Genomic DNA, 1,153,433 nt, shown 5'->3' on the forward strand with positions numbered 1-1,153,433 from the left:
GAGGTCGAGGAAGAAGCGATGCTCATGCTGCTGCATGGTTTCTGAAGACAAGACAGTTGTATTAATCATTGTGAACCTGGAAACAAATATTTGAGCAATCCTTTAATTTTATGCTAAAAAAACACATGTAACTTAAAACCAACTCCTTGAGATCACTAATCTTACTTATTAAATGCAGAAGTAGGTTTAGTTATTCTTCTTAGTTCCGTGGTAACTGTCCAGAAACTCAAAAGGAAGATGTTGCTTCCCAGAGTGAGATACTGAGAGAGGGGGAACTCAAGTAACCATTATAGATAGAACTGTTGTAGAGGTGAGTGAGCATACAAATTTACAGTTAGAGCGGAGCCAAGGATTTGTCTTGGCTCCAAGAGCCTGCCGTGTCTCTTGGAGCCCAGGCACAAATGTATCCATGGGGACATTTGGCATGGAAATCATGCAACAAAAAGGATAAAGTATCTTCAAATTCAAAAAAGCATTTTTCTTTAACTAGTGTTTGACCCTAGATCATCAGATTATATCACTACATTGATCGGTATTTATTGAAAGTGATTGGGGCATATTCTTAAGAATGTGTGATAACCATTGCAAAAGTAACTTAACGCAATTCTCAACATAGCAGTTTATTGTGGTAAAATTAGGCCGTGTTAACTAAATATTCACAAGACGGCGGTACCATGCGATTGTGACCAGCTAACGCGTCAAATGGCCGCGTTAAAATCAATGCAATGCTGCAAAAATGCGAAACACAAACTCAAAAAAAGCTGTGATGAGGCAATCGTTATACAAAAATCTGTGAAAACCAGCGACAGGCCTGCAATTCACATGCGTCAGGTGGGAAAATCACCATAGAAGCAGAAAAAAACAGACAAAAAAATGCAAACAACAGCGTCGCCGGAGCAAGTACGGAGGAGAACCAGAACCACACAAGCCCCGTGGAGGACCTGCCTGGGACCTCGGGTCAGGGAAGGCCAAGGAGAAGAAGAGTAGGAAGAAGCGGTTCAGTCCGCAGGAAAACAGGATCCTGATAACGGAGGTGGTAGAACACCATCAACAACTGTTCATCACCTCCACTGTGTCATTGGCAACCAAAAATGGACTATGGCAGTCCATCGTGGACAAGGTGAATGCAGTGGGAGTGCTGAAGAGGACAATGGAAGAGGTCAAGAGGAGCTGGAATGATGTCAAGCGTAAAACCAAGCTGAAACTCACCAACAACCAGAAGGCAGCAATGCAGACTGGAGGTGGGAGTCCTGTGCCATAGGACGAGCTGGACAAAATGGAGGAAATGCTGTCCACAGTCATCAGTGGGGAGACGGTGGCAGGAGTTGGGGGACCGGACACTGCTCAACATGACCGGACACAACAGCCCCAGGGTGAGTAATGACCAGGGGACGGAGGAGAAGGCACAATGGCACACATGCACAATTGAGCTGAGAACATCTGCGGACAACCCCCAACTCCCATCAAGAGACCAATGTACCCAAGTATGCAACATCTGACCACTGTATTAGCATAGAAGTCAAAGGCACACCACATGAAAGGGACAAGGGGCAGCAAAGTCAGAGCGGCTGGGGCGACTCCCCCAAAATGCAGCACACACACATAACATCGAGAGCACATCAACATTTACAATGATGTGGCACAAACTGCAACAGGTCCACAACAGAACACAGGACACAACTGGTGCCGACTGGGTGTAGACACTGGCCAATCACAATTGGCATTGCAGGGAAATGTGAGTTGATAGTGTACAAGTACAAACACACACGTCTGTTGTCGAAATGTTCACTGTCCCCCATCAAATAGGCAGCTCCTCCCAAACAGCCACGATGTAGACAGTCATGCAGACAGTATGTAAACATGTACAATGCGACAACATACTTGTGAACACATTGTTAAACTTCATCTCCCCTTCACATTGCATAGGGAGAATCAACACCTCCTGCAGAGCAGCCCGACACTCTCTTCTCTGATGGTGAAGTGGACCACCACAGCTTCGACTCTAACGCCCTCCAAGAGTTCATTGACAGCCACCGCAGACCACTTCCAGGAGCTAGGCAGCCCAGCTGCACCAAAAAGACCCCACCCCCTGCACAGACCACACAGCAGGAAGCACCCACCACCACGGCTGTGTCCCAGGGCCCCCACGAAGAACACATGGCCTTCCAACGCTGTGTATTGGGGTGCCAGGAGCAGCTGGCTGAACAAGTGCGGATGGGCTTCGACCGCATGGCAGACAAACTGGATTCCATACGTGGGTGTCTCAGTCCCATCAGGGACCACTCACGTTCACTAACAGACACCCACAGTCCACTCCATGCTCTCCAACGGAGCATGGCTGACATCGCTGGAGCCCTGACTCAGAAAATAGAACAGCTGTCCAGTCGGAGTGGCTCTAGCGATGTCATACGGGAGTTGTGAAACATGCAGAGGTTAATGGAGACCATGAAGCGGGCGAATGCGGAAAGAGTGGCTGCCACGGCTGCACACCAGAGAGTGGTAGCTGGGTTCCTCAATTACCTTAAAACCATCCTCATCGCATTGCTGCCACAAGGCCTGGCGCTGATGCATACTGCTGCTACCACTACATCTACATCTCCGCCCCCTGAATTGTCAGTGCCACACAGTGTGGCAGACATTCCACCTCCGGCCCCTGAGGTGCCACTGACACACAGTGCTGAAGAAAAGGCACCACCATCCACACGTGAGTCACATGAAACAGCAGAGGATGAAGATGCGGATGAAACCGCCTTCATGGTAAGAAGGACGCAGTAGCATTCATCTCCGCCATATGGCCTGTTTCTGCTTGGTTCTGCCCTCTGCATCATCACCTTCCACTGTCCCCCGATGCACCCTGCGACACTCACCTTGAAACTCTACATGTAATGCCATATACTGTTTGATCGCCAATGACACATCAATCAGTCTGTAGACTGAACACTTTCTCTTCCTTTGGACTTGTCATTTTCTGAAGGAGTCTGGCTGGCCCTCCATTGGCCATCATCATCATGTGGGGTTTGCACGGCCCTGTACTGCTCCAGATGCAACACTCCACTGAATGTGCCTTAAGCATTCATAATCACACAGATGTGTCGTCTCTATGGTCTTTGAAGTGTGGGAGTATGGATGAATAAAGGGTCAGGGAATTCCTCTTATGTGCATGTGGCTCGTGTCGTTGGATTTGGGTCACACATTGCAGAATGTTGTCCGGGTGGCACCGACGCAACAACACAGACACACGCATTTGTTACTTCCTTGTCCAGCCCAGGTACAGAACCATGCACAGAGCCCTGGGGGTCATTGTTCAAACCCTTATGCTAGACTGGCATTCGCCAAGCCAGCCCACTCGCTTACGCTCACATGGGGGACGGCAACGCTACATGTCCCAGGTCTGCCCTGTAGTAATCTGCTGATCACAGGTCTAGTTGTCAGTATGCCGCAGCCACTCCCTCACGGCTGGTATACACAAACACCACACCCATCCTGCACACGCGTCACAGGACATGTGACCCTGCCAATGAAAAGGGCCGGGCGCATGTCCTCAATGCCATTTCCAGCCTCTCTCTGGGTGTATCTGTGTGATGTTCATGTAGGCATGGGTGCCCAGGGGCCTGCTACATCACATTTTGCAGGCCCGGGCGTGACATGAGGGCGTCCACACCACGATACCCAATCATAGAGGGTCCATGAGTTTTGGGGCACAGACTTGGTGGCACCGGATACACTGCAGCCGGCACAGGCACACCGCCACGGGACGGTGACTTTCGGTGCACTGAGGTAGGGGCACCTTAAGTGCTGAGCGGGTGTCTGCGATGATGCCCTGTCCCGACGGTTCGTACTGCTCAGGTTTTTTTGTGCCCTGCTGGACCACAGTGTAAGCCTGAGCCAGCAGACAGCGGGGGCCTACCGCCACGAGTCGTTGCCTCCTGGATCACAGAGTTAGTGGCACATATAAGGCTGAGCGGGTGTACAGCCTGCGATGATGCCGGGTGCACTGATATGTCCTTTGCCATGGCGAAATCAAGACCCAGAATCAAAAGTGAGACCTGGTGGCCTGCGGAGCTGGACTGCATGATGTGGAGGGTGCCATGTCCACGGGCCCTGGGCATCTGGCTTGCAGCGGCACGTGGTGGGCCCTCATTACTACACACCAAGGGCGGAGGTGAGCAGTGAGGCCAGGGTGCGCAGGGGCGGGCATGCGCGCTGGGTGGCGGGAGGGGCTGGGGTGTATCTACCTGGGTGCGCCGGGGCGGACAGGCGATGATGTCTTTTGCATTTGTATATACTTTGCCATTCATGTATCTGGACTCTGTTTCAGATGACAGATCTCTTTCAGATGTGGGACCTGGTGAACTGCACTGCATACCGGCACTTGATTGGAGACACACCGGTGGCAGCAGATGAGCAGTGTGGCCTGGGTGCGCATTGTCGGCACTCTCTCTCCCCGTCCATCTCTTCTGTATCTGTGTCTCTCTCCCCCTCTTTGTCTGTCTATCTCTCTCCCCATCTCTGTCCGACTATCTCTCTCCCCCCTCTCTGTCCGTCGTTCTCTCGCTCACCCTTTCTGTCCGTCTTTCTCTCTCTCCCCCTCTCTGAACATCTTTCTCCCGCTCCCACCCTCTGTCCTTCTTTCTCTCTCTCCCTCTATTTCTCTCTCCTTCGCGCTCTCTGTCCTTTGATGTGCGCAAAACACACCTTCTCATCATGATTTTTGTCTTGCAGGCTGTGACCTACGGATTGCTCCGAGGGGAGCCGCCATGTGTCTTCATTTCTGTTCTGTTTATTTGAATAAATGTTCATTTGTTAATTAAATTTTTGGCTGCGATAAAGTGCCGTTAACTCAGCGATAACTTCTTGAGAATATGCCCCATTGTTTTTAAACATGAACTTCATACCCCCATCCCATCTTAATGACAATACAATTAATTAACTAAGGGGCAAGTCAGTTGTTATGTGCACCCTTCCTGTGGCTATTTTCTTATTGTACAAAGAGAAAAATTATAGTCTATTAAGTCAAACACGAAAGAGATTTTTGCATAGTACTCTTCCTAATGTATTTCAAGGTATTCTTATGTTCAATAATGAAAAAATAAGAAACGCAATAAAATAAATGAATTGCCTAGGATCACACAATTTTGTCATGTTGAGAAGCCAGGATAGATCCCAGGTTTTCCTGTTTCCAATTGTGCAATTCAGTCACTAGATTGCTGTCACTTTCTTATTTTTGTTTGACATTAAAGTTTAATGCTTTGTCTTTCATTCTTGGTTCACGGGGTTAGAGCGTGGGTAGCAGGCAGAAGCCTCCTGAAAGCGCAGCTCATTTTGGGCTGGAAGGCTCTAAAGGATCTTGAGCTGAACAATAGCCTAGCATCTAGCTCAAGCCTTCTGTGACTCACCTATCTTTATACATTTTTCTGGGCATTCTGACCTGAAATAAGCTTAGATGCTTCTTCTAGTGTGATGCCTGTTTTATCTGTGACGATATTGTGGTCTGTACTGCTTTTGGCCATTTTGTACCCGTGCTGTGTGGGAAGGGTACTTCAACTGCTGCACAATGCTGCACACATGTGTGCGTATTACACACAGGCTTGTGCTGCTCCTGCAGATTGTGTCCATGTTCTATGCATGTGAGGGAATCTTGCATTGTTTCTTGTCAGATCGGTATGTGTACTATGGGTGTTAGGGAAGCATATACTGCTGCCCGGCGCTGTACCTAATTGTGTGTGGAAATCATGTTATGCATGTTAGTTCAAAAGTGCACTCTTACATCCCAGTGCCACTCTTTACGCTTACAAATCTGAAATGTTGCTTATTCGTTGAACCTTAGAAAGGCAACAAGTGGTGCTGCCCTGGCCCTTACATGTTCCATGTCTATGAAGGAAGCCTGCATTAGCCCTGCACTACCACACTTACTCCATGTCTTTGAAGGAAACCTGCACTGGATGGCCCTGCAGTACCACACTTGGTCAATTTCTTTGAAGCAAGCTAGTACTGGCGCTGCAGTGCCGCACCTGTTTGATGTCTTTAAATGAAAGTTGCACTGACCCTGCAATACCACATTCATTCTATGTCTCTGAAGTATGCTTGCACTGGCTGGCTCTGCATTTCCACACTTGTTCCATGACTTTGAAGGAAATTTTCACTGGCCTGAAGCACCGCATGTGTTCTATTTCTTTCAGCGAATATTGTGATGTTCTTGACCAGTGCTGTACATCTTATGTGTGTGAGCCTAGGGCCCGCTGTGCACCAGCTCCTTGTGCTTGAGCTTTGTGTTTTAGGTTTGACCAACAGACTATTTTAGCTATCTCATCAGCCTCACGTTTTCTCAAAAATTATACATAATCTTGCTTAGCGAAAATGGACTTTGGTTGAGCCCCCCTCAGTTATTCATCAGACACAGTATCATTCAGTCCTTCAGAGCAGTTTACATACAACTGAGCTGGCAAGTAGTCTGAGCAACATTACTTTGACTGCTCATTCTGCATTACTCTGCATCCAGAGGAGCCTGACCTCAGGAGATATTTAATCCTGGGCAAAGTACTACACTACGCTTGCATAGTTTGCGAAGTTTTCACTACTTCACACTACGCGAATTGCACGTAGCACAGTGCAAACATGCGTATCGTAGTGGTCATTTTTTGCTTGCTCGCGGTCCTCAACATCAAGTTGGTGACCGCGAGCGAGTAAAATGACATCCTGGTGAGACTTTTTCCTCGTTCTCGATCAGCAACATCAAGCAGGAGGTCAGGTTTCTCATTGCGAGTGATCGCGTATGCTGGCGACTGCTCGCGATGAGAAACTACCAGTCTGTGTTGAGAAAGTTGCCGCTCGAGTAGAAGTCTACTTGAGTGGCAGAAAACGACCACTTGCACTGTGCAAGATGCGGTTTGCACTGATTGCACAATGCGGACAAGCATCCGGCACTGTGCAATCAGTGCGTACAGCACTTTGCACAGTGCACTACGCAGTTCGCGTAGCCACACATAGCTTGCGTAGTGCGAAGTGCACTTCACATAGCTACGCGTAGCACTACTTCACAAACTATGCCCAGGTTTAGACATATTGCCTTTAGCTCATCCCACAGCACCTCGCCTGCAGGTACAGACTAGTGCTTATTGAGTAATAAACTTACAAGCAGCTTTGCTGCCATTGCTACTCGACTACAACTTTCTTAAGCACAACACCAGGCATCACAGCTGCAAGCTTAAAAATATGCCACCACCTTGAAATGGTATTCTGCATACTTTTTGATTTATCCAAGATGGCAGACCAGTGTGAAGTGTTACTTCACATTTTTTTCTATAAGCACATACCCTCCACATTTAGTTGGATTTTTTTGTTTTTCTTTATTTCTTTATTTCAACATATACTTGCATTACAAAGAAAATCATACTTAGCATTTTAGAAAGCAAGTGTGACTTAGTTTGCTGCCTAGACTTTTAATCCCGGCAAAAGTCCACAAAGATCAGACTTACATTGTCTGCAGTGCTGGTCCAATTGTGGCCGATGGGAGATTAGATAACCTTCAGGGTTCAATGTAGCTTACCTTAACAGCTATGAATTACACTAGTGAACCGATGCACCAGATCCTCAACCTGTGCCTCCTATGCCACCATCAGTCCCAACTCTGCTCCTTTCCAATGAGTGATGTACCTGTATCTGAACAGTGTGTGTATGTGTGTAAAGGATATTCAACATATTTTGTGAGTGCATTGTAATGGGTGTGCCTGTGTAAATAACAGATTAGCATTGTCTTTTGTGAGTGCAGGGTAAGTGGTCTACTGGTTAAAAGTTGTGCCTGTGTGAATGCAGAGAGAGGGGTGTTCCTATGTGAGAGAAGCAGTGTGATTGTGGACCTCTCCATGTTATCATGGGCATCAATTCACCAACATGCCAGGGGTAGCCGAAGTTGCAGCACATACACTCTGACCTTAATGACATCATAGGAAATGACAGAATGTGACGTTTGACCCTGACTTCACAATTGAATTCTCTTACACCCTCAAACTAATTCTTATTCATTCTCACTCACATGCATTCACTCTAAATATCAATCATAAGCTCACTTACTGACACTCAGGTCCAGGTTTACTAATTCATTGCACCATGTTTGCCTCACATTTGTGACACAAACCTGGTGCAAAGTGTTTTAGCGGAACTTACTATCCAATGCAAATCCTAAATTGCGTTCGATATTTTCTCAAAGTAACACAAAATTATGCTATGCATGCCTTTGCAGTATTGTTCATCTACTGCATGTTCCATGGGTGGTTCATGGGCAACCATCCATGCACCACACATGGGCTTCTACAAAAGTCCAGATTTACAAACATTGGTAGAGAGGAATTTGCTCCATAATGTTACAACTCCTCAAGGCAAGCATAACTTGGAGAAATGTTATAGTTTCTCCTCTTTTTTCCAAACTTGCATGTGTGCTGTTATGTGCAGCACACATGCACATTTGGAAAAAAGAGGAGAAACTATAACATAGTTATGTCCTAGAAAGGACCCTTTCTAGTACAAAACCTATGCTTCAGAGAACACACATGGTGCAAGGATGTGTGCATTGGTGTGTGGCTGCCAAACGTGCATCAGCGAAAAGGGAGAGAAAGAATGCACCATATCTTAGCAGATATGGTGCACTTTTTCTTTTTTCTTTTGGCATAAGGCATCACAAGATCTTTGGTATAGAGTTGCTATGTGTCAAAGAATATAAAATCTGGGCCTCAGTCTCACAAAATCTCACTCAATACCTGTCACTGACTCTCACTCACTTTCACTCACACACACATGCTTACACATACAGGGATATGCACACCCATGCTCTCTTTCACATAAACACACTCACACCCGCAACCTATATTTAAAAATATTTGTATTTACCACAGCTGCCACCAAAGGTCCAGTTTCATGTAAGTGTGCTCCATTTTTCCTACACTATTAGTGAATAACAGAATATTATTCACTATTTAGAAAAAAACGGACTCCAAATAAAGAATGTGGAGCCTCTTCTGTGCTCTTGACACTGGGTTTGCTACCTCTGACGCCAGGGCACCTCAAACGTAGTGCCAGGTGTTACAAGGGAGAAGCCAGTGTGTGCAACTTCGACCCCTGACAACCCAAAAATGATGCCCATGCATGCTATATCTTTGTGTGCATGTGAATGGTGCTGAGTTGTGAGTTGGCAGATGCAGACTATGACGAAGGTAGTTGAAGAGTGTCGTGGGCAAATGACAGACTGAGATGTCACCCTAGTGAAGGGCTCAGTTACTTTGCTTGCATGGCAAACTAGCTAATCCACTGAGCATTTTGATTGGCAAATCCTTTACTTTGACAAAGTCTTACCTCAACTTTCCATGAGTTTGACTTGGCATAGTTACTATTGTAACTTTAGTGCTGCCAATTCAGGCACTACATTGCACGTCATTTTAACTTTCATGTCAACTTAAAGCTTTTGACAATATCAAGGTCTGTCACAGTAATATATGACAATTAGATATGTTTTCACCAGCCCTCTGATGCACTGAATAACACATTTATTGTTACTTCAGTTTCATTTATGCTCATTTCTAATTTTCCGCTATTAAGGCAATCGCATTTCCATGCCATTGTCAGCAGTTGTCCATCTTTGCTCATCCTTTGGTGCACTCATTAGACAATTTGCTGATCTCTAAAGTTGATTTCCCTCACTAATGAATTCAGCATCTAAAACACTGCCATGCATGGGAATAGTTATCTATATTTTGCGTACAATTATTTAGCTAGCATCTCAAAGCGATTACATTGACTAATCCAGAAGTGTTTTATATTGAATGGGACTGAAATCAGGATGTTGAGCAAGCATGGAGCACAAGACAGCACATGACTGTCTAGATCAGTGGGATGCACCAGAAAAAAAATCACCTCACCGTCCAAGTTACTCCAATGTTGCTACATTTGTCTCATTGGCAGACATCACTATTGACATTCATTAGTTAAACGTCATTACATATTATTTAAGAGGAATTATTGAATTGTTTTAAAAAAATTCCAATTTGTCTGTTTCTGTCACAACATGTCACTGGGCATCACAAGCTTTCTTAGAGCTCTCTCTGTACAAGCAACATCAACCAACGAGCGTAGTGGTGGCAGAAGGCGAGGAGAGGAGCCTCAAGGTGGGATCTTTCATTTGTACAACTCTTTTAAAGTCAGGGTGCACATAGATTTTAATACTTCCCTGGAGATACTTGCTGAGTTTCTAATTTTTAGCCTGAACAAATGTGAAAATTCTTGATTCACCTTTGCCCAAACAATGTGTTTTGTAAAATTGCATGGTAATTTCCATTGCATGTCTTTTTCTTGTGGAACCCAGTCAAGATAGAAAAAGAATGCACATTATACCTCTGCAGGTTTGCCTTTTGTGTGCACACTGAGTTTGTGCAGGAAAATAATGCTATTTTCTGCAAAGCGTATCATAGATAAACCACTTTTGTAAATATTAAAAAGGATATGCAGAATATACATTGTTGCAAAAGTCTCAATTTTTAAGCGTAAGTGGCAGAGTATAAAAAACATTCCTTAGACCTTCAAGAAGTTTGACAGAAAATATTTGCAATTTGGCACACCCTTTTTTAAATGTAGTTGGGAGAGTAGCAGAACTAATTTTGAGGATTATATGAGGAAATACTGAAGGCAAAAATATCAGCAAATAGAATATTGATGATAAAAATATTGTCGTCTTATACTTTGGATGTAAATGACAAAGTATTGACTCCAAAAAATGTTATAAGCCCAAAATGTATTTAAAAATGGATAAGTACATTCAAATTTTGAAGTATACAAATTCCTGCGGCCTGGGAGTAAAGTGAGCCTGCCGCCAGAGGGGGCTTGCCTGCTACGGGTGACTCTCAGACGAATCCTTGGACGGGGGACCCTTCTGTCTGGCTTGTGTTTCCCTGCATGGAGCGGTGCCCGTGGGCTGACGAGGGCCATACGTACCGATGCCCTAGTGAGATGGCGGCCTAGAGGTGTAGCGCCTACTCCTGTGGGGTCTGCGCGCGGCCTCGGTGCCTGCGGCGGTTCCGGTGCCCCGGCGCCCTATCCTTCCTTTTACAAATGGGCCGATGGCGTGTCTGTCCAGTGATCACAACTGATCACCGTAAGACGGAGGGAGGTGCTGCCTGGTATAGGGGACCCTGAATTGGACCGGCCTAAGGTGGTAGGAGCTGGGATCTCCTCTGTTGACTAGCTACTAAACGCCCGGCAGGCATATGCTGCATCATCCTATGAGACCAGGGTGAGGTACTTGCATCAGGGTCCTGAGACGCGGCGGTGCCTGGAGCTCTAAAGACACATGGGGGAGTGTTGTGGGCCGGGGGTCCTGTGAGTCTGGTCCAATTAGGGGGCCTACTTGGCCGTCCATCGAGGGTTGAGGAGGCGGCCAGGCTAGGCCTGGTGTGGCTTGCGGCCTGAGACAAGCCGGTTGCAATGAGGCTCAGCCTGCGGCGCTGTCCCTCAGCAACACCGTGGTGAAGTCGGCGGCAGGGCCTTGTAGTCTGCAGTAAGGGGACAAAGACAAATAGGGGTACCCCCCGTCTTGAGATGCTTGGGTTCACCGGATCCGGCATCTGCCCACCCCCCAACATGTGCAAAGATAAGCCGGGTGCCGCTGGCACTAAACAGAGTACCCTTGACCAGTATACCACAACCCAGGGTGGTGCTGCTGGGGAAGATGCAGGGGGCACGATGCTGGACAATGCAACACTCTTGGTGGCAATCACCGAGGAAAGAAACACACTTGATGCCAAAATTTGTGCTGTGGGATCCGAGGTTTCTTTCTTGAGACAAGACCTCGGAAAGGCTGTGGATCGCATTACTGAAGCAGAGAGACACGTGTCTACAGTTGAGGATAATATAACTATCCTACAGAAAAAAATTAATAAACTTACAGTGATGACACAGGAGTGGACCTCCAGGGCTGTAGACGCAGAAGGCTGTGTGAGACAAAATAACTTGCGCTTTATTGGTTTCCCGGAGGGCTGCGAAGGCTCATTCATGTCTCATTTTCTCATCCAATGGCTGGCGGGTGTCTTGCCGGCTGATAAACTATCTACATGCTTCATTGTGGAGAGGGCGCACCATGCATTAACCAAAAAGACGCCCCCAGGTGAAAGCACAAGACCAGTTTTTGCAAAGTTTTTGAATTATGCCCACTGAGACACTATTCTGCAGTTCGCCAGGACCCACAAAGACAAACTTCTGCATTATTCCAGGCCTATAATGATGTTCCCGGATTATACTTGTCTAGTACAACAGCAGCCCGAATCTTTTACGGCAGCAAAATGCAGATTACGGGACCTTAATATACAATACATGCTGTTGTACCCAGCCCGCATGCGGGTTATTTACAACTCTAAATCCCACGTGTTTGACTCGCCAGAGGCTGTCTTCACCTGGACGGTTGGGCGTACACGTCCGACATTACACACCCGGCCACTGCTGGAATCGGACTCATCCCAGAGCTCGCAACGGAATAGGCCAAAGAGAAGTAAATCTAAAGATGTTATAGATCTGGTTCTACTAGGCGCTCCTCTGACCCTGAAGAAGCATCCTAGTATAAACAGTGGGCACTGTTCCCCTGCAGTTGGGTCATGATTGTTGACAATCCATAAGTAATATCCCACCCCACATGAAACTAAAAACTGACGTGGATGTCCAGCCACACGAATCATCCTGCCCGTACATTTCTACTTTTCCTTTTTGTTAATGTTATATGGGTGGTTTGGGTACCACTGGAGGAGGTGCTCCGGGTTCCCCTGTTGGGGTCCAGAGAGTACAGTTCACCGCGACAGATGCTCTGAGTTCAAGGCAGTATCGGGAGGGGCGTGGGGGGGTTTGAGGGTTCTTTAAGTGTTATGTTAGTATTGTTTCATTTTTCACATGTGCGCAGAGGTCTAGTCTTGATTCCACAATATCAGTCTTAACAAACACACCTACAGAGAGTAGATGACAACAATGGTATGCACTCCCCCACTCAGGGACTTGACTATAGTGTTGTGGAACATTAGGGACCTACTTGATCAAATTAAGACTGGTGCTATTCTCCGTCAAGCCAAGCGATATGGGGCTGATATTCTTTTCCTAAAAGAGATCCGTCTTCTAGGTGCCAAGGCTCCCTGTCTTGCCAGGTTTGGGACCACACAATATATCATGCAGGATTTACTGGGGGATCACAAAGGACTGCCATCCTCATACACCGCCATATTACCTTTGTACACACCAAGTATTGGCTAGATTCTGGCGGCTCTACATCCTTTTATCAGGCACACATCATGGGGAACGTATTAACCTTGGTAGCATCTATGCCCCTCCTCCACTGGGCACCACCTTTGTAGAAAAGATGTCTCGACTATGGGGAGAACTCCCAGAGGGTTTGACACTCCTGGGAGAGGACTGGAATGACACTGTGACATCGATAGATAGAAGGCGCAAGCTAGGGCGAGAATCCTCAATAGATAGATCCAAACTTCATCTCTTGGCTACTACATTGGGTTGGTCGGACGTATGGTGTGAGTTCCATCCCTCCGAACTAGGCTACACATACATTTCCACAGTTCATGGATCTCTGTCCTGGTTAGATTATATGTTTATTCCACACAACTATATCCACTGGATCCCCCATATATCTAATCTCCCTAGAGGACTATCGGATCATTCACCAGTCCTGTGTAAAACCCGCATCCATTCCCATAAACCTCTATTTAGGTGGAGGATGTCCCCATGGCATCTGCGGGACCCGTAATATCTGGAGAAGCTGTCCCCAGCAGTCTCGGATTACCTTGAATTCTGCCCCTTCCAAGTGCATCTTATGGGAAGCTTTAAAACCTACCATTTTCGGGGTCGATATTAGTTTTTGGGCTAATGCAAAATGTAAGCAATTGGCGCACCAGTCAGAATTAGAAAACCGTCAGAGGACCCTGGAGGTGCAGTGCATTACGGAACCAACCCTACCTCTTAAGTGCTACCTACTTCATACACAGCAACACAGGCAGCAACATCTTATGGGGAGGCAAAGGAAATCTGGTTAGTATCACAGCACTGAATTTACCAATTGGGGGACAAATCAAGCAAAATGCTTCATAGACTATGCCAAGTAGAGAAGTCCCCCTCGAATGTTCTGGTGCTCCGTGGTGTTGATGGTGCATTGTGCTCGTCGCTGATGGCAGTGGTTAAGGAGTTTGTGAGCTACTTCTCACTTCTTTATGCACGCCAAGAGCAGTTATCTGAAGCCTCTATAGCAGAATTTTTGAGAGACATACGTAAGCATACAGATCATGCACGGGAGCAATTCGATACTCCCATAAGAACAGACAAACTCAGTGCAGCATTGACAGCCATGCACCCGGGTCATGCCCCTGGACCCCACGGGTTCCCTATGGAATTCCTAAGACCACACATGAATAAACTGGGTCCACACCTACTTGATGCATTACATGAAGCTATCAACCAACACCAGCTTCACCAAGACTGGCAACATGGGGAGATTGTCCTCTTTTCTGAAGCCAGGTCACGCACTGGAAGATCCCTTATCGTACCGGGCCATCTCTCTTATCAACTTTGAACCCAAACTCTGTGGCAAAGTCCTTGCTGACCGCCTCAGACCTGCCTGTAGGATCTGATCCACCGGGATCAGTCCTGGTTTATGCCACACCGCTCTACACATCATAACATTAGACTGATGCATAACACCATGGCAAGAGCCCCAGACCTAGGACGCCCCGCGGCTCTTCTCCTGGCGGATATTGATAAGGCATTCACCTGCCTTAGATGGTCGTATCTCTTCCAACTTCTTGACGCCCGTTCCCTACCTGCCATAGCCTGAAACGGCTGCCCCTTGTCACCATTACTGTTTGCCCTTGCTGTGAAACCTTTGGAGGCATGGGTACGTAGTGACCTGGTGCTCAGGTGCTTTGAGTGGTCTCTGTCCCGATTGTGTTGGGCTATACGGGGAGAATGTCTTCTTTTTCATGACTGACCCGTGGTTCTCTTGGTCCAGAATCCTAAAGATCTGTCAAGTGTTTGACCAGACCACCAGGCTTAATACTAACTCCTCCAAGTCCGTGTTGTTCCCGGTGAGTGGGAATCAGGGACGCAAAACATGGGCTGAGCAGCTATCTTGCACCACCACAGGATTTACATATTTTGGTATTTTTATGTTGCCCTGCCCACAGACTTCCTGGGCACACCCTATTAACCCACCCATTAGGAGCCTTAAGGAGGAAACTGCAATATGGTCTCCCCTCCCGCTCTCATTATATGGCCTCTCAAGGATTCTTAAAATTCTCTCACTGCCCAGAATACTTTATAGACTACAGAATTTCCTGTATGCTATACCGCTGGTTTGGTTTGCACAAGTTAATGCCATACATAACAGATTTCTCTGGAATGTCGAGGCCATACGGGTTGCTTTGAGTACGTGCATGCAGTCGACATACTGCGGCGGCATTGTGGCTGCCTACGTGTACGCCTATTAAGTGGCCTCCCTCTTGCTAATTGTAAATGAGTGGTAGTATTATTCGCCTACAGATCCAGCGTTCGCACTAAAACATATGGCAATGGAAGGCACCCTCTCCTTCAACTCCTGTATAGCAGGCAGAACCTGGACTTTCTACCCCCTGCCAGTGGCACAGTGGTTCGACTCTGAAGATCTGTGGTTAAGCAAATGGGATGGGATGGTTGCCTGACTCAGGCAACCCCGCTGTGGCACGGTACACATCTACGCTCGGTGTTGGCATTAGCAGGATTTCGAGGGTGGGACTTGGTGGGAATATCCACCTTAGTGCAAGGTACAGCATTAAAGTCATTCCAACAGCTAAAGACAGAGTTTCAGCTACATAATACTCAATTTTATAAGTATCTCCAGCTGCGGCATGCTCTTAGTAACCTACTTCAGTCGATTGATAATTTGCCAGATTTCCACCCTCTGGAGGAACGCTTATTAATAGGAAAACACTAACAACGCACACTCATACAACCCTACACAAGTGCATGGTTAGTGCACAAACGGGATATGGCCGAGGATTATTGGACCAAGGCCTTAGCTAGCCCCCAAAGCGGGGTGGTGACATCGCGCTACTTTCTCATGCAATTGAAATATGTACACTGCTTATATTATACAAGATCCCGTCTTTGGAAGATGGGTGTCATTCAGTCCCCCTTATGTTTGAGATGTGGGATAGAGGAAGGGACTTTTAAACACACTGTCGGGCCTGTTCAGCACTACAGCCATTCTGGCAGAGGATTGTAGCATGTCTTGGCGAGGTGCTATCATGGAATCTCTCACTGGATCCGAGATTACTTACATAGCACTGATGGGCTAGGTGGGAACCGGTAAAAGCAACACCTGTTATTTTTAGCTATTACCATTGCTAAACGGGATATCGCCCAGGTATAGAAGGGTTTGTCCCCCCGACGATTGGCAAGTGGAAAAAGGTAATTGATGATTGCATGAGTCCTGAGATTGCGGTGTTTAAAACTCTTGGCTGCCCCCAAAACCATATGAAGATATGGTTAAGGTAAGCAAAATATCGGGGCATAGAGTTACCCCCCCTTCCACCTCTAGATCCCTGACAGGATACTCTCACCTAATGTTATTGGACATTGAGCAATCCGGACTACAATTTGAAACCTATTGGAATGTTTATCCAATTGGACAATATAGATTTGTGGGATTTGGGACTCTCTGCGCAATGTTTGTGTTATTGTTCCTGCAGGTTTTACAGGAGTTACAATTTTATGTTTATATAGCCATACCTTGTCTTCAAACTGCATCATTCAGGCCATGGCCCGGTATGTATCATGCAAAGTTAACAAAATATATTGTTAAAAAAACATATTTACTGTCGGCTCTCCAATTCAATCCAAGGGCCATATATATATTGAGAGTTGGAGTGGAGCTTGCAAACAGTTGGACTAGAGGGGTATCCATATCTTTTCCTCTCCTTTGTTCGAATTGTGGAGTTCGGAACATCGTTGCAAAGGAGGGAAGAGGGGGATTTCTTCATCTAGAATGCCCATTCTTGGTATATGAGGAATAAAAAATAAATTAAAAAAAAAACATATTTACTAGTAAAAAAAACTACATTCAAAATCATAATAAAAACAATTATAATTTAAAACATAAAATAAACCTATATTTTAAAATAAATGTAAAAAATAATAAACAAAATAAATTATTATTTAAAATGATACAATAAACAAAAATATACTTAAAATACTACCATTACTAATACTAATAATAATAGTTAACAATAAATAAAAACATTTAAATAATAAAACATGATATAATAAAATAGTTACAATGAAAACAATAATATATTAAAAATATTACTTAACAAAATAAAAATGAATAAAAAAATGCAATTACAAAAAGAAACCTTAAAACAATTAAAAACAAAAACAATACTTGAAAATTGTACATGTGTATTGGTCAGATTCACAATTTCTTCTCCAACAAAAACAATAGTAGGCAAAGTCTTGAACTATGGAAGAGTCACATTTACTATTCCCACTACAATGTAAGCAACAGTGGGGAAACTGTTAAAGATCGAAAAACGTTAATTTACTACTCCCACCCACTTAAAATATATGTATATGTATAGTTCAAAATATGAACTTACAATATATTTTAACAAATATTTTAATAAATATAATTCTTTAACACTACAAAATGTCTAAATATATTTGCATACAAAAATGAATACCTTAGCAATTAAGTGTAGACAATATTCTTTCAGACTTAGGGCCTTATTATGATCATTGCGTGATGTATACCGGCCGACATGTAGTCAGTGGTTCTGCCCACCAAATTATGTTCCGACTACCATGCAGACAGTCGAAAACATGCTGTTTTCTATTGTGGCTTATGAAGTGGCCAGGAAAAGGGCTGCAGCACAAGCCACAATAGAAATAGACATGTTTTAAACATCCATGCACCGTGGACCAGGCACCATGAGTAAGCATGAGCGAAAAATCCGCTCCGATCGCGGATTTTGCGGATTTTCGGTAACTCCGCGATCCGCGAACTCTCGCGAATTTACCGAAAATCCGCAATTCGCGAGCGGCGGATTCCCGGTCAAAAGTTCACGCCTTGCTGCTCTGTAACTGATTTACGATGGCGCCGGCAAGCTGCCAGCGCCATCCTAAAGTTACTTAATTAGCTTCAGCAGGAAGCTCTAATAGATAAGATAAAGCAGGGGCTCGAGCGCCTGCTTTATGTTACCAATTAGAGCTTCCTGTTGAAGCTAATTTAGTAACTATTTTAGGATGGCGCTGGCAGCTTGCCGGCGCCATCGTAAATTAGTTACAAAAAAACGGTGGTGTCTTCTTCAATAAATATGAAGGGCAGGGTTCATTCTGGCACGACGGTCCTGGCACAAAAATTACACCTCTTTGAACAAACTTTTCCGTGTTCCAAAAGAGTCAGAGCATGTCAGTTAGTTTGTTATTTGCAGGCTGAATTGAGACTATTTTTAAGCATAATTGCCCATGTGTACTAAAGTATTTTCCCCAAGCCCAACCTTTTGATGCTTGCTGCACTAAATGCCAAACAATGCTGCTGTTTTGGAAAAATACTTACATCATGTAGTCACAATTTCAAATGTGAATGGGATTAGGAACAAGAAAAATAACATACATGCAAAATGGCCCATTTTAAGAATAGGGTTTGGGGGGCAGCTGTCCTTGGGAGCTGTGCCCCGGGGGATATTGGTGGATGGGACAGCCAAAGCTACATTTGGGCTTGTCGATATAACCAGCAAGTTTCATCGTATCAGCCACCATTTTGGGAAAAGTGGCATTGTGGCCCCAGTAAAATTTGTTAGGCGCATTGAGGAGAATGATGGCAGACGATTCAGGCGGGAAGCCATGCGCCTACTGGCAGAGGCAGGACACATAGATTTCATTACATCGAGACGCATGTAGTGACATGCCCGGTGTGGCGTGCTGAGGGAGAAGCAGCAGTTTTCTCGTGCTCTGATGAGCCGCTGGCTAAGGTAAACAATAGGGGCCGTTCGAGAGCAAGGAGAGATCCCCAAGGACAGCGTGTGGCACATACGGTGTGAGAGACACTGCACGTAGGTCCTCGTTGGAATTTATAGTATCGCGGGCATACAATGAGCAATTGGAGGAGGCTGCATGGGAGACAGCCTCCTCTCATGAGATGAACAAGAAGGGAAGGTGAATTGAGGGAAGCTTTAATTCAGTGACTCATTCATCAGCCCCAAAACAATCCTGAGCGTTGTGGAGGCTGGGCAGTTGTGCCTTCTTCCCAAATATACCGTCGAAAAACAGCTGTGACGCTGGATACAGGCCTTTGCATCTTTGACCTTCACGAGCGCAACCCCCGTGCTGTTCTGTGACCAGGAGCTTCTGTTTCTACATCTGTTGCTCCGATCAGTCTCTGACCTTTTATACACACAAGAGGCATGTGCACTCGCATGGAAGCCCCGTCCGTTTGGCCCCGCCCACACACTCGAGGTGTGCACCGTGTTCCCGCACTATACATTTACCCAACGAGGTAGCACTTACTGATTATCCAGTAAAGCCCCGCCCCCAAATCCGCCAATCCGCCGATCCGCAAAATCCGCGGATTTTGCGGATCCACGATCCGTGAATCCGCAAATTCGTGAATCGTGGATCCGCAAAATCCGCCCATGCATGAGGTGTCTGCCACTGGGTCCATGGATGTGTGGGGGGCACCACATGGGCCCCCAAACCCCATAGCGGAGGCCAACGGGGGACGGGATCCTGCTAGGCGCAATCAAAGTCCCATTCTTTTTGCCTGTACAATGCCAATGGAGAAGGCAGTCACTGGATGATGAAGAGGGGGGCAGCAGTGGTGGATCCCAACCTCCAGCAGCGCTGGCAATGATGTGGCCGGGATGGAGGCCCCGGTGGCTGGCTGGCGATACTAGGGGCAGTGGCACATGCCTTCACCTTATCCTCGTCCAAAGCCATTAGCCAGCAATATCCAGCCTGGATGGCTTCCATCAGGTGGCAGTGCAGCCAGGCTGCTATCTAATACCAAGATGGTGGACCAACAGGAGTGCCTGTATCAAGAAAATTCTTTTTTTCTAAAAGTCAAATTGTACATATTTCTCAGTGCAAACACTTGTTATATAGTGGCACAGTGGCAGAACATTGTTGGTCCCCTAGGACCATTGACATTTTTATGTAATTAGTCACAGGGCCCAGTTTTCCCCACACATGCATCACATAAAGTGCTGCCTGCAAGGAATTAAGCAAGAATATGACCAGATTATACGTGAATTGTTTTTCTTATAAAAGATTTCATAGTAAAAGCTAAACAGTCACTTTGGGGCCCATTAAGATGTCGGGTGGATCGCCACCGCCATGTGGGTGGTGGCGACTCACCCAACATCAAGGTCCGACCGCCACCCATTTCCCCCCCCCGCCATATTAGCATGGCGGGGGGACCGCGGCAGACGGAAAGACCATCCGCCGCTTTTCCGCCCGGTTGCCTTGCGACCGAGGCGGAAAAGGTTTAATATGGTGGCGGTGTCTATCAGACACCGCCAGCCGCATTCGGTCTTCACTTCGGGGCCCCCTGCGGGCCCCCATGGTGAAGGGAGGGGTGGGGGGTGCACATGGGGCGTCCCTGTGGTACCCCCCCTGCATTTGCATACACAATGCGGCAGGCACCGCGCGGTGCCTGCCGCTTTGTGTATGCAAATGCATACATGCATTTTTAGCATTGTGGCGAGCGGTGCTGAGAGCACCGCCCGCTACAATGTTAGAAATGCATGATGCGCCCGCCACTGTCGCCGGCGCATCCTAATATGCAGCGCGGGACCGCCGCTCAACTCGTGGGCGGTCCCATTTTCTGCGAGGTTGGCAGGCAGGCAAAATCTGCCCGCCATCCTAATGAGCCCCTTTGTGTGTAGCAAGCAAATTAACTCTCATAATTAGTAAGTAATTTATGCAGCACAATTAACAGTATTCTGTTCTTGTTTTGCAATAATAATGGAGGCATACTAGTGTATGGTCTGGTACTCTTTGCAGTCTGCAGTAATGGCAGCTGTAATGGACAATGTATTATCTTACTTTAATTCCAGTGGCCCTGCTGTTCTCCAACTGCCTTTCAATTCTTTCATAACTCCAAAGAGATACATGAATACTAATAATACTACATAACACACATCATGTATAAACATAGATATCCTGTCTGCTGTAATTAGAGAGTGGAAAAAACGATGCCCTGCAGTACAAAGAAGGGAACGGGATGTACATTTGATTTGGCACATTCATCAAAGAGTATTCCATCTGCCAAACTCTAAATCAGGCACTTAGTCCCACTTTACACCCTGGCCTCACCCTCCACCACAAATTATTTTCAACAAATACCTTCACTTGGCAGTAAAGAAAGTTACTCTCCTGCAAGGTAAGTTAGAGGTATTAAGCTAGGTAGAGGTTTTGCAGTAGAATAATGGAGTGTCACTGATCATCATGTGCTAAGGTTTTACTTAGTCAGTCACTGTAGTTGACGAATGCCAAAAGAGAAAAATTTGAACAGGTATAAATCTGTCATGCAAGCCATGAAATGTACATACATAAATCACTTGGCCAGAAAACGTGGCACGTGCCCAGAATGGAATTTATTGGTAGGCTGGTAATAAACCTAAGAGTGAATAATGGAGTGAAGTGCTAGTAGGAGGTGACTGGGTGAACTCTGAGAAAGACACCTTGTTTTCGGTTTATAATCCATTAAAAACTTCATAATGCTGCATCAACTGAAGCAGATGCACATTGCGCAGCCAACACTGCACTGCTGAACTGAATCATGCTGCAGTTAAGTCACGGGTAGCGAAATTCCATGGCCAGGGTGGTGATGAATGATGATCGGTGAGATATCTGCCTCACTTAAAAAATAGAGTTTACTTTTTTATCAATGAGCAAGCAATGTGACTTACCACCACCACCCATCCCTGCCACAGCTATGAATGCTCCCCCTCCAACCTCCTCCTGGGCCTCCTCCATGGCACTGTTGCTGCTGGCCCCAGCACTGGTGGTCTGTGTGACTAGAGAAAGATTTACACATTTCAGATACCAGATTCACATCCTAAGTAATTATTATTATTTTTAGACAAAATATAACAACAATACCTCAATACAGTTCAGCAAGCAGTATCCTCTATCAAAACTATAATTTTGGGAGGTTTGTTGGTTGACATGTTAGAAAAGACAGGTAGTCAAGCCAACCAAATCTTTTCATAATGGAGGGACAGGGCTGTAATGATTCTGAGTCACTGAAATGAAGGTGCAGAATGGCCAATGAAGGCCATATGGTCTTGGTTGGCAAATGCAATGGGATCTCATACTTTCCTGCCATGCTGCCGTGTCATGGAATCTGCTGCTATACTACATAAATAAATGATAACACAACATTGGGTGGTCCATGACCAGGGCCTCCACCTTGTTTTGATTATTTGAGCAGAAGCAAAAATGCCTTCTCAACAAACATGTTTGGTGAATAATAGCTTACTTGCATCTGGAGTCTTCACAGTACCGGATATCTTTTCTCTTACAGTACCATAAGACAAATAAGGGGAGAGGGAATGCTTACTAAAAAAGCAGGTGAAAGCCACAGACCGGGGGAAGTCAGCTGCAGAAACATGAAATATGGAACAAATGATGATACAGGTATGACAAAAATGTAACAAACAGATAGAGGATTTAAAAAGGGAGATGGTATAAAAAAATAAACAAGGCAAAATTATTCTAATAGTGGGGAGATGTAAAAGTTAAGGAAATAATAATAACAGTGCTAGAAATGGAGTCTCTAGTTGGTAGAGGTATGCACCCTATCCAAATAGGGACCATAATCCTAGTTAGGGTAAGCTAGATATACACTAAAAGATAACCTGTGCTCACCGTATGGTAGTCTGACACACAGTAGTCAGGCTTATCTGAAGAGGCAATGTGAAATGTATTTGTCCAACACACACTCACAAAGTAACACACATGGAAAAATAGAGAATATTTTCATTTTGAAAACAAGACCAAAATGACAAAAAACCAATCAGTAGAACCAGAGTTATGAATTTTTTAAGAATAAACCAAAAAAAGTGCTTAGAAGTCAATAGCGCTAAGGGTTAGTTGAGGTGGCGCTAGACCGGGTCAAATCCAAAGTTCATTCCAACCATGATGGAGGGTGGGCTGGCTACAGGACTCATGCAGGTCCTGGTGATAATGTACCTTGGATGGAGCAGGCATCGAAGTTGAAGACTCAATGCGGAGAGTTGAGGAGATGCGAAGGGTCACCTATTGGACCCAGTCTTTTCCAACATCCCCCGGCTCAAGGCCAGACCAGCCCTCCCTCTCCCATGGTCAGACCATTCTTTAGTTTCTGTGGAATGGCAAGTCAAACTGCCCTCAACATCGACACATCAAGCGGTTGTGGTGGACCGTGTATGGTCCAGACTATCGATCAGTGACTGGACCCACAACCTGGCAAAGTCACAACCTCCATCTGAGTCAGACCCGATCAAAGGAGATGCTGACCTTAACAGATGGCTGAATGCCTCGCTCGATGCCCTCATTCCTATGAAAACTATACAGAAGAGGGAGAAAAGAATTGGTTCTGCTCCTTGGTTTACGGCTGAGCTCCGCCTGCTTAAAAAAGGATGCAAGAAACTTGAAAGGGCTTGGAGGAAGAAATTTGATGCTGCTAAGCGTAAGGACTACTGGATAGCGATGAGAGGCTACAAAGCAGCCCTCCGCTTGGCAAAAGCTCAATTTTTTGAGGAACGAATACAACTTGCCTCAAATTCGTCCAGGGAAACTTTTAAGGTGGTGCAAGAACTCCTTAAAGTCCCCGAACCAGCAGACACCCATGACCTTCAGAAGTGCAAGGAGCTGGCCGATTTTTTCCACATCAAAATTGTGAAAATACTCAACTTCCTACCCCAGGTTACTAACCCTTATGGGACCCAAGAAGAGTTCTCCCCAACTCAGGGGAAGGAGCGTCTCGTTTCCCTGGATACGTTTGGCCCGGTTTCAGAAGCTGAAACTCTAAAAGCCATAGCTTCCATAAAAAGTGGCTCCCCTATGGACCCAGTTCCTTTTAAAATTTTAAAGCAAGCAGTAACCGCTGTGGTAGGGCCTATTACGGACCTGATAAATGCCTCTTTTTCCCAGGGTCTGGTGCCACCCAGCTGGAAAACAGCTGTGGTTAAGGCATTGTTAAAAAAATCTAACCTTGACACGGCGGAGCTGGCCAACTATAGGCCTATCTCTCTGTTGCCAGGCCTCAGCAAAATTGCTGAGAAGCTTGCAAATCATCGACTGTCCAATTTTTTAGAGTCGAATGGTCTGCTCCGAGACTCGCAGACCGGTTTTCGTCCCGGTCGAGGTACTGACACGGCCCTCCTGGCAGTCGTTGAAGAATCCAGACGCATCTTGGATTCGGGAGGATCAGTGGCAGTGATCCTCCTGGATCTGAGTGCTGCGTTCGACACCGTGAACCATCGGGTGTTGACCCAACGACTGTCAGAGGCGGGTGTGGCAGGGGCTGCTTTGAAATGGCTTTGCTCATTTCTCGAAGACCGGTCTTACCAGGTCTGGGAAGGCAGCAACAAGACTGCATCCACCTCTCTCCAGTGGGGGGTGACGCAGGGCTCTTCCTTGAGCCCGACATTATTTAATGTCTACATGACCCCCCTGGAGGATGTGGTGGCCCCTTATAACATCAAGATCATCAGCTATGCTGATGATACTCAGCTGGTGGTCGCCCTTCCTCAACTGGTGGAGAACCCTGACTTGTTGCACTCATGCCTGGCGGACGTCTACACCTGGATGAGCAGCTCAGCTCTGAAGCTGAACGGCTCTAAAACAGAGATTATGCTGCTTAGAAATAAAGCTCCCCCATTGCCTTTAACATGCTGGCCAAGCTGTATGGGTGATCTCCCCACCATGAAACAGGAGATTAAGAGCCTGGGAGTCTGGCTGGAGCAAGCTCTCTCTTTCAGAACTCACGCCCAAAAAATTGCGGGAGTGTGTTTTGCCCTGCTGCGGGCCGCTCGTAAAATCTTCCCGCTCCTTCCTCTTCCATCGAGGAAGCTGTTGATTCAGGGTTTGATAACATCTCGCCTTGACTATAGTAATGGTCTTTTTCTGGGCGCCCCTGAATCTACTTTTAACAAACTTCAGCAGGTGCAAAACGCGGCGGCTAGACTACTCATGGGCATCCCTAGAACAGAATCTGCTAGACCCGCCCTTAAGGCTCTGCACTGGTTACCGGTGCGGGAGAGAGTGAAGTTCAAGGCACTCTGCATTGCCCACAAAATTCTTCAGGGCAACGGACCATCTATCCTGAAAAATTTGGCAGTGCCTTACAAAGCGAATAGAGCGCTGAGGTCCGATCAGAAATGCTTGCTCCAGGTCCCGAGAGTAAAAAGATCGCGCACGGGCGGGAGACGTTTTTCTGTGCACACAGCAACGCTTTGGAACTCTCTGCCCCTAAAACTTCGTGCTGAGACCTGCATCTTGCGCTTTCGAAAGGGCCTGAAAACACATCTGTTCCCTGCGTGAGTTGATCCAACTATCTCATGGTTTTACTGTTGACGCACTGTTCAAAGCGCCGGGATGCCTCAGGGTAGCTGTGCGCTATATAACATTTTAATAATAATAATAATAATGCTGCATCGTCGTTGATCCCTTGGATGGAGGCAAAGTGTTGGCACCGATACACGCAGTCAATGAAGACTCCAGCATTGAACTCCTTTATGATGAAAGCAGTGTGTCATCAAGCCGTGCTGCTGTCTACCATCATCAAGTCATGCAGTCTGTCAAGGTGATGTCATGGATCTGCGTCGGCATCGAAGGGCAATGCGTCGATTCGGATTGCCGCAAAATCATCACTTTGTCAATTTTTATGGTTTTAGACAGCAGTATTCACCTTTCAAGGGTCCAGGACTGGGCTGGCACCACTTGGGAGGGCAGAACTCACAGACAGCAGAGTCCAGGTGCTATTGTAGAGTTGAAGGAAGTCTTTGATGATCCTGACCCTTCAGGACCGGGGGCAAGTCAGCAATCTCTTAGAGTCACTCTGGGTTCAAGTGAGATGGGTCCAGTCCTTGTCTTCAGCAGAGCGGAGATCAGCATGCAGCAGTGCAGCTCAGCAAAGCAGAAAGCAATTCCTTCAGAACAGCAGTCAGGCAGTCATCCTTTGGGTGCTGATGTAAGAAATAAAGAAGATTAAAAACAATAGATTAGTGGTACACTTAGTCTCCCCCAAAATATTTTGACAGACGGTAGGTAGCATTGTACTTTTTTAAATCAGAACGCCTATTGCCCTATTCCTAATTTCCTGAGCCATATTCCTAATTTTCAAAACCTAAACTACATTTTGAACTACTAATGCATTGCAACTAATGATCTTTGCTTCTCCATCTTCTCCCCTTTTGATGGGCCAACTCAGCCTCCCTTTTCAATGCATTCTGCACATCACTGAGAGACTGGGTCTGTAGGAACTATATAAAAAAAGGCAGAGAGAACGCTAACTACCTGATATACTACTATCTTAATGACAGGACAGAGGAGTCTGCTTCACTTCTTAAACAATCAGCCCAAGAAAGCTCCAACGAGTACGAGTGGCCAGCGATGAACACCTGGCTAGCTTAAGCTGGATCAGATATTATTCATAACTAGGGCTCCGGATTTTATGGTATTTATTTTTTCAACATTTTTGGGCTGTTTTATATGTATTTATCCATATTTATTTTGTGTTTTGCTTATAAATGAATTTGAAAAATTACGTTTCCATATTTATTTAACTGATAGACGCGCACACATAATTTGATGTCTGTTGTGCGTTAGCTATTTAAGCTGTCAAATATTACATACCAATATATCCACTGGTAAATACTAGCATTATACCATTCATGTATGTTGACATATACCATTATTTAACCCCTTGCGTGCTTGTGACGGAACCATTCCGTCACGAGCCACGGTGGGCAGAATTACCGCCGCGGCCAAGGGGTTAAAGAAATTTGATCCTGTCTATTAATTTCTCATGCTGTCCATATTCTCAGCTGCTGGCCTATAATTCATCAGCACAGAGAGTTACTTAAAAAGAGCACAACGTTCTGTATTTATCCACTTTTAGAAGTAAATGCAGGCAGAAAACACATTATTCATAACGTATACATAACTTGCGTCTGAGTGTGAGTAGCATGCTATTTGAAAAAAATATATTAGCATTTTTAGAAAACAGAAAATAATTACTCACCGAGCCCCGCAACCTCAACCCCCAGTATGTCAAGAAGGTCTTGTTCCAAATCTATTAGGTCCACTCAGGGGTGTGTTATCTGCTATGTGGTGCACTGCACCCCTGTGCTATGGCTTACTCATCAGCGCACGCTCCCCACAGCAGCTGAAGCTCCCGCAGGGCTTAACCTCTCCCAGGCATGCAGCCTGCTGCAAATTTGGAACAACAAAAAACAAGTACCCCAACCTCTGTAAAAATGGGACGGACTGTACCCCTGAGCAGCGTTGGTGACCCTAAGGTGTGCAATTTGCTGCACTGGCGCTGCTGCTAGCTACCTGTGCTGCCATTCGATCGGGTGAAAAATAATAGAAGTAGGACAAAATCTAAGCAGAAAGGCAGAACTAAAGTAAGGTGAACACAAGGAAGAAAGGGACACCAATAAACAGTACAACATGTCACGAAAAGTGAAAAAAACGACAAAAACGTAAAATACACACTCTGAAAGGCACACACTGTTAAAAATAAGTAAATGAGGGATGGATGATTGGGATAGGTGGAGAATTAGCACCGATGAAAGTAGATTGAGAAAAGCCTAGAACCATGCACAGAACAGCAGAGAAAGCAGGTAAAACCAAATGGCTGTGCCCATGTGCACTGCATGGTGCAGTTCATGCTGATTTTTCAGTGCCGAACGTGCTTCTGGCCTGAAGAGCAGCACGACGGGCGGATAAGCATTCATCTCCCCATTCGTGGAGTGCCGCAGACTCTCTCTGAGTTTTTTGGAAGACTGCAAATTTTTCAGAGCAAATCCCTATGGGGTCGATTCCAATTCGGGAAAAACCACTCCGAATAGCCGTTCGGAGCGTTTTCCCATACGAATCGTACCCTGCAACGTCCCCCGTACGTACGACGAAGTACGATTCGTACCAGGAGCCGTACTCCGTACGAGTCGTACAAGACACCGTACAACTCTAATCTCCGTACGATTCTCCCTCGGAACCGGCTGTACGCGACATCTGTACGGTTCGCGGCTGGTTTTTACGACCCAGCAAGTACGATACATGTCGGGTACGCACCGTATGACCCTTTTTCTACGGGAGCTGAAAACAGCCGTAAAAGCAGAGTTCACGCCGAAACAGGTACTAAACGGCCCCCCGGGTATGATGCGTACCCCCATTGTACGATGGGTGTACGAGCCGTACCCCCATTGTACGATGGGTGTACGAGCCGTACCCCCATTGTACGATGGGTGTACGAGCCGTACCCCCATTGTACGATCGGTGTACTGTACGAGCCGTACCCCCATTGTAAGATGGGTGTACGAGCCGTACCCCAAGTACGATGGGTGTACCAGCCATACCCCCATTGTACGATCGGTGTACGAGCCGTACCCCATGTACGATGGGTGTACGAGCCGCACCCCATGTACGATGGGTGTACGAGCCGTACCCCCATTGTACGATCGGTGTACGAGCCGTACCCCATGTACAATAGGTGTACGAGCCGTACCCCCATTGTACGATGGGGGTACAGCTCGTACACCCATCGTACAATGGGGGTACGGCTCGTACACCCATCATACAATGGGGGTACGGCTCGTGCACCGATCGTACAATGGGGGTACGGCTCGTACACCCCATGATCGCAGGGGTACGCGCCGTACCCCTGCGATTATGGGGGGTACGGACCGTACGGTGTGTATGTGTTTGTGTGCTTTTCCGTATGACTTGCCCTTACCTGACGTGGACCGTACGAATCGCGTCCTCATACCCCGGTTCGGATCGTACTCGCCGGTTCGTACGGCATGTGTACGAGTCGTACGGTATGTGTACGAGTCATACGGTTCACGGTTTCAGCCTTGCAATACGTACGGATCGCGACGATTCGGACGGATTCACGGAATACGGATCGTACTTCGCGACTCGGACGGACGGGTACGATTCGTACGGAGACAAACACATACAGGATGATAGGTGGGAATACATAGGGTGCCATTCTCCTAACAGATCACACCCTTAGTGAGCCCTGAACCCTATAACTATTATATACCCCAAATACAACAAACATTATTCAATGGGATGTAGTTATCAAAAGGCAGGTCTACTGGCTTTCCCAGGGGGCCACCACATTAGTAAACCTTATCTATTGGGGGGATTCAATGTTAACTTTGTCATTATCAATAAAGCAATTCAAAGCATTGCGCTGACCTTCATTAAGACATGTAATGATTCCTTGTTAACTTTATCATTGTTAATAAAGCATTTCCATGACTTTTGTTGGAACATGTATTGAACCACTGTTATATTTGTCATTGTCAATAAAGCCTTTCAATTTCCATAAGCTCTGCGTACAAGTCTTTCTTTTACTTTTACTATGCTGTAATGATGTCCTAGGGTTCACCTTGAGGGGCTCCCACAATCCACAGGGTTTGTGCACAAGTTTCAAGAGATCTTGAAACTAAAGATATTGCTCACAGGGTCATTAATTCAGCCTATTGGGAGACTTTGGGTGAGAGACAAAAAAATAACTAGGAGCCCCCCATATACTTTGCTCTATGGTGGCGGTGCACCTACCCTTCTTTGGTCACCACAGAAAGAAGTAGGCACGTTTTCTGGGTTGCTCCTTTTTTCCAGTGCCAGGGGGCTAATGGAGCAATCCCTTGCCCTGTGGCCATTTCCTTTTTTCCTTTTAAAATTGCACCCTCCCAGTGACACAATCCTTTTACCTTTGGTTTCGAAAATGAGCTGTCTGGCACATGTCTTTACCTGTAGGTGCTCAGCCTCCATTGGGCAACATTGATAGTTATGCCGTTGGGTCAACTGGAGAGCCCCTCATCCCCTCTGTCCATACCGGCTCCCTGTACTCCGATCAGTTGTTTTGAGGTTGCACAGGAGCCAGGGAACAGTGTTCTCCTCCCAGCGGGCAGGAAGTCAGTTCCCGGTGCACCTGATCCTCTCCAGACATGCGCACAGGAGGTTGGGGGAAGCACCTATTCACGAGGAGTGTGGTGGCATTCACTTCTCTGCTGTACCCATGAAACTGCCCCCCATGAAATTTCCCAACCCTCAGCACAATAGTGCCCAGTTTCTAGGTCCTTCTGTGCCAGTCTCCAGGGTGTTTGAGAGCCCCTGGGGACAAATAGGTTCACAGGGTGTGGGCCCAACTCAGGACCCCTCAATCCTCCCTTTTGCAGACCTTCAGGGGCTTGGCCCTTTCTTGAGGTTCTGGAAGCTCAAGACCAGAGCATTATGCTTGCCCGTCCTGGCCAGTACTTCCAAGTAAACTGAACTTCTTCTCTTTGTTTCTATGGCCCGTTAAGCTGACTGGGAAAATGTGGTATTGTTTTGTTTTCGGTGGCCAGCTCTAGCGACCAGGACTGTTGGTTTTCAACTGGCTGACTTCTAGAATGTTGCAATCCTTGGGGGAGATGTATTTTTATTGTACTCCTTTCTTGTACAGTACCTGTCTCCCTATCTAGGCACCTGCCACCTCTCTTTGGTCCATGGTCTTCCTCAGCAGTACCCCCAGGGTCCCATGGCAGAGTGCCCTCCCTGCCTGTACATTCCAGGTTCTACGGCTTACTTTGTCTACTTGCAGAGCACCTAGGTCAGCGGATGCCAGGGTCTCTCTACTTCTGGAGGTCACACTCCTACAGAACCAGTCCACAGAGTATTTAGGGGAGCCATCCAGCCCACACCACCCAAAAGGTCCAGCCCCTACAGTCTGCCAGGGAGATTTGAGGGAGCCAGTACCACTGGCCCTGGATAGACAAATGCAAGCCCTTGTGTAACAACTGAAATCAGAAGTCCTTGTATCCATCCTTGTAGTAGGGGTCAGGTGTCTCCTCTCTTCCAGCTGGGCATTTCTCCAGCATCACTTCACCCAGGTTCAGACTGTTCTCCAAGGTTTGTCCCATGTGCAAGGGATTTGAAGTTGGACTGGAATGTTCCTGAAACTAGACACGTCTTCCCGATGTTAGGGTGACATCTTGTCACTGCACTCCTGCCCCAACACTCCCTCTGCTCTGCCCCTAACTGTTACAGGTGCCTTGTCCCTTCTCTCCAAAAGATCAAAGGGCACCCCTTCTATGATGGGCTCCAGAGGTCTGGCTGTCCTCTTTTGTTTCTGTTGGGTTGAGCCTTCCCAGACTCTTTTCTCTCCCTGGAGCAGGCCTAATTACTGGCACATAAGATAACATTACATGTATTTGTATAGTGCACGTTCACCTTGAAGGGTTTTTGGTGCTGCAAAATAGACATTTATTGTTACCCAACCTAATAGTACTCGTTTTATTAACCTTCTAAGGCTGAGTGGGCATGCAGGGTTTTTAACCTGTGAGCATGAAGTCAAACACTGGCTCCTACAGTGGAAGTATTAGTCCACTAAGCCACCAGACCCAGCTGACATGGTATGGTCTGACATGACATGACCTGTCATGGCCCTATTGCATGGAGAGATCTTTGATCTTCCAGTTGGCAATCAGAGCAATTACCTTGGCTTACCAGGCTGATTCAAAGGCCAGAGTCTAATTAGGAGCTCAGTCAGAGAACACATCTTGAAGATAAAGAAATCTTAAAGTGGCACAAAGAGTGCAGTATAGGGTAATTAATATCAGATCTTCACTCAGTGTCCTGATTGACCATAATATTTGTGTGTCAACCAGTACCTCCAGGCCTAACCATGGCAAGATATAAGGCTGGTTCAGATTTCATCCACAGTGTAAAATGTAGTGAAACACACACCTTTCAGTATTTACTACAGATGTACATACTCACACTGTTAATTCCCACGCATGTATTCAGCTTGCCCATGTGTTAGAAATGGGGTTACTGGTTGACTGAGGTGTGAGCCCTGGTCAAGTAACAACCACAATACTAGTCAGGGTACAGCACAAGCAAATCCGAAATTGAACTGTGCTCATCCCCATGTAGCTTAGCACAGAGCAAGCAGTCTTTACTTAGAAGCAGTATGTAAAGTATCTGTGCAACACTTCAAACAGCAAAACAGTGAAAACACCACACAAAAAGATCCCACAGCAAGTTAGAAAAGTAGAACTTAATTTAACAACTAAAACAAGACAAAATGACATAAATCCTATCAGTAGACTGGAGTAATGAATTTTCTAAAAAATAAATTGTAAAATAGTGCATAAAAGCAGAAAGGGCAAACTGCAACTATATGGTCACCCTGGACTGTGTCAAAGTCAAAAGTTCAGGCTGACTGCGTTGGAGCACGCATTGGATGCAGACCCAGATTAGTCCTGCTGAAGTTTTGCCCACTCAAGTTTTGTGCCTAGAACCCCATTGGAGAGGGTTCCAAAGTGGAAAGAGATGTTGTGGGTGGAGGTCAGTGTTGTGCAAAGAGCAGGTCAGGCAGGCTTGAGCTTCGTGATCTGAATGAATGGGCTGACAGCGGCTTGCGCTGAATTTCGGTTTGAGTGGTGCAATTTTGGTACGAAAGGTCCCGTTCATGGTGACGAAGAGCCTAAAAGCTTGATTTTAAGCGCTTGTGAGGTGCACCAAGGGTTCAGTACGTGAGAGGCACCATATGGGAGTCAGAGACTCACATCAGCTGGTTCCAGGAGCTGTTGAGGAGCTTCTTATATCCGTGAGGTTCAGATCAGGAATCCAGCATACTATCCCTTTGAGTCACTCTGATCCTGGGTTCAAGATGAAGTTGCAGGTCTAGTTCTTCTTCCCCAGGCAAAAGGGCAGCAGGGCAACATATCAGGGCAGAAGCTACTTCAGAGCATTAGTCCAGCAGAGTGGCAGTCCTTGTAGCATAGCACCTTCTTTCTGGCAGAGAATCCACAGGTCCAGAAGTGTATTGAGGAATTGGTGTCTGAGGTCTTTCTTTTATACACAGTAGTGCATTAGAAGTAGGACAAAGCTTCTAGAGGCAGGACTTTAAAGTACACAGATGCCTGCCTTACAGGCCCTCGGTCCAGGCAATCGAAAGGCGGTATGCAGCCCTTTGTTTGGAGGCAGGACACAGCCTATTAAAGTGTAAGTGTGGCTGTGCCCAGCTCCTACCCTCCCATGACTTTCACTGACTCTTCTATCCGTTCAGACAATAAAGAACTCCCCAGCCCAAGTATGTGAAATCCAACTGCAGCACAGAGTGGTACCCTGGGCTTTTGTTTGAGTTTGGCCAGTAGAAGAGGGCGAGACTGACAGGGAAAGGAAGAGGCCTTGAAAGGGGATAGCAGGGCAACAATTACAAACCAGGGGAGCGATAAACCAGGAATCAGCACCACAGCTGGAGGCCACAACAGTGACCTGTACATCTTCTATTCTCAATATTTGTAATTATGCACTTAACCACGATGAGACCAAGATTTTCAGCAAAGGATTGGGCTTCGTGGTGACTGAAAAAACAGATTTTTTCCAACTGGGGGCTCAGTCATATAGTTTATTTAGGACAATCAGACTATTATACTATTCCTAAGTGTTAAACGACCAAAATATAAAATCCAAAATATAGAATGGACAGAATATCGAATATAGATAGGTAGAATATCGAATTACTAAAATATAGTCAGTTAGAATATCGAATTTGGGCTATGAAATATCGATTTTCATAATATCGAATTTTAAATATTGATTTCCATAATATCGCAAATAAATTTAGTGCTTTGTATGGTAGTGTATGTGTTAATATTATGTATTAATTTTGTAATGTATGTGTAAGATTTTTTAAAGTAATGAATGTTATGTAATTTAATTTTTGCGTAATTTAATTCCGTAGCGGGTTGAGGGTTCATAGGGGAATAGGGTGGGAAGTAATTTAATTATAGTAAATTAAATATTAATTTCTATTTATATGTATTGATAATTAATGTATCGATAATTAATTATTAATTGGTAATTATTTTTTATTAATTGGTAATTCATTTTTATTAATTGGTAATTATGGTGGGAAGTAATTTAATTGTAATAAAGTAAATATTTATTTTTATTTATATGTATTGATCATTAATTGATAAGTAATTATTAATTGGTACTTCATTTTTATTAATTGGTAATTATTTTTTAATAATTGGTAATTCATTTTTATTAATTGATTAATTGATAATTATGTTAATTGTAGTATATATTATTTGTAGTGGGTTGTCGGTTTATAGGGGAATAGGGTGGGAAGTAATTTAATTGACAGCTATATAATATTAATAAAATAAATCTGATAACTGAAACTGCACGTTCATTAGTGCTAGCCTGTACCTGAGCTGCGCTGCTGTTCACACCTTCTCCCTATCCCGAATTAGGAGGGGGGGACGGTACCTTCAGGGCAGTTGGGGAAGCCTGGGCTCGATCACCACTCCTGCCCGCCCCGGTCCGACGCGGTAGCTAGTACCGTTGCGCGGAGGGCGGGTCAGGGAGAGCCAGGCACTTCCTGTTCACCACTGGAGCGGTTAGTGCTCTAGTGGTTGTATTCACTGGGCTATTGAGGCTGAGCCTGAGCACCGGCGAGCTGCGGTAGGGTGGCTGTGGCAGAGTTCCCCCGATCCGCTAGTTCTACTGATGTGCCTAAATTGTGTTTTATGCTGTGCTTGTGAAATTTTAAAAACGTTTTCATTTAATTTGTAGCTGATTTTAAAAATGGAAATCTGACAACTGAAACTGCAAGTTCATTAGTGCTAGCCTGTACCTGAGCTGCGCTGCTGTTCACAACTTCTCCCTATCCTGAATTAAGAGGGGGGGGCGGTACCTTCAGGGCAGTTGGGGAAGCCTGGGCTCGATCACCACTCCTGCCCGTCCCGGTCCGACGCGGTAGCTAGTACCGTTGCGCGGAGGGCGGGTCAGGGAGAGCCAGGCACTTCCTGTTCACCACTGGAGCGGTTAGCGCTCTAGTGGTTGCATTCACTGGGCTATTTAGCCCTCGCCCCCTCTCGAGCGCGCAGCGGTCGCGCGCAGGGTAGCCGAAGACACGCCGAAGAGTAGCCTAAGAGACGCCCGTCTGTGCCCGTCCGTGACCAGACGGGGCCAGGGGCCATGGACTCTGCTCAACTCGGCACGTACCCCATAGGGGATCACCGCATCAGGTATACAGCCCAAGCTCTAAAAAATCTGCAACCAGTGCCTCTAGTGGGTTGTGCTTGTAATTTCTGGCCATGCCCAGAAGGCCCCTTTTCGTGTATTCATTGCCACTTTCAGGCATCTCACACTGACATCTTCAGTGGATGTAAGATAGAGGGGACGTTGGCTCCTAAGGGCCTGAAGATTGTTCTCCTCAATATTCGTTCCTTACCAAAGCACCACTGTGAACTCTGGGACCTTATTACAACGGCACGGCCAGATATTTGCTTTTTAACTGAAACCTGGCTCAAACCGCATACGGTCCCTGCCATTGCTCTGGGGATTCCTGCCGGATACAAAATTTCAAAGCTTTACCGTCCGATAAAAACTGGGGGCGGCATTGCGATAGTTTATAAAGAAGGACTGAAGGTAACTATAATTGAACAAAGAAGTTGTTCCCTGATGGAAGTCATGATCTTTAAGATCAGTTCGGCTTCTAAAGCCCACTGGAAGGGAGCATTAGTATACCGCCCTCCAGGGCCTAGCACAGGTTTTACTCTAGCTCTGACCGAATTATTGGCCCCATATTTTAAAGCTAAAGAAGATTTCCTTCTTTTGGGGGATTTTAATATTCACGTAGAGCTCCCCAATCTTCCTGAGACGATGTCTTTGCTCTCTGATCTCTCCCTTTTTGAGCTTGAAATACAGAATAAAGGTCCTACTCATATAGGAGGCCACACTCTGAATCTAATTTTTTCTAACTGCTCTAAGATATTATGTAGACCCTCGACCGGAGTAAGCTGGTCCGACCACTTTTTGGTGGAATTTGTCCTCCTTGGCCTGGACAAACCTAATAAACAGCCTGTCCTTCTGCCCCAGTAGCGTAGACAATGGCATAAGGTGACATTGGATGACCTACAGAAAGTGTGGACAGAACCCACTATTTTAGCTACGGACAATGTGGACTCTGCTTTATCTAGGTTTAACACTACCCTTTCAGAGGCGGTTGATTTGTTGGCCCCTATGAAACTGCATAAACAGCATCCCATATCTAAGCAAGAGATGTGGTACACTGAACAACTTAAGTTGGAGAAACAGGGATGTAGCAGATTGGAAAAAGTCTGACGGAAGAACCACACAGAGGAAAGTAGGAAAGAATATGCTGATGCCCTGTCCTTATACCACAAAAACATCAGGCTGGCTTAGAGGAGCTGTCTTACTTTACAGCTGACAGATGCGGGCAATTCCTCCAAAGAACTCTACAGGATTCTACAGACTTTTTGAAACCCATAGCCTGTGAGAGTCCTGATGATTTCTCTCAATCCCTGTGCTATGATATTTCCTCATTCTTTGAAAATAAAATAGAGCTGATCTATGAAAAAATTATAAATGTAGTCAACTGTATGGGTAATGCCACTAGTACTCCTCCATTATCAAGCTCACATAATATTGGCATACCTATACCCACATTCACTGTTTTTCCGGAGATTAGTTGAGATTACATCAATTCGCTGACAAGTCATATTAAAACAGGGTCTCCTCTAGATTTCCTGCCTGCCAAAATGTTTGCTTCTCTAGGCAACCTACTTGGCCCTATGATTCAAACAATAATAAACCTTTCACTTAGTGAAGGTCGGGTACCTCAAGAATGGAAAAGAGCTGTAGTTAACCCTATTCGTAAGAACTTTGCCTCACCATGGACAGACTTATCTAACCTCTGCCCAATTTCCCTTCTGCCATATTTAAGCAAGCTGACCGAGAAACATGTGAATACCCAGTTGTCCAAATTCATCGAGGCATCAGGAGGGCTTGACTACACACAATCAGGCTTCAGACCCAACCACAGCACCGAATCAGCGCTCCTCTCTGTGACAGATAACATCAGGATGGCACAGGACAGAGGGGGCTCCATGATTATGGTGCTGTTGGATCTGTCCGCAGCCTTCGACACGGTTTCACATGATATTCTCCTCGGCCGCCTGCAGAAGGTGGGGATAGGAGGTTTAGCTCTGTCCTGGTTTGAGAGTTTTCTCTCAGGCCGCTCACAAAGTGTCAGCTTGGGCTCCTACCATTCCATCTCTATGGAGCTCACCAAGGGAGTCCCATAGGGCTAATGCCTAAGCCCCACACTAATTAATCTGTATGTGGCCCCTTTAGCTGACATTGTGAAAGCATATGGATTCACTCCAGTGTCGTATGCTGACGACACTCAGCTTCTGTTTCCATTCCAGACCCTCACTCCTGCAATTAAACATTCTTTTGTGGAGGGAATGAGAGCGGTGTCTGATTGGATGGCCTCCAACTGCCTACAATGTAATGTGGGCAAGACAGAGGTCATGCTTTTTGGGAAGGCTCCTCTCCTCTGGTCTCCGGATTGGTGGCCACTGGACTTGGGCCCTGTCCCTTGCCCTAAACAGACAGTGAAGAACTTAGGTGTATGATTGGACCAGGGATTACTGCTAAAAGAGCATGCGAATCAGGTGACAGGGTCCTGTTTTCGGATGATTGGACTTTTGAGGCATGCATTTCCGTTCTTGTCGGACACTTTCAGAAAGACCCTTGTCCAGGTCCTCGTAGTCAGCCGGCTAGATTACTGTAATGGCCTCTTCTTATCTGCTAATGAAGAGGTACTCAGCAGACTGCAACTGGCCCAAAACACCGTGGCGAGATTGGTCTTAAATGTCCCGCCTAGAGCACCCTCTCGCCCCCACCTGGAAAGACTCCATTGGCTGCCTATTTGTCAACGGGTTAAGTTAAAGATCTGCTGTGTTGTACATAAAAGTTCGTTCCAGCGGCCAACTATTGCTACAGATTCCTCTGGTTAGGAAGGTAAGGCAGGGCGGTCGAGCTCTATCTTATATGGGCCCTACCCTTTGGAACAAACTTCCCCTTGGCCTGAGACAAACTACCAATTATCTCAAATTTAGGAGAACACTCAAGACACATCTGTTTTTGACAGCATAATCTCATATACCTTCCTAAAGCTCTGTTTTGATGCACATTTGGTGAACCAAGCGCGGAGATACCCCTACGGGGGTCGAGTCCTGCGCTATACAAGCACTTAAATAAAATAAATAATTAAATAAATAATACAATAATTGTAATAAGGTAAATATTTATTTTTGTTGATATATATTGATAATTAATTATTAATTGTTAATTAATTTGTATTAATTGTTACTAAAAACAATTAATTGTTAGTTAATTTTTAATAATTGGTAATTTATTTCAATTTATTTTTATTGGTATTGATAATTAATTTTATTTTATTTTAATATTAAATCCTTACTTTCCCAACTGTTACACTCTCTGGAGTGGGAATAGTAATTTTAACCCCTACGCTATCCAACACTTTCCCTACTGTTGCACTCACTGGATTGGGAATAGTAATTTTTAACCCTGGGCGGAGGAATCGGCTACGCCCACGGAGTAGGCGTAGTGTTGCCTCCTACGCATTTTGCGTAGACAGCGTAGCCGGCAACACTACGCCCACTCCGTGAGCGTAGCCGAGTCGGCCGCCACCCGCCCTCCCCAACATACAGTATTTTAGCAAATACCCTTAATGAAACTATTTTAAGGCACTTACCGTGTCCGGGGGCTCGTCCGGGGCTCCCTCTGGGAATAGCGTCCTTTCCTGGATACCAATGCGCATGCGCGGGCGCCCGCGCATGCGCATTGGTATCCAGGACAACGCTATTCACAGAGGGAGCCCCGGACGAGCCCCCGGACACGGTAAGTGGTTTAAAATAGATTTATTAAGGCTAGTTGCTTAAATAATGGATGTAGGGGAGAGCGGGAGGGAGGTGCGTAGTGGGGCTACGTGGAGTGCGGGAGTGGGCGTAGCTTCTCGCCCTCTCCGCGTAGCTCCGCGGAGCCCCACTACACCCACTACGCCCAACCCCTGCGCTATCCAATGCTTTCCCTACTGTTGCACTCACTGGAGTGGGAATAGTAATTTTTACCCTCCCGCTATCCAACGCTTTCCCTACTGTTGCACTCTCTGGAGTGTGAATAGTAATTTTTAGCCCCCGCTATCCAACGCTTTCCCTACTGTTGCACTCTTTGGAGTGGGAAATGTAATTTTTACCCCTACGCTATCCAACGCTTTCCCTACTGTTGCACTAACTGGAGATTGGATTAGTAATTTTTATCCCTACGCTAACCAACGCTTTCCCTACTGTTGCACTTACTGGAGTGGGAATAGTAATTTTTACCCCCCCCCCCCCCCGGTATCTAACGCTTTCCCTACAGTTGCAGTCTTTGAAATAGTAATTTTTACCCCCACGCTATCCAACGTTTTCCGTACTGTTGCACTCAGTGGAGTCAGAATAGTAATTTTCAACCCCTACGCTATCCAACGCTTTCCCTACTGTTGCACTCATTGGAGTGGGAATAGTAATTTTTACCCCTATGCTATCCAAAGCTTTCCCTACTGTTGCACTCTTTGGAATGGGAATAGTAATTTTTACGCCTACGCTATCCAACGCTTTCCCTACTATTGCACTCACTGGAGTGGGAATAGTAATTTTTACCCTCTCACTATCCAACAAATTCTCCACTTTTTATTACATAGCATTTATAATTTTTACATTTGAAGCTTTTTTACATTATTTTAAGTATGTTTTATTTAATTGTTTTTAATATTTAATTAATTTTATATTCATTTTAATACATTTCAAGAATTTCATATTTTAGTTAAGTATATTTTAACATTCTATATTTTGGATTTGATATTTCAGTACTTACCTGTTTGTAGATAGGGATTCTATATTCTGTACTTTGATATTTTGGAGTCGATATTTTGGCCATTCTATATTATGTTCCTCGATATTAAGTCACTGCACCTTCCTAAGTCCAGAGTGCCACCTACTGCAAGTTGTTATAACGACTTGCGATGTAATGGTTCACGTTGTAATAATGTGGTCATTGTAATGACCGCATTGTAATGGAATGCGTTGTAGCGCATGCGTTGTAAAGAGATATATTCAATCCTTGGGAGCACACCTGCTCCAAGGGTGAAATAATCATGGTAGCCCCCTCCAGCATCTGCGAATACATGCCCCTGCACAGTGGTGTACCCAGTGAATGTGCAGCTGCTTATTTCCGAACCAGAGCAGCCCTTGGGAGCGCACCAGGTCATGGGCGGGAATATTCTTTTTAACCCCCCCCTACAGCTGTGTGTTTATACGCTGCTTCTAAGACATAGCAGCCCCTGGGAGCACACCAGGTCCTGGGCGGGAGCATTCTTTATACACCCCAACCCCCACCTCACAGCTGTGTGTCACTGACCGCCCCCGAACCACATCCCGGCATCTGTTACCTGGCGGGAATAATTAACACTCCCTAAAGTAGCTTTTGATTTATTTTTAATTTCCTCCGGATGATGCTATCCTACTGGCTCGCACGGGCCAGGGCCTACAGAGGCTGCTGGACCAATTTGGCGGCTTCATGGAGGCCCTGGACTTAAAAGTTAACACCATTAAATCCCACGTAATGGTGGGTGGAGCGCGGAGTAAGAACATGAAGGTGAAAAGCTTCAGATGTAATGGAACGGTCCTGATGAGGGTGCCTTCTTTCCCCTATCTGGGAGTTCTTTTTGATAAGAGGGGTAACTGGGGCCTGCAAATGAAGTTAAGGAGTAACGTAGTTGTAAGATCTACCACAGCGCTCTTGAACTTCTCCAAGAGACTGGGAGCAAGACCCATGGAGGCTATACTTAAGATTTATAAATCAAAGTGCCTAGCGATAGCGTCCTATGGTGCGCCAATTTGGGGTTATGTAGCTACGACCAACATACAAATCGCAGAAAATAGGTTTTTTAGATCTCTCCTATCACTCCCACAATCGTCCCCCACATTTTCAATACATTCTGAACTGGGCCAGGGTTATATCTCGGATCAACTAAAGATGGCGCCGCTGATTTGTTGGGCCAAAACTTGGCTGAATGAGGAGCTCACTCTTAACCACCTGATTTTGAAGGACTGTGTTTCCCTGGAGAGGGCGGAGAGGGTCCCTTGGCTGACGCACGTTAGAGCGGCATGCGACAGGTTGGGTCGACCAGATCTCTATTCTTCACCACAGTGCATTAAGAGGGAGGACATAGGGTGGATTAAACATAGCTTTCTCAGGTTGTTGGAGGCTGAGAGGGAGGAGGAGGAACTTAGAAAACCACTCGTCAGGAGGACTTATGGCTTATTAATCTGTCCATCTATTGAACCCTACCTGCTGTATGTCACCAAACCCTTCCATCGTTTTCTGCTGGTGAGATTTCGGATTAACCTTATCCATCTCACGTTGGGTTTATTCCCCAAGTGGGGGAACCAGAAGATGCCCCACCTTGCTCCTGTGACAATTTTTCTGTCCAGGATAGACTTCGTTTGGTAATGTTTTGTGAGCGTTACCTGGAGGTGCGTAAAGAAATCTTAAAACCAATTTTGCGGGAAATGGGATTCATACAAGTAAGGCCCGCCCTTAAGCACCTACAAATGCTTAGCTCTGTCCGGGTCACGTACAGTGTAGCTAGTTTCTTGGTGGCCGCAGCCCGGATAAATAAAAAAAGACCATCTTAACTGTTTTTCACTTTAGAGGAACTACCATGGTTTATGGCTACAAATTTTTATATTGTCTGATGTTTTTTATACTGTCTGGAAAGCCATGGATTAAGGCTTCCTTTTTAAAAAAAATTTATATTTTAAATTCATGATATACTTGATGTATTTTAAAACAAATGCAATTTTTGTGTATATATATATGAATTTTAAGAATTGTTTGTGGACTGTCATCTCATTTTTAATGTGCGGAGGATTGTCTTTCTTGTATTGTTTTCTTTTATGATTTTTATTAATCGAAATAAAGAATTTTTGACTGATTTTTAATTTCCTCTGGGAACAAGCTTCCAATTGGTCTCTTAGCAGGCCGGAGGCCTAGTCTGCTATGCCCGAGCCAGCTCTTGAGAGCGACGTGGGTAGAATTTGCATGTTATCACCATCTCTACAGAGTGGCGACCTGAGCGATGATGATTACTCGGTTTCGTGGAGACGATAATCACCCCATTACACGTGGCGTGTCCAACACCAGTTACAACAGGCATGTCTCTGACTTTGAGACACTGCAAAGCAACCCTGCATGTAGCGGTTCGCCACTACACATGGACACTTCACAGTAGCCCCCAAATGCAGCGCGTCTCCACCATGAGCCACTCTTGCCTTTTTTAGCGTCTCCACCAAGCGACAGGCGACCCGCTTAGACATGACATCAGTCCTTGCAGTAGGTACTAATTGCCAATATGCCTGCTCCTCATTGATAGACATTGCCAACTCCCCCCTACTTTTGGAGTATCACCACCATGTTAACTCTTTACATCCACTTTTCCAGATTGGTCCCCTGCGCGGCTTGAGTGAGTCCACCGGTTGTCCCGGCTGGGGTATTATGACCTCACCTTCCCGATGAGTTTGACACAGGGTATTAGAGACTGCATTGTGGATGTTTACAGCCTGCTAAAATACCATTACCACGTGGCATGGCCGCACATTCACCACAATTAATGTATGATATAGGTGACCACCTATAGTTTTGGTGAGAATATGTCTTTTTCACAAGTTGTGTTCCTCTACTCTCTTCTTTCTAAAATAGGTTCCCCATGTTTTCTTGACAGTGAGTAATGTTAATCATATCACCACCCTAAGGCATCTCAACACTGCAGTAACTATTTGTTAGAGACAACGTGGCCCATGACACTCACTATGGAGCAGTATGGGGAGTTGCCACTGTACAGGCAATGGAGATACCTTGTGGCTTCATACATTGTAGACATTCATGCGTTTTCTCTCCAGGTGGCTGGTGGTTTTACCCTTCTTTGTTCTTCACTCTACTCCTGGGCAATATATATGTCTCCTCCCCCCCTTTTTTTTACCCCCTCCATCCCTCCTTCCCCTGTTCTTGATTACTTGCACTTTTTCTTTTAGGGTGATCCAACCCATGCCTCATCGAGTACTCTTTGACTTGTATGTTATTTATTTTCTTTCCCCTAGGTGCATCTATCTCCGGAAGGTATCATTGTACCTCACTTATAAATAATTTTTTTCACACACCAGGACGACTAGATATCCTGACATAAGGGGAAGTGACTTTGACCTCCTTCGCACATTATTTGCCGCCCCCTTAAGAGTAGATGAGGATTACAGGCCCTGATTAATTGCCGAGATCCTGTTGGACTTTTTAAATAGGCATGAAACATGTCGACCCTTTCACATAATTCACAAGAACTGACACAGGTCCAATTTCCCCCTCTCAGTTCACATTTTTTATCTATGGCCCAGACACTCCGCAAATAAATTCCCCTTGGGGACTCCACGAGCCATTTTTAAACCACACACACATTCCCACATCTACGCACTTCTCATAGGCTTGCTCTCACACAATGCCATCTTGTTTCACGAAGGCAAAACCGAGAAGACGTCCGGCAAAGAGGCCCCACGCAGTGCCTGTTGGGCATTGCAGTGCCAGCCCAACGAGCCCCATCCCTCGGGGTGTATGAGGGCCCTTGCTCCTTATTGGAGCTATCCCTGGATGCACCTACCCTCGCCCGCCATCACTAACGTGCTCTCCCTCTCTATCTTCCCCCTTCCAGCCCCCTAGGAACAGCATACCCTTTGTTTCCAAAGTTCTATTGGGGCCCGTATGACGGACCTACCAAGCCCCCTGTCCCTCCCTGTGAGATTCTAACATATTCAATCCTGACATAACACTCAAACCAGCGGGCTAATGTTGGGCTATCAAAATTCAAGACACTTGTAATTATGAGCTAGAAACATTGATGCAACTAGCAGATCCTATACACTATAGGAACCTCACTATTGACCTTCTCAAAAAACTCAGGAAGAGATTAAACAAATATTGTCCAAAGCTCTTAAAGAAGGTACAATTAGTGAAAAGAAGTATGCCTTCCTAAATAAATCGTGCCCAAGAACACCAGTGATTTATACCATGCCTAAAATACACAAGAATCTGTAAAGTCCCCCTGGCCATCTTATTGTGTCTGGATCTGAGTCGAATTTAGAACTGGTTTGCAGATGAATAGATCATTATTTTACGGATGAAGTTACTAAATTGCATTCATACATGAGAGACAGTATGCAGTTTATTAATGACATAGAAGGCATAAGATTTGAGGAAGGTGGGGACATTCTGGTCACCTTAGATGTGGAATCACTGTACACCAACATTCCACAAGATGGGCTATTTACATCATTAAGAAAAGTATATCAAAAGAGGACATGGACGATGCACTGTGTGGACTTATTATTAAGCTAGCTGGTGTTGCTTTGAAAGGGAACTATTGTATGTTTAAAAAGGAGTACTATGTATGAATCAATTGCATGGTTATGGGAGCTTGCTTTGCTCCGAATGTGGCTAATTTGTATCAGTTGTGGTTGGCATCTATGAGGAGTGAAGAGAGGGGCAAATCGGTGGTGAGTGAAAATAAATGAAAAATCCACTTACCTTCAAAACATCCTCCTCCTCGCTGCACGTCCTCCTCCTGCTGCTGCAGTCCAATGTTCAGCATGGGCCCCAGTCAACTGCCTTAACCAATCCTGGTGCTGCTCTCATGCTGGTAACCAGCATGAGAGCAGCACCCTAATCGGAGGGAGCAGCCTCTCTCTGCACTCCTGAGGGCACTGAAGGCCTGCACTTGCTCTAATCCAGCTGTCTTAAAACAGATGGGATAGAGCTTTCAAAGTGCGCAGGTCTGCCTGGCCATCTCAAGATGGCCGGCCAAAGAGACATGCGCACTTTGAAAAGTGCACAGGCAGCCCACCATCCTCCCTGCTGCTGTCACTCATCAAGTCTTGCCCCGTACTGGCCCTCGGTTCGGGACAGGTGGACAAAAAACGTAACTGTTAATAAATTAACTTTATTACCATTCTATTTTTCATCTCACTGGCTTTTGGGGGCATTTTATTATGCTGCTCCACTCTCACAAACTCTTATCTGACTGACATTAGTGCTTTGAAATGTTATATTTATGACGTGTTCCTCCTTTGGCATGGGAACTAGGAGTGGGTGGAACACAGACTTCCGCGCAGTTACAGAAAAACTCTGCAAGTTTCTGTTGAATCCTGCCAACAGGAAGAAAATATGCTGCTCTTGCGGAGCAATTTGGTGCAGGTAGGGTGAGCAGTGCTAAAAATGTGTGCAAACTGCGCCATGTGTTGTGCAAGAGCGGTCAGCCATTGAAGTTGATTTTGCTGAAGCTGAAGTAGAAAATCGACCCGAGCGGCAGCAAACCTACTCGAACGGTAGTCCTCTCTGACCAAGTTACAAAATGTCACAAGAAGGCCCCATAGTGACTGGAAAACTCGCCTGGGGTTGGCAAATCTAATTCACGCTTGCAAACATGCGTTGTAGAGACTCACGTTATTCCTGCGAGGTGTGAACATAGAATAATTCACCACACACTGATTATCGGAATTTGGCTGGAAGTCCATGCAAGTGTAACAGGGAGTTACCCAAATTCCATATTATTTTGTCCCTTCCTAATTTGAACATTAATGAACTGGAAGACTTCATTAGATGACTGAACAATCAAAGCCAGGGTTTACATTTTACTGCTATCTTTAACACCACAAAGATCAATTATCTTGATCTCCTGATTAGACAAAGGGATGACAGACTGTACACCACACTAAACAGAAAACCAAAAGATACTAACTCACTGTTTAAATGCAATTGTCATTACACCCATACCTTGTCTGATAGTTCACCATTTGGTCAATTCCTTAGTTTACACCAGAGTTGATTTTTAAAGGAAGATTTCTTTAAAGAGGCAGAAATACCAAAATCTAAACCTCTAGAAAGAGGTTACCATAAAAAAAAACAATTTCTAGGGTCTGAAGAGGGCATTTGTCTGCCCAGGAAACAACTTCCTAATACTGGAAGTGTGAGGTCTGTACTACTTTTAAGTTTAACACAGATACAAAAAATGTTGTGGCTAAGAATAAGACTTACAACTTACGTTCATTATCAAACTGCAGTACATGCAATGTTATACGTGTCATTAGATGCCCATAAATGCAAGTTTATGTAGGACAAACAACACAAATGGTCAAGGAAAGAATTGAGTAACACAGAAGTCGGATTAGGTGCAGAATTGAAGGGGCTCCAGGGGTATGACATTTTAAGTAAAAAGCACAATGTGGATATCTTCCTAGACAGTTATATATACAATAAGCAAATGCAGAATATGTGTCTCATAAATCATGTATAGACAATGTCAAACAAACACATACAGTAGAGTGGAAACAATTTTTTTTAAAAGAACGAATTATGTGGTTTATTTGTATTCAATACTTAACACATAAAGATAAAAGCAGTACAAATATTCAACACATGATATTAATTATTAAAGAAATAAAAATACAAATCATGTATGTGACAATTATATTTCAGAAAATACAATCCAATAAATAAAGCTGTGGCAGAGCTGTATACTGTTCGACGCATGTTTGAACATTTGTAATGCCTTCGTCAGGAGATAAGGCCACAAGTTCCTATAAAACGACGACAGAGAGCCTGGATGTATATAGGGAGTTGAATGCTTCTGAATAAGGAGTACCTTATTTTTTTCTGATATCGGTATCGCTGTAAGATTATTTTAACCTCATCACTGCTTCAGGACTATAAAATATATCAAGAAACTTCAAACTAAAGGTCGTCCTGAACTACTTTTGTCCATAAAAAAATAAGGTATGCACAGGGGTGCATACTTAGTAGGGACATTGGAACAGGCACGTGATTATGGGGGGGCAAGGATGCGAAGAGAAACTCGCAGTGGGAGATGCGGACACCTCTGCAACAAAGACACAAGTAAAGCCTAGGGGGACATCTATATTTTAAAGACTAGACAGCAAGGATATAGAAAAAGAGATACATGTGAAAGTAGGTCACATAGATACGAGGCTCGAAGGGTGATATAAACACTTAGACAGGAAGGCGGGAAGACACCAACACAGACAAGGATGGCATGAAGACTACACTGCCAAAGGGGTTGCTTTGCTTTTTGGCTCCTCTTCTAACACATCTATGACTTCTGTTCTGACTCTGTCCCACCCACACCCTGGTGCTAGGGCCATTGCCTGTGACAACTGCTCCTCCCTTCCATCCCCCCTCCAATAGTGCATGGTCTCTTGCTGGAACCCATCTCACATGCAAACCTACACATTTTGATGCAATTTGATCTGGCCTGCTATGCGACATTTGTCCACCATGATGAGTCACCAGGATGGTAGGTCTGTAACACACCTCTTCCTTGCCCTTTCTCTTGATTTGACACACTGGGGCATATGTACAAGCCCCTATCACCACGGGAACGTCACTTTTGTGACGCTCTGTTGTCTATAGTGGCCTTGCCTTATGTACAAGGCAGCATTAAGCCACTTAATGTGGTTTAACACTGCCTTGTACATAAGGCACCCTTTCACGCTATGTTTAGCATGAAAGGGACGTGCAGTGGGTGTTGCGGTGGGCTTTCCACCCTGTTGGACCTGGCCCTTTTTGGCAGGTTCACCCCGAAACTTTTTTTGGTTTTGACTAGCCTGTTTCTGCGCACTTTTTCACTGTGGTACAGTGTAAAGTGCGTGAGCTCTCTGTGTATGTGTGGTGAGTGACCTGCCCTCCCATAGGAATGCATGGGGAATCTGTGAGACCATGGTAGTTCCTGATGTGTGGGGAGGAAGGGTCGAGTTTGGTATGTGCGAACTCGTGAGATTGAATGCTGCGTAATGATGTATGTGGCATGAATGTGTCTAGTGTGGAAGTGCCACTTCTAGACATGGGTGTGCATGTGTAGTGAGTCTGCTGGCACGTGATTGGCTGGCGCCTGGCTCCAGTAGTGCCTTGGCCTGCTTGTGGATTGACTGTCTGGTTTGAGGGTGACAGGGGCTGGGGAGCCCCCAGGAGGTTGTCTGAGTCAGCCCTTGGTTGAATGACTGCATCTGCAACTAGAGTGGTGGGAGGAGATAGCACCTGGGAGTGAATAGGGCTGTGCCTGCCTGCCACAATGCTGGCTCCACCTCCTGCTGGGCGGCTGTCGCCTCTGCCCCTCACACTGAAAGGAGTTCCCTATAAGCAGTTGTAGCTGGTTCTCACACCGCCTGCACCCTGCTAGACAAAGGATTTTATAGTATAAAAAGGGGTTGTGACCCCTTACAAAATGTTCTTTTTTTTTACTTGAATCCTGCCAGGGGCGTGCTGCTGCTTGGGCCCAGGGGAAGGCTTGCCTCCCTGGGCCCTGCCCAGCCCCTGGATACCTGATGGACTTGTCCTGGACCCCTGAAGGACTTTTTGCTGGACCTTTGTTGCCCTAGCGCTGGGAGCGCTTCTTGGGGGTCTGCCTGATGCCACAGCGCTTGGAAGCGCTTTATTTTTTGCCTTTAGCGCTGGGAGCGCTGTCTTTTACTGATAGCGCTTCAATTCTCCCCTATAGCGCTTAGGAGCGCTTTTTTGGTGTTCTAGCGCCTGAGAGCGCGTTTACGGGTCTCTGGCGCCTGGGAGCGCCTTGATTGCTTTGGCCGGTGCCCACCCGGCATCTTGTCCCCCGTGTTGGTGTCCGGCGGGATTTTTGCCCGACTTGAGAGCTTTAGCAGTGCGACCAGAGCCGGGAGAGGAGGCTCGTCAGGGAGGCCGCGCTGCCATTGGCTGCCTCCAGGAAGAGTTGCCGCGCAGCCATTGGCTGCCCACCGGAAGGAAAGAGCCGCGTCATCACTGGGGCTCCCATGAGCGAGGGAGAGCCCCCGTCTGGCTGGTGGAGCCTGCGCTGCCGGAGAGGAGCCCCTGCGAAGGCAGAAGGCGACAAGAAGGGCAGCCCCCGGTCCAGAAGCCGCTCCGGTCCCGGAACCGCCGCCCGAGGAGCAGCGCCGGAGCCGCACCCGAAGAGTGTCTCCGCCGTACCGGTGAGTGCGGGACAGTTCTGCTTTGTGCTTAGAGCGGCCCCGGTTGTAAGAGGGCCGCTCCCACGAGTTGGGCATTTCAACATTTAGAGTCCCCCGAGCGGGACTCCAACGAGTGGGGCATTTTCTTGATTGACAGCCAGAGAGGCTCCCTGCCCATATTCTTGTTTTAGAGCCACGGAGGCTCTTGGGGGAAGTGGGCATTGTCGAGCCAGAGAGGCTCAGCCCGGCCCATTTGTTTTAAGAGCCCAGAGAGGCTCCGGGGCCATTTCCAGGATCTTGAGCCCCCAGAGAGGGGGCCACAATGACGCTGCATGTTTCTTCAGAGCCTGCGAGGCTCAAGGGGCATTTGTAGTTCCAGCCCGGAGCGGCTCCATGGCCCCACAGTTGTTTAGAGCCACGAGGGCTCTAGGGGGGCATTTAGCAGTTTCAGAGCCCACGAGGCTCCCTGCCCACATTGTTGTTATTTGGAGCCCAGTAAGGCTCTTGTGGGCATTTTATATTTAGAGTCCAGAGGGGCTCACCGCCCACATGATGTTTAGAGCCCAGTGAGGCTCTTGGGGGACACAAGTGTTTTGTTCAGAGCCTGGAAGGCTCCCACGTTGACCCCATCACCGTCTTCACAGCTGCCCAGCACTTTGTAGGCAGCTGCCACGTTTAGGTGTTCTTGGCTACCTGCAGCCTGCCCTGACATTTGGACTATGGGCATTTGAGCCCTTGCGAGGCCAGTTGGCCTAGGGACTGCCACAGGTGGTGGCTTATGTAGTTTTGCGCAATTTTGTGGTTTTTCCTGCACCTCTGAATGTTTTTAGGCATTATGTGTTTTTGCACTATTGAGTTGCGTTCTGGCACCTCTGAATGTTTTTAGGCATCATGTGTCTTCCTTGTTCCTACACCTCTGAATGTTTTTATGCATCATGTGTTTTCTTTCCTTACACCTCTGAATGTGTTGTTTATACATCATGTGTTTTGTTCTTGCCAACACCCCTGAATGTATTTTATTCTTAGGTGGTTGTTCTTTCCAGTACAGGTGGTCCTAGTGAGGTCCTGGTTCCCTGCGTGACATTCTCCTAAGGTGGTTAGGGTTGCGTAGGTGGTACTTACCTGTTACCAGTAGTTACTGGTTGTGTGCTATACTTGCTAATTTGTGCTACAGTGATTTTATATCCTATATTCTATGTTCTAGAAGTGCTATTTCTACTAAGTGCTGATTCTGACAGTGGCCCATGTGGCCTTGTCTTGTAAATAATCCCTTGTGAATATTGCCCGTGCCAGTTGGCACAATGTACATGTGTGATTTCTATCTGATGTGGTTTGACAATACAAAAGTTATTTTTATATAACCTTGTGTGGAGTTCCTTTTGTGATGTACCTAGGATGTTGTTACTGTTGTGTGCTTGCGCAAATGCTTTACACATTGCCTCCGGGATAAGCCTGTCTGCTCGTGCCAAGCTACCAAGGGGGTGAGCAGGGGTTATCTTGGTTTGTGACTCCCTTGCCCTGACTAGAATCGTGGTTTCTGCCTGGCATTGGCATCAACCTAAGCCTACCAGAAATAGCCAGTTCTAACACACCCCATCATCCATTGTATTTGACGGTGCCCCTTATGTACAAGGGTGGCATACAAAGGAGGCAGTGCCAAAATTAAGACGAGTAAAATCCTGGGGCCTCATTTATGAGGCCTTGCGTCAGTTTTGCGCTTCCGATGCGTCACTTTTTGTGACGCATCGGTGGCGTAAAACATGCCTCCTGTTGCGCACTAGTTACAAAGTGACGCATCTAAGCAGATGCGTCACTTTGTAAACCCCTGCGCTACATTATACCTGCGTCAGGTATAATGTATGCAGAGGGGGCGTTCCTCCGCAAAAAGCCTCGTAATAGTGACGCAGTGAAATCTATGAGATTTCACTGCGTCACTTTTAGGACGCTGTTGCGTCAAAATCTTGCGCCTGCCTCACAGCAGGCGTAAGACTAACGCAAGCCCTTTCACATGGGGCTTTCCCCATGTTAAAGGACACATTGCTGGAGTTGCGTCACTTTTGTGACACATTCCAGCAATGCGTCACTTTTGCGCTTACAGATACGTCAGAAATACTGACGTATCTGTAATACAAGTGGCCCCTTTCCATGATTTTTTAATGAATTGGTTTGCGTTTGTTAAAAGGCAGCATCAATTTGGGGAATAACTTGCTATTCAAAGAGCCTTTATATGTCTCCTCAGGGCGTCATTGTGCTGAATCCAAGATGTACTCTAAGTTCTCTGCTAGATGGAAAGGCAGTTTTCTCTGCGGGAAATAGCCCTTGTAAAGCAAGCAATGCCTCAACCCGGTCTATAAATCGATAGGATCAGCAAATAAACGTACTTTAAAAGGAATGTGCAGGGACCCGCTCAATCCAAACAGCGTTACAGGAAAGAATGACTTACAGAAGGAAGATTCACACTATGGAAGAGGGTTCCTAGAAATGCAAAGCTAGCATTCTCATCCAGCTTTACAGAGAGGTGTAGCAGGCATACAGATAGCCATGGGGCCATACGAAGGGGGCCATAGGGATATACAGGAGTATGGGTAGCAAGGACAGACAAAAGCAAACGTGGACATGGGGCAACAAGGGCACAGGCTAAAACGGATACAATGAGACAATGACAGAGGAGACAGAGACGCACGGAGGCATGAACAAGAGACGATATGACACAAACATGACAAGATATGGATTCCGAAGACACAATCATGAGAGAGTGAAACTCAAATGCAATGATGAAGACAAGGAGAATAGCATGAGGAAAAAGCAGAGTAGCAAGGCACTAGAACACTAGGACTAGGCGCTAGTACACATGTACAAGGAAAGGCGGATGCGGGACAGACGGACACAAACTAGAGACCATGGAGACACTGAGACTTGGCCAAGGAGACAAGGGAACTGAAAAACACCAGCACTGGACCTGGGAGGGCAGCAATATTGGTATCTGATAGATGGGCTCAGATACTGATGCTGCTGCAAGGAAAAACAGACTTAGGCAGCATGGCATGGAGATATGGATAGAGTGATATTAAAATGTATAGGGTGACAGAAAATATCGGCATATACTCTGGTTCAGAGGGACACAGAAGACAAAGAAATTAACGCTAACACTCGGAGAAGGAAACACAGTCGTGGACAACGAGAAAGGAAATGTTGATTGTGCCCCAGGAAAAGGGTGGCATGAAAACCAGAATTGGGAATACACCAACATAGAGATTGAGAGATAGAGACAGTTGGCATGGGAGTGAAAGAAAATGGCACTGGTAGACACAGACAAGGGGTGTACGAGTCCACTGCACAAAATAGAAAGGGACAAGTAGCCGTGCCTGGGTGACATTAGGGACTGGACAGGTAGATTTTGTCGTGAAAATACAGACAATAATAAGACACAGGGGCAATGGACACAGGATGGCACAACTTGAATAAGCAGTCAAGTGAGAAATGGATAAACCTTCACCAGCATGTTCTGCAAATGCAGAAATGTCAGTCACTGTGTATAAAACAAAGAAAGATTCACCGCCCTCGCCCACCTTCCCTAAAGTATTGTTGTTCTGCGGCAGGATGCTTTACCAGTAAGGGACAGGCTGAAAATGGCAGAGAGGAAGGTATGGCAGAGAAAGGGAATGGGACCTATGGTGGGGACTTAAGTGTGGGGTGGTGCAGTATGGAGCTAGAAATTATGAGTGGTGGGGAGCGGCAGCAGACAAACTGACTTTTTCTTGGGAGGAAGAGGCAGGGCTCCAGCGGAAGCAGAGCGCCATATTCCCACATCAAGACCGTGAGAATAGTTTCCCGCTGCTGTGCAAGGCCTTTTATATTTTTTAAACTTCCATAGACTTGTCCTTGCAAAGTTGCGACCCATCCGACTTTGAAACTTGGCATACCCCCTAAGAAGAAGGCAGACTTGGAGATCAAGTGAAACTCTGATACCTGAATGTGGGCATTAGCAGGGTCGGGTTGATGCGGCGAGCACACGGGCAATGAGCCGGTATCTGAGTAGTGGCTGATTTGGGCTGTGTCTGTGCTGTCAGATTCCACCAGCGACCCAATGGGGGCCTGAACGGAGGCAGACATTTCTCTAGTATCACCCGTTTTACCAAAATGTGTCATTCCCAGTCTCTCACCGGGCTGTCCCACTAATGTATGCAGATTGAGCAGGGGAAAGGAGCCTGAGCATAAGTGGCCTCACTTATATTCAGGTGTGGTTCACCATTGTGAACTAATCCGTGCAAAACGAGTCCTGGCAACATTTGCATTTTTTTTTTTAAATCTCAGTGTTGTTAGGAAAACATGCCTCTTTCAGAGAAACCCCACTACTTCTTTTCATAATATGTAAAGCACTGAAGAAGTGTTTTGCGAAAGCAGTCCAACCCTGGCCATTACATGAGGACAAGAGGAGGCAGAGCTTGTGGGACTCTGATGCCTGAACAGGAAGACAGAGCCATCAAAAAAGGAGTCGTGGAGACCAGGCTGCAGGTACACAACGCACATTGGACCATAACGAATTCACCCCCCCCCTCATCTCCCCCCACCTCCCCGCTCCTACCATCACCTCCTCATCCCCCACCACCCATCCCGCTGTGTGCCTTATCCCGGGTTGCTGCAGCTTCCAGGATACACCATTCTTCAGCTGATGTGTGCTTGGCTGCGCTGGAGATGAGGCCTCAGTGACAATCGCTCACAAAGCATTTCACGGTTCATTCAGAAGTTGAAGAGCAAGTATGGGAACTGTGTTCTTGAGTGCATTGATGGCACTGTCAGGGAGTTTACGGGCAAAAAAGAACACACTATTGGGTAACTATTTTGTACGCCTTTACCCTTCAGTTAAGTATATATAAAATATAACGCACAACGCTAAAATGAATAACAAATGCAGGTTAATCAGTCGGAAACGCATTCGTGTATGTTATTAAAGCTCATTTGGTTAATGTGACCCCCCTGCTGATGCCTGTGTGTGTAACCAGAGAGTCACTGAACTGAATCCTGGTTGGTGCACTGGGTAACAGTGATGTGTATTTATAGTGGCATGAGGTCCCAAGCTGCATTTGAAAGCACCGGTAATGTGAAAGTAATTACTTTAACACTGTATTAACACACTACAAAATAGGCTGCCCCAAAATCTGCAAAGAGATTTAGACATGGATTTCAAAGTGGTCCGAGTTTTCTGACTCCTGTGCTATCCGCTGTTTGCAGGAATTCTGAGTTGGGGGTGTTTACTGCATCTCGTAATGAGATCGGGCGTTAAATAGCTCACCTTTCGTTGCATTTCGGCAGGTGAAACCTGCCAGAATTTAATAGGGAAAGAGTGATGATGTTGGTCGCGGTAATGCGTTTGCTGACGAAGTTGCAAAAGAAACGGCAAGAGATGTGATGAGTCGAATGTATGTTGCAGGCCCTGCAAGATGGATTGGTGACGTTAGAATGTGTGAAGATACGATAGAGAGTGTGAAGTCCATTCAAGCTGAAGCTACAGAGAAAGAGTTGAGTGTGTGGAGAGAGAGTACGGGTAAATTAGACTCGAATGGTTGTTGGGTTGAATTGTCAGAGCATCAGCGATGGTTGCTACCCGATGCATATGTGCTTGCAGTGGTTACAATGGCGCATGGAATGGCTCACATCAGTGTGAAAGGGATCTGTAAGTTGTTGGCTCCAGTATGGCAAAATGCTGGAATTCCTAAGTGTGCAGAGAATGTGGTCAAGAATTGTATGGTTTGTCTGAAATACAATCCTGGTAGGGGAACTCCAACTCTAGCTGGTCATTTTGCACCTCCAACGTATCCGTTCGAGGTTTTGCAGCTAGATTTCATCCACATGGAGAGGTGCAACAACTTGAAATACGTACTCGTTGTTGTTTGTGCCTTTTCGAGATGGGTAGAAGCATATCCCCTGAAAGACAATACTGCCTTATCCACAGCTAAAGCCCTTGTCAAAGAATTTTTTCCCAAGATTTGGTTTGCCGAGAATGGTCTGGAGTGATAATGGGAGTGAATTTGTGTGTCGAGTGATGAAGAGAGTATGTGAAGGGCTAGGTATACGCCAAAAGTTTCACGCTGCAAATCACCCCCAATCAGCTGGACTACTAGAGTGCTATAATGGCACGTTAAAACTGAAATTGGCCAAGATACAAGCGAGCTCTGGTCTTAAATGGCCTGATGCTTTGCCCCTAGCACTTCTATCTACAAGAATGACTGTGCATTCACGAGTGGGACTTAGTCCTTATGAAATTGTGTTCGGTCGCCCGGCCAGCATATGAGGAGTGCCGAGACCGACAAAATTCAGAGAGATTGAACACCCTGTACTGCTTGATTACTTATATGATTTGACGGCTAAATTGTGTGTTTTACACCAACAGGTTCACAATACTTTGCCTCAGGTTTCTGAAGACCCAGGACACATCATCGATCCTGGATCGTGGGTCCTAATTAAAAACTTCCAGCGGATATAGAATGACCAGCCCCGTTGGATCGGCCCCTACCTAGTCCTGTTGTCAACGAGATCGGCAGTGCGAGTGCAAGGAAAGAAGAACTGGATCCACGGCGTACACTGCAAGAGGGTCCCTTTGCCTCTGCCGTACAACCGGTGGGTCCAGGAGGGTATTGCTGACTCTGAGATTGAGACTGTACCTCGTTTTCTGCCTTTCAGTGATGCACGTTTAATTGGGACAAATTCTGAGCGTGAAAGCGACGATCTTTTGCAAGACGCCGTGCCATCTTCAGTTCGATTGGACATTACCAAGCCTGAACTCTTGTTCCAAGAACATACGTTACCTGGTAAAAGCCGCTATAACCTGAGGCCAAGAACTGTGGAAAAATAAACAAATTCCTTTTCTTTGCTATTTTTGAAAAGTGCAGCTCTCTCATCTGAGAAACTTTTTTTATTTTTGTTTTTCGAACCACCATCCGGGTTCAGCTGTAGGGTCGCGGGCGAAAAGTCTTTGGAGTGCAAGCCGAAGACACAAGGTCGACGGTTCTGGTTGGTCCTTGGGAGTTCCCTGGACTGACAGGCACATTCCTTAGCACGGAACACCCTACCTCTGCGAGCAGCAAGGTTAGAGGATGGAGTTTTTCGAGATGGAGAGACCTGCCAAAGAGATGAACTTTAGAGCCAAAATGTGTACAATGATGACTAGAAAACGTTTTCTGATACTATGCATTTTCATGTTGTTTAGCGTAATGATGTTTTTAATAGGATATGTTTTATTCTCTTTTCGAGTGACTTTTTACCCACTGCGCAGCCTATGCCTTCGTCTACTGTTTCCTCACATTCTTTTTACCCTCTGCCTGAACATGAATCCTTTAGAAGATTGGAATTCGTTATTAACTCTTTCATTCAGCTTCTGCACCAACACCAATTAGTAGTGAACACAACTAACTGTTGGGTGTGTGGTCTTATGCCTCATACTACTTATAAAGGTATTCCCTACCTGGTCCTGCCATTCAGCTGCAATGGTTCTGTATGAGCATACAGAACGATGTTCATCTATGCTCGTGAAATCCACCCCCTACGTTCTGTAAAAGATAATCCAAGGAATAGTGCTCTAGTTAAGGGCATAGTAGATATGATTAGGGAAGCTACTTCCTATGAGACTATCCCGCGAGATGAGACACTAGCGTATATTGGATGGAACGTAACCGGATATGGAGCTAGTCTGAGTGAGAACCAGCGAGCAAAAAGATCCTCCCCGATTTGGGTTGTACCCCATCAGGGTCACTACTCTCTGCAAGGTGATGGTAAGAATCCCCGAGCTCAGCTAGGGAAGAGTATCTGCAATGAGACAAACGTCTTTGCATCCCAGACTTCCCCTTCGTTTCTAGCAGCTAAGGGTACCTATTTCATCTGTTATGATAGAGCATACACATGGTTGCCCCCTGACTTCTCGGGCACATGTTTTGTTTCGTTCCTGTTGCCTCCCACTTACACAGTTGCGGCAGATTACCACAAGACAAGGGTAGTTAGATCAATCAATCAATCAATCAATCATGCCATTTGTATAGCGCACTACTCACCCGGGAGGGTCTCAAGGCGCTTGGGGGGAGGGGTATGCTACTGCTCGAACAGCCAGGTCTTGAGTTGTTTCCTGAAGGCGAGATGGTCCTGGGTCAGCCGAGGTGTCTTCAGTGAGGAAGATACCGCAGGACAAGAATTGGGAGATTTTTTGAAGGGTTTTCTGCTGTTTTGGGGACCTATGGTTAACAGCAGGAACATAAGGCAATTGACGAGGGTGGTTGAGTCCACCGTAGTTGAAACTGCCGGTGCCCTTAGTAACTTGACTGCTGAGCTCCAGTCGGATCGTCTTATGACTCTTCAAAACAGAGTTGCGCTAGATATCATACTTGCAGACCGAGGTGGGGTATGTAAAGTGATCCAATCGAGTTGCTGTGTTTTCATTCCAGATAATGCTCCGACAGTATACCAGGCCATTTCCAAACTGCATAAGATCTCCGAATCTATTCATGTGGATAAAGGAGATTGGTCGTCAATGGGGTGGTTCTGGGAACTAATATCCGCCTGGGGGTGGAAGATAGATTCTGATGGTCATTGGGATGATCTTAGCCATTCTTTTCCTGTTCTGTCTGTGCGTACAGTGTGCTCCTACTATATGTGGCCTCTGTGCTACATCATGTGTAAGGAAACCCGTATCCAGGGACGAGCTAAGTAATAGGATGATGCCACAGCAACATCTCAATGATTTTATGAATATAGACCTGGACTCAGATTAGCGTGAGTGTAGGTTAATTGCCTATGTAAGGGCAAAAGGAGGGACTGTGGTACTGAAATTCTGGACCCGTGTCATAAACATCGTCGTATCATGACGATTTTGGTATCAGCAGACCGAGAATGACGAGTATACTATATACAAGTCTTTTCGTCATATTTGAGTAACAAGATCATCCTGAAATCAAGGATTCCGTTCTGAACCCTCAGGTTCCATTTTGTGTACGGCAGCCATTTTGTGGTTGCCCTCACATAGGCCGATGACTAAGGCCGACCGAGTCCCTGGACACGTACACCTTTTGCTGACTCCTGTGTGACCTGGGCAAGCTGACTCCGTCACCTAAAGCCAAACCTGCTCAGCCTGTTTCTTTCCCAGTGGCCGAACGAGATTAGGGATCAAGCCACAACATGCCATAAACTCTTTATTATACACAACTATGTCTAATCTTACACACACCTGTCTCTGTTCCTTTGCTTATGGCTGCTTTACGATGAGGAGGTGCCCGTTTTTACTAGGGATCCGTCCGATATCTGATGAAAAGTGTTGGGCCTTGCCGGGTAATTGATTGTGGGCTGGACAAACTGAAATATGGGCTTGTCATCATGATTCTGCTTTTTCTTTGTCGTGAAAATATGTGAATGGTCAACTGTAAATAAGGAATGTTTGCCTGAAGCATAATATGTGGTATAAAAGGGATGACCAGCTTTGTAAAGTTGAGCAGTCTCCTGAGAACATACACCGTGTTGTACTTCTAGGATGCCTGTTACTGGCTGCAGCCAATAAACAAGATCTTTGACATCACCAAGAAGACTCTGTGTTTCTGTAGTCTGAGACAGGAGAACTCGAAGTCTTTGGGTGTGTCCCCTGGCACCGCTGGGTTCTTAAAAACCCGGTACTTCATCTTAAAGACCATGCATCCAGTCTTAAACATCGACCGCTACGTCACAGGAAGGCAATATAGCTGCTTTGTATGCATCACCATGCTCCAGTAACTGTTTATAACCATGTAACTTTTACCAAACTACCTACCCCCTACTCCTCCCCGCTCTACTCCTCTCCACTTTCCTGCTACTGACCTCTGCCCTCACCTGTCCTGGCCCTAGTCCCCACCCTGTTTACCTGTGAATTTTCCCTCGTCATTTGAGATCTAGCTATTTTGTCTGATGCTCGATGGAGCTACCTGGTTTAGCTATAGGGGAGACAGGTCGGGGATTCCCTCCTTGGACGTCACCTACCCAGTCGGTCTTTAGCCAGACTTCCTTTCGTCTCTCCTGTCTTCTCTTCCCGCATCCTCACCCTATTTATGTCTCTCCTTCTCTCCTCTCTCAATGTATTGAGACTGAACTATTTTGTCTGATGCCCAATGGAGATACCTGGTTTAGCTATAGGGGAGATGGGCCGTGGACTCCCTCCTTGGTCGTCACCTACCCAGTCATCCTTTAGACAGACTTCATTTTGTCTCTCCTTGTTGGCTCTTCCCCTATCCTCCCTCTCACACCTTCCCTGTCCCCTACCCTCTACGCTCCATTTGTCTTGCCCTCCATGTTCTTTAATTGTTTCCCATTGAGACCTAGCTATTTGACCAAAGCACGATGGAGCTCCCTGATAGCTATAGAGGAGATGGGTTTTGGGACTCCCCCCTTGACCGTCACCTACCCAGCCGGACTTTGGGCAGACTTTCCTAAGTCTTTCTGACGTATCTCCCTCCCACCCCTTTACGCTTACCCCCTTCCCCTCTACTCTTCACTTATCTCGTTTTCTATGTTCTTGTAATTGTTTGTCTCGCAAATGATGTAAATTGGAACTGATGTAATCTTGTAATTTTGTGGAATCTCATGTAAAGCGCTCTGATACCTCCGGGTCTAGCCAGCGCTATATAAAACTCTTATAAATAAATAAATTATAAATAAATAAATACATTTGTGCACTACTTGTTCCAGTGTTGCAATGACAAACTGGTAACCATGTTGTCTGCCTAGTGTCTCTATTGAGGCCCATTCAAGTTTGTCTCTTTTTTCTGCCAAGGCAATGTTAATTGCTATAGTCAGAAAAAAACATTTAAGAATATCCTGTACAGAAAATATGGTTATTTTCTAAAAGGAATTGTGGAGAAAATCATGATAAATATTGCATCTTATATGGCACATTGCCCCTGAAGGATTTAGTAAAAATAACAACATTTACATTTTAGTTGATTTCACAGTTTATGTGCTGGATCTTCAGAACAGATTTGGAAGCTTGGTTGGTGTTATTTAAACATATGCTGTTAAGTGGCACACCTTGTGTGGGGGTATGGCCTGACGCTGATGGAGTGAGCAGCGCTGCTACAAGCTCCTCTCTGCCGACCCCTATCCAGCGCCATCCTGAGGCCCTGGCATGGCTCAAGTGCCCTAATCCTGTGCAGAATAGTAGCCCACTTCTGCGGAGCCACTGCAAAGAATCCAAAAAGTGAGACATCCCTGGCTCTAAGAAGAGGAGATGGGATATGATCGCACGCTGGGGAGCTTAGATGGCGGCGCATGGCCTGGTCCGTGATGACCAGCTAGGCACTTAGCAGGGCTGATGTGCCTGCAGCAGATGCGGAGAAGGGACAGACTGACCTCCCGAAATTGCCCTGACCTGCTGCTATGATTTATTGGGTTGGAGACCTTGCCCTTGACTACCGAGAACCGGGGCAGGCCCTCAGTAACAGCGACTGCTGGAAAAGAGCCGACACGGATGCCGGGAGACTGTGCTGGAGCCCGGCTGCCTGAACACTGACCCCCGGAGACGAGGGCGTCTACGCGGGACGGAGCACTAGTGCTCTCTTGCCTTGAGCCACCTGCTGAGGTACTGCGGATGGGAGGCCCCGCATTCCGGAGCCAAGGTACATCTTGATCGGTATGCCGAGGGAGGACCTGGAACTGATAGGCGGTGCCTGCCCATGATCTGACATTGCCGGAGGCAAAGGCTCCCGGTGGAGAAGGTGGCCGCAGCTTGGTGATTCGAGTGGCAGTGTGGCAAAAGAGGCGATGGAATCTGGCTCGTGGAGACCCTGTGGAACAAAGCGATACATAGAGCGCTCACTGCTCCGTGCTTGAGAGGACTGCGGAGGAGAGGCCTGTTGGGCCTACTAGGCAGCAATCCCTAAGCGACAATGGCGAGAAAGCCTTTTTGGGGCCTACCCAGGAGGGCAGGGGGGAGGCAACGACCACAGACAAGTGATACTGTGTGACAAAGGCCGCTTTATTGGAAGCAGGTGCATCCTAAATGAACAAACCTGGCTTGTGCCGAACAAAACTACACCTCACTAAATAGGAACTACTTGACCAACCCCCCACCCCTCCCCTAAATGATTTTCCCCATTTCAACATAACACAACACCCACAACATATCCACAGCATCCCACCTGAAAAATGCCTCGTTACCAAATTGGACATTCCTTGACCTCAGCGATCCCCACCCCTTATCAAACAAGCCCAGGCCTCCTACCCTTAACCCCCTTTTTACTCTAGGAAAAGCACCAATATCTTGTATTGCACAGCAGCACCTGTTCCAGTGACACTATAACCACCAACATCTGAAACCTGATGCACCATACCCCCAAGAAAACTCCTCTACTGAACAGGGCCCTCCCCAACCCCCCTTGGACGGAAAAAAGGGGGGCTGACCAGAAAAAAGGATACCCCTGGGAAAAAGCCAGAACCCAGCGCGAAAAATAGGGGGGGCGGGTGGGAACAAAACTCGCGACCAGGGTCCACCCTCTGGTTGCTGGGTCACTGCCACTAAAATGGTGGTCAGTGACCCAAGATGGCCGTTCTTAAACCCCCCCTGCCCAACCAGCCCAAAGATAGCCCATGAAGAGCCCAAACCTCCCTAAAACAGCCCAACCAGCCCAAAAGTCCCAGAAACCCCTGTGGTCTCCTAATCCCCCCTTCCCTCCAGGCCCCAAAGCCCCCCGGGGGTGGCAGGCCTCCCGGTGGTCGCCCCCCCCCCAAAAAACCCCATTGGGGCCTACCCAGGAGGGCAGGGGGGGAGGCAACGACCACAGACAAGTGATACTGTGTGACAAAGGCCTCTTTATTGGAAGCAGGTGCATCCTAAATGAACAAACCTGGCCTGGGCCGAACAAAACTACACCTCACTAAATAAGAACTACCTGACCAACCCCCCACCCCCTCCCCTAAATGATTTTCCCCATTTCAACATAACACAACACCCACAACATATCCACAGCATCCCACCTGAAACATGCCTCGTTACCAAATTGGACATTCCTTGACCTCAGCGATCCCCACCCCTTATCAAACAAGCCCAGGCCTCCTACCCTTAACCCCCTTTTTACTCTAGGAAAAGCGCCACTCGAAAGCCACTTAGTATCTTTAGACCCCCCCCATAGGAATCCCCCCCTTGAATACCTACGCACCCCCAAAGCCAAATCCAGAGCCTCCTTCATCTGAACGATATACAACTCCATCCCATAACGAGATAAGTGAACCCCGTCCTCCCTGAAGAAATAAGCTGCCCCGTACTTCAGCTCCGGGTGCTCCACACGCCCTATCCCTTCTTTCGTACAAAAGTCTTTCATGTCCCTGTTGATTTTTTTCCGTGCCCTATCTATAGCCCCTGGGCGCTCCGCCCCCCTCCAGACCCTCCTGGGGATGAACTCCGACCAAATCACATGACACCCCGCCCACTGCTTTTTAATCTCCAGGAGGTCCCTTTTCATTTGTTTCACTAAGGCCAGTCCTTTGCTCACCACCAAGTCATTTTCCCCCACGTGTACCAACACCACATCCGGACCCCCCCCCCGCACCACATTGTTCAAAACCGGCATCGATTCGTGCCAACGCATCCCCCCTTTGCCCCGCCAATGACATCTAAACAGTCTGTCGTCCAGCTCCAGATTCAGGTTCAGATGCCTGTCCCACTCAGCCCTCTCCGCTCTCTTAACAAATGAATGCCCCACAATGTATATCTGCATCATCGCAGCAGCCGGTCCTGCCACAGCACCTGCAAAGACACACATGTAAGAGGGCGGAAAACCTTCCCTGTTACAGCGTCCCGCCTACCCCCCGTAACCGGACATACGTCTTGTAACAATCCGACTTCCATCTCCCCAGACATTTGATGTCCTCCGCCTCCCACCCCTGATGCGCCGCCTCCGTCACCGCCCCTATTCTAAAGGAATGCGTCCCGAACGCCTTGGGGTCCTCACCCATGAACCGTAGGGCGTGCCGCAGAACCCACAACGCCTGACCCGCTGTCACCCGTCCGTCCGTCCCGCGACCAAAAACCTCCCCCCCGACGTCCTCCGCCCAGCCGCCAAAAGCTCACCCCACACCGCAGGGCACACCCTGTCCAGCCTCCCCGGCCCCATCACCACCCAGGTCCCCACTCCTCGCTGATCCGTCTTGGAGCGCCGCAAACGTACCACGACCTCCCTCGTCCACACCTCAACATCCTCCCAGAGCACCCCCTTCCTCCTTTCAGGCCCACCAATTCCGAAATTCGAAAAGCCCCAAAGAACAGCCAGGACATGAGCGTAGCAAACAACACTGTCTCCCCCCCATCGCGACACACCAACGCCAACGCCCACAGTAGGCCCCCACAGCATCTCCGCCATAATGGGCCTTCTCTGACTCACCCGTGCACCTCTCTCTCGTGCCCACCCCTCCAACAATCTTGCCCCCAACTCTCCTGCCGACGGAGGACACCGTCACCACATCTTCCCCATGAACGCCACCGCCAACAACTTCCCCGCAATTGTCACCCTCGACAAACCCTTATCCATCAAGGCCAAAATGAAACGCACCACCTGCTCCTCCCGCTGCCATCGGTCCCCCTGCCTTACCGCTCCAGACTGCTGAAATTCCTCCCAGGCCTGAACATACGCCTTCCAAGTGGACGCCGCCACCGATGGGCTCACCAGTTGTATGACCCTGCATCTCCCACCGACCACAGCTCCCCGGCACCGGCGTCTTGGTCTCTTCCGCCTCCGTGGCTAGCCCATGGAACCTTTGCCACTGTGAACGAGACAAAGCATCCGCAATGTCATTGTCCACCCCCGCCACATGTCTGGCCTGAAACAATATGTCATGCTCAAGACAGCGCAGAACAAACACCCTCAACAGCTTCAGCACTTGTGGGTCCCACGCCGACTGCCTGTTGACCACCTGCACCACCGACATGTTGTCCACCCGGAACAGAACCCGCTTATGGGCCAATTCCCGGGCCCACACCGAAACCGCCACCACCAAGGGGAACAATTCCAAAAAGGCTATGCTGCGGCCCCCCCCTGCCACTGGGGCGGCCACTGTTCTGCACACCAGCGGCCCGCCCAGTAAAAACCGAAACCACCAACCCCCACGGCATCGGAATACATTGTGACGTCCCACCCCAGTCCTCCGGGGGCGCCATGGGCACCCCATTGAACCGTCCCAGAAAGGCCAGCCACATCCGCAAGTCCTCCTTTTTCCCCGCTGACAGCCTCACGTGATGATGCGGCAACGCTAGGCCGGATATGGCCAAGCCCAACCGTCGACAAAACGTCCGCCCCGCGCGCACCACCCGACACGCAAAATTCAGGTGACCCAACAACACCTGCACCATCCGCACCGTCACCTTCCGCCTGTCCAACATGCCGCTCACCAACGCCAGCATTGCCGCCCTCTTGTCATCCGGTAGGCGTGCTTCCATTGCTGCGGAGTCGAGCTCTATGCCTAGAAATGACAGCACCATACTTGCACCGTGCGTCTTCTCTGGCGCCAGGGGAACCCCCGGGTAACCCATTAAGTCCTGAAAATTGTGCAGCTGTCGCTGACAATCCGTTGCCCTGGGCCGTCCCAACAAAAAGAAATCATCCAAATAGTGCGTCACCGTCTCAGATCCAGTGCACCAGGAAAAAGCCCACTGCAGGAAAGAGCTGAACCGTTCAAATAATGCACATGAAATCGAGCACCCCATCGGCAGCGCCTTGTCTACAAATATGCTGCCGTCAAATTGGATTCCCAACAACTGGTAATCCTCAGGGTGCACTGGGAGCAACCTGAATGCCGATTTGATGTCACACTTCGCCATCAACGCCCCCGGTCCTACCGCCGCCACAATATTCCGCGCCACATCCACCGACGAGTACGTGACCGACGCGAGATCCGCCGATATGAAGTCATTCACCGACGCCCCCTCCGGCCACGACAAGTGCTGTTTCTCCCGGAACTCTTTCTTGGGGACCACCCCAATTGGGGAGATGATCAGATTCGGTATCGGCGGCTCCGCGAAAGGGCCGATCATCCGGCCCTCCCTCACCTCCTTGAACAGTTTCTCCCGCACCACACCTTTTTGCGCGAGCACCGACTTCAAATTCTCCGCCCAGCGTGCAATCCGTGGTCCCTCGTACCCCAACCGGAAACCCTCCCCGAAGCCCCGTCGCAGCACGGCCGCATCGTCAGCCCGCGGGTATGCCGCCAGCAACGGCTCCAGCCTGTCCAGTCTAACAAGCGTATGAGCCTTTTCCCACAGCCCCTGCCCCCCCTGCCTCCCCCCGTCCCCCTGCTTGGTTGCCCGCCGCTGCGTGCTGCTGTCCTGCCACCGCATGCTGCTGTCCCGACGAGCTTTCAACTCCCCAGCAGCGCACCACTGGGTGCCGTCGTCCACACTTACAGCACTCGTGCCGAAAGCGGCACACTTGCCGACCACATGCCCCCTTGTTGAAATCCCAACAAGCTCCGACTGAGCTCTGCCCAGCGCTCTCCCCCTGCCCCACCCCTCCCGGGTGGGGCGAGCCAAAAAGGGGGTCGGCACCAGAGGCAGACCGCTCGCCGTATATACCGTGCGACCGAACTTCGCCCCTCCCATCATCTGCTGATACAAGTCGGAGTCTAGCTCTCCCCACTTCGCCTCCGGGTCCGCCGCCATTCGCGCTCGGAACTCCTCATCATAGTGTGACCAAGCGTAACCGCCATATGTCACCTGCACTCTCCGGACCACGTCCATATATTTGAACAATGCCACGGACCTGTCCGGATACTTTTCGCAGTATGCGCTAGCGTATATAAGGAACGCCGCTGACCAACTGTCAATCGTCAGCGGCACCTTAGGGCGCCTGGCCAACTCCTTTTCCTCCTCCTTAGACCCCTCCTTGGCCGTTAGCTCCCTGTGCAGGAGCTTCAACAACTCCACGTACTCCCCCTTCCATATCTGCTTCTTCGTCGCCATGGAGAGATGCGCCCCCAGCGGCTTTGTCACCCCCATGTATGGGAGCTTACGCACCGGCACCACGCAAGTCTCCTTCCCCCCGGCGACCGTGCCGCTGCCGTTGCACTTTCCTTTCCACTCTCTCCGGCGGCCGCCGACTCCGCCTCCACCAACGGTGTCGCCCCGTCCGTGCCTACCCCCGCATCCGTCACATAGCGCCCTTTCACCAGCCGCACAGGGTCCTCCCCCGTGCCTCCGTTGCCCCGAGACCTGCCCGCTGCGCTTCCTGCCCAAACCACTCCCTGCTCCGTCTCCCATCTTACCTGGCGTCAAGGTCGGCGTCCTCACCGGATCTCGCCGCCTAACCAGTGGAGCTGAGGGGGCCGCCACCCTGGGCTCGTTCAGCCGCGGTCGAACCTGCAACACACTGTCAACATCATTACTACCCCCGTCCCTAATCTCCTCCTCCTCCTCTGAATCTACCCCTCCTTCACCACACCATTCATGCTCACTCTCCGGGATCTCCACTCGACTCAACCCCGCCTTCTCCCTGCATACTCTCATCAACGCACCTAGATCTCCGCTCACTCTCCTTCTGTCCGCCAAACATGACCCGCGTTCAGAGTTCACCAGCTCGCCACGTGCTCCCTGCCCCCCGGTGGCCGTTGCGACCCTTCGGGGGTGGGCGGGCGTGGACCTCTCGCCCTGCCTCCTGCCGTGTTCACCTGCCGGGTCCCACGCTGGAGCGCGACCGCCCATACAAAGCAGAGCCGGCCCATCCTCTCAGTGGACCGGAGCCGCAAGCTGCTCACCCGAGCGCCTCTCCCACTGCTCCTGTCAAGGAAAGAATGTGGAGTCCATCATGCCGGGGAAAAGGCGCCCCCCCTTGCCCCCAACTTCTCCCCCTTCGCCCATCCCCTCCGCTGCCCCCTTCCCAACCCGCCGAATGTCGTCCTCGCGTCGCCGGCCGGTCCTGCCACCCCCCCCCCCCCGGGCCCCACCATCCCCCACCCACCCCACTCCCCCGATGGCGTCTGCCGCGGATCCCCCACTGCCCACCATCCTGGACCCCCCCAACTCGGCCCACCACCCCAAGCCCCCCACCCCGATCTTTCAGCTGCTTCCCTAGTACGAGTGGATTGGAGACGCCACAGTGCGGCGTAGCGTGGCACGGGGGAATAGCTGAGCTGCGGGCTACTTAATTGGAGCCTGCAATACATTTAGAATTGAAGGATGCACAGACGCGACCCTTGAGAGGTGTGGGACTGGCTGGCGAGTCAGAGCGGACCAATAGCCGATGAGGGGGATGGCCAGCGACAGCAGTGTCAGTCTGGATCCTGTCGTGGGCAGCAGAGGTGGAGCTCTTGTCCTGGGGTTGGGGAGTTGGTGCTTTAGTCTTTGTCTTTTGTATTGGGGTTTGATGAGTCGCACAATTCAAACAAATGTGTTTACACTGGGCATGCCAGAAGACCGCAGACGGCCCTGGGTGGAGTCTTTTATCCCGCTAGAGTCAACTATGGTTTGTCACTTGACTTATATATGTTTAACATGGAACATCTATGATATGCACTCCATGGTAAAACTATACAAGGTGTTTTCTTATCTGAACAGGAGGGGTGAGCATATAGCGCTTTTATAGGAGATGCATCTGACGGACAAGGAGAGACTGGCGTTAAGGCGACGTTGGAGGGGTCAGACATATTACACTACATATTCTGCTTACACCAGGGGAGTCCTCATCCGGATCCGAGCTGGGATCCCCTTCCAACCAATGGATACACTAGTGGACACTAAAGGTAGATTTGTGGTGGTGCTGGATGCCGAGAGGGGCGGGAGGTGACTATTGTGAATGTATATGCCCAGAGTGTTTTTTTTGGGAACTTATTGCGACAATTGGCACAATTTTTAACTACAGGCACTTTGATTGGGGAGACTTTAACTGTGTGTCTTGCACTTTGCTGGACGAGTCGCATCCTCCACTGCATGACTCCCAGACTGGCCGCACGGCTAAGATGTTTAGTGACTGGCAACAACAATGGGGGTTTATTGACTCCTGGAGGCAACTCCACCCACAGGAGCGGGACTAGTCCTTTTTTTCGGGGCTCCATGGCATGTGCGACTTAACCTTTTTCTCAGTTCCCTCAATGTACATGGTGCAGTACATGCAGTGGAGTATCTCTCTCGCACTACATTGGATCATAATCCTGTTCTATTACAGCTCAGATGGTCCCCACTCAGGCCCTCAATCCCTACCTGGAGATTTAAGCCGGAGTTGCTAGAAGATCAGGTCTTCTGTGAGACAATTAGGACTAAGATAACCCAATATTTTACTGATAACACAGATACGACATCCTCCCTTCAGGTGGAATAGGGTGCCTTTAAGGCGGTGATGCGAGGCTACTGGGCAACATTTAAACTGCTGAGGAACTTCTGAGAGACATGGAGACCCATCGTCTGGGCAGACAATAGCACCAATCAGATCTCTTGGTGGCCCAAAAAGCTGTGGAGCCGCAGGTAGAATGATTACGATTCTTCTACTACAAGTGGTACACTGACAAGATACACAACAATCAAGGTAAGTCTGGTTACCTATTGGCATGGCTTGCTAACCCAGATAAACACAGATTGACAATAGTGGCATTAGAAGATGAGGAGGGTGTTAGAATATATTTGCAGGAGGGGATAAATTATATATTCTTGAGTTGCTATTCATTATGGCATACTAGCTCTCCCACACGCAACCCGGAATGGATTCGGATGTATAGGCGTTGCAACTGCCTCGGATTAGGGTAGAGGAAGCAGAAAACATTGGGGGAGCCATCACTTCGCAGGAGATTGCAGCTGCCCTTAAGCATATGCCGTGCAACAAAACCCCAGGCACAGACTAACTCCTGGTAGAGTTCTATGTGGCGTACTCTACAGAGCTGATCCCTCGGCTGGTGACCCTGTATGCAGCATCCAAGGAGGCAACCTTTTGCCAGACACTACCAGGGAAGCAGTAATGGTTACCATTTTGAAATCACCTAAACCCGCACATGACAGTTTGCCCTACAACCCATTGTTGATGCTTAATATTGACTACAAAATCCTGAGTTAGATTTTGGCCACCCGCCTTTTGCCCTTCATGACTAAACTTATACATATAGACCAGGTGTGATTTATCCCGACCGCAACACGGCGGGGAATATTCGGTGATTACTAGGTATCATGGACGCATGGCAGACTGATCAGGGGGATTCAGCAGTCTTCGCCGTGGACATAGAAAAAACATTTGATATCCTGGAGTGGGGCTTTTTATATGAAGTTATGGCACGTATGGGACTGGGCGGTGGCTTTATCGAATGGACCTGGTTACTTTACGCTAGAATTACTGGTAGAGTGTGCATGGGAAGGACTATTTCGGGGAGATGGGTAGTGAAATGGTGAACCAGGCTGGGAGGCCCTCTCTCCAGCCTGCTCGTCGCTTTTGCTATAGAACCATTGGCGACTGCGGCCTGGTCTGGACGATCTTACAGGGGGTTGAGCGCAGGTCATAGTGTGCATCGAACTGCGTTTTACGCTGATGATTTGCTACTCTTTCTGAATGATGGAGGGAAGATCTGAGGAGAGCCCGCTCCCTGCTAGAGGAGTTTGGTTTCTTTTCTGGACTGAAGGTAAGCTGGCAGAAATCTAGACTGTGATGAGGTCTGGACGTCCCTCACCTGGCCTGGCTCAGCTAAAATGGCTGTAAGTAGGGTGTGAATCGATAGGTAATATTCACAGCTTCCTTTTTTATGTTTATGTGTTTACTGTTTGCAACAAAAGGAACGTGAGTAAAAGTTTATTGTCCTGATTGCGCAGTAACCTTTTTTGTTATATGTTGAATGTTGTTAGTCTTTGTCACATATAAGTTGTGTTCACTGCACCATTCACTGTCCTTTTTGGGTTTCAGACACGTTTTCGTTAAAGCTTGATGGCACCAATGATGAAAACAGGGCCATCCTGGTAAGTACCAACCAGGGGTCCCATTGGTGGTGCGCCCGTGAGGTGCCATCTAGCTCTTCACACATTTTTTTCGTTTTCTTTTTTGGTGAATGTTAGTCCTGTGTTGTCCTAAATGTATATATCAGAGTTTGGTTGCCTTTTATTAGGGCAATAGACTGGGACATCTTAACAATCTCTATAGTTAGAGGTGTTCTGGGGTGATTAATGCCTTACCAGTGATGTTCATAGACCAGTAACTATAAATTGCCTTGAGAACTAGGACTTTTGGTTTTTGATGTCAGCTAAAATGAGAACCAAGGATCTTACCCTATCTAGGGGTCTGAATATATCCCAACTGGATGGACCTCATTGAGGTGAACCTGGGCGGGCAGTCCAAAAACTGAGAACATCCTTTGCCTTCTGGCAGACCCTGCCGTTCTCTGTAGCTGGCAGGATAGCTCCCCTTAAAATGGTGGCACTCTCTTGGCTTTTGCAATATTTTGTCATGCTCCCACTGTGGGTCCTGAAGGCATTTTTTAGGGAGTTAGACTCACTAATCTAGACATTTATCTGGGGGTCGGGATGATGCAAAGTAGCGCTGGCAGTGACACAGTGACTGGTCTATGCAGGTGGCCTGGCAGTTCCCAACTTTGAGTGCTATTATATTGCAGCCCAGTTGAAGTGGATCACATGGGGAATGCAGCAGAGAAGGAGACCAGACAAAGCCCTGGGCCCGCTTGTGCCCCTCTTCTGGTTCTCATGCGGGGTGTTTCTTGGGGTGCGCAGACTGACTGTATGGGGATTTGTGTGAGTAAGTACAAGCTAAGTGCTGCCACTGAGTGTTACAGAAAATGTGCGTAAAAATGCCTTATTCCCCTGAATTACTGCTGGACATGCTGAGAGCTCTTCCACATGGGGGAATTGAAGGGATCTGGATGTCTGGGTTGAGGCTGTGGTGACGAAGATGGGTTATCTTGACAGGGATACAGAATTATTCCCCTTTGAGGAATTTTGTAAAGAGTTTGACCTACCACGTGGGCACTTCTTACTCCATAGAGCAGTCACGACAGCAATACGGAAGCACTGGCATACAGGGACTGTTGAACCCCCATCGCAGCAGAGCTACTATTACATTGATATTTTCTGATAGCTGATGCGGTCTGCCCTCGCTGCGGGGTGATAGGGGCGCCCATGCGTCATATGTTTTGTGCCTGGCCGAGACTCCATGCGTTTTGGGAAGGTATTCTGCATGCAATCGAAGAGACTATCAAGAGGGAGATTTCATGTACCCCAGGTCACTGTTTACTGGGGTTGTTTCCACACACATCTAAAATTAACGTAACAAGCAGATTTCAAGATCTGGCATTTGTCCTTGATTAAAGGCAAGATAGTGTGAAATTGGAAGTCGCTGGAGGGGTCCCCATCTACATGTCTGGAGGAAGGAAATGCTGAAGTGGACAGGCTGTGAGGGGAAAGTATTGCTGCAGGAAGCCAAGACAGGAGTTGGGAACATAGAGGTGGCTCAAGCCTTGGAGGCACTGGTGGAGGGCCTCGCCAGCCCAGAACAAGACGCGCCTTCGAGATTGCATACAGAGTCCCTGCGCTCACCCCCTAGAGAGCACTCTCCCTTGCTAGCTAGACCAGATATGTATCTCTTTTAAGACCCCAGATGTGGATATGGTTTTCTGTGCTTGCCCAACCCTTCTCAAGCATAAAGGAGATATGCAGATAACACGAGAAATTAAGCTCGCTCATACTGTATGGTACTGACTCATGGGGGGAGGGAATAGTTCTCAGTTAGATTTTAAGTTTGTGCCAGTGTCATGCATGGATCTTATAAATGTATAATATGTCTGAGGAGTCGACATATATGGCTTTATTGTACTGAGGTGGTATAGAGTACATAAAACTAATAAAATATGTTTACAAAAAAAAAGTGGCACACCATTTGTTTCTGTTGGAGTGACGTTGCCCATTGTTAGATCTGGGGGTCTCTAGTTGACAATGGTATTCACCTTTGTCCAAATAGGGACCCTTACTTCTAAGTCAGGATAAGGGGATTACACTCCTTAATAACCCCTGCTCACCCCCTTGGTAGCTTGGCACGAGCAGACAGGCTTATCTCAGAGGCAGTGTGTTAAGCATTTGTGAATATACACAGTAATACAGTGATAACACTACAGATGGACACAATACAGGTTTTATAAAAATAAGTATTCTTTATATAGACTTAAACACAAGACCACAAATGACAAAAATCCACAATACTACACTTAAGATTACTTAAAAGATGATTAAAGTCTCTTAGTTTAAGTTGATGGTAGATGCTACAAATTTCTCAACAAAGTACCTGGATGTGTAACGCAAAGTAGACAAAAAGACTCGCAGAAGGGGAGATGCGTCGGTTCCGTGACCCGGAGGAACGGTTGCCTCCTTCCTCAGTGCTTGAGCAAAGTAGGGGACTCGTCGTTAGCCTTACCGGTACGGAGGTGATGCATAGATTCTTGGCCTGCGGGCCTGTTGCGGTACGCAAGATGGCGCCTTGATGCGATGCGATGATGATGCGATGATCCAGTTGTGATGCAAGAAGATGGCGCCCTTGATGAAACCATGTGATGACGCTCTGGCAGCCATGCGGCGACTCTGTAGTTTGGAGCCGCGACAGGCCCTGCGACGCACTTCTCCGGCGATGCGATGGCAACTCTCTCGATGGCGTCATGCTTCTCCGGCGATGCGACAGCAGGCAGCTTCGATGAACACACGCTTCCAGGGAGATGTGACGAAGGCTCGCTTCTCTGGCGTTGCGATGATTTCAGCTGCGGCGGCGACACGCTTCTTCTCGATGCGCCGCGCTTCCAGCTCCCAGCGGCCCCCAAGTGACTGGAGTCAGAATTCCCAGTAAGGAAATTCAGGAGGGAGCTGGAGGTGAAGTCTTTTGGCCCAGAGACTTCAGCAGGAGGCAAGCACAGTTCAAGCCCTTGGAGAATATTCTGTAGGTGAAAGTCCTTACAAAGTTCCTCCTCCTTTCCCTTGGCAATGAAGCAACCACTGCAGGCCAACCCAGCAAACAGCACACTGGCAGAGGTGCAGTCTAACTCCTGCAGCTTCCTTGGTTCTTCTCCTTGGAAGAAAGGTTTCTTATTCCAGAAGTGATCTAAAGTCTGTGGGACTGTGTCCCAATATTTATACCCCAAAATCCTTTGTTCTCTGAAGGCAGAGAGGCCTCTGCCTAGTTCAAACCAGTTCTTGAGCACTTTGTTGACATGACTCTCTTCTCCTTTCACTGTGCAGGGCAGAGACATCAGCCTCCCCACAGGAGGTGGAGCCAGCACAGAGGAGGGAAGATACAGCTCTGGAGCACTCTGTTGACAGGATTCCCCTTCTCCTTTCACTGTGCAGGGCAGAGACATCAGACAAGCCACAGGGGGTGGAGCCAGTATTGTAGAGGGAAGGCCCAGCCCTATTCAGGTCCCAGGTGCACTCCTCCCTCCCATCTGGATGTAAATCTCCCTATCCACCACTGGGCTGTCCCAGACTGTCTCCTGGAATTTCCCCAGCCCTGTCACACACAATCCCAGACAAGGAATACACAACTCAGCAGAGGCGGGCTTAAATGGTTGGGCAAGCAAATACCTGCTTTCTAAAAGTGGTATTTGCAAACACATGATATTAACATAAACTTTACTAAAAGATGTATTTTATTATTCTGAGTTCAGGCATACTAAATTCGAATTTCTACCATGTTCCCTGAGTCAGTTAGGATTATAAGAATGTAATAATCTTCACTGCCCATTCTGGCCTATGAGAACAGGTAGCCTTCAATAGTGAAAAACGAAAATGGCTGTAATTCGCTATTAGAACATGCTACACACATCAGAGCATGTCCTACCTTTTACTTACAATGCACCCTGCCCTTAGGCCTACCATAGGGGTGTCTAATATGAAGCAAAGGGAAGGTTTAGGGACTGGCAAGTGGGTGCACTTGGCCAAGTCGACATGGCAGTGCTAGACTGCACACAGGCCTTGCAATGGCATGCCTGAGACACACTTTACCGACTGCTTCTGTGGGTGGCACAACCAGTGCTGCAAGTCCACCAGCAGCATTTGATTTACAAGCCCTGGGCACACATGGTGCACTGTACTAAGGGCTGACAGATAAATCAAATAAACCAATCATGGAATCCAATCAGTATCAATTTAACATAGGGAGTACTTGAACTGTGGCACTGATTAGCAGTGGCACAGTGCCCAAAGCATAAATCCAGTAAAAACATATCAAAACAGAGGAGGCAATCCGTCAAATGGAAGGGATACTCATGCCAATGATGTCAGGTCTAACACCCATCAGCCAGATATTCTATATGTTCGGGAGCTTGATGGAATACTTGCTTCCTTTGCATGCTAGAACACAATTTTTAGCAACGCTTTTTCAAGATAACTTTTTGTCATAGTTCTTTAGTCCTGGTGGCTTCCTACATGGACGAAGCTCAATCGTGTCATATAAGAACTTCTCAATGTGAGGTGCTAATAACTACTATTTTATCTTGATTACGGATAGCACAGATTCTGGGCAGAGCAACTTACTGTCAATAATATTGCCAGTTGATTGGCGCTCACAATATCAATCTCAGGAGGACTGGAAGATGTCTTAAAAATCAAACCTGTGAATTTTCAGTCACACATCTGGAATTCAGGTGTGTTAGCCCACTAAGCTCAACATTTCGAGACCTGTACAAGTGACTGTCCTCAAACAAGCATATGCTACAAAGTCTCGATGAGCTGACAGGAGCTTAATTCTGAAGATGGAATTAAAACTATTTCATGAGCTTCCCGTCATTTCACTGAAGAAATTGCATAAAGGGTCATGCCTTAAAACACCTTTGTGAAAACCTGCTCTAAGGTGCTTTGTATTGAAACATCTAGAAGCTCCTTTTAAGTTGTCAAATCTCGTATTCCCCTTTTTAAAGAACCCTGTCAGTAGCCTGTAAACATTGTCAAATATCCTAAAACATATTTGCTGTAACTGAATTGGGCTTGACCAGCATGTTTAAAATGCACAATTGATCACTCTATTTTCTTTTATTGGTTTCGATCATAGCTATGCCCTACTGCTTGATGTGTTAGCCCCACCGGCATTGGATGCTTCTTAGCCCTCCCAACCCTTCATAGTTTGCATCTTATTGCACCCTTCACCAGGCTTATAAGGCACAGGAATTGTAAAAGGAGACATTATGGCACAGGCATTGAAATAGAGTCACACATATGGTATGGGGAGATTCCAATCATGGGATGGAGAGACATTCAAACTAAGAACTGAAGACATAGGGGCACATTAGGATAGCGAGCGGGCTTTGCCCACCCGCCACCCTATTGGAAAACGGGACCGCCCGCCTTAAGGGCGGGGGTCCCTGGGGTGCCATTAGGATGTGCCCGCCACAGTGGCGGGCACATCCTGTATTGTCAGCATTGTGGTGGGAGGTGCATAGAGCACCGCCCGCCACAATGCTAAAAATGCATTGCAGCATTTGCTTAATGGAAGCGGCAGGCACCGCGCGGTGCCTGCCGCTTTCATTATGCAAATGCAGGGGAGTACCACAGGTATCCCCCCGTGTGCACCTCCCTAATGTGCTTCACTCTGGGGGCCCGCAAGGGGCCCCCAGAGTGAAGTCTGCCTGCCTTTCCATGGCGGCATTGCTGTCACGGAAAGGCATTGAAAAATGACCATTGTAATATGTCTGGCGGTGTCTGATAGACACCGCCACCATGTTATCCCGTTTCCGCCCCGGCCGCAAGGCGACCGGGGCGGAAAACAGGTGGACGGTGTTTCCCACCGCTGCGGTCCCCTCCGCCATCGTAATATGGCGGGGGGAATACAGGGAAGGATGGCGGGCCTGCTATCCGAATGGACCCCATAGACTCTAAAATATGAGCTTTGAATTACGCTCACACACATAGCTAATTTGAATTAGCACCAAACTATGGAGGAATAGCTCATCAGACTGCAAAGGTGGGTAATGTTCAACCACATTGGTACCTAGAGACTTGTACACTGACTTATGGACCAAGGAGACACTGACAAGCACACTGGTACAAAAATCCAGTCTTCTGAACTTAAAGCAGAGGATAAAGATGGGGACAAAGCACCCCATGCAACAAAACAACCAGAACACCATAATTTTATTAAATTGAAGTAATACAATTATACAATAGATAAAATAATATAAGCATACAAGCACTACACGTAAAATATCAATGTAAAGAAGAGTAAAAAGAAGAAAACAGGAGTAAAATACAATCAACTATAAGATATATAAAAAACAAAACATCAATGAAAAATATAGTGGGTCATCCAAGAAATTAGAGTAGTCCACAATAATTCATACTATTAAATACCATTACGGATAAAATATAAAACAATAATATAAGGGAAGTCATGGAGGTTTAGATACTTCTTGCTTACGTGGATTATGGGACAGAGAATGTTTGGCACTCATATCAATGAACGTTGTAACAGGTGACCATAGGTCTAAATGTTTAGTTGCCATGCATAATGGGTATACAAAGGATGTGTTCAGCCTATGATTATAACAAACTGCGTACCACCATGCCTGGTAAGACAGTTTAGTGAAATCTTTCAATTTGTAGTGAATTGTTGAAAGGCCACTGCCAATAACAAATCAATAATACGAAAATTAGAAATACATCCTACCCAAATAGGGGACAAACTACCTAAAAATATATATGATAGGGATAGGGGGTGAGTAGAGTGAAATATAGCATTAATTTGGGACCAGACCAGAACACCATGTCTTGATGCGCCACCATCAATTGATTCTTGTTCATCTGTTTATATCAGCTGTACATGGAAGCAAGGTACAGAATTTCCATCAGCAGATTCGAGCTAGGTTGCTACCGTTCTGTTCTAACTGATCCTTTTGAGGTCTGGTATAGCCAAAGAACGTGTGTTGTGAACACAGAGGGTCAGTCCCTTTCAGAAATTAGCTGTTGTGGGCCCACCCCTCAGGCATTGCTTTAAGAAAATACCACTCACATCTTGTACCAAGCCAGAGGTGTATTATAGACTCTGCATTATGCTATTGTCTATATTAGGTTATTAGTCAGGCTCCGAGAAATGCCTCCATTAAAATGTGTGAGGTGCATTGTTTTCAGAAGCAGCACAAGTGGAAGAGATGCTTGCTAAATGGACAAGCCATTCTCGAAGGAAAACCTCTCCACTAAAAGCAACACACTTGAGTAACAACCAAAACAAATATTTTATCATTTTTAGTGCATGGGATCTGTAATTAATTTTCTTCATATATACAAGTATCCTATTTTAGATTCACAGTCTGTGTAGGCACTCTTCTATTGACATATAATTTCTTATACTGATAATGTACATCACTATTTTTCCTTCTCCGTGGACTCTGCTGCGTTGCCTTCAAACTTGAACTGTATTGCTAACCCTTTTATACCTGGCAATGCAAAATGAATCTGCATTTTTAAATCTAATTGGGGCAATAAAACTATGTGCAGCTAATTCAAGTACTACCTTTTTTAAAGAACATACTGTTTTCTATTTTTTAACATTACATATCTTGCATTTCTTTAAAATTGCTTCATTGTCCAATATTTTCTAAAGATTATTCACCAACACCCCCAAGCATCCCTTTAAGGAGATGCTAGTTTCTTGATCTCGGGTAATGGCTTGCTGGATTTATAAGTGAATCACCCAATAACATAAAGTGAGCACTGAAAGATATCAAAGAAGTGGAAAAATAGACGTCTCCTGGTGCTACAAATGTAACCCATCTTGAAAGATGCATTGAAGCTCTTAAGACATTGCCTTTCCACTTCTTAAAAATATCTGGAGTTGTTGTTGCCAATCTGCCAAGCAGCCGCGGCCTGTGCAGGTGAGAGCGGTGGAGCCAGGTGGAGGTGGTTTTCGATGGACGATAACGAGGGAAAATGAATCATTTATTTAATTTTCCCTCATCATCGTCCTTCAAAATCCCCCTCACCCGGCCCCACCACCCCAGCACTCTTACCTGCACGGGCCGCGGCTGCTAACAAGGTACGTCTTCTACCTGCCTAACCTTTGAAATAAAATTACACTGAGACCCCTCCTAACTGGGTTCCACCCTGTCAAGTGTCATAAAGAGGCGTGACAATGTTACATTGAACTTTTCCTTTAGCATTTACTTCATCACACTCCACAAAATCATTGAGCATTCCAGACAGTGCTATGTGCACTCTCTAAGTGCGAATATATGATTGACCGGACGTCTCAGGCAGACCAAAACACTCATACGCCCTCAGATTTCTCCAGCCCAGCTGCATTGAGCAGCAAGGTTCGAGATACCCCACAGACTCCCTGACCTAAGTGGAGGGTCTTTTCAGCCCTCTCAGGCCAGGCCAAGATTGGACAGGGAGTCTGATGCAGCCCCAGTGCCTACTGGGACACTGAAGAGGAAACACCCGGTGAGACTTGGTGGCAACTTAATGTAAAACTTTTCTATTTTATTATACTTCCCCCACTACATTTTGTATGTAGCGGCCACCACTGCTTTATAGTAGAAAGTTATGAAGGGGTTCTGCCCAAATTACCCTCCCATACCTGGGCTAGGGCCATCACAAGATGAAAAAGTAGAATAACGAGGTATTGAGGAATCAATTCAACATTAACTTCTTAAACAGGATATATTTAATTATCCTGTTATTTACAAATATTTGCAATAGAGTCGAATTTTACAAATTTACAAGAACATGTATTCGCGTCACAGGACAAGGTGGCACACAACAACAACATTATATGAACTATACACAATCACAATATATATACATCACACAAATACAATATATACATTACATATACAACAGTGTACCCTACAAAAAAATAAGTGATGAGATTAGATTTTACAATATCCACTCCTAACTTAGAGTGATATATATCTACAAAGGAAATCCTCGCAGCGTCTGAGTTGTAAATTCTCTTTACACAAAATATATATAAGTCAGGGCGCCAGAAATCAAACACAAGGTGTAAATATATGGGGACTCTTTATCACAAAGGTGTCGACGCAGTCGTGGTCGCGTTTCCGCCAGTTGTCTCTTTTGGCTTCATCAGGACACGGGTACTTGACAATTAAACCCACAGGCTTCAAAAATCCTGGGGGACGAGACGACTTCCTTGTCTGGTGCACACAGGGCACGCCCTCAAAAGTGAGAGCGTCCACTTCAATGTCCCAAGGTACGCTTGCTAATCAGGAAAGTGATGGCGATACTATTAATATATATGCAATCCAGTATACTCCTTATTAGTGAGTCAAGGTCTAAGATCACAGTAAATCCACAATCCAGGCACTCGAAGCCACAAACTTCCGCGAAGTCTGCTTTATAGTTATGTGAAATTGCTAAGTGCAGCGAATCACAAATTCACACATTTTCGTTAGAAATCTATGTTTGTTCCTGAAGGCGTGAACCTTATACATTTTAAAACAGAAGGGCAACTTTAGTACGGGTATAGTACGGCTTTGAACAGGAGGTCCATTCCCGTCACCATGGCATACCACAGGCAGACTGCTACTTAGCCCTCTTCCTGACACTGCTTATGTTCTACTGTTCCTGTCCTTACACCTGCCCAAGTGCCACCCCTCACTAATCCTATAGAACCCCGGGGGTTATGCAGCTGCTTTCCAGTTCACAGGACATCCCACTCTAAATGGCCGGGACATCCTGCAACTGCAAAACAGCCCATCACAAGAGTAATGTGTAATTATTGAAATTACTCTGGCGTAATTAAAAGTTCTCCCAGGTCTACAATCTATCTTATTATCCTATCTGGCACAAATCTAAAGGTACAATATTTTTCTGGACAAAGATGGTATGAGCACAACATTCCTTTTGGAGTGCTATACGTCCTATTTGACAAGTCCAGTAGATTGCAGTCTCTTATAGGCAAGACTGATCTGACAACAGCATTCCTGAAGGGCCTGCCCTCCCTTTGACAGTATTCTTGAGGGTGACATTTATTGCCACTTTATTCTTGCGCTTTCTGTGCTAGGGGGCGTTAGTTAACATCTGGCACAGGCTGCCTAGGACACTTGTGATTCCCATACATTGGATGGCTCGGTGGTCCTGATGGTGCACACTAATAATCCTAGGCGCACTTGCTGACGAAGGACACCACTTAAAATACTACTGATCTATGAAGTTTTTCCTCGTGCTGCAAGATGCAGCAAAGTTGGCTACCCCACCTCTGAACTAATATTATTATAAAGTTTGCACAGTCATGACTTGCGACACTCTAAGACATTTGAGGGCAGATTTACAAGCCCCTTGCTCCACTTTTACGTCATTTTTAACATGGGAAAAATGACGCAAAAGTGGCGCAAGGGGCTTATACATCTGCACATTGGTATGTTTAATGGGTCCTCCTCCTCACCCAGGACCATTCAACCCCACCCACTACATTTACAGACAAATAAGTCAATCCCTATGCAGAAGACTGTAAAGGACCGTAGGCGCTATGCAGAAGGAGCTTTGGAAGAAACTCTAGTACGAGCGCCTTGCATACCTCAAAAGGGAGGCTCTGAGCTGAAGAAAACTCGTAAACACTGAGGCTGCCGGAGGTGAGAGTAGCTGCCTGCTGCGCAGAGCTCTGCTTTGCATGTCCCCCGCTTGCTAGCCGCAGCTCTTTCACTGATGAGAGTATAATGCCGTAATTGACGCAATTTGAGGACAAAGGGCGCCCGAACCTGATTCACGATTGTGCGGTGCGCGGGCTCTTTGTTGCCTCTTCAATCTGCCAGGCGACCTCAGCCCGCAGTCCGCTGATTGCCACACAATGGGAAAGGCAATCGACTGTTCCTCCGCTATCTGCAGCCCTTTCCATATTTAGACGGCGCCGGAGCAGGGAATGCTAATGCGCCTCCAGCAGGAAGCAGCGCCTTTGTTCGGCGTGAACTCTCCGAGGAGCGGATGCCACTTGTTCGAGACAAACAACCAAGCAAACAATTTGATTCAGTTCAGAGCGATGACTAATCATCGCCGGACCCAGGCAGATTAACAGCAAAGGCGGCGTGTGTAACTTTCCTGCCCTGAGGAGGCTGTGCGCACCATCCGATCCATAAAGCACGTGCTTTGAAACTGATCTCAGAAGCCGCCATTATCCATCCAGCTCAAGCAGTGTAAAGTGAATGTATGGCTGGACTGGGAACCCCAAGAAGCCCTGCCAAATGTTTTCAGACCAGCCTCTGTACACTGCATAGTGAGTGCAGCGCGCGAGCCTGTCCACTACAAGGGTTAGGGGGAGTTCTACCAATACATTTTGAGCGAAAATAGCGCATTCTACAACACATTTTTAATTATGCATTAAACTGTATTAGCTTTTAAAGCATAGTAAATGATGACCTTAGAGTGCACCGGGATCCACAAATCTTTGCTGGGGCTCTTCAATGATTCCCTCACTGACACCTGGGCCACGGAATTATGCAACTGCTGAGTTTTTAGCATAATATGGATCTGCTGCATTTGCCACCTAATCCATCATCTGCTGCATAGTCTGTAGATTTTAACCCAAAAAAATGTTTCTAGCTCAAAAGGTTAAAAAGTTTCAAAAAATCGCAGCAACAGGTGTTTCAGCACAGTAGAAGGCCATTTGCAATGTTTGACGGGTCACATGTCTTTTGCTTTTTTCTATGTGTGCATGTTAAACTGGTACTAATGAGGTGTAATTTATGCCCAGAATGTGTTAACAAGTGTAATAATGCCAAAATGATGTAAAAGGATCAGAAAATGTGTTGCATTGTGCTGCATAATTTGCATTTCTTGCAGCATAATTTAGTCAACCCTGACGCATAATTTGTTCTTCTCCTGCCACAAAATTCTAGTGGCCATAACTATCACCCTCCAACAGTGCGCCATATCTCTTCAAAACCTCCTCTCTCACGTTTTTAATTTATTTTCTGGTGCCTCTCAAACCAATGTAGGGTGTTGGAGCACTTTACATCACACACAAATACAGAGTCAAAGAATTATACATAAATCAGTGTATAGAAAATGTTACATAAGACAAAGGGGACTACAAGATGTAGGATTCATGTCATTCATACTGGGAGGCATTTCTTAAGAGTGTTTGGCCTAGAGAACAAACTCAGGATTCAGAACGCAACATAGTGGTTAAGGGTTGGCTTTACTAATAAGGATTTATTTCTACCCAAACAAATCCTTTTTAGCAACATCAGGATAGTGAAAAATATAACTTTGTAGCAGTTAATTGCTCACTGTACTAGATTATGATTATAAAATATGAACTGCACAGTAACAAAAGGGTCTCTCTGAAAAAAGTAGTAAACTACTAAGCTATGCACATAAAATTCTGCTCCTTGATCTGCATGGTACACATCCTTAGCTGCAGGCCTATTAACCCTCTGTGCTACCTTCGATGAGTCAAAACTGCCACTAGATAAAACTCTGATCACTCTCTAGCTGGTACGTTAATCACCAGAGTTATCTTGACACTTTTAGTGTTGCCTGGAAACTACTGGATATGCAAGGAACCTTGCAGTGGGTGCTTTCAAAACTGCTCCACTGCTACAAAACCAGCCTGAGTATCAAACCCGAAGATGAGGTTGATGGCGTCTGAGCTGATGGGGGATATTCTGACCAATTGGTTCAGCCAATTAAGAAAAAGTAAATTTAGCAAAATGTGGGTCCCTGGAAGCTGGCTTTGTGCAGTTTTTGGATATGAATGGGGTGGGAGACGGTCTCTGTATTATGGTTGGGTTAGAATCTGGATTGAGTGGTTTTGAGGAGGTGAGTGTTTTTGAAGTGGGTGGCAAGGCAATCATTTATCATCTTTTGCAAGGCAGGGTAGTAGGGAGCTAGGCCAGTATTTGGATTACATCTTTAGATCTGCCGAGAGTTTGTTGAGGAGGGGAATACTGTGGGATGTTTCCAGTAGTCCAGATATGTGGCTGAGGTGATTGAGTCATTCAGGATTGGGTGAGAGGTGCGCTGTTGGAGTACAGTTCTTTGATGAAGACATGGTGTGGGAAGGGGTTCGAGGGTGTTTAGAAGTGTATGAACTAAAAGATTGTTGCAGTTTCTTGAGTAGTGATGTTGGACCATGTGGTCAGGTTGGTAGTCTGGGTATTGGTTGAGATGAGCAGAAGGGTAGCAAGGGTGGCAAGGTCAGGTTGGGGCTTGAAGTTGTCATAGATGCTGGTGATCTTGTTGCTAAAGAATAGGGACAGCTGGGTGCAGAAGACCTGAAAGGGATTATGCTTGTGGAGTTTGCTGCCGGAGAGGGGAAGTCTTTCATTATGGTGAAGATTTCCTTGGCGTTGTGCTCCTTTTAATGTGGTCGGTGAGTGCAGGGCGTTTGGTGGCTCTGATTTGCTGATGGTATCTCGTTGGTGTCTTCCTGACATTTTGATATTTGCATTCAAGTTTCTTGCAGTAGGTTTTGTTGAGCCTGAGCTTTTTCATGTACCAGCCAGCTTGCAGTATGGGTTCATGGCTTTTAGAAGAGCCATGGTGTCGACACAGGCGGTGATCCAGGTGTTGAATTTGGAGATTCATTTGGGGAGGTTGTTGTGTTGAGGCCAGTGGTGTAGGAGTTCATAAAACCAGAATGCTTCTGAGATCTTGCTCAAGTCAGTCATGAAGGTTTGGCAATGATGTGGGATGAGAATGCTGAAGTTAATGTGGGCATGGCATGGACTTGTATACTGTGATGGCAATGAGGCTAGTGAATATGGGGTCGGCCAGGTGTCCGGTGACATGTCCACTTATTGGTGAGTCCAAAGTTGGACAAATCCTCTAGGAAGTTGGTTGTGTTGGGATGGGTGAGGTCCTCCAGGATTGTAGGTTTGTAGATGAGGATAAAGGAGCCGCGAGGATTATGGAGCAATGAAGTCTGCAATGGTATTGACGAAGTTAGAGCATGGTCAATGGGAATGGTAGACGAGGATGCCTCTCATGGCATTGTTAGCGGTGATGAGGAGTTTAAAGTTTAAGTATTCCTTGTTGCTAGTGATATTTTCAGAGGTGGTGAAGCATTGGCTAGAATTTTTCAAGATGATAGTGATTCCTCCTCTGGGTGTTTTTGTCCTGTCCTGCAATATTGTATCCAGGGGGATTGCAGAGGTGATAACGGGGGGAGACGAGTAGGCCTGGGCATAGCTTGTGGAGTACCGCTACAGGGACCTCAGCAAAGTAACAATAAAAAGTCAGTGGAGTTCCGCAAGCAGCGGAGTGCGATGCAAAGTGTTGTTTACAGTGATCTTCCTGCCGCTCGAGTAAAAATTCTACCTGAGGCGCTTCTCGCGCTCACCAACTTACCGTTGGTCAACGTGAGCGAGGAAAAATCTCCTCTGCGGTACGCAGAGTGGAGTTTTCTGCACTCTGTGAGCTCCGCTGAGCACAGACTGCAGAAAACTCTGCAAACTCCATGAACGGAGCAGACTTCACCACCCAGCCCTACAGACGAGATAGTCCGCCAGGTTTTGGTCAGAAAGAGCAGGTCTGATGAGTGGTCGTGTAGCAATTCCATGAATTGTTCTTTTTGTATTTATCACCCCAAGTGGGACGGGAATGCTCAGACGTGGGTCCTGTGCTCTCCATGCCACTGGAGTCAAGCTAGCCTTACTGATGAGGGGTGATGCCCCGAAACCGATCCCAGGATGCTTGTTTCCAGTCCAGGGAGGACCTAACCTGGCAGTTCGGGCTGGACTGCTCCCATGGGGAACAGGGTGAAGACAGATTTGCATGTGACTGGGTCTGAACTGGAATGGTATGGGCAGCAAGAAAACAAAGGATTTGGGCCCAGATCTCTATACTAGGGTGAATGTTTAACATTGTGCAGCATTCGGTCCATCAATTGTTCTTTTTGCATTTGTGATTCCAAATTTCAATTGTATGTTTTTACGGGAGTGAGTTGTCATGGGAAAGCAGGAGAGGGAGGGGTTCTGTGTAATGGCAGTTGGGTGTGTCTGGTTGTGTGAGGTGCAGTGAGAGTGTGGTGGATGTGGGAGGATGCATGTGAAGTGGCAGGTGGCACAGGAGAAAGCTCCCAGAGTGCTGGGTCAGCTAGGCAGATCTCTTGACTGGGGGTGAATGTTTTGATTTGTTCTGCATCCCGTAAATCAATTGTGTGTCTTTTATTTTCTCTCCCTAAGTGCGCCAGGTATGCCCAGACGTGGGTCCTGAGCTCACTGTGCCACTGGAATCAAGCTATCCTGGCTGAAGAGGGGTGAAACCCCGAAACCGGTACTAGGATGCTTGTTTCTAGTCCAGGGAGGACCTAGCTTGGCAGTTTGGGCTGGACTGTTCCCATGAGGTACAGGGTCAAGACTGATTTGCATATGGCCAGGTCTAAACTGGGGTGGCATGGTGAGCAAAAGAATGATGGATTTAACCCAGATCTCTTGACTGGGGGTGAATGTTTTGATTTTTTCTGCATTCCGTCCATCAATTGTGTGTCTTTTGCTTTCTCGCCCGAAGTACGCCAGGTATGCCCAGACATGGGTCCTGGGCTCACTGTGCCACTGGAATCAAGCTATCCTGGTTGAAGAGGGGTGAAACTCCAAAACCAGTCCTAGGATGCTTGTTTCCGGTCCAGGGAGGACCTGGCTTGGCAGTTTGGGCTGGACTGTTCCCATGAGGTACATATGGCCAGGTCTAAACTGGGGTGGCATGGTGAGCAAAAGAATGATGGATTTAACCCAGATCTCTTGCCTGGGGGTGAATGTTTTGATTTGTTCTGCATTCCGTCCATCAATTGTGTGCCTTGTGGGTCAACTAGGCATGGCAGCAGTGCTGCGAGATGTATCCAGGGTTCAGGGTATGTGTGTTCAAAGTTCTAAAAATAGATCTTTTTTTAATGAGCAAATGTGTTCCACCTTCATGCATAAAATTGTATCACTGTTCTTGAGTAGTATTTATTAAAAGTGTTACTTTTTAAACATGAAATTAGAAACATTGCTGCGTCCACACCCTGATGGCAATGCCATTAGTGAACTAAGAAGCAAGTCATTTGTCATGTGTACCATACATGTGGCTTAGATTCTTAATATAGATGGTGGAACTATTAAAGCAAACACTAGAGTCACACATCCTGAACGCATCTACTGCAAGTTGCTTTCATATGTAATCATGGAGAAACAGGAGGCTTGGTGAAATACAATAACTGTGTAGGATCACACCTTTTGGTTAAGTAGGGTAGCCAGGATTGATCCCATGTTTTCTGGTTTCACAGGATGCAATTCAGTCACTAGATGGGCATCTATTTCTCATGTCAAAGACTAATTATTGGTCTTTAATTTATGGCTTATGAGGTTAGAGTATGGATGGCAGACAGCAACCATATTTTTTGCTGATTTGTTTATAAAATACCCTATTAAAATGAGTGCCTGTGTGCCCCACCTGCAAGCACCAACTCAAATTAGGCACTGGTTGTTCTAATCTATATTACTGAGCCCTTCATGTATTTCCTTTAACTCTGACCTTATTCAATTCTATTGTTACACTCTTGTTCCTACAAGTTCCTTCACAGGGTTGACAGTCTTCATTGAACTTTATCATGACCCACTCTCAATCCCACTTGGAAAGGCTCCACACCCTAGCAAGTTAGAGCTCCTTAATGCAGCCCTCTCATTTCTATTGTTCACCTTCACTTTACATAAAATAAACTCCTAAATAAACATGCTTTTATTGACCAGTTTTTGATGTGTTATTCCTTCATACGTCTTTCCATATTTCTAATGTGCATTTTGGTGACTTTAACCCTCAATAGAGTCTCACTTTGAATCTAGTAATTGATTGATTAGCATGCTCCTGGAAGATTAATCCCTGACTCAACTAGTGAACCATCCCACACAAATCCTCCTGACAATACTCTGGACCTTCTTTATGCTATTGAGTCATGATTTATTATGGGAACCCACTTTGAGTCAAATGGACTGGTTTTCCTTTTCATGTAGTGTTTTTATTTATTTTATTTATTTATCTCACTTATAAAGCGCTCTATCACCTAACAGGCATCGTGGCATTGACATTAGAAAATGCACGATTAAGAGTATTGCCACACAGGAACTGAGAGCAGGTTTAGGCTTTGGGGAAGAGCCACCTAAAGGGGAGAAGATCCCTCAGTTGTCTCATTTCTATTGGGAGTAGGCATGGGCGGATTTCACGAATCCACGATCCGCGAATTTTGCGGATTTGCGTATTGTTGATCCGCAAAATCCACGGATCTGCAGATTTTTTGTTTTTTTTGTTTTGCGGATTGCGCTCGTGAAAGTCAAGGATGCAAAGGCCTCTATCCAGCATCACAGCTGATTTTCGACGGTAGATTTGGGAAGAAAGCACACCTGCCCAGCCTCGACAATGCTCACGATTGTTTTTGGGCTGATGAATGCGTCACTGAATTTGAGCTTCAACTGTCCATCATAGTGGGTAAATGGCGGGAAGACGGTTCACACCGCTAGTGTGTGAGTGGGGCCAAACGAGCAGGGATTCCATGCGAGCACACATGCCTCTGGTGTGTATAAAAGGTCAGAGACCGATCAGATCAGCAGATGAAGAGAAAGAAGCTCCTGGTCACAGGAACAGCCAGGGGATTGCGCTCGTGAAAGTCAAGGATGCAAAGGCCTCTATCCAGCATCACAGCTGATTTTCGACGGTAGATTTGGGAAGAAAGCACACCTCCCCAGCCTCGACAATGCTCACGATTGTTTTTGGGCTGATGAATACGTCACTGAATTTGAGCTTCAACTAGGGCACATGCTTTATTGATATCTGTAAGTGCTTCCTCGAGCACAGAGAGAAAATTCCATAGAAATATATATAATGTTCAATGATATATAGAAAAACATCTAATTTGGGGATACTAACATTAGTCATAGTCTGACATCCTCAACCAGATTGCCTTACACCTCAAAGTAAAATAGAAGAATAAAATCAGCAGTCATTACTAAAAACATTGGTAAATGTATGCGGGGCAGAGTCACAGTCACTTCATTATTCGACGTCATATAGTAAAGCTTCTAAATGTGAATACGATTTCCTCCTATTAATGGCAGCTAAAATGAAACAGATTCCATGACATAAACCAACATTATCGAGCTTGCAAATAGAATTAAAGGCACCCTGGTAATGGATACATTTTTCAGGTATAAACAACGGTTTTAAAGATTATTTTCTTACATCCCTATATAACTTGAAAAAAATAATAAGCACAATGTTGACTGGAAAGAATTACTGTCGCTTGGTCATATAGAAACAGGAAAATCCTTTTTATGTAGAATTTCGTCAGTGCCCAGCCCAACTTCTACTTATATTGTACGTAATGAATTGTCTGTCCCTTTTCTAGAAGACAGCATCCAGATAAGTCCGTTTACACTTTGGCACAGTATATATAATGCAAAATAGGCACTTCCTGTTGAGGTTTAATTTTTGTGACAGGACCATCGTGCCAGAATGAACCCTGCCCTTCATATCCTGTAACTATTTTAGGATGGCGCCGGCAAGCTACCAGCGCCATCCTGAAATAGTTACTAAGTTAACTTCAACAGGAAGCACTAATAGATAAAATAAAGCAGGTGCTCGAGCACCAGCTTTATTTTATCTATTTGTGCTTCCTGTTGAAGCTAACTTAGTAACTATTTTAGGATGGTGCTGGCAGTTTGCCGGCGCCATCCTAAAATAGTTACAACTTCTTCAAGCTTGAAGGCTTGAACTTTTGCCCCCCGGATCCGCCGCTCGCGGATTTGCGGATTTTTGGTAAATTCGCGGGAGTTCGCGGATCGCGAATTTACCGAAAATCCGCAAAATCCGCAAGCGGAACGAATTTTGTGCTCATGCTTTATTGGGAGTTTATTCCATAATCTGGTGGCCGAGACACTGAAGGCTCTGCCACCTGATTTCATTTTGTTGAATCTTGGTATTTTAACTAATCTGGCCGAAGAGGAGCGAAGGCTTCTCTCAGGTACATACCAGGCAAACTTCTCCTGCATAAATACTGGTCCAGACTCATGCAGGGCCTTAAAAACTAAACAGAGTGATTTGAACTGAATTCTTTGCATTATCGCGAGCCTGTGCAGCTCCGCCAAAGCCAATGAAGAGGAAGAGCCTCTGGACCACCCCAAGGTTAACTTGTCTGCTGTTGACTGAATCCTCTGGAGTTAATCTAGCAGATATTTTGGGGACTCCAACAGCAGCGCATTGCAATAATCCAATCTGCTTAACATGGTACTTTGTACCACCAGCACTCACGCATTAATAGGCAGCAGAGGAAAAATCTTGCCAGAATTCTAATAATAGCGAAGCAGCTTCCCACAGTTTTGTTAACCTGTGACTCCAGTGTTAGTTTGTCATTAAACATAACGCCCAGGTTTCATACCTTCTCAACAGGCCTCAGTACAGTGGATGTAGCTAGGGGCCAAAAATTTCCAGGTAGCGCAGAAGGAACCTTCCCCACTGAGAAGTAGAGAACCTCAGTTTTACCGGTGTTAAATTGCAACGAGTTCTCCCTCAACCACTGAGCTGTAGCACATAGGCAGCCTTGAAACGTTTCCAGATATGTCGACTGTTCTCCCTCTAAGGAGAGAATCAGTTGCTTGTCATCCCCATAATTTATGATGTTGATGTTATGCTCCCCTATGACCCCAATCAGGGGTTTCATATAGATATTAAATAAAATCGGGCTGATTGCAGAGCCCTGAGGCACTCCATGCGTGATGTTAGTAAAGTCAGACTGGTAAGGAGGGAGGGCCACTGCTTGTCTCCTCTCTGAAAGGAAATATTGAAACCAGCTCAGGGCCTAGCCTGGCACTCCTATCCCCCTAAGCCTCCTCAGCAAGATAGCATGCATGGGTGACCGTGTCGAACGCGGCAGACAGGTCAAGCAGAATAAGAACTGCTGCTTGATCTCTGTCTGCACGCTTCCGAAGCTCAACCATCATGGTCACCAAAGCAGTCTTAGTGCCATGAGCAGGCCGAAAACCAAATTGTACGTCCTCTAAGATCTTATTGGTTTCCAGATACGTCGAAAGAGAACTGCTAACCACGCTTTCTACAATATTTGCTGGAAAGGCAAAAGGGAGATCAGTCTATAATTTTTAGGGCAGGCTGGGTCCAATGTGGACTTCTTTAAGAGAGGTGTCACCAATGCCTGTTTCCAACAGGTTGGAACCACTCCATTAAGAAGGGACTGATTGCAAATAAGCCGGAGTATAGGGAACCACTCTGCTCCAAACTCCTTCCAAATTTTCTGTGGCAGAGGGTCCAAAGGTGATCCGGAAGAGATTCCTAAAGCCACATTACAAAAATCCTCTGCTGACAGAATCTCAAAATCAGTTAGGGTATTGATAGGCTGGATCTCTGTCCCTCTGGTTGTATTACCTGTGCCACTCAAAACACTGCTACTAGGACCATTAACCTCTGGAACTTCTGACTCTCCACCGAGGTCATCAGTGATAGTTTTAATTTTGTCATTGAAAAACCTCTCAAGACTATCACAAAGGTCTTGTGTGGGAGGCGTCTGATTCTTGGCACAGTCAGGACTAATTAAATTATTCAGTATGCTAAAAATGCTTCTTGATTTATTAGGAACATTCAGAATAACATTGGAGAAATAATCTGCTTTAGCGATATTTATGTCTTTCTTATAACCAGCAATCTCAGTTTTCCAGGTGTGTTTGTCCATATCATCATACACCCTTCTCAACTTTCTCTCGCCTGCTTACAGCCAAGTTTCAATTTTTAAAATGTATCGTTGAACCCAGGGGCTGAGGGTCTGCCCACTCTCTTATGATTTTTTTAATGTGGCAGTTAAATCCAGTGTCAAAGTGATCTTTGAACAGAGGGTTACATAATTCTCCTTCGCCTGCCTATCTAACGAGAAACAGTCCTCCAGATAAAACACAGGGGATAAACCTCTCTTTCTTAAGAGGGCCTTCCAGTCCCTACTGACATAGTTGCTTATAATACTGGCTGCTTGATTTTTGCAGGTGGAGTTATGCACTTGAAATTTGATCAAATAATGGTCGGACCAGCCCATAAGCAGAATGTCCAAAATATTCAGTACTTGGTCCTCCGAAAAAATTAGATCAAGTGTATGTCCTTGTGTGGTAAAGGTTAAAGCCTTCACATGACTGGAGGACATTGTTGTAGCCGGAATCAAGAGTTCCATTGAGCCACAGATTCACTTTATTGATCTTGCACAGATGCTACCACCTTCCACGTGATGGATGGCACCCTGTGGTATTGATACTTTGGGCGCCCGGTTGTTTGTGTTACTGGATCTCTTATCAATATTTGATACTGTTGACAGATACCCATCCTACCATACTTAGTAACTGAAAGGGTCTGGAGGAATGGGTCCTACATTGGTTCTCTTACTTCCTTGTGGAGTGCTTGTTATCTGAGCAAATAGTTGCTTTTATTTCCTCTAAATCACGAAAGCCATTTTGGGTCTCTGTCTTAGCACCATAGCCCCATAACATCTACTTGGATCCATCAGGAGACACAGTACATGGCAGTAGCATCTTATTTTGTGTACAGATGGAGATTGCACAGCTAAGTTTGTGTGTATCCTCTCTTGCTGTCCTTCATTTGACTATGAAAGACTATCTGGATACCAATGATCACTGGATGTTTTCCCACTTCCTTTAGCGTAATACTTTGAAAATTGATTTTTTGACTTTTCTGTCCCCTTTCTCCATCCTGTGAACGTTCCCGTGTGTCTCCTATAGGTATTCTGGGTATGGGCACATCAATTTTCCTAAAACAAATCTTTTGAATTCGGTCAGAATCTTCCATCAAACTTCAGACTAGACATTACCAGACCGTTTTCTGCATACTGTTCAATATTGAGGCAACCCTGTGCTTCCTTGCTCTGATTACACTGTAACATCTGAGCAAGAGATCTTCAAACTCTGTGGCGCGCCCTCGTAGGAGTCCATGGATGTATTCCCATGGGGGAGCAAATGAATCTGCAAGTACTCATAAATAATAGCCTGGAAGCCCGACTGGGGTGTTACCAGTCTTCATTTACATGCAGCAGTTGAAGTGCATACAAAATTTGTGGGAAATACAATACTGAGTGGCATTGGGCAGGATTAGTGAGTGCGGAGAGGGAGTTGTGGCTAAAAGAGAAAACAAATGATTTACGTTTTTTCACCTTCAGATTACGCCATATAAAATAACAAGTACACACCTTAAATGAAAAATAAATGCAAATCACACTAATTGGTGTCAAATGTACTCTTTTATGGTAAGAAATCTCATTTGGCAAATGTGATCACTGCAGGTGTCTGTGGTCGACCAGAGAGTTGCAAAATTGAATCCTGTTTAATGCATTGAGGAATAATGACTTGTTTATTTATAGTGTTACAAGATCCGTGCCTGTGACAAATTATTACTCAGTATAAAATAGGTTGCTACAAAAGGATGTCGAATTTAAAATAAAGCAAGTGCTTAAAAAATCTACATTTTAGTAAAGAATTATCAGCCCAGGGCATGTAAATCGAATGCTACTAGTCAGCCTACATCACTGACTGTGTCATCCACAACAGTAGCCTTTCAAACATGTCTTCGGCCTGCCACTCCAGAGCCTGTGTGTGTCATTTTCAACTGCCATTTCGACCTGGCAAGTGTACTCACTTTCCAGGCCCAAAACTGCCCTTTTATTGCATCTAAGGAGGACCCTAGTTACTCCCAAGAGCAGGGTGTAGTGCATATAAAAGGTTGGACATGTACTTGTTAGGTTTAATATGTCCAGGCAGTGGAAAACTGCTAACTGTGTTTTTCGCTTTTGCCAGACGTATCTCTCCCATTGAATAGCATTGGGGTTGCCTTAAAAAAATCTTTTAAGTATAACTTCCCAATGGGAAGAGATAGAAATATGGAATTTGGTGTCCCTGGAGTCACAATTGAAAATCACACCTTATAGTGAAGTTGGATTTTAATTTGTACGATTATAAGACTGAAACTGCCACGTTTAGAAAGTTTGCATTTTCTTACTTTAACCATTCTGTGCCTCTGCCAGTCTCTGAATACACATCCCTGGTAGATGACAGCTGGGCTTTGCTCATTCCCACTAGACAGTCACACACAAAGGGAGCTTGGGTGTGGACTTAGCAAATAGCATATTGATGGCATATCCGAAGGTTTGTGGCGAGGAGCTGCCTACAGATCCCTCCTCCTCCAGTCCATTGTCAGATCAAATGCCCCCTTACCTGTCACCCTCTCCCCTTTTTTATTTTCAGCCTCCAACCGGGACAACAGAACAGCACTGGTCCTTTAAGACTTCACTGCCCTCGGCTTCCGGAGCCGATCACGTGCCTTGCTCAGCTGATCTCCTCCCCTTCAAAGAGGAGGATGCGGAAGGATTAGCGTTCTCATCACGGACTCGAACGCTCGGAGTGCCGACATCATGGAAGACAGAACGAGGAGCAGAGACTTTCTTCATAGCTCCAGGACCTAGAGAGCCAGGAACCTCCGTCGGGATCAAACCGGAAGCCCAGAGGACCGAAGAAGTGCTATCCAGGAACAAGGAAAAGGGGGAACCGGACCCTTTCCGGCAACACGCGAAAGCCAGCCACGGCCGAGGAGGGTCGTGGCTCCAAAAGGTACGGGGCCACCTGGGGGCTGTGTGTGACAAGTAGAAAGCGGGAGAGAGGGGTGGGCAGTCTGAATAGGGTTACACCAAGTAGCTCGTAAACCTACTCCTAGGAAGGCAGCAGCAAGCCTGACGGTGACCGTCCGGTGCTCAGTCTCTCACTCCCTTTTTCCCTTGTGTGCGGTATCCCATAGAAACGTCTTCCTTATCAGGCCTTTCCTCATGGACATGGATTGGGGATAGCTGTCTACTTTGGTCCGAAGACTGGAGCCTCTTTTTGTTACTCCCTCCTCTCTGATGTAGAGAGTGAAGAGCTCTACCCCGGACTTTGGATTATTTTGCCCTTTTATCCTTTTCTTTGTGTTAAAAGACTTCCTACAATAAACCTATTGTTGCTTCATCCACTCTCGGTCTCCCTATTGCCTTCTCCACAGCGCCACATGGTTGTTGGGTCTTCCTGGGCTAGGTGGGAAGGAGGAGCTTACACTTAATCCTGAATAGGACTGTGCCTCCACTCACACACAGGGCTGCATAAATACTGGCCCCCATTCCCCACCAGGTCAATTTCACTTGGAGTCTTTTGGGAGACTCTGCATCTACAAGGAGATGTGCTGCCAGGAGGGACTGCCACTACACCACTCGCTTTGCTGTGTAGGCCTGATATACTCTGTTTGCAGTGGTGCCAGGGGGGATTCTCACTTAGTCTTTTGCTCTGCTGTGTAGGCCTCACTCCACTCGACATGCTATTAGGAGGGACTGCCACTTAGCATTGTGCAGAGTGTGTTGGCCTGCTGCCTGCTGACTCCGGGGTGAGGGACTTATGACTGTGCCTGCTGCAACTGCTGACCCCCAGTACCACCAAGAATCTACTCCAACGATCACACGGTAGCGTGGATCAAAGACCATCTCCCTAGTGCTGCAGGCCCCAATGCGCCCATTGAAAGCTGAGCGAGAATATTGCCACAGCGGTGCAAAGGAGCCTCTACTCCCTATGCCTGGAGCACCCGAAACTAAGCAGGACCACTCACCAACAACACCAGAGGATTCCAGGAACCAGCTCTTGATCACTCTCAGTGCCACGGACAGTGGGGGCAGTGCCAACACCACCTTCGGAGAACAGAGTACTGGTGAGCCTACCGTAACTCCCACAGAGGGAGTACCCGCACATTTTCTGCCTTGCAGCCTAAGGCTGCAACATAACACATTGCAGCACTCCAGATAGCGGCTGAATGGTCTCATGCCTCACACTTTCATTACAGAAGGAAACATTGGCTTTGTTAGAAATCCCACTCTGTCAACCAGAGGAGTAAGGATAAATATCAGACTCGCATTATTGGATGAATGTTTAGTCAACAGTCTCAAACTACTTGCTAACATAACTTAGATTAATTGGATTTTCTCTGTTGTTTGGTTTTAATTTAATGTGATAAATTTGCTCTATTTTTCTAAACAGCTGTTGAGTCTTTTGGTTGTGTTTTTCACTGTGTTACAGTAGTTAAGTGTTGCACAGGTACTTTACACATTGCCTCTTAAGTTAAGCCTGACTGCTCTGCGCCAGGCCACCAGGGGTCAGAACAGGCTAATTTAGGGTGTTTCTGACTTACCCTGACTATGATTGTGGTCTTTATCTGGCCAGGGTGCACACCTCTGCCAACTAGAGACCCAATTTGTACCAATGGGGAAGGGGTGAAAGAAGATAAGGAGGTTGCCTGCTTCTCAGAGCCTCAGCTATCAGTAATGTAGCAGGTGAGGTTGCAGTGGGGCCCAGGAGTTAAAGGGGCTCACAGCACCCCATTTATGGTAAATTGTAATTCTTGATCAATTCTGTTTTTATTGATACAATTGCTATTTTATAAATCTCAAATGTAATGTGGAGTATGAGCTACAGAACAACACCAAAGAAATGACTGCATGATCACCGCCCTCTGCAATCACCTCTGTTCCTCCAAGCCACCTCTCTCCCTTGCCATAAAGTTTTAGATGAGGGCCTGATCTCGGAACCTTTTGCTTGGTGGGGGGAAGGGAAGCTCAGAACAAAACAATTTTAAAACCTCACATCTAATCTTTTTTCTCTTGGCTAGTTGGTGGTAGAATGAACCTCATTGGTCTTCTTGTATTATCTCCCTCTCCCTTAAAAACGGTGATTCTCTGTGCGGCCTGACTCATTTTCTATACCTGCATATTTCAACACATCATACCTAAGCTCTTTTCACTTCACTGTTTGCATTTCACTTAATATTTGTCGACAAATCTTTGGTATGGTAGAGTTCTAAGTTGTTGGGATGATCTAGAGTACCTCCATTAACCTCGCCCTCCCCTGCACAATGGTTTCACAGCCTGTTCGCTTTGATATGGCTCTTCCACCTTTGATTTGGCTAAGGCCTACTCTCTAGTGGAAATTGGTCTTTCTTTTAAATTAAGCCTGCCCACTTCTACCAGATTAGCTGCCCTTATATTGGATGGATATTTTTGTGGCTGTCAAAGGTTTTTCATTGCCTGCAAAGTCACAATGTCTCACATTAGCAGGAAACGTTTTCAGACTTCTCCACGGCGAAAATTGACTCATGCATGACTACTCAACTGTTTTTTTTCCAGTCACACAATGTCCTATCTACAAGGATCTGGTCATTCTGTGAATGGCATTCCAAATAGAGCATGAAACAGGAAATTGGAATGAATGGATATTGCCAATCAGAGACCCTTGAGCAGGTGTGAGGATGGACTAGGAAAAAGGAGATCTCATCTAGCGCAATAGTTTGGGTAATCGTACAGAGGATGGTGCGTGGGGTTGGGCAGGGGATTTGCTGGGTGTGGGGCTCCATCAAGTAAAGGTGGGTGAGTCAGGTGCCTGGCTCTGACTCATCTTGATGTCATCTTGGGCCTTCAAGTCTAAAACTGATTGCCACCCATGCTTTAACCTTATGCACCAAAAATTAAACACAAAAATGAACCTTTGATGCAGAAAAACAGAGATACCCATCTAGTAGCTGAATTGGATAATGTGAAACCCAAAAACTTAGGATCAATCCTAGCTTCCCTACCTGAATGGTGTGATCGTAGGCAAATATTTTATTTTGCTGTGCCTCCTTATTCTTCAATATTGCACTTCTTTATACATAAGTTTAGGATGTGTGCTGTTCAAAACATCTCTTGTGTTTGATATAACAGTAAATATTGTTGCTCCATGTATAAGAATCTATAGACCAGATGTATTAAACATTGGTCGCAAAACGCAGGTCACAATTTGTGACCAGTATTTTTGCAACTAGTGTTTTATTTTGTGAACCAACCTACATCCTACTAGGTCAGTTCATAAAAAACGAATTGTAGTCACTCGCAATTTGACCTAGCTCAGAAATATTAATGAGGTAGGGTGAAAATTGTAACCCACTATGATTCACTGCCATCAAAGGGATGGTGGACTGCTGGAGGTCAGCAGACCACCAAATCTGTGAATGTTCTTGGATGAAGCATTGTATCAGTTCAGAAATCTTTATTCGGCAATATTCCAAGCCATAAAAGAAAACATTATACAGACCCCCAGGATATTGCGGCATAGATTAGCAAATTTTGCGGCACAAAAATGGACATTTTGCGGCACAATAATAGAAATTTTGCGGCATTTTTGCGGCATTTGATTTTACTCATACTCGTTCCTTTTCAACCTTAAATCAATGAAAACTGTTTTAGCAGAGTATTTCAATTTGAAATAGGCATGTTTAAAGTGTCTGAGAGTGTTTTTTTGCTATATTCTCCTGTGTGGTAACATTTTGAAGCATAGTTTAGGCCAAGCACAATAGCACAGGCTTGCTGTTCATCCTGCTGCCTCTGTGGGAGTGAGTCCTAACCCCAAGGGCTGTCCTTAAGGTCCTGGATCCTTGCTTGGAGTCAGAGTGTTATGTTATGTTATGTTATGTTAAAATGGTTCTTGTAGAGCGCGCGGCTACTCAAAAAGAGTGTCCCGGCGCTTTTAATTGAAGAAGGCTGCAGTAAACTAACATAACACATTAAAAGAGAAAAAGACACAGGAAAGAAAGAAACAGCAACCAAAGAGGCCTACTGGATAAACAGCCAGGTTTTAAGGTCCTTTCTAAAAGCTAATAGGCCAGTGGCTCCCCGGAGGGAAAGGGGCAAAGAATTCCATAATTGGGGCGCCAGTAATCCAAAGGAGCGACCTCCCAAGCGCGCTCTCTTCACTCGTGGAACAGTAGCCAGAAATAAAGATTCTGACCTCAGAGAGCGAGCTGGTTGGTAAAAAGTAAGTCTCCTCTGGAGGTACTTAGCTCCCGACGCATGGAGGGCCTTGTATGTCAGAGTCAGAGCCTTAAAGGCGATCCGCTTACGGATTGGGAGCCAGTGCAAAGTCTGGAGCAAGCCCGCAGCACTGGTACGTCTGTTCACTCCGTAGATCGCTCTTGCCGCAGCATTCTGCACAACTTGTAGCCGCTGTAACAGGTACTCTGGCAGGCCCAGGTATAGAACGTTAGAATAATCCAACCTGGAGCCTATCAGGGCCTGTACAGTCAGCTTCCTGTGCTCCTCCGATAACAGGGGAAGAAACCTCCGTAGCATCCTGAGGATGCCGAAGCACATGCCCGACACCCCCAGAATCTGGGCCTTCATTGTCAGCCCCGTGTCCATCTTAACACCCAAGTTCTTAGCCATTTGGGATGAACACGTTGGGGGGAACATGTCGATAGGCCACCAAGCCTGCCACTCTGGCTCCGTATCGCACCCAAAGAAGAGTATCTCGGACTTGTCGGAATTGCACTTGAGGCTGTGCAGTTGGAACCATTGAAACACAGCCCCAAGGCAATCCCGGATACTCTCCCCCTCAAAATCTCCTCCTCTCTTACACGAGAAGATGAGCTGGGTATCGTCGGCATAGGATACGATCCGGGCCCCAAACGACTCCGCCAACGCCGCCAAAGGGGTCATAAAGATATTAAAGAGGGTCGGGCTCAAAATAGAGCCCTGCGGGACCCCGACTCCCAGAGGAGGCATCACGGCGGAATCCGGTGAGGCCCAGACCGTTTGCCGGCGGCCAGCTAGAAAGGAGGAAAACCAGCTGAACACCGTTCCCCGAAGTCCTATCTCATAGAGACTAGTGAGAAGACCATCATGGGGGACGGTGTCGAAGGCCGCCGACAGATCCAACATCACCAGCATGGCTTTGCCCCCTGAATCCAGGATCTCCTTGATTGTTTCGGAGACCTCGAGGAGCGCAGTCTCTGTGCTAAGACTAGGGCGAAAACCTGACTGGGTGGCATGCAGAATCTCATTCGCCTCTAGAAAATTGGAAAGCACCGTCTGCACGTGCTTTTCAACAATTTTCGTAAGAGCCGGCAGCAGAGAGATAGGCCGATAGTTAGCAAGGGCCTTCGGGTCCAAACCAGGCTTCTTGAGCAGCGGGATGACCATTGCCTGCTTACAAGCCTGCGGGACCACTCCCTGGCTCAGTGAAAGATTCAGCAGCGGATTAACCAAAGGATTAATCACCTCAGCCAGTTTCGCCAGAATTTTAGCGGGACAAGGGTCCAGGGGCGAGCCTGATTTCAGGTTGCCCATGAGTGCTAAAGAGGCGGGCGCCGATATAGGTGGAAAAGCGCCCAGTGTCAGGCCTGGCGAAGCCGGGGGCGATCGGTTAACCTCAGTGGCAATCCGCTCCGCAGATGTAACCGACGGGAAGGAGGCCTGTATGAGTTGGATCTTGCTCGTAAAAAAACCGGCAAGATCCGCCGCCCAGGAATCAGAGGGCCTCTCCTCAGTGATGTTTATCCGTGGAGATGTAAATTCCCTGACTATAGAGAAAATATCCTTACAGGAGTTGGAGGCAGCTTCTATCCTCCCTGCCAGGTAGGCTTTCTTACCTAGGCGGATGTCCCGGTGATACTCCTTGACCATATTCTTAAAAGTCACCTTAGCCTCCACGTCATATTTAACCCGCCAAGCTCTTTCAGCTACCTTGCACTGCTGCCGCTTAGCCGACAGTGCTACGGTAAACCAGGGGGCGGAAACTCGTTTAGGAGTAAGACGGGGGGCTAGTTCCGGGGCAAGATCATTAAGCCTGTCAGTCAGCCACTCCTGCAGGGACTCCAAATCCTTCGTCAGGTCTCCAGAGAGAGGGCAAGGATGATCCAGAGCAGCCTGAGCCAGCATCTCAGGGGTCACTCGATGGTACGCCCTATGGGTTTGACCATACTGCAATGGGGCGGCAGCAGCCAGTTTAGCTGTGCCACAGATCGAAAATTTAGCCAGCAGATGGTCTGACCATAGAACCGGGATAATCTCTAACACCTCTAAAGGGGAGGTCGAGAAAACCTGGTCTAAGGTGTGCCCCTTGTCATGCGTGGGCCCATGTAAATAGGGACGCAATCCCAATGGTGCCGTAGCCTCTAAGATTTTAATTGCGGCCGCATCCAAAGGATCATCCATCCGGAAATTAAAATCCCCGACCACAATGCAGTGTTCTGCTTTTAGAGCCAAACTCAGTAAGACGGAATCAAGATCTTCAAAAAACATTCCGGGTGGGCCAGGTGGTCTATAAACCAATAGCCCCTTAACTGATTGATGCGGGGCCAGAGAGATGGAAAAGGCAAGGGCCTCCGAGCCACGAATATCCTCCACTGGCAGGATAGTACAAGCCAGGTCTTTCCTCACCACCAGAGCCACTCCGCCGCCCCTTCCCGTGTACTCTATCGGCTGACCTAAGGGTTTCACCAGTTCCCCAGCAGATGGACGCAGAGCCATGCATCACAGCACCCCATGGCTTCTCATTGGGAGCTTCACCAAATCCAACACAGAGCTTTGATTTTAGTACACCTCTGCTCCTGATCGGCGACTGCACAGGGCCCAATGCAGAGCGACACAAAGACTTGTATTACTGCACTGTGTAGCCCCTAATTGATCAGCGGCTTCAACGGATCACAGCACCAAAAAAACAGACAAGAATCCAAGACAGGCATAGTTACAACAAAGAGAGACATGCAAACATCCAAGTGATGCCATGTGCCCTAATACCTTAAGTGCCTCAAAGAGTAAAAAAGAAAAATAGTGAAAGACACTATATCAGGTTTGGATCGCCAAGGATTAAAGGGAGTGAACACTAGTGGCCATCCTAGTGATTGTAGGAGGGCCGTGTAGATATAGAAACAAATTGAGCAAAATAAAGCTCTTATACACTGGTAAGGAGCAAGTAGCCCAACCATAAAACAGATTACTGATGAAAGAGACAATCAGCACAAGAGGAAGCAAGCCCATGTTGTGGCAAGTGCACTCGGCGTGTTAAGAAACAATAAGAGTAGCCCTGCAGAAGTGAGCTATTGGCTAATAATTTACTGGGAGACAGCAAAAGGCACAAAGATGATGGATGGAATGCAGAGCAAATCAAACATTCAGCCCCGGTCAAGAGATCTATGTTAAATCCATTGTTTATCTTAGCGGGCATAAGCCACTGCAAAGAGATGTGTGATAATGTTCGAAATGCCCACTGTAATGAATAACGGTACGCCAGCAGAATGTCTGTTAACATGAACATTTTATGAACAGAGAGGGCAGACTAAATACCTTTATATAAAACCGAAAAAAAGACTCACCGACTCAACAACAAAATCACCACTCTGAAAGGAACAAATGACACGTGGCACTTCGTAATGTTAAACTGTCTATAATGTCTGGTATTTGAAGAAATATCCCAGATACCTATTATTCTGAATACCAGAGCCCGCAAAAAGCCTGTGAAAATGGACATTGTATAAGAGAAGCAGAATGCACGGGAGCAGACTGATTTAAGCCTATGGAGATGGTCATTATATAAAAGGCAACACAAAGGTAAACTGATTGAAATTATATAAAGTAGGAAAGGAGGTCAACGGGTCAACAAGATCATACATCATTCTGAGACAGGTAATTGCTAAGCCTAAAAAAAAAATCTGAGTAAATTAGATGCAAACATGTGAAAACTCACAAGCCCTTCAATAATGCCATACTGAAAGAGCCAAATGTTTGGTGCCAAATACGCCAAACGTCCAGAACACAACCACGATTTAAGTAAGCCTGAAGAAAGGTTAAAAAGGAACAATCCCTAATAGTACTCAAATAAACATGTAAAGGGTCCTTTTTGTGCTTACTAGAAACGTGGGGCATAAATGTACCTGTTCATAACAGATGCAGAAGAGGCAGAATCACTCAAAGCTGTAACAACACGCCGTCTGCGAAGAGGAAGTGAGTATCTTAATCTCAGTAGGCCTCAAACTTTCGAGGCTGTTAATCACTGCCCATGAGTGTGCGAAAGATGGTTAATTAATGCACTGCTAAACTCAAATGACTTCTGTAGACTGAATGTCTTTCTAACAGCGCAAAATGAAAACAGACACATGGCAAGAAGCACAAAAAAAACGCCTTCAGAGAAATGTCAAAAACACCACTTTATATCCGAATATTATGCAAGCTGCATCCAACCAGACCTACCACGTGCCCAGATTATGTCCACAATGCCATTTAAGAGTGGTTGAAAACCATCAGTTTTGAAACCCTTCCTGCTCCTGGTGACTCCTGCGTGTCCTCTTATCACAGCGCTTTATCTCTTTGATGTGAACTGGAGGCGCTGGACCCTGAGGTATGTTAGCAATTGACGACGATTACCACTAATCAGCCCCCCGAGGTGCTTGCAACACCCGATTTCGCGGGCACTTTGTAAAAAGCACGGACTTTTTGCAAAAGTGCCGATTTCGCGATAATTTTGCAAATCGCGAAATCCTGGAGGGTCTGATTATAAAAAACTAAGAATATCTGATTTAGTAAAAAGTAAACAATATAAACCATAAAACGAATTTACAGATGTCCAAGTGAAAAAAGCTCATGATATTCTAAGCATTGTATATATTTTTCTTTAATGCAGCCCACATTATTAAAGGAAAACTAAGGGCCAGATGTACGACCCTTACAATTTGTGAGTTGCAAATTGCGTCACTTTGAGACTAGCAATTTGCAACTCGCAGATTGTAATTTACAACAGTGTCTCAGACACTGTTAGCGATTCCTAATGGGGTCGCAAATTGCCTGCCTCATTAATATTCATGAGGCAGGTTCAATTTGCGACCCCATTAGGAATGGCCAGCACTCCAAGGGATGGTGGCCTGCTGGGGTCCGCAGAACACCATAGCTGTGACTGCTTTAGAAATAAAGCAGTTTATAAAATAAATGCAGCCCGTTTTCCTCAAAGGAAAATGGGATGCATTTAAAAAAAAAAAATTAAATGTTTGGTGCGCCAAAGGTAGACCGTCTGCGCCCGTCCGCGACCTGACCGCGGCCAGTGTCAGGAACCCTGGACCTCACACTACCCATCGCTACAACACCACCACCCTCCTAGCACTCAACCCTGAAAGACTTAGAGAATGCCACTGGGCCTTGCCAAACACGACCCATGGCCATTTCTCCTGCCTCCACTGCCGCCAGACCCAAACTGCCACCCCGGCCTCCAACACCACCCACACCAGCACTGGCGATATCCTAAAATGCATCCTCCTCAACGTACACTCCATACACAAACACGCCATGGAAATCTGGAACCTACTCGACTCTCTCTCGCCCGACATCGCCTTTTTCGCAGAGACCTGGACCAACGCATCCTCCGACCCGACATCAGCAGCGCCATCCCAGACGGATACAAGATCCAGAGGAAAGACTGCCCCAACCACCCAGGAGGAGTCCTCGCCATCGCCCACAAGAGCTCCTTCTGCCTCACCACCTCCACCAAAACCTTCCCCTCTGCCAAAGACCTGTACTTCCAGATCCAGACCACCCCCAAAGCCACACTCAGAGGAACCCTCATCTACAAACCCCCCGGCACCCAAACACCCTTTGCCACCACCATCACTGACTTCATCGCACCCCACGCTATTGCCTCAACAAACTACATACTCATTGGAGACCTGATCTTCCACCTCGACAACCCAAGCGACCCCAACTCCACTATCCTTCGTGACAACCTCGCCAGCATTGGACTTAAACAACTCGTTAACACACCGCCCACAGAGCAGGACACAGCCTCGACCCCCGGCAGGAAACAGCATCCAAGTCAGCCACACAATGCAGCTGCCATGGACCAACCACCACTGCGTACACTTCACCATCAACAAACTCAAGGCACCCAAATCCAGCTCCACGCCCACCACAAAGGAACTGGAGCAAGGTTACCAATGAGCAACTTAACTCGACCCTCACCCGAGACAGCCACACGTGGGCACCTGATGCAAACGACGCAGGCAGAGAACTCCTCACCAAGCGCCACAGACGGCCCCCCAGATACCCTAGCCAGTCCACCATCTCCAACTGGACACTAATCACAGCCGAAGACACCGCATCGACAATGAAAAGCTTTCACTCTGAGGCCCTCTCTGCCCCCTGCCCCCTCACACCTACCACAGAGCAGCGGCTGCCATCGCATCCGAACTACAATGTACCATCAACACCACCTTCAAAACAGGCACCTTCCCAGATGACTGGAAGTGCGCAGAAGTCAGACCCCTGCTCAAGAAGCCCACAACTGACCCCACCGTCTTCAAGAACTATCGGCACATCTCGCTCCTCCCCTTTTCAGCCAAAGTTGCAGAGAAAACAGTCAACAGGAAACTGACACGATTCATTGAAGAGAACTCCGTCCTCGACCTGTCCCAATCTGGATTCCGAAGCAACCACAGCACAGAGACTGCCCTACTCCCCACCACAGATGACATCCACACCCTTCTGGACCAAGGCCACTCCACAGCCCTCATCCTCCTCAACCTATCAGCGGCCTTCAACACCATCTCCCACTGCACAGTAGTCACCAGACTACATGACATGCATACAAGGAACAGCCTTGACTGGATCCGATTATTCCTCATTGGAAGAAGCCAAAGGATCAGACTCCCACCCTTCCTCTCTGACCCCACGAAAATCACCTGCGGAGTCCCACAGGGTTCATCCCTGAGCCCCACCCTCTTCAACGTCTACTTGGCCTCCCTCGCAGCCATCGTCCGACAACACGGCCTCAACATCGTTTCCTACTCCGACGGCACCCAGCTCATCCTCTCCCTCACCAAAGACCTCACCACTGCCAAACTCAACATCCAGAAAGGAATGCAAGACGTCGCAGTCTGGATGACCAACAGCTGCGTGAAGCTCTATGCCGAGGAGACAAAAGTCATCATCCTCGGTTCCACCCCTTGTACATGGGACAACACCTGGTGGCTGACTGCCCTCGGAAGCTCACATAACCCCTCAGACCGCGCCAAGAACCTCAGTATCGTACTTGACTCATCACTCACCATGAACCGACAGGTCAACGCCGTCACCTCCAGCTGCTTCAACACACTCCACATTCTCCGCATGAACTTCAAATGGATCCCCCCTGAGTCAAGGAAGACAGTCACCCACGCACTCATCAATTGTAGACTGGACTATGGAAACGCACACTAAGCCGGCATCAAGAAGATCCTTGTCTCACATTGCAGCCAAGACCTGAAACAAGCCACTGTCAGACATCAGACACGCCCCCTCCCTGAACACCTTCAGGAAGACCCTCAAGACCTGTTTCTTCAGCTAAACAGATCTGCGGACCCGTCCCCCCCCCCTCAGCGCCTTGAGACCCTCACAGGTGAGTAGTGCGCTTACAATTCCCTGATTGACTGTGTCTACTGCTCAGTATGTCATTCCAGTACTTATGCATGATCATTTGTGATGTGTTTATTTTATTTAATTTTGCATCTTGAGTTGATTGGCAGCCTCTCGTTGACTTTTCAGTAGATGTTGAACTTTATATTGTATAAAGGATCATAATTCATTCTTGTAAGGAGACCACTATTGATTACTGAGGTGGGAACCTCATGCCTTACCTCCCTCAGTCTCATACTACTCAATCCACTATTCTGCACATCTTGACCACTCACTGCAACACCATAAAGGCACGGCTGAGACCTGTCCAGTCCCATCATTGTAAGAACTCTTACATTTTTAATTTGTCTTATTTGGGAAAAGAGGGCATTTCTGGCAAATCACAGCAATGCTGCATCTCCCAACTTCTACAAGTTCACTGCACCGAAGTTCGGGCAATTCCTGCGCAATAATGAACTCAAATCTGCAACGAACCTATGGACCTGGACATACAACAAGCAAACTTCATTGTACAAAAGCACTGATAATGTATTTAGGATACTGTCTGCCATTGTGGGCCCGATCACAGGGGTTCGGCAACTTGACAACTCTAAAATATTTGTAATCTACCAGGGTCATAAGGATGGAGCATTTCACTCTACGTGAAAAAAAGCAGAATCAAAGAGAATATGACACACCCTCCCTGCCCAGTTTTCTATAGGAAGAGTTGCATTTCATCTGTCTCTTTCCATTTCTGCCTGAGAATGGCAGAGTATGAGTGAGTTGTATCCAATATATTGCCGAGTCAAGGGGCTTGATAGGCAGAACAGTTTTTGCTTATTCAGTGGTAGGGAAATCTTCAATTTGAGTGGATCACATCATGACATGAGATGGTCGTATTTCTCTGGAACATTCCAAAGTAGGGACGCTGTTGTTACAGCCAACACTCAAGCAAGGCTTAGGCACTAATAATGCAATATCACCTTAAAGATTTTGAAAGCCCTGTGCAAGACATATTTGGAGTCACTTGGTCGGAAAAACTTAGAATTTGTATTATCCGTTTTCTGCTGATTCAAGCCTACAAGATACCAAACAATATTTAGTTATACATTAAATTATCCGAAAGACGGTTACAAAAACAGCCAAAATATGCCTTGCATGGTGTCCAAAATCCTGAAAATGAACGGGGCAGAGATCGGCAGACAAAGAAGTAGAAGTTGAAAAAGGTAAATAGAGATGGTATAGAGAGACAAATCACTCTCCCAGTGATCCCTTTTGGAAGGTGGGGGGCAAAAGACTGTTGCCCACTTTACCCATGCTTTAAAATATCTCTGAGGTAATGAGTAAGGTGGAGTACAATAACTGTATATAAATCCAATCTCCCTAATTCAGAGTGGGACAGTTGCACTTGGTTTTCTTGAATGTGAAAACACAGGACCGGATTTTTCCGTACAATAATTCTGTCCAGAAACTCATGATGTCTAGACTGCATTTGCAGCCAAGCCTTATTCTCTGTCTTTTATTTTTCCATCAGGCCCCCTGCCAGAACCTACCTATCCTACCCTCACCAACTCCCGGCACCCCACTTCCACCACCCCTCACAGAGGCTACAGCATACATATATCACTTGCTCAGAGCAGGTAGTGAACATATGCATTATACCTAGGGCTCCCGGTTTTATGGTATTTATTTTTTTGCCATTTGCGTCTGTATTTATCCATATATATTTTTGGGGCATTATTTCTGTCTTTATCCGCATTTATTTTTGCCACAAGGAAATGACGCCGCTACAGCTAGTATGTTTCCGCATTTATTTAAGTTGACAATGCACACTAGCCCCCTAAATTCAAAAAGCGCAAACTTCTTCACCTATCCTTCTCTGGGCAGCAACCAAGATGTGGAATAGCATTCCTCCGTCCTGAGAAAGTTCCCTACAAACAGCACGTTCAAGAGGAATGAAAGCACTCCTAGTTGAACACAAAATTACACAGTTACCATATCTCACAACTTGGACATGCCTGGTTCTCAATTGTAGTTCTAGAACATCCCACATAATACTTTCCGTAGTCACTCATTGTTTCTAGATTAGACCTTAATGTCTAGCATTGAACAGGAACCACTGTAAACTAAGAATTTCTGTTTGCTGCTCTAATCCAGCCTGTTCTCTGGGATAAGTGTACGTGTGGGTAAAATGGCATTTCAAAATATACATTCTTTATGTATGTATGCTCACTAGTTTCTCCTCATTGCATCACTCCAATGCAAAGTTCTCTTAGGTAACGTGATGTGGTCTGTGCTGCACAAAAACCTTAAATAAATCAATGAACGCTATAGGCAAAAGTGTGATTGGTGTGAAACTTCCACCCTCCACTTCCGATTTACTCTCATGTGGATATGTATTCAAAAACTGTCTCTAAAGTCAGCTGTATCTTAAAACCTTTCTTTAGGGGAACATGCAGGATAAATGTCTGAGTTACTTTTACACCCTGGTACCAACAAAGTCCTGCTCTACATACAAACTTAAAAATACATTAATTGACCAGACTACCCCGGGCACCCCCGCACCGACCCCTGCCCCTGGCACTAAGGTATTATAAACAGAGTACCGATTGGGATCTCTTAAACAGACACCGAGTGTCCAATAAAGGATAGAAAAGCTTCTGGGAGCTATCTAATAAAAGAGGTACCTCTCGAGTTCGTGTTTTACAAGCACCCGTGCTTGTGCACTCCTGAATTGGGTGAGTTCAGAAGGGGGCTGGTAGGGGACGTGTGGGGGGGCAGTGAGGGCCTGGTGGGGGTACTTCACAACATGAGGTAGACTGCGAGGCGGGACGACGGAGGAGAGAATCACAGTTGGAGAGACGCGTAAATAAACACTTATAACTCCAAGGCCAGTTCATAGGCAGAGAAACCATACATGCTCACGTGCCCCTGGCAGGGGAATGAGTGCAGGGGCACCTAGGGTGATTCAGTCGCTCCTCCACTCGCTGCCCGTGCTTCGAGAGCCGAGGTGATGCCCCCAACTGTGCAGCCCACACACTTCAAGCAGAACCTCCACAACAAGCAATTCCGACTCGTTAGAGACTTAACTTGTGAATAGGAATGGCGGCGGGCTGACGCAGAGATAAAGCCAACGGTGGCAACAGGAAGGCGCATTCACACCTGGTGGTCCGTAGTGCAGGGAAACAGTCATCTGTAGTGCAGGCAAACCGGAAGAATAGGCAGGTGAGCCCCAGAAATAAAGGCCAAAAGTTACGAGGCAGGGGCCGGAGATGTTGGAATGCCCACACAGTGACGCTATGATCAGACCAGGATAGGCTGAGGGGCACGATCGTCACTGAAACACCCTGCGCCCAAAGGCCCACATGAGGGCAGTAAAAGACCCTGATTGAAGGATTGCAAGGAATTTCCTGGAACGGGGCGTGGCAAGGAAACTCTCACTGGAGCACGGCAGAGCGCGCAGCAACATTTAGTAGTATTTTGCCGTTTATACATATAAATACAGACAAAGGAACTATCGATTTCCGTTTGTATTTATATGTATAAATCTGTAAAAACGGAAAACCGGGAGCCCTAATTATACCCCACAGAAATGGAAATCAGTGTGGTTTTACAACCAGTAAACCCAGTCTTGCATGGTAATTCCAGAGGCGACTCATTGATTAACGTCACCCCACTGGCTCAGCCAGCAGCCGAATAATATGATATTGTTTTATTTTTTCAGCTGCTGGCTGAGTCGGTGTGTGTGTGGAATGGGTGGGGCCGGGCCATGGGAGGGGGGGGGGGGTAGTGATGTGCACTACTACTAACTGTGCATGTCTGTTTGGTCAGCTGTCTTAGGCTGGCCAAACAGACATGCGCAGTTATGTTTCTCCAACCCGGCTGTATTGTACAGCTGTGTTGGAAAAACAGCACAGACTCTGTTATAATGTTGTGGGATGGGACGAGCACTAGGACTGGCCAGCACGTGTAAGTTGGGAAGGGCACAGGGAGGGGGAAGAGGTTAGAGTATCCGTAAAAAGCAGGAGATATATGAAGGCAGAAGTACAGCAATAAAGCTCCCGCCAAAATACATTTGTGTCGGTGTCATCTGTTCCGGCTTACTGATACTAAATCTGGTGATGAAGGTGGTCGTGGACCCTGGCTGTGAGTGACTGGTGCCAGGGTGTTCCGCTGAGCGTTCCACTGCCCTGGAGCTGCTGCGCTGTCCTACGATCCGGGAGCCAATCCCGATCTGTGTCTGCCACTCCTGTCCTGCTGGCCTGGTGAGTGCGCCGCTGCCATGGAGTTCTTGTATGATATTGCGACCCGGGAGCTAACCCCGGTCATGTGTGCCTCCTGCAGTGCTCATTGATAGACGCGACCCGGGAGCCCACCCCGGTTGCGCAGGATTTGGGCTGTACAGTGCCCTTGTTGCCATATGTGCGGTGGACCCAGCAGCAAGCCATCTGCTTTTCAGTAAGCCCCCGGTGTCTGCCTGTTCCCGCGTTGCCTGCACTCTAATTCTGGCCTCTAATCTCGCGAGGAGCAAGACTTCCCCTGGTGGCCATCTTGAGGTCAGGCACCTCAACCAATCCACTATCAGGAGGCTACGGCGGCCATATTGAAGTCATGCGAGTGCCGAAAATCACCACTGAAGTCACATGTGCATACTTTTGCCTGCAAACAAAGACTGATTTAAAATAGTGGAGTGGACTACACAGTTTTGCTGCATGTAACTGAAGACCATTCACATTATTAGTACCTGCTCCACATTTATTAATTGTTGGGACCAATGTACTCCTAGGCCCCTTGCTGCTGATTCTACATGTTACATCAACTACTGACATTATAAAATTCACTGCATCCACACCAAGTGATGAAGAGCTGTGCAGATTTCAGTGGTCAGACATATCCTTGCTCATCCATTACATACCTGCGCACTGCCCATCTATACACCATGTCTGGATCTCCATCGTTGAGACAGCGTCATGCCTCCGCTGGTGCCAGCACCAGGCCAGAGTACCCTACATCAACATCCCAGACAGGTCACAGACTCGCCATGATCGGAGTCCTATTTCTGCGCCCACCGGAACCCCTAGTTCTCATCTCTGGGGGTGGCATGGGCCTTCGCTGGCAAGAACGGCTTGAAGATTTCGAGGACTTCATGAAAGGTTCACATGTGACTGATGAGGGTCAGAAGCTCATTGCACTACGCAATTCAATTGGGAAAGAGGTTGGTCAGATTATAAAGGAACTTCCGACTGAGAGTGTGTCGTCTTACGCAGATGTGCAAGGTGCTCTAAACAGGAAATTTCTTTACTAGAAGAACATCGATTATGAAAGATTCACATTCAATCTGGCATCTCAAGAAAGGAATGAGTCCATGAGTACCTTCATCAAGCACCTCAGACGTTTGGCTCGCTACTGTGAGTTTTTATTCTTTCACGACGGAAGACGCTCTTCGTCTGCGAATCATAGAAGGATGCCAATCTGAGTCGTTACGAAGACACCTCTGGAAGAAAAGTTACTCTCTTGACAAGACTGAAGAAATGACGCAAGCCCACGATCAGGCGAAAAAACATGCAAAGGGAATGGAAGCTGGAAGAGGCGAAAAACTGGAACAGGCATTCCGGCTTCAGACAGGCACTCCCCTGCAAAGCAGCGATCCTCGAGATCCAAGACTAGGTCTCACTGTACAAATCGGTGTGGCAGTCACAGTCGGACTGACAAACGACAGGAGCGCCACCTTAAATGTTATCGCTGTGGATATGATTTCCCTCACACGGACACTTGCCCTGTGCTAGGCCAAAGATGTAGGAAGTGTGGCTGGGACAATCATTTTGAGAATGTCTGCAAAGCACCTCGCAAAAACACTCCTGGAGATAATTACAGACAATCCAACACTCGCCATCACACCAAAGCGGTGTGGGACCACAGAGATCCGTCCACTGGCTCCTCAAGATCCTGCCTTCCTTCTCATGGCACATACGAATCACGACGATCACAATCTCGAGAGTCGAGATCACATCACCAGTATCTCAAGATAGTAATGAATATGTATGCATGGTCGCAGATCCTGATAGGCTACAGAAATACCCGCGACTCCATCTACAAATGGATACACACATTGCCAAATTTGTACTGGACAGTGGAGCATCCCTCAACTACATTTCATTTGCAGAATACAATAAAATGGATCCACAACTGCACCTGCGCAAAGCTGCTGTGTGAGTATACACATGGATGTCAAAAGAACCCTTACCTTGCCTAGGACCATTCCAGACTAATCTTACATACAAGGATAGGACCATTCCAGCTCGCATTCATGTCATTGATGGTCCTGCAAAAGATTGTCTTCTTAGCCTGCCCACGGCGGAATGACTTCAAGTAGTAGCAATATTATACCGAGTTGATGACGAAACTGACATAGTTCACAAATTTCCAAAAATATTCACCGTACTCGGAAAAATGGCTCATTGTCAAGTTCGTTGGCGCATAAATGAACGGGTGACACCCGTAGCGCAACATCACAGGAAAATTCCATTTTATCTTCAACAGTCCATAGAGGAGGAACTGCAGGATATTCTCCGGGCTGACATCATTGAGAGAACATCAGGACCCACTCCCTAGGTTTCTCCAGTGGTTGTAGTACCGAAAAAGGGCTCCCCTGGCAAAGTGCGTCTCTGTGTTGATATTAGAGCACCCAATACAGCCATCGAAAGAGAGAGACACCCAGGGTCGCATATCAGTGACATGATTGCGTCACTCAATGAGGCGAAAATATTCTCCAAATTAGACCTCAACAAGGGCTATGATCATCTTGAACTTCACGAAAAATTGAGATATATCACCACATTCTTGACTCACAAAGGACTGTTCATATACAAAAGACTCAAATCGGGGTCTCATCTGCTGCAGAGATCTATCAAGAGGGAATCAGAAGAGAAATTCATCACACTCCCTACACTCTCAATTACAGTGATGACATTCTCGTGTATGGCTAGAAGAACATGACAAAGCGCTGGACCAGTTGCGTCATGCTCTTTTGAACGCCAACCTCACCCTAAATAAAGACAAATGTGAATTCCACAAATCCACATTGAAGTTCTTTGGACACATTTTCTCAGGCGCGAGCATGAGATCTGATCCTGAAAAGATTGCAGCATTGAATGATACTCCCAGACCTAGAGATGCTGGGGACGTGAGCTTGTTTCTAGGTATGGCAAGCTACTGTGCACGTTATATCATGGACTATGCCACTATCACTTACTCTTTGAGAAAGCTGACCAAACAAGGCCACCCATTCCAGTGGACCACGATATGTGATCAAGCCTTCCACTCAATCAAAGCTTCTGTTGAGTCTGCCAATAACCTTGCTTTTCTCAACCCTAGGCAAAAAAACTGAAATCACTGTGGATGAGAGTCCCACGGGACTTGGAGCTATAGTAGCTCATTATGACAGAGCGGGTGATCAACGTTACATCATAGCATATGCCAGCCAGAGCTTAACTGATAAAGAGAGAGAGTACTCTCAACCCATGAAGGAAAGCTTGGTGGTAGTCTGGGCCTGTAAACATTTTCACATTAACATCTACGGCAAACACTTTACACTTATCATGGACCACCAGGCCCTATTAATCATTTTTGCATGTCCTCGAGCTAAAATGTCACCCAGGATAGAGTGTTGGGGCATCCGTCTTCAAGAGTATACTTATACCATTGTCCATAAACCTGAAAAAGCTGCAAACCTTGCTGACTACATGTCAAGACACCCTAAGTCAACGTCCTAATCAAATCCGTCAGTAGCAGAGGAATACATTCACTTTGTAACGGCTCAAGCCAAACCACCCGCAGTCCCTCTGGAAGCCATCCTTGAAGCCACCAACGAGGACGCCACCTTACAACATATCAAACATCGTATTAAGACAAATAGCTGAAGACATTTGGAAGAGCCCAGACAGAGCAAACAAATTGACAGTCATGAGCTGTCTTCTTTTAGACATGTGAAGGATGGGGAAACAGCACTAGAAGGAAACAGCAGGAACAGTGGTATATGATTAAGTTCAATACCATTAAAAAAGGCCTTAACTCGAGGGAAGAATGGGAAGCCCTCATCTAAAGTAAGATGGGGATACTATCTGAATTCCATGACATATGAACCATCTGAAACAAAAATGAAATAGAACAGCAAGGAAGGGGTACGTTTAGGGTAAAAAGAATTACATCAAAGAGATAACTCAGTTATTTATGCGCACTAGGCCGTGGCAGTAACGTTGGGGGATACTATATCTAACTATCACATGATGTTTTACATCTACATCATTTATACAAATATGTATCCCCAAAGCGCGGCACATAATGTAGTTTATAAAACTCAGCCGGGGGTTACAAACTATCCAATGCGGTAAGATAATGTAGCGCCCCCGCAGACACAAGTAAGGTAAACAACAGAAAATTTAGCAGTAGACATAAAATAATAGATTTAATACTTTGAACATGTCTAGCAGCAGTATGTAAATAAAAAATATAATGCTTTTTCACGAATGCAAAGCGAATGTGAACCACGAAAAAATTGTTTAACATCTATGATGCTCTTAACACGACAGAGCGGCATCATTAGACCAACAAATTATAATATACAACACCTATAGTCAGATCCGGCAATAATACTAACTAGTAGGTAAAAACATCTTTAAAAATACCAAAAGAGGATTTAAATTAAAGTGCAATAGCGTACTTTCAAAAACGAAATAACAATATAATTGAAACTGTAGCAGTATACTGGGCTCAGAGCGATGTAAAACACCATTCCAAGATGGCGCCACCTCTCGCGCAGTTCGCACGCCTATTAGGATCACACTATCCCAGCTGCGAGCAATCTACGAACCCCGGGTTAACATAAATAGCCGGGCTCAAAGCATTCTCGGTAGACAGCAGATCGAACGAGGCAGAGGAGAGGCGCCGGGAAAGCAAAGGTAAGAGCTAGGGAGCCCGTTGCCCTTAGAATAACGAGGGAATACCGAGTAATTGCGGTACTTTCACTTTACGGACCCCTGCACAGGGTGGCCCATCTTCCGCCCGTGCAGATTAGCTGACAACGGAGCACACGCACTCAGCATACTGTAGATGCAAATGCGACCCGTTATATGCATTGCAGCATGTAAGGTATCGGGTCCCCTTTGGTTTTTAGAGGGAAAACCAACCGGTGATAGGTATTCGTATGTGCGTGTCTAGCTGAAACCGATGTAGAAAGTGTGGGCAGAGCGTACCGGCGGGGCAAATATAACCCCAGAAACAACAATATATAAAAAATAATAACAGCTTTCCTTTGGTGTAGAGAAGGGCGGGTTTATCCGGGAGAACCCGAGGATGTCTTAGAAGAATTGTTGTGCCTAGATCCGTAGAAGTAACAGCAAGGACCACCCGAATGATAGAATAGAATCCTGCACGGTCTAATTTCACATATGACAGCATAGATGTGATTTCTCCACCAACCATATGTTTTTTTGACCCCACCAGAACATATCCAGTTCCGGCGAGGCCCCTAACATATGCCCGTTTGAAGCAAGTTTTAAAAATATTACAGGTAAGAATGACAATAGTTTAATTACACCAAAATGCCAAGTGCCTAGTGATAGAAAGGAATATAAACCTATTATTTCTTCTAACCAGATATCATATTTTAAGAAAAAGAAATTGGAAGATAAAAGAACATCACTAGAGGAGTCTTAATAAGACATAGAGGTATAAAACTTTCATATTACCTATAGGTAGAAGAACTGTCTATACTCTCCGTTATTTAAGAACCTGCCATGTATTTGTTTACCTCCAGGCCAAAACAGTCTCTGTGTACATAGAATTAACCTGGAAGAATTCAAGTGGTGAACACTACCCAATTCGGGTGAGGCTGCAGCGTTTTTGTACATTATATTATTTTCCCCCACCCCTGAGGGCAGCATTCCCCCAATAATGATTTCCACATATGAAAAATGTTTGAAGGAAATATAGGGCTATACGAAATTTTGAATGGGAGAGCACAATTAATTGAAACATAAAGATGTACATGTCTGCTGTAATAATCGAGTAAGGAAGTCTCAAAACATGAACTAACTTCAGACACCATCCATTTAATATGTATAAATATTAGATACCCAGGCAACCAGAAATAACTGTTTAGTGATCCAATGGACTATTTCACCCTGATATGTGTTGAAACACAAAAACTGTGATTACTATGAATGTGAATATACACCCAGGGTGAATAGACTTTGATATGACTTTATTTTACCCCCTACATAGGGAGAGTGAAGTCCCCTGTAGTATGGAAAACCCCTGCTAAGAAGTCCTGAAGAAGGTGCCACATTATCGAGTGTCTCGCACCGAAACGCGTCGACGCATTCCTATATGAGAATCCACTTTAAGCTCAAACACACTGGATGTACATATATTCTTGTCACATGTGTGGATTTGTGTACATATTATCTGTAGCTAGTGGATCAAGTAATCTATAGTGGTAATAATACTCGAGTGCCACCGTTTTAATAGGGGTCCTTTTTCTTTATGCTATGTATTGTCTTTGGTAATACAATCTTGAAATTTGTGATATATAATGTATTTACATGTCTTATTATTTTATATTGTTTTTTGTTATTATAGAAATTAACTTTTACTTTTCAGGGAAAGTTCCTTTGAAATTTTAAATGTGTGTATTTTTTAATGTGAATGATCTTTTCATTTTAATAAAAATTCAGATTGTTAACAAACATTTTCTTTGTGGGAATCATTATACAAATTTCATCCTGTTATACAGTGATCTATGGTAACCTGTAATCCGGGTACCAAGGTATAACTGTATGGGTATAGATACTAAGGTTCAGTAAATACATCCCAGGGATCCCTTTTTGACTGTTGGAAACATCCTTTACAACGCAACTTTTACCACGCAGTGCCTTTACGACGCAACTTTTACAACGCAAACCATTACAACGCATTGCACTGGGGGGCGCTCTAGGATAGGGGATAGATTTAATTTACTATCCAACACCTTCCCTACTATCCACGGGGACTGGAGTTGGAATAGTAAATTAAACTATTCACTATCTAGCGCCCCAAAGCACTATGCGTTGTAAAGGTATTCATTGTAAATACCGCGTTGTAAAGGCATGCGTGGTAAAAGCATGCGTTGTAATGTCATACATCCGAAGGATGAATGATCCATTACCTCAGATGGTCTTTTACTACGAGACAAGTGAATCATCATTCCGAAACAGCTGCGCCAAGGAGTTATCAACTTAGCGCATGAAGGACAGAGAGGTATCGCAGCCACGAAGAGAGCACTGCGTCACCGGGTCTGGTTTCCTGTTTGATCAAATGGTTGAACTCACACTAAAAGACTGCCCGCAGTGTCAGCTAGTTAGTCGAGAGGAACCATCTGCGCCCTTACAAATGTCAGAACTGCCGGATGGCGTCTGACAACGTGTCACAGTAGACTTCTTTGGCCCGATACAATCTGGCAAGTACATCTTAGTCATAATGGATGAGTACTCACGGTTCCCGATTTCACACTTCATATCGTCAACTAAAGCTGCCATCACCATGCCTGTGTTGTATGAAGTCTTTGCAGCATGGGGCATACCGAAGGTGGTGAAAACAGATAATGGCCCGCCATTCAATGGACAAGACTTTGCTGCATTTGCCAGTCATTTAAATTTTATGCACAGGAAGATCACCCGCCTGTGGCCGCAGGCCAATGGGATGGTAGAATGATTTATGGCCACTCTAAAAAAATCCATCAATCAAACAGAACTTTTAAAGTGTGATGTTGAAGTGGCTTTAAATGAGGTCTTACGAGCATATCGAACCACACCACATACTACCAATGACAGATGTCCCGCAACCTTAATGTTGGGTCGCACAGTGCGCACAAGATTACCAGCCTGGGAAGACATAGCTAGTGGCACCCCTCGAGATTCTGATCATGAAGGATTAGTCGCAAGAGACAGACTGAAAAAGGAGAAGATGAAAGAATATGCGGACAGGCGGAGGATAGCTGCACAGCCATCCATTCAGGAAGGAGATTGGATGCTGGTCCGGCAAGAACAATCAAGAAAAGCTGAATGTTGATATCATGCTTGTGACCAAACAAAAAGGAACCATGGTTACAACTGAATCAGAGGATAAGAGGATCACAAGGAATGTGTCACACTTTCAGAAATGCACACCCAATGTAAGAGAAAAGTTAGTTGTGCCTGATAGTGCATTGAAAGAAAATGCACCGGAGATAGGAAGTGAGCATCGGCGTTTCACGTCTTCAGGTGAAAGAGAGATGGAGACTCAAGAGGTGGCTCCCCGGCCACAGCAAATTCATCGAACACCTGTTTGTCTCATTGAAGAAATGTAACTATGGTGTTTTCTTTCTTTTGTTGCTTAGTATGATATGGACGGACACTTCATGGGTGTTTTCAAGTTGTTTAAGAAGGGGGGAGATGTAATGTTGTGGCATGTGACGAGCACTAGGACCGGCCCAGCACGTGTAAGGTGGGAAGGGCCCCTGGAGGAGGAAGAGGTGGAGTTAGAGTATCAGTAAGAAGCAAAAGATATATGAAGGCAGAAGTACAGCAATAAAGCTCCCACCAAAATACCTTTGTGTCGGTGTCATCTGTTCAGGCTTACCAACACTACACCTGTCCTGAGCGGAGCGTCAAACCAGTCAGCTCAGGCCAATCCCTGCGCTGCTCTCATGCACCATAAAAGCAGAACGGGGATTGGATGGGGAGTCTGCTGCTGTCCCAGTGTCTGCTGGGAACAGGAAGCAGAGGAGCTCCGAGGCATTAGGTGGTAGAAGTTATCTTTTTCTTTTTTTTATTCTCCCCCTCGCATTCAGGTGCGTAACACAGGCCCCAGCAGCCCCCGCGTTGCGGGGGGGGGCTCGTGCTTCAGGGGCCCCGTCGGGGCCCCCTCACTCGGTCTCAGTGGACCATGGATTAGCAAGCTTCTTAGTTGTCGCAGTTCATAAATTAAATGGTGCACATGACCTCTGCCTCCTCATTAATTAAATGGTGCGCCAAGCCCCCAGGCAGCGTTAGGAGGGGGGCGTGATCCAGGTCGGGGCCCCCTTCAGGTCAGCCAGCAAGCCTTTTATGAATAAATGGGGCGCATGGCGCATGGCGCATGCCCGCCCGCCCCCGGCCTCTTCTAAACTAATGACATTTAAAATGGTGTGCAATTGCGCATTCCCGCCGGGCCCCGGGCGGGCCTCTGAGTCTCTTAGTTTTTATTAATAAAATGCCAGGCGCGGCGCGCAGTCTCCATGTCTTCAGGGTGGGGCAGGTACCCCCCCTCCCGCCGACCATAATTTACTACTAGCCCCTGCATTCCTCTTGCCCGCTTCTGCTGCCCCTCGCGCCTGCCACTGAAGGAGCTGCAGGCCTCTCAGGTGAGTCTCTGTGAGCCAGGCGTGGTGAGGCGAGGAGTTTCAGTGGGTGGGTGGGTGAGTTAAAATCATAATTTGGATCAGGGAGGGAGGGCATCATCATGGTGGGGCCCGGCCGGGAAATCAAGAATAAAAGAAAAATGTTAGGTAGGTATGTGCCGGGCGCTGTGCACTAGAGTTTCAACACCATGCAGCTGTCATTCACGGATGTGCAAAACCAAACCAGGACTCTGTAGGGAGTTACCTAAAAGCTCTGCTGTACAAGAGTTAGCTGCAGAGAAGAGAGGGGATCGGAGGAGGGGCGTTCACAGTGCGCCGTAGCATTTAAGATAAAATCATTCCTGCAGGGCCCCCCAGCTCTAGAGATCCCACCAGGTACACCTCAAACGGCTGTAGGAGCCAGCTTAGATACGTTTAGAGCCCAGCATGCTTCTAGTGTCTGCAGATGGTGACAGCATACTGTGTATTTCATTCATCACGGCAGGGCATCTTCTGACAACTCGTAGCTAAAGATACGAACATGTGTATCTAGGTTACTACGCCTCTTTTACTGCCAGCCTGGTTGGTATTGTTAGTTCATCAATTTAAGAAAGTTCCAAAAACTTTTTCTGTTTTTCGAAATTGAACCTTCTGCTGTTGTTTGTTTATAGCGCTTGGTTACCTCTGATTATTAAGTGCTATAGAAGTGATGATGGTATATTTTCTGACGCAGAGGCAGTGGCATCCTTAGAATTCTTTTTTTTTGAGGGGTGGGGTCGCACAGATAAAGCTGGCAGGGCTTCTTCCAAATAGCAACCATCAATAGTGTGAATTCTTATATAAGTGTATACACACACTCTCTCTCTCTCTCTCACATGTTTAAATCTGTATGGATGTGCGGAGAGCATACGCCTGTATTTTCTGCAGAGGAAAGCCAGGCCTAGCTCTCCCAGCCTCATTTCTGACACTGGCTGTGAGGTGTGAGCTACAGGTCACCATCTGGCTTCTCGACTCCCAGCTTGGCCGTCTCAGCCTTCACTTCTTCTGATGATTGACCGTTAAACTAGACATTAATACCACCTACTATTTAAACCGCTTAGAAAATGTAGCAGTTGGGCATGAATTTACTGATTTTAAAGTGAAATATCACCAATACGTTTTTAATGAGGAGGGCTAGGGCGAAACTCAAAATGGTTCATTTATTTATTTTAGTTTATATGCAGCTGATCTTCCCTCCGTGTTATCATAGCGATTTATATAGTATAGTCAGTTTAAGAGCTATTAACAGAACTGTAACTAAACAGTACCAGGAGCGTCCATGAATCGGAGATCACACTTTCTTTGTTCACACCCTTCAAGCACACAGGGGGTTTTAGCCATGAGGAAGGCACTCTGAGGGAAGAGTGGAAGTGCTTGTGTTCAAGCCTAAATTAAAGTAGTACCGTTGTGAGCTGCTTGTTGTGATACACTTAATCTACAACGGACAACTTTTCGACAGTAGCAACAACTTTTTTTTCGTACCACTGTTTCGAGGCGCAGTAATTAGGAGGTGGCACCAATTTTTTATTTGATGCTACCCAATTTATGAAGGATGAAGAGCTGAGGTGGCCTTGGCGGGACTCCTACTCATACGGTGCGGGCAATACAGATGTCATGGACCAGAGTTCAAAGTGCTCCTTGAGCCAACCTGCTTACACTTACACAGTGCGTTCACCAACAGCCACAACCCCTTCACAAGGGCTAGCGAGCACCCGCCCCCCTGTACGCGTCTGAACACATCTCAATACACTGTGCATTGAGCTGCGGCGCGGTTTAAACATGTCCTCTCCACAGTGTGCATTGCTCCCGTCAGCAGTATATACACTTCTTTATAATCTACCTTACAGGGTCCATTTTTGACATAAAGAAACAGTCAGTCCTGAATAAATAAATTAAATGGAAAGCCATACAACCTTCTGATGCCAGTAAAGCAATTTGCACGACATTTATACATATTTAAGAATAAGGTATAACTTTCATCGTGCTCCAAAGCTCACAAATAATGTAATAAAAAAAACAAGACGTTATTAAAACTCACAAGCGCGACGTCCAAAGAAACAAAGTCTTACAATTTATTTAGGGATGGAAGTGTTTATTTATTTACGAAATGGAGCATATTGCTAAATTGTTTTATACATTTGTTTTACGTTCACTGCATTGTAACTGTTGTGTTCCACCAGGTCGCGTTTTAGAACTGTGTTAGATTTCCAATTTGTTTAAATACAGTGTGTCCTACTTTTGGAAACCTTTGCACACAAAGGTCTACGTGCCAATAAAATCAAGCATTGGCATAGCCAATAGGTCTCGCCTTTGGGACCTTATACGTGTTTAACCGTGCAACAGTTAATGTTGTTGCACCAATATATTGTGCGGCATAACTATAGCTTGTTGTATTACTCTCAGAGATTCATTTGTCTGGGAATCATGCCATTATTCCTGTTGTGTATTCCTACTTGATGTCGATATTAGATCTATGCTCTTCTTTTCCTCATTAGGTCCCTCCCATCGTAGCCTGCTTTATACCTGTTTTTTGTATTACTCAACTTGATTCATATGTCTGGGAATTATGCTATTATTCTTGTGGTGTATGCTTACTTGATGTCGTTTTTAGATTTATGTCCTGCCTTCCATTCTTTGTAAAGCGTTCTGATATCCTCCGGGATCTTGTTCGCGCTATATAAAACTTTATAAATAAATAAATAAATGTAGGCCGGCCCTGGGTGTAACTAACCCCCACAACTGCTGTGTTTATTAATTAAAATACTGGTGTGCACGGCCTCTTAATTAATTACATGGTCTCCTCGGTCTTCAGGGCATGGGTGGGGCTGGTGACCTGACCAATGCCATAGTCATGCGCATTACACAGCTTAATATAAAGTGCGCGTGATTTTAGGCATCCAGGACCAGACTACTGAGAAGACGACCGTCACCGTGCGGTGCAGGCCCCCGGCCATAATTTAATTATTAATACTATCCCCTGCTGCCTGGCTAGCCAGCCTTGAGCCTTGCCCTGTCTTCGGCTGCGGACTGCCTGCTTGCGCCTGCCTGCACCTGCCTGCATTCCTCTGCTCTGAAGCTGCAGGCCAGGACTCTCAGGTGAGTCTGTCTGATTGAGGCAACATTATTTTCCGCCTGGAGTTAAACGTGCATTATATTATATGTCTTGATTCTGGCTTGGATGCATATTTATTACGAAATTGGATAAGAATGAGTTGGAAGTTACATTTCTCCATTGCATGAATTTTTCATAAATTAGCATTTGTACTTTACATTTGCGTTTTGACTTGTGTTTTAGATTTTGCCTACATGGTGCAGCGGCGGTTTCTTCGTAGGGGCGTTGGCCCCCCTCTGTGTCTTGCCATATTAAACTGCTGCTTAATTGATTATTTTCTTTCAAAGCCGCAGAGCGCGGCATTGGCCCGGAAAAAGTTACGAGTGACTGGGGGTGGGGGGCTACGGGTTGGGAACCTCAGAGCCTGCTAGATGATTGACAGGCCTCGGCAGGTCAGGAGCGGTTCGAGGCGAGCACTTGCCGGTCCAGGGGTCGGGGAGTGGATATTCTTATCATAGTTTGATATTTCTTCACCCAGAGTTGAGCACAACGAAAATAACCAGTTTAAGTTCATCCGTTACTTCATTTTCTTAAGATGGCGTGGAGACAATTTCAATTCGCTGGGCAGAGAAGTTAAAGCCGCATAGGCGCGCTCTTTGGATCTGAACTCGCGTCCTAACTCAGCAAGGGCCCTGCACAACTCATGACTTATTTCCTACATGCACGGTTGTCCCTTCAGGTTTGATCTGCACGAACTGTAAGTTCACTATGTGGAGCGCATCCAGAGAGTGGACACAGTGGACGTACACTTTGATAATTAGGTATCTGTGTTCCCGAAGGGACGTCTGCTCGGTGCCAAAACACACCGCTCTTGGTGCAGCGACGCAAGTGACCTCCGGATCATGCTCTCATTAGCACGCGCACAAGCAAATATATGAAACCTGTGCAATTCCCAAGTGAAATGTATGAATCACTGTGGCCAAAACGTTTCTGGTGTTAGGAGACGGGTCCAGGCTAGCAAATCTCTTTTTCTCTCTACGCAACACATGAACATGTAAATACATTCCAGCGTTAGACTCCATTGCTTACTAGTTCTAGAGGAGAAAATCGCAAATTCAATAGATGGAGTTTCTATATGCCACAGGTCAGTTTTGTATGTGCATGGATGAATGAGTAGGTGAATACAAGACCACATTGAAAAATGGACGAATAAGTCAGTGCGTGGATTGATCAATAGTTGAGTGGCTGAGTGCAAGGATGAATGAGTTACTGGATTCTTGTATGGCTGGCTAAATGGGAGCAAATTAATGCATAGCTACAGTACAACACAGAGTACAAGTACTACGTGGACATGAGCAGTGCAAACTCCCCTACCTCACAGAACAGAAATCAACTAAACAGGTAGTAGGAGTGCAAGCTTCCCACCGCTACAGAGCACCACAGCTTGAGGGGATCGAGCATTTCCTCTCTAGTCACCTGCCTACATTGATGTTGTAGTGTGCAGTGCCTAAAATGGCCACCACTCCACAAAGCATGCTTTGGCCTCCTATGTAAACTAAATAAATGTAGCCAAACACCCATCCAAGGAAATCTGTCCAAAGTGGGGTAAGCAATGTCATAGAAGACTCAGTAGCGTAATGATAGAACCCGCAGCACCCCTCAGGCGCTGTGCACGGGTGGCGGGCCCCTGGACTGAGTGCTCTTGTCTGGATCTGGAGTGTGGGGGCCCCCACCATGTACTTTGCAGGGGGGCCCCCTCAAGTTTAGTTACGCCACTGCTCGCATTCCCCCCGCTGCCCCTCCACCCGCCCACCACTGTTAATATGTATTATCCATCATCGGGCCCACCACTGTGACACCGAATGTGTCCCGGGTGTGCTTCGACGCCAGATTACTGCGGAGCTGGTATATTGCTGAGTGTGCAGTGAGGTGAGTGAGAAGGTGATAATTAAAAGCTATACAGTGGTGCCTGGTACCCGAGGGTAAATGGATAAACTTTAATCACCGGGCCCCTGTTAGCAGCTAAAAGGCAGACGGACGCGCTGGAGTGCGAATTATGACCTCCTGCGTCCTGTGTGGCCTACATGTTTCAGCCAGGCCTTTGATTTTAAACTGGCTTTTCTCAGGACCAAAAGTATGTGAAGAAGTGCAAATAAATACTTAAATTAAGTGATTGTGTTTGTTTTTTTTTGTTTGTTTTTTTAACTTTTCAAAAACCTTTATTGGGTCATCTTACAATACACAGCTCATTGCCTACAACCCGGAGGCCGGCAGCAGATATCCAATAGTTAGACAATAACCACAGCTGTTTGGCCAACAACCTCGGGGGCAGGCAGCGTAGTATTAAAATGTGTGTACGTATTTAGTAATGCGATTGGAGTCCGCTTATTGCGACATGAAGCAGTAGTTAGCAGAGCATCGACAGTCTATAAGCCAGCAGTTAAAATCACAGATTGCAGTTGTTTGTACATGATACAGTTTTTCCTCATCTCACATGTTGGTTATGTGTCTCCGTGGAGGCATATCGCATGTCTCTCACTAGTACCCTTCATGGAATATCCCTGGCTCTTTGTGATGAATAGCTAAGTATGAGTTAGCCTGTCTGGGAGTCAACATCTCTCGTTCTCAGCCATTCTACAAATGGGGGCCATACATCCTTGGGCCTAGATCTTTCCGGCATCTGTTCCCAATACCCTTCAAGTTGATCTTTACAGTATACAACCGCCTTTACCCAGTCTGCTGTTGCCGGGGGCTGTCTCTTGCGCCAGTGTATGGCCACCTGTCGCTTTGCCATCAGCAGCAGCATCGCCGTAAGTTTCCGATGTTTCACCGGGACCTCTCCCACATACCCCACAAGCGCCAGGCCGATCGTCTTCTCTACAGTGGTGCCTATTATGTGTTCTATATGCGTGAGGACCTCCTCCCAGTATCGTGATACCCCCGGACATCCCCAAGCCATGTGTGTGAAGTTGGCGTTGTGTACATTGCATCTCCAGCACCTGTCATCCTCACTTAGTCCCATGTGGCACATCTGAGCAGGTGTGCGGTATAAGCGATGTAGATAATTAAAATGAATGAGTCTTAGCCTATAATTGGGCGACAAATACTTAAGTTGAGTGCAGCAATAAGACCACTGTTCCTCCGTAATGTCCAGACCTGCCTCTTCATTCCAAGCCTCACGCGATCTAGGACTTAGGAGTGGGTTTTCCTTTTGCGTGATGCTATATATACGCGTGACTAGCTTGTGCGGTGAGGCGTTAGCTAGAATATTCTCCAGTGCCGGTAGCGAGGTGGGTTCCTTCGGGAAGTCGCCATAAGTGGCCCTATAGGCGGCCCTCAGCTGGTTGTAAAGTAGGGTACCGGATGCCATAGGGGCTTCTGTTCCACACATATCCTGTAGTGTCAGGAATGTCCCCGCCGGGTACAGGTCCCTCCCTTTGTGTAAATCGTGCGCCTGCGCTCTTTTCACGATCGCCTCATCCTTCAGTGGTGACAGTAAGGGATTTCCCCTCAGGGGCATCGACGGGGCATACAATTTGTCAATGTGCGCTCTGTTTGCTATCTTCCTCCAAGCCCACCTCACACTTTCGGCAGTGTCAACATCCTGTCGTGGGTGTTTGTACTGTTGGAAGACTGCCGCATTTAGGGGGGTAGGGGAAACTCTATCTATTTCAATCGCTACATGTGGTTGATAGGGAACTGGGTGTTGCCAGTAGTGTAGGTACTGTGCTTGCGCGCTGTAAGCATAGAGTTCGAAGTCTGGAGCCCCCAGGCCACCCTGCGATAATGGCAAAGTCAAAACTTGCCAGGATACTCGAGGCTGTTTATTAGCCCATATGAGAGCCAGCACCGCAGTGCGCAAGCGTTTGAAAAAGTGTATATTCAGAGGTATCGGCAGATTGGCAAAAAGATATAGCAGCTTGGGAAGAATTATCATCTTTGTAATGGTGATGCGTCCCGTCAGGGACTACGGAAGGTCCTTCCATCTCGCCACCTTGCCTTCTATCCAGTCTATTAGTCTGCCATAGTTCAGCGTCCACAATTCTTGGAGCGAGCGGCTCAGCTGAACGCCCAGATAGCGCACCCCCTCAGTCGCCCATCCTATAGGAAACTCCGAGGTAATCGGAGCTGTGTCATCAGTCAGTAGAAACATAGTGGACTTGGCCCAGTTAATCTGTATGCCTGTCAGGCCACCGTATCTAATGAACTCACACATGATCGTGTCGAAGTTGTCCATGGGGTTATTTAGGTATACAGTTATGTCATCTGCGTATAGGGAAATGAGGATTCCACGCGTAGTGAAACCTATACTTTTTTGGGCATGTTGCTGTCGTAATTTAGCTGCCAGGGGTTCCGTCGCAATTGCAAATAAAAGGGGAGACAGTGGGCATCCCTGCCTCGTACCCCTGGTTATGCGGATAGGCTCAGACGTGCGACCATTTACTCGGATCCTGGCAGAGGCTTCAGCATATAATAGCTGAATTTGTTTCAGGAATATAGGGCTGAAACCCAGCCGCTGCAGCAAGGTGAACAGGAAGCTCCACTCCAGCGAATCAAACGCCTTCATAGCGTCCAGCAGAGCCGCCGCTGCCTGTACGTGGGGGGCCAAATAGTGGAGCATACCAAAAAAGATCCTCAGGTTATGCGCCGTGGATCTCCCCGAGACAAACCCCGACTGGTCAGATAATGCGATTTGCGGTACCATAGGCGTCAGCCGATCCGCAAGAAGTTTAGCATATATCTTAGCATCAAGATTAATGAGGGATAACGGGCGGTAAGAGTCTGTCCTAGTGGGGTCTTTATCTGGTTTCAGGATAGTTATAATGATAGCTTCGCGAACAGTTGGTGGTAATCTACCAATCTCCAGCGCCTATTGATACATGTGATGTAGCCAGGGGGCCAGTATCTCAGCATATTCCTTATAAAAGGCAGCTGTGAGTCCGTCCGCTCCTGTTGCCTTGTCTCTCGGCAGCCCGCTTATTACCTTTTTTATATCTTCTATCGTGAACTATAGCTCCATGTATTGCCTTGCTCCATCATTAAACCACGCAAGGCATATCTCATCTAGATATGTAATCAGATCAGCCTGTGTCGGGGATACCTTAGAGGTGTAAAGCTCCGAGTAGTAGTCCGTAAATTCCTTGAGGATGTCCGGTGGCGTACGCACCTTTTCACCCTCCATCGCCTGTATCTCTGCTACATAGGAGGTGCCTCTGGGCGCACGTAGTAAGTTAGCTAGGGTCCTCCCAGGTCTATCCCCTTCACCATATTTCCTCGCTTGCGCATGTTTGTGAATGTATACCACCTCCCTTTCCGCCTCAGCTTGATACTCAGTTAGTTGGGATCTGATGTGTGCCAGAGTGTCAGGTGATGGTCTTTCTACCTGCCGTCTTTCAAGGCCTTGCAGTTCTCTTTCCAGCCTCTGCAGTGTGTTTCGTATGTCTCGTAGGACCCCTGTTTTCAAGGCTATGCAATCTCCCCTCACCACCGCTTTAACCCCTTCCATGCTCATGACGGAACGGTTCCGTCATGAGCGTCGGTTGAGCTGTGCTCATGACGGAACCGTTCCGTCATGGTTCCATAAGCCCAATGGAACGTTCAGCACAGCGCAGGAATCTGCGCCGCACTGAAGCGGTTAAAGGCCTCCCAAAGCACTCCAGGAGAATCCACCGAGCCCGCATTTAGAGTGAAGTAGTCTTCGATTCTGGTTCTAAGACCCTCCCGGAAAACCTGATCTCGCAAGGCCTCCGATGGGAACCTCCATGTATTAGGCGGGGCGTACGTCGGGGCTACCCCAATGTTGAGCTGTACAGGGACGTGATCTGACAAAGTGCGTGCAAGATGTAAGGTCTCAGTCACCCACGCATGCAGGTCTCCCGTAAGTAACCAGTAGTCCAACCCCCCTATGGTGCGTTATACAAGTGCCCTCCCTGCGTGTCGGATGTGCCACTCTCCAAGCGTCTACTAAAAGGAGGTCATCTATTATGTCATGCAATAGCTCAGCCGCTTTAGGGTGGTGAGTTCGTGAGGCCCCCTGTCTGTCCAGAGTTGCGGATAAGGGTATATTAAAGTCTCCACCCCACAGGATCGCCATAGGGCCTAGCTTTTGAAGTTCATGCCAGATCGTACTATACACTTCAGGGCTGTCAGTGTTGGGTCCATATATGTTCACTAGGGCGATAGTCGTATTATACAGTGCTCCCACTAGTATTATGTATCTGCCCTCTTTGTCAGCAATTGTGGAATGTGTTTTCCAGTGTAATACCCTCTTCAGCATTATCGCCACCCCCCCAGAATAGTTGGAGAACCCAGCCGCGACAATTACCTCCCATCTCCTGGTCTTCAAAGTGGTTGTGTCTGTACGGGGTAAGTGTGTTTCCTGCAAGAAACAGATATCTATAGCATGTCTTGCTAAGTACGATTGGGTAAGCCTAACTTTCCGGCGGTCGTTGAGACCTCTAATATTCCACGTAAGACATTTCAAAGTGTGCATAGAAGTTGCATTTTTGCATTCCGCCATTATACATGTAATACGCTAATATCCATCAGCGGAACCCGCCAATGCCTCAAGTGTCGTGCAGCTGTGCCAATCAACAGTTCAAGGGGTTCAAAATCTATATCCAGCAAACAGGTTGCATATGTCATGAATCTGACAGGTTCGACGTTCCATCGTATCGGCATGCATGGTGACCCACAAAGTAACAACAAGGCATAAACAACATTCGTCCCACCCTCCCTCCTCCCACACCAACCCCCCAACTAGGTTGTGCATCGCTGCCCTCCCCACCCCAGAACTCATCCCAACCTACAGTGAAATAACAATCACCAGGGATCATTTCAACTAGTGCAATAACTGCGGGAATCATTCCAGAGGGTACGCAGGGTGACCACCTACTTCCCTGCACTTGTGACAGGGTGACCAAGCTCTGCTGAAAGTGCCGCCTCTCCCGGACCCACCCAAGTCCTACCGTACATCATGACCGGTGGTTAGTCCAGTCCTCTTCTCCTCTCAGATGTCTCCCTTCCTGGGCTCTGGCCCAATAGCAGTCAGCGCGTTTCAGAGAATCAATGCAGGGGAGCAGCTATCATTTGTCATAATCACCCTGCAGACAACACTATCCTGAATGCTTGGGGCCTCCCAAAAGTTACCGGCCACCAACCCTGTAACAACTGCAGTGTATGTCACCTAACCTCCTCATCCAAAACACTCTGCCTGGAAACCGGCAAAATCTGGACACAACGCCAATTCACCAACTGCAATTCATCCAACCTGGTGTATTTAATAACGTGCAGATGCGGCCTGAGGTACATAGGCATGACCATCAGAAAAGTCAAAACCAGAATGACAGAACATAGGAGCACCATCCACTGTGGCAAAAACATAAGTAGACTGACTGAACATTTCCTGTCGCAGAACCACACCCCAAATGACTTCACTTGGACGGTCATTGAACAGTAGGATTTTACCCAATCCAATGAGAAGACCCTCCTCATAAAAGAACAACGCTGGATATATCGCTTATCCACGCACACAGAGGGCCTGAACGACTATATTCCGTGGAATTCACTCACCACCTGAGCCTTTAGCCTTTATCAGCACCATCTGTCACAAGGGTCATACTGAGTCCCAACCTACATTTAAATGACTTTCCCTTCCCGCTTCTCTCTGATTATTCTCAGTGAGCCCCTCCAGTCCTTTTATTAATCTTTAATTTTATTAATGTTTATCATGCGCTATATCTTGAAATTAGAACGTTAGCCAACACAAGGCTATTTTCTATATCACGCATGCGCAAGCACTCCGCACTACTTGGATCATCCTCATCATGCGCGTAGATGCCGCACCCCCTTACAGTTAAAAGACAAACAGCGCATGCGCGGTAGCCACGCTACTCCCGTGCACATGCGCAGGAAACAAGATGACTCAGCTCCCTGAGTGAGTCGGCACCATCCTTTATTTCCACTAAAACCTCCAGGTGCACATCATCAAGCGGGCTATTTAAACCCGCAGAACGGCCTCGTCCAGTCACTCGGGGCACCGCAGAAGGACGATAGGTCCAAGGAGGATCCAGACCGGCATTTCCGTGAGTAAAACGCTACCGACCGCCACGACTCTGGTAAGCAGATACCTTTCTCTCCTTACAGGTTGAATCCTAACCAATCCCTTACTCAAACCACAATAGGGTCTTTTTCTCTGTCAAGTGACCCAAGGAGGCTTTAACAGCAAGTAGCCAGTGTGAGGACAATTTTATATTACTTACCTGTACCTCACCATGCCATTCTCGCTGTTTAGCCCACCACCAAACAACCGGCGTTACACTAAGATAATCCACGCCAATCATGCCCCTGGCATAACCACTTCATAGCCAACTCTAGGCCGTGCACGCACCTTAGCAGTCGGCAATATGTTGCGTGCTTAGTAAATCATGCTAATTGACTCTACCATGTACGTCTGTCTATGTCTTTAATGTTTTATGTACAGTAAAGCAAGAGGGAATCCCCCTCTGACACATATTGCACCTTAGCGAGTGCGACACATTAACTAAAACAAACACAATCACTTAATTTAAGTATTTATTTGCACTTCTTCACATACTTTTGGTCCTGAGGAAAGCCAGTTTAAAATCAAAGGCCTGTCTGAAACATGTAGACCACACAGGAAGCAGGAGGTCATAATTCGCACTCCAGCGCGTCCGTCTGCCTTTTAGCTGCTAACAGGGGCCCGGTGAATAAAGTTTATCCATTTACCCTCGGGTATCAGGCACCACTGTATAGCTTTTAATTATCACCCTCTCACTCACCTCACTGCACACTCAGCAATATACCAGCTCCGCAGTAATCTGGCGTCGAAGCACACCCGGGACACATTCGGTGTCACAGTGGTGGGCCCGATGATGAAGCATGCCACCAACTAGGTTGGTGGGTGAGGGCTTCATGATCAAACCTAATGGTTTGCCTACACACGTACGCACTCTTGAGTCTCTAACCACACACACAGCTAGTCCTTATTGATAATCATATATAACTTTGGGGATATGGACTGGCTTACCTAGTCCTCTCTCTCTCTTTTGATTTGGCAATATGTATTATCCGCCACTGGTTAATTACCCATTCCACAGTGCTTAACTCTTAATTGCACTGTACTTTATGGCATGCAAGTTCCTGTCCTACTAGTACCTTGCAACTCGGAATCGGAGCCCAATAGACGCAAATGGCTGGATCGATCATCTTTCACACGCATATTTTTAGCGACAGAAGTTGACTCTAGCACAGCGTTAGAGGATTTCACCTTGCACAGTTCCAAACCCAAGGTAAATTAATGCAAAGCGGACATAACACACTGGGAATAGAGCAACACCACTGTGATTGTATGCAACGCCCTATCAAATAAAGTCTTGCAAAATAGCTTAACCTGGTTTGGCTTGAAAGCCTAGCACCAACTAAAAGCAGCCACAAATATTAGGCTAAAGAAAGCATGTGATATTTTCCCTTGTTTAATGTGTAATTGTTGGGGAAAATACACATACTATGCGAATGACATCAATTATCTGCGCTTAGAGGTTTGTACTCGAGGTCTTCCTTGAGTACAGAGGTCACACAAGACACTGTGCTTGCATGTCTTTGCGGTGTAGCTCACTAATAAATGAGTACTGGAACTGAACTATGCACTACTCCGAATGCCTCATGCAACAATTAGAAAGGTGTTTACTATTCCCATGTGACTGGCTGAGGTGGGAACTAATAGGTTAAACCAGAGCACTAATGTTTATAGAAAATGATACTGTCATATGGGCTACCTTTACTCAGTTCACATGAATTAGATTTTCCCAGCACAAATGGACTCACAAATTAATTTTCTGTCTAATCTAAAAAAATAGCTTGCTTTGCGTTTAAGCTGCTACATGTAAGTAAATCGCCGTTTAGGGGTCACTGTCACTAACATGTGAATCCGCCAAATGCAGTACAAGCGAAACACTGACAGTGCCTTTTACCAAAGACCAGCATGACCATGCAGGACATCACGCTCTTCTCTGTTGCGCCTATGTCTTCAATGCACTGAAAGGGTGGCTGGCTGGAGACTCGGTGATACTCTGTATATAGTGCAGCATTTCAAAGTTAATTTCCTCTGCAAAAGGACGAGTAGAGCCTAAGCCTGACACCTTGCTGCTAATATATACAGGAGCTGGGTCATACACAGCCTGGGGACTCACATTTTGCTCATGATCTGAAAGCCAGAGCTCTGTCCCCGGTCTCCGAGAAGGAACATCTATTTATAGGACATATGCTTAGCAAAGACAAGAATAAATCACTGTCCCAAAAAGTGGAAAGCCTTAAACAGAAAATAAACGAAATACTAGACTCAAGAGTGCTTGGTAGTATTCTTTTTTGTAAATACTGTAATGTTGAGTAAACAATGTGTGTATATTCATAGAGTGAATGAATATTCTGCATGATTTGTCACTTGTACTTTTTCAAGTTATTTGCCAGAACCTAGGTGCCCGGACTGTCGGGGTGCTGCAGTTTATAAATACAGAAAACAAAATGCATTAACTTATTTTACATTCATTTTCTATATAAGCAACAAGGATATGGTAGATTAGCTATCCGAAGAGGGAAGAGAAGAGAGAGTAAATACTTCTATGTTGTATTAAGTCAGTGACCACAGAGTCTCTCTGTATGTGTTGTCAACTGTGCTTTACCTGGTCAAAAGGCCAAATTTTATATTCATGCAAGGGTCCTCCAAGATTAAAGAGCAAGACCTTCCAACAACCAATCAGAAATCTCCACTCTGCACACCTCACCCTCACCCTCACAGAAATAGAACTCATCCATCACTGCCGTTCCAGAGGACGCTCCAGCTCCCACCTCACCACCAAAGTATGCATCACTCTCCCCCTCCGCACCGCACCCTCATGGACCCACTTCAGAAAGGCACTCAAGACCTGTATCTACTACTGACACAGGCAGCACAGTGCCCTGATACCCCCAGGGTGATTAGCAGTGCTTTACAAGTACTGCTTGATTGACTGATTGATTGAACCACACAGTCCAAATTGTCTTGTTTAGCCCTCCTTTCAACGGCCTGTCATGGATTCACATGCATATCTTTTTGATCTTTTTTCACCTTTTGCCACACCTTTCTGAATGAAATATTTTTCAATATTTCAGATATGCAAGCAGTCTCCAGAGTTTCCTGCAGTTGGAAATCCATGTGAGTGATTTTGCAGGATCAGTGGAAACCTATGGAAAACATTGTTAAATATGGGCCATTGTATATTACTACCTCGAACCCCTCTACCACCATGAGGCAGGGTCAGCATGACTTTTTGTCTCTTGTCCTTGTTTTTAATTATTCTTATAATATTAAGTAGTGTCTTTGATAAAGAGTATGCTTTTAGAGTCTCTGGCCTTTCTTTCTTATTTCTAATTCTTTAACTGATGTTTTCTCATTTGTATATATTGGCTTATTTTGAAGTTGCACCATGTTCCAATTCGTATACAGTCAACTCAATTTATAACCAGTCCATTTTCATGAGATGATTGAGATGTCTTCTTTATTGTTTTTATTTTCTCTCATTTTTAGAAAATCCACAGCCAATGCATTTCGTTCTGTGAACAGAACTTCTTCAGGGCATTTGTAAGTTCCAAAATGTCATTAGATAGATGATTTTTCAGTGTCACTAATTGGTTTATCTTTTAACAATGTGCTCCTTGCATATTAGCCTTATAGTTTTGATGTATAAGTCAAGGTTGATTATAGGGTGTGGTGACGTGAAATGATAATCACTCAAGGTTCTCCAGGGCATATATATGTCAAGCCCAGCACCTCGCGTACATTGCGAGGGGGTCAATCCACCCGACTCAACTCCTCGGCGTTTAAAACTCAGAGGGGACAGTGAGGTTTTAGGACTGTCTCTTACAAAATGTCCAGAAGCCCCGTAGTACATGCATACATTTTTTGATCGTCTCATTTCTTTCTCATCCTTCGTGAGAGGGCCTCGAACGGAACCAATTTGCATGGGTTCTTGACCTGTGGAAGCTTCGGACTTATTGTTTTCAGGTTTGACTCAATCAAAACGAGGAACAAACCCTATGTAATCTTTTCTCTTTTCGGATTTCCTTTCAAAGAGGCGATGCTCTATTTGAAGTACCAAGTCAATTAATTTGGATATTTCCTGCGGTCTCTTAGGAATTTGTGCTAATGCGTCTTTTAATTCATCTTTGAGACCACGATAAAAAATCGCCGCACGTTTGCTCTCTGGCCAATCGGTTTCAACGATTAGTTTGTTAAACTAGGCGATATATGCCACAAGATCACAATTACCTTGCTTTAGGTCTAACAGCTCATTATCAGTTGCCTGGTTTGCCGTTCTTCTTTCGAAAATTCTCAGGAATTCTTTCTTAAAAAGTTCAAAATTAAATAGGGCTGGGTCATTTTGCGTTATCATGGGCATTGACCAGGCGGCCGCATCGCCACTCATGTAGGACAGCATGAAGGCGACCTTAGTTTGATCCTCTCTGAACACCGCTGATCTGCATAAGAAATGTAGTGAGCATTGAGTTAGAAAAATCTGTGCCTTGTGAGGATCACCACTAAATCTTTCGGGGGTGGCTAATGGAACTATTGGGGCTACCGAGTGTATGACCTGAGTCGCTACCTCTAAGGCTGACCGCCGATCTGATCCTAATCTGGACAGGGTGGAGGTGCCTGAAATTAACTCCTCCATCTTTAACCTTATCTGTTGGCTTTCTTGTTGTGACCTCTTAATTTCCTCCCTTAGATTTCTATTCTCTTCAGCCGACTGAGTTAACTGATTTTGTAACCCATCTAGTATGCCCGCTGAAGCCTTAAAATAAAAACCCTCCGCCATATCGACTCCGATGGTTAGTCACTGGCACTTCAGTCTCTCAGGAACCAAGACAAGACCATCGGAGTCTATGATGAATGCAACGCCCGCCCACTAGTCCACCGCCCGAAGAACTTAACTCTTCAAGGCAGTGCACTAGCAGGGGGGAAAGGGGAAGTGGAGAAACAAGAGAGACAGCCTGGAGTGGATTGAAGATGTTGCGCACACGCTTGGTCCAGCTGAGTAGGTACTGTTAGGTTGTGCCTGCAGTGGAGATAAAAGCCTCTTAAACATGCATGCATATACAATTTTACATTACACTAAATTTAGTTTATTACACACTTCGTACCCAAAATATCCAGACTATTGCATCTCTCTATGTGGTGTGTTAAGTAGTTGAATTTCTGCAACTGAAAGGTGAGACAATGCTTAGAACCTGTTTCTGTATCGTTTCTTATTCAGTTATTATTATTTTTTCTTCTTTGGAATTTACCTCTTCTACTTATAACTGCTCAGGAAACCTATATCCAGTTATCTTCTATTGGTACTAAATAGGAGACTAATAATTCTTAGCTCCTGCTCTGACCTTAATATTGTTTTAGACTTAGAGGATATTAAAAGGGGAAAAAACTGTTGGGCAGTGTGTTGGTGTGAGACACCTCTCACCACCGCAACTTCTGGAGCTAATTTACAAGATGCGGTCCAGCTTGAATGCGTTCTCTGAGCTTCTGTCTCCTTGTCAGCCAGAGTAGCGTAAGATCCCACGTTGCGCATGCGTTCTGGAAACTACTAACGAAATACAATGTAGCAAACCTGAAAAGAAGATGCAACTCACGTCTTCTCTACAAATACTAAGTCATGAAACCCAAAAAGACTTTTACACCAAACAACCGGAATGCAAGCTCACAAAAACATCTTGCTTCGTCACGCAGACAGTTGAAGTGCGCAGTTCCTATTCGGAATGGGCACATTAAGCACCTGGCCAGGCGCGAGAACAAAAGGTCTAGACTGCTGATTTCAATCACAACGGGCATCAGCGGCTGCCATGTTCGATGTTTGGATGGTTAGAATACAACGTTTTAAAAAGAGTTTGGTAACCTTTAATTTGTTTTTCTTATGTTGTCTCTTCCTGTTAGTTTTAAAATAAGTTTTTTCATTGTCCTTAGCCCGCATTGATCCTGGAGTTGTCTGGCAGATCGTGACAGAGGTTGGTACCAATGGTAAGGCTAATTGGTCCACTGTCCAGTCTTTGTGTTTGATGTTTTCTCATTCTGGATGCTTTCGCTTTTTTTTTCATTTCACCAACCATTGGTGGTTTCAGTATTATGCAGTTAAATTGGGTGATATCTAATTTTCTATCACTAGATTGAAACATTGTATAAACATTGTATAATTACCACTCCAGGGGGCGATTAAGATCTAGTTAGGAAGGCATTCCCAACGACTCGGTTTAGAAATGCTTTCCTAACGATTCGTATTTGGGGAGTCTTACCGACTGATTAGGATGTGTCCGGATGCTTACAGACTCGGTTTGGTCGGATTCCCATTGACTTTAATGGATCCTGTATACTGACCACAAACACAGGGTCCCATTGAAAAAAGGGGTGGCTTGGCAAATCCTTGCACCCTGTTGCTGGCACCCCCTGGTGCCTGCCACATTGTGCATGGTTGGGAAGATGGGCACCTTGGGTACCCTTGTGAGCCACATTTGGATGCCTCCAGGTGAAGTGGGGCCTGCAACAGGCCATCAAGGACCGATTCTCCAAGCCATTTCATCTGGGGCAAACCAATTATGAACAAATGACTGAATGCCATTCTACTTGCTTGTTCAGAAGCCATCACCATTAGGTTCTACAAGTTGGATCCGAATGACGCAGGCTGCCTAAATCCCATTTGGAACCGATTTGGACAGCCTGGACAGCGTCCTTGCATCATACTTGTTCGTCCGGAAAGGTGACCGATTCGGTCAGATACAAGGGCTCCAAATCAAATTCACCAGTGCCAAATCCGATCCAAAGCCATTCCTAACAAGATCTTGTTTGTTTACCCTCTCCTATTTTTCCAGGATTTCTTTAAATTGCATGCATTTTCCTTCATCTTAATCTATAAGGAAGAAATTCTTTTCAGACTTTACTTTAGTGGAATATTTCCACTCTGTCAACATTTGGTCATTTCAATGCCCATTTTAATCACTTTTCCAGAGGCATGTCCATGAGTTAAACTTGAACCCCACATTCTCTGATTTGTAGCCTTCCATATTGGTTTAATCCTGAACTTTAAATGATGTCCTAAATTGTTTGCATATATTAGCAGCTTTTCATATGGCTGGTGGCAGTCTTGCTCTGTTTGGCAAGTCTATGACACTGTGATTGGTTGTGTGTATATGTTTCTTCCATTTCAAAAGCAGCCTGGTGTCTTCTGTGACTCTTCACTAAACCACAACCTGTCGATAGGCTTCAACTTTAACATAATTATAAATATGTAAAGAATGAATAATTTCTACTTATTGCAGATGTAGCCTAATATAGAGTATTGCAGTCAACGGGAGACATTACAGTTATTAGCAATTAAAGTTGTAGTGGTATTTAGGGTAATTTTCAATTTTACGAGCCTCTTTTCTAAAATCTTGTGATGGAACACTATTAAAAATAGCACACTACTGATGCTTTTGCTCCAAATGCTACAATCGCTTAGAATTTTTAGTATTTGAAAAGTAATTATGGCCTGAGCACAATGCGCCTCATGGTTGCATGCCAGAATATCGGACACAAAACCATGGTGCTACCAAGCAGCCATTACCAGAACAAGAACTACCAAAATATCATGAAGGTAATTATATATTGGAAAATATAGGTTTACTATTCTTAACTCTATGTATACGTCATCAAGCTACATGTATGTAGAGCAAAGAATAGTAAACCAATACTTCCCTAAATATGCTTACCTTCAGGATGTTTTGGTGGTCTATATTGGGGTTGTGATTTTTCTGTACACGTGACCGGGAGCGTGATTATAATTACAAAGTCTTAAAAACAAAGGCTTAGTGCCAGAGACATGGGATATTCAAATTAAAAGAGGACTAGAAGTCAATAGAAGCTGAAATACTCTGAGAGGGTTTTAGAAGATTAGGGCAAGAAGTTCTCAAGGAAATTATTTATTTAACCAGCTGGTGAGAACGTTGCCTACATCTCACAAGAAACAATTTTCATTCTCATTGATGTCTGCTTGAAACCTCTGCCTTTCATCAATGGTGAAAGTAGAAAGACTCACCACCCCTGCTTTTGTGCATACAATGGTGATGATACTTTCCATTACACCTTTTCGGTGGTACTGCTTACTGATACAGCCTTTTCAACAAACTCTTTACCAAGCAATGCCTTTACCATGCAGCCTTTATCTAGGCCTGGGCGGCGGTGAACTCCGCTCCAGTAATGGCGTTTGTGGAGTTTTCTGCACTGCATGCTCCGCAGAGCATGCAGAGTTCTGAAAAACTCTGCTCCATGAAGAGGAGCAGAGTTTTTTCCTCGCTAACTTTGGCGAGCGAGGAAAATCCAATGCTAGACCACCTTCAAGTGAGATTTCTCAATGCCGATGGTTGCGACCGCTCACATTTAGAAGCCATCCATTCGCATTGAGGAAGATGTTGCTCAAGTAAAAATCTACTCTAGTAGAAAATCTACTTGAGCATACGCTGCACTTGGTGCCATTCACGCTGATTTTCCAGCATGCGACAAACACCCGGTGCTCAAAATCTGCACGAACATAACACACTCCACTACTTGCAGAACTCTGCACGCGCGGCAGAGTTTTTTGATCACTCCACCCAGGCCTACCTTTATCATGCTGTGCTTTTCTTCATGAAGCATGAGTGATTCAAAGCTAATATTTTTTAAAGGTTTGTGTAGACTGCATTTTTTAAATATTGCCATACAAAGCAACTCTAGTCTAGTGATATATTTTATCAATTTTGTTTTTTTTGCCTGCCATTAATTTGTGGATTATTTGATCCCAATCTATTATGGGTAGAAGGCCCAGCTTCTTTGAAGGCCCAGCTTCTTTAAAGTGAAGTGTGCTGCATAGATATTCTTGCAGCCTAATTCTTACTCACTCTGAATCTTTAAAGCAGGCATCCATGAATGGGCGTGCCATCACATAGCTGGTTTGGAATAACTCTGCTGAAAAACCGATGAGAAAGCCATTGCAGGTGCCATGATATGTATTTCGTTCTCAATCTCACCTATATCTATTTCTCTGTCTGAGATTGCATTTTCACCTACTGACAGCTGGGGAAAGTGTAAACTACCTGCAATAAATTAGATTGAAGATTTATCCTAGCTGTTTCTGCTGTATATAATGAATCATAAAATTCCCTGGGTCGTTGCATGATTGTATTTGAAGGCTTTACCGTTTGTTCAATTTATTATTGCGTATTCCGAATTTGTTACATTTGTGCTATATATGTTTTAGTCTCTACGCACAGTAGCATAATGTGAAGAATCAAGAGAGTAGCAGGTGAACTCAGATGCATGTAAAAAAACAAGCACACAATAAAAATCCAGGAGCACAAGGCAAGCCTTCCTGAACTATAACCCTGGGGAAGAGACAGGCTTGGGAGGAGTCAAGAGACTCAGGCAACTGGATGCTGGAGAGACTTCAGATACAGATAAGGTTTCACAGGAAATATCCTCACCCAGACCCGGAAGTCCCAGCAGGAGGGAAGCCATGGTGAGTAGATGAACCAAGAACAACTGTGACTGTGATGAAAAAGATATACATAGTGTGTTGTAGGAACCCCAAAGGAAAGACAAAGGCAATATGATATAGCTCCGATGTCTTGCTATCTGCTCCAGTGTATCAGCATTGACGAGCACTAGGAAATACTCTGACACACAGTCTGCAGGGGTGCAAACACAGGGTGGAGCAGTAACCTCCCACTGGGGCCAGGGAAGAACCCCTAACACAAGGGGAACGAGGAAAGGCAAAGAAAACAAATGTGGTGAAAGGCAAAGGCTGAGTGTCGACTATCGAAAGCAGGAACCTCTCAAATCCACATAGCCAGGCAATGTGACTTCTGCAGGTTCTGTTTACAAGGACCCAGAAGGGCTCTGCTGACCCATGTGAGTGCTTATTTGATAGGGTATAGTTTCAGGCAATGTACTTGCCTCTAGCCCTCTTTGTATCACAATACCAGGTGTACTTGAGTGTGGATTAGTGCTTATTCCCACCCAGCCAGTGTACTCTGGCCACAACATGTCCGGTCTTCACAATATTCATTGAGCTCTATCTTAACTGACTATAAGCACCGTACCATGTTTCAGTTTTACTTTACTCATGCAGAGTTTGGGCCTTTCAGGGGAATTCCTGACATTTTCTCCCCCTCTCTCATTTGACCCCCAATAAAGGCAGGTGTGAAGGCATCTCTAGAAACAAACAAGGGGAGGCTGACATTAATCTCGTGGCATGTACACATGCAGCCTTTTCCCAGGCTCGAACTGCCAGATCATATTCCTTTCAGCCAATGAGATATTGTAATGGATTCTTTGCCATCCTAGATTCTAACATAGCCTCTAAGTTTTACTCTGGTGTACCCTCAACAATATTACGGGAGGTGGAATCCTCAACTGAAAAAAGTATGCAATTTTAACTTGTGAGACGCACCACAGAGGTGTTTGCCAGCATTCATAGCGGTTTCAATTTAACTGCTGCAGATCCTACTACCCTAATGACTTCAAAGGGTCCTAAAAACCACGTAGGATGGACAGTGCGAAGAATTAAGGCGCTTATTTACGAGGCCCTGGCGCCACCTGTGCGTCACTTTTAATATGGGAAAATGTGACTTAACTGTGGCGCAAGGGGCTTGTAAATAAGCCCCTTCATGTTCAGAAAGAGACAGAATCTCCTTTCTTGTACAGAAGGGTTTGCTGTCCTGTTCGGCATACTTCTCATAGTCCAGCTTCAGTACATGTCCTACCTTTTACTTACACACCACCCTGCCTTTAGGGCTACCTAGGATCTACCTTAGAGGAAACCTATGTGTAATAAAAAGGGAGTTTATGGCTTGGCAAGTGGTTTTGAATGCCAAATCAAAGTGGCAGTAAACTTGCAACGGCCAGCCTGAGAAAAGTGTGGAAGGCTACTTGTGTGGGTGGCACAACCAGTGCTGCAGACCCACCAGTAGCCCTGGGTATAAGGTATTCCCCTCTACAAGGGACATATAAGTAAACAAAATATGCCAATCATGTATACACCAATCTCACCATCTTTAGGGGTGAAGTGTCTTCCCCCAAATGTTTTGTCGTTTACCTCCTATTTTGCTCATTCATTTTGTTGGCCTTAGGACTCTGAGATTAAAACAAAAAATTTTCCCTTGGTGTTATTTCATTTATAAGTTTTCACAGTCTAATCATCTATACTTCATGAACCAGTCTCTTCTAGTTAGATCTCTTCTTTACCGTGTTACAACATTCACTCGCCACACAGATATAAGTAGAACCACAAAGAGCCACTTTGTTAATAGAGATATTCAACCTCACAACTCCAAATGTACATTCTATTTTGGTTAATTAAAACAATTAAAACATCATATATTCAGTTTATCAGAGAGGAATTTTTTCTTTGCTCATCGTTTTATAACAGCTCATTCACTATCCATATTTGGTTAACATATACTGGAATGCTATGCCTTGCAGTAAATGGTACCAATCTTCAACATGACATTAAAAACATAAACAATACAATGATCATAAAACCACAGAGGTTTGTTGTCGACGTGTTTCGGTGGATTCTGCTATGTGCACCACCTTCCTCAGTACAGTTAAAAACCAACACAATAATCTTTATTAAAAACTCTTACAGGTTCCCTGTTATACCATCTGGGGGGTCTGGAGTGTACTTCACCAATTATTAATTTTGGCAACCTTAATGGTGGAGTTGGGTTTGAACTCTTAAACCACCCCTGTTATGTTTCTTTCCACTTCAATTTTCTTGTATATCAGGTCGTCATATGTGCTCAACACCATTAATCGTGTTCACTTCTCTTTCCTCTTTCTTAACCACTTGGATGCTAAGGCTATTTTGGATCTTCAATGTAATTTCCATTGAAATCAATGGAAACTCCATGACGAGCTGGGCTCGTCATGAGCGTCGAAGGAGTTAATAGTGTATAACCGCATCAGTTTGGCGCATCTTCCTTTCATCTAGGTCTGATTAATCAGTTTAATGGGATTTAGTCAATTATCCCCTGGTTCACCGCTCCAAATCTTTCGTAACAGCAGCATATGCCCAACGGTCATTCGCGAAAGAAAGAAGATGGTATTTATGCCGCGAAAAAATTAAAATTTAATTGTAGTGAAATAGAGTTTCAATCTTAGAAGCCTTTGTTATGAAAAAGCGAAGGTCGAATTCAGAGTTCATAGAACGCTGTGTGCTAACTTCAAAAGTTATTCTCGGTGTCAGGAAAAAACATTAAATCATCTAGGCTGGCAAAGAAATCGTCTACCACTGTAGATGAAAGTTCAACCACTTCATTAAGAAGATCAATTGTACACAGATGTGAAGCATCGCCGTCAGCGTCAGCCGCATTAGCAATGTTAATAGCAGATGGTACCTGTGTGCCTGTTGGTCCTTGTATCTCACCTTCAGCTGGATTTGCCGGTGAGATCTCAATGAATGCCGTCATCAGGATTGGTAGCAGTTGGGGGCAACACAACACATGAGCCGTTATTGGACCCAGTAATGCGTCAACATCCGTTGGCATTGCCGATGGTAGTGTTAGACAGATATCTAACACGCATTCCTCTCCACAAAGCAGGCATCGTAGAACAGGTAAAATGCAATCTTGCCAGATTGGTCTGAATGACAGGAACCATGTGGTATTCAGATCTCTCAAACGAGCCAAGCCAAGGATCTGTGTTATGCGTTCACGATACTGCATCGCCAGAAGAGCATTTTCCATGGTAACCTGGGTATCGTTGGTGATTGAACTTGCCATATCGGAGCAGAAGGAACAAAAATAGTATACCTGCTACAAGTCCCAAGATGAGAGGCAGTCCGCCGAACACAGAGCGTACGAAGTTAGGAAAAATGACCAAGACTACTTCAAAGGGTGCTAACAGTCCCGAAAAAATCGCCTTAAATACATGTACAATACCACTGGTATCAGACATGTTTAAGATACGACCTGACATTTCTGCGAAATGTATTGGGCAGTTTGTTGAAAATAATGCATGAATCTCTGCAGAAGTCCTTGCAACTTGCAGATCATACATCTCTCTGGACGAGGTCAGTGGCACATATTTTTGTAAAAGAATGGCTTTCATTCTGCTTAAAGTATCAATTCGTATAGAAGAGATGTTCAGTGAAGGCCATAGCGGCGACACCCCATCTGTCTTAGTTTTAGGAAACAATACTTGCATACAACAAGTGACCCTGGCTGACACACTAACGAGGTAGGCTATTCCTGGCATCATTCCACAACAGCTGTGATCATTTAACATAATGTAGCTACCATTGGAAAGCTGCCTAAAAATTGGATCTATCACCGCTGTGGGTGAACCCTGCAGGTGGCAAGAAAGGTTATTGGAAGAACCCTCGCAGGCTCCGTGTAATTTAATACCTTGACACAACAGTGTACCGCTTAGTGAGTTTTTACAATTTTTACCACTAAGAAATACCTCCTTTCCCCCACTCCAACATTTGTATGTGTATGGTAAAACCCAGGTATTCATTACCTAACCTTTCGTACAGGCCTGCTGGTATGTATTTTAAGCAATACTAAAACTGGAAAAACTTCACTAGTATCGTGATGGTGCCATGTATTATCCATTCAACTGATGGTTTCTCATAAACGGTCAATGGTAATCTCCCCAGTTTTTCTATGCTAAGCACCGTATAGTCTGCTCCCCTCTGTGCCAAAGAGATTTGTTTATCTGTAAGGTTAAATACAGTAAACAATGACGTAGTGTTGATTAGACGCCAAAGCTCATAGCCAGAACGAAGGTTTTGTAACGTCCAGCCTAACAGCATTATAGAACGTAATTGAGACTGGCCATGTTGTAACATTAGCAAGTCCTGTTCCATTATGTCTGTGGCAGAGGATACAATGTTGTCCAAAGAATAAATTCTGGACGACAGAGTTGTTAACCAATTGTCAACTGCAGAGAGTGCTTTCTCTAAATTAATACGATCAATTTCTCGTATTCTTTCAGCTGTTTCCATTTGCGTGACTTTCCATGCTTCATTATAAGCAGCATGTACACAAGCGTATATGAAACGTTTATGACGAGGATTACGAGGTCCAAGTAAGAAGTCTCGTAAGTCAACGCCATCTTTAAGCAAAGATATGTGTTCTTTTATTTCTGGAAGTGTGTATTTCTGCAGCCACTCAAGGCATAGTTTTCCTACACTGTAATTTGTTATTATCCCTGGATGTTGTCTCTGGACATATCTTGGACCTGGCCTAGTTAGTGTAAACCCTTGTGTCTTGTTCATGAATTTATTTTGACAGATATTCGTGTCTGTGGGCCAAAGTAACCATTTTTTCCATTCAGGATTAGTTCTGTTCTGTTGTAAAATATAGTTTACGTCTACCTCCTCATCTGTAGTTCTATTACTATCCGGTGTGGGTTTAGGTATGGACGGTTTGTTTAAATCTTTTATCTTAGCAAGGCCAAGACAAGATATCTGTTGAACAGTGTCATTTAAAAACATCCTTTGTTCTGGGATGATGCTTCTAGACCTTGTACCTGCCAGTCCTTTGTGCCCCAGACAGTTTCTGTCTCAATGTTGTCTTTCCAAAAGTTAAACCCCAATGTGGACAACTGAGCATAAAAGGCCGCAGAATAGATCTGTTGAGTATTAGTCAACATACTTTTCATGCCTGTCTTATTAACATTTCTAAAGTAAAATATTTCTGGATTTGTGATATTGAACCCTGAAAAGTATGGAAATTTTACATAGAATATTTTAGAGCTACCCTTCGGTGGCGTCGGGCAATGTTCCCATTGATTATAACTTAAAACATTTCTAGGGTTTGCAGATTTGTGCAAATAATGGTGACCAAAATGATTAAATTTTGCTGACATTTCTAAGTATGCCATCATGTTATTAACAGTTTCAAAGTCCCAATCATCGGAAAATGTGCTGGGTGAAACGAAATCACTCAAGGAAACCTTAAATTGGTGTGGAATTTTCAGCAGCTCGACAGGGCCATAAATATCATAATCAGTTGTATCCCATGCTATTCCACCACGTAGAGGAACCGCTGTGATGTACACTGATGACAGGTCTTATTGTTCACGATGAGATGATTTGTGTGGCTTCAGGAGCAAGTTGATGTTCTTACTTGCTGCGTCCATTTTACTGTATTTTCCATCTATCAGCTTTCCCAAACTTTAAACGAGAATCAGCCATAGTAGGAGAAAAAGTACACCAAACACAATCCAAAATTCAACCCATGGTGAAACCAGATATGTATTTGCAAGCTCTTGACCAAGTTCCATTTATTATTCCTTGAAAGTTTTGTTTTTGGGCGCTGTTTCAGGTTCACTGGGATCCTCAGAAAAGGGATCGAAGTTGATGAAATAGCCAGAGGCAGTTCTGTCAATTGTTGGTATTGCATCCGGATTATTTGAAATCACTGGAGCTGCTTTTTCCCTTGACATGTTAGTATAGTCAGATGCTACATCATTGTAGACGGGAGTTTCTTGACGAAATGTAATTTGGGGTTCAAGAGGCGCAAGTTCCATGGCTTTATTGCATAGTCCTTCTTTTCTCACTGCAGAATCTTCAAAGGTGATGAGTCTTTCAGTATGAACCTCTTGGATAGCAGCAAGATTTGGTCGTCTGCTACATCTTGGGAGTCCACTGGGCCTACTACTTATTATCGCCCACATGGTGTGGTTTTACCAGATCAATTGATACAGACCGGTTCTCCTTTCTTCCAGCAAGGGGTGGCAGTAACACTGTTCTTGATCTGCGGACTGCTAGTACAGGTACCGGTTTTCTGTAAGAAGGCCCAAATTCCTTCTTGTCCGCTATTTTTTCTCTGACCGTATCCCCAATCTTTGGAATCCAGACAGGTCTTGCTGGGACAGGTGGTTTTCCTTCAGTGGTCGTTGGCTTTTCGCTGGTGTTGCTTAGACTTCTTCTTGTTTCATTTAAGTCCTGTAAAACAGCCCAACGATCTTTGATATCAAAGGGTTTTTGTACCACCACTGAAGTATGATGATCGAGGTCTTCAACCAACATTCTAGTACCAAAAAGGATTTCATATGGAGTGATTCCACCCAGAGAATTTCTTGGCAGGTTATTAAGATTACTTTGGACACTTATTAGATATTTGACCCACCCATCACCCGAACCTAATACCCTAGCTGTTATAGATTGCTTTATGTCATGTTTTTTTCTCTCCACAACTGAATTTCCCTCAGGATGGAATGGACTCGAAAATCACAATGCAACGCCCAAATTGGCCATGGCCTTCTTGTAAGCTTTGGAGCTAAATGCAGGACCCTGGGTAGAATGTACCATGCCGATTGCGTATGTGCCGATAAAGACCCGCAAATTTTTTATAACAGTTCGGGCGTCAGCCGAGCATTGTGGCCACATCCAAATGAATCTTGTCCTAGTGTTTGCGGGACCGCTTTTGTCCTTAGGGACATTTGAGCGTGGGTAGTCTAATGTTATCTAACAGTGGTGTATGTACCGGGCTGGCTATGCTGTAGTCAGGAATCTGGTGGTGGTCCAAGATGTGATATTTGTAACAGTCATCACAATTAATTCTGAATTCGTATACGTGAGCTTTAATCCCTGGCCACCAGTACATCTCTTCTAATTCTAAAATCGATTTTGAGATCCCTTGATGTATCAGACCCTAACCCATATGTGCTTTGTGAATCGGAGCACCTCTCCGGTTCCACTCCAGGGATTCGAGCAAAAGGAACACAGTTTGCATCAATTATGTATGTATACTTGAGTGGATAATTTATATGTAATGCTGCTCCGCTGCCTTTGCTCATGAGATTGACAGCGAGCATGGTTTCACCGTCTATTTTTGTTTTTGAACGAGTGATTGTAGCTACGGAAGCCGTTTGCACAGCTGCCTTCGCGGCTTCATCAGCCAATGAATTCCCTTCAACGTGAACGCCATCACGCTGATGACTCAGTGTATAGATCACGTGAGTCTTTTGTAGTTCTTTCTGTAAAATAACTACTTGTTCCCAAAGCATTTTATGCTTGATTGTGCCACCTTTTGCGTATTTAAATCATTTTGAACCCAGTTCTGCAAATATTCATTGTAGGATTGGACACAGTAATATGAATCGCACACTATGAGTATGGGGAATTCGCGATCGGTATTTTCCAGCGCCATCTTGAAAGCCTGTAGTTCAGCTCTCTGAGCTGTACAATCTCCTAGGGATTGAGTTTTTGTAACCATAGGTCGGAATATACCATCGCGCCAGCGACCTTTAACAATCGCGCACGCAGCACTATAAGCTTGTTTTCCCCCAATCGCGGGTTGTGCTGATCCGTCCGTATATTTTGAGAGAAGAAACCATTTGAAATATCTAACGTGATTTTATATTTCATGCGCACAATGTTATTCATCAGTGCTGCACTGTGTGCATTTTGTACTGCAAAAGTTTTGCAACAAGAGTTTTAATATTTGTAATCCAAAACTAGACGATATGTTTCGTCTGGTTTAGAGACAGGAAACAAAGGATTGTTCATTGACGAGGTGCATGTTTCAATCACCCCCTGGTATTCAAGTTGATCTAAGTTCTCCCTGACTTGTTTTTTAGCTTCATGCTTTACTGGATACTGCGTCTGAGCAGTAGGTTGATTTTTTAACTGGATTTTATGGTAAGGAGAGTCCTCATCCCATCCCACATGACTTTTATATAATGCTGGAGCCTGGGCCACAGCCCATTTTCTGACATAGGTGTATTTTTTATGAATAGGAATATGATTAGAGAAGGCTGGCATAATGATCTCTTCGCCATGTGGGCACTCCCTGACAAATTCTGGTGGCCAGTCTTGTTCAGTCAGAAGGATGTCATAACCCTTTGATAGTTTTTCCCAAAACAGTGCTTTTATTTTCCTAGTTATGTCCCCCTCTATCCGGAGTGTTACTTCGTATAACTTATGGGGTACACTAACCCTGGTGTCGGCAGTTTCAACCTGAATGTATTCATTCAGATCCACTGTCTCCAGATGATCTTTCAGGATCCTGCGAGCTATGGTGGCCTCTGCTGCGCTGTCCAGCATTGTCTGGGCCCACTCCCCGTTCTTGAGTTGTGCCCTCAAGATCGCGTGTCTAATTTTAATACCTGCTACCTTCTTTTTGGAGAATTGAGTTTTCTTCTTTTTTGGAACGTGTTGATCGTCTTTGGACTTCACACGTTCTTCCTTGTGTTCTGATCGTCCTCTTCTTTCTGATTTCTGCGAGGAAGCCTGAAAGGTACGAGATGTACGTGTATCAGTATCTTGATATCCATCAGGTTTTCTCAAATTATCCCTATTTCTGAGATTATACCTGTTTTCAGAGTGCTCCTTTTGAGGAGATCTACCTCTGGACTGAGAGCGCTTCTCTTTAGGAAGTGACTGTCTAATATTTTCCCATTTCTTTTTAGGAGTAGTTAGATTATTTTTGATAAAAACTTTTTCAGGATTTTCTGTTAGTTCGGGCTTTACAGGTTTCCCTCCCAAACTATCTCTTCCTAGTTCTTCAAAGGATTTTTCAATAATTCTGGCAAGTTCATACGGTTGCTCAGTAATATCGATTTCTTTTCATTTTTGGCGAATTGCCACGGATGCTGCTTCACCTTTCATGTTAGCTAATAAAATAGCTGAGACCTGTTTGAAATCTTTCAGTAATTTCATACTAATATTCAAGGCCGGTTCAGGTCCGTATTAATTTTGAATCTGTCTCAGGACGTCTGGTATTACCGTCATACACGGGACACCATGTGTTTTTGTGTTGATTGAAGCAAACACTGTACCCCAAGTGTCACAGTCCTCCATGTGTGGTGCTATCCCCATTGGTAAATAGATCGTTAGAATCCTGTGTTTCTCATGAGTTGCACTATCGGGAAATACTGCCTCTATTTCAGTAATTTTCTGGGCTAACCATTCTGGTTAGCCCAGAAAATTACTGAAATAGAGGCAGAGGTTGTTCCCTTTTTGCGGGCAACTTACCGATGACTGACTGTATAGTCTGTGGTGTGATTTTGTTTGTGTTCCCCTGATGAGAGGTGTGCTGTGGAATTCTTATAGCAGGTAGGACTGTTAGAGTCCGCATGACATATTGTACCAATTGTCTATGTATTTTTATTAATTGTTTTAGCTGAGCTAACAGTTCTGGACCTGTCATTTGTTCAATGGCAGGATGTGGTGTATAGCTAGCTAGTACCGGCCATGTTGCTCCAGGTCTACCTAGTGGACTGAGCCTAGTAATGTGATTTTGATGTTGTAGGGCGCCCTTAAACCAGAGCTGATGCTCTTGGTAAGTTAGTGGAATTTCAATATCCTCGAAAGGAGTGTATTCCGCGGGAGGTTCCTCTATCTTGTAGAAGTGGAACACGTGTTGTTGGATTTGCTTGTGGAAAGATAATCCATGAATAGAATACCTCTTTCTGCCGATATTCATGTGCCTCTATGACAAATATAACTCTACCACCTCTTGCTGATAAGCCATTTTCTATAAGCTTTATAGCTATGGTTTTCCTTACGTTTTCCGGGATGATTATATCCACGTCGTCTTCATTAAACCCTGTGGTGTCAAAACCTGGTAGAGCAGTTCCAGCTCCACCGGCTCCGGTGTTGTTGTTATTCGACATTGTTTAATGAAAGTTTGCAGAGCAAGTCTCAAGGAAATAAAGATAAGGTGCACAATATTTTGGAACACCGTATCCTTCAACGTTGAACAAAACCAAAAACTAAAACATTTGATTTTTCGTCCTACTCAGTTTAAGGCGGATATTTTATCCTTTAACCCACTCCAGACATCTGTGGGAGTATTTTACGGGAAAAAGGGGTCTCTGTGAAAAGCACGACTGAGTTACTATAGTATCTAGCGTTAAATTAGTGCCTTACCAAGCGTTGGGCGCCATGTAGTGTAGTTCATATATTCCCAATAGGCTCTGCACATTGGAATAATATATATTATAGATGTGACGTAGGACTTATGTCTACTAGGTCTCTATCGAATATATTAGACTTAATTGTGAGTGTCAGCTAGGTCAGAGGTCACTAGAAACTTTCTCGAATAATCAAGAAGGGATTAGTTTCTGACAACCGCATAAACATGACAACTTTGTTTCCCCAAGATAAAACTGATCTTCAGAGTCGTGAAAACCATAGATAGATATTTTACTCAGTCAATCGTGCATGCTTCGTTTCACCAGAGGTGCAGAGAAATAGATAGACGGGCGTTTTCAATAAAAGGTTTTATTGAACAGTTTTCTTTCTCAAACATAAGAAATGAACTGCTACAATCGTAAAACTGATTGCAAAATATAATGCATACAGTAGAAAGAGTAGAATAAAATAATACTGTAAGAGCATTGTATGGTCCTAAACCATAAATAAATACATACATAAATAACAGAGGCTAAAAGTACTCAACTGGTGCTTCTAAAATGCGCCTACCCCTGATGTACCTAACCTAAGTTTAGTATGAGGGAAGAAGTAAGTGAGGTGTAGAATAAATATAGTATTCTTTTGCCAAGAATCTGTCCAAGATTTCTCTTAGGGTCTAATCAGCTCCGTACCTTGATTTGGAATGAAGAAGGTCAGGCTCAGGACTCGATTTCCCAACACCCCCGCAAGGGGAGCTTGGAAACACTGGAGCTGGATTTCTCGGCAAGAGAAAAGACAGTGTCTCTCTCAGTGCGTCTGCTGGAGGGTCGGCTTCCTTCGGCACTTGCAGTAGCAGGGCGCGTCAGGCAGGTAGATAGTCAAACTGCTCCAAACCACCATGTGTTTGCTAACGGCAAGTGTGGGCATATTTATACCTTGAAGTTGCCGACTTTAATGTAAAGATGGACATAATAACGTCATAAAAGAGTCTCAGTTCTTTGAAAACTCCATGAGTTCTTGGACAAGTCAGTTCTCGAGCAAGGGGAAGTCCCTAGCTTCTGAAGCCGAGGTTTCCAAGAAATCGTTGTAGATTTTCGGAACTAGTGGAAGTAGCCCTGCAGTACTTGGACTGCATGAGCTATGTCTAAATATGGTTATGATTCTTATGCCTATATAAGGACATAGTGATTTATACCTATATAAGAGCATGAATCAGGAAAATTACAATAGGGTCCTAAAATGGTACACAACACCTGAGGAAGGTGGTCCGCATTAAGCATGGGCGGATTTTGCTGATCCACGATTCGCGGATTTAGCGGATCCACGGATCGTGGATCCGCAAAATCCGCCTATTTAGCGGATTTGCGGATTTGCGGATTGGGGGCGGGGCTTCCTCGAGTGTGTGGGCGGGGCCAAACGGACGGGGCTTCCACGCGAGCGCACATGCCTCTTGTGTGTCTAAAAGGTCAGAGACCGATCAGAGCAGCATCGATGGTATATTTGGGAAGAAGGCACATCTGCCCAGCCTCCCAACGCTCACGATTTTTTTTGGGCTGATGAATGAGTCACTGCATTTGCGCTTCAACTAGTTCCAGCGACCAAGTGTGTGTTACTATGCAATCGCGCCGAAGTGCGCAGGGGTCCCTTTAGTGAAATGTCCATCATAGTGGGTAAATGACGGGAAGACGGTGCACACCTCGAGTGTGTGGGCGGAGCCAAACGGACGGGGCGTCCATGCGAGCATGCCTCTTGTGTGTATAAAAGGGCAGAGACCGATCAGAGCAGCAGATTAATTTTTGGGCTGATCAATGAGTCACTGAATTAAAGCTTCAACTAGGGCACATGCTTTATTGATATCTGCAAGTGTTTACTGTTGAGGTTTATTTTTTTGTGCCAGGACCGTCGTGCCCGAATGAACCCTGCCCTTCATATTTATTCAAGAAGACACCACCGTTGAAATAATTTACGATGGCGCCGGCAAGCTGCCAGCGCCATCCTGCAATAGTTACTTAATTAGCTTCAACAGGAAGCTCCAACTGTTAAAATAAAGCAGGCGCTCGAGCCCCTGCTGTATCTTATCTATTAGAGCTTCCTGTCGAAGCTAATTAAGTAACCATTTGAGGATGGCGCTGGCAGCTTGCCGGCGCCATCGTAAATTATGCAGGCTTGAACTTTTGACCGCAAAATCCGCTCCGGTCGCGGATTGCGGATTCTCGGTAAATCCGCGAGAGTTCGCGGATCGCGGATTTACCGAAAATCCGCAAAATCCGCGATCGGAGCGGATTTTGCGCTCATGCTTAGTCCGCATAGCAGAATCCACCGAAACGCGTCGACAACAAACCTCTGTGGTTTTATGATCATTGTATTGTTTATGTTTTTAATGTCATGTTGAAGATTGGTACCATTTACTGCAAGCCATAGCATTCCAGTATATGTTAACCAAATATAGATAGTGGATGAGCTGTTATAAAACGATGAGCAAAGAAAAAATCCTCTCTGATAAACTGAATATATGATGTTTTAATTGTTTTAATAAACCAAAATAGAATGTACATTTGGAGTTGTGAGGTTGAATATCTCTATTAACAAAGTACCTCTTTGTGGTACTACCTATATCTGTGTTGCGAGTGAATGTTGTAACACGGTAAAGAAGAGATCTAACTAGAAGAGACTGGTCCATGAAGTATAGATGATAAGACTTAATGATTGACTGTGAAAACTTATAAACGAAATAACACCAAGCGAACATTTTTTGTTTTAGTCTTGTGACTTACCTAGTTCCCTTTTGGTTCAAATGTTACTCTCTATTTCTTACACTTGGGACTCAGAGCACTTTACCACTGCTAACCAGTACTAAAGTGCATGTGCTTCTCCCCTAAACCTGGTGACATAGGTGGATACCTGATTGGCATATTTGATTTACTAGTATGTCCCTTGTAAATTGGTATAACATATTCCCATGGCCTGGAAGGTGATACCTCTTGACTCCGACATGCACCTGCGGGGATCGACATCAAAGCATCTCACTGTTTACAACTAGGAAAGCACTTTGTTCACTAGGCCTGCGTAGATCCTGTAGTCGCTGGCCCTCCATCATGGTCGGCTGGAACTTTGACTTTGCCCCAATCCAGAGTGACTTAAAGTAACCTGTTTAGCGCTAGTTACTTCTATGGGCTTTGCTGCATTTATTCCTATAAAATTCAATATTTCAACTTCTATACATTGAATGTTTGTTGTTTTGGGCTTGTTTTATTTATAATATAACTATCTACTTTTCTAAACCTGTATGGAGTGTTTGTTTGGTGTATTCATTTTGTTACTGTGTGCGTGTGTGTGTTACACAAATACTTTACACATTGCTTCTTTAGATACATATGACTGCTCTATGCCAAGCTACCAGAGGGTGCCCACAGGTTATCTTTTAGTGTGTACTTAGCTTACTTTGACGAGAGCGGTGGTTCCTGATTAGCCTGGGTGCATACCTCAGCCAACTAGGAATCACATTTCTAACAATAGGGATCAGCGGTGAGGATAGGACTTGTGTTTCTGCAATACCATATAGTACACATTTTTACCCAAGTTCCATTGTTTCTGCTGTGTCTGTGGGCCTTCCTGGCTCATGGAATTTGAGCTGGCCAATCTGGATACATACACAGAGGCCCAGCTCAAGCTGATCTGCCAGGAAAGAAGGGTGTTTCATAAGGAAAGTGCCAAGAAGGCAGAGCTTCAGAAAGCCTTAATAGGATGGGCAGCAGCCCACCACTATAGAGAGGAAGATGAGTAAGAGGGATCTGAGTCTGAAGAGAGTTCAAAGCAGGACCTCACTGAGGGTCTTGTCATGTTGCCTATTGAGGGGGTTAGAAATCTCCTTCTAGGACTGCGAGTCCACTCTTGACCAGGCAGCAGTGTTTCATCAAGGAGCCTGCCACCAGCAGAACTGGAGGAGAGGAGAGGGAGCTGAAACTTGAGCTTGCAAGAATTGATATTAGAGAAGGAGCAAGCTCTTGATTAGAAGAGGCTGGCCATGGAGAAAGGAAGATGGAGCATGAGGTGAGCCCCAGAAAGCTGGATATTAAAGCCTTCCAATTGCGGTCCAGGGACAACAATATTGGTGGCAGCATACCTGCAATGTCTACACATGAGTCCAGAATTCACATCTGTACAGATGTGATGCCCAGTTATAATGTGGGGGGTAACATAGATTGTTGACAGCCTATGAGGAGACTTAGAAGGTACACAGGGTCCCAGAAGAGCTCAGGGGGTGTAATCTCTAACGGTACATCTCCACAGTGGGGAGGGACACACTCCTTATATTAGAGTGGGGGATCAGACCAACTACACTGCCATGAAGGCCATTTTAGTCAATAAGTTTGGGCTGAGCCCTGAGAAGTGCAGATAAAGGTTCAGGACAAGTCACAAACTGCCTACACAAATATAGGAGGATGTTTTGGATTATGTTGGTAAGGAATTGAAGGGCTGGATGAGGGGCAGCAAATTAGATGATTATGAAGGATTGTACAACTTGTTTGTATTTAAAGGAGCACATTCTTGATACTTGTTTTCCAGAGCTGGTCAACACCAGGTTGATAGCAAGCTTACTGATTCCATGAAGCTTGCTGAGGAGGCTGACATTGGGGTCAGTGCCAGAGTGTTCAAAATGGTTTATGGAGGAACTCCCAAAAGGGTGGTCAGGGTTCCCATCAGAAGAAGAAGAGAGATTAAAATGAGTTCTTTTGGCCACAAAATAACTACCAGGAGAAATGGTCAGGTTCTCATTCCCAATCTGGCCACCAGAAGAAAAACGACCCTTACAAAACTCAGTAGCCCTGAACTCCCAAGTGCTATGAGTGCGGTGAGTATGGACTCAATTAGGGGGATTGCAAGTGACCAAAATGAGCACAGCCTCCCACTGGAGGTACAATTCCAAGGGTGGCAAGTGTAGTGCTGGGGGAGGAGTTTGTCCCAGTTAAGGGGGAGTTTTTTTGGGTTATCCTATTGTCCCTTGATGACAACGAGATGTTCCAAAGATCCGTGTGCCCTCAAATACTATTAAGCATAGGCAATGTCGCCTTCAATGGGCAGTAGGTTGAGGCTCTAAGGGATACAGGAGTCAATATGACTATGGTAAGGAGTCAATTGGTTTCCCCAGAGGAGGTAATTCCCCATGCATTCCACCAGGTTGTGGTGGCTGACAACAGAGAGGGTCACTATCCTGTGACCTTTGTTCCATTGGAAGGGAGGGCTACAGGGCTTCTGAAAGTTGCCTTACCTCTGGACTGGAAGACGGCTGGCAAAAGAGACAAGCACAATGTAAAAAGGTGGAGTGAGCACCTCTCCCCTGCTGCCATTGAGCAGCAACCTTGTCCAAAAAAAACGCTCAGGCTGGGAGCAGTGAAAAATAAAATGGTAATTCATTTTGGTGCACTGGCAGCAGGGGGGCGATGCTCCTTCGCCCTAATGGGGGGGCCGCCACCGCAAACTCCCTCTCACTGTCTCTTTCCCTGCCTCTTTCGCTCTGTCTCCCTTTCTCTCTTTTTCATCCTGTTTCACTGCGATGCGTCTGTCTCTGTTAATCTAAATGAGTTTAAATCACAATCTTCGCTGCTTCTTTGGCGATACAAGCAAAATTTGCTTATGATCTGTCCCAGTATCTGTGGGTCCAGGAGTACATTCTGTGCACAATCTTACTCCAAATCTGTTGAGACAGCAATCTCAGCCTACTTATTTAAATGTCAGGACTACAATAACAACGTCCATCCTTTTTCACAGGTAGACCTATCTTCCAGTATTGTGTACATCATTAAAATTACTTTAAAGTAAACTATCTTTAAAAAGAATATGCAGATATCCCAGAAACCTTTAGAGTACAGCTCACAGCACAAATAACAGATTCCAAATATGCATTAAAACATGCATTGTTGACTTTGGCTAGTCCGAGATCGTCACAGATTATTTATCCCATTTATGAATTATTGACTGTCGGGTTTGACATTGTTGTTGTGTGCGCACTCACCTAGCTATCAAGTCCCACGGTGTGATATGGGATACATTCAAGTTGAATGTATCCCATATCACACCGTGGGACTTGATAGCTAGGTGAGTGCGCACACAACAACAATGTCAAACCCGTAATTGCATGAGTTCCAGAAAGAACAGAGATGTTGTCTAAAAAGCTAGGGCTTGTTGAATGATTCAACAAACCCTAGCTTTTTAGACAACATCTCTGTTCTTTCTGGAACTCATGCAATTAGAAATCTTTGTTTGCACAAAGCTTTTGCATAATTGTGCACCTGTGTCTGGAGATGTCACTCATGGCATGATGACACCTCGAAGCTGTGCACACCTACCCGTTCATTGTTGCTCGGGCTCTCCCTGTTTTGTGATGTAGGCTTACCCTGCTCCTCGGGTACACTTCCTGTTTTCAGAGAGAGTCACAGGCCCCTCATGCGGCCCAGGCTGAACGTGCCTCGAGTGGCGTGGAGGGACGTCATTCAAATAGCTGTCCCTCCGTAATGTGAACATGAGGTATGAACCGGTGTCTGAAAGGGGCAGACTTTATTTACAATGTGACTCGGAGAGAGACACATACGCACACAAAGTGTCCTACTAAGCAGTGATATAGGGGCTTTTACATTTTAGAAATGCTTTTAAGGATAGAACGCGAATCGCTTTTGTGAAGCTGTCCTGAACTAGGAAGGCAGAGACCGTAAACCAGTATCTGAGTAGCCGCAACGCCTCTTAAAGCGCATGGCCCACTCGGTGTTCATCCTCATAATCCAATAGTCACACACAGCTTTGTTCTTTATTTCGGTTTGACAAACCATAAAAGAAGCTATCATACAAATCACGAGTGTGTCATTTTAGACTAAAAGAGCGTTTCAGAAGACAAATGTGCAAATGAGGAATAAAAGCGCTCGAGTTGACATAATAAAAATGACATTGACATCATGTAAGTAAACAATTCCACACAATTCATGACTTTGGTCTCTCTAACATGATTGTGGGGCTAAAGTGCAAGTGCATCATCAAGATTAGTGTAAATCGATTTTCGAGTTAATAGCCCACACAATGAGGAGAAGAGAGGATTGCCCCTTATCTAAAAACAAGGTACTAACACTAGTCACAATAATTAAAAGAGGATGCAATAAAAACAACCATAAAAACAGTTGTTTATAAATATAAAAATAGCAGCGGTAATTGGTCAATACAGTCTTCATTGGTCAGCACAACTTGTTTTATCTATTCATACCAATCGACCCTGATAGCTGTGACCGCCTTCTAATCACCCAGAAATGGCCTATAAATGTTGCAGTGGCACAGGCAAAAAGGGGTCTGGCATCTGATTTTAAAATACGTAGGGCCTCTTTAGAGCGTTGGGTCCCTAATTGTCTACACACAGATGCTAGCCATTTGCTTCTTGGCTTCGCATATGCTTTACAGGCAAAAAATACATGCCCGATGGATTAATGTGGACATGGACAGGAAGGACAGCCCTTAGGTTGGGGTTTATTATTCTGCCAGGAATTAGTAAAAGTATCAATTGGTAAGCTGCTGTGTCTAAACTGTATGTATAGCTTCCTATCGGCTGGCACCTTAATCATATCTAGCTTTCTAAATGGCAAATACATTTCAGATCAGTGAAAGCATCTGTAAGTCTGCCAGGTTGGCTTTTTCGAAGGTTATTCTCGTCAACCCAAGCCCAAAACAGAAGTTTTACTTTGCTTGAGTATGAAAGTGGATGACTGTTAGCCTGAGTTGGCAAACCAATACTAGACCGTAGGCTGTTTACTTGTTTAATCCAGCCAATTTTATTTGCGGTGTCCAAATTAGAGACCTCACGAAAAGCAGCTGCATAATGTGCTAAATCAGGGGTGGAGGCTAATCTATGCCAAAAACAACAATGGGCGAAGCCTTAAAAGATCGTTAATGGATTTAATACCCAGATCAAGCTTAAGAGGGAGAAGGAGTGTACTTAGGGGAAGAGATTTCAGGTCCCTCAGGAACTTGTTTTCCACAGCTACGAGCTCATTAGAGGGTGCTGTTCTACACATCTCCGCCCCATAAAGGGCACTAGTCATGGCCTTGCAGTTGTACAATTTAAGAGCAGGAGCTACAGACCTGGTATACAACAAGCAATGCTCCCTCCTCAGAGCCCCTGTAAGATGGGTACATTTCAATGAAGCCTTCTCTAAATGTCTCTTCCAAGCCATTCCTTCCAACAATTTAATACCCAAGTAATCGAAGGAGCTAACCCTCTCAAGCGAGACATTATCGAGAAGTATGTTCCCCTTGAAATATTTGTGTGAGTTAGACATCATTTGCTTGGTTTTGGTGGTGTTAACAACCAAGCCCCTCTCCTCGCAAAATGCCTTAAAATGCTTTGAGAGTTTTTGAAGACCCATGGAAGTTTTGGAAACCAGTAGGGTATCGTTGGCAAATAGCAGTGTAGCAATTTTTTGGTTGGCCAGAGATGGTACATCAGCTGGTAGGGTGCACAAAAGGTCTGCTACCTGGTTAATGTACAGGGAAAAAGTGTTGGAGCCAATACACCTCCTTGGCGGACCCCCCGCTGGATCGTGATGGGCTCGGTGAGTTGTCCCTGATTTCCCCAACTCACCCGGGCATGGTTTCCATTATGTAACCTAACTAATATTTCCAGGATCTCTAAAGGCATTCCCATATCCTAAGCACCCGCCATAATGAGCCCCTGGGTACAAGGTAGAATGTGTTTTTTAAATCAATGTAGGCAAGGTATAGACTCCCCTTGCCCAAGACAACAACCTTCCAGTATAACATAACAAAACAAAATACTTGATCCATTGTGCTGGTGCTCCGCCGGAATCCTGCTTGGAGTGGAGAGAGGATGTCATTATCATCTATCCAGTCCTGGATTTTAGCCAGAACTGAACGACAGAAGACCTTTTGGGCACAGTCTATCAAGCTGATCAGATGGTAGTTAGAAGGCATCGACCTGTCCCCTTTCTTAAAGATGGGCACTACTTCAGTCCCTTTCCACGAGTCGGGGATCCTCCACCCTCCAGCTATGTTGTTGGCCAATAACATAAAATATGTATCCCAATTTTCCCTGTCTGCATGAGAGAGGTCACCTGGGAATGCCAACTGGGCCTGGGGCTTTCGCAGGTACAATTGCATCCAGGGAGGACAACATTTCCTTTCTAGAGAATGAAAGGGTATGCGTTGGGTAGCCTATGTCCTGAAACATCTGATGTCTATCATGTGTTCCAATGGGAGAATAGAGGTCGCTGAAATGTTTGTGACATTCAACAGCTGGAATATTATTGGCCAAAGGGGGCGATCTTTCGAAGTTACTTTTGCACAAAAGGGTTTAAAACTTCCTACTATCTGGATGGCAGATGGCCTCCCCAAGATCTTCCCATCTCCTTTCATCCCATTCTCTCTTCGCTTTAGCCTGAGCTTGTTTACATTCTTTCCTGGCTTTGCGAATACTTGGTGCGTCCCTATTTCTAATAGCTATGGACAGTCTCCCTCCCGCCACTCTACATTCCCTATTGAACCATACATTGGAGCCCAATGGTCTACCCTGTTTTAGCACAGTCTTGTGGACATGGACACGAAAAAAACTGGTCACATGGACAAAGAAGTCTTTTGGTGAGCTACTGCAAGCAAATGTTTTGGACAAATCGTCGGGCTCAGCACCCATTGTCTCTAGGTGCTTTTCTAGGTCATTTGTAATCTGTCTAGTCTTAGTTTCATCTGCCATAACGCAGGCCATTTTAGCCGACGTTTGTTATTGGAGGGGATTACTTCCTAGGTACTCAATGGTGTCGGTCCAACCTTCGTCCTCTCACCCCATGGGGGATCGACAATCAAGCTAAGAGGATTATGGTCGCTGTCACAGGGCAGGATAATAGCCATGTCCTGTACCAGGGGCCATAATGCATGATCTACGAGGAGATAGTAAATCCTACTCTCCCCTTTCGGTCCACTGAAGGTCGTCCCTCCTCCTTTGTTGGAGCTAGTTCTTGCTCTTAGCCTGTGTTCTAGTGTAATAGCATTCAGCCGTAATGCTGCTTTTGCCCATTTTTTAATAGGGGTAATTTCCAGAGGTGGCACCATCCATGCTTTGTCCTCCTCACTCACGTCATGGGACTCTGCCCAGTCTAGTGGTTCGAATGTCACATTAAAGTCACCACCGACGATTAGGGGTTGACCATCCTATCTAGCTTCCAATAGTTGACCCAGGGCAAACAAATTTGGAGAGCTACCTCCTCCTGCACTTCTGGCAAACACATTGTAAATGTCAATAGGCTTTACTTTGCCATTGTTTAGTCTTACCCCTACAATGTCAGGGCTGTTAGTGTCCAATTCCTTACAATCGCAGTTGAGTGAGATTTTAATTAGGATAAGCAACCCACCAGATAACCGTCCATGTTTGGATGGAATGGCCGGTCTATGGAAAGTCATGAATCCCGGTATAAATGTGGAGGTCAGGCTCCAGGTTTCCTGAAGTAAACAAATTTCATGATGGTTGATGATGTCAAGCCAGTGAGGGTTATTGAGTTATCCCCTTATTCCAACCACATTCCATGAAACTATATTCAGCGCCTTACCAGAGGGTATTGAAAGGCGAGTCTGGGGAGACAGTGGGGTATGTGGGGTGTTTGTCTTTATTGGGACTCCCCAATAAAGACAAACACCCCACAGCCAAGTGTATCCGGAATAATATCCTGCACGTGATCATTTAATGCAAAGACTGGAGCACTATCTAGGACTAGTTGTGTATTACAGAGCATACTCTCGAGCTCTGGAAGGGGACCCTCTCGGTGTATGTGGGCTATAAAAGGCAATAGTCAGTCCCCACATGTCCATAGCTGCTGCCCAAGCTATCTGTGAATTGTGAGGGAGGCTTGCACTGCTCCTTCCCTCCTTTCATGTGACTACTGCAGCTGATTTAAATCATTTTCATGTTTTGCTCTTTAGAAGATTTCCTAACTTGTGCCAGGCTGTACACTTTTTCGGGGGGGGGCTTGGACTGCTGCCCACTGTGCTGCACCAGTTATGCGACAGCTTCTCCCCATGCTGTGAGTGAAACGTGCACTGTTGCTACTCATGGTGTGCTTGCACTGTGTGTGAAGGAAGCTTGCATAGCTCCTGTCTGTACAGTTATTGCTCTGCATTGGGAAAGCTTTTAGGGCAGCCCCGTATGTTGTTAATAGTGCAAGCAACCTTGCACTGGTTATGTCTTTGCTGGACCTATTATTTTTGTTAGGAACCCTGGTACTGCTGTTCAGCTGTAGCTGTTGTGTGTGTTTGAAGTTTGCAATCATGCTACCTGCACGGTACTCATTTTTTTTAGTTGGGTAACATGCACCTTTGCGATATGAATTTTTAATTAACATAGGAAAATTCCCTGTTACTACTTTTACTGTTGCATACTGCTGCACGGCTTGAAGGAACATAAGTCTCCTCAATTCCCTAACTTCAATCTCAGCAGTCAGAAAATCAGAAAGCGGGCTATAGAACGTAAAAGGAATTGAAGGCCAAAAAAATACAATGAGAGGAGGAAAGAACTAAGGAATGCAAGATGAGGCAGAAACAGAAAGAATGGAAAAATAAAGGGAAAAACACGAGTGAAAGTAACTAACAAAGGAAAATAGCAGGAAATCAGTGCTTCATTTAAGCCAGTGGTTTATAGTGCTCAGCACCACACTTAATTGTCAACACCGGCACTTATGACAGTCTGTCACATGGTGGCGCTGTTAGAAATACACAACCACAGTTATTAAATTAATATGCATTAACAATGACTAATGAAGATACATATAGGAGGGGACCCCTCTGACGTTGATTTAAGGTCACAATAGAACCACTGGATTTCATTATTAATTTTATTATTTCATCATTCTTATATTTATCATTTGTATTTCTTATAACTTCATCCTTTTTTTTATTAATTCATTTTTCATTTCTTAAAACTATCTTCGTCTTTTTTTGGGTATTTATAATTTTATGAAAAGTACATATTCAACCAAATACACAGAATTTATTACAAAAGGAGAAAGAAACCCTGGAATATACAAACACAAAAAATAAAAAATACACTACCAATCATTCATTCACATTCAACCAAATACACAGAATTTATTACAAAAGGAGAAAGAAACCCTGGAATCTACAAACACAAAAAATAAAAAATACAATACCAATCATTCATTCACATTCATTCAAATTTGAATGAATGTTAATGAATGATTGGTATTGTATTTTTTATTTTTTGTGTTTGTATATTCCAGGGTTTCTTTCTCCTTTTGTAATAAATTCTGTGTATTTGGTTGAATATGTACTTTTCATAAAATTATAAATACCCAAAAAAAGACGAAGATAGTTTTAAGAAATGAAAAATGAATTAATAAAAAAAAGGATGAAGTTATAAGAAATACAAATGATAAATATAAGAATGATGAAATAATAAAATTAATAATGAAATCCAGTGGTTCTATTGTGACCTTAAATCAACGTCAGAGGGGTCCCCTCCTAAATGTATCTTCATTAGTCATTGTTAATGCATATTAATTTAATAACTGTGGTTGTGTATTTCTAACAGCTCCACCATGTGACAGACTGTCATAAGTGCCGGTGTTGACAATTAAGTGTGGTGCTGAGCACCATAAACCACTGGCTTAAATGAAGCACTGATTTCCTGCTATTTTCCTTTGTTAGTTACTTTCACTCGTGTTTTTCCCTTTATTTTTCCATTCTTTCTGTTTCTGCCTCATCTTGCATTCCTTAGTTCTTGCCTCCTCTCATTGTATTTTGTTGGCCTTCAAATCCTTTTACGTTCTATAGCCCGCTTTCTGATTTTCTGACTGCTGAGATTTAAGTTAGGGAATTGAGGAGACTTATGTTCCTTCAAGCCGTGCAGCAGTATGCAACAGTAAAAGTAGTAACAGGGAATTCAAATTTGAATGAATGTGAATGAATGATTAGTATTGTATTTTTTATTTTTTGTGTTTGTAGATTCCAGGGTTTCTTTCTCCTTTTGTAATAAATTCTGTGTATTTGGTTGAATATGTAATTTTCATAAAATTATAAATACCCCAACAAAGACGAAAATATTTTTAAGAAATGAAAAATGAATTAATAAAAAAAAGGATGAAGTTATAAGAACTACAAATGATAAATATAAGAATGATGAAATAATAAAATGAATAATGAAATCCAGCGGTTCTATTGTGATTGTGTGCATGAACAAAGTAAACTTATGTAAAGCATGTATATTATGAAAAGTATATAGGTCGTGTGGGAATTTTTGTAGTATTAACAATGACTAATACCAGCCACCTAAGTCATTATTATAGCTTTGGGGACCTAGAATAGTTTGAATTTTTACACTTAGAGGAATGTGATGCTTGGTAGTTTTATTGGTACTGTCATTGACAGCCGAGGCAGGGGCATTGGGTTGTGCAAGCTGCAGTAGTCCAATGAGAAGCTTTTTTTATTTGACATATTAAGCACTTTAGCAAATGAATATGAAAAAGAAAGATAGCAGCAAAAAGGATAGTAAGAATAAGAGAGAGGTCAACAAATAGCACAGAGAACATACACAAGTGACCAAACAAGAGCAGTCAGCTAACAGAGTAAGGGGAGAGCTGGAACTATCTAATGCAAGACGGATAAGGATATGAGACAAAAAGGACAGGGGGGCAAAAGTTTAAGAGGGGAGGTGGAAGGGGAAAGAGAGATGACAGAGAGGTGGAAGATTGGTGGAAAACAATGAAATACAAATGAAGAGGAGTGAGACATGAACCAGGAATGTGAGAACATAAAGTAAGAAGAAAATACTTAAATAGTAAAGGATAGCCTTATAGAGGAGGTGGCAACAAGCATGTATAAAGGATAGGGGTAGAGGTGAGTGAAACCAACATGAACGGATTCAGATAATGAGGGACATATTCTCAAGGACTTATCGCGGAGTTGACAGCACTTTATCGCAGCCAAAGTGACGAAACTTTTTTCGCTCCAATCACAAGCTGGTGTTAACATCCCATAACACCAGTTTACCTGCGATAGCAGCCACAGAAAACATCGCCACAGATGACCCCTGGAACTATCGCTAATGAGATGCAGAGTAAGCATTCCAGTGCCAAAAGCCGCGACAACACCACTCCGCAACATTCTCAACGACGGGACAGATAGGCGTTAAGAACACAAAACATGCGATAAGGCGCGTTAGCAGCAGCAAATTAACACCTGCTCTGACCTGGTGTAAAGTCAGACGACAACCTGCACTACAAAAGGGAACCCAGGCCAGAGGCACACCTGAAGGGCAACAGATGCCATGGATCCAGCAATCATGCAGCTGGGAGCCCCAACAGGGCCACAACACCCACCGCCACCACCCCCAGGACCCCCCCCCCCCGGTCAAAGGAATGCTATATCAACTACACAAAATACGTACCAAATAATCAGCCTGATGTCGCACAATCACATTTGATGACATGCATGTGTCATCACAAAAATGAGCATCTCACATTCACCTTCGAATTAACAATTGTTAACTTATTGAAATAAACTTAGAACAGAAATGAAGACACATGGCGGCTCTCTTCGGGAAAATTTGTAGGTCACAGCCTGCAAGACAAAAATCCAGATGAGAAGGCGTGACTTGCGCTCATCAAAGGACAGAGAGAGAGCGAAGGAGAGAGAGAGAAACAGAGAGAGAGAGAAAGAGAGGGAGAGAGAAAAAGATGGACAGAGGGGAGAGAGAGAAAGACACAGAGGAGGAGAGAGAGCAAGAGGCACAGAAAGGGGGAGATAGAGAAAGACGGAGAGAAGGGGGAGTGAGAGAAGGACTGACAAAGAGGGGGAGGGAGACTCAGATGACAAAAGAGATGGACAGGGAGAGAGACTTCCTACACTGTGCACCCAGGCGTTACTGCTCACCTGCTGACACCGGTGTGTCTCCAAGCATGTGCCGGTGTGTAGTGCAGTTCACCAGGTCCCACATCTGAAACAGATCCATCATCTGAAACAGAGTCCAGATACATGAATGACAAAGTACATATAATTGCACACAACATCATTGCCTGTCTGCCCCTGCGCATCAAGGCAGATGCACCCCAGCCCTTCCCACTGCCCAGCGGTGCATGCCCATCCCTGCGCACTCAGGCCTCACTGCTCACCTTCCGCCACCGGTGTGTCGCAATGAGGGCCCACCACATGCTGGTGCAAGCCCCAAGCCCATGGCCCGCGGACATGGCACCTTCCAAATAATGCAGCCCGCTCCGCAGGCCACAAGGTCTCACTTTTGATTCTGGATCTTTATTTCACCATGGCAGTGGACATATCAATGCACCCGGCATTATCGCAGGCTGCACTTCCGCTCAGCCCTTGAGGTGCCACTAATGCTGTGAACCAGGAGGCAATGCCACGTGGAGGTAGGCCCGTGCTGTCCACTGGCTCTTGCCTACATTGCGGTCCAGCAGGGCACACAAGTCCTGAGCAGTCCAGACTGCCAGGATGGGGCATCATCGCAGGCTGAAGACCCTCTCGGCACTTAAGGTGCCCCTACCTCAGTGCACCGAATGTCTCCGTCCCGTGGCGGTGTGCCTGTGGCGGCTGCAGTGTATCCGGTGCCACCAAGTCTGTGCCCTGCAAGTCATGGACCCTCTATGATTGGGTATCGTGGTGCGGACGCCATCATGTCACCTGCGGGCCGGGGGAATGTGATGTTGCAGGGCCCCGGGTCCTCATGCCTACATGAACACCACACGGATACACCCAGAGAGAGGTTGGAAATGGTGTCAAGCACGTGCTCCCGGCCCTTTTTATTGGCAGGGTCACATGTCCTGTGACGCGTGTGCTGGATGGGTGTGGTGTGGGTGTAAACCAGCCATGAGGGAGTGTCTGTCGCATGCTGACAAGTAGACCTGTGATCGGCAGATCACTACAAGGTAGACCTGGGACATGTAGCGTTGACGTCCCCCCCTGTGAGCATAAGCGGAGTGGGCTGGCCTGGCATTTGCCAGTCCAGCAAAAGGGTTTGAGCAATGAACCCAGGGCTCTGGACGTTGCTCCGTATGGGGCTGGACAAGGAAGTAACTAATGTGTGTTGTTTGGTCTGCGCTACCCCGACCGCATTCAGCAATGTTTCACCCTGTGACCCAAGTCCAACGACATGTGCCATATGTACGTAAGAGGAATTCACTCAGCCTACATGCATCCATACTTCCAAAATTGAAAGACCATAGACACGACACATCTGTGTGATTAGGGATGTTTATTGCACATTCAGTGGAGTGTTGCATCTGGGGCAGTACAGGGTCGTGCAAACCCCATGTGACGATGTTGGCACGTGGACAGCCAGCCAGAGTCCTTCAGGGAATGACAAGTCCAAACATAGGAGAAGAGTTCAGTCCGCAGTCTGATTGCTGTGTCATTGGCGATCTAACAGAATATGGCAGTCCATGTCGCGGTCCAAGGTGAGTGTCGCAGAGTGCATCGGGGGACAGTGGAAGGTGATGATGCAGAGAGCAGAACCAAGCAGAAATAATGGCTGAGATGAATGCTACTGTGTCCTTTATACCATGAAGGCAGAATCGTCCGCATCTTCGTCCTCTGCTGTTTCATGTGCCTCACATGTGGGTGCACTGTGTGGCAGTGACACCTCAGGGGCCGGAGGTGGAATGTCTGCCACACTGTATGGCACTGACACTTCAGGGGGCGGAGATGTGGATATAGTGGTAGCAGCAGCATGCATCAGTGCAAGGCCTTGTGGCAGCAATGCCATGAGGATGGTTTTGAGGTCATTGAGGAACCCAGCTACCACTCGCTGGTGTGCAGCCGTGGCAGCCGCTCTTTCCACATTCGCCCGCCCCATGGTCTCCATTAACCTCCGCATGTTTCCAAACTCCTGTGTGACATTGCTAGAGCCACTCTGACTGGACAGTTGTTCAATTCTCTGAGTCAGGGCTCCAGCGATGTCAGCCATGGTACGTTGGAGAGCATGGAGCGGGCTGGGGGTGTCCGTTAGGGACCGTGAGTTGTCCCTGATAGGACTTAGACACCCACATATGGCATCTAGTTTGTCTGCCATGGGGTCAAAGCCCACCCGCACCTGTTCAGCCAGCTTCTCCTGGCACCCCAACACATGGCGTTGGAAGGCCATTTGCTCTTCGTGGGGGTCCTGGGAAGCAGCCATGGGGGTGGGTGCTGCCTGCTGTTTGGTCTGTGCAGGGGGTGGTGTCTCCTCGTTGCAGCAGGGCTGCCCTGCTCCTGGAGGTGGGCTGTAGAGGCTGTCAATTAACTCCTGGAGGGCGTCGGAGTCGAAGCTGTGGTGGTCCTCTTCATCATCAGAGAAGAGAGGGTCGGGCTGCTCTGCAGGAGGTGTTAATTCTCCCTCTGCAATGTGAAGGGGAGATGCAGTTTAACAATGTGTTCACAAGTATGTTGTCGCATTGTACATGTTTTCATACAGACTGCATGAATGAGTACATTGTGGCTGTTTGGGAGGAGCTGCCTATGTGATGGGGGACAGTGGACATTTCAACAACAGACGTGTGTGTTTTGTATTTGTACATTATCAACTCACATTTCCCTGCAATGCCAAATGCGATTGGCCAGTGTCTACACCCATGCGGCAGCAGTTGTGTCCTGTGTTCTGTTGTGGACGTGTTGCAGTTTGTACCACATAGTTGTCAGTGTTGATGTGCTCTACATGTTATGTGTGTGTGCTGCATTTTGGGGGAGTCACCCCTGCAGCTCTGATTTTGCTGCCCCTTCTCTATTTCATGTGATGTGCCTTTGACTTCTGTGCTTATACAGTGCTGAGATGATGCATACTTGGGTACATAGGTCTCTTGGTGGGATTTGGGGGTCTGGGGCATGGTATGTCCGCAGATGTGCTCAGCTCAATTGTGCATGTGTGCCGTTGTGCCCATCTCACCCCATCCCCCCAGTCCCTGGTCGTTACTCACCCTGGTGCTGCAGTGTCCCTTCCCCGAACTCCAGCCACCGTCTCCCCACTGATGACTATGGACACCATTTCCTCTATATCATCCAGCTCCTCCTGTGGCGCAGGACTCCCATCTCTAATCTGCATTGCTGCCTTCCGGTTGTTGGCGAGTTTCAGCTTAGTTTTGCGCTTGACATCAATCCAGCGTCTCTTGACCTCTTTCATTGTCCTCTTCAGCACTCCCACTGCATTCACCTTGTCCATGATGGACTGCCATTGTTCATTTTTGGTTGCCAATGACACAGTGGAGGTGACGAACAGTTGTTGATGGTGTTCTACCACCTCCGTTATCAGGATCCTGTTTTCCTGCGCACTGAACCGCTTCTTCCTACTCTTCCTCTCGTTGGCCTTCCCTGACCCGAGGTCCCAGCTAGGTCCTCCGGGGGCTTGTTGGGTTCTGGTTCTCCTCCGTACTTGCTCCGGAAACATCCATTGTGTTCCACTTTTGTTTGGCATTTCTTTGTCTGTTTGTTTTTTCTACTTTTATGGTGATTTTTCCCGCCTGACGCGTGTGATTTGCAGGCCTGTCACTGGTTTTGGCTGATTTTTGTATCGCGATTGGCCTCATCGCAGCTTTTTTTGCGTTTGTGTTTTGCATTTTTGCACCATGGCATTGGTTTTAATGCGGTCATTTGACGTGTTATCTGGAGACTATCGTATGGTGCCGCCGTGTTGTGAATACTTGGTTAACACAGCGTAATTTTCCTGCGATAGACTGTGATGTTGAAGGTTGCGTTATGTTACTTTTGCGATGGTTATCATACGTTCTTGAGAATATCCCCTGGGAGTTGTAAAGGTGGAGGTAGATGCGAGTATTTCCATCTGTGCTCCTTCTGCTTAATGTTTCACTTTCAAACAAGTGCCCTGCACTGGGTCACTTACATGGAAGTCATTTAGGGATTACCAGTGGATTACTCTATGATCCTGGCATGTCCTTGCGACACCTGGCACTGCCTTTGTGAACCTTGGCCTCAGAGGCAGAATACCTGCCAAGAACCATTGGGCGTGGGAGCTCAGTCCTCCCTTCTTTTCCACTTCTCATTTACTATACTAATAGAGAATTGGAGCACAGTTCTCTGAAATTACACCTTCGCTGGCAGCTATTGTAAGTAAAAGAATGTGTTAGTTGTATGCAGCCTTACATGGGAGAGTGTGTTTCTGTGAGAAAGTATGTATATGCGTGAGTATGCATGCCTCCTTGCATGTGTAAGCATATGTGTATGACTGAAAGTGAGTGAAAGTCATTGACAGTGCGTGATACGGAGGGAGTGAGAATGAGTGGTGTGCAGTAGGAGTGACTACAAGTGAGAGGGTGAGAATGAATGAATAAGAATGAGTATCAGAGAGTTTAAGAGAGTGAGAATAAGTGAGATTAAGTGAGAGTGCATGCCAGTGAGTGTAAGTGAGTAAGTATGAATACTGAAAGAAGTTCTTCTCTTATAGTGACACCCATGGCAAAATACTCGCACTAGCATACTGGAGGTAATATTTGGCATAATTGGCACCTATGGTAAAATACTGTCAGTGGCATAATAGAGGTCATTCTTGGCATATGGGGCACCTGTGAAAAACAACCATGGTCTCTGAAGTGACAGAATTGAGGTGGTTTGCTGGAGTGATGCATTGGCCGTTCAGATGCTTGAGCTGTCTGTGGAAACTCTTCAGAGACCTTTGTGTGCCCAGCATTTTTTAGGGTACAATAATAATGGCAATATTACTCTGATTGTTAAAGCAATTAAGAATCCTTTTGGCACAAGGAGCTCTGGGCCATCATCAAACAGCTGCATGCAAACTGCAAGGTATAGGTTTAGAACTTTATGTTGTTTTCTCAGCCTTTACATTTTCTCAATCTTTCCCAATCTTTACGTTTTCTATGGTTGTTAAAAATGACTTTTGTTTGGTAGGAATACATTCTTATTAGTATAGACAAACCCAACCACTGTGTTTTGTTTTAAATTGTCAGTTTGTGAGGCAGATGTACGATACATAAGTGACACAAACCTCGTGTACACTGTTGTTGTGGGATTTACTTCCCAGCACAAATCCTGATTTGCATTGGAAAGTACCCTTAAAGTAAGGCAAAGTAGCGCAATGCGCTACTTTGCACCAAGGGGCATACCTTGGCTGGCGCATTGTGGAAAAGTAAATTTTGCCATGTTCTGTGTCCCTACGCCTCATCCATCATATGTTATGTGTGCATGACCAATATGCATATGTTATTCCCCATGTCCGATTAAAGACGCAATTATAGTTGTGTCCACCTCTGGTATGCCAGTTTCCAGTCCTCGTGAATACTACGAATATCAGGCCTATGTAAAGCTACGTTGCCACGTTTCTCAGTGTGCACGTTATTCCATTATAAAGTCCCCGTTTCTAGGCCTCAAAAGGGCCCGGACCACAGATTCAGCTCCTGTCTCCTGAAGTCCTCCCTAAGGAGTGATACAGCCCCCACCTGTATCCTCGACCCTTCACTTACTTCCTGCCTCGCAGTGCCCGGTGCAGCTTGGCTCTGCCTCTGAGTCTGCCAAAAGTATGTTATAGTTCCAGTTATCAGTTCAGTCCTCCTTCTCTGCATTCCTAAGCTACTGAACTGCATCAATAGTTTCCGTCATTGTCTAGCCTATACGTCTCCATGTTAGAGAAATACTGTATTTAAATGGTCATTTAGTATTCTTCATCACGCACTACATGTAGAATAATGCATGCTCCAGTCTTAGAGTCAGTTAGCTTTTCCCCTCATGACTTCTAGTTTATATCAACATGTTCCCTAAACATCAGATACTAGATAGGGTTTAGGTACAAGTCGCTCCGACCCTCCAGACTTTAGTCTCTGCTCCTAGCACAGAGTTCATAGCCCCCAGCTTCTCCTAGTGATACGTCATTGCCAGTTTACGCGCACCATTAGGTTAGAGGTCCCGGCTCCTTAGGTAGCCCCCTCCAAAGTTTCCGCCCATTCATGACATATTCTTTTACGTTTTCATCACATGCCTAAGTATATTCCCAGTTACACCTCTTTTTACTGTTATCTTTCGCGACTGCTACGCGTCACGCCTTCTGCTCCACCCACTGCTACGCCTACTGCAATGTAATGCTATGTGTTTGCGCTATGTATATAAGTCCATGTATTGTTATTAAAAGTTAGCGCGCTCATTCCTGACCCAGCCCCGGCAGCTGCCGGGCCCTGTTACCCCTGTTCTATGCAGGTTGTCCTGATCCTGTCCTTATGCTGTAATAAACCTGCAGAAACTCCTACTACCTCGAATCTTGACTCTTATTTTATTGAGCTATCTGTTATTCATTCATTCAAAAATAGATCCGGTATTATTTATTTATATACCACATAATGGCGCCCGAATAGGGACTTGCCCTTTCCCCACGCGTCGGTGAAGCCACGCCGACCCCCTGACCCTCTGCAGTCGTGACGGAACTCTTCTGCGCAGTGGCAGATATTTCTGCTCAAGTATCCCTCAGGCCCACGGAGGAGACGGAGGAGGCGGTCCAGCATCCGAACGAGACGGTGGAGGAACGCGGCGAGTCCCGACCAGAGCCCAAGCCGAGAGTCCAAGGTCCGAGGTATCCGGAGGCCCACCCGTAACTGAAGTCCGAAGTCCGAAGTTCGTCGTCGTAGCAGTCCAGTCCCGTCCGAGGCCTTCCGTTCCGTGCTGCCCGGTGAGTACCATTGCTGGGGTAGTATCTAGACAGGACCAATCTAAATTGACTCCTGGTCCGTGGGTTGGTGGTGCCCAGACTCACAAACGAAGTGTTCACCTAGGTGGATGCGGGTCTTGATGCGTCCCTTTATGGGACCGGTATGTTCCGTACTGTTATAGCAGTGCATCCAGTAATTCTAGTCTGTTCCGTTCTCGAGAAATTCTGTTCTGTTTCTGTTTTCAGTATTCCAGGTAATATTCTGTTCGAACTGTTATTTATAATGTTCTTCATGTATTTTAATGTTGTGGTATGAGTGTGATGTGATTTCGTGTTTTTATTGTGTATTGTATTGTGTCCAGATTACAGTTCAGTCATGCCTATATTTTCCAAGTTACGTCAGTTAAAAACTAGAAAGGGTTTATTAGAAGAAGCAGTTCCTGTCCCGCCCAGGGACAGTCCAGGTCACTTTATGTATCAGAAACATGGCATAAGCGCCATATTGTATCTAGATTTATGGGTAGAGTATACCAAACAGTTAGAAGAAAAGTATAGATGGCCCGTATCGGGTACATGGGATGCCGAATGTATCATGCGAGTAGAAGAAGCATTATGGAAAAAGAAAGCCAGACAGTCACAGAAAGATGCCATCGAGTTATGGCGTAAAGAAGCGCATAGAAGAACCGAAAAGGAAGTCAGAAAGTCGGAGTTAAGTAGAGAATCCCAGGAACGAGCCCAAGAAAGAGAATTAATCGAGATAGGTGAACAAGTCAAAGCCGAACAGTCCGACAGACAGAGGCATGCCCTTATTAGGGGTATGTATCCTCTTCTTGCCGAAGGTTTGCCAAAAGCGACCCCAGAGGCATCCAGTAATTTCCCGCCACCATTAGTTCCGACCAAGCTACGTCACAAACCAACCGCAGCTGATATTTTTATTTCGTCCTATCTGGACGACACAGTCCCCGAATATGCAAATCCTGTTCGCGCTCCGCCAGTCCCTGTAAATCAGGCACTTCCTGCTCCTTCAGACACCGGGGTGCCCTTAACAGCTCCCCCGGCCCAGTCCGCCATACAAGTTCAGCCCACGTTACAATTACCGACCTTGCCAGCACGAAAGGCATCAGTCGACGATTCCGGTTTAGGGGCCACAGGAGGAGGTCTTCCTCAAACCCTGCCGCCACACAAGCGTTTAACATTACTCGAATTACATGCTCAAGCGTTACAGCGCACGCCCAAACATCAGTCTGTTACAGAAATCAGGCAAACCCTTAACGAATGTGTCTATGATCCAGTTCCAGGCGAATATAATATGGTTTTATATTCCTTACGTGTAAGGAGAGTGGCCGAGTATCTAGTCACCTTGCCGAATATGAAAGAAGATCTAGACAGAATATATCGTTTCATCCGTACAGGGGATGATCCAGAAAGTATTGGCGAGATTATGTCTCAAAGGAAAGCCGAGATCCAGCTCATGATATTAAAGTTCCTGATCAATTGTCTAATAAGAGAACAAGATTATCCGTCTAAAGATCCCGCCGAAATGAGAATCCTGACAAGGTGGAGTGATAATATAGCCGAGGGTAAGCACAAGACCATTAGTGCTATGGAGAGTATGTACAAGAAAATCCGTAAAGAGATAATAAAGATACACGAACAGCGTAAAGCAGCACAAGTAAGCGAGAAAGAAAGTATCTCTGATCCTGAAGAGGAAGACGAGAATCCCGCCAGAATAGCGTATGTAGGAAAATCTAGATTTCCAGATCGCCATTTACGCCTAGAACACAAGTCTATTTTTCATCATTCAGCACCAGAACAAGGTTCTCTAGAACAAGTATTTCAAGCTACCGATCACATTCTGAAATCACGAATCGGTTATAGTGAATTAAGTACCATGCATGAACAAGAACTAGCCCGATCAGCAGTCCGATGGATTACTGATTCTACCACTTTTCCAGACGAAATAGTGGCACAAATGTTTCTGAAATTGCCCCCAGCCGAGCAACGACTGGTGGGTATGTATATGATTCAGCACCTCATTACTCTGTATGAGGGTCAACACTCTGATCCAGGTCAGTTACATGATGTTCTGAACGAGTTACTCCAGTACAAATGGAGAGGTCTAGGTACCGATTTAATTAGTGTAATTCTAGAACAGCGTCACAAATATAGAACGTTCTTGAACCCGCATTTTGTTCACGTCTCACCCCCAGAAAGTAAATCATTCTACATAGACAGACAGAATCCGTTACGAGAAGTCCACCCAGTCAGAGGGACGGGTGGCGAAATGCAACGAGTGTTTGTATACACTCCAATATCAAAGATGGAACTTCTTGAAATGAAGAAATTAATTCCCTGTCATGACAAAGATCCAGCGGGGTTCCATAGAGAATTAAAAGACATGCTCCGTATGGGAGAATATACTTACCCAGATATCATTAAAATGTTAAAGGTCCTGTTACCCGCAGGGGTGTATGAAAAGTTAAAGGAAAAAGAATGGGAGGTGGGAGAGAAAAAGATCGATTGGGCAGCTCTAGAAGCTGAAGACAAGGCACGAGTACCAGGTACCGGTCTTGGAGATAAATGTAAAGAATTACCAGAATTACTGATTCAAGTTTTACCCAGATTATTGACAACTAGGAAGGAAGACTGGGATGCAATCTCAGCCTGTAAACAGAAACAAGATGAAGATATTAGTGATTTTTATTCTAGATTTGAGAAATGTTTCAGTATCAATAGTGGTCTCAAGACAAGTAGTGAGTCATACCCTCACCTTTTTGTTACCAAATTAGTCGAGAATTCAAGTCCACAAATTAAAAACCGAGTTTTGAAAGTCGAAAGCACCTGGCAAGCAAATACTCCGTCCCAGATGCTCCAGATGCTCCAGTACCACCAGAATAGAATCAGGGAAGAGCAAGAACACGAGAGAAAACGTATGAAAGACACGAAAATGAAAGTGCTAGTTGCACAATCTGTTCCTCAAGACAGTCAGAAGAGGGGTCCGAATCAAGCCAGTTATCCTGCAGCTCCCGTTAAAGGGAACTGCAATTATTGTAAACAGCCAGGTCATTTTATAAACGAGTGTGCAGTTCTGAAACATAACATAGCTACTGGTAAGACTAAAGAAAGACCACGTCCGCCTAGACAAGAACAAGTTTCACAGATTCCTCAGCCACAGAATGCACCACAGACAGTTACAGCTCCGCAGCCTATTGCTGCAACACAGCACGTTACATCGCAGATGTACCAGTATGCACAGACAGAGTATCCAGAGTACCAGCCATATTCATGAAACAGCCTAGAGAGGGAGGTAGGCTTGCCTCTCATCGAGATACCTGTAGATCAAGAAGGTCCCTATGTTCACAGTCAAGTATTAGGGAAAGACAGAAAGTTTTTGATTGATACAGGGGCAAGTAGGACCACAATTAGTCATGCCGAAGTTCCAGGGGCTCCGCTCTCAGGCTCAAGAAATGTTTCCCTTGGATTTTCAGGAAAGCCAATAGTTAATGAGATATCTAAGCCAGTCACTCTAGAAGTAGGTCCATTGTCCCGTACTACTGATCTGTTACTTACTAAGTCATGTCCAGAAAACCTATTAGGCATTAAGACACTGAAAGAGTTAGGTGCAGTTATTTGCTGTTCCCCAGAGGGAATACGTCTGTTCCTACGTGACTTTAAGGGTCACTATGTATTACGAGATTTTGATTCCAGACTGTCTAATGTTCCGCAGCATTTATGGGCGCAAGGTCCAACTGATGTAGGTTACATGCAAATCACACCCCATCGTGTGACTCTCAAACCAGGCGTAGTGTTACCCCGAATCAGACAGTACAGATTGCCACCCGAGGCTGTAGCAGCCTTATCCAAAATTATTGACGAGCTCATGGCACAAGGAGTAGTTGTAGAAACTGACTCCAATGTATGTAATTCTCCGATCATTCCAGTCATGAAACGTACTGATCCAAATGCACCCCCAGTATATCGATTAGTGATTGATTTACGAGAGCTTAATAAATGTATTATTCCTCAGTACCCAGTTGTCCCAGATATCTCTTCCCTGTTAACTGCTATTGATTCCGAAGCCATGTTCTTCACTGTCATAGACCTCAAGAATGCATTTTTTAGTGTTCCAATTCATCCAGACAGCCAGTTTCTTTTCGGATTTTGTTTAAATGGAAGGAGCTATATGTTCACACGCGCTCCTCAAGGTTTCACAGAAAGCCCTAGTATTTACAGTCAAGCACTCAAGAGACAACTAGACAACATTCACATGCCAACTGACACTGCCCTGCTCCAGTATGTCGATGATCTACTGATCACAGCCCGTTCTGAACGTGACTGCGAGCGAGCGTCACTGACAGTTTTGTATTTCCTTGCCGAGATGGGGCACAAGGTGTCACCTTCGAAGCTTCAATTCTGTGTCCAGCAAGTGGTATACTTAGGACACTTGCTGTCCAAGAGGGGTAGGCAGTTGACACCAGACCGTATCCAGTTAATAGCGAGTCTTCCCCAGCCCAGAACCCAGAAGGAGGTACGTGCTTTTATCGGCCTTACTTCTTATTGTAGACAATGGATTCCCCAGTATGCATTTCTAGCCAAGCCACTGATACAGTTAACGACACAGGAGGCAGCCGTATCGACTGTCCTCCCTTGGACATCTGAACATACACTTAGTTTCAACGAGTTAAAGAAAGCCCTATGTCAAGCTCCAGTTCTAGCTACACCGAACTACAGTAAGCCTTTTACACTTTTCGTTACTGAACGGGAAGGTACAGCATTATCTGTTCTCACACAAGATCAAGCAGGACAATCCAAGCCCTGTGCTTATTTTTCGAGCACACTAGATCCAGTCGCCCAGGCGTTGCCTGCATGCCTCAAGTCAGTTGCAGCCACCGCGCTAGCTATCAGACAAAGTGATTCCATAGTTTTAGGACATTCCCTGACAGTACAAGTCCCACATTCAGTAGAAGTTCTTTTAAACCGAACACAAACTCAGCACTTGACAATTGCACGTTTAACAGGTTATGAATTGACTCTGTTCCAGCCACACATAGAAATTAGACGCTGCAACGTTCTGAATCCTGCTACACTGTTACCATCAGTCAGTTTGAACCCTGATCCACATGACTGTGTGGAAGTAGTTAACATTACGACAAAGCCAAGACAAGACCTGACAGACATTCCGTTACCAGATCCCGATCTGACACTCTATGTGGATGGTTCATGTATGAGAACTAGTACAGGAGAACTAGTCGCCGCGTATGCAGTGACTACTGACACTGAAGTTATTGAAACACACCGTATTGATACCCTGTCCGCTCAAGCAGCAGAGCTAGTCGCTCTGACACAAGCCTGTGTACACGCCAAGAACCTGAAAGTTAATGTTTATACAGATTCACGTTACGCATTTGGAGTTGTACACGACTTCGGAGTGCTCTGGCAGGAGAGAGGTTTCATGACTTCTCATGGAACCAAGATTCAGCATGGTCTCCTTATTCAAGCCCTGTTAGATGCCATACATTTACCGACATCCATTGCTATCATGAAATGCAAAGCACATACGAAAGTTACTGACATTATTTCCCAAGGTAACGATCTAGCAGACCGCACAGCCAAACTTACAGCACAGACTCCAGACATCCCAGTTAATCAGACACATACTCCAGATCCGACTACATGCATGACAGTTAAGGACCCTACTCAAGATGTCATAGATATCCAGTTACATGCTACTCCCGAAGAAATCAAGAAATGGTCTGAACAAGGAGGGGTCCAGACAGATCAAGGATGGTTAACGAAGGGTAGAGCCACATGGTTTCTCCCCGACTCTATGGTTCAGGTCATTATCAATACCGCACATAGTCCCGCACATTTAGGAGAAAAAGCCATGTTAGACAGTATCCAGAACATTTGGTTCAACAAGCATTTACGAGCTGCAGCCAAGCAGAAAGTCCGTACCTGTATGATATGTTGTCAGTTTAATCCAGGTAAAAGTGTCCCGGTGGAACAAGGTGGTTTCCAGCCCCCTGACCACCCTTTCGAGGTCCTCCAGATGGATTATATTCAGATGGAGCGATGTCGAGGTTTCAAGTATGTCCTTGTAGTTGTATGCGCTTTGTCCAGGTGGACAGAAGCATATCCAGTCCCAGATTACACAGCCGCGACCACTGCCAAGCAGTTGGTTCGTGAATTCTTCCCTAGATACGGACTCCCTAGAGTCGTATATTCTGATAACGGCCAGCCATTCTCCTCTGAACTGATGAAGCACGTTTCCCTTTTGTTAGGGTACCAGTGGAAGTTCCATTGTGTACGCCATCCTGAAGCAGCCGGTCTAGTCGAGAGACATAATCAGACTCTGAAAATCCGCATTGCCAAAGTCTGTAAAGAAAAAGGTGTGGACTGGCTAGTAGCTCTGCCAGTCGCTTTGTTTTATATGCGCATGGTCGCACATTCCAGATCAGGTCTGTCCCCGTATGAGGTCGTATTCGGCCGCCCCCCTAACATGTGGGGTACTCCTAGACCCCGAAGTATTACCGATGTTTCATGTAATATGCTGACAGATTACCTAGCTTCCTTGATGTCTGCCCTCAACTCATGTCGTTCACAGGTTGCCGCCGCATTTCCAGACAATACCGAGGTGGCACCGCATGAAATCGTTCCAGGTTCCCTAGTGATGGTCCGGAATTTCGACAGATCAAGTCCGCTGAAACCTCGTTGGAAGGAGCCACGTCAGGTCCTCTTGACCACCCGAACTGCCGTCAAGCTGGAAGGCAGGAAGGGGTGGGTCCACCTTTCTCATGTAAAACTTTTCAATGGATTGAAACCCGTTTCTAAAAACATTTCCAAGGATTCCCAAGATTTTAAAGACTGCCAAGACATTGTTTTAAAGGACTGTCCCGCAAAAGACATTACTACAACCCCTCCCTGGTTAGAGAAAACTCCGCAGCAGGAGTATAAGTTAAAGCTCAGGTCTAGTAAAATAAGTCAGTCAGTTTGATTGTATAAGTCCTCCCCTAGGTGAAACGGTTAGACTGTTTCTGACATGTATAAAATAGACCCCCATAGTGAGAGAGTCAGTCAAAGTTCAATTCAATGTATCGTTTTTCTAAGTTTCATATTATTCATCAGCATAATGATTTCCTGCACCAGTTATGCCTTTTTCCTATATTTTCCAGTTCCTCATGTAAATAAGTCTGCTAATGCTACAGTAGAGCACACGTTTAGTGATCTGCCTCCTCACGAATATTCATACCGCCTCGCTATGCGTAACAACACATTTATCCGTATGTTACATTATTCACACCAGACCAGCAATACCACTAATTGTTGGGTGTGTGGTCGACTCCCCCCTTTCCAGACACCGAAGGGAGTTCTGCCACTTTTTCCTTATCCATTCTCACACAATGGTTCGTGTGGAGCATGGTCCACGTTAACGTCATCCTCAACAGATATGTCTTTTCTTAACAGTATATGTTTTCCAGACAAGCAAGGTTTCCCCCACAGAACAGGTTTAGATCTAGAAAATGAAGTTTATAATTTAGGTAATTATTCGTCGAATTTCATGGTCCTGAATGTTCAGTCTGATACTACTCCAGACTTACCTGCTATTTCAGTACTACCTGTCAAAGGCGAATTATGTGTCCGTAGTTATGGTTCCATACATGTAGGTCATAGTGATTGTACTACTGTTATCCAGTATAGTGACAGTGGGAAATCTGTTTTCAAAGCTTCACGTCATTCTTATTTTATTTGTGGTCAAACTGCATATGTCCGTCTGCCCCTCGATTGGGAAGGAACCTGTTACATTGCTTTCCTACTGCCACCTGTTTTCCTAGCCCCATCTGATTATCACAGAAACACACATCTAGTACACATTAGACATAGAAGGGAGTCCCCAATTGTCGATTATACTGAAACTACTCTAGAACAGTATACAGATTTCAATAAAGGTTTCTTCTTCTTTGTAGGACCTGTCCAGAATAGTAAACTGATCCGTAGGTTAACAAGAACCCTTGAAGCTGTAGTAAATGAGACTGCCTCTGCTCTAGGTAACTTAACCGAAGAACAATCTGCTATGAGATTTGTCGTTTTGCAAAATCGTCTCGTCCTTGACGTCATACTGGCCGATAGGGGCGGGGCCTGTAGAGTCATCGGATCTAGTTGCTGCATTTTCATTCCAAATAACGCGCCGTCTGTTTATTCAGCTATAACCAGACTCCATAAAATTGCCCATCTGTTACACCAAGATCCAGGCACCTGGACATGGTCAGGTTGGTTCTGGAATATAATTTCCGCATGGGGATGGAAAGTCCTGTCCTTTCTAGGTATTGCAGTAGCGATCATATTTAGCTGCTGCCTCTGTATACAATGTGGCCCTGCGATTTGCAGCATGTGCGCTACCTCTTGTATTCCTAGTCCCAAGCCCCGTTCTAAATCTCGTTCCAAGACAATTCGAGACGAGCAAATGGTACTGTATGAAATGATAGACGGTATCATGAAAATTGATGTTTCCTGATGGAAACGTAGTGACAAGGAGGGAATGTGGAAAAGTAAATTTTGCCATGTTCTGTGTCCCTACGCCTCATCCATCATATGTTATGTGTGCATGACCAATATGCATATGTTATTCCCCATGTCCGATTAAAGACGCAATTATAGTTGTGTCCACCTCTGGTATGCCAGTTTCCAGTCCTCGTGAATACTACGAATATCAGGCCTATGTAAAGCTACGTTGCCACGTTTCTCAGTGTGCACGTTATTCCATTATAAAGTCCCCGTTTCTAGGCCTCAAAAGGGCCCGGACCACAGATTCAGCTCCTGTCTCCTGAAGTCCTCGCTAAGGAGTGATACAGCCCCCACCTGTATCCTCGACCCTTCACTTACTTCCTGCCTCGCAGTGCCCGGTGCAGCTTGGCTCTGCCTCTGAGTCTGCCAAAAGTATGTTATAGTTCCAGTTATCAGTTCAGTCCTCCTTCTCTGCATTCCTAAGCTACTGAACTGCATCAATAGTTTCCGTCATTGTCTAGCCTATACGTCTCCATGTTAGAGAAATACTGTATTTAAATGGTCATTTAGTATTCTTCATCACGCACTACATGTAGAATAATGCATGCTCCAGTCTTAGAGTCAGTTAGCTTTTCCCCTCATGACTTCTAGTTTATATCAACATGTTCCCTAAACATCAGATACTAGATAGGGTTTAGGTACAAGTCGCTCCGACCCTCCAGACTTTAGTCTCTGCTCCTAGCACAGAGTTCATAGCCCCCAGCTTCTCCTAGTGATACGTCATTGCCAGTTTACGCGCACCATTAGGTTAGAGGTCCCGGCTCCTTAGGTAGCCCCCTCCAAAGTTTCCGCCCATTCATGACATATTCTGTTACGTTTTCATCACATGCCTAAGTATATTCCCAGTTACACCTCTTTTTACTGTTATCTTTCGCGACTGCTACGCGTCACGCCTTCTGCTCCACCCACTGCTACGCCTACTGCAATGTAATGCTATGTGTTTGCGCTATGTATATAAGTCCATGTATTGTTATTAAAAGTTAGCGCGCTCATTCCTGACCCAGCCCCGGCAGCTGCCGGGCCCTGTTACCCCTGTTCTATGCAGGTTGTCCTGATCCTGTCCTTATGCTGTAATAAACCTGCAGAAACTCCTACTACCTCGAATCTTGACTCTTATTTTATTGAGCTATCTGTTATTCATTCATTCAAAAATAGATCCGGTATTATTTATTTATATACCACAGCATGTGCATTCTCATGCATCCGTCCATGGATTTTGATGCCAATCCCTGTCTACTAACATTGGTAGAAAAATATTTGAATAAAACATCTGTAGCTCCTCAAGGTAGGTGTAACTTTGGAGAAAAGATTACTTTTTGCCACACCTTTCCAACTTTCCATGTGTACACTGTACAGCACACTTACATTTTTTTTTTTTTTACTTTGTCAAAGCATTGTATTTTGTACTGCAGGGTAAATGTTCAGTACAAAACCTGTGCTTGACATCACACATACACCCTTGCATTGTGGTTGAAGGGTGTGTGCATTTGGCGTAAGGCAGCCTAAAGTCCACCTGTGCTTGGAGAGCGAGAAACATAGCCATAGCTTAGTAGATATGGTGCGGTGTGTGCACTCTCCCTTTCACACAACTTATCACAGCACCTTTGGATACTGTGCTGCCTTGCATGGAAACCTAGTAGATCTGCTCCTCAGTTTCTCCAGACTAAGCACGATCAACAAATAATGCCTACTAATGTGGATTACATGTGACTCGTACATCTTCTAGGCCTCATTGTCCTATATCACATTTACTACTCAGTGATTTACACAGTTGTATGATTCATTGTTCCTGTAGAATATGTGTGTGACATAAAGTGTCCTGACACCACATTGGAAGGAAAATAAAATAAATAAATATGAGAGGGGGTCTAAGGAGAGACAAGGGGCATCGCTGGTGGGTGATAGTTTAGGAATGCATGAAGGAGGTCATCGGGGTAATCATGAATTTTGTCACACTGTGTACCACCAATGTTAAAACCAGCCCTGGGACAATGTGATTTGCCCAAGGTATAAGAGTTTGATAAAAGAGAAGCAAGACTGAAGAGCCTCAAGGGCTGTTACCTTCCCACCATTCTGGTGAATAGTGTAGAGAAGCACATTCCCATGAGCACAGAATCCGGTGAATGGGGAAGCCAGAATTAAATTATGAGCCTCCAGGTTTGCAACTTCCCACTAGACCACAGTTGGGATAGAGGTGATGCTGATGGGAAGGCCAAGGGATTTCCCTTCTTCAGCATTGTCATTATGTTGGGGGCTCTGTTTAGATTTTTTATGTAGTTTTTTATTGCAGAATATTTAGGTTTGGTTTCATGGCTAAAATGTACTTTTTATAAATATTCCCCCTCCTAAGCAGAAGCGGCTGTAGGCCTGATTGGTTCAGTATGAAAAGTTTTGTCAGACACCATGTGGCTGATCTATTATTATGTAAAGTTATGACAAAAGCAATAGACCTGACTTATTTATTGTGAAATGCACATGTTAAAGCCAAGTGAGCTTTAAGGGTGAATTCTGATTAGAATGTGTAAAGCCTTTGGACGGGGGTATGTTTGCATGTAAATGCACAGATTAACATAGTAGGCAAGAGTTTTGGGGCTGGTTACCTTCTAACAAACCTGTAAGGTATACAATTTGCACTGTGATAATCCTTCTTAATCCTTCAGAGTTTAATATTGTTTTATAATTTCGAGTGTATTTGCAGTTTTATGGTGGCAGGCCTGATGGATACTTTATGGAAAAACATATACTGAGTGGAGTAGGCCTGGGCTGGTTACAGCAACCAGCCCAAAAAATCACAAATGCAGGCTTCATATATAAATAATGTGCAGTGCCATCTGTTTCATTTATCATAAAAGGGTATCACACAGGCAGTGGGGCTGATATATTTATTGGGATTAAGGGTTATGCTCAATTTCTTTTAATGGGCTGATTGTTACAACACTGGTTTAAAGCCTACAGACAAGAATGTCCTTACTTGGAATCTTCTCACACATTACCATTTTGGTTATAGACAAGGGTATTATTACATGCAATGCCATAAATTACTATATTAAGCAAGGGTTTTGCTGTTGGTTGCCTCCACTGACAAACCTAGGAGTTAGAAGATGTTCACTGTGATAACCCGGGTTCAGCCCTCTTAAATGGGGTTGTACATTATTTTTTCAAACTTAATTGAGTATATATTTGTAATGTTATGACTGTATGCCTAATGGTTGCCAAGTGGTGCCTGAAATACATTTTTCTAATAATCATTATGCCTATAGACCTGGCTTTTCCAACAAGTAGCTAGGGAGCTACTGATTACGCTCCATCTACCTGGAAACAGCTCTCCAGTGTGCAGCCCATCCTACTATATTAGAAGATTTTACTTAGTTGAATTAATATCTGTATCCCAAAATTTTAAAGTGTGTATTTGAGATTAACATGTGTGTACTTGCAGAGCTGATGTTTGGAGAAAAGTCAATTTCCAAAATATATTTTATGCTGATGTTTGAGTGATAAATCTTGCAATATTACTAATATTACCTTGGTGCCACGTGCATTGCACCTGTGACTATCATTTACTACCCATGTAGATGCATTCCAAATTGAAAAAGCCTTTTTACATTTCCACTGGCCAGTGGTTTAATATTAGCCCCCTTAGACCATGCAGTGCCGGGGGGGGCACCCGAGCTCCAGGGGGCCTCCTCCTGCACCATGCATGGACAGCGGATCCCTAGCCTGAGAGCTCCTGACTGGGCACTGGGAGCTCTCCATACACTTTGCTTTGGGCCCCCCTCAAGTTTTGTTACACCACTGGCAACCGTGCTTGATGCACCAAAGTGATCACTGCTGGGAATCTTGAATGGGGTGGCCACTAATGTATTCTTGTCTGATGTGGTCACTTTTACAACACTAATAATTTACATTTCAGGAAATATTTAGTTTGTCACTAAATAATGTTTCTTTTTTACTCCCTTCCAAATTGGTGTTACACATTGCGTACCCTCAGCTGCCAAATTCATTTCAAACATAAACCAGGTACGTCTTTTAAGTAAAGGTTAGCTTTGCTGCCAAATAGTTTGTTTCTATGCTGATGTGTTTTCAAGAAGTGGCCTTCACTTTTGACAACTCCAGTGACTATATTCTTACTGCATCTTACCTCCCTTCTCAGTTTCTGCCATAACTTCAGTAGGCCCGGCCCACATATTGTTTCCAAACATAGATATGGCAGATTTTTGTCAAATATTTAATCTAGTAGTTTTGGAATGAAGACCATTGGAAAGATTATAGGGACATTCAAGAGATTCACCATTATCTCTTTTATCTTCACAGTCTTTCTGCCAGTAAGAAAAAGAAACAAAGAGAGCCTATGGAACTATCAGCTCCTTTTTTCCAAATGACAAAGGTTTCAGGAGGGTGTCATCACTCAGAAGAATAACTGTGCTAGTACTTCAAAAAAATATGAACAATTCAAAGTGAATGTGTTAGAAATGGGGGTCTCTAGTTGGCAGTGGTAGGTACATTTGTCCAATTAGGAACCCTTGCTTCTAATCAGGGTAAGATGGAGTCACACTTTAGATAACCCCTGCTTACCTCCTGGGTAGCTTGGCACGAGCAGACATGCCTATCCCAAAGGCAATGTGTAAAGTATTTGTACTCCAACACACAGTAATACAGTAAAAACACCACAAATGAACACCACAGCAGTTTAGAAAAATAAAGTATCTTTATCTAAACTCAACAAGACCAAAACAACAAAAATCCAACATACAGGTATTAGGTATATGATTTAAAAAAAGTTTCAGACAATTTGGTCCACAGAAAACTATGGTTGCATGATTTCTCTCAAAGTACCTGTAGTTGCGACAAAATTCACAAGGCCAAACAACCACCAGAGATGGGAAGCGTTGAGAACACAAAGAGATGCGTCGGATCCTGAGACCATGGGGAGGCAATGCAACAGTTCTGCTGCACACAGGAGAAGTGATGCATCTTATCCGGTCTGTAGGAGGAAGTGATGCGTCGACTCCAAGATAATTCTGGTCTATGGGTGATGCGTCGGGAAAACTTAGGGCACAGGTACGATGTATGGGAATCCGGGGTGCATCGGCAATCAATGCGGCGGCGGCGAGCGGCGATGCGTCAGTTCTTGCAGCAGCAGTGTGGTAATCCGTGGAGATTCTCCTCGCACAGCGGTGCTGCATCAGGAAAACAGCCGGAAGAAGAACGATGTGTCAATTTTCGTAGTTATTCACTTTTCCTCCAGCTCCCAGAAGCAAGCACAACCTCCTGAGGCCCAGAACTGGAACAGGCTTTCCCCGGCAGGTCAGAACTCCCAGCAGCTGAGTTAAGGAGAGCTGGGGGTGAAGTATTTGAAGCCCTGAGGCTTCAGAACAGGAGGCCAGCACACACAGGCCCTTGGAGTTCTTCTTCAAGCAGGTTCAAAGCAAAGTTCCAGTCTTTGTCCTCTCCTTGGCAGAAACAGCAACTGCAGGCCAACCCAACAAAGTGCACAGCAAAGGGGCAGTACTCCTCCTCACAGCTCTTCAGCTTTTCTTCTTGATTCTAGAAATAGTCTAAAGTGCAGGGGTGTTAGGTCTAATACTGATACCCCAAAATGCATTTGTTCTCTTTGTGCAAGGGTCTCTGAGTCCAGTCCAAACCAGTTCTGTTCTCACTGGTGTAGTATGACCGCAGGGGTTGAAAACAGCAGTGTGCAAGGGAGACAGGCCCTACTCAGGTGTAAGGAAATCTCCTACCACTACTCTAAATTCAGACAGGGTCTATTCAGCCCAGCTCAGAGTCATTCAGGAATGGCCAGGCACACCTCAACCCCCCAGTGGCTGTCTACAGTGAATGCACATCACCAGCACCTGTCCCTCCAAAACCAGACAGTCAATACACATACAGGTAGAGGCAAACAGAATGGTTACACAAGAAAATACCTACTTTCTGAAAGTGGGATTTTCAAACACACAATTTAAAAACCATCTTTACTAAAAGATGTGTTATTGAATTCTGAGTTCAGAGAGCCTAAACTTTATTTTTCTATATTGTCCCAATGGGAAGTTATACTTGTAGGATGTTACAAAGCATTTCCCATTCTATCCTATGGGGCAAAATTAAATTGGTAGTATTTCATTATCAGGACATGTCACCTACATCAGTACATGTCCTACCTTTCACATACAGTGCACCCTGCCCAGGGGGGTGCCTTGGGCCTACATTAGGGGTGCCTCACATGCAAGAATTGGGAAGGTTATGGCATTTAACAACTGCACACAGACACTGCAGTGGCAGGTCTGAGTTACCATTTCAGGACCACTCGTGTACGCAGCACAGTCGGTGCTGCAAGCCCACTAGTAGTATTTGATTTACAGGCCCGGGCACACTTCTGTGCACTTTACTAGGAACTTACCAGTAAATCGATTATGCCTGTCAGGGAGAACCAATTGTAACAACAATTTCCACAGGGAGCACTTGATCTTTGACACTGATCAGCAGGAATATGCGATGTTACATTGCATACGGTACAACGCATGTGATCACAACGCGGTCATTACAATGATGGCGTTATTACAACGCATACCATTACATCGCAAGACGCTTCTATGACTTCCTGTAGGGGGTGCGCTGGACTTAGGAATAGTATCATTTACTATTTCAACTCCAGCGTGTGCAACAGTAGGGAAGGTGTTGGAATAGTAAATTATACTATTCCTTAGTTTAGAGGGCCCCCTACAGCAAGTCGTAGAAACGACTTGTGTTGTAATGGTTTGCGTTGTAACAACGTGGTTGTTGCAATGACCACGTTGTAATCACATGCATTGTACCGCATGCGATGTAAACGCTGCTTCCCATCAGCAGTGGCAAAATGTCCAAAGCATCTAGGCCAGCAAAAATGAAATCCAGCACAGCATAAACAATACAGGAGGTAGAGGCAAAAAGTCAGGGGAAACCACGCCAAAGATGCCACGTCTAACAGAATGATAGTGAATATCAAAGAGATGTACATGAACATTTTGTTTCAGAAGATACCCAATTAAAAATGGAAGTCAAAGCTAAGGGGCAATGTCCAAATAAAGGGAAGGCTAGGTCAAAGACAACATTTGTCAATACATGGGATCTATCGAGGCCAGTTCCAAAAAACAACTCCAACTCCAACGTATAGTTCTACATAAGGCATTTAAGCCATAACCTCAAATTGTAGTTGGTGCCAAGCTCAGAGGCTTCACACCAGAATTTTTTAGGGAGTATACATGGCTGGAATTCTCTTTAGAGACTGATACCATGAACTGTTTCTCACGTCACACTTTCGGCCTTAAAGTAATTCTCAAGGGAAAGCTGAAGCTGCTTTTGCAAATGCTGGATGTAAAGTGAGCGAATCCAACAAAGCCTTAAAAAACAGTATGTCCTATGTCCCCAAGCAAGCAGTTCAGTTGCGTGAAAACTACATAGATTTATTTTCCCAAGATATCACTCTAGCAAAAGCTATAGCACTGGGAGGAAAGAAAAACAAACACTAAGAAAAATGGATGATCTGGGAGGGTGTGCCTTTTGCTGTATAATACAGACCCTACGAGTTGCTGGTGTACCACTCGCGGGACATTGTAAGTTTGTGGACTCAAAATACTGTGGGATGTACCATGAATTACATGAACTCCTTGCAAGAATGGACGCTGTTCTTCAAAATCACAAAGCAGCTCATTCTCGTAACACATACACCTAAAAACCACTCAGAATTAATGTATTCAAGCAATGCATTCTGATATTTAAAACAAATTAAATGAAACAATGATTACAGTGTGAAGGGGCAGCTAAATGAGACTTGTGATTGTTCCCATCATGAACAAGTTGCGGTAGTCATCAGATAATGTGACCAATCTTCAGAAATCTATGAGTCACTTCTATCTCTTCAGCAGACTGAGGCACTTGACTGTGCATCAGTTATGGCTGTAGTGCAAAGAATTCCAGCTGCAGTAATCATCCTGAAAGATAAGATCATAGCTCAAGGCTGTGCTAGTGCTGCAGTGATGAAAGGGATATGCTAGGGAGTCCCAGGCTCTTTGTAAAGGGTATACAACCTTTACAACGAAACTTTTACAACGAACTACCATTACAACGCAACTTTTACAATGCAAACTATTACAACGCATTGCTCTGGGGGGCGCTCTAGGATAGGGAATAGGTTAATATACTATCCAATAACCTTCCCTACTATCCACGGGGACTGGAGTTGGAATAATAAATTAAAATATTCACTATCCAGCGCCCAAAAGCATTATGCGTTGTAATGGTATGCGTTGTAAAACTTACGATGTAAAGGTAGGCGTTGTAAAGGTAGGCGTTGTAACGTCATACATCCTTTGTAAAGGAATGGTGGCTATGAGGTGGTGCACTGCTATGCCCAATCCTTGTGCTGGTGGATTCAATGAACTGTACAAGGTCTGCGTTCTCCTTCCTTAGACACTTTGAGACCGTGTGTATCCAACAAACAGTGGTCTTGTACAGCCAAGGCCGTCAATGCCTTGGCAGCCTTTATTACGAAATTTGAGGCTGCACTGAAAGAGATCAATAACACCACAGTTTGCAGTAAAACAAATTTTATTTTCCATTCTGGCTCTCTTTACTGAGGCTTCTCCATAGTTCCATTAATTAAGTGAGTAAGATGGCCAAGCTGAAATTTCATTCTGCTAATCAAGCTATATACACCATGAAGCCATATAGAATAGTTATGATGATTTGTTTAGCAATTTTGTAAAGCAAAATGAACAAGCTGAATTCTGGTACCAGAGATGAAGAACTGAATAGTGGTGTCAGGAAGGAGAGTAATCCAAACATTGAACACTACTTTTCTAATGTACGGGAACACTGTAAGAAAGAGTTTTATGACATCCTTTACATTACTCTGCCTGGACTTAGTGCCTGGTTCTGAAGGGCTTTATCTCTCATGTGTAAGCATTTGCATATAGCCCTGTCAAAAGATTTGCTCCTATGGTGGAAATCCAGCCGACTGTGGTGTTTTTTGCAATTTAGCTACTGAAATGATAATGAGAGTGATAACGTAATCCATGAGAACATTCAAAATTCCATGTATAAAGTTATTGTGTGCTTAAACAAATATTATTCTGCAGCCTACAGCATCCTTAGAACAGTCATGGCTGTGTTTCACACATTACCTTTCACCAGTGCAGGTGTTGAAAGATAATTTTCCAAGCTTGCATTGGTAAAAACTAAGCTGTTTTTCATAATGCAGTAGGGCTGATAAGAGTCCATACTTGGACTTAAATCAAAACAATTATGTTTTCTAATTGAAACTTGAATCTTGTTTGGATATTTAGTTGTGAAAAAGTCACAAAATAAAGTTGTGGGTTAACTTTAAAAATGCTGGAATTTGCATTGATACTTTAGTTTCCTTTGCATTTGACCATAATACTTAAAGATTTGCAAATCTGTAACCTTGAGAAGGTTTTATGCGCACCAGTCCAACTCTGGCCTTGGTGCTACCCCTGTTTAATATGTTGAGGGCTGCAAGTGATTGTTGACATACTAACACTTTCCTGGGTTGCAAATAATATAAAATGTCATAATGCACATGCATGGAACATATACATCAAAAAATTAGTGTGTCTTGGCATTGTAGGTATCATAAAAGAAAGGTCCAGTGTTCTTAGTTTCACTAGTTGTTCACCAGTTTTCTTCTGGTTAAACTGGCTATACTGCGATAGCCCTAGAGAAATGTTCCTTAACAAATCAAGATGACTGCTCAACGGAAATTCGTTCATTCTTTTTAAAGGAAGATGAGAGGTAGACTCAGGAAGATTGAGGCAAAGAATTAGAGAGATGGAAAGCACCTGTCAGAAGGTTGTAACACTTCAACAGCTCAATGGAAGCACTGTTGCTCATTGCTATCTTTTATAGATTTTAAATCATATATGTATTTATGGTATTTGTAGAGCACGCAGTAGCTTGGAAGCAATGGTGCTTTGGACAGGACGATTAGAATTTAAGTAAGTTTCATGATTCTTTACATTGAGACAGAAGATCCACAAACATGGAATCCTGAGCATCAGGGATCGGGAGCGGTATGGCGAGGGCAGGGGGGATAGATTCCCCATAGACTCAAATCTTCATAGCTATTAGTTTAATAATAGCAAAACAAGATATTGCCAGTCAGTGGTGAATGCGGAGATCCTCTCACTGCGATAATGCTTCTACGACAAGGACATCAGCACCTCCACCGAAAAAACTGAAAAGCGCATATATGTGCTGCAAATATCCTAAAATATGAAATGCATGGCTTGATCACTGTCTCGGAATGTCACAAAATGACACTGTGGCAGTTGTTCTTTTTATTGTTCAATGATGATGAAGAAATAAAAAGAATGATAAAAAATGAGCCAGAATATGGCGAAGTGTGGCTGATTCTTCTTGTGTAAGGAGGTAGTGTACTCTAAATAGGTTTGTTCTCAGTTCCTTTTTGAATGATAGAAGGGTAGGAGCTGTTCTGATGTTAATAGGCATGTTGGTCCAGATCCTCGGTGCATAGATGGAGAAGGGTGGCCCTTTGTTTTTCTTTTTATCGAAATTCTTAGTTTATATTTTGCTGCTGTAATAGCCTTGGGTGTTATAATGTCTGCTGAGGTGGTTCATTTCTCAATGGGATATGTAGGTTTGCCATTTCTGGGGGCCTTCTATATGATTCATTTCGTGTTGTAGATGATGTGTACGTGGAAGGGGAGTCACTGTAGCTCCTTCATTGTTGGGGTGATGTGGTTGAACTTCTTCATGTTTTTGAACAGACTTGCTGAAGTGTGTAAGATGTATGCCAGTGTTGGGTCATGTGTCACTTCCATTGAGTTTAGAGAGGACTAATGTTTGCACAGTTTTGAAGTTGTCAGTGGATAGAAAAGTGTTCATTACTTTCAGGAGGGATAGCTGGTGCCAAGCTGTCTTGGTTTCCTTGCTAATGTGCTCTATCACAGAGAGGTCTCTGTTTAGTATAAACTGATTGATCTTGTATTGCTCTGAGATTGAAGCTAGATTGTCCAGGTTTTGTTAAAAAAAGACAGATTTGAACCCATAGTTGTTTGGTGCTTTTGACCAAAATTATTCTGTATTTGTCAGGTTGAGATTTAAATGACATCTAAACCTGGATGCAATCAAGGCAGGTTTTGAGTAACTGGGATTAAATAAACTGTGGAGATTTTCTTGTGAAATTGTGAGTTATCCACCTATCAGTATATATTGATGGTGTCATCTTCAAAAGGTTTCCAGTAAAAGATAATGATAAGCTCTCGTGTAACTCATAGGAGACTGAGGATCTTGGAAACTGAGGCTTCCATCAAGACAAGATGAGTATGTGTAGGTTAGCAAGTGACCCATTGCAGGACTGTGTTGTTCAACTGAGTTTCCAGGGCGGGGGGCTTAGTGCTTGATGGCTGACTCCATCAAATGCTTAATTGCAGTTGAGTAGCCTCAAGAAATAGAGATTATGACTCTTTTTTTAATACTTTTTATTAGTTTGAAGCAGTAAGTAAGATAACATCACACCACTTTCTTGCATATTATGCCAATAAAGCAGTACATCTCCACATAGTACAGTTCTCCATCATATTCAATTCCAGTAAAAGTCTATTCCGCATTTATAACATCAGGGGCGCAGTCTGCTCTTCGTCCTCATAGACCAGGGACTGCAACGACACAACAGTGGGGCGGTACATTGCCCCCCTGTATAAATTAAATTTTTCTACACCTTTTCCCACTTCTGGGGGCAACCTCTGCTCTCATAGACTCTTTTCTCTGCTACCATACACCAATCCATGCCCCTCTTCCAGTCCAGGATGGTTGGTGTAGCTTCTAACCCCCAAATACAAGCTATGGTAAGCATTGCAATCATCAAGCCTAAACTCGGCGAAGGGTACCACCTCCGTCCCTGAGTAAATGCCGCTCAACCTTGAGAGTCCAATCAGGTCCCATTTGTCAAAGCCCTATCTCGTGCCCATTGCACCCATAAGCTCAGAGTCCCACAAGGTCATCACTGGAGTAATTCTGTTTCTCCACCACAGTTTGATGAGTGCCAAGTGCCATAGTTGGACCATGAGTGCCGTTGGGCCCTCCAAGGTGAGACAACATGGATTGGCGTAGAGTGCTCGGAGATACCCCTTCAGTTGGAGAACCAGATGGTTCATCCGGAAAGCAGGTTCAGCTAGGGGTTGATGAACCCATTGGTTGATAGTTGTCAACACCGCCACTCTGTAGTATGTTTGGATATCGGGCAAGGCTATCACTCCATCATACCAACCACGCATCAGTTTACTGAGAGCAATTCGTGGGGAGCCTCCTTCTATTGTAGGGTCCTGATCTCACCATCTATGGTTTTGAAGTAGGTATCAGGCACGAGAAATGGTGTGCTCTGTAATCCGTGGAGGAAGCACGGTAGCGCCATCATTTTGAATAGTGCCGCTCCCCCCAGCAAGGAGAGTGGGAGTGACCGCCAGTGTTGGACATCACTTTTAATTTGGGTCAGTGGGCTCTGTAGATTGTTAACATTAAAGAGGTCTGTGCTGGTGGTGATAAAGAATCCGAGATATCAGTACCCTTCTGTCACTATTCGTGCCTCACAATTCTTCTGTAGTTGTGGCACCGATCCATGAGGGACAAACACCACCGAATTGGAACAATTGATTGTATATCCTGAGAATCTGCCAAAGTTGATTAAGATGTTCAATATTCTGGGAATAGGGGACTGAGGAGCAGCACCATAGAGAAGCATATTGTCAGCAAGCAACGATATTCTGTCTTGCCAGTCCTCCGTCCAGTGGAGCCCTTGAATCAGCGGGTCTCCTCAGATCCAGGCTGCCAAGGGTTCGAGCATTAAAGCAAATATGAGGGGCAATAAGGGACAGTCAGTCAGACAATACTCTTCAATTCAAATAACAGTAAAAAACTGTGCAAATAATTTCCAATGGGTCTCCTTTATTTTTTCTGTTTCTTTCAGTCACTCAGTACTATTCTTCCATATTTTCATAAAATATTATTCTTTTTCTTTGCTTTGCCAACACGTGTTTCGTCCTACTTTACAGCTTAAGGACTTCGTCAGGGTGATTAAAATCTTTGATCTGTAAATTGGTGAAACCAAAAGGTGGTAGAAGACCATCAGACCTAGATCGTCCAGTATTGAAGCCTTTCAAAATTATTTGGCGTTTGGATGGTATTCCTGTGGCGATATTCGCATTCTCCGCTGTGTATATTTTCTTTGTAGCGGGTGCGTCCAGTCCAAAGTTTTTAGAGGTCAATCTCGACTTTACCATATATCGGTAGCAAGATATTATGTCTCGGCATAAGGGAGTCTTAATGGTTACGGCGTCTAGCTAGCGAGATTGACCTCTAAAAACTTTGGACTGGACGCACCCTTCGTTTTTTAGCTGCTGCCCTATAAGATAAGTGAGAATAAGGGGAGAAGCAGAAACGTACACGGAAACATTACCCGAAAGAAAAAAAGTAGAGGCCGGACAGGGAAAGGGAAGAATTAATGCTTAGTTTTATAGTAAGTATGATTTGTCTTTCGAAGACGTATTAAAAAATATTTTCGATCCCGTGACATAGATTTCAGCAAGGACTGTGGAGCAGAGCTGGCATTGTCGTAAATATCCGTATCCTACAGCAGCCCTGCCTGTCATGAATTATTAACCACCTGTGCTGACTGTGCACGGAAGAGACGACGAGAGATAAAACACTGAAGCAGGGGCGTTCAGGTGTCCGCGGAGGAGACAGCCAAGCGGTGACACATCCCAGGCATTGAAGTGGCTGTGAGGCCCGCTATCTCCATCACAAAAGGCATTAAAACATACTTTGGCTTTTATCATCTGAGCGGTCATGTTTTCCCTTTGAGAAATCTGAGGCAGGAGACAGCGGTGGCAGGGCAGGCCTGCTTTATCGCCTTGTCTCCGTAAGGAAGACAGGTTTGAAAGTCCTCCGCCTCGTTCGTCATTGTAAGGTTGGGCAGCCCTGGCAGGCACACGCATGCATCACCTTGCGTCTCGGAGTCAAGTCAACAGAGCACGAGCAATAGGACATTTGCTGGGCAGAGAAGGTCACTCTCTTTGTATTTCACTCTCTTTGTGTGCAAATGCGTGCATGGAGTATGCAAAATTAACTTAATTTGCTTTTGCATAATTATGTGAAATGTCAGGAAAATTACTCATAATGCAAATTCATCATTTAGCGGTATGGCTTAGCATGAATTGTATCAATGTGTTAATTTTTTATACAACGACGGATTTCATGCAAATTTTAAAACAAGTGCTACCTGCAACAGTTGCTCACGTTCTTGCCATTCCCGGGTGCTAGCTGTAAAATGTTACCTTGTACAGCAGGTAGCTATGAGACATGAAGTAGTGGCGCATTTTCGGGGATTTCAGGAAACAAGTGTAATACAAAATTCCCCAAAATACGCTAATTACATTGCAGTAATTTAACTTTCACCCAGCCCTATGCATGGAGTTGCAAAATGTTTCACTATCTTATCTGTAAAAAAGAAAAGTTTCATTTTTCTACAGTCCAGCAGCCACACCACAAATCAGGACATCAATACAGGAGACAGTTACTCATTTTTTATGCTCTCAAGGACAAGGCATGCGCTGGTACACCCCAGGGTATCCTCTCCAAGGGTCAGAAGCAAGGAGAACAGGAATCCAGTTTACTTTATCAGGACCAAGAAGGAGATAGTAAAGTACGCCAAAATCTCATATTATATGCAAGCCACTACTATGTGCCCATTCCCATTCCCACGTACACAACACACAAGGGCATGTCTTCAAACCCCTATCGCCACCGGAGTGTCACTTTTTATGATGCTCCTGTGGCATAGCGGCATTTCCTATGTTTATAAGATTGGCGCTAAGCCACTTAACTTGGCTTAACGCAACCTTGTAAATATGTCCCTTCCCACTGAAGTTCTCGGCAACAAAGGGGTGTGCAATGGGTGTTGCAGTGGGCGTTCCAATGCAACACCCAATGCTTTTTGATGCTGCCTGGATTTAAAGGCTGGGGCAGTGCCAGAAATTAACTCCAGAATACCTGGTTTTAGAATGGCGAGACGAGGAGAAATTATTAATTTCTCCTCGTTGTTTGCTCTTTCTATGTGTAAAGAGCAAATCGCTATTATTGATTGTTTATGTGCAGACAGTGTCTCTTCCTGCACATAAACAATTGCCCCTGCAGCACAGGCACTCTTGCAACTGAGCGGCAGGGGGCTGCGCTGCTGCTAGGCAGCTTTTATGAGCCAACGATAGGAGAAACATGGTGCATCCCTGTATTTTTTAAATGTCAGAGTGCGGCGTTGCCAAATTTGGCAGAGCACCGCACTCTTTAACCGTAACATTTTTTTGTAAATATGCCCCACAATGTTTAGGATTAAGCCATGGCACAATGCACCACAAAGCACCACACACTATATTGTCAACCTGCCGCTTATCATCAAATACAAATTCTAACAATCAAAATATTTTAACACAATGATCAAATTACTGAAATCTTTCACTCACAACCTTGAGGAATTTTACAACAGAGAGGCATGGCTCACCCTCAACACCGCAGACTATAGTATACAGGAAATCAAGTGCATGCCCAAAACAAGTGTAGACCTTCCTGTTATACAGAAGACCTAAGGATTTGTGTGACCTAAGAACCCTCTAACTACAATGCATTGATCTACTCACGTGCAACTACACCATTTCTCCATCACTAATCACTCATTGCAGCTTCATCTATATCTATATACCTCCCACAATAGCACGGTATTCAAGAAATGTAAACAGCTATTGCCCACTCTAAAATCCTTGCACTTGCTGCCTCTCCTAGCCTGCACCATCTTGAAGACTTACTACCTCACACACAATGCAATAAGAAAAGGTACACTGCTATCTGACAGAAAAAGTTAACATCTTTTAATCCATAAAAATAGGAGACAGTAACTCATGTGTTATGCTCTCAAGACCAAGGTATGCACTGATACACCCCAGGGCATCCTCACCAAGGGTCAGAAGCAAGGAGTATGGGAAATCAGTTTGCTTTATAAAGGACCAAGACGGAGATAGTAAAGTATGACAACATCTCATGTTACAGGCAAGCCACTACTATGTGCCCACTCCCAAGTACACGGTACAAAAGGGGGTGGTGATGGACGGAGCATCTGAACCAATCAAACACTCACACCCAGTCAAAAGATCTGGGTTTGATCCATCACCATTCTTTAGCCCACTCTGCCACCCAGTTCAGACATGGCTATATGCAAATCAGTCTGACCCTGTGCCTCATGGGAACAGTCCAGCCCGAACTGCCAAGCCATGCCTTCCCTGGACCGGAAACAAGCTTCCGAGGACCGGTTTCTGGCATTACAGCCGTCTTCAGTCCCGGCTTGCTTGAATCCAGTGGCAAAGTGAGCAAGGGACTCATATCTGAGCATACTCTGCCACACTTATAAAAGGGGGTGGTGATGGACGGAGCATCTGAACCAATCAAACACACAACACACAAGGGCATATCTACAAGCCCCTATCGTCAACGGAGTGTCACTTTTTGTGATGCTCCTGTCACATAGCGGCATTTCCTATATTTACAAAGTTGGCGCTAAGCCACTTTACCTGCACAAGCACACAGGACGTCATCAGATTAAGCAGAGGCGAGACTTCTCTAATAGTATGTGAGATTATGAAACAACAAACATATCCACCTGTCAGGACGCATTGCTGCTGCGGCTGAGGAAAGATTTCAAAATACATGTCTCCAATGAGTATTTATTCATATGCTAAATGCCACTCATACAATCCTCTACATAACAATGAAAAACTCCCTTTCCCTCCCTGCCCATTTACATGTTCTTCAATCGTCACCATTACTGGTTATTGCCTTGTAATGACTAAATGGATCCACTCCCTTTCTCTCTTCTGCACGAGACAAAATTAATATCTACACATAAAAATACGCATATTTGTATGCACTGTAACCTGCATTGAATGTTTCTGTGATGGGACTTGAATTCAAACATACGTTTTATTTCATCCTGAAACATGCACTGGCAAAGCCAATGGGTCTTGCCTGTCTGTGTGAGCTGTTGTCGTTGCCAATCGGGTAGGTGTGGGCAATGGGAACGATGGCAATAAAAAATGTGTTATGAAATGGCAAATGCTGGACACATGATATTACTTTTTTTTCCTTGGGTCGTGGGGGGAGTAGGGATAAGCTACAGGGATAACAAGGAAGTGGAAGTGAAATGAGCAAACAGATGGGGAGCTGAATAATCAACACAGACGGTGGAATAGGAGGGGAATAAGCAACACCAACAGGGTGAGAGGGGAGTGAGTACCTTTGACGGGGTGGGAGGGGAATTAGGAACAAGTACGGGGATGCAAGGAAAAAGCAACACAGACGAGGGGGAAGGGGCAAGAAGCAGCAAAGACTGGGGTGGAAGGGAAAGAAGTAAAACAGATAAGGACAGCAGGTGATAAAGAAATAAAAGAAAAAATAGTACCTCAATCACAGTGTTAGCAGCGGAAGGACCTAATCCAGATTAATTAATCAGTATTTCATCTGTACTCAAGATGAAAGCTGAGGAAGTGAATCTGGCTTGCATAACCCAATTAGAAGGCTGTAAATAAGAATGATAATGAAGCTCAGGAATGGTAAGCAATAGGCTGGTGCCAAGCTCCTTGTCGAACACAATATCTCTTGCAAGCAAGAACACATATGCATGCGTCGGCGAGACCTAAAGAAGAATGCAGGTTGAAACAAACTGAAACACCCAGAAAATGTAATACAAACATAAACTGGCACAATTGTATTTTGCATGTTTTTTACTTAGATTAACACGTATAGCAACGTATATGTTTGCTGTGAAAGAGTTCAGATATGCCCCCCCCCACCCTCCCCCCTTGCAAGCACTAAACTTTCCCAGGCAGTAGTGGGAGATAATGTATGCTTCCTCTTGCCAGAAAAAAAGGAAAGAGGATTGGTTGTTGCTGCAGCCAACGCCTGAGCCCTTTGCAGTGGCCCAGGAGGGACAGGGTTCCTGTTTGCGTCCCCCAATATCCCTTTCCAACAGCTTGTACATGGCGGTGTTCCTGCCATGAAAAGGCTGTTTGAAAGGGATATCCAAATCCCAACTGCGTTGCCTGGCTCGCACCACTGCCATTCTGGGCCGCGACCCCTGACCGACACCCCATAAGATTCTGAGATCCTGTTGGAGGCAGCGGTCTGGACTTCGCCCGCTGTGGGCCCAACTGGCAGCATTTATATGAGGCAGTCGGACCAAAGGGCTATCAGCGGTCGGTCTGCAACCTATGGTGTGTCGTTGTGCTGTCCGACTGCCATCATTACCAGCCCCTAAATTCAGTTACTGGCTCAACTTTGACATCAGATCTATTCTAAAATATGCCTGAGCCACATCAATATCAATGTGGTATTTACATACACAGTACTACAAGATCTTCATCCTATACTATATAGTGAAACTGTGCAGGGGATAGATAAACCTTGGAGGTCACTGCAATTGAACTATGAGTGGATAGTGGAAGTACCCAACCATTCTTTGTGCCATGTCTTTAACGATATTTATGAGCTTGACAATGCAGGTTACAGATCGCCAATGGTATCATGGTGCCAAGTATTCTCTGGAGTACAACGCTTAGATGGAGAATTGGCGGTAATGTTTTCCCTATGCAGAGCATGTGAAGGATATCTTTCCGTACACACAGCTTGTTGCTCAATGCACTTGGACCTTGTTGCAGATTCCAGCTTTGACTCATGGTTTACTACGTATGACTCCTGAACCTTCCACCCTAGTGAGATTAAATTAACATATTTTGTTCTTGTTTTATTATGCCATGAACATACATCACTTTATGATGTTTCGTAAAAGATTGCATAAATGAAGTACATAAACACTACTAATTTTCTTTTGTAATAACGGATATAGGTCTACAATATGATCCTATATATGTAAGCAAGAAACTGCGTTCTTGTTGACCATTTGTCATGTCGAGTTCATGCACATTTGGGGAGCAAGAATTGAGTTTGCATTGGTTTATTAATTGAAACACTATATAAAAAGACATGTTGGGGCATATCATCAACTATCAGCGATAAATATCGCAGAACGCGCTTAGCACGATTTCGTTTAATGCCGGCTATCGCCGGATTTTAATTCCCTGAGCTATTATGTTATTTACAATGCTTTTCTCCACGACAATGAAAAATCCGGCGATAGAGGCGAAATGCAGGTTTATCGCTGTGAATCCAGCGATAAATTTGCATCGATAGGGGAATCCTTGGTGATAGGGAGATGTGGATTTAGCCGTACAATCCACCTCCCATGTAAAAGATAGTCAAGTCAGGATTTTCACAGACGTAAAATACCGGCGATAACCTCGGTTAGAGCGGCTTTTAATATAGCTATATGTGTCCTGGGCAGGCTTGTAAATACCGCGAAGGACAGATAGCGATATTTTTAATGTTGTTTTGCTAGGGTACACCTACTTTGCATCTCATTAGAGATGTGATGCAAGGCCTAAGGAAAACCGGTGCTAAGACAGGGACACACGTGCTAGCGTGTCCTTGCTAATACTGTAATGCCATTATCGCCGCTTTTCGGACGAAAACGGCCGCTAAAGCAGCGATATTAGGCTTGATAATATGCCCCGTTGTTCTTTCTGCGTTCAATGTTATGCGGCCCTCCAGAGCACACTCTGGAGATGATTTGCCCTTTGACTTTCATGCCTGCATTCGTTGCAGACTAGCCAGAGCAAAGTTATGCAGAGATTGGGTGCATTGCTGAACATTGGCAGCAAACACAAGATAGGCTTCTGTTAGCTCTTGTATAAAATGTTGGGTATATTTTTTCCACTTAGATTTGTAATAATCACCTGTGCTAATGTGCTAACTATTATTACTATTAACTTTCCATATTTAAAGAAGTTTACCTACATAGGTGTCCAACTTAAAAATAGTTTAGAATTGCAAGTGTATGCAGATACATTTTGCATCATTAAAAATAACTTACCAACAAGAGGTTCAGAAAAGCAAATTGATCAGGGCCCAGTGACATTTTGAAAGAAGCAGTAAAGTGATTTTTTTTTAAAGCTAGTTAGCTTATTTTACGTCCAATAATAAATATATTGAAAAATGGATCCGCAGTGGAAGTAAAAGAACATTTATAGAGAAGCAAGTCGGAAGTCGAGGTAGTAAACGTCTGACCTGAAATCACGGTAGTCTCTTATTCTAAATGGACAAAATGTATTAAGACGAGGTGTTTCTAGAGATTGCGCCATCACACTTCATACATCTTAGATCTACTCTCTATTTGATCAGCTCAGTTCTCTTTATATATATTTAGCAAACATTCCCTAGCACCTACGACTGCTCAGAAATTTCATTTTTCTTGCATCATAAAGGAATATATTTTGTGTTTTCATTTATGAACCTACCATGAAACTACCTCTCTAGACATTTGTTGTTCTACTACTGCTACTCCAAAGAAACAATTCTTCAAGCATTCCCACTGGCTTGGCATTGGAGCAGCAGTACTTGGTAAGCTACATGCCTGTATTGGCAAGCCTGGCCTTATCACCTTTCTTCTATATCAATAGATGTCTCAATAGACTTTTTCTGCACATCATAGCCATCCAGACAATTAACAAAGGTAACAGAAATAACAATTCTGGTGAGAGGTGTGTTTAAATTCAGATTTTAATGAATCCAGAAAAGTGGCGGGATCAACTATTGCTGCCATCTGTCCAGCGAGATCGCAACCATTTATGTGGATGAGGAGCAGGGGGATTTTCTCTGTGCAGATGAACATCAGCTAGGATAATCTCTATTCGGAGAGGTTGGCCAGGACTTCCCTCCATCAAAAGGGAGACTGGCTGGGACTCTTTCCATGAAGATAAATCAATCAGGACTTGTTCCATTTAAAGAGTCAACCAGGGCTCCTACCATAAAATGAGATTAGAGAGGATATCCCACCAGCAAGATTGATCATCCTAATAGGTCCTTTCTTCAGACAAGAATCAGCTGGGGATACATCAAAATAGGTCGACCAGGACATTCCTGCATCTCGAGAGACATACATCTGCACTCTCCTACATTCAGAGGAAGATCAGGTTGGTATTTCCTATATAGAGATGGACAATAAGCAGAATAAAAACCTTTATGGAGAAGCGTGGCTCAGTGGTTAGAGGCGGCAGACCGGGAAGCTGAGATCGGCCGTGGACCAAGGTTCGATTCCCCGCCTTGGCGGGTCTCGTGCTCAAAAATTCCACGGACTCGACAATTCTCACTCCGGTGCCTACTTGACTCACGGGGTCACACTCTGCGACTCTGGGCAATAGCTTGCTTAATCTCCACTACGGCCCCTCGCGGCGGGATGCCTGGCTTTCACCTTGTGGATACCCTGCCGGGGTATCTCACAGGGGAATACCAGGACGGGTTCCCTAAGCAAGCTCATTGATGCCTTCGGGTGATAAGTGCGCTATATAAGTCGCAATACATTATCTCACGCTTAGTGATGCCTTCATAACTGTTAGGGCCCCCACTTGACATCTAGGTTCCACAGAAACGGGCCCCAGAGCGGCAAGGAGACAGATGTGCTTACATTCTCATGGAGAAGGCTTTATCTACACAGATCCTGCACTCGACAATAAGGCAGACTTCATTAAAGCGCAATAGCCCAGCGATATTGAAGAAATACATCCACTGAAATATACGACTGCAGTAATGAAGGGAATAGTGAGACTCCTAAAGGGTAGGCAGTGAGTGATGTAGGGAATGAATAAAGGTCCTAAAAGTGAACACAATAAGTGATTTTGGTAATGGGTGAGGCTCCATCAAAGTTGAAGAAAGCAGTGTAATAAGAGTTAGTCTCAATTGAAATATACTATGCCATTGAAATAAAGAATGTGCATGCTTTCATTGAAATGCATGAGGTTAGGGGGAGTCATAAATAAAATGCCATTAATGTCTACGAGACTCGCAATAAGACACTGAGTGATTTGCAATTTGGTGAACAGGGCCAGCAATTTCAAAATGAGTAAACGTCCCTTCAGTTGTTTGAGGCTAGATCAAGGAAGTGTGTAAAATCAGCACAAAGAGGGTGTTCTTGCAGTTGCAGTGTATGATGAAGTCCAAGATAAGGCAAAGAGCAAAATGAAGGTGAGGTGTGGGATACACGTGATAAAATGAAACAAATTGACTCTACATTGAAGTCCCTGATGAGATCAATGATGGCTGAGTGAGAGACATTCTATTGACCATTGTGAGCCCAGAAAATGATGACTGAACGTCAAAATAATGAAATATAAGCAGAGACAAGCTTTAAACAAATGATTGAGATTAAGCAGCAGTACATGTGAAGGTGACAGCAGCATTTGTGAGTGTGTGAAGTTTACATATCACATTCAATTGTATTAGGTTGAACAAGCTATGAGAAAATGAGGCAGATTGCATAACACCTTATGAGACTGGCGATGCCACAATGAGTGAGATAATACTAAGAACAAAAATTCTGAAATAAAGTGAGTGAGATCACGAGAAAAGTCTGAGACCAGCTAGAAGAGAATAAGCAACATTCATTTGATGTGTCTCACTTTAAGTTTTAAGTTGCAAATACTTTAACTGAATGATGGGTTTGTAGTTAGATTCCAAAAAAATGTGTGTGACCAGTAGCAGATATATAAGTATGACTCCATAGGGGCATATGTTACTGAATATCAGAGAGTGAAGGTGACACCACTGAGATGCTTGAGCCAAGTGGCGAGAAAGTTGATGGAACCCAGTGATGTGAAGGAAATAATGGAGCATAATAGATTTAAATAACATTGTAATGTGTAAGTGCAGCCTTGAAAATGTAAAAGAAATGATGTTCATTTCTACAGAGTTAAAAGAATAAATGACCTCTAGGACTGCCCGACCCTTACGACCTACTGGTTCCCCATCACAGGTGCTACGGGGGCACTGAAAGCACAAACAGCTCTCTTCAATGACTTTGCACAATGCCCAGCCATCGCAAACTAACTATACAGATGGCTGGCCACAGCACTGGCTTTGGCCTAGATATGCATCCTGAAACTGGAGATCGTCCATATGACCATCTTACAACAAGTGGCTCTAAGAAATGTACATGACAGCTGCCTATGAACGGATTATCGCCAGACCAAACAATCAATTTGATACATTCCTGAACACATGGAGAGACTTTCTCCCAGAGATTTGACCCTTGGCCTTCGACATCGTCTCCCACCACACCCTAATCACGAGACTCCAAGACAAAGCTCTGAACTAAATCCATTCCTTCCTTCCCGTAGAACACAGCGAGTCAGAATACCACTGTTCCTCTCAGAACCCATGGAGATCTGCTGCGGAGTCCCCCGGGGCTCTTCCCTGAACTCCACCCTCCTCAACGTCTGCATGTTCCCGCTCGCAGCCATAGTCAGGAACCACAAACTCAACTTTGTGTCCTATGCCCACAACCCCCAGCTGATCCTCTCCCTCACCAAAGAGCCCACAATCACCAGAAATAAATTCCATGACGGGATGAAGGCCATCGCCATCTGGATGAGAGACAGCTGCCTCAAGCTCAACTTATACAAGACCAAAGTCCTCATCCTGTGGCCCAACACCTCCGCTTAGGAAGATTCCTGGTGGCCCACTGCTCTCTGAACCCCCCACCACACCCACGGACCACGCACAAAACCTCAGCATCATACTGGACTCCTTGCTCACTATAAACAGCCAGATCAATGCAGTCTCCTCATCATGCTTCCACATTTTTCACCTGCTTCTAAAGATCTTCAGATGGAGCCTCACTGAGGCCAGAAAGCCAGTCGCCCAACCATTCATCAGCAGCAGACTTAACTACGGCAAAGCACTATATGCAGGCCTCACCCAGAAACTACTCAGGAAACTACAAAATGTTCAAAACACCACAGCCAGACTGGTCCTCAACATTCCCTGCTGCAGCCACATCTCTGAACACCTGTGAGAACTCCACTTGCTCCCAGTCAACAAAAGAGTCTCCTTCAAGCTCCTCACACATGCCTACAAACCCATCCACGACACCAGACCAGCATACCTGAACTACCATCTCTCATTCCATGCACCCAACAGACACCTCTGATCTGCCCAACTGACCCTTGCCGCCGTCCCTCTAATCCACAAGACCATGACTGGAGGAAGATCCTTTCCCTACCTCACTGCCAAAACCTGGAACACCCTGCCTCTCCACCTCAGGCTACCCCCATTGCTGACCTAATTCAGGAAGGATCTCAAGACCTGGCTCTTTGACTGAACCTCAGGGCACAGTCGGACCTGCAGCCCCCCCCCCAACACCTTCAGACCATCATGGGTGAGTACACGCGCTTAACAAATACTGATTGATTGACCCTGTCCTACTCACCGTTCGGTTCCTAGTCCTCTAACCATAGGTCCTTCACAATGACCGGGCGCCTCGCTGAATTGAGTCCAGCTCACAATACTTTACCAGTTCATATTGCCTTCCTACTGTTAAGTCTTTGAAGTGCATATAGGGCGACCTTTAGCTGAAGGAGAAGACCCAACCATCATGTGCATTCTTGGTGGCCCCCTAGTGCACCATGTGTGGACAACATCGCCGAGTGACCGAGTTGCCACCCCTTTCAGTGAGATGTAGGTCACCCACATCATTGTGCTTACAATGCCCCCCAGGTCATGTTTCAAAATATACAGTCCTCCCCCCATCCCCAGGCCGTTGGCTGCAGGATTGGATTATCACCTATTCCTTACTGGTCACACTTAGGCTGCACCAAAAGTTATGATCGCTTTTGTCACTGAAATTTCCTCATGTCCCGTGACTTCTTAGATCCCTCATGATATGTTCTGCTCATAAGCTGTCACAAAGTTCTTTTTGACTTTAACTACTTGTGAATGCTATGTGGTCTCGACCTGCACTATGCATATTCATCTTAAAAAAGCGTTAACTGAAATAAAAAGAATGACATGGCATTCCTTGGACATGTATGAGATCAGTGATAAGTTTATGAGAAACTGTTAGAAGGTGGTTCTGACACTATGGGCCGGCAGGATTTTTCTCTTTTTGCGCACCTAATTGTTGAGCTTTTACTGTGGGAGAGCCTCATAAGTTGGGACTCACCCACAGTGAACTCATAATGAAAGATACTGCATGTGGATTTTACTGGTGTCCCCCTAGCTTGACTAGGCCGCTGCGTGGCAGCTGGAGTAAGGGGCACTGGGCTGGTCACATGCAGACATGAGTGTCCATGCGTGTGCACATGTGTATGGGCTGCGCAGGGGATATTCTTGGCGTGTTCAGCCCAGGAGCAGCTACAAAGTGAATGGTGTGGCAGGACTTATGCAGAATTGGGTGGTGACATGGACTAGGCTTTATACACTGGGAAGAAACATACCAGGGAAAGTCAGTGTGTTTTATTGTTTTCACTTCATTAGTCTCCTATGGGGATGTGGAGACCATGGGCTAGATTAACTTTCCTAAGGCCTACAGATTCCAGACATGACTAAAGTCCACTGTAACGGGAGAGAGAAAAAGTATTCTGCAGAGTCCAAAGTCATATTTGTACTGCTTTTGGGTCATCCAGAAATGTTATATTTTTCTGAATCAGCTTATAACCAGGGCCTGGCGGGGGGCTAACTCTGCTAGGCTGATTTAATGACCTTCCTCTCCAAGCTGTGGCCTCAGAGGCCCAGCCCAGCACAACAAGCATTCCAAGGGCAAGGGCCTCCACGCCAAGGAGAGAAGATGGGTGGAGCTACTGGTACATCCATCAGTAGCTGACACCTGGTGCCAGGCACCAGGCCCCTCTGGAGGAAAGGCAGCCTGGAGGGAAGGGGCGCTCAGAGACCATGCAATTTTGAACAAACCCAGGGGCCTGGGCAGGAAGGAGGGAGCACGGGCAGAGAAGTGATGTGCCGCTGTGTGATAGGACAAACAGAGACTTCTTGCCATCCCCCTCCCAAACTTCTTAAACAAACTTGCACAGGAAGAGAAGCTCTCTCTGGGGTGTGGTCTGCTGAGGCAGAGGGTGCTGGAGCCTGACGCAATGAGCAGTTGGAAGAAGGAACCCCCTGACTGCCCCAAAATCCTGAACAGCGCCAGGAGAGGAGTCCAGGACCAGTGGGCACATGCCTGGGCCTCAGCGCCAGGGGAAGAGAGGCCTAGGAGGAGAGCCAGGTGAAAGCCTTGCGCAGGGAGCCCGTAAAGACCGGTTGGTGATGAGCGCACACTCTTGGATACAAGGAGGGCAAAGGAGAGTGCTCCCAGTGGCTGGGGAGCACCACCATGAGCAAGAAGAGGTGAATATTGTGAAAATCGTTCGCCTGGGGGCCGAGATATGCCCCCCAGAAGGTAGGTGACCTTTGACCTCTCAGGGCACTCACGACGACGAAGTACGTGGGACTCCACCTTCGGTCTCAACAATGCCCCCGGGGTGGGTCAGGTCCTGGGGGCTGCCCCAGGTAAAGTAAAGTCAGGGAGCACCGTCGCGCTCCCTGTTGAGGCGGGAGGAGGGGTAACGCCATCGCGCCCCCCGAATAAAACAAATCGGGGAGGGCCGTCGCACTCCCAAGGAAGATACCCTGGAGGGGATCCAGGATTCCAACTCCGGGCCCCGCGGCACGAAACTAAGTGAGGGAGCCCCTGGGGGCCCCAGACCCCATTCCCGGGACCGGAAGTGAGGAGGAGGACAGGGAGTGCCATCACACTCCAACACAGCTGCAGGTAGGAGGGGGGAGTGCCGCAACACTCCCCCGAGGCCAGCCAGAACAGCACTGGCCTCCGTGTCTGTCCGCTGGAGTGGGCAGACCAGAACTGCAGTGCCGGCTCCTGCGGCAGCACACAAGGGTGCTGGCTATGCAGGAAGCCCGCGGAAGCCACCAGGGGTGGGCTCCCTGGGTGGTGTCCCAACGTGGGGACCATGCAGGGATCCCGGGACCCCGGAAGGAAATAGGAGGTGCCAAGGGCCTGGGTTGGACCGGGCCCCCGAAAAGCAACAGGAGCAGCTGGGGGTGGGATCCTCGAGCTGCCAGCACTTACCTGGAGTTCCAGGAGGGACCGGGCCCCCCAACGACCCTGGTGATGCGGGAGGGTCCAAGTGGGACCGGGCCCCTGTGAAGGAATGCAGGTTGCACGGCTGTCCCTGCACAGTGGGAAACCCGCTGTTCTGCTATTCACTGCAAGGAACACAGAGCGTCCCTAATGCCTTGCAAGGCATAGGGAATTTTACTGTTTTGGGTGTGTGGTGGCCCCTAGAGGAGAGGGGCTGTTGTATGGCATTTTACACTCCGATTACATTTTCCCGATACATGCCCTTATATAGGTACAATTCACATTGCCCTTTTATAGGCATAGAAATTAAGCCCTTATTTAGGCATAGCCCATGCTACCCAAATACAGGCATGGCTACTTCCATCCGCTCACCAAACGTCACAACGATTTCTTGGAAAACCAGCTTAAGCCGTTAGGCAACTTCCCCTTGCTTGAATATTGATTTCTCCAAGAACTCAGTTACTTTACAATGAACAACTATTCCCAGGGGCTAATTTTTGACGTTCATACACTCGACTTTACGTCAAACTATGGCATTCCAAAACACCTTCAAGGTATAAATATACTTTCACTTGCTATAGCAAGATACAGTGGTTCGGAGCAGTTCGAAGACCTACTTGCCCGACGCCGCTCGCAACAGCAAGGTCCGAAGGAAGCCGACTTTGCAGCTGACGCACTGATCAGGAAGCTGTCTTTCTCCTGCCGAGAAGCCAGCTCCAGTGTTTTCGGCTCCCCTTGCGGGGTGTTGGGAAATCGAGTCCCGAGACAGAGATACCAGACATCCTTCATTCTAAGGTATGACGCTGATTAGAACCTAGAGAAACCTTTGGTAGATTCTTGGCAAAACTAAACCTATGCAAACGACCATACTTACTTCTTCCCTCGTACTAGACCTAGGTTAGGTACATTGGGGTAGGCGTATTTTAGAAGATCCAGTTGAGTATTTTTAGTCTATGTTATTTATGTATGTATTTTTATATGGCTTAGAAACCATACAATGCTCTTACAGTATTATTTCATATTACTGTTTACGCTGTAGGCATTATACTTTGCAGTCTGCCTAGCGATTGTAGCAGTTCACTTCTCTTGCATGAGAAAGAAGACTGTTCAATAAACCTTTTTATTGAAAACACCCATCTCACTATTTCTCTGCAACTCTGTAGAAACGAAGCATGCACGATTGACTAATTGAACTAGTTATCTATTGTTTCCGCGACACTGAGAGATATATTCTTATTCTTGGGAAACAAAGTTGTCATGTTTATGCGGTTGTCAGAAACTAATCCCTTCCTGTGTATTCGAGAAAGTTTCTAGTGACCTCTGAGTTAGCTGGCACACACACAATTAAGTTTAGTATATTCGATAGAGACATATTGACGTAAGTCCTAGGTCAAATCTATAGTATATATTATTACAATGCACAGAGCCGATTGGGAATATAGGAACTACACTACAGTGCCACCCCCATTTGCTGCAGATAGGCAGGGGAAGCTGCAGGAGGAACACAGCCTACCCCAGCACAAAGAAGATTAGTTACACCCTAAGTTTCTAGGGGGCTTAAAAGAAAAACCCCTCAAGGGCTCAAAATACCCAGCAACAGCACCCAGTGGCTGGAACTTTTGTTCTTCAGCTGTGGGTCCCTTAGAGACTGCGCCAAAAGGGATGAGGAGCTGAGGTGGAGATGTCTCGAGAAAGGCATCCCCTGGAGGTAAAAATGTGTACTTGCACCAGAAATGCAGTTACTAATGTTATTCTTTTTAGAGGGACTGAAACTCACAAGTGTAATGTGATGTACCCGTGTAAGGTGATGTCATAAGCAAAGTGGGGTTATGTTGCCAGACATTCCTGCTAGGGTGTCTCGCTGTTTATGCGTAATCCTGTGATTCCATCTGTGATGCCTTTAGGGTCTGTAATTGCAATGCATTTTAATGATCCACAAACGTGATGAGTACTGTCAATCTAAAGTGATGCTTAAACATGTATTCTTGCTGCTGCGCTTAGGTGAAGAACCCAGACTGCTAGCGCTTAAGATGTAGAGGTGTATACGTCATGGTCAGTAGGAAATGCTCAGTCAGGTTTATGTGTCACCAAGGCAGGGTTACCTATTTTAAATGCTTGTTAAGATAATGGGTTGGGTCGCCACTGGGATGGTGCCAGTGCACAAGGCCCTCACTCCACCTTATGTTCAACTCACTGCATTGCGGGGAAGATGATTTGCATACATGGGAGTGGTGGTACTAGACCCCCTTCCTGCGGAAGGGGTGGAAATGTTATGCAATGTCATGAAGTAATTCCAACAGCTTATGTATATTTGGAAATTTGTGCATAGTATTGAGTAGTGTGTGTTTGATAAATGTACTCTTACTTTTATAAAGCAAAGTACAGACTGGAAATCAATTATTGAGTATTATTTCTGTGCACCTGCAAATGGTGATTACCAGCCCAAACCACCTCCCTTGAGTAAACCTCAGACTGCTCTTCAACGCTACCCTCTGAAAGTCAGGCGCTACAATTGGGTGTTTGATTCCCAGTGAAGGACAAATGTAGTCATGTTATTTGTGAAGGCCTCACAGATACTGCCTCGTTTTCCAACAGTAACATTCCATCAAACCATAAGGTAGTGTTAGATTTGGGGGTCTCTAGTTGGCACAGGTAGGTACTTGTGACAAATAGGGACCCTTGCATCTAGTCAGGGTAAGGGGGTACACTCCTAAAATAACCCCTGTTCACCCCCTTGGTAGCTTGGCATGAGCAGACAGGCTTATCTCAGAGGCAGTGTGTAAAGCATTTGTGACCACATACAGTAACCCAGTGACAACACCACAAATGGACACCACACAAGGTTTATATCAAAAATAAGTATACTCGCAGTTACCACAAGACCAATAAATGACAAAAATCCACAATACTGTACTTTTAGATGATAGTTTTAGCTTAGTTAAGTTCAGTTTTGAAGTTGCGTCAATGTACCTTACGATGTGTTGCGCTTCCACAACAAGTAATGTTGTAGCGATGGAAATGCGGCAAAGTTCTGGTGCAAAGAAATAAAGACGACACTCTCTCCTTGATGCAATACGATTCCCGGTGATGCGGCGGTGTCTGCGGCAACGTCGATCCTCTTCTCCAGTGATGCGAGATACTTTACAAGATGCAAGCCGCGACCGGACCTGCGACAAGCTTCCCAGCAATGCAGCGGCGTCTGCGGCGACGTCGATCCTCTCTACTGGCGATGCGAGTTGCTTCTACAACAATGCGAGGCGCGACAGGCCCTGGGACACTCTTCCTGGTGATGCGGCGACGTCTGCGGCGATGTTGATCCTCTTCTCCGGCAATGAGCTGCGACAGGCCCTGTGACACGCTTCTCAGAGATGCGGCGTCGTCTGATGCAACGTCAATCCTTCTCTCCTGCGACACGCTTCCCGGCGATGCGTCGGTGTCTGCTGCAACGTTGATTCTCTTCTCCGGGGATGCGGGGCGCTTCGTGTTGTGAAGCAGCAGCGGCAGTTCTGCGACACACTTCTCGATCTTACATCGCGCTTCCAGCTCCTTGCGACACGCAAATCGCCCACAAAGTCCATCACAGCTGCAGGCACTTCAGGAAGACTTTTGGGGAGCTGGTGGGTGAAGTCTGTTGTCCCTGAGACTTCAGCAGGAGGCAAGCTCTATTCCAAGCCCTTGGAGATCCTTCACAAGTTGAAAGTAAATCACAAAGTTCTTTCTCCTTTCTTTGGCAGTCAGGCAACCGCTTCAGGCCAATCCCCCAAGCAGCACTTCAGCTTAGGGATAGTCTCTCCTCAGTTTCTTCAGGTTCCTCACCTCAGCAAAGGTTTCTTCTTGTAGTCCAAAGTGATCTAATTTCTTGGGATCAGGGTCCCAATATTTATACCACAAAATCCTATGTTCTCTGAGGGGAGAAGGCCTTTGCCTAGTCCAAACCAGTTCCTGAGCACTTTGTTTACAGGACTCCTTCCTTCTAATCACTGTGCAGGGCAGAGACATCAGCCGCCCCACAGGAGGTAGAGCCAGCACAGGGGAGGGAAGGCACAGCCCTGGAGCACTTTGTTGACAGGATTCCTTCTCTTCTTTCAGTGTGCAGGGCAGAGACATCAGACACACCACAGGAGGTGGAGCCAGCATTGTAGAGGGAAGGCCCAGCCCTATTCAGGTTCCAGGTGCAACTCCTCCCTCCCATCTAGATGCAGATATCTCTATTCATCACTGGACTGCCCCAGCCTGTCTCCTGGAATCCCCCAGCCCTGTCACTCACAAACTCCATACAAAGGAATACACATCTTAGCAGAGGCAGGCATGAAAGGTTAGGCAAGAAAATACCTACTTTCTAAAAGTGGTATTTTCAAACACAGAATATTAAAACCAACTTTACTAAAAGATGTATTTTATTATTCTGAGTTCGGGCATACTAACCTCAAATTTCTACCATGTTCTCTGAGTCAGTTAGGAGTATAAAATGTAACAATTCTAACAGCCTATTCTGGCCTATGGAGAACAGGTAGCCTTGCAATAGTGAAACACGAAAATGGCTGTAATTCACTATTAAGACAGGCCACACATACCCTGGCATGTCCTACCTTATACTTACAATTCACCCTGCCCTTGGGCCTACCATAGGGGTGACTGATATGAAGAAAAGAGAAGTTTTGGGGACTGGCAAGTGGGTGCACTTGCCCAGTCAGCATGCCAGTACCAGACTGCACACAGACTCTGCAATGGCAGACCTTAGACACACTTTTCAAGGTTGCTTCTATGGGTGGCACAAACAGTGCTGCAGGCCCACTAGCAGCATTTGGAGTACAAGACCTGGGCACCCCTGGTGCACTGTACAAGGGTCTGACATGTAAATCAAACAGTCAATCATGGAATCACCAATTAATACATTCATTTTACAATAGGGAGCACTGGCACTGTGGCACTGGACAGCAGTGGCACAGTGCCCAAAGCATCTAACACCAGCAAAAACACATGAGGCAACAGCAAAAATGGAAGGGAGACCCACGTCAATGGTGCCAGGTCTAATAGGTAGTGAAAGAATGAGTGAGTTTCAGCACTGAGAAATACAATACGAGAATCATTGACATTCCATTCAAATATAGACCACGATTAGGAGAACGAGTGAGCTTTCAGTGAAGTTGATGATGCAATGGATGGAATAATGTGCGGGATTTTAATGAGGTTTTAGCAGGATGCGTATCGTCAACTGATTGGTGAATGAATGACACTTCAGCGACATGGATGAAAATAGAGACAGCAAACTGAGTGAAACTGCATTTCTCAATTAGACCATCAATGACAGGATATGTGAGATGAAAATAATGTGTGTTTAGCTAATGATAACAGAATGAGTGAGATTGCATTACCGTGTATTAGACTATTAATGAGCAAGAGTATGTGATTCCATTGAAGTGTGTGAGATCAGCAATCAGAATTTGCAAAATTCCATTAAAGTGAATCAGCCCAGGAAAAAGCAAATTGCAAATTAGTACACTTCCATCAAAGTGCATGAGACTAGCAATGAGAGAATGATCAGAATTGCATTGGTGTGTGAGACCTGCAGTGGTGCAAGCGGGAATCCTTTGAATAATATGATTTCAAAAATGACAGAATGTGTTATATGCTTCAAGAATGAACCAGCGTAAACCAATCAAGGGTTCGGCTCATCTGCAGTAAGGCCAAGCCTTAGAAATATGAAACAGCAACCGTATGCCAGTACTGCAAAGCTGTTTAACATACCATCAGAATGAAGAAAAGAATTAAACTACTTCTTCAGAAAAAACCGTTCATTCGAGTTAATCGATTTATTTCATATGATGAATCAAATAATCAATTTTTTTCTATTTGACCCAAAGTTCGCACATTAAATCCACAGGAGAGAGAGGGGGGAGAAGTGGGAAGAATCCCTTGCCTCCGAGAAATGTGTTTGCTAAAAAATCACACACTGATAATCATTCATTCATTTTTGACAATCATACTCATATATACAATTTTCACACATCAAAAATAGAGTATTTGGAAAAGAAAAGAAGAGAAGAGGGGGGTAGGAAAAATTCTTCACAAATTTAAAATTCGAAAATTCAATTCTGCACATTTATATCAAAAAAGGGGGACGTTTAGAATTCAATTAGTAAATTTTCACAATAGGCCATCGCACCCGTTATATATCATTTTCACAAAATATTTTTCTAAATAACATCGATTGGCCTAACACAATGCTGGTCGACGCGTTTCGAGTTCCCAGTGTAAGGAACTCTCTTGAGGACCTCTGATGGTTCTTAGCTAATTCTCATAAGCTTGATGACTTCCATAGTGTCAATCATTCTTTGTGATTGGTGTCTGCTGGTTTCTTAGGTCTAGCCTTGACTATTACTTGCTCCAGCGTGGTCCAAATCTCTTGTCTCGTCTCTCTCAGCTTGGCGTTTCCTCTGTCACAGAGAGACGGGTCATAGAACCGCGCTTCAGAATGGTGCTTCCTTTTTAAAAAATGACGAGAGATTTGGACCACGCTGGAGCAAGTAATAGTCAAGCTAGACGTAAGCCTGGACCAGTGGCTAATCAAACTTTTCTGTAGAAACCAGCAGACACCAATCACAAAGAATGATTGACACTATGGAAGTCATCAAGCTTATGAGAATTAGCTAAGAACCATCAGAGGTCCTGAAGAGAGTTCCTGACACTGGGAACTCGAAACGCGTTGACCAGCATTGTGTTAGGCCAATCGATGATATTTAGAAAAATAATTTGTGAAAATGATATATAACGGGTGCGATGGCCTATTGTGAAAATTTACTAATTGAATTCTAAACGTCCCCTTTTTTGATATAAATGTGCAGGATCGTATTTTCGAATTTTGAATTTGTGAAGATTTTTTCCTACCCCCTCTTCTCTTCTTTTCTTTTCCAAATACTCTATTTTTGATGTGTGAAAATTGTATATATGAGTATGATTGTGAAAAATTAATGAATGATTATCAGTGTGTGATTTTTTAGCAAACACATTTCTCGGAGGCAAGGGATTCTTCCCACTTTCCCCCCCTCTCTCTCCTGTGGATTTAATGTGCGAACTTTGGGTCAAATAGAAAAAAATGGATTATTTGATTCATCATATGAAATAAATGGATTAACTCGAATGAACATTTTTTTCTGAAGAAGTAGTTTAATTCTTTTCTTCATTCTGATGGTATATCAAGAATGAACCAGGCCAGTGGAAATGGGATGAATGGCCATCCATTTAATTGTACGAACGTAGCAAAGACAGAATTATTGGCATTCACTGATGTTTCATTGGTCTTGTCATTGCTTTTGCAAAGCATGGTGTTGCCAAAAGTGCCACCAAGTGCTGTTACCTCACCCCCGGGGTTGCAGGTGCATGCATGTGTTGGCGCTGGTTTGTGCATCCAATATGTGGGCTAGTGTCCTGGTTGAGAGATTCGAATGGAATCCATAAGCAGAGTATGGCAACTGATTTTGGCCAAAGTTGATATGCTGTTACAGAGTATCACGGTACAAAAGGGGGTGGTGATGGACGGAGCATCTGAACCAATCAAACACTCACACCCAGTCAAAAGATCTGGGTTTGATCCATCACCGTTCTTTAGCCCACTCTGCCACCCCAGTTCAGACATGGCTATATGCAAATCAGTCTGACCCTGTGCCTCATGGGAACAGTCCAGCCCGAACTGCCATGCCATGCCTTCCCTGGACCGAAAACAAACTTCCGAGGACCGGTTTCTGGCATTACAGCCGTCTTCAGCCCGACTTGCTTGAATCCAGTGGCAAAGTGAGCAAGGGACTCACGTCTGAGCATACCCTGCCACACTTATGGCGCCCAAAGCGGTAAAAAAGGGGGTGGTGATGGACAGAGCATCTGAACCAACAAACACTCACACCCAGTCAAAAGATCTGGGTTTGATCCATCACCGTTCTTAAGCCCACTCTGCCACCCCAGTTCAGACATGGCTATATGCAAATCAGTCGGACCCTGTGCCTCATGGGAACAGTCCAGCACAAACTGCCAAGCCATGCCTTCCCTGGACCGGAAACAAGCTTCCGAGGACCGGTTTCTGGCATTACAGAGTATCACAGCACAGAGGTGACACTGTGGCAAGGAAGCTTGTGCTGTATGTGTGCAAGATTGACAGATGAGGTATATGTAATTATAGGGGCATGCTCGAGGGTCACCGTGGTACCGCCTACGGGGGCATATTACCAACAAGTAGCGATATTTATCGCTTGAATAGGCTTAGCGACGATGTTTTTATCGCTGAGCATCGCCGGAATTTATCGCTGAGATAACGTGCTATTAGCAACGTTTATCTCCAAAGCGATAAATTTTCCGGCGATAGCGGCAAAATGCGTGAATATCGCTGAGAATACAGCGATATTCACGCATTAGCGACGAAATGCTCCTAGCCATGTTATCCACCTCCCATTGGATAACATGGATAAGAACTGTTCTGGGCAGGTGTTAGTATTTGGAGATATTCGCGCTTAGTGCGAATATTTCCATCGCTACGCCTGCCTTGCTAATAGGCGATAGCGATGTTAGTGACTGTTTTCAGTCGCTAACAGTTTGGGTACGCCTACTTTGCATGTCATTAGCGATAAATATCGCTAACATGCAAAGCGGGCCCCAAACCGCTCGCTATCACCTAAAAGCTGTCGCTAGCTGCTGTTAGCGACAGCTTGCTAATAAGGCAATAGAATTATCGACGCTTAGCGGCCGAAAACGGCCGCTAAAGCGGCGAAAATTCATTATCGCCACCCTTGATAATATGCCCCACGGTTCGCTCGTTTAAGGTGAAGGGTATATAGTGCATAGCATTGTAATCAAGTGGGCATTTTGCTTTTTGTCGTGGGAAATTAAGAAAGAATTCAGGCATTGCTCAGCCGCATATTGAACATAGAATAACATACTGCGATGACTGTATTACAATCCTTGCTGAATGCTGAGCGTCTGTGAAGTTTCATCCTCCAATTCACGATTCGCTACACTTTGGGATTTCTATTCTGAGATGCATCTCGAAGCAGAGATGTTGTCTGGGGTGTTTTCTCTTAATTTCATAGGATGCAAATTGGCCGGTGGAGAGGCCATTTAATGAGACTCTGAATGCAAACGGGATTCAGTGAAGGGTGTGTGTGGCTGGGCTCTTGTGGTTCCATGGTTCAACATGGAGAATTCTAGCAGCATCATGTGCATCAGTTTACTGGTGAGTGTTTCTGTCTAATCAATGTTTAGCTTCCAATGAGTTCCGGTCATCCAGTCATAGGTGTCGGAGAGGACAATATGCATGCAGTGACAATGAGTGACCCACTTTGCCAACAGCTTTTGTCTGAGTGTGGTGTGATAAGATAATCAATCAGGCTCTTATGGAGCGCCGCTAATCACCCTTTAGGCAGGGCCGGACTGGTAACCGAAACCGGCCCTGGAAAACAGCTTGGCTGGCCCGGTGGGTGTTGGGGGTTGCTAGTGGAAAGCACCACTCCTGTATCACAGCTGCCGCTTTTGTTACAGGGGGCAATGTTGCCTCCGGTAACAAAAATGCCCCCCCAGGGGTCCCTAACCGGCCTCCACCCTGGCAACCCTTGGGGAAACGCCCGGTGTCCGCTACAGCCAGTCCGGCCCTGCCTTTAGGGTATCAAGGCGCTGGAGGGTTCTGCAGTTCAGTCGAAGCCGGGTCTTGAGGTTCTTCCTGAATTAAGCCAGTGAAGAAGCCTTACAATCAACAAAATACAAGTAATGTAACCTGTGTATCGTGCTCTGTGGTCATACCTTATGTCAAGCCAACCTGTTAGTCTTGTGTGTGTGCGTTATATTGAGCTAGGTCCCAAAGCGCTCCTTACCCTTTCCTTCCATTTTGTACACACTTTTCTAACCCAGCCATGCTCGGAGGCTGCTCTCAGCAGGACTTGAGAAGAAGCGTGTATCTCTCCAGGCGTCTGTACGGTTCTGTGATTTCCATTTAGCATAAAAGCAGATATGACACTGTCTGCTTATGTGTAAGAGATAGTGTTCACGAGCCAGCTGCCTCTCGCAGTCGATGCCTTTGTCCCCTGGCTGTGCTAACAGCATTTTCATTACAGTAGCAATAACAATGGTCTGGAAAAGGCGTATTGACTATGGCTTGTTTTCCATTCGGCGCGAGGCCTCTTAGCAGCGTTTACTTTGTGAAAACAATAGATAGCGCAGGAGCACAAAGTGTTTCTAAGGAACCCACTGCCGCAGGTGCCGCAGGGGCTAAATGGTGCCAGACGCCTGGGGTGGGAAATATCAAAAGTGCCTAGTCTTGATACCACATCATGTTTCTTTCTATCACCGCCCTACCCTTCGTTCTGTTGATCTCATTTCAGGTTAGTTTTCTTCTCTTCGTCTCCCTTTGTGACTGTTTTCTATCTTTCTATACCGACTTTACTTCGTCTCCACATTTATCTCATTTGCTCTGATTTAAAGTCTGATGATGAAAAATAAACCCTGCTCCCAAAAAATGAATGCCCATTGGAAACCACCATACAACTCCTCTCTATAGTCAATGACACCTCGTTGTCTCTGGGTCTTAATTGTGACCGCTGAATGTTGTTTATGAGATGCGACCCAATGAGAGGGTTGGAAAATGCCTCACTTCTACTATTAATGAAGCATCGTAGGATTTATTTACGAAAAATTGCCTCGCAATGTTTTACATTTGAATACATTAGCAGTGGCAGGGACGCCCCTGTGTGCCCACTCTGTGGTGTGCGGTGGTGAGAAAGCTAGCTAGACAGAGGCACAGTGAGGCTCGTGCTCAGAAGGTTTCATATCGCCTCTTGTTCCTCGTGCACAGTGGCCGGCCACGACCAGCCTCTGGAAGTGTCCTCCTACCACACATACTGTGGCTGGAAGAGGTGGCAATGACGACAGGGTCTGTCTCACTGTTTCCATACAGAAGGGAGGGGGAAACGGGAGAACGGGTTACCGTGCCTTTACGACGATCACCAAACTAAGCACAACTCTTATGAAGAAAATGAGTTTTCAAAAGCAGAGCAAGAAGAAAGGCAGTGTATGCTTTAACACAAGTGGCCAGCATGGTTTTTGGCACAAGCCTACAACATCTGGTAGCAATCGCTGCAGCACGCCGGGTCAAGCAGGATGTATTGGATAAAAGTCTAATACAGCATAATAACATTTTGCTAAGACGTGAAAGTGCAGCAGAGAGTAGATAGCCATATGGCAGTGACACAGCAGGTGGTGGGGCTGGACATGTTAAGGTAGGTGGCAGTTGTAGTAGACTCTTCCTTTGGCAGATTTATGGAACTAAACGTCAAACTTTGAAGGGGCTGCACTCAGGAAAACACAAGGTGATGGGTGAATGCTTGCGAATAGTCCAGGCCTCTGACATTTGCTCAGGTTGCATTCCAGTCCATCGTTCTTTGTTCACTATGACGTTGCAGGCTGAGGCCAGCCATATCCAAACCAGCTGGTATTTGTCTAGTAAGAAGAGCCGATAATTTTTTGCCCATTATCCACTCCATGCAGAGACCAGCTATTTGCAAACCTGCCTTGGTCCTGCACCATTCAAGAAGAGTCCAGCCCTAACTTCCAAGCTAGGCCCCTCTGAACAAGAATACACTTAGCCTACTTAGGCTCGCCCATGAGGCCTAGCTTGAGTCCTCTGTTAGAGTGGGCATGAGGCCCACTTGGGCATACCTGTTGCATTTAAGGGGTCAAACTGTGATGGTTAAAATGCGTGCCAATACTCTCAGCCACTGATAATTGCTCAAGCCCCATTGCAGTCCGTCCAACATGAAGGAGGCATACATGCGTGACATTTACACACAAAGGTACATTCCATGGACTTTTGCCATAGTGGCAGATTAATACATCAGTGTGTTCGCTATTAGTTTGTGATAGTTTAGACCTCACTACCTTCCCACTAGTGATTGCCCTGTCCGAAGGTTTCTTAAGATCAGCTTGATGCACAGCTAATAACAGATTCATCACCCTCTAATTTGTGGTTTAGGCCTAGGCAGAAGTTTAATTGCATATATCAAACAAAGGAGGGACTAGAGGTATGTGTAGGTCCAACATACATGCCCCTGGGAAATCAATGTTAAGACCTGAGTATGCTGTTCCTTAGAGAAAAAAGAAACAGAGGCCTGGTCGGCACATCAAGACACCCCAAGATTGAAGACAGGGTGTCTCCCACTTTCGGAAGTAGGGCCCTCACACACCCAGCTGGGTGTCATGCTTCATCATAGGGCATTCTCCTCATCAGGCCGACGCTGCAATGCCTGATGGGCACCCTATGAGGGGTCTTTGTCGGATATCTTTTATTCCCAAAGCAGTAAGGTGCACTGTGAGTATGGGTCCTTGTGGTGTAGATGTGCGTAGAAGGTGTGAGGGTGCTGTGAAGGGGATTCTAAAATGAAACGCAGTGGTACTCAAAATCATTTTTAATCAGCGAGTCTACTGGTCCCAATTAAAAATGTAGGGTGGCTCACCACTGAGGTAATGTTCAACGGTGGCTACAGTTTACAGGTCAACATGTTTCTAGCCAAGGATGTCATAATGATCAAGTGGAAATTCTTCAGGACCAAATGTTAGAAAATGACACAGTGGTTGGTTTCCTTATTAGTATTCAATGTAAACCAAACACACAAGCAACCTAACATTGAGGTGCCTTGTAGTAAAACCGACCTAAAACAAAAATGTAATGTTATACATCACTAGAAACAGCCTCTGGAGAGACAGCATGCAATACAATTCTTAGCCAAGCTGTTAGTAAAAAGCAAATGCGACAGGCGCAGTATAAAGGAAGAAATATGTGGCACGCAGGTGGCACATTTAGGGACAAGAGCAAGAGGGGTGGCTCATCAACCATCATGATATGTATAGCAATTACAACTCACCCATCTTGAGTGGTTCACCAGCTGCATCGAATCACTGGTGGAGGGTACGTTAAGATTTCTAACGTCCTGGTTTGATACAAAGTACAAATAATTTTTTTTTAGACCAACTAATTAAGGTGTCAGCACTGGAGCACAAATACCAGCAAAGTTAGGAGGGGATGGGCGTCAGGAGGCACCCCCGTGATAATTGCGATTGTGAGGTACCTACAATTGAGCAGTGGCTCAGTAGGAGGATGACCTACCCTCTCTCCACCAGCTCAATAGAGTGTGGAAAGTTCTGGTCGGCTGGGTTAAGTACTCGTATCAGCCAGGATAACCAGAGCAGCCGCAGGGGTGGAGAACGCTGGTCATACAGGAGTAGTGTGGTTGGCAAATTCATTCAGGCGCGTCGACATGACACAGGCTGGGATCCGACTTGGATGTCACAATATGGGCACCATTTCAAAATGATTAAGGGCACAACCCAGGGGGGTTGTTAAGTGAAAAATCGAGTGCGAATGGCACCCCTTAAGGAGAATGAATTTGTCGTGACTCATATAAAGAGAAGTGTGGGGTTTCTGCATGTATAGGACCTATATGGCCGGGAAACGTACGTGGGCGCCATGGATATCTGAAACACAGGCACCATGTTGGAAGAGTGCGCATCAAGGGGGGATGAAAGCATGAGTGAAAATGGCACCCGGTTAGATGGATGGAATTACTAGTCACATAGGCACATATGCTGGACTTTGCGGCACTTATGTGAACCAAGGTACCCACAGTAAAAGAGTCGCTGTCAGGGAAGGAACAGAGTGACAGTATGTTCTATGGTGTAGCAATGCCTTGCGCTCTGGGGAACAAGGTGGCAGATATGGTAGTGTATGTATGTCGGGATACACGTGGTTGTCGTCCCGAGGAGACATGGCACCTAGTATAGTAGGGAAAGATCATCTGGTATGCTGGAGTGAATCCTTCCTATGAAATCTATATAACTAGCGGTTGGTAGGTGTTTCAGTTAGAAGGTACTGAATATGTCAATACTCAAGGGAGCGTGTTATCTACTCAGTTCGCTCCAGGGGATATCCACATTCAGACCCTGTTTATCAGTGGAGAGGCAGAAAATCTAATTTTGCTCTCTCTTGAAGAGGGCCTTTTTGCTCATCTGAGGATGTGCCTCAATTATAATCCATCTCAGACTGTCTGATGTATGTCCCTGTATGTCCCTTCTGTTCAAAGTGTGTACACATCTTGGTGTTAAGTTTGTGACAACGGATGTTACTGCGGTGCTCCATGATGCATATTTTAAAGAAGGAGATGATGGATGGAGCACTGAAACTTTTCAGACTCTCACCCCCAGTCACAGATCTGAGTTGAATCCATCATCATTCTTTAGCTCACTTTGCCACCTCAGTTCAGACCCAGCTATATGCAAATCAGTCTTGACCCTGTGCCTCATGCGAACAGTCCTGCCCGAACTGCCAAACCTGGTCTTCCCTGAACCAGAAACAAGCATCCTGGGACAGGTTTCTGGGTTTCACCCTTCATCAGCCAGGCTAGCTTGAAACCAGTGGCAAAGTGAGCGAGGGACCCACGTCTGGGCATACCCTGCCAACTTAGGGTGAACAAAGCAAACACAAGGAGATGATGGACGGAGCGCTGAAACTTTTCAGACACTCACCCCTAGTCACAGATCTGGGTGGTCATACCTATGTATCGTAGGTTACATGGGCATGTAAGGGTGTATATACAGTTGCTGGTGTTGCAGTATGTTTTTTTTTCACCCGTTTGAAGAAGTTAGAAAATTAAATCTCTTTCGTTGTCTCAGTGATAGCGCATATGGTGCAGGGCCCACATGCATTGTGTCCCCTCACTGGGGGGATATCACATAGGGATCTTTGGTCACAGTGGGTGGTGGTCTGGTGTGTATAAGTGTGTTTTTCATGTTTCTAGTACATTTAAACACAATCCGCGGTGGGGGTAGTGTCAGATCACTGGTTTGTAGGATTCCCAAGATGATCTTGCGGAGTCGGGTGTATATGTAGTGACACATGCCAGTGTTCTGTTATTTGTCTCTGATTCTGCTCCAACTATGCCTCTCTATCATTATTTCTGACCTGTTGTTTTGCCTGTTTGATGCGGAGTGAGGGGTAGTCCCGGGAGGCCAGGTTGTGTGCCAGTTGGTCAGCCTTAACATTGTAGTCAGGTACAGTACTGCAAGTACAGCATAGCCATAAACAATGTCCAAATGGAAGGTTATCTCCTATCACTTTAGGATGGTGACTGCTGTATAAAAGTAGGCTATTGCAGTCCATAGGTTTTTTGTAGAATGTGGTTCTCAATTGTCCTTCTGTCAATCTGAACATGAGGTCTATGAATGGAATACTTGTGTTGGAAATGGTGTTGGTAAAGCGGAGGTAGGTATTCAGGGTGCTAATCCACCTACAGAAGTAGTCACATGATGTCATGTCACCCTTCCAGAATATCAAGATAATCATCAATATATCTACACCACAGCAGTAGATTGCTGGTGTATGGGTTAGAATCATGAAAACTATCATGTTCTCAAAGGCAGCCATGTGCATGCCAAGCTCGGGGCAAATGTGCTCCCTATGGAAGTTCCCTGGGTTTGGTGATACAGCCTTTTTTCGAATTGAAAAAAGTTATCAGTTAAGGCTAGTGTGGCACACTTTATTATGAAATTAACTGGGTTGGGGAATCCCAGACCTCAGCCAAAAGTGTAGCTTCTACTACCTCGAGTGTGGCTGTTTGAGGGATGATTGAGTAGAGGGCCTCCACATCTAACTTGGCAAGTAAGTCAAACTCATGGGTCGTGTGGATATTTTCAATAAGGTGTAGCAAATCCCTAGTATCCTGTAGGAATGACAGTGTTTTCTGTACTACAGGTTATACAAAGGGGCCACAGAAGCATGACAGAGGTTCAAGGAGGGAATTAATACCTATGACTATGGGACGTCCAGGTGGAGGGTTCTGTTCCTTTGGGAGGACATAAAAATAGGGCGTCCCGGGTTCCAAATTGATACAAAAAATCAGCCTCATTATGACTAATCCAACTCTGCGTTTCATCAGTAGAGACCATTGCTGTAATTCAAGTTGTCAGGCGACCATTAGGATCACTATCAATGAGGGTGTAGTAGTGGCACCTGTGTTTCAATATCCATGGCACCCTCATAAGTTTACTGGCCATATAGCTCTCTATACATCTGGCAACCCTGTGTAGCAGGGATTCTGCTTATACACAGAACTGTGCATAGAGACTTGGAACCTCAGTGAATTAGGGTGTACCAAAACTCACCTTAGTAGCCAAAATCCCCTACCAGACTAGCAATCAGTGTCTCATTGGTTCTTCCATACCCCCAATGATTAGACAACCCAGAACATGGAACTTAGAATACCTCAGGCAATGTGGAACACATGAACACTCTTTCGTTATACTCTCATTCCGGTCCAAAACGGGGAGTAAATGAAGACACGTGCAAGTTTGAAATATTTATTTCTAATGCCGTGTTCTCAGGTGCTGTATCTTAGCTAATGCAAGCAGACATATTATAAGCAACAAGATTATCAGCATAGTTACTATTCCATAAAATACAAAGGGAGAAAGCATGTTAAAATGCTAAATGAAGAAAGGCTAGATTACACCTAGAAATCACCCTCCCTTGCTAGTAGGTTATTTTATATCTACAGAAGGTCTCTTGGGTTTACAAGGGCGGCCCCATACCTCTGGTCCTAGTAGAAATGGATCACTTCACGTTCTACACCAGCTCTCTGCATGCATTATTAAACGCGCCAAAATCAGAGGTGGCCACAGATGCAAATATGTTATGTCTAGTACGTGCGCTGATCAGACCGAACAACAATCACTGTGTTGAAATAACCTTGAAGGCCTCGTCACTCACTGTTCAGACAAAGCTTACCAAGCAAAGCTGCTACTATAGGACCACATATTATTCTCGTGTGAAGCAAAGCAGTCTGCTAGACTCTAAACATTTGTAATAATGTGTGCCGTCTGCAAAGGTAGACGAAAGGAAAATTGGCTTTTAAACTTCTAATAAGCTCATGCTAACTTAACACAGCGTAAATGCAAGGCTCATCCCCATGACACCTGTACTTTTCCTTCTATGAGTAATGATGAATTAGTTCTCCTTAATGGGTGCTACCTGCACTCGTATTTTCACTTAACAAACTCCCACTGAGTATGCCTGCTGATATGAGTACTTTACCCAGCCGACTAGAACTCTCTCCTAACTTTGCTGGTATTTCTGCTCCAGTGCTGACACTTTGTTTGGTTCGTTTAAAAAACATTTCTTTTTACTTTGTGTCAAACCAGGACATTAAAAATCTTAATGAAGCCTCCACCAGTGAATCGATGCAGCTGGTGAACCACCCGAGATGGGGGAGTTGTAATTGCTATACAAATCATGATGGTTGATGAGCCACCCGCCAGCTCTAGTTCTTGGATGTGCCACCTGCCTGCCACATATTTCTTCCTTTATACAGCGCTTGTCACATTTGCTTTTTACTAACAGCTTGACTAAGAATTTTATTGCATGCTGTCTATCCAGAGGCTGTTTCTAATGCTGTATACCAGTATATATTTAGTTTAGGTCGGTTTTACTACAAGGTACCTCAATGTTAGGTTGCTTGTGTGTTTGGTTTACAGTGAACACTAATAAGGAAATCAACCACTGTGTAGATAGTCATTTTCTAACGTTTGGTCCTGAAGAATTGTCACTTGATCATTCTGACATCCTAGGCTATAAAAATGTTGACCTGTACACTGGAGCCTCCGCTGAACATTACCTCAGTTGTGAACCACCCTACATTTTGTTACTACAGAAAGGGCTGCGGTTGGTTGTGCGGCCCTTTCTGTAATGCAGAAAACCCTGGCACAAATTTAGTGCCAGAACTATCACCAGAGTGTGTTCCCTCATTTGCAAAGGGCGTGGCCCCATGCAATATGGTAATCCCTTTGTCTCCGTGCCCACGCAGTATTATGTATGCAGGTGCAGAGGCAAAGAACCTCTCAGGAGGTGCACTGACAGTGCCCGACCTAAAAGGTGATGCACTGTCAGTGCGACCCCTGATGGCAGCCCTCTGGAGCGGGGAAACTCCCCCAGAAATGCTGTTGTTGGCAGATGCAGTTGCTCACTATACCCATCTGTAAGGGCATCTCACTCTTCTCAAAAAAGTGCAAATGACTTGCTGCATGCATAGTGAAACATGGAGCGGCTACTTCAAAGCCACTCCATTTTTCATTAGAATGTGCTGCTTCTAGGGCAGCAGGACTTTGCTTATTCAATGTAATAGGGTGCACTTTCTGTTTTTGCACCGAGTTCACCTGTTTTAAGGTGCGCCGTGGCGCAAACAGGGAAAGTTCACCCTATGTGTAATAAGGGCCCCTAGTTGGTTGACTAGGAGTGATACGGGGAAAGCGATCCTACCAAATGAGCACAATTAGTGAGCAGCCGCTTGAGCTCAGTATTCGTGCTCTGCTGCATGTAGAGCTATTCTTAGCACACAATGCATCCTCACATTAATTTTGGATGCAAGGGTACATTTCGCTCTAAGAAATAGCGCTAAGTGCCAGGAGTAATGTGGGGGAGAATCCTATCCTAAGAGAACAATTAGCACTAATTTGTCATATTTCTGATGTAAGTGGAACCAATGTTCCAAGGTTCCTTTGGAATGTTGTTATTTGAATTCCTGCAGTCAGTTGTTTTGAAGGCTGGCTGGAAACATTCATCTTGTGGTGGCCTGATTAACAATACCTTTTAATCTACTCTTTGAGAAGGGTACCTTATTTGCAACAGTTTTTTGGTGATGATTTGCTAGCGTACTGTGTATCACCCTGCCAGATGACAGCGATCATGAGGGTGACTCAACCTTACGTTACCCAGTGCGTTCTAGTTGAGAGACACCACAGCATTGTGAGTAGGGTTTGGTTGCAACTCTCTGAAGGTACTGTTTCACATTTCTATAACCTTGTGTGCACTAGGGTGTACTTCGAATGCGCATGTTTTTAGGAGTTTGACTGATCATGTGAGCAGAGCAATGACTCATCTGTTAGTTTAGTTTGTTGCATGTGTTTAGCTGTTCTTTGAATAACTATTCTTATTACTGGTGGACTGCTGGAATAAGCACAGTCATCAAAGAGCAGCCTGCAAGTGCAAAGAGTAGTGTTTAAGGAGCGCTTACCATTTGGGAGAGTTGCGGCTGTTCTGCACATGGGCGAAGAGTGAGCTCTCCTGCCTAAGACCCCTGAAAGAAACTCAGCACGTGTCCTGGTGCGCCATACTGTTAAATTAAGTGGAGTCTTCTGCACGTCAGCACAGGTATGTGCACACCATGCCTTCTTAAAGAAGTAGTATTGATTTGGAAAAGTGCTCATGGCTCAGGCAGGTAGAGCGCAGAACCACGCACATACAAAGCATTCTCACTACTGGAAATCCAATTAAACATGGTGACGCACACACCTCATTTACTGTGCGTTCCACAGTTATTATATATTTGCAAGCAAACTGAGCTCAGTGATGCACATACCTCATAAAGTGTGTGTTTCACAGTGGACAAAATATATATTGTGAACAAATTATTTTTTCTCCAAGAAAACAACTTGGTGATATGCACATCATTTCTGACTCTAGTTAATTTTTGTCCTAATTTTTTGTAACATGGAACAATAGATCCAGTAGAAGAACTGCCCCAACCACCCAGGAGAATTTGCCATTGCACACAAAACCTCTCTCCTACTCACCACTTCCAGCACTAACAACTCCTAGTCCCCCATGGAACACTTCCATTTCCTGATCCAGAACAGCCCCAGAATTACCCTACATGGCACCCTCGCCTACAGACCTCCCAGAACACGAACTGTTCACCACAACCATCACGGACCTCATTGCGCCCCACGCCATCAGCTCCTTGGACTACATACTGCTCAGAGACCTCCCTCCTGGACAACCTCGCTAACATCGGACTGAATCAGCTTGTCACCACCCCTGCCTACAAGGCACGACACACCCTCAACCCCATCTTTGCAGGAGGGAACAACATCCACTTCAGCCACACCACACAGCCCCTCTGGACAGACCACCACTATGTCCACTTCTCCTTTGAAAAAGCCACTGCCCACAAACCTACACCACAACCTCCACCAAGGAATTGGAGCAAGGTCACTGAGGTGCAACTCCACTCTTAACCATGATCCTCCCCACCATGGCCAAAGTCAACTCTGCAGGCAACGAACCCCACAGATGCATCACCAACTGAGCAGACAAGCTCCCCCCCTCCGTAACTCAAACAGACAGTGCCCCATGAAAGCCACCTGGTTCACCACCAACCTCCAAGAATACATACGCACCTGCAGATGTCTCGAGAAAGTATGGAGAAACACCAAAACCCCGGAAGCTCATGCCACCTACAAGAACACCATGACAGAATACCACTAACGCATCAGATCCACCAAAAAGACCTTCATCCAGGACAAGATCCTCACCAATGCCAGCAATTCGTAGGAACTCTTCAGCATCATTCAGGAATTCACCAAACCCCCAAGTGAAGCCTTGGATGTCACACCTTCCAAGGACCTCTGCGACAAACTCGGATCTTACTGCCATCTCAAGATCAAGTCCCTCTACGACAACTTCAACGAACAGACACCTGCTGCTGAAACCACGCCCACCCCCAGCAACGCCAGCCAGCCTACCATCTCCGCCTGGACCCCGGTCACCACCGAAGACACCGCCACGACCATGAAAATAATTCACTCAGGAGCCCCTCTGGACCACTGCCCACGTACATCTTCCACAGAGATGCCACCACCATAGCACTCGAACTACTATGAAACATCAACGCCACCTTCAAATCCGGCATATTCCCCGATGACTGGAAATGCGCAGAAGTCAAGCCCCTCTTCAAGAAGCCCTCCGCGGACCCTACGGACCTCAAACACTACAGACTTATCTCTCTACTCCCCTTCACGGCTAAAGTCATCGAGAAGATTGTCAACAGCCAGCTCACGACCTTCATCGAAGCCAACTCCATCCTAGACTCTTCCCAATCTGTATTCCAAAGCAACCACAGCACCGAGACCGCCATTCTCGCCCATCACAGACGACATCCAGACTATCTTCGACCAGGGCCACATGGCGGCCCTCATCTTACTTGACCTCTCTGCAGCATTTGAAACCATTTTCTACCGCACTCTCGCCGCCAGACTCCACAACACCGGCATACAGGGAACTGCCCTCGACTGGATGCATTCTTTCCTCTTTCCCAAAAAAGAATCATACTCCCGCCTTTCCTCTCCTAACCCACTGAGATCAACTGCAGAGTACCCCATGTATCGTCGCTCAGCCACACACTCTTCAACATCTAAATGGCCCCCTCGCTGCCATCATCAGACAGCATGGACTCAGCACAGTATCCCATGCCGATAAAACCCAGCTTATCCTCTCCCTGACGAGGCAACCAGACATCACCAGGCTCAGCTTCCAGGAAGGAATGAAAGACGTAGCATCCTGGATGAGCAGCAGTTGTCTGAAGCTGAACTCAGAGAAGACTGAAGTCTTCGTCCTCTGTCCCACCCCCTCAGCATGGGACAACACCTGGTGGCCTTCCACCATGGGCAGCCCCCCTACTTCCACAGACCATGCTCGGAACCTCAACATCATACTTGACTCCTCCCTCACCATGAACCGACATATCAATGCCATCTCCTACTCGTGCTACAACACTCTCTGCATCCTCCGCAAGACCATCAAGTGGATTCCCCAGAAGTCATAAAGAACGTCACCCATGCACTCATATCTAGCAGACTGGACTATGGAAACGCCCTCTACACCGGAATCAACAAATCCCTGCTCCGGAAACTCCAGACCATCCAGAACACCACTGCCAGGTTCGTCCTTGGCATCTCATGACAGGAACACATCACCCAGCACCTATGAAACCTCTACTGACTCTCCGTCAAGAAGAGAATAACTTCAAGCTACACACTCACATCTACAAATCCCTCCACAACACCGGACCCCAATGCCTCAACGAAAGAGTCCCTTCTACGCACCCAAGAGAAATCTCTGCTCCGCCAACCTCACCCTTGTGGAAACTCCATGCATACGCAGAGCCAGAACGGGTGGTAGAGCCTTCTCCTTAATCGCAGCAAAAACCTGGTACGAACTCCCACTCAGCATTAGATATTCCCACACTCTGCACACCTTCAGGAAAAGCCTCTAGACCCGGCTCTTAGGCTGAATCGGAGCTGCACGACACCCCCCAGCGCATTGAGACCCTCACAGGTGAGTAGCACGCTTCACAAATCCCTGATTGATTGATTAATTATCTGCTAGTGAAAATAGTGTTTTGATGGGGGGGGGGGGGGGGCAGGTTTGTACCACCAGAAAATCTAAGGAGAGAAATATTCAGTTGGCACATTAAGGATATATGGGCCAAACCATGATACAAAGGAGAATGAAAGAAAACATCTGGTGGCCGGGGACTGTTGTATAAACTGTCCAATGAGTGGAAAGGGATGTGGAGTGCAAGGAAAGCAAAGAAAAAGGCTTAAGATTGATGCACAATCTGAGACGAGTCACACTCAAGATCCTAAAGAGGTGTGGCAGACTGGGTGTATGGACTTTATTGGTCCATTGGCTGGAGTTAGTCAGGATTTGAGGTTTGCCATGGTTTTGGTGGATATTTATTCAACACTTATGGAGATCATTCATGAATCTGTTATCTACATGTAGAAACTTGTAAGAAAGTTTTACGAGGGAAGATTTTCCTCACACAGTGATAAAGAAAAATGGTACTCAACTAACATCTAATGAGATGAAGGAATTTTTATTGATGCATGGTATGAAACATCATCACACAGCTCTTTACATCCCTCATGCCAATAGCATTATGGGACGGATGAATTGCTTGGTCAAGTGAACTATTCAGTTAGCTGTGTAAAGTGGATCTGATGTGGGAGAGGCAGTTCAGGAAGTTGTCTGGGTGCATCACACCACTGTAAATAGGGTACTTTGCTGTTCTCCTTTTGATTTTTTTTTTTTAGAGTTTTATATAGCGCGAACTTGACCAGAATCGGGTATCAGAGCACTTTACATAGCACCAGTTGCATTACATTAGGACACAATAATTTGTTTTGTTAGGCACGGGGAGATTAAGTGATTTGCCCAGGATCACAGGATGTTTAGCGTCATTGCCGAGACTCGAACCCAGTTCCCCAGATTTGAGGTCGATCGCCCTAACGTTGATGAGGGGTTTCAAAGCCAGGACTAAATTGGTTCCAAGTTTGTTGAAAAATGGTGATAAACCCAAAACTGCTTGGCAACGGTGCAAAGATTCCAATATTCAAGTTGATGATTGGGTGAAAGTGAAAGATGGATGTGTAGGAAGAGGTCTGTTTAAGTTTAGAGGTCCGTTCCGAGTCATGCAAGTTTATGAATTAAATGTCTTTTTGGAGAATATTTATAAATAGAACAGACACAGAGTAGCTTTGTATCAGAAGGGAGAAAAGTGTGAAACATCTCTAGTGGATACTAGTGAGGGGTGCAGTGTATTTATGTTTGCAGGTAATGATGTGGCCGATTCACAAAACTAATCTGAGACAAAATCCTAAACGTACCGTACTACTTTTGGTATTCATAGAAGGCATTTAGTAGTAGTAAAGTTAGGATTTTATCTTAAGTCTGTCTTAATTCTGTCTTAAGTCTGTATTAAGTCTGTCTTAAGTCAAATTTAAGACAAAATCCTAACTTACTACTACTAAATGTCTTCTGTGAATACCAAAAGTAGTAAGTTTAGGATTTTGTCTCTGATTAGTTCTGTGAATCTGCCCGATGTGTCTAGTTTTATGCGCAAGCGAGGCCAAGTAGGTAGTGGCTCTGAAATGTGGAAGTGTGAAAGGGAAGTTGGTTATGGAAGTGCAATGGAAAGTGAGAGGAGGGATGGTCGTTTAAGGAAAGAGGAAACCTCACAATTATCTCTAGGACTCTGTGAGAGAATTAGCTTAATCCTTTCAAAGATCATTCTTGTCTGTTGCAATCTATATCATGCATGGCATGTGTTTCATGTGTTAACATTATTTATGCTTTTAGTCTAATTCCATTTTTACATTTAGTTCTTATGTTATTTTATTTACTGTAAAGTAAATAATAGTTTATTATTTATTTTTACTCTAGTTTATTATAGTTTATTTTTACTCTCATGTTTATTTTACTAGATAGTTATGGTGTAATTGTTTTATTTTAATATGAAAGGGGGAAGATGTGTAATTTTTATGAAGTACGTGGAACCAGTGTTCCAGGGTTCCTTTGGAATATTGTTATTTGATTTCCTGCAGTCGGTTGTTGTGAAGGATGGTAGGAGAAGGTCATGTTGTAGTGGGCTGGTTAAAGATATGGTTTAATCTACTCTTTGAGAAGGGTACTTTATTTACAACACAATTCGTAGTGCAAAATGCATTCTCATACCCCTTCTGGAAGTGAAGAGGGATTTTGCGCTAAGAAAATATTACTAAATGCCAGGAGAATGTTGGGAAAAAATCCTATTGCCAGAGCACATTTGGCAACCATGAGCAGGCAGTTCGTGCTCTTTTGCATTTACTGATATTTATTAGAGCAACATGCATTCTCGCGCCCATTTTGAATGCACAGGGCCATTCAGCTCGAAATGCAGAATTACCCTTCTCACTTAAATATGTGTAATATTTAAGAATTCTTAGGCAATTCCACATGATTATGCTACATAGAATTATGCAAGTTCCGCTCACACCTAGGGGTCCATCAGGATGTCGGGCGGTGACACCACCGCGGTGCTGGCGGGGCGGAAAAACGCCTTTTTCCGCCCGCGAGCTGCGGAACCCACGTCCGCCACATTAGTATAACAAAACATAGGTAATTTCCCGTCCTCCGCGGAGCGACGTGCACCGCCGTCAAAGTGCGCCCACCACCGCTGCGGTGTGGGCCAATCGAGACTCACCGCCGTGCAGAATGAGGTCCGCATCGCTCCACAAATTAGGATCGTCCAAACAGGCAGACGCACCGCAGCGGAGACACCGCATAACCAGAGTCGGCGGAAAGTCGATAGCGGAGCACTATAGCCAAGACCCGGCCATGAACGCCATGGACCCAGCCCTCCACATGCATCCGGTCAAGTACCTGCTACAACACTACCATCAACAGGGCCGCAGGTACGCAAATACACCTATACAACACATAACACAAGACCCAACACCGGGTCCAAGTCCACCACAGACACCCTGCTGGGGGTCACAACACATCTACAAGGCCACCCCTATATTACCCACCTGCCAACAAGTCACCCCTCTGCATTCGGGACACACATCGACCACGAACTAGCAGCAACGACCCACTCCCGGTCACGTCACCGCCGCGGTCTACACATGCGCACAATGCAGAAGGCAGGGCCAGTCCAAGGGATGGGCAGGGCACTAACACCACAGGGACACACCACCCCCAACCACACATCAACACACACCATCAAGTCACAGGCCAGGTGCACATCCTGTACACCCCCATGCACAGCAACAAGCACAGGTACAAGCAAGCACAATACACACCATGCACCACACAACAGACAACTAGGGAGACTGCCACTGCAGGAGTAGCTGACAAGGAACACACTACACCAGTGCCACACACACTCAAGGCTGACAATACTTCCCAGCACATACACACAACCTGGGTGTAACCACAAACAGAACACACACACACAGGGTAGCCTGAACAGATGCCTGCACAAAACTGTACACAAACACCACAGGACATCAGGGGATGCACATCAGCCAATACCAAGCACTCAGACACACAACACTGTATGCACAACAGGCAGTGTGCGCACAACAAGCACAACAGATACACACAGACATGACTGGCACAACCACAAAACACACCACAAAGCAGCACAGTACAAAAACAACAACACGCCCAGGAAGTGAAGCTACACCACAGCCAACACACGGACACCCAACACAACAACAACAGGATGCATTACTCTGGGATACAACATCAGACCCAGCAATACCAGAGCACTGGGCAGCACACACAGCCCAAATGCACAAGGGCAAGCAACACTGATGAATACCACAAGAACATCACACATAAAACAATGGAGCCATGTCCAGAGTGGAACAGCACACCTGGCCCAAAAAATCCACCACAAGGCACCGTCTCACAAATGAAGTAATAGGGAGGCACATAGACATGGAAACAAAGGGGGCAGCTGACATCAAAATCAACTGATTAGCATGTCAGTATCAGACATGTAAGGTGTGTCCAATACACAAATAGAGTGAATGCAGACCCACAATGTCGACGCACAAGTGGCACACATAGGGGATGGCATCACACCACACACCATGCCTTACAGGAAGAGGAAAGACCATGTGCCTGCAGTGCTAGATAAAGTCACAGACAATGCCAGTGATGACCAGCAGGGTCACACAGTCCACACAAACATACACAACACACATTGATGAGCAAACAACCACAACACTGATGTGCAAGTAACACACTTTGCACACACATGAGTGACAACAAGGAGGAGTCACACAGAACTGCATGGACACACCAACAAACTGCACAGTGCACAACAGACAACTCACAAAAAGCATCAAATCATATACACAGGGCAGGACAATCAAAAACACAGGCATACAACTCCTGGCTGACACATGTGTGTCTATCACAATCCAGGGGCACACACACATACACAACCAATACAAAATCACACCCTTCACACTGCACACCTCCTCACCACCCAAGAGCCCACATCACATGTATGCCATAGGACCAGGACTACAGGCTAACACAGGATGTCCATACACATACACAGCTGGGCATATATACAGGAATAACACATATAGATCATGACAGTGCGCAGCCAGCATGCTAACCTGGGCACAGCATCACACCCTGTGCTGGCAGTGTATCCCAAACTGACATGGCAACCACATAGCCAACACAGAAAACCACTCAAAACATAACAGCATGACAGCTAAAAGAGCCAACACAGGTAACACACGTATCAGTGTCAGAATGGACTGAAGCCCCTGTCACCCCTGTGAATAAATGTTATGCGGACAACGAGCTTAGAAATGTCGAAGTGATACATAGAACATGTGGCCCATTCAACTAAATGCACACACAAAAAAGAACTTTACTCAGCAAGGACACCGACAAAAGACACAACAGGAGTAACTGTCTTTATTCACATATTGCACAGATGTGAAAGTATAACAACTGTACACAACATCAAGGTACAAAAAGCAGACCAAAAGCAAGATATCCTGCACAGGCAAAGTACAAACAGGAAGGCCAGTGTCCATGGCACAGGTGAGACTCCAACACAGCAGAGGAACAGGGTCAGTGTCCAGGGCATGTGAGCCAGCAAGTACATGAGAAGCTGCACTGGGAAGGCTCTAACACAACAGAGCAACAGGGTCAGTGTCCAAGGCACAGGTGAGAGTACAACACAGCAGAGCAAGTGGGTCAGTGTCCAGGGCAGGTGGCCCAGCAAGTACATGAGAGGCTGCACAGGTGAGAGTACAACACAGCAGAGCAACAGGGCCAGTGTCCATGGCACAGGTGAGAGTACAACACAGCAGAGCAACTGGGTCAGTGTCCATGGCACAGGGGAGGCTCCAACACAGCAGAGCAGCAGGGTCAGTGTCCATGGCACAGGTGAGAGTACAACACAACACAGCAACAGGGCCAGTGGGCATGGACAAGTGCAGAGTGAGGACATGATAAGCTGCACAGTGAGTGTGTATGACTGTACCCTTCCATGGCCAGCAACACAACCATGTGGCAAACGATGGTCAGGACTAGCACACCTCAATGAGAGACAGGTGTATGAGGGGGACTAACACTCACATCTGGCTGTCAGGTTGACTTGGAGCGGGCTGTGTTTTGGGCTCAGCAGGAACACCTGACTGGGGAGACAGAGAAACAGGTGATATAGGGCTATCAGTCGTCTGGCACGCTGGAGGGCTGTTTGGACCAGGTGGTATAGTAGCACGTGGAGGTGGAGTCATGCAGACCTGGGACACAGTGTGGGTTGGAGAGGTTGGAGGGGTGCCCTTCCACTTTTTGGAAATACGGAATGGCTTCCCTGTCTTGGGGTTAATGGCAACAGGTGATGACACAACAGGTACACACACCGACTGGCCCGCATCTGGTTCAGACACTGGCACTCCCTCTGGTGATGTGCTGGATCCTGCAGGACGCCTTGTCACGCTACACCTCTAGACCACCTTACCCTGCTTGCCAGGTGTCCCACTTACAGTGCCCTCCTTTGCTTGTCTGCCTGGGATGGCACCTACAGTGCCCGCTTTGCTTCTTTGCCTGGTGTGGCACCTACAGTGCCCCCCATTGCTTCTTTGCCTGGTGTGGCACCTACAGTGCCCCCCTTTGCCTCTTTGCCTGGGATGGCACCTACAGTGCCCGCTTTGCTTCTTTGCCTGGTGTGGCACCTACAGTGCCCCCCATTGCCTCTTTGCCTGGTGTGGCATCTACAGTGCCCCCCATTGCCTCTTTGCCTGGGGTGGCAACTACAGTGCCCTCCTATACCTGATTCACTGGGCTTTGAATTGGTGTTGATGTGGTGGGGGTAACTGGGCCTGTGCCCTTCCTAGGTGTACCCTTGCTATGCAACACCTCCTCAGTGGACACAGACACTGCAGGCCTAGCTCTACGTGAAGTTTTTTGGACAGGAGAGTCATTTGCTGGAGATGCTTCTGAGGTTTGTGAGGCTGTTGTCTGCCTCATTGCTTTTTCTGCCTTGCTCTTCCCTGAAGGGCTCTTGTCTATGCATTCGGGGCTGGCACTGCTCTTCTGGGGGATGGTGTCTGTGGGCGGGACTGCTTGTCTTGCGTCTGCTTTGTGCTCCTTGTGCTGTATTGCCTCTGTGATGTATGTGAACTGTGGTCACTATCTTCTGATGTGGCCACTGACTGGGGGGTGGACAAAGGCACCTGAACAGGAATGTGAGGATGTGCCTGTTGAAGGGCAGACGTCACTGCGGCTGACAAACCCTGGACTGTACGGAGGAGCCCACCCATGTCAGAGTGTATGCCCTCCATGTAGGCAACCACCAGACCTTGTCATGGTTGCTGAAGGCATTGAGCAGGGGAGTCTGGCCCACGCAAAGCTGGTGCAGGAGCTCTACACACTCAGCATTGAGGGCAGCATGGGGGACAGGTGCAGGCTCAGCAGTGCCAGGTGTGAATATAACACATCCCCTCTTACGGGCATGGGCAGCACCAGAGGAAGTGGATGGGAGGCTGGGCACTGGCTGTTGAGTGGCAGATGATGTAGCAGACTCCCCATCCCCTGTGCCTGACAACATGGATGCATCACCACTCGCATCAGATGATGTAGTACTCTGTGCCTCTGCCACAGATTCCTCCTGCATACTCCTGTCCCCTTCAGATGCACTGGTGAGCTCTGTGTCACTGGCCTCCGGTGCAGCTGTAGTGCTACTTTCCCCTCCACTGGTTTCCAGCTCCAGTTCCTCCGTGCACACTGGCAAATCTGCATGTGAGACAGATGCAGGGTTGTATAAATGACATCATCAGGACCAAGCTAATTAAACCGTGCATACAGGGGATGCACAAATCAACATGCTGACCACCACACCCTGCATAAACATTTCAGCAACACACTACATACAATACAATAGTGCCTGCAACACTGACTACCTGCCATGACTGAGCCATGTTCAGGCCACATAGCACAACACCTTGCCGGTGGATGAAGTGTACCACACACAACTTCACATGACCACAAGTATCATGCACCAAATCTCCGTGACAATGAGATGCCTCCATGGAACCGGATGGGAGGAGACACACACCTATTAGGACATGACTGTCCACAATGCCAAGTAGGCCATACTAATCAACATGTGCTACTCAGGGGCACCTTGCAGTCAGACGTGTGACCCTCATCAATCATGGTGCATGTAAAGTAGGAATACATTAGCTCACCCTCAGATACTGGACCCTTCTGTTCACCCCCTAATACATTTCTAACACCATCACAATGCAGAATGACCATGTGCATCCCAACACACCTGGCTATGATTAAGCACATCATGGATGATCAACCTTTTCATGAGCTGTTAGGCACAATGCCTGACACTAGCACACATCCCTGCAGCCACTCACATGACATATCACTGCACCAGACCGCCAACATTAAATGGCTCACCGCTGTAACTAGCTCTGTACACATGCATTGGCTCCCAGGCAAAGTCACCCTCACCCAAAACTCACCCATGCCTTGCTGCCTATGCTCCTTCCGACGTCCATCCAAATCCGGATTAGTCACTGCCAATATGCGGTACATCAGTGGTGTTAAGTGTCGCCGTGTCAGACGCCCAGTGCGTGGTAGCAGCCCCAAGGTCATTTCGGCCATGTTTTTTGCCAGCCGGCTGATGTCGTCCCACCTTCTGTGGCAGTGGGTGCGACGTCGGTTCGATACCCCCAGGGCCCATACCTTGGCAGCAATGGCCCTCCACACGGCCTTACGCTGGTGTACCATGAGCTGCAGGTATGGGAGAAAAGTAGGATAAGTTACCAGTTGCACTGTGTCATGTTCACACATCCATTACTACAGTAGCATTGTGCAGAGTCTGAACCTATTGGAATCCCACAAATACCCAAACTGGGGGACACCACACAAAGGCACTCTGCATGGGCCAAATAGTCCTCACAACATGCAAACATGAGGGCGTACAGGCTACATGCTAAACACACACACACATGGAGGATGACTGCAATGAAAGCACTCTGTGTGTCGCACACATCACCAGGACCATGCATGTATGACCCCCCTGCCCAATAGCACACTCAATGATACTTACCACGACATTGGGGCCACCATACAGCCTTGGGTACTGTGCCAGCACCTCGTCCACTAGCACCTCCAGCTCCACGCTTGTGAATGGGCTGGCACGGATCTTCTCTGTTCTTGCCATCCCTATGGACAAGTGAGACCTGTGGTTGAAGTGAGTGTTGATGAGTCCCAGGCGGCAGGCACTTCAGGCAGCAGCAGGAGAGGGTACCAGGCAGCAGGCACTTCAGGCAGCAGCAGGAGAGGGTCCCAGGCAGCAGCAGGAGAGGGTCCCAGGCAGCAGCAGGAGAGAGTCCCAAGCAGCAGGCACTTCAGGCAGCATCAGGAAAGGGTCCCAGGCAGCAGGCTCTGTGAGCAGTGGAAATGTTGGGCTCACTCCCACAGATTTATAGCCCCATGGGCTCGTTTGTGAGGTGCAAAGCTACAATTATTGGTTGTCCAGGTCTGCCTCATTCAAACACATCCAATGCCCGGCTCCACGGTGGCGGAGCACGCCTTCCGCTATTTTCAAACCTGCATCATGCCACCGCAATTGTCGCTACCATTGGCTGTAGGCTATGCCCGATGGTGGTGATGCAACACCATGGACAGGCGGTAGCAATCGCCAAATGTGTGGCGCAGCCTGCCCACCGCCAGCAAGCCATGCCATTATCTACTGCACTTGTGGACGGGGGTGGTGCTGGCCTCACACCGCTGTGGACATGCGGTAGCTGGACACCAGCACCACCCCGTCCACAAGTGTGGTAGCTATTGGCATGGCTTGCTGGCGTTGGGCAGGCTGCTCCACACATATGGCGGTTGCTACCGCTAGTCCACGGCGGTGTGAGGCCAGCACCACCCCCGTCCACAAGTGCGGTAGCTATTGGCATGGCTTGCTGGTGGTGGGCAGGCTGTACCACACATTTGGCGATTGCTACCGCCTGTCCACGGCAGTGTGAGGCCAGCACCACCCCCGTCCACAAGTGCCATAGCTATTGTCATGGCTTGCTGGCGGTGGGTAGGCTGCGCCACACATATGGCGGTAGCATCCGCCAAATGTGTGGAGCAGCCTGCCCACCACGTACAAGGTGATGGCAGCCCTCCACTTTGAGACCATGGCCGCCGCTGCAGGGATGTCGCAGCCCATGTTCAGCATGGTGCTGAGGGATGTTCTTGCAGCCATGATGTTATATAAAAATCAATACATACATTTCCCCAGGGGTGCTGAATTGCCAGGAGTGAAGGGTGACTTCTATGCCCTTGGGCACATACCACATGTAATAGGTGCCATCGATTGCACCCATGTAGGTCTGGTGGCGCCACAGGCCAATGAACATATTTTTAGGAATCGGAAACATGATCATTCTATAAATGTGCAGGTGGTGTGCCTTGCGGATATGACAATTTTGCAGGTGTGTGCAAAATTCCCCGGCTCTGCCCATGATTCTTACGTCATGAGGAACAGCATGGTGCCTCGTATGATGGCTAACCTGCATCCCGATCATGCTTGCATTGTGGGTAAGTATGACCTGTGATATGGTGTGACGTGTTTTTGTGACCTGCTGCACTCAGCCTGTGCGACATTGCAATGTGTGTTCTTATTTCCTAGGTGACTCAGCATATCCCAGTCGACCCTGGTAGCTGAGTCCAGTGCGAAATCCCAGCAACCCGGCTGACGTCAGGTACAATGAGGCACATGGCAGGACCCGACGTGTCATTGAGCGGACTTTTGGGCTACTCAAGTCAAGATTCCGCTGCCTTGACCGGACTGGAGGAGCATTTGCATACTCGCCTGGGAAGGCCTGCAAGATTGTTCTGGCATGCTGTATGATGCACAATTTGGCCATTCACAAGAGGATTCCCCTGCTCCTGGATGATGGAGAGGAACCAAGGCCCACACCTGCCCAGTGCACAGTGGAGAGGAGGAAGGAGTTGACATTCGTCAACAGCTCATCAACCGCTACTTCACTTGAAGGTGTGTACAGATGTTCAACTTGTACATTATCTGTTGTGTTGGTAGTTGTTGTGCAGGGCTATCTGCGGATAGTAGAGACAGGCAAACGTTCAGTCACCTGTGTGTGGTACAAGTGACATTGAGGTTCCATATGGGGAGTTATGCTGGACTCTATTTGCTCACACATGAAGCACATTGTCTTGTATGCCAGTAGTCTCTTGTGTATGTTTTGTGAAGTGTTCTGTCTGTGCTGTCACAATGACACCAGTGACTGTTGTTCTGTTGTGTCTCCCTAGGTGCTTCAAAATAATCCAGCCCTACATACTGTACATATTTTGGACACATCATGGGCATTGTCAACACTGTAAATATTGCACTAAAGACAATACTGCTCAAAATCTGGTGCATCAGGTATTTTATTTGGAAAGTGGACATGTGATTTGTGCGTGAATATTTACATGAAGGTGGGGAATGAGCAGTGAGTTGACAGTCATGGTCGATGAGATACAAGAGTAGACACCACATGGATGTGGTGACCCAGTCCAACCGACAAGTGTCATTGCCAAGGAAATGTAAGAGGGTTGCCATCAGGGCTGGCTCCGTGACTGGCGTGTGGCAGGTGCTTTGCCTCCGGAGACTCCCAGGCTCTTCTTTGGACACCCCTTGATCTTTTTGGCGGTGGGGGTCTGCTGACTGGCCAGTGGCATCAGGGGACTCGCCCCTCTCTGTCCGCACAGGGGAGGATGGTGCACTGTCATCCTGTGGCACAACAGGAGGGGGCAGAGGCGTTGGTTGGCTCACAGGCCTGTCCCTCTGCAACGCCACTTGCTGGGCCATGAGGTCCACCATTTGATTCATACGTCTGTCGATGGACCTCATCAACAATATGAGCTCACTTAATAGTTCGTCCAACCGGCCACTTCCGACGTCCATCCAAATCCGGATTAGTCACTGCCAATATGCGGTACATCAGTGGTGTTAAGTGTCGCCGTGTCAGACGCCCAGTGCGTGGTAGCAGCCCCAAGGTCATTTCGGCCATGTTTTTTGCCAGCCGGCTGATGTCGTCCCACCTTCTGTGGCAGTGGGTGCGACGTCGGTTCGATACCCCCAGGGCCCATACCTTGGCAGCAATGGCCCTCCACACGGCCTTACGCTGGTGTACCATGAGCTGCAGGTATGGGAGAAAAGTAGGATAAGTTACCAGTTGCACTGTGTCATGTTCACACATCCATTACTACAGTAGCATTGTGCAGAGTCTGAACCTATTGGAATCCCACAAATACCCAAACTGGGGGACACCACACAAAGGCACTCTGCATGGGCCAAATAGTCCTCACAACATGCAAACATGAGGGCGTACAGGCTACATGCTAAACACACACACACATGGAGGATGACTGCAATGAAAGCACTCTGTGTGTCGCACACATCACCAGGACCATGCATGTATGACCCCCCTGCCCAATAGCACACTCAATGATACTTACCACGACATTGGGGCCACCATACAGCCTTGTCGATGGACCTCATCAACAATATGAGCTCACTTAATAGTTCGTCCAACCGGCCACTTTTTGCCTGGACCTGTTCATATGTACCGATGGCTCGGGTGAAGTGGTCCAGGGATGGTGTGCCAACCTCCTGATGTCCGGGGGGGACCCTGGCCTTCCCACCGGCCCTGCTGCCACATACCTGTTGCCTCACCACGGTGGGTCCTCGCACACTCTCCCTGCCCTCCACAGTTGGTGGTGTGTCCTGCTCGTCCCCTTGGACAGGGAGGGTGCTGGTCTTGGTGGTGGTGGTGGTGTCCGAAGTGGCAGCGGTGGAGGCACAGGCCGTGACTGCAGGGGTCTGCTGTGCAGATGTTGTTCCAGCAGACGTGGTGGTGGGAAGGATGGGGTCCTGGGCTCGGTTGGGCCTTGGCACACCAGATGGGCCGTCCTGGAGCTCATCGTCCAAACTGTCCTGGGAGTCTACATTCGAGAGTCCATGTACCGGGGGTGGAGACTGGCTCTGCTGGTTTATGTTGTCCGCAGCAGCAAGATCTTCATCACCTGTGGATTATATGGAAAATGGTCAGTGTTGGGCGATGTGCAGGGATTGTGTTAGCTGCATGTCATCTGCTGTCTGTACACTACACAATTGAGAAAACTTTTGTATTCTTGCTACAGGCAATACTGGCTGTTATTACATGGTGCATGCCAACATCATGAACTCATACATGTCCTGTGTCAATGCATTGCATGCAATTGGTGCCCTGTATAGTGTTGCAGGTCTCCCAGACATAAACAGCTACAGCTGTGAGGATGCCTACCTACCTGTTAGGTGAGGGTGGACAGTTCAATGGCTGACACATGCTCCTGGGTGGGGGAAGCCTCCATGCTGCTGGAGTGTGGGACACGGGGCATGCGGGGAGTGGTAGTGCAGGCCTCCCACCCCAAACAGTCTTCCATTACAAGATGGTTACCTACCTGTGAGTCTGTTTGTTAAACAGTGCAATGGCTGGCACATGCTCCTGGGTGGGGGAGGCCTCCATGCTGCTGGGGTGTGGGACAGGGAGCATGCTGGGAGTGGTAGTGCAGGCCTCCCACCCCAAACAGTCCTCCATTACAAGATGGCTACCTACCTGTGAGTCTGTTTGTTAAACAGTGCAACGGCTGACACATGCTCCTGGGTGGGGGAGGCCTCCATGCTGCTGGAGTGTGGGACAGGGGGCATGCTGGGAGTGGTAGTGCAGGCCTCCCACCCCCAAACAGTCCTCCAATACAAGATGGCTACCTACCTGTTAGGTGAGGGTGGACAGTGCAATGGCTGACACATGCTCCTGGGTGGGAGAGGCCTCCGTGCTGCTGGGGTGTATGATAGGGGGCATGCTGGGAGTAGTGATACAGGCCTCCCACCCCCAAACAGTCCTCCATTACAAGATGGCTACCTGCCTGTGAGTCTGTTTGTTAAACAGAGCAATGGCTGACACATGCTCCTGGGTTGGGGGTGGGCCTCCATGCTGCTGGAGTGTGTGACAGGGGGCATGCTGGGAGTAGTGATACAGGCCTCCCACCCCCAAACAGTCCTCCATTACAAGATGGCTAGCTACCTGGTAGGTGATGGTGAACAGTGCAATGGCTGACACATGCTCCTGGTTTGGGGGGCCTCCATGCTGCTGGGGTGTGGACTATTGGCATGCTGGGAGTAGTAATACAGGCCTCCCACCCCCAAACAGTCCTCCATTACAAGATGGCTACCTACCTGTGAGTCTGTTTGTTAAACAGTGCAATGGCTGACACATGCTCCTGGGTTGGGAGGCTCCATGCTGCTGGGCTGTGGGACAGGGGGCATGCTGGGAGTGGTAGTGCAGACTTCACTCCCCCAAACAGGCCTCACAGTGAAGATGGCTGACTACCTGTTAGGTGAGGCTGAACAGTGCAATGGTGTTTGGGTTGTGAAAGGAAGTACTTATCAGTGTGTTGTTTGGCATTTGTTTGTACTTACCAGCCTCCGTTCCCCCGGCTACTCCTGTGAGACTCTCAGGATGCAGTATGGAAAGCACCTTCTCCTCCCATGGGTGAATGTTTTCTGTGGGATGGGAGGGCCACTGCCAGTCACGTTCGCCAGCTCCCAGTTCTTGCTCCTTTTCTCCTTGACAACCCTCTTCAGATCATGCCACCACTTCATAATCTCCTGCTTGGATCGCGGGTGGTCCCTACTGCATTGACCCTTTGGACTATCCTTTCCCACATTTGTGTCCTTGTGGCTAATGGTGTCTGTTGGACCAGGCTACCAAACAGTTGTGGTACCACTCTCACTATCTCATTGACCATGACTGTCAACTCACCCTCTGTGAATTTTGGCATTTTCTGTGCTGCCAGGGTGGTTGGTCTTTGCAGTGTTTGTTGGTGCAGGGGTGGGGGTGGTGGGTGTGGTGTTGAGGTGTGAGGTGTGTTGTGTGCTGGGGGATTGTTGGTGCTGTTGTGATGTTGGTGGTGATGGTGGTGGTGGTGGTGTGTGTGTTGTGTTGTTTTGCCTCTCCTGTCAGATATGGTGTTGGCCTTCTCTTCTGGAGTGTTGCGAAGGATTGTGGTCAGTAAAGGGACTGTATTTATACTCAGCTGTGTGGGTGTGTCCAATTGGGCCTTTGCTGTGAGGTGTATTGTGGGTGTTGTCCTGGGAGTTTGTTATTTTTTTACATTTTATTTTACATTGGTATGTGTTTTGTTTATTTGTGTGGCAAGGCTTTGATTTGTGCTCAGTTAGGCATCGTTGCGGTGTTTTTGCTTCGCCCGCCATGTTTTTCATGCACCATCCGCGGAGGTGGCAATGCTGCAGCTCTTCCGCTCTTCCGCTGTCTCTCCCATTCACGGCAGTGTGCGACCGCGGCGGTCGGAAACAGCGGTTCGTACCGCGGGACCATCAGGGAAATCCTAGTTTCCTGTGCGGTGTCTCCGCTATGCTTGCGGCGGGTGTTGCTTTTCCGCTGCTTTTCCGACCGCTGCGGACGTTTTTTAGACGTCACTGCAGGCGTCGGACGTTTTTTGTTTGCCCGCTACCGCCGCAGTCGGTCTTTTTGAGCAGTTGTTCCTAATTTGCCCACCGGTTTATACGCGGTCCAGGCGGGCGGTTGTTTTCTGCCTCCATGGAGGTTGGGGTGATTTTCCGTAGCCCCCTAGTGTGGATGAAACCAATGAACAAACACCGTAGGAGTAGATCGTAGGGACTAATTAAACAGGCAACTTCAGCTCCGTACTAAACTTTGTTAAATGGTAATACTGTGACTCGCACTACAAACCTGTCACACAAAAAGAACCAGGAAAACAAAGGCACTGAAATGGGCATGGCTGGTTCACAAGTGAAAACATTTTCAATCTCAAGGGAAAGGGGTTACTTTTACACGGGGTTCTATGCGCTTTAAGTACTTTACTGGAGAGACACTGCACACAGCTTAGGGGCCAGTTAAGACACCAAATTGGTCCCACTTAAGTTTAAGGCACCTCCATGTCCTGGAAGATGGTATGGCACTTTAACTTTGGCTTCAAAATATTTTTAATACAGTTTGGACACTCTCATTATCATTTTAGCGAAATCTGATATGCCAATAATTTTAGAATCTTAAATTGTACAACGATGGTTTCAACAGTTTTGAGACTGGAATGACCTACACAATGACATACATCCCAGAGAGACCTGTAACGAATGAGGAAAGAAGGTAAAGGCTAGACAAGGAGCTTTCTTTGAGAACGCGTTTCTATGCAGCTAGATGGGCAGAAGAGAAGCCATTCCAAAGTGAAACCACTACCCTTTACTCTGGTTTGGGAGCTTCTCTAGAACAGGTGAGCCAAAATGGGATTAATACTAATAGATGGAGCCTTTATTAAGTGTTACTTGTAATATGTGACCTTAAAGAAAACACAGTTCACATAACACATGGTACACATGCATATCTCATGTTTTAGATGCTCATGTAGAAGTGAATCACTAATGCTCAGCAGCGGCTGGCATGGCTCGTGGGTGGGGGGGAAAGCGTAGTGGCGGGTCAAACAGGTATTCACGTGTAGAGGGTCACCCATATTTTTAAAAAAACATTAAAAATAAAATAAACATACCTTTGCATTGGGTATCGTGTCTCCGTTCCTGCTCTTCTCCATCTCGGATGGAAGTACAGCAGGCCCCATTGACCAATCACAACGCTTTAATGCAGCGTTGTTATTGGAAGGCACCCAGGCTCCCCTGGCCAATCACAATGATGCAATGTAGAGGGCTGACCAAACAGTAATTGCACAAGGGGCTCTGTAGGTATCTTGATAGCATTGCCGGGTCTTCGAAGATGTGTGTTCTGCCATTATCGTTAATTCCGAGTCTTGTGGGGCCACGAATGAGAAGATGATGTTTCTCTTTCTTAGGGTCTCTCTCAAGGCCAGGAATCCTTTTCTTATGTCTACTGTGGGCTGCGAGTAATCCTATGTGAGGATTATCCTGTGACTGTTCCACTGCATGTTTTGGCTTTTCCTTGCTACCCAAAGATGGCTTCTGTATGATGTGATCAAAGTGGTTTGCAAATTATTAATCGTGGTCCTGCCCTGTTCCTAGTAGGTTTGAAGGCTGGCACCCTGTATGCTTTATCTAGCTCAAAGGGGTCGTCGAATTTGATATTCATGACTTTGGGGATCAGTTCTTCTATGAGGGCCATGCAAGAGCCCGTTTTATCCTCCTCACCTTCCGGAACACCTAGAATTCTAATGTTCCCCTTTCTGTTGTGGTCCTCTGATTCCGCCGTTTGTCTCTGGAGTAATGCGGTTCTCTTGGTTAGTGCTATGAGAGTTTGGTTTGTCTTTTGATTCCCATCTTCTATATCGCTAACCCTCTGCTCCACCACCGACAGCCTGTTGTTTGCCGCATGTATATCCACTCTGACGGCAGCTAGCTCCAGTTGTATTGCATCTGTAGTTTGTTTGGTTGACTTTGCTAAATCATGCACCTCCGCCACTTTTTTCAGGATCATGTCCAATGTCCTATTAATATCTGGTTTGTGTTTGATAGGAGAGTCTGCTGGAGCGTCGGCTCTGTTCTTCTTTGACTGTTGCATCATTTTGCTGCCATTCCCCGACATGGTTAGCAGGCCTAGCTTCCCTTGTTGGAGCTCAAATCTCCTATCACCTTTCCTAGCTGTGGGTTGGTAGGTGTTTTCCCGGGAAGAGTCTCTTTGGCCTTTTTTGGCTTTCAGTGGCACTAGTTGTGTGGCTTTATCTTGCCCCTTTTCAGACCCTCTAGTCTCACGTTCTTGGGTCAGTGTTGGTGTGGTGGACCCCCTCACCTGTTCCTGCTGCCTTCGAGATGCTCTTGTTGGTGCCACCCCTTCTGACCCAGAGACTGAATCAGAGGTCCCCGGTCTGCCGAATGAACAGGGATTGAAAAATACAATGGCCCCACGTGGAGGAAGCTGCGGAAACTGGTTTTAAAACTAGATTAAGAGCGCACAATACACAGCGCCAAACACGTACACAGATTAAACAGGATTGTGCGGCCACAAATCGATAACGACCAAAGTGTGAGCCTGAAAGAATAAAATAGACAGAAGTGTCTACATTAAACCGATGACACGTGCAGGTAGCATGTTAGAAGAATGACTAAACACTAAGTGACCCTGTGGACCGGCAAAAGCTGGAGAACAGACAAACACAAAAGACAGAGCCCTGAGAAGAACCCGAAAACGGATGTCATAGGGTCCAAAACGCATCGGCATATTTAAAGAAACTGACTTTGAATGTCCAGTAGACCAATGAATTTATTTATGGTCCTTTGAAAACTCTTTTTCTTGAATTTTTTGAATTTCTTTCTCCACATTAGTTTGTTGTTGATGGAATATTCAGTGCAACGTGATGTAGCCCTGTTGTTGGTGTCATTAAATAACACCTCACATAATTGATGTTTGCTGATGAAAATTGGACACAAATTGTATATTGTATTTATATGTACTGTGGAATTGTATTGTATGCATGTTGACTTGTATTGTATTTGTGTGTTAAAGTGTATAGTGTTTTTCTTAGATATTGATGAAAATGAAAATAACTAAAAATAACAAAATAAAAAGGTATGAATAAAGGGTACCTAACAAACCTAATTGATATTAGTTTGTTCTGCTCAATTTTGAGGCAAAAAAGAAATGTGCAGTTGGTAACTTTGCGTATAGTTGAGACTCCTTCTGCAGGTGGCACGTACTACCGTCCTGTAGTGATGGAGTGACTGTGTGCAGTGGTTTTGGTCTGCTGCTGCCTCGGTTCGGGCTTGTTACTCTTGTTTCCTCACTTGGTGGGAGGGTACGTAAGGGAGAGCAGTCGGAAAATGCCCAGAGTATGTTCATGTTTTTATACTGGCGGGTTTAGGCGTAGTACCACTGCACCTTTACCACCTGCTTCCCAGCGAGCTGCTTCTTCTGTAACCTTCTGGTGTTGCTGCCACTTCGGTTCTCTAGGTGAGTATCCACAGGGGGGGTCTGATTGCCCTTCGATTGTTGTTATTGCTTCTGCTTTTAGTTTCTGATGCCAGGTGCCATTGTGCTGTACTCTGATATACAGCCTCTATTTTCGCTTGGCTGGTGGTTGTTATATATATATTTTTTTCCTTGCTTCCGTTTTATGAAAATTTCCTTTCTGTTCTATGCTTGAGTTAATTAGCAGTGATTGCGGTGCTGACCCCTCCCAAAAGGCAATGCTTGCACTCCTGTTTGTCCTTGCAGCGTTATGCACTTAAAATGGTGGCCCTTGTTGTTTTCTTAAGATGGCGGCCCCCGTGATTTGTGCCTTCAGTTTTGATTTTGCTCAGTTTTGCTACGCACTGTCTATGCCTTTTTGCTGGGGGGAAACTCTCTTTGATCGTTTCCCTCAGAGATGCGACACCGACGGCGGCCGCAGAAGGTAATCGCACTGACCTCGTTGCTTCTGAAGGGTGCTCCTTGTGATTCCGTCATTCCTTGAAGGCTCCGTATCTGGTTGCTCCCCCCTTTGACTCCACAGGCTCTGCTCGACGCTTCCTGCTTTCCGCTTAGATGTGCTGAAGGATCCCCACGTTCACCTCTCCAACACAGTCGCTGTCACCCCAGGAGTGACGGGTGTGTGGCTGGGCCCTGTGCGGTTCCTGCTAGTCTGTTTGTTCTCAGGCGGCGACCCCTCCACGATGGCGGCTCCCAAGATGACGATCCCCAAGATGGCAACCCCCAGCTGTTGGCTTTCGGTTTCGCCTCGCCTCTCCATTTCCCGAGTGGGTGCCGGTGGGGGTGTTGGAAGGGGGTCGTCTTCGATGCTCTGTCGCTTTCCGCCTTTCCTACAGCTATCGGGAGGAGCCCCCGGGTTCTGCTGTCTTGTTTTTGCTATCACTGGCTCCTCTCACTGCCAGGTAGCCATCTTGATGTCATCGCTCGCGATCTTGGCGGTTTTTCTTTTCAGTCAAAGAAAACTTGTTTCTCTCCGCAGTTTTCCCCCTGTAGTCGGTCTCACTGGACCGCAAGCTGTTCTGACGAAGTTGGAGTTGATTTCTGGTATTCGTAGCCTTCTGTGTGGTTGTTAATCGCTCGCCTGCTCCCAAGGGTTAACGGAGCGTCGGACTCAGGCAACTATTTCCATTGCCGTCCAAGATACGCCCCTTTTTGTAGTTTAAATACAGAGTATGTAAACACAATATTTTGTTTCCTCCTAATTTATTTTGTGATATTTATATATTGTGATATTTTTGTTTTCAATATTATATTATACAACTGATCACATGAATTACTATGAACCATTTGCAAAACTTGGGGTTCTCCTTTCTATTTAGAGTTGATGAAGCATGGAGTTTACCCAGACAAAGTCTCTGCTGGCTCTGCCTGTGTAAATCTTTGACTTGATATCCCGCCTACCGTTTGACAATCACCTCAAAGTGAAGATTGCCATGACCTATTTAAGGTTTGGAGACCATACCATATACCCAAGACTGTCAAATGAGGCTTGGTGGTCCCAGATATTGAAAACGCACATTGGCTCCCACATACATAGAGAACACTACCTTTGAGCCATAACCATTTTTTGCATTCAGTAAACAAACTTCTGGTTTGAAGAATTTGTTTTGAAGAACAAATAAACTGTCAGCAAACACAGCATCTGCTCAGCAAACTTCAGGTGTCTTCAACTGAGCTTTTGATGGAGATATCTTAATATGTTAGACAGTATTCCACTTTGATCTGAAAAAAAGATTATGTTAGTTGCTGGACCAACACTGTTTTAAAATTGCACCACTTACCTTTTTAAACAATTTGAAAACAATTACTCATTTGAGAGACAGAGGGCTGAATGCTGAGTAGTACACAAGGTCGAAAGTTAGGTAGAAATCGGTTTTGTTTCAATTAAAATATTGTTTATTTGGTTTATGCAACCATAAAAGATGTATGCAAAATACATTAAATAAAATCCATCATAAAAACAGTAATAAAAAGGAAATTACGTATGTAGCACTAGCTATGAACTGGCCTGGTAAAAGAATCTAAAAGATCCTTGTAAACATTCAAAAATGGGAGATAATAAATTAGCCATAGCAGCATAACATTATAGATCTTAATCAATTGTACAGAATATATAAATTCATGAAAATTGTATTAAAACTCCATAGAATTGCAAGTGAGGGCAAAATAAAGCAGTCAATGTATGCAGAGCAAATATTTTTCACAATCTAAAAATTGTTAAAGATTAAAAATACAGGGGCAGATTTATAAGCCTCTTGCGACACTTTTATGCCGCCGTTGCGTCACTTTTGTGACGCAGCGATGGAGTAAACCATGCGCCATGTTGTGACTTATTTACAGCGTGACACATCTAGGCAGATGCGTCACGTTGTAAAGCCCTGCGCCGCATGAAACCTGCGTCAGGTTTCATGTGGGTGTTCTGTCGCAGGGTGGGCGTTCCCTTGCAGGAAAGCCCCTTAAAACATCTACAAGATTTCACTGAGTCAGTTTTACGACGCTGCTACGTCAAATCCTTACGCCTGCTTGAAGCAGGCGTAAGGAGTGATGCACCACGTTAAGTATGGGCGGCCCCTGTGCATTGCAATAGTTGCGTTGTGCTTGCGACGCGACTCCAGCAATGCACCGCCCGTACACCACAAGATGTGTCACGCATCTGCCCCCTCCTTGCACCATGGTGTGCCGCACTGTAAATGTGACGCATCGGTGGTGTCGCAAGGGGGGATTACGTGACGCATCTCTTCTGGCGCATCCCTGCTGATTTGCAGAGATGCGCCAGAAGTTGTAAATCTGCCCCTAAGTGCCAATGTGCATCTTGAAAGAACATCTCAATAGGATCCTCACAAAATTACATGTAGCCACAAACTGTGCATCCTACATTTGACAAATATTATGCGAGTTTTATTTACCTATCATAATAAAACACTTAAAGCTATATTACAAAAATCATTTCTCTACTAGATTCCTTAATCACACTGAAGTAGAAATGTATTTATACATCATTATACGTCTATCTTGTTTTAAGAAGCTGTAGATAATACAGAGCCAGCCTGCATATTCTGATATTCAAGGCCCTTAATAGCGGAATAATGAATTATTTCCGTGGTTCAGGGTATAACCAACAGAAAAAGAGAAAATTCAGCATGTTCTGGGGGGAGTAATAGTCACAAAGACACAAGGATGACAAGGGTCAAGGAGGGAGTCGCCATATACTTTACTGGGATACGAAGCCAACAGATGAGCAATACTGAACCTAAATCAAGCGAGGTAATAACTTTTCGAATAACAAAAAGCAAACAAAAGGTATGGTTCGAAGCGTTCATTAGTGACCAAAGGCAGATATTCAGCAACTCTCTTCTATCCCAACTCTGTATGTTCCCTGTGCTCCCTAAGTGTTGCTAGGAGATCCTGCTTCAACTGAGATTATGAAATGAGTGCAATAAGTCGCGGGTTGCAGAAACAGTCCACTCTCCCCATAAGTTCAAGCCGCTTTTTGACATAACTGAACCATGGAATTTTGTGCATGTAATCAAGACTAAAACAGTCCTGAATTATTGTTCGATTATGTACAGGTTCATACTTTGACCAAATGGAAAGCCATAACATGATTGGTGCAATTTGGATGCGAAATATTAAGGGGACCAAACCTAATTGCATGCGATGTATTAAGGGGACCAAACCTATTTGGATGAGATTTAGATGACGAAGCACTTGTACCGTTTTGGAATGAGGTCAAGTACAACTCAGGTTTGGGACTTGCAATATCCTTTTGGTCGTATAAGAAGATGTTTGTGCATGCAAAACTGTAAAATAGGAACAAATCATCTGGAAGCACCTTTTCACACCTTATTCCCCATTGATTAGTGCATATATAAAAATCTGGCTCAAAATCAGACCAGAGACCATCCACAAAACCAAATTCGTATTGTAGATTTTTTAACCTGTTTTAGATGAGGATCAGGCTTAAAGTGTTATAAAAAAAAAGTATTCCTTTACTCGCTATATTTTCTTGAAACCTATTTGAAGAGAAGCCATTCAAAAAGCACTTTGAAATATCTAACCTGTTGTAGTCATAGTGCTATGACAGAAGGGTATTAACATTGCACTTTTTATCTTTCTACAGCAAAGGACTTTGAGAGGGCGCCTCTACAACCCCTGAAACCATCCCCTATTTGATATCTAAGTCAGGACAACAATTTTTTCTGATCCAGAGAATGGGTTCAATTGTAGATGCCAGTGACACAGAGCAATACTTAGTGCCAAAATATTAGCTAAATCAGGCTTCTCCAATGAGTAGCTAGGGAGCAACTGGTAGCTATCAGGCTACCTGGAAGTAGCTCTCCAGCATGCAGCCCAAACTACTACATAAGAAGAATTTGGGGGCATATTAGCAACAAATAGGGATATTTATCTCTAAATGCGCTTAGCGCATTTTTTTTATCGCTGTCTATCCTCGGATATTATCGCAGAAATAACATGCTATTAGCAACGTTTATCTCTAATGCTATAAAATATCCGGCGATAGCGACTCAATGCGTGATATCCAGCGATATTCAGGCATTAACGCTAATGGGAACTGAACTTGAATATCCACCTCCCATTGGATATACAGGTTAAGTCATAGTCTAAGTAGGCGTTAGGTTCTTGCGATAGTCGTGCTTAGGGTGACTTTTTTAATCGCACAGTCTGCCTTGCTAATAGGCGATAGCTGTGTTAGCGACTGCTTTCAGTCACTAACAGGTTGGGTACGCCCACTTTGCATGTCATTAGCGATAAATATCGCTGACATGCAAAGTGGGCCCCAAACCGGTCGCTATCGCCTAAAAGCTATAGCTAACTGCTGTTAGCGACAGCTTGCTAATAGGGCGATAAAATTATCGTCACTTTAGAGGGAAAAGTCCAGCTAAAATGGCGATAGTGCCCTTGCTAATATGCCCCTTGGTATGTTGAATTAATACCTGTCTCCCAAGATTGAAAAGTATGAACTTGAGAGTAAAATGTTTGTACTTTCAGAACTCATAAGCTGATGTTTGGGGAAAAATGTATTTCTAAAATAAGTTTTAAGCTGACGTTTGAGTAATAAACCATGCAATATTACTAATATTACCTTTGGGCCAAAAGCATTATGTAGTGTTGTGTGAGTAAACAAGGGCGGAACCCTTTTGGCTCCTGATGGACTCCGTAGAACTGTGACATAGACAATAGAGCTAGTGAAGTGAATTCAGTTCAGAATGTTAAGCTCACAGTTGCACACACAAAAATAAAGACGTGTTATACTAAGCTTGAGATGTGGTGTCAAAGGTCAAGGAAATTTCAACATGAAAAAGCTCCCCAGTCATTCAAAGATTGTCCAAAGATTACACTCGGGTAAACGGTTGCTCAAAACCTTTTATTATCAACAGTGGTGCATTTATAAACATAATTCCTGAGGAGAAATACAATGAACTATCTCCATTGCCAGGACTTAAGCCATTGAAAACCAAAGCGTATACATGGGCTGCATCTACGCCATTAAAAAGCTAAGGTTCATTTGAAGCAATGATGAAACACAAGAAAACATAGTACAAGCACCCATTCATGTATTTCAAGGTTTGGCATCAAGGATCTGCTTGCTCAATTTCAGTATAGCTGCTGATATGGGACTGATATCAGTGAACTATATCAGTTCCCTTCATTGTTTCATGGGTTTGGAAAACTCAAAACTATGAAAGTACGAGTACACACTAATGAGGACGTCTGTCCTATATCTTAAAGACACAGATGAACTGCATTTCATTTACAGGAAGCTGGTGAAAAAGAACTTGAATCGTTGTTCAAACATGATATCATTGAGTGTTAAACTGGTCCAATGCCCTGGGTTTCTCCCATAGTGGTAGTATGCATCTGCTTTTTCAAGCGTCAAGTGAGCAAGGCAATTGAATGACAACAACATCAATTTCCGCACATCGCTGACATGACAACCAAATTGAATGGTGCAAAGGTCTTCTCTCGCCTTGATTTGAATATTGAATATCACCAGTTGGAGCTCAAGGAGTGTTACAGGTCCATTACAAACTGTTCTACACATGTTTGTCTGTTGCAAGACAAAAGAATAAGTTTCAGTGTGTCATCAGCTGCATAGCTTTCTTAAGATGCCATTCAGCATATCATACGGCCTATCATGGATGTGTTTTTTATAGTAATGACGTATTATTTTCAGAGCTACACAGATCGAGCATAATAAAGGTCTCACACAAGTGTGTTGCTCACTTGCAGATGTAGGTTTGATTTTGAATGCAGACAAATGTGAATTCCAAAAGACAAAACTAAAATTCTTTGGCCATATCTTTTTTGATGATGGTATGACACCATATCCAGCTAAAATGCTAGAGCTGCAAATTGCCAATCCCCCCACAAGATGTTTCAATGTTATGTTCATTCCTTTCATGGCCAGCTACTGGTCTAGATATATACGAGACTTTGCCATTGTGAGTGCTCTGTTGAGAGACTTGACAAAAAATAATGTTTCATTTCATAGTCCTGGTCCCTAGATATAGCTCCATAAAAAAATGTTATCCAGTAATTTTCACTCCTGATTTGTGTTTCTGTATCATTTGAGAATTACATTGCTAATCCGACATATTTTAAAATGGCAGATATATTGCAATGATGATATAATATTTCAGGAAACATGAGAACTACATACTTCATTTTGGTGTCAAAACATAGGTTTTGGGGTCAAGTAGTCTTATAGAAACAGAAAATAACTCATCAGGGCAACCCTTCCTCCATTTTCCAAAAAGGTGGTGCTATAATGATGTGTTTTAGCCAACATATTGGTAATTAGTTTTAATATTGTTTTTGTTTCAGGTTTTCCATTCCACTGGTCCACTGCCCTCGGTTTCTCCCATAGTGGTAGTGCCAAAATGGCCAGTGAAGGAGCTGTACACATCTGCTGTGACATGCATCAAGTGAACAAGGCAATTTAATGAGAACAACATCAATTTCCATACATCGTCGACATGACAACCCTATTGAATGGGGCAAAGGTCTTCTCTTGCTTTAATTTGAATAAAATACATCATCAGTTGGAACTCAAGGAGAGTTGTAGGTACATTACAGTCTTTTCTGCACATGTAGGTCTGTTCCGATACAAAAAACTACGGTGCATATTTACAATAACTGGCGCTTCCCTGCAAATCAGCAGAGATGCGCTAGTTATTGTGCGCCACAGCTCCGCCATCATGGATGCGCCCATTTACAATGCGGTGCACCATGGTGCAAAAACGGCACAGATGCGTGACACATCTGTGCCGTAAAAGTGACGCATAGCTGGAGTTGCGTCGCAATCGCGACGCAGCTCCAGCAATGCTCTGGGGGGCCCTATCTAGTTAATGCTGCGTCAATCCTTACGCCAGCTTCAGGCAGGCGCAGGGTTTTGATGCAGCATGGGCCTAAAAGTGACTGAGTGAAATCTTGTAGATTTCACTCAGCCACTTTTAGGAGGCGTTCCTGCGCCGGAACGCCCCCCCCTGCACAGGAACGCCTACATGTGGCGCAGGGCATTACAACATAACGCATCTCCCAGATGCGTCATGTTGTAAGTACCCCCGCACCATGGAGCAGGATTTGCGCTGCCGCTGCATCACAAAAGGGATGCAACGGCGGCGTAAATGAGGCGCAAGGGGCTTGCAAATCTGCCCCTGCGTTTTTGTGTCCCATCATCTGCATAGCTGTTTCAAGATGCCATTCGACGTATCAGACAGTCTGTCATGAATGCGTTTAACTATAGTGATGACATATTGGTTCTCAGAGCTACACAGAAAGAGCATAATAAAGCTTTCATGCAAGTGTGTTGTTTACTTGTGGGTGCAGGTTTGACTTTGAAAGCTGACAAATGTGAGTTATTTAAGACACAGCTAAAGTTCTAGGGCCATATCTGTTTTGATGGGGGTATGACACCACATCCAGCAAAAGAGCTAGTGTTGCCAACTACCAATTCCCCTTAAGATATTTGCTTGTTACTCTTATTCTGTGGTATGGCCAGCTGATGCTCCATATATATATATGTTGCTTTACCACTGTGATTGCTCCGTTGAGAGATTTGACGAAAAAGAATGTTTCATTTAATAGTCCTGGTCCCTTGATATAGCTCCATAAAAATTGCTACCCAGAGATTTTCATTTTTGATGTGTGTTTCTGTGTCGTTAGAGAAGTAATTTAGCTTGGGTAGGTATTGCTAATCCATGCCAAATTTTTCTGGATTACATTTTTAACAAGCATTGCAGTGCAATCGGTCTCGCCTTTGGAACCTTATATGTATTTAGCGGATCACTGAAAAAATATCGACTGCCAAAATATCGACTACCCAAAATATCGAGGAAAAAATATCTACAGACAAAATATCGAGTTTGTATGTACAAACAGGTAAGTACAAAAATATCGAGTACAAAATATCGTTTACAAAAATATAGATGTAAAAAATATCGACTTTATTAAAAACAGTGCTAAATTAAATTTAAATTTAAAATTAATTACTAAAATATACTTACAAAGACTTAAATTAAATTATAATAATTAAATGTTTAATAAAAGTTATAAAAAAAATGTAACAATCATATTTATTAAAACATATATATATATTAACATAATATAATTAACTAATATCCAATTTTATTTACGTACAATAGCAAAATGTAAAATATACTATTCCCACTCCAGTGGGTGCAACAGTAGGGAAAGCGTTGGATAGCGTAGGGGTAAAAAATACTATTCCCACTCCAGTGGGTGCAACAGTAGGGAAAGCGTTGGATAGCGTAGGGGTTAAAAACTACTATTCCCACTCCAGTGGGTGCAACAGTAGGGAAAGCGTTGGATAGCGTAGGGGTTTAAATTACTATTCCCACTCCAAAGACTGCAACAGTAGGGAAAGCGTTGGATAGCGTGGGGGTTTAAATTACTATTCCCACTCCAAAGAGTGCAACAGTAGGGAAAGCATTGGATAGCGTAGAGGTAAAAATTACTATTCCCACTCCAGTGGGTGCAACTGTAGGGAAAGCGTTGGATAGCGTAGGGGTAAAAATTACTATTCCCACTCCAGTGGGTGCAACAGTAGGGAAAGCGTTGGATAGCGTAGGGGTAAAAATTACTATTCCCACTCCAGTGGGTGCAACAGTAGGGAAAGCGTTGGATAGCGTAGGGGTTAAAATTACTATTCCCACTCCAGTGAGTGCAACAGTAGGGAAAGTGTTGGATAGCGTAGGGGTAAAAATTACTATTCCCACTCCAGTGGGTGCAACAGTAGGGAAAGCGTTGGATAGCGTAGGGGTAAAAATTACTATTCCCACTCCAGTGGGTGCAACAGTATGGAAAGCGCTGGATAGCGTAGGGGTTAAAATTACTATTCCCACTCCAGTGAGTGCAACAGTAGGGAAAGTGTTGGATAGCGTAGGGGTAAAAATTACTATTCCCACTCCAAAGAATGCAACAGCAGGGAAAGCGTTGGATAGCGTAGGGGTTTAAATTACTATTCCCACTCCAAAGAGTGCAGCAGTAGGGAAAGCATTGGATAGCGTAGAGGTAAAAATTACTATTCCCACTCCAGTGGGTGCAACAGTAGGGAAAGCGTTGGATAGCGTAGGGGTAAAAATTACTATTCCCACTCCAGTGGGTGCAACAGTAGGGAAAGTGTTGGATAGCGTAGGGGTAAAAATTACTATTCCCACTCCAGTGGGTGCAACAGTAGGGAAAGCGTTGGATAGCATAGGGGTTAAAATTACTATTCCCACTCCAGTGGGTACAACAGTAGGGAAAGCGTTGGATAGCGTAGGGGTAAAAATTACTATTCCCACTCCAGTGGGTGCAACAGTAGGGAAAGCGTTGGACAGCGTAGGGGTAAAAATGACTATTCCCACTCCAGTGGGTGCAACAGTAGGGAAAGCGTTGGATAGCGTAGGGGAAAAATGTAATTCATAGTAATTACGAATTTAATATAATATAATAATTAATCAATTGAAATTACAAATTTAATTTAATTAGCAATTCTAATTTAATTAATTACCCATAAATTAAATAATTAACAATTAATTCTACAATACCAATAAATATGTTTGCATATTTAATTAATTATACATAAATTACTTCCCACCCAATTCCCCTATAAACACACAACCCACTACAGAAAATAAATTAGAAAAATTAACATAATTAACAACTAATCAATTAATGTAAATTAATTGCCAACTAAATTTTAATTAATTACCAAATAAAAATTAATTACCAAATAATTAAAAATTTATACCAATAAATAAATTTACATATTTAATTAATTATTATTAAATGACGTCCCACCCAATTCCCCTATAAACCCACAACCCGCTACAGAAAATAAATTAGAAAAATTAACATAATTAATCATTAATCAATTAATTTAAATTAATTGCCGATTAAATTTTAGTTAATTACCAATTTAAAATTAATTAACAAATAATTAAAAATTTATAACAATAAATTAATTTACATATTTAGTTAATTATTATTAAATTACTTCCCACCCTATTCTCCTATAAACCCACAACCCGCTACAGAATTAAATAACAAAAAAATTAAAAAATACAAATTTCATTAATTATTATTATTTATAACATAAATACACACGTTTTACACATATAATAACATAAAACACACTATAAAAAATTCAATATTATTAAAAATTAGATAATTTTAATAACCTATACTATATACTTTGATATTTTAACTGTCTATATTTTTAACAGTCGATATTACTTTACTTACCTTAAAAACGATATTTTTGCTTTCTATATTCTGTCCAGTCGATATTTTGTCCTGTCCATATTTAAAACTCGATATTATGTCCAGTCGATATTTTGGAGTCGATATTTTGACTGTGCACCGTATTTAGCTATGCAGCACATTAGCCTGGGTGTTGAAACATCTACTGTTCTTTAACATGGAGGGAAAGTAAGCATCAAACTGCATAACATGGCAGGTATGGAAACACATGGGGAGAAATATTGCCTTTCAACGGAAAATGGTATAGTCCAAAGCTCTATCTTTAATATAAAAGCAGGGCCTTGGGTGGTCATATCACTGAAAATACAAGATTTGAATAAAATATTATTGTCTACGGGTGCTCGTGGAAGACAATTTCTATGGACTGGAATCTAGAAAATGCTAGAGTGATTCTGGTATTTTACAGACCTCTGCAGGTCATTTTCTATCAAGAAAGTTAAATAGAGGCAGTTGCCAGAAAAATGAAAAAAAAGTCCCTCAGCAGAAAGCAATTCTGGTAATTTTTTCTGACCTCTGCTGGTCATTTTCTATCAAGACAGATAAATAGAGGCAGTTCAACAGAAAAATAAATTTCCTAAGCTGAGGCCGACAAGTCTTAGGGCTGATCTCCAGAGCCCACAAAGTACATACACTAAAGTATATATTAAAGTATATACAAGAGATCTCGAATGCTCGACCGGAAAATGGCAGATGTGTTGCAATGATGATGTAATATTTCAGGAACCATGAGACCTATATACTTCATTTTGCTGTCAAAACATAGGTTTTTTGGGGTCAAGGAGTCTTATAGAGACAGAAAATAACTCCTCAGAGCAACTCTTCCACCGTTTTCCAAAATTGTGACTCTATAATGAGCTCTATAATTAGCCACCATTTTTGTATTTGTATTAGTATTTTTTCAGTTGATTCATATTTATAAACATGAGTTAAGCAGGTGGTAGCAGAGAATCTTTACCTCCTGACAGAGTGTTGGTAACTACAAAATCTGAGGACTCCTTCAACAAAGAAAAATGCATCATATGCCAAACTAATCCAAAGAAAATCTAACATCAACTGTAGCTGGACAGAAGAGAGTTTGAGATGCTGCAGAAATACGACAAGATAAAGTTCACAGAAGAAACTGATGGGAAGAGGATCAAATATTTTATGATTGTAACAAGTAGTATTTGAAAAAAAAAAGCTTGGAAAAAATGGTAAAAAAATAGCAGAAATTAGTGAATCACAAAAAGAATCTGAGTCTACTGAGAAAGCGACAACAACCAAGCCCAATGCCCAACCACTTAGAAGATCAATGTCTATCCCTCATCAACCTCCAACAACTGATCAGAACGAGGAGGATCTTCAATGTGCTCTCTGTGGTTTAGCTAAAACCAGGGCTAATTGTACTGATGAAAGGACAGAGTATGTGTGTCTCAAAGGGCAAACATGTTTTATCTGCAGCTAATGTCTTCAAAGATGAAGTTTTCAGCCAAGTAGCTGATCTAAACAGCGAGGTAAATGTATTTGGAGCAGATATGTATGCCCCCCCTAACTGGATGCATGCATACATTTGACAATATGAATGAACAATGAGCTACCAGCAGCAATATAACCACCAGCCTTCAGTTAAGATTGCACTCTTTGAAAAAGGAAGTGAAGTTTTAACGCCACTCGAGTTCTAGCTACCGGTTCACACACCACCATTGAAGAAATAATGGTCAACATTGATGAAACTGTATTGATCCATAATAACGAAATTAAGATTGCTCTGGTGAGAATGTGCAATGACAGAATTCATTTTTTTTCAGTCTATCAAAAAGAATGATCCACTTATGGTGTTCTCAGCTGATTTGACTCCTGAAGTTCTTGCTGCCACAATAGGATCACAGGATGCAGTAAAATCAGCAGGGGCCATTTTAAGAAACGTCTGAAAGATTACGATTTCGTGATGCCCCAGACCTTTGCAAATCATGGGAGTCAACAAGAATGTCTGATGTATTCTTAACATTTTGTGCATCATTGTTTAATGTCAGCAAGGCAAAACTGTTACAAACTAAAGTTCGGAACAGAAGGCAACAACATTGTTTTGTTTTTCAAGAGTTTTATATTGCGCAAACTAGACCTGAGACATTGGGCTCAGAGCACTTTACATGAGAGCCAGTTTAGTTACAGAAGGACGCATTTATTTTTGTTAGGAACGGGGAGATTAAGTGATTTACCCAGAATCACGGGATGTTGATCATCGTTGCCGAGACTTGAACCAGGTTCCCCAGCTTCGAAATCGACAGCTCTAGCCGTAAGGTATAGGCAAACTGTGTACTGTCTTTTCCATATCATGTTGTATGAACTACATCACAGCAAAAAGGAAACTCTTCTATACGTGATTACTACCCGGGCAACCTATGACAAGTGGGAAAGTATACGGCTAATCACTTCAATTAATAGGATTGGTGTAACAACAAGTGATAATGACATAGTACGGAGCAGGAACTTGTTAGCAGCTCATGCTGTAAAATCTTGTGAATCTGACAGCGCATCCCTATCAAGTCACTTTACCAGGAAAGGATTTACAGTTGCTGCTCTTAATAATTTTGATTATGAACACAGCTCTTTGTCTGGAACATCAAGCACACATGATACTGCCTTGGTGCTTTTTCAAGGCTGCACCAATGAAGTAGCTGCTGGAAAACAAGCTGTGTTGGCTGCAGGCATAAACAAACAAAGCTGCAAACTTATAACCCAACTGCCTTGGCAACTTGTACAAAATCACTACAAGCCATCAACATGTCCCAGTCTACTAGAAAGTATCAAAGTGGCTGAGGACATGGATCTTCTTCTTCCTGATGCTTCGGTCCGCAAAGCTGATGTAACTGAATTTATCATATCGCCTATTTGGTGCGGACTAAAGCATGAAGAAAAGTCAATCCCTCCATGGGCTGGAATTCTTGCTCTGATTTCCCAGACTACTGTCCCACTGAAGAAGGAGCGTTTTTACCAGTAATACCATCTTAATTCACAAATGACGCAACAGTATACACTGCTCTAAAGAATTTCACAAATTTGCACGTTCAGCTTGAAGACCAGCATATCCTGCCAATTTTATGTGACTACACAACTTTGTGACCAAACAATATGAGGATAACTATATAAAGACATGTCTACTAGATGTCGTGGAACATAGATCAAAACTATATGCAGAACTGAATCTAGAGAGATTTGTGTAGAAAGAGAAAATGCTGTTTGACATACTCGCTAAAGCTAAACTTCCACGCTTTAATTGCCATAGTAAGAGTTTCGTCCAACCAGCCAATGCAAAACAGGTTACAAAAAACAACTTTCGCACATAGAGAGATGGATGTAGCAAAAGAAAGGGATGAATTTATGAAGGACATTCTGTCACATGATCTTCCTTCGGCAACCAAACCAGTGAAGCAGAAACTCATACAAGCTCTTGAGAGAGAAACTTTTACCTGAAGAAATTTAATTCGAAAAGGTGTCCTCATTGAAAACTGCTGTTGTTGTGGACTAAATGGCACAATTGCGAATGGTCAAGATATCATCCATGCAAAACTACGGAGAGATCATTCAGACTGTTCTACAGATTTCAAAGTCAGTGTGCACCATACAAGAACTGCAGATTGTGTTTGACAGTTATCTTGAATTATCTGTGAAAGAATGTGAGAGAATCAGACAAATGTCTACAAGTGGAACAACTGACCTTGCCTACATCAAAAATTCAACACTTATACCTATGCAACTTGATAAATTCTGGACATCAAAATCTAAGAAGATGAACTTGGATATGTTAACTCGCCAAAACATTGCGGATGCTTCAGTGAACACTGAATTTCCATATAGTGCAAGTGGAATGATTGTCAAGGAGTATGGTTGGGCCATATTATTCAAGGACTTAACAGCAAATTGAAGGAAACTCACGTTTGTGTTGTGTCTCATGTTGAGTGGACTGTTCGAAATCGTTCCAATCGAGTCATTGTACTGTCAAATGACACAGATTATCGTGCTACTTAGATTTGTTGCAATGTTCATAAGTCAAGGATTGTCAGAGTTATGGATACATTATCGAAAAGGCGAGAAAAGACACTTAATCCTGCTTCACGTTCTGCGCAAGAAAATTGACCAAGAGATGCCCAGTGTTTCTGAGTTCAAGAAATCAGTCCCGCTAAGTGACCTTTCAACTATTTCATATTCTGGGCATAGACCCATTAAATGAGTGTTCTACTTGATCCAAAGATATGTATCCTTTTTGGGCCATGCATATGTAGAGAAATATCTGTGTGAATTTGGTTTGGAGGATAGTGAAGGCTGACTAAAACCTACAAAACTTCTAAAGCCTCGACCCACAGAACTCACATGTACTTGCAAAATCTGTGCTACAAAAAGATATCCCTTCTAACAGTTGAGGCCTGCTTAAATTTCATTGGGAAATTGAGCACACCAGCTGGGATTTCATTGGAACAAATTGTCACTGCCACAAGTCAAGAAAGTGACATGTTAAAACTGAAAGACATTATTGCACAGCAGTCTTGGAACCAGCACACTCTACCAGTGAAAATGAATACCAAAAGTTTAAATATCTCAAAGATGAACTGATAATCAAGAAGGTATTATCCTAAGAGGTTCAAGAATTGATATTCAGGAAAGTCTGTACTGTGGCCCATGTACAATATCATGTAATGGTTGCCACAAAACAAGCTCTCCGAGACCAAGTTTGGCTTCCCCATCTCGATGAGAGAGTTAAAAGAAAATTGAAGGCCTGTCATCTATAAAACTGCCTTTCATTGAAAACCACTCAACGCACCTTAAACATGTCAGAGTTGCCAAAGCATGCATGGGAAAGAATTAATGTTGACTTTTTCAGTCCTCTTGACAATGGACACCACATGATGGTGATTGTTAATGAATATTCCCATCTTCCATTGATAGAAGATCTCTCATCCAGTACTCAAGAAAGAATCATCGAGAGATTGGACTGCATCTTTGCAACACAGAATGTTCCTGCAATCCTAAAATCTTGCAATGGCCCACCTTTCAACAGTTGAGAATTCAGATGCTTTATCAGCAATTTTAATGTGAAGCCTCAGAAGAACACACCTCTTTGGCTGCAGGCCAGTGGCGGCTAGTGACATTTGGAAGTGGTGAGGCATAAAATTAAAGCATGAATTTGACTGTCCTGGCATGATTATCCTAAGAGTGGTTCTGGGATGGTACTTTACCACAAGGAATTTTTCTTTTTATTTCACACATAAGGTAAAAGAGAGAGGGCAAACTGATTTCATATGCTCCAGTGCAGGACTGGTCAGTGCCTCGTATCTGAAAGCAATTTAGCAAGTGAAACTGTGTGTGAAAATAGCATTTAATTTAATGATGGGCGCTTCATGATAATAGTAAACAGTACAAAGATGTGCATTATATCAAAAGAAGCTTCATGTCTCATTTCATCAGTAAAAAGGAACAAAGATAATGTTTGCACATGCATTGATAAATGTGTCTGCCAGCCCCTCTGCAAGTTACAACCCTTGGAATTTCCTTTGCAGCTTTTGCTGTCATTTTGACTCATAGTTTATGGAACAGGTGGATCTACAAAATAACCATTAAAATTGAACTTTAGGCAGCTGCTGCTCATATTCAACACCAAACTCGCAGTCAGTAATGCATTTTGAAGAAACATTTAAATGGTAATACCTAGTCATGGGTCATGCTCTCCCAATGGGGAATGCAGGCTATCATGATGTTTGCAGCATATTTTGCTTGCCTAATAATTTCAGTGCTTGGATTGTGCACAGCTTTTAGAGCCAGTGCCAACCCTCACCCTTACCTTTTAATGTTTATTTCAGGGACACTTGCATGCACTTTATGCCCAGTGTCTGGGAAGAATCACACATGCCAGAGTGAAAGCTGAACAGCTTTCTAAACTCTGCAGCGTGATCGCTCCTGAAGAGTCTATCCAGCTTGATTAGCGGTACAGGAAGCTGTGAACTGGATTCTGTGCAGGGGATCCATGAAACTTGAGTGGATACACTGTGCAGAATCTAGTGCTCAACTTCTTGCTTCCATCCTCTCACCCCACCCTTACCCAATCCTCACAGAGTAAGGATTACTGACTCCACCCCAATCTCTGACGAGTTAGCGATGGGCGGCGAGGCGAAGCTTCAGTCCTTGACTGACGTGAAGCTCTGGCACTCCAGGGCTTTAACCTTAAGCGCCCAGGGCAAACTTTTACAAAACATCATCTAGGGGTGGAGCCTAGCACAAGTGGATGATGCTTTACCAGGTTGGTAACCTCACAGGCTTTAGGGCTGTGAGATCATTCAGCCCGGCAATTTGATGGCTAGTAGGCTGTGCAAAGTGTGCATGCTTATCATCTCTTGATTTTAGGGACTGGACAAACGGTGAGTCCTGTGCATGCATGCGTGTGTGTGAGAGAGTTGCTACGAGTGACTGAGGCCATGAACGAGTGAGCTTGTGTGTGTATGTGCCTTTTTGTTGTTAATTCCCAATACGTTTTTTGCAACTTGGGACAGCGTGTGTGACAGGAAACCATAACAAAATAAAGAGGGGGGGACCACTCCAGAGCCCTCTAGGGGTAGCCACCTCTGCCACATGCCAAAGGCCCTGTCGAATGATTCATGAGTACTCTTAAGAAAGCTGTTCAGCATGTCGTACTGGAAAATCTCAACTCTAAAACTGTCATGAATTTCATTACAAGACTGGAGGTGAACATTATGCATTACATCTTTTATTTGCCACTCCTTCAAAACCTTTAAATAATCTTCAATAAAACAGAACACCAGAACTGGAACACTAAGTCCTTAACACTCCAACAGTCGAACATTCTTTCTCTTTTATTGCTGCTCCCAAAGCAGATAAGTATACTCTTGTTAAGCTCCTGTATTTATTGATTTAAAGTTTCATTTTAGAGTATAAGATTATAAATGGAGTTATTGTATGTATATTTTATAAAAATGAACTGACTTCTAATTTATGGAAGTAAGTTTAAGGTTTATTTGTAGTTTTATTATAGTTTTAGGTTTATTTAATGTAGTAAAAACATTAATTTAAGTTTCGAAGAGTTTTGCGAAATTTGAGAATTATTTAAAATAAATGCCAAGGCGTGGCGTGAAGTATTTATGCAGGTAAATAAATAGATCATCTTTACCGTTATTAAGGATTGGAATGTATCCTTTGTGCGCGCGAGGCTGTTTTCTTTTAATTCGTGGACGCGAGAGCAGGCGCGATAGATTTGTTGTTTGTTCAGTAGTGCTCGCGTTCATCCACGAGGGCTAGAGGAGATGTATTAGAATGCGAGAAAGACATTTTTATTACGTTCACTCGCGAGATTATGACTGTCATTTTGGATTGGTCTGAAATAATGGATAAAATAGATCTTAAGCTGCCGCGTTAGGCAGTTAAGATCGTTATTCATTCCGATGTAAGGAAAGGAGGATTTAGGTATTGTTCAATAGAGCGGAAGGATTTTTGTTGCTTTGGATGTGTTTTTAAAGGTTATAATTGTTTAAGAGGTTATTAAAACAAGGTTGTTTTGTTTTAAATCTAGTTGTTATATTTAGTAATTATAGGAGAAGAGTTATATTTATAAGATTAAATTAAAAATGGAAGTAGATAAGGATGTTGTAATGGAAATAACTAATAGTAGAATTAATGAGGAAGTTGTAAAGAAATTAATTGAATTTGAGATGAGAAAACAGGTAAAGGAATCTATGGAGGAGTACATAAAGAATAGGAAAAGAAAGGAGATAGACTCAGGAGAGGAATTTTATTCCTTATCTGATGGAGAAGGAATGAGTAATTATGTGGGAAAAAAGAGAACTAAGAAAACCAGACATGTTGAAGAGTTGCAGATAACTCAAAAGGAAAAGGTTGGAGAAAAGTCAATTGAGAAGAAAGGTGTCCTTGGCAGCACAAAAAGAATTGGTGTCCTTAGCGGCACACAGAGAAAGGATGCCCTAAGCGGCACACAGGATGAGAAGGAAAATGAATTCGAAAAAATTATGTCTTGAGGAAATGATGATTTAATGGATGTATATGTATTGGATTTACATGATGATGATGATTATGAGGATTTAGAGGAAATGGAAGTAAAAGCTTCGAGTGATAGCATTAAGGATCCTTTTGAGGGTGAAATGTTTAGCCCACTTAATATCAAACACCCACAGAGCAGAGAATGGTGGCCTATGGAGCATGTGGCTAAGTTTATATTAAGACATGGATCAAGAAGCCACTTGATAGGGAAATGCAAAGAATGATGAGAGCAGAGTGTTCTAGGCCTAGGATTGAAGAGAAGGTTTGTGTGACTCCTAATTTGGATCCAGATTTGATAAGTTAGTTATTCAAACTAGGAAGAGATCCAAGGAAAGGATAAGAGAGATCATTGAAGGTCTGCCAAGATAAATTGTTGGATGTGTTGGGACCGCTAGGAAGGATTTTGGATATGGCAGAGGATGCTTACGCAAATGAGAAGCAGGTTGATGTACATTACTTAGGGGATGGAGTCAAAGGACGTTGGTTTTGTTAGGAAATGTAAATGCAGGCTTGTTACAGGAAAGGAGGAAAGCAATTTTGATGAAAATAAATCCAAAGTTGGGAGATATGGCCCATAAGGAAGATAATAAAGGATTGTTGTTTGGTGATGGTCTTGTGAAGGGAATAGGAAAGTATGTTGGAACCTTTACGGTGCCAGATAAGGCTCAAGGTAATATGAGAAGAGTATTTGGTGTTTTTGGAAGGGCCAGTAGGAGGGAACAGTTTACTGGCCGAGGAATGCATAGGTCCCAATATGGTTCACAGTTCAATTCAAAATATGGTTGGCAGAATGGAGGAAGAGGATACCAATATGGTGGAGGATTCTATCCAAGTAGAAATAGGACAGGAAGGAATAGAAGATATTCAAGAGGACGTGGTACCTCCATAATGGAGGACAAGGTGAGTACGGAGATTTTAATTGGTTCTTCCCAAAAGGACGGAGGAGGAAGGTTGCATTTATTCAAAAGAGAATGGGAAAAGATAACAAGAGATGCATGGGTATTAGAGACTGTATATGGTTTTATGATAGAGTTTATAGAGGAACTATTTAAGGTAAAGGAACTAAGAGAAATAAAAATGACAAAAGAACAAGAAATGATTGTGGATTTGGAGATAGAAGCTTTAATTACAAAAAAAGCTGTGATAGTAGTTGAGGAAATAGAAAAATGTTTGGTGAGAAATTTGTTTCTGGTGGAGAAAAAAGGAAAGGGATGGCGTCCAGTGGTAAATCTAAGAGATTTAAACAGGTTTTTGGTGTATCGACACTTCAAAATGGAATGGATACATTGTCTAAGAGATTTGTTGAAGGAGAAAGATTATATCGTTAAGTTAGACCTCAAGGACGCATATTTTACAATTCCAATGGCGAAGGAGAGTCAGAAATATTTACAATTCAGATGGAAAGGGAAACTATTTCAGTTCCGTTGTTTACCTTTTGGTCTTCTGCTCCGTGGTGCTTCATGAAAGTGATGCGAGTAGTGGTTGCATTTTTTCGGCAGAGAGGGATAAGAATGATTAAATACCTAGACGATATACTGATTCTTTCACACAACAAGGAAGAATTGGAAAAGACAAAAGAAGGAGTGGTGAAAAAATTGGAAGAATTAGGATTTATTCTGAACAGGGAGTAATCTTGTTTAATTCCTACACAATTGATGGAGTTTTCAGGTTTTCAAGTGAATTCTTTAACATGTCAATTATGTTTACCAGGAAAGACAATGAGAATGATAAAGAAAGAAAATATTCAGTGTTTAAAGAAGGATTTTGTTTCATTAAGGGAATTGGCAAGAATAATAGGTTTGTTATCTTCTTCAGTGCAAGCTATTTTTCCAGGCCCATTGCATTATCGAGCTTTACAGACAATGAAAGGAAATGCTTTGAGAAAAGGTTTATGGTTTGGAGACAGAATAGCTTGGGATACGGACGTGAAAAAGGAGCTTGTTTGGTGGTTGGAAAACATGGAAGCATGGAATGGGAGAGCAATTTTTGGGATTACTCCAGATTTTGTGATGGAGTCGGATGCGAGTTCGTTAGGATGGGGAGCACGTTTGAGTGTTTTGGAGACAGGTGGTGTATGCTCAAAGGAGGACAAAAGAAGTCATATAAATTGTTTCGAGTTAACAGCGGGATTATATGTGTTACAAAGTTTCAAGGGGAAGATAAAAGGACATTCAGTATTGATGAGGATGGACAACATGTCAGCAGTGTCTTATATAAACAAATTGGGTGGAACAAAGTCAAAGAATCTTGCAGAATTAGCGAAGGAATTTTGGAAATGTTGTTTAGTACAGAACATAGGTATAAAAGCGGAATATTTTCCAGGGGAGATGAATGTTTATGTGGATTGGAATTCAAGAAATTTGAGAGACTTCAGCGATTGGAAGTTGGACAATAATTGTATTTGCATGATACACAAAATGTGGTGTCCTTTGGAGTTCGACTTTTTTGCGAGTCGGTTGACTTTTCAAGTAAAACATTATTTCAGTTGGAGAGCGGATCATATGGCAGCAGCTATGGATGCATTTCAGCAAGTATGGAAAGGGAAGAAGGGTTATGCTTTTCCTCCTTTCGCAATGATACAGAGAGTTTTGTTGAAATTGAGGCAAGAGAGGAGTCAGATAGTATTGGTGATACCTTTTTGGGTTTCTCAAGTATGGTTTCCATCAGTAATGGAGCTAGCTTGTGCAGAACCGTTTTTGATTCCTGCAAGAGAGGGACTTCTCAAGAATAAAGAAGAGGAAGAACATCCTTTGGTGTTGAGCGGGGTTTTGAACCTTCTTGTATGGAAAGTGTCCGGAGATCAAGCGGAGTCAATGGACTTTCGAAGGAGGCTGCAGAGTTGTTGGAGGAGTCAATGGGCCCCAGGCACTAGATGTAGATACAAAGGAGTATGGAGAATTTGGAGTAGTTGGTGCATGGAAAGGAGTCTGGATCCAGTGGAAGCTCCTATAGTAGAGGTTGTACATTTTGTAACAAAGAAATTTCATGAAGGTCTTGAGTACAATACAATTAATTGTTATTGATCTGCGATTTCAGCAGGATATTATTTTATAGATGGAAAATCCGTAGGTAGAAATGTGATGGTATGCCGAATCATGAAGAGTATGAGATTGAGAAGACCAGTTAAACATCGATATAATGTGTTATGGGATGTGAATGTTATGTTGTCTTTGTTTTTAGAATGGCCATCTAACAGGTATCTGGAGGTTAAGAGGCTTACAGAGAAGATAGCTTGTTTGTCATGTTTGGTTTCATGTAAAAGGGTTTCTGATGTGAAAGCTTTGGAGATAGATAAATAAAAAAGTGATAGGTCAGATGGGGTATATTTTGAGATTAGTAAAAAGACAATGTCTACCTCTGTATTTTATCCAGAGTTTAAAGAGGAAAGGAAGTTATGTGTTGTGAGTTGTGTGTGCGTGAATATGAGAGTAGAGTTTTAGAGAAAAGGAGAGATAGAGATAAACAGATTTTGATTTCTTATGTGTAGCCTTATCGTCCAGTTAATACTGCTACTATTTCTAGATGGCTTAAAAATGTTATGAGGGAATGTTGAATAGATGTAAGTTTATTTAAATCGCATTCATTACGTGGTGCAATGGCTAGTAAAAAAAAAATTCAGGAGGAAGATTAGAGGAAATACTGAAGGCTGGAGATTGGTCCAATGCAGGGACTTTTGCAAGACATTACTTTAAACCTATTGAACATGTTTCAAATGTTGTGATGAGAAGCTTTGAACATGCATAATGTTACCCTCCGGTCTTGTAATGAAATGGCGATTCTCCAAGCATAGTGAAATGAGAATCAAAATTTCACTAAATACGCGGAGGCTAACATTATCCCACCCTCCTCAGCCCTTTGTGGTTTATGCAGGAAGGATTATGTTTAGTTCTGGTATGATAAGATATGATGTATTACGTTAAACAAAAAAGTATAATGTTCGTGAGTTAGAATTATTTATATTTTGTTTTATTCAGAATAATAGATAAAGAAGAAGATGGAGGATTCAAGAAGATGGATTTATTTGAAGAAGATATATTTTTCGCAGCATTAAAAGAGGAAGAATGTTGGACTGTAGGAGTGTTAAGGACTTTGGGCTAGATGTAGGTAAAAAGGTTTTACCGATTCTAAAATACCAAATTTTACCGATTCGGCATTTTAGAATCGGTAAAACCTATGTAGGTAATTATTCAGTATTTTTTACCGAATCGTTAAGATTCGGTAATTACCGAATCGGTAAATACCGATTCGGTAAAATTGTGAAATAGTCAAGGGTGGCAGGGTGTCACTCTGACACCCTGTTGCACCCCTGATTAGTGCTTGTGTGCCATGTGGCACACATACATGCCCTTAGGGCAAGATGTGATGACCTTAGAAGGATGGTTACACAACAAGCCTCTGAGCTGGCTCCTCCATCGGAAAAAAATGCCAAAACTACCCGAGTCTCAGCTCCCTAGTTTTCTGAGGCCTTACAGGTTAGTAAAAGGCATTGTAAACATCTCGACAGAGAATGGCGAAGGAGCTACCATCCTGCCGACAAACTGACTTATAAATTGGCCTTGAAAAAGTACTATAAAAAAGTCCGGGAGGAAAAGAAAGCTTTCCTGTCAACAAAAATTGACTTGTCGGCCAACAAAAGTAAAACTTTGTTTAAGGTTGTAAAGAATTTCTTCTCTCCGACGGCGTTGAGCCAACCTTTTAAACCTTCAAAGGACTGGACGGAGCGAATGGCCCTTTTTTTCTATGAGAAAATCAAATTGATTCAGGACTCTTTTGTAGCTCCTATCACAAGGTTGGAGGTCCCTGAGGATGACCACCAAGCAGTGAGCCTCAGTCTGGGTGCCTCCCTTACGGAGTTTCCGGAGTTGACTCTCGAATAATCTTCGGTGTTCATGAAAACTTTGAAATCAGGATCACCTACGGACCCTTGTCCGGCAAAGGTCTTATACGCCTTGGCGGATGTGATTAATTCCTATGTGAACCCTATCCTGAACGCCGCCCTGCATGAAGGAATGATGCCACAACAGTGGAAACATGCTAAAATCCTTCCACTTCTTAAGAAACCACTGGCAGATTCTGAGGTAGCCTGCAATTATAGGACTATATCCCTTCTGCCTTTCTTCTCGAACGTTTTAGAAAAATTTGTAAATCAGGTTTTAACAAATTATGTGGAGACTGAGGCGCTGTTACACCCGAGTCAGTCGGGTTTTAGAGCCAATTTTAGCACCAAAACGGCTCTACTGGAGGTGGCAGAATCCATCAAAGCTACATTGGATAGAGGTGGCAATGCTGTTCTGGAGTTGTTGGACCTCTCCGCAGCCTTCGACACCGTGCCTCATTCAAGATTACTGCAAAGACATAAAAACAGCAGTATTGGAGGCACGGTGTTGAGTTGGTTTATGTCCTTTCTCGCTAATTGCTCCCAAACCATCAGGACTCCCCCTTTCTCGGCGGAGATTCCTTCTCTGAATGAGGAGGTGCCTCAGGGTTTGATCCTGAGCCCACATTATTTAACCTGTATATGGCCCCTCTGGCCACTCTTGCGGAGAAATTTGGTGCCAAGATAGTGTCGTACGCTGACGACACTCAGCTGCTGTTTACTTGCGAGAAAGGATTAGAGTTTGATGGCAATTTGATCAACACCTGCCTAACTAAAGTCTTCTCCTGGCTGAGTTATAACCATCTTAAATGTAACTCAGAGAAGTCAGAGATTATCTTTTTTGGGCATCGGCACCCAACATCTGGTCGGAATGGTGGCCCCAGGACATGTCACCCCCTGTGTCAGCCGTCTCTCAGGTGAAAAATTTGGGAATTAAGCTGGACTCAACCCTCTCTATGAAGGCGCAAATACATTCGGTAGCCGGGGTATGCTTCGGGCTGTTGAGAATGTTGTGAAACTTTCTCCCTCTGCTGTTCATCCCTTACAGGAAGACAGTGGTTCAGGCTTTAATAATATCCAGACTAGATTATGTGAATTCCTTGTATCTCGGCTTGCCGGAATATCTTTTGGCAGTCTACAAGTGATTCAGAATGCAGCAGCTAGAGCCATCTTTCTGGTAGGCTCTAGAACTCATACCACCCTGCTCTTGTCGTCACTACACTGGCTTCCTGTACGGAAAAGAATCCAGTTCAAAGCTCTGGTCCTGGTTTTTAAAGCCTTTCATATGATTGGAGCACCCCATCTAAGGGATAGATTTCAGCCCTATTTCACGAAGCGCAATTTGAGATCCTCATCACAGCTTCTGATTATCACTCCTAGGGTGAGAATGTCTCGGATGGGTGGGAGATCTTTTCATGTGGTTGCTTCACGGCTGTGGAACAGCCTCCCCCTCCCCATTAGACAGAGTTCAGACCTCCTGACTTTTAGGAAAAGTCTTAAAACATGGGTCTTTCAGCAGTAGGCCGTTCGATTGTGGTCGATGTGCTTGATGTTAGGAGGCGTATGACTAGCTCTCAGCACCGGGACACTCCAGGGAGTAGCTGTGCGCTTTATAAATATGCACTAACATAACATAACATGTGTGCCACATGGCACAGGTGTAAATGCACATATTTGCATTTACATAGGAATTCTTTATTTACCACCAACTAATAGTTGGTGGTAAATAACAAATCCTTAAAGCCCTGTAGCACTGTTTACAGTGCTACCTACATTTCAAAATACAGATTCGGTAATTTTACGGAATCAGTAAATTTACTGAATCGGTAAAATTATGGATTCGGTAACATGACCGATTCGGTAAAATTACCGAATCTGTATTTTTTCATGCCCTACATCTCAGTATCGAAATACCGGTCGGTAACGGCCGAAAATCGGTATTTTCGGCCGTTTTTGACCAGTATTTGGATACCTATATCTGGCCCTTAGTGTTCCAGTTCTGGTGTTCTGTTTTATTGAAGATTCTTTAAAGGTGCTGAAGGAGTGGCAAATAAAAGATGTATTGCATAATGTTAGCCTCCGCGTCTTTAATGAAATGTTGATTCTCATTACACTATGCTTAGGGAATCGCCATTCTACTCTTCGAGATTACTGTTTGAACTCTCACTCTACCACAGGTGAAAGCCCTGCAAACTTGATGTTCGGAAGAGGCATGAAGACCAAGTTACATCTATGGACCAACATAAGAACAAGTACTAAGGACATTATTTATAAAGCACAATTACTGCCTGAGGGCGTCTAGTCATTGCTTGCTGTACAGGAGACAAATGAAAAGACCACAGTGTCAAGCAAAGAAACCAGTCCCAAAAAGAGATCATTGATTGAAAAGCAAAGTTTTCAGGCCTTTTCTGAAAGCATAAAGGTTTGTACAGGCCTTAAGAGAGAAAGGCACAAAGTTCCATCTTTTTCCTGTACAGTAGATAAAACTTCTGCCACCCCAATTAATTTCTTTGAATTTTGGGATCATGACTTTGCATGCTTATGAGGAATGCAAGGTTCTTGAAGGATGGTGGCAAATACATTTTTGCTGCAAGTAGTCAGAGCCTATGCCAGTTAGAGCTTTGAAGGCGATGCAAAGGGATGAAAAAATTATCCGCTTACATATCGGCAGCCAGTGAAGCTGTTCTAGGGTAAGTGAACCAGAATGGTATTTAGGGACCCTTAGTGCCAAACAAGCAGCTGCATTATGCAAGACTTGCAGCCTATTTAGAAGCTTCTGTTGCAAGTTGACAGAAAGTGCATTGCAATAGTCAAGCTTTGAAAAAACAAGCAACCAATATAAGAGACTTTGATTCTAAAAGAACAATTAAGGATTATGCAGATAAGCGCCGACATGCAAAGGGCATTACAATATGTTCAATAGAGGAGATCGAGTGCTAGTCCTTCAGCTTAGAAGACGGAAATCCAATGCTCCCTTCGATGCTAAACCATTTCAGGCTGTGACCAGCAAGTGATGCATTGTGACTGCCCAACATCCTGGGAAGTCTATCGCACGAGATTCCTCGCATTTCCGACACGTGACTCCTCGCTCATCAGGCACTGATGTCAAGTAGGGGCAGGGTCTGTAAGGACAATTGGAGATCCCCTGACTGCTGTTGTCACTCCATCACCAATGCAGATCATGAACAATTTGACTGCTGTCCCCAGTTTCTAAAGACGCTGTCCGGACATGTGATCAGAGCACCACGAAGACTTATTGAGGAGTTATGATTGTATATGTTTGTAAATGTTTTATTTAACAGATGGGGAGATGTAGTGTTGTTTGAGTTAGCAATGACGGGACCCTTTAAGCTCATGATGGACTCTGCTGAACTGTGACGTAAGCATTAAAGCATGGTGAAATTAATGCAGGTTTAGAATGTTCAGTACACGGATACACGCAGAAAAAACATGTTATACTGAACTCTGTGTGTAGAGTAGTCATTAGTGGATACCCAGGCTGGGGAAGACACTGCACATTACACTTATGGCTGCCATTTACAACCCTTGTAGATGCATTCCAAATTGAAAAAGCCTCTTTACATTATCAGTGGCCAGTGGTGTAACATCAGCACCTGCAGCTTCTGCAGTGCAGGGGTCCCTGAGCTCCAGGGAGCTCACTCTGGCACAGTGCATAGGTGGCTGCCCTCAGCCTGAGAGCTCCTGGCTGGGTCTGGTGGTGGGGGGATGAGATCTTCATGTACTTTTCAGGGGGGGGTCCTTCAAGTTTTGTTCCTCCACTAGCAACCCTGCTCGATCCATTTAAATGATCACTGCTGGTAATCTTGCATGGGGTGGCCACTAAGGTATTCTTGTCTGACGTGGTCACTATTACAACACTAATAATATTAGAAGCTCAGGATGATTCTCATTCAAATAAGTAGCTCGTCACAGAAAAGGTTGGCGACCCCCGAGCTAGATTGTACAAAGAAAAGATGTGTCTACGAGCCTGGATGAGTGAACTCATTTGAACAACTGAAGCACATTTCATTGCGTTTCTCCAATTAAATCCAGATAACATTGAGGCAGTTGCTCATATTTCCATCTCGAAAGTCAGACTATAGATCGAGCAATTTCTGTGTGTAACTGGGGATTAACATGAGTATACAAATTCAAATGTATACACCCCAGGAATCCATTGGAAAAGTAAACATTTTCCCGTCTCTCTCTTTTAATTGGCGAGGTTGTCAGAATAGGATTTCTTTGTCCAGTGAATGGAAGAAGACGTGAATGTGTTTTTTGCAGATCCTTTTGCTAGACGCTTGTCTTTTCTTATTCAAATATGCTTTTTTATCACATTCTTCCATATCTGGACTATCAGCAATATGGAAAAACACAAGTTAGTTTGTTATTCAATTTATTTGTTGAATTGAAAAATGTGTGCAATGTACGTGTTTGTTTCTTGTTCCTTTGTCAATGTTCCAAAACAGTTGACAATGCAAAAAAACAGAACATACCCTGATTACTCCTCAATAAGTTATATGATGAAGTCCAGGGGGTGGAGGAAAGGGAAAGAAAGTATAGTGAAGTTTATTAAGGTTTAGTCACAAATTTCGTATCTTCCAGAATTTAGTAACAGACAGCCTGTTTAGGAGGAGTTTAGCAGAGCAGGAGGGATGCCATAAACTGGCAGCTTTCTCACAACGCCAAACCTGTGACAACCGTGCTCTTGTAAGAATTAGGGGAACCACTAGGTAAAGGAGGTCAGAGCCTCTAGTGACTCCGTCGACCCTGGCCCAGTACTCCATCCACCACAGGTTCACTGGTTCGTATTGGCTGCTGTTGTCAAGCCCTACTGTGGGCGGGGAGACCCTCACTCATTTTCCTGCATGTGTCCTCTATGCGATGTAGGACATGAATGTATAAGAAAATGTTAAATGACCATCCACTTTGGGAGTTTATTTTCTTTGAACAAAACAAGTTTGCTGAGTGGGTGCTTATAGCAATAGCACCCACCTGGCAAGCCTTCAATGATGTAAATATAGCTGCTGTGGCATTGGTGCCCTTCATGGCAGATAGATACCCGCCAGGCAGATGATGCCCCTTAATAGGATGTATGGTCCTCTCCAGGGTGGCAGTGACTATGATATCTCCCTCCCCCCCTGCCACCGACAGACCAGCAGGCCACTCGCCAGGATTTAAATTATCCCACGAGTTATCAAATGGCAAGGAAAGGAGACTTGTGCACACAGTGGCGTAGCTTGAGCTTTTGCTGCCCGAGGCGATCCCTGAATTTACAACCTAGTGACGGCCAGTAAGGGGGGGTGGGTGCTGGTGGCAGACGATGAAGAGTGGGGGGGTGGTTGGAGAAGAAAGACGACGAGTGGGGGGCGACGAGGGAGAATAAAATTTTGAAAAAAGGAATTCTTACCTTGTGCTCACCGCCCCCCAAAAAAGTGCCTAGCTACGCCACTGTGTGCACACTTGGAGTTGGTGCGATAGGCCATACAGACTGAACACTTAGGGGTCGATTCTGATCCGGTATAAAGCGCTCCGAATCGTCATACGGAGTGTTTTTTCCCCGTATGAATCGTACCTGTAAACGTCCCGTACGTACGACGAAGTACGATTCGTACCAGGAGCCGTACTCCGTACGAGTCTTACAAGACACCGTACGACTCTAATCTCCGTACGATTCTCCCTCGGAACCCGCTGTACGCGACATCTGACCGGTTCGCGGCTGGTTTTTACGACCCAACAAGTACGATACGTGTCGGGTACGCACCGTACGACCCTTTTTCTACGGGAGCTGAAAACAGCCGTAAAAGCAGAGTTCGGTACGGAACGGCCCCCCCGGTACGGTGCGTACCCCCCATGATCGCAGGGGTACGCACCGTACCCCTGCGATCATGGGGTGTACGAGCCGTACCCCCATTGTACGATCAGTGTACGAGTCGTACCCCCATTGTACGATCGGTGTACGAGCCATACCCCCATTGTACAATCGGTGTACGAGCCGTACCCCCATTGTATGATGGGTGTACGAGCCGTACCCCATGTACGATCGGTGTATGTACGATCGTACATGGGGTACGGCTCGTACACCGATCGTACAATGGGGGTACGGCTCGTACACCGATCGTACAATGGGGGTACGGCTCGTACACCGATCGTACATGGGGTACGGCTCGTACACCCATCGTACAATGGGGGTACGGCTCGTACACCGATCGTACATGGGGTACAGCTCGTACACCCATCGTACAATGGGGGTATGGCTCAGACACCACATGATTGCAGTGGTACGCACCGTACCCTTGCGATCATGGGGTGTACGGACCGTACGGTGTGTATGTGTTTGTGTGCTTTTCCGTACGACTCGCCCTTACCTGACGTGGCCGTATGAATCGCGTCCTGATCACCCGGTCCGAATCATACTCGCCGAGTCGTACGGTGTGTGTACGAGTCGTACGGAAACGGCTCCGGATACGAATCGTACGGACGGTGATTTTAGCGGATCGGAATCGACGCCTTAGTTTGAGAGAAGATTCATTTCCTGGGAGAAGGGATAGGGGAGAGTAGGGGGAGCGGGATATGTAAGCAGGTGGGGGTTGAGGTATTTTGTCCCAAGGGGGAATATGTATGAAAATCCCCGTTTGCAATTCCCAAACAGCGATTTTTTGAGAATCGCTATGTGAGAATTGCAAAAAGGATGTATGTAAAAAATATCGAATTTCTTGTGATTTCTTAGTATTCCTTAATTGCGACTAGCAAATTGCGAAATTGCAATTAAGTAATACTTTCCCATTCATTTCTATGGGCCAGGAAGCCCATAGGAATGAATTGAGAAGTCATTCTCAATTTGCGATTCGCAATTTGAGAATCGCAAATTGAGAATAATTCCAAGGGTGCAAGGGTGTCATAAGGACACCCTGATGCACCCCTGAAATTAACATGTGTACGCATATGGCGCACATACAAGCCCTAAGGCCATGTATGTGCGCCACATGGCATCTTCACAAATGCCAAAAAGGGCTTTTGTGAAAGAAATAGCAAATAACCACCAACTTGAAGTTAGTGGTAATTTGCGATTTCTTAAGGAGAAATCGCAAAACTTGAATGCTTCTTGCATAGCATTTAAGGAATCACCTTTTGCGATTCCTTAAATGCTTACGCAAAGTTAAGGAATCGCAAATTTTGCGATTCCTTAATTTTGCGATGCAATTTTCCTCATACATCCCATTTTCCACATTTTTTGTCGCAAACGGTGCTTTTTGCGATTCGCAGCGTTTGCAACTAAAAATTCCATTCATACATATGCCCCTAGATTCCAACATATTTGTCTACACCTGATTCTAGAAATTAACATGGAACTGACACCCTGTACTGACATAGTGCGCCCTTTGCCAAAGAAGGAGAGTCACTGTGCTTTTTTAAAAACAATCTTCATTGAAAGTCAGAGGCTCCACGTGTTAATCAACAGCGTTTGGTAATGGCGCTAACAACTAGTACCCAGTTCACTGTGACATTTTCCTTCCACCTAATCCCCCATATGTCAATTCACAATTAATGTCTATTACAATGGCACTGCAATGATTTAAACAAATCTTCAACAAGTATTGGATTATGGTTTTTGAAAGTCTCAATCTGAACAATTCTCAGGATTTGTGAAGATGCAAAAGCTCCATATGTTGTAATTCATTTACTTAATTGGGTCCAGGAGGAAAGCAGATAGTTGCTGTTGATAAGATATGTAGCACTTTTCATGACTCTGCAAACTTGCCATATAGTGGGACCACCTGCTCCAGGGGAAATCGAGCCAGGAGGCGGCAACGAGACAAGGCAACCACACCCCTTTTTTACCGCCATATAGCGTGGCTCGCTTCACGCTGCACTAGGACTTTGTAAACTTGCCTAATAGAGGGACCACCTGTCCCAGGGGGAATTGCACCCGGAGGCACCAATGAGAGAAGGTGCCACTCCCTTTGTTTACCATCCTATAGCGCGGCTCACTTTTTCCTGCACTGGTATTTGCCTATTGAGGGTCTGTTGGAACTGACTCTTTTTGCAGGGTCATCTCCAAACTTTTTGCCTACCTCCTGTATTATTTCTGACCAGTTTCTGTTGATTTTATGACTCTGGGCACTTTATCACTGCTGATCAGTGCTAAAGTGCATGTGCTCTCTTTTGTAAATTTGGTAAGATTGGTCTAGACCTGTTTGGCATATTTAATTTACCTTTAAGTCCCTTTTACAGTAGTATCCCATATACCCAGGGCCTGTAAATTAAATGCTACTAGTGGGCCTGCAGTGTTGCTTGCACCACCCTCCAAAGTAGTCTTTCAAACCTGTCTCAGGTCTCTGCCACTGCAGGACCTGCGTGAGCAGTTTACTGCTGCAGTGATGTGGCAATAAAGTGGTTGCCACGTCTGAAACCCCCCTTATACTACATATAAGTCACCCCTAAAGTAGGCCCTAGCTAGCCCTATGGACAAGGTGCTGTATAGGTAAAAGATTGGACATGTGCCTTAACTGTGTGGCATGTCCTGGTAGTGACAAACAGCCAGTTTGGTTTGTCAATGCAGTGAGGCTGCCCTCTCATAGGTTTGCATATGAAATTCCCGAATATGTGCTTCAGTGGTAATTTTTTATATGAAAGGTGTAGCGTGGCCATTTTTGGTGCATTTGGAATAGTAGTAACAAATCCTGCTTATTGGTGAAAACGGATTTATGATTACTATTTGAGAAATGCCACTTTTAGAAGTAGCCATTTCTGTATGCTTATGACTCTTTGTGCAGGGTAATCCTGGTGAGATTAGAAAGTTGGGCAGATTCTACTGGATTGATAGTTGACTCCCAGTATGGTTTTAGACGTGGAAAGGGGACAAATGAGCAGTGCCTTAACTTGGCACTGATCTTGGGCAAGTACATGAAGGCCAAAAAATCTCCTGTACACCTGGCCTTCATGGACTTGACAAGCGCTTTTGATACTGTTTGTAGGCATAAGTTGTGGAGGATGATGAGCGATATGGGCTTTGAGGAACCTTTAGTCACATTGCTCCGTAGGTTACATGAAGCAACAAAAGTATCCATCAGATTTGGCACTGGAGGGGAAATAACGAAATTGATACCTTCCACTGAAGGTGTCCGTCAAGGATGCATCTTGGCGCCTTTCCTCTTCCTGGTCTATACAAATGGATTAGAACAGTACCTATTAAATCAGGGCTGTGATTTCCCAAAAATTAATGGTAAAAGCATTCCCATGCTTTCGTATGCGGACGATACTGTCCTAATGACACTGACAGGAAACAGCATGCAAGTGTGTCTAGATGCATTTAACAAATTCATGCTTGATCTCGATTTAAAGGTAAATTTTGAAAAATCCTTTGTAATGTCTTGTGGCCCAAAGGGGTCATCCATTAGGAAGTTCGTGGTAAACAACCGCATAATTGGGAAAGTGGGAAACTTTAATTACCTTGGTAATCTGTTTGATAGTAAACTAAGTTGGACACCGGTAATGAAGGTCCGAGCCCAGAATATGACAAGGGCAATAGAGGGTATTTTCCGCTTCTGCAGCAAATTGGGGCAAAAGCACATCATGCATCTCAGAACCCTTTATACCTCAAAATGTTTATCTGTAGCTACTTACGGGGCAGGGTGTGGGGGACTGAAACGCCTGCTGTGATACAAGTGGTGGAAAACAACTTTATAAAAAGGGTCCTATCAGTTCCAAAAAGCTCCTCAAACACTTTCTGCCACAATGAAATTGGTATGGTCAGTGTTTCCGATACAATTCGCTTGTCCCCTCTACTGTTATGGGGTAAAATTTGGCAAGCTGAAGACCTGCAACTAACCAAGGATATCATCACTGATTGCATGGCTCTAGAAAACTCAAAACAGATCCCCTGGTTGTCCTATGTCCGTAATATGCTGAACAAAATTGGACTTAGTTCCTATTTTAACAACCCTGAAAAAATCGAGGGGAATTATAAGGTGGACATAAAGGCAAAGTATCTGAAGTCACTGAAACAGCCTTCTATGGATAATGTAATTGATAATGGCATTGCTAACGTCTGTAAACCCCTACCACAGTTCTATTTAGCATTCACCCTTAATGTGCAATGGCGATTCTTTTTAACAAGGTTTAGACTGGAGATTCTTCATTTTTTACTTGCCTTTCCGAAACAAGGGGGTTGGTGTGAGAGACTGCCCCCTTGTCCTTGTAATAACAGGGATAGGCAAAGTACTTTACATCTGGTTCTTTTTTGTTCTCTGTACAAAGAGCCAAGACTCCGGTTTATTAAACCAATCCTGAAGGGGAGGCAACCTTGCACTTATAAGGAAGGGTACGAATATTTGTCATCACTATCCTCTGTGGAAATCTGCTGTGCAATGTTAAATTTCATTAGAATCTCACTAAAGATTAGGAAGAATTATGGGTAGCACCACATGTATAGAAATTTCTTAGTTGAAAATCATCTTTCTGTATTTTCTCTTATTGTTATCATCATGTCTTTTTATTGGTATAATTGTGTTTTCAATTTAGCATTCTTTTTTAACACTATGAGGCAAGATGAATTGTATGTTCAATACTTTTATGATTCATTTTATGTATCGAATAAAGTTTTTGAAACGAAACGACTCTTTGTGCCTTGCCTGGATGTGTATTCAACGTCTGGTTTAGACTAAAAGGGGAAAGGGGGAGTGTATTCACTCTAGACAGTCACAAGGGGGGTTGAGTTGTGTCCTGCCTTTCCTGTGTGACTCAGCACTCGGCTGACCAGACCTTGGCTGCATTTAGAGTGTTGGGCGGAGTTTCGCTTGCACCTGAACAGGCCTGGTCTGAATTTAAAGAGGTGGGAGGAGCTGCACCTGCACATGTATAGGGATGTGCCTGACTTTCACAATGCTGTCTCTGCCCCTGTAGTGTGTCTGGGGCCAGGGCTTGGGATGTCAATAGAGGTGATGTGCACATCTGAAAAGCATGTGAAGTGCCCCTAAAAAAAGAGTTTTGCACTGTAAGTACAGGGACTGAGACCCCATGATTTTGGATACTGTGTGGGCTTGTAGCCAGCCCATGCTGGCTCTACAGACTACACCTTTCCAGGAGGAACTGTTGTACTGCCAGAAAAACCACCACTGGGTTTTTGCTTGTAGGCTTACCTGCTGCATGCTTCCCTGAACCAGCGTGCCCCTCCAGGAGGGAAGAGCTGAGGTGAAGGAATCCCCCTTCCCACTCCCTGGTGGCCTATCTTTCCGGCACCCTTTTTTCTTTTTTGTTGTATAGGTAGCCAGGGCTCTGCAAAACGGACCCGGGCTGCAAACCAACACAGACGTCCAAGGGAGGCACCCGAAGTAACACTGGAGCCTTGCTGTGTCCAATCTGTGGCCTCAAGCCTAAAAAGAGTCTCTTGGAAGAGACGGCTAGCAAAAACCACCCAGTGGGCACCCCTTCCCCAGGGAATCTGTGAGGAGGCCCTTGCACTCACAGCGCTGTTTGTTGCGGAGCCGGTGAGGGGAAGGTGAAATCGTTGTCTGTGTTGCAGCACCAGCCACCGCAGAGCCCTGTGCACCAGCCAAGGAGTGGGGCCCTTTAGGACCGCTCTGGGCCACAGCAACTCGAGGAGGAGCAGCGTAGTCTGTTCCTCCCCCTCCCTGTGTGTTGATCTCATTGGGGGCATTTTAGTATTTGCCGCCTTCACTGGGATCAATGAGCGGGCTGCCCAATAGCCTGCAGGGGCAGCCTTAAGCCAGAATTGTGTGCTTGCGCAGCATGGCTGGTCCCTTTCCCATAGTGGCATGTTTCTTCTCGATCTCATTTCCTGGGCAGACAGTAGCTGCACCGTGCCTACGCGGGCAACTGCACTTCAAAAAGCTCTGGCAAGAGTCTGAGTGAGCCCTCCTGCCCTCCCTAAAGGGTGGCAAAGGGTTACAATTGCCTCCCAGTCCCAAAGGGCCATGAGGAGTAGTGCCTGTACTGCAGTTACTGCATCATACCTAATAGAGTTCCAGCAGCACTGTACCCTATATTTTTAGGGTGAGCTTGCCATACAGATTACGGACTGCATTCTCTTATGCTCTAATGTGGTGATATGTATATGTTGGCACCACCCTTATGACGCATGTGGGGTTTACGGTATAAGCTGATCCAGCTCACACCCTGATGTGAGGATTTATGGCATGTGTGCCTTGCATTGGTCAGGAGAACAGGCATTATCTCAGGAGTTGCATATATGTGCAGTGATGTTGTGTTTATAATGTGTGCAATCTAAAAGCATTTACATGTTTGCACTAACTTGTGATGTTATGACCATTGGCTAGAGGCACAGTAATTTATGTGATTGTGACCTAATGTGTTTTATGAACAATAAAAAGAATATTTTTATATAACCTTGTGTGGAGTCTCTTTTTGTGGTGTGCCTAGTGTGTCACTGGTGTGTGTGTGTATTGCACAAACACTCTACACATTGCCTCTGGGATAAGCCTGACTGCTCAACCAAGCTACCAAGGGGGTGAGCAGGCGTAATCTTGTGTGTGTAACTCCCTTACCCTGACTAGAGTGGTGGGTTCGGCCTTGCTTAGGTGCATACCCTAGCCAACAAGGAACCCAATTTCTAACAGGGTCTCCCTGTACCGGTGGAATCACGCTCAGAGGTGCCATTGGGAGAAGGTGGCAACACCCCTTTTTTACCTCCATATAGCGCTGCTCGCTTCCTGCTGCATTAGAACACTGCAAACTTGCCTAATTGAGGGAATACCTGTTACGGGGGGGATTGCACCTGGAGGCACCAACGAGAGAAGGTGGCCACACCACGTTTTTACTGCCATATGGTGTGGCTCACTTCCTGATGCGCAGAATGCACCAAAGCAAAGCCCAGACCAAGGGCAGGCTCGTCTTGCGCTCATCAGCGACAAGAAGAGGCAGGGCAGGGCTACCCCCCCCCCCCCCCCCCCCCGGCCCCATTCTGCATGAAGGCTAAACATCTAGCTCAAGCTGTGAGCACCTGAACTTAAAATAGCAGTGGGGGAAAAGGTAGGCTCTGGTCAATGCTGCTGATCCAGGGCCAGGTAGGAAATTAGCCAAGAGGCACACCACTGATAATTGTACCCTAGATGATATTGACGATCTGACAGAGGAGGTGGAGATTTCTTAAACAAAGGGAAGAAACAGTCTGAGGCTAGAGTGTAGAAGCCAAAAATCACTAATTTCTTCAAGGAGAAAATAAAGAAGGGCAACTCTAGCAAGGAAATCCAGAACTCTGACTTTATTGCGGATACTGATACTCCAGCCACCACTACAAAAGATATTTGCTTAACAAATCCCCTCACCTCTACCGCTACAAGTGCCACTCCTACAACTCAAATTATAGTGGCAGACCCATTGCCTGGTATTTTATGTAACAATTGCTATGCCCCATTTGACAACCTGGCATAGGAAACTTCTGTTTCAAATGCTCTAAAGGCAGCTCTAGATGAAGCAGGTACAACGATCATACTCCTAAATAGCAAACTCGATGCAATGAATCTGACATTACAATCCCTAAATTTAAGGGCAATGGAGCTTCTACAATCTAGCACAAACGTAGCCAATTATTTAGCGGCACAACTGGCTGAGTGTTCGAGAAGGACGACCCCGTTGTCGGTCATGCTCAACCAATAGTTAGGGAACAACGATAGAGGGTAAATCACTCCCAGGAGCTTCAATTCACCACACTTTGAGTGCCTCAAGTAATTCCCATGGCATGGACAGAAATGACCAGCGATATACTGGGGGAGGCAGCGACAACATGGCAATGAACACCATGCAATCTAGGAATGCATATCTTTTGAGACCTCTGAGTAACAATATCCACCACCTTTGATCGCTGCTTCCAATTAATCCCTATATCAGATCGCAGGCATAAAATTGACACTTGCCCCCTTTGACAGGAACAAACCTCACAGCCCACACGTTGCTCCCTACAAGTAGGAATCCAACAACACCAAAAAGTCCAACTCAGGCCGGAATGGGCTTCAACATCTACATGACAAAGGTCCGCAGATTATCGCCTGGGCAAAGGGAGTCAACCGAGTCACTAGTTAACAAGGCTACATTGGATCCGCTACAAGAGCAAGTGTTTCTCTTTAATCCATTCTGACATGACTTTTGGGCAATGCCTATCTAACAATCTGAGCTCCTAGGACAACATCAAACTCTCCCTGAAAAATCAGGACACTGATGATGGCCTATTGCCACTGGAAATACTAACCCCAACCCCCCTGGCCTCCCCCAGATTTCAACATTCTATTTAAACCCGTCATGGACCTGGACATCTGCTGCACAGCTAATTCCTCTGGCTCCAAAACACCCTTGAACCTCACGATACTGGCCCTGCCAAGCTCACAGAAGGGGATAAAAAGCCTTGTGCCACAAATTTTCATAGAGACCGCCAATGCAGAGGGCCTCCTGCTATTTCCGCTCAAGGCAATTGATTGGGTGCTCCGCACCACCTTGCCAGGACCTAACCCTCAGCTTAATGATCACTCCCCGCTTCCTAATGCTCCAACCTCACTATTAAAAGCACATGGAACTCAGCTAGTCCCAAATGATCAACTTCCTCCCTAGGATTTACCCTCCACCACCGCAGACCTCATAGCCTTACACCGATACCCCCTTCACTGATCGATTTCCTTTCACACCCGCCATCCCGCGCCCAACACTCAGACTTGGCTGCGCGCCTAGATGAGATTTCTCTACAGTTGCACCTTTTCACTTCTGAGCTACATGACCTGAAAGCTCTCTCAAATTATCTTTTCCCCGTGATCAGCTCTTTCTTCACCTCTGCAAATTTGTCCAAAGCTCCCACTAGCGATAGAAATCCCATGGACAAACCTTTAGCCTCCTCATCTTGAAATCCATTCCCATGTTCAATGACCCCTCTCGCCCTAGAAGATATGAGACCTACCTTGCGTCCACATATCTCCAGGACCTGCACAACTCTTACCCTACTTTGTCCAACCCCAACATGAGCCTGAAAAGACAAATACAATCCATCCTTTCTAACCCGAACAGAGAACCTCCACGCAATCTTAGAGGCAGCAATAAGGTCAACCTTACTCATGTGAACATCACCCAGAATCCTTCCCTCCAATCCCCTACAACTTAAATGTGTACTTCTAAATTGCAGATCAGCCAGTAAACACACCTGTGATATCTTCGACCTCATCCAACATAAGGACTTAGACATTATCATCCTCACTGAAACTTGACTAAATCCCACTTCCACTCCTATTTTAGACCTCCTAGCACCTCACACTCACGATATAATTAGTTTAGACAGAGCTCAGAATTTGGGTGGGGGCCTAGCCTGTATTCATAGGAACACCCTCTCGATTTCGCACATGGAGTCCTCTGTGCTCTCCTCTTGTGAATACATACGTCTCAGCATCTCAAGTAAGAACCTGCCGGTTTGCAAACTTCACACCTTCTACCACCCCCCATGAGACAGTCTCCCTTTAATTGAGCAATTAATAGAAATCATTTCTGGCAATGTTGACTCAGCTGTGTCCCAAATCTTCCTTGGTGACTTTAACCTTCACTGGGCAAACCCCAAAGACCTTGCTGTATCTTGCCTGAAAGCTTTTTCACATGATCACGATCTGGCTCAGCACTGTGACCATCCAAGCCATAATAAAAGAGAAACTCTAGACCTCATTATCTCAAAAGGGAAGACCGTCACTCTGGATTCCATTACCCCATGTGACTGGTCAGACCACCACTGCATCCTCTTTTATATTAACAGGGAGGTACTGATGAGGAAGGCTCAACCAAGGAAATCAAAGATATGGAAAAGGGACCTCAGATCAATAAACTCTGTTGATCTAGCTGCCCATTGTAAATCTGCCCTCTCCTCCCAAGCTGACTTGATTGAGGTGCAGTTACTCACTGACTCCTACAATTAGACCATCTCCAACATCATGGATGACATTGCTCCACTCCAACATAAAAATGCCTCAACAAAAATATCCAAACCGTGGTATAATGAAAACGTAAACACGGAGCGTTGCAACCTTAGGGAGGTTGAACGTTCCTGGAGATCAAATCTCTCCTCGGACCAACTTAATCTCCTGAGAGATGGTAGGAGCCTCTACTACAAACAAATCAAGAGCGCTAAGGCTAACTAATTCAGACACCAATTGGATCAAGCGGCAAACCGTCCCAAGAAACTTTTTGAATTGGTCAAACAGCAATCAGGCGTAGGTCCAAACTCTCTGAACCTGGAGGCAGCCCATCTTCTTGAGTTGAACTTGCTGCTTTCTTCATTGAGAAATCAAGGCTCATCTCCACTGACCTCACCTCTATGAAGGCTCTAATGCCCTCCTCCAGGGCTGCTTCACCCCTTGACCCATTAGAAAAGCACAACTCTACCACCCAGAACACCAAGAACAATGCGTCGTGGGGCACCTTTACCCCATTTAGTGAATAAGACATCAAATAGATCCTCCTGAATATTAACCCATCCAACCACTTCAGCGACCCTTTACCCCAGGCCATCTTCAAGGAAATCAAGAATGCACTCATCCGCCCCTGAACAAGGATTGTAAATGCTTCTCTATCACAAGGCACGATCCCCGACTGCCTAAAAGCAGCTCTGGTATCACCTATACTAAAAATAACGCTGACAAAGCTGATCTCAATAATTTCAGACCTATCTCCAACATCCCCACTCTAGCGAAACTCCTTGAAAAATGCGTTTAATCCCAACTCTGTGCTCACATGGAGAACTACCAACTCCTAGACCAGCATCAATCGGCTTTCGGAAGGGGCACAGCACGGATTCAGCTTTCACTCATGTTATGGATGACATTTAAAAAATGCTGGATCAAAACGAATCCTGCCTCCTGATCTTCCTTGACCTTTCCTCCGCTATCGACACGGTTAATCATGACAACCTCCTATCCATTCTGCAAAACAGGATGGGTTTTTCTGATCAGGTACTACAATGGTTCTCGTCCTTCCTCCGCCACAGATCTCAAAGAGTCAGGGCAAATCACTCTCTCTCCCAGCCCTCTCCAGTACTCATGGGGGTCCCCCAAGGATCTGCCTTACCTCCTATCCTCTTCAACCTTTTCTTGGAACCAGTAGCTAACTCACTAAACTCCACGGGTAATCTTTTCCATATTTATTTATTTATTTATTTATTTTTGATATTTATAGAGCGCATACAATGGCCCGTAGGCGTCTCGGCGCTAAGTATCTGAATATTTACCCTGAAAAAACTATGGATGATTTATTGATTAAAGAGCCAGGTCTTGAGTTGTTTACGAAAAGACCATAAGGATGGACTGGCTTTAATCGTTGGTGGCAGAGTATTCCACAGCTTAGGGGCTGATACCAGGAATCTTCTATCGCCCCAAGAGACCGTTTTTGTGCGGGGTATAACAAGATCTCCTGAACAAGATGAACGTAGTGTTCTGAACGGACGATAAGGAGTCAGATTGCGAATGAGATGTGCTGGTCCTTGGTTGTGCAACGCTCTGTACACAATGCACAGGGTCTTGAACTTTATCCTGTTTTTAATGGATAACCAATGCAGCTCTTTGATGGTTTTAGAGGCAGAGTGATGTTTAGGGATATTACCCAAAAGCCTCGCAGCAGAGTTTTGTATTATTTGTAATTTATTCAAGACTCCTTCCTGTGCATTGAGGAACAGGGCATTGCAATAGTCCAAGGTGGACAGCACAAGAGAGGTGACAAGAGTTTTACCAGCTTTATCAGGTAAAAAAGGGAGGATTTTTTTGATAAGCTTCAGTTTATAAAAAGCTGAGGAGGAAATCTGGTTGGCATGTGGGTGGAACGTAAGGCGGTCATCAAAGATGACTCCCAGATTCCTCACCTTACTGACAGGTTCGGGGGGAGAGCCCAGAGAGGAAGGCCACCAATTGGATGACCACTCAGGTGTTAATTGTCCAAAAATGACTACCTCGGTTTTGTCCGAGTTTAACTTTAAACAGTTGGAGGCCATCCAACTCCCTATAGCCGTCATGCCAGCCTTGAGGTCATCTGCCACTTTATAGCCATTGTTCTTGATGGCTAGAACCAGCTGGGTGTCATCTGCGTAGGACGTAAGGCTCATCCCATAAGCCCGGATGACATTGGCTAAGCCCGACACGTAGATGTTAAAAAGTGTCGGGCTTAGGGATGAGCCCTGAGGTACTCCACATGGCAGTGACATGGTGGACGAATGAAATGTATGTAAATGTGTAAATGTAAATGTATTTTGATTTATATAGCGCACAAATCACCCAGGGGTCTCAAGGCGCTTGCTTAGGGAACCCGTCCTGGTATTCCCCTGTGAAATACCCCAGCAGGGTATCCACAAGGTGAAAGCCAGGCATCCCGCCGCGAGGGGCCGTAGTGGAGATTAAGCAAGCTATTGCCCAGAGTCGCAGAGTGTGACCCCGTGAGTCGAGTAGGCACCGGAGCGAGAATTGTCGAGTCCGTGGAATTTTGAGCCCGAGACCCGCCGAGGCGGGGAATCGAACCCTGGTCCACGGCCGATCTCAGCTTCCGGGTCTGCCGCCTCTAACCACTGAGCCACGCTTCTCCAAAAGGTCCCGTTGTAACTACCTGAGTTCTATCAGCCAGAAAGGAGGCCAGAAGTTTACAGGCAGTCCCTTGTACACCCAGGCCCTCGACACGGTCAATCAGGGTGGTATGATCGACCGTGTCGAAGGCTGCGGATAGATCAAGTAGTATCAACACTGCTGTACCCCCAGTGTCACGGATGAGTCTGATGTCATCAGCTGCTTTAATCAGGGCTGTCTCCGTCCCATGACACTGGCGGAACCCAAACTGAGTTTCATCAAGTAGCTGGCGTTGTTCCAAAAAAGCAGAAAGTTGTTTGTTCATAGCTTTTTCGGCTATCTTGGCCAGCACCGGTAAATTGGCTATAGGTCGGTAGCTTTTAGGTTCGTCCTTATCCAAATGTGATTTCTTTAACAGAGGTTTTATAATGTTTTTTTTAAACTTTCAGGATAGATACCTGTTTTAAACATGGCATTGCATATGGAGGATATGGCCGGGGTAATCTCATCTAAGACTGGCAGTAGGACTTTGAAGGGGCAAGGATCAAGTGCTGAACCTGATCTGATGGTTTTAGTTATATCCATAACCTGAGCTTCTGAGATTTCAGCAAATTGAGTGAGCGTGGGACCAGTAAGTGTATTCAGTGTGCTATCGGAGGAGTTTTTAATTTTTGTGGCAAATGCAGAATATATATCATTAACTTTGCTAAAGAAAAAATTGGCCCATATGTCACAAAGAAGTTGAGATGGAGGTGGGGTCAGATTGGAGGAGTGACCAGCTAACTGTTTTGCTGTCTCATACAAAATTTTATGAGAGTTATTTGCAGTTTCTATTTTGTGACTAAAGAATAATTTCTTGGCTTCATTGATCATCTGTTTGTATTTGGCTACTGTTTTCTTATATTCGGTTTTAGCCTCTTCGGCGTAACCTTTTCGCCAAAGCCTTTCTTTTTGCCTACATTGTTGTTTCTGCTGTCTTAAGGCAACTGAATACCAAGGGGCAGAGGGAGTAGATCTATTACGGGATATTTGCTTAGTGGGAACTAGCGGGGATGCAGCTGCTTCAATCCAGTCATAAAATTGAGAGGTGGCTGTGTTTGGGTTTTGTGAAAAGGAAGGCATGGAGGCTACTAAAGAGGTTTTGAAGTTGGAGCTGTCTATATCGTTCCATGCCTTAAAAGTTTGATTTGTATTGATAGGTTTCAGGGGGACAGCTGATTGGTAAGGGTTAAGTGATGCCATGATAACATAATGGTCTGACCAAGTGACCGGGAAAGTTTGTGTTACATGGAGGTCATTGGAGTTGGAAAAAATGCCATCCAGAGTGTGGCCTCTTTCATGCGTAGGAGATTTAACCATAAGAGATAGACCAAAAGTAGTCATATCCCCAAGGAACATAGCAGTATCAGTGTCTTCAGGTTTATCAAAATGAAAATTAAAATCTCCAAGGACAGTAAAAGAGCTGTCTAGAGCGCATGATTCCAAAATGGATCTTAGCTCTGTGATAAATCCTGTTCTTGATCCCGGGGGACGATACAGAAGGATCCCTTTGAAATTATCAGAGGGGGTCAGTTTGACAGAGAATTGCAAAGCTTCACATGATGGCAAAGGGATAGCACTGGTCCTAACCGTGAAGGAATCACGTACAACAAAAGCAATCCCCCCACCTCTCCCACGTGGTCTATCCAATCTGTGGATAGAGAATCCCTTAGGGATCGCAATGACAATGTCTGGGTCGGATGAATTGTCCATCCACGTTTCTGTCATGAACAGCATGTCTAAGTTGTTATCTTCCAATAGATCAGATATGTCCTGGCGATGTTTTCCCAGCGAGCGAACATTTATAAGTGCAAATTGAAAGGGTTTGGGGGAACGAGTCTTAGGTTTATTCGGATAGGATTTGTGAAGGATAGGTATCTGCAGTTGACAGCAAGGGCAGATTTGGGGAGAGGCCACTTCAAGATGTATCGGGTCTAATAAAATACAAGACTGCTGTATTGAAGGTCGTAGACCCCTAAGCATGTTCGGCGTATATGGAGCTGGGCGATCTGGGTCACACGGGTCAGAAAGACCAGGGGGACTGGCCCTCGGCCCGGGCCAGGCGCGGACGGGCGCAGACGGGCCCGCCTTTGGCGCTCCTTCGGCGCGCCGCCGGCGCGCCCGCTGCGCCCGCCCGCTGCGCGGACGGGAGAGCCTGTTGTTTATATCCGCCATTAGAGTGGGAGGAGAGAGGGCGGAACCAGCGAGCAGCTAGACCGCCAGCCTTCCCCAGTCCATGCATGCCGATGACACACAACTCTATTTGAAAATTGCATCCCCAGAAAACATCATCTCACTCAACACTATCCTAACGTCTACTCAAAACTGGTTAACTGAGAACCGTCTCCTGCTCAACACCTCAAAAATGGAATTCCTGCTCATCTCCCCTCCGAACCACATTTTCAAGCTGGATATTTGCCTGAGTCACCTCACTGCTTTCAACTGCACTCCTCTCACTCATCATAGACTCAGACAAATCTCTAGGAGTCACCATGGACAAGCACCTGAATATGAAAAATCATATCAGCAATATATGTAAGGGAGCAAACCACTTGATGAGGACACTCAGAAATATCAAACCTTTCCTTCCACTTAATGATTTCAAGCAGGTGGTCCAAGTGCTTGCCCTGCTGAGGCTAGATTATGGCAGCGCTATCCTTTGTGGCCTTCTCAAATACACCCTGTCTCCACTAAGGGATTCACTGAATGCTGCTGCTAGACTGGTTACAGGGACCAAACGCAATGAGCACATATCCCCAGTCCTAAAATCTCTTAATTGGCTCCCCTACGGAGCACAAATTCAGTTAAAGATTGCCGTTATGACGCACAAAGCTCCCAGGTAGCCAAATCAATACTTCCAGGTAACTGGCTCGAAACCTTGAACTATCTTGCGATGTAAGAGCCTCAAGAAGTGCCACTACTTTCCTCTTGAAACCACTTATCCTTAGCAAAAAGAGAACTTGTCACCGAGCCTTCTCTGGCGCTGCCCCAAAGATATGGAACTCGCTACTACCGGAAGAACGCAGAATCTCCATAACAACGGTGTCCAAACTGGAAGTCCAAAGATTCCTTATGAATAAATTCCTACCGTAAGTGGGCTAGGCTCTCCTGCTCGATAACATTGTTCCTTCTACCATGGCACCACCATTTACTACTACTCTTCTTTAAGACATTATATGCTCCCCCTTGGCTACCTGTGTACAATTGTTTATTATAACCCTCCATGTTGCATTTGTCTTGCAATCTGCGATCATTCTTGTTTATACTCCTACCTGATGTTGATCTTGCATTATTGTCCTTCCTTTTCTTCCTAATGTAAAGAGCTCTGATATCATTACGAGATCTTGTTCGCGCTATACAAAACTTTGTAAATAAATAAAATAAAATAAGTCCACAGGTCCCCTACAGTTTATTCTCGAGGATCCCTGACAAGGACTCTAGCAGTATACTATCTTGGAACATTGCTGGGCTGAAATCTAAACTTCCTGATCCACAGTTGGGATCTTTTATAGATGCATACGATGTCTGTGTGTTCCAGGGATCTTGGTTTTCTAAATAATTCTATAGGTCTGCTTATTCGAATTTCTTCTGTCCTGCTAATGCTCAGGGGAGAGACCACCCAGGGGGGGTTTAGACATTTGGGTGAAAAACTCACTTAATTACAGATTCAAAGGACTTCCAGAAACATCACTTGACTTACTTGGTCTTTCTTTTACTAAAAATGGCCACTGTGTCTACCTATTTAATGTCTATAATAGGCCCACATCCACCATCAATAAATTTTATATATTCTCACGTTCCTAGAACACTCCTTATGTGCCTTACCTGCTGGTGCACTCCTGATAATAGCAGGCGATTACAATGTGACCATTGATTTGTATTTGACCTAAACATGGTGGACGAAGTAATGGCATTTCCCCAAACTTGATATTCTGCAAATTAAGAGACGCTCAGTTCTAGCAAACCAACTCTTGGGCATGGCACTGAGGTTATGTCTCAGAGCCTGCAATGGCAGAATCTAGTGCGATCAGAAAGGAGCTTATACTTTTAAGAGATTAAGCCAATCTAGTAGAATGGACTCCAAGGGGCAGATTTATGATGGGAATGCGCCACGTTTGCGTCACGCAACTGCGGCGTAAACGTGGTGCATCCCTACGACCCATTTACAACGTGACGCATCTAGGCAGATGCGTCACGTTGTAAAGCCCTGCGCCACTTGTGGGCGTTCCGGCGCAGGGTAGGCGTTCCGGGGCAGGTGCGCCTCGCAAAAGTGGCTGAGTGAAATCTATAAGATTTCACTCAGTCACTTTCAGGCCAATGCTGCGTCAAAACCCTGCGCCTGCTTGAAGCAGGCGTAGGTCTTGACGCAGCATTGTATAGATGGGGCACCCCCGAGCCTTGCTGGAGCTGCGTCGCGCTTGCGACGCAACTCCAGCAATGCGCCACCTTTACGGCACAGATGCGTCACGCATTTGTGCCGTTTTTGCCCCATGGTGCGCCGCATTGTAAATGCGGCGCACCATGGGTGGCGGAGCAGCGGCGCAAAATAACTGGCGCATCCCTGGGGATGCGCCAGTTATCATAAATCTGCCCCTAAATTCTTACCCCTTGAGATATGGTGGCACATGGGGGACATGGTAGTTATTGAGAGGGGGACAGCAACCATAACACTCTCAAAATAGAGCTGGGAGGGCTACGGACCCCGGACCTGGGACAATAAAACCTAGACTCTTGGTCAATACCTCCCTCTCAAACAAGAAAAAAACACTAACATGGGAGAATGTTGCATGCCAACAAGACCCAATGAAACAGGTATACATAAAGGTAGCTGGCACACTGGAAATAATGAACAGCATAGCCTCCCAAGGCACAGGCTGCAATTCCATCATAGCGCCCCACAAGGAATTGTTTGCAAGTATGAGAGTCCTCCTATCAAGAGAGCCCAAAAAAATGAACAAAAACAAATCTGCAATGCATCCATGGTACTTCGCTCAGTGTAGATCAGCCAAAACTACATTACTGAAATCCATTCAATTGAAAGGCAAGAGTAGCATTCCCTTGGCACAAAGCAAGTACAATGAAACGGTGGCCCATGCCAAAACTAGTTGGGTGAATGAGGTCTGGTCTGATTTAGTTCATGCTGCCAAATCGGTAGACTCCAAGACTTTTTGGGGAATTGTTGCACACAGCAGTCACCGTGCAGCTTCTCCTGTGGCTTTCCACGCCCAACCCCACATGTGGATCGACCATTTTAAGAGGTTGTATTCAGGTGGTAGAGATGGAGGTAGCGGGTCTGTAAGCCAGGACTTTAATAACCATCCTAGGCAACTAGAACCTCTTGTAATCTCCATCCCAGACTCACACAAGGCCTTAAATTCCATTGTTCCCAAGAAGACTCCTGGCCCAGACTGTATTGCAGCCGACATGGATGCATCTGAGCCTGACATCTGGGCCTCACATCTCCATGCTCTTTCGATGGAAATTGTGAATGGAGGCCCCATACCAAAATCATGGCAGGGTGATGAGATCGTCCCAATGTTTTAAAAAGGCCAGTAGGACGATCCCGGAAACTATAGGCCTACAACTCTAATAGATGAGCTACAGAAGACATTTTGCCGGCAACTCCTGGGGAAATTAACAGACTGGGCCCTGACGAACCACATCCTCTTGTATCTCCGGGTGGGCTTCAGGCCAAAAACCAACACATTGGATCAAAAACTGAGATTCTGCATAATATACTCGGAAAGAGTAGTGCTTGGGAAAGGTCACCTTTATGTAGCTTTTGTTGATTTAAAATCACCATTTGACCTGGTTCCCCACTGTAAACTATGAGAGATCCTAGACAGTATGGGGCCCTGGAGCACATCTTATTCATTCTTATCAGACTCCCCACATACAACCGTGCATGTAGCAGGTACCGAAAAAACGGGGAGCAGACTGATTCTTTTAAAATTGAGAAGGAGTTTGCCGGGCTGCATTTTAGCCCCAACCCTATTCTCTTAGTTATTAATGATCTAATCGAGTTTCTTGATTTACCCAACAATGATGATTCGAAAGTAGGTGTAACTAAAATCCTCAATTTAATCTTTGCTGATGATATCCTTCTCTAAACATCTGCCTGCATGCCCCCCCGGGCTATAATAAAACACTTTCTAGTATTCTGTGCAGCTAGAAGACTTGATTTTAATATAAGCAAAGCAACACATATGGTGCTAAACCCATATAGGGCAGTAAAACCAAGAATCCTAATCCAAAATTAATCTCTCGAGCAAGTCTAAGACTTTGTCTATTTAGTGGTGAATCTCACCCATCACTTTAGCTAGAGGGCACTAAAACTGCAACAGGAGACAGGAGCTGTCCTTAAGATGGTGAAGAAAAAGAAGTCTAAAAATGTATCCTCAGTCATAGAAATCTAAAAGGTCAAAGCAAAAAACTCTGCCTTTTAAATGGTGCAGAATTTGGGGCCATGTAGGTGTTAGTGAGCTCACACTGGTGAAACAAAGATTCCTTAGACATCTAACTAACTTCTCAGAAAGTACGCCTCACCTCCCTGTGCTCCAAGACATGGGACTATACCCGGATCTCCTTTACTGTGCAACTGAGACTGCTATTCTGGCCTAAGCTCTGGTCCACTGAGGAACTAGAACACTATAGGCTTAACCCTTATGGAACTCCTAAGCACTATGGGCCATCTAAGGATCCCGGGGTTGGCCTACTAAAGAAAACGTGTTACACAATTGGCCTCCACTCACTGTGGGACACTCCCGACGAAGATGCCGACATTTCAAAGCAACTGATCAAGGACAGCTGTAGGGAATATTTATGGGACGGAGAGATTAAGAATTGTAAATCAGTAGTTTGACAGACCGATTCTTACATCACAAAAGCAGCCCAGCTTGCCAGGCTTCCCTTGACATCTTCCAAGGCGCCCTGCCGAGACACGGCGCCCTGCCGAGACACGGCGCCCTGCCTAGACAGCTGTACTTAAAATTCGGAGACTGGTCCCTCCCCATCCATGGGTTTATTGCTAGTTGGGGAGGCAGCACGTGGTTGAACATTCTATGTGCAGTGCTTTGCACCACTTCCTTCTGTTCTGCAGTGCCCATAAGGTCTCTCACGCAAGAAGTGGATCATACCTATGTGACAACTGTTAGGAGTCAGGCAATACGAGGTTGCTCTAATAATTTGAAGTCTAACACAAGCAATGTGGTAGTTATTAGCATGGCTACGTTTTTGCATGCTGCTTGGCTCAAACGCAAATGATACCTTGAGAGAACCCCTGGTAATTCTGGCAGCAGCATTTGCAAGAAAACCAGCATCGTACTAGTACATTGTTCTACTTATTCGACATGCCCTCTAAGCTGCACGCAAACATGCAGAGACAGTGCATATGACGTAGGAACGCTTCTTTTTATTTCTTCTTAGGCAACATTAGTTCACTTTCTTTTCTACGCTATGATGCATTATAACTCTGTCTTTGGGACGTGAATCAAAAGGATTTTATTATACGCTATTTTGATTTATTTTGGAACTGCGTCCTATTACTTTTTAGATTGGACTTGCTCAGAAATACATAGAACCAATTATTGTTCTCACAATCGATTTTTTTTATGTCTTCTTGTCTTTTATCTGTTGAACGTTATCAGTATATCAAACGGTATGTTTTTAACCTCTGTATGTTTTATGGATCTTGAATCCGAAATAAACAGATTTGATGATGATGAGTTTTCAAAAACCCATGAAGAGAATGTAATTTACAGGAGAACAAGTTCTGGTTAAGAGATGAAGGAGCTGGGTTGTGTTCTACCAGGTACCTCTGCATCCAGATTACTTATTCAGCTGATTTTCAAAGTTTACAGCCCCTCAAAGCATAAGAGATGCTCATGCTGTGGCCACTCAAATTAGAGGACTACATGATAACTATGTGATTTTGACAGTATTATATGTTGCCTGTAATTCGGTTGTCTGCACTGTGTTTCAGCCAGGTTAAGAAACACATACTTGATATCCACTCACTTCAGACATGGCATACTTTGGTGTACTCTCATATTCAAGTCAACGGATGCCTGGATCGTTCACATATGAGATACTAGCTGACCTAAAGTATAGGGCTGTGCAACACACAGAACGTTATTACAGAGGATGGCGAAAAGTAGGCACATTTACGGAAAACGGATCCCTTCTTCCTCCACTGAGACTGAAACCCTACTAACTCATCATTTGGGTTAGCAGACACTGAACCTGTGATGGCCAGATCTCACATACTTTCATCTTCGCTCTGCACAGGTTTTACATTTCTTTATTGTTTTGTCTTTTGTTTTTTATTTGAGCAGAGCGGGCAATCTTGTCCTGATGAATGCACATACATGTCATCTGAGGGTGCTGTAATGGCAGAATGTAAATGTAAATGTAAATGTAATAGGCATTTATAGAGCGCTACTACCACTCCAAGGAGTATCTTGGCGCTTACACAACCCAGGTGGAAGAGTTGGATAGGGAAAGAGGTCCAGGTTTCTTAAACACATTCCTACACTAGGGTTCTACACAGAGTGTCAGACATGGAGAAAATCCAAGTTTTCAATGCCTTCCTAAACGGGGCATCTTGGGAGAAAGATCGCAAGGAAAGAGGGAGTTTGTTCCAGGCCTTGGTTCCTAGTACAAAGATGGATTTGCCACCCTTTGTGGCCAGTTTAAAGCGGGGAGTGGTAAGTAAGTTTTGGCTGGCGGATCTTAGACAGCGTGCTGGGTAATATCTTTTGAACCCCCTTCGTAAATAGGTCGGGCCACGTTGATGGAAGGCCCTGAAGGTGATCAAGAGAAGTTTGAACAAAATTCTCTTTCCTATTGGCAGCCAATGTAAGGTGTTTAAAGCTGCGGAGGCTGATGATCTACGAGGCAGACGCAGTAAGAGGCGGGCAGCCGCGTTTTGGACCATCTGCAATTTGTGGAGCACGATTTTGTTTGCTCCAGCATAAAGTCCATTGCAGTAGTCCAGCCTAGAATTTATTAAGGCCACTGCGACTGTTTTCCTTGCCGAAAGAGGGAGGAGGTAAAAAAATTTCCTGAGTGCTTTAATAATTTGGAAGCACATACCTGCCACTGCTACAGCCTGAGTTTTAAAGGATAGGCAGTTGTCGAACTTTATACCTAGGTTACGAGCGGATGCAATTGTGTTAGGTGGGGCTTCTGCATCCGATGGCCAGCATACAGTGGGGGAAAAAGGATTATTGATCCCTATAGGTAGAATTTCCGTTTTTCCGGCGTTGCACTTTAGATGGTTGTTATTCATCCATTTGAATGTTGCTGCAAGACAGTTCCTAAGATCTTCCTCGGCACCTGGTTGTTCCTTATCCAGCACCAAAATCAGTTGGGTATCGTCAGCGTATGAGATAGAACTGATCCTGAATGACTCGATCAAGTTCATCAGGGGTGCCATATATAGATTGAAAAGAACAGGGCTCAAACTAGAGCCCTGTGGCACCCCTGAGCTGACGTTTTTAGCCTCAGACTGATATGGGCCAAGCACTGTTATTTGGCGTCTGTTTATAAGGAAGTTCCTACACCAAGCCAACACCTGTCCTCCCACACCTGCGGCAGCCAACCGGTCCAGTAAGATGTTATGGGACACGGTGTCGAAGGCTGCCGACAGGTCAAGAAGGATAAGGACAGCCTATTTTCCCTGGTCCATTGCTGCTCTTAACGTTTCAGCAGAGTATAATAAAGCTGATTCGGTAGAGTGTTCTGACCGAAAGCCTGACTGATTCGGATGGAGAACGTTATTCTTCTCCAGAAAGCTTGTCAGTTGGTTATTGACAAACTTTTCAGTCAGCTTAGATAGAATGGGTAGCAGGGAAATCGGGCGCAGGTTAGAAAGGGTGGTGGGATCAGCCAGGGCCTTTTTTTGGAGTGGCTTGACAGCTGCAAGTTTCCAATCGTTTGGGATACTTGCTGTTGCTAGAGAAGAATTGATGATACTGTTAATCATGGGATTAACTGTCTCTATTAGATGGTGCAGCACCGGAGGGGGACAGGGATCAAAAGGGGAACCTGATTTGCTGGCTAAAATAGCTTTAGCAGTTTCCTCCAGGGGGACTGGGGCGAACTCGTCAAAACGGAGGGGGGAAGTCATCTTCGCTATCTCTTCGTCATCCGTTGTGGAAATGATTTCTGATGGAAAAGCATTAGTGATAGTTAGGATTTTATTATCAAAATAATCAGATATCGCATTACAGAGATCTTGCGATGGAGGGATCTCTTGCGATAGAGCTGAGGGCTTGATAAAATCCTTAACAATCCTAAAGATAGCTTTTTGTTCTTGGCCCGCTGAAGAAATGGCCTGTAGGTAATGAGCTTTTTTTGCTAATTTTAATCCTACATGATACTTCCGCCTAGCTGCTATGTAAATGTTGCGTGCGGCTGTGTCGTAGTTACGACGCCACCTCCGTTCAAGTGTTTTCACTTCGCCTAACTCAGCTTTAAGAGCTGGTGAAAACCACGGAGCGTTTTTTTTTTATTCCTAGGTTTTATGTTCTCATTATTAGATGGCATGAGCAACTTGCCCGCTCCAGCAATCCAGTCACAAAAGATTTGATAGTCTGAAGAGGTGCAGTCGGCAAAAGTTGGTAAATCATTTTTAAGTTTTTCAACAATGTCAGCTCTCCTGGCTAATGTCTTCCAAAAGAAGAAACGTTTTTATCTCTGCAATTGGGTCAACATGATCTCCACGAACTGGTAATCCTATCCCTGGGGACCTAATATAATACATATCGTCCATCCATGGGATAGTTTTACTCTTTCCATTCCCTGCACCTCTATTCCTCACCCTCAATGACAAATCAATAGCAGCCTCACCCCTACCTTATTCTCACTGAGAAGACTGTGGGCTGTAGCTTGCATCTTGATCTTGGAGATCAGTGCTAGGAGTGCCCGAGGTTAACACAAGCCACCTATCAGATAGGTGTGGGCCTTCTGTCCTGAACTGCAGAGTACCTTGGACTTTCTGATCTCTCCCTACCTATATGGCAGACAGTACTAGAGTGTATTTTGGAAGACTATACTAAATTACCATACCCTTGAAGGTACTTGACTCAGTCAGTCTAGACTAGATTAGTACCAGGCCACTGATACACCAAAACTACTAAGACATGCTAAATTGCATCGAGACACCAGAACTTAATGGAATCACAGGAGGACAGCCTAACATCAACAAGTGAATAGTAGAGCTTACCGACCCGATTCAATAAGGTACATTTTAAATGCCTGGTCTAAACTTAGACCAAATGTCTAAGTTTACGAGTTTGGGAATTCACAAAGGGCATTTAGGAGCAATATCTTTATGTCTGCACTCAGGGCTGGGATCCAGGCTGAGTGTGGACAGAAAAAATCGTACTCATAAATGCACTTTGTGAATTCCCAAAGTTCTAAACCTAGACGTTCAGTCTGAGGTTAGACCAAACGTCTAAATTTACCTTTCCGAATCGGGCCCTATATTACAGTATCAATATGAAATTCTGTCTCAGAGTAAACTCCAATATCAACACTATTTTACAATCTGTACTTCATTTAAATCAGAGAGCTCAAATATGTGACGCACCAACAGCGCAAAAGTGACACAAGGGCTCATAAATAAGCCCCTAGGAGTCTGAACACATTCAAAGGTGAGTGACTAGTCAGAAACCAGCTTTAAACAAGCATTGGCATTGCCAATAGGTCTCGCTTGGGGACCTTATAAGTATTTAGTTTTGCAGCACAATATCCGATTATGCAACAAGGATATTGTGCTGCAAAACTAAATACTTATAAGGTCCCACAAGCGAGACCTATTGGCAATGCCAATGCTTGTTATCTCCTGCGCGCGCCGCCAGCCCGGCGAAGAAACTTGTGTTTGCAGACACTCCATCAAAGCGGGTCTCCGAGGATCAGGTGGGTAACAGAAGCAGCAGCAGGCAGGGGCGCGCTGCCAGCCAGCGCAGGCCTTGGCAGATGGGATGACATTACTGTCTTAAGTGTTGAATAGGCTGCTTCTTAATTACAGGGAACATGGCGTTCATACCCTTACAGGCTAAGCTCCCCCGCGCTCTGGTCTACCTTGTTGTCAAAGCCTGCCTTGTGACTCTGAATCTGCACTCTGAATCTGCACTCTGCACTCTGAATCTGCACTCTGCACTCTGAATCTGCACTCTGCACTCTGAATCTGCACTCTGAATCTGCACTCTGCACTCTGAATCTGCACTCTGCACTCTGAATCTGCACTCGGCACTCTGCACTCTGAATCTGCACTCTGCACTCTGAATCTGCACTCTGAATCTGCACTCTGAATCTGCACTCTGAACTCTGAATCTGCACTCTGCACTCCGAATCTGCACTCTGAATCTGCACTCTGAATCTGCACTCTGCACTCTGAATCTGCACTCTGCACTCTGAATCTGCACTCTGCACTCTGAATCTGCACTCTGCACTCTGAATCTGCACTCTGAATCTGCACTCTGCACTCTGAATCTGCACTCTGCACTCTGAATCTGCACTTTGCACTCTGAATCTGCACTCTGCACTCTGAATCTGCACTCTGCACTCTGAATCTGCACTCTGCACTCTGAATCTGCACTCTGAATCTGCACTCTGAATCTGCACTCTGCACTCTGAATCTGCACTCTGAATCTGCACTCTGCACTCTGCACTCTGAATCTGCACTCTGAATCTGCACTCTGGACTCTGAATCTGCACTCTGCACTCTGAATCTGCACTCTGCACTCTGCACTCTGAATCTGCACTCTGAATCTGCACTCTGCACTCTGAATCTGCACTCTGCACTCTGCACTCTGAATCTGCACTCTGCACTCTGAATCTGCACTCTGAATCTGCACTCTGAATCTGCACTCTGAATCTGCACTCTGCACTCTGAATCTGCACTCTGCACTCTGAATCTGCACTCTGATCTCTGAATCTGCACTCTGCACTCTGAATCTGCACTCTGCACTCTGAATCTGCACTCTGCACTCTGAATCTGCACTCTGAATCTGCACTCTGCACTCTGCACTCTGAATCTGCACTCTGAATCTGCACTCTGAATCTGCACTCTGCACTCTGCACTCTGAATCTGCACTCTGCACTCTGAATCTGCACTCTGAATCTGCACTCTGCACTCTGAATCTGCACTCTGCACTCTGCACTCTGAATCTGCACTCTGAATCTGCACTCTGAATCTGCACTCTGAATCTGCACTCTGAATCTGCACTCTGAATCTGCACTCTGCACTCTGAATCTGCACTCTGAATCTGCACTCTGCACTCTGAATCTGCACTCTGAATCTGCTCTCTGCACTCTGAATCTGCACTCTGAATCTGCACTCTGCACTCTGCACTCTGAATCTGCACTCTGCACTCTGAATCTGCACTCTGCACTCTGAATCTGCACTCTGAATCTGCACTCTGCACTCTGCACTCTGAATCTGCACTCTGCACTCTGAATCTGCACTCTGAATCTGCACTCTGAATCTGCACTCTGCACTCTGAATCTGCACTCTGAATCTGCACTCTGCACTCTGAATCTGCACTCTGAATCTGCACTCTGCACTCTGAATCTGCACTCTGCACCTGTACTCTGCACTCTGAATCTGCACTCTGCACTCTGAATCTGCACTCTGCACTCTGAATCTGCACTCTGAATCTGCACTCTGCACTCTGAATCTGCACTCTGCACTCTGAATCTGCACTTTGCACTCTGAATCTGCACTCTGCACTCTGCACTCTGAATCTGCACTCTGCACTCTGAATCTGCACTCTGCACTCTGAATCTGCACTCTGAATCTGCTCTGAATCTGCACTCTGCACTCTGAATCTGCACTCTGCACTCTGAATCTGCACTCTGCACTCTGAATCTGCACTCTGAATCTGCACTATGCACTCTGAATCTGCACTCTGCACTCTGAATCTGCACTCTGAATCTGCACTCTGAATCTGCACTCTGAATCTGCACTCTGCACTCTGAATCTGCACTCTGAATCTGCACTCTGCACTCTGAATCTGCACTCTGAATCTGCACTCTGCACTCTGAATCTGCACTCTGCACCTGTACTCTGCACTCTGAATCTGCACTCTGCACTCTGAATCTGCACTCTGCACTCTGAATCTGCACTCTGAATCTGCACTCTGCACTCTGAATCTGCACTCTGCACTCTGAATCTGCACTTTGCACTCTGAATCTGCACTCTGCACTCTGCACTCTGAATCTGCACTCTGAATCTGCTCTGAATCTGCACTCTGCACTCTGAATCTGCACTCTGAATCTGCTCTGAATCTGCACTCTGCACTCTGAATCTGCACTCTGCACTCTGAATCTGCACTCTGCACTCTGAATCTGCACTCTGAATCTGCACTATGCACTCTGAATCTGCACTCTGCACTCTGAATCTGCACTCTGAATCTGCACTCTACACTCTGAATCTGCACTCTGCACTCTGAATCTGCACTCTGCACTCTGAATCTGCACTCTGAATCTGCACTCTGAATCTGCACTCTGAATTTGCACTCTGAATCTGCACTCTGAATCTGCACTCTGAATCTGCACTCTGAATCTGCACTCTGAATCTGCACTCTGCACTCTGAATCTGCACTCTGAATCTGCACTATGAATCTGCACTCTGAATCTGCACTCTGCACTCTGAATCTGCACTCTGCACTCTGAATCTAACAACGTGTTCAAATGGCACAGTCACCACGCAGGGGTATTCGAGGATTTAGTGAAGTGCACGCACAGTTCTGCTTGTGTAAATCCACCTTTCGACTGTTTAAACAACAAACGTAACTAGTGCTCATGAAAAGCGCTCCTGCACCTTCGGGTCGAGTTCGCCTATATAAATCTGCAAAAAACAACAAAGTAAAATCTGACATGGTGACTGGTAGTTAAAACTGCAGACTTGGAATGTGCTGAAATAGTGTACACGTTGTCTGTTGTTTCCAAAGAAAATACTCGGGGGGGGGGGGGGGGGGGGGGGGGGGGGGAAGAGAAATGCACGTCTCGAGGGCGCATTCCTTTGAAGTGTCTGATGCAATTATGCGAGGCAGGATGGTTAGGAAGCAAATGGCATGGGAGGGAGGCTGAGGCTTTGATGTGGGAGTGAAGTGAATAATTAGGGGAGGAGAACTGGCAGGCTGATAGGCGGAAGGCTCAGGCAAGCTCGTGCACGAAGGAGCTTGCTGTCACGTGGTTCACGTGAACGTAAACAAAACGCCAGCTGAAAGCCCTTAGTTTCACGAGGATTTTGCCGACATGAATTCGATCCTATCCATTCCTGAGGAATGGGACAGGCTCGACCTAAAAAACATGACTGATACGCGTGCAACCTAGAAGGCAACCTAGAAATGAATTAAATTCCCGTTGCACGAAACAAGAACATACACTTACTCCATAGCACATAACTAGTGCCTTTTAGAGAGAGAATTAGATTTTTAAATAAACAATGATCATGAAAAGCATTTTACAAAGAACTAACGGCGTGAAACATCGATCTTTAAAAAGAAAAATGACTCATAACAGTGACTTGTGAGTGATAAATGTTTCTACACATGCCCACACTCACAAATTACAGATGACCTGAATTGTGGGTTATGCACATGCAGCAAACCTTTTTTTATTGAAGGAAAACTTTTTTTTATAAACATTATTAAAATGTATATGTCTGATACATTTAATTACATTTTGACATTTTCGAGTGAATTTTTTTATTACATTTGTCTCCATTTTACTAAATTGGCTTAATGATTTTATTGCTTAGCTTTTGGAGTGTAATATTGTTTTGACTTTGTTTTAATACTCAGAGCACATTTTTCTTGGGAAAAGCAAACTGCTTCAGGCCACATCTACAGTAGTTTTTAAACTTGCAAATTATTTTTATTATTAAGGTGGTGTGTTCCCTCCTCCTACATTAGTGATGAAAATCTCACATTCGGTATGCATTTGATGCCCTCATTAAAACACTTTGGGTTGCGTTTTTTCTCCTAAACCTCCGTCTTAAATATTTTATTACAAACGTAATTGAGTTACTCCTTGAGAAGACATACCGCGGCATCTAAGTGTATCTAACGCAAATTGATAATGTTAAAGCTTATAATTGGGAATCATTTTAGTTGTTTGGTGCAGGATTTTTCCAGTAGTGCGGCTCATGCTAACATGAGGGGGTTTTCTCGATGGAGATACCATCCATGAAACTGCTCACAAAGAGCTAGTCTCGCTCAAAAGAATCGGTGCCAAGCGTATGTAATACTCAAGACAAAGGACAACCTGTCCGGATATTGACATCAATTTAGACGTCACTCACCATTACCCATGCTGAAATGATGACAGTAGTCCAAATTTACAGATGTAAAAGTTGATTGCACGAAGAGTAAGGATTCATAGAACTAATGTACATAATTAAAGCTGTAAAATGTACTTGCAAGGACAGAAATCTCACCTCACCCACGACAGCTGCAGCAATAATTGCATCAAGGAGATCATCAGATTTAACAAGCTTGACCTTTGCATTCCCACTACTTTCCATTAGGCTCGTATCCGTTTAGTTAATTAAACTCTCGCTGTGCTAATTGCATGTATGCCTAGTCTAATTAATGGAATCTTGTTCAGTTATATATGCATTGTATATATATTATTTTTAATTAAAGTACAGAAACAAAAAGCACAGCTGACCCACCACATGGTAAATTGGTTAATTATATTTATATAAGCATTAAACAATGAAATAATTGTTTACTTCTAATTAATATAGCATATAAGCATATATATATTAAAATATATTATGAGGGTGACTGTGTTCATCCGTGTGTGAGTGGGTGTCTGCGTGTCTGTATGTGTGTCTGTGAGTGGCTGTATGGGTGTATAAGTTGGTGTGTGAGTAGCTGTGTGGGTGAGTGAGTGGCTTTAAGAGTGACTGTAGTGGTGAGTGAGTGACTCATTGACTGTGGGTGAGTGAGTGGTTGTTTGAGTGGCTGTATCGGTGGTTTAGTGGGTGTTTAAGTGTTGGAAAGTGGTTTATTAATAGTAATAAGTAGTGATTTTACAGTATGAATAAGGCCACAAACAAAATAAAAGATTCAGACAAGGTCTCAATAAATGATTCCCTTGCTCAACCTTTGGTAGCTAGCAAAAAGCAGGTAGGCGTAACTTAGGAGACAGATATGTAAAGCATTTAAAAACACCAATATATTAAATAAGTAAGACACAACACACAATAAAAATCCCACTTAAATGTATTTCAATAGATTATATCTTTATGAACAAATAGACACCCAAAAAAAAACATCCAAGTAGGGAACCAAAAATATGATTTTTTAATGTATAAACACTTTCAAGTGCCTAAAACCTACTGCGTCACTTTGGGACGGTTGGTCGCTCTTGACCGAGACAAAGTCAAAATTTAAGGCCAACTGCAATGGAGCCCTGGTTTGATACACTAAGCAGGGGAACTCAGTCAAAATTTTACCTTCACACGTAGATTTTTTTTCTGGAGCTTTTTCCCTTGACGTCGAGAAAGGCAGTTTGTCAGGCCAGATTTGGTGCGGGTTCCCTGGCTTGACTTTTGAAAGGCACTGGTCAAATCCTGGCAGTCTGGAGCTACAGAGCTTTCACAGGGAATGAACCCTTTGGGCTGGGTCGCTATTGAAGGCAGCCAGCTTGACTCTCGATGTTGAGTTGGTCACATTATGGATCTTATTCCAAATGTTGCTCTAAATGTCTTCAAACTTCTGAAACTTCTTGTTGAAGTTCCTCTTGAGGGTTCAAAGTGTCCAAAATACAAAGCCAAGGGTCTGGAATCTCCTAGATGGTCATTGGGATGACTGGACTACACCTCCCACAATGTACCTGGCCAAATCCCTGAAAGGTCATTGGAGATACCCCAAGATGGGGACTCTTGGTAGAGATGATGAAGGTGGGCTCTATTAACCTGTAGCTTGCAGGGAGACCATGCCTTAGGCAAAGTCCTTCTGGTACTGGGTCCCACAGTGTGCAGCAGGTGCAGAACTGGTTAGTGCAGTCCTCTTGGCGCATGCCATGAAGTCAGCAGGATAGTCCTTCTACTTCTTGTCTCTTCAGGCAGAAGATCTGAGGAGCTAAGCAGCTCTTCCATTTTTATTCATAGTTTCTGGGCATCACCCAGAGGGGCACCCCTGACCTATTGGATGTAGAGTGCCTCCCAGGTGCGGTATATTCTTGGCCCAGAAAGCACCATTCTCTCAAAGTCCAACATGAAGGAAATCCCTACAGAGAATCTGAATCAGGCCAAGCCAACCTACTGGTGTGGCTAAGTTTTACTAACACTCCCCTCTCCTTAATATACCTACTAAGGCTCCTGTGTGATTGAGTGGTGCAGGATGTGGGGGTCAGCCTGTGCTGTCCTAAAGTATCATTCTTCCTTTAAAGACCAGTTTGACTCTCCTAACCCCTTCCTTTCTTTTGGCTTCTGCAGCCACAGTTCTCCTCTCACAGGAAATTCATTGTTCTCCCTGACAGGACGCTTCACACCTCAACAAGCAGCTCTGTCTCAGCCAGGGAAAGGATGGCCAACAAGGAGAAGGCATGGAAAGCTGGATTTTGGCTCACAGAAAAGAAAGTTTAATAACTTATTTTTTGTCATATTTATTATGAATCTTACAGTGGCAAGTTGCTGGATTTATCTTAACTATTAATGTGATACCTAGAAGTATATGTATAAGTGGCTTCTACCAATATTTATATTTAAATAAAATATTACCATGTTAGCCTATGCAACCATTTACTACAATTGGAAAAACAAAATTAGCAGTTTTCCCTCGCCAGGGCTTACAAAACATCTTTAATAATGCCCCTGTTTATAGTTACAAAGCACCCTACCTCTGGGGCACCTAGGGGAGACCTTAGGGGTGACCTATATATAAACATAAGGTAGATTAATAGTTTGGATGTACCTTTAAATCCAAAGTCGAATTTGCATATAATTTCAATTTTAAAGCAGGGTGCCAGGCAGGGTTGGCTTTTAAAATTATATCAGGCAACTCAGTAGTGCACATTCTTGTACACACAATCTACTGGACCTCAAAATCCCCTGCCGTAATATATACAGGGCGGTTTGAATCCCCCTTAGCCTTATTTTCTTCTAGGGACTTACAGGGTTCTGTCATTCCCAGTTGTAATTATACCACATTACCATGCACTTTCATAATAGAGCCCAGGCCCTAGGTCTGGGCTTGGTTAGCAGAGTCCAAGGCACAGTCATGTCAGAAAACCAGCATCTAGTTGTTAATATTGGGGTAAAAAGTGGGTGGACTTTGCAAATAGGTCCTAATTTCTTGCAGTAAGTGACTGTATGGGTGAGTGAGTGGGTGTGTGAATGGCTGTATGAGATAGTGACTGGCTGTGTAAGTGGCTGTATGAGTGAGTGAGGGGGTGTTTGAATGGGTGTTTGTTTAAGTGAGTTGGTGTTTGAGTGGGTGTATTGTAGAGTAGCTATGTGTGTGAATGAATGTATGGGTGAGCACTTGATGGATGTGTGAATGATTATGTAAGTGGTTGTGTGGGTTGTGAGTGAGTGTGTGAGTGCTTTTATGGGCAAGTGATTGGCTGGTTTAAGAAGCTGTATGGGTGAGTGAGTGGTTGTGAGAGTACTGATATGAGTCTGTGATTGGGTATGTGAGGGGTTGTCTGATAGTGGGAGTGGGTATAAGAGAGGTTATATGGGGCTGTGAGTAGGTATCTGAGTGGTTCTGTGGGTGATGTAATCAGTGACATAATTTGAGAAGTCTTCAGTGATATCATTAGTGATCATACAAGGCGGATCTGCGGCTTTAAGATTGTAAAGCCATGCGGACTCCTGGGACGCTCGTATATGGTTTGACAAAGGTGCATTACTTCACCCACCTTATCAAGGGTTATGCATATATTTGCATGACATTGAAGCAGCAATGTTTAATGATTGAGACTATTGGGACTGTGTTTACAAGCATGCACTATTTTACTCATGACACTCACCTGAGTATTATTAAAAAGGATTTAAAAGCAGTGCTAACGCAGTCTCGTGAGATTTCAGAGCTTGCTGCTGCCCGCGAACAAGGAAACTATTTTCTGAAACGCGTTGGGCTATAGAATAACTTTGAGTGAACATGCTGACCGCTGCCAAGCTGAGCTTTTACTTTGTCCCAGTGAGGAGTGAGATTTGTTTGTGGACAAACGTGGAAAGGAGAATATATATATATATATATTGCCCACCCCCAGGACATTGCTGTTTGCTATGGCAGGGCCAAAGCACAGCTCCCGCCCTGTCATAGCAAACTCCTACTTTGGTCTTTGGATGTGAGAGCAGGAAACTTGCTCATGCTTCCAAAAACCAAAGCAGATTGCTTTTGCACAAGGGGAGCTCCATGTCCGCAGCTCCCCTTGTGCAAAGACAATGCCAACTCTCACAGGCAGCGTGGAGTCAGCAGGAACCGTGGGGGCATTGGGGCTCCCTCCAGGGTCCCCAATGGAGAGACCAGGCCCCGGGGGGATGGTGTGCCCAGGGCCAGAAAGTGGCCCGGGACGGGGGTCACACGGCCCCCACCCCTTTAATTATATATATTTTAAAAAATGGACAGGCCGGCCTGGCCTGGGGACCATAATTAGCCTGGGGAGGGGGATCACGTGGCCCCTATCCCAAAAAAGTAAAATTAAAAGAGAAAGGTGGCCAGGCCCCAGGGGATGGGGTCCCCGGGGCCATAATTGGACTCTGGAGAGGGATCACGCGGTCCCCCTGCACAAAAAATAGGGTAACAGGCCCCGGGGGACAGGCCAGGTGGCCCCCCTCCCATAAAAATAAGAAAAAAAAAGAAGAAAAAAAAACAGCAACTCGCCGGAGGTCCCTCCCTGCCTGTCTCTGCAAACACACACCCTTGCGCATTCTAAGTTGGGGAATTAAGTTCCTTTGATTACTGAGGGTGCCTGGGGGCCAACTAGCCCCCAGGTACCTCCAGTAAGTGCCACACTGCTGGATTGCAGAGAGGTGGTCCGAGGCCATGGCCCTTTTTACACCACTCTGCAAACGCACCTCATGGCGCACTGCTTGTGGGGCGATGAGGTCCACTTTTGTCCTGAGGACCACAGGACACAAGTGGACATCATCCCTTGAGCAGCAGTGTACCGGTAGCCGCGTTTGCAGAGTAATGTAAAAAGGGGGCGTGGCCTTGGACCACTCTCAGCAATCAAGCTGTGTGGTGCATACTGGAGGTACCTGGTGGATTAATTGGCAGCCAGGGACCCTCAGGAATGAAGGGGACTTAATACCCCAACTTGGAACGTGCCAGGAGGCGCGTTTGCAGAGTTGTGGGGAAAGGGGGCATGGCCTTTGTCCACCACTCCCACTGTGTGGGGCTTACAGGAGGTAAGAGGTAGGCTAATTGGCCCCTAAAGGACCCCTAGCAGTGAAGGGAACTTCAATCCCCTTCCAAGAGCACGTCAGGGAGTGCATTTGCATAGTGGTGGGTGTAGGGGGCTTGGCTTGCTATGAGAATTTAGCAATCCTACTATGTGGCACTCATTGGAGGTAATAGGAGGGGCAGTTGGCCCCAAGGATGTAATTGGGGCCCAACTACCCCTCTTTTTACCTCCAGTAAGTCTCACATAGTGGGAATGCTAAGACGTCTTCGGAGGCCATGCCCACTTTTCTCCATCACTCTGCAAATGCGCCTCCTGGCAGACTATGGGATGGGGGATGAAGTCCACTTTACTCCTCAGAGACTTTGCGGGCCAAGAATCCCACATGGCACCTCCTGTAAGCCCTACGCAGCAGAATTCATGAGCGCTGGTCAGAGCACCCTTTCTCCACCACTCTGCAACCACGATTACTAGATAAAGTAGTGTTGTAATGTAATAGGTTTCACATTTGTGAGAATTAGAGCTATTGGCGTAAATGCAAAGTTTTTTACTCATGTTTTTTGGAGTGTAGTGGATGTACGTTGTGTGTAGTGGAATTATATGGTATATTGTGCAGCAAAGTAATTATGTTGTACGGTAGTCTGTGTTGTGAAGTGGTAACCTCAAGTTTAGTCTTCCTCATTTCCATTGAAGCTCAACTATGAACTCAGTGAGACAGAAAAGAAGGAATCACTGAGGAGCACTTGTGGACCTAGTAAGAGGTATAAGCAGGGCCACTGGAATTATGTGATTGTTTGGCTGCACCGACTTTCACACAAATATACATTTTCTGCATTAGCCACATAATTCATCTTCTCCCTAATTTGCAGATTTGTACAAAAAAGGCTTTTTTCTCGCTCAAACGGCTCAAACGTTATAAAAAATGCAGGGACAAGTGTTACAGCGTGGTGAAAGGCCCTTTGCAAACCTAGAATGGTCACCTGTTACTTATTGGTAAATGTGGGTGTTAAATTGGTACTAATGGTGTGCAAGCCACTCTTGCTTCCTTCTGCGCCTCTCTTGCCTCTTTCTGCATTTCTGTTGATTCTTTCTGCACGTTTTTTTCTTTCTCTGCACTTCTCTTGCCTCTTTTCTGCAAATCTCTTGTACTTTCTGCACCTTGATTCCCTCTTTCTGCACGTCTGTTGCCTCTTTCTGTACCTCCTTAGCTTCTTTCTGTATCCCTCCTATGTCTTTCTGCACTCTTGTTGTCTCTTTCTGCACCTCCGTTCCTTCTTTATGCAGCTGTATTGCTTCTTTCTGCATCCCTCTTGCCTCTCTCTCCACCCCTCTTCCCTCTTTCTGCACTTCTGTTGCTTTTTTCTGCATTCATTTTGCTTCTTACTGCACCTCACTTGCCCCTTTCTACACCTGTATTGCCTCTTTCTGCAGTTGTCTTGCCTCCTTCTGCACTTCACTTGCCTCTTTCTGTAACTCTCGCCTCTGTGTGCACCTCTCTTGCCTCTTTGTGTACGTCACTTGCTTCTTTCTACACCCCTTTTGAATGTTTCTGCACCCCTCTTCCCTCTTTGTGCAGCTCTCTTGTCTCTTTCTATACCTCTCTTCCCACTCTCATGAATGATGTGATATGTGACGTCATCAGCAGTGCATTGTGGAGGCGAGGCTTATAGTTATCTTAACTAACTATTACAGCCAAATTTCTCTGGTTTTGTTTGAGTGAAATGTCCAACTAACTATAACGTCCCTGAAACTTGTGGTTTTTTCAGTGATATATAGATAGATAGATAGATAGATAGATAGATAGATTGATAGATAGATAGATAGATAGATAGATATGTATACATATGTATGTATGTATGTAATAATAGGACCATTGTATTGTATTGTATTATATTGTAAAGGCTCTTCTATAGCGCATGGCTACTCGAAAGCATCCCAGCGCTTAGGACTGACCAAAAGGAAATGGATTGCAGAAGATGCGGAGACCCAGACTCGTCTAGATCTAGACCATGTTTCCATAGAATAAGCAAGTGTTTTTGTTTATACCTTTTACGCCACCTCAGTACCTTCCTGCTATGTCCAGTGGTGGCTGAGAAAAATGTGAGGGTCCCTTTTTTCCCCATTCATTTTTCCTTAGGAAAAATTAGACTCCTCTACAAAAAAACTGCTGATTGAAATCACAACAAATTTGGTCTAGCAGAAGGTGTAGCAGAAAGCTAGACCTTGGTCCAAAAAGCATGGTTTATGTGATTTTACTGAAAGCAAATCCATTTAGTAGTTTTCAGTAGTTTTGGGAAGTTAAGGTTAAAAAATAATTGCATGTATCACACTGTGGAGGCTTCGCTGATCCAACAGTTCAAAAAATTTGATCTGATTAAGTGCCACAACATCAACAAAGATGTGACAACAGTCATTTGAGACTTGGGGACTCAGTCCACAGTCCGTGGCTCTGAATAGAAAAGTGGGTTCCCACCCATTATAAATCTTAGCCCCGCCCACTCAGGTTAGGCCAGAGCTGTAGAGATCAGCAGTATCATTTTTATAGTGAAAGGGAGGGTGTGCCCCCCTTCCCGAGGCCCCTTTCAGGCCCCAGGGACCCTATGGCTGCTTTTAATTAAATAGAAGGGTCTGAGGGGCCCCCCTCTACCTGGACCTTTTTAGTCTCCGGGGACCCAATGCCCAGGGGCCTAGTGCCGATTTTGTAAAGGGGAGTTTGTCCCTCCTCTCTGAGCCTCTTTTTGGGGGCCATTGCCCCCACCTCCTGTGCCATAAACTGCCCTGAGGCCTGATACCAATGTCATTTTCTGGGACCCTATTCCCTGGGACATTGATGATCCATGCTTGGGAGAGTGCAGGTAGGGAATATAATATTTATTATTATAGAAGTAGAGTAAAACTCACTCAATAATCCTGACAAACAGTCAATTGAAAATGCCTTTTCAGATTATAAACTAGTTCTGTGGAAGAAACTACCAGGGATATAAGGAAATCAACTTGATTGATGATATTCTGCAAAGCAATTAAAACGGTCCTGTTTAGTAACTTTGGCACAGTGTTCTTCATAGGATTTTTTCTTACTTGTTTACTGGTGTGTCTCAGATAGATTGCTTACACTTTAATGTAGCAAATTACCTGTTGTTTGTTTACATTCTATATTTTTGGTTGTGATGGATTACTTTCATTTGTTTTGTCTAACTTGTTAGTTCAATTCTCAGTGCTCTGGTATCCTATTAGTCAACAATGTTAAGACTTCATATGAAGTAAACAAAACCAATGTAGATGCAATCATATATTTGATTCTATTTGGATAAGTATATATTGTATCCATATTTACTGAATTGTGTGACAATTATTTTTCTGAAGTGAATGTATTTAGCTTTCACAGTATGACTGTCTTATTTTTGAAGGACTAGTTCAATTTTGGGGTGTCCAAAATAATTGCTCGTGCCTGGCTGGTGACATTTTGTGTAGAAAAGAAATGCACGGTTCATGGATGGTAGTCACAGCTGGTTCACCCCTATTTTTACAATGGTCAGATCTGCATTGAGAATGAAATACCACGTTTAATGTTTTAGACAAAATGTGAATTTTTTAAAGCAGACAAACTCTAAAAAGCAGCTTGCTCTAAACCTTAAACTTTGTACAAAGACACAAAAGGTGATGGCAGGAATACTTATAATAAGTCTAAACACTGGCAATCACTTGGTGTAGCATTCCAACGCATTGTTCTTTGGCCCACTATGCCACCTCAATTTGGATCCACCTATATGCAAACCAGTTTTGACCCTGATCCTACCAGTCTAGTATAGCCCAGGTCCTCCTTGAACCAGAACAGAAAGAACCCAAGAACATTTGCGCCTTGGTTGGGGTTCTTCAGTCGGATGCAAGCTGAGGTGGCATGGTGGGCTAAAGTTGGTGGATTCAAATGCCATCCCAAATGATTGCCAGTGATCAGACTTATTGCCAGCATTCCTCCCATTATCTTTTGTTTGTTTTATGTACCGACCTAAGTGACAAGGGTATGCCCAAAGTTGGGTCTGTGCTCACTGTGCATCTTGAAGCAAGGTACACCCAACTGAAAAGCCCCAATCAGGCAGCAACCAGACTTGGGTTACTTGTGTTCCAGTTCAGTGAGGAATTGGCCTTGAAACTTTGGCTGGACTGTTCCTACTGGAGCTGAGTCAAGCCTGATTTGAACATTACGGTAGCCAAACTGGGATATCATGGTGAGAAAAATAATGATGGGTTGAAATGCTACCTCGAGTAAATGCCAGTGGTTAGACTTATTGCAAGCATTCCTCCCACCACCTTCTGTGTGTTTTTAAACTTTGCACACCTGGGGGTGTCAGAACTATATCTAGAGAAATCAAAACATTGATAAGTAGAATGTTTGAACTAATCTCAGCCACTGGCAATTACTTGAGCCACTTTCCAGTACATCATTCTTTTATCCACCAAACCTCCATTCTGCTCCAATAGAAACAGTCCAGTCCAAACTGCCAGGCCAGGTCCCTCTGAACTGGAACAAAAGCATCCACTGACCAATTTCGGCCTAATTTGACGTCTTCGGTAGGATATAGCGTCAGTCCTATGCACACTGAGCACTGGTTCCACAGCCCAGCATACCCGCCGCACTTAAGGTTTTGCACTTACAAAGGAGAAAACATTGAGACTGAACAGCATGCGTCCAAGTGGGCTTCACCCATTTCTTACTGGGCTACTTCTAGGAGCTTGTCAGCCTGGAGTAGCACAAGACCCCTCCATGGTCTGTAGCCATCTAGCCCTGCATAGGAAAGGTGGCTCTAGCTGATCCCTGGAGCATGGCCCACGGCTTCACTCGACCTATAAACTGGTCAAAAAATGTATATCAAGACTATAACCTATCAGGCTTAGAGTACCCAAAATATGATGCAACAAAAAAGCAAGAAATTCTGAGTACTTCCCAAGTTAGGTGAGAGTGCACCTTTATATGGAGCACCCTAAAGCAACACTGACACTCTTAATCTGCTCCCCTCAAATGTCTGTTTCTCTAGAAGAGTTGTTATCTATAGGATAGGCACAGTTCATTCACACAAAGCTAGAGAATGATAAAGCCTTTGGCCATTTTTATAGCAGAGTCTTCCAGCATAGGATTATCATGTGCCATCCATGCTGAGCTGAAAAATGACAAAGGCCTTTTAACACTCCAGGCACAATATCACAGTTTACAAGTAGTAAAATACAAGCCAAGACAACCTCGAATTAATAAAAACAACCCCTGATATATGTGTTTCGGTGTAGTTAGAGCTCATCGGAGAGGTATAGCTTTGTCCAGACACAAGGCAGCAGCCCGTGTAAGTCAGTATAATGTCCTTTTAGGAGTGGAGTGCTGCATAAATTATGCATAACTGGAAACAGGGAACTCTAGGTAGTTTCTAAGGTTAGGAGGAGAGCAGATCCTTTATTTGGAGCACCCTAACACAACACCAAACCTTAACTGTTTGTTTCTCTAAATGATGTTTTAAGCATAGGATTGCACAGTGCCATTGACGGTGAGCGACAGAATGACAAAGCCCTTTGCCATTTTTTCAAATCAGGTTTTTTTGGAGTGGTATTTATGAAATGAAAACATGAACAGAATCACTCACCTACAACCATTGACCGGTGAGGCAAAACAGGGAAGGAGGAGGCGGGAGAGGGCACCAGGCTGGGAGGGAGAAAAGGGGTGGACAGGAGGGAGGAATGAGGCGGGTATGGAGAGGGATAATGTTGATCTCCAGTATGGTGTTGTCAAAGTTCTCACTGATATGGCATTTTATGGGCATAGGCCCAACCTGTGGGTAAGCCGCAATGCAGACTCCGTATGGGGGGTGGGGGTGCCCTATGAATTTCATCCTGAAGTAGTCTGAGAATTTGAAGATATCTCAGTCATGTTCTCTCCTTGAAGTTGTGTGCATGAAAGAGAAGATAGTGGTCCAAATGTTATTGAATTATAACTTCCATGGAGACTGTGAGGGTTTCCATGCCACAATGTCTGTACAGCCAGTCCCTCTGGTGTGGGGTGGAGTCAGTGCCCCAATCTGCTGTGATAGCTTGCGTGGTGGTGCACAGCGCTGTTGCAATGACCTTTCCTTTGAGGGAGTGAATTGTGTATGAGAGGGCATTTGGGAGAGCCAGCAGGGCATATCTCAGGACTTTGTTAACATATGTGTTAAATATCTTGTTAACGTCCTTTAGCACTGCCTCCCAGTATTATTAAAGTTTCGGAAATCACCAGAGGAGGTGGGTTAAAGTGCCACCAGTCCACAATCCCTTCAGCAGAGCTCCAAGCTTCCCTGCTTCCATTTCACTAGTTTCTCGGGGGTTTAGTACTAATAGTGGGTTACCTTTAGCAGTATCTCCTGGCCTGCTGCACTAGAGGAGGAGATCCTAGTTCTTTGAAGGATGTCCGCCCATTCTTTAGCAGCAAAAGTGAACTCTAATTCTGCTTCCCATTGACTCTGGGCTGGTGACTTATGAGTCACATCTGGTCTATTCAGTAAGGAGTATATTTGAGACAAGAGAAGCATGTCACCTGATTTGGTAATTAGCCATTTTTCGAACTTTGTGAGCGGTTTGCTGGTCATGAGATGAATATGGGTTGTGTGACCAAGTGGTGGATGCTGGTGTAGGACCAGTGTTACTTCTCCAGGAGATCGTAGAAGTTGCATAAGCTAGGAAAGTCTAGGAGTCCTGTGTGGTCAAAGAAGTCACTGGTTATTTTGCAGTTGACATCCTGCTAGGATTGAAAGATCATTCCACTCATAGCATGGGAAATGACTTTGTTGCTGATAATGGGGGTGAAGGACAATATGAGTGTGGAGAGCCCTTTTCAAAATGTAACCATGTCCCAGGCTGCAACTATGGCCCTTTCTAATGGGTATATACAGACTCTAAGAGGTTGGTGTGATTTAAGGAGCCAGGGATTTTCTAAACCTGAAGCACCAGTTTTTTCAGTTAGTGGTCAATTGCGTTCCACTATGTAGCATAATTGGGCCGCTGCGTAGTAGCGGGCAAGATGGGGGATACCAAGTCCTCCCTCTCACAAGGGGAGGTAGATTAATCTCCTCACCATGCGTGGCTTGTTGCCCTCCCAGATATAATGTTCTATTGTATGTTGTATTTTATCAAGAAGACATAGAGAATTTTAGGGAGAAGAGTCTTTTTAATGCTGCTAGTCTACCCAATCAGAAGAGCCCCCTGCCACCGTTGTAAGTCAGTTCACACTGTGTCTAAGAGGTCAGCATAGTTACGCTCTACCATCTCCTCCAAGGATGGCCACACCTTCAGGCCAAGATAGGGGAACCAGTGTTTTGCCCAGGATATGGGAAAGCACTCTTCCAGGATCAGGCATTCATGCGGTGGCACCATGATATCAGAGGCATGCAACCTTTGGATATTAACCTTAAAGCTGGAGATGACTCCAAAGTACTTTAATGTTTGTAATATTGATGGAAGGGATGTATAGGGTTATGTAAGTGTTAGTATCACATCATCAGTGTAGTTGGTGATTTTGTATTCTTGGCAGTCAAGGATGATGCCAGAGATGTGTGCTTTCTTTAAAACCCTCTCAACTGAGGGGCGTGGCCAAGCTGGCGGAGAAGTACCTGTGACTCTCAGGAGCTCCGCTGGCCATGGCCAAATAAAGCTGTTATCTGGGCATTCTGGGACCCCCATACCGGCTCAAAGAAACACGTACCTTAGCTGGTGCCCGGGGGAGGTAGGCAGGAGCTGTGCGATTGTGGTCTCCGCGAGTTGCCAGGGAGATGCAACAGCCGCCGGCTTGCACCAGCATCGGAGCCCCATCGGACACCCTGAGGGGGTAGGAGCGGTTGAGAGCCCAGCCGGTGGCTGCTGCAACACCGGGCCTTAGCCACAGAAGACGTGGGTGTGTGATGTGGTAAGATTGGGCCGCATGAGAGGAGCGGAAGAACGAGCTGGCGAGAAGACCACGCCCAGACCATCAGAGTAAGATGACAGAGCCACGAGCAGTGGGCCTGTGCTGGAAGCCTTGCACTGTACAGTAAGGTGGCTGAAGGGTTGGGAGGCGATACAACAGGCCCGACAGCACAGAGGGGTCCAGGCCGCGGGAGTGCTGGGCCCAGTGCTTCAGAAACCTGCCCTTTCGAGAAGGAGTGCATGCAGGTCCCACAGAGATTTGGTGACAGAGCAGCAGCCACCTGTGTGCCTGACTTGATTGGCTGTGGGAGGGGCAGACTGCAGTGTTCCCCCAGGCCAGAGTGAACTGGATTCTGCAGCAACCGGCCTGGAGTCACCCCCAGTCACAGATCTGGGTTGAATCCATCAACATTCTTTAGCTCACTTCGCCACCCCAGTTCAGACACAGCTATATGCAAATCATTCTTGACCCTGTGCCAATTGGGAACAGCAAAGACCGAACTGCCAAGCCATGTCTTCCCTGGACCAGAAACAAGCATCTTTTTGGGGGCCATTGCCCCCACCTCCTCTGCCATAAACTGAGGCCTGATACCAATGTCATTTCCAGGGACCCTATTCCCTGGGACATTGATGATCCATGCTTGGGAGAGTGCAGGCAGGGAATATAAAATTTATTATTATAGAAGTAGAGTAAAACTCACTCAATAATCCTGACAAACAGTCAATTGAAAATGCCTTTTCAGATTATACCGGTTTCAGGGTAACACCTCTCATCAGCCATGCTAGCTTGAATCCAGTGGCAAAGTGAGCAAGCGACCCAAGTCTGGGCATACCCTGCCAATTTAGGGTGAACAAAGCAAACACAAGGAGATTATGTACAGTGCGCCAAAACATTTCAGACACTCACCCCCAGTCACAGATCTGGGTTCAATCCATCATCATTCTTTTGCTCACTTTGCCACCCCAGTTCAGACACAGCTATATGCAAATCAGTCTTGACCCTGTGCCTCGTGGGAACAGTCCAGACTGAACTGCCAAGCCATGTCTTCCCTGGACCGGAAAAAAGCATCCTTGGACCAGTTTCGGGGTACCTCCCCATATCTGTCAGTCTAGTTTGAATCCAGTGGCAAAGTGAGCAAGGGACCCAAGTATGGACATACACTGCCAACTTAACACCTCTCATCAGCCAGTCTAGCTTGAATCCAGTGGCAAAGTGAGCTAGGGACCCACGTCTGGGCATACTCTGCCAATTTAGGGCGAACAAAGCAAACACAAGGAGATGATGGACGGAGCGCTGAAACATTACAGACACCCCCCCCCAGTTACAAATCTGGGTTGAATCCATCATCATTCTTTAGCTCACTTTGCCACCCCAGATCAGACACAGCTACATGCAAATCAGTCTTGACCCTGTGCCTCATGGGAACAGTCCAGACCGAGCTGCCAAGCCATGTCTTACTTGGACCGGAAACAAGCATCCTAGGACCGGTTTCGGGATACCACCCCTCATCGGTCAGTCTAGTTTGAATCCAGTGGCAAAGTGAGCAAGGGACACAAGTATAGACATACAGTGCCGATTTAGGGCAAACAAAGCAAGCACAAGGAGATGATGGATGGAGCGCAGAAACATTTCAGACACTCACCCCCAGTCACAGATCTGAGTTGAATCCATCATCATTCTTTAGCTCACTTCACCACCCCAGTTCAGAAAAAGCTATATGCGAATCAGTCTTGACCCTGTGCCTCATGGGAACAGTCCAGACTGAACTGCCAAGCCATGTCTTCCCTGGACTGGAAACTAGCATCCTGGGATCGGTTTTGGGGTAACACTCCTCATCAGCCAGGCTAGCTTGAATCCAGTGGCAAAGTGAGCAAGGGACCCACGTCTGGGCATATCCTGCCAACTTAGGGTGAACAAAGCAAGCACAAGGAGATGATTGACAGAATGCCAAAACATTTCAGACACTCAGTCCCAATCACAGATCTGGGTTGAATCCATCCTCACTCTTTAGCTCACTACGCCACCCCAGTTCAGACACAGCTATATGCAAATCAGTCTTGACACTGTGCCTCATTGGAACAGTCCAGACAGAACTGCCAAGCCATGTCTTCCCTGGACCGGAAACAAGCATCCTGGGACCGGTTTTGGGGTAACATCAGCCAGGCTATCGACCAGAGGACGAGGAGGAGTTAGGCAGAGACCTTAACCCTGCTGTGGCGCAACATAGACATTTGGAGGAGCGAGTCAGACAAGAGTTGGCCTGGGAGGGTCTCAGACACAGAGAGGCCTGCAGTGCATGCCGTAAGTCAGGGACTGGTGGTCATCAGCGCATAGCGAGACTATCGCTCCCATTGAAAGCACACCCATCTCTGGTGCATAACAAGGCAGACTCGGCGGTACATAGGAATACCTTATTGAGAGAGGCGAGCTCTCCACCCTAGAATGGGGAAGGTCACCTAAGGTCCCGGTCGAGAAAAAGCAGAACGAGGAAGAGGCATCTAAGCAGATCAAAACACCTAGGATGGCTTGGAGCTGGGCTGTCAGCCGCACTCGTCCTACTTGATCCTAAGGGTGGTGGCCCTCCAGGATGTCCACCCACAGGACGAAGAAAGGCACCACAATCAAAGACCTCCTTCAGAAACTGAACTCTAAAAACAGAGGCTCAGGGACCTGAGCAACCATTGGTGCAGCCCCCAGAGAAAGATACAGAGGCGGCGAGTGGCCAACTGGCAGAGCTAGTTACACCGAGTTTCCTAGAACAGGTCTTCGGCACACTCAGAGAAGAATTTGCGGCCCTTAGGCAGGATGTCACCTCGGACATCAAACAGAGCGATGTCCAAGAACTTGGAGAATGAATGGACTTCGTGGAGCAAGCAGATGACCACAGAGATGAAGAGTTTACGGACAAGTCCACGAGCTTCTAGAGCTTAGGGACCGCAATAATGAACTACACCTGTGCCTGGAAGATCCGGAATACTGCTCAAGGAGGTTCAACATTCATCTTAAAGGGATGCCACACCAAGCAGACAGTGGGAAACTGGAGGACTGGGTGGCCCGCTTCTTTAGACATGTTGCTCCGGAGCTAGGAGGCAGTGAGATCATGCTGGACCGCAAACATCGAGCTGGGAGGCCGGCATCGGGCTGGGCCCAACAGCAGGATATCCTTACTTGCCTCCACTCGTTCAGACAGAAAGAGGTCATAATGAAAGCCACTAGAGATAAAGCAACCATAGCTTTTGAAGGGCTTCAGGTCGGAATATACCAGGACCTCACACCTCTCTCCCTTCAGTGCCACAGGACCCTGAGACCAGCCACCAACTTCTTAAGGGAGAAAGGAATTCGCTAGAAATGGGGCCACCCCTTCAGATTGTCCTTTGTCTGGAATAAGGAGCTGCAGACGGTGCGATCCCTGAAGGAGGCCCAGGAAGCGTTTTGACTTGGAGGGGGAGAGTCTGAGAGTCGCTATCCAGAGGTCATGTCATCCCAGAAACCCTTGAGTCCGAGAAGGTATCGGAGGACTGGAAGAGAAAAGCACACACAGCCCACAGAACAGGAAAGCCAGAAAGAGAGAGAAGCCCTGCTCCAACAACTGCGGTACAGAGTCTTAGAGTCATCAACTTCTTAAGGGAGAAAGGAATTCGCTAGAAATGGGGCCAACCCTTCAGATTGTCCTTTGTCTGGAATAAGGAGCTGCAGACGGTGCGTTCCCTGAAGGAGGCCCAGGAAGCGCTTTGACTTGGAGGGGGAGAGTCTGAGAGTTGCTATCCAGAGGTCATGTCATCCCAGAGACCCTTGAGTCCGAGAAGGCATCGGAGGACTGGAAGAGAAAAGCACACAAAGCCCACAGAACAGGAAAGCCAGAAAGACAGAGAAGCCCTGCTCCAATAACTGCGGTACAGAGCCAACAAGGAGGACTCTAACAAAGATTGACTGATGCTAGCCTGTAGATCACAGGTACCCCTTGACTAAGTAATATGATGACGGGGTCCTGACGACACACTGGCATCAGGCATGAGGTATGGTGCACCCTTTCTCAAAGATGTCAACTGGCCAACGGCCACATGGACCCAAATAAATTAATGCGTGTAATATCCAATAGAACATTCCTTCCTTGTTCTTTCACTCTCCCACTTTTGCATCTTTATTTCTTTTTCTACTCTCTTCCTGAGGCTGTGCGATTCTCTCCCTTATTTCCAGAGATGGGCCCTCAATCAGGCATAGCGAGGCAACAACCGGAGGGTCGGAGTCGAGACACTGTAGTATAGTGGTAGTTGTCGGCAGGTGGAGGGAAGGATCATCCGGGGAGGGATTGGGACAAATTGGGCAACTTGAAACACCCGTAATGAGAGGCCGAATAGACTCTACAGTCTGAGTATAAGACTACAATTAGAGTGAGGATACTGAGCCATAATGTTAGGGGCCTTAATTCACCTGTTAAGCGACGCTCGCTTCTTCTCATGTTCAACGAGTCTAACTGCAACACCTGTCTCTTGCAAGAGTCCCATTTATAAAAATCAGACTGGAAGCGCCTCCGCTCTAGGTGGTTCGACAGACAATACTTTTCGTCCATGGTGGGGAAAACGGCTGGGGTAGCAGTTCTCTTTACCACACACTTTTTGGGCATGGTCGTGGGGTGCACACGATGGTGCCTGGCAGAGTACTAGGGTTGAGAATAGTATTGGGGAATCACATATACATGATTGCATTCATATATGGCCCAAATGACCATCAGGAACTCTTCCTTAGAGACACATTGAATACCGCCTTAGACTCACCAGATGAGGATTCACTTTTGGGGGGAGATTTCAACATAGTCCCAAACGCACAGTTAGATAGATCAGCGCAATAATGGGGCAATCCGGAGCACTATCGGACTCCATGTTACAAAGGCTGAGGGATCTGGGGGTGACGGATATCTGGAGACGCCATTATCCCAACGATAGGGGTATACGTTTTTCTCGGCGGCCCATCAAACCTATGCATGCATAGATCTGTTTTTAACTTCCCCACGGGTCACGAGGGATACCCGAGAAGTCGAGATTGGGACCGCTGCATTCTCAGATCACTCTCTGATCTCATTGGAGCTGCAACTTGTGAGTGGCCCCCGAGACAGAGAAAATGAAGGCTAAATCATAAACTGCTCACCTATCACACTAATGTTAAAGACATACAGGTAACAATACAGATGGATCGACATCGGTCTCCCTACTCTGGAACCCATTGAAGGCCGTCATTCGAGTGCACTTTTTAGCAATCACTGCCGGCCTGAATAGAGATAGGAGAGAAAAGCGGGAATCCTTGGAATTGCAGATCAAGGAGTTGGAGGGGTGCACTGTCATACAGGCGCAGTCCAAATTAGGAGACAACTCCACGCTGCTTGACAGCAGCTAAAAGCGTTTGACTACGACCTAGCAGAGTACTCTCTCCTGCACACTAAGCAGTGCTATTACACAAGGGGAAACAAGACTGGGAAGCCTCTGGCAAATCTACTGCATGCCCAAACTAATGCACATCGAATTATGGGGATGAGAGACCCACTGGGCGAGACCCTCCGGAGGGATTCTGACATAGCTGCAGCTTTTGAGACTTTTTGCACTGATCTATAGTCGGCAGACAGACTAGAACCTGAAGCTGCAGTGGCCTGTGTGTGGGGGTCGCCGGTGTCTTCCCTTCCCCCAATGGTCGCGTCCTCATTGGACACTGATGTACACTTGAACGAGGTTTTGCGGGCCATCCGAGATCTCACCTCAGGGAAGGCTCCAGGGGAGGACGGGTTCTCTGCTGATTTTATGAGACCATTGCACATGATCTAGCCCTGCTGTTGGTTCACCTCATTAATTCCTTTAGAGACACCCAAACCCTGACTCCAACCATGACCACGGCGGAAGTTGTTGTGATACCAAAGTCAGGCAAGGACCTGCTGGACTGTGCATCATACCGCTCCATATCCCTATACACTGTCGATTTGAAAATATTCACGAGTATATTAGCTGCTAGGCTGGCACCTCATATGCAGGGACTGGTCGAACCGGACCAGTCCGGATTTATTTCGGAACGCAGTTGTGGCGATGGGACACAGCAGATGTGCCATCTCCTAGACAAGGCTCAACGCACTCAGCAACCGGCTGTGCTACTCTCAGTGGATGCCGAGAAGGCATTTGACCGGGTCCAATGGCCATACCTGAAACAGGTACTAGGCAGATTAGGGGTCAGCAACCGTTTTATGAGATGGGAGGATTGTGTTTACAGCAGGGTGATGGAGTATGCCAGCGTTGTCTTAGACTTTGGGGTTCCTCGAAATGCATATTGGCAATATTTCGCACTTCACCACTAGGTGCACTCTCATGCTAGTTAACCAAGTTCGAGCGGGGGTTTATTACCTGAACTTCTGATAAGCACCTGTTGTCGGATATATATGCTTTCCTGAATACTCCCAGACAGTACAATAAGTCCCCTGCTCAGCGTCAGTGGGAGTCTGAACTTGAGCGAGAATTCTCTCCAAAGGAGTGGCAGGACATCATACACAGAGCCAGAGCTTCCTCCTGCAGTACTGCGGGCAAGGTAATGTTTTTAAAAATAGTGCACTATTGGCACTACACTCCTGCTAGGGTTGCACAATGGAGACCGGGAGGGAGCGACCTATGTTGGAGTAGATGCGGGATGCAACACACCCTCTCACATATTCTCTGGTATTGCCCTGAGATCACGACATTCTGGGACTCGATCCTACATGACACAGACAGCGTATATGACACAGACATTCCCAGATTCCCCAGCTATATATTGTGAGGGCTCCCAAATTCCAACACATATCCCCTTAAGTCCTGCTGGGGGAGAGCAATCACCCTAGCGGTGGGGGCGGCTAAACAAGCATTGTTATCCAGATGGGGTTCAGAAGAGGCACCGACTTGGATGAATTGGTTGCACAGATTATGACAGACTCTGGGTATGGAAAAGATTACAGCAGGTAACACACACTCACTCCCCAAATTTGATAAAACCTGGGGCACCACCATAGAAATTCTATCCACTGAATTTTTGGAGCTTATATACCAGAGATACGTAGGAGTACTAAGACTTACCAAAGCTCCTCTGCCTGTAGGCAACTAAACACCTCAGGATTGAGAACCCCTACAGTGGAATGTATGACATTACAACGCACATATTTACAATGCATGCCTTTACAAAGCAGTTTTTACATCGCAACATCCATTACAACGCATGATTTTACATGGCATGCCATCACAACGCATTTTTAGAAACTACATTTACAACGCATTCAATACAACACATACCATTACAACACCATATTACTTTTAGGGAAACAGTATGGTAAGTGTTGGATAATGTAGGGGTAAAAAGTACTATTCCCACTCCAGTGAGTGCAACAGAAGGGTAAGTGCTGGATAGTGTAGGGGTACAAATTACTATTCCCCATTACTTACCTTATATTGCGTTGTAATGGCATGCGTTGTAGTGACATGCGTTGTAATGACTTGCATTGTAGTGAAATGTGATGTAATGGCTGCGTTGTAATGGCATGCGATGTAAAGGATGTTGCGTTGTAATGACTGTGTTACAAAGGTAGTGTGATGTAATGACTGAGTTGTAAAGGTTGTTTCCCATCATGATGGCTACTGCAGACTACACCTTGACACTGCCTCCTCTCCTTGGGGCGCACAGGCTCATCTCTCTCTTCTTTTCTGTTCTCTTTTTAGTTTGTGTTGATTATTGTTTTGTTCCCCACCGGCCAGTGGATATAGGTGGTGTCTACTGTTATCTTTGCTATTTCAAAATAATAAAAATATTTAAACCATAAAGCCGTTTCATCTAAAGGCTCCATGTAAAGGGCAAAGAGGATCGGGGAAAAGGACACCTCTAGCTACAGGGAAGGTGGGAGATATGCAGTTGTTTAGCCGGGCTACAGGATTGGCGTAGCTACATAGCACCCATGCGAAGAATATGGGGCCCAGGCCAGTCCGGTCCAACACTTGCCAAAGGTATGACCAGTGCACTCTATCTAATGCTTCTTCTGCGTTGATCGAAGGAGGAGTCCTATTGTGTTTAAGTGGGTCACTTTGTTAATGACATCTATGTTGAAAAGGGATATCGGGTATTAGGATGCCGACTCCTTGTATCTGTCCTGGGTTTGGGAATCCCGGACAGACATTTGTTAGGCCTACATCCCCAGACAACATCATCCCTCTTCCGTCCAAGCCCCTGTCTGTCCTATTCTCTGGGTTGATCTGTCTAGGTCTGTGTCTAAACTCAGATTTAAAACTCCCACTATTATAATTTCTGCATCTGGGGATGAGCTGAAGAAGTTGAGGGCTTGCGAGAGGAAGCGTTCTTGTTGTTCATTATGGACATATACTGTAGCAAACATGAAGGTGTATGTTAGACAGAAGAGTCACAAAGCCAGCAGACTTCCGATTGGGTCTGGATCACCTGCCCCTGGAATTTGGAGGCGATGAGAATCGCACTCCTGCTTTCTTACTTGGGCGGATGAAAAGTATTGTCAGTCAAACCAATGTGATTGCAGCCACCCCCAGTCTTTCTTTAAAGGAGGTGCATTTCTTATAGGAGGCATATGTCACAACCTGATTCTTTGAGGGTAGAGAATAGTGCATGTTATTTATTGGGGATGTTTAGACTCCTGACATTTAAGCGGAGTATTTTATTCATAGGGGATGGCGGTAGATGTGTGGGACAGGATTGGGCAGTTATCAATCCTATGTGGAGCGAATTGGGACTGATTTTGCAGATGCCTGTTAAGTACCAGAGAGCATCACTCTAGGTGTTGGGCACAGGGAGGTGGGAAACATAACTAAGAGTAAGTAACTGAGCAGTACCCATCCTAGAGGCCTGTGATGTACTATGGTGGGTTGTTATGTCTACAGGAGAGGTGGTTGATATCATAAAGCCAAAGTGATGGCTCCCCTAACCCGTCTGTGTGATTTGAAAAAGGGAATGTGGTGCAGTCGTGACTTGCACGTTGAGTTGTCTGTGGTTTGTTCAACAACAGGTTGGGTTCAACAGGGTAGAATGAGCTGGAGTTTCCAAGCGTATCGGGGACAGGAGTTAAGTCCGACAGCCTTTCCTGGTTATCATCTTTGGGCTGATATGGTTCAGTAGCACTTATCATCATCAAAGCTTTATTTCGATATATACAATATCATAAAAGCACACTTAGAATATAAAAACACAATTCATTAACAATACATATAAAAAGATTACTGATAAAAAACCTTTTGTATTACAATAAATAATTAGAAATATATTAAACTTTAACAGCTTTGTGGATGTTTAAATATATAAAAAGAAGTTCAGCTAAAACTTAAGTCATCTAATGGCCTCCAGCCTAATCAGCCATGCCCAACTAAGAAATGTGGCCACCCCACACACTAAGGTTGTGCTTGCATCAGCCTTAAGTATTCTAAGTGCAATGGAGTGGTCCCTGGTTCCAAGCAACAGACACACAGGTTTGAGCCATTTCTGTCTGGGTTTTGTATAGGCTGGGCATACAAAGAGGACATGAGCAATGTTTTCAGTGACACCTTCACAAGTTGGGCAATCAGGAGAAGTTTGGTGCGGTGGCTTCCACTTGCAAGTACGATCGCGTAGAGGGAGTGTTCCCATCCTAAACTGGATAAAAAGGAATCTATCTCTGGGTTTCTTAATAAAATCTAAGTAGGGCTCCAGGCGAGGCTTTAACTTGTGCTGTCGGAATGCCTCAGTCAGCCTACCTAGATTTGGGTCCCTCTGCTCGTGATCATCAACCCATGTCCAATAGGCTCGCTTAGTTTCGGCCTTGGATAGTGATACCCCAGGCTCCCTATCAGTTGCAAGGCCGTTGCAAGTAAGAGCTTCTTTATATTAGTTATCCAGCTAATTTTGTGGGCTCCATGAAGGTTCATAAACTCTCTAAGACCATCAGCATACCTCGAGAGCTCTGAGGTCCGCCATAGCCGGGCCCAATATAATAGAGGGCGTAGGGTAGCTAAGTCCTTAATGGAACGGCGACCCAGATCGCTCAAGAGTGGTTTGGTAGGAGTTCCCCTCGGGAGCGACACAAGCTCCCTAAAGAACTTGTTCTCTGCGTTGACTAGTGCATCAACACAGTCAAAGCCCCAGAGCTCTGTGCCATAGAGGGCACAGCCTACAGCTTTTGCAGCGTAGATATCCAGAGCAGGAGCAATGGGGTTAGAAGTGGATGCACGGTGTTCCCTCCCTAATACTCCAACTACCCTTTTATGGCTTAATGCCATTTTTTCAATATGTGGCTGCCATTTTAGTTTGTCCAAAATTCTAATTCCCAAGTAGTCGAATTCTTTCACGCGTTCCAGTGGCACCCCATCGAGGGATAAGGTGGATCTAGACGATCTACTAGGGTTAAAATAAAGGAGTTTTGTTTTCGATGTGTTTATGGCAAGGCCCCTGAGCTTACAAAACAAACAGAAGCGGTCCAGCAGCTTCTGCAATCCTGCGGGGGTTTTTGATACCAACAGCGTATCATCCGCAAAGAGAAGTGCGGGGACTTTATCACCTGCCAAGACCGGGGCGTCAGCGTTAATTTTGAGCAAAAATGAAACTACGCTATTCACAAATAGCGTGAAAAGTGTCGGGCCAGTACGCAGCCCTGGCGTACCCCTCTATTCACAGGGATTTTATCAGTTTTTTGCTCCTGTGATCCCCATCTAATGCGAGCATAAGTTCCATCATGCATGCGAGCCAGGAGATTCAGAATGGGTAAGGGAATCCCCATCTCCTCCAAAACCAGCCATAGGCGGTCTCGGGGGACCAGGTCAAAGGCGGTCTTCAGGTCAATAAATGCCAGATAAAGACCGCCTTTGCCAATGGTAACCACCTTCCAGTGTAAGAGTACCAACCTAAATGCCTGGTCTATCGTGCTTGTACAAGCCCTAAAGCCCGCCTGGAAGGGTGAAATAATACTGTTCTCATCAGCCCAGGAAAGAATCCTCTCCAGGAGTACCCTGCCAATCAGTTTCTGCACCGCATCTATAAGACTTATAGGGCAGTAGTTGGCAAGGTCCCCACTGGGGCCCTTCTTGTAGATGGGGATCACTTCGGCTGCCTTCCATGAGTTCGGGACAGGTGAGCCCTCCAACAAGGCATTCGTAAGAATTGCAAAGTAAGAGGCCCAACCTTCGCTGTTGACTTTAAAAAGGTCGCCCGGCACACCATCCTGCCCAGGTGCTTTAGCAGGTACAATCTTAGTTAATGCAGCCAGCACCTCTTTCTTGTCTACTCTAATGAAAGGAGCCTGTCCAGAGTCAATAGCCATGGCACCACACAAGGGCCCTGGAATATCGGGTGACTCATCTCCCCCATAGAGTTTCTTAAAATGCTCAAACCATTCACTATCGGTTATTTTGTTCGGGATTTGATCCGGGTCACAGCCGTTCGATCTTCTAACGAGGGCCCAAAATAACTCACCATTCTTGGTTTTACTTGCAGCTCTAAGACTATCCCAATGAGATTCTTCCCAATCCCTTTTAGCTGTTGTAATGGCTTGTCTATAGTGTAATCTGGCCAGCCGAACAGCAACTGGATTACTAGATTTAATAGCGAGAAGCAGACTATTTTTCATCTTTCTGCAATTACTATCAAACCACTTCTGCACTGGCTTTACAATCATCGTGCTCTTTTTACCAGGAACTACAAACAGTTTACCAATCTGGCCTATAGTATTAGTATAAATGGTTTCTGCCGCCGCGGACCCAGCCGCGTCCTTACATGCGGCAGAAAGCCTTAAGGACTGCTCACTAAGGATTCCTTCCAATGCACTTAGTCTTTTTTCATCCATAATAAACTTAGGCCACTTAAGGAATATATTACAATTGGATGGTACAACTGTCTTGGTTATTAATCTTGCGCTAATGGAGGGAGTATACTCCTTCCTCTGCCACAAATCCACCATTGTAAGGGACAAGGGGTTATGGTCGCTCTCTACTGATGGTATAATGACCATATCCACCACTGACTTCCATGCTCTCCTATCCACCATTATGTAGTCAATTCTACTTTCACACGATACCCTATTATATGTATTTGCCCCCTAGTAGCACTTATCATTTGCGGCAGCTTTCAGTGGCTGACGGTTTGCGTGGTACCGTGCGGAGATGCCAGCTTACATGTTTGGTGCCCGGCTGCAGTGCAGGTGAGTTGAGGGCTTTTACGGACGTTGTTGCGAAGTTTCAGGGACAAAATCCAGGCCACGGAAAGAGCAGGCCTGTTCCACTGTTTTAACCATATGTGTTTCCTTCTCTCAGAAACAAAATCAAACAAAATGAGTAGCCTCATCAATATTTGACTCATCTGTCATAGAGAAAGGCCTGGCAGATATAAGGAAACGCCTGCATTGGAGGGTGTTGAGCAACAAGTCCTGGTATAACCAGATGTTTGCACCTTCGAATTGGATAGGGCACGGGTATCGCACAGTGGACATGATGGCTTCATTTTGATGATAGTGGTGGATGCAGGTGAGGATGTCCTGCGTTATGTTAGGCAGGATTGACGGCCTGCCAGTCCTGTGTAACCAATCCTGAAGAATGTCTTTGCCTGAAGGTACGCAGTAGTTGTGAAAAGAGGCTTAGTGTACGGCCTTCCAGGAGAATAGGTGGCCTGATAGCGAGTCACTCCAGGCTCTCGGTGCTGGAGATGTTTCAACCGAGTTCCAGGTGCGTGGCCAGGCCGGGCATCCTGGGCTCTGCTGCGCCCTCTCTCCATGATTGCACATTGGTTGCTGTGAGGCCAGCACTACTTTCACTATATTCTTCTTTGCTGGCTTGTCGCTCACCAGTGAGGGGACTCTTCGCACCCCGAGCCAGCAGAGCCCAGAGTTAACCGACCATGGATCAACTGGTGCACTGCAATAGTGCAGGTCCTGCACTAAGCCACATGCGTGCCGACTCCTCCTCCGTCCCTTCGATGCGGTGTCAGGTGCCACTGATGAATTCTCCAGATCCTAGCCTCCTCCTCTGGGGGTCACTCAGGGATTTGGTGTTGCTGGCCGACAGGGACCATTGATCTCACTGGACAAGCAGAGGTCTGCTCCTACTTATCTGCCATTTGGCCAAGCCCCCTCCTTTTGCCATTTTTACAGCAATTCTTTAAGCATAGGATTAGCAAATGCCATCCACAGCAAGCTAAAAAAATAAAAAAATATTTACCACTCCAGGTACAGTATTACAGCTTTAGATTGGTAAAATACCATCCAAGCCAACCTGATATTAATAAAAGCAACCCCTGACATATGTGGTTTGCAGACATTTGAGGTGAGAAGATTCAGAGTGCTGGTGGTGTTGTAGGGTGCTCCATATAAAGGACCTGATCTGTACCTAACCTTGGGAGCTACCCAGAGTTTCCTGCTTCCTAATTTCTTGAAGGCCACGCTGTACCTGAGAGCTGAAACACAGTGGTACATTTGCTGGAGGAATAAATCACAGACTTACTTTTGTTCCTTGGAGTGGCCGTCTTTTGCTTTTATTCAAGCAGCTAGTTGAATACAGTGTAGCCTTGACGAATATGTATATATATTTTTCATAAGAACTTTATACACAGTTGCAGCCGAAACAGTTGAACAGATTTACAATAAATTTGGCAGAAAGCTAGTTCTTGGTCAAGAAAGATTGTTTTTTGTGTTTTGGTGTACATCCCTTTTGGAAATGAAGGTTCAAAAAAATGGTATCCCTCATGCCACAGAGGATCCACGGATCTGACAGATCTCTTCCTGAGATCTGTTTGGCTTCCAACACCTCAACCAGGAGGTTGTGGCAGCCATCTTAGGACTGGGGACTCATTCCTGAGTCCACAAAAACAAAAAAGAATTACATAGGAACAGGGTACAGATAACCTGACCCCATATGCCTGCTGGTGTGGCCCCAGAGGGACCCTGCCAGGGGCCAAAACAGTTTAAAAAAAAAAAAATTGCCACAAGTTAGCAGAGAATCTAAGAATCCATGGCAAAATAAAAAAAAGTTTGTGCTCCCATGTTTGTTTTAGTAACCACCTGGTTCTGGCTCAGGGCCCACTGGAGAGATGCAGGCTATGTTTTTGGTAGGAGGGGAGCACATGTCCCCTCAAAGTCTATGAGAGGCCCTGGGAACCCCATCCCTCAGGGCCGAGGCAAACAATGAAGGAAGGGGGTGCATGACCCCCCTCCCAGATTTGCTAGCAGTATTAGAGGTGTTGGGTGTCTGAACCAAAGGAGAATTTCAAGTGGATTTGTGCATCGTCAGAATATTGGTGAATCTTAATGCTGTTATCTGTGAGTGCAGCACATCTGTGAGACATTATAGAACTATTTGGAACACCACAGGTGATAGGAATCTTATGTGACCTGTAGGTATCTAAGTGAACAAACTGATGTCAGTTGCAAGGATAGAAAGAGAACTTGTGAAGTTCACTGCCGGAGTTGGCAGGCCCCAGGCACCCTTGCAGGCTTCATTCACCTCTCACTGGGGCATGGTTGCTCCCTGTTACTGTGTGTGAGTCCAAGTCCAATTTTTGGGCCCTGGCTCCCCAGGTGTGCTGCCCACTTTATAGAACCGTAGCTTTCTCAACTGATATGGTGTGAGCCTCATACATCTTTTGTCCCTATCCAAGAAGACATTTTTGCTTGACTGCTTATGGAACACAGGATGAGCAACATGTTGGAGATAGCCATGACAGGTAGTCATCTGGCCATCTGATCTGCCAGCTGCTGACCTAAGCCACCAATCAGCTATCCTTCTCCAGTTCCCACTTGGCCATCATGCTTGATATAAAAACATAAGGCCCAACTCTGTTTTAAGTATGTTGCAACCTAATTTTCGCAGAATCGTCAATATGTCTGCCTTTGACGTAGATTTTGTATGTCCATATCTTTCCAAGAACCATGAAAGTGACATAAACAAAACACCTATTGCGACGTCAGAGATGACTTGGTATCTCAAGTTCAAGGTCAAATAAGAACAACAGCCAAAACAGTGTAGTCTAACTTTTTTTTTTTTACTTTTATGTTTAAAGAAATTCGTCTTAGACTAGCATCTTAGTGATTATTTGTTGCTTCAAACATTTCTAAGGTAATGTTGGAAATTCTATTCTAGAAAATATAGAATATAAAAGGACTACGTCTTCACAAAGTATTAGGAGAGGTTCTTTGCCCCAGATTATCATGAGCAAGACACTGCCAGACCAGAAGAAGATCCTGCCTGCCAGAAATGCTGATGCTGCTTTATTACACTTTCTATTGAAAGCTGATTCTGAGCCTGAGCCCGGGAGGAGCTGATGCTGAACACGTACTCGCCTTTTGCAGGGAACACGGCCTCTTTGACTCATAATAAGTACAGCATTTTGCTGTAAATGAGGGATGCAGTGCGCTAATCCTCACTAAAGAAAATCTATTTGCATGTTATTCTACTGTTTATGCACTCTCATTCTAGCACATAGAAGTAAGTTTTAGTTTAGGGTGTTAGGTTTTCAGGAGACATTTTAGCTATGTTAGAAATGCTCATTTTATTCTTGTTGCTTGCAACGTGTACCTGCGCTGTTTTAATCAAATTCTCTGTGGTTATTTTAGATGTGTTGAGCAACAGGGTGCACCTGTTAAAATAAACAACTTTTTAGTTAATGTGTCTTTTCCTTGGCACATCTTGTGTGTGTGTGTGATTGAAGAGAATGAAATATTTTTATTTCTGATCACCACAAAGCCTCCAGATCCCTCTTTAGAGACTGTTAAAAAGCATTGATGCCACTTTAGCTATGTTTTGGGTGGAGTTCAACGGGGCTACAAAAACCGGTCTTTCACATTCAAGTGTATTTAAATTAGGCTAATTTCACTCATGTCCGCATGAGTGGAAAAGCAGACCTTGTACAGGTGAGCCAGAGACTCAATTTACGTAATATGCTGTTCTACAAAAAGCAAAAGACACACAATTGATGGACGGAATGCAGAACAAATCAAAAATTCACCCCCAGTCAGAAGATCTGCGTTAAATTCATCATTCTTTTGCTCATCATGCCACCCCAGTTTAGACCTGGCCATATGTAAATCAATCTTGACCCGTGCATCATGGGAACAGTCCAGCCCGAACTGCCAAGCCAGGTCCTCCCTGGACCAGAACCAAGCATAGTAGGAATGGCTTCGGGCCGCTTATCAGCCACAATAGCTTGAATCCACTACCACAGTGATGTAGTGTAGTTCCAATATTCCCAATAGGCTCTGCGCATTGGAAAAATATATCCTATAGATTAGACGTAGGACTGAGGTCGACTAGGTCTCTATCGAATATACTAAACTTAATTGTGTGTGCCAGCTAGCTCAGAGGTCACTAGAAACTTTCTCGAATTCACAAGAAGGGATTAGTCTCTGACAACCGCATAAACATGACAGCTTTGTTTCCCCAAGATAAAACGTATCTTCAGAGTCGTGGGAACAATAGATAGATATTTCACTCAGTCAATCGTGCATGCTTCGTTTCACTAGAGGTGCAGAGAAAGTAGAAAGACGGGTGTTTTCAATGAAAGGTTTTATTGAACAGTCTTCTTTCTCAAGCATAAGAAATGAACTGCTACAATCGTAACACAGTTTGCAAAATATAATGCATACAGTATAAATAGTAGAATAAAATAATATTGTAAGAGCATTGTATGGTCTCTAAACCATAAAGAAATACATACATAAATAACAGAGGCTAAAAAGTACTCAACTGGTGCTTCTAAAATACGCCTACCCCGATGTACCTAACCTAAGCTTAATACAAGGGAAGAAGTAAGTGAGGTGTAGCAAAAAAATGTAGTATTCTTTTGCCAAGAATCTGCCCAAGATTTCTCTAAGGGTCTAATCAACTCTGTACCTTAGTTTAGAATGGAGAAGGCTGGTCTCAGGACTCGATTTCCCAACAATCAGCAAGGGTAGCTTGGAAACACTGGAGCTCGATTTCTCGGCAGGAGAAAAGACAGAGTCTCTCTCAGTGCGTCTGCTGGAGGGTCAGCTTCCTTTGGCACTTGCTGTAGCAGGCTGCGTTGGGCCAGTAGATAGTCGAACTGCTCCAAACCACCGTGTGTTTGCTTGGGCAAGTGTGGGCATATTTATACCTTGAAGGTGCCTGGTTTGACGTATGGTTGGACATAATAACGTCATCAAAGAGTCTCAGTTCTTTGAAAACTCCATGAGTTCTTGGATAAATCAGTGCTCAAGCAAGGGGAAGTCCCTGACTGCTGATGGCAGGTTTTTCCAAGAAATCGTTGTGGATTTTCGTAACTAGTGGAAGTAGCCCTGCCGTATTTGGACTGCATAAGCTATGCCTAAATATGGTTATGATTTCCATGCCTATATAAGGATATAGTGATTTATACCTATATAAGGGCATGAATCGGGAAACTTACAATAGGGTCCTAAAATAATACATAACAGTGAGCCTAGGACCCACGTATGGGTTTACCCAGTGCACTTAGGGCAAAAAAGCAAAAGACACACAATTGATGGACAGAATGCAGAACAAATCAAAACATTCATCCCCAGTCAAGGGATCTTGATTAAATCTGTCATTCTTATGCTCACCATGCCACCCCAGTTTAGACCTGGACATATGCAAATCAGTCTTGACCCTGTGCCTCATGGGAACCGTCCAGCCCAAACTGCCAAGCCAGGTCCTCCCTGGACCAGAACCAGGCATCCTAGGATCAGTTTGGGGGTTTCACCCCTCATAAGCCAGGATAGCTTGAATCCAGTGGCACAGTGAGCCCGGGACAAACATCTTGGCATACCCGGCACACTTAGGGCAAGAAAGTAAAAGCCACACAACATTAATGGACTGCAAGCAGAACAAATCAATACATTCACCCCCAGATAATATGATCTGGGAAAAATCCATCATTCTTTTCATCATCATGCCACCCCAGTTTAGACCTGGCCATATGCAAATCAGTCTTGACCCTGTGTCTCATTGGAACAGTCCAACGCAAACTGCCAAGCCAGGTCCTCCCTGGAACGGAAACAAGCATCCTAGGACCGGTTTGGGGATTTCACCCCTCATTAGCAAGGATAGTTTGAATCCAGTTGCACAGTGAGCCCGGGACCCACGTCAGGGCATTCTTGTCACACTTAGGGCAAGAAAGCAAAAGACACACAATTGATGGGTGGAATGCAGAACAAATCAAAACACTCACCTCTAGTCAAGAGATCTGGTTTAAATCCATCATTATTTTGCTCAATATGCCACCCCAATTTAGACCTGGCCATATGCAAATCAGTCTTGACCTTGTGCCTCATGGGAACAGTCCAGCCCGAAATGCCAAGCCAGGTCCTCCCTGGACCGGACACAATTATCCTAGGACCGGTTTCGGGATTTCACCCCTCATCAGCCAGGATAGCTTGAATCCAGTGGCACAGTGAGCCTGGGTCCCACATCTGGGCATACCCAGTGCCCTTAGGGCAAGAAAGCAAAAGGCACAGAATTGATGGGCGGAATGCAGAACAAACCAAAACATTCATCCCCGGTCAAGTGATCTGGTTAAATCCATCATTCTTTCGCTCACCATGCCACCACAGTTTAGACCTGGCCATATGCATTGCAAATCAGTCTTGACCCTGTGCCTCATGGGAACAGTCCTGCCCGAACTGATAAGCCAGGTCCTCCCTGGACCAGAAACAAACATCCTAGGACTGGTTTCGGGGTGTCACCCCTCATCAGCCAGGATAGCTTAAATCCAGTGGCACAGTGAGCCTGGGACCGACATCTGGGCATACCCAGTGCCCTTAGGGCAAGAAAGCAAAAGACACACAATAGATGGACGGAATGCAGAACAAATCAAAACATTCACCCCCAGTCAAGAGATCTCGGTTAATCCATCATTCTTTTGCTCCCCTGCCACCCCAGTTTAGACCAGGCCATATGCATATCATTCTTGACCCTGTGCCTCATGGGAACAGTTCAGTCCGAACTGCCAAGCCAGGTCCTCCCTGGACCGGAAACAAGCATCCTAGGATCGGTTTCGGGATTTCACCCCTCATCAGTCAGGATCACTTGAATCAAGTGGCACAGTGAGCCCGGGACCCACGTCTGGGCATACCCGGCGCACTTAGGGCAAGAAAGAAAAAGATACTGATTGATGGACGAAATGTAGAACAAAACAAAACATTCACATCCCGTCAAGAGATCTGGGGTAAAACCATAATTCTTTTGCTCACCATGCCAGCCCAGACCTAGCCATATGCAAATCAGTCTTGACCCTGTGCCTCATGGGAACATTCCTGCCCGAACTGCCAAGCCATATCCTCCCTGGACCAGATACAAGCCTCCTAGGACCGGTTTCGGGATTTCATTATTCTTTTTGCGTGATCTACAAAAAGAGCATACTTCCCCTCCCTGCAACCGGCTCAGGGTGGTGGAACACATATGGGCTATGTTTAAGCAACCTCCTGCAACCGGCTCAGAATGGTGGAACACATATGGGCTATGTTTAAGCAACCTCCTTCCGGCATGCATCACTATCTTTCCCAGCAACAAAGGGATGCTGGTAGAAATGCCCCCTGAGATAGAAGCTTGCCTCAGATTATGACTTCAATAGATCACAGAAAAAAGGTGCTCTTCTACTTTGGAAACTCTGGTTCAGAACCAGATCATCTATGAATGACTCAGCACCACATGAACAATAAGCATGCAGAGCACTAATTATGATGGAAGCAGTCCCCTTGGTCCAAACTCCACTCCCTAAGGTTGTTGTTAGATGGCAAAACCTCTAGAGTCAAACAACCCCAGGTGCAGGGGGTGGTAGCACCGGCCTCTATCATACCAGGGATGTTACAGTATGCCATTTCAGGGATTGGAGTCCAGGATAGAAGTCAGAATGCACATCCCACTGGATAGGAGGATAAGGTAACCAGCCAGACTCATTCACTGAAGGGGCACCTAAGGCGGAGCATACAGGTATATGTGGGACACTAAAGACAGCCAAGCATGGCGCACAGTCAGGAAACAACCATTACAACACAGTCATTACAATGCACTACCTTTACAATGCAGTTGTTACAAAGCAGCTGCCTTTACATCGCATGCCATTACATCACATGCCATTACAATGCATGTCACTACAACGCATGCCATAAAAATGCATACCATTACAACGCATTCCGTTACCAAGCATTATAAGATAAGTAATTGGGATCTTTTAGTTTTAGGGTGGGTATTGGTTTTGGGGGACATGGGGATAGTATTTTTACCCCTTCACTATCCAACACTTACCCTACTGTTGCACTCACTGGAGTGGGAATAGTAATTTTTACCCCTACACTTTCCAACACTTACCCCACTGTTGCCCCAAAAGTATTAGGCGTTGTAATGGTATGATTTGTAATGGTATGTGTTGTAATGGTATGGGTTGTAATGGTAGTTTCTAAAAAGGCGTTGTAATGGCATGCGTTGTAAAATCCTGCATTGTAATGGAAGTTGCAATGTCAAAACCACGTTGTAAATTTGTGTGTTGTAATTGTCTGCGTTGTAACGTCATACATTCCACACAAACAGGTGTACCAGTGTTTTATTCATGGGATGGGGTGCCTGCCCTCCTATTAGAGGGAGGCCAGGTAACAGCATGCCTCTCCCTGCCAGGCCACAGCCACAGGAATAGGGTGGCCTCCTACCCCTGGTTTTAGAAGAGCGGCTGAAGGAGGTGCAATCAGGCAGCCAGGGATACAATACAAACAACCACTAAAGGCACACAGCCAACTGCTTAGGGGTTTCACTCCTGGGATGAGTCAGTTAACTGCTGCCGCATAAGAAGCAGGCCAGGTATGCCAGCAGCATACCTCCATGCTAGGACCACACCCTACAAGAGTAGGGTAGCTCAAAGCTCTAGTCACAAAAGGGACACCCAAGGCAGTGCACACCAGCAGCTGGAGGTCATTACAGATAGCTATGTGTGGCATACAGCCAGATGCTTTGGATAGGTTTCCCTTTGATTGGTTGATGCCTTTCCTCCCCATAAAAGGGAGGCCAGGTATGCCAACAGCACACGTCCATGCCAGGACTACACCCCACGGGGATAGTATGTTCTTCAAGACCCTGTCAGACACCCAAAGGGGTGCACACAAGCAGCCATGGGACACCACAGATAGCTCCATGTGGAACACATCCAGGCACCCTGATGTTTCTCCCCTCAGGGTGTGCTGAGCATCTGGACTCCTCACTGAGAGACAGACTAGCACAGAAGTGGCACGCTTCTGTACCAGTACTGGGGGTCCTGCAAGTAATGATTGGCGTCTGACTTTGGGGGGACAAAGAGAGTGAAGCCCCTTGTAACATCCCCAGTAGTTTTCTGGGTGGACCCTGGCCTTAGGCAACTTTCATAATGTTTAAAAAAAAATGTTTTCCGGGATGCGTGGCTTGCTGTGAAACATAATGGCCCCTTGAACAAGCGGCTCTGCCGATCAAGCCCGATTAACCCCGGTAAATCTATCTACAAATCAGTAATCTGGTCGAGAGTGAGGTCCACACAACTGGCCAAAGCATCAGGGGAATCAAGATGCTGAGGCGATAGGCGGTGCTGCTGAAAACGAAGTGGAGGGAAGCGAGAAATTAAATAAGCCCGGGCCATGAGAGAATCAAGGTGGCCGGGAAGGAGGGCGTCCCATAATAATTGAAGCAATGCCAGATCGTGTGTGACTGTGAGTGAGCAGCGGCAAATACAACCACGAGTGCGGGGACACATTAGATATGCACCAGCGAGTGTGACATCGCGCACAACAGGGAAGGACGGCGCAGAGCGGCCATCTTGGCGAGGCCTAATTTAATAAACACGGGCCAGATGATTGATCTGGGACACTGTTGAGCCTTTAATGAAACAAGACCCAGAATCGGACCCATAGAGACAGCATCCAGAAACCACAAGGGGGACCTGCGCACTTGTGGAAGGAATGGCCCGTGGAAGGCTGGCACATATAATACACTGCTTTTCCTGTGGTTGCCCCCACTGAAGGGTGTTCACGCACACAGTAAGTGACAGCCAGAATTTGTCTCTCCGTCCGTCCGTTACGGTGGTCTCACGTACACACAACACGCAACCATGACAAGGGGCAAAGGTTCAAGAGTCCCCCAACAGACAAAACTGGATAAATACGCCATGCCCAGAGACCAGGTGGCCAACTCAGATGGGGCTGATAACTCCAGGTGACAAACGATGACCTCCCAAGCAATAAAACCAGAACCTACATTGCAAGATGTCATGTCTGCAGTACAGTGGATTTAAGAAGACCTGGCAGGTAAAATCAATGCTGTAACGGAAGTGTCCTTGTTCAGAGCAGACCTCCGCAACATGAGGGAACGAGTAACCGAAGTAGAGGGAACAACGGCGGAGTTGGTGGTGGACACAAAGACTCTGTAGAATCAAGTCCAATAACTAACGAAGATGACGGGGATCTAGAGGCCATGTTGGAAGACCAGGAAGGGAGCTCCCACCGTAACAATATCGGTATAATAGGGGTGCCAGAGATGGCAGAGGAACAGGCAGTAGACCTGTTAGTCGAGGTCCTTATAACTAACTCACTCCAGCCCAAGGGCCTATCAAAATTCTTTTCGTGGAGCGAGCCCACAGGATCCCAGTAGTACGGCCAAAGCCGGGATTCCCATCACGATCTATAATTTTGAGACTATTCACCAACAGAGACAGGGACGTGATCCTTCAGGCGGCCAGGAGTACCCCACTGCTGAAATATGATAATGCCCTGATTACCTTCTATACACACTTTGCACAGAAATTGCAGCAGAGAAGACAAACTTTTCTGAAAATCAAAAGGAGCGTCCGTGCGCCGGACAATAAGTACTCTATACTTTTCCTGGCAACTCCTAGAGTGATGGCAGAGGGCAAGGTATGGCGATTTGAAACTCCTGACAAAGCCCAAGATTGGTTGGATGGCTGGGGAACAATTACGACACAGACAGCAAAATACTCTGAAGGAGGATGCAGTAGATCCCGACAGTGGGCCAAGATCGGGGCGCTGAGCGAGGAAAGAGACAGTTCTGTTGAAAGTGGAGTACTGTCGAAGGGAGAGACTCCAGGGGTTGGTGACATATGGGGCCACGTTAGGTTTGACCTGGCTTGGAGCAAGTGAAGTGGAAATAACATGCTGGCTCGTCGGACCAAGACCCTGTATACAGATAAGTACTATGCTTTCTATATACGGCCAGCTGTGATGTAATAGTGTTGCATCTGCCTAGACATAAAATGTTATAGCCCCTAAGACATGCATACTGTTAGGGGTTTGGGAGAAGACTGGCGGACTCTCTGGTGTTGAGCCGACCCCAGTTGGGATTGTTCATATGGGGCGACAGGCACTCTGTAAGTTGGGGGGTGGGTGGTTTTCAGCCCACAGTACAGGACAGCAGGGTGGGGCGGGTATTTATAGGGTTTGCAATGTTGGAGTGGCCCCCACAAAGATGGCACCGTTTTAAAGTTTTACAAGTTGATAACCTGGCTGGGCTTGGGAAGATGACGAGGCATACCAACAGGAAATAAGGGGCAAGACAGACTCCTCACACACATATGGTATCTGGGATACAGCCCTAGTAATGAATTATATGTTCATGTCGGACATGAGCACGGATGAGCGCCGGGCAGCCCTCGGAGCAGGATCCGGGCTATGTATCCTGACCTGGAATGTCAATGAGCTGGGACACAAGATCAAACGTACAGGTGTGCTACAATATCTCTGTAGGCAGAATCCTGATAATGTCCTAATCCAAGAATCCCATCACAAAGGTACAACCTGCAAGGCATTTAGTAGGTTTTGATACAATTTGACAGCGCATGCGGGGGTTGGGATCTTGCTCCGGATGACTCTACCCTATGCTCCCGGGAGAATGTGGCATGACCTGCTGGGCAGATATGTGGCTGTCACAGGGAAATTGGAGGGTAAAGTGCTTATTCTCTGCTCGGTCTATGTACCACAAAAGCTGCACTCTGACTGATTGAGGGATTCGGGGGTCCTGTTACTGAAACTTACAATAGGGTCCTAAAATTATACATAACAGGTCATCTTGCAATATACAGCATGCTTACAACCCAGCCTAGTCCAGAGACGTTCCTGATTAACCCTTCCTCCCTTTATCCCCTTCCCTCTTTCCCTATTCTCCCCCACACTTCCTCCCTTTGAGGAATATTACCTCTACAGCCTACTGTCTGACATCCATTGATAGGCGTTTATCCCCTATCCCCCCCGAAACACTCTATTGCCTCTCACAGATTCTAATATTAGTAGCTACTCCTGTATTACCAACCCTAAGGTTCCATTCCATGGATAATGTCTATCTCTTTCATGTTGATATATAACTCTTTAACTCCTCTCCTTTTCTCCTTCCCTTCTCCTTTCCTTCCTGCATCTACTTGTTTCTTGTCCCTTGTGTATCCTCATTCTCTTCCCTTCCTTCCCTTTGTTCCATACAGTTTTCTTTCTCAAATGCACACTTATACCTGTAGAAACAATATATTCCTGTGAATCTATTGTATTGTGCATTACTTATGTTGATATCATCATCTTTAATTTTCAATAAAGAAATACGAAACACCAAAAAAATGAAGGTGAAGGTGATGTTGGAAAAAATACATAGGACATTATGGGGTCCATTACGATGTCGGGCGGTTTGCCTCCGCCAGGCTGGCGGTGGCCACCGACGGCCTGGCGGAGGCAAACCGCCCGACATCGCAAGCCCAAATCCCCTCCGCCAGATTAGGATGGCGGAGGGGAAGGCGGCAATGCCGCCACGGAAAGGCAGGCGGTCTTCCACTCTGTGGGCCCCCAGAGTGAAGGACAGTAGGGGGGTGCACACGGGGGGGTACCTGTGGTACCCCCCTGCATTTGCATAATGAAAGCGGCAGGCACCGCATGGTGCCTGCCGCTTTCATTATGCAAATGGTGAAAAGCATTTTCTGCATTGTGGCGGGCGGTGCAGAGAGCACCGCCCGCCACAATGCTGTAAATACAGAATGTGCCCGCCACTGTGGCGGGCACATCCTAATCTCACCCCCGGGACCCCCGCCCTTATGGTGGGCGGTCCCATTCCCCACTATGGTGACGGGCGGACAAAGTCCGCCCGTCATCATAATGACCCCCTATATTTCTTATTGTTTTAGGAAACAACAAATATATTCCACACTATTTTGCATAATAACATGATAAAATAATTTATCTCAATGCTGTTAATAATTCTTGGGTAGTTTTCTATGTTAAATAAAATCAAAGGTGTAAATTACTGAGCAATAAAGCTATGTATAGAGACCCATTTACATTGCGCGATGGTGAAATTTGAATTCTTGTTATACTAAATTTCTCAACGTGTTATATTTAGGCCTGGGCGGAGTTTCCGAAAGATTGCTCGGCCACCCATAATCAAGTTCCCTTTGCTGCTGAGGCTCATTGGGGTCCAAGCACCCCTATTATTGCCACAGGTAAGTCCCCCACGGAGGGATTGCTGAGACCTCGGAGGCCCGCCACCTTTCTCAACCATTCTGCAAAGGGTCCTCCTGGCACACAGCTAGTTGGGAGATAAAGTCCCCTTGTCTGCTGAGGGTCATTGAGGGCCAAGAACCCACATTATTGCCATAAGTAAGCCCCTCACAGCAGGATTGCTGAGGCTTCGTTGGAGGCACCGCTCCCTTTTTCAAACACTCTGCAAAGGGGCACTATTGGTTGGGGGATGAAGTGCCCTTGGCTGCTGAGTTTCTTTGGGGTGCCAAGAAGCCCCATTATTGCCTCAAGTCCCCCACAAAGGGATTGCTGAGAGGGTGTCGGAGGCCCCACCCCTTTCTCAACTAGTCTGCAAAGGTACCTCCTGGTGCACTACTGGTTGGGGGATGAAGTCCCCTTGGCTGCTGAGAGTCGTTGGGGACTAAGAACCCCATTATTGCCACAAGTAAGTCCCCCACAGAGGGCTTGCTGAGAGGGCGTTGGAGGCCCCAACGCTTTCTCAAATACTCTGCAAAGGGGCCTCCTGGCCCACCTCTGGTTGGGGATAAAGTCTCTGTGGCTGCTGAGGGTTGCGCAAATACTCGCAAGCACCAATCAAGTCTCTTCGCACTCCCCGATTGTGCAAAATGACGTGCCTAATACACCAATAGAAGAAAAAAATATTCTGCTCCATTGCAAAGTGCTAGGTTTATTGATAACTCAATGATTTCTGCGGAATGTGGAGTTGCCAAATTCCGCAAACTCCGCAAGTGGAGTAGCATTTTACGCCCAGGCCTAGTCAAATTATGCAATTCTGCGTCATTTTCAGCTGCAGTAAACAGCTTTGTGCAGAAAATGTCTTGCAGAGAGCTACTATTCTGTCTCAATGATTTGCCACCTGGTATCTTGTGTAACATTTTTATGTGATTAATATAATTGCATAAAAAATTCACGAGATACCAGCACAACATATTTGCATATTATATGCTTAATTTTGCAAACTTTCCATGAAAATGTATCACAACCCATTACCCAATTATACATACGCTCGCATACTGTTTGCAAACATATTTAATGAGGCACGGCTGGATAGACCAGTTTGGTTGGAAAAGAGGAGGAGAGTACGTACAGCCCATTACCTTTTTCCAAACTGGGACACGTTACTTTCTAGAGTGTGGCATATGTCATGGCATTTTTCAATATATATTATATTGGTTGACCTGATTGTGTATTTTAGTTTTGACTTAAAGCAATCTTTTTGAAAGCTTAATCCATAAATCATTTTTTATGTCATCCTCTATGTTGGTAACAGCTTCTAAAGTTTAAGAAAAAGCAATAAAAAAGATATGGAGGAATATTATTGTTATAGGATAAATCTGTGTTTCTCTTTAATTGTTGGAATGTGGGGGAACTGTGGGCCATATTATCAAGAAAGGGCGATACATTATCGCCGCTTTTATCGGCAGGAAACTGCCTCTAAAGCGGCGATAATAGGCTTGATAATATGCCCTTGTGCATTCTCATAGAAGCCCAGGTTCTGGTGTTAACCTGGGCTTCTATGGGAATTCACAAGGGCATATTATCAAGCCCATTATCGCCGCTTTAGCGGCAGTTTCCTGCCGATAAAAGCGGCGATAATGTATCTCCCTTTCTTGATAATATGGCCCTGTGTTCTATTGTTATGGTGTCTGGCTGCGAGTTCTGGACCGTCAGCTATTCTGCTGGTCGAGGGCGATCTCAGTGAGATGCAGAGTGCTGATTTCTGAAACAAAGATAATAACCTTCATCCACTCTAGAAGAGACTCCTGTCTTCAATGAATGTCATAACATAATTTAGCGGACAACGAGCGGGGAATCAGCACATGGCCTGTGAAGCCATGGTATTTTTTTCAACTCGTCATTATATCTTTCTCCCTGTCTTCCACATAACACTCTTTGAATATATATTTGAATCTGCTATCAATTACACATTTAAAGATGAGCACTGAATAATTTGTCAAACTTATGTTTTGCATAGTTGTGGCAGCAGCAGTTGAAATGGACACCTTAGTGCAGAGGGCGACTAGGAATCTTTTAAGCTTTGCATGCCGGAGACCACGAGGTGAATAACGGTGCACTTGGATTCAGTGCCAAGAAACTATGGGAAATTAAATGTGCAGTGTGTCTGGTACAAAAAGAAATATTTACACAACAATTCAAATCAAAGCATTCCAGCACTTAGTGCTTAAGCACTACGCTGCTGAGAGCATTCCTATAGCAATTAACAATAGGGCTTTAGGAGGGTGGCCGACCACCGGGAGGCTAACCCCCCCCCCCCCTCAACACCCCCGGGGGGGTGGGGTTTGTGCCTTGGTTCACCCCAGAGCCCAATTGGAAACTTCGGGCTTCATTTGGGTTAGGGGGCTACAAAACTGGACATTTTATCGCTGTGTCACCAGTTTAGTAAGGTGACACAGCAGCCAGTTGGTTGCTGGGTTAGCTGGGCTGTGTGGTTGGTGGCGGGCAAAAAAGATTTTAAAGGTATAAGTGCAGCGGAGTCTGAAGGAATGTCTTTCTTACCTGTGCCAGAGGACCCCAGGGAGGCAGAAGCCATGCGCCTGCTCGCCGAGGCAGGACGAATGGACCTGTTGAGGCTGGAGGTGCAGCCTCCGCGGTGGGCAGCAGATGGGGTAGGTGCGGAGGTATGGGTATTTTCTCTGCCGCTGCCCTAAAAGAAGAAAGACAGCAATGCAGTAGGTTCATGCGGGTGCTTTGGAAGAGGGGCCACACGTATTCGAGCCCCACGAGGGAGGGGGCGGGGTGCCGCGCAGCATCCCGCTCTGGCGTTTGGAAGAGAGCGGCCTGGGCCATAAGGAAACGTGAAAATTAGGTTGCAGTGGCCACTGAGGCTGTGCCCGACACTAAGAGGATGAAAAGGAGGGGCAAGAGTCTGCCGTTGGTGGTGGGGGGAGGAGCTCCAGTGAAGAAAGCCAGCCTGGGGCTTAAATGAAGGCACAGCGAGGAAGGGTAAAGGGGAGAGGGCATACGGAGGGAGAGGATTTGGGGAATTTGGAAGAGTAGGGGGAGGGGGCACAGAAAGGATTGGAAGGCAGCATCAAGTTTTTAAGGAGCAAGGGAAGGGAGGAGGACATGTAAGGAGGGGTGGGGAGGGAACGCCATGCAACAGAGGGTCACAGGGGGGGACAAGACGGGGTCAGATACCTTCCTTAGAGCTTGAGGGGTAGCTAAGGGGTTGGTCTAAAAAGGGACAGCCGCAGCCCTTGAAAAGGGACAAAAAGGACAAGATGGGAGGGATAATGAGCAGGGAGAAGGAGGGGGAAGAGAGCCCAGCATCTGCCATTATAGCGGCAATGCTGAATGGAGTGACGGGGAGTAGCAGGGAGGGAGTGTTGGAGGGTCATGAGGTGGGGTGTAAGCCACCAGCCACAGAATATATGCGTCAGTGGACGTACCATGGGGGGCTCCTGCATAGTGGTGGGGACATTCTGCAGGGCCTGGAGGGAAACGGGTGAGACAGTCAGGGCAGTGGGTTGGTGAAGGGTAGGCGGGGTGAGCTCAGAAGGGGGGCAGGAGGAGGGATATTGGCAGTGGTCTCCGGTTTCAAAGGTCAGTAGGAACAGGCGAGGGCTTTAACCCCGGTTTGCTGGACCTTACTTTTTAATTGCAGGGGCGGCAGGCACAGGCGGTAATGGACTTGGGTGAGTCACATGTTATGTTATGTTATGTTAATAACAATTTCTTAAGCGCACGTACACCCTTGGGTTTCTTGGCGCTGTCGGTTCATGACACTAGACATAGATCTTAAGCATAGGCCTGTTGGAAGAGCCACGTTTTTAAAGACTTTCCAAATGTCAAAAGATCATTGCTCTGTCTGATACAAAATGGAAGAGCATTCCAGAAGGAAGCAGCCAGGTGGTGAAAACAACTGCCACCCTGGCGCTTCTTCTTAAAAGAAGAGACATTTGCAAGCCTTAGGTGTGTAGAGCGTAAGTTGCGTTGAGGTGTATAGTTGGTTATGGACTGCCTGATGAAAATAGGGCCATTATCATGGAGCGCCCTGAAAGTGATGCATCCTGCTTTAAAAGCAATACGCTGGGCTACTGGTAACCAGTGAAGTTTTTCCAGCCCGGCTCTAATTGATTGCCACTTAGGTTGCTTCCAGATGAGCCTAGCCGCCTGGTTTTGAACCATCTGAAGACGTTTCAATAGGCCAATCGGAAGACCCAAGTAGAGACTGTTGGAGAAATCTAACCGGGAGAGAACAAGGGCAATCACTACTTGAATGAGTGCAGAGTGTGTTAAAAGGTGGGCGATTTTTCGAATCTTCCTGAGTTGAAAAAAACTAGAGGAAACCACCATTCCCACCTGTCCTTTCAGAGTTAGATCCTCATTGAGTATTATCCCTAAGCTTTTAACTGATTGAGTCTTTGTAGGGGGAATTCCCATATCAGTTGGCCAAAATTGATGACCCCAGCTCTGTCCCTTTCCCCGGGCAAGATCAATTCTGTCTTGCCTGGGTTAAGTTTAAGATGGTTTAATGTCATCCATCTCTGTATATGTGACATTACCGCTGAGCATTCGGCGGCTGAATCTGGGGACTTTAAGGGGATGATTAACTGAAGATCATCGGCATAGTTGTATATGGTAAGTTTGTAATTTTTTAAAGAGTAAATAAGTGGGCGAAGATAGAGGTTAAATAATAAAGGGGAAAGTGACGAGCCTTGAGGAACGCCACAGCTAGATGACATCTTGGAGGCAGTAAAAGATCCCAGTCTCACTGACTGTGTGCGGTTAGTAATAAAGGAGGCAATCCAGTTCAATGCGGAGCCCCTGAGGCCGGCCTGCTCGACACGGTTGATCAGAATATTATGCTCAACCGTGTCGAACGCGGCTGACAAGTCAAGGAGCACCAGGGCCTGATGAATACCCTTATCGGCATTGGATCTTAGCGTGTCCTGGACGGCCAAGATGACAGTTTCCGTTGAATGAGACGGTCGGAAACCCGCTTGGTTAGGTTCTAAGTAATCTGAACCTTCGATAAAATTAGAAAGGCACCTGGATACCAGTTCCCTCTAAGAGTTTAGAAAAAAAAGGGAGAAGGGAGATGGGCCTATAGTTGGCTAAAACTAGGGGATCGGCTCCAGGTTTTTTCAGTAATGGGATCACGTGGCATTTTTGAGTGATTCATTCAGGAGAGTAAGAATTCCTGATGGAATAGCGAGACACACCTCCTTCAAGATATGAGGAGGGCAGCTATCAAGGGGCGAGCCCGACTTGACACGCATAAGAAGTTCTGCAAAGATCTTTTCATCAATAGGAGGTAAATTGTCTAAAGTGGCTAGGTTATAATAGATATCTTCAATAGGATCTCCTCCTGGGAGATTTTGAATATTCTTTTTTATATTGACAATTTTATCTATGAAGAAGTCATTTAAAGAGTCACAAAGCTCCTGCGAGGACGTCATAGGAAGCGAAGTTCTTTCGCTGTTGCATAGGTCATTTACAATATTCAAAGTGTCTTTGGATTTATTTTGAGAGATTAAAATTTTCTCGGAGAAATAATTAGTTTTGCGGCTCCACATCACCAAGAAGGGATGGCATTGTCAAAGGCAGATGGCCCGACCACGTCGAGGGACGGTCAGGACACATTAAACCGGCAAATGGTGATATAGTCAGGATGACAGCAACCCCGTTGGGTCAATGTGGCCTCAGGGGCAGTAGCACGAGTGCCAGGGCAAGAACACAGGAGCAGATCAGAAGGACTTTTGGTAGCACAGCGCTAACCAGGCTTAAACCTGGAAGAGTTAATTTGCAGTAGTAGAGAGATTGTTGAGGACGAGAAAGGAGAACAGGGAGGATAGGGTGTAGTAACAATGTGCCTAGTGTGTTACAGATGGAGAGGAAGCACCAGCGCACATCCAAGGACATATTGGTGCGACCCCCTGTATGACTGGTTAGGCGGCGGGATTCAGTGAGGATGCTGACCTTGACGCCAGACAAGGGCAACAAAGAGCAAACCGATTGGAATTATTATACAGTAAAAGTGTCAGTGGGGACGGATGCACAGAGAAACAGCGACACTGAGGGGGGTATGCCTGCTGAAGGGTTTATACGTGAAGGATAAAGGGGTGGGTCCGGAAACGTAGGACTTCAATGGGAATAATAAGAAAAGGGGGCCATAGGTAGTTGAGGGCAATGGGCGGGAGACAGTGTCAGGCAAGGAAGAGATGACAGGGGGAGACAAGGACGTCATGGGGGGACAAACAGACAAGAAAAAATAGAGCCACAAGATAAAATTTCAAGAGGCTGCCATACATGGGGGTGACAAAGCCATTAGGAGCCCACCTCATGTTGTTGACAAAAGAAAAAAATTGGAAAGGGAAGTATGTAGACTTGCTGAAGTTGCTGCACTGAGAGGTAAGGGCAAAAGAGGGCTCATAGAGAGACAAATTAGAGTTGGCCAAAAGACCTAAAGTAGCCATGACCATTGAGAATTTGTCGGTGGCTTTCCTGATATTCGCAAGCATATATTGCGAGAAATACCCAGAGAGATGTGTTTCTATTTTTAAATACATGGACATGATCAGGAGAGCTCAGGGGATGTATGGGTCTAGGCCTGGTCTCACTATGAAGAGGAATTTAGGGCAAGACGTGCGTGGGAGCCAGAGGCGAAGTGGGGAGAATAAGATGCAGACTTGTATCAGCAGACAATGGGGGTGGTTAAGTTTGGGAAAACCACTTAAAAGGCCAGTAGGCTTACTCTGGTGTACATCCCCTTTCAGAACCACCCAACCTAAGATGGGGTGGAATACACAGCTAAAAGGAGCGTGCTGGGTTTTTAACAAAGGGGCATGCGCAAATTCGGGCACAAGTGCTCGAAGTGTGCAGGTAGACACACATTGGTGCAATGTTAGGGGGCAGGATATAGTGGTCAGTGGCAGCAGTTTAGCCAAAATACACAGCAAAATGCAGGGAGCAGGGGAGGTAGAGGCACACACGCATTATGGGAAAAGGCTCATACACCCATTAACCAGCAATGCTTAGAGCAGTGGTTGGCATACTATCCCTAGCTGGAGGATGCCACACTATTGACATTAGGATTGAAAGAAGAATTTAAGCTAGGATATGAGTGTCCACAGTCCACCTGGTGGGCAGACAATTTAAAAGAATTAAATTCACATGAAACCATAGTGCGAGACAAATTGTTTAAAGAAGTTGAAGAAGGGCGCATGGCAGGTCTATTCACAGATTGACCAATGAAAGGCTTGATAATTTCACCAATTGTGGTGGTACACAAGAAAGACCTGGAGCAATTTAAATTAATACAGCACCTCTCATGGTCCAAAGGGGTGTCAGTTGAAAACGTTATAGCTGAGGACTTGACATCAGTTTCATATTCGTCGGTAGATGTGGCCAGAGAACTGGTAAAGAAGGTATGTTCTGGAGCCCAGATGGCAAAATGCAACATAAATTCTGCTTTTCGTTGACTGCTGGTGCACCCGGATTATTTCTAGCTGCTCGGTATACTTTTTGACAGGCATATATTTGTGGGCAAAGTGCTACCAATGGGCCGCACCATATCCTGTGTGTTCGAGCATTTTAGCTCCTTTTTGCAATGGGTCTTCTCGGGGCAGACAGGGAAAGAGATGGTGACACACTACCTTGACAACTTCTTTCTGATGGGCCAACAAGGTTCGAAGGACTGTCAGCACAGGGTCAGAGCTGATTTGCATATAGCCAGTGTCTAACCCAGGGTGGTGTGGAGTGCAAAAAAACGATGGATTTAGGCCCAGATCCTTGTACTGGGGTGAATGTATGACATTGTTCTACATTCTGTCCATCAACTGTGTTTTTTGCAATTTTCACCCCGAGTGGGCTGGGTATGCTCAGACGTGAGTCCCAGGCTCTCCACACCACTGGAGTCAAGCTATCCAGGCTGATGAAGGCTGATAGCCAGAAACCGGTCCTTGGATGCTTGATTCCGGTCTGGGAAAGACATGGCTTGGTAGTTCGGACTGGACTGTTCCCATGAGGCACAGGGTCAGAGCTGATTTGCATATAGCCAGTGTCTAACCCAGGGTGGTGTGGAGTGCAAAAAAAACAATGGATTTAGGCCCAGATCCTTGTACTGGGGTGAATGTATGACATTGTTCTACATTCTGTCCTTCAACTGTGTGTTTTGCAATTTTCACCCCGAGTGGGCTGGGTATGCTCAGACGTGAGTCCCAGGCTCTCCACACCACTGGAGTCAAGCTATCCAGGCTGATGAAGGCTGATAGCCAGAAACCAGTCCTTGGATGCTTGATTCGGTCTGGGAAAGACATGGCTTGGTAGTTCGGACTGGACTGTTCCCATGAGGCACAGGGTCAGAGCTGATTTGCAGATATCCAGTGTTTAACCCAGGGTGGTGTGGAGTGCAAAAAAAACGATGGATTTAGGCCCAGATCCTTGTACTAGGGTGAATGTATGACATTGTTCTACATTCTGTCCATCAACTGTGTTTTTTGCAATTGTCAGCAACAGCTGACAAGTTTTCAAGAGCTCATGGGGCGGTTTGGAGTGTCCTTGGTACCAGAGAAGACGAGATCGGAGGAGCAAGATGGAGTCAGCGTAAGCCTGTGCTCACGGCCGCCACGCCAGCCACCGGACCTCGAGGGATCGGCTACCTGCCCTGCGCACGCATTAGTGATGCAGGGATTACAGGCGCAGAGAACTTCGAAACAGTGGAGGACACAGCGGGACCTGCTCGGAGCTGCCGGGTCATCTGGGGCACTCATCGAGGCAGTGGAGAGGTGCTTGGGGAAGGAGGATTGCCTGGCGGACTGGCTGGTGTTTTTGACAGCTTGTTTGGAGAATTTATTATTACACACGGTTTGCGTGCATTGCGGACTTTGGAGACAGACGCCCAGCGAACGCCTGAGCAAGCAGGCGGGGAGGCGCTGCGCTGAGCGACGGGCTATGTCCCTTCAAGATCTGAGCCCTCTGCCCTTGGCGGATGCAGTACTGACGGCGCTGTGTGAACTTTGGGGGCAGCTCTGAACACTGGAGAGTTCTGGATTTAACAAGGGAAACAGCGCCAAAAGCATGAGTCACCGTGGAATAAAAAAGGGTCTAAAAGCGAAGACACCTATTGCGGGGAAGGATCCCTCTGCAGGAGATGACACCGGCAAGATCAAGACCAAGCCTAAACAGGTCAGTGGGGTCAGTGGGGAGAAAAAAAACACTGGCCAGACAGTGGCAGGAGCTCACAACAAAGAAGTTAAAGACAGTAAAGACAATGGCCCAACACACCCCCTTCCTGCTAAGATCTTTTTAGTGGCTAAGAACCAGGCTGCTATTGCTAAAAACAGCACAAGAGAAACGCAAAGACTAAATATAGCTTATGCCTCTTCTCAGCAGGATAGTGCTAGTGGTAACACCAGTCAAACCCCTGCTGGTGGTCTAGACGCCAGTAAAGCCCCCCCCCAGCTTGGATGCCCCCCCAGCCTACCAGTCAATCAACTCAGTTCAATCGAGCCCTCTCCCTTACCATACACCTCAGCCGAGGAACATGATCTTACACTTGGCTCTTCTGACCCCCCCCAATCCTCTCTTAACGACACTTCCTACCGAGAGTGAATACCTGGAAGCAGATGAAGGAAATACTGGAAACACCCTATACACACCTTCTGAGAACCTTAATTCCAGGGATCTCCTCACAGGGACGGAAGCAGTCATCTGAGGCCTGGATGTTCCTCCTGGCACTATTGCCCCTTGGACTCCAGAGATTGGACAGGAGGATTTTTACTTGGTCTCAGACAGTACCCCAAGTTCATCAGGGGAGGGGGAAATGGAAGAAGATGAGGACAATACTAACAGTGCTAGTGAAGAGGAAAGCGAGGCCTCCCGTGATAATATCGGCACGGTCGTCCGCCCTAAAAAATCCAGGAATAAGATTAAACGGAGAAGTCAGCTTAAATGGGACTATTCAGACTCGCAGATGTCTTATCATCTAGAAGAAGACGAGCCGATCCAATCGCAATCACAAACACAATGGCGCAGCCCAAGAAAACTATAAACCAGAGGTGACGAGTCGACGGAGCCCTCACTTGCCGCCATACTCACTTCGATTAAAGAATTCCAGGAAGAAGTTAGAGGGGAGAGTCTAGTAGCCAAGAACGCAGCAAAAAAATTACAGGGTGGTCTCAGACGGCTGAATAAAACTTGCACAGATGTCAGCGAACGAGTGGGCATGATCGAGACCAGGACGGAACAACTGGAAATCGAAGCAGTGGCAACTAAACAGGCAACTGACTCAAAGTCTGCTTGCCTTTCGGACCTGATGGTAAAAATGGAGGAGCACGAAAACCGGCAACGCCGGAATAACCTGCGCTTGTTGGGGATTCCAGAAGGAAAGGAGGGGGAGGACCCCAGGCAGTTCATTGTCAAACTCCTGCAAGACTCTTTCCCAGAGCATTCCGACTGGAACTGGGATCGCGAAGTACAGCGAGCCCACCGATTTCCCTTCTTTCTGAAAAGGCGATACAACGGCAATGTAACGGAAGGTCAGCCCCGGGTCTTCATTGTATATTTTGGTAATTTCCTCTTGAGGCAACTGGTCTATGACAAGGCTCGTCCCAACTCAAAAAAAGGGTCTCATGGGATTATCTTCATCTCTAAACCAGACTTTTGCCACCAGACCGTCGAGCGCAGATGGCATCTGCGACAGCTGATCTCTCCTCTACAACAACTAGGCGCGGAGGTGTTTCTCATGAACCCAGCTAGGCTGAAGGTTATCCTGCATGGCACTACCAAGGTCTTTACGTCAGAGATTAAAGTCAAAGAATACTTGGAAGAGATTAAACTCAAGAAAGGACACAAGGGGACATAATGACTTGATTAGATACTCTGATGTTACTCTGATCCCACCCTGATACTATCTCCTTTCTTTCAGAAGGGAGGAGAATTATTGATAGGTACACTTTTTTTTTTCCTTTCTTTCTTCCTTTTCATCTTTTACTTCCTCTTATACTTTTTTTCCTATGGCGAGGAAGGAGTGGGGGTGAAAGGAATGGGGAAGACTATAATATGAAACAAATTATGCACCTACTCATTTAAGTCAAGTAAATGACTAGAACACGGAAGGTACAAGGGCACGAATGACAGGTCTAATAGCCGTCCACACTACTACGGTCAGGCATTCTTATTTCTAAGTGGTTGTCGTGGTTAGTGGCTGTGGCTTATGACTGATCACCATCATTCAGGCTTGGCCTGATTGCTCACATAAGGAGGGGGGTGGGTGGGGAAGCGCGGGAGGGGTGGGCAGGGTCACAGGAGGCACACACAGGTACTAATTTTGCACACACACACACACACGAATCTTTACGGCTAGACTTGCTTCATTTTTCTCTTTTCTCATGGAATTTAAACGGGCATTGGTGTACTCTTTAGATGGCTAGGTCAGAACCATTACGAATTGTCTCACTCAACGTTAGCGGTTTGAATGACGTGTCAAAGAGATAAAAGGTGGCCATGGGCTTGCGGGCACTTGAGGGGAACATTATATGCTTACAGGAAACCCATGTAGAACAGTCCCAAAGACACCTATTAGACACATTAGGGTTTAAATTAGTGGGTGGTACCACACAAGGAGTTAAAACAAAGGGAGTAGGAATTTTAACTGATAGAAGACTCGCCATTAGTTGTCCACATACCAAATCAGATTCACTAGGGAGGTGGGCCATCACTCAGATTCAACTCCCTAACAAATCTTCTTTTACCCTTTGCTCATTATATGGGAGTAATACTGACGACCCTGGGATCATTAATCAAGTATCCAGCGAACTAGCACACTGGCCCACCCCGATAGTGCTATGTGGGGATTTTAATATACACCTACCTGGCGATTGGACCACCAACACAACATGGAGATACAAAGGAAGGAAGCCCCAAGTCTTTCAAGCCCTTACCAATCTTATCCAGACTCATGGATTGATAGATAGCTGGGCGAGTAAAAACCCTTTACAACCTGGGTATACTTTTTACTCGGCCCCGCATCAAGTATTGGTTAGACTGGACTACTTCTTTGTCTCTGCATCATTGGCCACCACCTGTACTATAGACACCGCACCCCGCTTTATGTCCGACCATAACCCTCTTATTTTCACCTTAAAGGAGTTTGGGCAATCTAGAGAGGCTTCCAGGTGGAGCTTTGAGAAAGATTTACTGTACGACTCGAGCTATGTTAACCACATGCAAGGATGGATCCAGGAGTTCTTGGAGATAAATATTGTTTCTGCTTCCCAAATGACAGTCTGGGACACCTTAAAGGCTGGGGTTAGAGGCGAGACCCTCAGGTTCTCTGTCCAGTAAAATAGAGCGGAAAAAAACCAAGTCAAAGATCTACAAAGAAAAGTTAAGAAACATAGAAATAAAGCTAACTCAAGCAATCCATGCAGGATTAGATTGCCAGCTAGTCCAGCAAGAAGTAGTTTTGGCCAGGGCAGAAATAGGGGCGGTGTTTTCGGAAAAAATCACGGCAAAGTGGACAACGGCTAGTGAGAAGATCTATGAGTGTAGTGACAGCATTGGGCACCATTTAGCTGTCAGGACGAGACAACAAACCACCTCCAGTGAAATCCACACAATCAGACTCTCTTCAGGTACAGAGGTTTCTGATCCTAGTCTTATCCGGCATGGGTTCCAGGAGTTCTATGCCAAATTATATAAGGAAGAAAGCGGTTCCTCGGCCGACGTCCTAGATAGAGAGATCCTTGGCTATCTCAGTGAGATCGAACTAAGTGAACTTAGTTTAGAGGATAGCCAGCTTCTGGACCTTACCCCCACATGGGAAGAAATACTGGATGCCCTTAATAGTCTCCCCGATGGGAAGTCTTCTGGCCCTGACGGCATTCCCGTTGAATTTTTAAAAATCTTTTCCAATCAAATCAAGGCCATATTTACAGAGGTAATTTCATCCATCTTCAGCGGAGCCTCTCCCCCTGCTTCCTTGTCCAGGGCTAGAATCTCCATCTTCCCAAAAAAGGATAAATCTCCACTAGACATGAGCTCTTATAGACCGATCACTCTTATCAACTGCAACCCCAAAATATATTCTAAAGTATTAGCCTCCAGAATATCCCGAATAGTGGAACCCCTTGTCTCAGAATGGCAACACGGTTTTATAACCAAGAAGGGGACCACCGAACACGTCAGGAGAGGTATTACTCTGTTTGACGCTGCCCAAGTAGCCGGAGACCCGATGTCACTCATATTACTCAATGCCGAAAAGGCATTTGATCGGGTCTCATGGCGATTTCTTTGGAGGGTAATGGACAGTATGAGGTTCGGGGGCAGTTTCATGCAGGCGACATAGGCACTTTATTACAACCCAACTGCTAGTGTCACCATAAATGGACAACTAACGGAGCCCTTTAAAATCTCACGAGGCACCAGGCAGGGCTGCCCCTGTTCCCCGTTACTGTTCGCTCTTTACCTAGACGCCCTCATTAAGCAAATCGAGAAAAATCATAACATCTCTCCAGTAGTATATTTTCAAAACAGCTGTAAAATCCTGGCCTATGCTGACGATCTCGCCATTACCACTCCAGACCCTGCCAATTCTACACGGGCACTAGAAAACGAGGCCCACAAATTTGGGAGATTATCCGGGTATGCTCTAAATAAGAATAAAACGCAGATTCTAGTAAACAACAGAATTACCTGGACTGATGCTAGAGTGGTGCCAAAGGCTAAATACCTGGGCGTATTGGTCACACCTAGGCTAGAGGAAATAGTCACAGCCAATTTGACTCCCCTTCCTGTCCAGACTAAGAAGGCATTAAAACAAATTGATAATTTACATCTAACGCTGGTCGGCAGGTGTAACGTCATCAAAATGACTTATTTCCCTAAACGACTTTATTTTTTTCGTTGTATACCCCTTGAGTTTAGTAAAAAAGACCTTCTTAAATTTCAACAAATTTTTACCCAATTCATTTGGCCATACGCTCAGCCTAGGCTTGCATTAAAATACCTCACGTTATCAAAAGAAAGAGGGGGATGGGCTTTTCCTAACATCACCATATACTATCGGGCGGCAGTTCTACAATACAGCTCCGTTCTACTAAGGGAATCCAGCTGTGGAGCTGAATCGTCTTTACCTTCACCTTTTCGGTCTTTGTTAGGGGAACAACATTGGAGTTGCTTAATCTGCGAAACAACTTATGGATATTACAATCGCGTTAAATTTAAGACGTTAATGAACTCTTATAAAGTTTTTCGCCATGTCAGGAAAATCCTTGGAATCGGTAGACTTAACTTTTACTCCCCTATAATCAACAATAACAACTTACCCGCTATATTCAGCTCATCCTACCTGTCTGAATGGTATGGAGTAGAGATAATTAAACTAGGGAACCTCATAACAGCTAGGGGGATTGAACCCTTTTCGACTTTACAGACTAGATACAAAGTAAAAAGTCAAGATTTATTTAAATACATGGCTATTTACGACTACCTCTCTAGGAAAGTGGGAGGAATCAGCGGATTCGCTGAGGTTGAGCTTATGAATACTCTCCGGAATAACACTACTGCTCGTATTGGAAGTATTTATCAACTATTACATATGGAATCCCCAGACAATCTAGAATCTATTGCTACTAAATGGCACACCAAACTTGACTCCCCTCAAAGTGTCTTTTTCAACTCCTTGCGAATATCTCAACAAATTCTAATTTCTGCCAATCTACAGGCACAACATTTTAAAACTATATTTTTTCTTTATATGACCCCTAGCAAAATCATCAAGTGGGGCTCTGGGAGAGGAACATTATGTCCACGCTGTTCCGAGGTAGGGGCGGACTATATACATATATTTGCAACTTGTCCAATCATTGATTCCACCCTACTTAAAATACAGAACTTACTTGGTGAAATTACAAACCAACCAATCCTCTTAAATCCTACGACTATTCTTCTGGATACACAATCTGACACTTCAAGAGTAAAAGAGGACGGAATGATTTTTATTGCAATGGCAGTTTGGAGGATCTGTGTTTCCTCCGGATGGCTAGACTCTGAGTCTCCTTCCTAAGCACAATGGTTGGCTAGATTAGTTGCTACATATCATCTAGAAAGAGCCGTATATGCCAAGAAAGGAAGAAGGAAAAGGAGGACTGGGCTTGAAGTCTGGGGGGCATTCTCCAAGTGGATTGATCAACAAGGGCAGGGGGATCAAGAGACATAGGAAGGGAATCAGAAGCCTACAATACCTTTTTTTTAGGTACATTGCTTTGTTACTATATTTTTTTCTTTTTTCTTGGTTTCTCTTAGCTGTTTCCTTGTACCTGTGCCACCGGCTTTTTTTGGCTGTGAGGGGTGGGGGGAGGGTGGGGGGGGGGGTCCTGAATTTTCTTTCTTCACTGCTATGCTAAGAATCTGTTTTTTGCGAAAAAGCCAATAAAAACTTTTAAAATCGGTACCAGAGAAGACACAAGGTCCAAGTACGGTGTTGTTATTTCTTGGCATTGAATTGGACTCGGGCGATGGAGGCACACCTACCGAATGAGAAGAAATTGCATATGATGATGCTGATAGATGAAATGCTGGCTAGATGAAAAGTGATGGTCAGTGAAGTGCAGGTGCTGCTAGGACATCGCAACTTCGCATGCAGAGTAGTACGGGCAGTGAGGACCTTTTTTTAGAAAATTGGGAAGGTCATTGGCTGGCCTTACGTTGCCACATCATCAAGTTCGTCTGTCCGCAGAGACAAAAGAAGATTTATGTATGTGATGCAAATTTCTGGAGTAGTTCAATTGCACCCCAAAGGTGACGCCCAAAGAATGGGAGTGGGAAGTAAACATATACTCAGATGCAGCAGGAGCAGGGGGGTTTGGTTTGTACTTGCAAGGTAGATGGTGCGCAGAGCAGTGGCCACAACACTGGAGGAATGGGGCAAGGAGCTTTGCCTTTTTGGATCTAATTCCTCTAGTAGTCGCACTTACAGTATGGGCACACGACTTAGCACACAGGAAGATCATTTTTAGGGTGGACAACATGGCAGTGGTGCAAGTGGTGAATAGGCAATCTGCAAGGGACGCACAGGTACTTAAGCTGATGCTGTGTTTGAACTCAGCTGTCTGAGCCATGACATTTTGTTACAAGCCAGTGCTGGACAATTACATTGCGGACGCTTTGTCTCGTTCACAGTGGAAGAGGTTTCATGGTCTAGCCACGGAGGCGGACAGTTCCAAGACTCCAGTGCCGGCATGGATATGGTCCATAGGAGAAAAAGGATGCTCCAAATGGTGGTAGGGGCTGTGGCTACATCCACTCAGAAGGCATATAAACAGGTCTGGTGGGAAGGGGGGCAAGGGAAGAGGATGCAGTAGAGTTTATTTTGCCAATGACTGACAGAGATTTGTCAAAGGTCACTATAGCAGGCAAGCAGGCAGGGATCACTTTCATGGGGAAGCTGTGGTGGGGGTATAATCCATCAGCGGGGGAATTGGGCAGATGCATTCTAGAGGGCTGGATCAGGGAGAAAGGACTGTCCGCGAGTGAGGAGACCAGTGTCTAAGGTGTTGTTGTTAGTTCTAATAGGCATAATTCCGAGGATTTGCAGGAATCATGAGGAGAAAATATTGTTTTTCACATTAATGTCTTGGATGTGTTTTGGGGCTTTCCAGGTTTCAGAATTGCTGGGAAGGAAGGGCGTTCCAGGTGTGCAATAGAGCAAAGTGGCAATGCAAGAAGGAGAGGTGGCAGTGAAGGTGAAACAATCCAAAACAGACCAAAGGGGAAGAGGGAAGTGGGTACTGTTGGGAGCCACAGGCAACAGGGAGACATGCCCAGTCCTGTGGGGGTGGACTTTGAGAGAGAGGAGCGCCCCGGGCAACGGGCGGGTTTATGCAGGGGCTCTGGCGACATGGTGTCAGCTGCAAAAAGAACAATTGATGGACAGAATCCATTGTTATTTTGCTCTCCATGCAATTCCAGTTTGGACCCAGCCATATGCAAATCAGTCTTGACCCTACACCCAATGGGAACAGTCCAGCCCGAACTGCCAGGCCAGGTCCTCCCTGGACTGGAAACAAGCATCTTAGGACCAGTTTTGGGCATTCAGCCATCATCAGCCAGGATAGCTTGACCCCAGTGGCATGGAGAGTACAGGACCAACATCTGGGCATACCCGTCCCACTTGGGGTGACAAATGCAAAAAGAACAGTTAATGGACAGAATGCAGAACAATGTCATACATTCACCCCAGTACAGAGATCTGGGCCTAAAACTATCATTTTTTTTGCTCGCCATGCCATTCCAGTTTGGACCCAGCCATATGTAGTAGTGGGCCTCAGCAAGGCCTACCAGTGCTAGGGGTTCGCCTTCTCTGCACAGAGTCCTGAGACCAATAGGATAGAAGTTGGCACAGAAACTGGAATAGAAAATACAACATTTATTAAACCTCATGATGTGGAACTACATTCACATCATACAGAAAATGCACAGTCAACAAGTGGGAGGAGCTAACAGTTACTAATTCTGGTGAACACATCCTGATAGTTACAGACTAACAGCAGCTGCATGGACAGCTGCAAGCTCAACTGAGCATCTGCGAAGCAGAAGAAACTAAATATAACCTGTCTCTAGGCAGATTCCAAGAGCAGACAACAGCAAGGTAGGACAGAGCACAGATGGAAGAGCCAGAAATACAAAATGGATTCCACAAAACGGACAAGATAGCCTCTATATACAGGGTGGCTTCTGCGAATGCTAACCCAATCCCAGTCAAATTACAACAGACAAACCTTTTAGCATTAGCTGAAGACAGTCGTTCCTCTGGGGTAATCTAGATATGCATTCTGTACATCGATGCTCATCAGTTCAGTGACCTCTTTATTTAGCATTCGTTGGGCTTTCATTTCTGCAACATTTCTCTTGACAGGTGTACAAGCAGTGATGCAAATAGAGCATAGCATGGGACCACATTGTATACATATACAACATGTAAATAGTATCACCAATAGTATACACAGAATAGTCAGTAGCTTCCAGCCCCAACTAATAAAAAGTGTCCATATCCTGTTTGAAAATGTCCATGTACCAGTCTCTGGGTGAATCTCTGCAGCAATCTTATGCAGTTTAGAGATTGCATCATATACTGTAGGCGAGTGATCCGGAATGAGAACACAACAGCTGCTGCCGATGATGTGACATGCACCACTTCGATCAGCCAGAATCACATCAAGCACCATGCGACTCTGGAGTGCTACAATCCTCACAACTTGCAGCTCTTCTGTAATGTTCCCAAGTGGCAGAGCTGTCTGATTAGTAACAGCTTCCACAACTCTAGTCAATCGTCGTATCTTTCTGCTGTTCAATGCATCACCCACAAAGAAGAATAATCCTAAGTTAAAATCGATGTATTGTTGTAGAGTAGTGTCAGTTTGGTCAACTTCATCCATACTTGTTGTCCTCTTATTTCTGTTCTTGGAAATGTCATTGTACAATTTGAAGTTGAGGTGGTGTGACACAGGTGCCAAAAACACAGGGGGCAACAGAAAGGACACATAGCAGATCCCTGACCACCCAACAGGTAGCTGATAGTATCCCTTATTTCCGCACACGAAATAAGTATTATGTGAAGACTTAAAACTGCTGTTATTAGCACCTTCAATGGTCAGAACTACAATACATTCACTTCTCCCCACTGGAATTCTCCCAATACTACTAATACATAATTCTGCTTTAGCTCTAGTAACAGAAATCACAAATGGTCCATTGTTCTTGATAGTTCTCATATTCGTGAAGACATATGGCGTCGAAATATTGTCACGTTGATACTCTTCCCATTCCCATTTGGTCCCTTTAGCTTGAGGATAACCATCTTTATCTTGATAGCATACTTTATTGAAGTAAAAGTTAATCCCACCTACTGAAGGCTTTCCAGATGCAAACAAAAGCGCATACCAAGCTTGACAAGAACCATTGGGTGAGAATGGAAGAGGAAAAAAAGATGTGCCTCCATTTTGCTGGTGAGCAGGGATCATCCCACACACCCAACAGTTGGTGGTATTTGTGGCATTATGCATATGATGCAACATCTGGATAAAAGTGTTGTTTAAGTAGGATTGTCGATGCTTCTGCTCATGGTAGAGAAGTGTGAAGTAATGATGTTCCACTAGTGCTGGAGTAGTGGCGACAAAAAGCTGTCGAGCAGGAGCCACTTTCTCAACAAACCATGTGATTATTGCCATAACCACCAGAGCAACAACAAACCCTACAGCACAAATGATTCTTTTGTTATGCATTTTAGCAACAGCGATAATTGATCTTCCTACAAACTCGTTGAAACAATCATTGGAGCTCTTATCCCTGGGCAGCCGCTGATTTCTTCACCGAGGGTCAAGACGGGTGTCACTACACTACGCAGGACTGATCCCCCCTTGCCACATCGGCGTTCCATTTCACTAACCCGGGGTGGTAGCTCAACCAGTCTTTTTTGGCAAAGCAGATTCTTTCCTTGGTCTCAGCTGATATCGGGATTCTCCAGCGATCGTGTGGTCCGGGAAGACTTCCGCAGATTCGTCAGGTGAGATAGCTTGACCTTTCTCCATCTCCAGAATCTCTCGATGGTCGGTCAACACAGCAAGTTCCACCAAGGTAGGTAGTACTCTCTTGCAGTGAGTACTATGGACCCAATTCTTTCGATTCGTCACTCGAACTGCAGTCCTTGTCGCAAGGAGCTCTTGCTCTGGTCCTCACCACCTCGGCTCCAAGCTGTTCGATCTGTCAAAGACCTTGACCATCACATGGTCGCCAGGACGGAGTTCTTGGGCCTCACATGTAGATCTGTCAGGAAGAGCTTCTCGAACCTGTTGATGAATAGAGATCAAACTGTCAGTTAACTGTGCCAAATAATCATTCAGAACAAACAAAAAACGGGAACTCGCACAGCTGAAGGTAGATCAGGTAGTGTCTTTTGCACAGTGAGTGTGCAGCAAGAGGAAACACTGTCTGCTCCGGCAGTGTGGAAACCAAGGTACTCATACAAAGCTCCCTCAGTAGAGAGAGCACCTCTGTGCACAACCGGAAGACCAAAGGTCTGATTCCATATAAACTGAATGTAAAAATGTTGATTCCGTGTAAAGTATTAATCAGCTGTCACATTTTATTCATGTATAGCAGATGAGGGTCCATGTGTTTATCCACAAAATTAAATTCATCCCAAAGGCAGATGAGTTCCAATCATCATATAATTACGCATCCCATTATGCATCCCAATGCATTTCGGGTCAAGCCCTTCTTCAGGGGAATGCTCTGAGGAAACAATCCAAATAAAAGCAATTCAATCTGATGTTCTGATAAATAATAGTCAATAACATGCACCACAAAAAATCCATCATGATATGTGTTAATGCAAACAACTTAAATGAACCGAAGGGTGAGAGACAGTGCCCCCGTAATAGATACTCATAAAAAGCATAATTGAAAAACGTGCTAGTGACGATACAAAAGAACATAACGGTGACATGACAATTGTCCTGAGTTCAAAGAGAAAGAGTGAAAGTGCTCGAAGTAGCCCGCTATAGTAATGCTCAGATTCCATTCGAAAATACATGTTAAAAGCCAATGCTCCGTGTGCGCTGAAACACCCTCGTGATATTAAATCTGTGAAAACCCAAGCTAACGTGACTATGCGTTGGTCCGAGTGCCGGTACTTACATAGTGTGGATGATAGAATGGCTCTACAAAGAGTCGCCAAGACGGTTAGGAGTCCAAGAGGTGAAGGTGAAAGTGTTCAATAAACCAAAAGTACGCCGGAACCGGATCCGGGAAATAAACAAAGGACTATCACCATGTGCTGAAGAAACGATTGACAACCACAGTGGGGGCGATCTTGGAATGGCAAAAAAAGTACAAAAAGTCAAGAATATGTATGACATGCATGAACAGTAGGTGCAAAAAAGATGAACAAACAAACATATAAAAGGAATGCAGGTACAGGGCTAAACAGTGAAGTAAGACATGTTTACAGGTAACACAAAAATTCCATACGGTCATTAAGACCATTCAGTGCCATGGTGGACATAAGGCGGATCCAAAAGTTTTCTCTTTTCAACAGAGTGTTCTTGTTATTGCAGGTTATCTTGACTTGTTCAAGTATTTGAAACTTCAATTGAGCCACACTGTGTCTGTGTTCAATGAAGTGAGTGGCCACACTAGATTTCAAATTTTGTGTGCGTATATTGCTTTTATGTTCTAAGATCCGTGCACGAATCTTTCTCTCCGTGTGTCCAATATAGCACTTGCCGCAAGGACATTTAAGCATGTAGATGACATTGCTGCTGTTACATGTGGCGTTCACTTTCAATTTTATGGTATGTCCTTTCATAGGGTGAGTCGTTTTGTTGCCAGGGATACAGTTCCCACAGTTGCTGCAGTTGTAACAGGGCTTTAAGCCATTGTAAATCAAAGGAGTGATAGTAGACGTTGGGTGACTCAATAACTCCTTAACGTTGCGACCTCTGGTGAATGCAAACATGGGAGGTTGGTTAAATAGACCATTGAAGTCGGGTTCCATAGCTAGGATGGGCCAGTGTTTCCGAATGATGTGTTGAAACTGATTCGACAATTTAGAGTGTTTAGAAACTACCACCATTCTGTCAGAGGTTTTTTTTGGTTTAGATTTCAATAGTTGTGCTCTCACACATTTATCAGTTCGCTCCATGGCTAGATCCAAGATGGGTGTAGGATACCCCCGTGCTTTCAGTCTCTCCATGGTGTTTCTGAGGGCCTGTTTGCATTCCTGTTCTTTGGACACTATGCGTTTCACTCTTAAAAACTGGGCGTAAGGTAAGTTGTTCTTAAGGCTAAGTCGATGAAAACTGCTATAGTGTAGTATAGAGTTCCTGTCTGTGGGTTTCCGATAAATCGTCGTGGACCAATCAGTGATGTCTCGATGTAATTCAACGTCCAGGTAATGGACACATTTCTCACTGTATTCCCAGGTGAACTGGATACGTTCATTGATGTTATTCCAAGATTCAAGAAAGTTGATGAGGGTTTCAGTAGAACCTGCCCATAGCAGAAAGACGTCATCAATGTACCGAAGGTACAGTTTTCCATGTAGCAGCCAATCATTTTGGCAAAGAATGTGAGACTCTTCAAATACTTGCATGTATATGTTAGCTTAGCAAGGAGCTGCCGAATTTCCCATGGCAGTCCCGTTCAATTGGAGTATCCATTTGTCTTGTGTCGTGAAGTAGCTATGATATAAAGTATACATAGTCAGTTGCATCAGAAAAACTTTCAAGTCTGGGTCCAAGTCTGATGTGATCAGAGTTTGTTCGATAGCTTCCATACCTCCATCATGGGGGATGGAGGTATAAAGTGAACATACGTCCACCGTACACATAATCAACTCAGTGTTTTTAAGATTGTTCATGATTGGTTCCAGTTTGACTAGAAAATCTGTAGTGTCACGCACATGTGACTGAGATTTTAAAACAAACGGTTGTAAATACCTATCCAGGTATTTACCAGTGTTCTCGTGTATGCTTCCTCTGGTGGACACAATAGGTCGGAATGGGGGTTGGGTCGGATGTTTATGCATCTTTGGAAGCATATACATAGCAGGAGGTTTAGGGTTAATGGGAGTGAGATATCTTCTCGTCCTGTCGTCGATGGTGCCGTTATCAAAGGCTGTATTGATGATTTCAATCAGTTTTTTGGAGAACTCTAAGGTAGGGTCTCCCGGTAAGAAGTCATAGATATTAGAATCGTTGATGTGAGCCTCAATGTTTTGTTGGTAAAAGGTGGTGTCCATAACCACCAATGCTCCACCTTTATCGGCATTCATACAGGTGATCATTGGATTATCAGCAAGTTTCTTAAGAATGTCCCTCTCTTTTTTAGTCCAGTTGCCATGTTTCACATTGGATTGGAAAGGTAAATGTGCTATTTCTTGTCTAACTAAGTTCTCAAAGGAATCGATAATCTTGTGGCTCTGGGGAGCCAGGAAGGTACTGTGTGGTCGGAGACCTCTCAGCATATCGTCTTCAAGCTTTGGCGTTTGACAGATATTCTCGAAGTAATGTCTCAAACGGATGTTCCGTACCAGTTTAAAAACACTGACTTCCAGTTCCAAGGAGTTAGACCGGGTGGTGGGCACAAAGGATTGACCTTTTTGTAGAGTTTTAATTTCCTGGGTCGACAATGTGATAGAAGAAATATTGATAACCAGATTGTCGTCCGGTTTCATTTCCGTCGGTTGTTCCTCTTCGGTTTTGTTACTGTTTGATTTTTTCCGATTACCTCGGCGGGTTTTTCCCCCCCGGGGTCTTTTTGTTGTTGGCCTGGTTCTAAAAAATGAACCGCAGATTCAGTGGAGGTGCTTGGTGTTTGAGGATCAACATCTGGTGTCTCACGAGTAGGTCGATGTCTGTTTTCATCCCCAGAAGATGAAGTCTCATTGCCTGAGAACGGATTATAGACTTTGTTAGGGCGTCGGCGGGCGTACACCTCTGCCCAGGTGTACACCTCGCCGAGCTTGTAATCTATAGTGTCTCTTTTAAACTTCCGAAGCTTTCTCTCTTGTGTCTCCCTAGTGTGTTTTTCAATTTGAGACTGTAGATCTTCCAGCATTTTGGTGAATTCCTCGATTGGCATGGCTTCGTCCAGCTCCTTCTTTACGCTAGTGATTTCTTGTGCTAATTCTTCTAAGGTCTTAGATAACTCCTCGACGATCAAAAGGATCAAGTCGAGGGAGCATTTGTTGAGGATAGAATACCAACGCTCAACAAATTTGACATTGTTCTTACATAGTAGTGGTTTCAGCGGGACTCTCAAGCCCCGAGGGATCCTTTGTGCCCGATGGTACCGAATTAAGGTGCTTGCGTGTAGTTTTTGGTTAGATTGTTTCCTTAGCAAATACAGTAATTGTCTAATGTTACTCTCCGCACTACGAGTGTTGCCCGTGGAAGAGATATCATCTTGGATGAGACCATAAATCTTATCTGCATCTGCTGTTGTAAAGGCAAATGTACTCGCCTTCAAATCGGTCATGCCAGAGACCGCGTCGAAATTCATAATCAAAGCGTGCTGAGAACCAAAGGCAGAAGTCAGTGATAACAAACAAAAAACGGGAACTCGCACAGCTGAAGGTAGATCAGGTAGTGTCTTTTGCACAGTGAGTGTGCAGCAAGAGGAAACACTGTCTGCTCCGGCAGTGTGGAAACCAAGGTACTCATACAAAGCTCCCTCAGTAGAGAGAGCACCTCTGTGCACAACCGGAAGACCAAAGGTCTGATTCCATATAAACTGAATGTAAAAATGTTGATTCCGTGTAAAGTATTAATCAGCTGTCACATTTTATTCATGTATAGCAGATGAGGGTCCATGTGTTTATCCACAAAATTAAATTCATCCCAAAGGCAGATGAGTTCCAATCATCATATAATTACGCATCCCATTATGCATCCCAATGCATTTCGGGTCAAGCCCTTCTTCAGGGGAATGCTCTGAGGAAACAATCCAAATAAAAGCAATTCAATCTGATGTTCTGATAAATAATAGTCAATAACATGCACCACAAAAAATCCATCATGATATGTGTTCATGCAAACAACTTAAATGAACCGAAGGGTGAGAGACAGTGCCCCCGTAATAGATACTCATAAAAAGCATAATTGAAAAACGTGCTAGTGACGATACAAAAGAACATAACGGTGACATGACAATTGTCCTGAGTTCAAAGAGAAAGAGTGAAAGTGCTCGAAGTAGCCCGCTATAGTAATGCTCAGATTCCATTCGAAAATACATGTTAAAAGCCAATGCTCCGTGTGCGCTGAAACACCCTCGTGATATTAAATCTGTGAAAACCCAAGTTAACGTGACTATGCGTTGGTCCGAGTGCCGGTACTTACATAGTGTGGATGATAGAATGGCTCTACAAAGAGTCGCCAAGACGGTTAGGAGTCCAAGAGGTGAAGGTGAAAGTGTTCAATAAACCAAAAGTACGCCGGAACCGGATCCGGGAAATAAACAAAGGACTATCACCATGTGCTGAAGAAACGATTGACAACCACAGTGGGGGCCATCTTGGAATGGCAAAAAAAGTACAAAAAGTCAAGAATATGTATGACATGCATGAACAGTAGGTGCAAAAAAGATGAACAAACAAACATATAAAAGGAATGCAGGTACAGGGCTAAACAGTGAAGTAAGACATGTTTACAGGTAACACAAAAATTCCATACGGTCATTAAGACCATTCGGTGCCATGGTGGACATAAGGCGGATCCAAAAGTTTTCTCTTTTCAACAGAGTGTTCTTGTTATTGCAGGTTATCTTGACTTGTTCAAGTATTTGAAACTTCAATTGAGCCACACTGTGTCTGTGTTCAATGAAGTGAGTGGCCACACTAGATTTCAAATTTTGTGTGCGTATATTGCTTTTATGTTCTAAGATCCGTGCACGAATCTTTCTCTCCGTGTGTCCAATATAGCACTTGCCGCAAGGACATTTAAGCATGTAGATGACATTGCTGCTGTTACATGTGGCGTTCACTTTCAATTTTATGGTATGTCCTTTCATAGGGTGAGTCGTTTTGTTGCCAGGGATACAGTTCCCACAGTTGCTGCAGTTGTAACAGGGCTTTAAGCCATTGTAAATCAAAGGAGTGATAGTAGACGTTGGGTGACTCAATAACTCCTTAACGTTGCGACCTCTGGTGAATGCAAACATGGGAGGTTGGTTAAATAGACCATTGAAGTCGGGTTCCATAGCTAGGATGGGCCAGTGTTTCCGAATGATGTGTTGAAACTGATTCGACAATTTAGAGTGTTTAGAAACTACCACCATTCTGTCAGAGGTTTTTTTTGGTTTAGATTTGAATAGTTGTGCTCTCACACATTTATCAGTTCGCTCCATGGCTAGATCCAAGATGGTTCCGGCGTACTTTTGGTTTATTGAACACTTTCACCTTCACCTCTTGGACTCCTAACCGTCTTGGCGACTCTTTGTAGAGCCATTCTATCATCCACACTATGTAAGTACCGGCACTCGGACCAACGCATAGTCACGTTAACTTGGGTTTTCACAGATTTAATATCACGAGGGTGTTTCAGCGCACACGGAGCATTGGCTTTTAACATGTATTTTCGAATGGAATCTGAGCATTACTATAGCGGGCTACTTCGAGCACTTTCACTCTTTCTCTTTGAACTCAGGACAATTGTCATGTCACCGTTATGTTCTTTTGTATCGTCACTAGCACGTTTTTCAATTATGCTTTTTATGAGTATCTATTACGGGGGCACTGTCTCTCACCCTTCGGTTCATTTAAGTTGTTTGCATGAACACATATCATGATGGATTTTTTGTGGTGCATGTTATTGACTATTATTTATCAGAACATCAGATTGAATTGCTTTTATTTGGATTGTTTCCTCAGAGCATTCCCCTGAAGAAGGGCTTGACCCGAAATGCATTGGGATGCATAATGGGATGCGTAATTATATGATGATTGGAACTCATCTGCCTTTGGGATGAATTTAATTTTGTGGATAAACACATGGACCCTCATCTGCTATACATGAATAAAATGTGACAGCTGATTAACACTTTACACGGAATCAACATTTTTACATTCAGTTTATATGGAATCAGACCTTTGGTCTTCCGGTTGTGCACAGAGGTGCTCTCTCTACTGAGGGAGCTTTGTATGAGTACCTTGGTTTCCACACTGCCGGAGCAGACAGTGTTTCCTCTTGCTGCACACTCACTGTGCAAAAGACACTACCTGATCTACCTTCAGCTGTGCGAGTTCCCGTTTTTTGTTTGTTCTCACTGACTTCTGCCTTTGGTTCTCAGCACGCTTTGATTATGAATTTCGACGCGGTCTCTGGCATGACCGATTTGAAGGCGAGTACATTTGCCTTTACAACAGCAGATGCAGATAAGATTTATGGTCTCATCCAAGATGATATCTCTTCCACGGGCAACACTCGTAGTGCGGAGAGTAACATTAGACAATTACTGTATTTGCTAAGGAAACAATCTAACCAAAAACTACACGCAAGCACCTTAATTCGGTACCATCGGGCACAAAGGATCCCTCAGGGCTTGAGAGTCCCGCTGAAACCACTACTATGTAAGAACAATGTCAAATTTGTTGAGCGTTGGTATTCTATCCTCAACAAATGCTCCCTCGACTTGATCCTTTTGATCGTCGAGGAGTTATCTAAGACCTTAGAAGAATTAGCACAAGAAATCACTAGCGTAAAGAAGGAGCTGGACGAAGCCATGCCAATCGAGGAATTCACCAAAATGCTGGAAGATCTACAGTCTCAAATTGAAAAACACACTAGGGAGACACAAGAGAGAAAGCTTCGGAAGTTTAAAAGAGACACTATAGATTACAAGCTCGGCGAGGTGTACACCTGGGCAGAGGTGTACGCCCGCCGACGCCCTAACAAAGTCTATAATCCGTTCTCAGGCAATGAGACTTCATCTTCTGAGGATGAAAACAGACATCGACCTACTCGTGAGACACCAGATGTTGATCCTCAAACACCAAGCACCTCCACTGAATCTGCGGTTCATTTTTTAGAACCAGGCCAACAACAAAAAGACCCCGGGGGGGGAAAACCCGCCGAGGTAATCGGAAAAAATCAAACAGTAGCAAAACCGAAGAGGAACAACCGACGGAAATGAAACCGGACGACAATCTGGTTATCAATATTTCTTCTATCACATTGTCGACCCAGGAAATTAAAACTCTACAAAAAGGTCAATCCTTTGTGCCCACCACCCGGTCTAACTCCTTGGAACTGGAAGTCAGTGTTTTTAAACTGGGACGGAACATCCGTTTGAGACATTACTTCGAGAATATCTGTCAAACGCCAAAGCTTGAAGACGATATGCTGAGAGGTCTCCGACCACACAGTACCTTCCTGGCTCCCCAGAGCCACAAGATTATCGATTCCTTTGAGAACTTAGTTAGACAAGAAATAGCACATTTACCTTTCCAATCCAATGTGAAACATGGCAACTGGACTAAAAAAGAGAGGGACATTCTTAAGAAACTTGCTGATAATCCAATGATCACCTGTATGAATGCCGATAAAGGTGGAGCATTGGTGGTTATGGACACCACCTTTTACCAACAAAACATTGAGGCTCACATCAACGATTCTAATATCTATGACTTCTTACCGGGAGACCCTACCTTAGAGTTCTCAAAAAAACTGATTGAAATCATCAATACAGCCTTTGATAACGGCACCATCGACGACAGGACGAGAAGATATCTCACTCCCATTAACCCTAAACCTCCTGCTATGTATATGCTTCCAAAGATGCATAAACATCCGACCCAACCCCCATTCCGACCTATTGTGTCCACCAGAGGAAGCATACACGAGAACACTGGTAAATTCCTGGATAGGTATTTACAACCGTTTGTTTTAAAATCTCAGTCACATGTGCGTGACACTACAGATTTTCTAGTCAAACTGGAACCAATCATGAACAATCTTAAAAACACTGAGTTGATTATGTGTACGGTGGACGTATGTTCACTTTATACCTCCATCCCCCATGATGGAGATATGGAAGCTATCGAACAAACTCTGATCACATCAGACTTGGACCCAGACTTGAAAGTTTTTCTGATGCAACTGACTATGTATACTTTATATCATAGCTACTTCACGACACAAGACAAATGGATACTCCAATTGAACAGGACTGCCATGGGAAATTCGGCAGCTCCTTGCTACGCTAACATATACATGCAAGTATTTGAAGAGTCTCACATTCTTTGCCAAAATGATTGGCTGCTACATGGAAAACTGTACCTTCGGTACATTGATGACGTCTTTCTGCTGTGGGCAGGTTCTACTGAAACCCTCATCAACTTTCTTGAATCTTGGAATAACATCAATGAACGTATCCAGTTCACCTGGGAATACAGTGAGAAATGCGTCCATTACCTGGACGTTGAATTACATCGAGACATCACTGATTGGTCCACGACGATTTATCGGAAACCCACAGACAGGAACTCTATACTACACTATAGCAGTTTTCTTCGACTTAGCCTTAAGAACAACTTACCTTACGCCCAGTTTTTAAGAGTGAAACGCATAGTGTCCAAAGAACAGGAATGCAAACAGGCCCTCAGAAACACCATGGAGAGACTGAAAGCACGGGGGTATCCTACACCCATCTTGGATCTAGCCATGGAGCGAACTGATAAATGTGTGAGAGCACAACTATTGAAATCTAAACCAAAAAAAACCTCTGACAGAATGGTGGTAGTTTCTAAACACTCTAAATTGTCGAATCAGTTTCAACACATCATTCGGAAACACTGGCCCATCCTAGCTATGGAACCCGACTTCAATGGTCTATTTAACCAACCTCCCATGTTTGCATTCACCAGAGGTCGCAACGTTAAGGAGTTATTGAGTCACCCAACGTCTACTATCACTCCTTTGATTTACAATGGCTTAAAGCCCTGTTACAACTGCAGCAACTGTGGGAACTGTATCCCTGGCAACAAAACGACTCACCCTATGAAAGGACATACCATAAAATTGAAAGTGAACGCCACATGTAACAGCAGCAATGTCATCTACATGCTTAAATGTCCTTGCGGCAAGTGCTATATTGGACACACGGAGAGAAAGATTCGTGCACGGATCTTAGAACATAAAAGCAATATACGCACACAAAATTTGAAATCTAGTGTGGCCACTCACTTCATTGAACACAGACACAGTGTGGCTCAATTGAAGTTTCAAATACTTGAACAAGTCAAGATAACCTGCAATAACAAGAACACTCTGTTGAAAAGAGAAAACTTTTGGATCCGCCTTATGTCCACCATGGCACCGAATGGTCTTAATGACCGTATGGAATTTTTGTGTTACCTGTAAACATGTCTTACTTCACTATTTAGCCCTGTACCTGCATTCCTTTTATATGTTTGTTTGTTCATCTTTTTTGCACCTACTGTTCATGCATGTCATACATATTCTTGACTTTTTGTACTTTTTTTGCCATTCCAAGATGGCCCCCACTGTGGTTGTCAATCGTTTCTTCAGCACATGGTGATAGTCCTTTTTTTTTTTCCCGGATCCGGTTCCGGCGTACTTTGGTTTATTGAACACTTTCACCTTCACCTCTTGGACTCCTAACCGTCTTGGCGACTCTTTGTAGAGCCATTCTATCATCCACACTATGTAAGTACCGGCACTCGGACCAACGCATAGTCACGTTAACTTGGGTTTTCACAGATTTAATATCACGAGGGTGTTTCAGCGCACACGGAGCATTGGCTTTTAACATGTATTTTCGAATGGAATCTGAGCATTACTATAGCGGGCTACTTCGAGCACTTTCACTCTTTCTCTTTGAACTCAGGACAATTGTCATGTCACCGTTATGTTCTTTTGTATCGTCACTAGCACGTTTTTCAATTATGCTTTTTATGAGTATCTATTACGGGGGCACTGTCTCTCACCCTTCGGTTCATTTAAGTTGTTTGCATGAACACATATCATGATGGATTTTTTGTGGTGCATGTTATTGACTATTATTTATCAGAACATCAGATTGAATTGCTTTTATTTGGATTGTTTCCTCAGAGCATTCCCCTGAAGAAGGGCTTGACCCGAAATGCATTGGGATGCATAATGGGATGCGTAATTATATGATGATTGGAACTCATCTGCCTTTGGGATGAATTTAATTTTGTGGATAAACACATGGACCCTCATCTGCTATACATGAATAAAATGTGACAGCTGATTAATACTTTACACGGAATCAACATTTTTACATTCAGTTTATATGGAATCAGACCTTTGGTCTTCCGGTTGTGCACAGAGGTGCTCTCTCTACTGAGGGAGCTTTGTATGAGTACCCAAATAATCATTCATCAGAACACTTGGAACATCATGTATGGGGCGTGGCTTAGGAACTCCCCAAATGTTCATTGGTCTACCAAATACCACCTCATAAGGTGTGAGCCCAGATCGTGTATGTGGCACCGATCTTAAGGACAACAATGCCAAAGGTAGTGCATCAGGACATTTCAGAAACGTGGAAGCCAGTATTTTCTCTAACTTCGATTTCAAAGTAGCGTTGTACCTCTCCACTAATCCTGCTGACTGTGGGTGGAAGACTGCATGGAATTTCTGTTTGATTCCTAATCCTTTCAGAACATACTCAACAACTTGCCCAATAAAATTAGATCCTTGTCACTCCACAAAAGTTTGCAAACACCATATCTAGGGAAAAACTCCTTTAGAAGCATCTTAGCTGTAGTGAGAGCTGTGTTATCCTTTGTTGGATATGCCTCTATCCATTTGCTGAAGGCACATACAACCACTAGGACATACTTCAAGGTATTGCAGCGTTCAAGTTGGATGTAATCCATCTGCACAACTTCAAAAGGTGCAGTCGGTGTAGCAAACCCTCCTGTAGGAGTCCGTGTCCCTATACCAGGATTATACTGCCAACAGATCAAACAGGACTGTACTACTCTCTTAGCTGTGCTGGCAATTTCAGGATGCTCCCAAACTCGCGTAAGCAATTTTGTTAATGCTAGAGCTCCAACATGAGCCAGCCCATGTGCCATTTGAACCATAGGTTGTAAATAGGTTGCAGGTAGTTCCCATTTATCTATGTCCTCATTGTCCAATATTCCTTCTTTAGCCCATTGCTCAAGTTCTGCTACAGAAGCAGATCTCTGTACATCTAACACTTCCTGTCTAGCATCATGCCATCGCTCAGGAAGTAGTGCTTCATTGCATTGCAGTCTCACGAGCTGCGCGATCAGCAAAAGCATTACCTTGTCCTATCTTGTCAGTTACTTTCTTGTGTGCGCTACACTTCACAATCGCTATCTTCTTCGGATATGTCAGTGCAGTTAAAAGGTTATGCACTAATTCTCCATGCATTATCTGCATCCCGTGGGATGTAAGACAGCCTCTTTCCTTCCAAAGCAGGCCAAAATCATGGTCCACTCCAAAAGCATAGCAGCTGTCTGTGTAAATGTTCACACGCAAGTCAGTTCTAAGTTCACACGCTCTTGTTAAAGCTATTAGCTCAGCTGCTTGAGCCGACTTCTGAGGTATGCAAGCTGTCTCCACTATTGTCTCAAGTGTCGTAATTGCATATGCAGCTGAGGTCGTGCCAACTGGTAACTTCAAACAGGACCCATCAACCCACAGTTCCTCATCTACATCTGAAAGGGGCGTATCTTGCAAATCAACGCAACCCTTTGTCTGTTCCTCAGTAAGGAATATACAATCATGAGGCTCCTGTGACTGAGACTGAGTCACAGGATATGGCAACAAAGTGGCTGGGTTTAAAGTTGCACATCTCTTTAGGGTAATATGAGGGGCCAACAGTGTCAATTCATATCCTGTCAGGCGAGCACTAGTTAAGTGTTGTGTCTTAGTCTGATTCAAAAGGGCATCGACTGCATGGGATACTAGCAGCAACAGTTTATGTGACAAAACTATCCCTTCACTGTGACGTATGGACACAGCTGTTGCTGCAACTGAATGAAAGCATCCAGGAACGCACGGGCAACCGGATCAAGTACTGCTAAAAAATATGCACAGGGAAGCTGCTTATCACCATGTGTCTACACTAAAACTGACAATGCGCATCCATCTTTCTCATGTACATAGAGTGTAAAAGGCTTCGTATAATCTGGAGTACCTAACACTGGTGCTGAACAAAGAGCTTGTTGTAACTGTCGGAAAGCATTCTCACATTCATCTGTCCATGGAAGGGGCCTTGGAGTGTCTTTAGTCAAAAGCGCTAACAGGGGTTTAACAATGTGTGAAAATCTTAATATCCATTGCCTGCAAAAGGAAGTCAGACCAATGAATGTACGGACATCTTTCTGAGTGGAAGGCACTGGTGTGTCTAAAATTGCTTGAATGCGATCTGGTGTCAGTGCACGGCCCACCTTAGACAGAAGTTGACCTAAGTAGGTTACCTTCGGTCTACAATATTGCAATTTCTTTTGTGACACTTTATGATGGTGTGTAGCAAGAAAAGAAAGCAAAGACAAAGTGCACTCTTCACACAGTTCAGGCGTATCGGCTGCCAACAAGATGTCATCGACATATTGTATGAGAGCCACTCCTTTAGGCAAAATGAAAGAATCAAGCTGTCTCTTCAATGCTTGACTGTAAATACTAGGACTCTGAGTATAGCCTTGAGGAACTCTACAAAATCTATACGATCGATTATTCAAAGTGAAACCGAACAAATATCAGCTATCAGAATGAATAGGGATCGAAAAGAAAGCGTTCTTAAAGTCTATCACGGAGAATGTAGTTGCTGTCGGAGGAACCAAAGTAAGTAGTGTTGTTATGTCAGAAACCACAGGATATTGCGGAACTACAATCTTGTTAACTTCTTGCAAATCAATAATGAATCTGTAAATCCTAGTGTCAGTATCTTTTTTCAAAATGGGAAGAATAGGACTGTTGCAAACATTGTAAGGGACTTCCTCCACAACCCCCACTTCAATCAAATCATGAACAATGCGTATAAGTGCTTCTTCGCCTTCCTGTGAAATTTTATATTGAGGCAAGCGTGGCAATAAAGCGCCCTCCTTGACACTAATATGCACTGGTGGAATAACCATTTGTCCTACATCAGTGTCTGAAGTAGCCCACAAAGTACTAGGGAGTGAAGCTAATGCAGTATCCTCTTTAACAAGACAAGATCTCTCAATTGTGGGGTAGTTGTCATTCAAAATAACACGTACTCCTTCAGGAGAACATCGTATCGTAGCCCTGAAATACTTGAGAATATCAAGACCCACAATATTATCTGGTGTGTTCGGAGAAAGCAAAAATGGACATGGAGCAGTAAACGTATCAACATGGAATGCAAGTGGTTGTGACAACGGCTAAGGGAAGGCATTCCATCGAACCCTATTGATGTAATGGTCGAGCCATACAGGTGAGCCCTTGGAACCAATTGTTTAGATAAGGCACTACGAGTAGCTCCTGCATCAACCAGAAACTGATCAGTAGAACCCAAAACATGTGCTGTAACATAGAGACCCCTCTGATCTACTGGAACTTCAACTGATCCCTTACCCCATCCTAGGCAATCCTATGCATAAGCAGAATCTTGAAAATCAGATGGCACATAGTCAGACATTTGATATTGGTTCCATCTATCAAAATTGTTAAACCCATCCTGTCCACGTCTGTTAGCATCAAACCTATCGCAATCATTCATGCTTCCTCTAGGCCCTGAATATCATGAACGACTTCTCATTTGTCCCCGACCACGTGGACACTGCTGAGCACGCAGCACTGGACAATCAGAAATCCAATGTCCAAATTTCTTGCAGTACGCACACTAGTCAACAGACAAATTTGAACGAGTATAGGATGGAAAAGACAAACCATAAGATCCACGTCCACCTCTATCATTACCTCTAGAAGGCAGACCATAAGCCTGAGCCAACATAACCTTCGTTTTCAACTCTTTAGTCTTTTTATCCTCATTACCCTTCGCTTCTATTTCCTGGTGTTCATAATACTGAGCCAAAGTCAAAAGAGAAGCCGGAGAAGAGGTAGTCCATGAACTCTCACTGGCCTTTAGGCGACTAGCTATTCCTGGCAAAAGGTTTGCGACATATTTATCGACAAACAGATGCCTACCCGTGTCATCTGTCAGTGACTGGCCACTAAAATCGTGGAATGCCTCCTCAAAGCGTGTAAAGAAATCCGAAACCAATTCATCTGCCTTTTGCTTACACAACGCTAATACAGTCCAATCTATCTTTTTAGGGGGAATAATCATCTTTAACTTAACTAATATAGCTGTAGGGAGATCTAAAATCAATTTACACGGTTTCTGTGCAGGTTCCCGCTCTACATCCATTTGTTCTCTTTCCATAATGCCCCAAAAGTCACACGATCATCTACTTTACGCACAGTTCTCCACATGTCAGGGGGTAATATCAACCCAAAGAACATGTCTATATCGGGCAAAGTCATAGTACAAGAGCTAATGGCTCCCTGGACGTCCTCATAAAAAGCTGCTGGATTTTTCCGCGGATCAGGCAACACAGTTTTAAGGGCCATAACATTCGCTCTATTCCAAGGAGTGTAGACCCAATTATAAATAAAATAACCCTTTGCATCAGCAGAACTTTTATCATCATCTGTTCCCTCGCCACTAGGAAAAAACATACAAATGCACGGCTTCCCGCATAGGTTTCGCATGAACTATCATAGTCTTATCTGTTCCGCCGTTAGAAGCTTGTACCATGCCGGCCTGAGATGTTAGTGCAGCTGCTGCTGCCTTTTTCTCCTCTCGCAAATGGAGTGCATCAGCACGCAGTTTAACCAAACGCCTGATTGTATAAGCCACCTGAGAAAAGACAAAAAGACCATCACACATTTGCTTACAATCAGTTGCTAATCATCGTGTTCCAATTCATCAGAATGTTCCCAAAACCGCTCAACAACCTCTGCGGCAAATACCTCGGTAAAATATATTTGCTCCCTTTCCTGACAGTTTTTTATGTCATCTAAAAGCTCAGAAGCAGGGGCGGTACTACGAAGGGCCTTACGAGCAGCAGATCTAAGCCCAGACGAACGCTCAGTGGACAACATAGAACAAGTTTTCCGTGCTTTCTCCTGTTCTTTAGAAGAGTCCTCATCTGACTCACGAGGGGCAGAGGGAAGAATATACGGAGGAGGAGAACGATCTAATAATGTGAAATCATCTTGAGGTTTATTAAGGTTAGGATAGAGGGGTTGCCTAACAGCATATTGGCCAGTTACCTGTAAATGGCGCTCCATATCCTCTCTCTCTTTCAGTTCTTTTATGTCCTTGTTTTTCAACTCTAATGCTTTTGCATAAATGTTCTTTCACTGTTCTTTTTCAATCAAAGCTTGCTCACGCTTCATTCGTTCACGCACTTCTTTCTCCCACATTCGTGCACAGTCAAACATATCTTGCCTAGTCCTCCGCTTAAACATACATTGCTCCACATACTGAATCTTTTGCAAATCAAATGACCCATGCCAACGTGACTCAGGATCCTTGCTAGTATATTTATTCCATAACGTGCTGTACATTATAGAAGAAATACCATACTTAATATAAATGTCCCTATTAGGCGTCCCCTCCGGGGGGGGGGGGGGCGGTTGTGCTTCATCGAGTCTCAAACTGGTACCACTACAAAAGCAACACATCCTACGAAGTGTGCTAAAAACAGGCATGTCAAAAATTGTGCAGAATATGCAGTATTATAATCAAAGTAGCGCTTAAGGTACTCTCGTACGTTGCGCCGTTCAAACAAATTCAAAACAGAGAAAAATCTCCTCATTACCTGCCTATATAAATTGCAATTTATATATTACATACACACAGATGCAATTATTGGCCAATCATACAAATCAAAAGCCACAGTAAGCGTTACTAAACTACCTTACCAATCCAAGGCATCAAAAACCAACAGCAAGTGCCGCAGAACGACTCTTACCAATCAAATGATGTACAAGTTCCAACTGCCAAGTTCTCAAATCGACTAAATGGTCACTGCGCGGCGAATCAACAGAAGAGATCTCAGTCGAGGACCGGCACCACCTGGATGGTCAGATCAGAAAGAAAGGAAAAACGCCGTGGTTGCCAAGACTCGGGTCTCCTCGGGCAGCGATCGCGTCCAAAGCGAGATTCCAATCCAACATTTCGGCCAGTCCTTCGGGCATCCGAGTTGCCGATGAGCCCCGCGTTGGAGTGCCAATTTGTAGTAGTGGGCCTCAGCAAGGCCTACCAGTGCTAGGGATTCACCCTTCTCTGCACAGAGTCCTCAGACCAATAGGATAGAAGTTGGCACAAAAACTGGAATAGAAAATACAAGATTTATTAAACCTTATGAGGTGGAACTACATTCACACAACACTCATCGGTAATGTATGAAGTAGCACACTGAATGGAAGGAGCTTTGTCCTTTAATACCCACACAGAGGCTCAAAAGAAGGCGGTACAAGTACAAGAGGTAGGTTTTAGGTACATATAAGGTCATACAGAAAATGCACAGTCAACAAGTGGGAGGAGCTAACAGATGCTAATTCTGGTGAACACATCCTGACAGTTACAGTCTAACAGCAGCTGCATGGACAGCTGCAAGCTGAACTGAGCATGTGCGAAGCAGACAAAACTAAATATAACCTGTCTCTAGGCAGATTCCAAGAGAAGACAACAGCAAGGTAGGACAGAGCACATGGCACGCACGTCGTAGCACATGGCAAACAAGATGGCTGCCAGAAATACAAAATGGATTCCACAAAACGGACAAGATAGCTTCTATATACAGGAGGGCTTCTGATAATGCTAACCCAATTGCAGCCAAATTACAACACATATGCAAATCAGTATTGACCCTGCGCCCAGTAGGAATAGTCCAGCCCGAACTGCCATGCCAGGTCCTCCTTGGACTAGAAACAAGCTTCCCATGACCCGTTTCGGTCGTTCAGCCCTCATCAGCAAGGATAGTTTGACTCCAGTGGCTTGACTCCAGGAACCACTGCCTGCCTTTAAAAAATGAAGGAAAAACATTTAATTTTTGTTTTTTGAATGCATCCCATTTTCATTTAAGGAAAACAGGCTGCATTAAAAAAAATAGCTGCTTTATTTAAAAGCAGTCTCAAACATGGTGGTCTGCTGAGCCCAGCAGGCCACCATCCCTGGGAGGGCCAGCCATTCCAAATGGGGTCACAAAATGCGAGTGGCTCATTAATATTCATGAGCATCTCATTTTCAACCCCATTGGGAACTGCAAACAGTGTCCAAGACACTGTTGTACATGCCAAATAGCGAGTCGCAAATTGCGAGTCTCAAAAGCGACGCAATTTGCGGATCTCTATTTGGGAGATCGGACATCTGGCCCTTAGAGTCCACATGTGAACTCGTAGGCCCAATTGACTAACACTTGAGAGATTAGTTAACTGTTTTGATAATAGAGTACAAGAGCGAATACCATGCTGCAGAAACCGAAATCTGGATGGCACACTAGAAATTGCAAGAGGCATTGAGAGATCCATGAATGCATCTGAAGAAATTGAAATATCAAAGCAAGGAGTGACAGGGAATGTTGATGCTATAGCTCTGAGAACTAGGTCTAAATCCGAGATTGAAAAGCCTGACATGGGCTATTTGAACTCATCCAGAGTCTGCTTTAGATGGTAAATCCAAGTATTTGTCCTGCTATAGTCAAAGTATGTCTGAAGTGCAAAAGGATAGGACACTTTGCAGGTGTGTGCAATAATACACAAAAAATAATTTATGTGAACAGCCAAGATGATTGTGTACCAATCAAACATTTGGAAAAGGTAGAAGGAAAGAAAAGATTGGGGCTCTCAGTAAGCAGAATGTCACTGATTAATATATTGGTGTAAGGAGAAAATTAGAGAGTAAGGGAGACCCGGTTTGTGAGAACATAATTGGGAAGGTGAACATGATAGTCATAGTGGATTCAGGATTAATCACCATACAGCCTGGCGAGATGTATGAGCAGGAATAGAAACAGGTGGGGTTATTGCCACCAGACATTCATACAGTGGCATTTCGTGGGCAAGAAATTGGTATGTTGGGATACTTCTGTGAGAGGATCAAGTACAAGGACAGAATAAGCAACACCAAACTATATGTAGCAAAAAAGGAAGGGTACAACATCTTAGGATGGAAAGAGAAAAGGTATGTTTGGGATGGTTCATAGAATTGGTACTTCTCATCGCATCTCCTTGGTGAAGAAAATAGAGTGTGAAGTCACTTCATTGTCAGAGGTTCTGAAAAGACACAAGAACATCTTCAATGACAGATCAGGGGTCGTAAGAGGGCTTGAACACAAAATCATCTTAAACCCAAACAATCAATCAATCAGCAATTTGTAAAGCGTGCTACTTACCTGTGTGCGTCTCAAGGTGCCGAGGGGCAGCTATTGATGGAACAGCCAGGTCTTGAGATGACTCCTGAAGGTCAGCAGGTCCTGGGTCACAAGGTGCACAAGGTACGTAATGTGCCTCTGACCATTAGAAACAAACCAAAGGCACACTTGAAAGAACTGTGCAAAGAAGAGGTCATAGAGCCTGTGCACCTATTGCAATGGATTTCACCTATAGTTGTAGCCTTGAAAAAGACAGATCTCAGTTTATGTGTTGATCTCAGATCTGTAGAGAAGAACATTCAGGTTGATTGTTTTCCTTTACCAAAAAATCAGGAGATGCTACCACAGTTAAGAAGAGCAATACTTTTTTCTACATTAGACCTTGGGACTGAATATCAAAAAGTCAAACTCACTGAAAGTTCTCATTCCCTGTTGGCATTCAATACTCCCTTTGGCGCATTCCATTTTCTAGGCATGCTATTTGTCCGGGCCTCTGTAGCTTCAGTATTTCAGAAATTAATGAATTGTCTTCTAGGTGAGGATAGCGGAGTATTGGCCTATCAAGAGACTATATTGATTTGCTCTGAGTCACCACATTCCCATCTGCAAAAACTAAATAAAGTTCTAAGCATATTGAAGGATCATGGAATCAATGTAAAGACAGAGAAGTTCATGTTAGAGGAAGGAGAGTACTTGGGACACAAGACCTCTGCAAATGGTATAATACCCAAGGAAGATCTCATCAGAGCCATCAGGGATTGTCCCTCTCCCATAGACAAGGACCAATTGAGATCACTTCCAAGCAAAGCCTATGCGAATATTATTCAAGGTTTATATAACTTGTTTACACTGGGGTGGATATGCTTTAAATGACCTGCACATCAAGGTGAAAACAGACATTGGGAACACTAAAAGTGAACTGCGCGTTGGAATTTATCATGGCTCCACGACATGAGTGAATTCAAAGGACTGAGAATTGGCACATAAAGTGCAGTCATGTTTGCGGACCATATAACCAAAACTTGATATTTAGTTCTTTGGATATAGGACAATCTAATTTGGAATTAAAACCATTTGAAGTTTTCACTGGAAAAACAGGGTGTGATCTATATCGTTGGTGAGCCTTGAGGAAGCCCCAGCAGGGGTGAAACGCGTCGGCTCTGACTGATCTACAGCTACATTGATATTTATTGATGTGGAACTCTTCTCTCATATGATGATATTGTTGCTGAAGAGTGCCTAATGCACGAAGGATAATAGTAACTTAAGCATGAGGTGCTCGGGTGTCTTTATTGTTAAATTATTAAAGGTTTGTTGAGAGTTTTGCGTTTCAAACTAAACCATTGAAAAAACTTTTGAGGAGTGGATTGAAATGTGTGTGGAAACAAGAGCAAAGTGAAGCTTTTGACATGTTAAAATCTCTCATTTTTAATTGCCTGGTTCTCCACCTTTTATTGAATTAGATCACCTCTGTAGTTACAATGGATACAAGCTGTTTGGGAATTGGGGCTGAGTTGGTGGATGGGAAAGAAAATATGGTGGCATTTGATTCCAGGCAGTTGTCAGTGGCTGAGAAAAATTAAAGCACTATAGAAAGGGAGGTGTTGGCTTGTTTCTAGGGTGTGCGTAATTGTTTTTTTTTTTATTATTATTTTTTTTTATTGAGAGTTCGTAGACTAAATAACATACAATATTTAGCATATGCAAATACATATTCCAAAATATCGAAAGAGGAAGGGATTACTTAGACTTTAAAATACAAAATATTGCAATACTATAAATGGACATTTAAAATACATCATAGTTCAATCGTAATATATCCATACTACAAAAACAGATCCTAGTGAATTAAAGTGCAAAGTGCTATATATCCGAGCAGATCCCCATACATGTATGTTATCCTTTTGGATCCACCACAAGATGTTATCTTATCTTTCAAACACACTCCAATGTTTCTCATACTTTCTTATTGTTCCTGATCGTGTTGCATATTTCTTTTCCAATTCCTGTATTCTGGACAGTTTTACCTTCCACGCATTAAAAGTGGGCACCTTCTCCGATCTCCACAGTTGCAGAATTAAAGATCTTGCTATTAGACCTGCGATAAACAAGCCTTCCTCCTGTGTGGAGGTAGTCTGAGAGCAGCCTAAAACTGACGTAGATTTATCAAGCAAGATAAGGGGATCGATTATACATGGAAGATATTTCTCAATCTCCATCCAGAAGCTCTGTATATTTGGGCACTCCCAAACAATATGCGACCAGGTTCCTTTATCTGCACAACGGAAACATTTATGTTCTATTTGCGGATATATATTGTGAAGGAAAGAAGGTGTTCTATATATCAACCATTTTGAATAGTATTGCATGCATTTGAAGTTTGCCCCTCTAAACATAACTGAATTGAGTTTGTTAAGCCTATTCCAGGTTGATTTAAGAATCTGTATATCTTCCCCTTTCTTCCATCTGTCTCTAGCTTTTCCATAAATAGAATCTGCTTTATCGTCATCCAAAATTTTAATCCAATTACTAATTTTCCGTTCTACGGGGGAATTAAGGGCTCTGCTGATATATATATATATATATATATATATATATATATATATATATATATATATATATATATATATGTTTCAAATTCCGCTCTGAGACGCCGACTGTGGCCCCGCGGGAAGTGGCACCAATGCCGGTCGAGCCAACCGGTAGATTCTGATCGCGAAAAGTTCCAATTTAACAGTGCTCTCAGACCGCAAAATCACACACAAAACTTCTGCTGCTCCAAGGGTGTTTATTCAAACTAACAACATGTTTCGGCTGCGGACAGCCTTGATCACGTTAGTTAATAGGCGTGTTCCCATGTTTTATGAAGTGACGGTGCAGTAAACAAAGAAACAGGACAGGTAGCCTCATAACTTTGTACGAAACTGAACAGGAACACAGTACTTAAAACAATAATTTCTCACAGTCAATACTATGCGCCACATCACATTACATAATTGTAATTAATGTTATCATCAGCACTGAAAAATACATAGCGCTAACATAATAAATTAAATCAAGATGCGGCGGCACGTTAAAATGAAAAAGAAACAATAACCATTTAGAAAACAGAGATCTGTTCATATCGTGCCAAATTAAAGTGGGTTTTGCGGTCCAACTGGCACCACAGTGATTGTAGAATGTCACAGTTCCGCCATGTTTGTAGTTTTACACGGGCGGAACGAAACTCACAGCCCTTTCAAAATCAGAGACCACGTGACGGTGCAAAATGCACCAAAGTGCGAAAACACTGCTTGAAGTCAATGATCTGTATCGGTGTACACAGATCAGTGTATACAGATTTGATAGAGAGAGTGAAATATGACCTATTGTATAGGTCAAAGGTTAACAGTCTGCACAAGTCTGATAGTCACAGTAAATATCATTACACAAAATGTGTATCTCTGTGGATGGTGTTGTGAACCATCAAAATACATGAAACAAAAGCAGCCCAAAAATTAACTATGTAGGTTAAATGCCACATATTTCTGCCATGTTTCCGGTTCTTAGTGTAGGTAAAGTACCTCCATAATGTGGCCGTGAGCCCAGTTCCAAAAAGTGCTGCAAATGTCCCAGTTCCAGCAATACGCACCAAAATTCAAAATTAAAGGGTTGCCCCCCACGTCGGGGCCTACCGTGCTTAAGGGAACTGCCAAGATGTCAAAGTGAAAGGAACACGCCTATTAACTAACGTGATCAAGGCTGTCCGCAGCCGAAACATGTTGTTAGTTTGAATAAACACCCTTGGAGCAGTAGAAGTTTCGTGTGTGATTTTGCGGTCTGAGAGCACTGTTAAATTGGAACTTTTCGCGATCAGAATCTACCGGTTGGCTCGACCGGCATTGGTGCCACTTCCCGCGGGGCCACAGTCGGCGTCTCAGTGCGGAATTTGAAACAGATGATTCACGCTGACACAGGACCGGCGCATCCAGCCATTTGAACTTGTATACTCGCCCGGACACTTGGAGGACAAGGTAAGAGCGCAAGCCTGGGGTCCGCCGCATTTTGCCACACGGGGGGTGGGGCAGTCTCCTTTCGGCGTCTGTCGCCATTCCTGCGGCGGCAATTGCAGTGTGGACCTCGATTCTTGACACTCGAACCTTGAACCCTTCCATATACCAGTTTTGCCTGTTCGATATTAGGCAAGCTCCTTTACTACTGAGGTGTATATACGGACATTTCCGGATACTTCCAGCACACACCTGTTTCAGTATTCTTTACTTACGTGCATAGAAAGTCTAAGACGGAGAAAACGATACTTTACACGTCTTAGGTTACGAACATTGTTCTATCTTAGCACGTTAAGGAGCATCTCATGCGCAGGAGGAACTTCTCATTTCTGTGAAGGGATCGCATTACCTCACACAAACTCTGCATTTAAACCAGCTCTAAGGGGTGCAACAACCATGGAAGAAGACAACGAAAGAAGGGCAGCAGCACAAGCCCTTTTCACAAGACGCAAGAAAGGGGCTGGGCAGTCCAAGGAAGACAAAACAGAATCCCCACCAACTATCAAAGACAAGATAGACAAACTAGAAAAATTAAAAAAAGTGAAATTTCCAAATGGTGGGAGGCCATTTCACTCCAAAATTATATAGACCAAGATATGGTTCCACGTGGCCTAAGGATTTTCATTACTCCTACTTATGAGACACTTAACCCAGCCATGTTGAAAGACTGGTCAGAAAATTCCGCTTTAAGCTCTAAACGCATGCTTGAAATATTGGTCAAGTATGCATGGATTGACCGAGAAGAACTTTTGAAACAAATCAAAGAACTTATGGATTTGATTAAATCTGAAGCAGATGAAGAAACAGCGAATAATCTGATTACCCCTATGAAAACACGCCTTAGAAACTATGAAGAAGATATAAAAGCAAGAAAGGAGAGGAAGTTGGATCGTGATTATAACGACTACGAGAGTGGCAGGATTTTAACATTCAGTCGTAAATACGATCATCTGTACCAATCAAAATCCAATCCCACAACTCCCACACCACAGAATGTGGAAACATCAATCATTTCAAGTGGTACAGAATCTGATGTCTCTATTGAAGAAACCTCTATGCCTGATGCAAGACGTCCCAAGGTGAATTTTTTGGAGGAATACCGCCACCTGCGCCGGAGCAGACGGGCGGCAGTGGAGACTCCGGCACCAGTAATCTACACTCCGAGAGGCAGGGGACGAGCCCAAGGCAACAGAGGAACAACCGGGGGAAGAGGCTTTTCCAGAGGTGGGAACAGAGGCAAGGCAAGAGGCAACGCAGGAAACATTGTAACACGCTCAAAGAGAGGCCAATAATCGATGAAGAAACGGTAAACAAAACAGTGATAAATCTATCTAAAAGACCTATGTCAACTTTGGAAAAATCTACCTTAAGTTTGGGTCTCTCTTTTTGCCCCTCTATGCCTTTTGGGTTCTGTGAAACACGCATTGATATATTTAAGTTTGTACGCAAACTAAAACTTAAAAAGTGGCACAAACTCAAGAGATTGGGTGGTTTTCCGGACAAGGGTGAATCCACTACTATCACCCCCAATGACAATTTTTGCATCGGGGATGTGGACGGCCTTATTAATATCATAGAATTAGATTGCGCTGACCCGGAAACGGAAGAGGACTCTAGGTCAGTTACTACCACACAAATGCTCAATGAGGCAGCATTTGTAACAGACAACAGTGCATTATCCGGTTTCAAGCCAAAATCCACATTTATTCCTAATATGCCCCATGATAATCTTGATACATTCCATGATTGTGTGAGTAAACAGATATGTGCCCAAAGAACTAAAAGGGGCAGGGGTATTTCTAGAGAACACAATTTAAAACCTCAAGAAAGAAAAGCTCTCATCTCTCTGATGGATGACAAATCAATAGTTATTCGTCCTGCCGATAAGGGTGGCAACATAGTGATCATGGACTGTGATATGTACACCAGTGAGGCCTTAAGACAATTAGGTGATAACAAATACTATATCACTACTAACTATGACCTCTACAATAACAGCATACTGTCACTTTGGGAGAAACTTAGTGATTGGAAAGATCGAGGGATACTAGAATGGGAGGAATTTAGATATCTGAAAAATGATCACCCAATACTCCCTGTGATGTATTTACTTCCCAAACTTCACAAAAATGCAGTCAATCCACCGGGGAGACCTATAGTGTCCTCAAGGGGTTGTGTATCTGAACATTTATCTAAGTATGTTGACTTCTTTCTTAGAGACTGGGTACAAGATCTTCCCAGTTATATAAAGGACACAAAAGACTTTCTGAAAAAACTGTCAGGTGTACAATGGGAACAGAACAACCTTCTTATCACTATGGATGTACAATCTCTGTACACCATCATAGATCATCAACAAGGAATGCAAGCTTGTGCGAGTTTTTTGGCAGCACGTCCTCTCCGCTTCAGAGAACATAGCAAAATGCTAGTGGACATGATTGCTTTTTGTCTTTGTAACAACTATTTTATTTTTGATGGAGTGCTTTACAGACAAACTACTGGGACGGCAATGGGTTCATGCTTTGCTCCCAGCTTTGCGAACCTTTATTTGGGGCACTGGGAGCAAAGCATCAGCTCAGACCCTAGTCTCACACAATTTTGGCAACATGTCAAAACTTGGTGGCGTTACATCGACGACCTTTTTTTGATTTGGAGTGGGTCATTTGAGATGGCGGAAGAATTTATTAAAAATCTTAATGTGAATGATTTAAACATTATATTGACCAGTAGCATTAGCAAAACTGTAGCTGAGTACCTAGATGTGAAAATTGAGGTAATTGATGGCAAATTACAAACATGTCTTTTCAGAAAATCCACTGCAGGCAACAGTGTGCTGCATGCCCTGAGCAGTCATCCTGAGACTCTCAAGTGGAGCATTCCTTTTGGAGAACTGCTCAGGGCTAAAAGAAATTGTAGTACCACCGCAGCATATGAACAAGTTAGCCTAGAAATGACAACCAGATTCAGGGAGAGAGGCTATCCAGCATGGGTGATCAAAAAGGCAAAAACCAGGGCTGATGGTATCCCTAGATCTGATACCCTTGAAGATAAGGAAAAAGATACGAATAGTGAGGAAGAACAGACACGTCTGATCCTCACATACAATACTGAATCAAAGCAGATTCAAAAAATCGTATCTCAAAACTGGAACATCTTAACCAGTGACAATGTGATAGCCGAAGATATTCCTAGAAGACCCCTTATAACATACAGGAAAGGGAGGTCCATACGTGACATGGTGGTGAAAAGTGACATTACCATTTATCAACCTGCACAAAATCTTGGATTGGCCGGTTTCTTCCCTTGCGGTCACTGTAAGGCATGTAGATTCAGCACACACAAGAAAGCTGTAGAATACAACGGAATTAAAAAAGAAATAACTCAATTTCTTACCTGTAGTACCACTTTTGTTATCTATGTGATTGTTTGCCCATGTGACCTGTGGTATATAGGCAGCAGTACTAAACAGGCTAAAAACTGTGTATTAGAACACTACCGGGCCATCTCTAACAACAATGAGAAATATCCTGTAGCCAGGCATTTTCCTGTCAAACACTTTTCGAATCCAGCCCAGATGAGTTACCATGTTCTAGAACAAATCGAAAGAAATCCCCGGGGAGGAAATAGGACTTTAAAAATGAGACAAAAAGAGTCCAAGTACATAATAGATTTTCAAAGTAAGACCCCGGGAGGACTGAATCAGGATGAGGAGTTAGCAGTCCACCTTAGGGACCAATTCTAATGTGTCATATGCAGTTTTTCTGTCTTACCATATTACAGGGTTTATTCATATATGTATTGTATGCCCTGTCTTCTTTCATGAATGTGTGCACTGTTTATTTGTATTATGATGCTCTTAGTGAGTTTTTAATTGAACATGTAGAATATCTAAGCTGTTGTTCTTTCATGTTTTTTATAGATTGGTACCTGGAATGAGATTTCTTCATCACCATAATCACTCGTCGTTGCTGACAACTGGAATGTACTTTTCACTCTTTTCACGAGCACACCTTCCTTTCACTTTGACATCTTGGCAGTTCCCTTAAGCACGGTAGGCCCCGACGTGAGGGGCAACCCTTTAATTTTGAATTTTGGTGCGTATTGCTGGAACTGGGACATTTGCAGTACTTTTTGGAACTGGGCTCACGGCCACATTATGGAGGTATTTTACCTACACTAAGAACCGGAAACATGGCAGAAATATGTGGCATTTAACCTACATAGTTAATTTTTGGGCTGCTTTTGTTTCATGTATTTTGATGGTTCACAACACCATCCACAGAGATACACATTTTGTGTAATGATATTTACTGTGACTATCAGACTTGTGCAGACTGTTAACCTTTGACCTATACAATAGGTCATATTTCACTCTCTCTATCAAATCTGTATACACTGATCTGTGTACACCGATACAGATCATTGACTTCAAGCAGTGTTTTCGCACTTTGGTGCATTTTGCACCGTCACGTGGTCTCTGATTTTGTAAGGGCTGTGAGTTTCGTTCCGCCCGTGTAAAACTACAAACATGGCGGAACTGTGACATTGTACAATCACTGTGGTGCCGGTTGGACCGCAAAACCCACTTTAATTTGGCACGATATGAACAGATCTCTGTTTTCTAAATGGTTATTGTTTCTTTTTCATTTTAACGTGCCGCCGCATCTTGATTTAATTTATTATGTTAGCGCTATGTATTTTTCAGTGCTGATGATAACATTAATTACAATTATGTAATGTGATGTGGCGCATAGTATTGACTGTGAGAAATTATTGTTTTAAGTACTGTGTTCCTGTTCAGTTTCGTACAAAGTTATGAGGCTACCTGTACTGTTTCTTTGTTTACTGCACCGTCACTTCATAAAACATGGGAACACGCCTATTAACTAACGTGATCAAGGCTGTCCGCAGCCGAAACATGTTGTTAGTTTGAATAAACACCCTTGGAGCAGCAGAAGTTTCGTGTGTGATTTTGCGGTCTGAGAGCACTGTTAAATTGAAACTTTTCGCGATATATATATATATATATATATATATATATATATATATATATATATATATATATATATATATATATACAGGCTTTCCCTATCCAGGTTTTCCAATATGGGTTTCAAGCTAACAAACAACCATTTTAAGATTGTACTTGGAGATTGAAGAAAATCGGGGAGAGGGGACAGCCTTGTCTGGTACCTCCTTTTATTTGGCATGTCCCTATATTCACAGAATTGATTAAGATTTGGGCCTGCAAATTCATGTAGAGTTGTTTCAGTAAAAATATAAACTCATTTGGGAAGCCAAATTTTTCTAAAATTGTAGAAAGACAATTTCAAGAAACAAGATCAAATGCTTTTTCCACATCTAAAAACCAGATCTGTGCTTCAACCTTATTAATATTTAAAAAAATCCAATGCCTCTAATAAAAAATTTGTATTAGCATAAAACTGTCTCCCTGCTATAAAACTACACTGATCTGTCCCGATGAGTGATCCCACTATTTTGTTTAGCCTATCGGCAAGGAGTTTAGTAAACATTTTGTAATCAGTATTTAAAAGGCTTATGTGTGAGTACTTTTGTGACATACTTGTGGGGAAGAGGGTTTATCTTAGTAATAGATCTCAAGCCCTTTGTTTATCTCTTCAACAGGAGGAATGCCAGTCCAAAATTGGTCAGTCTCCAACCCACGATGTACGAATTTAATGTTAAAGTGAAACATATTGCTGGGGGAAAACTGCAGGGCTGGCTTTCTTTGCAGGTGCCTGATGATATCTATTTAAAAAGGCTGAAGAATTTTATGATAAAGAATGAGTAATTGGAATGGTGGATGGTGTCAGAATACGTAATCACACCCGAGGAGTGGGTTGCTTGTGTGGAAAAAGATGAGTGCAAAAATCAACTGATGAAGTTAATTTGCCAGGGTTGGCCCAAGGAAGCCGTGGTTGCCGAAGATTTGAGACATTTATTCAAGATTAAAAAAGAGTTGAGTGTTGAGGGTGGGCTTGTCCTAAGAGGAAATTGTCTGGTCCCTCCAAGAGAGTTAAGAGCGGGTTGGTGAAACCAGCTCATCTGGGTAATGTGTGAGCCACAGAAACAAAGAAAAGTTTGTACTGTTGGTGGCCAGCCATGTATGCAGAGTTTGATGTGTATGTGGGAAATGTATAGCTGTGGACAAATCTTTGTGCATGTACAATGTGTCACTTTGTTCAGTTGAGGTCTTTGAAATCCCCTGGGAGAAGCAAGGCATGACCTTTATTGGTCTCATGACTGGGTTTAATGAAGGTAAGAGGTTTACTACCTTTCAAAATTGATTTCTTACAAGTTTTTGAGGGAGCTCAATACATATAATGTTATTGCTTCTCTCAAGGCCTTTTATCACAGTGAAGGGATTCCAAGAATTTTGGTTACATACAATCGAGTCCAATTTGTTTCTCATCAAATGGAAGGGTTTTTACAGAAGCTGGAAGTAAAGCATATCACCACTGCTCTTTAAAGCCCACAAGGGAACGGGATGGCAGAGAGTGAACCACATGTTTAAGGAAGCCATCCAACAGGCAAGCCAGGCTGGAATGGATTTCCATTAGGCAGTAGCTGACAGAGTTTGTTGCTATCATAACACTCCCCTCTCCACCCAGGGGTGGGACTCCTTTTTTGATGTTGCGTGGAAGATATTCCACAAATAAATTGTGTCCACAATGGGTGTTGAAGGAGAGCAGGATTCGATCCCAGGATTTGATTAGGATGCAGGTTGAGAAAACTCAAAGGAGGAGTAGGAACAAGTATGATGACCTAAAAAGAGTGAAAGTGGTGGACTTTTGCATAGGTGAGCAAGTCAGAGTGAGGAGGCCTATGGGGGTAAATACATCTCTGTCTAAGTTTTACCCTAAGATGACAGTCATCCAGATTTACAAGCACTGAATCAGAGTGGAAAATGCAAAATGCTGGAGCATAGGGACTTTGGCCAAGGTGCAGAGTGGGCAGGAGTTGGCTCCCCCAAAAAAGGGCATTGGTTCATAAGGGTTGGATGGTGGAGGGTTGCCTGTGTTGGAGTCGAGAGCTAATGAGGGTGAGGGGAGCCCTGAAGGTGGTGATACGAGGGCAAGCAGTGGTACAGGACATTGGGCATCAGGAACATTCAGATCTGGAGTTAACACTGTTCTGGGTGAGGGAGATGGAAGATGTGGTTCGCAAATGTCTGTTGCAGAAGATCCTGATGTGCAGTTGAGGTGCGCAGATGGGGTTAGGAGTGATGGAGGAAATGGTAGAATAAGAGTAGGGGCAGCTCCTCCACAATGGCAAAGGAGCGTTGCCTCACTGGCTCAGAGCCAGCAGCTGAAAAATAAAACAACATTTTACTATTGCTTTATTTTCCAGCTGAGCCAGTGTGTGCAGGGATGGGCAGGGCAGGGCCATGGGAGGTTAGGTCGAAGAGTGACAGATGGGCACATTGAAGTGTGCATATCACTTTGGCCGGACGTCTTAGGCCAGTCAAACTGACATGCACACTTAGGTATCTCCAACCCAGCTGTATTGCACAGCCGGGCTGGAGAAACAGCACAGACTCTCTGTACCTGAGCGAGCGTTAATCCAGCCCACTCAGGCCAATCCCCACGCTGCTCTCATACTTGAGAGCAGCAAGGGGATTGTTTGGGAAGTCTTGATGCTGTCCTTGGTAGGAACTGGTAGTAGAGGAGAGTGAGGTGACAGGCAGCACCAGGTAAGTGTTTTTTTAAAATGTAAATATTATTAAACACCCCCACCGCAGGATCACCCCGCATGTTTACCACCCACCCGCCCATCGGTATTTATCTGTGTCGGCCACCACTGAGAAGGGTGTGTATGCTAAGTTATTTAAAGGACTACATACTTTCATGGGGCTCCTTGTTGTTAAGATGTGGTGCAGTTTCCAGAGGTGTTTTCGTTTCTTTGTATTTTGAAAGCTGTGCTTTGTGTTTCATCTTCTGTTGGGTCTGTGGACTATCACTCAGGGTTGTGGGTGGCTACATGTAGTGTACTGCTTCATGTTGTTTATTGTTTATTCGACTTATTTGTTGTTCATATGTTTTTGTATTTTTGTTTGTTGAGGCAGAGGCTGCTTCTACCCTTTGGTGGAGGAGTGTCACCCGCGCTCTGCCAGCAGCTTAAAAAAAAAGATAATAAACCTGGGTTAATAATTGTTTTATTTGTTTCCCGGCCGAGTCTTGAGTCAGGGGAATGATAGGCACCAATGGGGAGTGTTTACACTACTATCAGTGCGCATGACAGTTTGTCAGGCGCATTGAAGCTCTCTACCACACAGCTGAGTTGTTAGGTTGGAGAAAGCAAAGCACAGTCTCCCAGTCTCCCTGGAAGCACACATTATCGGCGCTCAGGCTAATACTGAAGCTACTCCTATGAGTGAGAGTAGTTTCAGGATTGGGCGCAGAGGAGTCTAGGACCCGCTGCCTGCAGTGGGGGTAGGAGAAGAGAAGAAGACAACGATGAAGTGGGCAGCAGGTGGCAGGTAAGTTCTTTTTTCCTGCCTTTTTTCATTGTTCGTTGTCTCCCTATCCCCTTCCCCGCCAAGCCCCTCTCCTCTGACATCAGCCGCTACTGTGTTCATGGAAGGGGGTGTGTTATGGTCTTAGTTTGTGTTTCCCTGTAATTGTTGGAGTGTGGAGATACTGTATTCCATTGCTATGCTGTCTCACTGCGAGTTCTGGACCCTCATTTATTCTGCTGGTTAAGAGTGATCACGGGGAGCATGACACCCTAACAGGTGTGTGAGGGCACCAAGATCTGAGATTCAGGTTTCTCCGCAACAGCGGTCACAGCCACCCTTTATGATCACCTGGCCATCGAGGAACTACTCCTACCTTGATAACTATTGAGTCTATTTCTGGGAGGAGCGCGGGTGTAGGACCTCTATAAATATTTAGCTGCTCATTCCCTCTTGTGATTTAGAGTTGTTTACAAATGTTACATCACACCTGCAGGTCATGCAGACATGGCATCATCAATAGAACCGAATATTAATTGTTGTTACACATAAATCCAATGCATTTCGCATTTCTGGTGAGGTTCACACTTCGTCAGGGGTAACTGAAATAAGAGAACCTCCAATTACATATAGAGTACAACTCCATAGTTTCAAACACAGATAACGGATCAATTAGAAAAGGAAAATTGATAACCAACACATGTTGGAGCAAGAGCATGACGTCAACAGGAAAGAGTAACATGCTGTGTACAATAGCACAATGATATGAAAATAGTGGAAACTGTCATGTTATTACTGAAAGTGATGCCAATTGTGACATCAGTCCCTGAGGTAGACTCATAAAATCCACTTTGTGGACTGATGGCACAATTGTAATCTCATTCTGTAATCATGCTGCAACCTACAAGCAACTCAATACATTTCAGTTGTTGAAGTGAAATACACTGTATATTGTTTTGAACTTTTGTGTGAGTCTAGTATAGATTTCTTCATTTTTGTAGAAAACTGTTGTACTGCACTTCCAATAATCACTTAAGTCTTCGGTTATGAAGTAACTTCACGTTTAATGACAGTAAGGGAAACCTGTGTCCAATGAGCCAGACACCAACAGGTCGTTTGCCACGTCGCAACTAATCACCCTTGAACATCTCTTTGTCACTAGGCCCTTCCCTCACATACTCCCATTCCATCCTCCCATGGAGATGCCACGGGCATGAAAGCAGTGTCCAACAGATCTCATACTGTATAACACATCCCCTTCCTTTCAATCACTGCATGTCATCACACACACGTCCTTCAATCACAGACACCAGACAGATACATGAGGAACAACTACGTACATGTGTGGGGAGCACAGGGACAATACATGATACATGGGGACGGCATGACCTACCCCCAAAACAAAATACAGGAACCCTACCTACACACACACACACATACACAAAATCACCTAGCCAAGGTAGAGGTCTGCAACACTTGACTATCATGCACATCACTGTCCTTTTCAGCAGCCTGATCTCTGATAATCTCGCTTCCATACACTGCAGTGCCTACAAATCACCATCATTCATCACCATTTAGCCTGAACATGACCCAGAACCTTTATCCAGTACTGAGTGACTTTCACATCACTTCTGGAACAGAGCCACTCTTCTCAGTTTCCACATCTGACCAGTTTCCAACCTCAGCCAACTCTGCCCATCAATAACCACTTTGTGAGGACCTCGAAACTTTGACAAACCAGGTCTCAAGCCACCCGGCTTAACCTTCACCCAGTGTCCCACACCAACCATGCCTTCCCTTTGACAGGTATTCTCATTTCTTACCACCTGTTCAGTGCAACCCTCTCGCATCCACAACTGAATTAACTAGGTTCCTGGTTTCCTACCCCTTATCATCTCAAAGGATGCTTTCCCTGTGGCAGCATTGGGTGTGGCATGATACTCCCATAACATGTCCTTTACTGCACTCTGTACACTCAAACCTACCCTATTGGGCAACTCCATGGTCCCTTTTATCACACGGTTCACCCTTTCCACTTGAACATTCCCCTGCTGGTTGTACAATGATGTGCACAGATGCTTCATACCAACACCATCCAAAAATGACGTAATCTCACATGATGTGAGCTGCATGCCATTGTCGATACTTTGGCAGATATACACTCTCGCCTGAAAATGTCCTCTAGTATAGCAAAAGAGGACTTAGTGTTCACATTTCTCAGAAACACCACTTCAAACCATCTCAATTTGGTATCTACTAGAACAGCAGCACATTTCTTTTGTTCTGGCAAAATCTCAAAACTGCCAATACAATCTAGGCTATTCTTTCTCCCATACTGAATTTGCCTCTGGCATATGTTGAGGACCATTCTTGTACCCATCCCTCCTTTGAACCTCTTCCCTGAAGTTTTACGTTCCACATACCTCTCAACCCAAAGCTGGATATTCCGATCCATTTTGGGCCACCCAAAATTTTCCTTCAATCTCCTTAATGTAGGTTTGTCCCTTGTGGCCCTCATGCGCACTAACCGCACTAACGTGTTCCTTAGTTTTTCTCCAGTCATCTACAATTCCTCAATAACTTTAATAAATTGTTTGATGGCATCAGAATATGTACTCTCCCTCCTAACACCTCCCTTAATCATTTTCATCACTGCCTTGAGTTCCTCATTCATTCATTTTGTTTATTCTCCCATTGAAACAGTTCCATACATATCTTCCACATCATCTACCACTATCTCTTCAGTATCCAGCTCACCCTCAAACACAATCTTATTTATTCATGGGTCTGGGCAGAGCCTACCACAGCACTTCAAGCTAAGGATTTCAAGGTTGTATGAAGATGTTTAGCTGATACAATTGAGTGCATTACAGCCATTGTTGTTATATAAAAAGGTTTATTTTGTCAGGGTGACATGGCATTTTAAAACTGAACACACAGGCTGCAATGGCAGGCGTGACACAAATTTAAAGATCTACTCAAGTGGGTTGTACAATCAGTGCCGCAGGCCCAATAGAATCATTTAATTTACAGGCACTGGGTACATGTAGTACCTCTTTAATACTGACTTATAAGTACATTATATAAATATGCCAATTGGGGTTTTAAGGAGAGAGCACGAGCACTTTAGCACTAGTTAGCAGTGGTAAAGTATGTAGAGTCCTTACGCCAATAAAAACAATGCCAGCAAAACAGAAGGGTTGAGGGAAAAAGTTAGGGGAAAATCATGCAAAGAATGCCAGGTCTGACAAAAGGTATAATAGAGGGGAAGGGTTTAGGTAGGCGTCTCTAAAGGGCCAGCTAAGACTTTTTTGGATCTTTTGAGGGCCAGCAGAGGGTGACACAGGGTGGGCTTGAAGCAGGTTGAAAGTGTCATAGAAAGATGAACGCTGAGTACAGGGAGGTATGATAAATTGAACACCAGCAAAGTGGGTCTGAACACTGACAGAATTGGCCGGATATGACATGAAGGTGGCTGCGGGACAGAGAAGGTGGAATGCCAGTTGAGTGTTTTTGTTGACTGATTTGTTTATTGGCCCATGGGCTGGCTGAGGGTCATAAAAAAGACTGGTAGAGGGGTCTGTGGAGCAAGATGGCAAAACGTGTAAGGATAAAGGATATGGACAGCAGATGGGTGAGCAGGGCTAAGTGGAGAAGCAGGAGGAAAAGCTCTCTGGTTGATCTGAAGAGGAAAGAATGAGTAGGCCAATCACTAAAAGAAGCTAATTAAGAGGAGAGGAAGTGGTAAGTGGTCGGAGAATGATGAGCTGAGGAGGGGCTCAGAAATATTAGGAGATGAAGAAGGGTGTATGGTGTAGGACAAGGGGATGATGAACTTTGTGGGAGAGACTTGAGACTGTTTAGTGGAGGATGGCAGGAAGAGGGGTAGAAGAGATTGTAAAGTCTCCTTAATGTCTCTTTTCTTTTCCACACTGTTGCTTTGCACAGGCCAGCATGGGGTAGAGATCTGGAGCAACAGGAAAAGAGAATGACAGAGAAAGAGTAACAGAGAGACAGAAAGAAACCTAGAAATAGAGAGCCTAAGAAAGTGACAAAAACCCATAGAAATTTTATGATAGGGGAGATACTCGGACAGAAGCATGGAGGGAGAGGAAGAACCATGCGTTTCAGAGTAAAGTAGGAAATATTAACTTATAATTTTAGGGCAAAGGGCCTTCAGTTGTTGCTCATGTTTATTTTAAGATGTTGTGTTGCTTATTTGTATAGTTTGTTTAAGCCTCCATATATAAGATCATCTCAAAGCACAGGGGGAGTGGGAGAGAGAAAAAAATGGAAAAGACAGAGAGAATGCAAATGAAGACTTATGAATGAAGTAGGTATTGCCCAAGGCATTGGTATCTCACAGGAAAGGCAGCAGTGCTTTATGGGTGAGAAGCCTTAGGCATGTTATAACAAGTAGTGAGTGAAGAAAATGAAAAACAATCAGTGGCAGGAGGGGTGAGGAGAGGGAAGGAGGATTTTAGGGTGACAGTGAAAAGAATCAGATGATTACAGTACTTTTTAAATCATGGTATACTATTAAAGTGATGATAAGGAGGGTTAGAGATTGTCCCATTGAGGTAAGAATAGGTCCAGCTGATCTGCATTATCAAAAGGCTGACCTCTCATGAGGCTCCTCCTAAAAGTAGCATTTAAATGTGTGCCCACAGCTGCAGATGGAGTTTTGGCGGAAGACCTGTGATCCTGTGTGGGCAGAGGGCATCAATGTTATGGATTTTAAATCTGTTTATGGGGGCGTGGCCTGGCGCCGACGAAGATGACCGCTTGAACGACGAGCTCTGCCGGGGACGAGCCCTTAACACCTTAAAATCTGTCCCTAATCCAGTAAGAGTGACCCAAATATACTCCAAACATTTGCGAAACAACTCCGGAACAGCTTGCCACAAAATCTGGCCCGTGGAAGGGCACTTTGGGGCTGTTCCATAACATCGAGGAGACACCGCAACAGCCAGTGAAGGCCGCGTGCGGCCTGGAGGTAAAACCTCCGGGGCGCCTCCCGGCCCGCTCTTCGCAGAGGCCCAATCTTATGTGACCCTACTGGCGCTGCCCTTCCACGCTCTCGCCCCCCGTCTCCCGCGGCGGCGCCTGGCAACCCGTTTCCTTCAGCGCAAGGGCCTGCGTGTGTTTCAGCAGCCGTGCTGGGGGAGCGGGAGCGCACACCACCGGATTCCCCGGAGGCCGGCCCTGACACTGCTTAGCACTGGGCAAGGAGGGCTGAGCATGGCCGCGCTCTCACGCAACGGAGCAACTCGGAGCTGAGTGGCTGAGAGCATCAAACAGAATAGAATCAGCGGGCCTACTCCTGGACCCCTCCGCTCTCGGTACCACAGGCCTGCATTTTTCCAGGGTCAGGCGGGGCCCGGCGGGGGGCCTGCATGGAGACGAACAAGGGCTGCAGCGATTGGGAGCAGTAGACCCCTTCTCCCATAAATACTTAGGGGCAGTCGGGTCATCAAAAAGTGCAGGGTGAAAGTGGGACCTACGCCGGGAAGTTTGTGCACCATCAGAGCCTAAAGCGGAAGCGTGCAGGAGGTGACAGCTAACAAAGGAGAACGGCCTATTTTCTCCAGTGTGGACCAGGGCAACTTTTCTTCATGACTCCACCGGAGGTGCAGGACTGGTTGGACAGGGTGGCCATGCGGAGATCAGCGGCGACCATGGATGACAACTGGAGAGATACCCGCACCCATTTGCCGGGCTCGGCGGATGGCAAAGCAGACATTGACAGGCAGAGTCAGTGTTCCTGGAGATCGAGGTCCAGTAGCCCGAGGACACTAGTTGTTCAAAGAGACTAAGCAAACTAAACTTTGTGGTGTTGAACTCATGAACCTGCCTCAACAAACTGTAATGTATAAACTTTACAATGAGAAGGTGGGCGGGGGATATTTCGTGAGGCGCTGGGTTGGCACGATTCTGGGTTCCTTAACCTGAAATGTTTTTCTCCAAGGGTGAGGGTAGACCTATGGTGGCCGGAGTTGGTACTAGCCCGTATTCCCCCGTAAATTGTTGACTTGTTCAAGGGGTGATAGGCACTCTGCTAGTTGGGCATGTGGACAGTTTTAAACCTACGTGGCAGAGTAGCAGGGAGGGGGGATGGCTTCGAGGGAAGGGTGCTATTGTCAGTCTTATTGTAAGTTTCTTATGTCAAAGTTGGGGGGAGGGATCGGGGGATGATTATTTGTCATGCAGGAACCCACATTTCATGATTTGGTTGGGTTACATGATTCGCGGGTGTGACAAATCCTTGATTTTCGAAAGTCAATATGCAGTGGGATAAGAGTCTAAAACTCATCAGTTGGAACATCAATGGGCTTGGGGACAAGGGGAAAAGAAGCATAGTGCTCCCAGCACAAAAAGCGCCACTCCCCAGATGTAGCATTGCTCCAAGAGACACACCTAATCGGTAACAACTGTAAGGTACTAAACAGACGGGGATACACAATGGTGACACACGCTGGCTTCACTTCCGAGGGGTGGGTATCCTACTCAAATGTTGATTTCCGCTCAGTATCAAACACACATGGATAGATACACTGGGGTGCTAAGCTGCGGTTTCGGGGCACTGGGATGGGCAAAACGTTACGCTACTAGTGGTATATATTCCACCAGGTCTCCAAACACAATCATATAAAGATCTTGGGACACTTGTAATCTCCCTTCCTGAGGGGCAACTCCTACTAGGTTGGGATTTCAACGCAGTTGTTTCGGGTGTTCTTGACTGCCATCCACCCCAGGACATTAGCACTGGGCACAACTGAGTCTTCAACTTCATTGAGGCTTTCGGCCTCACCGACCTTTGGAGAATGAACCAACCAGACCTCCAACAATACACTTTCTTTTCAGGGTCACATCACACATTCTCTAGAATAGACTATATTCTCATGCCCATACAACAAAACACGATTATGCAAGAAGTTAAGCACCAGGCAAGGGGCATTTCTGATTATTCTCCACTGTGGGTCCACCTTACCTCTGGGGGAAAATGGTAGACTGTGTAGCGCCCATCAACCCATGGTATCTCTGCAACCCAGGAATCAAAGCTGCGCTCACCCAAACCCTTGAACAATATTTTCAAGAAAACGAAGGCACAATTGACTCTCCTACTGCCTTATGGGAAGCGTTCAAAACAGTAATCTGGGAACACACTCTCTCGGCCATAGCTGGGCTGTGCAGAGAAAACATAAAACAACTGGTTACTATTGAACATAACCTCCTTCGCCTTAAGGAGGCAGCAAAAGACAGTGAAGACCAAGCTGCTCTCCACAGAATGCAGCTTAAGGAAGCTGAGTATAATGCGCTAGCAATCATGCTGCCAAAACATTAGCGAGAGACAAGGAGACATAGCAAGCAACCTGATTGCCTGGTTGGACAAAAGAGAAAAGGCCAATAGGCTAGTGCCAGAGCTTAAGAGTAGTTCAGGTACTGTGTTGACAGAACCCCATGACATAGTACGTGAGTTCGCTACCCACTTCACACAAGTGTACCGGAGTGGTTCGGCACTTCCGGAGTAGGACTCTTCTGCACTGCTTGCAGACATCCCATTACCCGTCCTCACCGCCTCTGATTAGAGAGTTTTCTTACCAATGAGGAGCTAGTTACGGCAGTTAGAGATCTATGGCCAGGAAAAGCCTTGGGCCTAAATGGTCTGCCCCTTGAGCTACACAAACTGAAGCCAGACAAACTGGCCCCCTATCTAAAGAGCATGTTTGAAAAGAGTACCGAACTGGGTATACTCCCACGAGACCAACGTATCACCACACTAGTGGCCATATCTAAAGCAGAGAGTCCAAAAGAGGACCGTACCTCATACAGACCCATTTCCTTATTGAATGCCGACTCCAAAATACTTTGGAAGCTACTGGCAAACTGGTTAAGGCAAGTAATAGACAGATTAGTTCACCACAACCAATCGGGCTTTATGCCACATCGAAACACCACACTTATTTGCGTAGACTTCACGGTGTATTGGGGCGACATACCACCATTCATGAAGACACCATTGTGGTGTTACTAGACGCAACAATGGCGTTCAACACATTCGAATGGGCAAAGCTAATGGCGGTCTTTCAAAAGCTGGGCTTTGGACCCAATTTTATTGGATGGGTGCGGCACCTATACACTGAACCACTGGCACAGGTGGTAGTAAATAACAAAATCTCAAATGTATTCACCCTCGGTGGAGGGACGCAGCAGGGGTGTTCCCTTTTGCCCCTACTTTTTGCTCTGTCCCTCGAACCACTGGCAGCCTGGATACGGAGGGATCCTTCCATTAGGGGATTTCGATGGGCCGAGGAATGGGAAGACCGAATCTCACTATACGCAGGTGATATCCCCCTATATCTGACCTCCCCACGGAAGTCATTAAGGGTGGTCCTTGATACCTTCACAAGTTTCGGAAAAAACTATGGCTATAGAATTAACTGGAGCAAGTCGCTCCTATACGTTCTGCATGGTGATCCCCCCACAGTACCAAAAGACTGCCCGATTCAAATAGTAACAGATGGATTCAAATATTTAGGCATTTTCATCTCAACAGTTGCTAAGATCCACTATGAACAGAATCTCCTCCCACCCTTACAAAGGTTCAAGCGAGACACAGATACATGGAAGACAATCCCACTCTCGTTACTAGGAAAAGCAGCTCTCTTTAAAATGATGGTATTGCCCCGTTTCCTTCACGCCCTCCAGAATTTCCCAGACCCAGTTCCGCCAGGATTTTTCAAAGACATCAAAACTACTCAAAGAGACCTACTGTGGGATGGTAAAGCGCGTATATCACTCCATAAATCAACACTCGGCTGGTATAGCACTCCCTGATATTAAAAATATTACTGGCCGGCACATCTCTCCGCCATAAACCAGTGCACTTACTGCAGTGGGATGACCCAGGTTACAGGATGGACAAGTAGGTATTCCCAGGTGGTAGCTTCACAAGGGCACTATATTCCAGACCCAACAAACAGCTCCTGACAGGACCCACACAGCATTCAGTACAAATCTGGCATGTGGTAAATCGCAATCTAGGGTGGGCCAACAAACTCACACTTGCCACTCCACTATGGGACTCCGAATCCGTGGGCACGCTGGGTCGAACTAAGGGGTTTGACAAATGGGACCTAATAGGACTCTACCGAATTGGGGACCTCTGGGGGCGAAACGGAATGGTCTCATTTGCTTCATTACAACAGACACACAAGTTAGCCGGGTCAGAACATTTTAGATACATGCAGGTTAGGCACTCCCTTCAAGCTAATTTACCGGCGGGGTCCCACCTACCGGAGTCTTCCCCTCTGAAGGACAGATTGCTCGAAATGCACCTGCCGGAAAAAGCTATCTCCATCACATGCAAAAAGTTAATACGCAACACTCCAGATCCTCTAACATCGTTGAGGGAGAAGCTGGGGCGGGACGGCCTGGAATGGCAGGAAGCACTCTCCTCACCGAAGGAGGTCGCCATCTCAGCAAAACTGAGGCTGATCCAAATCAAGGTACAACATCGTGTATATCTCTCTGGTCCTAGACTGGTACTGATGGGCAAGAGCGAGGAGGGGCTGTGTAAAATACATTGTGGCCTAGAGGAGTCCTTTCTACATATTATCTGGGAGTGTCCACTAATCCACAGTTATTGGAAGAAAATACATGAATGTATGAGTGAAGTGTGGGTGGTAGAAATGCGGCTCAAAGCCAAAAGATGTCTCCTGCATGTTTGGGAGCCCACGGACTTGAACACCAAGGGCAAACTCTGAACAACGCTTCCCAAATGGTAGCTAAGCGGAATATTGCCCACCTGTGGGGAGCAACAACACCACCAACACTTACCACCTGGAAGACAGATATGGACTGGTGTATGATACAGGAGAAAATTGTATATGTGGCACGTGGCTGTCCCCGAAAGTGGATAGCGCTCTGGACGAAATGGAACATTTATCTTGGTAATATATGTGAGCCCCCATACCTCCCCGATGAACCGCAGACACCATGATATGTATAGATAAATGCTATCCTGTTGCTTTGCCACTGTGATAATGTACAAAATAACTACCTGATTTGCGAATCTGTGACACAACTATAATTAATGATTTACTCTATGGATTGACCACTCCACCTGAACTGTTCAATACAAAGAAAAAAAAATCTGTTTACAATTATTACAGGGATGGGAGTGACATGTTTAGGTTAATAGAAGGAGCAGTGTTCATTACTCCCGCTTATCCAAAACTTTTTTCTCAATTGTGCTGATTCGGACTACTTCACAACTGATAGAAGCCAGTCTATCATTGTTCTAATAATACATTATTAATCTTCTACTTAGCATTACTGCTAGAATTCATATTTCATTCTATTTTGCCTCACAAAAGGATTCCCTTTAGTTAAGATATATTCACCATGCCATCTGTAAAACATTATGTAAATATTCCACAGACTTAAGTTTTTAAGTTGTAGCATGTTTTTCTCTAAACACTGTTGCTAAATATTTCCAGAAATCATTATTATTAAATACTCTTAATCTAATAATACTCATGTATGTAATGCATGCATGTGTGTTGTTGCTCTGCTACACTTGTCTTGAAATGACTACACTTGCAAAGGGGGAATTATATCACACATCCTTTTACCATGAATGGCAATACAAGGATGATCCTTTCTCCTACCATGCGTTTCTCCACAGCCTCCTGTGACTACTCAGAGACCAACTGGAAGAACAGGGTAAACCAGAAGACGTTTGAATTATTTTTAATTTCTGATCCTGCCAATGTATTGATGAATCCTCAAACCAGCAGTATCAAGGACAATGCCATCATTAACAAATTGTCTAACAAGTTTTATCGGTTGATACCCTGGTTAGATTTTTTTGTGTGGTAAGAGGCACAATGCTAATCACACTTTATGCTCCGTGTCTGTGGTTTATGTGCTTTTAGCAGCAAAATCTTTCCAGGCAAGAGTTGTATTTCAGCCTGTGGCTCTACCTACGTTTTTCAATATGACGGATATATGATGGGAGCTGGAATTCAGGATTGCCAATCAGTAGCACTGAATATAGCTTTAACAGTTTGTGAGTTAGAGTATTGGCAATGAGGCATCCTTCTAATGGACAGAAAGAAAGCTGTCACTTTTAATAATCTTGAATTCTAACATAAACCTATTGTGTGCTGAAAGATTCACTATCAACAGAACAATTAAACAAATGTGTTAAACTGCACCATTTTCTACCACTTTTGAAAAACTTCCTTTGTGGGAGAATGTTTTAAGTTCCAGTAGGTTGAAACCACTTCAACCGGCTCTGGGCATTTTGGAATGCACCCTTTGCCACATATTGTTCATGAAATTCCACATCCTATTCGGTCTACTTAAAATAATGTTTATTAAAAAATGGCATTTGGCATTCATTATTCTAATATTGATTGATGGAGTATCCGTAGACCTCACTAAAGAATATTAAATCGAGACCAATATTACTCTCCAAGTGTACTTTAAAATGCACCAATGTTCATGTACTGTCCAGATCAATCAATCAATCAACTGGATTTGTAAAGCGCGACTGATCACCCATGAAGGTATCCAGGCACTGGGGTCCTACTGCATTGGTGGGCTAAGTTGAACACCCAGGTCTTGAGTCCTTATCTGAATTCCGGCAGAGAAGATGAGGTCCGAAGGTGAAGGGGTAGGTTGTTCCAGGACTTAGCTATGAGGTGGGAGAAGGAGCACCCACTGCAGTTGCTTTGACGAATGGGAGGGGTGTGAGCAAGAGAAAGGGAGGCAGAGAGCATGTGTCTGGCAGTTTGGTGGAAATTCAGACAGTGGTTGATGTATGCTGGTCGGTGGTTGTGCAGGGCTTTGTAGGCGTGGTTCAGAATCTTGAAGTTCCATCTCTTCTGAATGGGGAGCAAGTGGAGCTGATGTGGGTCTGCTTTGGGAGGTCGAGGATGAGGCTGGCCAATTAATTCTGTATTGTGTATAATCTCTTCAGGAGGTGCGAGGTAATTCCTGCGTGAAGTGCATTGCTGTAGTCCAACTGACTTTTAACTAGATCATCTGGTGCTGTTGGGGAACCAGCAGGTGGAGGAGACTGTGTGGATCTGGTTTTTCATAGTGAGCTTAGCGTCCAGGATGATAGTGAGATTGCCGGCGTGGTCTGCCAGATTGGAGGAGGATTCCAGTTCAAAAGACCACCAGGAGTCATTCAAAGAGGAGGTGTTACAGAAGATCAGAATCTCTGTTGTGTCTGTGTTAACTTTCATCCAGTCGATGAAGATGTCATGCACCTGTGAAAATTGGCCCTTGTGGTGGAGGGGTCCTCTGAAAGCTAGAGGATGAGCTATGTGTCCTTGGCATAGGATATGATGTTAAGTCCATGCGGTCTGACAGTGTTGGCCAGGGGGTCATGTAGGTGTTAAACAGAGTGGGGCTGAGGGATGAGCCTTGAGAAATGCAGCAGATGATGCTCTTCTGTTCGGCGGTGAAGGGAGGGAGGTGTATTCACTGGGCTCTTCTGGTGAGGAATGAAGTAATTAATTTGAGGCTGTTTCCTTGAATACCAATGTGATGAAGCCTATTAATAAGGGTGTGGTGGATACAGTGTTGAATGCCACTGAGAGGTCAAGGAGTATCAGGACTGCTGTTTCTCCTCGGTCCAGGAGGGCCCTGATATCATCAGTGGCAGTGATCAGGGTGGTTTCAGTACTTTAGTTGCTGTGGAATCCTAACTGGGAGATGTCCAGAAGGTTTTTGTTCTTCAGGTGTTCTGTGAGTTGGTGGTTGATTGCTTTTTCAAGGACTTTGGTGGAGAAGGAGAGCAGTGAGATGGGGTGGTAGTTCTTGAGTTTGCTGGGGTTGGCAGATGGTTTTTTGAGAAAGGACTTGGCTTCTGCGTGTTTCCTTTCTTCAAGGAAGGTGGCCATGGTGATGGACACATTGAAGATGGTGGTGAGTTGGTTCCTGATCGACTTGCTTCCTAGGTTGTAATGACAGGGTTCCGTGAGTGCACCTGAGTAGATGGAGTTCATGATGTCTTTGGTAGTTTGCGCAGTGAGCTGGTACCAGGTGGTCAGCAGGTGGTCGGAGTTAGTGGTTGTGGGAGTGATGAACATGAAGGTGTAGGCAGCAGTGGGCTGGGGTTCGAAGTTTTTGTAGATGGAAGAGATCTTGTCATGGAAGAAGTCTGCCAGAGTGTCTCAGAGTTCCTGGGAAGGGGTAATGGTGTTTTCAGTGACTGAGGGGTTGAAGAACTCTTTAACGATATTGAATAGTTCTTTACTGCAGTTCGAGCTGGCTTCAATGTGGTTGGATGAGGGACATTTTTAAAGAGGTTTGGTCTGTGGTCTTCTTGCTGGTATGCCACTTCCTTTCAAGTCTCTTGCAGTTGCGTTTAGTGGTTCTGAGTTCCGGGGTGTACCAGCTGGCTTGTTTGGAGGGTTTCTTGGGCTTTAAGGTCTTGACAGGGGCAACTCTGTGTGCGCACTCGATGATCCAGGCTACGAAGTTCTTGACTACCTGTTCCAAGTTGGTTGAGGGTTTTGGTCCATTGGTTCCCCGACACATTATTCCAGCTTTGGTAAAAGGTGTTGGGTGGTTTGGTGGCAGTATTGGGAGAGCTATGATGGTGAAGTGGATGATGGTGTGGTCTCTCCGGGTGAGCTTGGCGACCGAGCTATACTTGATTCTGTTGCTGGCTGTGAAGGTGGGGTGTCCTGTGATGTTGGTGGGGTTGGTGACTAGTTGAGTGAAGCTGATGTCGGTCATGCTTTTGAGGAGGTTGGCAGAGTTGGTGTTGTTGAGGTGGATATTGAGGTCTCCGAGGAAGATGCAGTGTTTGGAGTCAATAGCGAGTGCGGCGATGAAATCGGGGATGGCATCGCAGCGGTGGGGCTAAGTCCTGGGGGTCTGTAGGAGAGGGTGCCTCTGATGGTGGTTTTGCCATCGGCATGGAGTTGTAAGTTGGGACGTTCCATGGTCAGGGTGGAGTTGTCAATGGTGGTGGATGGTTTCCTTGTGGATGATGGTGATCACCCCTTTGTGTATGTTGCTGTGATCTCAATGTGCTATCTTGTATCTGTCAAGGGTTTCTGAGGCAGTGTAGGGTTCGAGAGCTGGGTTGACCCAAATCTCTGTGAGAAAGATGACATTGGGGTGAGGGAGGTGGTGGTGTCCTCAATCTAGGTAGCGTACTTGCAGAGAGATTTGAGTTGAGCAGAAGGTAGCGGAGAAGGTCTGGGGTGGTCGTGGTTGCGGTAGTCATGTGCGCTGGTGTTCTGGTATTGCCGAAGTGGCAGTACAGGCAGGTGAACGATCCTACCGTAGATCGGGGAGAGGTACTGCAGCAGTTGTTGTTGCGGAATCCTGAGTCCAGGTCTTGGAGCTCGGTGGCGGTGTAGCTTTAATTGGTTGGATAGCCAGGGTTCCTGGCAATGGATGCAGTCCAGGCACGGAGAGGCACAGATGGGCTTGCCTTTGGCACACTGAGGCCTCCATAAATAGGTTCTAGGTGGTGGGCAGGACTCTGCTAGAGACTGGAAGTGGGAGGAAAAGAGCGGGGGGAATTGGCAGGAAAATGAGCGGGTATTGATTGTAAAAACAGAAAAGAAGTAACAGGAGGGCAGATACAGAAACAGAAAAACAGAAACAGAAAAATCAATAACAGAAAACAACAAAACTAAGACAGTGCATACAGAGTAAAATGGACTATGAGGGGATAGACAATGATAAAGGGACATTGTTGAAAATTTCGGGAGGAAGCTTTGCCCTTTTGTTTGCTGCCCTTTCGTCTACCTCTCGCCGCACCCGCTCCGCGGGTGCCACTTCGGGTGTGTTGCTGGCCGGAGTTGCTGGGGTGTTGAGCACTCGTTGCTCTGTATGCTGTTGGGGCGTTATTCCACCACTAAGGCAGCCTTGAGAGCGCCCTTTTGTTTGCTGCCATCACCTGGTTCGCGCTGCCCGTATACGTAATATAAAGCTGTCTAAGGCCCCCGCTGCGCGGGAGCGTCGCCGGGCGAAGCCCGGGCCAAGGGCGGGCCCGTTTAAGCCCGTTCAAGACCGGATAAGGACGGGACGGGCCACCCCCCTTTCAGCTCATATGTGGCATTGACTAGTGAGTACATTGTATCTTATCATCGTCACAGACCTGCCGGGTTCATATTCATGCCCCCTAAGGAGGCCAAGGGGAGAGCGGACACTGTTAACCTCACGGGAACCATGCACCAGTTTATAACAAGGATGAACTGTCTTATTGATGAGGGGATTACGATAATGGAGCGACGAGTGTCCCAGGACCTCGCCAATGCATTACCACTTATTGAACTCCCCATTTTACAGTTACCACCTTGTGATACATGCCATATTTCCTCTGGGGAACAGTCCACGGTTTCTGAATCGTTATTGTTATCTCCCCACAAGTTACCTACTGTGCCCAATGTAGTTAAGGTATATAATACTAGACAACTGTGTGAGAGAGACCCTGGGGCAATTCCCAAGTATAAGCAAGGGTTGTCAATTAATAATGGTGGAAAGAAAAAGAAAGTCCCAAAAAATAGTAGAGTAATTCCAGCTACATTGGAGCAACACGCTGCGGGCGCCTCAGCAAGCCTAGTTTCATCTATAGTTGACCTAACACCCACTAGAACGGTGTATCAGGCCGCAAGTGGGAGGCCAAGTCAAGGTGACAGGGTAGGGGTGACGGACCCCGAGCCAACTGTTATATATGATACACTTAGACTTCTCCTACACCCATTGGAGGATAGAATGTGCAAGATTGAACAGCACTTAAAAAGGATTGAGCGTGACTTTAAGGGAATCGCTGACTCCCTATTAAAGGATGCCACTCCTATGGCTACCCAATCACTAGATAAAGCCAGAGGAATAAATACTCCGGCTGTCCTGAAGGACGCGGTAGTATTGAATGCTGTCCATAAGGCTACGGTTGCACCCCTTAACAAGGGTTTAGCAGCTGCCAATGTAAGTAAACCTTGCCAGCAAAATGTACCCCAGGGCATTGAGGGAGGAGGGGTCCCCACAGCCCAGATTCCCAAGGGGAAAAATATTTTAAATCTACCCCCGGAAGTATGCCCATTTGTGGTAGTTCTAGCAGGGGTTCCAGAATTGGGCAAGCATGAGGTGGAGTCCCCTACAACACTGAGGAACAGGGTTGTCCCTTGGTTAAATTTAAATAGACCACTGCCCTCACACATACTGTGTAAAATACTTATGGTTCGGAGGGTGCCATGGGTTGGCCATTTTGCTAAAAACATAAGGGGGGATTGCATTCTGATCAACTTTAACGATCCCAGATCTGTTGAGCATATTTGTAACTGGAGATACCCCAGTCCAGGAGCGACTATCCGCTCCCTCCCACTGACTCACTTCTATCCCCCAGGTCATTTCAACCCATTAGCAGATGGCTGGACATTAGTGCAGAGGAATGGGAGGGGGCCACCCCAGGGGGGTTGGCCAAGGCCCTTTTTATCCTTGGACCCCTTTCCCATTCAAAATCGTTTCAACTGTTTGGAGGCTGTTGATTGACTTGAGGATAGAGGAGAAGCATCGACTAGCTCTTCTTCCCCCTGGGTAGCTGCTCCCCCTCTCCTTCTGTACCACCTTAGTCTCCGGGCCCTGAGTTATCAACTCCTGTTACAGCACCTCTGAGGGCTAATAACATCATTAGTCAGGATTTACATCAATCCCCATGTGCTCTAATTTCCTGTAATGATGCCACCAATAACTTTAAACTTGTTTCGTGGAATGTGGCAGGTCTGCGAAATAAGCTTTTATTACCAGACTGGAATGATTTTATTGATGGGTATGATATGTGTTTATTTCAGGAAACTTGCTGTCTCGAACCCCTGTATAAGCCAGGTTTTTCCTGTTTTCATGTACCTGCTATCTCGGTTGGCCGAGGTCGTCCCTCTGGAGGGCTCATGGCATGGGTTAGGGCAGACCTTAACCTTAAGATTACTCACTATACTTGTTCAACACTAGATGTTATGAGACTCTCTATCAAGGGTATGAATGGTATTACCACTTGGGAATTTTTTAATGTATACGCTAGAGGCACCCAAGGGGGGGCGAAATTCTCCACCATTTCTGCTCTCTCTGATTTGCTCCAGTTGTATCCCTTTGATTCCTTAGTTTTGGTCGCTGGTGACCTAAATTGTTCGTTCGAGCCTTTGGCAGCAGACGACATTCTTGGAGTCTATGAGGAGGATGCCAGATGGGGCATTCCTTCTCTATCGCTTATGCCTGTGAAGAGATGGTCACCGGTTGTCATTCAACTGAATGCCTTAATGATAGAATTAGGACTAAGAGCTGTAAATGGACGCACTATTTCTGATGCTTGGGGGGCAAATACATATAACAGGGTTTCCTGTGAAAGCAGAATTGATTATATAATGGTGGATAGGAGGGCATGGAAGTTAGTGGAGGATATGGTCATTATACCATCAGTAGACAGTGACCATAACCCCTTGTCCCTCACAATGGTGGATTTGTGGCAGAGGAAGGAATACATCCCCTCCACTAGTTCGAGATTGTTAACCAAGACAGTTGTACCATCCAATTGTAATAGGTTTCTTAAGTGTCCAAAGTTTACTATGGACGAGCAAAGATTAAGTGCATTGGAAGAAATCCTTAGTGAGCAGACTCTAAGGCTCTCTGCAGCATGTAAGGACGTGGCTGGGTCTGTGGTGGCTGCAACAATCTATGTTGATACTATAGATCAGATTGGCACGCTGTTTGTAGTTCCCAGTAAAAAGTGCCCGACGAATGTCAAGCCAGTGCAGAAGTGGTTTGACAGAAACTGCAGAATAAAAAAAAACAGTCTGATTCTTGCTATTAAATCTAGTAATCCAGTTGCTGTTCGGCAGGCCAGATTACATTATAGGCAAGCCATTATAATAGCTAAGAGGGAGTGGGAAGAATCACATTGGGATAGTCTTAGAGCAGCGAGCAAATCTAAAAATGGCGAGCTATTTTGGGCTTTAGTTAGAAGATCCAATGGCTGCGACTCGGATCAAATCCCTAATCATATAACGGATAGGGAGTGGTTTGAACATTTTGGGAAACTGTACGGGGGTGATGAGCTGTCGGGTACTCCACTGCCCCTTCATGGTGCCATGGTTACTGATTCTGCTCAGGCTCCATTCACTAGAGTAGACAAGAAAGAGGTGGTGGCTGCTTTAAACAAGATTGTACCCGCTAAGGCCTCGGGACAGGATGGTGTACCGGGTGACCTCTTTAAAGCTAATACTGAAGGTTGGGCCCCCTACTTTGCAATTCTTGTAAATGCCCTGTTGGAAGGCTCGCCGGTCCCGAACTCTTGGAAGGGGGCCGAAGTGATCCCTATATATAAGAAGGGCCCCAGGGGAGACCCCGCCAACTACCGCCCAATAAGTCTTATAGATGCTGGGCAGAAATTGGTTGGCAGGGTGCTCTTGGAGAGGATTCACCTGTGGGCGGATGAAAACAGCATTATATCACCCTTTCAGGCAGGCTTTAGGGCTTCCACTAGTACGATAGACCAGGCATTTAGGTTGGTACTCTTACACTGGAAGGTGGTTACCATTGGCAAGGGTGGTCTTTATTTGGCATTTATTGACCTGAAGACCGCCTTTGACTTGGTCCCCAGAGACCGCCTATGGCTGGTCCTGGAGGAGATGGGGATTCCTTCGCCCATCTTGAATCTCTTGGCTCGTATGCATGACGGAAATTATGCCCATATTAGATGGGGATCACAGGAGCAAAAAACTGATAAGATCCCTGTGAACAGAGGGGTACGCCAGGGTTGCGTACTGGCCCCTACACTCTTCACACTATTTGTGAATGGTGTAGTTTCCTTTCTGCTCGATATTAATGCTGATGCACCGGTCCTGGCGGGTGATAAAGTTCCCGCGTTACTCTTTGCGGATGATACGTTGTTAGTATCAAAAACTCCCGCAGGATTGCAGAAGCTGTTGGACCGCTTCTGTTTGTTTTGTAAGCTGAGGGGCCTTGCCATAAATACTTCTAAAACCAAGCTTCTTTACTTTAACCCGAGTAGATCGTCCAGATCTACCTTGTCTCTCGACAGGGTGTCTCTGGAACGTGTTAAAGAGTTTGACTACTTGGGGATTAGAATTTCCGATAAATTTAAATGGCAGCCACATATTAATAAAATGGCGCTAAACCTTAAGAGGGTAGTAGGAGTACTGGGGAGGGAACACCGTGCCTCCAGTTCCAAGCCCATTGCTCCTGCCCTGGATATTTATGCTGCAAAAGCTGTAGGTTGCGCCCTCTATGGTGCAGAGCTTTGGGGCTTCGATTGTGTTGACGCCCTAGTTATCGCAGAGAACAAGTTCTTTAGGGAGCTCGTGTCGCTCCCAAGGGGTACCCCAACCAAGCCACTCTTGAGTGATCTGGGTCGCCGTTCCATCAAGGACCTAGCCACTCTGTGCCCTCTTTTATATTGGGCCCGGCAATGGCGTACCCCGGAGCTCGCAAGGTACGCCGATGGCCTAAGAGAGGTCATGAACCTTCAAGGGGCCCACAAAATTAGTTGGTTAGCTAATGTAAAGAAGCTTCTATTGGCAACAGGCCTTATAACTGCTTGGGATCCGAGGCACTGCTATCTAAGGCAGAAACCAAGCGAGCCTACTGGGCGTGGGTCAATGATCAAGAGCAGAGGGATCCAAATCAAGGTAGGCTGACAGAGGCGTTCCGTCAGCACAAGCCTAAGCCTCGCCTGGAGCCCTACCTAGATTTTATCACGGAGCCTAGAGATAGATCCCTTTTTATCCAGTTCAGGATGGGCACTCTTCCTCTTCGTGACCGCACTAGCAAGTGGAAGCCACCGCATCAAACTCCCGTTGATTGTCCAACCTGTGAAAACTTTGCTCATGTGTTTTTTGTATGCCCAGCCTGGATGTATGACGTTACAACGCAGGCTATTACAATGCCTGCCTTTACAACGCGGTTTTTACATCGCAATCCATTACAACGCATAGTGCTTTTGGGTGTTGGATAGTGAATAGTTTAATTTACTATTCCAACTCCAGTCCCCGTGGACACTAGGGAAGGTTATTGGATAGTAAATTAACCTATTCCCTATCCTAGAGCGCCCCCCCAGCGCAATGCGTTGTAATGGTTTGCGTTGTAATGACCGCGTTGTAATGGTAGTGCGTTGTAAAAGTTTTGTTGTAAAGGTTGTTTACCGCCCAGCCTATACAAAACCTAGACAGAAATGGCTCAAAGCTGTGTGCCTGTTGCTTGGAACCAGGGACCACTCTGTTGCACTTAGAATACTTAAGACTGATGCTAGCACAACCTTAGTGTGTGAGGTGCCAAATTTTTAAGTTGGGCTTGGCTGATTAGGCTGAAGGCTATTCGATGAGTCAAGTATAAGCTAAATATCCTTTTTATTTTTATATATATCCACAAAGCTGTCAAAGTTTAATACATTCTTAATTATTTATTGTAACATAAAAGGTTTTTATATGTAATTTTTAATGAACTGTGTTTTTAACTGTAAATGTGCTTTTATGATATTATACATATCGAAATAAAGCTTTGTTGTTGTTGTTGATAAAGTTACAAAGCAACTGGCAGAAATATGTCTATGCAAGGGGGAACAGTAACAGTAGAGTCAGCTGACAACCAGGATTAGTAAACCAAAACAATGGCTAGAGCATGCGAGGTTGCAGCAGCGAGGGGGAGCAGCAGGAGGACCTGCCCAGAAAAATACTTAACATATTATGCAGAATTCAACAATAGTGAAGGGAGCCCCAACAAGTCATTTTGACCGAAGTTCTGAAGATGCCACCCTCCATTATTCAAACAAGGCATTTGACACGGACACCAGGGACCAGATACTAGCAGCATGCTAGGGACACAGCTTCCAGTTTCCAGGTTGCTGGCGCTATAAGTTATAACGTAAGTTCTGTTTAAGGGATCTGGATTCTGGCAGCAGCCCTATGTAGGTTTGTATGCAGATGTGTAAATTGGCTGATATGATCTAGTAACTTCCTCTGTGAGCTTATGCACCACAAGGAAGCAACTGTGCATCACCAGCTCTGCAAAAATTGTGTGGGAATCTCCAGGTGTTAAAACCTGCAGCAGTTATAGAGTACATTTTGACATATATGCATACATAACAAGCATTAGAAATGCAATCGGGCTCGGATTTATTTGAGTTTGAGCTAATGGCATTGTAAATGCCAATGTATTGTTGCTATGTGTTATGGAGTGTGTTCATGTGGTGTGTACTGCCAGTGATCTCCTTGTGAGTGTGAGAATATTGCATCGTTACTGCCTGTGATGTCCTTCTTGTGAGTGTGAGAAGCTTGCACCTCTGCTGCCTGTGGTCTCCTTGTGAGTGTAAGAAGCTTGCACTGCTGCTGCCTGTGATGTCCTTCTTGTGAGTGTAAGAAGCTTGCACTGCTGCTGCCTGTGATGTCGTTCTTGTGAGTGTGAGAAGCTTGCACCGCTGCTGCTTGTGATGTCCTTCTTGTGAGTGGGAGAAGCTTGCACCTCAGCTGCCTGTGGTATCCTTGTGAGTGTAAGAAGCTTGCACAGCTGCTGCCTGTGATGTCCTTCGTGTGAGTGTGAGAAGCTTGCACCGCTGCCGCCTGGGAGTATGAGAAGATTGCATTGTGCATCTCTGTGCTGTGCCTGTTCTTTGTAAGGGAGTCTTGCTCTGTTGCTGCTGCTGCCTTGGCACAGTACCTGCTGTGAGTGTGTAAGGGCAGCTTGCACCACTGCTGCTTGTGATGTCGTTCTTGCGAGTGTGAGAAGCTTGCACCTCTGCTGCCTGTCGTCTCCTTGTGAGTGTAAGAAGCTTGCACTGCTGCTGGCTGTGATGTCGTTCTTGTGAGTGTGAGAAGCTTGCACCGCTGCTGCTTGTGATGTCCTTCTTGTGAGTGGGAGAAGCTTGCACCTCAGCTGCCTGTGGTCTCCTTGTGAGTGTAAGAAGCTTGCACAGCTGCTGCCTGTGATTTCCTTCTTGTGAGTGTGAGAAGCTTGCACCGCTGCTGCCTGTGGTCTCCTTGTGAGTGTAAGAAGCTTGCACTGCTGCTGCCTGTGATGTCGTTCTTGTGAGTGTGAGAAGCTTGCACCGCTGCTGTTTGTGATGTCCTTCTTGTGAGTGTGAGAAGCTTGCACTGCTGCTGTTTGTGATGTCCTTCTTGTGAGTGGGAGAAGCTTGCAACTCAGCTGCCTGTGGTCTCCTTGTGAGTGTAAGAAGCTTGCACTGCTGCTGGCTGTGATGTCGTTCTTGTGAGTGTGAGAAGCTTGCACCGCTGCTGCTTGTGATGTCCTTCTTGTGAGTGGGAGAAGCTTGCACCTCAGCTGCCTGTGGTCTCCTTGTGAGTGTAAGAAGCTTGCACAGCTGCTGCCTGTGATGTCCTTCTTGTGAGTGTGAGAAGCTTGCACCGCTGCTGCCTGTGGTCTCCTTGTGAGTGTAAGAAGCTTGCACTGCTGCTGCCTGTGATGTCGTTCTTGTGAGTGTGACAAGCTTGCACCGCTGCTGTTTGTGATGTCCTTCTTGTGAGTGTGAGAAGCTTGCACTGCTGCTGTTTGTGATGTCCTTCTTGTGAGTGGGAGAAGCTTGCAACTCAGCTGCCTGTGGTCTCCTTGTGAGTGTAAGAAGCTTGCACAGCTGCTGCCTGTGATGTCCTACTCACTACTCTACTCTACTCACTACTCACTACTCTGCACTCACTACTCACTACTCTACTCACTACTCTACTCACTACTCTACTCGCTACTCACTACTCTACTCATTACTCACTATTACACTCACTACTCACTACTCTACTCACTACTCTACTCACTACTCACTACTCTACTCACTACTCACTACTCTACTCACTACTCTGCACTCACTACTCACCACTCTACTCACTACTCTACTCACTACTCACTACTCTGCACTCACTACTCTACTCACTACTCTACTCACTACTCTACACTCACTACTCACTACTCTACTCACTACTCACTACTCTGCACTCACTACTCTGTCTGGGGTAAGGGAGACCCTCGAGGCCCTGGTGTCACTGCACCTGCTGCACCCTCACAGCCACTGGTAGTAAAATACAGGACTGTCTGGGTTAAGGGAGACTCTCGAGGCCCCGGTGTCACTGCACCTGCTGCACCCCTGGATACCCACAGCCACTGGTAGTAAAATACAGCACTGTCAGGGTTAAGTGAGACCCTTGAGGCCCCGGTGTCACTGCACCTGCTGCACCCCTGGACACCCACAGCCACTGGTAGTAAAATACAGCACTGTCAGGGTTAAGGGAGACCCTCGAGGCCCCGGTGTCACTGCACCTGCTGCACCCTCACAGCCACTGGTAGTAAAATACAGCACTGTCTGGGTTAAGGGAGACCCTCGAGGCCCTGGTGTCACTGCACCTGCTGCACCCTCACAGCCACTGGTAGCAAAATACAGCACTGTCAGGGTAAAGTGAGGCCATCGAGGCCCCGGTGTCACTGCACCTGCTGCACCCCTGGACACCCACAGCCACTGCTAGTAAAATACAGCACTGTCAGGGTTAAGGGAGACCCTCAAGGCCCCGGTGTCACTGCACCTGCTGCACCCTCACAGCCACTGGTAGTAAAATACAGCACTGTCTGGGTTAAGGGAGACCCTCGAGGCCCTGGTGTCACTGCACCTGCTGCACCCCTGTACTTCCACCGCCACTCGTAGTAAAATACAGCACTGTCTGGGTTAAGGGAGACACTCGAGGCCCCGGTGTCACTGCACCTGCTGCACCCCTGGACACCCACAGCCACTGGTAGTAAAATACAGCACTGTCAGGGTTAAGTGAGGCCCTCGAGGCCCCGGTGTCACTGCACCTGCTGCACCCCTGGACACCCACAGCCACTGGTAGTAAAATACAGCACTGTCAGGGTTAAGGGAGACCCTTGAGGCCCCGGTGTCACTGCACCTGCTGCACCCTCACAGCCACTGGTAGTAAAATACAGCACTGTCTGGGTTAAGGGAGACCCTCGAGGCCCTGGTGTCACTGCACCTGCTGCACCCTCACAGCCACTGGTAGTAAAATACAGCAATGTCTGGGTTAAAGGAGACCCTCGAGGCCCCGGTGTCACTGCACCTGCTGCACCCCTGGACACCCACAGCCACTCGCTTTTTCAGTTTTTTTTTTTTTAAGTTTTACACTTTGCTTTGATGCGGACGCTTTCTTACACTGTGGCATGGAGTCATCCTGCTCAGCTCTCGGCCTCGCCACTGCAGGCATATGTTTTCAATTATCTCCGCCGTGATGGCGAGCTAATTGAAGATATATGGCCTTCTCCTCTTAAGACAATGCCTTTCAAGTCTGCCCTACACGGAAAGAAAACACAGGAAAAGCACGAACGCCGCCATTCCCAGCAGACTGGTGAATGCGCCCACAACATCTGCATTACATTATCGCGGCACCCTGACAGCTCATAATTGAAATTAATGGACTCCTGTGCGCGTAACCACAGAGAAAATGCCAAGATGACGCACACTAAATTACAGATAGCCTATCATGTCAAGGCTACTAAAAACACAGCACAGCGAAGACGAATGAACATGCACATGCCATAAAAAAAGCGCGTGCACTAAGGAATGTTGCTGTCCGGACCCCTAAAGACACTTTTTTTTTTCTTTTACTATAGAGCTCGGAGCTCCGCCCCACTTCGTGGTGACGTAGGCCCGAGCCCTAAAAAGCACAGACAGTGAAGCCGGTCTGATAATGCCAGGGCCATTCCCTAAGACACGATGCTGCCATGTGAAAAAGACTGGTTCGTATTGCATGCCCAATGACAGAGGGGTCCTAGCCAGCAGGAAACAGTAATTCACCCAATAGATAGCAACGGACAAATATTTTTGTGTTTGTAAACCTTTACCTAAATAAAGACTTGCACAACCCGTACATTCTCCCACAGGAACAACAGCCTTATGGAGTACATTTTGACCTACAAATTGAAATATAATAGGATACCTTTTTTCACTGGAACATCGGCCATCTAACAAAGGCTGCCAATAAACACTTTGGAACGAGAATCAGGTTCATAATTAAACAAAAGCATTTCTCATTAGCATTCCAAGCAAGGAGGCAGCCATCTTACTTTCCAAGTATTTATTTTCTGATGGCGAAAAAATGGCTTTAGTGCTTTGTGTAGGACATCGTAATCTGGAATAAATGACAACGCTGATAGACAGCGACCTAGCTCAGAGCACAGCCCTGCTGTTAATATGTTTCATAGCTATTGCAAAATCATCACTAGAACAAAGGGAGCAAGAGTATGTTTACAATGCCTACATGCATCTGACCCGGAGGGCTCGCGAGCTACAGGGAGTGGCCCTGATTTGTATTCATAGGCATTTGATTCTCGCTGCAGATGTTTTATCTAGTCTTTCGCAGCAAGGTATGCTTCATATTGAAACCATGGGGTTTCCGCTGAATCTGCTTTTTTTCTAAACCTCCAAGGTAGTAAAAACGAAAATGGCCCTATAATTTTACCCCAGGCATAATCTGAAAATCAATTCGCGCTGGAATGGTGCCACGACACAATTAACTCGGCTCACCTTTACCAGCCCCTCCCTCGCCTGAGATATATCGCTCCGTCAAGTTGTCCGCATTCTCAAATGAGAATGCTGGCAGGCCTGGATTTAACGGGACACGGGGCAGCGCGGAACCACCCCTACCTTACCGGAAGCACTGGGATGGAAAGCCATCAGGAGAGAGATAGAGGGTGTAGAGTGGGTGTGAGACATTTAGGGATCTCAGGAGGAAACAATCATTGGCAAACCAAATGGACTCACATTTGGGACTGATTGGCTCTGCCAATGCTTTTTTTTTAAGCAAAGCTGTAGAGCATCCTCGATGCTGTACTTTACTGTTAAAGAGAAAACAGAAAGAGGTGCCGCAACGTGGCTACATCATTTTCTAGGAGTGTGCACCACGCACATCTACAAAATGATGCAGGCGTCTTTTTGTCTTTTAATTACTGATCCGCGATGGAAGAAACAAGCATTTGCAATGTTAAGCTATTGGCATTGTAAATGACAATGCCTTTTATTTATTTGTTGTGATAATTAATACATAAATAAAAGGCATTTTCATTTACAATGCCAATAGCTGAAACTCTTCTAAATGCGAAACCTATTTCATTTAAAAAAAGCGACCGCCATTGTCTGCTTGGAAAGTGAAAGTGCGCATGGCGCAACAAATGTTGCAGAACAGCATGTCGTGTCTGAGGTAGGAGAAATTCATTAAAGAAAATAGGGCCGATGCAGGTATCCAAATACCGGTCGGTAACGGCCGAAAATACAGATTTTCAGCCGTTACCGACCAGTATTTGGATACTGAGATGTAGGGGCATAAGAAAATGCAGATTCGGTAATTTTACCGAATCGGTAATTTACCGAATCGGTAAAATTACCGATTTGGTAAAATTACCGAATCTGCATTTTGATATGTAGGTAGCACTGTAAACAGTGCTACAGTGCTTTCAGGATTCGTTATTTACCACAAAATATTAATTGGTGGTAAATACCGAATTCCTATGCAAATGCAAATATGTGCATTTACACCTGCCCTTGGGGCATGTATGTGTGCCATATGGCACACAAGCCCTAATCAAGGGTGCAACAGGGTGTCAAAGTGACACCCTGCCACCCTTGAATTTTTCGGTATTTGCCGAATCGGTGATTACCGATTCGGTAATTGACATTCATTCCTATGGGCCTAAAGGCCGATAGGAATCAATGGCAAATACCGATTCGGTAAATACCGATTCGGTAAATACCGAATCCTACAGATTCGGTATTTTTTACCGATTTTTTTACCTACATTGGATTTACCGATTCATGAATACCGAATCGGTAAAATTCGGTATTTCTGAATCGGTAAATTCAAATTACCTACATCTAGCCCAGGGTACTTAGAGACTAAATAAGACATACCAGTGTAACAAAGAAGTAAAAGGGCCAGTCCTCATAGGAAGTTTCAAATGAAGACAAGGCGGTACTAAGGAGGGACTAACATAAAGAGGGACTAACAAGCCTATTAACGAATCAGAAGCCAGCACTTACAAAGGACAATGACACAGACCAATGTAAAATATGGACAGAGAGTGGGCGGAGCTTCAACTTCATGCTCAAATACAGCATGCCTCGCAGAGCAGCACATGCGCCGCCCAGGCTCGACCTAAAAACATTCAAGTAACCCATCTTGACAACAATGTAACTAGTGCACAAAGATTAGAGGTAGGCAAGGCAAAGAATGCTTATTTTGCTTTCCAATCAATCAATCAATCGAAACATTTGTAAAGCACACTACTTACCCGTGAAGGTCTCAAGGCGCTCGAGGGGGCGAGGGGTGCTGCTACTGCTCGAATAGCCAGGTCTTGAGGAGTCTTCTGAATGTTAGCAGGTCCTGGGTCTGCCGTAGGAGGATGGAGAGAGTGTTCCAGGTCTTGGCGGCGAGGTGGGAGAACGATCTGCTGCCGGAGGTCGCTCTTCTGATGCGGGGGACTGTGGCAAGGGCGAGGTCGGCGGAGCAGAGCTGGCGGTTGGGGGTGTAGAAGCTGAGTCGTCTGTTGCGGTATGTTGGGCCTGTGTTCTGGAGTGCCTTGTGTGCGTGGGTGAGTGTTGGACTTTGCCCTTTTGGCAGGTTCACCCCTGAGCTTTTTGCCTTTAATAATGACATGATGTTAGTTGATTTCTGGTCTCTGCACACTTTAGCGCTGTGGCCCAGTGTAAAGTGCGTGCACTCTCTGAGTGCGTGTGGTGAGATTGGCCTGCCCTCCCATAGGAATGCATGAGGAATATGTGTGTCCATGGTAGTTCCTGATATGTGGGGAGTGCAGGGGCGAGTTTGGTATGTGTGAACTCGTGAGATTAGATGATGTGCGCAGATTTAATCTGTCTAGTGTAGAAGTTCCACTTTTAGAAGTTGGTATGTCTGTGCAGTGAATGTGAATTGACTGTCTGGCTTGTGATTGGCTGGAGCTGGCTGGTGTGCCTGGCTCCAGGAGTCACGATGGGTCTGCCCGGTGGTGAATGGGGAGATCTGCATGTTGATGACAGGGAGGAGTTGCACCTGGGACCTGAATAGGGCTGGGCCTTCCCTCCACAATGCTGGCTCCACCCCCTGTGGTGTGTCTGATGGCCCTGGCCTGTCCTGTGAATAGGGAGAGGGGCTGAGCAAAACATAGTGCTCAAGAACCAGTTGCATCTGGTTCGCCCCTTGCCTGCACCTTTGGAGACAAAGGAAATATGTGTATAAAAGAGGGGCTGTGACCCCATGATTTTGTTCTTGTTCCTGACTTGAATCTACCAGGGGCATGCTGCTGCTGGGGCCCAGGGGAAGGCTTACCTCCCAGGGCCCTGCCCAGCCCCTGGATGCCTGGAGGATTTTCCTTGTCGGGAGCTGTTTTGTTTGTTGGTGCCTGCCCCCGCCGCATCTACCAGGAGGACCCTTTCCCCCGCCGAGAGCCGGTAAGTTGATACGGCTGGGGGCGGGGGAAGGACACAAGTGCACCCAAGGCCCGCAGTGCCGGGCCACCCTGACGGCGGTCTCTTTGGTTTTAGAGCTGTCTTGGTCCCCGTGTCTCTGCTGATTCCCTGAGCGGCCCCACTAGCCAGTGGGCCGCTCCCACGTGGACATGATTGTTTAAGGGGTCCGTGGTCTTCCCAACATTTGGGGGCATAATCACTTTTAGGAGCCAGTGTGCTCTGCGACCCAGGTTTATTTCTAGAGCCCAATGCCTTCACAGTTGGCTCCACCATTTCCAGAGCCAGATGGCTCCCACATGCGCAGCATTTTCCTTCAGAGCCTAGAGGGCTCCCACCTTTGGTGAAATCCATTCTAAGGGCCACTGAGAGCCCATGCCACAGTTTTCCTTTTACAGCTGCCCAGCAAGTAGTGGGCAGCTGCACCGTTTAGGTTCTTTCTTTCAGGGGACCTGTTCTTGGTGAATCTAGGAGTGAGCCTCGCCCTACCTTGGCCTTCCACAGCTGCGCAGCACTTAGTGCCAGCTGCAGCATTTAGGCCTCCAGTTTATTGTTCTCAGCTGCCCAGCAAGTAGTGGGCAGCTGCAATGTTTAGGTTTTGGCGCAGTGGTGCAACCTTGACTTTCGCTGCATAGGCAGCAGCCCTGACTCACTGGACATAGGGCATTTGAGCCCCTTTTTTAGCTGGCCAGTTGGCCAGGGGGATGGTTACTTTTATAGGGCTCCAGGTCCTAATGTGATTTATATGCTAATGTGATTTAGGCACTAATGCTTATTGGGTGCTAGGAAATGTATTGTGTGTAGTATATTTTGCACACCTTATTTTGATACCCCTAGATATGGTTTATGCATAGGAGGTTGTTTTATCTGTTTAGGTTTGTGTTAGGGAGATTATACTTCCCTGTTTGATTTAGGCCCCTAGTGTAATTCTTACTTAGGTGGTGAGGGTCTAATGTATTTAGACTTGTGGGATATTGTGCCTGTTATCATTTATATTACAGGTTGACGCTGAGTATAGTGTCTGCCAGTGATTACTGGCTGTGTTCTAAGTTCATACCTTCTTTTACTATTTCTTTACCATGTGCTGATTCTGACAGTGGTCCAGGTGGCCTTGTCAGGTGTACATAATACCTTGTAAATATTGCCCGTGCCAGTTGACACAATGTATATTGTGTGATTACTATCTGATGTGTTTTGAGAATACAAAGGCTATTGTTGATATAACCTTGTGTGGAGTTCCTTTTGTGGGGGGCCTGGGATGTTGTTGCTGGTGGGTGTGTGCGCAAATGCTTTACACATTGCCTTCGGGATAAGCCTTACTGCTCGTGTCACTTTGCCAAGGGGGTGAGCAGGGGTTATTCTTGGCGTGTAACTCCCTTGCCCTGACTACAGTGGTGGCCTCTGCCTGGCTTTGGCGCAAGCCTCAGCCAACCAGAGATCCCATTTCTAACAGTGAGGAGCTTGAAGGTGATCCTCTTGTCGACGGGTAGCCAGTGCAGGTCTCTCAGGTGGGGTGTGATGTGGCTGCAGCGAGGGATGTAGAGGATCAGGAGTGCAGAGGCGTTTTGTATGCGTTGCAGTCGTTTCAGAAGTTTGGCCGAGGCTCCTGCGTAGAGGGCGTTTCCGTAGTCCAGCCTGCAGCTGACGAGGGCCTGGGTGACCGTTCTTCTTGTTTCGGTGGGGATCCACCTGTAGATCTTGCGGAGTATGCGGAGGGTGTTGAAACAGGAGAATGAGACGACGTTGACCTGCTTTGTCATGGAGAGAGTGGAGTCAAGGATGAACCATAGGTTGCGTGCGTGGTCGGTGGGTGTTGGAGCTGTTCCCAGTGCGGTCGGCCAACAGGAGTCCCCCAGGCCGAGGGGGTGGAGCCGAGGATGAGGACTTCCATCTTGTCCGAGTTTAGCTTTAGTCAGCTATTCTTCATCCACTCAGCGACGTCTTTCATTCCTTCGTGGAGGTTGGTTTTGGCAGTGAGGAGGTCCTTTCCAATGCCAAGAAACTGGGAACTGTTAAATTATGGAAAAGAAAATCAAACTACTTGTTAACACTAAGAAAAAGCAAACTGCAGCAATTTGTGTGATAATAAAAACAAGCTATTATCAATTCCTGAGAGAAGATTAGAACCAAACACTCAAATTCCTTCTTCCTTCAAAGACTTTGAAGTACTCCGAGTATTGTAAATTACTTATAAAATAGTATTGGAACTTTAAACATGGTGCAGAGTTCCTACTGAAGAGGGGGCTGAGCTGGTGTTGAAGAGCGATTCTCCTAGTACAAATAACAGGGATTTTAAAGAGTGCCTTTTTTAAGTCATAAGGGCACGATGTATAGATGAATACAGCTTTGTAGATGATTTCTTACCTTGGCTCAGAGTGACACCTCATAATGTAATCATTTATTTTTACTTCAGCCCGCTAGCACCTTTTCGGTGTTACCAGGCGCTACATACATGATCTTCTTCCTTTCCCTCCAGATCCATTCCTTCTCCCTTTTGCACTGCCCCCTTTCATGGCCTCTCACTTATAATTTAGCAACTGAATATGTGTTCCAGGTGAGGGGGGAGGACGTGATCTGTGAAAATGAAAGCCCCACTCACCACACACGTAAATCACCCCAATCTTGGCAAAGGCCAGCCCTGCATGTACTCTCCCTGTACTCAAAAGCCTGAGGAGGCCTTGCAAGTCAGGAGCCACCTGGAAGCTCGACCCACAGGGGACACAGAGACATGTGTTTTTTTTGTTTTTTTATATAGCGCGATCTAGACCCAAAGGTCATGCGCACCAGTCACATTACACAATGACACATTAATTTCTGACGGAAGAAAATGAAGATGCGCACTATTTTTCCCTTTTGTCTGAAATGCATCTCGTATCTCAGCAGACCTGAGATATTTCAGATAAAAGAAAAATAATGTGCATTGTGCTTCTGGTGTAATGCAACAGGCAAATGCACTTCGTCACCCTGAGATGGAATAGTTGGAGACCCCACGGGATGAAGGGTCATTTTGGTAGCCAGGCTTGACTGGTGTTGGACTTGAGGGTCCAACAGGACCTCACACGTAGCCATAAGCAGACATCCTGCTTGAGCCACGGTCGAGGTTACAAGGGCTCACCCACTGCTAACACTTCAGCACAGACGTTGTAAGGCAGGGGCAAAGTGGGCATTTACCCAGGTCCCCACCTGTCAAGGGCCCCAGAGAAAGTGAACCTCTATTTTTATAAGTCAACCACTATCCTCTCTGGCTACCGCTACCTCTGACTCTACATCTCTTTGCCCACTGTTAACGTAAATATTTTTGGGGCCGCTGGAAAAACATATTTCAACTGTTTTTGTATGACCCACTTTCTGAAAGATTGTTTAGCAGTCATCAAGTGGGCATGAATTAGAAAAAAATGGGTAGTAATATTCAATATTGTTCAGAGCAAGGGGCCGCAAATATGTCTTGCCTGGCCGGGACCCCAAAAATCGTTACGCTGACACTTCTGTACTTTCGGTTATCGCCCCCGGAGACCACTTACGCGGTCACGAGATCTCTAACTTGATTTAGACCCATGCGTTTTGGCACTATCCTGGAGATTGACTTCTCGAGCGCTTCAATGAGTGGTGGGTAGTAGTAAGCGCTATATAAATTCAATTACATTTACATTTCTTGTCCTCTGTTTGCTCAGACACGGAACTCCTGCTGGCCCGTTTCCGAGTTTCCTCCTGTGGGAGTGCGCTCCTTTGCACTGCTGTCATTGAGTATGTCCCTCTGACCAGTGTTTCAATCTCTACGCTTGCGGTATGAACCCAAAGCGGTCTACTTCCTCCTCTCTTTTCTCCTTCCTGAAGCTCATGCACACAAAAGTGTGATCAGAGTGTTTGGTGTCTTTTGTCTTCGTACTTATCGTATGATGACCTCTAACCTAGAAAATACAAGCATCCGAGAAATGTTCAGACAGGATTCTGATAAGGTGCGTTGTGATTTTGCAGGGGTGCTGGTCATTTCTACCTTTGTGATCAAGAATTTGAATACCTGTGTATTTTTTTCTCGCAAAAATGCAAATTTTGCTCACCCTTGATTGTCTGAGGGCCTCACAACTTGTTTTTTCTACAGCTCCAAGAGACCGTATCTTGAGCTGAAGGGGCGTTAATAATAGGTCAGCTTTCTGTGGTCATGATGAGAGTACTTAGACTGAATAAAGGAGAGCAGCCGTTGACATTCTCGAGCATGAGCAAAACATTTGAGTGACGTAGATTGACATAGTTTGGACTGATTATGTTTAGGGGATCTGTTAATTACTTTTTTGGTTAGCCGTAAGAACGCTAAATAAAAATCAAACATAGTCTAAAAAATAGTGAAGCCTTCCAGTTATATACTAAGCAAAACAAATGGACATTGATTTAGTTAAATGTGTGGCCCAATTAAAAATTCAAAAGTGATCAATAGAATGACAAGCATTTGCAATGCAATAGGACTCGCATTTACGCAACACTTATTGTATTGCATCACGGACAACGGGATGACAGAGCACGGACAATGGGAGTGTGGGGAGGGACCGAGAAGGGGCAAGAAGCACGGACAAAGTAGTGCTCACAGTCTAAATAACACATAGTATCCTACTGTGTAACACTCGAAGTAAAGGGGCCAGTAGCCATGGGAGGGTACAAATGATGACGTGGCCAAAATAAGAAGAGACTAACAAGTCTCATAATCAATCAGACAACAGCATTAACGTAAGACAATGTCAAAAGCCAATTTTAAAACCGGGGTGGAGAGTGGGCGGGGCTACTACGGAGCATCTACTCCATACTCCATTACTGCATGCCTCGCACAGCGAGCAGCGCATGTGTGCTGACGCTATAGGCTTGACATAAAAAGTAGTGCTAAAGTGTTTTTTCCCCAGGCACGATTGAGGGGAAGAAACAAGGGGCGGCAACACCAGAAAGAGAAAGCAGACAGAGGGGTGAGGAGACAGAAAAAACATGAAGGGTGCTGGTGGTGTAAGCAGTAAAGTGTGTGAGAGAGCGAGAGAGAAATAGAGGGGAACATGGTACAGGGGGAGGGAGAAGCCCATTTACTAAATAGAGGAACATGGACCTGGCAGGGAAAGGCGCATAGGTATGTATGTATGTATGTATGTATGTATAAACCATTTTATAGCGCGCTCCGTTACTTGAGAGTATCCTGGCGCGATAAGGGAAAAACAGAAAACAGAACAGCAAGAGGGCATTTTAAATTATACTCATGAATAAGTGTGTTTTTAGATTTTTCTTAAATTGGGCCACAGTTTGCGTAGAACGCAAGTGGAGAGGGAGAGCGTTCCAGGCCCGAGCCACGTTCACAGAGATCGATTGACCACCGAGCCTGGCTCGTTTAAAATGGGGAAGAGACAATTTGAACAGAGTGGATGATCTAAGGGTACGAGCGGGGGTATAGCAAGTGAATCTCTTTCTTAGATAGTGGGGGCCTTGATCATGGATAGCTCTGAACGCAAGCACCAGAGACTTGAACAGAATTCGCTGCGCAACAGGAAGTCAATGGAGGGTGCGCATCTCAGTGCGTACACTCTTCCATCTAGGGATGTTGAGTAGCAGACGGACAGCCGCATTCTGAATGATTTGCAAGCGTTTCACCAGGTAGGCCGGAATGCCACTGAACAGTGCATTCGCGTAGTCCAGCCTTGCCAGTATGAGAGCCCGAGCAACTGTCTCCTTAGCCTCCCTAGGGAGCAGTGGGAAAAATTTGCGGAGCATTCTCAGCGTGGCAAAGCAGGTGCCTGTCAATTTTTTAATATGGTCCTCAAATCTAAGATCCTCTGCAAACCAGATGCCAAGGTTTTTTGCCGGTCTCCCCATCTCTTTCGGGCTAGGAATGTTGGGGGGCCACAATGTGTTCTTAAACGAGGAGGGAAAGGAACCATAAAAAAGCACCTCGGATTTGTCCTCATTGCATTTCAGCTGGGCCTGGGTAAGCCAGCGAAATACAGAGGACAAACACAGATGCACTGCCGATACATCCAGATTGTTGTTTGGCCAGTTAAACAGCAGTTGGGTGTCATCTGCATACCCTATAATCTTAGCCCCATACTGTTCCGCTAGATAAACCAGGGGGGTGATGTAAACATTAAACAGTAGGGGACTAAGAGTGGATCCCTGGGGGACCCCCGTGAGAAGTGGTTTGGGCTCAGATGCATATGGGGGCATCCAAACCTGCTGAGACCTGTCGGAAAGGAAAGAAGACAGCCAGGCCAGCACAACTCCCCCAATACCAATAGCAGACAGCCTGGCGAGGAGAAGCTCATAGGGAACGGTATCGAACGCGGCGGAGAGGTCCAATAAAATTAGGACCGCTCTGCCGCCTCCGTCTAGACAGTCCCGAATCGCCTCAGTCATCTCCACCAGTGCTGTCTCAGTGCTATATGCGGCCCTGAAGCCCGATTGGGCAGGGTGGAGGGCATTGGAGGTTTCTACGAAGTTCTCCAATTGTTGAAAAACCACTTTCTCACAGATTTTCATGAGTGCTGGCAAAAGGGATATGGGACGATAGTTCCCGGGGACCGTAGCGTCCAGTCCTGTTTTTTTCAGGAGCGGCAAGAGTTTGGCTCGTTTCCAGCCTAGAGGCACCTCACCTGAGGCCAGGGAGAGATTCACTATCTGCGTGATCTCGGTGCAGACCGTTTCTGCCACTTCCGAAAGCACACGGGTTGGGCACGGATCGGCGGGAGAGCCAGATTTCAGGGATTGAAGGAGAGGCAGAATAACGCACTCACCAACTTGCACAAAGTTCGAAAGCTGTTGTCCAGAACCAGGACATAGTGTGGAACACATGTCGGCCACTGAGCCGTCAGCGGGCAAAGCCGCTAGTAGGTCCTGCTGGATCTTCGCTATTTTGCTGATGAAAAAGGTGGATAGATCCTCGCACCATTGCGCAGAGGATGGGAGAGTAGCTGCATCAGCAACCGGCGTGACAAAGCTTTTGACAATAGCGAAGATCTCTCTGCTATTGTTATCTGCTTTCGCAATACGCCCTGCGTAATAGTTCCCTTTTGCTACCTTAATGGCTGCATAATAGTCCTTTTGTGCAAAACGTAGGGCGGATTTAGCCTCAGAACTATAACTAAGCCTCCACAATCGTTCTAATTTTTTGCAGCCAAGTTTCATCACCCTCAACTCAGGAGAGAACCAGGGTTGAGAGGGAGAGCGTCGTGATCTGGACACAGTAGTGTGTTTCGTGGAAGCGGAAGCCGCCTGCCGCACCCACTCGTTGAACTCGCAGACCGCCTCATCCAGAAGCATCATAGATTTAGGGCGGGCTCTGGACAGGGCCTGTCTGAACGCGGGCAAATTGATCTTTTGAGTGTGACATATGGGGGGTGTAAAACCATATTCCGCCATTACCCACGCAAACCTGACCAGATCGTGGTCAGACCAGGTTGTTTTTTCCACGGTCACAGACTGAATTGGAATATTAGAGCAAACCAGGTCAAGCAGATGACCTCCCGCATGAGTCGGAGCAGTAACCCATTGCTTGAGCTGAGCCAGGCTAAGAATTTCTCCGAGCCTACGGGCTTCCGGTGAATCAGGAGCATCAACGTGAATATTTAGGTCTCCGACCAAAAGAAACTTTGGAAAACTTAAGGCCCGCGGCACTATATATTCTTCTAGGGAGTCAAGAAAATGATTAGCCTGGCCCGGAGGCCTGTAAATCAGGGAACCACCTAAGGTGAAATGGGGGGAAATTATTATGGAGAAGTGAAGGACCTCGCCGCCAGCATCCGCAGTCGGTGGCTCAGAAGCGAAGCGCCACCCATCCCTAAAAATAACGGCTAATCCACCCCCTCTCCCCAGTGGTCTGTCTACCCTAGCAATCTTAAAGCCCCTAGGGACAGCAAGTTCCACGCTCGGAGCGGATGTGCTGGTCATCCACGTCTCCGTGACGAACAGCACATCCATCTGGCCATCCACCAGTAGTTCAAAGACATCTGCAGTATGTCTCACCAAAGATCTGGCATTAATCAGACCCGCCCTAATGGTTGTAGCATCGGCGTTACTGACTGAGCGTGGGGGTAATGCAGGTTGGGGGAGAAAGCCACAACTGGGGCACTTAACCCAAGCACAGTCTGGGTCTGCCCGTACACACGGCAGTCCTTTACTGGGGGAGGCAAGTTTCATGAGATCGTTGCGAGAATACTTGCGTTTCCCAGAGCTGGCCATCCCTGAAGGTAGCCGGGCAGAGTAGCAGGCCCTGGGCCCGTCCGGGGCACGGACGGGCACAGACGGGCCCTCCTTTGGCGCTCCTTCGGCGCGCAGACGGCGCGCCCGCTGCGCGCGACCGCTGCGCGCCCTTTGGGATATCATTATTTATCGCCCAAGCCCCTCCCCGAGCTGGACCGCTACCTCCGGCCCAGCCAGGGACCGGGCCTCACTAAAGATGGCGCCGCCCGACCTGGCCCTCCACTACAATCGGCACAGAGCAGCCGCGGTGGAACAGGGCACAGGGGAACCGGGAAAGCAGCACAAGAGTTTAAAACGGGTGCAATTAATTAAAAAACAGACATCACAATTCTCAATCAATTGAATGTAGAAAACAGATTAATTTTTAAAATTGCGCTGGTGAGAAAGTAACATGATGGGAAGCACATTAAAGTGAGCACAGCACTGAGAGACAGGGGAGAAACACTTGGACGACAGAGAGAAACCCAGAGCGCAGCAGAAGGGCTTAGAGAAGTACACAAGTGAGACAGCAGGAAAAGATATGCAGTCCATGGAGTGTTTAACACCCCCCAAAAAAAAGTACTGCCCGAAAATTAAGAGTGGAAGGCTCAAATAATGAGGCCGTGCTGCACGGGAGGGACAAACACAAGAAGAGGAACGAATGCCCACACAAGCTGACAAATTAAAAGCAAATACATGAGAGTGACAATCAAGCTAAGGAATGGTAAGGAATGGGTGTGCTCTCATCTCACTGTAAGCTGACAGTAGGTCTTTTTGCAACCAGACAGCTTGCGCTTAGTGGTAGGTGAGACCTGAAAAAGGACGGGTGGGTAAGAGTAAAACCCTGGAAGCAAGAGAAAAGAGTCTCCAGCATCTACTAAAAGTGGTCACCAGCTTTGGGGTATATTTCATCACACTGAGTTGCTTCTTTATGAAAATAGTTTTATTTAGCATAAAACAGAGTCATACCAAAGAATGGATTAGAGTGATGTTCAAGTTTCTTAGGGAACAAAAAAAACCTCTAAATACAAAAAGTTAAAATAACAATAAAAACTGTGTGTGCCGAAACAGAACACGATCAATTGTGTCTTTAGCTGCCTATGTAACTCGAGAGGTGATTCGGAAATTTTGACAGAGTCCACTTCAGCATTGTGGTGTCCTCCCTATGTTTTTCACCATGGGCAACGATACAGTTAATCAGTAAGTCATCAGTCAGTTCCGGATTATTTAGGAGCCTTAGGCATAATATGTCTTGGGGATGTCCTATACATTCTTGCAGGGAGTAAGAGAAAGAATGCAGGGGAGACGGTAGTAAAATGTACTTCATTTAAAATCTGCTGGTAGTCAGTGTGGCTTTTATTCTGTGTACAGAGCCTGTGAATACTGTAATCAGGACTTTCTTCCAATAAACTGTCCCAGTACGGCAGTTACCTAAACTGTGTCTCTCTAGCAGTCGATTTAAAATTCACATGTGAAAAATAAACTAAAATATTAAGGACTCTTCAAAGTCCTCGCTGAGCTTTTAAGAAAACAGTTTATGCCAGGTATAATAATCCCACACAAATTGTATCTATATTAAGCATTTTCAAAGCTTTTAACATTTCTAAAGAATGATTTAGATTCCTCAAGCCGCGTTTACAGTGTGATGCTTTATCCATCTGCAGGTATTTGTCTGTTTTGCTATCAAAATCAAGAGTAAATCCGTTTATAGGGTGTTCATGGGAAGACAACTCCCAAAATGTGATGCAGGTGTAGATGAATAGTATACTCCATGGAAAAAAATCGTTTCTCAGTGAAGAGAAAGAAATAAACGATGGTGCAGTTTCCCTCATGCAAGGGCATTCCCCATCCTCAGTTAGCTATGGTGAAATGCCATTGAATGCTCGTAAAATGGACATAAAAACACATTTTCAGAGGCACTCCTGGAAATCATTGTACATTTCAAGAATGTATAAAATTACATGCATGTGGTGGGAGTAAACATGCAGGCGCGGATTTCCATTTTTTGGGGGGAATAAGCCCTACGTTTATTGCATATAGAGCCATATGTAGGTGGCCAAATACCGGTCGGTAACACCGAAAATGGCCCGTTTTCGGCATTACCGACCGGTATTTAGCCATGTGAGATGTACGTAATACCGAATCGAATCGATAATAACAAATCGGTAAAAAATTACCGATTCCTTATTTACCGATTTAAAAATACCGAAACAATGAATACCGAATCGGAATTAACGAATCGGTAAAACCCCCAAAAATGCGATGTAGCAAACCTCGTTAATACCGAATATGACCAGATTCGGTAATAACGATTCGGTATTTACCACGTTTCAGAGCATGTGGTAATCAGGTGCAGTGCATAAAAACAGGCCCAAAATGCATCTGTGTGAACACAATGGCGGCCCTGTACCTCATTGCAAGGCGGCTACGCTTGAGAGCAGCAGGAGTGAGGATCTGGATACGTGAAGAGTGGGTGTACAGACTACGCATCACATTGTTCCAATTGACAGAACCTGAAATCCATGAAAGATACAGACTGCACCCAGAAACCATCCTGGACCCAATAAGGGACCTAAAACCCTATCTGGAGCATCAGACACCAAGGGCCCACGCTATCCCCACCCATGTCCAGGTACTCTGCTGCCTGCACCTCCTTGCATCAGGAAGTTTCCAGGGTGTGATAGCTGCAGTGGGTGGAGTGTCACAGAGCTGTCTATCCCGTTTCTTCAACACCTTCCTAGATGCCATGATGGACAGAATGGAACAATACATTTCCTTCCCCAGTACACAGGCGGAGCTGCAGAGGACCAAGCTGTAGTTCTACCAACTTGCACAGTTCCCGCACGTAATTGGCTGCATCAATGCGACCCATATACCCATCTGCCCACCTGCAGCAAGTAAATACATATACAGAAACCGCAAATCCACCCACTCCATCAATGTGCAGGTGATATGTAATGCCAAGTACATTATAACTGACATCGTGGCCAAATTCCCCGGGAGTAGCCACGACTCGTACATCTTCCGGAACAGTGGCATCCATACATGTCTGCTTGCTGGTGAATTTGGAGACGGATACATACTAGGTAAGTCAATGAGACACACCCAGATGTACACCCTGGCTCAAGCTGTTGGTCACAAAAATTAGTGCCACTTACTACTGTACATAGGTGACAGCTCATATGTCCTCCGGCCTTATCTACTGACACCATATCTAAACCCAATCACCCCAAGGGAGAGGAGATACAATGTGGCACATAGGAGCACACGCAACGTGGTGGAGCGCACATTTGGATTGCTCAAAAGCAGATTCCGTTGCCTCCACAAAACTGGAGGTGCACGTCTGTACAGCCCCATCAAATGTTGCAAGATAATTGCTACATGTGCAATGCTACACAATCTGGCCACAGCAGTGGAACTAACTGACTCAGAGGATGAGGATGAGGACAACCCTCAGCCCGAGCCCTGCGCAGCTGATGTTGCAATTGAACATGATGGGAGACAGAGACGGGCAGAGATTACGTCAAACTATTTCTGAGTGAGTAACGGCACAGAGCCAGTTACAGTTACATGTTAAGGTGTTTATTAGGCACACCTCCAGTATTGTGAGCAATGTCCAATAGGACATGGGTTTCATCACCCATCTCATGCATGGAAACAGCCATAGGTCTTTACTTCCTGCGTCCATGTGCTGCACGTGCACGTTCCCTATCGACAGTGTCTGGTGTGTTGGACTGTTCCTGTGCAGCCACGTTGCGTTCACTACGCCTTCTGCACTTGGTGGGTGAGGGCGTAATGCTACCATGGCTGGTAGCCTCCTCACTGTCCCCCCCTTCCATTGTGGCCGCCCTAGCATTCTGCATGAGCTCTAGCACTGAGGTCATGGTCACCATCCCCCTGGCCACATCCCTGCTGCAATGCGCCATCTCCTCCTGCATGGCGATGGACCTGCGACACATCAGTGATGTTGCAGTGGCCAGCCGGTTCACCAACTTGGTATTATCCTGGAGCCTCTGCCTCTCCCCGCGCCTGCCAAGACGGTCCTGCTCAAGCTGGCTGCAGAGGTTGTCCACCGAGGTAGCTACTCTCTCCATTCCAGCACACAAGTTCTCCCCCATAGCACTGATGCCCTTCTCCATCCTGTGCATATGCTTGTTGATGTGTGCCACCTCCCTGTGCATTGACTTCATCTCCCTCCATTGCAGGCGCTGGACCTTCAGCATGTTGCCTTCCAGTCTAGCAAACACACTGTCACCCTGCTCGGATGCTTCTGGACTGTCCGGCCTTGCCATGCGGCGTCTTGATGAGATGTGGGCGCCCTCGGATGCAGAACCAGCCCTCTCCCTGTTGTATCTATCTCCTATAGGACTTTGTTTGCCCACTCTGCCCTCCTCCTCCGACTCCTCCATCTGCTGGAGGGTGGCCACGTCATGCCTCCTGCCTGACTGTGGTGGTGGGGGTGTTGGTGATCTTCGCAGTGGAGACTGTGTGAGAGGGGATTGCGGCCTTCCCTGGCGCTGTGGTGATGGCTGTGGTGGAGGAATAGATGGCTGTGATGGCGCAGAGCTTGTGGTCCCTGCAGGCATGCTGACATCTTCATTTTGCCTCCCCTCTGGCCTGGCTGACTTAGCTCTGCTGCACTCTGCTGCACTGCGAGATGACTCGCCTGTAATGACACAAATGTAGATATACTCAATGCTCTGTCTGCAATGGAATTACATTAAACAACATGCCTACAGAGCACAGTGGTTGTCCTGACGTAGCCAATTACTTTACCATGCTATTGTGTTTGCTAGCCTGACTGTCCTATTCATGAGTTCCCTCTGACTACATCACCCATAATGCATTGCAGGTAACCAGTAAGACATGGGGTGGAGTGGGATCCCCTTTGCCACTATGGGAATTGGGGTTGGGGAGGGGGTAGCACAGCATGCTGGGCATGCTTCTTTTTTATTTCTGTAATTTTTTATTGTGTAAAAAAATATATATTTACATGGAGCACGGAATATACATGAGTGGAGGAAAAAGGGAGGAAAGAAAGGCAAAAGAAAGAGGAAGAGAAAGGCGCCGGGGGGGGGGAAGGTAGGAGGGGGTGTTGGCCACCGTCGTTCCGTGGCTTTGTTGGAGTGTCAGTTTCAAAGTCCAGCTTGTCATCATCTTCTGCCGCCCCCTCCGCGTGGCTCGGTTGGTGTCCTTGACCCGCGCCCCAGACGAAAGAGAGGGTTGCGGAGGATAGAAGTCGAGAAAGAAAGAGTGGAGGAGCCTTGCGTATTAATTTCCTTTTGTTGGCGCGTGGATCCTCAGGTTGCGACCCTCTGCGGTGGTTTAGAGTTTGCGCCTATGGGGGTTTCTGCGATGATAGGTAGAGGTCTAGGGGTTCCCACATGTTCGACTGCCTATGAGTTTTCGGCGTGTATTTCGCTGTGATGTTATCTGCCCCCCTTAGGAACGTGACCCAGTTTAGCCATGCCTGGGGCGCAGCCTTTGAGGTGTCCTTCCAGTTACTTAGGACTATTTTGACTGCAGCCGTCAGCAGTAGGTCAATGAGGTCACGCTCCTCTTTCGTTGTGATGGCCGGGGATGCAAAACCTAGGACTAGACTTGGGAAATCTATGTGTATGGCTACTCCTGTGATCTCATTGATAAGTGTCCCAATTCTGTCCCAGAATTCCCTGATCTTAGGGCAGCTGAGAAGCAGGTGTTCTAAGTCTCCCTTCTCTCTGTCACAGTTCCAGCATGCATCACTCTCTCGGATCCCCAAGGAGGCCAGGCGGGCTGGTGTCCAATACGCCTTGTGTACTAGCCAGTATTTGGTCTGGTTTAGCGTTGCAGTGATTTTTTTCCTAGAAGTTGATCTCCATAGTTCCGCTTTCTCGGTCTCACTTAGTTCCTTTCCTGCTGCACCTCCCCAGAAATTTGTAACCTTATCATTGAGTTTGGTCTTTTTGGGGCGGAGTGTTTTGTATAGGTGTGCTACTTGGTGTCCTAGTGTGTTGAGACTGGCTGCAAGTTGTATGAGTGATGGTGTCCGGTTGTTAAGGTTCGCTTTCCTGATTGCCACTTTGATTTACAGGAAGTTGTAGAGCTCTATGCTTTGTAGATTGTGAGCTTCCTTGAGGGTGTCAAATGTTGTGTACTCGCCCTGCTTGTGAAGGTCCTGGGCAGTGGAGATACCATGTTTGTACCATTCGTGCATGTCTAGAACCCTATCCCTGTATCTTAACTTAGGGTTATACCAGATGGATTCTAATTGGCCTCCCTTGATGCTTGTTGTCAGGAGTTTGTCAACACTTAGGAGGGCTATTTTTGTGTTCTTTAGGACTGGGTTGTCTTTGGCTGTTGGGTGTCGGGTGGCAGTGAGGAGGGCGATGGGGTTCATGCCTTTTAGTAGTCCTCGCTCGAGTGTGAGCCATGCTGGGGTGTATTCCTGTCTTGGGTCTAGCCAGTGTAGCCCCTGTCTGGCTATGCAGGCTACCTGGAATCGTTTGAAGTTAGTTATGGTTAGCCCACCCTGATCTTTTGAGAGTCTAAGCTTTTGTAGGCTTATTCTAGGTTTTTTCCCTCTCCACGAAAAGTTGTTCAGTATTTTGTCTAGTCTCTTGTGGAAGTCTTCTGTGTTGGTAAGTGGGAGCATAGTTAGCATGTAGTTGACCATCGGTGTGAGCATCATTTTTATCGCTTCTACCCTTCCCCACCATGTTGTGAATCTGGGGGACCACCCTTCTACTTTATCCTTAATTTTCTGGATTGTTGCTTGTTCATTATGTTCCAGTGTCGTTTTTAGGTCTCTCTCAAAGAGGATGCCTAAGTATTTTATGGGCTTCTGTTGCCAAGTTAGTCCAGACGTTCCTAGTACTGTTCTTGTCGTGTGGATGTTTAACGGTTTGCACTCTGATTTGTCTGTATTGAATTTGTACCCTGATACCTGCGCGTATTTCCCGATAGTGTCAGTCAGTGCTTTGATGGATCTTTCTGGATCTTCTGTGACTATTAGTACGTTATCAGCGTATGCCGCTAACTTGAATGTTTCTCCTCCTATTGGTATCCCCACTATGTCTTCGTTCGTGCTGATCATTGTGAGGAGCGGTTCTATGGCTAATAGAAAGAGGGCTGGTGAGAGTGGGCAGCCTTGTCTTGTTCCCCTGCCAAGGTGTAGTATGTCTGATGTGCCTCCGTTGACCACCACCCGCGCTTTGGGGTTGTTGTATAGAGCCATCACCATCCTTCTATAATTTGGCCCTAACCCAAATTTTCCCATGCATTGGTCTAAAAAGGGCCATGAAACCCTGTTGAACGCTTTCTCAGCGTCCAGGGCTATCATAACGGCTGCATTGCTGCTTCGGGAGGAGTGGCTGATTATGTGGCATAGTAGTCCCGTGTTGTCATGGGACATACGGTTTTTGATGTAGCCCACTTGAGAGTTGTGTATCAGTTTAGGTAGGTACGCATTGAGTCTATTTGCTAGCATTTTTGCGTAGATCTTGCCGTCTACATTTATTAGGGAGATCGGTCTAAAATTCTTCGCCTCATTTGTGTCTTTCCCTTCTTTAGGTATAACAATTATGTTTGCTTCAGCCATTGAGGGTGTCATGCGTCCAGTCTGGACACATTCCGTGAATACTTGTTTCAGTGTCTGTTTGAGAGTGTGCATGTACTGCTTGTAAAAGGCAGCTGTGAAGCCATCAGGCCCCGGTGCCTTATTGTCCTTGAGGCTTGCCGTGGCTTTCTCTATCTCATCCTCTGTTATGGGCAGCTCTAAGATGTCGCGTTCTCGGTCTGATAGTGTAGGTGTGGTTATGCTTCCTAGCAGCTCCTTGCCCCCGTCCTCCTTAAGCGTGTCATCTTTGGTGTACAGTCCCTCATAGAAGTCTCTGAAGACCTCCAGGATGTCCTTGTTTGCAGTCTGGGACTTGCTGTGTCTGTCTTTGATTGCTTCTATCGTGTGCTGTTTCTGTTTCCCCTTTAGGTAGGACGCTAGGTTTTTGCCCGCTTTGTTTGCAGTACAGAGGTTGATAGACTTGTATTTATTAATCCAGGTCCCTGCTCTCTCACTCACTATTCTGTTAAGTTCGTACTTCCGTCTGGTAAGGTTCGTGAGTGTATTACTATCTTCCATTCTGGCTATGTGGCTGTTCTCCAGCTCTTTAATCTCTTTCTCTTGGTCTTCAATTCTTTTGTTCCTTCCTCTGTTCATCCTGCCCTTAATGGTCATTACAGTACCCCTGATGGTGGCTTTTAGGGCGTATGCTGGGCATGCTTCTTACCTTGTTTTCTTGCTGCTCTGGCGGAGCTGTCTGCGTCTCCCACGCCACTCACACTCTCCAGCTGGATGGTGGACTCCACCATCAGTTCATGTGGTGTTGGTGCTGGGGCTCGGTTTTTACCTCCACCTGTTTTGCAAGCCTCCCTCTGTCTCTCTGCCATCCTCAGTTTTGCAGTCTTCCTGAGGTCGTACCACCTCTTCCTGATGTCCTCTATGGTGCGCTGGGTCACACATATGGCATTGATTTTGTCCCGAATGACACTCCAGATTTGCCTCTTCTGTGACTCTGGCACTTGGTGGGACTGGGCTCCAAATAGCTTGTGGTGCTCTTGGCTGACATCCTGGATCAGGGCCTCCAGCTCCTTGTCACTGAACTTCAGTTTTCTTTTTCTGTCGCCTCCCTCCTTCTCCCTGTCCTGGCTTGCCATTTCAATGCTTGTTATGTAGTTTTTCAGTCTTGCTTGTGGTTGTGTGGCTGTGTTGCTGCTGGCTCCTCAGCTCACCTGCCTGCCTGCCTGCCTCACAGTGAGCTCCAGGTCCTGTGCACCTGGCCGGGTGTGGCCACTTCCTGTTTGGGAGGTAAATGGGTGATTCAGGATTGGCTGATTCCACAAATTACGATTTTTTGAATTACCGAATCGGTATTTACCGAATCGGTAATGGATTCTGTAACACCGATTCTGTATTTGACTTTAGTTATTTTTTCTTTTTTTTACTGATTTGTTCAGATTCGGTGTTTAATACCGAATTTTAACGAATCGGTAAACTTTTACGAATTTTTATCTACATCGCGTTTACCGAATTCTTAATACCAATTCGGTAAAATTCGGTATTAAGGATTCGCTATTCTCCATTTACCTACATATGGCCCATAATGATTTGCACTATATAGTATATTAATTTAAAACCACCATTCCCTGTAGTAAGCCTGGACTGCTGCTCTGGACCACCTTTGGATAGTCAGGCATTTCAAAAGAATAACTTGGTTGCCTAATTGGATTGCAAAAGTACCTGCAAAACCAGTGGTAAATAACAGTCCCACCACAGACACAGCCCACTAAAGACTGAGGGGGATAGTCACAAGAACCTGTACTAATTACCACAAAATTAGCTTAATGCAACTCTTCTTATCGCAGTCTATTGCGGGAAAATAAAGCAGTGTTAACGTAGCATTCATAACACGGTGGTACCATGCGATAGGCCCACGATAATGCACCAAATGTCCGCGATAAAGTCAACGCGATGCCGCAAAAATGCAAAAACACGAACGCAAAAAAACTTGCGATGAAGACAATCATGATACAAAAATCCCCGAAAACCAGTGACAGGGTTGCAATCCCCACACGGCAAGTGGGAAAGGGCACCATAAAAGCAGCAAAAAAACAAAGGGAAACAAAAATAAGCCACGTAGCACCATGGATGCACCCAGACCGAGTGCAGAGGTCAACGCGAACCCCACCAGCCCCACGGACCACCAGCAAGGAACAATGGGGTCGGTGAAGGCCAAGGAGAAGAGGGAGAGGAAGACGGGGTGCAGTCTGCAGGAATACCAGATCAGCGTCAAGGAGGTGACAGAACACTACCATCAACTGACCTACAATTAGACTAACATGAATGCCGTTGGAGTGTCAAGGAGGTCAATGGAGGAGGCCAAGAGTCGCTGGCATGATGTGAAAAGCAAAACCAAGCACAAGCCTGCTGCCAACAGGAATGCAGCAATGGCAACAGGCGGTGGGAGTCCAGGCCCACAGGAGGAGCTGGAGCAAATGGAGGCCACAGTCATCAGTGTGGAGACGGTGCAAGGAGTTGGGAGTACGGACACAGCTTAATAGGACATGACACAACATCAACAGGTTGAGTAACGACCAGGGACTGGGGGTACGGGGGAGATGGGAACAATGGCACACATGCACAACAATGTGTAGCACACTGCACACCCACAATCACTCTGGATCATGTCCCTGATCCCCGTGTCACACTGTATCACACACACATAGCAATAACAGCACATCCACATTGATGATAATGTGGTACAATGTGCAACCCCGACACTGCAGAACAGAGGACACAACTGTCTCTGCTCATGTGCAGAAACAGGCCAACTACATCTAACAGAGCAGAAAACTGTGAGATTGAAATGTACGTGTACAAACTCACATCCGTCATATAGTCCAAATGTCCAATGTCCCACATCAAAGTCTAGCACCTCCCAAACAGTCACAATGTACATTGTCATACAGTCTGCATGTAAACAAGAACAATGTGCCAACATTCATGTCAACACAATGTCAACATGCATCTCCCCTTCACATTGCAGAGGGACAACTTACATCTCCAGCAGAGCATACCAGACAACTCATCAGTGATGCTGGAGAGGACCACCACACCTTCGACACTGACGCCCTACAACAGCTCATGGTCATCCCAGGCAACCCACCACCAGGAGCAGGGCAGCCATGCTACATTGAGGAGAACACAGCCCCTGCACAGACCACACAGCAGGACGCACCCGCCAGCACGGCTGCTCCAAACACTTCACCGAGGCACACATGGCATTCCAATGCCAGGTGTCAGAATGCCAAATGGAGGTGGCCGAACAGGTGTGGTTGGGGTCAGAGTTCATGGAAGCCAGACTGGATCACATACATGGGAGTCTAAGTAGCATCAGGGACCATCTACACCCCACACTGCCTGAGGTGACATTGCTGCGTAACCTCTCCACAGCACAAAACTCAATCAGTAATGGTCCATGGGTTGCCGTGCACTGAGCTAGTGGCACCTGAAGTGCTGAGCAGGGTATCAGGTAGATGATGGCATACACAACAGGTGTTAGCTACTCCATTAGTATGCCAGTACGACTGTTTCAACTCTGGCAGGTGGCGTTTGGAGGTGGTCCTGGTGGTGGTGGCATGTGCCTCCTGCGGTGATGCAGCATCCGGGCCGGTCAGGACTCGATTTGAAGTGTGAGCTATGGTGGACCACAGTTGAGGCCGCAGGCAGCGGACAGCGGACAGCGCAGGGCCACAGATAAATGGCATTGATGATCACAAGGCCATCGTCTCAGAGGCCATCCAATATCTCATCAGACAGGGTCCCTGACTTGAGCTGCACTGAGTTAGTGGCCCAGGATGCACTGCGGCTGGCACAGGCACACTGCCACAAGACTGAAGTAGGGCCTGAGGTAGGATCACATGGACTGAGCAGGTCCTCGTTGGTGTCGATGGTGAATGTGGCAGAGGGTTGCGGGGGACAGTGGAAGGTGTCCTCCAGGGCATGATGCAGAGGGCAGAAGCCACCCAGCAGCGGCAAATTGAGGGGTGGAATGCTACAGCATGGTTATTACAACCAAGTCGGTATCAGCCACATGAGGATGACAACAACCCCCAGTCCATAGACTCAGACACCACCAAAGTCCAACCATAGTGTGTCCATGAATGTCGGGGAACAGACTTAGTGGCACCGGGGCAGATAGGGGATGCAGTCTGCGATGATGCCGGTACAATGATATGAACTCTGCTATTGCTAAATCAAGACTCAGACCCAAATGTGTGACCTACTCGACCGCAGCGTAGGCCGGAGGCAGCAGTCAGCAGTGGGCCACAGCCACGTGTCGTTGGCTGAAGATGCACAGAGTTAGTGACACCAGGGCAGTAGTTTTTAGTGTTCGATCACCCCCGTAACGATGATTCTTTTTTCCTCCTGACTGCAACGGGTCATCCTCTTACACCTCTCCTTGCCTGCAATGATATGTACTCTTCCATTGAAAATTCAAGGCTCAGTTCCAAATGTGTGACCTACTCGAGTGCAGTGTGGCCCGAGGGCAGTAGTCCGCGTGGGCCCACAGACACGTGTGGTTGGAATGCTATACACAGACTTGGTGGTACAACATCGAAGGGAGTATAAACTCTGCCATGAATAATGTTCTCTGCCCTACTGTAATCAAGACTCAGTTCCAAATCTGTGACCTACTAGTTCGCTGTGTATGCCGGTGGAGTACGTCAATGAGAAAGGAGCAAACAACTGGGAGGTTTTTATCTGGTTCAGAGTGTATAGGCGCACAACCTGGGTAACCGCAAGGTAAAGGTGACAGTGAGTGATCAGTATAGGCAATGAGGTGAGCGGTAACCCTCACAACCGCTCTGGAGGTGGACCCCGTGGGATCCCCCAAGTAACAAAACACAGCAATACCCCTGCACTATACAGTTACAGTTAATACTTAATAGTAGCGGTATCGAGAGCAAGTATTCGAAAATAATCTGAGCACATCAGTCCGAAATCCTTGATTTCAGGGATAAGTAAGCATTGATAACACAATTCAGTACAGAAACGTTCTTTTCTTGTTTGCAGTATTCTTGTTTAATGTTCCTTAGTGTATGCCAACACGTGTTTCATCGCAGGGAACAAAACTGCGAATCTTCAGGGCTAAATGTGAAAACATAAAAAACACATATGTGTTCATGCTCTTCTTAAGAACATATTGCAGTGGTGACTTGGGCGTGGAAAAAACCTAGGTGACAAACGACATGCCATTGAGTGACTTAGTGTTAATGTGACTACATATCACTGGTAGGGTGACATTTCTGTGTTGTGCTAAAAACAGGAGGGAAAAGTATTCTGAAATACGAACGATATACATAAATAAATAAATAAATAAATGAAAATACGTGAAAACTGACCGGAAATAGGGTGAAGTGTGAGACAATGATGAGGAAAGTGAAGTGTGTCTGATAGGGCGGTGTCCCAAGTGACTGGTGAGGTTAAAAAATATATAAATATATACACAATCTAAACATATTTCCTAATTCTTGCTCGACATACTACAACAAGGTGTGACAAGATATGGATGCTAATCATCGTTAGATTTTTCAGTTTGTTCATAGTTTCAGTGCACTCTTATTGCGATGCTGTCTGCCTGATTATCGCTGGGGGCATGATAACGATAGTAAGAAGGACGTGGAAGTAAAATTAATAATAGTTAAATGCATTCTATGTTTAGACGGTATATGGCTCCAAGAAATGGAGGGCTCGGTAAGGGATTCGAATTCCGGTTATCGCGTAACTCATGGTGGTGAATCTCAAGCAGAGTATACCCTCCTCTCATGTAGCAAAACATGGAAGACGAAAAATGGTGGCCAGAAAAACGCAAAGAAAAAACACCGAAAAAAACACCAAATTAAAGGACAAACTGGGATTACTCATCGGATGATATAGATCAGGAGTATATAATACAAATCTGATCATTTTTGGGAAATATTATTGACGAGAGACAGGTGCAGAGATTACATGCTTTTTCTACCGCCTTAACCACAATCCCATCGGACAATGGGTGGTGCAAAACGTTTAAGACAAGCAAGGTCTTACCCTCATGAATGGCAGATCTATTGCTGCCATGAGAAAGCACCCGGTATGGGTATTAGCTGGAACACGGTATTTGGGCGTATCCAGCGGTCTGGGGTTCCAATTGTGTGTACGTTTCTTAGTCAATCTGAAACGTGAGTTAATACATAATATTTAAAACCACTAAGTGGCCCGTTGCATATCACTCAAAATAAAGTACTCAACATAGAGAAAGGAAAAGGAAACCTACCAAACGTATCAAGCAGTCGTGTGGTAACCGGGAGGAGAATACAGTTGTGATACCGATTCATAGGCGGATACACCTAGATCGGTAAACGACAGGAAAAGTAAACCAAAAACGGGTTACAAAAACGTAGCCAGAGAATGAAACGTTTGGTTTCGTAAGTGATCTTAAATCACACACGGTAAATGGCTTACCTAACTGGTACCGGTCTCCCTCTTGTGGTTCCCGGCGCCGTCTAACAAGGGCGGTCATGTGACCGGAAGTTGTAGTGAGTTAAGTATCGATGTCTTGCTTTCAGCATGAAGAAAGCTAGACCGTCAAATGCCTCTAAGTATTGGCCACAAAAAGAAGAGTTACGTGGACAATGTTGGGAATATTAAAAGTATACCGTATTATCTCTATATTGGTAGCCTTGTGTTTATTATGTTCATAAGATCCATTTAGGATGTAATATTAGCGAGTAATAGCAATGTTTACGGATTGTGTGAATATTAATATTAGTTGTCCGACATTCCAGTATTATCGTATGCTCATTAAAATACGTCGTACAAGTGGTTAAGCTGAATTCGAGCAAGCTAAGTGCTTGGGGAAAAGGAAGTGACACACCTCTACCGTTTCTTTAGGGGTATGTGTTTTGAGGTGTGTATTATATTCCGTTAATTGGATAGTGGGAATACTAGAGAGCATGCTGTGGAGTATAGCATTGCTATGAAGAGTACACTGGCACTTGTAAAGACACCCTAAAAAAATATACATATATGTGGTAAATAAATAATTAATTACCGGTTCTATTTTTCAGGATACTCTAATAACAGATAGCTCAATAAATAAGAGTCAAGATTCGAGGTAGCTGAAGTATACAGGCTTTAATCAGGCATAAAAGGACAGGAACAGGACAGCCTGCATGGGAATAGGATGGCAGCTGCCGGGGGCAGGATCTGGGAATTGGCTCGCTTTTAATAACAGTGCATTAATATATATACTAAAAACAATTACATTGCATTCAATACAGTAGGCGTAGCAGTAGGCGGAGTTTGTAGCAGTCGCGAAAGATAAGGCATAAAGTGGGTGTAACAAGAGGTGTGTACAGGGCGTATACATAGACATGTGATGCAAACGTAACAGAATATGTCATAAACGGGGCGGAAACATGGAGGGGGTTACCTGAGCAGCTGGGACCTTTAACCTAGTGGTGCGCGCAAACTGACAATGACGTGTTACCAGGGAGAACTGGGGGCTATGACTTCTGCACTAGAAGAGGAGACGAAAGTCTGGAGGGTCAGAGCGACATGTACCTAGGCATATCTAGTATCTGGTGTTTATAGTACATGTTGATGGAATCCAAAAGTTATCAGGGTAAAGGCTAACAGACACTAAGACTGGTGCATGCATTATTCTAAATGTATTGCATGTGCGAGGAATATTCTATGAATATGAATACAGTATTTCTCTTACATGGAGACATTAAGGCTAGACCATGACGGAAACTATTGATGCGATTCAGTAGCTTAGGAATGCAGAGAAGGAGGGCTGGACTGATAACTAGAAACATAACATACTCTTGGCAGACTGGGAGGCAGAGCCAGGCCTAGCCGGGCACTGCGAGGCATGAAAGTAAGTGAAGGGTCAGGGATACAGGTGGGGGCTGTATCGCTCCTCGGAGAGTTCAGGAAACAGGAGCTGAATCTGAGTCCGGGCCCTTTTGAGGCCTAGAAACGGGGACAATTCAATGAATTAACGTGCACACTGTAAAACGTGGCAACGTAGCTTTACATAGGCCTGATATTCATTGTATTCACGAGGACTGGAAACTGACATACAGGAGATGGACACATATGACATAACATGGGGAACACGTAGGCACATATGACATGGCAAAATTTACTTTTCCACATTCCCTCCTTGTGCCCTACGTTTCCATCAGGAAACATCAATATTCATGATACCATCTATCATTTCATATAGCATCATTTGCTCGTCTCGAATTGTCTTGGAACGGGATTTAGGACTAGGAATACAAGAGGTAGCACAAATGCCGCAAATCGCAGGGCCACATTGTATACAGAGGCAGCAACTGAATATGATCATTACTGCAATACCTAGAAATGACAATACTTTCCATCCCCAGGCAGATATGATACTCCAGAGCCAACCGGACCATGTCCAGGTGCCTGGATTCTGGTGTAACTGATGGGCAATTTTATGAAGTCTGGTTATAGCTGAATAAACAGACGGCGCGTTATTAGGAATGAAAATGCCGCAACTAGATCCGATGACTCTACATGCTCCTCCTCTATCGGCCAGTATGACGTCAAGAACGAGACGATTTTGGAGCACGACAAATCTCATAGCAGATTGCTCTTCAGTTAAGTTACCTAGAGCAGAAGTAGTCTCATTCACTACTGCTTCAAGGGTTCTGGTTAACCTACGGATTAACTTACTATTCTGGATAGGTCCTATAAAGAAGAAGAAACCTTTATTGAAATCTTGATATTGTTCTAGAGTAGTTTCAGTTTGATCGACAATCGGGGACTCAATCTCCCTTCTATGTCTGACCTGTACTAGATGTGTATTTCTATGATAATCAGATGGGGCTAGAAAAACTGGTGGCAGTAGGAAGGCAATGTAACATGTTCCATCCCAATCGAGGGGCAGACGAACATATGCGGTCTGACCACAAACAAAATAAGAATGACGTGATGCTTTGAAAATAGATTTCCCACTGTCACTATACTTGACAGTAGTAGTACAATCACTATGTCCTACATGTGCGGAACCATTCTTTCTGACACATAATTCGCCTTTGACTGGTAGTACTGAAATAGCAGGTAAGTCTGGAGTAGTATCAGACTGAACATTCAATACCATAAAATTCGAAGAATAATTACCTAAATTATATACTTCATTTTCTAGATCTAACCCTGTTCTATGGGGGAGACCTCGCTTGTCTGGAAAACATGTTCTATTCAGAAGGGATATATCATTGGAGGATGACGTTAACGTGGACCATGCTCCACACGAACCATTATGTGAAAACGGATAAGGAAAGAGTGGCAGAACTCCCTTCGGTGTCTGGAAAGGGGGGAGTCGACCACACACCCAACAATTAGTAGCATTGCTGGTCTGGTGTGAATAGTGTAACATTCTGATAAATGTATTATTTCTCATAGCAAGACGATAGGATAGCTCGTGAGGAGGCAGATCACTGAATGTGTGCTCTACTGTAGCATTAGAAAACGTGTTTACATGTGAACTTGGAAAACATAAATGTAATGCATAACTTGTGCAGGTAACCATCAAACTTAGAAACAATATAAAACTTAGAAAAACGATACATCTTATGGAGTTTTGACTAACTCTCTCACTATGGGGGTCTATCTCATACATGTCAGAAACCTGTCTAACCGTTTCACCCGAGAGGGACTTAGACAATTAAACTGGCTGACTTATTTTACTAGACCTTAATTTCTTTTTATACTCCTGTTGCGGAGTTTCCTCTAACAGGGGAGGCTTGAGTTCAGAGTCTGTTTTTAGGCAGTCTTTAGTAACGGAACAGTCCTTTGCAAAAGATTTTTTATGAAGTCCATGGAATTTTTTGACGTGGGACAGGTGGACCCATCCTTTCCTGCCCTCTAACTTCACTGCTGTCCTTGTAGTTAATAAGACTAGGCGAGGCTCCTTCCAACGGGGTTCCAGCGGACTTGAACGATCAAAGTTCCTTACAAGGACGAGGTCCCCTGGTATGACCTCGTGCGGTTTCACTTCAGTATTGTCTGGAAATGCAGCGGCAACCTGTGAACGACAAGAGTGTAGGGCAGACATCAAGGAAGCTAGGTAATCTGTCAACATATTGCTGGAAACATCTGTAATACTGCGGGGTCTAGGTGTACCCCACATATTTGGGGGGCGGCCGAATACGACCTCATAAGGGGACAGACCTGATCTGGAATGTGCGACCATTCTCATGTAGAATAAAGCAACTGGCAGGGCAACTAGCCAGTCTACACCTTTCTCTTTACATGTCTTAGCAATACGGATTTTCAGGGTTTGATTATGTCTCTCTACGAGACCGGCTGCTTCAGGATGGCGCACACAATGGAACTTCCACTGGTACCCTAACAGAAGGGAAACATGTTTCATTAACTCGGATGAGAATGGCTGGCCGTTATCAGAATACACGACCCTAGGGAGTCCATAACGGGGAAAAAATTCACGAACCAACTGCTTGGCAGTGGTCGCTGCTGTGTAATCTGGAACTGGATATGCTTCTGTCCACCTGGACAAAGCGCATACAACTACAAGGACATACTTGAAACCTCGACATCGCTCCTTCTGAATATAATCCATCTGGAGGACTTCAAAAGGGTGGTCAGGAGGTTGGAATCCACCTTGTTCCACCGGGACACTTTTACCTGGATTGAACTGGCAACATATCATACAGGTACGGACTTTCTGCTTGGCTGCAGCTCGTAAATGCTTGTTGAACCAGAGGTTCTGTATACTGTCTAACATGGCTTTTTCTCCTAGGTGTGCTGGACTATGTGCGGTATTGATAATGACTTGAACCATGGAGTCGGGGAGAAACAATGTGGCTTTTCCCTTCGTCAACCATCCCTGATCTGTCTGGACCCCTCCTTGTTCGGACCATTTCTTGATTTCTTCAGGAGTAGCATGTAACTGTCTGTCTATGACATCTTGTGTAGGGTCCTTAACTGTCATACAGGTAGTCTGTTCTGGAGTGGATGTCTGTGTCTTGTTAACTGGAATGTCTGGTGTCTGAGCTGTAAGCTTGGCTGTTCGATCTGCTAGATCGTTACCTTGGGAAATGATGTCAGTAACTTTCGTATGTGCCTTGCACTTCATGATCGCGATAGCTGTCGGTAAATGTATTGCATCTAACAGAGCTTGAATGAGGAGACCATGCTGAATCTTGGTTCCATGAGAAGTCATGAAACCTCTCTCCTGCCAGAGCACTCCGAAGTCGTGTACAACTCCGAATGCGTAACGTGAATCTGTATATATGTTTACTTTCAGGTTCTTGGCACGTATGCAGGCTTGGGTCAGAGCAACTAGCTCTGCTGCTTGAGCAGACAGGATGTCAATACGGTGTGTTTCTATAACTTCAGTGTCAGTAGTCACTGCGTACGCGGCTGCTAGTTCTCCTGTACTAGTTCTCATACATGAACCGTCCACATAAAGTGTCAGGTCGGGGTTAGGTAATGCAATGTCTGTCAGGTCTTGTCTTGGCTTAGTCATAGTATTAATGACTTCCACACAGTCATGTGTGGCAGGATTTGAAGTAACTGATGGTAACAGGGTAGCAGGATTTAGAACGTTGCAGCGTCTGATTTCTATGTGTGGCTGGAACAGTGTCAGTTCATAACCTGTTAAACGTGCAATGGTCAAGTGCTGTGTCTGTGTTCGGTTTAAAAGAACTTCCACGGAATGTGGAACTTGTACTGTCAGGGAATGTCCTAACACTATGGAATCACTTTGTCTGATTGCTAGAGCTGTGGCTGCAACTGACTTGAGGCACGCAGGCAAAGCCTGGGCTACTGGATCTAATGTGCTCGAGAAATAAGCACAGGGCTTGTACTGTCCTGCTTGATCTTGTGTGAGAACAGATAATGCAGTACTGTGACAAAAAGTGTAAAAGGCTTACTGTAGTTTGGTGTAGCTAGAACAGGTGCTTGGCATAAGGCTTTCTTTAATTCATTAAAACTAAGTGTATGTTCAGATGTCCAAGGGAGGACAGTCGATACGGCTGCCTCCTGTGTCGTTAACTGTATCAGTGGCTTGGCTAGAAATGCATACTGAGGAATCCATTGTCTGCAGTAAGAAGTGAGGCCAATAAAAGCTCGTACCTCCTTCTGTGTCTTGGGCTGTGGAAGACTCGCTATCAACTGGATACGGTCTGGTGTCAACTGCCTACCCCACTTGGACAGTAAGTGGCCTAAGTAGATCACTTGCTGGACACAGAACTGGAGCTTTGAAGGGGACACCTTGTGCCCCATCTCGGCCAGAAAATACAGAACTGTAAGTGACGCTCGTTCGCAGTCACGTTCAGAACGGGCTGTGATCAGTAGATCATCGACATACTGGAGCAGGGCAGTGTCAGTTGGCATGTGAATATTGTCTAGTTGTCTTTTAAGTGCTTGACTGTAAATACTAGGACTTTCTGTGAAACCTTGAGGAGCTCGTGTGAATTTATAGCTCCTTCCATTTAAACAAAAAACGAAAAGGTACTGGCTGTCTGGATGAATGGGGACACTGAAAAATGCATTCTTGAGGTCGATGACAGTGAAAAATGTAGCTTCAGAATCAATGGCTGTCAATAGGGATGAAATATCCGGGACTACTGGATACTGGGGTATGATACATTTATTAAGTTCTCGAAGGTCAATCACTAATCGATATACTGGAGGTGCATTTGGATCCGTACGTTTCATGACTGGAATGATAGGAGAATTACATACATTGGAGTCAGTTTCTACAACCACTCCTTGAGCAATGAGCTCATCAATAATTTTGGATAAGGCTGCTACAGCCTCAGGTGGCAATCTATACTGTCTGATTCGTGGCAGGACTATACCTTGCTTGAGGGTCACACGATGGGGTGTGATTTGCATAAAACCTACATCAGTTGGACCTTGCGCCCATAAATGCTGCGGTACATTGGATAATCTTGGATCAAAATCGCGTAATACATAGTGACCTTTAAAGTCACGCAAAAACAATCGTATTCCTTCTGGAGAGCAGCAAATTACTGCACCTAATTCTTTCAATGTTTTAATGCCTAACAAATTTTCTGGACATGACTTCGTAAGTAACAAATCAGTAGTTCGGGACAATGGACCAACTTCTAGAGTAACTGGCTTTGAAATCTCGTTAACAATAGGCTTTCCTGAAAATCCAAGGGAAACATTTCTAGAGCCTGAGAGCGGAGCCCCTGGAACCTCGTCATGACTGATAGTAGTCCTACTTGCCCCTGTATCAATCAAAAACTTTCTGTCTTTCCCTAATACTTGACTGTGCACATAGGGACCCTCTTGATCTACAGGTATCTCGATGAGAGGCAAGCCTACCTCCCTCTCTAGGCTGTTTCATGAATACTGTTGATACTCTGGATACTCTGTCTGAGCATACTGGTACATTTGCTGTGTAACATGCTGTGTTGCAGCGATAGGCTGCGGTGCTGGAACTGTCTGTTGTGCATTCTGCGGTGACTGAGAAGTCTGTGAGACTTGTTCTGGTCTAGGCGGACGTGGTCTTTCTTTAGTCTTACCAGTAGCTATGTTGTGTTTCAGAACTGCACACTCGTTTATAAAATGACCTGGCTGTTTACAATAATTGCATGTCCCTTTAACGGGAGTTGCAGGATGACTGGCTTGATTCGGACCCCTCTTCTGACTGTCTTGTGGAACAGATTGTGCAACTAATACTTTCATTTTCGTATCTTTCATACGTCTCCTTTCGTGTTCTTGCTCTTCCCTGATTCTATTCTGGTGATACTGGAGCATCTGGAGCATTTGTGACGGGGTACTAGCTTGCCAGGTACTTTCGACTTTCAAAACTCGATTTTTAACTTGTGGGCTTGAATTCTCGACTAGTTTAGTAACAAAAAGATGAGGGTACGATTCGCTACTTGTCTTCAAACCACTGTTGATAATAAAACATTTCTCAAATCTAGAATAAAAATCACTAGTGTCTTCATCCTGTTTCTGTTTACATGCTGAGATTGCATCCCAATCTTCCTTTTTCGTGGATAATAACCTTGGCAAAACTTGTATCAATAACTCGGGCAATTCTTTACATTTGTCCCCAAGACCGGTACCTGGTACTCGTATTTTATCTTCAGCTTCTAAAGCTGTCCAATCTATCTTTTTCTCTCCCACCTCCCATTCTTTTTCCTTGAGTTTTTCATATACCCCTGCGGGCAACAGGACCTTTAACATTTTAATGACATCTGGATACGTGTATTCTCCCATACGGAGCATGTCTTTTAATTCTCGATGGAACCCTGCTGGATCTTTGTCGTGACAAGGAATTAATTTCTTCATCTCTAAGAGTTCCATCTTTGTAATAGGGGTGTAAACAAATACTCGTTGCATTTCACCACCCGCTGTCCTAACTGGGTGTACTTCTCGTAACGGATGCTGTCTATCTATGTAAAATGGTTTACTTTCTGGAGGTGAGACGTGAACAAAATGCGGATTCAGAAACGTTCTATATTTGTGGCGCTGTTCTAGAATGACACTAATTAAATCGGTACCTAAACCTCTCCATCTATACTGGAGTAACTCGTTCAAAATATCATGTAACGGACCTGGATCAGAATGTTGTCCCTCATACAGTGTAATGAGGTGCTGGATCATATACATACCCACCAGTCGCTGCTCGGCTGGGGGCAGTTTCAGAAACATTTGTGCCACTATTTCATCTGGAAAAGTGGTAGAATCAGTAGTCCATCGGACTGCTGATCGGGCTAGTTCTAGTTCATGCATGGAACTAAGTTCACTATAACCGATACGTGATTTCAGAATGTGATCGGTAGCTTGAAATACTTGTTCAAGATTCTCTTGTTCTAGTGCTGGAAGGTGAAAAACTTTCTTGTGTTCTAGGCGTGAATGTCGGTCTAGAAGTCTAGATTTACCTACATACGCTATTCTGGCGGTATTCTCGTCTTCTACCTCTTCAGTATCAGTGTTGTCTTCTTTCTCGCTTACTTGTGCTGCTTTTCGTTTCTCGTGTAACTTTATTATTTCCTTACGAATTTTCTTGTACATACTCTCTATACTACTGAGTGTCTTGTGTCTTCCCTCAGCTATATGATCACTCCACTTTGTCAGGATTCTTATTTTGATCGGATCTTTAGTCGGACAATCTTGTTCCCTTATTAAACAATTAATTAAAAACTTTAATAGCATGAGCTGGGTCTCAGCTTTCCTTAGAGACATGATTTCGCCAATACTTTCTGGATCGTCTCCTGTACGGATGAAACGATATATTCTGTCTAGATCTTCTTTCATATTCGGTAGGGTGTCCAAATACTCGGTCACCCGTCTTACACGCAATGAATATATAACCATATTATCATCGCCTGGGACTGGATCATAACGGCATTCGGTGAGAGCTCGTCTGATATCTGCAACGGACTGATATTTGGGCGTACGCTGTAACGCACGTTCATGTAACTCGACTAACGTTACACGTTTGTGTGGCGGCGGGGTACCAGGAGGACCTCCCCCCGCGGCCCCTAAACTGGAATCGTCGACCGATACTCTTCGTGCTGGCAGAGTGACCGATGTAGCGGGTACTTGTACTACGGGCTGGACCGGGGGTACCGTAACAGGTGCTGTAACAGGTGCCCCGGTGGCTGGAGGAACAGGAATTACATTATTTACAGGAGCTGGCGGAACAGGATTTGCATATTCTGGGACTGTGTCGTCCAAATAGGACGAGAGAAAAATATCAGCTGCGGTCGGTTTGTGACGTAGCTTAATCGGAACTAATGGTGGCGGAAAATTACATGGTGCTTCCGGGGTTGCTTTTGGCAAGCCCTCGGCACGAAGAGGATACATACCCTTAATAAGGGCATTTCTCTGTCTGTCTGACTGTTCGGCTTTAACTCGTTCACCTACTTCGATTAATTCCCTTTCTTGGGCTCTTTCTGAGGATTCTCTACTTAATTCTGACTTTCTGATTTCTTTTTCGGTTCTTTTATGAGATTCTTTGCGCCATAACTCGATGGCATCTTTCTGGGACTGTCTGGATTTCTTTTTCCATAATGCTTCTTCTACTCGCATGATGCACTCGGCATCCCATGTACCTGATACAGGCCATCTATATTTCTCTTCTAGATCTTTAGTATACTCGACCCATAAGTCTAGATATAATATGGCACTTATGCCATGCTTATGATACATAAAATGACCTGGACTGTCCCTAGGCGGGACAGGAACTGCTTCTTCGAGCAGACCTTTTCTGGTTTTTAACTGACGTAACTTCGAGAACAGAGGCATGACTTAGACTGGAATCTGGACACAAATACAATACACGATAAACACAATAATAACTTGAAAACAAATCACTCATACCACAACATTGAAAACACATGAAATAACATTTAAAATAACAGTTCGGACAGAATACTACCTGGAATACTGAAAACAGAAACACATGAATTTCTCGAGAACAGAACAGAACTTACTGGAATGACTAGATGCACTGCTAAAACAGTACGAAACTTACCGGTCTCATAAAGAGACACGTCAGGACCCGCATCCACCTAGGTGGACACTTCGTGTTGGCTCTGTGTACCCAAACCCACGGACCAGAGACAAATTAATTGACCCTGTCTAGATACTACCCCAGCAACGGTACTCACCGGGCAGCAAGAACGGAAGGCCTCGGACTGGACTGGACTGCTACGGCGATGGACGGACGAACTTCGGACTTCAGTTACAGGTGGGCCTCCGGATACCTCGGACCTTGGACTCTCGGCTTGGGCTCTGGTCGGGACTCGCCGCGTTCCTCCACCGCCTCGTCTGGATGCTGGACCGCAACCTCCGTCTCCTCCGTGGGCCTGAGGGATACTTGAAGCAGAAATATCTGCACGTGGCCGGTATGGTTCCGTCACGGCTGCAGAGGATCAGGGGGCCTGCGTGACTTCTCCGGCGCGTGGGGAAAGGGCAAGTCCCTGTTCGGGCGCCATTATGTGGTAAATAAATAATTAATTACCGGTTCTATTTTTCAGGATACTCTAATAACAGATAGCTCAATAAATAAGAGTCAAGATTCGAGGTAGCTGAAGTATACAGGCTTTAATCAGGCATAAAAGGACAGGAACAGGACAGCCTGCATGGGAATAGGATGGCAGCTGCCGGGGGCAGGATCTGGGAATTGGCTCGCTTTTAATAACAGTGCATTAATATATATACTAAAAACAATTACATTGCATTCAATACAGTAGGCGTAGCAGTAGGCGGAGTTTGTAGCAGTCGCGAAAGATAAGGCATAAAGTGGGTGTAACAAGAGGTGTGTACAGGGCGTATACATAGACATGTGATGCAAACGTAACAGAATATGTCATAAACGGGGCGGAAACATGGAGGGGGTTACCTGAGCAGCTGGGACCTTTAACCTAGTGGTGCGCGCAAACTGACAATGACGTGTTACCAGGGAGAACTGGGGGCTATGACTTCTGCACTAGAAGAGGAGACGAAAGTCTGGAGGGTCAGAGCGACATGTACCTAGGCATATCTAGTATCTGGTGTTTATAGTACATGTTGATGGAATCCAAAAGTTATCAGGGTAAAGGCTAACAGACACTAAGACTGGTGCATGCATTATTCTAAATGTATTGCATGTGCGAGGAATATTCTATGAATATGAATACAGTATTTCTCTTACATGGAGACATAAAGGCTAGACCATGACGGAAATTATTGATGCGATTCAGTAGCTTAGGAATGCAGAGAAGGAGGGCCGGACTGATAACTAGAAACATAACATACTCTTGGCAGACTGGGAGGCAGAGCCAGGCCTAGCCGGGCACTGCGAGGCATGAAAGTAAGTGAAGGGTCAGGGATACAGGTGGGGGCTGTATCGCTCCTCGGAGAGTTCAGGAAACAGGAGCTGAATCTGAGTCCGGGCCCTTTTGAGGCCTAGAAACGGGGACAATTCAATGAATTAACGTGCACACTGTAAAACGTGGCAACGTAGCTTTACATAGGCCTGATATTCGTTGTATTCACGAGGACTGGAAACTGACATACAGGAGATGGACACAACTGTAATTGCGTCTTTAATTGATCAGAGGGGAATACATGCATATCGATCATGCACATATGACATAACATGGGGAACACGTAGGCACATATGACATGGCAAAATTTACTTTTCCACATATATATGCAGGCTAGGGGTGCAGGTGCTCGGCATCAGTTGATGAGTACTTTCTAATAAACATTTTTCTACATATTTAGGCTAGATGGAACATAACACAAAATGTATAGACTTGGTGTATCTCCATAATCGTATGAGTTGAATATTAAAGAAAGAGTTTTTTGACGTGTGTGAAAATTGCTAAGGCTTATTAAATTAGAGGACTTGGATCGAAGTCCGATGACGCAAAATTAGAACAAACAAAGGTCAAGACAAAGTCAGGTTCTTAAGCTTTCATTCCTTGTTTGTATCGGTTCTTTTTTCATTGGTGATCTAGTTGCCCAAAAAGAATTGTAGTTCTGGGTCATAATTTAACCCGTGTTCTATACTTTGAAGGCGCATGATCCAAGTAGCTTCTTTGCGTCTAAGGGTTAGTTCACGGTTACCACCCCTTATGTGAGCTGGCACAGTTTCAATTCCAAAGAAGGCTACTGCAAAATCCTCTGTGTTTTCTTGGCATTTGGCTACATGTAGTGCCACAGGATATTTGGGATCTTGTTTCTGGATGGCCCTCATATGCTCTGAGATCCTTTCTTTTAATGCCCTTATGGTACTGCCAACATATTTTTTACCACACGGACATTCAATTATGTATATTACATATTTTGTGGTGCAGTTGATGTTCACTCTGATGTCATATATTTCCTTGTTCGGTCCGTCAAAGTGTTTAGTTTTGTGTTTTGCCCATTTGCACATGGTACAAAAGCCGCATTTGTAGAACCCGTTATTGCGTTGTGTTAGCCAATTCGGGGTCATGTCCATGCGTGGGACTGTAGGACTAAGTCTGTTTCTCAGTGTTTTTCCTTTGCGAAAAGTGATTTGAGGGGATGTAGGAATAATGTCTTTCAATGTTGCGTCGGCTTTTAGCAGACCCCAATGTTTGGTCAGAATCTTCCTTATTGAAAAATGTAGGGCATTGAACTCTGTGAACATTCTTACATTGGTCTCTTTCGCTTTGTTGGAAATTTTAGTCTTCAAAGTGTCTGTTCTTTTGATTTTACTGAGTTTCTTTTTTGCCTCTGATAGAGTTGTGTTAGGGTAGCCTCGTTTTTTGAATCTTTTCTCCATATCTTGTATTGTCGAATTGAGATCATTGTCATCAGTACAATTTCGTCGTGCACGGAGAAATTCACCAAAAGGTATGGATCTGATTTGGTGTGATGGATGAAAGCTATCCGCTCGCAGAATATAATTACAAGAAGTTGGTTTCCTGTACAGTTTGCTGTGTAGCACATTATTTATGATGTAGAATTCTAGATCCAAAAATTCTATGCGAGACTTGCTGGATTTCATTGTGAAGCTAAGTTCCCAATTGTTGTGATTGAGGTAATCAAAGAAACTTTGTAGCAGTTCATCTGTCCCAGTCCAAAGTAGGATGCAGTCGTCTATATAGCGACCCCAAAACAGAATAGAGTCAGTGTATGTGCTTCCCTGGGTGCCCCAAATATGGTCAGCTTCGAAAGCACCCATGAAAAGATTAGCGAAAGATGGCGAAAATTTAGAGCCCATGGCTACCCCTCTCTTTTGTTGGTACCACTGTTTGTGAAATATGAAAAAATTATTGTTTAGGATTAGGGTCATCATAGAGATTAGCATTTGCGTATGCGCCCAAAGAGATGCTGGTCGATTTGATAAGACTTTGGTGATCGCTTCTATACCCAGTGTTGGATTAATACTGGTGTAGAGTGCGACCACGTCCATGGTAACTAGGGTGGTGTGAGGTTGCCATTCCAGGTCCCCCAGCAAGCTGAGTATGTGCTTGGAGTCCTGAATATGCGAAGGCAAATTCTTAACCAGCGGGCCTAGGAATAGATCTACATATTCTGCTAGTCTTTTGGTCGGTCCCCCAATCCCCGAGACAATGGGTCTACCTGGCGGAAAGGGGAGATCCTTGTGGATTTTAGGAAGGGTGTAAAGCCATGGGAAAGTAGGTTTGAGCACTTTGAGATAAAGGTATTCGTCCTCATTTAGGAGACCATCATCTTTCCATTTGTGTAGATGGTCATTGATAGTGTTTGTCAGTGTGACCATTGGGTTGTGGGAAATTTGTACATAGCATGATGGGTCTGCTAGTTGATTCAAAATCTCATTGTTATAGTCGTCGATATTCATAACTACAATGTTGCCTCCCTTGTCTGCCTCACGAATAATAATGGTGGGAATCTGGGTAAGAGTGGTGAGGGCAAGACGCTCTCCTTTGGTTAAATTGTCTTTAAATGTGAAGGTTTCATTTAGTTTCTTGGTGTTGATTTTGTTCAGGTCTTCAAGAACCCGTTTGTGAAAATTGTCAATGTTATTACCGCCTGGTAGTGTAGGCGTCCATGTAGATTTGCCCTTGAGACCACTTACAACCCCAAGATCCATATCAATGTTTAGTTCATTCAAGAGTTGCCCCATTTCCATAGGGCTGTCCTCTCGTTCAGTAATGGACAAAAGTAAATGAACAGCTTGTATGTCTTTTATTGTATACACATCATTCAACAGGACATCAGGAATATTCTTAACATTCTTACTGCTTGGTGTTTTTCCTGCAAAGTGTTTTTTTAGTTTTAAGCCCCTGACAAATTTAAAGAGGTCAATTTTGGTTTGGCAGATGTCCCCAGTGGAATAAGGATTGAAATTAAGGCCTTTTGAGAGAAGATTCGTCATATCAGGGGTTAGTGGAAAAGAGGAAAGATTGATTACTTGTACTTCTTTGCTCCTGTCGTCTATTTCCTCATTGTTCCTGATCTTAGTTTTTTGCGATAATCTTCGCTTGCCACCCCTGCTGCCTCTGTGGGTTTTGGATTTAGTGCTGTTCTTTGGGGACGAACTCTGTATCCTTTGCGTATGCGCTCCATTTCCACTAAAAAAGGATTGCTGTTGGCATCTGTAATATCAGCTGTTTCTGCATCTGGTTCGCTAGTACCTGCAGAGTTCAGCGATGTGTTACTGGATGAAATGGAGCTAGGGGCAGATGTGTTGACCCCGGGTTTATTTGGATTATGGGATCTGATCATAGTATCGTATTTTCGATCATAGGTGAAGATTCTACCGTTGCGGTAGTCTTCATCATCCCTTTTAATTTGTCTAGCTTTTCTGTTTTTTATTTCTTCCTGATGTTTCAGTAAGACCTCATCCAGAATGGTGTAATTTTTTACGGTGGGTTCTGGCAAGTTGAGATCTTTAATTTCTTGTTCAAGGATCGCAATTTCTCCCAGCAGTTTTGTGGATTTGCGATCTGCACTTTCTATTAAAATATCCATAAGTACAAAAGAATTATTGGTTACAGAATCTTCCCATTTTTTTAGAAGATCCACATCCAGATCGTCATACGTGGGAAAGATGTGCGAGCGTAAACCCCTAGGTATTTGTTTTAAGCGCATATATTGCTTAAGTGTGGTAGCATCCCACCATCGTGAGTTCTCTCGTATCTTAAGTTTTTCCAGTTTCTTAAATTTCTCTTTTAGTCCCTCCACTCGAGGGGGACCAGAAATGGCCGAGGCAGTGTGTGTGGGCATGCCTTTGGCTAGGTTCTCGAAAAGATCTGCCGCTATTTTATCTCTATCCATGTTTAGGTGGAGATATCGTAGATGGTAAGCTCAAATTACGAATGTGAATACAAGTAAAAGTAAAGGTGAAAGGCGGGGGGCAGCCCACTCTGAAAATCAAGATTCAAGCAAACAACTGGGAGGTTTTTATCTGGTTCAGAGTGTATAGGCGCACAACCTGGGTAACCGCAAGGTAAAGGTGACAGTGAGTGATCAGTATAGGCAATGAGGTGAGCGGTAACCCTCACAACCGCTCTGGAGGTGGACCCCGTGGGATCCCCCAAGTAACAAAACACAGCAATACCCCTGCACTATACAGTTACAGTTAATACTTAATAGTAGCGGTATCGAGAGCAAGTATTCGAAAATAATCTGAGCACATCAGTCCGAAATCCTTGATTTCAGGAATAAGTAAGCATTGATAACACAATTCAGTACAGAAACGTTCTTTTCTTGTTTGAAGTATTCTTGTTTAATGTTCCTTAGTGTATGCCAACACGTGTTTCATCGCAGGGAACAAAACTGCGAATCTTCAGGGCTAAATGTGAAAACATAAAAAACACATATGTGTTCATGCTCTTCTTAAGAACATATTGCAGTGGTGATTTGGGCGTGGAAAAAACCTAGGTGACAAACGACATGCCATTGAGTGACTTAGTGTTAATGTGACTACATATCACTGGTAGGGTGACATTTCTGTGTTGTGCTAAAAACAGGAGGGAAAAGTATTCTGAAATACGAACGATATACATAAATAAATAAATAAATAAATGAAAATACGTGAAAACTGACCGGAAATAGGGTGAAGTGTGAGACAATGATGAGGAAAGTGAAGTGTGTCTGATAGGGCGGTGTCCCAAGTGACTGGTGAGGTTAAAAAATATATAAATATATACACAATCTAAACATATTTCCTAATTCTTGCTCGACATACTACAACAAGGTGTGACAAGATATGGATGCTAATCATCGTTAGATTTTTCAGTTTGTTCATAGTTTCAGTGCACTCTTATTGCGATGCTGTCTGCCTGATTATCGCTGGGGGCATGATAACGATAGTAAGAAGGACGTGGAAGTAAAATTAATAATAGTTAAATGCATTCTATGTTTAGACGGTATATGGCTCCAAGAAATGGAGGGCTCGGTAAGGGATTCGAATTCCGGTTATCGCGTAACTCATGGTGGTGAATCTCAAGCAGAGTATACCCTCCTCTTATGTAGCAAGACATGGAAGACGAAAAATGGTGGCCAGAAAAACGCAAAGAAAAAACACCGAAAAAAACACCAAATTAAAGGACAAACTGGGATTACTCGTCGGATGATATAGATCAGGAGTATATGATACAAATCTGATCATTTTTGGGAAATATTATTGACGAGAGACAGGTGCAGAGATTACATGCTTTTTCTACCGCCTTAACCACAATCCCATCGGACAATGGGTGGTGCAAAACGTTTAAGACAAGCAAGGTCTTACCCTCATGAATGGCAGATCTATTGCTGCCATGAGAAAGCACCCGGTATGGGTATTAGCTGGAACACGGTATTTGGGCGTATCCAGCGGTCTGGGGTTCCAATTGTGTGTACGTTTCTTAGTCAATCTGAAACGTGAGTTAATACATAATATTTAAAACCACTAAGTGGCCCGTTGCATATCACTCAAAATAAAGTACTCAACATAGAGAAAGGAAAAGGAAACCTACCAAACGTATCAAGCAGTCGTGTGGTAACCGGGAGGAGAATACAGTTGTGATACCGATTCATAGGCAGATACACCTAGATCGGTAAACGACAGGAAAAGTAAACCAAAAACGGGTTACAAAAACGTAGCCAGAGAATGAAACGTTTGGTTTCGTAAGTGATCTTAAATCACACACGGTAAATGGCTTACCTAACTGGTACCGGTCTCCCTCTTGTGGTTCCCGGCGCCGTCTAACAAGGGCGGTCATGTGACCGGAAGTTGTAGTGAGTTAAGTATCGATGTCTTGCTTTCAGCATGAAGAAAGCTAGACCGTCAAATGCCTCTAAGTATTGGCCACAAAAAGAAGAGTTACGTGGACAATGTTGGGAATATTAAAAGTATACCGTATTATCTCTATATTGGTAGCCTTGTGTTTATTATGTTCATAAGATCCATTTAGGATGTAATATTAGCGAGTAATAGCAATGTTTACGGATTGTGTGAATATTAATATTAGTTGTCCGACATTCCAGTATTATCGTATGCTCATTAAAATACGTCGTACAAGTGGTTAAGCTGAATTCGAGCAAGCTAAGTGCTTGGGGAAAAGGAAGTGACACACCTCTACCGTTTCTTTAGGGGTATGTGTTTTGAGGTGTGTATTATATTCCGTTAATTGGATAGTGGGAATACTAGAGAGCATGCTGTGGAGTATAGCATTGCTATGAAGAGTACACTGGCACTTGTAAAGACACCCTAAAAAAATATACATATATATGCAGGCTAGGGGTGCAGGTGCTCGGCATCAGTTGATGAGTACTCTCTAATAAACATTTTTCTACATATTTAGGCTAGATGGAACATAACACAAAATGTATAGACTTGGTGTATCTCCATAATCGTATGAGTCGAACATTAAAGAAAGAGTTTGTTGACGTGTGTGAAAATTGCTAAGGCTTATTAAATTAGAGGACTTGGATCGAAGTCCGATGACGCAAAATTAGAACAAACAAAGGTCAAGACAAAGTCAGGTTCTTAAGCTTTCATTCCTTGTTTGTATCGGTTCTTTTTTCATTGGTGATCTAGTTGCCCAAAAAGAATTGTAGTTCTGGGTCATAATTTAACCCGTGTTCTATACTTTGAAGGCGCATGATCCAAGTAGCTTCTTTGCGTCTAAGGGTTAGTTCACGGTTACCACCCCTTATGTGAGCTGGCACAGTTTCAATTCCAAAGAAGGCTACTGCAAAATCCTCTGTGTTTTCTTGGCATTTGGCTACATGTAGTGCCACAGGATATTTGGGATCTTGTTTCTGGATGGCCCTCATATGCTCTGAGATCCTTTCTTTTAATGCCCTTATGGTACTGCCAACATATTTTTTACCACACGGACATTCAATTATGTATATTACATATTTTGTGGTGCAGTTGATGTTCACTCTGATGTCATATATTTCCTTGTTCGGTCCGTCAAAGTGTTTAGTTTTGTGTTTTGCCCATTTGCACATGGTACAAAAGCCGCATTTGTAGGACCCGTTACGCGATAACCGGAATTCGAATCCCTTACCGAGCCCTCCATTTCTTGGAGCCATATACCGTCTAAACATAGAATGCATTTAACTATTATTAATTTTACTTCCACGTCCTTCTTACTATCGTTATCATGCCCACAGCGATAATCAGGCAGATAGCATCGCAATAAGAGTGCACTGAAACTATGAACAAACTGAAAAATCTAACGATGATTAGCATCCATATTTTGTCACACCTTGTTGTAGTATGTCGAGCAAGAATTAGGAAATATGTTTAGATTGTGTATATATTTATATATTTTTTAACCTCACCAGTCACTTGGGACACCGCCCTATCAGACACACTTCACTTTCCTCATCATTGTCTCACACTTCACCCTATTTCCGGTCAGTTTTCACGTATTTTCATTTATTTATTTATTTATTTATGTATATCGTTCGTATTTCAGAATACTTTTCCCTCCTGTTTTTAGCACAACACAGAAATGTCACCCTACCAGTGATATGTAGTCACATTAACACTAAGTCACTCAATGGCATGTCGTTTGTCACCTAGGTTTTTTCCACGCCCAAGTCACCACTGCAATATGTTCTTAAGAAGAGCATGAACACATATGTGTTTTTTATGTTTTCACATTTAGCCCTGAAGATTCGCAGTTTTGTTCCCTGCGATGAAACACGTGTTTGCATACACTAAGGAACATTAAACAAGAATACTTCAAACAAGAAAAGAACGTTTCTGTACTGAATTGTGTTATCAATGCTTACTTATTCCTGAAATCAAGGATTTCGGACTGATGTGCTCAGATTATTTTCGAATACTTGCTCTCGATACCGCTACTATTAAGTATTAACTGTAACTGTATAGTGCAGGGGTATTGCTGTGTTTTGTCAATGAGAAAGGAGTACGGCGGTCCTTGCTCGTGGAGGCCGCGATGGTCTGAGGAGGCTCCCAGGGTTGTGGCCCTCGAGCTTGGAGCTTGCACCGGAATGTGGTAGTCCCTCTTTGACACACGCCGGTGATGGCAGGTGAGCATTGAGGGCTGGGTGCGCAGCGGCGGGCAAGGTGTGTTCGGGGTCCATTGGCCCGAAGTGCAGCAGTCGCACAGGATTACAGGCAACATGGCTCACGGCAACAGCGTCTGCCTCATGGCGGGGTGAGAGGCGCCGCCCTGGCAGAGACGTTGGGCATTCCGGTAGAGAACCACACCCAGAGTTATGTGTTTTTATACACACCACTAAGCTGGCCTGGCGTACGCCGGGCCAGCCCACTCTGCTCACGCTTACGGGGGGGGAAGTAACAAGCTACATTTCCGCAAGCTTTCCCACTTTCTGAGGTGACATGGTTGCATCCACTGCCCACTACACTCCAAACACCAGGGGTGTATGTCAACATGGATATGTGTATGGTCAGCCTAATGCAGTCTGGCCATCACGTCCATGCCACACTTGGCATTGTGTACATTCTCATTCCTGGGTCACTTGCTTCCTTTGCACATTCCTGGTTCCCACCTCTTCCACAATGCTATCGTGTGGCTGAGGTGCCATGCCGTTGATGACTTATGTACATGGCAGGCCCAGGTACCCACAGTAAGTTGTGCTGTTGTGTCTGGTGGGTGGGCATGTCGTTTGGCATGTTGTATGTGAGTTTGTAACATGTGCATTCCCAGTGTTGCGAGTTGCATGATTGTGGAGTTGAGGTGTGTGGTGTGTTTATTTGGTACTTCCCAACGAGCAGTGCATTTCCGTAGGTGCCTGCCTGGAAGCGCTGGTTGATGATGGACTGTTGGAAGATATAGGAATCATGCATACTGTCTCTGTAGTTGGCTATGATGTTGGTGGAGATTCCCTGGTGGTCCACTATTGCCTGCACATTGATGGAATGTGTGTGCTTTCTGTTGCGGTTATTGTGTGCAGTGTTGCCAGGGGGCACAAGTGGGACATGTGTGCAGTCAATTGCCCCCTAACACGTGCGGGAAGCCAGCTATGGCGTAGATGCCTTGCTTGGTCTCCAGCTGCTCACACGCAGTGTGGGGGTAGTATAATTAGTGGGGTAACAAGTTGATGATGTCATCCACAACCGTTGTGAGGAACTTGGATTGGGCTGGCTGTGAGACTCCTCCAACTCTGGCGGTTGTTGGCTGAAGGGTAGCAGAGGCCAACAAGTGCAGCACGGCCAGCAGCTTTGTCTGAGGTGGGATGTGGGTTGTCCGCTATGTTGGTACCGTCAGCCTGTGGGCAATGGTGGTCAGGATGTGAAGTATGGTTGTCCTTTTGAGCCTGTAGTTGGCAAAGACATTTTCTGGAGTTGTTGCGTTTTCTGAAGGTCGCTGTCTTTGTCTGCACTGCCTCAGTGTTGGCTCGGGGGGAGGCGGTGAGGGTCTGGGGAGTGGGGGGGGTCCTGGGGGTGGTGGCGGTGGGTGGCGGTAGGTGTTGTGGCTCTGTTGGGGCTCTGAGCTGCATGATCAGTGGCTCCATGGCATCTGTTACCCTTCAGGTGTGGCTCTGGGATCGGCTCTCTTTTCTGGTGCCGGCTGTCGTCCGACTTTACACCAGTTCAGAGCATGTATTAATTTCCTGCTGCTAAAACGCCTTATCGCCTGTTTTGTGTTCTTAACGCCGATCTGGCCGGTCGTTGAGAATGTTGCGGAGTGGTGTTGGTGCGGCTTTTGGCACAGGAATGCCTATTCTGCGTCTCATTAGAGATAGTTGCCAAGGTCATCTGTGGCAATGTTTTTTGCAGATGCTATCGCAGGTAAACTAGTGATATCACCAGCTTGTGAATGAGGTTATAGTTTTAATGTGACTTTGGCTGCAATAAAGTGCCGTTAACGCAGCGATAAATCCTTGAGAATATGCCCCACACTACTCTAAGAATCAAAGACAATGTTTAGCAATGTGCATATTTTAGGGCTGTGCAAAGTTCAGTGGTTCACAAGTTCTTGTAATGCAAAGATGACGAAGATTAATAAAAAAAACAGCAATAAAAAGAAATTGTGTGACAGCAGAAAATTCTTCCCGCTGCCACTCACCTTACAATATTCCCTGCTATTTAAAGAGAAGGAGGGTTTGCGGGGTAGGATTGAGAATTAACTGTTTGAGCACTGTATTTCCTTGCTGCCGCTCACAGCTAAGGGCAACGCTGAGTGGTATCTTGGAAACCTGGGAAACCTGGGAAGTGATCAACCATAAAAATACTACTTACTACTATTGAGCCATAAAAGTAACAGTTAGAAGAGAAATACAGTATACTTTTTAATATTATGAGAGAGAAGTTTGTTAAAATCTCTAAAAGCAAGTATGAAAAAGCATCAGTATGATGGGAAAATGTTCAGTAATAAGATCTCACCTTTACAACACTTAGAGCCATATGTATGGATGTGAGGGCGATCTGGCTGCGACATCTGTCACCCCATTGATCGCTAGGGTTGATTCGGCTGATCTGGCTGGCTAGGCGGGTGTCCCCTTCCTCCCTCACCGCTCCATGTGCGTCCCTCCTGAAGCTGTGCGCTCGGTCGCAGAGGATGGCTCTATCCCGATAGAAGAACCGGTCTCCGGTATGTCTCCTTGGTATACGAGTAGCTGCGCTCCCCTGCTAGAACCTCCAAACAAGTTTCAAGGTCCATTTGTAGGAGAAACGTAGGGTATTGAAGCTCCAAGTCTTCAGACACATCCAAATGAGGCACTGCACGTGGCAGTCTGCCTTTCAGAAACCCCCCCCCAAAAAAAAACCACTTAGGGCCATATGTAGGAGGCCCAATACTGGTCGGTAACTGCTGAAATTACCTAATTTCGGCTGTTACCGAACGGTATTGGGCTTTTGAGATGTAGGGGCTAAATTTAAGGATTCAGTAAGTTACCGAATCGGTAATCTAAGGAATCAGTAAATTACCGATTCCTTAAAATACCTATTCGGTAAATTACCAACAGCCTTATTCATCAACGGGCCGTTTTGCGAGCCCCTAATAGCGATTCATAGCGAATCGCTATTAAGGACTCGCAAAACGGTATTCATGTAGGAATTGCTAAATAAATAGCGATTCCTACACATTCCTTATTTGCGAGTAGCAAATTGCTAATCGCAAATAAGGAATACTCCCCATTCATTCCTATGGGCCAAAAGGGTGCCAGGGGTGTCCAAAAGACACCCTGTAGCACCCCTTAAATGCAAATTGAAACAGGTGTTGCGCACACACATGTCCAAAGGACATGTGTGTGTGCAACATGCAACTTAGAAAAATGCTTTTAAAAGAATTTTTCTAAGTTTTTGCTATTTACCGAGAGGTCTGACCTCTCGGTAAATAGCGGCCCGAAATTGCGAATTAGCAATTTAAAAATGGTTGATGAATTGCATTTAAGGAATCTCAAATAGAGATTCCTTAAATGTAATTCCTCGCAATTTAGCGAATTAGCAATTACCGATTTTTGCATTTGGGATGATGAATCCCAAATGCAAAAATTGCGCTCGCAAAGGGCCAGATTCTCAGATTCTGGCCCTTTGCGAGCGCAATTCGGCTTGATGAATAAGGCTGTTAATCCTTAATGTAGGGAGCACTCAAGTGAGTGCATTAAGGATTCGGTATTTACCACCAACTAAAAGTTGGTGGTAAATATCAAAAACCTTAGAAAAAGCAAATTTGTGCTTTTCCAAGAGTGCCATGTGGCAGACATACATGCCTGTAGGGCATGTATGTGTGCCACATGTGCACCCATGCACTATTCAGGGGTGCAACAGGGTGTCAATGTGACACCCTGCCACCCTTGTAAGTCTTCCCCCTCTTACCGATTCGGTATTTACCAAATCGGTAATTCCCATTCATTCCTATGGGCCTCCAGGCCCGTAGGAATGAATTGGAATTACCGAATCGGTAAATACCGAATCGGTAATTACCGAATTTTACCGATTCGGTAAAATTTACCGAATTATTATCTACATCCCATTTACCGAATCTAAAATACCAAATCTGTAAAATTCGGTATTTTAGAATCAGTGAAAATGGATTACCTACATATGGCCCTCAATATATAATTTAAAACATCATGAATAATGGTTTCATTTTTCAGGCAGCCTAAATAAGCAAAGCCCAAGACATAAGCTCTGGTTTCTCTTGTTCGTAGTATTGGGTGAAGAAACAGCCTTCTTTGTGCAGTGTAAAATGTACAAAAAGCTAAAAGGGCATATATTGCTTTGTTCCTGCTGGGGATTCACAATGACAACGAGGGAGAGACGAAAATCACGTATCTTTTGCTGGTAAAGCTAGCAGGAAGTGTATGGTGTGTAGACAAAACAGTGTCAGAAGGAACTTCTGTCTTCCATTAACAATCACCTGTAAATAAAGAGCCGGGCGTAAGGGCATAAGTGAGAGTGTTTTCTAACCCTCCAACTCTAGTCTCTGCCCATGACCTTTGAGCTTTTTAGTTAAAAAGTGTATTCGTTTGGTTTAAGGGGATAATTGATAAGCTATTCAGATTGAAATAAAATGTTATAAAACTCATGTTAATGTATTTTACCCAGGGGATGTACAGATAATTGTCCAGTCCTGTAAGATAGTTCTACATAACTTTGCTTCTGGGTTGTTCCAGATTATGTGCCATAACATAAGCGGTTGTAGCTTGATATGATTCCCTATATAGTCTAGCCAACCTCTTCATGACAGAAGGCCATTGAGCGAGAGTGTGGAACTGCCATGAGTCTTCTTATAAGGATATGCTCCTTAATTTGTAGAGATTTGCCACTACTTTTTGCCCATAAACCTGCCCTAAATGTGGCGACTGACACTCATTTGTTTTTCAAAAATACAGAGCATTTCTCTGGGTGTCTTGTGCCACAGTATTTTGGAAAATCTAAAAACTGCATCAATTGCTCTCTGGAATTGCATGGGTCTTCCATTCATTCAAGAAATTTCCAATTAAAATCTACATCCATCGGAATTCCCAAATACTTAAAATGCAGGGTTTTTGTCATTTCTTTCCCGCAAAGTGAAAACTTTTTGGTTTTAACTAGTTTAAGGCCACATTTTATCACAAAGGTCTTGGTGTGATTTCTCTTTAGTCTCAAACTACTCATAAAACTATTAAAAGCATCTAGTAAAATCTGGACAACATAAGCATTTCACGCAATGAGAACAGCATCATCAGCATAATGCAGCATGGGAATTTCTCTCTAGTTGATCTTTGGTAGTTCATTCACCGTCGTTATCAGGTGCTCAACCAGAGAGTTCCTATAAATTTAAAAGAGAAAATGTGCCAAGATACAGCCCATTCAAACCCCAGTGATTGATGGAAAATTCTCAGATAAATCTCAGTTCCTAATCTACCGGACTCTGGCTTTAGTGTGTTTATGTAGCCAACTGAGCATTACGATTATTGCTCTATCAATGCCTAACTGGGGCACTATGGACCATAACTTTTGCAGTCTACAGTATAGAAGGCACATGTTAAGTCCATAAATGTGGGATGGACACTTCACTTTTTGGCCTTACTATATTTTTGAACAATGAAGGAAAGATTTAAAGATTGTTCAACGGTGCCCAGGCCTAGGCGAATACTGACCTGTAATTCTGAGAGCCCATGCGATTATGTGGCCCAGCTTTCTAATTTGGCCAATAATACCCTTCCTAGGATCTTAACTGTACTATCAAGGAGGGATATTGGGTGATAGCAGTGAGACTGACTCTTATCTCCGTTTTATTAAAATAGTGACAATGATAGCCTCCTGCCATGTCATGGCAGAGGGCCTATAATTTCGCTTTTTATCGCAAGTGTTATTAAGGGTTCCCAGAACTGTGGATTTGAAATTAATCCAAGGGGATTCTGTCTGAGCCTGGGGTTTCCCAGAAGGGCTATTCTCTGTGACTAAGTTTACCTCAGATACATTTATTGAGGGTAGCAATTCTCTTTACCATGACTACAAGAGCTGTGTGAAATGTATATTAGGCCTGCTTGGCTATTTTTGTGGTTCATCTAGTTAGCACACCCATACTTCTCCATCGGGTGGAACTGTTTAACTCAGAGGAGCCCCAGACTCCTCCACATCCAATGCCATGCTCCATTGGGTAGGTAAGGAAGCCCTGCCCAGTGCCTGGAGGCCTGGCCTGAGGGAACCGGGCCTCTGAGGTGAAAGTCATAGCTTCACCCACTTCTCACTGGGAATTACTGGATCTGATCACCCCGAAAGAGCCCCAGACTCCTCCCAGGTCTGATGCCACCATGCCCCAGGTAGGGAAGGTAATTGAAGCTCTGGCCTGTGGAGACCTGGCCTCTCCTGCAAATCAATGATTTCACCCGCCTCTCACTGGGGATTACTGGAACTGGTCTGCTCAGAAGAGCCCTAGACTCCTACCCAGTTGACTCCACCCTGCCCTGGGTAGAGAAGGTGGCTCTGTCCGGTGCCTGTCACCCTGGCCTGCTGTGACCAGGCTTTCCAGGCAATATCCTTGACTTCACCTGCCTTACACTGGGGATAACTAGAACTATATTGCCTGGAGGAGCCCCAGATTCCTCCCCGGTCTGAGCCACCCTGCCCCGGGTAATGAAGGTGGGCCTGCCTGGTGCCTGAAGCCCTGGCCTGTGGGGACAGGGCCTCCCAGGTGAAAGCAATGGATTCAACTCCCTTTCAGTGGAGATTACAGGAACTGTACAGTCTAGAAGAGCTCCAGACTCCTCCATCCTCTGATATCACCCTGCCAGGGTAGGGAATGTGGCCCATACTGGTGTCTGGAGCCTCCAGGGACTGAGCCTTACAGGTGAAAGACATGGCTTCACCTTCCTCGCTCTGTAGACTGGTGGAACTGTTCATCCCGGGGAGCCCCAGACTCTTCCCCAGTCCACCTCCGCCCGCCCTGGGTAGAGAAGGTGGGCCTGCCTTGGGGCTACGGCTAGTGTCCCACCTTGGGGGACCAGGTCTCCCAGGCAACAGTCATGGCCTCGTCTACGTCTTTTAAAATAAAAATAAACTTTTTTATTAGGTTATGTACATGTGTTCCATACATCTTGCCCAGTGATGTGCATCACATTGTGAGTCTCAATATTTCTGAATAGCAAACATAAACAATAAAGAGAGCACTGTATGCATGAGAATAAGGCAGCAATATGCAATCTTCGTGTACATCAAGTGTTGTCTAGAACAATATAACATAAACTAACATTGGGGCAGGAAGTAGGGATATTGTAGTGGTAAGGGGAGGTTGAATAGGTTTCCCAACGACTTTCAGTAGTTGTTTTGGCCTTAAATATAGGCAGGTACGGTAAAAAAATGGAAAGTTGAGCGTGCGGGTCTGACCTCGCGGTCAGCAGGGGCAGCCCCAGTGCAGTGGGCACTTGTGAGAGAATATCACAGGAGAGCTGACCGGGCTTGAGATTTCAAGCGAGAGGTGTATTTATTTTTTATTTATTTATTTATTTCTATAGTTTTATAGAGCGCGAACCAGACCCAAGCTAGGGTATCAGTATGCTTTACATAAGGTGTAAGGTGAACACATTCAAAGGGGAACACTGCATACAAAGAAACATAGTCTGCAAGTAACAAGGAGTAGCAGCATTGTTCTGAGCAATAAAAGACCATTCAAGTTCATGTGGGACTTCATTTCTGGTGGCAGCATTGAGAAGAAATGTTCTGAGCAGTAAAATACAATTTAAGTTAATGCAGGTCTTTACTATGTGGAACCCGAGAGTAGAGGTAGTTTGGGGTTTGCTGATCTTGTGTCGTGGTTTTACTGAGTTAAGGTAGGAATTTGCTCATCAGGAATAATTTTGCTTCCTTTTTGAAGAGAGGCATAGAGGAGATTTTTCTGATGTGTGGAGGAAAGAAGTTCCAAATTCTTGGCGCTGCCGCAGAGACTGCTCTGTTGGAAGTTTTAGACTTTTTGAAACATGAGGGTATCAGAAGTAGATTGTTAGCGCTCCTTGAATGTCTGTTTCCTCCAGATAGGGTATGTTTTTGGGCTAAGTACTGGGGGGTGTTGTGGTGTAGCGCCTTGTGTGTGATGCATGCCACTTTTAGGTGGATTCGAGCTTCGTAGGGTAGCCAGTTGACTGCTTTCAGGTGTTGGGATATGTGGTCAAATTTCCTAGAACCTGTTATGAGTCTTGCTGCAGCATTGAGACAGGCTTTTAGAGGGGCGGTTGAGATTTTGGGAAGCCCTGCGAGGGTGGTACATCCGTATTCAAGCCTAGAAATAACCAAGGACTGGACTGCAGATTTGAGGTCTGGATTCTAAAGAAATGGTTTCATTTTTCTGAGATAGCTGAGATGGAAGCGGGCATTTTTAGCCAAGAAGTTGACGTGGTTTTGCATGTTAAGGTTCTTATCCAGAGTGAATCCTAGTCATATGGAGGAGTCCACTACAGTTGGCGTGCAATTCAATGCAGTGATAAATTTGATCCATTCCTTTGTCTCAGTGGAGTTCTTAGGGGGGGAGATTAGGAGAAACTCTGTTTTTTGAGAGTTTAGCTTGAGGAAGTTTGTCGATAGCCATTGGACTGTCTTTTCGAGAGCTATATTCATTGACCTTATCTCTTCGACAGAGGAGATCTTGATGTACAGTTGGGTGTCATCCGCGTACACATGGAAGGATATGTTCTCCTGCTATAGTAGCTCGGTGAGTGGTTCGACGTATAGGTTGAATAGCATGGGAGATAGTGTGGAGCCTTGAGGAACTTCCAGTAGGTTAGGTGAGGAAACTGAAAGATTGTTGTTGATCAAGTATGATTGCGTTCTGTTTTCCAGGAAGGATTTGAACCACTGATGGACTTTACCAGATAAACCCATCCTGTATTCTAGCCTTCTTAGTAATTTGTCGTGGTTGACCGTATCGAAGGCTGAGGAGAGGTCGAGTAAAACTAGCAGGCAGGTTTTGTTGCGGTCAAGGGCTTGCAGGGTGTCATCTACTATGTGCAGGATGGCTAGTTCTGTGCTATGCCCAGGTCTGAAACCCGATTGGTGAAATTTCAGCAGATTGAAGTGCAAGATGTGTTGGTTCAGTTGTTGCTAAACACATTTTTCCAGGACCTTAGCCAGCATGGGAATGTTGGTTATTGGTCGGAAGTTGTTGGGGTCGGAGTTATCTGCTGTAGGTTTTTTAAGGATAGGGGTGACTTGACCTGTTTTTAAGCAATCTGGGATGTGACCTTGTGCTAGTGAGGCATTGATGATATTGGTCCAGAGAGGTGAGATGATATGGAAGAGGTGGGGTAAGCAATTTGAGGGGACAGGGTTGTTGAAGTGGTTGTTAAGTTTGGTCGTCCAAGAATATTGGTGATTTCATTGAGATCGTCGAGTTTAAAAGTGGCCCAGTGAGAGTTATTTTAGGGCAGCGGTAGCTCATGCAGTACAGGAATATTGGCTTGATTTTTTAAATTTAATTGATTGATTTTTAAATTTATAAAGCGCAACGATTGCCCGAAGGCGTCTTGGTGCTATGAACTAAACTAGTGAGCAGATAGCACGTAAAGCATGTTTAGAGATCAGTTTGAAAAAGCCATGTCTTTACTGCTTTCCTAAATGACTGCTCTTTGGGGTGGCTGAGTTGAATGCTGCTACACTAAGTTCAAGTTGAAGGGAGTTAGTTTTAGCTGTGAAAAATGAGGGAAATTCTACACTGCTCAACTCTGATTTCGATGTTAGGAGTGAAGATTTGGCTAATTTGTTAGATTGTTGTTTCAGAATTTCAAAGAGTTTCTTTGGTCCATTTTTGGCCTTGTCTAGTTCTGATCTGAAAATGTCTTTTTTTGATTGTAGGATACTTTTATTGTAGGAGTTTCTCGATTTCCGGAGAAATTTATGATAATTGGGGGAGGGATGTTGCCTCCCTTTCCGTTCCGCTAATCTGAGTTTGCGTCTCTTTTCATTTAAGGCTGCGCTGAACCATGGGTTTTTGTCTTAATCCCGAATTCTTTTGAGTTTGGTGGAGCGGCTAGCCTGGCTGATCATGGATGATGCCCTGAAACCGGTCCCAGGATGCTTGTTTCCGTTCCAGGGAGGACCTGGCTTGGCAGTTCGGGCTGGACTGTTCCCACAATGAACAGGGTAAAGACTAATTTGCATATGGCTGGGCCCAAACTGGGGTGGTGTGGTGAGTAAAATAATGATGAATTAAACCCACATCCTTGAGACAGGGGGTGAATGCTTACATTGTCCAGCATTCCATCCATCAATTGTTTATTTTGCATATGTTGCCCTAAGTAGGAAGGGTATGCCCAGACGTGGGTCCCGGGCTCACTAGACCACTGGATTCAAGCTAGCCTGGCTGATGAAGGGTGATGCCCTGAAAGCGGTCCCAGGATGCTTGCTTCCAGTCCCGGAAGGGCCTGGCTTGGCAGTTCAGGCTGGACTGTTCCCACAAGGAACAGGGTCAAGACTGATTTGCATATTGCTGGGCCCAAACTGGGTGGTGTGGTAAGCAAAAGAATGATGGATTAAATCTATATCCTTGCATCTGGGGGGTGAAGGTTTGCATTGTCCATCATTGCGTCCATCAATTGTTTCTTTTGCTATCCATGAGATGCTCCAGGCCCTCTGCGGAGAGTGTGTCCCTCCACAGGGAGGAAACCGCAGGCCTTCAGAAATACCCGATCGCCCAGGACTGGGACGCTGCCCTGATTGCATATCACCGCGCATGCACACAAGCCGGCGTGGAGTACCGTCCCGACACGACACAGGGGGGGCCCTCTTGATTGCTGTCCACACCTGGCGAGGACTCCGCCGCCCCTTTCCCCCCCCCTTGCCCTCCCCCTTCCCCCCCGTCCCCCCCCTCCTGACCTCCCCCCCACTCCGCGCGCCCCCCCCCCTCCCCTCCCCCCCTCCTCCCCCGGCGACTGGGACCGTGTGTAGCGGAGACGTCCCCTGCCGCGTTCGCCTTCCTGCCGCTTGCCCCCCCCCCCCTCCCTCGCCTTGCAGCAGCGGCGACGCCGCCCCCTCACTTGTCCCCGCCCCTACATGACCCACATCAGATGCACCACACACAGCTAGGATCCTAGGTACGCTACCATACACACGAATGCTAGTCCAACAGTTATTGAAATGTTTCTACCTCCCCCCTGTATCAGACTACCCAGTTAACTCTTTTGGTTATCACAGAGGCCGATCATACTGTGCCATTAATTATGCCCGACCATACTTCCTCGTCTACATCTCACGTAAAGCTGCTTGGATGCGCCCAGGACTAGGAAGCGGGCACCCAACGATCCTTGGGACATCGGAGGGTATGCTGTTGCCTCTATCCTCTGCTGCATTGAACGGGGAACTCCATTTCACGCAATGACTGTTGACTTTTCTTTGTGCACACGCTGGTCCCTTTCTGCAGTGCTGCGAACTGCGGGCACTGCACCATGAGTCACTTCCTGGCACCATCACTTATGGACTAATGCACTTCCACCAGCAACTGTTTATTTTCACTCATGTATAATTGCTATGTTGACATGTGCTATCTGCTGGGTACTATTTGTGACAATAATCCGTTACTGTGACACTGTATGATTAACTACTGGCTTCTCTGTGAATATAAATAAAGTTTGGGACCGTTGGTCTTAAAAAAAAAAAATGAGATGCTCCAGGCCCTCAAGGATCCAGACCAAAGGGTTATAATTTCGTACAGTCCCACATCATATGGGTTAGGTGTTCCAGCAACAGATGTCAATGGGGGCAATTCGGGGAAACCATGGGGAAAAGTGCCCACATATGCAAGGGAGTCAGATAGGCTCTATGTGGAAGACACAGTTTTATGAACTTGAATTGAGCATTCCGTAAAACCTGCGAGGGGTATTGGAGCACTGCTTGCTATTCCTTATCATTGAGAACGGTACCAAGTTTATCCTCCCCGCGAGCCCTTAGTGTAAATACTGTGAAATTCGAGTGATCCTGGGTCCCCTTGTACAGCCAGGTCACCAACCTCCGCCAGTGTCCCATTGGGTATAATGCTTGCAAGACAGTGTGTGTAGGTGGCTCTACTCCAGTTGTCTGCCATGTCTGGCTCACTGCCAATTGCATTCTGCCATACATGAGGAAGTCTCCGGCTGTGAGCTCGGTGTGCGCAGTAAAAACCCAAAAGCCCAAGAGGAGACCCTCCTCGTACATTTCCCCTACCATCGACAGGCCGACAGCATCTCAGCACACCAGGCCACCTGCCAAGAGTCACACCGAATGGACCGGGATTTTCTTCAATGGGATAGCCTGGGCATACAAAGGTGCTGCTTTGGAATATAGCAGGTTATTACGCATGTACGTGCACGCCAAACCCAGCAATACGGAACACTTTAAGAAGGTTTTGGTATGTGGAAAAAGTAAACTCTGAAGCACTCCAGCTTGCAGTTGCTCTAGTAGGAGCCCGGTTTTGGTCATATGGTGCCTGGCCAGCCAGAGTGTTTGCCACTGTTGCTGCGCAGCTTAATAATATGCCCAAAAGTCTGATGCATTTACCCCTCGATCTATGAGGAGATACAAGTCAGACACGGCATTAGGGGGTTGGTAAAATAATAACGTAAATGTGGCAATACCACAATCTTAGTAAGGGACACCTGCCCTTCAACCATAAGTGGGAGGTTGGACCAGAAGGTGCCCCAAGCACGAATAGTTCAAATCAAGGCTCCAAGGTGACCTTCAAGATGTCCTGTGGAGCATCCACCTTTGGCTTCCCAAGATATGCTCACACCTGGTAATATATACTTGCTCTACCCATCCCCCACACATTCCAAATGAGGCATGCACATTTTTAGCTAATCCATGTGGAGGCCGTCCATGAAAGAGTAGGTAAAAGATGGGGCAGCCTTTTCCAACATGGTGGGCTCAGAGAAGTGAGTAATATGTCTGCCTATTGGTCCTCGGAGAGGCTGATGGGATGTCATCTCAAGGGGATTAATACTATAGGGGAAGAACTTCCTGGCTAGCCTCCGATAAGTGGTCGGCCAAACTGTATACAGATCCTAACTGGGGAGAACATTGTCACTTATAAATAAAACAGGAAGCATTTGTACCAAAAGCATTCTCAAGTTACCGGGTGTCAAGCATCAATAATGGGGATGTGCAAGCTGCCGGTGAACCGCAACATCGGAAATGGCTCAGCAGATAATACAACAACGGGCAAGCGATCATGGGACATTCTGTGGGAGCTCTCGATGGGGCCAAGAGCACGACCCACGTGGGGTGCGCCTTGGGGTACATCCTCACAGTTGGGCAAAGGCAATAAAGGTATGAATTGCAATGTGAGGGAAGAAGGGAGAGACACTCCACGAGAGCCCAGCAACACTACTGTCATAGCAAGTCATCCACCATCTGCGAGGTAACATTGGGAGGGGCAGACAAATTTATCATTAATAATGTCGATGCTGCTTCATCTCCTGATTAAGAATCCATCGAACACTCACAAGGGGTACTAAGCATGCCCGCCATCTCAATTGTCACCTACCATGAACACCTGGGCCTGTGAAGGCAAGACACACACTCCCCCTGTGTTGTTCAGAGGGGCCCTGCCTCAGGTGACCCCGCTAAACCCACCAACCGTACTCAACGTCCTGAGCTACAGGGCAGTCTTGAGCAACTTTAGCGTCCGCGGATAAGTGAGTGCAGTCCTCTGTTATAACCATCAAATGGGCAGGAAATAATAACGCATATTTCAGCTAGAGGTTGAAAAATTTCCTTTTAATGGCATGGAAGGAGTCCTGGTACTGTTGCACTGCAGGGGTGAAGTCCGGGAATATAGAGACCCTAGCCATTCCCCCACCAATAGAGTGTTGCTCCCTAGTCCCTAGCTCCCAGTAAGATCCAGTCTTGGTCAGTGCAATTCAGGCATTTAGCTACTATTGGGCACAGGGCGGGCGTCAGGCAGGGGCACTCAGACTGGCACCCAGAGAGCAGGCTCCACCACATACATTGCAGAGTCCCTCAGGGGTGACATCGGTTTGAAGCTAGCCTTTAATATACAAGGTTGGGAACCGTTCCTCCATTCCTTCCAGCATGTCTAGTATCTGTATGTTTTTCAGTGCAAGCAGCCCTCTGTATCCTCTGCCCAGTAGCCCAAAATCTGGACCCTCTCCGAAGTTCCTTCAAATGCTGAGTAGCATCAGCACATCGGGGATAAAGTTCCTTGCCTTTTATTTTCCAATGGTTCTCTTGGAGATGGTTGGGAGTTAGTGAAATGGCATTTATCTTAGGCTCCACGAAAGCACGTGATTCTTGGACCACCTCAATACTCAGATCAAACTTGTTGGGGTTATACGCAGTCTGTGATTGGCCCCGGTCATCGGGCATGGAAAGACACAATCTCAGGGGGGCCAGTGGGGAGCTCTGGAAAGCATAATTCGCTGTGGCCATCTTTATAGAGGAGCCGAGCCTCCCCATCGGGGTCACACAGGAGCTGTATTCACACAATTTATTTATTTATTTATTTATTTTTTAAACTTATAGGGCGCAAACAGCTACCCAAAAAGGGTTTCCCGGCGCCAAGAACACAGCACAGAGATGGAACGGGTTCACTGAGGTCGTTCAAGATTATTAATCGAACAACCAGGTTTTTTATTTCTTTTCTGAACCTGGAATAACTCTCCTCCTTGCGTATATGGGGCGGAAGTGCATTCCAAATGGATGGACCCTGGTGGGCAAAAGATCTCCCTCCCATCCTAAAAAGCTTGAATCTAGGCACACAGAAGTTTCCTGCTGATTGCGACCGTAGATTTCATTTGGGAATGTTGAACTAATGCCTGAAGGTATTTAGGTGCGATGCCTGCTTTAATCTTGAACATATAGTTCAGAGTCTTGAATCTGATACGGTTTTCCACCCTAAGCCAGTGTAGTTCACGCAAGTAGGGGGACACACAGGTGGTTTTTGGTATGTTACAAAGAAGTCGGGCAGCTGAGTTTTGTACAAGCTGTAACCTCTTTATAACTGCTTTGTTTGCACCTAGGTACAAGATGTTCTCGTAGTCAAGCTGAGATGTCACAAGGGCATTGACTACTGTTTTCTGAGTGGAGATGGGCAGCATCCATAGGATCTTTCTAAGCCACTTCAGGATGGTGAAACAAAGGCCTACCACCTTGCTGACCTGTTGTTTCATGGACAGAGAGATATCCAAAATTACCCCCAAATTCCTTGCATGAGTGACTGGTGTTAGGAGATTTCCCATCTGGGAAGACCAGTGAGAGGCGTTCCAGAGATCTCGCTGCTTGCCTAGAAGGAGAATCTCCGTCTTGTCTCCATTTAATTTTAGCTGGTTGGTAGTCATTCAGCTAAAGATGTTCAGGAGACCTTGTTTAAGGAGGGACGGAGATAGTGGACAAGCCTCTGACAGCGAGAAGATAATCTGTGAATCATCTGCGTATGTCATAAGGGTAAGTCCGGATTTCTCCACTAGATCCGCCAGGGGTCTAAGATAAAGGTTAAAAAACAGCGGGCTCAGGATAGAGCCCTGCGGCACTCCATGGGGGGAGTTGAAAGGTTTAGAGCAATGGTGGGCAGTACCAAAGTCTGTCCAGAGGTTGTGCCTAGCTGGTGACTTGTCCTCGTCGAGAGGCAGGTGCTTAAAGACCCAGGTGCAGAAGAATGAGTGGGTGTGCGGAACTCCATCACAGCCCATCAGATGCCCTAGTCAGTAGTGGGCTGGCACAAGCAGCTGCAATATATTGTCCTCCAATTACAGGCTGCTAAATAACGGTGATGGATCTAGCCCTGATCTTTGGACTGGGTAAGAGTGGTCTGCTTAATTCAGACACTCTGTTCATCACCACCCCCTTTTCTGAATCATTTTGTCCACCATAAGCGTGGAAGGGTATACTCAGACATGAGTCCCTTGCTCACTGCTCCATCAGGATTCAAGCAAGCCGGGCCGACAACGCCTGAAATGGCAGAAACCGGTCCCCGGAAGCTTGTCTCCTTTCTGGTGAAGAATTGGCTTGGTAGTTTGGTCTGCCCTGTTCCCATGATGCACTGGGCCAGGGACAGACTAATTTGCATATAGCCAGGTTCTGAGCTGGGATGGGGCAGTGAGCTAAATAACGGTGATGGATCAAGCCCTGATCTTTGGACTGGGTAAGAGTGGTCTGCTTAATTCAGACACTCTGTTCATCACCACCATCCCCTTTTCTGAATCAAGCTCCAAAAGGCATCAGCTGGGAGTGATCATCAGTTGGGGGGGGATCCCTGGCTGTGCCGTGCAGCATTTGCTTTAAATTCCACCTGTAGCAATAGGAGGAGAAGGCCTCTAGGTGACCAGCGGGTACACCCAGGTTGTGTGCCCGGGCTGGGCCACCAACAGGGCTGTCCTGGGCTAGACACCACCATGGAGGCCATCTCCCAGGTGGTGAGTCAGTTCTGTGGCCTGGGGGGTTGTACGGCGGACATCCCAACAATCACCAGTCAAATGCCGGCTCCAATTCCCACCAGCACTGAGGCTCCCACAAATCCAGTCCCACCAGATGCACCACGTCTGCCCACAATCATGCACAACACCACACACTGACCGTTGCTGCGCCCGTCTCCTGCTTGGTGAATTATTGGTGGGTGTTTTAATTAAATTTATACCAAATGGGAGTCACTGTTCCTAAGTGGAGAGAGAAAGAAGGGAAATAAGAGGTACTCTTGTTGTGTGCTACTCTAATTGTGGGAGGCAATGTGCTCTCATCTTGATGCCCTCACACACCCTGAAAGATGTCATGCTTCATGATTTGGCTTTTGATCCTCATCGTGCCGGCGTTGCAATGCCCTACGGGTCTCCCGAAGGGTCTCTTTTGCGTTCTAGATCTCATCCAGATTTTTCCAGCCTGTGGTCTTTATTGTGCTCTCTTCAATGAAAAGCTACTAGCCAACATGTATTTCGTCAGGCCTCATAGCCTAGTCTTCTTCAGGGTGGAGAATATACATACATTTGTTGCTGTATATGATACCATACACAAAACATTAATCCTTAGCCACAAATTTGTGAATGCACAACACTGAACCATAAAATGTAAAATCTATGCCCCCTACCGATTAGTATTATTACCATCAGAAAGTCCGTAGTTCATCCAAAATTCTCTATATGAATGCCTAATTAGTTTTGCCCCATAGAAAAGCCAGAGGTTCATGCAATATAATAACTTTGAATATTCAATGAGAGAATATATTAAACACATGTAATCATAAGGCAAACATTTGGAGTAAGTTACCAGGATGAATGTCTATTGTTTAGCAGAAGTTAAATCTCTAGAGAAAATATGAAAAGAAATAAGGGGTAAGATGCACCTAATATTAAGAGTAAACCTTCTGATCATCACAAGATCGCAATTAACAGATGGGTCAATGGTCCATTTCTATGATTAAAATATAGTAAGTATTACCTATCAATAATTCAAATCTCAATACCTTGTCGACACTGTATTCTCGTTCACACCGTGAGTGACCTATATATAACTCATGCCAGAGTTCGCTGTGCATCTCGTGACACAAGTGTGCCCCAAATAACTTATCACATTTCAATAATTGATAACACCTAACATCAATTGTGGGACAATTCTCACCATGTACAATAGCACATCTCGAAAGTGTACAAATCACATAAAACCAATAATACTCCACATCGTAATTCTCTGACATCATCCTCCCACAACTAATCAAGTATTAAGTTCAGTGTATATTGCATAGATGGTAAGCATACAATTGTCCATATCACAGCATGTTCAAAAAGAAAGCATAGAGGTATACACCCCTACTTCCACCAAAAGTGCTAAGTAGAACCAGGACGCCATCATATGTTGTCTAAGGGAAAAAAGAACAGAACAGAATTTGTCATACAGGAAAGAGGTCAAAGTGTGACTATACCAGGTTTGGTTGAAATTCTAAGTACCGCAACCCACTCCAGATGCCTCTCCTTTTAACACAACACCAATTGGTGTTATATTTATCCAATCATCGGTAATTCATTAATGTCAAACCCAAATCAATATGCAAAAATATCATTCCTGATAACATTCTTAAGCAGGTTATTCATGAGGCTGCATTATGTAGACTATCACCCTCCCAAAAAGTACTGCAGTTCCTAATTTATATTAACCCTTTTTTCAACCGCTCTTATTTTTAAGATCCACATGAATTCATTTCTTAGCAGAGTCAGTTTCCTGCTTCCATGTCTGGGATCTATTGGCATGTGCTGGATTCCATGGAAATACATTTGTCATTCCTTGAATGTTACAAGGGAGGCAGAAGAACAATGCAATGCTATAGAACATCTTTCCTCTTTCAATCTGTAACCTCGAAGGTGTTCCAAGATTCGCTCCTGTAGTGGTCTATTGGTACTCCCAACACAAATCACATACAATGACATATGCAGTGTATTTAGTAAAACATGCTGTATGAGATTGTCTATGATATGTGATGGGCTTATTGACCTAAAAAGGCTGTATCTTATCTGCAGCATATATGCGAACACTACAATCCCCAAATTTGAAAAATCCTTTGGTAGACCTAGGCAATGAGTTGTCCACCCTCCTAGGTGGGGGAAAACTCTGACTTACAATATTATGTTCTGCATCGTCTAAATGTCACATTTGGATGATTAGCTATCTATGTTGCCATCATGGAGTTATTGATCAATAAACCCCAGTGTTTAGAGAATAGCCTACTCAGTTTCCCACTGTTAGGGCCATCTGATGTAATAAACCTGAAAGTCTCAATAAGGGCCCTATTGCCCTTGGAACCCTTTTTTATCTCTCAGTGTATGGTTTTAAGCGTAACGCTCTTTGTGGAGGAGTTTTATCACTTGCATATCTAGCCTTTTCTCAGAAGATTTAGCTGCTTAAGGACTGAGTCCTCTGTGATGGGAAGCGGATTAAGAACTCTCCCTCAGCCCCCCCTACAAAGAGAAAAACCAAAAGGAAAAAAGAGAAAAATGCTACAGGCATTCATAAGCAAGAGCCCCCCCTTATTAATTGGATACACATTTGCCCTATTAACTCTCAATCCACTTCATATTGTACTCAGAAATTCCTTTGCTACTATTTCTGATACAAAATATTGTATTTTTTCCCTGTGTATAATTTTTTATTTGGCCGGCTTGAGCAGAAATTCCTGTGCCCCCTTCGCCTGAAAAAGTGGAATCATTTGACGAAAATGCCACCTCTCTTGGACCGTGGCCTGACAGAAATCCGGATGGACAAAAAATTTGCATCCTTTACCACCTCTTTTCCTGTCCATCGTGCTACGTCATATATTGATTCCCGCAACAAAAAATTACTAAGACAAATCAATATAGCCCTTGCTCTAGCTCGCTGATTAAATGGGAACATATGCGCTCTCTGAATCTCTACTTCCCACTTCCATTGTTTAAGTTCTGGAAAGGCTTCTGAAAATAATTCTACTACAACTGCCTTGTGTCTTTGCCTTCCAGTACTTCAGGTATTCCCAAAATTCGTAAATTGTTCCTTCTGGAAGGATTTTCCAATTCAGTAAGCTTCCAACTGGTATTAACTTCTAAAGCCTGCAAAGATGCTATTATAGCCTTCTGCTGCACAATTTCATCTTCCATTGCTGATATTCTTGCCTCAGCTTCCCCAATTCTTGTGGATATCTCTGTACATGTCTTTGCAACAAGGCGCACTGTGTTTTGCAATTTTCGGATGGCACCCTGGGTCCGAAGTCCCTCCAACTTAGTCTCTTCCCGATGGGCCATTATGATTTGATGTTTAGTGGAGAGGGTTTTTTCTTTTTCGGTTGCGGTGTGTGCGCCTGCAATTTCTCCAGAGTTATTGCCCGGTCCTCCATTCTTATCAAGTTGGGGGTAAAATGAGTAATCATACACGAGTGATCCGGCTGTACCAAGTGTCCCTTTCATCAGAGGATTAGAAGTTTCCTTTTGCTTATGCACGGTCCCCTTATTTGCAGAGACCTCCGAGCTCAGTTCCTCTTCATCCAGCTGGTAACTACTAGTATCACTCTTGTCATCTACCCAGTCTCCCCCTACACTCTCGTTCTCGTAAGAGTTAGAGGCGTCCGACATTGAGTAAAACTTTCCCCCAGAACCCCCAGAATCTACATCCTTAACTGCTTCTTTGTCTAGATGATCGGTGTTTTGCAGGACCTTAGTCTTACCCCCCCTCCTCCCCTTGTGTCTACCTTCAGCATTTTGATTGCCTGTATTTGGATTTCTGTTCTCCAGGATATGGTCGTCACTAAAGGGTTGAGTACAAGACATTGCTGTTTGTGAAGGCATAGATGTCTCAGGTTCTTTTACCGGGTCTTTTATATTACTAAAGAGTATATTTCCAGCTGCTGGTGCCTCTCTCTGACAAGAAGTAGCTTGTAGAGCATCAGTCCTCCCATCCACCATCTCGTCACTCCGCAGATCTCCGCTTACATCCTCCCTGCTGCCCTGAATAGTCCCTTCATTATTCACAGTCAAGGTTAAAGGCACTGGCGTTATTGGTGTCTGTAACGTTACTTCTGCTGCAACGTTGTTACCCTGAATGATCATTACCGTCTTGCCATACTCCAAGGAAGATACAGTTGTTTCGACCTCCACCAGGCTCTTACCTCAGCCCAATTGCTTTCTAAATATCCCGGGAACTGTATGGAGCTTCCGGGTGGTGCTGCCCCCTTTCTGCATAAGACGGGGAGAGGAGCTGTAAGCTCCTTGGCGTATTCCGGCATCTCCTCCTCGACCTAGGGCTGATTTGATTGAAGTTTCCATGGGGGAGGAAGCAGAGGAGGCTGAGACCGAGGTTGTGGCTGCTGCCGCCCCCGGGTCTTAGCGCCTTTGCTTACTGTTTTTGGGACCATTGTAATCACGGGTGAGCGTGGTGATAGTTCCGCAAGCCTCCAGCACAGAAAACTCAAGCCCCGCTGATACGGCGTGCACAGCAAAGCGGGATGCCGCGGTCCACAAACCACGGTGAGTGTAGCTTTCGGCAGGTTTAGAAGCCAGTATCGCCACAGCATTTCTTGTGGAAGTTCTTTGTTTTGATAGCGATCAGCTACCGAAGCATCCAAGATAGGAAAGACGGGGCGGGGGACTCCAGGAGAGCACAGGGTATGGTCTTCCACTGGGTTCTAGAGTGCATGCTGTTGGCATGACAGACAGCATTGTAAGATGTCTCCTACTTTTCCATTCTGCTTTGAATTTTGCTGTCTTTAATATAAATTTCCAAATCCAAAAAACATATCTCAGTGCTACAGTTATCATTGAAGTACATTACAAATTCTTTCAAGAGCTGCCCTGAGCCTGACCAGCTCATGAAGTTGTCATAAGTAAACCATAACCAATATAGTATATAGTCAGCCCATGCTTATCCACCAGGGTAGCAGCTGTGTTTCCCTTCATACAGCCCCATCTTTTTGAGGTAGCAAACCCAGAGCCCATAGCAGTCCCACTTTATTGTAGAGGATTAAACTCAGCATGTCCAACAACATGCCCATAGGTGCAAAACAAGTAGCAGGTCTCCTTCTGTATTCAATGTTAATATATGATGACGCCACGTCCAAGGTAACCAGTACCATCCCGTCATCCCATTTCACACCACTCATGTTTAGTGTTCCAAATATTGGATAGAAGATTTGTAGCATATGGTCTCTAAACTATATCTAGGTATTCAGAAAGTTGTTCTGTAGGAGAGTATGTTCCTGATATAATCTGCCGACCAGAAGGACATGGCAGGCTCTTGAGAACAGTAGTCTATATGTTCAAGGGGATATACATAATAAACCATTTTGTGGTACAATATCTCTGGGGTAGCAGAACGTAGTCAGTTTACCATAAAAAAAACTATAGATTTATGTTGGAGAATGGGATTGTAATATAGTTGCCTAAAAGATCTTCACTGGCCACTCAGATTTTTGGCGTTGTCAATAAAGATGTTTTGGTGGCTACTAGAAGGTTAAAGAGTTGGATTTTTTCAAAGTGGGAAATAATAGAAAGAACCCTGAAACCATTAGACTCTTTCAATAAAGTGACCTTTGTATAGAATCAATGATAACCAAATCAAATTCAAGCATTTACAGACCAGTTAATGATTGGTAACGATATTCAGTTCAAGCCTCAAATATCTTTAGTTGCTTTTATATCTTTGTTTATCATATTTACATAGGTAAAAAGCAGAACAATTGTGACAATAATACAGACAATGCAGTGCATGAAAATCAATGAAAGAACATATACAAAGTGAAAAAACAATACTGTACGAGATCCCTGGTTTATCAAAGTTGCGATCAAATGCGGCGTCCTTGCCAATTCACAGGTTATTGTTGTATGAGGAAGTCATGATGAACCAAGAGATATTTTTGGGCCTCATCAGGACTAGCCACCTGGCTAGCAATGACTCCCCTGCTTTTTTCATTGTTTATTGCAGACCTACCATTGAAATTAGGAGAGGTCAGAGGGGCCAGCCCAAAAGTAGGAGGTAACCATATATCTTGCCTGCTATATGCGGACGACCTGGTGATTGTGGACCAGACAGAGATAGGTCTCCAGAGAAAAGTAAATGTGTTTAATGAATACTGCTTAAACAAAAAACTAATAGTGAATATGGAGAAGACCAAAATATTATGTTTTGGTAAAAGCAGGACTAGGTTCCCTTGGTGCCTTGACACAGTTCTTCTAGAGAGGGTGACAGAATATAGATACCTGGGAATATGGTCTACAAATAATCTGAAATGGTCCACCCAACTGGAGGCTTTGAAAATGAGGGCACTGGCTACCGTGAAGGGTCTAAAAAGATTCTACAGCGTTTATGGTGAAAAGTCAGATGGGCTTTTAATAAAGTCCTACTTAGCAATGATTCCTGCACAATTTTGATATGGGGCAGAGGTACTTCTTTTAAGAGGGAAAACATGTTGGCATAAAGAAGAGGGCAATATCCTGAAAAGCTTGATCTCGCTACCAAAGGCATCAATGGTACAAGCGGCAAGATTAGAGCTCGGACTCACCTCTTGGGCAGTAACTGCCAGTATGGCCCTGATACGCTTTTGGCAGTGCCTAGGGTTGGGGGAGTTTCAAATGATCTCCCAGTGGTGTAGAGGTGAAATTGCCATTAGTGAGTTGTCATGGGCAAAAGAGACAAGTGCCTCTTTGAAGAAAGAGTATGGAAGGCTGGGTCTAATTTATGCCCGCAGCTAGGTCATGCAATAATAGGCAAAAAAGATCTAAGGTCTAAGCATGGGCGGATTTAGCGAATCTGGCGTACGTGAACTTGCGTATTTATGGATTTGCAATCCGCAAAATCCGCGAACTCTCGCGAATTTGCGGATTTTTGTGTTTTTTGTGTTCGCAAGGGTTCGCGAGGATTTGTGTACCAGTTCGCAATTGCGAACTTACTTGTCGGCTCGCAACGGCCGCGACTATGTTGTTTCTACGTCTGGTTCATCATCACAGGTTCACAGCACCCTCTGTTTCACCACTGCCACCCTCTGGTACACCCATGCCACCCTCTGGTACATCCTCACTGCCACCCTCTGGTTGGTTTATCACTGTAAATTATGGGGGTGAAAAAAAGCAAGCACACCTGCCCTGCTTCAACTGCCATGAATTAATTTGGGGTTGATTAATGTGTCAGTGATTTTGAAACTTCCAGTCTGGCTGGCACCTGCTTCCTTCCTTATCTGTAATTTGCTTTCTGTTGCAGTGCAATTTTTTTTTCACAGGACCTTTATGTCCTACTTGTAGCTATTCTATGAGCCTGCTGTTTGGGTCAGAGCAGGGTCATAGAATAGTTGCAAATAGGCAACTGAACTCTGGAGGGGCCCCTCAGGAAGCAATAGAGTGAATGGTTACTAATGTTAAGATTGAACTTTTGCACCTGCTGATGCTTTCAGTTCTGCAAAAATCGTTTTTCTGCAATTTCGCGCGATTTGCGGGGCACGAATCCGTGTGAGATCGATTTCGGAAGCCGCGAATTCGTGCGAATACACGATTTGTTTTTTTTGCGGCGTGTATGTTCGCGTGATTTTGTGCGTGTTCGCAAGGCGCTTGTAGCGCTACGTTTGCGAAGTTACCCTCGCGGTCGTACATGGGCGCGGCCATCTTGTTTGCATGATGTAATTCCGTTTCTGGCCGCTATGTGTAATCTCGCAAAGTGTGCGGCTCACTAGTACAATTTCGCGCGTGATCGCGAGGAAAATCTCGCGCGAACTTACCCACGCGATCGTGAACGGGCGCGGCCATCTTGTTTCTCGTTCATTGCTATGGTTCTGGGCATGCTCTCTGTATCCTTTCTTAATCTCTGCCACCCTTTGCTTTTTTGAAGTTTTTTTTTAATCTATTTTACTTATTATCTATCCCTCTATTTTTCTAGCTCTATATTTTTGTGTTTTCTGCTACTTTTTGTTAATTTTGAACTACTTTTTTAAACGCTTTTCTTTTCTTCTTCCCTGTTCTATTTCTTCTTTCTCATTTTGCTTCCTTTCTGCCCAGACCATGGCAAAGGGAGCCGGGAAGAAGCCCCCAAAGGGGAAGGGTCCCGCACCCCGTGCCCGGCTCCCGTGCGGGCGTTTGAGGGGGGAGACAGTGATAGCTCGGGAGATTTTTAGTGCGGAGGAGGTGGCCGCACTAATATTTCACGTCCAGCGCCGCCTCCCCAAGACCATCATGGGAGGCGGCAAGATCGCAACCGGCTACGGCATCCGGGAGCGCCGGAAGCGGTGGGAGAAGGTGTGCCAGGCCATGTTTAAACTCTCTGGGGTCCGGCGCACTTATAACCAGGCCACCCACCGCTGGACGGATGTCATGGACCGGGAACGCGACTTGCTGGACGTGCTTGGCGTAGAGATCCCCGGGCTTGGTGAGTAGTAGTAGCTATTTCTAGCTATTTCATCACTACTCTGTTTTATCCGGCTCTGTTATTTGCAAATGTTTGTTTTTTACCAAGAGCAATAATGCTGCCGATTACATTGTAGGTAAATTATATTTCAAAATCTTCTATGCATTTCAGGTGCACTGCTCTCCTTTTCAGTAGCCTTGCTAGTATGCTTATTTGTTTTTTATTTTGTGTTCATTTCATTGGCCTGAGAAATAATTTATGAGTGTAGTGTAAAGAACTGCGTAATGCTAGACACTAAGGGTCATATTTTCAATTACCGGCGCATCTCTGCAAAGTAGCAGGGATGCGCCAGTAATTGTGCGCCATGCCACCACCACCACCCATGGGCCCAAAACGTCACAGAAGCCTTACGCATCTGTGCCGTAAAGGCGGCGCATTGCTGGAGTTGCGTGCCAACGATGGCGCAGCTCCAGCAATGCTCTGGGGTGCCCTATCTCCCCAATGCTGCATCAAGCCGTACGTCGGCTTCAAGCAGGCGCAGGGTTTGAGTCACGCATCATTGTCCTAAAAGTGACTGATTGACATCTTGTAGATTTCCCTCAGCCACTTTTAGGATTCGTTCCTGCGCAGGAACGCCCTCCCTTGCGCCGGAACGCCCCCTGATGGCGCAAGGCTTTACAACGTGATTCATCTCCCATATGCGTCACTTTGTTAATATACGCCGCACCATGGCGCCTCTTTTGTTCTGCTGCTGCGTCACAAAAGTCACGCAACAATGGAGCAAAAGAGCTGCAAGGGGCTTCAAAATCAGCCCCTACAGACTCAAGTCCAGTCCTTCCTTTAGACACATGGCTATAAGAAGAAATAGTGGTGGTGGTCGATGGATTTATAGTTTGAGTATTCACTGATCTGCAAGCACGATGGACTTTGTCTGTCACTTCGCGTGCTGCGGACTGCTGCCTGCCATGCCAAGGTAAACCTTTTTAGTAGTCAGTTTAGTGAGTTACATAGGAACTTTCAAAGTCAACGGTCCGCAAATCAAGCAATACTAATAACATAGTATACCACATGAGATCGGTCAATATATCCCGTGGAATAGTTGTCTATCTATTTGCTATTTCGCCAAAATATTTTGTATTGTTATTTTGAAATGTTTGATTTGGTTGACAAATATCATCATGTTTTCTGGTCTTTCTTTCTTTCATGTTGTACATCAGCTCCCCCCAGGGGCAAGAGGACACAGGAGGAGGAGGAGGGTGCTGTTCAGGATGCAGGCCAGGATCGGGCAGGCGAGGGCTCCTTTGCTGGCCCCAGTGAGTTTTAATTTTAATATAGAGTACCTATTTTTTCCTAGCGTTCCTCATTCGATTTTTTCTAAATCGTCTTTGATCTTCTTGTAGACTGGATCTAAATTCTTATCCTGCCTCGACTATGACTCCCTGTGGTATTACTAGATTATTCTTATTAGTCTGTCTGTGTAGCTAACTAAGATTGCACATTTGGCAATTCCATTGGACTCCCATTCTAGTCAGCAATAGCTCTATGCACTGAGTGCAGTCCTCTGGGATTGTCCATAATGTCTTTTCAAGTCTTCAAAATGTTTATGCTTTGACAATTGCCAACAATAAAAAGGTGAATGACCACCAAGAAAGAATAAGATACTACTTTACTTTTGGTTTGGATACTAGGACAATCCATTCTACTACTGTTGCAGGGACAAATCTGCACAAACAGAACTATGGACACGAAATAATGCAATAAATTATTACATTGTATTTAGTTTTTTTCACATTTCTTTATTCCTCCTAGACCAAATATTATATAGTGGTGTATTCTAACATTCTTAAATGTACTTTGTAGGTTGAACATCTGGTGGCGGGGCCAGCGCGGAGGTGGTGGTGTTGGACGAGGACTCTGGGGAGGAGGCGGTGCAAGTGCCGGACGTTCCTGTGAGGGTTCAGACGGTGGTGGCGGGAAGAGGTAAGCTATATATTCCTTACTTATTGAGATTGAAGACTGCATAGTGTGCTTTCTGCACGGGTGTATTATAAATCAACCAGGTAGTAGCCTCCTCTAAATGTACTTCGACTTAGCTGTGAAGTTTTTGGCGAGAAGAATCCCAATAAGATCTGAGATGAACTTGATGGATGGGATGAACGAAAAGCGAAAGAAGGGTGTAAGTAACTGTGGAAGGATGAGAAATTTAATGATGGCTGGCAAAGAAGAATGATATGTGTTTGCTTGGTCCCCGAGGTGGCTGGGAAGGAAAGAAAACGGTATGGTGCATGGCTGGGTGAATGATGAAGCAAGGATGGGTGGAAGGAGAACAGCCTGGGTGGGTGAAACAGAAACTGTATGTGTGCATATACTTTGAATGGATGGATGCCTGGATCATGGTATTATCTGACTCTTAGATAGGATATGTGTATCTAGAGAGAGTAGACGGTCACTGGATGAACTAAGTGTTACCTTGAAGAGCATGTAACACCGCACCTGCACGTCCGTTCCAGTGTAGGAAAGGCAAGGAAAAGAAGTTGTAATTTTGTCCAAATACTACCATGAATAGTAGCAGTAGTTTTTATTGCAACTGCAAGAACAGCATATATCCGGTTCTTACGGTGGACACTCCCTACCTCTCTTAATAACTTTAGTTTAGTAGTAGTACGTCATTCATGTGTGGGTGTATCACTGTTCACTCAATAATAAGCAAAGCACCTAAAGTCCTCCCATATGTCATCAAATACATCCCATGTGAAGTGACAGATAATCAAATTATTTAGCTTCTTCATTTTCCTTTTCTAGTACTCATTTGCACTGTAGGGTGAAAGCTAAATTAATTAAGGAGTAGCCCTTGTAACAGAGTATTCTCAGTGCCACCCGTAATAGAAAAGGAAGAGCTTCACCACCTGCATGTAGTGGACCGGTACAGTAACGCAAGTCTGTCTCACTCATCATGGTGTGCGTCTGTTTTTCTCGGGTGCAAGTTCACTGCGCTGGCATTATGCCGGCTTGCATAAGATAACGTACCAATTTTCCTAAACAAGAGAGAAGAAGAAGAATAAGACTGGTGGACTGTCATAGTCGACTGTAATGGAAGTCCATAGTGCTCGTAGAATTAGTTCCTTAAACTCCCACTAATGTTAGAGCAAGGATGAAGAAGTGGGAGGTTAGATAGATACTGTCCTCAATAGTTATGTACTGTGCTTTCAATTTGCTACTTGTACTGTGACACAACTTTGTGCTCAATCACTTTGTGTTATTAATCTTAAGGAGCATTGGTTACAGACTATGTCTTTCTTTCTTCATATAGCTTCTCATTCCAAATCAACTAGACCATCACGGAGGGAGCAGGCTCGAATGGCCCGGCAACGGAGGCTGGATGCCACTGTCGCCGAATATCGGCGGCTGGTGGCCCTGGAGGAGGAGGACACGCAGTCAACCGGTACGACAACAACAACATCTACTGGGACAGCTGCATCCTCCTCCGTGCCCCCACGGGCTGCCAGCCAGCGCAGTGCTCCAGCGGTACGGAGCCGGGCTACCAAAGCCAACCGCCACCGCCGAGCAGCAAAGACACCAGCTGCCCCCCACAGGAGTTGCAAGGCACGCCAGCGCCGCTTAGGACTCAGAGTGTCCTACCTGGAGCAGGAGGTCCTTAGCTATAAGAACTTGGTGGAGGGCCTCCGCTTCGACCATGCCACCCTCCGCAAGGAGTATGATGCCCTGGCCGCTAAAGTCAACAGCACCCTCCCGTAGTGTAGTGTCCCTTGCCCCTTTTTTAGAGACTTTTGGGGGGTAGGAATTGGGAGTTGGGTTGTGGGACTTTTGAAGGACAATCGTTGGGGTTAGGGAGGGTCTTGCGGGAGATTATTTTGTTAGGGCTACTAAAATATACTTTTTGAAACTTTATCTGACCATACCTGTTTTTTACTGCTTTTGAGTCTGGTGGGTGGGGGTTTAACAGTAAGTTTGTTTTCCTGAGGAGTCCTAGGACTTTAGTAGTACTACCGTCAATCTCTCGTCTATTCCTAATACTCCATTATACTACCTCCCACCAAACGCTTATCTTACCTGTAATTTGTGTTTGAAAGTAGGGCTAGTCCCAGGGCTGTCTCCACAGGAAATGGCGATTAAGGTTGGCAATCCTGGGCGGATGAAATGTCCTCATTGCGGTGGTACTAGTGGTGTGACACAGTGGCAGTTGCATGCATATGGAAAAAAAGAAAATGAAACCTAGTTTGTCCTTACTATAGCATTACAACGGTACGATAGAGAATATAGGAGGTGACAGTTCACTAGAACAGTGCCACACAGAGCCTAACAAATGGTAAAGTAGAAAGTATAACTAGTACTTGTGTTGAATTTCTTTGACATTGGCTACTAGTACAAGAAATAGTACTGAAGCTAGCTGAATAAGTCTAGAATATATCCTCAGATTCCTTCACCAGCCTGTTGCTATGACCTTATCCTCCCCAGCAAGTGTGTGGAATTATTGATGTCATTTAGTCACACATCAAGCAAAACCACACAGCCCGGGGGGAGACGGTTAGGGTTTGGAAAATGGATGGGAATGGGGGTTTCTTTTTGGGTAGGTTTTGTTGAGAGAAAAAAAAAGCACAGCATTGACAAACAAGAATTGAAGATAAAGAAATCTTTGGGTACAAAGCTAAATATAAATCTTTTAAGTGACATAAATGAAGTGCATGCCCTACTGCATGCATTGTTACTGAACAGTAAGTAGTACTAGAATGCGACAGTACAGGGCTGCAGTGTCACAGAGTAAGTGATCCCCCCTTTCCCACCATGGATTTTCTTCAAGTCGCTTGCAACAAAAATTACACATTCCCACGAGTGCTCTAAAACCCCAGAACTCAGTTGCAAAAACCAAGAACACCCCGAAACACATGCAATCCTGCTGCTGGGGCTAACCCTAACAAACCCTAAGTTACAAAAAGTACCAAAACCTTTTTCAGCATGGATGTTGTTAAAAGCAGTTTTATCCGGTATTAGACCTTCCCAGCAATGGCCCCAGAGCTGTCAACCCAGGCGAAAACAAGTAGAAGACCCCCAAACAGCCAAAATGCAAAAGTACAAAAATGTGGACTTAGTCACTTTTCTGAAAATTTGCAAAATCACTCCGCCCGCGCTCTGCAGCTAGGCCCTAACTCCCCTCTGCCTCCATGGATTTCCTTCAAACCTCTTGCTATCTAAACTATCCATACCCAGTAGTGCTCCCAGGCCCCGAAACCCACCCACAAATACCAGGAAGCCCCCCCAAACAGACCCCTGAAAACGCTACATTGAGCAAAAAGTCAGAAAAGGCAAAACCTTTTTTCCTCATGGATGTTGTTTAAACCAGTTTTATCCGGTATTAGACCTTCCCCGCAATGGCCCCAGAGCCGTCAACCCAGGCGAAAACAAGTAGAAGACCCCCAAACAGCCAAAAAGCAAAAGTACAGGTGATTAAAGTTTAAATTATATTAACTTGTGCAAAACAAAGAAAGACAGGAATAAAAGTCAATAAGTACGGAAAAAAAAATGTCTGAATTCATTGGCTCATTTTCAGGCCTCGGTGTCAGGGAAGAAGAGTTTGTCCTCATACTCTGCGAAATGATCAGGCAGGAATAGGTCAGTGTCACCTAACGCAGAAGAAATTCCCTCATCTAAGTTGCTGCCCTCCTCGTCTTCTTGCGTCGTGCTATCTGGTACTTTGAAATCTGGTGGTATGAGGTGCTCATTCATCTTGATCATTGTCAATATCTCCACATTTTTGGGCAAGAGGCGGGTCCGTTTGCAAGTTACAATGCCACCAGCAGCACTGAAAACACGTTCAGAAGACACACTTGCGAGTGGGCAAGACAAGTAATGTATAGCCAGGCGGGAGATCTCTGGCCACAATTCTTTTTTCCCATGCCAATACGCCAATGGGCATTAACATAGACCTCTGTTGAGTCATTCAGATAGTCCTGCACCATCGACTCAAAGTTCTCCACGTTTCCTCCACTTAGCTGAATTTTCGCTCGGACCTTTTCAGAACCATAACCAATCTCAGCTAGCCAATCGTCTTCATCACCCGATATTTCTTTTGTGTCTGGTGCAGATGATGTGGTTGCCGGTGTCTTTAACGGCTGAGAGGTCACTTGTGCCACAGCCACAGGTGCAGAAGTGGAGTCTTCTGACTGGGGATGGCCTGCTGATGCTGATGTACTGCCTTTTCCTTCAATTTGCTTCCGTTCTTTTTCAAACCTGATGGCTGACCAGGCTACCGAACGTACTTTGTAGCATCTTCATCACTAAAAGGAAATAATGCAGAGCCTGCCAGCGCCTTTTTGTAGCGTGGATGCAGAATAGTAGCACAAATGTAATGCTGTTCTGAGTGGATCTTTTGAAGACGTTCATCGCCACGTAGACGCTCTAATAATTTCCCCGCCAAAAGAAAAGCGTCTTGCTTTTCTTCATCGTTTTGAAACTTTGAAGACACCGCCTTCAGTTTGTGCTCCAGCATGCGCAACAATGGGATAGCTTTTCCCAAATTACAGTCCTCCCTGCTGACTGCACGCGTGAAGAACTCAAAAGGACAAAGCATGTCTGTCAGGCTTTTAACTAGCTCCCATTGCGCCGCATTTAACCTCAGGTCCTCCTTCACAGCTGTACCCATTGTTAAGAAATACTGATCGAGTACCGTAAACTGCTCATACAGATGCTCAAGCATGTAGAAGGTTGAGTTCCAACGTGTTGGCACCTCCTGGATGAGTGCTTTCACTGGCATTCGACGTTCATGTAGCAGGCTCCTCAGATGCTTCCGGGCCTTAAAAGAATGGCTGAAATGGTTGCACATTTTTCGGCAGGTGACCACTAACTGGCATGCTGGACTTTCTTTCTCCAAGAATTTTTTAACAACCAGGTTTATACAGTGCGCCAAACACGGCACTCTGAAATAGTCACCCAGTTCCATGGCCTTAACTACATTGGCGCCATTATCCGTGGAAACATAACCAATGCCGCGTTTTTTTGGAGACAGCCAGTGAAAGACCTTTGTGTTGAACTCATTCAAAATGTTTTCTGCTGTATGACGTTTCTCCAAGCCAAACATGGCTAGTGTTGCATGTTTCCGAGCAGCTTTTAAAACTTGGTCCAGGTCAGCACCTGCGTTTAGCTTTGCTTTAACCCCTGAAAAAGAGACCCAGTGTGCAGTGATGCACATGTAATCAGTGCCTGCGCCACTGTTCCACATGTCTGTTGTGAGATGTATAGTGTGAACAGCACTCTTCTGCAAAGCTGCCCCAATCACCACCAGCACATCTTCATGTAGTGCTGGAACCGCAACTCGGGCAAAATAGTACCGGCTAGGAACCTTCCATTTAGGGCAGAGCGCTGCCACTAATTCGAGAAAACCAACCCCTTCGACAAAAGAAAAAGGGAGAAGATCCAGCGCTAGTATTTTAGCCAGCTTAGTGTTATACAGACGCACCATTGGGTGGTTGCGGTCATATGGCGCGTCTGAAAACAACATTGTTTTAACGTTGCCCTGGACCATTTTACGGGACGATGATAACTTCTTCGACCCAGTTGCGCTCGCTGATTAACTTTTTCGCATTGGTGTCTCACTCTGTCCCACACTCTTAGTGTGGCTCCCAGGGGTACTGGGTGTAAGTGAAGTGTGTGACACTTCTTCCTCCTCGTCATCATCAGATGGAACATCAACGTTTTCTCGACTTGCAATTCGGGCTTCCTTGATCTCCTTTAGGTGCGCAAACCATTGGACAGCGTGCTGTCTCTCAAGATGACCTCTCTGGCCTCCAGTCCCATAGTTGGTACCAAGCTTACCACGACTAACTGCAAGCTTACAAATGCTACAAATGGCTATGTTTTCCCTTTTTGTGGAAACACTAAAGAAGTCCCAAACTGCGGACTTGAAATGTCTGTGGGGGCCGGAGGAGGCGATACTGGTGGTGGCCGTGCTGCTAATGCCAGATGAAGTGGAGGATGTGTATTGCTGAACTTTACTATGTTGTGCACTTTCACCACCACTAATTGAGGTCGAGGTGGATGGAGGTCCCTTCTGGCGAGAAAGAAATATGAAAGCGGTACGTTGTGGTGTACTAGTTAACATCAATGATTCTGGTGTTCCCATTGCCTCCTCGTCGACTTCATCATCACGCTCAGCAGCCTGTCGGGCTAGGGTCAAAATGTCTGTTTGCTGCATGCCCGCTGGGGCTTCAGTGACGTTAGTGATGATGACTGCGTCGTCGTCGTGAGAGTCTTCAGCTGCAGGAGTATACGCCACTTCTTGTTGAGCGTCATCACACTCCATAACTTTGAGAGTTTCAACGACCTTCCTTTTACGCTTAGCTACCTTTGTCAGATCATGGTGTGCCTCCTCAACCTCACTCTCAGACGGCAGTGGTGCTGGTTCCCAAGTAAGATCCTGATCATCAGAAGGAGGTGGGCTTGAAGAAGATGTAGACACCAACACCCTTGATCTTTTCCTTGCTCGGGATGTGGACAACAATGAATGATCATCAGGAGGAGTGGCTTCCTCGAATGATACCTCGGCTTGATTGTCGATTTCCAGATGTGCCCCTACTTCTGGAGGAACAACTATTGTGGCCACTTGTTGTGCCCCTCCATGCACCTCTGCTTGCTCATCTCCTTGCGCCGCCTCTCCTTCCACATGTACTTGGGCTTGTACTTGCACATGTGATTGTTGTTGCGGCTGTGGTTGTTCAACACTCGTCAGATGAGCTACAACAACCTGTGTTGATTGAGGGACATTGCTGCTGCTTTCTTGCGATGAGCCAACATCACTGGTCGATGGTGATTGAAGAACTATACTGGCTGTCTCTGAAGCACTCAAGGGCTTGGACCTAAGTTGGCGTGGTGGTGGTGGCACTGAGCCCAATGGAGCGGAGGTGTTGCTCCCAGCTTGGTCCCCAGCAGACCCCGCTGCTGCAGCAGGCTTACTTTTTTTTTCTCAAAAAATGTGGCGGTCGTCATCACACCAGTCTCCTTGGCAAGTGGCGCCACTTGCTTCTTCTGCTCCTTACTGGCAACTTTCTTGCTAGAGGAGCTACTGGCAACTTTTTTTGGGGCCATCTTCTTCAGATGTCACTCTGAACAGCAGGCCGCAGTTGCACAAGTTGCAGAGTTGTCTGTGGCCACACGTGACGTTGTGCTGCACACATCGCAGCAGGACTTCTTCCTGGCACTGGTGGTTCTCTTGTGCACCTACAAGGAATGGAAGACAGAGGAACATCAGTTATACGCCCCAAAAAAGCGTCAAAAAACACAAAATTCAGCACAATCCCAGCCCATCCATGGCCTGAATGGTGTTTAAATTCAAGAAGACACTCCACAGAAAGACTAGGCCCATGCAACACTCACCACCCCTGGGCAAAGGGCCCCACCAGCAGCCCCCAAAAAACGACAAAAAACACAAAATTCAGCACAATCCCAGCCCATCCATGGCCTGAATGGTGTTTAAATTCAAGAAGACACCCCACAGAAAGACTAGGCCCATGCAACACTCACCACCCCTGGGCAAAGGGCCCCACCAGCAGCCCCCAAAAAACGACAAAAAACACAAAATTCAGCACAATCCCAGCCCATCCATGGCCTGAATGGTGTTTAAATTCAAGAAGACACCCCACAGAAAGACTAGGCCCATGCAACACTCACCACCCCTGGGCATAATGGATGAAAAGTAGGCAAAATAAGTGCAGGCCTCAGACACTGCCTCTCTTCAAAATGGCCCCTTGCACCCCAAGCACATGTTGCCTGTACCAGCAGCACTCAAGATGGCCACCACCACCAACCACATTGCCAGTCCACATCAACAGTACACCCCAAAATAAAACGAAAAACACACAAAAATCACCACAATCCAATGCCATCCAGGATGTTTACATTAAAGAGAGTGAGACCCCACAAGCAGACTCAGTCCATGCACCACCACCCCTGGGCAAAGGGCCCCAACAGCAGCCCCCAAAAAACGACAAAGAACACAAAATTCAGCACAATCCCAGCCCATCCATGGCCTGAATGGTGTTTAAATTCAAGAAGACACCCCACAGAAAGACTAGGCCCATGCAACACTCACCACCCCTGGGCAAAGGGCCCCACCAGCAGCCCCAAAAAAACGACAAAAAACACATAATTCAGCACAATCCTAGCCCATCCATGGCCTGAATGGTGTTTAAATTCAAGAAGACACCCCCCAGAAAGACTAGGCCCATGCAACACTCACCACCCCTGGGCATAATGGATGAAAAGTAGGCAAAATAAGTGCAGGCCTCAGACACTGCCTCTCTTCAAAATGGCCCCTTGCACCCCAAGCACATGTTGCCTGTACCAGCAGCACTCAAGATGGCCACCACCACCAACCACATGGCCAGTCCACATCAACAGTACACCCCAAAATAAAACGAAAAACACACAAAAATCACCACAATCCAATGCCATCCAGGATGTTTACATTAAAGAGAGTAAGACCCCACAAGCAGACTCAGTCCATGCACCACCACCCCTGGGCAACGGGCCCCACCAGCAGCCCCCAAAAAACGACAAAAAACACAAAATTCAGCACAATCCCAGCCCATCCATGGCCTGAATGGTGTTTAAATTCAAGAAGACACCCCACAGAAAGACTAGGCCCATGCAACACTCACCACCCCTGGGCAAAGGGCCCCACCAGCAGCCCCAAAAAAACGACAAAAAACACAAAATTCAGCACAATCTTAGCCCATCCATGGCCTGAATGGTGTTTAAATTCAAGAAGACACCCCACAGAAAGACTAGGCCCATGCAACACTCACCACCCCTGGGCATAATGGATGAAAAGTAGGCAAAATAAGTGCAGGCCTCAGACACTGCCTCTCTTCAAAATGGCCCCTTGCACCCCAAGCACATGTTGCCTGTACCAGCAGCACTCAAGATGGCCACCACCACCAACCACATGGCCAGTCCACATCAACAGTACACCCCAAAATAAAACGAAAAACACACAAAAATCACCACAATCCAATGCCATCCAGGATGTTTACATTAAAGAGAGTAAGACCCCACAAGCAGACTCAGTCCATGCACCACCACCCCTGGGCAAAGGGCCCCACCAGCAGCCCCAAAAAAAAGACAAAAAACATAAAATTCAGCACAATCCCAGCCCATCCATGGCCTGAATGGTATTTAAATTCAAGAAGATACCCCACAGAAAGACTAGGCCCATGCAACACTCACCACCCCTGGGCAAAGGGCCCCACCAGCAGCCCCAAAATAGCGACAAAAAACACAAAATTCAGCACAATCCCAGCCCATCCATGGCCTGAATGGTGTTTAAATTCAAGAAGACACCCCACAGAAAGACTAGGCCCATGCAACACTCACCACCCCTGGGCAAAGGGCCCCAAGAGCAGCCCCAAAAAAACAACAAAAAACACAAAATTCAGCACAATCCCAGCCCATCCATGGCCTCAATGGTGTTTAAATTCAACAAAACAGTTGTATCATGCACCCATAACCAACCCTGGTCCTACTGGATACTGTGGCTACCCACAATATATTTTATTTAATGTTCTGAAAAAGTTCCAAAATTGTAGTTGCAGCAACTGTAATGCCCCAAACAAACTTACTTGTGAAAGTTGATTTCTAATCCAAAAGTGATCCAAAGAAAGTCAAAAAGGCCTCAAATCCAAATATCCAGCAGCACCCACAAAAAGTAATCCTTCCAGGTCAAGGTCCAAATGAAAGTGACCAGCACATGAAGAAAGCACTGGGAGGAGCCTGCTGGACAGGAACAGGAAGTTGGAGACTGTGGGGCACTTCCTTCCTCCCCCCCCAAAAATGGACTCCTTGCAAAAAAAAAGGGCATGCAAATGTCAACCTGAGGAGTGATTCTGATAAAAATCATCATTTTCTGAAGGTTTATGCTGTTTGCTGGTGGATTTCTTGTGCAGAATTGCAAAATCTCTATTTCGCGAGTGCGAGATTGTTCCTGTCCGCCGCAACTACGTGTTCGCAATTGCGAACTCTCGCGAGGCGTGCTCTGCAAGGTGGCAAGCCGCGATTACGTATTCGCGGGCGCCAAACTCCCGCGGGATCTCGCAGCAAGATCCAAAATGGCGCAGCACTCGCAAAATATGATCGAGAAAAACAACTCGGCAAACGCTGAATGACGGAAAGTGAACGCCGTGCACCACGCCGCGCGCCGCAATATTGTATCACCAAGCAAAAAATCCGCCGCGTGCGAATTCACGGATTTTCGGCACATTCGCGAGAGTTCGCGGATTGCGAATTTGCCGAAAATCCGCCAGCGGAACGGATTTTACGCCCATGCTTACTAAGGTCTCAAGGAGCCGACATCTCCCGAACAGGTGATCGAGAATATCTCTTGCGGAAAACATCGGTGGCCCAAATGATACAGGTGTGGGAATCAGAAACACAACCGTATCCCTATTTAGATAGGTTACCTAACTACCACCTAAGACGTGAGGTACTAAAAGTGAGAATGGGAATAAACCCCTGTTATAATAATAATAATAGGGTTAAAAACTCCATGATAAATGGCGATGGTAAATGTACTTGTATGTTAGGTAGCCACTGTAATATTGTTCATATTTTATTGGACTGTAGGTCGATTGTAGATATAAGGAAAGAGATTTTATGCCCGATATTTAAAAAATATAGAATTATGAATAGGATGCAAGCTGCTAATCTTTTAGTGGAATTTAAAGAGTTAGATGTAGCCTGCGCTTTGGGGAAATGTATGAGTAAAATTAGGGTGTTTCTCCAGGGCATAGAGTAACAGGTGCATCAGATACTGAGTATAATATGAGAGTATATTTTAAAGACTAATAGTAATGTAATGTATTTTAGAAGGATGGAGCGCCGGGACACCCTCTTGGGTAGCCGTGCGCTATAGAAGAGATCGCACATAACATAACATAACATAACATAACATATATGATTGAAACCACTGTGATATTAATATTTTTAAGAAGAAATCTGATTGGCACTTAAAGAGGCTGGGTTACCCTTTATGCAAGGATTAGGAGCTGCTTCAGTTTTTTAATAATATATTATATTATGTGTTTTGATAAAGGTTTATAATATGTAAAGTGTATACTTTTATGGTTGTAACAAACCAAATAAAGGTTTATTGACTGACTGACTCCAACATAGGTAATACAAACAATATTGACCAGGTACCCTCCGGCAATATCTAATATTTTAATCAAAGTAACTCTAGTTGCAATATTTTAACAACAACCTCCCCTTCTTTTTAAACCTTGGGGTAGAGAGTACAGTGTATTCATGCCAAGATTAAAAGGCCTCAATCCCTTCTAAGACAGTCAAGAACAATGTCAACACCAACAACATAGTGTATGGTGAAAAAAAGTGTGAGAGGCAAGATGACCCCTCACGGGCGCACCACCAACGGGAAACCTGGTAGGTACTCACCAGTGTTGCCCTGTTATCATCATCGGCGGTCATCAAGCTTTAAAGCAAAGTGTCCAAAATATTGTCTAGGTGCATTTTAAGGGCAATATGAAGTGCAGTGGTTAAAAGTGCAACACACATAAAACAAACTATCCAATTAAAAACAACAGGAAGTGCGGTTGCGATTAAAATATAGACTAAACCCCAATCGTGGGTTTTGTAACGATTATTACGGACCCTTTGCGTTACCTCCGCCCGGGCGGAGGTAACGCAAAGGGTCCGTAATAATCGTTACAAAACAAAACGAGACCGGAGACTACCCACAATTGGGGTTTAGTCTATATTTTTATCGCAACCGCACGGCCGGTAGGAGTCACTTGGGCCGTGGAAGGTCATGAAGAATGGTGTGTCCAGCATTGAGTGCAGTGGCAAAAACTACTAGCCCTGACGAAATTGCCCAGAATCTATGGGGTAATGAAACATGTTGGCAAATGGCAGTAGGCTATATAATTAATAGCCACTTCCTGTTGTTTTTATTTGGATAGGCTGCACTAAGAAGAATACAAATTGTGTATGTGTGCAGGTCCTATCTCGTTGCATTACACTGTTTGTTTTGTGTGTGTTGCACTTTTACCCACTGCACTTCATATTTCACTTAAAATGCACCTACGCATTATTTTGGACACTTTACTTTAAAGCTTGATGACCGCCGATGATGATAACAGGCAACACTGGTGAGTACCTACCAGGTTTCCCGTTGGTGGTGCGCACGTGAGGGGTCATCTCGCTTTTCACACTTTTTTCACCGTACACTGTGTTGTTGGTGTTGACATTGTTCTTGACTGTCTTAGAAGGGATTGCGGCCTTTTAATCTTGGCATGAATACACTGTACTCTCTACCCCAAGGTTTAAAAAGAAGGGGAGGTTGTTGTTAAAATATTGCAACTAGAGTTACTTTGATTAAAATATTAGATATTGCCGTAGGGGACCTGGACAATATTGTTTGTATGACTTAATGAGTGGAGGGCGACCAGGTTCTTGTGTTTCCCTCTATGCTCCTATTTGCGTACATGGTCCAACATAGGTAAGCCTTGTGAAGTGAGAACAGAGCATTGCAGTTTGTGATATTGTACAATGGTGCTGACAAGACATCTCTAAACTACATACCGATATTGGGAGAATAAGCCGACTGCCTTCAGTGCTGCGTCTCATCATTGGGATAATAACGTTAAAAGCACTGCCATTGTGCTATCCATATATCTACTGCCTCTCCTATTTGTGGAAAGCAAGACTTTCCTGCAGCTGATGGCAGGTACACTAACTGGCTAGGACATCCCATCGCAGCTGCTATTTCTAATGCATCACAGTGCTGTAACAATGTAGCAATGGCAAAATATACTTGGAAGGTCATACCGCCAGATATAAAAGGTCAGTGACAGGGAAAGGAGCCATGCTTGAGTCCTGTTAGTGCAAATGTGTCAATTATGTCAATTATGGTGCAGAACTATCAAGTTTCTATCAACAAGCAGCACTCAGTAAAGAGATCTTAGAAAAGACATTGAATTAGAGTTCAGAACCTTGGGTCCTGCTCAGTTTTGCGGCTTTCAGACATGGCCCCTGGCTTAGACTTGTGTTCAGGCATCTGCAGAACGGCAAGTGCTGTGGCCAGTCAAGGCAGGCTTGCATGTACCCTTTAACCCAGAGCTGTCACCCTTCCTCTCAAAGTTTGTGGAACCTGCTGCTGCACACCTGTACTGAGCAGATATATTTGCTTAGAAATGGTTCCTAACCTGCTCAAAACAGAGTACTTGAGTTTCAATGGTGGAATAACCCGTCCAACAACTGCTTCAAGTGACACCAAACAATCACGGCTTGTTGTAACTACAGATGAAGTTTGTGATACTTTCTTGCCAGCCGCTCAGCAGCATCATTTTGACCATCAGGGCAAAATCGATGGAGTATGTTTTATCATGCGATTACAGTATCAGCGGTGAGTGATTCTCAAGAGCTGTGGGCTCTTTCCAGTCGATATTTCGAGAGCCCAGGCGAAATGCACCCAGTCAGCCTCAGATCGAAGCATGGACTATTTACGTGACACTCATTACTTAACTTACATCAAAATGAGAGTCTCGTGTAGAATCACAGCTCTGCATCCGTAGGTTACAATTCTGTGCACTTGAGAGAGGGTGTAATAAGCTGAGGATGACGGTTCCCAGCGTGACTCTCTGCCCCGGGGCTGCATTCAAGGCTTACTGCAAGCAGAGCCGCCTTACTCCACACCGTCCCGATCCCAAAAACCGACATGAGACTCAGAGCATTGCGTCGAGCAGTCGGGGAAAATGCTTCAGGGAGGAGGAGGAGTCCTTTCTTTGTATCATGAAGCCATCTGAAGAAGAAGGCACTTTCAGGCTGGCATTAGGTCCAAGCCATAATATGCCTCACTTTGGCGTAATATCGGTAATTCCGCGCAACAAAAGGTATGTGTAATTCCTGAGACTACGCCATTACGCTAAGTCACCTATCAAGAATTCCATCTCGTGAAAACTCCTGGCACAAGAAGCATAGAATGCACATGATCTGCGGTTATGACATGAGCACGAACAGCATTTTCTGAACACAAGCAGCAGTGTTTTAATGCAGGCGGTCAACACACAATTCAGGTTGATTTCATGCTATGGTCCATTGATGCAATTTCTTTCTGTGAAACACATTTTTGATGTTACCGGAGAAAAGTGCCATGGAGACTGGGAGGCTGCTGTACATAGCGTAACAACTTCCTCTTCCTGTCCTGGTGGCCCACCCCTCTGCTTTGTTCAGGCCGTGGTCATTTTCGAAATGGATTTTGGAGGAAAAGCATCACTGTCTTTTAGTCTGAAGTATCTGCTGCATCCACACCCTTGGAATCTTTACTTCAAGGGAGTTCAGTACTATCATTTGCAAAACGTTTTCTGTTTGAAGGATAATAGGCACCTCTAGTGTGTACATTTTTGTTTTTTTTATTTTCTTGTCTGTTAGTTGCTGGATGACTAGGAATTTTGGAGTAGGGACCCATGTGGAATTAAGGTTTTTGTAGTGATATGCTTGCACTTTTTCGGGATGGTCTAGGCCTGTGGGTTATATATACACCTTTCTCGATTTCCTTGTGCTTTTTTATGAATTGTGTATAGAGTTGTAAGCCATTTTAATGTGTTTTTGTTTTAGTGTTTGGGGCCCAGATATTCCTGCGATAGGACTTTGTTGTTTTGTTAATGTATTTTTCACATTCTCTCTGCTGCTATGCTATATGTATGTATATGGTTTAGCATTTTAAGGGCTTGTGGAAGGCACTGCATTCTTACAGTTTTTAGGTTTGAATGTGCATATTTGTGGGTCCAGGAGTCCAGACCCATGTAGCTAGACGTGTGTGTGTGTGTGTGTATGTGTGTTTTTGCGTGGGATGTGCAGTGGGCGATGAACATTTTGTCTGTGTTTTCCATGCCTCCTTCTTTGCTGGCCATGTGGTGAGGGATAATCCTTTTTGGAACCAGTGTGTGTTTCTGACTATTATTTTTTTATTCCACTTTAAAAAATCATTTGATAGGAAAACTGGTGTAATACATTCTTTATTGATTGGTTAAAAAAACCATTTACAATTACAACATGACAAGAAAATTAGTAAAAGTGAATCCGATAAAATGAGTTTAAAACAGTTAATTTAAAATAACTTAAGATTCAGAGGACCAATGAGTTCTAGTAGTGTTCCGGTACAGTACTTAAATCTGAATTATTTGTAGACTGGTTCTGATATTGTGTCTGTTAACACCACCATCTGCTATAATGAGGAAACTTTGGGTTGGAGAGTGGCTTCGAGGGATTTTATCGCTTTGTGGACAAATTTTGAAAGCCCAATGTTTAGCTTGACGTTGTCAGGGTCAAGAGCGGCCATTATTGCCTGGCGGCAAGATCGAACTTCCAACTGGATAAATTGGCCTCGCAACAGTGACCGTCTGACTGTGAGCAGTGCAGGACATGCACAGACGGTATGTTCAATTGACTCTGAATGGTAGCCGCACAATCTGCATTTCGTGCAACTACTAGGCCGCCGCCATTCCGGGAGGTTCTTCAAAAAGGGCCATTCTCCCATCCTCAGGGCTAAAAACTTGCGTTTCCAATAAAGTGTGTATGTGCTTGACAAGTAGAGCGGTGGAACACCCACTTTAAGATTGGCGATTACAGCCCAGGCATGTCTCCTCTTTGAAAGGATCGCCCTGTCAGAGTGGAAGGACCACAATCTAACAGATTTTTTGATAGCAGACTTTAGCACCGGGACAGATGGGTTTATGTCCCAGAGATCTTTTGCACCTAATAGCTGTAGGCTGTGGTCCAGGAGTTGCCGATGCTTGTAGCTGGTCTGTTTATGCTGTATTTCCTGCCAGAGTCGGGCCTTCAAAGAACCCACCTCGGCCTGGCGCAGACTATGGCACAGTTTGATGAATGCACCTGCCTCCACTCCATGCTGGTCTTGGAGACCTAATTCAAGTCTCACTTGAGCTGGTGAGGCAGATTTTGGCAACCCAAATGCTCTTTTGAAGATTTTTGTTATTAACTTGTTTAATAGAGAACTGGTTGCACCTTTGGTGATTTCGTGGCCATAGGTCAGGGAGTTGATTACTTTGGTTTTCATTACTTTCAGCATAGGTATTAAGCTGGGACCTAGTAGCTGTTTTGCCAGCTTTGCAGCAACCACTTCTAGCGACAGAGCTTTCATTTTTAAGGCTTCTTTGTGCTTGATAAATGAGCCTCTTCTATCCAGATGGATGCCCAGGTATTTGTAGCTGTGGGTTGAGTCTAACTTTGTTTTGCTAAAATACCACCTTTCTGTTGACCTTTTTTGCTTCCCAAAAGAGATGTTTTTGGTTTTTGACAAGTTGAGCTCTAGATGATTACTTGTCGTATAGGGTAGCAATTCATCCAGCAATCTCTGGAGACCCACTTTTGTGTGACTTAAAAGCACAAGATCGTCGGCATAAAGCAGGTTAGTGATGCGAGTCCCATCAAGTTGAGGAGGGTGGCAGTTTACACTGTCGAGAACTGGAGAAAGATCAGATATAAACAAGTTGAAGAGAAGTGGGGCCAGTACGCACCCTTGTTTGACGCCGGTTTCGGTTTGTATCTTCCTGGAGACATGGCTGCCTTCGCCCAGCTTAATTCTTATCCACGTTTCAGAGTGGAGTTGAATAATCGCCTGAAGGAGAGACTGCGGGATGCCCCACGATTGTAGTTTCTGCCTTAACAGGCCCCTAGGCACACGATCAAAGGCGGCTTTGAAAACTGATATTAGAAGCCCATGTCATTTTTGTTCATTTTTTAATATTTTCCCCAATATATTTTTCCTGATATATATTTATTTGTGCTTCGGGCTGATTGTAGAAGTCTGTAGTACACGGTTAATTATTTTTAATTTATGTTTGCCTTCCCCTCGCTTCCTGTAGGAGGTCCCATGGGCCTGGAGAGAAACCAGCTATTTTTAATTAATTCATACATTTTTTGCCTGCCTCATGTAGGGGACCCATGGGCCCTGGAGGGACGGATGTATGACGTTACAACGCATACTTTTACCACGCATACCTTTACAACGCGATTTTTACATCGCATACCATTACAACGCATAGCGCTTTGGGGTGCTGGATAGTGAATAGTTTAATTTACTATTCCAACTCCAGTCCCCGGGGACACTAGTGAAGGTTATTGGATAGTAAATTAACCTATTCCCTATCCTAGAGCGCCCCCCAGAGCAATGCGTTGTAAAAGTTGCGTTGTAATGGTAGTTCGTTGTAAAAGTTTCGTTGTAAAGGTTGTATACCGGAGGGACACCAGCTATTATTTGTTTAATGTATTTGATTTTTTCTTGCCTCCCTGGCCTCTCATAAATGTCCCAAGACCCTGGGCACTGGAGGGACAACATCTATTACCTAATTAATTCATGTAATTTTGCCTGTGTCTCTATACCTGCCATACTTAATGCTATGTTTTTGCAGTTTATACAGCACACGAATAGCCTTGAGTGTCTTGGCGCTAGCTAAACCAGAGCTTAAACCTGAATGCACTAATTATTGAACAAAGATCCTAGTTATTAAAAAGCCATGTTTAAAGTTCTTTCCTGAATGGCAGCAAGGAAGGGATGGCCCTGATATGAGGGGGGAGACTGTTCCAGAGTTGTTTAGTAGCAGTAACAAAACTTTTTCCACCCTAGTTTGACTTCCTAACTCTGGTGATTATACGAGTAGTAGACAGGGCCAGACTGGGTACCGAAACCGGGTCTGGCAAACTGCTCAGCCGTCCCCAGGTGGGAGATGGAGGGGGGGATTGCGGCCAAGCTGTTTGCTAGGGCCAGTTGTGTTACAGGGGGCTAATATTGCCTCGGAAACAAACATGGCCCTCCAGGAGCCCAAAACCGACCCCAACTCTGGTGGGTCACCGGGGAAACGCCGGGGCCTGCTACAGCCATTCCAGCCCTGTGAGTAGGCCACAGAGAGCAAAGAGGTCTGTTGTGAACATACCACTGGAAAATGTGTCTCAGAATTTCAGGACCTGTGTTGTGTATAGCTTTATGAGCAACACACAGAGCTTAAAATTTTTCATAACTTCGCACATAAAGCCAGTGAAGCTTCCAGACGGCAGGATACATAGCCTGTGATATAGGCAGTCGTATAACTAATCTGGCTGCAGCATTTTGTAATGTTTGGAGCCAGTTGATGTGTTGTTCCTGAAGATTCAAGTAGAAGCCATTGCAATAGTCTCGCTTTGATAGTACTAACACAGTGATCACTTCAATTAAGGGGTTGGTAAGGATGTATGGTAAAAAAAAAAAAAATCCTAAGAATGAACGTGGCAGATGATACTGCTGCAGAAACCTTTTGCCAACATAAAAACTGAGATTCTTGATTTTTAATACAGGAGTGGGAAAGGACCTAATCTCATTTGGCCACCAAAAAGGAGACCACGCGCGGGATAGGTTGCCAAATAATACCACCTCAGTTTTCCCTTCGCTACCTCAACAACCGTATCAACTTCTACGCTCCCAAACGCCACCTCCGATCAGCCAACCACGCCCTCGCCGCCGTCCCCCGCATCCGAAGAGCGACAACAGGAGGAAGGTCCTTCTCCTATCTGGCCGCCAAGACCTGGAACTCCCTCCCGACCAACCTGCGCCTGACCCAAGACCACCTCTCCTTCAGGAAGAAGCTGAAGACCTGGCTGTTCGAGCAGTAGCGGCACCCCCCTCCCCCCAGCGCCTTGAGACCCTACGGGTAAGTAGTGTGCTCTATAAATGTCTTTGATTGATTGATTGATTGATTGACCTTTAAACAGTGCGTGTTCATCCAGGAACTAACTGCTGTCATACCGCCCTGGAAGCTCATGGGCACTGTAGGGTCATTATTGAAAGCAGATACTACCAATTGAGTATCATCTGCGTAGGAGGTAGGTTCAAAGTTATATCTTTTGATCAAAGAAGCCAAATCGGACACATATATATTACAAGCATTTGCAATGCAATAGGTCTCGCATTAGGAAAGTTTGAGCTATTGGTACTGTAAATGACAAATCTTTTATTTATGTGTTGGTTTTAAAAATAGAAAAATTAATAGCTTTGTCATTTACAATGCCAATACTTTTAACTTTCGCAAATGTGACACCTATAGCATTTGAAATGCACTATGTGTTGCATTTACGCGACTTACATGTATTGATATTACAAATACCAATTGCTTTTAATTTTTTTTATTAATTAATACTTAAATAAAAGTTATTGTAATTTATAATTGCAATAGATTACACTTTTGTAAATATCTTTTGTGAAGCTAATGTTCAGTGTATTTTATTGTGACGAAAATCCAAGAACAGAAGGGAAATATTAACATCTTTTTGTAACTTTTGTAATAAAGCTTGAAACATTGAGAGAACATCTTTGAACCAGTTGTTGTTGAATGGTTGCACAGACTGCTGCTGTGGTGGCACTAAGTGATGTTGTGGTGGCGACGAGTGATGCTGTGGCGTTCAGTGATGCTGTGGTAGCGCAGTTATGTTGTGGTGCCCCTGAGTGATGCTGTGGTGATGTTGAGTGATGCTGTGGTGATGCGATAGATAGAGTGTAATTATGTGGCGTGTAAATATGTGGCACTGAGTGGTATTTGGAGTGTATGTTGCGTTGAGCGCAGTGTAATTATGTAGCATATAATTATGTGACACTGAGTGGTATTGTGTGGAGTGTATTTTGTATTCAGTAGAGTGTAATTGTGTGAACATTGTCTGAGTAAAAAATCCATGGCCAGGATGGAAGTTTCGGATGCCGTGTGAAACAGGTACATGGACAGTCTCCCGCTTGAGTGGTACCATGGTCTCCAGTGAAAGAGAGAATAAGGTTGTTATAGGGAATGCATCGGGGTTCTGAAGGGGTGGATCGTCCAAGGCAATAAGCCAGCCAGTCAGGAGATGAAGAAGCTACCTGGGATGACCCGTGGCCACAGCTTGACCCAGGGGAAAGCTTCTCGACCCTCCCCACCACTGAGCCACTGAGTACCAAGGAAAGCGCCGAGAGAGACCCTTTGCAGGAGCCAAGGTCTGAAGATGGCAGCAGCCCTTCCCACCCTCGGTGTTACGACTTGAGGCCAAATCCACCGCCAAGCCAAAGACTCAGAGACTTGTGGAGAAGTGTGGCTCACTGGTTAGAGGAGGCAGACCTGGAAGCAGAGGTCAGCCCGGGACCAGGGTTCAATTCCCAGCTCGGTGGGGTCTTGAGTCCTAAAATGTCCATGGACTCGACAATTCTCGCTCCGGTGCCTACTCGATTCACGGGTTCACACTTTGCGACTCTGGGCAATAGCTTGCTTAATCTCCACAACGGCCCCTCGCGGCGGGATGCCTGGCTTTCACCTTGCGGATACCCTGCCAGGGTTATTTCACAGGGGAATACCAGGACGGGTTCCCTAAGCAAGCGCTTAGAAACCGCTTGGTGATTTGCGCTATATAAATTCCTGTACATTTACATTTACATTTACATTTACATTTACTTTGTTTGTTCAACACCAGGACAAAGGCTAATTCCAAGTTGGGGAGGGATGTAATGATCCCAGCACCACCCTCACTGTGCTGGTGTGACCCGAAAGTTGCATCCTGTAACACCCTATGGCCAAGCGTGGCCAGAGGCTATATAATAAAGGTGCAAAGACCGCACAGGGTCATTTGACCACACCCAAAGAAATTGTGTGTGCGTTCCTTGCATGCTACAGTGCTAACCTCTCCGAGACCACCTCACCCATGAGTCCCACCACACTAACCACAGAAACACACAAAAGAGACCTCCATACGAAGAGAATGCCATGAGATCTCAGCACACAGCACCTCAACAAGACACTATAGTGAGACTTCGTCACACAGAGAAAGTTCTGAGAGGATGCCACATGGGACCTTTTGTTCCGAGAGACCGCTCTTACAGACCCCGGCTCAAGGAAATGCCCAAGCAAGTCTCAACAGAGACCACCGTGAGAATCTTGAGCACACAGAGACAGCCTCTGGCGACCTTACAACACAGCCAGAGCGGGCACGAGACCGCCGTGACAGACCCGGCGCACGCAGCCTGCACAGTCTACGCGGGGCGCTGCGTGACCTCGGCAGAGAGGAGGGGGAGACGGGGAGGGAGAGCGGGCCTGGGGCTGGGAGAAGGGAAAGAAATGGAAGGAGGAGGCAAGGGAGGGGAATGACTGTTACCAAACGTGTGCATTTGTGAGGGAGGGCAGCTGCCTGGGAGTGAGTGAGTGAGGGGGCAGTGCTTTGGCAGCTGCTCTCTTGCAGTCCGTCGAAGCCTGAAGCTGCCAGTTCCAAAAGTCCCAGGGCAGTGTGCAGTCTCAAGTGTGAGGGCTCCGGCCTGCGGCACCAGTGTCCGGCCTGCAGAGCAGAGTCTGCAGCCCGCTGCGTGCAGTCTCGTCTCCGGTGTGTTGGAAGTCTCCAGCAGTCCACTTCACCGGTGAGAAGTTGCAGCCTGTCCTTCAGAGCGCGTGCTGCAGCCGTGTGTACACTGCCCTGTCTGCAGCAGCCACTTTTGCAGGACTAATACTTCAGTGGAGTCTGCAGCCTGTGTGTGAAGTCTGCTGTCTCCCGCCTGCGGCCCCCCATGTAAATAAAGTCTGTCCAGTCAACAGTGGCGTGACACACCGCGGAGCCTGCAGTGTAAGCCCTGCAGCTGGCAGGCGGTCTCTCGTTTGCAATGCAAACTCTCCGGAGTGCTGTCTCCACCCCCCGCACACAGCCTGCAGCCCCGGCGACGTTTATTTGCTGGATGAGGTGAAGGATTGGAAACATTTAGTCTGTGTCCCTCTGTCTCTGTAAAGCTGTGTGTGTTGGCATCTGTCTGGTCTGGGTGGGTCGGGGGAGGTGCTGCGGGTGATGACTACATGGGTGGATGACAGGTATATTTAGCCCAGAAGAAAGCAGGGATTCCGGGAGTGCTGGCGTTCCCGGGAGACAGAAGGAGGAGAGAAATCCGGTGATGCGACGGAATGAAGGAGCCAGCGACAAAAGAGCCCAGTAAGTGGTGGGGTAGGGGAGTGTGTGCGCATGAGTGTGTGTGCTTGTGTGTGTGTGTGTGTGTGTGTATGTATGCATGCATGTGTGTGTGTGTGTGTGCCTGCGTGTGTGTGTGTGCACGCGCGTGTGTGTGTGTGTGCTTCCGTGTGTGTGAATGTGGAGCAACAGATGTGCACAGCGCCGGGCTGGACGTGCGCGTCCACAGACCAGAATCCCCACGCGTGCCCTGGGCTGTCTCCCTTGAGAGGCATCTCGACGACAATAGGTCTCGAGAGCGAGACCTAAAAAAGTGTGGTATTAAGCGAGTATCCCTGAGAGACCCTGCGAGGTAAGGTAAAAGGAGAGTACTCACAGCAGCCAAAAGCCACTGATTGATTCCTGTTTGAGAGAAAGGAGGCCAAAAGAGCTAAAGCCTTGCCTTTTTACTCCTAGTTCATGCAAATGGTTGATCAAGATTTTATGGTCAACCGTATCAAAGGCTGTGGATAGGTCAAGGAGGACAAGGGCCACAGCACCACCCTTGTCTACGGTGGCTCTTACTTCCTTGGGAGATTTGATGAGAGCTATTTCTGTGCTATACCCTGAACCCAAACTGAGTTTGTTCCAGGAGCCGGTTCTCATAAATGAATTCAGATAGAGATGTGTTTTTTCAACAATTCTGGTTTGGAGGGTGAGGAGGAATATGGGACGGTAAGTGTTGGGTGGTGATCTGCTGGATTCATATTGGGTTTCTTTATTAAGGGAATGATAGAGGCTTTTTTCCAAGCTCACTGGAAGACTCTAGTTTAAAACATAGAATTAAAGATGGATGAGAAATTGTTGGCAATCACTTCTGGTGCAAGCTTGAGTATTCCAGGAGGGCATGGACCATGCGGCAAACCAGATTTCACTCCATTGAGTATTTTAGTAACTAGCTCACGGGAGGTAGGGAGAAATTCTGCAAGAGGCGCATAGGACAACCTGTCGTGGGAGTTAGGTTTGGAGCATCTAACATAGTTGTCAAAGGTTCTAAAACTGTGATCCACTTTGTCTTGGAAGCTAAAAGCTAGTGTGTTACAGAACAGTTGGCTGTGTATATCTGATTTATGACTGGGAGCGGAGGTGAGTTTAGAAACCACCTGAAATAGTTGCATGGTAGAGTTTGAAACGGAATCAATCAATTGAGTGAGGTTGTTACTTTTTTCTTTTATTATGAGGTTCTTATATTTAGTTAAATCTAGTTTATAAGAATGCTTTTCTTATTGGTCGTAGCTTACATGCCAGCATCTTTCCTGTCTTCTGCAGGCTGGTTTCTCGAGTTTGAGAGCCTCAGAGAACCAAGGGGCAGAGAGTTCCCTTCTGTTTGTCTGTGAGAGTTTGGGAGGGGCAATTTTAAGAAAGGTGGAGCTAGGCCATTCAGTATAGTCGGCCACAGCCAGCTCGATTTCAGGCGGAAGAGTAGGTTGGGATTGTAGGAGGAGTTGTTAAAATATTTTTTTCAACTTTACCCCAAGTCCCATGGCTAGAGTAACCCCTTGAATACGGCTGCATGGGTCTTGGAGGGACATACATGTAGTCTTTCCTGTGTAATGCTTAGCAAAAAAGAAAAGTAATTCATGCATGAGTACCTATTTTTTTAATCATTGTGATGATTACGAATTTTATTACATTGACTAGATTGCCCAAGTCTCATTGACTTTCTGCCTATTTTTATTGTTTACAGGCGCATGAGACATCATGCACAATACAGAGATGAAGAAAAGTATGCAAATTAGCTGTCAGTGACACCAGAGTCCTCTGCTAAGTGATTCTGCTCGTGCTGAGTGCTAACCCATACAAAAAGTAAAGAAGATGGCCTCAAATGAGATGCCTACCAAAAAAGTGTCCATTGAGGAGAAAAGAACCCTGTTGTTAGTGCCACCACTGGCCTCAAATCCTCATCCTTTTTCCGGAAATGCAAAGTGTCTGCTGCACTCTGCTCTGGGCAGCAATAGACTGTGAGACGTATTACCCCTGGACCAATTGCTCTCCCACTAACACCCATGTGCCTCAGCTCTGCAGTGACTGCAGTGATGGGGACAAGTGAGTCTGAAATCAGTTCGTTCCAGCATCAAATGGAATCTTCACAAACAAAACAACAACAGAAACCTGCAACACCTGAACTTCTGGAAGTAGGAGTAGAGCAGATATTGAGCTTGCTGGAAAGCAGGAAGTTTTTGTTGTGATTACTTTTCCATTGAAAAAATCAGCTTCACTATATCTCTAACAAAGGAGAAGAAGGAGCACTCCCCCATTTTCTGGAAGCACCTCATCCGATAATCTTGATGTGGATTGGAACCTGATCAAGGCCCACCACGTCAGACAAGAGAAAAGGAATATTCCCAACAGCCCGGGAAGTGATGAATATAATGAACCAGTGATTGTGCGTGTGGGGAGTATGGCATAGAGAAGGCCCAGCCTATCTTTTCCCCACAGGTGCCTTGTAGAGGTATTATTATTATTATTTATTATTATTTATCGATTTATTAAGCGCAGTTGCTGCCCAGGGGCGTCCAAGCGCTGAGTTTAGACAGAGACGTGACGGAACACAGGAGGAACTAAAAGGGCTTCCTGAATAGTATGGTTTTCAGTTTCCTGCGAAAAGGGAGTAGGTCGGGTGTGGATCGAAGGTCAAGGGGGAGTGCATTCCACAACTTGGCGGCGTTCAGTGAGAACATCCTGCCCCCCGACCTAGCTCTCTTTACTCTGGGTACCACTGCCAGAAAAGCACCGGAAGACCGGAGGTTCCTGTTGGGGTGGTAAGGGGTGACAAGGCTGGTGTTGATTGCTGATCCAGTCTTCCAAAAAACTCGATGTGTGATACACAAAGCCTTGAAAGCCACTCTCTGTCTCACAGGCAGCCAATGTAGGCTTTTCAGTCCCTGTCTGACGGACTGTGACCGTGGAATTTGGAGTATGGTACGTGCTGCGCAATTTTGTACCACCTGCAGCTTTCGAAGAGTCATCTCAGGCGCCCCCAGATATAGGGCGTTGTTTGAGTCTAAACGGGACTGGATGAGGCCTTGTACTGCCACCTTCTTGGCATCTAGAGGTAAAAGTGAAAGGACCTTCCTCAGCGTTCTTAATAGGCCAAAACAGGTGGCAGACAACTTGGTGGCCTGAGTAGAGAAGGAGAGTTTATGGTCTAACCAGACTCCCAAGCTCTTAACACTGTCCTTAGGGGTTGGAGGTACCCCCAGACCGGCGGGCCATAGGGAAGAGAAGGATAGTGGTGAGGCTGGGCCTAAGAGCATGAGTTCAGTTTTTCCACCGTTCAGTTTGAGGGAGGAGTTGGTCATCCACTCCCTCACGCTCTCCAAGCAGTTCAGCAGGCCGGCCGAGGCTTGCCCACCGTTCTCTTGGGCCAGTGAAACCACTAGCTGGGTATCGTCGGCGTACGACACGATTTTAATGCCGTACGGTTCTACTACCCCAGCCAGCGGTTTCATATAGGCGTTAAACAGTACAGGGCTCAGCGATGAGCCCTGCGGAACTCCACAGCTAAGAGGCTTGATGGTAGATGTTATGTTGCCATCAAAGATCTGGAAAGATCTGTCAGCCAGAAAGGAACTGAACCACCTTAGTGCGTTTCCCGAGACTCCGATGTTCTGGAGACGGTTCAGCAGAGTGACATGGCTGACCGTATCGAAGGCAGCACTTAGATCAAGGAGGATCACTGCCACTGATCCCCCCTGATCCAGTATCCTTCGAGACTCTTCGGTAACTGCTAGCAAGGCGGTTTCAGTCCCGTGGCCAGGTCTAAAGCCTGTCTGGGAGGTGTGCAGTAAGGAGTGATTCTCCAAAAACTGGACCAAGAGGGCATTTATGTGTTTTTCCAGTACCTTGCCAGTCCACGGGAGCAATGAGATGGGGCGATAGTTGGAATGGTCGTCAGGGTCCAAATTAGGTTTTTTTAAAAGCGCCCGTACCGAGGCTTGCTTCCAGGCAGTGGGAACTGTACAAGTGGACAGAGATGAGTTTAGCAGTTCCAGGACTACAGGGAGGATGGCATCGCCTGCCTGCATCAGGATTTCTGGGGGGGCTCGGTCGCGAGGGGAGCCCGACTTAACCTGGCGGGCCACTTTCTCTAAGGTGACAAGATCCAGGAGAGGGAAGTGATCAAGAGTCGGCTCAGTAGTAGACGGGCCTGAACAAGGGAGATTTTCCGGGTTGGATAGGTCGGGCACCTCATGATTCAGGGTCATGGCTGGAAAGGTGGAATATATGTTCAACACCTTGTCATGAAAAAATTCCGCTAGTTCATTGCATTGCTCCTTGGTCTTGGTTAAAGGGGGAGCAGTGGGGACATTCGTGCATTGCTTTACTATGTTAAAAATTTCTTTAGGCTTTGATCTGGCTTCCAAGATTTTGTCGGAATAATAAGTTGCCTGGGCTGCCTTGATCCCTTCTTTATAGCTTTTGATCGCCTCTCTATAGGCGGCCTTTTTTTCCGGAAGGAAATCTACGCGCCAGGCTCTCTCCCGTTGCCTACATCGACGTTTTAGCTCTCTCAGCGAGTCAGAGAACCAGGGAGCTGATGTCTGCACTCGCTTAGAGGACGATTTGCAAAGAGGCAAGAGAGAGTCTAAAGAATTTGTGATCCAGCTAACATAGTTTTCATATGCCAGATTGGGGTCTGAGCAGGATGGCGGACGGGTAGCGTCTAACTCACGCCTCCAAAGGTCGCCGGGGAGTTTTTTCCAGTTTCTTCTCATCGAGGTTTGGGGGGATAATTGGGGAGTTTTATGGGTGGACCAGGTAAACGGCACCAGGTAATGGTCTGACCATGGAAGGGGGATAGGTTGGGCCGTTATTAGATCCATACTATTGCTAAAAATAGGATCGAGAAGGTTCCCTTTTTCGTGGGTAGGTGCTGTGACCAACTGGGCCAGTTGAAGGGCTTCGAGGTCATCAACTAACTCTTTTGCAAAGCGGTCGGACGGCGAGTTAAAATGCAGATTGAGATCTCCCAATACTGTGTAACTAGCCGCCGATAGGGATCTTTTTGCTACGATCTCTGGTAGTGCTCTAAGGAATAGTTTTGCAGACTCAGGGGGGCGATAGATCAGCGTACCAGAGAAGGAGTGGTTAGCGTTAAACTCTATACAGAATTCCAGACTCTCACAGCCAGGGATGGTGGATGTTGTAGTGCGGCAGTGGTACTGGTCCTTTATGATGATGGCCAGCCCACCCCCTCTCCCTTCTGGTCTGTCGAGTCTAAAAATGTGATAACTAGCTGGTAAGGCTTTAACAATATCGGGCTCGGATTGGGCCGTAAGCCATGTCTCTGTTAAAAAGAGCACGTCTGGCTTGTGCTCCTCAAGCAGCATGGCAATTTGTGTGCAGTGCTTGGGCAGTGATCGGCAATTTAGTGCATACATACAGTATTTCGGAACAGCGGCCAAGGGGTTATTCACAAAGAAAACAGTCACATCCTACAACTGTAAAGGCTATGTTGTTTACCAAGGAGTCACCAAACCCACGAGAACCACCATTCATAAAATGAAAGCTGACCACCATTTTAGAGTTTGTCTCCTCCCATTTTCGTTTGTGGAAGGAGAGGGTGTTCTGCAATTTGTGGCGACACTATGTTCAAACTGGAATTGTTCCCAGCAGGACCTATTTTTCCACTGCTGCTGTGCCAGATCCTCAACATTAAATGCTGCAATTGCTAGCAAAGCTATGAAGGAGAGCCCTGTTCAGTTCAGCTACTTCACAACAGACATGTGGATCAGTCATCAAGCTACAGATCACATAAGCATCAGTGCACACTGGATCTTCTTCAAGAGAGTAAAGCAAAGGCTATCTTCTGGTTTCACAACTGAAGATGTTTATTTCGAGGAATTCAGTCTCATGCAACAGTTGTGGTATTCACCATGGAGAAATCGCATGGAGCTGCCAACATCTTGAATGAATTTGATACCAAAGTGTACAAATTTCTCCAACTTTGAGAACTCAGCATTGGATTTGTTGCAACTGACAAAGCAGTAATATTGTCAAAGCTGTGGCTGATGTAGCAGTCATGTGTTAAGCACACAGCATCAATCTAATTGTATAGAAGTTACTAAAAAAAAGAAGTATTCAACAACATACTGGTCACTTGTTGCAGAATTTGCACTCCACAGGTGCAGCACAGCCAGCAGCTTTGTCTGCGGAGGGATGTTGGTTCTCCGCTGTGGTGGGACTGTCAACCTTTGGGCAATGTGGGTGATGCGGTGAATGGTTGTCCTTTTGAGCCTGTAGCAGGCAATGACTTCCTCGGGCGTTAGGTCTGTGAGAGTGGTGCGTTTTTGGTAGGTCCACTGTCTTACTCTGAGCTGCCTCTGTGGTGGTCCGGGGGCGGGGCGGGTCCAGGTCCTGGGGGTGGTGGCAGTCCTGGGGTGGTGGCCGATGGTGTTGTGTCCCTGTTGGGGCTCCGAGCTACATGATGAGTAGTGTTGTTTGTTCTCTGTGTATGGCTGTGTGCGGGGCTCTGTTGCCTACTGCAGGTAGTCATCCATCTATACACCAGCTTGAGGCAGGTGGATCTGGCAGTTCGTTGTGAAAGTGGTGTTGTTGTTTTTTCGTGTGTTTCTGCAAAGGAACGCCTACTCTGCATCTCGTTAGCCTTAGTTGCTGGTGTCAACCGGGGTGTTATTTTTTGGGGCTGCTATCGCGGTAATTCTGGCAATGTCTGCTGTTTGCATTAGCTTGTGAATGGGGTGTTAGTTCTATCTCCACTTTTGATGCGTTAAGGTGGAGATGAATCGGAGGTACGTCCTTGTGAATATGCCCCTGAATGTATGGCTGTCTGTACAGCTATGGCCTGTTTCTGTAGGTCTGTGAGACAAAATGTTGTCTATGGGGGTTTACGGGACCTTCACAGCATTGGAATACAGCATTTGTAGAGAGTCAGTCAACATCATATATTCTAATTCTTTCTAGACATCTACCCTAGTAGACAGAAACCTGGGTTGGGGTTTAGTTTTTAGCCCACTAAGTCTGACACTGGGACAGCACATCGGTCCACACTCTATCAATATCTAGGCACTCTCACATCATATGATAGACGTCTGCTGCATTACAATAAGGGCACACTGCTCGTGTGCCAGGATTATGTGGCCCCTTTGCCTTGCGGAGAGGTAGGATTTGTGCAGGCATTTAAACTGCAGGAACTTTGAGTTCTGTGAGATGTGTTTGGTGTACCTTTTAGCATCTATCCATTACTTATCCCTTATATTGGTGTGCAAGCACATGGCCTCACATATCTGTACATCACTACGCAGTATCTCAAGCTGTTTCTGCAGTGCTTTGTATATGACTGCCACAACCCTGTGCCCTCCCCTGTGTGTCAATAGGCAGTGCAATATTTCATTTGGTGGGGATGTGGTGATCAGCACATGAGCCAATGCACAAAGCATCTGGTCCGAGCCCATCATTGTCCATCATTTGAACAAATGTGCACATTTTGCTATGTTTAAATAGGTCCCCTACTTGTGCCATGCCACCTATGGCCCATGGGCAAATATCAAATGTACTGCTGATGTCCCTTGTGCACAGGAACTCCGACAGTGGGAACAACACAGAATATGAGACGGACTAGTCCCAATATTAAAAAACTTGGCCAAGCAAGCTTGCGCTGCCATGCAGATTCTTGCTAGCTGTGTTTCAGGCAGCCTTCTACAGTAGACCCACCCCACTATTTTGTTGTGTCCAATCGCTCATTCTAGTGTGATCCATTCTAGGTTGACGGAGTATGGAGCCAGAACAGAGGCCACTGCATGTGAGCCGCCGCTTAGTACCATTCATAGTGTACCCTCAGATCTCCCTCCATTAATGGAGCTGTGTCTCATGTAGTGCTACTCTCTTATGCTTCCTGTACCTAACCTGGTCTGACAGTATCATGTGCAGTTCTTTGAAGAAGGAGTGTGGCAGTAGGATTGGGATCACAGAGTACATGTACAGTAATCACAGTAGGATAAGCATTTTGGCACTAGCTATGCGGCCTGCAGGTGAAAGAGGCAGTGGTCACCAGAAAGGCAGAGATTGTTTTGATGTTGACAGGATTTTACACAGGTTATATTCTACCAGATCATTATTATCATGATACTCTGTGTCCGGTGCCTATGGTAGCCTAGTATTGAGAGTCATGCTTCCATTGTGCGAATACTACTTTATAAGAGGGACGAGACAGAACTTAGCACAATTCACTTTGAGTTCTGATTGTTTCCTAGAGTTGTCGAATGCCACCATGAGACCTTTCAATGAATTCCTAGGCCTATGTTGGAACACCAGGACATCATCCAAACACAATGATATCATGTGGTGTTCACCTCCTTGGGGATGACCCATTCTGGGCTCTTTGTTGCGGCATGCATGTCAGAAGCTCCATGGCAAGGGAGAAATGGATTGGAGACAAAAGAGATCCCTGTCGAGTGAGTGCCATGCACTACAGTAAATTCTAGCAATATAACCTGCCCAACAAGCACTCTGGCCAGTGGTCTTGTATACAGCAGTTTCTCCGACAGTAGAAACACTGGGCAGGAGCCCATGCTCTCCAACACCCATTCTGGGTAGGGCCAACTGAGCGTATCAAAGGTTTTCTTGATGCCTAATGACACTGTGACTTCATTCCAATCTGTTGACCCTGCTGTATTTATCACAGTTAATAATCTGTGCACAATTAAAAAGTCAGTGGCGAGATGAAACTGTTTTGATCTGTATGGACAAGCGCTGTTAGTAAGGCCAACAGCCAATTTGATAGAACATGGCTTGAGTCTTAGTTGAGTAGTGTTAAGGAGTGGTATGAGCAAATATCCAGTGGATCTCTCCCATTCTTTAGGAGGATTATCAGAGCTCCTCTCATTGAACGAGGGAGCGCACCCCTATCGAAGACCTCTCTGAACACTGACAGCAACTTGTTAGCTAATGGGGTCCTAAAGGTGTTGCCTTACTATGGGCCCTCTGACATAGAACCTTGCGCACCTCAACTATGAGCAGTGGTTCAGACAACTCTTGTCGCTAGAGGGGATCCACAGGCCTCTCAATGTTTATGTAGCCAAATGAGAGTGGATGCTATTGTCAAAGTCATATCTATGGAGGTAGACAAAGGGGGTCTAGTGGAGTGCTTGATCTAAATACAAGTGCCGTTTGAGATTATGAAAAAAGAACTCCGCATAGAGAACAGTACAATGAGCTAAGCGATCACATTGTGGCACCTGTTGCATTAGATGGAACAAACATTTACCAATGTCAATGAAGAAGCAGCTGCTTTGGTCAACAGCTTAATCTTTTGCTTGAACACAAATCAAAGGTTTCAAAAAGAGATGGTTTCCTCCCAAGTGCATATCTGTGCCATGATACTTGATCCATTGTACAAAACATGCAGGCCACATTAATTCCTTTCTCGACAATGGATATCCCAATTTACAAAAATGCGATTAGCAATGTGCGTGATTTAGAAGATGAACAGTTGCAAATTCAAGGTCGTTCCAAAACTCAAGTGCAGCATTCAACTTTCAGAGAAGGCAATGTTGTTGGATCTGGGTCCACCAGAAGCCTTTTGCAACTGAAGCAGCAGCCTTTAATGCCATTGCCAGCTACTTCTAAACAGATAACAACAACAGCTACACTTCAAACATCTATAAAGGGCTAGTTTCACACTGTACAACCTAAACCAAGTACACAGACTCAGGCAACAGAAACACATCAAGTGTTAACAACAATGGCAATTGAGAAGTGGTGCAAGACTATCTGGATAACTCAACAGAGGTGTACCAGGATCAAGACTCTTTGGCCTATTGGCATGGAAAGAACGGTAGCCAGAACTCAGCAAGCTACCACTAAAGTATCTAGGATGTCCCATATTCTGTGTATCTTTAGAATGTTTGTTAATTAAGTACAGCTGGAGCAGTTGTCAAGGTCAGAAAGACCAGCTTCTCTTCTTGAAACATGGGGGATCTGACAATGATTAAAATGAATACACATTCACCTACAAGGAAATACAGTTGCAACATTTGACACCCAAGTTGCACACACTATACAGTAACTGCAACTACCCGAATATTGTGAACACAGTGATATCCTTCAAAAAAAGTGAACAGGGAAGTTTGTTATCCTGAGCATGTCTTAAATAACTATCTTCAATGTGCCATCTTCTAAGGGTTACTGCTTAAAGATGCCAGGGCTGTGGTTGCAAATAGGCATAGGTGGAATTGCTGAGTTCTGCTAAGCAGAACTTATCAGTGACAAAAAAACTCTGCTGTGCTACCAGGGTTCACAAGTGGCAGAGTGCCTTACGTCACGCCATTTGCACTGATTTTCAGAGCTGGGTGTTTGTCCCGCGCTGTAAAATCAGCACAAACAGCACCACCCGTTGTGCAAGAGGGTGCTGCTTCTTTCTGCTGCTCAAGTAGAAGTTCTACTCGAGTGGCAGCTTCCTCAATGTGAACGGAAAGTTCTCAACGCGAAGGTAGCGACCATCCACGACCACCCGCGTTGATAAATCTTGCTGGGAGGTGGTCTAGTTTGGATTTTCCTCGTTTGGCAACTGAACATTGGTGAGGATTGAAAACATTTTGCTCCACTATGCGGAGCACAGTTTTTCGAAACTCTGCGTGCTCCACGGAGTGCAGACAACTCTGCAAACTCCATCAACTGAGAGGAGTTCACCGCTCAGGCCAAGTTGCTAACTGATTGCGAATGCTCAGAAACATATGAAATCACACAACCAAAATGTACCAGGGAAGTGGTGCTGTCTATATATGCATGGGCCGCTCAGTGCACCTCTTGGGATGATTAAATAAGCACATACTGCTCAAACAGCCTTCCTGTGAAAGGAGTTTCTCAGAATTCTAGGTCTAGTTAAGGATGGAGAATACCTCAAAGATACAGATTGTTCAGGCTTAGTCAGCAGAGTGATGCCTCAGGTGATGGATATTGCTAAGAAGCACATTTTCACACTGACCTAAAAAAATATAGTTCCCTGGAAACTTTGGCATCAAAACAACTTATCAAATATTGTTATTCCAGTTTTATCATTGCCTCTGTAAAGTAATATTACCTCTTCCAGCAGCATTATCAATAGTAACCCCAGGCACATACTGACTAGTATCCACAATGCTTCAAGTCCGAGATGCGGGATTTAAATTTACACTGCTGACCCTGTCTGCTGCTGGCAGGGGTGCTGCTGCATCGTCCCGAGCCCGGCCACCTTGCCCAGGACCTTGCCGCCATTCCCCGCCACTTAGCCCGGGACGTTGCTGCTGCTCTTGCCACCCGAGCTGGCTGCCTGAGGGGCTCTGTGGCAACGGGGACTACATCTCCCAGAGTTCTTGGGGCCGCGCACACCAAGGGACGTCATCAAAAAGCGCCCGGAGGCGCTTAAATCAAGGCTGCGCCTCCCCAGAGGCAGGCTCGTCCTAGCCCGTCACAGGCCGGAAGAGGCTGGGCTGGGCCCCATTTCTTGGCATTTCCATCTGATTAAGGACTACGAGACTTCAACTAAGTAAGGATATTAATACGGGCAAAAGCTCCCCTTAAAAGTTGAAATAACGCTATTGAATAACTGTGTGGAAGAGGACTAATCTACTTGCTAATGATGGGGAAAAGAAAGTTAAATAAATCCAATATTGTATTACAATCAGATAAAAGGGTAGTGAATAATATATCATTAATGAAATATTTGACGGGCGCTGTAGGGGACATTGAAAAGCAAATATCTAGTTTTGAGGATGCTCTGACCAAAGATAGGGCAGCATTGACCGCAGAAGACTCTAATAAAACTGATGGCAACCTAGGAATAGAGGGTGAACAGATCATTAGGATAACCCCAAAACAGTTAACTAATGGCTGTATTACTAGAGGAGGGGATGAGATCTTATCTGACGACCAAGATGTCGCTATATTGCCTCCACCTAAGCGAACTTGTGTGAAGGGAAAGAAAATGCCAGCGATAAGTCTACCACCCGTGATACACACTGTTCCTGAGACTTTATCTAACAAAATACCCACTGTAATTAAGGTCCAAAGCAAGCGCAAGCGGGCAATCCAGGTGAAAAATAATGTTAAAGTACAAACTGGCAACCGTCCCCCTGAATCTAAGTCTCTCATCGTGGAGCTGGTCTCTACTATTCAGACACTTACTGGTCCACTAGAGAAAAGACTGGCGTTGCTAGAAGAAGGTCAAATTACTATTTATAACAAATTAAACAAACTAATTGAATTAATCACTAAATCATCGAATGAGAATGAGAATGTAGAACAACCTAGTAGAGACCCGCCTGGTATCCAGAGAAACGAAGTTCAGAGTCTTAGTAATCTGGGCAAAAACGCCAGAGAAAGTATTGCAATAAGGCAGAATATTTATTGTGAGGGAAAAGAGGGAGCAGGAGGTGTAGATAACCTAAATAAGGGAAGAGTATCTAATAATAATGTCCATCTAGATGAACTTATTACTTTAAACCTCCCGCCAGCTGCAGCCACCTACACCATAGTATTGGCAAATGTCCCCCGGATAGACGAACCAGATAAAGAATGTTGGGCTACTCTGCGTAATAAGTCCATCCACCACCTGGGGCAAAAGACAGGTCTTGCAAAGGACATGTTTGAAGCCTTTAAAATGGTGAGACGTGTCGCCTGGGTAGGACGGGAGAGGAAGACCTAGTAGGGGCATTGCGTGGTTCTGACCTTGAGTTCCCCGGTTTTGGTCAACGAAATTCTTAAACGCGCGGGGCAAGCTGAACCAAGAGCTGATGAAATAAAAATTCTCCAACTGGGCTATTTCTATCACCCACGTTTATTTAAGAGAGGAAACCCCAAGCTGAGGCACCATACTGATAATGATAATCTGATCTATAATACAGCGGGCAACAATAGATTTGAATCATTGAAACATCTGGACGAGGTGAATTGACTTCACGATAGTATTAATAATTTGGGGAGCCCAGGGAGGAAAGTAGATAAACCCCCGGCACAGCTCTTAAATAAGGGTTTACCAGTGGTGCAATATGCAGAGGACATACCCCTAGTTCAGTGTCCAAATAAGGATTCTTTAGTCCTACAGAAAGAAACTGACATGCTTTTTGAGGCAGCCCCCAGGAACATTGAAACTGTATACCCACTCGAAGAAGCAGAGCCAGATAGGAACCAGGCCTCACAGGTTGATTTAGTGACTATCTGCAAGGATGTAGGTAGACGCAAACTAGAAGAAACAGTGATCAGCACGGCCGTAGAGCAGGGGTAGGCCAACGATGAGATAAAAGCATCAACAATTATTACTGAGGAGATACTCAATATTGTTCCTAGATCTACGCTTAATCCTGGGCTTGTTAAGTTAGTCTCATGGAATGTCTGTGGGCTGGAGAGTAAAGTGTCAAATAAAGCCTGGAATGACTTTATCCAGTTTTTGGAAATAATCTGTATCCAAGAAACATGGCTTATTAATGAAAAGCATTTGGATGGTTTTAAAACGTATTACATTCCAGCGGTGAGGTCCCTACATGGAAGACACAAAGGAGGAATCTGTGTTTATGTATCTAATATGCTCAGGGTGCAGAATGTCAAAATTTTAAAGAGCACAGTCTATTATCAAATGGTTTTCTTTGATTTATACTCACCTATAAATCTATTGGTGGTAAACTTCTATAACAATATTGATAGTGCTAATTTCACGGAAGTGATAAAAATGTATGTAGAAGATTTAAAGGTTGAAACCACCGCTAAAGGAAGAGATGTAATTTTGTTGTGGGCAGGTGACTTTAATATAAATATCTGTAATCTGAATGTGTGTGGCTTTTGGGTAAATGAATTTGAAGAAAGTGATTGCCTGAAACACTTTGCCCATACAGGAAGAGGGGATAAAATCAACGACATTATGGCCATGTTCGATCTTGGTTTTGCAAATGTGATGTCTTCTCCAAGTGTAAATTTCAGTCCCACTTATATAGGCCAAGGTTTTAACTCTGTGATTGACTTTGTTATTTTTTCAAACCGGCACTCTAACCGGGTTGTAAAATGTATGCTCTGTTCAGTTGGCCTAAGTGATCATCTGCCCCTTAGCCTACATTTAAAAATACCCGATAATGCTGATTCCTACACTATAGAGCGGCTGGTATGGTCTCAAGACATTGCGCTGGAAAGATTGAATGGCTTAGCTGTAAGGTGGGGTAAAAAAGACCCTAAAATATTAAATACAGATATTATTTCAAAGGCGTTAATACCGATCCTAGCCTGCCTAGATGAAGACTCCTCTCACGCTGTGGTGCTGGATGCTTTCTCTCTGGTGACTAGTGTTATTCAAAACTCTCTTACTAAACTGTGTAAAAATAGGCAACCAAAGAGTAACGGGTGGATTAGTACCCAGTGCACCAAAGCATATTCCCTACTTAAGGCTTACCTCAGTACACAAATAAGGGACTATGATTTAATTAGAGCCCGAAGGAGGGCATACAATTCTGCCCTAAACCAACGGAAAAAAGAAATAAAAGAACAGGCATGGCAGAACCTGTACGAGGCTGCTCAACTTAGAGATTCTGGTCTGTTCTGGCAGGCGGTGAATGCCCCTTTTTCATTAAAGAGGACACCCCGAGAATTGGAATTGCGATAGATGAGAACCCCTGGGTCGATTTCTTCTCGAAGGTATATAACAATTAGGATGGGAACATTTGTAGGCCACTTGAGAGTGGCTTGTGGGATAGGGATGAGCAGAACCAATTCCCGATACGCATAGAATTTACTTATGAGGAAGTAATATTGGCAATAAACTGTAGCAAAGGAAATAAAGCCCCGGGTCCTGATGGAATTCCAAACAATATATTTAAACTCAATGTTGACCTTTGGGCCCCACTTTTAACATGCGTTCTAACGGCCTGCTGTCTCAAAGGTTTCATAGAAATTTGGTCTGAATCAGTAATAATACCGATACACAAAAAAGGTGACCGCGAGAATCCTGCAAACTACAGGCCCATATCCCTCCTGGACTCCTTAAGGAAGATAGCAGGGAGGGTGGTTTTAAATAAACTACAAACCTGGGCTGACGATAATAACATCTTGAGCCGGGTCCAGTATGGTTTTAGAGAGGGGATGGGTACTGTGGAGCAGGTTTTAAACTTCGTGTTATTACAAGGAAAATATACGCAGGCAAAGAGGGGGTCCTTATATGCCATATTCGTCAATCTCACAGCCGCTTTCTACTGTGTCGACCATAATAAGCTCTGGGGGGTATTGGACCACTTGCGGGTGGATCCCGAGATTGTCCAATTCCTTCAACAACTTTATACAGGAGCCACCGCAAAGGTGAGACATGGTCTCAAGGGAGAATGTACCAGGTCTTTCCGCATAGAGAGGGGTGTTAGACAGGGCTGCGTCCTGGCCCCATTCCTTTTCTCCATGTATACGAAAGCTTTGGAGGAGGAGATGGAGGCGGGCGTACTGGATACACTAAGGTAAGGCAACAAGCAGGCTGCCACCCTTCTCTTTGCGGATGACGCGGTACTAATGACCAGAACAAAAATAAGTGCCCAGACGGCTCTCTCTAAATATACTGAGTTAATGGATGAGAAGGGCTTAAAATTAAACACCAAGTCATGATTGCTACCCTTGACTATGGCTGATGCGCCACTCCAAGGGCTCTCCAGGGAGTCCATGCGTGTGATTACTTGGAATGTCAGGGGAATGCTTGACAAGATCAAACGAGGGGCGATCCTGAGATGGGGGAAGAGGGAGGTGGCAGATGTATTATTGTTGCAGGAAACACACATGCTGGGAACGAAAGTGCTGAGCCTGCAGAGGTTTGGCTATCAACAAGTCTATCATGCAGGGTTCTCCAGAGGGTCCAGAGGGGTTGCTGTTTTGGTGCATCGTAGATTGGCCTATGTCCACGAGAAACAATGGGTAGATCCACAGGGTCGATACGTGTTCATCAAGGGGATGGTGGGTGCTGAACCTGTGGTTTTTGGGAGTGTCTACGCCCCTCCGCCATTGCAGTGGTCCTTGTCCGAGAAACTGTTTGCGGTATGGGCCAAGATCCCTGAGTCCTTGGCGGTGCGGGGAGGTGATTGGAATGAGGTTATGGATGTTTGTATGGATCGTTGACGACTGCAAGGGGTATTTACAGCTGTTGCCCCTACCCAGTTGAATGCGATGGTGGAGGGTATGGGCTGGGTGGATGTGTGGCGTCATATGCATCCCAAGGCCCGTGAATACATCTATGTGTCGGCTGTACATGGTTCCTTTTCACGCCTGGATTACGTTTTTGTGCCCCAAGCGTCCTTGGCCAGAGTGCGGGAGGCTGGGATCTTGCCTAGAGGGCTGTCGGACCACTCTCCGGTGGCCGTCAGGATCGAACTGCTTGCGAAGCGTCAGCCATTCCGGTGGAGAATGTCTTCGTGGCACCTTCAGCAGGCCGGCTTCGTCCAACACCTGCGAAGTGCGATTGCACATTATTGGCGGGAAAATTTAGTGGAGGACGTAGACGCTATGGTGGTCTGGGAGGCCATGAAGCCCACGATTAGAGGTATTGATATAGCGTGGTGTGCGGCGGCCCGTCGGGAGCGTAGGGGGGCCATCACTGCGGCGGCCACACAGGTGGAACTGCTAGAAGAACGGTGCCAGGGAGGGGGTGATGACGTTGCATTACGGTTGCTCCTGCAGGCGCAGCGGTCATATGCCTCTGTGCTGATGGATGAGGCTCGGCAAGCGTGGCTGGCCACGCGCAGTAGAGTCTATCAGTGGGGGGACAAATCTTGTACCATGCTTCATAGGCTGTGCCAATATACTGTCCAGCCGTACTCACTGCCGGGTCTCACCGATGGGGAAGGAGTGGCGATCATGGACCCGGCGGTGCTGGCGGCAAACTTCGCCCAGTGTTATATGGACCTCTATGCCCCGCGGGACCGCTTATCGGCGGACGCAATTGATAAATTTATTGGAGACCTGCCACCGAAGGCGGTTTCTGACGAGACCAGGGCAGCGCTGGACCTCCCCCTGACAGCGGAGGAGTTGGGAGAAGCGTTGGGACAGCTCAACGCAGGGAAGGCGCCGGGACCGAGTGGGTTCCCGTGTGAATTTTATAAAGGTTTCCACCTTCAACTGGGTCCTCATTACCTGCGTGCACTGGAGGTGGCGCGCTCGCGGGGCAGACAGCCGGCTGGCTGGCGACATGCCGAGGTTGTGGTCTTCCAAAAGCCCGGCAGGCCCCCGGACAGGCGGGACTCCTATCGCCCGATATCCTTGCTCAACTTTGAGGGTAAGCTGCTGGCTAAGGCCTTGGCGAACCGCCTTCTCCCATATGTGACTGACTTGGTCCATCCGGATCAGGCCGGTTTCATGCCACATAGGGCGACGCGGCACAATATCCGACGGGCACAGGCGGCGATTGATGCGGTGAGTGTCACGGGGGAGAGGGCAGCGCTGCTACTGGCGGATATTGACAGAGCGTTTGACTCGGTCAGCTGGACATACCTGTTCGCTCTCCTGCCTCGCCTCAACTTGGGCCCTGTGTTCATTTCCTACGTCAAATTACTATACACGGACATCACGGCATCTGTATGTGTCTCCGGTGCGGTATCCGAGAAATTCCCCATCGGCAGGGGGACCCGGCAGGGATGCCCACTCTACCCATATCTATTCGCGCTCGCCATGGAGCCCCTGGCCTCCTGGGTACGTATCGACGCGCAGATGCGGGGCTTTGAATGGGGCGGTACACTCACTGATAGAATAGCTTTGTATGCAGACGATGTCCTCTTCTTCCTTACAAACTTAGACAGATCGGGCCCTCGAGTCTTGGAGATTCTGTGTGTTTTCGGGGAGGTCTCGGGCCTCTATCTCAACCCACGTAAATCCACCTTGTGGGTGTTGAATGGCAGAAGTGTGGCGGACTCCTGGGCGTCGGAGCTACAGATGGCTGTAGGGGGCTTGAAGTATCTGGGAGTGTTCCTGTCCGACTCCGCGGCTGTCGCTTGGGAACGTAATGTGGTCCCGGTGTGGGAGAGGGTCCAGACGGATGTTAAGACGTGGTCCCGGTTGCCCTTCACTATCTTCGGTCGATCCGCCATTTTTAAAATGGTCGCGCTTCCGCGCCTTCTATACCAATTGCAGAACCATCCACACCTTATTGCCCCTCAGTGATTTCGGCAGGTTAATTCGGTCTTGGGCCGCTTTCTGTGGGCGGGGGGTGCAGCCAGGGTGGCACTGCGGACTTGCTTCCTGTCCACATATTGTGGTGGCTTGACCACGTCGGACCTCCTGTCGTATTATCAGGCCTCACACCTGCTTATCCTCAATGAATGGTGGTATGGGGACAGGGGGGACCCGGCGTATGCCCTGGAGCGCTCATTGATGGGCGACAGCACCCTGCACATGATTTTGTACTCTGCCAAACTACGAAAAAAGCTTCCGAGTGTTACGCGTGTATTGTTTGCTATATGGCGTCAGGCGCTGCGTCGCATGGGCTGGTGGGGTAGGCTTACGGCAGAGACTCCGCTGTGGCAGAATGGACGGCTTCCTGGGTTGGCCTCTTTGACCGGGTTCGGTGGATGGGATGCCATCGGAATCTCGTCGCTAGGACAAGTACTGTCCGTGGTCACCCTGAAGTCGTTCCAGGAGCTCCAGACCGAGTTCCATATGCCCACGACGCAATTCTATCGCTATCTTCAATTTTGCCACGCGCTGGCACCTAATATTGCTGGCTTGGAGTCACTGCCGGAGTACAGTCCAGTGGAGGCGAAAATCTTTATGGGGGACCTCGGCGATAAGAAGGTGTCCCGCATCTATCAAACCCTGGTCACCCACTGTTCCTCCTCCCTACTTCCCCTTAAAGACGCCTGGGAGAAAGACGTTGGACCCTTAGACGAAGATGATTGGAGGGAGGCTCTGGAGTCCCCGCGAGGGTCAGCCATTGCGATGCGGCTCCGTCTCATCCAATTCAAATACCTGCACAGAGCCTACTATACCCGGGAGCGATTGTGGAAGGCAGGTCTGATTGCGTCCCCAGAGTGCCTGCGCTGTGGAGTTGAAAGGGATACGCTGTTGCATACAGTGTGGTCCTGTGCGCGCCTTACCAGATTTTGGAATGGTGTATGGACTTGTTTGTCTGAGGTGTTGGGCTGGGAGCTGCTCCGTACCCCCCGCTTAGGGATTCTTCATGTACTGGAGGGTGTAGGGGGGAACATTCATAAGCGTCATCTCCTACTACTGGGACTAGTGGTAGCCAAGAGGGACCTGACACGGGCATGGAAGGGTGTGCAAGCCCCCCCACTATGTGCATGGAAGGCTGGCTTAGACTACTTTATGGGGCTGGAGCGCCCGGTGTTCGAGGCCAGGGGATGCCCCCGTAAGCACTATAAGATCTGGAAGAGGTGGGCGGAGTATAGGGGACTGCTCCTGGACCCTCCGATAGAACAGGGGGATGAATGGCAGGAGGCGAGTGGCCCACAGATCTAGGGAGATACTCAGTACCGGGCACGCTAAGACCAGGTGCTGAAGGTGTCATGTAATCACGTGCGATGGGTTAGGGAGGGATAAGGGGTGGGTCATCGGGAAGTTGGGTTGTTGGGGATGGGGACGGAGGGTGAGGGGGGGGATCTGCTTGATCCGTATCATTGTTTGAGATTTGTGATGATGCAAAAACGTGTCTTGATATTTGGTGGCACTCTCCTGCCTGTGGGGAGCCACGTGTATGCTTCTATCTGACCGATCTATAATAAAATTTTGTTGTGAAAAAAAAAAAAATTAAACACCAAGTAATCATTTGTGATGATGTGTGGGAAAGGACGGGCCAAATGCAAATCTATCAGGGCGGGCGAGGTTACTATAGAGCACACTAAAACATTTTCCTATTTGGGGGTGCTTCTGGAGGGTGCGGGCTCTTGGGGCCCTGCGGTTCAGGAGCAGGACCCTATTGTTTAAATGCTCAATCGCAGCCCTAGTGAACTTTGCTCAAAAACTAGGCTCAAGACCACCGGAGATTCTTTAAAAAATATACATCGTTAAATGTAGGAGTATAGCATTATACGGGGCGGGCATTTGGGGTATTCAAAATGTAGCGCCAATCCAAATTGCAGAAAAACGTTTTTTAAGATATATTTTAGCGCTACCTCAGGGTTCTTCAGTTTTAAATTGCCATGCAGAACTAGGAATGGAATTTATTACAGACCTTATAAAGCTACAACCTATACTCCTCTGGCATAGAGTGTGGTCTGCAGACGCGCTGGGTCTAAACCGGGAAAGCATAAAGGATGTAATGACACTAGATAACGCCAGATGCATCCCTTGGTTAGCCTACGTGAGAAAAACATTAACAGATCTCCATTGACCCGAATGGTACAACAACCCTGAACTAATCTGCATGACATCAAGGAAGCAATTGAAAACCCTATGTATGAACCACTTTGATCTGCTCCGATCAACGGGTGAAATAACCAAATCATCTGTGACCAAACACCAAATGACCTTGGCTTGCAATAAAATTCAACCCTATTTACGCCATTGCATAAAGAGTTTTGATAGATTTATTCTGACCAGGCTCAGATTCGAAACATTTCATCGTCTGGTAACATTTCCGGCCAAAAATGATTGGTCAAGGAATCTGGATCCCTGTCCATGTGATAATGTATCAGTACAGTCTACCTTCCACGTGGTTTTATTCTGTAAATATTATGAGAAGGAACGTAAAAGGTGGATTAAGCAATATTTGAAGCAGGGCGCTTGGCGGAAATGCCGACCAGCATACTTATTCCTACAACAACTGGAAAATGAAGTGTGTATAGCAATCATGTCTGGTTTTCTCAAAAGTATCCTGAGGAAACGAAATCTTTTAGCCATTGACTGTAGTAATGAAAGACTTTAATCTGTAAAGCTAATGTATAATGTATAATTCTATTTTATTGTATTTTTATGACACTGTATGAAATTGCTTACTATGATTGTTGCTTTTATGATTTTATGCTTGCTTTAAAATCGAATAAAGCTTTCTACTACTACTGCTTCAAGTCAAGCACACTTATAATCAAACATAAAAAAGACATGTGGGAAGGGGCAATACTGAGAGGTACAGTAGTTGGTGCTTGGGTCTTATTAGATTGTGATCATGAGCAGAGTTGATGAAGACTGGTGGAATGTAATCGAAAATTAAGTTGCTGTATTCTGGTGGATTGCAAAGAGATCCACCAATGATGGGTGAACTGTTAGGTGCCATAGCTGAGAGATGGGGTAGTAGAAGCCAAAGGGTGTATAGGGGATGGAATCTAGGGAGATGATTGGGATAAAAAAGGATGGGATGGTACTTCAGGAAGAGAGAGCACAACACATTCTACTATATTAGTTGTGCTCTGTTTCCTCTTTTTTTTTTTGTCCTCATCTCACCTTGTCAGGCCACTGCGGAGCTTGTACAGCCATGTTCGCTAACTGGGGACCACTCGGCTTACCGCACTTGCTTGGGTCACCTGACCCATCCCCTTTTTGTACAGGGATGTGGTGTAATCATTGGACAACTGGATCAGTCTTAGGCTTCGTCCCCAACTCATTAGAGGAGGCCAGATGTTAGTCGGCTTATCCTCTACACCGTCAAACTTTAGCCGGGCCATAACAAACGATGCTTTAAGCCAATCCTCTCTTTTTTGGGGGAGGGGGTCTTTCCATCTTCTACAGATCTCTCTCCGTGCCAATAGGATCATATATAGTAACAGACCTTTGTCCCGCCATGAGGCAGTTTGACAGAAAAGACCATCATCTCCAAATAAAACTAAGGAGAGATTAACCTCCACCCTAGTTTTAAAAATGTCCAAAAGAGTATCCCCCACCTCTTTCCAAAAATGTTCCAACTCTGTACATTCATAAAAAATATGGACGTAGTTGGCTAGCGGAGTATGACATCTTGTGCATTTAGGTGGAGGTGCTGGGGCGAATTTTGCTATCTTATAGGGAGTATAGTAAAGTCTGTTGATGACAAAAAAAGTGATTCTTTTTCAAACAGGCCGGTTTTATAAAGTTATATAGTGTCTTTAAGGATGGCTCAAAAAGGGCTTCTACCTGAGATCCCATGGAGGATTGGTATCATACCGCCTCTGAGGAGGGGATCACAAGATCTTCAGCTTTTAATAGGTGATTGTACCACATCGATATTTCCTTTTTAAATGGTAGGGCGGATTGACACAGCCTCTCAATCTCTCCATTTCCCTTTGTCTCCTCCCGTTCCGCACCATACCAAGATACTAGCTGGAGATATTTGAATCTAGATAGTCCAATCCCTATCTTTACCCTCAGATATTCCCATGGATGTACTCTTTCAACATCTATCAATTCCATCCAAGTGGTAATTCCCGCCCTCTTTATTGGTAGTGCCAAGGTATCTCTCAGACATTCCGGAGTTCCGGGCGAGTCCCAGACAGGAGCCAGATCTGAATAGTAACCTATCCCCCAACTGAGCCTCGCCCTGTGCCACAGCTCCAGAGCTGCCCTTAGAACCTTTAAACGAACCAGCTTGAAACATCTCGGGGATCCAAACTTATACATGAAAGCCTCACCTCCACCTCCCCCTTCCGCTCTCACCATTTCTCCCAGCAATCTACCCCAGGCCGACCCATCTGGTTTCACAAGTAGCATCCGAATGCTCTTAAACTGGAATGCTACTGCATACAGGCTGATGTCAGGAATAGCCAACCTTCCTTTAATTAGTCTTTGTCTGAGCTTTTTCCAAGTTAATCAGACCCCTTTATCCCCCCATATAAAGCTTCCTATCTCTCTCTGCACCTTACTGATTTTCTTTTTTGGGAAGGTTAGAGGTATAGTGGAAAATAAATAGGAAAGCTTGGGGAGAATGACCATCTTCACGAGGTTAATATTCCCATAGATTGTTAAGGGAAGATTTCTCCATCTGCTAAACAGACGATCTATTTCTCTGTTAAAACCATAGGGGTCCCTGACTAAACACAGGATTATTTATGATATTTGCAAATATATTGGACAAACACCATTATTCAAAAATTAAATTAAATAAGTGCAGTGTTTTTATTTTCACTGTACTTTTTGTTACCATTCAATGGTTAATTGATGTGTATCAAAGCATTTGCATTACAAAATTCTTTTTGCCCACACATGGAAGGGGAAGGGGTGTAAGGTGAAAATGACAAGTAGTAAATCACTAATCATAAATTACTAATATACACATAAATTCATGAATACAGTAAATAAATGCTAATGGTCCCCAAAAAGAAGGCCAAACAAAAAACAAGCACAAATCAAGACATTGTCATAGTAAACATATTCCTAAATAACTGTATACATCATGCTCTTGTTAGGAATTGATAGGGTAGATAGCAGTCTACGTTTCGACCCAGAAGTTGTAGGATAGTGGATCCTTACTGCACGGGTCTTCGTCAGGACCGGTAGGAAGGGGTAGGACAGGGGCTGATTCCTAGGTTTAAAAAGTGGAAAAGGGCTAGTTACTCAAAACGGTCTCATTTAGAGTCCCGAAAAAAACTTGGCGGAAAAGCCGCACACAGCGTTAATTTATGTTACTACAAAACTGAGGAATATATACTATGGATGACCTCACATTGCGCTCTAGAACATTACATTCATCTGGTTACCTGATATATTGGCGGGGCAGATGGTCTCAGATGTGGCCACACGGGGTCCGTGGACAATCTGTATAATTAAGAGAGTCTAATCATGATCATTCCCGGTGTAGGAAAAGCTAACACACATATTGAACAGACCATGAATTGGAATTAAAGGCCGATGAGGAGTTTACCTGTATTGTTGGAGAATTAGTCACAAAAGATCAATCTGCTGTCCGTATCTGTAAAACGGAAGAGCAGGGGCCAGTCATATTAATGGGACACCATTGTTACACAACGCTTATAAACAAAGTTGTATTTGTATTTGTATTTGTGGTATACTTATAGAGCGCAAACCTGTCACCCAAAGGGTATCCTGGCGCTTTGAACCATAGACCAACAGATTACAGCAGCTTAGCCTGTCCTGGGGAAGAGATGAGTTTTTAGCGCCTTCCTGAAGGCTGGGAGATCCTCAAGATTCCTTAGAGATATCGGCAGGGAGTTCCAGAGCTTGGCCGCTGCTACTCTAAAGGATCGGCCGCCCATCCTCACTCTCTGGAAACGCGGAACTACAAGTAGCCTAGAAGAAGAGGAGCGTAAGGCTCGAGATGGAAGGTACCAAGCGAACATCTTCCGCAAAGAGACCGGGCCAAGGCCATGGATAGCCCTGAACACGATGCAAGCTGCTTTATAATGCACGCGTAGATGGACCGGCAACCAGTGAAGTTCCTGTTGAAACGTAACGTCCAAAGGCTTACCCAATCGTTCGAATTAAAATGGATTTAGAAAATCAAGACGATCGTCCTCCAAGGACTCCAACACGGAGGATGGAGGCAAGGACTTTATGTGGAACAATCCGCTATCATTATCTACAAAATGGGAATAATGGATAAAAGCCGGTCATTGATATGAACACCTGTGTGGTGATTCCAAGCATATCCGCACACGGCGTCTTCCAGTAAAACTTACCCGACTGAATCGGAATGGACACTTTACGTAGGGCTCAGGTACAGCGTCTGTGCGCGTCTCTGGTAACCAGGAAGTGCCACATAAAGCAACAGAGAGAGCTATCAAGGCTCGGTAACTGTAACTGAAGAAAGACTACGGTTGCTAGGTAGCCCCTTGTTACTCAAAATCGGTTCTGCGTTTCAAAAGGGTTCATTTTTACAGCTTATTTCTTCGGAAAAAAGCAAAAAAACCTTTTTACATACTCTGAAGTTATCGATACACCTAATGACAAAAATTAATTTACCAATTGGCAAAAAACATGTGGTCAAGAATAGTAAGAGTGATTAATCGAACCCAGGACCTACATTACATGAACATGGTAGTTTCAATGCGCGAACCTACCGAACAAGGTGGTCAAGGCGCACGGCAATAAAGATTGTTATCAAACCACAACACGGTAGTGGGAAAATTTCATGAATTGTTGTTATGTACAAACATACCGCCTTGGCTTGCGTGAACCTACCACAAGGTGGTTAAACGCTCCATTTGAGAATTTACAATTTATCAAGTATTCAAAGGATTGCTAGTTGAGCAAAACTGCTCTCTGATTCATTCAAACCATTGCGTACCGAATCAAAAAAATGGATCCATTTAATCTCCCTGACATTCAAGATAGGTTCTATGTTACCACCCCTGGGACCCAGTTTGACCTGTTCTAGTACAGTCCAATTGAGGCTATCAGGGGAATGATTCTTTTTGGTACAGTGGTCTACCATAGGTGCTCCTTGGACCTTGCACCTTATGCGACTGCAGTGTTGTAAAAATCGCACTTTTACACGTTGCTGTGTCTGTCCAATGTAAATTAAGTCACATGGACACGTTATGCAATACACCACATTGGTGGAATTACAATTGGTGTGTGATTTAAGAGGGGCACGATGTTGCTTATGGACAAATTCACTGGTTTGGATTGTCGATGAGCAGGCCTTACAGGAACCACATCGATAATGGCCCACAATGGGTGGGAGATTCCACATCGAGGTAATCGATGGTTCTTTTTTTGTGTGTTAAGAAATGAGCATACCACGTGTTCCCGGATGCTCTTTGCCTTTTTAAAGGAATGCAGAGGTAGGCACTTTGTTTCGAGGTCATCGGAGATCAAGTTCCAGTACTTATTGATTGTTTTTTTTCATCATGTTACTTTTGGTTGAAAAAGTGCTTACACAGATAAGGCGTTGTTCATTGCTGCTGGAATGTTCATTTGGTTGCAGTAAAACTTCACGGGGATTAAACAAGCCCTCTTTCTGGCTCTCTTGGTCAGACGTTTTGTGTAGCCACGTTCTAGTAATCGGTCCATAAGTATTCCAGACTGCTCCATATAGTCCTCTTTTTTGCTACAATTCCTTCGGATTCGTAGAAATTGGCCGAAGGGCAGATTGTCCCTAAGACCTCTCAGATGGTGACTAGAGTATAGGAGTAGGGAGTTTCTCTCCGCCGGCTTCCTGAACAGAGTTGTGAGAAGAGTCGCATCCTCTGCAAAGATAGTGAGGTCCAGAAAATCAATAGATTTTTTATCAAATTGTATGGTAAATTGAATATCTGCTGACCTACCATTAAGCCAATTGAAAAAATTAGTGATTTCATTTTCTGTTCCTGCCCAGATCAACAGGATGTCGTCGATATATCTCATCCACATATGTATATTAGATCTAAATGGATTGACATCATTGAGTACGAAAGTGTCTTCATACATGGACATAAAGATTATGGCCAGGTCTGGGGCAAGTGCTGCCCCCATCGCGACCCCCTTAGTCTGAAGGTAGAAACAATTCTGGAAAATGAAAAAATTCCACATCATAGCAATTTTGAGCAGTAGGATGATAAAGGATGTAGGGACCCGGAAGGGTGCCTCACGCTTATCCAATGCACGTGTCATCCCAACCAAGGCTTCCTCTTGGGGAATGCTTGTGTAAAGTGACACAATTTCACACGTTGCCAATAGTTCTTGTTGTGAGTCGTATGGACGTCCGTCTATTATATTGATGGTGTGGGTGGTGTCCCTGAGGTATGTTGTAGTTTCTTCGGCCAATGGTTTTAGAAAAAAATCTACGTACCTACACAAGGGTTCCAGTATTGAGCCACATCCTGAAACTATTGGTCGTCCAGGGGGCTTTAGAAGATCCTTATGAACTTTCGGTAAAGTGTAAATCGTTGGAATCCTCCTAGGAGGGAATGGAACAAGGCTTCTTATCGGAGCGCGAGTTTCAGTATTTAAACCAAAAAAAACACGGATTCCAACGATTTACACTTTACCGAAAGTTCATAAGGATCTTCTAAAGCCCCCTGGATGACCAATAGTTTCAGGATGTGGCTCAATACTGGAACCCTTGTGTAGGTACGTAGATTTTTTTCTAAAACCATTGGCCGAAGAAACTACAACATACCTCAGGGACACCACCCACACCATCAATATAATAGACGGACGTCCATACGACTCACAAGAACTATTGGCAACGTGTGACATTGTGTCACTTTACACAAGCATTCCCCAAGAGGAAGCCTTGGTTGTGATGACACGTGCATTGGATAAGCGTGAGGCACCCTTCCGGGTCCCTACATCCTTTATCATCCTACTGCTCAAAATTGCTATGATGCGGAATATATTTCATTTTCCAGAATTGTTTCTACCTTCAGACTAAGGGGGTCGCGATGGGGGCGGCATTTGCCCCAGACCTGGCCATAATCTTTATGTCCATGTATGAAGACACTTTCGTACTCAATGATGTCAATCCATTTAGATCTAATATACATATGTGGATGAGATATATCGACGACATCCTGTTGATCTGGGCAGGAACAGAAAATGAAATCACTAATTTTTTCAATTGGCTTAATGGTAGGTCAGCAGATATTCAATTTACCATACAATTTGATAAAAAAATCTATTGATTTTCTGGACCTCACTATCTTTGCAGAGGATGCGACTCTTCACACAACTCTGTTCAGGAAGCCGGCGGAGAGAAACTCCCTACTCCTATACTCTAGTCACCATCCGAGAGGTCTTAGGGACAATCTGCCCTTCGGCCAATTTCTACGAATCCGAAGGAATTGTAGCAAAAAAGAGGACTATATGGAGCAGTCTGGAATACTTATGGACCGATTACTAGAACGTGGCTACCCAAAACGTCTGACCAAGAGAGCCAGAAAGAGGGCTTGGTTTAATCCCCGTGAAGTTTTACTGCAACCAAATGAACATTCCAGCAGCAATGAACAACGCCTTATCTGTGTAAGCACTTTTTCAACCAAAAGTAACATGATAAAAAAAACAATCAATAAGTACTGGAACTTGATCTCCGATGACCTCGAAACAAAGTGCCTACCTCTGCATTCCTTTAAAAAGGCAAAGAGCATCCGGGAACACGTGGTATGCTCATTTCTTAACACACAAAAAAGAACCATCGATTACCTCGATGTGGAATCTCCCACCCATTGTGGGCCATTATCGATGTGGTTCCTGTAAGGCCTGCTCATCGACAATCCAAACCAGTGAATTTGTCCATAAACAACATCGTGTCCCTCTTAAATCACACACCAATTGTAATTCCACCAATGTGGTGTATTGCATAACGTGTCCATGTGACTTAATTTACATTGGACAGACACAGCAACGTATAAAAGTGCGATTTTTACAACACTGCAGTCGCATAAGGTGCAAGGTCCAAGGAGCACCTATGGTAGACCACTGTACCAAAAAGAATCATTCCCCTGATAGCCTCAATTGGACTGTACTAGAACAGGTCAAACTGGGTCCCAGGGGTGGTAACATAGAACCTATCTTGAATGTCAGGGAGATTAAATGGATCAATTTTTTTGATTCGGTACGCAATGGTTTGAATGAATCAGAGAGCAGTTTTGCTCAACTAGCAATCCTTTGAATACTTGATAAATTGTAAATTCTCAAATGGAGCGTTTAACCACCTTGTGGTAGGTTCACGCAAGCCAAGGCGGTATGTTTGTACATAACAACAATTCATGAAATTTTCCCACTACCGTGTTGTGGTTTGATAACAATCTTTATTGCCGTGCGCCTTGACCACCTTGTTCGGTAGGTTCGCGCATTGAAACGACCATGTTCATGTAATGTAGGTCCAGGGTTTGATTAATCACTCTTACTATTCTTGACCACATGTTTTTTGCCAATTGGTAAATTAATTTTTGTCATTAGGTGTATCGATAACTTCAGAGTATGTAAAAAGGTTTTTTTGCTTTTTTCCGAAGAAATAAGCTGTAAAAATGAACCCTTTTGAAACGCAGAACCGATTTTGAGTAACGAGGGGCTACCTAGCAACCGTAGTCTTTCTTCAGTTACAGTTACCGAGCCTTGATAGCTCTCTCTGTTGCTTTCTGTGGCACTTCCTGGTTACCAGAGACGCGCACAGACGCTGTACTTGAGCCCTCCGTAAAGTGTCCATTCCGATTCAGTCGGGTAAGTTTTACTGGAAGACGCCGTGTGCGGATATGCTTGGAATCACCACACAGGTGTTCATATCAATGACCGGCTTTTATCCATTATTCCCATTTTGTAGATAATGATAGCGGATTGTTCCGCATAAAGTCCTCGCCTCCATCCTCCGTGTTGGAGTCCTTGGAGGACGATCGTCTTGATTTTCTAAATCCATTTTAATTCGAACGATTGGGTAAGCCTTTGGACGTTACGTTTCAACTTTGTTTATGAGCGTTGTGTAACAATGGTGTCCCATTAATATGACTGGCCCCTGCTCTTCCGTTTTACAGATACGGACAGCAGATTGATCTTTTGTGACTAATTCTCCAACAATACAGGTAAACTCCTCATCGGCCTTTAATTCCAATTCATGGTCTGTTTAATATGTGTGTTAGCTTTTCCTACACCGGGAATGATCATGATTAGACTCTCTTAATTATACAGATTGTCCACGGACCCCGTGTGGCCACATCTGATACCATCTGCCCCGCCAATATAACAGGTAACCAGATGAATGTAATGTTCTAGAGCGCAATGTGAGCTCATCCATAGTATATATTCCTCAGTTTTGTAGTAACATAAATTAACGCTGTGTGCGGCTTTTCCGCCAAGTTTTTTTCGGGACTCTAAATGAGACCGTTTTGAGTAACTAGCCCTTTTCCACTTTTTAAACCTAGGAATCAGCCCCTGTCCTACCCCTTCCTACCCGTCCTGACGAAGACCCGTGCAGTAAGGATCCACTATCCTACAACTTCTGGGTCGAAACGTAGACTGCTATCTACCCTATCAATTCCTAACAAGAGCATGATGTATACAGCTGTTTAGGAATATGTTTACTATGACATGTCTTGATTTGTGCTTGTTTTTTGTTTGGCCTTCTTTGTGGGGACCATTAGCATTTATTTACTGTATTCACGAATTTATGTGTATATTAGTAATTTATGATTGGTGATTTACTACTTGTCATTTTCACCTTGCACCCCTTCCCCTTCCCTGTGTGGGCAAAAAGAATTTTGTAATGCAAATGCTTTGATACACATCAATTAACCATTGAATGGTAACAAAAAGTACAGTGAAAATAAAAACACTGCACTTATTTAATTTAATTTTTGAATAATGGTGTTTGTCCAATATATTTGCAAATATCGTAACATAATCCTGTGTTTAGTCAGGGACCCCTATGCTTATAACGATTACTCACCCAGGTCCCACTGACTATATGGGTTTGACCCTAATATCTATAACGATCTATTTCTCTGGTCACTCTATTCAGATTTAACTGGGGGATTTTTTCCAGATCTTTCACAATATATATGTCCCCAGATATCTAAATTCTGAACTCACTGAACCCCTCCATTGGTCCGGATTCCAACACATGACCTCTGTTTTCGATCTGTTTGCCACATAACCTGATATAGACCCGAATTCTACCAACAACTGCTCGACCCAAGGGATCGCCGTCACCGGATCACTTGTATATATTATCAGGTCATTCGCGTAGAGGGCCAATTTGGAGCTATACAGCCCAGACTGATAAGGGTCAATTGATTCATTTAGCCTGATGGCTTGTGCCAGGGGTTCAATATACATATTGAATAATAAAGGAGAAAAAGAGTACACCTGCCTAGAGCCTCGCTGTGTACTAATACTAGATGTTAATAAACCATTTAGGAGGATCCGCGCAGAGGCTCCCTGATAGCAATTCTGTAAGGTCTGGATGAAAACTGGACCAAACCCCATTGCCTCCAGGACAACCCAAAGGTACGCCCAGCAGACTCTATCAAATGCCTTGGCCGCGTCTAGTGCCAAAGGTTCAGATCTTTGTATGGCGAGATCTATATTGCCAATTAAGAGATGAGTCTGATCCTCAATGTGCCTTCCAGCCACAAACACCTTCTGGTCCGTATGGATCAACTTAGGTGCCAATTTAGCCAATCTCCCCGCAAGAATGCCCATAAAGATCTTAGAATCGGCGTTCAGCAGGGAGATTAGCCGATATGAGTCTGCCCTCAAGGGGTCCTTACCTGGCTTCAGAATTAAGACAATTATAGCCTCTTTCCATGAATAAGGCACTCTACTAGCAGGGGAATAAACCGAATTAAAAATTGTGCCCCGAACAGGAGACAACCCTTCTGCTAGATGTTTATATACTTCACTTGGAAGTGCATCCGAGCCAGCAGCTTTCTTATTTTTCGATTTCTTAATCTGTTCTGCTATTTCCTCCACTGTAATGGGGGCATCTAGGCTGTTCCTGCACTCCTCAGACAGAGTTGGCAGTATTTTATTGCTCAACCATAGTTGTATAGTGTCAGGTGATGGAGCGAGATCTTCTTTGTAAAGGTCTGAGAACAGCGAGAGGAGACAGGTTTGCATATACTCAGCTTTACTCGATGTTTTCCCATTGCCATTAACAATGAGTTTTTTAATATTGTTCTTAGCTCGGTCAGCTCTGGCTTTCCAGGCCAATAATGCCCCTGCTTTTTTCCGTACTCAAAATTTCCATGTTTCTGAAATTCCATTGTGCTCTACACCTCGCATCCAATAGCCCTCTATAATCCTGTCTTGCCTCGTCCAAGTCCTGCAAAACTTGCAAAAGCCGCTCTGAGTCTTCACTATTCAAGCCAGTCCTTTCCTGCTCTAACTGCCTTATTCTTCCCTCAAGGTCCTTCAGCTTTCTTACTGTAAAATGTAAAGCCCTGCTGCATGCCTTTCATGGCTCTCCAAATATCTGCCAAATTCAAGTCATGAATCATGTTTAACAGTGTACGACGTATCTTGGGGGCTCCTATATAGTGGCTCAGAATGGACCTATCATTTATGGGGTTCAATAAAACATTGAAATCTCCCCCCAGGATATAAGGCGGTGACTGCAAAGTCAATATTGATTGTAACTTAAGCAAGTAAGAAGAATCGTCAATATTAGGAACATAAAACGAAGCACATGTTATGTCTATATTATTTAATGTCATTTGGGCCACTAACCATCTCCCAGAGGAGTCTGTTTGAGTTCTCCTTATGGAGCAAGAAGTGCCTTGTTTCACCAATAGTGCTACACCTCTGCTGTGCGAGGTCTGATGAGACACACTAAAGTATTTTATCCAATGAACTTTGGAGAAAATTAAACGGCTTTCTATTAGGCTCAAATGAGTCTCCTGCAGGAGACAGACTTGGGCACTAGACAATTCCAGATATTTAAGAATTAATCTCTGCCTTCGAGGGCATCTCATTCCGTTAACGTTCCATGAGATGAAGATGGTCCGTCTACCCCTTAATCCTTGGTCCCCCGCCATCTTTTCTGTCTACCTGTATAGACTATGTATCTGACTCCTTGACTTGAAATGACACAATGTAATGTAAGGTGAGATGAGATTATTTTTTTAGTGTTTACCCTATGCTCTCCCCCTCCCAGGTGTCCTCCCCACCCCCCTTCCTAGACCCCCGTGCCTGTGCCCCATGAGGAACCCTCCCTTCCATTAGGCTAAGCCTATTTGGCTCCTCCTCCCCACCTGAGATGCAAGATCTGAATTAAACTACGTTCCTGCTAATATATCTCTCTACAGTACTATGTGCTCAGCAGACAAAAAGGAAATTACTTATCACTATTAAAAAGAAAAAAAAACATCCCCCTACTTCTTCGCCCCCTGCTCTTCCCTGATCTTTACAATGAGAGCATCGGCCTCCTCTCCTGATTTCATCCGATGCATACGGTTATTCCACATCACCCGGAGCAGTGCAGGGAACTTAAGCTGTGCCTTTGCCCCCAACCCATTCAGCTCTTCCAACCTTTTCCCCAGCTCCCACTGTCTAGTGGCTGTTACATGGGAGATATCCAATATGATTTGGAAGGAAAAGGGATTGGAGCTATTGAATGCAATTGACCTTTCTTTCAGGGCCAGACACAGGATCTGTTCCTTAACTGAATAAGTCAAAAAATTGAGCAGAATCTTCCTTGGCTTTTGCCTACCAGGGTTCCTTCGGAAAGGGTCACGATGTACCCTTTGAAGTCCACGTAGTCAACTCCTTTCAGAACTGTTCCCTTCAGCAACGAGATCACATACCCCTTTAGATCGGCCCCTTCTAGAGCTTCAGGGACATTCAACAGTTTTAAGTTATTCCGCTGAGAGTGATTTTCTAGGCGTTCAATGTCCTCTTTCAACTCTCTATTCTGCACAGACAATTTAGCTACTTCGACTTCAGTAGATCGGACCGAGTCCCTCATCTTCGGGATTTCTTTTTCCATAACTTCCTTTCTTAGTGTGACTTCATCTAGTCTCTTAGTTAGCGCTTCACATGAGGCTTGAATTGCTGCCTGATTTGCCTCGGAAGCTAAAAATCTACTTGCCATCTTGGCTTGATTGTTCTCTGAGACAGTAAATCTATTGGTTATTTCTTCCTTCGTAGTCAATAGGATATCCACTAATGTAGAAGAGGTTACATCAGATTTACCAGTTATTTCCGCGGTTGTTACTGCGAATTCATCAATGGTGATACCATTATCTTCCGCTTCTCTTGACATTCCTTGTTTTTTTCGCACATCCGCACAGGATCGGACCGTGGCGCAGCCTTCTGCATTACTGGTTGCCAAAACTGAGTATTTATTAGACAAGCTTACTTCTGGGTGCAGCACCATCATCAGAGCTTCTACTTCTTCCTGCTCACTGGGTATTTCATTAGTTGCTCCATCTACTAGTTTTATATTGTTGCCAGAGCTACCAAAGCCGGTAATGTTAAGATCCTGCTCCGCCTTTGAGTGAGTAGGATTTATTGAGGCAGTACTAGCGGCCATGACCATGTAGTAGGTTTTAAGTGAGGGCGTACCTTTTATCTTGGGTGGAGTACCCTTCTTAGCCTCCCCCCTCCTCCTACCAACAACAACGTCTCTCTTTTTTGTTCTGGCCTCAGCACCCTCGTTGGGATTGAAACCTTTAAATTTACCCCGTCTGTTGCTGGTTCTGATCTCAGAGATGGGGGGAGAGATACGTGAGGGATAGCCTGATCTCTCCTGCAGAGGGTCTAAGACCCGTCCACGTCCATCCATCTGCCTGTACCCCCAGGGTCAGTTTTCCCCTTTTCTTTAAGCACAGTTGATCCTTCTGCGCGCAGCGCACTCCTGCAGACACTCTTCAGGATATTGAGGCAATCAAAATGAGAAAGGACACTGGTATCTACTATAACCATTGGTTATTCTTGACAACCCTCATAAACGCTTAGAGTGTTACGTTGCGGTGTATCTTTTTGTCCGCCCCTTCTTTTGCGTTATGGCATAGTCATCGGGTTGTCAAAAGACGTGCTGTATGCCTGCCTCACCCGAGGCAACCTCTGGTTAGAGTAGAAGTGTCCAGGGATTTTAGGACAGCAGCTGAACAAATGTAACTGGAGCAGTCACGAGGGATATTAAAAGTCAGTGTCTCACCAAACCAAATTTTATTAAAAAAGGTGGGCACTGATTGTTAAAACTTGTAAGTATATTTTATAATCGAGTTACCAGATTATAATATCTTTCTCAAAAATGGTCGACATGTTTCAGCTCACCTGGGCCCAGCCGGGTCTATGGAGCTTTCGTCAGGACAAAACAGGGGGATATGGTACTCACACAACTTGTGCAGTATTCTGGTAATATGTAGAACTCTCAAAAAGATATTCCTGCATTGTGGGAACAAAAGTGATAATCGAGAAACAAACTGCACAATTTGAACAGTAAGGATTGCATATTGCACGTGTACAGACAGTAATATTAAGTCATATATCTTATCAAGCAATCTATAGATTCAAAAGGTGCTTGTGAAGTGTGCGTCACACTATGCACACAGGAGCATAAAAAACTGGGAGAGGAGAGAAAAGCGGTTAAAGTCTAAACATTCAGTGGACATCGAACTAAGTAGCGGAAAAAATTCATTTTATGTGTCTAACGATGTCTCGGGTGGTTTTGTACATCGTGCTGTATTAGTATTGCCTAGTCACTAGATGTTGTAAATTAGGCATAGGATACTTGTTATTAAAAATACATGGAGTATACATATACATTCTCAAAGCATATTCAATGACCTCTCAATCTGGTTGGGTAAAAGTATGTTCTTAAGGAAGCTCACAAACAAATGGATTCCGTTACGCTGAGGGAAACAGAATGCGAGAACAGTTAAATACCTTCGTATTTGGTGAGGTTCTCTTCCTCAGGGTGCGAAGAGTCGCGTGAGGATAGTGTTTCTATCTAGAACAAAAAACACAATTGTGGTCTTGGTTTAAATACCTGTTGTTTGCGGGAGTATAACTAAATGGCAACCGGACTACCAAAACGCCGTTCTTACCCACGTGTAGGAGTCGTTGACTCCTTGTGCTGACTCTGCCCCTGGTAACCGAGGGTGTACTTCCTGCCTCAATATGAACTCTTATTTAGACATAGAAAAGGGGTTCTGGATGTTTTGAGAATATACCACCAAAATGGAGTTTTTTAAAGGGAGAGTTACTACATCTCACCTTGAGGTAAGGTATTCTGACCAAAACAATGAAACAACTTTGAAAAAACTGGGCAGCCATTATTTATATTATGCACTGTTCAATTTCAGTTTGCTTAAACATGGCACACATGGTCCCTGTAAATGCCCTTGTGCTGGTAGTTTATTTTTTTGATTGCTCCTGTGGAGCAGACAGCCATACCCTCACTATTAGTATATAGATCTATCATCCTAGCTTGTGGAGCCTTTGACCAAGATTCATGGGAACCTCATATCATTTGATATCCATTTTAAAAGTCCCAGGAATTCCTACCCCTAAACCAAGTGATAAGTGTATCTTTCAGGTTTCGTAACTCTTGACTTTGAACACTGAGACATATACTCTGCTGCTTAAGGATCCTATGTTCACCCCTTATTGTTGCAAGATTTAGATTATTTGTTTTTATATGAGTCCTAGAGTTTGCAAGCAACTATCAAACAGAAACCTTATTTTGGCGGTAGGATAAAAAACGTACCTGGTATATTTATCAACCATGGCCTGTTTGAGCAGGAACACAACAACCCTGACACGATGGAGCACTGAAGAGAGCTTTTTAAGACATGTTCAGGATTTTTATACTTCTTCCAATTTTGGATATGCACACTAGGGAATTCTAGCTTGGCAGATCCTGAATTAGAAGAATGTTTCATGAGTTCCTCTTGAGAACTGCTTTTAAAATATATTTCAATTAAATCAAGAAGGTCTAACCAGGTATCTTTAAGCATGCTAGGTTTGGCAATGCAAAATAGTTTAGATTTTATCTTCAGACTAAATTAATACGAACATTGAAAGAGACCATATATATATGGGTAGGAAAGTGCCCTTTTTGAAAGGTCACACCCCACTATTTGCTGTGGAATCTGTGGGAATATAACTCAAAGTGCACTTGGACCTGCTAACCAGTGCCCCAGTGCCAGTGGTCTTTCCCTCAAAGGTAATGTGAATTGGTACACCCAATTGGCAAGATGCGTTATCCCGCTTGTGAGTCCCTACTATATGGGACCAATGGTACCCAGGGCAAGGGTGCTAAAGGGGTCACCAAGGCTGCAGCACCATTTGTTCCACTCTGTGTGACCTGAGTAAAAGTAAAGTCTGCAGGTCTGCTATCACAGCTTGCACAAGCAGCTACCCTGCGCAAGATCAACCCTGCACTCACCATGCATGACAGGGTCACTTTACTGCCAGATATATATAAAAGTCACCCTTAAGGTAGGCCTCCTTTAGCCCAGGAGGCAGGGGCAGTATATTAATGGTGCAGTCTTATATGTGCATGCATATACATCACTACAGTGGTACTGTGGTTACCTCAGGGGCAGATTAGCCACAGAATCAGTAGTCTACTGACCCTCATACTCCTAAACACCCCCTAAATCGAGGATTTAAGGGGCATCCCTGACACCAGATCTCCAGATCTGCTCTGCCAAAGAAGGACAAAGGAGAGACCAGTATCTGCACAAGGCAGAACTCCACAAAGTGAGGGTGCAAAGCTGTGTGGTGGCCCCCCTGCACCTGCCGGACTATGACTCGTCCCGGACCAGAGAACGATATCAAAAGAAAGGTGAACCCCTCTGCAACCAAAAGAATTCACCAGGACTCCCTAGGACTAGGGGTACTAGTCCCCTGCATTCAGCAGGCAGAAACTGCACTTCTGAAACCAAAGAAGGACTACCCACTGGGCTCTGTTGAGGACCCACCCAAAAGTGACCAGCAAGATGCCTTCTGGGAAGTGTCTCCCTGAACCTAAGCAAGTCTCAGCCCTCTACTGCATTCCCCTGGACTTCTGGAAAAAGATTGCTTAAAGCGCTGCATTTACCATGGCCAAGGTTTGTTGGTGGTCTGGCGACTAGTGACTGTTTACTCAGTGCTTCAAGAAGAGGGAAACATCCTTCATCATCAACCCTCAGCGTCTGTGGTACAGTTGTTGAGTATTTGCGTTCAAAACATGTCTGTGTTGGCATGCCTGGTAAAGTCAGCTTCTGCAGCTCCCGTTCAGCACCATGAATAGCCAGGTACACCTCTGTAGCTGAGTCACCTGAGCTAGGTAGAGCTGTTCTGCCTGGTGAATCCTGGTCCTAGGGCCTCTCCAAGCTTCACATTCAAGGGGCTTCTCTGAATTCAACCTGCAAGTATTGTTTTGTCTACTACTGCTTTTTGACAGCTCCAATGGTTCCTTGTTCAGCACCATGGACAGCCAATTTGCCTCTGCCTCTGGACACACTTGGCAAGGAAAAATTGTTGTGACAGTCGAGGCTTGGTCAGTGGGCCCGCAATACCTTAACTCCAAGTGTGTTCCGGTGAACTCAACCTGCAAGTGACCGAGTGTCAAATAGTTTTTTCCCCATTGACCACAATTATAAAGTTTGAGGCTCTTCAAAGTACTGATTTTCTGAACACTATAAAACTGTTAACTCAAGTTATTTGAACTGCATTGACTTTGTTTATAAAAATAGAGCATGTTTGTGTATACATTTATATACAAATATGCTCTATTTTTATAAATTGGTGTCAGATTTCTTTGAAGTTGTGTCAATTACTTATCATCCACGTTGGTAATCTGAAAGTCTTAACACATACTACTCTAAGTAAGCCTGACTGCTCTTTGCCACTCTACCAGAACTAAGCTAAGAGTTACGAGTGCAGCCTGAGATCCCCTTTTGGGGATTGTGTTAATATTACATGGGAAAGCCTCACTGCCATGCCACATACTATTTCAAGATTGCTACAATATGGGGGGCGTGGCTTGGCAGCCAAAGGAGATGGCAGCGCTCGAGTGAAGCTCCGGTGCAAAGCCGGGGGGAGCCCGCTCTGTTCCTACTTGTTCCTGCTTTGAGGCGATACCCTGATGTCGGAACATTCGTAGACGGCCCTGAGACGTTCACGGACCTCTGGAATGCTGCAGTGACATCGCACTTCACCGGAGTGAGTTTTGGCGTGCCCTTGTCATCGCGGCCGCAATTTTACGTCTTTCTTCTGAGGTAGCGCACTTTTGTCCCTTTGTTGCGCACTGGGCCACTTATCTACCGAGGCATTTTCGGAGGACCTCATGACGGCCAGAGATTCCCTCCTCACCTCGTAACCAAGCTATCAATTGCAGTGTGTGCCTTTAATGACTCTGCTGTCTTGGTGGCCGCCATTTCGCAATTAGTGCGCAACGTATCCTGCTAACTGGCTTCTGAACTATCTGTGTGACGCAGCATGCTCGTTCGTTTGGCCCTTCCAGCTTCTCATGAAACTTTGCCACAAATATGCCTCATAGTTTTTGTTGCCTATTTCCTGCTTTGTGACTGCAGTAACTTCCTTTTTTGTTCCATGGTTACTGTGAACGCCACCCTGTGACACTTCAGGCTATTCCTCAGGCATGTCCTTTGTTGTTTCTGAGAGGAGGAGGGTCCTCTCTTGTTTCCTTTTCACTGGCAGTTGTTGCCCTTGACACGTGGAGGACATCGTGATCTACGACGCTGTCCCCCACTTTCGAGGCTTCATGTGCATGGCTGAGGCTGGGCTTGCTTTACTCTGAGTGGGTTGTGGTTTTCGCGACTCTCCTTTTTTTTTCCTCTGTGGTGCTTGCTACTCGATGATCGTTCCTCGATGTCCTTAAAGCACCTGTAGCTCACTCATTGGATGGCCTCCTTCACCCACGACGATCTGTTCTTCTTTACAGATAGGCGCCTCATGGCCTCTTGCTTCAGCAGCTGCAAGTAATATATTTTGCCTACCTCGTTTGTACTGCATTATGAGGTTTGCTTGCCTACTGCACATCTTCAATACCTTCTTTAATAATTGCACTCCTCTATGCCATATCTTGCTCCCTCCTTCCTCTACGTTACTCTTTGTGTTTTGGACGTAATTCCTTCTGGGCTTCACCATACTCTCCCGTGCATTTTTCTTCCACAAACTGTTTAATGGCACCGGCATAATTTACATCACATGGGTAGGCTCAAGTCCTTGTCACACCTGCCTCATACATTAAAGACTGTTTTTGTTAAAAACTCAAAAGTCTTCTCTGCCTTCTCTAAGTTGGAAGATTCTCTCACGTCTTCAGGTTCCGATACTGTAATGGAGTCCTCCCAACCAACATCGGGGAATTCCACTATGAATAGGCTGAAAAAAGACCCCCCCTCACCACCCAAACAACCTGCGTCTGTCTCCATGGAGCTTTTGCTGGATGAGATCCGGTCTTTTCGCCCTTTTTTGGAGGAAATTAGGTCATTACGCCCTTTCATGGAGGAAACTAATGTCAAACTTCAGGCTCTGATGGACAATTGGTCCCAAATGGAGACAAGGGTTTCTTCAGTTGAGCACTCAGTTACATCCCTCCAGGAGACTTGTTCTACTGTATCCCACTTGAATTCCCAAGTGTCTGCCCTCCAACGTCAGGTAGAGGAGTTGGAAAATAGGAATAGACGGAACAATCTCCGCATTTACGGTCTGGCGGAGGGACTTGAGGGTTCAGACTCACTCTCCTTTTTCAAATCGTTCCTTCCCAAACTGCTTTGTCTGCCTGAGGGTACCTGCCTTAACATCCAACGTGCGCATCATTTGGGACATCCCTCTACCTCTGCCTCCCTCTCACAGAGACCCAGGGCTGTCATTCTTTACTTTGTGGAGTACACTGACCTTCTGAAGGTTCTGACAGCTGCCAAGTCCTCTCCAAAGTTGACATGGTCTGGATCCTCGTTGTTTTTTGCCCAGGATTATGCAAAGGCTACTGCCAACCGCCGTAAGGCTTTCTTAAGCATGAGAGATGACCTCCGATCAATGGGAGCAAGATATGGCCTCTATCACCCTTGTTTATTCAAAGTCACCTATAATAACAAGACGACCACCTACGAAGATCCTGTTCGTCTACAGAGTTTCATTAATGCGCACAAGACTTCCACCATGGACTCCTCTGGATCTTCCTTTGCTTTCCCTCGCTGAGTTGCAGCTTTCCTAGTTGCTGTTATGATGATGCATTTTGCTAGTTTTACTCTTTGAGTAGTTTTCATTCATTTGTTGTCTTTGATCTTCTTCAAGTTTTGGTGATGTTCATTGTTATCTATCTATTTTTCCTTTTTTGTCCGCACCCTAACTCCTGTTTTCCCTTCCGTCTCTGCAGGATTTCTTCCTCGTCTGATGGTGTCTCCCTGGCTCTCCGCCCAGCCGACCTTGGATGTGTTGCCTTCCCCGTGTGGCCCCATTCCTCCCCAAATCCTTCTCATTATCTCCTTTCATAGGTATGTTTCCCCTTTGTCTCTCCCTTTTGTTTTTCTTTTCATTTTGCGTTTTATTCTATTTATTTCTTCTCCTTCACTTACGCATAAGAGATTGTCTGCTTTCCTTGGGTTCTATTCCTGACCCTTTTTTTGTAGGTATGTTTCCTTCTTGTTTTCTCTTCCTTTTTTGTTTTTTATTTTTGTCTTCTACCCTTCCTCCCATCTTCCAGTTTCCTTATTTGTACAATGATGATAATCTTCTTTTTTCAGGTTGTATTTCTTTTCATGTCTTCTTTCTTCTCCATCTGACCTCCTTACAACTACTTTTAATTTCCACTTTCTTCTCTCCCCTTGCATTCTCTCCCATTCTCACTGATCTCCTCTTTCATCTCCTTTGCCCAATCTCTACTCTACCTTTATCTTCTCTTTCTTATATCTTTCCTTTCTGTTCTTCCTTATTCATGACTTTTTATCCTAATTGTGCTTATGATATATTTTCTGAAATACTGCTTTTAATATGTCATTGAACATAGTATCGTGGAATGTTATGGGTATCAACTCTCCGATTAAGCGCCAATGCATTTTGTCACATCTTGCCAAATTGAATGTCGATATTGCATTCCTCCAGGAAACCCACCTCTCCAACGTAGAATCAGCAAAACTTAAGGGAGGCTGGGTGGGTGAGGTTTTTTTTATTCATAAGGTGATGGTAAACGTAATGGTGTAGCAATTTTATGTTGTAGATCTCTCCCTCTCACAATTGTTTCCCAAGAATCAGATGCTAATGGCAGATGGACACATGTCAGACTATCGCTTAGAGGTGTTCCAATCTCCCTCCTTAATGTCTATGCTCCCACTAATGGTGAACCTCTTCTTTGGGCTGAGTTTTCTCACCCTATTCATGGATGACCATTTTATCCTAGCTGGAGATTGCATTCATCCTCTAGATCCTTTTATTGATAGCAATTCCGATGCCACTTATGTCCCCAATAAATCACACAAGCTTTTCACTCAAGCCATCTCCCAACATAAGCTCGTCGATTCCTGGTGGCTAGGCAACCCATCCTTGCGGGAGTTTACTTTTTACTCTCCTTCTCACCGATCCCAGTCGCAAATTGACTATATTTTTGTATCTCATACTCTTGCTCAAACACTCACCGCTGCTGAAATTCGTCCAATTCTACTCTCGGACCATGCCCCTGTTGTCATCAGCGTTGACGTGCTTCCTAAGATTGATGGGCCCAAAAGATGGAGCTTCAACAATACCCTCCTCCTGGATCCCAAATTTACTGCTTCCTTCACTGCCTTTTTTGATGAATATTTCATGTTCAATGATACTCCTTCCCTTCCTAAACACACCATTTGGGATGCTTTCAAGGCAGCAGCTCGCGATTTTATCATTGGATATGTTGCAAAGAAATGCAGGACTGCCCGCCTATACACTAAAAAGATCCTTTGTGACATTAAGAGATTGGAACATGTCTACTTCACCTCCCATTCAAACGACAGTCTGACGGCCCTTGTCGCTGCCAAGATAAAATTCAATGAAAAGTCCACGGAATATGCCTCCCTGTATTTGCTAAAGTCTAGTGCTAGGTTTTACGGTGGGAGAAATAAAACTGGGGAAAATCTTGCCAATTATTTGAAGGTCAAGCACCACCAACTGAACATTGAATCTATTTATGACACCAATGCTACCTTACAGTATAAAGACGCCGATATTCTTACTGAATTCTCCCGTTTCTACAAAACCTTATATACCTCTGAAACCCAACTCTCACTCCATTCCCTCCAACATTTTTTCTCTAATATCCAAAAGCCTGCACACTTTCCTCTCAACCTTTCCTCTTTGGAGAATGAAATTTCACAGAAGGAATTGATTACTGCACTCCAATGCCTCAAACTTAATAAAGCCCTTGGACCAGATGGTTTTACCGTCGAATTCTATCTCCACTTTTCCAAATTGTTAATCCCAAAGCTACATTCTCCCCTCACCACCTTTGTTGATTTAGGTAATTCCTCAGGCACCTTCTCTGCTGCACATATTTGTTTAATACCTGAAGAGGGAAAAGATGTGAAGCATTGCAAAAACTACAGACCCATTTCCCTAGTCAATATTGACTACAAACTCTTTGCTAAGGCATTGGCGATACGATTGGATCATTTACTTCCCGATCTCTTAGGCAAAGAGCAGTCTGGTTTGGTCAAGGGTCGATACATTACTGACAATACCAGACTTTTATTTAACATATTGTCAAAATCATCCCACCTCCAGACTCCCATTGCAGCGATCGCCTTAGATGCCGAGAAGGCATTTGACAGGGTCGAATGGCCTTATCTTTTTCATACTCTTGGATGGTTCGGCTTTGGCCCTAAATTCACTTCCCTAGTCTCACTGTTATACTCTTGCCCACGAGCCGCGGTCTATGCGAATGGTCAGATCTCCTCTTATTTTGACCTTGGTAGAGGTGTTCGCCAAGGCTGTCCCCTTTCACCTTTCCTTTTCAATCTCGCTCTAGAGCCCTTTCTGTCCAAGCTTCGCCAAAATCCCAACATCCATGACTTTCAAACTTCGGACTCTTCCATTAAACTTGCTGTCTATGCGGATGATATTTTGCTCTTCATCTCTAATCCCACAGACTCCATCCATCGGACCAGAGGATTGCTCTGGATTTCACAGTTGTTCTCACATTCTACCTTTCTACCTTTTCACACTCTCTGTTCCTCCTTTGATTTACCCTCATCCTTTGCCCCCAAATACCTTCTACTTAAAACAGCGGTCATGGAGGTCTACACACGGCTTATGCAGGCATCACCCTCCTTTACTTCTCCTGACCCTACCCTTCAACTTCATTCTCTCCTGCATACTACTCCTAAAGCTTGCATTATTTACAAGCATCTCCATGCTCATACCTCTACTAGACCTAAGTCTAAGGTGGAGGAGCAATGGGAACAGGACCTTGCTGTGTCCTGGCCAATATCCCTGTAGGACAAGATATGGACAAAGGTTCGCAAAATATCTAGGGCAGCGTACTTAACGCAATCCTTATTTTTCATTTACAACAGGTTACTCCATACCCCTTTCACCCTTAAAAGAAGATTCTCTACTGTCTCAGACACCTGCTGGTCCTGCTCCGCACCTCACGCTACTCTGTTTCATATGCTATTTCTTTGTAAACATGTACATGATTTTGGTTGCAGGTTTGGGCTCAAATTAATGTAATTTTCCATACATGTGTTCCCTTATCTCACACCCATATTTTCCTAGGGAGCCTTTCTCCCTGTTGGGAGGGGACTACGTTACATGTTCGCATTGTTGATTTGCTTTTGGCTGTTGCGTTCCAGCAGATTACTGTTAATTGGAAGACTTCTTCTAAAATTTCTTTTAAAGCATGGTGGTACAATGTTTGCCATAATCATAGGCTTGATACTGCTTTTGTTTTTCCTGCCCAATTGGCAACCAAGCGTGCAGACCTATGGTTCCCTGTTACAATGTATTTGGATAATTGTGAGACTCGTTCTTTTTGCCCGCGACCTGCTCAGCAGGAGGTTCCCAAACCCCCCTGATACCCTTTTCATTTCCTGTATTTTTCTGCATTATTATCTGCTTTGTTCTCATTTGCACCTGTTTCTGATGTATATCTATTGTAGCCCTTATTTTTATTCTCATTGCCCATGATACGTATTTTGCTATTTGATTTCTTGTAAGCACACCCTGATTACTTTTTGTTTGTTTCCCTTTTCCCCCCCTTCTTTCCCTCAGTCCCTTTGCTTTATTGTGTATTGATAACTCATTTTATGATTAATAAAGCTTTTCTTGAACTAAAAAAGATTGCTACAATATGAAAATAATTGTTATATTTTTCAAAGTTCAACATGAGACAGGCTGTAATCAAGGAAAAAACTCAAAAGTGCTCAAGTGTGATAGAGACCATACAGTGTTAGTGATAAAAAGTATAGCCTGAACAAAATGATCCAGTGAGAATAACAGTGCTGGACAGGATATGCATATGAGGCAAAAGTAACAGAGCACTGCATGCCAAATTCATCACATTGTAATCCATATGCTATTTTTAAGGAACTGTTGATTGAAAAATGTCTCTGCATTTGTAAATGTTGCAAGTGTTTCACAGCCTAATGGAGCAACAGGGTCATCATCAGGACAAGAGATGTGGTAGTGCACCATAAATGCCCTACGTCACTGAAAATGAGTGGCCAAACAATATTATCGTAATTTAAAAGTTGATAATTAATAAAAAATAATATTTGGTCAGGGCACAAAGGTTCACAGGTACGTTTATCCATTTACAGGGTGCAGTAAGCCTATAGAAAAGTAACAGAGAAAAAAGTGTTACAAAAATCTGGAGACATTTTTGTCGTAGCATGGCTCCAAGTGCATACATGTTTAGAAGGCACATGTAAGGGTAGACTTGTGGACCTTTTTACAAAAGCGATTCCACCCCTGAAATTTAGGGGGGAATTTCAGGAGCTTGCAAAACAGTAATAAGGGTGGAGGAAATAAATAAATCATGGTGTATGGTGTGGAGAGGGGCAGCCACGAGGGCAAGTATAGCACTTCATTGTTCTTTAGTGTTGTAGTGACACTCTGTATAGCCTCGCAAAAAGTCAGAGGTGCAGGGTCCAAACTCAGAAATCCACTGTGCCAGCTAATCAAAGGCCCATGCACACTGGAGCCGTGGCCAAGTAAAAAGGTTATTAACCTGCAGGCGGTCCGAGGACCAGTACAATTTTGTTTTATATAGTCACAATAAATCATAAAAGCAAATAGTGAACACAAACAATTAAAATGTATTGTTCCAGTTCATAAAAATGATGTAAGAGTTTCCTTAGATAAACACATATATTTGGAGTACATTTTGACTTTTTAAGAATTTCAATTAATTTTAAGAGTGCCTTTGAAAGCTAAGCCAATTGCAGGAGGTTTTTAGCACTGATATTCGTAAGTATTTTCTCTGGCATAAATGTTTATCGTGTAAATGTATCTATCCTGTATAAAACATAATGTACATGTGCATAAGATGCTGTAACTGTACACGTGATAATGGACCTAGGCCTAAAATGGCAGCATCTGGGCACATGGTAACAGAGCTTGTGATTATGGTGGCAGCCCTTTGTCATGTGATGGTCTACTTATGAATTCAGAGGATACATTTAAGTAGAAACATGCTAAGCTGTGCTTAACATATGATGTCGATATATGGACATGCGATGCTCTGACTGGGCAATTGGAGACAGTCCCAGGTTATAATATGAATGCACTTGAGTATCTGAGATCTCTATGTGAACAAATGATACTGTATTTGGATATACGAATGGAGTTAATAGGACAAAAAGTAGTATGTGTGAATATGACTATCCTTGGAGTAAAGTGGTGATACCCCTATATGTGAGGGGAGTACCTAGGAAAGTAAAGCTGGGCGCCGTACGTAAGGTAGTAATGAAGTACCAAGGAAAAGATTTGCAATCTCTGGACATATTTGCATAGATTAATGATGATTAATAACCAAAGTTTGCAGGGGTTGTACGGAACATCTTACTACAGAACAGACTTTGGGCCAGATGTAGGTGGCCCAATACCGTTCGGTAACGGACGAAATTACCAAATTTCGGCCGTTACCGACCGGTATTGGGCATTTGGGATGTAGGTGGCTACATTTCAGATTCAGTAATTTACCGAATCAATAATTTGAGGAATCGGTAAATTACCGATTCCTTAAAATACCGAATCGGTAAATTACCAAATCTGAAATGTAGGGAGCACTCAAATGAGTGCAGTGCACAGTTAAGGATTCGGTATTTACCACCAAATAAAGGTTGATGGTAAATATCGAAAAACTTAATAAAAAACAATTTTGTGCTTTTTTTACTGTGCCATGTGGCATGTGTGCCACATGTGCACCCATGCACTATTCAGGGGTGCAACAGGGTGTCAATGTGACACCCTGCCACCCTTGAACATGGTCCCCCTATAACCGATTCGGTATTTACCGATTCGGTAAATACTGAATCGGTAATTCCCAATCATTCCTAAGGGCCTCCAGACCCATAGGAATGAATGGGAATTACTAATTCGGTAAATACAGAATCGATATTTACCGATTCTGTAAATACCAAATCGGTAATACCGAATCCTACCGATTCAGTAAAATTTACCGAATAATTAGCTACATCCCATTTACCGATTCTGAAATACTGAATCGGTAAAATTCTGTATTTTAGAATCGGTAAAATAGGGTTACCTACATCTGGCCCTAAGAGCTTAATTTGTGAAAAGTTGCAAGATTCTGTAGTAAGGCTTATGGGTCCATTGTCGACATTTGTTAAGTTAGCATGAGATTCGCTGCCATAAGGCTGCTTTTGCGCATGACACTGCATGCATATATTTCGCAAGGCTCTGTTTGTGCTCCTTTCACATGCAAACTGTCTACCTTGCAAGTTCTTTGCTGTGCTCTGAAGTTTAGTCTGCGCACAATGTTCAGGGTTAAACAACAATGCTTCTTGTTATTCTGTTCTGATCAGTCCCTCCCACCTAGACATACTAAGCTACACCCAGCTGCACTTCTGTAAATCGCGTTCTTTAATATTGCCCCAGCAACCTGTTTTTGACACACTTGGAGACCACTTTCCGGTAAGAAGAGCTGTGCTTGTCCTGCGATGTGAACATTGCATCTAAGCCTTTGGGTATGGGGTATGCTGCTGACAAAGCCCAGAAGTCTTCCTTTTTAGGTCTCGCCTGCTTAGCGTACATGCGCTGCACAGGAAAAAGTCCTTTAGTCATCGGCACAGCTTTGTGGGCAAAAACGGGCACGCCTTGCATTGCTTTCAATGGCAATGCGTGCACGCTTGGCGATTCCCTTGTGGGAGCGAGCGGCACGATATGGTAGCAATTAAATTTCGTTGGCGCTGCTTGCTCCTGCAAGGGAAACGCTTTCACTTTTGCCGCCGTTTGAGGTTTTTTTGCGCTTGTTTTTTTCCCAGCGGCTACACATCTGCTTACTCAAATGTACTGCAGCTGTACAGTTATTCCTTGAGCCCACTAGGTGGCGGTAAAAGATAACTGATGGCTGGGTTACCTGACAATCGGAATGTTTTTGATTGCTGTCAAGGTGGGCAGCAATACAGAGGGAGGGTGTGTGAATTATATACAGACAAGGAAGCATGTTGACAAAATTCACTTTTGAAAACAAAAGGTATCAAAGAAATAGCACGTACTGTCTGGGCAAGACCTAAAAATAACCATCATTCCAGCTTGTCAGGGCAAGACCACTGGCTTTGTCAATGTTTGTTGGATTTGGTTTGAAGCGGAGGAATTGTTACTGCAGTGACGACAGCTCCCAGCGTAAAGTTACTAGGGCAACATCAGCGCGAGAGGTGATGTCACCTCAGCGAGGGTAGCTCCCTGATGTCACTGCAGTTATGGGAACATTCTGGGTGATGTCACTGTAGAACGGTCTGGTCCCCTGCATTGAGAACTTCTACCAATGTGCTGTTATTACAGTGACAGCAGCTGGAGAGGATGGCACTGCGGTAATGATCAGCTACCAACCAGTGTGACACCGATAGCCATGTGCAGTGAGGGCAGCTTCCGGTGTGATGTAACAGCAGTGAAGATAACTTCCAGTTTGCTGTCTCTGCAGAAAAAGTACATTCTGTCAGCAGATAAGAGCGGGTAGGCGCCAAAGCGGCGCGCTGCTCTTTCCCTAACAGTCCAATCTTCCGCTGACATCACAGCCTGGGAAGTAATGCGGTGTTCCTGCTACCACACCCCTCGCATTGTCACATTGCAGGCGGGAGGAGGCAGAGTTAAACTGGAAGAGGCGAGCATACCCAAGACCGGATAGTTACGTGGAAGCAGCCCATTTTCATTAAATACCAGAGTGCTTGTTTCTAGAATATACAAAATAAGAGCATAGTTCGTATTCATTATTTAGCAAAGTGATAGCCAATGTGTGATTAGAACAGGTATGCCAAGTTTCTTCGTTCGCATTCGGTGACCTGGTTCTGACAGTGCATCACTTACATAGACTAGTAACAGGCACGCGCCTATACTATGGGAGCTTCTGGAAAATTAAAAGGCAAATTGCTTCTTAGCAAAGAAACATGCCTCTGGGAATGCACTGCGTGCATCTTCGTTTTGCCTCACTGCTGCCTGTGTGTTTGAGAAACGCAGTAACAAGGGTTTACAGAAGTCACGCAACACTGAGAAACAGTCCGGCTCTGCGGGTTTCGGTACTTCTGGAATCTCCGCTTTCCTCTGGCAGAGGAGTGGTGTCGTACACACCGTACTAATTCACATTGTGAAGTATGGAGCATTTAAGTATGTATTACCTATTCATAATGGATTCCCGTCCAAGAGTAGCCTATATTAGGGGAGGCGTTCATTATGGTCAATGGGTTTTGAATGAAGAACCGGGCTTCAAGTAGTTCGGCTCTCTTGGGGTCTCATACCTGACAGTATTTCAAACTGACGTTGAAAAGAATCCCTATCGGGCTCCTCATTTGTGTCCTTAACCTTCCTCACAGGTAAAAACACTGATTTCTGCACAAATACTGTAAATCCATGAGGCCGGTTTGTTTACATTCACATTTCACATGTTCTACTTAATCTTGCTTTCTCGAAGAGTTTGCCATTCAAGGATACTGGGTTTCGGTACTTCTTCATACCCCATATAACTCTGACGAGTAGTTGTGGGTGGGTGTTTATAAGGGGCCCTAACTAACAGCCTTGGACTCGGTCAGTTGGTCACACGTGTTCAGAATATATGCTCATCCGGTCCCTGGCCTCCATGCAGATCGCAATAATTGATTTGACAATTGTAACTGTGATTTTATGAGAAAGAGCTTGACTCTAGTATACAAGTATTATAATATGGACAGGGAGAAAATAAACAAAATGCAGCATTTAGAGGTGACTGCGTGCGTTATGTGGGTGGGTGGCAGTGGTCGAAGTGGGGGATAAAAAGTAGGGGAACTGTGGGCGGAGCATCAGGAGGCGGGAATAACAGAGGATTGTGTCAGGGGGCGGAGTCAGAAGTGTGGCTATAAAGAGCAAAACATACCAACTTTTAGTATGTTTTGCATTTTACTGACCAGTTACAGCTTATAACGAACGTTATTTATGACAACTAATGGATACACGTTTATTTGAGGTTTAATATATGTGTTAATGACATTAAAATACATTCACAATGTGGGATACTTTTTCAATCACAGAATGTCCCAAATACTCTTATAAGTGGAACCAGACCCAAGTTGTCTCCGAGCCATTCAGTGTCTTTCATCAGCACTTCTCTCTTTTTGTAACCGTTTCTGAACATAAAATTTGGGTTTAAATTCTATGACAGGAGACCCGACGTGTTGGGGAGTACTGTTGATTACATCATTCTGTGCCCCTCTGTCAATGCAAAATAGTAGTCCTACATTTATTATGTGCTTCACGCAACATGTAATGAAGCCAGCTTTAGTTGCCTCCTGGTTTCCTGTTATTGTGTCTAGAAATAGCACTCACAAATGAATATATACACCTAAAAAAAACAGACCTGTTGGTTTTGCAGATGCTTTTAGCAATATCAGATGAATGGGAAACAATTATTATATTTGTAGTTTGTGAAATTACTACTCAAGTTAGTTAGCAATGAGAATTGCAAATGTATCAATTCTGAAATTATGAAACTCAAACAGTGGTAGAGTCAGAAATAGGTAGAGGACCTCGGATTATCTCAATCAGTTATTTTCTCCCCTTCAGACTAATATTCTCTGCCATCACTATTAGACAAGTTCCTCCTTTGTCTCTCCACAAGCACTGTAGGTGTCTAGAAATACCACCCATCAGAGACTGCATGAGGAAGTTCAAACATGATTAGCAAAATATCCTAGTTTGCAAATGTTTTACAAATAATTATAGCTCTGCCATATTTGCCACATAATACATCATCAGTTGCATAATCTGATGGTTCTAACTAAAAAATGTTTGTAGCTCAAACGAATCAAAACGCGTGACTTGTGTTGCTGTGAAGTAGAAGGCCCTTTACAAAGGTTGACTGGTCACTGTTGTCACTGCTGCACTTGTATGTTAAACTGGTATTAATGAGGCAAAAGCTTTGCAGAGACTGTTAGTATGTGTAAAAAAGTCAAAATAATAAAGTATCCGAAAATGTCCCACACATTACTCTGCGGCCTTTCTTTGCCTTTATAATGTAGTCAGCACTGCAACATAATTTTGTACTCCATTGCTGCATAATTGCAGTGGCCCCAAAGTAGGCAGCACATGTTAAAAGTGATTGTGCAAGAAGCAGAGAGACAGTGAAGTTTGCGCACTATGAGGCGTATGAACGGGAATGGTGGCGCAGGGCAGCATAGAAAGTTATTTTGCTGTGCTGCCCTGCGTCACAGGGAAAGGGCAGAATGCACCGTATTTATCCAATATAGTCAATTTCTGTCTTTTGCCCCTGCACTGGCGCTGTTTCGTCAGTCTAGTGCCAATGCAGGCACCCTGTTGCATGCAGGATTGTTTTTGTGCAGGAAGGGGCACCTTCCCGCACAAAAACAATCCTAAGAGGTTTTTTCCTCTCTCTAAATGTGCTGCACATATAGAAAGAGAAAAAACAGGGAGAAATAAAGATATTACTCCTTGTTGTGCCTCTCTTGGGGAGGCGTAAGATTTTGATACATTACCAGGTTTACAAGTCCTTGTAAATCTAGGAATGCATTAAAAACCATGGGAGTTGCATGGGAACACCCACCACAATGCGTCCCTTGTGCAGACGAAGACAAAGCGGTGATTTGCGCTTTGTCGCATTACTCCATATTTATGAAACCATTCAACTCCATGCAAAGTTGCTATGAGGGGCTTCATAAATATGACTTGGAGATTTGTGTCATGCATTTACCATGATGCATGTTCCTCGTAAATTTGCCCCTTAGTTTTATGTGGGTGTAAATCCTGCATGGTCGATCCCTGGTGAGTTTCACTACTATTGCTGGAACAAAGCCAATGGAGGCACCAATGGGTGAGATGGACTGGCCTCAAGGGTCCTGTAACCTCAGTGACAAAGTCTCTGTTTAGTTAGGGTGTGCTGGTTCGCAGACCTGCCTGCAAGACTGGAGATGAACTTCAGTATGGATTGTGGTGGACAGGGCTTCAAGGTTAATCCACCCTAGCCACCGAAAAGGTCCACCTGCTGGTGCTAAGAGACTAGGGCTTCTATGGCCTAGGGAGGCCTTCTATGGTCTAGTAGGGGAATGTGCTCCCTCAGGAGAGTGGTCTGGCCATGAAGCCTGATCCTGGTTCCCCAGTTTCAAATTTGGTAGCTCTGACCATAGTGCTACATCTCCCCCCCCCAACACCTTTCTGCCCCACTGAGATAAACTTGCACTGACTTCAGCTACAACCCAATTTTGCCCAGTTATGAACACCTGGATGTGACTCAATTTTTGAGAGTGAGAAGTGAGTCATTGTGCTGGACAGCCCTGCTAGTTTTGTTACTGAGGGCCGGTTTTGCAGCCCCCAGTAAAGAAACCAGTATCTCACCCCTCATTCCTCCTGCCTCCCACCCGATGCCCATTACGCCAGTCTTGCCTTGGTGCCTGGGCCTATTTGTTTTCACAGTCCCACCCAGGATGGGGTACACAAGTGGCTCAGGTGCTCGGATGTCACAGAACTGGACATCTAGGGCTGCTTTTTATTTCATATCCTTAAAAAAGGTAAAGAGTATTTTTGAAAAGACCACATCCCTGAACACAGACAGCGCAGCATAAAACATTTTATAAAATAAGGAAAACAGCTGATAAGACATTAAATGTTTTCTACAGTTATTTTTAGGTTTTGGCTAGGAAGCGCGTGCGCTGTCTTCAAGACATGCTGTATTGAGGTATAGATTTGAAGCTGCATCCACTCTCCGCCTCTATTTTGTATTGTTTTTTTGGACTGTCCTTTGTAAATGTTGGGATTTGATTTGTTAAAAGGCTTATTAGTCCCTCCTTAGTACCTCCCTGTCTCCTGTTGTTACCTACCATCAGGACTGCCCCTCTTACATGTGCCCCTGCATTCTACCTTTCATTAAGAAGTTGGATGCACTTTTTACTTAATTCCCATCTTGCTGAAGCAGGCAGGTCAGAGGGCATAGAAATGGCACCCTTCTTGTTTGTATTTGCAGCCGCGCGCCATGCGCGCTTTCACAATGCCTGAAACTTACTTCAAATACATTTGTGGGATGCCAGCTTCGAAGCCAGTTGTTGTTTCGCGCTCCACCGGCCGGCTTTGGCAATGGCGGCCGCGTGTTTATTGTTGTATAGCGATTTCACCTTATTTTATTTAGTTTTAAAGCTAAGGATAGTTATTTGCTGTTAGTAGTAAAATAAATGTTTTGAGGCATTGAACATCCATGCATACGAATAATGATAACGCACTTACTGTTATATATTCTTACATTGAGTAGCATTGTGGTTTATATAAATGCAACACAAAAGATACTTGTATAATACACACCTGAATTCTTGTATTTCAGAGTGCTCTCAAATGCAATGGGGAAAAAAGAAGCACTGTCAAATAAAATATTTGACTAGGATCAAACAGTTTGGTCAAGTGAGGAAGCCAGAAAAATTCCTTGGTTTTCCGATTTCACATTGTGCCATTCATCCTCTAGATGGGCATCTATTTCCCCCTCCTGTACTTATTCTGCGGTCAATGTGTTTTTCTTTCATTCTTGGCGCTTTAGGTTAGTGTGGTGGCAGACAGAAGCAACATCAAAGCTCAGAACTCATTTTGGGATCAAGGGTCAAGGAGTACTTCTGGCTCGAGCTTTTAGTGGCTCGCCCATCTCTGATTACTGAACGACAATCAGACACTTGCACGCCTCCTTTGTAAATTAAATCTTGCCAGCACTAAAGGTGAACCAAAGTGATCCCAACAAGGCGCACCCAGATGTAACTAAGGGTACCCTTTGCCTTAACACTAATGCCATGTTACAGCCACAGGCACAAAGGCAAAGAGTCGCCCCCTGTGAGAGGGTCAAGAAGGTTTCAGGGCACCCAGGCACCAGATTGCAGGCAGGTGGCTTTGGTGCTTCCATCTGCATAGGAATATCTGCCCCCTTTGAGATGTAGACTGGGCACCCACCTGCAATGAAAGACAGACCAGCAACTTCAAATATCAGGTCTGCCTTTCACTAATGTGCTGTTCACAATGCATGTGTGAATTAGTGGCGGCACTCCAAACACCGCAATGAATGTGTAAGGGCGCAGTGTGCCGTCTGCGCCTGGTGTACCTAGTTAAGGTACACCACAGCACAGAGAGGGGCAGTGCATCCTATATATGGCCATGGTGCATCCGATCTTGCACATGTGTTAAATGGAGCACTAACCCCTTCTTCTCCTTTAGGAACAGTGCACCTGAGGTGATGTGGTTTGCCACATTTTTACCCTGTGCTAGTGTGGTTTGTGGAACTGAATGGACCGCCATTTACCTAATCTTACAAAATGAACTAGGTGCCCCTCGTCGTTTTACCACTGCAGAGCACTAGGGAAGCGCTGCTTCAGGTTAATCCACCGATTAGGCAGGTTAGCGTTAAGCCTTTTAATTTGTGTGAGGGTGTGACTGCAGCACGTGCAACTTTACCTGTAGGGTGGAGAAATTACTAAAGTATTGTATGGTATAGCCCACATGATAGCTCCGGTCCTCACTGTTTTGTTTATTACTATCATTAAGGCGTAAAATGGAAAACTGCCTCAAACCTTTCCCTACTGAAACAAGCACTTGCAATGCAATAGGTCTCCCAGTTGTGAGAGTTTGAGCTATTTGCATTGTAAACGGCAATGCCTTTTATTTACGTGTTGGTTTTAAAAAATAAATAAAAGGCATTGTCAATTATAATGGCAATAGCTTAAACCCTCGCAAATGTGAGGCCTATTTAATTGCAAATGCTTGTTTTTTTTAAAAGCGCCAACGTTTGGGCAGTTTGTCACAAATTCCACACCTGGACTTTCCTTGTGGCGCCATCAGTCTGATGTGACTATTGAATTGTTCACAGTGGGGGCAGGTAGGGGGGGGCCCGGTACTAAATGAGGTGTAAATCACTGCAGGAGCCGGGCCATCAAAGGAAGCCGTTTTCGCTGCTGATTGATTACTCCTCCAGGGAAACACTTCTCCTACAGTGTTGTTGGGCCGGCTCCTGGCCCCAGATACAGAGGGGAAGAGGAGGACGTCGTGCGCCTTCCTCAAACTTCATCACACAGGGCTGGACCGTCTCGCAATACTTTTTACCTTCAGACCATCCCTGCCGTCTCGGGACGCATTTTTAAAATAAAGAAGTAGGGGAACGGACTGTATTGAATTTCAAAAGTAGGGGCACGCCGTGCCCTCCCGTCCCCGCCCACTTCTACCACTGGTGGGTGGATGTTGAAGTGAAGGAGATGCAAGAAGTACATGCAGGAGAGAGTGAAAAGAGGGCGCTGAAGAGGAAAGAGATGAGGTGCGAGATAAGCAGACAATGGGTTCCAGAAAGATGTGGGGGAAAAAGGGCAAAAGTATCTATGAGTGATCACAAACGAAAATGGTATACGGGAGAGACTGAAACACTCCAACAATGCATAACAGAAAGCTCACTGAGAGGCAACAATAACTTGTCAGTCAGACTATGAACAGGGCCACTAGAATCAAGCAATTTTGTGGCCACAGCGTTTCCCGTATATTTAAGGATTCACTGCATTTGTCACACAATGCATCTGCTGCATAATCAATCATCTGCCGCATAATTCACATATTTTAAAAAAAAAATTCTAGCTCAAACAGTTAAAAAGTTAGTAAAAATACAGCGACCATTGCAAAAGTTGACTTGTCACCTTTCTGTAGCTCAGTGCTATAGTTTGGTGTGAAACTGACACTAATGAGGTACAACTAATGCCCAGACCATGTTATTATTATTTTCTTTTAACATAGTAAAGGAATACTATCACAAAATGTGTCACTTAATTTGCCTTTTCTTGCAGCATAATTTACTTAACCCAGTACATAATTCGACCCTCCCCTGCCACATAATTCTAGTGGTCCTGACTAGTACTAATGAGGTGATACCTTTGCCCAGAGAGAGTCAACAACATGAGAAAAGTGATAAAATAATGAAGTAACAGTATAATAGAAATTGCAGCATAATTTCCCTTTTCGTGCTCCATAATTTAGTCAAGCCTGCCACATAATTTGACCCTCCCCTACCGCATAATTCCAATTGTCTTGACTATGGGAAACAGGATTTTAGCTTACAGGTTTTAAGCCAATTCCTCTTGGGAATGATTCCCAGTTGTGCTTCTTAGACCACGGCCATTTTAGTGACTCCCTGTTAGACCTGTCAGCCCTTTGGGTGGTCCCTCCTAATTATTTATTTATTTTTGTCCCCTTTTTGGCCTCCTAACACTTTTCATTTTTTATGTCCACTGGAATTTTTGGTGTTGTCCTTGGGGTTAGGTGCTACCTTACCCCTATGACTTTTTGAGGCCTAAAGTGCTCTCCTGACTGGGTGAAAACATAGACACACAAAATGGTGGCTTGTAACTGCCACATCTTTTACCTCAGAAGTTCTGACCCATAGGACTACATAGGGAAGTTCTAGAACCTTCTAGCCAGTACTGGTAGCCAGAGCCCAGCCTATAAAAGGCCAGTGTCAGGGCGGCCATTTTGGGGGGAGAAGTGACCAGAGCGCTGTAGTAGAACCTGGTGAGGAGTGAAGCAATAGGGTGGGGAGGTAGGCGCACTGTTAGGGGTTAGATCGTCCCTTGGGCCGGCTGCTCTACTTGTTGGCGTACCCCCCTACCTATTGACTGAGCCCTACCTTGTTTCTAGCGCCACTAACTCTTTAGTCTTGTCTGAGCCTGAGAGGAAATTCCATCTGAAGTGCTGGTAGAGAACTGGGAGAGGCTAGTTTGAGAATCCCATTGAGAAAGTACTTATCAAGGAAAGAGCCTGGGTAGATTTTTCTTCCCCCCTGCCCTTCACGAACCAATTTGAACTGCCTTGATACTCAGGAGAAAAGAGAGGGAGGGGAAGGAGTCGGTCGTATCACCGCCACTGACCCCAAGAGCTTCCTGAACCAAAGGAATGTGAACCAAACCCAACCTGGTCGCAACGGCTTCCGAGGTCCCTTTCCGTAGATCCCTGCCGCTTAGTTACGGGCCCCCGCTGAGGAGATTTCGTGGGGAGGGCCCGGTTGTAATCAGCGGTACAGAAGGTCAAGGGAGGCGGAATTATAGCAACTAGCGCCGCTGTCGCGGGTGCACTAAGGAGACGGAGGCGGGTATCGGAAGAGGCCGGCCCGCGGAAGCACCCACCCTCGCCGTTGACGAAGCTGTGAGAAGCGTCAACTGAGCGTGGTGAAGTTCCAGCCCAGTCAGCTGTGAGGAGCTGACAGCGCTGGGGCCGGGGAACTTCAATGAACAACTGCGGTGTGAACAGTGGAGAAAGCTGAGACTAGCAAAAAAATGGTTAGGGGTTCTGCCCACTTAACCCTCCTGTACCTGAGCAGGAGACATCCAAGGATGAGAAAGTAGCAACAAAGGGTACCGAAGGGATCAATCCAATTTTAATTTTCAAACAAGAAACAGTTAATTATCTTGTGAATCAAAAATCAAACATTAAGAGAATATATATGTAAATTCATCAACACACATATGAGCGGACATCAAGGGAGGCACAACAAATAACAATCTATATACAAAACATCTCATATACATCATATACAAATATACACCACATTTACAATATCAACAAACGCTTCAATGTCCCTCAATACAAGAAATATATAAAGATATATATACGCCAATTCAGGTAAGTGCCTCCACTTAATTTGCAATGGAGTGCACAACACAGAGGTAGTCCCAAAAGCAAAGCACCAGGGGGTTAAATCATCAACCCAGACTATATTTGTATTGGTGCAAATCAGACAAAAATCAAATTTTTTCTTAAATTGTAACAGGGGACTCCATTCGAAGCAAAGGTGTCGACGCAGTCGCTGTCGCGTTTCAGCCAGATGATAAAGGCTTCATTAGGGCAATGGGTACTCTATTCTTCTGGGTCCTGGCAAATCCTCGGACCGGTATCAGCGGCTAGTGTACGCAACCACCCACACAGGGGTGGGGCGGGGAACGCTTTCTAAACCCAGAATAGGGAAATATTCCTCATATATATAATGAGTCCACTCGAATAAGGGAAGAGGAAAACAGGCGTGGCTTAAGTCCCACGTACTTTCTGAATTCTAAGGCAGTACGGCGACACGGACAAACAGTGTTCGCTGCAGCGTGAATCAAACAACTGCGGTGTGAACAGTGGAGAAAGCTGACCGGGACGAATTGTCCAGCACCCGGTAAGATTAGGAAGTGAAGTGCGGGGCCCAGGAGCAAAGCGGGCCTCGCTGCCGAATCAAGAGGGGTAACGGGAGGGGAGAAACTGAGTTAACCGGCTTCCCCATAAGAGCAAACCAACGGCCGGTACCCGGTGAGACTAAACCGCAGCAAGGCTCTGGTGTAAACTCTTCCAAGTACTCTGCGCTACTAATAGTAACCTAGAAAAGCGCAACAAAGAGTTGTTAATCCTATCCCCGCAAAATGAGGTTGCCTGTGGAGAGGCGCTTACTGAATGAAGTTGATGGTACCGACCTTGGGAACTGAGTTAAGAGAGCGGAGCTTGACACAGGGAAACCTTGGTTGGGGAGGTGATACATTTGTGTAGAGTGTGTGAAGCCTACGAATTACACTAGGACAATATGTGAAACCATTGTGGGGAAAGATGAAATTATTTGGTTATATAACCTGACCAAACAACGTGCCTGCCTTTATTTAAATGCCCCACTGTGAACTAAGATATTATTGGGCTAATTGTGAACTGTTTGCTGAACAAATGTAACTGATTGCTAATAATAACACTGATCTTTCGAGGGCAAGGTACAGTCTAGAGAATTGCAGAGAACCTGACTAATTGTCATTTGCTTAAACTAAAACTGTAGAATATTCAATGCATACATAAGGGCTAAGAATTCTTAATGAGCTCCTGACAAGTGGGAAAGGGAAAAGGTGTCCTTATTGTTAACTGGAACTGTGAATGTGCTAACAATCAAATGCAAAGTTATTCTATAAATGAAATCTAAACACTGCTAAGAAACCAAGAGTAACTACAAAAGAATTTTATAAAACAGCCCGCATTTTCTAAACTGGTGTGGTGTCATTTATTTTCAGTTGTGAAGCGCTGGGTTACTGTGAGTGAGTAATGTAAGCACAACACGTTTGCCTTTGGAGATTAGCTGTCCCTGCTCTGAGCCAGGCTACCCTATGTGGACTGGTACCCCAGGTCCAACATAATTGGTGGCAGCGGTGGGATTAGAGCTTGTGCTTGCATCCACTTAGTAGTAACGCGTTGTGTACCACATGCCTACACCTGGAGTTTTCTCCTAAGCGGACTCCCTAATTAAAAGTTTTGTTTTTCCACATTTTGTCCTGGTGGTGGGCGGAGGTAGCCCTTACTTTACGCCCTTCCTTATCTTCTTCTAAGTGGCTGTCCGTGACCCTTGTGGCAAAATGGAATTTCATTTGGAGGAGTTGGAGACTTATACTGTGGTCCAACTCAGAGACATTTGCCAGAAAAGGGGGGTGTTTTTCAAGCGAGGTGCGAAAAAGAGTGAATTTCAAACTAGCTTGAGGGCATGGGTGGAAGCTCACCCATATGGGAAGATGGAGGAGGAAGAGGTGGATCGGGACACTGTCATCGGAGTGGATGAATTGTACCAAACCGAAAGGGGGAACCTACAGCAAGGTCGTAGGACACTTTCAAGGGAGGGCAGTAGTGTCTCTGTAAGGAGCTTGACCGAAGCCGAATTAGCTGACCGGAGAGAGAAAAGGCAGTTGAAGTGGGAGCTAGCTAGGTTGGAGAAGGAGAGGGAGGAAAAGAGGATGGCTCAAGAATTGAGTTAAAAGGAGTTAGACCTCAAGGACCTGCAAATAGGGACTCCTAGTGCTCCTGTTGGTGGCAGCGAGCCCAAAGAGATAATCAGGGAACCCAGACCCTATTTGCCTAAAGACGTAGTCGCCAGCTACAGTGCAGGGGACGATATTGCGAAATGGTTGGCTGCCTATGAGGTCTCGCTGAGAGCCCATGGGATATTGGAAAGACACTGGGGGGCGGCCTGTATAAATACATGCCTCCCGCAGGAAGGGATGCGCTTCTGGCCCTAGAACCGGAAGAGCAAACTAACTACCCCACCATGAAAGTGGCGCTGATACGAAAGTTTGGGCTGACTCCTGAGAAGTACCGACAGAAATTCAGGAACAGCCACAAACTAGCAACACAGAACTGGGTGGGTTTCCTAGATTATGCCAAGAAGGCTTTAGAGGGTTGGGTGCAAGGCAGCGAGGTGGAGGACTACGAGGGGCTATATGACTTAATCCTAAAGGAGCACCTACTCGAGAAATGTTTTCCCGAGCTGCGACAACACCTGGTGGACAGCAAGCTGACCAGCCCCCGGAAGCTTGCTGAGGAGGCGGACATCTGGGCTAGTACCCGGGTGTCCTCAAAGGGGACTGGAGGGGATTCCCAAAGGACTGGTCAGGGTGCTCCCCAGAAGAAAGAGGGGGGAGATAAGAAGAGGGAATTCTCTAAAGGCCACCAAAACAACTTCCAAGGAAAGGGATCAGGATTCACTCCTAGGACCAACTCGCCGAAAAACCCTCATCCTGACCATAGTCAGCAGCCAAGGGTTGTTCGCTGCTCTGAATGTGGTGGGGTTGGGCACTATAAAGGAGACGCCAAGTGCCCAAAGAGACCACCCCCTCCCACTGGAGGAAAAGCCCCGGGAGTAGCTAGTGTAGTGCTCGGGAAGGAGTTGTCCTTAGATAAGGGGAGGGAGTGGGCGGGAGTCACTTTAGTATCTCTGGGAGAACGGGAGATGGTTCCTAAGATCCAGGTGCCCTCAAATACTACCAAGTATGGGCAGTGGGTCACCATCAATGGCCAAAGAGGGGAAGCTCTGAGAGACACAAGCGCCAGTATGACTATGGTAAGGAGTCATCTGGTGTCTCCAGAGCAGGTGATTCCACACGTGTTCACCCCGCCGCGATGGCTGACGGAAGAATGGGTCTCTACCCGGTGGCCGAGGTTCCATTTGAGTGGGAAGGGGTTGCAGGTCTTCTTCGAGTTGCCGTAAGCCCTGCCATGCCAGCCGATTGTTTGTTGGGGAATGATATGGAGCACAATGCTTGGAAGGAGGTGGAATACCGGACTCATTCTGAGATGCTGGGTACACCTGACTGGGCCTGTGTCAGCACAAGGTCCGGGACTACCCGAAGAGAGAGTTTGCTAGTGCTGGAGCCTGAAACAAAGGCACAGCCAGCTGCCAGGAAGGGAACGATCCGGGGACAGGAGAAGTCTGCTTCGGCATCCACGCCCCGTGAGATGGATAGGCCACCTGAGGTGGTGGACCTGGAGTCCACGGAGGGGGATGTTGTCTCTCTGGAGAACCTACCGATCCCTGCCGAATGGCATGTGGAAGGGCGGCCTACCCGGGAGGAGTTCTGTAAGGGCCAGAAGGAGTGCCCTACCCTTGAGGGCCTGAGGCGTCAGGTCGCAGCCCAGGCAGCGGGTAACATTACGGGGAACTACCACATTTATTGGGAGGATGGATACCTTTACAGTGAACCCAAGGCTCCAGTGCACAGTTCGTCACGGGCCTTGGTTGTTCCCCAACGTTACCGAGCTTTTCTTTTAGAATTGGCTCATGAAATACCCTTGGCAGGACACTTGGGCCAGGACAAGACCTTCGCCCGGCTTGCCCCTCATTTCTACTGGCCTCAGATGAGGGTAGCGTCCGACACCTACTGTCGGACATGTGTGTCTTGCCAAACCAGTGGGAAAACAGGGGTGAAGCTGAAAGCTCCCCTGGAACCACTTCCTGTCGTTAGCACCCCCTTTGAAAGGGTGGGCATCGACATTGTGGGGCCATTGGATCCACCAACTTCAGCTGGTCACAGGTTTATCCTGGTTCTGGTGGATCACGCCACCCGGTACCCAGAGGCAATTCCTATGAGGACCATTACGGCACCTGCAGTGGCTAGGGCCCTGATGGGGATCTTTACCCGAGTGGGTTTCCCTAAGGAAGTTGTGTCCGACAGGGGGACTAACTTCATGTCAGCTTACATACGGGCTATGTGGAAGGAGTGTGGGGTTACCTACCGGTTCACCACTCCTTACCACCCACAGACCAATGGTATAGTGGAAAGGTTCAACAAAACCTTGAAAGGCATGATCAGAAGTCTGCCTGAGAGCCTGCGGAGGAAATGGGACGTCCTCCTACCCTGTCTGTTGTTTTCCTACAGGGAAGTGCCACAGAATGGAGTGGGCTTCAGCCCCTTCGAACTTCTGTATGGGCACCCTGTGCGTAGACCTCTCAGCCTGGTGAAAGACGGATGGGAAAAGACTCCCAGGAAGCTTCTCCAGGATGTGGTGGGCTATATGCTGGCCTTCCGAAGCCAAATGGCTAAGTTGTGGAAGCAAGCTTCTGACAACTTTGGAGAACCGGGCCTTATGGGCCTGTAGTGTAGTTCCTATCTTCCCAATAGGCTCTGCGCATTGGAATAATACCTACAGCAGTAAAGGCCTAGGCCAGACGTTAACTAGGTCTACTACTGTCGATACTAGACTTAATTTTTGGGTTTGCCAGCGTAGCTCAGAGTTCGCTAGAAACTTTCTCGAATGTTCAGGAAAGAATTAACTCCCCTGATTAGACAAGAAGGGATTTAGTTTCTGACAACCATAGAACATGACAACTTTGCTCTCCCCTAATCAAGAGTGTATCTCCAGAGTCGTGTGAGCACAAGGCAATTATTTTACTCAGTCAGTACGTGCATTCTTAGTCTCATCAGAATGTAGAGAAAAGGAAGAGACGGGCGTGTTCAATAAAAAGGTGTTATTTATTGATCAGTCTCTTTTCTCGTACAAGAGAAATGGATCGATATTATTGCAATACTTATAGCTAAGTAAAGTGCATACATTAAAAGCAATAGTATAAAATAATACTGTAGAAACATTGATATGGTTTCTGAGCCATATGATGTTTAAAATGATTAAAATATATTTACATACACATATACATTTGACTAAACGTACTCAACTGGTGTTTCTAAATACGCCTACCCTGTGTACCTGACCTAAGTCTAATGCGTGGGCGGGAATAGAAAGTTACAGTTTAAGTTAAGTTTGTTTTGCCAAGTGAATAACTAAAAGAATTCTCTGTGAGGGGTTATTCAGTTCTGTACCTGGAATTTAGGATGAATGAGGAATGGTATCTCTTTCTCTGCTCTCGATATTCCAGGCCGCCTGCGAGGGCTGCCCAGAAACGCCGGTGCTGGATTCTCGGCAGGAGAAAGCAGCGCGTCTCTCAGTGCGTCAGGAAGGCGGGGCTGCTGCCAGCGGGGTCTGCTCTGCTCTCGGCTTCGGCAAGTGTGGCTGCTCCGTCTCGTCACCACGCGTGTGTTTGCATAGGGCAAGATCGGCAATATTTATACCTTAAAGGTGCCGAGATTGACGTAAGGATGGACATAGATACGTCAATAAAGATGTCATACGACTTGCTCGTTAGCACATTCTTTTACTGAAGTTCTCTGTGAAATCAAAACAATGGCCGCAAGGATTTTCCAGGTTGTCATAGGTTTGATTTGTTATGAGAACGTCGTATGCCTTATCAGGGGCTGGAGGAATGTCGCTTGTCTAATTAGATCTCAAGCGTTATGACCTAATCAGATAACACGTTCCTGTGCCGTAGTGTGACTGCGTCAGATAACGGTATCTGCATCATGGGGGTTTTCTTGCCTCATGGGCTGACCGTTAGTTAACTTGATAGTTAGTTTAACCAGAATAGGGTCAGGAATAGGGGGATCGATTCAGAACCTATAGGAATACATGACACCCACTCCACGCTAACTATGGTCATATTTACTAATCTATGCATAGTATAACATAGTACAACATACTATAGAGTATAGTGTATACCTTACCACCCCAAAATACATAAATGCATTTTGAAACTTTCAAATATACTGAAAAATTGCAGTCATATATATTGTATGCACTCAAGCTATGAATTAAATGCTAAAGTAAACACGCATTTGTATACATTATTGCTTATTTGGTATATGAGAAATACACATGAAATGGCTCTTAATATGGCTATACAGAAAGAAAGTTCGAGACCATTTTATCACATAATAAAATATTTGTGAACATACCAGCGGGCAACAAAAGTTTATAAAGTATCTAAAAATAGAAATCTTAGTTCTCTAGGAATAGTTTCTTACTTTAAGCAGAAGACAAGTGTCCCGAAAATTTTGTAAAAAATAATTTGGGGCTGCTAAAAATTGCTGTCCGTGAACTGGTGGGAAAAATTGTTCATGTGACTTTATTTTTAAAGTTGAAGACCGAATTCAGGGAACGCCGTGTGCGAGCTTGCTCAAAAGTCTCTATATCTGTTCTGGAGAGAACATCATATCATTAAGGCTTTCGAAAAAACTGTCAACAGCTTCATGGGAAAGTTCCACTAAGTCGGAAATAGGTGTAACCATGCATTCGTGCGCATGATTGTCTCCATTGACATTCTGATTCGCATTGCTGACAGAAGGTCGTACCTGTTCGATGCTGCTTTCATCTTGAACTTCACTACTCTTCAATCGTAGTGGTGAAGATTCCACGAATGCCGTCATCAGGATTGGCAGCCTTTGAGGGCAGCACAAAGCGTGAACCTTGGTAGGAACCAACAATGTATCTGCATCCACTGGCGCATCCGATTGTAGCGTCAGACAGGTGTCTAACACGCATTCTTCTCCGCATAGCAGACACCTCAATACAGGTAAAACACACCTTTGCCACATTGGTCGAAATGATAGAAACCAAGTCATGTTCAGGTCTCTAAGCCGGGAGAGTCCCAGGATTTTTGATATCCGGTCCCGGTATCCAATGGCTAGGATTGTATCTTCCATTGTCGCGAGAGTTTGATCTGTGACATGGGTTGCCATAACGAAAAATAAGGACTAAGAATAGGATTCCGGCAATTAGTCCCAGGATCAGGGGAAGTCCGCCAAAAATCGAATGGACGAAATCTGGAAAAATACCCAGTATGGCTTTGAATGGTGTTAATGCCATTGAAAATACTGTCTTAAATACCTTTGAGACCCCAGTGGTATCAGAAATATTTAAGATTTCGCTCAGGATTTCCGCGAAATGTACGGGGGAATTAGTTGATAATAATGTATGTATCTCTGCAGTCGTCCTTGCGACTTGTAGATCATACGTTTCTTTTGATGACGAGAGCCTTGTAGGCGTCTGAAGAAGCACTGTTTTTATTCTGCTTAAAGTATCTATTCGAATAGAAGTAATTTTCAAACTGGGCCATGCCCTTGCCTCCCTGTCTGGGAAGGAGCTGGGGAACAAAGAACGTCCACAGCACTTGACCTTCGCAGTCGTAGTGACAAGATAAGGAGTCCCGGGCATAAGACTACAACATCTGCGGTCTACAATAAGAATGTAACTCCCATTATAGAGTCTTTGAAAGAATGGTTCTATTTCAGTTGCAGGTGCGCCTTGCTGGTGACATGAAAGGTTGTATGAATTCCCTTCACAGGCTCCATGCAAACTAATTCCGTTACACAGAAGCGTGCCGCTTAGTGACATCGCACAATTGTTGCCACTAAGAAACACTTTCTGTCCTTTATTACTGACACATGCATGTGAATAGGGCAGGTTCCAAGTTGTTTTAAGGTACCCCTTTCCCAATTTCTCGTACATGCCAGCCTGTATATATTTTTGGCAGTATTGAAACCTGAAGGTTGAGATTGGAATATTTATGATTCCGTGGATTATCCATTCACTGACAGGTCGTTCTGACATTGTCATTGGTAATCTTTCAAGTTTTTCAATGCTCAAGATTGTATAATCAGCACCCTTTTGCGCCATACTGATTTGTCTATCAGTAAGGTTAAAGATTTGGAATAGTGACGTTGTGTTGATTAAACGCCAAGGCACATAACCTGAACGCAGATTTTGTAACGTCCAGCCAAGCTGTACAATAGAACGCAATTGTGACTGACCATGTTGTAATAACAGTAAGTCTTGCGATAATATATCGATTGCTGAAGACACAATGCTGTCCAATGAAAAAATTCTGGAGGACAGAGTCATTAACCCATTGTCCACTACAGAAAGTGATTTTTCCAAATTAATACGGTCAATTTCCCGTATTCTCTCTGCTGTTTCAATTTGATTAACCTTCCAGGCCTCATTGTATGCTGCATATACAGAGGCTGCTATGAAACGCTTCTGACGCTGTTTGCGTGGTCCCAAAATGAAATCACGCAAGTCAGCACCATCAGTTAGTAAAGTTAGGTGTTGCTTAATTTCAGGCAGTGTGGAAGTTTGCAGCCATTGAAGGCATAATTTGCCCACACTGTAGGTTGTTATTATCCCTGGGTGATGTCTTTGGGGATATCTAGGGTCTGGCCTGGTCATTTTGAACCCCTGTGTTTTATTCAGGAATCTGTCTTGACAGTTATTTGTATCTGTGGGCCAGATCAACCATTGTTTCCAATCAGGATGTGTTCTGTTTTGGTATAATATATGGTTTACGTCTATCTCTTCATCTGTATCAGAGCTATTGCTAAACATTGTTGGCTTTGGAATAGACGGTTTATTTAAATCTTTGATTTTGGCTAAGCCAAGACAGGTGGTTTGTTGAACAGTGTCATTTAAAAATATCATTTGTTCTGGGATCATGCAAGCTCTAAACAAAGCTTCTAAACCCTGTACTTGCCATTCTTTTGTACCCCAAACACTTTTCAAATCAACATTTTTGTCCCAATAATCAAATCCAAAAGTATTCATTTTTTCAAAGAATGAGTCTGAATATAACAATTTTGTGTTGGTTATCATGGTTTTGGTTCCTGTCTTGTTTGACAATTTAAAATAAAATGTTTCACCATTACTTGTGTTAAAACCTGAAAAATATGAATATTTGTCATAAACGGTTCTGGAGCTCCCTTTTGGAGGTGTTGCACAATGTTCCCATTGATTATAATTTAAAACATTTCTAGGTTGTGCAGATCTATGTAAAAAGTGATTACCATAGTGGTTATAGCAATACATACTGTCATAATTTGTAGAACCCTGCAAATAATCATGTTTGGTAAATTTAGCAGACATTACTAAATCAGACATCATGTTATTAATGCTTTCGAAGTCCCAATCATCAGCAAATGAGTTTGGTTTTACAAAGTCACTCAATGAGATCTTAATTTGGTGTGGATATTTCAGGATCTCGACCGGACCATAAATTTCATAGTCAGTGTTGTCCCAGGCTACCCCACCAGGTATCGGATTGGCTGTGAAGTTGGCTGAAGAAAGTTCTCTTTTCTCGACGTGTGAAGATGTATGTGGTTTGAGGATCAAGTTGATGTTCTGGCTTGCTGTGTCCATTTTAGCATATTTTCCCTCAATGAAGCGTCCCAAAGTTAATACCATGATGAGCCAAAGTATGAGGATAAATGCACCAAAACCCACCCAAAATTCAATCCATGGAGAAATCAGATATGTTTCTTCCAGTTGGTTCAAAAGTTCTTTAGCTTTGTCTTTAAAGGTTTTTGATGATGGCTGTGTCTTTGATTCACTGAGGCTTTCAGAGGAATCATCGAAGTTTATGAAGTAGCCGGATGCAGTTCTGTCAATTGTTCCAATTGGTTCAGGATTTTTGTTTCTTGCATTTTCACTTGGTACTTCATTGTAGATTGGTGTGTCTCTGCTAAATGTTTTTATTTGGGTTTTCAGAGGTCTTAGTTCTATTGCATTGTTGCATAGTCCTTGTTGTTCTTCTGTAGGCGTTTCGAATGTGATGAGCCTCTTCGTTAGGACCTCTGTACTGGTAGCAAACCTTGGTGTTCTGCTACTTATTGGGAGTCCACTTGGCCTACTGTTTGTTATCGGCCACATGTTGTGGTTTTACCAGGTCGATGGATACAACTCGGTTCTCCTTTTTACCAGCAAGTGGCGGTAGTACAACTGATCTTGTCCCGTTGACAGACAAGACAGGAACTGCTTTTCTGTAAGAAGGCCCAAATTCCTTCTTTACCGCGATCTTCTCCCTGACTAGATCCCCGACTTTTGGAATCCAGACAGGTCTTGCTGGGACAGGTGGTGATTCTTCAGTGGTTGTTGGCTGTTGTTTCAACTGTATGTTGCTCAGGTCTTTTCTTGTTTTGTTTAAGTCCTCCAAAATAGCCAAACGGTCTTTGACATCAAAGCTTTTTTCTTTAACCACTGAAGTCTGACTGTCGAGGTCAGAGATAATCATTCTAGTTCCAAATAATAACTCGTACGGACTGAATCCCTTCAGAGAATTTCTTGGCAAGTTATTTAGACTACGTTGGACACTTATTAGATGTTTGACCCACCCAGCTCCCGAACCTAATATCCTTTCCATTATAGATTGCTTTCTGCCTTGGTTTTTTCTTTACACCATCCCGTACCCTCAGGAAGGAAGTGAGAAGATTCCCGCTGGGCTGTGCTCATTTGGCCATGTTTCCCCCCCGGCCGGAGGGCTAGAGTGAAGACAATGGTCAAACGTAACATGCTCTTAGCATATATGCCATTTAGACTCGCAAATCTTTGTATAACAGTCTGGACGTCAGCCGAGTGCTGAGGATCGACATTATAAGTGGAAACTAGCCTGTATATGTTAATTGCAAGCCCTGCTTTTTACTGGTGATATTATCTGCCTTGATACGACGAGGTATTAAACTGTTTCTCTCCCCACTGCGATCTCTGTTGCAGTTTGGGCAGTTTTTTACAAACATTGTGTGATGCAGGCTCATGCCTGGCCACCAGTACCGTGATTGTAATTCTTCCAGAGAATCTTTTAATTTAAGGTGTCTGAGACCCTCGCTCATATGTGCGTCTGCGATTAACAAGTTTCTCCTGTCCATGTTTGGAATCACTCTATCCCCCACTCCAGGGATTCGAGCAAAAGGGACGGAGTTTGCATCGATTATGTATGTATAATTGAGTGGATAGTTGATCGGTAACGCTGAGCAGTCGCCTTTTGATGACGTTTTCACCGCCAGCACTGTTTCACCGTCAATGTATTTTAATGTACGCTTTTTTCGAACTACGGGAGCCGATTTAGTGGCTGCCGCTGCGGCTGCTTCAGCCAATGAATTCCCTACAACGTGAACGCCATCACGCTGATGACTCAGTGTGTGTGTCACGTGAGTCTTTGGTAGTTCTTTTTGTAAAAGAGCTATTTGTTCCCAGAGCAATTTCTGCTTTATTGGTGCATCTGTGTCATCTTTGTAACCGTTCTGAATCCATGTCTGCAAATCCTTGTTATATGATTTGACGCAGTAATATGAATCTGACACTATAAGTGTCGGGAATTCGCGATCCGCATTATCTAGCGCCATTTTCAATGCTATTATTTCAGTTTGTTGTTCTGAATTACTTTCTACTGAGTGTGATTTTGTTAATAGAGGTTTTAGTTTACCTCCGCGCCACACTTCTTTTGTAATCTCACATGTGGGGTTGTATGCTTGTTCTCCCCAAACGGGGGGTTGAGCATGTCCGTCTGTATAGATTACACAGGCGTAATGTCGTAGAGGCAGAATGTCGATTGGCAGAGGATACGTCTTTTCATACTTTAGATTTTTTAATTCTTCTATTTCTGGATCAAAATAGTAGTATACTTTGTCCGTTGTGATTGAATTCACCCATTGTATCCATTCCGGATTCAATGTTGTTGTTGGTAAATTACACGGTGTTGTTAGTGCCTCAAAGGCTGGTTCTGCTGTTCTGACTGTGATATGTCTACCGTCAGCTATGTCTTTTTCTCTAGCTATTGCGGTTTGAACTGCACGAATGATTTTTCCTGTATTACTGAATTTCTGTTCAGCTTCTGTGTACAAGTGTGATTTGAATGCAATTGGTACCTTTTCTCCCTCATTAGAGGTCAGGTATGTGAATCCGCATCTCCCTGGGATGACTCGAATCACAAGATTGCGTGTGTTATCACGTGTTTCTAATTTTGTTTTAATTAGCATGTCTGTTTGTAAGGATCTCAAAATTTCTGTGTGTGTTTGAGTCCAATTGGATCTTTTAAAGTCTGGTTTAATTAGATCATAAAGGGGTTTGACCCTTTCTGCGTAATTCGCAATGTAAGTTCTTCCGAAATTTAGGAAGCCTAGAATTGACTGTAAGTTTTTTAGTGTTCTAGGTGCTTGGAGTACGGCACATTTCTCTAGGAAATTGTCAGCCAGGCTTTTGCCTTCACTTGATAACTCATATCCTAAGAATAGGACTGTCAGATGGGCAATTCTGGATTTTTTAAAGTTGAATTTGTAACCCTCTGCAGCGAACCCAAGTATTATGGTGTTCACTCTTTTCAAGTGAGTCTCCAAGTCATCATCTGTTAAGTAAATGTCATCGACATAAGATAATGCTTCATCATCATATAGTTGTAGTAATTCTGTTACTCTCGCTGAGAATACCCCCGGGCTGTTCTTGTACCCCTGGGCTAACCGACAGAATTGTTTTTGAGTGCCATTTACTGAGAATGCAGTTAAATATCTGCTCTCTGGTGCTATATTTTGACAAAAGAATCTATTGGAGATGTCCAAGGTTGTTTTGTATTTTTTGCGCACTATGTTATTCATTAGTGCAGCACTGTGTGAGTTTTGCACTGCAAAGGTTTTGCAACATGTGTTAAGGTGTCGGTAATCCAAAACTAGACGATATGAATTGTCTGGTTTGGAGACCGGAAACAAAGGATTGTTCATTTGTGAGGTGCAAGTTTCAATCACCCCCTGGTATTCTAGCTGATCTAGTATTTCATTTACCTGTTTTTTAGCTTCTTGCTTAATTGGGTACTGCCTTTGTGCAGTAGGTTGTGATTTTAACTGGATTTTGTGAGGAGGAGAATCCTCATCCCATCCCACGTGATTTTTATATAAAGCAGGTGCTAAGGCCACTGCCCACTTTCTAGCAAGTGTATATTTTTTATGAATCGGGATTTGATTCGAGAAGGCAGGCATAATTATTTCTTCGCCATGAGGGCACTCCCTAACAAACTCTGGTGGCCAGTCTTTTTCAGCTAGAAGGATATCATAGCCCTTGGAGAGATTATCCCAAAATAGTCCCCTTATTTTCCTAGTCTTATCTCCCTCTATACGTAATGTTATCTCGTATATCTTGTGGGGTTTGCTAACTCTGGTGTCTGCAGTTTCCACTTGAAGATATTCATTCGTGTCCACTGTCTCCAGATGATTCATAAGGACTTTGCGAGCTATGCTCACTTCTGCTGCGCTGTCTAGCATTGTCTGAGCCCACTCTCCGTTTTTCAGTTGTGTCCTCAGTATTCTCGGCATTGTTAACTACCTTGATACTGGCTACCTTCTTTTTTGGAAATTGTAATTTCTTTTTTAGTTGAGCAGGTTCCTTGTCTTTGGACTTGGCGTGCTCTTCTCTTTGTTCTGATCGTCCTCTTCTTTCCGATTTCTGCGAGGAATTCTGAAAAGATTGAGAGGGACGTGTATCAATGTCTTGATATCTATCAGGTTTTTTAATATTATCCCTATTTCTAAGGTTATATCTTTTCCCAGAGGGGTCACTCTGGGGTGACCTGTGTCTCTGGTTCGGAGATTTCTCCCTTCGCCTAGGAGACCTTCCTCGGGACTGGAATTTCTTTTCTTTTGGATTGGATTGTTTGTTTCCATCCCAGTTCTTTTTTGGTGAATTATTAAAAACTATTTTTTCTGGACTTTCAGTCAGTTGCGGTTTTACGGGTATTCCACCTAAACTATCTCTACCTAGTTCTTCATAGGATTTTTCTATGATTCTGGCAATTTCAGCTGGTTGGTCTGCTATATCTGTCTCTTTTAACCTTTGGCGGATCGCCACGTTTGCTGCTTCACCTTTTATATTGGCTAATAATATAGCCGAGACCTGCTTGAAGTCTTTCAGTAATTTCATACCAAGAGTTAAAGCAGGCTCTGGACCGTATTCGTCTTGAATTTGTTTTAGCACATCTGGTATCACCGAAATGGATGGAACACCGTGCGTTTTTGTGTAGATGGAAGCAAAGACTGTACCCCAAGTGTCACAGTCCTCTATGTGTGGTGCGATTCCCATTGGGAGACATATAGTCAGAATCCTGTGTTTTTCTAATGGGGTGGTGTCAGGAAACACCGCCTCTATTTGGGTGATTTTCTGTGCCAACCAGAATGGTATTTGTTCCCGTTTAGCCGGAACTTTACCTAGGCAGGATTGGATGTTCTGTGGTGTAATTTTAATTGTGTTCCCCTGGTGAGGGGTCAGCTGTGGAATTTTAATTGCTGGCTGAATTGTTGAAGTCCGCATTACATACTGGACTAATTGTCTATGAATTTTTAGTAATTGTTTTAGCTGTATTAACAGCTCTCCTGTAGACATCCCTTCGATGTCTGGGTGTGGTGTGTATCCGGCTAAGACCGGCCACGTTGCTCCTGGTCTACCTAAAGGACCGAGCCTTGTAATGTGATTGTTATGTATTAGGGCACCATCAAATAAGAGCAAATGCTCTTGGAATTTGAGTGGTACTCCACCTCCTCGAAAGGAGTGTAAATGTCAGGTGGTACCTCTATTTTGTAATAGTGGAAGTACTTTGTTACAGCATTTGCTGCTGGAAAATGTATCCATGAATAGTATACCTCTGTCTGCCGATATTCGTGTGCCTCAATTACGAATATGACTGTGCCACCTCTAGGTGTCAGTCCATTTTCTATAAGTTTTAAGGTTATAGATTTCCTTTTGGCGACCGGGATGAGTATTATATCCCCGTCCGCATCTAGTGCTGCAGTATCAGCTGCTGCTATTTCAGCTGCTAATCTAACTGCCGCTCTTTCATCCTCATTGTCAGACATTTTACTGTCAATAAGGTTATTTTGTTTGTTTGCAGATCAGGTTTCTTATGGAAACAGAGATTAGATGCACAATATTTTGGAACTGTTTATCCTTCAACGTTGACTATACCAAGAACCATACATAGGAGTTCCCTCCTACGAGGTCTTGGAGGATATTACCTTTCACCCACTCCAGAGGTCTTTGGAGTATTTGGGAAAAGGGGTCTGAGTGAGAAAGCACGACTGAGTTACTCTAAATGTCTTACGTTAGTTTTATCGCCCTTTCCAAATGCGTTGGGCGCCATGTAGTGTAGTTCCTATCTTCCCAATAGGCTCTGCGCATTGGAATAATACCTACAGCAGTAAAGGCCTAGGCCAGACGTTAACTAGGTCTACTACTGTCGATACTAGACTTAAGTTTTGGGTTTGCCAGCGTAGCTCAGAGTTCGCTAGAAACTTTCTCGAATGTTCAGGAAAGAATTAACTCCCCTGATTAGACAAGAAGGGATTTAGTTTCTGACAACCATAGAACATGACAACTTTGCTCTCCCCTAATCAAGAGTGTATCTCCAGAGTCGTGTGAGCACAAGGCAATTATTTTACTCAGTCAGTACGTGCATTCTTAGTCTCATCAGAATGTAGAGAAAAGGAAGAGACGGGCGTGTTCAATAAAAAGGTGTTATTTATTGATCAGTCTCTTTTCTCGTACAAGAGAAATGGATCGATATTATTGCAATACTTATAGCTAAGTAAAGTGCATACATTAAAAGCAATAGTATAAAATAATACTGTAGAAACATTGATATGGTTTCTGAGCCATATGATGTTTAAAATGATTAAAATATATTTACATACACATATACATTTGACTAAACGTACTCAACTGGTGTTTCTAAATACGCCTACCCCGTGTACCTGACCTAAGTCTAATGCGTGGGCGGGAATAGAAAGTTACAGTTTAAGTTAAGTTTGTTTTGCCAAGTGAATAACTAAAAGAATTCTCTGTGAGGGGTTATTCAGTTCTGTACCTGGAATTTAGGATGAATGAGGAATGGTATCTCTTTCTCTGCTCTCGATATTCCAGGCCGCCTGCGAGGGCTGCCCAGAAACGCCGGTGCTGGATTCTCGGCAGGAGAAAGCAGCGCGTCTCTCAGCGCGTCAGGAAGGCGGGGCTGCTGCCAGCGGGGTCTGCTCTGCTCTCGGCTTCGGCAAGTGTGGCTGCTCCGTCTCGTCACCACGCGTGTGTTTGCATAGGGCAAGATCGGCAATATTTATACCTTAAAGGTGCCGAGATTGACGTAAGGATGGACATAGATACGTCAATAAAGATGTCATACGACTTGCTCGTTAGCACATTCTTTTACTGAAGTTCTCTGTGAAATCAAAACAATGGCCGCACGGATTTTCCAGGTTGTCATAGGTTTGATTTGTTATGAGAACGTCGTATGCCTTATCAGGGGCTGGAGGAATGTCGCTTGTCTAATTAGATCTCAAGCGTTATGACCTAATCAGATAACACGTTCCTGTGCCGTAGTGTGACTGCGTCAGATAACGGTATCTGCATCTCATGGGCTGACCGTTAGTTAACTTGATAGTTAGTTTAACCAGAATAGGGTCAGGAATAGGGGGATCGATTCAGAACCTATAGGAATACATGACACCCACTCCACGCTAACTATGGTCATATTTACTAATCTATGCATAGTATAACATAGTACAACATACTATAGAGTATAGTGTATACCTTACCACCCCAAAATACATAAATGCATTTTGAAACTTTCAAATATACTGAAAAATTGCAGTCATATATATTGTATGCACTCAAGCTATGAATTAAATGCTAAAGTAAACACGCATTTGTATACATTATTGCTTATTTGGTATATGAGAAATACACATGAAATGGCTCTTAATATGGCTATACAGAAAGAAAGTTCGAGACCATTTCATCACATAATAAAATATTTGTGAACATACCAGCGGGCAACAAAAGTTTATAAAGTATCTAAAAATAGAAATCTTAGTTCTCTAGGAATAGTTTCTTACTTTAAGCAGAAGACAAGTGTCCCGAAAATTTTGTAAAAAATAATTTGGGGCTGCTAAAAATTGCTGTCCGTGAACTGGTGGGAAAAATTGTTCATGTGACTTTATTTTTAAAGTTGAAGGCCGAATTCAGGGAACGCCGTGTGCGAGCTTGCTCAAAAGTCTCTATTTCTGTTCTGGAGAGAACATCATATCATTAAGGCTTTCGAAAAAACTGTCAACAGCTTCATGGGAAAGTTCCACTAAGTCGGAAATAGGTGTAACCATGCATTCGTGCGCATGATTGTCTCCATTGACATTCTGATTCGCATTGCTGACAGAAGGTCGTACCTGTTCGATGCTGCTTTCATCTTGAACTTCACTACTCTTCAATCGTAGTGGTGAAGATTCCACGAATGCCGTCATCAGGATTGGCAGCCTTTGAGGGCAGCACAAAGCGTGAACCTTGGTAGGAACCAACAATGTATCTGCATCCACTGGCGCATCCGATTGTAGCGTCAGACAGGTGTCTAACACGCATTCTTCTCCGCATAGCAGACACCTCAATACAGGTAAAACACACCTTTGCCACATTGGTCGAAATGATAGAAACCAAGTCATGTTCAGGTCTCTAAGCCGGGAGAGTCCCAGGATTTTTGATATCCGGTCCCGGTATCCAATGGCTAGGATTGTATCTTCCATTGTCGCGAGAGTTTGATCTGTGACATGGGTTGCCATAACGAAAAATAAGGACTAAGAATAGGATTCCGGCAATTAGTCCCAGGATCAGGGGAAGTCCGCCAAAAATCGAATGGACGAAATCTGGAAAAATACCCAGTATGGCTTTGAATGGTGTTAATGCCATTGAAAATACTGTCTTAAATACCTTTGAGACCCCAGTGGTATCAGAAATATTTAAGATTTCGCTCAGGATTTCCGCGAAATGTACGGGGGAATTAGTTGATAATAATGTATGTATCTCTGCAGTCGTCCTTGCGACTTGTAGATCATACGTTTCTTTTGATGACGAGAGCCTTGTAGGCGTCTGAAGAAGCACTGTTTTTATTCTGCTTAAAGTATCTATTCGAATAGAAGTAATTTTCAAACTGGGCCATGCCCTTGCCTCCCTGTCTGGGAAGGAGCTGGGGAACAAAGAACGTCCACAGCACTTGACCTTCGCAGTCGTAGTGACTAGATAAGGAGTCCCGGGCATAAGACTACAACATCTGCGGTCTACAATAAGAATGTAACTCCCATTATAGAGTCTTTGAAAGAATGGTTCTATTTCAGTTGCAGGTGCGCCTTGCTGGTGACATGAAAGGTTGTATGAATTCCCTTCACAGGCTCCATGCAAACTAATTCCGTTACACAGAAGCGTGCCGCTTAGTGACATCGCACAATTGTTGCCACTAAGAAACACTTTCTGTCCTTTATTACTGACACATGCATGTGAATAGGGCAGGTTCCAAGTTGTTTTAAGGTACCCCTTTCCCAATTTCTCGTACATGCCAGCCTGTATATATTTTTGGCAGTATTGAAACCTGAAGGTTGAGATTGGAATATTTATGATTCCGTGGATTATCCATTCACTGACAGGTCGTTCTGACATTGTCATTGGTAATCTTTCAAGTTTTTCAATGCTCAAGATTGTATAATCAGCACCCTTTTGCGCCATACTGATTTGTCTATCAGTAAGGTTAAAGATTTGGAATAGTGACGTTGTGTTGATTAAACGCCAAGGCACATAACCTGAACGCAGATTTTGTAACGTCCAGCCAAGCTGTACAATAGAACGCAATTGTGACTGACCATGTTGTAATAACAGTAAGTCTTGCGATAATATATCGATTGCTGAAGACACAATGCTGTCCAATGAAAAAATTCTGGAGGACAGAGTCATTAACCCATTGTCCACTACAGAAAGTGATTTTTCCAAATTAATACGGTCAATTTCCCGTATTCTCTCTGCTGTTTCAATTTGATTAACCTTCCAGGCCTCATTGTATGCTGCATATACAGAGGCTGCTATGAAACGCTTCTGACGCTGTTTGCGTGGTCCCAAAATGAAATCACGCAAGTCAGCACCATCAGTTAGTAAAGTTAGGTGTTGCTTAATTTCAGGCAGTGTGGAAGTTTGCAGCCATTGAAGGCATAATTTGCCCACACTGTAGGTTGCTATTATCCCTGGGTGATGTCTTTGGGGATATCTAGGGTCTGGCCTTGTCATTTTGAACCCCTGTGTTTTATTCAGGAATCTGTCTTGACAGTTATTTGTATCTGTGGGCCAGATCAACCATTGTTTCCAATCAGGATGTGTTCTGTTTTGGTATAATATATGGTTTACGTCTATCTCTTCATCTGTATCAGAGCTATTGCTAAACATTGTTGGCTTTGGAATAGACGGTTTATTTAAATCTTTGATTTTGGCTAAGCCAAGACAGGTGGTTTGTTGAACAGTGTCATTTAAAAATATCATTTGTTCTGGGATCATGCAAGCTCTAAACAAAGCTTCTAAACCCTGTACTTGCCATTCTTTTGTACCCCAAACACTTTTCAAATCAACATTTTTGTCCCAATAATCAAATCCAAAAGTATTCATTTTTTCAAAGAATGAGTCTGAATATAACAATTTTGTGTTGGTTATCATGGTTTTGGTTCCTGTCTTGTTTGACAATTTAAAATAAAATGTTTCACCATTACTTGTGTTAAAACCTGAAAAATATGAATATTTGTCATAAACGGTTCTGGAGCTCCCTTTTGGAGGTGTTGCACAATGTTCCCATTGATTATAATTTAAAACATTTCTAGGTTGTGCAGATCTATGTAAAAAGTGATTACCATAGTGGTTATAGCAATACATACTGTCATAATTTGTAGAACCCTGCAAATAATCATGTTTGGTAAATTTAGCAGACATTACTAAATCAGACATCATGTTATTAATGCTTTCGAAGTCCCAATCATCAGCAAATGAGTTTGGTTTTACAAAGTCACTCAATGAGATCTTAATTTGGTGTGGATATTTCAGGATCTCGACCGGACCATAAATTTCATAGTCAGTGTTGTCCCAGGCTACCCCACCAGGTATCGGATTGGCTGTGAAGTTGGCTGAAGAAAGTACTCTTTTCTCGACGTGTGAAGATGTATGTGGTTTGAGGATCAAGTTGATGTTCTGGCTTGCTGTGTCCATTTTAGCATATTTTCCCTCAATGAAGCGTCCCAAAGTTAATACCATGATGAGCCAAAGTATGAGGATAAATGCACCAAAACCCACCCAAAATTCAATCCATGGAGAAATCAGATATGTTTCTTTCAGTTGGTTCAAAAGTTCTTTAGCTTTGTCTTTAAAGGTTTTTGATGATGGCTGTGTCTTTGATTCACTGAGGCTTTCAGAGGAATCATCGAAGTTTATGAAGTAGCCGGATGCAGTTCTGTCAATTGTTCCAATTGGTTCAGGATTTTTGTTTCTTGCATTTTCACTTGGTACTTCATTGTAGATTGGTGTGTCTCTGCTAAATGTTTTTATTTGGGTTTTCAGAGGTCTTAGTTCTATTGCATTGTTGCATAGTCCTTGTTGTTCTTCTGTAGGCGTTTCGAATGTGATGAGCCTCTTCGTTAGGACCTCTGTACTGGTAGCAAACCTTGGTGTTCTGCTACTTATTGGGAGTCCACTTGGCCTACTGTTTGTTATCGGCCACATGTTGTGGTTTTACCAGGTCGATGGATACAACTCGGTTCTCCTTTTTACCAGCAAGTGGCGGTAGTACAACTGATCTTGTCCCGTTGACAGACAAGACAGGAACTGCTTTTCTGTAAGAAGGCCCAAATTCCTTCTTTACCGTGATCTTCTCCCTGACTAGATCCCCGACTTTTGGAATCCAGACAGGTCTTGCTGGGACAGGTGGTGATTCTTCAGTGGTTGTTGGCTGTTGTTTCAACTGTATGTTGCTCAGGTCTTTTCTTGTTTTGTTTAAGTCCTGCAAAATAGCCAAACGGTCTTTGACATCAAAGCTTTTTTCTTTAACCACTGAAGTCTGACTGTCGAGGTCAGAGATAATCATTCTAGTTCCAAATAATAACTCGTACGGACTGAATCCCTTCAGAGAATTTCTTGGCAAGTTATTTAGACTACGTTGGAAACTTATTAGATGTTTGACCCACCCAGCTCCCGAACCTAATATCCTTTCCATTATAGATTGCTTTCTGCCTTGGTTTTTTCTTTACACCATCCCGTACCCTCAGGAAGGAAGTGAGAAGATTCCCGCTGGGCTGTGCTCATTTGGCCATGTTTCCCCCCCGGCCGGAGGGCTAGAGTGAAGACAATGGTCAAACGTAACATGCTCTTAGCATATATGCCATTTAGACTCGCAAATCTTTGTATAACAGTCCGGACGTCAGCCGAGTGCTGAGGATCGACATTATAAGTGGAAACTAGCCTGTATATGTTAATCGCAAGCCCTGCTTTTTACTGGTGATATTATCTGCCTTGATACGACGAGGTATTAAACTGTTTCTCTCCCCACTGCGATCTCTGTTGCAGTTTGGGCAGTTTTTTACAAACATTGTGTGATGCAGGCTCATGCCTGGCCACCAGTACCGTGATTGTAATTCTTCCAGAGAATCTTTTAATTTAAGGTGTCTGAGACCCTCGCTCATATGTGCGTCTGCGATTAACAAGTTTCTCCTGTCCATGTTTGGAATCACTCTATCCCCCACTCCAGGGATTCGAGCAAAAGGGAAGGAGTTTGCATCGATCATGTATGTATAATTGAGTGGATAGTTGATCGGTAACGCTGAGCAGTCGCCTTTTGATGACGTTTTCACCGCCAGCACTGTTTCACCGTCAATGTATTTTAATGTACGCTTTTTTCGAACTACGGGAGCCGATTTAGTGGCTGCCGCTGCGGCTGCTTCAGCCAATGAATTCCCTACAACGTGAACGCCATCACGCTGATGACTCAGTGTGTGTGTCACGTGAGTCTTTGGTAGTTCTTTTTGTAAAAGAGCTATTTGTTCCCAGAGCAATTTCTGCTTTATTGGTGCATCTGTGTCATCTTTGTAACCGTTCTGAATCCATGTCTGCAAATCCTTGTTATATGATTTGACGCAGTAATATGAATCTGACACTATAAGTGTCGGGAATTCGCGATCCGCATTATCTAGCGCCATTTTCAATGCTATTATTTCAGTTTGTTGTTCTGAATTACTTTCTACTGAGTGTGATTTTGTTAATAGAGGTTTTAGTTTACCTCCGCGCCACACTTCTTTTGTAATCTCACATGTGGGGTTGTATGCTTGTTCTCCCCAAACGGGGGGTTGAGCATGTCCGTCTGTATAGATTACACAGGCGTAATGTCGTAGAGGCAGAATGTCGATTGGCAGAGGATACGTCTTTTCATACTTTAGATTTTTTAATTCTTCTATTTCTGGATCAAAATAGTAGTATACTTTGTCCGTTGTGATTGAATTCACCCATTGTATCCATTCCGGATTCAATGTTGTTGTTGGTAAATTACACGGTGTTGTTAGTGCCTCAAAGGCTGGTTCTGCTGTTCTGACTGTGATATGTCTACCGTCAGCTATGTCTTTTTCTCTAGCTATTGCGGTTTGAACTGCACGAATGATTTTTCCTGTATTACTGAATTTCTGTTCAGCTTCTGTGTACAAGTGTGATTTGAATGCAATTGGTACCTTTTCTCCCTCATTAGAGGTCAGGTATGTGAATCCGCATCTCCCTGGGATGACTCGAATCACAAGATTGCGTGTGTTATCACGTGTTTCTAATTTTGTTTTAATTAGCATGTCTGTTTGTAAGGATCTCAAAATTTCTGTGTGTGTTTGAGTCCAATTGGATCTTTTAAAGTCTGGTTTAATTAGATCATAAAGGGGTTTGACCCTTTCTGCGTAATTCGCAATGTAAGTTCTTCCGAAATTTAGGAAGCCTAGAATTGACTGTAAGTTTTTTAGTGTTCTAGGTGCTTGGAGTACGGCACATTTCTCTAGGAAATTGTCAGCCAGGCTTTTGCCTTCACTTGATAACTCATATCCTAAGAATAGGACTGTCAGATGGGCAATTCTGGATTTTTTAAAGTTGAATTTGTAACCCTCTGCAGCGAACCCAAGTATTATGGTGTTCACTCTTTTCAAGTGAGTCTCCAAGTCATCATCTGTTAAGTAAATGTCATCGACATAAGATAATGCTTCATCATCATATAGTTGTAGTAATTCTGTTACTCTCGCTGAGAATACCCCCGGGCTGTTCTTGTACCCCTGGGCTAACCGACAGAATTGTTTTTGAGTGCCATTTACTGAGAATGCAGTTAAATATCTGCTCTCTGGTGCTATATTTTGACAAAAGAATCCATTGGAGATGTCCAAGGTTGTTTTGTATTTTTTGCGCACTATGTTATTCATTAGTGCAGCACTGTGTGAGTTTTGCACTGCAAAGGTTTTGCAACATGTGTTAAGGTGTCGGTAATCCAAAACTAGACGATATGAATTGTCTGGTTTGGAGACCGGAAACAAAGGATTGTTCATTTGTGAGGTGCAAGTTTCAATCACCCCCTGGTATTCTAGCTGATCTAGTATTTCATTTACCTGTTTTTTAGCTTCTTGCTTAATTGGGTACTGCCTTTGTGCAGTAGGTTGTGATTTTAACTGGATTTTGTGAGGAGGAGAATCCTCATCCCATCCCACGTGATTTTTATATAAAGCAGGTGCTAAGGCCACTGCCCACTTTCTAGCAAGTGTATATTTTTTATGAATCGGGATTTGATTCGAGAAGGCAGGCATAATTATTTCTTCGCCATGAGGGCACTCCCTAACAAACTCTGGTGGCCAGTCTTTTTCAGCTAGAAGGATATCATATCCCTTGGAGAGATTATCCCAAAATAGTCCCCTTATTTTCCTAGTCTTATCTCCCTCTATACGTAATGTTATCTCGTATATCTTGTGGGGTTTGCTAACTCTGGTGTCTGCAGTTTCCACTTGAAGATATTCATTCGTGTCCACTGTCTCCAGATGATTCATAAGGACTTTGCGAGCTATGCTCACTTCTGCTGCGCTGTCTAGCATTGTCTGAGCCCACTCTCCGTTTTTCAGTTGTGTCCTCAGTATTCTCGGCATTGTTAACTACCTTGATACTGGCTACCTTCTTTTTTGGAAATTGTAATTTCTTTTTTAGTTGAGCAGGTTCCTTGTCTTTGGACTTGGCGTGCTCTTCTCTTTGTTCTGATCGTCCTCTTCTTTCCGATTTCTGCGAGGAATTCTGAAAAGATTGAGAGGGACGTGTATCAATGTCTTGATATCTATCAGGTTTTTTAATATTATCCCTATTTCTAAGGTTATATCTTTTCCCAGAGGGGTCACTCTGGGGTGACCTGTGTCTCTGGTTCGGAGATTTCTCCCTTCGCCTAGGAGACCTTCCTCGGGACTGGAATTTCTTTTCTTTTGGATTGGATTGTTTGTTTCCATCCCAGTTCTTTTTTGGTGAATTATTAAAAAATATTTTTTCTGGACTTTCAGTCAGTTGCGGTTTTACGGGTATTCCACCTAAACTATCTCTACCTAGTTCTTCATAGGATTTTTCTATGATTCTGGCAATTTCAGCTGGTTGGTCTGCTATATCTGTCTCTTTTAACCTTTGGCGGATCGCCACGTTTTCTGCTCCACCTTTTATATTGGCTATATTGGCTAATAATATAGCCGAGACCTGCTTGAAGTCTTTCAGTAATTTCATACCAAGAGTTAAAGCAGGCTCTGGACCGTATTCGTCTTGAATTTGTTTTAGCACATCTGGTATCACCGAAATGGATGGAACACCGTGCGTTTTTGTGTAGATGGAAGCAAAGACTGTACCCCAAGTGTCACAGTCCTGGTGCGATTCCCATTGGGAGACATATAGTCAGAATCCTGTGTTTTTCTAATGGGGTGGTGTCAGGAAACACCGCCTCTATTTGGGTGATTTTCTGTGCCAACCAGAATGGTATTTGTTCCCGTTTAGCCGGAACTTTACCTAGGCAGGATTGGATGTTCTGTGGTGTAATTTTATTTGTGTTCCCCTGGTGAGGGGTCAGCTGTGGAATTTTAATTGCTGGCTGAATTGTTGAAGTCCGCATTACATACTGGACTAATTGTCTATGAATTTTTAGTAATTGTTTTAGCTGTATTAACAGCTCTCCTGTAGACATCCCTTCGATGTCTGGGTGTGGTGTGTATCCGGCTAAGACCGGCCACGTTGCTCCTGGTCTACCTAAAGGACCGAGCCTTGTAATGTGATTGTTATGTATTAGGGCGCCATCAAATAAGAGCAAATGCTCTTGGAATTTGAGTGGTACTTCCACCTCCTCGAAAGGAGTGTAAATGTCAGGTGGTACCTCTATTTTGTAATAGTGGAAGTACTTTGTTACAGCATTTGCTGCTGGAAAATGTATCCATGAATAGTATACCTCTGTCTGCCGATATTCGTGTGCCTCAATTACGAATATGACTGTGCCACCTCTAGGTGTCAGTCCATTTTCTATAAGTTTTAAGGTTATAGATTTCCTTTTGGCGACCGGGATGAGTATTATATCCCCGTCCGCATCTAGTGCTGCAGTATCAGCTGCTGCTATTTCAGCTGCTAATCTAACTGCCGCTCTTTCATCCTCATTGTCAGACATTTTACTGTCAATAAGGTTATTTTGTTTGTTTGCAGATCAGGTTTCTTATGGAAACAGAGATTAGATGCACAATATTTTGGAACTGTTTATCCTTCAACGTTGACTATACCAAGAACCATACATAGGAGTTCCCTCCTACGAGGTCTTGGAGGATATTACCTTTCACCCACTCCAGACGTCTTTGGAGTATTTGGGAAAAGGGGTCTGAGTGAGAAAGCACGACTGAGTTACTCTAAATGTCTTACATTAGTTTTATCGCCCTTTCCAAACGCGTTGGGCGCCATGTAGTGTAGTTCCTATCTTCCCAATAGGCTCTGCGCATTGGAATAATACCTACAGCAGTAAAGGCCTAGGCCAGACGTTAACTAGGTCTACTACTGTCGATACTAGACTTAAGTTTTGGGTTTGCCAGCGTAGCTCAGAGTTCGCTAGAAACTTTCTCGAATGTTCAGGAAAGAATTAACTCCCCTGATTAGACAAGAAGGGATTTAGTTTCTGACAACCATAGAACATGACAACTTTGCTCTCCCCTAATCAAGAGTGTATCTCCAGAGTCGTGTGAGCACAAGGCAATTATTTTACTCAGTCAGTACGTGCATTCTTAGTCTCATCAGAATGTAGAGAAAAGGAAGAGACGGGCGTGTTCAATAAAAAGGTGTTATTTATTGATCAGTCTCTTTTCTCGTACAAGAGAAATGGATCGATATTATTGCAATACTTATAGCTAAGTAAAGTGCATACATTAAAAGCAATAGTATAAAATAATACTGTAGAAACATTGATATGGTTTCTGAGCCATATGATGTTTAAAATGATTAAAATATATTTACATACACATATACATTTGACTAAACGTACTCAATTGGTGTTTCTAAATACGCCTACCCCGTGTACCTGACCTAAGTCTAATGCGTGGGCGGGAATAGAAAGTTACAGTTTAAGTTAAGTTTGTTTTGCCAAGTGAATAACTAAAAGAATTCTCTGTGAGGGGTTATTCAGTTCTGTACCTGGAATTTAGGATGAATGAGGAATGGTATCTCTTTCTCTGCTCTCGATATTCCAGGCCGCCTGCGAGGGCTGCCCAGAAACGCCGGTGCTGGATTCTGGGCAGGAGAAAGCAGCGCGTCTCTCAGCGCGTCAGGAAGGCGGGGCTGCTGCCAGCGGGGTCTGCTCTGCTCTCGGCTTCGGCAAGTGTGGCTGCTCCGTCTCGTCACCACGCGTGTGTTTGCATAGGGCAGGTATACACCCGTTACAACGGATCTTTTACTCCGCAGACCCATTACAACGCGACCATTACTCCGCATACCATTACAACGCATTGCGCTGGGGGGCGCTCTAGGATAGGGAATAAGTATAATTTACTATCCAACACCTTCCCTAGGGTCCACGGGGACTGGAGTTAGAATAGCAAATTATACTTACCACTATCCAGCGCCCCAAGGCGCTATGCGTTGTAACGGTATGCGGAGTAAAAGTCGCGTTGTAATTGTCTGCGGAGTAAAAGTATGCGTTATAACGTCATACATCCCATAGGGCAAGATCGGCAATATTTATACCTTAAAGGTGCCGAGATTGACGTAAGGATGGACATAGATACGTCAATAAAGATGTCATACGACTTGCTCGTTAGCACATTCTTTTACTGAAGTTCTCTGTGAAATCAAAACAATGGCCGCACGGATTTTCCAGGTTGTCATAGGTTTGATTTGTTATGAGAACGTCGTATGCCTTATCAGGGGCTGGAGGAATGTCGCTTGTCTAATTAGATCTCAAGCGTTATGACCTAATCAGATAACACGTTCCTGTGCCGTAGTGTGACTGCGTCAGATAACGGTATCTGCATCATGGGGGTTTTCTTGCCTCATGGGCTGACTGTTAGTTAACTTGATAGTTAGTTTAACCAGAATAGGGTCAGGAATAGGGGGATCGATTCAGAACCTATAGGAATACATGACAGGCCAAGCGGCGCAGGGCACGCCTAATATCTCCGGGTTAACCTGCCTTGACAGACAGAGACACGAGACACTCTGTTAGGCATAGAAAAGCAGATTTATTAGCTGCAGCTAAGCACAGTTATCTAAGAAGTACCACACAGGTAGGTTCTCAAGAGACTGCCACTTCATTCCGTGGCGTACAGTCTTTTATACAGAAACAAGTTTAAAATGACAATTCCCAATACACACAAAACTGACAAATAGGAATAGTTGGAAAACAAGCTATCAGATGTCCAAATCACACCCTCCTTTCAGACCCCGTGTGCTCTCCTCCCCTCAGGTTAATCAACACTAGTGCCCGTAATTCAATTTGCAGGTGGTAGAACATGTGTAGAATGCTTCAAAGGAAGGGCTATGTAACAAGAGAACACACGAAGAGAATGGTGAAGGCCAGTTAAACAAGATAAAGAAGAGAAGAATGGTGGGACCCAAACAGTGGAGTAAGACATGGATTAATCAGTCTAGACATGGCTTTATGAACTCGGCCAGACCCTGACATCGGTTTCGTAAACATGGACAAGGGTTGTTCTTTAACAGGAAAAACACGTAGCAGCTGAAAAGGCAAAAACACCATATTTACCGCGTTAGCCGTGCTGCCTGAGTGAGGCAACACAAAATGGCGGCTAAGCACAAAATGGAGGCTGAATACGAAGCGGAGCCGAAAACTACGTAACCTCAACTTGGAAGCCAGCCAGGCAGTGATGAAAGAGTGGTATGGCCACAATGCTCACCCTGTGGAGTTGTAGCCTGGCCAGAAAATGTGGGTGATGGAACCTGGAGAGCTCAGTGCCCTCCTGGATCGCTGGACAGGCCCCTTTGAGGTGATTGAGAAAAAGGGTAAGGCCACTTATCTCGTGGATCTTAAGACCCCCTGGCAGCCCCATCGGGTGCTCCATGCCAATCATCTTAAACCCCACCATGAGAGGCCCAAGGTCATCTTGATGATGGTGACTGATGGAGCAGAGGAAGAGGAAAGCGAGCCTCTCCCTGATCTCTTCTCGTCTCAGGAAAAGGATGAGTCGGTGGAGGGAGTGATTCTGTCACCATCCCTGACTCCTGAACAGCGGAGGGACTGCCGCCAGGTCCTGGAGCAATATTCCTCGCTGTTCTCCCTTATCCCGGGAAGGACACACCTGTGTACCCATGATGTGGACACAGGAGACAGCCCACCTGTGAAGTCTAAGATCTACCGGCTGTCAGATAAGGTGAAGGTCAGCATCCACAGTGAAGTCACTAAGATGCTGGAGCTAGGAGTAATTGAACCTTCAAGTAGACCCTGGACCAGTCCGGTGGTTCTGGCACCAAAAGCTGCCCCACCGGGCACCACTCCAGAACTAAGGTTCTGTGTGGATTACCGGGGACTGAATTCAGTGACCAAAACTGATGCTTGTCAAATCCCTAGGGCGGATGAACTCATTGACCGGCTGGGAGCTGCCCAATACTTGAGTACCTTTGACCTCACCTCAGGGTACTGGCAAATCTCCCTTACAGATGGAGCAAGGGAAAGGTCAGCCTTCTCCATGTCTGAGGGCCACTACCAGTTCTGTGTTATGCCCTTTGGGCTCAAGAACGCTCCTGCCACATTTCAGCGACTGGTGAACAAGGTCCTCTCCGGGATGGAGGCCTTCTCTGCTGCTTATCTGGATGACATTGCCGTCTTCAGCAGTTGCTGGGAGGACCACTTATGTCACCTTCAAGCTGTTCTCCAATCCCTGAAACAGGCTGGCTTGACAATCAAGGCCAGCAAGTGTCAGATCGGGCAGGGGTCGGTGGTGTACCTAGGCCACTTGGTGGGCAGGGGAACGGTGCAGCCCCTCCAGGCGAAGATTGAGGCTATCATGGCCTGGGAGCCCCCCAAGACCCAAACCGAGGTCCGAGCTTTCCTGGGCCTCACAGGTTACTACCGTCGCTTTGTGAAGGGGTATGGCACTATTGTAGCACCCCTAACTGAACTCACACCCAAGAAGCAACCCCGACGGGTAGTCTGGACAGTGGCTTGTCAGCAAGCCTTTGACACCTTGAAACAAGCAATGTGTGCTGCTCCAGTCCTAAGGGCCCCTGATTTTTCCAAGGAATTCATTGTCCAGACGGACGCATCAGAGCATGGTATTGGGGCAGTGTTATCGCAACTCAATGAAGAGGGTCTGGATCAACCTGTTGTCTTCTCGTCCAGGAGACTGCTTCCCCGGGAACAGAGGTGGAGTGCAATTGAGCGGGAAGCCTTTGCGGTGGTATGGGCTCTGAAGAAGCTGCGGCCATACCTGTTTGGCTCGCACTTCCTGGTGCAGACCGACCACTGACCCCTTCGTTGGCTGATGCAAATGAAGGGAGAGAATCCCAAGCTGTTGAGATGGTCTATCTCCCTACAGGGAATGGACTTCTGGGTGGAACATCGGCCTGGAGTGGACCACGCCAATGCAGACGGTCTTTCTATTTTTTTCCGCCTTAGTGATGAGAACTCCCAAGGGGTTAGGTTGCTCTCCCCACTTTCAGCTGGGGGGACGCGTGTTAGACCTGTCAGCCCTTTGGGTGGTCCCTCCTAATTATTTATTTATTTTTGTCCCCTTTTTGGCCTCCTAACTCTTTTCATTTTTTATGTCCACTGGAATTTTTGGTGTTGTCCTTGGGGTTAGGTGCTACCTTACCCCTATGACTTTTTGAGGCCTAAAGTGCTCTATTGACTGGGTGAAAACATAGACACACAAAATGGTGGCTTGTAACTGCCACATCTTTTACCTCAGAAGTTCTGACCCATAGGACTACATAGGGAAGTTCTAGAACCTTCTAGCCAGTACTGGAAGCCAGAGCCCAGCCTATAAAAGGCCAGTGTCAGGGCGGCCATTTTGGGGGGAGAAGTGACCAGAGCACTGTAGTAGAACCTGGTGAGGAGTGAAGCAATAGGGTGGGGAGGTAGGCGCACTGTTAGGGGTTAGATCGTCCCTTGGGCCGGCTGCTCTACTTGTTGACGTGCCCCCCTACCTATTGACTGAGCCCTACCTTGTTTCTAGCGCCACTAACTCTTTAATCTTGTCTGAGCCTGAGAGGAAATTCCATCTGAAGTGCTGGTAGAGAACTGGGAGAGGCTAGTTCGAGAATCCCATTGAGAAAGTACTTATCAAGGAAAGAGCCTGGGTAGATTTTTCTTCCCCCCTGCCCTTCGCGAACCAATTTGAACTGCCTTGATACTCAGGAGAAAAGAGAGGGAGGGGAAGGAGTCGGTCGTATCACCGCCACTGACCCCAAGTGCTTCCTGAAACAAAGGAATGTGAAGCAAACCCTACCTGGTCGCAACGGCTTCCGAGGTCCCTTTCCGTAGATCACTGCCGCTTAGTTACGGGCCCCCGCTGAGGAGATTTCGTGGGGAGGGCCCGGTTGTATTCAGCGATACAGAAGGTCAAGGGAGGCGGAATTTTAGCAACTAGCGGCGCTGTTGCGGGTGCACTGAGGAGACGGAGGCGGGTATCGGAAGAGGCCGGCCCGCGGAAGCACCCGCCCTCGCCGTCGATGAAGCTGTGAGAAGCGTCAAGGGAGCGTGGTGAAGTTCCGGCCCAGTCAGCTGTGAGGAGCTGACAGCGCTGGGGCCAGGAAACTTCAACGAACAACTGCGGTGTGAACAGTGGAGAAAGCTGACCGGGACGAATTGTCCAGCATCCGGTAAGATTAGGAAGTGAAGTGCGGGGCCCAGGAGCAAAGCGGGCCTCGCTGCCGACTCAAGAGGGGTAACGGGAGGGGAGAAACTGAGTTAACCGGCTTCCCCATAAGAGCAAACCAACGGCCGGTACCCGGTGAGACTAAACCGCAGCAAGGCTCTGGTGTAAACTCTGCCAAGTACTCTGCGCTACTAATAGTAACCTAGAAAAGCGCAGCAAAGAGTTGTTAATCCTATCCGCGCATAATGAGGTTGCCTGTGGAGAGGCGCTTACTGAAGGAAGTTGATGGTACCAACCTTGGGAACTGAGTTAAAAGAGCGGAGCTTGACACAGGGAAACCTTGGTTGGGGAGGTGATACATTTGTGTAGAGTGTGTGAAGCCTACGAATTACACTGGGACAATATGTCAAACCATTGTGGGGAAAGATGAAATTATTTGGTTATATAACCTGACCAAACAACTGCCTGCCTTTATTTAAATGCCCCACTGTGAACTAAGATATTATTGGGCTAATTGTGAACTGTTTGCTGAACAAATGTAACTGATTGCTGATAATAACACTGATCTTTCCAGGGCAAGGTACAGTCGTAGAGAATTGCATAGAACCGTACTAATTGTCATTTGCTTCAACTAAAACTGTAGAATATTCAATGCATACATAAGGGCTAAGAATTCCTAATGAGCTCCTGACAAGTGGGAAAGGGAAAAGGTGTCCTTATTGTTTACTGGAACTGTGAATGTGCTAACAATCAAATGCAAAGTTATTCTATAAATGAAATCTAAACACTGCTAAGAAACCAAGAGTAACTACAAAATAATTTTATAAAACAGCCCGTATTTTTCTAAACTGCTGTGTTGTCATTTATTTTCAGTGGTGAAGCGCTGGGTTACTGTGAGTGAGTAATGTAAGCACACCATGTTTGCCTTTGGAGATTAGCTGTCCCTGCTCTGAGCCAGGCTACCCTATGTGGGCTGGTACCCCAGGTCCAACACTCCCCCATACTCCACTTTTTTTCATCCCGCTTAAAGCCCTGGCAAAGAATAGAGGTAATCCAGTGGTTAGGATGGAGTGTGGTTATTTGAGTAGGATGGTGGAGGGGGGACGCTAGATTATAATCCTTGTTCCCATACCTGGAAACAAATTTTAATCCTTGTCAAATAATTTCATCTCCGGTGGTCTCATAACCAAAAATAGGACAGCTTAGAAATGGGCTGTCACAGCAATCATGATATTATCTACAAAAAAACGGGAACATCGGTCTCCACAAAATAAAAAATGAGAGCTTCCTTAAAAAAAAATGTTTTAACACCTAAAGCAGTTTCAATTATCATCCTTAAGAGTTTGAAGTTTTAAAAGGTGTCATCAATGGACTGGAATGTGTCTTGAGCAATCGCAATTTTCTAAGATTAACTCAAGCCATCTTTCTGACACCTTACAATGTATTTATGTGTCATCAACATCACATAACAAGTGCGATATGAAGCAATACAGCATTATTAGTATTTAAGTTGTCTAAAAATACATTATTCTATGTATATTAATGCTCATAGTATATCAGCTTGTAGTCATCACAATTACGAAATTGCCTACTCCGAACTACACATAAAAACATTCCTGACCACCAAGCCTATTGCTAGCACACGTTTGTTCTCTGCAGCCCTCAGAACAACAAGCATTTGCAACATTTGCAAGAGTTTAAGCTATTGATATTGTAGATGACAATGCATTTTATTTATCTGTTTTGATAATTAACACATAAATAAAAGGCATTTTCATTTACAATGCCACTAGCTCAAACTCTTGTATATGCAAGAACTAGAAACGGCCGCCATTGTTAAGGGCTGCTTGCAAAGTGAAAGCATGCATGACGCGCTGAATGTTGCAGGAAAGCATGTCGTGGCTGCAGTAGGAGAAACTCACGATAGAAAATATTGCTTACAGGCTAAATAAAACATACCGTGTAACAACAGAAGTAACAAGCATTGGCATAGCCAATAGGTCTCCCCTTTGGTACCTTATAAGTGTTTAGCCATGCAACACTTGATGTTGTTGCACCAAGGATATTGTGCAGGATAACTAAACACTTATAAGGTCCTAAAGGCGAGAACTATTAGTTATGCCAAAGCTGGTATAATAAACTATTTCTTGTCACGTGCAGGGTGGTCAGGACATGTAGTCCTTTCCCATTGTTTTATAACATGTTATCCTGTTTGTATTTTATGGTATTGTAACAATGCTCACTATATTGTGTTTATGCATTTTGCTGCTAGTATTGGCTTGTGTAATGCACCATAGAGCGTGTTAGTAGAAATAAACATTTTAAACTATACAGCATCTCTGATTACTCTCATTGTGGACAGGTATGAGTGAGAAAGCGAAAGAGTGTTCTGGCTCCAGCTGGAGTGCTTGTTCTCCACTGTAGACAGAGAACGAATGAGACACAATAGCTAGTCGGTTTGGGATTTTGAGTACGGATGTGGTAGGTTGGTACACCACCTATTCACTGAGGTCCTGTTTTCCTGTGCATAGTTCTGTATATGAGCAGAATCCCTACATCATGGCGTCACCAACGTTTGGTCTGGTTCTTATCTGGGAGATGCTTGAGTAGTGCTTGTGCTTGTGCACAATACCCTCATTTCAACCTCCAGGGGTGGCTGTGATGGGACAACCTCCTATATTGATGTTTTTGTAGGTTCTTTCAAGCTTGAAGTTATATAAAAAAAAGTTACTTTCTTATTTGCCCATGTTGCGCTGCCTGATGATAAGTTGCTCTTCCTTCTTTCGTAATGGGACATAACATTACCACACACAATCGTGCCCCGCTCAGAGATTTCTTGAGAAATTATGGTGTCACTGATGAAGGTGTGTCTTTGATTTTTGTGGTGGGAGCAGATCCTGTGTATCCGTTTGAAGTCTTTTTTTGGGTCACCTTTTCGGCGGTGAACGCGGACAACAATTTGTTTCATGAATACACTGCAGCGGCTGTTCTGGTATTGTATCATCTCTATAGGGCCCTTGAGGTTCAGCTTAAAGCTTGGCAGCACCGTATTTGGTTTAATGATGCCCTTCCTCACACATTTATGCTGGTCCGTTTAGGTGCTTTATCAATCGAAGGAGCCACATGGCCTGTGTTAGCTGGGTATGCACCCCAGCCACGTGAGTTGACAACAGCTAAGATCCAAGAGCTGCAGGTGTTGCATACTTCCCTAATTTGTGTACACAGGTCTGTAATACCTTTCGTTTCACGTGCTTTCCAGGTGGCTCCACCTGGAGTAGTACCACAACCTACGGGGGCTGGTGGAGTGACTATCAGTCCCGTTATGGTTAATTCGGTAATGAGCAAGCGTCCGACAAATAAGGATGAACTACCTTATAGGCTTGCCGAGAAATTTGGACAGCTCAAGGCTGTTTTTCCTAACACCTCTCCTGTAGAAAAACACAGAATTTTAACCATTAGTTTGTCTAAAGATTTGATTCCCAAGTTAGCTGATTATAATACCTGGGGAAAGGTGTTCGCAGCTGTATATTCGAAGTGTTTCGGTACACCATCAATGACTGTCCTCCCCGCCTTGATAAAGCGTGTTCAGGATGAACACGGTGCTGAAGCAGCTGTGGAACTCGGGTTGCGTCTGGTGGGAGTGTTCGACGTGGTGGCTGATATAATCCTTGCCAATGTCAAGGGCGATTCTATGAGCTTTCAAGTCACTAACAGCCTGGCAGAAGTCCATGAGATGGACAAACCATGCGAATTACCAAAAATTATTGCAAAAGCTTATAAAACCATTGGCCACAATAGTTTGGGGAAAAAACTTTTACTCAATCGCAAACAAAGGCTCAATCACAGCCTAAAGTGTCATCTGACACAGATGGACATCCAGTCTTTTCTAAAAAGAACTGGAGAAACTAAAAGAAACATCAACAACAACAACAGAAACAGGGGTTGCGTTCTAGTTCCCCAACACATGAATCTTCTGAGCGTACTCATGACTTGCGCGGCTGTAATAAATGTGTTTTTCGCTAAAAGAACACACCCTCACCCAACACCCCCAAAAGGCAAGGCAAAATCCAGCGCTTCCTTAAGGTGAGGTAAGAAAACACACCCAAATATGGGTAAAATAACATATACAAGTGTATTAATGCAACCTTTTTAAAAGACAGGCCGAATATATCAATCATTGCAGACTCCTAAATGTCAAATGAATGATTAAATGAACAATTGAAATAGAATGCTATATATATATATATATATATATATATATATATATATATATATATATATATATATATATATATATATATATATATATATATATAAAATAAAAAATAAAAATTAAGGGATCTCGAATATACAGTTTTGTGCTCTGTACCTCAACCCGGACGGGGAGGGGACAGGATGAAACTTCTTCGGCAGAAAGAATCTCATTTAATTCTTGCCTTAGATACCAAGGCCCCAAATGGTTTAAACTTGACCGAAGATTTGAGCAATTTCTTGTAAACTGTATGGTGACAGGTCTGGATATATAAAATCATTCTTACTTTGATTCATGTTTTCTGATGTGACGTAGATTATCACAAAGTGGTTGGCCCGCTGGTTAACCTTCATTTGTATATACTTGATTTAGGTGGTTTTTTCTGATATTGAAATGATTTTTCTTGTTATATTTGACATATATTTGCAAAATATTGTATGCAATGTAATTATGTGGGGTCCTGTCAAGCATTCTCCTCTAAGCTGTAGCTCATTATATATATCTTGTATATATTGTCTTTTTTACTATCACCCATTTATTATTCCATTTTTTGTTTTTCTGCTTTCTCTCATTTCATTGCTTATTCGATTTTGGTTTATTATTCATTTTTCTTATTTTTGCTGTGGTCCCATTTACACTCTTGTAGTATGTTCGTAATTCTTTGCACAGGATCTTTTTCTTAGCCGCTTATTTTAAGTTCAGTTTGGCAAGGTTATTTTGGCCGTCATTATGTATTGTAAATACATTGTTCCCTTTTGTAAATTACTCCTGTGTATATAATATTAATACTTGCTACATTCTAGTATGTTTAAACATCGTGTAAATATTTGTGACCGTGAGCTTTTCAGTATTTTACTGGATATGTTCTTTGTTACTTTGTTTCCCCATTACGTTTTCTTTTGTAGTCCATCTTTTATGCCTATTACTCTGAGAAGGCGTGTAGCATTGGTGTTTTTCATTTGAGTCCCTTGTTTTTGCTTACTATATAAACACTCTTTTTGTTTCTGGCGCGCTGTGTGAACAAGCTCTCTTATAGAGTGAAATGCGTCACCCTAAATAAAACTACGTCTTCCCTGTTTCCACTGGTGGATTTATTTTCCTTGAGGCTATGTTTACTGCTGGTTACGAGGCATTTTGAGGTCCCGACCGTTGATTCCGACATCTATTCGGAACCTGGACTGCTTTCTTCATATATATATATATATATATATATATATATATATATATATATATATATATATGCGCAGAACATCCAGCTCCCACAAAGTAAAACTCCACAGGAAGAAGGCACAGGCACAGGTGGCTTCAGGAAACGGCATCACTTTATTCGATCATGTCGCCCCCAATCCCAGGTACAAGAAACGTTTCAGCCTACACAGAGGCCTTTCTCAATCAATATATATATATATATATATATACACAAGTAGCAAAGAGTAGAAAATATATACTAGAGAGAGAGGAAGAGAAAGTGTGGTTAAAAACACCTCACCGACTGATTCTGCAACATCCTTGCCAAATCTAGCTGGGGGAAGTCCTTTTCAACAGCCCAGGAAGGAGTTTGGTCGGAACGCAAGTTCCAGCACCAAACCACTGCAATGCGTCTATTCTGTGGCCCACAAAAGCTCCCATCTTTAATACCCTTATTCAACGTGGGTCAAAGCCTCTAGAAAACCCTGCCCCTTTCTCATTGAAAAAACCGAGCTGGCTGGTACCAGTCTGCGTCAAAGCCAAGACAGTGGCTGACCAAGCCCCTGTATTTTGACTCTTAGACAGAGCTGTACATTGCACAGATAATATTCAGTTCACTCTGGTTAGTGAGGTGAGAAAAACAAGTGAAGAGCAAAAAGACCTTGACTATGAATCGCAAGAACTGCTGTGCACGCAGAAGTAGGGCAAAGGCAGAAAGCCAGATGACATGAGGCCATGTCAAAGCCAATAGTCAAAGTCAGAAAACCAGATGACATGAGGCCATGTCAAAGCCTATAGTAAGCACTCATGATTAAGCACCTATAATTAACAAGCAAGGCAAAGTCAGGTCAAAGCCAATAGGAAGAACGTATGATATAAATGTACTGTTCTACTCCGTGACAGCTCTCACTAAAAGACAACAAGATAACAAGACAGAAGAAGTCAGGCATATGCAGGGCCGTCCTACACTAAGGCTAGGGTAAAATACCACACTCAAGTCAGTTAAAATGTTGGTAGTTGACGATCATCATAGAGTGCAAAACCACAAGAGTGGCTCTTTTTCTACATTCCACCCCATGACCTTTGACTATCACCATATACATATATCAAAAACTGAACCTCTCAACTAAAGACATCACTATTAGTGAAAAATTGAATTTCCAAAATACATGTTGAAGCAATAACTCCTGTTGAACTGAAGGCAAAAAAACTGCATTTCATAATTGAAAGATGCAAAAACTGTTGAAAAACCGCATTTCATAACTGAAAGACACAGATATAAAACTATGAAACCATAAAAGCATGTGATAACCCCTTCAAAGCAAGTTTTAACTGGAAACATATCCATGATTGAAAGACTGCATTTCCTAACTGAAAAACACAACTACAAAACACTGAATTCATTAAAGCATGTAATAATCTTTTCAAAACACGTACAAATAACTCAAGCATATCTAGATATTCAACAAGAATAATACAAGATAAATGATGCAAGCATATGAACTCAGCAATGCTCCTAATGTCTCAAATGGCTAAAACTGGAACTTCTACTGTTGAAGCAGCCAAACTCAAATACGTTTTGCGCTAAAAAGTAAAGGCAACTCTTTAACTCAAAAAACATTTCCCTCCAAATGCAGATCATTTCTGTCGTTCTTTTTCTTTTTGAACAAACAGTCCTTCTGTGTGAAATACACACAGCCCTCTCGCACTTTGTCTTAGCTTCATGTTTATAAAACAGTTTCAATTGCTGCACATCTGTGTTGTTCTGTTTTCTCTTAAAACACACAAGCTTCTCTGTGAAAGACATATACAGCCTTCTCACATTTAACTTCATCTCCAGTGAGTGTAGGTTTATTGGTTTTGGCAAAGTAGATCCCCATCTGGCCCGTTCAGCCACAGAACGTCAGCTTCCACTGTCCGGTGATCACTCCAGGCTTGAGGAGAGGAGGGGGAGGAAAGTGTCCCACTCATAAGGGGACTCGGACACCAAGAACACCAACACTTCACAGTATGATGACCTGGAAAAGAAACAAGCATCACTCTTCTTGCAAAAAACATTATCCAAAAGCACACGTTTTTCCTCTCCCTGTTTTACATTTCTAAAGGCACAATATTATCATTCCTATCTGCACGGTTCACTGCTGGCTCTGGGGAATTGTCTGAGAATTCTACCATCGCTTTAGCCTCTGAATTCTTGGTATTGGAGTGAAATTCTCTTTTTTCCCTGCAAAGTAGGAAGGGCTGGGGCAGTCTCCTTCCTGACTGTCTCCACTCATTGCTGGATAACGTACTCCCTTTATCATTTGGCAGAAGCCCAAGACACTCCATCTGCTCTGTCTGCTCTGGTAATTTTCCTTTCCTCAACTCGCCCTTCACCTTATGTGGGACTGGTCTGGCTTGTGCATTCTGGTAAACAGGACACCACAAAATCACAGTTTTAATCAAATACAATGTAACTTTACTTTGTGCCAATATGGTCCAAATCTCTTTCCACAATTCCTTGCTCCACACTTCCTTTGCATTTATCATCCAATTATGAGCATGCCATGTGGGAAGCCAAGTTGCTAACCCATTGGCAGTGGACCATGAATCAGTGTAAATATGACATGTTCCTGGCAATTCTTGTTTCAAAGCTTGATACACAGCTCTTCCCTTCTCCAGTAGTGGTCAACAATTTCTGGGTCACCCACCAGATTGTATGACACCACCTTCCAGTGCCTCTTAGTTTCTACATACCTAGCTACACCATCAGAAAACCACACATGCTTCTTGTCCTCCATGGAAAATTTGCTAAATGGCTTACCCCACTTTACAGGAGACTCCTGTATCTCAGGTACATCATGCAACACTTATGTCTCTTCCATTGACGCCTGCACCACTTGCTCATGCAACACTGCTGTGCCTTTGGGACCTACTTGGGCCCTATCCTGTATACACCACTTGCATTTAATTATGCTGGCTTCCTGAGCATGTCCAATTCTGTGAATCGTGGGGGAACTCATCAACCACTGTATGGTTTGAATTTCAGGTCTCAAAATCACATCATGCCCTAGGGCCAATTGCTCAGTATCCACCAGAGCCCAATAGCATGCAAGCAACTGTTTTTCAAAGGGAGTATACCTCTCTCCAGCATCTGGCAATATCTTTGTCCTGAACACTAAAGTTACTTTTGTTCCTCCCTGCTTCTGCCACAAACTCAAATTGAAGCTGCATATCGTTTGCGGGAAATATACCAGGCTAATTTAGAAAAAGTTTTGGCTGTTGTCGACAACAGTATTAATAAACTGCCTTCCAGCATTTAAACATTAGATAATATTGTTTCCTCTGTTATTGACATTGTGCAGGAAGATGTGTCTCTGTTATATCATGGTCAAAATCAATTGCGTTCTGTGATGCAATTTGCATGGACTTTACAAACATTTAAGATGGGAAAAGTGCCATGGGATTATTTGAATGCAACGGCGTTGTTTTCTCCGTTTAATTTGACGAGAAGAAGCAATTCATGTCCATGAAAAATGCAACCTATACCCTTTTGCACATTGAAAAAATAGAGCCTTTGCATTTTTCTATGGCCGAGTTTAACTCTGCTGTTTGGTTAATCCATGGGGTTATATATTTGCCATTTTCTCTGTTTCAGTTTAGCTCCTGTATGAAACATTACCCTGTAGGCCGCTTTGAACCCCTCTGTAGTGCTTTTTTTACATGAACTGTGGTTCTTACCTTTCACTTACCGATGTTTAATGTAAGACATTGAGGTTTATCTTACCAGGATGGATTTTTATTCCACAGTAGGACATTCCCTGGTATGCAAAAACATACAGTTACACGAAGCGTGTAATCATGCGGCTCCAAACCTCGCTTGTGTTTTGAAAGGTAAACCAGTGCCTGCCATTATTCCTACGTTCACACTGCTTACTGCTTGCTAGCATTCCCTACATTGCAACGGTTTCCCAGCTTGTAATTTGTTGCAATAATGTGCTCTTTCCACCCCCGCATGGGCCGCTGGATAGTTCTGTTTGGACTTCAATACCAACTTTGAAAGCAGAGTTCAACAAGCTGAGAAGAGTAAAGGCACTTTAAACGCAACAAGAAGTTGCATTGACTTCTGCACGTGAAGCCTTCACCCTTCAGGTGGCAAGTGCATTTTGAGTTGATTCATCGCATATTCAATGCGTCGAATACTTAAGGCCTGGCATATTATTTTAAACGGGTGTTCCGGCCTTGTGTCTTCTTTTCAGACTATATTTGGTTTAATACCTGCATTCATTCATTCTATCTTTTCCAAACTCTTGGGCGGTTTTCCGTTACTATTGGCATTGGCAGCGGGATTCCAGCTTTTGCTGTGCCTGCTCCGCAATGGCTGCTCCTCTACACTACCTGTTGCGACACTCAGTGTGTCTTGTGGATTATCCTTTCGTTTTGAATAATTCACTTATGTGCAACCCGTGTTTTCCTGCCTCCACTGTGAGTTTACATGGGCATTGATATTATGCCTCACCAACATGTCAGGTCCAGTCCTGGATTTCAATCGGCTGATGGTCCCCTTAGTTTCTCATAAGCAGGATTGTACTGGGATTGGCTTAATGACGCATGCTGTTGCACTTGGAATTTTGGCACAATGGGATATCTGTGAGGCTTCACAGAATCTCCTACTTCAGAGCTACATTGAATATCACGCAAGTTATCCTGAAATACTAATGGAAGAACCCGACTATGAGGATCACTCTTGTTCCTTCACCTTGCAAAATTGGATGGCAACTCACTTTTCCAACGACCAAAATTATGTCCTTCTGGGGGTTATTGCATCCTTTTGCAATTACACCTTGATGGAGTAATCAGGTACTTTGCTGGATTTTTGATGCCTTGTTTTTCAACAATTTTTTTACTTCCACTTCCTCCTCTCTTCCTCGACTTTCGGATTTGGGTATTTTTTCAAATAAAATATTTTATTGAAAATAAAACATACATCATATACAGATCTTAATAGTATACATTGTGTTAAACTTGGCCCTTCTGGCAGGTTCACCCCTAAACCTTTTGCTTTTAATGGTGACCTGGTGATGGTGATTTTTGGTTTCTGAGCACTTTCACTGTGACCCAGTGGAAAGTGCGTGCGCACTCTGAGTGCATGTGGTGAGGTAGGCCTGCCCTCCCATAGGAATGCATGGGGAATGTATGTGTCCTTGGTAGTTCCTGATGGGTGGGTGTGCAGGCTCGAGTCTGGTATGTGCGGACTCGTGTGATTGAATGCTGCGCAATAATGAGTGCAGCATGTTTGTGTCTAATATGGAAGTGCCACTTTTAGTAATGTGCCTGTCTGTGCAGTGAATGTGCTGGCGTGTGATTGGCTGGAGCTGGCTGGGGTGCCAGGCTCCATGAGTCATGATGGGTCTGCCCGGTGGTAAGTGTGGAGATTAGCATGCTGATGGCTGGGGAGGAGTGCACCTGGGTCCTGAATAGGGCTGGGCTTTCCCCACACAATGCTGGCTCCGCCCCCCTGTGGTGCGTCTAATGTCCCTAGCTCTGCCAGTGAATAGAGTGAGGGGCTGAGCACATCAAGGGTGCTCACAAACCAGCTGCGACTGTTTTTTCCCCTCACCCTGAGCAAAGACAAAGGAATACTGTGTATAAAAAGGGGCTGTGTCCCCTTACAAACTGTTCTCTTCCAGGATCCTATCTGAAGGGGGCTGCTGCTGCTGCTGGGCGACAGGAGGACCGCCACTTGGACTGCCTCCCTGCCTGGAGACCCAGTGAGCTGGCTCTGGGCCCAGCCTTGCCCCCCCCCAATCTTGCTACAGTCCTAGGAGGACTTTGTTCTGGACTTGCTGAAATTTTTGTGCCTTTCCAGCGCTTTTTCTGGTCACTAGCGCCTGGGATCGCTTTATTGCTGCTAGCGCTTGGGAGCGCTGTAATTAGCCGCCATAGCGCTTGGGAGCGCTTTATTTATCTTTTCAGCCGGTGCCCACCCGGCATTGCCCCGTTAATTGCTGCCTCGAGGGTGCCCACCCCTCATTTGATCGGAGCGCAGCCTTGGAGTGCTGGGGAGAGGGCCGCCGTGCTGCCCGCGGTGACCCGGAAGTACTAGGGGTCAAAACAGGAAGTCACGCCCTCGCAGGGCAGCACGAGAAGAGCTGAGATGGCGGAAGGTGCAGGCGGGGCTCCGTTGTGGGAAGGAGAGTCCTGCGCTGCCCAGAGGAGACGACAGGAGCCAGCGTCGTCATTCCCCCCCCCTGGGCTCCCAGGAGCGAGGGAGTGCCCCGGGGAGAGAGAGAAGTCCGGCCGCGAGAGTGAAGGGAGCCGCCACATAAAGGAGCCCCCGCCCCAGCAGCCCGGTGAGTGTGGGCGTGTGGGCGTATAAGGGGCTCAGCAGTGGTTCAAGAGCGGCCCCGGATGGCAGAGGGCCGCTCCATCGTTCAGTGGCAGCACCCACAGGGCATTACGGTTTTAGAGCCCTGAGAGGACTTCGAGGGTATTTTTCTAGAACCAGAGCCCACGAGGCTCATCTGGCATTACTAATTGGAGCCTAACAGAGGTTCAAGGTGCCACAGTTTTGTTTCAAGCCCAGCGAGGCTCCTGAGGGCAGTCAGTTGTTCCAAGCTTGCGAGGCTCCCACGTGGCCCCATCATTGTATCTCCAGCTGCCCAGCACTTAGTGGGCAGCTGCTCCGTTTAGGCCCCTGACTTTGGGACACAGGGCGTCCTAGCCCCTGCGAGGCCAGTTGGCCTAGGGACAGTCACAGGTGGTGACTAATGTGATTTTTGCGCAATTGTTCCTACACCTCTGAATGTGTTGTTTATGCATCATGTGTAATGTTCCTATGCTTATACCCCTAAATGTATGGTGATACTTAGGTGGTTCTTCTTCCTAGTACAGGTGCTGCTAGGGAGGTCCTGGTTCCTTGCGTGACATTTTCCTATGGTGGTTAGGGTTGCGTAGGTGGTTCTTACCGGTTACCTGTGGTTACTGGTTGTGTGTTTTATGTTCTATTTTGTGCTACAGTGATTATTATTATATGTGCTATGTGCTAATTATTATTCCTACAGGTGCTAATTCTACCAAGTACTAAGTCTAAAAGTGTATATTCCTGACAGTGGTCCAGGTGGCCCTGTCTTGTACATATCCCCTGTAAATTCTGCCCGTGCCTGTTGAGACATTGTAAAGTGTGTGTTTTTATCTAATGTGTTTTGGTGTAATACAAAGGCTATTTTTACATATAACCTTGTGTGGAGTTTCCTTTGTGGTGGGCCTTGGGTGTTGTTGCTGGGTGCGCGCGCAAACACTTAACTCACATTGCCTCCGAGTTTAACCTTACTGCTCGTGCATCGTTACCAAGGGGGTGAGCAGGGGTTATCTTGGCGTATAACTCCCTTGCCCTGACGTGGAAGTGGTGGTCTCTGACTGACTTTGGTGCAAGCCCTGGCCAGCCAGGGATCCCATTTCTAACACATTGTATCCTGTAAAAGAAAAAAATGCAGTATAATAAGGAACTATACAATCAGTCGTTACATTGTCGTGAATTTCTTCGTGACATTTCAAGTTCTACAGTCGGTGAAATGCAGAGTTTCCCCCGATAGGCATTCCAGGCCCCCCACTTTTTGTCTCATTTCTCAGGACATCCTCTACCTTTATAAACTTCTTTTTCGGCAACCATGCATTTGTCCATTTCCGCCACCCACCCAATCACCAATGGCTTCTCAGCAGCCCCCATTTTATAGCAATGGCTTTCTTAACCAGGATGTATCCCAGGGTGGTGAATTGTTGTCTGTGAGATCATTTGCTACCCAAACATTCAGGATTCCCATTGGGGGTGTGAGCACGAGTGATTTACCCTGCGCTTCCTGCATCTTATTATATAGGGGCAGTCCCATAATATGTGATAGAATGTAGCAATTTGGTTGCAGCCACGCAAGCAAAGCACATCTTGTTGTGTCCCTATCTTAGCTAGTGTTACCCAGGTAAGATATGTCCTATGTAGGACCTTCAGTTGAATCAGTCTGAAGCGTTGGTTAATCGCAGCTTCCCTAGGGGACATCAGGGTCGTCTGCCAGTCCTCATCGTCAAGCTGTCCTAAGGCTGATTGCCATCTGTCTCTAAGAGTAAGGAAGGGATCTGGGAGGTTGTTACACAGCTTACGGTAAGTAAGGGAAATGGCCCTGGTGGGGAGGGGCTCAGAGAGAAGTCGATCTTCCAGAGGGGATGAGTCCGGGGCAGTCGTCAGGTCTGTTAATGCAGTGTTAAGCGCATGACGGATTTGTAGGTACCTGAAAACTCTGTTGGTGCCAGTTCGTGTTTCACTTGCAGTTCCGTAAATGTGAGTAATTTCCCTTTGTGTAAAAGGTCCCTGACAGTGGAGATCCCTATCATATCCCATCTGTCGAACCCTACTTGATGGCACAATAATCCCAGTTGTTGAGAGGACCCTAGATGTGTGGACTTAGTCAGCCTACCCTGCCAACCCAAACGTTTGTTAGCCAACCGCCAGACAGAGACCGTATGAGCCATTGGACCAAGATATCTCCCCTTGCAGAGTTTATTATATAAGACTCCTAAATACCCCTCCCAGCCAGTCTGGTATCTATCAAGGTGGTACACCGGATTCGATGGGGGACTGTTCAGCCAGTGGTTTGTTGCCACTAATTGTGATGCCCTGTAATAAAGATGTAAGTCTGGGAGTGTGATGCCTCCGTTGTACCAACTCTTTGTCAATTTACCTAGGGCACCTACGTGGCATCCTGCCCTCCCACAACAGTGTCCGAACTTCTGCCTCCACACTAACAAAATAAGAGTCTGGGATAAAATATGGGCAGTCATGGAGTGAATAAACGAAACTTGGTAGTGCTAGCATTTTAAACAGGGCCGCATGACCCAGTTGCGACAGCGGCAATGACCTCCAATGTCTGACATCTTCCTTAAATCTCTGCAGAGGGGCGACTAGATTTCTGTTGTAAAAGGTTTTGGGGTCTGAAGTGATGAAGATTCGTAGATATGTGAAGCCCTCCCTAGTCACTTCTATGTTGCATCCTTTAGGTAGTCAAGGCGTGGGGCCGTGGAAGACATAGAATATTGATTTTGGCCAATTGATGGCATAGCGGAGTATTTCCCGAAAGTAGTAAAAATGTTGAGTAGATTTTGGATCGAGGCGTATCGGGAAGGATTTGTATTTTTTACACAGGATTTCGTCTTTCTTTTTTCCAAATTTATGGAGAGGCCTATTGATATCTGCTCACGCTTTTTGAAATTTTATTTTTGGGGAGTCTACTAACGATGGACTTATGGTGTAGTAAGGCTTATAGGTCCATTGTCGACATTTGTTATGTCAGCATGAGATTCGCTGCCATGAGGCTGCTTTTGCGCACAACACTGCATGCATATATTTCTCAAGACTCAGTTTGTGCTCCTTTCACATGCCAACTGTCTACCTTGCAAGTTCTTTGCTGTGTTCTGAGGTTTAGTCTGCACATGGTGTTCAAGGTTACACAACAATGCCCCTTTTTGTTCTGTTATGATCAGTCCCTCGCACCTAGACATAACATGCTACACACAGCTGCACTTCTGGAAATCGCGTACTTTTTAATATTGCACCCGTAACATGTTTTTGACACACTTGGAGACACCTTTCCGGCAAGAAGAGCTGTGCTTGTCCTGCGATGTGAACATTGCATTTGGTCCTTGAGGTATGAGGTCTGCTGCTGACAAAGCCCAGAGGTCTTACTTTTTAAAATAAACTATCTCTTGTCAAGGGGAGGGTGGTCAGGTCATGTAGTCCTTTTCCAGTGTTTTATAACGTTATCCCCGTTTGTATTTTATTGTGTTTATGCATTTTGCTGCTAGTATTGGCTTGTGTAATGCACCATACAGCGCGTTAGTTGAAATAAACATTTTAAACTATACAGCGTCTCGGATTACTTGCATTTTGGACAGGTATCAGTGAGTAAGTGAAAGAGTGTTTGGCTTCCGCGATTCCCAAGACAGAGTACGTGTTCTGGGTTGTCTAATCATTGATAGCTCCGCTGTAGACGGAGAATGAATGAGACACTATAGTTAGTCGGTTTGGGATTTTGAATACGGATGTGGTAGGTTGGTACACCACCTATTCACTGAGGTTCTGTTGTCCTGGGCTTAGTTCAGGGTATGTGCAGATTCCTACAACAATTCCACAGCCTTTCTACAGAGACTGCCGCTGGTGACTCCGAATACAGGAGGTGCCGATTCCCAAAGTTGTCTTGCCTTTGGTCCACCTCATGTATCTTTCTTCCACTACTCCACATTTCTTGGCTCTTTGGCACAATCTGGCAGGTTACTCTTCATCTCTGCCTTCTCCGTTTTTTATGTTTTCATTTTATCGTTCTCTTCTTGCTTTTCTCTCTCTCTTTTGTTCTGGGTCGAAGTCTGTTGATAAAAAACATAAGTCTCACTCCACGAAAATGAGCGTCGCTGGGGGCCACCGGTAAACACCAGCAGAAAGTAATCACTGCGCACAGTTCAGGACCAGAGGCCATGCATTTTTTAACTCTGCCCATGAGTGAAAAAATTGATCCCTGCCAAAGACGCTGTGTTTGTTTATGCTGTCTATGTACACACGTCACAAGGATTACACATGCAAAGTCTTTAATTATGCCATGAGGGTGGCATCGGGGCGAGGGGGGGGGGGTCTGGTAGCATGGACACCCTAAATGATAAATGTACGTGGTTTGTTCTCTGTGCTAAGCAAGGTCGCCCCAAATCTTTTTACCGCCAAGTTGTAAGTAGGCACAGAAGCCCTTGTAGGTACGTATATGTACTTGTACACATAAAGGAAGGAACAGAGCTTCTTTTCAGTCAGGTTGTGGTAATGCAGATTCCAGCAGAGCTTCTGAAGAAGCTGACAGGTCAGCGCTGCAGGGACAGCGCTGCCGGTACCCCCTTAGGCTCTGGCTCAGAATGATGACTGAGGTGAGATGGGTCCGTCTCTCCAGACGCAGCCCTCGGCGTTGAAACACAAGCGCACGCATGTCACTCCTCCGCAGGGACCAGGCCGGGCTGCCCTAACAGGCACATCTGTGATCCTAACAAGAGCCTTGGGTGGGGGCTGCAGGCAGAGCACGGCCCGCGCGATTACAAGGAGGCTGAAGGCTGCATCTCTCAGCGGCAGTGCAGAGTCCCCCGTGGAGCCGCAGTCCCGGGGAAGAGCAAGGGGCCTCATAAAAATAGACTGGCTCGAGGTCTACTGATGTAGCTAAGACCCCAAGAGATACTGGCTGAAGCAGAGTGCAGGTGTAGTGTAAGTGGAACGGACCGCTGCTGAAACTAAGGACAGCTATCAGGTCACAATTCAAACTTGGTTTATATAGCGCCTGCTCCCATTCTTGCGACTTCGAGGTAATGAGATGAATACTCTTTACGATACTCCACGTAGTTTACCCAACTGACGGCGCGGATAATGCACGTTCTGATGTGCAATGAGGAGGCATAAATGAGGCAATGCTGTATAATGTGCAGCGGAAGATGTCACTGTGAGTGACATGAAGCTACAGCCGCCTCTTGACTCCGATTTAAGCCATTTGAAGGCACGCCTGTAAGATGGCGCGGAGAGCTTATGTGTTGAAATCAAGATCTGCGTTTGAGTCCAGTAGAGACTTCTCAACCTTTCATCCTTCCGAAGCAGATAATACGAATACCATCCAGTTGGTTAATCATACAACATGATATTACGGTGCTTTGGCACTGAGGTGATATCGTTCTATATATACGAAACTAGATATTAATGTGTAACAGCCAGAAAGATTTGATGAGGAGAGTTGCTTATGAATTGTAAGAGGCAAGCTTCATTTGCTATTGCCAGAACTTTAGCACTTTCACATATAAAAGAGCTATTGCCAGACATTAGCACTTTCACATATAAAAGAGCCCTGCACTCAGGCTGGCCATTATGTACAGATGTCCTCCTGAAACGAGGGACGCTGGTTCCTTCTGTTACACTGTTTGCATGTGTATGACGCTTGCACTGCTGTTGTCGTGCTTTGTGTGTGAGGAGCGAAAGCATTGCTGCTTTCCACAAAGTACCTGTTCTGTATGTGAGGGACTCTTGAACTGATTGATGTCTGGAATGTACAGTCCAGTTTGTGCAAGGACATTTGGATTGCTGCTGCTCACCCTGTTCTGTCCTGTTCGTGCAAAGAGAATGGTTGTTTTTCAAGCTGTCCAACAATATAACTTAAGTTTGAATCCCAAGCTCACGGGTTGTCACTGTTTTGGGATCTTTTTCTGAGAAACAAAGACATTGGCAAAGTGGCCTCTAGGACTTAGTGGCCAGGAGCGGTTTGAACAGCGAACATTGTTGACAAAAATAAACCATTCCCATTACTCTGCCATGTCATGGTGGAGTGGCATGCCAGATGGCTATATTTTTATTTTTAAACGCGACCCCCTAAAGACCTCAATTGTATTTGAAATACAGAAATTATTCCTGATATGCTGAGAATTTTATAACTGCATATGAGGAGGGGGATATCTTTTGATTTTTCCTGCCCAGGTCCCCCGTTATGCATTCCACTACTGGACAGGAGAACATGGCTGAGACACCACCAGAAGGCCACTCAAACAAGGGGTGTCCTCTGATGTTGTGTCAGCCGGCAGTCTAGGACCAGAGAAAGGGGTTTGGACAACGAAGCCAGCTCTGGGTCTGCTGTTAAAGACAGAAGACTTCCCCCTAAACGGTTTGAGGGAATTGACAGGTTGATGGGCAGGGTGCTGCTAATTTGTGGAGCATGCATTGTTACAGCCAGTCTGTAAATGATCATTTCAAGTCCTATGAACTGCACTCACGTCCCAGTAATAAGCACTCAATAAAATCCACATTTTAGAGCCACAAAATTAAATCCTACTTTATATGAATTTCATTCATAGGCAGGTTCGGTTTTTAGCAAATAACCCTACAATACAACATGTATTTAAGATTGAACTAAAACCAAACAAGGGTCTACTACATATGTGTTTCTTGATGTTGAACAAAAAATGTAACGTGACATCTGAAGATCTGCTATAATTTACTGTCCACTCATCGTTTTGTATTATTAAATTAAAATTCAATTTTAAGATATATAAGGAAATCATTGGCCAAAAAGGATCATTGCAGGCTTTACAATGCAGTCTTTTGTCATCACAAAGTAAAGTCAGACTTCTGTACTTGAGAGGGACACCGTACTAGTGTTTGCCCCCTTGTGGTGCCTTTTACAGGTCTTTCGATGTTGATCCAGGCGTTTTTCAATGATTAAGTAAAAAACTAGTGTCCGGAGCACAGGAGGCAGTGTTGTATATGTCTATATATGTTCCCGAACAAAGGATAATAGTTCTGCAGACAGATCAGAAAATAGCACGAGCATTTGAAACAAGAACACATCACGTTCACGGGGCGCTCAATGTTCATGAATACTGAAGGGAACAATAAAGTGGCTGTGGTATTTTGTATCCTATATCTAACATCTTACTCCAGCCATTGTAACATATCTCCCTGTGAGCTCCTGCTTCAACATTGCAGCTGTGACATCAGAGTCCTGGAATCTTGTAGTTACCAAGCTCCACTGTGGAATGTATGCTGTTGATTCAGTGACCAGTTACTCTGGAGCCAGCGCTGTAGCTGAAGCTAGCAAGCTGGGGTGCCAAGTCCTACATGAATAAAGAACCTTTTCTACATAATCTTTGGTGTCTGGAGGATCGTTACAGTGGGGCATCATGGTGGAGCAGCCCGTGCTGCAATATGCCAGGCCCACTCACTTATGCAGATCTCTCACCACAGGCCGAGTGTAAATCCATCAACCCACAGGTCCTTTAAAACCACCCCTTTCCCACCCCCTCGACTTGGCCAGGACTAGGACGGGGCTGGATTCAAATATCGCCATCCTTGGCTGGCTAAAATGTGAAACATATTTTTCCTGTACTCACGGAGCATCAAGGTAGGAGGATTGTGTTGGTCAATCATCTTTCTAAACAAAACCAAAGCCCTTGTCCAGAGTGAGATTTATTTCTTATTTCCTGGAGGAAACAGCCAACCCATACCAATGGTCAAGGTAGGGAGAAGACAATACACCTCCTGTCATTGGCCACTGCAGAGAAGGAAGAAATCTCCCCACCGTTGAGAACATGGCCAGCTTTAGCTCTGGAGTCGCCAAGTGCGACAATCTTTTTTGGTGCCCCCCTCATATGACCTCCTCCTCAGATTCCCTTGCTACAACCTTGCAAAAGTGCCCCTCATCTCTTCATAGCCCCTCTTTCAGATACATTTAATGTGTTTTAAAGCACTGGTAAAACCTGGCTTTATTAATCCACTCAGCTATTCACATAAAGTACAGACCTGTTCTTTGCAGCAGGCATATTACCCCTCTGTGCTACTTTATGGCGAGTCAAAACTGCCACTATGCAAAACTCCAATCTCTCTCTCTCTCTCTCTCTCTCTCTCTCTCTCTCTCTCTCTGAGTCTAGCAGGAACATTAATCACAAGAATTATCATTACATTTTTTATTGCTGCCTGAAAGCTGGACACACAAGGAAAACTGCAGCAGGTGCTTTGAAATCCTACACGATTGATAAACACAGGCCTTCCCTGAGGTCAGTGTCCCCCTCCAGGTCAGCGCCATGTGCGGCTGCACCAGTCGCACTGCACTAAAGCCACACTGGTCGAGAGTATGGAGGGAGGCAAAAACACAATTCCCCACCCTTGGACAAGGTTGAGAGGCAAGCAAAGACATCCCCTACCTCCAAACGTGAAGTTTGCTAACCAAGACCACACAACACCACTTTTTAGGAAAGCATACATTTTTTAAAATCTCTTCTGGTGTTTACAAACACTGAGAGAAATTACATGGTTTATTAAACAGTTACCGAGCTGCGGAGTCATGATTAAACTCTCCTGTTACTGGTGAACACCACCAGCCGACCCAATATTTATAAAAGAGTGTTTTTTAAAAGTTGCAAAGAAAGCACTGGGACAGCTGTGTGCAGTGCAACACCTCCTTCAACCGAAAAAAGTGAGCGATGGTTGCCCTTGGAGAGTTGAATTTAGCTCTAGCACTCTGCTTGCAGCAGCCCGATTGTCACACCTACCGCATACAGGTAACATCTTACGTTCGGTTCAAAAATATAAAAATCTCCAATATTCAAAATCCCATCAACATAGTGTGGGAGGAACCTACGCTTGGTGGGTCCACTGGACATATGCAAGTGGGAGAGGGCACAATACCAGTATCTAAGCAAAAAATCTCCATTACCTTCTTATAAATGCAGTTCATCGTAATTTCAGTGCCTCACTAGTGAAAAAAGTGTTCATCACCAGTTTTTGCTATAACTGTTGTCATTTCTGAGCATTCTTTGACACGTGATTTTGTCTGAATGCCCTTCCTCAGCAGGAGGTAGCACTCGCAGAGGCCTGCACCTGTCACACCTTTACCCGCCCAAATGATCACAGGACACGGAGCTCTAACAGGGGCAACCTTCTTTATTCCCTGCCAGGAAGTTACTGGCTCACAACCTAAATGCTCCTCCTTTTCCTGTCCTTCTTTCCCTCCTCCTCATTGCCTGACCTGTCTCACTGGACAGTCAGGCATAACGACACGACATCTCCCCCTTTTGTTCAAAGAAGTGGTGCTACATTTCTTCGACGAGTCGCCGTGGTTTCCTCACCAGGCGTTTGGGGCGAGTCTCTCTCTCTGGCGTGTGTCGGCGTCGCTCAGGACTATTGGCCATTCTCGGCTGTTGATAATGGTGGATCTCGGCGTTGTCGTTCTGACTGGTAGAGTCACTGGACGTGTGGCCTGAGGATGATTCATGTCTGTTCACTGGATAGTGTCTTTTGAAGTGAGATATATTTCTCGTTATTTGCTTGTGATCAGCTTTGGCTGTAATCATGGTTCCTTTCCTCTTGTGGACTTGTAAGGGAAGGTTCAGGTATCGGCTGTCTGCTTTCGTTCGCCGGTCTCCTCTCACTATGACCCAGTCGCCTTCGCGGATATCAGCTTCTTTGGCGTGCCGGCGACTGTCTGCATAGGTCTTCATTTTCTGTTTCCTTTCCTTGTCAATGTCGACTAGTGTTTCGTGGTCCACAGTGACGGTCCTTGATTGAGGCGTGGCGTTTACCATGGGCACTCTTGTTCTCGGTGTCCTTCCCAACATTATTGTGGCTGGGCACTGATTCGTGGTGTTGTGGGGAGTGGTCCGGTAGGCCCTTAGTACTTCGTTCAAAGTTTGTTGGACATCGCGGCGTGTTATCTCTGCTTGTTGGATGGCTTTCTTTAATGTACCCATAAATCTCTCTACCATGCCATTGGCTTGCGGCCACAGTGGAGTTATTTTGTGATGTTTGAAGTCGAGATGCTTCGCAAAATCCGCGAACTCATGGCCATTGAACGGAGGCCCGTTGTCGGACTTGACTCTTGCGGGGACACCCCATGCTGCAAAGATGTCGTCCAGTATGGGAATGACAGCAGTTGCTCTGGTGGATGCTATCATGTGTGCGAAGGGAAATCTTGAATATTCATCCATGACAACCATGATGTATTGTCCAGACTGGAGCGGTCCAAAGAAGTCGACCGCTACTTGCTTCCACACCTCATCTGGCAGTTCGGACATTTGAAGAGGTGCTGGTGATTCTTCACGACTCACTAGTTGGCACGTCATGCAGTCTTTTAGAGTTGTCTCTACCATGGAGTCGAGAGAGGGGAACCAGACTCGTTCTCTCAAAGTCTTCTTTGTGGCGTTCAGGCCTCTGTGTCCTTCGTGGGCTAGATTAATGATGCCTTGGCGCAGGTTGTGAGGAATCACGATCCTTCCCCCTCGCAAGAGAAGGCCGTTGTCACTGATGGACAATTCCTCACGAACACGGTGGAACGCTGTGAGGTCGTGCAGGGGAGGATCCGATCCAGGCGCGTTGTTCAGTGCGTTGCGCCAGGAGTTGTTGCGCACGTGGGACATGACAGTTTGAATCAGCGGGTCAGAAGCAGATGCATTTTGGATGGTTTCCAGGGGGACTGCAGGAGGACACGCTGCATCAATGACGAAATGGATGTAATCGTCTGCAAGAGATACAGTTTTCGTGGCACTCGGCAACGGGTGGCGGGACATATAGTCCGCAGGGTTTTCAGCTTTTCCTGGTTTGTGAACGATCGTGTACACATAGTCTTGGAGTCTCAGACCCCATCGTTCGATGCGGGGCGGCATCTTAGCGTTGGGATTGCCAAAGATTGTGAGGAGGGCTTGATGATCAGTAATGATGGTAAAATGTTTTCCATATACAAACAAGTGAAAGTGTTCGCACGCCCACACCACAGCCAAGCTTTCCTTCTCCGGTTGGGAGTATGCTCTTTCCGTGTCCGTGAGGCTGCGACTCGCATAGGCGATGATGTGCCGTTGATCAGAATGTTCACGGTATTGGGCGAGAATGGCCCCCAGACCCACCGGACTGGCGTCAACAGTGATCTCTGTCCTTTTGTTTGTGTCAAAGTATGCTAGGTTAGTGGCAGACCCAACAGCTTGTTTTATTTCTGTGAAGGCTTTGGCACACGCTCGTGACCACTCAAAGGGTTGTCCTTGACGTGTCAGTTCTCGGAGCGGGTAGCTGATGGTAGCGTAGTCGCGGATGTATCGCGCGCAGTAGCTCGCCATTCCTGGAAGGAGCGGAGGTCACTTACATCATTGGGTGTCGGAGTGTCAGCAAGTGCGGCTACCTTGTCGGGGTCTGGTGTCATGCCTTCACTTGAAAAGGTATGGCCATAGAATTTGAGGGTGCTTTTGTGGAATTCGCACTTCTGGGCATTCAGTGTCAGGTTTGCCTGCAGTAGCGCGTGGCACACTCTATCCAGCGCGGTGTCATGTTCAACTTGATCTTTGCCGAAGACCAGCAGGTCGTCGCTGTAGTTGAAGGAGTTCGGGATCCCTTGTATGACCTTTCGGATCGTTTCCTGGAAGATTTCGGCGGCTGATGAAATGCCGAAGTTCAGGCGCTTGTATCGGAATAAGCCTTGATGCGTGGTAAATGTCGTGATATAGCGCGATTGTTCATGGAGCTCCAGTTGGTGGTAACCTTTGTTAAGGTCAAGTTTGGAGAAAATTGTAGCACCATTCAGTTTCGTGATCATATCACTGATATGAGGCCCTGGGTGTCGCTCCCGTTCGATGGCGGTGTTGGGCGCTCTCATGTCCACGCATAGCCGGACTTTGTTGTCTTGTCCTTTCTTCGGGACCACCACGACCGGTGATACCCAAGGGGTGGGTCCAGACGTGCGTTCTATGATGTCTGATTGTAAAAGGTCTTGTAGCTCGTCATCAACGGCTTGTTGCAAGTGGAAGGGCACCTTCCTGTGATGCTGGGCAACAGGTGTGATGTTTTCGTTGATGTGGAGCTTTACTTTGAAATGGTTCAGTTTGCCCAGACCTTTGAACAGTTTCGGGAATTTTGCCACGATGTCAGGGGCATCTTCCGTCATGTATAGCAGCTCCACCAGCTTCAGTCGTTCCGCTGTTGGCAGACTGAGCAAGCAGTCGGCGAAGTCGGGTCCTTCCACGACGTGGACGTATGCAGGAATTTTCCTGTTCTTGAAAGTCAGTGTGGTATGAAATCGGCCAAGGCACGGCAGTGGTTTCCGGCACATCCATGTGAAAATGCGGACTGCCGCTGGCTCTAGTTTGGGTCGGTTCTTCATCTTCTGGTATTCTAGCACGCATATATAATTCAACGAAGCACCTGAGTCCAGGACAAATTTCGCTGGATGGTCTCCTATCAGGATGTCTAGTTTTGGATATCGTTTGAGCCGATCTGGGTCAGCCACCATGCATATGTATTCGTCACTGTCCTGCATTGTTGTTGACGAGTCAAACACTCTACAGACATATTGGTCACTGTCTTGTGACACTGTGGTGAGTGCCGATGAGCTGTTGGATGAAGAGCGGTGAGCCCGTGACCTCGTGGAGTGATGACGGGAACGAGGCGCACTTGTGGATCGGCTGTGTCGGTGGTGGGAATATGTCGAGCGGGTACTAGAACCTGAGGAGTCCGACGAGTGGCTCTCTCTTCTCGTTACAGCACGGGCATGGTGCCGGGTGTCAGATCGTGGAGTGGGTGACCTTCGGGCAGATTGTCTGGCCTGGCAGGCTATCTCAAAGTGATTGTCTTTTCCGCATCGGTGACATCGTTGGCCGATGGCCGGACACTGCCCTGAGTGGGGGTAGTCTTGACCGCATCGATAAGAGGCAGGTGCAGGTTTGGTGTGTTTGGTATGTCGTGAGTCTCGGCGGGGTGGTGATTTCCGAGAGCTGCGGTGATGCTTGCTTGTCCTATGCGCACTCGACCCTGGGCGGATGTTTGTGCGCGACTGTATTCGGAAAACCTGCTCTTTGTGGTCTTTGTCTTTGTCTTTGTGTTCAGGCTTGTGTGTTTCCATCCTCTTAGCATGGTCTTCTGCTTGGTCGTTAATCCTTGTAAGTTCTTCGATTTGTTCTAGTGTGTAGGACTTCTTTAGGAGGCGTCTTCGTAGCGATTCTGAGCGGCAACCATCGATGATTCGGAGCCGTAATGCGTCTTCCGTCTTGAAGTTTTCGAAGTCACAGTGACGCGTCATCCTTTTGATGCGTGTGATGAAATCACCCATGCACTCTCCTTTCTCCTGAGACGCTAGGTTGAACACATAGCGTTCGTAATCGACATTGCGCTTGTGCAGGAATCGCCGATCAAGGGCAGCCTTCACTTCGTCATAAGTGGCTGTGGCAACGTTGGGCATTTCTTTGATTATTTGTGCTATTTCTTGGCCAGCAAGATTTCGTAACGCAACCAGCTTGCGCTTAGAGTCTTGTACAAGAGACCCTTCCATGTAATCTTCAAAGTCCTCGCTCCAGGTTTTCCATGCAGGGCCCATGGTGTTGCCAGGCGTCAGCACCAGCGGCTGTGGTTGTCGCATGAAAGGTGCTCCTATGGACGCTACTTGAGGCACCGCCATTGTGGTGGGTTGCGTGGGTGCACCTCCGGTCGAAGACGTACTTTGGGCATCGGTATCAGACATGGTGGTTCTGTATAGTAGGTATTTGCACTTATTGTCAGCAGTATTTGATTGTTCTTGTACTCTTTAGTAGTGCTTGTGAGTGTTTCAGCTTATAATTGTCTTCTGCTGCTCCTGCGTGATGTATTTGGCTTTGTTCCCGCCTTTTTAGGTGCTCGGGTCACTTGCCTGACTTTAAAATGGCCGCCGTGTGGGACGCGTGAGTCTATTGAGGGCTTGCCTGACTTTAAAATGGCCGCCGTGTGAGACGCGTGGGTCTATTGAGGGCCGGCGCCTGACTTCAACATGGCCGCCATGTTCCCCGGCTCTCGGCAGTCTCAGGCGCACGTGTGGACCCGCTCTGGCTTGTCTAGCGGTCGCGTGTGCTGGGGACTCACCCTCGCCGTCTTCAAGCCTCGAAGGGGTGCAGGGACATCGCGCTCACCTCGGCGCCGCTCGACTGGGCTCTCCACTTCTTGCGGTCCACAGGCCTCGGAGGGGCAGGTACTAGCGCACCTCAGCGCCGCTTGGCAGGCTCTCCACTTCTCCGCAGCTAGGCGCTATCACGCAGGTACGCCCTCGCGTGCTCTTGCCTGCTCCGCTCGTCCGTGAGCCAGGATCCGCCGCAGGCGTCGCTCTTCTGCACGCTCTTTCCGACGCTGGCTGATCGTTGGGGCCGGTATTCGGCTGGGCTGCGTGACGTTGTGTGTGGGGTTTGGCTCATCCCACCCTCGTCGCCATTGTCACACCTTTACCCGCCCAAATGATCACAGGACACGGAGCTCTAACAGGGGCAACCTTCTTTATTCCCTGCCAGGAAGTTACTGGCTCACAACCTAAATGCTCCTCCTTTTCCTGTCCTTCTTTCCCTCCTCCTCATTGCCTGACCTGTCTCACTGGACAGTCAGGCATAACGACACGACAGCACCCTCCCGTGTAATGGAACCAGTGCTTTAAATGAAAATGTGAACGTGAAAGTACTCAGTATTTAGAGTACCTGCCTGCTCCTGAGAAGTGCCAGTACTCCCCGCAATACATTTATTGCAGCAGTACTGAGAAGTGCAGGTACTCTCTCTTTTAAATTAATGAAGAACTGGTACTTCGTGCGGGACAGCACCTGCTCATTTAAAACACTGAATGGAACAGTACAGCCTATGGCCTGCTGCCGAGGGCTACACCGGTTGTTAAAGACCCTGGAGGTGTTGGGTGATGTGGTTGTGACAGGGATGTCTAAAGTCAGTCTGGTTGCGGCGTTCTGGTCTGTCTGGAGTTTGCGTAGTAGTTTCTTGTTGATTCCGGCATAGAGAGCATTGCCGTGGTCCAGTCTGTTACTGATGAGGGCGTGGGTGACCGTTTTTCTGTATTCAGATGGGGTCCATCTGAACGTTTTTCAAAGTATGCAGAGGGTGTTGAAGTAGGCGGAGGCTACAGCTAGATGTAGGCTAGAGATGCAGGTGAGGGCCCATAACGAGGGAAAGGGCCTTTAACAACTGATATAGCTGGAGGCAGAAGGGCCATATGTAATGCTATTAGAACTTTCCACTCACTAAGGGTAAAATGTTCTACATTTAAAAAGGGAGAAACATAGAAATAAACATTGGAATGTTGGAGCTCTGGGCTTATACAGGTCATTATAAACCCAGAGTTTCTGCTTTGTGTTCAATAGAGATCCCAACATTCCAATGTTCTAAATATATTTAGACTCCAATGAATAATGGATTAAAAGATCGAACACCCTCCAATGTTATGCAAATGTCCTCAAAATACATCAACTAAGTCGGTGAGGCAAAGCCTTCGCCCTGGCAGTCCCAGCTGTGACACCTCCTACATAAACATATAAGCCACAAGTAATGTTGGGTTAAAAAAAATAAAACACACTACATATGCTCCAAGAATATCAAGCACAAAAAACATCAACAAATCAAACATTAACACAGTTTTGTGAATTTAATTAAAACGCATGACAACAATGTGGGTTGGCTTGAAGTCGTGGCCCTCAGTAGGAAGTACGGAAACGCTATATATAATAGAAAAAAACCGTTCCTTTACATTACATATCATTAGGTATATAATTTGTAATTGCATCTGTCATACCAAGGGGGAGGGTATCAACATTGCATGTGCGTTTTAATTTGCGTGGATTTTGTGCTACTTATGGCTTGTGGGTGGATGTATGACGTTACAACGCATACTTTTACCACGCCTACCATTACCACGCAATTTTTACAACGCAGGATCCATTACAACGAAGTACCATTACCACGCATGTATTTACAACGCATATACCTTTACAACGCATACAATGACAACGTAAGTATTGGTAAGTATATAATATATTTTAAAATTTAATTTAATTAAAATTAATATAATGTAATTTAATTTAATTTAATTTAATGTAGCTTAAATTTAATTATATTTAGCTTAAATTTAATTATATTTAATTTTTACCCTGTACCCTTTTACCCAAAAACCCAAAACTGACCCTGAACCCTAAAAATACCCCTTTACCCAAAAACCCAAAACTGACCCTGAACCCTAAAAATACCCCTTTACCCAAAAACTCAAAACTGACCCTGAACCCTAAAAATACCCCTTTACCCAAAAACTCAAAACTGACCCTAAACCCTAAAAATACCCCTTTACCCAAAAACCCAAAACTGACCCTGAACCCTAAAATACCCCTTTACCCAAAAACTCAAAACTGACCCTGAACCCTAAAAATACCCCTTTACCCAAAAACTGAAAACTGACCCTGAACCCTAAAAATACCCCTTTACCCAAAACTGACCCTGAACCCTAAAAATACCCCTTTACCCAAAAAGTGAAAACTGACCCTGAACCCTAAAAATACCCCTTTACCCAAAAATTGAAAACTGACCCTGAACCCTAAAAATACCCCTTTACCCAAAAACTGAAAACTGACCCTGAACCCTAAAAATACCCCTTTACCCAAAAACTGAAAACTGACCCTAAACCCTAAAAATACCCCTTTACCCAAAAACTGAAAACTGACCCTGAACCCTAAAAATACCCTTTTACCCAAAAACTGAAAACTGACCCTAAACCCTAAAAATACCCCTTTACCCAAAAACTGAAAACTGACCCTAAACCCTAAAAATACCCCTTTACCCAAAAACTGAAAACTGACCCTGAACCCTAAAAATACCCCTTTACCCAAAAACCCAAAACTGAGCCTGAACCCTAAAAATACCCCTTTACCAAAAAACCCAAAACTGACCCTGAACCCTAAAAATACCCCTTTACCCAAAAACCCAAATAATATTTTTAATAAAATAATATACTTACCAATACTTACGTTGTAATGGTATGCGTTGTAAAAGTACCTGCGTTGTAAATACATGCGTGGTAATGGTATGCGTTGTAATGGATCCTGCGTAGTAAAAAATGCGTGGTAATGGTAGGTCGTTGTAAAAGTTGCGTTGTAAAGGTTGTATACCCTTGTGGGTATAACCACAACTAGTAAATGTCAATGTATTCTCTGCTTTAATTCCTAAACACAAATGTCTTAGGAATGTGGGTTCTTAAGTTAGTTTCAGATGATTTTAAACATAAATTAAGGTGTTTTAGCTAATCCTATTCCTAACCATAAGTGTGTTTTTATTGAAAACAAATATACATTATATATCATGGGCGCAACTAAACCCGAACTCTGGTGTGGGGGGTAAGACAGCTTGAGCATTGGTGGCGGCCGTTACAATAGTTTGTTTGGCGCTATAACCTCATTCTCCATTAATTCCCTCACTACCACTCTCCAACAGTGTACCTCATCTCTCCACAGCCTGTCTCTGACGTACACAATGTTTTTTTAGTGTTACTCATAGTTCACTCACACTCAGGTCTGTGATCTGCATGGTACACGTTCTTTTGCAGCAGGCACATTAACCCTCTGCGGTACTTTATGATGTGCCAAAATTGCCACTAAATTCTGAACGCTCACCAGTAGGAAGATTAATCACCAGAGTTATCTTGACATTTTTATTGTTCCCTGAAAATTGCCTGACTCCAAAGGAAGTTCATATGCTTTTAAATCAAAAAATATTTTTAAACACAGCATCCCCCTACCAAAGCCAATGCCAGGTGCAGCTGCACTGGTCGCACTGCCCCAAAGCCAGTCCTGCTCCCAGCAATGAGGCAGGACAAGCATTTCCAGAGATGGGGTCAGAGAAAATCTTATAACCATTATAGGAGGAAAAATATCTACGTAAGTAGTGGGGTGTGATACTGCCCCCAAAATTCAGCAAGCAAAAAATGTTAACAGATTTATTGTAGATTATTTAAGGTAGAGTACACTTCTCACCTGAAATCTTTGGTAACTTTTGGGATCAAATTTGCTAAAGCTGCAGATCCTTATAGGGAACTATTCCAGTACTTTCATAGTGAACCAGGATACCCTGGCTTTTCCTAGGAGAAGATCTTATTTTTTCAAATGTCTTAAGTCAGGAATTACTTTCACTATACCAAGGTCATCATTATTTTATGAGTGAGACCCTTTTGCCAAGGAGTATATTCAATATGACACCCATATATTTACCATGGATACCTCAGCCACATTCATGGATATCTCTAAAAATTCCCTCCAGTATATAAGGGTCAGCATTTTGCTATTTACACCCCGATAAAATGCGCACAGGAAATCTAATGACAAGGGTTACCTCAAACATCAGTTCCATCATTTTGCTAAGGATCCATCCCATATGCTAAGAATTACGTGCATCTTGTCAGGGCCTTTGGCCAAATGGGTGGCGCGTGTTTTGGGTCCCTATGGCTGGGTTTGACTGGCCTAGATTTTTTCTCAGTTAGACAGTTCAAGTCCCCACAGCCAATGATGATGTCTTATTCTATTAGGGCCTGCAGTTTGCCATAGGTAACACTCCCATCCATATGCTATTATTGCCCTTGTCCGTAAGGCAAAAATAACCTCCAGTATGCCAGACGAGCAGCACACTTGCACACATAACACACATATTCTCACACACACATTCACTCAAGCACACATTCTCACCATGTCTCTTGCACTCTTTTGTACATTTTTACTTTTTCTCACTCACACACAGGCACACTGCCGCTCACACTTCCATTAGTCAATCTGTTTTTATTGTGTTAGAAAAACTTGCCCTGCTGCTTCTGATATACCTACCTTGCCTTTCAGTGAAGCTTAATAAAAACGTTTTCTCTATACGCTATTGAAATATAGTAATATATTGCCTTGTCAATGTTTGTTACAAGTATGATGCGAATAAAAAGTGCACTTCCTTAAAATAGTTTCACGTGTCTTATATTTGACTTCACGTGTGGATCAAGCAGTTACAGTATTGACAATAAATGAATCCACAATCTAACCTGTAATATCACAGCATCCAACTGATCGTATGAAATGCTTAACTTCTTCAGCAACCATGGATTTTATCCAGTAACACTTTGCATTTTTGGGTTTTTGAGCCCCACAGTATAATAAAAAAAAAACAACAACAACATGTCTCAGAATGAAGCATTATGGTGAATGGAAAGCCAGGAACGGCTGAAGGTGTCACATGGTCATCAATCCCGAACCGTACTCCAAAGCCTCAGCCCTATTCTCCCTCCTTGTGCCATCCCACATTCTCAGTACACACCCCTCTTGCACCAGGCCCATTATTGCAGATATAATTAAAAAGGCTTCTAGTTCTATGGAAAGAGCAGGTATTCTGTGGGTGCCTTTGTAGAAATATGTGTCTATTCATGAGAGTTGTGTAATTTTTATATATGTGCAAAGTAGGATATGTGCTCATTGCAAGTGCTGGCGAATAGTGTGAGTGAGTGCAGCGTGAGTGCTGCGAGTGTAGGGTGAAAAATGTGCCGATGTGAGCGTTGGGTGAGCTGCATGAATGCAATGTAAGAGGAGGGCCCATATGAGTATCAAGTGAGAGGAGTGCCTGCAGAGTGAGAGGAATGAGTGCATAGTGGTGTGAGCAGTATAAATGCAGGGTGAGTGGTGTGCCTGTGTGGGGTGCAGGGTGAGCGGCGAGGGTGAAGGGTGATATATGAGAGTGACTGGTGAGTGCATGGTGAGAGGAGTCAGTGCAGAGTGAGTGGTGTGTCCCTATGAGTTCCAGCAGACTATTGTCTTTGTGTGCAGGCAGGACAAACGGACTGTTTGTATGAATGCAGACTGAGAGGTTTGTCCGTGTGAGTGCAGGGTGAGAGGAGGAAGTGCAGGGTGAGTGCTGTGTCTCCAGGATGAGTGCTGTGCTTGTTTGCATGGTACGAGTGCAGGGTGAGTGCTTTACCCATGTGAGTGAAGGGTGAGCTTTGTAAGTGACAGTAGTGCCTATGTAAGTGCATAGTTAGCGATGTGACACAGTGAGAGTAGGGTGAGAGAAGTGACTGCAGGGTGAGTGGTGTGACATATGAGTTTGGGTGCTGGTGAAAGTGCAGAGTGTATGCATGGTAAGTGAGTGAAGTGTGACATGAGTGTACGGTGAGTAGTGTGCTTGGGTAAATGGAGGGTGAAAAGCATGAGTAAATGGAGTGATGTGAGTGGAGTGCGATCACTGTGGGAGCAGGTTGTGCTCATGTGACCACAGGGTAAGTGGAGGGAAAGCAGCATGAGTTCATGGAAAGGGACATGAGTGGAGTGTGGTCTCTGTGAGTACAGGGTAAGAGGAGGATGAACGTGTGATTGCAGGGTAGGAGAAGGGTGAATGGAGTGAGTGCATGGTGAGCAGTGTGATCATTGTGAGTGCAAGGTGAGCATGACAGTGAATGGTGAGCAGTGAGAATAAGGAGTGAGTTGTCGTGGAGCTCCAGATATAAGCTAAACTATTGCTATTATGGCATCAGTCAGGGATGGAGGGTGGGGGAAAACATTAATGTGCTGATCCTGCAACAAACTTTCAGTCTTCTGATCAGGGTTGCCAGCTGACTGTATTTCTATCAGCACCACTGGTATTTTTATGTTCCAACCAGTACAAAAATAAGGGAAATGACATAAGTTCAAGTTCAAGTTCAGGAATTTGTATAGCGCACTACTCACCCAGAGGGTCTCAAGGCGCTTGAGGAATGGTGGGTGCATTACTTATCGAATAGCCAGGTTTTAAGTTGCTTTCTGAAGGAGAGGTGGTTCTGTGTAAGTCGGAGGTGAGTGGGGAAAGAATTTCTTGTTTTGGCCGCTAAGTAGGAGAAGGATCTTCCTCCCATGGTGGATCTGTGGATGCGCGGAATTGCGGCGAGGGCTTGATTGGATGATCATAGTTGGCGAGCGGGTCTGTAGAAGGACAGTCGTGCATTGAGGCATTCGGGTCCAAGGTCGTAGAGGGCCTTGTGTGCGTGGGTAAGGAGATGAAACATTATTCTCTTGTTGACGGGGAGCCAGTGGAGATCCTTCAAGTGACCGGAAATGTGAGCATGATGGGGAATGTCCAGTATGAGTCTGGCTGAGGCATTTTGGATGCGGTGGAGTTTTTTCTGTAGTTTGGCTGTAGTCCCGGCGTAAAGGGTATTACCATAGTCCAGTCGGCTGGTAATCAGTGCGTGGGTGACTGTCTTTCTTGTGTCGGTGGGGATCCAGCGGAAGATTTTTTTGAGCATGCGTAGGATATTGAAGCATGAAGACGAGACGGCGTTGAATTGTCTGGTCATCGAGAGGGAGGAGTCTAGGATGAAGCCCAGGTTACGTGCGTGATCTGTAGGTATGGGTGCTGTGCCCAGGGCCGGTGGCCACCATGAGTTGTCCCAGGCAGAGGGGGATGATCCTAAGATGAGGACTTTTGTTTTGTCCGAGTTAAGTTTTAAATGGCTGTTCTTCATCCATTCAGCTACTTCTTTCATTCCTTCGTGTAGATTTGTTTTGGCGGTGTTAGGGTCTTTGGTGAGGGAGAGGATCAGCTGGGTGTCGTCAGCGTAGGAGATGATGTTGAGGTTGTGTTGTCGCGCGATGGCTGCGAGGGGACTCATGTATACGTTGAAGAGGGTGGGGCTGAGTGAAGATCCTTGTGGTACACCACAGATGACTTTGGCGGCCTCTGATTTGAATGGGGGGAGGCGGACTCTCTGGGTTCTTCCGACGAGGAACGAGATGATCCAATCCAAAGCTTTTCCTTGTATTCCGATGTTGTTAAGGCGTTGTATGAGTGTGTTGTGACATACTGTGTCGAAGGCGGTGGAGAGGTCGAGTAGGATGAGGGCTACTGTTTCTCCGTTGTCCAGTAGCGTTCGGATGTCGTCTGTAGCTGCGATGAGGGCGGTTTCGGTGCTGTGTTTGGCTCGGAAGCCGGACTGAGAAGGGTCGAGGGAATTGTTGGATTCAAGGAAGGTGGCGAGCTGACTATTAACGGCTTTCTCAATGACTTTGGCAGGGAATGGGAGGAGTGAGATGGGGCGGTAGTTCTTGAGTTCAGAGGGGTCTGCTGTGGGTTTCTTCAGAAGGGCGCAGAGTTCGGCATGTTTCCAGCTTTCCGGGAAGGTAGCGGAGTGGAAGGAGCAGTTGATGACATCGCGGAGATGGGGTGCGATGATGGAGTCTGCTTTGTTGAAGATGTGGTGAGGACATGGGTCGGTTGGCGATCCTGTGTGAATGGAGTTCATCAGGCGGATGGTGTCTTCAGTGGTGATTGGGTTCCAGGCGAAAAGGTTGTGAGAGTGCTGTTTTGGTTCGCAGGTGGGTGGAGTGGGCTGTTCTTCGGGTAGATTTTCAAAGCTGTTATGAATGTCGGTGATTTTGTTGTGTAAGAAAGAGGATAAAGAGTCGCAGAGGTCTTGGAAGGGAGTGATGTCGTTGGTGCCGGCGGTGGGGTTGGTGAATTCTTTGACGATGTTGAATAGTTCCTTACTGTTGTGGGCGTTGTTGTCGAGTCGATCCTTGAATGCTGATTTTTTGGTGGTTCGGATCAATTGGTGGTGTTTGCGGGTGGCGTCCTTGAAGGCGGTCAGGTTATCAGAGGTTGAGTTTTTTCTCCAGGTTTTCTCGAGAGTACGACATAACTTCTTGGATTTCTTAAGGTCATCGTTGAACCAGAGGGCCTTTATGTTACATTGTTTGAGCTGATGGTTTTTCAAAGGTGCTAATACGTCAGCGCTGTGTGTGATCCATTGTGTGAGTTTGGTGGCAGCTTGGTTTGGGTCCGATGATATGGCAGGAGGGTTTTGGTTTAGCGATGTGAGGAGTTGATCGGTGGTGATTTTGTTCCAGTTTCTTCGAGGAATAGGTTGTGAGGGGTTGTGGTAATTGCAAACACAACAGTGATGGACAGAATGTGGATCAATGTCACACATTCACCCCAGTCAAAAGATCTGGGCCCAAATCCATCGTTTTTCCACTCCACACCACCCTGGGTTAGACAATGGCAATATGCAAATCAGCGCTGACCCTGTGCCCCATGGGAACAGTCCAGTCCGAACTACAAAAGCCATGTCCTTCCCAGAACTGAAACAAGCATCCGAGGACCGGCCCGGTTTCGAGGTAACACCTCTCATCAGCCCGGCTAGCTTGACTCCAGTGGTGTGGAGTGCCTGGGACTCACGTCTGAGCATCCCCAGTACACTTAGAGCGGTAATTGCAAACACAACAGTGATGGACAGAATGTGGATCAATGTCACACATTCACCCCAGTCAAAAGATCTGGGCCCAAATCCATCGTTTTTCCACTCCACACCACCCTGGGTTAGACAATGGCGATATGCAAATCAGCGCTGACCCTGTGCCCCATGGGAACAGTCCAGTCCGAACTACAAAAGCCATGTTCTTCCCAGAACGGAAACAAGCATCCGAGGACCGGCCCGGTTTCGAGGTAACACCTCTCATCAGCCCGGCTAGCTTGACTCCAGTGGTGTGGAGTGCCTGGGACTCACGTCTGAGCATCCCCAGTACACTTAGAGCGGTAATTGCAAACACAACAGTGATGGACAGAATGTGGATCAATGTCACACATTCACCCCAGTCAAAAGATCTGGGCCCAAATCCATCGTTTTTCCACTCCACACCACCCTGGGTTAGACAATGGCGATATGCAAATCAGCGCTGACCCTGTGCCCCATGGGAACAGTCCAGTCCGAACTACAAAAGCCATTTCCTTCCCAGAACGGAAACAAGCATCCGAGGACCGGCCCGGTTTCGAGGTAACACCTCTCATCAGCCCGACTAGCTTGACTCCAGTGGTGTGGAGTGCCTGGGACTCACGTCTGAGCATCCCCAGTACACTTAGAGCGGTAATTGCAAACACAACAGTGATGGACAGAATGTGGATCAATGTCACACATTCACCCCAGTCAAAAGATCTGGGCCCAAATCCATCATTTTTCCACTCCACAACACCCTGGGTTAGACAATGGCGATATGCAAATCAGCGCTGACCCTGTGCCCCATGGGAACAGTCCAGTCCGAACTACAAAAGCCATGTCCTTCCCAGAACGGAAACAAGCATCCGAGGACCGGCCCGGTTTCGAGGTAACACCTCTCATCAGCCCGGCTAGCTTGACTCCAGTGGTGTGGAGTGCCTGGCTTTTGTAGTTCGGACTGGACTGTTCCCATGGGGCAACAGGGTCAGCGCTGATTTGCATATCGCCATTGTCTAACACAGGGTGGTGTGGAGTGGAAAAACGATGGATTTGGGCCCAGATCTTTTGACTGGGGTGAATGTGTGACATTGATCCACATTCTGTCCATCACTGTTGTGTTTGCAATTACCACAACCCCTTCTCCTTCTTCTGTCCATCATTGTTGTTTTTGCAGTAACCGCTCTAAGTGTACTGGGGATGCTCAGACGTGAGTCCCAGGCACTCCACACCACTGGAATCAAGCTAGCCGGGCTGATGAGAGGTGTTACCTCGAAACCGGGCCGGTCCTCGGATGCTTGTTTCCGTTCTGGGAAGGACATGGCTTTTGTAGTTCGGACTGGACTGTTCCCATGGGGCAACAGGGTCAGCGCTGATTTGCATATCGCCATTGTCTAACCCAGGGTGGTGTGGAGTGGAAAAACGATGGATTTGGGCCCAGATCTTTTGACTGGGGTGAATGTGTGACATTGATCCACATTCTGTCCATCATTGTTGTTTTTGCAGTAACCACTCTAAGTGTACTGGGGATGCTCAGACGTGAGTCCCAGGCACTCCACACCACTGGAAGCAAGCTAGCCGGGCTGATGAGAGGTGTTACCTCGAAACCGGGCCGGTCCTCGGATGCTTGTTTCCGTTCTGGGAAGGCCATGGCTTTTGTAGTTCGGACTGGACTGTTCCCATGGGGCAACAGGGTCAGCGCTGATTTGCATATCGCCATTGTCTAACCCAGGGTGGTGTGCAGTGGAAAAACGATGGATTTGGGCCCAGATCTTTTGACTGGGGTGAATGTGTGACATTGATCCACATTCTGTCCATCATTGTTGTTTTTGCAGTAACCGCTCTAAGTGTACTGGGGATGCTCAGACGTGAATCCCAGGCACTCCACACCACTGGAAGCAAGCTAGCCGGGCTGATGAGAGGTGTTACCTCGAAACCGGGCCGGTACTCGGATGCTTGTTTCCGTTCTGGGAAGGACATGGCTTTTGTAGTTCGGACTGCACTGTTCCCATGGGGCAACAGGGTCAGCGCTGATTTGCATATCGCCATTGTCTAACCCAGGGTGGTGTGGAGTGGAAAAACGATGGATTTGGGCCCAGATCTTTTGACTGGGGTGAATGTGTGACATTAATCCACATTCTGTCCATCATTGTTGTTTTTGCAGTAACCGCTCTAAGTGTACTGGGGATGCTCAGACGTGAGTCCCAGGCACTCCACACCACTGGAAGCAAGCTAGCCGGGCTGATGAGAGGTGTTACCTCGAAACCGGGCCGGTCCTCGGATGCTTGTTTCCGTTCTGGGAAGGACATGGCTTTTGTAGTTCGGACTGGACTGTTCCCATGGGGCAACAGGGTCAGCGCTGATTTGCATATCGCCATTGTCTAACCCAGGGTGGTGTGGAGTGGAAAAACGATGGATTTGGGCCCAGATCTTTTGACTGGGGTGAATGTGTGACATTGATCCACATTCTGTCCATCATTGTTGTTTTTGCAGTAACCGCTCTAAGTGTACTGGGGATGCTCAGACGTGAGTCCCAGGCACTCCACACCACTGGAAGCAAGCTAGCCGGGCTGATGAGAGGTGTTACCTCGAAACCGGGCCGGTCCTCGGATGCTTGTTTCCGTTCTGGGAAGGACATGGCTTTTGTAGTTCGGACTGGACTGTTCCCATGGGGCAACAGGGTCAGCGCTGATTTGCATATTGCCATTGTCTAACCCAGGGTGGTGTGGAGTGGAAAAACGATGGATTTGGGCCCAGATCTTTTGACTGGGGTGAATGTGTGACATTGATCCACATTCTGTCCATCATTGTTGTTTTTGCAGTGAGGGGTTGTGGGTCGTGGTCTTTTTGTAGCTGAAGTGAACGCAGTTGTGGTCTGTCCAATGGAGAGCTGTGGTGTGATCGAAGGAGATGTGTTTGCTGGAGGTGAAAATAGGGTCGAGCGTGTGTCCGGCAAGGTGGGTGGGGGTGTCAAGAAGTTGTTTGAGTCCGAGATTGGCGAAGTTGTCCAGAAGGGTGGTGGTGTTGCTGTCGTTTTTCTTCTCCAGGTGGAAGTTGAGGTCTCCTAGTAGGATGTAGTTCTCGGAGGTGAGGGCATGTGGGCTGATGAAGTCGGTGATGTCTTCGTTGAATTGTGTTCGAGTTCCTGGTGGTCTGTAGATGAGGGTGCCTCTAAGTGTGGTCCTGGGATCTGTGTGGATCTGGAAATGAAGGTGTTCGGCGGTAAGGAGGTTAATGTCGGAGCTGGTCGTGATTCGGATGGTATTCTTATGGACGATGGAGACATAAAACTGTTTTTTTGTTAGCACCTAACGGTGCCTACTTCAAACAATAAATATAAATAGAAAGCACTTTTAAATGTGTTCTAGGGCTGCAGTAATGATCCATGACTAATAATTAAAGGAAACAAAGACAGAAAAGTAATGTTACAAATGAATACATGTCATTGTCCTTCCAACCCTATTTAGTATCAAGGTGAGGCCTATGCAGACTCTTTAAAGCAAATGGCCGGTATTTTTCTTTTGGAATGGTGGCATCCCGACTCATGAGATGGCTTTTCACTAAATGCATTCTCCCACTGTGGAAGTACAAATAAAATACAAATGCAAGGAAAAGGGAAAGGCAGAGTGGGGACCGAGAGGGTACTGGAATGAGTGAAAAGACAAACAAAGCCTCCTTAATCAGTTCACAAAAGGCATGTAAAAAATATTTTAAAGACTTGTGAAAAACTCAGGTGTGGCTGAGATAAGACTCCAGACACTGCCCAGCTGATACCACAACGACAGCCCGGCCAGAGAGACACAATGTGGGAGGGGGGATAAAGCCATTTTAGCCCTATGGTTGTTGAGTGGCTGTTATATATCAATATATATAAATATAATGTATAAGATTACGGTCTCTTTAGCATCTAACCCACTCTATTGGGCGTAAAAAATGCCTTGAGCCATTTAGTGGCATTGTAGGATCCAAGCTTGTAATTAATGATGACACAGTGAAAGAACATAGGCATGTAACAAGCAGTGATAGTTTGAAGATTAGTCTTGATTGGCCTTGAAACTACTGAAGCATCCCTAAAACATTTTGGGCTAGATGTAGGTAAATCAGATTTACCGCTTCATAAATACCGAATTTTACCGATTCGGTATTCATGAATCGGTAAATCTGATGTAGGTATTCATTCGGTAAAAAATACCGAATCGGTATGATTCGGTATTTACCGATTCTGTAATTACAGAATCGGTATTTGCCATTGATTCCAATGGGCCTTGAAGCCCATAGGAATCAATGGCAAACACTGATTCGGTAATTACAGAATCTGTACCGATTCGGTAATTACAGAATCGGTAAAAATACCAAATTGCCAAGGGGGACAGGGTGTCACTTTGACACCCTGTAGCACCCCAGTTTTTGCCTTGTGTGCAATGTGGCACACATACCTGCCCTAAGGGCATGTATGTGTGCCACATTGCACAGGTGTACATGCACAGATGTGCATGTGCACAGAAATTCGTAATTTACCATGCAACAGTATTACATGGTAAATAACGAATTTCTAAGGGCCTGTGGCACTGTAAACTCTGCCACCTACATTTGGAATTACAGAATCGGTATATTTACCGATTTGGTAATTTACCAATTCGGTAATTTTACCGAATCTGTAAATATACCGAATCTGTAATTTTCAGCCCCCTACATAGCAAAACCCAAATACCGGTCGGTAACGGCCGAAATTACTGAATTTCGGCCGTTACCGACCGGTATTTGCCTACCTACATCTGGCCCTTTGACCCATAAAAATCAACTCAGAAGCATGCTCCTAGTAGCAACTCGGTAATGCTCTATTCCTCGAACATCAGAGCATCCAGCAATTAGACTGACACTGTGCTGTGAAATGCATTAGTACCTATGACACTATTGTATCGGAAAAGGTATGGGCCACAAAACCGACTCAATTGGCTGAAAAAGAGCAGCAAGTATGGCCAAAGCCAAAAGGTCTCACCTATGTGAGAGATATTGACTTTACCAATGTCTTTTCAGCCATGTTGTACAGCAGAGTGGCTACTGTTCAGAATGGCTAAAAGTAAGTGGTGTGGTGTGGTTTAGAAGAGAGTGGGGTGGATTAGAGTAGCACACAGTGGAGTGGAGCAGTGTAGAGTGGAGTAGGGTGGTGTAGAACGGAGGAGCTAGAGTAAAGTGGCATAGAGTACAGTGTTTTAGAGTGGCATAGAGTAGAGCAAAGCGGTGTAGCATTGTATTGGGAAGAGGGCATGGCCCAAAGTGGATTGGCATGGAGGGGCATTGACTGGCATGGCATTGAGCAGAGGGGCGTGGCATAGAGTGGAGTGTTATAGAGTGGCATTGTGTGGTGTCATGTAGAGTGATGTCTGGTGGAGTGGAGTAGAGTGGCATAGAGAGGGGTAGAGAGGAGTAGAGTGACATAGAGTAGAGTGGCTTAGAGTGGCGTTGAGTACAGTGGCAAAGAGTAGCAAGGTGCAGAGTGGAGTGGCATAGAATGTGGAAGAGTGGCATAGCATAGAGTAGAGTGGCATGAAGTAGAGTGAAGTGGTGTAGAGTGGCATAGAGTAGAGTGCATAGTGTGGGGTAGAGTAGAGGGAAGTGATGTAGAGTGACATAAAGTGGTGTAGCATAGAGTGGCATCAAGTGGCATAGAGTAGAGTGGCATTGAGTGGAGTGTAGTAGATTGGAGCGAAGTGGCCTAGAGTGGCGTGTGATGATGTAGAGTGGAATGAAATTGTGTGGGGTGGCATAGAGTGGAATGGAGTGGTATAGAGTAACATGGAGTGGAGTGGAGTGATGTGGAGTGGCATAGAGTGGCGCAGAGTGGCATTGAATGGTGTTGAGTGGTGTTGGGGAGAGTGGTGGTGCAGTGCAGAGTGGCATTGAGTATAGTAGAGTGGCATAAAGTAAAGCAGAGAAGAGTGGCATAGAGTACAGTGGTGTATAGACACTTAGAGTAGAGTGGTGTAGAGCAGAGGGGTGTGGCATAGAGTGGCAAAGAGTGCCAGGGCATAAAGTGGCATGAAGTAGAATGGCATAGAGTGGTGTAGAGTGTCGAAGAGTGGCATAGTGTCACATAAAGTGCTGTTGAGTGGAGTGAAATAGAGCAGTGGCGTAGATTTGAATAGAGAAGCTTAAAGTAGAGTAGCATAGAGCAGTGTGGCATAGAGTTGTGTAGAGTTATGTTGTGTACAGTGGAGTGGCATTTAGAAGAGTGGTATGTCATAGAGTGGAGTGTGGAGTGGTGTAGAGTAGAGTGTCATAGAGTAGAGTGTCATACAGCTGACTAGATTGGACTTGAGTGGTGTAGAGTGGAGCAGCGTAGAGCTGTATGAAGTGGGTTGACATGGAGTGGCATAGAGTGGTGTATAGTGGAGTAGAGTGGCATGGAGTGGCATGGAGGCAAGTAGCATAGAGCGGAGTGGCATTGAGATAGTAGCATAGAGTGGAGTGGTGTAGAGTAGAGTATAGTGGAGTTGAAAGGCATACAGAGGAGTAGCATAGAGTGGAGTATCATATATTAGTACAGTTGTGGGTGTAAATAACGTAAACAAGGATCCAAAATTAAAATCAGTTCAACCCGTTGCGTGCTGGCGTCGGCCAACGGCCAGCACGAGCACTACCTTCGGAGTGCTGCGCACGTCCGTTGGCCGACGCGGCCCCACCCGCGCGCGGGAACCTCCTCACTGTGGCGGATTCTACACCGAGGTAAAGGGCTTAAAGGTCTGAGCCATAAAGGGGACAAATGGCTGAAAGGCAATGAAAAATAGCCTTGTAGTGCCTAGCATCATGAAGGTGTAAATGTTTTGGTAGTGTGGCATTTATGCTTTAGAACGGCATAATCCAACCCGTGTAAAATGTAATTTTATTTTAGTTATTTGAGTAAGTCAAAAGATGCAGGTTTAGATAAACAATGTCCAAAAATTTGTTTGAAAACAAAATAAATAGAGAAAGCAGCATGAGAACTGGAAACAGAGGAAGTAACTTGAAATACGTATGTGTATGGTAACAAGCAGTATACAAATGTTAAAAAGCATCTTTTTTTAATGTATAGCAGTGAATGAAATAGACCCTTAATCACAGCACAAGCAGCAAAAATACACTACTTAAGATTAATCAATCTTTGCTTGGTCCAGGCTCCACACAAACAAAAGGAAGTGATACCAGGCACCAGATGGCCAATTTGGAGGCAGCAAAGAAAAGTGACAATGTTGCCAATGAATGGTAAGCAATGGGAGGGCTCCAAACCCTTTATAGTAAACAAATACCCTCCCAGTGGACAGTGCATATGCTGTTGGCAGGCAAGGGTAATGCTTCTGGGGAACATTCTATTTACTTTTGTGGGGTGCTAAAAAAGGGAAGTGTTAAAAAACAACATTTCCCACTTTATTTCCAATATGATTCTTTGCTTGTCAGCCCAGCAAAATGACTGAGCTGAATTACACCAAGCTTAGTGTGATTATAGAACCCTACTCAAGACATTTCCTTTGCTTGGTTTGATGTAAATCTTTCAGTTGTTTGCAAGTAATTAGCTTTTTAGCATTATTTAGATCTTGGCTTGAAGCAGCTAAGTTAGAGGTGTATCCTGACAGTTAGAAAGGTGTATTTTTGATTTGCCCCAAACTCAAGCATTGTTTGATTAATGTGCGCAGAATCTGGGAGATGCTTAGCATGTTTAGCTTATTCCTGGAATTTTTAAATTCATGCGGATTAATCAAAAGTGGTACAATTAGATGGAGGTCAAAACGTTATTTTTTCTAATAACTGTGGCATCATTTGACAAATCCACATGGAATTTAGCGAACAATTAGAATTCGCAGTCTTTTGTGGGTATGGTAGGTTTTGTGCATAACCATCAAAGGGGCAAAGTTAAAAGTGGGGGCAATTTTCTTTCTCACTTTTGTGTTCTTTGCTGAATTTGCCTAAAATTTGGCACACTGCCAGCATGTTATGTCCAATGCAAGAATCTCAAAGCGGGGGTTCAAATAAAATGGCTAAGTTTTTTGGATCTTCACAGCACTTGGCAGACACATACTATGCTTATCTTGCTCTTGATATTTTGAGTTTCAGACAAATTGGGCAACAGTGTGAGCGCTTAACAGTTTCAGAGAAAAGGCAGTAGGTCCCATTTTATCTCCCTTCGATATCTTTATTCTATGCTACGGAAAAAATATGAACAGAAATATAGTAGTAAGTAGTAATAAATCTTTATTTGTATATGTAACATAATCATAAAAGATAAAAAAACATAAGATACACATCAGTACATTAAAAACATTAAAATGTACATTCCAACACAATACGCTCAGATTGCACAATCAATAAACATTAAGTACAATTTAGGGGAAAGGAAGCCAACCTATATGCCACATCATTGTAAGTTAGGTGCACATAATTTTATTCAAATATAGGGCTCCTTTTAAAAAGGTCGTTAACGCCTGTATTGCCACATGATTGATCAGGTAATACCTGTAAATATAAAAAAGAGGATCGAAATTGGAAAAAATCCCTGAATTTTAAAGGTGGTATTAAATACATTTTACATAAAAGTACATAAAATGTACAAAATTCTTACAAATGTGTGAAGGTTTGGGGGGAGCAGGCTTCACAAGTACAAGTTAAGAGTGCACCCAAACAACATTTTGTAAGAAATGATCTGTCCCACGGAGGTCTAACAGCTGTAAATAACGGTTCGGTGTCTGTTACGGTTTTGAACAGAATATTTATCAAACTTGGCATGAAACTCGATCTTTATTCAGGGAAATGCCTATGCTTGGTTCAGTGTAAATCCATTCAGTAGTCTTTATCAAATTGTCAGAATTCAGTTCCAGTCTGGTTCAAGTCTGAGGTTTAAAGCCACTCACAGATTCGGAATACCACCAAGAAGGCATGTACACTGCAAAGTTAGAGCTGCAGTAAGAAACTGGGGGTGCTGGATACTGGGCATGTTGTGAGTGAGGCGGGTGTAGGTGGGGAAACAGTCCATGCGAGAGGTACAGTGGGATGTTTAATGGCTATTTAGGTAAAGTTTTCTGAATCTTAAAATGCACTCTAACAAAGGCACAGATGATATTAGGAGGACAATTATGACACAATTTTCTTAAAAAATAAAGGTGTGCCTACTTCTTTTACAGAATGTATGTGAGGCATATTGGGCAAGATGTAGAAAGAGAGTGGTTATAAAAAGTGTTGTAAATTGTGCACCAACATTTTTGCAGCCAGGCTTCAATTTTGCAATTTGACGTGTGCACCATAGATTTCATCACAAAATCTTATTTCATGACTTGAATTAAAAGTCTTAAGTAGGAGGCTCTCTATTTGTGACTCCCTGTGATTCTTTACAAAACATGATTGTGATCTGCAAGGAGCAGCAGACCATCATCTCTGCGTTTGCATCTCATATTTTTGGAAAACCTTTGTTTTTAGATCAGCCTGTGTTCTTTATGAAACCATTTTGGCTAAAAAAAAATCATGTTTTGGAAAACATTGGGGGAATCAGAATCTGGTCCAATGGACTACTGCCTGCTGACCTCCTAGGCCATTCAACTCAGTTCCTAAAGGTGAGGAGTTGATAACCTTTCAATGATGTGTGACTGAAATTGGGGTTACAAATCATTGCTACATTTCCATTTGTATTGCATATCAACAATTAAAAATTATTTGTTAGCACTATTTTGCAATCCAAGAATAGTTTAACCGAAATGCAAAATGGGTTAAAATATGGCAAAATACAATTTTCTGGCCAAAGACACTCTTATTTTGTGATTGTTTGAAACTCGTAATGGTGTCATACATCTAGCCCACTACCTCTTAACAAATAAAGTGTGGTGGGAACAATTCATTTTAGAAGAGTCTGAAGAAACAAACATAAATAAGTTCCCTGATGGGGGCGGAGCTTGCCGGCATCGATGACGGACGCCTGAAAGCGTAGCTCCGCCACATCACCTCAATAATCCGTACATAATCCTTTCCTCCACAGCGCTCATCATCGGGCGAAGTCATCGCCTCACCCCTAAAGGCCGCCGGCACCCCCGGAGCCGCCATCGGAGGCTGTGCGACACGGCTGCATAGCGGAATCTGCGAGCGGGAGAGCCGGGACGGAGGGCCTCGGAACCCGCGACCTCGAGTGATCCTGCCCCCGGGGTATGGGGCGTGACGTGTGGCGCGGGCAGTGTCTCGTGCCCGGGTGACGTCACAGGCCCGCTCCCTGGCCCCGAGTGCCCGGCTTGAGACGCCGAGGAAAGCTGGTGACGACCCACAAGGGTATCGAGGGGCGGATCCTCCATCACAAATTGACCCCCACGCCTCAGAGGTAGCAGAGCGCTGCGCTCGGCGCACGCGTCTGCTGTCCGGCGGTCACGGAAGCGGAGCCTGCACCCGGGGGGGCCGGGAGGCTGCGGTGCTGCCTCGGCGTTCCAGGTGGAAGACGGGCGGCCTACGGGCTTTGAGAACGGGCTCTTGCCGGTGAACTGAGCTGCGGTCACGAGGCTGGGCCCTGCATCACACTGGGCCCCGGACACATCTCCATTGAATTGTCAGCCCTCACCGGCCACGGCACGCTCCCCCCCCCCTCAAGCCAACAGCAGTGCTCTACCGGCGCAAAGCGGCACTTTGTACCTGGCCCGGAGGGACGACCCCGGCGGCTGCGGCGCTTCAAGGGCGACACCATTGCATCGGAGGGCGCCTGCAGAGACGGCGCCTCTTTGCCCTGGACTGACTTCCCTCCAGCCGGAGGGGTGGGTCGAATCACGGTGGGCATCCCACGGTGAGGGCCAGCTGAACAGTCCTGTTACACGCTGCAGGCCCCCCCCCGGCGGAGTACTAGCTGGGGGCAAATAGACCAGGACGATCCCGAGGTGCCCATCGGCGGAGATCGATTCGCGGCTTCCTCTCCACCCCTACAGAAGTGCCAGACACGCGAAGGGCCGCGCTGGGTAGTCCCGGAGTCCCCCCAACGAGGCGACACTGCGGCCAACTCGAAGACTAGCTCCCCCCAGGGCCTGCGGGGTAGAGGGGACCCGACGGAACAGCGGCGCGGCAAGATAGGGAAAGGGGATGCAAAGCAGTCTAAACTCCCATTCGAACAGAGACGCACCAGGCCTTTGGACTCAGGAGAATCGGAAACTGGACAGGCCTCTGCAGCGCAGGAAAGCTCGATCTACTCCGGTATAAAGGAACTGCTGGTCACCATGGAAAAAGGCCTGCAAGACAGCATGGCGTCGATCGGGACGAAGATTGATGCCCTCACCTACCGAATGGACAGGATGTCGGAAAGGGTCGATAAACACGCAGAACGCCTCGACATGTCCGAAAGACGGATTACTGAAGTGGAAGAAGGACAGGTAGAGCTCGATAAGGACCGCAAACACATGGCAAAGTTACTACAGGTAATCCAGGACAAGTCTGAGGATTTGGAAGCGCGCTCCAGAAGGTCCAACATCCGGATCACGGGGGTTCCGGAGACAACCCAAACGGGCAAGATGGAGCTATTCGTGGAGAAGTTGTTAACCACCTTGCTGGGGGAAGGCGTATTCTCCAACATGTTTATAGTAGAAAGAGCACACCGCTCTTTGGGCCCGAGACCCCCCCCGGGAGCCTCCCCCAGGCCCATAATAGCTAAACTCCTGAATTACCGCGACAGGGACTCAGCTCTGAGAGTTGCCAGGGAGAAAGGTCAGCTACAATTTGAGGGATCCAACATATCCTTATACCCTGACTTCACTGCACGTGTACAGGAAGAACGGAGACGCTTTGCCCCTTATAAGCAACAGATGAGAGATCTGGGATTGGACTACGCGATGCTGTATCCGGCAAAACTGCGGATAAATCAAGGGGGCCACTCCCACTTTTTCACGGACCCGAAAGACCTGCAGAAGGCGCTGAAGTCTTGGGCAAAAGAGCGGAGACACGGCCCTGGGGGTCGACCGGAGGAGGCGGAACCCTCCAGTGGGCTAGAAGATCAAGAGTGACCACACAGCCCCCTTGGACTTGCCCTGTTGGTATCCGGCCAGTGCCCTGCTGCGCAGAGGTCGCTGGCGAACAGTTTTGAGCGGGGGCCCCTTCGACGAGACGGATTGAGCTGATGGTGTGGGCTGTCGGGATATTGGGAGCAAGCACAGCCTCCGGCACATGGTGAGATTTTTCCTAATTTCAGGGGGCTTGTTTGAACTTGTGGTCTCCTGAGTTCTATATTCTCTACCTCTGATTTAGTGCACTATACGGGATTGTACGCATGGCAGTTTTCCCCCTATTCTACATCGAACTTCCGGAAGGGGGGCTTACGGGGCGGTAGGTGGGTGGGGCTTTTGGATCTTGCCTGCATTGGACACTGGTCATTGTTAGATATTTAGACATAGATTGCTGTTGAGGGACACAAAACAGAGGTGATGGGGCGGGGTGCCGGATAGCGAACGCTGGTTAACATTAAATGCTTCCTGCAATACTTCTGGTAACCTCTGCCCTAGAGCTGATGGCACACAGGGTTCCGGCTGGGCCCTATGGAAATGGTCTGGGGGGAACTGGGTGGCGGGGGGATTTTCGCATCATGCTAGGCCGTGTTGGGGTTGGTCTGCTGTGGGTGGTGGGGGGGGAGGGCACAGTTGCCTCTAAGAGACAATGGGAAAGTTGTGGTTGTTATGTTCTGTTTCAAAGTGCCTTGCCTCAAAGAACGCAATGTCCTTGCTGTGATCGTTTGATTGCCCGTGATTTGGTCTGCTCTATTCGTTTGACTCCGACATTAGTCCCCAGGCAGCGACCTCATGGCTGAGAGGGTTGTTAGACGAACTGCTGAGAGTCCTGGAATGATACATGCTCTCACATGGAATGTTAGGGGCCTGAATGACCACAGAAAACTGAGAAAGGTGCTCTGCTATCTTAGGCGCCACGATATTGATATGGCACTTCTACAAGAAATGCACCTTCCACTCACGAGCGGCATGCTACACACTAGGAGTTTAGCGGGAAATATAGCGGTAGCGGGGTTCACCACTCATGCGCGGGGTGTTCTCACCTGGATAAACCCAAAATCGGGACTCCTCCTGCAGACCCTTAGTGTCGAACCGGAGGGCAGGTATGTTATAGCGTCCTGCACGGGGAGGGGGTTGGATTTCTTAGTAGTTAACTCCTATGCCCCCAATTTTGACTCTCCCGCTTTCTCTGACGCCCTAGCCACTGAGATCACCAAACACGACAATTCACACATACTGTGGGGTGGGGACTTTAACCTGACGCTAAACCCTGACATAGACAAATCATCGGGACCCCCCCCGGCGGCCCTCCGCTGCTGCGCAGTCGCTTTCCGCGAAGTTGGTAATGCTGGATATGATAGACGTATGGCGCAGCAGAAACAACGGGAAGAGTGGTTTTACACATTACTCTGCGTTCCACAACATACATACAAGGATAGACTACTGGTTTGTCACAGCGGGTACTCACCGCTCGGTCAGGAACTGCAAGGTTTTCCCTTGCACTCTCTCGGACCACTCCCCCATTCTGTTAACTCTGAAAACCCCAGTAAAGGGATACGCTCCGTTCACTTGGCGCTTCCCGCCATACTCCCTGTTGGACCCGATCTTCCGTGGAGAGCTGGCGGAGGCGATCGAGGTGTTTTTCGAGAAAAATGTGGGGTCAGTAGAGGACTTCCAAAATGTATGGGAAGCGTTCAAAGTCTATATTAGAGGGATAGCGATGTCCAAGCACTCCAGTGTCTTGAAGACTATCAGGGCTACTCTGGCTGATCTTTAGCTGCACTTGCACGCTCTCGAAGCGAGAATTCGATCCAACTCAGATGACGCTACAGAGGCCGAGATTAGGCGCCTGCTGGTGGTATACCACGAGGCTGCGGACAGAGAGGTACAACACTTGGGCAAATATGCAACAGCCCGCACTTACGGCGAGGGAGAGAGACCGGGCGCAGTCCTAGCTAAAGTCATCAAAGGTCAGAGGAGAAAGGTACTTATCCCAGATTTAAAGAACGCAAGCGGAGATAGAGTGTCTGATGAGGCGAGAATGGCGGCAGTCTTCAGAGACTACTATGCGGCGTTATATTCGTCCAAAAGTGGTGATTTAACGGCTGAAATAAATGATTATTTAGAACACATACAGCTTCCATTTCTCCCGCACTCCAACCGGGAATTCCTGATGTGTCCCATACAACTGGACGAAATCAGAGACGCACTAGCCTCCATGAGCTCGGGCAGTGCGCCGGGCATGGACGGCCTCTCCGTAGACTTCTACAAGGCGTTCCAGGAACAACTACTGCCGTACATCCACATCCTCCTAGAGGATATAGGTGTGCAAGGTACCATGCCCGGCTCCATGAGGGATGCGATGATAGTCACCATTCTTAAGCCGGGAAAGCCACACGACGACTGTAGCTCATATCGCCCAATATCGCTGCTCAACGTTGACACCAAAATATACGCTAAAGTGCTAGTGAACAGACTTGCTCTTCTGGCCCCTGATTTGGTAGCCCCAGAAACGGCAGGATTCATCCCATCCAGAAATTTGACTTATAATATTAGGACAGTTTTGGGTACCATTCAGCATGTTAAGCAGGACACGCCAGCGGTAGCGCTCTTCTTAGACATGGAAAAGGCGTTTGACTCCGTCGAATGGCCGTTCCTCCTCCAGGTGCTACGCCGGATGGGTCTGGGAGAACCCTTTATTCAAATGATTGGAGCGTTATATGATGGTCCAGCGGCCAGGGTCCGGGTGGGCAATGCGGTTTCCTCCCCCCTGTTCATAGGACGAGGCACTCGTCAGGGATGCCCTTTGTCCCCTCTGTTATACGCGCTTGCTGCCGAACCCCTCGCCTGTGCCCTAAGAGAGTATCATAGTCACCAGGGAGTTCGGTTCCCCACGTATAGACTAGTCGTATCTATGTATGCTGACGACACCTTGCTGTACGCCCACGACACTGCTGTTTCGCTTCCTCCACTCCTGAGAGAGGTGGTCCGGTTCGGCGCGCTTTCGGGGCTCAGAGTGAACTGGGTGAAATCGGTGGGACTACCCCTCACTCCAGTGACGACACGGGTGGAGACGGAGTTCCCTGTACAATGGACTGAGGACCCGATCAGATACCTGGGGATCCGGATACACACGGATCCGGACCTACTCATTGGGCAGAACTACGGGAGAGCGGTCGGTAAGCTGGTGGACAACATTGACATCTGGTGTAAACTACCTCTCACACTGCTGGGCCGCATAGCCATAATGAAGATGATAGTGCTACCGCAATTTCTGTTCTTATTTAACGCATTACCGATCGTACTCTCTAAAGCCTTCTTTCACCGTCTCACTAGCCTGATGATTAAACTGGCATGGGCGGGCAAACAGCCGAGAGTCAAATGGACTACGCTTACCCTCCCGTACAAACTAGGGGGCCTAGCGGCGCCCGATCTCGAATTATACTACAGGGCGGCCCAGGCGTCTCATCTACACACCTGGATCCATGGGGACAAGCTAATTCCGCATGTCCGCCTCAAACGTTTATTCGCTCATCCTACACCGCTTCCGGCAACGATCTGCCAACCGCTGGATCGCCGGACGGGGATATTGGATTCCATCTCCTCCACCAACCACGCCTGGCACTCACTCCTATTTCGCCAAGGAGGGGCAATGCTGTATTCGCCGGAGATGCCGATCGAGTGGATGCGCTGGCTCCCTCCCATGGCGGACAAAGCGACCACGCAGGCACTCACAAAACTGGGATTGAGTAAGGTGGGTGACCTCTTCCAAGACGGCATAGCCAAAACCTGGGATCAAACGCGGGGAGATGGAGTTGACCCTCCGTTACTACAGAGATTCCATTTCCATAGAACTCGGAGCGCTCTCTCTGAACTCCTAGGTCCGGATATGGCGGAGCCTCCGGATATGCCGGAATTGTCATACGTGATTACGCACAAGGAACCCAAGAAACTTTTGACAAACCTTTATAGCATAGCTAGATCTCAGGGGGAACACCAACTCATGAAAGCTCGTTTGGAGTGACAGAGGGATCTAGGTGCCACGCTAGACGATGCGACGTGGAAATACTGCTGCGAAAGCACAAAACGTATTTCCCTAAATGGAAAGCACCGGCTTCTACATTTTAAATTCCTCCAAAGAGTGTACTACACCCCAGTACGACTTCACAGATATGGGCTGCGACCGGAGGCGCACTGCGAGCGCTGCCGAGCGGCAGACGCTGATTTCCTGCATTTGTCGTGGGGATGCCCGGGTGTACAAAGGTTTTGGCGAGACATATTTTCCGAGATGAACAGGATTCTGGAAGTCGGCTTGGACATGGACCCGGGAATAGCTCTCATAGGTAACTCAAAAAGACTCCCGGGGGCGATACGCAGACTCACAGACATGGGAATGCTGATGGCCAGAAGAGTGGTGGCTCAGTGCTGGATGCGGGGCCCTCTGCCTACTAAGGCCAGATGGACGCGGGACATGCTATATTGCTGCACACAGACGGAGGCGTACAGTGAGTTATTGCCCCCAAAAAGCCGCCCTAAAAACTTCTGGGCCTTATATAACACCTACTTGTAGGGACAGCAGACCGAGAACGAGAGCTCCACAGACAGCGTTCCCCAAGAGTCAGCTGCAGATCCCACGCGCGATCTGATCTAGGACACTGTAGCTCACATGGGACAACGGGAGAGGTCCAGAGGGGTAAGGTAGGGGGGGGAGTGCCGAGAACAAAGAGGGAAGGCAAAGGGGAGGGGTACCATGGAGGAGAAGACAGTGGGGAGTCCACACACCGTCCGTTCACGCCTCTAGTCGAGGCACGGACTTCTAGGCGTAGGGCCAGAACGCCTTCAGGGTCCCTTTGCTATCAACGTGAAGGATACTAACGGATTAGGGGGTCAGGTGAGAGCAAGGCCATTACGGAGCAGGCAAGGCCAGAAGGAGCGGGACACCTGGGTGAGGCTAAAGGCGAGGGTGGAGGGGGGGCAAGAGTACAGGGGAGTTATAGGGTTGTTGAGGAGGGAGAAAATTGAAAAAAGCACAGAAACGCTGGATGCTGCCTGTAAGTTAGATCTGTACTACACATTGTGCACACTGAAGTACCCTTACGGCGCCGGACCCCCGGGTTGTCGGCCCCCAGGCTGTGTACTGCATGTAAAAGATTGGATGTGACTTACTGTGTTGCGGCCGGCCCGGAGGGGTTGTAGGCCAGAAGCTGTGTCACTTGAAATCTCCTTTTCTGTGCAATAAAATAATAAAAAAATAAAAAATAAAAAAATTAAGTTCCCTGATATTTTTTTAGTCTTTCATATGTATTTTTTCAGTGTAAATGCACACAATGACATGGCAACAAATTAGACCCTGAATCACAAAGGTAAACTTACACTTTTGCGTAAGTTTACTATTTTTTTAGTGTTCACAAACTACAAGTTCATTTTACCAATAGTAATTTATGACATTGGAGACATTAAAAGATAGGCCTGTCCTATCTTTGTATGTGCGGAGTTCTCCGCCATGACTGCGGAGTTTCCAAGGTGTAGTTGTGAATGCTCCAAAAAATAGCAAACCTACACAAAAGAGTAGGTTTGCCTTTTTTAATAAGGACCAATTTATAGTTTGTAGCATTACATTTTGGGCCACTACAGCAGATTACATTTGTAAATGCTATATAGTTGTTATATTTTATGTATTATATCACATTTGGACAAATACACAAAAAGAGTTGCATTCCCAAAGGCAGGGCAGCTGACTTAGCGGATGTAAAGTATTGAATCAAAATTCTCAGAGGTGCACTGCAATTTATAATTTGTATTGCAAACCTTGGAAGTCCTTAGGAGGTTCAAGGGCTAGAAAGTGGCAAAGTGTGCTACTTCCTCTTTGTTTCGCTCAAAGGTATACATAATTATTACTAGCCTCTTGTGAGGCATGGAACGAAAACAGACTGCTAATGACAGTAACATTTTCACAGCGTCTGGTATTTGTTTTGAATTAACACACTTTTAAAAATGATTAATATAGAAAAAATATTTTATTTATTTTATTTTATTTAAAATTTTATATAGCGCGCTGTTACCCTTGGGCATCCCAGCGCTTTTCCAGACACCATCAGATAATAGAAATGGCAAGATTAGTGCAGTCAAGCAGGAAACAAGTGAGTTTTAAGACATTTGCGGAATCGCAAAGTGCAAGTCTCGGCACGCAATTCAAAAGGAAGCGAGTTCCACAGCTTCGCTGTGTTAACTGAAAACCTTCTCCCACCGGTACGGACCCTTTTAACACTGGGGACAAAGAGAAAGTGTTTTTGATCAGAGCGCAGCGTTCTGCTCGCTTTATATGGGACCACTAAATTCCTCAGTATTGGGGGGCCCTTCCCCAGGAGGATTTTGTGGGCTGTACAGAGTGCTTTAAATTTGACTCTTTCCCGTACTGGCAACCAGTGCAACGCCTTTAGAGCAGGTCTGGCAGACTGTGTCCTGGGGATGCCCATGAGCAGCCTTGCTGCCGCATTTTGGACCTGCTGGAGTTTGTTCAAAGTGGATTCCGGGGCGCCCAAAAAGATTGCATCACTGTAATCCAGTCTTGATGTAATCAGACCCTGGATTAACAGCTTCCTTGATGTTACAGGCAGAAGAGGAAAAATTTTGGGAGCTGACCGTAGCAGGGCAAAACACACTCCTGCAGTTTTCTTGGCATGGGTCCTAAACGATAAATCTTGATCTAACCAGACCCCCAAGCTCTTGATCACCTCTTTCGAGCTAGGGAGGTCTCCCATGCAACTCGGCCAGCTGGTCAGGGGGAGTGAAGAGATTTTACTCCCTAACAGCATTATTTCTGTCTTCGAGCCATTCAGCTTAAGAGCTGACTCATCCATCCAAGTGTGAACTTCCGACAGGCAGGAGTGCAGTAGGTCGGGATTCTCTAAAAAGCAAAATAAACTTGAATATATGTGTGTATATATCTAGTAACTCAATAAGAAATATAAACATGTTTAGTCATATTCTAAAATTATAAAATGAGATGTTTATTACACAGTAATAGTCATCACAAAATTAAAATATAACATTTGTAGCAAGAAGAACATTTTTTTTTAAAACAAAAATGATAGAAGAAGAAAATTTAAGAACTCATCAAAATTAGCACTGATCCTTCGATCCAATTTTCATGTTAGATAGCTGAACTTGAGTAAAATTCAAGTACTTTGTGTAGTACTGGTTGAGTGTGAGGTTGAATGTCTCTGGGATCATAGTTTATCCAAGGTGGAAATTGATGAAATATACCCCAAAATAATTCCCATTGTAGTTCAATAAAATACTTTGCCCCATATTCCTTAGGAGAAATTGTAAACTTAAAATATTCAATAACGTACTACAATTGATGAAGTATTTAGTTTATACCTTAGTTTTTCTATACTGAGGGGTATATTCACAAGAATGTGTGATAACTACAGCCAGAGTAGCGTAACACAACTTTCAACATCGCAGCCTATCGCGGGAAAGTAAACCAGTGTCAACGTGGAATTCACAACGCAGCTGTAGCATGCGATAGACACCAGATAACGCTGCAAATGTCCGCATGAAAATCAATGCCCCGCCGGCAAAATGCGATATGTAAATGCTAAAAAACATGCAATGAGGCCAACCGTGGTGCAAAAAGTAGTGAAAACCAGCCACAGGCCTGCAACTCCCACGCGTCTGGCGGGAGAAAGCACCATAAAAACCACAGAGAAAATACACCAGAAACAAGCCAAAGCACGTAGCAACATCGATGCACCCTGACCCAGTGCAGAGGCCAACTCGGACCCCACAGCCCCCACAGACTACCAGCGAGGAACAACGGGGTCGGGGAAGGCCAAGGAGAAGAGGGAGAGGAAGAAGGGGTGCAGACCGCAGGAAAACAAGACCAGTGTCACAGAGGTGACAGAACACAACCAGCAACTGACCCACTAGCAGACCACCTGCATTGCAGTCGGAGTGCCGAGTAGGCCAATCCAGGAGGCCAATAGGCGCCGGCATGACGTGACTACCCAAACCTGGCACCAACCCGCTGCCAACAGGAAGGCAGCAACGATAACAGGAGGTGGCAGTCCAGCACCACCGGAGAAGCTGGAGGTAACACAGGCCACAGTCATCAGTGTGGAGAACAGCACACCCACATTGACGACAATGTGGAATAACGCGCATAACCGACACTGCACAACAGAAGACACAACTGGCTCCGCACATGTACAGAAACATGCCTACTACATCTGACAGAGCTGGAAACTGTGAAATGAAAATGTACGCGTACTACCTCACATCTGTCATGTAGTCCAAATGTACATTGTCCCGCAGATGAATCCAGCACCCCCCAGTCACAACGTACATTGACATACAGACTGCATACAAACCAGTACAATGCGCCAACATATATGTCAACACAAAGTCAACACGCACTTCCCCTTCACATCGCAGAGGGGCACACAACACCTTCAGCAGAGCACAGAATACAACACATCAGTGATGCCGGAGAGGACGGCCACTTTGTCAACACTGATGCCCTACAGCAGCCCATGGATATCTCATGCAACCCCCCACCAGGACCCGGCCAGCCAAGCTACTCAGGGGGAAACACTGAGCCTGCAACAGACCACAAAGCAGGAAGCACCCGCAAACCCACCTGGCTCACGACACTTCACTCACCCACACATGGCACCCCAATGCCATGTGTCAGCACGCCAAAAGGAGGTGGCCCAACAGGTGTGGGCCGAACCCATGGAATGTGAACAGGACACATACGTAGGTGTCTATCACCCTTCAGAGCCCCCCACACCCCAACTAAGGAGACCCACACTGCCATTGAGACACATGCAGATGCACATTCACAGGACAGAACCATGCCCAGAGGCTCTCAAATAGCAGTCATACACCCATGTTGGCTATGCGTACGATGGCCCTGGCTACTCCCCTTATGAATTGAGTGGGTGATGACAAAGCTAGATGTCCAAACTCCAACCCGCAGCCTGTGGTGACATGTCTCTAGCCGATGTACACAGCACAATGTAACATCATAGGGCCCGGACCCTTTATTGGCAGGGCCACATGTACAGTGACACCTGTGCTGGATGTGTGTGGGGTGAGTGTGAGCCATTCCACACAGAATGTCGGGTGCTGGCAAACACTTGAACATTGGACACCAGTGCAACGGAAACAGAAAATACATGCATAATAGAGTCAACTACTGAGCAACATGGAGTGAGCCGGAGAAAGTCCAGAGGACAGCCAACATGCAAACAGAAGTGTCCATGAGTTGCAGTGCACTGGGGTTGGGACCCTAGAGATGAACGCGCTCATGTGAAAAAAAAGTGTTAGATTGTGTCCCTTTGATATGTTCCTGATGCAGTGGGGTGTGTAAGACCTGCATCATCTTCCCCATCAGCATCACAGGTCCCCCACACTGAGGTGACAAAACTGCGCAACCGCTACACAGCACAAAATACAATAAGCAACGGACAATGGCCTGCGGTGCACTGAATCACTGGCACCTGTAGTGCTGAGCAGGGTATCAGGCCAATTATGGCATCCATGACAGGCCTGAGCCACTCTGTAAGTCTGTCAGGACCACAGTTTCAACTCTGGCAGATGGCGGTTGGAGGAGGTCCTTGCGGTGGTGGCATGTGCCTCCTGCGGTGATGTGACGTCCGGGCCGGTCTGGACTCACTTTGGTGTGTGAGCCCTGATGGGACACATTTGGGCCTGAGGCTGCATACAGCGCAAGGCCACAGAGAAATGGCGTTGATGACCCCAATGTCTACGCTTCAGGGGCCATCCATTGTCTGTGGCGAAGGGGTCCTGGACCTCACCAGCACAGAGTTAGTGGCCCCGGATGCACTGTGGCTGGCACAGGTACTCAGCCACGGGACGTTGACTTGCGGTGCAGTCAGATGGGCCATGCAACCTGAGCGGGTCACCATCAGTGTCCAAGGTGTATGTTGCGGAGAGTCGCGGGGGACAGTGGAAGGTGTCCTCCAGGGCATGACGCTGCAAGGTTTGATTTTATCCGGAAGCAGCAAATGGAGCAGTGGAATGCAATGGCCTCGTTGCCAATACCAATTCGCTAACAGCTACATGAGGATGAAAACTGCCCCCTAGTCTATAGACTCAGATGCCACAAAAGTTCGACCAGAGAGTGTCCATGAATGTCAGGGAACAGACTTAGTGGCAAAAGTGCTGAGAGTGGATGAAGTTTGCGATGGTGCTGGTACACTGATATGAACTCCGCCATTGGTAAATCATGACTCTGTGACCTACTGGACCGCAGTGTAGGCCAGAGGCAGCGCTCTGCAGTGGCCCACAGCCACGTGTCGTTGGCTCGCAATGCACAGCGCTAGTGACACCAGGGCAGTTGTTGGTAGTGTATGAACACCTCCATAACGATGATCCTTTTCTGTCCGCCAAGTTGCAAGGCGTCATCCTCTTACGCATCTCCTTGCGTGCAATGATATGTAATTTGCCTTTGCATACTCGATGTTCAGTTCCAAATCTGTGACCTATTCGAGTGCAGCCTAGGCCGAGAGCATTGTAGGCCGGAGGCAACGGTCAACACAGGCCATTCACCTAGTGTAGCCGGCATAGTTTGGTGGCCCCACCGGTCTGCATAGTTCAGGTTCAGTGGCACCACGTGTTTGGTCACCTCTTTGACTGTGACCCGGCTTTCGTCCAGACTTAGTCGCATCTTCCTCTTACTCCTCTCCATGCACCACTGGTGTGGACTCTGCCATTCGTGATTCGTGACTAGGTGCTGGATATGAGACCTACTGGTCCGCCGGGTAGTCCTGGTCCCTCATCCATGTTTCGCCGGCTGGCATTGAACAGGGTTTGTGGCAGCACGTGTCACTGGCTGGTGTTGAACAGGGTTTGAGGCAGCATGTGTCACCAGCTGGCTTTGAACAGGGTTCGTGGCAGCACGTGTCGCCGGCTGGCGTTGAACAGGGATTGTCGCAGCATGTGTCGACAGATGGCATTGAACAGGGTTAGTGGTAAGATGCCCATGTGGAACTATGCCTCACAGATCGGGGGTCTGGTGCTGTGGCCGCTGGCCTGGATTTGGGGTCACTGGTATTCAGGGGCCAGGACACAGTTGCACATATGGGGTGGGCTCCCTCTTGTGGTGCAGGCTGCCGTCCGACTTTACACCAGCTCAGAGCAGGTGTTAATTTCCTGATGCTTTCGCGCCTTCTCGCATGTTTTATGTTCTTAGCGCAGATTTGGCTGGTCGTTGTGAATGTTGAGATGTTGTGTTGTCGCAGATTTTTGCACGAGAACGCCAACTCTGCATCTCATTTGTGAAATTTGAGGAGGTCCTCTGTGGCGATGTTTTTTGGCAGCTGCTATGGCGGGGAAACTGGTGCTGTGGGCTGTTAGCACCAGCCTGTGAACGGGGTGGTAAATGTATCACGACTTCGATAAAGCGCCGTTAATTTGACGATAGCTCCTTGTGAATATGCTATATGTAACAGAAGCTAAATCCTCAAGATCACATGAACTAGTGTATTATATTGGATCTTGCATGCCCTAGGTAACCATACATTTATGATAGATCAGAAAAAGAAACAGCCCCTATATTTTGATTAATTGAGAGCCCACATTAATATCTGGAAATCATTTTGTTCAAGAATAATGCTTAATTATTAATTAGGATGTTATTAGTACGCAACAAAGTGCTAGACAAAAATGTATCTGATTGTGACAGGGAAACAACAAAGAATAGTTTTAACTAACTGATGTGATAATTTAGCTATAGAAGATAATACGTGATTTGTGGGTTATGTCAAAAAATATATATATATTATGAGAAAAAGTAGCCAGGTTAGCTTTAGCAATGTGTTGTCGTAATCTTTTGAGATCTTCTGCTTAATCTGATGCAATAGACCACACCTATTAGAAACCAAAAGCTATTTGGATTTCTTTGCTTTTTCAAAGAAAGTCCAGTTTTCCTTTTATGCCATAAAAATCTTGTGAGTACAACTTCTAGTCTAAAGAAAAACGAGTTATCCTTTTAACTGGTAGCATTGTGAGAAAACATAATGAAAGATGTAAAAGAGAAAAATTCTCAGAAAGGTTTGAAATTTTATATTTTACCTCATCCCTGATCAACTCCAAGGTGTTCCTAATAGAATATAAGCTCCAGACACTTAAGTATGTAAGCTCCAGATAGTTAAGTATTTTATTTTTTGTAGTATTTCAAGCCAATACTGGTTGTTAGAAAGGTTGCTTAAAACAATATTTGTTAAGTGGTAATATTTCAGACTTTTTGACAGTTCATTTTTCTGCATAAGCCATACATTTGTAACTCTTGTTAATTAAAAAGATATACAGAAATAAACTTACTTATTTCTTTGTATAAAATCAACAAAGAGCTATAATGAGAAAAAAATAAGAGATACTGGATAAACCTAGCCTAATACTACTTTTAAGAGAAAGTATAGCGATTGATTGCCATTAACATTACCTAAAATTCTATGGGAGGAATATACCACACAGAGACATGTTTTTAAATAAGTTTCCGCCCAAACCATGCCATCTAAAGATTTCACCATAAAACCCCAATTGACACAATCAAATGCATTTCCCACATCTGAATGTTATTGCTGCCATAACATCTTTTATTTTTAAAACCCCATGGATTATAATAAAAATGTTCTTAATTCATCAAAAATAACCCTTAACAAACCTCGAATGTTCTGAACTAATTTATTTATGCAATATACCATTGATATACAAAGTTAATATTTTGGCAAATAATTTACAATTTAAATAGAAATTAAGGAAATAGATCTATCATATTTAAAAGAGGAATGATCTATAACTTTCTTAGAATTTAGACATAACTTTATTTTCTCTAAAATAGCCTTCTGCTATATCCATAGTCATAAATGATTGTAGAAGACAAACAACCTAGGAAACACTATTTTTGAAAGATGGTAAAAACATTATATTGTGAAATTGTCAGGTCCAGGGGCTCATATATTCGGTTAATTTCCAGGTCATATTTAATGTCTTCAATGCATTAATGAGTGGTTTATCAACTAGATGTAAGTCATGAGAATAGTTATTTAATTGCATATTTGATGGTTAAATGTCCTGGATGTATAGGTCTTCATAATAATCTGCAAAACATTGGGATACATCATTATCGCTTAGTAACTTAACTACTTTGTCATTGATTAAACTAGAAATGTTTCCTTCATGACTTTTGATAATTAGTTAGAAGTCTTCTTGACCTATTTTGACTACCGTAAAATACAGTATAAACTGTCAGCAAAAAAAAACACATGCATCAGTGGAATTTTGTTAAATTGTACCCCAGAGGCCACCAGTGTATTCAGACAGACCTTATTGTTTTTGTGGTTTCAAAGCCATATTCTAATTTCTTGATGTTTTTTTCAAAATTAGCTGATCATTAGTTGGGTTGGTGCATTAATATGCAAGACATATCAATTTCTGCAAAATACTTTACCTTCACTCGATAATGCATTCCTTCTAATACCAAATCAACTAATCTACTCACTGTGGAGATCTATCACCGACCTTCAGTTAAGTGACACTCTATATACACATAGTACAATATATATGATGGGGGAGAAGAAAGAAAGAACAGCCAAAAGCAGAACTCTCCTGAGACATTATTATGAGAGGGCACCTGCAGCTATCCTCTGTTCCAGACATTGATCATTGGTGTAATTTCCACTGTCAGCTACTGAGAGATTAAATTCACCTCAGAGGGGAAGGTGGTAGCATCTTCCTTAATTAAATTCCTATGGGATTTCCTATGATCTAGCAAATCCCAATTTTCTACTTCCCCTCTGGGGTTCAATGAATAACAATATGCTTTCATAATCAGAACATTTAAGTAAGTCTGTCTTCCAAGTCACCTAACTGGGGTCCACTGTCGATTTTCATTTCATCCTTATTTGCTTTTTGGCCAAGATCAATGCCAGATCTACAAATTTAGGTTCCAGTTTACATTTGGGGGAATGAGGGAACATCCCTAGTATACATTTACCATTTTGTGTCTTTCTGCATTCAAACAAGCAACAACATCAGCCCAAAATGAATTAATATTGGTACAAGCCCAAATCATATGACATAGGTCCACCCCCAGCAAATAACATCTAGGGCAAGCCCGGTTCTAGCGGGTGGGCCGGGTGGGCCAGGCCCACCCAAACATGAGTCTGGCCCACCCAACGAGGAGCCTTGGCCCTCAGCAGTGAGGGCTGGAAGGCAGGAATACAACGCACAGGTCGTGTGTGTCAGCCCGGGCCGAGACAGCTTCCCGGCACGCGCACACATACAAACAATTTTAGAGATTAGCGCAGCCCCGAGTACTTCACAGGTCTTTAAAAGACTATTTATATGTTAACGAGGCTTTGTTTATTTTTTCACCCCATCATCTCTGCATGGCGAAAGGCGACAAATCCTTTCTTTGACAATGGTAACATTTGGTAACCTTTGCCTACTGTCCTGCTGCCTTGATATTTCTTTCTCTCTGCAGCGCAGGAAAAAGAAGTTTGTTTATTTCCAGTCACCTTTCCTGACCCCTGCAGTGGCTTATCACATCAGGCTATGCCACAAATTTTGACTAATGGAGTAGGTAAGAGAATGTGTTACATTTTTTTTCTTTTTAAAATCTGCCCAGGCCCAGCAGGACACACACTTGTGTGCTTCATTTAAACAGTTTTTTTTTCATTATCATGGCCGAAGCAGGACAACAATAAGACAATACAAAATGCCCACATAATGCTGGTGATTAATGATCCTGCTGGAGAGAAATCATTTGTCTGTTAGTAGTTTTTAAATGCAGATTAGCTGTATTTCATGTGGATAGCTCAGCGAGTTACTGCCTTTGTCACAGAGATCCTTGTTACTTGCACTTCAGAAGTTACAATCCTAACATAGAACAGTGACCAATGAGCTGCATACAAAAATGAATGGTATAGATAGAACTTCGCTTTTTTTGTATGTGATATAGTTAGAACTTCCCCAGTCTGACATTATTCTAATGTTGCTAAAATGAGTATGTTTGGGCAGATGTACATTTTTATCAGTAAAGCTGACCCCCATGGAATACTCCTTAAATCCTAAGGTCGTGTTTCCCCAGACCAAACCCTCTTAAAATATACTGCCCACCAGTATGGATGACATGTGATTCCTACACCTTGTAATCCTCATTGGCTTATGTGACATTCCCTGTAGACTGATTTACATACTTGTATGATTCATTGTCTCTGTATAATGTATGCGTGGTGTAAAGTACTGACACACTACACTGATATGAGTAGCGCTATACAACAAATGAAACGCATATGCGAGAGGGGCTACGTAAAGATGAGGGCACTGGTGGAGGGTGGCAGTGAGGGAATCTGAGGAGGAGGTAGTGGGAGGGGCTATGGAGCGATGAGGGGCACTGTTGGAGGGTGATAATGAGGGAATCCAAGGAAGAGGTCATGGGGTGGAGGGCGGAGCTAGGGAGAGTTGAGGGGCACTGATGTAGGGTGGTAGTGAGGGAAATCCAAGGAAGAGGCCATGGGGTGGAGGGAGGAGCTAGGGAGACATGAGGGGCACTGATGGAGGGTGGCAGTGAGGGAATCCGAGGAAGAGGTCATGGGGTGGAGGGAGGAGCTAGGGAGACATGAGGGGCACTGATGGAGGGTGGCAGTGAGGGAATCCGAGGAAGAGGCCATTGGGTGGAGGGAGGAGCTAGGGAGACATGAGGGGCACTGATGGAGGGTGGTAGTGAGGGAATCTGAGGAGGAGGTAGTGGGAGGGTCTATGGAGAGATGAGGGGCACTGTTGGAGGGTGGCAGTGAGGGAATCCGAGGAAGAGGTCATGGGGTGGAGGAAGGAGCTTGGTAGAGATGAGGGGCACTGATAAAGGGTGGTAGTGAGGAATCCGAGGAAGCGGTCATGGGGTGGAGGGAGGAGCTAAGGAGTGATGTTGGGCACTGATGGAGGGTGGTAGTGAGGGAGTCTGAGGAGGAGGTCATGAGGCGGAGGGGCTACAGAGAGATGAGGGGCACTGGTGGAGGGTGGCAGTGAGGGAATCCAATGAGGAGGTCAATAGGGGGGGCTATGGAGAGATGAGGGGCACTGGTGGAGGGTGGTAGCGAGGGAGTCCGAGGAGGAGATCATGGGGGGGGCTACGGAGAGATGAGGGGCACTGTTGGAGGGTGGTAGTGAGGGAGTCTGAGGAGGAGGTGATGAGGGGGAGGGGTTACAGAGAGATGAGGGGCACTGGTTGAGGGTGGCAGTGAGGGAATCCGAGGAGGAGGTCATAAGGGGGCCATGGAGGGATGAGGGGCACCGTTGGAAGGTGGTAGTAAAGGTATTTACAGAGAAAGAGGTTATTGGTGCTGCGTCAAGAAATATTTTTGCATCAGCGCTGAAGCCGGCCCTGTCATGGCCTTTCTGTTTTTGTTTATTTAATTAGTAGTTGGGCCATAAGGGCTACTGTGGAACATACTTTAAAGTGCGTGCTAATTATATTTACTGCTATATTCAATGTTTTAAGTATGAAGGTGATTTTACTAATGTTTTTACCGGGAAAAATGAAAGTGGAGACCGATGGTGCCTGATATGGGGCTGGGGCCTAAGGTCATCTTTAAGATAAGGTGCACTGGAGAGGAACAGTGGATAATCAAGCCTAAAGGGAGTGCGTTGCAGATTCCGTGGTCAGGTGGAGGAAGTAATGAAGAGGGATTCTCCCTGAAGGCTCTCACAGAGGGAGCCCGAGAAGTGCCACGTGCCTGATACTCCCACCTCAGAAACCGCCTCTTCCCATCAAAGGAACATTACATGGAAAAAACACTTTTTGAGAGTGATAACATTAAAAAGATATTTGGAAAAGAGTGAGTTTTACTGGGCCTAGTAAGACTAAGAAGACATAAAGGAGGGCCCTGAAGCAGGTCTGCCTAGACATGTATGCGACAAATCGAGCCCGCAGTGGCCCACCCAAATGCACCCTTGGCCCACCCAAATTCACATTCCTGGAGCCGGGCCTGATATAGGGTAAGACGTTTGAGCGTTTGGTTAATCATACTTAGCACGAGAAAGGCCCTGTGATTGTGGTAGAAATGGATGAGCATCAATTGAGCATCTCTGGAAATGTCTTGTGCATTTTGCAAGCACTTAAGTCCAGTCTGGATCTCCAAATGTTTACTGAATGTCTCCTTGCCATTGTTCCCTGAGCATATCCAAAGGGATATTTATGTGTGTGTTCCTTTCATTTTTTAAGAGCAGGCAGTGGTCCACGGGACCACTGCCTGCTATAAAAAACGGCTTTTACAAAATTTCACAAAGGGGAAAGAGTACCTCGGGACCCCTTCCCATTTGCGAATGAGTTATCACCTAGTTGAAGTAGGTGGTAAAATGTGAATGGTTTGTGACCGCATTCAGATCGCAAAACATTCATGCATACCAATGTGATTCAGTATTACGAAGGGATGCCCTAAACATGCCCATTCCTAATACCGTATCGCAAACCCAAATTGCGATTCGGTAACATGTTACCAAATCGCAATTTGCGTTTGATATATGTGCAAACCCTTTATTGCGTTCACAAACAAAGGGTTGATACATGTGGCCCGCAGGTGTTAGTTTGAGACAACTACTATTGTTGAAAACGTCTATGATTTCACTGCGGTAGTACTGCTGGACAGCGCCCCTGTCTTTACATTTTTTCGGCATGACCGTACGTACTTCTACCCACTGGAAATTACATCTCTGGTCTGCATAGGTGCTAGGAAGAACAAAGTGCCAGTGAGCCTTGCATCTCAGTCACTGAACATGTCTTAGACCTTGATAGTGAGTGCAACCACTCCTTACCTCCAACCAGGGTTCCAGGGTTCCATTTGTAATAGAATGAGTGCCGTTGTCAAAAGCTCTGCTTAGAAGCCCGCGTCCAGCGCTGTTAAATGTAGACACACCATATGCCAGGCTGCGTAGTGTATCCACCTCATGCCTCTTTAATCCTTTACCAGAAACTCCCTGTCCCTTTATCTCACTCTTGCAGGACTCTTCTTTCTCCTTTTGTGACAGTTTTTCTGAAATTCTCTTCCTCCCTCTTTCTACTTTGTTTATTTTTCATTCTCTTGCACAAGTTCCTGGCTCCAAAAAACAAGGGCTGATGGGCACCACAGACAATCACAATCTCAAATTAAGCACTGACTTCCACTCTCCTAAGTGGACTCACAAAACGATGCCCAGATCACATCTAACTGTACTCGATTTCATAGGAATCTGTTAGAATCGGGAAATTCTCGCAGAATCCGACTTATGGAAAAGTACACTATTTTGTCTTCTCATAGGTCCTTCCGATTCAAGCCTACTGGCACAAGGAAAAGGCTCATTTTTCCAGCATTGGTACACAGAAGACAATACGTGAGATATTTTCTGAAAATATAATTAATTTGTTTACTTCTGAGAGATAATGAAATAATTATGATACAGATAACATGAGAACATGTATTGGTTTATTTCAAAATGTGAAAAACAACATGAATATTTATAAAACTAAAATGATACTTTTGAAACACAAAAGAAGCAATTTATACTTCGGTAATGAAATGCTTTTGTTTTCAAAATACATGACAGCTATGAATATTGCATGCATCATGGGATCATCAAAGAGCTCGGCATCGCACCGCACTGCCATTGAAGATAACAAATAACCCAATAAAAATAAATTCCTAATTCAATGCCTACCTATATTTCTACAGATGTAAGTTGCTTAACTGGGTGTTTGTATGTATGTATATGATATTTCTATAATGCGAATCCACCTAAAGTCAGCCGAGTAATTTACATGGAGAAGGCAAGTTTAGAGCTCAGGAGTAATAGAAGAGGAAGCTGAGTTATGGATGGTTAATCCATGGTTTATACTATAAATCCGCAACTCTTTCCTAAGTTGGAGAAGCGCTTGGGGCGTCCTGATGGATACTGGGATGTTGGCCCAGATCCTGGGTGCATAGATGAAAATTACCTGTTGTCTTGTTTTTTCCTTTTTTTGCACTTTTTTGTTTGCTGCCTGATAGTGTCATGGCTGTGCCACGTTCTTGACCCCCCTCCTTTTTAGGTCCTGCATTCAAGACCTCTTGCATATACTTTAGTATATACTTATATATATTAGTATATACCTATATGTGTATGTACTTTATGGGCTCTGAAGATCAGCCCTAGGACTTGTCAGCTTCTGCTTAAGGACTTTTTTTCTGTTCAACTGCCTCTAATTAACTGTCTTGATAGAAACGAACAGCAGAGGTCAGTAAAATACCAGAATCACTTTAGCATTCTCTAGAGTCCAGTCCATAGAAGTTGTCTTCCACAAGCACCCGTAGACAATAATATTTTTTTCAAATCTTGTATTTTCATTGATATGACCACCGAAGGCCCCGATTTTATATTAAAAATAGATCTTTGGACTATACCTGTTTCAGCTGAAAAGCAATATTTCTCTCCATGTGTTCCCATACCTGGCATGTCACGCAGTTTGGTGCCTACTTTCCACCATATTAAAAAACAGTAGATGTTTCAGCATCCAAGCTAATGTGCTGCATAGCTAAATACATATAAGGTCCCAAAGGCGAGACTGATTGCATTGCAAATGTCTGTTTAACGTTGATGCCCCCACTAAAAAAGAATGTATTAGATTTTGGGGTCTCTACTTGGCACAGGTAGGTACTTGTGACTAATAGGGACCCTTGGTTATAGTCAGGGTAATGGGGTACACTCCTAAAATAACCCCTGCTCACCCCCTTGGTAGCTTTGCACGAGCAGACAGGCTTATCTCAGAGGCAGTGTGTAAAGCATTTGTGACCACATACAGTAACCCAGTGACAACACTACAGATGGACAACGCACAGTTGTATATTAAAAATAAGTACTCTTTATATAGACTTAACACAAGACCACAAATGACAAAAATCCACAGTACTATACTTGAAATTGGTAGTTTTAGCTTAGTTCAGTTCAGTTTTTAAGATGCTCCACTTTGCGTCAATGTACCTTATGATGCGTTGCGCTTCCACAACAAGCAATGTTGCAGTAATGGAAATGCGGCAAAGTTCCGGTGAAAAGAAATAAAGACGAGAAGATCTTCCAGATGCGGCACGCTTCTCCGATGATGCGAGAAGTCTCGGTTCGATGCGTCAACTGCAGCGGCAACACCCTTGTTTAGCGATGTGACAGCAACAGCTTCGGCTGCAACACTCTTCTCAGACATTGCAAGAAGCTTCCGCACGATGCGACAACTACAGCGGCGACATCCAAGATGCGACGGCAGCAGCTCCAATGGCGGCGTGCTTCTCCGGGGATGCGAGGCGCTTTTCTTGATGCGGTGCAATACGACAGCTACAGCGGCGACATCCACGCTCCGTCGGCAGCAGCAGCGACGGCGACACGCTTCTTTCTCATTGCGAGACACTTCTCTCGATGCGGTGCAATACGAGAGCTACAGCTGCGACACCCTCCTATGGAGTTGCGAAGGCAGCAGCAGCGGCGACGACGCGCTTCCTCTTCGTTGCGAGACGCTTCTCTAGATGCGGTGCAATACGACAGCTACAGTGACGACACCCTCCTTCGGAGTTGCGATGGCAGCAGCAGCGACATGCTTGTTCCTCTTGAGTTACGCTTCCAGCTCCTTGTGACACGCAGTCCCTCAGAAGGCCCCAAAACAGCAGCCGGCTCTTCCAATGAACTCTGGGGAGCTGGGGGTTGAAGTATGTTGTCCCTGAGACTTCAGCAGGAGGCAAGCTTTGTTCTAAGCCCTTGGAGATCCTTCACAAGTTGAAAATAAAGCACACAAAGTTCTTTCTCCTTTCTTTGGCAGTCAGGGAACCACTGCAGGCCAATCCCCCAGGCAGCGCTTCAGCTTAGGGATAGTCTCTCCTCAGTTTCTTCAGGTTCCTCTCCTCAGCAAAGGCTTCTTCCTGTAGTTCAAAAGTGATCTCATTTCTTGGGATCAGGCTCCCAATATTTATACCGCAAAATCCTTTGTACTCTGAGGGCAGAGGGGCCTTTCCTCAGTCCAAACCAGTTCTGGTGCACTCTGTTTACATGACTCCTTTTTTCCTTTCACAGTGCAGGGCATCAATATCAGAGGCCCCACGGGAGGTGGAGCCAGCATTGTGGAGGAAAGGCACAGCCCTGGAGCACTCTGTTGACATGATTCCTTCTCTTCTTTCACAGTTCAGGGCAGAGACATCAGATGCACCAGAGGGGGTGGAGCCAGCACTGTGGGGGGCAGGCACAGTCCTATTTAGAACCCAGGTGCAACTCCTCCATCCCATCTAGATGCAAATCTTCACCACTGGGCAGACTCATTCTGTCTCCTGGAATCCCCCAGCCCTGTCACTCAAACTCCAGACAAGGAATACACAACCTAGCAGAGGGAGGCCTGGATAGTTAGACAAGAAAATATCTACTTTCTAAAAGTGGTATTTTCAAACACAGAATGTTAAAACCAACTTCACTAAAAGTTGTATTTTATCATTCTGGGTTCAGGCATACTAAACTCGAATTTCTACCATGTTCCCTGAGTCATGTATGATTATGAGATGTAATAATCTAACTGCCCATTCTGGCCTATGGAGAACAGGTAGCCTGCAATAGTGAAAAATGAAAGTGGCTGTAATTCACTATTAGGACATGCCACACACACCCGGGCTTGTCCTACCTTATACTTACAATGCACCCTGCCCTTGGGCCTACAATAAAGGTGTCTGATATGAAGAAAAGGGAAGGTTTAGGGACTGGCAAGTGGGTGTACTTGCCCAGTCAACATGACAGTACCAGACTGCACACAGGCTCTGTAATGGTAGGCCTTAGACACACTTTTACAGGCTGCTTTTGTGGGTGGCACAACCAGTGCTGCAAGTCCACCAGCAGCATTTGGTTTACAAGCCCTGGGCACTCCTGGTGCACTGTACTAGGGTCTGACAAATAAACCAAACCAGTCAATCATGGAGTCACTAATACATATATCAATATACACTATGGAGAGCATTTGCACTTTAGCACTGATCAGCAGTGGTAAAGTGCCCAGAGTCATAAAATAGCCAACAACAGGTCAGAAAAAATATAAGAGGAAGGCAAAAAGTTCAGGGATGACCCTGCAAAAAGGGCCAAGTCCAACAGAATGAATAGCCTATAAAATCTCAGTGGTCTCTGGCACAATTCAGCCACTGGGCTCTGTTTTAGATCTTGTACTAAATTGCTAGAATATATCTCCTACTGAAAGAAATAATGCCACAAGGAAATAGGTTATGCTAAAGATTCGTGGACTCCCGAGAAAGGTTCACAAAGCTGCAGTGAGGTCTCGGAATTCAGAAACCTTGCATCAGAGTGTTCGGACCCAAAAGCTGGGGCACTTGGAACCAGTTGGGCCTCTTGTTGAGTATCTGGACCGGGGACCACAGTTGAGAACCATCTTTTGATGCTCCACAAGTTTCTTTGGAAAACAAACCCATATTGGGGGTCGGATACCCCTCCCAAAAAATAAATGTATATATATATTAAAAATGCACATATAATTAAATGGAGAAACAAAAATAAATTAAATGAAGGCCGGGCGCAGTGGTGGTTTGCTGCCGGTCTTGAGATGGACCCTAATCCTACCCTATAGCCTGGCTCTGCAGCCAACCCCTTCATTGCATGCTAGTGCATGACCAATGTATTGCATTTATAGGCTGCTCATGGCAGGTTGGCCCAACTCCACACCCCATGTTCAAACCCTGCTGCACAAAGCCAAAGGCCATGTACAGCGGAGTACGAGATACTTTTGAAGTAGGTGGGTGCAGTGTAGCATAAAAATACAAGATCAATTGAAAAAACGACACCATAGATGAAGAGAAGGTGTGTTTAAAAATTGGTTATAACACATTAGTGTATGTTTAAAAACCTCTAAACGTCATAAAAAAACACAATTAAACTGCAGTTAATTAAAACTAAAAAAACATGTAAATTTGCAAATTATGGTAATCCTTACAATCTCATAACTCACGCAGTCATACACATCATAGCTCCGATATCAAAATATTATACCAACATGTAACATCTAACAACACAACTATGGAATCCTCTAATCCTGTACCGAGGAATTCCCAAGAAGAAAACAAACAAGAGGGAAAAGGTTTAATGTAAAACCTGCTGGCTGGTCTCAACTGACCACAAGTACTAGCCTTCAAATAAAACGTTCTCATTCCACAGTAGAATTCGGAAGTATTTCTAAATAATACAAAGGCCAAGCTAGTGGAACAGACACCAACAATATCTCTTCTTTTGAAGCAAATCATTTATTTTTTATTTTTTACTGAGCAAAATATGAAAAGAAATAGAATACCAACCAAAGGTAGTACACGTTGCTACCATCAAAATACCAAAAAGTTTACAGCCAATAAATTTGATACAAACAACGGATAATAAATAACTTCTTCAAAAATTAAAATGAGAAGAAGGTGCATTATAGTGCTTTGGTGCTAAATCATAAATAGGAACATTAAGAAAGGTGAGGCAAGTACTTCACAGGGCAAGACATTGATTATCTGAAAACCAACTAATTTTACAATCATCATTTCACAAATCAACACCAAAAGCATCCCCCATAAACAAAGTGTTAAAGTGCTTTGAAATTGGCTGAAAACAGCAGCATGAACTAATTTAATTGAATTTCTGGGACAATACGCCACGGTATTGTTTCATGTGAAATTGAATAGGTGAAGCAGGAACCTTCTTTTTGTGTTTTACCCTTTTTCCCCAAAACTGGCACCCGAGACCCCCAAATTCCAGGGGATCCCTGTCACATGAAAAGAGTGACACACTCCAGTGACAGAAAAGAGACTTACCTCAAAACTGTTGTTTTGCTTAATTCTGAATGATACCATTTCTTTGAAATTCCACACCTGAGACCAGAAACCTTAATGAACAATGTTAATGCCTCAGCTTATGTCAAGTCATGTCTGACGTCCATATTACACAGGGCTTTCACTATATTAACAATGGCATCATAATTCAATTGAGCTAATTTTGAATAATCGTTTTTCCCTATATCCAATGGCTTAACGAAATGTGAGAGCCCCCCTGCAGGGTACGGGGATGGGCCCCCTCTGGACTCAATCTGGAGCTCTCCACCCGTAGTGCAGTGCCGATGGGGCCCCCTGGAGGTTGGGGCCCCCCCACACCGTGGGGACTGCGGGGCCTGTGTTACTCCCCTGCCTATTTCCCCAAGTACTGAATATGGTGCAGGCAGTCTGACTGGCACAGAAGATTTTGGGGAAGATCAGTGGACTTCACTTTAAAAAATAAAAGCTCCATTTTGGCTTAGTTAATTTCAACCCCCTACACTCATAAAGTTGAGAATTTCATTCATCACCCCTTGTATATTGATTGGTTCTGTCAGCTTTTAGATATAAAATAATGTAATCGGCAAAAAGTTTGATTTTTTACATCCCTTCTAGAGGCATGATTGACTCTTTGCTGCGTATTCTAACTGCCAGGGGCTCAATGAAAAGGGCCAAAGGAATCGGGGACACTGGGCATTCGTGATGGGTACCCTTATTTATTCTGACAAAGCCAGCTCCTTTTGAATGAATAAACATTTTGGCCTCACCACTTTGATATGGATTCTTCAGCATATTTAAACATTGATTGGGAAACCCAAGTTTAGCCAAAGTAAAGAATAAAGACTCACAATTTACTAAATCAAAACCACAGTTTTACCTTGATTACTAGAAAAATAATACATTTCCTGAATTAAAATGCTAGTATTGGCAGCTATGGACCTATGTGGAAGGAAAACATTTGTGATCCTTATGGATCATTGTTTGGGCGATGGGGGGTATTTGTGATACCTATATTCTGTAGGAATTGACATTGATGGGAGAGCTTTACTTTTTGAGGAAACTATCAATAATAGACTCTTTAAAGACTTAGGGATATCTGCGCCCTCCCTGATTTGATTGAAAAGGTTTGTGAAAAAAAGGCAAGGGCTCCCTAGCGAGCATCTCAAATATCTTCATTGGAATGCCATCGCTCCCACAAACTTTAAGTAAATTAGCCACCTTGGAAGCTGTTATTTTACCAAGAAGGATATCACCCCCCCAGGTATCTCATATTTCTCAGCTACTGACACTTGGGTGAGTGGAATCTCAATCTCATTAATACCATGCTTATTCTTCCTAATCCTGGTTGACCACACAAATATTTTCCTATTTGGTGACTTTCTTCATATATTTTCTGTAGATATGCTCTATCTTTGGTTATCTCTTCAAGTATAAAAACATCTCTGTGATCCTGCTTTGAACTGTGGAGCTGATCCTTTTTTGATTTCCTTACAGGGAGGGAAAGCCTACCTTCTAGAACCAAAAACTCCCTCTGTAGCGTGATCAACTGCAGCTTGTAATGCTTGCACTTTACTGATTATTGCCTTATTTAAATTGGACTTATAGGCTATGATCTGACCTCTAAAATTAGCTTTCAAGGCCTCACATACTAGTCAGAGGCAAGGTTATGGATAATCTTGACAATTTCCTTAATAAAGATTGACATTTCCTCTAACCATTCTGGTCCAATAGTAAAGATTGGTCAAACTGCCATCTAGGTCATTTCTTTTGGCAAGATGTTAACAGGTAGTTGAAGATGGCTTATCAAGTGGTCAGAAACAGAGTCGGCCCATATTTACATTTGTTAGGAACCTAGTAGCATTACATGTAATTAGCTTAATATTGCTGACCATTAAACAACTTTACAAAAATCCTGCTGCTGAATACCAAACCCCACCCCAGTCATTACCTTTTCGATTTGATTTCTGCCTCTTTGCTGCAAAGACTTACTACCCTTCTCTTCTACTGTGCAATTTTTTTCGACTGGTGCTTCCTCACATACTCAATGCTGTGCTATTAACCCCCACTACTCTGCATCTTGGAGTGCCCCCGAACCCAAACACACATTTGACTCCTACCCCAAAATACCCATGGAAAGAGGGGTTTTGCTCACCTTCCCCCCTCAGGTCCCCAGACCTCATGATTGGTGCCCTGTATTATGCACCTGGCATCACACCTGCTCTCCAAGCATGGGACTTTCCCACCCTGCTCCAAAACAACAATCTCGAAAATTTAGTACTTCTCAAAAAGCTTTTAAACCACTTATTCATCTTTATCTAATACTGAATTTTACTAAGCAAATTCATGGCCTCTTCTACTGATTATAACAGATAAAATTGCCCCTTAAAAAGGACTTTCAGTTGGACTGCTGGGCCAATGAGGCTTGAACCTCTAATGATTTTAACTGCTCCACCAAAAGCCCTGCGGTGTTGTTACGCCTTGACTGACATATAAAAAAAAAATGGGTCTTTTTCTGAAATTTGAAACATATTTTTCAGGATAGCTATATAAAGAATCTGCGCCTTGATATGAAACTCTTCAAAGTTAACAAGAATAGTATGTGGATATTTGGCATTCACCGGTTGTTGCACTAGAAGCCTATGGGTCCACATTACTGAAAGGTCTGGTTGTGTTTCTGGCAAAATGTGGGTTTTGATCAATGATTCTGTGAATTGAAGTGTATTTTCTTAAAATGTCCTTATTCTTGTTTTCCTCTGGAATACCCTCACATCGAAGATTACACCCACTTGCATGATTCGTCATCTCCTCAATCTTACTCTCAAAATAATAACCCTTCTTCCTGTGCACTTCTCATATCTTTATTGAGGGAAAAAGTTTATTCCTCAAAGTCCGATGTCTTTTTCTCTGCATGCAATGATGTTCTAGCCCAGAAGAGGGCCTGCTAACTCCCTAGACTAGGACCATTGACAGAGGATGATCTTGTCGACTCCAATCTGCCATCACATCAAAAGAGTTGGGGCGTATCTTGACTAAACCCCATTTAATCGTATGTATTATTATTGAATTGATACGAAAAGCAGATAAACTAAGAGAATTATGGGTGATCTACCTACCAGTGATCCACTAAGGCAAACCCCTGCTTGATAGTTGCCAACACCCAAGTTTTGGCCTTCATCTTTTTTGAGGTGTCAACTTTTAGGTAATGAGTAAAATGTAAGTCCTCACCCTTGACCCCCCCCCCCCTTCCCCGGATCAACCACCCTCATGGCAAAATTATGAAGGTTTTGTAAGGATTGGACCACATCTGTCATCGAACCATAGTAATTGACAATTTTAAAAATCACATCCAAGACTGGGACTTTCATCCAGATCCATCATCCTGTCATATCTCTTATAGCATACCTCAGTTTCAGCTTGAGGAGCTTCCTGCCACAAAATGGAATTTGAAGGGGGAGGTGGGGAAGGAGGGGTAGTCTGTTGAGACACCACATAAGGTGCATTCGCCATGCTTACTTGCATGTTGCCCCACCCCCCCACACACACAGCTGTCAGGGATCGTTATGAGGTCGCCTTTTCAACCCGACTATTCAGTTGTTTGGGAAACGAAAGATAATCTTTTATCCTAGCCTCTGAATTTTGACCTTCATTCATTTGCCATGGATATGATGAGTCTTCAAATTAACCTCCTATTCCAGCCTGATTCACATTTCTTTGTTCGTGCAATACCAGTGTCGAACTTTGTGGCTCCAAGCAGCTGAAAGCAGCCCAAGCTGGAAGCAGCCCAAAAAAGTGAACTGGACAGACACCTGTCAGAAGGCTTTTGAGGCCCTGAAGGCTGCCATGTGCACATCACCCGTGCTTCAGGCGCCCAGCTTCTCCAAAGAATTCATTGTTCAGACAGATGCTTCAGAGCATGGTGTTGGGCTGTCCTATCACAGATTAATAAAGAGGGCCTAGACCAACCTGTAGCCTTCATCAGTAGGAGGTTACTTCCCCAGGAACAGAGATGGAGTGCAATTGAGCGTGAGGCATTTGTTGTGGTCTGGGCACTGAAGAAGTTGAGACCATACTTGTTTGGGCCTCACTTCCTGGTTCAGACCGACTACAGGCCCCTCAGATGGCTAATGCAGATGAGGGGTGAGAACCCTAAGTTGTTGAATTGGTCCATTTCCCTACATGGTATGGACTTTACGGTGGAACACCACCCTGGTACAGAACACGCCAACGCTGGTGGTCTGTACAGATTTTTCCGCCTTAGTGAAGAGAACTCCAAAGGGGAAGGGTAGTTCTCCCCACATTTTAGCTGAAGGGGACACGTGTTAGACCTGGCATCATTGGTGTGAGTCTCCCTACCATTTTTTGATGGATTGCAGCCTCTGTTTTGATATGTTTTGGCTGGTTATATGCTTTGGGCACTGTGCCACTGCTATTCAGTGCCACAGTGTAAGTGCTCCCTTTGTTAAATTGATGACCTAATTGGTGATTCCATGATTGGGTTATTTTATTTACCTGTCATCCACTAGTACAGTGCACCATGTATGCCCAGGGCTTGTAATCAAATGCTGATGCTGGGCTTGCAGCACTGTTTGTGCCACCCACAGAAGCAGCTTGTAAAGTGTGTCTCAGGCCTGCCATTGCAAGGCATGTGTGCAGTCTAGTACTGCCATGTCGACTTGGCAAGTACACCCACTTGCCACTCCCTAAACCTTCCCTTTGTTTCATATTAGGCACCCCTATGGGAGACCCAAGGGCAGGGTGCATTGTAAGTATAAGGTAGGACATGCTCTGGTGTGTGCAGCATCTCCTAAAAGTGAATTACAGCCATTTTCGTTTTTCACTATTGCAAGGCTACATGTTCTCCATAGGCTACAATGGGCAGCTAGAATATTACATCCTTATAATCCTAACTGACTCAGGGAACATGGTAGAAATTCGAATTTAGTGTGCCTGAACTGAGAAGAATAAAATACATATTTTAGTAAAGTTGGCTTTAATATTCTGGGTTTGAAAATACCACTTTTAGAAAGTAGGTATTTTCCTGCCTAACTGTCCAGGACTGCCTCTGCTAGGTTGTGTATTCCTTGTCTGGGTTTGTGAGTGACAGGGCTGGGGGATTCCAGGAGACAGGCTGGGGCAGCCCAGTGGTGAATAGAGAGATCTGCATCTAGATGGGAGGGAGGAGTTGCACTTGCGACCTGAATAGGGCTGGGCCTTCCCTCTACAATGCTGGCTCCACCTCCTGTGGCTTGTCTGATGTCTCTGCCCTGCACTGTGAAAGGAGAGAAGGAATCTTGTCAACAAAGTGCTCCAGAGCTTTGCCTTCCCTTCCTTGTGCTGGCTCCAGCTCCTGTGGGGCGGTTGATGTCTCTACCCTGAAAAGTGAAAGGAAGGAAGGAGTCATGTAAAGAAAGTGCTCAGGAGCTGATTTGGACTAGGCAGAGGCCTACCTGCCTTCAGAGAACAAAGGATTTTGGAGTATAAATATTGGGACCCTGATCCCAAGAACTTGAGATCACTTCTGGAACAAGAAACCTTTTACCAAGGAGAAGAACCAAAGGAAGCTGCAGGAGTTTGGACTGCCCCTCTGCCAGTGTGCTGTTTGCTGGGTTGGCCTGCAGTGGTTGCTCCATTACCAAGGAAAGGAGAAGGAACTTTTTAATGACTTTCATCATCTACAGAATATTCTTCAAGGGCTTGAACTGTGCTTGCCTCCTTCTGAAGTCTCAGGGACAAAAGACATCATCTCCAGCTCCCCCTGTGAATTTCCCTACTGGGAATTCTATCTACAGACATTTGCGTGTTGCTGGGAGCTGGAAGCGCGACGCATCGAGTGGAAGCGTGTCACCGCCGCAGCTGAAATCGTCGCATCGCCGGAGAAGCGAGCCTTCACCGCATCTCCCTGGAAGCATGTGTTCATCAAAGCTGCCTGCTGTCGCATCACCGGAGAAGTGTGACGCCATTGAGAGAGTCGCCATCGCATCACAGGAGAAGCATGTCGCAGCTCCAAAGTACCGAGTCGTCGCAAGGCTGCCAGGGCGTCTACGTATCATCATCGCAGCGTCATCGCTGCGTCATCGCATCGTCGCATTAAGGGCACCACCTTCTCGCATCACAACCGGATCATCGTATAGCATCAAAACACCATCTCGCGCACCGCATTACCTCCGCATCAGTGAGGATAATAACGCATCCCCTACACTGTGCAAGGATTGAGGCATGACGCATCATTTCCCCTGGATCACGGAACCGACGCATCTCCCCTTTTGCGAGCCTTTTGTTTACTTTGCGTTATTCATCCAGGTACTTTGTTGAGAACTTTATCGCATTTATCACCAACTTGAACTAAGCAACTTTTATCATCTTTAAAGCAATCTTAAGTGTAGTATTATGGATTTTTGTCGTTTGTGGTCTTGTGTTTAAGTCTATATAAAGAATACTTATTTTTATAAAAACCTGTGTAGTGTCCATATGTTGTGTTTTAACTGTATTACTGTGAATATTCCCAAATGATTAACACACTGCCTCTGAGAAAAGGCTGTCTGCTTGTGCCAAGCTATCAACGGGGGGAGCAGGGATTACTAAGCAGTCTAATCCCCTTATCCTGACTTAGAAGTAAGGGTCCCTATTTGGACAAGGGTGAATACCATTGCCAATTAGAGACCCCCAGATCTAACACTCATCATTTGGGTAGACTTAATCCTCAAAACCTTGAGGTTCTATAATGCTTTTTTGTGGTCTGCTCGTAATTTATTCATCTTGCAAGATATTTCTACTGCAACCAAAGCCAGATGAAAGGAGTTTCTCACTCTGCAACCTCGGCTGAGACTCTTGGACATCCATTATGTAATCCTCCATCCTTGCTTATGCAAGACTACCCATGAAGGAACTACCAAATCCTTTGACAAGCCTGCTAAACTCAAAGTTGTTCTCCACTCTATTTTCTCCCATGCAATGCAAACAAATGTTCTATAACTTTAAGAGGGGGGTCTTTATTATGTTTCCCGGTTATCTGACATATATGGTTATCTTCTTTCTATGTGCTCTATTGTCATTCTTATCATATTATTGACACATCGCATTTCACTTCTTCACTCTCTTTATTCAGACCTGGATATTTTTCTTTGATCTTCTTTTTCTTTTTGCTATCCCACTCTTTCTTCTCTATTCTTCTTCCTGTTTCTTCCTTTTATGAGTGCTTTTTCTGATATCTTCCCTCTATGAAATTCTTGTTGCAGTTATCCTTCCTTTACCATTGTTGTTACCATAATCCTCTTCCCTTTTTTGAAGATTATCACCCTTATTTCTGTAGTTTTTTCCCCTCATGTATCTAGTATGTGCAACCTTATTTTGTGGAATGTTTGTGGTCTTAGATACACTGTCAAAAGACAAAAGATACTCTCACATCTTTCTAAGCTTAACTGCAATATTGCCTTCTTACAAGAAACTCATTGAAATTTCTCTGAATCTCTTATAATTGTCAGACAATGGGTTGAGCAAGTTTTTTCTCTCAAGCAGTCAATCGTAAAGGCAGAGTTTTTGTTCTATGTCACAAAACATTACACTTTCATGTTGTTTTTACTGAAAATGATAATGCTGGCAGATGGGTGATAGTATAGACAGCCAGCATTTAACTTTAGTAAATGTGTATGGCCCTGTTCAATCTGATTCTGAGATTTGGCATGATAAGGTAAAACTTGCAAATATTTCAAATTTTAGAGTCATTCTTGCTGGTGACTTTCACCAACTGAGAGAGCCCTTCACTTATATACAGTCTAAATATAAATTTAACGCGGATAGTACATATAAGGGTTTCCACTCTGCTATCACCTCTTGACCATTCGTTGAAGTTTGGAGGATATATAATCCAGATGCATTGATTTTTCTTTCTTATCTTCTGTACATATACAAAATCTAGAATTGGCTACATTCTAGTTACTACATCATTACTCCCCACTGTCCATTGTGCTGAGGTTCCTGCTATTTTTATATTTCACCATGCCCCAATCACACCTTCCTTAGATATGTCCAATATTGGGTTAGACAGGTAGATGGAGAATTACTAACTTTCTTCTATCAGACAAAACTTTTATATCTGAGACTAAGGGTCTCATTTAGATCTTGGCGGATGGGATATCTGTCAAATCAGTGACAGAGTATCCCATCCGCCAAGATTGAAATTAGCAAAAACAACAGTGAATGGAAAGAATGCAGAACAATATCATACATTCACCCTAGTACAGAGATCTGGGCCTAAATCCATTGTTTTTTTGCACTCCACACCACCCCAGTTCAGACATGGCCATATGCAAATCAGCCTTGACCGTGTGCCTCATGGGAACAGTCCAGCCCGGACTGCCAAGCCATGTCTTTCCCGGACCGGAATCAAGCATCCTAGGACCGGTTTCTGGCTATCAGCCGTCTTCAGCCAGGATAGCTTGACTCCAGTTGTGTCGAAAGCATGGGACTCACGTCTGAGCATGCCCATCCCACTCGGGGTGACATATACAAAAACAACAGTTAATGGACAGAATGCTGAACAATCTCATACATTCACCCTAGTACAGAGATCTGGGCATAAATCCATCGTTTATTTGCACTCCACACCACACCGGGTCAGACATGGCCATTTGCAAATCAGCCTTGACCCTGTGCCTCATGGGAACAGTCCAGCCCGTCTTCAGCCAGGATAGCTTGACTCCAGTGGTGTGGAGAGTATTGGGACTCACGTCTGAGCATACCCATCCCACTCGGGCTGAAGACGGCTAAATGCCAGAAACCGGGCCTCGGAAGCTTGTTTCCGGTCCAGGGAAGGCATGGCTTGGCGGTTTGGGCTGGACTATTCCCATGAGGCACAGGGTCAGACTGATTTGCATATGGCCATGTCTGAACTGGGGTGGCAAAGTGGGCTAAAGAACGGTGATGGATCCAACCCAGATCTGTTGACTGGGTGTGAGTGTTTGATTGGTTCAGATGCTCCGTCCATCACCACCCCCTTTTGTACCAAGATTGAAATTAGGCCCTAAGTTCTTTATTCAAGAAATTTTCAAGTTCAAAATTCCTGCTGCCAATTCTATTGCTAACAATTGGGATGTCTCAAGGTTTCCTTTAGAGCCTTTGTCATTACCTATTCAGCAATGAACAAAGAGAGCTTAAATAGCCAATATACAGCTTGGTTACACAAAATTAAAGCCCTTCAGCATAGTTATTTTACCTCAAAACCATCTACTATGCTTCCACTACTCCTCAAAAACAAAACATAACATAGACACCAGCAAAGTAAAATCTCCCAAGCACAACACCTCATAATACTTTCCATCACAAACTACAAACATACACCCACCTTTCAGACTACACAATGGAACAAACCTCTGTTGCAAGCCTCCTCTCCGCCACCCTACCACACCTAACAGATATGCAGCAATACAACAACTCTCTTTTAACCTCCTCTCATCCATTGGACAATTTAGAACCTTATACATGATCCACATGCTGCACCACCATCCCTAACTCATACACCTTCTGCCCTAAACAAACAAAAACAAAATAAGCAATGTGCCATACCTCTCAACTTTGCTTCTCCATGTCAACTGCACAACAAGGTAATGTTACTAAAACAACACAGCACACCAACTCAATCAATGTTTACTTTATTTTGGTTAGCATTGGCAAACATAAAAGTACAATAAAAAACAACAAATATCAGCCCATAGCATAACATCTAATAAAAAATTCAGTGTCCACCATAAGCAAAATACACTCCTAATAAAAACCTGGATAAATGCCAGCAAACAGTGAAATTATCTAAAACTTGAAGATATAAAAGAGCGGGTCTTGTATGATTAAAATTCCACCAATTCACTCTCAACCACCGTCTCCACTACCTACCTATGCAGACCCATCAAAATGCCTTCCTAGCCTGCGGGACGAGCAACACAATACAGAACAGCTACACAATTGCTATCCTCATACAGCTAATACCAACACAAAAACACACACCTGCTGCAAGCCCACAAAATACTGCACACTCTTCTACCAAACAAAATCCCACAATAGCCAAAATACATTCTCTAAACTGTCTACAACCTTCTCACTGACACAACACCTGACATACTCTTCATAACTGAATCATGGTTGGGAGATGATATGGTTCCAGTCCTGCATGATGCCGCTCCTCAATGATCACCCAAAATTGAATAGGCAAAAAAGGAGGTGGTGTAGCAGTTGTGTTCAGACAAAAAATACATATCACTAAAGCTGAAGACGTCTCCATAAAAGCTTGTGAGGCACTTTTCACCAGATGCAATCCTACACCATCTTCCTCCTGTAACTTCCTGCTCCTTTACAGATTTCTTCCTAGCAATGCAACATTCCCAGACATGCTTCTAGACACGGTTTCAAACCTGATAACACTACACTCCAATCTGTGCTTTCTGGGTGACCTCAACATTTGGTTTGACAAAGCCAATATGCCCCACCCAAAAACAAACATTGCTGGCCTAGACACACTGAACCTGCATCAGATCATCCACCAACCCACACACATCACTGGACACATCCTAGATGTAATTTTTGCAAAATCAGAACTAGTTACCTTTCAAATACTGACTCCAGTCTCATGGTCAGACCACCATGTGCTTGCTTTCCAACATAAAACAATACAAAACAACACACCTAAAACCCGCCTTACGTGCATCCAGCTATCTACTGTGGAACAAATTCAATTTGTAAGGGCACAACTAACATCCAGTACAGATCTAGACACAATAAATTCTGTTGAAAAACTATGTGAGTGGCTACAGCAAGATTTTGATACACTTATACCACTAAAAACCACACAACAGAAAAAAAATACAAACACCTTGGAGAAATACAGAGATAAAAGAGCAAATTAGAAAGCTGCAACATGCCTGGCTCAAAACAAACACCAATTAGACAAACTTCACCTATGGAAAATTTACAGATTAAACAAGTCAGCTATCAAAAAGCTAAGAACAGATACTAATCATGCATTATTAAAAATGCTATATGTGCAATAAAGAATTCAAAAAAATTATTCATTAATTTCGTAAACTAAATTTCCTAGAAGAAGCTTATCCTGTTACTCAAGATTTCACAGACAAGCCGGCAAATCATTAAAAGGCCAAAGCAAACACGTTTGACTTATAGTTAAAACAAAGACAAAGCACCAGTGCTGATCCTTTTCCAAAACTACAATCCAAGAATACTCTAACCAAGCCTCTCCGTTCCTTCCAAAACATTTCACGCAATGAATGTCTGGTTCTGGTCAAAGCAAGCAGACCTGCCTGCAGCCCTTCTGACCCGTGTCCACCACAAACCTTCGAGACAATTGTTGCAGCATCTGCTGCTACTCCAGTAAGAAGAATCATTAACAATTCCTTAACTATCGGAATATTTCCAGAAGAACTCTAAAAGTCCTACACACACTCATTACTGAAGAAAACAAACATGGACCCGCTGAACCCTAACAACTGGACCAATTACAAATGTACCTTTCCTGGCAAACTGATAGAAAGAGCAGCATTCACCCATATGTCACCATTCATTGAAGATAATGCCATGCTTTCAGACTTCCAAACAGGTTTCCATCCAGGAAGAGGCACAGAATGTATCCCCCATGCCATCTGGGATGACCTAAACAATACAGTTGACCGCAATAGGGTTGATGCACTACTTCTCTTGGACCTCTCAGCTGCCTTTGACACAGTTAACCATGAAACTTTGAGACAAAGACTCTATAAAGCCGGCATAGAGGGGACTGATATAGACTGGATCAAATCCTACCTTTGCAACAGAACTAATTGCATCCATACCCCCCTCTTTCTTATCCAAACCGTACTTCACAAAAGCAGGAGTCCCTCAAGGCTCTATCATCTCACCCATGCTTTTCAACATCTACATAAAGTCATTACCGGCACTGATCAATCAATGTCACCTCATGTGCTATGATTATGCAGATGGCACACAAGTACTCCTTCATCTGGAATGCCCCTAAGAAATTGTGAACTAACCAATTTATCAGTTGTCTCAGAGCTGTGGATAAATGGATGACATGGAGTCATGGAGTCATCTCAAATTGAATGCTTCCAAAACAGAAATACTTAAATGTGGCAATTCGAAACATTATGACCCGCTCTCCACATGGCCTGATGATCTGGTAACACCACCTAAGTATTGAAGGAAGTAAGAAACCTCAGAACGAGCATGGACTTCAAGCTATCAATGAATGCCCAAGTGAACAAACTAGCAAGATCAAGCTTTGTCACTATAAATATTCTGCAACAAATCTTCCCCCATTTTGGATTCCCACACAAGTTCCAGGCTAAGATCTCCCTTGTTCTGTCCAAACTTGATTACGCAAATAGCTTCTACCAAGGATCACCTTTAACAACCATGAAAAAACTACAATGGACTCAGAACTCGGCTGCCAGGCTACTCTTATATATAAAACCGCAAGACTACATCCCCCCTTCCTTGAAAGCCCTGCATTGGTTACTGGTTGCCAGAAGATCCACGTTCAAGCTACTTTGTATCACCCACAAAGCAATACATGGAACAGGACCACTCTACATCAGGAATAAAATCAGCAAACACATTCAACAAAGAAACCTCTGTTCTAGAGTGGCACCACACCTCAAAATCCCAATGTACAAGAAAAAAGCCATAGGCGGCACATCCTTCTCTGTTCAAGCAGCCAAACTATGGAACTCTTTACCCCCAACATAAGATCCACATATAACCACCTTATCTTCAGAAAACTACTCAAGAAGTGTTCCATATAACCACCATATGCAAACAGAAATATACAGCATATCCCTCTGTATATAAGCATTTATTTGTACTATAGATATGTACCTACACATGAGTATTGCTTTGCATAAACGTGTAGAATAATGATGTTTAAAAAAAATATAGATATTTGTTAGTTCTGCTTAACAAATGTACATATCACTGATAGTTACATTATTATATGTTTTTAACATGGATATAGTGACTGCATAAATAAGTAAATCTTTTATCATAACTTTGTATCTACGATTGCTCCACTATTGAATTACAAACAAATAAATAAACAAAATGAATTTTAAGCACAACAACACTTGAAAGACGGAGTTTAATTAATGGATCTTTAATCTACAAACACTACCTTCCTTTATGCGTCTATATACCTTACACGTACTTAGGAATCTATATTTATTACTTTTCTTCTAATTCAGCATATCCAATGCACCACCCAATTATTCATCATATACCGCTCTCAATATATCCTCTACCTCAACACTCTGACTCATCTCAAACCTCTTTCTACTACTCTTTTCAATGTAGTACCCTATTTCTCACCTTAAACCTCTATCAATATATCCTGTACCTCCACTCTCTTATTCATCCCAAACCCCATACCACTACTATGATCTCCAAAATAACCCTTTCCAGACTCCTATCTACTCTACCCCTCCTTGTATCATCCCGTACCTCTTTTACTATTCCGATCCCCCAAAACAGACCGTTCTAAACCCTTCCCTCTGACTCTTCCCCCTCCACCTCCCTTTTACTCATCCCAAGCCTCCATCTACTACTATGAGCTCCAAAACATCCCTCCACTATTCTTTTCGATATAAATAACAGACTAACATTTCCACCACTCAAATTAATTTCATATTTCACTATATTAATTCACCACTAATCCTTTATGGGCTTCAGAGTAGTGTGCTACTCGCCGAAAAAGCACTTCAACACCTTATCAGGGGTAGCAAGCGCTATATAAATGCAAACCTTTTCCCTATTCTATCCCTCTACTATCCTTCTCAAACCAAATAACTGACTAACATATCCACCACTCAAATTATTTTCATATTTCACTAGACTAATTCACCACTAATCCTTTAGGGGTTCCGGAGTAGCATGCTACTTGCTGAAAATGTGCTTTGACACCTCGTCAGGGGTAGTAAGAGCTACATAAATGCAATTACAATACAATACAATACAAGAACAATCCAATACCTTGAATGCGAGTAGCCAAGAAATGCCAGGGCTCCATGTTAGGGACCTGTGCCAGCTGATAATTGGTTAAAAATGCTACACTGGGGTAAGTAAATAAAATGTGTTCCTCTGCCCCTGAGAGTCCTAATATGTGTTGGGTGCGTGTGCAACCATACAATACTTCTCTTGAACATTGTTCATACATTTATCCTGTATGTGCCAGACCACTGAACCAGAAATAACGCAACTCTTCCCCAGGGTAAGAGTTAATTAAAGCTATATGGGCATGAGTCTTTGAAAGTAGTTGGCCAAAGTGGGCTGCATGATGTTCCACACTTTGCAAGTAGTCAATGGCAATGATGATGATGGATAGTTTCCAGGCAGGGGTGACTACATACACAATTAGTATCCTGTCAACAGCAATGACCCTTTTGCATAATGGTGAAAGGGTGTGTGTGTGGTACTGAAATGCACATGTGTGTGTTCCAGTGCTGCCAGGGAGCAGCAATCTGTAGTGACCAAAACTATCCTACTGATACCTGACCTATCACTTCCACATAGGGTGTAACGGTAGGAGACGACCTGAGTTGGGTAAAAAATTACTAACTGAGCCCAACGTATAGTGTCTAAAGTGTGGAAAAAGGGACCCTAAATTCCTCAAAAGTGAGCTACACTAACAGTTGTCCATTGGCCTCTGACAAAGCTTTATGTGCCTTCATAGAGTGCTGATAAATAGCTGCATCACGTACTGAACTCATCATCCAAAATGATACCAACTCTTACATATGAATTGATGATGAACTAGTGAAAGTAGAAAATGTTGTAATGACTCAAAACTATTATAATTACTATCTACACCTACCTAGCCTACACTAACTAACCTAACAATAGCCAAAGTATCCAAACTTATCTTAAACTATCTAAACTCATCTAAAACTATCTCATTGTATCATAAACTATCTTAACTTATCTTAACCTTCTTAACTACTATACACACACAAGCTAAACCTCCCCCCACCCCTCTTAACAGACGTAGACCAGCACAATACAAACTGCAACTATAACATAAAACAACTCTTCCTATACATGTAATTCTGAACAAATAAAAAAAATTAATTCGTTTTTAAAAACCTAACAGTATACAAACAGGCTTAAAAACTACTACCTATTGAACTATTGAAAACATAACACTAAACTACACTATCCCTATACTAAACCCTAACTAACACTATGCCTAATAACCACAAAAAATTTAAACAGCATGTAAAAAACAGGGAAATGGAATGCCCAGTGGGAGAGTCTACATTTTTGTACTAATGAACTCCACGGACTCCTCTAAAGTCAACATAATCTCACGTAGGCTGACGTGTTCTTTTTGATGGCATGCATACTCCCGTTAATATCCTGCTACTTTTTACAGATCTGGGACTGGAACAAATGTCCACTGGCAAGTTTAGGACTCCTGGGCCATGTGGTTGGCAGCTGTGAGGCATTAGATGGTCTTGCTGTGGACTGTGTTTGATGCAGGTGTTGGCCACCCTCCAGATGTTTGGGCCCACTGGATTGTGAGTCCCCCTGCCCTCTAGCATTCCATGTCCCAGCTACCTTGGCCCTCTCATGCCACACCCCATCTTCCGGAGTGCCTTTGCTGCTTGGAGTGTGGGGTGGTAGCGTGCCATCCTCATGTGTGGCTTTGTCTGCTGTCATGTTAACTAGGGAAGTAAAGGAGAAACTTATCAGTTCAAGTTGTAAATGTTCATTATGTTTGTGAATATAGGCTGACATTGTCATACAATCATATGTGGCAGGACAGATCAATACCAAATATTAAGATAGATATATGGCCAATATACCTTCAGACCAAAGACAACTCGTAATCGAACAAGACAAACTGGGTCAAGTGTAGGTGTACAATATAGAAATGTAGTCGCAAAATTATGACAACCATATAATTCATAACAGTGAGTCACGCTCATGATGATGTGTCAATAGGAAATAGGACATGTAGTCTGGAAATGGGCACTTTTGGTGTTGGTATTGCATCATGCAAGTGGGTTGAAATTTGCTCAATAACATGTGAAAGGTGATAAGTTGAGCAAGTCCAGGTAATGTGCTTTGACATTGCATGACTCATTCGGATTAACACATTGCTATATTGACTTGCTCAGTATCAGGAAGCCCATATATAGATGGAGGGTGGTTGGCTACCTCCTGCAAGACATAACTGTATTACAGTTCACCAATTTACCCTCAGGCAAATACCAGGAAATCTTACATATACCTTCCGTTATACAGTTGTAGCAATAACATGATGACCTTTATGCTGATCTTTATATAATCAAATGTCTGTACACTCATTCTCCCAGGGCTGCTTTAATCAGTGCACAATTTACATGAGATAATGTATCTCAGGAGTGCGTGTATGCATGTGGGAGCACTCATCTGTTCAAGAAATTTGTGGGGTTTAATGCAGGGAACCATGCACCATGATGCACGTTTGACTGTGTTGTTGTTAGCCAATATAACTTATAGCACCAGTAGATGAGCAGTGTAATGGGCTTTATTCTGTTAACACAGTGCATCCCTGCATGTGAACATTTACACAGTGCAGCAAAGTGACTTCATTCCTTGCATTGTATGAATGCCTCCCAGAAATGGAACAGAGGGGATATATGGGCCATAAGTTTGGCACTTCATTGCCAACCATGTGCCGACTAGTGTGCCTGTGCAGCTGGCCACACCATGCCAATTAGACTGTATCCATGCATTGAGGCATACTGGTGCTCCACAGGTTTTACAGCAAAGATATTTGCACAATGGGCTCAAAATATACACATTGTACTGAGATATGAATCCTGACATCCAGTTTTGGCCTGCATAGCCATATGACCAGAGCCCTGCTATGTGGATATCCACACTCACAATGTGCATTCGTCAGGCAGTCTGGTATTGATATGTACACCATCATGGTTAAATTGAGTAGCAGGGCTACATCATTATAGCCTCCAGGGCATCAGTGTAAGGGTTACACCGTCACTCCATTTCACATAGGTATGACATGGACTACTTTATTGGAGGTTCGAGTACCTCTGAGGCCAGATTACAACAGCCACACCTCAGGTTAAGTCAAGTAAATGATGATTCAAAAAGACTCATGATAATGTACTAAAAGGCTTACAGCAACACATGTTAAGATGTCATGTGTCATCTGGCGTGGGTCAAATCAATAATTTGGAAAAACTTTGCCCTAACACAAGAACATCCAACGCATCTATCAGAGGAGTAATGGTTTACTTTTGATGACTAACTTGCTTACACTGTCCTACATGATTTAAAAATGTGGCTTTTGATTTGACTCTCAGATACAGGAACAGATATGGGTCACCAAACATTTCAAATGTTGATCAGCATGAATCTCTACCCACATACAGCAATTCACACGAAAGTGTGTTGCAGGAGATGTGAAGCATATTCAACATGTTTGAGCATATTATAATGCTAGATGGAGAAATGTATGTGGCATTTTGGCACACGTATTCTTAAATTCAGATTTCATGATGCCATAATGATTACACTTTAAAACACTGGCAGGGTACAATTTATGCACCTCATCAGCACAAGTTGCATATATAAATATAGACATAGACAAGTATAGCCATGCTCCTTCCACTTTGCTGCTAATTGTTCAAACATTGGGTCATAATTACTAAACCTTAACGCAATGCAGTGCAGCTTGCAAAGTTGTTGCGCTGTGCTGCGTTGTGTGAAAGGGCAGAAATGCTCCACGTTTATAAAGATATGTTTATATCATTTATATATATATATATATATATATATATATATTACCTACTGGTGGTCGCCAGTAGGTATATATAGTTAGGATTTTTTCTCTATGGGATTTTTGAAAATTCTATGTCTAATAACTTTGGCGTTTGTGGACGGAATTGGCTGAAATTTTCAGGAAAATGGCACATTTTGTTTCTGAGCAGCCCTTGAAAATTTGGGGGGGTTCGTCAAGGGGGGGCCGAGAAAAAAGGGGGGTCCCAAAACGTGTTTTTAACATTGAGTTTTCCATAGGGCGGTTGGCCTCACTTTTAGCCCGAACGGCTGAATGGATTTGCACGAAACTTGGCAAAATTGTAGGGACTGGTAGCCCGATGTGCCTTTTGTAGGACTCAATATATGTGCTCCAGTGGATTTTGATAAATTAACGTTTAAAAAAAGATATATATCTGTAACAGCGGACCTGGCAGCGTCCCAGGACGCGTACTTTTCGCGCAACGGAGCTTTGTGAAGCGAAGCTGATTGGTTCTCCGGCGTCTGTCAACATTCCAAAAAGTCCGTAGCGGCCGCCATCTTGTCTCTCGGTAGGATCGAGAGACAAGAGGAGGTCAAAACAAAAGGGGAAATAACTATAAGGGGGCATAGTAGATCCTCGCTGACCCCCTAGGTTTGATGTGGAGGTTTTAAAAGGGCCCCGCGGGGCAAAAAAAAATAATAATAATAATAATCGAACGGCTGAATGGATTTGCACGAAACTTGGCAAAATATTAGGGACTGGTAGCCCGATGTGCCTTTGCTAGGTCTCAATATATGTGCTCCAGTGGATTTTGAGAAATTAACGTTCAAAAAAAGATATATATCTGTAACAGCGCTCCGCTTCGCGTAACGGAGGTTTGTGAAGCTGATTGGTCATTCTGTCACTGGGCTATAGTTGGGCTACATCTGGCTGATATTTGGGCTACATTTGTTTTTTTGTGTGTCTGGCGGCCATCTTTGGGCTACATTGGGCTACATTGGGCTTCATTGGGCTACATTGGGCTACATTTGGGCTCCAACATATATATAGGCCAATGTAGCCCAATATATATTTTTCAAAGTTAATTTTCGTAAAAACCACTGGAGCATATATCTTGAGACATAGCAAAGACACATCGGGCTACCAGTCCCTACAATTTTGCCAAGTTTCGTGGAAATCCATTCAGCCGTTCGAGCTAAAAGTGAGTCCAACCGCCCTATGGAAATGAAGGAAATGAATGGGTAATTTGTAATTAGCAAATAGCTAATCGCAAACTAGGAATGGTAAAGAATCGCTATTTATTCCTTAAAGTTCGCTATTTAGGAAATGCAAAAAACTTTGATGATACATATGGCGGTTCATCTCTAACAAGATAAGAAGCATAGGGATACATTTATGATGACTGGCGCATCACCAGGGATGTGTTAGTCATTCTGTGCCGCTGTTCCGTCACCTATGGTGTGCTGCATTTACAATGCGGCGCATCATGGGGCAAAAACAGCACAGATGCGTGATGTATCTGTGCCGTAAAGGTGGCGCATTGCTGGAGTTGTATCGCAAGTGTGATGAAGCTCCAGCAAGGGTCGGGGGTGCCCCTGTCGCAGGGTTTCTGTTCTCACACAGAACTGTGGACAGAGGATTGGAACCTCGGCGAATTAGGGTGTCCCAAAACTCACGTTAGTAATCAAAAACTCCTTAGCAAGCTAGGTACAGTGTCACATTGGATATAACAAACTCTCAATGTTTAGACAATCCAGAATATGAACTTATAGTACCTCAGGATACGTGGAACTCATGAACAGTCGGTCGTTATATATTTCTTAGAAACCAGAACATGGAGTTAAGAAGAACACATGTGTATTTGAAATGTTTATTTACTAATGCCGTCTTCTCAGGCGTAGTATCTTAGATAATACAAGTACACATATTATCAGTAGCAAAATTACCAGCATAGTTACTAGTACATAAAAAGCGAATGGTGATAGTATGTTAACATGCTGTAAATGAATAAGAGTTAGCAACACTTATAAGCAGCCGCGGGCCGTGGAGGGAGTTACGGTGAGGCAGGGAGGCGGGGAGGGGGAGAAGCAGGGTGGAGAATACAAGTACACATATTATCAGTAGCAAAATTACCAGCATAGTTACTAGTACATAAAAAGCGAATGGTGACAGTATGTTAACATGCTGTAAATGAATAAGAGTTAGCAACACTTATAAGCAGCCGCGGGCCGTGGAGGGAGTTACGGTGGGGCAGGGAGGCGGGGAGGGGGAGGGGCAAGGTAGAGAGGGCTCCACCCTGCTTCTCCCCCTCCCCGCCTCCCTGCCTCACCGTAACTCCCTCCACGGCCCGCGGCTGCTTATATCTCACCCTCCCTAATACACATATTATATTATTTGCTAAGAAGGTCTCTTTGTGTTGGTTTAGGGCGTGCCCATACTTTAGTGTCTTAGATTTGAAGGAATCACATCAGCATACACCAGCTCTCTCTTCATGTGAACCGCATCAACTGTTGTGTATGTGTGTTCGGCAAAGCAATATAAAACCCGCCTCATGCCCAGAATTGGCAGAAGTTGCACTTATGTTATGAGTATGAAGTCGTGGAGATCAGACCTCATAACAATTCTGTATCGTGTTGTTCTTGAAACTTTAGCACTCGCTGTACAGATATAGTTTAACAAGCAAAGCAGATAGTAGAGCAATAACATATTATTCTCATGTAAACCACGATGAACTACTAGGTGGAAAGCTAAAGCAACAACTAAGTGTCGTGTGCAGAAGTTGCAAAAAAGGAAAAATGGCGTTTAAACCGGTAATGAGCCCATGCTAACTTAACACGGTGTAAAGATATCCAGGACCTAGATGACACCTCCCCATGATCCGGAAAGGAACTGAATAAGATAATAGAAGTGCCATCTCATGAGAGCAGATTGCAAGTTTATATGTGGACGGTCCGCAAGGTAAAGCATTAAAAACTAGGAAAATGTAATGCTAAAGAAAAATAAAACAGCCAAGTACTTTATCGAGTCTTAAGCCAATAGGCAAGGTAAATAATAAAAACTTGACAAATAAGTCAATGAATTGTCAATGAAATGCTAGTACTCAGCATATCAAACATGAAAAAGGTCTATGACATAACTGTGTATGCAAAATAAGCTGCAACAGCCTCCAATAGGAAGTCACCGTCTTCATCCGAAAACAGTTCAGCCATCCAATTTAAAAGCGGAAAAGAACATACGTGCTCTCCCAGCACCGGATCCTCTATCACCATCAGAGGACAGCTCGGTGGGTTTTCAAGAAAGCTCTGTTCCAAGAAAGACTGTGCTGCCGCCAGTAAATTCCAGGGACCAAGTAGTCCATGCATCAATGCCACAGCCATAATCCTTTCGCCAGGACAAACCAACTCGTGAGTAATGATAGGAGTCATCAGCTGATTAAAGTCGACGTCAGGAGAAACCGGTCCGCAGAGACACAAATCAATGGCCCAATCGAAATCACAGGTCAGGCAGTGAAATACAGGCTGGACACAGGTGAAGTAGGAGAATCGAAAAGATAATCCATATGCCGTGCTTAATATCGCCAACGGCATTGTGCCATAATATTCTAGCATGCGATTGCGGAACAGTGTCAGCAGCTGCAGGGTGGGAGGTTGCATAGGAGGGACATCCATATTTAAAAATGTAAAAAAGCACAAGAGCGTCCGCTGGTAATGCAAGTAAAAATGCCAATCCACGAACCAGAGTGGAGAAAATAGAATGAAAGGAAGCAGGGATGACTCCAAAGATTTTCTCAAATGAAGTCACGAGACCACTGGTAACAACTTTAAAAAAGTGCGCCAGGGCCTTTGTGGAGGATGCGTTAAAGATAGTCGGAACCATCTTGCTGAAATTGAAAGGCAAATCTGAATTGAAAAGGGTCTGCACCTCTGTACGGGTGTTCGCTATGTGAAGCACGAAAGTTTCACGGGCCGAACTCAAGGCCACCTCTCTCTGAGACAAAAGAGCTCTTATTCTTGCCATGCCGTTGAAATCTGTCCCAAGGTTGGTATTTGTGGCCAGATTGAAAACTCCCTATGTTCATGTGTGGGAGGAAATAGAACATTTCTGCAGCAAATAACCCGTTCACTTACTGTTACGATAAAAGGAATACTTTTAATTAACTCAGAACAATCTTCATTATTGAGCATCAAATAACTACCATTTTCCAACAACTTGAACGTGGGGATGATAGCAGGAACTGGCGTGCCTTGCAACACGCAAGCCATATTTGGTCGGTGTTTGTTGCATGAACCGTGTAACTGTATGTGCCTACACATTAGTGAATGATCTGGCGTCTCAGTGCATTCCTCTCCATTCAGATAAACTTCTTGATCATCTTTGAAACATCTGTATGTGTATGGAAGCGACCAGACCTCATGAAGAAAAGCACTACCTAAAGGTTCATAACGACCTATTGGTATATATTTCATACAATTTGAAAACTTATATAAAGCAAAAGGCAGCGTTATTAAACCGTGGATAAGGCACGTTGCCAAAAAACCCGCAATCCTCTGCTGATGATGTCACTGAGCATGTCATGAATGATGTAATATGTGACATCATCAGCAGTGGATTACGGGTAATAGTATCTCTAGTTTACTCCCCTATAGCTGTCTTTCTTTTAACATAAGTGTCTGTTTCCTTCCCTTATACTTACTGTTTTTGGTTCGCTTCCGGTTCGCGTACCGGCGAGCGAACTGGGAAGCGAACTAAGAGAAATAGAGGTTGGCACAGTTCCAAATATTGTACCAATTTTTTTATAACGGGGAGGTAGTTCTGAAAAGAACTTTTTTTTTTTATTGTTTTTGTTGTTTTATATTTTTTTTATTATATTTCGGAACATTTTTTTACTTTTTTTGAATTTTTCTGAACAGTTTTATATTTTTTTTGGGTTTTCTTGGAGGGGGCAATGAAAACGATTCATTGTAAAGGGCTCAACAGGAGCAACAAAACAAAAAAAGAAGTATTTATTATTTTGGGCGTTTCGTACAAACTTGCATATGATAGTCAATAGCTCTGTTGATCAGAGTGATGCTTCTTTCTCCGTAGGAAATGAATCCATCGCAAAATACGCAGATGTGTTTTACTTCACCAAATTTCATTTGTATATTTGGCACCATCTCCCTGCCCTCTGGTCCCGTTACTTCCGGTACAACAGATCTTCTGGCCATAATAGGGAGATTATCTAGGTCGTTCCGAAACTGTGCAGCACTGTAGTTGTTAGGATGCCACCTAGTCATATGGCGATGCATTGTGTAGTTTCCGAAACTGTATTTTTTCTTGGTTCCTCTGGACAGTCTATCTTGACATATAAGGCAAGTTACGTATCTTGCATTTACTTTTTTCTGACCTTTGGGAATTTTAAAAAATTGCCAAATGAAGTTTTCTTTCCGGTGAGACGTCCTGGGCTGCTCAGGCAAAAACTGCCTCTCTTCGTGCTCGTCGTCCTGTTCCTCTTCTTCCTCTTCTTGTTGAATTATAACTTGAGCAGGTGGTCCACTCTTCCTTGGATGTGGTGGAGGTGGTGGGGAAGCACCAGCTGAAGCTACTAAAGAAGCCATTGCTCAGTGATCACAAAGGGTCTTTCTCTCACAATGATGAAAGTCAGAGTGAGGAAAGAAGGAGGGATTTTCATCATTTGGGAAAAACAAGAGTTCTCAACCAATCAAAAGTGTTCATTTTAGATTATATGACCTAGTCTTACATCATTAGGAAACCAAAAGTGAAATGAACCAATGAAAAGTGTTATTACCAAGTCACATGACTTGCTGTGTTTACGTTAAGCGCTTTGCAGGGCCTCCCGGTTTGCTTCCAGAAACCTGCGCTTTGCGACTCGCTTCGCGTACCAGTTCGCTAACGTAGCACGTCATATGACGTATCACGCGACAACGTGAAACGTCATGCGGACGGGAGGCGTCACGATGTTGTTTTCTAACGCGGCACTTGCGGTAAAGAAACGTTTACCGACTCGCGGTCTATTTCGCGGCATCAAGGTCAGCTAACGGGAAGCTTCCCGATTCGCGAAGCGGGAACGAAGAAAAAAAAATATTTAAAAAAAAAATTATTCATAAACATATAAAATATATTTTTGGATTTAAAGAAGAATACATTTTACAGCTACAGATATTAGCTGTTAAAAAAACCAATGAAATTCACATAAAAAACCATAGGTTATAGACCATATATAGTTAGGAATTAGCATTTACAAAACCTTGAAAATTCACTGAAAAAAACATAGGTTATAGACCATATATAGTTAGGAATTAGCATTTAGAAAACCTTATTTTACTCACACAAAACCATTGAAATTCCATATATAGTTAGTTGCACTAACTATATATCGCGCACCCGCAATCCACTGCTGATGATGTCACATATTACATCATTCATGACATGGTCAGTGACATCACTGATGACATCACTGATGACATCTCAAATGACATCACTGATGACATCATCTAGTGTCTGTGTGTTTTTGTAAAGTTTAAATACGTTTTACATATTGAAGAATGAGTGGATGTATGGAAGACTGAGTGTGTGTGTGGCTGGCTGGGAGGTGTGTGACTCTGTGCATATCAATGTGTACTTGTATCAGTGATTGTATAAGAGAGTAAGTATGTGTTAGTATATGTGTGAAAAGTATGGTGTTCTGTGTTTAACTATAGATGAGGAAATCGAAGTGTGATTGATTCTTCACAGGACTGACTAGGTGTATGAGTGCATATGATAGTGTTCTAATAATAACTGACTGTATGTATGAGTAATTGTATGGGTGAATGAGTGAATGTGTGTGTAGACGTACGAATCAGTGAGTGCGTATGTAGTAACTGGTATTGGTGTGTCATGATGTCATCAGTGATGTCATTTGAGAACTCATCAGTGATGTCATTTCAGATGTCATTAGTGATGTCATCAGTGATGTCACTGAAGTATGGTGTTCTGTGTTTAACTGTATAGATGAAGAAATGGAAGTGTGATTGATTCTTTACAGGACTGACTTGGTGTGTGAGTAACTCCATGGATGAGTGGCAGTGTGTGACTGTCTGCATAGGTGTATGAGTGCATATGATAGTGTTGTAATAATGAGTGACTGTATGTATGAGTGATTGTATGGGTGAATGAGTGAATGTGTGTGTAGACGTAGGAATCAGTGAGTGCGTATGTAGTAACTGGTATTGGTGTGTCATGATGTCATCAGTGATGTCATTTGAGATGTCATCAGTGATGTCATCAGTGATGTCATTTGAGATGTCATCAGTGATGTCATCAGTGATGTCACTGACCATGTCATGAATGATGTAATATGTGACATCATCAGCAGTGGATTGCGGGTGCGCGATATATAGTTAGTGCAACTAACTATATATGGAATTTCAATGGTTTTGTGTGAGTAAAATAAGGTTTTCTAAATGCTAATTCCTAACTATATATGGTCTATAACCTATGGTTTTTTCAGTGAATTTTCAAGGTTTTGTAAATGCTAATTCCTAACTATATATGGTCTATAACCTATGGTTTTTTCTGTGAATATATATATATATACATATATATATATATATATCATATATAGCATTTATGCCCTCGTGCTGGCATACTTCAGGCAGCCTAGCGCCAACTCAGGCACCCTTGCACCCTGGTGCAAGGATGCCTGCATTGAAAGGAGAATTGTTTCTGTGCAGGAAGGGATACCTTCCTGCACTAAAAAAATCTCTCAAGGCATTTTCCACTTTGTATGTGTGCTGCAGATTGCGGCATACATAGAAAGGAGAAATAACGAGGAGAATAAAAATATTTTGGGATTGCGAGTAACCCATCAGTGCATGCATGCGAACGGCCATGTTCCATCGTTGAAACGTCTTCCAAAATGAAATGGACCTCAAAACAGTGCAAGCACTACGGGCCATATCATCAAGAAAGGGTGATACATTATCGCCTCTTTTATCGGGAGGAAACTGCCGCTAAAGCGGCGATAAAGGGCTTGATAATATGCCCTTGTGAATTCCCATAGAAGCCCAGGTTCTGGTGTTAACCTGGGCTTCTATGTGAGATCACAAGGGCATATTATCAAGCCCATTATCGCCGCTTTAGTGGCAGTTTCCTGTCGATAAAAGCGGTGATAATGTATCACCCTTTCTTGATAATATGGCCCTACATTTTTGTTAACAATGCCGCTTAAGGTGGCGGAAATAGATTTTTACATGGCTTTGTAAATATCTACTAGCATTTTGCAGTATGGATGCGTCACAAAGGTAGTGCCAACATAATGCAAAATGTAAGTAAATAAGGCCTATTTTTGGTTATGTTTGTGTCATGTGTTGTATGACAAATTTTGAATGTGTCTGCATATTTAGCAACCGATGATGGTTCATGTGCCCAATACAATCAAAATAGTAGATAAGCAAGCATCATCACAGCAGCTAAATATGCATGAAACCTGTAGCCCAGCATACATTGCCCCTATATTTACATTGACATGATTCCTTGTTAATTCTACAATATTCTGTGGATAAGTTCAGTTGTGTTGGTACACTGACTGTAATTTGTTTGCAGGTGATTGACACTTCCCCTTACACATCACAATGTTACAACTATGGTGGATCATGCACAAACCTTACAGAGCTAAAAACATGTACTCATTACACTTACTGATAGCATCGTCCACAAATCCTCCCTCAAGGTCTCCACCCACTCTGACGACGACACCCTCAGCACCGCCGAACACCTGCACTTCCGGATCCACACCGACCCCAACACCACCCTCATAGGTACTCTTGTCTACAGCCGCCCCAGACCCCGACCACAGTTCAGCTACTCCATCGCCAACCTTGTCAGCACGCACACCCTTGCCTCCACGGACTACATCCTCCTCGGGGACCTGAACTTCCACCTCGAGAACAACAACACCAACTCTGCCACTCTGATCGGCAATCTCACCAACCTCGGCCTCAGACAACTCATCACCACTTTCACCCACGCTGCCGGACATACGCTTGACCCAATCTTCTCCGCTAGCCCCCACGTCTCCTTGGACCACACCACCGAACTCCACTGGACCGACCACCTCTGCATCCACTTCACCTCCAAGAAGCTCACCATGCACCACCGCACCCAACAGCTGCCCCACCGCAGCTGGAGCGAAATCACTGCAGACCAGTTGGTCACCACCCTCGCTCAGAACCCACCCACCGACCCCAGCAACCCAAACTCCGCTGCCCGCAACTTCAGACAGTGGATCAACCACTGTGCCAATGCCCTTGCACCGCTCAAGAAACCATCCAACAACCGCACAGCAAGAAGGCCAACTGGTTCACCGAAGAGCTCCAAACCTCCAAGAGAGCATGCCGGAAACTCGAGAAGAACTGGCTACACAAAAGAACACCGGACAGCCAGAAAGCCCACAAGGACTCCACCTGAGACATCACCACCTCATCAGAGTAGCCAAGAGATCTTCCTTAAAAAAACGCCTGGACAACAACGCACACAACAGAAAGAGCTCTTCAGCATCGTGAAGGAACTCGCCAACCCCAGCGCCAACGCCAACAACATACCTCCCTCACAAGAACTGTACTACTCGCTGGCCACCTTCTTCCACTGCAAGATCGCTCACATCCATGACAGCTTCAACACCACGACTGCCGCAACATCGCCAGACTCCACCAACCCTGCAAACACCTCCCGCACCAACCGCCTGACCTCCTGAGCCAACGTCAACGACGACGAAACACGCAGGATCATGAAATCCATATACTCAGGAACTCCTTCAGACCCCTGCCAGCACCACATACTCAACCAAGCAGATGCAGCCATCGCACCCCAACTACGGAAAGTAATCAACACCTCCCTCAAGAGAGCCACATTCCCGCAAAGCTGGAAGCATGCCGGGATCAAAGCCCTTCTCAAGAAACCCAAGGCGGACCCCAAGGACCTCAAGAACTTCCAGCCCATCTCCCTGCTCCCGTTCCCGGCGAAGGTCATAGAGAAAGTCGTGAACACACGAGTGACCCGCTACCTCGAGGACAACAACATTCTAGACTCATCCCAGTCCGGATTCCGAAGAAACCACAGCACCGAGACAGCCCTCATCGCCGCCATGGACGACATCAGAATCCAACTAGGCAATGGTGAAACATCAGCCATCTTCCTCCTGGACCTGTCAGCCGCCTTTGACATGGTCTGCCACTGCACACTAAAGACACGCCTCCAAGAAGCTGGAATCCAAGAGAAGGCCCTGAACTGGACCACCTCCTTCATCTCCGGCAGAACCCAGAGCATCCGCCTCCCCCTTCTGCTCCAAAGCCACGGACATCATCTGCAGTGTTCCCCGGGGCTCATCCCTCAGCCCGACACTGTTCAACGTCTACATGGCCCCCCTCACCCACGTTGCCCGCCAGAACAATCTCAACATCATATCATAGGCCGACGACACCCAGCTGATCCTCTCCCTCACCAAAGACCCGCACACAACCAAAACCAACCTCCACGAGGGAATGAAGGCCGTTGCCAAATGGATGAAGAACAGCCAACTGAAGCTTAACTCAGACAAAACGGAGGTTCTCATCCTCGGATCCACCCCCTCAGCCTGGGACGACTCCTGGTGGCCAACTGCACTGGGAACAGCACCGACACCCACTGACCACGCTTGCAATCTGGGAATCATCCGCAACTCCTCCCTCTCCATGTCAAAGCAGGTCAACGCCGTCTCCTCCTCCTGCTACAACACCCTCTGCATGCTCTGCAGAATCTACAAGTGGATCCCCACCGAAACAAGAAATACGGTAACCCAGGCCCTCGTCAGTAGCAGGCAGGACTACTGCAACGCACTCTACGCAGGTATCCTGGCCAAACACCTACAACGACTGCAACGCATTCAAAATGCAACCGCCCGACTGATCCTCAACGCCCCCGCCACAGCCACATCACCCCCCACCTGAAAGACATACACTGGCTCCCCGTCAAAAAGAGGATCACCTTTAAGCTACTCACCCATGCACACGAAGCCCTCCACAACACCGGACCAGCCTACCTCAATGGCCGACTCAACTTCTACACCCCCACCCGACAGCTCCGCTCCGCCAGCCTCACCCTCGCCTTTGTTCCCCACATCCAACGTACAAACCTTGGGGGCAGATCCTTCTCCTTCCTCATCGCCAAGACCTGGAACACCCTCCCCACCCACCTACGACTGACCCAGGATCTGCTCACCTTCAGAAGACTCCTCAAGACCTGGCTCTTCGAGCAGTAGCAGCACCACCCTCCACAGTGCCTTGAGACCCTCACGGGTAAGGAGTGCGCTCTATAAGTACTATGATTGATTGATTGATTGATTGATTGATTGATTGGGATCCCAGAAGACATCAACTTCTCCCCTGGTGTATGGGACAGGTTTACCTACAAGTCAAAGAATAGAACATTGCATTGTAAATAGTGCAGCTTCCCACAGTCTAAATTCCATTATAAGTTCTATGACATTCCAGTGATTTTGATTGTTCAACACGCTTGATACACATATGTATGAATATGGGAAGAAGCTAGTCACCTTGCATACCAGACCTGTCTGGATGTTGATGCTCAGAGATATCTAACATCACATTTCTGGAGCAAGCCTCAGGTATATGATGTGGGACGCGCTTTTAGATTCACCATACTGCCGTGAGGGGAACGGCTATTCTAAGGCTCTGCTGCGCCGCGCCGTGAGGGGAACGGCTTTCAGCCCTGCAGCCGTGCTGTGAGGGGAGCGGCTTCCAGCCCAGCAGCCGCGCTGTGAGGGGAAAGGTTTTCAGCTTTGCTGCCTACAGCTCCCAGCAGTCTCTGCAGTGGAGCCACGTCAGTCCTGCGCCGGCACCAGCATTTAAAGCGCTCCCGCCCCCACGCATCGCGGGCGGCGCCGGGCTAAGCGCGGGCAAAGGGCGGGCCATCGGTGGCCATCAGGGGCTGAAAGAGGCCGGGCCGGGCCCCCCATTTGGTTCTTTGAACAGGGACTAACGACGCACGGAAGAAGAAGGTAATGTGCGACCTGTACAAAGTTTAATTGATAAATGCATTTTTCCCAGAACAATAACGTACTGAGCGTCCAATAAGAAATCAACTGACCCCACTGCAAAAATGAGTAAACGGAGGGGGGTAGTCAGAACCCTAGACGATTTTATCATAAGGGCCGAATCGGTGCTTATACATGAGATACAGGCAACCGAGAGAAAGCTGTCCTTAGATCTTGTCCTGTTTCAACCACGTCTGTCACCTGGGGGTTCTATGGACTTAATTTCTTCTGACATTTTAAGATCGTCCCCTTTGCCTTTAAGTCCTGGCATAGTAGTTACACATACATCATCTTTATCCCCTCCTGCCATCCAGGATCTAAGCGCTCCTGCTAGTAGTACACGAGGGACCTTGAGCAAGACAGTACGAGGACGGACACTGGCCACCTTAGGAAAATGGCCATAATGCAGCCGATATGGGCATTGAAATTTTGGATACTTTGATGGAGGGATTTGAGTCCAGACTGGATGATCTAATGGAGATTTTTGTTAAAAAACTTGATGTATTATGGAAGAAAATGCTTAAAACAAATTCTGCGGCAGCTAGTACAATTGGGGGTGGGGGCGGGGGCGGGGAAATTGTTTTGCATCAAGTTTTGAATCCAGTATTGAACGGGCAAACAAATGGTCAAATTAATCGTAATGGTGAATCACAATTCGATAGTGCAGTTGACCACATGGCGCCTTCCCAAGCTGTTCTTTGTGAATCATGTGGGAACAGGGGGGCATTTTCTCCAATAAGTGATGACCCTATCAATAGAAGCAATAGGTTGAAAGTAGAGAAGGATGGTATGGGTAATCAGAAGGGGGGTATCAACCAAGATAGGCCGTCTGAGCAGGGCCTACTGCCAGTTACTGGCACCAATGATGTGAATAGAGATCTCAGTAAACCTGGTACTAATTTTAACTCGGACGTTTTACATCTCCCACCAGCCTCCGCTCCATATGTGCTTGTCCTAACTGGCGTCCCTGCGCTTGGTGAGGGACAGAGAGAGTCCTGGTCTGATCTCCAAAATAAGTCAGTAGACTGGCTGCATAAACATACGAATTTTGATCCGAGCGGATGGAGGAAATAATTATGGCCAGGAGAGTAGGGTGGGTCGGACCATCAAATAAATGTATAGATGGTGATTGTATTGTTTTAAACTTTAGAAGACCCTAACAGGTCCGACGCCTACTATCTATTATAGATCAATCATTTACCCCCCTGACTAATATTATCACACTTCCCCTGGGTAATATTTATAAACCAACCTTAATCCCAAATAGGAGCATTGAAACATCTATGCCCCAATCAAATGGATATCATGTCCTCTCTAGTCTGGATATACAAGATTGACCATTAGACATGGTATCTAATGTAGACATTGATGATATGCCAACCCCAAACTTACCAATTAGACCTAATTGCTCCCCAGTGAGGATAATTACATCAAAAAGTGGCAATGGAGCAACCTTGAATGTTATGAGCTGGAATGTGGCAGGTCTATGTTCAAAACTTAATAATCCAGAATGGATAAATATGATTAGGGAATATGACATTGTCATGTTCCAAGAAACCTGGGCCACAGAAGAACTATACATCGAGGGGTTCCATTGTTTTAGTGTGACATCTCAAACACCCAGGATGGGGAGACCATCGGGAGGATTGTTTATAGGGATCAATGTGGCTGCTGGGGGAAGCTTCAAGGTAATTCCATCTTGCAGTTTAGATTATCAGGTAGTGCTCTATAAAAGAGGGATCAACTTCTATTTGATAAATATTTATAATAATGATTTTCAGTCAGTTCCAAACAAGAGTTTTATTAAGCTCTTTGATTTTATTTCAGACCTGGATACCAAGCCCAATAACGGGGACCTCTTGGGTATTTTACTGGGGGGCGATTTTAATGCCAAAATTCCCAACACACAATCTGAAAAGGGGACGGCCTATTATGGCCAATCTATCAGTAGACGCAGAGAACTCGTCCGGTTTATAAGATCCTATAATTTGTCCAACGTTATGGACCTGACCGTAGGGTCAACCACGACTAATCTTCCAACTTATAGGGGAAGGGGCTGCAATTCTATAATTTGTTTATCTTTGTATGCCCTCTGATAGAAAAACAGTTAGTATCTGCCGAAGTTGTTCCTTCTAACTTTGGAGACCATAACCCTATTAAGATATTGATACACACTGCCCATAGGCCGATTTTTCAGACTGAATGTGGGGCTACAAATCTAACGGTGTCAACAGACAACTTAAGATTGTGTTGGAAGGGGGTTGACAACTCCGAAATATTTAGAAAATTGGCAAGGGACAAAATGTCACTAATTGATTCCTGCCTCTCATTACAATTACCATCAGTACAGATAATTGAGGATTTCGGTAAGCTTTGTCAGACGATTAAAAACCTCCTTTCCAGACCCTCCCCTCAAATGGCACCTCCCCCTAGATGGTTCAACCATGAATGTACACAAGCAAACAGGAATTTACGTAGGATACTTTCCCAGATTTCTGGGCCCCTTTGCTTTTGAATGTTTTAATAATTTAACTTTGACAAAAGTACCCGAGACTCGGGCTAGAAGTATTATAGTCCCGATTTTTAAGAAGGGAGTTAGATGTCTTTCATGCAATTATAGACCTATTTCCCTAATAGACAATACTCTTAAAATTTTAGGAAGAGTCTTGTATAATAAAATTTTGGGATGGACAGAAGCGAATGCCATCTTAGATTCCATGCCAGCTGGGTTTTAGGGGCAAGGTTGGAACCATCGAACAATGTCTCAACCTAAATCTTATTGTCAGGAAATATACTATTGCACGGAGGACCCCCATCTACATGGCTTTTATGGATCTGTCCACAGCTTTTGATCTAGTAAATAGGTCAAAGCTGTGGGCAATCCTTTTGGCAGGAGGGTTGGACGAAACATTGGTAAATTTCTTAGCGTATTTACATAGAGACCTTCAGGCTCAAGTAAGGATGGGAGGTGAGGTTTCAGGGACCATTGAGATTGACAGGGGGGGTCAGACAAGGCTGCGTGTGGGCCCCCTGCTTTTTATTATATATATTAATGGGTTGAATAGCTTTTTGAATATGGATACTCGAGATGTCCCATACATTAATAAGAAGCCCATTCCCGTGCTCCTTTACGCAGATGACGTGGTTCTTATAGGCCGCACTCCAAATTCCCTGCATCTTCTTGTCCAAAATTGTAACAATTATATGAAGGAGTTAGATCTGCGGGTATATTTTAAGAATTTTTTTAATATTTGATATAATAGGTTCGATCACAATAGATAGTCAAAAACTGACTTCTGTAAGATCTTTTGATTACTTAGGGCTGGCCTTTGCTGCGAACGGCTCCTGGAGTGAGCATTTAGCTCACGCCCGGAGCAAGTTCTCAAAGGCCACCAATTCGTCCTCAAGCCTACCCCGCCCTAAGACCACTGGGGCTCTTCTAGCAGTTCAGAAAATATACAAACTCCAGTGCACCCCGGTGGCTACATACGGTGCCGAGATTTGGGGATCAGATAATTCCTTAATTATCCAGAAGGAAGAAAATAGGTTTTGTAGGAAATTACTGAGCACCCCAATCTCAATCCCTCAATATATATGTCACAAGGAGCTCAATATTAATTTAATAACTGATTTTATTCGTGCACGACCAGCACTTTTGTGGGTATCAGTGTGGAAGAACAAAGCGGCATCTCTGACACAGCAGATTATTATGGATTGTTTACATTGCGATAAAGGCTAAGAAATCCCATGGCTAAGTGGTGTGCTTTAAAGTTTGCGCAGTATAAAAAGAGAAAATGTTTTCCTGGACCCCATATCAGCAGAATCAGTTCCCAAAAAGGAACTGCAGAATGCTCTGTACTCCCTATATAACAACGAGCGGGATGTGGTGGAGTCTAGGAAAACAATTGTGCGCAACTACATGGCCATTGAACAGCACTGTTATCCACTTCATATTTATTTGACTTACAGATGAGTCGTTGGGAAAGGAGTCTTTTGTTTAAATTAAGAGCTGGCACAATCCGATTTGCACTTTGTTTTCCACTGGGTTATACCCCAAATTTTAACCAAAATGTGTGCTCCTGTGATGGGAGGAGTGAGCAATCTATTATGCACTTTATATTCTTCTGTAAATATTATCTCAAATACTCTAAGCAGTTTTTTTATCCATATTTTAATAAGAGAAGACCAATTACCTTGGATGTAGCGTATCGGCGCATATTAGATTTAGATGATGTTGAACTGATTTTCCACACGGGCACTTTTCTTAAGACTGCGATAACGGCGTGTAGGTCTATGATGGACCCTTGATTATATGTGACACAACTTGAGAATTGTTTTAACCATTATATGTTAAAATGATGGCTTGTCTCTGTACTAGGCACTTTGGATATATAAATATGGAATTTTAATTTTTGTATTAATTATTGTGATGTATTTATGTTTTTGCGCTTTTATGGGTACTATTGTATCCGAATAAAGTTGAACTGAACTGAACTGAACTGATGTTTTCTGCACTGTTGGGCAGCATTATCTCAGGCCCCCTTGCACCATGACACAATGGGTTAACCCCAATGCAGACCAAAGTAGGGCTGCATTGGGAAAAGAGAGGTATACACTGCATGTGACATTGTAAGAACCCTATCAGGCTTTTCATGGCGCCGGTGCACATAGTGCTGACTAGCGACAATGCAAGCTACCTTACAACATGGTGCAAGGGTGCATGCCTTGTAAGAAGTTTTATATTGGTTTGTCCTGGAAAAGCCATCTTTCTGTGCAAATTCAATTGCCAGAGTCATTTTCATCTGTCTATGTGTGCTGCACAATGCAGCACAACTAAAAACATTAACATAGCAGGAGATTGAATATAGAATTCCCCCTTACCCATCATCTGTGCAGTTATTCTAAATGTTTGGATCATTCCCTGCTCAAGCATGAATGTGAAATCAGGTAATTCTTCCTAATCCATGTGGCTGTTCAATGTAAACAACATCCACAACCCATTGAGCAGCCCCCTGTGCAGGGTTATGCTGGATCATACAACTTAGGACTGGGGTATCACCACTTAGCAGGTACATGTAACAGAAGTATTGCCCAGGTGGTGAAGCAGGGTGGTTGGAAGTCATTCATGTGCCTGTGACTTCATGACAGGTGGCCCTGCAAATTGCCTGTGGAATCAGTCTGGATTCAAGAAATGCATATGCACTTGTTATCACCCAGCCAGGGGAACAGCAGGCAGCATGGCAGCACAGCACGGCAGGAATCATGGACGGTATGATCACACCGTTTTCACATGCGTTACCAGGGTACACACCTGGATTTTCCCCACAGTCATATTTGCATGTAAAGATTATTACCCACTCTATTTCATTCCCTGTTCTGGCCAATCTCTCTACTCCTGCACTGTGTCAAGAGCCCTTCCTTGTGATGTATCACAGGTGAAATACACACTCAGGGAAGAACAGACACAGGTTTGGACCCCCATTCTACAGTGTATGTTCCACCCAGCTTGCAGATTTGCTGGGCTTTCAAACTCCATCTGGAATAATTCAAATAGTCCTCATGTTTTGACCAGGCAGCCATGTGTAAGGCACATAGCTAGTTAAGGCCCTCTATGTACTGTAGTGACACAGCCACTTCTGCACTCAGAGGTATGTTTATGAATGGAGCTGTGTGGTGCTTGCACCAGCAACGTGATACATGCACAATGCAACTCTATTATGATATTTGTGAAGCCATCCAAGGCGGCCTTGCATAGTTCTGAGAGGGGTCATGTCACGACCTGTTGGATCCAGCACGTCAACCGGATCGTACTTACTTGCCTGTCCAGGAAGTCCTCTTTCCCTTGGACGGATACGTCATCTCGGCATCCCGGGACGACCAACACAGATCGGACGATCCATTTCTCCGCCCACAGATTGTTGCAGTTGGGCAGGCCAACTACGGTGGCCTCTTACTGATCGTTTCTTTGAAGGGACTTGCGATTTTTCCCTCCTTTGTAATTCACATGCGTTTTCTGTTCTCCTTGCTGTGGAGCCCACGCGCCCACTTGACCATGATTATCCCGCCATGAATCTCGCTCATGGTGCCCCTCCCCACTCCTCCTCATCACTCTTTTGTCCTGAGGAAGACCCCATTAAGGTTTCTCTGACACCTAGAATACTGTGGGATCAAAACGTCAACAACTTTCAAACCTGCCAGCTTATGCTTCCTTCAGCAAAAATGTTTACAAAGGCTTTTAAGCATGGTTATGTAAATGTAATGACTTTTGTTGCATTTATTGTGGCTCTATGAAAAGCCAGTTATCAATTTCTTTTGATGAGGGTCACGAGAAAAGCACTCTACCCTTTTCCCAATACCCATCTATTTGCACAACAACTCACCAATACCCTTCCTCCTTCCCTATCCTTTCCCCTTCACTCGTTGGGGCACAAACGATATTAGAACAAGTAATGCAATGTATATGCAGAATATATTTTACAGGTTCATTGTGATTAAATAACAGTGTACCGGATTGATTGATTGTCTCTGTTTATGTTTTCTTGAATTTGTTTAGCTACTGTTTTCTCTGTTTAAATAAATGCGTACTGGGACCACTCTCTCAATGTACCGCTATACGCCCAGGTCCCATCGACACTAATTGGGTATACCCTTTTCGGTAATGCAACATGTCCAGGAAGTCAGGCAGAAGGGAGGAACCACGTCGCTAAGGATGACCTGGAACAAGAAGAAGAAGAAAGGTCACACCGGAAGGGGAGCGAAGAAGAGGAAAGAAGCCAGCGTCGGGAGGAGGGTGAACGCGGAGAGGATGAGAGAATCGAAGAAGTCACCCGGAAAGAAGTGTGTGGTGAAGCAGCTTGTCGAGGACCCGCCCCTTCAAAGGAGAAGCGGGAAGCACCCACCAAAGCGGAGTCTCCTGCCCACCCGCAGGAGGGACGTGGCTCCATCAGGTGAATGCCTGGTTCCAAATCGGGAACCAAAAAGTTACAAAATAAGAAAAGAAAGAAGAAGGGGGCGGAGGTGCACACAAGAAGGTGAATAAGAAAGGAGGCACATGAGAAAGGAGGGGAAGCCAAACAGAAAAAAGAGAAAGAACCCTTAAGTTACAAAGAAAGAGACAGGGGGGCAATAATCAGGGAAGTTATTGATTAGGGGCTATCTAATTCTTTTATTTTTAGTCCTTCTCTTGCTTTTGCTTGCTTTGCTAACAAGCACTGTTCCCAAATAGTAGGCTAAGGTCACTCTCACTAACCTCCCTATTCTAAGTAAAACAAGGGTGGACACTTACCTGCTTCTTTGCTTCCACCGAGGGTGCTGGCGGATAGCAATTCTGAAGGAGAAGAAGAAGGCGTTACAAAACACAAGATTGGAACTCATTTTTTTAAATAAAAGAAGAACTTTCTTTTTTTTTAAATAAAACATTATAGAGACCCTTGTAACTATCTGAGTAATCAATTAGGCACCAATTCCTACTGACGGTCACAGGTCATTAATCTCGAGTGATGCAATGCATCAAAATTCACTGCATTGCATTATTCTGTGCCACAGAGAAGTTCAATGGCCGCTGCATGGGAGTACCCATGCAACTCCACTGGTTTTAGATGCATTCCCAGACTTACCAAACCTGGTAAATCGGAAACTGCACCAAAAAGTACAGCCTTCTCAGGAGTGGAGCAACAAGGAGTAATAACTTTAATTATTCTCCTTATTTCCTCTTTCAGTGTGTGCTGCATTCTGCAACACACAATGATAGTGGAATATGGCTGTCAGTATTTGTTGCTTTGCAGGAAGGCACCCCTTGATGCACAAAAACATTCCTTCTTGCAGCCCAAGCAGGCTTGCACCATGATGGAAGGGTGGCTGCATTGGTGGTACGCAACCAACACTGCACCAGTGCAGGGGAAAGGGCAGGAATACATTGTCTACTATTAGATACATCACATTTCTGCCTTTTTGCTTTCACACATGGCAGTGCAGTAGGGTGACTTTCTACACTGCACTGTGTGGCCACACTCAAAATATGCCCCTCTGTGTACAATCATTGGACATTTGGTGATCAATACTGTGATCCACATGTATCGGCCTACCAACTGCATTATGACATGCAGCACACACTCTCAGTCACCATACACTGTTTGGTTTGACACCACCTTTGGACATTACTAGAGTGTATCCCGACAACACGCACTACCAGCACACACAGATTAACTATGTGCACAGTGTTCCACATTTGAACCTATGTGTTGTGTATGTCTTACACAAGCACATGCATTCTGTACATGGGTTTATCATACACACATTTCATGATCAACCTGATGTTGGGCAGGGGTGAGTGTAAAACACAGCAACAGACCTTTTGGAATGGTGAATAAGCCAGTAGGCCTCACTACAGTGTACCGGGGTCACTTGGTCATACCCACTACTACTGTTTACTACACAGCATTCAGCCACCCACACTTCAGCTTTAGCTTACTCCTTTCAAAGGCAGTAGCAGTGCATCTACTATGAGGGCAGGGATTTGTGTGGCCCTTCTGGTCCGAGCAGACTGCAATCAGTGTCACAGGCCTTTGTAATGGCACATGCATATCCCATGCTCCCCTTTGGGATGAAACAATAATTAGCGAGCCCTACAACTATGCAGCTGGTTACTCAGGTCAGGGGTACACTACTCATATCTTGCAGAGGTAATTTCATACCCAAAACCTCCATTGCACCATGTTCAATGAGATTGTGTATGTACACACAGATTTTGTTTAATTTTGACATGAACACCACACTTTTACCATCTTTGTGTTCTTGAGGTGATGTGTAGGGGTGGGTGAAGAATTCTGCTCCCACAGCGGAGTTCAGGGAGTTTTACCCTCTTTGCGCTCTGTGCAAAGCTTTGCAAACCTCCACAAAGTGATGCGGAGTGGAGTTTTCTTCTCTTGCGTGTCTCGCCAGTGATTAGTTGTCGAGTGCTCATGAGACAACAATCACACTGGAATTCCACTCAGCGATATTTCTCAGAGTGAGCAGTTGTGGAAGGTTGTGACTGCTCGCGTTGACAAATCTGCCACTCGCGTTGAGGAAGCTGCTGCTCAGGGAGAGTGTCTACTTGAGTGGCTGAAAGCAGCAGCGCCCTCTGGCATGATGCGGAGTGCTGTTTGCACTGATTTTATAGCACAGGGAAAGCTCCTAGTGCCTGAAATCAGTGAAAGCAGCACAACCTACCATACTCTGCCATGTGCAGAACTCCACCCAGATTTCCGCGTAGTAAAACTCAGCCAACTCCCCCAGGCCAACCGATGTGATGTTTTCATCAATAGTTTTGCTTCTCTGGTTAATGCCACACATTGCAAGGTTATCTGGTCATAGTGTTGTGTTACATGCCTTTGAGCCTCATCACAGTGCTCTGCAAAGCATGGGATATGTGTATTTTGTCTACTATGGCAAGGTGTGATATGTATGACAATCTGACCGGAAAATATGTCACATGTGTAGTGATTTGTGGAACCCCACACATGCATCTATGCCTTATTTACAAAATTACATTTTAACATTTACAGCTGAGGCTAGGCCTTTGTCCAAGAGAACTTTCACTCATAATCTATGATGGTATCTACAACAACATTTGCTCTTGCAAAGTGATGCCATTCTGTATTGGTGAGACACATGGGAATGATGGATTTGCTTCAGGTATGGACATTTTATGAGATTTGTGTTCCAACATTCACTGAGTACATTATGAAACACATTTTGATGCTGCAGAACACAACAAGACTGCTAGCTGTGCTGCACTCCACTGCTTAAGTGCTTAAGGACAGGAATGGACCATTAATATGTGGATTTGTGCCAATCCCGCCTTGTCCCGTTCAAACAATACACTGCATTACATTAGCTTGCTGCATTGATTGATTTACTTTTTGAGTTATGGCTCCATGTTGATCAAAGTTTCAGGCTACATGCTTGTCAAATGTTGAAGCCTACATCTTGAGAAGATATGAGTAAATGGATTTTTACTTTGACTTTCACATTGAGACAACACAATGAATGAGTTCTTAGATTTACTTATATGTTGATCATGTGATATATTTTCTATTTTACCCTCAGATGATATAGTTTAGCTAAAGAAATTAGCCTCAATCTAGTCCAGTCTGTGCCGACGAGCCAATGTGTGCTGGATTTCTCCTTCGCTGTCTTCATGCTCTTCCATTTCCTCCATATGAAGTGGCTCATAGTCTCATGGGAGATTCGTTTTTAAACAGAGGTTGTGCAATATGGCACATGCGAGGAGTATTTTGCATACCATAGGGGAGGAGTACAACAGTCTTCCCCCTGACATATCCAGACATCTGAGCCTAGACTTTAGGGTTCCAAAAATCCTCTCCACAAATTTCTCATCATGCTGTGTGCTTTGCTATACCATTTTTCTGCCTCTATCTGAGGATAGGTGAAAGGGGTCATGACCCATACTCTCAACCTATATCCTTGGTCGGCTGAAAGTACAAAAGTAAATTATAATGTTCATTGTTACTGAGACATAACTGGCCATGAGTGTTAAGTTTGCTGACAAAGGCAAACACATTTCTTACAGTTTGCAAAGTTACAAGTTTATGATCATTCTCTGGTATATGTCCACCCCTAGGTAGATTCTGACAGTGCCAGCATATTTGATATTCACACATACATTTGTCCTTTTGACACCTCTGATGTCATTGCTTGCCTACATGATATTAGCACAGCCTTTAATTTTTTCACTTAATTTAGCTTGGTGATTTGCTTAGTACATGTAATGAATTTCCAACATATGACATGGATCTTTATATATCTTGTGATCAACAGACAGCTAATGCTTTTTGGATTGCCAAATTGTTTTGTGGGGTTGCTCTTTATGTACCACAGCCACTGTGCCATTTTCCACACCTGGATCGCCGAAGCAGAGCTATTCTAGCAAATTACAGGCTTTTATTTGCACTTCCCAACGATTTGTGATGCATTGGCAAACCCATAAATATCACTGAGTTACATTTAAATCGGATTTTGCGGCAGAATGCCTACATTGCATATAATAAATTGTGGGTGGCGCAGCTGGTTTAAGCGCAGATTTTGCCCCACACAAGCCTTAGAAATCTAAGCATTTTGGCAAATGTGTCATTTTATAAAGGTGATTTACTGCTTGCACTGCCGCTGCATCACAATTTGTGGCTCAGCGCCGATCAACCGTCTTATAAATATGCCCTGAGTACCCATGCCTTGGGGAATGATAACATCTGTTATTCATAGGTCTCAGGCATGGCAGAAGTGTGATATGAAGTGCTAACACTTTTTTTGTTATTCTTATTGCATTTATCCGTATCAATTTCTTTGAGGCAGGTTCTTATATTTTTATAAAAATCCATATGAAATGGCAGCCAATATGCCATAAATTACTCCACCTCTCATACTCAATCTCCTTGGGCTTCAGCGTACCTGGCAGTCACCGCTTTTGCCACTGCTCTACCAGTGCATCTGTTCCTGGCGCGTGTCAATCCTACCTCCACACAAACGATCTATAGGCAGTCCACGTTCTTCCTTAAAACACATTTCCTTCACAGTACTTTTGCTTCGTGCCACTTTCACGTCATCCACAGCCTCTCCACTGTAACACGCATGAGTTAAAGACTACTGTCAAGTCAAGTCAAAGGATTTATTGCATAATTAATTACAATTATTACAATTACACACAATAAAATAAAAAATAAAAATATATAAAAATACAATTTAATTCATTTTTCTAACGTTGTTTTTCCTCGCTAATTATGAAGTAAAGATAACATTTTTGAAATTACTTTTCTTCCAGGGGTCCTCCCCATGTCTACAGTTCTCCAGTTAATATGGGGAAACAAACCACTATTACGGACCCTGGCTTTTTGGGGCCGAGTAACCCACCTATTGACCTTCCCCCTGTTCGACATAACTCAGCTGTTTTTTTCCCTCAGCCATAAATGTTGTTCCTCTGCACACCATAATGATGGAACTCGCTCCCAACCAACATATTACGGCTTGTCTGCAGGAGCGAACATTTAGTTTAATGAAGATGTGTTTCAGAAATCTTTGCCTCTGTTCTAGCAGTGCCGGACAGACGCACAGAAAGTGGGCCAATGATTCAGATTTATACCCACATAGTCTGCAATGTTCAGTCTGGTGGGTTACTTTTCAGGAAGGTAATAAGTCCTTTGAAATGTGCATGCCCATCCTGTAGTCCATAAAAGCGCTTTTTAAATTTTTGTTAAAATGGGAGGATAAGTAGGGTAGTGGTTTTCCCGCTGTGAAGGAGTTTATTATAGACCAGCCATGTCGCCGTTTTTTCAATATACCTTTATCTTCTTGAAAAGAATTCTTTTTTGCTGATATATTGGCCAGTCTACTGAAACCTGCTTTGTCCATTCCGGTTTCCCATGCTGCTTCCAACTCCAACTCCTTTACGCAGAATTTTAGGCACTTTCCCCAAGTACACGGTATTCAGGCCTCCCCTCGCTTTTTTATTTCTTCCCAGTTTAACCAGTCCATTGAATCTGAATCTGCAGCTCTAAGTTTGTAACACAGTTTTACGAAGCCGCTCATGCTCCTATATTTCTGGTTTTGCAGACCAAATTCAAGTCTTACTTGCGAAGCTGAGGCGCTTTTAGGGAGATTAAAAACCGCCTTATAGATTTTAGTTTGTAGGTCATTGAGTACGTCTACTTCCTTACCGCACCAGGTGACCAGACCATAGGACAGGGTTGGCAAGACTTGGGCTGACATAACTTCCAGCAGATGCTTGTAGTTCGGACAATCCATTTTTGCTTTTAGTAAGCGATAAGCAAAAATTAGGTTTTGAGCTTTTGCACGTAATGCTGTTTTGTGCTCCGATTGTTTTGCTCCCTGAGATATTATAATTCCTAAGTATTTGTAAGACCCTTGTTCTTCTACTTTTTCCCCGTTTGCCGTCCAAGTGTATCTTAGTTTTTTAGGGTCTACTAGGCAGACCACTTTTGTTTTTTCTTTGTTTAGGTCCAGCCCTTCCTTATTCAGATATGTCACTAGTTTGTTAAGAGCTCTTTGTAATCCTATGGGCGTTTTACTTAGCAACACTATATCATCTGCATATTGCAAACAAGAAATACCTTTTTTTGACAGTGAAGGTGGATGAACTTCGTCCATCTCCAACTCGTTTGCGAGGTCGGAAAGAAAGAGGTTAAAGAGTGTGGGCGCTAAAACACAGCCCTGTTTTAGGCCTTGGTGCGTTGGTATGCTCCTGGTTGTATGGGCTCCATTGTCCAGTTTCACTCTTACCCAAGTTCTTTGATATAGTGCTTTTATTGCCTTTAATAGATTGATCGGCACATCCCAGGTCTTTAATTTTTCCCATAGTCGCTCTCTATTGATCCGGTCGAATGCTGATTTAATGTCGACAAAACATGCATACAGCCGAGCTCCCTTCTCTGCCGCTCTGTCCATTAGCAATGAGAGGCTGGTCAGGTTTGTAATTGTTCCCATTTTCTGTCTGAAGCCTGTTTGCATCCGGGGGATTATATTTGTTTCTGTGATCCAGTCTTGGAGGTTTAATAGGATGCAGGAAGCGTAGAGCTTTGCCTCCATGTCTATTAGCGATATTAACCTATAATTTGTTGGTTTACGATGATCACCGTTCTTGAAAATTGGGTGGATGACACTGCCCTTCCACGATAGCGGGATCTGATCTTCTTTATAGATATGGTTAAAAAGCGGTGCTAGGTTGAAAGCCCAAAAGGCCGGATCATATTTGAAAAAGGCATTTGGCAGCCCATTTGGGCCAGCCGCGCCTTCAGCTTTTAATCCTGATATTATTTTACATAAATCGCCTCTATTTACTAGATCTGGAAGTGTAAGCTCTTCTTTTGACATCTCCTCCGTCTCTGGGCCTTTGATATCTGATTTGTTTAATCTGCTCAGAGCTTCCTCGTTTGTGTTAGTTGTCCTTAACTCGTTCATCGGGCCTGCGACCGATGTACCATACAAGGTTTGTACATGCCCGATCCAGGCACTGGCTCCCACACCTGCTTCCTGTTGGAGTTTTGATCCTTTGGTTAACTCATTTATGATGCCCCAAAAGTCCCGACTGTTAGACTGTTTCCCTGCACTTAGAAGATTAAGCCACAACCTTTCCTTGTAGGCGGACTTCGCTGCATTCAATGATTTTCTATAGGAGTTTCTGGCTGCGATCAAGTTTCCCTTATTTATCTTACGCCCCAGTTTTTTTTCTCGGGCTAACGCTCGGACCTCTTTCGCGACCCTTCTTTTTTTTGTTCTTAATTCCATGTTGAACCAGGGATCCTTCTTGAGGGTACACTTACTCTGTTTCACAGACGTTGTTGGAAACTTATGAAGCAAATCAGATGTCAATTGCTCCCAGGTTCTTACCAGATCTTCTTTTTTTTCGGTCCCCTGGTTGACTAATCGTATTTTTGCAACAGACTGGATATTTTCCATCCCTTCGCCTCGCCATTTTAGTTTCTTTAGATTATATTTTGAGGCGTGATGTAGTAGGCTGGACATGTTCGGTGCCAAAGTGGGCCCTGTATTCAAGATAGTTAGTTGGGGGAAATGGTCGCTTTCTGGCCTTTGAGTAATTTGGAATGTCTCAATGCTTGGGATGAGCTCTTCACTTACGAAGGTGAAATCGATTATAGAGGTAGTCCTTCCACTTAGGTATGTAATGCTTGCCGGCCTATCCCCCCTTGTGTTTCCGTTCAAGATCGTCAGACCGAGTTCTCTTAACTTGGTTACTAATCTTGGACCGCCACTAGTCAAAGGCGTGTTTCCCTTTACCCCTTCTTCCGCGTTAGATTGCAGTTGAAGTCTCCTGCGATGAACAGCTGGCATCCTAAGTGTAGTCTTTGCAACAATTTTATCAGAGAGACTAAACTAGCGTGCTTTTCTTCATGTTGCTTCCTATCAGGATGGATGTAAACGTTAATGAATAGCATATTCCACTTTTCATTCCCAACTATCGATGAGTCAGAAATTTTAGTCACTTGAACCCAATTTAACCCCACATCCAGTTTTTCCGCTTCCCAGTTGAATTTTTGGGAAATATAGGTTGACAGACCCCCCCTTGGGTGTCCGAATTTAGAGGTTCTTTCTGCCCAAATGTGGTAGTCCTTGAATCCTGATATTACGGTCGGTGTTTGTTTCCTCGACTCTTGTATCAGGATTACGTCTTGTTGCTGAAAAAAGGAAAGTGTGTCATAGTCTCTCTCCATTTCTTGGAACCCATGTACGTTCCATGAGCAAATTACGAGGCGCGTTGGTTCGCTGGCACTGTGTTTGTCCTTCCTCATGTCAGTTGTCAGGAAAATATTTTGCTCCGGGTTAGGTTGCCTTTTTGGCCAGGGCCATGGGGACCCAGGACCAATCTATTTGTTCCCGGCTGCGCAGTCTTGTTGTTTGCTCCATTCCATTTTGGTAAACCTTATCCCTTATACCTGAAGGTTGTGGTGAGGAGGCACGTGCGCCTAGTAGACAAGAGTGGGGGGCTCCTCTTTTCCCATTGCCCATTATTACTTTGGAATTATTGATTTGTAAAGGATAGGGGTATCCTGAGCGTATATGTTGGGTGATCGATATACCCCATGACTCAAATAGATGTTTTGTGGAAAAAATCTTATCTACGTTAGCTTTTGTGGCCCATGTTGTCACAGTATCTTCGGTGTCTGGCTGGTAATGATTGGAATTCGACCGCCAGTATATCCTGCGATGTTATCTCGCTTAATGCTGGTATAGCATGAAACAGTTTGAGCAGGTTTCCTCGATTTAGGATGTCCTGTGGACCCTTTGTTGGGTATTCTGGGGTAAATATAATTTTGTGTTGGAGGGAGTCAGAGTGATAAGGGGGTTCTTTAGACCCTTGTAAAAAGCCTACTTTGATCTTGTGTGGGCTTGTCAAATCACAAAGGTTGGATTTTGTGGAGTGGGTTTCCTGTTCCCGATTCGTTTTCTCCAATTCTGTTAAAATTGTTGAGCGATGATTTGGATGTGATTTATACAGCTCCTTATGTGGGAACTTGGGCTCCATATCGGCTAGTGCACAACTGCGCTCGTTTTCCAAAACTGTGACACATATGCGTGATTGTACATTGTTCGACTTTCGATCTGATACTTGTTCTTGCTTTCCGTTTATGATTGTAACCAGTTTTGCCGGTATGTTCTGGTAACAAGAAATTTGTTTGGGCAAACTTTGCGTTGTAAAATTTTCTCCCGGATCACGTTTTAACTTTGTTTGCTCTGGTCCTCCATTCTCGCTTATGTTAGTGGGCTCATTAATTCCTTGCCACGATTTAGGGTCTTTCCTTGCGTCTGAGCTTATTTCTTTTTGATGGATGTGTGCCCGTGTCTTCGAGACGTTTGTTGTGACTGGTTGGTTCAGCGGTGTTTCAGTAAGTTCTTGGCAAGGTGTTACAACCCTCCTAAGGCTTTGAATACCCTGCTTGTCTGGTGAATGAGGATGACCCTCCTTGTTGCCTTGAGGCGTGGGCAAGACTAACACATTCATTTTTTGCAGGGTATTTTCTTTAAAGATCGGGAAGAATTCGCCTTGATCTGTGTTTTGTTGCTGTGTGTACTTTAATCTTGCTTTTCTGGCCTTTTTCTTTTGTCTCTTTGTTGGTTTTTCCTCCCTAATGGCTTCTTTGGGGTACTGCTTTACTTCACTGACTCTAGCCGACCTTTCTGGATCAACTTCCCCTTCCCATTGGTTGTGATCTGTATCCCAATGCGGGATGTTGGTTATGGGCTCTTTTCTGCTCGTAGTAGTGGTGAAGGGTGACTTTTCCGGACTTTGGCAAAATTCCTTTTCCACCGGGTTGCGGGAGAGTTTCACCTCCCCAAGGATCGCCGTCAGGATTGTCGGCAAGCTTGATAACTTTTCTATTATTGTTCCACATCCACAGTTGCACGGTAGTTTGTTAATGCAAGAATTAGCCTCGAATTTTCCCTGATTTGTTATTAATGTCGCGATTGCGTCCAATTTTGTGTTTATGCCCGCGATATGGCCTGCCACTAACGTAAAGAGGTCAATCTGCACCTCCATTTTAGAAGATTGGAAGTTCAGGGCTTTTATGGCTTGATCTAGAGAGCTTAATAAAGTCCTCGTCCATGGTGTAGAAGGGGGTCTTCTTGAGACTTTCTTAGGTCTTTGAAGCCTGGACCTGTCGTGCTGCATGATGAAATTGTTATTGGATCAGTTGGATTTGGATGATTAAAATGTATTGACATAATGTTACTGTCATTTATTGTAAAGTTTTGTTGGTCTCTGTTTTCTATTTGATGTCGTGGAGTGGACATGGCCAAACCCGGGTTTAGATGTTGGGGTTTGGCACTGAAATCAGTACGTAGGGCTCTGCCTTTTGTGTCTAGGTACGTGGAAATTCTCTCTGTTAATTCCTCCAGTTCGAAGTCGTTTGATAAAAACAGTGGTTTTTGCCATGGGGCCTCATCACACGGGGATGTAGTAACTAAATTGGTATGGCTTGTTAGCCCGTCCTTTGGACTTGTTAAGCCTTTAAGAAGCATTTCTTTAGTCAGTTTGGTGGGTGTGGTGTTGTTAATCTCCCTCTGGCTGATTTCCCATACGGGGGTATTATCCCCGATATCCTTTGAATTGGCGGTATAACCTTTTGCTCCCGAATTGGGGTATAGATGGTGAACTTGTGCGGTGACGACCGTTAATTTCCCCTGTGGTGAGCGGGTCCTGGGTTGTGCTAAGTAATTGGACCTTTGCTGATCGTTAATCTTATCTGTCCGGTGTTCGGCCGGTGGAGAAGGTGCGTTTGTTGGAGAGAGGGGGTTCGGCAAGCAATTAGCCTCAGCTGTTGGTGCGTAGATCACTGCGATGGGATCTTTTAGGTAGAAGAATTTTAAGAGCCCTGACTTTCGTGTGGGAGTCTTTGTAGCATCTGGCGTAGGTGCCGAAACCAACCTCTCCCTTGGGCTCAGTTGGTCCTCTGTTGTTTTATCTTTTGTCTTCCTTCCTTTTTTTTGGTTTTTTTTACAATCCGCTACTTGTCGCGTTTTCCCAGATCTCATTTTCTGCGGCTGTGGCTATAGCCCCTTTCACGTCCTTTTACTGGCTCTGTGCCCACCTCCTTGCCCCCTTGCCCCCTGTGTGCCTTCACACAGATCCGGCAACTCTGGCGTCTCTCTGGCGTTTTCCCCAACTCCGACTCCGACTGAATACACTTGCTGCATCCACGATAAACAGCAAATAAACAAAAGATTACACAGCGCGCCTTCCAGGCTGTGTTTGATGATGAAATCCTGCTTGAAATGCCAATAACGCCACTCGGAAATGGCTCTCAGACTTCAGCAACGATTGTGAAGATGACTTCTCTCTGTGCAGACCGGGAAGCTGTGTCCACTATGCCTCGAGCCTCACTGAGCTTTAGGGCGCCATAGAAGGAAGGAGCAGAGAGGTGCAGAGAGGTGCAGGTGCGCAGAAAGCACGCTCTCCCGGCGCTCCCCGACTCTCCCAACTCACCGGCCGGATCCGTTGTAGTAGTGCGGTGGTGCAATGAGGTAGGGCAACGTGAGGCTGATATGGGCAGAGACAGAGGCTGTGGGCAGCTCTCCAACCCGAGCTCGCCGCCTACTGCCTGCCGCGCGTCAAACGCTAAGCGCCGGGTGTTGAAGGTTGTGTTGGAGGCTATGGCGGAGCAGAGCAGGGCAGGGCAGGGGCTGTAGCCACGGGGAATGGAGCCACAAACCGCAAGCACACACCCGCCCGCCCGCACACACCGCGCTCACCATCACCGTCGCCCTCAGCGCCTCTTGCAGCTTCTGACCGGTGCTCGGGGCTCGTGGCTCGTGCTTCAGGCTGGAGGCTCGTCACGACCCTGCCTCATCTGCCTCGTCGCCCGCTCCTAGCACTCCACACTGCTCCCTCCGCTCCGTGCACAGCTCACTGCTCACTTCCGTGCACACTGCTCACTTCCGCCTCCGCCGTGAAGTTACTGCACTGCTCTCAATAACAGGTTAAGACTGTTTTCGATTACATAAATGTATTGCTGATTCATAAAATCTATCTGAAGTATGCATGAAAATCAACGCAATATATACATTTATGTCAGTGATTGCCTCCCTGAGAGACTACTGTTTGGAGTACACTCACAAAATGATTGGAGTACACTCAGTGAAAATGATGTTTCTCATTTAATTTAACTCCACAGGAAAACATCTTGTACCATGACCAACCCCTTCTCCTCCACCCACAGTATTGCGTAACCTTTCACCATAGAAACAAGTGTAAATGTGTATTCATTTCAGAGATGGTAGGAATCCTGTAAAGTGTGGATTCCCACAAATGTACACATTTGTGGATCTTTTGTACATTACATATCCCCTTCTTGAGCAAGCACTTTCTTGTTAATCCACCGAAAAGTATGACATCTGAAATCCACCATGGTGTCAGATTGTCTGAATTCGGAAGTCTGCTCTAAGAGGGGGAATGTCCACTGATCCTGATCCAGAATGTCAGGTCATTCATTTTGTGTGTATGGACGTTCAATATATGTGTACGCAAATGGTTAGGTGCATTGTATTTGTTTGACCACATGGAAAGCAAAAGAACATTAAAACTAGTGTGTGGCAGGTAAAGTTCATTTTAGATTGCCATTCACCATAACAGAGTTGCAAATAAACACATTGTTGCATCATTAAATTAAAGTGTAGTCGCTTACCCTTCATCATTCCGGAAAATTGCATGAATATCAAATGAGCATCAATAATACACACAAATGCTTCAGAGAACATGCCACTTGATTAAAAGTGGACATGAGGCGAGTACATTCAGCAGTGCTTCTGTTTTACCGGCAGTCATTATTTAGTCCTACTCTCTGCTTCTTGCATATCTTTGCATAATTATGTACTGCAGGAAAAAAAGCAGTCGCTTGTCACTCAGGGTAAGGTTCAAACGACGCCTGTGTCCATACTCCTCTCTGACTAAAACATCCATGTGGAGTAATTTGTAGATCACCTGGCGGTAACCCTCATTCAATGAACGCAAGTTATGTTGCTTAGCTGATATTAAAGAAACTTGGCACGCTCCCAGTCATCTCTCTGGGTCTACTTATTTGCAGTTTTACAGTCGCGGAGGAAGCTCAGGCTCTGACACTGTAAATTAAGCAGTCCCTGTATCTCCAAATGAGCTGCATGAACTGAGGGGTGGGCGGAAAACTGATGTAGAAAAGGCCATGCACACAGCCATACAGCCGACGTAGTGCGTCATATTTGTTTCAGAAAGGACATCAGTATAATGCGTAAGTGAGCGGGCAGAATCAAGGGGGTTCTAGGAGTTTGAGCATTTCTAAATTCATGTTTGAAATGTATCCCTTTTATCCCCCCAAAAAACTTCTAAATGCACTTCCGTAATCTGATTTACCAAAATGGAATGGTTCTGCTGGTTAATGAAATACACTTTTTGACTATTAACGAGATAATCATATTTTTACATGTTTGCTGTATTTAAAAATGAAGGTATTCCTAAAGATCAGGGGTGGGTACATCCTAGTTACTTTGTTTCTTTAACTACAATAAAAAATTTAAATGAATGCTTGCTGTTTAGTTAACATTTGTTAATGGAACATAGTTGTTTGCTTTTGCTTGGAGGGAGTTGACAGCTCTTTCCAAGCAAAAGCAAACACTACCCTTCCTGAAAGCAAAAGCTGTCAAACCGCTCCTGGTTGCTGGAAGCTGAGTTTTCCTTCCTTTCTTTCCCTGCCTGAAAAACATGCGGGCAGGGAAAGAGAAGAAAGGTTGCTCTTGCATGCAGAGAGCTGGATTTCCAGCCGCTCCCTGTGTACAAGAGCAACGCAGGAGGTGGGGAGCCTGGAGGCTCCCTGTGGTCCCCATCCTGCACTCTGGGTGCCCTCGGTTGGACCAGGACCGAGAGTCGGGGTCCCGGGGACAAAATCATCCCGGGAGGGGGGCCAGGCTCCCTGTGATAGGGTCTTCGGGCTGCAATCAGCCCTGGGAGGTCATGGCCCCCCTTCCCCATTGAATTTTGACAGCCCTGGGGGAAGGGCGTCCCTGGGGCCAAAATCAGCCATTGGAGGGGGAGGGTGCAGCCTCACTCCCCCTTTACTTTGTGCCTGGGCCCCAGGGGATGGGGTGCCCAGGCCTGTTCGACCCCAATGCTCATTTCACAGAAATGAAATCTCAAAAGTAAGCAGTTACTAATATAAACATAGCAGGTGCCTCTGCTGAAGCACCACTTCACTAAAGGACAAATGGCTCTAACTCCAGGGTATGTGAAGGAAAAGCAATTATGTTTTCTTCGTAATTCCATATTGAAAAATGATCTGAAATGCTTTGTAGAGGTGACTGCATCGTTGATCTATTGGAGTACAATCTGTATGTGACTGTGACAAGTGGGTTCTTTGTTATTCTGTCCTGGAGAGAAGTGAGTCCATGGTTCTCCCTTTAAATTGCTAACAGTATACAAATGTGCAATTCACTTGGATGCTTTCCTGTTTGACCCCGCCCACCTTAGTAGTATCCAAATGTCTACATGACTTTTGCCAGGATGATGGACAGTTAACAAGCAGCCTCACCAGTGTGTCACTTGCCGATTTTGGTGAGGAATTCTTGATGCTGAGGAATATGAGGACATCTCCACCATACAAAGGACTACTTATTTCATATAGTTAAGAGGAAGGACCTTTTGTTTGGTGAAGATGAATGTCTTTGTAGCCTCATTGTCTTCTCTATAGGAGGATTAATCTTATCACATATTTCTGGATAAAAACGCACCAGGAACAATCACATTGCTAAAACACACACAAGGTCACTGGTGACATTTCCTTGTGCTCCATTAAACAGCACTAGTGTAGAATGTATACTGGACATTTATCCAAGGAATTTGCACTTAGTAATTAACCAGTAGAAAAAACTCCACTTGGTGAATGTTTTGTGTAAAACTATGGACTCATGTTGGATAAAAGGGCAGATGCAGTTTCTTTGTGACTGAGTCACTCACACAGATACTGATATACACACACAGACCCTCAGATACCCACTCACAGACCCACTCAGACACTCAATCAGAAACCCACTCATAGACCCATACAGCCACTCACCACACTCCCATTGAGACACTCATGCACTCCTTCACACACCCACTGAGACACTCATGCACTCACTCACACACTCACTCCCAAAGGTTACAGGTTACAGTTAGGGAATTTTTAAAAAAACTTAGAAATTCACTTAAAAAGACAAAGTGTACCGAGACATTATAGTTAGGTAACAACATTAAAAAAACGTTTAAATTAACTGCAAAAAACAAAGGTTACAGGGACATTATACTTAGGCTCAAATTTCACTTATACAAAACCAGTGAAATTAAGCAGTTATAGTTAGGTGAGCTAACTACAACTTATGCCCCTGTAATGCACTGCTTATGACCTCACATATTACATCACTGATGGATCATGAATGACATCTTAATTGACATCACTGATGACATTATCCACAGAAGCACTTAAATACCCACTCACATCCCTATACAACCTTTCATACACCCACACACCACTCACTTACCCATTCACAGGCCCATACAAGTACTCACACAACCACTCACTAATCTGTGAAGCCACTCACTCACCCACTCACTCACTCACTCATACAGGCACTCACACAACCACTCACTCACCCATACAGACACTCACACACCCACTCACTCACCCATACAAACTCTCAACACAGCCACTCACTCACCCTCACAAACCATCACACAGCCACTCAGTCACTCACCCATAGAGCCACTGACACACACACTCCCTCAGTAATACAGTCACTCCAACAACCACTCACTCACCCACACAGCCACTCACACACCTAGGTCTACACCCTTACAGCCACTCACACATCCACTCACACATGGATATACAGTCACACAGCCACACACATAATATATGTTAGAAATAGTATCACTCATTGGCAGTACACAAGTATCTTATGTTATGTTATGTTATTAAAGCTTTTAAAGCGCATTTATACCGAAGGGTGCCCTGGCGCTGAGACCTCTCAAACCGAGTTCCATGGGTGCAGAGGGTTATTCAGGGAACAGCCACATTTTTAGCCCCTTCCTAAAGGAAAGGAGCTCAGTGGAGTTTCTGAGCTGCACCGGTAGGTTATTCCAGGCTTTTGCAGCACCGACTATAAAACTACTGCTGCCCAAGTTCACTTTTATCACTCGGGGAACGATCACTTGTTTTCCTACCAAGGTGCGCAATATTCTTCCAGGGACATACCATTTAATGTGACTTTTCAAATATTCTGGACCTGTGCCTATCAAGGACCTAAAGACCGTGCAAAGCAATTTAAATTGGTCACGCTGTTTAACTGGAAGCCAGTGCATGAGTCGAAGTCTGTTTCTAACTTAGACTAACATTGGCAGGCCCGTTAGCAGCCTACCAGCAGCATTTTGGGCCAGCTGGAGTCTGTTCAAGTGCTTCTTTTGAATGTTCAAGTACAGACTGTTGCAAAGTATACAATTTTAACTTTTGTAGTACCTCGGTATATATGTTTAACACTCATAAACTTTTAGAAAACACTCACACTCACTGAATGATGTCATTAGTGATGTCTTTTGAGATGTATTGAGTGATGTAATATGTGAGGTCATAAGCAGTGCATTGCAGGGCGGAATTTATAGTTAGCTCAGCTAACTATAACTGTTGAGTTTCACTGGCTGTTCTATGAGTGAAATGTGAGCCTAACTATAACATACCTGTAACCTTTGAATTTTTGAGTGAATATATATATATATATATATTCTGCTCAATTCTTCAGATACCAAAGAATACCCGCACTCACGGAATTTACGATTTTCCAGGGTTGCTTTATTTCTCAAACACACAAAGACAGACGCCCTCGCGTTTCGGCACACAGCCTTTTTCGATGTCGGTAGCCACCGGACATCGACATGTTTTTAAACACATTCACCTCATTAAAGGAAGGACTACTGGTCAGCTGAATTTTTCAGCGCCATCTTGGAGTGGTGTCAAAACATTTTGAGTGTAATCACATTCTGTTAACCTGTTATGCTGTTAAATAACACTGTTAAACCACTCAATTAAACGAATATGCTGCGGTACGAGAATATATCGTTCTCCTCTCACCAATACATTTTTTATACTGTTTTTTGCATATTTGTTAATATAACGTAACAAAATTTAGATGTGGATCGGCCATTATCCTTCCTAAAAAGCTTTTCAAGTCTGTTTGTCTAAGTAAGTCAACAGGTAAATATTAGCTTTCTATACAGTATATACATTCCTATAGTTTATCAAAATCCATGTGACGCTTTATGATGTATATATTCTCCATATTACAATCTTAGTTTTCATCTTTCTTATTTCAAGTGCTTTACATTTCTATTTTTTACCAGAATTATACATGTTTAGTTGATTCATGGACACACCTAGATATATATTATGACCCCATTTTTCCACAAAAATCATATCACAGAGGTCATAAATCATTCAGTATCCAAACAAAATTCTTCGAAGCAATTAATCATCTTACACTCTGAAAGTTCTCAAATGGCCATGCCTATGTACATATATACAATTATATACATATAAACATACGAATTGCATGGAAATCTTATTTTATCTTTGCAAAACACCTTGCTCTTGTCTACATAGTTCTAAGTACCTATGTGTACCATCAGAATCAGATCTTCACCACCGTTCATACCCCAAGGTGTGTAGTATGTAGATCTATAATATACCTTGATTCAAGTCTACAAAGTTTCTTAAGTCTATCCCCACCTCTGATGTTATCAGGAATTGAATCTAAGCCATAATCATAGCCATATATATATATATATATATATATATATATATATATATATATATATATATTTCAGTGAACATATGTATTATATATGTCTATATATATATATTATATATATATAGATAGAAATATATTTTATATATAGATTTATATTATATCTATATTACCTATTGACGGTCACCAGTAGGTAGTTATAGTTAGGACCTACCTTCAAATGAATAAGCATTTTTGACTTGGCTATAGCTTTGGTGTCGTTTGACCAATCTGCATGAAATCTTGCCAAAAAAGTTTCACATTGAATACTATTGACTGGGAAAGTTTGGGGGTGATCCGTGCAGTGGGGAGTGAGGATTTGGGAAGCGAAATAATGTTGCGTCTGTAATGTTAATTCCCATAGGAAATTTTAGCCACCACTACAGCCCGAACCGCTGAATGGGCTTACACTAAATTTGGCAGGGAGGTAGATGTCGGTGCCAGGAAGTGCCTTTTGCTTATTTGGTATACATCTGTTTAGTAGTTTTTGAGAAATTTAAGTTTCAAATGATAGTGCTATCTCTCGCCGCGGATATTTTGTGATGAACCGCGAATGCACGCGACAACAGGAATGCTCTCATTGGCTGGATGTATCCTGAATAGAAAGTTGCAGTCACCATTTTATTGCTCGGGAATGGATACTGGGGCTGAAAATCTGTGTGAAAGCCCACATAAGGGGTCAGGGTGGAAATAAACTGACCCCATGTTTGAGAAATGGAGGTATTAATGACAGAAGTTATATGTCCAAAATAGATTGAGAAGTATAAAAGAAGTATAAAATAATCAATGAGAGGGAAAGAATAATTCTAAAAGCAGCGCTAGAGTTGAATCTAAGTGGTATTGGTAATTGATGTCGATTACTACGACCGGGTTCAAACAAGAATCTCATTGAGGCAATGATTTCAAAAATTGCTCAGGAAACTAACTACTGGTTTAATATGAAGGAATAAGGCATTGAGGGCGGCTAATTTTAAAGGCATGTTCTCCCTTTTGAGGTGGCTGGTGTATTATACCCCCCTCAGACTACACAAATTATTTCTATCATTTCCAAACAAATGTTTTAGATGTAATCTGGAGGGTGCATGCGATCGGACGTACATATTCTTTACATGTCCCAAACTACAACATTTCTGGGAAGAGATGTTTAGGTTCATTAGTGATTGTATTTCTATGGCTATTTTACCCTCATCACTGCTAGCCCTTTTGGCTTTTCTCACGCAATTAGTCCGTTGCCAAAGTATATACAATATTTCGTTTTTGCTGCTACAGCGGTAGCCAGATCTCTATGTTGCAAAACTGGAGATCTCAGAAGGTGCCTATAATGGGACAGTGGCTCCCCAAGTTAGCCAGGACCTACCAATTCAAAGAGGCATATGCAAAAAGGGTAGGGGCGCTTCGTAGATTCAATACGACTTAGGAGGGCTATGCTCGGGTTTACCATGTCTACTATGTCTGCTATCTATGCTCAATAAAAAACAAAAACAAAATAAATACCCAGACACTATATGTACCCAGACACTCTTGCAATCTGGCAGGCAGAAATGATGTACTCATTGAACTATGCAGCCACTACCTATTCATTCATCTAATCACCTAGGTACTAACTATTTACTTGTGAAAATGACAAGGCTGTAAATATGCAATCATTATAACATTTGCACAGAACCTATGCAGCCATCTAAACACCCACTTACAACCAATGCAGTCATTGAAATACTGAGGCACGTGCATGCACTCATGTACTACTCATGCACTCACCTAATTACTTAGAGAGTACCATTGTAGTAAACCTATCACCCATCCAGTACCCATGCAGTCATTTAATTACTAAGGCAATAGTCTTGCACTAAGACAAACACCCCAGCAGCACACTTCCTTTCATCCAATCTCTCAAGCTTTAACAATTAACTTATGCACCCACTCAGACACTAGTCATGCACTCCTCTAATTAGCCAGGTACTACTGATGCACTTATTTAATTATCCAGGCAATACCCATGTAGTTATCTAAACATCTAGACGCTACCTGTTCACTCAATCAAAAACAAATGGGCAGCATCCAATCGCTCAAACACTATTCATGTACTCATCCAATAGGCTAGGTGCTGTGCATGGAGTTAAACAATCATGTATGTACTATCCCTGTAGAATATAAATCACCTATATATTATGTATGCACTGTTGTAATCATCCAGGCATTAGAGTTGCACTCATTTAATCACCCCAACAGTATCTATGCATGTTTTGAATTATTGAACCATTAGTCATGCATTTGTCTAATCATTCAGGTTCTACTCATACACTCTCCCAAACACCCAGATACTAGCGGTATACTCATGCAAACACAGAGGCAGTAAGTATGCAGATATGGAATGACCCATGGAGTTATGTCATATCAGGGAATCATCTAGGCACTACTTGTATCCTCAGGTGATCACTTAGGCACTACCTACCAAATAACTCTTCAATCTCATCAGACAACAAACTTCCAAGACCCCCTCAACCTCATTGCAGGCCTCCAAAGTCTTATGTGACAATTTTGCCAATTTCTTTAACAATAAAATAACCAAGATTGAGCCCTCCCTGGACGACCACTGCCATTCACCCAGAGAAAGCCCGCCCCATGGCAAAGATGAAAACATCCCACCCAGACACCCCACTTCCAACTTGAAGTCGTTCAACCCCATCTCTGAAGCAGAAATCATCAAAATGATGACCAAATCAAATCCCTTGTCCAACATTGCGGATCCTATCCTTGCCCAACTGGCTAAAAAACTCAAACACAACCTAGCCCCATTCTGGCCCAAGATCATAGATGACTCCCTGACAACCGGAATCATGCCAGACTGTCTCAAAATCGGCCAAGTCACGCCAATACTTTAAAAACCGGCTCTGACCCAAATGATCTCAATAATTTCAGGCCCGTATCCGATCTCCCATTCTTAGCCAAAATCCTAGAAAGATGTGTTCTACTCCAACTTACCAAGCACATGGACAGCAACACCCTGCTAGACCCTCATCAATTGGGTTTCAGAAAAGGCTGCTGCACGGAGACAGCGATCCTGAATGTCATAGAAGATGTCCACAAATCACTCAATACGGGCCAATGCTATCTGCTCATATCCCTGGACCTATCAGCAGCCTTCAACACGGTAGGCCACTAATTGCTCATTACTGTACTCCGATAAAGTGTCAGAGCGGAAGAGGTGGTCATACAGTGGTTTACCTCCTTTCAGCGGAACTGCTCCCAAAGAATACAAATTAAAAACCTCCCGTCTGACATAATACCCATAAGTAGTGGCGTCCCCCAAGGATCACTCCCTATCACTATTCAACATCTACATGGAGCCCCTCACAACCATACTCAAGAAAGCCAACATCCCCTTCCACCTCTCTGCAGATGATACACAGATATACCTAGAAACCTCCTACATTGGTGACATTCTGAGACTAAACAACACTCTAAAAGAAGTCCAAAACTGGCTGTCCCTCAACCACCTGAAACTCAACCAAGACAAGACGGAAATCTTACTCATATCCAACAAAGAGCAGACCCCCCAAATCACAGAATGGCTAAACACCATTGATGCTAACTGCAATCTCATCCCTGTCGACTCCATAAAATCACTGGGACTCACTCTGGACCCAAACTTAGACATGGTCAAACATATCAAGAACACCGCAAAGAGCGCTTTCCTCAACCTAAAACTACTCAACAAAATAAAACGCTTCATCCCCCCCACTGACCTCAAACAAGCCACACAATCCCTCGTTCTGACCAGATTGGACTATGGTAATGCAACCCTCACAGGCACGCCGAATCTCACTTAGATCCCCTTCGATCAACTCTAAATGCTGCAGCCAGGATGGTCATGGGAAAAGAAATATGAACACATCTACCCCCCTCTCAGGGAGCTCAAATGCGTGCAAGCTTCAGAACTACTTGTCTCACACGCAAAGCTCTGCACACGGGCAAATCTGCCTACCTGGCCACCAAACTCAACAAGGCTGGTCAGACAAGGAATATCAGGAGTACTAACACTCATCCCTCCGAAAACTCTAAAACAAAATTAAGATGGCTTCCGGACGAGAGCTCCTCCACTGCGCTCCTGGGTTAGGGATCACCAAATCGGTGGATATCCCTGTTCAACCCAGCCACCCATTGTCCAGCTGCCCCCGACATCATCTCACAGCATTTTTGGACCCTCGCTTCGTCTTTCGGTCAGTTACTCCTCTCACCTCACGTGGGGCATTGGTCAGGTTCAAACCCAGGCGGCCAGATTGGTGTATGGTCTCTCTTGTTCCCATCATTCCACCCCCTTACTGAAGGCATTACACTGGCTACCTGTCAGGGAGCGATCCCTTTTTAAAACTGGTTGCATGGTTTTTCAGGCGCGCCAGGGTATGGCTCCTGCCTTCATTTCTTCCCTGTTAAAAGAGTATACCCCTGCTTGTGAGCTCCGTTCATCCACCCAATCTCTTCTTCAGGTACCCCGTTACAGACGTAAGAAATGGGGCGGAGCCAATTTTCATTCTTGGCACCATCCTTTTGGAATTCCCTCCCCGATCACTTACGTCTGGCCAGACATTACTCCTCCTTCCGGAAAGATCTTAAGACCTTTTTGTTTACCCAGGCTTTTCCTAATGAAAACTGATTTTACTCTCTGTTCCCCTCACTAGTATTTTCGTTCCTACTGCTAAATTAGTCTCCACAGCGCCAAGAAACCGTGCGGTGAATGTAGCGCTATATAAATATTTTAAATTCAAATTCAAATTCAGGTGTGCAGGCTGCTGGACAACTACGCTGGATGCCTCAATCCTGGCGGATGCCTGTTTTCCTTTGACAGAGCGCTGCACTGCGATTCTGGTGGACATCAGTGGGAGGCCGAGAGTTCATCTCCGTGCGGGATTTGGATCGCGGCCCACAGGCGATCGCCCAGAAATCGGAGTCCCATTCCTCGTGCGGCAGTCCGCTTGCCATTCTGGGTTCCCGTGCCTACTGCCTGTAACGATCTGGCAAGTTGGTGCAGGTGCCCATGCTAAGATGTTGGATAGTGGTTGCAGCACCCAGCGGGTGACATATGCCGGTATAGCTGCCTCTGCTCCAGGCACACACTGAGGACGAGAGATGGCGCGCCGCTCCCACCAGGTCTGATCGTGAACTATAAGGCAGTGATCAGCAGGATTGGTCAGGGAGGGCCGATATGGGGCCCTCCACACTGGGAGCGACTGTTCGAGTCCCCTGCCTATCTGTGATGCCTCCCGGGGTATCCAATGGAGGGTTACCACGGCAACATGAGTGAGAGTATCACAATGTGGGCCTCAGCCTGACTGAGGGAGGTCGGACCGGACGGGGCTTGCGGTAGGGCAGAAATTAAAAATGCTGATTGTAAATTGAAGAGACAATTTGTATAACTTTACGGTTCGGTCTGTTTGCACAATGATACAGCAATTACATTGCTCGGCCATTTTGAACAACAGGGCTGCTCCTCCTTACTGCCTCGCTTCTACTCTCCACAAAAGGGCAGCAACGGGCAGGAGCAATTGATAGAGGACTGCACTATAACTAACAAGGGACTACAGCTGCAGTCTGAGACAGGTTCAACAAGGTGGCAGCCATCTTGGAATGGCTTGGTCCATCTATAGTTTTTCTCAATGAAAGTCGGGTTGGTTTTTGCAATTGGTTCAAGGATTTCCTATCTTCCTTATTGCCTAAACACTTTATATCATCTAGTTCCATACAAACTCCTCATGGTCATAAGGAAACAGAGGATAGTAAAGGCTCTAACAGGGACTACAGTATATACTCTTGCCTGCTGTAAATGTCTGGCAACGGCAACAAATGAATGGGAAGTTCTCTTAACACCATCCATGCCCATTGGCTATCCTACCTTCCTGGTCAAGGAGCTCTCTCTCCTCTTAACAGCATCCTTGTCCTACGGAGAAGTTACTACCATCAGGCAATAGCCACACTCTCAAAATGGATTTAAGTCCTGACCCCTCAGAAATTAACGCCTTCATCATCAACTACTCACCTAAACTTTCGAAAAATGCCACCAAAAATCACAAGCATCACTTACTAAGGTCTGGGCCCAAAACTTGAATCTCAGACGTCTATTATTGTGCAAACAAAGGTAGTAGAGTTAATGACCTTATTTTCTACACCAGAAAAAAGAGCATATTGGCTAAACTCTATGCTCTGAATATCATGTACCAGAAAAACACCTCATGGTCTCAAACTGACTACAGTGCCCTCGCCCACGCTCAACGCCAGTGCCACCATCACCCTCTATAACAACGGGATCATCCGTATACAACCTTCCAATGCCAATCTGATTAAGATAGCTACTATCTTCCTGTCACTCAAGCTCAGGGTTTCGGTGAAGCTCAATGAAACCCACCCTCATCCTTCCAGCAATCAGTCAGCACCAGTCCTCCCCCACCTCTCAGCGGAGATCCTTGCTCCCTCTGAATCATTTCTCGCTGCAGGATGATCACAGAGCGGGTCAGTTCCTGGTGGAGGTGCCCGAACATTCTAGTCCCTCCACCCAGCAGGTGAGAAACATCTCGGGTCATCTAGGCGCACAACGTGCTAGTCCGGTTCTTTCTGTTCCTTGCATGGAGAGCCCACTCAGTTCCCTATCTACATTGCCCCAGCAAGCGAGGGACATCTCAATTCCTCTTGGCACACAGCAAGCTAGTCCGACTCCTTCTGCTCCGCATGCAGAGAGATCCCCATTTGACCTTGTATCTTTGCCCTCAGCGATTGAACACTCTACCCTCATCTCTCTTCCTACGTCACATACCACACGGGTGACTGGACAAATGCCCTACTCTGATCATGATTTTCATACCCACGGTCTCCGTTTGGAATTGCTCCTGACCCTCAGAGATATGGTCATACCAGCCTCGCTAACGCTACGTCTTTGATACCCAAGGTTCATTGCACCCCGCTAGTTCCACACAATCAACTCCCTCCCCAAGAAAAATTATCCTCCACCTTAGCGCACACAGGCTTACACGGAGACCCTCCCTCCGCTTACTCTCGCAACACATCCTATACCTCTTTCAGACTTAGGTGCGCGCCTTTCATGATATATATCTCCAGTTGCACCTTCTCACTACCGAACTACATGACCTGAAAGTCCTCTCAAAGGATATTTTCCCCGTGATCAGTTCCATCCTCACCTCTGCGAATCTGCCTGGATCCTCCCCTAGTAATAGTGAATGCATGGGCCAGTTGTTAGCTCTCGCCGTCTCTCAAACCATCCACTTAGCTAATGCACCCTCTCGGCCCAGAAGATCTGAGACCTTGGCGCCCAATGATCTTACTGACCTACACAACTCATACTCGGCTGGGTCCAACTTCAACTTGTACTTGTCCCTGCCGAAGCAAATACAAACCATCCATCCTAACTTGCACAGAGAACCTCCTCATAATCTTAGAGTCATTATTAAAGGCAACCTCACGTGAGTGAAGGTCACCCAGACTCCGTCCTCCACAAATCCACCTCGACTGAAATGTGTACTACTCAATTGCAGGTCAGCCAACAAACACGCCTCCGACATCTTTGACCTAATTCAACACAATGATCTAGACATTCTCATCCTTACTGAATCCTGGCTAAATCCAGCCTCCACTCCTATTTTAGACCTCCTGTTCCTCCTACTCATGACATAAGACAGAGCTAGGAAGCTTAGAGGTGGCCTAGCCTGCATTCATAGGAACACACTCTTGATTTCCCACATGGACTCCTCTTTGCCATCTGCCTGTGAATATCTTTGTCTCATCATCTTCAAGTAACCACCGGCCGGTCTGAAAACTTCACACCTTTTATCACCCTCCAGGAGACAACCTACCCTTCATTGAACAACTAATGGAGATCATCTCGAGTAATGTCGACTCAGCCATGACCCAAATCTTTCTTGGAGATTTCAATATCCACTGGTCTAACCGTAATGACCAAGCAGTAACTTGCCTGAAAGACTTTTTGAATGATCATGAACTGACGCAGCACTGTGACCAACCTACTCACAACAAAGGTGAAACTTTAGACCTCATTATCTCGAAAGGGCAGTCCATCACACTAGAATCCATTACCCCTTGTGATTGGTCAGACGACCACTGCATACTCTTCTATATTAACATGGAGGTATCGATGAGGAAGGCTCATCCAACGATCTGGAAAAGGCATTTCCGATCAATAAACCCAGGTGAATTAGCTGCCCATTGTAAAACTGCCCTCTACTCCCATGCTGAATCGAGTGAGGTTCAGCTACTCTCCGACGCCTACAACTCGGCCATCTCTAACATCTTGGACGAGATTGCACCACTTCAACTAAAAAATACCTCAACAAAAAAATCCAAACCATGATACAACGACAATTTAAACACGGAATGACACAACCTTAGTGCAGCTGAATGAGCCTAGGGGTTAAATCCCTCCCTGCAACAACAAAAATTCCTTAGAGAGGCCAGGAGTATTTACAACAAGCAAATCAAGAGCACTAAGGCAGATTACTTCAGACAACAACTTGATCAAGCAGCAAATCGCCCCAAGAAACTTTTCGAATTGGTCAAACAGAAATCAATTGTTGCCTCAAATCACTACGTCTCTGATGTCAGTCCACCATCTGGCGATTAATTTTCTGCTTTCTTCATTAAGAAATCAAGACTCATCTCCAGTGAACTTGCCTCCAAGAAAGCTCTACTGCCAGTTTCAGGGTCCGCACCACCTCTTGTCCTCTTAGGAATGCCCAATCTTACAAGCCTGATCATTAAGAACAATGCCTCATGGAGCAGCTTTACCCCTTTCAGTGAAAAAGACATCAACAGGATTCTTCAGATCATCAATCCTTCCAACCACTTCAGTGACCCACGGCCTGACCATCTTAAAAGAGATCAAGAACGTTCTCATACCCACCTGGACAAAATTGTAAACGCTTCTCTATCACAAGGCACGATCCCTGACTGTCTAAAAGCAACACAGGTATCACCCATACTAAAAAAACAACCGCAGACAAATCTGACCTCAATAATTTCCGCCCCATATCTAACATCCCCACTGTAGCCAAACTACTAGAAAAATGCGTACAATCCCAACTTTGTGTTCACATTTAGAATTTCCAACTCCTTAACCAGCATAAATCAGGCTTTCGGAAGGGGAACAGCACAGAATCGGCACTCACGCACAACGCACATTTTAGACGACATCTTAAAAATGCTTGACCAAAATTAGTCCTGCCTCCTGATCCACCTTGATCTTTCCTCTGCATTCCACACGGTTAATCACGGCAACCTCCCTTTCCACTCTGAAGAACAGGATGGCATTCTCTGGACTGGTGTTACAATGGTTCGCCTCCTTCCTCCACCACAGAACACAAAGAGTTAAGGCAAACCACTCCCTTTCCCAGCCCTCTCCAGTACTCATGGGTGTACCCTAAGGGTCCGCCCTCTCTCCTATCCTCTTCCAACTTTTTTTGGAACCTCTGAGAACTACTGTGCAAATGGGCCCCGTGGCGCGTTTTATGTTGGGGAATTCATTTTCCCCAATTTTCTTTCTTTACTGAGGGTCCCTGAGGGCCAAATAACCCAGCAGGTATCTCCAGTATGTGCCAGGGAGCTGCGTTACAGACAGGCGTTCAGAGGCCTTGCCCCTTTTTACACCGCTCTGTGGCACTTATTGGAGATACCTAGTGGGCTAATTTGACCCTAGGTACCCATAATATTGAAGCGACTAAATCTCTCAACTTAGAATGGCCACAGGGCGTGTTTACACAGTTGTGAAGGGAGGGGACGGGGCCTGAGGTGATGGTGCAAACACGCCCGGTGGCGTGTTTTAAATTGGGGGAAAAATACCCCTTCAATCCTGAGGGTCCATAGGGGCCAAGTAGCCCAACAGGTGGTTCCAGGAAGCGCCTTTGCGCTGCGTTGCAGATAGGTGGTGCAGGCCGTGCCCCTTTTTACATCTTTCTGCTACGCAGCTCTTTGGCGCTTACTGGATGTACCTAGTGGGCTAGTTGGGAGCCAGCCTCCACCCCCGGTACATGGACTCTCGGATGTTGACTCCCAGGACAGTTTGGACGATGAGCTCCGGGCCGGCCCATCTGGTGTGCCAAGGCCCAACCGGTCCCAGGACCCCATCCTCCCTACCACCACGTCTGCTGTACCAACAACTGCACAGCAGACCCCTGCAGTCACGGCCTGTGCCTTCACCGCTGCCACCTCGGCCACCACCACCACCACCATCACCCTCCCTGTTCAAGTGGACGACCAGGACACACCACCAACTGTGGAGGGCAGGGAGAGTGTGCGAGGACCCACCGTGGCGAGGCAACAGGTCAGTGGCAGCAGGGCAGGTGGGAGGGCCAGGGTCCCCCCAGACATCAGGAGGTTGGCACACCATCCCTGGACCACTTCACCAGAGTCATCGGTGCAAATGAACAGGTCCAGGGACAAAGTGGCCGGTCGGACGAACTATTACATGAGCTCATCCTGCTGATGAGGTCCATCGACACATGCATTGGTCAAATGGTGGACCTCATGGCCCAGCAAGTGGCGTTGCTGAGGGACAGGCCTGCGTCACAACCAACACCTCTGCCCCCTTCTGTTGTGCTGCAGGATGACAGTGCACCATCCTCCCCTGCGCCAACAGAGAGGGGTGAGTCCTCAGATGCCGCTGGCCATTCAGCAGGCCCCCCCCGCCAAAAAGATCAAGGGGGCGTCTAAGAAGAGCCTGGGAGTCTCTGGAGGCAAAGCACAGCCACACGCCAGTCGCGGAGCCAGCCCTAATGGCAACCCTCTTCCCCACTGCATTGACTGTTTGGACTGTCCTTCCCCACACAGCCTTAGCAATGGCACATGTCTTTTGGACAGAGTCACCACATCCATGTCGTGTCTACTCTTGCATCTCATCTACCATGACTGTCAACTCACTGCACCTTCACCACCTTCATGTAAATATTCCCGCACCCCTCACATGTCCACTTTGCAAATAAAATACCTGACGCACCAGATTTTGTGCTGTATTGTTTTTAGTGCAATATTTACAGTTTTGAAAATGTCCATGATGTGTCTAAATGATGTACAGTATGTAGGGCTGGATTATTTTGAAGCACCTAGGGAGACACAACAGAACAACAGTCACTGGTGACATTGTGGCATCACAGACATAACACTACACAAAACATACACATGAGTCTACAGGCATACAAGACAATGTGCAGCAGGTGTCAACCAATAGAGTCCTGCATACGTCCACATATGCAAAGTCAATGCCACCTTTCCTACACACAGGTGACTCAACATGTGCCTGTCTGTACCGTCCACCCATAGCCCTTCACAACAACAACAACCACAGCAGACAATGTACAAGTCGTACATCTTCACACACCTTCAAGTGAATTAGCGGTTAATGAGCTGTTGACGTATGTCAACTCCTTCCTCCTCTCCACTGTCCTCATCACTGGACTCACGTCCTTGGGCAGGCGGGGGCCTTGGTTCCTCTCTGTCATCCAGGAGCAGGGGAATCCCCTTATGAATGGCCATGTTGTGCAGCATACAGCATGCCACAACGATCTTGCACACCTTCCCAGGCGAGTATGCCAGTGCACCTCCAGTCCTGTCAAGGCAGCGGAATCTTGACTTGAGTAGGCCAAAAGTCGGCTCAATGACACGTCGGATTCTGCCATGGGCCTCATTGTACCTGACGTCAGCCGGGGTCCTGGAATTCCTTGGTGGGCTCAGCAGACATGGACGACTGGGATATGCAGAGTCACGTAGGAATGACAAACACACATTGCAATGTTGCACAGGCAGTGGACAGCAGGTCACAAACACACATCACGTCATATCACTAGGCATACTCACCCACAATCCAAGCACGTTCGGGATGCAGGTTAGCCATCATCCAGGGCACCATGCTGTTCCTCATGACATATGAATCATGGGCTGAGCCGAGGAATCTTGCACACACATGTGAAATGGTCATGTCCGCAAGGCACACCACCTACACATTTATTGAATGATAATGTTTGTGATTCCTAAAAATGTGCTCAGTGGCCTGTGGTGGCACCAGACCGACATGTGAGCAATCAATGGCACCAACAACATGGGGGATGTGCCCAAGGGCACTGAAGTCACCCTTCACACCGGGCAATTCTGCTCCCCTGGGGAAATGTATGTATTGATCCTTATATCTCATGGCTGCAAGAGCATCCCTCAGCACCATGCTGAACATGGGTTGAGACATCCCTGCAATGCCGGCCACGTTCTCCTGGAAGGAACCAGTTGCAAAACAGTGGAGGGCTGCCATCACTTTGTATGTGGGTGTGAAGGCTGTTGGGTAGTGGCAACGAAGCTGCAAGTGGGGCTCCAACAGATCACAAAGGGTCATCATGGTCGCTCTGTCGAGGCGGAATTTGAGGGTGATCGCTATATCCTCCATATCCTCCAGCACTGTCAGATGACATATGAGATTTGGCCTCCTCCTAGTTGAGATGTACATGGACACATGTCAATGACAACCATCATGAGGTGGATTCAGCATATACCGTTAAGCATGTCACGCAAAACCTTAAAATTCCATGAGAGATGCGTGCCACACAAGGTCACATGTGTTTAAATTTGAGGCACTCGGAGGACACACTAATCCATTTACAATACACAGGTGCCGCACACAAAACAGAATGTAAATGGAAATGCACAGTTTCTGAACACCACATTCCACATGTGCACGCCTCATACAGTACCATCAACAAAAGTGTGTAAGATGACACATCTGCTGTACCTGTCACACCTCAATGCATCATGTGAAGCTGGCAGACATCAAGAGCCCAATGATCACAGTAGATGGTAAACTTGTGTGCATGGGCTGATATAGTAGCACAAGTATGAAACAACACCATACAGTGAGACAAGCCTTGCCAAGGTCAGCACTGACCCACGACACATCGATTTGTCACACATCATTGACAACAGCTTAACACTGTCAGTCATCATCAACCATCAAATGCATCAGTGACATTGCAGGGACAACAGACCAATGTGCGTCACACATATCGTGCGGTCACCTGTGCATTAAATCAATTAATGGCATTGTGTGCACAATGATGTGCCATTAAACATGTTGCTGCTGTGTACTGATGCAGAGTTCTCGATGGAATTTGGCATTGCATGTGACCAAATTCGCGGTAGCTACCGCCTGTCCACGGTGGTGTGACACAAGCACCACCCCCTACACAGTGCGGTAGACATTGGCATGGTTTGCTGGCGGTGGGCATGCTGAGCCACACAAATGGGGGTTGCTACCACCTGTCCACGGCAGTGTGACACAAGCACCACCCCCTGCACAAGTGCGGTAGACATTGGCATGGTTTGCTGGCGGTGGGCATGCTGCACCTCACAAATGGCGGTTGCTACTGCCTGTCCATGGCGGTGTGACACAAGCACCACCCCCTACACAAGTGCGATAGACATTGGCATGCTTTGCTGGCTGTGGGCATGCTGCACCACACAAATAGCGGTTGCTACCGCCTGTCCATGGCGGTATGACACAAGCACCACCCCCTACACAAGTGCGGTAGACATTGGCATGGAGGCATGGATTGCTGGCAGTGGGCATGCTGCGCCACACAAATGGCGGTTGCTATCGCCTGGCCCCTGCGGTGCGACACCGCCATGGAGCATTGCCTACTGCCAATGGGAGCAATGTTTGCAGTGGCATGATGCAGGTTTGATAATCGCGGAAGGCGTGCTCCGCCACCGCGGAGCGGTCATTGGATGCTTTTGAACGATGCACCATCGCTGTAGCGCACCCTGGGCCCCTGCGGTGCATCACTGCCATGGAGCATTGCCTACAGCCAATGGGAGCGATGTTTGCGGTGGCATGATGCAGGTTTAAAAATCGTGGAATGCATGCTCCGCCACCACGGAGCTGGTCATTGGATGCTTTTGAATGAGGCAGTCCTGCACAACCAACTACTGCAGCTTTGCACCTCACAAACGAGCCCAGGGGGCTATAAATCTGTGGGAGTGAGCCCCACATTTCCACTGCTCACAGAGCCTGCTGCCTGGGACCCTCTCCTGCTGCTGCCTGAAGTGCCTGCTGCCTGGGACCCTCTCCTGCTGCTGCCTGAAGTGCCTGCTGCCTGGGACCCTCTCCTGCTGCTGCCTGAGGTGCCCCCCTCCTGCTGCTGCCTGAAGTGCCTGCTGCCTGTGACCCTCTCCCGCTGCTCCCTGAAGTGCCTGCTGCCTGGGACCCTCTCCTGCTGCTGCCTGAAGTGCCTGCTGCCTGGGACCCTCTCCTTCTGCTGCCAGAAGTGCCTGCTGCCTGGGGCCCTCTGCTGCTGCTGCCTGAAGTTTCTGCTACTGGGACCCTCTCCTTCTGCTGCCTGGGACACTCTCCTGCTGCTGCCTGAAGTGCCTGCTGCCTCGGACCCTCTCCTGCTGCTGCCTGAAGTGCCTGCTGCCTGTGACTCCTCACCACTCACTTCAACCACAGGTGTTACATGTCCAGAGGGATGGCAAGAACTGAGAAGATCCGTGCCAGTCCATTCACAAGTGAGGAGCTGGAGGTGCTAGTGGATGAGGTGCTGGCACAGTACCCGAGGCTGTATGGTGGCCCCAATGTAGTGGTAAGTTAACATTGAGGGTGTTGTTGGGCAGGGGGGGTTTCAGACATGCATGGGACTGGTGATGTGTGCGACCTACCGAGGGGGTTCAGTGCAGTCATCCTGCATTTGTGTGTGATTAGCATGTAGCCTCTACGCCCTCATGTATGCATGCTATGATATCAATTTGGGCCATGCAGAGTGCCCTTGTGAGGTGTCCCCCAGTTTGGAAATTAGGGGGATTACAATTGGTCCTGAGTCTGTGTATTGCTACTGTTGTGATAGATGTTGGTACATGACACTCTGTAACTGGTCATTTACTCTACTTTTCTCCCATTCCTGCAGCTCAAGGTACACTAGCGTAAGGCCGTGTGGAGGGCCATTGCTGCAAAGTAACTAGTTCTGGGGATATCCAACAGACGACACACCCACTGCCACAAGAGGTGGGACGACATCAGCCGGCTGGCAAAGAACGTGGCTGAGATGACTTTGGAGCTGCAACCGCGCACTGGACAGCTGGCACGGTGCAACTGAACATCACTGATGGTCCGCATATTGGCAGTGACTAATCCGGAATTGGATGCACCCCTGAAGGAGCATGGCCAGCAAGGCAGGGGTGAGTATTTGGGGAGGGTGACTTTGCCTGGGAGCGGATGCATGTGTACAGAGCCTGTGGAAGCGGTGAGTCATGTGATGTTAATGGGGTGGTGCTGTGATGTGTCTTGTGAGTGGCTGCAGGGATGTGCGCTAGTGTCAGGCATTGTGCCAAACAGCCTTTACAAGGCTGATCATCCCTGCTGTGCTTTATCATAGCCAGGTGTGTTTGGATCCACGTGGTCATTCTGCATTGGGATGGTGTGGGAAATCTATTAGGGGGTGAACAGAAGGGTCCACTATCTGAGTGTGAGTTCATGTATTCCTACTTTGCATGCACCATGATTGTTGAGCTTCACACGTCTGACAACAAGGGGCACCAGAGTACCACATGGTGCTTGGTATGGCCTACTTGGCATTGTGGACTGTCATTTCCTAATATGTGTGTGTGTTCTCCCCTCAGGTTCCCAGAAGGCTTATCAGTGGCAATGAGTGTTGGAACATGATAGGTCTGGGCATGGCAAGTTGTGTGTGGTACACTTCATCCACGGGCAAGGTGTAGTGCTGTGTGGCCTCAACATGGCTCTGTCATGGCAGCTATACAGTGTTGCAGGCACTCTTGTGGTGTATGTAGTGTGTTTCTGCAATGTTTATGCAGGGTGTGGTGGTCAGCATGTTGATTTGGGCATCCCCCGTATGCATTGTTTGTTCTGCTTTGTCCTGATGATATCATTTACACAACCCTGCATCTCTCTCTCATGCAGAATCTCCAGTGGGCACGGAGGATTGGGAGCCGGAAACAAGTGGTGGCGAGAGTAGCACTACAGCTGCACCGGAGGCCAGTGACACAGAGCTCACCAGCGCATCTGAAGGGGACAGGAGTATGCAGGAGGAATCTGTCGCTGAGACAGAGTACTACATCATCTGATGCGAGTGGTGATGCATCCATGTTGTCAGGCACAGAGGATGGGGAGTCTGCAATATCATCTACCACTCAACGGCCAGTGCCCAGCCTCCCATCCACTTCCTCTGGTGCTGGCCGTGTCTGTGTTAGTAAGAGGGGATGAGTTACATTCACACCTGGCACCGCTGACCCTGCACCTGTCCCCTCTGCTGCACTCAGTGCTGAGTCTGTAGAGCTCCTTCCCCAGCTTTTTGTGGGCCAGACCGCCCTGGTCAATGCCTTCAGCGACCATGACAAGAAATTAGGGCAGGTGGTTGCCTACATGGAGGGCATACACTCTGACGTGGGTGGGCTCCACCGTAAAGTCCAAGCTTTGTTATCTGTAGTAACTTCTGCTCTTCAACAAGCACATGCTCCCATTCCTGCTCAGGTACCTTTGTCCACCCCCCAGTCGGTGGCCACATCAGAGGACAGTGACCACGGTTTGCATGCTTCACAGACACGATACAGCACAAAGAGCACAAAGCAGACACAACCCAAGCGGTCCCGCCCACAGACACCATCCCCACAGAAGAGCAGAGCCAGCCCAGAATGCAAAGACAAGAGCCCGTCAGGGAAGAGCAAGGCCAAAAAAGCAATGAGGCTGACATCAGCCTCACAAACCTCTGAGGCATCACCAGCAAAGGACTCTCCTGTCTGTAAAACTTCACGCAGAGCTAGGCGTGCAGTGTCTGTGCCCACTGAGGAGATGTTGTATAGCAAGGGTACACCTAGGAAGGGCACAGGCCTACATCCACCCACCACATCAACTCCAATTCCAAGCCCAATGAAGCAGGTGGAGGAGGGCACTGTAGGGGCCACCCCAGGCAAAATGGAAAAGGAGGGCACTGTAGGTTGGACACCTGGCAAACAGGCAAAGGAGGACACTGCAGGGGCCACCCCTGGCAAAGAGGCACATGAGGGCACTGTAGGGGCCACCCCTGGCAAAGAGGCAAAGGAGGCACTGCCAGGGGCCACCCCTGGCGAAGAGGCAAAGGAGGGCACTGTAGGTGGGACACCTAGCAACAGGGGAAGGTGGTCCAGAGGCGTAGCCAGACAAAGCGTTCTGCAGGATCCAGCACATCACCAGAGGGAGTGCAGGTGTTTCAACCTTATGCGAGACAGTTGGTGTGTGTACCTGTTGTGTCATCACCAGTTCCCATTAACCCCAAGACAGGGAAGCCATTTCGTATTCCCAAAAAGTGGAAGGGCACCCCTCCAACCTCTCCCACCCACACTGTGTCAGAGGTCTGCATGACTCCCCCTCCACGTGCCACTATACCACCTGGTCCAAACAGCCCTCCAGCTTGCCAAACGACTGATAACCCTACATCACCGGCTTATCTGTCTCCCCAGTCAAGTGTTCATGCTGACCTCGACACATAGCCAGCTCCAAGTCCACCTGACAGCCAAATGTGAGTGGCAGTCCCCCTCATACACCTGTCTCTCATCAAGGTGTGCTAGTCCTGACCATTGTTTGCCAACTGGGTGTGTTGCTGGCCATGGAAGGTTAGAGTCAAACACACTCACTGTGCAGCTTCTCATGTCCTGACTCTACACTTCTCCCTCGCCACTGGCCTTGTCGTTCACTGCTGCTCTCCCCTTGCCTGTGCAGCTTCTCATGTCCTGACTCTGCAATTCTCCCTGGCCACTGGCCTTGTCGTTCACTGCTGCTCTCTCCTCGCCTGTGCAGCTTCTCATGTCCTGACTCTGCACTTCTCCCTGGCCACTGGCCTTGTCGTTCACTGTTGCTCTCCCCTTGCCTGTGCAGCTTCTCATGTCCTGATTCCGCACTATGCCATGCCCCTGGCCCTGTTGCTCTGCTGTGTTGTACTCTCAACTGTGCCATGGACATTGGCCCTGTTCCTCAGCTGTGTTGGAGTCTCCTCTGTGCCATGGACACTGGCCCTGTTTCTCTGCTCTGTTGTACTCTCAACTGTGCCATGGACACTCGCCCTGTTCCTCTGCTGTGTTGGAGTCTCCCCTGTGCCATGGACACTGGCCCTGTTCCTCCGCTGTGTTGGAGTCTCACCTGTGCCATGGTCACTGGCCCTGTTCCTCTGCTGTGTTGTAGTCTCAACTGTGCCATGGACACTGGCCTTGTTCCTCTGCTGTGTTGGAGTCTCCCATGTGCCATGGACACTGAGCCTGTTGCTCTGTTGTGTTGTACTCTCAACTGTGCCATGGACACTGACCCTGTTCCTCTGCTGTGTTGGAGTCTCCCCTGTGCCATGGACACTGGCACTGTTCCTCTGCTGTGTTGTACTCTCAACTCTCTTTATTTTTCCAACTCCACTTGACCACTTCCTTCATCGATTCCAGCGTATACTCAGGAAACGATGGATCGAAACGGGGCTTGTGATATTGTACTGATGGCATGATTCACGCGAAGAAAGAGGGCTGTCAGAGTATGCAGCATGCCAGTCCCAGGCTTTTATGAAAGGAACAGGAACTTTTATATCAGTGTCGATTCCCTGATGAAGGGCACGTAACACCTGCCCGAAATGCATTGGAATTTCTTGAAATCACATGGCCTGAAGTTAATTTGATTATCACTACATGAAAAGGATAAACACAACGATGTAGAAATGAAATGCTAATTAAAATGTTACTTATGAACTAAGAAACGAAAGAGTGGAAGTCTTCCTTTTCCAAGAAAGACAATACATGTGTGCCCTAAAGGGATGGAACTAGAGGTCCTCTAGTTCCACTTTCATTCATTGTTCTAAAACGCTGTTGGACCCTCGGCGTTACCTCTGAGGAGCACCAAAAACTCAAATCCTATTCTATACCTGTATTACAACTTAATCAGCTGTGCATCTATCCTAATCATTTAACATTGTACTCTCAACTGTGCCATGGACACTGGCCCTGTTCCTCTGCTGTGTTGGAGTCTCCCCTGTGCCATGGACACTGGCCCTGTTACTCTGCTGTGTTGTACTCTCAACTGTGCCATGGACACTGGCCCTGTTCCTCTGCTGTGTTGGAGTCTCCCCTGTGCCATGGACACTGGCCCTGTTGCTCTGCTGTGTTGGCGTCTCCCCTGTGCCATGGACACTGGCATTCCTGCTTGTAGTTTGCTTGTGCAGGATATCTTGCATTTGATCAGCATTTTGTACATTGCTCTTGTGTACAGTTGTTCTACTGTCACATCTGTGCAATATGTAAATAAAGACAGTTACTCCTGTTGTGTGTTTTGTCAGTGCCCTTGCTGATTAAAGTTATTTTTGTGTGTGCACTTGGTTGCCTGTGCCCCATGCTCTATGTGTCACTTCAACATTGCCAAGCGATTTGACCGCATCACATTTTTAAACAGGGGTGACAGGGTCTTCAGTCCATTCAGACACTGATACTTGTGTTTTCTGTGTTGGCTCTTTTACATGTCATGCAGTTCTATTTGTAGTGGTTTTCTATTGTTGGCTACGTTGTTGCCATGTCAGGTTGGGGTACACTGCCAGCACAGGGTGTGATGCTGTGCACAGGTTTGCATGCAGGCTGGGCACTGTCACGATGTATGTGTGTTATTCCTGTATATGTGCCCAGCTGTGTATGTGTATTGTCATCCTGTGTTGGCCCTTAGTCCTGGTCCCCTGGCCTACATGAGATGTGTACTCTTGGGTGGTGAGGAGGTGTGCAGTGTGAAGGGTGTTACTTTGTAGTGGGTGTGGATGTGTGTGTGCCCCTGGATTGTGATAGCCACACATGTGTCAGCCAGGAGTTGTGTGCCTGTTGTTTGGATTGTCCTGCCCTGTGTACATGATTGTATGCACTTGTGTGAGTTGTCTGTTGTGCACTGTGCAGTGTGTTGGTGTGTCTATGCAGTTCTGTGTAACTCTTCCTTGTTGTTTTGTTCACTTATGAGTGTGCAAAGTGTGTGACCTGTATATCAGTGTTTTGTTTGTTTAATCATCAATGTGTGTTGTGTGTGTTTGTGTGGACTGTGTGGCTCTGCTGCTCCTCTCTGGCATTGTGTGTGACTTTATCTTGCACTGCAGGCACATGGTGCCTTTTCTCTTCCTGTATGGCATGGTGTGTGGTGTGATGCCATCCCCTATGTGTGCCACTTGTGCCTAGCCATTGTGGGTCTGCATTCCCTCTATTTTTGCATGGTACACACCTCACATGCCTATTACTGACATGCAAGTCAGTTTATTTTGATGTCAGCTGTCCCCTTTGTTTGCATGTATATGTGCCTCCCCATCTCTTCATTTGTGAGACTGTGTCTTGTGGTGCAGTTTTTGGGCCAAGAGTGCTGCTCCACTCTGGACATGGCCACATTGGTTTATTTGTGATGTTCTTGTGCTATTCATCAATGTGGATTGCCCTTGTGCACTTGAGCAGTGTGTGCTGCCCAGTGCTCTGGTGTAGCTCGCTGTGCTCTTGTATCCCAGAGTAGTGCATCCTGTTGTTGTTGTGTTGCATGTCTGTGTGTTGGCTGTGGTGTAGCCTCACTTCCTGGGTGTGCTGTTGCTTTTGTACTGTGCTGATTTGTGGTACGTGTGTTGAGGTTGTGTCAGTCATGTATGTGTGTAGCTGTTGTGCTTGTTGTGCACACACTGCTTGTTGTACATACAGTGCTGTGGGTATGTGGGCTTGGCATTGCCTGATGTGCATCCCCTGATGTCCTGTGGTGTTTGTTGATTTGTGCTTTCATGTGCATGTGTGATTTGTTTGATGTGGCAGTGTAGGTCTGTGCAGGTGCAACTTTGTGTGATTTGTGTTATGTTGTGTGTATGTTTAGTTCGCGAATAATGATGTTGTGCACTCGTGTTGTGTTTGTACTCACATTGCCTTTCCACAGTTTGGCTGGCAGGGTATGTCTGCTTCTGTTGGGGTGGGGGGGGGGGTGTTCCTGTGATGTTTGTGTGTAGTTTTGGTCAGGCATCTGTTCAGGCTACCCTGTGTGTGTTTTCTGTTTGTGGATACACCCAGGGTGTGTGTATCTGCTGGGAAGTATTTTCAGCCTGGAGTGTGTGTGTGGCACTGGTGTTGTGTGTTCCTTGTCTGCCACTCATGCAGTGGCTGTATCCCTGGTTGTCTGTTGTGTGGTGCTGGGTATCTATTCTGCTTGCTTGTTGCTGCACTTGTTGGTGTGCATGGGGGTGCACAGGATGGGCACCTGGCCTGTGACTTGCTGGTGGGTGTTGATGTGTGGTTGGGGGTGGTGTGTGCCTGTGGTCTCTATTTCCTGCCCATGTCTTGTAGTGGTCCTACCTTCTGCGCATGTGTTGACCGCTGCGGTGACGTGACCGGGAGCGGGACGTTGCTGCTAGTTCACGGTCGATGTGTGTCCCGGATGCAGAGGGGGGACTTGTTGGCACGTGGGTGATGTAGAGGTGCCCTTGTGGATGTGTTGTGACCCCCAGCAGGGTGTCTGTGATGGACTTGGACCCAGTGTCAGCCCGTGTGTTGTGTGTTGTATTTGTGTATCTGCGTACCTGCAGCGTCGTCCACGGCGGCCCAGTTGATGGTAGTGCAGTAGCAGGTACATGACCGGATGCATATGTACGGCTGGGTCCATGGCGTTCATGACCGGGTGGTGACAACAGGCCATCCTAATTTGTAGAGCGGGGCGGACGTCATTCCGCACGGTGGTCAGTCTCCATTGGCTTCCACCGCCACGGTGGCGGGCGCACTTTGATGGCGGTGCGTGCCGCTCTGCAGCGGACAGGAAATGACCTATGTTTTGCTAAACTAATTTCGCGGACGTGAGTTCCGCTGCTCGCGCGCGGAAAAAGGCAATTTTCCGCCCCGCCAGCACCGCAGTGGTGCCACTGCCCGACATCCTAATGGACCCCTTAGTGTGTAATAAAATCACTATTACAAGTATACAGTTTACCGTACAGTCACTCGACAATCACTATGTCTTATGTATACTTATTTATATACAACATCTGTCATATTTATATACAACATCTGTCACATACACTGCCTTTTATATTTCTACTTTGTTGGACATGTATCATTGAGAAATATATTTACTCATCAGCACACCCATAAAGAGACTCACTCATCCAAACAACTGTTTTCACATTCAGTCTTAACCTCATAACCCTACTAAATCAACTATTTACATAGCTTTGGACAGTCACACACCTCCCACCCAACTACACACACATTCACTCTCTGATACAAATACTCACTTAACTAATTAATAACTAATATAGACTTTCACATAGCTAGTAACTAAGTTATGCAGTAGTTTACACAACAAGAGACAGAGTGATACAGATATTTACGCAGTTTAATCACTATCCCATATAGTTAGTGAGACACTTTAAATTAGTCACTTAAACAGTCAATCACACTGCTACTAAATCCACCCTCTAGATATTTATATATCCACTCATTCTTCAATGCAGATTACTATATATATATATATATATATATATATATTCACTGAAAAAACCATAGGTTATAGACCATATATAGTTAGGAATTAGCATTTACAAAACCTTGAAAATTCACTGAAAAAACCATAGGTTATAGACCATATATAGTTAGGAATTAGCATTTAAAAAACCTTATTTTACTCACACAAAACCATTGAAATTCCATATATAGTTAGTTGCAGTAACTATATATCGCGCACCCGCAATCCACTGCTGATCATGTCACATATTACATCATTCATGACATGGTCAGTGACATCACTGATGACATCATCTAGTGTCTGTGTGTTTTTGTAAAGTTTAAATATGTTTTACATATTGAAGAATGAGTGGATGTATGGAAGACTGAGTGTGTGTGTGGCTGGCTGGGAGGTGTGTGACTGTGCATATCAATGTGTACTTGTATCAGTGATTGTATAAGAGAGTAAGTATGTGTTAGTTTATGTGTGAAAAGTATGGTGTTCTGTGTTTAACTGTATAGATGAGGAAATCGAAGTGTGATTGATTCTTCACAGGACTGACTAGGTGTATGAGTGCATATGATAGTGTTGTAATAATGAGTGACTGTATTTATGAGTGATTGTATGGGTGAATGAGTGAATGTGTGTGTAGACGTAGGAATCAGTGAGTGCGTATGTAGTAACTGGTATTGGTGTGTCATGATGTCATCAGTGATGTCATTTGAGATGTCATCAGTGATGTCATCAGTGATGTCATTTGAGATGTCATCAGTGATGTCATCAGTGATGTCACTGACCATGTCATGAATGATGTAATATGTGACATGATCAGCAGTGGATTGCGGGTGCGCGATATATAGTTACTGCAACTAACTATATATGGAATTTCAATGGTTTTGTGTGAGTAAAATAAGGTTTTTTAAATGCTAATTCCTAACTATATATGGTCTATAACCTATGGTTTTTTCAGTGAATTTTCAAGGTTTTGTAAATGCTAATTCCTAACTATATATGGTCTATAACCTATGGTTTTTTCAGTGAATTTCATAGGTTTTTTAATAGCAAATCTTTATAAAAATAATACATTTTAAATCTAATTTTATATTTTATAATTTTTTTATTTTTTTTTAATATTATTTTTAGTGCGCTCCCGGGGCGCGGACAGGTGAACGCACGGGTAAGCGCAATCTGGCGGCGCGCCCCGAGGCGCGTACTAATGCGCGTCCCGGAAGCGCTATTGTCGAGAACGAAAACAACATCGTGACGTATCGCGTAGCCGCCACGCCTTGCGTCATAAGACACGTATCGCGTAGCCGCGAGATGCGTCTTATGACGCACCGCGTAAGCGCACCCGGAAGCGCATACGATCGCGCAACGTAAGCGCCCCGATGCGCTTACGATACACGCCCGGGACGCGCCCCGGGCGCGTAGCGTAAGCGCGTCAAACCATGTGACTTTAAAATAACACTTTTCATTGGTTCAGAACTTTTTTTTTTCCAAATTGTGTGAAACCCACCCATTTCTCTCACTATTGCTTTGTACTTGGAGAGAGCAAGAGCTGTTGTGTCTACTCTATCTCCTACTTTTCTGATCTCCAGCAATGGCTGCAAGAGAGTCATCCAGCAGTGATTCAGAGGGATTTTTGGATGAGGACCCTCCTCAGCAAAAGAAAAAAACCCATTTCATTTGGAAATTTTACGACATCCCAGAAGGACAGAAAAAAGTGAACGCTCCCAAAGTAACATGCAAAATATGTGGGAGTAGTTTATCCAGAGGCAATCCTCTGAAAAAATATAGTTTTGGCAATGCCAATTTGATCCGGCATGTCAAAAGAAGACACCCTAACAACTTTGCCAGGGAGAGTGTCAGAGAGCTGGCACGGAATGTACCAACAGATGGCGGCAGCACCTCCACTGGTGGAGCAACACCTTCGGGACCACCCCGTGGAAGAATGATCCCTAACATTCAGCCGGTGTTTGCGGGCATCAAATTTTTGTGCGCAGAGTGTGACGAACTGCTCTGCTATGGGGAGCAGAGTGTTGAACTGATTGCCCTAAAGAAACAGCAACACCGCTGCTCTTCCAGTCCCTAAATTTTCAATTTTTTTTGCTCCTGTTGAGCAGTTTTGGAATCCTTGTTTTTGTTTTTCCCTTGAAAAAAATACAAAAAAAATATAAAATTGTTTTAAAAAGTCTAAAAAAATATAAAACAAAAAAAACAAAAAAAAAATATATATAAAACAACAAAATGAAAAAAAAAGTTCTTTTCAGAACTACCTCCAATTTTTAAAAAGAAGCTTTATTTTTTTTAAAGTCTGTCATTTTTAATCTCCATGGTACGCTCCCCCGTACGCTCCCCGGTGCGCGTACCGGGCGCTCACCCCCGCGAAAATCGATTTTTTTTTTATTTATTTTTTTCACCCGCGGGAGCCTTTTATGGCCCCCACATGAAACCTAGGGGGTCAGGGGGTGTGTACCCTGCTCCCTCTTGCTCATTTCCCCCTTTGATTTTTGCCACCTCTTGTGTCTCAATCCTACCGAGACACAAGATGGCGGCCGCTGCGGACTGTTTCGAATGTTTATAGACACCCGAGAACCAATCAGCTTGCCGTGCGCAGATCGCGTGGCGCGCCTGGAGCGCTCCCCTGTACGCGTACGTGGGAGCGCTCCAGGCGCGGCTCTAGATATATATCTTTTTTTGAACGTTAATTTCTCAAAATCCACTGGAGCACATATATTGAGACCTACAAAAGGCACATCGGGCTACCAGTCCCTACAAATTTGCCAAGTTTCGTGCAAATCCATTCAGCCGTTCGGGCTAAAAATGAGGCTAACCGCCCTATGGAAAACTCAATGTTAAAAACACGTTTTGGGACCCCCCTTTTTTCTCGGCCCCCCCTGGACCAACTCCCCCCAAATTTCCAGTGGCTGCTCAGAAACAAAATGTTCCATTTTGCTGAAAATTTCAGCCAATTCCGTCCACAAACGCCAAAGTTATTAGACATAGAATTTTCAAAAATCCCATAGGGAAAAAATCCTAACTATATATACCTACTGGCGACCGCCAGTAGGTAATAATACACATTTAAATGTCGAACCAAACCACATTCACTGGATGATGTTATCAGTGATGTCATTTGAGATGTCATCAGTGATGTCATCAGTGATGTCACTGACCATGTCATGAATGATGTAATATGTGACATCATCAGCAGTGGATTGCGAGCGCGCGAGTTATAATTAGTACAACTAACTATAACGGAAGAATTTCAATGGTTTTGTATGAGTGAAATGTCCAGCTAACTAAAACAGCCCTGAAACCTATGTTTTTTTCAGTGAATATATGTATTTATACATATATATATATATATATATATATATATTCACAGAAAAAACCATAGGTTATAGACCATATATAGTTAGGAATTAGCATTTACAAAACCTTGAAAATTCACTGAAAAAACCATAGGTTATAGACCATATATAGTTAGGAAATAGCATTTAGAAAACCTTATTTTACTCACACAAAACCATTGAAATTCCATATATAGTTAGTTGCACTAACTATATATCGCGCACCTGCAATCCACTGCTGATGATGTCACATATTACATCATTCATGACATGGTCAGTGACATCACTGATGACATCACTGATGACATCTCAAATGACATCACTGATGACATCACTGATGACATCTCATTTGACATTACTGATCACATCACTGATGACATCATTCATGTGATGATACAATGAACCTCTTCAGACTCTAATATAACCTTAGATACACTCAGTGTAAACAGACACTCACAGACTGTCACTCATCCATGGAGTTACTCACACACCTAGTCAGTCTTGCAAAGAATCAATCACACCTCGATTTCCTCAACTATATAGTTATACACACCTTACTTATTGGAACATATAATAACACATATTTACTCTGTTATACAATCCCTGATACAAGTTCACAATAATCCATACAGCCACTCACACATTCACTGGCTCTTATGCACAGTTATTTATATATGTCAACTATCACATGTACTGTGTTTTACATATGTACTTACTTTGACATGTAGCACTGAGATATCCATTCACTCACCAATACACTCATGCACACAGTCAACCGCCCATACAGATGTTTCCACATGCACTTTTGAACCCATACATCTAGTGAATCAACTGCTCACACATCTATGCACAGAGTCATACACCTCCCAGCCACCCACACACACACTCAGTCTCCCATACAAATACTTGGGCAACTAATCAATAACCCATATAGTTAGTCATATAGCTAATGATCAACACATGCATCAGATTACAAAACAACAGACACAATGATGCACAATTTAAAACAGTTTAGTCACTAACCCATGCACTCAGTGAGACACATTTAATCACTCACTTATACAGTCAGTCATGCACCTACTAAATCCTTCATCCAGACACTTATACATCCACTCATTCTTCAATATGTAAGACATATTTTAACTTTACAGAAGCATACAGTCACTGGATGTTGTCATCAGTGATGTCATCAGTGATGTCATTTGAGATGTCATCAGTGATGTCATCAGTGATGTCACTGACCATGTCATGAATGATGTAATATGTGACATCATCAGCAGTGGATTGCAGGTGCGCGATATATAGTTAGTGCAACTAACTATATATGGAATTTCAATGGTTTTGTGTGAGTAAAATAAGGTTTTCTAAATGCTATTTCCTAACTATATATGGTCTATAACCTATGGTTTTTTCAGTGAATTTTCAAGGTTTTGTAAATGCTAATTCCTAACTATATATGGTCTATAACCTATGGTTTTTTCTGTGAATTTCATTGGTTTTTTAACAGCTAATATCTGTAGCTGTAAAATGTATTCTTCTTTAAATCCAAAAATATATTTTATATGTTTATGAATAATTTTTTTTTAAAATATTTTTTTTTCTTCGTTCCCGCTTCGCGAATCGGGAAGCTTCCCGTTAGCTGACCTTGATGCCGCGAAATAGACCGCGAGCCGGTAAACGTTTCTTTACCGCAAGTGCCGCGTTAGAAAACAACATCGTGACGCCTCCCGTCCGCATGACGTTCCACGTTGTCGCTTGATACGTCATATGACGTGCTACGTTAGCGAACTGGTACGCGAAGCGAGTGCCAAAGCGCAGGTTTCTGGAAGCAAACCGGGAGGCCCTGCAAAGCGCTTAACGTAAACACAGCAAGTCATGTGACTTGGTAATAACACTTTTCATTGGTTCATTTCACTTTTGGTTTCCTAATGATGTAAGACTAGGTCATATAATCTAAAATGAACACTTTTGATTGGTTGAGAACTCTTGTTTTTCCTAAATGATGAAAATCCCTCCTTCTTTCCTCACTCTGACTTTCATCATTGTGAGAGAAAGACCCTTTGTGATCATTGAGCAATGGCTTCTTTAGTAGCTTCAGCTGGTGCTTCCCCACCACCTCCACCACATCCAAGGAAGAGTGGACCACCTGCTCAAGTTGTAATTCAACAAGAAGAAGAAGAAGAGGAACAGGAGGACGAGCACGAAGAGAGGCAGTTTTTGCCTGAGCAGCCCAAGACGTCTCACCGGAAAGAAAACTTCATTTGGCAATTTTTTAAAATTCCCAAAGGTCAGAAAAAAGTAAATGCAAGATACGTAACTTGCCTTATATGTCAAGATAGACTGTCCAGAGGGACCGACAAAAAATACAGTTTCGGAAACTACACAATGCATCGCCATATGACTAGGTGGCATCCTAACAACTACAGTGCTGCACAGTTTCGGAACGACCTAGATAATCTCCCTATTATGGCCAGAAGATCTGTTGTACCGGAAGTAACGGGACCAGAGGGCAGGGAGATGGTGCTAAATATACAAATGAGATTTGGTGAAGTAAAACACACCTGCGTATTTTGCGATGGATTCATTTCCTACGGAGAAAGAAGCATCACTCTGATCAACAGAGCTATTGACTATCATATGCAAGTTTGTCCGAAACGCCCAAAATAATAAATACTTCTTTTTTTTGTTTTGTTGCTCCTGTTGAGCCCTTTACAATGAATCGTTTTCATTGCCCCCTCCAAGAAAAACCCAAAAAAATATAAAACTGTTCCGAAAAATTCAAAAACAGTAAAAAAATGTTCAGAAAAATAAAAATAAAAGTTCTTTTCAGAACTACCTCCCCGTTATTAAAAAATTGGTACAATATTTGGAACTGTGCCAACCTCTATTTCTCTTAGTTCGCTTCCTAGTTCGCTCGCTGGTACGCGAACTGGAAGCGAACCAAAAACAGTAAGTATAAGGGAAGGAAACACACACTTATGTTAAAAGAAAGACAGCTATAGGGGAGTAAACTAGAGATACTATTACCCATAATCCACTACTGATGATGTCACATATTACATCATTCATGACATGCTCAGTGACATCATCAGCAGAGGATTGCGGGTTTTTTGGCAACATGCCTTATCCACGGTTTAATAACGCTGCCTTTTGCTTTATATAAGTTTTCAAATTGTATGAAATATATACCAATAGGTCTTTATGAACCTTTAGGTAGTGCTTTTGTTCATGAGGTCTGGTCGCTTCCATACACATACAGATGTTTCAAAGATGATCAAGAAGTTTATCTGAATGGAGAGGAATGCACTGAGACGCCAGATCATTCACTAATGTGTAGGCACATACAGTTACACGATTCATGCAACAAACACCGACCAAATATGGCTTGCGTGTTGCAAGGCACGCCAGTTCCTGCTATCATCCCCACGTTCAAGTTGTTGGAAAATGGTAGTTATTTGATGCTCAATAATGAAGATTGTTCTGAGTTAATTAAAAGTATTCCTTTTATCGTAACAGTAAGTGAACGGGTTATTTGCTGCAGAAATGTTCTATTTCCTCCCACACATGAACATAGGGAGTTTTCAATCTGGCCACAAATACCAACCTTGGGACACGTTTCAACGGCATGACAAGAATAAGAGCTCTTTTGTCTCAGAGAGAGGTGGCCTTGAGTTCGGCCCGTGAAACTTTCGTACTTCACATAGCGAACACCCGTACACAGGTTTGCCTTTCAATTTCAGCAACATGTTTCCGACTATCTTTAACGCATCCTCCACAAAATCCCTGGCACACTTTTTTAAAGTTGTTACCAGTGGTCTCGTGACTTCATTTGAGAAAATCTTTGGAGTCATCCCTGCTCCCTTTCATTGTATTTTCTGCACTCTGGTTCGTGGATTGGCATTTTTACTTGCATTACCAGCGGACGCTCTTGTGCTTTTTTACATTTTTAAATATGGATGTCCCTCCTATGCAACCTCCGACCCTGCAGCTGCTGACACTGTTCCGCAATCGCATGCTAGAATATTATGGCACAATGCCGTTGGCGATATTAAGCACGGCATATGGATTATCTTTTCGGTTCTCCTACTTCACCTGTGTCCAGCCTGTATTTCACTGCCTGACCTGTGATTTCGATTGGGCCATTGATTTGTGTCTCTGCGGACCGGTTTCTCCTGACGTCGACTTTAATCAGCTGATGACTCCTATCATTACTCACGAGTTGATTTGTCCTGGCGAAAGGATTATGGCTGTGGCATTGATGCATGGACTACTTGGTCCCTGGAATTTACTGGCGGCAGCACAGTCTTTCTTGGAACACAGCTTTCTTGAAAACCCACCGAGCTGTCCTCTGATGGTGATAGAGGATCCGGTGCTGGGAGAGCACGTATGTTCTTTTCCGCTTTTAAATTGGATGGCTGAACTGTTTTCGGATGAAGACGGTGACTTCCTATTGGAGGCTGTTGCAGCTTATTTTGCATACACAGTTATGTCATAGACCTTTTTCATGTTTGATATGCTGAGTACTAGCATTTCATTGACAATTCATTGACTTATTTGTCAAGTTTTTATTATTTACCTTGCCTATTGGCTTAAGACTCGATAAAGTACTTGGCTGTTTTATTTTTCTTTAGCATTGAATTTTCCTAGTTTTTAATGCTTTACCTTGCGGACCGTCCACATATAAACTTGCAATCTGCTCTCATGAGATGGCACTTCTATTATCTTATTCAGTTCGTTTCCGGATCATGAGGAGGTGTCATCTAGGTCCTGGATATCTTTACACCGTGTTAAGTTAGCATGGGCTCATTACCGGTTTAAACGCCATTTTTCCTTTTTTGCAACTTCTGCACACGACACTTAGTTGTTGCTTTAGCTTTCCACCTAGTAGTTCATCGTGGTTTACATGAGAATAATATGTTATTGGTCTACTATCTGCTTTACTTGTTAAACTATATCTGTACAGCGAGTGCTAAAGTTTCAAGAACAACACGATACAGAATTGTTATGAGGTCTGATCTCCACGACTTCATACTCATAACATAAGGGCAACTTCTGCCAATTCTGGGCATGAGGCGGGTTTTATATTGCTTTGCCGAACACACATACACAACAGTTGATGCGGTTCACATGAAGAGAGAGCTGGTGTATGCTGATGTGATTCCTTCAAATCTAAGACACTAAAGTATGGACACGCCCTAAACCAACACAAAGAGACCTTCTTAGCAAATAATATAATATGTGTATTAGGGAGGGTGAGATATAAGCAGCCGCGGGCCGTGGAGGGAGTTACGATGGGGCAGGGAGGCGGGAGGGGGAGAAGCAGGGTGGAGCCCTCTCTACCTTGCCCCTCCCCCTCCCCCTCCCCGCCTCCCTGCCCCACCGTAACTCCCTCCACGGCCCGCGGCTGCTTATAAGTGTTGCTAACTCTTATTCATTTACAGCATGTTAACATACTGTCACCATTCGCTTTTTATGTACTAGTAACTATGCTGGTAATTTTGCTACTGATAATATGTGTACTTGTATTCTCCACCCTGCTTCTCCCCCTCCCCGCCTCCCTGCCTCACCGTAACTCCCTCCACGGCCCGCGGCTGCTTATAAGTGTTGCTAACTCTTATTCATTTACAGCATGTTAACATACTATCACCATTCACTTTTTATGTACTAGTAACTATGCTGGTAATTTTGCTACTGATAATATGTGTACTTTTATTATCTAAGGTACTACGCCTGAGAAGACGGCATTAGTAAATAAACATTTCAAATACACATGTGTTCTTCTTAACTCCATGTTCTGGTTTCTAAGAAATATATAACGACCGACTGTTCATGAGTTCCACGTATCCTGAGGTACTATAAGTTCATATTCTGGATTGTCTAAACATTGAGAGTTTGTTATATCCAATGTGACACTGTACCTAGCTTGCTAAATAGTTTTTGATTACTAACGTGAGTTTTGGGACACCCTAATTCGCCGAGGTTCCAATCCTCTGTCCACAGTTCTGTGTGAGAACAGAAACCCTGCGACAGGGGCACCCCCGACCCTTGCTGGAGCTTCATCACACTTGCGATACAACTCCAGCAATGCGCCACCTTTACGGCACAGATACATCACGCATCTGTGCTGTTTTTGCCCCATGATGCGCCGCATTGTAAATGCAGCACACCATAGGTGACGGAACAGCGGCACAGAATGACTAACACATCCCTGGTGATGCGCCAGTCATCATAAATCTATCCCTATGCTTCTTATCTTGTTAGAGATGAACCGCCATATGTATCATCAAAGTTATTTGCATTTCCTAAATAGCGAACTTTAAGGAATAAATAGCGATTCTTTACCATTCCTAGTTTGCGATGAGCTATTTGCTAATTAGCCGAATGTAGCCCAATGAAGCCCAATGTAGCCCAATGTAGCCCAAAGATGGCCGCCAGACACACAAAAAAACAAATGTAGCCCAAATATCAGCCAGATGTAGCCCAACTATAGCCCAGTGACAGAATGACCAATCAGCTTCGCAAACCTCCGTTACGCGAAGCGGAGCGCTGTTACAGATATATATCTTTTTTTGAACGTTAATTTCTCAAAATCCACTGGAGCACATATATTGAGACCTAGCAAAGGCACATCGGGCTACCAGTCCCTAATATTTTGCCAAGTTTCGTGCAAATCCATTCAGCCGTTCAATTATTATTTTTATTATTTTTTTTTGCCCCGCGGGGCCCTTTTAAAACCTCCACATCAAACCTAGGGGGTCAGCGAGGATCTACTATGCCCCCTTATAGTTATTTCCCCCTTTGTTTTGACCTCCTCTTGTCTCTCGATCCTACCGAGAGACAAGATGGCGGCCGCTACGGACTGTTTGGAATGTTGACAGACGCCGGAGAACCAATCAGCTTCGCTTCACAAAGCTCCGTTGCGCGAAAAGTCCGCGAACCAGAGCGCTAACCGGTCCGCTGTTACAGATATATATCTTTTTTTAAACGTTAATTTCTCAAAATCCACTGGAGCACATATATTGAGACCTACAAAAGGCACATCGGGCTACCAGTCCCTACAATTTTGCCAAGTTTCGTGCAAATCCATTCAGCCGTTCGGGCTAAAAGTGAGGCCAACCGCCCTATGGAAAACTCAATGTTAAAAACACGTTTTGGGACCCCCCTTTTTTCTCGGCCCCCACTGGACGAACCCCCCCCAAATTTTCAAGGGCTGCTCAGAAACAAAATGTGCCATTTTCCTGAAAATTTCAGCCAATTCCGTCCACAAACGCCAAAGTTATTAGACATAGAATTTTCAAAAAACCCATAGAGAAAAAATCCTAACTATATATACCTACTGGCGACCGCCAGTAGGTATATATATATATATATATATATATATATATATATATATATATATATATATATTCACTGAACACCTAAACATCACTCATCAGTGAACTATCAAAATCCCAAACCACCCCTACAGTCCACCCATCTCTGAACTCTAAAAAACCCTTTCTATGCCCAAACTCCCAATTATTCCTTACCCCTAGAAACCCTTCAACACCCTAAACATAACACACCCCTGAACGCAAAAATCCCACAGTAGTCCTAAACTCCCCCCAAGTTTGATGTAATTTTGAATTTTCCTTAAAATTATATTTCCTTTACAATGTTTCTTTTAATTTTGAACTTTTTTGTATGTCCTTAAAATTGTCTTTCCTTAACACACATCAGAAACAGCTTTCTGTAAACATTTGGTGTATTACTGCGTTGGCATGTAAACAAAAGGGTATTAACACACAAAATTAATTTTAATGTTGGTAATAAGTCTGAATGTATCAATCACCAATCCAAAAAATATGCACCATCACATGTGAGATCTTGCACTCCATGGCAAACAGTGGAACACTGTGTCAAATACCCTCAAGTTGCTGCAAATCTAAGTAGCTTGTAGGGACTGGAGAACATGATATCTAGGCATACCCTTCGCTATATGGCATAGGCTCTGTTTAGAAAAACCACAATATGTCATAAAACAGAACATCTGCAGAGTGTGTAAGTGTTTGGCTTACAAGCAGAAGGGTAAACAGAGTGTGAATTAACTTGTTGGAGCATGTTGCAATTACAGAGCCTAGACTGGAGCAGCAATCCACATCTCCATTACATGGGCTTTAAATGGAAAATAAAGATTGGAGCCAGGCGATGTTGCGTCAATAGCATCTACTGTATACAGGCAAAGGAGAACCTTTGTCATACTAGGCTTAATTCACAGGTTTTGAAATCAGACTTCTGGTGGGAATCCTATCATCACAAAGTTAAGGTACTGTCTGGGTCAATACACACATAACTGTGCATTCACATCAAAGGTACTACAGTCATACAAATATTTTGAGTTAGGAGGCCATATTCACTCCTAAAGCTGAGGACTACAAGGCATTACAAGGCACCCCTCCAGCCAAATGATTAGAGTTCGAACTGGTGTTCCAAAATCCATCTGGAATCGGACAGCCACGATCATTACTATCACTGGTTCTACATTAAGACACTCTTTCTAAACCATGTATAATAACAATTTTTAACAATAACAATTTTTAAAATGGAATTCCATCAAATAGTGAGTAAGATTATAATAAGAGCTAGGCGGCTGGGTAAATCAGCTCTAAATGAGGAGACATGATGCCAGTAGCCAACATTAAACTTTGGTCCACCATAAGGCTAACTAATTGTCGTACTAACAGTCATACCTTTTTAGATGTCATAATAAAAAAAAAAGGATCAACCATCTCTTTTATAAAGTCCAAGGAGTTATAGCCTTTTAGGTGTTCAAGTACTATCCATTTGAATTCCTCCACTGTGTGTAGTTGTTCTTTAATGTGTGATGGTAATTTGGTGGTTAAAGTTCCTTTCTTCATGCTCAATTCAGTATATTGACCTTCGTTTTTCTTGTTGTCATGCCCACGCACCCTAGACAACGAAGACATTCCAGGAAATAAAAAATGCTCTCACTGTTACAATTAGTTAAAGTCCTTTGTTTCTATGGTGTAGCAAGTTCTAACTGCAGTGTGGTAGCGGTGCATGCTTATTTACACGCTTTACATTTACCACATAGGTCAGGGACAGTGATTTTAAGAAGTACCCATATTGTCTATTGTTGGTCAGTCTTGGACATATGGTAGTACTTTATCAGGAAGCTTGGTTATGTTAATTTCACCACTCCATCTACACCACCAGTAAATTTGGGGGTGATCCATGCCCCTTCTCACACTGGAAGGGGATTTACACCAGCCGTTGGCTAGAGTAAATCTCTAATCCTTTTCCAGGAGGAAAGTGGAAGGAGAAGAGTTTTTGAAAGTCAAAAACAAACTTTCAAGTCTACCCATGCCGTGAACTGTCCACTTCCTGCCCCTTGATGGGATTTATGGATGTGAAAAACTCTGCATTCATGGCAAAAGTGTTCACACATGTAAATGGGGTTATGCTGTCAAGAATTTCTTTGTGAAATTCTGACAGGTGGAAATAAAATAAATTCAGTCATAAGCTTTAAGAGTTTACCTTTGTGAATATGCCCCACTGTTCTTACTAAGGTCACAATGACCTGATAGACACATACACATCTATACTGCTATGCAAGATAATACTCCTAGCCACTGTATTGGAATACTTTGAAGTCATGGACTACTGCATCGGTTCCCTTCAGATCTGCCTGCAATATCCTGTGGTCCCTTGTTGCCGGCTCTGAAGAGTATAAGTAACGTATGTCCTGTTTACATTAACGAATGTCTGTGCATATGTCACATATTTTTTGCAATTCACATACATGCTCTTGTTTTCGATTTGCAAGTTATACATGCCATGATTTGTACATGTACATGCAGATGATTTATAAAAAACAAAGCAGTTTGACTACCGACCACATACCATGATAAGTGAAAGCATCAAAGTAAAATGTAATATTTTGCAATCCATTTATAAATTCTAAGGCTGAGCATACATGATGCTTCTTAAGTCAAAATATTCTGGACGTGAAGATGGGTGTTTGCCCATCAAGGACTTGCCAACAACAGCACATCAATAGAATGATACCCAGACAAGGAAAAGTGCAGGGAGAATGGTTGAACTTTGATTAGGACAGGACAGGAAAAAATAACAAAGACAATTTCAGTAGGGCAAGAAACAGAGGCAAGGCGTGAAAACTCAGAGACACAATAACCAGGAAACATTGGTATACACCGCGTGGAGTGTCTGCATTCTTTAAATACTATTTCCTGATTTGCAAGGTAAGCTGACAACGCCTGAAAAGAATTCTCCCATCTTAGTTTGAGCTAAAATGTGCCCAAGCTCTAGAAATGGCAGCCATGATGGATCGCGCAATAAGAACAACCACACCAAATATTTGCACTTAGCATAAAAGGTCACTTTATTAGGCCAGGCAACATAAATTAGCATCTTGCTAAAATAACCATATTAGAACAAATACCCCCTTGTCATTATTGTTTGAAACTTTTTGCTATCCAACCAGATGTTCCCCACAAGACTTCTCGTCAAAAATACCCCATGAAATTCACAATCCCAATACAACCTTTCCAACCCCCCTCCCCCACCCCAGGGGGAACAATAAGCCCGCTCTAGACCATCCAACCCCCAAGAAACACGCCACCCAGGAAAACCAGAGAGTTTTCCTGGTCCCTCCCCCCCTTAAACAGAAATTGTTTGCTGCCACAAACCTTAGTGAATATTAAATGAGCACCAAAGATTCTCACACCAAAAATCCGCCAATAGATCCCTCAACTCCATTAAATAGTATGCCTGGCCGATTTGCGACAAGTGCAACCCGTCTTCCCTGAAAAGATGATATTCCGCACCTGTGATATTATCATTAGCTAAAAACTCTATACCCATTGCGGAACAAAAGATTTTCATTTCCCGATTGAGTTTCCTGCGAGCTCTTTCCATCGCCGTGTGGTTGCGAGCTCCCCTCCAATGGTGCCTGTAAATAAATTCCGTCCAAACCAGAGTTGTACCTACCCAGTTATTCTTGAGCACCGCCAAGTCCAATTTCATTTTCTTCAAAAGGGATAAACCAGACAATGCCACAAGATCATTTTCCCTCAAATGAATTATTAATAAATCAGGGAAACCTCTTGCAGAAGACAGCTCAGAGAGCATAGGAAATAAATCATCCCACTTCATCCCCCTTTCCCCTGCCATAAAACGTCATGTCCCTTGCTAGGCAAACAAAGAGCTCAGCCACAAATCTGCTGTTGGGAGAAGCTGGCTGACCATCTTACAAACGAATGGCCCTCTATCCATGTCTGCCTCTTTGATGATACTGAACACGACCTAGGCGGGGAAAAAAACAAATTTAGTCCACATAGTAAATAACATCTAATTTCCTTACATAACGTGTGCAGCAATCAGATTTCCATCTCCCAATCTTTTTAATGTCATCCAAACCCCAACCCAATCTGTACGCTTCAGTGGCTGCCCGTATCCGAAAAGAGTGGGTCCCAAAAAGTGCGGTTTTTTTTCCATCAATGACAAAGTTTTACATAAAACTGCCAATAGTTTGTCACTAGTAATTTTGCTCCCATTCTTGTGAATGAATATGTAAATGAATATGTACCCACATTGCAGGCCTAAGGAAACAAAACATGACTCCCATTCCTTTACTGGACAACATTCCTGAACATCCCTTTAAGAAGATACAAGTGCCTTTACCCAGCTGATCAGTTTTTGACTTCCTCAAAAGAATCCTAACCTTCTCACCTTGCACTTGAATATCCTCTACCTGCATACCCATTCTGATCCTGCAAACCTAGCTACTCGAAAACTCTAAAAGCGCCAAAACACAACCAAATCATACAAAGTCTAAAACGTGAATCCTCCCACAAATCATAGCAGCACACTGTCAATTGCTTTAAAATTTGTGGCAAAATGTGGAAAGTGATTGGCTCACGTAACTTCGAAGAAAAAGAACGTTCCCTCCCCAGACCCTTCAACATACGCCTTATTAAAACATCCTCCGTAAACTCCTGCCCCCACCACAACTGACTATAAATTATTATGCAGGCCAATTTTCCTGAGATTATTGTATGAGATAACCCCAAATTGACCAAATTCAAAACAAACCGTAACATAGCCTTTCTGATACCCTCTGTAGAAAGATCTATTTTGTGTAACTTAACATTACTTAAAAACTACATCCAGGCCTGACGATAACTGCGTCTAGTAGAAGGGGTTATAGATTTTTCCACCAGATCAACGATTCTCATTCCCCCAGCACCCAAATGTCTTTCGGGAGTTTTCCAGCCATCCGCCCCCGGCGCCAAACTGCAAAATTTCTGCCAATTGAATCGAGACAGAGCATCCGCAATTGAGTTATTAACACCTGGAATGTGTCTTGCTCGAAACACAATGTTTAATTGTGCAGCATGAAAACACGCAACAGGTGTAAAACACGCACATTTTTTGCCTTTTGCTTAGTATTTAGCTCCACAACGGCCATATTGTCAGTATGAAAAAGAACACTCCTGTCCTTAAACTCCTCCCCCCAAACTAAAACAGCCACAATGAGCGGAAACAATTCAAGAAAGGCTATGCTTTGGCCCTGTTGTAGCCATTTTTCCGCACACCAACGACCCTCCCAAAAATTGCCAAAGCCATGTGTTCCAGAAGCCAATTTCTGGAAAACAATGGTCCAAAGCAATTTCAAAGGTATGCAATAATAACGAAACAAACCATAATCGGCTGCTCTATATTTGTCCAAGTCCAGCCGGACAAGGAGTTCATTATCATATTGATAGTTGAATTTAGTAAAATCTTAGTGCATAAGCAACATATCAAACATAAAGAACAAAATCCTGTGTTTTAACTCGGAAAAGAAAACACTTAGGAGATAAAGGATAGTTTCGGAAAAAGAAAGGAAGATTTCCAGGCAGAGAAGAAGTGAGCAAGCTGGACACTTATTAAATTCAATTTTGCAAGTGTTTGCCAGAGTAGTACATACAGAACTTAATACAAATTGGCTTTACTGTATGGCTACTTAAAAGGTCGACGTTTCGATCCCGCACTCTAAATTAGAATGGGATCATCATCAGGACTGTACAATTATGACTATGCCTGGTAAGAGCAATGGAGTGCCTGTATGAGGGAGGAACAGGAAAAGAGAAAAAAAATTAGATTTTTAGAAAAAAGAAGATTTTTTGTTTTTACATTGAAAGAGAAAGACATCAGCGTGCCAGCCTTACAATTCCCTTCTGGGTCACAGTGAGTTTGGGCCAGTGAATAAGCTAAACACATTTAATACACATTTTCATCGGAATCGCAGTGTTTGTTTTGGCCAGTGATAACGAGGTCAGTGGGATCGGGATATCAACTGATGGCAGTGGTGAGAAAGGTGAGTAGTGAACGCCGAGTGCTCAGGCCGGACTTGCAGTGGAGTAAGGCAGAGTTGCACGATGTGGCAGGGGGGGAAATGAAGAAACCGTAGGCGAGCGCTACATGCATTAAAAATGAACGGGTGGTAGAATATACCCAGTGCGGATCGGTCACGCCGCCAACATTTATGTGGACATGACATGCATAAGAATAAAAAAGTAAGGGTTAAAGCATTTACCCCGAGGTGCGAGTAAATCGTTCCTTAGGTGGGCGGAGTGCTTTTCAATCAAGGTTTGTAAGTTTTAGGATGGATGGAAATAATAGCACCGTCCGAGTAGAGCCGATGCTCCAGAGGCTCAGAACGTCAGGGTAATTACCGACGTCAAGATTTGGTGCGCTGGAGCTGAGGAAAAAACGGTAATCAGGAGGGATGCATTGGAGTGAGGGGTGAGCCAAGGGTAAAACGCTTAGATATGCAGGTACATACCAACGTATTTTCTGTAAAGGTTCAGCGCGTAAGAATAGTTACCGGCTTCCTTAGTAGGCGCGGTAGAGCTAAGGAAAAAAAGGGAAACCCGTAATCAGGAGGGAAACAGTGAAGTGAGCCAAGGGTGAAGCGCTTAAGAGCGTGGGTACATACCATTGTACTTCCATTGAATTGGCACATTAAATATTGTGCCCGGTGGGAAAGCGGTCCTTAAATAAGTTAAATCCGCTCTAAGGGAAGTATGGAAAACGGTAATTAGAGGAGAGCCATGGGGTTGTCGCTCTGGGCAGTGCGGCTGGGAGTGAGCTAAACTTACCGGCGGAACAGTGTCCAAGTAGTAGCTGACGACCTGATAGCCCGTGGTGTGCTGGCGAACGAGGGGGCCATGACAGTTAAGGCCCGTGGTGATTGGGACCATGTGACCGGAAGAGGGCGGGGAGAGTGAAGAGATGGAAGTGGTGCCCGGGGAGTCTCATTGCGGCGGCCATCTTAGAGTGGTAAAGGAAGCGAGCATATAAATTGTGGTCGTGTGTTTCAATAGTGAAAGTTGGTGACATGCAGTGCATCTTGGAGTGTAGTTGAAGCACAACATTGTAATACAATGTTCTTAACACACGATGGGCACTCTGCATTATTTATATTTACATCCAGCAGGTGTGAGCTTAGTGTTCAGAATTCCAGTTTGTTGACAGTTCATTGTATGATGGATTCATAACAGAGTTGTCCAATCTTCGCTTCTGTTCAGCCCAGTACGTATGGTATCAAATTGAATTATACTTTTTAATTCCTCTCTGTTTAGTAACTGCGCTAGGTTGCCACCTCTTGCCTCTGCTGAGAAAGGTTATTTGCAAACAAGGATGAGTCTAGCTGGTGTTCAGAATAAAGCATAAACAACCTGCAAAATCATTTAGCAACTGGGGATTTATTCTTCTTTTCAAAAAATATTTTTGTTTATAAGTGACACAATGTTTTTAGTGCATGGAAAGAACGGCAATTTTTTATATATATATATGTACAGTGAACAACAATTACATGTGAAAAAGTTATTTACACACTCTCAACACTCGTGGCCTTCCACTCATACAAAACACTTGCATACACAAAAATCAGTAAAACAATGCAAACAACAACTAGATACAACAATACAAAAGTACATGAAACCACGTATCGGTCATGAATCAGTCGGATGAATCCCTTGGTGTTTTTTAGAGAGAAATATTCCTAAAGTCTTTTCAACTGAATTTCTGAATAGGAGTATTCTTCTTAGAGAGGTTGATACATAAGCTGATTTATAACGCAAGAGATGTGGACCAGATACGTGGGAAAGGTGGTCGACGCGTTTCGAACCCGTACGAATAATGGGGTTCTCCTCAGGACCTGTACTGGTTCTTTAGCAATTGAACCAGAGTCACATAATTCAAGACTAGAGAAGTCAAGGTTTCAAAGGTTTCACCGTGGTTTGCATACAGGGGCTGCACTGACGTCAGCGGCTGTTTAGACGTTTAGTCCATGCTTCTGTTTTCCGCGGAGCGGACTTGATTTGCGCCTCTGCTTCACGGGTTAGACAACGGGTCCTTCGTCCTCAGAGTCGAGCTGCAGAGTGAATCAGAGCTGCAGCTCTGATTCACTCTGCAGCTCGACTCCGAGGACCCGTTGTCTAACCCGTGAAGCAGAGGCGCAAATCAAGCCCGCTCCGCGGAAAACAGAAGCATGGACTAAACGTCTAAACAGCCGCTGACGTCAGTGCAGCCCCTGTATGCACACCACGGTGAAACCTTTGAAACCTTGACTTCTCTAGTCTTGAATTATGTGACTCTGGTTCAATTGCTAAAGAACCAGTACAGGTCCTGAGGAGAACCCCATTATTCGTACGGGTTCGAAACGCGTCGACCACCTTTCCCACGTATCTGGTCCACATCTCTTGCGTTATAAATCAGCTTATGTATCAACCTCTCTAAGAAGAATACTCCTATTCAGAAATTCAGTTGAAAAGACTTTAGGAATATTTCTCTCTAAAAAACACCAAGGGATTCATCCGACTGATTCATGACCGATACGTGGTTTCATGTACTTTTGTATTGTTGTATCTAGTTGTTGTTTGCATTGTTTTACTGATTTTTGTGTATGCAAGTGTTTTGTATGAGTGGAAGGCCACGAGTGTTGAGAGTGTGTAAATAACTTTTTCACATGTAATTGTTGTTCACTGTACATATATATATATAAAAAATTGCCGTTCTTTCCATGCACTAAAAACATTGTGTCACTTATAAACAAAAATATTTTTTGAAAAGAAGAATAAATCCCCAGTTGCTAAATGATTTTGCAGGTTGTTTATGCTTTATTCTGAACACCAGCTAGACTCATCCTTGTTTGCAAATAACCTTTCTCAGCAGAGGCGCTTGTGTTGCTTTCTAGTTCAGTTTGGCTCAGCCGTGCTGAGTAACGAATCAAGACCCTTGGGTGTTTTGAGGTTGCCACCTCTTTGCGGTAGTTTGATCACTTTGAGAATAATCCATCTCAAATCATCTTCAGTGTGATTGGCTTCGGAGTAATGTTCCACCAGAGGCGCATTGGGGGTCCGACATCTGATGCGACTCCGTGGTTGACAGATTCGTGTCTTGGCCTTTTGGGTAGTCTGACCAACATACATTTTGGAGCACGGACAGAGGATTGCATAAATAACATTGTTACTATTACAATTAGTGAGGAATTTCATGGAAACAGTAGTGCCATTATGAGTGAAATTACGTGCTTCAATAGTATACTCACAAACATTACAGGACCCACATTTTACGTGACCAATAACAGGAGGGAGGCCCCAATTTGATTCAATGGTAGATTTGGTGGGGGGGGGGGGGAAAGAGAGCAGCCCTGACCAAATGATCACTTAGATTTTTGCTTTTGCGAAATGCAAATAGTGGCCTCTCTAGTCTGATGGTGCCTGCATTGATAGTAGGCCAATGTTTCAGGATAGATTTTCTTATTCTGTTAGACACTGGGGAGAAAGTGGTAACACATGCTATTCTTTCATTTTGTTCACGGATTTTAGGAGTTAGTAGCACCTCTCGTGGGCAGTACCAAGCCCTTTTGGTTGCATTTTTGACCAGTCTGCGCGGGTAGCCGCGGTTTTTGAGTTTATTCGCCAAGACGGTTGCTTCTTTGAAATAGTCTGCTTTTGAGGAACAGTTCCGTCTGATCCTTAAAAATTGGGAGTATGGGAGGGAATCTTTGAGTGCCCTTGGGTGATTGCTCTGGTAGCTCAGGAGCGTATTGCGTTCCGTGGGCTTTCTGTATAGCCGTGTGAGAAGTTCTCCTTCACTATTGTAAATTGTGAGATCTAAAAAATCAATTTGCGCTTTGTTATAAGTCAGGGTAAATTTGAGGTCGGCGCAGTTATTGTTTAACCAATGCAAGAATTGTTGAAGCGACGCTATGTCCAGGTTCCAGATCAAAAAAATGTCGTCGATATAGAGTCGCCATAATTTAATACCTTGACAGAAAGGGTTCTCTTCGGTAAGGATTGCGCCAGTCTCCAGGGCATCCATGAAAAGAATAGCCAGGTTGGGGGCAAAAATAGCCCCCATGGAAGTCCCTTTGATCTGTTGGTAATATACACTATCAAAGATGAAAAAGTTTCTGGAGAGGCAAAGTTCCAAAAGTTGTAAGATGAACAGTGTGGGTACCCTGTGCGGGCGGGGACGAGTGTCAAGGGTTTTTTGTATGACTAGGAGGGCCGCTGTCTGGGGGATGTTAGTGTAGAGCGACTCTACGTCCATGGTGCAGAGGGTATCTTGAGAGGGATCAAAGGGGAAATGCTCAACCAAATTAATCATAGCCATCCTATCCCTTACATAGCAGGCAGTGAGGGGCACGAATTCTTTGATAAAAAAATCAACATAGGCTCCCAATGGCTCCAGAATTGAGCCACAGGCAGAAACAATGGGTCTACCAGGCGGATTATTGACATCTTTGTGTACCTTGGGGAGGGTGTAGATAACAGGTACGCGAGGGGTTTTTACATTTAAGAAATTAATTTCTTTTTTGCTCAGGAAGCCTTCAGCACAGGCATCCGCCGTAAGTTTAAGTATGGTTTCCTGGATGTCCTTAGTGGGATTCCTGGGTAATCTTAGATAGTGATCTGTATTGTTAAGTTGTCTCAAGATTTCGGCTTTGTAGGATTCTAGGTTTTGAAGGACAATACCTCCCCCCTTATCTGCACTTTTGATTATCAGAGAGGGATTGCTTTTTAATGTGCATATGGCATCCTTTTCTTGACGTGTAATGTTATAAGGAATAAAGATCTTTTTGTTTTCCAAATCATGTAGGTCCTTTTGTACTAGTTTTTCAAAAGTAATGATTTCTGAAGGGATCATTCCTGCTGATGGCAGGAATTTAGATGGTGGACGAAAGGGAGTATTTGAGTTAAGTATGGGGGAAGGATGGAGTTGGAAAAATGCTTTGAGACGGATAAGCCTGAAGAATCTCAACAGTTCAGTCTGTAGCTCCATGAAATTGGGACGGATGGTTGGAACAAAAGAGAGACCTTTTTTGAGGAGTTCCAATTCTGAGGAGTCCAAATTATGATTTGAAAGATTGAAGATCGGAATAATTTCATGTGGTTGTTCTGTATGGAGACAGATGGTGGTACCTGGTAAAGAGGTGTTCGTTACCACTGATAAAAGTTGTTCCGTGTTCTGCGTTCTCCCGGAGGGTTGAACCAACGTTGTGGTTTCTTGACCCTTCCTCTTTGGGGGGTGTTTGGTTGGCCTCTCCCTAAAAAATTAGACTGAGCAGTCCCTCCTCTTCTTGAGGTGCTCGGTTATTCACCAGGGTCTGAGCTCTCTGATGAATCTGCAGATGTATCGGAAAAACCCACTAGGTTCTGGCGCTTGTTGTAGCGGCCCCAAGGTCTCCTAATTTGAGGATTCGCGTATGATCGATTCGTGTACAAATCTTTTTGTAAGTAGGGGTATGTATTTTCGATATTGTAGGATTTGATGTCTTTCTTAACCTTGTTAGATTTCTTGTTTTGCTCGATGCGGTGAAACTCTGCTACTGTTTTATCAACCTGTTCAAGCAATTTTTTACATTCAGCGGAAAGATCTGAATCGTTTATCTGTTTGAGTAGATCTGTAATTTCTACTTCTAAGGTTTTAAGTGTTTCAGTAGCTATGTCAATGCCTAGCACTAGCCAGTGCCTCGAGCATGTAGTTCCGATGTAACTGAAGTTGGCAATATATTTCGGATTATCCGTAAAGATACCCGGTATATTGCGTACCTGGAGCCCCACGGGTATAATTTCAGCCTTCAGATAGTCTGTTAACATTAATATCATCAATTCGAGGCGAACCTGTTTCTTTTTAAGTTTCTCTAGTTGGTCAGGTAAGGAAGTGTTAGTCAATGTGGGCGTGTCTATAGTGTCGGAGAGAAGGGAAGGGCGTGAGCAGAGATGCTTTATATAGTCATCTGTGTACAGGGGGGCATGTGCTGACATCTCTCAGAAATTGGAGTGAAAGGGAGTGTCGAGTATTTAGGAAGACACTAGGAAGGCCCTTCCTCGTGTTTACGAGGTAGTAAAGGTATATTGTAACCCCTGCAATCCGGCGATTGCACTCAAGTTTGTGAAAAAAGAAGCACCTGAAATCTTTTTTAAATGCCAGATGTTATCATCCTCCACAAAATATAGAGAGACTCCATTAAAATCCCTCAAAAATTGCAGCCAAATTAGTAAATCCTCCTTAATCTGCTTGTGAGCCTAATCCTGTGATGAGAAAGAAATGCCCCAGACAGCGCCATCCCCAAACGTCTACAAAAGGTCCTGCCAGCATGCACCACGCGGTAAGCAAAATTCAAGTAGCCCATTAGACGCTGAACCTGCCTGAGCTGAATGTTTTCCTTGCCAATGATCTCCAATAAAAAGGACCTAATCTCACTCACCTTAGACGCTGGCAACCTAGCCATCATAAGTTCCGTGTCAATTTCAATACCTAAGAATGTAAGTTTGGTACCTGGACCCTCAGTTTTCCCCTGAGCCAACGGAACGCCGAACTCCTCAGCCAAAATCCTGAAAAATGTTTAGGCATCTGCGGCACTGATCTGACTGGGCTTCGCCAATAAACAAGAAATCATCTAAATAGTGACATACCTGTTTGTGACCACTTTTTTCTGAAAAACACCACTGAAGAAAAGTACTAAACCTTTCGAAAAGTGCACATGACACCGAAAAACCCGTTGGGAGGACTCTGTCTATTTAAAAAGAATCATTGAAAAACATGCCCAACAGCTCAAAATACAATGGGTGAATGGGCAGTAAACGAAACGCTGACTGGATATCACATTTAGCAAATTCCGCACCACTCCCAGCTATGCGTACCATCCTCAGTGCATCATCAACAGATGTATATGACACATTGGAGTCTGTCGGGGAAATGAAGTCATTAATAGAGTGGCCCTCCGGCCACGATAACTGATGGATTAGTCTAAATTCACTTGCCAATTTTTTGGGAACCAAACCCAACGGATATATCATCAAATTCTTCAAAGGACAGTGCTTAAATGGGCCTGCTATCCTGCCCCCTGTATCTCCAAATCCAAATTCTTCTGAACCACTTGAGGCAACTCCTTAACCGATTTTAAATTGTCAGACCATCTATTATAACGGGGACCCTGGTAACCTATCTTAAAACCCTCCTTAAACCCCCAATAGTGTTTTGAAGCAAATTCCGCATTAAGATACCCTTCCAACCACTGTGTCATGACCGATAGCTTAATTGACGTATGAGCCCTTTGGAAGAAACTGTGGAAAAGCTCCCCTACTTCTTGGCGATTTTCCTTGATCCCCAAACCTTTGGTTGGCAAAACACTGTATGATGACATGTTTCCCACCGCACTGGGAACATAAGTGCATAAACCAGCAAAATTGCCTGATGCAGGAACCTCGATTGAAGTTCCAGCAGTATCCCGTAACTGGCAGTTGTCCTCTACCCAAAACACCCGCCCCAATTTGGGTGGGGCAAGGCAGAAAGGGCCGATAAGTAATTGGGAGGCCGCTTGCAGTATGTGTTGTCGCGGGCGTTTGAGTCGAGGACATCCACTGAAGCCACAGTTCCTGATCAACATCCCCCCAAGGCTTATCATGAAAAAGACTTACTCTAGCCCTAAAGTCCTCATCATAGTTGAGCCATGCAAACCCCCCCCAGACTGTAAGAGTGCTTTGCGTATGATATCAATGTACTTAAACATTGCTACAGCCCTGTCCTGCTGTTTTTCACAATAGACGCTTGCATAGATTAAAAATGCTACCGTCCAATTTTCGATATTTTTTTTAACCCTGGGACGCATCGAAAGCTCCCACTCTTCTTCCTTGGACCCCTACTTCACTATGAAGGAGCTTGAAGACGTCAACAAATTTGTGATCCCAGATTCTCTTCTTAGTTTTTTCAGCCAAATGAGTTCCCAGGGGCATGGACAAACCCATGTAAGGTAACTTTTTTATGTATGGTGTGAACGGCACCTGCAACTTGTCTAGATGAGGATTCAGACCCATCCAAAACCTGTTTATCAGTGATTATCGCCTTATTTGATTCCACAGCACCTGAAACCACTCTCACCTGTTCTGCCGATTTACCAACCATCTCCCCAGGCCCGAAACCCGAACCTTCCTTCACTGAGACATCACCCACCCCCACTGACCGTACACTGGGTTTGTCTGTCAAAGGTTGTGGCCACAGAGACCACCACTGAGGCCTACCTGATGTCAATTGAGTAGCCCGCTTCTGGAACTCCTTTGGATCCTCACGCCGCTGTTGCCCCTGAAGCCGTTCCTTCACCGCTGTCTTGTCCGCTCGTGACCTCTGAAAAATACTAGCACCAACAGTTGACCCCGACCCCTTTTTTGACGGCACTTGTTCTTGACCCATAGCTCTTGAATCAAAGATCACATCATCAAATAGAAAACCTTCATGTATATTCTCATCCACCAAACCTTGACCAGCATATTCATCAGGTATGACCAAGTCAGTATTACTCCCACTCGGCATTTCCCCGTCTCCCACCCAGCCATCATAACAATCCCAAGTGGTCACGCAAAATACGCCTTTGATCCGCTCTATGAATCGACACCCTTACCAACAGCCGCACTCTGCTTCGCCTTCTTGTACTTGGAAACGCCCGCCACCACCTGCGGGACATTGTAAGATGAAGACTTCCAGGCGCTCGTGCCAGAAGCCGCTACCAACTTACCACCATCCCGAACCTGCGTGGCACTGCCCGTTGCAGAATATGAAGGAGTGGCATGATCCACCCAAACCCATTGCCCACGACGTGGCTGTAATGCAGAGTCAAAGGAAATCTGTGAGAAACAAGGAGGATAACGAGACTCCGAAAAAATAGCTTCAAATCCTGAAGAATAACCAGGAGGTTCAGAACGTTACGCAGGGTATATATTGTGAGGCAGTGTGTCAACCTCATCCAAATCCTGAACCTCCTAAAACGCTGATTCTGTTAAATCAAAAGCTAAGGTGTTCAGATTGTCTTGTAAGTATGAGTTGACATACTCCCCAGGCGGTCCCCTAGGCACCGGAGCCAACAACACCTCAGGAACGGCTCCCTCCCCTGAAGTACACTGCACCTGAGCAACGTTAACGTTCAGGCTATTTTGCTTCCTAGCTGACAAAATTTGCACCCCATCACTGTCATCACCACTGTCACTGGAATAATCCACCAAAACAGCAGAGCGTCCCTCAAAAGACACAGGACGGAGGCACAATATTAATGGAAGACATTCCTTCAAAATTAGAAACCTTTTAAGCACCTTGCCACTGGTGTGTGCTCTCTTAACCGCTGATGGAGATGCCGACAAAACCAAATTTTCCTTCACCCCATTGTCATAACAACCCGCCCTGCTTGACAGGGAACTTGTTGTGGTAAGGCTTCTGGATGCAGTACCACCCCTGCCCTGTACTCTCCTCCTAGCACGACCCATACGGAGAGAAGTTACCGCCCCCAACTGACCTGAAGACTTGTCAGGAAGCGAGTGACATCTGATAGCCTGTGACCTACTGAATCCACTGCGACACGCTACACCAATCTCCTCACAGAAAAACACTGTTTTCTCCAACCGCCGCCCACTCTGCTCGCGCTGATAACCCCAGCCCCTCGCCTGCCTAGGGCCCCCATGCACTGTGTGGACTGTTCCACTGCGTGAAATTCCCCAGGGGGACACCGGCTCGTGCAGCGATCCCCCTGAGTCCCCATTGGGCTAAAGACTGAGAAGTCCTGACACATCATGGTGTTGCTATTTCCTGCTTTGTCTGCTGACCTCACCTCACCTAAATCTCAGAGAGACTACTAATGACCCAACAAACCCCGATTGAGCGCCCCCCCTCATGACCTTGCCACAGAGTCTCTCAAGCCCGCTGTGGTCACCTACAGGTCTGAAATTGCACTGTTCACGCATTTAATAGAAATATGCTTCTTATCAAAACTTGAAGTATTCCTTTTTATAGAAACAATTATGAGAAACCTGAACTACATTCCTCTAGTGATGTTTATAATTGCAAAATCTACACAACGGTTTATTTTAAACTTTGTACGCTTCACAGAGATAAAAGAATATAAAAAGATGGCTGCATAAGCGTCCCTTGCAGTCAAGGTAAAAGATATCCATAGTCTGCAAGGGAAATCAGATCGACTGCCACCACTCTTCAGCTCCCACTATGGGCAAGTCCTTAGTACCTAACTGGCCATTACCGGTACTCAGAATCCTCTGGAAGACTGGAGAGATGGAAGCTATTTTTTTTAAAGCACAGGGGCTGTCACTGTCACAATCACCCTCCCTAGCCCCTGAGAACCTGCTGTATTGTCCGAAAAAACTAAACTGGTGTGATGCAGACTGCAGGTGATGTACACACCATCAAGCAAACCTACAGTCTGCCTCTCCTTAAGTTGCCAAGCCATACGCCCTCCAAGCAAAGTCTTTGCACACACTCCCATCATCAATGCAACATCTTTTTACCAACTGCAATTTACTAATGCATAGTTTATGAATGTTTTGTGGTGTAAGTCCATATGCAACAAGTGAGAATTTTTTGGGGGTATCGGTCTTAAGACAATATATTTTGAAAGACAGTGAAACTTTCCAAATGCCAACTTTGCTGGTAAGACTAAAGTTTATGCACTTAGTGCAAGATGGGATTAGGAGTACAAGCATCCCAGGACTGTTTTGTAAATAGATGTTTTAAGACTGAAAAATATTTCGTAACATTTATATCTGAGGAGAGACAGTTTTTTTCTACTGAAAAGGAAGCCTCTGTAAAATTTGAATCATGTCGGTGAAAATTTGCAAAATTCCTGAATTTTGCATTTCACAAAATTCCTGAAATTTATAGAAATGTTATCTTATGTGATATCATGTTAAATGATTACCTATACATTTGCACCTCAGCATGAACTTTGAGTTTAAAAGTCTTACAAGGAGACTGGTCCAAACAGAAATTACCTTGCATAGAGAAATGTTTGTCTTAAATCAGTCTACTGCTGGTATGTTGTAAGACAATTTTTTTTAGGTCTCACCTACACAGCGCGCATGCGCAGCTTAGGAGACCATTAGCCGTTGTTCACTTCTTCTTCAAGCACTGCTCTCGTGCTTGTGGTGGCATACACCTTAGGAGAATGTACAGGGGCGCGCCACAAGCACGAGTGTGTGCTTCAAAAAAGAGCAGACTGCTCTCCGAAGCGCACGCGCCTCGCTCCACCTCACCATCTTGCGCGTATTTCTTGTTTCACTTTCCCTTCGTTTGCACTTTAAGGTTTATTCTTTGTGGCGGCGTTTTGTGATTAAATGCATTTTTCATAGGCTTACATTATTCCTTGATGTTTGCAGATTGAGACTCACTTCCCGTTCACAGGCTCATACAACTTTATTGAGGCTTTGAACCAGCGCACTGGTAGAAATGAGCACTGCACCTTTAAGGTCGAGCATGATTATGACGTTCGCGTCATGTTTTCACGTCCGGTTTCTACATAAACACACTATGTTTTCTTACATGCTTTGACTGCTTTGTTAGTTTCGGGGTATATATGGATGGCGGTCACAGATGCACCGGTAAGGAACGCTTATACACACCCTCCAGCATTTCGCGATTTTGCGATTCACGAAAAAATCGCGAAATTAGCTGGCAAGCGCGATGGCCGCGATATTTACCAAATCGGCCGCAAAAAACGGTCTCCGGCAGGCATGGAAAAAATGAAGCCATTTTATTGGCTGTACAACGCTTACGTCACCACGTGAATGGCGCTGTACAGCCGTAATAGCTGCCTGCTTCCTCCATCACAATATTTATTAAAGCAGAGCGAGAAAAGGAAAGTGTCGTTTCTCTGCGCTCCAGCTTGCAGCCTCAATTGCTGACCTGTGATCACAGAAAAGAATGTCAAAAATGGTTACACATGCAAGTGAGACAAATGCCCCACTCCATGGAAGAGGCATCAACGTTCTTCAAAGACGGGAGCAGCTCGTCATCAACAACCATGTTTTAGTTGGGATTGCTTGAAAGGCGGGACTAGCGCGGGAACTTTCTAGCTCACTGGAGAAAGAATGCAGAGGTCAAAGCGCACAACGGCAGCACAGAGAACCCCACCTGTCATTTCAACAATCAGACACATGCAAGGGGAAAACGGTCTCAAAGTCGTGAGCCACAAAGATTAAAGAAACGAGGCCAAACTAGCTAGCTGTCTGCCTCGCACATAAACTGAGCTCACCCTACTCCGAAAACAGTAGTTTGTTCTGAGAGCCACCAAACATCTTAAACGACTGAATAAATAGCAATGAAGAAAAGAAAACGGAGTCACAGGCTCGGCGGACTTCATTTTGCACCAATTGAAGGTTACTAAACGCAATCCCTGCCCTCATTGTTAAAAATGAGGATTGCAGCAGGGGGGGCGGGAGGGGCGGGCAGAGAAGGAACTGTCTTTTCCTTCTTGCCCAGAGCATCCAAAATCTTTTTCCACTTCTGCTCTGCCGCTGTAAAGGAAAGATTGAAGTGCGGTGCGAGAGTGTTTTAAGAGTATATTCAACAAATTACGAATCTTCCCGAAAACAAACCTACAGCTTTGAGTTTTTTTAAGTACTTGACCGGCTACTGAGTGTTCAGATTGATTCTAAAATGCATATTTCAGACCAATTTAAGTCTGGCAATTTCGTAATGGGCATTTCGCAATACATTTAAAAACAGGTGACTGCAGGTTCTTATTCTACCACAAATTAATCAAACTGAAGGGTCTACAAGTCGAGGTGAAGATGTGGAATTTCCTCACAATAATATGACCTTCAGTTTTACACATTACTTCAGAGCTAACCATCAAGACCCCATAAAAAGACGCTTTACACAAGAAAATGTCAAAAGTGGCAAATGTGCAACAGAGCCAACAAAGTTTACATATCATGAAAAATTGCCACGTCTAAAAATAAATATACAACCAACAAAACATTTCTATCGCCATTCATCAGTTTCATATCCAAAGCCCTGTGAAAACTAACAACCTTGTTTTTGGCCGAAACTTTAAACCGAGGCATGACATCTCATTAGGCATAACTAAATACCCAATCGGGCCCATTGGCACACCAATAACATTATCCTTCAACATAATGACAGTGGTCAAAAGTAAGTGGAATGCACATCCCTTCCTTATACAGATACCCCCTGCCTTTAACAGATTCAAAATATGAAAAATAACTAAATATTGCCAGACAGAGTGGTAGCAAAGTGGCCAGATTGATTTTATTCACACCCAAACTCATTTGCGCCACTCTACACAGTTTGCCAGTGAAGCGCTACCTTTGTTTTCTTGTCTTTCTTTGTATAGCGTTGTTTTCCCCCAGGCGGGGAACTAGTGCACCAATCCTGGAGGTACTGCAACACGTGGATTGGAAAACAAAATGTGTACTGCTGCTCAGTGTTCAGGGAAGTGGTCTTTGTACCATACTGCTTATGTTTTGTAAGGATATAAGCAATGGTTCCATTTCGTGCCCTGTAGTCATGTCCTTAACTTTTCGGGCAAAAGCACTCACTGATTTCTGAATAGTGAGTGTAAAAGCGTTGAAGTAACCATGTTTTTCCTGCTTACATTTCATATGCTTTATCTAATTTTGCATTCCCTATGAGTGGTTGCTTTTTCCAGGACGTTGTTACTTTTTATTTTTGAGCAGCATATTGTTCTTGTCTAGTGCGTAATTTAAATTGAGCCGCATCCAGGTGTTTACAGCAGGCGCACTTGGGTTGTAGTTACGGCAGTGCAAGTTTCTCTCAGTGGGGCAGTATGGTGTTTAGTGGGGTGAGAGAATGTGACACCAAGGTCAGAGCTGCCAAATTTGGAACAGGGGAACCATATTGTGAGATGTCTGTCCTGTCAGCACTACCCATAAAAGGGAGTCGGTGCACGCGGTACAAGAGGAGGCTGTGTGACTGCACCCAGGGAGTGAAGGGGGGCTGTGTGACTGCACCCAGGTAGCGAAGGGAGGTGCATGACTAAAACCAGAGTGAAATGGGCTGCGTGACTTAAACCAGAGAGTGAAGGGAGCTGTGTGCCTTAAACCAGAGAGTGAAGGGAGCTGTGTGACTGAAACCAGGAAGTGGTGAAAGTGGTGCCCCGCCAGGGGTGCATGCATGGGTGCTAGAACATCCCAGGGAGAAATACTTCCCGCTCCCACGAGTTTAGTAGATTGGAGCTGTGCTTCCGTAGAGCTGCAGGAACTTTAAATATGCCTATTTCAAAGTAGAATACTTTGCTAAAACAGGTTCCATCGATTTAGGGCTGAAAAGGAATGATTACAAGTAAAATAAAGTGCCGCAATAATGCCGCTAAATTTTCATTTTTGTGCCGCTAAATTTTCATTTTTGTGCCGCTAAATTTGCCAATCCATGCCGCTATATCCTGGGGGGTCTGCTTATATGTCTTTTTCTGGGTCTTTTTCACTACTGTAACTTGGTCTCGTTTTCACATTTGTTGCCACGTTGAATTAGATTCAGGTTAAGCTAATCTCCAATTATGATAACTTTCACGGGTAGCGGTCACGCATTTTTTGTAAAATTATACAAGTATTCCTAGACTCTCGTGTTTGCTACTCTGGTCTGCATTTTTACGGGGTGGCATATTCCAACTGTATTGTTTTCTCTCTTTTGATCAGGTTACCACGCATCCCTGTGTCCCCTTACCAGTTGCTGATTTTTGCTTAAGAATTTGGGGACTCTGTGTCCTTTGCTAGTGAGTTTTAGCTTCCTATGGGTCATTTCACCATTGGGTTAATTCCAATTCTCTAATAACGTTTTATGGCCTCCTATTTGTTTTCAGTTGGAATGGGACATATGGTGTCCCATTCTGCCTTTCATCCACGTCGAGTTCGATTTTCTTAGGTATTGTAGTACAGCGATTAGCATGGCCAATAGCTCTCACTTTTGGGACCTAATAAGTGTTTAGTTATGCAGCACAGCATCCTTGGTGCAACAACATCAACTGTCGCATGGCTAAACACTTATAAGGTCCCAATGGCGAGACCTATTGGCTATGCCAATGCTTGTTTTACTCTAGGTGCTTGTTAGGGTAAAAGGTAGGATGCAAGATATCAGCAAACAACGTTTCATTACAAAAACATAATGTCAAGAAATGTTAATGGAATTTTACAAAATAATTCTCGATCTCTCACACTAGCGGTTAAAACCTTGTCCTCAGTAGCTGAAGCTCTAGGTACGGAAGCTTGGGCATCTGTCTAGTTTAGATGGTAGTCCTAATGGTTTTCAAAGATGCATGTGAACACTTTGATGAAGAGACTTGCCCTGAATGATTTGAAGAAAGATGACAGATTTTAGAGCTTTGAAAGATTTCCTGAATTGAGCACAAAAAATTTGGATTAATCCGCCTTTGTGGGACTTGCCTAGAATATGGCTCATGCAATCTGGTTTGTTTTGCTGAATATCAAGGTGCGAATAGGTGTAGAGTTAGGAAATAAGGCTTGTCAGTTATTTTGTGCAATGGCCTTCAAATGTTTGGAAGACAGCACAGAAAAAGTTGGCTTTTATATTTTTTTTAAATGGAAGCCAATGGATGTCTTTGATATCAGTGCTGGTGTTTTTGATTGAGTTAGAGTCTGACAGCTTTGTTTTGCAGTCTCTAGTCTCAAAAAATCTTTGTTTTGGAACTGCAGCCTAAAGAATGTAGCAGTTGTCAATTTTCTGTAAAAACCAAAATCCTGTTCAATTTGACGAGCTGAGGTTATGGAAGTAGACATAACATCCTTCCTAGAAACATCCGATAGGGGTTGGTATTTTTGAACACCGTATTGATTTGACAACTGAAAGGCAGTTTTTCATCAAACTATGCTCCAAGGGTATTTATTGCCTGATCAGGCATTAAAAGAGATTTGGCTTCCATTGGCCAAAGTAATGATTGATGAAAATCCTGTGGTTATAATGTTAAACTATAATGGTAGGCTATAATCTGAGAATCTTGAATTTAGTGCTGTTCAAGAAGAAGTAATTTGCTTCCATTAAAATGTGCATGTTTCATATGTAATGATGATTTTATAAAGATCATTTTTGCTGTCCAGATATATGTGTCAGTCAATCAATCCGGATTTATACAGTGTGGCTAATGACCCAACAGTGTATTCAGGTACTTGCAGGGCCTGGAGGCTTATTCGAACAGCCAGGTCTTGAGGGCCATTCGGAATTCCATAAGTGAGGTAATGGTCCAGAGTTGCATGGAGAAGATGTTCCACGTCATTGTTGTGGTGTGAGAGAAGGAGCAGCCCCCACTTCTGTAACTTAATATTAATATAATATAGAGCTGTGTGCAATATTGTGATATGAACTGTGCCAGTAATTACATGTCAGTATTAAAAAGTTAGGTGAAACTGGATATCCTTGAGGAATTTGATGAGTTTGTCTGCAGTTTGAGAAGAATGGCACAACTGAAGAGCCATTAAAGTAATTCTATCCCTCTTTTCCAGTCTTTCTATCGGTTGTTGTGGTCCACTTTTGTATTATTGAGCCACACACCATAAAGAATAAGCAATTTTCAGTGCAATGCCTCATCAAGAAACAAGAGAATACTTTCTTAGAAATCAGCAATTAAAAAGTCTGCCATCATGTTCCAATACCTGACTGCCTTTTGTGGTGCATGTTGTTGGATTCTACAAATTACTGGAATTGGAAAGTGGCCTCATAAAAACTGATTTGACAAATAAGGGATATGGTGTGCTGGATCCTGTGGTTTAGGCCCTGGTTTATTTATGCGAGAAGTGAATATTGAATTTTCTAAGGCCCATACCATTTGTACTTGTAAAAAGATTTGGTTAGGACTTCCTTCAACTCCTAATCATTCATGATAAATTCATCCTTTATCTTAAAGTCAGGGAACGGTTTAGCATTGCTAATTGAGGTTGTTCGCTTACAAGCTGCTTTGCAGATGCCTGAAATATAGTCCAGTGAAAGGAAAGATGGAAACAATGCGTATGTTTTTCATGGCCTTGAGAGTGTCTGTGACATTTCTAGCATATCAGCCCAGACCTTCAAGGCTTCCTTCTCAAAGACTATCATCTGAGTTTTGCATGTTTGTCCAACATTACAAGTGCATCTTTAGTGTCTCTGGCTCAGGTTGTTCTTTGAATATTTTGAAGTTACCTCATTTCATTTGGTACTTGGCTGGTTTTGGTGGCAAAATTAATTTTATTTGCTTTCTGGATTAACTAGAGGTACCAATTTCCCTTGCAGTAGCCTGAGCACTTTACTTCTTGGCTTTTAAACTTTGCTGCAACTGTTTTTTAAATTGTTTCATGGTCTGGGAGGAGCTGTGTTCAATGCTCTAGGGTAGTGTTTTTTTTAATTTAACTTGCACACGCACTTAGGCACTGGGTCAGCATTCTAACAGCTGAAACCCGACACACGACTGATGCAATAAAAGCACCAGATAATGCGACTGCGAGCAGTAACTAGAGGTACCGAATACCCTTGCGGTAGCCTGAGCACTTTACTTTAAACTTTGCAGCTATTGTTTTTAAAATTGATTGATGGTCTGGGGAGAGCTGTGTTCCATGCTCTAGGGTAGTGGGGATTTAAAATTTAATTTGCACACGCACTTAGGCGCCAGGTCAGCATTCTAGCAGATGAAACCGGACGCACGACTGACGCAACAAAAGTGCCAGATGGTGCGACCGTGCGCAGCGGGTGCGCCGCAGGCAAGCCCATCTGTTCCCGTCCGCGCCCAAATGGGTCCGGGTGGCAGAACACCTGCTTCTCCTCCCTCAGGTCATTATCATTACACCAGCGTGCAACTCAAACTCTTAAATAGAACCCCAGGGCCAAAATGTGCACACTCCATTTCTATTCAGATGCTCCAGGAAACGTGCCTAAATTGTCAGTTTGACCCTTCTGCACTCACTGACCCCTCCACCCCCTGGGAAAGTTTATAAACTGTTCTTACTCAACTGAAGATCCATGCTCAAACACATGACTGAAATCTTCTTGTTCCTAAAAGACTCTGACCCGGAAGTCTTATTCCTTACAGAAGCCTGGCTCAATTCCAGCTCAGAGCCGGATGTTGTTCAAGCACTTCCCCCAGGATATCTGATGCAGAGGGTGGATAGAGTGATAGGCAAGGGCGGAGGTATTGCCATTATCTTTAAAGATCACCTGACCTGTCGCTTGCTAGGGAGTCCGCTGTCAGATTGCGAGAACTCTCACTTCTCTATTAGATTTACACCCACCCTCTCATTTTCAGGTATCCTCATCTATTGCCCACCTGGGACGACAGGTCAATTCTGTAAATCCTTGCTAGAAACAGTTGTCAATCTCACCAGTCTTGCTGCAAATGTTACCTTCCTCAGAGATTTTAATCTCCACTTCGACAACCCCTCAGCACTCCCCGCAGCAGACCTAGCCCAAGACCTCTCGGCCTACCAACTGATTCAGATGGTCTCGCAAGTAACTCATGTAAAAGTACATCTCATCGACCCTATTTTCTCTAACTTGAAAGACCTGTAAGGGAAAGAGTCCATCCCCCTCCCATCGTCTTACCACTTGATGATTCCCTTTCTCTGGTTTCCATCTAGCACTGTGTCACTAACCCCATCTATACGAACTCAAATCCGACCTTGGTCCAAACCCTCCTTGGAGAGGTGGACCTCAGAACTTGAAAAGACCACACCAATTTTTGATCCAGATCCAACAGCAGCTAACAAACGATTCTGCAGCTGGATTGAGGGATAACTTAATTTCGTGCTCCCTAAAGTTTCAATCTATAAGAAAGCTGGATCTAACAAGGCTGCCTGGTTTACCCCTAAATTAAGCACTCTAAAGAAGCACTGTAAGAAATTGGAAAGAATATGGAGGAAAGATTTCTCACCTGAAAAGAAATTGGAATATTGGGCGGCTATTGGATGATACAAGGCAGAAATAAAAATAGCTCAAGCCTCTTATTACGAGGGAAAGATTGTGTCAGCTGCTAGTTCCCCTAGAGAAATCTTCCTCATTGCAAAAAAACTTCTCAAAGTCCCCGGCCCCCCGGCCCCACTGGACAACTCAGGTCTCCGAGGTACTCAATTGGCCGAACACTTTTCTGTTAAATTACGAAACATTCTAAAGCATCTCCCCCAAAAAGACCGTAAAATCCCAATCAAGCATACGAATGCTGGTGGGCATTCTGTGGAACACGAACTGGAGACTTTCCCTACCATGACTCAGGAATCATTCCTAGCCATCTTGTCATCAGTAAAAAATGGGTCGTTACTAGACCCTTCTCCTCCTAACATCTTGAAATTAGCTGGATCAACATATGCCCCCACTGTCACTAGCCTGGATAATGCTTCATTTGCGATGGGTTTGGTCCCCCCGAGTGGAAAAGGGCAATGGTAAAAGCAATGTTAAAAAAACTTAACCTCGACCCAGCCAACTTGGGCAACTATCGCCCTATTTTGCTCCTTCCTGGAATCAGCAATACAGCGGAGAAATATGCCAACCACACTCTCTCTGCGTTTTTCGAAACCAACAATGCTCTCCACCCCTCCCAAATGGGTTTCCGCCCCCGCCAAGGGACGAAAACTGCCATACTATCAGCGGTGGAAGAAACTAGAAAAATTCTTGATGCAGGAGGGTCATCAGCCATAATCCTTCTCGACCTGAGTGCGGCCTTCGATACGGTGAATCACTGTGTCTTGGTTCACTGCCTCAGGAATGCAGGAGTGACCGGAACAGCTTTATTATGGCTACAATCCTTCCTAGAAGAAAGATTCTTCCAGGTTTTTGAAGGCAATGCCAACTCACAGCCTATCCCCTTACAGTGCGGAGTCCCTCAGGGATCTTTTTTGAGCCCCACTCTTTTTAATGTTTATATGGACCCTCTGGCGGCCGTAGTATCCCCCTTTGAGATTCATATGGTGACATACGTCGACAACACTTAGCTGGTCATAGCACTGAACCACCCCAACCAGCATACCAACGACCTCCTTTCCTGCCTCGAGGAAGTCGCCAAGTGGATGAGTCTTTCCCACTTGAAACTTAACGGCGAAAAGACCAAGATTATGATCCTCGGCAACTCTCTAAGCTCTCTATCAAGCACCATGTGGCTAACCTCTATGGACCTGGTCCAGGTCCCCAAGAAAAGGATAAAAAGTCTGGGAGACCAAGATCTCACTTTCAAAGTACAGGCGAGGAAGATTGCTGCTTCATGTTATGGCCTGCTTAGAATGGCTCACAAAATCCTACCCTTTCAAGCAAAACAATTACTGATCCAGGCACTCATTTTATTTAGGATAGACTATGCAAATGCCTTTTACCTCGGGCCCCGAATTCAGTGGTTGCGAAACTACAAGTCGTACAAAATTGTGCAGCGAGGCTGCTTACTGAGATCCCAATCGAAGTTCAGTAAGGCCTGTGCTACGCTCTCTCCACTAGCTCTCGTTGCAAGAAAGAATCAACTTAAGGCCCTCTGCATTGCCCATTAGTCGCTGGATGGGAGTGATCCTCCTATCAACAAAGTCATTATTTGCCCCACGGGGTCTGCCCATAAAAAAGCGGATCACTTTTAAGGCCCTGACCCTCGCTTTCAAAGCCCTTCATGGCACAGGTGCCCGCTATCTTCAGAAATGGATTAGTTTCTATTTTCCGTCTAGATCCTTGCGCTCTTCAACTCAGGTCAAGGCAGTCACTCCTAGGATCCGTTGTGCTCGCTGTGGGGGGGGGCTCTTTCAAACATCTCGCCCCCCGGCTGTGGAACGACCTTCCTCTTTCTCTCAGATCTAGCCCCAATCTGTTGGCCTTCAGAAAAGACCTGAAGACCCTGCTTTTCCTGCAGTAATACCGCCCCTTCGAGCTACGCTCTTTTCACTCGTCCTTGCTTTCCACTCTGGACCTGTGAGGCTCCCAATGCGCCGGGACACTCCTCGGAGTAGCCGTGCTCTATAGAAGCACCCCCCTATAACATAACATAACATAACAGGGCGAACAGAAAACACCACTCAGATGAACTTCACCTTGCTGTGGTCCCCAGGATCAAGAAGGCCAGAAGTGGTGGCCAGCTTTTTTCATTCAATTCCTCCAGACTCTGGAATGGCCTTCCGCTGCACCTCCGTAGGGAACCCAATCACCTGACTTCCCGGAAACAGCTAAAGACCTGGCTTTTCCCTTAGAGTACTTGTCCTCTAGTTACGGCTTCAGTGCTGGGATGCTCCCGGGAAGCCATGCGCTATATAAATGCCAATTCAATTCAATTCAATTCTATGCTGTCCTCGCTGAAGGACCATGCATGGCTTCGGGTCATCCTTCTCTTGGGTTTTTCTCCACCTGTGTTCAGTTTGCCATCCTTGCCTTTTGATACTATACATTTATACGTTGAACCACTTGTCTTCACCTCTGATTTTGAATTTTTAAATTGTAGGAGAACCACTAATTTAATGGAATATCTGGAAGTAATTTAATTGGATTTAGAATTAGTACCCTTGTCATTGATGGTAAATACTTCTGGGAAACTGCTCAGATCTTCCTTCAAACCTTAATAGGGTGGATATCAGTTTTGAATGATACCAATTGGAGTTTGACATCTACGTAATCAGTGAGTGATCTGCCCTGAATTTAGATTTAATATTTAAATTAGCAATTACAATGCTGGCATTCCATGTTGATGGGCATTGCGGATGGCAAGATCTTCGTGCAAACGGTCCAGTTCACATTTGCCAAGAGCCCAAATACATTAGGAGAGTTCAACTGAGGCCAAACCAAGGATTCAGGACCTGAGGGGCACCACTTGGGGGTCAGGAACCCACTCCAGCAGAGGCCAACAGGGCTCAGCAAGGTCGAGTTGCAGGGCCAGGCAGCAGGTCAGCTGGGCAGTTGCATGGAGTCTGTAGAGCTTGTTATGTTCCTTTAGCTCAGAACAGGAGTTCAGCTGGCTGACCCTTGGAGTCACTTCAGCGTGGGATGAAGGGTGCAGAACCAATCTGCCTTCTCAGCAAGCAGGGTAGTAGACAGCAGAGCAGGAGAGTAGCAAAGCAACAGAGGGGCAGTCCTTCTGGCAGCAAAGCAGCACAGCAGTGCTTCTTCTGTAGTATACGCAGGTCCAGGAGTGTACTGAAGATTTCATATCTGAGGTTCAATATTTATACCTTGTGCCTCCTTTGAAGTGGGAGAAGCTCCTAGAGGTTTCACTTTGAAGTGCACATGTTTCCTGCCTTCCCTACCCTGGCTCCGGACCAACTACAAGGGGTATGCAATCCTTTTTGTGAAGACAGGTTGAGATGGACAGTGTTGCTCTCCTGCCCTGGCGGTGACGGCCTATCCAGACACACGTTTTGTGTGTGGCTGTCTCGGAAGAATACACAAAGGCCAACTGCCAACTACACCCAGTCATGTGACCCAGAGACAGGCTGCAGGCACTAAATGGCTAAGGCAGGAAAAAGCCAACTTTCTAAAAGTGGTATTTTCAAGATTGTAACCAAACATTCAACCTCATCTTAAAATAAATTTTTTTTAATACAATTCCAAAGACATCAAACATTAACTATTTACCTGTTCCCATTTGGAAATTTACAGCTCATTAAATGTAATATGGTAACTCCAATGTTATCCTATGGGAGAAGGAGGCCTTGCAGCAGTGAAAAATGTATTTAAGAGTTTTTCGCTACCAGGACACATAAAACTTAAAATTGCATGTCCCACTTTTAAATACATTGCAACCTGCACTGTGGGCTGCTAAGAGCTTACCCTAAGGGCTACTTATAGGTATTTAATAAGGCAGGTTTGAGCCTGGAAAAGGGTTTATTTTGCCAAGTTGATATGGCAGTTAAAAACTGTACCCACAGGGAGCTATGGCAGGCCTGAGACATGCTTGAAGGGCTACTTAACCGCATCAATGCGGCGGCTTTTCCCGCTGTACGCGGCAATTTTGAAATTACCGCGTTACATGACGAGCTCAGCTCGTCATCAGCGCACGGCAGGTTACGCTCATGACGAACTGAGCTCGTCATCAGCCCCCAAGGGGTTAAGTGGGTGGCACAATCAGTGCTGCAGGTCCACTAGAAGCATTTAATTTACAGGCACCAAGCTCCTGTAGTGCCAGTTTGCTTAAGACTTACAAGTAAATTAATTATACCAATTTGGTGTAAGCCAAATTCTACCATGTTTAGAGTAGAGAGCACAAACACTTTAATACTGGTTAGCAGTGGTAAAGTGCAGGCAGTCCTTAGGCCAACAAACATGAGATCAGAAAAATATGGAGGAGTAAGGCAAAAAATATATTTGGGGGAAGACCGCCGTCAGGCTGACAGGTCCAACAGTATGAGAAAGTTTTTATCCCACTAACTCATTGAGGTTGTATAGGGACATTTCAAAGAAAGTAAGTCTATTGTCAAAATAATTTGGGTTTCATAAGGTCTCTGGCAGTGTTTGTGAAATCTGTTTCACTCCTTTATTTATATTACTGGGTTTACTGTGAGACATTGTGATCCTTAGCTCGCCTGGTGTTATCTATCTGACTATTTTGTAGGGGTGGGCCAAATAATTCCGCTCCTCTGGTGGAGTTTGCAGAGTTTTACGGGTCCACGTTACACTTGTAATGGGGAGTTCCACCAAAGTTAAGTTAAGTTGACGAGCGAGAGTGGTAATTGACGTCTCCTAGTGTGATTTTCGGGTGATAGGATGGCACCCGGCGGGATTTCCTCAGCGTGGGCAATTGCAGTGAGAAAGCTGTCGCTCGAGTAGAAAATCTACTCCCCCCTCTTGCTTACCAACCCCTCTCTTGTTTGCCAACCCCCCCAGCCCCCTCTTGTTTGCCAACTCTTCTGGTTTAAGTCATTTTTTAATTGCCTTTGGGACTTTGATACAGTCTTCATATTCAACCAAGTCATCTCACTGAAGCTCCTTGTCGTACCTGTTGAGGGGTCTAAAGATAGCTCTCTGATCAGGGGCAGAATTAGCAGCAGCCTCCTGGATATTATGCAATGATTAGAATTGTAAATCTTACAGCAGGAGCTGAATTTAATAACTAGCAATCCTGTCATTTCACCGTTTGTTTGCTGACATTGAAATGGAGGAGGATAGTACTCGTTGCAGTGTTCTAATCTCACACAAAAATGTCATGTCACTTAATATTCATTGTATGCTTTGAATCAGAATTCAGCGTTCAGTGTAAGATTGATTGCCTGCAGTGTCAACATGGGCAAAATATCAAGTAATGTCATTTGTGGAACTGCAATAGTTATGTTAAAATCCAAATTTTTAAAACATTGGCAGATATGCTGACCTTGATGCTCTGTGCTTTACAGATGAGTTCGATTGGCGTTCATTTAGTCTTAGGTTCAGAAGCCTTGAGTAACTTTAGAAAGACTCAGAAATAATCAGTGTCTGTGACGTGCACTAAATGTTAAACCAATAAAATTGGTTACAAAAACTTTAGGAAGACTGTAGTAGATCATATGGCAACAAAGTTATGTTAGACCAGGTAAAGACCTTCGTCCAGTTCGGAGGGTAGAAACTGCTTGCCCCTGGCCACTTCCAATATGGCTGACATTAAAACTCAAATAGATTGTTCTGATGTTTTCGATGGTAAAATAGACTGATGATTAGAGATTTGCTGGTGCCCATCATTCATCAGGAGTGAAGCAAAATGGTTTCGTTTCTTCTCTAAAAGTTGTCTTAAGTGTCATCTCTAGGTGTTCATTGTGAATTGCACGTTGCTTTTGTCTGCCTCAAGGTAAAATATCAGCAAAGAGTGCACTCCCACATACTCTAAATCTTCATCTAACTACTAATTAGTATATTTGTATACTAGGGTTCAAATAACATGTTGCTAAGCCCTCATCTTTAAATTAGTCAAAGGAAATTCTTGGGTTGGGTCAACATGACTCCCCGTATTGGCTTCTTCTTCTTCTAATCTTCTTTCCGGAATTGTTATAGTTGTGTTTGCTTTCTTACCAGGCAAGTTGAAGGTCCATAAGGTATTTCTGCCAGAGGACCACTAAGGCCACACAGGAAGTAGGGTTGGGTAAAATATTGTGGATGTGTTTCAGGCCCTTCTAAATTTGAGTGGGAATTTAGGACCTAAGCTGCTTGGTGGTGTGGGTGGCTGGATGAAATAGCACACCTTCTTGCTAGTCTTGACAAGGCCTGGATGAGACTTTGCTGGAGTAACTGGAATAATTTCAGTAATTATGAATTACTCTTGTGATACACAATTACGCAATTACAGCATCGTCAGTACTTTTTCTTATTTGTTTTTATTATATCACAACAACAACAGAAGTGAAGCCAGTAAAATTGCATACATCTCAGATCCATATGTGTACTGTACACTGCTACAGCATGAACTACTTTCAAAACACATGGAGTAATATATAAGCAGTTCCCATGATATTACTATTATTGAAGCCATTATGGAGGGGAGGGAGTAAGATACTCATCCATCAGGCAGTGTGTGGTGTCAGGGGTATACCAGGCATAAGCAAACGGTGAGTATAAAGCTAAACATCAACGGCCATGAGTATTTGTCCAGTATCCATCGCCCGCTAGATTTAAAAAAATGTAGCATATTCAACCATTTATCAGTGTCTGGGGTCGCGGGTGCTTTCCCCTGCATTGTGATCTGCCGTTTGAATAGAAAAAATACAAGGTCAATAAACCAGTGTCGGTGTTTATGTCCTTTGGCATTGGGATGGAGGCCATGAGGCATGGTTTAGGGGTGAGTGTCAGTGCATGGCCCGCGAGTTCTGCTGTGGTGGTCATAATTTCCACCCACGTCAATTGCAAAAGTGGAGAGTCCTAGACCATTTTCTAGAACTCACCCTCTACAAGGTTGCACCTTGGGCATTCAGGTGTGGATGTAGGGTATATGTGCTTCATACGTTGGGGGAAAAATATCCATGATGTGTGCAGTTAAATTGTGAAAGTGGAATCTGGGGTTTCAGGGCACCTCCTGTGCGTGCTGAAGAGCACGTATCCAGGCCTTATCTGTCAATGGTTGAGGAAAGAACTTCATTCCACCAAGTCAGCGCCTTCCCCACATGCACCAGTACACTAGTTGTCCCTGCCACATATATATTGTTCAGATGGCTTGACATGTTACACCATGTGTGAGAAGTGCATGTAGGATGTGCGGCTGTGGCGGTTCCACCTTTCCAGCTCCCCATGTAGAGCTCACTGTGTGTTGAATGGTATGGTAGGCTAGAAAGTGACCCACTTCCATGCTGTATATGTTGATGATGTCCGTGAAGGACAAAGGCTCCCTCATGAAAGTGATCCCCTGAGGTGTAAATCCCTGCTGTTTTCTATGAAGTCAGGTTGTGTTGATCTGTCTACTCATGTATGCCTAGCCGTTGATCCAAGGTAATTAATGGTGAGTAGGGGATGAATGAGTTTCACTCATGCACAAACTGACGCCAGCACACCCATGCTGTCATCACGTGAATTGATCCACCTTTTGGATGACAAGTACTATCAGTTAACCAGGTATAGACACTCAGCTCTCCAAGCTTGGATTTGCAGCCATCCGGTCAGCGCCCAGAGTCGCGTCCAGCCAGTGCTGCGGCTAGTGCAGCTTTGGTGCTGCAAAATATAATTCAAAATTAAGTGTGCCCAGTCCCCCCTCAAGGAGAGGTTGCTGGGCTATGGCTAGGGTCACCTGTCTGCGAACCACACCACAAATTAAAACTAATAGGAGGCCTTTCTGTTCTTCAAAAAAGCATTTAGGGAGCACAATTGGCAGTGCAGCAAACAAGTACAGCAATCTGAGGAGCACTAGCATCTTGGCTATTGCCACCGACCCTAGTGGAGACAGATGTTAGTGAGCACCAGAAAGGGAAGGATCCACCTCTAAGAGCCTCCCTCAATTCGACTGCCAGGCTCAACATGGGAACTAAAAGAAACTGAAGCTAGAGTAAAGTTCCTTGTCGAAAAGATGGTTCGGGAGTTTTGCTGGATGGCATTCGATTAACGGGGTTTCGTGAAAGTTGTTACGCACGGTGCCATTAGCTTAGAAGGCATGGGGACACTATTATTTTTCTGATGACAACTAGATCTCACCTGGAATTTTCGGAGGACGGAGGACGGAGGATACTGTTTTTTGATCTCTTCATACAGAGTATGAGATTGGCCTCTGAGGAAGGGACTGATATGTCCCGAAATGCATCGGGCATTCACTTGAATGTAACAGGAACATTGTTTACTAATTACTATGTCATCAATTGAATTGTTAATATATATGCAATGACAATGTATTTTATTTTGTACTTCATTTATGATTCATTATTGGAAATAATATTTGCAATGTTATAACTATGGGAACAAAATTGTGAAAATTAAATTTGATTGTATTGTAGTTTATTGTGGTACAAACTCAGGAGTCCAACTTAGACTCAGTGAACCGTGCACAGTGCACTCAAGTTATAATACTTGTTATAGCAGCTTCAGTTTCTTTTAGAACTCATGATGAACCTGGCAGCCGAATTGAGGGAGGCTCTTAGAGGGCCGTTGTGGATCTGGGAAGTCTGCAAAGAGTTGCACTCATATAATCTAGTTTGGGGATTGCTAGAGCTTGTACTGTCAATTTAAAGTCATTAGACGGAGGGAGAGGTTTAAATTTTCTCAGAATGATCATCTGTATGTTTGCTCCTTTTGTTGCGTCACTGATATGTTTATACATGTGGCTGGCAGTTGAGCGCTGCAAGTTGTTTAAGCCATTAAGCCATTCCTCTATGATGGATATTTGATTGGGAGGTACTATTAGGAGGAATTCCGTCTTGAGGGTGTTTAGTTTAAGGTGGTTTCCAGCAAGACACAGCTGTGTTTTTTGTAGAGTTAAGTAAAGAGATCTGATGTCCTCCTGAGAAAAGACCTTTATGTACAGTTGTGTATCATCCTCATGTGACAATGAATGTTGGAGGAACTAAGAATTTCGGTAAAAAGTTTCATGAATAGGTTAAGAAGAACGGGTGAAAGAAAGCAGCACTGCGGGACTCCTAACATGATTGGGATGGACTTTAATAGAGATTGAATCATCTTGAATCTTTGGGATCTGTTTTGGAGAAAAGAGGTGAACCAATTTAGGATCGATCCTGATAGGCCCATTCTATAGATATAGAATGGGCCTATCAGGATCCATCCTAGATGATTGTTTTGTTCAACGGTGTTGAATGCCGAAGATAAGTTGAGCTGGGTTAAAATCCAAGCTTCGTTTTGGTCCTTAGATTTGTAACACATCATCCACTATGTGCATGAGAGCAGATTCAGTACTGTGCCCTGCATGGATTCCGGACTGGCACTGGTCCAGCAGGTCAAATTGTTCATTGTGGTTGCAAAGTTGGATGTGTGCACATTTTTCCAGGAGGTTAGCCAGAGTTGGAATGTTAGAGATCGGATGGTAATTGTTTAAGTCTGTGTGGTCCACAGATGTTTTTTTAGGATGGGGGACATGTGCCCTGATTTAAGGTTTTCTGGTAGCAGAGTGACATTGATAATATTGGTCCATAGTGGCAGTATCAAAGATTTGATCTTATTTAAGAAGTTAGAGGGTAGACGATTGACAAAGTGGTTAGAGGGATTCAATGTTGTGAGATTTTTTAAGATTGCACCTTCATTTAAAGTTTTGAAGGAGGACCGTGTGGCATCATTTTTGAGGGTGAGTCTTGATGGGCAAATTGTAAAGGTTGCCAAACAAGGGGAAAGCGTATGGTTGGGAATGAAAGAATGATGCTCTAAAGCCATCTGCAGGTCAATCTTCATGTTTTCGGTCTACACACTGAAGAAGGAGGCATATTCCTTGCAACTAGGTAGTGCAAAGCAGTTTGTGCTGTTTTGCGAGGCCTCCAACATCGCTTCACCTGCTCCACCACTACTTGATACTGGAATGTTTGTTTTTTTATGGGTCTCTGCTTACGTCGCCAAGGTCTTGTCAACAACCATGCCCATAATTTGACTCTTCATGTGAGCCCTGCATCAGTCCTTTAGTGTACAGCCAGGTCCCACATCTTCTGGGGAGGACAAAGTGTGGGTCATCTCACAGTCAATTACCCTGAACTTCGTTGGAAAAAGAAGCACATATTTAAAATTCAGTTCACAGAGGCATTGTTTGACTTTTGAGTAGGAGCTTCAAAGTCACTGTACTTCCAACCTGAAGTCAGGATACTCCATTATCACTGCTGTTTTATATTTTCAGGGACCCTTCACAGGCAACTGCTGTAACATCAAGCCACTGTCCCGATAATAAAGAAGTCAAGTGATGATGGGAAGCAGTGGGGCACCCAGAGGGGAAGGTCTGCCCGATTTCTGATGTGCCCTTTCTAAGGGAAAGAATTTCATCACCTTGCCTGTAACCATCATCACCATCAGGCAATGTTTTGAGAAGCAGCTCCAGACTGGGTCCTTTGGGTAGTTCAGGGAATCCCAGGAAGCGGATGTTGTTGAGCCTAGAATGGTCCTCTGTGTCTTCTGCTCTGTGGTGTAGACTGGCCACTTCATCCCCCATCTTCTTCAGCTGCCCCTGCAGCTCCAGAACCGAGGGTCTAATTGTAGTCAGGGCGGACTCAGTTTTATTTACCCAGTCAGTCAGTTTGTGATGGTCAGCCCTTAGCAAGTTCATATCCAATGAGGCAGTGTCAATCTGGGCCTCAAGGGAGGATTTAGTGTCTAGAATGGCCTTCAATACTTTGTCAAACTGAGTGGCGTGCGTGCCAAGGGTAGCCTTAAGATGGTTCAAAGTGTCCAGAGTTCAGTCTTCAGAGTAGTGGATGACATCAACTCGCCGTTATTGTGATGGAGAGGTTTGGTGGTCTTTGGTTTCACCATCATTATGACCTTATACTGTGGCCTCAGAGGTAATGCAGGGGATGGTAAAGTCAGCTAGCCACCATGAGTGTCTGTGGCATGCGGGCAGGAAATGGGGCTCCATTCAAACTCATAAATATTTATCTCCTAAGTGTCGCCAGGTGTGGTCAAAACTAGTAATCTCTCTCCTCAGACCAAGACTTGTGTAACCCCAGATCCGGACTGTGGTATGCAAGTCTTTAGGACAGAACCTGGTTAGACTATGGTGGGCAGCCCAAGCAGGGAGACAAGAGGAAAGCACCCGTGACGAGGGACGGCCACCACAGGGCTCATGGGTGCACCAAGAAGGGCAAACAATGTACAGGAAGGTAACAGTTTACCAAGGTGCACTGAATGAATGTAGGACAACGTGTCTGTCACCCCAGCATGTCCAGGACCACCATTTGAGGGAGCCAGAATTAGGGATGTTGTGTCCCTTTTTCCCTTGGTAGAAGGTAAATAATGGATCAACCTCAGGGTATCCAGAGGGTGATCAGGAAGGGTACAGCTTATAAAGTCCAAGAGCATGGGGAGCTCACTGCAGTCCTATTAGTCTGGCGCACATCGATGATACCTGTTTTTCTGGCTGCTCCCAGATGCAGGTGAGGCAGTGACGGGCACCCCAGTGGCCGAGTCCGAGCAGCATGTGCGCTGTCGGGTCCGTGCTGGTTGCCCTGATTGGAGGAGTCATCATTGTTCGGTACCGATCCCACTCTAATTAGCAGCAGCCTTGGTTCATGGAGGTGGGGGGGGGGGGTGCTCGTAACAGATTGCCCTGTGGGTTCTTCCGGGGGCTCTGGTTTCAATATTGCTGCAAGGCCCGCGCGTTGAGCCCAGGAGGCGTCCTCCGGTATGCATCAAGTATTCAGTGGGGACCATGTGCCCTGGCACTGTGGTACATCCCCAGCTCCTCATCTAGTCAAATGTGACATGGCGGATTCACGTGCCGCTATTATTGTTCAAGGAGGGGGGCGTGGCAGTGTTCATACAGGCCAGAACGGGTGCAGCTACACTCCAATGATCACAGGCCCCACAGTCACAGGTTTGGAGATAGAAGTCCATCTTGTAGGGTAGTGCACCCTTGCGGAATTGGTCAGAAGCGAGGCAGGGAGTCCCTTGCATGGTGGTCAGGGGCTGCTCCCCCAATTCCCTCAGTTGTTTCATTGGGGACTAGCAATCCACTTCGCTCCAGGGCGCCCAGAGCCGCACGCCGATTTCTCAGTAGCACGGTCCCCGTTTAACAGTGGGACCGAGTTGCCATAGGCCTCATTGTTGGCAATGCTGGCCATCCCCAATGTCACTGGGATGGAGGTTATGTACCTCAGGTACGGCGTCTGGCGATGTCGTCTTACAAAGTGGGCAATATTAGCTATAGATTTCAAGAGTTTGCAGCTGGATGGAGAAGATTAAGAGAGGATAAGCCACGGGCTAGCCTTAAAGCTCTCAAGAAGGGTCCGATGCGGACGTCGTCTTGGAAGGGGAACGACCTTTACAACGCAACTATTACAACGAAATGCTATTACAACGCATTTTTTACAACGCAAAAACTATTACAACGCATGTTATTACAACGCACGTTATTACAACGCAAAAACTATTACAACGTATGTTATTACAACATAAAATTATTAATTTTAAAATATTAATTTATTTAATATTAATTATTAAATTATTATATATTAATTTTTAAGAATATAAATGTTGTATATGTAATAAATATATGTAAAAATTAAATATAATAAAATGTTAAAATGATTTTAATCACAAGCATTAATACTCAGGTATCTTTTTAGAAAAAGTAATTGTTTTCAATATATAATATAATATAATATAATAAAATTATTTTATTATTTATTTGATAAATGTTTTCAGAATAAATTACAAAGTATTAATACTCAGGTATTTATTTTCAATAATATTTATGTATTTAATTATTTAAATGTAAATTAATGTAATGTTATTAAATTTATAATTTTTTTAATGTATTAAATATATATTGTTAAATTTTTAATTATTAAACTATTTAATAATATTTAAGAAATTCATACTCAGGTATCTTTTAAAAAAAATATTGTTTGAAAAATATATTTTAAATATTTTATTATTTTTTGTCTAAATTTTATTAGAATAAATTAGAAGTATTAATACTCAGGTATTTATTTTTAGAAATAAATTATTATTCATTTAAAAGTAATGTTGGTGTTAATGTTAGATAAATGTTAATAAAATTATAATTTAATTTGTATGTATTAAATATATATTTGTGAATTTTTAATTATTAAAAAATTAATTTAAATTACAGAAATGAATACTCAGGTATTTTTTTAGATAAAGTAATTGTTTGAAAAAATATAATACAATTTTTTTTTTTTTCGGATAAAAGAAAAAATAATATTTTGCAAGTTTTAATACTCAGGTATATATTTTAAATAATAATTATTGTATTATTTAAATTTATTGTTGGTGTTAATGTTTAGATAAATGTTAATAAAATTTTTAATTACTTTTTATGTATTAAATAAGTACAAAATTATTATTAAAAACATTATTTATTTACAAAATAATTATTGAAAATATATAGATTTTTTTCTAATTTATACACATATAATTAATACAATGTAAATCTTTTTTCCCACGGTTTTACATTGATTTCTATGGGAGGTTTAGTCCTTCGTTTATTGCAATGATCGCTCCATAGTAACCTAACGGAATGGTTTAGTAAGCAAGAAAGCGAACAGAAGGAGGAGAGAGAAAAAGAAAACAAGACCAGCATACAGGTAAGTGAACAAAAACATTATTTTTCATAGTGAATAAATTATTTAAACAGTAAATTTAACAAAGTCAAAAAGTATAAAGACAATGACGTTCATTTCAAACTTGTTTTATTTTTGTAAAAAGAATATATTAAAAATATTTCAATTTTTATTAATTTATTTCATATTTTTTCATATTTTTACAACATCAAATAATATGTGAAAAATAAAAATATATTTTATTTAATAATGTATTATTAAGTAGTCCTTTGTTTATCTTGTTACATTTTGATGACGTTTTGACGTTGACGTCGACGTTAGCGGCCATTTTGGATAGCATCGATTGCTGGAAGCAGCTGGAAGCTGATCTGCGCTCAGGTAGGAAACTTTATAAAGTTATTTTCTAATTAAAAAACATTAAATGAACATATATATTGTAATGAAAGATTAAGGAGAGGTTGCGATAGTTGTTAAATGATGTTTAAAGTTTGTTTTCAGCATGTCGACGAATATATTAATTGCATATGTCTACGTCGGGTTATGTTACAAAAAATGTTAGGGATACAGAGTGAAAAAAAGTATATATTTGTGTAATGTATTGAAAACATTTTGAACGTTTCATAGTTTGAATAAAGTTAGAAATCTTTATCGATTGAGAATTTAAAGCAGAGAAATAGGATTGTTTGTTTGTTTGTTTTTTCCAAAATGATTGCTTTGTACAAGGTGTTTGAGAAATGAAACTGTTTATTTCGAATTGTACGAAAAAAAAGAGTCTTTTTTTTGGATTTGTGATTTTTTTCCTTTCAACGCAAGGTGTTTAAGAAAAAAAACTGTTTAATTCGAATTGTACGAAAAAAAAAGGCGTCATTTTTTGGGATTTGTCGTTTTTTTCCTTTCAACGCAAGGTGTTTGAGAAATAAAACTGTTTATTTCTAATTGTACGAAAAAAAAATAGTCATGTTTTTGGGATTTGTGGTTTTTTTACCTTTCAAAGTTTTACATTTTTGTATATTGCATTTTTCGTTTCGAGGCGGTGATTTGCTGTATTGGTTTAAAGACATTATTTTGGATTTTATTTGGAAAATATAAGTTTTGAAATGTGATACTATTAATTTAGATAGTGAGAAGAATAATAGTTAGGATGTGATATATGATTACAAGAAAATATCTGGTTTATGATTGTCAAACATTTGAAAAATATATTTTATCTAAAAATGTTTAAGGTTTAAGGATAGGTGTAACAAAGACGTAATTCTTTAGAAAGACGTAATTTTTGGGTTAAAATTAAAAAAATAATTATAATATATATGTAATACGTTAGCAAACAGAATGGAATTTTATGGCATTCGAATATTTAGATAATTATGAGATACAAACCAATACTGCAAATTACTAAAATAAGGTCAGGTCATAATATTCAAAATTATGACAAACACTGTCATATTACTATTTTGTTGATCACAGTTTGTAGGATATCAAACATTTGAATATTAAACAATCACTTTGGAAAAAAATAAGTGGTGAGAAAGGATAGAATATTCGAATATTCACGTTCAAAATGTTTTCACAACATATTTTTACGAGTTAGATTGCAATGGATATTATCATAAGTTGGGGAAAATAAGGAGATAAATAATTTTTAAGGAAATTAAAGGGTCTTTAGAATATGAGACATATTCAAGTGAAATTATCTTGGAACCCGAGAAAAATTTTTAAATTTTTTTTAAACACAAATGCCAATTAAATTAAATTTGTAAAAATAATTTAGGTCAAAGCAGGAAAGTAAAATTGTGGAAAATGATTAGAAATGTAATATGTTAGCTACATTTTCCAGGTAGTCTAATGCCACAGTCAACGAAAATTGTTGAAGTACTCCCAATAGTCTCTCAGACATTTCCTTAGCTTGCTTAGAAGGTCGTGGATTTGGGCTACCTGTTAATGCTTGAGCAAGTCTCATTTCTTGAAAACTTTGCTCCTTCTTCAAAGTTTTCAAAAAAGAGTAGAAATTTGGATGATGTTTACCAATTGTATGACTGAAGGAGTTATGCCATCCCTCTATGGCATTGTTTGTTTTAGCACCTCCTTCTAAGCAGGTTGAGTAGCAGTTCCACCACTCCACATGGAAACGTGGCTTCCTCCTGCGACCCGATCGGCTTAGATGCCCAATCCATGTGTCCTCAAAGTAATTTAACAAGGGAGCCAATTTTTCTTCATTTTCGACATAATATTCTGATTCAGAAATTGCAGTGTAGTACTCGTCTACACTTTCAGGAGGTACAAAACAAAGTGCTGTTAATTTTTTTAATTCAAATTGCAGTTTACTATCTGAGCAGTAATCTGTAACCAGGGATGTTTTTTGTAACTTACGCCAATATGCCTGGGAAAAATGAAAAAAACACCCCTGAATTTGGGTATCCACGTACAATTTGTTGATCACATTGATCATAGTCAATTCGAAATCAATAATGATTTTCCGAGGACTTTTGCCAGAAGTTTTGTCTTTAATCACTGTTAAAAAATCAGTGTAGGTTGCAGATTGCTTATCTGGTAGTAAACTGTATACTAAGGGAACTACATTTGAGTTAATTTGAGCATGAATGCTGTAAATTTGAGTGAATGGATGGGGTGTACATTTAAACGTTCCATCCATCATCCAAATTTCAGAATTCTCTAACTTAAAAAGGTTGCGGGGAGTACTAAAAATTAAAATACGTTTAAGAGGGTTTTCATTGTCATAGAGTAAGAAAGGTTCATTAGAGAAAGACAGAGTAAGGTCATGAGGAATAGTTATGTCAGCAAAAGTTTGAGGGGTAACTGTGTGTGTGTTACTTGCCTGCTTTTTACGTTGAATAATTCTACGCAAATTGGGTATCATAGGCATATTACAAGCAATATGACCAGGGACATGCTGTGCAACCTCTCTTAATATTGAACCAGGAGTTTCATTGGAGGTGGATGCAATATCTTTCATCTCGTTAATTGTTTGACGTACTTCAATCTCCATTGCAGAGGCAGAGTGGTTATGGTCAGTGGTATTTACTACGATGTCACCAATAGTAACCGCTCTGCCGCTGCAACGGGAAGAATAATATTTCACACACCTCCAATGTTTCCTTGGTTCACTTAATCTTTCATTACAATATATATATCCACAATGTTGCAGAAGTCTGTTCCCTTTCCTTGATTTAATATAGGATGCTGTGGCCTGGCTTGACATTATCTGTTAAAAAAAAAATAAAAGAAAATTATTAAGTTATATATATATATATATATATATATGTTTTATTTCATAGAAAAGGATACATTTGTTATGTTTAAATGAAATTTCAGAGTTGGAATAGTAATAGGAACCCCTACACTATCCAGCACTTATCCTACTCATGCACTTTCCTGGAGTTAGATTATTAAGTGGCACCCCTACACTATCCAGCACTTACCCTACTGATGCACTTTCTTGGAGTTAGATTATTAAGTGGCACCCCTACACTATCCAGCACTTACCCTACTGATGCACTTTCCTGGAGTTAGATTATTAAGTGGCACCCCTACACTATCCAGCACTTATTTATTTATTGTCATTTTTAAAGCGCGGCGAATACCCGTAGGCGTCTCGGCGCTGGCTAAGGGCATAGGTCGACATCCAGGGAGGCCAACGGAACATACCTAACTATTGAACAAACAACCAAGTCTTAAGCTGCTTACGAAATATTAGCAGAGATGGACTAGTCCTGATATGAGAGGGTAGGGAATTCCAGAGTTTTGGGGCGGCAACCAAAAAGCGCCTATCGCCCCATGTGACTGTTCTGGTGCGTGGTACTACTAAATGATTGAGATGGATGGAGCGGAGAGAACGAGTTGGCATGTAGCGGGCAAGATTATGTTTGAGAAAGTGGGGGCCTTGATTGTTGAGTGCCTTGTAAACAATACACAGCGATTTGAACTTAATTCGACTGCAAATCGGGAGCCAATGAAGTTTCCTGATGGTGTTGGAAACAGGTGCAAACTTGGGAAGACCCGAAAGCAGCCGGGCTGCTGCGTTTTGAATTGACTGCATCTTGTTTGTCACTCGAGTTTGGGCATGTAGGAAGAGGGCGTTACAATAATCCAAGGCGGACAACACCAATGCACTGATCAGAGTTTTCCTGGCTGAATCCGGTAGAAAAGGTAGAATTTTCCTTATCATTTTGAGTTTCATGTGGGCCGTGGCAGCAATTTTGTTAGCATGTGCCATGAAATTAAGCCCCACATCGAAAGTGACGCCAAGATTCCTGACTTTAAGAGCTGGATTAGGAGGCGTTCCAAACGATGTTGGCCACCAGACAGATGACCAGCCAGGAGAAAGGTGACCGAAAATGACCACTTCAGTCTTTTCTGAATTAAGCTTAAGACAATTCGTGGCCATCCAGTCACCTATGGCTACCATCCCTCTTGTGAAACGTGTGGCCACCTCCTCACCATCCCCTTTAATGGCCAATACCAATTGGGTGTCGTCGGCATAGGAGGTTAGGCTCCTTACCCTACTGATGCACTTTCCTGGAGTTAGATTATTAAGTGGCACCCCTACACTATCCAGCACTTACCCTACTGATGCACTTTCTTGGAGTTGGAATAGTAATTGGAACCCCTACACTATCCAGCACTTACCATACTGATGCACTTTCCTGGAGTTGGAATAGTCATTGGAACCCCTACACTATCCAGCACTTATCCTACTCATGCACTTTCCTGGAGTTAGATTATTAAGTGGCACCCCTACACTATCCAGCACTTACCCTACTGATGCACTTTCCTGGAGTTAGATTATTAAGTGGCACCCCTACACTATCCAGCACTTACCCTACTGATGCACTTTCCTGGAGTTAGATTATTAAGTGGCACTTCTACACTATCCAGCACTTACCCTACTGATGCACTTTCTTGGAGTAGGAATAGTAATTGGAACCCCTACACTATCCAGCACTTACCATACTGATGCACTTTTCTGGAGTTGGAATAGTAATTGGAAACCCTACACTATCCAGCACTTACCCTACTGATGCACTTTCCTGGAGTTAGATTATTAAGTGGCACCCCTACACTATCCAGCACTTACCCTACTGATGCACTTTCCTGGAGTTAGATTATTAAGTGGCACCCCTACACTATCCAGCACTTACCCTACTGATGCACTTTCCTGGAGTTAGATTATTAAGTGGCACTTCTACACTATCCAGCACTTACCCTACTGATGCACTTTCTTGGAGTTGGAATAGTAATTGGAACCCCTACACTATCCAGCACTTATCCTACTCATGCACTTTTCTGGAGTTAGATTATTAAGTGGCACCCCTACACTATCCAGCATTTACTTTACTGATGCACTTTCCTGGAGTTAGAATATTAATTGGAACCCCTACACTATCCAGCACTTATTCTACTCATGCACTTTCCTGGAGTTACATTATTAAGTGGCACCCCTACACTATCCAGCACTTACCCTACTGATGCACTTTCTAGGAGTTGGAATAGTAATTGGAACCCCTACACTATCCAGCACTTACTCTACTGATGCACTTTCCTGGAGTTGGAATATTAACTGGCACCCCTACACTATCCAGCACTTATCCTACTCATGCACTTTCTTGGAGTTACATTATTAAGTGGCACCCCTACACTATCCAGCACTTAACCTACTGATGCACTTTCTTGGAATTGGAATAGTAATTAGAACCTATACACTATCCAGCACTTACCCTACTGATGCACTTTTTTGGAGTTGGAATAGTAATTGGAACCTATACACTATCCAGCACTTACCCTATTGATGCACTTTGTTTGAATTTGAATAGTAAGTGTCACTTCTACACTATTCAGCACTTACCAGAATATAGCACTTTTCACTGGTTTTTGATAAAAAATGTAAAATAGAAAATATTTAACATTATTTTATTGTTTCAATTTGATGGTGTTCGATTTGAAAGTGACTTTTTTACATTAAACATTAATTACTATTCTGATGATATTTCTCTGTTTAATTAAAAATGGATATATCTAATTTTTGGTCATAATTATGTGATTTACAGGTGACTTTTATGATAAATTACCTTGGGTTTTTGCTGTTTGCTTCTTGCTGCTCTTCCTGGTCTTCTACTTTTTGTTCCTTTTACTTCTTGGTTGATTGGTTTGTGTGGTTTGGATGTTCTAGGTGAATTCTAAAATACAAATTGGAGATTGTATCAAATGTTTTAAACATGTTTCATGTAATTTGATTACTTTTTAAATGTAATGCACTTTCTTGGAGTTAGAATAGTAAGTGGCATTCCTACACTATCCAGCACTTGCCCTACTGATGCACTTTACTGGAGTTAGAATAGTAACTGGCACCTATACATTATTCAGCACTTACCCTACTGATGCACTTTCCTGGAGTTGGAATAGTAACTGGCACCCCTACACTATCCAGCACTTACCTTACTGATGCACTTTACTGGAGTTAGATTATTAAGTGGCACCCCTACACTATCAAACACTTACCTTACTGATGAACTTTTCTGGAGTTGGAATAGTAACTGGCACCCCTACACTATCCAGCACTTACCCTACTGATGCACTTTCCTGGAGTTTGAATAGTAACTGACACCCCTATACTATCCAGCACTTAATCTACTGATGCACTTTCCTGTAGTTAGATTAATAAGTGGCACCTCTATAGTATCCAGCACTTACTCTACTGATGCACTTTCCTGGAGTTGGAATAGTACGTGGAAACCCTACACTATTCAGCACTTACCATACTGATGCACTTTCCTGGAGTTGGAATAGTAATTGGAACCCCTACACTATCCAGCACTTACCCTACTGATGCACTTTTATGGAGTTAGAATAGTAAGTGGCACTTCTACACTATTCAGCACTTACCAGAATGTAGCACTTTTTCTCTGTTTAATTAAAAAAGGATATACCTATTTTTTGGTTATAATTATGTGATTTACAGGTGACTTTTATGATAAATTACCTTGGGTTTTTGCTGTTTGCTTCTTGCTGCTCTTCCTGGTCTTCTACTTTTTGTTCCTTTTACTTCTTGGTTGATTGGTTTGTGTGGTTTGGATGTTCTAGGTGAATTCTAAAATAAAAATTGGAGATTTTATCAAATGTTTTAAACATGTTTCCTATAATTTGATTATTTATTAAATTTAATGCACTTTCTTGGAGTTAGAATAGTAAGTGGCATTCCTACACTATCCAGCACTTGCCCTACTGATGCACTTTACTGGAGTTGGAATAGTAACTGACACCCCTACACTATCCAGCACTTACTCTACTGATGCACTTTCCTGGAGTTGGAATAGTAAGTGGAACCTCTACACTATCCAGCACTTACCATACTGATGCACTTTCCTGGAGTTACAATAGTAAGTGGCACCTCTACACTATCCAGCACTTACACTACTGATGCACTTTTCTGGAGTTGGAATAGTAACTGGCACCCCTACACTATCCAGCACTTACCTTACTGATGCACTTTACTGGAGTTAGATCATTAAGTGGCACCCCTACACTATCAAATACTTACCTTACTGATGAACTTTTCTGGAGTTGGAATAGTAACTGGCACCCCTACACTATCCAGCACTTACCCTACTGATGCACTTTCCTGGAGTTGGAATAGTAACTGACACCCCTACACTATCCAGCACTTACTCTACTGATGCACTTTCCTGGAGTTGGAATAGTAAGTGGAAACCCTACACTATCCAGCACTTACCATACGGATGCACTTTCCTGGAGTTACAATGGTAAGTGGCACCTCTACACTATCTAGCACTTACACTACTGATGCACTTTCTTGAAGTTATAATATTAATTGCCACTACTACACTATCAAGCACTTATCCCACATATGCACTTTCCTGGAGTTAGAATAGTAAGTGGTACTGCTACACTATTCATCATTTATTAAATACATATATTTAACTGGAGTTAGTATAGTAAGTGACCCACCTACTCTATCTAATACTTAGCCTTGTAATGCACTTTTATAGAGTTACAATAGAGTATTTACTCTATCATGGCCTTACCTTAGTAATAATTGAAATAATTTGGATGTTTCTTTGTTGGTATTGTATGTTGAGGTATATTCTCAGTTTGATTCTTTTTTGGAGGGTCTCAAAAGATAATTTTCAGTTCCTAAAATGAATGTTAAATTTGTTTAGTTATAAATCAGAACTATTTCAAAGTAACTGAGAAGTTCATAATCGTTTTTTGTTTCCTGAAATAAATACGTATATCTAATAATATTTAATAATTTACCTTTTCAAAAATAATTGATTTTTTGTAGAAACTGGAAACGATGTTTTTCGTAAACCTAGTTGGTTTATCTATGTGAAGAAAATAAAATTATAGTAAAGAATTATTTTTTAGTAAGGTTTGTGAAATATTTACTCTCGTTTTTAGTTAAATTGTTGAAATAAATACCTTAATATCAGTCGCTTTCACATATGATCATTACTTGAGAACAAGCTTTTAATGAGAAGAAGCTTATGTATGAGTGTCACTTCTTTGGAGAACTGTTTGAAAAAAATTTTTTTATCTTTGCTTAAAAACACGTTATCTGAATTTTTGGAAATAATTACTGCCACATGAGATTCTATTGTCGTTTGTATAAAAATTACATTTATATTTACATTGGTATATTGAGAGATTTTTGTTAAAAAAATCTGGTATTTGTTAAAATAATGGCTAATATGGTAATATTAATCGTGTTCTTAAAATTAAAATGTTTAAATTAAGTTGATTAAATGTTCTATATAAACATTCATTTACTTTATAATAAGTACTTACATGAATATTCGTGAATAAACGCTATAAATTTTACTACTGCTGCTAAGTAGTTCAAGAGGTCAGAGAGTCACCAGTTCACGTCTGCTTACTCTGGGAGTTGATAATCAACTGAATGTAAAATGGTGTCTTGCTTCTATTTATATGTTTTACATAATAGCATCATTAATTTTTTAATTAACACCGTTACACTTATAATTTTATAGTAAGACTTATAATGTGGAAACGTTTAATTTAAAATGTTTGTTTATTAAGTGTTCTTTTCAGAATTTCGTTCCGTTCTTGGCATCCATTTTGAGAGTTGTGTTTATCTTTAAGGTTATGGAAATAGATGATGGACTTATTTGTTAAAATAACTCATTAAAATGGCGGATTTATACAAGTAATATATTTTCGTTGAAATGTAATCTTTATTTTTCATTTTCATAATTAACTTTCTATGTTTTAAGGACCGTTTTAAAACAAAGGTAGTATTTTGTTCAGTAAAATTGGCGAATATTTATCAATGCGAGGACTAATTTTGTTACTTGAGTATTAATTGTGTTACTCGAGTATTAATTTGTTTAAAAACCGCTATTTCCTGACTATTTCCGTGCAGTTTATCTCTACATTTTAAAACACTCCCCCACCCAAAACCCCTAATTTCCCTGCATCCCGTGACAGATTTAATGCGTTGTTACTCGAGTATTAAATATGTTACTCGAGTATTAATTTTTAAATAATCGGTAATTTCTGATTATTTCCGTGCAGTTTATCTTCACATTTTAAAACACTTCCCCACCCAAAACCCCTAATTTCCCTGCATCCCGTGACAGATTTTATATATAAAAAAAAAATTTATGCGTTGTAAAAGTATGCGTTGTAACAATATTCGTTGTAATAGTACTTTTCTATTACTTTATATATATTGCGTTGTAATAGTAGTTGTTGTAAAATATTGCGTTGTAGTATACAATGCGTTGTAAAAAATGCGTTGTAAAAACATGCGTTGTAATAGTATGCGTTGTAACGTCGTACATCCGTCTTGGAAACGCCACCACCATCTTCAGTACTTAAGAATAATTTGGGGGAAAAATCCTACAGCAGAATCATTGGAACAACAAACTAGGAGAGAGTGAGTGGCTGCTGGGTCCTGCATTTCGTATCCTGTAGCATTCAGTGCTGTTTTTTTATCCGAAAAATGCATCCTGGGGCCCATTTTTGATGCAAATAGCGCTAAATGTTGGATTATACTTCTTACGTTATTACTCATTATTAAAGTAATTTAGTGGTAATTATGAATGATTACATTAGAGAATTATGTATGTTACGCCTACCCCTAGCTCTGACTACCCTCACACTAGTGTACTCAAAGAAGGAGAAATAGTTCTCACCTCGATCTAGTAATCCACATTTTGTTGGTACATTCCAGATATTTGGTTATCTATCCCTAGGACACTTGTATCTAGAATGGGATCTTGCTGATTCCTGTTTTCTCTTGGCCAGGTCACGAGCTGCACCCTGCCCTGGAAGAGGATGAAAACACTGGGCTTCCCATTGTCTGATGAGGAGCAAGCCTCTAACAAAGAGGATAAAGGGAAGGTCAAGCTAGTTAAAGCCCGTGTGGTGTGTCTTTTGAAAAAAAGATGAGCCACATGTAGCTGCTGGGATCTTGCTGCCGAACTGGGTAAGATGTACAAGAAGTGTCATTGTGACCAGTATTCAAGCATCCGCAGAGATGCATTCCACTCAGAGCCGGCTTTAGCACTGGTGGCACCCTGTGCGACAATGTTTGACCAGGGCCCCCCAAATGACCACCTCTGCCACCGATTCCCTTACCATCGCCCTTTAACAGTGCCCCTCAGGTCTCCAGAACCACTGTCTCTCCTATTCATTTAGTTTAACCACTTCGACGCTAATGACAAAGCCAGCTCGTCATGGGCGTTACCTGCCCTGCGCTCATGACGAGCTGGCTTTGTCACAAACAAGCCATTTATTACTTTTTCAGCGCACAGCAGGTAAACGCGGTAGCGCTGAAGCAGTTAATAGCACCATTCATACCATTATAAGGTGTCAGAGCACTTTACATCACACACACATTGGACAGAGACAGTCATAGGTATGGAAATCAGTGTATGGGAAACGTTACAATAGACAGGACTACAAGGTGTAGTGTAGGAGTAACTTGTCATCGATACTGGTAGGCAATTTGGTTAAAGAGTCTTTATTCTTGTAAAACACAAGTTCAGAATTTAAAATGTAACACCAGTGTTAGGGGTTCTCTTTAATAACAAGAATTGTTTTCTACCCAAATGAACACATTTGGCAAGATTAGGATGATGAAAAACTGGGTAAAAATCATATAGCTTGAACGTAATTCTTGCTTTTACACGCAGCTGTTTGATGACAGTCAATAGCTCAATTCTTACCAGCAGTCATTTTAACCCACTGCTCTACCTTAGGATGAGCTAAAACTCTGTCTCTTTCCAGGAAGACATTAATCACCTGAGTTATCTTGGCCTTTTAATTGATGCCACATAATTGCTGGAGGCCAGGACCTCCTCAGCAGCATGTGCTTTTTAAATGACAAAATACTTGCACAAATGACGTCCCCTCACCCCAAGTCAGCACCCGGTGCGGTGGCACCGATCGCACTACCCTAGAGCCGGCCCTGATTCCACTACTGCAAGTGTGGTGATCCTGAACCATTTAGACCTGTCCACTGTCTACTGTTCAGTAAAGATAGCCCATGAATGTAGGCTTCCCCTCTCCACTCTAGGCTTTGATGAAGTGTCCTCTTGTCTGTGGCTAGTCACGGTGATCCTGTAATCGTTTTAGTTGTCATTGTTGCCATTATTGTCTCACAGCTGTCATTTTTCATTTATGATTGACCCCTGATCCTAGTTTCTAGCCTTAACTCGCGGAATCTGTGGGTTCTAGAGTCCCATGATTCCTATGACAAATTAAAATCTTGATCATGACAGCCCAGTTTGAGGTATGGGTTACGGAAATTTGGAACCCTTTGGGAATAATCGTATGGGTACCACTCCCATCTAGCAACAGGTCTCCTGGCAGTGGCTGGTCGCTAGCTGAAACCATAAAATGTATACTCCTTTCCTGTCTCCCATCCTAATACTCGCTACTAGGTCCCAGGTAGCCCATTTACCTTATATAAAATGGACTTGAACACAATGTAACATAGTAGGACTTTAGTATCACTTCTTCTTGAGTTTCGCTGCAATATATTTTGGACACCTGATTTTTAGGACTGTTTTAAAGAAATCTCAGTCAAACTAGTGCAGCCCCTCTAAATTGTCAAGCTTTGGACATGAAGTCGCCAAAAAACTAAGGCTGAAGGAAGACATTCCAGACGGGACTTCTCCCCCCTGACTGACTGTAGTAAATAAACATTATAGTACATTCAAGAAATCCCAATGGCTGCCCGAAACAAAACCCCTTTGTCAAAGGCTTACATTGACCTAAATACCGTGATGTACTTGAAGTATGGCGCCTTTCCATATTAGGTTTGGGATAGTATCTCACTCCCGGAAGCTGCTAGAACCTCTGGATTTTGTGTGCTTGCTTGTTTTAATCGATTTTCTTTTCCAACTTGTGAATTTCATAATTTTGCTTACATAGACATAGCACTGATTAGACATAGAGGGGCATATGTACGAGGAAGTGGCGGAGTGAGTCTTTAGCTGTCATGGCTTAAAGCCTCACTCCGTCACTTCTGAAACGCAAGAAAACACCATATTTACAAAGATATGATGCAGCCTTGCGTTTCCCCCTGCGCTGGCCCTACACTTAGCAGTGTTGCGCCAACGCAGGCACCCTTGCACCTTAGTGTAAGGGTGTCTGCGTGCAGTGGAGGATTGTTTATGAGTAGGAAGGTGTCCCTTCCTGCACAGAAACAATCCTAAAATGACATGTTGTCACTTTTATGTGTGCTGCTGCATGCAGCACACATGAAAGTCACAAAATTGCATTTTTTACAGATTGTTTATGTGCAGGAAGGGACACCTTCTTTACATAAACAATCCATGGCAGTTTTCTTTCTCCATGTGTGCTGCACACATGTGCGCTGCATAAGGCAGCACACATGGAAAAAGCAAAAACGAGGAGAAACAATGCATATCTCTTTGTTCCGCCAAGTTAAGACCAGGTATTGCCTGGTCTTAATTTTGACACTGCCTCCTATGTCTGCTGCCCTGGTACATAGGGGGCAGCATAAAAATCAATGGGTGTTGCAGTGGAACGTCCACCACAACACCCACTGCCCACCCCTTTCACGCTAACCATAGCTTGAAAGGGGGCATTATTTACAAGGCAGCGTTAAGCCACATTAAGTGGCTTAACGCTGCCTTGTAAATAAGGTGAACCACCACAAAGTCTCAAAAAGTGACCTTGTGGTGGCGATAGGGGGTTGTACATATGCCCGAAAGTTCGTGCAGTGCAACCACTTTAGCCATGCACTATTGAATTTCAAGACAGTTATTGCTCCTTGGAGTAAGCTTGGGCTTCTGAACTTGGACAGGTTTGGTCAAGATTGCTTACCTTTGTTAAATGCAGTATCTTCTCAACATTCAAATCCTCATGCAGATCCAGCAGGATCATGGTGCATGCTTCAAAGGGAAGGTTTGTGGAGTTATCCCTGATCTGTTCACATTTACAAACGTTACAAGATATTGCATTTAATTAATGGCTAAATCCAACGCAAGCCATTTATGTCTGCTGCAGAGAATTATGCGCCCAACCTCAACAGATCAAGAGAAGTGAACATATCCGTACAGTTGTTGTTTACAACACTTACAGGCTGCATCTTATTAAATGCGTGATTCAGAGTGCATACACCAGTTCTGGGTCCTCCTCATTCGCAACTGAAGGGCGCAGCTAATTAGAAGAAAACTGAAAGATTAGAGTAAACGTTTTTCTGCTTTTGAAAATTCATTAGCATATGTCGCGTCCTCCTTCGCGTCGGAGTACCATTTATTCCACTTTGCTTTCACCGTTGACTCAATTCTTGGATCTCCACCAGCCACCCATTCCCCAGTGTCATCCAATGAGCTCTGCAAATCACAACAACATGTTCAGTGATAATAAGCCACAGCAGCAGCTGTAATGTAATATCTTGTAATTAATTGAGTTCAGACATCAAATAAAAGTAAGCATAATCCTGAGAAAACAAGCGTTTGGTATTACCAGTGCTGCATACAGTCATGTTCCTGTTTGTTCTGTGTTGATATCGTTGTCTCTATCTCTTTCGGTAGAGTTGGGTCAGGAACAGATTGGTCCCGGGCTGGATGTTGCTCCATCTATCTTTTCAAAATCTACCATATCGCTCCCTCTGTGCACCTCTTTCAACACCACTTTTCAGATGATCTTGGGGCCAGATGTACGATCAAGGACTTTGTGACTCGCAAATTGCGTCGCAATAGGAACTCGCACTTTGCGAGTCGCAAATTGGTATGTACAACAGTGTCTGCAACACTGATTGTGATTCCCAAAGGGGTTGCAAATTGAATGCCTCATGCATATTCATGAGGCACTCACAATTTGCTACCCCATTGGGAATGGTTGACCATACCAGGTATGGTGGCCTGCTGGGCTCAACAGACCTTCATCTCTCGGACTGCTTTTAAAATAAAGTAGAGTTTATTTTTTTAATGCAGCCCGTTTTCCTTAAAGTAAAACGGGATTCATAAAAAAAACAAGCATTTGCAATGCAATAGGTCTCGCTTTCGCAAGAGTAAAAGCTATTGGCATTGTAAATGATAATGCCTTTTATTTATGTGTTTTCAAAACCTACAGTTGAACGAAACATTTTCGGGCTTAGTGGTTTTTATGTCCAAATGTACTAATTATAATTTTAATTCAAGCAGATAAAATACAAATATATTAAAAACCAGTACAGGTTTTGCCATGTTTCCTTTCTTTAATCGTGTTGGACTCAACCTTATCATCAAGTAAACTTCATCTCTGATCTCATGTTACTTCTCATAAATGGTCGTATGAAAAGTGAATATATTCTTACAGTCACAACTGACTGGATATTTATGGGAAACTTGATAAGAAATTGGATTTACTTTGTTTACAATAAATTGGGAACTGAAAGAACTGTGATCTATGCATGTCATAGTGTCAGACTGTAAAGCCAGTTGTGAACCTAATTGATGGATTTTATTATGCATAGTATTGATCAGTAAAGATTTGTAACAACTTGGACCACAGCACTGCTTTCAATACACAGTTTGCATGCCTTCATGATTGGTGTTCACTCTGCCCAGCGTGACTGTCTGGACAGTGCTTTGTTTCTGAATATTGATATGCTAGCAGTGCATGAACATCCTGAGATGGCAGCAATGTGGTATGTTAGTGCTATATAAAACACCTGAACAATCATAGAGGCTGAACTTAAAGAGTCACAAACAGCAGGAAGCCTGCTGCACAAACACTGGGAGAGGCCTGCAGCTTAGAGACAGGGACATACTGCACACAAACTACCTGCTGAAATTAGATGTCCTGCTATATACAGACCCAATCTGAGACATGGTCCTGCTGCACACACTCTCAAGACTTTGCACATAGATCTTCTCATGCAAATGAGTTAGGGTTTCTGCACAGCGAATGGGCCACCTGTGTCCTGGAAACAGAAACCCTTGGCTGTCCTATACACAGTGTGAGATGTCTTCCAAACAGCACAAAGATAGTTCCACACGTACAACAATAAATCAGATTTGTTAGCTCAGTGTGTGGCTAACACCCACTTCCCACCCAAAGCAAACAGGAGCCCTAAGCTGGTTGCCAGCCCCATGCAGCGCCTGCTGCACCGTACTGGAGAAACAGAGCTGCGGCCTGAGGTTACTGACTGCACCCAAAGAACCTCCGCCGCAAGATCGCCATGATGTTTTTTAAATAGTGAAATCCTGTGGCAAAAGAAATAGGACTAGCCCAAATGAAAAGTAAAATGCATATATCGCCATCTTCGACTGGTTAGAAACGTCGTCAATGCAACAAAATAAAATAAAAAGTGTGTACACATTTAAAATGCATACCGCAACAAAGCAGAGCAACTAAAAGAAACCAGCAACAGGAAGGAGGGGGCCGCTCAGCGAAGCTTTTATCAGCGTCGCGAGCCTCTCTGCAGACTCCCCCTGCATTCCAGAGAGGCGCGCGACGCGATCCGGTATGCCATGCAGCTGTGGAGAGAAGACCAGGCCGTGCGCACAACGTTATCCTATGGGGAAACGCTGCGCGCGGCCAGGTCTTGTCTCCCTTCGTCGGTCTCAAACTGCTGAGACGACGACTATAGTTCTCGCTTGCGAGAACGCGCTTTCAGCGCGTTCGTCGTAGGCGAGACTTAAAAACTGTAATAAACGGCATTACATGCTTTGTGCATATTTAGTATATGTAACAAAAGCACCAAATACGGTCCTTATGACTTCACTAAATAAGCACAAATAAAGAACATGTAAAATCACAACACTTTAAAACAACAACATATTCAAACCTATACTCTATATTCATAGTCGTTTTACCAATCGTGTTAATGGCACTAACTGCAATGTGCAACGTCGCTTAGGGCATTTGTGACTGCATGTGTCGTGAAAGTTATCAATTGTGGAGCTAACCCTAATTGACGATTTTCAGGGTTTTTATGATCTGTTTTATAGCCACAACTTCACTGTAACTCTTTTTTAAAGTAAATTTTAGGTGAGAGTGGCTATTAAACATATGCTGTCATGGTGTTTTAACCAGGACTTAACTTTAATTGTTGATAACCCCTATTTTTGGGCTGTGTTACCAAAATGTATAAATGGCTGTTATTTGGAACTGGTTTTAAAGGTTTCAAATCTATGGTCTTAAATTGCCAGCCCATGTCATTTGTTGTATGCAGTCACAAGCAATGAAGGGCAGGTTTATTTGCAAATATAGCAAGGGGAAGAAAAGCAGAGTATGGCAGCAGACGGGGGGGGAGGGGTCGGTATTTACACCTAGAAGCATAATTCTGTGTAAAGATCACAAATAGAAGTATATAATGCTTTAAAAAAACAGGGCATTTCACTACAGTTGCACGTTCATGAACTGTTGTAGAAGAGCTCCAAAACTGATGACTCCTCCTGTTGCAAATATCTTCCCTTCAACTCCAAGGTAAGCTCCCTGTGGATAGGTTCCCCAAAGTATACCCGGAATCGTCAATTTGCTGCAAAGTAGCTAAAAGTACCTCGAAGAAAGGTCCTGTCCTCAAATCATGGGCATGGCTGCTGGAAATTATTTACCCGATTGCGGAATTTAGAAGGGGTGCTTACTGCCTTTGTTAACTTCCACTTTTCTCTATTTATCCATGTCTCGTCTGTGACTAAAATAAGTCACTCCAGCAGCTAGAACGCTTTGTGCACCCTCCGACGTGCCTACTGTATATTCCTGACTACCATATTACAGGTCCACAATAACTGCTTTTGATAGGAATGTTCTGGTAAGCACCTGGTGGGACAGACTACCTGGTGCTCTCTACACCACCGAACAGGTTCCCTTGGAATTTAAGTAAAACAACCCTAAACCCTACAATACTTGCACTAACAAAACAAGAACGTTTTTGGATCTCTCAAAAAAATGTGAAAATACACAATCTATATCTGGGTTGTTTATGGCTGCTAAAATCTCAGTGGGCTGAACATTTGTGGAAATCTGTGCAAAATCTCAAAGTCACAGGCGCAAATCCTTGCAATGTCTACTCAGCATTTATAGATTTTTGAAGTTTTTCTAACACCTTAAACCTCACATGTACAAGCGGGAATAGATACAATCCGTTCAACAAAGTTGAACTTTGCCTGCCCCCCCTCCCCGCGAAAAAAAACCCAAGTTTTCTGGATACATTGAACAGCATTGTCTTGGTGGTCATTAAGCAGTTAAAATGCTGTTGAGTTGGGGTACTATTTACAAGTGTTATACAAGAGGCAGCTGTCAATTCAGTTTGTGGTGTAAGCACTAGAAGTGGTAAATAGAATTTTTAATTGATCCTGGGCTCTCCATTCTGCACTCAACTGCAGGCATTACATTTATGCTAAATGAAAGAAAAAAGTGCAGGCATTACATTTATGCTAAATGAAAGAAAAAAGTGCTAATCAATCTGAGAAAGTACGTAATGTGAAAGTGGAGTAAATATTTAGACCACCACTTTATTTGGATTTAAATACGGTTTAGTTCCATGAAAAATTGTTTTTGTGATATGTTTGCCCATTTCAGCCCATATTTTTCACAGAAATATGTATCGAGCTGCAACACAGGAAGCTGGCAAACCAGTCTCCATTTTATTGCATTTATGCATCAATTGTTAGCGGTAGAAGATTTGGAAAGAATGCATCAGCACTTGTGAGGACGTACGTACATTTAAATGGGAAAACTATCAGTGTTCCTGTTTAGGGAACGGTGGGCACACAAATGTGTTTTTCCCTACAGTTTTTGAATAAATTAAAGAAATAAATGAAATGTATCTAGTTATAAAGAGTTTTAAATTGCCTGCTTTTTGACAAATGGGGTTAGATCATCAACAAAAACATGCAGCGCTAGGTTAATTTGTGTACTTCTGAGAACCGTCATTTTTCCAGTTATGTTTTTTTGTTAACCATTTTTTGAGCAAGGATTTTTTAGCTCATATCAGTGGGTAAATCACCAGAGCAAAGAGGCTACAACTGTAAAATCTTCCACTCCACTCAGTGGACAAACAAACTTGATCCCGAGGCATTCCACAAAAAAAATAGACATTGCAAAATTCGCAAAAAGAAAAAAAATTACATTTATAATGTAGACCTTTTTGTGCTCTACCTGAACTCAGGGCAGAGGATGAAACTTACAATAAAGCAATGGTGGTAAGCAATAAAATGCACGTTATTCGTGTGGAAATTGTACCAATCAAGTGCAAACGAATTATAAATCCTGGAGTAGCAGGACTATCGTTATGAGTCAACTAATTCTGTCACATTTCGAAACAACCATAAAAACACTTAGAAAAAATACACAAAACAAATCTCTTCCAGCTACAAGAGCGCAATACGTGTTGTCACTGCAAAGCAGGCATCCCGGCTAACACTTAGTGACAACATGATGTGCTCAGCACAAACACGTGTCCGTTTGCTTTCATGCTGGACATTTTACATTCAGGCAAAGTTATCAATCTATCCGAGATCCGGCTGCGTATAAAGTGTTACAACATAAGTGTTTAGCTGTCAGAAAAAAGGTAACAAAATATAACTTATTTTTATTTCACTCATTTATTTTTTTAGAAAAACACTTTTTCATTCGGGCAAGTCTTTTTTTTTTTAACTCATGAACAAACCATTAAATAAACTACATTTTCAACAGCACCAATTGCCAAGATAAAACGTTTTTTTTTTATCTCGATACTAATAAAAACGATACAGTGCTGTTATGGTGTAGACCTCACTGCATGAGCCATAACTCTTCAGTACACGAATGTACACAAACCAAGCCACGTGCGCAAGAGCTGAAAAACGCCGCATGATTGCAGCCTGCCCCCGATGTTTTGTAGCCAGAGAGAAACAATTATAAACAAGAATGAAACGAACCGGACTCCGGAGGTGTGGGGGGAGGTCGGGCCTTGCTGCTCCGGGGTTTTTCACTGCTCAGTGCCCAGCAGCCGGCCTGGTTCCTCCTCTGCGGCGATGCCTCGCTCCTACCTCAGACGCAGCTTCCCCCTGACGGTCTCGGACCTGTCCCCAGTGGCCGGCTGTGGAATTGCAGTCCCTGTGCCAGCAGCAGCATGCGTTTGGAGCCAGGAAGGGAGCACGCGCACGCTGACAATCTGCGCGTTCACAGACCACAATCTGCGCGTGGCCCGGTCTGTACTCCCTTGCAAGCCGTCACGGTGACAATACATTTTGCTGGTGGGAGCGCTTCGCGCTCCAACACCAGCGAGCCCTAAAAATGAAACGTTTTTGTTTCATTTTTTAAGGGCAGGTAAGTCCCTGGGACCACTGCCTAGCCTTAAAAAATATTTTTTAGCGCCAGTCACAAAGTGGACCCCTTTCTGTTTGCGAGTGGTTTATCACCCTTCTGCGGTGGCAAAACAGTCATACATGGCATTTGGGGTCACTATTAGGAAGGGAATGCCCCTTCCTAATAGATAGTCTCAAAACACTATATTGGAAGTCCCACATTTTTGCGACTCACAACATAGGGTTTGTACATGGCCAAAGGGATTTTTGCATGCGCAAACTGGTCTAAGACATGTTTGCGCATGCAAATATCCATTGTACATCTGGCTCTTTGTTTATACAGTTTATGGGCCTACTGTACCAAGCGATTTTAGGGTCACAAACGTCAAATTTGGGCCTTTGCGACTGCAAAATTGCTTTTCCAAAAGTGCAACACACAAATTATGACTCAGTTGGATATTATAGTCTGTTTTTCGAAAAAATACAGAATCTGTATTTGGAACGGGCATGTAAAGGGCGTCCCTTCCAAATACGGATTCTTTAGCTTATGAATTAATGTTTTAGGACCGAAATCCGGTCAAAGTGGGTGGCAACCATTCGCAAACGGGAAGGGGTCCCCAAACAGACCCCTTCCGATTCGTGAATGTTGACAACAACTTTTTTTAGGGCATGCACCTGTCCCTTGGCCCACTGCCTGTTCCTAAACAATTTAAAAAAAATAATTCAGTTTCTTTTTGAAAAGCTTATCTTTTTCCCATTAGGAAACAGGCTTGATTTAAAATAAAGAGTGCTTTATTCAGAACCTGACAACAGCAAGTCACCAGGCTTTCAATTTGCGGACTACCTCATGCAAATCGGTATTCTGTGAACCAACCTATTATTAAAATGGTTCATAAAATACCAAGGCAGTTAGTCAGATTTGGTGTGCAGACTGCACCCATTTCTACTGAATCAATTTTTAGTAGATTCCTAATACGTCATCGCAAATTGCAAATCGTTATTTTATGCAATTTTTTTTTTTAAAGAAATATTAGTACATCAGGCCTTACATTCTATTTTTCAGAGATATTTCAATTTTGGCCTCATTAACTATTTGGCTGGTGCAGGATGTTAGAGCTGGCATCCTTGACATGGGTTTTGCCCTCACTTTTTGCCTTCAACCCTGTTTTGTTGACTTTGTTTTTGGTAGTTTTAGTGCTCTGCACATTTTACCACTACTAAGCAGTGCTAAAGATATTGAGCTCTCTACTTAAAACGTTGTACAATTAGCTTATAGCTAATTGCCATATTTAATTTGATTGTAATTCCCTAGTAAAGTGGCACTACTTGTGCCCAGGGTCTGTAAATTAAATGCTACTAGTGGGCCTGCAGCACTGGTGGCACCACACACTGAAGTAGCACTTTGAATATGTCTCAGGCCTGCTATTGCAGCCTGTTTGTGCAGATGTAAACTGACATTTCCATCTGGCAAAACAAACCTTCCTTTTTAATGCAGTTATGTCACCCCTAGTTTAGGCCCTGGACAGCCCAGATGGCAGGTTGCAGTGTATTTAAACAGTTGGACATGTAATTTTTAGTTTTAAATGACTTGGCAGTGTAAAACCCTTACATTTGTTTCTAACTACTGGAAAGCCTGTCTCTCCCATAGGAGTTACCTTATTGCATTTAATAAGCCATAATTTCCAAATGGTAGCAGGTCACAGACCATGTTTGGCATCTTTGGAATTGTAATGAAAAATCCTCTCTCATAGTGAAGTCATATTTCTTCCCCTTCAGAAGCGTAATTGCAAGCAGGTCCTACTTCTAAGGGGGGCTAGGGTGTACCCTGGTGGTAGGGGGAGTTGCAGGGCCAGGCCGGATGACTGTGGAGGCTTGCCACTCCCTGGATCCTTGGCCAAAGACATATCGCTCCTATGCCGGGACACTCCTTGTACTCCATCTGCCTCGACCATTATCTTCTGGAACTGGCCTCCCAGATGCCAAGGTCGGAAGCCACTGGAAATGGTGAAACCTAGATCCTTTAAACCCCTGCCCTCTACATCGAAGTCCATTATGGATTTGCTGTCTGTCACCCCTGCAGACCCCATCTGCCAGCTGGAGAGCACCTTGGAGAAACACACTGTGATGTTCAACAAGGTCGTAAAGGCCATTCAAGACTCTAAGACTGCCATGGAGACCCAGTTGTGGGCTATCCAGATGACGGTACTCCTCCGAGCAGACCATGCTAAGCTATCCGAAATATTAGACAATGCAAAATCCTCCCTGTTTGCCATACAGCCTGCTTTAGTTACTGTAGAAGACCAGATGAAACATCTACAGATGGAGGTACGTGATCTCAAGGCCAGAGCGGAGGAAGCAGAAGGTCGCTTACGCCCCGGAAAGGTCACCTCATGGTATTTCCTGAAAAAGCAGAGGGGCCTAATATGGAGTTGTTTCTTGCGCATTGTCTCAGGCAGACAGTGGTGGCCGGGCAGGTCACAAAACTCTTTCCAATAGAAAGGCGCACAACATCCCTGGCTGTCCTCTGTTCCCTGGGGCCGCTCTGGGCCCATTGATGACACACCTGTGTAACCACAGTGACAGGAATTTACTCTTACAGTTGTTCCACTCCAAGGGCTCCTGGACCTACAATGGCCGCGCCATTACTGCTTATTCTGATTACACAGCGAACGTTGAGAGGAATTGCAATACATTCAGTGCCATCAAGACACAGTTACAAACTCTGGGATTGTCGAATGGCTTGTTTTCCCCTGCGAGGCTCAGGGTGGTTGATGCTGACATGACTCACTTCTTTTCTTCATCTGAAGAGACCTGGATGTGGCTTCATACCAAGGGGGTTCAGATCCCATTGAGGAGGAGAAAGTAGACCTGCAAGGGTGGCCAGTTACGAGGCCCCGGTACCGATGCCACTGGCTGGGGGCAATATAATGGCCCTTAGATGATCCGACGGCTAAGGAATTTGCGCAGGTGCTTGCTGAGGTTTTGCTGTACAGTACCGATACAGACTTTGGTGCCTGACACTGACTGGGAATCCGTGACTGATGCTCTTGGCCTTGTGGCATCCGATCAGGATTCCGCCACTACTGCTGTAAGGTCGTTCCCGCATTTAACTCTGGAATAAAAGACCATGCAGGTGTTGGTGGCTTGACGGCATTGTATGGCGAATGAATGCTGTTGCACGTTATACATGATTGTGGGTGGGTGTTCCTGGGTGTAACACAATGTATGACACATTGGGGCAGTTGTAGTCTCCATGATGGCCTGGTATATTGGCAGCCCCAGTGAATATTGCCTTTTGAATATCTGGACCCGACCTCCACAGACTTCCACACGGACTGTTTCTTATCGAAGGCACGTGTTTCACACTGCATGTTTGATTGGAGCTGTTCTGGCATGATGCACTCTAGCATCCAAGCCAAGAGAATGGGAGCTGTTGTTTTATTTTGGATTTGGATGTTATTTGAGGCATTGTGAGGTTGTTGGGGAGAGGGAAGTGGAGACATGGAAATTAGATTATATCACACTGTCACTGAGCCCCTAGGCTGGGGCATCTTATGTTTCCCATGGCTGTGAGACATAATACCTTAACATGGAATATACGAGGCATAGTGACTCCCATACACTGTCACAGGATCGATGCATACCTTAGATGGAGACACACACACATAGCATGTCTGCAGTACACACACCTTACTACTATTGAACTGGATAAAGTCTCTAGGGGCTGGAACGGTCAAGTAACAGGCATAGGGTACTCTGTGTTTGCTAGAGGTATTCTGATCTGGATAGCCACAGGAGTCCCCTTTGTCCGAAGTAGATCTGTGGTGGACCCTGAAGGCCATTTTGTTATCCTGGATGGGGAGCTGAATGGACGTCCTTGACCTTGGTATTGCTGTATGCACCCGAAACATTACAGGGGAATTTCTTGCGTGCACTGTCCCCAATTTTATTCTCAGATTCTACATGCCCCTAGTCTTTGGGCGGGGACTTCAATTGTGTGCACTGTAATGAGATGGATAGGTCGATACCCCCACTGCCTGGGACACAGGGTTTACAAGCCACTAGACACTTCTGACAATGGACAGTCACATTAAACCCACACACCATTTGGGGATTGGGACAGCCAAGAGATTTGGAATATTCCTTTCATGCCCTGGGCCATCAGGTCCATACCAAGCTAGCCTATATGTTTTGTAACACACCTACACAACATTTGGGGATTGGGACAGCCACGAGATGTGGAATATTCCTTTTATGCCCTTGGCCATCAGGTCCATACCAAGCTAGCCTATATGTTTTGTAACACTAGGCTCTGGCCCTGAGTGCAGAGCTTGGAGTATCTAGGCCAAACTATGTCTGATCATAGCTCCCTTAAGGTGGCCTTTAGTTGGGGGAAGATAAAGTGCCAATCCCGACCTGGCGACTGCAGATGGAGGCCCTGCTAGGCATGCTTTATAAGACCACTATTGGAACGCATCATACCCGCTACTTTCAGGAGAATGGTGGCACTGTGGGCTCCAAGGGCATGGAATGGGATGCCATGAATGTTGTGATGAGAGACACTATATTAAGACCTGTTGGGGGATCCAAATTAAGTTGCTGCATAGGACCTGTTAAACGAGCGCTGTATTGGTTAAAATGGGTCTTCTGAACTCTCCACTGTGTCTGCGGGGCTGTGGCCAGGTAGGCACTTATCTGCATCAATGGTGGGAGTGCCCCATCCTCCAGAGGTACTGGGGGAGATTATCTCCGCTTTATCCCAGGTCCCAGGTATTTGGGAGGCTGCTGATCTGACTAGGCCCGAGCGACTGTGGGTCTCCCTGGGGTGCATGGTGACTAAACGTATCACCACCAGAATGTGGAAAGGTGGAAGTGAATTGAAATGCTCAGATTGGGAGTCTGATATGGATTGGTGCATGCAGGCTGAGAGAGCGGTGTACAAAAGCAGAGGTTGCCCGGGTAGGTGGACCAAAATTTGGCCCACATGGAATGAAAGTAGAGGTTGGTTGTACACCCCCTTTGGGGATACGTCTCCATTTGCAGTTGACAATGAACCACTGTAATCTTGTGCTCTATGACCGCAGTTCTAACGGAGACATCCAGATTCAAGCTTGTTTAAAAAGTGCCCCATTTGTACTGTTTTTGATTCGTTATTGGCCACATTTGATTTTATCCTTATTGTATGTTTTCATTATTGTTGTTTGTATTTGAGTTGATGTGTGTGATATTATTTGATTTGTTTTTCTCAATAAAAAGATTTAAAAAAAGACCTCTTGGGGGGGAAAGGGCATCCCTCCCACACACTGTACTGACTGGAAGAGTGCATCTGCGCCACTGTGATAAAGGTGGTGACAAAGGTGGAGGCGCGTGAAAGACTGTGCGTCCTGTGGGGACAATATAGAGAGGACTCATGCCGCCTAGGTATCATCGATTACAAGGTAGCATTCAGATGGTGACAGGCCAGTCGCACTTTGGCGTGGCTCCTGCCCTCTTAGGCCCAGCGGTCGCGGATTTACCGCCATCACCCTTAAAATTCCCACCGCCAAATTAGGATGGCAGTGGGAAGGGGAAAGGTACCTCGGCAGACGGAAAGACCGTCCGCAGTGGTCCCGCAAGGCGGGCCTTTTCTGCCCACCTTGCGGGACCAGGTACAATGGGGCAAAGGAGGCGGTGCCGTGCAGGCACCGCCGTGGGTAATAGGATGCCTATCTTTTGCGGCAGAGTTTCTGCCGCAAAAAGACAGGTGAAAAATGCCTTTGGGGGCCCGTTGCGGGCCCCCAGGAGGGTGGGGGTGGGGTGATGCATGTGGGGGGTACCTATGGTACCCCCCTACATTTGCAAGTACTAGGTGGCAGGCACCGCACGGTGCCTGCCACGTTGTACATGCAAATGTGAAACAGGTATTTTTACATTGTGACGGGTGCTGCCAACCGCCACAATGTAAACATATAGTGTGGCGGGCGCCTCCTAATTTGTTTTGCGGGACCGCCGCACCTATGGCGGGCGGTCCCTTTTGCACCAACAATGGCGGGTGGACTTTGTCCGCCCGCCAATCGTAATCGGCCCCTTAGATACACCTAGAACTGTCATTGGAGCAATTTGCGTGCAGTGAACTCCAAGGCTGAGATCTGTGAATTGTTTGTGCAATATTTTGAATCATTATATTCCGCTCCTCTGGACCCCCCTGGAGACTATCTGGGCATACAATGAGGATGTGGCCCTCTCTCACCTTAACCCTCTGAAATTCCAGGAACTCGAGCAGCCCTTGCAGTTGGAAGATATTTAGACAACCCTATGTCCGATGGTGCTTGATAAGGTTCTGAGTACAGATGGATTTTCAGTAGAATACTAAGTTACTCACCAGGTTAGTCTGACACATTGGCTCTCGAGGTATATAGTGAAGCATATAAACAGAGCAGATTACCCACCTCCCTATGTGAGGCCCTCATCATGGTTCTGCCCATGGCTGGTAGAGACACTGTCAAGGTGAGCTTTTACTGACCTTTTTCAATGATATTTACAATCAACAAAATTAAACAATTGTTACACTGCTCGACTTTTGGTTCAGTGCAAGTAAGGAAACCCTCAGAGAAGTCAATGTCTGCTTGGAAATTGCGGTGTATTTGTTTCATCCGCCCCACATTGACATTCACGCAGTTATCATAGGGTTATTCCTGTTAGTGTGTACTGCTAGCCTCATCCAGAGCCACCTCCAGTCTCGAGTGCAGTGTCCAGAGACGGAAGGACTTTCCCAAAAAAAGTGGTTTAAGAAATGAAAATGAGTGCCCGGAAAAGTTTTATTATTGGGCAACCTTTCATTGGTTAAAAATTGCGAATACTCAGTGGTAGGCCGAGTTACTGGGCCGTATAGTATTACTGGGTTAGAGTTGTCGACATGTGAAGAACACAACACTCATATAAATGCAATGAGTTTGGGATTACCGCACAACTCGTGTGAGTAGCATTATATGTGTATGTAAATATTGTTTGTCCTATTTTTATGTAAGTCCTGACGAAAGCTCTACAGACCGCCTGGCCCAATAGAGCTGAAACATGTCGACAACTCTAACCCAGTAATACTATACGGCCCAGTAACTCGGCCTACCACTGAGTATTCGCAATTTTTAACCAATGAAAGGTTGCCCAATAATAAAACTTTTCCGGGCACTCATTTTCATTTCTTAAACCACTTTTTTTGGGAAAGTCCTTCCGTCTCTGGACACTGCACTCGAGACTGGAGGTGCCTCTGGATGAGGCTAGCAGTACACACTAACAGGAATAACCCTATGATAACTGCGTGAATGTCAATGTGGGGCGGATGAAACAAATACACCGCAATTTCCAAGCAGACATTGACTTCTCTGAGGGTTTCCTTACTTGCACTGAACCAAAAGTCGAGCAGTGTAACAAGTGTCCAATTTTGTTGATTGTAAATTGATTATTTTGGGGAAAGAAACGGACACTTTAAATCCTCATCCCTCCCTGTTGATTAACTGTGTATACAAGCAGCGCACAGCTGCGGGATCCAAAACTTACCTATAAGTTTTCTACACAAGACTTCAATCATGGAAGGAATTGTGGGATTGAGCTATGATGCAAGTGAAATAGATGAATTACTAGCGGCGCAACCACTCATCAACAATACAGACCTAACAGAAGCCCTATCCCAGACGGATGACTGGGACACTTTATCAGAGAAGAAGAGGAATCAAATCAGAACTGCGATCCACGGCATTATTATGACCGAGTATTTAAGGTCCAAAATAGCGCCCAGAGGCCTATGGGTCGGAAATGCACCTCGCATTTTTCTCCATGATTTGGCTTTTCGAAAAGATTGGTCTTCCATCTCATGGAAATGTACCCTAGACTATTTAGTTCTAATTATCAAGACAGCAAGACGCCTCTCGGAAGCACTACTGCTAGAAATAGAAGCCAGTGAAAACGAGCTGAAAAAAGGCATCAACCCACAAGTCTACAAAAAAAGACTTGATGAAATAACAAAGGAAATGGAAGAAACACAAGAGTTCCTGATGCAGAACAAGTTACAGAAACTCGCCAAAGACATCAAGAAATTCAGCCAGGAAAAGATGCACCCATATATAAAAGATGACTTCGTTTTCGCAGAAGCAAATTCAGATAATGAATCCACTGGAAAAAACTCATCAAACAATTCCTTCAATAGCTCAGATGACTATAACCCGACTAGAGGTCGAAACAACTTCCGTCACCAACGCCCAAGAAGAGGTAACAGATGGCAACGCCCTTACCACCCAACTTTCAATATACCATATTACCAACCTTTTGTTCCACATTACGGAGGCTGGGCTGATCCATTCCAACAAGGAATGCAAGGGATGCAACAAATGCCCCAATTGATGGACCAACAAATGCCGGGACAACATAATCAGCTTCAACAAGAACAACCGTCTTTTTTATCCAGAGGCCGATCCCAGCCCCGAGGAAAAAGAAAGTCACTGACCTGGCAAGACCAGCAAAGAAACGTCCAAACCCGGAGCATGGCAGCAGCACAACCAACAACCAGCAAGAACACTCACTAATTGTGAACCTTTCAGATGTAGAACTTACGAGTGACCAAATATCTGTCTTGAACAAGGGACTGGGTTTTGTTCCTACCCCAAAAATAGACACTTTCAAAATCAAAAGTGAACTGGCTGAATTCTGCAGAACCCTAAAACTAAAGGCCTTCTTCTCTAATTCCACTACAAAACAGTCTGAGGGTGATACTACCCTCCGGAAGAAATCAACTTTCAACCCCCCTACATCCTGCATACCGCCGGAACTCCAAGCCTTCGAGCAAGCACTCCTAAAAGGAATAGACAATCTGGACACGGTCGGTACGAAAGCTTTCCAAAACCTGACAAAGAAAGAACGCCTAGCAATGGAAGATCTCAGTAAAAATGAAGACCTGGTGATAAAACCTGCGGATAAGGGGGGAGGCACAGTAATCCTCTCAAAAGCAGGATATAACCAACAATGCCTAGCCCTCCTCTCCGACACCAGATTCTACCAGAGAATTATAATGGATCCTACTGAAAGACTGCAAAACACCATATCGATCATGGTATATGAGGCTGAAACTAAAGGATGGATATCCAAAAAAGAAGCAGAATTTCTAACGGTCAGGGAGCCAGTCACTCCCTATTTCTACTCACTCCCAAAAACCCATAAAAACAGAACACCACCTCCGGGGCGCCCAATAGTGTCCGGAATCGGATCCGTGCTAGAGCCCCTGTCAAAATTCGCAGACGAATTCTTGAAACCTCTTGTTCAGAAAACGTGTTCATACCTGAAAGATACAAGGGACCTCCTGGCACAAATTGAGAACATGCCTTTCGACCCTACTACAATGCTTCTAGTAGGTCTAGATGTGGAATCTCTCTTCACCAGCCTCCCTCAAGATACAACACTACAGATGCTAGAGGATGTCCTTTACTCAGAAACATGGCAGTTTAATACACCAAGACATTTCATAATGGAATGCTGCAAACTGGCTCTTAAAGAGAATTTCTTCAGGTACAACGACCACCTGTACCTTCAAACCCATGGTACCTCCATGGGCAGCGCCTTCGCGCCTTCGCGCCTTCGGTGGCAGGACTCTATGTCAGCCAATTCGAAACAGAGTTGGTTTTCAATGAAACCAACATGTTCTCTTCCAGTATCATATACTGGAAGAGATACATCGATGACATTTTCCTAATTTGGAACACCGACCAAGACCTGGCAGAATTTATGTCATGGCTCAATACCCTGGATCCATGGTTAAAATTTACATATACTTCCAGCAATAACCATCTTGATTTTCTGGATTTAACCATATTCAACGAAAACAGTATCCTGCAGACCAAAACATTCACGAAACCGACGGCGAAAAACAGCCTGCTGTCCCACAAGAGCCATCATCCCAAGCCCCTAAGAGACAATTTGCCTTTTAGTCAATTCCTCCGTCTCAAAAGAAATTGTAGCAAAAATTGTGATTACCAAGTACAAGCAATGGACCTGAGCAAGAAACTGAAAATGAGGGACTACACTGAAAGAGTCATCAAGAAATGTAAAAAGAGAGCTGACAACCAACCTCGTGAGTGTCTCTTACAAACATATCCAAAAGAACCAGTAAAAGATCTAACCACGTGTGTGACTACTTACAATCCAGCAACATACGCAATCCAGAAGCTAATTAAAAAGAACTGGCATATAGTGAACACCGGACAGTTCGATTGGCCCAGACCAAGGTTCGCAAATAGAAGGACCAAAAATCTCAAGGACACCCTTGTACACACCCGTCCTAGGTCTATAGCTCCCGCACCTATAACCAACAGTGTCAATATGACTCCCCTGTCAGGACACTTCCCGTGCGGAACTTGTGTGGCTTGCAAAACAACAACAGCCACAAAAACTCTGCAATTGAAGAATGATTTTATATGGACCCAGAAACAGTTCACAAACTGCAATTCATCTCATGTTATTTACATGATCCAGTGCCCGTGCCAGAAAAAATACATCGGGATGACCTGCCGCAAAGTCAAGCTCAGGATAGGAGAGCACAAGAGCAATATCAGGCTGAAAAAGAACACCACCAAGTTGTGCTCCCACTATTTGGAAAAGAATCATACCCATGAGGAAATGCAATGGACAGTCATTGAAATGCTGACCAACAAATCTGGCAATGCCGAAAAGATATTGTACGAAAAGGAGCAAAGATGGGTGGACCGCTTGCGCACCTTTGAAACTGGTTTAAATGAAAACATAGCTTGGCACCACTTTGCCAAGTAAATTACCAACACCCCGACCCGGCGAGATATGATTACTTGACCCCTAGCATTTCCCAAGTGCCCCCACAACTAGCACTACTCAATAAATGCAACTAACTACCTATCATCCTGCATTAGTGCTCTAATCACCCAATGTGGTAATTATAATCATAATCGATGACCGCCTATGAATCTTGAGGTTTGTAATACGCCACGAGAATAACTGACTCTGCCAGCGTGCCTGTAATTCAGAGGCGCCCAACCGCCTTTAAAAAGAGACTACAATCCCGACTTCCGCACTCCGAGGGCAGAGTCAGCATAAGGCTGGAGTTTGTAATACGCCACAAGAATAACTGACGCTGCCAGCTTGCCTTTAATTCTGAGGCGCCCAACCGCCTTTAAAAAGAGACTACAATCCCGACTTCCGCACTCCGGGGGCAGAGTCAGCACAAGGCTGGAGTGCAGTCTCCATGCGGGTAATGGCGGAAGATTTCCCCGACTCTTCTTCTTGGGTAAGCCGTATAATTTCTCCCTTCCTGATCGAGGTCCTTGTTCTGCTCTAGCTCTGCAGCACATGAAGGCACCCCCGCAGGAAGTAGAGTTCTCAATCACGACAGGTAAGAACTTCATTGCGTCGTAATAGCAGGCTTTAATTTAATTTCTTGCCGTCTAACACGCAAGGGCGTGTAACAGCTCTTGACAGTAAATCGTCAGGATTAGACCATTCGCTAGCTCCACCTTGATTGACGAGAGTCTCTGTGACAGCAATTAGATCCCACAGCTAGCTTACTTATTTTGTGCAATCCAGGATAGAGAATAAAAGGGCACTCCTCCCTGGGTCGAATGATCAGCAGATAACATGGCACTCGCCGCTAGGCTGAGAGAGACCCTTTGGCCAGCAGCGACATAACTTTGAATTAACAAGCGCTTGCACTCTATAAAGAATTTGCATTCATAGCCCCCCACTTTTTCCTCCCCTTATGAGCAAATCCCAGTGTTAATAAAATTATTACCTGAACTTCTACGCTCGTCCTCGTGAAAAACTCTTCATGAGTAACACTAGTGTTAATGAGACTACTAGCTAAATTACTGCACTTACCCATTTCTAAGAATCACTGCTTTTAGCTAAAAATAGCTTTACATGTACATTCTTCCATAGATCGTGAAGAACACAACACTCATATAAATGCAATGAGTTTGGGATTACCGCACAACTCGTGTGAGTAGCATTATATGTGTATGTAAATATTGTTTGTCCTATTTTTATGTAAGTCCTGACGAAAGCTCTACAGACCGCCTGGCCCAATAGAGCTGAAACATGTCGACAACTCTAACCCAGTAATACTATACGGCCCAGTAACTCGGCCTACCACTGAGTATTCACAATTTTTAACCAATGAAAGGTTGCCCAATAATAAAACTTTTCCGGGCACTCATTTTCATTTCTTAAACCACTTTTTTTGGGAAAGTCCTTCCGTCTCTGGACACTGCACTCGAGACTGGAGGTGCCTCTGGATGAGGCTAGCAGTACACACTAACAGGAATAACCCTATGATAACTGCGTGAATGTCAATGTGGGGCGGATGAAACAAATACACCGCAATTTCCAAGCAGACATTGACTTCTCTGAGGGTTTCCTTACTTGCACTGAACCAAAAGTCGAGCAGTGTAACAAGTGTCCAATTTTGTTGATTGTAAATTGATTATTTTGGGGAAAGAAACGGACACTTTAAATCCTCATCCCTTCCTGTTGATTAACTGTCTTTTTCAATGATAAACATTGATTTCAAGACATTCAGTAAGGGACCGGCTAATTGATTGCTCCGTCTTCTACAGACACTGGTACATGTTGACTAGTGTGGGTTCATACCCAATGGGCCCTCTTCCAGCAACACACATAGGTTGTGTAATATCATGGGGGCAGTCTAGGGATCTGCGGGGTTTCCAGTGGCAGTCTCCCTCAGCGTCAAGAAAGGCTTTGACACCTTAGTGTGGTCTTACCCGCTGCTCATTTTGAAGGCCTTGAGGATTTGTCCCGAGTTCTTGGGATGGGTAAGGCTGCTATAAAAGGCATCACATGGTGCAGACTGAACGTCAAATTTCCCTTCAGTTTCAAATAAGCAGGGGAATTTGGCAGAGATGCTCATTATCACCTATTATTTTTTGCACTGGCTATGGAACCCTGGCTGCTTTGCTATCGGCAGGAGGCCCAGAATGGGTGAGGCTGTGGGCTGAAAGTGGCACACAGTCTCCTTATTGCAGATGGTGCCCTGGTGTATTTGCGCAGACCCACCTGGGACATCAAGGCTTTCTTTGACTTACTTGCTAGATTCGGTGATATGATGGGCTTCAGAGTAAATTATGCATCTTTACCCTATGGGTGACGAGCTGAGAGGAGGTGGAGATGCTGGAATTTGCTCGCCTCCCTTGACGACCCATCATGTTTCCATATTTGGGGGTTCATATTTTCTACACTGACAAAGATCTCCTTGACGGTAATCATGGCATGTACCAATTGGTAGGATTCTGGATGCATCTACCCTTGTCCCCTATGGTCCACGCTATCATAGTGAAAATGTTAATCCTACCATGGCTCTCATACTTCTTCATTCAAGTGCCTGTCAGACCCACTTGGGGCATACTTTAAAGACCTGTGGAGCCTCCTCTTTGATTTGGTGTGGGGTGGAGCACATAAACGGGTATCCATTCGAATATTGTAATGTTTGATCATGGACGGTGGTCTGGAAGTTCCGACCTCGAGTGTTACTTTGCGGCAGCGCCATTGCAGTGGCCTGTGCAATGGTTACCAGGAGGTGCTATGAATGAAAGCAGGATGATTGCCAATTACCTGAATGGTCTGGGGATATTTGAATGGTTGTTATCACCAGGAGGCCCATTCAGAGGCTTGAACAGGCTGGCACTCATGGCACAGCAGTACTGGAAGAGATTCATTCAGCCGGGATGGGGACCATCGCTGTTTGCCCTTCAGTAACCACTGTGGAGCGTGTCTGAGATGAGAGCCCGAGGGATACAAACATACCCTGCTCCCTGGTGGGAGTGACCTATATCGGTGATTTCTACACCAATGGGGCACTGCTCTCCTTTCAGGAGCTGCAAGCTAATACTGCGCTGGGTGCTGGCCAGTTCCTTACTTACAATGCTTGATTTTTGCAATCAGGAATATCTGGACGGTGGGGCAGGACACTCATAATGTCTACAATGTATACTGACCCATGGGCTGGCTCACAGAGCTGTTGCAGCACTCTATGCAGGGCTGCGGGCGGCGGATGCTTATTTAGCTAAATGCAGCGAGCCCAGGTGGGACGCATGTCTGGGTCCTGTGCTGATTCATAAGCAATGACAGATGGCGCTTGGTCAGGTGAAGCGAATTTCCTGCAATGCTTGCCTAAAGTTCACCCGTTTAATTATCTACATCACACTTGCCTCACCCTGCCTCACAATGAACCCCATATACAAGATGTTTCCGGGGGGTTGTGTCGGTGTACCCTAGATGTGGTCATCACAATGCAACTTTTATTCACATTGTTTGGGAGTGCCCCCCTCTATTGCGGACGTGGGGACAGGATATGACTCATGTCTCTGATATCATAGATGCTCAATTACAGGCAGAACCTTTGCTCTGCCTCCTGGGTGTTGCAGTGCACACAAAGCACACTAAGTGCTAATCAGAACTAGCCAATTCGGCTACAGGCCTCTTCAAGTGCCCTATAGCTACGACATGGAAGGCTGCAGAGCCTCTGCTGATAGATTGCTGGCTCTGGGTGGTCCTGAGGTGGGCGACAGCAGAGGTCGATGTCATGACAAGTAACGCATGCATGCGGGGTGGAGCTGGGCCGCTATCCTCCTAAGCTGCAAGATAAACTGAACGCCCCATGTGAGCACTGCCAGGCCCATGTTGGGGGATGTCAGATCCACCCCCCTAATAGGGTTGCCCATCTGGGGGTCCCTAGGGAGTTGGGAGGTGGAGCCTCGCTCCCCCCCTAGATATATATGACATAGAGGGTGTGTGTCTCTGACATCTGACAGAAGGGAGAGCGCTATCCTACTTACAGTTCGTTTACAAGCACCTCCCTGCTGATCACCCTCTTTACATACCCAAATGTGGCTACCCCCCCCCCCCCAGCTTGGTGCAGTTGCCCCTTGTTCTTTTGTTTGTTTGTTTTTCTGTTGAGTATTAGACTGTGCTGGTCATCCTTGCTATACAGGAACAACTGCAATTGCTTTTACACTAAGTGCACTGTGACATTCCTCCTCTCCCTTGTACAGATGGAGAACCTGAGCCTGAGATTCTGAAGTCATTCTCTGTTACAGTTGCTCCTTCATGTTGCCTTATGTTCAATTAGTTTTAGGCTGTGATTTCTTACTGAGTTACAGTGCACATCACCGTGAAAGGTATATTTACTGTTTTAAATCACTGCCTTGATTACGGTTTTATTTCATGATATTAAAATGCCAATAACCTCATGTTCAGCAAAAAAATTAAAATGGTGAAGCCATATTTTTTTTATTACAAATTAGAAAGTTGGCATTTTTCTGCCTTAGCCATTTAGTACCAGCAGTCAGCTCCTGAGTCACATTACTGGGAATAGTTGGCAGTTGGACTTTGTATTTTCCTCTCAAACAGCCACAAACAATAGAGAGCTGATGTTGCCTGGATAGGCCATCATTGGCACAATGGGGGGGGGGGGGTAGAGCTGGGCACAGACCCACTAACACCTGCATAGGCTGTGTCCTGACTTCACACAAATGATTGCATACCCCACTTGGTAAGTCTGGAGGCAGAAAACCTGAGCGCTTCAAAAGGAATTATCTAGAAGCTTTTCCTACTTCAAAGAAGGCACTAGCTACAAAACATTGGCCCTAAGACACCAATTCTTCACTACCCTTCTGGACCTGTGGATGACTACCAGGAAGAAGGACTGCTGTTCTTCTAGAAGGAGTGCTCCTCTGCTGGATATTACCGACATTACTGGACAATCTGACATTACCATAAAGGAGGATTTTTCATTACAATTCCAAAGACACCAAACATGAACTGTCTACCTGCTCCCAGTTGGATGTTATAGTGCATTAGAGAGCTTTTCACTACTAGGACATGTAAAACTTAAAAGTACATGTCCCATTTTTTTTTCCATACATTGGATCCTGCCCTCCCGCCTGAGAAGGGCCTACCCTGGGATGACTTATATGTATTAAAAAGGAAGGAGTAGGCCTGGAGAGAGGTTTACTTTACGCTCAGTGGCTGAAATGGCAGGGCTGAGACAGGCTGGTGAGAGTACATAAGTGGGTGGCACAATACATGCTGCAGGCCCACTATTAGTATTTAATGTACATGCTGGGTATATGTAGTACCACTTTACCTAGGGAGTTGCAGGTAATATAAATATTCCAATTTCATAGAATGTTAACATGATGTTTTTAGGGAGTGAGCACAAGCACTTTAGCACTGGTTAGAAGTGGTTAAGTACATAGAGTCCGAAGGCCAAGAAAATGAAATTGGAAAAATAAGGAGGGGTAAGGCAAGAGGTTCTAGTTCCTGTTTCCCACCTGGATTTCGCCTCTTACCTGTGCTGGGATTCAGCATTCTTTCTCCTCCCCTCTTCCTCTGACCTCACCTCAGTCAACCGGGGGCTGTCATCATCATCGGAGAGTCATCGTCTTCACCGAATTGTCCTGGATGAAACAGTGAAAGAAAAGAGAAACCTGCCAACTTTTTAAACAGGTCAGTGCACTGAACCTGAGGGTTAAAAACAGCGACAAGGTAACAAACAAAAGACAATTCGAATACTAAAAGATATTGAGAGAGGCTGGCTTAGTATAAGGTGCACACTTATTTAAGTGGCCAACCTGCAGTAATCCAGACAACCCTTATGGTGATTTTTGTTTTCTCAGACAACCTTAAAAAGCTCTCTAAGTGATAGCTGTGGAGAGCAGCCTTCAGGCATAGTCCAGAAGAAGTGTAAAGCAGCTTGTTTTTACCAGAACATAATCTTAGAGGTATAGATTAAGTGAAAAGGAACCACACAGTGTATTTATACAAAAATATTTATTTTTTATAAAACACTCACTATCACATACAGATATATCCTAGCCGGCAACATACACAATGCACACAATACTTTTCAATCGAAACGGGTAAATAGCACAGTTATACTGTGGTTGCCTGTGGAAGACCAAACCATATACTAAAATAGTGGTATGCGAACCACGACTCAAGTCAAGACTATACCCAGAAGACTTAGAAGTTCCAGGGACCCAAGGAACCACCTGAGATAAGTAACCAGGAGGAACCCCACGGAGGCCTTGTGCAGAGTGGGAACACAACGGCGGGCTCAGTACAAGTCAGTGGGTAAGTCGCTGTTGCCATTTGAAAGAAGAAGGACCCTTCCCAGTAGACTCTGAAGAAACCCTGTGAAAGACAGAAGGTTGGAGAGCCACCCACATATGGATACCCTAGGTACCAGGATACCTTCACCAGGGAAGTCGGGTGCATAGGTGTGAAATAGCATCGGAAACCGCCAATGAACTCAATGGAAGACTCCAAGAAGATGTCCCTGCTGGAGAAGTTGAAAGTTTCCGGTGGAACCCAAAGGTGGATATAGGATGAGGCGTACCTGCAAGCACAGGGGAAAGAGTCTATGCCACTTAGAAGTGACCAAGAGGAGGCCCGGAAGAAGAATGCCCACCGAAGTCTAGTGTTGCAGGAGAGTTGTAGGTGACCTTGAAACTGCAGCTGTGCGGACCAGGTGATGCTGTGGAAGACCAGGAGCTGTGCACGAGCTGTCCCACATCGGCTGTCAAGAGTTGAAGGGTCAGTGTCCGTCGGAAGTACCAACAAGCCTTTAAAACTACAACCAACGTGGAAAGGGAAGAAGGTACAGTGTCGGGACCAGCAAGGTCCAGATGACTCACCACAAGCAGGGGAGTGATTGCAGGCCCGAGCAATCAGGTGAGCCCATAGAAATCAAAGGAGACCCCCAGGAGAACTCACAGGCTGGAGGCACGAGGACCTTGAGCAGCTCACCATAAATACATGCCCACTGTGCAAGTGATGTGGTGAGGACAAAGATCTTGATCACAGGAGATGCTTGAGGTTGGGGATACTTGGAGCCCGAAGATATTGGTGAAATGAAGCCAACAAGCCTTTGCAACTGCAAGTCAACATAGTGCACAGGGGTTACTGTCCTAAACCTTGGTGAGAGGACAGGGCAGGCCTCAAGGAATGTGGAGGACCACCACCAGTGTTGCTCAGCCTTTTGGAGTCTGTGGGAGCCCAGGATCAGCAGACTGGTCAGCTTAGTTGCTTTGCCTGCAGATGCAGAGAAGTGACTCCTTCACTGCAAGGGAGATTCCTTCAGGTGTCTTGGATGCCCACTGGCCTTGGAAGGTTCCTGTAGTTGGCACATGCACAGACGTTGCAGCAGACGAGCAGGGCAATGGGATCAGGAGCAGCAGGAGTCTTCCCAGTTGCAGCCTTGAGGCCCAGAGTGAAGTTCAGAGTGCCCAGACAGTCTAAGAAGAAGTGGTGTCTTGAAATTAATCTTGTCCCATGACAAATCTATGGACCCACCCTCAGGTAAACCCTTAAGTGCCCTAAGGAAAGGGTTGGGACAATTCAGGGTTCTCTCCCAGGGGAGGGGACGGACAGTGGGGAGGAATTACTCTTATGTCCTTTATCTAGTTTGGTGCATAGACAGAATATTGAGTTTTAAATATCGACATACACAAATATCGAGGTGGAAATATCTTGATAGAGAAATATCGACAGCAAGAATATTGTGGTCAACAATATCGACTTTAAGGTAAGAAATATCGTTTTTGAAAATATCGAAGTTAGTAATATCGTTTGCAAACATATAGTCAATTTTTAAATTAGTGTTTGTATTTTAGTATGTATTTTAAAAGTTTGTGATTTATTTGTTTGTATAAGTATTGCTTTTTTTAATATATGTGTTACATTTTTACTAGGTATTAATTTTATGTTAATTAAATTTTGTTTTTTTTAGTTCTGTAGCAGCTTGGGGGTTTGTAGGGGAATAGGGTGGGAAGTAATTTAATTATAATAAATTAATTAATATTTATAAATTATTAGTGTTTATTTTATTTAGATTTTATAGTGTTAATTGTGGGAATACATTTATTATTAGTTCATTATTAATTTTTTTAATTTTTATTAATTAATTAATTGGTAATTATGTGAATTGTGTTATTTTTTGAGGAGCGGGTTGTGGGTTTATAGGGGAATAGGTGGCAAGTAATGTAATTATAATCAAAATTATTAATATTTTTAATTTAATAATATTTATTTAATATATATTTTATATTGTTTACTGTGGGAATTAATTTAGTATTAAATATTCATTAATTAGTTGTTAATTATTATTAAGTTTTTGTGGGAGCGGGTTGTGGGAAATTTAGATGTGTGTTGTGAATTGTTTGGTGTTATAGGATAGGAAATAAAAAAATATTACATTTATGTAACAATTAATGTTTTGATTGTAATTAATTTCTATTAAATATCATTATTTGTTTGTAAATTAATTTTTTTTTTATAAAATAATCTTTGTAGGTAATTTTTATATTTTTCTACATTATAATATGCTTTTCTCTTTTATAATTTTTAATATTTTATTTATAATGTTTTGTTTTTTAACATCACATGTATTGTAGTTTATATTTTGTATGTTTTTAATTTTGAATTGACTTCAGTGGTAATGGTAATTTTTACCTCTCCACTATCCAAAACGTACCTTACATTGCACTCAATGGAGTGGGAATAGTAATTTTTACCCCTCTGCTATCCAACACTTTCCCTACTGTTGCAGTGATTAGAGTGGGATAGTAATTTTTACCCCTCCGCTGTTAGGATCTGTGCAGTGCCAAGAGGTTGTCCTTATTCCTCTCATTAATCAGTGTTATTTGGTCCCTTTCTTATTTTAATAGCCACATGATTGTTTTGTTTAATGACCTGCATTCTTGTTAATGTAAATGCTCTGAAGGCCTGAGAATGAACCTGTCTAGCATTTACTGTTAGCAAGGCTTGTTTATTGCTCTTCTGTATGTCTCCCAATTCTAGTGTGCCTCAGTTCCAGAAACAATCTGCCTAGAAGATCAGGTTTGCATATATAATGAAGCGCTGCACGTTTAAAAACGAACTTCTCAGCAATGTGCAGCACGCCTGGCCCCCACCGCCTTGCTCCTATAAAAGCGCTCCTCACGCTGTGCCTGATGCTTGTGCTCATCGCATCGGTGCAGCTTACCTGGTATCCCTCACTCGCTCCAGCATCCCTCCTTCCAGCTTCGGTTTCTTCAGAAGACATTAACCTCGGTTTCCCGGTCATCTCCAGACTCCGTCCTTTCACATCCGGCACCCCAGCTTCCGGTTCCCAGTCGGAACTCTCTGCCTGCAACACCTTCCCTGGAAGTTCTGAAAAGGAAAATAAAGACAAACAGGTTAGCGCGCTAACGAAGGCATAAAGACACAAGTAAGTGAGACAAAACTTCTTGGAATTATTTCATTTTGGTCATTTTGGAATTCAACCGAACGCTGCAATATCTTATCTGTGCAATCAACAAGAAAGACATTTTGCAGGCATAAGTTCTTCAATTCAACTCCTTGGGAAATCGTTTTTATCTCAAAGAACAAAGCACATAAGAAACTCTTAAGACAGACTGAAGCCAAGTTTGTTAACCCTTTGTGCTCCACTTGCAGAGAAACTGATTTTGAGAACATTTTTACAGTATTTCATTAGGCACTAAGGAGTAAGTGTGAATACTGATAGCACAGTTAATTCAACAAGACAGATTGGAAGTTAATGATTTATTTACAACTGCTCATTTGTTTTTCTTAAGGATACAGCTCGTTTGACAAGCACCTTAGACGCTAAACTCTGGTGAACTTAGAACCAGAACAAGAGAGGTATTGCTGATGATGATACATCGTTATTTTGTTTTGCTCATTTAACCCATGACTGTTTGGTAATTGTTGTTTGCATTTTATATGTTATGTGATATTAGGTACAGCAAACAGTTCCTAGAGAATCGCCTTAGACGCAAGCAAGGAACAGTGTTTCTCTCTCTCTGTTTATTATTTTCTCAACTTTCCCCTTCCCTTGAATTCCTCTTCTTGGCCCACTGTCTTCACTTCAGAGGCGGCAGGAATAGGGGTTTGAGGGTGGGTCGAACAGTCTTCAGCTTCCCAGCAGAACCAACTGGATAAGCAGGTGGGTTGCATTGTGACAGAAGCACAAGCCACCAACCAGGTTCTGCTGGAAACATGAATACAGACGATGATATGGATGCTTTAAATGCTTCTGATTTAGCGCAGGCCTTACAGGAAGATCTTTCAACTAATGAGTCCATGACTGCTGTTGTACAGCACATGCAAAGAGAACTAGAGAAGTTAAGATTAGAAAATGATGCCTTAAAACAGGACTTAAAACATTACAAACCACGAGATACCCTGTGGGGGACGAATTTTACACCTTTGAATAAGAATCCTTTTGATGCAGGAGCAAGACCCAAAACAGTACCTTCCAGTTCCTCTCCTTTCGAGTTAACAGTTAATGTCCCAAATGCTGTACCCTTGGCTGCTCCCGAACGTTTTCATGGAGACAGCAATAAATTTCATGTGTTCCTGAACCAGTGTCAATTACATTTTGTGTGTAAACCTTAACAGTTCCCCTCTGATGCTACTAAGGTGGCTTTTGTGCTTTCCTATTTAGGTGGGACAGCAGCGAATTGGTCTATCCCTTATGTTGATAGGGATGATCCTATGTTGCATAATTGGAACCTTTTTAAAAGAACCATGACACGTCTTTTTGCCAAACATACTTATATGCAGGCAAGTGATAATGAGTTATTGAACCTCAAACAAGGGAGTAAGGATTTGTTAACTTACCTTACTAGTTTTAACCGTCTCCTAACTGAAACTCAGTGGCCAGAGGAGAAACGTGTTTCTCTTTTCTATAAAGGCTTAAGAGATGATTTAAAAGATGCTCTCGCTCATATTGTAGATTTACCTGAAGAGTATTCTGATTTTGTGGATCTGGTGGTAAAACTAGATCACCGCTTAGGAGAACGTAAAGGTGATAAGGCTAGATTGGAATCACGATTAACTTTTCTGAAACATGAAAAGAAAGACACAGACACTAAGGTGCCTGAATCAGAACCCATGCAAATTGGTACTCTCAAGGGTCCTTTAACAATTGAGGAAAAGGAAAGGAGAAGAAAACTACAACTCTGTTTATACTGCGGAAAGGCGGGACATTTCGCTAAAGAGTGTCCTATCAAACCAAAAACCCCTAAAAAGGTAACCGTAGTAAATACAAAATCTTTAGATTCGGGAAACGAGTAAACTCGGCAATGGCAGAGGTCACTTGTTCGAGAACCTGTCCCTCTCAGACCTCAAGTGTAGCAGCATATACTGTACCGCAGATCCCTAAACATTTTTTGATCCATGTCATTTTAATTGTTAGTGCACAAATTAGGTATACTCTACCTGTACTCCTGGATTCTGGGGCTACAGGTAATTTTGTAGACAATAATTTGGCCACTAAATTAGACCTGCCCATTGTTCACAAAACACATCCAGAGACTGTTTGTGCAGTGGATGGGTCAGAATTAACCTCAGGTCTAATCACAAGACAAACTGAACTTATCACTATGGTTTGTCAAAATGGACATACCGAGACCCTTAGTTTTGATCTCATTGACACTCCCAACTTTGGTCTAATACTGGGAGTGCCATGGCTAACCACACATAACCCCAAGATAGATTGGGTTTCCCGTACAGTAACCTTGGATTCCTCTTTTTGTTGGTCTCAGTGTTATCAAGAAGCAGGTCAAGACCCTTTGTCTGTAATACATTGCGCAAACATCATTAAAGAAGTCAGTGCTATTCCCTCTGAGTATTTAGAGTACAAAGATGTTTTTGACCCAGTAAAGGCCAGTGTTTTACCTCCACACAGGACCTATGATTGTCACATAGATTTGATCCCGGGAGCTCCTTTGCCTAATAGCAGAGTGTATGCTCTCACAGAAGAAGAAACTAAATATCTAAGGACTTATTTGGATGACTTATTACAATCAGGTTTTATACGACATTCTACCTCTCCTGTATCATCTCCACTTTTTTTTATACCGAAAACCGGATCGGTCCTTGCGCGCGTGCATCGATTATAGGGGGCTCAACAAGGCGACAATTAAGAACAAATATCCTCTTCCACTAATACCGGTTCTATTAGATCAATTACGACATTCGACCATATATACTAAATTAGATCTCCGAGGTGCCTACCATCTCGTGAGAGTAAAAGAACATGATGAATGGAAAACTGCTTTTAAAACAAAATTTGGTCTATTCGAATATACAGTGATGCCATTTGGTTTATGTAACACCCCTGCAGCTTTTCAGTTCTTTATCAATGAGGTGTTGCATGAATTCTTAGATGTTTGTGTCATTGTATATATAGATGATATTCTAATCTATTCAAGAAACCCAGAAGACCATACACAACATGTTAGAGCAGTCCTAGCCAAGTTGCAAGAACATCATTTGTTCGCCAAACTGGAAAAATTTACTTTTAATGCTTCTTCAGTAGATTTTCTGGGATACTGTTTGTCACCTCAGGGTATCACAATGGACTCAAAGAAAGTTAGTGCTATAAATGATTGGCCAGAACCCTCTTCATTAAAAGACGTGCAAAAATTCTTAGGTTTTGCCAACTTCTATAGGAGATTCATTTCCCATGTTGCTGACATTGCAACTCCTATAACCAAACTCTTGCAAAAGAATCAGCGCTTTTTATGGAATCAACAAGCTTCCCATGCTTTCACCCTTTTAAAACAAAAGTTTACTTCAGCTCCTGTGTTACAACATCCTGACCCAAATCTCCCATTTTATTTAGAAGCAGACGCCTCTCAAGTAGCTCTGGGAGGAGTTCTCTCACAGAGAAATCCTAAAGATGGTCAATTACACCCAATAGCTTATTATTCTAAAAAATTACTCCCAGCAGAGAGAAATTACACAGTGGCAGAAAGAGAGTTGTTAGCAATTAAGGTAGCGTTTTCAGAATGGCGACATCATTTAATGGGGGCTAAGTTTCCCGTTACCATTTTCAGTGACCACAAAAACGTACAATTCTTTAGCTCAATAAAAGCTTTGACTCCACGGCAAATGAGATGGTTAAACTTTTTTAGCACATTCGATTTTATCATAACGTATAGACCAGGTACACAACAAATACCATCGGACGTCTTGTCTAGATACGGACACACTGAGGACACAAAGCAAGAAAAGAAAGGATTACCTATCATAGACTCTCAGAACATTGTAGCACCGTTACAACAAACCGATTTCATGAAACGATTGTATGAAGCCCATTTACAAATTCCTCCAAAAGACTGGTTAAAAGATCCAACTAATACAATCCATCAAGGATTTTTGTATCATGATTCCTTGTTACTTATACCAACTAGAGAATTACAAACACAACTGTTGACATGGCACCATGCAGCACCGTTAGCAGGACATCCTGGTTGGCAAAAAACTTTAGAGAATGTTCGAAAGCATTTCTGGTGGTCAACTATCAGAGCCGACGTAAAGCAATATGTAGAAACTTGTCCTGTTTGCGCTCGACAGAAAACATCACATCGGGCACCCGCCGGTTTATTAGTACCCATGCCACTACCAAAAACCCCATGGCACACAATTAGTGTAAATCTTTTAGTTAATTTACCATTATCCCAGAAATATACCACAGTCCTTGTTATAGTGGATTACTTGTCAAAAATGGCACACTTTATTCCTTTAACAAAATTGCCCACGGCAACCGAATTTGCAACAATATTCCTAAAAGAAGTAGTACGTTTACACGGTTTGCCAAGTAAAATCGTCTCAGACCGAGACTGTCAGTTTAATTCTCGTTTTTGGAAAATACTCTGTCAGAAGTTGAAAGTTGAAGTGGCCTTGTCTTCTGCCTTTCACCCGGAAACAGATGGGCAAACTGAACGCCTTAATCAAACATTACTTCAGACTGTGAGATGTTGCTGTTAACCGAATACTCCAGTGATTGGTTAGAAGCCTTACCAATTGCCGAATTTGTATACAATAATTCGGAACATTCAGCAACTCATTATACCCCTTTCTTTTTTATGCAAGGGTTTCATCCGAGAGCCTTACCAATAGCAGTGGATGATTCCCTTCTTCCTAATGTAACAGAAAGGTTGACCCATTTGCTTGATATACTTGAAAAGGCGATTAAACATTTAGTTAAGTATAAAGAACAAATGAAAAAACAGGCAGATAAACATAGGACAGAGGCTCCCCTTTATAAACCTGGAGATAAGGTTTGGCTGTCCACCAAGAACCTAAACATAGAAGGGCCTAGGAAACTACAACCACGTTTTGTGGGTCCTTTTGAAATAACAGACATAGTCAATCCAGTAACGGTAAAATTGAACCTTCCAAAGGAGTATCCAGTTCATCCCACATTTCATGTCTCTTTAGTAAAGCCATATAATCCTAATACCCGTTCCGAGCACCCACCACCACCTATTCCTATAAATGGACATCTTGAATACGAAGTCCATAAAATCCTAGACGCTAAAAGAATCCATGGACGTTTATTTTATTTAGTAGCATGGAAAGGATATGAAGACACAGAAAATTCATGGGAACCAGCAACCTTTGTACACGCCCCACGATTACTTAGAACTTTTTACCTGCAAAATCCACACAAACCACGCTCTATACGGGGGCCTTTGAGGGGGGCGACTGTTAGGATCTGTGCAGTGCCAAGAGGTTGTCCTTATTCCTCTCATTAATCAGTGTTATTTGGTCCCTTTCTTATTTTAATAGCCACATGATTGTTTTGTTTAATGACCTGCATTCTTGTTAATGTAAATGCTCTGAAGGCCTGAGAATGAACCTGTCTAGCATTTACTGTTAGCAAGGCTTGTTTATTGCTCTTCTGTATGTCTCCCAATTCGAGTGTGCCTCAGTTCCAGAACAATCTGCCTAGAAGATCAGGTTTGTATATATAATGAAGCGCTGCACGTTTAAAAACGAACTTCTCAGCAACGTGCAGCACGCCTGGCCCCCACCCGCCTTGCTCCTATAAAAGCGCTCCTCACGCTGTGCCTGATGCTTGTGCTCGTCGCATCGGTGCAGCTTACCTGGTATCCCTCACTCGCTCCAGCATCCCTCCTTCCAGCTTCGGTTTCTTCAGAAGACATTAACCTTGGTTTCCCGGTCATCTCCAGACTCCGTCCTTTCACGTCCGGCACCCCAGCTTCCGGTTCCCAGTCGGAACTCTCTGCCTGCAACACCTTTCCTGGAAGTTCTGAAAAGGAAAATAAAGACAAACAGGTTAGCGCGCTAACGAAGGCATAAAGACACAAGTAAGTGAGACAAAACTTCTTGGAATTATTTCATTTTGGTCATTTTGGAATTCAACCGAACGCTGCAATATCTTATCTGTGCAATCAACAAGAAAGACATTTTGCAGGCATAAGTTCTTCAATTCAACTCCTTGGGAAATCGTTTTTATCTCAAACAACAAAGCACATAAGAAACTCTTAAGACAGACTGAAGCCAAGTTTGTTAACCCTTTGTGCTCCACTTGCAGAGAAACTGATTTTGAGAACATTTTTACAGTATTTCATTAGGCACTAAGGAGTAAGTGTGAATACTGATAGCACTGTTAATTCAACAAGACAGATTGGAAGTTAATGATTTATTTACAACTGCTCATTTGTTTTTCTTAAGGATACAGCTCGTTTGACAAGCACCATAGACGCTAAACTCATTTAACCCATGACTGTTTGGTAATTGTTGTTTGCATTTTATATGTTATGTGATATTAGGTACACCAAACAGTTCCTATAGAATCGCCTTAGACGCAAGCAAGGAACAGTGTTTCTCTCTCTCTGTTTATTATTTTCTCCACTTTCCCCTTCCCTTGAATTCCTCTTCTTGGCCCACTGTCTTCACTTCAGTGGCGGCAGGAATAGGGGTTTGAGGGTGGGTCGAACAGTCTTCAGCTTCCCAGCAGAACCAACTGGATAAGCAGGTGGGTTGCATTGTGACATCCGCTATCCAACACTTTCCCTACTGTTACAGTAATTGGAGTGGGAATAGTAATTTTTACCCCTCCACTATCCAACACTTTCCCTACTGTTACACTCACTGGAGTGGGGATAGTACTTTTTACCCATCTGCTATCCAACACTTTCCCTACTGTTACAGTGATTAGAGTGAGAATAGTAATTTTTACCTCTCCATTATCCAACACTTCCCCTACTGTTGGAGTCACTCGAGTGGTAATAGTTATTTTTACCCCTCCGCTAGTCAACACTTTCCCTACTGCTGCACTCACTGGAGTGGAAATAGTTATTTTTACCTCTCGACTATCCAATACTTTCCCTACTTTTGCACTAACTGGAGTGGGAATAGTATTTTTGACCCCTCCGCTATCCAAAACCTACCCTACTGTTGCACTCACTGGAGTGGGAATAGTAATTTTTACCTCTCTGCTATTCAACAGTTGCCTACTGTTGCACTCAATGGAGTGCAAAATGTAAGTTTAAATATTGTTCAATATTTTATTGTTTTAATTTATAATATATTTTTTTTATTAGATGTTATGTTATAGATGCATGTATGTATGTATATATATATATATTACCTACTGGCGGTCGCCAGTAGGTATATATAGTTAGGATTTTTTCTCTATGGGATTTTTGAAAATTCTATGTCTAATAACTTTGGCGTTTGTGGACGGAATTGGCTGAAATTTTCTGGAAAATGGAACATTTTGTTTCTGAGCAGCCCCTGGAAATTTGGGGGGGGTTCGTCCAGGGGGGGTCGAGAAAAAAGGGGGGTCCCAAAACGTGTTTTTAACATTGAGTTTTCCATAGGGCGGTTGGCCTCACTTTTAGCCCGAACGGCTGAATGGATTTGCACGAAACTTGGCAAAATTGTAGGGACTGGTAGCCCGATGTGCCTTTTGTAGGTCTCAATATATGTGCTCCAGTGGATTTTGAGAAATTAACGTTTAAAAAAAGATATATATCTGTAACAGCGGACCGGGCAGCGCTCCGGTTCGCGGACCTTATGCGTAACAGAACTTCGCGTAGCGAAGCTGATTGGCTCTCCGGTGTCTGTCAACATTCTAAACAGTCCGGAGCGGCCGCCATCTTGTCTCTCTGTAGGATTGAGAGACAAGAGGAGGCCAAAACAAAGGGGGAAATAACCATAAGGGGGCATACTAGATCCTCCCTGACCCCCTAGGTTTAATGTGGAGGCTTTAAAAGGGCCCCGCGGGGCAAAAAAACAAGAAAAAATGTTGGTTTTTTTGCGTGGGTAGCGCCCGGTACGCGTACCGGGAAGCGGTCGGAGGAGCGTACTATGAGGAGAAAAGAAAGACAGGGTATAAACATTTTGGCAATTTTGTTATAAATGGAAGGTAGTTCTGAAAAGAACTGTTTTTTTATTCTTTTTCTTTTTTTTCTTTTTTTTAATGAATTTTCTGAACAACAGGAGCAAAAAAAATAAAAAGGATTCATTGTTTTCTCATCTTGTAGCATTTATGATTTTCTCCAGCTCGGTTAATCAAAGTAATACTCTTCTCTCCATAAGCAATAGTTCCTCCACAATATATACAAACTATTTTGTAGTGTGCAAAAGGAGCTTGAATATTGGGGATTATTTCTCGGCCTTCTGGTCCGGCGAATGAGCTTTGACCCCTGTTGGTGCTGGGGATGACATCTGGGGGGTTGGCAGCAAGATCCCTTACTTGTGCTTGGGAAAGATTATTAGGATGCCATCGCTCCATGTGGCGAATCATTGTATGATTGCCAAAGCTGTATTTCTTGTTGGGGTTGCCACGAGAAAGTATATTTTTGCAAATCAAACAAGACACCTGGGGTGCATTGACCTTCTTTTGTCCAGGTGGAATTTTAAAGAATTGCCATATGTAGTGCTCTTTAATATGGCTCTGCCTTGGTGTTTCTGGCAGGAACTGCCTTACTTGCTCTTCCTCCTCCTCCTCCTCTTCGTCCTCATTATCTTCCTCTCTACCAAAGTCCAGTGTTGGTGGTGGTCCTTTTGGTGGTGGTGGTGGTGGTGGTTGCTGAGAAGCACCAGCTGCAGCTATTACAGAAGCCATTGTGAAAAATAGGTCTTGCTCTCTGGAAATAGAAAGTAAGAATGAGGTAAAAAGAAGGAGGGGTTTTCATCATTTGAGAAAAAAAAATAGTTCTAAACCAATGAAAAGTGTTATTTTTAGGTTACATGACCAAGCCTAACAACATTATGAAACCAAAAGTGAAATGAACCAATGAAAAGTGTTATTAACAAGTCACATGACCTCTCACGCTTATGTTAGGCGCCTTGGTCCGCGCCCCGGAGCACTTCCGGGTGCGCTAACGCGGTACGTCATAAGACGCATTACGCGGTAACGCGATACGTCACGCTTCCGCGACGCGTCACGATAATGATTTCTAACGTGGCAGTTGCGCTAACGGAACGTTTACCGGTTCGCGGACCGGGTCGCGGCATCAAATTGAGCTAACGGGAAGCTTCTTACATCATTAGGAAACCAAAAGTGAAATGAACCAATGAAAAGTGTTATTACCAAGTCACATGACCTGCTGTGTTTACGTTACGCGCTTTGCAGGGCCTCCCGGTTTGCTTCCAGAAACCTGTGCTTTGCGACTCGGTAAGCGTACCAGTTCGCTAACGTAGCACGTCATATGACGTATCACACGACAACGCGAAACGTCATGCGGACGGGAGGCGTGATGATGTTGTTTTCTAACGCGGCAGTTGCGGTAAAGAAACGTTTATATGCTCGCGGTCTATTTCGCGGCATCAAGGTCAGCTAACGGGAAGCTTCCCGATTCGCGAAGCGGGAACGAAGAAAAAAAAATATTAAAAAAAAAAGTTATTAATAAACATATAAAATATATTTTGGGATTTAAAGAAGAATACATTTTACAGGTATAGATATTAGCTTTTAAAAAACCAATGAAATTCACTGAAAAAACCATAGGTTATAGACCATATATAGTTAGGAATTAGCATTTACAAAACCTTGAAAATTCACTGAAAAAACCATAGGTTATACACCATATATAGTTAGGAATTAGCATTTAAAAAACCTTATTTTACTCACACAAAACCATTGAAATTCCATATATAGTTAGTTGCACTAACTATATATCGCGCACCCGCAATCCACTGCTGATGATGTCACATATTACATCATTCATGACATGGTCAGTGACATCACTGATGACATCACTGATGACATCTCAAATGACATCACTGATGACATCACTGATGACATCTCATTTGACATCAATGACCACATCACTGATGATATCATTCATGTGACAATACAATGCATCTCCTCACATTTTAATATAACCTCTGTTTCACCCAGTGTTAAAAAGAGTATAATTTTTGAAACCATTGACACACCAATACTAGTTACTACATACGCACTCACTGATTGCTACGTCTACACACACCTTCACTCATTCACCCATACAATCATTCATACATACAATCACTCATCTTTACAACACTATCATATGCACTCATACACCTATACAGACACTCAGTCTGCCACTCATCCATGGAGTTACTCACACACCTAGTCAGTCCTGTAAAGAATCAATCACACTTCCATTTTCTTGTCTATACAGTTAAACATAGAGCACCTTACATTTTCAAACATATACTAACACATACTTACTTTCTTATACAATCATTGATACAAGTACACATTGATCTGCACAGAGTCACACACCTCCCAGCCAGCCACACACACACTCAGTCTCCCATACAAATACTTGGACAATCAATCAATAACCCATATAGTTAATCATATAGCTACTGATCAACACATGCAGCAGTTTACAGAACAACAGACACAATGATGCACAAATTAAGACAGTTTAGTCACTAACCCATGCACTCAGTGAGACACATTTAATCACTCACTCATACATTCAGTCATGCACCTACTAAATCCTTCGTCCAGACACTTATACATCTACTCATTCTTCAATATGTAAAACATATTTAAACTTTACAAAAACACACAGTCACTGGATGATGTCATCAGTGATCTCATCAGTGATGTCATTTGAGATGTCATCAGTGATGTCATCAGTGATGTCACTGACCATGTCATGAATGATGTAATATGTGACATCATCAGCAGTGGATTGCGGGTGCGCGATATATAGTTAGTGCAACTAACTATATATGGAATTTCAATGGTTTTGTGTGAGTAAAATAAGGTTTTTTAAATGCTAATTCCTAACTATATATGGTGTATAACCTATGGTTTTTTCAGTGAATATATATATATATGAAGAAGAAATCCCAACCCGTCAATGGACGACAGGCTTCGGCAGGGTGCAAACCTCAGAACGCCACATCAAACGGCCAAAAAAGCTCACAAACGATCCAACTCAAGTGAGTATGCAGGAAAAACGTTTATTACACAATGACGCGTTTCGCTCCGCAGGGGAGCTTGTTCACATATACATATATGTATGTATTTGTACATTTTTAAATATTTATAATATTTTAAAATAAATAAAAAATATAGGTTTATTGTTTTAAAGTAATAACCATATATAATATAATTTATATATATATATGTTTACATTTTTTAAATTACATTTATTTATTATATTTGTCAAAATGTATATCACATCTAAATATTTTTCACGTTAATTTTATTATTTAATGTATTTAACATTATTTTTTATCTATAAAAAAAATCGGTATTTTGCACATCAATATTTTTTACATCGATATTTATGTGTCAATATTTGTGTATGGGGATCTTTTTGTAATTAATATTATGTCAGTGATCCATCTAGTTTCATGTCAGAGCGGGAGCCAACGGCTCCCTGAGCTGGTTTGAACTGGAATATGCAAAGAGGGCACCAATTGTGCCCTTCAAGTAGACTTAGTGGCACTGGGAAGCGCTCCCACCCGGCCCCAATACACTAAACCCTGTCTGGGAGGTGGTCACGCCTCCCTTTGACAGGATACCTATTGTTCTGCCTTCCCCTGCTCAAGCTTGGCTCAGCAGCAGGAAGGCAGAATCACGTCTCTGATCAGCAGTAGCCATGTTGCGCTGTCTGGGTCAAGAAGACTGGTACCCGGAGCACTGAGTAAACAAATGAATGAAATGCATGTATAGAGCACCTGGTTACACCAACAGTGTGTCCCTGCACTGGAACCAGACCATCCGGGATCGAGCAGAAGGACAATATGCAGCAATAAGAACTAAGAGAAAGACCTAAATAGGCAAGTTTTTATTTGTTTGAGAAAAGCTTGTTCTGTTGAGCATGCTTTCAGCGGGGTTGGTAGGGAGTTCCAAACTTTAGCAGGTAAATAGCTGAAAGAACGAGCACCCATTCTAGCTTTCCGGATTTTAGGAACCTTTGCATGCAGAGTTCTGCATGACCTGAGGGTGCGAGATTGGAGGTAAGGCATGATTAGAGAGTGCAGGTAGCTGGGCCAGCTGTTCCACCAGATTTTGTGGCAGTAACACATTGCTGTAAAAGTGACTCTTTTTTTGACTGGTAGCCACTGTAAGCTATTGAGTACGATTGAGGCTGACAATCTTCTAGGAAGACCTAATACCAGGCAAAATGCTGCGTTCTGAATAGCCTGGAGTCTCAGCAGACTCCCTTTGTTAGCACCCTGATATAGGACATTCCTGTAGTCCAGTTGCGATGTGACTAGTGCATACACAATGGTCTTTCGAGCTGATATAGGTACAAGGTCAATCAGTTTCCTTAGCATTTTTTGAATGGCGTAGCACTTGCCGGCAACTATTCTGATTTGGTGGTTGGAGGAAAGATTCAAGTCGAAAAAAATCAGATGATTTTTTGTGTTTTTTCTAGGAGTGGGTATCTGACCCGGGGTGTTGGCCACCATGCCAATGACCATATTGAGGGTGATTTCCCTACAATCAGCACTTCTGTCTTATTGCCATTTCATTTAAGGCAGTGATTAGTCATCCAAGTGGCTGGCTCTTCTAAGCATGAGAAGCTAGAGGCTGCAGCTTCAGAGTTTTGAGCTAGCATGACCATAAATTGTATGTCATCTGCATATGACACAAAAATCACATTGTGCCATTCCACAATATCTGCAAGTAAGCCAATATACATGTTGAACAAAGTTGGGCTTAAAATAGAGTCCTGAGGGACACCTTGCGCTAAGGGCATACTTTCCGACAGGAAAGGCTTCTGAGACACCTGAAAGCTGCAGTCATGGAGATAGGAACATATCTAGTGGAGTGCAGTGCCTCCAGTCCTGCAATGCTGAGTCTTTGGGAGAGGAGACTATGGGAGATCATGTCAAAGGCCGCACTTCAGTCCAAAAGGATCAGTGCGGCCATTTGACCTGCAGCAGCGCATTTCCTTAAAGGTTCAGTGGCTAGCAAAAGAACAAATTCCATCGAGTAGGATGTCCTAAAGCCCAACTGGGTGGGATGGTAAAGATAATTCATGGCGCTATAATCTGTGAATTGGTTGTTTACCACCTTCTCTGCTATTTTGGCAAACGTCAGGAGTAAGGAGATAGGACGGAAGTTAACTAGTGCCATATGATCAGTTGAAGGCTTTTTTCCTAATGGTAGAACTATAGTTTGCTTCCATTTCAAAGGAGCCTCTGCAGTGCTAAAGGATAGGGCAACTAATTGTTGGATGGGTGGAGTAATCCTATTACGCCCTTGCATCAAAGCCTTTGGTGGAGTAGGATCTAAAGGAGAACCAGATTTAAAACCGTATGCCAAGGTCTTCAAGTTTTTTTAAAATTAGGAACTGTGAACTCTTTAAGACTGAAGGCTCTAACTGAATTAGTTGGTAAAGCAAGGAGGCTTAAGGGCATCTTGCTTCCAGAGAGAAAGTCTCATAGATTTTAGTTACTTTGGATGAAAAGTAGTGTGCAATCTTATTGCAGTTCTCTACTGATGCTGTGGCGGCATCCTACTATGGTCCAGTGAGGACAGAGATTTAAGAATCGTAAAAAGGTATTTCGCAGAGTTGTGTGCTGATCCAATGTTATTGCTTTTTCTAATCAGTGCATGATATTTTTTCATGCAGATTGTAGTCTTTCCTCCAGATGCACTCCAAGCGTTTACATGCTTTTTTGGGCTACACAAAGTTGCTCTGTAAACCATGGAGCATGTTGCTTAGCTCTAGGTTTTTTATTTCCTTAGGACAATGATACGGCTTCCTCGCTGCTGACATAATCCACTTTTGAATCTGGAGGTTTGCGCGATTAACGCTATTATCTAATTGGGGTAGGTTTGCCCTGCAGCCCCGCCCCCCTGTTTACCCATTCGCCACCCCGCTCCCTTGCCCTGAGCCAGCTGCTGCCGCTCGTTACGGTTCGTGCCCCTGCATAGCCTCCTTTGTTTTCACTCATCCCCCTGTTGTATCCTGTTGTGCCCCATTGTATTTCTTGTATTCATTGTATTATTTGTTTATCTTTCACCCATACTGTGCCCTTCTTCCCTTCTGTACCCCCGCCCACTTACCCCATCGCTTTTCCCACCGCTGCGCCCCCTGTGGCCCTGCCCCCCTGTTTACTCATTCGCCACCCCGCTCCCGCCTCCCAGCTGCTCCTCCCTCCCACCTCCCCTCATATGGCGGGCGCTGTGCGGTGAAGAGAGCGACCCTTGACCCTGTCACCAGGCAGGTCGCTCCCCATGCCACACAGCACCACCTGTGCGACGCTGCCCTGAGCAAGCTGCTGTCGCTCGTTACGGTTCATGCCCCTGCATAGACTCCTTTGTTTTCACTCATCCCCTTGTTGTATCCTGTTGTGCCCCATTGTATTTCTTGTATTCATTGTATTATTTGTTTATTTTTCACCCTTACTGTGCCCTCCTTGCCTTCTGTACCCCCGCCCACCTCCCCCTTCATTTTTCCTGCCGCTGTGCCCCCTGTTTATCCATTCGCTGCCTCGCTCCCGCTTCCCAGCTGCTCCTCCCTCCCACCTCCCCTCATATGGTGGCCGGGACGTTGGCACGCCAAAGGCGTGCCTAAAGCAAGCCCGTCGGCGCCCGTCCGCATCTGGACCGCGCCCACTGCCAGAACCCCTGGCCCCCGCGAACGCCATGACACCCGGCACCACTACGACTCCAGCACCCTCCTCGCACTCAACGCTGGACGACCACGCACCTGCTGCCTGGCTGCCCCGAGGTGCACCCAAGGACCCTTCTCCTGCCGGAACTGTGGCTTCACCAGCATTCGGCCCGCCAACCCACCGAACAGGAAAGAACCTAACCACCTCAGATGCATTCTTCTCAACACCCTCTCTGCCCGCAAATATGCTGTTGAACTCTGGGACCTACTCGACTCAACCTCCCCAGATGTCGCCTTTCTGACGGAGACCTGGCTGAACCTCTCCTTGGCCCCCGACATCGCCATAGCCATCCCGGAAGGCTACAAGATCACCCGCAGGGACCGCACCAACGGAGTGGGATGAGGAATCACCATCACCCACAGGAACACTCTTAGAGCCTCGACCAACACCGATGACTCCCTCAGCACCGCCGAACACCTGCACTTCCGGATCCACACCGACCCCAACACCATCCTCAGAGGAACCCTCGTCTACAGATCCCCCCAGACCCTGACCAAAGTTCAGTGACTCCATCGGCGACTTCGTCAGCACACACGCCCTCGCCTCCACGGACTACATCCTCCTCGGGGACCTGAACTTCCACCTCGAGAACAACAACAATACCAACTCCACCACCCTGATCGACAACCTTGGACTCAGACAACTCATCACAACACCCATCCACTCCACCTGCCACAATCCTGACCCCATCTTTTCCGCAAGCCCCCATGTCTCCTTCAACCACACCACCGAACTACACTGGACCGACGATCGCTGCATCCACTTCACCTTTCGGAAACCCACATGCACCACACACCCAATAGATGCCTCGCCACTGCTGGAGCAGTCACCGAAGACCAGCTAACCACCACCCTTGCCCAGAGCCCGCCCGCTGACCCCAGCGACCCTGACTCCACCGCCCGCAACCTCAGACAGTGGATCAACAACTGCGCAAACACCGTTGCTCTGCTCAAGAAGCTCACCAACAGCCACACCAGCAAGAAAGCCAGCTGGGTCACCGAAGATCTCCAGGCCTCCAAGCAAACCTGCCAAAAGCTAGAGAAGAACTGGCACCATGAATGAACACCGGACAGCTACGCAGCCCACAAGGACGCCACCCGCAGACACCATCAGCTAATCAGATCCACCAAAAGGGCCTCCTTCAAAGACCCCCTGGACAACAACGCACACAACAGCAAAGAGCTCTTCAACATCGTGAAAGAACTATCCAACCCCAGCTCCAACACCAACAACATCCCACCTTCGCAAGACCTGTGCGACAGGCTGGCCACCTTCTTCCATCACAGGATCGCAGACATGCATGACAGCTTCAATGCCGCGACCACCCCGACAACCTCTGAGACCTACGCCCCCACGACCACCATCCGCACCAACCACCTGCTCTCCTGGACCAACATAAACGACGATGACACCATCAATATTATGATTCAGAAAAGGGGGTGGTGATGAACAGAGTGCCTGAATTAAGCAGACCACTCTTACCCAGTCCAAAGATCAGGGCTTGATCCATCACCGTTTTTTAGCTCACTGCAGCATCCCAGCTCAGAACTTGGCTATATGCAAATTAGTCTGTTCCTGTCCCAGTGCATGATGGGAACAGGGCAAACCAAACTACCAAGCCAATTCTTATACTGGGAAGGAAACAAGCTTCCGGGGACCGGTTTCTGCCATTTCAGGCGTCGTCGGCCCGGCTTGCTTTAATCCTGATGGTGCAATGAATCGTTTTTGGCCACTATAGGTGTGGCAGGGTATACTCAGACATGAGTCCCTTGCTCACTGCTCCATCAGGATTCAAGCAAGCCGGGCCGACGAGGCTGAAATGCCAGAAACCGGTCCCCGGTAGCTTGTCTCCTTTCTGGTGAAGAATTGGCTTGGTAGTTTGGTCTGCCCTGTTCCCATGATGCACTGGGCCAGGGACAGACTAATTTGCATATAGCCAGGTTCTGAGCTGGGATGGGGCAGTGAGCTAAATAACGGTGATGGATCAAGCCCTGATCTTTGGACTGGGTAAGAGTGGTCTGCTTAATTCAGACACTCTGTTCATCACCACCCCCTTTTCTGAACCATCAATATTATGAACACCTCCCACTCCGGTTCTCCGTCAGACCCATGCCCGCACCACATCTTCAAAAAAGTCAGCACCGCCATCGCAACCCATCTCCGGAAAGCCATCAACATTTCCTTCGAGACAGCAACCTTCCCGGAGAGCTGAAAGCACGCCAAGATCAAAGCCATACTCAAGAAACCCAAGGCAGACCCCAATGATCTCAGGAACTTCCGGCCAATCTCCCTTCTCCCATTCCTGGCGAAGGGTCATTGAGAAGACCATCAACAAACAACTGACCCGCTGCCTCGAGGAAAATAACATCCTGTACCTTTCCCAATACGGATTCCGCAGGAACCACAGCACCAAAACTGCCCTCATCGCCACCATCAATGACATGAGGACCCTGCTAGACAATGGAGAAACCGCCGCATTCATCCTGCTGAACCCATCAGCCCCCTTCGACATGGTCTGCCACCGCATACTACGCACAAAACCTCCGTGACGCCGGGATCCAAGAGAGGGCCCTGGATTGGAGCACCTCCTTCCTCTCCGGAAAACACAGAGCGTCCGCCTCCCCCCCTTCTGCTCTGAAGCTACCAAGATCATCTGCGGCGAGCTCCAGAGCTCATCCCTCAGCCCAACGCTGTTTAACATCTACATGGCACCGCTCCGCCACGTCGCCTGACTGCACAACCTCAACATCATCTCCTATGCTGATGACACCCAGCTGATCCTCTCCCTCACCAGGGACCCCCACACCGCCAAAACCAACCTCCACGAAGGAATGAGGGCCGATGAGGAATGGATGAGGATTAGGTGGCTGGAGCTGAACTCAGACAAGTCGGAGGTCCTCATCCTCGGTTCCACCCCCTCGGCCTGGGACGACTCCTGGTGGCCGACTGCACTGGGAGCAGCTCCAACACCCACTGACCGTGGACGCAACCTAGGGGTCATCCTCGACTCCACCCTCTCCATGACTAAGCAGGTCAACGCCAGCTCTTCCTCCTGCTTCAACACCATCCGCATGCTCCGGAGGATCTACAAGTGGATCCCCACTGAAACGAAAAGAACGGTCACCTAGGCCCTCATCAGCAGCAGTTTGGATGACGGAACCTCCCTCTACGCATGAGCCTCTGCCAAACTCCTGAAACGGCTTCAACACATCCAAAACGCCTGGCCCTCAACATCCCTCGCCGCAGCCACATTACACCCCAGCCTGAGAGACCTGCACTGGCTCCCCGTCAACAAGAGGATAACCTTCAAAATCCTCACCCACGCACACAAGGCCCTCCACAACAAAGGACCAGCATACCTCGACAGATGACTCAGCTTGTACACCCCCACACGCCAGCTCCGCTCCACCGACCTTGCCCTTGCCACAGTCCCCCACATCCAAAGAGCGACCGCCGGCGGCAGATCGTTCTCCCACCTGGCCGCCAAGACCTGGAACAACCACCCCATCCAACTACGACAGACCCAAGAGCTGCTGCCCTTCAGAAGACTCCTCAAGACCTGGCTTTTCCAGCAGTAGCATCTTTCCCCCTCCCCCCAGCGCCTTGAGACCCTCACAGGTAAGTAGTGCACTTTATAAATGCTATGACTGATTGATTGACAAGGACATCGTTGAAGGTTTTGGAGTTCAACAAATTCCATTTCCTTCTCTTGGGCATCTGATCCACTATATTATTGGGGAGCAGGCTTTGATATGGAATCGTAAACGGCACCACATAGTGGTCTGACCAGGGAACTACTAATGGATCTGTGACTTGTAGCTTAAGCAAGTTAGCAAAAATCTGGTGTAAAGTGTGACCTAATTTGTGCATCAGATTATGAACTCTTTGGGACAGATTCACTGTCTCCAATTCATTACAGAGTGTTACGACGTCTGGGTTTGGGTTAGTCCCAAAATGCATGTTAAGATCACCAAAGACAAGCAGATTCATGTGGCGTAAGGTCGGTTGAATAATCCTTTTTGCCAAGTTCGCGATGAATTGTGATGTGGGCCCTGGAGGTCGATAGATTAAAAATCCTGTGAGGGCAAAGTTTCCTGCCAGTGTTTGCACAAAAGAGATGGTTTTGCAATTCTCACTATTGGCTTCCTCAATAGTGCATTTTATAGCCAGCGTATAAATAATGGCTATCCTCCCATCTCTTTTTAAGAGGCGGTCATGTCTCAAAATTCCGTAGCCTTCCAGAAGTGCATCTAGAATCAGGGGCATGACACAGGTCATCGCAGCCCCCGCGGTGTGGGGGGGGCCCAGACACTCTTACTCTGGAGATGGGCCCCCAACCACTTCTGAAGCCTTCTTGCAAAGTCTGCAGTAAACAACACACAGCTGCTGCCCGGCTGAAGCCTGCTACAAGAGATGGGATTCCCAACACAGTGAAAGTCACACAAATCAAACTTGCACAATCAATCGTTGGCATAGAAGACCCTCGGTAAAACACGTCTTCATGTCAGTGAGGAAGAGAACACCTGCCGAGCCCAGAGTGAGTGAGGGGAAAGACAACACAGGGAAGGAGAAATGCAAACGAGAAATTGACACCTAAAAGACACAGGTGAGAGGGAGAAAGAGACCGAGAGAACTGTGAGAATTAGTGTGGGGTAATAAAGAGCAGGTTACAGGAAGAGTTGGGGACATGGGAGGATGAGAAAAAGGCAGATGAGAGACGAGACAGGTGTGAGAAAGAAACAGGTGAGAGACAGCTGCCAGAGAATAAGAGTAGAAAGGTGATAAAGAAGCAGGCAGGTGAGAAATTGACCCTGTAGATAGGCAGAAGAGACAGGTGTGTGAGTGATAGACAGGTGAAACACCACGGGGAGCGTTAGAGGAGAAGCCAGTTAAAATAGAGACTGTGAGAAGAAAAGAAATTGCTGAGAGAAAGAAAGAGACTGAGTGGGATTGGGTGTGGTAAAGAGACAGCCATGTTGTAAAGGACAACTGAGGAAAACAGGGTAGAGGAGACAGATGTAAGAGAGATAGCAGACAAGTGAGAGACAGTTAAAGATAGAAGGGGAGATAAGTGATAGAGCTAGAACAGTAAGAAAGAAAGACAGTTGAGAAAGAGAGAGAGTTGTTGGGAGGAAGATAAGTTAAACACAGCTGAGAGATATGGAAGGAGAGATTTGTGTGAGAGAGGTGATGAAGATATAGAGGCGTATGGGAAAGAGACAGCTTAAAGGACAGCAGAGGGGGCATGGGAGAAGGAGAAGGGCTGGGCAGGGAAGACAGATGAGCTAGATAGACTGGGTGATTAAGAGAGAGAAGTGAAAAAAGGACTGCAGAGTAGAAGAGACAAACCAAGATAGGGAGGAGACAGGCTTTTGAGAGAGATGAAAAGAGGTGAAAGACAACTCAGAGAGATAAAAATGGTGGCAGATGAGAAGGTTACAAAGAGACAGCCGAGAAAACAATAGTACCGATAAAGCATAAGTAGTCACAAAAGAGAGCAATGTGAAAGAAATACAGGTTAGAGAGAGAGAGAGAGGTGAGAAAGGGGCAAGCTAAAAGAGGCAATTAAGTGACAGACAGGTAAGAATGGGGCTGCAGAAAGAGAGAAAGAGGGGAGAAGTCATGGTGGACATGATAAAGAGACAGGTAACAAAGAGACATTGCAAAGAGGGAGCGAAGTAAATCAAGAGTCAGATACAGATGAGAAAGAACTGAGAGAGAGGCAGTGAGAGGGGGGAAATAGGAGAGAGCATGGTGACACAGACACAAGTTAGAAAGAGAAGAGAGGGGGTGGGGAGAAATAGCTAGTTGATAAAGGGCCATGCATGAAATAAAGGGACAGGTATGAGGAAGGGGCTGAAAAGAGGCAATTAAATGATAATTATGTTAGTGATCGATAGCTGAGCAAGAGTGGGGAGAAGGTCAAAGAGGTAATAAAGAGACATATATGTAATCAAGAAACAACTGATAGGGAAAGGTAGCAGTGATGATAAAGAGACACTAGAAAGAGAGGGAGAAGGGAGAGAAGAAAAAAATGACACAGAGACAAGTAATATAGAAGGGGGAAAAGACAGACAACCCAGTAGAAAATAGATGACAAAGAAAAGCATGGAAGAAAGGGCAGAGGAGAGGAGTGAATTAAAAGACAGAGAAAGGGAGGAGAGAGTCATAGGACATGGAAGACGTGAAGGAGAGAGTAAAAAGAGGACACATGAGGCAGAATATTAGTAGGAGAAAACACAAATGGGTAAAATAGCAATGGGAAGGGGAAATCTGCAGAGGAGTAAAAAAGGAGAAAAGTGAACATGTCCTATTACAAATATAGATTAACATTCTGGTGTTCTATTATGGAGAATGTGTATGTATGTAGAGTGTTGGCCACTGCACAAAGAACAGAATCACCTGGTAGATCAGTAACTTTTCCTTAGCTATACATTTTCTTGAAAGGCTGGTATTTAACAGTTTCTCAGATGCCTAGTTATCCAAAGACCATATGTAACATAGGGAAACCATGAAGATGTCAAAGAAGGCTTTTAAAGTATCTCAGAAAGATAGGTCTCATTGGAGCTGAAAATCTCAAAGTTCTTCAGAGACAGTATCTTCTAATGATTTTTTAAGCCACAAAACGCCTTTGTAAGAAATAGCTCTATCGGCCAGACATCGCACCGTTAATTCTATGGAGCACAACATAATGTGGAATCTTCACTCCTTAAATCAATCACATAGCTTGGTCTTGAGACATGTGGAGCATGTACATCTGTCCAGCAGTTATATTAACATGAAGGACAGTGTCATGGTGCTTACAAAATAAAATGATAAACCTGATAAATGTAACCCTTTTCACTGAGCCCAAGAATGGAAGAAGATTTCTAGCCAGTCTGCACTAAACCTTTCACTTCTGTCCTAAAGAGAGTTGATGGCCAGTATAGACTCTCAGGTTCTTAAAGGTAGAGCTGGTTGATGATGCTGCCGTAAGGAACTCTGGCCGAGAAAACAGAAACTAAGTTTGAATAGCCACTCCATTTTGTGATGTTTCATTTTTTCTGCCACTGAAAGTTGATTTGCTTACTCTCATCCCTGCAAGAAGCTGTTATTTGCTCTCTCTCCAATGTCAGACATGAGGGGATAGAATACAACAACCCTCACTCTAAAATGATGCTTGCCATTCTGATTTAAAAGAAGAGGCAGCACCAATCCTCAGGATGATGGCAGTCTAATATCTGCCTTTCAAGTTTGAGTCTTCGAACTTGCCACTACAAATGGTTCTGGAGTTAAATGGAAATCAGCAGTAGAGTTGACTGGCTGTAGACTAGCCAGAGATGGCAAAGAAACCAGAAGCCTGGAGTGACACACTGCTATTTCAAATTCTGATCTGAAAATGCCTGGTAATAAAGGTATCTGTCTGACCAGGGCTGAATGTAGTAGGCAAGTAAAAAAGTAGCACAGTGGCAATGAAAAGGCAAAGAGGAGCATTTGGAACTGAAAGCTTGCAGGAGATCTGGAAGAGTGAGAGAGTACACACTAAGGGGTGGACAAGGGGAAGAACGTGGAGCAGTGGTGAGCAGGAGGATGCGTAGATGAGACAGAGAGGTTCTGTACTGCAACTAAACACTGTGGAACACTGACAGTTGGAGATAAACTCCTTTTTAAGTGTACAGCTACTTGAGCATGTTCAAGTGATGAGAGTATTTTTAAAGGCATTTGCTGTATTCTGTTTACTGACACGTGCAAGACACCAGCTAATTCTGTGCTTGGTTTGGAAGCTGATGCCGGCTCTTTGATGAAGGCAAATATTCCATGATTAAATCTTGCCACTCAGAGGCCACAATCTCTGTGAGCCATTAAGAATGTGGGAACTTAGCCTGGCAACTACCTTCCTCCAGATTAAACCTTATTTGGGTGTCATATGTAGTGCTGAAAGTTCAGTCCAGTTGGAAGTCCAGCCATATATCCTTTACAAAACAGTGGATAAACTGATAAAACTGATAAACTGCAGTGCCTTGTGGTAAGTAAAACTTACAAATATGCCCCATGATCATTTCATCTACCACACGCTACGACACTTGGCCAAAACTGGCAAATAGGAACTTGGTCTAAAATTGTCAATCATCCATGGGCAGACCTTCTTTTTTGAAGGTGGTAACAAAGGTGAAGGTGGGGAGTGACAAGAGCTGTTTTAATCTATTGTGACCACACCCTCTTGCCATACCATGGGCAGATGCCACAACATGCTGCTGGGCAGGTACCCAACAGTGCCTCACCCAGTGAGATAGGGAGGAAAACAAATCAATTCCTGACTAGATAATATTCATATTTTGTGCTGGATTACAATGATCTTCTGTTGAAAAGCAAGAGTCCCAGTTTGTCACCAAACTCTGTGAAGGCAATGCCATCAGGAAGAGGCCTGATGGATGAGTAAGCTAGCTGAACCCCCTAGCAGCATGATGTTATGGCTTCCATTATTGTAGTAATATAATACTTATGTTTGCCTTTTCCAGTTAATGGAGCTGCAGGTGCTTTCCTTCAGCAAGCTTGTTCTTCCTCAAATTCTCTCTTCCTCCACCTTATTTCTGCTGTTCTACACATCTGCCTTTGGTGATAAATGGACAAACCAGACCAGGGTTTAAACTCATGCCTATCAGATAGACTGGCTTTCTAAGACAGAGTCACCAACATCTTTAAACACGTGTTTATGGTTTAATAAAAAGCCTTAAGGTTTCTGCCTACCATGTCGTCCCCAATTCCCGAAACAAAGTATTGAGTTTGTGAGTGCTTAATGTTTTTTGCATTTGCACTACATAAGCTTTCTGATTCATTGATTTTCATTCTTGTCTACAGTTGTTTGCATTCCAGCTCTGCCATTTCCTCACTTAAATAGAAGATCTTTTAAGATATTCTGATTTCCTCTCTGGCAACCCCAGCATTACATACACTAAGAACAATAGCAATTTGTCTAAAATGCCTCTCTTTCTTGCATCAGTAACATACCTACTCCCCAGTTTAGCACCCAGTCTGGTTGATGCCATTTAGTGTGTGCAGCCTGTAGACCTTTTTCACTTGAGATTCAACATGGTCTCAATCCACAGCCTGAAGGTTTGTGTAATCTGGGAATTTTGCTCTGCTGAAAGTGTCTATATGTTGTGCAGTTCTGAAAGTCCTTACGAAGGTAAAAGGTGAGAGACATAAATTGCATGTAGGTGAGCAGGGCCCCTTCATCGCACCTTGCAGGGGGCCCCACTAAGGTGTTGTTATGCCACAGTTTAGAATGTTTCCGTTAAAAAGAGACCGCCAGTTTGCTTATTCTTTATAAATTCAAATAGTTAATATTTATGTTTACTTAGTGAACCACAATTTAATGATAAAAAGTGATGTTCATTTTTTTAGGCCTAACCTGCTTAGGCAGTGATAATTTGAACTTGCAGTGTGGGCACTGAGCTTGAGGAAGTTTCCACATGAAGCTGCGCGTACAGCCTGCTGCTATCATAGGTGTAGGCTTTTAAAGGATTCAGAGGAGAAGGTGATCCTAAATTGGGACACAAAACTGGCCGGGGTTCTGGCCCCTGGCCCCGACTGGATGCGGACAGGCACAGACGGGCTTGCCTGCCTTTGGTGCGTCAGTGGCGCACCCGCTGCACACGTACGCACAGCGTCCATGAAGAAATATTCAACTCCAGGGGCTTGGCTCAGTCTCCACCAGTCCAGCGGGAGCAGGGCAGGTGGTGAGAACACACAACACGCCCTCCTCTCATGGGCTGGATCAGGTAAGGAAGAGGAAAATGGGCAAAGCGGAGCCAGGCATCTCCGGCATAAGTGCTTACAAGGAAATAAGGGCCGCCTCCCAGAGGAGCTTTATAACATGTTTGATACGAAGCATTGTAGGGTTCATTGCCGCCGGTTTAGAGATGGTCATTGCGTTATGATGCATGGCCACTCTATGTATCGTAGTGGCTGATGCACTGACAGCCCGGGAGAATGGACTCCGAAGGCTGTGGGTGTGTCCTGCTTATGCAGGGGCACCCTCACAGTTAAAACCGAGCACCCTGCCTTCAGGATTGAAAGTCCTGCTTTAGTGGTGACCTATAGGTTTTAAGTTCAGTGACCTTAGTTATAGGGAAACCTATATCTTTTGTGAGTGGTGCTTGCACCAGCTTACACAGGCTGCAATGGCAGGCCTGTAGTTACAACATTTTGAGTGGTCCCTCATGGGTGGCATAATACATGCTTCAGCCCACGGGGGACCCCTGGTGTACCTATGCTCTGGGTACCTCAGTACCACATACTAGGGACTGATAAGGGTACACCAGTGTGCAATCTGGGATGTACTTGAGTTCCTACCATGTCACTGTAGAGGAGAAAGCACAGAGACTGGGATCCTTATTAGCAGGACCCCAGTCAGACTAGTCAGAAACAGCATAGCACCATGCAAAACGTGGGGGTAACCATAAAAGCAGATCCTACTTCCCTACAAATACTTTGTAATTTGTTCTAACCAATACGTCCTAAGTATTTTAGTTAACGAAGACCAATCTGGGAATAAGAGTCAGAGTTGTGATTCATTCACCACCTAATGAGAACAATTGGTTATCCTTAAAGCTGAACTAGCATTGCCAAATGGCAGGAACTTAGCAAGTTCCTGCCATTTTAAAAGGCATATTATATTGCAACAAGTAAGTTTACCGCTGGGGAGGGAACAGACTAATGCACTTCAATCATTAAAAGTCCATTAGTATTAGTTTCCTATTGTGTTAGTACTAATTAGGCCTCTTTAGAATACCTAACCAGTGAGACATTGGGACTCCAGTGCAAACAACACTACCAGTTGTGAAAATGAACAATCACCAACACCTGTGGGAAATCACATGTTGAGGGTTTCTGTTGAAGGGATTGGATGGATCCTCTATGCTCCTGCAGATACTGAACTTCATTTAGGTGGAGTCTTGACAGTAAGTCATCCCAAGTTCATCCCATTGCTACCACCAGTATAAGAAATTGGGTTGCTGGTTGGTGGGGGGTTGAAACCCCGCTCTAGCAACAACAACAATCCTCGTCGGCGTAAAGTCACAAGCAAACCCCAAATTAAACTGTGCTCAACCCTCTTGTAGCTTGCACAGAGCAGTCAGGCTTAACTTAGATGCAATGTGTAAAGTATTAGTGTAGCACTCAAAACAGTAATAAAGACAGAACAAAACACAAAAATTAGAAAAATAGAGTATATTTTAATTTTATAAAACGGGACCAAAAGAACAAAAATCCAATTAGTAGAACCAGAGCTGTGCAATTTTAAAGATTTTAAAATAGCGCCAAAAAGCACAATGCACCAACTGTGGATATCTGGTCACGCTAGACCGGGATAAAGTCACAAGTTCTGGCCGACTGTGTTGGAATGCGGGTCAGATAAAGGGGCCCACTTAGGCCTGCTGAACACAATATCTTAATGTTGGTTATGAAGAGATGCAGAGCCCTGCGTAGAGGATGTTCCCCACAGCAGTGTCGACGTAAGGTCTGGGCAAGGAGATGCATCACGGCGTTGCAGTTCCGGTGAGTTGCAATGGGTGATGCAATGTCCTTGTGTGGAGATGCGTTGAGCAGTGGCTGTTCCAGCGAGCTGCATTCGGTGATGCAATATCTTTGCGGGCAGATGTGTTGCACAGCGGCTGTTCCAAAGAGCTGCGATGTGCAATGCAGATTCCTTGCCTTGAGGAAGTCCACGCATCTTCAATGATGCATCAGCTCTGCTGGGAGTTGTGCCGCAGCTGAAGAGATGCGGCAGCTCTGCTGTGTCACAGATGGGCTGGTGTAGCACCTTCAAGCCCACTTCCAATTGTCCAGGACTGAAATGGCACCACTTGGCAGGGTAGGATTCACAGATGGCAAAGTCCAGGTGCAGGTTACAAGAGACTAGCACTTGGAGTCCCTCTGGTGGTCCTGGGTACACTTTGCTGGTCCAGTTCTTCTTACCCAAACAGGAGGGCAGCATGGCAGCAATCCAACAGGGCAGCAGTCCAACAGGTAAGCCATCCAGAAGACTGGCAGTCCTTCCAGCAGCACAGTAGTCTTACTTCTTGGCAGTCTTCTATAGGTCCAGAAGTGCAGGAAAGAGTTATGTATACCTGGTGCCGTCTTTGAAGTGGGTGAAGCTGATAGTGAATTCTATTTGAAATGCTCAGGTTTCCTGCCTCCTCTGCCCTGGCTCCAGACTAACTACACTGGGTATGCAATCCTTTGTGTGAAGGCAGGACACAGGCTCTTCAGGGGTAATTATTCTGTGCCCAACTCCCCCATCCTGCTAGTGATGGCCCATCCAGGCACACCTAACCTCTCTAATGCGTGTGGCTATCTCAGTGGAATACACAATGTCCAGCTGCCAACTACACCTAGTCATGTGACCCAAAAGCAGGCTGCAGGATCTAAATGGCTAAGGCAGGAAAATGATGACTTTCTAAATGTGGTATTTTCAAAAATGTAATTCATAATCCAACTTTACCATTTAAAAGTATTTTTCATCACAATTTCAAATACACCAAACAGGAACTGTCCACTTGCTCCCAGTTGGCAGTTATAGCTTTTTAAATGCAGTTGGGTAACTTCAATGTTAGCCTACAAAGAGGCAATGCCTTGCCGTAGGTAAAAACAAGTTGGAGAGTTCTTCACTACCAGTGCATTTAAAACTTAAAAGTACATGTCCTACTTTTTAAATATACTAAAGCCTGCCCTCTGGGCTCTGTAGGGCGAAACCTAGGTGTGACTGATATATATTAAAAAGGAAGGTTTAGGCCTGGCAAGAGCTTTACTTTTCCAGCTTGAAGTCGCAGTTTAAAGCAGCACTCACAGGCTGTAATGGCAGGCCTAAGATAAGTAGATGAGGATATTCAAGTGGGTGACACAATAAGTGTTGTAGGCCCACTAGCAATATTTAATTTACGGGCCCTTGGTACATGTAGTACATCTTTTCTAGGGATTTACAGGTAAATTAAATATGCCAATTGGATATAAGCCAATGTTACCATGTTTTAGGGAGTAAACATGCACATGTGAGCACTGGTTAGCCGTGTTAAAGTGCACAGAGCCCTAAAGCCAATAGAATGAGTTCAGAAATAAATGGAGTAGTAAGGCAAGTGGTTTGGGGAAGACCACCGTATGGCTGACACATCTAACAAAGTTACATCACTGGATTTCCTATCATCCATCTCCAAAGAATTTGACATCACTGGATTATCCTGCGTTAAAGTGCGGCAAGCGTGCCGCCCCAAAGTTAAGCGAAAGGCAAGCCTGTCTGGACAGTCTGTGCTGGGACATCACCCAGTACCAGGAGCCTTTGTCCTATCCCCTCTTACCATTACCATGCTGCAACCCTCTGCGCCCTCAACCCAGGCTACTGTTCCACAGGCCTCTGTTCCACAGGCCCCTGCCTTCTACATCACCCAACACCAAGGGAGCATTCTCCTGGGCTTCCTGCACGTTGTCATGCACTTACCCACACCCAACACTCACTGTATTAACATCACCCAACACTCTGCTCTCTCACACGTGCACAGTCCTGCAATCACCTACACAACACTTCTCACTTGCATAGATGCTCCTCAACTCATGCTCACTCACAGAACACGTCTCAGAGATCTGGGACTTGTTGCACAATGATGCCCCTGACCTGCTTATCCTCACAGAAACCTGGCTGAACCCTACAGCAGCACTTGACATCACCAGAGCAATACCCCCTGGCTACAAGATTGCCAGGCAACACAGACTTCACAAGCCTGGAAGGAGAATTGTCATCATCCAGAAGAACACCATCAGCCACACCACATCCATGATTGCATCATCCTCCAACGTGGAACACCCGTCGTTCAAGCTTCACACCACTGCCAAATGTACCCTAAGTGGCATTCACATCTATAGATCATTGGCACTGTGCACCAGCTTCACAAACACACTCACAGACATCATCTCACCATTCAGCCTCGACGTTAGCAATTTCATCCTACTTGGAGACCTAAATTTCCACCTAGAAGACAGCAACGACCCCAAACTCAAGAGCACTCATAGAGCACCTTCAAAGCCTGAGCTTCAACCAATGAGCAAAGGGACCTACCCTCATCACTGGAAACCTCCTCGATACATATTTTCAACAACTTCTGCAACATCTGAGTCAAGGCACTCACACCAGTCCACTAGACAGACCATGCCCTCATCAACTTCGGCATCTCAGTCCAATACACACCAATCACCGCCAGACCAGCCTGCTGACACTGGAAACGCACAACTGGAACACTGCGCTTAAAACCCACTGATCCAAACACAGCAACAGCCTGCCCAAATCCATCAAGAATTTTAACAATTTGATCCTGTTCTGTGCCAACTCCCGGGCCCCATCTAACACAGCAGTATAACAAGACCCAGACTAACCAAAGGCGGAGTTGGTGGAGTGCCACTACGCGGAGTTCCACGGACTTGGTAAAAAAACTCTATAGAACTCTGCTCTTCTCTGCTCTGCTCCACTCCTCACCTCCACACCCCCTAATAAAAATATAAATAAAAAAATTAAAAAAGAAAAAAACACTTACCCCTACTGTGGCATCTCTGGGCTGCCCTCCTCCTCCTCGCCATGGTCTCTCTCTCCTTCTCCTCATCCACATATGTCTTGCAAGAACTGCGCATGCGCGCACGCACGTCCATGCACAAACCTACCAAGACGTACGTCCGTCGTAGGGGTTTCTGTGGGTGGATGAGGAGACAGCAAGAGAGACTACAGTGAGGAGGAGGAGGGGAGCCCGGAGACACCACAGCAGAGGTAAGTGCCATTTTTCCCCATTTTTTGTGCAGGGGGCGCTGGCTAACTCAGCTCTGCTGCGGAGTCGGAGTTTTGCATGAACTCTGCGTTCTCAATGGAGCGCGGAGTTGGCAAAACCACACATTCTCTACTGGGGGAGAGGATTTCTCTGCCTGGGCCTAATCCAGATTCCAGGACAGTTAGTACATGGAGGAACTCAGACAGATGAAACACCACAGCAAACAACTGTAGTGCAAATGGAGAATGAGACAGAGCAATGCAGAGAGAAGCAAATTCAAATCCGCCCTAAGACACTACCACCAAATGATCCGGACCAGCAAATGCACTGCTCTGGCAGACTGTATCAATGCTAGTGCCAAAAGAAGCAAACAAATCTTTGCTATTGTGAACGATTTTATCTCATTATTGGCTGCAGCATTTGACATAGTCTCCCACTTCCTTACTCAATCAACATCTACATGCCATCAGAATCCGAGGACATGCACTCCAATGGATCTGCTCCTTCCTGTCTGGCAAGACCAAGTCAGTCAGCCTGGCACCAAACACCTGGGACACTCGCGACCTCATCTGGGGAATTCCACAAGGATCCTCCCTGAACACGACCATCTTCAACGCATACCTGATCCCTCTAGCCAGCATCATCTGCTCTTACAATATCAAAGTAATCTCCTGTGCCGATGACATACAACTCATTCTTTCCCTCACAGACAAGACGCTTGGTACTCAAATCAAGTTCAATGCCTGCATGACTGAAATCGTTCAATAGATGAAGACAGAAAACGTGATCTTCGTGGAGAGTAAATTATCGTGGGATTCCACCTGGTGGCCAACAGAGCTATGACCGTAACCAACCCCAACCATCCATGCCAAGTACCTTGGGATCATCATTTACAGTAAACTCGACTAGGCCACCCATTTCAATGCTGTCACTGTCTCATGCTTCCCTACCCTGAGGATGCTGAGGAAGATTTTGAAATGGCTTCCAATCAGCACCCGTAAAACAGTCACACATGCCCTGGTCACAAGCAAGCTGGGCTATAGGAATACACTCACCAGAAGGCTTCAGGCCATACAGAGGTCAGCAGCCATAATCACCCTCAAGCTCCCACACTGCATTCACATCACACCACACCTGAAAGAGCTCCACTGACTCCCCATTCACAAACAAGTACATTTCAAATCCCTCACCAACACTTTCTATTACACTGGCTTGAACTGACCTGAATTATGCTGCAAACAGATGAATGGCTTTTAAAGCCACTTGTAAGGTGTCACGTGCAACAGGTACTGTAATTTCCATATTGAAAAATACGACTTGCTTAATTCCTTAAAGTGATCTGTCTGTAGAAGTTTGGGCTAGATGGGTATTCCGTGTCGTTCTTGAGTCAGATAAGCTATGTGCTGAATAATGTAGTCAGATTCTATGTCTTAAGTTTGTTCAAAAGCCTCCCTAAATAAATAAAAGTAAATGGGCAAGAGACATCCCTCTGGTCAAAAAGCTATACCCTCTCATGTTGTTGATTTCCCGCACTCCTCTGTGATACGGAAATCAGTTTTGATGATAAATGAGTCGTTTCATGAATATTTGGGGAATAACAACTTAATTTGTCTGTGTTGTGCTCTTAACAATATTTTAACCCGTATGTTGATTGTGTGCTGTAGATTAATGAAAACGAATTAATAAAGAGGAGCTGTCACTTTAAAACACACATTGTTAGACTCTGTTCTCTTTGTTTAAACTATGAAGATATCCTTTATGCTCTTTTTTTCTCAGTTTTTCTCAATTTCTCAACAGAATCTGCCCCTTTGCAACCGCAATTTTTGCATTTGGGATGCATCTTCCCAAATGCAAAAATCGCTATTTAAGTAATCGCTAAAATTGCGATTACTTAAATTGCAATTGCATTTAAAGAATCACAATGCAATACAACAACCCCCCAAAAATTGTGATTTCGCGATTAAGAAACGCAAATTACCATCAATACAAAGTTGATGGTAATTTGCGAGAACTTTGAAAAATGCACAAAAGTTCAATGTTGCACACATACATGTCCTTGGGGCATGTGTGTGTGCAACATGTGTTGAAATTGCTATTTCAATGGTGTATCAGGGTGTCCTTTTGGCACCCTTCGAATTGCGCATGCAATTCCCATTGATTCTTATGGGCCTCCAGCCAACCCCATGCTGCACAAAACTTTGATTGTGCAGCAAAAGAATGATGGATTTAACCTCGATCTTTTGACTGGGGGAGAATGTTTGCATTGTCAGCATTCTGTCCATCATTTGTTTGCTGTAACACTTCGCCCTAAGTGGTATGGATATGCCCAGACGTGGGTCACTTGGTCATGGTGCCACTGGATTCAAGCTAGCCTGGCTGAAGAAGGGTGACATACCCTGAAACCAGTCCCAGGATGCTTGTTTCTTGTCCAGGGAGGACCTGGCCTGGCAGTTCGGTCTGGACTGTTTCCATGGGGCACAGGGTAAAGACTGATGTGCATATGGCTGGATCCAAACTGGGGTGTCGTAGTGGGCAAAAGAATGATGGATTTCACCCAGATCTTTTGACTGGGGTAGAGTGTTCGCATTGTCAGCATTCCGTCCATCATTTGTTTGCTGTAACACTTTCCGCCTTAAGTGGGCTGGGTATGCCCAGACGTGGGTCCCTTGCTCACTGTGCCACTGGATTCAGGCTAGCCTGGCTGAAGAAGGGTGGCATACCCTGAAACCAGTCCCATGGTGCTTGTTTCCGGTCCAGGGAGGCCCTGGCCTGGCAGTTTGGTCTGTACTGTTCCCACGGGGCACATGGTCAAGACTGATTTGCATATGGCTGTGTCCAAACTGGAGTGGCGTAGTGGGCAAAAGAACGATGGATTTAACCCAGATCTTTTGACTGGGGGAGAATTTTTGCATTGTCAGCATTCCGTCCATCACTTATTTGCTGTAACGTAAGCTAATAGTGGACATCCAAAGACATTGAAGTGGAGCATCCCATATGGCCAGAAATTGAGGATTTCTTTTTATATGGGCAGGACCATCAATTTGATTTATATATTTTTTTATAATTTAATTTATAATTTGATTTTAAATTTGATAAGTTGATGGAAACAAAAACTACACATGTTGATAAAATGTTTGTAGAAATGTTTGGAGTACGGTCAAACTCTGTCAGCTTTTAGCAGGATCTTGAAAACAACTGACAAATATTAAAACATGACCAACATCTACAGAGTAGTTTCTGTTCAAATCAACTTTATTTGGTCATATTTAGTAGACCATAAAGGTATACAAAAAAACAATACATTGTAACATAAAACATAGTAATTTAAAGCAGCACCACTCAAGATAAAATCATAGTGCAGACAAAATACAATCTCAAAGATCAGTTCCTGAAATAATAATATGAAAGTAAAGCATATAACATTAAAATGCAAAAAATACATAGATTAAAATACAGGTCAGCAGTAAAAAGTATTCAGTCAATGCAGAAAACAGGATTAAAAGAAGTCTTAGGCCTCAGTGCACAGAAGTATCTTTCTTATGGGTGGAGCTGCCCGGACGATTTGCTTGTCTTCAGCACCAACCTAAAAAAGAAATGTACACTGTAACCAATTGCCTCTGAGCCCAAAGATTGTAAAATGTGACAAGCTTTTGTGCAGTGTTGCAAGGAGTGCTTAATAAGAAAAGGTTTAAGAACCATGGACCTGTGAGCAGAGTAAAGGGTGCAAAGGAGCATTACATGTAAAGTGCTTTGAACTGACACCTGATTGCAAGGGCAGGGCCTAAGGTTACGCAACCTGTCATTGCAATGGGGGAAGGTGACCAGTATGTGAAACATAGTACGGCGAAACCTGAGCAAAGTGAAGTACTGATAATACTGGGTGTTGTGATAAAACTGATTGCATTAACCTATGTGGATCAAGATGAAAATAACGAATGACAGAGGGGAGTGCAAATACCGAAGCCCATCTTTCTTCCTCCCTGAATATATAGCATGTATCCCTCAGTGTCTTTTTGGGTATTGTGGGCAAGGATCAGAAACGGCCCTTCAAAGAAGTCCCGCCTACTCAGGAACATTTTCAGGTCACTAATGCCCTTCAGCCAGGGAATATCTAGGAACTGTGAAAAGGACAGGCAATTCCTAATTAGAATTCTATTTAGAGAGAAGGCCTCATTAACCCAAATACTGCACCAAAGTAACAATGGGTTAGTCCTTAAAACATCCTCAAAGTGCGTGAGCCCTAACTTCCTATGTGCGATGAAAGGGATAATAGACGTTGGTAAGCTCAATAGGTAGTGTGTAAATATATCTTCAGTCGTGTTTAATGGCAATAACGCCTGAGAGCCCCAGACCCTTTCCTCGTAGGTATCCAACTCAAAACATTTAGAACAATAAATGGCCAACATATGAGTGAGCGATATTTTGCCCAGCTTGGCAGCGAAGGAAAAGACTGCATTAATACCCCTTGCAGGCTGATTATTTCTGTTATCTATCTGCTGGGACCAGGACACACAACAGTTTAAGGTTTACCCACAGATAGTTGAAGGTAATCACATGTTAACAGGGATTGCCTGAAACTTGAAGGTGGGCCTTAGGCACCGCATATAACCACAAGGATTTGATGGTATTAATCTTCATATCCAGCTCTTCCAAAAAGGATAAAAAAGCATCCAAAAGACACTGCAGTGCTACCGGTGTGTGGCCGATGATGACAGTGTTGTCAGCATACAATAGGGCTGGCATTGGGTGATTTCCAAACTGGGGCATGTTGCCACACATTAGAACTGAGTCCCACAAAAGATGGTTTATGCAGAGGGAGAATCAAAACGGTGCAAGGACACATCCTTGTCTAAGGCCACAGCGAACCTTAAACTTTTCAGAGCACTCCCCACCCAGCCCAAAACTAACAGCAGCACTGGAGTAGCAATAAATGTCCTTAATGGTGTTGATGTTCACTCTATCAATGCCAAGCCTTCCATGATACCCCACAGTTTTGAAAGAGATACACAATCAAAGGGACTGGAAAAATCCATGAAGCCCAGGTGAAGAGCACCACACATATGGGTTGTATATTTCTCAAGGAAGAGGCATAGCTTAATACACTGGTCTTCTGTCCCCATCCCCATCCATCTCCTGAACCCGTACTGAATGTCAGATAAAGAGCCACTCTCCTCCTTCCATACATCCAAACAGGATAGCAGGATGTGGCCCAGCACCTTCACAGTAGAGTCTAGGAGGGAAATGTGGAAATAACAACCCAGGTCGTCCCGATTGTCCTTCTTGAATATCGGGACAATGAGAGAGGTTGACCAAGAGGAAATCTTAGTGAAGGAGCTCTGCTTTAAGGACATTGGCAACAAAAGGGACCCATATTTCCAGATTGCTCTTAAATAGGTCCAGAGGGACCCCATCAAGGCTAGGGGCTTTACAACCAGGGCTGGCTTTAATGGCCGTAATCACCTCTTCAAGTGAGGGACAATATTTAGGGATGAAACACCCCTTTAGTGCTGGGGGGAGATCCTTATGTTGCCCACTTCATCACCACTGGAGTAGGTACCCCCCAAAAAGTTAGCTAATTCATCATGACTGGATATAGCGGACTTGATCAAGGGAACATCGTTTCTTTAAGAAATGGTTGGTTGATGATAGACCAGAAGGCCTTCTGGTCATTCCCAAGCAATGCTTCCTGGAGCACCTCCCAGGCTGTTAGTCTGAGAGTATTTTTCCTTCCAATGATCGCCCTTTTATCTAGCTTCTTTCAGTATGAAACCTCACCAACATACCTGAGCTGGGTATGTGGTGAGACCATCAACTCTTTATGGGACTTTGAACATGCTGCGTCAGACCAACCCCATGCCATAACAGAGCCCTCATTGGGCATCCTATGTAATGCTCACTACACTGCTTCTGAGAGATTGGTGGAGGCATCTTAAATACTAGTTGAATCTAGAGAGATCTCAAACTGAGCACGATTGCCCTTAACCAGCTATGGTGTAAGAGTTTTGGCACTAACAAACTCCCATTTAATGCGAATGCCCTTACTCTTGTTAGCAGTAATGGCAGCATTCTCCTAAAGGTACCTACCAATGCCTGCCATCTACTGAAGTCAACAGCAAGACTGTGGGGGAGATGGATGCTCATGGTGAGATGATGTACCAAATGTTCCCTTGCTCTAACAGCTAGGCTGGAAGAAAGTAGAATGAAATCAATTCCAAGGCCTGACCCTTTACCCACAAAGGTTGGGGAAACAAAAAACATTCATACAACGGAATTCATTCGCAAAACACAGATTGAATTTCAAAATTCAACATGAGAAAAATAAAGGGAATGATTTGCTTCACAGTCTATTGTCCAGGAAGCCTCTTTGAGATTAGGGTGGGCAAGATGAACACTAAATTCGCCTCCTAGGATCATACCCAACTTCTTGCCTCCTGTGGAGTTTAGGTAGTTCAGATCACGGTCCAATTTCGACAGGATACTGCCTCTATCTGCTGTTGGAGTATTATTGTAGAAGCTCACAGTTACTAGGAATGGGCCTGCGGAAAATTCAAGTCCCAGGATCGAGAAGAATGAGGTATCTGTGGCATAATAGAAATGTTTTGCATTGGCCCTGGTTGAAATTTAGGGCATTTAGGAGAAGATGGAATGGCTGGTAGATGGATTGTTCTAAACCCAATAATGTGGGCAGGCAGAATGGCCCATGTTTTTGAAAAGCATAGGATCGAGTGAGAGCTCACAAAGTCAGGTCAGTCAACGTGTGGTTCTCGATTATCCCATTAATTCCTGCCACATTCCACATCAGAAAGGAGAAATTGGGGGTAGTGGCACTTCTGGGACTACTACCAAGTAGTTGCATGCCTCTATCTCATGCTGTGCTAGGGGCCAACGGATCTATTTATTTATTTAACATGTATATGGTGCAACAAATAATGCCCAGGGGGATCTCTCAACACTTGGCAGCACACTAGCAAGACCCTGGACCAGAAGGACCCGCCTAAAACTGCCAGGTTTTTAGGCATTTCTTAAAGTGTCCCATAAAGGTACAGCGACGTTATCTATTCCGGTAACCTGTTCCAATGAAAGGGGGCAACGTATAAGAAAGCGCGCCGTCCCATTCTTGATTTATTGATCTCGCGCGGAACTAGAAGGTTTTGATTGTTTGACCTCAACTGAAGACCCGGGACATAAGCCCTTACCTTCTTCCTTAGGTATACTGGCCCCAGGCATCGCCTTGCCTTGAACACCAATGTGAGAAGTTTAAAGACTGCTCTCTTTCTGACCGGCAGCCAGTGTAAGGCTTGCAGCAAAGGTCGAGATGGGGAACGTCTAGGTTTATTCAAAGTAACCCTGGGCAAAGCAATATGCTACGTTCACGTAGTTTGCGAAGTTTGCGCAACTTCACACTACGTGAACTGCACGTAGCACAGGGCAAAGACGCGTAGCACAGTACAGCGGTCATTTTTTGCTTGCTCGTGGTCCTCAATGTCAAGTTGGCGAACGTAAGCAAGCAAAATGACATCCCGGCAAGACATTTTCCTCTTTCGCGATCAGCAACATCAAGTTGCCGATCGCGACCGTGGAAAAAAAACCTGGTTGAATGGCTTTGAAGCCAGGTCTCAGTCAGCAAGCATAAGTCTGGCTTTTCCTCTTCCAGAAGGTCCTATAGCTCCCGCGAATGTTCAGAAATCGACCTGGCATTCATGTACACTGGCTTGGGTTGCCCCCCTTTCACTGATTCACCCCTGTTCTCTTCATGGCTTAGTGGTTAAGAGATTATTTTCAGGCCTTGCATAATCCCCCAACCACCCACAGCTCCTACAATGACCCTCAAAGGCCTCCCTCCTGGCTGACATGCCTCCCTTGCATCCCTGCTTCAGTACCCACAGTTGCTGTCTCGTATAAATGATTGAAGTCATCCTGCCCTAGGGGAAAAAAAGGGCAGCACTTTCTTGCAGCCGGCAGCGTTCAGGCACGGACGGGCACAGACAGGCTTGCACTAGGCGCGCCTTTGGCGCACCAGGGGTACAAAAGGGGGTGGTGATGGACGGAGAATCTGAACCAATCAAACACTCACACCCGGTCAACAGATCTGGGTTTAATCATCACAGTGTTGACTGGGTGTGAGTGTTTGATTGGTTCTGATGCTCCGTCCATCACCACCCCTTTTTGTACAGCTTTGTTCGCCATAAGTTGGCAGGGTATGCTCAGACATGAGTCCCTTGCTCACTTTGCCACTGGATTCAAGCAAGCCTGGCTGAAGATGACTGAAATGCCAGAAACCAGTCCTAGGAAGTTTTTTTGCTCCGCCACCCCTAATTAAATATCCTTGGATGCTGAGAGTATTTAGGTGCCAAGAACCCCTCCTGTTATCAGCAGTGAGTCCTCCACAGTGGAATTGCTGAGATCTCATCAGAGGGCCTGCCCCTTTCTCCACCACTTTGCAAACATGCCTCCTGGTGCATTAATGGTTGGGGGATGAAGTGTGGCTCACTGGTTAGAGGAGGCAGACCCTGAAGCAGAGGTCAGACCCGGGACCAGGGTTCAATTCCCGACGTGGCAGGGTCTTGAGCCCAAATATCCACGGACTCGATAATTCTCGTTTCGGTGCCTACTCGAATCACGGGTTCACACTCTGCAGCTCTGGGCATTAGCTGCTTAATCTCCACTATGCCCCCCCCGCGGCGGGATGCCTGGCTTTCACCTTGGGGATGCCCAGTACGGGTATTTCACAGGGAAAAAGCCTGGACGGGTTCCCAAGGCAAGCGCCGAGATGCCTAAGGGTAATCGAACGCTATACAAGAACGCATAATAATAATAATAATAAGTCCCCTTGGCTGCTGAGGGCCCTTGGGGGCCAAAACCCTCCATTGTTGCCACCAGTAAGTCCCCGCAGTGAGATTGCAGAGACCTTGTCAGAGGCCCTGCCTCCTTTCTTAACCACTCTACAAGCGTACCTCCAGGCACACTACTGGTTGGGAGATGAAGTTCCCTTGGCTGCTGATGTTCCTTGGGAGCCAAGAACCCCTATTGTTGCCACCAGTATGTCCCCCACAGCGGGTTTCTGAGACCACATCGAAGGCCCCACCCCGTTTCTAAACCACTCTGCAAATGCACCTTCTGGTGCACTACTGGTTGGGGGATGCAGTTCCCTAGGCTGCTGAGGCTCCCTGGGAGCCTAGAACCCCTATTGTGCCACCAGTAAGTCCCCAACTGTTGGATTGCTGATACTTCATTGAAGGCACTGCCACCTTTCTCAACCACTCTGCAAACGGCCTTCTGACACACTACTTGTTGGGGGATGAAGTCCTCTTGGCCTCTGAGCATCGTTTGGGACCTCTTTCTGATTTTTTTTTACCTCTATTTTGCCTTATTCTGCTAGTTTCTGATCTCTATGTTGCCTTTTTCTGCCCATTGCTGACCTTTATTTTGCCTCTTTCTGCTAGTTTTTGATCTCTATTTTGCATTTTTGTGCTCACTGCTGACCTATAGTTTGCCTCTTTCTGCTCATTTCTGAACTTTAGTCTGCCTCTTTCTGCTCGTTTCTCACCTTTATCTTGCCTCTTCCTGCTCATTTCTCACTTTTATCTTGTCTCTTTCTGCTTGTTGCTGACCTTTATTCTTCCTTTCTGCTCATCTATGAACTTTATTCTGCTTCTTCCTGACCTTTGTTCTGCCTTTTCTGTTCATTTCTCACCTTTATCTTGCCTTTTCTGCTCATTTCTTTCCTTTATCCTGCCTCTTTCTGCTCATTTCTGACTTTTATTCTGCCTCTTTCTGCTCCCTTCTGACCTTTATTCTGCCTCTTTCTGCTTGTTCTCAACTCTATCTTCCCTCTTTCTGCTCATTGCTGACCTTTATTCTGCCTCCTTCTGCTCGTTTCTCACCTTTATTTTTTTTTTCCGGCGCAGCTGTGGGAGCCTCTCACCCCCAGGGTCCCTGCCGGCTCTCCGCCTCCTGATAGAAGTCGACATTACTCTCAAAGACAGGGAGCGACTAAACATACAGCTCCCTGTTTGTGAGAGCAATCCTTCCATCTGTTTCCCTGCCCATTTAACAGCGGGCAGGGAAACAGATAAAACCTTTGCTTCCAGCAAGTGATAGCATTTTGTCAGCTCTTGCTTACTAGAAGTTGAGTGTTTGCTCTGACTTGATGGAAGCTGCCACAGCTCCCACCAAGCCACAGCAAACAGCTCTGACACAGGGATGGGCACCCCAGAACTTAGCAGGAGCCGGTGTGAGGCCATGTATGGGTCCTGGAGGGGAGCTGCGCGGCACTGCTCCCTTGAAGTAGACAGGCTGGCCCAGGGAGGTGTTGGTCCCTGGGGGCATTTATGGTCAGGGAGGGGGGTACCTCACTACTTTTAATTTAGCCTCAGGAGGTGATGTTCCTTGGGATCTGAACACACCCCAACAGGCGGTCGGTACAGTCCCCCTGCAAATTTGAAAGAAAGCCCCAGGGAGGGGGGAGGTGAAGAGGTAAAGGGTTGGGACAGGCTAACTGGCTGAGTCAATTCTTTCACAATTTAAAACAGCTCCTTGGAAAAGCTGCTATTTTCATTTAGTCTTTTTGTGAAGTTGTTTTTCTTAGCCTCTTTTAACCTCTCTATAATAGTTGTTTTATTGGTGTTTATATGACAATCGCTCTGGCATTATTTTTTTGTGTCTCCATACTCTTTCAGCTACCCTGAATTTCTTTTTCTTGTTCCTCAACACAGGAGTACCATTTTTTGGAAGGGTTAGTCCTGCGAGAAATGTTCATTCTCAGCGGAGCGCCGGATTTCAGGGCAGCTGTTAAGGCTGAATTGAGATGTCGTAGATAACTATCAAGGGGGATGGAGGTGTTCTGTTCCAGCAGAGAGAATTGATCAGGGAAAGTTTTGACACTGAATTTGCTCCATGGCCTTTTGGGGGATACAAGATTTTAGAGAATTGTTTTTAAGGTAACGGAAGAAGAATTGAATCAGTACTAAATAGAAAGAAATATGTCTAGAAATCTCTCCTCAAAATGTGATAAGTACCAGAAATAATGACAATAGATAAGCCTAGTGACCTGCTGACCAGTGCAAGTGGCAGGTATTACTGCTGTGGGGCGCCCTCGATTAAATGCCTTCTCAGCAGTGAAGGGGCTAGACTGTTGACTAAAAATGGAAGTCCTTGGAGGCTCGAATATCTCACCACCCTCATTTCTAGGGTGGCATATTCTAGTGCGGACCTAATTTGCTAAGCCCCCGGGTGGGCCAGGTCCTGTTGGGAATGAGAATATTTTATAGAAAAAGGAGGGGGTGCCAGGGGCCTCCTTCCTAGGGCTCTTTTCAGCCCCAGGGACCACCACCTCCCTGGGGCTTTGTTTAAATATGGGAGTAGGCCACACAGGACCCTCTCCATTGGGCTCATTGAGCCCAGGACTACCACCTCACCAGGACTTTACAAGAATAGGGGAGGGGCCATGTGGTCATTCATATGCCCCTGGGCCACCACCTTCCAGGGGCATAAAAAATAATGATGATGGGGCCGCACACAGACCACCGGACCCCGGGAACCACCACCTCCCCAGGGCCGAATACATATTTTAAACTGGAAGGGGGACTGCGTGGGCCAGCCCCAGGGATCACCCTCTCCCCAGGGCCAGACCATGCTAATTAAAAGAGGGGGCCCACACCCTCCTCCTGGAGCCATTAATGGCCCCGGGGACTACCACCCCCCAGATCCGGCTCCAACTATCTCCATAGGTGACCACCTTCATGACAGAACTGTTTGCTTTTGCTTGGCTGAAGCAGCAACAGCTGTCCGCCAAGTAAGAGCAAACAGCTCCGCTTTCAGCAAGTGGGAACTGTCAAGCCTTTCCCACTTGCTGTCATGTGGGCAGGAAAACAAATGAAAGATTGCTCCTGCATTCAGGGAGCTGCATATTTAGCAGCTCCCTATATGTGGGACCAATGCCGGCTCCCGCATGACGCGGTGAGCCGAATGGGACAGCGAGCATTAAGGCTCCCACCATGGTCCCTGTCAAAGCAAATTGAGTGCCCTTGGTGGGGCCAGGGAACCAAGGTAGACCTGGCTGGGCACTGGGGGATGGGGTTTCTCAGGGTTCCATAGCACACTGGGTGCCCTGGTTGGGACCAGGGTAACCAAGGACATGTGGCTGGATCCCAGGGGATGGCGTCCCAGGGGCCCAAATCTGCCTATGGAGGGGGCTGTGCATTCCCCTCCCCATTCTTTTATTGTCAGGCCCCAGGGGAATGGAGTCCCCTTGGCAGAAATCAACCCAGGGAAGGGGTGGGGACTTCTTCCCCATTCATTTTTGACTGGGTCCCGGAAGATTTGGTCCCTGTGGCTGAAATTGGCCTGGGGAGCCTCCCCATTAAGTATTGTGGGGGCCTTTCTGTCCCTGTTGTTCAGATAACAGAAATTAATCCTCAAGTGAAAGCACTTGCATATAAAAACATAGCAGTTGCCCCAGTTATAGCTCCACGTCTGTAATGGACAAATGATCCTGACCTCCTGGGCCTGACAAAGTCAAAGCAAGTGTGTTTTCTTAGCAATATTACATAAAAAAATGATCGGAAATGCTTTGTGGAGGTGAATGCACAGTTGATCTATTGCAGCGCAATCCCATTTCCAAAACGCACACAAGGTCACTGGTGACATATCCTGTTGCTCAATTATGCAGCTGTAGTGTAGAATACGTACTGGACATTTACCCAAGGAGGTAGCACTTAGTAATTAACCAGTAGAAGATACTCCTCTTGGGTAGATATTTTGTGCAAAACTGTGGACTCTTTTTGGATAAACAGGCAGGCTAATTTCTGTTGTGGCACTGACCCACTCACACACTCAGGTATTCACACACCCATTGACATACCCACTCAGACACTGATACACCCACTAACAGACCCACTCAGATACTCACACACCCACGCACAGAACCACTCACACACCCACTCACAGCCTTACTCAGACACACACACTCATAGGCCCACCCAGACACTCATGCACTCATACTCTCTTACACCTACTCACAGACTTACTCAAAGACTCATGTACTGTCTTACAGATTCACACACATACTTACAGATCTACTCAGAGGCTCATGCACCCACTCACAGACCCACTCAGGCACTCATGCACTCACTCACAGACTAACACACACACACTCATGGAGGCACTTGCAGACCCACTAAGATACTCTCACACCTACTTGCAGCCGGCACAGACACTCATGTGCCCACTCTGAGAACCACTCAGATATTCATGTACCCAATCACAGACCGACTGAGACACTCACACCCAATGAGACACTTATGCAGCCACTTTCAGACCCACTGAGACACTCACACATCTACTCACACATCCATTGAAACACTCATGCATTCACTTACACACCCACTGAGACACTCATTCACTCACTCACACACTCACTGTCACATGACACAGGTTATAGTTTGGAGATAAAATGTAAAACACTTTAGAAATGTACTAAAAAAGGTTAAAGGGATGCTATAGTTATGAAATAACATTATAAAACCTTCGAAATTCTCTGAAAAAGCAAAGGATTCAGGGACGTTCTAGTTAGGAAATACAATTAAAAAAACCTTTACATTTACTGAAACAACCAAAGGTTGCAGGGGTGTTATAGTTAGGCTCAGATTTCACTTGCACAAAACCAGTGAAATTCAGCAGTTATAGTTACTTGAGCTAACTATAACCTATGCCCCTGGAATGCACTGCTTATTACCTCACATATTACATCACTCATGACATGGTCAGTGACATCACTGATGACATCTGAAATGACATCACTGATGACACCACTGTTGACATCATCCACAACACTGCTCACATCTGCCCTCACATCCCTATACAACCTTTCATGAACCCACTCACACTGCTATACAACCACTTGCATAGCCATTCACAGACCAAAACAAGTACTCACACAACCACTCACTAATGTATAGAGCCACTCACTCACTCATACTGCCACACACACAACTTGATCACCCATACAGCTATTCATCCAACCATTCACTCACCCATGCAGCCACTCACACACACACATATATATATATAAATATATACACATACATGTTTATAATATATATATATATATATCTCCTCTGCATCAAAACAACAGGAATTCTCCTTATATCACGAACAACAGACATGGACCAGAGGGTAGTGCAACTTAATTTATTGTTCCATGTGTGTCGCCATAACGTTTCAGCTCGTCCGAGCCTTGTTCACATGACAATGTACTACTGTTGAGCTCCCATATTTAAAATGACAGTGCATATTCCAAACAATCACGTGGGAGGCATGCTCATAGACATAGAAAAGTTATGATCATCCATTTCAGTTATACCAGGCAAAATATGCAAGTTAAAAAGACATAAAAATCCATGTGGTATAGTAGTTAATGATTACAGGTAAAAATCTATTATTAAAAATCATCATTGAACCAAACAGCAAAAATATATATATGTGTAAATATATCTGCAAATATAATGCTGATGTGCAAGATATGCTTGTATGTCCTTAATCATGGCAAAAATGCCTGTTAATCAATTTTTTGCCCACCCACTTAGGGCAGTTTTAATGATTTATCCACCATGGATACTGTATGCTTATTTGAACCTCCTAGTTTGAAACTCAGTGTTACTGTATTAAAGGTTAAATCCCTTTACCTGGAGATCCTTGTGTATACCCATTTTCAACACATGTCTGTGTAGCAGCCTCAAGTGCGTGTATGAAAATTTGGATCAAGTAATGAAAAATTCTGGTGGCTGTGACTGTTAAAATCTTATGTGTTTATTCTTAGGCAGTTCCCAATTTCATTTTATACTTCTTTTTGAACATCTTTGCAGTGTGTGAGCAATCCTGTACCCAGTTTATCATGTATTGACAAACTCTCAAGTAATCTCCCGGGTTTGTGGCTAGTTATTTGAGTTTACCTAGTTGGTTCTTGGGGTTAAACGGGCACCCTATTTCTTACTGTGTAGGATTAGAAGACACAACCTCCACCTCTGACGGCGGTTTACTGATAATCGAATTCAGTTCATAAGCTGAGGACCCCTGTTGCCTGGATCTACTATCAGTTTTTGCTTCATGGGGATCCCCCAACCTACAACACTGGTTTATAAATATATACATAGATATATAAATAAATATAATACCATACAAAATTCATATATAAATAGTACAAAAACATAAAATAATCTATAAAACCAATTCCTAATCCTACCTCGGTGTAGGATGTGCAGTAAAAAACGGGTCCATATCTCCTGGTCTAATCAAATATGCATATCTTAGAGTGACTTATACAGTGCCTCCTGGTCTAACATAATATGCATATCCTAAGGTAATTTATACAATATCCATTGTTGAAATTACTTAACTCAAACACGTATGTAAGTCTTCCATGATATTTTGGCCACCAGGGGTCTTGGAATCTAGTTTAATGGATATATCTTGTCTCCAATTTACGTAACTTAGATTCCCTGTTGCTTCCCCTTCTACTGGGTGCAATTGCATCAATAACATGGTATTTAAGTCCACTGTTGTTACTGTTGTGGACCTCCTGAAATGCTTTGCCACAGGATATGTATTGTCCTGATTGGATATGGCATGAAGGTGTTGCAAGATGCGTTTATGTGCAGCCAGCTTAGTGCTGCCTATGTACTTAAGTCCGCAGGGACAAATGAGTACGTACACAGCGTATTCCGTTTTACAGGTAAGGAGCTTGCTGATCTTATGCTCCCTATCACTGAAGGGGTCTGTATATGTTTTCGTATTTAGCCCATGGAGGCAAGCCTTACACGTTTTACATTTGTAAAACCCACTATTGGTCTGTAACCAGGTGGTTTGTCAATTGCTCCCTCATAGAAGGGGCTCATCTCTGCTATGCACCATAGACTTCATGATAGCGCTGTTGATAACATGCTCTGAGTATCACCTCTCACGGAATCTGCTTTTGCCTAGCTGCTGTGCCTCCCTCAAATCAGATTCATGGCTATATATTCTTCTAAGGCGTAGCATTTCCCCATAAGGGATACTGCTGATGAGGTGTACCGGGTGTGCACTCTGGCATGCAGGGTCGAATTACCCCAGGTTTCCTTTCTGTACAATCTTGTCTCTATGTTGTTATTGTGTATATACACCTCTTTGTCCAAGAATGTGATAAGGATTGGCTCATAGTGACAGTAAAATGGAGGTTCAGGACATTATCATTAATTTCTGTTACACATTTTTCTGCCTGTTCTTTGGCACCATTCTATAATACAAATAAGTCATCAATATATTGCAGCCAAACAATGATATTATCTTCAAGAATTTTTTCCAAACTGGCTCCTGAGCACCAGTTCCACCCAGTTAACCATCTGCAAACAGTCATAGCTTGGAGAGAAACTGGCTCCCATGGCTACGCCCCTCTGTTGCTGATTATTAAACATGAAATTGTTATTTCTGAGGCAATGTTCCAACATCTCTAAAAGCATGTCATTGTGATCCTTGTACTGTGGTGGTCTTTGCGAATAGTAGTGTTGAACTGCTCGTATACCATCCTCATGTCTGAAGCTGGTATAGAGGGATGTCACATCCAAGGCTAACATCCAGTATCTCTCTCTCCAAGCCACATCTTTGATCTTGTGTAGAAAATCTCCTGTATCCCGAACATAGGATTGTAAGGATTTAACAAAGTCCTGTAAAAAGTAGTCTATATATATAGATGTTTTTTCCAGGATCCCATCTCTAGCCAAAATGATTGGTCTACCAGGTGGTTTGTTAATGTTTTTGGTGGATTTTGGGGAGAAAATATATTGATGGGGATATTTTTATGTAAAAATTTATATTCAGCTTCTGTAGTAAGTTGTTTGTTCTTCCATTTTGTCAATTTTTTATAGTGTTCATTGTGTGCTATCTTCATCGCAGCAGATGTGTTTCGTACGTAACATTCTCTATCATTCAATTGTGAATATGGTTCCTTATCATAATCACCACGCATATATATATATATATATATGTATGTATATATATATATATATATATATATATATATATATATATATATATATATATATTTTATTTTTTTTGTCACGAAAAAAGGATTGACGGCACTCCATTCGGTAGTATTTCAAAGTTGTTTATTCAAAACTGTGTTCGCCTACGCGTTTCGAACCAAAAGTTCTCGTTCACGGCAGTTTCTTACAGTTTGTCCCTCATCTATTTCCTTATTTATACTTTTTGACCCGTGCAGTGTATTGTGGGATATGTGGTTTGTTATGCGATCATTGTTAATGGTGCGCTCAGCTTTATGTGCACATATCAGCAAATTGGGTGTATATTCATGATGTTGCTTTTTACGTACCCTTTTGGATCTGCATAGTGATCCCGTATGGGTGCTGTCTGTCTTTTGGGTATTGGCAGAAGCACAATCGTTATAATTGTATTTATCATTATACGATTAGAATTTGCGATGTCTAGGCTGAGTGCCATTGCCTCATGTCCACAATTTGTGTTGGTGATGTTATGGGTCTTTTAATTAGGTGATAACGCATGTGCTCCCTTTTCCCATGTTTTTTATGTGTGTGCCTTTTGTTTGTCCTCATGTACTATCTATATGGGCAAAGGAAGACCATCGACCCGAGGCACAAATCGGACAAGAGCGAGAGGCAGGGGATTCTTTCAACAAGTAAATCAACCCGCAAAACAAGGAAAGGCCGGAAATCAAAGCGGCGGGTACAATCTGAGGAACCGGACAATAGTAAGAAAATAACCCGGAATCTTCAATAACTGAACAAATCCCCTGACTTAGTAATAAATCTCTCAAGATACACCCTAACTGAAAATGAAAAGAGTTTGCTCAACAAGGGATTGTCGTTCTGGCCAGAAATACATCATGACATCATTGATACGAAAATAGACCTGTATACATATGTACGCAAATTGAAGTTGAAAAAACATTTTAAAAAATTTCCTGGTACCAAGGTTGCTAATACCAACAAAGAAGGGATGAATGTTGACCCGCAAGCTTTCAAGGTGGCAGAAATACCCCAGCTACGTGTAGCATATGAATTGTCAAATGAGACAACGGCATCTCAAACAAGACACACAAATCTTACACGAAATGGGGTTTGAAACCGGAAAAAGGCCAGCCACAAATTTCAAAGGAAAATCGAAATTTTGTCCCACCCTATACCCAGGCAACAAGATAGACATCTTTTATGATCTGGTCCTAGGGGATTTGGAAAAAATGCGCAACTCACCAATTGGAATAAAAGAAAATCTGAACAAAAACAAACGCTTGGCGTTCCAAACTCTGAAAAACAATAATACCATTGAGATCAAGCCCGCCAACAAAGGTGGGAACATAGTCATTATGGAGAGGAATGACTATATAGAGGAAGCACTACGACAATTGGGTGATACAAAGAATTATAATATCTTACAGTCAAATCCAACTGATGACTTAACAAGGGATCTACAGATTAAACTTGATATGTGGAAACATGAAGGTCTAATAACGGAAGAAGAAAGTAAATTTCTCATGGTGGAAAATCCAATCACACCCACCATTTACTTTCTCCCGAAGGTTCATAAGACTCTGAACAAACCTCCGGGTAGACCCATAATATCAAGTTGTGGAAGTCTGTATTAGAACATATCCATATATGTGGATTACTTCATCGCCCCCATAGTGCCATCCTTGACCTCCTATCTAAAAGACACAAGCGACTTTTTGCGTATTTTAATGGATACAGAGTGGCAACCAACCTATCTCTTGGTGACAATCGATGTCATCTCTCTATATAAATCAATTGATCATGGAATTGGAATTAAAGCCATCCAATATTTCCTTCAACAACGACCAACAACCGAATACAAACACTCGAAAATGCTGATTGAAATGATCAGAATGTGTCTTTACAACAAAAAATTTTATTCGATAAAAAGGTGTATGTGCAGTGCTGCGGGACCGCGATGGGAGTTTCCTTCTCCCCAAGTTACGCTAATCTCATGATGGGGTGGTGGGAGAGGTGCGTGGCTTGGGGAGAGGGAAACGACCCACACATGGCGAACCTGGCGCTGTGGCTGCGCTTTATCGATGATTTATTTCTCCTATGGAAGGGTACGGAAGCAGAATTTAAGACATTCTTTGACAAATTGAACAACAACAATGTAGGACTGAAATTTACGTATAACATAAGTGCAAAGGAAGTAGAATTCCTGGACACTAAAGTCTACGTCAAAAATAGCAAAATTCAGATGACAACATACAGAAAGAAAACTGCTACAAAGAGTCTGCTACATGGCCAAAGCTTTCACCCTGAGAAACTGAAAAAGAGCAAACCGTACGGGGAACTCTTAAGAATGAAGAGGAACTGTTCGGAAACAAGCGAAATGGAGACAAAATTCGCAAACACAAAGAAACGATTTGCACAAAGAGGATACAAATCAACAGACATAAACAGAGGTGAGATCGAAGCAAGGAAGAAAAGTAGATCAGAACTATTGTTAACTAAAAACAGAACAAACATGGAAAATGACAAAGAAACAAAAATCGAACCTGATACCCCAAACACAGAGAAGCAAAAACTGACAGAAAATGAGGAACCGCCACACATGATAATGAAGTATACTAAAGAGAGTCACAAGATCAAACAAATTATGACGAAGTACTGGCATGTGCTGAGAAAAGATCCTGACATTGGGAAAAGTATAGGGGAATGTACCCTAGAAACCTACACAAGAGCACCAAACCTCTCGGACCACTTAGTACGGAGCCATTTCCAAATCAAAAAAACTGAGTCCTGGAAAGGCTTTACAAAATGCCAAACATGTAAAGCGTGTAAAATTGGAAAAAACCTAAAGAATATCCAAGACGCCACTGGAAAAAACTTCGAAATAAGAGAAACTATAACGTGTGAAACTTCATTCGTGGAATATCTACTCCAATGTTAATGTAGTAAGAAGTACATTGGCAGCACCACCTGTCCTTTGAAGAAGCGAATCCTGGAGCACATTCGCGCCATAAAAAACACAGACATGTGGGAAAAACATGGCTGGATGTAACATACTCTGGACTGGCTACCATTCCTCAACATGAACAAGGTGGAGATAGAAAACTGAAGCTGAGAAGGCTCGAATCTAAACTCATTATGAAATTTAAAACGAAACAACCTCAGGGGCTAAATGGGGATGAGGAATTGTATGTCCACCTTTAAAGCTCAACAATAGCCAAGGACTCCATGAACAGACGTAAATACACATAGAAAGTGGAAATGTAAAGTTGATGTATACACCGTTCTTAAATGCACATTTGTAAACTGCTCTTCAAATACTGATATATGTCCTCATGAATATCAAATGGTCAAATAGCGGTGTAGAGGGCACTCAGCCCTAGGAATGTCATACCCATTGCTTAAACAGCTATACGTAATGAAAGGCGAAACTATGAATATGTGGAGAACGAAAAGTATAGACTTAACATTTGTTGTAAACTGAAGTGGGGGGAAAAACACCGATTGCCCATATAGATAGTACATGAGGACAAACAAAAGGCACACACATAAAAAACATGGGAAAAGGGAGCACATGCGTTATCACCTAATTAAAAGACACATAACATCACCAACACAAATTGTGGATATGAGGCAATGGAACTCAGCCTAGACATCGCAAATTCTAATCGTATAATGATAAATACAATTATAACGATTGTGCTTCTGCCAATACCCAAAAGACAGACAGCACACATACGGGATCAATATGCAAATCCAAAAGGGTACGTAAAAAGCAACATCATGAATATACACCCAATTTGCTCATATGTACACATAAAGCTGAGCGCACCATTAACAATGATCGCATAACAAACCACATATCCCACAATACACTGCATGGGTCAAAAGTATAAATAAGGAAATAGATGAGGGACAAACTGCAAGAAACTGCCGTGAACAAGAACTTTTGGTTCAAAACGCATAGGCAAACACAGTTTTGAATAAAGAACTTTGAAATACTACCGAATGGAGTGCCGTCAATCCTTTTTTCGTGACAAAAATTAAACGGGATACTGCCTTGATCCCGGAAAAGGGGGTGGTGATGGACAGAGCATCTGAGTTGAACAGAACACTCATACCCAGTCAAAAGATCAGGGCTTGATCCATCACCGTTTTTTAGCTCACTGCACCATCCCAGCTCAGAACCTGGCTACATGCAAATTAGTCTGTCCCTGGCCCAGTGCATCATGGGAACAGGGCAGACCAAACTACCAAGCCAATTCTTTACTGGAAAGGAAACAAGCTTCCGGGGACCGGTTTCTGGCATTGCAGCCGTCTTCGGCCCGGCTTGCTTGAATCCTGATGGTGCAGTGAGCAAGGGACTCATGTCTGAGCATACCCTGCCACTCCTATAGTGGCCAAAACGATTCAGAAAAGGGGGTGGTGATGGACAGAGCATCTGAGTTAAACAGAACACTCATACCCAGTCAAAAGATCAGGGCTTGGATCCATCACCGTTGCCAGAAACCGGTCCCCGGAAGCTTGTTTCCTTTCCAGTAAAGAATTGGCTTCGGGGGGAGCGCCCCGTACGCGCACCGGGGTGCGTACCGGGGAGCGTACCCTGGAGAAAAAAGAATGAGTTTTCAAAAAAAAGTAGCATTTTTTTTAATAAATTAGAGGTAGTTCTGAAAAGAACTGTTTTTTTATTCTTTTTGTTGTTTTATATTTTTTTATTGTTTTTTTGAAATTATTTTACTTTTTTTTTCTTTTCTTAACAATTTTATATTTTTTTGTATTTTTTATGGGGGGCAAACAAAACACAGGGAATTGCAAACAGCTCAACTGGAGCAAAAAAAAAATAGAAAAAAATTAAGGTCGCTTGCTGCATGATGGTTGTCTGCAGCTCGATTGAGTAAAGTGATGCTTTGCTCACCATATGAAATTGATTTGTTGCAATATTTCCAAACAAATTTATAATCCCCAAACCTAGTTTGTACATTAGGGACCATCTGCCTAGCCTCTGCATCCAATAGAGTGGGTTGATTGGAGGCGCTTGAAGAAGAAGGATGGGAAGGGTTCTTGGTCAGTTCCCTGACCTCTGCTGCTGAATAATTGTTCGGGTGCTTCCTCTGCATATGCCTAATCATCGTGTGGTTCCCAAAAGAATACTTCTTCTTTGGGTTCCCTCTTGACAGTTCTTGTCCACAGATGAGGCAAGTCACCTTAGCTGCATTCACCTTTTTAGCACCCCTTGGCATCTTGAAAAAGTTCCAAATAAAATGTTCCTTGGGTCTGTATGGGGGATTGTCCTCAGGCAAAAAGTCCCTCTCCACCTCCTCCTCTTCGTCCTCCTCTTCTTGTTGACCACCAATGTGGTCTTGTGGTGGTCCTTGTGGTGGTGGTGGAGGTGGTGGTGGTGCAGATGCACCTGCAGCTGCTACTAGTGAAGCCATTTCACACAGAATGAATACAGGTCTTCTTCACTCAAACAAGAAAGTGAAAATGAGGAAAAAAGGTGGGGTCTTTCATCATTTATTAAACAAAACTGTTGTGAACCAATCAAAAGTGTTATTTTCAGGTCACATGGCCCGACGCGCTTACGCTACGCGCCCCGGGGTGCGCCCGTAGTCGCGCACCGGGGCGCGATCGTATGCGCTCGCGTGCTTCCGGGTGCGCTTACGCAGTGCGTGATATGATGCATCACGCGGCTACGCGATATGTTGTTTTGGTTCGCGGCAATAGCGCTAACGGGACGCTCACCGGTACGCGCCCTGGGGTGCGCCAAAACACTGCGCTTACCGGTGAGCGCATCGGTACGCGCCCCGGGAGCGCTCCAGCAAAAAATAAAAAAAAATAAATAAATAAATTTAAAAAAACTATTACATAATTATACAATATAAAATTTGTTATAAAAAAATATTACTTTTCATACCTATAGAGATTTGCTATTAAAAACCATTGAAATTCACTGAAAAAACCATAGGTTTCACACCAGTTATAGTTAGGAATTAGCAATCAGTGATGTCATGAGTGATGTCACTGACCATGTCATGAGTGATGTAATATGTGACGTCATCAGCAGTGCATTGCACGCGCAAGTTATAGTGAGTCCAACTAACTATAACGTGGGAATTTCAATGGTTTTATGCGAGTAAAACTTCCAGCTAACTATAACAGGTGTGAAACCTATGGTTTTTTCAGTGAATTTAATAGGTTTTTTAAATGCTAATTCCTAGCTATAACTGGTGTGAAACCTATGTTTTTTTCAGTGAATATATATATATATATTCACTGAAAAAAACATAGGTTATAGACCATATATAGTTAGGAATTAGCATTTACAAAACCTTATTTTACTCACACAAAACCATTGAAATTCGCATATATAGTTAGTTGCACTAACTATATATCGCGCACCCGCAATCCACTGCTGATCATGTCACATATTACATCATTCATGACATGGTCAGTGACATCACTGATGACATCACTGATGACATCTCAAATGACATCACTGATGACATCTCAAATGACATCACTGATGACATCTCAAATGACATCACTGATGACATCACTGATGACATCTCAAATGACATCACTGATGACATCACTGATGACATCTCAAATGACATCACTGATGACATCACTGATGACATCTCATTTGACATTACTGATCACATCACTGATGACATCATTCATGTGATAATACGATGAACCTCTTCAGACTCTAATATAACCTTAGATACACTCAGTGTAAACAGACACTCACAGACTGTCACTCATCCATGGAGTTACTCACACACCTAGTCAGTCATGCAAAGAATCAATCACACCTCCATTTCCTCAACTATACAGTTATACACACCTTACTTATTCAAACATATACTAACACATATTTACTCTCTTATACAATCCCTGATACAAGTTCACAATGATCCATACAGCCACTCACACATTCACTGGCTCTTATGCACAGTTATTTATATATGTCAACTCTCACATGTACTGTGTTTTACATATGTACTTACTTTGACATGTAGCACTGAGATATCCATTCACTCACCAATACACTCATGCACACAGTCAACCGCCCATACAGCTGTTTCCACATGCACTTTTGAACCCATACATCTAGTGAATCAACTGCTCACACATCTATGCACAGAGTCATACACCTCCCAGCCACCCACACACACACTCAGTCTCCCATACAAATACTTGGGCAACCAATCAATAACCCATATAGTTACTCATATAGCTACTGATCAACACATGCAGCAGTTTACAGAACAACAGACATAATGATGCACAAATTAAGACAGTTTATTCACTAACCCATGCACTCAGTGAGACACATTTAATCACTCACTCATACAGTCAGTCATGCACCTACTAAATCCTTCATCCAGACACTTACACATCCACTCATTCTTCAATATGTAAGACATATTTTAACTTTACAGAAACATACAGTCACTGGATGTTGTCATCAGTGATGTCATCAGTGATGTCATTTGAGATGTCATCAGTGATGTCATCAGTGATGTCACTGACCATGTCATGAATGATGTAATATGTGACATGATCAGCAGTGGATTGCGGGTGCGCGATATATAGTTAGTGCAACTAACTATATATGCGAATTTCAATGGTTTTGTGTGAGTAAAATAAGGTTTTGTAAATGCTAATTCCTAACTATATATGGTCTATAACCTATGGTTTTTTCAGTGAATTTTCAAGGTTTTGTAAATGCTAATTCCTAACTATATATGGTCTATAACCTATGGTTTTTTCAGTGAATTTCAATGGTTTTTTAATAGCAAATATCAAAAGCTGTAAAATGTATTCTTCTTTTAAAGGAAAAATATATTTTATATGTATTTAATATAATTTTTTTATGTATATACATTTTTTGAGGGAACGAATTTATCAACTATCATGCTGAAGAAGAGTGTGGGGAAAAAAAAACAAAGAGGAGGACTAAGAGGAAAGAACAATCAGTTCAAAAATACAATTGCTTTAAAGCATGAAGTGCTTTTCCACACATTTACATTTAAATAACCCATATTAGAACATACAAAATATCTACAGAGGAGACGGTGTACATTGAATTTTAGACTCTTCATTGGTACCTACATGTTGGTACTTACATCACCCACACAACACAACAGCTCTATTCAGAGCTACCCTACCTCAAAGCACTCTAAAATGTTATTTTAATATTTCCCTTGGTTTTCCCCTTGTTACGCTTTCCGGAACGCTACCCGGTGCGCGGACCGGGCGCTAACCGTGCGAAAATTTGAAAAAAAAGGTTTTTTTTTTACATATATGGGCCTCCTCAGCCACCCTCAGAAAACCTAGGGGGTCAGGATATGTCTCCCGTGCCCCCTTATACCCATTCCCAACATTGTTTATCCTCCATCTTGTGACAAAATTCGTCCGAAACACAAGATGGCGGACTCCCGTTACGCTTCCGGTGAGCTACCCGGTTCGCGTACCGGGTAGCGCTTCCACCGCGAAAAATCGAAAAAAAATGTATTTTCTTTTTTTACCCCACGGGGCCCTGTAATAGCCCCCACATCAATCCTAGGGGGTCAGGAGGGGTCTACCTTACCCCCTTTCATTCATTTCCCCCTTCGTTTATTTCCACCTCTTGTCTCTCGATCCTACCGAGAGACAAGATGGGGGCCGCTCCGGACTGTTTAGAATGTTGACAGTCACCGTAGAGCCAATCCGCTTCTCCTCGGGAAGTTCCGTTACCCGTCTGGTACGCGAACCGGGGCGCTAACCGGGACGCTGTCACAGATATATATATTTTTTTGAACGTTAATTTCTCAAAATCCACTGGAGCACATATCTTGAGACCTAGCAAAGGCACATCGGGCAAACAGTCTCTACAATTTTGCCAAGTTTCATAGAAATCCATTCAGCCGTTCGAGCTAAAAGTGAGTCCAACCGCCCTATGGAAAACTCAATGTTAAAAACACGTTTTGGGACCCCCCTTTTTTCTCGGCCCCCGCTTGACGAACCCCCCGCCCCCCCAAACTTTCAGGGGACGCTCAGAAACAAAATGTGCCATTTTCCTGAAAATTTCAGCCAATTCCGTCCATCAACCCCAAAGTTATTCAACATAGAATTTTCAGAAATCCCTATTCAAAAAAATCCTAACTATATATACCTACTGGCGACTGCCAGTAGGTAATATATATATATATATATATATATATATATATATATATATGTTATACCAAATTGCCCTAAGCATTGAGAAGGCACACGTCACCTCCCGCCTTCCAGGCTGTTGTGCTACTTGCATCTATCTTCCCCGGCATTCTATTATCTTTCGCCGACGCGTTTCGGGGCCAAGCCCCTTCATCTTGGGCGTGAACAAACGAGCTTACAACCTGCATGAGTGATTACTTGTTTTTATTTCACCTTCACCCCGCCTCCATTGTCACGTGTTTGATCGATTACGCGGGGTGTTGTGGGGCATGTAGTTTGCCATGCAGGAATAAGTTCGAATTTGTAGGTTCAATTAAAGTTCCATTATTACTCTGAGTGAGTTCCAGGTAGGATTGGTGCAAGCCCATCATGCACATGGGGACGTGACACTGTTGGCAGCTCGGATCAGTTCCAAACTTCAGCTCCGTGCAGTCGATGGAGGGCGTTTCCTTCAGCTGCCGGTGGTGCCCTTCTCCACGGCCAGGCCGCCGTGCGTTAATGTTATACCAAATTGCCCTAAGCATTGAGAAGGCACACGTCACCTCCCGCCTTCCAGGCTGTTGTGCTACTTGCATCTATCTTCCCCGGCATTCTATTATCTTTCGCCGACGCGTTTCGGGGCCAAGCCCCTTCATCTTGGGCGTGAACAAACGAGCTTACAACCTGCATGAGTGATTACTTGTTTTTATTTCACCTTCACCCCGCCTCCATTGTCACGTGTTTGATCGATTACGCGGGGTGTTGTGGGGCATGTAGTTTGCCATGCAGGAATAAGTTCGAATTTGTAGGTTCAATTAAAGTTCCATTATTACTCTGAGTGAGTTCCAGGTAGGATTGGTGCAAGCCCATCATGCACATGGGGACGTGACACTGTTGGCAGCTCGGATCAGTTCCAAACTTCAGCTCCGTGCAGTCGATGGAGGGCGTTTCCTTCAGCTGCCGGTGGTGCCCTTCTCCACGGCCAGGCCGCCGTGCGTTAATGTTATACCAAATTGCCCTAAGCATTGAGAAGGCACACGTCACCTCCCGCCTTCCAGGCTGTTGTGCTACTTGCATCTATCTTCCCCGGCATTCTATTATCTTTCGCCGACGCGTTTCGGGGCCAAGCCCCTTCATCTTGGGCGTGAACAAACGAGCTTACAACCTGCATGAGTGATTACTTGTTTTTATTTCACCTTCACCCCGCCTCCATTGTCACGTGTTTGATCGATTACGCGGGGTGTTGTGGGGCATGTAGTTTGCCATGCAGGAATAAGTTCGAATTTGTAGGTTCAATTAAAGTTCCATTATTACTCTGAGTGAGTTCCAGGTAGGATTGGTGCAAGCCCATCATGCACATGGGGACGTGACACTGTTGGCAGCTCGGATCAGTTCCAAACTTCAGCTCCGTGCAGTCGATGGAGGGCGTTTCCTTCAGCTGCCGGTGGTGCCCTTCTCCACGGCCAGGCCGCCGTGCGTTAATGTTATACCAAATTGCCCTAAGCATTGAGAAGGCACACGTCACCTCCCGCCTTCCAGGCTGTTGTGCTACTTGCATCTATCTTCCCCGGCATTCTATTATCTTTCGCCGACGCGTTTCGGGGCCAAGCCCCTTCATCTTGGGCGTGAACAAACGAGCTTACAACCTGCATGAGTGATTACTTGTTTTTATTTCACCTTCACCCCGCCTCCATTGTCACGTGTTTGATCGATTACGCGGGGTGTTGTGGGGCATGTAGTTTGCCATGCAGGAATAAGTTCGAATTTGTAGGTTCAATTAAAGTTCCATTATTACTCTGAGTGAGTTCCAGGTAGGATTGGTGCAAGCCCATCATGCACATGGGGACGTGACACTGTTGGCAGCTCGGATCAGTTCCAAACTTCAGCTCCGTGCAGTCGATGGAGGGCGTTTCCTTCAGCTGCCGGTGGTGCCCTTCTCCACGGCCAGGCCGCCGTGCGTTAATGTTATACCAAATTGCCCTAAGCATTGAGAAGGCACACGTCACCTCCCGCCTTCCAGGCTGTTGTGCTACTTGCATCTATCTTCCCCGGCATTCTATTATCTTTCGCCGACGCGTTTCGGGGCCAAGCCCCTTCATCTTGGGCGTGAACAAACGAGCTTACAACCTGCATGAGTGATTACTTGTTTTTATTTCACCTTCACCCCGCCTCCATTGTCACGTGTTTGATCGATTACGCGGGGTGTTGTGGGGCATGTAGTTTGCCATGCAGGAATAAGTTCGAATTTGTAGGTTCAATTAAAGTTCCATTATTTGGTATAACATTAACGCACGGCGGCCTGGCCGTGGAGAAGGGCACCACCGGCAGCTGAAGGAAACGCCCTCCATCGACTGCACGGAGCTGAAGTTTGGAACTGATCCGAGCTGCCAACAGTGTCACGTCCCCATGTGCATGATGGGCTTGCACCAATCCTACCTGGAACTCACTCAGAGTAATAATGGAACTTTAATTGAACCTACAAATTCGAACTTATTCCTGCATGGCAAACTACATGCCCCACAACACCCCGCGTAATCGATCAAACACGTGACAATGGAGGCGGGGTGAAGGTGAAATAAAAACAAGTAATCACTCATGCAGGTTGTAAGCTCGTTTGTTCACGCCCAAGATGAAGGGGCTTGGCCCCGAAACGCGTCGGCGAAAGATAATAGAATGCCGGGGAAGATAGATGCAAGTAGCACAACAGCCTGGAAGGCGGGAGGTGACGTGTGCCTTCTCAATGCTTAGGGCAATTTGGTATAACATATATATATATATATATATATATATATATATATATATATATATATATATATATATATATATATATATATATATATATATAACATTTCTATGGCAAAATGAAACCCCTCATTTTGTTCCTTTTCAAATTAAATGTATTAAGTGTTACCACTTTATTCCAATCAAGATGACTTCAGGTGTGCCATACTTTTGTCATAAGTAAGACTGTTAGCGTTCTAGTTGTTCTTTAGACACTCTGGGACATTCTGTCATTGGGCTATAGTTGGGCTACATCTGGCTGATATTTGGGCTACATTTGGGCTCTTTTGTCTCTGGTGGCCATCTTGGGAGACTGCATATCAGAATGTTTTTAATGAAATATAAGAGGATTTGAGAAGTCACTCAAAATGTGCCCTAATTTTTCTTTTTTCAGCACTAATCATAATTTGTATGGCAAAATAAACCCCCTCATTTTGTTCCTTTGCAAATTAAATGTTTTAAGTGTTAACACTTTATTCCAATCAAGATGACTTCAGGTGTGCCATACTTTTGTCATAAGTAAGACTGTTAGCGCTCTAGTTGTTCTTTAGAACACTCTGGGACATTCTGTCACTGGGCTATAGTTAGGCTACATCTGGCTGATATTTGGGCTACATTTGTTTTTTTTTGTCTCTGGTGGCCATCTTTGGGCTACATTGGGCTACATTGGGCTACATTTGGGCTCTAACATATATATAGCCCAATGTAGCCCAATATATATTTTTCAAAGTTAATTTTCGTAAAAACCACTGGAGCATATATCTTGAGACATAGCAAAGGCACATCGGGCTACCAGTCCCTACAATTTTGCCAAGTTTTGTGGAAATCCATTCAGCCGTTCGAGCTAAAAGTGAGTCCAACCGCCCTATGGAAAACTCAATGTTAAAAACACGTTTTGGGACCCCCCTTTTTTCTCGGCCCCCGCTTGACGAAACCCCCCCCCAAACTTTCAGGGGACGCTCAGAAACAAAATGTGCCATTTTCCTGAAAATTTCAGCCAATTCCGTCCATCAACGCCAAAGTTATTCAACATAGAATTTTCAGAAATCCCTTTTCAAAAAAATCCTAACTATATATACCTACTGGCGACTGCCAGTAGGTAATATATATATATATATATATATATATATATATATATATATATATATATATGTATGTATGTATGTATGTATGTATGTATATATATATATATATATATATATATATATATCTGCTCCTCTTCAGGAAAAAGCACGCACTCGAGGGCTATTCAGGTAAAGGGTTCTTTATTCAATTATGCCTCCTTTGACCCAGCAAAGAGAGACACGTTTCGCATGTCATATTACTGGCGGTCACTAGTAGGTAGTTATAGTTAGCCCCATGTTTCCATAGGAAAATCATTATTTGACTTGCCTATGTCTTTGGCTCCTTATAATGAATCATCACAGAATTTTGCATAAAAAGTATTTGTTTTTTTAAAAACATCTTTTATTGTTTTACATCCTGGCAATCAGGCACTTTACTGTTCATACCAACAATAATCTATCCAATCCCTCCTTGGCAACCAATCATCTGCCTTCTATACCAAGTAATTGCCATTTATCAGATCCACACTACATTCCCAATAATATGGACAAACCCTTTTGCTCACAATTGCAATGTACCACCCACCCCTAGTCAAACTAAGCAGTCCCACCTAACACATATCCGAACCCCAACTTGAACGGGTACCCCCCTCCCCCCTTCCCCCTGCCCCTTCCCTCCTCCCCTCCACCCCCCCTTCACCGGTGTGTTCTATGTACCTGAAAATATATAATGTGTTGGAAGGATTGACTGAAAACCAGGATTCCCTCATTGGGTGCTTCAGTGACCTCCCTGAGCCAAACCAGTCTAATCCTGGGCATCCTCTGATTGGTGGTCAGTCAGGAAGTGAACTAGTCCCTCCCAAGTTTGTGCTGTGTCTAACGCTTTCTCGTTATCCAAACGTCGTGCCTGTCGAAACCGGATAGCGCCCTCAGCGCCAGCCCACTTACTCAGCTCTGCTCTCCACCTCCTACTGCTGGGACCCTCCCTAGACTTCCAATGCATTGTTATTTCTCTTTTTGCCAGCACCAGCCCCAGATCTACAAATTTGCTTGTCATCTTTGTCCTGGAGGAATGTGGGAACCAATGTAAAATGCGCATGGCCATGTTAAAATCCAATTGGCGTTCTGTAACTAAATTCAAGAGATCACCCACCTCCCTCCAGTAATCCCCCAATCTCGGGCACTCCCACAACATGTGCTCTATTTCCGCTCCCACCCTATTACATCTAGGACAAACCGCATTTTCAACGTTAAAATATTTCATGATCTTACCAGGCATCAGGTATGCCCTATATATTATGAAAAAATGCACCAGCTTGAATCGTGCGTTCATGGTGCTTTTCCATGCCCTGCGCAGAATATGTCCCAATACAGTTTCCGGTATGGGCTTTCCAATGCCTGCTTCCCATTTCAGTCTCAGTGTATCTAGTGGAGGTAGTCCCTCATTCAACATTCTCAGGTACAGGCTTGTAACTGCTTTAAATGTCACCGCAGCCATCACCACATATTGACATGCCATCGTCGTTGTAGGCTCAGCCAATCCCCCCTTCCAATGTTCTGCAGTGCCCGCACCAGTGCAGCATGTACCAGGAATCCTCCCCTATGGAGATCGTATCGCTCCTGCAATGCCTGATATGTCAATAACGCCCCGTCCTCATACACATCCCCAAGTACCTGGATCGCTGCCTGTTCCCACTCCAATAAGGACGTCCATTCTCCACCATGGGGCAATGCTGTAACCATCCCCAGTGGTATTTCGGGGGCGTATAGATGCAGCACACCCGCTCTGCGCTGACTCCGATTCCAGCATAGCTTCAGCATTTTCTCCTCCAAAGAGAGGTCCCTAAGGTCCAACCGCTGCTGTAATATGATGAAGGATAAGACAGGCCTTGGTATCCCCCTACCCCTGAGGTGCTCAGGACCCCGAAACTCCTTTGCAACTGCCTGCGTAAGGACCTGTAGCTGTGCTGCTATATAATAAAGTTCCAGGTCCGGGACCGCCAGTGCACCCTCCGCCCTCGGTCTCAACAATGTTTTTTGTGCCACTCTGCGCCTACCAGTCCCCCAAAGGAACCCCACGACCATGGACTTCAACAAATTAAACAGCGAGCACGGTATCTTTTGCATAAAAAGTATGCCGATAATTCTTGTTGTGCATGAAAAGTTGTGAGCCAACTTTTCAGGGGGGGGCTGAGAAAAAAAGGAGGTAGAAAAAGTGTGTTTCCCATTTTAATTGCCATAGACTATTTAGACGCCTCTGCCTCTCGAACCTCTGGATGGAATTACACCAAATGTGACAGAGAAATAGCTGTTGGTTCGCAGATTGTGGTTCTTGGTACTTGGTGTAGATCCGTTTAGTAGTTTGAGAGATATTATAGGAAATCCAAATTTGTATATCTGTGGTCGCGAATATTAACGAGCTTGTGCAGAGATATGCAGAGCTCTAATTAGCTGCCACCACTTCAACTAGGAAGTGTTTTTTCAGTGATCTTGGGACTTGGCTTCAGGTAAGTCCCAAAAAAGAAACCGAAAAAAAATGAAAAGGGGAAAGGGTATGATTACCCTAACTCCTTAGCCTTTGTCCTCGGGTCCCTGCGGGACCTTGTCAGGGCAAAAAAGTATTTGTTAGGAAACAGTTTTGCCGCAAACTCATGAAAATTCATGAATTTACAGTAAAAATTGAAAAAAAGGCCAAGTCCAGTATCCCGCGCTTGTTTTTAATCAGGTCCCTGGGTGGGCCTGGTCCCTGGGGCATGCCAATGTGTATACATGAAAAGGAGAGGGTGCACCTGGACCCCCTACTCAGGTATTTTTATTTACAAGGGACCATAACCCTCCTGGGGCTACATATTTATATTGGGGAGGCATGAGGAAACCCCCCGCAGACCCATCACTTCCCTGTGGTTGTTTAAAAAAAATGAGGGGGCAGCATGGACCCCCCTCCTAGGAATTTTAAAAAACCCAGGGACCACCACCTCCAGGTGCTAAATACATCAAAATGCAGGGGGTCCGCGTGGACCCCTGGCTCCAGGAACTCGCACCTCCCAGGGGCCAAATACTTTTTTTTAAATGAAGGAGCGGGCCGCTCTGCTCCCCTCCCAGCCCATATACAGCCCTGGTGACCACTAACCATGGGCGTAAAATCCGCTCCGCTCGCGTATTTTTCGGATTTTCGGCAAATTCGCAATCCGCGAACTCTCGCGAATTTGTCGAAAATCCGTGAATCCGCTCGCGGCGGATTTTTTGCTTGGTTGCGGCGTGCGGCGTGGTGCACGGCGTTCACTTTCCGTCATTAAGCGTTTGCCGAGTTGTTTTTCTCGATCATATTTTGCGAGTGCCGTGCCATTTTGGATCTTGCTGCGTGATCCCGCGGGAGTTTGGCGCCCGCGAATACGTAATCGCGGCTTGCCACCTTGCACAGCACACCTCGCGAGAGTTCGCAATTGTGAACACGTAGTTGCGGCGGAAAGGAACAATCTCGCACTCGCGAAATAGAGATTTTGCAATTCTGCACAAGAAATCCACCAGCAAACAGGATAAACCTTCAGAAAATGATGATTTTTATCAGAATCACTCCTCAGGTTGACATTTGCACGGCCTTTTTTTTTGCAAGGAGTCCATTTTTTGGGGGGGGAGGGAAGGAAGTGCCCCACAGTCTCCAACTTCCTGTTCCTGTCCAGCAGGCTCCTCCCAGTGCTTTGTCCATCTCCTGGTCACTTTCATTTGGATCTGGAGCTGGAAGGATTACTTTTTGTGGGTGCTGCTGGATATTTGGATTTGAGGCCTTTTTGACTATCTTTGGATCACTTTTGGATTAGAAATCAACTTTCACAAGTAAGTTTGTTTGGGGCATTACAGTTGCTGCAACTACAATTTTTGAACTTTTTCAGAACATTAAATAAATTATATTGTGGGTAGCCACAGTATCCAGTAGGACCAGGGTTGGTTATGGGTGCATGATACAACTGTTTTGTTGAATTTAAACACCATTGAGGCCATGGATGGGCTGGGATTGTGCTGATTTTTGTTGTTTTTGTTGTTTTTTTGGGGCTGCTGGTGGGGCCCTTTGCCCAGGGGTGGTGAGTGTTGCATGGGCCTAGTCTTTCTGTGGGGTGTCTTCTTGAATTTAAACATCATTGAGGCCATGGATGGCCTGGGATTGTGCTTATTTTATAGTTTTTTGTCGTTTTTTGGGGGCTGCTGGTGTGGCCTTTTGCCCAGGGGTGGTGGTGCATGGACTGAGTGTGCCTGTGGTGTGGTCTCACTCTCTTTAATGTAAACATCATGGATGGCATTGGATTGTGGTGATTTCTGGCTGTTTTTCTGTTTTTTGGGGGTGTACTGTTGATGTGGACTGGCCATGTGGGTGGTGGTGGTGGCCATCTTGAGTGATGGCTGGTACAAGCAACATGTGCTTGGGGTGCAAGGGGCCATTTTGAAGAGAGGCAGTGTCTGAGGCCTGCACTTATTTTGCCTAATTTTCATCCATTATGCCCAGGGGTAGTGAGTGTTGCATGGGCCTAGTGTTTCTGAGGGGTGCATTCTTGAATTTAAACACCATTGAGGCCATGGATGGGCTGGGATTGTGCTGATTTTATTGTTTTTTGTCGTTTTTTGGGGGCTGCTGGTGGGGCCCTTTGCCCAGGGGTGGTGAGTGTTGCATGGGCCGAGTCTTTCTGTGGGGTGTCCTCTTGAATTTAAACACCATTGAGGCCATGGATGGGATTATGCTGTTTTTTGTTGTTTTTGTCTTTTTTTGGGGGCTGCTGGTGTGGCCTTTTGCCTAGGGGTAGTGGTGCATGGACTGAGTGTGCCTGTAGTGTGGTCTCACTCTCTTTAATGTAAACATCCTGGATGGCATTGGATTGTGGTGATTTTTGGATATTTTTCTGTTTTTTTGGGGTGTACTGTTGATGTGGACTGGCTTGGGGTGTAAGGGGCCATTTTGAAGAGAGGCAGTGTCTGAGGCCTGCACTTATTTTGCCTACTTTTCATCCATTATGCCCAGGGGTAGTGAGTGTTGCATGGGCCTAGTCTTTCTGTGGGGTGTCTTCTTGAATTTAAACACCATTGAGGCCATGGATGGGCTGGGATTGTGCTGAATTTTGTCGTTTTTGTCGTTTTTTTGGGGCTGCTGGTGGGGCCCTTTGACCAGGGGTGGTGAGTGTTGCATGGGCCTAGTCTTTCTGTGGGGTGTCCTCTTGAAGTTAAACACCATTGAGGCCATGGATGGGCTGGGATTGTGCTGTTTTTTGTGTTTTTTTGTCGTTTTTTTGGGGCTGCTGGTGTGGCCTTTTGCCAAGTGGTACTAGTGATGCATGGACTGAGTGTGCCTGTGGGGTCTCACTCTCTTTAATGCAAACATCCTGGATGGCATTGGATTGTGGTGATTTTTGGCTGTTTTTCTATTTTTTTGGGGTGTACTGTTGATGTGGACTGGCTTTGGGTGTAAGGGGCCATTTTGAAGAGAGGCAGTGTCTGAGGCCTGCACTTATTTTGCCTACTTTTCATCCATTATGCCCAGGGGTAGTGAGTGTTGCATGGGCCTAGTCTTTCTGTGGGGTGTCTTCTTGAATTTAGACACCATTGAGGCCATGGATGGGCTGGGATTGTGCTGAATTTTGTCGTTTTTGTCGTTTTTTGGGGGCTGCTGGTGGGGCCCTTTGACCAGGGGTGGTGAGTGTTGCATGGGCCTAGTCTTTCTGTGGGGTGTCCTCTTGAAGTTAAACACCATTGAGGCCATGGATGGGCTGGGATTGTGCTGTTTTTTGTGTTTTTTGTCGTTTTTTTGGGGCTGCTGGTGTGGCCTTTTGCCAAGGGGTACTAGTGATGCATGGACTGAGTGTGCCTGTGGGGTCTCACTCTCTTTAATGCAAACATCCTGGATGGCATTGGATTGTGGTGATTTTTGGCTGTTTTTCTGTTTTTTTGGGGTGTACTGTTGATGTGGACTGGCTTGGGGTGTAAGGGGCCATTTTGAAGAGAGGCAGTGTCTGAGGCCTGCACTTAATTTGCCTACTTTTCATCCATTATGCCCAGGGGTAGTGAGTGTTGCATGGGCCTAGTCTTTCTGTGGGGTGTCTTCTTGAATTTAAACACCATTGAGGCCATGGATGGGCTGGGATTGTGCAGAATTTTGTCGTTTTTGTCGTTTTTTGGGGCTGCTGGTGGGGCCCTTTGACCAGGGGTGGTGAGTGTTGAATGGGCCTAGTCTTTCTGTGGGGTGTCCTCTTGAAGTTAAACACCATCATTGAGGCCATGGATGGGCTGGGATTGTGCTGTTTTTTGTGTTTTTTGTCGTTTTTTTGGGGCTGCTGGTGTGGCCTTTTGCCAAGGGGTAGTGATGCATGGACTGAGTGTGCCTGTGGGGTCTCACTCTCTTTAATGTAAACATCCTGGATGGCATTGGATTGTGGTGATTTGTGGCTGTTTTTCTGTTTTTTTGGGGTGTACTGTTGATGTGGACTGGCTTGGGGTGTAAGGGGCCATTTTGAAGAGAGGCAGTGTCTGAGGCCTGCACTTATTTTGCCTACTTTTCATCCATTATGCCCAGGGGTAGTGAGTGTTGCATACTTGCATGGCCCTAGTCTTTCTGTGGGGTGTCTTCAATGTAAACATCATGGATGGCATGGGATTGTGCTGATTTTTCTGTGTTTTGTCGATTTTTTGGGGTGTATAACTGAACTGATGTTCCTCTGTCTTCCATTGCTTTTAGGTGCACAAGACTCAAGAGAACCACCAGTGCCAGGAAGAAGTCCTGCAGCGGTGTGTGTGTGCAGCATAACGTCACGCGACGTCACGTCTGGACACAGACAACTCTGCAACTCGTGCAACTGCTGCCTGCTGTTCTGACCTGCTCCGAAGAAGATGGCACCAAAAAAAGTTACCCGTAGCTCCTCTAGCAAGAAAGGTGCCAGTAAGGAGCAGAAGAAGCAAGTTACCAAGGAGACTGGTGTGCCGGCCGCCCTTTTTTTTGGGAGTAAAAAAAAAAGTATGCCTGCAGCGGGATCTGCTGGGGACCAAGCTGGGAGCAGCACCCCCGCTCCATTGGGCTCAGTGCCACCACCACCACCATGCCAACTTAAGTCCAAGCCCTTGAGTGCTGCAGAGGCAGCCAGTATAGTTGTTCAATCACCATCGACCAGTGATGTTGGCTCATCGCAAGAAAGCAGCAGCAATGTCCCTCAATCAACACAGGTTGTTGTAGCTCATCTGACGAGTGTTGAACAACCACAGCCGCAACAACTATCACATGTGCAAGTACAAGCCCAAGTACATGTGGAAGGAGAGGCAGCGCAAGGAGATGCGCAAGCAGAGGTGCATGGAGGGTCACAAGTGCCCACAATAGTTGTTCCTCCCGAAGTAGGGGCACATCAGGAAATCGACAATCAAGGCGAGGTATCATTTGAGGAAGACACTCCTCCTGATGATCATTCATTGTCTTCCACACCCCTAGCAAGGAAGAGATCAAGGGTGGTGTCTACATCTTCTTCAAGCACACCTCCTTCTGATGATACGGATCAAAATTGGGAACCAGCACCACTGCCGTCTGAGAGTGAGGCACACCATGATCTGACAAAGGTAGTTAAGCGTAAAAGGAAGCTCGTCCAAAGTCTCAGAGTTATGGAGTGTGATGATGAGGCTCAGCAAGAAGTGGCGGATACTTCTGCTGATGAAGACTCTGACAACGACGACCCAGTCATCATAAAGGTAACTGCAGCCCCAGCGGGCATGCAGCAAACAGACATTTTGACCCTAGCCCGAAAAGCTGCTGAGCGTGATGATGATGATGTTGTCGACGAGGAGGCAGTGGAAACACCACCACAATCATTGGAGTTAAGTAGTACACCAACTCGTACCGCTTCCATGTTTCTTTCTGGCAAGAAGGGACCTCCATCCACCTCGACCTTAATTAGTGGCGGTGAAAGTGCACAACGTACAAAAGTTGGGCAATCCAGATCCTCTACTTCATCTGGCATTAGCAGCATGACCACCACCACCAGTATCGCCACCTCCTCCAGGCCCCACAGACACTTCAAGTCACCAGTTTGGGACTTCTTTACTGTTTGCCCAAAAAGGGAAAAGTTCGCCATTTGTACCCTTTGTAAGGTTGCAGTTAGTCGTGGTAAGTCAGGTACCAACTATGGTACCGGAGGCCAGAGAGGTCATCTTAAGAGACAGCACACTGTCCAATGGTTTGCGCACCTAAAGGCGATCAAGGAAGCCCAAATTGGAAGTCAAGAAAACGTTGATGTTTCATCTGATGATGACGAGGAGGAAGAAGACGTGTCAAACACTTCACTTACACCCAGTACCCCTGTCAGCAGCACACCCCATGAGAGGCACACTAAGAGTTTTGGAGCGAGTGAGACACCAACGCGCAAAAGTTCACCAGCGAGCATAATTGCGTCAACGAAGTCATTATCATCCCGTAAATGCTTGGTCCAGGGCAACATTAGAACCATGTTTTCTTCAGACGCGCCATATGAACGCAACCACCCACTGACGCGTCTGTATAACACTAAGCTGGCTAAAATGCTAGCTGTGGACCTTCTCCCTTTTTCTTTTGTAGAAGCGGTAGGTTTTCTAGAATTAGTGGCAACGCTCTGCCCTAAATGGAAGGTTCCTAGCCGGTTCTATTTTGCCAGAGTTGCGGTTCCAGCACTACATGAAGATGTGCTGGAGGCGATTGGGGCAGCTTTGCAGAAGAGTGCTGTTCACACTATACATCTGACAACAGACATGTGGACCAGTGGCGCAGGCGCTGATTACATGTGCATCACTGCACACTGGGTCTCTTTTTCAGGTGTTAAAGCAAAGCTAAACGCAGGTGTTGACCCGGACCAAGTTTTTAAAGCTGCTCGGAAACATGCAACACTAGCCATGTTTGGCTTGGAGAAAAGTCACACAGCACAAAACATTTTGGACGAGTTTAACAAAAAGGTCTTTCACTGGCTGTCCCCAAAAAAACGCCGGATTGGTTAGGTTTCCACGGATAATGGCGCCAATGTAGTTAAGGCCATGGCGCTGGGTGACTATTTCAGAGTGCCGTGTTTGGCGCACTGTATCAACCTGGTAGTTAAAAAATTCTTGAGTGATAGAGACAGTACAGCGTTCGAGGTAATGGCCACCTGCCGCAAAATGTGCAACCATTTCAGCCATTCTTTTAAGGCCCGGAAGCATCTGAGGAGGCTGCTACTTGAACGTCGAATGCCAGTGAAAGCACTCATCCAGGAGGTGGCAACACGTTGGAACTCAACCTTCTACATGCTTGAGCATCTGTATGAGCAGTATACGGTACTCGATCACTATTTCTTAACAGAGGGTACAGCTCAGATGGACCTGCGGATGGGTGCGGCGCAATGGGACATAGTTAAAAGCCTGACAGACATGCTTCGTCCTTTTGAGTTCTTCACACGTGCAGTCAGCCAGGAGGACTGTAATTTGGGAAAAGCTATCCCATTGTTGTGCATGCTGGAGCACCAACTGAAGGCGGTGTCTTCTGAGTTTGAAAAAGATGCCAAAAAAAAAGACCCTTTTATTTTGTCGGAGAAATTATTAGAGCGCCTACGTGGTGATGAACGTCTTAAAAAGATCAACTCAGAACAGCATTACATTTGTGCTACTATTCTGGATCCACTCTACAAAAAGGCGCTGGCAGGCCAAGCATTCTTTCCTTTTGCTGATGAAGATGTTAAAAAGTACAAACGTTGGCTAGCCTGGTCAGCCAAGAGGTTTGAAAAAGAACGGCAGGATATTGAAGGAGAAGAAGGCAGTACATCAGCATCAGCATCAGCAGGCCATCCCCAGTCAAAAAAATCCACTTCTGCACCTGTGGCTGTGACACAAGTGACCTCTCAGCCGTTAAAGACACCGGCAACCGGATCATCTGCACCAGACACAACAGTAACAGTGGCTGCTGTAGAGGATTTGCTAACTTTGCTTGGGTATGGTTCTCGAAAAAATGTCACAGGCACAGCAAAAATAAGCAAAGTGGAGGAACCGCTGAGGACCTTGAGTCGATGGTGCAGGACTATCTGAATGACTCAACAGAGGTCTTTCTTAATGATGAGCCATTGCAGTATTGGCATGGGAAAAAACAATTGTGGCCACAGCTCTCCAACCTGGCTATAAACTATTTGTCTTGCCCACTCGCAAGTGTGTCTTCTGAACGGGTTTTCAGTGCTGCTGGTGGCATTGTAACTCCCAAACGGAGCCACCTCTCGCCCAAAAATGTGGAGCGGCTGACAATGATCAAGATGAATCAGCACCTCATACCACCAGATTACAAAGTACGAGAAAGCACGCCGCATGAAGACCAGGAGGACGGCAACGTAGATGAGGGGATTTGTTCTCTGTTCGGTCACACTGACCTCATCCTGCCTGAATTCGCAGAGTATGATGACGAAATCTTCTTCTTATTCCCTGACACCGAGCCCTGAAAATGAGACAATGAATCAATAACTTTCTTTTTCGTCCTTATTCACTTTTATTCCTGTGTGTCTGTCTTTCTTTGTTTTGCACAGTTAATTTAATTCAAACTTTAATCACCTAATCCCAAAAATAAGCCCATCAGCAGAACTGTCTTCACTTGTTTGCTTATTGATTTGAAGGTGCCGCAGTCTACATTCCTCAGGTTCACAAGTCCTGAAGAACATGCTCCTCTATCCTCCTCCTCCAGACTCCTATTTCCCTCAAAGCAGAGGGCTGGATTACGCCCAATGAAGAAAGACTCAGCACTTTTGGAGGTGTTCTACTTCTTTGCGGGTGAGTTGACGGCTCTGGGCCCATTGCTGTGAAGCTCTAATAACGGATAAAAGTGTTTTGGACCAAATATGACGCGGAAATTTCTTGCCGTTTTTGCTGACTTGCTTGCCTTTGAGGTGCTCTTTGGCGGGGTTCCGGGTGTTTGTGGGTGAGTTTTGGGGTCTGGGAGCACTGCTGCGACAGTCTAATCTTGATTGCATTTGCTTTTCAGGAAATCCGTGGTGGAAAACAGGAGTTATGATGATGACCTAGCTGCACAGCGCGTTTGGACCGAAGGCCGAGAGATATTGTAAGTATGAGATTTTGCTTTTTGGCTGTTTGGGGGTGTTGTCGTGTGCTTTTTGGCGGGTGGGTTGCCGGGTCTCTTGGGGCATTCCTGTGAAGGTCTAATAACGGATAGAAGTGTCTAGGACAAAATCCATGCAGATTTTTTTTTTGCTATTTCTTCTGACATCTTGCTCAATGTAGCGTTTCCGGGGACCTGTTTGAGGGGCTTCCTGGTGTTTGTTGGTGGGTTTTGGTGTCTCTGTCGGAGCACTGCTGCGACAGTCTAAACTTGATTGCATTTGCTTTTCAGGAAATCCGTGGTGGAAAACAGGAGTTATGATGATGACCTAGCTGCACAGCGCGTTTGGACCGAAGGCCGAGAGATATTGTAAGTATGAGATTTTGTTTTTCGGCTGTTTTGGGGTGTTGTCGTGTGCTTTTTGGCGGGTGGGTTGGCGGGTCTCTTGGGGCATTCCTGTGAAGGTCTAATAACGGATAGAAGTGTTTAGGACAAAATCCATAAGGAAAAACCTTTTGGCACTTTTTGTAACTTAGGGTTCGTTAGGGTTAGCTAACTATTATTTTGGCCATACTTATTTATCCTTAAAAAGGTGACTCAGACAGAGTACGCAATTTCAACAATATTGTACTGTCTTAGGGAAATCAAAGTGTGACTTTTTGCACCACACAGCGTACATACCTTATATTTATTTATCGGTGGTATTGTAATAGCACTTCCTGTTTTACGTTCAATAATTACAGGCCGGGTTTCAGTCAACATCCGCCAGGCAGGCAGTGGACAGGGTGTCTTCTGTCAGTGGTCACCAACATTGATGGACGAAGCATCAGCCTGAATGGAGGAGTGCCGCTAATAAGAGGAATTGTTTGCTGCATGCAACTTACTTACCAAATTCAACAGGACAACTCCAACAACATACAGAATACAGATACAGTATCCATTGTTTTCTTCTATGAGTGTGACTGCATGTAGTTAGCTTTAGTTTGTACCCAAAGATTTCTTTATCTTCAATTATTGTTTGTCCATGCTGTGCTTTTTTTTTCTTCTCTCAACAAAACCTACCCAAAAAGAAACCCCCATTCCCATCCATTTTCCAAACCCTAACCCTCTTCCCCCGGGCTGTGTGGTTTTGCTTGATGACTGACTAAATGACATCAATAATTCCACACACTTGCTGGGGAGGATAAGGTCATAGCAACAGGCTGGTGAAGGAATACGAGGATATATTCTAGCCTTACTCAGCTTCAGTACTATTTCTTGTAGTAGTAGGAGCCAATGTCAAATAAATTCAACGCAAGTACTAGTTATACTTGCAATACTTTACCATTTGTTAGGCTACATTGTGGCACTGTTCTAGTGTACTGTCACCTGCTATATTCTCGATCGTGCCGTAACCGTTGTAATGCTACAGTAAGGACAAACCAGGTTTCGTTTTATTTTTTTCCATAAGCATGCAACTGCCACTGTGTCACACCACTAGTACCACCGCAATGAGGAAATTTCATCCGCCCAGGATTGCCAACCTTAATCCCCATTTCACGTGGAGCCAGCCCTGGGCCTAGCCCTAATTTCTAACACAAATTACAGGTAAGATAAGCGTTTGGTAGGAGGTAGTATAATGGAGTATTAGGACTAGACGAGAGATTGACGGTAGTACTACTAAAGTCCTAGGACTCTTCAGGAAAACAAACTTACTGTTACACCCCCACCCACCAGACTGAAAAGCAGTAAAAAACAGGTATGGTCAGATAAAGTTTAAAAAAGTATATTTATGTAGCCCTAACAAAATAATCTCCCTCAAGACCCTCCCTAACCCCAACGATTGTCTTTGAAAAGTTCCAAAAAGCACCCAACTCCCAAATCCCACCGGCCAAAAGTCTCTAAAAAAAGGGCAAGGGACACTCCACTACTGGAGGGTGCTGGTGAATTTTGCGGCCAGGGCATCATACTCCTTGCGGAGGGTGGCATGCTCGAAGCGGAGGCCCTCCACCAAGTTCTTGTACCTATGGACCTCCTGCTCCAGGTAGGACATTCTCACTCCTAGGCGGCGCTGGCGTGCCTTGCAGCTCCTGTGGGGGGCAGCTGGTCTTTTTGCTGCTTGGCGGTGGCGGTTGGCTTTGTTAGCCCGGCTCCGTACCGCTGGAGCACTGCGCTGGCTGGCAGCCCGTGGGTTCACGGAGGAGGATGCAGCTGTCCCAGTCGAGGATGTTGTGGTTGCACCGGTCGCCTGCGTGTCCTCCGACTCCTCCAGGGCCACCAGCCGCCGATATTCCGCGACAGTGGCATCCAGCCTCCGTTGCCGGGCCATTCGAGCCTACTCCCTCCGTGATGTCGATTTGGAAGGAGCAACTATATGAAGAAAGAAAGACATAGTCTGTAACCATTGCTCCTTAACATTAATAACACAAAGTGATTGAGCCGAAAGTTGTGTCACAGTACAAGTAGCAAATTGAAAGCACAGTACATAACTATTGAGGACAGTATCTATCTAACCTCCCACTTCTGCATCCTTGCTCTAACATTAGTGGTAGTTTAATGAACAAATTCTACGACCACTATGGACTTCCATTACAGTCGACTATGACAGTACACCAGTTTTATTCTTCTTCTTCTCTCTTGTTTCGGAAAATTGGTACGTTATCTTATGCAAGCCGGCAGAATGCCAGCGCAGTGAACTTGCACCCGAGAAAAACAGACGCACACCATGATGAGTGAGACAGACTTGCGTTACTGTACCGGTCCAGTACATGCAGGTGGTGAAGCTATTACTTTTCTATTACGGGTGGCACTGAGAATACTCTGTTACAAGGGCTACTGCTTAATTAATTTACCTTTCACCCTACAGTGCAAATAAGTACTAGAAAAGGAAAATGAAGAAGCTAAATAATTAGATTATCTATCACTTCACATGGGATGTATTTGATGACATATGGGATGACTTTAGGTGCTTTGCTTATTATTGAGTGAACAGTGATACACCCTCACATGAATGACGTACTACTACTAAACTAAAGTTATTAAGAGAGGTACGGAGTGTCCACCGTAATAACCGGATATATGCTGTGCTTGCAGTTGCAATACAAACTATTGCTACTATTCATGTTAGTATTGGACAAATTTACAATTTCTTTTCCTTGCCTTCCCTACACTGGAACGGACGTGCGGGTGCGGTGTTACATGCTCTTCAAGGTAACACTTAGTTCATCCAGTGACCATCTACTCTCTCTAGATACACATGTGCTATCTAAGAGTTAGATAATACCATGCTCCAGGCATCCATCCATTCAAAGTATATGCACACATACAGTTTATGTTTCACCCACCCAGGCTGTTGTCCTTCCACCCATCCTTGCTTCATCATTGACCCAGCCATGCACCATACCATATTCTTTCCTTCCCAGCCACCTCGGGGGCCAAGCAAACACATATCATTCTTCTTTGCCAGCCATCATAAAATTTCTCGTCCTTCCACACTTACTTACACCCTTCTTTCGCTTTTCGAATATATAGCTTACCTGTGCCCGCCACCACCGTGTCAACCCTCACAGGCACATTGGTGTTGTCCAGCACTCGCACCGCCTCCTCCCCAGAAGAGTTGTCCTCCTCATCCACCACCTCCGCGCTGGCCCCGCCACCAGATGTTCCACCTACAAAGTAAATTTTTAGAATGTTAGAATACACCACTCACTACTGTATATTATTTGGTCGAGGAGGAATAAAGAAAGTTAAAAAAAACGAAATACAATGTAATAATTTGTAACTGTATACTCTACAGTAAAAATGTCCCTTTTTTCAGGGAAGGCTGTTGTCTTGCTGCACTTTTTGTCACAACTGATGAATGCTTGCTTTTTATTTTTAACACACAACACTTTTTCTCCTAACAGAAGCTTGACTTCTAAGAACACGATCAGGGTCAAGCTCAAGTTCAAACCAGGTGAGAGCTCAGCTCGACCACAAGAAATGTGTCCAATTAATCGTTAGCACTAAGCACTTTTCCATTTTCAGTTAAACGTTTACTTTTATGACAAAGTTGATTTTAATAAATGTGTTTAGTTTTAATAAAGCTTTTAAACTTAAATAGACTCTGTGGTTTTTGGTCCTCCAGACTAGAGTGGATGAGCTAAAGGTTTTGGAATTTTTGCAAGCATGAGTGCCTCTGACACTTCTTGACTGTGACTCCGTACTCTTGCCCTGCGTAGGATAATCTAATGATCATTGGGGATCAATTGTCGGTGACTTAGGGAGCTAAATGACTCTGCCACACTATCTAGTCAGTAAGGAGATTGGGGGTTCTTCAAAGTCTGATATCACTGAGGTATGTGGAAAGAAAGTCTACCTGCGCCTATTATAATTGATAAACAATGCACTATTTAGTGTTCATAGTTCGGTTTGTGCAGATTTGTCCCTGCAACAGTGGTAGAATGGATTGTCCTTCTATCCAAAACAAAAGTAAAGTAGTATCTTATTCTTTCTTGGTGGTCATTCACCTTTTTATTGTTGGCAATTGTCAAAGCATAAACATTTAGAAGACTTGAAAAGACATTATGGGCAATCCCAGAGGACTGCACTCAGTGCATAGAGCTATTGCTGACTAGAATGGGAGTCCAATGGAATTGCCAAATGTGCAATCTTAGTTAGCTACACAGACAGACTAATAAGAATAATCTAGTAATACCACAGGGAGTCATAGTCGAGGCAGGATAAGAATTTAGATCCAGTCTACAAGAAGATCAAAGACGATTTAGAAAAAATCGAATGAGGAACGCTAGGAAAAAATAGGTACTCTTTATTAAAATTAAAACTTACTGGGGCCAGCAAAGGAGCCCTCGCCTGCCCGATCCTGGCCTGCATCCTCCTGAACAGCACCCTCCTCCTGTGTCCTCTTGCCCTTGGGGGGAGCTGATGTACAACATGAAAGAAAGAAAGACCAGAAAACATGGATGAGATTTGTCAACCAAATCAAACATTTCAAAAGAACTATAACAAAATATTTTTGAGAAATAGCAAATAGATAGACAACTATTCCACGGGATATATTGACCTATCTCATGTGGTATACTACGTTATTCGTATTGCCTGATTTGCGGACCGTTGACTTTCAAAGTTCCTATGTAACTCAATAAACAGACTACTAAAAAGGTTTGCCTAGGCCTGGCAGGCAGCAGTCCGCAGCACGCAAAGTGACAGACAAAGTCCATCCTGCTTGCAGATCAGTGAATACTCAAACTATCAATCCACCGACCACCACCACTATTTCTTCTTATAGCCATGTGTCTAAAGGAAGGACTGGACTTCAGTCTGTTGGGGCTGATTTAGAAGTCCCTTGCGGCTCATTTTCCTCCATTGTTGCGTGACTTTTGTGACGCAGCGGCAGAACAAAAGAGTCGCCATGGTGCGACGTATATATTAAAAAAAACGCATATGGGAGATGCATCACGTTGTAAAGCCCTGCGCCATCAGGGGGCGTTCCGGCGCAAGGGAGGACGTTCCTGCGCAGGAACGAATCCTAAAAGTGGGTGAGGGAAATCTACAAGATGTCAATCAGTCACTTTTAGGACAATGATGCGTGACTCAAACCCTGCGCCTGCTTGAACCCGACGTACGGCTTGATGCAGCATTGGGGAGATAGGGCACCCCAGAGCATTGCTGGAGCTGCGCCATCGTTGACACGCAACTCCAGCAATGCGCCGCCTTTACGGCACAGATGCGTAAGGCTTCTGTGACGTTTTGGGCCAATGGGTGGTGGTGGCATGGCGCACAATTACTGCTGCATCCCTGCTACTTTGCAGGGATGCGCCGGTAATTGAAAATTTGACCCTTAGTGTCTAGCATTACGCAGTTCTTATCTTTACACTACACTCATACATAATTTCTCAGGCCAATGAAATGAACACAAAATACAAAACAAATAAGCATAGTAGCAAGGCTACTGAGAAGGAGAGCAGTGCACCTGAAATGCATAGAAGATTTTGAAATATAATTTACCTGCAATGTAATCGGCAGCATTATTGCTCTTGGTAAAGAACAAAGATTTGCAAATAACAGAGCCGGATAAAACAGAGTAGTGATGAATAGCTACTACTACTCACCAAGCCCGGGGACCTCTACGCCGAGCGCGTCCAGCAAGTCCCGTTCCCGGTCCATGACATCCGTCCAGCGGTGGGTGGCCTGGTTATAGGTGCGCCGGACCCCAGAGAGCTTAAACATGGCCCGGCACACCTTCTCCCACCGCTTCCGGCGCTCCCGGATGCCATAGCCGGTTGCGATCTTGCCGCCTCCCAGGATGGTCTTGGGGAGGCGGCGCTGGACGTAGAAGATTAGTGCGGCCACCTCCTCCGCGCTAAAGATCTCCCGTGGCACCACTTGCTCCCCCCTCAAACGCCCGCAGGGGAGCCGGGCACGGGGTGCGGGACCCTTCCCCTTCTCAGGGTGCTTCCCGGCTCCCTTTACCATGGTCTGGGCAGAAATAAAGTTAAATGATAAAGAAGAAATAGAATAGTGAAGAAGAAAAGAAAAGAGTTTAAAAAAGTAGTTTAAAATTAACTAAAAGTAGCAGAAAACACAAAAATATAGAGCTAGAAAAATAGAGGGATAGATAATAAGTAAAATAGATCAAATAAACTTCAAACAAGCAAAGGATGGCAGAGATTCAGAGAGGATACAGAAAGCATGCCCAGAACCATAGCAATGAATGAGAAACAAGATGGCCGCGCCCATTCACGACCGCGTGGGTAAGTTCGCGCGAGATTTTCCTCGCGATCACGTGCGAAATTGTACTAGCGAGCAGCACACTTTGCGAGATTACACATAGCGGCCGGAAACGGAATTACGTCACGCAAACAAGATGGCCGCGCCCGTGTACGACCGCGTGGGTAAGTTCGCAAACGTATCACTACAAGCGCCTTGCGAACATGCAAAAAATCACGCGAACATACACGCCGCAAACAAAAAATTAATGTATTCGCACGCATTCGCGGCTTCCGAAATCGATCTCGCACGGATTCGCGCCCCGCGAATAGCGCGAAATTGCAGAAAAACGATTTTTGCTAAACTGAAAGCAATCACCAGGTGCAAAGGTTCAAACTTAACATTAGTAACCATTCACTCTAGTGCTTCCTGAGGGCCCCCTCCAGAGCTCAGTTGCCTATTTGCAACTATTGTATGACCCTGCTATGACCCAAACAGCAGGCTCATAGAATAGCTACAAGTAGACCATAAAGGTCCTGTGAAAAAAAATAGCACTGCAACAGAAAGCAAATTACAGATAAGGAAGGAAGCAGGTGCCAGCCAGACTGAAAGTTTCAAAATTACTGACACATTAATCACCCCCAAATTAATTCATGGCAGTTGAAGAAGGGCAGGTGTGCTTGCTTTCACTGCAACAGAAAGCAAATTACAGATAAGGAAGGAAGCAGGTGCCAGCCAGACTGGAAGTTTCAAAATTACTGACACATTAATCAACACCAAATTAATTCATGGCAGTTGAAGCAGGGCAGGTGTGGTTGCTTTTTTTCACCCCCATAATATACAGTGATAAACAAACCTAATGGGTGGCAGTGAGGATGTACCAGAGGGTGGCATGGGTGTACCAGAGGGTGGCAGTGGTGAAACAGAGGGTGCTGTGAACCTGTGATGATAAACCAGACGTAGAAACAACATAGTTGCGGCCGTTGCGAGCCGAAAAGTAAGTTCGCAATTGCGAAATGGTCCACAAATCCTCGCGAACGCGCGCCAACACAAAAAACGTAAAAATCCGCAAATCCGCGAGAGTTCGCGTATTTTTGCGGATTGCGAATCCGTAAATACGCAAATTCACGTACGCGAGATCCGCTAGATCTGCCCATCAGTGACCACCACCTCTCTGGAGCCGGGCCGTGCTCCAGAAAGGAGGGGGGCCTTATATTGTCCTGGGGACCCCCACCCCCTAGGGTCTGCTCCTGCTTTGTCCTGGGGTGCCCACCGCCAGGACATAACTGCTTGCTTTTGCTGACGGGGCTTTGGCAGTTGCCACCAAGCAAAGGCAAATACTCCACTTCTAGCAAGAAGGAGTTGTCAAACATCTCCTGCATGCTAAAAGCCGAGTTTCACCTCTTTTCCTGACCGCTTGTATGTAAAGAGATAAGATGATTACTCTCACACACAGAGAGACGCATGTTTAGCAGCTTCCTGTGTGTAAAAGCAATGCTGTGGGGGGAGCCAGCTGGGGGTCTGGAGGCTCCCCCCACATTCCCTTTATACATTAGGTGTCCTGGCTGGGCAACCAGGAACATATGGCTGGGCCCCGGGTGATGGGTTACCCAAGCCAAATTTGACCCAGGGAGAGGGGGGGGGGCAGCGTGGTTACCCTTCCACATTCAATTTTCGCCATGCCCAGGGAATGGGGTCCCCAGGGATGAAATTGCTCTGAGTAGGTGGCCCATGTGTGCCCCACACTCTATTGTGGCCAGGCCCTAGGGTATGGGATCCCTGGGGCCAATTTAGGCCCAGAGAGAGGGGGCTGCATGCCCCACCTCCTGCATTACATTTTGTCCAGGCCCAGGGGATGGGTTACCCATGGGCAAAATTGCGCAGGGAGAGATGCGTGTGCTCCGCTCCCCATTCTATTGTGCCGGTCTCTTTTTCTCACACAAAAAAAGATGCCCAGGTGAAACCACTTGCTTGTGACATTTGATGTAGCTGGCAAAGCCCTTTTGTGGGCATGTGGTTTGAGAGAAAATCTCATTTGTGGTGGTTGGGTTACACATGCTCATTCAGTGAACCAAATGTGCACAACAGATCTGTTGCACATAGAAAGCAAAGAGCTGGAGCCCTGAAACACAGCCATATTATGGGCACCATGGCTGCCTAGTCTCTTTCTGGCTGCCCTGCCTAGAACCCTCTTGAATGTGTCATTGTTCACACCATGTCACATAAGACATCTTGCCAATATTTTGTGCCAGGGAACTCCCATTGTGGTGTGATGTCTGCCTCCTGACAGAATAGTGCTGGACACAGAGTTTGGTGCTTCCCTGTAGGGGTTGAAGGCTACCTCTGCTGCCCTTTCTGAAGGCATATATAACCTGATCTCAACAAAGTATGGTGTGGGTGTATTGTACTGCACAACATGCCCACCGCTCACATAAACACATACTTTCCTATACTAACCAACTAATAATCCTTTTTTGGGTTGCAGAGTAGCATGCTACTCGCTGAAAAATGCTTTGATGCATCAACAAGGTTAGTAAGTGCTATATAAATACAATTACAAATACATTCAATCAAAGCAAGTGTGTTTTCTCTCGAATTTCTTAATGAAAAACAATCTTAAATCATTAATGAAGGTGACTGCATCATTGATCTATTGGAATGCAATCTGATCTCGGGTGACTGTGACAAATGATTTCTTTCTCATCATCTCCTGGCGAGAGAGAGTCCATGATTCTCCCTTTGAAATACCGTAAGTATGTAAATGTTCAAAATGAATTGCACCACTCACACACCCACTAACAGACATACATAGGCAATCCCTCATCGATAGTCTCTAATATACTCACTCATACATATACTAATTACACACCCACTCACTCACCCATACAGACACTCACACAGACACTTACCCATGCAGCTACACACAGTCACTTATTCATCCATACATCCACACCCACACCCACTCACACACAGAGAAACACATTTACACAGACACTCATGTAATCTATGTTTTAAAATAAAATCACTCACTACTAGTACACAAAGTAAACAAATGTAACTTTTGTGATACCTTAGTATATATTGTTAACACTGAGAAACTTGGAAAACACTCACAATCACTGGATGAAGTCATCAGTGATGACATTTGAGATGTCATGAGGGATCACTGACCATGTCATGAGTGATGTAATATGTGAGGTCATAAGCGGAGCATTGCAGGGGCGTAAGTTATAGTTAGCTCAGGTAACTATAACTGCTGAATTTCACTATTTTGTTTGAGTGAAATCTGTTCCTAACTATCAATCAGCATCATAAAATGTGTAGACTAGTGTCCAGCCTGACGTGTTTCGATCGCCTTTCCGCGGTCTTGCTCACATGACACGCTGGACCAATTGAAACCAATATGTTGAGTGCACAATCAAAAAACACATACTTAGCGGTACATGCAATGCTACACATCGATTGTGTGCTAGTGTCCACTGATGTAACCAATTATTGTCTAACGGCATAAAATACTGGTTAAGAAATGGATTAGACTGAATACAAACTTGATTGATGTAAAAATAAAGACTTCAATACTGGAAAAATACTAAATGTGCCAGCAAAGAGAGACATGGCTAATTTGAATAATGAATAGTTCATTAAAAACAAAAAGTGTTCCTCATGTCGACTCCTTATATATGCAATACTTAATAAATCAAACAATGTAGAGTATGCATGAGCTACATCGCCAATTCAATAACTTGAAAAATTGATCCTGGCTCCCCCATACAGTGCAAAAACATTAAAGTGCAAGTGCAAAATAAGGTGCAAATTAGCTAACATGTGCAAATTATACATATCCTAAAATTGTATGTAGCACAAATGTTGGTAACTGTTTGAATGTATATATATATATATATGCCATGACATTTTTAAAAGTGTATTTGTTTTATTAAACCTACTTAGCCAAAACTGGGGTGTAAAGGGTTACTTTTGTGAAGTAAGTTATAATCACACGGAAGAGATTTCATGACTACTCGAATGATGGTTTCCTGTGTAAAGTAATTGGTAAATGCAATCTGTGAGGCAACAAACAGTGTTTTTCTATACAGGTTTTGATGTACTGTGGTAATAAACTCAAATTCGACTGTTGAACTGTAGTAATAAATGTGTGTTTATTAGGACAGTTGCACTAAATATTGTGTGTTGGGCTACATTTATTTTGAATCGCATGGCTTAAATAAAATGTCAAATGAATTTTGTATGCACATGGAGAGGGAGAAGAGGAGACCATTATATGTTATTATCACCGAACCGAACTTAAAGAGGTATTAATAAAAATGAATCTTCAAAGAAATGCTGGTAATAAAATGAAGAAAAATACCAATAAAATCCGGAATACTCTGACAAAGAAAAAACTAAATAAACTGATACGAGCTCAATATTTACACTCTTCTCCTACCCAACAGAAAGAAATAAATAAACTGAAAAATCAACTGAGAAGAGAAAAAATAAGTAAGAAAAAAATCGTTCAAGATCACAATTGGGTGGACTTACAAATTGCTGCAAAAGAACCAAACCAGAGAACTTACTGGTCACTAATAGCTAAGATCACAGGAACAAAAAAGAAATTACTAGCAGTACCGGTTCCTCCGAAAGAGTGGGACATTTATCTGACAGATCTTTACAAACTAAATATGGTCAAACCACAAGAAAATGGTGCAGATAAAGTAAAGGAAAAAACATTATTAATTCCTAAAACAACAACAATAATGGTAGAAACCCACATTCGTAAGGCAAGAAGTACAGGTGCCTTTGGCCCCGACCAAATTCCTATCAAGATCCTGCAGATGAATCCTAAGGAATGGAGTTTTTTGCTAACCCCACTCTTTAATTATATTTTGACCACTGGACAAGTACCAAAATCATGGCAGGGGAGTATTATCATCCCTATTTATAAAAAAGGTTGCAAAACGGTAGCAGGAAATTACCGTCAAATAGCATTGATGGATGCTACCGGAAAAATTTTCGGTGCTGAAGTACTATTGCAATTGAAAAACTGGGCTTTTTCACTGGGTCTGATACCCATGTTCCAGGCTGGTTTCAGACCGAAACACTCTGTCACGGACAATATTGCAATTATCCAGGTTATTCTCGATAAATATGTCACACGACGAAAACAGACGGTCTATATGGCTTTTATAGACTATTCGACCGCTTTCGATCGTGTTGATCGATATACATTATGGAATAAACTGAGGAGTTTTGGCATCAATGAATATCTGCTACAGGTAATAATAAGCCTTCATACTACAACTTGGTGTCAAGTCCAAATGGGGGGCGAAAAAGGTCTAACGAAAGTTATAAATACAGAAAATGGTCTCAAGCAGGGTTGTCTACTAGCCCCTATGTTATTCTCATTATACCTCAGTGACTTGCCAAACCAGCTACAGAAGGGCTCAAGCCTGCCTCCAAAAATAAGCAAACAAAGAATTCACTCGTTGCTCTATGCGGACGACATAGTTATGTTTGATCTCACCCCATTTGGTCTGCAAAATTCTCTTGACATTTTGTTTCATTACTCAAACGAAAAATTTTTAATCCCGAATATCAAGAAAACAAAAGTTGTCGCCTTCTCTGGGAGGAAAAAAAGCGTTAAATACAACTGGAGGCTAGGAGGCGAAAAGATCGATGAAGAGAAAGAATATATATACCTTGGCAGGATTCTGTCAAAGAATCTAACAAACATAAAGCATATAGATAAATTAATAAAGAAATCCGACTTACATGCTGGAGCACTCTCAAGACTCTACAGCGCCACGGGGAGCAGGCATTTTTCCTCATTATTGAAAATATACAAAGTGAAAATTCCTGCAGTCCTGTCTTATGCTATGGAATATATTCCTATAAAACAATGGGGCTTCATGGATCGCCAAGAGGGGAAAATTTTGAAAAGAATGATGAAGGTTCCAGTTGCAACACCAGTTCAGGTTTTAAGGTTAGAATTTGCAATTACAAGTGCTTTTGCTACGGCCGTGGCCAACATTATCAGGTGGGCCTACAATCTCCTCCATGCAAAGGAGGGAACACTCAGATATCTGCTACAAAAAGAAACCTTTGACACAGAAGCAGCTAAGCAAACTTTTTTAGTGAATATGTCAGCTGCATTACGAATGGCTGAAATTACTACAGATATTTTATTGACCTGGTCTGTATCACAACTAAAACTCTTTCTTAAATGTTTCACACCGAGGTTGAGTTTTGATTTGGACTATGCATATAGCAATAAATTAAAAACATTCAAATCATACACTGAACGTATAGAGTATAAACACACCCAGCCTTACATATTGTTTTCCCTTACTCATAGTGCAAGGAGGGTGATCTTGATGTTACGAATAGGGATTTTACCTGTCCAATCCCATAAATCAAAATGGTCAGCTGGGGAATGCTCCTATCTTTGTTCGTTATGTCAAGGGGGCGAGCAGACTGTGGAGCATTTACTATTTGTTTGTCCTAATCCTAAAGTAGTAGCAGCCCGTGCTCTATATATTGATTCAATATATCGAACCTGCAGGTTAACAAAGGAAAAAGAACTATTAACAGTAGGCAAAATGCCTCCGAATGAATTTGTGTGTTATAATTTTTATAAATTTTTTAAAACTATGTTATTTTTATATTAGTCTGTGATGCATACATTTTCTTGTTATTTTTCTTGTTTTATATGTTATATTTGTGGTCCTCTGTCGAGTACCAACACAAATAAATCTTTTTGACTTTGACTATGTTATTATCACTGCCTCCCCCTGATTTAACAAGCAGTAAAGACGAAGAGCATCATCATCTTAATGACTACAATTACACAGATTAGCAAACCAAAAGGGAAAGATATCCCACAGAGAATGATCTGCATTAGAACGACTCGAAAAAGGCAGTAGGATTGTCAGGTTCACATTTTGTGAGTTTATGCTTCATTCTGAATATACTTAATAGAGCTCGTTTTTTGTGTTTTATAGAGGAGGGAGAATCGGTAAATTAATAGGGAATGCCGAGCCAGGCTCCAGCCAGGGGTCTGGCATAGCCTTAAGGACCATACAAAAGTCGATCCATCAACATAGTTACCATGTCCATCATGCAACAAACATTGTGTAAAAAATGTTGAAGTGAAACTTTTATTACATGAACTTACAAATATTTATGGCCTCCCACCATCAGTCTCCTGTCTATATCATGACCGAACCAAGGGGCTGATTAGGGTGGTGGGGAGACCGCCAGAGACAGGCTGTCAGTGACAGTCTGGCCGCCATCCTCAGCAGCTATTACGCCCGCAAGGTCTTGATGGCAGGCGGGAGGAAAGCCCAACTGCCACGCATCTGATGGGCTCCTTGAGCCTGTCGGTTCTGCGGAGGTCATTCCAATCCCTACAATAGTGGTGGAGCATACCAGGCACCGCCGTAGGGATTAGCATGGTCCCTCCCCGCCAGCCTTTCCATGCGGTTCAACCACCATGGAAAGACTGGCGGGATGGACATTGGGTGCCTATAGCGGGCCCACCCTTCACCCCCAGCCTTTTTCTTTGGGTGTGGGGACACCCATGGTGCCCCCCAAGAGATCCCTGTACCAAGTGACATGCTCCGCATGGTGCCTGTCACGTAGTACAGGGATGAGTCACACATCTCTTTTTTCCATTGCAATTAAAACATCTTAGAAAGAAGGCAATATATAAAAACATTATCACATTTCTGTGGATAATTGGCATCTGTATAAAAGAACAAACCTGTAGATACAAACCATACCAGAATTTTAAAACCATTTGTAATCTTCTATTTAAAACAGCCGCACTAATATCCTTAACAATTTATCGTTGCATTCATAAGTATACATTGAAATCCAGTTAACCTTTAAAATCATTGTGCAAATCAACTATAAAATCAATTAAGACATAGACTGGAGCATTACGTTTTAAAGTACAAAGGTACGGTAAACAATAGTTCCATTGTCCAAACAAGCTATGAAGGTGCATCAGTATTTTCGTTATTTCAATTTCTAATAAATTACCAAAGCAGCATACACACTAAGGGGCTGATTCTGATGCGGGTTGGAAAGCTTTCCAATCGAATGGGTTTGGAAATGTATTCCGGCCCACTCAGATCGGGAGAGTCCGACCGGCAGAGTACGATGCATCCGGATGCTTCCCGATACGATTTGGTTGGACTCCCATTGACTTCAATGGGAGCATATGTTCCTAACCGCATTATAAGTGGGCCATCTGTCGGTAAGACATGCTCCCGATCCGATTTGGAAGGAGCAAATGCTGTTAGGAGGCCTTCCTAACCTCATCAGAATCAGTCCCTAGGTGGGAATGCTTTCCTAACCGCATCAGAATCAGGCCCTAAATCTTTCAGGAAGCCAGTGATGTGCAAATAAGCAGTTAAATGCATCCATATATTCAAAATTTCTCTTAGAACCATTTAATTTTGGTATACCTTAGATAGTCAATACAAAACATTTTTCGGCAGTGGCTAAAAACTTTATCAATTGATATAGCAGTGGAATTAACTTGCCAGATAAACATAAGATAAAATCCTGACAAGAGGATCTTACCCCAAACTTGAGAAATATGGGTTTTAAAAATATACAACGTATTTTAAGCAATTTGGAACACACACATACTATATACAATAGAGATTCACGTGGGCACACACAGAGTATACAGTTGGTACTTGGCCACTGCTGAATCGGCATGCCCTTCGTAGTTGGAATTTTTTCCAGTAAACTTTGTAAAAATGTTTTCTTTATTATGGTAAAAAAATGGGCATTAAAGAGTGGCTGGATAGGCAAAAACTGATGTGAATTAATCATAGAACATTAATGAGTTTTTGCCGCTAAGGCAGTTTTATCTGCATTGAAGGAATTAAATTTGATTTGTTTTTTTAGGATCAATTTATAATTGGGCATTGTTAGAGCTGGCACCATTGGCGTAGGTCTCCCTTCTATTTTTGCTGTTGCCTCGTATTTTTTGCTGGTGTTAGATGCTTTGGGCACTGTGTCACTGCTATTCCGTGCCACAGTGCAAGTGCTGCCTATTATAAATTAATGTGTTATTCAGTGGTTCCATGTTTGGCTATTTGGTTTACTTGTCAGACCCTAGTACAGTGCACTGAGTGTCCCCAGGACTTGTAAATCCAAATGCTGCTGGTGGGCCTGCAGCACTGGTTGTGCCCCCCAAAGAAGCAGCCTTGTAAAATGTGTCAAAGGTCTGCCATTGCCGAGCCTGCGTGCTGTCTGGTGCTGTCGTGCTGATTCGGAAAATGTACCCACTTGCGAGTCACTAAACCTTCCCTTTTCTTCATATCAGTCACCCCTATGGTAAGCCCAAGGGCAGGGTGCATTGTAAGTGTAAGTGTAAGACAAGCCCTGATGTGTGTGGCATGTCCTAATAGTGAACTAAAGCCATTTTCGTTTTTCACTATTGCAAGGTACCTGTTCTCCTTAGGCTAGAATGGGCTAGATTTATTACATTTTATAATCCTAACTGTCTCAGAGAACATAGTAGAAATTCGAATTTAGTATGCCTGAACTCAGAATAATAAAATACATCTTTCAGTAAAGTTGGTTTTAATATTCTGTGTTTGAAAATATCACTTTTAGAAAGTAGGTATATTCTTGCCTAGCCTTTCAAGCCTGCCTCTGCCTGCCTCTGCTAGGTTGCGTATTCCTTTGTCTGGTTTTGTGAGCGACAGGGCTGAGGGATTCCAAGAGACAGGATGAGTCAGCCCAGTGGTAAATAGAGAGATCTGCATCTAGATGGGTGGGAGGAGTTGCACCTGAACCTTGAATAGGGCTGTGCTTGCTGTGAGAAGTTAGCCTGGCATATGATGTCTACTAGTTCTAGTAGGCACCTTGGACCAGTCTAATCAACCCTTATTGATGGTGGTTGTAAAGTCAACCTTATAGAAAGTTATCCTAGTGGTAGCATGGACCAGCAGTCAATAGGCTAAGACTTCAGAGAGCATGTGAAGCCAGTTGTTTTACCAATTATAATCCCTTGAATACCAAATGAAAGGACAACACACAAGGTATATATCAAATATATATGTATTTATTCTAAACACAACCCCTCTGCACTCTTTATGAGGTCAGAGGTAAAAGTACATCACAAGTTACTCAATTACCATACGATAAGTTGCACATATACAGTAAGGCCCGAGGGGCCTCAAAAACCATATACTAAGAAAGTGGTATAAGAACCACGTCTGAAATAGAGAGTACGCCTAGGGCCTGGGAAATCACTGGGTATACACTAAACAACCAACGGTTAGGAAGTAGGAGGCCCACGGGAGACGCGTGCAGTGTCTAAACACAGTCGCGAGTTAACATTGACTTATAATGGGAAACGAAGAAGTTACAAAGTTACTGTTTAAGGGCACTTCCGGATAGACTACGACAAAACCCCTTTTGAACTAGGGCACTTCGAGAGTCAAGACCCATGGGTGTACCGGAGTACTCGTGTTACCTCACCTAGGGAAGCCGGGTGCATAGGTGTCTTTTCGTGTCGGGTTTTGTCGTAATTTTCCATGGAGAGCTGCAACGAAGTGCTGCAGGCGACCAGAGGAAAAGGGTCTGGGTGGATCCAAGGGTGGATGGGTGATGTGAAGAAGCTGAAAGCTGAGGGAACAGAGTCTGGGTCACTAGCAGGTGACCAGGAAGGTACCAGGAAGGAACCAGGCGATGTCGGGTGCTTGAAGGTGAAGAAGGTGAGTTTGTCTCTTCAGCCACGAGGTCCAGGAGGCATTGATAATGACCATGCGCTGGATTCAAGCTGTCCCATGATGGATCTAGATGACTGCGTTTTTGGTATTTGGATTGGACCCAACAAGCCTTGGCAACTGCAACCCACGCAGGATGTCAAGTTTGGCTCTGTTGCAGACCAGCAAGGTCTGTGGCACTTCTCCTTTTCAGGAAAGCTGGAGAAACTCTGGAGCAACCAGGAACGCAAAGTAAATTCAAGATGGCATCTTCAGGGCGTTCACTAGCCAACGGGCAAAGAACCAGGAAGATGCATGAAGCTCAAATTCAAAGGCGGGGCCCAAGGGACATGCGTGGAGTGTGGGGGCCTGGGCTTCAGTGCAAATGGTGCTCGGGGCTGGAGCTTCTTGTACCCCAATGCACAACTTACTGAGGCTTCAGAAAAGGAGTGCAGGTAGCAAAATGCAAGATGTCCAAGATGTCTGGTCCCACGTCTCTCGTGTCCACCATGAGTCTCAGCTTTGCTGTGGATGTTGATCGGGGTCAGAGAAGCCTAGAAGTTTAGTTCTTGAGCCGCAGAGTCTTCGGGTTCCAACAGGAGCCTTGAAACTGCAGACTGGCATAGTTGCTGTTGGTATATCAACACAGTGTGCACCTACAGTCTGTGAGAAGTGTCAAAAAAGCAAAATAAAGTGAAGTCTCTAGAGAAAAGAAGGGACACACTTTTCTAGTGTGTCCCTTCTTTTCTCTATCATGTGGTTTTTTGTTTGCAGATACCTGGGTATGACTTGACTGAAAATACAAGCAGGAATACTGGTTCTGTATAAATTTCCTTTCTTTTATATGAAATTTTCTTCACTTTGAACATTGCAGCAGCATTATCACACATATAATCTGGTCCTGAAGAAAGCCATTGATACACGGATAGTGATCAGGAGGCTGAAACATGTTGACCATGGAGTGACAGTGGTTTTAAATCCATACCACTGTGCTGTTTTCCTTTTAATCCTGTCAGGCACAACACACTAATAAAGTATTGATCTGTGATTGGACCTAGGCAGTTTTAATAACCATCACTTACCTGTTTTCTCACAGCGCTGCACACCTCACTACACCCCACAGCTCACAATTGGGATTACCATCCTAGCCTCCATCGTTGAAAACATCTCTGAGCTCCTTCCTTAAATTCTTCAGAAGTAGCAGCTCCCAATGTTGACTAGGTTTTCAACATTGGTAAGGAGGACCCCAATGATGAAGCATGTCACCTTCGGGTGAGTGAGGGATCTTATCCTTAAGGGATGCCTTGCCCTTCCCTTTTCCTTTAAACTCATTTGTGGTAGTTTGCGAGACACACTTCACTTTATTTTGCTTTTTTGACACTTCTCACAGACTATAGGTACACACTGTGTTGATATATTTGTATTAGGGATAATACCTATGGTCTATAAACGTCCCTTCTCGACCCCAATCTACGGTAGTGTAACAGTATTTAGTACGGCCAACGGCCGTGGGTCATTATGTGTGGAATAGTGTGAGTTTAGCTTACCCTTTTCTATTCACACACTTTACTGACACATCTGTTGCTTTGATGCTAGAGACCACACCCGGCAGTGACAGGTAGAGCTACGATTACTGGTTCAAATATGGCAGACAGACTGGGACTAACATTTGACGAAGACTTGACTCGTGAAATCTTAAGTACACCCAGTATTCTTGATGGACCCTCCAACACTACAACTAAACCCAATGATGATTGGGCCAAATTGATCACACTCAAAAAGGCACACTCCAGAACTGAGGTCCACGGTCTAATTATGACTGAATACTTTAGAGCCAACTGTGCCCCTACAGGTTTGATAGTAACAAATGCCCCACGCCTGTTCCTCAATGATAAGACTTTTCTTCGAGACTGGTCTCTCATTGCATGGAGATGCACTAGAGACTGGCTTATATTAATTATCACTACTGCCAAGAAGGCAGCGGACCTTGCACTTGTGGAAATACAGATTTTGGAGGCTAGTATTAGGGCTAGCATTGTAAATCTAGTGTATAAGAAACAATCTGACAAAAAACAAGCCGAAGAAACTTTCAAGAAACAAGCAGAGGACACCAACAAAACCAATACTGAATTTAAAGACTCTATCATTTCCTCCAAAATAGCGAAATTTAAGAAAGATCTAGAGAAATTCGCTATGGATAAGGTTTATCCTTACACAAGTGAAAATTACGCCCCACCTCAATTCAATCAAAAAGGAGGTCGATATGGATCTAATTATTCAACATCATCATCTAGTGAAGATGACCAGTATTCTGACGATAACACCAACTATGGGGGGCAAACCAACAGACCACCCAATCGACGAGGAAGAGGAAGAGGCCCGAGGAGAGGCAACCAATTTGGACAAGGATACAATCCATGGTGGCCACCAACACCGTTTGGTCCACCAGGACCCCAACACCAGGGTCCTTTTTTTCCGTATCCTACTTACAATCAGATGATGCCACCACAGCCTTTTTTAGGGTTTGGTTACAACAACCAAAGAGGCAGAAGAAGAGGACCGAAAACCAGAGTCAACTGGAATTCACCCTTAGTAACAAATCCGACGACATCAACAACAGGGACAGCGACGACGAGCGGCACCAACAAGTGATAGTGAATCTCAGCTCCTATGTACCTACCGAAGTAGAGATACGAGTACTGAAGAAAGGACTCGGTTTTGTGCCAAGCAATAAGGGAGATGCTTTTCAAACTCGGCAAGAACTAGCAGCTTTCTTCAGAAAGATTCGTCTAAATGCTTTTTTCAAAAATAAAGATGTGGAACCTCCAGGCATTGTTAACACAGGACTACGTCCTAAGTCAACTTTTAACCCTCCTACTCATTTGACTCCAGCGCGTATCCTCACATTTGAAGAAGCGGTGTTGCATGATTTTGATGGAATCATTAACAGCAGTCAGAGACAATTTCAGAACATGACTAGGTCTGAGAAAATGGCTTTACAAAACCTGTCCAACAACTCTGAGTTAGTGATTAAACCCGCTGACAAAGGGGGAGCGGTGGTACTCCTGGACAAAGACACCTACAGAAATGAGTGCCTACGACAATTGGGTGACACCAACTCGTACAGCAGAATATCCTTGGATCCCACCAAACGCCTAATCAATGAAATCTCAAAGAAAGTAGATGAGGCTAAAGAGAATAAGTGGATCACCGACCATGAGGCTTCCTATCTAGTAGTCAACACCCCGATAATACCCTACTTTTATGTATTGCCCAAAATACACAAGGACACTAGACCACCACCAGGGAGACCCATTGTGTCTGGGTTGGGTTCTGTTCTAGAACCATTATCAACATTTGTGGACTCCTTCCTTCGACCATTGGTATCACAAATGCCTACCTTTGTTCAGGATACCAAACATTTACTCACTGAAATACAAGACCTAAATTTTGATCCGAGTACAGAGTGGCTCGTATCATTTGATGTCGAGGCATTATATACATGCATTCCACAGGAAGAGACTTTAATCACCATTAAATCCATGCTTGAAGCCCTGGTATGGGACAGCATAACACCTATAGACTTTGTCATGTTCTGTGCAAGGAAAGTCTTGAAGGAGAACTTTTTTAAGTTCGAGGATCAATTGTACCTCCAAATCTCTGGAACGTGTATGGGCAGTGTTTGTGCCCCGAGCCTGGCCAACCTGTATGTCCATAAAATTGAACAGGAGACCATACTCGCCCAGAGCAACCCATTCTTTGGCAATCTATGTATCTGGAAAAGATACATAGATGATATCTTTGCAATCTGGAGAGGCGATGAAGACTCGCTAAGATCATTCCACATTTGGCTCAACCAGCAGGACGACTTTCTTCGGTTCACCATGGAATGGTCAAGAGAGAACCTATCTTTCTTGGATGTACTAATTACACCAAAAAACGGAGGACTCACTACTGAACTATATAAAAAACCGACTTCATGTAACTCTCTGTTACACTTTCACAGTTACCATCCACGAGCCCTTCGTGAAAACCTGCCCTTTGGTCAGTTTTTACGCATCAGGAGGAACTGTACGGAACTGGAGAAATATGAACAACACGCCATAAATCTGGCTCGTGATCTCAAAGAGAAGAACTATCCTACAAAGTTAATTCGCACGTCCAAAAAAAGAGCGGCTAATAATAACAGAGAAGCTCTATTGGAAAAAAGACCCGTTATGACCGTCAACCAGAGAATCACGTTTGTTAATACCTTCTCTGGCTTCTCCAACTCAGTTAAAAAGAGTATTAACAAACACTGGGGAGTCTTGAATTTAGCAAACAACATCTTAGAGAGACCTCTATTTGCCTACAAACGGAGTGCTAACTTAAGGGACAAGTTAGTCCACACACGTCCACATGGCCAACGAATCCCTGGGGTCCAGACAACACTGTGGAATATGCCGCAAGTGATTGGCCATTTCCCGTGCGGTACATGCACGGTATGTCCACAAACCGAAAAAACTTTGGAGATTGATATAGGTACATCTCGGCCTTGGAAAATCAACAAACACACTAACTGTAATAGTGACCGGCTCATATACTTGATATGGTGTCCATGTCCACTTCGTTATGTGGGCATGACCACCAGAAAAATAAAGACACGCATTCAAGAACATAAAAGTACCATCAGATGTGGCAAACGCTCTACTAAACTCACTAATCACTTTTTAGACAAAGGACATTCTGACACAGATTTACGTTGGGTGGTACTAGATAAACCATGGATTCCACCACATCTGAGTGACCCCACCAATTTTCTGTTCAGAAAGGAACAACAATGGGTATATAAACTCGGGACAGATACCCAGGGCCTCAATGACGACATTTCTTGGTTGTCTATTTAATATGACACCCACGGGGTCCTGGTCTTTAACTATGTGACATAATCACACCCTAGGGTGACCTATTTAATAAGATACTAATGGCTTATCCCAGTGATGCCCTCTGTCCCAGATTACAGACTATTTGGGCTTATGAAGGATAAGATGATGATCAAGAAGTTGTCTCATATTGACACCACAAGGTTCTGCTGACCTAGCTATTCATGAATTGTGATATTATGACCTTGCTTTGTAGTGACTCATAAATACCCCCCTTTCTTCACTGATTAAGTCACTCACAAATTTTGGTGACCATACAAACATGCCCTGAGTGACCAATAGACTATTGACTCTTGGTGAGGGTATGTATATAGACGAAATTTTGACTGTAAATTTGATTGTAATTGTCTCACTATATGATAGTGCACATCTCACTCCTAGAGTTTGACTATATGGCGCTGAGAGGTTGTGTATCACTATACGATACATTATGACCATATATATGGAATTACTATGAAGACACAGCGCTCCTTGACGCTTGTGCAGTGTCTCTCATAAAAACGGCACCGAACTGACGGCGCATGCGAACAGTGTGCTACCTGTCGGTTCCGCGCATGCGCGAGTGAATAGCGGATGACTCCGCGCTTGCTCTAACTCATGCGGACCTATACAGGCATACCATGGCCCGCTAAGACCTGTGAGGACCTCGTTCCCCCGGCTGCAAACAATTTAGGATTACAGTATTTAAGAGAGCATGAGCCTACCAGTCGGTACCTCCTGGGACTTGCTCTCGAAGGTGACGAGGTACCGACGGATAGGTAAGGCAGCTACAAGACTGGGTTACAATTTATATTTTATATCTTGTGTGTGAACAGAAACGCTACCACTAGTGCTTAGACATTTTTGGAGTAATACTAGAGATCTAGCCGAGTGAATAACTTTTGCTAAAAATACTTTTCTAACTGCTAAGATAAATTTCTCTTAAAAAAATTTTTCTTAATTTTTCCATTTTCATAACATTTGTAACCAGTGAGGCAGTGCCCCTGTCACCTGTTTGGGTGGGTGCCTCAGGCTCCTCCAACTAAATGGGTGTGCTCCACTATGGGTGCTCTATATCAAGCACTCAATTGCATTTTAGCGTATTAATGAACTATACTGAGTGTAAAAAAGTACTAGTTTTAGACACTTACACATATCATTTTCCCCGCAGAGCGGGGCCTCCCTCCAGAGCAGTCCGCCAGGTAGAGGTGAGGCAGGAATATCCTACTATTGAGGGTAAGTCCTTAATACTAAAAATAGCTGGTAACAGCACAACACTTGTGATTTATTGACGAGGGTTGCCAAAGTGATCATGAAGCACAGTATTTTTCTAGTGTGTCCCTTCTTTTCTCTATCATGTGGTTTTTTGTTTGCAGATACCTGGGTATGACTTGACTGAAAATACAAGCAGGAATACCGGTTCTGTATAAATTTCCTTTCTTTTATATGAAATTTTCTTCACTTTGAACATTGCAGCAGCATTATCACACATATAATCTGGTCCTGAAGAAAGCCATTGATACACGGATAGTGATCAGGAGGCTGAAACATGTTGACCATGGAGTGACAGTGGTTTTAAATCCATACCACTGTGCTGTTTTCCTTTTAATCCTGTCAGGCACAACACACTAATAAAGTATTGATCTGTGATTGGACCTAGGCAGTTTTAATAACCATCACTTACCTGTTTTCTCACAGCGCTGCACACCTCACTACACCCCACAGCTCACAATTGGGATTACCATCCTAGCCTCCATCGTTGAAAACATCTCTGAGCTCCTTCCTTAAATTCTCCAGAAGTAGCAGCTCCCAATGTTGACTAGGTTTTCAACATTGGTAAGGAGGACCCCAATGATGAAGCATGTCACCTTCGCGTGAGTGAGGGATCTTATCCTTAAGGGATGCCTTGCCCTTCCCTTTTCCTTTAAACTCATTTGTGGTAGTTTGCGAGACACACTTCACTTTATTTTGCTTTTTTGACACTTCTCACAGACTATAGGTACACACTGTGTTGATATATTCGTATTAGGGATAATACCTATGGTCTATAAACGTCCCTTCTCGACCCCCAATCTACGGTAGTGTAACAATAGTTGCTGTTGGTGCCTGTTTGCATAGGGTAGTCACTCCTTGACCACAAGGGAGATTTCTTCCGTCTTCCAGTCAGAATGGAATGTCTTTCAAAGATTCGTCCAGGATAATCTGAAGTCCTGGGGACACAGCTCCTATACTTATACTAAGGATGGGGGCTGGATTACCTGACTAGGTCCCTCCTATGGGTGGACCTGAGAAGGGGGTGGTTACACCTCTTTCCCTTTGTCCAGTTTCACGCCAGAGCAGGGCTGGAGTGCCCCAGCTACTGGTTTGAACCGGGCTATGCATGGACCACCTTGTCTGCCCCAGGCAGTGTCTAGATGCATTCACTGAATGCAGCACTCCCTGCCCCAATACACAAAACCATGTCTGGGGAGGTGGGAAACCCATTGTCCAGGACGCCCTGCTGGAGTTTCCCCCAGCAGCAGGAGGTCAGACTCGTGTCTGTGGCAGCAGCATCCATTTTGTGATGTTGAGGCTCTGTTTAACTTTAACAGGGTAAAGCAGTAAGCTAAATGTCTTTTCCCTCTAGAAGGGTGGAATGCTTCCCCCGCCACCAGAATTGGAAGGGGGGGGGGTAGTATTACAAAGTGTTTGACACCTTACACGACATGTTTTGATAAAGCCAAACCAAAGTTAGCATTAACAGAAAGGATAATAATGAACTTAAGAGTATATGGTATGGCTATATCATAGAACAGCTATAAGGAGATGGTTCTGAAAGCTGCAGAGGGGCTCAGCTCATGCCAGAGCACCCTCGCATATAAAACCAAGCACTCTGCCTCCAGGATTGTCGAGGCCTACCACAGGAGTGGCTTATAGGTGTATATGTGTCTATATATAAAGGTAGATATAGGTATACTTTATCTAAGTAAGGGGTGATTACACCACCTTACACAGGCTGTATGAACAGACCTGTGGTGTCAGTTTGGAATGCAAACCAGGGGTGGCACAATACATGCTGCAGCCACTGGTAGGCCTAGGGTGCACCTATGCCCTGGGTACCTATGGTACACTATACAGGGGCTCAAAAGGGTGACCCAGTAACCAATCTGGTATGTACCTAAAGTACATTGTATCAATTTAGAGAGAGAACAGCTGGGCTGTGGGTCTGATTAGCAGGCCCACAGCCTCATTAATGTCGAAAAACCAGAGACTCACAGCAAAAAGTGGGGGTGACAGTAGGAAGCAGACCCTACTCTCCTACACAACCCCCCCCAACCGCAGGGACATTAAACTAACCTTGACCAGTCTAGTCTTCATGTTCTAAGTGGAAATATCTGGAGGGTCCATCTGCATTGGCATGGTCAGTCCCAGGTCTATGTTCCACTGTAAAGTCCATCCCATGTAGGGAAATGGACCACCTAAGCAGTTTGGGATTTTCACCCTTCATCTGATTCAGCCACAAGAGGGGCTTATGGTCTGTCTGAATCCTGAAGTGAATGTCAAACAAGTATGGCCTCAGCTTCTTCAGTGCCCAAACCACAGCAAAGGCCTCCCTCTCAATAGCTGACCAACGTTTCTCTCTAGGGGTTAGCCTTCTGCTAATAAAAGCTACTGGCTGGTCTTGACCATCTTTATTCAGTTGTGAAAGCACAGCACCTACCCCCAACTCAGAGGCTTCTGTTTGAACAATGAATTCTTTGGAGTAGTCTGGACTTTGCAGAATAGGAGCAGTGCACATGGCCTGCTTCAGGTCATCAAATGTCTTTTGACAGCTTACTGTCCACTGAACTTTCTTTGGTATTTTCTTGGAAGTTAAGTCATTCAGGGGTGTCACTATGGAACCATACCCCTTGACAAATTTCCTGTAATACCCAGTCAGGCCCAAGAAAGGTCTGACCTGAGTCTGGGTGGTTGGAGCAGTCCAGTCCATTATGCTCTGGATTTTGCTCTGCAATGGTTGAACCTGGCCTCCACCTATAAGGTGGCCCAGCTATACAACCTGACTCTGCCCTATCTGGCACTTGGTAGCCTTGATAGTTAGGCCTGCCTTTTGCAGGGTCTCCAAAACATTCTTCAGGTGGATCAGGTGATCTTCCCAAGTGGAGCTAAAGACAGCCAAATCATCCAGATAAGCTTCACAGTAGTCATCCAGACCTGAGAGTGCTTGGTTCACCAACCTTTGGAATGTGGCAGGTGCATTTTTCAGACCAAAGGGCATTACCACAAATTGATAATGTCCTCCTGGGGTTGAAAATGCTGTTTTGGCTTTTGCATCATTAGCTAGTCTGATTTGCCAGTAGCCAGCTGTCAAGTCAAATGTACTCAAAAACTTAGCAGATGCCAATCTGTCAATGAGTTCATCTGCCCTTGGTATTGGATGGGCATCTGTCCTAGTGACAGCATTGAGGCCTCTGTAATACACACAAAACCTCATCTCTCGCTTACCATCTTGGGTGTGAGGTTTAGGCACCAGGACTACTGGACTGGCCCAAGGGCTCTCTGAGGGCTCAATGACTCCCAATTCCAACATCTTTTGGACCTCTGTCCTGATACAGTCCCTGACATGATCAGGTTGCCTGTAAATCTTACTTTTAACAGTCAGACTGTCCCCTGTGTCCACTTCATGAGTGCACCAGGTAGTCTGACTTGGAGTCAGAGAAAACATATGTCTGTAGGACTCTAGAACTTGTCTGCAGTCCTGCTGCTGTTGGTCAGTGAGGCTGCCTGCCAAGGCTACACCATCAACTGAACCATCATCAGGGTTCTGAGAGAGCAGGTCTGGGAGAGGGTCACTCTCTTCCTCCTGTCCCTTATCTGTAGACATGAGCAAGCCCATGTCTGCCCTGTCAACATATGGTTTCAACCTGTTGACATGAAGCACCCTGTGGAGGCTCCTGGGAGTTCCAAGGTCAACCAAATAGGTGACTTCTCCCTTCTGCTCAACAATAGTGTGGGGTCCACTCCACTTGTCTTGGAGAGCTGCTGGGGCCACAGGCTCTAACACCCACACTTTTTGTCCGGGATGGTAAACAGTCAGCACAGCCTTTTGGTCATGCCAGGCCTTTTGCAATTCCTGACTAGCCTCAAGGTTTTTGGATGCCTTTTTCATGTACTCAGCCATCCTGGAGCGGAGATCAAGTACATAGTCCACAATGTCTTGCTTGGGATTTTGAGAGGTAACTTCCATCTTTCCTTCACCAGACAAAGGGGTCCTCTTACAGGATGCCCAAACAGAAGTTCAAAAGGGCTGTAGCCAACCTCCTTCTGTGGGACCTCTCTGTAAGCAAACAAAAGGCAGGGCAACAAGATGTTCCATCTCCGCCTAAGCTTTTCAGGGAAACCCTTAATCATGCCCTTTAAGGTCTTTTTGAATCTCTCAACTAGACCATTGCATTGTGGATGATAGGGGGTGGTGAACTTGTAGTTCACTCCACACTCTTTCCACATAGCAGTCAGATATCCAGACATAAAGTTTGCACCTCTGTCTGAAACAACCTCCTTCGGAAAGCCCACTCTTGAGAATACTCCCAGGAGGGCTCCTGCCACAACAGGTGCTATTGTGGTCCTTAGGGGAATAGCTTCTGGGTATCTGGTGGCATGATCCGCTACCACTAGAATAAACCTGTTCCCAGAGACTGTTTGGGGATCCATTGGTCCAAAAATGTCAATCCCTACTCTTTCAAAGGGACCCCCCATCACAGGTAGTGGAATTAGGGGGGCCTTTGTGGTGCCACCTGATTTGCCACTGGCTTGGCAGGTGACACAGGAGCGACAATACCCCTTGGTATCCTCTGACATATGAGGCCAGTGAAAGTGAGGGACAAGCCTGTCCCAAGTCTTGTTCTGGACGAGATGTCCTGCAAGGGGAATATCATGGGCTAGTGTGAGAAGGAAGCCCCTGAATGCCAAAGGTATGACCAACCTTCTCGAAGCACCAGGCTTGGGGTCTCTAGCCTCAGAATACAGGAACCCATCATTCCAATAGATTTTGTGGGTCCCACTAGCATTCCCAGCAGCCTCAGCAGCAGCTTGCTATCTGAGGGGTTCAATAGAAGGGCAGTCCAACTGTGCCTGCCTCAGATCTGCCCTGGAGGGTCCCCCTGTCCCAAGAAACTCAACCTGATCACGCTCAAGCTCTTCTAGGACAGTTTCCTCCTGGGTCTCACAATCAGCTTCCTGAGAAGTCTGATCCTCATTCTGAGGCAAGGGGGAAGGCACTGCCTTCCTCCTACTGCTTCTCCTCCTGGTAGGCAACTGGTCCATTGTTCCAGAATCCAGTGCCTGTTCAGTGTTGCTATTTCTGACCAGTGACCTGGTCACAGCAAGGACATGTGCTAATTTTCCTAATATTTCTGCATAAGTCCTATACTCCACTTCAGCCCAAGATGAAGTCTCCAGGTCATTTTCAAGCAAACATTCTACAGGGAGGTCTGAGCTAACCACAACCTTTTTGAGGCCAGTTACCCCTCCCCAAGAGAAATTAACAATTGCCATACTGTGAGTGGTAGTGACATTGCTAGCATTGGTCAATAGGTAATTTTTACCTAGTATGATCTGCCCAGGGTCCACAAAGCCAGGCGTCACCATTGTGACACTAGCACATGTGTCCCTGTAGGCCTGAGCCACTTTGTCATTAATTAAAGGAGTCTGTCTGTATTTGCCCAAGATTCTGGGACTCACAGTAGAGGACATAGCCATGTCCACATCACAGACAAGAACAGCTTGAGTTGTTATCCTGACTAGGCCAGAATCCATCTCAGTTCCCAGGGTTAACCCTACAACACCCTTCTGTTGAGAACCACCACTATTAGCTGTACTAGGGTGAACAGTTTCCTTAGGGGCAATAGTGCCTGGAGCTGCCTCCTTCTTGGTGCAATCACTCGTCCAGTGAGTATTTACCTTGCATACTTTGCACCATGATTTCTTAGGACCTTCTTTCTTTTTTGATTGTTGGGAATCCCCACCATTAGAAGGTTTTTGGGGACCTTGAGAAGACTTCTGGTGTTTTGCTTTCTCCCAACATTGTGGTCTTGCTTCTTCTGATCACCACCTTGGCTCTGTACCTTCTGCTTCACCCTGGTTCTGACCCATTTGTCCGCCTTCTTTCCCAACTCTTGGTGAGAGGTCAGATCAGGGTCAACCAAGTGCTGATGCAATAACTGGTTCTGACAGTTGTTAAGAATTTGTTCTCTCATAATCAAATTATACAATCCTATATAGTCATTGACATTACTGCCCAGTAACTATCCTTCCAGAGCCGTAGTAGCACAATCTACAAAGTCAGTCCAGTCCTGAGTCTTTGTCTTCTGGGTATCTCTGAACAGCAACCTGTACTGCTCAGTGGTTAAGCCAAACCCATCTATCAGAGCACTCTTCAGGAGATTGTAGTTGTCAGCATCCTGTTCACTAACTGTCAGGAGCTTATCTCTGCCTTTGTCTGCAAAGGAGAGCCAAAAAGTTGCTGCCCACTGACTCTGGGGTACCTGCTGTACTTTGCAGTCCCTTTCCAAAGCAGTTATTCACTTGTGGAGGTCATCCCCAAACTTGTAGGGAGGGACAATTTTGTTCAGATTTGTATGGTCATAAGACCTTTCCCTATCTCTAGGAATTATGCTGCCACCAGTGGGTTCTAACCAACTCAACTTTTTCTCTCTCTCAAGAGCTAGGGTCTCTTTTGCAAGGGCAACTTCTTGCCTCTTGATCCTAAGCTTGGCTTCTCTCATCCTAGCTTTATGCTCCCTCCTCTGAGGTGAAGGCATTCTCCTCAGAGCAGAGGCATTGGACCCCACTGATGAATGAGAATGGTCGGATGCACTGGAAAGTGATCTGGGTCTTCTGTACTCACCATTAGGCCTACTTGGGGGTCTGGATTGGATCCTTCCTTCTCCAGTCCCAAGCAGTCCTAGGTTAACCTGGTTCAGTTCCCTGACTTCTGCCTGGTTAGCATCCACATCATCATCAGACTCCCCTTGGTTCTCCCCAGTGGGATCTTCTTTTGAGGGATGCCCCCCCTCTGTACTACCTGGGTGATCTGGGTTGGATGCTTTTTCTGCATCATACTCCACTGCAATATCTTCCAGGTGGTTAAAGGTTGGACTCTGTCCTTGTCTCAGTCTTCTCACTGAAAACAGACTTCTGAGTTCCTGAAAAGTAAATGTGTCATACTTAAAAGGTACCCTTAGGTTCTCTTCTGGAAGAGGCACACTAGGCCCTGCTTCCAAGGACATTGCTAGTGAGGTGTGGTGTGTGCCCCTACCTACACTACTAGTTTCCTACTAGAACCTCTCTAGGAGTTGTAGTCAGGGTGTGCTAGGCCCTTATCACCTACAACTGCTAAGTTCAGTAGAACGTTTGTATTATAAGAACTTTATTTATATGTACCTTAAGGTACCTTAATGTGATCTTTCAAATGATATCTCAAGATTATATGGTAAAACAACAGCAAGCTCTTATCCCATCCGCTGCACACCAATGTGAGAAGTTAGCATAGCATATGATGTCCACTAGTTCTAGGGGGCACCTTGCACCAGTCTAATCAACCCTTATTGATGGTGGTTGTAAAGTCAACCTTATAGAAAGCTATCCTAGTGGTAGCATGGACCAGCAGTCAATAGGCCAAGACTTCAGAGAGCATGTGAAGCCAGTTGTTTTACCAATTATAATCCCTTGAATACCAAATGAAAGTACACCACACAAGGTATATATCAAATATATATGTATTTATTCTAAACACAACCCATCTGCACTCTTTTTGAGGTCAGAGGTAAAAGTACATCACAAGTTACTCAATTAGCATACGATACGTTGCACATATACAGTAATGCCCTAGGGGCCTCACGAACCATATACTAAGAAAGTGGTATAAGAACCACATCTGAAATAGAGCGTAGGCCTAGGGCCTAGGGAATCGCTGGGACTACACTAAACAACTAAAGGTTAGGAAGTAGGAGGCCCACGGGAGACGCGTGCAGTGTCTAAAGACAGTCGTGACTTACCGTTGACTTATAATGGGAAACAAAGTAGTTTCAAAGTTACTTTTTAAGGGCACTTCCGGATGGATTACGACAAAACCCCTTTTAAACTAGGAACCTTCAAGAGTCAAGACATCCGGGAGCACTGGATAACTCGTGTTACCGCACCCAGGAAGCCGGGTGCATAGGTGTCTTTTCGTGTCGGGTTTCGTCATCGTTTTCTATGGAGAGCTGCCAAGAAGTGCTGCAGGCGACCAGAGGAGAAATGTCCGGGTGGATCCAAGGGTGGATCGGTGATGTGAAGAAGCTGAAAGCAGAGGGGACAGAGTCTGAGTCACTAGCGAGTGACCAGGAAGGTACCAGGAAGGAACCAGGCGATGTCGGGTGCTTGAAGGTGAAGAAGGTGAGTTTGCCTCTTCAGCCACGAGGTCCAGGAGGCATTGACGATGACCAGGAGCTGGATTCGAGCTGCCCCATAAAGGATCTAGATGACTGCCATATTGGTATCCGCATAGGACCCAACAAGCCTTGGCAACTGCAACCCATGCAGGATGTCAAGATTGGGTCTGTTGCAGACCAGCAAGATCTGTAGCACTTCTCCTTTACAGGGATACTGGAGCAAACCTGGCGCAACCAGGAAAGCAAAGTAAATTCAAGATGGCATCTTCAGGGGGCTCACTAGCCAATGGGCAAGGAACCGGGAAGATGCATGAAGCTCAAATGCAAAGGCGGGGCCCACGGGACCCTCGTGGAGTGTGGGGGCCTGGGCTTCAGTGCAAATAGTGCTCGGGGCTAGAGCTTCTTGTACTTCAATGCACAACTTACTGAGGCTTCAGGAAAGGAGTGCAAGTAGCAAAATGCAGGATGTCCAAGATGTCCGGTTCACACATCTCTCGTGTCCACCACGGGTCTCAGCTTTGCTGTGAATGTGGATCAGGGTCAGTGATGTCTGGAAGTCTAGATTTTGAGTCGCATAGTCTTCGGGTACCAACGGGAGCCTTGAAATTGCAGACTGGTGAAGTTGCTGTTGGTGCCTGTTTGCACAGAGTGGTCACTCCTTGACCACAAGGGAGATGTCTTCTGTCTTCCAGTCAGAATGGAATGTTGAAGGTCCAAGATATGTCTCTCAAAGATTCATCCAGAATAATCTGAAGTCCTGGGGACACAGCTCCTATACTTATACTAAGACTGGGGGCTGGATTACCTGACTAGGTCCCTCCAATGGGTGGACCTGAGAAGGGGGTAGTTGCACCCCTTTCCCTTTGTCCAGTTTCAGGCCAGAGCGTGGCTGGAGTGCCCCAGCAACTGGTTTGAACCGGTCTATGCATGGAGCACCTTGTCTGCGCCAGGCAGTGTCTTGATGCATTCGTTAAATGCAGCCCTCCCTGCCCCAATACACAAAACCCCTGTCTGGGGAGGTACTGGCACCTCCCTGGACAGGAAATCTTTTGTCCATGCCACCCTTGCTGGCGTTTCCCCCTGCAACAGGAGGTTCGACTCATGTCTGTGGCAGCAGCATCCATTTTGTGATGCTGAGGCTCTGTTTAACTTTAACTGGGTAAAGCCGTAAGCTACATGTCTTTTCCCTCTAGAAGGGTGGAATGCTACCCCCGCCACCAGAATTGGCGGAGGGGTAGTATTCTAAAGTGTTTGACACCTTACACGTCATGTTTTGATAAAGCCAAACCAAAGTTAGCATTAACCGCGAGGATTATATTGCACTTAAGAGTATATGGTATGGTTATATCATAGAACAGCTATAAGGAGATGGTTCTGAAAGCTGCAGAGGGGCTCAGCTCATGCCAGAGCACCCCCTCACATAAAACCAAGCACTCTGCCTCCAGGATTGACGAGGCCTACCATAGGAGGGGTTTATAGGTGTATATGCGTCTATATAAAGGTAGATATAGGTATACTATATCTAAGTAAGGGGTGATTACACCACCTTACCCAGGCTGTATGAACAGACCTGTGGTGTCAGTTTGGAAGGCAAACCAGGGGTGGCACAATACATTCTGCAGCCCCTGGTAGGCCTTGGGTGCACCTATGCCCTGGGTACCTATGGTACACTATACAGGGGCTCACAAGGGTGACCCAGTAACCAATCTGGTATGTACCTAAAATATGTGGTATCAATTTAGAGAGAGGACAGCTGGGCTGTGGTCTGATTAGCAGGCCCACAGCCTCACTAAAGTCGAAAAACCAGAGAATCACAGCAAAAAGTGGGGTCGACCATAGGAAGCAGACCCTATTCTTCTACACCTGCCTTCCACAATGCTGGCTCCACCTCCTGGGGAGCGGCTGATGTATCTGCCCTGCACATTGAAAGAAGAGAAGGAGTCCTGTAAACAAAGTGCTCCAGGACTGTACTTGCCTTCCACAATGCTGGCTCCACCTCCTATGGGGCGTCTGATGTTTCTGCCCTGCACTGTAAAAGTAAAGGAGAAGTCTGGTAAACAGAGCGCTTCAGAACGGTTTGGACTGGGCAAAGGCCCATCTCCCCTCAGAGAACAAAGGATTTTGGGGTATGAATATTGGGACCCTGATCCCATGAAATTAGATCACTTTTGGACTACAAGAAGAAACCTTTACTGAGGAGAAGAACCTGGAGTAACTGAGGAGAGACTATTCCCAAGCTGAAGTGCTACTTGAGGGATTGGCCTGCAGTGGTTGCCTTACTGCCAAAGGAAAGAGAAAGGAACTTTGTGTACTTTGCTTTCAACTTGTGAAGAATCTCCAAAGGCTTGGAAAAGAGCTTGCCTCCTGCTGAAGTCTCAGGGACAACAGACTTCACCCCCCAGCTCCCCAGAGTTCTTTGGAAATGCCTGCTGCTGTTTTGGGCCTTCTGAGGGACTGTGTGTCGCAAGGAGCTGAAAGCGTGACTCATCAAGGAAGAAGCGTGTCGCCTTCGCTGTGCCTGCCGTCGCAACACCGAAGGAGGGTGTCGCCGCTGGAACTGTCGCATTGCACCGCATTGAGAGAAGCGTCCCGCAATGGAGAGGAAGCTTGTTGCCATCGCTGCTGCTGCCGGCGCAACTCCGAAGGAGGGTGTCGCTGCTGTAGCTGTCGCATTGCACCTCATCCAGAGAAGAGTCTCACAACGAAGTCGGAGTGTGTCACCGTCGCTGTGCCTGGTGTCTCAACTCCAAGGGAGGGTGTCGCCGCTGGAACTGTCGCACTGCACCGCATCGAAGAAAAGTGCCTCGCATCCCCGAGAAGCGTGCCGCCGTCGGAGCTGCTGCCATCGTATCGTGGATGTCGCGGCTGTAGTTGTCGCATTGCACGGAAGCCTCACGCATCGTGGGAGAAGAGCGTCGCAGTTGGAGCTGTTGCTGTCACATCGATGAATCAGAGTGTCACCGCTGCAGTCCATGCATCGAACCGAGAACTTCTCGCATCCCCGGAGAAGTGTGCCGCATCTGGAAGATCTTCACGTCTTTATTTCTTTGTACTTGAACTTTGCCGCATTTCCCTCGCTGCGATATTGCTTGTCGTGGAAGCGCAACCTATGGTACATTGATGTTGCATCTTAAGAACTGATCTAAACTAAGCTAAATCTACCTTCTTAAAGTAACAGTATTGTGTATTTTTGTCATTTATGGTCTTGTGGTAACTCTATATAAAGTATACTTATTTTTGATATAAAAACCTTGTGTGGTGTCCATCTGTATTGTTGTCACTGGGTTCCTCTATGTGGTCACAAATGCTTTACACACTGCCTCTAAGATAAGCCTGTCTGCTCGTGCCAAGCTACCAAGGGGGTGAGCAGGGGTTATTTTAGGAGCGTAATCCCTTTATCCTGACTAGAGGCAAGGGTCCCTATTTGTCACAAGTACCTACCTGTGTCAACTCGAGACCCCCAAATCTAACATTGGTGGTCAGCAGTGAGGATTCTGGACTTGCATTTGTGACTCATGTACAGTGATTGGTGAACACTACTTAGTGAGTGCAGACCATAACGCAACCACACACTTTTTGGTAGATTCCCTTTTGGATTTTTTCTATTTTTGAAAGATGCCTGGTTCAGTTATAGTAGAAAGAGCAGAATCCATAGCCTCTCCTGATCTTGAAGGGGAAGAAGAGAAATTGGAAAGCTACAAAATAGCACACCTTTAGTACTTCTGCAAAAAGCTCAATGTTTCCACTGCTGGATTCAAAAGAAGGAAGAGTTCTACAAGGCGCTGAGGGGCTGGGTAGAAGCAAGGAACACTGAGATTGAGGAGGATGACCTGGCAGTTGTGCAACAGGAAGAGCCATTGGACTTGGGAGGAAGGAGAGTACCTTCCCCTGCATGTAGCAATGCTTCTAACAAGAGTCTTTCTCCAGAGGAGTTGGAGGACAGAGAGAGATCAAGAAGGCATGAAATGGAGATGGCCAAGTTCAAGGTGAATAGGCAACTGGAAATAGAAAATAGGAGGTTAGATATAGAGGAAAAGAAAATACAGTTTGAGCATGATAAGGTTTTGAGGGAGTTGGAGTTTAAAACCAAACGTTTGGAGGTTACTCCCTCTGGTGGCAGCGTAACGTCAGTGTCTGTGGAGAGTAGAGTCTATATTCCCAAAGATGTGGTGAAAGAGTTTTACAAAAATGATGATATTGGTCAGTGGTTCAGAGCCTTTGCGGTAGCCATGTCTTCTCACCGGGTCCCTGAGCGAGATTGAGGAACGGGGTTGTAGGCAAGGTTCCTTAGTGAGGGGAAGTACACACTGTTAGACTAGCCTTCTGAAATCCACAATTCATACAGCCACATGAAAGATGCATTAATGTCTAGATATGGTTTGACCCCTGAACTCTATAGACAGAGTTTCAGGAAATGCAAGAAGTTAGAAAACAGTGCCTGGGTTGAATATGTCACTTTCTTTTGCAGAGCATTGGATGGTTGGGTAAAGGGCAGCAAGGTTAATGATTTTCAAGGTCTCTTTGATTTAATTGCATGGGAGTATTTGTCTTATAATTGTTTTCCAGAGCTGCTCCAGCATCTGATAGACAGCAAGCTGACTAGCCCTAGGAAGCTTGCTGAGGAGTCGGACCGCTGGGTGAGCAACCGGGTCCACAAGGGTCACGTGGGAGACTCAGCCAAAGGTGGGCAGGGTCCTCAGCAGAAGAGTGGAGGGACAAGGGTAAACAGAAGGAGTTCCACAAAGGGCCCCAAAGTAATTCCCAAGGGAACCAAGGGAAAGGTTCCCAGCCTCCCCCTGAGAGGAGATGGAGGCATGCATACCTGGATAAGGATAGGCTTACTTGGAAAGCTAGGCTGATGGATTACAAAGAGGAACTCCATAGGGTGTAGACAGCACATTTTTCCAGGGTGATTCTTGATGCCCCGAACAGTTCTCGAAGTATTTTTAATATTTTGAACAGCCTTACTAGCCCAGACTGCTCCAAGAATGAGTTTCCCCCCTCTCAGGAACTTTGTGAGAACCTGGCTAGGTTGTTTCAGGATAAAATTAAAATGATTATTGATGATTTGGGGGTGGAGCAGCAACAGATTGGAGCTGTTACCTCAGTGTTGGGTGGCTGTGGCGGTTTTTTGGAGCAGGTTGGGGTGGATCCTGGGGCGGGCTCTGAACAGGGGGGAGATAAGTTCCTTTCGGAGTTTGCTCTGCTGACTGCAGACAAGTTAAGTAGAGTGGCCCTTGGTATTATGTCTGGGTCTCTGCTTGATCCAATTCCATAAAAAATCTGGAAAGAGTTCGAGGACGAGCTTTTTCCTACGCTCCGGATGGTTTGTAACCAGTCTCTTTCCACAGGAGTGGTTCCACCTCAGTGGAAACAAGCGATGGTGACCCCATTGTTGAAAAAACCCTCCCTCGATCCTGAGTGCTTGAAGAATTTTAGGCCTATTCCACTTCTTCCCTTCCCTGCGAAAATAGTGGAGCAGGCGGTATCGGGTACTCTCTCCAGGTACTTAGAACAGCATAATCTCCTGGAGGAAGTCCAGTTTGGCTTCAGTCCAGCCCATGGAACCGATACAGCGCTGGTGACCGTGTTGGATGAGCATCGCTGGCGGGCAGACAGGGGTCAGGAAGGTGTTTTGATTCTGCTTGACCTGTCTGCCGCCTTCGACACGATGAAACATGGGATCCTGTTGGATTGGCTGAAAGAGGTGGGGGTTACAGGTAGTGCCCTTGGGTGGTTTCAGTTCTTTCTCCAGGACAGACAACAAGCTGTGTCCCTTCCTCCTTACCAATCCGCCTTTTCCTCCATCTCGCAGGGCGTGCCTCAAGGCTCGGCAATTAGCCCAATTTTATTCAACATCTATATGAAGCCCTTGATTGCGGTCATCAAGCAATATAACACCGAGATTGTCAATTACGCTGATGACACGCAGTTGTTTCTCTCTTTGGAGGGAGATCATTCAACTGCTTTGGAAGCATTTCACAACTGTCTGTGAGACATGGCGGGTTGGCTGAAGGCTAATTCCCTGCAATTTAATGAAGGTAAAACGGAGGTGCTTTACTGCCCAAGGGCCAGGGTTCAATCTACCCTACCTGGCAACTTCTGGCCTGCTGATTTCTCTTTATCGGTTCAGCCAGTGAAGGCGGTTTGGAACCTGGGCGTTATGTTTAACAGTAGCCTCACCTTGGAGGCACAGGTTTTGAAGATAGTTGCTGGTTGCCTGGCCATTATTAGATTGCTCAGGAAAATCCTTCCTCTGCTGCCTTCCTCAGCCCGGGCAGAGGTGGTGCGCTACACCATGCTCAGTATGTTAGACTACTGTAACTCTCTGCTGCTGGAGTCCCCGAATTATCTCCTGGACAGACTTCAGAGAATCCAGTCTGCCGTGGCCAAGCTAGACCTGGGGTGGCCTACTAGGTCCTCCTCTTCTAGGGCTCTGGCTCAACTGCATTGGCTCCCGTTGAGACAGAGTTCAATTCAAGTCTCTATGCCTGGTGTTTAAAGCTATCCATGGGTTTGGACCTGTTCTTCTGCAAAGGAAGTTCGCGTGGCTTGTGCCGGTTGGTAACCTTCGATCCTTCTCGGCTAGACTGGTGAGGATACCAAGGTTAAAGAGAGCTAAAGCAGGAGGCAGATCATTTGGTGTAGCGGCAGCGAAACTGTGGAATGCTCTTCCGGTCGGGCTTAGACAAATCTCTGACCTCCTACCATTCATGAGGTGGTTAAAAACCTGGCTATTTCCGAAGTCCTAGATTGTCACCAGTCTTGACCCCCCCCCCCCCCCTCTGTTTCAAGCTTGCCAGCGCCAGGATGCCTGTTAGGCGACAGTGCGCTTTAGAAATATAATAAATAAATAAATAAATAAAATAAATAAGAAGCAAGGGGCCCGACAGGTAGTCCTGTTCCCCAGGGGCCCCTGAAATATGACAAGTGTGGCGACCTGGGTCATAAGGCGAATTATACCAGGTGCCGCCTGTTTGATAAACCAGCACCCACTGGTGCTCCGCCCCGGCAGATGGCTAGTGTAGCCTTGGGGGAGGAGATTGATGTCCACGGTGGGTGGGGTCCCGCACATATGACGCTTGTCTCTTTAGGAGAATGTGAGGTAGTCTCCGAAGCTCAGCTGCCCAGGAACACTAAGAAATATGGGCAGTGGGTGACCATCAATGGCCAAAAGGTGGAGGCTCTTAGAGATACAGGAGCCAGTGTGACAGCTGTCAGGTGTCTCAAGAGCAGATTGTCCCTCATGCATTTTGCCGAGTTGTTGCCGCCGACAACACAGAGAGCCTTTGTCCAATGGCTCAGGTTCCCTTTTAGTGGGGGGGTCTCTGGTACTCTTCAGGTAGCTGTGAGGCCCGCCATGCCTGTTGACTGTTTGTTGAGGAACGATTTGGAGAGCTCCCCTTGAGAAAAGGTGGAAAAGAGTACTCATTTGATGATGGTGGGACTGTCTGACTGGGCGTGGGTGACCGCCCGGTTAATGGCAGCCAATAGGGGTGCTCAAGAGGACCTGGAACCTGAGAGGGAGGCCCAGGAACCTGCCTTAGAGAGAAGTGGGGGGCGCAGGAAACAGGCCCCCGAAGTTCCCACGGCCCAGGAGGAGGTAGACCCTGAGGGGGATGCCCTGGAGCCTACCGGGAAACAAATAGCTGAACTGGGGACCTGCCTGAGCTGACCCATTGGCAGCAAGAAGGAGGCCCCTCCAGGGAAGAATTCTGCAGGAAGCAGAGAGAATGCCCTTCTCTTGAGGGAATGTGGCAACAGGCTTCAAGCCAGGCTACAGGTGATCAGTCAGGATCACACTTGATTTACTGGGAGAATGGTCTCCTGTATAGTGAGCCTAAGGTTGCTGAACCTGGGTCAGCCCGTGTGCTGGTGGCACCCCAGAAGTTCAGAGCCTACCTACTGGGGCTGGATCATGATGTGCCATTAGCAGGACATTTGGGGCAGAACAAGACCTTTGAAAGGCTTGTAAATGTCTTGTCACCCACGTTCATTGGCCCCAAATGCGCAAGAGTTCAGACACTCATTGCAGGACATGTCAGACTTGCCAGGCAAGTGGAAAAAGTGGGAGGAAGCACAAGGCTCCTCTCCAGCCATTCCCTGTGGTCAGTACCCCCTTTGAGCGGGTGGGGATTGACATCGTGGGGCCAGTAGACCCCAAGACAGCCATGGCAACAGGTGCATCCTGGTCTTGGTGGACCATGCCACCCGGTACCTGGAAGCCATACCTCTGAGGACAGTGATGGCCCCCGTGGTGGGATGAGCACTGATGGGAATTTTCTCCCGAGTGAGATTCCCTCGCGAGGTAGTGTCTGACCGGGGCACCAACTTCATTTCTAAGTACATGAAGTCCCTGTGGCAGGAGTGTGGTGTAACTTACAAGTTCACCACTCCTTACCACCCCCAAGGAAATGGGTTGGTTGAAAGGTTCAACCGGACCCTGAAGGGCATGATAATGGGTCTTGAGGAACCCATGAGGCGTAAGTGGGACGTCCTCTTACCATGCCTACTCTTTGCATACCGGGAGGTGCCACAGAAATCTCTATGGTTCAGTCCCTTTAAGCTTCTCTATGGACACCCGGTAGGAGTACCTCTGAGTCTGGTCAAAGAAGGCTGGGAGCAATCTCCCAGGAAACCTCCCCAGGATGTATATAGCTACATGCTGACCATAATAAACCAGAATAGGCATTTCAGGCAACTCGCTGAGGGGAATCTGGAAGCCAGCCAGGAGGAGATGAAGCGCTGTTATAACAAGAATGCCATTCTGGTAGAGCTTCAACCTGGACAGAAAGTGTGGGTCATGGCCCCCGTGGAGCCTTGCGGGCTCCAGGATAAGTGGACCGGACCATTTGAGGTTGTGTAGCGCAAGAGTCCAGTTACCTACTTGGTGGACCTGCGGTCTCCTAGGAACCCTTCGAGGGTCCTACATGTCAACCGCCTTAAGCCCCACATAGAGAGGTCTGAAGTGGGCATACTCTTGGCAACAGATGCTGGGATGGAGGAGGAGACTGAGCCTCTTCCTGACCTCCTGTCAGCCTCAGAGCAAGATGGGTCAGTGGATGGTGTTTACCTCTCTTTCACCCTGACCCATGAGCAACAGAATGACTGCCGCCAGTTGCTGGGACAGTTTTCTGATCTGTTCTCCCTGGTTCCTGGTGTCACAGATTGGTGCGTCCATGATGTGGACACAGGAGACAGCTCACCTGTGAAGCATAAGTCTTACAGGGTAATTGACAGGGTGAGAGCTTGCATCAAAGAGGAAGTCTCAAAGATGCTTGCGCTAGGGGTGATTGTGTCCTCCAGCAGCCCTTGGGCCAGCCCAGTGGTCTTGGTCCCGAAGGCTGCAGCGCCGGGTGCCACACCTGAACTCCGGTTCTGTGTGGACTACAGAGGGCTCAATCCAGTCACGAAGACTGACTCGTACCCCATCCCCAGAGCTGATGAGCTCATTGATCAGCTAGGGGCTGCACGGTACCTCAGCACGATTGACTTAACGTCTTGGTACTGGCAGATCACCTTGACTGATGGGGCAAAGTAGAGGTCAGCATTCTCCACACCAGATTGGCATTTCCAGTTCCGTGTTATGCCCTTTGGGATGAAGAATGCCACTGCCACCTTTCAGACGTTGGTCAACCAGGTGTTGGTTGGACTGGTTGAGTGTAGTTCCGCTTACCTGGATGACATCGCAGTGTTCAGTGCCAGTTGGGAGGAACATATGCGTCACCTCTGGGAAGTGTTGTTGGCGCTGCAGAAGGCAGGCCTCATGGTCAAGACAAGTAAGCGCCAGATCGGGCAGGGTTCCGTGGTGTACTTGGGACACCAAGTTGGGAGCGGCCAGGTGGTGCCCCTTCAACTCAAGATTGAAACCATCCTGGCTTGGGAGCCACCCAAAACCCACACAGAGGTGAGAGTCTTTTTAGGACTCACAGGGTATTACAGGAGGTTTGTCAAGGGGTATGGCATTGTTGACTTCCAGGAAGCAGCCCAAGAAAGTGATTTGGACTGACACCTGTCAGAAAGCTTTCCAGACACTGAAAGCTTCCATGTGCTTGGCGCCCGTGCTCCGGGCACCCAACTTTTCAAGTGAGTTTATTGGTCAGACAGACGCTTCAGAGCATGGTGTGGAGGCTGTTCTGTCATAGATGAATGAGGAGGGCCTAGATCAACCTGTAGCCTTCATTAGTAGGAGGTTACTTCCACGGGAACAGAGGTGGAGTGCTATTGAGCGTGAAGCATTTGCTGTGGTCTGGGCTCTGAAGAAGCTGAGACCATACTTGTTTGGGACTCACTTCTGGGTCCAGACAGACCACAGGCCCCTCAGATGGTTGATGCAAATGAGGGGTGAAAACCCAAAGCTGTTGAGGTGGTCTGTTTCCCTACAGGGTATGGACTTTACGGTGGAACACCGCCCTGGTACAGAACACGCCAACGCTGATGGTCTGTCCAGATTTTTCCCCCTTAGTGATGAGAACTTCCAGGAGTTAGGGTAGTTCTTCCCACATTTCAGCTGGAGGGGACACGTGTTAGCCCTGGCACCATTGACATGGGTCTCCTTTCCATTTGTGCTGTTGCCTCATGTATTTTTGCTGGTGTTAGATGCTTTGGGCACTGTGCCACCGCTATTCAATGCCACAGCGCAATTGCTCCCTATTATAAATTGATGTATTAATCAGTGGTTCCATGTTTGGCTATTTGGTTTACTTGTCAGACCCTAGTACAGTGCACTGAGTGTGCCCAGGGCTTGTAAATCCAAATGCCTGCAGCACTGATTGGCTACCTACAGAAGCAGCCTTGTAAAATGTGTCTAAGGTCTGCCATTGCAGAGCCTGCGTGCAGTCTGGTGCTGTCATGCTGTCTGGGCAAGTGCACCCACTTTTAGAAAGTAGGTATTTTCTTGCCAAATCTTTCAAGCCTGCCTTTGCTAGGTTGTGTATTCCTTTGTGTGGTTTTGTGAGTGACAGGGCGTGGGGAGTCCAAGAGACAGGATGAGTCAGCCCAGTGGTGAATGGAGAGATCTGCATCTAGATGGGTGGGAGGAGTTGCACCTGAATCTTGAATAGGGCTATGCCTGCCTTCCACAATGCTGGCTCCACCTCCTGGGGAGCGGCTGATGTCTCTGCCCTGCACACTGAAAGAAGAGAAGGAGTCCTGTAAACAAAGTGCTACAGGACTGTACTTGCCTTCCACAATGCTGGCTCCCCACCTGGGGGGCATCTGATGTTTCTGCCCTGCACTGTGAAAGGAAAGGAGAAGTCTGGTAAACAGAGTGCTTCAGAACTGGTTTGGACTGGGCAAAGGCCCCTCTCCCCTCAGAGAACAACGGATTTTGGGGTATAAATATTGGTACCCTGATTCCATGAAATTAGATCACTTTTGGACTACAAGAAGAAAACTTTACTGAGGAGAGGAACCTGAAGAAACTGTGTAGAGACTATTCCCAAGCTGTAGTGCTGCTTGGGGGATTGGCCTTCAGGTTCCATGTTTAAATATCGATTACAAAAATATAGTTTACAAAAATATAGATGTAAAAATATCAATTACAAAAATATCGACTCCCTATACTTAAACAGGTAAGTACAATAATATCGACTCAAAAATATAGATGTAAAAAATATCGATGTAAAAAATATCGACTTTAAAATATATTATAACTTAAATTAAATAATTAAATAATATTAATATTATTAACAAAATAAATTACATTACATTTATATTTTAACTATTTATAACAAATAAACTTAATTTAATCAATATAAACTTAATAAATGTGTACATATACATATATTTTCTTAAATACATTTTATTATTATCTTTATTTAATTTATAAACTTTAATAATTATATAAAAATAAAATAAATACATATATAAAACATTTTGAATAAAATAAAATTTTCTATATTTAATTAACACATAAAATTACTTAAACATAATAATACATCCATTTAATAACAAAATTAAAACATTAGTAGTTAAAACATCTGATAGCGAAGGGGTAAAAATTACTATTCCCACTCCAAAGGGTGCAACAGTAGGGAAAGCGCTGGATAGCGTAGGGGTAAAAATTACTATTCCCACTCCAGAGGGTGCAACAGTAGAGAAAGCGTTGGATAGCGTAGAAGTAAAATCTACTATTCCCACTCCAGAGGGTGAAACAGTAGGGAAAGCGATGGATAGCGTAGGGGTAAAAATTACTATTCCCACTCCAGATGGTGCAACAGTAGGGAAAGCGTTGGATAGCGTAGGGGTAAAAATTACTATTCCGACTCCAGTGAGTGCAACAGTAGGGAAAGCATTGGATAGCGTAGGGGTAATAATTACTATTCCCACTCCAAAGGGTGCAACAGTAGGGAAAGTGCTGGATAGCGTAGGGGTAAAAATTACTATTCCCACTCCAGAGGGTGCAACAGTAGGGAAAGCGTTGGATAGCGTTGGGGTACAAAATACTATTTCCACTCCAAAGGGTGCAACAGTAGGGAAAGCGCTGGATAGCGTAGGGGTAAAAATTACTATTCCCACACCAGAGGGTGCAACAGTAGGGAAAGCATTGGATAGCGTAGGGGTAAAAATTACTATTCCCACTCCAGAGTGTGCAACAGTAGGGAAAGCGTTGGATAGCGTAGGGGTAAAAATTACTATTCCAACTCCAGTGAGTGCAACAGTAGGGAAAGCATTGGATAGCGAAGGGGTAAAAATTACTATTCCCACTCCAACGGGTGCAACAGTAGGGAAAGCGCTGGATAGCGTAGGGGTAAAAATTACTATTCCCACTCCAGAGGGTGCAACAGTAGGGAAAGCGTTGGATAGCGTAGGGGTAAAAATTACTATTCCCACTCCACAGGGTACAACAGTAGGGAAAGCGCTGGAACCCAAAACAATATAAAACACAAACTATCAAATTTTTTATTAAATTTAATTTCCAATATTAACATAATTAATATATACATTTAAATATATTATTATTAACAAAGATAATAAAAAATATTTAATTACACATTATTTAACACTATAATATCCACCACACACCTAAAATTTATTACACAATTACATTTAATATTTACTAATTAATTAATGAAAATTAAAGTATTTTTTAATTAATTAATTAATTATGTAATTGACAGCTTTCACACCATATACACTTATAAACACCACAACTCATACCTAAAATTAATTACACATTTACAATTAATAATTACTAATTAATTAATGGTAATTCAGTTATAAAGTATTTAAAAATTAATCAATAATATTTTAATTACTTCACACCATTTACACATATAAACTCCACTACACACACCTAAAATTAATCAAACAATTAACATAATTAATTAACATAATTAATTAATAATTGACTAATTGAAATTAATTAACAAATAATTATTAAACAATTATTATTAAATTAACACATTAATTAATCAATTAATTTTATATATTTAAATTACTTCCCACCCTATTCCCCTATAAACCCACAACCCGCTACGGTACTAATAACACAAAACTCAACATAATATACTCTAATAACTAATAGAATTCTACAACATATAATAAAATGACAAACAATACTCATTAAAAACACTAAAATACATAACATTATTAAAAAATCGATATTTTTGTAAACAATATTTTGTAAACGATATTTATTACAACTATATTATAGTTATCGATATTACTTACCTGTCAGTCGATATTCTGGTCAAACTATATTTTTGTTGTCGATATTTCTTCAATTCGATATTTCTGCGGGGATATTTATGTCAGACGATATTTCTCCGTCGATATTCCTGCTCTGCACCTGGCCTGCAGTGGTTGCCTTACTGCCAAAGGAAGGAGAAAGGAACTTTGTGTACTTTGCTTTCAACTTGTGAAGGTTTTCCAAGGGCTTGGAAAAGAGCTTGCCTCTTGCTGAAGTCTCAGGGACATCAGACTTGACCCCCAGCTTCCCAGAGTTCTTTGGAATTGCCTGCTGCTGTTTTGGGCCTTCTGAGGCCCAAAACAGGAGCAGGCAAGGAGCTGGAAGCGCAACTCATCGAGGAAGAAGCATGCCGCTGTGCCTGCTGTTGCAATTCCAAAGGAGGGTGTCGCCGCTGGAACTGTTGCATTGCATCGCATTGAGGGAAGCGTCCTGCAACGAAGAGGAAGCGTGTCGCCGTCGCTGCTGCTGCTGTCGCAACTCCAAGCGAGGGTGTCGCCGCTGGAACTGTCGCACTGCACCGCATCAAAGAAAAGGACCTCGCATCCCCGAGAAGCGAGCCGCCGTCGAAGCTGCTGCCATCGCATAGTGGATGTCGCTGCTGTAGTTGTCGCATTGCGCAGAAGGTTCATGCATTGTGGGAGAAGAGCATCGTAGTTGGAACTGTTGCCTTCGCATCGCTGAATCAGGGTGTCGCCGCTGCAGTCCACGCATGGAACCGAGTTCTTCTCACACCCCCGGAGAAGCGTGCCGCATCTGGAAGATCTTCACGTCTTTATTTCTTTGTACTCGAACTTTACCTCATTTCCCTCAATGCGACATTGCTTGTTGTGTAAGCGCAACGCAACCTAAGGCACATTGACGCAAAGTGTTGCATCTTAAGAACTGAACTAAACTAAGCTAAATCTACCATCTTAAAGTAACAGTATTGTGTATTTTTGTTGTTTATGGTCTTGTGGTTACTCTATATAAATTATACTTATTTTTTATATAAAAACCTTGTGTGGTGTCCATTGGTAGTGTTGTCACTTAGTTACTGTATGTTGTCACAAATGCTTTACACACTGCCTCTGAGATAAGCCTATCTGCTTGTGCCAAGCTACCAAGGGGTGAGCAGGGTTATTTTAGGAGTGTAATCCCCTTATCCTGACTAGAGGCAAGTGTCCCTATTTGTCACAAGTACCTACCTGTGCCAACTAGAGACCCCCAAATCTAACAGGCATTATCACTTCATTTAGCCCAATCTGCAGGCCATTTTCTTGTAAACAAGTTGAGATATAGGATATCGTCACAACTTTCCAATGCTGGACTGCAGCAATCCACAAAACCTTTAAAGCGGGATATGTCATAACAATATTCACAGACCCTTTCATGTGCGCTATTTAGCAACATTCCATAAATGCTTCAGAGTGTGATACACCTTAATACCTTAACAGCATTCCACTGCCATGACACCACACTCTGAAGACCCTTTAAAGCGTGTTATGACCTAACACCATTTCAGTGCAGAGTGCAACATTCCACAGAGGCTGAGAAGTTAGTCAGTGCTAACAAAAAATCGACTGCTAGAGCCCAACATGCTACACTTTGCAGTATTATGAATCCTAACTAGATTCTGCTACAACAGTAGAACATCTCACATCATGCCATGTAAAGTATGACAGAACCTGAAAACATTCTATTAGTAGATAATAACACTGTATGCGCCATTTAAATCGTGATATATTCTCACAGCATTCCACTTCCAAAGTACAACACTCCACCGGCCATTTAAAAAATAGTAAACCCTAACATTCCATTTCCAGAGCTCAACTCTGCACAGACCCTACACTGTGTGACAGAACTTGGCAACTTTCCACCCTTAGGTTGTTTAAAGGCATTAGGTTGCCAGAAAAGAATACTTCGAGGGGACTATTCTCAAGGAGCTATCGCCGAGTTAACGCCACTTTATCGCAGCCAAAGTCGTGATAAATGTATCGCCCCATTCACAAGCTGGTGCTAACAGCCCATAGTGCCAGGCTACTTGCGATAGCAGTCGCAAAAAACATTGCCACATATGACCTCCGCAACTATCGCTAATGAGATGCAGAGTAGACGTTCCCGTGTAAAAAGTTGCGACAACACCACACCGCAACATTCTCAATGACCAGCCAGATCTGCGATAAGATCACAAAATATGCGATAAGGCACGTTAGCAGCAGGAAACTAACACCTGCTCTGACCTGGTGTAAAGTCGGACCACAGCCTGCACCACAAACGGGACCCCAGCCCAGAGCCACATCTGAAGAACAACAGAGGCCATGGAGCCACTGATCATGCAACCCGGACACCCAAGAGGGCCACAATACCCATTGCCACCACCCCCAGGATCCCCCTACCCATGCCCCCCCGGACAAGGACATTCCACATCAACTACACGGAATCATGTACCAAATATTCCACCTGATGTTGCACAATCACATCTGGTTACATGCATGTGTCGAAACAAAAATGAGCATCACACATTCACCTTTGAAGCAACAAATGAAAATGTATTAAAACAAACACAGAACAGAAATGAAGATACATGGAGGTACCCCTGGGACACTCCGTAGGTTGCAGCCTGCAAGATAAAAAACATGATGAGAAGGTGTGTCCTGCACACATCAAGGGACAGAGAGAAAGAGAGAGAGGGAGAGAGAGATAGACAGACAGAGAGGGGGAGAGGGAGATAGATGGATAGAGAGGGGGAGAGAGAGATAGACGGACAGAGAGGGGGAGAGAGAGATAGACGGACAGAGAGGGGGAGAGAGAGATAGAGGGAGAGAGACAGAGCGAAGGAGAGAGAGGGAGAGAGAGATAGATGGACAGGGAGGGGGAGAGAACAGAGAGGGGGACAGAGACACAGATAACAGAAGAGATGCACAGTGAGAGAGAGTGCTGAAACTGCGCACCCAGGCCACACTGCTCACCTGCTGCCACCGGTGTGTCTCCAACCCATGCCGGTATATAGTCCAGATGCAGGAATGACAAAGTACATACAATTGCACGCGACAACATCGCCTGTCCACCCCTACGCTCTCAGGCAGCTGCACCCCACCCCTCCCGCCACCCAGCAGTGCATACCTGCCCCTGCACACCCAGGCAGCTGCACCCCAGCCCTCCCACCACGTAGCGGTGAATGCCCGCCCCTGCACACCCAGGCCTCACTGCTCACCTTCCACCACTGGCGTTTAGAAAAGAGGGCCCACCACGTGCCACTGCAAGCCACAAGCCCGGCGCCCGTGGACAGGGCATCCTCCACATCATGCAGCCCCGCTCCGCAGGCCTCCAGGTCTCACATTTGGTGCTGGGCTTGATTTCGCCATGGCAGAGGACATACCAGTGCACCCAGCATCATCGCAGGCTGCAGCCTCATAGGTGCCATTAACTCTGTGATCCAGGAGGCGACATCACATGACAGTAGGCACGCACTTCCCGCTGGCTCAGGCCTACACTGCGGTCCAGCAGGCCACACAAAACCTGATCTGTCCGGACCGCCGGGACAGAGCATCATCGCATGCTGCAAACCCACTCAGCACTTAAGGTGCCCATACCTCAGTGCACCAAAAGTCACCATCCCGTGGCCGTCTGCCTGTGCTGGCCACAGTGTATCTGGTGCCACCAAGTCTCTGCCCCGCTAGTCATGGACCCTCTATGATTGGGTATCGTGGCGCGGACACCATCATGTCACCTCGGGGCCTGCAGAATGTGATGTTGCAGGCCCCTGGACCCCCATGTCTACATGCACACCACACGGATACACCCCGAGAGAGGTTTAAAATGGCGTTGTGCACGTGCGCCCGGCCCTTTCTATTGGCAGGGTCACATGTCCTGCAACACGTGTGCTGGATGGGTGTGGTGTGGGTGTATAACAGCCGTGAGGGAGTGGCCGTGGCATGCTGACAACTGGACCTGTGGTCAGCAGAACACTGCAAAGAAGTCCTGACACAAGTAGTGTTGTTGTCCCCCCCTGGAGTGTAAGTGTAATGGGCTGGCCTGGCGTATGCCTGTCCAGCAAAAGGTTTTGAACAATGACCCTGGGGCTCTGGGCTTGGTTCCGTATGGGGCTGGACAAGGAAGTAACAAATGCGGGTGTCGATGTTGTTGCGTCGGAGCCACCCGGAAAACATTCTATGTTGTCTGGGTGGCTATGTGTCACCCTGTGACCCAAGTCCAACGACATGAGCCACATGGACGTAGGGGGAATTTACTGACCCTACTTTCATCAATACTACCACACATGAAAGACCATAGACATGACACATCTGTGTGATTCGGAATGTTTAATGAACATTTAGTGGAATGTTGCATCTGGAGCAGTACAGGGCCATGGAAACCCCACTTTACAATGTTGGCCCGTGGAGGGCCAGCCAGAGTCCTTCAGTGAATGACAAGTCCAAAGAAAGAGGAAGAGTTCAGTCTGCAGTCTGTTTTCTGTGTTATTGGCGATCAAACAGAATATGGCAGTCCATTGAGAGGTCCAAGGTGGAGATGAATGCTACTGCGTCCTTCTTACCATGATGGCGCTTTCATCCGCCTCTTTGTCCTCTGGTGTTCCATGTGCCTCACTTGTGGGTGGTGCTGGCCTTTCTCCAGCACTGTGTGGCAGCGACACTTCAGCGGCCAGAGGTGGAATGTCTGCCGCACTGTGTGGCGCTGACACTTTAGGGGGCAGAGATGTGGATGTAGTGGTAGCAGCAGCATGCATCAGGACCAGGCCCTGTGGCAGCAATGCCATGAGGATGGTTTTGGGGTCATTCAGGAACCCAGCTACCACTCGCTGGTGTGCAGCCGTGGCAGTCGCTCTTTCCTCATTGGCCCGTTCCATGGTCTTCATGAGCCTCCGCATGTTTCCTACCTCCCGGGCGAGCTCGCTGGAGCCACTCTGACTAGTCAGTTGTTCTTGTCTCTGAGTCAGGACTCTGGCGATGTCAGCCATGGTTCTTTGGAGAGCATGGAGCGGACTGTGGGTGTTCATTAGGATCTATGAGTGGTCCCTGATGAAACTTAGAGACCCATGTAAGGCATCTAGTTTGTCTGCCATGCAGTCAAAGCCAACCCACACCTGTTCAGCCAGCTGCACCTGGCATCCCAACACATGGGGTTGGATGGCCATGTGTTCTTTGTGGGGGTCCTGGGAGGCAGCCATGGTGGTGGGTGCTGCCAGCTGTGTGGTCTGTGCATGGGGTGGGTGTCCTCATTGCAACTGGGCTGCCCTGCTCCTGGAGGTGGGCTGCAGAGGCTGTCAATAAACTCTTGGAGGACGTCGGAGTCGAAGCTGTGGTGGTCCTCTTCATCATCAGGGAAGAGAGGGTTGGGCTGCTCTGCAGGAGGTGTTGATTGTCCCTCTGCAATGTGAAGGGGAGATTCAGTTTAACAATGTGTTCACATGTTTGTTGTCGCATTGCACATGTTTACATACAGACTGCATGACTGTGTACATCGTGGCTGTTTAGGAAGAGCTGCCTATTTGATGGGAGACAGTGGGCATTTGGACAACAGACGTGTGTGTGTTTATACTTGTACATTGTCATCTCACATTTCCCTGCAATGCCACTTGTGATTGGCCAGTGTCTACACCCAGTCGGCAACAGTTGTGTCCTGTGTTCTGTTGTGGACATGTTGCGGTTTGTGCCACATTGTTGTCAGTGCTGATATGCTCTGCATGTTATGTGTTTGTGCTGTATTTCGGGGGGTGGTCCCTGCTGCTCTGTTTTGCTGCCCCTTATCCCTTTTCTGCGATGTGCCTTTGCCTTCTGTGCTTATAAAGTGCTGAGACGTTGCATACTTGGGTACATTGGTCTCTTGGTGGTTGTTGGGGTCTGGGGCATGTTTTTTCCGCAAATGTGCTCAGCTCAATTGTGCATGTGTGCCATTGTGGTCATCTCCCCCGTTCCCTCAGTCCCTGGTCGCTACTCACCCTCTTGATGTTGTTTTCAGTCATGTTGAGCAGTGTCCGGTCCCCCGACTCTAGTCAACGTCTCCCCACTGATGACTGAGGACACCATTTCCTCCATATCCTCCAGCTCCTCCTGTGGCGCAGGACTCCCACCTTCAGTCTGCATTGCTGCCTTCCTGTTGTTGTCGAGTTTCAGCTTGGTTTTGCGCTTGACGTCATTCCAGTGCCTCTTGACCTCTTCCATTGTCCTCTTCAGCACTTCCACTGCATTCACCTTGTCCACGATGGACTGCCATAGTCCATTTTGGTTGCCAATAACACAGTGGAGGTGACGAACAGATGTTGATGGTGTTCGTCCACCTCCATTATCAGGATCCTGTTTTCCTGCGGACTGAAGCGTTTCTTCCTACTCTTCTTCTCCTTGGCCTTCCCTGACCCCAATGTCCCAGGCAGGTCCTCCGGGGGGCTTGTCGGGTTCTGGTTCTCCTCCGTACTTGCTCCGGCAAAATCCATTGTGCTTCGCTGTTGTTTGGCAGTTTTTTGTCAGTTTTTTTTCTACTTTTATGGTGATTTTTTCAACATGACGCTTGTGAATTGCAGGCCTGTAGCTGGTTTTCGCTGATTTTAGTATCGCGACTGGCCTCATAGCAGCCTATTTTGCTTTTGCACTTCACATTTTTGCTGCGTGGGGGCGATTTAAATGCGGTCAGTTGATGCGTTATCTGGAAACTCTCGCATGGTACGGCCGTGTTGAGAATGCTTGGTTAACACGGCGTAATTTTTACGCGATACACTACGATGTTGGAAGTTGCATTGAGTTACTTTTGCAATGGTTATCACAAGTCATTGCGAATATGCCCCCATATGTCCCAGAATGATAGACAAGGTCGAAATCTTTCTGCCGCAGGTCCAAAGCTTGCAGTTTTGGTGCGTAATGCAAAAACATGCAGTATTCCTACTTTTCATAAACAGGATTGGTCACAAAAAAACACATGAATGAGATTTTTAGAAAGTATCAATGAGGGGGGACTCGACCCTGTGTTCAATCTGTGTCAAAAGGTTCAGTGAGAAAAAGATATTAGAGATTCAATCAAAGACTTGGACCACCACAGTGGCAGCATCAAATCACATACCAGTGCCTGTGAGCAAGGATGGCAGGCTGCAGGTGAAACACGTTTTTAAGTTACTGAGGCCTTTGAATTTTTTTGGGACAGGCTAAAATTATCAAATTTGGGTGCTGGACATTTCATTACCACTCCTGCCTTTTATATGATCAGCACCAACAGTACCAGAGCCAATCTGAGAAAAAGAAGTGAAAACTAACTGCGATTCTGCATTTTCTGTGAAACAAAAATCTGCCCCAACATATTCTGTAGAGTTGTATAGAGTTAAACAACTTTTTCACGACATTCAAAAAGCCGGTTTTAGAGTATGTGTGTTCCTAGCAAAATAAAAACTCGCATGTTTTTCACAATAGTTGTAACGTTATGATTAAAAAAAATGTTTTTAGTTCGAGCGGTATTAAAAAGCCCAGACGAACAGGTTGGAGGTAGCGGGATGTTTTTCTGCTTGTCGCGGCCTGGATTCAGGATTATTGCTTGGGACTTAAAAGCCAGTGTGTTGATAAGAACGTCTCAGAAAAGAAAAAGAGAAAAAAAAGACATTAATGGGTCCTTTCACCATCACTGAGCATTTTACCCACTGCTAAATTAGGATAGCGGTGGGTACCCCATTGGATGTAAAGTCTGTCCACCGCTTCACCGCCAAAGGCAATCATCCTGATTGCCTGGCGGAGGGAGCAGGGTGCCTAAAATTGTGGCGGTGCCTAGCAGGCACCGTCCACCACATTAGGATGTGGGTTTTGGAAGGCCTTTCCATGAAAATGCTAGCGGGATTGGGTTTGGGGGCCGTTGCAGGCCCCCCTTGTTGGGGGGTTGTCGCTGCACTGGGGGGTACCCATGGTACCCCCCTGCATTTCCATGCACCAGGTGACAGGTACCCTGTAGTGCCTGCCACGTAGTGCAGGGAAATGCTCAGCATGGCATTTTAGCGTTGCGGACGGTGCTGCAGCCAGCAGCACCTTCCGCAATGTTAAAATCCTAATTGCAGTGGTGGTCCCAGCACCACTACAATGGCAGGCGGACTGATGTCCGCCTGCCATCGTAATGAACCTCTAAGTACTTTGTACTGAGCCCAGTCCGGATTTTAATATGTAGTATTTTTTAATAGACCTACAGATTGAAGTATGTAGCTATCAGTGGATGATGTTAATGCATGATGATGTACTTCATGAAATGAGGATCAGAATTTTCTAGTAAATGATTTTAAATACACTGAAGCACTAGGAGCATCATTGTTCTGGAGATATTACCCTTTAATGTTTTAAAAAAAATTGTGGGAGAAGGAACCATTTGTGTTGTTCTGAAGAAGGTAGTGTATAACCAATATTTCCACCGAAACGCATTAACATATATATATGTAGTATCTTCTGTACACTGGGAAACCCTGCATGAGGAATTGAGAGAATCATGGATTCATGTTCACACCATCAGTATACCTGCAGAAGTATAGGAGACAAATGTATGTGTTATAATTGTTCTCCGTTGTGTTTCATTGTTGAAGAGAAGGTGGCTTATAGTTTAGAGTATTGTCTTATTATTATTTGATGTGGGGTGTATGTTTCTTAACCTATTTATGAGATTCGAATGTTTCTTATTATTATTTGATGTGAGATGTATGTTTTTCAACCTATTTATGAGATTCGAATGTTGAACACCGACAGAAAAGAAGACATCATTTTTATATTGTTTATATATGTATTATTGAATTCATGTATATTCAGTCTTTGTGGTACCCGTTCATGGTGAGTGAGTGGTTTTGAATGCAGGTTGGATGGGTGACAAGATTGAAATCTTTGATTTTTTGATTTTGTTTGAAGTTTTATCCTAAGAGGAATTATGTTCAATCTACTATTTAATGAAAAATGCCATAATTTCTAATTTTATAACGTGCAGAATCATGATCTTTTCCTAGTTCTGCCAGTAAAAGGCTAAATATTCTTTTTGATATGCATCATATAAGTCGTTGCCTATATAAACATGCTGCAGACTCTAGCTTTCAGTAATATATGTTTTGAAAAATTGCATGTGGCTTATGTTTTCTTTCATCTAGTGAACCTTACTGATCTCTGAGCACTCATCTTCTACTCTCTGCTAGACAATCAGATCCAAAGATGTCCTCAGCAGTGACGAGCACAGGGGCTGGACATCATACAATTTGGGTAAACGCTACTTTTATAGAGTGTTGAAGAACGTCCATGCCATCTCCATTGAGCAGCAAATAGACATTGGGAAACCATGGCAGCCAAGAGGATTATGTAACATGCACAGTCTACTGAGGAGAAACAAAGGCATGGGCAGATGGGGTTGAGAGGGTGATATGGTGGCTGTTGTGGAGGCAAGGACAATTGAAGGGCGAGATTTTGTGATGTTGTTTTGAGGCATGTAAGACATGGAGGGACTATGGCAGAACCAGTTTTACAGTTTGGCAACATGATGAAATGAGGAGCTGTGTAGGTTTGGTGTGTGACGGAGGAGATACAGAGCGACTTGGGCGAGTTTAGGAAGACATTGGTGCCCAAATGGTGCTATTGAGAGATGATCAAAAAAGCAAATCATCATCTGACTGTTCTGGACCTGGCACAATGCCAACATACTTGCAATGTGTTCTTATACGACTAAAGAGAGGAAGCTGAAGGTGAGTAGCTAGGGAGAGGGGAATGTCAGTTGGTTGAGGGCTGAAAGAAGGAGATAATGCATCGGGTCTTGGGACCCAAGAGGAAGAAATTAAGGTCAATAGGGAAAATGGTTAACACCATTACGTGATAGTAGGGTGCAGGCTTTGTGATAGATTCAGCTTGCAATTCATCTTACCAAGAACTGCTGCACTATATAGTACAATCACGTTGGAATTAAAATGTACATTTTGAACCTTTACTATAATTTATTGCTTCAACTTCAATAAGATTTCAAAGTATTCTTTAGAAATGCAGTCGTTGTTTATGACTTGATTATCCACTTCCAAAGTATGACTTTTTTTGATGCCATTCTTCTCAAATATTGTGTTTTGTTTGGTCTTGCGATGCTGGGATGGGCATAGGGATGGTATGTGGTGCCATTTCATTGTCTGAGATTCTATTGAGGTCAAAGTTTGAGCAATGTGACATTCTGTTATATCTTTGGGGTCATTGATTAGCTGATGTCACTTCCGGCATATCCTGGAAAGGAGGGTCCAAATGATGTCGCTTCTGCTGCACTTATAATGTCAATGAAAAAAATACCACTTCATCAGGTGGAACAGTGAAGGGATGGGCTGGATGTCACCCTCGATTGCCAGCAAATCTGCCTAGCGATAGCATTGGAAAGACCATTTGCCCTCCTCCCACACTTATTGAATTATTTGGAAGTGATGACAGTGTACGTTATTGAGTTTTATGTGATTTAATAGAAATACGAGTTCATGGAATACCATTAACAGATAAAAACTTCAACTAACTGTTTAATGGAAGTTTCAGGATGAATGGCATTTACCATTTCTTAGAAACCAATTCTTCTTTTTCAGAATTAGCTTTGCATGCTTATGTTTTTTAAGATGTACATTCAATGTTTTCAGACCTTATTTTAAGCAACATTTTTGTTGGAGGTATTTATCTCAGTACTTTACCTCAAGCAACATTTTTTGGATTTTAAGCATTTTAATTTTTTTCAAAAATTACTCTGGATACCTTTAAGTTGCCTACCCCACACCACCCCTAAATATCATCCCTCCCTGACCCCTAGAAGCCACTCACCATGCTCAAATTACATTCATCTCTGGCTTCTAAACTCGACCCATCCATGAACACTAAATTCCATTCAACACCTAATTCCACTCATCTCTGAGCACTAAAACCCCTCACTACACCTAAACTCCACACATTACCAACCCTAAAAGTCTCTCCTACTCCTAAACTCCAAGTATCCAGGAACCATAAACCCCCCTCACTCCACATAAGCTCAACCCATTTCTGAACACTGTTGGAACTGCAGTGTCTGGCTGACTGAAGGAATTCCCCCAGTCAGGCAGAGCCTAGCACTCTCGTCAAGGGAAGGTGAGTACACTCACTGTACAATTCTTGCTTACCCTTGGGTAGCTTGGCATTGAGCAGTAAAGCTAAGGCACAGCAGTCACTAGCAATAAATACACTGAGTGGCATAAAAGAGACTACACACAGGATGCATGAAAATACTTTTATATTCAACACATATTCAATTATAACATGAACATCACATACTTTTGGACATAAAACACATTAGCAAATATTACTAGTAGGACTAGACCCACTCATATTGTTATGATATCAATATTATGCACACTGTGGACCCTTCCTAATCTAACTACCCAAAGTGAGAGAGATCACCCTTATGCGGTGCATGACATAAAAAATATGTACATAAACAAAATTAGAACACTTTTTAGCAGCACCGCAGTCTGGAGCCACGCGGGTAAACCAGATGTCAAATGTATTGTGCTTTTGGCAAACACTCAACATATGAAGCAGCATTGCTGGCCAGTGTTGTGAATCACAGGCGGTCTGCACACTATCACTCCCACTCACACACACTCACTCAGCACTGCTACGCAGTGTAGCAGGTATCAGCCAGTCCGTAAGAAATGCTCTTACTCACATATGCATTCAGCACCCTAATGCTGTGCCACTGGTACCCTGCAGATCATTGGTTCACACTCTACAGACTCCCTGGACCGAGCCTCCAGGCGTAAGTTCATAAAAGCTATATGAGGTAGAATGAGGCATACTATGGGTACACCCCCACCTCCAAGGGTCTCACCTTGTGAATCGGACACCGCATACAATGAGCATGCAGTCAGCGTGTCGCACCAGAGAGATGCGCACAATCGACAAAATGGGCCATGTTGGATACCGCAACTGGTGAATCCACTCACCACCAACTAGACACTTATGAGTGTCAGAGTCCCTGAATTACAGGAACCACCTGCCTTAGATGTGGACATTTCACTGCACCAAGTGGCAGGCACAGTGTAGTGCCTGCCACGTAATGCAGTGAAATGCACAACATGCTCTTTTTGGCATTGTAGCAGTGCTGCTGTCAGCAGCCACTACCACAATGGTAAAGGTGCGGAACGAGACCGCCACAGTGGCATTCATTCCCATCATAATAGGGTATGCGGGACCATCGCATACATAGCAGACGGTCCCTGTTCACACCACCATGGCAGACGGAGCCAGTCCGCCCACCATCGTAATGACCCCCTTTGTCTTCCCCAAGACAATGAGATTGTGACTGCCTTCTGATGTTTAGCATTGCACAACCATTTAATGCATTTTTCCAGATGCGACTTTTGTCTTGATATTATCAATCATAATCTAGTGTTTTAGGGACTTCGCACACATTTCTTGGACATAGTACATGTCATAATGCTTAATTCTTGTGGTTGACCAGAAAAGGTCCAATGTTATCAAAAAAGATTTCCAAGGGCTGACGGCTGTGAAGGCATCACAGTATGAGGAGGGCATGCCTAATGACATATCATAGCAGCCAATCAATCTTAGCTATGGGAATCAGATGAAATAGCTGCTCTGCGATCACCATGTGCTGTCCATCTATGCATCCTTTAAAATCAGTTCTTGAATTTTGACCCCTGGAGTCCTCATGATCCGGACCTTCATGATAGAAAGGTTCTTCTTATGGTAAAGGTGACTCAGGAAGTTATTTTGAGGCTTTTGTTTCTCATTCTCGCTTGACAATGAAACTGATGTTTTTGAATGAATGGAAAAACGAAAGCTGAGAAACCACTTTGGAAGAAACCAAATAATGGAAAAATTATTGTGAGGAAAGACGGTTTTAAAGAAATACAAATGAATCAAAAATTAAAGAAAACATTTTAAAGGAAAGACACTTTTAAAGAAAAATCCAAAATGACACTAAACGTGTATGGTATTTAGGGGTATGGATGGGTTTTGCATCCAGGGATGGGTGATGTTTGGTGTGATGAGAGTTTTTATGGGATCAGAAATGGGTGGTGTTTAGGTGCGGTAAGGTGCTTTTAGGGTTCACATATGAGTGGATTGTAGGGGTTGTGATGGCGTTAATGATTTAGGGATAGGTGGATTGTAGGTCTGTTGAGCGGTTTTTAAGGTTCACAGAAGTGCAGAGTGTTCATGTGTTGAGTGTTTTTAAGGTTCACAGATTTGTGGAAATTACGGCTGGTGAGGATATTTTATGGTTCACTTATAGGTAGACTTTAGGGATGGAGAAGTCTTTTCAAGGTTCTGGAAAGGGTGGAGTTTAGGGCGGTGACGGTTTTTAAGGGATCACTGATAGGTGGACTTTAATATTTAGATAGGGTGATTTATGTTTCAAGGATTGGAAAGTTTAGGGTTTATGGGTCATTTTCAGGGGTAAGGGATGTGTGCTTTTTAGAGGTGTGAGTGGTTTTAAGGGTTCATGGATGGGTGAGGGAGATAAGTGTGGAAAATTGTATTTAGGATTTGTTGGGTATGGCCCTTCTTAGGGGAATTTACCCCAAAGCGATTTACTTTTTCCTCCTACCTTTTGGAGACTCTCTCCACCTACCTTAGGAATCTGGGCACCTTCCCACTGTACTATGGAGGAAAGGTGCACCTCACCTGCACTGTGCCGGGGGTGCGCCATGAACATGTACACCAAATTCCCGGGGCAGGCACGGCACTGGCTAGCAGTGAGATGTAGCACTGAGTGTGCCACCCAACGGATAGCCTGTCAGCTTTGTATCGGGTCTGGCTGGAGACCTCATCATAATTTGGCGGACGGTGCTTGCTAGGCAACCCCACAATTTTATGGATGTAGACCGCTCAGCAGGGCAATCATGACGATTGCCTATTGTGGTTCTGTGGCGGACGGGCTTTGCCTCCACTGAGGTCGCAGTCTGGATCCCACCTTCATCGTAATTTGGCGGTGGGAGAATCGCAGTCCGCCGGGCCGGTGGACCTCTCCGCCGGGCCGGTGGACCTCACCACCGGCCGAGCGGTGGCGGTCCTTTCGCCATCGTAATGAGCCCAGAGCTTCTGTAACAATGACAGTCTGGCGTACAGAGTGTGGGTTGGGTATCAAAATATACACTGAGTCCTTTATGAAAGTACCTGCTGGAAGAAATGATACTTGGATTGTTAGAATGACAATGATCTGCCAAAGAAGCAGTTGTGATGCCTTCAATGGAAGCAGCAGTGTTAGAATTTGGGGTTCTGGTTGACTAGGGTATGCACTTAAGCCAGGCTGAACCCATCACTTTAGTCAGAGTAATAAAGAAACTCAATTTCTAACTAGCAGCAACAGTGTCCGCCAATGCATTGGGCCAACCAGCATTGAAGGAGTTCTTCGAAAATTAGGAGTAATCCAAGAGTCACATGTAGGAGAATATGCACTATATACCTTCATCTTCAAGATGTAGCCACTCCTTTTTAGGGCTCGGGCTCTGCGTACACTGCGCAGCAGTGTCGCGCAGCCCAGAGTCCTAATCCCGGCGTTTTGAAAATGGACCATGGATTCCACATAGCTCGTGCGTTTGGATTTCCAAGGTCCAATTTCATTGGCCTTCGGGTGCGTGCTGTTTTTAAGCAGAACATGCAATAGGCCGTAGGCGGTCGTGTAGCTCCGCCTCTGGCCTATTGGTGTCTGTTACGCGCACCAGAGGCCATATGCTTTGAATTATCGCGGCTTGACAGCTGCGATAATTCAAAACATATGCTCACAGTGGCGCTCGCGCACCACTGCAAGCTTTTTTTTTTTTTCTGAGGATCGCTCATGCTTTGATTTTCACTGAAATCGTCCAGATGCCTTCCTTTCAAAACCCTCTATTTGCTTTGCAACCCTGGTTTCCTCCGTATTTCCCCAAGTAATATAAATATCTATTACAGATTTATGTACTTTATTTTATTTGGCAAGACCCAAGAATCGAGTGCAACACACATTTTAATATTTTAAATTCTACATGCTGAATTGAGATTGATGAATATTTTCAGTTTGCATTTCTTTACATTTCAATAATTCCATTCATTCACTCCAAGTATTTCTCGGCCTACGATATCCATTGTCTTTCCTTGCTTTTAAATAACGGCGTGTCTTGCTATGCTGTACTTCCACATTATACAGTGTTGTGCCTGTTGGATATCTGCTGAGCTTAAGCCGTCATGCTAGTATTTGTTATAGAAGTCCTGGCAACGTCCCAAATAACATCCAGTCATCTTCAGCACAAACAAAGGGCCTTGAATCCCATATGTTTCAGCAAACACATGTGCTCAATAGTTTCTTACACGTATTCTAGTTTTGTGAAGCCCACCTAAATCATGTGTATCGTAATATTAGCTAAAACAATTATTACCATAACAGCATCAGTCATCCGAGATATAAAAAGCACAACGTGATTAGAAGCATTCGGTGTAACAGCCTTATAGACCAGTTATTCTTAGCCTGTGGTTCGCAGGCCCCTGGGGGTTTAAAAACATACGTTAGAGAGTCCGCAGCTCTTTAAAAAATGAAATAACTGCAGAATATTGAAGTATAAGTAAATACAAAAGGAAAATTGAATATGCTAACACGCTCTGTAAACGCGGAGGAATCTGATGATGCTAAAAATGAAGTTGGTATCCGGATCTTAATTGTGGGAGCAGCGCAAGTACAGCTGCACAAGGAATCTACAATGGCCGCCGGGTGACCTCAAGGGAAGCACTATCAGATGACCACAAAAAGAGAGGACGCATTGGAGCACAAACAGCAAAATGTTATGCTAAGGAACAGCAGATCGTTTGCTCTTTATATGTATCAAAGCAAAATGGGTTCGCAAACGCCGAAATTCGCAGAATTCTGGCGTTTGCGAACCCATTTTCGCTAAATGGTATGTATGAACATTTTTTGGTGCAAAATAAGGAATCGCTAAATTTGCCATTCCTTATTTTGCGATTGCATTTAAGGAATTGCAAATTTTGCGATTCCTTAAATGCAATGTATCAAGAAAAAAAACATTCCAAAATGCCATTAAGGAATCGCAAATTACCACCAACTTCTAGTTGGTGGTAAGTTGCGAATTCTTTTAAAAAAGCATTTTTTTAAACATCAAAAGGTGCCATGTGACGCTCATACATGCCCTTAGGGCATGTATGTGCGCCATATGCGCACACATGTCATTTTCAGGGGTGCAGCAGGGTGTTCTTGAGACACCCCTGCACCCTTGAAAATATTCACAATTTGCGATTAGCAAATTTCGAATCGCAAATTTCCCCTTCATTCCTATGGGCCTCCTGGCCCATAGAAATGAATGGGAAATTATTCCTTAATTGCGATTAGCAATTTGCTAATCGCAATTAAGGAATTTTAAGGAATCGCTAAAAAGAGGCGATTTCCTACATACATACCATTTTGCGATTTCTAAATAGCGATTCCTTAAAAATCGCTATTTAGGAATCGCAAAACGGAATGTTGATACATATGGCCCTTAGAAACTACACTTGTTAGGCATTCCAACCTTCCAATTCAAATTCCGAGTTATGCATGTTTTGGTTTGTGAATTATAACAGATTTCAAAATGTGTGTATTTGTTTGATGCAGCCTTGTGTCTGTGTTTTGTCTATTGTTCTGACGTTCGTATCAGTGAAACCTCTTAGGTCGAGGCCTCCGGCTAAGGGTAGTGATTCACTGGGAGCCCACGGAAGACAACAGTATAAGAACCGCTGTAGACTATTGTTTAACGTGCTGATTCTAGGCAGCTAGAACCACTGTTGGAATTCAAAACCCGCTCCAAGGCAGACCAAGCAGCAGACTATCACAGCAACAAAAGATTTGAAGAAACTTGTTTTCTCCACCGTTACAAAGAACAGATTCCTCTTGCCTTGCAGGGGCGATGCCCACAGCACAACCACACTAACAAAGTATATATACAGCATGAAGCTCTGACAAAAATGTGAACTTAATACTTCAGTACCAAGAGTCAGAGCACTGAAAATCGGCAATAATGACAAAACTTGCACGTTATTTCAAACTAAAACAGTGAGAGTGACAGCAAGAGAGACAGCAGAGTGAGAGTCACAGCATGAGAGACAGCAGAGTGAGAGTGACAGCAGAGTGAGAGTGACAGCATGAAAGACAGCAGAGTGAGAGTGAAAGGAGAGTGAGAGTGACAGCGTGAGAGAGGCAGCAGAGTGAGAGTGACAGCAGAGTGAGAGTGACAGCAGAGTGAGAGTGACAGCAGAGCGAGTCACAGCAGAGTGAGTGTGACAGCATGAGACAGCAGAGTGAGAGTGACAGCAGAGTGAGAGTGACAGCAGAGTGAGACTGACAGCATGAGAGACAGCAGAGTGAGAGTGACAGCAGAGTGAGAGTGACAGCATGAAAGACAGCAGAGTGAGAGTGAAAGGAGAGTGAGAGTGACAGCGTGAGAGAGGCAGCAGAGTGAGAGCGACAGCAGAGTGAGAGTGACAGCAGAGTGAGAGTGACAGCAGAGTGAGTGTGACAGCATGAGACAGCAGAGTGAGAGTGACAGCAGAGTGAGAGTGGCAGCAGAGTGAGACTGACAGCATGAGAGACAGCAGAGTGAGAGTGACAGCATGAGAGACAGCAGAGTGAGAGTGACAGCATGAGTGACAGCAAGCAGAGTGAGAGTGACAGCATGAGAGACAGCTGAGTGAGAGTGACGGCAGAGTGAGAGTGACAGCAGAGTGAGAGTGAGGGCAGAGTGAGAGTGACAGCAGAATGAGAGTGACGGCAGAGTGAGAGTGACAGCAGAGTGAGAGTGACAGCAGAGTGAGAGTGACAGGAGAGTAATATTGACAGCAAAGAGAGAGTAACAGCAGAGTGAGTGACAGCAGAGTGAGAGTGACAGCATGAGACAGCAAGTGAGAGTGACAGCATGAGACAGCAGAGTGAGAGTGACAGCATGAGAGACAGCAGAGTGAGAGTGACAGCATGAGTGACAGCAGAGTGAGGGTGACAGCAGAGTGAGAGTGAGAGTGACAGCATGAGAGATAGCAGAGTAAGAGTGACAGCAGAGTGAGAGTGACGGCAGAGTGAGAGTGACAGCAGAGTGAGAGTGACGGCAGAGTGAGAGTGACAGCAGAGTGAGAGTGATGGCAAAGTGAGAGTGATGGCAAGTGAGAGCGACAGCAGAGTGAGAGTGACAGCATGAGACAGACAGCATGAGACAGCAGAGTGAGAGTGACAGCAGAGTGAGAATGACAGCAGAGTGAGAGTGACAGCATGAGAGACAACAGAGTGAGAGTGACAGCATAAGAGACAGTAGAGTGAGAGTGACAGCATGAGTGACAGCAGAGTGAGAGTGACAGCTTGAGACAGCAGAGTGAGAGTGACAGCATGAGACAGCAGAGTGAGAGTGAGAGCATGAGACAGCAGAGTGAGAGTGACAGCAGAGTGAGAGTGACAGCAGAGTGAGAGTGACAGCAGAGTGAGCAATTAATTACCATAACAGCATCAGTCATCCGAGATATAAAAAGCACAACGTGATTAGAAGCATTCAGTGTAACAGCCTTATAGACCAGTTATTCTTAGCCTGTGGTTTGCAGGCCCCTGGGGGTTTAAAAACATACGTTTGAGAGTCTGCAGCTCTTTCAAAAATGAAATAACCGCAGAATAATGAAGTATAAGTAAATACAAAAGGAAAATTGAATATGCTAACACGCTCTGTAAACGCGGAGGAATCTGATGATGCTAAAAATGAATTTGGTATCTGGATCTTGATTGTGGGAGTAGCGCAAGTACAGCTGCACAAGGAATCTACTATGGCCACCGGGTGACCTCAAGGGAAGCACTATCAGATGACCACAAAAAGAGAGGACGCATTGGAGCACAAACAGCAAAATGTTATGCTAAGGAACAGCAGATTGTTTGCTCTTTTAGAAACTACACTTGTTAGGCATTCCAACCTTCCGATTCAAATTCCGAGTTATGCATGTTTTGGTTTGTGAATTATATCAGATTTCAAAATGTGTGTATTTGGTTGATGCAGCCTTGTGTCTGTGTTTTGTCTATTGTTCTGACGTTCGTATCAGTGAAACCTCTTAGGTCGAGGCCCCCGGTTAAGAGTAGTGATTCACTGGGGGCCCACGGAAGACAACAGTATAAGAACCGCTGTAGACTATTGTTTAACGTGCTGATTCCAGGCAGTTAGAACCACTGTTGGAATTCAAAACCCGCTCCAAGGCAGACCAAGCAGCAGACTATCACAGCAACAAAAGACTTGAAGAAAACTTGTTTTCTCCACCGTTACAAAGAACAGATTCCTCTTGCCTTGCAGGGGCGATGCCCACAGCACAACCACACTAACAAAGTATATATACAGCATGAAGCTCTGACAAAAATGTGAACTTAATACTTCAGTACCAAGAGTCAGAGCACTGAAAATCGGCAATAATGACAAAACTTGTACGTTATTCCAAACTAAAATAGTGAGAGTGACAGTATGAGAGACATCAGAGTGAGAGTGACAGCAGAGTGATAGTGACAGCATGAAAGACAGCAGAGTGAGAGTGACAGCAGAGTGAGTGACAGCAGAGTGAGAGTGACAGCAGAGTGAGAGTGACAGCAGAGTGAAAGTGACAGCAGAGTGAGTGTGACAGCATGAGACAGCAGAGTGAGAGTGACAGCATGAGACAGCAGAGTGAGAGTGACAGCAGAGTTAGAGTGAAAGCAGAGTGAGAGTGACAGCATGAGAGACAGCAGAGTGAGAGTGAAAGCATGAGAGACAGCAGAGTGAGAGTGACAGCAGAGTGAGAGTGACAACAGAGTGAGAGTTACAGCAGGGTGAGAGTGACAGCACGAGAGACAGCAGAGTGAGAGTGACAGCAGAGTGAGAGTGACAGCAGAATGAGAGAGACAGCAGAGAGAGAGTGACAGCAGAGTGAGAGTGACAGCATGAGAGTGACAGCAGAGTGAGAGTGACAGAAGAGTGAGAGTGACAGCAGAGTGAGTGTGACAGCAAAGTGAGAGTGACAGCAGAGTGAGAGTGACAGCAGAGTGAGAGTGACAGCATGAGAGACAGCAGAGTGAGAGTGACGGCAGAGTGAGAGTGACAGCAGAGTGAGAGTGACAGCATGAGTGACAGCAAAGTGAGAGTGACAGCAGAGTGAGAGTGACAGCAGAGGGAGTGACAGCAGAGTGAGAGTGACAGCATGAGTGACAGCAGAGTGAGAGTGACAGCATGAGTGATTGCTGTCATGCATGCTGTCACTCTCACTCTGCTGTCACTCATGCTGTCACTCTCACTCTGCTGTCACTCTCACTCTCCTGTCACGCATCCTGTCACTCTCGCTCTGCTGAGTGAGTGTGACAGCAGAGTGAGAGTGATAGCATGAGTGACAGCAGAGTGAGAGTGACAGCAGAGCGAGAGTGACAGTATGAGTGACAGCAGAATGAGAGTGACAGCATGAGTGACAGCAGAGTGAGAGACAGCAGAGCGAGAGACAGCAGAATGAGAGTGACAGCAGAGTGACAGTGACAGTGACAGCAGAGTGAGAGTGCCAGTATGAGTGACAGCAGAATGAGAGTGACAGCATGAGAGACAGCAGAGTGAGAGAGAGCAGAGTGAGAGTGACAGCAGAGTGAGAGTGACAACATGAGTGACAGTAGAGTGAGAGTGACAGCAGAGTGAGAGTGACAGCATGAGTGACAGCAGAGTGAGAGTGACGGCAGAGTGAGAGCCAGCAGAGTGAGAGTGACAGCAGAGTGAGAGTGACAGCAGAGTGAGAGTGACAGCAGAGAGAGAGTGACAGCATGAGTGACAGCAGAGTGAGAGTGACAGCAGAGTGAGAGTGATAGCATGAGAGACAGCAGAGTGAGCCATCAGTGCACACATCAATTGTTAATGCATCCACAATTAACTATTGTAGCAATCGCAGTATGGTGCACTTTACTTTTAAACATATTCATCTAAAGCGCAGCATGCCACCATTGCTACAATTCCAATCCAACCCACATAATTCCACTACACACCACATGCATACACTCCATAACACATGGCTAAAAGACTTTGCCATTTACAATGCCATTAGCTCTAACTCAAATAAATCAGAGACCTATTGCATTTCCAATGCTTGTTTACTTTGCTAAAATCTGGGCATTCTTAAGTGGACACGGGCTGTATTAACTCAACGATCAGCACAAAGTCAATTGTATTTTCTTTTCATTCATGTAAGAAATTGGGCTACTGGTTGAGCGTGCGAAACCCTTCTCAAGCAGCAACCACAATTCTTCTCAGGGTGAAGTCACAAGCAAACCCTAAATTAGCCTGTGCTCAACACTCAGGTACCTTGGCACAGAGGAGGCAGGCTTAACTCAGGGACAATGTGTAAAGTATTTGTGCAGCAGTTCAAACAGTAACACAGTAAAAGCTCACAACAAAAGGAGACCACAACAGATTTGCTATAATAGAGTATCGCTTAATAAATAAAACAAGACCAAAACAACAAATATCCAATCAGTAGACCCGGAGATATTCAATTTTAAAGATTTTAGTAAAAATAGTGCCAAAAGGCATAAAATGCCTACTGTGGACATCTGGTCACACCAGACCGGGACAAAGTAAAAAGTTCAGGCCAACCATGGGGAGCACTGGCCATCTACATGGACCCCGTTGGGCCTGCTGAACAAAGTACTTTCAATCCTGGTTTATGGAGCTTTGAAGGATCGGCGTTGAAGATGCATTGTGCAGCGGAAGCGATGCTGTGGTTGTGAGATGCAGCAAGGCTGCATTGCGAGATCTGGTTGTGTTATCATCGAAGATCCCGTCGACGAGGTCTTGAGATGTGAAGTCCTGAATCAGGGATGCATTGCGCAGTTGGGGCGGTGTGTTGATTCTGAGGAGCCGCAATGATGCAATGCGGAGTCCGGTGTTGTAGTCAAGGTGACATCGACGAGGAATGCAAGGTCACATGCCAAAGATTCATTGAGGTTCTGATGCAGCAACAGACTCCTATGTGGGTCTATGCGACGAGTCTGGGGTGTGAGGTCCTGTTGTGTCATCGTCGAGAGGTGTTGAGATGCGAGGTCCTGAGTCAGGGATGAGTTGTGCAGTCAGGGTAATGTGTTAATTCTGAGGAGCCGTGAGCCTGCAATGTGGAGTCCGGTATCATAGTAAAGGCTTCCATATGCGAAGGGATGCGAGGTCATGTGCCGAAATGCGTGGAAGTTCCAAGGCGACGACGGACTGTTATGTGGGTCTATGCAGTGGCTCAGAACCATATGGCAGCAGCAAGAAGTTGGCTCTCTGGTTTGCACCATGCCTCAGGAGACTCGTCGGTTATGCTGGATCTACAGAGGAATAAATGTGTGGGTATATGGATAAGTGGAAGGATGGATGAGTGAAAGAAAGATGGATGGATGTGTGAAAATGCGAAGCTCTGGCGTCATGAACCACCAGCTTTAGCAACGACAGTGGGACTGGAGTTCTTGATGGACCTCTTTTGTCTGCAAATTGGCAGACAAAGGTGAATAATTGAGTGAAAGGGTGGATGGATGTGTGAGTGAAAGGATGGAAGGGTGAGTGAGAAGATGGGTGTAAGGATGAATGAGGGAAACAATTGATGGATAAGTGAAAGGGAGGGTGGTTGTGTAGATGGATGAAAGGGTGGATGAATGGCTGAGTGAAAGCAAGGATGAATGAAAGAAAGGAATGGTGAAGTGGGACAAATGAGTGATAACATGTATGTGTGAGTGAATGAATGAATAGATGAGTGAAAGGGTAAATGGATGGATGGAAGAGTGAAAGGATGAGTGAGAGGGTGGATGAGTGAAAGAGTGGATGGATGGATGAATGAGCGAAAGGATGGATGGATGAAGGAAAGTGGATGGATGGAGAGATGGATAGATAGATAGATAGATAGAAAGATAGATAGATAGATAGATAGATAGATAGATAGATAGATAGATAGATAGATAGATAGATAGATAGATAGATAGATAGATAGATAGATAGATAGATAGATAGATAGATAGATTGATCTGGAGATAAATGGATAGGTTTACATATGGATGGATGGACAGAATGGTGAAAGACTGAATGATTGTCAAGAAGTGGTACCTGAATTCCTATGGTTCCGTGGGAGCTGACGACTGAAGGCTGGATACCCAGAAGATATTTTCCCAACTCCCCTACACCTCTGAACCCAGAGAACTCTAAGTCCAGAAATGAAAGGGAAAGGGGAAGTGGATAAACAAGAGAGACTGCCACGCAGGTGTGTTCTTCAACGTCTACAGCTAGTTGAATATCACCTAAAACAGTAAGCACAACATTAGTACAGTTCCCACCAACTGCCTAGTTACTTCTAACTCACTCTGAACTTCAACCCTTATACCTGAAGATGTGTGGACATTAGCCTCTCTCAAAATCGCTAATACTGCTTGAGAATTGTTGCTAGATTTGCACGAAGTAATGAAGCTGCTGTCGAGTCTCACAGGAAGGCTTTCACAGGTGGTATATAATTGTATTCAACATATGCATACATTTAAATACACGAATATACTTGTAGAACCTTGCAATTTATAGATTCAGTTTCCTGCTTGAAGATTTCACCACTCCGGCAACACATGCAGATAGAATACAGTTCTCAGTCTTTTCAATCGGCTAGCGAATGGCAACTATGTACAATGCTTGAGTCTTGGTATGCCAACTTGCCTTAGTCTTAGAAAGTTCAAAAGACTGTCATCACTTCACAGAGGGAAGGTTTCTTGACTTCCAAATATAAATATTTACAGATGCAAGAGCTTTCAGAGAAACGCAGTGCTGACTACACTGCGGAGAGCGCCATGGAAACTTCTTACCGCTCTGATGATGAACTGCGCAGAGGGAATGAGAGTTTCCTTCAGACCGCACTCACAGAAGGTGCGAACTCGAAAACTCGATACTTCTCGAATGAAGAAGGGACTCTGGAAATGGGGGCTGTGGAGACTAAGGACTATGAAATAACTATAATGTCAAAACAGAATGACTCTGGGACTCAATACTATGAAGGTTTGGGCGCGCACTTCTAGACGCGTCCAACCGTCGAAATTCTTCAGTTGAAGTGCGCCGCGTATAGAACGCGAGCGCACGAAATGGCCGCCTTGCCAGAAAGACTAGAACGCTAATGTCAAAGCATTGCGGCACAACCAGGAAGGGTAGTGGAACTTTACGAGTTCCAAGAACGAGCTAATCTCTGTCTCCAATTCCAAACTGAAGAAACGGAAGCTGATAGGCTGTGAACTCTGCGCTTGACTCCAAATCCCAGCTTCCTACCAGAATCCAATGGGGACCTGACAGTACCCCCCACCAAAACCCCCTCTCTGGGCTTCTGGGGATGAGTCTTATGGAATTCGGCTACCAGTCTTGGAGCATGAACATTTCTACTGGGCTCCCAAGATCGATCCTCTGGGCCAAAACCTTTCCAGTCAACCAAATAGAAGAGACAGTTCTTTCTCCATCTGGAGTCCAAAATTCTTTTCACCTCGAACTCTTCCACGGATTGAACCTGAACTGGAGTGGGTGGAAGCTCCTGTCTGAGATTTGGAGGATTCTTTTTGACAAGAGAGACATGAAAAGTGGGATGGATTTTCATTGACTTTGGAAGGGTTACCTTAACACTTACTGGATTTACCATCTGCTCTACAGGATAGGGTCCCACAAATCGTGGCTGAAATTTCCTATTCCCACTCAATCTCATGTGGCGAGTGGAAATCCAAACCAAATCCCCAACTTCAAAGACTGGGTTAGATCTGCGTTTCTTATCCGCCTGCTTCTTGTAATCTGATTTTGCCTTAGTGAGATTGAGGTTGAGGGAAGCTGTCTGAAAGGCCTTCTGTAAATCTTGAATAACTACCTCTGCTGCTGGAACCTCTACCTCCACTCTACCCACTTGCATATTTGGATGTCTTCCAGAATTTAAGAAGAATGGGGAAAACCCAGTAGCAGAATGAACTGCGTTGTTATACGCAAACTCTGCAGTACTCAATAAAGAGGGCCACTCTCCTTCCTGGTCCATCAGATACATGCGAAGGTACTGCTCCAAGTCCTGGTTCACTCTTTCCGTTTGCCCATCCGTCTCCGGATGGAAGCTGGTGGACAAACGGGAATCGACCCCTAAACCTTTTAAGAAAGATCTCCAAAATCGAGAAACAAACTGTGATCCCCGATCAGAGATGACAACCTTGGGAATTCCATGCAACCGAACAATGTGCTGAATAAACATGGAAGCCAATTGTGGAGCGGAAGGTAGGGCCTTCAGGGGAATGAAATGGCTCATTTTGGTGAACTGATCTACCACCACCCAGATTACTGAAAAACCCTGACTGGAAGGTAGTTCCACTATAAAATCCATAGAGATGGTGTGCCACGGGGATGGAGCAACTGGCAAAGGCATCAATAATCCCTGTGGGGCTTGCCTAGAACTCTTACCCTTGACACATTGCTCGCACGTGGCGACATGCTGCCTCACCTGAGCTTCCATACCAGGCCAAAAGAAGGTCCTCTTCACCAATTCTAGAGTTTTCACGGCCCCTTTGTGCCCAGCCAGAGGATGTTCATGACAAGAACGAATGACCTCAAGCTGCAAATCTTCACTGGGAACAAACATCTTGCCTTGAAAATATGGCTTCCCATCCTTGACTTCTCGATCTGGGCCTTTCTTTTCCCAATCGGTGAATTCTGTTCCTTGAAATTCTGTTTGGACTCGGTTTCCAATTCCATCCTTAACCACTACACCCACAATCCTTTCTTGAGGAATGATATGACCCTCCACAGACTCTTCAACATCTCCACCAAAACTAAGTTGAGAAAGGGCATCTGCTTTTCCATTTGCAGAACCAGGTTTGTAGGTCAAGACAAAGTCATAATCTGCGAAGAAAAGAGACCACCTCAATTGCCGTGGAGTGAGTGTTCTAGCAGATTTGAGGAATTGTAAATTACGATGGTCTGTGAATACTGTGATCACATGACTGGCTCCCAACAAGTAATGCCTCCAAATTTTAAAAGCATCCTTAACTGCCAATAGCTCCTTGTCAGCGATTGAATAGTTTATTTCAGCAGGCGACAATTTTCGCGAGTGATAAGCAACTGGATGGAGCTGACCAGTCTGCTTCTGACGCTGGGATAGAATTCCCCCAATGGCCAAATTTGAAGCATCCGCTTCGATGAAGAATGGCTCCTTTAAATCCGGGTGTTGCAAAATTGGGGCTGACACAAAGGCGGATTTCAACGATTGAAAGGCCTCTTCTGCTTCTTCTCCCCAGATAAATTGCACATTTTTCTTCAGTAATCTGGTGATTGGACTTACTTTCTCTGAGAAGTTCTGGATAAATCGTCGATAAAAATTTGCAAACCCCAAAAAACTCTGAATCTCCTTGACGGATTTTGGGGCAGGCCAAGATTGTATTGCCTGTAGCTTAATATCATCCATAAAAACTCCTTCTGGTGAAAGGATGAAACCCAAAAACTCCACTCGGGAAGAATGAAAAACACATTTTTCAAGTTTGACAAACAACTGATGCTCCATGAGACGTTCCAAAATGGCTCGAACATGTCTTACGTGCTCCTCCAAATTCTTTGAAAAAATCAGGATGTCGTCAATATACACGACAGCAACTCGATCTAGGAATTCTCAAAGGACATCATTTACAAAATGTTGAAACGCGGCTGGGGCATTGCATAATCCAAAGGGCATTACTTGATACTCAAACAACCCCAACCGAGTCCGAAAAGCAGTCTTCCATTCTTCTCCCTTGGCCATCCGCACCAGATGATATGCCCCCCTCAAATCCAATTTGGTATATATACAGGCATCCTTCACTTGATCCAGAAGCTCCGAAATGAGGGGTAAAGGGTAACGGTTCTTTTTCGTGACCAGGTTTAATGCCCTATAGTCGATGCAGGTTCTCAGGGACCCGTCCTTCTTGGGGATGAAGAAGAGAGGAGAGGATACCGGCGACTGGGACGGCCGGATGAAACCACTAGCCAAACTCTGCTCAATATATTCTTTTAAGTGCTGATTTTCTGGTTCCGATAGAGCATAAATACGGCTACAGGGCAGAGATGCTCCAGGCTCCAACTCAATCCTGCAATCATATTCCCTGTGAGGGGGTAATTTTTTAGCTTCCTTCTCATTGAAAACCTCTTTCAAATCCAAATATTCCTCCGGAATTTCAGGAACTTCCACGGCGCAAATCATCTGCGCTTGAGGAGCCAAGCTCGACGATGGGGTGGATTGAATAAACTCTGAATGATCATGAAAACAATGCTCAAGACAGAACTTAGAATTCATTTCCACAGTTCGTTTGGCCCAATCAATTTGTGGGTTGTGCTCCGTGAGCCAAGGCAAACCTAAGATCATTTGAAACTGCGGAGCGTCAATTAAGTTGAAACTGATATTACTCCGATGCTCCCCTGGACCGATCACCGTGATGACCTCTGTATCGAAGACAATGGGACCAGAGGATAAAGTGGTGCCATCCACTGCACGCACTGGTTCAGGTCTTTGTTTCATTTCAAACTGAATTCTTAAAGATTTTGCAAACTGGATGTCGCAAAAGTTTCCTGTTGCACCCGATTCCATCATCACAGAAACTTCCTCTTCTCGAGTACCTCCAAACTTAATTTTACAAAACCAGGTTAAATGTGGGGCTGATGATTGGAGAGTGTTGGCCAGAAGCTGAGATTTGGGAGTTGACTCTTTGGCTGCTCCCACCAGAGCAACTCCGACTACTGGTGGAGCCTGTCTTTTACCCATGCGCTGGCTTTGGATCTCTTCGGACACTCTTTAACAAAGTGACCCGACTGCCCGCAATACATACAGAGTTTTCCTGCACGTCGCTTTTCCTTCTCCTCTTGAGACAGGGGACCTCAGACTGTGCCAATCTGCATTGGCTCTTCTCCTGAATTTCCTTCACTGCTCTTTACTGGTTCCGATCGAACACGATCAAATCGAGGTGGAACGGGTTTATAATCCTTTCGTCTTTCGCTGCGTCTTTCCGCTAAGCGCTGATCAATTTGAAGGACTAAATCAATTAACTCTGATACCTCTGTCGGCCTCTTTGGAACTTGAGCCAATCCATCCTTCAGTTCATCCTTTAAACCCCTATAAAAAATTGCAGCTCTCTTTTCAGCAGGCCAATTGGTTTCAACAATAAGTTTATTGAACTGCGCCAGATAAGCCACCAATTCTCTATTGCCTTGCGTCAAATCCAGCAGTTCGTTGTCCATAGTCTGTGAGATAGTTCTTCGATCAAAGATTCTCAAAAATTCTGCTTTGAAATCTTCAAACTTGTACAAAACTGGATCATTAGAGGAGACCAAAGGCAGGGACCAAGCGGCTGCGTCACCGCTCAGGTAGGACAGCACGAACGCCACTTTGGACTGATCCTCCTTAAACAAAATAGGTTTGCATAAAAAATGCAGCGAGCACTGTGTCAAGAAAATTTGAGCCTTATGAGGATCACCCTGAAACCTCTCCGGAGGGGCCAAAGGAATTGTAGGGGACATAGCATGCACAACCTGAGTGGTCAAAGCTGAGGAAGAGGAAGGGGAAGGAGCTAAGGTCGGAGATTTTATTCCCCCAAAATTAGGACTAGGGCTGACTGAAAGCTCATCAATCCTCTGCCTCAAGAAACTAGCCTCCTGGTTAGACTTTCTAACTTCCTCCCTGGTTTCACTTAATTGTTTCTGCAACCCCTCTAGAATTGCTGACAAGGCCTTTACATCTAATCCCTCAGCCATCTCGCCCAGACGGAAGAAATTAAGGCACTTCAATCTGTCAAGAAGTGGTACCTGAATTCCTATGGTTCCGTGGGAGCTGACGACTGAAGGCTGGATACCCAGAAGATATTTTCCCAACTCCCCTACACCTCTGAACCCAGAAAACTCTAAGTCCAGAAATGAAAGGGAAAGGGGAAGTGGATAAACAAGAGAGACTGCCACACAGGTGTGTTCTTCAACGTCTACAGCTAGTTGAATATCACCTAAAACAGTAAGCACAACATTAGTACAGTTCCCACCAACTGCCTAGTTACTTCTAACTCACTCTGAACTTCAACCCTTATACCTGAAGATGTGTGGACATTAGCCTCTCTCAAAATCGCTAATACTGCTTGAGAATTGTTGCTAGATTTGCACGAAGTAATGAAGCTGCTGTCGAGTCTCACAGGAAGGCTTTCACAGGTGGTATATAATTGTATTCAACATATGCATACATTTAAATACACGAATATACTTGTAGAACCTTGCAATTTATAGATTCAGTTTCCTGCTTGAAGATTTCACCACTCCGGCAACACATGCAGATAGAATACAGTTCTCAGTCTTTTCAATCGACTAGCGAATGGCAACTATGTACAATGCTTGAGTCTTGGTATGCCAACTTGCCTTAGTCTTAGAAAGTTCAAAAGACTGTCATCACTTCACAGAGGGAAGGTTTCTTGACTTCCAAATATAAATATTTACAGATGCAAGAGCTCTCAGAGAAACGTAGTGCTGACTACACTGCGGAGAGCGCCATGGAAACTTCTTACCGCTCTGATGATGAACTGCGCAGAGGGAATGAGAGTTTCCTTCAGACCGCACTCACAGAAGGTGCGAACTCGAAAACTCGATACTTCTCGAATGAAGAAGGGACTCTGGAAATGGGGGCTGTGGAGACTAAGGACTATGAAATAACTATAATGTCAAAACAGAATGACTCTGGGACTCAATACTATGAAGGTTTGGGCGCGCACTTCTAGACGCGTCCAACCGTCGAAATTCTTCAGTTGAAGTGCGCCGCGTATAGAACGCGAGGGCACGAAATGGCCGCCTTGCCAGAAAGACTAGAACGCTAATGTCAAAGCATTGCGGCACAACCAGGAAGGGTAGTGGAACTTTACGAGTTCCAAGAACGAGCTAATCTCTGTCTCCAATTCCAAACTGAAGAAACGGAAGCTGATAGGCTGTGAACTCTGCGCTTGACTCCAAATCCCAGCTTCCTACCAGAATCCAATGGGGACCTGACAATGATAGATGAATGAATGGATGACAGAATGTAAAGGTGAAACTGGGGATCTCAGCATCTAGATAGAAAGAAGAAAGAAGAAATGGGTAGATGGTTGGATGGAAACTATAGGAGAGCTCTTCTGGGAAGGATGACTTTAGTTGTTTGCTTGGTGGGGTAAGAACATTGATTTGTAGTGGGGGGTATTTACATTTTTTGATTACTCTCTTGCATTGCACCCTGCCTTCTGGGCTGTCCAGGCCTTAGCTACTAGCGAAATTTAGACTATGCAACATGCACAGGTCGACAAATTCCAATATCAATACGCAAAAGATTACTGTGCCAACATCAATAGTTCGCCTAATTGAAGGTCTGTATGTAAAAAGCATTAGTCTGTCCCTACACTACCACCATCATGATATCCCTACTTAGCATTCCCCAGGCAAGTTCAGGAAAACATGACAGCATGTGAAGGCTTCCTACGAAGTGCACTCACGTTGAATGGGTCGAGTAGCATAAAGCTACAGAGCTAGTTCTAAGATGCTCTCTCCCCTCCAGGCACGGCAGATGTCTCATAGACTCTGTCTCTAAACCCAATACGAAAATCGTAGGACACACCCATCATCACATCACAAGATCATCTCATCCAGCTGGACACCTCGTCGTAGGTCATTTTCCATGCAGGAACGGGGCTACCAGGCTCTTGCTCAGTGACCTTGATTGCCAGGCCTTCTCCGGTGAGAAAGAACACCATCCCACATTACCAGTACCACTTGTTCAAATGTATCCTCTCCTCTGTAAGCCTCGCTCCTAAAACGAAATTGTTATTCTAACTAACAAGGATGAATTTCTCCACCTGCAACAGAAACATGAGAAAGAACAGATTCTGCATGCACATAAATTACACTAGCAAACTCAAATCAAATCAAATAAAACTTTATTCGGATAAGAAAACTTACCCATAAAAGTGCAAACAAGTCGCATCAATTATACAAAATAAAAACAACAAATTCCTACAATTAATACATCAAGGATGAAATGAGTAGAAACTAAGTTAATACATTAAAAAGAAACTCTATCCTTAAAATAAGAAAAAAAGGGATACTAAACACAATATAATTTCTGGAACTTGTTACACGGTAATGAAGACAGTGCTTTAAATGTAAAATTACTCGTAATCTTTTCGGAATTTAATACATGATTTTAAAAAACAGAGTATAGGGATAATTGAAAATTCTGTGTCCAGACATTGTAAGGCTTGGAGCGCCGGACGGCATTGGCGCAATCCCAAGTATTTTATTAAAGGTACAATCCAATTTCTCCGTGGATGGTCATAGAGATTACAAAAGAACATTACATGGAGAAGTGTTTGGTCAGACTGCCCGTCGCAAGGACAAGAAGAGAGATTTTTGGACCAATCATTAATCTTGGGGAAGGACACTAAGCGGTGGAAAATACTGAAACGAAACTGGGTCAGCAAAAATTTATCATAATATGAGATAGATGTTAACAATAGATAAGGCTGAATCCCCCAAGAGCTTTGCACTGCTAAGAGTTGGACATTTGTCGGCTTAGACATCTCTCTTGCCATTCGGACCTCACGCAGATGGAATAAGCATACGTTTTTCAGGGTGGCTCGTGATATGCCCACGATGGTTTCGGGATGAGTAAAATAAGACTCTAAATTTAAATCAATGAGAAATTTTGAGACATAATCCAGCCATGTTATGCTCTTCCATCTTTCTAAGGCAAGACAATCCATAATAAGAGAGCGAGTAAGCTTACATTCCTCTGTGTGCCATATGCGCTGCCACAGTAAGATCGGTTGGATGGCAATAATGTCAGATATATAGTCCATGCCTAGTTCCAGGTGGCAACCGTAGATCGGAGAGCTCTTGGGGACCGCTAAAAGATACTTTAAAAAACAGTTTTCCACCTTTTGAATACATGCGGTGGCGGTAAAACCCCATATTCCTGCTCCGTATAGAGCTACTGAGGAGCATTTGGCATGATAGATCTGGAGCAGTTTGCGTGCCGGACGCTGGCCTAAATTCCGGGCGAACGTTGTCAGAGCCATTACTGTTCTCAGGAATGACAGTTTTCTACTTTCAATAGCTGGTCGCCAGTTTTGGTTATTGTCAATCAAAATTCCCAGATAGGGGTATGTTTTTGTTTAATCTAACTTGGTGTTGTTTATATATATACCCTTTGTATGACTGGTAGCTTTCCCAACATGCATAATAAAGGTTTTCTTATTATTAACCTTTAGGTCTAGGCTATCCATAAATTGGCAGTATCTGTTGACCAGCAATTGTAGTTGACATGGGGTCCGCGCCATTATGACTACATCGTCTGCATAAAGCAAAGCTGGAATAGGACGGCGGCCAATCATGGGGAGGTCCTGACTGCCCTCTAGCATTGCTACCTCTAAATCATTTGTGTACAGGTTAAAGAGGAAGGGAGCCAGCACACAACCCTGTCTGACTCCCCTCACCACGTCAAAAGACCTGGTTAACTCCCCCCCCATGCCAGAGCGGACTTTAGCTGATGCTCCTGAGTAAAGGTCTTGCAGGAAGCGGATTAGAGGGGGGTCTACGCCTATTTTAATGAGGATGTTCCACAGCTTATAGTGAGACACGCAGTCGAACGCTGCCGACAAATCAACGTATGCCAGATGGAGTTTACCCCTTTTCGCCCCCACGTATTTGCCCGCTAGTAGGGACAGGTTTAATGCTTGTTCTACCATCCCCATACCCTCATGAAATCCATACTGTAGGTCTGACAGTATTTGATTTTCAGCTGCCCAGCTCTGAAGTTTTTGGAGGACTATCCGCCCTGCTACCTTGCCCGTTGCATCTAATAAAGAAATGGGACGATAACAGGCTGGGTCGTTTCGATCCCCTTTCTTGAAAATAGGAAGAAGGATTGAGGATTTCCATGTAGTGATTGGGCCTGTTACGTTAACTGCTTCAAAGACCCTAGTCAGGATAGGGGACCATAAATCCAAATTGTGTCTGAATATATCAAGAGGAACCCCGTCAGGGCCAGGGGCTTTCCCACATTTTGATAGTTTTAGTGCGGTCACTACCTCCTCGTGGGAGAAACTGAGGTTGCTTCCATCTCGGGGTACCACGGGCACCTGTGTGGGTGCGGCTGTTCCCCCAAAAATACCTGGAAAATGGGTGACCCAAGCGCCCTCATATACTGCCACCTCGATTCTCGGGTTCAAATTAGGATTTGTTAGAAAGGGAGTTTTAACTGTACGCCAGAATATGGTTGAGTCTTTTGCAAGGCAGCTTTTGTGCAGTGTCTCCCATAAGGTTTTCTTAATCTCCAGCTTGCAACACTTTAGGGACTGATTATACTCCCTTCTAAGACGGACTATTTCTGGTTTGTTTCTAATGGTGCAACGGAGGGCCTTCTTTAAACACGAATAGTCTCTCCTGGTAGCAGCATTGAACCACCCCTTTTTTGATTTCTTGGTTCCCTTAGATTTACTTAGTAGTTCATCATTAATTGTTTTAGTAATGATCAGAAAACTATCTATGATTTTATAGGGGGAGGAATCGGCATTAAGGCATGATTCTATTTGAGGAAGAGTGCGACTAAGAACTCTGCCTGTGATTGCAACGGGGTCCACGGTTTCCCACTTTATGGTAAAACCATTTAATTTGCCCATACTCAGTGCATCTTGGGTTAGTAGGGAGGGTGAGTCAGCCAGTTTACAGGAGTCAGGGACTATGATAGTCATGGAGTTTGGAAAATGGTCACTGATTGGGTTTGTGCCCGTCAGAAAGCTTTCTATTTGGGCTGTCAAGACTTGAGAGACTAGGATGAAGTCAATCAGGGAAGAAAGACCTCTTCCACTGAACGTTGGAGAGAATGGTACTGGGGGAACAACAAGCTCATTTGCAAACCCGAGTTCCAAAGTTACTAGGATTTCCATTAAACGGAGGCCTAAACTTGAATGCGGAAAGTGAGTTAGATTTAGACCCCCCTCATCCACCCAGCCACATTTTATGGAGCCACTGTCCTTGCAGAGACTAACATTAAAATCCCCACCCCAGATAAGGTTAAATTGTTTGTTCCCTATTTTTACCCGTTCTGACAAAAGGAAACGGAATATTTCTTCCAGGACAGGGAGTATGTCTACAATCCGAAGTTTGTTATAAAAATTAACTACATAGTAGACCGCTTTTAAATTTAGTGTAAGTTTTAATATTTGAAAATTTGATACACTCACTGCGGCTTGTATGCTAATGATAGCGAGGTCGTTAGCAATATAAGTTGCTAAACCGCCTTTCGATCTACCAGAGATGGAGGGTTGGGCAGGACAATTAAATGTTTTATACCCTTGGAGGTGGATTTGGGTAGTGGACCATGTTTCCTGAAAGCACAGGATATTATGTTTGCGGATTTCAGATAACCAAGAGGGTAAATCTACCTTAGATCTGAGGCCTGCCACATTCCAAAATATCATAGAGAGATGCGTAGACTTCTGGTTTACGCGACCCACAGCCTCACCAGAGCTAGCCAAACCTGCTGCTTCGACGGCTGGAGCGATACCTAAGGATTTGTCCATTATTTCACACTGCAGGGGTAGTAAAGAAGCCTCTATAGTGGACGTGGGGGATAAGTTAGAGCTGACATTTACGTTTGGTGGTAATTTATGACAGACCGGTGCCCTAAAGGTGGACGTAGATTTTACAGAGACCAACTTTGCATTTAGAGGCTTGGATTTAGTAAACCCCTCCAGAGGGCGGATAATGGTTAGGTCAGCAAACTCATCTAGAGAGCCAGGGAGAAGTACACATGAGGCCTACGAAGTTCGGATAACATAAGAAACAGCATATACTTACATTAAGCACACATACGCGTGATCATTATTACTGTGCACATTTAAATCAATGCGTTCCATAGCAAATGATTTGCCTCTTGTTAGTCCAATGTAAAACTCAGCACATTAAGGCTTTCATCGAATAGTAACATTGATTTCTTCAAGTTGTACGAAAATATATCTATCACTTTACTTTCATGTTATTACATTACACATTCTAATAACGAAATGTTAACACAACAAAGGATGATATGGGTGGGTGCAAACTGCGCGTGATTATAATGCACCCCTACAAATGAAAGAGCGCAATCGCACTCTATCAACCCCATCAGGACATCTAATGGCCTTTGGCAAATCCCTTGTTTCAATCTAGTGGTGACCCACAGCCTGATAGACTTTGGGTGAACAGTGCAGCTTCACAATCTAGTAATGACTCAAGCTGGTTCAACAAGGTAGAACACAAATTATATTTGGGTTACAGCTTCTTTTGGCATTTGATTCACCAAGAAAAAACAAGCATCTGGTTTCATGTTTTTTCACCACAATATGCTTGAACAGCCATTCAAAATCAATGGACTTTTTCAGCAGCATTTCCTCATTGACAGTGGCGTACCTTCAGAGATGGACCAATGGCCGGCTCTGCTCAAGGCAGGCATGGGAAGGAAGAAGAAGAATATCAGGGGGAAACTTAAAGGGACAGGAGTTGTTGAAAAGATTGAAGACAAGTTTGCATACTGACCCACACAATACAATGTGTTTTGAAGAAAGTGGAGAATAACTTGTTCTGCTCTCCACACCCCATAAAAAAAACAACCCAGAAAGTAAACCAAAAAACCGATCTTCCAGTAACTAGGCCACCAGTGCTGAAATTCATGATCCTTGTTTTTTAGGGGCCCAGATGGTCAGGAAGAAAATTAAAACATCTTTGTGTGTCATAATGGCCTCCTTAAGGCTGGATATGAGGTTCTGGATCCTGTGTTTATTTATTTGGTGTCGAGTAGTAAGTCAAGGTCGTCTTTGTTTTGGTGACCTTATAAAAATCCGGCACAATTGGCCTCCTTTTGTTTTAATTATTCTGTTCAGTTTCCCATGTTTTTAACTGTGCTTATAATGATTATACATGTTTTCAGACTTTCTCATGTTTACCATGTTGATGTTTTCCTCCTTTTCTGTCGTACCATGACACATGGTTTTAGTTTTTGTTTGTGTAAACCCCTGTTTATAAATCACTTCGTGGTATTTTTACAAATGTTATAGATATTCTTGCATGATTTATTAAACGCTGGTAACTTAATTTGGGCATAGAGTGTCCAGCATTCTTTGACTGGTGCATTGTGCTGTTTTATGTTGTTGTTATGGACTTTCCAGACTCCTTTGCTATTTCTCTTGAGGTAGCTGCATGAAACTACAATCAGCATTGGAACAGTGATTCAAGGGGTGATCGTCCTGGAAATGGCACTACTGTCGAGGTCACCAACAATTTGTCTCTCTCAATCCGGCTGCTGTGTGGTGATGGTGGTGTCAGGCCCCATATTCTTTTCCATCAGGGCGTTGCTGCAATGGGTACCGGTTTCCATGACAGCACACCTGACCTTGGCCACCATCTCACAAACAGTGATTACCACTTTGCCAGGATGGTTCCTCTTTGGGGTGGGTTGGCAGAATAGGTCCTCTCTTACATTACTGATATGTCACTTGGCAGTATTAGTGTTCATGGATGAGTGTGCACATAAGCTTTGTGTTTGCTCCCAGTGGTGGTTTTTGGAAGCACAGATGTTGATCTGCTCATCTGGCCCATCAGTAGTAGAATCCACCACTTTCCCGCTCCCATCCAATCAGTTCACCTCTGGCTTGCAGCGGGTGCGGCCGGGAGCGCCCGCTGAAGGGACTGTCTGCATCATGGATGTATGTCTCTTTAGGTACCGGAACAGATGGCTTCTCCTGTTAGGTGTCTGGCTGCCGCTGCATTAGCGGGGCTGTTGTTGACACCGCCCTCTTTCGATATATAAAGGACATGGAAAGAGGCTAATTGCTGTTACTGCACATACAGAAATTATGAGTTTTGTGACAAATATCTGCAGGCGAAAGATGCCTATGTTTATTGGTAAGACATGATTATCACACCCAATAAATACCGAACACCTGGTGTAGTTATTTTTAATGTAATAATTATCGAGTTGAATAGTGGCCAGCTTGTATTGCGAGCCTTAGTGATTATTTTAAATGTTGGGATCTTCCAGTGGGAAATCCACGCGCAATAAATACCCTTCCTCTCCGTATAATAAAGGTAGTGGGATATCAGAGGGCCTCGCACAAATGCGCGTTAGTCCCTGAATGCAGCCTCCGGCTCACATTTGGCTTGCAGTCCTTCCCAGTTCTTTCTGTTGTGCGTCATCGCCGAGGTCTTGGTAAAGACGCACAGAAGTGAGCACTGGAGGCAGATCAACAGGAAGATAGGCTTCTTCTGCAAACGTGGTTTCGGGGACTTTGAAGTCGTACAGTGAACGCTGGGAGGATGAGGAGAACATATCAGGTACATATAAAGTATTTCCAGTCCAGCAGATAGAAGCAATGTATAAAGGCACGCCATGTCATGTTTATGTAGCTCAGTGGGCTACGTGCCTGCCGCACAGATTCGTGCGTGACCTGTAGATTATGCTTTTGAATCTTGGTTGACAATTGTATTGTCTCTGGGTCCACTGCATCATAGAGCAAACATGAGATATCAATTTGATTAACGGCAAAATAAAGGAGAGCTGATTCATTCCTATTCCTTTTTAGGGCTTGTCTACCCGACAGCTTGTTAGCTGTTTGTAGGCGAAGCCTCTTGTGGTCATATCAAAACTTGCAGAGGCCCATTGCTTATCATTTGTTGGGTGTATTGTCACTGTCGTTTGCTTGTTTCTTATTTGATTACTTGTCTCCCTCTTCTTCTTTTGTCCTTCCCATGGAGCATAGCTTCCTGACCATCCTTTAGATTTCTTTCCACTGCTTACTTTCAGGAAACTACAGGCCATATTTATGACCCCAGTTGTATAGGGCTTGCAACATGGTACATGTGCGACACAACTGAATAATTAGATTGATAAAGCCACACAAGGCCACTTTGCATGACTCTGAGTGGCTTCATAAATCTCAAATAAAGAAACAGCGCAAACCGCTGCATTGCCTTTCTCTGCACTAGTAAGGCATTCCATTGGCATTGCGTTGGTGTTCCGAACCAGCTCCCTTGGTTATTGATGCATTCCCACATTCCCAGATTTACCAGAACTGGTAAACCTAGGAATGTGACAACAAGATGCTCCTTCCCAGCAAAGGCGTAATGAGGAGAAATATCTTTACTCCTCCTAGTTACTTCCTCTATCTATATGTGCTGCATTCTGCAGTTCACATGGATAAAAGAATATGCCTCTCAGGATTGTTTTTGTGCAGGAAGGCGTCCCTTGCTGCACAAAAACAATCCTGCATGCAACACAGGCAGCCTTGCACCATGATGCAAGGGGGCCTGCTTTGGCACTAGGCAGCCAAAATGGTGCCAGCACAGGGGGAAAGGCAGAAATGCACCATATTATTTTAAATATGGCACATTCCAGCAATTTTTCCTCTCATGCAGTTCAGTACAGCAAGGTGACTTGCTTCACTGCACTGCGTGACATTGTCATAATTATAACCCTACATTTTTATCAGCCACTCCATGAGAATGAATGTGTTTGCTTGCTCTGTCCGCGGTGCTTACTCCCATCAAATAACATCCACCACTGCTCCTCCTTCACCTGCCATCCTCCTACTGGCTCATTTAAGTAGACCATTTTTTGCATGGCCCATCATCTGCCATTTGCTGCCATGCTGCTCCGTTATACTTAAAGAGCTTTTTGCAACAATTAAGGTTAATTTTTATTTACTTATCTAAATGGGTCAACCGGAATAAGTTGGAAAAAAATTAGACCTGCGTCTTTTTGTATGCAGGCACAGCGATGGTAATGCATCTATGCATGTGTTATCACTCATGTGCGGCGCTACAGAATCATGCAATGTAAAATAGCAGTTGCGTAAACTCACCTTTTTTTCCTCTGTCTCCCTCTCTTTTTTGGTATATGCTGCACAGCATTGACAAAAAGCTTTGGCAAAACCAGTAAGTCAACAAGAAGAGTCCTACTGCTTTTGCCAATGCTTCTTAACTTGTGACTTACAATTTAAAGACAGCTTTCTGAAGAAAGTGCATTAACCTTGCGAGCTACAATATCGAAGGACATTCAAAGGCAGTGGTGGCTTTCTCTGATTTCAACAAGTGCAACACCAAGTGTGAGAATGCCTAGCACAGTGCTCTTACACATGCTTTCAAACATTCTCAAAAGCAGCTATGTGTCTTATTTTAGAGCTGGCTTGGCTGCTCCAAGGGATACTTGTCTAATAGGTTTGCAGCTGTGTAAATGACTTAAGTATGTGAGAAACTAAAGTATCAACACATTTTTTTTGTAAATCAACCCTACATGCCAACATTTTAGAAGAGGATCTTGGAGCTTTTAAAAATACATAATATGGATTTCCCCCACTGACTTCTATTGAAGCAGAGGCAATTTCCGAGGAAATGAACCTGAGATGAGGAAGGTCAGTAGGAAGGAGTGAAGTGAGAAACGTTAAGAGGCGAACCAGGAGATCCAGAGACATATGCCCCAATGAAAGGAAGCAAAGGTCTATAGGGCCAAATATAGGTAATCAGGACTACCACAGCCTTCTCCCTCAAGCCTTCTTGTATAATGTTGGGAGAAAAGGAATTGATGGGAATAGAGTTATGAGACCCAAATCCACCGCACTGAGAGTGTATCCACTGGCCAAGCCTACACACCAGGGTTCTTGGTGCAAAAGTGTGGCAGCTTCCCTGCATGTGAATAGATACAGCCAAAGACCCTTAAGTTGATTTATTAAATGGAAGATGAGAATATTCATCTCACTTGGTCAGCCATCACATCCTCAAACCTATCAGGTGAGTGGGTGTCAAAGAAATCGGGTTGTTATACACATGTAGCCCTAAGGAGAGGGCCATTATCGCAATTTCATGAGACCGATTGGTTCACAGAGGTTTTTGCCACCTAGTTTTGGCTTTCTGGTCCCAATGATAATTGCATGACTATGAGAAGAAGTGCAGCACCTTGCACAATTCTGCTAGTTCCTCCCCAATTTCAAGAGTGGCATGATTCCTCCACAGACAACCTGCCGGTACTTTCATATCCCCGAACATGGCCGCCCGTGTCCTGGCGCTAGCATCTGAGGTGAACACTAAACCATAGATAAGGTTAAAAAAAAAACCTTCTGACCTATGTGAGTCACTAAACACTACCCCATCTCCAAACGAAGCCTGGAGGGCACCTGAATTACAGCCTCTAGTTTCTGGCTGGTTTGTCACCATAAGCCAATCGGAGCTGAAAAAAGTCTTCATGTCTTCTTACCCAATGAAGCCCCACTGCAGTAGTGGATATAAACTTTGGAACTTTCAGAAAGTCCCCTGCTAATTGCTAGTCTATCTCTAATAAGGCTTCCAAATTACAGTGAAAAGTAACCAGATTGCCCAAAATAATAAACACTTTCTAAAGATCTATGCAAAAGTGGACATCAATGAAGTGATAATGCTGACTGAGATGTGAATATTTCATAGTCATAAGTAACCCAAATCCCTCTAGAGTCTTGAATATTGATGGTGTATTTACCTCAACCTTTAAAAGAGAAGGGAACATTAGTACCACTTGAAACTGTAGAAAAGAAAGTGTATTCAAAACTTTAGATTTGTTTTCCAAAACTGCACAAAATATCGGGGATATTACATGAAATTACATGTAAATTACGAAAAATGCAGTGTTCAAGGGAAAATTGAGGATGACGACATACCCTGCATTAAAATGTCAGTTAAGATACCAGCAAGGGGACTGGTACGTAGAGAGAATGTCTCTCGCAACAAATTTTCAGCTCAAACTTTTTTCCTGTGACACATTTTCTGCTCTCGAGATTCCTCAGCAGCAGTACATTTTGTGAAATATTTGCCATAGTGTACTTTTTGATATTTCACTTAATTTACATAAAGTAAAATTGCAGAGAGTAGATACATTATGCAATCACAAAGGAAAATGTTGCACAGGCCAATAGAAAAGCTGCAACTGTCACCAATACCTATGTGAAGTTTTGAGGAGTGGATGATAGGCTGAAGGGCAAGAGTGACAATTGGTAGTAATCCTTTCTGTTGGACTTGGTCCTCTCTGCAGGGTCACCCCAAACATTTTGCCTTCACCCCTCCTTTATTCTGAATTTTGTTCTTCTTGGCATTGGGACTCTATACACTTTAACACTGGTAACCAGTGCTAAAGTGATTGTGCTCTATCCTATAAACATATTAACATTTGCTTACACCTAATTGACACATTTATGTTAATTGTAAGTCCCTAGGAAACTGGTACCACATGCAACCAGTGGCTATAAATTAAATGCTTCTAGTGGATCTGCAGCACATATTGTTTGACCTCACATGCCTCCGTTAAAGCCTGGATTGGCAACGTTTGGCACTTGAAAATGATGAATAAAGAATTCAAAGCGCAAACATGCTGTCTCCGTAGTGGTGAAATATTAAGAAAGATGCATGATTTAAGATTTTGGTTTAACATTGATGAACAGATAATAATGATGTAACTTTGGAGGAAGTGTTTCACGAAGGAATGATTTCCTGTTCCGCAGTGCGACAGTCGGGTGCAGGAGAGATGTGCTCTATTGGAGTATTTGTTTCTAACTGAGCTGTGATGAGGCTCTTCACGGCTTCTGCTCGCACGCATTTCATTGAATGAGGTGGATTACGAGAGCAATTTATAAAGGGAAGGAGTGCAGTCGCTCAACCATGACTTATTTACTCTTAGAAAGTTGGCACTTTAACATCTGACCATTTTTTAAAACTTTATTTTCAGTTTAGCAAAATTAGGAAGACATTCCATGTACAGGTCATTTAGGTTCATACATTAGGAGATTCAGTACCACAAGTACAAACGGTTCTTGACCTGACCCACCCCCGATCCATCGTCGTACATTTGAACAAACTGTACAATTAACAATTAAACCCCCAAAACTTATCCATCGTCGTACATTTGAACAAACTGTACAATTAACAATTAAACCCCCAAAACTTATCCACCCTCCACCCCCTTGAGCTTCCATGATAGGTACCCTTCAAGAGTCTTTCATAACTGATCATGTCCCTTATAGAGTCATTATATTAATTATAACTCCCACGGGCCCGTACCCAATGGACCGTAGGGGCATCACCCATCGCTATCCTGTTTCTTGTATATTCATCGGGGATCCCTCAGGTGAGGCTCCCCTCTGAGAATGCGTAAAGGTGATTAGGCTCAGAGTCATCTCCACCCATGATGTTGTTGTTTCTTGTGCCTTAATGTCTCTTTGTGTCTGCCTCATATGTATCTCCTCCGCCCCTGCCCATTCTGTGAGATCCTTCTTCCAAGCGTCCTTAGCAGGTGCCCGGTGACTTATTCAATGAATTGAAAGTCACATTTTTGCTAAGAGGAGGCCTAAAATAGCATATCCTCTACTGAGCTTTTTCTTGGGATTCTCGGGGAGAAGGCCCAACAGACACACCCTCAATGACTGTGGAGTCTTCCAACCTGTGGTTTCTCGCATTGCTCCCCAAATTTCCGCCATAAACAATGCACTACGAGTTAATGCCAGGTCCTATGCAAATAAATCAGCTGATTCCAAATGACATCTGGGGCACTTTGGGTCCCTGGTGGGGTACATGACATGTAGACATTTGGGGGATAGATAGGTCATGTGTACATAATTATATTGGATCACTTTAAAGCGGGCATTCACAGACCCTCTAATCCCTGTATGTAATTTGAGCCAATTCCATTGAGAAATTGAATCTTCAACATGGTTTTGCCTGGGATGCTTTATTGGGAGGGGTTTCAGCTGTTTATCAGCTGATAAATCATGCGATAAAAATGAGTTATAAATTTACGACCCCCTGTCAACTCTAGCTATGTAACCAAGTGTGTGTGTGTGTGTGTGTGCACTCTGGTGCCTACGGGAAGGTGGTCTAAATTTGCCTTGCCATTGTCGCAATCGTTGCATCCTGTAGAAATTGGCCTGTAACCAGGTTAAATGATTCTAGGGCCTCTTGCATGGAAATACATTGATTCTTGGGGTATAAGTCAGACAACATTAAGCAGCCACCTCCCACCTCCTGCTATCTATAGCTATTGTGTGTGTCATTTGTGAAAAGGGTACCAGCAACCATATATTCATGTCTGGGCTTATGGGGCTCTTCTAAGTATATGCCTGACCACTCTCTCCCATATGTCATATCACAAGGGGGAGAGCCGGCGGAGTACTAGCACCCTTCATTATGAGCTCTCCCAGTTGGTTTCCTGGATAGGTTCCTTCCAGCAGGTTTCTCTTCCCAGTTTGGTTCGCCATCCAGCCAATAAACCGCATATTGTAATTTTGCTGCATAGAAATATATTTAAAAGTGCGGGAACTTCCATGCCCCATTTCTCCCAATCTCGCCTCAAGGTAGCTATACCCACTCTACATCTCCTGCCCTGCCAAAGAAGTGATGTAGTAAATGTGTGAGCGCATCAAATACTGGTCGCAGGAGCTCATAGAAGGTGTCCAGCATTATGTATAGACAGCGTGGGAGTACCACCATTTTGAAAAGTGTTATTTTCGCTATTAGAGATAGTTGGAGGAAGTTCCAAAATTGGATAGATAATTTGAATCCAGCAACAGCCCTCCCCATATTAAGATCATAAAATTGCTTTTCATGATGGGCAATATTAATACCTAAATATTTGAAGCTGTCTGTCTCCTCATCGGAGACCAAGATCTGGCAGCATTCCACCTGATGGTTAGCTAGAAGGCCCAGTGGGAATAAAGTTGATTATTGAGCATTTACTCGAAGTCCTGGGATAGAATTCCTGCATCGCCCCAAGAAGGATTGGAAACAATGCTTCCGGTTGTCAGAGGTAGACCAAGGCATCATCTGTATTCTGCGAAATTATATGTTCTGTATTGCCCACAGGAATTCCCCAACCCTGGAGGGTCTGCTGAAGTTTACCTGCCAGGGGTTCAATCGCCATTGCAAAAAGTAAAGACAACAGGGGACATCCCTGCCTTGTTCCCCTTTGCACGACTATTGCTTCTGAGACATATCATCCAGTATGAACGTTCACCCTCGGGTCATATATAATGATTTGACCCAATTTATGTATGTGGTTACCAATCCCGCTTTGGTTAATACCATCTGCATATAGTCCCAGTCAAAGGAGTCAAAGGTTTGCTCAAAATCGAAGAAACCAAGCACATAGTTGTCATTCTGAATAGCTGTGGCAGTCGTCACGTAAACCAGTCGCTGCAGAATATGTTGCATGTTTTTCACATCTAATCATTTTATGCTTACAGTCTGTGACATGGTTCACATGACTGTAAATCGTTGGCGGTTGGCCTTTGTGTATTCTTCCCAAATAGTGAGACAAATGTGTTGGCAGGATGGAGTATCCTGCTTGGTTGGTGTGGAGCTGTTCCATATCCTACTTGTGTTTCAAAGGGCTGCCTCCAGCACACTTACAAAGGAGCCTGACACCAGCCTATTGTCACCGTAGACCACTTGAACCATAAGCAGGGGAAGGATGGACATTTTCAGAACCACATTAGGGAGAGCATAGACGTTTCTCCCACTTCAAAAGCTGGCACCAGGTATAAATATTGGACCCTATGCTTAACTTCTCAGTATACGACTGGACCTGTGGATAGTACAAAAGAAGAACTGTCTTTTCCCCCAGAGGACTGCTCTGCTACTTGAGGCCTGTGTTGTTTCCCAGATACTACCCTACTACTTGAGGCCTGCTTTCCTCCTCAGAGGACTGCCCTGCTGCTACCAGAGGACTGCCCTGCTGCTTGAGGTATTCCTTGTTCCCCCAGAGGACTGCCCTTCTGCTTGAAGCCTGTTTTATTCCCACAGAGGCTGCCCTGCTGCTTTAGGCCTGCCCCGTTCTGTCAGAATGAAGACAAGACCTGCTCCCTTCATCCAAGGATAACCTGAGTGGCTCCATGGGTCAGTTGGCTGACCTCCTGTTCCGGATACAGGGACACCACAAGCTCCAGAGGCCTGCCAGCAACTGCTCAGCTGACCTGCTGCAACTGGACCTCAATGAGCCCTGTTGACCACTGCTAGATTAAGTCCTTGATCCCCAGCGGGTGCCTCCCCAGGTCTTTGACCATGGCTGGCGTCAGAGTGCACTCTACAAGAAAAGGAGAGATTCTGAAGTTCTGGACTATTTGCACTGAACTTTGAGTAAGTAACTTTTTCAGAGAGACTGACCTGGTCCCTATATCAGGCCCGCACTCCATCATGGTCAACCTGATCTTTTGACCGTCACCTGATCTAGCAGGACCAGATGACTGTGGTTAGCACTTTGTGCTTTTAGGTGCTACATGCACCTAAACCGTTGCGAAATCGGTTCTACTGATTGGATATTTTATCATTTTGGTCTAAGTTTATTAATGAATAATTTCCCTATCTTTCTCAATAGGTTTAGGATTTTTATTGTGTTGTATTTCCACTTTACTAATGTGTGTGTGCTGCGAAATACTTTATTCATTGCCTCTGAATTAAGCCTGACTGTATTGGTGCCAAGTTTTAGATGGTGAAGCACAGGTTAATTGAGTCACTTTTGTGGTTCCCCTGAAAAGGATTCTGGTTGTTGCTTGAGAAGGGTTTTAAACCACTTCAATCAAAAACTCAATTTCCTACACATTTCCACCACAAAAAGTAGGAATTGAACAAAGATGGACTGAGATGCGAAAACAGGTGTCCTATATGCCCAGAGTTCCTAGAATGATTGTCCAAAGAGATTCCATCCTAAATGTCACTGTTCACAGTAACAAATGTAGACAGGAACAAATTGGCCCCTTGCAAGTTCAAAATGGATCGACATCTCCCCATGGTTTCTTCTTCACAAACAGAATTGAATAGATCCATGTATAATTTTCATCCTAAGACACTGAACCCACTGCATTTCTTGGCAGGCGAGCATTCATCCCTGAAAGCAGCGTTTATGATCCTGTCAGCAGAGGAATGAATTAGCATCATGAAGATGGAGGGGCAATCTGAAATTTCAGCTGAAATACCAGTGAAACTATTTGAAGTGCCCACTGATTTTTAAAACAGATTGGACAGCTAAAGGCCTCTTATTGAACCGAAGGAAAACCTCATCATATGAAGCTTTTGAGAGATTGCTAAGAAGTGTAAGCTAAGTGTCAGCTGGAGTGAATCAGGGTTTTGTTGTCACCAAATGCAACTACTCGCTCTCGAACTTCCCCAGAAAATTGACATTTACCGAGTCCCTGTTGATTCAGATACTGCTGTTGCTGTTGTTAAGAGTGAGAAAATATGAAACAAAGTGACATAGAGGCTGGTTTCTGAAAATAATCAACAAGTGCAGATTGTTTTCGCAAAACACTTGGGAGTATCTTCACAAGAACATGTGATAACTAGCGCTAGAGTAGCGTAACACAACTTTCTACATTGCAGCCTATCGCGGGATAATAAACCTGTGGCAACGTGGAATTCAGAACGCGGCAGTAGCATGCGATAGTCTGCCAAAACCGCGGACAATGTCTGCGATACAACCTGCTAGATGGAGGCAAAAATACAACCACAACACCAAAAAACCTGTGATGGGCCAAAGCGCGATGAGGAAATCAGCGATAAGCAGCACCAGGCCTGCAACACACACCTGGCAGGTGGAAAAAATCACCATAAAAGTGGAAAAAACAGCCAAACACAAACTGACCATCACCCAAGCACCATGGAGGCAGCCGGAGCAGGTGCAGTGGACAAGCGCAACTCCACAAGCACCCCAGACGATCAGCCCAGGACCTCGGGGACAGGGAAGGGCAAGGACAAGAAGAAGAGGAAGACAAAGTTCAGTCCACAATCAAACAGCATCATAGTCACAGAGGTGATGGAACACCATCAACAACTGTTCATCACCTCCAATGTGTCATTGGGCACCCAAAATGGAATATGGCGGGACATCGTGGACAAGATGAATGCCATCAGTGAGCACAAGAGGACAATGGATGAGGTCAAGAGGCAATGGAATGACATCAAGCAGAGGAGCAAGGTGAAACTCTCCGCCAACCAGAAGGCAGCAATGCAGACTGGAGGTGGGGGCCCAGCCACACAGCTCGAGCTGGATGACATGGAAGAGCTGGTGTTGACAGTCATGAGTGTGGAGACTGTGGCCAGAGTCGGCGGATCGGACACTGCTCGACAGGACACAACATAACCACAACATGGTGAGTGACCACCAGTTACTGGGGGGATGGGTGGAGAGGGGCACAATGGCACACATGCACAATCAAGCAGAGCACAGTGCACACCCACAATGACTCTGGGTCCTCGCCCAGATCTACAGACTGTCACAATCTACAATGCCATGCTGTCTGAATGTCAACATGTACCATGCGGTTACATACATGTAGACACATTGTAATACACCATCTCCCCTTCACATCCCAGTGTCACTGTCAACACCTCCTGCAGAGCAGTCCCAGCCACTCTTCACTGATGATGAGGAAGACAACACCAGCATCGACATCCAAACCATCTAAGACATCATTGACCTCATCCACCACTAACCTCCAGGATCAGGGCAGCCCAGCTACATCGAGGAGACACCATCCACTACCCAAAGCACCTAGCAGGAGGCACACAGCCCCGGCACTCCCCCAAGACCCCCAGGAACAACACATGGCTTTCCAACACCGTGTGCTGGAGTGCCAGAGGGAGACAGCAGAGCAGGTGCAATTGGGCTTCGGCATCATGGCAACCAAACTTGACACCATCCTTGGGTGTGTAGGCCCGCTCCATGGTCTCCAATGAGCCCTGACTGACATCACTGGAGTCATGACACGGAGAGAAGGGTATACACCTGTTACAACGCATTTTTTACTCCGCACTACCATTACAACGCGACTTTTACTCCGCATACCGTTACAACGCATTGCGCTGGGGGGCGCTGTAGAATAGGGAATAAGTTTAATTTTCTATCCAACACCTTCCCTAGTGTCCACGGGGACTGGTGTTGGAATAGAAAATTATACTTACCACTATCCAGCGCCCCAAGGCGCTATGCGTTGTAACGGTATGCGGAGTAAAAGTCGCGTTGTAATGGTCTGCGGAGTAATAGTATGCGTTATAACGTCATACATCCGGAGAGAAGAACACTTGTCCACTCAGAGTAGCTCCGGCGAAAACAGCTGGCACACATGTGGAGGCTCATGGAGGATATGGTGCGGATGGAGTCGGAAAGGATGGCAGCCACCGCTGCAAGCGGAATGTAGCTGGGATCTACCATGCCCTGCAGATCCTCATCATGGCATTGCTGCCACAAGGTGTGGCGATGATGAATGCTGCTGCCCCCACACCATCCACATCTCCGCCCCCTGGTGTGTCTCTGCCTCCCAGTGTGGCAGGCGTATCCACTCCAGAACCTGATGTGTCAGTGGCACGCAGTGCCACAGCCGGTACAGCAACACCTCTAGGTGGGGCAGAGCACCCATCAAGGGGACGAGGATTTGGATGTGCCTGTGATTAGAAGGACTCAGTAACATTCATTTCGCCGCTTGGTCTGTTTCTGCTTGGTCCTGTGGCCTCATGCAAAATCAGTGAGGACATTGTTTCGTGCTAATGGGTGCATGTATGCCACCCAAATTGGAAGGGGAGAGAAAGATTGGAGTAGAGAAGAAAAGAAAAAAGAAAAAGTGGTGAGGGAAAGGAAAAGAGGCAGATGTATATCCCCAGTTTCAAGGATCTGATCCCAAAGGGGAATACCAAGTCTTGCCTCTTATTCACCCTCACATACCCAAAAGGATGTCATACTTCATCATCGGGATTTTTTCGCTCCTCGTCAGACCTGCACTGCAATGTCTGACGGGCCCCCGAAGGGTCTCTTTGGCGGTGATCTTTTTAAAAGAGAAAAAGCCGTTTGGTGTGTGCAGGTGTGGGGGCGGGACAGGAGTGGGAAAGGGTCCTGTAAAGGGTAGTGGTGTGGTAAGTGCCAAGGAAGTTAAAACTACCTAAGAGCATCCGCTGTAGGGTAATTTATTCTCGAGGTGTCCTTGGTAGGCTAAAAAAACAACAGGTTAGTGAGTTACGTTAGGGCTCAATTTGCCAGTGTAACTAATCACAATGTCGCCATGTTTCCTTCTGCGTAAGTCCTAATGATCTGTAGCGTTTCTTCAGGACCTAAAAGTGTAAGGTGTGGAAGTGCATGTCAGTGTGGAAAAGGAGCGAAGGGTTTCGTGATGATAACCCCGTCTAAAGAGTGAGATCGCTCATGGAGAAACCTACGATAAAATTCCCTAGAGCAGTCAAATGATCTCTATAAGCAGATCTGTCCACGTAGTGCCTGGGAGGGGATAAAAGGGAAAGAAAAGGGAAAAAGGAAAAAACACTCAGGTTTCAATTTCTAATAGGTCAAATAAACCTCCAGTTGTGGTGATCGGAAGGTAGACCTAATTTGACCAGAGATACACGATCATGTGCTAGAATAGCAGTAGTAACAGACAAATGTAAAATAACACACATAGTACCACAGTAGGACTCGCCAGGTGCAGGATACAGACTCAAGGCTGATGACGTCAGGGCTAGTAATGATCCAAAGGTAGTGAACTATTGGAGATGTAGGCCGCCATATACATGCGGAGGGCCCGGGCATCAAGTGCGGTAAACGGTGATGCTGTGATGGCAGTCGTGTCCCAGGGGAGCCCCCACATGTGTTTCAGGCTACTGTGGGACAAGCCAGTGCCCATCATGTCCAAGGGTGCGAAAAGCCAAGCCAGGCGGTGTTTCCCGCGCACCTGCCAGGGGAAGGCGACTTTGGGTGCACTGAGTTATTGGCACCTTAAGCTGCTGAGTGGGTGTGCAGCCTGCGATGATGCCCCGTCCCGGCGGTCTGGACTGCTCAGGAATTGTGTGCCTTGCTGGACCGCAGTGTAGGCCAAGCCAGCGGGCTGCGCGGGCCTACCGCCATGTGGCCTCGCTTCCAGGATCACAGAGTTAGTGGCACCCATTGGGCTGAGCGGCTGTGCAGGGTGCGATGTTGCCGGGTGCCTTACTATGTCCTATGCCATGGTGTAATCAAGATCCAGCACCAGACGTGAGACCTGGTGGCCTGCGAAGAAAAGGCTGCATGGTGTGGAGGGTGCCATGTCCATGGGCCCTGGGCTTGTGGCTTGCAGTGGCACCTGGTGGGAACTGCTGTCTACACACCGGTGGCTGAAGGTGAGCAGTGAAGCCCGGGTGTGCATGGGCAGGCATGCTCCGATGGGCAGCGGGAGGGGCTGGGATGCCTCTGCCTGGGTGTGCATGGGCAGGCAGGCGACGTTGTCTTGTACAAGTGTGTGTACTGTGCCAGTCATGAATCTGAACTCTGTTTCAGATGACGGCTCTGACTCTGATGTGTGACCTGGTGTACTGCTATACAAACCGGCAAGTGGTTGGAGACACACTGGTTGTAGCAGGTGAGCAGTGTTGCCTGGGTGCACAGGGGTGGCACTCTATCTCTCTCTCCCCCCCTCTCTTCTTCTCTCTCTCTCAATCCCCCTCTCTTCACTCTCTCCCCCTCTCTTCTTCTCTCTCTCGCCCCCTCTCTTCTTCTCTCTCTCTCCCTCTCTCCTCCTCTCTTCTTCTCTCTCTCCCCCTCTCTTCTTCTCTCTCTTTCTCCCCCTCTCTTCTTCTCTCTCTCTCTCCCCCTCTCTTCTTCTCTTTCTCTTTCTCTCCCTCTCCCCCTCTCTTCTTCTCTCTCTCTCTCTCCCCCTCTCTTCTTCTCTCTCTCCTTCACTCTCTCTGTCCTTTGATGTGCGCAGGACACACCTCATCATGTTTTTTATTTTGCAGGCTGTTACTTATGGATTGCCCCGATGGTAGCCTCCATGTGTCTTCATTTAATTTCTGTGTTCATTTCAATAAAGTTTCATTGATTGTTTCGAAAGTGAATGTGTGATGCTCATTTCTGTGATGACCATGCATGTCACCAGTTGTGATTGTGCAACATCAGGTGGAATATTTAGTAAATGTTTAGGTGTAGCTGCTGTGGCATGGCTATGGGCGGGTGGGGTGCCAGGGAGGGGTGGTCCTGGTGGGGGTGTTGGTGGGTGTTGTTGCCCTCTTGGGTGTCCGTACTGCATGGTCAGTTGCTCCATGGCATCTGTTTGTCTTCAGGTGTGGCTGTGGGCTGGGCTCCCTTTTGTGGTGCAGGCTGTGGTCTGATTTTACACAAGGTCAGAGCAGGTGTTCATTTCCTGCTGCTAACGTACCTTATCGCATGTTTTGTGTCCTTATCGCCGATCTGGCTGGTCGTTGTGAATGTTGAGGTGTCGTGTTGTTGCCGCTTTTTGCACGGGAACACCTACTCTGCATCTCATTAGCGATAGTTACGGGGTCCTCTGTGGCGATGTTTTTTGCGGCTGCTATCGTGGAAAACTGGTGCTGTGGGCTGTTACCACCAGCTTGTGAATGGGGGTAAATTAATCACGACTTTGGCTGCAATAAAGTGCCGTTAATTTGGTGATAGCTCCTTGTGAATACGCCCCTCTGTTGTTGGCAAACTACTATGAGCTCCCAAATGTCAGCTGTGAAATGAGAGAACTTTGGGAACATGGGGCAGCCTCTAATTTCCATGGTTGCATCCTCACATGGTGACAGCCAGCAAGGGTCTCGCTTCAGGAGAGGGGCCCTTTGGGGTTTTACACCCTCTAGTAAATGCATAATCAATTTGCTAGTTGGGTCCAATGACTCTGTGCTTGGGCTAGCAGAGTCTAAGTTGGATTTCCCTTAGCAAATAAAAACTCATAACACAAGTAAATGTCCTTCTTTATTTTGAAGGTTTTCTATAGCGCTAGCTACACCCGAGGGTATCAGAGCGCTTTACATCAGCAGAAGAACAATCATGGCATTTGAACGAAACGAGTTGTACATGTGCTAAAACCAGAAAAAAAGAACAAAGGGAGAAATTAAGGGAACATAGTGCTTACATATAGATGGAGATAGCGATAGAGAAGCCAGTTGCCGGAACCATGGTATTATTGAAGATAGTAAATTTAATAGTATGTCAAGGAGGATTCAAAGGACCTGGTAGGTAGTGGATGATAAAGAGAGGAGGAGGGGTGGGAGTGAGGTGACAACAGAAAAAGAAAGGGGAGTGAAAGTGGGATGGGGAGAAGTCTAATGAGGGAGAATGAGAGGTAGTCAGAAAGGAGATCAGGTAATACATTTCCCCAAAATTTAGTGAGCAAATTAATTTTAAGTTCTTTTTTTAATCTGGAGTAGGAGGGGTTGCAACAAAGGTCTTTGGGTAGGGCATTCCAAATGGTTGGGGCCTTACCAGAGAAGGAGCGGGATTTCGAGGCAGCTTTTTTGAGTAGGAGGGTATGAGAAGAAGAGTGTTGGTGCTTCTCAGTGTTCGGGCACAGCCAGCTTTTTTAAGTTTAGTTGAGAGGTATGATGGGGTCTTCTGGTAAAGGGCTTTGCGAGTAATACAGGCAATTGTATAGGAGGATCTGGCTTCAATGGGGAGCTCCTTGAGGGACTTGAGGGCAGGGGAGATGTGGTCAAAGCGTCTATAGTTTGTTGTTAACATGGCTGCTAGGTTAAGAACGGATTTGATGGGGGCAAGGTGGATTTTAAGGGTGTCGGAGAGAAGGGCATTACCATAGTATATTTTGGATAGGACAAGAGACTCGATAATCAATTTAAAGTCTTCATCTGGGATAAAAGGTTTGATTTTTTTGAGATGCCGGAGAGTGAAAAGTGCACTTTTTGCTGAGTTCTTGACAAGGGAATTTAGTATGAGTTTATTGTTGATGATGATGCCTAGTGATTTAACCAAATCGGCGGGGGAGAGAGAGCAGTTTAGCGCATTGAGGTCGGCGATCCACGATTGGATGTGGAGAGGGTTGTTTTTGGGAGAGAAGAGGATGATCTCAGTTTTGTTTGGTTTGAGTTTCAGATGATTGTTGTGGAACCAGGTTTGGATCTTGGTTAAGGCCGTGTTAAGGTGCAGGATGTCAGCATGGGATTTTATTTTATAGTACATTTGGGTATCGTCAGCATAGAGGTGGTAGTTGATTTTTTCTTGTTTGAGTATCCAGGTAAGGGTTTCCATAAAGAGATTAAAGAGAGCGGGAGAGAGGATGGATCCTTGAGGGACACCAAGAGAGACAGAGGTTGGACTAGAGAGGCAGTTTTGAATTTTGATTTGTTGGGTTCTATGTTGAAAGTAGGAGGTGAACCAATTAAGGACAGTGCCACTGAGGCCAAAGAGATTTTTGAGTGTGTTGAGTAGGGTTGGGTGGTAAACTGTATCAAATGCTGCGGAAAGGTCAAGAAGGATAAGTAGGTAGGTCTCGCCCTTGTCCAAGGCTTGGTGAATATCATCAACTATATTCAGAAGCGCGGTTTCCGTTCTGCACCCTTTGTGGAAGCCAGATTGAAGGGGGTCAAGCAGGTTGAACGTATCAATGTGATTGTCCAGTTGGAGGAGGGCAAATTTTTCCAGGGCTTTGGAGAGGAGGGGGAGGTTGGAGATGGGGCAGAGATTATTTGGGTCATTGGGGTCAGCTTTGAGTGATTTTCCCGAGTTGGAGGGAGATGGGCACACTCCCTGATGAGAGGTATGCGTTGATGATGTTGGTCCAGTAGGGGACAATGACATGTTTGAGATCTTGGATGATTGCGTCAGGGAGTGGGTCTTTGGTGTGGGAGGAAGGTTTGATTTTGGCTAAAATGTTGAAGACCTCCTGTTCAGATACAGGGTGGAAATTAAGCCATGAGGCGTTGGTTTTAAGTGGAAAGGAAATGTGTTATGGAGGGGTAAGAGAGGGGAGGGGTGAGGGGGGGTCGGGGAAGTGTTCGCGGGGAGAGGGGGAAGAAGAGTGGTAATCAGGGGTGGTTGAGGGGTAAGCGAGGGTGGAGTCTCGAGGAAAGCGCAGTCTATTTATGAGATTTTTTCACAGAAAAAGCTGGCAATTTCTTCGCATTTGCTAGTGGAGGTCACCAGGTTAGGAGGTGCAGTGTTGGTTTCATTGCTAACAATGTTGAACAGTTCTCTGGGTCTATTTTTGGCGAAAGAGAGTTGAAGACGAAAGAAAGACGCTTTCTCAGAGAAGATGTGTGTTTTGTAAGAGGATCTTGCAGTCCTAAAGAGGGCAAGATGGGAAGGGGAGGGGTGCTGTCTCCATATTCTTTCTGCTAATGTCAGCGAGCGTCTTTTTTTCTTAAGGTCTAGGGTGAACCATGATTTAGAGGGGGCATTTTTTAATGTTTTCGTTTTCAGAGGGGCAAGTTGGTCTAACACCTCAGTTACCGATTTGTAGAGCTGCTCCGTGAGATCGTTAGCATTTGAAGAGGGGGGAGGGAATAAGTTGGGATTGCAGATTATGTCCCAGTGCGCCACGAGGGATATGTTTAAAATTTCTAGCAACAATTGTAGCTTTATTTAATTTTATAGGGGCAGGAGGGGCTGGGAGGAATATTGTGAACAGAATGAGATGGTGGTCAGATCAGTCAATGGGGATGATGTTGGATAGGGATGTAAGATCTGGGTTGGAGATGATTGCGTCAAGGGTAGCTCCTTTGGTGTGGGTAGGGGAAAGGCAAAGTTGCTTGAAGTCGCTAATCTCAAGGAGATTAATGATGAGTTTGATAGTCGGGTCATTCTGTAAAAACCTGAGGCGGGTCGGGGGCAATCGATATTTGCCCGGCGGTATTGCCTCTGTGACCCTCTAGTTATTTAATCAATGAAGAGGCAGGCGCTGGAGACTGGAAAGCAGGAAACAAGGTTTTTATTCTCTCCGGAGGAGAACACAACGAAACGGACAGAAGGTATCGTTCTGAGGTGCTCTAACTGCATCCCTGAGGCCTGGCCTCTTATACACAAGTTTATCTTTTTATTGCATGTAACATATTCTCGTCGATACTTTGATGTACAGAAAGACATCCTCAGATCCCCCTTTGGGCCCGTTCCCACACACATTTACAGTTGAAGTCCCCACCCTAGTCACAACAGGTGATGAGTATCACGCAGCTGGATATTCCGCCGATTCACGGAATGTGGGGGGTTTGATCGGATCTCATGGAGTGGGGGCTTTGATCAACCCGGGGATCCTTTGATGGGGGAAGCTTTCTATTGTACGGGGAGGGGCAAGGAATGGTATCGGCAGAGCTGGGTGTCGGCCTGGGAACGGGGAAGACAAAACGGGCACACAGGGAAAAAGGGGGTTTGCATCTAAGGGCCGGAGATCATGAAAGGGAAGCAGGGAGGTGTCGCGCTGGGAACAGGATGAGGGCCTGGGGCAGAGCAGCGCCGAAGAGGGGTTTATGACTCAAGGCAGGTGCAAGCAGGGGGTGGTCAGCGTGCAGGCTTAGTGAAGGCGAAGGGCTATGTCAGGGGCCAGCAGCATGCAAAAGGGTTCGCTCTGATCGGGGCATCTTAAAAAAATGGCGGGCGCGCACGACAAAAGTGTGGCATCAGGGGAAGAGGCAAGATGGCGCAGATAATGTTCACCAAAACGTACTAATTTTCAACAGTCCTCCCTTTAACATATTCAAGACATCTTGCTGGTTCATTTTCTACTCGGTTCTATTGTGGTGGGCATGAGAAAGAAAACGGTAGGAACCCTAGAGGAAAAGAGTTGTAAACAATACATTTTAACATTTCTAGTTTTTAGGAGGTGGGCCTATTTGATAAACTTTGATCAATTTGTTTAGCAGGAAAGTCATAGGAATGCAATACAAAAACGATTCTGTAGCGAGAGCAGCAAGCATATTTCATACTGGCAGGTTATTACATATATATCAGGTTCGGATTGGAGCATGATCAATACGATGGCGGCTGGGAGAGAAATGAGGTCTAGCAGAAACGGCGATTGGGGATGTCAAATGTTCGAAGTTTAACGAGTTCTCATCATTCTTTGTTGCCTTTCGTTGGCGCTGTTGAGCACCGGCGGTGGAGCTACAAGTCCAGCTCTGTTCTAAGTTCTGTGTTGCAGGGCACGACCCTTTCCTCGCGTTTCTGGTCGAAAAGGTCCTTTTCGCCCTGTGTCCTTTGAGGTGTTTGTCAGAAAGTTCAGATGGAAGAAGAGCGTACAAAACAGTCCATAGGGTAGGTCAGAGGAAAAGGGGGATGGAGCAAGGCCAAATTAGGAACAAACTAGGGGAACGAGAGACTTCAAATAGGCGGGCGTGTGACCGAATTCAGAGAGCGGGGACTTGTCGACAGACACTGGACATCGAGCAGGGGCATCAGGTCGACCCTTTCTTCTCATGTTTGTCGAAAACAGTGCCTCGTCCTGCAGCTCTTTTCTGTCGTGGTCTCGCCTTGGCTAATGTCGCAGGTGTTGCTTAGTCTGTAGTCAGGCCTCGTGCTCCCACATCCGGTCCTTCTCTCCTCCAACAGCAGTACCCTTAAACAAGTTTGAAAAGACAGTCTTTAGAGAATTTGCAGATGAAGATAATCAAAAAGTCTATTTCTCTCCCAGCTCCAGGCAAAGAATGAAAAATGCCCGTTATATTAGTGTTCACAACTGGCATATGAATGACCGGTGACGGGCCTGTTGGATTTACTATGACTTTCCTTTACAATTATTTATTACAGTCACGACAGTTCATCTGATAGTGACCCACCTTCGTGAGACGAACCTGGCAAAGATATGCCGTTCTCTAGAGTTTTACATTTGCAAAGGGTACTGTGAGTCGTCAACATGGTACTACACAGGTATTTTGCTGAGAGACGAACATGGCTAAACATTTCCTTTCTATCGATGCATCCTGCCTTTCAACTACTACGGGGTTCATTTCGATGATTTCTTTACCTTGGACTAGTCTGTTAACCTTGTAAAACATCACTCTGGATCCTACGTAACCTTTTACAGCCCGATTACTTAATTAGGAAGGACAGGGGTTTTATGGGGAACAACCAGGGACATAGGAAACTTGTGGTAAGGGCATAAATCGACCCATCTCTCACAACCGGAAATGAGGGGTAGTTTCATAATTCCAGTTTTTGGGCGGCTGATACAGGGGGGTAACAGGGGTGATCTTTTTTCTGGTTTGGGTATTGCGACAATTCGGGGAGGGGAGGGTCGCGTATTCTGAGGTCCTTGTTTTATACCATAGGAGCCGTCGACATGTAGTTCCCTTATTTCGGGCCAGATTAGGGAACCTCTGTCGTCTTACCTGTCCTTTCCCTTACGGCCCAACCTCGGTTCATTGACTTCTAGCGGAAAAGGAGAGGTAATGACGCGGCCTCAGGGTGATTGTATTAAAGACAAGTTTTTGTGCAAATACTGACGGTATTTGAAGCCAATTAGGTGGTGTGCTAGGGGTGGCATTCTGCCAATTTCGGGGCTAATCACTCGGAAGAGTGGGAGTGCAAAAATAGAGGGAGAGAGAGAGAGAGAGAGAGAGAGAGAGAGAGAGAGAGAGAGAGAGAGAGAGAGAGAGAGAGAGAGAGAGAGAGAGAGAGAGAGAGAGAGAGAGAGAGAGAGAGAGAGAGAGAGAGAGAGAGAGAGAGAGAGAGAGAGTGCAACGGCAGGCTAAATAGTACACGTGCAACAGAGAGGGTGGCAGTGTATTCAAGAAAGGCTATTTAGTGCATTACACAGTAAAGGGCATTCACGGGTCTGCGTTAGAATCTTGTAATCATGCAGTTTGAGCATTAGACAGGGTAGAGGGGACGTGCCTTGAGAAAAAGGAAAGAAGAAAGGAGGTACCATTTTGTCGCACTTCTCGCATTCTCGGTCCTTCGACCAGTTGGGTCGACGCCTCAGTCACACACACACATTCCCTCATAGTTTCGCATCATACGTGACATGGGTTCATTCGTCCGGTCTGGTTTAAGGGTGATCACTTTTTATCAGGTTGTGCTAATTTTTCGGGTTTTTTCGATACGTGAGTAGTTTGCAGGCGCGCTTAGACACCACCTTGCGGTGCTAGTCCGCTTCGTGTATTAGACATGGCAAGGCTTCAGATCTTCGCCACACCTCGGCTGTAATCTCTGATGTAACCTGCAGAGGGAGGAAAAAAGGGGGGGGGTGGGGGAGACAGCATTCGCGCATATTCAAATACATGGATTCATAAGTCCTTTACTTACCTCTTACTCGTCTTTCCTCCTCGGGGCAGGGTCCCCGGGGATATGGTTTCTGGAGTCGAGGGGGGGTTAGTGTGCCCATATAGGTCGTGTGCGGGGAAACGTAAAGAGGAAACCAGAGGTGCTTAGTGCGAGGTATCTAGTCAAAGGATGTATCTCACTATCGGGATCCTTAAACCTCTTTCAACGCTGTGGCGTTCTAAGGTTCTTCGGTTCTTGGGTCAGCTCCGTTCCCTGATACTTTGGAACGTTGTACTTTATCACATTTACATTATTTCATTTCACCCTCCTTTTACATTCCCTCATTTACACCGTTCGTTTTACCCATCCTTGGAAGTCAAGGTCTTCCTCTACGCGAGAGTTCATGAGTCAGTCGCGTACTTTGAAGGCGGAGTGTCGTGTTGTCAATCCGATCCGTCCTCCAGGGCTGGGCAACCATCTTCTTTTAACCTTAAAGAGAGAGCAGAGTAGGGTGCACAGAAAAGAACTTTCCCACCGACCCCACATTTTTAAAATAAAGCATGCAATACCCGTCCATAGTTTCAAAAACTTTATTTTGCAAAATCATTTCAGCATGAGGATTATGAGGGTGCGGTCGTATTTGGCCGGTCGTGGCAATGGCTGAAGTGCGTACAGTGGGGGGTGTCGTTTGCAGCAATAAAAACATCGGAAAGTTTTACTCATTCATTTGTAAGAGACTAAAACGTCTATTAATTGGCTGGGGGTTCGGGGGCATTTATTTTCATAATTTAGAAGCATAATCATAATAGTGGTAATCAGATTTCCTATATGCATACCGTACGTGAGCGTCGTAAATGAGGTTTACATCAGTTATAAAAATATAATACATTGTACATTTGTAATCAACATTTGTAACGGGGATCCTTTCATACTGTTCGTCGAGTGAGTTCTCCTTGTCTTTTCTAGCCAAGTGTACAAAGGATCATATAAAATCTTAGAACATCAAGTTTATATTAGTGCGAAGGAACACCACGAGGTGTTCGTAAGTTCCGATTGATACCAGCGCCATTTTGGGCGGGGCCGGCTCAGTCCGGAAGCAGCATCAGGGGGAAATGTTTCCCATTACTGGCAGTTTGGACCAGAGTCCTTTTCGGCAGTTCTAGAATTCATGCTAACAGAAGGAGTGGCAATGTCATGTTTGTTTCGTTGGCGATCAAGGCAGCCGTCCCTTACCGGAAGCCTGCAAAGGCCGAAGGTTCCGCCGGGGACCTTTGTAGGATCTTCAAGGCTGCGGAGATGCTGTCGGAGATGGGGGCTCGTGCTCCAAGGGGCAAATGTTCGAGTTATATTGCTGGTCAAAGTTACTCTAGTGGCCGGGGCCCGCCTTCCAGCGGACCCAGACGCCATTTTGAGGCCCTACAGGGGCCACTCTCGTCGAGTTTGCAAGAGTGGGAGAGATCCTTCGGAGTGAACGGAAGAGGTCCCTGTTGTGTGAAAGCGGGACGTTCAGCTGGGGTGCAGCTGTGATGCCCCCACCTGGGGGGGGCGAGGGAGACTCGTTCGCATCGTCTCCTTCTCCCGGTGCACTCCATGCCGCTCCTTTTCATCGCCCCGCATGAAGGTCTCTCCACATCCGGCGTTCCCCAAGTCCTGTGCTCAGTGCTGTGGGAGCATGGCCACCTGTGGCGCGCATTCGGCGCGGCACGAGTATCAGTGCAGTCATTGCAGGTTCGGTGTTCCGAAAATATGGTCACCATTGCACGTTCGGTGCTGCGCAAGTACTGGGGTGCCACCATGGTGTGTTCGGTGCTGTGGAAGTATTGGCACCATCGCCTGACTGGGGGTGTTCGGCGTCGGGCCGGGGGCTGGGAGACCTCCTATCGGTGGAGGTGGGAGAGGCTCGTCCGCGTCGCCTCTCCCTCCCAGCCCAACTTGGACAAATTGTTGTGGAGGTACGTGCAGGACATCCCGCCGTCCAGAGCTGCTGCGGCTGTTACGGAAGAGAAAAGGAAAAAAAAGGTGCCTCGTTCTCCTCTTGACATGTGGCGGGACTACTTAAGTCTATCCAGGCCCGTTGCGGCTGGCTGAGGAGACATGTGGCGGGACTACCTACAACTGCCCCGGCTGCTGGCTCCTGCCTCTCCTCCGGCTCCCCCATACGTTAAGATTTCCTGACCAAGAGTTGGCGGCCGGGCCCGCCTTATATGGGTTGCCGTTGGTTGGGCGTAGCCGTAACCCTGCCCTACTTTGGAAGGTTCCAGAATGGGGGGGGGGGGCGAATGTTCTGTTTGACTTTCATTTTCTACAGTTTACCGTTATTATTCCTTGTTTGTTGTGCTAAATTAAAAGTTCAAGTTCATTAATGGTCTACGGATTTTGTTTTACCATTTCTTTCTTTCCAGGTTGCTTTTATGCTAAGTTTCTGCTAACAGAGGTTGAGTAACACGGAAACACGTGTAGAGGGATGACGCAGATTTGTACATTACATACACACAAACTCAGACGGGGGACAGTACAAGTACGACATACAAAGACTCAAGACGAATATAAAACAGTTATTGGTCATAATTATCTCTTTCCGTCTGTGAATTTGAAACGAGGCTGGGTTCCCGTCTTGACGTTGCCCGACCTAGGAGAACTTGAGCATGCCGCTGAAATTGTCCTGGCGAAATCTGTGCCATCGGGCATAATCAAACGTGGCGGTTCTGTCTGGTCTGTCTATGTAAGTCGGGTTCTTCTTTGTCTCGCGCTTTTTCTCGTACTGCCGGTCTGTCGTTCCTATCGGCCCTTTGCCTTTACTCACGCTCAGTAGAGTCGGGCATTGGGCTTTCCAGTGTCCGACATACCTACAAAAAGCGCATTGGTCTGGCCCTAAGTCTGGTCGTCTTTTGCATAGTGTCGGGGGATAAGTTGTGGGTAGCGATGTCCTGGGGTTGTCCTGTCGGTATATTTCTCTATTTGGTTTGTCCTCGTCTTTTCTCTGTCGTTGCATAGCCTCTCTGCGCCACATACCGAGACTGTCGAGCATAATTGGCGTTGTCTTATTATTTCGAAGGGCTATTTCTAACGTTTCTATTTTATCAAGGTCAAAGGATCCTGCCAGTGGCCACTGTTTGTCTTGACTATCTTCGGTATACCTGTGCCACAATTTATTATAGGCTATGGTGACTAATCCATAGTTTATGAACATGTCCTTATTAGGGGTGCCTTCTAGTGGAGCTATATGGTCCACCTCTAATACTCGGTCCGGGCTAAACAGGCTATTAATCAGTGGGGAGAAGACAGACATGACGGCTCGTAACGAGGGACTAAAAAGTCAGCACTGCCTATCTTATCACTAGGTGCAAAGACCGGACAGAATATTTCTATTCAACGTTGTTTGCAGGCAGTGAATACCTCATGGATCAAAAATAATAAAAAGACCAATAAATAACAATGGGGAGAATGAGTAGGTCCGCAAAGATCTGCGTTACCTACCCTTTTCACTATCTGCAAAAAGGGTGGTCTCTTCCCTGTTTGCAGACAGGGAATCTCCAGGAAACAATAGTTTTGCGAACAACAGTTCAGTTTCAAGTAATTATTGAGTGGGGGAGAAAAAATAAGCACGGCTGCTGCCCTACCTATCCTCCACTGCTTGCAAAGAGAGAGCCCGTTGTTTCTCCGTTTGTAGACAGTGAATCTCCAAATAAATAAAAAGAGCAATACTAGTATTTTTAAACAATCAAGCAATCAAGCAATCATTTCGCAACTTGTCGTGATTACACGACCTTACCCGGACCATGTGGACAGTTTCTTGTCTTCCGAATCCAGCGCCCGATCGTCCTCTTTTTCTCGTATTTCTCACGGCACTCCTGATGGTCCCCAGTCAGGACCGTAGATCACTCGAGAGAGGTCTGTTCGGAACTAGTGAAGTTCGGATGATCGGCTGCCAGACGAGGGTCTATTGGGCAAGAGCTCTCCCGATCGTTGCAGTCGTTCACTCTGTCGTCGGGACCTCTCCCACTGGATCCACGAGTCGCTGATGGGCCCCACGCTTGGGACGCCAATTGTAAAAACCTGAGGCGGGTCGGGGGCAATCGATATTTGCCCGGCGGTATTGCCTCTGTGACCCTCTAGTTATTTAATCAATGAAGAGGCAGGCGCTGGAGACTGGAAAGCAGGAAACAAGGTTTTTATTCTCTCCGGAGGAGAACACAACGAAACGGACAGAAGGTATCGTTCTGAGGTGCTCTAACTGCATCCCTGAGGCCTGGCCTCTTATACACAAGTTTATCTTTTTATTGCATGTAACATATTCTCGTCGATACTTTGATGTACAGAAAGACATCCTCAGATCCCCCTTTGGGCCCGTTCCCACACACATTTACAGTTGAAGTCCCCACCCTAGTCACAACAGGTGATGAGTATCACGCAGCTGGATATTCCGCCGATTCACGGAATGTGGGGGGTTTGATCGGATCTCATGGAGTGGGGGCTTTGATCAACCCGGGGATCCTTTGATGGGGTAAGCTTTCTATTGTACGGGGAGGGGCAAGGAATGGTATCGGCAGAGCTGGGTGTCGGCCTGGGAACGGGGAAGACAAAACGGGCACACAGGGAAAAAGGGGGTTTGCATCTAAGGGCCGGAGATCATGAAAGGGAAGCAGGGAGGTGTCGCGCTGGGAACAGGATGAGGGCCTGGGGCAGAGCAGCGCCGAAGAGGGGTTTATGACTCAAGGCAGGTGCAAGCAGGGGGTGGTCAGCGTGCAGGCTTAGTGAAGGCGAAGGGCTATGTCAGGGGCCAGCAGCATGCAAAAGGGTTCGCTCTGATCGGGGCATCTTAAAAAAATGGCGGGCGCGCACGACAAAAGTGTGGCATCAGGGGAAGAGGCAAGATGGCGCAGATAATGTTCACCAAAACGTACTAATTTTCAACAATTCGGTTCGTTCCAGTGGAGGTTGAGGTCTCCAAGGAAATGATTTTTGGAGCTGGAGAGTGAAGATTTAGTTAGGAGGTCGGTGAATTCTTCAGCAAAGGGAAGGGGTTCACCAGGGGGATGATAGATGTTACGCATTCGTATTGGGGGGAGCATTTCATGTTGAGTTTGGCGCCTAAGAATTCGAACGTTGTGTAGTCAATGTTATTAATAGGGGAGAGTTGAAGTTTGTTAGGCCACCCCCTATTTTTTCAGGTCTATCTCTTCTGAGGATAGAGTAGCCAGGCAGAGTCAGAAGGTCGATGATGGGTGTTGAATGGTCTTTGAGCCAGGTTTCAGTGAGGAAGGCAATATCGGTATCTTCATTAAGAATGATTTCGGAAATTTCTGTCGCATGTCGGACAGCTGAACTACAGTTCACGAGCAAGCAGTTAAGGGATTTGGGTTTGGCAATATGGGGGAGTAATTGAATACAAGTGAGTTGGGGGGTCTCGAGGAGCTAGGGGGCACAGGGGTTCTGCTGGTCCCCAGAATACCAGGGATTTTGGAGTGAAAGGGGGGAGATTCTTTTGGATGGGGGGTTGTTAATGTAGGTGAGGCAGAGAGCAAGGAGGTCAGGATTGGAGTAGGTGTTAGAGGTTCAAATGGGTCTGTGAGAGCAGGAGAGGAGGGGCATTGTTAATCCATGTTTGGGTTCTAAATGTTTTTGGGGGTTTGCATAAAGGGTGGGGGGCCAGGAGGGGCAGGCAAAGGGTTTGTGGGATTTGAATCGGTTGAAATTATTTCTGAGTAGGGTAAGTTCGGTAGCTAGGGTAACAAGATTGTCATCCAAGTTATGAAGTGCCTAGCTGAGGTTAAGAAGGAAGGAGGTGGAGGAGGTTGGAGTGGAGGGGTTGTTAGGGGCAGAGTGATTAGAGAGATGAGGTTGACATCTTGATTTGAGTGGTTCATCCGGGGGGTGGTGTGGGTAGGACTGTGTTTAAATGAGGGATGTGGGGGGCCAAAGGGAGGGGAGGGTAGTGCGGCTTGGTGTATGGGGAGGGATAGGAATGACATGCAATGGCTTAGAGGGGGGTGATGGGGACAGGGGAGGTGAGGAGAGCATGAGAGGTGTGCAAGGGGGTGAGGTATAGGTGTAGTGGGTGGGAGAGAGGTAAGAGGAGGACGGGGTCAGGACCCTGGGGTGAAACGGTCATAAGGAGAAGGTTTAAAAGGTGGTAGAGAGGTGATAGGGTTTTGGAAGTTGATGGTCAATTGTGGATATTGGAATTTGAAGGAGTAGGTTAGCGGAGAAGGGGGGATATTTCCAGAGAGGTTTGTATAACCGAAGCTGCGGAAGGGGGTGTCGTTACTGGGGTGAGTGTCGTGGGGTATGGAGTTAGTCTCTGGGCGGTGGGGGAGCGTTGGGAGTAGGCATGGAAGGAAGCTGGAGTGGGGAGAGGGGACTGGATTGCGGCGAGGAGGGTTCGGTGAGGGTGACGTAGAGATGCCATTTGTGGAGGCAGGGGCCAGGGCATGTATGTGGGGGTTTTAGTCATTATGGGCCAGCTTAGAAGGGGAGGAGGGGTACTGGGGAGGTGGTTCGGTGTTGGAGGATGGTGGTCATTAGGGGTAATGGAGTATTGGGAGGGTCTCAGAGGTGTCTAGGGGGATGATATCAGAGTGGAAGGTGGGCAAGGGGTTAACGGGTAGGGCGAGTCAAAGCGGGAAGTAATGTCATGGGGTGGTAGAGTGATTCTCAGGGAAGTGAAGAGGGTTTGGGCGAGGATGGGGCTGGAAGCTGGACTCGATGGAGGGGATAGTATTACGGTAGGGGAGGGTTCAGGTGAGGGTGTAAGTATAGTAGTTGTGACTGGGGGACTGTGGTTAGGGGGAGGGTTAGGAGTTGTGGCGTTAGAGGGGTGTACTGAGGGATTAATGGGCTGAGGGGGTATTGAAGGGGGAGAGGGTAGTGTCAGCTGGTTAGAAAGAGAGCTGAATAGGATTTCATAAATTGTGAGGTGGTGTTCAGAGGCTTGGATCAAGAAATTTCCAGTTTTGTAGGTGGGTCATGATGGTGAGGTTTGGCTAGAAGAGAGAAGGAGATCAAGCAATTAGAAGCAGGGAGAGATTATACGAGGAGGGGGCTAAGGGAAAGAGGTTGGCGGGGGAGGGAGACATTTTAAGAAGAAGGGGGCTAAAGGTAGGAGCGCAGAAGGAGATGGAGTGGGAGGGAGGGGTTGAGTTATTAGGAGTTAAGGCATCAAATCTGCGGGGGAAGTGGGTAGGAGATTAGGGGTTTGTGAGGTAGGGGAGGAGAAAGGGAAAATTGGGGGCCGTGGTAGGGTGGGACGGGGGATAATACGTTTAGAAAGGTTGTCAATATAGAGCGGATAGGAGGTGGAGGTAGATGACCAGGCAGGTAAGGCAAGATATATCACACATTAAATACTGGCTGACACTGATTCACACATTATAAACCGGTTGAGCAAGGCGAGTGGAGCGAGCGGAGAGAGGTAGAGGTAGGTGACCAGGCTAGTAAGATAGCAATATATCACATGTTATATAATGATTGACATTGATTCACACCTTAAAAACAGGTTGGGGAAAGCAAGGTTAGTGGGTCCTTACTGTAAATTAATCACGCATTATAAAGTAACGGTCTGACGCTTTTGTGAGGTAGTTAATCGTCCAAGGGTTCTCAGTGTGCTTCAATGAGGTATTGGGTTTGAGAGGTCTCGGTGAGGTGTGTGGAGCCACTGCTCAGACCAGCTTCTCAGTTCACAGGCCGGGGACCTGGCTTCTGGTCAATTCTGGTCAGTTTCCTGCAGGCTCTTTGAGGACTTTATCGGACTAAACGGGGCAAGGGCTGGGGGAGTTTAGTTTCAAGGACAGGCTAGATTCTTATTCAGGGACTGAGGAGTATCAGCTAGGCTAGATTCGTATTCAGGGACTGAGGAGTATCAGCTGGCCGCAGTCGTGAGGACTCAGTCTGCATCCATGAGCTAAGGTATGGGGTTTGCTGACAAAGAGTCGGGGATTCCGGTGGGTTCAGGGCGCCAGTCTAAAAGGGACACGGCAGTCAAGGCCCAGTTCTTTACGTGCTTAAACAGAGACAGGGGCTGCCGGCTCACCTTAGGTGCACCAGTCTAAGGGGGCCGAGGGTAAACCATGGAGGCTCATCAAGGGTCATGGGCCTCCCATCGACGGACACCAGGTGCGGCGCAGGGCTGAGGAGTCACGACTCCCCTCAGACAGATCTCGTTCGGCTGTAAGCGATGAAAATGATACCAGCGAGCTCACCCCAGGTGCTGTTCTCTGGGGGGGATGTTCTGTAGTGTAGTTCCTATATTCCCAATAGGCTCTGCGCATTGGAATAATATAAGCAGCAGTGTAGACGTAGGACTGAGGTCATCTAGGTCTCTACTGACTATATTAGACTTAAGGTTTGCCAGCTAGCTCAGAGGTCACTAGAAACTTTCTCGAATAAATGAGGAGGAGTTTAACCTCCCTGGATAGACATGAAGGGATTAGCTTATGACAACCATAAAACATGACAACTTTGCTCCCTCAGAATAAGAGTGTATCTCTAGAGTCGTGTGAAAACAATAGACAGCTATTTCACTCAGTCAAGTGTGCATACTTAGTTTCACCAGAGTGCAGAGAAAAGAGAGACGGGCGTTTTCAATAAAAGGTGTTATTTATTGAGCAGTCTTCTTTCTCATGCAAGATAAATGAATTGCAACAATTGCAATACTCATAGTAAAGTAAAGTGCGTACAGTAAAAGGAGTATTATGAAATAATACTGTAAAAGCATTGATATGGTTTCTTAGCCATATGATACTTTAAAATAGATAAAAGATATACATACATATATACATTGACTAACGTACTCAGCTGGTGCTTCTAAATACGCCTACCCCCGGTGTACCTGACCTAAGCCTAATACGTGGGAAGGAGTAAGTAAGTAGCAGTTTAAGTTAAGTTGGTTTTGCCAAGAATCTGAATCAAGAATTCTCTTTAAGGGTTTAGTCAGCTCCGTACCTGGGTAATAGAAAGCAGGAGGTCTGGTATCTCTCTCTCTCAGGACTCGATATCCCAGTAACCTGCGAGGGTATCTGGAAACACCGGAGCTGGATTTCTCGGCAGGAGAAAAGGCAGCGTCTCTCACAGTGCGTCAAAGGGGAGGGGTGTCGTCCGAGGGCTCTCGCATCAGCTGGGCTTTCGAGCAAGTAGATAGCCGCTCTGCTCCAAACCACGGTGTGTTTGCTTAAGGCAACGTTGGTATATTTATACCTGAAAGGTGCCGGGTTTGACGTAAGGTTGGACATAAGACGTCAATAAAGATGTCACTAAGAACTGGCTGTTCTTACAGTGCTCACAGGAGTTCTCGGACGAATCAAAACAAAAGCAATGGGGATTGCTGGAGGTTTGGTTTGTTTAGAGAACTCGTTGTGCTTTCTAGGAGTCCGGGGAAGTAGCCTTGCTTAATGTGAACTGCATTGGCTACGACTAAATATGGATATGATTCTTATGCCTTTATAAGGATATTATTTATTAAAACCATACAAGGGCATAAAATAGAAATATCGAATTAGGTTCCTAGATAGAAACACAATACCCACTCCACGATCTAATGTCCATCATTACTAGAACTAAGCGATAGTAAACATATAAAAGTGCATGTGTTTTCCAACCCACCCCAAAATACATACATTGCATTTGAAATGGTATATGGTAAATACACGAAAATGATTATTGGTACTGTACGCTTTTCAAGCAGTGTTATCATTCAGACAAAATGATTGCATATATTTATCAGCTGAATGAATTGCGAAAATTACACATGAAATGGCTCTTAATACAGAAGAGAAGGTCGATACCATTCCATCACATAATAATACAAATGCTTGTACATGTGCTAGAGGCTGAGGTAATATATTGTCTCTGGAGTTCCTAAAATAGAAGCTCTGTTCTCTAAGAATAGTTCTACTTTAAGCAGAGTACATGTGCCAGAAAAAGGTAAATATTTTGAAATTGGAAAAAAAATTATTTTCCTTTCAGGGGAAAAACAGTTCCAAATATTTTCAGTAGCTTTTGTTTATCAAAGCTGAAGGCTGAATTCAGAGTTCAGGGAACGCTGTGTGCTCGTTGCTTAAAAAGTTATTCTTTCTGTTCAGGGGAGAACATCATTTCAGACAGACTCTCAAAAAATTGGTCTACGGCTTCAGGTGAAAGTTCGACCAAGTTTGGTAAAGCCACAATAGTGCAGTTCATGAGCATGATTGCTATCATCGATGTCAGGATCAACAATGCTCACTGATGGTTGTACCTGGGTAATGCTGCTCTCATCTCGTACTTCACTGCCACATAATCGTAGTGATGAAGTCTCAACGAATGCCGTCATCAGAATGGGTAGCCGCTGGGGACAACACGATGCATGAGCCGTTACAGGACTTAGCAAAGTATCTGTATCCATTGGTGCTGCTGATGGTAGTGTAAGACAGACGTCCAACACGCATTCTTCTCCGCATAGCATACATCGAAGCACAGGTAAGATGCAATTTTGCCAGATAGGTCTGAATGAAAGAAACCAGTTCATATTCAGATCTCTTAGCCGGGCTAATCCGAGGACTTTAGTTATGTGGTCCCGATAGCGTATAGCTAGGATCATTTCTTCCATCGTTGCTGGAGTCTTGTCTGTGACTTGGCTTGCCATATCGGAGCAGAAGGATCAAAAACAAAATTCCTGCTACGAGTCCCAAAAGAAGTGGTAGGCCGCCAAAGACAGAATGGACAGAATTAGGAAAAATGCCCAGAACTGTTTCGAAGGGTGTTAACAGTCCCGAAAAAATTGTCTTAAATAGATGTGGGATACCACTGGTATCTGACATATTTAGGATTTGGCTTAGCATTTCTACGAAATGCACGGGGCAATTTGTTGATGAAAGGGAATGTATCTCTGCCGTTGTCCTTGCAACTTGCAGATCATACGTTTCTCTGGACGAGGTCAAAGGCACAGTCGTAAAAGAATAGACTTCATTCTGCTTAAAGTATCAATTCGAATAGAAGAGATATTCAAATGAGGCCATATTGCCACCTCCATATCTGGATTGCTGTTTGGATACAATACTTGCATACAGCAAGTGACCATGGAACTAACGCTTACGAGATAGGCTTTCCCTGGCACCATGCCACAACAGCTGTGGTCCACTATTAGAATATAGCTCCCGTTAGAAAGCCGTCTAAAGAATGGGTCTATCTGTGTTGCAGGTGTGCCTTGCTGGTGACATGAAAGGTTATTCGAAGACCCTTCGCAGGCTCCATGCAGGTTAATGCCTTGACACAGGAGTGTACCGCTTAGTGATCGTTTACAATTTTTACCACTAAGAAATACATTCTTTTTCTTTTCACTGTAACATGTGTGTGTATAAGGTAATTTCCATGTTGACTTGATGTACCCTTTACCCAACCTTTCATACTGGCCCGCTGGTATATATTCTTGGCAGTATTTCAATTGGAAAGTTGTTATCGGAATTGTGATTATTCTGTGTGTTATCCATTCAATGACAGGTCTTTCTGACATTGTCAATGGTAATCTCTCAAGTTTTTCAATGCTCAGAATTGCATATTCTGCTCCTTTTTGTGCCAAACTGATTTGTTTATCAGTAAGGTTAAAGATAGAGAATAAAGACGTTGTGTTGATTAAACGCCATGGCACGTAGCCTGAACGCAGATTTTGCAACGTCCAGCCAAGCTGTACAATAGAACGTAATTGGGACTGACCGTGTTGTAACATTAGTAAGTCTTGCTCTATTATATCAATAGCAGATGATACAATACTGTCCAGTGAATATATTCTGGAAGACAGAGTCGTTAACCCATTGTTCACAACAGAAAGTGATTTTTCCAAATTAATACGATCAATTTCTCATATTTTTCCTGCTGTTTCAATTTGCATTACTGTCCAAGCTTCATTGTATGCAGCGTATATACCGGCCGCTATGAAACGTTTTTGACGCTGTTTGCATGGTCCCATTATGAAATCACGCAAGTCAGCACCGTCTTTAAGTAAAGTCAAGTGTAGCTTAATTTCAGCCAGTGTGGATTTCTGTAGCCATTCGAGGCAGAGTTTCCCCACACTGTATGTTATAACTATCCCTGGATGTTGTCTTTGGGAGTATCTTGGGCCTGCCCTGGTCATTTTGAACCCCTGTATTTTGTTCAGGAATCTATCTTGACAGTTATTTGTGTCTGTGGGCCAGATGAACCATTTTTTCCAATCAGGATGTGTTCTGTTTTGGTATAAGAAATGGGATACGTCTATTTCCATATCAGTAGTGTTATTACTTTCAGGTATGGGCTTTGGAATAGACGGTTTGTTTAAGTCTTTAATTTTGGCTAGACCAAGACAGGTAGTCTGTTGAATGGTTTCATTCAAGAATATAATTTGTTCTGGGATCATGCAGGCTCTAAACAATGCTTCTAAACCTTGGACCTGCCATTCCTTTGTACCCCAGATGGTTTTTGTTTCAATGTTGTTTTTCCAGAAATCAAAACCAAATGTAATCATTTTTTCATAAAATGTCTCAGAATAAATCAATTTACTATTTGTCAACATTGTTTTCATTCCTGCCTTATTTATCATTTTAAAATAAAACGTTTCTGCATCACTTTTGTTAAACCCTGAGAAGTATGGGAATTTCTCATAGAATGTTTTTGAGCTGCTTTTAGGTGGTGTTGCACAATGTTCCCATTGATTATAACTAAAAACATTTCTAGGCTGTGCAGATTTATGCAAATAGTGATGGCCAAAGTGATTATAACAGTACATCTCTTCATAATTTGATGAACCCTGTAAATAATCATGTTCTGTAAATTTTGCTGACATTACTAAATCTGACATCATATCATTAATACTTTCAAAGTCCCAATCATCAGAGAATGTACTCGGTTTTACAAAGTCACTTAATGAAACCTTGAACTGATGTGGATATTTCAAGAGCTCAATCGGGCCAAAAATGTCAAAGTCAGTTCTGTCCCATGCTACCCCACCGGGTATTGGATTGGTTGTGGCATTCACTGATGATAATTCTCTTTTCTCGATGTGAGATGACTTGTGTGGCTTTAGGACCAAGTTGATTTTCTGACTTGCTGTGTCCATTGTACTGTATTTTCCTTCAATGAATTTTCCCAAACAAAGAACCATGATGAGCCAAAGCAGGAGGAAAAGTACACCTAACACAATCCAAAATTCAATCCATGGAGAAATCAGGTAGTTTTCTTTGAGTTGATGAAAGAGTTCATTTACTTTGTCTTTAAAAGTTTGTAATGCTGGCTTTTCTTCTGGTTCGCTTGGATCTTCAGAAAAGTTATCGAAATTGATGAAGTGGCCAGATGCAGTTCTGTCAATTGTTGGAATTGCTTCCGAATTTTCATTTGCTTTTGGATTTTTCTTTGTTTCACTAGCATTGTCTGAGGCTACATCGTTGTAGACTGGTGTTTCTTGACGAACTGTTGCAATTTGGGTTTCAAGAGGCACAAGTTCCATAGCATTATTGCATAGTCCTTTTTTATTCACTGCAGGTTTATCGAATGTGATTAGTCTCTCAGTTTGAACCTCTTGTATTATAGCAAATTTTGGTACTCTGCTATTTCTTGGGAGTCCACTGGGCCTACTACTTATTATTGGCCACATGATTGTGGTTTTACCAGGTCGATGGAAACAACTCAGTTCTCCTTTTTACCAGCAAGGGGCGGTAGTACAACTGATCTTGTTCCGCTGACAGCTAAGACAGGTACTGCTTTTCTGTAAGAAGGCCCAAATTCCTTCTTCACCGCGATCTTCTCTCTGACCAGATCCCCAATCTTTGGAATCCAGACAGGCCTTGCTGGGACAGGTGGTTTTTCTTCAGTGGCTGCTGGCTGTTGTTTTAACTTTATGTTGCTCAGGTTTCGTCTTGTTTCATTTAATTCCTGTAAAACAGCCAAACGGTCTTTGATATCAAAGCATTTTTCTTCTACCACTGAAGTCTGACTATCAAGGTCCTGAATATGCATTCTAGTCCCGAACAATAGTTCGTACGGACTGAAACCTTGTAGAGAATTTCTTGGCAGATTATTAAGACTATGTTGGACACTTGTTAAATGTTGGACCCACCCATCACCCGAACCTAATACCCTCGCCGTTATAGATTGCTTTATGTCCCGGTTTTTTCTTTGCACTACCGCATTTCCCTCAGGATGGAAGGGACAAGAGTACCACAATGCAATGCCCATGTTGGTCATGGCCTCCTTATAAGCCCAAGAGCTAAAAGCAGGACCCTGGTCAGAATGTAGCATGCTGCGTATGTGTCGATAAAGACTCGCAAATCTTTTATAACAGTTCTGGCGTCAGCCGAGCGCTGGGGCCTACATTTTAAGTGAATCTAGTCTTGAACATAAATGGGACGCATTTCTCTTATTGGATTTCTGCCTATAGATAGCCTTATGCTTTCTAAAAGAAGGGTCCTGGCAATACTCCGGTCGGTTCGCCACTGCGATCTCTGTTGCAGTTCGGACAGCCCATCGCAAATTTGTAGTTATGCAGGCTCATCCCCGGCCACCAGTATTCTGATTGCAATTCTTTCAGAGATTTCAAGATCTCTTGGTGCATTAGACCCAATCCCATGTGTGGTTCTTGAATCAAGAAGACTCTCCTGTTCATGTTTGGAATTACTCTATCCCCCACTCCAGGGATTCGAGCAAAAGGAACGGAGTTTGCATCGATTATGTATGTATAATTGACTGGATAGTTCAGAGGTAATGCTGCACAGTCGCCTTATGAAGATGTTTTTACCGCCAGCATCGTTTCCCCGTCTATGTATTTTTCTGAATGCTTTTTTGTGACTACGGAAGCCGGATTAGTTGCATCCGCTGTGGCTCTGTCAGCCAATGAATTCCCTGCAACTTGAACGCCATCACGCTGATGACTCAGTGTATGTATCACGTGAGTCTTTCGTAGTTCTTTCTGCAAAAGAACTACTTGTTCCCAAAGCGTTTTATGCTTGATTGTGCCAACTTTTGCATCTTTGAAACCGTTTTGAACCCAGTTCTGCAAGTATTCATTGTAAGACTGAATGCAGTAATATGAATGGCACACTATTAGTGTGGGGAATTCGTGATCGGTATTTTCAAGCGCCATCTTAAATGCTAGTAGTTCTGCTCGCTGAGCTGTACAATCTCCTAGAGATTGCGTTTTAGTGACCAGTGGTCTAAATTTTCCTTTGTGCCAACGACCTTTAACAATCGCGCATGCAGCACTGAAAGCTTGCTTACCCCCAACTGCGGGTTGTGCTGATCCGTCTGTATATATTATACAGCTGTAGTGTTCCAGAGGCAGGATTTCGGTCGGCAGAGAACATTCATATTCATATTGAAGAAATTCTTGTGTTTTCAAATTAGGATCAAATTCGTATACTACGTCTGTTGCAGTAAGATAATTAACCCATTGTATCCATCACGGATGTAGTGCTTTAGCATTTGGAATGCTTGCTTTTGTCACCGCTTCTAGGGTTGGTACTGGTGTAACGATTATTATTCGTTTACCTTGTGCTAGGGCTCTTTCTTTTGCTACAGCAGTCTGAACCCCAGTTAGAATTTTTTCAGTAGAACTGAATTTCATTTCAGCTTGTGTGTACAAATGTGATTTGTAAACTATTGGTACAGTTTCTCCCTCATTAGACGTCAGGTACGTGAATCCGCATCTTCCTGGGATGATTCGGATTATAAGGTTGCGTATGTTTTTGCGTGTTTGCAATTTTGTTTTAGCTAACATGTCTGTTTGCAATGATCTCAAAATTCCTGTATGTTTCTGAGTCCAATTGATTGGTTTGAAATCAGGTTTTATTAATTCATAGAGAGGTTTAACCCTCTCTGCATAATTTAGAATGTATGTTCTTCCGAAATTCAGAAAACCTAGTATTGATTGTAAGTTCTTCAGCGTTTTTGGTGCTTGGAGTACAGCACACTTCTCTAAGAAGTTGTCTGCTAGGCTCTTGCCTACACTTGATAATTCATATCCTAAAAACAGGACTGTTAGATGGGCAATTCGTGACTTTTTAAAGTTGAATTTGTAACCCTCAGCTGCGAACACAAGTATTAAGGTGTTCACTCTTTTCAAGTGAGTATCCAGGTCATCATCTGTGAGATAGATGTCATCGACATAAGATGATGCTTCATCATCATATATTCGTAGTAACTCTGTTACCCTTGCTGAGAATAATCCTGGGCTATTTGTGAATCCCTGTGGGAGTCGACATAAATTTACTGTGATCTCATTATTGAGAAAGCGGTCAAATACCTGCTTTCAGGTGCAATGTTTTAACAAAAGAATCCATTAGAGATGTCTAATGTCGTTTTGTATTTTTTGCGCACAATGTTATTCATTAGTGCTGCACTGTGTGAATTTTGTACTGCAAATGTTTTGCAACATGAGTTAAGGTGTCTGTAGTCCAAAACTAGACGATATGAATCGTCTGGCTTGAAGACAGGAAACAAAGGATTGTTCATTTGAGAGGTGCATGTTTCAATCACCCCTTGGTATTCAAGTTGATCTAAGATCTCCCATACTTGCTTTTTAGCTTCTTGCTTAATTGGGTACTGCCTTTGTGCAGTGGGTTGACATTTTAACTGGATTTTATGAGGAGGAGAGTCCTCATCCCATCCTACATGATTTTTGTACAGTGCAGGAGCTTGGGCTACTGCCCATTTTCTTGCATATGTATATTTTATATTAATTGGAATATGATTTGAGAAGGCAGGCATAATCATTTCTTCGCCATGAGGGCACTCCCTGACAAACTCTGGCGGCCAGTCTTTCTCAGCTAAAAGGATTTCATAGCCTTTCGAAAGATTATCCGAAAAGAGACCTCTTACTTTCCTGGTCTTATCTCCCTCTATACGCAATGTTATCTCGTATATTTTATGAGGTTTGCTAACTCTGGTATCTGCAGTTTCCACCTGAATGTATTCATTCGTGTCCACTGTCTCCAGAAGATTCATCAGGATCTTGCGAGCTATGATCACTTCTGCTGCGCTGTCTAGCATTGTCTGGGCCCACTCTCCGTTTTTCAGTTGTGTCCTCAGTATCCTCGGCATGTTTAATTATTTTAATACTGGCTACCTTCTTTCTTGTAAATTGTAATTTTTTATTTTGATGAGCAGGTTCCTTGTCTTTGGACTTGACGTGCTCTTCCCTGTGTTCTGACCGTCCTCTTCTTTCCGATTTCTGGTAGGAAGTCCGAAAAGACCGAGAGGGACGCATATCAATATCTTGATATCTATCAGGTTTTTTCAAATTATCCCTATTTCTAAGGTTGTATCTTTTCTCAGAGGGTTCCCTCTGGGGAGACTTGTTTCCTCGGTCAAGAGATCTTTCTCTCCGTTGAGGAGACCTTCCTCTGGACTGGAATCGTTTTTCCTTGGGAGTGGATTGTTTATTACCATCCCAACTCTTTTTTGGAGTATTTAGAATATTTTTAATAAATGTTTTTTCAGGATTTTCAGTTAGTTGGGGTTTTACTGGTTTCCCACTCAAACTATCTCTACCTAGTTCTTCATAGGATTTTTCTATGATTCTGGCCAGTTCAAATGGTTGTTCTGCTATATCTGTTTCTTTCAATTTCTGTCAGATCGCCACAGATGCTGCTTCTCCTTTTATGTTGGCTAATATTATAGCCAAGACCTGTTTGAAGTCCTTCAGTAATTTCATACCCAGAGTTAAAGCAGGTTCTGGACCGTATTCATTTTGAATCTGTCTTAGCACATCTGGTATTACCGCCATAGACGAAACACCATGTGTTTTTGTGTAAATGGAAGCAAAGACGTGTCACAGTCCTCCACATGTGGTGCGATCCCCATTGGAAGACAGATAGTCAGAATTCTGTGTTTCTCAGTAGGTGTAGTATCAGGAAAAACTGCCTCTATTTGAGTGATTTTTTGTGCTAACCGTATTGGAATTTGATCCCGTTTTGCGGGTGTTTTACCAAGACATGATTGTATGTTCTGTGGTGTAATTTTGTTTGTGTTCCCCTGATGAGGGGTCAACTGTGGAATGTTAATTGTTGGTTGGACTGTTGAAGTCCGCATTACATATTGAACTAATTGTCTATGTATTTTAATTAGTTGTTTTAGCGTGGCTAAAAGTTCTGGGACTGACATTTTATCAATGTCTGGATGTGGTGTGTAGCTGGCTAGAACCGGCCACGTGGCTCCTGGTCTACCTAGTGGACCGAGCCTGGTGATGTGATTTTGATGCTTTAGGGCACCTTTAAACCAGAGCAGGTGCTCTTGGTAATTTAGTGGGATTTCAACCTCCTCGAAAGGAGTGTCTTCATCCGGAGGTTCCTCTATTTTGTAATAGTGTAATTCGTGTGTTACAGCGTTTGCTGCTGGAAAGTTTATCCATGAATAGAATACCTCTGTCTGCCGATATTCATGGGCCTCTACCACGAATATGACTGTACCACCTCGTGATGTCAGTCCATTTTCTATAAGTTTAAGAGTTATAGTTTTTCTAATGTTGACCGGAATGAGTATAACATTCGGGTCATTATCTTGGAGACTTGTGTCATCCGCTAGGAGTTGAGCTGCTATTCTAGCTGCCTCCCTTTCAACTTCACTTTCTACCATTTTTACTGACAGAAAGTTTTTTGTTGCAGGTCAAGTTTCAAGGGAAACAAAGATTAGGTGCACAATATTTTGGAACACTGTATCCTTCAACGTTGACTAAACCAAAAACTAATACATAGGAATCTCTTCCTACTAAGTTCCGGCGGATTTTAACCTTTTACCCACTCCAGACGTCTTTTAGAGTTTTTATGGGAAAAAGGGTCTCTGTGAAAAAGCACAACTGAGTTACTCTAAAGTCTTGCGTTAGATTTATCGCCTTACCAAATGTTGGGCGCCATGTAGTGTAGTTCCTATATTCCCAATAGGCTCTGCGCATTGGAATAATATAAACAGCAGTGTAGACGTAGGACTGAGGTCATCTAGGTCTCTACTGACTATATTAGACTTAAGGTTTGCCAGCTAGCTCAGAGGTCACTAGAAACTTTCTCGAATAAACGAGGAGGAGTTTAACCTCCCTGGATAGACAAGAAGGGATTAGCTTCTGACAACCATAAAACATGACAACTTTGCTCCCTCAGAATAAGAGTGTATCTCTAGAGTCGTGTGAAAACAATAGACAGCTATTTCACTCAGTCAAGTGTGCATACTTAGTTTCACTAGAGTGCAGAGAAAAGAGAGACTGCGTTTTCAAAAAAAGGTGTTATTTATTGAGCAGTCGTCTTTCTCATGAAAGAGAAATTAATTGCCACAATTGCAATACTCATAGTAAAGTGCGTACAGTAAAAGGAGTATTATGAAATAATACTGTAAAAGCATTGATATGGTTTCTTAGCCATATAATACTTTAAAATAGATAAAACATATACATACATATATACATTGACTAACGTACTCAACTGGTGCTTCTAAATACGCCTACCCCCGGTGTTCCTGACCTAAGCCTAATACGTGGGAAGGAGTAAGTAAGTAGCAGTTTAAGTAAAGTTGGTTTTGCTAAGAATCTGAATCAAGAATTCTCTTTAAGGGTTTAGTCAGCTCCGTACCTGGGTAATAGAAAGCAGGAGGTCTGGTATCTCTCTCTCAGGACTCGATATCCCAGTAACCCGCGAGGGTATCTGGAAACAATGGAGCTGGATTTCACGGCAGGAGAAAAGACAGCGTCTCTCTCAGTGCGTCACAGGGGAGGGGCGGCGTCCGTGGGCTCTCGCATCAGCTGGGCTCTCGGGCAAGTAGATAGCCGCTCTGCTCCAAACCACCGTGCGTTTGCTTAAGGCAACGTTGGTATATTTATACCTGAAAGGTGCCAGGTTTGACGTAAGGTTGGACATAAGACGCCAATAAAGATGTCACTAAGAACTGGCCGTTCTTACAGTGCTCACAGGAGTTCTAGGAGAAATCAAAAGAAAAGCAATGGGGATTTCCCAGGTTGCTGGAGGTTTAGTTTGTTTAGAGAACTCGTTGTGCTTTCTAGGAGTCCGGGGAAGTAGCCTTGCTTAATGTGGACTGCATTGGCTATGACTAAATATGGATATGATTCTTATGCCTTTTTAAGGATATTATTTATTATAACCATACAAGGGCATAAAATAGAAATATTGAATTAAGTTCCTAGATAGAAACACAATAGGTCAACAAGGCAGAGGTATGGCTCATACACACAAGCATAAATTTTGACCTTAGATAGGTAGGTAGGATGGTCGGAGGACGTAGATTCTGTGACATATGCTTGTGGTTAAGTCGTTCCAATATGGCTGCCTCCTTTGGGTAGAGCCTCATAGACAGCTGCGCAGTCCTAAGTCTTTTTCCATTAGCTGTGAAGCACCCGGTGTAGTCTTGTTTCACTTTCCATACTGTCTTCATTATTTTTTAGTCCTTTTTTGGTTGTTATGGTTTGTTTTGAATTCACAGGGGTTGCTGTTTATCTCAGGTTAAAAAGCCCAGTAGCAGGGGGTGTGCCCCTCGCTCTTGTTGTTGGTGTGGTCAGCCATTTCGTCCATCTGTGACCCAGTGAATACAGCCAGCCAAGCTAGCGTGAGGCTATGAACAGTGAGACAATAAAAGTGAAAGTGAGAGAACAACAAGTGCAGGTATCAATGAGGTGACTGTGATGTTGCTACTGACGTCGTTGCCAAACCGGTGCGATCAATTTGTAGGTTAGGTCAGGGACACCCTTAGCTGATCGTGTGATTCAAAAGACTAAGATTCCTTTTCAGTTGCGTGCATATTCTTTTGCACCAAATTTCAATAAATGGAGATCAGGAATCAGGAATAGCACCATGCTATCAGCGTCGTTAGGGCCGATCTAGGGGGGCGGGGCTTAGTAGCAGCTTTGTTCACTAATCTAAGCGGTGTTTCTCACGGTCTGACTATCCCACGCACGCTCATCAGTGATGCGATTTTGGTGTGATGGCCGTGCCGCTGCAGGACGAAACTGCCTCGCCTGGGGCAGACCAGGGCCTTCCGACTCATCGGTTGACGAGAAGACCGGGAGTGTGGAGCCTTCAATATAGTGGCAGCACTACGTGGAGCGGGGCGAGCCTAGTTGGTCGTGGTCAACCCCCTGTTTCTTCTGCAGTCAGCAGGGCCAGCTCTCTCCTCGTCCCGACTCATCAGCTTTCTTGTCCCGTAGCGGGCAGGCCTTGGTGCAGCTGCAGCGCGAGTCAGTCGCATCGGTCCGATGCCTGCCGTCTCCACCCGGCGTCCACGGGTCTCGCCTCTGCTGCAGTGTAGGTCGTCTGAAGCCCCCTCCTATGACCACCGCCTCGTCCACGGGTACGATAGTCCCACTCCTGCCGTTACTTCTGTCGTTTGGACCCAGTCTGTGACCTCAAAGATCCGCTCCAATCTCACTGAGCAACACCTGCTACCTTGACCGGAGTGCAGGGGCTGAGACTGTGTGGTCGGAGATGGACTGATACGAATTCTCCAGCCTCGATGCCAGTCACTCCGCTTCGCTGATGGCGGCCATTCCGGCGTCCAGTCCAACGGCAATATCCGGGTGAGCGCAGATTATCAGGCCCCAATCCTTGCCAGAGAAACTACAATTTCTATGTAAATTATTCATGTCACTCTAATGATTGCTTTTCTGTTGTTCTGTTCCGAGAGACTGTCATTACCAGGGATATTCCACTTTCGGGATCCCGAGTGCTCTGAGCTCCTTCCGAGCTTCCTTCATTCTTCCCATACACCATTTGACATGGTGAAATATAGAGTTAGTAGGCTACATTAAGATCTAATTAGGGTTCTGAGAAATTCACATAATTTGCTTTTCAATAATTTTGGGGAAATGATGGGAAATGACATATAAATATGCCAAATGCAAATCTGTCATTTAGTGCAATATTTTAGTGTGGTATCTATCCTTGTGTCAATTTTTGACATGGAGTTACATTTTGGGCAAAACGAGTACGATGAAAAACACTGTTACTCGTGTTCTGGTTGTTGGAGTTCTTTTCGTCCTACTGCACTATAATTTTGCGGTGAGCGGTGGTGTAATTACAATAGGGCCGATTCACAGAACTAATCTGAGATAACATCCTGAACTTACTACTTTTCGTATTCACAGAAGGCATTTAGTAGTAGTAAAGTTAGGACTCCCAACTTTACTACTACTAAACTGAGACCAAATCCTAACTTTACAACTTTCGGTATTCACAAATGGCATTTAGGAGTAGTAAAGTTAGGAGTCCAAACTTTACTACTACTAAATGTCTTCTGGCATCATGCAGATAATTTTACAGAACAAGCATTATGCGAAATTCCCTAAATTATGTGTTTTATGCCAGCATAATTTACATTTTGTCAGGGCCTAGTCTAACATGACTAGGGGCCAGATGTAGGTAAATATATTTTACCGACTCATAAATACCGAATTTTACCGATTCGGTATTTATGAATCGGTAAAATATAAGGAGGGAGATGTAGGTAAATCCAGATGTGGATTTACCGAATCTGTAAAAGTCGGTATTTACCGATTCGGTAAATACCGACCGGTAATGCCCATTCATTCCTATGGGCTTTGAAGCCCATAGGAATGAATGGGCATTACTGAATCGGTATTTACCGAATCGGTAAATACTGAATTTCACAAGGGTGCAGGGGGTGTCACTTTGACACCCTCTAGCACCCCCAAAACAGGTTCGGGTGCCATGTGGCAGGCATACCTGCCCTAAGGGCAGGTCTGCCTGTCATATGGCACAGGTGTGCATGCACACCGGATTCAGTATTTTACCATCAAATTGAATTTGATGGTAAAATACCGATTCTGTAAGGCTTGTGGGACTCAGAAGAGTGCCACCTACATCTCAAAATTACCGAATCGGTAAAAATACCGATTCGGTAATTTACAGAATCGGTAAATTTACCGATCGGTAAATTTACCGATTCTGCCCCCTACATCTCAAAATCCATTTACCGGTCGGTAACGGCCGAAATCGGCCGTTACCGACCGGTAAAAGCCTACCTACATCTGGCCCTAGATGATCAGAAAGAAGGCACCTTTTTATTGTTGAATAGCTGAGTGCCGACTCTGGTGCCATGAAAATAACCTATTGATTCCGGTGAATGTATTCCCCACCTCCTCATGTCATTCTGTTTTTGGACTCCTCCAGAGAATATACCGCTTTTTGACTAGTGCCTCTTGAGGCTTGAGATAGTCCTGCTGGTATAAAAATGTTCTCTGTGCGACACCTCACTGTACTTTGCACTTAAGTCCATTCTGAATATCAAATACCAAATAAAAAATAACAACAGCCTTGAGGTTGTACACGCATGCACGCAGGGAACAACACACAAAACACACACATGCAAACACATATACACACATTAGCAATTGCATTGTCCCCCCCCCCAAAAAAACTATCTTACTGCATTGGAACCTATGATGTTAAAGTTGATACGCACAAATCATTGCAGCAGAAGCACAACTTTGTGAATTGTCATTGGAATAGGAAATTTTTAACTGCACATGACACTGTTTCTAAAGCATGTGCCCTGCTCTGCCAGCTATCACAAAAGCTCACTGTGCACAACACAAAATATTTGCAGTCTTCACAGGCTTCATAAATATTTGTTATTTTTCAGTATATCTCTTTCCCGGTTTTTGACACCCTTAATGACCAAATATTCTACCCTCCTACTGCCCATCCCTTAGTCTTATCTCTGAGAAACAATAGTTGAATACAATCTATTTCCCCTTGAACGTCTTCGTAAAAGACTTGAATATCAATGTAGGAAGGTAGGATCTGACTACATGGTTACCCCACTTTTTGCTTAGTGTTTTGCTGGTTTTTGACTAGTCTCACTGGGATAATGCTAATCAGGACCCCAGTCTATCTGCTTTCTCCTTAAAATTGTAATGTATGTACTTTGGTACACCCCAGATTGGATACTGGGGTACCCTTATAAGTCCTCAGTATATGATACTCATGTACCCAGTGCATAGGTACCCCAGAGGCTGAAACATGTATTATGCCACCCATGAGAGGCCATGCAAAATGGAACTACAGGTCTGCTACTGAAACCTGTGTAAGCTGGTGCTTGCACCACTTACTTTAGATATAGGTTCTCCATATCTATAGGTCACTACACTTAAAACGTATAAGTCACCCCTATAGCAGGCCTTATCAATCCTAAAGGCAGAGCCCCCCAGCTGTCTTCGGAGACCATTCTCCTGGGTTGTCTCTGACTCAGCCGGACATATAAGTAGAGGTGCATTATAACCTTGCAGTAAATGCTATCTCAAAAACGGCTGCATAGACACATATCGTGTTTCGTATCAAATCTGGAATCTAACCTTCACAATAATAACCGGTGTGGGGGGTATGATTCCACCCTTCTGAAGTGACCCTTATGGGGTCACTGGTCTATCCGGTGCCAGCCTTCTTGACCCGGACAGCACAAAACAGATGCAGCCGACCAAAGTCACATTTCTGCCCTCCTGCTGCTGAGTCAAGCTCGAGCAGAGGAAGGCAGCACAATAGGCATCCTGTCACAGGGAGGTGTATCCACCACCCAGACAGGATTTAGTGTATTGGGGCCAGGTGGGTGCACTCTGAGAATGCCTGAAAGTCTGCAGCTGGGGCACATTTGGTGTCCCTGTGCATAGTCCAGCTCAAACCAGTTCTGGGAGCCATTGGCTCCTTCTCTGAAGCGAAACTGGGCAAAGGATATGGGAGTAACCTCCCCTCTGTCCTGCCCCTCCCCTAGGAGGGTCTCCTCAATCTTTCCAACCCTCTCCTGTGGGTACAAAAGGGATGACCTGACTTCAGCTCTTTAGACTTTACGTGGACAAGATTCTGTAAGAGTAAACCACTCACCTTTGACCGTCTGGACACTCTGGACTTCGCTGGACTTCGACTGGGCCAAACTTCGTCCCCCTCTCTGTCCATAGCTATGTCTGTGCCCTTGCCCCATGCAGGCTCTGTGAAGGAACTGTGGTGCACTAAGGACAAATGAAGAATCTTTCTTGGGGTGAAGGAGTCACTCCCCTGCATTCGCAGGCACCTCAACGCAACTGACCGGTCTTCTGCTTCTGAGCTCCTCTGAGATAGGTAACTTGTGTACTATGGTATCCACAGGTGGGGTGGCACTTAAACCTCTAAGCTTTCAAAGGGTTTCCTGAAAGTCCTCCTAGAAGGGTTCTTGCACTGTAAAATTGCAACCCCGACTTCCCCATAGAATTGTAAGGAGCCCGCAGTCGTGTTAGCACACGGCACCTATCCTCCGTGGGTTCTCTATCTACTCACCTTGGGTGGTTCCTTGGGGTCCCAGCAATTCTACGTGCTCCAGACCTTGTTGTGACCCGAGTTGTGATTGTTATACCACTATTTTAGTATATGGTTTGGTCTCCCCCTGGAGCCCACTGTGTATTGTGCTACTTACATCTGTTCTTTTGATCTTGTATTGTGTGCTTTGTATTCTATCCTCATGTGGAGGATACTAGAGAGTGTTATATTAATAAATACATATTTGTATATCACTACTGTGTGGTTCTCCTGTTACTTGATTAATTCAGGAGGTTATATTCTGGTAAAACAGGCTGGTTTACATTCCTTCAAGATTAAGCCTGAAGGCTGCTCTCCACAGCTACCACTAGGATAGCTTTCTACAGGTTATCCTTAACCTCTTACATCATAAGGGTCGTTTGGACTGGTGCAAGGTGCCCAGTTTAATTTGTGGACAGCATATACCAGGCCAAATTCTCACATTGGTGTGCAGCGATTGGAATTCAAGCCTGCATTGTTTTACCAGACAAATCGCTTTGGATTGATTAACTGAAAACCACTAAAGTATTAGGCACATATAATACTTAAGGTTAGAATAAGTAAGTTCTACTGAATGTAGGGTTGGGTAAGTTAAGAGTCTAGCACACCCTTTCTCCAACCTAAGAGAGTTTAGTTCCCACTAGGTTAGGTAGGTGCATAAACCGCACCACACTTAGTTATGTCTTCTAAAGGAGAAGCCAGTGGCTCTCAACCTTCTAGGTACAATGGTTTTGGATCCAGGAATTAAAAGCCATGAGTGTTTCTGGGAAGCTGAAGAAAGGGAGAAATTCCAAAACCCAACGTCTCATTGCGGTGTTACTCTTAGATGACCTTAGGAAGAAACCAGTGTCAGATCAGGTAGAAAGAGTAGGTGGGGCAGGGAATGAGGAAAAGACAGAAGGTGAAACATTTTTTGACCTAGACTCAAACCCTGGCTAGGAGGATCAAGATGATTCCTACCTGGACAACTCAGATATTCCGGAAGAGGGTGGAGAAGGCCCCAGTGGCCGTCTTTTTACTCCTCCTGGAAGAGTACAGAGGTTACCAAGGAGATCTAGATCTCCCTCTGCAAAATCTAACCATTTAGGACAGTCTGCAGGGATCTCCTAAAAGAGATAACTCTTATGACAGGTAATGCCAATTACTTCAATCAATCAGTCAAGGAATTGTAAGCGCGCTACTCACCCGTGAGTGTCTCAAGGCACTGAGGGGGGGTCGCAGTTCTGTTTAGCTGAATAGCCAGGTCTTGAGGGTCTTCCTGAAGGTGTTCAGGGAGGGGGCACATCTGGTATCTGCCGGTAGCTCGTTCCAGGTCTTGGTTGCAATGTGAGAGGAGGATCTTCCGCCTACTCTGGCTCTGTGGATGCATGGGGTTTCGGCCAGTGTGAGGTTGGAAGTTCGGAGGTTTCTTTTGGGAACGTGGAAGTTGATCCTGTTGTTGAGGTATTTGGGTCCGTTGCTGTGTAGGCATTTGTAGGCGTGAGTGAGAATTTTGAAAGTGACTCTTGTCTCCATGGAGAGCCAGTGAAGACTTTGTAAGTTTTGGCTGATGTGTTTGTGTCGGGGGATGGTGAGGATGAGTTTGGCGGCGGTGTTCTGTATAGTATGGAATTTGCGGAGTAGGGAATTGTTGATGCCGGTGTAGAGTGTTTTTCCATAGTCCAGTCTGCTGGTGATGAATGCGTGGGTGACTGTCTACCTTGACTCAGGGGGGATCCACTTGAATTACTTGAGCTTGAAAGAGCTAGGCTTAAGTTCGGCAAGAGCAAATGTCTCTAGGCAAAGAGACCCTAGAAGTCCAGAAGGCTAGGAAAGATTGGGACTAGAGTCCAATTGTGGCAGCAACAGTGTCCCTAGGATTAAGGAGTATACTCACGATCAAAGGAACCTGAGCAAGATTATCCCTCCCTACCATGTTGGGGATGACATCCATAAATAGATAACTGCTTTGGAGAGGGCCTGTAAAGTACAGAGGGTCCCTCAAGAGCAGTGGGCAGCTATCGTGTGGCTCTCCTTTGCTGAGAAAGGTAGAGATAAGCTCATCACTGTTAGAGAAGAGGATGCTGACAACTATTCAGTCCTGAAGAGTTCTCTCATTGATGGGTTTGGCTTAACCACTGAACAGTACAGCATTACGGTCAGAGACACCCAGAAAGCACAGACTGAGAACTGGGTAGACTTTCTAGATTGTGCTATAAAGGCTCTGGAAGGTTGGATACTTGGCAGCAAAGTGCATTACTATTTAGGATTGTACAATTTGATTATGAGGGAGCATATCCTGAATAATTGTAAAACCAGCTTTTGCACCAGTACCTGGTGGACTCAGATCTGACTTCTCCCCTGTAATTGGGATTGAAGGCAGATAAATGGGTCAGAACCAGGGTGAGACAAAAGAACCAGGGTGGTGACCAGAAGAAAGATTCTTCCAAGACCCAAGAGAAAGGTGAGGATAAGTCCAAAGATAAGTCCTCTGAAGGGCCCAAAAAATCCTCTTCTGGGGTGGGTCCCAAACTCCTTCCTCCCTTGAAAAGAAACCTTATTGCTTTGTCTGTAAGAAGCCAGGCCACAGGAAAAATTATGCCATTTGTCCTAAGGTCAGCAATAAGGCAAATATTCCTCCAAACACTACTTCTACACCTCCTGGTACTACTAGTAGTAATTCCCAAGTTGGTGGTAGTGCACCAAAACATTTAATTGGGTTTTCTTGGGGAACTGAGGTGGACCCTGCCTAGGCAGGTCCCCCACACATGCCACTTTAGTCTGTGATGGTGGCATGGGGTTTGCCACTTTTAATGTCAGTTCCAATTCCTTGGGCAAGTATAGACAGGAGCCTCTGATCAATGGTCAGAAAGCTGTAGCTTATAGGGATACAGGGGAAAGGGTCACCATTATGACAGAAACCCTGGCGCCCCCAGATCAGCTTTCATCTGAGTTCAATTACCAGGTGACAAATACTGACGGTGTGAGGACAGATCATCCCATGGCAATAGTCAATCTCAGCTGGGGAGGGGTCACTAGTCCCAAGAGAATGGTAGTGTATCCAAACTTGCCTGTAGATTGCCTATTGGGTAATGATGTAGAAACTTCAACCTGGACTGAAGTAGAGCTGAAGGTCCATCTACAGATGTTAGGCCTCGCTGAGAGAGTTGGTGGGACTCCTATGGCCTCAGTCCAACCCCAGGAAATTTTGGGAGTAGTGGGGCCCGAAATAATGGCTCACTCTGCTCCAACAGAGAGCACAGGGGATGAAGAAAAGTCAACTTTACCCCAGACTATAGATAGGGGTCAGCTTCATCAGGGAACTGATCCTGCCCCTTGTGAAGGTACCGCCCCAGGGGTGGTCAGGCTTGTCCTGGCAGAACCACTGAGGGCAGGAGACCCTTCAAAGGAGGTGCCCAGTCTGGAGCAGGTATCCTGCCCCTCTCTTCCCAGCGGTAGTCAGCCTAGGGCTGCAGAGGTCAGGGATGTCAGTGGACCCCTGAGGGCCCACTGTCCAAAGGAACCTCTCATCATCATATTCGGGACATCCAACCTAGTAGCACTAGCCAGGTGAATATGCCTCAATATTCAGGGGGATCCCTCTTGCCCTTAGGTAGTGACATCCCCCAGATGGACTCTGACGGGCAAAGGAAAACCTGGGAAAGAGGTGTCCCAAACCTTCCCTCGCCCTCCAGTGCTCTAACCAGAGGGACTCAACCCCCAGCTGTAGGCAGCCAGAAGTTGACCCCTAGGGCCAGATATAACTCAGTCATGGAAAGAAAGGCCTTTATGGTGACCACTGATCTGAGGAAACTGAGACCAACCCTGTTAGGGCCTCACTTCCATACTCAGGCACCCCACCAGCCTTTTTCTCTGCCAAAGCAAACTACAGGTAGTTATCTCACATTTTAGAGAGAATCTAAAACCTTTCAGGGTAGGGACTCTTTAGTGGTCCATAAGACAGGGAGTATCCATGCTAGTGCAGGACCTTCCTTATATGGCCACTTAGGAAATAAAGTCTCAACTGGTCAAGGTTAGCCTTATCTCTGTTCATGTGGGGGGATTATGTAGGAAGGTAGGATCTGACTGCACAGTTACCTCCACTTGTTGCCTGGTGTTTTGCTGGTTTTTGACTAGTTTGACTGGGATCCTGCTAATCAGGACCCCAGTCTATCTTCATTCTCCCTAAAATAGTTATGCATGTACTTTAGTACACTCCAGATTGGATACTGGGGTACCCTTATATGACCCTATTATATAGTGCCCATGTACCCAGGGCATAGGTACACCAGAGGCCTCCCATGGGCTGAAGCATGTATTTTGCCACCCATGAGAGGCCATGCAAAATGGAACTACAGGTCTGCTACTGCAACCTCTAAAAGCTGGTGCTTGCACCACTTACTTTAGATATAGGTTCACTATATATATATAGACCACTATACTCAAAACTTATAAGTCACCCCTATAGCAGGCTTTATCAGTCCTGAAGGCAGGGTACTGGGTTTTACATGAGAGGGTGCCACTGCATGAGCAGAGCCCCTCTGCAGCCTTCGGAGACCATTCTCCTGGGTTGTCTGTGACTCAGCTGGACATATAGGTAGAGGTGCAATATAACCCTGCAGTAAATGCTATCTCAAAAAATCCTGCATAGAAATACATTGTGTTTAGTATCAAACACCTTGGAATCATAGCTCCACACCGGTAAAATGTGTGGGACGTATGATTCCACCCTTCTGAAGTGACCTTTGTTGGGTCACTGGTCTATCCAGTGCCAGCCTTCTTGACCCGGACAGCACAAAATGGATGCTGCCGACCAGAGACACATTTCTGCCCTCCTGCTGCTGAGCCAAGCTCGAGCAGAGGAACACAGCACAATAGGCATCCTGTCACAGGGATGTGTGACGTCCTCCCAGACAGCATTTAGTGTATTGGGCTGGATGAGGGCACTCTGAGAGTGCCTGAAAGTCTGCCACTGGGGTACATTTGTTGTCCCTGTGCATAGTCCAGCTCAAACAAGTTCTGGGAGCCATTGGCTCCTGCTCTGGTACGAAACTGAAAAAAAGAAATGGGAGCATCCTCCCCTCTGACCTGCCCTTTCCATAGGAGGGTCCCCTGAATGTGTCCAACCCTCTCCTGTGAGTACACAAGGGCTTACCTGAATGTAGCTCTTTAGATATTATGTGGACTAGATTCTACAAGAAAAAAATACTGACCTTCAACCGTCTGGACATCCTAGACTTCGCTGGACTTCAACTGGGCCCGAATACGTCCCCCTCTCCATCCAAAGCTTTGTCTGTGCCTTTGCTCCATACAGGCTCCGTGCAGGACCTTTAATGCACTAAGGACAACTGAAGAATCTCCTATGGGGTTAAGTAGTCACTCCCCTGCATTTGCAGGCACCTCAATGCAACTGACCGGTGTGCTACTCCTGAGCTCCTGCGGACTCTGAAGAATTCAGCTACACAGGAGGTGGGTTACGAAGGTCTCTTTGGTTGATCTGCCCTCTCAGCAAGTTTGACGCCAGTATCCCTCGTGGGGACTGCATAACCCGAACCCAGTGCACCAAATCCATTTGCAGTTGCATATGCTTGTTGGTGAAAACCGAGCTTGTACATTGGCCTCCGTGTAGTCCTAACCCTGAGCAGTATTTGCACCAAAGAAGTCTGGCCCCCTCACACCGAGCGCTCCATGGGCTGGTACTTTGCAATCTTGCTTGAGGCCACCTCGCGACTCCTGGTTATTCGGCCTGTGGGTCCTCCTGAGGGTCACTTTGATTTCTGTTGGGCGTTACTGGTTGCTCCAGACATGTCCTGACTCCCCATTATGCGGTGTGTCCCCTGGACCTTGCTGGTTTACACCGTAACCTGCTTGACCTTCCTCCGTGGGTTGCTACTGCCAAGGCTTGTTGGTGCTTCAGCCAGACACCAACCCCTCAGCACTCAGCATCGTTCATGGTAGAGCTTGCATCTGGCTCCTGGTCATCATCGACATCTCCTGGTCCTCGTGGCTGCAGAGTCAAGCAACCTTGCCTCGCACCTGAAGCACCCGCCATCTGTGGGCATACGTCTACAAAGCTCCTGTGAACTCTGAAGTGACGCAGACTCTCTCCCCTCTGTTTTTAGGCTCCTTCCTTCCAGAATCCAGGCTTGGATTCCACCAGACCCTTTTCACCTTCAAGGCAGCAGTACTTCTTCGCAGACCTCCATTGAGAACAACAGCGGTTTCCGACATGACTCCAGACCTATGCACCCGGCTCCTCTGGGATAGGTAAGTCTGGTATTGTGGTATATACGGGTGTGGTGGCTCTCCAGTCTTTTAAGTTCCAAAGAGTTTCCTCAAAGTCCTCCTAGAAGGGTCCTTAACCTGTCAAATTGCAACCACGACTTCCCTATAAAATTATACGTAGCACGCGATCGTGGTAGCACACTGCACCCGTCCTCAGTGGGGTCCCTATCTACTCTCCTAGGGTGGTACCTTGGGGTCCCAGCGATCCTACGTGCTACAGACTTTGTCTTGCCCCATGTCATGATTGTTATACCACTATTTTAGTATATTGTTTGGTCTCCCCTGTATATTGTGCTACTTACAACTGTTTTATTGTTCTCATATTGTGTGCTTTGTGTTCTATCCTCATGTAGAGGATACTAGAGAGTGTTATATTACTAAATACATATAGTTATTTAGCTACTGTGTGGTTCTCCTCTCACTTGATTAATTCAGGAGGTGATATTCTGGTAAAACAAGCTGCTTTACATTCCTTCAAGATTAAGCCTGATGCCTACTCTCCACAGCTACCACTAGGATGACTTTCTAAAGGTTATCTTTGACCTCATACATCATAAGGGTGATTTGGACTGGTGCAAGATGCCCACTTTAATTAGTGACCAGTATGTGCCAACTTCTCATAATCCATTAAAAGGGCTTGTGCAACAAATGAACAGTATATGTGAGGCACAATGAAAGAATGGAGGGCGTTTATTCCCTCTTGAGAGCCTCCTTATCTACTTGGCAACTAGATCCAAAAGCGAACAGTTTTCTGTTGTCAAGGAAAATGACATATCAGTGAGCAAGTAGTTGGCCTTCACAGACTGAGGAAATTCTGAGTTAAAATTCTACATATGGGATCAATGATCCAGAAACCTCAGCAATCCACCTTTCTCAATGTCCTTTCATCTCTGTGTTAGAATGTCTTTGGTTGGTTTAGCAACTGACAAAGAATCGGGAGGCGGTGGCCCATGGGACCCAAAGATGTCTCCAATGCAATAAATTTCAGACATTCTTTAATATGAGCCTCTGCCTCTGATAGCTGTGACCCCTGGACCAAACCCCTTCTTTGTATTTTGGGGTCTTGCTCTTCAGTCTCCTCCTCAGCCAGCTCCTACTCTTGAACGTTTCACATGTACTTGAGAGGCATCCGTCACTGCTCTATAAAAAAATCTCTAGATCCTCAGAAGAACGAGTTAGTGCAACTGGCTAAGGAGAATCAGTGGACCCCTTTGGTTGTCCCCGTTTGGGAGACCATATGGAACATTCATCTTTGTTCTTTATTCAGCCATAACAGACTACTACTGCAGGACCTTTCAGCTCTACAGTTCTTTAAAAAGGGACCACAGCCCACTTGCATTAATGAAACACAAACCACAGGGGCCTTAATCTTAAATTGAAGACTGAGATTAACAGCTGAACTTGAGTTGCCTTTGGCCAAAATCCTCTGATGAGTTTCAGTCCCAGTCCATGCTATTACACCCGCACTGGAGACTCAAAAGAATAGCAAAGTGATAAACTAATTAGGGCCTAGTATAATTGTGAAAGTGCTCTCCACTACCATGTTTCGTGATCTTACACGGTGGCTTCAGGTACTGGAGGTAAGTTGTCTTGAACAAGAGATGAAGGTAGATTGTCTTGAAGAAGAGACAGGAAACACAAGTAATATTGTTATGTAACAGGGTTTTTTTAGGTAGAGGAGGTGGGAAGATGTAAAACATAATAACAAAGAAAGGACTATTTTTATTTGCAACAGAGAAAGGAAAAGGAATTAAAAGATATTTCGTTAGTGGATGCGACAAGGCTAAATGTTTGCCTTTCTTGATCACCCTCACGTGATAAGAACTCAGGCGAGGTAAACGGGATATGTGAGTAAGTCCACGAGATTGCCTGATAGTCCACTGAATGCTGTTCTAGCTGAGGTGATATATATTACAATGTCTGTGGAATTGTACTGACATCAGCGCGAGGAACGGTTGTCAGAGAAGCCTTGCATATATGAATTTCTCTGCCCAGTCGTATCCATTTTTAAGAGGCAGTCCAATTTAAAAAAAAGATTTAGTGATGCTAAGCTCTGTATTACGTATTTCACCAATTTAAGCACAATGTAAGGCTAATTCCTGGAACATAATATCTATGATAGAACCATCACATTCTGTAACTTGTTAAGTTGTCGTATGTTAACAAACTGTTTTCAAGTTATGTTGCAGAATGGTCTCCTGGTGTTACAATGCCCTGATGTGAGAAACTGGGTTGTTGATGGAGGGGGGTGAAACCCTACTCAACAACAGCCACAATCTTTGTCAGAGTAAATCACAAAAAGTCACTTAATTAACCTGTGCTGAACCCTCTGTAGCTCGGCACAAAAGCAGTCAGGCTTAACTTAGAGGTGATGTGTAAAGTATTTATGCAGCACACAAACAGTAATAACGTGAAAACCGAACACAGAAAAATCCCACACCAATTTAGAACAAAAAAGTAAAATTGAATAAATCATTTGACGCTAAAATGACAAAAATCTAATCAGTAGCACCAGGGGTATGAAATTTCAAAGCTTTCAGTTCATTATGGTGCCTAAAAGCACTATGCGACACTCTTTGTTATCTGGTCATGCGAGATCGGGTGAAAGTCACAAGTTCAGGCCAACTGTGATGGAGCGTGGGCCAGATACAGGGACCAGGTTAGTCCTGCTAAAAAAGTTACCTTCTAAAGTCTATAGCGAAGAGTCTAGTTTGCGGTGGAGGAGGCCATGAGGAGCAGGGAAAGCGTCGCAGATGGTCATCGCTGTAGCTTGAAGTGCAGGCCGTGTGTTGTGGATGGTCATCAATGTCGCATGAAGATTCTGTCGGATATCCTGGATAGTGGTTCCTGGAGATTCATAGTGGCAATCACGGCAGAGTGTCAATGCTCTAGTGCGAAGTGCAGATCTTGCATTGACAGTAGTCGTAGGTGGTGGCATTAGCGTGGTCGGGTCACCAGTGCTTCGTGTTGGTAATTGGCACAGGCGGCAAGGTTTTGGTGCAAAAAGACCCATATGCAGTTGTCAAGAGACCAATAATTTGGATTTCTCCTTTTATTCAAGGAGGAGGTCAACTGATGCTACATCAAGTGTTCAGTAAATATGGGGCACCTCTTGGGTTCAGGAATTCACTTCAGCAGAGGCCAGCAGGGCTCAAGCAGGTCCAGTTGCAGGTTCAGACAGGTCCAGTGCAGCAGGCCAGCTGGGCAGATGCATGGATTCCTGTGGAGCTTGTTGTTTCCCTGCAGCTCAGGACAGGAGGTAGGTCATCTGACCTTTTTATTTAGCAACTTTACCCTGGGATGATGGGTGCAGGTCCAGTCTTCCTTCTCGGCAATCAGGGCAGGCCACACGTTGCATTTGTCTACTTTGAGGTGGGAGAAGCTTCTGGAGATTTCATCCTACAGAGGTGTCAGGGATTTTCTGCATCCCTTCCCTGGGACAGTCTGTCTGGGGCACAATAGGCTAGTGTGAAGTCCTTTGGTCAGGAGCTGAGACAGTGCCTTTGAGGTGCAAGTGTGGTAAGTGACAGCTCTGCCTCCCTGTCCTGCTAGAGATAGCCCATCCTGCCAACACTCATACCCTCTATTGTGATGTTGTTTTGGAGGAATACACAAAGCCCTAATGCCAACTACACTTAGTGATGTAACCCAGGAAAAGGCTGCAGGCATCAAATGGATAGGAAAGGAAAATGCTAACTTTCTAAAAGTGGCCTTTTCAAAATTGTGACTTAAAATCTCACTTGTGTGTAGGCAAAAAGGTAAATGGGACTCGCACTGCCGGGTAAATCTCAATGTGATCTTGAGGGTTTTGATCTGTGGCGTGCTGCAGTGGAATCGCTGTCTGGTCCGCACAGCGTAAAGATTGACAAGAACTATTACTTGGCTACCCCTGAGTGGAGGAAGGCTCCTCTGCGCACTGCTTTGATTGACCAAATGGTCTAATTCACTGTTGCTATGTTAATAAAGTTTGTTGAATACAAAAAACGTTTTGTTATTTGTATTTGTTTATTTTCATCTCATTAGCTCCATGAGTCTTTTCAAAAGTTCATATGTTGTTTAACATCATCGTGTAGTTATCACCACTACATAGTCCTCCCTGTTACTTATTCCCAATGCATGTCGGGCTCAGTGGGGGCCCTTCGTCAGGGGATCACTCTACCAGTAAAGAAAACAGTACAACTGTAAGTTAATGGGTCCACGTACGACTAGGGGGTTTAGATACATGGATCTTTCTGTGAATACATGCTGCTATTATAGTGCATAGTAAAAACTAAATGTGCTGGATAGAACCAATTTCCCCATGCTCATGAAGAGTGAATGTGTTCATCTTAAGTAAACAAACTATATCGTGCGGGTGCTCATAGAACAGTCGAGTGAAAGCTAGCGTGAGTGTATGGAAGCATTAGAGCTCCGTGTATATCTTAGTCGGTGCTCGGGTTTAACTCGTCTTGTGCGTACGCGTTAGTGAAGTCTGATTAAATCGCCTTCTGGGTTGCATTATTAAAAGGAGGTTCACTCACGCGACTGAACAGTCGGTTCCAGGGCTGAACCTGAAACGATACCGTACGGAAAGTGTATCGTAATTAGTCTGAGAGTATTAAATTACAATCTAAGACATCAGAAGTCCTGCGTGCAGGTACTTACTTAAAAATGCGGTGACATCGTGAGCTGTATACTCCTCCGCGTTAATCGCGGTTGTTACTAACGAGTGTTGGGCGTGTTTAATTAAAGCCGACTGATAGGAAACGCTAAACATAGAAGATGGTGAAAGGATACTGAACCATCTACCTACAGTCGCCATCTTGGAATGGTTAAAATATGGTGAAACGTGGTTAGTATGTGGGACCCAGTGCATTTAGTGCTAGGGGTGCGGGACTGATTACATACTATTAAAGGCTGAATGAAAGTAAAGAAAATGCTAACAATGTATCAAGATAAATGACAATGTATCTAAATCAATATCACATATTACAAATTATAAAACAAATCCAATCAAAGGTAACATAGGAACTCCATCCTATCATTCAACCCATTCGGTTGTATCGTGGCCATCAATCGGATCCAGAAGTTCTCTCTTTTCAACAATGTGTTTTTATTGTTCCTGGTAGGTTTGATCTGTTCCAAAATGAGAAATTTCAATTGTGCCACAGTATGATTTTTTTCCATGAAATGCGTAGCCACCGTGGCTACGCAGTTCTATGAGCAGCCGCACGATATAGTTTGTTTACTTAAGATGCACACCTTCACTCTTCACGAGCATGGGGGAATTGTTTCTATCCAGCACATTTAGTTTTTAACTATGCACTATAATAGCAGCATGTATTCACAGAAAGATCCATGTATCTAAACCCCCTAGTCGTACGTGGACCCATTAACTTACAGTTATACTGTTTTCTTTACTTGTAGAGTGAACCCCTGACGAAGGGCCCCCACTGAGCCCGAAATGCATTGGGAATAAGTAACAGGGAGGACTATGTAGTGGTGATAACTACACGATGATGTTAAACAACATATGAACTTTTGAAAAGACTCATGGAGCTAATGAGATGAAAAGAAACAAATACAAGTAACAAAACGTTTTTTGTATTCAACAAACTTTATTAACATAGCAACAGTGAATTAGACCATTTGGTCAATCAAAGCAGTGCACAGAGGAGCCTTCCCCCATGCAGGGGTAGCCAAGTAATAGTTCTTAAAATCTCACTTTACCATTAAAGATGTTTTTAATTTACACTTCCACAAACACCAAACATGAATTTCCCACCTGCTCCCCATCAAAAGTTATCACTTAATAAATGTAGTACGGTAAACCAATGTTACCTTATGGGAGAAATAGGCCTTGTAATAGTGAAAAACAAATTTGAAAGTTTTTCACTACCAGAACATGTAAAACTTAAAAGTACATAGCCAACGTTTAAAATACAACACACGTTACCCTGTGGGCTGTTTAGGGGCTACCTTAGGGGTGATTTATATGTATTAAACTGAAGATTTAGGCCTGGCAAACATTTTATTTTGCCAAGTTGAAATGACAGTTTCAGCACATACAGACTGCAATGGCAGTTCTGGGACACATTTGACAGGCTACCTAAGTGGGTGGTACAATCAGTGCTGAAGGGCCCTTTGTAGCATTTCATTTACAGGCTCTGGGTAGCTGTAGTACCATTTTAGTAGAGACGTACAAGCAAATTGAATGTGCCAGTTGGTTGTAAGCCACATTTACCACGTTTAAGGGAGAGAGCACAAGCATTCATGTTAGCACTGGTTAGAAGTGGTAAAGATCACAGAGTCCTGAAAGCCAACAAAAATGGGTTCAGTACAGGAGGACTGACGGCAAAATGTGTGTCTACCCATCCTAAGGCTTATAGGTCCAATTCTGACTTCACAGCTGCAGCAATTACAGCTGAAACATATCCAGTGCTGTTGATCTGTACTTTATGCTTTGATAGTATAATTCCCACTGGTAGCACCTTCGACTGTACTTCTATTAGAAGACACAATCTGCATGGAATCATGGTTGACATATTTTCTGGATATTACAGTTATTTTATCTGTTGGTACATTTTGTTTACCCAGGTGACACTCGTTTGATAGAGTTATACTTATTAGTGAGTTATTTGAAGTATTTATTATTCCTGTTGGAGGCTCCATAGCTTTATGCAAATAAGTATGAAACTCTGACGGTGTCTGCAACTTTGCTGAGCGTTCGAAGACACCTTGGGGCATATTACCAACGATTAGCGATATTTATCGCTAACGATGCTTAGCAACTCATTTTTTAACGCTAAGCATCGCCGGAAATTATCGCAGAGATAACTTGCTATTAGCAAGGTTTATCTCAGAAGTGATAAAAATCCTCGCGCTAACTGCCAAATGAGAGATTATCGCTGGAAAACCAACGATAATCTCTCGAAGTTTGGCGTTAGCTTGATGATAGGGGCTCACAAACTTAGCCATGATATCCACCTTCTATAGGATATCATGGCTAAGTCAGGAAAATACCAGGTGTAAAAAAAGCAGTGCTAACCGACGGTTGGAACTGCTTTTTTATCACTAACAGGATTAGCGAAATCCTTGATAATAGGAGAAATGTCGCTTAACAACATTTCTCCTATTATTTTTCTCTGGAACGCCCCCTTTGCATTTCATTAGAGATGCAAGGGGAAGCATAGAGAAAAAGGGTGCTAACATGCAAATTTGCGTGTTAGCACCCTGTTGCTGATAGGGAGATAATTTTATCTCCGCTTTCTTGGCTTTTAAATCCCTTGATAATATGCTCCCTTTTTCTCTTATTGGTTTGTAGAATTGGGGAACAAATTACATCCTCTACAGGCTCCCGACCCAACCTATACATTTTACAACCAGTGGTTATTATTACTGTATTCAATGTGCGTATTTTGACCATGGGACACTGGGACCTGCAGATTTGGGTTCTAATTCTGGTTTCAGTTTGTGACCACCAAACACTTTGATTATGGGCAAAACATATAATTTGACTATATCTTAATTTGAAACACAGGGGTATGGCATTCCTATTATAAGGGCACATTATTTGGGGTCAAGGACAACATGTTTTTTGCTCACTGGCAAGGGCATAACAAAGGACCCTGCAGTCTGAGGTTTATGAATATTTGTGATAGATGGGACCCCCAGGGATCCCACACAACTGTAGTATGTGATTTCTCACTAGACAAGCAGACCCATCCACTGCAACACAAATCATTTGCCTGCTAATTTAGAGTGCTCATTATGGTTCTGGGATAGATTATTGTCTGCTGCTAAATATATCACATATATGTCACGTAGGAATCACATGTTCAAACCTTTTTTTAAAAACTTTTTTTATTGAAAGTAACAGTTCCATCATAAGACACATCATGGAGCAGTGAAAGTACAGTAGTGCTTACATTAGTGAAACATCACATCAATGCAATTATTAGCGGGAATAATGGTGGTCTACCTCGAATCCAGTGCGTTCTATAGCCCACCCCCATCCTACAACCCTTCCTTCACCCTCCCGGTCTTCCTCCCTCTTGCCCGTCCCCCCATCCCATCCCCCCCACCAGCAGTGGAGAACAAATCCAAACCTAGGTCCACTACCTCCTAGAGAAGAAGAAGCGCACGCTGTCCCTGGGTAGCATCCCACAGAAGGAAAGGCCCCATTACTCATCCTCCGATCCATCCATCCACTCCCCTCTGTACCTCCGCCAGGCCCGCCAGATCATTTCCCATTTTTTGGGGCAACCCCGACTGTTGTATATGACCTTTTCCGCCCTCTGCCACCAGTCCATGTCTCGCTCCCATCCCTCTATCGTCGGTACCAGGTCACTTCCCCAGAGACAGGCGATATTCCTCTTTGCCACCATGCTTGCGAAGGCTAGCCATATCTTGTCTCCCTTTGGCCACGTTACCTCTCCCGTGACTCCTAGAATATGCCACCTAGCCTCTCGCGGCACCTCCGCCCCTACCACTTCTTCCATTATGTCTTTCAGACGAACCCAGTATGAACGAATCCTAGGGCAATCCCAAAGAATGTGGAAGAATGTGCCTTCCTCCCCGCACCCTCTCAGGCAAAAGTGTGAAGTTACGTATCCCATTTTGAACTGCACCATGCGTGGGGTGTAGGACCTATGAAGAATGCGAAGTTGCACCAAGCAAAATCTTGCTCGAATCGCCACCTCTCTAGGGCACTGCAGGGCCTCACCCCAATCATCGTCCTCCAACAAGCCCAAATCGGACTCCCATTTTTCCCGCAGTGGGCCGAGTGTATCGGGAATATTGTTAATGAGTTTCTTATACGTGAGTGATATAGCCTTATCAATCATTGGATCCAATAGCAGCCGGTCTTCGAGTGGGGTGTATTCAGGTAGTTGGTCCCCTGGTGATAAATGTAGGTATATAGAGTGTTTAAATTGTTGATAATGGAGGAATTCACCATTCCCCATATGAAATTCCGACTGTAGGGCTGTGAATTACATCACTTGGCCCCTTTTCCAGACATCTCCCAATAGAGCTATGCCTATTAGGCTCCATTGGCGTAGTTCCCGGAGCCGTGCGACTTCCTTAAGAAAGTCGCCCTGCCATAAGGGTGTCTGAGCCGTGAGTCTCCTTTCCCAACCAAGTAGCTTCGTAGCCCGCTTCCATATTTGGACCACCACCGCGGTCTGGGGGGGGCAAATGCTGGCCACGCCGAGTCCCGGAGTACAAGGCCGCCAAGTAAGTACCCGCGCCCAGGGCCATGCGATCCACCCGATACGCCGGTTCCTCCTGCGGGGCAAACACCCACCCGTTAATGTTGGCCAACTGTGTCGCCCAGTAATATAGGCGGATATCAGGAACTGCCAGTCCACCCTCATATGGCCCGCGCTGTAGTTTGCGAAGGGCAGTCCGCGGGCAACCCCCGCTCCACAGAAGGGAACGCTGCTCCGCCTCCACCGTTTTGAAGACATGGTCCGGGATCAAGAAGGGGGAGCTCTGGAGCACGTACAACAAACGTGGTAGGGCCATCATTTTAAATAACACAGCTCTGCCCATGAGGGAGACCGGGAGGGTCCACCAGTGCTGTACATCACGGTGCAAGCGATCAAGTTGTGTCTGCACATTGAGACGGAGAAACTCCGAGGCAGACGGTGTAATCCATATCCCCAAATAGCGGAACGACTCTCTCCAAACCAGGCCTTCACAGCCATCCACTGCGGGCGGCTGGGGTCCTGTCAGCACATAACCTAGGGATTTACTCCAATTGACGTGGTACCCGGAGTATTCCCCGAAAGTGCCTAGCATGGCCATTAGTCATTGTATCGATTCCACCGGTCTACAGGTGTATAGCAGTATATCGTCGGCATAGAGCGATATATATTCTTCTAAACCGCCTTTCATTTTTATCCCCCATACTCTAGGATCCATCCGCACCCAGTGCGCCAGCGGCTCTAATGCCAAGGCAAAGAGGTTCGGGGATAGGGGACAGCCTTGTCTCGTACCACGCCCCAGTCGGAACACACGGGACATAGTCCCATTAACTCGGACTCGCGCCAGCGGTTCTGTGTACAACAGTTTCAATGTTCAAACCTTTTTAATTGGTTCATTAATGCAAAAGCTTTACTGTTAGGGCATAAGGAAACATAGGTTTAGCTTAAATTGATGACTGTCATACCACAATAAAAACATGCACAAAAGAAGGCAATTTAGGTGTCTGTTTATAATGCTCACGGAATGCTCCATCAACATTGCTGACTTTTTTCAAAAAAACTAAATGTACCCAAATAATTACCTTTTTTTTAAGGTAAAAATGATTGACAGTTTTATTGAACTATCATGCTATTTTTCAAGTTAATTTTAAATAGTATTGGCCAGATGTAGAGTTTGGCAGACACTGTAATCCATCGCAAATGTGACAGCTGTCAAAACCGACGGAGGTCTTCCACCAAATTTTTTTGTTTCTTGACAGGAATTGCCATGACTATAGATCTATCATTGTACAGAGATCACCACTGGGCCAGAATGGATCTCTACATTTGGTGATGGTAGTCTATCAGAGTGGTGGACGTAGAGTCCTCGCTACCCTAACAGACTACTCCATCTGCCAATGTAAAATCTGACCGTGTTTCTGTATGGAATCATTGACTTAAATATGTTTGATGCAAGACAGCATTTTAAAGGAATTAATATTGGATAATCAGTGTAAAACCATTAAGGGTAACATTATGGACAGCATTAAAAACATAGGGGCTTTTTCGCAAAAGTCACAAATGTGCACCCATAGTTTTGTGAGCTTTGTGCAAATTTATGACTTTCAGGAATTCACTAAAGTTTACAGAAGTATGCTTGTAAGTCATACTCTTAGCAAGTGTTTTTAAAATTCTATTTTCTCAAGAGCAAATATACACTGTATATTTGTTCATGGGAAAACGCCTTTCACTGCACCTCAACCTTATTTTATGGATGAAGAAGTCCCTTCCTAGAAAATGTTTTACTCCTGCCCTTTTCAGGAGTGATTTTCAAACTTTACCAGGTTGGGTTGGAGACGAGTTTGAGACTGTGGTGAATAAGTAGGTTTGTGGGTGTGTACAAACTCTTAGGGCATTCCAGTCTTGTTCTTGTTCTTTTAGATTGTCATTTCAACAAGGAGCACTTCCACACACAAAGTAGATCCCTTCAGTGCCCGGGAGCACTATAGTAATGTGTGCTTTTTTAAGACTAAAAAACAGGTTTGTCTTTAGTCCATTTTTTTAGATTGACAAACTTCCAGCAGCTTACCAAACAATAAAGTTTTGCAAAAGCCATGACAAAATGTGAGTAAGTGGGTTTCTGTTGCAGTACCGCTCCCCCTTCTTTTGCTGGATTTCTGATGCACTTTAACTTGATATCCCTGCCAATCAGGCTCCCAGGGCTTGTGTTCTTTCCCCAAAACCTAAACCCAATTGGCATCTCTGGCCACATGTCAGTCCCTGGTAAATGGTACCCAGGGCATTGTAACCAGAGAAGGCCCCTAAGGGCTGTAGCACTTATTGTGCCACCCTTAGAGGTCCTGTACCCTGACACACACACACACTGCCTTTGCAGGCTGATTGTCTTGGTACAGAACAAAACAAAGAGTTGACATGGCACACATCCCTGTGTGCCATGCCCACAAAACAGTGCCCTCGCATACCTCAGTCACCCCTCTAGCTGGGTGCCCTATGCCAGTGGTGTGGGTACAGGTGAATGAGCCCTGTACCCCTACAGTACCCAGGTCCATTTCCGGGTACTGTAAGTGCAGTGCTGCCATTAAGAGTATATGGTGCTGGGAGGTTGTCAACACGAACTCCACAGCACCATGATGGCTACAGTGAAGAGTGAGAAATTTGGTATCAAACTTCTCAGCACATTAAACCCACACTGATGCCAGTGTGGAATTTAAGGTAAAATTCATGACAGAGGGCAACTTAGAGTTGTCCCCTGAAACTAACCCACGTCCTGACTGAGAGGCTGCTTAGGCTGCCACCCAGCTCCGGGTTCTCGCCATCTTGAAGATGGGGAGCCCTACCCAACCAGGACTAGGGTCCTGCCCTCACCCACTGGAGAGTGGCAGGATAGGGGATGTACTCACCCCAGGAAAGGGACCCATTGGTTCCTGACCTTTCCCTACCTGTAATGCCTCTAAATGTAGTATTTAGGGATGCCCTGAACCTTCCTTCCTCAGATCCCGATTCCGAAACTACAAAGAAGAACAAGAAGACCTGCTGTGGACGACACCAACTGACTTGGCCCCAGCTCTACCGTCATGTAGACCCTCGAACTTGCTCCTGCTAAAACCCGGCGTCTCCTGTGGTCACTAACCTCAAAAACCCCAGAGAACCTGACTGCCTTGCTCATCCAAATACTGGGACTCCCACGAGCAGTGGTTCTGCTCAAACAGCAACAACCCCAGGTGCCAGCCAGGAACCGCGAACCCAGCACACTCTGCACATGCCAAGCCCGGCCCGTGCCCGAGTGGACAAAGACCATGAGGACGTCCCCCCGGTGACTGTGACCAAGAATCCAGCACCCAAGGACCTTCCTCAATGCTCCTGATGATGCCTGCAGCCTCACAACCAGGGACCCCTCCAACCGCGACCAGCAGAGGGTAAGGTTTCCCGCCACCAAAAGACACCCCTGCACCCGGCACCCCACGACCCCCTGTGCCCAACTCCTGGGTGTCTACCCATCCTACAGCTTCCCAACTTACCCCTCGAAGTGGTGGTCGCACCTGAAGAATCTCCGTCCCCGAGCCTGCAGCCTTTGTTCGTCTTGCAGCTTTCCCATTGAAATCCATTGGGCGCCGACGGCCGAAAAGCACCCTGCACCCAGCCGCCCGAGTGCGACTTGAAGTGCAGCAACTGTTCTATTCTACTTCCCCACTTGCCCTGTGTAAGTGACCAGGAGCTCAACTCCCACAGCCGCGTGGCCTGCCTGCAAGCCACCAACCGAAGGTCCCCTACCCTTGATAGTCTAACTTAGGGCATACTCTCTCTGCACCCGTCTGCCCCTGTGCTGCTGAGGGTGCAACTACTGTACCTACCGGAACCTGGGAGACCCCTGAGTCGATCCCCTGAACCTTAACTCTGCCAATCAAGTACTTCCCCGAAAGTCGATAACTTGCCTTTTCCCCATAGGGTAACATTGACTGGTTTTTACTTGGAAATTCTTCTAAGTGTCGAGTTTTGAAACTTTGAAATATTCACAAAAAATCATCCGATCAATGAAAACGAAATTACTCACTTGTTACCAGGAGAGATCCCAGTGCTGGATCTTGGTGCCCAGCACTGCCCCTAAAAAGTAATTACAACTGTGATTTTTCTATAACCTGATTTTCCCCCTTAGGATAACATTGTCTGGTTTTTGCCAGAAATTCTTCTAAGTGTCGATTTTTGGAACATACAAATATTCCTTAAAAATCACCTGTGTAACAAAAATTCTTTCTTTTAACTGTTTACAGGAGATGCACCTAAGCTGAATCCAAGATCCAGTCCTGAGTAAGAAAAACATACGTAAAGTAACTGATATTGCATTTTCCCGTTGAACTCAATGTTATAATTATGTTTAACTTGTGTTGCATATTGTAACAACTGTATCTATTGCATTGAAAGGTCTATTGATATTTGAAAGTATTCAACTGGAGCATCTTATTCTGAGAAAGTATTTTTATACCTAATTGTGATTCTTTATTAAAACAACAATATATTTTTATATCCAAAACAATTGGCCTAGAGTTCAGTTCTTGAGCGTGTGAGACCATTTGCTGACTGAGTGTGTACAACAAATGCTTTACACTGTCCTCTGATACTGCCTTACTTCTCGACCAAGCTACCACTTTAGAGAGTCAGATTATATCTAACTTTAACCTCTGCCAAACCTCTGGGGACAGTGGACTCTGTGCACTCTGTACCTTACATTGGTGCAGTATATACAGAGCCCCTTTCTTACACAAAACAAAACAAGACTTTCCAAAAGGCTGATGGATGACGCTACTGACTTTGCAAATGATTGTTTACCTTGAAGGTGGGTATAAAGATGCCAGGACGTCTGTGGTTGAGTTGACACTGTAGCAAATGACCAGCAGCCGACCTGCTGAATCATAAACTACCTCATTGTTATCCAGTTTGCCTACTATGGGGCTTATTTACAAGCCCCTTGCACTGCTGGTACATCAGTTTTTCCCATATTACAAGTGACCCACCGGCGGTACAAGGGGCTTATAAATAAGCCCCTATGAGAGGGTGAAAATTAGCTGTGATACAGTGGTGTTACCTGCAAGCAATACACAGATCTCTGCAGAAGGCGACTTACTGCACTGAATAATGCCACTAATTCATCACCATTCCTAAAATAATATTTGCACCGCTTATTTGTGCTGGCTCTACAATTTTTAGTCACTGTCCAAGTATCCAGGCCACTGCTTATAATTTCACATTGCTGTTTGAAGGAAGAGCAGCCATTCATGGGAGAGCGCGCCCATGGGAGCATGCAATGGAAAGCTCTCAGATAGAGGGGATGGAAGGTGGGAGCAGAGGGGGGACCGATGCTACGGAACAATAACTGGCAGCATTAACAACACCAGCACTGTAAATAATTGAATGGGATTTAATCGTGTTCCGCGACTTCACAAACCTCATTTGGTCCTATTCAGTCAGGCATATGGGCTGTTACTAAGTAAATTTATAGCATGGATAAATCACTGAATGCTAAATTAGTCCTGGCAAGCGATTTAATAAGTTATTTATATTGTATCATTGCATCTAGATTGAAATCCTGTTAAACCAATGGACCCATTTGCTCCTTAAAGTAATCACGGCATTCGCCTCTTTCCCAAGCAGTAAAACTGGCTGGGTGGCGTGGTTGTGGCGTTCCTTGTCCCTGGGTAAAGCAATGATGTGACTGCTAACTGCTGTATGGGTTCTGTGGCTCCCTCATGGGCCCTGATGGCACTGCACTTTCTGCACCATATATTGCTCCTCCTCTGGTCCGCAGGCCATCCAGGACTATTGGTGTAAGCTGGGCAGAGCCTTGCAACCCTGAATTACATCAGGTGCACATGTGGGGGTATTGAGGCCAGAGACTTTGACCAAGGCAGGACAATGTTACAATAACCAAGCTCTGATTAGAATAACAATCGCTCACCACATACCTCCTATATAGCACAGAGTTTGCATTTTGGGAGCTTTAAAAAATAGTTCCTAAAGGAAACAGCTGAAGGTCAGAGGACATTATGAAATGGGTGGAGCTGCAGATACCCTATTGGTGTTGATTACAAGTCTGTCTCTTTGGGGCTCTCTATGGGGATGGGAAGTTTCACACATTTCATGCAGCAAATTTTGCCGCTATTCTTTGGTAGCTACTGTCCTTGTTAATATGGCTCATTCAGTTGCAGTGTGCTGCAGTGACCTGCAGTGAACGCATACTTACTGATTGATTCTAGCTAGGTGGTCACCAGAAACAGACGTTGTTGAACTTTAGTGGTACTTTAACAATTCCTGGGTTTGCACGGATCTTCCATGTTTTCCTTCTTCCTTCCTTCCTTCCTTCCTTCCTTCCTTCCTTCCTTCCTTCCTTGTGTACGTCACAATTCCTCCCTACCTCTTCTTCTGTGCCACACTATTACCATCGTTTCTATGTTATCTTCCATGCATGCTACAGCAGTCCCATGTTTGTAGGTCTTAGTAAAGACCACTTCAGCTGTCTATCAGATGAAAGTCTGGCTACTAAATGGCCACTGTTACCACCACAAGATAAACCACAATGTCCACAGTTATTACCACTGCACCCCATCTGTAACACCATCACCATCACCACTTCCACCATTATAACCAACACCATCACCAATACCACTACTTCATTACCTCCGTCACCATTTTCAGCACTGTTGCCACCCGTATCATTACTACTACCACTGCCATTACCACCACCACCACCATTACCCTGCCACCACCGTTAACACCATTTGCACAACCAAAACCACCATTACCAGTGCCAGCTCCACCATTGCCACCACCACCTAATCTGGGTACTACTGCGTTTGCATTCTTTTCTACATGAAAACCAATGCCTTTGCCTATGCTTGCTTTTCCTTGCATGCTACCATGCCCTGGATTCCTTTTTGCTTTTTCATGCCACACTGCTTTCATGGTAGTTGTTTATTAATGTGACACTGCTTCCAAGTCTTCACCTTGACTTTGTATTGCTTTCAAACCCTCCTGAATGTCACACAGTCTCTGTGGCTGCTTCTTCCTGCTCGCTCCACAGCCTCTATGTTGGTTTCAGTTTTTTTCCATGTAGCAGCGTTCCACGCTTTTAATTCTTGCGTTTCACTCTGCTCAGAGTTGTTTTCCTTTAGTATGACATACTGGGGCTTATTCTCAAGGAGATATTGCCGAGTTAACGGCACTTTATCGCAGCCAAAGTCACGATAAATGTATTGCCTCATTCACAAGCTGGTGCTAACAGCCCATATCACCAGTTTACCAGCGATAGCAGCCGCAAAAAACATTGCTGCAAATGACCCCTGCAACTATTGCAAATCAGATGCAGAGAAGGCGTTGCCGAGCAAAAAGCCGAGACAACACCACTACCCAACTTTCTCAACGACCAGCCAGATTGGTGATAAGATCACAAAACATGAAATAAGGCGCGTTAGCAGCAGGAAACTAACACCTGCTCTGACCTGGAGTAAAGTCTAAGAATTGATGAAACAACAAGGCAATTTCTGACTACATGCTTTCCCAGACGCCCACATTTGTATATGCTCCCTAGAGTACATAAAAGCATGATAGATCCCCCATGCAGGCCAATCGTCTCTGGGTGTGGATCACTATTTGAAAATCCAGGATGATTCATTGATGCCCACCTACAACCCTTTGTGAAGAACTGGGTAACATACATTGAAGATACAAATGACTTCTTAAGGAGCATCAACTCAATAACAGAAGAAGTGAGTGGAAATTGATTATGTTGTACAATCGATGTGGTCTCCTTATATACTTCCATTCCTCATTCACTTGGAATAGAGGCAGTAGAATGGGCGTTACTCAGACAGACCAAGAGTGACGATAAAAGTTGTTTTGTCATTGAACTGCTTGAGTTTTGTCTTCACAACAGTTACTTTCAATAGAACAACACATTCTTTTTACAATTAAATGGCACTTCAATGGGCTTTCTAGTAGCCCCATCCTATGCTAATACATTTATGGCAAAATTTGAGTTCGATCACATTTTGAAGAACAACATGTGGAAAGAAGGAGTGGTATTTTTCAGGCGTTTCATCAACGATATTTCTTTTATATGGAAGAATTCTGAGGAATCGTTGATATAAAACAGAATCTTGAACACAAATGATGGAAGAATTCAATTGACCAGCACCATCAAGAAAAGTGGTATCGCCTTCTTAGATACATGGATTGAAATAGAGTCAAACACAATTTCCACAAAAGTTTTAAAAAAGAAACTGACTGCAATAACCCTCTCCACTTTTTGAGTTTTCATCCACCATCATTAATCAAGAATTTGCCATATTCACATTTTTTGAGGATCAAACGGATTACCACTAATATTAATATCTGCTCGGTAGCTATGGAGATACAAAAGAGTAATTATATGGCGAGAGGGTATCCAGTAGCACTATTGGAATCTCAACGTGAGCGGGCGAATGTGAACAGAACTGTTAACGAAGCAACCTAAAAAAAACAGTGACAAAATAGTTTTTGTCTCTCAATTTTCATCAGTTACAAAAGAGATCAACCGAATCACCCTTAAATGGTGGGAGTTGCTGAAAGAAGAAGCAGAATTTAAAGGTCTGTTTGAACAGAAACAGTTATCCACTTTTACAAGAGCACACAACCTCAAGGAGCTGCTATCTAGCAAAAAGGTTGATATAATGGTCACTAAAGCAGGCATGATGAAATGCGGAAACTGCATCCATTGCAACAATGGCATCTTGGGTGATATATTAGTACATCGTAGGACTGTAGAACAAATTAAGATCAAACAAGCGTTTGATTGCAATTTGACACACATAATCTATTCCATTAATTGTCCATGCAGCCTTTTATACATTGGAAAGACTGGAGAAAAATGAAAACATGCTTGACAGAACTCAAAAGTTGGATTAGAAACAAAAATAACACCTCAAGCTTAGCTCTTCATTGGGAAGAAGCGCGCCATACCATTGCACAAATCAAATTTCAAATCATTGAACACATTCCGGTTCGGGACGGAACAGACAACTCTAAATTACTTCTCCAAAGAAAAATGTATTGGATTAAAAGATTAAATACTTTGATGCCTTCAGGGCTCAATGACAAATTGAACATGTCATGTTTTTATAAATCTCACACATAGATTAGATCCATGTCATTAACAATCTCATATTGCATAGTTCAGATACATTTTATTTCACATATTACAGGTTATGTCGACCGCATGGGTCGATTTTCACTTACAAAATTCAGGTGCAAGCACCATATGCTTGACTACCAAAAAATATAGTACTCAGGTACTGCGGCATATGTTTTGTTTTATAGGAGTGAGTGGTTTCCTTCCGCTCCTTATGTACTATTGCACAGACTTGTGTATGTCAACTAACTTCCACTTCGTCTATTTTTCACATTTTCTACTGATTTCAACCATGTGTATTACTGCATTTTTGCGTGAATGTTAGCAGACTTACAACTTGGTCTTTTTATACACAGTCTGTAGATTGTTACTGTGCCAATTGGTCAGCATTGATGGGTGAACATGAGTGTAGACTTCATTTTTACCCATTCTAAGATATGTATATATATATATAGTTGTGGCTTCAGCTTCAGCACATTCTCACCAGAGGTACTTCAACACCAGTTTTGTATCTGCGTGTGGTGATCAGGATTCATGATATGCAAGTGTATAGATTATGAATTCCATGTTTTGGCAACAAGATAGCATAGTGTTTAGTATGCGACAGAGTTCATGTTTAGAATAAGTCTGTCCATTTCATGAATACATTGTCATGTAATAGTGGTTTAACACTCGTACGAGTTATTATGGAGAGGTCCTGATGGGTTTAGACATCTCACTTTGTGAGCAGAAGTACGTATGAAAACATGGATGCGTTCTACACTTAAAGATAGTGCGGATGTAATGGCGGACGTAGTGGCCTTTTCCCGCGGGAAGAAGCGAGCGTCCATTAATTACTCGGAATCACTTGCATTCACGTCACTTGCCAGTATTGCAGTTGTGGGCACAGACGAGAGTAAATCGTGTAGAATTCACTGGATACTTTGTTTTGGTAAGTGTTATGTTCTCAGAATGCAGGCGGCAGTTCTTAATTAACATCACACTTGGATCGCAAGTAACACAGTTTGTTTTGTGACACAGAATGCAGCAGTGTCAACAGGTATTGCAGATTGACCAAAAGAAATGGGAGAAGTGTTATTCTGGTAAGAAAATTCTGAATCGTTGGAGTGGTGATTTTGACCACAAGTTGTACGGCGTTCTTACGAGTGCCTTGTATTTTGTTTACCTGTGCAGCTATCGTGGTTCACGGAGGTTCATCTTTGAGAATCTCTGTGGACGTCCATCATAGTGGTAGGAATGGGTAAAACAGACGGTCCGGACAATTTGATAGTCTGTCGAACAGTTAATAGATTTAAGCCTGTTTTTACTACATAAGATCATCTACTATCCAGGAGAGTGGTTGTCCTTGTAAGATTTGCAGCAAATGAGTGACTTTTTAGAATAGAGGATTGGTCAGTTGGGTGAAGGAACGTTCACTGGATTTGTTGGTCACTTAGCGCAGTTCACTCATGATGGAAGACGCTTGCATGTCACACTGACACTATGCACAAATGCTGGGTTATTGGCATGAGTAGTCTTTTTAATAAGCGCTGTACATGGTCCTTGGTGTCACACTGTCATATGAGCATAAAGGTTATGTTTGTTGTGATGGTTCTACTAGTGTGCCTCTAAAACATATTTTGTTCATGTAAATTACAGATTCGCCGATGACGAAGGGACAGGAATTCCCGAAATGCATTGGGCTGGGCGGAATTTTCCTCATGAGTTTGTTTAATTTATCAAGAATATTATATATGTTTGCATCAGATTTTGATGTTGATGAATTGAAGCCATTGTTTTCAAGTGAATTCAAAAATATATTCAAATGTCATGCAATGAACAGTAAATTGTATGTTAAACACAACTGAAAACACTTGTCTAACTGGGTTCATTTTCATTAACTATAGTGTATATAGTTGTATTTAACGCCTCAGCTGTGCACGTTTGAGTCCAGGTTGCCTAGTTAGGGACCGGGCCACTTTTGTTCGGACCACAGCCTGCACCACAAACGGGAGCCCAGCCCAGAGCCAAACCTGAAGAACAACAGATGCCATGGAGCCACTCATCATGCAGCCCGGACACCCAAGAGAGCCACAACACCCACCGCCACAACCCCCAGGACCTCCCTCCCCGGGCTCCCCCCACTCCCTGGACAAAGACATAACACAGCAACTACACGCAATCATATACCAAACATTCAGCCTGATGTCTCACAATCACATGCATGACATGCACATTCGAAGCAACAAATGAAAATGTATTAAAACATTCACAGAACAGAAATGAAGACACATGGCAGCATTTCTCAGGACACTCCGTAGGTCACAGCCTGCAAAACAAAAATCGTGATCAGAAGGTGTGTCCTGCACACATCAAGGGACAGAGAGAGAGCGAAGGAGAGAGACAGAGGGAGAGAGAGATAGATGGACAGAGAGTAAGAGAGAGATAGACGGACAGAGAGGGGGAGAGAGAAAGATTGACGGACAGAGACATAGAGAGAGAGAGAGATAGACTGACAGAGAGGGTGAGAGAGAGATAGACGGACAGAGAGGGAGAGAGAAATAGATGGACAGAGAGGGGGAGAGAGAGAGAGACAGACAGAGAGAGGGAGAGAGAGATAGACAGACAGGGAGGGAGAGAGAGATAGACAGACAGAGAGGGAGAGAGAGAGAGATAGACAGACAGACAGAGAGAGGGAGAGAGACACACAGAAAAGAAAAGAGGGACAGGGAGAGAGAGTGGCGACACTGCGCACCCAGGCCACACTGCTTATCTGCTACATCCGGTGTGTCTCCAACCACGTGCTGGTGTGTAGTGCAGTTCACCAGGTCCCTCATCTGAAACAACCCTGTCATCTGAAACAGAGTCCAGATACCTGTAAGGCAAAGTACATACAATTGCATGCGACATCATCAATTGCCCGCCCTTGTGCACCCAGGCAGCTGCACCCCAGCCCCTCCTGTCACCCAGTGGTGCATGCCCACCCCTGCGCACCCAGGCAGCTGCACCCCAGCCCCTCCCACCACCTAGTGGTGAATGCCCGCCCCTGCGCACCCAGGCCGCACTGCTCACCTTCCGCCACCGGCATGTAGAAATGAGGGCCCACCACGTGCCGTGAAGACCCCAAGCCCGTGGCCCGCGGACGTAGCATCCTCCACACCATGCAGCTCCACTCCGTGGGACCCCAGGTATCACATCTGGAGCTGGGTCTTGATTTCTCCATGGAAGAGGACATACCAGTGCATCATCGCAGGCTGCACACCCGCTCAGCACTTAAGGTGCCCCTACCTTAGTGCACCAAAAGTCACCGTCCCATGGTGGTGCGCCTGTGCCGGCCTCATTTTATCTGGTGCCACCAAGTCTGTGCCCCGCTAGTCATGGAACCTCTATGATTGGGTATCGTGGTGCAGAAGCCATCATGTCACCTCCGGGCCTGCGGAATGTGACATTGCAGGCCCCTGGGCCCACATCCCTACATACACACCACACAGATACACCGTGAGAGAGGTTTTGAAATGGCATCGTGCATGTGCACCTAGCCCTTTTTATTGGCAGGGTCATGTGCTGTGACATGTGTGCTGGATGGGTGTGGTATGGGTGTAAACAAGCGGTGACCGAGCAGCAGTGGCATGCTGACACCTAGACCTGTGAGCAGCAGATCACTCACCACAGGGGAATCCTGGCACATGTGGCGTTGTTGTTGTCACCTGGAGCGTAAGCGTAGTGGGCTGGCCTGGCTTATGCCAGTCCAGCGTAAGGGTTTGAACAATGACCCTAGGGCTCTGGGCATGGTTCCGTACGGGGCTGGACAAGGAAGTAACAAATGCGTGTGCCGCTGTTGTTGCTTCGGCGCCACCCGGACTACATTCAGCAATGTGTCACCCTGTGACCCGAGTCCAAGGACATGAGCCACATAGACGTAGGGGGAATTCACTGACCCTACATTCGTCAATACTACAACACATGAAAGACCATAGACACAACACATCTGTGTGAGTCGGAATGTTTAATGCACATTCAGTGGAGTGTTGCATTTGGAGCAGTACAGGGCCATTCAAACCCAAATTTAAAATGTTGGCCTGTGGAGGGCCGGCCAGAGTCCTTCAGGGAATGACAAGTTCAAAGGATGAGGAAGAGTTCAGTCTGCAGTCTGTTTGCTGTGTCATTGGCGATCAAACAGAATATGGCAGTCCATTGCGAGGTCCAAGGTGAGTGTTGCATAGTGTATTGGGGACAGTGGATGGTGATGATGCTGAGGGCAGAACTAAGCGTAAACCGGCCTTATGGCAAAGATGAATGCTAGTGCGTCCTTCTTGCCATGACGGTGCTTTCATCAGCCTCTTCGTCCTCTGTTGTTCCATGTGCCTCATGTGTGGTTGGTGCTGGCCGTTCTCCAGCACTGTGGGACAGTGACACCTCAGGGGCTGGAGGTGGAATGTCTGCTGCACTGTGTGGCACTGTGGATGAAGTGGTAGCAGCAGCATGCATCAGCACCATGCATTGTGGCAGCAATGCCATGAGGATGGTTTTGAGGTCATTGAGGAACCCCGCAACCACTCGTTGGTGTGCAGCTGTGACAGCCGCTCTCTCCACATTGGCCTGCTCCATAGTCTCCATGAGCCTCTGCATGTTTCTCACCTCCCGGGCGAGCTCGCTGGAGCCACTCTGACTAGTCACTCATTCTTGTCTCTAAGTCAGGACTCTGGTGATGTCAGCCATGGTTCATTGGAGAGCATGGAGCAGACTGTGGGTATCCATTAGGCACTGTGAGTGGTCCCTGATGGGACTTAGACACCCACATATGGCATTTAGTTTGTCTGCCATGCGGTCGAAGCCCACCTGCACCTGTTCAGCCAGCTCCTCCTGGCATCCCAACACACGGTGTTGGAAGGCCATGTGTTCTTCATGGGGGTCCTGGGAGGAAGCTGTGGTGGCGGGTGCTGCCTGCTGTGTGGTCTGTGTAGGGGCTGGGGTGTCCTTGTTGCAGCTGGACTGCCCTGCTCCTGGAGGTGGGCTGCGGAGGCTGTCAATGAACTCTTGGAGGGCGTCAGAGTCAAAGCTGTGGTGGTCCTTTTCATCATCAGAGAAGAGAGGGTTGGGCTGCTCTGCAGGAGGTGTTGATTGTCCCTCTGCAATGTGAAGGGGAGATGCAGTTTAACATTGTGTTCAGATGTGTGTTGTCGCATTGTACATGTTTACATACAGACTGCATGACTGTGTACATCGTGGCTGTTTGGGAGGAGATGCCTATTTGATGAGAGACAGTGGACATTTTCGACAACAGATGTGTATGTGTTTGTACTTGTAGATTGTCATCTCACATTTCCCTGCAATGCCACTCGTTATTGGCCAGTGTCTACACCCAGTCAGCACCAGTTGTGTTCTGTTGTGGATATGTGTAGTTTGTGCCACATTGTTGTCAGTGTTGATGTGCTCTGTATGTTATGTGTGCGTGATGCATTTCGGGGTTGTGGCCCCTGCTGCTCTGTTTTGCGATGTGCCTTTGCCTTTCGTGCTTATACAGTGCTGAGAGGTTACATAGTTGGGTACATTGGTCTCTTGGTGGGAGTTGGGTTCTGGGGCATGGTTTGTCCAAAGATGTGCTCAGCTCAATTGTGAATGTGTGCCATTGTGGCCATCTCCACCCGTCCCCCAGTCCCTGGTTGTTACTCACCCTGTTGCAGTGTGTGCGGTCATGTTGAGCAGTGTCCGGTCCACCGACTCCAGTCACCGTCTCCCCACTGATGACTGTGGACACCATTTCCTCCATATTGTCCAGCTCCTCCTGTAGTGCAGGACTCCCACCTCAAGTCTGCATTGCTGCCTTCTGGTTGTTGTCGAGTTTCAGCTTGGTTTTGCGCTTGACATCATTCCAGCGCCTCTAGAGCTCTTCCATTGTCCTCTTCAGCACTCCCATTGTATTCACCTTGTCCACGATGGACTGCCATAGTCCGTTTTCGGTTGCCAATGATACAGTGGAGGTGACGAACAGTTGTTGATGGTGTTTAACCACCTCCGTTATCAGGATCCTGTTTTCCTGCAGACTGAAGTGCTTCTTCCTACTCTTCTTCTCCTTGGCCTTCCCTGACCCCAAGGTCACAGGCAGGTCCTCCAGGGGGCTTGTGGGGTTCTGTTTTTCCTCCGTACTTTCTCCATTACATCCATTGTTTGGCATTTGTTTGTCAGTTTTTGTTCTACTTTTATGATGATTTTTCCCGCATGACGCATATGAATTGCAGGCCTGTAGCTGGTTGTCATTGATTTTAGTATCGCGATTGGCCTCATCGCAGTTTCTTTTGCGTTTGCGTTTTGCATTTGTGCGGTGTGGCATTGATTTTAACGCGGTCAGTTGGCGCGTTATCTGGAGACTATTGCATGGCGCAGCCATGTTGAGAATGCTTGGCTACCATGGGGTAATTTTCCTGTGAAAGACTGCGATGTTGGAAGTTGCGTTAAGTAACTTTTGCGATGGTTATCACACGTTCTTGAGAATATGCCCCACTGTGTCCATGTATTTTTATTTCTTGCGTGTCTCACTTTTTGTATGGCTTTTTCCCTTATGTCATATAATATTCCTCTTGCATGTCACACTTCTTTAATGCGTTTTTTCGTCTTGCAGGTCGCTCTGGCTTTTCGGCTTTTATTTCTTGCAAGTCGCCTTCCTCCCATTTCTTCTTCTGTAGCAGTTCAACTACAAAAAACCTAAGGTCTGGCGCTGGTTTTCTTTGTTTGCACTGGAGGCTACAATCTATTGCAAAGTGAAGGCAGTGGGCAAACCTTATGCTCTTCAGAATGCAACGCGGTTGACTGATCATCCCGAGTTATGATATAAAACAGTTTACTTACTGAAAGGCTAGGTCATTTATAAAGTATAGAAGCGTGATTGTGCCGCCCGCCAAGAGCTGTGTGACTCTAGCACCCTTTTCATACAGGGACATAGTTTACATTTAGTGTATCTGAAGCAAGAAAACACTATTCACTGTTATTTATCTGATCTTTCATTATTAGATCGGAAACAGAACATTATCTTTTTCTGTCCCTTGTAAAAAAGACAAGAACATTACTCGTTAGTAAAAACTGGCAACTGATAGACTACACTAACCTGTTATGTTCTGTTAAAGTGACTTTTAAAACATGCTAAGCCCGGGAGGATGTCCTGGAGCTGAGCGGGTGTGAGTCCAGCCAGTCTAGGGCTGAGAGTCACTGTTCGAAAAGGTAAACAGACAAAATATCGACTTCAAAATATCGAATGGACAAAATATCGACTTCAAAATATAGAATGGACAAAATATCGAATGGACAGAATATAGTCATCAAAAATATAGTTTTTAAGGTAAGTAATGTAATATCGAATTTAAAAAATATAGGAAGTCAAAATATCGAAGTATATAATATAGGTTATTAAAATTATCGAATTTTTAATAATATTCAATTTTTTATAGTGTTTTTTATGTTATTATATGTGTGAAAAGTGTATATTTATGTTATAATTTATTTTAATTATTGAATTGTATGTTATTTTATTTTTGCGTAATTTAATTCTGTAGCGGGTTGTGGGTTTATAGGGGAATAGGGTGGGAAGTAATTTAATTATAATTAATTAAATATGTAAATTTATTTATTGGTATTTATTTTGAATTAATTGTTAATTAATTTTTATTTGGTAATTAATTCAATTTTAATTGCCAATTATTTTTTTTTAATTGATTAATTGATAATTATGTTAATTTTACTAATTTATTTTCTGTAGCGGGTTGTGGGTTTATAGGGGAATAGGGTGGGAAGTAATTTTATTATAATTAATTAAATATGTAAATGTATTTATTGGTATTGTTTTTGAATTAATTGTTAATTAATCTTATTTGTAATTAATAACATTTTATTTGCCAATTAATTTTATTTAATTGAATAATTGATAATTATGTTAATTTTACCAATGTATTTTCTGTAGTGGGTTGTGTGTTTATAGGGGAATAGAGGTGGGAAGTAATTTAATTATAAATAATTATATAATTTAATTTATTTATTTGTATTTATTTTGAATTAAGTGTTAGCTAATTTTTAATTGCTAATAAATAATTGTTAATTTGTAATTAATTTGTATTAATAGGTAACTAATTGTAATAATTAATTTTAATTTGTATTTTTAATTGATTAATTATTATATTATTTTAAATTGGTAATTACATTTAATTAATTTTTTAGAGATAATAATATATATATATTTTTTTAAATAATATATGAAGTATTTACTTTCCCTACTGTTACACACACTGGAGTAGGAATAGTAATTTTTACCTCTATGCTATCCAACGCTTTCCCTACTGTTGCACTCTCTGGAGTGGGAATAAAAATTTTTACCCCTACGCTATCCAACGCTTTCTCTACTGTTGCACTCTCTGGAGTGGGAATAGTAAATTTTACCCCTACGCTATCCAACGCTTTCCCTACTGTTGCACTCACTGGAGTGGGAATAGTAATTTTTACCCCTATGCTATCCAACGCTTTCCCTACTATTGCACTCTCTGGAGTGGGAATAGTAATTTTTACCCCTACGCTATCCAACGCTTTCCCTACTGTTGCACTCACTGGAGTGGGAATAGTAATTTTTACCCCTATGCTATCCAACGCTTTCCCTACTATTGCACTCTCTGGAGTGGTAATAGTAAATTTTACCCCTACGCTATCCAACGCTTTCTCTGTAGTGGGAATAGTCATTTTTACCCCTACACTATCCAACGCTTTCCCTACTGTTGCACTCACTGGAGTGGGAATAGTAATTTTTACCCCTACGCTATCCAACGCTTTCCCTACTGTTGCACTCTCTGGAGTGGGAATAGTAATTTTAACCCCTACGCTATCCAACGCTTTCCCTACTGTTGCACTCACTGGAGTGGGAATAGTAATTTTTACCCCTACGCTATCCAACGCGTTCCCTACTGTTGCACTCTTTGGGGTGGGAATAGTAATTTTTACCCCTACGCTATCCAACGCTTTCCCTACTGTTGCACTCACTGGAGTGGGAATAGTAATTTTTACCCCTACGCTATCCAAGTCTTTCCCTACTGTTGCACTCTCTGGAGTGGGAATAGTAATTTTTACCCCTACGCTATCCAACGCTTTCCCTACTGTTGCACTCTCTGGAGTGGGAATAGTAATTTTTATCCCTACGCTATCCAACGCTTTCCCTACTGTCGCACTCACTGGAGTGGGAACAGTAATTTTTACCCCTACGCTATCCAACGCTTTCCCTACTGTTGCACTCTATCGAGTGCGAATAGTAATTTTTACCCCTACGCTATCCAACGCTTTCCCTACTGTTGCACTCACTGGAGTGGGAATAGTCATTTTTACCCCTACGCTATCCAACGCTTTCCCTACTGTTGCACTTTCTGGAGTCGGAATAGTAATTTTTACACTCCCGCTATCCTACGGTAATAATATTGTATATTTTTTAATAATATTATGTTAATATATATGTTTTAACAAATACAAATTATTATTATTTTTTTATAACTTAAATTAATTATTTAATAATTTTAAGGTTATTTAAGTAATAATAAGTATATTTTAGTTATTTATTTTTAATAGTTTTTTAATTTTACATTATTTTTAAGAAATTCGATATTTTTACAAAGTATATATTTTTAAACGATATTTTGGAGTCGATATAGTTACCTGTTTGTAGATAGGATTTCGATATTTTGTCTGTCTATATTTTGGCATCGATATTTTTAGTAGTCTATATTTTGGCCCTCGATATTATGTCAGTGATCCATTCGAAAAGCCACGTTGTCAGTTTCTTGCAGAATTAAACAAGTGAGAAAGAGCCTCAAATGGAAAGCGATCTGCTCATGAACAAACGCAAGCTGAGCAGATGTAGCCTGGGAGTAAGGTGAAGGAATTCTGTCCCATGTCATGATGCGATTTCAGACATACCCATTTATAAACTTAAACATGCCCGTCCACCCCAGCTTCAGTTCTTCACTACAAAATAGTCTACAATAACCAAGGCTTTCCTCATAACCAACATCTTATATTACTTTCATTAATAAGATTACAGGTCAATAGAATATGGTTGCATAAAGCTTGTTCTAAATATAAAACAGTATCCCAAGTGTGGCCAAGAACGGCTTTGTACAAAGGTAAATTGGCAGGCAGAGTCCAACGTTCCACAGCATTGTTGTTGATTTTGCTTTGGAAGTGGCAGCATGGATTGTGCACTCAGGGTTTATTGTTGCCTACAAATATCTTGTAGGATGTACATAACGGCCAGAGCTATCGACAATGGAACTGGGACACTAGATTTGAGTCTCTGAGTAGGCTCAACAGCCTGTCGTTCTTGGCAAATCAATTAATCGCTCCGTGCCTAAAAAAAGAAGAAAAATCTATCCTTGTGTAATGATGTAACTACTGCTCAAGTAAAGCACTCCAATACATCCTGGTCGAGTTTGTGCTATACAAAACCTGCAAAAAATACATATATATATATATATATATATATATATATATATATATATATATATATATATACATATATATATATATTTTAGAACAAAGGAGGACGGCACAACTGGATACTAGTTTAGAAGCTTTATTTCACCAACACTCCACCATAAAGCTTCTAAACTAGTATCCAGTTGTGCCGTCCTCCTTTGTTCTAAAATTCATATTTGGGCTTTGATCCAGCCTTTGGACCGAGCACACGCTGCGGAGCGCTCTCAAGCTTGAAGGATCAACTTGTGTGTGTATATATATATATATATATATATATATATATCCTGAATTCCGTTCCTCACAGGCGCACGCAGTTCCCTCTGCTGGCAAGTAAACACCGGACACGGACCTCGAGGTACTTCACAATTTTTTATTTATTTTTTTCAAACAGAATTCGCCAGTCCCCGAGCCTCTCAATGGCGGCGGGCTCGAGCGAGGAGGCAATCCTCAAATATTCCTTACACCAACTTTTGCCATATTTAGCGGCCATCTTTGAATGTCCTTACATGGTAAACAAGTGTTAACTCCATACTGTAAATGTAAATGTACAGGAATTTATATAGCGCAAATCACCAAGCGGTTTCTAAGCGCTTGCTTAGGGAACCCGTCCTGGTATTCCCCTGTGAGATAACCCCGGCAGGGTATCCTCAAGGTGAAAGCCAGGCATCCCGCCGCGAGGGGCCGTTGTGGAGATTAAGCAAGCTATTGCCCAGAGTCGCAGAGTGTGAACCCGTGAATCGAGTAGGCACCGGAGCGAGAATTGTCGAGTCCATGGACATTTTAGGACTCAAGACCCTGCCGAGCCAGGAATTGAACCCTGGTCCCGGGCTGACCTCTGCTTCCAGGGCTGCCTCCTCTAACCAGTGAGCCACACTTCTCCATACTATACTGATCAGTACCTCAATATGCAATGTGAATAGAGTATTTTGATATGAAATATCAGCAAAATGATTATAACGTTGTTCACAGTTTAACAACATATTTACAACATATTTCATTGTAATTTAAAAATTGCGCCCCAGTGGTCTGTTACTTAGTAGTGAAGGGACGGGTAGTCCTACTTTTATGTTTATTATTTGATCACTTTATAACTCACGAATGTATGAACTGATGTTACCCGTGACCAAGGTGCTGCTGCACCGAAACGCGTCGGGCGTTTTTGACAATTTTGTTTAAATAAATCATCACGCTTACGAATTTGGGCTCAAGCTTACTTCTTTTGATGCAAAAGTTGGTGTAAGGAATATATATATATATATATATATATATATATATATATATATATATATACATATATATATATGTGTGTGCGTGTGTGTGTGTGTGTATAAATATATATATATATATACATACATATATATATTACCTACTGGCGGTCGCCAGTAGGTATATATAGTTAGGATTTTTTCTCTATGGGATTTTTGAAAATTCTATGTCTAATAACTTTGGCGTTTTTGGACGGAATTGGCTGAAATTTTCAGGAAAATGGCACATTTTGTTTCTGAGCAGCCCTTGAAATTTTGGGGGGGGTTCGTCAAGGGGGGGCCGAGAAAAAAGGGGGGTCCCAAAACGTGTTTTTAACATTGAGTTTTCCATAGGGCGGTTGGCCTCACTTTTAGCCCGAACGGCTGAATGGATTTGCACGAAACTTGGCAAAATTGTAGGGACTGGTAGCCCGATGTGCCTTTGCCAGGTCTCAATATATGTGCTTCAGTGGATTTTGAGAAATTAACGTTAAAAAAAAGATATATATCTGTAACAGCGGACCGGGCAGCGCTCCGGTTCGCGGACTTTACGCGTTACGGAGCTTTGTGAAGCGAAGCTGATTGGTTCTCTGGCGTCTGTGAACATTCCAAACAGTCCGTAGCGGCTGCCATCTTGTCTCTCGGTAGGATCGAGAGACAAGCGGATGCCAAAGCGAGGGGGCAAATGACCATAAGGGGGCATAGTAGATCCTCCCTGACCCACTAGGTTTGATGTGGAGGTTTTAAAAGGGCCCCGCGGGGCAAAAAAAATAAATAATAATAATAATCGAACGGCTGAATGGATTTGCACGAAACTTGGTAAAATATTAGGGACTGGTAGCCCGATGTGCCTTTGCTAGGTCTCAATATATGTGCTCCAGTGGATTTTGAGAAATTAACGTTCAAAAAAAGATATATATCTGTAATAGCGCTCCGCTTCGCGTAACGGAGGTTTGCGAAGCTGATTGGTTCTCCGGCGTCTGTAAACATTGCAAACAGTCCGTAGCGGCCGCCATCTTGTCTCTCGGTAGGATCGAGAGACAAGAGGAGGCCAAAGCGAAGGGGCAAATGACCATAAGGGGGCATAGTAGATCCTCCTTGACCTCTTAGGTTTGATGTGGAGGTTTTAAAAGGGCCCCGCGGGGCAAAAAAAAAAATAATAATAATAATCGAACGGCTGAATGGATTTGCACGAAACTTGGCAAAATTGTAGGGACTGGTAGCTCGATGTGCCTTTGCTAGGTCTCAATATATGTGCTTCAGTGGATTTTGAGAAATTAACGTTCAAAAACAAGATATATATCTGTAACAGCGCTCCGCTTCGCGGAGATAAAATTATCTCTGTATTACCTAGCTGTTGCTAACACCAGTTAGCGACGGCTAGTAGGAGATAGCGACCATCTTGGGCCCCACTTTGCATGTGAGTGATATTTATCACTAATGACATGCAAAGTGGGCATGCCAAGATGTTAGCGACTGGAAACAGTCGCTAACATCGCTATCTCCTATTACCAACTTTTGGAAATATTTGCGATAAGCGCGAATATCTCCAAAAGCTACCACCTGCCCTGAGCAGTTCTTAGCCATGTTATCCAATGGGAGGTGGATAACATGGCTAAGAGCATTAGCTCGGTAATACATGAATATCGCTGAGTTTTCAGCGATATTAATGCATTGCGGTAGTTTTTTATCGTATTTGCGATAAACCTTGATAATAGCAAGGTTTATCTGCGATAATTTCTGAAGATGCTTAGCGGTAAAAAATTCGTTGCTAAGCATCGTTAGGGATAAATATCGCTTAACTTTGGTAATATGCCCCAACGTCTGTTAACGTTCGATTCGAACGAAATCAGGAAGTGTTGAAAAACATTGTCTGCGCCATCTTGCCTTTTTTCAAATGCCACACTTTTGTCGTGCACGGCAGTCATTTTAGATGCCTTGACCAGACCCACTCTCTGCACGCTGTCGATCCTTAGCATGGCTCCCCACCCTCGCAAGCATCTCCCCCAGGCAGTGGTCACCCCCGCTCTCTGTCTTATGCATGGGTAATAAACCACCCCCATCTGCGCTGCTCTTCACTGAGAATCACACCCTGTGCCCGCCCGACACCTCCCTTTCGCCCTATTCACTACCGCACCCTCTGACACTCCTTTTCCTCTGTGTCCGATTGTCCAGGCCGGTCCTAGGGTATCAGCTAGCCCTGCAGATGTAGTTTATGGCCCCAGCTGTAAAGAATCACCCCTCTTCAAAGGAGTTATAGTAGATCAAGGCCCACACTCGATGAGATCCGTCACAGCAGACGCGTTCCTATTATCTGAAAACCATCCTGTATTGTGATTGGGGAGGGGACCGAGCCTGAAGCGGAAGATTCCAGGGATGACTCTTTGTACATCAAAGTTTTTACAATTATGTGTCACATTAAAAATATATAGCACTCCAACAAAGTAGTAAGATTATAAAACTTTAATAACTTATAAATATATACAAGAAAACAAAAACAGTAATAACATATAAACATTTTTAGGGAAAAACAACAAAGTAGCGGTCGGCTGTGCGAATAGTCCCAACGCAGCACAACGTCCAGATTTCACTGATTTCGGCATCCGGCGTGGGGCGTCGCGGGGGGTGGGTCATCAGTAGCAAACTGTTGTGCGAATAGTTCCAAGGCAGCAGAACGATGGCACCAAGGTGATGTCCAGTAAGTTGCCGCACTGGTTTTGGTATCCTACAATGCTGCTCCGAATAACGGCGTGGGGCGCCCCGCGGGAGGCGGCGTGAACGGGCCTCTCCAGGTGGAGTCTCGTCTGTTGTAGTGGGGCGCCCCTTTACCGTTTCAGTTGCCATTCCGTCCGCTTTTGGTCCACTGTGTCAAAAGCCGCAATTCAGCTGAGTTGCGCCCACTCTTGCGGTGCAGCGATAGGCGGCTGTCACAGGACTCTCAAAATGGCGGCAGGCTGTTTCCTTTTTGGGCCTGGTCCACTGAAATGGCCCTGGGACACCTTGGAAATCGGACGCTTGTCTGCTAGGTCTTGGACCCCATTCTCGAAAGCGTCCCCTCCGCCTTGAGGATTCATCAAAAGTTTTGGGGGCCCCCGACTCCTGCAGGCTTCTGGTGGGGAGCGGCTGCCATGATTGCTCGCGGAATGACTACGACGGAGCCACGAGATGGTGGTGCTTTCATGGTGACGCCAGCTTCAGTCTGAAACATCCAGAAACAAGGTGGGGCTTTCATCGTTTGGGGAAAAAAAAAAGTTTTCATCCAATGAAAAGTGTTGTTTTTAGGTCATATGATCAAGCCTTCCATCATTAGGAAACCAAAAGTAAAATGAACCAATGAAAAGTTTTATAAACAAGTCACATGACCTGTTATGCGGCATAGGGTATAAAATGCGGAGAAAATACGTTGGCACGTGAGGCGGCGTCAGTAGCGGACCGATGTGCGAATAGGCCGAAGGCAACACAACGCGCCAAAATCCGGATGGCACCGAGGTGGTGTCCAGCAAGTTGCAGCACTGGTGTGGCCATCCTACAATGCTGAAAGTCGGCGTGGGGCGCCCTGTTGGCCTGTGAGTTCGCGTCAGTAGCGGACCGATGTGCGAATAGGCCGAAGGCAGCACAACGCGCCAAGATCCGGATGGCACCGAGGTGGTGTCTAGCAAGTTGTCGCACTGGTGTGGCCATCCTACAATGTTGGAAGTCGGCGTGGGGCGCCCCGTTGGCCTGTGAGATGGCGTCAGTAGTGGACCGATGTGCGAATGGGGCCAAAGGCAGCGCAACAATATTTTCTGAATAGAAGACACCACAAGGCGCTGAGATGCCAAGATCCGGATGGCACCGAGGTGGTGTCTAGCAAGTTGTGGCACTGGTGTGGCCATCCTACAATGGTAAAAGTCGGCGTGGGGCGCCCTGTTGGCCTGTGAGATGGTGTCAGTAGCGGACCGATGTGCGAATGGGGCCAAAGGCAGCGCAACAATATTTTCTGTATGGAAGATACCACTAGGCGTTGAGATGCCAAGATCCGGATGGCACCGAGGTGATGTCTAGCAAGTTGCTGTACTGGTGTGGCCATCCTACAATGCTGAAACTCGGCGTGGGGCGCCCCTTTGGCCTGTGAGGTGGCGTCAGTAGCGGACCGATGTGTGAATAGGCCGGAACCAGCACAAGGCGCCAAGATCGGGATGGCACCGTGGTGGTTTCATAGTTGAGAGGCACTTCATCTGCAGTGGGGCGCCGAGATCCGGATGGCACCGAGGTGATGTCTAGCAAGTTGCTGTACTGGTGTGGTCATCCTACAATGCTGAAACTCGGCGTGGGGCGCCCCATTAGCCTGTGAGATGGCGTCAGTAGCGGACCGATGTGCGAATGGGGCAAAGGTAGCGCAAGAATATTTTCTGAAGAGAAGACACCAGAAGGCGCTGAGATTCGGTTACCACCGAGGTGATGTCTAGCAAGTTGCCGCACTGGTGTGGCCATCCTACAATACTGCTCCGAATAACGGCGTGGGGTGCCCGAAGGGGGGGGGGGAGGCGGCGTGAACGGGCCTTCCTAGGTGGAGGCTCGTCTGCTGTAGTGGGGCGCCCCTTTACCGTTTCAGTTGCCATTCAGCTGAGTTTCGGCCGCTCTTGATGCTACAGCGACAGGCGGCTGCAACAGGACTCTCAAAATGGCGGCCTGTTCTTTGGATTTGGGCCTGGTCTACTAAAATGGCCCTGGGACACTTTAGAACTCGGACGCTCAATTTTTTTTTTCCTTTCCTGTACATGCAAAAAAAGGTAAATTCCCGGTACGTTACACGCTTCATCTGCCACGATGTACTCTCCAGAGGAACCGAAAAAAAATATAGTTATGGTAACTATACCATGCATCGTCATATGGAGAGGTGGCACCAATTAATTATAGTGCTGCATAAAAGAGAGATTTGGAGGAGAACCCCCGACCTGCCAGTACATTCATCAAAGAAGTGGCACTGACAGCATCAGAGGCAAGGGAAATGGTCCCAAATATTTAGAACTTTGGAAAGATTAAAATGACATGTTTAGATTGTGGCAAATTAATTTCATGTGGACAGATGAGTGTTACTTTAATAAATACAGCATATGAACATCATCATAGTCGATGGTTGGTAGAGACATTTTGACTATATCCTGGACCTGCCCGTCCTCGCCCAAAATGGCGCCGGAATAAATGGGACTCGTAACTCCTTGTTGTGTACTGGTTGCAGAACCTTGAAATCACGAGATACGTGTGCAGTTTTGAAGCATATGGCGGGCGGGGACGAGAATTGATTGAATATTTCGACATCCCTATTGATATTAAGTTCTGATGTGTTATTGATTACTGTACTATTGAAAGTTCGAATTAACGTCACCCATGGTACTTGCCCGCAAATGTATATCTAGATCATTTTATTGTAACTGGCCCTGTCGTATTTTAATTATAAAATGTACGTCCACCGATTCTGCAACTGTTAGACACCTTAGTTCTTGCAACCTAATGGCCCGCCCGTTACGTTCCTCTACAGTGTAAATGTCTACTCATCATATACGATTACAGTTTGCTCTGTGGCCGGCCCACGTGGTTATAGGCTCGTATTTGTATAATGAAATTTTCACAATAAAGGTTTTTAAAAGAAAACATGGTAGTAGTATATACATTGGTAAAGTTTTTAATAATAGTCACTGTTTTAGAATCATTAAAAGGCAAGTGAAATAAAGCAGACCAATTACATGAAGGGTAAAAGGTATAATACGCAGGAACGCAGTAAAGATAAATGGTCAAGGGCTGTTGTGTTTTCTACTCCTGCAACATAAAGTGATCGATAAGAATCTCATATTCAGGCGTATCGGCGACTAAGACAGCAGGTCGACCCTCTTTTGCTCAACGGCTCCGTCATGGGACGAAGAAACGCTCTTTTTCTCGAAAAAAGAATATATTTTACTTGCAGGACAGTTGTAAATTTTCCGGGAAAGTACATTAGCCTGGAACATTATAACATATATTTAAGAAAAAATAATGTTCGGAAGTAATAAAAAGCGTAATTTTTAGGTCATATGACCAAGCCTTTCATCATTAGAATAAGAAAAGTAAAATGAACCAATGAAAAGTTTTATTAACAAGTCACATGACTTGTTATGCTTACATTACGCGCTGCGCGTCGCGCCCCGGATGACTTCCGGATGCGCTAACGCGGCGCGTCATATGACGCATTACGCGACAACGCAGGTCCAGAATATAGTCAAAATGTCTCCACCAACCAGCGGTCGGAACACAACCCCTTTCAGCAGGCTAAATAGTTCTGTTAAATGACAACAGAAGGGACAGGCAACAAGAACCATCAGTCAAAGAGGGGAGGGCTAGTTCTTCTCTACCGGGTTACATTGGGGCGCTACCGGAACTGATCGAATTGGTAGTCTACAGTGTTTCTGGATGTTTCAGACTGAAGCTGGGGTTAGCATGAGAGCACCACCATTTCGTAGCTCCGTCGTGGCCATTCCGCAACCAATCATGGCAGCTGCTCTTTATCGTTATTTTGGGCGGGGTGGGTGGCGGAGCCGAGCTGTTTTGCAGCCATCATTGTGTGGAGTTCAGTTCATCTCACTAGTTTTGTATTTGTCATGAGGGGTTGTTCCTAATGTTTCTATTTTAGCGAGGTCAAAAAGAGATCCCATTAGTGGCCTACTGATTTTGCTCGATTCCTTTTCTTTTTTTTTACACGATTTTTCGTTATCTGCAAAGACTAAACAGAGTATTGCGACTCTGTGTTTGTTTGTAAATAGAGAATGAACCAAAGAGAACCAATTCTAAAACAGTAAATGCTTGGATAACAATCAATCAAATGGAGAGAGAAGCAGGCACGACGTATTACAACGGGGGCAAAGGCCTGCGTTAACTACCTTTCACTATCTGCAAAGAGAGAGTACTCCTAATAGAAATGAGGGGGGGGGCACCATTCAAAGCAGATCAGTGTGCATAAACACGAAAATGTTTTCACTTACCACGTACTTGACATTCGACAGCTTATGATATTTGCTATTAAAAAACCATTGAAATTCACTGAAAAAACCATAGGTTATAGACCATATATAGTTAGGAATTAGCATTTACAAAACCTTGAAAATTCACTGAAAAAACCATAGGTTATAGACCATATATAGTTAGGAATTAGCATTTAAAAAACCTTATTTTACTCACACAAAACCATTGAAATTCCATATATAGTTAGTTGCACTAACTATATATCGCGCACCCGCAATCCACTGCTGATGATGTCACATATTACATCATTCATGACATGGTCAGTGACATCACTGATGACATCACTGATGACATCTCAAATGACAAAATTTGAATTTTTAAGATCGCCACTTCTGCTAGCGGGAGTTAACGAAAATGAGAAGCAAGGTAGACGTTCCCGTGTAAAAACTGCCACTAACCCCAATTCGTGATATTTACAAGGGGTTCCTTGCATGGTGCAAAACTGAAAAAACTGCCTCTAACTACAGTAGAGGCAGTTTTTTTAAGACCAGAAAATAGCTGGTTTTAAAAAATTGTGCAAACACTTGGTGCCTCACTTAAGAACGTTTTGGTGCTGGACAGCGCTGCGAGGAATGTTGCTTTCCTGCCCTACGACAAAACAACAGGGCAGGAATGTGCACCATCAATAAGATAGGGCACATTCCTGGTCCTCAATCATGAAAATTGTTGCATCGCTGCTGCGACAAAACAGCGTTGCAATACTTTTCACTATGCCCTTGTTGCGACAGCATGGATGCGATGTATTTACTGTACAGTGCTACATGTCTCAATTAATGACGGATACATCTGGAATCCTGACGTATGTGTCAGCATAAAAGTCACGCATTGCTGCAGTTGTGGCACAAGCATTATGCAACTCCAGCAATGCATGGAGCCAGCCTATCCCTGTGGCACTGCGTCACCCTTACGCCTGCCATGAAGCAGGCGTAAGGTACTGATGCAGTGGCGTCCTACAATTGTTGCAGTGAAATATGATGGATTTCACTGAGCCACTCCTACGAGGCTTTGATGCGTGGGAACGCCCACCCTGCATACATCATACCTGATGCAGGTATAATGTGGCACAGAGCTTCAAAAGGTCATGCATATGCCTAGATGTGTTACTTTGCAAATATGGCACAATATGGTGCAAGAATCATGGTGTGAGTACGTCAAGGAAATGACGCACAAGCGGGGTGAAACTGTCAGAAGGGACTCATGAATAAGTCCCCTTTCTTTTACCCCTAAGTTGACAAACCTTGGCTGGCATATGCCAACACAGCCACCCTTGCGCCACGGCGCATGGCTTACTGTGTTGTGGAGTTGATTGATGTGGCTCCATCTTTTCTCGAGACATCTGCAGGTAGGGCTGGACTAGTGGAGGGTGGGAGTGAACCAGTTGGCCTTCTTGGAGTGTTGTTTGCATGGTCTTTTCTTGAGGGCGGTGTCAGGGTGTTGACGCAGTTGGAGATCCATCTGTGGAAGTTGCGCGCTGCAGTGTGGGCGTCAGTAAGCGTTTGCGGAGTGGTGGTGATGAGGGAGTTGAAGGGAAGTTATTTGGTAGCCTTGATCCAGCAGCGATGGGGGTGGCAATGATGGCGATGGTGGACGCTGGGTGTGGTGAAGGCATGATGTAAACAATTATGGTCGGTACAGGAGAGTCCTATGGTGTGACTGTAGTTGAAGTTCCCCCTGGTAGAGAAGATGGGATCGAACGTGTGTCAGGCTATGTGGGTTGCCGCAGTAACTAGCTACTTGAGTCCAATGTTAGCAAGGTTCCCAAGGAGGTGGGTGGTGTTCTGGTCACTGAGGTTGTCCAGAAAGAACTTGAGGTCTCGGAGTAGGATATAGTCGATGGATGGGAGAGCCTGGAGTCCGATGAGGTCTACAATGGCATCTATGAATGGGGGTTCTTGGACCGGGGGACCTGTAGATATGGGTGCTGGGGAGGGTGGTGTTGGGGTTGGTCCGGTTCTGGAAGTAGAGGTGTTCCATGGTCACCGTCGGGTCATTATAGTGCTTGGTTAGTCGGAGTGTGCCTTTTCAAGACAAGGTAAAGCCTCCTCTTGGCCGCTCTGGGTGGTCCGTGCAAGTGAATTTGCAGCCGTCGGGGATGGTGATGGTGGTGATGTCTGGTCTGGAGCAGAGGTTGGTCCAGGTTTCCCTGAAGAAGACAATGTCTGAAAAAGTGGCGTGGAGGAGGTCCCAGATTTCTGTTTGTGGAGGGACCGCATGTTGAGGAGGATGCAGTTGAGCCATTTGGCTGCGCTGTTATTCGGTTGGGCGACAGGAGGTGCTGGTGTATTGATGTCGCCGAAGGTGCATTTGCAATTTCAACAGACACAGGGTGCAAGAGAATTCAACAGTGTTGCTAGATTGCAGGCGGTGTGTCGCCCAGGGTTGATGGGGAGGAGGGTACTGGCATCACAGCATGGAGTATCTGAGAGGAAGGGTCCTTGGAGCTGGGCGTGGTCCAGGGGTGGACAGACACACACGGGCTTGCCTTTGGCGCACCAGGGGTACGCCTGATGCACATGGCGGCAGAGTGGCTGCCATTATGTAGTGCTGCATTGGGGACTGGACAGGTGGGAGGTGGGAAACGTGGGAAAGGACCTTAGACAGGGTGCGAATGCGGGGGGAGCGGGATTGTGAATATATATTTCTTTTATTCTTACTTCGAGACAGGGTCCCGCGTCTTCTGTGCTCCTGCTCTCCTCATTGCGAACAGGGATATGGGCATAACTGCTTTGGGCAGCCTGAGATGGCCGACCTGTCATTGCACACTCAAGTGAGCATACCACACCCTGTCCCTGCCCTGCTCTATAGGTAGTGCAGCTCCACCCACCCTCCCGCCTGCAAAGGAAACATAGCATGAGTACATCAGCAAGTTATAATCATGTTCTTTAGGTCGAACCTGTCCCATTCTCAGGAATGGATAGGATCAAATTCATGTCGGCAAAATCCTCTTCAAACTAAGGGGTTTCAGCCCGGCGTTTTCTTGCAGTTCACGTGAACATGCACGAGCATTCACGGCCAGGGCTTCTCCTCCCCTAGCAGCACTTCTCCCACACCAGCAACTCCCCCCTCCCACACCAGCACCTCCCCTCTCTCTCCCCGCAAACACAGCCTTGCCGTAGCAGCACTCCTCCCACACCAGCACCTCCCCCCTCCCACACCAGCACCTCCCCTCTCTCTCCCCGCAAACACAGCCTTCCTTTCATTTCTCCTCCCCCTCCCCAGCCAGCTTCCCCCAGGCCGTGTTCCCTCAGATATGCTATTGCATATCGTTTGCTACCTCTTGTATTTTGTTGCTCTTGATACTTGCACAACTGTCATTATTGTCTCATGTAACGTAACGTTTGCTTTTGTAACATGCTCACTTGTAATTTTGGCTTCATGTATCTAAAAACGCCTCCCTCGCGCTCCTTTCTCCCTCTCTCCCGCTGCCTAGTCCTCCCACCCCCTCCCTCTCCAGCGCGCGCTCCACTCGCATCTGCCTGCTGCTCCCCCGCCCACCCCCCCACTCCCCCCACCAGCAATTCACCCACAGCAACGCCACTCACACACGCAACGCAACTCATCGACGCAACCCCACTCATCGACGCAACGCCACTCACACACGCAACGCCACTCACACACGCAACACCACTCACACACGCAACGCCACTCACACACGCAACGCCACTCACACACGCAATGCCACTCACACACGCAACGCCACTCACACACGCAACGCCACTCACACACGCAACGCCACTAACACACAACGCCACTCACACATGCAACGCCACTCACACACGCAACGCCACTCACACACGCAACGCCACTCACACACGCAACGCCACTCACACACGCAACGCCACTCACACATGCAACGCCACTCACCCACGCAACGCCACTCACACACGCAACGCCACTCACACACGCAATGCCACTCACACACGCAACGCCACTCACACACGCAACGCCACTCACACACGCAACGCCACTCACACACGCAACGCCACTCACACACGCAGCTCATCCACGCATCCCCACTCATCCACGCAACCCCACTCACCGACGCAACGCCACTCACACACGCTAACACCACTCACACACGCAACGCCACTCACACATGCAACGCCACTCACACATGCAACGCCACTCACACATGCAACGCCACTCACACACGCAATGCCACTCACACACGCAACGCCACTCACACACGCAACGCCACTCACACACGCAACACCACTCACACACACAACGCCACTCACACACGCAACGCCACACACGCAACGCCACTCACGCAACGCCACTCACACACGCAACGCCACTCACACACGCAACGCCACTCACACACGCAACACCACTCACACACGCAACGCCACTCACACACGCAACGCCACTCACACATGCAACGCCACTCACACACGCAACGCCACTCACACACGCAACGCCACTCACACACGCAACGCCACTCACACACGCAGCTCATCCACGCAACCCCACTCATCAACGCAATGCCACTCACACACGCAACGCCACTCACACACACAACGCCACTCATACACGCAACGCCACTCACACATGCAACGCCACTCACACATGCAACACCACTCACACATGCAACGCCACTCACACATGCAATGCCACTCACACACGCAACGCCACTCACACACACAACGCCACTCACACACGCAACGCCACTCACACATGCAACGCCACTCACACACGCAACGCCACTCACACACGCAACGCCACTCACCCACGCAACGCCACTCACCCACGCAACCCCACTCTCCCACGCAACCCCACTCACCCATGCAACCCCACTCACCCACGCAACGCCACTCACACACGCAACGCCACTCACACACGCAACGCCACTCACACACGCAACGCCACTCACACACGCCACTCACACACGCAACGCCACTCACACACGCAACTCATCCACGCAACCCCACTCACACACGCAACCCCACTCACACACGCAACGCCACTCACACATGCCACGCCACTCACACACGCAACGCCACTCACACACGCAATGCCACTCACACACACAACGCCACTCACACACGCAACGCCACTCACCCACGCAACGCAACTCACCCACGCAACCCCACTCACCCATGCAACCCCACTCACCCACGCAACCCCACTCACCCACGCAACCCCACTCACCCACGCAACGCCACTCACACACGCAACGCCACTCACACACGCAACGCCACTCACACACGCAACGCCACTCACACACGCAACGCCACTCACACACGCAACACCACTCATCATATTGTGCTGCAAAACTAAATACTTATAAGGTCCCACAAGCGAGACCTATTGGCAATGCCAATGCTTGTTTCCTCTTCTTGTACTGCTTGAAAGCAGTGGGGCAACGTTGTTCCGCCACAGCAGATGAGCCGCAACTGAGGGTGTGTCAATCAATGGTGATCACCAACCCCTCAATGCCTACCACCACGTGCCAGCCACTCCACAGCAACCCCGCATCCCACTCTGGGGCCCAGACACAGGCCCAGTGAAGCCTTTGGGCCCTGGGGACTGTCGCGCTTTCAAGGTTTTGGATGCCATGGTGTTGCAACGAGTGCGCAGTGATAAGTGATGCATCCCTGGATTTGTGCCTCTTTCCATGATTGTAGCCCTGGATTTCCTCTTCCTCTGGGACTCTGGCTGGCTCTTGGAGGGCTAGAGGGGTTTGTGATTTGTGCTGCACTTGGCCCTGGCTGCTCCAATCTTCATTCCATTGGTTTTGTTTCCTATTTTTCATTGGGGGTGGATTTATAGTCTATTTTTGCCTGTAGTTGCAAAATAACTAATTTTAGTTTTTTTACCGCAAATTCGCCTTTCGTCAGTTTTCGCCTGCTACGCCAGAATTTGTATCACCTTCACGCTAGAGTTATTGGCAGTTTTCACCGCAGCTACCTGGAACTATCGCCATGTAGCGACGTATTGTAATTACATCCCTAACAGGGTGATAGTTTTGGGTGATATGCCATGCCAGGAAAACTGGCGTTAACTAGCGTTAGCGTTATTTAGCAGCAATTCTTGTACATATCCCCCCCAGTTTGTTCTTGGCTTGTGTACTATACCGACCTCAATGCAATACCGTGCAAATGTCCCCATTCAGTCACAGCTACCTCTGCTCGGCTCATGTCCGTACATGAGCTGAACTCTTCCCAGTGTCAGCTCGTCCTGTCCTGTGTTTACTGTCTTATTCACTGTTGCATCACTAGCAACTGACTGCACCGTTGCACTTAATGCTTCATTATCATAATAGGAGGTACTGAACTTGAGCTCCAGTTAACACTCCTGCCCGGACTTGTTGCCCCTCAAGATGAGTTTAATTGTCATTAACGTCGAATGATACCGGACTTGCTTGGTGCCCCAGATGCCCCAGCAAGCTTTGTTACTTGATGACTTAGAGAAAAGTGTTATAATGGTGCTCGATTATTACTAGAATTGTTGGAAGGGCGCAGTAGGGAGGGAAATTGTTCATCAGAAATGTGCCCGTACTATAGTTTCAATCCATTACAATGTAAGGCACAATGTTGGTCCAATTAGCCACGGTGATGGGGTAAGAGATTTTAAGAGATGGATGAAAGCAGGGCCTTGCTTTCTCAAGGTTCCTCTTTAGAACGCTGAGGCCGCGCACTGGGGTAGGGTGCAGGCGTGTTTACAGTGCAACCGGGCTTTAGCCGGAAGTGGTTAGCTGCAGGGCTGGACAACTGCCCGGGCCCTTCCATTGTTTAGTTCGAAAACCTACCTTTGTGCCTTTGCTCTATTTGCACAGAATGGGTTCTGTGAGGCGGGAGCAAGGAAGTGGGAGGAGAATGAAAGGGTGATCGATCCTCCTCACTCACCGTCATTACCACAGATCAACAGACCGTCCTCGAGTCGCTCTTCCGAAAGCGTTTCTTGGTAACTGCTTTCCAGCCCCTGTCAGCTCTCTGATGAGTAGGGAGCTAATTCCGCTCAGGGTGGCTCTCAGGTGAAATCCCGAGGCGAGTCGAAGCGGCAAGTTCCAACATGACAGGCCACCCACAGTGTGCCTTAATTCTCTGCTGTTGAGGTGAATAGTGCTTGGTTTCGTCACCTATTAGAGAGTTCTGACATCCCGCGCCGTGGCAAGCCTTTGGCAGCCTCGTCTACGTGTCACTTTAACGCCCCGACAGCTAGGAAAGGTACACTGATAGGAACACCGAGTTACTATAAGGGGTGCAGGCTGTTCTCTCTCATGATTGGCAGTCGCAGATGAGAATACTTTCAAAGGGAATGGGAGGCTGCTAGCATTTCTGCTCCTGATGGGACATGTAGGCATCAATCAGCGATGGGAAGAAGTCAACAACAAAAGGGGGCCACACAGAATATGTCCGGGAAGGGCCTTAAGTGTCGATTTCATAAGAGGCCAAGCTCCTTTACTTTATGTCAACACTTCAACTAGGTTTCACAAAATTTCAGGATTGAACAGTGGAATTTTGCATTCTTGCTTTTTGGGATTGTGAGATGCAACCGGAATTTACACACTGGATTTTGTGCACACCATATTTGCAGAGTTTATTTGTGTTTTGAGTGGTGGGAGTAGTTGTTTGTCAGTAGGTGGGCTGGGAAGTGAAACCCAGGAGTGGTCTGTTGTGTCCAGCGCTAGTCAGAACGAGGCCTGCTTGGGTGAGATGGCAGTTCACTAGTTGATCGCATGGGTGTTAGCAAGCTTGGCACAATACTTGTTTACATTGTGTGTGTATTTGTGTCTAAATAGGGTGACCAGATTTTGAGAAGCAAAAATCGGGACAGATCAGACATAGAAGTAGGTCTAAACCTTTAGTCTGACTTCTATATCTGACCTGTCCCGTTTTTTTGCATATATATGTATACACACACACACACCATGTAAAGGTATGTGTGTTTGTATATGTGTATATATAAACACACACACTAGGCTTGAGTATGTGTCTGCGTGCGTACGTGTATATATAACCCAATATTCTCAGGATATGAGGGGCACACAAAGCTGTGTGCATTAAGGTAATACCAACAGCAGCAGCACCATCCTTGTCCGTGTCCTTGTATTCTCATTTCTTTCTAAGTTGCCAGTTTAAAGTGAATTTAATCCTTCATTATCATGCTGTGGGCAATGTTTTTAACACTCAATTGCCCCTTCCATGCCCTCCTTTCACTGTCTCATCCCTGCTGACACACACCAACAAAACCGTCATCAGCTTGAAGCAGCTAAGCTATAGATGATGTAGGTGAGCTGGAGTAGGTTTGGAGATCTTTCCAGACCAGGGAGGACCTGGCTTGGCAGTTTGGGCTGAACTATTCCCAAAAGGAACAGGGTCAAGACTGGTTTGCTTATGGCTGGGTCCAAACTCGGGTGACGTGGTGAGCAAAAGAATGATGGATTTAATCCAGGTCCTTAAGACTGGAGGTGAATGTTTGCATTGTCCAGCATTCCATCCATTAATTGTTTATTTTGCACATCATTGAATTCATTAACATCACTAAGGAAACCAAATGTTTCGCCCTCCAAGGCACTATCTTAACAAAGGCCTGCTCTATCTGGCAGAAATAGATCAATTAACTCAAACTTTTCAGTCTTTAGAGGTGCCTGTGAATGGAGCCTGTCGGTTTCAACTCTGCTTTGGAGAACAACCTGACCTTTGTGCCAAAAAACGGGACATTTAACTGAAATTAAGATTTATTATTTATTTTTTTTAAATTATTTTTATTGCAGATACACAAGGAGCCGGTATACAATCTGTCGGAGAGTACAATTATACAGCACATATAGTGCTACTCACTGCCGGATAGGACACACAGCCAGTTAGCCCACACCCCGGAGGTCGGGCGGCGAGCATGATTAGTGTAACACGTTTACCTAGAATTACCTAGCTGCAAACTTTCATAGGCGTTCCAAGTTTCTGCATTTTTTATTTTAAGATGCAAACAACCCCCCCTCCCCCCTTGATGAACAGTAGAAAACCCAAGTTTAAATCCTGCAAAGGATACCTACACGAAAAATGCATCAGTCACGCTTCCTTAAACCTCCCCCTCCTCCCCCATATCAGCCAAGGTCACTCGTTTGTTCAAGGCCCGCATTAACGGAAGGCTCACCGCTTCCTATGTTATCAACAGTATTAGTCATGACCCAACGTATACCCCCCTGGTTCATGAGTTGTGTCCCACCTCCCCTCCCACTAGCAACCCTCCTACAGCCCCCCATCCAACCCGTGATAGTGTCTCCATTTTGACCAAACTCTCCGGAATTTTTTCGGGCAACCCCTGGCCTTATACGTGACCCTCTTTGCTGCCATGTACAAGTCTAGATCTCTTCTCCACTCCTCCAGGTCTGGGGGCTCTGATGCTCCCCAGCGTTTTGCGATATCTCGCTTGGCAACCACCAATGCCAGGACTAGAAAAATTAGTAGGGGGCGGGCCAGATCAACCTCGTTCGTCATTCCAAGCAGTGCTAGCTTGGGGTCTAGAGGGATCGAAGCCTCGAGGACCTCCTCCAATTCCCCAAATATCTGAGTCCAGTATCTCTGTATTACACCACAAGTCCATACTGTATGAAAAAAGTCTCCCTCCTCTTGCAGGCATCTAAGGCATCGTGGTTCCTCTATTTTCCCCATCTTGCACAAACGCACTCTGTCAAAGTACGTTCTATGTAGAAAGTTAAATTGAATAAGTCGCAGTCTAGATTTGATAGCCACCTTTCTGGGGTGCATCAGGACCATCTCCCAATCAAGGTCCTCCATCTCTGCCACCTCTGTGTGTGTGTCTGAGCCTTGTTAAGTCACCCAGCATGTGGTTAGTCAATGTTTTATAGGTTTGGGAGACCGCCTTTCCCACCATCTGTTCTTGAAGGAGCCTCCCCTCCAGTGGCGCATATTCAGGAATATCAGTAAGCGCGATATTTTGTGCTGTCCAAGCGTGTCGCAGTTGAACATATTTGAAATGCTGTGTTTTATTTAACCCAAACTCTGCTTGGAGGACTCGGAACGATTTCAGCTCCCCCCTGGCTATTACATCTCCTACGGTGGAGATGCCGATGTCGTCCCACCTCTGGAATCCTTGTAGTTTATGCAACTCTGTCAACCATTGGCAGTGCCACAAAGGTGTCTGCCGTGTGGGTTTCTTTTCCCAGCCCATGCGTCTTGTCGCTCTCGTCCATGCCCTGAGCGTCACAGATGTGGCAGGGAGAAGGTGGGTTCCCCTAACGGTCCCGTATAGATATCTCAGTATGTTATTGGACTCCAGTTTAGTTCTCTCTAACGCGTACGTCGGGTGGTGTACCGGCACATGGAGCCAGTCATTAATCGGAGTCAGATGTTCCGCACAATAGTAAGCTTCCAAGTTAGGGAGTGAGATCCCTCCACTATATCGGTGCCCCTGTAACGTGGTCAGAGGCACCCTGGCCTGTTTACCCAGCCAAAGGAAGGATCTCAGGTCTGCGTGGATCCTGCTGAAGATTGCCACTGGTAGAGGGTAATATTCATTTTGTAGGGCGTATAGGAATTTCGGCAGAATGACCATTTTATACATGGCCGCCCTGCCCAAAAGTGTCAATGGGAGCTGTCTCCAACGGTCCATATCCGCCACTGCATTAGTGATGATTCGTTCCAGGTTTCTTTGGAACGAAAGGGTCGCATCCGCCGTTATATAAATCCCAAGGTCTTGGAAGCCCTCAGCTGTTGTCATCAGTTCCTCTGGCAGTCTCCCCCACTGATCGTGACCGCCCGGGTCATAGAGTACTGATTTGTGCCAATTCGTTTTGTGGCCCGCCATCTCGCCGTACCGCTCTAGTTCTCGAAAGAGCTCCGGCACCGTGATCTCCGGTTTGGTGATGTAGAGCAAGACATCGTCCGCATATAGCGAGACCTTTTCCGGGTGCAGTGTCCTATTACCAGTAGTAAAACCATGAATGTCTTCGTTGTGTCTGATTCTGTCCGCGAGCACCTCAATGACGAGCGTGAAGAGGAGAGGGGACAGGGGGCATCCTTGTCTAGTGCCTCTCCGGATCGGGAACTCACGTGAGAGTATCCCGTTCACCCTCACCCTGGCCCTCAGGCCTGTATATAGCAATCGGATCCATTGAATAAACTTTGGTCCGAATCCAAACCTCTGGAGCACCGCAAACAGAAAGGGCCAATGGACCGCGTCGAATGCCTTTTCAGCGTCCAGAGAGAGGAACCAGTGTGGATCGCTTCTCCCCCTCACCTCCTGGAGCCAGTTGTGGGCTCTCCTGAGATTCAGCTTCATTGCTCGGTCAGGCAAGAAGCCCGATTGGTCCAGATGTGCAAGGCCCGCGATGACCGCCCGCAAGCGGGCAGCCAAAATGGTTGCCAACAATTTCACTTCCATATTTATTAGGGATATCGGCCGGTATGAGGCACAATTCTCTCATGGTTTGCCCTCCTTGTATAGCGGGATTATCGTGGCCATAGTGAGATCCGGTGGGAGCTCTCCTTCCTTGAAGACACTAGTAAAGAGGCCCTTAAGATGGCCGGTCAGTAGGTCCGCCGTATGCTTAAAAAACTCTGCGGGGAAACCATTCGGGCCTGGGGTTTTGCCCGATCGGAGCTTGGCGATGGCATCCTTGATGTCATCAGACGTTATGTCTACTTCTAGGACCTCCACGTCCTCCGGAGGGAGGACCGGTAGGGTGGTATCATCTAAGTATTGCAGGGCCACTTCATGAGGAGCTAAGTCCCGAGCTGCTTAGAAGGATTCATATTGGGCAGCAAATGCCTCGGCTATCTCTGCGTCGGTGCTGACCACAGTTCCTTCAGCCGTTGCAATACTGTCTATCCATCTCGCCGCTCGCTCTTTTTTTCTGAGCCATGCCAGAAGCTTCCCTGACTTGTCTCCCACGTCATATAGTCTATGTAGGGTGGCTAAGGATTGGGTCCTGGCCTCGTTGGTTACCAGTTCCCTATACTGTTTCTGAGCGTCAAGCAGCCGTCGCAGGGATTCTTCGGTCTCATGGGTTAAGTATTCGCCCTCTCGTATCAGAATAGCCTGTTCCAGGGCCGCTACCTCGGCTTGAAGTCTCCGCCTTTCCTTGCCCAATCTAGATCCGATCCTGTCACATAGGACCGGTTTTAGGGCTTCCCATAGTGTGATATTCGAGTCTACCGAGCCTTCATTGTCCGCGACATATACCTTTATGTCCGCCCTCATGCCTCTCAGGATTGCCGTGTTTTGGAGATCCCAGGCCGCGAGGCTCCAAGACCCCGTGTCTCTACCTCTGTCATGCCCCACTCTCACATATAATGGTGAGTGGTCGGATATCCCTCTGGCCCTGTAGTCTGCGGCATCTCCTATTGTCAAGTGCTGTCGGGACATAAAAACATAATCAAGGCGCGAGAACGTCTTATGAGCCCCCGAGTAGTATGAATAGGTGTGCTGCCTCGGGTGGAGCCATCGCCATACGTCAGTCAGTCCTAAGGTGGTCATCTGGTTGCATAACGCAGTCCTATGCTCCTCCCCAGCTGTGCTACCAGACCTATCGAGGTGTATGTTCATAACATCGTTAAAGTACCCCCCACCACTTGTATAGTGTCTGCTGTGTCTAAGAGTATGTTTGCAAGCGCTGTATTCGTGCGTGCCTGTAATTTTGGGGGTGCGTAAATCGAGATTAGGGTGTATGTGCGTCTGTTCCAGGTACCCTGTACTCCAGCGTATGTACCCTGCGGGTCAGCCCACGTGTGAGTAATGAAGAAGGGTGGGGATTTTTTAACTATGACTGCCACTCCCCTGGAGTCAGAAGTGTATCCCGCATGAACCAATACCCTGTATCGACCTCTGGCGATGAAGGCACACTGGGTACCCTTGAGGTGTGTTTCTTGTAGGAAAACGATGTCTGGGTCGATCTTTTTAATATATGCGTTCACTAGGCCCCTCTTGACCTTAGAGCCCAGTCCATTGACGTTCCAGGTCAGGATATTCAACCTCCTGCCTTCCTCTATCCATGTGTCTACGGTACCTGCCATTGGCGGATGCTGTGGCTATGTGTGTCCCAGCCCCTGTATGTGGAGGTGATGCGGAGGCATAGCACGCGCAACTGATCTCTTACCTGAGTTTTCTTTGTCTCCCACCCATTCCCGCCCGAACCCCTCCCCAAACAAACTTGGAAACCCCTCCTCCCCACCCCACCTCCCTCCCCTTCCAGATGTGTCCCAAAATAGGACATGGCTTTCCGTAGGAGTAGGCCTGTCGCCCACCCACCAAACCCTCCCTATCAAACACCAAAAAACCTTACAAACGAGTAAAACAAAACAGAAGGGGGGTGTCAACTTGCGTGCTTCCCCGTACCGGGCTGCCACTCTAGTTCTACAAGTCCACCAACTTTCAGAGTCGCTATCCACATTGCCATGCACCAGGAAGCGTGGCTAGTTCTGTGCTTCAGGCCCTTATCCATTAGGATCTGGAGTCCTGGGTCTCGGATTCGGGCGCACTGTGCTGTCCTGACAAGTCCTGTTCCAACACATGGATCTCTCGTACCAGCGGGTGATCAGATTGTCTTTCTTCCTCTTCCTCCTCCCCACCTGACATGCGGCTATCGAGAGCCTCCCCCTCTTCGCCTTCCGAGCGCGCTGAGGTGCGCAGTACTGCAAATCTCGACCCCGGTTCGGCTACAACTTTTGGGGAAGCGGAGCGTTCCTTCCGCGCCATCCCAGCACCTCGGTCTCTGTACGGCGTCGCTGGGGTTCGCCTCTTGGATCGCCTGGATTTCAGTCTCTGAGCCTTTGGAAATTCCCATCGGGTCGCGTCCTTCAGGGACCTGTCCAACAGATCACGCCTGGCGATCTCTCTACTGTTAAGGATCGGACGCTCCTCCAGCCATTGCCAGGCGTCCTCCGGGTGTGTGAAAAAGAGTGATTGGTCATTGTATGTCACCTTGAGTTTCGCCGGGAACAGTAACATGTATTCAATATTCAGGTCTCTTAGTTTAGCCTTCACCGCATCAAAGGATCGTCTCTGCTTTTGTACCTCCTGGCTGTAATCTGGGAATACCATGATGTGTGAGTTTTCCAGCCGGATCTCTCCAAACTTCCTCGCCTCTCTCAGTATCAAGTCTCTGTCTGCAAAGTTTAGAAATCGTGCAATAACCGGACGCGGTCTTGCTCCCTCTGGCGGTTTCGCGAGGAGAGCCCTATGCGCCCTCTCTATTATGAAACATGTCGAGAATTGAGCCGTTGGGAATGTTTCCATTAACCACGCGTGTAGGAAGGACACCATATCAGCCTTCTCAATCCCTTCTCTAAAACCGACAAAGCGCAGGTTGTTGCGCCGGGCCCTGTTCTCGGCGGCGTCCACTTTCCAGAGAAGCTGGCGATGGGAGGCCTGAAGCTCCGCCATGTCCTTGCGTAGGGTCGTGATTGAATCTTCAGCCTCACCCATCCGTGTCTCCACGGAGGTGACCCTGTCGGACAAATTTCGAAAATCCTGTCGTAGGATTGTCACTTCCAGACCCACCTCGCCTATTTTGACCTCCAGGGCCGCCCTGGACTCCTGAATATCAGCACGCGAAGCCTGGATGGCCCCCATCAGTAGTTCGGTGTCCGAGCGTGGGCCCGAAGCCGCAGGAAGGCCCTCCACCACCTGGCGCGGAGCGACAAAGTTGTCCATTGGGCCCTGTTTGGGTCCTTTAGGTGGGATATCCCTCTTCTCCATGGTCTGCTGAGGCGTTGCGTCTTGAGTGCTCCGTAAGCAGGCCTTCCTCCTCCACCCAGGCGCCAGACGTGATCTGAAGGCGAGCTCTCGCTTCTCAAGGGTCTCCGCAGTCCAGATTCCCCGAATATGCCGGCCCAGTCTTCGTCTGGAATGGCCCAGGAGGACCGCCCACCTCTTCTCTCTTGTCGTCTCTTCCCCGGCGTCCGGATCCTGGGCTCCCCCGCTGCACACCGCGGCGGCGGCTGCCCCGCCCGCATCACTGAGCAGCTCAGGGGTCTCTTCGGTCCACCCTGTGAGTGAGGCAGTGCTGTAATTTTGCAGGCGCGCCTTTGTCTCTCCGCACCTCTGTATTGTTGCTGGGCGCTAATGTGTACCGGCAATCCCCCACTGTGCTCCGTTATTCGGCGGCCCTATGCGCCTTTTGACGTGCTTATTTTGACTTCGTCGCCCCCAGAAGTGGTTGCTGTTGTAGTCCCAGGGCAGGTCAACTCAACCGGATAAGACCACAGGTCCCTGCCCCCGATCGTAGCCACTTGTGCGCGTCTACCCTCTGGAGGTTCTATGCCGCGTCTTGTGCACCATCGCAGCCCCTTCGGCACTAAACTCTCGGGGGTGTTACCGACGGGATGCCTCGTGGTCTACGAAGGTCCTGGTGCCCCGCCAGTCACCCCCTCCGTGGCTGTAATTCCGCCTCAGGCGGACGGCGCCTGCCGTGCCTCTGCACGTACCTTGCTGTCCCACAGGGGTCCAACCCACGGTGCGACCCGACAGCCGGGAGATCACCACCGTCTCGCGGCCCGGTTCTCAGGGTTGTGGGCGGGCCAGTCCTCCGCCTCCAGGGTGCTCCGTCGTCGGTGGAAGGGTAACTCACAGCGCGGCCCCCAGACTGCAGCAGCGCTTCGCCGGATCCACCGCCGTTATCAATCTGCCTACGCCAGCAAGTCGGGGGACAGGTTCGTGGCTCTCAGAGCCGCCGGCGCTCAATCATGACTCCGGGCGCCCTCTTGGTGCAGGTCCCCCCGAGGTGGGCGTTCTCCGCCGGGGATGGGAGGTTCACTCAAGGGCCAGCTCGGGGTGTGCATGGTCTCAGTTGTGTCACCCACCCTCTGCAGCCACGAGCAGTGAGGCGAGGATCCAGCGCTCACGGGGCTCGGTTCGCTCGGGTGCTGACGGCCCCCATCTTGGTGCAGTCGGGCGCACAAGCGGGTGATTCCGGAGCGATTTTTCCGCCCCGAGCGCCAAAATATCTCACGTTTCTTGCCCCTCTCTGGTGCAGGACACCTTCAGCCTCCCAGCCGTCGTCTTGGGGATTGTACTAGTCAGGAATTCGTCGGATCTTGAGGCAGCTCCGCAGGAGCTCCGCTGTAGCACGTCTTAACCGGCCATGCTGTTGGCCACGCCCCCCGAAATTAAGAAAATTGTTGAGATACCAAGACATTCCTCTGAAAACTGTGACTGTCCGGGAAATCCGGGAGGTCTGGTCACCCTATGTCTAAATGTGGTCAAAATTAGCTGAAGGACATGATATTTTGTGTTTGTATTCTTGTGGGTGAAACATATCCAGTTTCCACTATATCAGATAATTTGCGTGGATGGTCGGACAACGTAGTGGTGTACTATCATGTGAAACGTTGTTGTTTAGGTATTTGGGTTTATCTAATGTATTTAGTTTTGCATGAGAAGGCAAAGTGCCCCAATGCCACCAGAGTGACGCTGGCACTGTAATAGCTGAGTGATAGTTGTGCTGAACAGTCAAGTCCTGGGTGCTTCTGGAGCTTAGTGCTTTTGAAGAGGAACACTTTGTCATCTCCATTGCCTTTGGCACTTTGTTGGTAGCATGGGAGGGTGCTGTTGGTGTATTTAGTGTGATGTGTAATGTTAACAGCACCGAATGCTCTAGTACATTGGTACTCACAAACTATCTCTCGCGGCCCAAATTTACAGTGTGGTTTGTGGCCGAAGGCTGCACCTGTGGGGCCAGGGTCAGTGGAGGAGGGTGCGGGGCTAGAGCAAAAATAAACTGTGACCATGAGGTTGAACACAGGCCCCTGCTGCGGACGCCTTCGTCCACTGAACCACCAGACCCGGCATACACACATCTTTCTCTCTCTCTCTCTCTCTCTCTCTCTCTCTCTCTCTCTCTCTCTTTCTCTCTCTATCTCTCTCTCTCTCTCTCTCCCTCCCTCTCTCTCTTTCTCTCTGCCTCCCCCTGTCGACCTCTGTCTCACTCACTCTGTCTGTCTGTCTGTCTCTCTCTGTTTCCCTCTGTGTCCCTCACTCTGTCTGTCTGTCTCTCTCTCACTCTCTGTCTCCCTCTCTCTGTCTCCCTCCCTCTGTCTCCCTCTCTCTCTTTCCCTCTGTCTCCCTCCCTCTATCTGTCTTCGTCTGTCTCCCTATGTCTGTCTACCTCCCTCTGTCTCCCTCTATCTGTCTGTCTCCCTCTGTCTACCTCACTCTGTCTGTCTCCCTCCCTCTGTCTGTCTGTCTGTCTCCCTCCCTCTGTCTGTCTCCCTTCCTCTGTCTGTCTCCCTCCCTATGTCTGTAGCCCTCCCTCTGTCTGTCGCCCTCTGTCTGTCACCCTCTGTCTCCCTCTGTCTGTCTCGCTCCCTCTGTCTCCCTCCCTCTGTCTCCCTCCCTCTGTCTCCCTCCCTCTTTCTCCCTACCTCTGTCTCCCTCTGTCTGTCTCCCTCTTTCTCCCTCCCTCTGTCTCACTCCCTCTTCCTCCCTCTGTCTCCCTCCCTCTGACTCCCTCCCTCTGTCTCCCTCTGTCTGTCTCCCTCTTTCTCCCTCCCTCTGCCTCTCTCCCTCTGTCTCTCTCCCTCTCTCTGTCTCCCCCGGACTCCCTCCCTCTGCCTCCCTCTGTTTCCCTCTCCCCCTGTCTCCCTTTCTCTCTGTCTTCCTCTCTCTGTCTCCTTCTCTCTCTGTCTCCCTCTCTCTTTCTCCCTCTGTTTCCCTCTCTCTCTATCTCCCTTTCTCTGTCTGCCTCTGTCTGTCTCCCTCCCTCTGTCTGTCTCCCTCCCTCTGCCGCCCCCTCCCTCTATCTGTCTTCCTCTGTCTGTCGCCCTCTGTCCCCCTCTGTCTCTGTCCTTCTATCTCCCTCCCTCTGTCTCCCTCCCCTCTGTCTCCCTCTGTCTCCCTCTGTCTGTCTCCCTCTCTGTCGCCCTACCTCTGCCTCCCTCTGTCTCCCTCTGTCTGTCTCTGTCACCCTCCCTGTGTCTCCCTCCCTGTCTCCCTCCCTCTGTTTCCCTCCCTCTGTCTCCCTCTGTCTGTCTCTGTCACCCTCCCTGTGTCTCCCTCCCTGTCTCCCTCCCTCTGTTTCCCTCTCTCTGTCTCCCTCACTGTCTCACTCCCTCTGTCTCCCTCCCTCTGTCTTCCTCCCTCTATCTCCCTCTTTCTATCTCCCTCTGTCTGTCACCCTCTGTCTCCCTCTGTCTTTGTCCCTCTATCTCCCTCCCTCTGCCTCCCTCCCCCTCTCTCTCCCTGTCTCCCTCTGTCTGTCTCCCTCTCTGTCTCCCTCTCTCTCTGTCTCCCTCTGTCTCCCTCTGTCTGTCTCTGTCACCCTCCCTCTGTCTCCCTCCCTGTCTCCCTCCCTCTGTTTCCCTCTCTCTGTCTCCATCACTGTCTCCCTCCCTCTGACTCCCTCTCTCTGTCTCCCTCTGTCTGTCTCCCTCTTTCTCCCTCCCTCTGCCTCTCTCCCTCTGTCTCTCTCCCTCTCTCTGTCTCCCTCGGACTCCCTCCCTCTGTCTCCCTCTGCCTCCCTCTGTTTCCCTCGCCCTCTGTCTCCTTTTCTCTCTGTCTCCCTCTCTCTGTTTCCTTCTCCCTCTGTTTCCCTCTCTCTATATTTCCCTTCCTCTGTCTGCCTCTGTATGTCTCCCTCTATCTGTCTCCCTCCCTCTGTCTGTCTCCCTCCCTCTGCCGCCCCTCCCTCTGTCTGTCTCCCTCTGTCTGTCGCCCTCTGTTCCCCTCTGTCTCTGTCCTTTTATCTCCATCCCTCTGTCTCCCTCCCCTCTCTCTCCCTCTGTCTCCATCTGTCTGTCTCTGTCACCCTCCCTGTGTCTCCCTCCCTGTCTCCCTCCCTCTGTTTCCCTCTCTCTGTCTCCCTCACTGTCTCACTCCCTCTGTCTCCCTCCCTCTGTCTTCCTCCCTCTATCTCCCTCTGTCTATCTCCCTCTGTCTGTCACCCTCTGTCTCCCTCTGTCTCTGTCCCTCTGTCTGTCACCCTCTGTCTCCCTCCCCCTCTCTCTCCCACTGTCTCCCTCTGTCTGTCTCCCTCTCTGTCTCTCTCTCTCTCTGTCTCCCTCTGTCTTCCTCTGTTTGTCTCTGTCACCCTCCCTCTGTCTCCCTCCCTGTCTCCCTCCCTCTGTTTCCCTCTCTCTGTCTCCCTCACTGTCTCCCTCCCTCTGTCTCCCTCCCTCTGTCTTCCTCCCTCTATCTCCCTCTGTCTGTCTTCCTCTGTCTGTCACCCTCTAGTCTGTCACCCTCTGTCACCTCACCCCAGCTTCCCTGGCACACACACAGCTGCACCCGAGTACTTCACAGGTCTTTAAAAGACCATTTACTTGTTAATGAGGCTTTGTTGTCAATCACCCAGCCCCCATAGAGCAGTGTGTCTCAGAGGCTGCGCTGCGGCAGCGGTGTTTGCTGATACTCTTTACATTTTTTTAAAAAAAACACAAGTACAATGTCTGCAAGGTCGGCGGGCCACCAAGGAAGGCTTGCCGGGCCACTGGCGCCCTGCGGGCCGCACTATGAGTACCATGCTCTAGTACACGTTTATGTTTGCGTTTTCCAAGGTTTTTGTGGTTCTTGCAGCTCGATATTAAGATGCTGCCATACATTTAGTCTTTAGTGCAGCATTGGTTGCCTGAGAGAGATGTATTGGTGCATCTTCTGTCCTCTGTTGCATAAATATTTGTCACATTTTGTGCTTTTATATGGTGATAACATTCCCCTTTGTGGCTGCTTGGGAGTGTATTGATACACTCGAGGCATAGTAAAAGACAATAGGACCACTTGGGAAATACACTTGGAGAATGAGAATCGAGAACCAGATGGTATGATTGGGGTAGCGATGTGAGGAGGAGCACCCAGTGGTGGTGTTCCACTCAACTCGCGGGACCCATGTTTGGGGGGAGCCGGCTGGGCAAACCTACAGATGCTGTCTCCTGTGCCAACAAACCACAGTGCCTGCTGCGCAGGAATGGGCTCCTTGCACTGCCCCAAATTAAACTAATGCCTCTAGATTCCCCTGGTCCCATCAGGGCACCCCAATATAAAAAAATAGACAATACACAGTGCTAAGTCACACTGACAAAGAGCAGTAGGAGAAGCCCACTGCTCTAATATTCATTGTTATAATGAGGGAGCACTACCATAGTGACCTTCAAGGGCTTGTTGGTCCATTTCTCTCTCCTTGTGGTACCCAAGGAGGGACAGGAGCACTACTAATATTCCACCAAAGTCAATAGCCGATCCTGCAGGCAAGAGTGGTGGGGCGGGGCAGGGCGGCGGGGAGTCGACAGATGACGGAATAAGATTTATTTATTTATTCTATATTTCCTATTCCATCTGTCATTCTCCCAAGCGCGCACTGCGCGGGTGGGAGAACACTTACCTGCAGGAGCCTCAACTAACTAACACTTACCTGCAGGAGCCTCAACTAACTAAAGTGTTAAGGGGGGGCTGCAGAAGGCACAACAGCCCTCTATGAATGTTCACCAAAACTACCCATAGTCTCCAAGGTCATTGAATTCATGACCCCAGGATAGTTTTTGATTTTTGTCGAAGCACTTCAGAGCCGACACATGTTTGGGATTATTTTGAGTATTGATGTTTTCTTGAGGAATTTTGAGCCTAACATTGCTATATATATATGTGTGATGATTGCGTTAAAATGTGATTATTTATGGCATATCCTACCATGTGGGCTTTATTTTATTGAGGTAGTGGCCCTTTGGCAAAACACACAAGATGATGGACGGAATGTTACACAATGGCAAAACATTCACCCCCAGTCACAGATCTGGGTTTAATCCATCGTTATTTTGCTCACCAAGCCACCCCAGTTCAGACATGGACATATGCAAATCAGTCTTGACCCTGTGCCTCATGGGAACAGTCCAGCCCGAACTGCCAAGCCATGTTTTCCCCGGACCGGAATCAAGCATCCTAGGACCGGTTTCTGGCTATCAGCCGTCTTCAGCCAGGAAAGCTTGACTCCAGTGGCCTAGTAAGCACCTGACCCATGTCTGGGCATACCCTTCCCACATAGGGTGAAAAGCAAAACACACAAGATGATGAACGGAATGTTGCACAATGGCAAAACATTCACCCCCAGTCACAGATCTGGGTTTAATCCATCGTTATTTTGCTCACCAAGCCACCCCAGTTCAGACATGGCCATATGCAAATCAGTCTTGACCCTGTGCTTCATGGGAACAGTCCAGCCCGAACTACCAAGCCATATCTTCCCAGGTCCGGAATGAAGCATCCTAGGACTGGTTACTGGCTATCAGGCATCTTCAGCTAGGATAGTTTGACTCCAGTGGCCTAGTGAGCACAGGACCCATGTCTGGGCATACCCTTCCCTCATAGGGTGAAAAGCAAAACACACAAGATGATGGACGGAATGTTGCACAATGGCAAAACATTCACCCCCAGTCACAGATTTGGGTTTAATCCATCGTTATTTTGCTCACCAAGCCACCCCAGTTCAGACATGGCCATATGCAAATCAGTCTTGACCCTGTGCCTCATGGGAACAGTCCAGCCTGAACTGTCAAGCCATATCTTCCCAGGACCGGAATGAAGCATCCTAGGACCGGTTTCTGGCTATCAGCCGTCTTCAGGCAGGATAGCTTGACTCCAGTGGCCTAGTGAGCATGGGACCCACGTCTGGGCATACCCTTCCCATAGAGGGTCAAGACTGATTTGCATATGGCCATGTCTGAACTGGGGTGGCTTGGTGAGCAAAATAACAATGGATTAAACCCAGATCTGTGACTGGGGGTGAATGTTTTGCCAAATGTGCAACATTCCATCGATCATCTTGTGTGTTTTGCTGTTCACCCTATGTGGTAAGGGTATGCCCAGACGTGGGTCCCTTGCTCACAAAGGCACTGGAGTCAAGCTATCCTGGCTGAAGATGGCTGATAGCCAGAAACCGGTCCTAGGATGCTTGATTCCGGTCCAGGAAAGACGTGGCTTGGCAGTTCGGGCTGGACTGTTCCCATGAGGCACAGGGTCACAACTGATTTGCATATGACCATGTTTGAACTGGGGTGGCTTGATGAGCAAAATAACGATGGATTAAACCCAGATCTGTGACTGGGGGTGAATGTTTTGCCATTGTGCAACATTCCGTCCATCATCTTGTGTGTTTGGCCATTTGGCAAAGCCTATACGCTTGCCTTATATATTGAAATAGCGACCCCTTTGCAAAACAAGTAGACCTGCTTTAATTAAATGTACACCCCCTTATATTGTGATGTTGCATCTGATATAGGTTGGAGGGATTGTTATGTTATGTGTCTTGTTTAGCGCAACGACTCAAGGTGAGGCATCTCGGCGCTTACTTAGAGCACAACCCAAAGGAGAAAAAACAAGAAACAGAGAGAAAAGTGAAGAGGAAGGGGCCCTAGTAAAGGAAAGCTTTTAGGTGTTTCCTGAAATTTTGATAAGATGGGATTTCTCGCAAGGAGATAGGAAGACTATTCCAGTAGACAGGAGCTAGATAAGAGAAAGCCATACCTCCTGATATGTGACGTCTGATTCGAGGGACATGCAGTAATAGTTGCGAGCTGGATCTGAGAGTACGGCTCGGATTATGTTTTACCAACTTGTGTTGCAGATATTTAGGGCCCAGACCCTGTAGGGCATTGAATGTCAAACAACAGATTTTAAAGATGGATCTTTGTCTTACAGGTAACCAGTGTAGCTTTCTCAGTAGTGGTAGCGAAGGGGATCTAGCAGGCATATTCAAGACCAGCCTGGACGCTGTGTTTTGGATAACCTGCAACTTTTTAAGGGAAGTCAGCCCAACTTCTGCTAAAAGTCCGTTGCCGTAGTCCAAACGGCTGATAAGCATGGATTGCGTCAGGGTTCTGCAATGTTCTAATGGAATAAAAGGAAAGATTTTCCTAGGCAATCTTAGCCTGAAATAACAGGACCCGGCAACAGCCGCTACATGATCCTGCATTGAGAGAGAGCGATTGATTTTTATACCTAAGTTATTCACGCACTCTTTCGGTACAGGAGAGAGACCTAACTGGGAGGGCCACCAGTCCTTGGTCCAGATAGCCGCCGCCTTACCCAGCAACATGACTTCCGTCTTTCCTGGGTTCAACTGGGTTCAACTGGAGAAGATTGTTAGTCATCCAGTTAGAGATTTCTCGGATCCCTGTGGAAAAGCGTAGTCTGTCCGCCTCCTGATTAGGGCTAATGTTAAACAACACTTGTGTGTCGTCGGCGTATGAAATAGTTTCGAACCCCAGGGCTTCCACTGCCTTAGCCAATGGTGCCATATAGATATTAAAGAGGTTAGGGCTAAGCCAGGAGCCATGGGGAACGCCTTTATCCAACAACATTTGTTCTGCCTGGTAGGAGCCCATGATGACTGTCTGGGATCTATCTGTCAGAAAGTTTTGTAGCCACTTAAGGGCTAGCCCCTGGATACCAATAGCTCTTAACCTCTCCAGCAGCCTAACATGTGAGATGGTATCAAAGGCCGCGGAGAGGTCAAGGAGAATCAGAATTGCCGATCCTCCTACATCTACCGTCATCCGCAGGGAGTCAGTAACCGCTAAGAGTGCTGTTTCAGTACTGAAACCCCGACGGAAACCGGACTGCGAGGCATCCAAGATGCAGTTTGATTCCAGGTAGAGATTCAGCTGTTGATTGATCATGCTCTCAAGTGCTTTACCCAGAAGGGGGAGCAGCGATATCGGCCGATAGTTGCTCAACTCTAATGGATTAGCCGCTGGCTTTTTTAGTATAGGGTGGACAAAAGCTTCCTTCCAGGGGACCGGAATTTCACCCTCTGAAATTGATAGATTAAAGATTTTCTCTATGGTAGGCGCCAGTGAACGAGACAAGAATGCCATGGCTCTAGGAGGGCAGAGGTCCGCCGGAGAGCCCGATTTCCGAATTACGGGGTCATGATTCACTAGGGATCAAATTTGATATAACAGAGTCATCAAAATTATTTCAATCTATCTGATGTATATATTTATAATTTCATGTTTAATATTTAGTGGTGTAATCATGTACTTTTCTTTTTTCAAAGAAAAAGCACTGACTGGATAAATAGTTTTTGAGCGTTGTTTTTGTGCTCCAGTGAATGAAGATAAGTAGCCCACACCCCCTTCCTTGATGAATCCTTAGACTTCTCTACAATGGTACCCTGAGAGAGTAAAGTGCTACATTGGTGTACTTGGTTTCCAATAAGGAGGCAATTGTGGACCTATTACTTGTAATAGTTAGGTATGTTAATAATATGTTAATTTACAAGAAAACTTAGAAATTCACTTAGAAAATCAAAGGTTGAAGTGATGGTATAGTTAGGTGAAAATGGCAGTTAAGTCATACCATTTTAAACCAAAAATAGCCCTGATATACACCAGTTATATTTATCTTAGCTAACTATAACCAGTTTGTCCCCACACTCTACTATGTGCATCATTTGCCCTACACAGATGTATCAGCGGAGAGTCCATTACTTCACTATACCCTACTACTCACAATCTTCACTCTCAACAGATGTCTTAGCAGACACTCCACCCCCTTACAACACTGAAGTAGACACAGGTGTCCCCCTGCACAGATGTCTCAGTGGAGAGTCCAGACCCTCCACACCCTGGAATGAGTTCTCATTACAGAGGCCAGTCTCTCACCACTCCATGCCCTGTACATCTTGTACCCTGTAAAGTTGTGAGCACAGGGATGCCAGTCCCTGACCAAACCATATTATGTACAGCCTTTGCGGATTAAAGAGGCCTACGTGGAGATACCAGTGTCTCTCTAAACCATAGTATAAAAACTTTTCTCCCTGTACAAAGGCCTTTGTGGAGATGCCTGCCATGGACAACCACTGCCTTATACACAGCTTTTCAAAAAGAATCCGCTATCTACAAACTCTCAAACTGTGTTAGGTGGTAAAACCCTTCCTGCATACAATCTTTGTCCTGTGGACAACAGTTCAGGGAAAGTAGGCATCCTCCACACTTGCAAACCCATATTTAAGATGCCAAGCATGTTGCAAAAAACTTACACTAATTTGCAGAGGAGAAGCTATAGAAAACTTGTTCTGGATGTAGCTCACTAAACAGTCTTTCAGTGAAAGAAGTGTGTAACAAACTGTCACAGTTGAATTATGTCCTCAGAAAAATCATCAGTAATGTCATCAATGATGTAATTGAACATGCCATGAGTGATGTAATATGTAAGAGTGTAAGCAGTGCATGGTGGGGGCAATTACCAACCCAGTATCCCTAAACAGATTTTGGCCCCGGGGCAATGGGGGTTGTAGTCTAGGGACTCTGGGTATCCTCACCCTGCACTACTACAACATTTGGTCAGAAACATCTAATACCACAGCAACCTCTGATTTGTTGCATTCATTGGCAACAATGGATCTTCAGCAATTGGTTACAGGCCTTACACAAGTTCATGGACACACACTGGATTTAATATTTTCTCCCTCAGGCTTGATTAACTTAAAGGAGGTGTGTCTTCTAGTTTGTCGGTTTATTCACTGATTACTTTCTATCTGCAATTAGCGGACAATGCCCACACTGGGGAACTGAATGAGAAATAGGATCTCGCTTCCTCACGCAATGTTCTTCGAAGGCTTTGGTATTGCCAGCATACAACCCCACATGCCCTATTGGCAACAAAAAATTGTACATGGCAGAACATCTTGGACTGAAAGTGACGGTGTCATGGTGGTGAGGCGGGCTTGAGAATATGCCCCATTGTTTTCTGTCTGTATTTATCTGTAAAAATCCGTAAAAATGGAAAACAGAGAGCCTTAGTTATGTTCCATCATGAACAGACTTACAAGTCTGTATTGAGAGTGATATTTCGGCGACCAAGACCATGAATTAATTTACTGAGGGATTTGGGGTGGTCAAATAACTTAATCACTTTTGGATAAGTGTGATCTCATGGGATGAAGTAAGAATCCTTTATGTACTGGTTTATCTGCAAGAGTTAAAGCGTTTTAGCTTCCTGATTGCCATTTCTTATTCTCTAAGCGTCTCACACACAACTTGCTACAAGTGTGAGACTACAGGCCACTAATTTGCACTATAAGGGGAACACTGCTTCTTTATAATCAATTTCTCCTATGAAAACAAAACTTACAATTATTTATAATCACAAATTCGTTTTGCTTTTGTATAGTATCAATATGCCTCATAATGACCATTCAGATAACTTGCAAATAGCAAACACACAATGCAACAAATGACAACACTTCTGAAAATATACTGGTAAGTTCTACAAAGTAGGAGAAGCTTCCAAAATTTGACTACATGAGCAGTGATCATTCTGCACTCACTCTCCTGCATATCATCATGTGTTTGTGCAGGAGACATCTCTGAAAACATCTTTGCATTAGCTTCATGCATCTGCATACACCTCTGAAAGTGAAGCTTTGAGTGTTGCTTAGCCTGCCTACAAAGCTTGGTAGATGTTACCAGCTTGTTGCTTTCCTTGTCACATCATCTCTGTCATTCGTATGGACTTTGATAAGGAAGGCAATATCATGAAGAATAACAATAAGCGATCGGGACATTGGAGGGGCAGCGGTCCTTTATGTACAGCTAAATCATCAGCAGCATTGGTGGAGTAGAAGCGGGAGATAACCCATAACAACTGTCGATGCCCTGTGGTATTTTAATACGGTAGGTGGTTAATGCTGCTACAAATATTTAGAGGTTTATTAAAGGGGTGAACAATCATCTACTGTGAGACGTTGGCCTGGCATATGCTGTCCACTAGGACTGATGCCCATCCAATACCCTGAGCAGATGAGCTTATAGATACTTTTGCCCCAGACAAGTTTCTGAGCAGTTTTGATCTGACAGCTGGCTACTGGCAGATCAGACTAGCTGATGATGCAAAGCCAAAGACAGCATTTCTACCCCTAGTGGGTACTACCAATTTGTGGTGATGCCCTTTGGTTTGAAAAATGCACCTGCCACTTTTCATAGGTTGGTGAACAAAGGCCTAAGAGGCCTGGAAGACTCTAGGGCAGCATATCTAGATGATATTGCTGTCTTTAGCTCCACCTGGGAGGATCACCTGCCTGGTCTACCTGAGAAATGTTTTGGAGACCCTGCAGAAAGAAGGCTCAACTATCAAGGCTACTAAGTGCCAGATAGGGCAGAGTCAAGTTGTGTACCTGGGCCACCTTGTAGGTGGAGGCCAGGTTCAACCATTATAGAGCAAAATCCAGACCATTATGGACTGGGTTGCTCCAACTACCCAGACTCAGGTCAGAGCTTTCTTGGGCCTGACTGGGTACTACAGAAGATTTGTGAAGAGGTATGGATCCATTGTGACACCCCTGAATGACTTAACTTCAAAGAGAATGCCCAAGAAAGTTCAGTGGACAGTTAGCTGTCAAAAGGCATTTGATGACCTGAAGCAGGCAATGTGCACTGCTCCCATTCTGCAATGTCATAACTACTCCAAATAATTCATTTCCCAGACAGATGCATCTGAGTTGGGGGTAAGGGCTGTGTTATCACAGTTGAATGATGAAGGTCAGGACCAGCCAATAGCTTTTATTATCAGAAGGCTGACTCCCAGAGAGAAACGTTGGTCTGCTATTGAGAGGGAGGCCTTTGCTGTGGTTTGGGCTCTGAAGAAGCTGAGGCCATACTTGTTTGGCACTCACTTCACTGTTCAGACTGACAATAAGCCCCTCTTGTGGCTAAAACAGATGAAGGGTGAAAACCCCAAACTTTTGAGGTGGTCCATTTCCCTTGAGGGGATGGACTATACAGTGGGAAATAGACCTGGGAGTAACCATGCCAATGCAGATGGACTCTCCAGATATTTCTACTTCGAACATGAAGACTCAACCGGTCACAGTTAGTTTAATGTTCCTGCGTTGGGGGGCGGGGGGTGGGGGGGGGGTTGTGGTTCTGCTTACTATGGTTACCCCCACTTTTTGCTGATGTTTCGCTGTTTTTCGGCATTAGTCTGGTTGGGGCCCTGCTAACCAGGACCCCAGCCTATCTGCTTCCTCTCTAAATTGATTGCAAGTACTTTAGGTACAATCCAGTTTGGTTACTGTGGTATCCTTGTGAGTCCCTAGTATATGGTACGCCAGGTACTAAGGCCATGGGTACTCCAGAGGCCTACTAGGGGCTGCATTATGCTACCCCTGGGAAGCCTTCCAAAATTACACCACAGGACTGCTACTGTAGCCTGGGTAAGGTGATGCATTCACCCTTTATTAAGATATAGGGTATCTATATCTACCTTAAATCACTGCACATAGAAACCTATCAGTCACCCCTATGGCGAGCCTTAACAATCCTGAAGGCAGGGTGCTTGGTTTCATGTGAGAGGGTGCCCATGCATGAGCAGGACCCCTCTGCAGCCTTCGGAACCTATTCTCTGGGGCTGTCCAGTGGTGCAGCCAGACCATATACTTTTAAGTGCATTATAACCTCGCAGTAAATGCTAACTTTGGAATGGCTGCACGGATCATGTCGTGTTTGGTGTCAAACACTCTGGAATCCTACCCCCCGCCAGTCCTGGCAGCGGGGTAGAATTCCACCCTTCTAGAGGGAGAGACATGTACACACTGGTATACCTGGTACCAGTTTTAGAGAGCCCTGGCATCACAAAATGGATGCTGCAGCCACAGACACGAGTCTGGCCTCCTGTTGCTGACCGAAACTCCGTCAGGGGAGGCCTGGACATTAGGTTTCCTGTCATAGGGATGTGTAACCACCTCCCAGACAGGCTTTAGTGTATTGGGGCTGGGTGGGTGCACTCTGAGAGTGCTTTGAAGTCTGCACTGGGGGCACATTTGCTGTCCCTGTGCATAGTCCAGTTCAAACCGGTTGCAGGGGCTACCAGCTCCTGCTCTGGCATGAAACTGCACAAAGGAAATGGGTATAGCCACCCCTCTTTCCAGACCCTCCCATAGATTTGTCCCCAGAGTATGTCCAACCCCTGTCTTAGGTATAAGTAAGGAACCCCTGGCAACAGGACTTTAGATTACACTTGGACGCAACTCTGAAACTGAATCCTGGAACTTCAACACTCTACTCAAGTTTGGAGGACAGAAGAATCTCCCTTGAGGTCAAGGAGTGACTCCCTTGCTTGGCAGGCAGTAATGAAGCATTTTCCGGTCTGCATCTCTGAAACTCCCACCCGACTCCGAAGTATTTGCAGCCCAACAAGAGGATTTCTAGACTTCTCAGAGACCGACCGGAGTCCCCAGTAAAGCTGAGACCTGCAGCCCACGTGAGTGACATGAAACTGGAACTCCTAGACACAGTGCACATTTACAAGTGCATTGATGTCTCGACATCTCTTGAAGTTATGCTTTGGGTTACTTATAGCCCAGGCCCTGAGCACCTTTTGCACTAAAGATTGTGGGTCTACACTCCACAAGTGTTCCGTGAGTCTGCTTCTTGCATTTCAACTTGAGCCTCACTTGCGATCCCATATCCGTTGACTGGTGGGTCCCTACAAAGGCAACTCTGATTTTCCTTGGGCTTCCCTGGTTGCTCCCAAAGTGCCCTGACTCTCCACCGCGTGGTGAGTCCCTCAGACCTTGCTGGTCTGCACCAAAGCATCTTTCTCTTTTCTATGTGGGTTGCTATTGCCAAGGCTTGTTGGGTCCAATCCGGGCACTGATGCTGCAGCACTCTACATCCTTTGTAGGACAGCTTGAATCCAACTCCTAGTTGTCATCAACGCCTCCTGGTCCTTGTGGCTGAAGAGTCAAGCTTCACCTCCTTCACCTGAAATCACCCGACATTGGTGGGCATTCGACTATCGTACTCCTGGTCACTGGCTAGTGACCCAGACTCTGTTCCCTGTGCTTCAGGTTCTTCTCATCTTCAATCCAGGCTTTGATCACACCGACACTTTCCACTTCCACGGCAGCAGCATTATGAAGCAGATCGCCATTGAAAACGACGACGATTCCCGACACTGAAAGACACCTATGCACCCGGCTTCCCTGGGTGAGGTAACTCGAGTACTCCAGTGCTCCCGTGGATGTTGGTCCTAGAACCCCTTCAGTCTAAAGGGGTTTGTTCAAAGTCCTCTTCTAAGTGTCCTTAATCTTTAGATTTCCAACCGCAACTTTCCCCATAGAAGCTAACGGTGATTCGCGGCTGTGTTCTCACACTGCACGTGTTCCCCATGGGTCCCTTGTGTAACTACCTTGGGTGGTTCCTTGTGGGCCCAGCGATTCTACAGGCTCTAGGCCTTGTGTCTAGTCAAGTCGTGGTTCTTATACCACTTTCTTAATATATGGGTTGGTTCGCCCCTGGGGCTCAACGTATATTGTGCTAATTTACTGTGTGATATTAAGTGTAACTTATGTGCTTTGACCTCTAGCCTCATAAAGAGACTAGTAGGGTGTGTTTAGAATAAATACATATATTTTATATATATACCTGGTGTGGTTCTCCTTTCAATTGGTCATTCAAGAGATTATAGACTGGTAAAACACCTGCTTTACATTCTTTCAAGACTTAGCCTGAAGGCTGCTCTCCATAGCTACCACTAGGATAGCTTTCAATAAAGGTTGTCTTTAACCTATCACCTCTAAGGGGTTATTTGGACTGGTGCAAGGTGCCCACTATAACTAGTGGACAGCATATGCCAGGCCAACTTCTCACATCTACCGTAGAGCTAAAACTGACACTACTCATTGCACCAATCCTCGCCCCACCACAGGGGGTGCGTAGTGTGCCAATGTGAGTGACAGAAATGGATAAAGAATATTTTTTTAACTTCACAAAATCACACTTGCTAACTTCGTCGAAGTTCGCTTGTTTGAAAGCTTAGCCCGTTTCCCAGAAGTAAACACCTTTAAGAAGTGGGATGAGCTGTTGTTTTCTTCTGATAAAGCCGATTTGTGCCAATTTTAAGTCCAGCAAATACATAAAAAAGTTTGCGGGATTCAATGGCCCATTTAATGACCTGTGCAGAAATTAAGTACCGCAACTTTACACACCTCTGTTCAGAGGCCACTAACAGCCCATCTGTGTCTTTCGGTAAACAACCTTTACAACAAAACTTTTACAACGCACTACCATTACAACGCGGTCATTACAACGCAAACCATTACAACGCATTGCGCTGGGGGGGCGCTCTAGGATAGGGAATAAGTTTAATTTACTATCCAACACCATCCCTAGTGTCCACGGGGACTGGAGTTGGAATAGTAAATTAAACTATTCCCTATCCAACACCCAAAAGCACTATGCGTTGTAATGGATTGCGATGTAAAAACCGCGTTGTAAAGGCAGGCGTTGTAATAGCCTGCGTTGTAACGTCATACATCCGTGTCTTTCATCAGCAGCTATATTGCCATCGACAAACAAGTTTTAAATGCTTAGGCATATCCGGCACATGACAGGCCATACCAACAGGCAGTGGGAGGTTATGGTCAAACAAGGCTACTGACTATTGGATGCTGCATTTAATTGTATTGGTAAAAATGAGTTTGAGACACCACTTTTTCAGTGAGTAGTAAACTCATCAGAGCCTCTAGGGAGGAGAGAGGTACTTTCTACATATGTCTATATGGAAATGTACTTTATTGTATGTTTTAAAATTCAATCACCATCTCCAAACACATCTTCTTAGGAAGGTTCAGTTTTAACTGGGCAAATCCCAAAGACACTTCTCTCAAAAGTCACTGTTGTTGTAAAATAGTACGATTCTATTATTGTCCTGTTCTTCCACACACAAGGAAAGCCATGCTTGATTTTTTATTCACAAAGAAGGTCCTTCTGGAAACCAGGGGGCATATTATCAAGGACAGGCGATACATTATCACCGCTTTTATTGGCAGGAAACTGCCGATAAAGCGGCGATAATGGCCTTGATAATATGCTGTATGAATTCCAATCGAAGCCCATGTTAGATGTGCTCACATCTAACATGGGCTTCGATTGGAATTCATACAGCATATTATCAAGGCCATTATCGCCGCTTTATCAGCAGTTTCCTGCCGATAAAAGAGGCGATAATGTATCGCCTGTCCTTGATAATATGCCCCCAGATCTCTAATGGCAGCCAAGTCGGACTGTGACTAGGAACAGGTCCAGGTTCTAAAATAAAAATGCCCCCGGTAGAGAATCAAATAACTCAGATTGGTTCACATTTGCAAACCTGGAAACTTTCCAATTTATAAAGATACAATCTACAGGTGTTTTGCAAGGCATGAGGGATTGTATGCCAGAAACATGGTAGGACTTGGACAGAAAATAGGAGCGGGCATAAATAAATAAAAGTGGCCCCCATTAGTGGATTAGATAGTTGGAATGTGGAGTGAGGAATAGTAGGCAAATGTTAAATGTGCAACAGCCTGGGCTGTGTACTTTAATTTCACCTACCATTTAAAATGTTTGTATTATTGCGGCTACATCGTACAGCTGCTTTCACCATGCATGTCTCCCCGATAGTAATATAACAATTTTCAGAGTGGGGGTGCTGCCATCAAAGTTATGCCACTAAAGTTACAAGGTTTGTGAAAAATCCAGTCGTAAGTGAAGCAACTCAGCCACATCCATTCAGCAGGGGAAAATTATGATTGTAGCATGCATCCAGTGGTGCATTTGCAACTACGTTGGCCCAAATGTAGGACTAAAGTATGGATTGGTATGGTTCTATTATTTAGAGATAGCATATTTTCCATTGAAATGTCCAGGTCAAATGGCAATTACATATGCATCATTCATGCAGTTTTACTGCAAAACTATAAATAAATATGCAGTGGAAATTTGGTTTATGTGCATGTTTATCATTCAAGTAAAGGGTCTCGGTTTGTTTGGTACATTAAAATATCTGTACTCATCTCACAAATATTTGTAAAAGTTTATTGACAAGCATTTCGGATTTGTTGTGCCTGATAAAATATTTGACAAGCTTCAGCCTTCTCCTTTCACGCTCTCTGTACATCAGGTTACAAAATTGACTCATTTTGCCTTTGAAGGAAAAATGTAAACATCAACCTCCATGTAAAAAAAGTACCGCCGGACTAGAAGGCGCCGCCGACCCTAGAGGTATGGGGGCTAACCCTCCCCGTAGGCAGCACCAATGGATACAGCAGCAATAAGGCTTGAAGAGAGCATGCCAAAACAAGGGGGGCCCAAATATGTAGGGGCAGATTTACAAGCCCCTTGCGCCACGTTTACGCCGCCTTGCGTGACGCAACAGCGGCGTAAACGTGGCGCATCCCTGCGAGGCATTTACAACGTGACGCATCTAGGGAGATGCGTCACGTTATAAAGCCCAGCACCACAATGGGGGCGTTCCCACGCAGGGTGGGCGTTCCGGCGCCTGTGCGCCTCGCAAAAGTGCCTGGGTGAAATCTACAAGATTTGACGCAGGCACTTCCGTGACGCTGCTACGTCAATTCCTTACGCCTGCATGAAGCAGGCGTAAGTACTGACGCAGCATGTTAAGTATTGGGCGGCCCTGAGCATTGCTGGAGTCGCGTCGCGCTTGCGACGTGACACCAGCGATGCGCCGTCCTCACGTCACGAGATGCATCACGCATCTGCCTACACTTGCGCCACGGCGCACCGCATTGTAAATGCGGCGCATCTGCCGTGACGCAAGGGTAGTTTTGCGTGACACATTTGTTCTGGCGCATCTCTGCTGATATGCAGAGATGCTAATAAATGAATGGTTGGTGGTATTGCACTCTGTCGTCAGAATAGACCGCTTGTTCGGTATGTGTGCTGCACTAGATTGGTGCCTGCCAACACCCAATAATCCAATGTATATAGCCTGGGATCACTAGATCACCAGGACTCAAGTGCGCACTAACTAAAAGAAAGTTTTCAAAGTTTTACATTTGACACAATTTTAATTCAAACGTTTTGTTTCTTGGTTCATTTCAAATTCAAACAAATAAAGCATGATTCAATGTAATATATATATAAACAATACACAATTACTGCATTTTGTCAACCATTTTTCACTGATCAAATGATACACAACACAGTTATATACACAACCCAATGCATTTCGGGGTTTGAACCCCTTCGTCAGGGGCCTATGAAAGAAGAAAGAAAAAGGAAACCTAATTAATTTCGATGCTATAAAGAATGTAAATGTATTATCCCAATGGATATTTAGTTCTCTTACCTAATTAACTGGTTGCAGTGTAATTGCGTGCACTACATAGTTTATGAAGAATCTAAAGAAATCACAATTATGTAAGTATATAAACTGGAGCTTTAGAGGGCACAGAATCTCGTGCAGTGCTTATATGAGGTTACCCTAATTTCCGGTAGTTGCAAGACTACCTGCGAATAATTGAAAATAAAAACATAATTTTTACCAAGAACAGTCTAATTAATAATTTTATCTAAAGCGAACCACTAGGGTTTATTTGCCATAAAGTTGGCGCAAGACTTAAAGCTCACCTGAAGATCAGTATCACTTAACTGTAATGTTAAGGGGATCTAATGAAATAAAGAAGTGAAGAACCGTTAAGGGGCCAATCTTTTATGATACCACCAAAATATAAAGCCGATCTCTCGAAACAAACGGGAAGTATGTATTTACCTGCGAGCCTTTTATCAGTTTCTCAGGGTCTCGCTAAATCTCGGCGTACTCCCGTACTAGAATAAATAAAATGAAGACCGTGTTTAGTACTCGGTTGCCAGAACCGATTACCTTCACATTAGGGTGTCTGCATAACTCTAACGCTTACCAAAGATACGAAGGGGGTGGCGTTGTATCGGCGTCTTCCCTCACTGCTAACTCCGAAGTCTCTAGTCCTTTACTTATGTTAATGCGACGGACCCGATATCGATATCAAAAACGGACTCGATCTCAAGCTGGTGGCGGCCATATTTGAAGGGGGTTATTCACGACTAATTTGTTGTGAATCAAGGGTTACTAAGTCTACAGGGAATATTCTAAGCGAATTAATGTGAGGTGGTGTGGCTCATATATCTACTAGATTTAGGTTATATACAGATTAATTGCTTCAATGGCAAGTGAAAGAAAAAGTATAAGAACAAAAGAAGGAAAATACATAAACATTAATCAATTACATATATTGCGCATTCTCTTGTCAGTAGTTGCATTCTAACTAAAAATTAATAAATCATACGTAAATTCTGGTAATTATACAATACATATTTCCACATACCACTGTGCAGGTTATATCCTTCGGGAAAATAGCTACTATTTCTGGCCTGAAGCTAAAGGAAACATATCAGATCTAATTTGTCATTGAGCCCATCAGGGACTAAAGTCTGTAATTTCCGAATCCAGAAAATTTCTCTCCTAAGCAAGATTTTGGCATTGTCAACACCCAAACGCTGTGGAATTTGTTCAATAATCTGAAATCGAACTTGCGCTATGGTGTGGCTTTTCTCGACCCAATGTCTAGCCAGTGGTGAAGTTATGTTTTTATTACGAATTCTGCTCTTATGCTCTGTCAAGCGTATTCTCATCTTCCTGTCAGTTTTACCGACATACAGTAGTCCACATGGACACTTTATGGAATATACCACATGTTCCGCATTACAATTTGCAGAGTGTCTTAGACTTATTTGTTCTCCTGTTTTGGGATGAGATAACTTACTTCCAGTGATTACATTATTGCAGTTTTTGCAGTTATAGCATTTAGTTGTGCCTCTTGGACTAGATTCTTCTAGTTCCATATCATCTGGTCTATTCAATAATTCTTTTATGTTTCTTGACCTCGAATATGCGAAAAGAGGTTTCTGATCGTAAAGATGTTCAAAGTCACTTTCCATTTGCAGGATATCCCATCTTTTAAGAATCGTCCTTTTGATTTCTCTTGTTGCCGTCGAGTACTTTGAAACAAATACCATTCTCTTTTTCAACTCTTTGGTCTTTTTTTGTAGTAGTTCCGTCCTTGGAATTGTTTTAATCCTTTCCATTTGCCTGTCAATTAGTTTTTCAGGATATCCTCGATTGAGGTAACAAAGTTTCTGCCTTTCAAAACTCTTGGCACATTGGGCATCATCAGATGCTATCCTTTTTATTCTCATGAACTGAGACACTGGGAGATTGTTTTTTAGGGTAGTTGGATGGAAGCTTCCATACTGAAGTGCAGTGTTTTTATCAGTTGGTTTTTTATAGAGCTCTGTGTTTATCTTGTTTCCTTCAATTTTTACCTGCACATCCAGGAAAGGTAGTGTAGTTGTGCTCATTTGACTTGTGAATTTGATCCTCGGATTAATTAAATTCAGACTCTGTATATTACGCTTGAGGTCTTCCATTGGTTTCTTCCAGATAAGAAAGATGTCATCGATGTACCTTTTATAGTACAGAATACCAGATTGCCACGTTACATCTTCCAGGATGTATTCCAGTTCAAATTTCGCCATGAAGATATTTGCGTAAATACATGCCCCAGGAAAACCCATAGCTGTTCCGCTTAGTTGAGTGAAAAACTCAGTTTGCCATACAAAATAACTGTTGTTTAAACAGAATTCTAATAACTGCATAATTAGGTACTTTGTCTCAAGTGGTTTGTCCATTCGCAGTAATGCCCATTCCATGGCTTCAAGGCCCAATTGGTGAGGAATCGATGTGTAAAGTGACACAACATCTATTGTGCACAATACCAGATTTTCTTCAGTTTGTAAATTCAGAGAGGTCACACTTCTTAGAAAGTGCGAAGTATCCTCCAGATATGTTGGCCAGTCTTGCATGAAAGCTTGCATGTGGGCATCGATGAATATGCCCAAGTTCTCGAAGATTGAGGAACACCCTGAAACAATAGGTCTAATTGGCGGATTCTGCAAACATTTGTGTATTTTTGGCAAAAAATATATTTTCGGCCTCCTTGGGTATGCTTGCCTTAAATATCTTTTAGTTGCAGTGGTGACCCACCCTAGTTCTTCAGCTTTATCAAGAATGTGATCCAAGTTTTTCTGAAGAACTAGGGTGGGTCACCAGTGCAACTAAAAGATATTTAAGGCAAGCATACCCAAGGAGGCCGAAAATATATTTTTTGCCAAAAATACACAAATGTTTGCAGAATCCGCCAATTAGACCTATTGTTTCAGGGTGTTCCTCAATCTTCGAGAACTTGGGCATATTCATCGATGCCCACATGCAAGCTTTCATGCAAGACTGGCCAACATATCTGGAGGATACTTCGCACTTTCTAAGAAGTGTGACCTCTCTGAATTTACAAACTGAAGAAAATCTGGTATTGTGCAAAATAGATGTTGTGTCACTTTACACATCGATTCCTCACCAATTGGGCCTTGAAGCCATGGAATGGGCATTACTGCGAATGGACAAACCACTTGAGACAAAGTACCTAATTATGCAGTTATTAGAATTCTGTTTAAACAACAGTTATTTTGTATGGCAAACTGAGTTTTTCACTCAACTAAGCGGAACAGCTATGGGTTTTCCTGGGGCATGTATTTACGCAAATATCTTCATGGCGAAATTTGAACTGGAATACATCCTGGAAGATGTAACGTGGCAATCTGGTATTCTGTACTATAAAAGGTACATCGATGACATCTTTCTTATCTGGAAGAAACCAATGGAAGACCTCAAGCGTAATATACAGAGTCTGAATTTAATTAATCCGAGGATCAAATTCACAAGTCAAATGAGCACAACTACACTACCTTTCCTGGATGTGCAGGTAAAAATTGAAGGAAACAAGATAAACACAGAGCTCTATAAAAAACCAACTGATAAAAACACTGCACTTCAGTATGGAAGCTTCCATCCAACTACCCTAAAAAACAATCTCCCAGTGTCTCAGTTCATGAGAATAAAAAGGATAGCATCTGATGATGCCCAATGTGCCAAGAGTTTTGAAAGGCAGAAACTTTGTTACCTCAATCGAGGATATCCTGAAAAACTAATTGACAGGCAAATGGAAAGGATTAAAACAATTCCAAGGACGGAACTACTTCAAAAAAAGACCAAAGAGTTGAAAAAGAGAATGGTATTTGTTTCAAAGTACTCGACGGCAACAAGAGAAATCAAAAGGACGATTCTTAAAAGATGGGATATCCTGCAAATGGAAAGTGACTTTGAACATCTTTACGATCAGAAACCTCTTTTCGCATATTCGAGGTCAAGAAACATAAAAGAATTATTGAATAGACCAGATGATATGGAACTAGAAGAATCTAGTCCAAGAGGCACAACTAAATGCTATAACTGCAAAAACTGCAATAATGTAATCACTGGAAGTAAGTTATCTCATCCCAAAACAGGAGAACAAATAAGTCTAAGACACTCGGCAAATTGTAATGCGGAACATGTGGTATATTCCATAAAGTGTCCATGTGGACTACTGTATGTCGGTAAAACTGACAGGAAGATGAGAATACGCTTGACAGAGCATAAGAGCAGAATTCGTAATAAAAACATAACTTCACCACTGGCTAGACATTGGGTCGAGAAAAGCCACACCATAGCGCAAGTTCGATTTCAGATTATTGAACAAATTCCACAGCGTTTGGGTGTTGACAATGCCAAAATCTTGCTTAGGAGAGAAATCTTCTGGATTCGGAAATTACAGACTTTAGTCCCTGATGGGCTCAATGACAAATTAGATCTGATATGTTTCCTTTAGCTTCAGGCCAGAAATAGTAGCTATTTTCCCGAAGGATATAACCTGCACAGTGGTATGTGGAAATATGTATTGTATAATTACCAGAATTTACGTATGATTTATTAATTTTTAGTTAGAATGCAACTACTGACAAGAGAATGCGCAATATATGTAATTGATTAATGTTTATGTATTTTCCTTCTTTTGTTCTTATACTTTTTCTTTCACTTGCCATTGAAGCAATTAATCTGTATATAACCTAAATCTAGTAGATATATGAGCCACACCACCTCACATTAATTCGCTTAGAATATTCCCTGTAGACTTAGTAACCCTTGATTCACAACAAATTAGTCGTGAATAACCCCCTTCAAATATGGCCGCCACCAGCTTGAGATCGAGTCCGTTTTTGATATCGATATCGGGTCCGTCGCATTAACATAAGTAAAGGACTAGAGACTTCGGAGTTAGCAGTGAGGGAAGACGCCGATACAACGCCACCCCCTTCGTATCTTTGGTAAGCGTTAGAGTTATGCAGACACCCTAATGTGAAGGTAATCGGTTCTGGCAACCGAGTACTAAACACGGTCTTCACTTTATTTATTCTAGTACGGGAGTACGCCGAGATTTAGCGAGACCCTGAGAAACTGATAAAAGGCTCGCAGGTAAATACATACTTCCCGTTTGTTTCGAGAGATCGGCTTTATATTTTGGTGGTATCATAAAAGATTGGCCCCTTAACGGTTCTTCACTTCTTTATTTCATTAGATCCCCTTAACATTACAGTTAAGTGATACTGATCTTCAGGTGAGCTTTAAGTCTTGCGCCAACTTTATGGCAAATAAACCCTAGTGGTTCGCTTTAGATAAAATTATTAATTAGACTGTTCTTGGTAAAACTTATGTTTTTATTTTCAATTATTCGCAGGTAGTCTTGCAACTACCGGAAATTAAGGTAACCTCATATAAGCACTGCACGAGATTCTGTGCCCTCTAAAGCTCCAGTTTATATACTTACATAATTGTGATTTCTTTAGATTCTTCATAAACTATGTAGTGCACGCAATTACACTGCAACCAGTTAATTAGGTAAGAGAACTAAATATCCATTGGGATAATACATTTACATTCTTTATAGCATCGAAATTAATTAGGTTTCCTTTTTCTTTCTTCTTTCATAGGCCCCTGACGAAGGGGTTCAAACCCCGAAATGCATTGGGTTGTGTATATAACTGTGTTGTGTATCATTTGACCAGTGAAAAATGTTTGACAAAATGCAGTAATTGTGTATTGTTTATATATATATTACATTGAATCATGCTTTATTTGTTTGAATTTGAAATGAACCAAGAAACAAAACGTTTGAATTAAAATTGTGTCAAATGTAAAACTTTGAAAACTTTCTTTTAGTTAGTGCGCACTTGAGTCCTGGTGATCTAGTGATCCCAGGCTATATACATTGGATATGCAGAGATGCGCCAGAACTCGTAAATGTGCCCCTTATTCTTTTGATAGCCCTCAATTAGAGGAGTGGGGGCGTGACCACAAACGCAGCCAAAAAGGAGACCAAGGAAGCGGTCAGCACTGTGCACCCGTTTGACATAGTACGGTCAGAAATCATAGCGCGGAATGAGTGGTGGGGGACAGTGAGCAATGGAGTGGTGGAAATATCTAGGTGGAAACTGAACATATTAATGAGTAGGTTCTGCAAAGGCATGGGCTGGGAATCTGTCTGTGAGGAATGGCTTCATCAACCTAAGGATGCCTGGCTATTATGTGGATGACAAGGTTCACCTGTCTAGCGTAGGGATCGATATGTTCCTCCTGAACATCGTGGGGGCATTGCAACTACTGGGTTTCTCTTAGCCTTTGGGAAGCTGTCGGAGGTTGGTAAACCAACACCAGCATCAATCAATCAATCAAACAAAGACATTTGTACAGCGTGCGGCTACCTTGACTGAGGCGTCCCGGCACCCAAAGCTATCTGAAAAATAGACTCAGCCAACACTATCTAAGCTTGATTGAAGAACCAGGTTTTAAAAACTTTCCTGAATCCCTGTTTAGACTCAGCCATGCGAACATGAATGGGCAGGGAATTCCAAAGCTTGGCCGTCTCTACCTAAAATGACTTGCCACCTCCTCAACCCTTGGCAGACCTTGGAATGCAAAGGAGACGCATGTGTTTTTAAATAAAAAAAAATAAACTTTGTTTATTGAATTGTGGCATTAGCTCCCAATAGACACCCAGTTGAGTGTGCCCATAAGTGACATCAGCCAGCCATGCAGTGAATTTGGGTACCCTCCTCCTACCCCATCGAATAGCAATTTGTCTCAAGGCATATAACAACAGGAGAGCATGCAATTTTACGTTTTAGGGGCACAGTGTCCTGCACCAGGCCGAGGAGGCCCAAGAGTGGGGAGGGGGCATCAGTCCTCTCGACAATCTGATTTACTGCCTCAAAAATGTCTCGCCAAAAGTCGGTCAACTTAGGGCAATCCCAGGCCATGTGTAAGAATGTTGCAGGTTCAAATCCACACCTCCAGCACCTCTCATCCTCTCTCAGACGCATTCTATGAAGACTAACAGGGTTTCTACAGAATCGGTGTACAAATTTAAAATGGATGAGGGGCAGTTTATAGTTAGGGGAAAATTCCAGCAGTTGCTTACAGCAAAAATCCCACTGCTCTTCTAGTATTGGTGGGTCTAACTCCCTGTTCCATAACTGCAAGGACTTGGGTTGCATGACCGGGCCTTGGTTTTGCATATTTGTATAGAGGCGAGTTACCAGTTTACGCGAGGAGGACCTTGCTAAAATGTTTTCTAGAGCATGCAGCGTTGGGGGTGCTTCCGGAAACCCTTCCCAAAGCGCATGACATGCTGCTTTCAGTTTGTGATAGGCACATTTCTCTGTGAATGGCACGTCCTGGCCCTCCATTCCTACGGGTGGAGGCCTGAAGGCACCCTCGGGGTAAAGGTCTGCAAAGGTTAGTAACTGTGTGCCTCCAATTTCCACCACTCCCCCGCTGTCTTCCATACATGGCAACAGTGGGCTATTCCGCAAAGGTACGGACGACACGTACAGTAGTGGGAGGTAGCGCGCTTCTGAAGTTCTCACCATACCCATCGCAGTGTGCCAGCAGTGTCTACATCTATCCTCGGGCGTGATGCCTTCTTGTACAGCGCCACCTTCAGCGGGGTCGGTGCTACTGCGTCGATCTCGACTGCAACATGTGGCTGGTACGGTGTCTGATATACCCAAAGATGCAGAAAATGGGCCTGCGCACATGGCGCATAGAGTTGCATATATCTCAATGGCAAGGTTAGGAGATCCCAGGACACTCTGGCTTGGCCACCCGCCCATACTAAAGATAGTAAGTGGGAGCAAAGACATTTGAAGAAGTTTTGCGTTAGTGGGATTGGCACATACGTAAATAAATACAAACATTTTGGCCAAAATGACCATCTTGGCCAATGCCACCCTTCCTGCGATAGATAAAGGCAATTTAGACCAGATTTTCACCTTACTTTCCAGCCACACCATTGCCCGCCCAAAATTCAAGTTCCAAATGTCCTGCAAGTTACGGCTGAGCCAGATGCCTAAGTACTTGACTTCTTCTGCCTCCCACCGCAGCGTGTATTCAGACAACACTTCCGGAGTACCATCCGTCAACGGAAAGATTGCCCAATTTATTGAGATGCTGGATATACCACCGAATTTGATAAATTCACGAAGCACTGGGTCTAAATTTACAGTGGGGTTCAGAATATACAGGGTCACATCGTCAGCATAAAGAGATATCAAAAGGCTCCTAGTGCTAAAACCTATCCCTCTAGCAGTGTGTTGTTGACATATTCTGGCTGCGAGGGGCTCCATGGCGATGGCAAATTAGAGGGGTGAAAGGGGACAGCCTGTCTGGTGCCCCGAGTTACATCAAAAATCTCAGACACTAGGCCGTTCATTCGTACACGGGCCTGCAGTTTGTTATATAGCAACTGGATGCGACCCATGAACAGAGGACTGAATCCCATACGCGCCAATATCTTAAACAGGTAAGGCCATTCGCGTGAATCGAACGCTTTTGTTGCGTCCAGAAATATAGCGGCCGCTTGAACGCTGGGATGAAGATAGTGTAATACCGAGAACAGTGTTCTGAGGTTGTGTGATGTTGAACGCCCGGGTATGAACCCTGACTGGTCCGGGAGGGCAACCATTGGATGGAGCGGCGGCAGCCGATTCGCCAACAGTTTAGCATAAATGTTAACGTCCACATTAATTAAGGATAGCGGACGGTAAGAGTCCAATTCCGCCTCCTCTTTATCCGGCTTCAGTAATGTCATTATCAGTGCCTCTCGCATTGAAGCCGGAAGTAGCCCCCCCCTCCAATGCCTCTTCATAGACTGCCAACAATTTGGGAGCTAGTTCGTCCCCGTATGTTTTGTAAAATGCAGTTGTCATGCCATCCCTCCCTGGAGCCTTGTTCAGCGGTAAGCTTTTGATCACTTGCTTGATATCTTCTACTGTTATGAGGAGGTCCATGTATTGCCTGTGTGTATCGTTGAACCAAACCAATGCCACTGAGTCTAGGAACTCCTGCAGGCCCTCTGGGTGGGTTGACTGAGTGGCTGTATATATGGTAGAATAGAAGGCAGCAAATTCCTGTAAGACTTCCGCCTGTCCCGTAATGGTATCTCCATCCGGGTTATTAATCGCGTGTATGAATGTAGTGGATTTGGATTTGCGAATCATACCCGCTAGTGTTCGACCTGGCCTATCCCCTTCTCCGTACCGTCTGGCCTCTGCATACTTTCCTAGGAACTTGAGCTCCCTCTGTGCCTCCTCCGCAAATTCCAAGAGCTTTCCCTTGAGCTCCGTCGCAATTTCAGGACTAGTATCAGAGCAGAATCGTTGCTCGAGGTCTCTGATCTGGCTTTCTATCGTTGCTATGGTACCCCTAATAGCCTTCAGGACTCCCGCCTGTTTTGCTATGCATTTCCCCCTTATCACCACCTTGAAGGCGTCCCATAAGGTCGCTCCAGAAGGGACTGAGCCAGAGTTCAGGTCAAAGTATTCGGTGATGTCAGTTCTGATCTCCTCTTTAAATGCTTCGTCAAGTAGGGTATGAGGGGGGAGCCTCCAGCGAAAGGCCCGGTTAGGCAAGTCTGGGAGTGATAGTCTAAGGAGACATGGGGCATGGTCTGACAGTGAACCTGCAAGATGGGACACTCCAAGTGTCCAGGAAGCTATATCCAATGACACCAACCAATAATCTAAACGTGACCAGGCTGCGTGCTGACTAGAAATACATGTCCCCTCCCTCAACCCAGGGTGTCTAGCACTCAAAATGTCAACCAGGTCACCTTCCGATAGGAGGTCCTGTAGGGCCAAACTAGCATGTGGGTGCAGCAATGAAATCCCCACCCCATAGTATCCTTGGACAGTTTGTAGAAGCTATCCGTGACCAGACCTCATGAAAGAAATCAGGGGAATCTACATTTGGACCATATACAGCCACCAACACCACCGGTCTGCCCCCCAGGCGGCCATGTAAAACAGCATTTCTCCCCTCGGGATCGGTATGTACAGCGCCTTCTTTCCAGTCCAGCCCCCTGCAAATAAGTATTGCTACTCCCCGTGCATAATTGGAGTAAACTGCAGAATGTACACCTGCCCATCCGTTGTGTCTCAATCTCGGTCATGGTTGCGTATTAAGGTGTGTTTCTTGCGGTTGTATGTCTAAACAACTACATCCTTAACTACGACTTCCTGATCCACAAAAAATTTATAACGAGCTATGCTAAACCACTACTTTTTTTACAACGACTTCCTAAACCACGGAAAGTATCACTTTGTGACTGGCCAATAGATGGCAGTATTGTAATAACAATACTTCCACGGTTTATTTTTACATTGCTTTTTACCCATTTTTTAAATATTTTATTCTATGTATATTTTAATGTATAGTCTTTTTTTTAAAAACCTGACGATCTACAAATTATTTTATATTATACACATATTATATACTATATATATATATATATATATATATATATATATATATATATATATATATATATATATATATATATATATATATATATATATATATATATATATATATTTCACATGAGGGCAACATTGAGACAACTTATTCACTTCAATAAGGGACCCAGCTCCCTTGTTGGAGCACCGAGGAGATCACAAAAGCCCCCATCATAAAACTCACCTCTGCAACTTCCACCTTACGCCACAGATGCCTTATGGCAGTATGAACAGCTTGAGACTGATCGATCTATCACCATGTTAATGCCATCTAGAAAGTGTGAAATCTTTTTTTATCCATGCCTTTTCATATCTCGTTGCCTGCCAGCCAGTTTGCCTCACTTCCTCTTCCTCTTCCTGACAATGCCATTAGATTCTCAAAATACGCTATTCCCACGCCGTGCCACCAAACATGAAAAATGCAAACTGCATCAAGACTCTCTTTTTTCAATCATCCTAAACGTTTTCAGCAATGCGTTTTAAAATACATCGATGTTGTTAAATATATATTATGTTAAAAATAGTGTCACGTCACGTCCAAATAATGTTTTGCATTTGCATTTACAATACTGTTCAATACATAAGAGTTGGGGGGCGGAGATGAGTGAAGTTACACTCGGAGTCTGGCGAATCAAAGCGCAGATAAGGTGTAGTTAGGCAGAAAGAAGTGACGTACAAACAACACATCAACATGGATCCTGACTTCGGTGAAGATTCGTGATTCCAGACTTCGTGGTTCGGGACGTCGTTGAAAAGTCGTGGATCGTTGTGAAGACTTCGTTGTAAACGTAAGTCGTTGTTTAAACTTTGTTGTATAGGCTGTTTCCCGTTTCTTGCATAAAGCAAATGTCTATGTTATGCCTCAACAGATAAGCGTGAACGAGCCTAGCTTTCCTGCCATCAATGATTCCCCTGACCTTCCAAGTAAGGATATTAATTGTTACCGTGTGTGTACTGATAACAATCGTGTATTACAGGTATGATCGCTTAGCACCCAAACATATGTAGCCTTCCCTCGCAGCTTGATAGTGTGCATAGAACGTGTGGACCAGAACATTCTAACTAAACAGAACTTCCCCACCCACCCCCACCCACTCCAACCCCCCAATCTGGTTGTGTCAAATCCCCCCAATCACCACCACGAAAGTGGACAAAACCAAACATAGGGAAACTTCCCGTGAGGGTGTGGTGCCGCCGGCATACACCCCCGTGGATACAGGGTGGCTGGGAATACTGCAAACACACCTGTGGTGGCACACCCCATTTCTGAAGAAGCAATGACACCCCACAGCATAGTACATGCGAAAAAACAAATGTTTAGGCACCAGAGCAGAGCATAGTACAAGCAACAGTCGCCGAGAGCATAGAAGTAGTACATATAAAACCGTAAGTATGCAAGTATGGAATGAAGCAATATAGAAGAGGCATATCAGTCATTATCACTTAGGCGGTCCCCTCCCTGGGCTCCTTCAGCGCCAGCCGCTTTCGATTTCGATTGAGACCCACAGACATGCTTTGCAAATGTAAGGGCAGACTTAGCATCATTGAAGAAATGGGCCGAGCCATCATGTGATACTTTGAGCTTCGCTGGGTACAAAAGGGAGTAAGGAATTTCCGCCTGCCTCAAAAGTTGCTTGGCTGGGATAAACTCCCTTCTCGCAGCCTGCCCTGCTGGGGTGAAGTCTGGGTAGAAGGAGATGTTATTTTCTTTGTGAGTGATCTGCCCCCTCTCTCGCGCCAAGCGAAGTATGATGTCCCTATCCTGGTAGTTCAACAATTTGGCCAGGATGGGCCTCGGTGTGCCGCCCACCGGTTGTTTCGGGCCGAGCGCCCTGTGTGCTCGTTCGACCACGAACACCGGGCACAGGTGTGGATCGAAGAGTTCGTGCAGTAAATCCGTGATGAACACCTCCATTTTGGATATGGCAGTTGTCTCCGGAATTCCAGTGACTCAGAGGTTATTCCATCGTGAGCGTGCTTCTAAGTCATCATTCTTTGCCCTTATAACAGTTAACAGCTTGTCCATGCTCAATAGTTGCTCCTTCGCTTCAGCCCTGAACTCATGAAACTCAGTGTGTCTATTTTCTAAGCAGTCCAACCTCATCTCGTGCATAGATACCTGGGTTTTAACAGAGTCCAGTTGTGAGGTTAGAGGTCCAGTTTCGAATCAATATTTCTCAGGCTGGATCTCATTTCCAACATCAAGGATCGGAGGTCCTCACCCTGATTCCCGGTGGTCGTATCCTGGTTCGCAGCGTCAAGAGTCTCCTGATCCTTATTGGCCTGCCTCACAATGCATTTACCCTCGAAAGTGATCTTGGGCTGTCTAGCGTCAGCTTTACCCATTGTGCCCGTGGTCCGTAGGATCATAGACGGGAGGTCGATCATCTAGCAGCCGACCGGGTGGACTTCAAGCATCGCACACCCCGACAACCGGCAAACTTCAAGGTGAGGCCGCCCAATATGGCTCTTCACAGAACGCTAGTATTAGAACCGGTGGCCTATCTGGGGCGGCGTCTCGAGTGCAGGGCACTGCCACCACTGTGTCCTCGCACCACCATGCAGTCCATGTGCACAACCGAAGGTCTCACCCACAGGTGCGCGGAAGCCTCACAGCATCGCAGGTAATTAGGGCGATCTATACGGAGTCCACTCCGGCACAAGGCACATGTTCCCTATGCCCATTGAGTTGATCAGCCTCTGCCCGCAGTAGTGTCACACCTGCTCAGCTACAGCCACCCAGGCGTGCATCCAAGAAATAGTGCCAGTGTATGCAGGCCAGGCAGCCAGGAGACGTCCGCACCACAACTTACTGTCGGGAAGATGGCGGCCGAGGGCGATATACACTACTAGCCACCATGCCAGTCCCGGGCATCAAGTCACCACCCCTAGCAGGCCCAGCGTGCCAATCTGTGCCTACTCCATCAGGCCAGTGAAATGCAAATGTGTGCAAGATAGAGCCAGCGCCGCTCTGCTACATGTGGGGCGAACTCACTCACCTCCCGCCGTCAGTGGATCTCTCGTGCCTTCCAGCGGTAGCAAAGGATCTCGGCCCTCCGCAGCAGTATACACAGTGCTCGAGTGGTCGATGATAATCTCCGCATACATTCCCAGCCTCTCAGCCCCCAGTCATGCCCGTACGGCCCGCCGTCTCAATCCCGTGCCCGCAGATACAAAATGGCACTGTTCACTCGGGGCAAAACTTCGCATGAATCCAGTACCTGGAGCCTCCCGCTGCTAGTGGCGATCACATCAGGTAGTCAAGCCGCCTGTTCTATAAAGCCGCTCGGCTGAGGCCCATCCACCTCCGCGTTCCAGGCGCAGCTTCTCCGGAGGTGGGCCTGTCCGACCACGGGCTCAGTTATGGGGCGAGTCCAGTCGAGCGGAGGTCGGGCTCCAGCGCCGCCTCGTCCCTGCCTCCACAGCGTACAGCGTATGTCGCCCGCTTCTGCTTTTCTCTCGGGCAAAAGCTGCTCCCCTGATGCACCGGTGCCACGGCAGCCTAGTGCAGTGCAGTTATGCCTCCACCACAGCGGTTTGTACAGGATTATGTCAGGATTTTGTCCTCAGCCGGCGGAGCACGCTTAGGAAGCGACCATTTCGCAGCTCGGCTAGCCACGCCCCCAAGGAGACAAATGTGGTTGATCTCAGGGCTCTCTCCTGATGGTACAGGCTAAGCATATTCATGAGATATTTTGGTCCTCTGCCCTTTAAGGCTCTGAAAGCCAATTGCAGGGCTTTAAACTCAACCCTCTTGGCAACCGGAAGCCAATGGAGTTGCCTCAAATGAGGGGAGATGTGATGGCGATGGGAGACCCGCCAGATGAGCCTGGCTGCTGCATTCTCTATTATTTATAGTCTATGGATCAGAGAAGCCGGAAGCCCAGGTATAAGTTATTAGCGTAATTCAAATGCGGAGTCACCAACGCATGGATCATGATCATTCTTGTCTCCTCTGGAAGAAAACGCAATAGATTACTAACCAATCTTAGCTTAACAAAGCAAGATGAAGAAATATGCCTTATTTGGAGGGCAAAAGAGAAATCAGAATCAAACATAATTCCTAGATTTCTAAATGAAAAAGTCAAAATCGGTGGAGGATTCAATTCAGTGGACCACCGAAGACTGGAGGGAGGGGACACTGACTAAAAAAGAGCACCTCCGTTTTGACCACGTTTAATTAAAAAAAGTTGCTGTTCATCCATTTTGAGATATCTTTTAGGCACGCTTTGAAATTAAGAAAAGCTTCTTCTGAATGTTTTCTAAATGAAAACCCAAGCTGCATGTCATCAGCTTATGAGACAACCTTCACTCCGCAGGATTCAATGAGGGTGGCCAGAGAGGCCATATATAGATTGAAAAGCAGCGGGCTGAGAGCAGAGCCCCGAATGCTGCCGAAAGATCAAGCATCACTACAAAAGCTGATGCACCGCCACCCAGTGCCTCTCTAACCATTGCAGACATTTCCACTGGAGCAGTCTCCATGTATAACCTGCACAGAAGCCAGACTGAGTGTCACGCAACAAACCATTAGCTTCTACACAGGACGATAGTTGATGATGAACCATCTTTTGCACAATTTTCACGTGAGCCGATAGCAAAGAGATTGCTCTAAAATTGCAAGGCACTCCCGAACACCTGTTTCCATATGGCGGGTAATATGCCAAGTTTCAGAGAGGCATTCAAAATCTGGTTCAGGATAGGGTTTACACTGAAAGCAACCATTTTAAGAAATTGAGGTGGGCAAAGATCATCTGGGGAACTAGAGTTACAATTCAATAGTTTCCCAGCGAGTCCTTTTCCGGGATAGGGCAACATTCTCAAGAAAAAACCAAAGGGTTGGCAGATGACTGAATAGTTCCTTCTATGCCAGTTTCTAACAGTAACACAGAGTATAGCTTTTTAATTTTTTCATCAAAGAAATAAGAGAGACTAGTACAGAGAGCAGGAGAAGGATGAAAGCATTTTTTGTCGTTTCCGGTGTGGTGAAAGATTTTACAATAGTAAAACTTTCTTTAGAAGAACTACCCGCATTCTCAATACACCTAATGAAGTGCACTCTCATCGTTTGTAGCATACGTTTATGAAATTATTTAAGGGCCGCCTTATGGGAAGTTTTGCTCTGGGATCATAAGACCTTCTCCAGCTGCACTCCAATCTCTTACAGGGTCTTTGCTCTAAGTTCAGCAGAGAACAAGGGGGTTGATGGCTTAGCTCTAATGGCTATTACTGTTTCTGAAGGAACAAGTGTGTCCAATGCATTAGAGATCCATAGATCAAAGTGGATCAATCACTGTTGGGATTTCTTGTAGGGGAAAGCAAGGGTGATTGAAGGACAGGCTCAAAGTACTCCTTTGTAACATTTTGCCAGTTCCTCCTCTTTTGAGACATTTTGCATCCACGCCCTAAAAGCACAACATGACAAGAAAATAATCTGTCCATCTAAGATGCAAGGGGGACTCAATTTGCAGACTGGTGATGTTAGAAAAAATTAAGTCCAATATATACCCTGCTCTATGGGCAGGGGTGGTAACTAACTGGGTCAGGTTGAAGCCGGCTAAAGTTTGATTTAGCTGAGATGCCTTGGACAGTTCGGGACATCAACATGCATTTTTAAGTTTAAAGATTGGGATTGGAGCTCTCCCATAAGATCCCAGGTGTTGTCTGACAAAGAGAGCCATATATCAATGGCATGTTTTGGAAGAGACCTGAAGTTAATGAGACAGCCTCTAAAACTCCCACTTCTGTTAGCAGACTTATTGGACAGAACACCTCCCTCCTCAGACCTTGCATCCCCTAAATTGAAACTGCAGGATTATACCTGAAATATGAGCTCCTTACATCTGTGTCAATATGCATGTTATTATGACAAGGACTGCAATTTAAGGCCAGGTCTATTGTTTTGGGAATTGGCCAGTGTGGCTGGTGCTGGGCGCAATAGGGATGCATGGCAGGTAGCTACAAGATTTAACAATAAATAGCTTCACGCAAAGGGAAACAAGAACAGTTGCCAAAATACTGTCCTTGGGATGCCTTATGGCAGGAACAGCTGAGGGCAGACAAGAGGAACATAAAAGCAGGGGCGGCTCCTCTGTTAAGGCGGAGGAACATTGCCCCACTGCCTTCCAGCATGGCAAAAAAGGAAAAATAAGATGACAATAACCTGATCTTATTATCGTTCTATTTTTCTGTGCTGGGGCAGTTTGGTGGGGCGGGGCAGGGCTGCACAGGGGGGATGGATGGTGACAACCTCATAAGTGTGCATGAATGTTTGGCCGGCCCTCTGGTGTCGGCCAAACATTCATGCGCTCTTAGCATGTTCTGCACTCAGACTGCATTACAGTCTGGGTGGAGAACATGCCCAGGCTTACAGTCCCCATCTGAGCACAGAAACAGGTTGCTCCGACCAATCACAACGCTGCATTGCAGCGTTGTGTTTGGCTCGGGGGAGCCTATCCTGCTTCCTGTTCCAGCAGGAGCCAGGAAGCGGACTGAAGCAAGGTGGCGGCCGGCCAGCCAGTGGGCGACAGGTAAGTGATTTTTGTTTACATTTTCTCTGCCCTCCCCTCACTGCCCCCACACCACCACTGATTCGCGGGACCAGCCGTGACTGCATAAAAGGATAATTGCCAGAACAAGTTCTAGACATATTTAAACATTGCAGTTAAGTTCTGTTACCATTTTGAAAATGCAATCAAATACATAATTGCTAAACATACTATTCTGGTCAGAAAGGCCTTACTAATACATACAAGTATCTACAGTGTGATTATTAGAAGTGGGGGTGGGGGTTTTGAAAAATATTTGTACTCCCTTTCTTTTTGACACACACTCCAAACTAGGATATAAATGAAAAAATATGTTAGTGATGGCCTATTACAGAGCGGCTTGGTGCCACTCTTATTTTTTCAGCTTAAAACAAATCACTGTTATCAGCATAAAGGTTCTTTTGGCCGGAATCTGGCACCCCTCTGGGATCACTTGATGCCTCTCTAGGGGTGCCCGTCACCCCAGTTTAAAGACCCTTGCACTAATGGCATTAGTATGAATATTACAAAGTTCATGTTTGATAATGCTCTCTTTAATAAATGTCCCTCAGTACAGTGCTTTAATCTGATGTTTTAAGGTGAAACGCTTCTGCATGTTAATGAAATACACTTTTTTGAATTTTGTAGAGTTTCTCACCTTTTTGCATTAGTGAAAGTTTTCTATCAAAATGAAGATGTTCCTAAAAATAAATTATGCAGGACACATTCTCACGTTTGTTACCATTACTTTAGTTAAAGTTTAAATAAAGGCTTGTGTTCTTTCAAGTAAACAACATCCCAGTGTTGCTGTTCACCCTGGGGCCACATATAAAGGTCAGGAGGGTAGCATGTGACTTCTTGGCCATACTCTGAGTATCCCAACTTTAAGGAAAACGAGCTGCATTAAAATAAAACATTTAACTATATTGGAATGTGATCACTGACTCCAGTGATGGCATCAAATCATAGTGAGTCACAATATGCAATGTACCTCATTAATATTCATTAGGGAGGTCAGACTGCAACCCACCATGATTCAGATTTTAAGAAAGGACCTACTAGTGGATAGATTCTTTTTGGACTTGGTTTTCTCTGCAGGGTCAGCCCCAAACGTTTTGCCTTCACCCTCCTGTGTTCCAAACCTGTTTTTGTTGGCTCTTAGGACTCTGTGAACGTTACCAATTCTAACCATTATTAAAATGCTTGTGAACTCTCTCTTAAACATAGTAAAATTGGCTTGCACCCAGTGAACAAACTTCATTTTCTTGTAAATCTGTAGTAAAGTGGTACTACCTGTACCTAGGTCCTGTAAATTGAATGATACTTAAGGGAACGCAGCCGGTATTGTGTTACCCACTCAAGTAGCCTTATCAAAATTCCTCAGGCCTTCCATTTCAACATGTGTGTCAAGTTTACGCTGCCATTTCAACCTGGTAACGTAAACCTTTTGCCAAGCCTAGACCGTCCTAAACAGCTCATAGGGCAGGGTACAGTGTATCAAAAACGTTGGACATGTACTTCCAAGTTTTACATGTCCTGGTAGTGAAAAACTATTACATTTACTGCAAGCCTTACATCTTTCATAGGATAACATAGGGTTGCCTTATTAAACTTAACAAGTGATAACATTCAATTGGAAAAAGGTAAGAATATCGAGTTTGGTGTCCCATAAATTGTAATTTATAACACTAACGGTAAAGTCAGGTTCTAACTCACTGTTTTGAAAACGTCTATTTTAGAAAATTGGCATTTTCGTGTCCCAGTCATTTGGTGTCTGCAGCCGTATCCTGTGTCCTAGACTAGGTGTAGCTGGAAGATAGTTTTTGTGTATTGCTCCCAGACAGTGAAACAAATGGGAATAGGTGTTGGCATAATGAGATATCTCTGACTAGATAGGCAGTGGAGCTGTGACCTACCACACTTGCAAATCACATAGCCTCAGTATATTCACAAAGAGTTTGACACTTGTCTTTTGTGTCCATGGACAAGCTGAGGTAAGAGCAGTGAGGCAGGAAATCACAATTGCCTCTGGGGCTGGAGCCCTCTAGAAACTGCTCATATTTCAAAGCTGGCACCAAGTATAAATTGTGGACCTTCAGACCCAACTCTCCAGTACACCTCTGGACCTGTGGAAGACTCAAAAGGACTGCTCTGCTTCTCTTTTTGAAGAAGGACTGCTACTCTGCTGTCTTGTTACTCTGTTGCCCTGCTGGCTGAGGTGAAAGAATGGACCTACACCCCTTATTCCACATTGAATTGACTCCAGGGTCAGCTGACTGACCTCCTTTTCTGAGCTACAGTGACATACCATGCTCCAGAGGCCTCCCTGCACCTGCCCAGCTGACCTGCTGCCTGTAACTGGACGTACAACAGGACCTGCATGAGCCCTGCTGGCCTCTACTGGAGTAAGTTCATGATCCCTAAGAGGTTCCCCTCAGGTCCTGGACCCTACATGTGACATTAGTTGAGCTCCACCTTCAAGAAAAATAGAAATCCTGAAGTTGGGTTGTACACGACTGCAAATGGCCCTATTTGTGTCAAAGTCTTGCAACCCATGCCAACCATCAATGTGAAGCTCTGATTAACTTGATTTTTTAGCGCTACAGTGAATGCCAGCAATGACCGGCAACAAGAGATCTGCACTTTGCAGTACAGCATCGGCAGCCCGTGGAGACCGTCAAAGTGAATCAACAGCAATGACCATCCACGGGGCCCAACAGCCTGTTCTGGCTGCAGCTGCAACCTTCCGCGACATCGGTCTCGACATGGCCTTTGCCTGAGCTATACATAATTAACATAACCAGGCCTCCTTGCACCCACCCTCACTACTCTCTATATGTGCCCTCATCATCACAAATTAAAAAAAGAAAAAACTGACTTATTGACTATCACCACTACCATCCTATACATTTACCTTTGCCTGCACCTCTATCCAAATATTTAAAAAATATGTGGCCTCCTGCCTCCCATGCCCACAATGTTTTCTGAAATCCCGCTGTCTCTCTGTCCAAAGATATTCTGCCCACTATCACATTGATACCGATGAACCAGCACCTAGCTGACAACTGCTCTGTTAGAGCCGTTGCTCAGTGCAGAATTCTGCTGATTGTGCACACTGGAATGCACAGATCTTAGCTAACAGGAAATAGTGACTGTTGGCACAGGCAATTCACCACCCTTCACATTCTCTCTGCCTCGATTCTGTGGAGTCCTGGGAGAGTCAGTAGAGGGCAAGTGAGACAGCTAGCTGCCATACTGCTACCTTGCCTGGGTATTTGGAGACCTAGGTGAAGTGTCAAAACCGATGGGAAACAAGTGCTCCCCCTGGTGACTTACAAACAGTGGGAAACAATTTATTTTCCCCACTCTTGATATGTCCTAGTGGCAGAACGAAGGAGGCACCAACTGAAGTGGTGACCTACCCTTGACAAATGTGTGACTACAGGGGACATCCCTCCTCTTCCTGGGTTTAGTAAAAATGTTAGCATTGATTGATATTGGTATTCTCATTGATGTGATTATTTGATGTGTGGGTTTTACACCTAGGTTATTTTGATAGAATTAGCCAGAGTCACTTAAACAGAATTGGTCCTGAAAAAAGACCTATTAGGGTTCAATCAGATTCCAACGCATGTTAAACCCCAAGGGACGCATCCCGACCTCTCAAAATGCCAAGCCCCGGTGGAAGGATATGACAGCCCACCCTGATCTAAATTGAGATGCATTAATCAATCAATCAATCATGCCATTTGTATAGCGCATTACTCACCCGGGAGGGTCTCAAGGCGCTTGGGGGGAGGGGTATGCTACTGCTCGAACAGCCAGGTCTTGAGTTGTTTCCTGAAGGCGAGATGGTCCTGTGTCAGCCGAAGGTGGATGGGGAGGGAGTTCCAAGTCTTGGCAGCCAGGTAAGAGAAGGATCTTCCTCTGGCGGTGGCTCTTCGGATGCGTGGTACGGCTGCGAGGGCGAGGCTGGTGGACCGTAGCTGGCGGGTGGGCGTGTAGAAGGTCAGGCGGTCGTTGAGGTACTTGGGGCCCAGGTCGTGGAGAGACTTGTGTGCGTGGGTGAGGAGCCGGAACGTGATCCTCTTGTCGACGGGGAGCCAGTGCAGGTTCCTCAGGTGGCTGGCGATGTGGCTGCGTCGGGGGACATCCAGGATGAGTCGGGCGGAGGCGTTCTGGATGCGCTGGAGTCTTTTCTGTAGCTTAGTTGTGGTTCCGGCGTAGAGGGCGTTTCCGTAGTCCAGTCGGCTGGTGACGAGTGCCTGGGTGACAGTCTTCCTGGTCTCGGTCGGGATCCAGCGGAAGATCTTGCGAAGCATACGCAGGGTGTTGAAGCACGATGAGGAGACGGCGTTGACTTGTCTGGTCATCGAGAGGGAGGGGTCCAGGATGAAGCCCAGGTTGCGTGCGTGGTCGGTTGGGTTGGGTGCGGTGCCCAGGGCTGGGGGCCACCAGGAGTCGTCCCAGGCGGAGGGCGAAGATCCCAGGATGAGGACTTCCGTCTTGTCCGAGTTCAGTTTCAGGCGGCTGTCCTTCATCCACTCGGCGACGTCTTTCATCCCTTCATGTAGGCAGGTTCTGGCGGTGTCGGGGTCTCTGGTGAGGGAGAGGATCAGCTGGGTGTCGTCGGCGTAAGAGATGATGTTGAGGTTGTGCTGGCGTGCGATGGCTGCAAGAGGTTTCATGTAGATGTTGAAGAGGGTGGGGCTGAGTGAAGATCCTTGCGGGACGCCGCAGATGACTTCGGTGGTCTCGGAGCGAAACGGGGGGAGGCGGACTCTTTGTGTTCTTCCGGCGAGGAACGAGATGATCCACTCCAGTGCCTTCTCTTGGATACCGATGTTGCTGAGGCGCTGGACTAGGGTGCGGTGGCAGACCGTGTCGAATGCAGCGGAGAGGTCCAGGAGGATGAGGGCCACTGTTTCCCCCTTGTCGAGCAGGGTCCGGATGTCGTCGGTGGCTGCGATGAGGGCGGTCTCGGTGCTGTGGTTGGCTCTGAAGCCGGACTGCGAGGGGTCGAGGGATCCGTTCGTCTCGAGGAAGGCGGTCAGCTGTCTGTTGACGATCTTCTCGATGACTTTAGCAGGAAAAGGGAGGAGCAAGATGGGGCGGAAGTTTTTGAGATCGGTGGGGTCCGCTGTAGGTTTCTTCAGGAGGGCGCTGATCTCGGCGTGCTTCCAGCTCTCCGGGAAGGTGGCGGTGTTGAAGGAGGCGTTGATGATGTTCCGGAGTTGGGGTGCGATGGTGGAGTCGGCCTTGTTGAAGACGTGGTGTGGGCAGGGGTCGGTCGGTGATCCGGAGTGGATGGTGTTCATCGTGCGGGCTGTGTCTTCGGTGGTCACCGTGGTCCAGGTGCGAAGGGTGGCGGTGGGGGGTATTGGTTCGACGGTTGGGTGCGTGGGTGGGGCGCCGAAGCTGTTGTGGATGTCGGCGATCTTGCGGTGGAAGAACGAGGCGAGGGAGTCGCAGAGGTCTTGTGACGGAGTGATGTCGTTGGTGCCGGTGCTGGGGTTGGAGAACTCCTTGACGATAGTGAAGAGCTCTTTGCTGTCGTGGGCATTGTTGTCCAGTCGTTCCTTCAGGGATTTCTTCTTGGTGGTGCGGATGAGCTGGTGGTGCTTGCGGGTAGTGTGTTTGAGGGCGGTCATGTTGTCGGTGGTCCGGTCGAGGAGCCAGGCTTTCTCGAGGGCGCGGCAGGTCTTCTTGGAGTCCTTGAGGTCGTCGGTGAACCAGGATGCCTTCTTGCTTCTGGGTCTGCTGGGACGGTTCTTTAGTGGCACGAGGTCGTCGGCGCAGGCGGTCAACCACTGTGTGAAGTTGCGGGCTTCTTCGTTGGGGTCCGTTGTGTTGGCGGGTGGGCTCTGGCTGAGGGAGGTGGTGAGCTGGTCTGCGGTGATCTTGCTCCAATTCCTGTGAGGAACCTCTTGCGGGTGGTGGTGAGTCGTGGATCTTTTGAAGCTGAAGTGGACGCAGCTGTGGTCGGTCCAGTGGAGTCCGGTGGCGTGGCTGAAGGTGATGTACTTGCTGGAAGAGAAGACGGGATCAAGCGTGTGGCCGGCGTAGTGGGTGGGGGTGTTGACCAGTTGCTTGAGTCCGAGGTTGGCGAGGTTTTCCAGCAGGGCGGTGGTGTTGCGGTCCTTGTTGTTCTCCAGGTGGAAGTTGAGGTCCCCGAGGAGGATGTAGTCAGTGGAGGGGAGGGCGTGCGGGCTGATGAAGTCTGTGATGTCTTCGCTGAATTGTGTGCGTGGTCCCGGGGGTCTGTAGACGAGGGTGCCTCTGGGGGTCGTCTTAGGGTCGTTGTGAATCTGGAAGTGGAGATGTTCGGCTGCGGTGAAGGAGTCGTTGGCGTCGGTCGTGATGCAGATGGTGTTCCTGTGGACGATGGCGATGCCACCTCCGGTCTGGTTGATGCGGTCCCTCCTGATGATCTTGTACCCGTCCGGGATGGCGATGGCGATGTCGGGTGCAGAGGAGGCGTTCATCCAGGTTTCCGTGAGGAAGGCGACGTCCGGTGATGTAGCGTCGAGGAGGTTCCAGAGTTCCACGGCGTGTCTGTGGACGGAGCGGGTGTTGATCAGGATGCACTTGAGGTGGTTGCTGCTGGTGTTTGTCTTGGCGGGTGCGGGGCAGGTACGGAGGCAGGTGAACTTACAGGTGCAGCAGGTGATGGGTCCGTGGGTGCGTCTCGGGGTGGCTCGGCAGCAGGCGTGGGTCCGGCCGGCATTGAGAGTGGCGGCGTAGTAGGTCAGTCGGGTCATCTTGCCTCGGCAGGGAGGGCCAGGGGTCCTGGCACTGGGCGCGGGCCAGGCGCGGACGGGCGCAGACGGGCTTACCATTGGCGCACCTTCGGCGCTCAATCGGCGCTCCCGCTGCGCGCGTCCGCTGCGCGGTCGCTCTGGGGGCGTCATAAGTAAGGAGCCGGGAGGGAGGAGCAGCTGGGTGGCGGGAGCGGGGCGGCGAATGGAATCACAGGGGGGCGGGGCCGCAGGGAGGCAGCGGCGGGAAATTCCAAGAAGCAGCGAGCAGAGGGAAATTCCCAGGAGCAGCGGGAAATTCCCAGGAGCAGCGGGCAGCGAGCAAAGGAATCTGCAGGCAGGAGGCGGCAAAGGCAGGCAGGAGCGGCAGCAGTGAGTGGGGCGACCAAGCCCTGTGGAGGGCAGAGCGGTCACACTCTGTGGTCCCCTACGGTCCCCTTAAGTAAGGAGCCGGGAGGGAGGAGCAGCTGAGTGGCGGGAGCGGGGCGGCGAATGGAATCACAGGGTGGCGGGGCCGCAGGGAGGCAGCGGCGGGAAATTCCAAGAAGCAGCGGGCAGCGGGAAATTCCCAGGAGCAGCGGGAAATTCCCAGGAGCAGCGGGCAGCGAGCGAAGGAATCTGCAGGCAGGAGGCGGCAAAGGCAGGCAGGAGCGGCAGCAGTGAGTGGGGCGACCAAGCCCTGTGGAGGGCTGAGCGGTCACACTCTGTGGTCCCCTTAAGTAAGGAGCCGGGAGGGAGGAGCAGCTGGGTGGCGGGAGCGGGGCGGCGAATGGAATCACAGGGGGGCGGGGCCGCAGGGAGGCAGCGGCGGGAAATTCCAAGAAGCAGCGGGCAGCGGGAAATTCCCAGGAGCAGCGGGAAATTCCCAGGAGCAGCGGGCAGCGAGCGAAGGAATCTGCAGGCAGGAGGCGGCAAAGGCAGGCAGGAGCCGCAGCAGTGAGTGGGGCGACCAAGCCCTGTGGAGGGCTGAGCGTTCATGCATTAGTCTGCAGACCAAATCTGTCTGGAGATCCAATAGTAGACAGCCAATTCTTCACGCAGTGGATGTCTACCTTGAGGGACAGTTTCGCATCTCCAGGTCCACAAAACAGTCACCCGGAAAGAAACCCTCCACCCCATGGTACACTCAAAACCTGAAAGAAATACAAACCCACTGTAAGACCCTAGAATGCAGATGGCGTCACAATTATGAACAGACTGAATTAATCAAATTCAAAACTGCTCTTAGAAACTACCACCTCCAGATTAAAATAGCCAAAAAATCTTACTATACAGAAGTGCTCAAAATGGCAAATTCAAATCAAAAAACCATCTTTAAGATAGTCAACGCTTTCACTAATCCAAAATCCCTGCAACAAGAGATCCCCCAGCACAGTCTCTCTGTGACAGCATAGCATAATATTTTGAACAGAAGATTCAATCACTACAACAAGATTTTACCGTACCCCTGTTTACTCCACCAAAAATAATGTCATCCTAGGCAAAGATAGACCGGCCCGGCAAACATTTGACCCTATCAGCCTGGACCAATCTCGCCAGGCGATGCTTGCATTTAAATCTGGCTCCCCTTCAACCCCTCTCCCCCCTCAATCTTACATGCTATAATTGGCACTGTAAATGCAGTTATAAACAAAATAATCAATGCCTCACTGTTATCAGCAAAAATCCCTAAAGAATGGACGCTCGCAGCGGTTAAACCACTACAAAAGAAACAACTTGCCGATCCCACCATTCTCACCAAACTCTGACCTATCTCCCTACTCCCATGTCTGAGCAAGATCACTGAAAAATATATTAATTCCCAACTCATGAGCTACCTGGAAGGAGCAAACATCCTGTACCCTATACAATCTGGTTTCAGACCCCACACACTACAGAATCAGTTCTTCTGTACACGGCTGAATCTCTCAAAGCTGCCCTTGATCAAAGAAAGAATGCAGTATTGGTCTTATTAGATCTATCAGCTGCATTTGACACAGTCTCACATGTCATTCTCCTGGACCGTCTCAAATCATACAGCATCTCCTACATGCCTCTGGCATGGCTTAAAGCGTTCTTGCAGAACTGCAGACAAGTCATCACCATTAGGCGAAAAAAGTCAGCAGAAAAACCTCTGTTTTCCGGAGTCCCTCAAGGGTCCATCCTCAGCCCGGTGCTGTTTAAGGCCTACATGGCCCCATTGATCAGTCTGATATCTTCCTTTAACCTTGAGACTATCTCAAATGCGGACGATACACAGCTCATCCTGGTCCTAGATAAAACCACCACACAGGCTGAGGAAAATTTCTGCTAATGCCTCACAGCAATTTTCCAGTGGATGAAAGCCAATAATTTAAAGTGCAATTCAGAAAAGATGGCAACTCTACCATTGGGGCAAGGGAACACATTCTCTCCCAGTTTATTGTGGCCATCTGATACCCCTCCTCCCCCAAATACAGTAAAGGTAGCCAGAAATCTGGGAATCAAATTTGATGCTTCACTATCTTTCCACCTGCAATCACTAGCAGTAGCTGGGACCTGCTTTCATATTATAAAATCACTCAAAAAGTTTTTGATTTACTCCCCATCACGGCCAGATAAGCAGTTGCTGTGGCCCTAATCCTATCAAGATTGGACTACTGCAGCAGCCTTTAGGCAGGTGCCAACAAGTTGGTCCTACATAAACCCAAATGGTTCAACATGCAACTGCCCGCTTAGTACTAAAATGGCCCAGGAGATCATCTGCTTTGGCGGTCCTGTAATCCTTACACTGGCTACCTATCCCAAAAAAGTCCTGTTTAAGATTCTGATAATCACCTTCAGAATCATTCACTCCTCAAGTCCTCACTATGTCCAGCACAGATTTGAATGTTATGTACCTCATCTGACCCTTAGATCATCTAACGCCAATCTGTTAAAACCCCCACTGTTTAGATATGTCTCAAAAGGAGGCATATCGGTCGCAGTGATCGGCTCCACATCAATGAACCAACTCCCCAACCACCTCTGTCATATCCAATCAGAAATGCTCTTCAGAAATACCCTGAAAACTTGGATCTTTCCAGCCTCTGACGCTCTATGCAGAGCACTTATCTAATTTATTCAATTCACCCTCAGGTACCCAGTTTTTGCTTCAACCCAGCGATCTGCTTAGCACCATGATGCTCCCCGGAGTGAAAGTTGCGCTCTACAAATGTCCACTAACATAACATAACATAACATAACATAACATAACATAACTTAACATAACTTAACATAACAAGTAAACGGCTGAAACTTGCAGACCTAGTTAGAAAGTAGGGCACTAATATCCCCACTCCATCTCTAGATACCTCTTTAATCCAGTCAAGGAACCTATGACTTAATTCATACATTTGGATACTGAAGACTGTTTTAACGTTTCCTTTCTCTGACACTAATGGAGTTTTTCTCCCTCTAAAACAACATTAAAAAAACTTGCTCCCCAAAGGTTGGTTGAGGCTCACTTGAGCCCATGTGTGTGAAAATGCACGATAATGAAGCATGCCACAATTGTGTGGGTGAGAGCCTTGCAATTCCGAGTGGCATATCCGTCCCAAAGTGGTCATGACAGATATCTGAAGCCGTATTCTTCTGTCAAAGGCATTCAAAAGACGCTATAGATAATGTCAACCTTACTGATTTAAGGCCTTTGCGAACATACCAGTAGTATATAGGGATTATCAAAGATTGATGCGAGGTAAGTAAGTGATTTGACTGACAGCTACTCAGTGGGTGGTGTGAAGTATGAAAAGCCTACATATATCCACAACTCTATATACAAATTGGAAAACTCTCCCAGTATTACATACTAACTCAAGTCAAGAATTAATTTATTGCGGTTCACAAAACCATAACGTTTGACAGAATAGAACGTTACAGTTTAATTTTCTTTTAAAAACAAACACAATAAGAAGGATAAAAAGACAATTAATAAAATGTTACTATAAAAAGGTTCATTTGTGAGAGTAAAACATTTAATACGGCATACAGTTCCATAAATCAGACCAAACTCCTGTAATATAGAAATTAACTAAACCAAAAGATTGCATCATTTTAGTTCAGCCTCTAAAGCTCATAATGCTTTCTAACAGCCATCGACACTTTGATATAGTTAGTGACCTCAGAGCAGATAATAGGGGTGGCCAATGTATACACATAATTAAAACCATCAATATATATACAAGGGTGAATCTTTGCTATTAATGGGGCTAAAAGTGGGATACTCGCTTCTTTATATAAACTTCAAAATAAGATAAAGTGCATGGTGCTCTGGCTAACCAAATTATTGCATGGGCATGGCCTAAGCTTGTCAGCCCAACCTATTTGCACGGGAAGGCCACTAAAAAGTGAAAAGTGCATACACGAAATTTGATTTAGAGAACTCTGGCCTGAACATTAGTGGTAAAAGTTAAATAATATTGCTGTAACATGGGAAAGGAACATGAAGGGCCCATCTATTCTTGTTCCAAATAGAGCATGGCAGCCTTAGAGTGGTATGCCTCTTTAATAGTAGTTTTTGCGTTTGTGGGAATGGTTTCTGGATTATGATAAAAGTTCCTCATTCCTATTGCAAAAAATGTATTTCTCATAAATTGGACCCAAGGAATTATTCGGGCACTATCCAGGTTAATTCAATCTTTGATTACTTCCCTCAAGAACCTTAGTTCATTGGCCAGCCACATTTTTGACCATAGAAGCAAAGGGGTGCTGTCTATGCGGACGTCTATATATCCTAGCCCCAGTTCTTTATGACCAAAGCGTGTGTGGGCACTAGTCAGAATCATCAATAGTCTTTTTACAAATTTCTTTTCCACACCCCTGTCCCATATGTTGCAACATACAAACATTTGGCTTTATAAAGGGTAATCAACTCTCCCACCAGCTTATGATCTAATTTGGATGAAAAATTTAAATAACCCCACTACAATCCTATTTGTTTGATGCGCCCTTGCTGTGATAAGTGGTTCCCAATTCATATGATTATTAAATAAGTTCCTCAGGTAGCTAAAATTCTTCCCTTTTTCTAATCTTATTCCCTTTAAAGCAAAATTCATGTTTTTTGTCAACTTGGGGCCGCACACCATTACATAAGTTTTAATAAAATTAACTTTTAAGTCAAGCGATGACATACATTTAGTAAAATCGCTAAGTGATTTTTGGAGGCTATTTGCTGTCAATGCCATTAGCACTGTGTCTTCTACATATGAGAGTAATGGAACAAAATTACCACCAAATCGGGGGAAATCAATCTCCTCACCTAATAGGCAAGTCTCTAACCCATTGGTGTAGATTAAGAAAAGGAAAGGGGCCAAGATGCAGCCTTGCCGAACTCCTTGTTTGGACATGATAGGTTTGGTCTTTTCCCCATGGTGGCTGTATCTTACAGCAACTGAAGTATTAAAAAGTAACCTACTTAAAAGGGATATCAATTCTTCTTCTACACCCCTTTTTCCCATCCTGTCCCACAATATGTCCTGATTAATCATGTCAAAAGCACTGGACAAGTCCATGAAGGCCAGGTGAATAAAACCCTTCCTGGCCTTCATGTACTTGTTGACAATTTGGGACAAGTTAAGGCATTGCTCAAAAGTACAGAATCGTTTCCTAATACCATATTATAATTTAGACATAACACCCGTATCGGATGCCCAGACCTCTAATCGGGCAAGGAGCACCCTACCCAAGTTTTTTGCTGTGGAATCAATGAGGGAGAGTGGTCTATAACACGCCACATCACTCCTATTGCCCTTTTCAAAAACAGGAACCACAATAGCCTACTTCTAAGATGCTGGAATACGGCCGATGATTGTTGCCTGAAAAACATTTGTCAATAAATGTGCCCTTTTTAAACAAATCAATTGGGACCCCATCCAGCCCTGGAGCTTTCAAACAGATTCCCTGATCTAACACTTCTTCAACCTAGGATACTGTAAAGGAAGAATTTAGATGGGAGGCTGAAATTAGGTCTACACCAGGCAGATCCCCTGAGTTCTCCTCTAGCTGCTTAAACTGCAGATTAAATATAGCAGTAAGGGGACTATCCCAGGCATCTCCTAGGATCAATGAGCCCATCTGGGTTACTTTTTCCGTAAATTGCGGTTGATTATTAATATTCCAAAAGCTTTTAGAATCTTTGATGGAAATTGCGCTCTCCAAGTATTCCCATGCCTGTCTCCTCAATTCTTCTTTTCGTTTCTCAATGGCAAAGGTATAGGATTGCCTTGTGCTCTGAGGAGGCTGTCTCTAGGGGTAGCATGAAGTGCCTTTTTAAGATTGTTTAGGGCCTTTGTACATTCAGTTTTAATCCACTGTGCCTTATGAGGTTCCCCTTGGCGAGCTGGTCTAGTCAGCCTCTTAGCCACATCTGAGCAAAGCTGCCCCAATTCCCAAACAACCTTGGCTGGGGTGAGTCATGCTGCAGACACCTAATGATAGAGTGATAATTTGCCTAAATGGTGTCTGCCTCGAATTATAGAGGGTTTATCTTACCCCAATTCAATTTTACCCCTTTGTTTGGATTATAAAAAATAGGGCAATTATCACCCTCCCCCACCTGGGTAATTGCATATGGAGAGACTATAAGAGGATTAAGGTAATTAGCACAGTTAGGCTCCACCGTAAAATCATGAATAAGCGAAGTGAATGTCTTAGATATTAACTTGTGGTCAATAAAGCTTTCCCTACCTCCACCCACATAGGTAGGGTACTGTGAGGAGGGACCAGAAACCAAGTTATTAATAATAGCTAGATCATTACCAACGAGAATAGAGTGTAAAACTTTGCCTTAAGGGGAATGTATAAAGTGTGGCTGTGGCTGACACTCAGTATAGGCCAACCCACAAACTCGTTGGCCACTATGCTTCCAGGTTATGCAATTAAAAAAATCCCCCACCCATAAAATACATAATGATTACCACTTCCTAGTTATTTTTGTAACTTCTTCCTGAAAGGATTCAATAACATGACAACTATTTGAATCAAAGATATTGTAATATCAATTTACCACTAATATGCCATGTTGTCTATTCTGAACGTTACCTTCTTGTGAGCCAGTTGTTTCCCCCACAGCATGACTGCTACCACCAGCGGGAAGAACTCCAGAAAGGCTATGCTCCACCCCCCCTCCACCCACTCAGGGGGCCACCGCTACGCACACCATTTAACCTGCCAGTGCAGTCCAAAACCTTCGCTCCCCGCCGCATCAGAAAAGATTTGCATATCCCAATCCATGTCACACTCCCGCATCAGGGGGATGCCATTGCAATTCTGCAGGAAAAACTGCCATATTCTCAAGTCTTCCCTCACCCCGGCCGACAATTGCACATAATGATGCGGAGGTCTCCGTCCTGCAAGCTCCCTACCCAGTCACCTACAAAAAGTCCTCACTACTCACACCACCCTACAAGCAAAGTTAAGGTGGCCCAAAAGTACATGAATCTCTGTCACTGTGACCTTATGTCTTGACAACATAGCCACCAGCAACCCCAACATTTGTTGCTTTTTGTCCTCTGGAAGGCGTGCCTCCATCGCCTTAGAGTCCAATTCAATGCCCAACAAGGACAAAGCCGTGCAAGACCCCACAGTCTTTTCCGGTGCCAGTGGTATGGCCAGTTCCCCCATGATCTCCTTGAACCTATCCAGCGACTGCTGGCAGTCCGTGGAACCTGGGGTGCCCACAAAGAAAAAGTCATCCAGGTAGTGCGATACTCCTTGGCGACCCGTCCGTTCCAAAAACAACTATGGCAGGAACATGCTAAAGCATTCAAAAAGTGCACAAGACATAGAGCAGCCCATCGGCAATGCTTTGTCCACGTACCAGTGACCGTTAAATTGGATCCCCAAAAGTTCCCAATCCTCTGGATGGACAGGAAGCAGCTGGAAAGCCGACTTTATGTCGCACTTTGCCATCATTGCCATTGCGCCTGCGCTCACTACCAGTAACATGGCTACGTCAACTGATGAATAAGACACCGTGGCCTCCTGCTCATCAATGAAAACATTTACCGAGCCATCTTCGGGCCATGACAAATGCTGTATGAGGCGAAACTGCCCCTGCTCTTTCTTTGGCACCACTCCAATGGGTGACACAATCACATTTTTTAGAGGCCAATACTCAAAGGGTCCTGCCATGCGGCCCTCACGCACTTCCTTGTCCAATTTGTCCTGTACTATATCTGGGTGCTCCTTTGCTGATCTCAAATTGTCAGCCCACCGTCTTGTCCTAGGTCCATCGTACCCCAGTCGAAAACCCTCCAGAAACCCCAACCTCAAACGGTCCGCAGCCTCCGCATCCATTTATCCCTGCAGGGCTGCCAACAAGTTGTCCATTCTAACTGGCCCACAAGCCCTTTGGCCCAGACCCTTTGGCCCCTCGCCCTCCCGCGAGCAGTTGCTGTTGCTGACTCCCTGACTGAAACCCCCCTGCCTGCCACTGCTGGTTCCCCTGTAGTTGATCCTGTCCTCCCCCCCAACATTTGACCAATGCATGCCTGCTCCTTCCACAACCTGAGCATTCATGCCAAAACCTGCAATACTCCTGGGTACACAAACCTTTGTTGTAGTCCCAACAGGCCCCCTTTGATCCCACCTGTCCTCTCCCCACTCCCCTCACCCCTCTTCGGGTGGGGCACCCCTGAAAGGGCTGATAAACGAGCGGTAACCACTGGCCATAAAAATGGTCTTTCCTGGCCCGGCTAACCCCTTCGTATGCTACCACAGGTCCGTGTCCACCTCGCCCCATTTTGCCTCTGAATCCCACGCCATGCGTGCCCGAAACTCCTCATCATATTGTGCCCAAGCGTAACCGCCCCGGTAATCTGGGCCTTTCTAATTACGTCCATGTACTTAAACATGGCAACCGACCTCTCGAGAAATTTCTCACAATACACACTGCCATAAATAAGTAATGCCACCGTCCAATTCTCTATCGTCAAAGGCACCTTCTGCCTTTTTGCCAACTCATATTCCTCCTCTTTAGACCCTTCCTTCGCCCTGACCTCTCTGTGAAGGATCTTAAGGATCTCCACTTATCCACTCTTTCAAATACGCTCTTTAGTTGTCAACATTAAATGTGCACCCAATGGTTTCGTGACCCCCATATATGGCAAATGTTTTATCTTCAATTCTTCACTTTCCAGTTTTGTCTTCGTCTTCCCTGCCTTTCCCTCTACCGTTCCCTTCTCGTCCATCCCAGTCACTTTACCTTCTCTCTCTGCTGCCCCCTTACCTGGGTCCTCTGCCTTTTCTGACCCCATCTTGTCCTTCTTGCTACCCCCTTTTTCCCCGGACGCCTCCTTACCTGGGTCATCTGGTCCCACACCCACATCCATCACATAGGTACCTCTGCGCAACCTACCCCCAACCCCGACTCCCCCACATTCTCCCCACACCCACTGACCAAGGGCCCAATCTTGGTGCCTGTTTACCTGGGGCTAACGATTCCGCTCGCCGCTCTCTTTTCCGACTTGCCGAGGGGACCGACATGTCCTCCCAGCGCGATGTCCAACCCGTGGGCTTCGCCTGGCGTTGTGACACCCGAAAAACCCTATGTACACCGTTACTCAGCCCCCCTCTCCCTCGCCGTCCCCTTCTCTCAACTCTCCCTCCTCCATTCTATCCTCCCCATAGTCCAGTTCCTCCTCCTTAGAACAATTGGCCCTCACAGCTGGGGGAGCAGACTGCACCCTCCTATCAACAATGAAATTAACTATCTCGGCGCTCCTCCTCCTGCGGTGTCCCCGGACTGTTGGATGAAGTATGGTCTGGTGTGCTGGTCCTTAATCTCTTCTCCTTACCATCCCAGCTCCGCTTCCTGCCTGCACCTAAGGTACTAGCCGCCCACGCCCGCACCACCTCACTAAGATCCATCACCTCCGCCCCATCACCTGCATCCCCCTCCCCATTGCTCCACTCCCAGCTAGCCACCCCATGTGTGCCCGCCCAACTCGTCCCTACCTCCTCCTCCACTGTGCCAACCCCTAGCTCCCCGTGCCCCCCGCCACTGGCACCTCGGGCCTGCACACCCAACTGCTACCCCATGCGGGCCCACTGTCCCCTCCCTCCTGTGGTCTCCCTCTAACTCGTTCCCTGCCTGAGCACCCGAAACACCCTCCGCCCAGGACTCAAAGATGTCCAGGCCGTCCCAATCCCTCTCACTTTCATGCGATCCTAATAACAGGGGGGAACCCCCCCTTTCCCCCTCAGTCTCACTCCCCTCTCCCTCTCCCCCAGCCCCTCCTTGCTCAAGATCTGATGTTCCCATCACATCCCCACAGCCTCCCCCTGCCCCTCTCTTGCACTCCCACGCCTGGACCTCCTCTGCCCAGGCTGCAAGTCTCACTCCTCCCCTTCGCCCGACAAGCACAGGGCCTGGCTGCCCCTCTCACGCCCTCCCCGCAGCTCTGCCTGATGAGCAGATGCCAGATCACCCCCCACTTTCACCCCCCACCTCCCTGTTTCCTCCTCGCAAAGCCGGGCCGCCCTCCTCCCATGCGGACGGCCACGCTCCTCCTGAGGCCTCGGCGGGGAGACGCGCAACACGCTCCCCCACTGGGCCTCTCTGGCCTGCAATGCCCATTCTCCCACAACCTCCGGGGCAGCGCCTTCCACAACCACGTTGCCTCACTGCCATTCCTCGTGACCCTCAACCGGGGCCGCCCCACTCACTGCTGGGCTGCCCCCAACACATTGCGTACCCGGCTGGGAGACGCGAGCTGCGTTTCCCTGTTGAAAACCCCCGCTGCGGCCTACTGGCGCCCCAGCCCCTCCCCAACCTCCACGAGGACCCGCGACACACATCGCGCCGCACTCCTGGTATCTGCGCAGCCCCCAAGACTCACCTTAACCTTGCTCACCTCCCGGGGGGCGAGCAGGCCGCGACAGCGGCCACCACCCCCACCGACGCCCACCTCACAGGGCAAGTGCTCGTGGAGGCGACCGGCATCAAGAGTTCCAGCCGGCCAACCTCGCTCAAAAGCCTCACCGCTTCCAAAACACAATAGTCTTCCCCAGCCATTTTAACAAAGCCACCAACAATACACTATCCATGCAATAAATGAAATTACCTAACAACACTAGGCCCTAGACAAAAACCTAACTGCCCAGCGCTCCCAGCCACCAGGTCACCAAACCTAAAATGGTGGCTGGGAGAGCACGAAAAACCCCTAAATAGCCTTGGGCTACCTAACAGAAATTGGGCTATAATTGGGCTAATCCCAATGTAGCCCAACGACCCCAAAATGGCCGCGCTCTTACCGCCCCTCCCCCTCCCAATCTGCCCGAGGGGCAGGCCTCGCGGTGCTCGGCTGCCCCCCAAACCCTTCTTCTGCAGCAGCATGAGTGCCGTAAGGATGCCTGGGACCTGGAGTCGTGCTCCCCCCTGGAACGGATATTAAGGTGGCATCAGCAATGACGGGCTCCCATGCTGTGGGAGCCCCGAATTGGCATAATGTGCCTCCTGGTGCTTGACGAGCGTTAGAGTCGGGCTGAGTGCTGCAAGGATGCCTGGGACCTGGAATCCTGCT

The sequence above is a fragment of the Lissotriton helveticus genome, chromosome 1_1 (genome assembly GCF_964261635.1).
Source record: "Lissotriton helveticus chromosome 1_1, aLisHel1.1, whole genome shotgun sequence".
Lineage (NCBI taxonomy): Eukaryota > Metazoa > Chordata > Amphibia > Caudata > Salamandridae > Lissotriton > Lissotriton helveticus.